The following is a 1,153,433-nucleotide window of genomic DNA, read 5'->3' on the forward strand; positions in this document are numbered from 1 at the left end:
TCCTGTCCCTGAATTCCCCAAGAAGGTAAGCCTTTATACTGTGAACAATCCTGTCCCTGAAGTCCCCAAGAAGGTAAGCCTTGATACTGTGACCTACTCTGTCCCTGAATTCCCCAAGAAGTTAAACCTTTATACTGTGAACTATCCTGTCCCTGAATTCCCCAAGAAGGTAAGCCTTGATACTGTGACCTATCCTCTCCCTGAATTCCCCAAGAAGGTAAGCCTTGATACTGTGACCTATCCTGTCCCTGAAGTCCCCAAGAAGGTAAGCCTTGATTCTGTGACCTATCCTGTCCCTGAATTCCCCAAGAAGGTAAGCCTTGATACTGTGACCTATCCTGTCCCTGAATTCCCCAAGAAGGTAAGCCTTGATACTGTGAATTATCTTGTCCCTGAATTCCCCAAAAAGGCAAGCCTTGATACTGTGACCTACTCTGTCCCTGAATTCCCCAAGAAGTTAAGCCATGATACTGTGACCTATCCTGCCTCTGAATTCCCCAAGAAGTTAAGCCTTGATACTGTGAACAATCCTGTACCTGAAGTCCCCAAGAAGGTAAGCCTTGATACTGTGACCTACTCTGTCCCTGAATTCCCCAAGAAGGTAAGCCTTTATACTGTGACCTATCCTGTCCCTGAATTCCCCAAGAAGGTAAGCCTTGATACTGTGACCTATCCTCTCCCTGAATTCCCCAAGAAGTTAAGCCTTGATACTGTGACCTATCCTGTCCCTGAATTCCCCAAGAAGTTAAGCCTTGATACTGTGACCTATCCTGTCCCTGAATTCCCCAAGAATTCCCCGTGACCTGACCTATTCTGAAACCATGGGATACAAACATCGATATTGGGTAGTTACTCTACCCAGTAACCGGCCAGACACACAAACACGAATACTGGAGACATATTATGCCCTGGATTCACCCCTAGGAGACAAGCATGGGTACTACTTCTTCAGAATTCCCCAAAGACGATAGGAAACATGAATGTCGACCTTCTTTGATATGCAGTTCCGACAAGGAGCTGTAAAAAGTATACTGTTTGTTACAATCTACTGTTCACATATACCCATGCCAATATTAGTTATCACCCCCTTCAATAGGACCGGGGTGGCAAACATTTGTGGCATGAGTATATATTGCAAGTTGTGTCCCGTATAATCTAAGTGTGTCAGTTAAGTTTCACGCCGCTTTCAGCAATATCCCAGCAATATCACCAGAAATGTGCTTCACACATTGTACATACGTGGGGAATCGAGCACGGGTACTCTGCGTGACGAACAAACGCTTGGACAATTAGGCTAACACGACACCTCGACGTAACTCGGACGCAATACTCCCATCGTTCAAATATACACAGCCCAGCTTAGGAGTTAAAACCTACGTTATCGTAACAGTCATCAGACGTTCGTCTCACGAACTTCACATATCGCTGAGTATTTCCGTCGTCGACGTTGTTGGAAGTTTTACATTTGCCGTCCTCTTTCTTAATTTCCGCCTGACACGTTTCCACAAAAACGTTCTCGGCCGAGCATGTTCCCATACATACGTTCTCGGTTGAACACGTTTCCACAAAGACGCTGTCGCATATGGTGGAGTCTTGAACGCTCCCTTTCTTCACCGGGGAGTTGCACCGCGGGAGTCGAGGTGTGAAGACTTCCAACTCACGCTTTGTTCTGCAACTGATATTTTTAACAACAAATGTTATTATTTCACTAATGTTAGTCTTTTATTTTAATGATTACCAAACATGGGCAATGCGAGGTACACAGAAAGCACTGACATCAGTTCAAGTGATATTTGTCATTGAATATGATCCAGCCTGGTTTCCCGGTTATGCTGCGCTGGCACTTCACCCTTTTAAGCGCTAGCAGAGCATATTGAGGTAACCAGACTGAAGCGTATCATGCACTATTGGAAAACATGAGTGTGTAGAAATACTGTTATAATATTCAATATGTTTGGCGCTTGACGCCCCTCCCGACGGTTATTCCACCACCACAAGCGTAGTTGTATAAATGAGGAAAGTAAAAGGTGATTGATTCGAGTAGGAGACCCAATCTGAGTACACTTAGCCCCAGTGTTATTGGTTACCCTCCTACTCTGGAGTGGAAGTTTAGTCTAAGTAAACTTAGCCCCAGTGTTACTGGTTACGCTCCTACACTGGAGTGTAAGTTTACTTACACTGGTTGGAGACATTCGCCTCTTCGGTTACGACAGCCATGAGGGCGATGGTGTTCACAGACCAAGAAATAGAACCTCTGTGTTATTGATTACACTCCTATCTTGGAGAGGAAGTTTAGCCTAAGTAAACTTAGCCGCAGTGTTATTGGTTTCACTCCTGCCCTGGAGAGAATGTTTAGCCTAAGTAAACTTAGCTGCAGTGTTATTGGTTACACTCCTACACTGGAGTGTAAGTTTACTTACATTGGTTACACACTTACACAGACCAAGAAATAGAAATCAAACGAACATGGCATTGAAACCCATTATTCCGTACGTAGAAAGTACATCTGAGAAGTTATGGGGAGGTGAAATGACGTTGAATTTCTCGTTACAGATAGTACAGTCAAATGCCGATGAGTCGAATGCGCAAATATTATGCATACCTCGAAGTACCTGTGGGCCTCGATCGCGACCTTTCCCTGTGATAGTTGTCATCATTTGATTTCCGGTTACCCGGATTGGTCTCATAAATACACACGATGACTCGAAATGGAAATTTGTAGTAGTTTTACAGCCACATGTTTGTGTCGGCATGTACGCATGCTCGCGAGTGCAAACTGGAACTATTATCGGCTCTATAGTGCCAGACTTCTGTGATACCGTGCCCGATTTAAATATTGACACAATAATCAGTCACAGTCCTCTAACCGGACAAGTCCTTGCTATCACAGACGTAAAGCTGGACTCCGGGCAGGGTAACGTCAAGTGACTATTCATAACATCATTTTGTATAGCGCGACCAGGGATTATGAAATATAGGTTCATGCAATGATGAACCACGAAGTACCACTGTTGTCGCACCATGTCCTTTTTTACAAAGATACCTCATACGATATAATATCCAGCTTGTCGAAAACGAGTACCATTTCATCCTTGTCTTGCCGTGCCTTCTCAGACTTTAGAAAGCAGTATATTGATTACAAATAGTACAGTAACCCCTCAATCGAAACATCTGTCCGTCTTTTGTCTTCAAACCAACAACTAACCTCTGTGAATTTGTCTAAATATAATATATTTTGCTATGAAATCGTATGAATCACGTTATTTGTAAGCACACTACTGAAATCAAACTAACAGCTTACACTATTGAAATGTTTAGTACTGTGGGCCTGTGTCCTCTAAAAACGTAAATAAAATACTTCTATGAGGAAGTAATTAGTGAGGATGGTTTTACGCCGCTTTTAGCAATATTCTAGCAATATCACTACGGGGGACACCAGAAATGGGCTTAACATGTTGTACCCACGTGGGGAACCGAACTCGGATCTTCAGCGTGACAAGCGAACGCTTTAATCACTACGTTACTCATCCGCCTCTTTTTGGAAATAACTCGGCTGGGGTTACAGTATTATCATTGTCTGGTATATGGGCTCTGCTCTCAGTTTCAAGTAGACCGGTGCCATTTCCCAGTATGCAGTGCATACTTCCGGTGTTAGTGTGACACGCGAGTTATGTCGTGTTAACGCGAGCTGGGGAACGAAAGAAGCCGTGTTCTCACAGTGCAATGACTCAAGCTCACCACACACACACACAAACTCGGGGAAGACAACACTTAACCATATACATTTACTGTGGTTGTCGATTCACTGTCAGCTTTCTTCCCGGTTTAGGGTCATCGTAATCTAAACGTCTTATACTGAAGTAGTTTTAATTAAGCTACCCCTGCATCTATTACGAAAGCCAATGGTCACATAAGACAATGTTTAACATGTCTGTCCAAAGTATGCCATGGTTTCATCTATGTGCTGTATGAGGTGACTAGGTCCGCGGTCAAGAGCCTCGTATCAAGATGGCGTTGACATTAATATAATGTGCGAAACAGAAACCCTAGTGTCCAAACCGGATGTAAAACGAATGATCACAAAATGTCAAGTTGTTCTATGAGTGGCATTTTAGAAGTTGGGAGTTGATGACTCATTTTATTTCGTGAGCATTCCCGCTTTACAACTGTACAAGAAGATGTACTGAAAAGTTCAACACGAAATACATGACGGTTTTATCTACAAAGTTTGTCAGTATTACACTACCAACTTATAACACGTTTGTTAAAAATGTCAAAAGGGTTAGGACAATATAATGCACGTCGTTAATCCCCCTGTCGGGACTGGTAATACAGTACACGATGCGTGAATGATAATGTTGGTAATACAGTACACGATGCGCGAATGATAATGTTGGTAATACAGTACACGATGCGTGAATGTTGGTAACAAGGGCAACACCAACAACAATCATCATTGTTATATATGCCTGTGTAGCTTGAATAGCACCTTTGCGATCAAAAGATCAGCGCACCTTTTCTTGCCTTCCGACGAAGCGATCGATTTGTAATCAATCGATGTTTACTACTTCTCATGCTACATAACTATGCATCGGCTTTAACCCAAATGAACTATACCCCGTTTTGCCGATGGTGAACCGGTTCGCCCATCCATGAACGATCCTTCTATCCACCGTTGTTGAAAATCAGTCGTCAACCACCAATCATTTTAGGTTTCGATACCAATCCTAAAAAGACTTAAGCCACATTAGGAAAAGCCACCTGCAGACACACCACGATCATGTTGAACCCATTACTGAGTCTGAAATAGTGTCTTGTTGCTGTCTCACCTTCTACACAGACAGATGAACGCTATCACCAGGAATAGAGGACTATAATAGCGTCTTCTTACTCACTCACCTTCTACACAGACAGATGAACGCTATCACCAGGAACAGAGGACTATAATAATGTCTTCTTGCTGACCCACCTTCTACACAGACAGATGAACGCTATCACCAGGAACAGAGGACTATAATAGTGTCTTCTTGCTAACCCACCTTCTACACAGACAGATGAACGCTATCACCAGGAACGGAGGACTATAATAGTGTCTTCTTGCTGACTCACCTTCTACACAGACAGATGAACGCTATCACCAGGAACAAAGGACATAGAGCAGTGTCTTGTTACTGACCCACCTTCTACACAGACAGATGAACGCTATCACCAGGAACAAAGGACATAGAGCAGTGTCTTGTTACTGACCCACCTTCTACACAGACAGATGAACGCTATCACCAGGAACACCGCCACAAAACCGGCAGCGACAGCGAGGATGATGTCTATCTGATCTGCGACTGGAACATAACACATTTTAAGTTAATATGTACTCACACCTAGAGCCAGTTTCACAACATTTACGTACAATCGGGGATCAGATTAATAGGTATGAAAAACGCCTAAACAGAACCAGTAGTGTTGACCAACAGGAAGCCTGCTCCCGTTGAAACTGATTTCGATGAATCAAAATTAACCTTATCACACGCACGCACGCACGCACGCACGCACGCACGCACGCACGCACGCACGCACGCACACACACACACACGCGGTTTTGTTAATTTATCCAAAAGCGCTCAAAAGCGATCATCCAAACCGCGAGATTGTGTTTAAGGGCTTCGAGGTTATTTTGGCTAAACCAATGTTTTGGTGTCTTGCCTTCAGACTACATAAGGAACTACAAAGTGAGGTAACTCTGTATGTTGAAAGGCGAGAAGCGATGCGTGATACACTTACTCTCGGAGGGCTTGATACGACGGACATTACTATGGGACGGGGTTGTACAATTCCAGCACAGAGAAGAATTGTCCACAGGATCTGCTGCATTCTCTACAAAAGAATCTCAAAACATTTATTCATGTTTCTGGCAACACTCCAAATTTGTCAGCACGGCTACATTCAACTTTGTAGAAAGTGATTCCAAAGAGGTTCAACTGTAAAATTCAGTTTAATTCGGGTTCAAACGGACTTTGTAAATCAGGCCTGTCCAAACAGAGACGACGCTTTTAGTTAAGTTTACTCTGATCACGTTTGGTAAAAAGAAGCGACTTGCCTTCTTCCTGTCCATTGTCTACATAACCTGAGGTGGTTGGGAAGCGAGTAATCCCTGTTGGATAGTTGCCTGTTGTTATGGAACCAGTCCTTTTGCAGTTGATGTAAACACCACTTTCGTCCGTAGCTGCACGCCGTATGTGAAGCAGAATATTTCACAATCACCATAATCATTTATACACAATGTCAAATGTAACACGTTATATTTAGGATTACACTCTCTCGGTCAGGTACAGCAGTTAATACTCTAGAGACTCTCTTCGAACTCTCACCCCTGAATCGCAAAAGTCGCGGTGGCTGAGTGGGTTGGACGGCTGACTTTCTGTGTTGGCGATTAAGTGTCTGTCTCTGAGGGTGTGGTTTCGAACATCTGGTGTAGATTCGAAATCACATCCCTGAATCGCAGAAGCCGCGGTGGCTGAGTGGGTTGGAGGCTGACTTTCTATATGCTGGCGATTAGGTGTCTGACTCTGACGGTTTGGGTTCGAACCCTGGGCTCATCCCAACGAAGGTTCTAGAATCTGTACTTTACTGAGAAAGTCTAATCCGAAATAGAGCATTTAACCAGAACATACATAATGATTATATTCAATGAGAATTAGCACCTTATCTCTTGTGAAGTGAACTAACTGTCTATGTAAATACTGCAACTTCTGAAGTCCAGCTTGAAGGTTCGGAAATCGCACGATTTATTTTATTCAGTTCCAGTAAAAGGTGGCATAAATGTAATTTTTAAGCTCTTTGCCGAATTAGCATGAATCTTAAACTGCATCCTTTTGCGAAGTGAACTATGCATATAGATATTTCAACTGTTCCGACGACCAATTTGAAAGTGGGATTAGTAGGGATGGATTGATGGATGTCAGCTTCTACATTTGGAGGAACATGACCTTTTCTTCACTTCTAAATGCAGGATCCCAACTTTAAAGTTCGGAAATCGTTTATCTCCTGCAACACCAGTAATAACGACAAAGGCTTTACAAACATTGCCCCCGTAGCGTACGTTGTACGCCTGATTACGGTTTGCTGATGTATGATTAAGAAGTCCCAAGGGGATGTCTGTTTCATCAGCCGTCTATGTTTGTCGATAAACTTCAGTTAATTGATATTAATATCTACCTGTAATATTCAGCCAGTCTTTCACTGGCTCATGAAGTGTTTTGCTCGGCGCCATCATGACTGTGACGTTGTGTGTGCAGCCATCACGTGCCTCGTTCACCCTGTATTGTATAACACACGAGCTGTTGTCTATAGAAAACACAGAACCCCGGGGTATTTGGCAGTCACGGAGCTGGTCGAGAGCTTCTATGCTTTGTACTTTCAAATTGACGCAGCCTTTGAAGGGAGGAGTATACAGGTCACACTGACACGTGGCGTCATGGCTCTGAAGGTCAAGGTCACTGATATTGTGGAACAGATGAATGCGCTTTCGGATCATGATGTTCCTTCGGCACATGTCGACTCTGGTTGTTTTAGCTGGAAGAGATAAAAGCCGATTTCACTTCCATAATACTGATATGACGTCATGTTCGCTGATTACGACACCGGCGACAGTCACGCCGATGATGACATAGAGGCTGAAGTGAAGTATGGCAACAGAAATGGCGACACCTCTAGTACATTGTTTAATCGGCATTCTAGAAGTTGGTGAGTCAAAAAGGAACCATACAACTTTACATCGTTATCAAGCTAAAAATCACAATGTACATTCTTACATCGAAACGTCGCTTAATGCAATAAACAAGAAGTTGTAATCCATAAAGATGTATGTTTCATTTTTGACCTCTGTATTGTACTGTTATTAGTGTGTTATACAACTGTTATTAGTGTGTTATACAACTGTTATTGGTGTGTTATGAGAGTAACTCTTACTCGCGTCATGCACTGAAGTTCACTGCTCTATATACAACAATTACGGATGTGAATTGTTACATAATATATACTGCAATCAAATGCTTTACAAAAAATAGACTTTCGTTAACTACTCTATACAAAACATTGACTGTTGTAAACTGGTATGTGTAATACACACTGTCGTTAACAGATATATGCAATATGCACTGCAGTTAACTGGTATATGTAATATGCACTGCTGTTAGCGGGTATATACAACACGCACTGTTGTTAACCGGTGTATATATAATACTCATGCTGGTAATTTGAATATACAATATTTATCTGCTGGTAACTATATAATCTGCAGTGGAGTTTATTAAACACCATGCACTGTAGCATCATTTCTAGACAACATACACTTGGTAACATTTTAATAGCAAGAACTGTTGGTGACGTTTTGTTGGATTATGTGCTCTAGGGCTGATGTGTTATTACAAGTTCAGCTAATAGCCTTTCTCAGAACTTATAACGCCACATGACCCTTGCCAGCCATCCCGGAAGTACGAAAAATGCCGTTAATGAACATGCGCAATCGTGTGACAATTGTATCTTTAACATGGTCTCTTTACATGTTAACACGTGTATCTTGACTGTGAAGATATTTTGCATTTAAATTCATGAAATATACACATGAAATAGTCATACTGTGTTTTAAACACTCTAGATATACAAAATCTGTAACACTATAACTATAGAATTCCTATCATCACAAAACTGTTTTCTCGCAGTTTGACTTGAATGTTTCAGTCAGTCGTTCATCTATTTTAACCTGCTTCCTGTTGTTACCAAGCCATTCTATCAGGATATCCCGTTTGAACGACCCTGCTTTTTTTTGCAGAAATTTCTTATAAATGTGAAAAGGATTTTTGTTACTTCAATCAAACATGACATTTAAATGTTACAACTGAAAGCTAAGTTATTAGAGTTAATTTAGCTTGGCATCCGAAGAATAATTTCAAGGAACCTAACACCTTGTTACACTTTGACCTGATGCTGACACTGGAAAGAAAATCGACTTTTGCAAAGGCTGTACTGATCTCAGTGGTGAACCCTAATTAGATAATACCTTTTTTTAGATAAAAAATTGTCACATTTCTGAGGGTATTTTCCCCGATGGCTGATTACCTTTCACAAACCAATCGTTGGCATGTGCACTTCTTTTTCAACTCAATGGCCGTTTGAAGTGTTTTCATTTCGACATGAGTATGTGCAGCGTGCCATAAGCATTTCCAGCCTCTTGAGTATTTTTCTTTATCACCAAAGGCCCGAGATAACAAACTAATTAGCCCACAACTAGTTTCCTCGTAGTGGGCAAGTTTCCATTCATGAATAACTACAGTTGCGTTCTATTCAAGGTAAATTGAAAACTCGGCTGTTAAAACCAGAAGGCTCTAGCAAATCACTTAACTAGGCCATATGCAACAAACAGGGTATTGTTGGAATTCGTTTAATCAAACTGACTGACTTCAAGAAGGCTTTAGTCAATATGAAGTCATGTACAATATCGGACGTTTTTGAACGTCTTCTGCATTTTCAGATTAACCGTAGTGAAATTAATCTGTAACATATTCAGCTCATTTAACGTTTTCAGTTTGGATGATAGGTTGACTAGAGTGAATTTAAAATGTGACGTGTCTCTTAAAGTTTTTTGATAGGATGACAGGTTAACTATGGTGAATCGAAATAACGGAACTCTTTTAACGTTTTGTCGGGGGCTTGCATTACAGAATGACTACAGTTAAATGAAGTATCGTGTGCCCTTGAGACTTCTATTACTTACATGGCAGATTAACTTGACAGGTACTTCGTCATTTGCTACCAGGTGGTTTAACCTGGTCAGTACAGTATATATTCCACTTAATCTGTTAAAATGTTAATGGACGCCTGCTGCCATGATGTTGCAGATTATTATAATGAAATAATAATCAGATATTTTGCATCTGCATTTAATCCTTGCTAGCATTGCTATTGGGGTGATATGTATATAGACTACTCAAAAGAAGGTTAGGAACCCCAGATTATTTATTATTACGACTATGGTAATGTATCATATCTGATTTTTATAATGATTTTATCATAATATTATTATGATAATAATTATCTGTCATACCACATTTTTAAGACTGTACACAGGAATCTGCCATATCCAGACTCTTTGTTAACCGGTTTTCTCCACTTATCCGGACTACATTACGAGTCCTGACCAAATAATTCTTAATGCACCATTAGAGCTTGCTTAAATAATCCGGACTCTCTAAGGCATGGATTACGGACTAAAATCACGGTCCCGGGAATCAATTTGCTATGAGGACAATGATTTATAATCCGGATGTAGGAATCTGTGACACTAGAATATTATTATTATTATTATAAGTCTAAAGTAATGTCATACTAAAACATTATTATATTACGCATATCCATCATACCACGCTTTATTAAGCCTATAGTAACCTGTTACACTAGAATATTACTATGATAATACCTGTCTGTCATAGCTCATTATTTTATTAAGCATCTAGTGGTCTGTTATACTGCAATATTGCTATGACTATAGTTATCTGTTATACCATATTTTATTAAAATTATAGTAATCCATCATACCAGAATACCATTATCACTATAGTAATGCCGGATTATTATCATATGTTATATCATGACATCATCAGAGTTTTCTTTAACACCGTTGTCATGACAGATTAACAAGAGTCAAAAGAAAATATTGGGTGTTGTTGAACTTCTTTTGACATAATGAAGGATCGAATATTTTCATTATTAAGGTGTATTCTTTGATATAGCTTAAGGAGTAAACTTAAAAGTAAATCTAAAACACACTCAATTTATCATACATGATCAGTGTTTTACTTTGGACGAAATAAATGCTCACTTAAGGATGTAAGTTCTAAAACATTGCAATATCTACAGGAATAGAGAATCAATACTTGATAGGAGCGGTTGAGGAGCCTAGTGGTTAATGCTTTCCCTCAAGTTCCATTTCTCACATGGGTAAAAGGTGTGAAGCCCATTTCTGACGTCCCCAGTAGGGACACTGCGTGACTATTAGCGGCGTAAAACCATACTCATTTACTCACTTCATGATGACAAATATTTACCAGAATTTGACCATCAAGTATCACAACACTGTTACCACAATTGTGACCGGTTTGGAGTTTTGTATTCAATATCCTAGTCTATATATGCACACTATTAAGTACTGCAGCCCGCCGTTAGTTTATACGACCAAGCGCACAAGGAAATGAACTGCGCACCGCCCTGTCGGTAACTTGATGCCAGAGTAGTAACAACCGAGTTGAACTTTTCATCAGTGTAGACATTAGTCCTTATGTAGCTAAAAGCACTTCATGGGACTGTATGTGAACTTTAATATCACCCGTCATGAATAAAGTCGTTGGATTACTTAACTTCCGAAATTTCAACATTCATAGAACAAGATATAGTCCTGTGTTGAAATTTTCCTGCAAGAATGAATATTTTGAGAATCAAACATGTAATGTTTAGTAGAAAATAATAAGGATTAATTATTCAAGACAAAAATTAGTAACTTTTATCTTGAGAGAATATACATGACCGTCCAAGACAAAACTTAGTAACTTTTATCTTGAGAGAATATACATGACCGTCCAAACTATATCGGATTATTGTGACATGAAGAAGTGATTTAATACATGGCCATGGACAAACAAATCTGCAATAATGCTGAGTATGTAATGTACATGTGTGTTCTATGTATTACATAATCTATGTTTAAAGTGTTTAAGAATAACGACTGCCGTTAATGTGTACAATGGTCATTGCTCATCAGTGTGATATAACTTTGAATATACAAAGAACTCTACAGGGATAATCATGATATAGTCATATATAATGAAAACATTATAATGAAATCTGCCTGTGAGAAAGACAGAGGGAGAGAGAGGCAGACAGGGAGAGAGAGAGGAGGGGGGGGGAGGGGATCAATACATTGGTTTACTAATGGTACTAGTTTCTCCTAGTGACGCCCGGTGTTATCAGCGTTTGACAGCTCGTAGTTTCTCCAGGGATGATGAGGTAGGTGGTTCGGTGCCAGGTTCGTGTGTGTGTGTGTGTGTGTGTGTGTGTGCGTGCGTGTGCGTGCGTGTCTGTGTGTGTGCGTGTGTGTCTGTGTGTGTCTGTGTGTGCAAGCATATTTTTAAGATATGAGCTGTGAGTGATATAGTTGTGTAATTTGTTAAAAACAACCTGACATAAAACTCACTTTGGACACTTTGGGAATATATATCAAAAACATAGGCGCTCAATAAAAAAACTCGTTTCCTTATTCCGAACGACCTCGAGAGTAATGAGTGAGCGAGTTAGTACGGTTTTACGCCGCTTTCAACAGTAGTCCATCAATATCACGTCGAGGAACACAAGAAACACCCATGTGGGGAATCGAACCGGGGTCTTCAGCGTGAGGAGCGAACTCTATAACCACTTGGCTACCCCACCTCCCCGGGGATGAACAGAAGTGATTACTGATCCTATGTCCACCTTTCCAAATGATTTTTTAATGCCATAGTTGTTCCATTTCTTAACAACGAGTTGATATGATTCTTACCTTGGACACTTTGAAAGTATAAATAAAACCACACAAGTGCACAATGAAAAACAACTTTCCAGATCATGGTCGACCTTCCGTGCGAGCAGTGAACACCACAAGCGATCACTGTTGCCATAGCTCCTTGAACCCAGCATACTTTCTGAAGTCCATTGTTCTATATTAAACTCTTCCTAGAGGATGACAAATCATACTAATTGGGATTATCCGTTTCAGTTTCTGGTCTTTATGCGACGCCCCACTAGTATCTGTACGCATAGCTGATAGTCACTGCTTGTGTCAGAGTATTCGGTATTGGCGTGCTCGTGGTTCAGTACCTCCGTTCATGTGCGTCTGTAAGGACCTGATGGTGTCATTTCCTCCACTAGCCACACAGGACGTAATGCCTGTATTGTGGTATCAAATTAGTGGGGTTATTTATTTAGTCAGTTAATGTTGTTTGCTTCCGATGCAGATCCATTACCAACATCATACGGGTTTGTGGCTGTTCATGTAAACAGAATATTAATTCACACAGAGGTCAAGGAGGTTGTGTGAGTGTAGAGACTAAACTCTTTGGATTCCATATTTCACGTCATGTCGTTAACAAAGCCGTACGCCGTATAGTCAATACATAATTTTAGCAATAACTTTCATCGATTGTTAGTTTCAGTAATGTATTAGAAGTAATGGAGAAGGTTTTACCCACTCAGGCCAAAAATAATCTGTGTTCTGGAAATACTGTTCAACACGTTAATGTATGTCTGAAAGACAGTGACTTTAGTTTTACGTCGCACTCAGCAATATTCCAGCTATGAGGCGGCGGTCTGTAAATAAATGAGTCTGGATCGGACTATCCAGCGATCAGTCCAGTGAAGCATGAGCATTGTGTCTAAAAGGACAGATCGGACTAACATTTTTTTTTTTTTTCAAATAGACATACTGACTAAATAGTGTAAAACACGTAAAACTACCTCAGGACGTACATGACGCCGTGTAGAGTTGCCTCAATCATAATTATACCAGGATACATTGACCTAGAGTTCGAATCCTAACTATGTATTAACGTAGCTTGTTACAAGCTATAGCAGACATTCATATGGCACCGAAACACTGAATGAATGAAAAATCGACCATAAAAGAGTGTAAAGAATTGTAAGAATTGGCATGTTTTTACTTGTATAGTACAGCCTTAAACAACGAACAGACATGGATTTCCGGCTTTATAAGCTTATGAGATCTCATCACGCTCAGGCCAGGAACGATTACGCATACGACATGAAGACAGTAGTGTATGCAGTACCACCGAAGGAAATGTTTGACCCAGGAAGAAATTAGTTGGGATGCTGACTGTTGTAGCCGACAGTGTCAAAGATGTTTGCGTCAGTGTTCCTCGCGTTATTGTCTTCTCTTCTCGTCACATCACATACAGGTATGTATCTATACATCTACACAGGGCCAGTCACGATCCAGGTTGTTGCCTTCTTAATTCGTTTCAGTAGTAGTCTTACTTCTTGTAGTTGTAATAGGAGTAGTAGTTGTAGCAGTAGCTAGGAGTAGTTGTAGCTGTGGGAGTAGTAGTTGTAGCAGTAGGAGTAGTTGTAGCAGTAGAAGTAGTAGTTGTAGCAGTAGGAGTAGTTGTAGCTGTGGGAGTAGTAGTTGTAGTAGTAGGAGTAGTTGTAGCAGTAGAAGTAGTTGTTGTAGCAGTAGGAGTAGTTGTAGCTGTAGGAGTAGTAGTTGTAGCAGTAGGAGTAGCTGTAGGAGTAGTAGTTGTAGCAGTAGGAGTAGTTGTAGCTGTGGGAGTAGTAGTTGTAGCAGTAGGAGTAGTTGTAGCAGTAGAAGTAGTTGTTGTAACAGTAGGAGTAGGAGTAGTAGTTGTAGCAGTGGGAGTAGTTGTAGTTGTAGGAGTAGTAGTTGTAGCAGTAGGAGTAGTTGTAGCTGTGGGAGTAGTAGTTGTAACAGTAGTTGTAGCAGTAGAGGTAGTTGTAAGAGTAGGAGTAGTTGTAGCTGTGGGAGTAGTAGCTGTAGCAGTAGGAGTAGTTGTAGCTGTGGGAGTAATAGTTGTAACAGTAGTTGTAGCAGTAGAAGTAGTTGTTGTAACAGTAGGAGTAGTTGTAGCTGTGGGAGTAGTAGTTGTAGCAGTAGGAGTAGTAGTTGTAGATGTGGGAGTAGTAGTTGTAACAGTAGTTGTAGCAGTAGAAGTAGTTGTTGTAACAGTAGGAGTAGTAGTTGTAGCAACAGGAATAGTAGTTGTAGCTGTGGGAGTAGTAGTTGCAGCAGCAGGAGTAGTAGTTGTAGCAATAGGAGTAGTTGTAGCAATAGGAGTAGTAGTTGTAGCAGTAGTAGTAGTAGTTGTAGCAATAGTAGTAGTAGTAGTTGTAGCAGGAGGGGTAGTAGTTGTAGCATTAGTAGTAGTAGTTGTAGCATTAGTAGGAGTAGTTGTAGCATTAGTAGGAGTAGTAGTTGTAGCAGTAGGAGTAGTTGTAGCAATAGTAGTAGTAGTAGTAGTAGTTGTAGCAGTAGGAGTAGTAGTTGTAGCAATAGTAGTAGTAGTAGTAGTTGTAGCAGGAGGGGTAGTAGTTCTAGCAGTAGGAAAAGTAGTTCTTGCAGTACTGCAAGAAGCTCTTCAGAACGCTTTCATTTAAAATGTCTGATATGATCGTACTGGTATGTGCATTGCTGAATGCATTAAGCAGTTTCAAAGTTTAACAAAGTTGAGTTTAAATGTATGAATGACACGCATGACATAGGTAAACACATTCAATGATATGTGTCTTTACCATTGTTTTATTCGACATCTTATTTTTCGCACTGAAATTTGAATGACGGTCATTTTTTAAAATGCCACAAAGGTCGATAGAAGTCAAATCTGACTGGGTCTGTCTGGAATAAAATATTTTTAGAGCATACTCACTCTTTCAATAAGTCTGTTGACTACGTTTTAGACCTTAACACCTGGCTAGAGCACGAGAAAGTATGTAATGGCCGTAGCGTATATCAAATGTCACATTATGTTATAATAAGCACCCGCTGTGCCAATAACGACATACGCACTATCATGAAAGGCGAATAAATGCCAGCAGCGTAGATTACTGAGATTATCCATTCCTTTTATTCTAAGGGTCGTATGTGTGGCTCAGTCACATTTCTCCGTCATTTGTCTATTTGGGTTAATATTTGGAAAACAAAAACCGACAGAATACAATCCCTTTTCGGGTATAAACAAACAACGGTGAGTGGGTATGACTTTACATTGGTTTTAGCAATATTCCAAAAATACCGCGGCGGGGGCCACCAGAAATGGGCTTCACACTTTGTACCCACGTAGGGAATCGAACCCGGGTCTTCATGACGAGCGAGCGCTGCCCCTTTTACAAGCAAGTGCTTTTGATAAAATCATTGGAGGAAATATTGAATGATTAGATTCAATAATGAAGGTGATACGTTAACGTTTTGAATGAGCTGTTACGTTACACATCTTGTAAGGATCCTTCACACTTCACATTTCAAATTGACAGGGATCAAGGAGAATCAGCTAGAAAAAAGTATTTGCAAAGTAATGCAATATCCCAACCGCATTCGTGAGAGAATGTCAAACTAAACAATTTCATGGTGTGTAAGAATGCGATTCTAAAATGTTATTTCGTGACAGGTGGCCACGCTTTTATACGATTCGGCGGTGTTGTAATGACGTCAGGTCTCATTTGAAGAACATTCGGGGCGTTCTGACTGTATTCAGGATGTGTTGGTGGTACATTCGGGCTGCATTCCAACTTCAATCGAAATATTCCGATACATTTGAAAAATATTCGACCTGAAGTCCAGCAGCAATCGAGATACATTCCGACTCATTTGAGGTGCATTCGAGACATTCTGACGGGATTTGAAGTGGCTTGTCTTTTCTATTCTTCTTCGAATATGTCCAGAATATTTAGAGTGCAGTTAAAATGCAATAAGAAAAATTTGAATAAAGTTAGAATGCACTAGGAATGCGTAGAATGAAGTTAGAATGTACCTCGAAAACATTCGGACATGTTACAAGAATTAACACAAATTGTTGACATGCATTCGGAATGCAGTAAGAAGTTTTAGAATTCAGTTCGAATTTCCAGGAATCTCCAGATATGTTCATTCCGACAGCATTCCGTGTCATTCCGCCTCAAGTGTGAAGGAAGTATTACACACACTAAATTATGCTCATTACGAAATGACGAATATCATGAACTATTTGTGGTCTCTAACCACTTGCTGTATAGTTTACTAAAATGTATTTAATGAACAACGCTTATTTCGAACTAATATTAGTAGTCCTTTTTAGTTCTTAGTAACCGGTGGCGGTGGAGTAGCCTAGTGGTTAAAGTGAAGATTTCGGTTCGATCCCCCACATGGGTACTTGTACGTGTGTGAAGACAATATCTGGTGTTTCCCACCGAGGGATTGTGGGAACACTGCTCTAAAAGGCGGAAACCTGAACTCACTCACTCGTTCAAACCGCAGTTGGATGCATTTATATCACCTTGAACACAGGAAACACTGCAGTTCAACTGCGTCTGGTGGTGGATGGTTTACACTTTAGCATTTTACACTTAATGTGTATTCTTTCGAGGGGGACTATCTGATCTCAAATGAAAGTAGCATGATAAGAAATACATACATATATACTTTCGTAAACGAATGCTGTGAATACACATATGCTCAAAAGTTTCATTTCCTTACTGAGTTCTTTTTAATGTGAATAAAATAGTCCCGTGGTTAGAACTGATCTTCAGTAACCCATGCCTGTCGTACGTGGCGAAAAACGGGATCAGGTGGTCAGATTCGCTGAGTTGGTTGACACATGCCATCAGTTCCCCATTGCGTAGATCGTTACTCATGTTTTTGATCACTAGTTATGTCTGCCCCAGGCTCGTTCTGCTGGAGTATTCTTAGTGCGGCTTTAAACAAGAGAATAGCACCGTCATATGAATAAATGACCAGCTTTCGCATGTGTTAGTGAAAGGTTCCACCGTTTTGGGCAGTGTAAACATCACTATTTGGTAGAGAATCAAAAACACTGCTCATGATATACGCCACTCGCAAAAATATCATGACGCAAAAATTTCATGATTTACAGTAGTCGAAAACGCTCGATCGACTCATTTTACGATTCCATACGGAGGTGGAAAGTTTTGTCCTGGTTAAGTATATTTTCTTAATGCTGAACACCACGATCACTATTGTTGAGTTGAGTTGAGATTGACGTGATACCTATGTACACAGTGGCCCTAGCCCCACCAGTAAACCATATACTTCCCCCAACGACTAACAGTTTGTTTCTGAAATGAACATATTTAACTGTTTCTATTATAAATAAAATGAATTACAACAAAAGGAGGCCACACAGGGTATGTGTGTTTCCGGGTCTGTACCACAGACTAGTGTTACCCGTGCAGTCCTCTTCCTGCAGACTGGCTTTCAGCAGTTAGTTCGCTGACATGAGACAGCTGATATATTTCGAACTCTTTATCAAGTTAAGGTGTATATGGATATGCAAGGGTTTTCCACTATTTTAATACAATTCAGCATATGAAACATCAAGGTAAGATTAATGATAAATATAAGGAAATCGACAGGGATAGAGGCACAACCAAAAATCCGTCTCAACCGAGTTCGAGATATTTCGAGAGGTTCGACTGTATATTGATCGCCAACATGAAATTGGTAATATGCCAATTCGCGGAAGACAGGAACTAATGAATGTAATGTCTAAAAAGCAATGATTTTCCGACCTGGATTGACGTCGTTTACAAATTGAAGGTCACTATGAAAGCGCTTTCTGTCTACAAGTGACAAATTCCAATAATGGCCGATAATTCTGTAGTCGATGCTATATTTATGTAAGACCTTACCTATCCTTTTGAGCTTAGTCCTGAATAAAGTTTAGTTTCAATTCTGAATACACGCGATAATCATCATAAGACAGTAAAACATCCTATCATTTTCGTTTTCACATTGGTTATGACCTATCTCGAGTGTTCAACGGTTTGGGTTTATTTCAGCTGCCGTGCTGCCCTCCGAAATAGATGTCTGCAAACCCACCAGTCGTCTGAGTCAGTCATTTAACCTCGTTCACCATGCATTGGACACCACAAGCTATAGCTCCTGCACTTGCAGGATTACCGCAGGTAGTAATGTCAAAATGAAAACAGAGCCTGGGAACACATGCGAAGAATGCTGGAATGAGCCAAACGATGCGAAAACATGCATTATTCATTGTGTAAAATCGAAGGAAGAATCGAGTGTACGGACATTATTTCTTCAGAGCGGTATTGATGTTAGTATCACGATGACCGATATTAATGGCACTATAATGAGCGTGAAAGGTAAGACTTAGTGTTACCCAACAGTTCTTATTCTGAATTATTTCGCATGCCGTTTAGAAAGAGGTCATAAGCATCGCATGCTAATCTTTGGGATTACCCGTGTTGTATATATTATTCCATCCAGGATTCGAACGCTCACTCTCAGAGTCAGGCATCTAATCGTCAGCGCGTAAAGTCAGCCATCTAACCCACTCAACCACCGCGGCTTTAACTGGCTTGCCATACTGTCACGGTGATCCAGCTTCATATGGTTGTGAAGAAACCGACAAATGTGGACATATTGTCGACAGTTTAATCAAAGTGTGCTTAACTGGCTCCAACGTGGATTCAGGCACGACCAAGGGATGCAACTCCGCACAACAAACTGGTCGATGGCAAGCCACTGGAATGTTTGGAGTGAATATGGACGAAATACATCATGCAAGCGACAGTAATATTAACTTAGCTTATAAGGGAAATATTGTTTGCCACTTAATTTCAAAGTTTATTCAACATGTATTCATTGTTGACAAAATCATTCTTTTTGGTTTCAGCAACAGATGGGAACCTCAAAGTTCAGTGTAATCAGACAGGTAATTCAATGCACTATTGTTTTAGAGTTTGATGAATGACAGTGTTTTCATGAATGTGTCTCAAACTGAGTTTGCGAAACACGCTCAAGGAAGAGACTGGCTCATGGCAAGCTGCATGCTGTCAGTGCTCACACAGTACTCTCAACACCTTCGCTGTGCTGAAGAATTCTTTTGACTGTTCAGTATTTTAATAATGTGTAGGAAGAAGACCAGGAGCAACTTGATGTCAACAATGATACATTGTGATACATTGTGATGTAATGATTGCTTCATATAAGTAATATGCACGCTCACATACATACACACACACACACACACACACACACACACACACACACACACACACACTCACATACATACATACATACGAGCACCTAATGTAATTACAATGTGCTGCATTGCTTGTGATTGTCGAATTCGTACAATTTCTCTTTTCTAAACCCGGGATTTTCGCTTTTTATCAGCGTTTTGGAAAACCAAACATCGAAATCCCAAGACCCGTGATTCACCTCTCTATTAGTGATTGTGCCACATACACGTTGGGTTAGAACGTATGTGGACAGTCGTATCTGTTGTCAACGTTTAACTGAACATTAAATGAAACGGAGATCATATAAGGTAAAAGGCGAATCTGTGTCACGACTGATGAAGGGTTCGGCAGCGTTACGTCATTCGTAAGCTTATGATACAACAGATCGTAATATTACGAATGCTTTGTTGATCGGGACCCTGTCATTGTTTTGATATCAGTTTGATATTCATGTACGTCTCTATGCCCGTGTTCAATTCCCCACATGGGTATAATATCTGAAACCCATTTCTGGTGCCCCCATCCGTGATATTTGCCACAGTTTAATGGCGGACGACACTAGCGCCACGACAAAGGGGGTTAACTGAGGGCGGCATGAAGCACTGCCCCGTGGAAAGGTCTATTGCAGGAATATTGCTAAAAGCGACGTAAAACCATACTCACTCACCCACTTTAGTTCAAGGCCCTCTACGTATGAATCAAGACAGTTTCAAAGTCAAATTGTCTATTTCTCAGATATTCAACCACTGCACATATTCTCAGAAATGCATCAGATGATGTAACATATGACATTACGTGCCTGGTCAGCCAGGATATGACTACTGCAGAAGTGTTTCGACATATCCTGTTGAATAATTTCCTTTCTACAAGCATTGTGATGGTTTTCTATTTATAAAATCAGGGCGTGATTCTTAACTTACGGTTTATGCCTTCCGGATCCACAAAGCGTTTGTGTCATCATTCGTTAGTCTACTATGATAAACTGTAGAGCTATGACAGGTCGTAATGTTATGAACGCATTGTGGATCGGAACCCAGAAATTGTCAAACTCAGTTTGAAATCTGAGTAAAAAGTTAAGTTAGTTTCGAGAAATCGGGGCTTGGTCATGTGTTGAATCCCAACTAGAAACTAAACAGTGGACCGCAGATAAATCAGTAAAATAACTGGATGTGATGCCAGTAAAAACTATAGAACATGATGTTCATACGCTAATACAAAGGTAACACTATGGCAGTATAAAATACAGTGACAGTACTAACTTAAAGGGACCCTACTCAGTGTGAGAGAGTTTAGTTTTACGCCGCACTCAGCAACGTACCAGATACATGGCGGCAGTCTGTAAATAATCGAGTCTGGACCAGACAATCCAGTGATCAGCAACATGACCATCGATCTGCGCATTTTGGGATACGAAGACATGTGTCAACCAAGTCTGATCACCGACCGCGTTAGTCGCCTCTACCACAAGCATGGATTGCTGAAGATTAATTTTAACCCAGATTTTCACGGGTCTACTCAATGTAAACAAGTTCAATGCATTACCGTTCAAACATAGGTATAGAATGAGTAACACTGCCGCATATCATCTATATATAATATGAATGGGTTTAGTGTGAGATGCCCATTTCTGGTGTCCCCCGCCGTGGTAATGCTCGATAATTGCTAAAAGCGGGGTGAAACTGGAGTAAACTCACTCACACTCACTCACACTCAGGTTTTACGTTTAACCGCTGTATTAGCCAATGACGGTTATGATAACCTTGCAGCGTGTCAGGTGAATGATTATATCTGTAATACATTATTCAAAGCATTCCATTTGGGGTGAAATTTGGGGAAATCATTGTTCTTACCATCAATAATTCTTTCGACTTTGTACACAAATCAATCTATGGATAGTTAATTGTGTTTTATACTTGAAGTATAAATATAGTTCTTGGCTAACAAGATGATGTGCGCTACCAATGGACTAGCGGAACTGTTGCAAAAGAGTCTTGATCAGAAATGGGAACATCACAAAGTGTGGGATTAATAAAATTTTCAACCTTTCTCCAAAATTACTGTACACGATTACATTTTATGAATATATGTTGGATGCTTTAGTGTTCACACTGGCATAGAAAGCAAATATTTGTTTCAGTTATACACATTTGCACCAAGTTTTCTCTAGTATAAATTGTGGCGCATCTGATCCCAATGAGGAAAGGCTGACTGCCTGTGCCAGCCCTGATTCGGGAATGAAACCTCAAGTAAAATGAAGATGAAATGGAGAACGTGTAATGTTACCCGTGTGGTCGGCGCTGGTTTCACAGCTGGTTAAAAGCCTACGCCTGTAGGTGCTTACTACTAGTATAGCAGCTGGGGGAAGGTAGCGCATAGTCAAGTATCAATAGAGAATCAGAGGCAGGAGGTGAGAGTACATGCAACTAGTTACTGCAAAAACTACAAAAATCACATGTCCCCTACTGACAGTTACTACCGTCTGTAAACACTGGGGGCAATAACCGATCATATTTGGAAATAATAAACGAATATTTTTAATTGCATTAGGTTTCATCATTAACTAATGACTTTCCTACCTCAGCATCTTGTTTTGTTTTTGTGTGTGTTTGTTTTAGCAATGCTCAAGCACTACGGTGAACCTCAGAATGTAAAATGAAGTCTTGCATCGTTGTCACGATATTCATTGGACTAAGAAAAAATATCGAGCTATCCGAACTTCGAGACATCCGACCAAGGCATATTATCACATATCACTATGAAAGAAAACACAACAAAAACTAGATTTCACGTCTGTTAATTTCAAATAGGTAGATCTATCAAGTGTTTCATTTGCAAAGCAACAAATATTATTCTCTGCATGGTGCTTCATGATGTGGAACTTTTTCTCAATTACTTGTTTTTGTTAAACAGATCCGGTCACATGTACAGCCAACAAGAATGATGTAAACAAAGGGAGCAGGCCTGAATGTTCATCAGTCAGCAAGCCTGCGACTTATGGTAGAAATACTAAACAACCCCAACCGCATGCAGCTATTGATATAGATGTATGCAGTTCAAACACTACCCGAGGTCCTAGAGTTAACCTTATTCGCGGCCGAGATGAACCACAAACATGCACATGCAGTGTAAGGTCGACTGCCTGTCTCACAATGCATCGTTTGTCAACCAGCACCCAATGTGGGGCATGTACCAGCCAAACTCATGATGAAGGTCTCACCTGCACGACGCGTTGTGAGATGACATCAGAATGTACATGGAGAATGAACATTACGGTTAATGCCTATGTGGGAAAAGGATCAATGCTTTCCATATATGGTGAGTTTCAAACTCTTGTTTAGAATTTAAGTCCCGTGGTAACCAGGCTGATATTGATCCTCAGCAGCCCATGCCTGTCACTAGAGGCTTCTTAACACATCGAATTGTCAAGCTTGCTGACTGGGTTTGGTCATCTGAAAATGGTTTACTGCAGACCAGTGGGTGTACGTCATGGGTGTACTGCTTTTAGCAATACTCCAACTATGTGGCAGCGATCTGTAAATAATGGACCAGATAATCCTATGATCAACAGCATGAGCATCGATCTGCACAATATTGGGAACCGATGGCGTGTGTCAACCACATCGGCGAGCCAGACCACCCTATAGTCGCCAAGCATAGTCGCCTTTTGTGGCAAGCACGGGTTGCTGAAGACCTGCTCTACCTGGGATCTTCACAGGTCCGTTGATAGTAGGGAGTGATAGAGTACTGCCGAATGGTATCTCGCTACACGAGATTCGATGTTAATACATGTTTTAAGGACAAATACCATACATGACCATACTCATACGGTTGTTCCCAGGACACACGGGGGATAACAGTGCAGAGGGCAGTGCGGAGTTGGAGGTCAGATGTAATCCGAGATCGACAACTAATATTGATGGTAAATACTCTGTGATGTCATCGCGACGATAATGACGATAAAGTACTCTGTCTCTCTCTGTGTCTCTGTTTCTGTCTCTGTGTGTGTGTGTGTGCGTGCGTGCGAGTGTGTGAGAATTTTTCATCTACAAAACATCATGTACAAATTAAGACACTGCAACAAGTAATCTGAAACTGTTCCAGAAGGAGCACCCAGTAAATTCCCTACTACCACTGTGACAGTAGCAGTGACATCGGTGACGATCCTTATTATGCTGGTGGCCATTCTGGTAGCTGTGGTGTATTGTAAAAGGTAAAAACAAAGCTCAATCTATAATAAATTCCTCTGACTGAGTACCAGGAGCTCTTCTTAAAGTAGATAATCGACTGGATTAAAGTAAACCTATTGTTCTAATCATGGCATGATGAATTATGAAAGTGTCCATGGAAGTATTGTCTCAAACTAAGAAAAGCCAAATTATGGATGTCAGCTTCTTTTTGCTTCCTCCTTCATCATCAACAATAAAGAAGTTGACATCCATAAATCTGGCTTTTCTTATGCTCTCCACATCTGAATGCCCTTCAAAGATTTATTGTTTAAAACTGTTCATACTCATACTTGTGTAGGAGAAAGAGAATGAAAAGGAATCCAGTCTACATGACTCTTGGAGCTGGTTCTGGTCAGGGTACTGTACAAGTTACTTCTCCACCTCGTCCTGAGGATGCCTCAGAGCAGAGACTTAACGGACAAGAAGCACCTGGTTCCAATCCCTGCAAAGGCCACAACTCCCACAGCATGGCGTCAACATCAGTTCACCATCCGACTGAAGGTGGTGTTAAGGGCCAGTCTCATCAAGGAGAAGATATCAGATCAAGACCTATTGATGTAATTCCAAAGGAAGGCACTGTTGGTGAGGGCATGTATGATAGTGTCGGGACCCCAAAGCCAGACCCAAGAATTGGAAGGGGTGGTGTGTGCAGAAAGCTGAACCAGGACCCTGGAGAAGAAAGCATGTATGACCATGCACATGGGGGTACGACTGGGAAGGTCCAACAGGTGACTGGTGTCTACGGTCGACTTGGCCAGCGGGTTGACGACGATGTGTATGACCACGCCAGGGGACCGGATGTAACCACGTCTGTGGCAGATGGCAGCACATACGGACGTTTGAAGGATGTCGCTGACGATGACGTTTACAACCACACCAAGACGACGGCATCTAAAAGGGAAGCATACGACAACGAGGACTTCTCAAGGCTTAAACAAGATGAGGAAGTATTGGGAAAATGCTGAACTATGCTGTCTATGTATTTCTCCCAGCACCAGTTACAGGTAGAGCCACTTGATGCAAGCATATTTTGAGACCGGAGAATCAATGTGATAATTACTCGGTAAGCCAGAGACGCAGCCCGCTTGAGTCGCGTTGGTCACTCATATAGAACCCGTTGGCCATGCATGTAAGACCTGTGTGACCAGGGAGACTATATATAGTTGTAGATTATCCCTGGTGTGACACACGTTGCACACGGGTCTGCCGCGTTGGTCACATCCTCTGAATATGACTGGATATATAAACGCTAGGGTTCTCTACACGAACGAAAAACTGGGAGTGAAACGTTACAGATTTCACACAATCATGTCACCATTGCTTCATTTTATCGAGACGGAGCCCACTTAGTTACAAACATTCGCCGCATAAAGCAGTTTTGCACATATCGAGCGAAATATGAACCAATATGACTGAACCGACTGACAAAAGCTAATGTAAATCTCATACTTTGAGATATAAAGATATAGAAACATTAAAGATGAGGGTATCTATAAAATCGCAAATATACACTATAAGATACATTGTTTGCTATTGTGGGATCGCTGTTATTGGTAAATAACTAACGGAGAATACGACTTCATCAATGGCGGTTTCTTTTCCATTGCGTAGATCTTAATTGTCTCATGGCCACGAAAAGAGATCAAAACAATTACATAACAGCGGCCGACGATGAGTTAATCAACTAGACGGTCCACTCCAGGTTGTGACTCACAGTTCTGAGACAGTGGAGTAGGTGATTAGCAAAGAAAACACACTTTCCTCCTCTATCTGATGGAATTGATTAACCCTAGCTAATTAGGGTTAGCTTTGTAACTGAACAGACGTTTCATTCTGAAAAATGTGGAGTACATCACTGATGTGGATGTACAGCTGTTACTTCTTTCAATTAGTGTTTGCGGTAATGACGTAATTGTTACAAATGAGGCGGTACAAACAAATGCTTACACATTATATAGTAATAGCGTTTAACTGCTTAAACTGATAAATGAGATTGAAATGTACATTATTTTTAAGCCAAACATGCTAGGTACGGATTGAGTGAGCAAACTATCCAGTATCCTGTATAGGATACGATACGCTTGACAGTTGATAACAATGGGAAATTAGATTCATTTGAAGAATATAAATTGTACATAACATTACAGAAATATGATATTTATCTGAGCCATTAGAACATAACATTTTAATCCAGTTTGTTAGCATTCTTATTTATTAACCTTTGACTGCTCTTTCCATCACCATTATTTGCCTGGCCTTCATCAAGTACCGATGTCGACCTGGCTGCTACAAATGATTATCTATTTCATTATGTCTGTATATATCGATGTTCTTTACTGAAAATACCCGTGAAGGTCCGTGGTAGAATAGGCCTTCAACAACCCATGCTTACCATAAAAGGCGACTATGCTTGTCGTAAGAGGCGACTAACGGGATCGGGTGCTCAGACTAGCTGACTTGGTTGACACATGTCATCGGTTCCCAATTGCGCAGATCGATGCTCATGTTCTTGATCACTGGATTGTCTGGTCCAGACTGGATTATTTACCGACCGCCGCCATATGGTTGAAATACTGCTGAGTGCGGCGTAAAACTAAACTCACTCACTCATTCTTTATTGAAAACAATAAATGCTCTTCAGCGAACAATGTCTTCTGCGTTAATTAACCCATAACTATACATCCTGTGGGTACTCTTCAGCAAAGGTTGTTAAATTAAATAATGTGTCTCACAACTGGGAGTTCTCACAACTGGGAGGACACCAGCCAGACACTGTCAACCAGTACATCCAATCAGCATGTCTACAACTGAATCCTTTCTATCTCGACTTTCACGATTACAACTTAAGTGTATGAGTCTCCCATTATTTGTTTACTTCTTCTTCTTGCAGTTATGTAATAAACTGTCATTTGTGCGCTTGTGAAACTTGGTAATATGTTACTTTAAAACAAATTGAAAATGTACATGTTTTATGAGAAACTTGTTACTTGTAAAGACAAATACCCCGTTGCATATGCTTTATAGTTTCTGTTGATGTTAAAACTCCTGTGTTAACATTTTGGTCTAAATTAGTTACGAGCAGTTCATCTATGTTATCATAAATCTAGTTACCAGCACTTCATCTATGTTATCATAAATCTAGTTACCAGCACTTCATCTATGTTATCATAAATCTAGTTACCAGCACTTCATCTATGTTATCATAAATCTAGTTACCAGCACTTCATCTATGTTATCATAAATCTAGTTACCAGCACTTCATCTATGTTATCATAAATCGTTTATTCTACAGTAAATAATCTTCATAATGAAGGTACACATAGATGTAGCTGGATTTCATGCATTATATTCTTAGTAACATTGGTTTAAGTAATGTTTCGCATTCACAGTCTCCTATTTCATCTCCCTGGATAAAAAATACAGCTCATTCAAATGTAAACGCAAATGCTAGTCAAATCTGGAGCCTCAGAGGTGGAAAATCCAATAAAAGATCAAACAGAGACCCTTTCGAAATCTCAGTTTGAATTTCGAAAATGATCTAGCGTCTAAACTATCCCCTTACTCCATTTTCGTACTTCATGCTTCCATGTACCAGTTGAAATAAGGGAGATGGAACAGCATACCAACAGACGAAAGAAAATGTAAATTATGTTTTATGAATGATGTGGGTTTCCTTATATTTATCTTTAAATATATCTATATATGTGAAAATGTATATACCAGCTTCCGTTATAAAAACAAGCATGCTAAGATTAAAATCACGCTTAATATGTGAAAAGATATCTGTTATAAAAAATCTGTAAATTCTGTAAATGTAGCATGCAAATTGTACGATCTTTCGGCTAACCGCTATTCCGTCATTATATTATCCTTTTTGTCATTTGTACATCATATGCCGAGTATACCGACCTATACCGACCTATAATAAGATTCTATTATGTTCTGACTTTATCAACGTTGATATAGTTTTAATTATTAGTGTTTGCATTACGTATACTGGACAATGGTACTGATTAAGAAATGATACATGATCTATGTACTGTCTACAAGCTGCAAAACGATGCGACGATGATCTTACCAGGGAGCATGGTTTCCAGTTTTGTTACCGATTCCCAATTTGTTTTTATACCGACAGATATTTTTTCATTCACGCCTCACGAAAATACAAACATAGAATTTATTCAAATGTACAGCGAGCCCCCCCCCCCCCCCCCCCCAAATGGGTTATGAGAGACGATATTATAACAATATATTGTTTCACAAAGTGCATTAAAAGTACATAAGATAATTTAGTATACATATATTGTCTTGTTAAAATTGAATTTATGAAAGGGTTGTAAAGCACACATTTAAAATGTAAACCATGAAAGGGAAACACTCCATAAAGAGACATGCATACATACTCACATTGTATAAGAATGTTTCTAAATGGTAAAATCTGCACGATAGCTAAAATAACTTTGAAAGTCTTGGCATTGATTAAAATCACTTCTGGCGAAGTGAAAATATACCCCACTTTCTGTACTTAACAAAAACAGGAGAAGTCAGAGCGCGCTGGAACACACTGGACAGTGGACATACAGTGGTCAGTTTAGGACATTTCAACAACGACAAATAGGACCTCTCTTCAGTGGCGTTTTCGTGTATTGTCCAGTATCGTCCAGTATACAGTGTATTGTCCAATATCGTCCAGTATACAGTGTATTGTCCAGTATCATCCAGTATCCAGTGTATTGTCCAATATCGTCCAATATACAGTGTATTGTCCACTATCCTCCAGTATCCAGTGCATTGTCCAGTGTCCTCCAGTATCCAGTGTATTGTCCAGTATCCTCCGCAAACAAACCTTGAAACGACGCTTCTCTAAAATCTGTTGATGACATCAAACATAATGGTCCAGAAGCCAGTCTCCCAAAATGTTGTGCAGTTCTTGAGACAGAATGGGATGTGACTTTCACAATCAGGAATGATTTAGCTATGCTTTAAAGCCGGTTGTCGTAAGCTACCAGCATATCATTCCATTCATGTCAATATTTTAACCGGTAACTGGATGGTTTAATTCAACAACTCTGGATTGGATCGACCGGTTTTCATCAAAGCGGTAGTTTTGAAATGCTCAGATCATGATTTACATTTGTGGACAATATTATTACATGTATGCTCATCGCAAAAATATGTTGGTAAAACCAAGGGTCAAAATAGAAAGAGCATTTGATGAGAAAATATGAGTTAAACTTTACAAATTAAAGGCAATTTTTTCCCATATTATGTTTTTTTTTATTCAGCTGTACCATTTGAGATCTTATTTTCCTGTATTCATGAAAATGCATTACAGTAATTCTGGACTGCTCAGATCATAATTTAAAGTGGACAGTACTATTATATATATCATATGTATATGTTCATCTGAAAGATGTTTCGCAAGGACAAAGGTCCACTTTAATTAAAAAAAATGCATTTAATGGTAGACTTACCAAAATTATGAAAACACATTGCAAGGAAACCAAACATGGGACTTTGTATTTAGAAACTTCAAGACGTTACAAAATGTCTGTTCCACAGTAAAAGCTCCACGCTTCACATATTAGCACCGATACAAAATATTTACAAAATACTAATAATAATATATTAGAAAGCTCTTTAAAGTTCCATTCTGTTATTTCAGATGCCTTTCTTTCTTCTTCAAAGAATGATTTGTCAGTCGCGTCATCACAAGTAAGCAACATTTCCACCGTATCAGTTCGTATCTATTGTTCTTTATAGTGACACAGTAAAAACCAAAACATGAGTCTCATTAATCAGTTCAGACAATCACCTACTTTTCATCCGATCTGAATTTTCTCGTGTGAAACTGATAAGAAACACAACAAACAACTATGGTTACACTGAATTCCAGTTCATTGTTTCATAAGAAAATGGTATTTACAAATCAGTTTATATTTCAAAGTTAGAAAAAAATCGTATTTCTATTTTTTTATGTCGAGGTTTAGGCAGCTTGTCGTTATTAAGACGTCACAGAGTGTCCCTGTTTGAAGAGGTCGTATAATGATTCACAATTCATCTGGCTCCCTGATTACACCTGATGTGTGTTTTTTGTATTTATTAAATGTATTTTTTGTAACGTACGATGTGATTGATATAATAGCAAGTCCTACTAGAACGCGAAACGTTTCTAGTAGCCTCGTTTTGAGACCTACGTTTATGGAAAACTCCGAGATATTCCGAGATCATAGTTACATAAACATTCTCCACCTGTTCTAACGTTTATAACAATGTGCCACATGGGTACAGTCTCAAAGCCATTTCTGGTGTCCCACGCCGTGATATTGCTGGCATATTGCTGAAAGCGGCGTAAAAATAAACTCACTCACTCTTAAAATATGGAGGCCTCAACTTTAGCCATATCTAAGGATATACGCCAAGGAATCACACATAACACAGTTATGACACTATAAGCATCGATCTTTGAAAGTGGGATACGAACGTATGCATGTAACAAGTAATAAATGAGAACATGTAAGTTCCCTCTTATGCATCTGGTTTGCTGAAGAGCAATTCTAACCCACATTTTTATAGGTCGAACATATTTGGAAACCCGTGAGAATGGTAATGAATATAGTCTGTCTCATGATGTGAATTGTAGGTAATCCCAATGGTATTAAATACAACACAATGTATGTCGCAAACTGGTCTCTGTATAATAGCACGACAGAAGGTAGTGCCAATTTACATGCAGCTTTTATCATCTGTTCAATGCACGTACAAAAGTTCGCATAGACATTGGTGGACGTGTAAGATGCATTAGGTACAGGATTATACTATATTATAGCCTTATATCCGTATTTACATATTGACAGGCCGGGGTGAAATGAACCCTACCAAGCCTGCTGTCGTCAACTGCATCATTCCAACACAGATTACATGGCACCAGCTGTGATTAGCACAGCCTCTGATTAATGAAAGAAAGTTGTGCCTGCTTAAATCTATGTTTCAAGCAAAGGAGTCACTGGCCAATATTCAGCGCTGTAACTAATTAAGACACGGGAGCAACACGGACAAATAACAGATTGATATGGTGAGAAATATTCACGTTTTTCTCTTGGAAGTTTCTGTAATTTGACCCGTAGTTTTGTCTTTAAATCATAGCATGATCATAATGTTCTTTATTCTTCCTGTGGAGAAATCATGAGAATGTGAGAGAATACACAGTTTCAAAATACGAGAATGCGACAGAATGTATAATTTCAAGAATGCTAGAGTGTATACAATTTAAAAAATGCGAGAAATAATTTTGACAATGCAAGAATTCGAGAGTATATACAATTTCAAGAATGCGAAAAGGCGAAGTGCCCAAACATTCAAACTTCTAAGTCTGCTAGATTGTGTTTACAATCCAGTGGTTTACTGAATCATCAAGTACAGTCTCAACAGTCCATTGATCACCATCGAAGCACAAATGACATCGTCACCTCTGTTTAGAGGTACTGAGGTCTCCAGCATAAGAATCAGCAAGCAAGATCCGCATCATCTATGGTGCGAAGATTCAAATTCGGGTCTGTTTGTTCAGTGGATAAGTACGCTGCACCACAATTCTCTCTTTGCTGTTCAGTATATGAACACTGGCAGACTACGTGTTCCAGTAGGTACTCAGAGTCCCTCTCACACGGTTTGCAGTTCCCTAAATTGTCCACCACGCCACTCTGCACTTAGGGACACAATGAATTCGTATGTTATTTTTCAGTTCAGGGTGTGATTGTGCTATCTTCCATTCCACCTGTGGATCAAAGTTGTACAAACTAAACCTCTTAGGTCTGGGCCCGTTGATGCCATGTCGTTCTCCGGTGTTCTAATACATGTTGTTGTTTTTTTTTCACGCGCCCTTTCCATTCCCCGGCTTTGCAAAATGTCCCCGAGTCCAAGAAGGATTGCATGCATTCTCCTATCTTGCACTTCTTCAGAATCTCCTTTATATCGGGTACAAATCCACATGGCGTCTTCACACAATCGTGTTTCAGTAGAAACGAATTTGCCATCAGCAGCTTATTACTCAAACAGTGAATGGGATTGTTCACGAGAAGCCCAAGGAACGAAAGTATTTTGGTACCCATGTACGACTTTACAGAGTCGAAACCAACTACCCTCCTGCAGATGTCTGAACGGACCTTTCTCAATTAGGTTAACCCTGCACTAATTTTACGCACAATCTTTCAGCCCTCTCTAGGATGAAGATTTCACTTCTCCTCAAGTTAGACCATAATTCACACCCGAACAATACATTTGGCAAGCACATTGTTCTTAACACCTTAGCGCTTGTCAATGGGTTCAGGCTTCTGTCGTCGTTCTGTAGCTCGAGCATTGATCTCTTTTCCATGTAGCATAGTTCCGCATTTTGATTCTCCCATTTTTGAAAAATACAATGACGTTACCTTTTACTGGTGAAAACACATATACCACTGAGCAGAGAACCTTTCACACATTCACACATTTCTTGCATGTGTTTGGGCTGGGTGACCAGGCTGGGAAGAGTTATCTGCTTGTGTTTGGGCTGCCACCTGTAGATCCATCATGATTGGACCTTTCTTAGAGCATGACAGTTTGTCGAGACTATCGTTTATATAGACCAGATACAACTTTGCTGAGAGGATACTGTCTCTTATCACGCCTCGTTCCAGATGGAACCAGTCTGACATGGCGTTGTTAGCTGAGTCACAACATTTCATGCGGGTGTTTATACTGTAGAATATCTTCCACAAACTTTGGCTTATTCCAAGCTTGTGCACGTTCCAGAGCAGGCCCTCGTGCCACATGGTGTCAAATACTGTCTGGGAAGACTACTTTCACTTGAAAATGCATCAGATACAGAGTTATGTAGCTGTATATTCCTGTGTACATATTGACAGGCCTCAGCCAGATGAACCTTTTCAATCAGGCTGTCATCAACTGCATTGTTCCAACACAGATTATATGTCACCAACTGTTCATTGAAGGAAAGCTTGTGCCTGCTCAAACCTATGTTTCCCGCAAAGGGGCCACTGGCCAGTATTCAGCGCTGTAACTAATTAAGACACAGAAGGAACATGGAAAAGTAATAGATTGATATGGTGAGAACGATTCACTATTTCCCTTAGGCATGTCTGTAATCTGAGCCGTAGTTTTGCCTGTAAATGATAGCATTTACCTGACAGGAGTGAATATATATTCCAAAATACGAATACTAATGTGAGTTCGAGATAAGGGCTTCAAAATGCGTCTTCCTCTGTGTCCGAGGTACATTCGCACTGCAACCTTAAACAGTTATTGATCCAGAGCAATTCCCCGCACTGGCTGTTCGTTTTGTTTTCCCCCTCGACTACCAGGATGATATCCTAGAATTCTTGTGATCTCTGCTGCATCACGCGCAATTTGTAGTATAAGCATAATATGTATTTGGTCAACAATGATTAAATCGTTTTACCTCAATCATATTTCCATTTTCATTATCATGACAACAAATGAATGAAAATATTTAACTTCATTGGCCAGTGATATAAAATGCTTGGACTGAAAAAGGTCCAAAGTTAATATTGGTCTTTATATTTTTGTCATGTAATCTTAATGAATTTGTCGTGTTTGCATGCACTTTGGAACTTTGTCAAAAGTACCGTGTTAATTAATTTATAATGTTACCGTAATATCTAGATGTGTTATAAACTGCCAGCTTCATTCATTTCACACACACGCCTTAAGTACGTCCTTGTTTATGTTAGCTGTCTCATCGAAGAACTTCACGGCGATGTAAACTGAAGCGGAATGATTCTGGTGAATGCTGCAACACATTAATAAAACCAAAATACAATTTTAAAAATTAACACCGCCAAAAGTAATAGCAATAATATCTGCCTATTACTTTAATCGGGGAATGTATCCATCAATATCCACATAAAGGAACCATGTGCCATTCTTCTGCAGCTGACAAAGAAACGTGTTCTATGCCATGTGACTTAATACATTTTTTTATGCATTTATGCAAAAATGTAATACGTAATAACTAGTATTTCAACTCATGGCGTGACTCTTTCAAGGATTTTTTACCGTCGTGTGTAGCTTCACTGGTTACCCAGGATAACACACCTGACAGCTATGTGCACGATGCCCACCATTCTTTAAAAAGGCATTTAGTTAGACAATCCTTTCATTGATGGTTTGGTTTTTTTTATATAATTTCCCTTTCAGCTTTTCCTTGCGCCATATTATATAGCATGTAATACAACAAACCTTTATTCATAATGTTGAGTATTTTCAACTGAACATCAAGTGACGGATGACAAATAAACAGCTATAGGCTTAAACCAACAGACACGGGTTACAGCAAGGGAGTGTTACTTCCTGTATTGCATGCAAATTAATATTTAAGAAACTCAGTGGTCGAGGATACAAGCAGAACATCATTGTTGCTTAAGAAATGCAAATACGCATTAAATGTAAGTAAGGTTTAAAAAGTGGTGTTTTATTTACGTGTGTATATCATTACCACTGAGCCCTGTCACACAATACTTACTCCGTCTGCTTACCCCACCGCCCATATTAAGGACCTTTGCTTTTTCCTGGATTCACCCAAAGTGTCCATGTAGTATTGTATTCATGGAATTGATTAAGTGAATTTTAGAGGTTCTGTTGACTACTGGCTAAAATAAGTGTATCGTCAGCATAAAGTAAGATTATAAAATGAAGAAACGGTATCATACACTCATCGTACTCATAGGTCAAACTGACACCTTCACATCCACGTGCAGAGAGGAAAGACAGTGATACAAATAGAAAATAGGAGAGGGGATAGTTTCTGTCCTTGTCTAACCCCTGGATTACACATAAAGTAATCCGAGATTGTATCATGTGTAGCCACAAGTGATTTGACGTTGTACGTGTTTTTACTAACACATAGAAATTTCCCCCTATACAATATCCAGCCGTTATCGAACGTTTTCGAAAAATTCTATGAAGGCACAGAAAATCTTTCGTTTAGCATATGTAGAAATTTGGACATGTCAATACAAATGCATTATCTGTAGTTGCAGAATTTGCTCTAAAACCAGTCTGTATTTGATTTATTTCAATAAGGATACAGAGAACACAAGTAAAAAGTTTACCCAAATAGGTAAGTATAGTTATAGGCGTGTAATTGTTTGAGTCTAACGGGTCACCTTCGATCTTATATCATGGACGCATAATGCCGGTTAGGTATGTATCTGAGACAGCGGCTGCAGACAACACTATCTTAAAGAAAGAAGCATTCAGCTGGCCCACAACATTATTAATTCACAATAAGATCATTACCTGACGACGTATTTCGTTTCACTTTTTGATAGCTTTCCGCATTTCATCTAATGCTATTTTGCCATATTTATTGTGCACGTCTATCATTTTCATTATCGGTATTTTCGTTCATAGCCTTAGAGAATTGAAAAAAATGTCTTCGACAGATGGGGCATTTGTGAAATCTGATGCATTTTCCATCGATGCAAAACTTTACACTATTGAACTTTACGCGAGTGTTTTTGGTTGTGCCTAAACATTTCACCGGCCACATTTTTAAATAGTCTGATGTATTTATTCATGCATTTTTTTATGATTTGGCTTGTTGATGGTAGTAAAGTATAGTTTCATTGTGTTTGTGATTCCCATATTTTTATTTGGCCAATTGGTATTGCCTTCTCACTATCGACATTCATGATAAAACCGGCGTTTATGTTTCATCCTAACCATTCGTTTGATTGATTTCCTCTCCACTGCATTTTTTTCGAGCGGCCTCACAGACTAATAGACCATTCCCACGTGGCTGAACGTCACCTCCACACACTCATGGACTTTCATATTCAGTTCTACTACCTCATTTACGTTGCTATGGAAATTATTAGCTTCCGATTCATATTTCGGGTGGGTGGGGGGGGTGTGGGGTGTGAATCCTTTGCAGTTGTAATATTGTGTCCTGTGTTTAACTGTAAATTTTCTTTCGAATTTCGAGGACTCTTTTGTACAAATGACACATGTATTTGTATGACGAAAAGTCACGTATTTCAAGATCTGAAAACAAACTAAGACGTGAAGGTGAACTGATTGTATAGTCATTGAGATTTACATGTAGCTGTGCCAATGTATTTATCTTTAATTATTTGACCATTGCCGACAAGCATTTTCAGATTTCTCTATAGTTCGGTGAGTTGTTGACCACGTGAATTTGGTTTACCTTGGACATTCGAATATCGGTCCTTTTCGTTAAAAAAGGTTACCAAGGACAGATTGTACAGTTATTCCTCTTCTCATTTCTTCACTATCTAGTACAACATTCCTCGAATAGAAATCTGTCAAGAGTGGGAGTCAGGCTGGTAATTCTCATCATCCCATGCCCTGGCCCCTGCAGTCACGGCAAGGGGGGCGTAGCCCTGCTTTTCAGGAGAATATGTAGACGCCCCAACATGGCAGCCTTCTGCATTATCCAGAGTGTGAGAAGGTCCGTGCTGCCGGTGGGGAACCCGAGGAGTCTCTTGATCTGCGCCATAAGTTCAGGAGGAACAAAACAAAGGGCACCAAGAACAATTGGGAGCCAAGTGTTTTGGGCATGCAAGCGAGACATTTCAAAGGACATCATGCTTTTCCTGAATCTTGCCAATCACGTTTGTGTCAAAGGAAATTCAATGATATAAGTTAATTCATTAGCTTTATCAAAAAGGACAAGATCAGGTTTGTTGGCTTGAATTTTTCTTGGGCTGTATATAAGTCTTTTCCACAGAAGTTTGAAAACATCAATGGATGTGTGAAGGGTCGTACCATGAATGGACCCAAGGGTCAAAGCAACGGACATGGCAGAGACGGTAGTAAACGCAACCAGCCATGCTATCATGTCTTTTAAGATGTGCTGTTTGTGCCAAAGACGGACATCAACGGACAAGGTGCTGGGCAGTTTCTGTAAATTCATTAGACAGTCGACATTTCTTGTTAATATTTTAAGAATCATATTTAGGCGATTGTGAATGGGGAGTGACAGGTCCTGAACAGCAAAAAGGAACTCCCCAGTTTCACATTTTAGACCAGCCGACTTTACCGGTTATATTATTATGTTGTTCCTCGAGGGTTCATTGGAAAGCTTCTCCACAAATAACCGCCTCTGGGCAGACCTAGTGACTGACTTCACCTGGTTTACTCCGATTGCTGTACCGTCCACCAGTCCATCACCATCAAAACATTTAACCTTAAAGTTCAGAATCCAACAACCAAGGCACGCTTAAAATAGTTGTGAAATCCCTTGCTTTCATCAAGAGTGTTGACATGCGTCACCAGTGGATCATGCGATAAATAGATACGCGCATCATTTTTTCTTCGTTTATTATTACGCCGGTTTTTGGTACCAAACATACTTCCTAAACCGGTGTTCAGCATCGCTTCCAAAAAATCATCAATGTGCTCACAGTGCTGAAATAGATTGCTAAAAAAACAGCAAAAGGCACATACTTTAGAATTACATGTAATTCTAAAAGTTCAAGTTTGACAGCAAACATCCCCAGAACTAATGGTTCCAAAACTTCCGAATTGCTTCATGCAAACTTCCCAACAGGTCGTTAAAATCTAGGGAGCTTTTAAGAATTTAGCCACGTTTCTAAACAGTTTTCTGGGTAGTTTGCTCCCCAAATATGCTGAACTCGAACGATCAGCTCCACAACTACTAAACTTTCCAAAATGTCCAAAATGACCAGTAACCATTGTGGAAACTGTGCACAGAAAGTGCTTGGGGGTACCTTCGATGGCCGCCATATGGAGTGCAACTTCCAGGCCAGATTTAACGGATGAAAACTGAAAAGAAGTTTTTTAAAAAGCATTGAGTGCATGTGTCTGGCAGCCGAGGTCCTGGCAATTCCAAAATACTAGGTGTTTCTACTGTACATGCAGAGATCGGGGAGTTGTTAAAACGGGAACTCTTTCTTTTTCGCAACTGACTCAATGCCTAATAAAATGATATGGATTTTTGAAATTATTATTCAACCATTAGCGTTGTGATAAAATTCCATTTATATTGTCTGAACCTACTGAATGTTAATACAATATAATGACTATAAACACCTTTTCAAAATGTATTATCAATTTCAACAATATTCTGAAAATTTGCTCCATATTTTAATATATCATTTAATGGAAAACTGCATGGATTATTCACATTTGTTTGAGACTGACACTTTGTAAAAGGTATCATGGTATCAACTGCAGCATACAAACTGAGTCGTCAGCATATTGTCCTAATACTTATTCTCAATCATCAGTTGCAATACAGATGCAATAACATTATTTTGTCTTACCAAATATCCACGGATTTCAGCTGCGAAAAATAAATAAATGGTGGTAAAGGATAACGTGAAGTTGTATTATAAACTGACAGATTAATCCATAAATGTGGCTCGAAACCTCATTTTATCAGGACAGAGTTGATAGAATTTTCAGAAACTGTATCATAGACTTTTTCAAAATCAACTGCAAGGAATTAGATAACACTTTTCTGGATTTCAAACGTAAGATCATAACATAACCTTGTATTGTGCATTGAGATACAAGCAGTGAAAAGGCATTCAACAAAGGCCCTATGTGTATCACTTTATTGACAAGTGAAAACCCTCTCTTAATGGTAAAACACGCTGTGTATTTCTTCCAGAAACATTTTTGATAAATCTAAAGCGAAAAATTCTTAAGTTTTTTCAAAAGTACTTGAAGGAATCTATGGGAATTCAATCAGTTCCAGGGCTTATGTTATTCTTTATGGTTTTTACAGTGATAGTTGGTGTCCCAATTTGGCTCTCAGAAGGTCACTCAAGATAGCAGTTATCACATCTTATAAATGATCATTATTTTCGTAATTCTTGTCTGAAAAATATCTTCTATATAAAATCCTTTAAGTTCATTTAATATCGACTCACTGTTAGTGATTTCCTCATATATATCTGTTGTTATGGTTAAGAATTTACCGTGACAAACGACGTAAGAAATCCCCTTGTGAACCAGCTAAACAGAACAAAGACAAGTCATAAACGTTCAAATTATGTTATTACGCAACAAAAGCAAGGTATACAAAGTCACAAGTCAATTTCACAATGCTGATTACAAATACAGTTCAAGAGAGACAAAATCTAAGTCAGTGGGTCACAAGATATATATAGCAGCAAACCCGCCAAAGTCTTGGTGTGAGAGAGAACAGCTATGGAAGAATGTAAACACAGCGATCGATAATGTAGATTCAGGAGTTGACGGGATTTGATGATCAAGCATGGCAGTGATGTAACTCCAGCAAATATGAATGTGTGTCGCCCTCAACACGGCAACCAGCCTTTTAAAATATATTTAGCCATTTCCCGAGAGTTGGGGCACAGACGAACATCGGCAACACTGTAGAATGCTCTCGAATAAGTCTCCCGGAAGTAGACACATAGAAAACTAGGAGCAGATAAATTCCGGAAAACCAGAATCCTAAAAGTGTTGACCATCTATCAAAACGAAATGTGACCCATCATAATTAATATTCAAAACTTGAAATGTTGTTACCCAATAATAATTATTACTGAATTAATAACAAAATATACAGCAAATACACACTCGTAACACTGTAAAAATACTATTTATTGATTTGTCGACATAATTTCTATTTTGTAAATGGCAGAACTATTTGGTTGCTTTTTTCCCCTTCATACCATAAGATTATGTCTCTGAATTCCTCTATGTTCTTCTTTAGTTTGTTGCAGTTCCAGTGTTGTGTTTTAGGTTTTTAATGATATTTTATGGCTTAATATTTTGAAAATCTTTTCTAATAGTATCTTCACAATCTTTGATTTTAATTTCCAATTCACTGGTCTTATATCGTTTACATTTCAAGAAAAGATGAAAAAGAAATTTGTTTCCGCTAACTTTTCAGTTTAATAACACCGTCATCAACCTTTTCACCATTTGAATCAGTTTCTGAGTATTCTTGAATTGTATCCCTCGAGACTGATCTTACTAAATCAGTACATTCAGAAAGTAAAAGTAAGAAAGTATTACATTTCAAACGACCACTTCCTCTTTCTTGGTCAGTAATGTTTAAGAAAGTATGCTAATAGCTGAATGATCTGTTTAATAGCTAGGTATGACATTAGAGTCTAGTGAAACATTAATTAAGTCTTGTGAAATTAAGAAAACCTCCAGCTTTGCTCTTTGACTAGGCGTTTTCTTAACCAGGTGGGCCTTTAATGTCGCAGACGTGGGTCCTGAAGGAATGTCTTGAATATATTTGACATAAACATCACTGTATCACATACTGTCAGGATGAAAACTGTTTTATTTGAAATCCTTTATCAGTTTTCCATGTATTCAGGAACTCATCATGAAGATTCGCATAGGCATCATCTACGTGTTCATCGGGGTGACAATTTGGTGTGGACTGTGTGTGGTCTATGTGAACAGGGGGTCGTTCAAGCAGTCATTGTAAGTATATGATGTTCATCACTGGATTCTCTCGGCCAAGCTCGATTATTTACAGAGCGCCGCCATATGTCTAGAATACTGCTTACTGCAGCGTTAACTAACAACCAAACCAAATCAGTTTATAGATTATTTATTAATGTATTCAAATTCATCTTAAGTGACGTTGACTGTCTAGTTGATATGTTGTACAGATCTTGATTTAAGTTCTCTTGTTCAAATTTTTACCTATCCTGTTTTGAAAGTTAAATATAGTCAGTGAACTCATCCATCCAAGTGTGTTTTAGAAAGACTAGAACTGGAAATGTAGCCAGTGACCGGTACGCCTAAAATATTGATAAGTCAATAAGGATTAAAATGTTAATGATAATTAACACAGTGCCTATTATGACGTGTGTCATATAATTGGTCGGAGTATTTCTATATTGACGTTTTTGTGATGTTGTCATCGATGGAGCAGGATACGCACAAACTTTAGCGAACACCTAATCACTGTTCGATATGGAAGCACGATATTATCTGAACCGTGCAATGGCCCCCTGAAGCAGAAATTTCTTAGTGTTACATATAGAGGCTCACTCTGGTTTTTTTTTTCACTAAATAAATGTATAATGTAACTTGATTTAAACTGAGTTTCCGCTCGAGGTTTAGCCAGTCTAGTATGTTTAGATTTTACGTTGATGACTAAACACAGCTGGCGAACATCCAGTAAAATCGCTAGTTGGTAGGGAATCGTGATATAATGTGATTCGTGCAATTGACTCCTTCAGCGAATATTTCATATTACAGAAAGAATTTCAATGTAATTGTTTACTTATATCGAATGCATTTAGATTTAATTTCATATTAAATTTCAGCTTAAAAATTACCCACTTTCGTTTATTCAGAGTTTTACATCGATGGCCAGACGTTACAAACAATGATGCAACAACAACTGGACGTCTATATTTGATTGAAGAGATCTTGCGAAAAGGATCAAAGTTCAACGTTTCAGAAACTACTGATGCAAGTAGATCATCTATGTATGTAAAACGAAAGTCTTCTTATCGTGTGGGTGACCTCATCCAAATCCAAATAGATCTGTATGATTCTCAAGGCAAAAGGAAGAAGACTGGAGGTGATTTTTTGAGAGTGTGGATGGAAGACTCCAAGAATTCAAATTCCGTTTCCGGTCAGGTTTTCGATCACAACAACGGAAGTTACACTGCTGTCGTCAAAGCTGTTTGGGTGGGCCAAGGCACCATAAGAGCGTTTATTGCTACAAGGCGAGAAGAGATTCTTTACCGTTATAAGATTTTCGAAAAATATGCCAGTCTGTGGATCACATATTTTGTATTCAGAAAGGATAAGCTAGAAGAAACAAACGGATGTTCAATAAGAGTGCCAGCTGACGAAAAATCAGGAAATTGGTGCAATTTTACCATGGAGAACAATGGGTTCCCCTGGTATTGTTTGAAACCTAAGAACAAGCAACTGACATGTAGCATGTGGACCATTTCCTTCTCTGGAGTTGCGATCGCATACAAGCTGAACACCAGTGAAGACACTGTCGCACGCTGGTATGTACACCGTACTCCCACATAAATATTCTATTAGAATTTAGAAAGCGATCGAGTGAGTTCAGGTGTAGCAATTGTCCAACAATATCGAGGCTTGGGAACTTACGAAATGGGTTTCACACGTAAAACCCATGGAGAATCGAACCCACTGCCCCTCATGAAAGTAGAGATTTACGGAACTGCTGAACACCTCCCAGATGGTCAGAACTGTGTCACAGACAGGTGTTGTATGTCTCTGTGATGGAGTCACACACCCACAAATCGTTCGTAATTTTACAACCTGTCGAAACTCATAGGCTTAGGAATGTCGTAGCACTACGAACGATGTGTGGATCGGGCCCAGGGGGCTAGATTATCGAAGCTCTCTAAGATAGTCGTAATTGTCATATATTAGCATTACTTTACGAGTATCTTAGCGCTAAGAGAGCTTCGAAAATATGGGCCCAGTTTTTTTAGATCAAGTAACAAGCCTTTGAACGGACAGGGCTGGAGACGAAGGATTAGTCTCTGAAAATGTATAATTTTGATATAATATTAGTTCCAAATACTTCCTGTCAAATTAAGAGGGATCGAGAGTCGGCTTAGAAAATCGAAACCTGTTTCGTTTTGAGTCAGTGTAAGAAAATGTTTAGAGGAAGCTTATAAAGTATGTTCCAGTGTCTGCACGAACATCTCCGATATCTCCAGGATAAGTCTCCACTATACCCTTAATGCATCTACAGCTCGGCCCGATAATTGTATTACCTGCCTTTGCTGGCTCCGCAGTCGCACAGTAGCCAATCAGCTCAGCCGTCCTTACAACTGAGCATGCCACTATCAACAAAGATAGCGGTCGCAGCTGTGAAGGTTGGTTCGCAGTGTGACTCTCATTTGGGGGAAATCATACAAATTGTCAGGTCTGAAACTTTTAATTAAAATATATGCAAGAACTTCTCCTACCTCTTTTAGAGTCCCTCTGCAGGATTTGTCTTGCCAAGTTTAATCGGTTACATAATTTAAAAAGCGAAAGTGAGTTGTGATTGGTACGCTGAACTTGCCAGCGGAGACACCTGACTGGATAAAAAGCCAGTGATAAAATTATCGGACCGAACCATTCTTGCGTCCAGGGTATTGGAGATTTATCGGAACGTATACCTTGGATGATGCACGACAGGCTATGAGACGACGATTTTGCGACAGCTCAGTTTCGGGGATTACTGTTTGATACGTGGAAACAAAAACAGAACAGATTTAGGTATGTAACTACACGTTAGGTCTTCAGCAACCCATGCTTGCCATAAAAGGCGACTCTGCTTATCGAGGCGACTAACGGGATCGGGTGGTCAGGCTCGCTGACTTGGTTGACACATGTCATTGGTTCGATGCTCATGATGCTGATCACTGGATTGTCTGGTCCAGACTCGATTATTTACAGACCGCCGCCATACAGTAGGAATATTGCTGAATGTAAAACTAAACTCACTCACTCACTCATTTTACTTTCACAGGTCTTCTAAAGATCCCAAGCCAGATATTCTACAGAGTCCTTTGAACGTATTTATAGCAAGTGGTGAGTAGTGGATCCATTTATGTCTTATATACCAACCCTGTTTCCTGGCAGAAGCATAATTTGCTGTCTGTCTGTCCAATTTGCACGCACGCACGCTCACACTATGTCAAGGCGAACCGCAATCTGCGCTCAGAATCATGTTTAAATGTATCACAGTTAGCCTCGGTCACATAATTATTTTATGTTTACACTTTTGGCGAAAACCTATGACAAATGACAATGGCAGATTCACGAATAACATCTATCAGTCTGTCAGCATCATCCCAGGATCGACAGGATGTTATAAAACGGAAGCAAAATTGAAGGACATGGGGACATTTAAAATATAGTTGAATTGTCAAACAAAATTTAATTACGAGACAAGATTCGGAATAGCGGGAAACAAATGGAAATTTCCGAAAAGAATATATAAAACTGAAACATTCCGTTTAAAAAATATACTTATGCTTCTCAAGTGTGACCACTTTGTGATTTATAACAGAGTTAAAACACTGAATCCAAAGAGGCCTTCTTTCTACTTTCAGAGGACAAAACGTCTACAGAGGCCTTTAGTCAAGTTGCGTGTAACAAGCTCCCTCCCAAGTTAACGTGGCAACGGAAGTCCCCGAATGGCTACTTTCTCCACGGAAAATGGCATTCACTACTGTGTACTGACAAACTGCCTCGCACCATAAATGCTTACAGACAATGCTTGAAGGGAAGGACGCTCTGGCTTCCGGGGGATTCAACAAGCACCCAGTTCAAAACCAGCCTTCACTCCTTCTTGAAGTTCAAGTCACACTCACGTGGACACGAGCCTGTTATCGACACAGATTCAGGATACAACTTTTCTATTTCATTCCACGCTCATGAATTTCCGTTCTACCATGGCCATTCCCGCTGTTCACGGTCAACCAACCAAGCAGAGGACATCATACTTGACCATCTCCCGAACACTACCAAGGACATCGTTGTGCTATATCTGTACATTCATTTCTCGTTTGTCCACCCGGATGTGTTCAGGCAACATGTTCGAAGACTTGTTCCTTCTGCAAAGAACCTTTTGGCGAGAGCGCCTAATGTAACACTTGCAGTACGTGGGCCACATGCATTTTTCAGATCGGAAAGAGGTTTGCTATCTTACTGGGGTCTTCTGTATGCTGATATCTGGCATGAAGAATTCGCCTCACTTCAAGATAGAATTGTGTATCTGGATTTCTGGGATTTCTCCATGGCACTGGAACTGGACAATGTTCACCCACCACTGAATACAGTGGATAAAATGGTTCATCATATGATGTCTTTGCTGTGTCACAGAAAGTAGCACCAACATAAGTTTAGGGTAAACCATTTAGTTTGATCTGAGAGATAGCTCAGGAATGAAAGACCTTTGTTCTTCTTCATGGTTAGGCAAAAATCAGAGCCAAAAGGTCATGACACACGTGGTGAATAAGTCCTTGGTACAGATATCACGTCTGAATTGAGAAATTATAACTGTACCGTACCAAATATATTCAAACTTTTGTTTTTGTGTGTACGTGTGTGCGTGTATGCGTGTGTAGATATGTTTGAGTGACTGTGAGGCAGTCTAGTCAAAAATACATACCTGTAAATAAGATCTTCCTAAAGTGCACTGAACCCTTAAAGCCAAAACCACACATGTTAAATGCCAATGCATTATATCATCATCTAACTTCTAACCGTCATCAAATACTTTCTTTTGTTGCCTTCCATTAAAGGTCACATGCAACGTAAAACACAACTTTGCGGATTCTGATACCTTTCGGTATGCACTTACCAAAACAAATCATCAAAAAAAAGCCAATTCAACCTATAAAGTTGAAACAAAACGCGATGAAAAAAGTCCTCGAAATCGAAATCAAACGACCAGTTGCAATTTGAAATTAACACCTATCAGGTTTACAAGCCATACACAAAGAGCCGGCTAAACCTATCGGCAAACGAACCAGTGGCCAATGCACACCCAGCGGCACTGACTGGGTTGGATTCGAGGGAGGTAAACCCAAGTACAAAATATTGCACTTTTGATTTGCGATTATACGCTTGTAATTCTGTTTATTTGGGGTTTTTTCACAATCACCAATGCATTTTATATATCATGATAACTGTGTTTTAATCATGTTTGATGTTTTGGGTGCATGTTACCTTTAATAAATAATATAAATATATGTGTGATATTGTGAAGGGAGTAATTTGTCATGATACCATATTAAATTGAATGTGATTCATGTATATGATTTGATATTCCATGATATGTGATATGCGATTAGGTATTTAATAGGTGATTTGATATATGATGTGGCGTGATATGATATGTAGTATGATATATGAGATATGATATATGATATGATATGATATGATATGATATGATATGATATGATATGATATGATATGATTTCGTATGTTACAATATAAAGGATAGAATATGGCATGACATTATATGGTACCATTTGATATGATATGATCTAATATGACGTGATATGGCATGGTACGGTATGATATATATGGTATGATATGACACCATTACATTACAATGTATATGATTTTATATGATGTGTAATATGACATATCTTTATACTCTAGGCCTAAGGCCTTTCAGTATTGAAATAAAACATTGAGACTGATATCCAACACCATGATACGTATAATAGTGTCGGTCAGATTTATCTTATGAGGTTTCAAATTGTATCTAATAAAGCAAAAATGCATGAAATGTTTCAAATTCAGGTGTAAGGAGAACGGTATCAGACAGGCAATAGTGTCGTGATGTGTTTCCTACACTCCCTAAAATCAATACTGGACATCAAATCGGCATGTGTTGATGTAAAGTATGCAACTGTGCGTAACATAGACTTGTATAAAACAAGAGTTATAAAAATAATCCTTGATAAACATGTACCTAAAAACTTCGATGAAAATTTGATGCCAAGTATCGCATGTGGGACATGCACGTTGTGTTGTGCACAATGAACTCATTTATTACGTTTTTGACATCTGAAGTTAACACATCTGATATTGAAAATTGAAGATCATTGGATTACTCTCTAGCCTCTGAATATTGTGGAAACACTGTAATTTCCACCTGAACTACATTATGCCATGGTACTAATATTGACAGGTTTCACCCTTCAAAATATTTTCATTTTTGACTGTCTAAATTGTGTCTAAATATTAACTGACCCACTCGTGCCAGAGGACTGGAATGGCCCCAAATGATGTGGCCAGACATTGTGGTGTTTATCGAAACACGATCTCCTCTCTTGTGAGGCGTTTTCAGCACCCCGACCCCGATGTCAAAACTGCAGTCCGAAGAGCTGCCTGCTTGCCAGTGCTCCCTCTGGATCAGGTTCAGGATGACTGGGTTGAAACCCAGTGACAGGCAAACATGAGAAAACGTGTTACATCTGTTATACAAATGTCTCAGGATGAAATTTCATGCTATCTACCACAAATGAAATATGAATACAATCAGTATTAGGTTATGTTATTCACATGGCCAATGCCATTTCTACGAGGGTTGGCTGAAAAGTTCTAAGCCTGAGTGGTTTTTCCCCACCAGGTAGAGACAGCTGTTTGCCACCAATGAGGACAATCATTTAGTGAATCATAGACACAAGAACTACAAACGTACTAATAGTTTTACCTCAACTACAGCTCTTTTGGTACACCTACCCTCTGAAATCATCAGAAATGGACAAAACTGAATACAGGGCAGTCATCAAGTACTTGCAAAAGAAAGGGATGTCCCCAACACAGATACATGCTGACAGTCTCCACTCTAGGGGATGATGTTCCTTCATTTTCCACAGTAAAGAAGTGGGCTGCAGAATTTAAGCGTGGCAGACAAAGCCTTGATGATGACCAACGCTCAGGAAGGCCTTCAACAGCAACCACTCCAGAAAACATCACGCGAGTGCTCGATATGTTGATGGATGATCGACGATTGACTACTCGACATATTGCTAGTGTAGTGGGCATCTCTCATGAGAGGGTTGAGCATATTATCACCAACGAATTAGGAATGACGAAAGTTTCTGCAAGATGGGTGCCAAAGCTCCTGACAGCAGAACAGAAACGTGTCAGGTTCCAGACGTCCCTTGACAATTTGCGTCGTTTTGAAGCAGATCCCGATGAGTTTGTGGCACGATTTGTAACCATGGATGAGACCTGGATACATCACTTTCAACCAGAAACAAAACTACAGTCAAAACAGTGGAAGCATCCTGATTCATCAGCTCCGAAGAAAGCCAAGTCTGTTCCTTCAGCTGGAAAGGTGATGGCATCAGTCTTTTGGGATTCCAGGGGTATTCTGCTCATTGATTATCTTGAAAAAGGTCAAACTATCAACGGCAGATACTATGCTGATCTACTGCACCAGTTGCGAGAAGCAATCAAAGCCAAACGACGAGGGATGATCGCTAAAGGTGTCCTCCTCCACCAAGACAATGCGCCTGTTCATAAATCGGTGGTGGCCATGTCAACAATCCGCGATTGTGGCTTTGAACTCATTGACCATCCTCCTTATTCACCTGATTTGGCTCCTTCTGACTTCCACCTGTTCCCCAAAATGAAAAAGGAACTCGCCGGTCGCCATTTTGCAAGTAATGATGACGTCATTTCCGCTGTGACTGATTTTTTTAGGGTAACTGAAGATTTCTTCCTGACCGGGATTCGGGCCTTGCAGCATCGCTGGCAAGTGTGTGAACTTGGTAGGGGACTAAGTTGAAAAATAAATTACAAACATGGACTTTGTAACTGTTTTTCACAGTGAGGCTTAGAACTTTTCAGCCAACCCTCGTAAATTAGGGGTGGCCTGATTTTTCTCATTCTGCCTACACTTTTATTATGTCTGTAGGCAGAATGAGAGTAAACCGTCTTGTCTGTGTCTGGTGCAGACAAGTGCTACTGTACAGGAGACAAGGTCGGGATGGTTTTGTGTTCGCTGGCGAGTCTAGGTTTCCTCTAGACAGTTCAAATGACAGGGCAAGGGTGTACTGACAGGTCTGCAATACAGGGATAAGATCACTGGACCTCATGTGTTTCCGTTCATTCAAGGACAGGGATGTTACTTCACGCTTCAGCAAGGCAATATGCCCGTCCACATGTCGCATGTATTGTGACACATGGCAAGGCATCCAAACATTGCGATACTCCTCTTGAAACAAGCCAGGAATCAGCCACTGATTATCACTAAATTTTGACAAGCGTTCGTTCATACATGAAGTAACATTCTCCATACTGTGGTGAATCGCTTATTGTCCTCTGTGCGTTGTCGTTGTCGTGCCCGCATTAACGCCAATGGTGGACACAGACTCAATACTGAATTTGTGAACACGTTTTTCCAACAGCGTGTCACTATACCTAGTGTCAAATCATACAGATTCCTGTATATTATTCCGTCAACGGTGATTACGTAAAACACCACAAATCCTATTGTTTTGCATTAAAAATTGGCATGACATCAAATAATGCACAGTAACTTTATTCCAGTAGTTTACATTTTGTCTTCTCTCATGACAGTGGCACATCAATACATAACAATAGTCCTTTGTGACGTTATCTGGGATACTAGGGCAAGATTTTCGAAGCTCCCTAAGCGCTACGATAGTCTTAAAGCCACATGCAACGTAAAACACAACTTTGAAGATTCTGGTACCTTTCGGTATGCAGTTACCGAAACAAATCATCAATAATGCCAATTCAATCGGAAAAAATGCAAAAAAAACATGGTCTGACTTTTGATTTGCGATTATACGCTTACAATTTTGGGTTTTTTTTAACAATCACAAATGCATTTTGTATGTCATGAACAAGTGATAACTGTGTTCTAATTATGTTTCGTTGTATGGCTGCATGTGACCTTTTATAAGTTACTACACGGCACGTACGACTATCTCAGTGGTAAGAGCATTAAAAAATTTAGGCCATGGTTCCTACTCATGACTAACATGTCCTCCACCTTACCTGCGACTTATCAAAAAGAAAGATACAGGTGTGTATGAGAAAGTATTAAATACCCGTACTTTTTGAACACAAGCCATTGCCCAGTGCTATCAATGCAGGAACTATCCACTAAACATCCATCTGTACATATCACAAAAATGTATGGAGGAGGTACTATAGTATCGATATGACATGTCGACTAGTGAGTGAGCTGTTTTTAGGCCAGTTTTAGCAATATTTCAGCAATATCAAATGAGCTTCACAAATTGCCTCCATGCGGGGGAATCGGTGTGACAAAGTCAACTAATTTTGAAAGAAACAAATAAATTGTTTAAATTGAAAAGAGACCCAGTGTGATGGGAGATTCCTAAGGAAATCTAGACTTGCTTCATTTGCCGTTTCAGCACTGCAGGGAGAGCTTGGCAGAAGGGAAAACGATGTGGTTCTGGGACAAACATCTGCTCCTGCTACTGTCATGCCATGTGGTGGTGTGTGGTCCTGTCTATAGAGCCCAGGTCACAAATCAGGTGAAGTTAAGCAAGGTTGTGGCAGAGTGTCCTTGGATTGGTGACAGTGTTTGGTAGCTTGACTCCTGAGAGTTCTATGACGTCGGTCGGTCCTGCCCCACAAAGCGCAGGTGACATGTGGTCTCACCTTAGGCAACTGAGTTGAAGAATTAAGTTGAGTTTAAGAATTGCCTCTGTTCACCCAGCAGCAAATGGGTACCCGATCGGTAAGTCATGTGACTGTTAACAGTCTAGCACATCACAATCAGTATGGGTTATCCACAGTAATAATGTGTTTGAGCCTTGGTCATGCACACATGCGTGGAAACAGAAGCTTTATCAATAGCCATTATTATTTTATTGGTATTATTTGATTATTATTGTATTTATGTTGCAAAGATTTCAAAGTAACCAGTATACTAACCAACCTCTTCAGCAAACCTTTATAGTTCCGGATATAGTACTTATAATTAACACAATACAACAAACACATTTTGATCAAAATGACAGTTCTATGTAACAATTATAAAAATCACCTTTCACATAATAATGGAGCGAGTACATGATACTTAATAGTAGTGCCAATGGAACCAACCTTCTCAGGTATACACATCAATATAACTTCTCAACAGTTAAACATCATGCCACCAAGGGTTGTATTCTAATAACTGACCATAACAACTGCTAAAAAAAATACTGGTAGCTAAAATCATAATCAGCCCAACTTATCGGTGTTGTCTTGGCCCACCATATCTTCCTGGTGGGCTAAAACCCAACAAACCATAACATTAACACTTTGTAAATGTGACGGTATTTAGAAGAAATGCATAGAGTATTTTAATGTACAGCTGTAACTGAACAAGAAGTACCTCACTTTAAATATTAGATTCTGCCCGGATAAATAGGCTACTTCAAAGTGGTTATGGAGATTTGATATCTCTGAGGGACCAATCAGAGCTATGTAATTTTAAAAGGATGGTAGAATAAATATGACAAGTTACATTAGTGTAATGTAACAATAACAGATAATAACAGATAATAACAGATTTAAAATGCTGAATGAAACTGTTAAACAATAGTGGTATGACGATTCATTGATATACGATTCATTGATATACAGTGAATCAGTGCAAAGTTCTACACTGTTTTATATCCCTTCAAATGGGCCACAAATGTTTATGTTTTGAATTATGCTATTTCTGTCAAGAAAGCTGACTTACTTTCATTTGATAATTAAAATATATGCATACTTATTTTCCCCTTAAAAGTAAACCTTTTCTTGGAAATTCATGCACCAAGATCTATATCAGACATAGCACTACCATGTTATTAACCTTCACAAAGTCTGTGTATAAACTTAATTAACTTGTTTCCCAATGAACACTGAAAAATGGCTGAGTAATTTGATGAAATAATTCAAAACGGTTTTGTTTCCTCTTAAGGTGTTTTATAATTGGTGTCAGAATTAAAGATGTTAATATTATGATATATATCATACACTCGTAACATAAGTGACATATCAGGATACAAATAATAACAATTGCTTATACATGCAACAAATATTCTTAGTAACTTTCTTCTCACTAAATCATTCAAATCTATTTAAAACACATTAACAAGTATAAAATCTCTCTGTATCACACATTTGCACCTTTCAGACAAAAGGGTTATGTTTTTTTTTTAAATTCTGTGTATTAGCCCTTCTAAAAACAATGTTTAACTCTAAAACCTACAGTCATCATAAACCCTGAGCATCTTGTTTAACAGCATTCCCTGTATGTGTATGAGATTTCCCATGATTCTCCTGTGTGCAAGCCCGGTCATGGTTCCAGTACTCCTCGGTCTGCATCTCAGTCAGTCTAGACACAGTCCGGTCAAAGGCAAACAGCTCCTCCTCCCCTGTGAAGATGCTGGATTTGGCTTTGTCGGAAGTCTAGGAGGAAAATAGAATAAAGCTTTTTAGCCCTATGTGGCAAACCAGTGGATGATGGACGACATAGCTTACATATGCAGTGGAACTTTGTTTAATCAGTTAACTTACTTCCAGGAACAAGAGTAAGTGAGTGAGTGACTATGGTTTTACAGGTCTTTAGCAATATTCCAGCAACATTACGGCGGAGGACACCAGAAATGGGCTTCCCACATTGTACCTATATGGGGAATCGAACCCAGATCTTCGGCATGACAAGCCAATTCTTTCACCACAAGGCTACCCCCATAGCCCCTTAGGATCAAGAATCTATTCTAGGTACACAAGGAAACACACTGACAATGAAGTTACCCAATCCTCGGGCATTTGGCCTTGTTGTGTAACTGAACCTCAAGCAATTCCACAGGGTGAAATTCAAGTGACCATGGGGCACAAGAGGAAGGTACTCTGGGCCCTAAACAGGCACTATTAGGTCCTTGGGCAAGACTCCTCTTTGTCGCAGAGTAAAGCACCCAAAGATCCTTAAACAAGTCAACCTTGGGATCAAGGTATGCTTGGATCCAACAGCAAGGCATCCTGAGGTTCAAGAACAAGTACAGCTATCATGGGATCCAAGAATAAGGCCTCTTTAGGTCTAAGAGGTTTGTTCTTCAAGGGTTTCAATCTGAAAACCTTTCAAACACAAACAGTGAACATTAAGTTCCCAAGTGCCAGAAATTACGAGAAAATATGACTCCATCCTCAGCAAATTAACCGGTGTCTGCATACTTCCCAACATCAGCTGTCATCAGATCTGAATACATTGAGTACAACAATTCATGAGATATTGCATTAACAAGAGTTTGAAAAGTGTCCTCGTAGCCTTGAAGATAAAGCAAAGGTCACCCAAATCGACAGGTGTCTGCGCAATCCCCCAATGCTGGCTGTCACCAAATTTAAAGACACTGGATACAGCAGTTCATGACATATCACGTTGACAAGAATTTGAAAAGTGGTCAAAGTGTTGTGGTGACCTTGAAAATAATGACAATGTCACCCAAATGAGCTGGTTTCTGTGCAATTCCCAAATGTAGTCTGTCACAAAAATTGAAGACGTTGGGTACAACAGTTTGTGAAATATATTAACACAAGTTTTAAAAGTGTCATATGACTCTGAAGATATAGTCAAGGTCAAGGTCAATCTATGGAACAAGAAGACTATATTCATACAGACAGATGGATGCCACTGAATATATAGTCCAGTTCCGCGTTGCATCTTAGGACAATAAGTAAATTCCAAGGCAGAAAATTGGCAAATTCTCAAGGGAAAAACTTTTTCCAAAACACATTTCTCTGCATCAACAGGTAATTTCCACAATTTATTTTGCAGCTGTAGAATTCAGGAGGGACTGACCAATACTGCCTTTCACCCATTTACTTCAACTTAACTTGTTACTTGTAAAAATATTTCCCACATGAGGTCTCCTCTTCATGTTAAGGGGAGGTAGGGTAGCCTTGTGGTTACTCAGTCATGCCAAAGATCAGGTTTCAATTCCCCACATGGGTACAATGTTTGAGGCCCATTTCTGGTGTCCCCTTCCTGATATATAATAATGCTAAAATCTGCATAAAACTAAACTCACTCAATTACTCATAACTTTGTCCACAGGAGACTACAAATTCCATCATGTGAGAAATACACGTAATTTAACAAAGCCTTGCTTCATATTTGTACAAGATCACTATTGTTAGTTCATGAAGTTCTCATCCAAAGATATACTGATCACTGTGCTACTCACAGCCTGAATTCCTAGATCATCCATCAGAGCCATGTTGGCCTGCTCATCATGCTGGCTGAGAGTCCCTGCGGAGAACAGGTGCTTGGCCTCAGCTTCAGCTGAACATACAACCTTCACCTGGAGACATACAGCACACCCATCTCACTGTTGAACATACATTACAAGGCAAGTCTTAATATTCAGTCATTAGTCTGTCTGTTTTGCCCAAGAAGTATTGCTTCGAGTCGTTTATTCAAAAAGCATTACCAGTTGTAAATGCATCATTTTAGAAGATGCCACTCCATAGAAGTTTAAGAATGCCCACCTCACATAAACCTAAAGTGTGCTTCACACTATATATTAGGTCATCTCTTGTCTTCCCAGAATAACCGCAGTTGAGGTTTTTGTTTTGGAGGGAAAGGTTTCACTTTTCGCTAGAGAGACCTCTTCCCAGGTTTTACTTTTCGTTAGTGAGGCCGCTTCCCAGGTTTTACTTTTCCCAACTTTATATGAACATCAACATTCAAATGATGCATGAGTGTTTGAAATCAATTGCAAAATATCTTTCAAGATTAAACTCACAATGCAAATGATTTCCCATGCGGGATTGGAACCATAGAATTCAAAACCATAGGCAGAAGCTCTTCCTCACGGCCACCGGGACGACGAAGGTGGTGGGGTTAAATTATCTACTTATAGTTACTGTCATTAAATTGATTTTACGCACACCTCAGTTATTGTTATGTAGCTTCATGAAATGATCATCTACATTGTAATTACCAATCATTGACGGTATATATGTTAGAGAAAACACTTCTTCTCGGTTTTGGTAGACAAGCTGGATCGGGAAATCCTTCAACCTCTGGTTTTACATTGTCTACCAAAACCTCGGCATGTTTTCTCCTATACTTACAAACTTTTATAATCAATCTGTCAAAGGAACTGGATAGCATGATGGATTAACTAGAGTAATATGAAAGACCTGAGCCTGTAACAATTTGTTATATGTAATACACATATTAATATCCATATGCGCTTGCTTATTATCCTCTGATCATGAAAATCAAAGAATAAGTTTTCCAGAGATACACAATATGCACTCATTACAAATAACATGTTTTGTGTGAGGTTTCAAATGTTTACTAACATAATCAAGTCTCATCAATCTGACATCATCCACTGTACAGCAAATTGTATTATTATCGAGGATGTCAGAGGATTGCGACTAAATTACACAGACAAAAGCGTCAGATAAAGACGACTGCCGGATAAATGGAAGTCAGATTAATGAGACTTGACTGTATACTGTCAAATTCACTGGTATTGTAGCCCAAACACAAACACAATTTGTGTATCTCCTGTGACAAGACACAGCAAATTTAACCCTTTGAATATCTTAATCTGCTGTTCTAATTTATCATGTAAGAGTGAAATCTCTGTTTGGATATTCCCGATAGTATTAACTACGAGCAGATCCACGATTTTTGTAGAAGTGGAGGTGCACATAAAATCATCAAGTCCAAATGTTAGTGGGAAATGCTACCAGGGATCACCACTCCGGACCTGTCCCTGATTAACCTACAAATGTGCAATCTGTCAAATACCTTATTGTCATAGAAAGTGTCGATGAGAGTAATGAACCTCCTGCCCTCTGTTTTGTTCTGTAGAGTCATTTTGGGGATGTCTCTGATGATGACGATGTCAAACTCCTGGCTGATGCGGAGGTAGTCTACAGCACCTAGTGCCTGGCAACACAGCAACAAACAGCCATTTGAAACTGCCTTTGAAACAAGCTTTGCTCATAATGCTTATTCACTTGAATAAAAGTATCCATATGCTTTCGCTGTTATTATGGATAGATCTGAACTGAAATATACTGAGGGAACAAAATAAGGGATCACATGACAGCACAAGTGTTCCTATTTATTTTGCCAGGTTTCTTCACAAGTTTTGTAACACATGCTTTTATGTGATCCCTTATTTTTTCCTTCAGTATATTTACATACATCTCCTAAATTGTGTTTAACTGTATATAACATAGTTTTTTTCTCCGAAGTACTTCCATTAACCAGTACACACACTGCAGCTATATAACATCATATAAAGTCACATGGAGAGTTCGGATGAATATCCTAATGCATATTATTTCAGTTACATGGCTGTGTGTCATGATGGCAAAAGTCAACAGTCACACGTGTCACAGTCAAGACTTTGGGGTAGTCTGTGTGCACTGTTTAGTGCTATAGCCTGTGTGCACTGTTTAGTGCTATAGCCTGTGTGCACTGTTTAGTGCTATAGCCTGTGTGCACTGTTTAGTGCTATAGCCTGTGTGCACTGTTTAGTGCTATAGCCTGTGTGCACTGTTTAGTGTTGAGACCAACCAAGATGAACAATCAGGACAAATCTAGGACTTGAACCCATTATCAGCAGATACAAGCAGGGATAAATGAAGCTACAGAAAGGACCAGACAATTCAGTGATTGACAGTATCACCAACATTCCACTGACGCGGCACACTGACAAGCAACACAGACTCTGAACACCTGACCTACTTTGATTGGTCAAATCGCAAAGAAGATTTCAGGGGTCTTTTCCAACCGAAAGACAATTGCTTTGAAACATTGCTGTGAAGAATTACATGAGCAGGAGGCATATTTGCCATACGAGGTGAACAAAAGACATTCTCCAATAAGAAAAGCAAGGTTTGTGGATTTCAACTTCTTTACTGTGAATAACACCATGGTCTGGAGTGTGTGCTTGCTTCTTCACCTGATGAGTGAGCGAGTGAGTGATCCTGTGATCAAGTGAGTAAGTGAGTGAGTTTCACGAATCTATCATAGTGCTATGACTGTCATAAGTCTGTGTTACAGAATACGAGGTTTCTATGATTCGAGAAAAGTTACGAGATCCTAGACTTACGAGAGCTTTATGAAACAGGCCGGGCTTCACACACAAATGTACAACACAAATCATCAATTGAAATGAAGCTGAAGAAGGCCAAGGTCACTATCTTTGTTAGATAGGATATCTCTTGGTCTTAAACAGCTACTCAATTCCCAACAAGAGTTTGACTCACCCATTGCTACCACTACCTTGTCAGCAAGATTTCTGTACACTGAGTTCACCTCTGAGATATTTCTACTTGTGGTAGATTTATGGACTACTTTATAAAACAGTTGAAGCATAACACAGTTATTGTGTCTTCTGAAGGTGAGGTGAGCAAGCTGGTACGTACAGTCTGGCATAAATGGCTGAATGATGAGTCCAGAACTCGACCACATGTGACTGGCAGTTTCAAGTCACGCCCAAGGATTCTCAGAGTCCGAGGACGTATTACTGAAATCATGATTAAATATGATCATAATTATAATTCCATACGAGTAATAAACTGCATATTGAAGATAAATAACTGCTGGCTCAACTACAAACTAAAGAGGGACAGTCTCAACACTTACACTAAGAGATACAGAGCAATGGTAGCATTATGATGACCATGACTCCCATACTCTAACATGGATCTAAGTAACTCATATAGATCACGTTGTGCAAATGGGCCCTCGTGCCCATTCCCCTACCATGTGCAGATTTGATGTCTTGTGTAAAAGGGACCATGGATTAGCCTCGTGGTTAGGCATTTGCTCATCACATGGAAGACCTGGTTTTGATTCTCCACATGGATACAAGGTATGAAGGCCCTTTCTGGGGTCCCTGTTGTGATAGTGCTGGACTATTGTTGAATGCATTGCAAAAACTAAACTCACTCACTCACTCTCTCACTCACTCATGCTTGTACACTTATGCTTGGATCTGTGAGTGAGTGAGTTTAGCTTTACACTCCACTCAGCAATATTCCAGCTATATCAGCACAGTCTTGTAAATACTCAAGTCTGAACCAGACAATCCTGTGATCAACAGCATGATCATCAATTTACACAACTGGGATACAATGATGTGTCAGCCAAGCATGACCAACCGATCCTGACAGTCACTTCTTACCACATGCAAGGGTGACTGAAGATCATTTCTAACAACGTTCTTCATGGGTCCCCGGACCTATACTTGCTTAATCAGATAGTTCAAGTCTGTACAGCATGCATATCATTATGAACAAATGTAGTGAGTAACAATAGTTGTTTTCCCCTCAATACTCACCCCAAGTTGACAGGTTTGCTGAATTACAGGTTTTTAAAAATATTTTTATGAATTTGAAAATCTTATCTTAAGAGTAGAGTTTAGGGCCTTGAAAAGCCAGACTGACAAAATTCACAGCCCTATTAAGAATGTGTGACTGTAGTATGGATAGACAGTGTAAACACAGGAATATGATAAATGATATGATCAAGTGATGTGATCAAGGGGAGACAACTCACTGGCATTCTGACTCTTGCGTAGATCTTCAAACACTCTGTCGACTTCATACTGGCTATCACACACAGACTTTCTAAAATATTAAAATGAAATCTTTGATGCTATAACCAGAGAATCCGTACACCTTCACAGAGTTTATCTGACAATGTGTACAAGATTTACTCATAAAATTTCAACTTAGCTTCATAAAGCCTCAACATTTTACACAGCTTTTATTGATATTACAACATTTGTTTAGGGACACCATGAAAAGATAATAATTGTATCAGTGTATTTGGTATGATAAGACACATTTTAACAGCTCTGCCACCCAACCACCAAATTCAGAAACATCAGAAACTTACATGAAGTACGTCCTTCCTTCAGCTGGAAGAGTCATCATACGATAGTCGACTCCCGAGTCAAGACATATGACTTTGCTGTACTTCTGAAACAGAATCACAGTTGTTCTAACACATGGCTCACATTACAAAAAATCATTTCTATTCTTTGATGCATACTTCATTGTCACTTTCATTTTCTCGTGCTAGATAAGTGGAACGTGCCCTCACCAATAAACACACCTGTACCAGTGGCTTCCTTCAAAAAACATCTAAACACTCATCTTTTAGAAAAGAAATCATCACATTTATAAATAACAGTTGCCTTGGCAGTGCACAGAGCACACACTTGTGTGGTGTGATACATTTTTGTCACTATCAGCTATTTTTAGCACTTAGAGGATAAAACCTGTGAAGGCCCCAGGGTGGAATAGGCCTTCAGCAAACCATGCTTGTCATAAAAGGTGACCATGCTTGTCGTAAGAGGTGACTAACAGAATCGGGTGGTCAGGCTCGCTGAATTATAGCTGGAATATTGCTGAGTGTGGCGTGCAACTAAATTCACTCACTTAGAGGCTTATGTACACTTACTCACCTAAAAAACATAGGACTGATATCACTGTACCTAACATGACGCTGGTAACATGCATTACCAGGATTCCAAAATGGCGGCAGGTAGACTGCTTTGTGATTTTTATCTCACGATTTAGCAATCTCCCAAGAGTATACTATTTAAATTATTTAGCAGTCTGATAAACCTTCATGGTGGAAATGCAGTGAATGCACTGAATTTGCATAGATATTTAGATCCTTAGACCCATGGTTTAACACAATGCACAAATGAGCATCCAGTATGCAGATTTGTATAGAATGGATGCAGCCAATATATCTATCAGCTTTGCATTTTCAACAATGATAGTTTCTTAAACAACTTTTTTGGTGGAGTCCGGAGAATGTTCATTTTGTAAAATGATAAAATTTGCATTTCATCAGTCCGTTTCTGACTCAAACGAACTGTACAACCTGTGAAATTAGTATGGGTTTAGTTGTTTCCAGCAATATTCCAGCAATGCCACAGCATGAGACACCAGAAATAGGCTTCATTCATTGTACTTATGTGGGAAACAGAACTCAGATCTTCAGCACGAGATAACACTCCATACAGCAAGAATGAGTGAGTGAGGTTTATGCCGTACTCAGCAATATTCCAGCATTATGGCACCAGTCTGTAAATAATCCAGTCTGGACCAGACATTCCAGTGATCCACAGTATGAGCATCTATCTGTGCAACCGGGAAACGATTATGTGTCAACCAAGTTAGCGAGCCTGACGACCTGATCCCGTCAGTCGCCTCTTATGACAAGCATGGGTTACTGAAGATACAGTGGAAGCTATCTAAACCGACACTCAGCGGGATTGAAGAAATAATCCAGTTTAGACAATGAGAAGGATTGTAGAACTGATGGTAAAAATACAATCCACAGACAGGACTGAGATTTTATGCCGGTGTTGACAACTTGCCAGATCGGACAGATGCTGGTTTTGACAGCTTCCACTGCACATCAATGTACAGAGTTAAATATAAAGAGAGAGAATGAGAGAATAACAAACACAACATAAAAGGATGCTTGAAAGCTACTGCCAACAACACAAAAGGATCCACAAAAGTATGCATGTTTTCTTTAGGATCACTTATGCAGCAGAATTAGTGAGTGAGTGAGTTTAGTTTCATTCTGCACACCAGCCATATGGCGGTTGTCTGTAAATAACAGAGTCTGGACCAATAATCCAGTGGTCAGCAGCATGAGCATCAACTTAAACTAGTGGAATACAATGACATGTGTCAACCAAGTCAAGGAGCCTGACCACCCGATCCCAAGAGTCATCTTTTTCGACAAGCATCGGTTACTGAAGATCAATTCTACCCTGGATCTTCACTGATCTTCAATATATTGGGAGAGAAATTATTTGTCTTTAAGAGTCAGTCAAGTGTGCTTCTACTGCAAATTCGTAAGTTTTTGGACAATTCAAAACTGTGTGAATATCATCATATCATGAATGCCCCTTGCTTTTCATATTTTTTTTTAGCTGAAACTGATAAGAACCATTTCAGCATCATAATCCCCATGATTGTTTAATCAGTCTGACATTTCCGAAGTATATTCACATGTTCATTTCAACACATGTCTAGTTTACGCTAATGAAAGTGTATATACAGAGGCTTCATATAATGTCTTTTTATATTGCATTCGTATTTTGCCTTCATATTATGCTCCATGTTATAGCTTCCTGTGGAACAAAAACCAAACGATTTTTAATTGTATCCTTCAGGTACCAGGAACTTGTAAAGTAACGAACTTGCAGGCCACGCTTTAGAAACGAGACTGATAAGTGATAAGAATAGCTGAAAAAAATACGGAAGTAATACCTTCAATATTCCTATGAAAGGCACAAAGTTGGCACGTTGTAGACCATTCTTGTAGAGATCTGAGTGAAAGAAAACAAATCAGAGTACATGATAATTGCACCCAGGATGAAGTGAGTGGGTGAGCTTAGTTTTACACAGCTTTTAGCAATATTCCAGCAATATGATGGCAGGGGACATCAGAAATGGGCTTCACACATTGTGCCCCCATAGGAAATCGAACCCTGGTCTACGGCATAATGAGAAAACGCCTTAACCAAAAAGTTACCCCACCACAGATGAGGAATTATTCACATTTAACAGTAATTATTACATTCAGCCATGGGCAGAAACAGAATAGGTCTCTCCAATCATCCAATCATACTTATGAGAGCACAAGATAGTGAGTCTGAGAGCAAGTGAGTGAGTGATTGAGTGAGGGAGGGAATAATGCCACTTTAAACAGTACTCCAGTTATAACAATTACATGATGGAGGAAAGCCTGAGGTGTTGCAGGTCATGGGTGTTTGAAAAAGACTCAAGTATCGTGCAGACAAACGAAGAAACATAACTGGGCAATGAGGATTCAAACCTAAAATCACAGCTTCCTGGTGTGCTCAAAGGGCCTTATCCAGACCACAAGAGCTAAACAAGTGAAGGTCAGACGGTAACAGTGTGTGGCCTGGCTGATAATCCATTATTATACTGTGCTGATAATGTGTCATTATACCTTGTTGATAATGTGTCAGTGCACCTTGATAATGTGTCATCATGCCTTGTTAATAATGTGTTACTATACCGCATTGATAATGGGTCATATCTTGCTGAGAATGTGCCATTATACCTTGTTAATAATGTACTATTACACTTAGTTAATAATGTGTTATACTTCTCTATGAAACGCAAACCAGCACTGCAAAACTTTAACAATATACAAGAATAACATTCATACAAAGTGACAGTTTTGCAATCACCAATTTCTTCATAGATTCAAACATGAAACGGCTAAAACACTGATAGGTGATGTTATACATTTTTCACTGAAAACATACATACATACCATTTGGATGTCTGTTTGATGTCGCCACAACAACAACACCATTTTCAAACAGTTCTGTGAAGAGCCGTTTTAGAATCATGGCATCGGCAATGTCTGTCACTTGAAATTCATCAAAACATAACAGCCAGGTGCTTTCACTGATTTCATCAGCCACAGGAGCTATAGGGTCAAAAGCCTGGGATCTCTTTACGTTTCTGTGTTTGGGCTGGCTATGCTTCAACTCGTGGATTCCTGGCAACACCATAAAACATAACTCATGCAGTGGGCATAACAATGCTTCACTCAGCAATATTCAAACTATACAGTCTCTATCTGTAAATAAACAAGTCTTGGCCAAACAATCCAGTGATCAACAACATCAGCATCAATCCATACAAATGGGATATGATGACATGTGCCTGACCACCCAATCCCATAAGTAGTCTCTCACGACAAGCATGGGCCCTTATTGGCATTACTCCTGGGCAATGGTATTGACACAGGTGGGGGACACCCGATATGCAATATACGGGAGTTTCCAGAAACAAATCGTGGTGCATGTCAAAGGAATATAGGTTCATAGTGAGAGAGTGAGTGAACAAGGGTCATTACACTGCTTTAAGCAATATTCCAGTAACACCACAGAGGAAGACACCAGAAATTGGCACATGTATCTGTGTAGGGAATACAACCCAGGTTTTTGTCATGTTGAGCGTACACTTTATTAATCACTCGGCTACTCCACTGCCCCTAGGTTGGTATCCATAAAATGTGTCCTGCATTTATGTTCATGTGCGTGCAGAGGCATTGTTGTCGAGTTAAAAATCTTATTTCAATAAGACTGATAATGAAGGAACCTGGGACGCAAAGATATATCAATGCATGCGGTTGATCAGTCAGAGAAATAGAACATGATTCACAGACCAAACACATTGCTGAACGGACGAACATGTAAATTCCCCAAGTAAATGCCTTTCAAGAACTTCAAAGTGCAAAGATTATCATAAGCCTAGATGAAGTATTGGTGTTACAATCACCTTAGCATTGAGATCTCACTGTGGAACAGGCTCCTAGTTACAGTTCAATCTGTAGACAAGGTAATCATGTAGTGAGTGATATTGTTTTACACTGCTTTTGACAATATTCAAGAAATATCAATCTGGGGGACAATGGGCTTCAAACATGGCAACCATTTGGGGAGTCAAACCCATGTCTTCAGCATGAGCAAATGCTTTAACCACTAGACTACCCAACCACCCTTTCGTAAGTACGTATATAACTTACGCCTATGTACATCCAACATAAACTTGTGGAAGTGGACACGTTGTTTCCTCTTCACTGAGCATGTGTGGAAGAACATGTCCATCAGCATGGTCTTCCCGCAGCCTGAACAACACAGAACAACATCAACATCACTGGATTTTACAACGATCTTTGCATAATGGCAATATTGCTGCAACATCATGGCAGGAGACGAAAAAACAACACTTAAACCTCCAGACTCAAGCTTATCATTGATAGTAGTACAATAGAAGAAGAACAATTGATCACATAAACAATGTAATACAAAACAATGAATGTCTCACAAGGAATATCCGATATAATGTCTATGCATAGATAGTGGTGTTCGAATGATCGAAAATCAATCGAAATGAAGACTAAAAATAATTATTAATTGTAAAAAAAACATATTTTCAATTTATCAGAATTTTGTTGTTTTAGTATGACATTCTTGCATTAAGTGGACGAACCATTAAATTTGAATATTCACAAACAAACATTAACTCAACAGTATAAAGTTTTGTATTCATCATGAAATATTATTGTAGCCTGTCTATGAATATATTCTACATGTGTTGTGAAGATAATGAGATATACTGACAAATATTTGTTGTATAAAGAAACAGAATAACATGTATGTAGAAAGAAACATCAAGAAGACCATGAAGTTGTATGTCAATATTTCCTAACACTGGCCTGATACACAGTAATTAAAAATCAAATAACGAATTTTATTATCTGTACTGTGCTGAATATGAATAAACCTCAGCATTGGCTTCATCTTGTTTGATATGTTGAGTGAGTAAGTTTAGTTGTACGCCACACTCAGCAATATTCCAGCTATATGGTGACGGTTGATATGTTGGTGTGAAACTGTTAATGATTGTGACCATCAGCATCGGTCAATACTATTGTCAACTATACTGACCATCATACTGATTTTTTATATTTCCACTTCGAAAAAATAGGATATCAGCGGTGTGAATGAGTCAGATTGTCTCCAAGTCAAATCATGGTTTGTTTGTGCATGCAGGCAAAAGCTTTTAGAGACAAAATGAAGAGTATTATAGTAGATTATAATCAGATACCCAAGAAAGTTGATACATATATATCAACTGTACTAGCTATGTCATCATCACGAGTACGATGTTACAGCTAGTGACAATAGCAGAGATGTAAAATGTAGTCATGGTAACAGTAGGAGTACGATGTTACAGCTAGTGACAATAGCAGAGATGTAAAATGTAGTCATGGTAACAGTAGGAGTACGATGTTACAGCTAGTGACAATAGCAGGAGATGTAAAATGTAGTCATGGTAAAAGTAGGAGTACGATGTTACAGCTAGTGACAATAGCAGAGCTGTAAAATGTAGTCATGGTAACAGTAGGAGTACGATGTTACAGCTAGTGACAATAGCAGGAGATGTAAAATGTAGTCATGGTAACAGTAGGAGTACGATGTTACAGCTAGTGACAATAGCAGGAGATGTAAAATGTAGTCATGGTAACAGTAGGGTTACGTTTGTGACGTCATCAAATGTTTTATGTCATAGTTAGTGGTAAACATGTATGTATTATAGTTTCAAAGCACAAATACCTACTGCGTTACATTTAGGAGACAAAATTATACTTTTGAACTGAGCTTAGGTTTAAACAGTCTTATTAACATTTGTTCTTCTTCCATCTGTAATTGTTTATCATTGTTGAACAATTGATAAAATGAAAACATAGTCAACTGCCCATTTCCACATTCATCGATGTGTTTGCTTACATTTAGTGTGACTTATAAAACACATATTAGGATCTCGAAATTTGCTGTCTGTGTACAGTCACTCAGTGCTTTAGCTGCATTCCATTTTCTCCAGTATAATGTTCACCACATCCCTCTTATGTTAAAAAATACATAACATTTCTGCCACAGAAATTCATGTTGGTTTTTATAGTAGAAAGTGTCTTTACAAAATGTAAATTTGCAGTCTTCAGTTATGATTGAACAAGGGTGACATTTTGCTACGCTAACACTGTTTGCATCTTGTGAATATTTAGATGGACACAAAATTTGCTTTAGATTTTTTGGCTGCTTAATGCCACACATCGTGAAGTCTCATTAATCCGACCTCTGTCCAACAATCAGCTTCAACCGACACTTTTGTTGGTAACAAATTGAATAAACGTGATTTAGTCTCATTTATTTAGTGCAAAATCCTCATTTTTCCAACAATTAGCTGTGCAACGGATGATGTCGGATTAACAAGACTTGACTGTATTAAGTTGTCACCAACTGTAACGTCATACTTATGATGATGACATAGCTGTTACTGATGTGCATCACCTATGACGACACTTAGTTTTCATTGTACACCTGAAGAGCTATTGAATGGCTAAAGATCTTGTGTAGTTATCACAGATTTTTTGCAGGAAGAAATATTTAATAATATAGAACAAAATAATCAAGAAATGAAAAGATGACAGTAAGCACTGTTAAATTTTAACCATTTTTACTGTTTGATTACAATTCCATCGTCTTTCTTGAATATGTGCATTTCACTGCATGATAGTATTAGTTACAGATATTAATTGCACAAAACCTGGGGGGAGGAAAGAATGAAATTGGTGATTACATTAAAAATGTATATATTTCGATCAAACTCAAGAATCATTCACCAATATAGTCCTCCAATAAGCAAAAGTGGATTTGGTTTCCGATTCCCAAAACTATGTATAAATAGATCACTATTTCATTGATACATGAACTCAACTCACCAACACTTCCATACAAGTAGAGGCCCTGTGGAGCTGAAACTTGCTGTGAGGAGCCAAATCCTAGACTCTGCAATACCAGGAGGAGCCATCAGTCATTGTTAGCAATGTCTTGTTGATGTCTACAAATCTCCACAGGTATGGTGCAAATAATGAAAACTACAGGAATCGGAGACCCAGTGGACTCTGGCACAACAAATAGCTGCATCTTAGAACAGGTTTGGCAGAATGGAACTCAATATTATGTTCAACATTACTGTATGCAGATGCATTGTTGTCGAGTTAAAAATCTTATTTCAACAAGACTGATAATGAAGGAACCTGGGATGCAATGATATATCAATGCATTTGATTGTTCAGTCAGAGAAATAGAAGTCTTAACATGATTCACAGACCAAACACATTGATGAACGGACGGACATGTACAATTAACAAGTAAATTTGACGGCCACGGTATTGAGATTACTGAAATGCATTTAAAAGTTGCTATAGAAAAACAAGAAAAATGTTATGGATAACAACTTCTTGATTTATTTTTCATGTTTCTGGGCTAGTTCTCACCCTTTCATCAGGTGGATGACCTGATGACTAGCCCAGAAACGCTGTGAAAATACATCAAGAAGTTGCTATCCATACGGTTTGTCTTGTGTTTTTTAAATACACTAACTTCTAAATGCCTCTCAGTAATCTCAATAGTGTAGTGTCAAATTTACTTACAAAATTTACATGTCCGTATTTGTGATACACTTTTTCACTCACTCCCACCTGCAACCAGGAGGCACTCTGTGACTGAGGTTTGTATTCTTTGAGCTGCAAATGCAGGTCTTCTAGATATGACACCACCTCTCTCTGATAATCATCCTTCCTCAGCTCTCCAGTCTCGATCTTTGACAGATATGCTGCCAAGGGGCCATCGTAACCTTGAAACGTTACTTCCTCTGTCAAGCCTTCTGTTGCAGAGTTACCATTTTCTGCAATAATTTGATTTCTTGATATTTATTCCACATAACATTTGTAACATAATTAGCCATTGGATATGCATAGTGTAATTTATCAATGAAGACCTAACCGCCTTTCTAAAACAATCTTCAATGTTGCCATACTGAGTAGTTTTCACATTCTGCACCTTTATAACTGAGTCTACATAAGTTTAATGGCAACAACTGTTCCGACTTGTACTTGTTGAAAGGATCTCATGAATGCTGATGAATCGTGTGTACAGTAATGAATCAAGTGTACAGCTTTGATGATGAGTTTTTACTGTATGATAGGAACAGCTGTTTCATTAATGCTTCTGAGTCATTCCCTATCACTTGATCGTATCATGCTGTAGCTTGACGTCTTAACGATGGTCATGGTTTTCATTGTTTCTGTACTGTCACAAAGTGGCGTCCAAAACTGCAAAAAAAACCCGACAACACATTTCTTCGAAACAGATGATAGAGGATGTTCAGAAATGTATTGCCCTTGGTGTTATACAATACTATGTAATCACGGTCAAATCCATCTAAGCAGTTAATGAAGTAATGTCATTAATAACCGTATCTATTCTTATCTGAGCTTGTAGTATAAAAATACCTGATAGTTTTGGAGCTGTGCTGTAGCGCGAAAACAGGACTTGGCGAGAAATCTTCCTGAAATGAAATTGTAAAACAGACAAGCTCCGCATGTTTCAGCTCACCATACTCCAATTTAGTCTGTCAGTTATCGGGAATCAAGAGTAATCTGTCCTTGGGTTGGAATATCGGATTTACCCTATGAAACCTTCAACATCTTGGCGTCATACAAGGGGCTCCTAAACGTAATGACGCGTACCCGAGATGTGCCGAATGTTAAACAGGGGAAGTAACCGGGGGATATTTCAGAGAGAGCTAAAGTACACATATCGGTCAAAGATAGCAGACGGTCATCAGTTCAAATACCATACTTGCCAGATTAATTCTTTTTTCAACAGAAGAATAAAAGGAAGAAAGTGTTTGAAAATAATAGTTAATTCGTTTAACAAAACGTCATGAACATGAATTACCGAGGTTTGTATTTTTTAAAATATTTTCAACAAAACTAGCATAGCACGAGCTCAAAAAATAGTAACACTAACACACAAAAATAATTAATCTGTTCACAATGAAACCACATGTATCTTGGCTAGGACACTCTCACCATCCACGCATGGTAAAAGGATGTATGTGATTTGTAATGCAATGGCCTACATGGTGCTGGTGAGGCAGCCTAGTAGCTAAAGTATTCGCTCGTGACGCCGAAGACCCAGGTTCGATTCCCAACATGGATACAAAGTGTAAGGTCCATTCTGGCCTCTCCGCCCTGATATTCCTGTTCATTGCTAATAGCGGCACAAAGAGTGACAGAGAACTGGGGAGAAATACGTGTAATAAGGCCGGAGAATCTGCTCCGACAGTCGGCGGACGATTTCAACAAACCAGGTTTAATAATGTCATTTCAAAGTTATGAAACCAATATAATTGTGCGATTATGGTATTACCTACCTTAATACAAGTTCATATATATTTACACCACACTCAGCAATAGTCCAACTATATGGTGGCGGTTTGTAAAAAAATGATAATAACAGAAACGTCAGTGGTCAACAGCATGAGCATCGATCTGCGAAACTGGGAACCGATGACATGTGTCAACTCAGTCAGCGAGCCTGATCACCAAATCCCGTTTGTCCATTCTTACGACAAACATGGATTGTTGCAGTTTCTAGCCCGGATCTTCACGGGTCCCAAAGTGGATGAAGGTTCAGGCCCCTTCAACTCTCTATAACCACGGATACGGCGCTGTCAGCCACAGATGACGGGAAGCTTGTTCATCTTGACAAATCAGATGTAACTGTGTATGTTTGTAGTTAGTAATTTTGCACGAGCAAACCTGTTGATACGCGACATGATTGTAGTAGACTTACAGAAAGTGAAGATCGTCGGAGAGGTTACAATATCAATATGGAAAGTTCTTTGAATGAGAGAGTGAATTTAGATTTACGCCGATGTTGGCAATATTCTAACACTATCACCGCGGGGGACACCAGAAACAGTCATCACGTATTGTACGCTTTCGGGAATCGAAAACGGGTCTTTGGCGTGACAAGCGAACGCACGCTTCAACCACTAGGCTGCCCCGCCACCTGGGAAGTTCTGTAAACGTATGGGCTTACTTCACCCATACCAACAAGAAAACCCCCATCGTCGTTCGACCACAGTTAGAAAGCCGTGGAATGTAACAAATGTTATATGAGGAACAGCATACTAGTATGTGGCATTCTAGAAGTTTCTTAAAGGTATTGTCGGTTCATAGCTTTTGGTCGTTGGAAAGCAAAAAAGGGGCTAACAAACCACGTGATCTGGAATACCAGTTATCTGATTTTCATTATTCTGAAACCATAAGTGATAAGTTGGATGAGAAGCTGATTGTGCGGGCGATTAGGTGTCTCAATCGAAAGTGTAAGTTCGAATAAAGGTTGGGTCTCAAAGCCTCAAACTACGTTTTGAAAAAAAAGAATGTGCACTTTACTAAGATGCAACTTTATCATCCCAAACTGTGTTCCATATGAGATATCGCATGTGTGAGAGCAGACAATAATCGCCCAGGAGATATCGCTTTGACAGTAGGTTTTGGACAATGCCCTGACAATGCTATGACGTCATGAACTTGATGACATCACAATGCTATGGCATCGTTGCACTGAAAATCTAATGGCAGTGCTGTGTGCAGAAATTACATTTTTTATTGAAAACAAATGAAGAATGATTTTGGATGATAAGTAGAATCTCAGCCTCGTGTTTGCTGATATCGATTATATCAACACTAGTTGATAAATGTAAAAATATCCTCGGCAAACCTCGGATATTTGTTACTTTATCTACTCGTGTTGATATATTTGATATCAGTAGACACTTGGGTGAGGTTCTCTATGCATGGCTTTGGATAGATCAGTTTTGTAAGATTATTTAAAATGTTATTTAACAGATTTAAATACATAACCTTCGCATTTGCACTTAAGCGATTCTGAATGTTGTTTGGTCAGTTTGATCGAGTGTTGTTAAGACAGCTGAACAATACGGTGACTAAGCTGGGCCCAAGTTGGCGACGCGCAAAGGAAATCGGAAACCGGCCATCAGTGAGTTTCTCTCTTGAGTAAGCTGGTTTTGAGATGTGTAGGACAGCGTACTCTGTAGAGTTGACGCGTCATACCCTTTCCTACATTTATATCTTAAAATATCATTGATTCATATAAAACATTACACAATATGTAATCCATTCGGGACCGTGAGTTCTCATATTCTTCGCGAAGAGATCAAAGGTGTTGATAGTTCTTAAGATGAAGTACATTCTTTTACATGACGTCACACGGAAATGGCGTCACCACGCCATTCTTGTTTGTTTCAGTTCAAGCAGCCGTACCTTTGGTAACCGTACGTCAGTTGTCATTGTCTAGTACGTCAGTTGTCATTGTCTAGTACGTCAGTTGTCATTGTCTTGTACAGTTTCCCTTGGTGCAACAAGCTCAGATAGCTCACTACCTCTGTTAGTTATCTCATGTGTTTTATAATCAACGTTTATTGAAATAATAAAGAGAAGATGTCCATCCTGATGAAACTTTCCATCATTTGCTTCAACGGTAACGCGCATCTTAACGCAAGACGGCAGGCATATCACTAGAACATCTTTGAACCCAGGAGGATCGTAATTTTGGTCATAGACAACATCGGACTTTCTTATTTGTTTTGGGTCTTAGATTATTCGTAGGTTAGTGTTAAATTAAGCACCCAAGAAAGGACATGCAGTTCTCTCTTACCTCATATACAGAAAGAGGCCTCCTATTTGATGAGATAAAAGAAGCTGTTAAGTCTCTTAGCAAAAATAAATCCCCTGGTCTCGACAAATTACAAGCGAGCATAATATAAATGCAGGTGATGTATTCATTAATTACGTATGTAAACTGTTCAGTCATATGATTAAATCTCAATATGCTCCTTACAAATATAGAATTGGAATGGTAATATCAATAAACAAAGGTAAACATGATGAAAACAACCCTAGAAACTACAGGAGTATCATACTTAAATCTTGGCTTTGTAAACCATTTAGAAAGCTCTTGCTCAAACGAAAAGAAAATAAATTGTTCAGATCAAACCCGAACGTTCCTGATAAGGTACAATTTGCATTTCGAAAAGAACATGGTGCCACTATGTGTGTGTGTATACAATACTTTAACCATAGAGAGTCCCCTGTCTTTACAGCCTTTCTCGACAATGCAAAAGTGTTTGACAGAATTTGGCACGATGGTTTATTCAATAAGCTTCATGAACTTTGTATCAGAGGAAATACTTGGAAACTGTAACATACTCTCTGGCAACTGGCATGTGAACACCCTAATTACAAATATTGTGTTCAATTTTTTGTCTAAATATCATGCAGAGAGAAAATATCAAGAGAGTGTGTTTTTGTAACAAACATTTGGCTGTGATTTCCATTGTGTTTCTCCACCGTGCAAGGTTAATACAACAACGAAATGATTTCTTTACATACTTAATTGATACACTTAATGTTGAAACTTACGCATTATATCAAATGCAAGATGAACAAGATATGTTGTCATTTCTCTTTGGAGCAAGAAGCGAGTTTTGTAACTCTATAGAATCAACACTATGGGAAAACATTCTGTCACGCGTTTCTTTGCATGTATATGACCTGAAACTCCACCTTGCGAACTATTATACCGAATGATTTTCTTCCTGTCATAAACTTCCGTACATATGATTGTAAACATCCAGTTGTTAATATCCATGTTCATGTTGCAATGACGTGATGTTCTTGTTTGAAATAGTCGGTAACTACTGGGGGGAATAGACTCCAAAAAAATGCAAATTGTCCACTTCTTTGGTTTATTTAAGATCCCACTTTTAAAACAAACAAAATGACATTTGTCACGGTGAGTGATAAAAATCGGAAATATTCAGTGAATGTAACAACTAGAAGACATTTCATTGAGCAAGACAGTGAGTTTCGAACTCAACTATTCATCATGAAGAAACGTAACACATGGAGTGGAAAATATGGGAGTTATGTCCCTTGTACAGTTACTATTTTTGTCATTTTACCCAAGAAGCAGTGATGTCATCAGATAATGCGTAGCAGGCGAAAATGACGACCCCTCAGACTGCGACTGCACGAATTAGTTCAAAGAAACAAACCCTTGAGGACGCTTATTCTCCTCCAGCAAACTTTTTAGAGATCGATGTTTGTACTCCTCAAACCCACGGAATAGGCAAAAAGCGGTATACCGACTATGAAATGCGTTTACGGGTAAGCAAACGAGTCGACTCATTGTCATTGTGATCGGGCAATGACGGAAGTATGCAACCGAGAAATTGTTTGAAGTATTAGTATTATTCATCCTAGTTGGGTTTGATATTGATGACAGCTTACTTATTCACCGAAAAATTGTAAACGTGTTTGTTAGTTATTATCTGGCTTTAGAACTATACCCAAATCTATTTTCATCGATAATAAATGTCAATGTAGTTGTGCTCCACCCCCTTTTTCTTGCCTTCTCGTCTGGCATGAGATAACTCCACTTGTTATTGTGTCGTTGATACAGGTGCGTGGATATTACTACAGGTGACAGTTTAGACAGTGTGTTCATGTTTTGCATTATATTTGTGGAAGAAAATGATTATTTGTGTTATATTTTCATCACTGTTTTGTTTAATACTGAATCACACACTGTATTCAACATGTGAAATGTACCCCAAGGTATATGTACCCAAAATATATAAGTGTAATGTTTCAATGGCAAGATGCTTCATTATCCATGTAAGAAATGTAACTTGGGTTACAATTGGTACCCTGAACATGTTTGTCATCTATTTTGTGTTAAATGCTCTCTATCAGCACATTTACAGAATTGCTTTTATGTTCATGTAATTTTCTTAATGGGAGTGCTATATATAGTATAAGCTAACCTTCATTACTAAAAGATACAAGGTAATTGGGGCATGGATGGACATAGGGCATGTTGTGTTTACAGATAACATTCTGAACTAAACTTGTAAAAGGTCCATTGATATTGAAGATATGTGCCTATGTACAGATAGAGGGTTTTTGGTTATTTCAGTCTCATAATCTGTTTCTTGCGCGATTTATTTTTAATTCTGAGGGACTAAAATAGAAATGTCATGAAAAAGAACAATACTATTATTGAAAGACTGTTACCATAGTTACATGTTGAACCATGTATGGTAATGGTAGGATGAGTAATCTTTCAATTTCCCCCCTTGGGTTTTATAGTCATGTTCTTAGCCATATGCCAGAAATCTATGAACTTAAAACAAGAATAATTTGAAATGAATAGCAATTTTTAACAACATAGCAAACTATTTTCCCAAGATCCCAAAAGACCTTGTACTTGTAGACTGCAGAGCCCTAATGGTGTAATATTCTCTGTAAATTAATGAATAGTGTCATACTTATCATAATCTAGGTTAGGTGTGATACGTGATAATGGCAATTTGAAATTACCAAATGACACTACTGCTGAGTGTGTCCACACTCCGCAATATTCCAACTATATGGCAACGAACTGTAAATAATCGAATCTGGACCAGAAAATACACTGATCAACAGCATGATCATAATTCTGCACAATTGGGAACTGATGACATGCGTCAACAAAGCTAGCGAACCTGACCACATCATGCGGTTAGTCACCTCCTATGACAAGCATAGTCACCTATGTGGCAAACATGGGTTGCTGAAGACTTATTCTAGTAATTTCTACCCCAGATCTTCATGGGTCCCGCATGACACTGAACTATCACTGTGCTATCAAACAAGTTACAGATGATTTATGTCTGTCATGATATTGATCATATTAATGTAATAATCATCATTCATGTCATACACAATTACAACTGACTTCTTCATAGATGTCTTCTAACCTTAGGAGTGATTCATGGTTATAGATTGTCCCATCATCATCGAACCCATGAAGGTACGTGTTAGAATTGATCTCCTGCAACTCAGGTAGTTAGGCTCACTGACTTGGTTGACTACATGTTACGATACAGTCTCTTCCCACAGAGGATACATATCATATCTTCCTACAAACCTCTGTTCTAATATGGCCATATTTCCCTTTTCTCATAAAATCCCCTTGTGGCAAAAATTTGCAATACAAGTTATCTCCCGTTTCTTTATCCAATCAGAACACTCAGATCCAACTTGACTAATCCAAGCAAATGTGGGGCCACATATATCCCTCCTCTGTCGGCGACTTGTGTTGATGTGACACACGAGAAATTTAATACCTAGCTTGTCCATTGTCAACAACATGAACAAGGGCGATGGAGACGCCATTGAATCGCTATTACATTGCTTGACTTCTGTCTAGAAGAAAGATTTGCGCATCACATTGGGGAAGAGGTTCTAGTTTTCCTGAAGCATACAGAAAGTACCAAGGCCTTACAACTGTTTTTGAAACAATTGCACTGATTGCACTACTAAATCTAATTGCAACCAATCATGAATTCTGAACACTCGCACCATGATATTGACGTATTAGAGCAGAAGTACGCAGGAAGATATAACTAGTATCCTCTGAGGGAAGAGAATGGTCACCATATGGTATTATGATGATGATGATGATGATGATATCTGGTGGATGATATCTGATGATTATCTGGTCCAGACTTGATTATTTACAGGTCGCTGCCAAAATGCTGGAATATTGCTAACCAAACCCACCAACCCTTCTTCAACAATAAGAAGGTTTTATCCGTAAAAATTTCATGTTAACGATCTCCTAGTGTTGATCTGATGCATGGTAAATAAGGATGTTGATGTCTATGTTCAACATCTGTGTTTACTATAAACAAAGTAGAAAGTGAAAAACAAATGACTGAAATTTTCCTAGCAAGCAGTGTTAGTGTTTTCTTCCTAGTGGTGATGTTAGTACTGTTACCTAGCCTGACCAGTTGTCATGGTCTTACACACGAAATTGATGAATGACATGACCATGACAGTCATTAGTTCATGTTGTTACGCAAGTTGTCCATCAGCTGATGGTTATTGCCACAAGGGACAGCTTCAACATGTGAGATGTGTTAAAAATGTGCTTGGGTGGACTGTAAAATTTGTATCATTGTGTGTGTTGGGGCAATTTTCGGTTGCATTTTGATAAGATTTGTTTCTGAGAACACTGATACTGGTCATGTCTGAACAACTTTCTTCGGCTGACAAGACAGAGAAAATGGAGCTTTTTCTAATCATACAGCCTCAAAAGTCAAACTCGGCATATTTTAAGTAGAAAGGAATAAACAGGTGAAACAATTAACACTTTCCACAGCCTGTGGGAAATACTGCTATATAACCTATTAAGCTCTGTCATCTTTTTGTCATCCAAGAAGTTTGAACATTTCCTTTGCCCAGTTTTCCAATTTTGTCAAGTGAACGTTGTATAGATGACTGCAGTGGGGTCGTCTGGTGTTTAAAGTATTTAACTTAAAGTCACCATTTGTATCTAGTGCCTCATATTTTCTGAAACATTATTCCTGATTGGCTTATTATGACTTCCTGTTAGCCGTTTCCTTGGTCAACGAAAACTACCGGTAACACAGAACCTCTTATGTGATGTATTGTTACTATGGTTTCCAAAATTTGTCACATGAGGGGAAAAAACGCATTCAGCTATACCATTTATGCAATGTAGAAATGCAGTGTTTGACAAAGCTTGGACCAGAATTCATGCGGGTTGTTCTGGGCGTTAACAAGGGAATTTCTGTACAGTTTTCACCAATGTTTAATGCTCCACCTTAATTTGCCATGACCATGTATTCTTTATCATGTCAATGGGAGCAGATGAGAGCATTCATCTTACACAATTTGTAAGATGCACGATGTAACTTTGGAAGAGAAGACTGTCTTCAAGGACATTGAACTGCAATATAGAAATTAAATCCTTTTTTTCCCTTGTGCAATAGCCATGATGACAATTAATTTCATATCAGTGATTCTGTTTTAATGTGACAATTCATTAGCCAAGTTTGACATTGTTTTGTTAAAGCAGTGCTGGTTTATTGAACAACGAGGTCAGGACTCGCAAGTGTTTATGGGAATGTTAGTGTTCATTCATGTGCTCAGTGCTGTCTGCAATAAATAATTGTGATCCCTATTTTTAGTGCAATGTATGTGGAGCAAACCCTGGCACCTGCTCAGACTTTTAAAGGTTCCTATTGCCCATTCTTGTAGAAGGAGGGGCGATAGGGTAGGCCAGTGGTTTTATGAACGCCCAGGTTCGATTTCCTACATGGGTACAGTGTGACGCCTGTTTTGGTGTCCTCACCTTGATATTGCGTGCATATTGTTAAAATGGATGTTAAACTAGACTCATTCACTTTAACAAAACATGACCTTGTGCAGTGGAATCCTTAAATAAGGATCTGAGTCTGTGCCAAACCCTGTGTCTTTACTAGTCCGTACTTAGCTCATGCCATCATGTTTAGTACATTTTAGAACTGTTACATGATCATTGTAGCAGAGTTTACTAGACTTTGATACATGATGGTCTTATCATGGATAAACGGTAACACTGTAGCAGATCTTATCCAAAGACTCCTGAAAAGAATTCTAACCCTTTTGACTTGTTCAATGAAGTTTTGATAAATGTCAAATAACTTTCTTTTCAGACAAATCTACCAGTATTTAAGTTAAAAGAATCCAGTGTTCGACGTCGTTACAGTGATTTTGAATGGTTGAGAAATGAGCTGGAACGTGACAGTAAGGTAAGTTCAGGCCTGAAATCATTATACTACAGTTTGCTGCAGACCACAATGACCATTCAGAAAGATGGAACAGACATAGTCAGTGCTTTATACCTTACATAGTGTTTGATGGCATTGAATTATGCTGAATAATTCATGTTTAATGTCTAGGGCCTCTTACCACAGTACCTGTGAAAGTCTGGGTTAGAATATTGGTCTTCAGTCACCCATGCTTGTCATAAGAGGCAACTAATGGGATTAGGTGGTCAGGTTTGCTAGCTCAGTTGACGCGTCATTGATTTCCCAATTGCACAGATTGATGCTCATCCTGTTGATCACTTCATAAGTTCATTGTAGGATGAATTTACTGTAAAATCATTTATTTTCGCGCGGCTTAATTTTCTCGGAAAGAGAAAAAATTGACTAATTTTCGCACATCATCAAAGTACAGAAATCACGAGAGTATAACACAGGAAACTGTAAACTGTAAAGAAAACACTGACCCTAGCTGTCGTCCTGTCACCTGCCTAATTAGTTGGGGAAACATGGGCTTTCTGCTACGTTGAGACACGCAATGGAGCACTGAAGAATCCATGTTGAGATTTGTGGAAGAAATCATTGACCCATATGTGACCTCGACCTGTGACACGCTCAGCCAATCAGCTACTCAGAAAGCTCTGTGCACGTGTACCAGTATTGTCAAACCACTACATGCGCAATGGATTATCCAGACCTACGACAACATATCCAAGGATTTAATCCAAAGCGGATTCCGCCAAGCTGGACTTTTGGACTAATTCACTAGTAGCAGGTGACCTGACATTTTTAATTTAGTAAAGTCGTGTGTATCGTGTCAATCAGAGACACTGCAAATGACATGTGTTGAATCAACTATTTAATTTGTTTTTATGTATCTTTTTGTTTCACTGAGTCATGAATGAATGAAGTGTACATGTAGTCAAATCACTAGAGTCAGTGCTCCGAAATCCGTACGGTGTCCTAAGTTCCGTACACTTCATATAAATAAATATACTGAATAAACCCTTGCCTCGATGTTTTTGTTTCAAGCCGATTACTTTTCCGGGGATTCCTGGTGTTATTTATAGCACGCAATCGGTCAACTATCACGTGATCACACGAAAGATTTAATTGGTTAATTTTACGGTCGCCTGCGCAGGCTCGTTCTTTTTGCTCGCACCCGAGATTACCAGAAGCCACGCCCTCGTATCCTTGGACACCTGTTGATTGATAACGGTATGTACATAAAGTGAACACAGACACTTGAATACTAACTAAAACGACCCGTTTGAATAGGATTAGATTATATTAACGGTTAAGGAACTTTCATACAGATGAATGAAACATTTTTGAAAAAAAGAAGTGTACGGTTTTAGGCGGCCGGTTGTGGCGAAATAAAAATACCTTCTCCTAATATCGTACACTATTCTCTAGCTTTAATTATCATGCATTTGGTTATCTTATTGAAGAACGTACAGGTAATTAGTGTAAAATATGGTTGACAGATGCTCCATTAGAATCTGAAAATGAAATTGAATACTAGCAAATTTAAGGCATATTTATTATACATCAATGTTCTTTTAACGAAGACAATATATATGCTATATTGCAGATGGCAATGCCGATCAAAATTAGAGAGCAAGAACTGCATGGGAAAATCTTTACGGGTGTTGATTTTGGAAAGATCGCTATCAAAAACATTCTAATTGACGATGTGTATTTCGAGTCAGAGGCTGAAATTATAAAGGAACTGCTTCTGCACAGCATGGACAACATGTTTTACGGAAATGCTGTGGCCCTTGTAATTTGCCATATACTAAAACACCAGCAGGAGATACACGGTGAAATGTCTATGATGCACCTTGCGCGTCAGGTCTTGTATTATATACAAAACCATTATGATCTCCAACAGGATATGAAAACCATTATGGAAGTTTTACAACACTGTGGTTGTTACTGAAATAAATGAATATCTTGTTCAGTCATGAAGCTTTTGGTCTTTTTATCAGAATTAAGCTACTATTGTTACTTTTCTAGATGGGGAAGAAAAGAACATATACAAAAGCGGACCTTCAAATGGCAATTAACGATGTACATATGGGCATGTCGTTCCGGAAGGCGGCCAAAAAGCACGGTGTGCCCGTCATGACCATATCAGACCGCGTCACAGGAAAATCTGAAGGCGACTTGCATCTTGGGCGTCCACCAACCATCTCCGCAGACCTTGAAAATGACATTGCTAGAAAACTGAAATTAGCTGCGTTGCAGGGTTTCGGAATTACTCGACGTCAGTTAATTATAAAGGTGTCTCGAATTTGCAAACAGCTGGGTATTAAAAATCCATTTAAAGGGGGTATTCCTGGCAAGAAGTGGATAGCGGGCTTCCTAAAACGTCACCCTGACGTGAAGCTCAGAACTCCAGTGGCGTTATCCACAGTGAGAGCAAGGATGTTGAACCCCATCATCGTGGACAAGTATTTTGAAACTTTAGGTGGTATCATAGATACCCTAGGTTTAAGCCAGAAACCACAATTAATCTGGAACATAGATGAAACTGGGGTCCCTCTGACTCACCGGCCAGCGAAAGTTTTTGCTGAAACCGGCGTCAAAAACATTCCTGTCCGAGTCGGAAATGACCGAGACCGAGTTACGGTGCTGGCCTGTGTTAATGCCACAGGGAACACCATACCGCCAATGGCCATTGTGAAAGGGAAAACCCAAAGAAGTTTGGGTGCCTATAACACAAAACTCGGTGTTCCAGGTACTGTGTATACATACCAGGAGAGAGCATGGATGGAGGATCAGCTGGGGGAGAGATGGTTTGAAGACCATTTTCTCAGGTATTGCGGCTCAGAGACCCCAGCTGATCATCCTTGACAGCCATTCATCTCACGAGATGCTGGGTTTTCTGGAGAAGGCACGCGAGAATAATATTACAGTTCTCGCGTTCCCTCCCCACACGACCCAGTGGCTCTGTCCGCTAGATAAAACTGTATTTAGTTCGTTTAGTAGGGAATGGAGCTTTGGATGTTCGGAGTATATGAGCAGCAGCCCCAACAACATCGTTTGTAAGTGGGAGTGGCCGAGGTTATTCAGAGCTGCTTATGACAAAGCATTCACCGCCAGCAACATTATCAGTGGCTTCAGGAAATGTGGGATATTTCCCTTCAATCCCACAGCCATCCCCAGATCAGCCTTTGCACCATCTCAACCATTTGATAAAGCTTCCACATCAAACTCCAAAGTAGCCAACCCTGAAACCCCCGAAACTGCCAATGATGCAGTTACACGTAAAGTTGCAGCGACTCCCGATCAGACACCATCAACATCCGCTCCGCATGAGCCTGACCTTCCTGAGGGAGCAGAGGTCTTGACAGCTGAGGAATTTATACTCTCTGTTCTCAGTGGAGACGTCCCTTCTTCATTTGATGAATCTGGCAATATGATTGTAGAGATTGCAAGTGATGAAGGGATGTCTCTTAGACAACTGGAGGCAGTAAACAAGGAATTTTCTTTGCCTGAAACTAAAACTTCAGAAGGCAAAGTCAATCCCAGAAAGCTGACCTCACACAGAATATTGACAAGCGATCATATCATTGAAATGAAAAGAAAGAAAGTTGAGCAGAAACGGAAAAATGAAGCAGAAAAAAAGGCCAGAAAAGAGCAGAGAGAACTTAAACAAAAACTTAAAAAGAATGATAATTGATTCTCCCACAGTGACTCAAAGTGTGTGTAAAGTATGATGACGAGAACAAATTGCTCTGTTTTATCGTTTGGGATAAAAATTATTATCATCATCATTCATGCCTCCACGGTTTCATTTTGTACATGTATTTCACTCGTTATTAAATAATGTATGATACGAATTTTGTTTGTGTGAACACAAAAGCTACCTATAGCGAATTATTTCAAGTTTCGCCATGTCATCATTGGCAACAACACTATTACAGCTCCTTGATTAGTGGGTGGGCATATTATCCTGTCAGTCAATGAAATATCTATGCACGCCCCCAAGAGAGACACTGTGCGCTTTATTCACAAACGCTTACAAAGTGCAGTACAAAACATTGTTTTTGTATAGAAATTCAATATTTGATAATATATAATTCACTACACTAGCTGTGTGTACGGTATTGAGCACCCTGTACGATATTGAGGGGTTAGGTGTACGGTATTACGGTGAATCCGTACGGCATTAGGGGCCTATACGTTTGCGTAGAAAATTTAACAGGGACGATAAACTGAAACCCATATAATGAACCGGTTTCTATGTTCAGACTCCCCATTGGATAAGCTTCATTCTGGTATACGACGCTCCCAAACTGGTACTGCAAGTAAGCGGCGCATTCGTTTGACAACCTAGACCGTACGTACTTAGGAGCACTGACTCTAGTAATACAAAACTAAAACTCAAAGCTCTTTGTTTGTTTTTATGTTCACAATTTATCATAATTATTCGCGGAGGTTTTATTTTCGCGGATAATGTTTTTACACGAAAAGCGCGAAAATTAAACCCCTGCGAATAATAATGATTTTACAGTACACTACATCCGATTTTCTCTGCGTCATGTCACGTGTTGCGTCCACAAAAACGCAAACAGTACTTTTTTCATTAAGACAATACATTACATGCAAATTTTGCATGTGTTGTGATCCGATTGCAATTTAGATAGGTAGGCCTCCTATTTTTGACGCATCACGAATGAATTCACAGGGGGAATTCCCCTGATGGCATCATTCCAAGAAGCTTGTTTGAGTGGCATGTTAGAAGTTGAGGTGTACATATAGGACAAATTGTTCAAGATAACAACTTCTTTATTGTGTGAGTGCGACGTTTCAACACAGATTCTTGTACCCTTGTCAAGCAGGACTCCTGCTTGACAACGTAACAAGAATATGTATCGAAACATGGCACCTACTGAGTAAAGAAGTTGTTATCTATAACAATTTGTCCTATTCATTCCAAGAAGTTATTTCCCCAACGTAACAATACATAGCAATTAATATCAGTGAACAGTCTGTGACCGTATCTGAAAAAAAATCAAAAGGCACTGGCTCATATCACAGATGATCGCAACGTAGTATAAGTCCAGCCTTACTCTTCCTACAGATGGCTGTTACTACTGCAGCAAATGTGTCCTACCTCCGTTTGGCTCAAATTTTCTAACAGTGTGAACTATTTTTACTCTCAAGTGCTATCTAACATACACATTTTCCATGGTTATACATGATGTGAACCAAAGGGGCAGCAGATGGGCTAGTCATGCAAGGTGCCATAATTAGATGTGCGAAACTGTCCTCTTTATTCATGTTAGAAGTAGGTGTGGTGGGGTAACTTAATGGTTAAAGTGTTCACATGTCACACTGAAGACCCGGGTTCAATTCCCCATATGTGTACAAAATTTTGAAGTCCATTTCTGTGAATCCCTGCCTTTTCTCTCTCTCTCATCATGATATGGCTGAAATATTGTCGATGACATTAAATATTAACTCACTCACTTTCTCTCTCTCTCTGCACACACACTCACTCACTCACTCCTCACTCCTTACTCATGTTGTTAGGAACCTGATTTTGGGTGGTATGTTCTATATCAACCTGACTGGGAAGTATATAACCTCACGTCTTATAACTGAAATGTTGTCAGGGGAACCACATCTCTGAAATCTAAGCCTGTTGCCATGTGACATAGTATTGTTTGAACTAATATATCAGTTCCCATGATTGAAGGGAATTGGCCTTTTATAGGATTGTATTTGCAATAATGGGTAATTGCAATCTGTACCACAATATGTTACAAGCATTCTTTCATATCTAATCATGGTAATTTGATATAAACCTTAATCAGTAGTATTAAATAAATAATTAATGATAGTGCACCCATCGTGTCGATTGCTCCATGCACAATGCATGGTCAAAGTTCCCAAGATTCAAATTGCTATTATTTGTTTGTATTACAAGGGGATCAGCATAGTAGTTGGAACAGTGAAACAAATGCATGTACAGTACGTGATGAGCGTTAACTTAGACCAAACCTACATGTTCTCATTGTTTCATTTAATACACATAGCCCCTTGTAATACAAACTGATAATAGTGATTTGACTCTATGACCATTTGTTCAACAACTTTTATCCTAAGTTGAATCAGTGGCAAGGTAAAATTATGAGGATTTGTTATCTTAATGTCACTGTATTCAGTGTACTCTTTTGTTTTATGCGAATTTTCACTGCAAACAGACCGTAATCACTATCACGTTTTGTTTCTGGACAGCAGGGCACATCCATATTTAGAAAATGACTTCTAATATGTCTTGCCTGTTATCCATGTGATTTTACCTGTGTTAGTGTTCTCTTTTCAGATTGTTGTTCCGCCTCTACCAGGCAAGGCTCTGAAGAGGCAGCTGCCTTTCCGCGGAGATGATGGCATATTTGAGGAGGACTTCATTGAAGAGAGACGGAAAGGACTTGAGATATTTGTCAACAAGTAATGCCCCTCGAATTGTTTTGTACAACTCTTGTCTTACATTAACAGGGGTCGTCAGGTATCCTGAAAATTAAGCACTCACACATCATGCCGAAGACCCATGTTTGATTCTTAAAGTGGGCAGAATATGTGAAGCCCGTTTCTGTTGTCCCTTTCTGTGATATTGCTGGAATATTTGTGAAAGCAGTGTAAAAGAATATTCACCCTTTCATTCACAACAGACAGTGATCATTACAAATGTTTGTATGGTTTGTGAAGTGATAGTAAGAATGCACCTCATGTGATTTGAAAACCCAGCTCCATGTTCCAGTTGGGTAGGCAGGTTTATCTCTGCTCTGATGCTCCATGTAAACCAGATGAACCTAATAGTCCACATGTGGTAATATGCAGTGCTTGTTAGAGATTGTTTTAATCTAGTTTCTTTGATCTGCTTTAATCCTCTTAGTTGAGCTGAGCTGAAATGAACAGTGTTATGGTTTGGTGCCTCTCATAAAAATAATACATCTCAGAACCGGATGAGATATCAATGTCGCAAAATTTTAAAGGTGGGAAAATGTCTCATTGTACTGTTTTTGCTAAATCAGTCATAAAAATAAACTCAATCAATCAATCAATCAATCAATCAATCAATCAACTGTTATTTTTCTGTTACCATTTCAGAGTGGCCGGGCACCCGCTAGCTCAGAATGAGAAGTGCCTACACATGTTTCTTCAAGAGCCAGTCATAGATAAAAACTATATCCCAGGCAAGATCCGACCAACATAGAGTCTGATGGCTCCCGCATATTTGGTGTGTCACATCCATCAGACTTTGCACGACTTAACAGTTTGCGCCAGAAGTGGAGACAACATCAGGATTGTAGAGGGCGCACGTTTCTGATTTACAAATGTCAAGACCAAATCATCATGGAATAGTTCATCTTTTCTATCATTTGCTTGGTCAAAAAAAAATTTAGCTTTCAATATTTGTCAACATGGATTTGATGGAAATGTACTCCAGGTAGTATTGTGTCTTGGCATTATTGTTTTAAATAAAATTAATGGAGAGTAATGTGGTTGTATGACTTGAAAGCCTATGAAATGAAAGGTGTGACTGTTTTGAATATTTTTGTACATTAAAGGTATACCTCCCCTTTAGGAAATCTTGTTAAGTACTTCATAGCCAAGATGAATGTGAACTTTGTTAATCACACTGACAAACAGGTTTTATTTATTAAGAAATGGCAAGTCATTATTGTTTTTGTGTTGGTTATCAATGGTTATGATTGAAGATATTAACTTTCCTTTTTCTGTACTACAGGTTAAACAACACAAGTGAGGCTCTGAAAAGAACGTTTTCTTTACAGCTATTTTTTAAATCTGAAACTCAGGATTAATATTGAGAAAATGTTAACTTAAATAACTTCTCTATTTTGTCCCAGACATCAAATCCAGATTGAGCGCTCAAACAGGATAAAATTGTAGTATAGTAGTATGTTCATTGTGCTCAGATTTTCATGAAATAGGGTCATTTCACTGTCAGAATTTGTAAGTAAAAAAACCCCAAACATTTTATTGTTATACAGACTTCCTGTCAAAATTTCAACATTTCATTGGTGGTGTTAATTGTCTTTATGCCATTCATATGAAGTAGGTGTAGTTGTGTTTTACATTCTATTTCATGATTTTGTTAGAGAATATAAACTTACAAGTTAACCGATTGGTTGTGACAACAAGTTCCAAAGATACACCAGTCTCACATTCAGCAGTATGGGGGAATCTATGGTGTGACTTTCATAACAAATAATAAGTTATAGAGTATTTAGAAGAGGAAAATGTATTGTCCAAAATTATGAAGTTATGGTATTTTTTGCAAACCTGTTAGGTTATTATGCATGTACAATGGAAGCTGTCAAAACCAGCATCTGTCCAATCCGGCAAGTTGTCAACACTGGCATAAAATCTCAGTCCCGTTCGTGGCTTGTACATTTGTCTTCAGCTCTACAATCCAACATGTTGTCTAAAGTGGATTATTTCTTCAGTCCTGATGAGTGCCGGTTTAGACAGCTTCCACTGTATATGTTATAACAAGAGGTCAGAGGTCGGGTAACCTAGTGGTTAAGGTGCTTACTCATCTCGCCAAACGCTGTAGTTTGAGTCCCCACATTTTGCTGGAATATTGCTGTTAGCAGCGTCAAACTAATACTAAACAGAATATTACCAATAACTACAGGGATATTTGCTTTTTTTATGGATTGAATATATGGGCATGTTAATGTAGTGTAGACTTAATTCTAATGTGAGGATTTATAGCTGTACTAAAATCCCAGCTTCATTGTATTATACCTTTCTCTGCAGCTTTATTAACTTTGTATATATGACAGAAAGTCATGAGCGAGGTTACTTATCTGTACACACTAAGGTACTTGAATCAGTTAGAGATGTGAACAGAGGTCAGAATCATTAAATAATTTTTTTGAAAGTTGAAAATTTAGCACAGCTTTATTCATATGTTTTTCACTAGTTAATCAAACTTTCATCAGATAAGTGTCTGTAATCTATAAATTCATTAATCACATCTGCACCAGCCTTTACATTTATTTTATGTTTTGAATTCAGAAGCAGCCATCAGTTGTAGCCAAACTATTTTCTGTAGGTATTGGAACAAAATGAAAGCTGCATAAAACTGTTTTTGTAACCTTCTTAAGTGCTGCATAGCTGAAGCTGAAATTAGTCAATGGTTTGATATCTTGTCAGAATATAAAATAGTCATGTTGGAGGTAAAGCAGTATCAACTTTGCTGAAATGTCACTTTAGATTGAACTTAAGCAAGCATTTGGTGATATGTTACTTAACATTATTGTCTCGGGACAACCCTGTATGAGATTATCACATGTATAATGTGCTAGAACCATTATTGTTCTGTTCTGAATGCTTTCCAGGATTTCTGTAAGGGTATTAATGACCTGTTACTCAACTCTTACATATGAAGAAATACTTGATACACCTGGTTGACTTGGTTATCTGTTATCAAAAGGTTAGTTCTTTGGGCGAGTTTGAGATTGCACTCCTTTCATGTGTATTGGACAAATGTAGATATATGTGTAATGTATGCTGGTAACCATGGATACCGACCCAGTTAACATCTTGATGGTGATTGGTTGTTGTACATAACTTTGATAGGCTACCAGCATGTTAATGTAATTGTACACTGTATATGTATTCTTTGTTTTACCCGAAAGTGGCTTTGTCTCATCACTGTCAAGTTTCATTTCATTATAAAATAAGATGTCAAAGTACAAAGTAGTCATGATGTGAGAAATTTTAACATAAGGAATTGCCCATATATTTTGAGGTTACACGTGATACTTCTTGAAAAATCTTAAAGCTGTCAGAAGCTTCTTTGTAAAGACTTAGTAATCTTTTTTCTCTGTTGTATCAAATTTGAACTAATTTAATTTTTCAGCCAAGTATTCCTTTTAGATACACCATTTATATTAAGTGTTGATTTTTTAAACTGGTGAGGTAAAGCCATGTGATGCTTTGTAGAAACAACAGTCGTCTCATACTGCAGTAAGCTGTCAGATAATTAAGTCTGCTTATATTTTATCTTCAGTGTTTCCATTAAATTTTTATTGTTTCTTATAACAGAAGAAATTCCTGTGGAACTGATCAATTCAAGTACCGGTTTGTAAATGAGTGTATTTTTGCATTTGAGTATGTTCATATTTGTTGGCAAAAATCCTCCACAATTACAAAGGAGCTGTATTAGCACAAGTAAACCTCCTGTCATGTCCTATATGTGCTGAATAAATCATACCATGTACACCCTAGTTCTGTGCTGAGATTCAGCTGGATGTTAACTAAGAACAATTTCTGATGGTAGAAAATAGATAAGTGGTTAAGACCTGTGAAGATTGGAGTTAGAATTGGCCTTCAGCAACTCATGCTTGTTATATGTGGCAACTAATTGGAACATATGTTAAAGAAAAATGTGTGACTACATTGGGCCTGATTGGCTGAAGTGTATCTTTGTGACGCGATTCGTACAAATGTACTCATCAAACGGAGATACTGGAGGCGCTCATGCCATTTTTTGACAATTTAATTTCCTCTTTTTATATTTTCATTCACATCATCCAATAACTTGACCATCTGTCAATGACTGTAGCAAATTTTGTTTAATTATTTTCGCAAATAACAATTTTAGACGTGTTTTTGTGTGACATGCAGAATTTCTCTCTCTCTCTAATCAGGCAGTCACGCGTACGAGTGACCCCCTCTCCGGTAGTCACTTGTACGCATAACGGGAGACCGTCTTGCATACACGTTACGCCCCATATTAGTATAGGAAATCTCTCTTATCTTCCCCCACGAAAGAACCACAAAAAAAACAACAGAATGGTTCTAGTTAGTAACTCTAATCCCATGCACATGGAACTCAACGCCATTGTCAGCAAAACGCTTGCACCTGTTAAGTGGCTCAGACATCTGCCTAGACATTTTCCCCCTCACCACATATTGCTGCTTACCGCAAAAATAAAACTCTTAAGGATCACTTAGTCAAAGCCACTTTGACCTATCCCGGACAACTACCACAAATTAGTGGACAGACAGTCAAATTCGTCGACGATATGTGCCACAAAGCGAATTGCAAAATCTGCAAAATATTAAGCAACAGTGACACTTTCACCAGTTCAGTCACCGAAAAAGTCACCCTTTCGCCTTACCTAATTTGAACGTATGGTTAGGCTCGACAACTTCATGGACACATCATTTTATCCCAGTTGCATAGATCAATTCTCATGCATTGATAACTGGATTATCTTGGCGTATTATTTCCAGACCACCTAGTTCTATCAGGTGAATGCTGCTTCCATGGTGGACTATTCTGATTCTTGTCATTGTGGATGTAACCCAACAGTTTGTTCCAAGTCCAGATTTTCTTGATGTCAGGCATTAGTTTATGATTGATCATCAGCATGTAGGCTAAGCGTTGTCTGCAGTTTGCAGAACTGCCTTCCTTCTGAATGCCAGAATCTGCAGACTGCTGATTATGATGCTTGGTATGTCAGCATTGTACCCATGTTTAATGGTTCAACTAAATTGCTCATAGAAGGCAATTCTGCTTATCATAAGTGGCGACTAACGGGATCGGGTTGTCACTGACTTGGTTGACAATTGTCATCGGTTCCCAGTTGTGCAGACTGGTGCTCATGCTCACTGGATTGTCTGGTCCAGACTCGATTATTTACAGACTGCCACCATATACCTGGAATATGGCTGAGTGTGGGGTAAAACTAAATTGCTAACAAATTCCTCCACAGTACCTCAATAGGTGACTAATGCAATCAGGTGATCTGATTCAAGTAGGTTACATACAGACTACCTTCATGGAAAGTTGCAGAGTGTATTGTTATAGAAACAAATCACTTGCTCATCAACTTCAAAAGTTTTATTGACCAGTGACCAAATAAAAATGAAAAACAAGGACCACAACTGAACATGTTGATTTTTGTTGAACTGAACTAATTAACAATGATAATTCTTAACAGACTTGTCTCTGCAGAAATGGTCACTACAATACTGAACTAAGATGGACTCTCTATATTAAGTAAAGAACTGGGCCCAATCCCTCAAAGAGATCTTAGCCCTGTGATTGTCCTAGGTCAATATTAGGTATGGGAGTTATGATTGTTTATAAGCTAAGATTGCTTTGTGAAATGGGGACTTTGAACATTTCAATTTTCAAAGACACTCTAGCAAACGTTTTATCACAGTGTCCATAACACTACAAAAAAATCTAGAGACTGCCAAGTACAACATGCATTATCTTTACAAAATGTTGATTAGACATAGCTTTTTCACTTCATGCCTTGCTAAAATTTCACATAATACATTCAATAATGATACTGCAACAAGGAACATCAGCATATCACAGTTTGCCATTCAGAGAAATAAAACAATTGATAATTTGGATGTACAGAAAAACACATCAAACAGCTTGAAAATAGATACCAGAAATTAAACCATTACACAAATCACAGACAGAAAATAACAGCAGTAATCACCCCTGATATCTGAAACAAAATAAATGGAAATACATACCATTGTAGTTAATATCACAGACAACAGCTTGTATGATCTAATAACATATAATGTACTACTCAAACTATGTTAAACATCATAAATAATTGGAAGGCTGTGTGTATCATCACTCCCAAACATGACAGATTATCTATAATACAGTATAGCAGCTTGAAAGCTTCTTTGGAGTAGTATGTATCTGGTTTTCATCCCATTTTTTTGAATGAGTCAAAAAGAGTTGGAACGTAATGATGTATAGGCAGATGCTGAGGTATTGTTATCAGGTAGTGGTGTCTTATTGCGTGTCTTCCTCCTTCTCTTTTGCTTGCTGTGTCTGTTTTTCTTTTTCTGCGACCACTGCCTTCCAGCTGGTATTGTTGGAGCTGGGGATACAGAAAGACGTGCATACATTGTACGATTTTGTTGCTGCCCAACAATCATTTCACCAAACACTTTTTACTGTTTTTATTGGGGTTCACATACACAACCTGTATCATATAGGCCTTCATTTGGAAGAGGGCCCAGTTATCAAAGGTGCAGCAATTTGCTGTGTGTTATTGCATCGCTTGGACATTTCAGAAACTTCCGACTTCCGAATCCAGGTCGGTGTGTCAAGGTGTGTCTGCATCTTACCCATGATTCTGGGTTTTACCAATGTACAAGGCATTGGATACATCCAACACCAAGCAGACAGGTGATAAACATGGGATACTGTACAAACTCTTTCACTTACTAATACTAATTCCTTTCACAATAAGTTTGCATGATGTGATGATGTTTAAGAGGTTTGATTGATTTACCATGTTCAGTCCAAACACATGACTGCAAAGCTTAAAATGTGAAAACTTCACCACCACAAACTTTACATGTTAAGCACAGTTTGCTAGAAAGTTCACTGACTTGGTGCCATCCAACAGAGGCTGTGTTCCAGGGAGAATCTGGCTGAGTGTGTTGTACAGAGGCAAACAGATGAACCCAATGAAGCCAACCTACACAACAAACATTGATACAGGGTAATCAGTCACATCATCATCATCATCATCATCATCATCATCATCATCATCATCATCATCATCATCATCACAGCAAGTTATGAGACTTAGGTGCCTAACTTGAATGGGAAACTTTATCTTTTGTCTACTGGCCACGCTTTCCATGAATGCGCTGTCATAGTGAGAGGTCATGGTCAGAATGTGTCCAAGCAATGCACACTGGGGATTAGGACCAACATGTAGAAAGATATTTTAGTGCTAAGACAGCAATATTCCATTATGCTACCAAACTGACTTCAATGTATGTTTATGGTCATCATGGTTGTATAATTATGCTTGGTTACCATGACAATATGATGTGGCTTGTTTAGTATCACTGTGTTACTCCATCAGCACTGTACAATGTGATATTACATGTGAATTTGTCTCGTACTCATTTCATACACTGACAATGATTGAGCTGGTTTAATCTACGGATCAAGTTGAAGAAGAAAAAGGTTACCTGGTCAGTGCACATTCTTCACATATTTCATTAACTACCACAACAAATTTACTCTTCAATATTTAGGCATTTAAGACGGAAATTACTCACACAAGATTACAGTGTGAAGAAAGGGTAGCTGAATATAACCACGAGGGCAGTTTCTTGTAGAGACATGGATGCTTATGCTGTTAAGCAATAGATTATCTTGTCTCTGGGATGGCAATTTTCCATGAATCCATAGATGTAAATGCAAATCAATCCATTCTCAGAATCGTCTAAATCCTGGGAGAAAACATGCAGGAGGTTGAGTTCATGCTTATCAACGTCAAGTACCCACATCTGTGTCTCTTAGGCTGAGAAATTTCAGAACTGCACTGTAACTTCTTTGATACATTATTTCGGCTCCCAGATCCCCCAGCTGATTTTCAGCTGAAATCACTTTCACCTGTTGCCATCCCTGCTGTCCAGGCTTGATTATTTACAGACTGCTGCTATAAAGCTGGGATATTGCTGAGTGCAGCATTAACCAATAACCAAAATCAAACCTTAAGCCTAAACACTTCTCATTTCACATCCCACCTGGCTGACAGACATAATATCATGGCGAGAAGTACAGGTAAGTAGTGTGTTTACCTGTTGCTTTGGCATTTCATCTTTGAGATTCCTGTCCATCATAGGAATAGGCTGGAAGCCACATTTCTTTTCTTCATCTCCCTGCAACAAATATATAACCTACTACACACTGCAGACATATACATATTGAAGACAGCTGTTGCCTGTATAATATATACAGAATACTAAACTATGTCCCATGTAATACCATAGTTAGGAAACAAGTGAATGATTTGGTATCCAGTGAGCGAAACGAGTTAGATACCAATACCAAAGTTTCATAAATATGGTGAAACAAGGGACATGTTTAGTATTTCATTTGTTACTCACCCAACATTAGCAAAATAATATTGAGTAAAGCACTTCTTTCCTAAGAATTCAGCGAGTGTGATGACTCAGCTTTCCACAAGGTCTATACTATTGTGACAGGTATTAGCATTGTAATTGTAAAACACTTTGACGTCATACGTATGGCATCATGCAATGTCATTACATAATGTTTAATAACTTTGTAAAATCATCAAACAGTGATATCTTTAACTGGTGAGTAATAAGCTTTTAAGCTTCATTTCTTTCCTAAATTTGTTTGACTTTCATTTCAAACCACTGATGATCATTCTAACCATAATTCTATGGTGAGAAAACATTTAATGATTACACTTCATTATTACGAAAGTGTGTACATGATATTAATTTTGAATGACACGTGACACATACAAAATAAAAAAACGTCTCAACACTGCCTTTGGAGCATATGTGGAACATTACTGGTGATCATGTGATCAATTAGAAGCTGCTTTAAATGAGATATGTCATAGACTGAGGATCAGGAGGCTGACAGGGGTATGAGGAGGAGAGTGCTGGCTGTCATACAATCACAAGGAGCTTACATTGAGTATGACTGATCTTGAATCATGTAAGATTAGCTAAAAGACAATTTGAATGGTCACATCTACCAATAAATTCAACATTAAACATTCTGGGGCCATTCTTGTTCAGACATGGTTTTGTATGAAAATCAGAGTGAGCATTTTCTTCATAAAGTCACGTTGGATTCCAATACTTTTGTCATTTTTTTAGCGTCAGAGGATCATACAAATGTTTTCCATTGTGGTCACCACGAGAAGGCTTATGTAGTAGTGTTGAAAACCTATCATTACTTATCATGCTTGATAAAGTTCTTTGTGTATAGCTACATGTGATTACTAAGCTGGACTTACTAAGGGTAACTTAAGTCAACAACTCAACATTCATGTGACATCAGGCGACAGAACAATATACAAAACCTGCACATAGAATTCCTCATAGATATACTCGACAGTCTGCTGCTGTGTCTCCCATGGTTTGGCGACGGCACACAAGTCTGCCCCTGTCATCATCAGGGATTTACATTGGTCCCTGAATGTGAAATCATCTGTGTCTTTATCACATTCATAGTATTAGGCATAGAGTAGTGTATTTTAAAAACATAAAATCTCTCATGTGAAATGTATCTGCAACATGGAACTTTGTGATTCAGTCTTCTGCTGCAGAATTGCCAACCACAATGTGTTGCAAATAGTAGGTTCAAGAGTCAAAATTAGTAGTTTGACCATGAAATTAGTAGTCAACTAAATATACTGAGTCAAAAAAGAAACTTCACATTCTTTCTTCAAGGCACTGTAAAAGAACAAGAGATGGTACGATGGTTAAAATGTTATCATTTCATTGCTGAGATCTGTGTGATGTACTCGATACACTGACAGTGCCACAAGCAGTTCCATTAGGCTACACCGCCATTCCAAAACATGGGTATACAGGATGTCAAGTCACAAATTAAAATAGAAATTCGAAATTTCTCAGATCAATATTGTCTATTGCAGTCTCCTCATCGACTGCCTGATGCGTGTGAACACATGGTTGGGGATTCTGCACCAATGCTCTTGCAAGACAGTGCCAAGTTCCTGCAAATCTTGAGGCTGGTTCCTAAGACCACAAAGCCTTCTCCCAAGTGCATCCTACACATGCCCTATTGGATTAAGGTCAGGGGATCTTGATGTCCATTCCATGACGTTGATTTCAGCGTTTTGAAGGAAATTTCGTGTCAACATCATGCGAAAGAGCATTATCATGCTGGAACTGTAGACCTGGGCCATGAGTCACCATAAAAAGGAATGAGTTCAGGGGTGAGCACCGGGTTGCAGTAAGTAGCAGCTGTGAGGTTTCAACGGATGACCAGAAGTCAGGAACGGTTGTTCCCACAGAAAGCACCCCACACCATGCAACGTCTGTCCCAGAATCTGTCAACTTCTTGGACACAACATTGGGCATACCGTTCATGACGTCATATCCGACTCTATGCCTGCCGTCAGCGAATCTTAGGGAAAACCTGTATTCATCGCTAAAGACGACTTGATTCCAGTCTCTCTGGGTCCATCGGAAGTGACGTCCACAGCTGACGCTGACGTTGATGAAATGGCGTCAACATTGGCCCATGATATGGACGTTGAGAATGGAGATTGGCAGCCCGCAACCGATTTCGAATGGTTTGTGAGGACAGCTGACCTCTAAAGAGCTCAGCCCTGGTTCGTGTAGCTGGCAGAAATCTGTCCTGTAGGTGATGTAGGACGATGCCAGTTTGTTGTAGATGACCGCGCAAGTCATACACAGTACGCCGGCTGCATCCCATTGTGCTTGCGACGTCTGTAACTGATCTTCCTGCTGGCGACATGCCAACGGCATGTTCATGTTGCACATTTGACAACACTGGCATTTAAAGTACCGTTAGAACTGTGGTTTAAAAGTGTTTTTTCAATTCTTGAGGCCAATGCAAACATGTGCAAATGAAGAAAACTTCAATGCGAAGATCACATGATCGACTGCATGTGCAAAACCTGGATTGGCACTAACGTCATTTGCATGACAAATGGATGGGTTTGAGTGGGTTTTGCTTACGTTTTTCTAGAACTGAAAGATAGGGATCCCATTTCAGATACATAGATGTATCATCTGAGAAAAATCATTCATTATTTATAAAAATTACATTTTGTGACGTTTCTTTTTTGACTCTGTATATACTTTAAATTGTTATGTGAGCGATTGAAAAGTTCACGTCACAAAGTCAACAAAATGCATGGAAATTGTCACATCAAGTCATTTTTAATCTGCTTAATGTTTCAGATTTCAGATATACAATTTCACTAAATTACCTTTCTTATTTGAAATGATTACAGTTCAAATATGTCATAAAATTTGATGAATGGGAGGAATGAATGTATTCAATCAACAAAAATATATACTGGGCAAATATAGGAAACGTGTAAATTTTAAAAGTACGGATAATGATGTATTTATTCATTGACATACAGATGAATTATCAGTCATAAAAATACCAATATCCCTAACTTATTTTGTCCTGTACGTTTTTGTCTCTATATCCGAATTTTAACAAATTTTCTTCAACTTTCATAGAATTTTTACTGAAGTCATATTGGCATAGTTTGAGGCTAAAATGCATAGAAAATACAATGAAATCATAGAGTTTGGCATCTCTGCTACTGTCCACATTGCACTTTGTTGATGTGAGTGAGCTAATATTATTTAAAGCAGTGCAGCCAGCTTCAGTATTTGCCAGCTTGTAACTAGTAAGGAAGGCATGACTTCAAAAGAGGTATGTGACATTGAAAGTCTTCAAAAGATAGATGACTGAAAGGGTACATGACTTGTAACCATATATGAGCTTGTAAAAGGTACGTCTAAAGGAGTACTTGTCTTGTAAAGGGGTATGTATCTCCAAAAGGGTTACGTGAATGGTTACATGTTACCTCATTTTGGTGTTGTTGATATCAAACTTGTTCTCTTTGATGAGTGCTGCAAGACATTTCTGGTTGGGAAAGTAAAGGGCAAGGTCGGTTGCTATGATGGCCTGGCGAATCATTTCCAGCATCTCCTTAAACTCATCAGGTGTCATGAAGGAGAAGATGTCGTGCCCTACACTCTAACAAACACACAAGAGCAGCAGAATAAAGATCACATTTGAACAATGATTAGATATCTTAATGTAATACTAATCGATCCCCCCAATTTAGGTGTAGATGTCAGAAGATAACCTGCTGACTTGAGCAATGCCAGATAGTGTACTTTAAAATGAATGAAAGACATTAGTACACACGTACAGTAATGTAAGTGCCCTACAGTGCATAGTACAAGTCTATGTAAGGTAGTGCACCTATTACATGTATTTTTGCCACATAATCAAAATTTGTTTGCAACAAACAAATATTTAATGTATTACTCACTGACCACTCTAATTTTTCTCAACTTCTCGCACATGTAATCTCCCAGGGTTTTAAGAAATTGGAGATTAATTTAATTTCAATTAGGTGTTGTCCACACCTGTAGGATCATGACTGTCTGCTTGTAGTGATGCTGCTCCATGACAGAGGTGGTGTACAGGGCAGCCATAGGCAACTGCAGTTTGGTGAAGAATGCATTGTTGTAACCACGGTGGTCCACATCATGACACACTCCTGCGATCATCAGGCCCATTTGCTGCAATTGCAATGACAGGAGACATCAAGCTCTTACTCAGATATTAGACATGAACACTGAGATGGAATTTTATCAATTATGATTCTCGAAATATTAGTATGCAGCATTTATTTAGTATTCAGTCATCACCCACGTGGAGTTGGGTAGCCTAAAGAACTGTTGGTAACAGGATGTCTTTTCTTTCTTTTTCTACAATTGATATCACTGTCAATATGTGAAAGTGTGATATATTTGTTAAACTAAATTCAGCCTAACAACAGTATCGGTGGTTAAAGGGAGATATGAACAGGGATTTACAGGATGAGAATTCCTGCATCCTGTACCAACAAAAATTGACAGTATGCAACAAAATATATTAGTACATCCACAGGGATGCAGAAAAAGACCAAATACTTTTGTAAAAATTCCAATCAAGTAACAATATGTTATCACTCTTTTTGTTAATATGATTATGGTATCATTTACAGTTTCATTACTTTAACAACTGATGTGTTGATCATATTATACACACTACGAAAACAGTATTTATGATAATATTTAAGTGTCTGAGACCCCCCAAATACAGGACTCAAGGTAAAACCCTGTATGAAATGTGAAACTTGAGGAGATATTAGTGCAGAAATAAGCAATGCAGTTTTTTTTTCTAAGTCAAAAATGACTAATTTGGAACAAACCATGACTTTTTGCAAATTAGTGTGCGCTGATATTGTGGTACAAAGGACACCTCTTTAATATCCATTTTAAAATTAAACCTAGCTTTATTATAAATAATGGCTGACATAAAAAAATAATATCTTTGATAGTGAAACTATTAAGGACATAGCTACCATGGAGTCTATCACTATAAAAGGAAGCAGGTTCAAGGGGTCATCTCAATGGGTGTGTCAGGACAGGTGTCACAGACATTGGTTGGTCAGGTTGGGAATATCAGCTGTTATAAGATAATTCTTTAGAAGAATTAAGGTTGGGAATCAAATGGCATGTCATAACAATTTACAAATAATATCCAGTCCTGTCGATCATCAGGTGGTCATGCCACCTATATATTTTGAGACACTTAATATTGCTGATTTAAGCTTTCTATGGGTATCAGACTCTTAACAAATTACATATCATAAAACTTAATGAAAGAACGACACATAAGATGTTAATCAATAGATGAGACATATTCAACACACATGAGCAAGCATAAAATATCTTGGAAATGACCTCTTGTGCCCAATGGCTGCACATGCATTTCATGCCAGGTGAGTCAACGGACTGTTGTCATACTTTGCCATCTGTAATCTCATCTACTGTTTTCAGTAACTACTCACACCATTTCTAAGTTTTGCCACACTGTATCGGTGACGTTGCCTTTCTGAGTATCCTATTATGCATCCCAATGAACGCCCTGAGTTCGGCCAGTGCAGGTTATTTTGACAAACCCTATTTACAATTGTGAAAACTTTAGGGGTATAGAGTAACAAAGTAAAAACATTTCATTTTCTACTTCTGTGATGTAAATTACTTGAGTGACTTTAGTGATGACTGATGTGGGGATCTGAGTTTGATTCCCTTGAACTGATCTTCCCTTGAACCATATCTGATGTTCCTTTGCTGGAATATCGCTACATACAACCATTTCAACCACAAAAAAACAACCAAATGTTTCTAAACAACCTCTTGACAAGTAATCCCTGTACCTCTTTGATGGAGAAGATGCCTGGGTTGGTTTTTATCATACAGTACAGTGCTTGAGCCACCTGAAAGCCATGCTTCCAGTTGTGGTACAGGACTGGGCGGTAATTCTTGCGTACAGTCAGAATAAACCGACACAGCTTCTCCTGATCAAACCTGAAAACACAAACAGCAAGTGATATTGTGGTAAGGCAAAATGTTTCAAAATCCAATCCAGTTAACAATTACACATTGATAAATGTGATATTAGTTTGTATTTTGTTCTAATAAAAAGCAGAAAAAATCGAGAAATCCTACCTACCTTCCCTGAATTTTAAAGAGGGTCATGGAAAAAATAATTATTTTTTTTATATAGCCTCAGTTAATTAAGTTATAAACATCAAAAACTGTGTGCACACAAATGCACCATCATGTATTTTGGCAGTTTTAAACCAGTCTAAAATTTTATATTTCTACAAATACAAAATATAGTGGAGAGATGAACATTATAATGTGTGGCAACATTGTTTTCTGCCAATCCCGTTTGCACAGACACTGACAGATACTGATTTCAGTAAGCCGCGGCACTGTACAATAAACAATCAAACATCAAAATTTTGAGTTTTTGACATTCATGGGTTTTTTTTCAGGCATCACAGTTATTGTAATAACAATTTCACTAATTTATTTCGACCACCAAGCACAAAACACTGACATTTCATTTCAAAAACCCCACTTGGAAGGGCAGTCTGAGAAATATACATTGTAACAGACCAAAGAAAGTCAGAGCTGCTTTGCTTTCATTCATGTTGTGATTTAAGTATTCAATTACTGAACGTAGAATGTGTGATTATACTTACGTATTTCGTCCAAATAGATCATCAATCACGTGCATAAACAATTTTGGCAACTGTTTCTCAAAATGACCAGCATAAAAGTCATATCTGAAATGAAAAGAGAGAGAAAATATAACTCTCATTCAGGAAGAGTGTAAATACTGAACCTTAACTGTTGTTTTTCATGTCAAGATAAAGGTTTTCAATTATATGAGCAAATGTTTCAGATCTGACTCTACAATGTTTTTGCTATTCAACATGGAAGTTCAAAAACCAAATCCCAGTCACAGCTCACTAACCCTGATAGTTTCGAAAAAGAGTACCCGTGAAGGTCCCGGGGTAGAATAGGCCTTCAGCAACCCACGCTTGCCATGGAAGGCGACTATGCTTGTCGTAAGAGGCGACTAACGGGATCGGGTGGTCAGGCTTGCTGACTTAGTTGGCACATGTCATCGGTTCCCAATTGTGCAGATCGCTGCTCATGTTATTGATCACTGGATTGTCTGGTACAGACTCGATAACTTACAGACCGCCGCCATATAGCTGTAATATTGCTGAGTGTGGCATAAAACTAAACTCACTCACTCACTCAATCGAAAAAGAGAAAACACCTTCCAAGGCTCAGTGCTTGTCATACCATTTTTTAGCTTTAGAAATATTTCAGATGACTGTGATGAACAGACAAGACAACTGAACAAATAAACTAACACTTAGTATCTGAAAATATATATAATTTTGATAGAAAAAAACATGTCATTTGATTTGAAAAGGAGAAATTTGAGATCAATGATAGACTAGGTCTCCACCGACACATGATTGCCACAAAAGATGACTATGCTTGTTGTAAGAGGCAACCAACAGGAACGGGTGGTCTCTGAGTTGGTTGACACACGTCATCGGTTCCCGATTGCGCAGATTGATGCTCATGCTGTGAAACACCGGATTGTCTGGTCCAAACTCGATTACTTACAGACCGCCACCATGTAGCTGGAACGCACTAACTGATACAGCATTGCAGAAATGGCTGAGCAGATATGGAAATAAAGGTGAACTGTGAAACAGAATACATGACCTGTCAACCATGCACCTTTAATATACAAGTAGATATAATATCACTAAAGCATTACTACTGAAGATGACACATCTTACTTGCTCAGCACAGGTGGAACCTCATCAGGTGTTGGGAAAGGACTGGCAGTCAGCTCGACCACTTCTTCTTCATGAGCCACGAAATGATACTCCAAAACATCCATGGCCACCTTGTACTGGTCCTGCTGATGCTTCAGCAAGCTGAACAGCTGTTACATGGGGGAGGTGTAAAGAACAGCAACATTCCAGCTTTATAATGGCAATATTTGTGTATGATCTTGCATACATAATGGTAAATAGTCTGGACCAGGGGCTTCTTCCACAAAGCAGCCTTTACTGAGGTTAACCTTAAATCACATTCTTTAACATTACACTAAATAAGTTCCCATGTGAATCTTAGTGCTTTGTGAAAGGAGGCCCAGACAAACTATACTAGGCACATAAAGAAACTGTACATACAAAACTTTAAAATCTTAAATTCATCAAACCTGTGTAGACACATGAGGATTTGATTACACGATGCCATTTAGAAAGTGGTCAAATGCAACATATGTCATATTTGGGATTTCACTTTCTTAGTAAAGTACAAATTCTAGTACTTTTTTCGGTTGAGTCCCATCCGGGATTCGAACCCGCACCCTCAGAGTCAGGCACCTAATCGCCAGCACACAAAGTCAGCCGCCTCAGCCACTGCGACTTCCACAAAAGTCGGACAACTGGTAGTCGACAACGTTTACGTCATTACAGGATCAGAACAGGACGTCCTGTCATACGACCTAGCTCGCCGAATGTGGTGTCGAAATCATGTCTGCAGACCCTAGTTTTTGTGGATAAATGTTGTTTTCATAGATGAGTCCAAGTTTAACATTTTTCATAGTGATGGACATCAACATGCCTATAGACGCGTGGAAGAACGTTATGCACACGTTATGTGTCTTGGAGAGGAATCACTTTAGTGGTGACTCCGGGATGATTTGGGGTGGAATAACAGCACGCCAAAGAACTGTTTTTACTCGGAGTCCTTTGTTCAGGGCAACTTAACTGGCTACAGGGATCAGATTCTTCAACCTGTGGCAATTCCTTTCTGCAACATTATGGCCCTGGGTTAAAATTCCAAAAGGACAATGCATGCCCTCATACGGCAAGGGTTGCTATGGTTTTGTTGCAACACCACAACGTTGACTTACTGCCTGGACCTGCAAATTCACCGGATCTCTCCCCGATAAAGCATGTTTTGGACAAGATGGATCAACATGTACGTCGTCTTCCTCATCTGCCGCAGATAACATCCTTGACTTTGCAACAGAACGAGAGAATCTGGTGTGACATCAAACAAGCCTCCTTGCACATTTGATAGGCTCTATGATAGGCTCTATGCGTGGTCGATGCAGTCTGCTGTTCTCAATGCCAATGGTGGACATACACATTACTGAGCTTGTGACATGGTTGTTTGACCCCTGTCCCGCTTGTGGACTCATGATGTCATTGTCTTTGACTTTTCAATTGAAATTCTCCCAACTTGTTATGGTCTCATGATCCCTCCATTAAAGTTTATGTACCCTTGACATTATTACTGAATAATATAAACCTCAGCATAAATAATGCACCGCCCCATTTTTCACTAAACCACTTTCTTTCAACCCCACCTCTATTCCTGTTAATACATTTAATATCCTCAGGGGAATCAATTTGAACAGAACTACATCTTTGGAGCATCTTATAGAGATATCGCTCTGACATTGGTGAAAATTGTGACTATTCAGGTCAAGCAAATTACAATCAAAAAGCCTAAAATCAAGCAATGGAAAAGTTCTGTCCCACGGAATATGAACTTGCTATTTCTTGACCAAGACATTTACAAAAGGTAAGGGCACACTTCAGAGTTACAGAATAAGATGTTCTGTTTAATATCGGTTATATTGGTTATATCCACCTCTTGCATCAGTGGTACCCTGTAAACGACGTCGCATGCTCTGAATCAGTCTTCTGATAGTCATCATTGGGATCCTGTGCCATTCATCGATTATGACCTGTGTTAATTCTTGTCGATCATTGACAGGTGGGTCTCGACGTCTGATTCGGCGCCCAGTAATGTCCCGCAAATGCTCCAGGGAATTCAGATCTGGACTTCGTGCCGGCCATGGCAATGTCTCTATTGCGTTACGCTGGAGGAACTCATGCACAGTGCGTGTGCGGTGAGGCCTTGCATTGTCGTCCATGAAGATAAGATGTGTAGCAAGGACATGGTTATCAAAATGAGGCACAAGATGGTGGTAAAGACTTTCTGCTTGATATCGCGGACCATTGAGTACCATGGATGATAACAAGATAGAGCTTGTAATTGCATCCCCAAACCATGACGGATCCACCAACAAAGGGAACCTCTTCCTGAATATTGTACTGGTTATCAGCTTCACCCCGAGCATGCCATAGTCACAAACGACCGTCAACAACATGCACTAAGAACCGACATTCATATGACCAGTGCATACGACGCCATGACCATAGATTCCAGTGACGCCTAGCCATGCACCACTGTAACAAACACATTACATAACTGAGTGCTGTTATGAAAAAGATTGCTTCTGGCACTACGAACAGTAGCACAGACCTCTCTGGCATCTGTCTTTCTTGGTCGACCTGACCTGGGTCTGTCTTTGACCTCTCCGGTGGCACCATGTTTGGCAACAAGTCTGCTAACAGTGATGTGACTAATGTTCAGTTGTCTGCCTATCGCCAGTGAAGACATTCCCATTCTGTGTATTCCGATCATTTGCCATCTTGTTCCTTTGGTAATTCTAGGCCTCATTATAGAGGTTACGTTAACCAAAGATTCACACGTGTTGCTTCGAAAACAGTCAGTTAAACATATGATTTCACTTGTGTTAGAGGGCTATGTTCTTACGCATGTTGCATGTGTATTATGCAACTCGATGCCCATTTTAAGTGGTTAATTCACATGCAGATTGTGTCTAAATCACTGAGTGTAAAGAAGAAGTTTATTTACACATTCACTGCATAATCACTGACAAAATAAACTGGTGGTGCCTTACTTATGCTAAGGTGTATATTTTGACAATGCACAGTTTCTTTATGTGGCTAGTATAGTTGTTACTGGCTTGAGCAATGATAATGGGATGACAACAGACTCAGGCAGGTCACACATTGCAACTTCTCATTTTAGTTTTGTTAACAACCAGTATGGGGTGCTGGACATAGTCGTTAAAGATTTTATGAAGTATTCAGTGTTTGGATGAAAGCATATGAAAACGTAAGAATTCACAACCCTCAAACATTTGTGATTCAAAATTTAGAGGTTTCAACATACAGTAAGCCTAAAGAAGCCTATTTTAACACATATTTTGAACACTATAGATGAAAAACCATACTGAAACAGGGCCAGCGGGTATTACACAGAACTGTCGTTCCATGTACCTGTCTTACCTTAGAATAGTGCAGGGCCAAAGCACAGTACACAGCAAACATTTTGAAAGCCTCCTCATCTGCAAAAAGCAAAACAAAACCATATCCTCTGGATAAGAATTTCTGAAATATCACTCATGGGCCTGGGGCATGAAATATGTGAAATGTTTGTAGTCTGAGTATCCGACTCCGGGTTTTACTAGCGGCTGATTGGTTACTACTGAGTACCAACTGCTCCTTCCAGCATGGAAAATATCACTACTATCAATATTATTGTTACTGTCATTTTGTTGAAAAAAGAACAGTGATCGGTTCTCTACCTGCTTTAGTGAAGTGGTCATTGTTGAGAGAGTTGACCATCTGTACCACCCCGATTACCTGCCCCTTGCTGATGATAGGCATACACAGGATGTTCTTGGTAGTGTAGCCAGTCTGCTTGTCTACATCCCTGGAACACAGCAGGTCACCTTATTGGGTCTGTAATGGGTTCAAAACTGACCAACATTCAGCATTTAATTATTCAGTTTGCCCAAAGGTAAGCTGGTAGATACAGGGTTTTACGTGACGTGTGATTCCTGCATTTTTGACGCAACAGTGTTGTTTAAGACTCTCGAAATATTATATCATAGAGTCAGGCTTGACACAAGTATTATGAGTAACTCTAAGTCAGTTCAATAAAATCGGTTTGATAAGCAAACAATGATAACAAGGTCTTCATTAATTTTGATATTTCTTTCAATTCATGTTAATAACTATATGCTACAGTGAATAAATCACAAGTATTATTATTTCTACTGTAAACTGGATTTTCTTATGACTGAACTGAACACTGAAAAATACAGTATTTATTCACACTAATAATGTTTAACCCCTGTTGATATTCACAAAACACGAGAAAAATGTGTTTATTGTTAAGCAGAGATCAACCAGAATCCAGTTCTATCAAAGTGTCCATGTCAGAGCCATTTACACACTTGAGCACTTGAATACTTGAGTATTGTTCCACACCAACTGTTATAGATGTTATTTTTAACTCCATTTCATGCATCAAGTTGTAATACTTCTACCTGGACAGCAAACTTATAATTTAATTAAACCAGGTTGAAACTGGTTGTCCATTTAAAAGTATTTTAAGTATCAGAAAACAAATATTGTGCAGGTATATAGACACTGACACATATCCAGTAAACATTCCATGGCCTATTTTCAATTTCTACGATGGAATAATAACAAAAAGAGCAAAAACAAAAACAAAACAAATTCTTCATCTAAAAATTGGAAGTAGAACAGGTGGTGTGTCAAATTGTTGTTTTCAATGAAAAAATGTCAGAATTTGTTGCTACATTACACCAGAACTTCTACAAGTGGTCTTACATTTATGACTTAGTCAGTGCCAAAATGAAAAACCAACATTTTCTATCTTTGGCCCTGTATGTGCCAAAGGACAATATTCCAGGAGCTGTTGCATGCAAACCTGTTAAACCTAGGATCTTCATAGGCATCAGGGATGTTGAGTGCTTCTCCTGTCTTTGCAACATGTCCTGCAATACCCTTGTCACTTGGGAATCTACAAGGCCAATCAAAAATAATCATTCATGTTTACATGGGTGGTTAGGGTGGAAAACAATTGTTTATATTCACAGACATAGCTAAGATCATAAAAACGGCCTGGGCTTACACGTGATTTTTTAAATGAAATTTGGGAACGCCCTCAATACCCTCTATATATAAATGGCTTGCTACACACCTGATACTTTCATTTTCTTATGGTTGACAAATTTGTAAAAGTAAACTTTTAACCTTGCGAACCACATGACACATTTTGGACCAACCCATGAGACTCTTGAGTGCAGGGATTGGGAAAGGCAGGGGCCATAGGCCACTTTGCATGTTAAAATGAAAAATGGCCCATTAAAATTTGGACATTTACCATTGATACAAGGGCAGTGGCCCATTCAAAATTCAGGAAATGGCTAATAATCCAGAAAATGGCCCATTGTCAAAGTTCTCTTTCCCAATCCCTGAGTTGAAGAGAAAGGCGGAAACTTCTTCAGTGATCATGATTCTTTTGAAGACACTATGAATAATATAGCATTTTCCAAAAACAAATTGTTCTAAATTTGGTCTAAAAACACCAAAATAACTGTCTGTAGCAGGTCACATGTCAGACAATAAAGTTTAAATAGGCTGTATGTAGGAATATTTGCCATGAGAACAGGACTAAAGATGAGAATAAGGCTAAAGAACAGGGTTGTACAGGTGTAACAACTATTCCGAAAAATCAATTAAGTGCAATATAATAATATCATTTCAAGCTTATCATGTACACACATAAATACTTGTGCATGAATTTTAATGGCTGAAAATTTGATTAATATTATAACAAACTATGTATATACCACCAACTCACTCACACAAAAACAATTTTCTCAGTACACCTCACCTTGCAATATGAAGTGTAAGTACACCGACATCCCCAGACATTAACATGAACTTCACCTGTGTAGGTCTGTGTACCTTATCTGACATTTCTTGGTGAAAACCGGCTTGCCATCCTCATCCGTTACACCCTCATCAAAGTAATCAGCAAACAGCTCTTTCTTCTCCTCATCAACAAGGAACAAAGCTGATCGGTCTGCCTGCACCAGATCCTTGGTGTGATACTGGGAATCACAAAATGTTTATGCAGTATACACCTCAGGTGATGTCATGTTAAAGTGTTTAAGGGGCTTCCATTTCACATAATCAATAACCCTTGAGAAGGAATTGTATCCAGAATATCCCTGTCCTGAAGCTATTCCTAAAGAGGTCCATCACTTTTTGTTTTCAAGTATGTTTCTAAACTATAATGCATGTTTATCAAACAGGAGCCAAATTCAAGTATAAATCTTACTCATACATCAAATAGACACACATTATTAAATCTGGCTCATGCCATCTCTCATATATACATGCATTACCATGACAAGTTAGTAGTTATATCTCTTAAGATAAATATGCACATGTCCACAAGAATTATCTCCCCTGATATGCTGTGACAGATTCTTCCACAAATGCTTTTGTGAAGAATAGTACATTAAATCCATAATCTGTTTTGTATGTATGTTTATCATTATCCAATATTGTCATACACAGTCTATGTTCTGATATGCCCAGTTATTATTGCTAAGATGTATATAAAAAGTTAAGTGCTCTGCGTACCATGATGGTCTGTACCAGTGTGTCTATGCTGATCATTTCATCAAACAGGACCCTGAAAGCAAATAATCAATATATTGTGCTTTTTTTGTCATTTGACTGTATTACCTTTATAATAGAAAACTTCAGTGCAAATAAAAATCAGTGTGATTTTTACTTTAACCATAGATGTATTCACAAAACTTCCTGTTTTTCACACTTCCCAATATACCAGTTTTGAGAAAAAACATTACAATATGTATTGTTTGAAAGGTGTATTTCAATTTATCGGTATTACCAGGCAGTCCTACTATGTAGAAAGGGCATATATCCTATAACCTCTGTTTCAGTGTGACCAGGGTCCTTGAAACTCTCAGCAGCCAAGTATGCTTGGCCTGGTCTCCCATCCACCTACTTCAGTTCACCAGATTTGTGACCTGCTTGTCAGACATGGGATTGACAAACTACCAGAGATGACAACTGTTACAGTTTGGCCTTTATGTTACTGTTCGTTGATGTACAAAATGTTTCACCAAAAACTCAACAAATGTGTTTGGAATATATTTTTCTTACTTTCAATTTTCACATTAACTTACTGTTAATGAATGAAAACATACTTTTGCTAACACAGGTTACTGAGTAGAGTATTAGTTTATATGGAAGATCATGTCATCTCTTTACAAATAGGGACCGTGGGTTAGCATGGTGGTTAAAGCGTTCGCTGAACAACCAGGTTTGATTTCCCACATGGGTACAATATGTGAAGCTCATTTCTGGTGACCCAAGCTGTGATATTACTGGAATATTGCTAAAAATATAAAAACTAAACTCACTCCCTCCTTACACACACCTACAAAACACCCCCTTCAGTCAGGGTTGTAATTGTCTATTTCAAACTATTTTCAGGAGTCATATCGGCAAAATATAGTGGTATCTTTGATAGGCATTCTAGAAGTTGAGTAGATGAAGAATGAGGACTATGATTTATGGATGTACAACATCTTTTTTATTCAGTGAGTGCGACGTTTCGACATAGATACTAATGTCACCAATTGCTTTTCAACAACATTTAAGTATCTATGTCGAAATGTTGCACTTGCTGAATAAAAAAGAAGTTGTACATCCATAAATCATAGTCCTCATTCTTCAAAATATAGTGGTTATGAATATCCTAAGACAACTGATGAAAGGTGTTTACTGACCACAAAAACTGTCCAGGTTTGAAACCTCACACTGGTACAATTTGTGAAATCTCTTTTCTTATGCCCTCATATTGCTGAAATATTGCTAAAAGCGGCATACAAGTTTGTCCTCTTATTTCATGCTGTTGTCTACTGGTTTGGTAAAGGGGGAAATGAGGTAGCCTTGTGGTTAAAGTGTTGGCTCTTCACGCCAGACCTGAATTCGAATTCCCACATGGGTACAATGTGTGAAGCCCATTTCTGGTGTTCCCCGCCATAATGTTGCTAAAATATTGCTAAAAGCGGTAAACACCAAACTCAGTCACTCAGAGGTTTGGTAAACCAGTTTGTTAAGGATAAAAGACCTCATAGGTTTTCTCAGTTTTTGATACTTTCCAGTCAAAATGTAATAATTTATCGGCTCACAGTGCTTGGTACCTACTTGGTTGTGTCCAGCAGGAAGTCATTTAACTTGGACTGAGTCATCAATACTCTGTTCATCTGAAAGTCAATATCACTTTCATCAGACACACCTTGAAACAACACCAAATTTCACCACCATACTGTGTTTTAGCTATCTACTCAACCAAATTAATAACATACATGTAATCCAACAGTAAAAATAATAAATACATAATTGCATGCAGGGATGGAAACTCTTTTCCAGCGGTAGTTAAAATAATTAGGGCACAGTAATTAAGCCAATGTTACCCAAAGGAACACATGGAATTCATATGTTTTAGCAAAAATGACTATTATGTAAAGCCAGAGACATTAATTTCATGATTTGGAAAACTAACATATAAACATGCTTAGCAAAGAGCATGATTTAGAAAATACTTTGGATTCAGAAAAAGAACAGGATGTTACACTTTTATGTCAATGTCAAGGGAAGGAGGAAATATGCCGACAGTGAAAGGATAGTCACTCAGTAACTGATCACTGAATTGTTCTTCAACAGTTGACATACTTAAATTCCAAAGGTCAGTTGCACACATTGCTCTGAGTTCACTGTGATTGTACTCTTATTTTCTATATATATGGATATTTCTACATGTTTCTAGATATGTTTCCATCTTTGCCATATCATTTGAAAACAGTATCAGGATGCTATTTATTGTTAGTTTTGTTGAGAATATTGCATTTTTCACAATGTATAGAAATTCCTTGCTATCATTGTCTAGACCACTAGAGCCTTTAGCATATATTTCCTGCAGGCAACGAAGGTACCTGTGCCTAAATATTAACCATTTGTGAGAGATCGATCCTGATGTTTCTGATCCAGGCTATAAAGTGGTCCCCCTGCACCATACTTACCTTGCACTGGTGTAGAGACGATACCAACCAGCTTAACATGGCATTAGCCAGCTGTAACACACAGATTCACCATATGACAGGTAACAGAACAACCCCTCGTATCTCATATCATATACCTGTAGAAATGGTACAGAATGAAACAGCTAACCCCATTCAATACTTTACAATACTCCAAGAAAATGAATCCAAGATAAAATTCCTTTGAGACTCAAAATTTGCTAACATTTTCAAGACAAACTTTATAAAATGTGCAGTGAAACAATGTGAAGTTAGTGAATGACTTTAGTTTTAGGCCACACTCATCAACAGTCCAGATGTATGGTGATGGTCTGTGTATAATCAAATCTGGACCACTCAATCCAGTGATGAACAGCATTAGCATTGATCTATGCAAGTGGGATACGAGGACATGTGTAAACCAAATCATCAAACCTGATGTTAATCGCCTCTTGCAACACTGGTTACTGAAGATAAGTTCCAAGACGCAGGTCGAACTTATACAAGTGAGATGACAAATCCTGCAAGGACTGCTTTATGTTTCCATACATAACAAAACCACATTCACCAACCTGAAAATCCTCCTCAGTAAATGAATCCTTTATACCCTCTTTGGTCAGCTCAACCACACCTGGACAGAAAACAAACTAAACTGAAATGAGTGGGTGAATGTTGTTTTGCGCTAACCACCAGGAACAATGGAAAGTAGGTGACAGTTGGTATTAATCAATCACATTGACCTGAAGATATTCACATCTGGGTGAGTGAAACCAGAGGTCAACAGCAACAGCAATGACCTGAATCAGGACTGATGAAACTCACAATTTGTCACACTATCATTTTGCCCAAGAATATCACACTTGTAGTATTGCCTAAGATCCTCTACTGCATTCAACTTATTTGTTTACAGTGTACCTGTCTCAGTACCAATCAATGCTTTTGAAAGTAAGTGTGCACACATCATTCCAAATCCAAGTTAGTCTTCTTCAAATACAGATGATCAATTAATGAGAGAAATGGGAATAGCCTCAGCAGAATGTAAAGTCTTTCTACCTTGTTTTATATCCTGGTTTGTAACATGCATGATCAAATGTGTTTGTAACAAATGGATATGGTGTTGGCCCACTTGAGTTAATAAAATCTGGATTATTCTGGATTTGAACCAACAATGAAAGGAATGATTCTATACCTTAGGGGCACAACTCTACACCTTCTGCATAACTTCAAAGTGTGGAAATGTCAGCTATTACTTTGAAACTCTGATACCTTTCCCAAAATGTGATTGCAACAGGCATTGTCTTTTGCAGTTGTGAAATTTCATGCCAGATGCCTGTGTGCATAAAGTCATATATCTTGCCATGTGCATATGTAGTAAAAGAGTGTATCTTACCTAAGAGATCATTTGTAGGCATGACTAGGGGCACACTGAGTACACTGTGTACACTTGTGGCTCCACGACCAACACCTTTAGGGAACCTTGTGTCCTGCAATACAAACCAAAATTGTCTATCATGTTCGTATCTCTAGTGTACCTCCGACATGCTAGACAATGTGTATTTATAAGCAATATTCTAGCCATAGGGTAACACAGTGTATTTATTCAATATTCTAGCCATAAGATAACGCAGCCTGTAGCCAGTTAATCTTCCCTTAACAAGGAACAAGCACAGGGTACACTGAAGATATTTACCCATCAGTCATGCGACATATATATTTCATATGAATCAGGGAACAAGTATCCCCAGCTCTCAGTCAGTTCTTGCAGCAGTGGGGTAGCCTAGTAAAGCATTCGCCCATCATACCAAAGACAAGGGTTCAAATCCCCACATTGGCACAATGTGTGAAGCCCATTTCTAGTGTACCCTGCTGTGAAACATCTTCTATATCTCCAGGGTATACGTTCCAAAAAGTCTCCACTATACCCTGGATGCATCTACGGCTCTGCCCGATAAATTTATTACCTCCCTTGGCTGGCTTTTTATCCAGTCAGGTGTCTACGCAGGGAAGTTGAGCGAACCAATCACAACTCACTTTCGCTTTTTAAATTCTCTAACCGACTAAACTTGGCAAACAAACCATGTGTAGGTTCTCTGAAAGTATTAGATGGATTTCTTGCATATGTTTCAAAAAAGGTTTCGGACCTATAAAGTTGGATGTATGATTTCCCCAAATTGTGAGTCGCACAGCGAGCAAACCTTCACAGTTGCAACTGCTACCTTTGTTGACACTGGCAAGTTCGGTTATAACGGCGACCACTCTGATTGGCTACTGTGAGAAAGCGGCGTCAGCAAAGGGAGGTAATAAAATTATCAGGCCAACCCGTAGATGCGTCCAGGGTATAGTGGAGACTTTTCAGAACGTAAACCCTGGAGATATCAAGTATGGCTGTGAAATTGCTTGCTGGAATATTGCTAAAAGTACTGGAAAACCAAACTCACTCACTCAGTCAATCAGTACTCAAATATTATTGGTTCTATGATTTGTTGGGAATACAGGCTTTAGATTCATGGATAATACTTCCAGATTTATTACCCATGAATCACAGAAATTTTACTACTAATAATTCGTCAATGAAATGTGGCATGAACTCCAATGATTGATCTATATTCAACCCCAAATCTGCAACAAATATATAGGAAAGTTTCTGAATCTAAAAAAATAAAAAATACCAACTGATAACATGATTAGTGTTCAACCAACACTGTCACTTTCTCTGCATTTTCTCTGAAAACAGAACCATTAATAACATATGGTTTAATGATGAATGTTACACCACTACACTGAATACAGTCTTGCAACACTCTGACAGTCAGACAAAAAAGGATTTAAAACAAAATATGAATCATGAGTAAAAGCATCTTAATTTCAGACTTTGCCTAGATACTCTAGACAAACCTGATGTCACTATCAATGACATCCTACCTGAGGTAGGTTTTCAACCAGCTGTGTTGTCTTCTCCATTGCAGCAAAAGCTGAAACAGTCATGCCTTTGCCTACTGGTCCATATGGCGTCCTGTAAGTGTCATACATTTCATATGATTAGTCACTGGTATTGGGAATTCTTTAAAATCTCATGATTACTGGTACATTATAAATGACTATTCTTCGAAAACAATTGGTTAGGATCACTTATGAACTTTTCCTGGTTATGGTTGTTAATTCACAAAAAATATAGACAAAAACATGTTGTTCTCTGAGTTGGTTTTCTTTTCTCCTTTTTTTCTTAAATTGCACAAAATGCATTCGCAAATTTCACATCATGTCAGTACTCAAATCTGTACCCAGTGAATGAATTGCAACCCATTTCAAAAGTTCAAGTTTTTTTTAAAGCATCTTGCAACAGTGCAGGTGACTTTAAAAAAGTAACTTGTTCTGACTAATTTTCCACTTGCTCTGAATTTTAAGATATAGCCATGATGATGTAATTAAGAAAGAATAAATCAAAATAGTATTTGATGTTAATGTTTAATGGACTAGTTATCCAAAAGTGATAAACAGCAAAGTAAATAACTGGACTTGATCATCATTGCGAAATTTAATAGCTACAATTTGAGCAGATATGAAATAAAATCCAACTTTCTTTGCACTGTGAAACAGTAAGTGAAAATTATCTCATAGCCTGTGGACAAATGAGATACCATTGTTTGATTGCCAGAAATGAAAATTAATTTGTCCCGGACATCGGGCAGTGGGAATTTTGAACCCCTGCATTCTCTCTAACAATCACTGAACACAATCACAGTCATTTATGAACAACTAAATTCACAAAATAGTCATGCATCAACAAAACTGTTTACAGTGACAAGATGCAGACAATCCTGTTTTTAAAATTCATTTAAGATGTGAACTTAAAACTATAAATCTATGAAATCAGAATGTAAACATGAGGTAATTATCTTTCAACATGCTACTTACTTTGTGCCATTGAAGTAGTGTTCAAGCTCCTGTGAAACACATGTGTACCTAGTTTTCAGTTATCACAAAACATACTTTTCTGATATTTATCTGGAGTTGGTTAGAGGCCATTTTAAGTATCATCTTATGCACCTGTTTTCTACATTCCAAATTTTTCCAGGCCAAGGAAAGTAAATATCTCCCAACCTTTCTTGGATTTAATCACTGCCATGAACCATGTAGAAGTTGGCACTAACAGAATATTATGGAATAATTATACTTTTGTCTTTTCAGGAATTTGTGTTACATCAGCAGAGCTACCAACACATTAGAGAGATACAAGCACATGACATATTAACATATATTAAGGAATGTCAACATTGATTGGGAAATGCAGCGGCCATGGGCCATTTTCAACATTAGAATAAAAAATGATCCATCATGACCACTCAATCCTCTTTGTCGCCTCTTCATGATATGATGATGACGATGATGACGATGACGATGACGATGACGATGACGATGACGGTGGTGGTGGTGGTGATGATGATGATGATGATGATGATGATGATGATGATGATGATGATGGTGGTGGTGGTGGTGATGATGATGATGGCAGTCCATTTAAAGCAAGTATGTAATTTATCCAGACATTATTGGTGGTACAGGTTGTTTTGGGTGAGTTAATTACCTACCGTTTCATTATGCTTGGGGAGATACAAGGCAAAGCCATCAGAATCAGTAGCTGCAAAGAATATCAAATTGATGTTTTAATTCAGTTTATTGCTATCCTGTCTACAGTATCATCATCATCAGGACTGATCTGTCAACATACTTCAAATGTTTCTGAGTGAATACATTAATCCAGATATTCACATCAATAACAACATATACTGTAACTGCCAAGTTTACTTCACTTTGCGACACTTTGTTTTACTACTGGGAGCAAATATAACACCCCTCAAAAATAACAACAAATATATACCAAGCTGTGGGCTGGCTGAAAAATTCTAAGTTAAATTATGATTGACTGATATCCATATCCCAGACAACCCATTGTAAGCTGCCTGTGACTATCCATGACAACATACAAATGTTATAAGAAACAACATGCGTCATCACCTTTAGCTAGAATACAGGCAGCTTCGTCCAGAATCGCGCTCACATCATTCTTCCTCCCTTCAGACAAACACAGCTGTGTCTGGGACTTCAGGCATAGCCCTGTGTACTGCAAATGTCAACCAAATATTACCTTGAACATTCGCAGTAAAAAACTTCCATTGCAGAGATTGCCAAAAGGCAGGGGCCATGTGCCATTTTGCTAATTAAAATAATAAATGGCCCATTGAAATTTTGAAGTTTACTATTGATACAAGGGCAGTGTCCCATGCTAAATTCAGAAAATGGTTAATAATCCTGAAAATTGCATATTGTCAAAGTTCTCTTTCCCAATCCCTGCACTTGCATCTCAAATCTAAAAGCACATGCACAAAAATGCAACTTAAGACGTTAATAAAATGTATCTCTGGGATAAATGCACATCCACGGGAATTCAATTTGTCAATATTAAAAGAAAAATACAATCTACTGATTCTTAAAACAAGATGCCATTTACTTACTACCACTTCCTTACTGCGCCTACTACACCCTTATTGTGGATGGAAATGACTGTTGACATCATGAATATTTTTATCACAAATGGTATTCAAGTAGGTGAGACATGCAAATCAAGATAATTTTTGAAGTTCAAATAGGATCTTAAATTAATTACTGCGCGCAGTGCCACACAAAAGACTCCAAATTTGTAACTGGTATTAACATGTTGCTTTTCAAGATGTGGCACTGTTCAAATAGAGTTAGTGAGTGAGTATGGTTTTACACCACCTTTAGCAATATTCCAGGAATATCACAGCAGGCGGCAGCAGAATGGGTTTCACACATTGTGCCCATGTGGGGAATTGAACCTGGGTCTTCAGCGTAAAAAGCTTTAACCACTAGGTTACCCTAGTGAATCATAATAAATAAAAATTACCGACAATTGTTGGGAAGCTTATTTTAACTATGAGTAAGTTATTGTTGGGACAATCATAAACAAAATATACAGTTTGTGCTTCTGACCACAGTATTTCAATCCTATCCAACATAAAGTACTCTCTCAAAGCTAACTAAAAAGATACAGGTAGTTCAGTCAAATGTAGGCAATACTTCTATTCAAGTTCAACTAGTCCATTGGTCATTACAGTCAAGTGGTTCATGAAAAATATCTAGATCTGGAGACAATATGACTCATCATTGCAGATTTTCAGATTTACATTCATAAAAAAATCACCATTATAAATCTCTGAATTTTGAAAGTTTCCATTTACAAGAACAGGGATCCAGAACAATGTTTAAAAGAATTAAAAATTACTGAACTAGGGTTTGGGTTTTTTTGGGGCAATTTTAGTTTCTTATTTTATTAGGTGAATGGACAATGTAAACATGAATGAAGTTTGCAATTTCATCACTAAATAATTTAATTGATGAAACAGGTCAATGTAAATAAAAAGAGTATGTGAGTTATTATAGGAAAAGGAGGAAATCGTTGATGCTCAGATGATCAGAGTGTGATAGCTTAAATGTTTTACACAAAACAAACCTTTGTTTTCAGTGCAAGAAATGTATGTGAAGCCTCTTGAGCTGAAGAACAAGAATCACACAGATTAGGAAGATTTGTGCATTCTATATTTCATATTCCATGACCATAAAAGGTTCAAACTGAAAAATATGATACAAAAAAGATAAAATCTAAAAGTCAGTTTACTGGCATTTTCAATCAGTTTAGTCTTGTATACAATATATTTATAAGTAGAAGGTTTCCATCAAACAGTCATATGGAAAATCTAATCAGAGTCAAATACTGTCTGAGTTTGATTACAGTATTATCAGTCTATATATAGATAGCAGTTAAATTGATGGTTGTAAGATATTGTGCAACTAAACAGTAAAACCAGAAGCTGTACGTCATGTTTATGTGTCATATGCATCTTCCTGATTGAAAATTCATCCTGATTCACAATAGGTGAATTTAGCCATGTCTAAATCTGCCAGTATTCTGGGATCGCAATATGGCAGAAATAAAGCTGATAGAGTGTCAGATATTAACTTACACACTCAAGTATTCATGAAAAATGAAATCACTTTACTGGTAAATGATACTATTTCAAAAACAATACAAACAATTTCATTTTGAAAGTTATGGAGCATGCTTGTTCATATTTTATTATATTCATATGACAAGTAACAGAGTACTAGATAACTGTTTCTTCAGAAGACCTTAACTATCATCATAAAAAGGAATGTTATACCACCCAAGGTTTTGCTTTTCTTCCTCCCAATACTGTCACATTGAACTCCAAGCAAATCTTTCTTTGGGGTTTTCTCCTTAACAATACTTTCCAGAAATAATGGGTGTTCTGCTAAATACTTCCTGACCAAGTCTGGACTTAGATCTGAAAACATAAATGAGTACTTCATGCATCATATATTACAGACCTTCAAAATCATTTGTTCCATACAGCATTTACCTTCTAAATCTGCCTAAAAAATGAAACAGAGAAAGTTATATTCTGATTAGCTTGACCTTGTTTACAGTACTTCAAATGATTTGTTGATATTTGCTTTGTATTGGCCCTTTGAATGCAAAACATTTTTTTTTTCTCTTGCAGGACAATAAAGTTTATCTGATCTGATCTCAATTTAACTTATCTTATCATGTCAAGGTGGAAAATCATTACTGGTGTTTCTTGAAGTTGCAAAACAGATTCTCTACATACTATTGCATTACAGTACATGTATTGTTATTCTGTTATTGTTATTTCCAGACAACTTTAAACTGTATTTCCACAATTCGGTACTGAATCTGAATTTCTGAAAATTAAATTCTAGGCAGATTCAATCAAACACCAGCTGATTCTGAAGTTTACCATCTGTGTTTGGTGTTGCTGAAATGTGATTTCTTCTTTTTGAAAATGGACCAGTTCGAATACGTTCTAACAAATTGCCTCCAAATGGCAACTTTCTCCTTCCAGAAACTTGGGTCTCGCCACGTGACATAGTCACACCCATTACATCCCTATTGCAACTGCTTGAAATTATTTCAAATAAAGCGCCATACAAATATACCACAAAACGTCATCAGTTTATGATTAAACAAGGAGTATTCATTTCAGCCACTATTCTTTACCCGACAGAGTGAAACAGTAGCTTTTCTGCTGAAACACGTAAGTTAAGTTGAATATGATATATCAATTTATAATATGTTATAGGTATATGTATCGACTATTGAAGGTGTTTGCGTGGACAAATATGTGGACAATATGCAGTAACAAATTCTCCCGTGTGGCGCGAATACGCGGAAGTTGAGATGGTGAATGATGTCAACATAGAAGATGATCTAGTGAGTTAACTCTTTGTAGAGAACGTATGTCCTGGGTTTTTTGTTTGTTTTTTTTGTGACAGTCGCATCTGTGTCGCATTTCCAATAACTTAAGTGTCAGGCAATCGGATGCGACTGAAGTACGCACATAAACAATCACACTGCATGGGTATTTTCGACGTTTTGTTAGGCGTGTCTGTAGCCGAGACGACGAGATACAGGTGCGGTCTTAATGAATGTAGGGTCATGTCATCATCAGACTGTATAGGACCTCATCACGGCTTTGTTGACATTTTGAGTTAATCATGTGACATTATCCTTTATGTGGCAATTTGCACGTGTATAAAATTTTCAGAGTACAGTGGATTCCGGCATCACTCGGGACCAAACAAAAATGCCGGTTTTGACAAAGTGCCGGTATAAGCATTTTGCCTCATGACGCCGACACTCTCGCCACTGACTTTGAATTGTTTTATGCTGTGTCGTGTTTTCCAGGATGTTAACCAGCCATCTGAAGCCTTAAATTCATTAATGTCTAACTGTTGAACAAACTGAACAACTTTTTCTTTAAGAATAGGTCTGAAATCGGCAGGTTTTTACTTCCAGCTGCCATAAACCAGTCATATGTCATGGTGTTGATCTTGTCAAATTTGCTGTTCTCCAACACACGCTTAGCTTGATCACACATGTGTTTTTCAAACTTCTTAATGTATTCACCTCTCTTCTTCAAAACATCAGACACTGTCTGTCTGCCGATTCCGTATGTTGATGCTAATGCTTTCTGTGTGGGTCAAGGCGTTTTATCAAAATCGTCTATCAGCTGCACTTTTTGTTGAAGAGTCATCTCACATCTTGCACGTTTTATGGGCCAAGAGATTTTGGCAATACTGACTGTTACACTACTGACATTATACGATTTTACCTTAAATACCCTCTAATTACTCTATGTATGTGACACTTCCCGTTTCTGAATAATATCGGGAAATGTGTTACAGTGTTTGCGGTCAAACTGCCCACTATTCATCACTCTATGTAAGGGACATGTATCACTCACTAATTAACAAGACACTAATTGACACTTCCCATTTCTGAATAATCTCGGGTAGTAACCGCGAATTGTGTTGTAAGATCATTTGGACCTAGTTGCATCGTCTTTCATGTGCCGGTTTTTACAGACTTGTTTTCATAACAATTTGTTCGTTGGGACTAAGAAACAATGCCGATATCCGGAGTAGACAGCTGTTTTTTAGAGCCCAGGCCGAACAGAGACTTAACACTTTTGATTGAAACTATGTTGAGAATGGAGTGAGAAAAGGGCTTCACTTAAGGGGCCAGTTTTCTTTACATGTTGCATTTGATAACAGTATAAAATATATATATACATAGTATTTAGGTGGATATGATTCCAATCTAAGGATTTAAATACATGTCTACATACATGAGGTTTAAGTTGCCTTTGAAAGCTCGACCCAAGTCTTGAAAGCTTGTGATAATGTGTTTTGAAAAAAAAAAATTGTTGAAAATGTCTAGAAGATAGGGTTGACTTAAATTTAAGAAACGTGCTTGCTTCAAATACTAGATTTTGAGACTCAATGAAAAGGGTATTTAGATAGATAGAATAGTAATCAGTAAATGTAAACACAAAACATTATGTACGTGTGTTAGGTGTAAGCTGTTTTCTAGAGCCTGGACCAAGTCGGACCAAACAGAGACTTAACACTTTTGATTGAGGCTATGTTGAGGGTCCCATGTTGAGAATGGACTGAGAAAAGGGCTTCACTTTAAGAGAGCAGTTTTCTTTATTTGTTGCATTTGATAACATTACAAAGTGATATTTTGGTAGATGTAATACTGATCTATGGATTTAATTACAATTCAAGATGCATGTTCTAGATTGAAGCTGCTTTTGAAAGCTCATGCCATGCCGGACTGAACAATTGTGGTCGAGATGATGTTTAGAATGTTGGGTGCATGCTTTAAATACTATAAATAGTGAATTTATGGGGTGGTATTAAGTGGATATATGTAGGAAACATTTTCGGACCGACGGAAAACTGTATCCGTATGAATTCAAGTATTTATGCATTTTAAATCATGTTTCGTTTATCAATTCCACTCTTAGACCTAACCTCGGTTAGGCAGTTTGCAGGAAACTCGTCTTCATGAGTTTTAGCCAATTTACTCATAGTAAACTGTATATGGTACGTGTTTGTGGCTTAAATTTGGTTATTAGTATTACAAGTGTAATTGTTGCATTAATCATTTGTAGGCATGGTGTTCATTAATGGGTTTATTAGCCCATAGTATTTCTGGCCTGCCATGGCCCAGCCTGGCGCAGCCCAGTCCGGCCCGCCTTTTAGGCCATCCCTTGTTTAGTCTGTCAACCCTACTGACACACCTTTTGTCAAATATCTTACAAGTAATACCAACTGACCAAGTGCCATAAACATATATATATATCTTAATGAGGGGAAAATGTTATTTAGTAACTATCATGATAATTTCTGTTTGTTTTGGATTGAAGAGACAGGGTGTAGTCAGGTAAGCGTATCAGCTTACGGGTTAGGTCCGAGCTCAGTTCAGGCACAAATGCATTTCTCAAATGACCTCACTAAAACTTTCTTTTGAAGGAAGCAGACCTGATACTAGTCATGTGATGATGATGAACCATGTGGGTGCCCTGAAGACCTGGCTGAAGACCTCCTACTGTGTCTCGGTCCCGGAGGACTGGCTGGAGGCTTGTTTAGAATGGATTCAAGAAGAAAATCCAGTAAGCAATGGTCATGAAGTAGGCTGGCCATCATTTTTTGTGTTTTGTTTTTAGTGTCTTCAGGTTTTTCTAGAGTGGATTCAAGTAGAAACTACAGTAAGCAATGTCATGAAGTATGGCATCATTTTTAGTGTTTGTGCATATTAAGGTGCAAACTTCTTGCAGACTTGCTGATTGTTTGGGTATATTTTATTCATTGGCACCCAGTAATTTATGATTGATTGAGACAAATCATATTAGTTTTTTTATGGAAATTTATGTATATTGACATGTTGGACAGTATACAATTTGAAAAATATCTTTCAAACCCATCTGGATGACAATTATTCAGTCTGTCAGAATGTGGACCGGTTAGAAACATGTATTTTGGTATCTGTGTTCATCAGCGCAGCAGTATGAAAAATCAATGCCTGATGCGCAAACATGTAAATACTGGACAAAAATTAAAATGTATCTTTACTGCCCTTGCATTCTCTTCCCACACAGGTTACTTGTCATATCTTCTTACGAACCTCTCTGTACAACCATATTTCCAATCAGAACACGTGTTACATCGACTTAGATTCAACAGGACAAATGCAAGCAATGTGGAGAAACAAAAATGACATGACTAACTTCTGTCTAGAAGAAACATTTCAGCATCACGCTCGGGAAGAGGTTCTAGTTTTCACAATGCATCCAGAAATTACCGAGATCTTTCGAACGATCACTTTTGAAACAAGGTCTCTGATTGCACTGCTAAATCTCATTGTCCTCCAGTCACAAGTCTTGAATACTCGCACCATGAAAGGGTCGTATTAGAACAGAGGTTACGTAGGAAGATGTGACAAGTAACCACTGTGGGAAGAGAATGCTGCCCTTGTGGATGAGAATTATTCAGTCTTCCAGAAAATGGACCTGTCTGTAGCTCACAACATGTTTACATTACATTATTGGACATGTTACATTAGAAACTCAATAGCTCACCTCTGACCTGTAATCTCTGGACAAACCAAAACACTGGCTTCAGTTGTGCCCAGAGTGAAATAGACTTAATGGTGGTTTTGATTAAAATATCAAAGTAAAGTTGCTTAAACATTTTCAGGACAGTTTATGGTATTCATGGCAGGAAAGAATTAAAGAATTGTTGGAAATATAGTGTGGCTAAACAGTCACTTCTGTATTATGGCACTGAGCATTTCATGTAGTTTTTGTTTGAAACATATGAATCCTTTTGACGTCATGGATCAGACTTGAAAAGGCCTTGAGATTTGATGTCACATATCTCTGCTAAATATTTTATAATTATGACTATTGTCATATAGCTCTCAAAGCCATTAAAAGGAACATGTAGAAATCAACAAGCACCATGTTTACTTTTATTTCAATAAAACTTTAATAAGACACCAGGAAGAATTGAAACAATGTCAAACATTTTTCAGCTCTTTTCTAAGCTTTACAAAAGTAACAAGGATATTTTTGTCTGACAGGGATCAGACGTAAACCTGGAGTCCCTGAAGAACCAGGTGTACGAACAGTGGCTCATGTCAGACTTACGGGAGTTGAAGATGGGTTGTCTCCCTTTTGAGTTGCTGGAGGCACGGAAGATCGAGATCAGTGGCATATTTGCATTACAAGTATGTAATCAATTACATCAGTAAACCTGTCCACCCAATTTTGCCAGCTCTCTTGCGACAAGCATGGGTTAGTAAATACCATTTCAGATCTGGCTCTTCACAGGTCTCATGTATAGTTGTGCATAATTAGGGCTGAGTATAGAATTAAACAACAAACAAACCTTGATGAGGGGACATCCAGGAGGTAGTATGTGCATATTTTTAATGATATGGCTGTATTTTAGGTTAGATATCATGTCACAACCTTGAGATCATAGCAAAATATATCTTGTAATATATGCCATTGCTGGTCATGTGGATTGTTGCTCTTGGTGTCAGACACTGGTTTTCTTGGCTATAATTTGATTTACCATGTTTGTGCCAGAGTGATATACCGATATAGTATTGCTAAGTGAATATGTGATATGCTTTTGGGGTAACAACTTTAAGTTTTTCACAGAGAGTTTCAGAGCTAATTTTGGCTCCATTAACAGATGAATGCTGAGTCACACTTTCAAGAACTTTGATATTGCTGAGTGCAGCTAGATACAGCTTTTGCTTACTGTTTCGTCTTTAGATTGATTCTGCGGTGAACGTAGGGAGTTCCTTCTACTCCCAAGGTCAGAAGATAAAGGGGACAGAGAACCCTAATGCACAAGTGTCAGCAGAGGACACAAGACAGCCAGCAGTAAGTCCCTGATGCTTCTGATCACATGGTGATGTATATGATACCTGCTGTGATGTAGCTGAGTCGTGCCAAGGTAAAACTGGTATGGTATAACTAAAACATTCCGAGGTATAATTGTGACATGATATATCTCAGAAGCACAGTGGAAAAAGTGGGAGATGCTGAGATATAATTTTGACATATGGGGAGATACACAGTGGTATTATTGAGACTCTATGCTATCAGGGAGACTCCGTTAGGCTGTAACATGTCATGACAAAACTGACCCGTGAAGGTCCCGGGGTAGAATAGGCCTTCAGCAACCCATGCTTGCCATAAAAGGCAACTAAGCTTGTCGTAAGAGGCGATTAACGGGATCGGGTGGTCAGACTCGCTGACTTGGTTGACACATGTCATCGGTTCCCAATTGCGCAGATCGATGCTCGTGTTGTTGATCACTGGATTGTCTGGTCCAGACTCGATTATTTACAGACCACCGCCATATAGCTGGAATATTGCTGAGTGCGGCGTAAAACTAACCTCACTCACTCACTCATGACAAAACTAGTACCAGTATAGCTGAAATGCAGTATGGTATGACTGAGGCATGCTGTACTATATTCATGACTTATGGTATAATAAAGTCCAGCTATTGTATAACTGGTATCCAGCGCTGGGTATTTGGCATGACGAGCAAACGCTTGAACCACAAGGCTACAACACCACCCATACTGGTACTATACAAACCACCTCCACAGACCAACATATAAAAGACATTTTCCTTCCATTATAGGATCTGTACAGACAGTTGGTGCAGACTGACCTGTATGGAAGCTTCTGTGTGGGCCGAGATAAATGTCTGATATTGTGTTGTCACATCTGTAACTAGATGATAATCTGTGTTTCAGTGGGAGCCAAAGCCAACACGAATGATAATTCTCAATCTGACCGATGGAGTGTCTGATGTCAAAGGGATGGAGTACAAACCTGTTGCAGCACTCACACCCTTTATCACTCCAGGGACGAAGGTAGGGTTGAAGTACTGTAAATCACAAAATTTTTGCAAGTGGCAACTAACAGACATCATGATACTTGTGAGACTTGCCTAATTGTGAAAAATAAATTGCAGCTGAAAATCCTACTTAAAGTATGTGCTCAAAAATCCAGTCACATATTAAAGGTTGTCAGTAGTCTTGAACTGGGCTCAGTAGAGTACTTCAGTGTGTACAAATCACTGATGTTTTCCTAAAAACAACACATGCAGCAAAGATCAGACTGTGTGGAAAGATCAGTCTAGTCCTCGGTATGCTGAGAAAGTGTTGGCGAACTAGAATTCAATGACATCACCAAAGCTGTTTATCTCCAGATAAGTGTGCTGAAACCTATCTACGGCCTTTGGATTGTGTTGGCCTATCAAACGGTCTCCAAAGACAAAGAATGTGTGTTGGATGGTTGGCGCCTGTCTGGAGTATTGGATGTACTGTTAGAGTAACTGTTGTTTGACTTGTGACATGTTGTAGTAGTAGTAGTATTTAATAGTAATGCTAGTAATTAGTCTTCCCCCATGTTGGTGTCATTGCTTACTGATGTATTGTCTAGCTATGTTGTTGATTATTTCAACTGGTGAATAATATTGAGATAATGAGGCACATTATTTGTTGATTGTTTACTGCCTTTGAAAAGCAAATTGCATCATGATTTTTGTGAGCTCAAGTCATTTGCAATTTTTGGAAAAATATCATGCACACAAAAATTTCGTAATTTACAGTGCAGCTCCAATGTCTGCTCCTTGCAGATATACTAAACTGAAACTTTTGGAGGATGTCAAGTATCCATATTAATTGAAAGCATTTTTGTGCTTGCGTGTGTGTGTTTGTGCATGTGTTCGTGTTTTGAAAGTTTGTTATAACCGTCATCACACAACTTTGTAAATTGTTGACCTGATAAAGTGTTCAGACACAGTGACCTGATTTACACATGACATCTTATTTCATTTTTGTAGATCAGAGTTTATGATATCAGTTCTTACATTAGGTGGCTGAGACTCAGTTATTAAGAGACTGTTGTCAGTTGGGAACTTGCTAAGTGAGTTGTTAAAGAAAACAAAATAGACATAAATAGCAGGGATGGAAATAATTCTTGAATTGTCAATGTACCCCGGTACAGTGGCACTTGTAAAATCACTTGCCCTAATAATTTTTCAACTATACCAGCCGATTCTCTTCTTGCTTATTTAAATACACAACATAATTAGCAATGGAATGTCCACTGGACACTGGTACAGCATGATATACAAATTAGCTTGCCAATAGAAAAAAACACTAGACTGGGATGTCGGGCAATGGGTTATTTCCACCCCGGGTTATAGTGGTCGTGAAATTGAACTGAAATTATGTGCGCCTACATGAAAATTATTTATGCAACACTGATATAACATGTAAATAGAAACAATGTCAAGGGGCCCAATATAACTGGCATGGGTCTGTATATTTGATGCATAAATGTGTCACGTAAAACAGAGTCTAATTTAGAACGCGCCCTTGCGCCATTGGTGCATGATAGTTAAAAATGACGCACTGTTCCTTAACCTTGTGGGTCTCTTTGGCCCACTAAAAATGATTTGCCTCATATCAATCAAAACATACCTCTCCAAACGTTTTAATATTTACAGCTTATTTTCTCAATTTCGAGTGATCAGTCAGCATTTGTAATCCTGGCAGTGCTGTACACGCTTCCCTGCATCTAAAGCGGTGCCTAAATCAGTGCATTGAGCTTACAATGCGCAATACACATTAAGAGTTGTGTCCCTTACAAGTGTATTTCCGTCTGTATCTAAGGGTGGTAAATGAAGTTAAAAAGATAGTGTTCAGTTATCGAAACAAAATGTCAGTCGAAAAGTCATCTGCTGCTGTTAAACGGCAGGCACAAATTCATTCATTTTTCGAAATAAAAAGATCAAAAACTGACAGAGAAAATTCACTAATTGAAATGGAACCATCAAAAGCCAATGACACACCAACTGATGTTGAAACTGACAGCAAAACATCAGTCCGTTCGTTCCAAACAAAATGGCAAGGTCTCATTGAGTTCAGTATAATGAGTGTCAAAACAAATTGTCCTTTGTCTAAAAACTGGAAAATATAATGTGTTCACTGATGGAACTGACAATTTCCCTACTTCCATGCTCAAAAGACATGCGGATAGTGCTGACCATAAACTTGCCGTGCAAGCTGAATCTTTGAAGCGACAATGAAAATGGCAGTGAAAAATGTGCTCAGTGAAAAAGAAAAGGCAGCAATTCATTGTATGAAAGTAGTTCTGTGGATGGTAAAGGAAGCCTTGCCCTTGCAAAATTATCCCAGTTTGATGAATCTTTTGAAAGAACTATGTTGTCCTTTCATTGAAATTTTACAGATAGGGGAAGGCAGTGGGTAAGGATATACAACATACACCAGCATACCAACAGCTGACGAAATGGTGTCAGCACTGGCATCGGTTATAAGGAGAGACGTGGACAATAAGCTTGTCTATTCCCTGTTTGTTAGCATATTGACAGATGAAAGTTCAGTGTTCACAAAAAGTTAACGGTGTATGCAACTGTGATTGACCCAGAGACATGTACTACATCAACGCATTTCATTACTAATGTCAAACTTCAGCAGGGTACAGGATCTGCAATAGCAGAGACACACAATCTATAAAACAGTTGAAACTTTGTACAGGTGCTTAGATTTCCAAATGACACTTTTGATCATACAGAAGGATGCAAAGATTCAGGGATTTGCAAAGAAATTTCTCAGCAAAATTTTGTTGGTTGCACATATCTTTTGATGAGTGTATTGTCTATTCTCTAGTGTTTCAAAAGAGAAATCTTGATATTTCTCTTGTGCAAGTATCAGTAGAAACTTCCATTTCATCGCTGAAGGAACATTGTTGTGAAAAGGAACATAGAAAACCAAACCACATGGATCAACATCAAATTGATGTGACACTAAATGAATCCGGAAAAGCTCAGTTAAAGTCCAAATATCTCCTGAAAGGTAGAAATGATACTGAAAATATCAGAAATAATGTTATTCAAGCTTCAAAAATCTTGAGAGAAGGTTTCCAAACAACAGCATCATATATATGCCTTTGGTGCGGTTGGTATGCGTCCAGTCTCATTTCTCACCAGTGATGAACTTGAAATGTGGGGAAATCTGAAATTAGAGAATCTGTTGGAACACTTTGGGAGTGAGAAATAACGGGTTGTCAATGGGACAGATATACATGTGAAAGCAATCATAGATGTTAAACTAAAAGTGCTTTATGGTTCAACTTCTTTATTATACAAGGTCACAACGTTTTGAGACAGATTCTAGTCTCTTCTTCAGGTGAGGTGAAGATAAAACTAAAGGGTTGTAGGATATATACACATAACAGTAGACTGATAACAATGGGTAACAAGCTATACAGGTTTCTATTAATTGATGTACAGGCTTCAATTTGTGTACAGGCTTCAACTGATTTGTGTGCAGGCTTGTGTTGATTAGGTTAACGAGTTACAGGTAAAGATGTTTGGATAAAGATTAGTCACTGAGGATAAGGTGATTCCATGCATTGGGTAAGTAAACACCTCCGTCTCTGTTGATTGAGGGCTTGTTCTGCTTGATTGCAATGGCTTCTAGGAGCTTCCTTTTTTTGAAGTCACTGGCGTTCCTAGCTAATGTTCTTGTGTTGTCCCAAACAATCTTGTGATTGGGGTTGTGCATGATGTGTTCACATACAGCAGACTTCTGATCCAAATTTTGAACTGATGTTTTGTGTTCTTTTAACCTGATAGTCAGTGGTCGACCAGTTTCACCAATATATGTCTCTTTACAACTACATTGGATCTGGTAGATGCATCCTGCTGGATTGTTGCATTTAGGTGTTGTTGGCCCGCGTCCATTAGCTGATAGTAGTGTTTTCAGGTTGGTGTCGCTACGGAAGGTGACGTCTATTCCTGTTGTTTTCTTGATGAGATGACTTATCTGGCCATGGTATGGTATGTTAATTCTGATGGGGGAAGGTTCTGGTTTAGTTGACTTGGGAGTTTCTTTCAGCGTCTTGGTGATGGTGTTGCTGACTAGATGGGGTGGGTACTCGTTAAGGTCTTGGAAGGTTGATTTCAGGTGTTTTATTTCGCTGTGGAGGCTGTCAGGACTGCAGACTGCTTTTGCTTTTCGTGCCAGGGTACTTTTGACTCCTCCAACTTCTAAATGCCTTTGAAACAACAAATCATAGATGTTGCTGATGCCTGAGTGGAATGGGGGAAACTGAAGCAACTAGTTGTTAACTCAGGTTATCCAAGAGTTAACATGCAGAATCTTTGGAGTTTGATACACAGTTACCACTCTCAAGACATTCCTAATCTACTGATTCTTGCTTCAGTTGCACTCACAGCACCCATCTACACATCAGACAGTGAGAGAGGTTTTAGTTGCCAAAATTTGGTGAAACATCAACTTTCAGATGAGAAACTGGATGAACTACTACTCATAACTGCTGAAGGTTCTAGAGTTCAGGTTTTCAGTTTTGAGGACAGTCTTAATGAATGGAGATCTGTAAAACAGAAAACTGTTTCAAAAGGTGTAAAAAGATTACCTTGTGCCCAGTATTACCAATGTGACTGTAACTGTTTTCGATTTTTACTAACTCAAAATTAAAACAGAGTTGTAGATAATAACCTTTATGGCCAAATCAGCAGTGTTTAATTTATTCAACTGAACAGCTATTTGAGTGACAAATTCATTTAAATTTCATTATCTCCCTTGTTTTATTCTGATGACCCATCTACAATGTCATATGTCCCACTAGTTTAATTAGCCATGGGCGCTGAGCCCACTTCATCTGAAACGTGAATTAGACGCTGGTAAAACTCTGTGTAAGTGTCCTGTATATATCTCCTGCTTGTTGCCAGATGCTGGTTAAGGGCAGAGTGCTGTGTCGCCGCGGAATGCTGATGCTTGGGCCTGAGAATGTCCAGATCCTTGGGGGAGAGGTGGACAGTCTGATGGAGACCCACACCCCCGAGGCAGTGCTGGCAGCAGCAATGTACGTATCAAGGCTGTTTTTCTGACTCGAGTTTGCCAGTTCCTGCTGTGTTCTGCAATTTTGTAGTTGCATAGTACATGTACAAGGGTTGGCTGAAAAGTTCTAAGCCTCACTGTGAAAAAAAGTTACAAAGTCCACGTTTGTAATTTATTTTTCTACATAGTCCCCTTCCAAGTTCACACACTTTTGCCAGCGATGCTGCAAGGCCCGAATCCCGGTCAGGAAGAAATCTTCTTCAGCTACCCTAAAAAAATCAGTCACAGCGGAAATGATGTCATTATTACTTGCAAAATGGCGACCAGCGAGTTCCTTTTTCATTTTGGGGTACAGGTGGAAGTCAGAAGGCGCCAAATCAGGTGAATAAGGAGGATGGTCAATGAGTTCAAAGCCATAATCGCGGATTGTTGACATGGCCACCACCGATTTGTGAACAGGCGCATTGTCTTGGTGGAAGAGGACACCTTTAGCGATCATCCCTCGTCGTTTGGCTTTGATTGCTTCTCGCAACTGGTTCAGTAGATCAGCATAGTATCTGCCATTGATAGTTTGACCTTTTTCAAGATAATCAATGAGCAGAATACCCCTGGAATCCCAAAAGACTGATGCCATCACCTTTCCAGCTGAAGGAACAGACTTGGCTTTCTTCGGAGCTGGTGAATCAGGATGCTTCCACTGTTTTGACTGTAGTTTTGTTTCTGGTTGAAAGTGATGTATCCAGGTCTCAACCATGGTTACAAATGGTGCCACAAAATCATCAGGATCTGCTTCAAAACGAAGCAAATTGTCAAGGGACGTCTGGAACCTGACACGTTTCTGTTCTGCTGTCAAGAGCTTTGGCACCCATCTTGCAGAAACTTTCGTCATTCCTAATTCGTTGGTGATAATATGCTCAACCCTCTCATGAGAGATGCCCACTACACTAGCAATATGTCGAGTAGTCAATCGTCAATCATCCATCAACATATCGAGCACTCGCGTGATGTTTTCTGGAGTGGTTGCTGTTGAAGGCCTTCCTGAGCGTTGGTCATCATCAAGGCTTTGTCTGCCATGCTTAAATTCTGCAGCCCACTTCTTTACTGTGGAAAATGAAGGAGCATCATCCCCTAGAGTGGAGACCATGTCAGCATGTATCTGTGTAGGGAACATCCCTTTCTCTTGCAAGTACTTGATGACTGCCCTGTATTCAGTTTTGTCCATTTCTGATGATTTCAGAGGGTAGGTTTACCCAAAGAGCTGTATTTGAGATAAAACTATTAGTACGTTTGTAGTTCTTGTGTCTATGATTCACTAAATGATTGTCCTCATTGGTGGCAAACACCTGTCTCTACCTGGTGGGGAAAAACCACTCAGGCTGAGAACTTTTCAGCCAACCCTTGTATTTAGCAGATTGTCCTTATGATGCAGAAATGTTTCAGAAATGTATCTGTCAAAATGGAAAATTGCATTTTTATGTCAGTCAGTCTCCGTTGTATTCTGAGGTGGTGAGGCAGCCTAGTAGTTAACGTGTTGGCTTGTTACGATGAAGAGCTGGGTTCAATTCCCAACATCTTCAGCAACATGTTTTGTCATAAGCAGCGAATAAGTTGATTGGGTGGTCAGGCTTGCTGACTTGATTGATACGTCATCATGTCTCAGTTGTATAAAACAATGCTTATGGTGTTGATCATTGGATTATCTGGTCCACTCTTGATTACTTACAGATTGATACCATTTAGCTGGATTATTGCTGAATGTGGAAAAATATAACAACGAATAAACAAACAAAATCATGTAGTTCACCAGTGTTTACGGTCGGGTTTTGTAAGAACACGTGCAGAAATAAAGTTGTAAATATGTAGCCCAGATCTTTTGCACGTAAAATTTTCCTTACAATCCTGAATCAAAATGTCTTGCTTTTTTATATCTTGTTGTTTGAAGGGACTTTTTAAAATTAAGTAGATCAGAATCTATGCATCCAGAACATACACGCCAAATATGTTTTGGGTGGTTTTGTCAATTTTTGCAGTGATAAACACAAGTTTTTTGCATTAACGGGAACACTGTTCAAGAATCATTGATAAATCTGTGCAAAGAATTCTTTTTTAGTCATAACCGTGAGAGAGTGAGTGAATATTTAACATCACATCAGCAATATTGCAGCCATATCGGGATGAGAACATGCATGACATAAAAACGATATATATAATATATATATAGAGAGAGAGAGAGATAGATTATATATATATATAAATATATATATATATATATATATATATACTGTCACAGTTAATATTTAAAACTAGTGTGGAAACTTAGAAAATAATAGTATCACTATTTGGATGGTACAATATGAAAACAGGCCACAGATCGCCAACAACTGAAGGTAGATCACCATACTAGAGGCCATGGGGACTTACGGTACTTCTGCTACCTGCATGGTCCCTAGCTGGATTTACACCATCCCCTCAGCTGCTGGCGACTGTATGCAAGATTAGCCACAAATTAATATTACAGAAATACTACAGCTAAAAAGAAGGAAGACTGAATTTGACATCAAATGTTTTGGGACTTATGCACCAACTCGAGAGGACAATAATTTTCAGTACTTCATCCCCTCTTGTATCGAGGATAGAGCCACTAACAATATCAGTGACTAATTTAACTTCCAATCATTAAAATATTTATTTATTTACAAGTCACTCAACAAATCTAATTCTTTTAAAAATGCAATAATTAAATGAGAACTTACGTTACTAAAAAGGTCCTTCATAGTTCTTGATTTGAAATAATTATCCCTTGTGATGGAATATTCAACACAGTCAAGCAAAACATGCTTGACTGTGAGTAGTTCATCACAACGGATGCAGAACAGAGGATCCTCACATTTCAATAAGTATTCATGAGTATATCTCGTATGGCCAATATGACATCGCCGCATGATGACCTCATCAAATCTGGACTGACAACCAAAGTAGGTATAACCAATATAAGGTTTTATTTCATGTAATTTATTAATGCCCACTTGGGTGTCCCACTTCTTCTGCATCAGATCACGGATATAGGATCTAATGGTAGCTTTATAATCAGTGTATGGAATAAGAAGTGGTGTCACAGATTTGTTGAGTGCTACCTTGGCAGCAAGATCAGCCATTGTGTTACCAGAAATGCCTACGTGGCTGGGTAACCAACTGAAGATGATGTCGTATTGACCAGTAGCAAGATCGTTATACAATTCAATAATTTCAATTAAAAGTAGATGTTTACAAGACAAATTTTTAATAGCCTGAAGACAAGAAAGAGAGTCGGAATATATTATATACTGTTTATGTTTAGGATGTCTTTGAATATATTTTAGAGCTGTTAATATTGCATTTGCTTCTGCATCATAAGCAAGACTAACCGAGGAGATTGAATAACCTTTTGCAGGATTTGTCAGTGTGACTTTAAATGGCCTTAAGTTTTCACAAATAATTTGCCAGGACTTTCAAAGGAATGCATATATCTTATATTCCTGTTTGATGGTTTTGCTTCACAGGCAGGTTGGACAGACCAATGAGGGGAAGTGTGAGAGACAAGAGTTCTCTGGACACATGCTGAGTAAGGGCGAGGAAAAGAAAGGCGTGGCCAGCATGCACCACCCTGTTACAACACCTAGATCAGCTCCAGTGTTTAAACAAGAGAATATCAAGACAGAGACAGTGCAACACAGTACACAGCCATACAATTCAACAAGAAATATGTCAGTGGGTAGACAGGGTAACTATGTATTCTTGTATGCTTCTACCATTCCTATCTCATTCGTACCTTTGAATTGTCTACAGCAACCAATGTTTGTCATTACAGGCCATGGGGAAAAAAGGAATCGAAAAGCTGATAATTTACGGAGATAGATGAACATGTTATCAAACAATTAGAGTATAGGTATTCACAACTGAAATTTGGTGTTTTGACAAATTATCATGAAAATGTTTGTAACCCCGGGTTAGGACTGGCCTTCAGGAACATGTGCATGTCATGAAGAGACGACTAACAGACCGGGTGGTTGTAGTGTATTTGCTGTAGGTAGTTATAACAGAAACTGTTGTACATCGTATTCTGATTACGTCATCCACACGGCAGCAGCATGAGAATGATGACGTCATGTATGGGACAGTTAGCCATCTTGAATAATCCACCGAGGTTGACACCAACTTACTCATTGTGTCATGGTATTATGTGTAGTGTAAGGAACACCCCACACGGAGTACATTACAGTGGTCAGTCTTGCTGACTGGGTTGACACATTTCAGTGTAACCCATTATGCATGTATCTATACTCTTATGTCAATCATTGGATTATCTGGTCCTGATTCAGGTATTCAAAGACCACTTCCATAGAACTGGAATATTGCTGAGTGTTGTGTTAAACAAGATGGGGGAAAATATGAACCCAATACACTATTGAATAATGATAGGGAAACAGCAGACAAGCGGACAGTGACACAACGGATATATATACATACACAATGACAGTGTACAATTCTGAAGTTAAGGGTCTCATTTAGAAAGTTTACAGTTATTTCAAAGGCCATATTTCATCTAGGTAATATTTGCAGCAAATAAATATTTTAAACCTCAATTTTGTGTGCTGGGGATAATTATTCGATTTTTTTCCATTCATCTTTTTGGGGCGTACGTTCATCATGTTATATTTATGTGAGTGTGTTGTGTTTCTTATTAGGCTTTCTGAGGAGGAAGAATTTAATATTTAATTATATATGTTGCAATTTCATTTTTAAATTCACCCACAAAGATTGTAGTTTGAATATGTCTTCAGCAACCCATGCTTGTCATAAGAGGTGAATAATGGGATTGTGTAGACAGGCTCTCAGACTTGGTTGATTCATGGCATCATGTCCCAGATGATCATGACTCGATTATTTACCATCCTCGTAAGCCTAAGTTCTTGTAACTTTTCTCATAGTATCTGTAGCTCCTGTGTTACAGTGTTGTAGGTACAATGGCTACGAGAAAACTTATGAGATCTTATGAGTTTTGTGAAACAGGCCCCTGTTGTTGAATTGGGCATTAAACAACAAACAAACCGTTTGATTCATCTTTTTGGTAGTTGCTCAATCTGTTCTATTTAGTTTCAGTTTCATATTACTCAAGATATGTCGTGGTATAGTTTTGTGTCTTCTGCTGTTTCACATTGACACTTTTCAGTAGTTGCAAGATGTGTAGCAGAAAGTTTGTTGTTTTCTGTTAGAGTGCATAGACAGAGTTATGTCCCTTTTCAGGCTCATTGAAGTGAGTGAGTTTAGTTTTACGCCACACTCAGCAGTATTCCAGCTATATGGCGGCGGTCTCTAAATAATCGAGTCTGGACCAGACAATCCAGTGATCAACAACATGAGCATCAATCTGCGCAATTGGGAACTGATGACGTGTCAACCAACCTGTTAGTTGCCTCTTACGACAAGCAAAGTCACCTTTTATTGCAGGCATGAGTTGCTGAAGGCCTATTCTACCCCGAGACCTTCACAGCTCACAGACTCATCAGATTGCTGGTTACATTCTCTATCTTGTTATGTTGTTTCTGTTGGAAGAACTTATGAGTGTTAATCTAGGTTTTACCAAAGTAGTTTGTGTTTCATCTTGAACGTTCTGCTGGCATAGCATTTACTGAGTAACTGACAGTCAACTCCCATGTATTCTGTATTGGTCATGTGTCATATATTTCCAAGTTCTTTTTGTATTATTGTATTTTGTTTTTCCATTTATGCAATTGTTATTGGAAAATCTGTAATTTGTTGATTTCAGGAAGTACCACCATGCGTCAAACCAGTGTCAAGTCTGAAATGCCGGATGCTGATGATGTGAGTCCTCTAATGTTTAAATGACAGAATACTATAGACCACATAACGCTCTCTTGTATCTGTTACACTGGTTTCAGGGTTAAGTTTCTTGTATCTGTTATATTGTCTCCCTTACAGTTAGCTTTCTTGTTTAGACCTTGTTATATCCGTCATTTTGTGTCCAATACACAAGATTCAGGGTTAGATCTGTTACAGTGTTCACAAACTGTGTTTCAAAGTAACAGGACATTGAGTCCTCTAAGTTTCAGATGTCTGTCTGACTAACTAAAAATTCACAGGACCCATAAAATACAAATTAGACACACATTTCAGATTTAACATTTCTTCATAATTGGCTCTGAAATTTTAACAAATGTAGAATTCATAAATGGCAAACAAGTGTGATGTGTCACATATGGACAGCTTCAGTCAAAGTCATTGCGAAATATACAACCGGACACAGGGACTGGGTTGTAGACTTCCATCAGACTGTCTTTGAGTCCACCAGATATTGTCAGAGGGTCTGACAATATTTGTGAACTCTACTGTTACATATAGGAGAAAATGCACCACCAAGGTTTTGGTAGACAATGTAAAGCCAGTGGAGGAAGGGAATCCCGAGCGGTGGCCTCTAGTGGTTCAGTGGTCTGACTCGTAGCCTTGGGAATTGTTTGTCATATCCCCATGGCATTGATTGCAGCTCATCATGTCAGTCACTGGATTTTCTTGTCAAGGTTCAGTTAGTTAAAGACCCACCTGGTATTGCAGAAATGTTAAAAAGTGAAGCGTAAACAACAAACAGATCCATTGCAAAGTAACATTTTGGTTTGTGACCAGACAAAGGTTGGGGCCAAACTTAGGCTGTATGTTAGATACAAACAATCAGTCCCATAGCTCGAACACTAATTTCTTAATTTGACTATGCCGCCATCGTGACCGTGCTGTCATTGAAATTGACAATGCTGAAAATGGATTTATCTAGACCCACTCAGAGGCTGATTTTCATAGAGCTTTACATGTGGTGTGATCCCAGCATATTTGATGCAAAAATTTTGTAAAAGAATCTCAAAATATACAAGTCAAGTTTGACTCAAGTCTAATGAGTTACCCTCAGTATTCAGTTTAATAAAATCAGAGTGATAGGAAAACAAGGATCATTTTCCTGAGGTCTGTATAAATTTAGATATTTCTTTCCATTCTTATTAATAACACTACATACCAGTGAATAACTCACAGGCATGAATATTTGTTCGGTATACTGCAAGCAGTCTGTTATGACTGACTTGAACAGTGAAGTAAATACATTTAGCTGAAAACTTCAAATATCCAAATCTAAATGGCGCCCACCTAACACTAACCTGATGGGGCACTTGGCCCCTCCTGTGAAGCATTGGGGCCCGCACAAATTTAACCAGGTCAGCCTTTGGCCCACCCAAAACATTCATTGGTTTACCACTGCAGTTACAACATTGTTTTACAGTGAATAATACTGCCACAAAGCACTATCCATTCCTTACTAACTGTTTCAGTGGGGAGATGATTTTGACTATGATGCTCTCATGGCTGACATGGAAGAGGAGAGTACAGCACAGGCAACCACAAGGGTTCAACAGCCAACACGACAAATAAAGGTCGAGCCTCCCAGCCAGCCGACGTCTTCTGGAAGGTCGACCAGTCACACTGATCATATTGTAGAAGATGTGTTCATGGATGACTTTGATGATGACTTTGACATGCACACATCTTTTTCCAGGACAATTAAGCGGGAGATTAAACAGGAACCAATAAGTCAACCTTCAAGAACAGTGACCAATAACAAAGTTGTCCAAAACCCAGAGAGGAGACTGGACTCAAACAGACCCAATGAAAATGCCTTAATAAGCAGAAACCAATCTGTTTCCACAGGCACTGATCAGATACGGTCAACAGGAGAAGTTGGGGAAGGCCCTGAAAGTCGTTCAACAGGAGAGATTGGGTTTACTTCACAAAGCAGGCCTTCTGTCAATCAGAGAAACAAACACTTTGATCGAGATAAAAAATCAGGGTCAGCATATGTTGTTGATGAGGACTTCGAGGAGGATTTTGACTTTGATAGTTGTGATGTTGAAGCAAATAACACTTCTTGCTCTTTCACTGGTGTACAAGCAAAGAGGATGAGACTTAACATTCCTGCCAAAGACAAACAGAACTATGAGACTGCATGCACAAAACATAAGACAAAGCCTGGTCCTGATGATGGTCAGGTGTGTAGTAAGACTGATGTTCCCAAAGCAGTGATCCATCCATTTCCCAATAAGCCAAATACAAAAACTGTTGGTTCGACCACCACCGTCCCATCAAACCTGGGAAGTAGAACTGCTCCAAAAAAACAAGGACAGTCCAGAATGGATAGATTCCTTGGAGGGGGTTCAAGCCCAGGCACATCAGCGCCAGCTGTACAGGAAAACTTTATTTATCTTTCAGAGATCCTAAGAAAAATGCCAGTCACAGAAACAAAGGAGTTTGTAATCAAGGTACATGAAGTAGATATATCATGGGTTGAGGTTTGCAGACCAAACTGGTTCCCAGTATCCCTACCTCACCCTACAAATCGGCTAGTGAGGATTTTGTCATCCTGCTGTAACTCACTGTTTGGTTGCTCATTGTTATCAAGCACTGGTTTACCTAGCCTTAGGTTAATTATTTGTAGGCTACCATGATACATATCTAGCATTAGCAACGCACTGGGGTAGCCTTGTGGTTAAAGCATTAGCCCATCACACCGAAGACCTGGGTACGATTCCCCTCATGGATACAATGTGTAAAGCCCATTTTTGGTGTGCCTGCCATGATATTGCTGGAATATTGTTTAACGTGGTGTAAAGCTTAACTCACTCACTCCGACATCAGCATTAGACAACATTCACCCATTTGTTCACCTGTTAGAAATAGCATCTAGCACATTCATATTTGAGGTGAAGATTGTGAAAATTGGACCTCAGCTTGAGACCTGAAAACTTTATGAATGTCAAGTGAGAGTAATTGTGACACAACTTCTCGTTGCCATGGTTGTAGGGTTATATCTCCACCTTGACCAGCAAGTTGACCAGCTGTCAGGGCAAGACCTGGAGCCTCTCCTGCAAGATCAATGATGGAACCGCAGCCCTCAATGTTGATCTGTCGAACAGCGTGAGTAACAATGTACCCTCTTTATTGTCCATTTTTAACATCATATGTAAAACTGCACACAACACCACTAGATTGATGTTCATGATGTCAATCAATGGCTTTTCTGGCCCAGACTCAATTATTTGCAGTCTGCCCACCTGTAGCTAGAATATTGCTGAGTATGGCATTAAACATGAAAAAATTTCTAGTCCACAGTGACAGCATGTGGAAAATGCTAGTAGTGAAACAGTATACCGCCATATTAGTAGAACTGCAGTGTTATGCTTTCGGTTTGATGCAGTCCCAAAGTTTTGTTTTCGTACCATCTTTTTTTTTAACCTTTTTAAATTACAATTTTATTCATTCAAATAACAGATGTACTATACCATGGTAAGAGCATACTGTTTCACACCTAGAAAATGTCCTCGATGCTGACCTTCCAAACAGTGAACATATAACTTGGCCATGTGGTTGTGCACATAAAAAATTGCATCTGCATTTACACGCTTGGTTTCAGGTCCTGACAAAGTTGATAGGATTTTCTGCAGAAGACAGTGTTGTGAGTGTATTTTTGTGTACTAGTTAAGCTGAGGTCAAGTTTGTAAGAGGTCAGTCTCTGTTTTAACATGCGAGCACGTAATGTTGTTCAGATGGTGTCTTCTAAACCAACAATTTCTTTTGGAAAGATGCTGTATGGCTCTGAGGAAGTATGTAAGGCAAAATCAAAACTTTGTCCTTCATTGTAAACTAAGAATATTGCTGAAACACTTAATCAATTTTGATTTAAAAATTTCCTTCTTTGTCATTGTAGAAAATGTTTTATTCAAGGATGGTAGAATCTTTAATATGCTATCAGTAGTATAGGGAATGATAGTTCTGGCTCACTTTCAAGAAATGTCTCTACAAAGCCTTATTTAGTAAATAAGGCTTTGGTTGGACCCTTAGCTCTTGCTACTATTACCCCTACTACAAAAAAGTTGGCGGTAATTACTGTGCCTTGGTAGGAGGTAACACTGTGCCGTACGGTACGATCAATAATTCTTCTCTTACAAAACCCCTACCCGGCCCATCCCTCAAGTAGTACAAGTTAGGTTCGTCGGCTTTCATATCCACTTTATCTATGTTGTAAGTTTTGACTGACCATATAGGATCGGTGGCCCGCTTACGGCTATCGCCCTCGTGTTCCCCCGGCTGGTATAGATACCTCACTAGGGCCCTATCTGGTATCTGTTTCTCCTTCCCACGCAATGGAGCGGCCGACTCTGCAACTATTGATTTTAGTTTGATAGCGTCTGCCGGTTTCTTACCGGTGAGACGGGTGACTTCATGGTTGATTGCCGACACCACCTTGGGTAACCTCGTGACCCATTCAGTCGATCGTTTTCCAGGGGTGACCATCTCCCTAGCATACTGATAGCCGAACAAGCGCTCAGCCAAAGTCCTATTAAATCTCTCAACTATGGCTTGGCTGCGATGGGCTCCGGCCGTGCCACGCCTGACCTTTGTATCGTGTTTGGCTAGCAGTTGTGACACGGCACCCATGAACTCCCGTCCGGGGTCAACTTGCAGCTCTGTTGGCCACGTCAGTGGGCTGCGTTTGTATATGCGTTCAAATCCTCTGGCTACCTGGGCCGAATCTTTCGTGGTCAAGGGTTCGGCTTCCTTGTAACGACTGGCTACATCCACTACGGTTAAGGCATACTTGTACCTCTTGTCGTGGGGTAGGAACAGTAGGTCTGCCTGGTGAATGCTATTAGGTATGTTAATACCGAACCTCCTTCTAGGCACGTAGCGTGGTGCCGGTAAATAGATCTGCCACAGGGCTTGTTTTTCAAGCCACGCTTTGGCTTCCTCCGGGGGTACTCGCGCTAGTTTAGCTAGCTTATCTACTGCGCTAGCTCCTTTCCAGTACCCACACGGGCTGTAGTAAATAGCCTCAAATTTTTTCATGTCCATACGCGTATGTGTTTATACCATCAATAGCTATCCAACGTTTCGTGTCCATAGGCGATAGGGACGTCTTGTTTATAGTCAGTCCGTATATCTTATGCCCATCACTTCTAAGTGTGTTCATTTTATGTCTAAAGGTACGGGTCTTGAACAGGGCTTCCTTGAATCTGGCGTGTTTGATGTGTTGTTTCACCACATACTTCTTAACCCCCTTAGCCTTCCGGATCTCACTATTGTCGGCTTTCAGTATGGAGTACATCTTAGGTCTCAAACCTATGTACTCGGCTATGGGCGTGCCAGCACACTCGTCCTTCATCTTACCTAGGACCTTTTTATTTACCGTGCTGTGTAGGGTATGGGTCTTAGGGTAGTCGCTGGTGTCGTATAAATCGAGGTGTTTTTTCATGTCCTCGTACACGTCCTCGGTTCGAATCTCCATCAGCAGGGAATCCGTGTCAGTGTACAGCACTTCACACCTGTCGCCGTACTGTTTCTTGAGCTCGTTGTAGTAAAAGTCGTACATCAGGTGTTTGGATAAATCGAGGATGCTCATCCCCACGTAAACAGGCCGGTTGAATTTTATGTGGCTTTTCTTCATGTGTATGGCAACCAGGTTGTCTGTAAATATTTTATTACGGTTGAATGCCGGACTGGCTATCAATTTCCTGAGCTTGTCTTCCTCACTAGATCTAACCAGCTTCACGGTTACGCGTTTCCTCAGGTTTTCCATAGTCTTACCAAACACCGAGTTATTCATGAGCTTGTAGAGATTTTTCTCAAAATCACTGGTGGCTTTTTTTCGTAGGTCTGTGTTCATTCTGATGTAGGGCTCCATCCATGGGCTCTGGTCGAACATGAGCACCCTGTGTATTTTGGTCAGCCTCATACCCAACGACAGGTACAGCTGTAGGTTGCGATAGTGAACGTTGTACTTGGTCTTATTCATTAAGTTAGGCACGAGTTTTTCAACGTCTGTCACACGACCACCTGACAAGTTATGTTGGTACTCAGACATCCAGTCTGTGTTAACCCTCATACGTTCGGGTGCAAGGGGATAGCTGTTGTGCGATGTGTGTAATTCCTTGGGATACTCTAAGTCAACTTTGAGGATATACCCTTTGTTCGAATCTGGTGCGACCCCCATAACATCAACGTGGGGTACCCATTCGAATCCCCCTGTAGGTAGATACTGGCTCATGGCCCAGCCGTACAGGTTGTTTGCGTCGAGGTATAGAATGTGATTGGTTGGTTTGTTTGGATCGTAACCTTTCACGTATTGATTATTTGCTTTCGCGTATCGTTTGGATGCCATGGAAATCCCACCTCGCAAGCCTTTCTCAATGAATAGGTGCATGTCGTAATCTGTGAGCAATTCCAAATTAACTCCGGTCTTTTTAAGCAAGGCGTCCCACGACAGACCTGGGCTGGTGTAATACCATGCGGGGTCGAGTTTATACTGCTTTAAACATGTCTGCCGAAACGTTTCAAACACGTCGGCTAACAGCAGTACATCTGTCCTCAAGTACAGGTCGTGATAATCACCCAGGTTCTTACAACCCAGTTTATTCCATACGTTAGTCGCGTGCGAGTAATCATCTCGTGAGACGGACGCCTCATTCAGCTTGCTATAAAAGCAGTCAATAGGGGGTAGTCTGGTCTCGGTGAACTTGGCCCAACTATCCATGTACTCATAGGGGTACACACCCTTCCTCATAAGCAGGGGTCTAGTCTCGGCGTCTGTGTATCGATCGGTGATAGGGAAGGTATTGTTGGCCTTGACCAGACTGTCGAGTGACGACAGGAGGAACTGAAACGAGTCAATGAACCTAAGTCCGTTTAAGCTGAAGGAGATGTATCTCTCCATGTTGTTGGGGATGCACGTTATATTACCATCGATTTTCGCGATGGCCTGCATGATCAAGTGTGAGTCGTACCCTCTCAAGTTGTGAAAGACAACGGGGATGTTTATTGTCTTAGGGTTGATTTTAAGCTTGAGGTTGCACGCGTTGTGAGCGGCGCCTCTATACTTACCAGTTATGTGGCAGTGATCTCTCACCGAATCACCGTTAAGTGGTGAGTCGCACACGTGACAGTTAGTGCTACTAGCGTGAGCTAGCCTGTCGGCTCGGGTCATACGCATGGGAGCGATTCTATACAATGCATTCCTAATAATTTTTTCTTCCTCCTGCAAACACTTTAGAAACCTTTCAGCCGCGTCAGGGCCCCTATACACTACCGGAGCTTTCGTTTCCCCGTCACAACGGACGACAATGTATCCAAACGAACAGGCTTTATGCTCTTGTGTCTTGTGGGTGAAGCTACCACTGGGAGCCTCGCCGGCGGCAGCCACTAAGGCTTCGAAGTCGGCGTATATAATATAAGGTACAGACATTTGGTTCTTGTGGTTACTGAATTTTAGGATATTTTCACCTTCCTTAGGCATGTCGACTCGTATGGCCGTCTGCCCCACACCTTGGCAATCATCCCGGTGGGATTCTAATAAATCAGCTCGACTGAAACCGTGTAGGCATCGTACACAAAAGTGTTTTTCCCCAACGTGTTTCGACTGGTCGTGCAACAACCGGCTGAGATGTTTTATCCACGTGTAGTGATACTTTTCACCTCGCTGGATCATGAATATATTGATAACTTGGCGATCCTTCACCGGGCTGACCCTGTGTACTATTGTTGTGTTACCTTCGTGCCCAAAGACATTTATAGCCAGATTATTCTGTTTTTCTACTTTAGTGATCTGGGATATTGGGGTGGGTTCATCTATACCATCCCAATTAAGCCCATCATCTTGGGGATAGCTAGAAAGCCTATCTGAATTCTTGCCAGCTGGAAATAAGGCTGACCTGATAGCTAACCTCAGGCAATCGTTTCCTCTATTCTTAACGTTTACTATGGCATGTTTGTTCCTATAGTAGGGAGGCAAGGCTAGGTATGACCCGCCTCTGAACGGCACGTAGTTAGCTATGTCTAGATAGACATTATCGATTTTATCTACAGCCCACCCGGACCCTAAGTGTGTGTAGCGTTCTAGGTATTCTCGTATCTGCTGAAAACTGGTATCGATTGATGTATCAATGGTCTCTGCATGTGTGACGACCTCTTGTTTACCTCGGAAGTAAGGCTGAACATACTCAGTGGTACTCCCAACCTGCTTATCGAGCGACATTTTCACTGTGATCTGAAACTTGATACTTCCTAGGTTATTTAGTTCCTGGTTGACCTTATCAGCTATCAGAGGCTTGATATCTGTAATGTCTATGTTTCTATCAACGCGCATGCGCCAACCTCTCAAATAATTGCCTACGGCGTGCTCAGTGCGCACGAACTGTAGGTCAATAGCTCTATTCTGTCGTAATAATTCTACAAGCTGTGGTTTTCTCATACGGGAATACCCGCCTAAACCCAAATCGTGTGCCTCGGCTTTCAGTTGTTTTACAGTGGGAGGTTTTGCTACGGGGGCATGTGATAACAATGCGGTTAACCCGGCTCTCCCCAGGTTTGAATAACCCGTGTGTCCAAGCTGTTTTGCTTGAGCTTTTAATTGTTTTACCGTAGGAGGGGCTTCTAAACCTAGTAATCTCAACAATGCTGACTTCCGCATTCGAGAATACCCGATGACACCTCTCTGTTTTGCGACCCGCTTGAGCTCGCTTACAGTAGACATCGTGTTTACACCTAAGAGAACCAATGTCTAATTGGTTCACAGTAAGGGGAGGTAACCCTTAAGTGGCTATCTTGAGCAGTCGCCTATGTTCTTTTATGTAGCCTTTTTTATTCTCGTAGATGAGTTGATGTCTGACTACGTTCGCTCCGTGAGCTTTACATAGACAGTAATGTCCTTTAACCCCGATACCACACACAGAACACGTGTAGTTAGGACTTCCCATATGGAAACAACAGAACCCCTGATTCCTGCATTTCCTACCACAGGCCTCGGTCTTCCCCATAAGTATGTATTCGCATCGGTATGGAGCGGGTCTCATGTTTACTTATATACTAGGTATTTTAATTTAATTGCTTCGCAACCAACGCAGTAGCTGCTATACCCAACACTATGAAGCCCAGTTCACGATTCATTTGTCCCTTGGATGGTGTGTAGTATTGAGCGAGTGTGGGTTTATTGAGCGGTTCCAATTGTTTACCAGTTAGTAGGTAGTATTCTTTCATTGCTTCATCGACATCGTTGAATGTTTGAACGGCATGGTTTTCACGCTGGAGTTGTTCGTTAATAAAATCGATCCTCTGGAGGCGTTTTTTAGCGTACTCAGCCTGTGCCCTTTGTAATTTCTCAGTAGCGAGATCGTGCCGCTTCCTTTCTTCCTGTATTTCAGCCGCGTGATCATCTCGTAGTTTCGAGAAGAGGAAATTACTCCCGGAAAATGCCAGGGCATTCACTAACGCCCCACCGACCATCATAGCTATCGTGGCCATCCCTATATTTATTTCATTATATTATCAGGTATTATTCCTTGTTTTACTAGGATGTCTTTTGTGGCCATCGCCATACCAAGGTTCATTATGAGCATACCCATATCCTGCAGGTTGAAATCTAGCTTGATAGTTGGTTGTTTAAGCACCATTTTAGTCAACCGAGCGTACCCTACGGCTAGACTGGCGACCACTGTGGCGTGGTATGCGTCGTTTACGAACGTTTTCCCCTCAGACATTATGTATATGATATAAAAATATTAAAATTATAACATGATATGCGGGTCGACAGTGGGGCCTGCCGGCGGCGTGGGGGTACCCCCCACACCCCCAGAGTTTCCCTCAGTTCCCTCACGTGTATATAACCATGTTATAACCACGGCAGCAGTTACACCTACAGCCAACAACAGTCGGGTTGGGGTGGTCACTTTATGTTGGTTACACCACCGTTTTTTACCGGCAGCTACTCTCTTAGGATTCTTCTGCCTGGTTACTGTTGAAGTGGTCTCCACCGTCACTGTTGGGGGTGGGGTCTCCTCCACTGGGGTTTCCTGTGCAGCATCCATCTATACTATTATTATTATTCTTTCTCTCAAATTGACAATGTTTTGCCGTGATAATCGCCGCCGTCACTGGAGCCAACAACATACCATATTTGTGGTACAGCCCGCAGCTGATAGAGCTCACGGCGTGTTCGATAAAAGGGTCTTTCTCGAGGTCCTCCCACAGGTAAAGTCGGCGCTCTGGTGGAATGGGAAGGAAGTGTGATACAATACCGGTGTATATCTGGGTCATAGCCGATCCTATTGTCTTTGTCATTTCTGCTCCGAGCCGGGACTCGTATCTAGCGTACAGCTTATCGATTTCTTCGGCTGACATTTTGTGAATTTTATCCGGAGTGTAGTCTCCAAAGTAATGTTTGGCTTTGCCGCCAACAGCCAACGCCACCAGTTTCTCTCGCTTGGGGGAATCCCCCACAGTGGGGCCTGCCGGCGGCGTTGGGGAGACCCCCAACTGTTCGAGCAATTCCTCACACTCCATCTTATAATATAACAAGTAAGATTTAGTTTTAACTATATAATACCCGATGCAGACAAAACACAGAGAAATGAAGGTTAAGTTGCACACGACAAATACTTCAAATATCATAGCTATGCTTAGCTTTGCTTAGCTTTAGCTTAGCTTTGCTTAGCTTTGCTTAGCTTTGCTTAGCATACTATATATGCTACTGGTTGGTCGGTTTTTAGAACGAGCTTAGCGTGTTTAGTTTCAGCGAGCTGTTTCTTCACCCGTTCCCGTTCTAATTTGCTCATCACATCGTTCTCTCTCAAACACTCCTCGAACGAATCCCTGTCCTTGCAGTGAAATAAGGCCACCCATCGCGTCTGCTCCCTGAGGTCTTTCAACACCGAGTTGAACTTCTGCGTTAGCACCAGACGCTGTGATTTGCATGCCGGCCGGAGAAGGCCAGGTACGATAGCATGTCTCTCTTTTTTGTTATCTCGCGATTAGCGCTGCAGTCGTCCAGTATGAACAGCGTCGGTTCCCCTTTAAATTTCTCGTGAAGAGCTTTCAACCAGTCCTGCAGGCGTGTTCCAGGGTCGATTTTGTGTACGTCCGGGTCCGTCACCACCCAGAGTAGGGCACATGATAACGATGTTATCGAACACATCCTTGTAGTAACCCTCCAACATATCCAACACGAAAACGGTCTTCCCACAGCCAGTCTGCCCGCACACTATGGCGCAGTGTGGGTCAGTGGGTAACCCCAGGGGGTCTCCCCCATCAGTATATGGCTTGCACGAATCTCCCATTGTCTATATTAAGTTGCGCGTCCATAATAACGTACAGATATAATTTCAACTTACCAGCGGTTTGAGCCTTCTTAGTAATCTGGATGGTTATCCCTTCGCTGCCGTTATCTATACGGCGCCCGCTACCGTGCAGTTTATCATCATCCGTGGATCGCATGTCCAACCATAGGGCGTACTTGGTGGTCAGGTATTCACCGATCTGCACGGAGCCGAGGTCCAGGTCCTTTGTTATGTAATCCCCCACTGGTAGCTTTTTTATCTCATCCCACTGCTGATGTGGTCTCATACCATGACTGAACAGCTGGTTGGGCACGCCCTCGATGGTAACTTCCACCTTTTCAATCTCGGGGTTGAAAAACTTCTCGCTGTCCCTCCGGAATGGATCGTAATACTCCACGGGTACGACCAGGATACCTTTCATCGATCGCGCCGGCACGTTCAGGTTGATTTTCCACACAGTGTCGCTCTTATCTCGCACGACTGATCTATGTCTCAGTACGCGATCGTATAGGATAGCCATCTTCCCAGAGTACTGACTTCGAACCTGCCTGGCCAGCTCCGGGCTAGTGACCATGTCGAACTCAAGAGAGATGTTGTCTATGGCATAACTAGCCTCATCACCGTTCGGCGTACGCACTACTTTGCTATAGTCGTTAAACGTGAGCTCGTATTCGAGCCTATCACCCAGCGCGGCCTGGTAAAACGGCGCGTGTCCCGTGAGCAACTCAAAGTCGAGCGGCACGCAGAATCGATTCCCGTATGCTAGAGCGATGGCCTTTTCACCGTCCGATAGCTTGTCTTGCTGGTCTTGCGTGAAGACATACCCTATGCGCGCCCGGGTTGATTTGCTGATGCCCTGGTACACATCATTGACTCGTTCTCTCTTGCTTTTCCAGAGATCCTTGTAGCAGTGAAACACGTCGCTGTCGTCGATGCTCAGCACCTCGTTACCGCTGATCTTGACGGTCGTTTTCTTGATGATAGCTCGACCCACGTTCCGCACTAGCTCGCGTTTGTCGTTGTCGGAGGTCAACGTGATATTGAACGCCAGTCGAACAGTGCCTGGTACAATGAGGTCATTCTCACCAAGGTTTGGAAATCTAACCAGCAGAGTTTGATTCTGGTCTATCTTGCTGGGATTGTTGGTGATGGTCACCGACTGGCGCACGGCTCTGGCTCCTAATGGCTCTCTCAATCTTCTGAAAGGATCTAATTTTCTGCCGTACATTGTTATATAAAAGAAATATATTTTTAATACTAATGGATGAAGACATAGATATGACGGAGATGCCGGGCGCTAGTGCCCAGGCATTCGATGAGCAGGAGACCTCATTTACTAGTTCACCATTGAACCAAGAACTCTTGGAAACAACGGTAAATGATTATTACGAAAGTTTAAGAAGAGATAAAAACTACGTTGAACCACAGGGTCGATACCATAAGAATTTTTTTATTGATACAAAGGGTGTTCTACGCCTTAAGTCTGACCCAGGGGTTGACCTCTTTAACAAGAGCAATAAAAAACCACTGGCCTTGTCAACTCTAGCCAGCCGCCATGGTGTTGAATTTATCCGTAAAAATCTAAACATGAATGATTACGGTGGTGCAATACCTAAGGCCGTTAAAGAAGATCTGCAAGCTACCAGATCCCACCTCACCACTAGAGATGAAATGACACCACAGCGTGCTACAGAAGCCTCGGACAGCATAGAAAAACTGTTGAGCACCTACTGGGACAAACCGTTACCGGGGTTTGACTTTCCGGTAAGGGAACTGCGCGGCTTAGACGAAGCCGTGAAACGCGTGCGTGGAGAACTCGTGAACAACATGGGGAAACTGAACGAAATCGACGAGCACATCGCTAGGGAAAAAACCAAACTCAACGAAACTGAAAACGATGATATGAAGCGTCGTATCAATGAACGAATACGTGATTTAGAAGACGAGAGACGTACACGATTGGAAGCCGCTTCCTCGAATCGTGAACAGCTTCGATCCCAGATCAGTCGTATTCGAGAAACAATCGATAGAATACTGAATGAGGATACAACTTTAGCCAACAGGATTCGGATATTGTTCCGGGAGCAAGGGATCACCATCGCCAGCATTCTAACTGCATTGGGTTTCATCATATCAACCCTGGTGGTGTCACTGACAGGGGGAACCCCCACACCTGCCGGCGGGGGAACTCCCACTCCCACAGGCGGTGGTGTTAAAGACTGGATAAAAAAACTCGGGGAAGGCCTAGCTAAACTGGCTGGTAAAGCCGCCGAAGCCCTTCCCGGCATCCTGGGTAGCATCGTCTCGTGGTTGTTGAGCGCTCTGTCTAAAACTGCCATGTGGCTCAGTCAAAACATGTGGGCAGCCATCGTCGCCGTGGCGGGTCTGGTGTACGTAGCGGCTAAGAAATCTTTAACCAAATAAGTCCCAAAGTTACCCCACCAACCACCAGGGCCGTTTTATTATCAATATGCTGCTGATAGGGGGGTCCCCCCACATGAATATGGGGTACATGAACTTTAGACTTCGGGGGTGGCGCCACTATACCCTTTTCACGTGGTGGGATGTGTGGGATATAGGGGGTGTTAATATCGGGGTTGATACCCAACTTTTGATCCTTCGTGGCTATGACTATTTTGTTGTTATAACCCACCACTTTTTTTATTCTCAGTTGCATATCACTCGGAGCCATGTACAACCCCACGCCGAACACGTAATTGACTTTCGATCTGGCGTATTCTAACACGTTTTGGTAACGGTCGATGGCCCTCGGGAGATCAACTGGAGAATTGATAGCATCATCAACGTTGGAAACGAACTGTTTCTGAGCGTCGTAAGCAGTTCCCTTACCGAGGATGTTGGAACGCGTCATCGACTGCGCACCCAACAGCGCCCACACGTACGTTCGAATCGAGTCGTTCAACCTGACTACCCCGGCACGAGTGAATCCTTTCGACGTGTCCAGCATGAATATTTTCCACCCGTCTGAGGTTGACTGCTCCACTTTCTGGACTGTGAAAGCAACACCACCTTTAAAGTTCATACGATCATCCCTCCATTCATTACTCGACAAAGCAAAGTCCTGGCGTAGTATATCTCGTTTCAGTAAATCATCACTGACTTCTTTCACTGGTCGCCCCCCATCATAAGGAATACCCAACCCGTGGTTCGGCCCCGGCAAACGCCAATCCGTCTTCGGGTTTATTTCGAATTCATTGCAAATACGTTTGTAGGCCCGTCTATCGTACGGGTTGTTTGTTGCGTCCCACGCTTTGTCCTGTGGGAGGGGGGCGCTGATCTCTTTAAGGATACGTCTGACCTGGTAGTACACGTGGAACTTGAACACAGACTGACTCAGCGGTCCACGCCGAGTGTCGGCCAATGTCACACCACACCCCGTTGTAGCGCACCACACGGCAAAGTTGAATTGATTCTGCCAGAACTGCATAGGGTTGTTGAACCAAGCGTGGACTGCCTCAATGTTAGTCACCGAAAGCTTATACTTATCGAACACATCTAAAAGCTGGGCATTGAAATACAACTCAGGAGCAACCACGATCTTCATGGGGGAGAAATCTACATCCAGTTTAGGGTAAAACACACCAGGGGAATACATTTTAAAACTATTATATAATGAGCATATATACTCTAACATGTACATAACACTTCCAGGAATAACGAGCGGTGAGGCCGTTCAGCTGACGCACGCGATCGATAACACGTCAGGTCAACTCGAAGTCGCACTCTGCGATATCACCTACCTACCGCAATGGACTAACATCAATATCAGCAACAATAAGCTGTTCGTCAGTGGAACTCGCAGCCAGATAACTGACGGCTACTACAGCGTGTGCTCTCTCAACGACGAGGTCTTCAAACCCCTGGGAGCCGAACTCAAGATGAACGACTCAAACGGCACAGTGGTGTTAATCAACAACGGAAGAAACCCCTTGAGGCTCGGCCGACCATTAGCGAGGATACTCGGTATGTCTCCTGACGAGATAAAACCAACAACAACCGTCACAGGCACGAAGTTACCCGACCTAGTACCGTACCGAGAGCTGTACATTCATCTCGATCAGGTGAGCACAACGTACAACATTCAAGGAGGTCACCCTTCCACTATACTGAGAGCAGTGCCGGTGAAAACTGAGAAATTCAACGACGGTAGAACCGAGTCGTTTTCACCACGGCAGTATAAGAGATTAACCCAGGGCAACATACCTGAGCTGACAATATCGGTGTTAGATATAAATCATAATCCTGTAAATATAGGATACCTCAGCTTAACGCTTCATGTAAAATGACCAGCGCACAAGGGCCCGGAGTGAAAAAATGCGTTAATATCGGGATCTCCGACCTCGGAGACACACGCGGTTTCGACGCTCCCGGAGTAGATGGTAAATCATACGCCTTGCAACTGAAAAACAACATTTACAAACGCGTTGAAATCCCCTCCGGTGGAACCCTAAGTGGTATAGTAGATACCACAAGAGCAACAGTCAACACTAAGTACACCCTTGTCAACACCGGTGATAATAATTGGGTAATATACCCATCGTTCGGGGGTAAACTGTTCGACTTAGACGATGTTGAGAGCACTACCGTCGTCCAAAACAAACCATATATGCTCGTCTTCACCGAAGATGACAAGTGGGTGTTGTTACCCGATAACAACTGGTTTATCAATATTAGACTCGTCTCCCCCTACGTGTTCACTGATAACAAAGACAACCACCTAAACAAAGTCGTGAACAATGGAACCCTGCTCGTGGCTTACGTCCCAACTCAGAGACGTAGCATAGTCGTCAGCCCAGTCAACACTATAGCAGCCCACATGCTATCGAGTAAACCAGCCATACAAAACGTGAAATTGCAGTTGGTGTCTGAATTCGAAGGTGTGGTCACTATACTAGAGGATCTACCGGCAAACTCAACACTGATCATCAAAGTCTACCTAGGGGAACCATCGGGGAATGATGTCGAGATCGTGAAGGGGATCAAACTCGGGTGGGTGAAACGACACCAGTATCAAGTTTGCAACGTTTACGTGCGGGTGGGTGTCGACTCCAAGACCAGTCTGCAGGGGGTCAACGTGATCGTGGAAAACAAGATATCACTAATCAATATCTTCCTGCCTGACAACATACACTTCATGAGTATGAAGTTAACCCCTGAATTATTATCAGAAAACCAGTTGGAAATTATATCGTAATAGTATAATAATGACCAGTCATCATCCCAACACTACGCTTAACGACCTAGGAGATACGGAGGGATTCGATCAGCCTGGTGAGGAAGATGAATTCTACATCCTGCACTTCAAAGACAACGTGTACAGACGGGTGTCGTTATCAGATTTAAAAGAGCCTAAATGGATGATCAACTTAACAATCACCTCACCTTATATCACATTAAAAGAAGAAAAAGGGGGGTACATCTCTAAGATTAGGAATAACGGTACCTTGCCCGGGGATTTCATTACGGAGAATAACGCAACAATCTCGATAGAGTCTTATGTTGGAGAAAAAAGTAGGTTAAGTTCTGACACAGAAAGTAAATTAACATTTAGCAGTAAGTTTTTTTTACCCAAGGAGCATCTTAATCAACTAGACTACCTCCACACAATCATCATAGAAGTCGTCTTTACGTATTTTAACCAGGAAAACTCCTCGAAAGGACGCCAAATTTTACCCGGGTTGACAATACACTGGTATAACGAACACGTAGGTCAATATTGCCGTATTGTTATACAACGGGATGCCCCCACGGGTCCTATAAACCGCTTAATAAGCCTCCCTGGGGTTTTTATTACAACAGAAAAGTCTATTGGCTTCACACCTATTATCCTTAATTATGATCTATCCCTTGTAGGCTTCAAATTCATTCGTGAAATATTAACTGAAACCCAATTAAAATATTTTTCAAAATATATATTATAGATGGGTCTGTACCCAGTCGTAGAGGAAGTAGCGAAGACACTGGAAACCGTAGATGGGTTCCGCTTGAGACAGTTATGTGATGTGAAACGCCAACTAGAACAAGACCGTGACACGCGGAAAGCACTATGTAAAAAGTACAATAGAGCTTTCAATATCGTGGACGGGGCTGACACTACCCTTATGGCAACCAGCATGGGACTAGGGGCGGCAGGTGTTGGGTTGTTAGCTACCATCGTGGCTGCACCTATAGTGCTAGGTATTGAAATAACGGCTGGGGTGACAGGGTTGGTAGGGTTGGCGCTTAATTTAGTATCACGCAGACTTAATCGTAAGGCATTGAAACATGACGAGATCAGGGTTCTGGCCGAAGCAAAGCTGAACACAGTGAGTGAGCGAATTTCCACGGCACTCTCTGACAGTAAGATCTCAGAAGAGGAGTTTCGTTCAATCCTATCTGAACTCAAAAAATATAACGGAATGAAACAAGATATTCGGTCCAAGTCTCGTAAGTCTGCTATCAGCGAGGACGAGAAAAAAAAGTACATAGAACAGGGGATACAAAAAGCCCAGCAAGCCTTTATTATGAACACCAAAGAGATCGTAGGCGGTTCACGTTAAACTGTTTCATCGATATAAACATAACATAGGGGAACACGAGGGCGATAGCCGTAAGCGGGCCACCGATCCTATGTGGTCAGTCAAAACTTACAACATAGATAAAGTGGATATGAAAGCCGACGAACCTAACTTGTACTACTTGAGGGATGGGCCGGGTAGGGGTTTTGTAAGAGAAGAATTATTGATCGTACCGTACGGCACAGTGTTACCTCCTACCAAGGCACAGTAATTACCGCCAACTTTTTTGTAGTAGGGGTAATAGTAGCAAGAGCTAAGGGTCCAACCAAAGCCTTATTTACTAAATAAGGCTTTGTAGAGACATTTCTTGAAAGTGAGCCAGAACTATCATTCCCTATACTACTCTATCACATGAAACTATTGACGGGTGAGCTGCAGTACCATGACACCATTCGATTGTTCCACAATGACTGCTACTTGTGTCCTATTGCAGGTAATGAAACAAAGAGCAAAGAGGGATCCCACAGTTAAAGATGTCTTGACAGAGGTACAGTGACTGTCGTTTGAGCATGCGTTAGTGCCTGGATGCCAGCGCTCTACAAATACACTGCATTATCATCATTATTATTCTTTCAGATCAATCAATCAATCAATCAATCAATCAATCAATCTTTATTTTCAGCACTGAAGAGGCCATAGGCCTGTAGTACATTTTACATCAGTAGCAAAGGGTGAGTTTGAGTTTAGTTTTATGCCGCTTTTAGCAATATTCCAGCAATATCACGGCGGGGGACACCAGAAAATGGGCTTTACACATTGTTCCCATGTGAGGAATCAAACCCGGATCTTCGGCATGACGAGTGAACGCTGTAACCACTAGGCTACCCCACCGCCCCAGTAGCAAAGGGTGCAATATACATAAATATGTAGTAAGTAATGTCATGTGTAATACAGATGATCTCATATTCATGGCATGGTATATATACATTGCAAGGTATCTTGTGACTGTTTGATTTTGGAAGGAGGATACAGAATTTATCTATTCGGGGGTTCAAGTGGAAATGTTTCTCTGTGTATTCTTTTCTGATATTTGCATACAATGGACAAACATGCAAGAAATGATGTTCATCCTCTACTTCTTGATGAGTACAATATTTACACAATCCTGTTTCTTATGATATCTTTGAATAACAACCCTTTTCTGTTGGAAGATCATGTTAACTACATCAGAAAGGGGCGAGTGTTGATAAATCATTATTCATTTGTTTTGAAGTGCAAGAACTGTTGAGTTAAAGTTGCAACTTCATGCTTGCTAATGCTACACGAAGATTGATTGTTGTTTAACGCTGTACTCAGCAGTATTACACTAATTATAGCAGCACTCTGAAAATAATCAAGTTTTGACAGATTAATATATTAATATAAATTCATATTCTTTGTTCCACACATTTGGGAAACAATTACACGTTTCAACCATGTTCGCGAACCTGACCATCCTAACCATTATGATAAACATAGGTTACAGATGGCAAAGTCTAACATGGTTCTTTATTTGTTGCTGCACAAAGATGCCAATCGCAGGTCAAGTCAAAATATCCTTCACTTCAACCAAAACATAAGGATCACTAAAATGCTGCCTAGCCCGCTCAGCCACTGCGACTTACGCAGTCTAGACTACCAGTTGTCTGATTTCCATTTTCGTGGAAAGCGTGGTGCCTGACAGAGCTATGCGTTTGACGTTGTGTGCTGGCGATTAAGTGCCTGACTCAGAGGGTGCGGTTTCGAATCCCGGATGGGACTCAACCAAAAAAGTACTAGAATTTGTACTTTTCTAAGAAAGTGAAATCCCAAATATGGCACGTGTTGCATTTGACCACATTCTAAATGGCATTGTGTAATCAAACATATTCACGACTGAGGACAATAGAACAGATCAGGGCCCCATTTCGAAAAGTAGTCATAGCGCTAAGATGATCGGATTGTACACTTTAACATGACTTACGACTGTCATAGTGCTATAATTGCTTCAAACTAGTCGGGCATGAGATGTTCTCTATCTCCCATTGTTACTGAATCACAGAAACCTAGCTGTGTACAGAAGCTCAGATACTGGCTATCACATACAGCTGTGTATTCCTATATGTGTGATGGGCAGTGGGGAAGCATTATGGTGAAAGCCTCCACTAGTCACTCTGCTGGCCTGCGTTCGGTACATTTCACATGGGTGCAATCTATGAAGCCCATCTCTATTGTGCCCCAGCATGATATTGCTGGAATATTGCTAAGGAAAGAAAGATAGCATTAAACAGTACTCACACACTCACTCACTCACTCACTCACTCACTGTCTGTTCCATGTCTGACAGGGATTGCAGCAGTGTCAGCAGCAACTGACAGATCTTTCCAGTCTCATGAAGATCCAGTTCCAGCCCCACCAGCTAAAACCAGTTCTCTGCCAGATTATGCCAGTTACATCTGGTCACCTTCAGTGTTTGTACAATCAAGTCATCAGCAAAATACTGACAGAACGTTAATAAAGACTTTCAAAAGAACTTTGAAATGGTTATTGATGTTATATTGTTTAATTTTTCATGTGATTGCAGAGGTTTTCTTGGTGCAAGTTGTAAGACATCAAGTTATCTCTGGCATTGTTATATAGATCTACCACATGGAACAGATCAAACTAATTTGTGCTGAACTCATTTTCAGGTCAAATGTAAGGAAGATGACCATTTGATTTATGTTGGCTAAGAAAAACTCCACAGCATCCAGAACAGTGTGTAATTCTTGAAATACTTGAATTCATTTTTAGAGGAAAATGACATCATGGAACATCTGATAAGTGTAAGCTTTAAAAATAAGGCTCATAAAAATTATGTGCATCAAGCACAAAATGAAGTGACACCAGAAGAGGAAAAGTGAAACCAAGGTAGACAGTCAGGAGATATTATTATGAATATTTCTCCTATTAAAGCATAAATGAATATGAAATGGAACAAGGGAAATGTGGCCTGTAAATAATGTAGACTGGACCAGACGATCCGATGATTAACTGCATGAACATCATTGTACGAAATTGGGACCTGTCAGCCAGTTAGTTGCCTCTTATTACAGGCATGGGTTACAAAACTCCAACTTTAACCCACATCTTCTTGTGTCAACTCTAGTTTTCATTACAGCAATGCCCTGAAAACAGCAGCAGAAAATAACCAAAGGGAAATGTTGTGTTTTGAAACTGAACGAACATCAGTGCTTGAAATTCCACTTAGGCATAGTATATGATATGTAAACAATGATATTGTGAACTCTTTTTAAAATTCAACCTTATTGAGTCCTAAGAGACTGATGATGCTTTATAAATGACAATTTCTTTATTATATCGTAATGAGATGTATATGCCTATGTCAAGACACCAAAACATGTATAACCGTTAAGAGGTTGTCATCCAGAAAGTACTTCATATATTTTTTAATTGATCAAATTCTGCAAAGGGTGCTGCAGTAACCACATTGACAAAGTGTTCACACTAAAGCATGGGTTCGATTTCCGGGCATGGAGAAATTTCTTGTGCCCCGCACTTAAAGTATTCGTGGAATATTGCTAAAAGCACCATAAAACCAAACTCTGTCACTCACTCATTCACTCAACTTTAGTTTATTTCTACAGACGGTTATCAAGGGTATAAACCCAATGTAAATCTGACTGGTAAATAAACCCAAAGTGTCAAAACCAGTAGTTGAGATTTATTATAAACTAGCCCCCTAAACTTGTAAACTCCTCTAACATTTACAGTTCATACTGCCTTGTTTAGTTGGGAAAGGTAATGTATTACTCACTAAGCAATGTTTCAAACAGAAATCATAAATTCCAAAGTATTGGCTGATTTTCACTGACCCATTCGTGTTATTTTCAATTTTATTTTGCTTATGACGCCCATTGCAGTCACTCTCGACTGATAGTCCACACTTAATAACCTCGGGCATACACAATTTATATATTTCAAAGCTATCAGGGACGTAAATTATTATTTTAAACTGGACAAATGTTCCTGACTACATCTGGTTTGTCGTCTTTCCATTATCTCTAAACACAGTGAAGGACGGACATTCTCTTGCTGTTTACTGAAACCAGCAATAGTAAATGCAGGAGAAAACGAAGCAAGTGCAGCAAGTAACCCCCATTTATGCCATTTCCACGTTTATTTTGCTTGTGACTTCGTGATGTGTAGTCCACAATAAGTAACCTCTGACACAGACATTTAATTTATTGAAAGCTTTCAGGGTCCTACTGGGCAAAACGAGCTAGATATAGTCAAAGTGGTCTGCAGAGGGAAAGTACATCTTTATGCTAATTCGAAGAGGGTGATATCAATAAAATGTGTTACTGAATATATGCTAACGAAATAGGGGTCGTTCACTTGCTTCACTGGTGTTGAGAAAGAAGATGAAAGGTGCTTGTAAAAAAAAGGTTCTGGCGAGATTCGAACTCGCGACTTTCTGCGTGTATATCACACGTGATAACCACTACACCACAGAACCGACCCACCAACGCAAAGTTATATTTTCTTCATATATCCGATCTCTATATTTATAATCATTCATTTAAACTGAACAAATGTCACTGGTTACATCTGGTTTGTCGTCTTTCCATTGCCCCTGAACTCAGTACACGATAGATATTTTGTTGCTACTCAGTAAAGCCAGCAACAGTAAATACAGAAGAAAACGAAGCAAGTGCACCAAATCTGCTTTGCAGCGGGTAGGGTAATGCTTGATAGAGGAACACAAGATAAATAATCACAACAACAGCTTGTAAAAAGAGGTTCTGGTGAGGTTCGAACTCGCGACCTTCTGCGTGTAAAGCAGACGTGATAACCACTACACCACAGAACCATCATACTGAAATGAGGCCACAGTTGCTTCAGTTCAAAGCTCGACACTTTACTGGTTTACATTTTTGCAAATGAACGCTGTCATGACTGATTTTCAGTGACCCATTCATGTTATTTTCACTTTTAGTTTGCCCCTGACTTCCACTGGAATCAGTCTCGGCTGATAGTCCACACTAAATAACTTCACCCATGGACAATTTATATATTTGAAAGCTGTCAGGGTCTTACTGGCCGAAACGAACGTAGATATAGTCAAAGTGGTCTGCTAGGGGAAAGTATTCAACTTGTTGTGCTAATTAGACAACGGTGATATCAATAACACGTCTTACTGAACGTATGAAGACGAAATGGGGACCATTCATTTGCTTCTCTTGGGGTTGAAAGAGAAGGCGAAATATGCTTGCAAAAAGATGAGGTTCTGGCGAGGTTCGAACTCGCGACCTTCTGCGTGTAAAGCAGACGTGATAACCACTACACCACAGAACCAACATTCCAATGCCGAATCACATTTTCTTTTTATGTAAACGTCTACACAATTTTAATGATTATTTCAATCTGGGTGAGTGAGTGAGTGAGTTTAGTTTTACGCCGCACTTAGCAATATTCCAGCTATATGGCGGCGGTCTGTAAATAATCGAGTCTGGACCAGACAATCCAGTGATCAACAACATGAGCATCGATCTGCGCAATTGGGAACCGATGACATGCGTCAACCAAGTCAGCGAGCCTGACCACCCGATCCCGTTAGTCGCCTCTTACGACAAGCTGAGTCGCCTTTTATGGCAAGCATGGGTTGCTGAAGGCCTATTCTACCCCGGGACCTTCACGGGTCATTTCAATCTGGACAAATGTCCCTGACTACATCTGGTTTGTCGTCTTTCCATTATCTCTAAACACGTACAGTGAAGGATGGGCATTCTCTTGCTGTTTACTGAAGCCAGCAATAGTAAATGCAGGAGAAAACGAAGCAAGTGCAGCAAGTAACCCCCATCTGCGTGTGAAGCAGACGTGATAACCACTACACCACAGAACCATCATACTGTAATGAGGCCACAGTTGCTTCAGTTCAAACCTCGACACTTTATTGGTTTACAATTTTGCAAATGAATGCTGTCATGAATGAGTGAGTGAGTGAGTGAGTGAGTTTAGTTTTACGCAACACTCAGCAATATTCCACCTATATGGCGGCGGTCTGTAAATAATCGAGTCTGGACCAGACAATCCAGTGATCAACAACATGAGCATCGATCTGCGCAATTGGGAACCGATGACATATGTCAACCAAGTCAGTGAGTCTGACCACCCGATCCCGTTAGTCGCCTCTTACGACAAGCACAGTCACCTTTTATGGCAAGCATGGGTTGCTGAAGGCCTATTCTACCCCGGGACCTTCACGGGTCCTGTCATGAATGATTTTCAGTGACCCATTCATGTTATTTTCACTTTTAGTTTGCCCCTGACTTCCACTGGAATCAGTCTCGGCTGATAGTCCACACTAAATAACTTCACCCATGGACAATTTATATATTTGAAAGCTGTCAGGGTCTTACTGGCCGAAACGAACGTAGATATAGTCAAAGTGGTCTGCTAGGGGAAAGTATTCAACTTGTTGTGCTAATTAGACAACGGTGATATCAATAACACGTCTTACTGAACGTATGAAGACGAAATGGGGACCATTCATTTGCTTCTCTTGGGGTTGAAAGAGAAGGCGAAATATGCTTTCAAAAAGATGAGGTTCTGGCGAGGTTCGAACTCGCGACCTTCTGCGTGTAAAGCAGACGTGATAACCACTACACCACAGAACCAACATACCAATGCCGAATCACATTTTCTTTTTATGTAAACGTCTACACAATTTTAATGATTATTTCAATCTGGGTGAGTGAGTGAGTGAGTTTAGTTTTACGCCGCACTTAGCAATATTCCAGCTATATGGCGGCGGTCTGTAAATAATCGAGTCTGGACCAGACAATCCAGTGATCAACAACATGAGCATCGATCTGCGCAATTGGGAACCGATGACATGCGTCAACCAAGTCAGCGAGCCTGACCACCCGATCCCGTTAGTCGCCTCTTACGACAAGCTGAGTCGCCTTTTATGGCAAGCATGGGTTGCTGAAGGCCTATTCTACCCCGGGACCTTCACGGGTCATTTCAATCTGGACAAATGTCCCTGACTACATCTGGTTTGTCGTCTTTCCATTATCTCTAAACACGTACAGTGAAGGATGGGCATTCTCTTGCTGTTTACTGAAGCCAGCAATAGTAAATGCAGGAGAAAACGAAGCAAGTGCAGCAAGTAACCCCCATCTGCGTGTGAAGCAGACGTGATAACCACTACACCACAGAACCATCATACTGTAATGAGGCCACAGTTGCTTCAGTTCAAACCTCGACACTTTATTGGTTTACAATTTTGCAAATGAATGCTGTCATGAATGAGTGAGTGAGTGAGTGAGTGAGTTTAGTTTTACGCAACACTCAGCAATATTCCACCTATATGGCGGCGGTCTGTAAATAATCGAGTCTGGACCAGACAATCCAGTGATCAACAACATGAGCATCGATCTGCGCAATTGGGAACCGATGACATATGTCAACCAAGTCAGTGAGTCTGACCACCCGATCCCGTTAGTCGCCTCTTACGACAAGCACAGTCACCTTTTATGGCAAGCATGGGTTGCTGAAGGCCTATTCTACCCCGGGACCTTCACGGGTCCTGTCATGAATGATTTTCAGTGACCCATTCATGTTATTTTCACTTTTAGTTTGCCCCTGACTTCCACTGGAATCAGTCTCGGCTGATAGTCCACACTAAATAACTTCACCCATGGACAATTTATATATTTGAAAGCTGTCAGGGTCTTACTGGCCGAAACGAACGTAGATATAGTCAAAGTGGTCTGCTAGGGGAAAGTATTCAACTTGTTGTGCTAATTAGACAACGGTGATATCAATAACACGTCTTACTGAACGTATGAAGACGAAATGGGGACCATTCATTTGCTTCTCTTGGGGTTGAAAGAGAAGGCGAAATATGCTTTCAAAAAGATGAGGTTCTGGCGAGGTTCGAACTCGCGACCTTCTGCGTGTAAAGCAGACGTGATAACCACTACACCACAGAACCAACATACCAATGCCGAATCACATTTTCTTTTTATGTAAACGTCTACACAATTTTAATGATTATTTCAATCTGGGTGAGTGAGTGAGTGAGTTTAGTTTTACGCCGCACTTAGCAATATTCCAGCTATATGGCGGCGGTCTGTAAATAATCGAGTCTGGACCAGACAATCCAGTGATCAACAACATGAGCATCGATCTGCGCAATTGGGAACCGATGACATGCGTCAACCAAGTCAGCGAGCCTGACCACCCGATCCCGTTAGTCGCCTCTTACGACAAGCTGAGTCGCCTTTTATGGCAAGCATGGGTTGCTGAAGGCCTATTCTACCCCGGGACCTTCACGGGTCATTTCAATCTGGACAAATGTCCCTGACTACATCTGGTTTGTCGTCTTTCCATTATCTCTAAACACGTACAGTGAAGGATGGGCATTCTCTTGCTGTTTACTGAAGCCAGCAATAGTAAATGCAGGAGAAAACGAAGCAAGTGCAGCAAGTAACCCCCATCTGCGTGTGAAGCAGACGTGATAACCACTACACCACAGAACCATCATACTGTAATGAGGCCACAGTTGCTTCAGTTCAAACCTCGACACTTTATTGGTTTACAATTTTGCAAATGAATGCTGTCATGAATGAGTGAGTGAGTGAGTGAGTGAGTTTAGTTTTACGCAACACTCAGCAATATTCCACCTATATGGCGGCGGTCTGTAAATAATCGAGTCTGGACCAGACAATCCAGTGATCAACAACATGAGCATCGATCTGCGCAATTGGGAACCGATGACATATGTCAACCAAGTCAGTGAGTCTGACCACCCGATCCCGTTAGTCGCCTCTTACGACAAGCACAGTCACCTTTTATGGCAAGCATGGGTTGCTGAAGGCCTATTCTACCCCGGGACCTTCACGGGTCCTGTCATGAATGATTTTCAGTGACCCATTCATGTTATTTTCACTTTTAGTTTGCCCCTGACTTCCACTGGAATCAGTCTCGGCTGATAGTCCACACTAAATAACTTCACCCATGGACAATTTATATATTTGAAAGCTGTCAGGGTCTTACTGGCCGAAACGAACGTAGATATAGTCAAAGTGGTCTGCTAGGGGAAAGTATTCAACTTGTTGTGCTAATTAGACAACGGTGATATCAATAACACGTCTTACTGAACGTATGAAGACGAAATGGGGACCATTCATTTGCTTCTCTTGGGGTTGAAAGAGAAGGCGAAATATGCTTGCAAAAAGATGAGGTTCTGGCGAGGTTCGAACTCGCGACCTTCTGCGTGTAAAGCAGACGTGATAACCACTACACCACAGAACCAACATACCAATGCCGAATCACATTTTCTTTTTATGTAAACGTCTACACAATTTTAATGATTATTTCAATCTGGGTGAGTGAGTGAGTGAGTTTAGTTTTACGCCGCACTTAGCAATATTCCAGCTATATGGCGGCGGTCTGTAAATAATCGAGTCTGGACCAGACAATCCAGTGATCAACAACATGAGCATCGATCTGCGCAATTGGGAACCGATGACATGCGTCAACCAAGTCAGCGAGCCTGACCACCCGATCCCGTTAGTCGCCTCTTACGACAAGCTGAGTCGCCTTTTATGGCAAGCATGGGTTGCTGAAGGCCTATTCTACCCCGGGACCTTCACGGGTCATTTCAATCTGGACAAATGTCCCTGACTACATCTGGTTTGTCGTCTTTCCATTATCTCTAAACACGTACAGTGAAGGATGGGCATTCTCTTGCTGTTTACTGAAGCCAGCAATAGTAAATGCAGGAGAAAACGAAGCAAGTGCAGCAAGTAACCCCCATCTGCGTGTGAAGCAGACGTGATAACCACTACACCACAGAACCATCATACTGTAGTGAGGCCACAGTTGCTTCAGTTCAAACCTCGACACTTTATTGGTTTACAATTTTGCAAATGAATGCTGTCATGAATGAGTGAGTGAGTGAGTGAGTGAGTTTAGTTTTACGCAACACTCAGCAATATTCCACCTATATGGCGGCGGTCTGTAAATAATCGAGTCTGGACCAGACAATCCAGTGATCAACAACATGAGCATCGATCTGCGCAATTGGGAACCGATGACATATGTCAACCAAGTCAGTGAGTCTGACCACCCGATCCCGTTAGTCGCCTCTTACGACAAGCACAGTCACCTTTTATGGCAAGCATGGGTTGCTGAAGGCCTATTCTACCCCGGGACCTTCACGGGTCCTGTCATGAATGATTTTCAGTGACCCATTCATGTTATTTTCACTTTTAGTTTGCCCCTGACTTCCACTGGAATCAGTCTCGGCTGATAGTCCACACTAAATAACTTCACCCATGGACAATTTATATATTTGAAAGCTGTCAGGGTCTTACTGGCCGAAACGAACGTAGATATAGTCAAAGTGGTCTGCTAGGGGAAAGTATTCAACTTGTTGTGCTAATTAGACAACGGTGATATCAATAACACGTCTTACTGAACGTATGAAGACGAAATGGGGACCATTCATTTGCTTCTCTTGGGGTTGAAAGAGAAGGCGAAATATGCTTGCAAAAAGATGAGGTTCTGGCGAGGTTCGAACTCGCGACCTTCTGCGTGTAAAGCAGACGTGATAACCACTACACCACAGAACCAACATACCAATGCCGAATCACATTTTCTTTTTATGTAAACGTCTACACAATTTTAATGATTATTTCAATCTGGGTGAGTGAGTGAGTGAGTTTAGTTTTACGCCGCACTTAGCAATATTCCAGCTATATGGCGGCGGTCTGTAAATAATCGAGTCTGGACCAGACAATCCAGTGATCAACAACATGAGCATCGATCTGCGCAATTGGGAACCGATGACATGCGTCAACGAAGTCAGCGAGCCTGACCACCCGATCCCGTTAGTCGCCTCTTACGACAAGCTGAGTCGCCTTTTATGGCAAGCATGGGTTGCTGAAGGCCTATTCTACCCCGGGACCTTCACGGGTCATTTCAATCTGGACAAATGTCCCTGACTACATCTGGTTTGTCGTCTTTCCATTATCTCTAAACACGTACAGTGAAGGATGGGCATTCTCTTGCTGTTTACTGAAGCCAGCAATAGTAAATGCAGGAGAAAAGGAAGCAAGTGCAGCAAGTAACCCCCATCTGCGTGTGAAGCAGACGTGATAACCACTACACCACAGAACCATCATACTGTAATGAGGCCACAGTTGCTTCAGTTCAAACCTCGACACTTTATTGGTTTACAATTTTGCAAATGAATGCTGTCATGAATGAGTGAGTGAGTGAGTGAGTGAGTTTAGTTTTACGCAACACTCAGCAATATTCCACCTATATGGCGGCGGTCTGTAAATAATCGAGTCTGGACCAGACAATCCAGTGATCAACAACATGAGCATCGATCTGCGCAATTGGGAACCGATGACATATGTCAACCAAGTCAGTGAGTCTGACCACCCGATCCCGTTAGTCGCCTCTTACGACAAGCACAGTCACCTTTTATGGCAAGCATGGGTTGCTGAAGGCCTATTCTACCCCGGGACCTTCACGGGTCCTGTCATGAATGATTTTCAGTGACCCATTCATGTTATTTTCACTTTTAGTTTGCCCCTGACTTCCATTGGAATCAGTCTCGGCTGATAGTCCACACTAAATAACTTCACCCATGGACAATTTATATATTTGAAAGCTGTCAGGGTCTTACTGGCCGAAACGAACGTAGATATAGTCAAAGTGTTCTGCTAGGGGAAAGTATTCAACTTGTTGTGCTAATTAGACAACGGTGATATCAATAACACGTCTTACTGAACGTATGAAGACGAAATGGGGACCATTCATTTGCTTCTCTTGGGGTTGAAAGAGAAGGCGAAATATGCTTGCAAAAAGATGAGGTTCTGGCGAGGTTCGAACTCGCGACCTTCTGCGTGTAAAGCAGACGTGATAACCACTACACCACAGAACCAACATACCAATGCCGAATCACATTTTCTTTTTATGTAAACGTCTACACAATTTTAATGATTATTTCAATCTGGGTGAGTGAGTGAGTAAGTTTAGTTTTACGCCGCACTTAGCAATATTCCAGCTATATGGCGGCGGTCTGTAAATAATCGAGTCTGGACCAGACAATCCAGTGATCAACAACATGAGCATCGATCTGCGCAATTGGGAACCGATGACATGCGTCAACGAAGTCAGCGAGCCTGACCACCCGATCCCGTTAGTCGCCTCTTACGACAAGCTGAGTCGCCTTTTATGGCAAGCATGGGTTGCTGAAGGCCTATTCTACCCCGGGACCTTCACGGGTCATTTCAATCTGGACAAATGTCCCTGACTACATCTGGTTTGTCGTCTTTCCATTATCTCTAAACACGTACAGTGAAGGATGGGCATTCTCTTGCTGTTTACTGAAGCCAGCAATAGTAAATGCAGGAGAAAACGAAGCAAGTGCAGCAAGTAACCCCCATCTGCGTGTGAAGCAGACGTGATAACCACTACACCACAGAACCATCATACTGTAATGAGGCCACAGTTGCTTCAGTTCAAACCTCGACACTTTATTGGTTTACAATTTTGCAAATGAATGCTGCCATGAATGAGTGAGTGAGTGAGTGAGTTTAGTTTTACGCAACACTCAGCAATATTCCACCTATATGGCGGCGGTCTGTAAATAATCGAGTCTGGACCAGACAATCCAGTGATCAACAACATGAGCATCGATCTGCGCAATTGGGAACCGATGACATGCGTCAACCAAGTCAGCGAGCCTGACCACCCGATCCCGTTAGTCGCCTCTTACGACAAGCTGAGTCGCCTTTTATGGCAAGCATGGGTTGCTGAAGGCCTATTCTACCCCGGGACCTTCACGGGTCATTTCAATCTGGACAAATGTCCCTGACTACATCTGGTTTGTCGTCTTTCCATTATCTCTAAACACGTACAGTGAAGGATGGGCATTCTCTTGCTGTTTACTGAAGCCAGCAATAGTAAATGCAGGAGAAAACGAAGCAAGTGCAGCAAGTAACCCCCATCTGCGTGTGAAGCAGACGTGATAACCACTACACCACAGAACCATCATACTGTAATGAGGCCACAGTTGCTTCAGTTCAAACCTCGACACTTTATTGGTTTACAATTTTGCAAATGAATGCTGTCATGAATGAGTGAGTGAGTGAGTGAGTGAGTTTAGTTTTACGCAACACTCAGCAATATTCCACCTATATGGCGGCGGTCTGTAAATAATCGAGTCTGGACCAGACAATCCAGTGATCAACAACATGAGCATCGATCTGCGCAATTGGGAACCGATGACATATGTCAACCAAGTCAGTGAGTCTGACCACCCGATCCCGTTAGTCGCCTCTTACGACAAGCACAGTCACCTTTTATGGCAAGCATGGGTTGCTGAAGGCCTATTCTACCCCGGGACCTTCACGGGTCCTGTCATGAATGATTTTCAGTGACCCATTCATGTTATTTTCACTTTTAGTTTGCCCCTGACTTCCACTGGAATCAGTCTCGGCTGATAGTCCACACTAAATAACTTCACCCATGGACAATTTATATATTTGAAAGCTGTCAGGGTCTTACTGGCCGAAACGAACGTAGATATAGTCAAAGTGTTCTGCTAGGGGAAAGTATTCAACTTGTTGTGCTAATTAGACAACGGTGATATCAATAACACGTCTTACTGAACGTATGAAGACGAAATGGGGACCATTCATTTGCTTCTCTTGGGGTTGAAAGAGAAGGCGAAATATGCTTGCAAAAAGATGAGGTTCTGGCGAGGTTCGAACTCGCGACCTTCTGCGTGTAAAGCAGACGTGATAACCACTACACCACAGAACCAACATACCAATGCCGAATCACATTTTCTTTTTATGTAAACGTCTACACAATTTTAATGATTATTTCAATCTGGGTGAGTGAGTGAGTAAGTTTAGTTTTACGCCGCACTTAGCAATATTCCAGCTATATGGCGGCGGTCTGTAAATAATCGAGTCTGGACCAGACAATCCAGTGATCAACAACATGAGCATCGATCTGCGCAATTGGGAACCGATGACATGCGTCAACGAAGTCAGCGAGCCTGACCACCCGATCCCGTTAGTCGCCTCTTACGACAAGCTGAGTCGCCTTTTATGGCAAGCATGGGTTGCTGAAGGCCTATGCTACCCCGGGACCTTCACGGGTCATTTCAATCTGGACAAATGTCCCTGACTACATCTGGTTTGTCGTCTTTCCATTATCTCTAAACACGTACAGTGAAGGATGGGCATTCTCTTGCTGTTTACTGAAGCCAGCAATAGTAAATGCAGGAGAAAACGAAGCAAGTGCAGCAAGTAACCCCCATCTGCGTGTGAAGCAGACGTGATAACCACTACACCACAGAACCATCATACTGTAATGAGGCCACAGTTGCTTCAGTTCAAACCTCGACACTTTATTGGTTTACAATTTTGCAAATGAATGCTGCCATGAATGAGTGAGTGAGTGAGTGAGTTTAGTTTTACGCAACACTCAGCAATATTCCACCTATATGGCGGCGGTCTGTAAATAATCGAGTCTGGACCAGACAATCCAGTGATCAACAACATGAGCATCGATCTGCGCAATTGGGAACCGATGACATATGTCAACCAAGTCAGTGAGTCTGACCACCCGATCCCGTTAGTCGCCTCTTACGACAAGCACAGTCACCTTTTATGGCAAGCATGGGTTGCTGAAGGCCTATTCTACCCCGGGACCTTCACGGGTCCTGTCATGAATGATTTTCAGTGACCCATTCATGTTATTTTCACTTTTAGTTTGCCCCTGACTTCCACTGGAATCAGTCTCGGCTGATAGTCCACACTAAATAACTTCACCCATGGACAATTTATATATTTGAAAGCTGTCAGGGTCTTACTGGCCGAAACGAACGTAGATATAGTCAAAGTGTTCTGCTAGGGGAAAGTATTCAACTTGTTGTGCTAATTAGACAACGGTGATATCAATAACACGTCTTACTGAACGTATGAAGACGAAATGGGGACCATTCATTTGCTTCTCTTGGGGTTGAAAGAGAAGGCGAAATATGCTTGCAAAAAGATGAGGTTCTGGCGAGGTTCGAACTCGCGACCTTCTGCGTGTAAAGCAGACGTGATAACCACTACACCACAGAACCAACATACCAATGCCGAATCACATTTTCTTTTTATGTAAACGTCTACACAATTTTAATGATTATTTCAATCTGGGTGAGTGAGTGAGTGAGTTTAGTTTTACGCCGCACTTAGCAATATTCCAGCTATATGGCGGCGGTCTGTAAATAATCGAGTCTGGACCAGACAATCCAGTGATCAACAACATGAGCATCGATCTGCGCAATTGGGAACCGATGACATGCGTCAACGAAGTCAGCGAGCCTGACCACCCGATCCCGTTAGTCGCCTCTTACGACAAGCTGAGTCGCCTTTTATGGCAAGCATGGGTTGCTGAAGGCCTATTCTACCCCGGGACCTTCACGGGTCATTTCAATCTGGACAAATGTCCCTGACTACATCTGGTTTGTCGTCTTTCCATTATCTCTAAACACGTACAGTGAAGGATGGGCATTCTCTTGCTGTTTACTGAAGCCAGCAATAGTAAATGCAGGAGAAAACGAAGCAAGTGCAGCAAGTAACCCCCATCTGCGTGTGAAGCAGACGTGATAACCACTACACCACAGAACCATCATACTGTAATGAGGCCACAGTTGCTTCAGTTCAAACCTCGACACTTTATTGGTTTACAATTTTGCAAATGAATGCTGCCATGAATGAGCGAGTGAGTGAGTGAGTTTAGTTTTACGCAACACTCAGCAATATTCCACCTATATGGCGGCGGTCTGTAAATAATCGAGTCTGGACCAGACAATCCAGTGATCAACAACATGAGCATCGATCTGCGCAATTGGGAACCGATGACATGCGTCAACCAAGTCAGCGAGCCTGACCACCCGATCCCGTTAGTCGCCTCTTACGACAAGCTGAGTCGCCTTTTATGGCAAGCATGGGTTGCTGAAGGCCTATTCTACCCCGGGACCTTCACGGGTCCTGTCATGAATGATTTTCAGTGACCCATTCATGTTATTTTCACTTTTAGTTTGCCCCTGACTTCCACTGGAATCAGTCTCGGCTGATAGTCCACACTAAATAACTTCGCCCATGGACAATTTATATATCTGAAAGCTGTCAGGGTCTTACTGGCCGAAACGAACGTGGATATAGTCCAAGTGGTCTGCTAGGGGAAAGTATTCAACTTGTTGTGCTAATTAGACAACGGTGATATCAATAACACGTCTTACTGAACATATGCCGACGAAATGGGGACCATTCATTTGCTTCTCTTGGGGTTGAAAGAGAAGGCGAAATATGCTTGCAAAAAGATGAGGTTCTGGCGAGGTTCGAACTCGCGACCTTCTGCGTGTAAAGCAGACGTGATAACCACTACACCACAGAACCATCATACTGAAATGAGGCCATAGTTGCTTCAGTTCAAAGCTCGACACTTTATTGGTTTACATTTTTGCAAATGAACGCTGTCATGACTGATTTTCAGTGACCCATTCATGTTATTTTCACTTTTAGTTTGCCCCTGACTTCCACTGGAATCAGTCTCGGCTGATAGTCCACACTAAATAACTTCATCCATGGACAATTTATATATTTGAAAGCTGTCAGGGTCTTACTGGCCGAAACGAACGTAGATATAGTCCAAGTGGTCTGCTAGGGGAAAGTATTCAACTTGTTGTGCTAATTAGACAACGGTGATATCAATAACACGTCTTACTGAACGTATGAAGACGAAATGGGGACCATTCATTTGCTTCTCTTGGGGTTGAAAGAGAAGGCGAAATATGCTTGCAAAAAGATGAGGTTCTGGCGAGGTTCGAACTCGCGACCTTCTGCGTGTAAAGCAGACGTGATAACCACTACACCACAGAACCGACATACCAATGCGAATCACATTTTCTTTTTATGTAAACGTCTACACAATTTTAATGATTATTTCAATCTGGACAAATGTCCCTGACTACATCTGGTTTGTCGTCTTTCCATTATCTCTAAACACGTACAGTGAAGGATGGGCATTCTCTTGCTGTTTACTGAAGCCAGCAATAGTAAATGCAGGAGAAAACGAAGCAAGTGCAGCAAGTAACCCCCATCTGCGTGTGAAGCAGACGTGATAACCACTACACCACAGAACCATCATACTGTAATGAGGCCACAGTTGCTTCAGTTCAAACCTCGACACTTTATTGGTTTACAATTTTGCAAATGAATGCTGCCATGAATGAGTGAGTGAGTGAGTGAGTTTAGTTTTACGCAACACTCAGCAATATTCCACCTATATGGCGGCGGTCTGTAAATAATCGAGTCTGGACCAGACAATCCAGTGATCAACAACATGAGCATCGATCTGCGCAATTGGGAACCGATGACATATGTCAACCAAGTCAGTGAGTCTGACCACCCGATCCCGTTAGTCGCCTCTTACGACAAGCACAGTCACCTTTTATGGCAAGCATGGGTTGCTGAAGGCCTATTCTACCCCGGGACCTTCACGGGTCCTGTCATGAATGATTTTCAGTGACCCATTCATGTTATTTTCACTTTTAGTTTGCCCCTGACTTCCACTGGAATCAGTCTCGGCTGATAGTCCACACTAAATAACTTCACCCATGGACAATTTATATATTTGAAAGCTGTCAGGGTCTTACTGGCCGAAACGAACGTAGATATAGTCAAAGTGTTCTGCTAGGGGAAAGTATTCAACTTGTTGTGCTAATTAGACAACGGTGATATCAATAACACGTCTTACTGAACGTATGAAGACGAAATGGGGACCATTCATTTGCTTCTCTTGGGGTTGAAAGAGAAGGCGAAATATGCTTGCAAAAAGATGAGGTTCTGGCGAGGTTCGAACTCGCGCCCTTCTGCGTGTAAAGCAGACGTGATAACCACTACACCACAGAACCAACATACCAATGCCGAATCACATTTTCTTTTTATGTAAACGTCTACACAATTTTAATGATTATTTCAATCTGGGTGAGTGAGTGAGTAAGTTTAGTTTTACGCCGCACTTAGCAATATTCCAGCTATATGGCGGCGGTCTGTAAATAATCGAGTCTGGACCAGACAATCCAGTGATCAACAACATGAGCATCGATCTGCGCAATTGGGAACCGATGACATGCGTCAACGAAGTCAGCGAGCCTGACCACCCGATCCCGTTAGTCGCCTCTTACGACAAGCTGAGTCGCCTTTTATGGCAAGCATGGGTTGCTGAAGGCCTATTCTACCCCGGGACCTTCACGGGTCATTTCAATCTGGACAAATGTCCCTGACTACATCTGGTTTGTCGTCTTTCCATTATCTCTAAACACGTACAGTGAAGGATGGGCATTCTCTTGCTGTTTACTGAAGCCAGCAATAGTAAATGCAGGAGAAAACGAAGCAAGTGCAGCAAGTAACCCCCATCTGCGTGTGAAGCAGACGTGATAACCACTACACCACAGAACCATCATACTGTAATGAGGCCACAGTTGCTTCAGTTCAAACCTCGACACTTTATTGGTTTACAATTTTGCAAATGAATGCTGCCATGAATGAGTGAGTGAGTGAGTGAGTTTAGTTTTACGCAACACTCAGCAATATTCCACCTATATGGCGGCGGTCTGTAAATAATCGAGTCTGGACCAGACAATCCAGTGATCAACAACATGAGCATCGATCTGCGCAATTGGGAACCGATGACATATGTCAACCAAGTCAGTGAGTCTGACCACCCGATCCCGTTAGTCGCCTCTTACGACAAGCACAGTCACCTTTTATGGCAAGCATGGGTTGCTGAAGGCCTATTCTACCCCGGGACCTTCACGGGTCCTGTCATGAATGATTTTCAGTGACCCATTCATGTTATTTTCACTTTTAGTTTGCCCCTGACTTCCATTGGAATCAGTCTCGGCTGATAGTCCACACTAAATAACTTCGCCCATGGACAATTTATATATCTGAAAGCTGTCAGGGTCTTACTGGCCGAAACGAACGTGGATATAGTCCAAGTGGTCTGCTAGGGGAAAGTATTCAACTTGTTGTGCTAATTAGACAACGGTGATATCAATAACACGTCTTACTGAACATATGCCGACGAAATGGGGACCATTCATCTGCTTCTCTTGGGGTTGAAAGAGAAGGCGAAATATGCTTGCAAAAAGATGAGGTTCTGGCGAGGTTCGAACTCGCGACCTTCTGCGTGTAAAGCAGACGTGATAACCACTACACCACAGAACCATCATACTGAAATGAGGCCATAGTTGCTTCAGTTCAAAGCTCGACACTTTATTGGTTTACAATTTTTGCAAATGAACGCTGTCATGACTGATTTTCAGTGACCCATTCATGTTATTTTCACTTTTAGTTTGCCCCTGACTTCCACTGGAATCAGTCTCGGCTGATAGTCCACACTAAATAACTTCATCCATGGACAATTTATATATTTGAAAGCTGTCAGGGTCTTACTGGCCGAAACGAACGTAGATATAGTCCAAGTGGTCTGCTAGGGGAAAGTATTCAACTTGTTGTGCTAATTAGACAACGGTGATATCAATAACACGTCTTACTGAACGTATGAAGACGAAATGGGGACCATTCATTTGCTTCTCTTGGGGTTGAAAGAGAAGGCGAAATATGCTTGCAAAAAGATGAGGTTCTGGCGAGGTTCGAACTCGCGACCTTCTGCGTGTAAAGCAGACGTGATAACCACTACACCACAGAACCAACATACCAATGCCGAATCACATTTTCTTTTTATGTAAACGTCTACACAATTTTAATGATTATTTCAATCTGGGTGAGTGAGTGAGTGAGTTTAGTTTTACGCCGCACTTGGCAATATTCCAGCTATATGGCGGCGGTCTGTAAATAATCGAGTCTGGACCAGACAATCCAGTGATCAACAACATGAGCATCGATCTGCGCAATTGGGAACCGATGACATGCGTCAACGAAGTCAGCGAGCCTGACCACCCGATCCCGTTAGTCGCCTCTTACGACAAGCTGAGTCGCCTTTTATGGCAAGCATGGGTTGCTGAAGGCCTATTCTACCCCGGGACCTTCACGGGTCATTTCAATCTGGACAAATGTCCCTGACTACATCTGGTTTGTCGTCTTTCCATTATCTCTAAACACGTACAGTGAAGGATGGGCATTCTCTTGCTGTTTACTGAAGCCAGCAATAGTAAATGCAGGAGAAAACGAAGCAAGTGCAGCAAGTAACCCCCATCTGCGTGTGAAGCAGACGTGATAACCACTACACCACAGAACCATCATACTGTAATGAGGCCACAGTTGCTTCAGTTCAAACCTCGACACTTTATTGGTTTACAATTTTGCAAATGAATGCTGCCATGAATGAGTGAGTGAGTGAGTGAGTTTAGTTTTACGCAACACTCAGCAATATTCCACCTATATGGCGGCGGTCTGTAAATAATCGAGTCTGGACCAGACAATCCAGTGATCAACAACATGAGCATCGATCTGCGCAATTGGGAACCGATGACATATGTCAACCAAGTCAGTGAGTCTGACCACCCGATCCCGTTAGTCGCCTCTTACGACAAGCACAGTCACCTTTTATGGCAAGCATGGGTTGCTGAAGGCCTATTCTACCCCGGGACCTTCACGGGTCCTGTCATGAATGATTTTCAGTGACCCATTCATGTTATTTTCACTTTTAGTTTGCCCCTGACTTCCACTGGAATCAGTCTCGGCTGATAGTCCACACTAAATAACTTCGCCCATGGACAATTTATATATCTGAAAGCTGTCAGGGTCTTACTGGCCGAAACGAACGTGGATATAGTCAAAGTGGTCTGCTAGGGGAAAGTATTCAACTTGTTGTGCTAATTAGACAACGGTGATATCAATAACACGTCTTACTGAACATATGCCGACGAAATGGGGACCATTCATTTGCTTCTCTTGGGGTTGAAAGAGAAGGCGAAATATGCTTGCAAAAAGATGAGGTTCTGGCGAGGTTCGAACTCGCGACCTTCTGCGTGTAAAGCAGACGTGATAACCACTACACCACAGAACCATCATACTGAAATGAGGCCATAGTTGCTTCAGTTCAAAGCTCGACACTTTATTGGTTTACATTTTTGCAAATGAACGCTGTCATGACTGATTTTCAGTGACCCATTCATGTTATTTTCACTTTTAGTTTGCCCCTGACTTCCACTGGAATCAGTCTCGGCTGATAGTCCACACTAAATAACTTCACCCATGGACAATTTATATATTTGAAAGCTGTCAGGGTCTTACTGGCCGAAACGAACGTAGATATAGTCCAAGTGGTCTGCTAGGGGAAAGTATTCAACTTGTTGTGCTAATTAGACAACGGTGATATCAATAACACGTCTTACTGAACGTATGAAGACGAAATGGGGACCATTCATTTGCTTCTCTTGGGGTTGAAAGAGAAGGCGAAATATGCTTGCAAAAAGATGAGGTTCTGGCGAGGTTCGAACTCGCGACCTTCTGCGTGTAAAGCAGACGTGATAACCACTACACCACAGAACCAACATACCAATGCCGAATCACATTTTCTTTTTATGTAAACGTCTACACAATTTTAATGATTATTTCAATCTGGGTGAGTGAGTGAGTGAGTTTAGTTTTACGCCGCACTTAGCAATATTCCAGCTATATGGCGGCGGTCTGTAAATAATCGAGTCTGGACCAGACAATCCAGTGATCAACAACATGAGCATCGATCTGCGCAATTGGGAACCGATGACATGCGTCAACCAAGTCAGCGAGCCTGACCACCCGATCCCGTTAGTCGCCTCTTACGACAAGCTGAGTCGCCTTTTATGGCAAGCATGGGTTGCTGAAGGCCTATTCTACCCCGGGACCTTCACGGGTCATTTCAATCTGGACAAATGTCCCTGACTACATCTGGTTTGTCGTCTTTCCATTATCTCTAAACACGTACAGTGAAGGATGGGCATTCTCTTGCTGTTTACTGAAGCCAGCAATAGTAAATGCAGGAGAAAACGAAGCAAGTGCAGCAAGTAACCCCCATCTGCGTGTGAAGCAGACGTGATAACCACTACACCACAGAACCATCATACTGTAATGAGGCCACAGTTGCTTCAGTTCAAACCTCGACACTTTATTGGTTTACAATTTTGCAAATGAATGCTGTCATGAATGAGTGAGTGAGTGAGTGAGTGAGTTTAGTTTTACGCAACACTCAGCAATATTCCACCTATATGGCGGCGGTCTGTAAATAATCGAGTCTGGACCAGACAATCCAGTGATCAACAACATGAGCATCGATCTGCGCAATTGGGAACCGATGACATATGTCAACCAAGTCAGTGAGTCTGACCACCCGATCCCGTTAGTCGCCTCTTACGACAAGCACAGTCACCTTTTATGGCAAGCATGGGTTGCTGAAGGCCTATTCTACCCCGGGACCTTCACGGGTCCTGTCATGAATGATTTTCAGTGACCCATTCATGTTATTTTCACTTTTAGTTTGCCCCTGACTTCCACTGGAATCAGTCTCGGCTGATAGTCCACACTAAATAACTTCACCCATGGACAATTTATATATTTGAAAGCTGTCAGGGTCTTACTGGCCGAAACGAACGTAGATATAGTCAAAGTGTTCTGCTAGGGGAAAGTATTCAACTTGTTGTGCTAATTAGACAACGGTGATATCAATAACACGTCTTACTGAACGTATGAAGACGAAATGGGGACCATTCATTTGCTTCTCTTGGGGTTGAAAGAGAAGGCGAAATATGCTTGCAAAAAGATGAGGTTCTGGCGAGGTTCGAACTCGCGACCTTCTGCGTGTAAAGCAGACGTGATAACCACTACACCACAGAACCAACATACCAATGCCGAATCACATTTTCTTTTTATGTAAACGTCTACACAATTTTAATGATTATTTCAATCTGGGTGAGTGAGTGAGTAAGTTTAGTTTTACGCCGCACTTAGCAATATTCCAGCTATATGGCGGCGGTCTGTAAATAATCGAGTCTGGACCAGACAATCCAGTGATCAACAACATGAGCATCGATCTGCGCAATTGGGAACCGATGACATCTGTCAACCAAGTCAGTGAGCCTGACCACCCGATCCCGTTAGTCGCCTCTTACGACAAGCTGAGTCGCCTTTTATGGCAAGCATGGGTTGCTGAAGGCCTATTCTACCCCGGGACCTTCACGGGTCATTTCAATCTGGACAAATGTCCCTGACTACATCTGGTTTGTCGTCTTTCCATTATCTCTAAACACGTACAGTGAAGGATGGGCATTCTCTTGCTGTTTACTGAAGCCAGCAATAGTAAATGCAGGAGAAAACGAAGCAAGTGCAGCAAGTAACCCCCATCTGCGTGTGAAGCAGACGTGATAACCACTACACCACAGAACCATCATACTGTAATGAGGCCACAGTTGCTTCAGTTCAAACCTCGACACTTTATTGGTTTACAATTTTGCAAATGAATGCTGCCATGAATGAGTGAGTGAGTGAGTGAGTGAGTTTAGTTTTACGCAACACTCAGCAATATTCCACCTATATGGCGGCGGTCTGTAAATAATCGAGTCTGGACCAGACAATCCAGTGATCAACAACATGAGCATCGATCTGCGCAATTGGGAACCGATGACATATGTCAACCAAGTCAGTGAGTCTGACCACCCGATCCCGTTAGTCGCCTCTTACGACAAGCACAGTCACCTTTTATGGCAAGCATGGGTTGCTGAAGGCCTATTCTACCCCGGGACCTTCACGGGTCCTGTCATGAATGATTTTCAGTGACCCATTCATGTTATTTTCACTTTTAGTTTGCCCCTGACTTCCATTGGAATCAGTCTCGGCTGATAGTCCACACTAAATAACTTCGCCCATGGACAATTTATATATCTGAAAGCTGTCAGGGTCTTACTGGCCGAAACGAACGTGGATATAGTCCAAGTGGTCTGCTAGGGGAAAGTATTCAACTTGTTGTGCTAATTAGACAACGGTGATATCAATAACACGTCTTACTGAACATATGCCGACGAAATGGGGACCATTCATCTGCTTCTCTTGGGGTTGAAAGAGAAGGCGAAATATGCTTGCAAAAAGATGAGGTTCTGGCGAGGTTCGAACTCGCGACCTTCTGCGTGTAAAGCAGACGTGATAACCACTACACCACAGAACCATCATACTGAAATGAGGCCATAGTTGCTTCAGTTCAAAGCTCGACACTTTATTGGTTTACAATTTTTGCAAATGAACGCTGTCATGACTGATTTTCAGTGACCCATTCATGTTATTTTCACTTTTAGTTTGCCCCTGACTTCCACTGGAATCAGTCTCGGCTGATAGTCCACACTAAATAACTTCATCCATGGACAATTTATATATTTGAAAGCTGTCAGGGTCTTACTGGCCGAAACGAACGTAGATATAGTCCAAGTGGTCTGCTAGGGGAAAGTATTCAACTTGTTGTGCTAATTAGACAACGGTGATATCAATAACACGTCTTACTGAACGTATGAAGACGAAATGGGGACCATTCATTTGCTTCTCTTGGGGTTGAAAGAGAAGGCGAAATATGCTTGCAAAAAGATGAGGTTCTGGCGAGATTCGAACTCGCGACCTTCTGCGTGTAAAGCAGACGTGATAACCACTACACCACAGAACCAACATACCAATGCCGAATCACATTTTCTTTTTATGTAAACGTCTACACAATTTTAATGATTATTTCAATCTGGGTGAGTGAGTGAGTGAGTTTAGTTTTACGCCGCACTTGGCAATATTCCAGCTATATGGCGGCGGTCTGTAAATAATCGAGTCTGGACCAGACAATCCAGTGATCAACAACATGAGCATCGATCTGCGCAATTGGGAACCGATGACATGCGTCAACGAAGTCAGCGAGCCTGACCACCCGATCCCGTTAGTCGCCTCTTACGACAAGCTGAGTCGCCTTTTATGGCAAGCATGGGTTGCTGAAGGCCTATTCTACCCCGGGACCTTCACGGGTCATTTCAATCTGGACAAATGTCCCTGACTACATCTGGTTTGTCGTCTTTCCATTATCTCTAAACACGTACAGTGAAGGATGGGCATTCTCTTGCTGTTTACTGAAGCCAGCAATAGTAAATGCAGGAGAAAACGAAGCAAGTGCAGCAAGTAACCCCCATCTGCGTGTGAAGCAGACGTGATAACCACTACACCACAGAACCATCATACTGTAATGAGGCCACAGTTGCTTCAGTTCAAACCTCGACACTTTATTGGTTTACAATTTTGCAAATGAATGCTGCCATGAATGAGTGAGTGAGTGAGTGAGTTTAGTTTTACGCAACACTCAGCAATATTCCAGCTATATGGCGGCGGTCTGTAAATAATCGAGTCTGGACCAGACAATCCAGTGATCAACAACATGAGCATCGATCTGCGCAATTGGGAACCGATGACATATGTCAACCAAGTCAGTGAGTCTGACCACCCGATCCCGTTAGTCGCCTCTTACGACAAGCACAGTCACCTTTTATGGCAAGCATGGGTTGCTGAAGGCCTATTCTACCCCGGGACCTTCACGGGTCCTGTCATGAATGATTTTCAGTGACCCATTCATGTTATTTTCACTTTTAGTTTGCCCCTGACTTCCACTGGAATCAGTCTCGGCTGATAGTCCACACTAAATAACTTCGCCCATGGACAATTTATATATCTGAAAGCTGTCAGGGTCTTACTGGCCGAAACGAACGTGGATATAGTCAAAGTGGTCTGCTAGGGGAAAGTATTCAACTTGTTGTGCTAATTAGACAACGGTGATATCAATAACACGTCTTACTGAACATATGCCGACGAAATGGGGACCATTCATTTGCTTCTCTTGGGGTTGAAAGAGAAGGCGAAATATGCTTGCAAAAAGATGAGGTTCTGGCGAGGTTCGAACTCGCGACCTTCTGCGTGTAAAGCAGACGTGATAACCACTACACCACAGAACCAACATACCAATGCCGAATCACATTTTCTTTTTATGTAAACGTCTACACAATTTTAATGATTATTTCAATCTGGGTGAGTGAGTGAGTGAGTTTAGTTTTACGCCGCACTTAGCAATATTCCAGCTATATGGCGGCGGTCTGTAAATAATCGAGTCTGGACCAGACAATCCAGTGATCAACAACATGAGCATCGATCTGCGCAATTGGGAACCGATGACATGCGTCAACGAAGTCAGCGAGCCTGACCACCCGATCCCGTTAGTCGCCTCTTACGACAAGCTGAGTCGCCTTTTATGGCAAGCATGGTTTACTGAAGGCCTATTCTACCCCGGGACCTTCACGGGTCATTTCAATCTGGACAAATGTCCCTGACTACATCTGGTTTGTCGTCTTTCCATTATCTCTAAACACGTACAGTGAAGGATGGGCATTCTCTTGCTGTTTACTGAAGCCAGCAATAGTAAATGCAGGAGAAAACGAAGCAAGTGCAGCAAGTAACCCCCATCTGCGTGTGAAGCAGACGTGATAACCACTACACCACAGAACCATCATACTGAAATGAGGCCATAGTTGCTTCAGTTCAAACCTCGACACTTTATTGGTTTACATTTTTGCAAATGAACGCTGTCATGACTGATTTTCAGTGACCCATTCATGTTATTTTCACTTTTAGTTTGCCCCTGACTTCCACTGGAATCAGTCTCGGCTGATAGTCCACACTAAATAACTTCACCCATGGACAATTTATATATTTGAAAGCTGTCAGGGTCTTACTGGCCGAAACGAACGTGGATATAGTCAAAGTGGTCTGCTAGGGGAAAGTATTCAACTTGTTGTGCTAATTAGACAACGGTGATATCAATAACACGTCTTACTGAACGTATGAAGACGAAATGGGGACCATTCATTTGCTTCTCTTGGGGTTGAAAGAGAAGGCGAAATATGCTTGCAAAAAGATGAGGTTCTGGCGAGGTTCGAACTCGCGACCTTCTGCGTGTAAAGCAGACGTGATAACCACTACACCACAGAACCGACATACCAATGCCGAATCACATTTTTTTTTTATGTAAACGTCTACACAATTTTAATGATTATTTCAATCTGGACAAATGTCCCTGACTACATCTGGTTTGTCGTCTTTCCATTATCTCTAAACACGTACAGTGAAGGATGGGCATTCTCTTGCTGTTTACTGAAGCCAGCAATAGTAAATGCAGGAGAAAACGAAGCAAGTGCAGCAAGTAACCCCCATTTATGTCATTTCCACTTTTATTTTGCCTGTGACTTCCACTGGAATCTGTCTCGGCTGGTAGTCCACAAGAAATAGCCTCTGACACAGACATTTAATTTATTGAAAGCTTTCAGGGTCCTACTGGGCAAAACGAGCTAGATATAGTCAAAGTCGTCTGCAGAGGGAAAGTACATCGTTATGCTAATTCGAAGAGGGTGATATCAATAAAATGTGTTACTGAATATATGCCAACGAAATGGGGGTCATTCACTTGCTTCACTGGTGTTGAGAAAGAAGATGAAAGATGCTTGTAAAAAAATTGAGGTTCTGGCGAGGTTCGAACTCGCGACCTTCTGCGTGTAAAGCAGACGTGATAACCACTACACCACAGAACCGACGCACCAAAGCAAAGTTATATTTTCTTCATATATCCGATCTCCATATTTATAATCCTTCATTTAAACTGAACAAATGTCACTGATTACATCTGATTTGTCGTCTTTCCATTGTCTCTGAACTCAGTACACGATGGACATTTTGTTGCTGCTTAGTAAAGCCAGCAACATTAAATACAGAAGAAAACGAATCAAGTGCACCAAATCTGCTTTGCAACGGGTAGGGTAATGCTTGATAGAGGAACACAAGATAAATAATCACAACAACAGCTTGTAAAAAGAGGTTCTGGCGAGGTTCGAACTCGCGACCTTCTGCTTGTAAAGCAGACGTGATAACCACTACACCACAGAACCATCATACTGAAATGAGGCCACAGTTGCTTCAGTTCAAACCTCGACACTTTATTGGTTTACAATTTTGCAAATGAATGCTGTCATGAATGAGTGAGTGAGTGAGTGAGTTTAGTTTTACGCAACACTCAGCAATATTCCAGCTATATGGCGGCGGTCTGTAAATAATCGAGTCTGGACCAGACAATCCAGTGATCAACAACATGAGCATCGATCTGCGCAATTGGGAACCGATGACATATGTCAACCAAGTCAGTGAGTCTGACCACCCGATCCCGTTAGTCGCCTCTTACGACAAGCACAGTCACCTTTTATGGCAAGCATGGGTTGCTGAAGGCCTATTCTACCCCGGGACCTTCACGGGTCCTGTCATGAATGATTTTCAGTGACCCATTCATGTTATTTTCACTTTTAGTTTGCCCCTGACTTCCATTGGAATCAGTCTCGGCTGATAGTCCACACTAAATAACTTCGCCCATGGACAATTTATATATCTGAAAGCTGTCAGGGTCTTACTGGCCGAAACGAACGTGGATATAGTCAAAGTGGTCTGCTAGGGGAAAGTATTCAACTTGTTGTGCTAATTAGACAACGGTGATATCAATAACACGTCTTACTGAACATATGCCGACGAAATGGGGACCATTCATTTGCTTCTCTTGGGGTTGAAAGAGAAGGCGAAATATGCTTGCAAAAAGATGAGGTTCTGGCGAGGTTCGAACTCGCGACCTTCTGCGTGTAAAGCAGACGTGATAACCACTACACCACAGAACTGACCCACCAACGAAAAGTTATATTTTCTTCATATATCCGATCTCCATATTTATAATCCTTCATTTAAACTGAACAAATGTCACTGATTACATCTGATTTGTCGTCTTTCCATTGTCTCTGAACTCAGTACACGATGGACATTTTGTTGCTGCTTAGTAAAGCCAGCAACATTAAAAACAGAAGAAAACGAATCAAGTGCACCAAATCTGCTTTGCAACGGGTAGGGTAATGCTTGATAGAGGAACACAAGATAAATAATCACAACAACAGCTTGTAAAAAGAGGTTGTGGCGAGGTTCGAACTCGCGACCTTCTGCGTGTAAAGCAGACGTGATAACCACTACACCACAGAACCATCATACTGTAATGAGGCCACAGTTGCTTCAGTTCAAACCTCGACACTTTATTGGTTTACAATTTTGCAAATGAATGCTGTCATGAATGAGTGAGTGAGTGAGTGAGTTTAGTTTTACGCAACACTCAGCAATATTCCACCTATATGGCGGCGGTCTGTAAATAATCGAGTCTGGACCAGACAATCCAGTGATCAACAACATGAGCATCGATCTGCGCAATTGGGAACCGATGACATATGTCAACCAAGTCAGTGAGTCTGACCACCCGATCCCGTTAGTCGCCTCTTACGACAAGCACAGTCACCTTTTATGGCAAGCATGGGTTGCTGAAGGCCTATTCTACCCCGGGACCTTCACGGGTCCTGTCATGAATGATTTTCAGTGACCCATTCATGTTATTTTCACTTTTAGTTTGCCCCTGACTTCCATTGGAATCAGTCTCGGCTGGTAGTCCACACTAAATAACTTCGCCCATGGACAATTTATATATCTGAAAGCTGTCAGGGTCTTACTGGCCGAAACGAACGTGGATATAGTCCAAGTGGTCTGCTAGGGGAAAGTATTCAACTTGTTGTGCTAATTAGACAACGGTGATATCAATAACACGTCTTACTGAACATATGCCGACGAAATGGGGACCATTCATTTGCTTCTCTTGGGGTTGAAAGAGAAGGCAAAATATGCTTGCAAAAAGATGAGGTTCTGGCGAGGTTCGAACTCGCGACCTTCTGCGTGTAAAGCAGACGTGATAACCACTACACCACAGAACCGACATACCTTGGCAGAATCACATTTTCTTCTTATGTAAACGTCTACACAATTTTAATGATTATTTTAAACTGGACAAATGTCCCTGACTACATCTGGTTTGTCGTCTTTCCATTATCTCTAAACACGTACAGTGAAGGATGGGCATTCTCTTGCTGTTTACTGAAGCCAGCAATAGTAAATGCAGGAGAAAACGAAGCAAGTGCAGCAAGTAACCCCCATTTATGTCATTTCCACTTTTATTTTGCCTGTGACTTCCACTGGAATCTGTCTCGGCTGGTAGTCCACAAGAAATAACCTCTGACACAGACATTTAATTTATTGAAAGCTTTCAGGGTCCTACTGGGCAAAACGAGCTAGATATAGTCAAAGTCGTCTGCAGAGGGAAAGTACATCGTTATGCTAATTCGAAGAGGGTGATATCAATAAAATGTGTTACTGAATATATGCCAACGAAATGGGGGTCATTCACTTGCTTCACTGGTGTTGAGAAAGAAGATGAAAGATGCTTGTAAAAAAGAATGAGGTTCTGGCGAGGTTCGAACTCGCGACCTTCTGCGTGTAAAGCAGACGTGATAACCACTACACCACAGAACCATCATACTGTAATGAGGCCACAGTTGCTTCAGTTCAAACCTCGACACTTTATTGGTTTACAATTTTGCAAATGAATGCTGCCATGAATGAGTGAGTGAGTGAGTGAGTTTAGTTTTACGCAACACTCAGCAATATTCCAGCTATATGGCGGCGGTCTGTAAATAATCGAGTCTGGACCAGACAATCCAGTGATCAACAACATGAGCATCGATCTGCGCAATTGGGAACCGATGACATATGTCAACCAAGTCAGTGAGTCTGACCACCCGATCCCGTTAGTCGCCTCTTACGACAAGCACAGTCACCTTTTATGGCAAGCATGGGTTGCTGAAGGCCTATTCTACCCCGGGACCTTCACGGGTCCTGTCATGAATGATTTTCAGTGACCCATTCATGTTATTTTCACTTTTAGTTTGCCCCTGACTTCCATTGGAATCAGTCTCGGCTGGTAGTCCACACTAAATAACTTCGCCCATGGACAATTTATATATCTGAAAGCTGTCAGGGTCTTACTGGCCGAAACGAACGTGGATATAGTCCAAGTGGTCTGCTAGGGGAAAGTATTCAACTTGTTGTGCTAATTAGACAACGGTGATATCAATAACACGTCTTACTGAACATATGCCGACGAAATGGGGACCATTCATTTGCTTCTCTTGGGGTTGAAAGAGAAGGCGAAATATGCTTGCAAAAAGATGAGGTTCTGGCGAGGTTCGAACTCGCGACCTTCTGCGTGTAAAGCAGACGTGATAACCACTACACCACAGAACCGACATACCTTGGCAGAATCACATTTTCTTCTTATGTAAACGCCTACACAATTTTAATGATTATTTTAAACTGGACAAATGTCCCTGACTACATCTGGTTTGTCGTCTTTCCATTATCTCTAAACACGTACAGTGAAGGATGGGCATTCTCTTGCTGTTTACTGAAGCCAGCAATAGTAAATGCAGGAGAAAACGAAGCAAGTGCAGCAAGTAACCCCCATTTATGTCATTTCCACTTTTATTTTGCCTGTGACTTCCACTGGAATCTGTCTCGGCTGGTAGTCCACAAGAAATAACCTCTGACACAGACATTTAATTTATTGAAAGCTTTCAGGGTCCTACTGGGCAAAACGAGCTAGATATAGTCAAAGTCGTCTGCAGAGGGAAAGTACATCGTTATGCTAATTCGAAGAGGGTGATATCAATAAAATGTGTTACTGAATATATGCCAACGAAATGGGGGTCATTCACTTGCTTCACTGGTGTTGAGAAAGAAGATGAAAGATGCTTGTAAAAAAGAATGAGGTTCTGGCGAGGTTCGAACTCGCGACCTTCTGCGTGTAAAGCAGACGTGATAACCACTACACCACAGAACCATCATACTGTAATGAGGCCACAGTTGCTTCAGTTCAAACCTCGACACTTTATTGGTTTACAATTTTGCAAATGATTGCTGCCATGAATGAGTGAGTGAGTGAGTGAGTTTAGTTTTACGCAACACTCAGCAATATTCCAGCTATATGGCGGCGGTCTGTAAATAATCGAGTCTGGACCAGACAATCCAGTGATCAACAACATGAGCATCGATCTGCGCAATTGGGAACCGATGACATATGTCAACCAAGTCAGTGAGTCTGACCACCCGATCCCGTTAGTCGCCTCTTACGACAAGCACAGTCACCTTTTATGGCAAGCATGGGTTGCTGAAGGCCTATTCTACCCCGGGACCTTCACGGGTCCTGTCATGAATGATTTTCAGTGACCCATTCATGTTATTTTCACTTTTAGTTTGCCCCTGACTTCCATTGGAATCAGTCTCGGCTGGTAGTCCACACTAAATAACTTCGCCCATGGACAATTTATATATCTGAAAGCTGTCAGGGTCTTACTGGCCGAAACGAACGTGGATATAGTCCAAGTAGTCTGCTAGGGGAAAGTATTCAACTTGTTGTGCTAATTAGACAACGTTGATATCAATAACACGTTTTACTGAACATATGCCGACGAAATGGGGACCATTCATTTGCTTCTCTTGGGGTTGAAAGAGAAGGCGAAATATGCTTGCAAAAAGATGAGGTTCTGGCGAGGTTCGAACTCGCGACCTTCTGCGTGTAAAGCAGACGTGATAACCACTACACCACAGAACCGACATACCTTGGCAGAATCACATTTTCTTCTTATGTAAACGTCTACACAATTTTAATGATTATTTTAAACTGGACAAATGTCCCTGACTACATCTGGTTTGTCGTCTTTCCATTATCTCTAAACACGTACAGTGAAGGATGGGCATTCTCTTGCTGTTTACTGAAGCCAACAATAGCAAATGCAGGAGAAAACGAAGCAAGTGCAGCAAGTAACCCCCATTTATGTCATTTCCACTTTTATTTTGCCTGTGACTTCCACTGGAATCTGTCTCGGCTGGTAGTCCACAAGAAATAACCTCTGACACAGACATTTAATTTATTGAAAGCTTTCAGGGTCCTACTGGGCAAAACGAGCTAGATATAGTCAAAGTCGTCTGCAGAGGGAAAGTACATCGTCATGATAATTCGAAGAGGGTGATATCAATAAAATGTGTTACTGAATATATGCCAACGAAATGGGGGTCATTCACTTGCTTCACTGGTGTTGAGAAAGAAGATGAAAGATGCTTGTAAAAAAAAATGAGGTTCTGGCGAGGTTCGAACTCGCGACCTTCTGCGTGTAAAGCAGACGTGATAACCACTACACCACAGAACCGACGCACCAAAGCAAAGTTATATTTTCTTCATATATCCGATCTCCATATTTATAATCCTTCATTTAAACTGAACAAATGTCACTGATTACATCTGATTTGTCGTCTTTCCATTGTCTCTGAACTCAGTACACGATGGACATTTTGTTGCTGCTTAGTAAAGCCAGCAACATTAAATACAGAAGAAAACCAATCAAGTGCACCAAATCTGCTTTGCAACGGGTAGGGTAATGCTTGATAGAGGAACACAAGATAAATAATCACAACAACAGCTTGTAAAAAGAGGTTGTGGCGAGGTTCGAACTCGCGACCTTCTGCGTGTAAAGCAGACGTGATAACCACTACACCACAGAACCATCATACTGTAATGAGGCCACAGTTGCTTCAGTTCAAACCTCGACACTTTATTGGTTTACAATTTTGCAAATGAATGCTGTCATGAATGAGTGAGTGAGTGAGTGAGTTTAGTTTTACGCAACACTCAGCAATATTCCAGCTATATGGCGGCGGTCTGTAAATAATCGAGTCTGGACCAGACAATCCAGTGATCAACAACATGAGCATCGATCTGCGCAATTGGGAACCGATGACATATGTCAACCAAGTCAGTGAGTCTGACCACCCGATCCCGTTAGTCGCCTCTTACGACAAGCACAGTCACCTTTCATGGCAAGCATGGGTTGCTGAAGGCCTATTCTACCCCGGGACCTTCACGGGTCCTGTCATGAATGATTTTCAGTGACCCATTCATGTTATTTTCACTTTTAGTTTGCCCATGACTTCCATTGGAATCAGTCTCGGCTGGTAGTCCACACTAAATAACTTCGCCCATGGACAATTTATATATCTGAAAGCTGTCAGGGTCTTACTGGCCGAAACGAACGTGGATATAGTCCAAGTAGTCTGCTAGGGGAAAGTATTCAACTTGTTGTGCTAATTAGACAACGGTGATATCAATAACACGTTTTACTGAACATATGCCGACGAAATGGGGACCATTCATTTGCTTCTCTTGGGGTTGAAAGAGAAGGCGAAATATGCTTGCAAAAAGATGAGGTTCTGGCGAGGTTCGAACTCGCGACCTTCTGCGTGTAAAGCAGACGTGATAACCACTACACCACAGAACCGACATACCTTGGCAGAATCACATTTTCTTCTTATGTAAACGCCTACACAATTTTAATGATTATTTTAAACTGGACAAATGTCCCTGACTACATCTGGTTTGTCGTCTTTCCATTATCTCTAAACACGTACAGTGAAGGATGGGCATTCTCTTGCTGTTTACTGAAGCCAGCAATAGTAAATGCAGGAGAAAACGAAGCAAGTGCAGCAAGTAACCCCCATTTATGTCATTTCCACTTTTATTTTGCCTGTGACTTCCACTGGAATCTGTCTCGGCTGGTAGTCCACAAGAAATAACCTCTGACACACACATTTAATTTATTGAAAGCTTTCAGGGTCCTACTGGGCAAAACGAGCTAGATATAGTCAAAGTCGTCTGCAGAGGGAAAGTACATCGTTATGCTAATTCGAAGAGGGTGATATCAATAAAATGTGTTACTGAATATATGCCAACGAAATGGGGGTCATTCACTTGCTTCACTGGTGTTGAGAAAGAAGATGAAAGATGCTTGTAAAAAAAAAATGAGGTTCTGGCGAGGTTCGAACTCGCGACCTTCTGCGTGTAAAGCAGACGTGATAACCACTACACCACAGAACCGACGCACCAAAGCAAAGTTATATTTTCTTCATATATCCGATCTCCATATTTATAATCCTTCATTTAAACTGAACAAATGTCACTGATTACATCTGATTTGTCGTCTTTCCATTGTCTCTAAACTCAGTACACGATGGACATTTTGTTGCTGCTTAGTAAAGCCAGCAACATTAAATACAGAAGAAAACCAATCAAGTGCACCAAATCTGCTTTGCAACGGGTAGGGTAATGCTTGATAGAGGAACACAAGATAAATAATCACAATAACAGCTTGTAAAAAGAGGTTCTGCCGAGGTTCGAACTCGCGACCTTCTGCGTGTAAAGCAGACGTGATAACCACTACACCACAGAACCATCATACTGTAATGAGGCCACAGTTGCTTCAGTTCAAACCTCGACACTTTATTGGTTTACAATTTTGCAAATGAATGCTGTCATGAATGAGTGAGTGAGTGAGTGAGTTTAGTTTTACGCAACACTCAGCAATATTCCACCTATATGGCGGCGGTCTGTAAATAATCGAGTCTGGACCAGACAATCCAGTGATCAACAACATGAGCATCGATCTGCGCAATTGGGAACCGATGACATATGTCAACCAAGTCAGTGAGTCTGACCACCCGATCCCGTTAGTCGCCTCTTACGACAAGCACAGTCACCTTTTATGGCAAGCATGGGTTGCTGAAGGCCTATTCTACCCCGGGACCTTCACGGGTCCTGTCATGAATGATTTTCAGTGACCCATTCATGTTATTTTCACTTTTAGTTTGCCCCTGACTTCCATTGGAATCAGTCTCGGCTGGTAGTCCACACTAAATAACTTCGCCCATGGACAATTTATATATCTGAAAGCTGTCAGGGTCTTACTGGCCGAAACGAACGTGGATATAGTCCAAGTGGTCTGCTAGGGGAAAGTATTCAACTTGTTGTGCTAATTAGACAACGGTGATATCAATAACACGTCTTACTGAACATATGCCGACGAAATGGGGACCATTCATTTGCTTCTCTTGGGGTTGAAAGAGAAGGCGAAATATGCTTGCAAAAAGATGAGGTTCTGGCGAGGTTCGAACTCGCGACCTTCTGCGTGTAAAGCAGACGTGATAACCACTACACCACAGAACCGACATACCTTGGCAGAATCACATTTTCTTCTTATGTAAACGCCTACACAATTTTAATGATTATTTTAAACTGGACAAATGTCCCTGACTACATCTGGTTTGTCGTCTTTCCATTATCTCTAAACACGTACAGTGAAGGATGGGCATTCTCTTGCTGTTTACTGAAGCCAGCAATAGCAAATGCAGGAGAAAACGAAGCAAGTGCAGCAAGTAACCCCCATTTATGTCATTTCCACTTTTATTTTGCCTGTGACTTCCACTGGAATCTGTCTCGGCTGGTAGTCCACAAGAAATAACCTCTGACACACACATTTAATTTATTGAAAGCTTTCAGGGTCCTACTGGGCAAAACGAGCTAGATATAGTCAAAGTCGTCTGCAGAGGGAAAGTACATCGTTATGCTAATTCGAAGAGGGTGATATCAATAAAATGTGTTACTGAATATATGCCAACGAAATGGGGGTCATTCACTTGCTTCACTGGTGTTGAGAAAGAAGATGAAAGATGCTTGTAAAACAAATTGAGGTTCTGGCGAGGTTCGAACTCGCGACCTTCTGCGTGTAAAGCAGACGTGATAACCACTACACCACAGAACCGACGCACCAAAGCAAAGTTATATTTTCTTCATATATCCGATCTCCATATTTATAATCCTTCATTTAAACTGAACAAATGTCACTGATTACATCTGATTTGTCGTCTTTCCATTGTCTCTGAACTCAGTACACGATGGACATTTTGTTGCTGCTTAGTAAAGCCAGCAACATTAAATACAGAAGAAAACCAATCAAGTGCACCAAATCTGCTTTGCAACGGGTAGGGTAATGCTTGATAGAGGAACACAAGATAAATAATCACAACAACAGCTTGTAAAAAGAGGTTCTGGCGAGGTTCGAACTCGCGACCTTCTGCGTGTAAAGCAGACGTGATAACCACTACACCACAGAACCATCATACTGTAATGAGGCCACAGTTGCTTCAGTTCAAACCTCGACACTTTATTGGTTTACAATTTTGCAAATGAATGCTGTCATGAATGAGTGAGTGAGTGAGTGAGTTTAGTTTTACGCAACACTCAGCAATATTCCACCTATATGGCGGCGGTCTGTAAATAATCGAGTCTGGACCAGACAATCCAGTGATCAACAACATGAGCATCGATCTGCGCAATTGGGAACCGATGACATATGTCAACCAAGTCAGTGAGTCTGACCACCCGATCCCGTTAGTCGCCTCTTACGACAAGCACAGTCACCTTTTATGGCAAGCATGGGTTGCTGAAGGCCTATTCTACCCCGGGACCTTCACGGGTCCTGTCATGAATGATTTTCAGTGACCCATTCATGTTATTTTCACTTTTAGTTTGCCCCTGACTTCCATTGGAATCAGTCTCGGCTGGTAGTCCACACTAAATAACTTCGCCCATGGACAATTTATATATCTGAAAGCTGTCAGGGTCTTACTGGCCGAAACGAACGTGGATATAGTCCAAGTGGTCTGCTAGGGGAAAGTATTCAACTTGTTGTGCTAATTAGACAACGGTGATATCAATAACACGTCTTACTGAACATATGCCGACGAAATGGGGACCATTCATTTGCTTCTCTTGGGGTTGAAAGAGAAGGCGAAATATGCTTGCAAAAAGATGAGGTTCTGGCGAGGTTCGAACTCGCGACCTTCTGCGTGTAAAGCAGACGTGATAACCACTACACCACAGAACCGACATACCTTGGCAGAATCACATTTTCTTCTTATGTAAACGCCTACACAATTTTAATGATTATTTTAAACTGGACAAATGTCCCTGACTACATCTGGTTTGTCGTCTTTCCATTATCTCTAAACACGTACAGTGAAGGATGGGCATTCTCTTGCTGTTTACTGAAGCCAGCAATAGCAAATGCAGGAGAAAACGAAGCAAGTGCAGCAAGTAACCCCCATTTATGTCATTTCCACTTTTATTTTGCCTGTGACTTCCACTGGAATCTGTCTCGGCTGGTAGTCCACAAGAAATAACCTCTGACACACACATTTAATTTATTGAAAGCTTTCAGGGTCCTACTGGGCAAAACGAGCTAGATATAGTCAAAGTCGTCTGCAGAGGGAAAGTACATCGTTATGCTAATTCGAAGAGGGTGATATCAATAAAATGTGTTACTGAATATATGCCAACGAAATGGGGGTCATTCACTTGCTTCACTGGTGTTGAGAAAGAAGATGAAAGATGCTTGTAAAACAAATTGAGGTTCTGGCGAGGTTCGAACTCGCGACCTTCTGCGTGTAAAGCAGACGTGATAACCACTACACCACAGAACCGACGCACCAAAGCAAAGTTATATTTTCTTCATATATCCGATCTCCATATTTATAATCCTTCATTTAAACTGAACAAATGTCACTGATTACATCTGATTTGTCGTCTTTCCATTGTCTCTGAACTCAGTACACGATGGACATTTTGTTGCTGCTTAGTAAAGCCAGCAACATTAAATACAGAAGAAAACCAATCAAGTGCACCAAATCTGCTTTGCAACGGGTAGGGTAATGCTTGATAGAGGAACACAAGATAAATAATCACAACAACAGCTTGTAAAAAGAGGTTCTGGCGAGGTTCGAACTCGCGACCTTCTGCGTGTAAAGCAGACGTGATAACCACTACACCACAGAACCATCATACTGTAATGAGGCCACAGTTGCTTCAGTTCAAACCTCGACACTTTATTGGTTTACAATTTTGCAAATGAATGCTGTCATGAATGAGTGAGTGAGTGAGTGAGTTTAGTTTTACGCAACACTCAGCAATATTCCAGCTATATGGCGGCGGTCTGTAAATAATCGAGTCTGGACCAGACAATCCAGTGATCAACAACATGAGCATCGATCTGCGCAATTGGGAACCGATGACATATGTCAACCAAGTCAGTGAGTCTGACCACCCGATCCCGTTAGTCGCCTCTTACGACAAGCACAGTCACCTTTCATGGCAAGCATGGGTTGCTGAAGGCCTATTCTACCCCGGGACCTTCACGGGTCCTGTCATGAATGATTTTCAGTGACCCATTCATGTTATTTTCACTTTTAGTTTGCCCATGACTTCCATTGGAATCAGTCTCGGCTGGTAGTCCACACTAAATAACTTCGCCCATGGACAATTTATATATCTGAAAGCTGTCAGGGTCTTACTGGCCGAAACGAACGTGGATATAGTCCAAGTAGTCTGCTAGGGGAAAGTATTCAACTTGTTGTGCTAATTAGACAACGGTGATATCAATAACACGTTTTACTGAACATATGCCGACGAAATGGGGACCATTCATTTGCTTCTCTTGGGGTTGAAAGAGAAGGCGAAATATGCTTGCAAAAAGATGAGGTTCTGGCGAGGTTCGAACTCGCGACCTTCTGCGTGTAAAGCAGACGTGATAACCACTACACCACAGAACCGACATACCTTGGCAGAATCACATTTTCTTCTTATGTAAACGCCTACACAATTTTAATGATTATTTTAAACTGGACAAATGTCCCTGACTACATCTGGTTTGTCGTCTTTCCATTATCTCTAAACACGTACAGTGAAGGATGGGCATTCTCTTGCTGTTTACTGAAGCCAGCAATAGTAAATGCAGGAGAAAACGAAGCAAGTGCAGCAAGTAACCCCCATTTATGTCATTTCCACTTTTATTTTGCCTGTGACTTCCACTGGAATCTGTCTCGGCTGGTAGTCCACAAGAAATAACCTCTGACACACACATTTAATTTATTGAAAGCTTTCAGGGTCCTACTGGGCAAAACGAGCTAGATATAGTCAAAGTCGTCTGCAGAGGGAAAGTACATCGTTATGCTAATTCGAAGAGGGTGATATCAATAAAATGTGTTGCTGAATATATGCCAACGAAATGGGGGTCATTCACTTGCTTCACTGGTGTTGAGAAAGAAGATGAAAGATGCTTGTAAAAAAAAAATGAGGTTCTGGCGAGGTTCGAACTCGCGACCTTCTGCGTGTAAAGCAGACGTGATAACCACTACACCACAGAACCGACGCACCAAAGCAAAGTTATATTTTCTTCATATATCCGATCTCCATATTTATAATCCTTCATTTAAACTGAACAAATGTCACTGATTACATCTGATTTGTCGTCTTTCCATTGTCTCTGAACTCAGTACACGATGGACATTTTGTTGCTGCTTAGTAAAGCCAGCAACATTAAATACAGAAGAAAACCAATCAAGTGCACCAAATCTGCTTTGCAACGGGTAGGGTAATGCTTGATAGAGGAACACAAGATAAATAATCACAATAACAGCTTGTAAAAAGAGGTTCTGGCGAGGTTCGAACTCGCGACCTTCTGCGTGTAAAGCAGACGTGATAACCACTACACCACAGAACCATCATACTGTAATGAGGCCACAGTTGCTTCAGTTCAAACCTCGACACTTTATTGGTTTACAATTTTGCAAATGAATGCTGTCATGAATGAGTGAGTGAGTGAGTGAGTTTAGTTTTACGCAACACTCAGCAATATTCCACCTATATGGCGGCGGTCTGTAAATAATCGAGTCTGGACCAGACAATCCAGTGATCAACAACATGAGCATCGATCTGCGCAATTGGGAACCGATGACATATGTCAACCAAGTCAGTGAGTCTGACCACCCGATCCCGTTAGTCGCCTCTTACGACAAGCACAGTCACCTTTTATGGCAAGCATGGGTTGCTGAAGGCCTATTCTACCCCGGGACCTTCACGGGTCCTGTCATGAATGATTTTCAGTGACCCATTCATGTTATTTTCACTTTTAGTTTGCCCCTGACTTCCATTGGAATCAGTCTCGGCTGGTAGTCCACACTAAATAACTTCGCCCATGGACAATTTATATATCTGAAAGCTGTCAGGGTCTTACTGGCCGAAACGAACGTGGATATAGTCCAAGTGGTCTGCTAGGGGAAAGTATTCAACTTGTTGTGCTAATTAGACAACGGTGATATCAATAACACGTCTTACTGAACATATGCCGACGAAATGGGGACCATTCATTTGCTTCTCTTGGGGTTGAAAGAGAAGGCGAAATATGCTTGCAAAAAGATGAGGTTCTGGCGAGGTTCGAACTCGCGACCTTCTGCGTGTAAAGCAGACGTGATAACCACTACACCACAGAACCGACATACCTTGGCAGAATCACATTTTCTTCTTATGTAAACGCCTACACAATTTTAATGATTATTTTAAACTGGACAAATGTCCCTGACTACATCTGGTTTGTCGTCTTTCCATTATCTCTAAACACGTACAGTGAAGGATGGGCATTCTCTTGCTGTTTACTGAAGCCAGCAATAGCAAATGCAGGAGAAAACGAAGCAAGTGCAGCAAGTAACCCCCATTTATGTCATTTCCACTTTTATTTTGCCTGTGACTTCCACTGGAATCTGTCTCGGCTGGTAGTCCACAAGAAATAACCTCTGACACACACATTTAATTTATTGAAAGCTTTCAGGGTCCTACTGGGCAAAACGAGCTAGATATAGTCAAAGTCGTCTGCAGAGGGAAAGTACATCGTTATGCTAATTCGAAGAGGGTGATATCAATAAAATGTGTTACTGAATATATGCCAACGAAATGGGGGTCATTCACTTGCTTCACTGGTGTTGAGAAAGAAGATGAAAGATGCTTGTAAAACAAATTGAGGTTCTGGCGAGGTTCGAACTCGCGACCTTCTGCGTGTAAAGCAGACGTGATAACCACTACACCACAGAACCGACGCACCAAAGCAAAGTTATATTTTCTTCATATATCCGATCTCCATATTTATAATCCTTCATTTAAACTGAACAAATGTCACTGATTACATCTGATTTGTCGTCTTTCCATTGTCTCTGAACTCAGTACACGATGGACATTTTGTTGCTGCTTAGTAAAGCCAGCAACATTAAATACAGAAGAAAACGAATCAAGTGCACCAAATCTGCTTTGCAACGGGTAGGGTAATGCTTGATAGAGGAACACAAGATAAATAATCACAACAACAGCTTGTAAAAAGAGGTTCTGGCGAGGTTCGAACTCGCGACCTTCTGCGTGTAAAGCAGACGTGATAACCACTACACCACAGAACCATCATACTGTAATGAGGCCACAGTTGCTTCAGTTCAAACCTCGACACTTTATTGGTTTACAATTTTGCAAATGAATGCTGTCATGAATGAGTGAGTGAGTGAGTGAGTTTAGTTTTACGCAACACTCAGCAATATTCCACCTATATGGCGGCGGTCTGTAAATAATCGAGTCTGGACCAGACAATCCAGTGATCAACAACATGAGCATCGATCTGCGCAATTGGGAACCGATGACATATGTCAACCAAGTCAGTGAGTCTGACCACCCGATCCCGTTAGTCGCCTCTTACGACAAGCACAGTCACCTTTTATGGCAAGCATGGGTTGCTGAAGGCCTATTCTACCCCGGGACCTTCACGGGTCCTGTCATGAATGATTTTCAGTGACCCATTCATGTTATTTTCACTTTTAGTTTGCCCCTGACTTCCATTGGAATCAGTCTCGGCTGGTAGTCCACACTAAATAACTTCGCCCATGGACAATTTATATATCTGAAAGCTGTCAGGGTCTTACTGGCCGAAACGAACGTGGATATAGTCCAAGTGGTCTGCTAGGGGAAAGTATTCAACTTGTTGTGCTAATTAGACAACGGTGATATCAATAACACGTCTTACTGAACATATGCCGACGAAATGGGGACCATTCATTTGCTTCTCTTGGGGTTGAAAGAGAAGGCGAAATATGCTTGCAAAAAGATGAGGTTCTGGCGAGGTTCGAACTCGCGACCTTCTGCGTGTAAAGCAGACGTGATAACCACTACACCACAGAACCGACATACCTTGGCAGAATCACATTTTCTTCTTATGTAAACGCCTACACAATTTTAATGATTATTTTAAACTGGACAAATGTCCCTGACTACATCTGGTTTGTCGTCTTTCCATTATCTCTAAACACGTACAGTGAAGGATGGGCATTCTCTTGCTGTTTACTGAAGCCAGCAATAGCAAATGCAGGAGAAAACGAAGCAAGTGCAGCAAGTAACCCCCATTTATGTCATTTCCACTTTTATTTTGCCTGTGACTTCCACTGGAATCTGTCTCGGCTGGTAGTCCACAAGAAATAACCTCTGACACACACATTTAATTTATTGAAAGCTTTCAGGGTCCTACTGGGCAAAACGAGCTAGATATAGTCAAAGTCGTCTGCAGAGGGAAAGTACATCGTTATGCTAATTCGAAGAGGGTGATATCAATAAAATGTGTTACTGAATATATGCCAACGAAATGGGGGTCATTCACTTGCTTCACTGGTGTTGAGAAAGAAGATGAAAGATGCTTGTAAAACAAATTGAGGTTCTGGCGAGGTTCGAACTCGCGACCTTCTGCGTGTAAAGCAGACGTGATAACCACTACACCACAGAACCGACGCACCAAAGCAAAGTTATATTTTCTTCATATATCCGATCTCCATATTTATAATCCTTCATTTAAACTGAACAAATGTCACTGATTACATCTGATTTGTCGTCTTTCCATTGTCTCTGAACTCAGTACACGATGGACATTTTGTTGCTGCTTAGTAAAGCCAGCAACATTAAATACAGAAGAAAACGAATCAAGTGCACCAAATCTGCTTTGCAACGGGTAGGGTAATGCTTGATAGAGGAACACAAGATAAATAATCACAACAACAGCTTGTAAAAAGAGGTTCTGGCGAGGTTCGAACTCGCGACCTTCTGCGTGTAAAGCAGACGTGATAACCACTACACCACAGAACCATCATACTGTAATGAGGCCACAGTTGCTTCAGTTCAAACCTCGACACTTTATTGGTTTACAATTTTGCAAATGAATGCTGTCATGAATGAGTGAGTGAGTGAGTGAGTTTAGTTTTACGCAACACTCAGCAATATTCCACCTATATGGCGGCGGTCTGTAAATAATCGAGTCTGGACCAGACAATCCAGTGATCAACAACATGAGCATCGATCTGCGCAATTGGGAACCGATGACATATGTCAACCAAGTCAGTGAGTCTGACCACCCGATCCCGTTAGTCGCCTCTTACGACAAGCACAGTCACCTTTTATGGCAAGCATGGGTTGCTGAAGGCCTATTCTACCCCGGGACCTTCACGGGTCCTGTCATGAATGATTTTCAGTGACCCATTCATGTTATTTTCACTTTTAGTTTGCCCCTGACTTCCATTGGAATCAGTCTCGGCTGGTAGTCCACACTAAATAACTTCGCCCATGGACAATTTATATATCTGAAAGCTGTCAGGGTCTTACTGGCCGAAACGAACGTGGATATAGTCCAAGTGGTCTGCTAGGGGAAAGTATTCAACTTGTTGTGCTAATTAGACAACGGTGATATCAATAACACGTCTTACTGAACATATGCCGACGAAATGGGGACCATTCATTTGCTTCTCTTGGGGTTGAAAGAGAAGGCGAAATATGCTTGCAAAAAGATGAGGTTCTGGCGAGGTTCGAACTCGCGACCTTCTGCGTGTAAAGCAGACGTGATAACCACTACACCACAGAACCGACATACCTTGGCAGAATCACATTTTCTTCTTATGTAAACGCCTACACAATTTTAATGATTATTTTAAACTGGACAAATGTCCCTGACTACATCTGGTTTGTCGTCTTTCCATTATCTCTAAACACGTACAGTGAAGGATGGGCATTCTCTTGCTGTTTACTGAAGCCAGCAATAGTAAATGCAGGAGAAAACGAAGCAAGTGCAGCAAGTAACCCCCATTTATGTCATTTCCACTTTTATTTTGCCTGTGACTTCCACTGGAATCTGTCTCGGCTGGTAGTCCACAAGAAATAACCTCTGACACACACATTTAATTTATTGAAAGCTTTCAGGGTCCTACTGGGCAAAACGAGCTAGATATAGTCAAAGTCGTCTGCAGAGGGAAAGTACATCGTTATGCTAATTCGAAGAGGGTGATATCAATAAAATGTGTTACTGAATATATGCCAACGAAATGGGGGTCATTCACTTGCTTCACTGGTGTTGAGAAAGAAGATGAAAGATGTTTGTAAAAAAGAATGAGGTTCTGGCGAGGTTCGAACTCGCGACCTTCTGCGTGTAAAGCAGACGTGATAACCACTACACCACAGAACCATCAAACTGTAATGAGGCCACAGTTGCTTCAGTTCAAACCTCGACACTTTATTGGTTTACAATTTTGCAAATGAATGCTGTCATGAATGAGTGAGTGAGTGAGTGAGTTTAGTTTTACGCAACACTCAGCAATATTCCACCTATATGGCGGCGGTCTGTAAATAATCGAGTCTGGACCAGACAATCCAGTGATCAACAACATGAGCATCGATCTGCGCAATTGGGAACCGATGACATATGTCAACCAAGTCAGTGAGTCTGACCACCCGATCCCGTTAGTCGCCTCTTACGACAAGCACAGTCACCTTTTATGGCAAGCATGGGTTGCTGAAGGCCTATTCTACCCCGGGACCTTCACGGGTCCTGTCATGAATGATTTTCAGTGACCCATTCATGTTATTTTCACTTTTAGTTTGCCCCTGACTTCCATTGGAATCAGTCTCGGCTGGTAGTCCACACTAAATAACTTCGCCCATGGACAATTTATATATCTGAAAGCTGTCAGGGTCTTACTGGCCGAAACGAACGTGGATATAGTCCAAGTGGTCTGCTAGGGGAAAGTATTCAACTTGTTGTGCTAATTAGACAACGGTGATATCAATAACACGTCTTACTGAACATATGCCGACGAAATGGGGACCATTCATTTGCTTCTCTTGGGGTTGAAAGAGAAGGCGAAATATGCTTGCAAAAAGATGAGGTTCTGGCGAGGTTCGAACTCGCGACCTTCTGCGTGTAAAGAAGACGTGATAACCACTACACCACAGAACCGACATACCTTGGCAGAATCACATTTTCTTCTTATGTAAACGCCTACACAATTTTAATGATTATTTTAAACTGGACAAATGTCCCTGACTACATCTGGTTTGTCGTCTTTCCATTATCTCTAAACACGTACAGTGAAGGATGGGCATTCTCTTGCTGTTTACTGAAGCCAGCAATAGTAAATGCAGGAGAAAACGAAGCAAGTGCAGCAAGTAACCCCCATTTATGTCATTTCCACTTTTATTTTGCCTGTGACTTCCACTGGAATCTGTCTCGGCTGGTAGTCCACAAGAAATAACCTCTGACACACACATTTAATTTATTGAAAGCTTTCAGGGTCCTACTGGGCAAAACGAGCTAGATATAGTCAAAGTCGTCTGCAGAGGGAAAGTACATCGTTATGCTAATTCGAAGAGGGTGATATCAATAAAATGTGTTACTGAATATATGCCAACGAAATGGGGGTCATTCACTTGCTTCACTGGTGTTGAGAAAGAAGATGAAAGATGTTTGTAAAAAAGAATGAGGTTCTGGCGAGGTTCGAACTCGCGACCTTCTGCGTGTAAAGCAGACGTGATAACCACTACACCACAGAACCATCAAACTGTAATGAGGCCACAGTTGCTTCAGTTCAAACCTCGACACTTTATTGGTTTACAATTTTGCAAATGAATGCTGTCATGAATGAGTGAGTGAGTGAGTGAGTTTAGTTTTACGCAACACTCAGCAATATTCCACCTATATGGCGGCGGTCTGTAAATAATCGAGTCTGGACCAGACAATCCAGTGATCAACAACATGAGCATCGATCTGCGCAATTGGGAACCGATGACATATGTCAACCAAGTCAGTGAGTCTGACCACCCGATCCCGTTAGTCGCCTCTTACGACAAGCACAGTCACCTTTTATGGCAAGCATGGGTTGCTGAAGGCCTATTCTACCCCGGGACCTTCACGGGTCCTGTCATGAATGATTTTCAGTGACCCATTCATGTTATTTTCACTTTTAGTTTGCCCCTGACTTCCATTGGAATCAGTCTCGGCTGGTAGTCCACACTAAATAACTTCGCCCATGGACAATTTATATATCTGAAAGCTGTCAGGGTCTTACTGGCCGAAACGAACGTGGATATAGTCCAAGTGGTCTGCTAGGGGAAAGTATTCTACTTGTTGTGCTAATTAGACAACGGTGATATCAATAACACGTCTTACTGAACATATGCCGACGAAATGGGGACCATTCATTTGCTTCTCTTGGGGTTGAAAGAGAAGGCGAAATATGCTTGCAAAAAGATGAGGTTCTGGCGAGGTTCGAACTCGCGACCTTCTGCGTGTAAAGAAGACGTGATAACCACTACACCACAGAACCGACATACCTTGGCAGAATCACATTTTCTTCTTATGTAAACGCCTACACAATTTTAATGATTATTTTAAACTGGACAAATGTCCCTGACTACATCTGGTTTGTCGTCTTTCCATTATCTCTAAACACGTACAGTGAAGGATGGGCATTCTCTTGCTGTTTACTGAAGCCAGCAATAGTAAATGCAGGAGAAAACGAAGCAAGTGCAGCAAGTAACCCCCATTTATGTCATTTCCACTTTTATTTTGCCTGTGACTTCCACTGGAATCTGTCTCGGCTGGTAGTCCACAAGAAATAACCTCTGACACACACATTTAATTTATTGAAAGCTTTCAGGGTCCTACTGGGCAAAACGAGCTAGATATAGTCAAAGTCGTCTGCAGAGGGAAAGTACATCGTTATGCTAATTCGAAGAGGGTGATATCAATAAAATGTGTTACTGAATATATGCCAACGAAATGGGGGTCATTCACTTGCTTCACTGGTGTTGAGAAAGAAGATGAAAGATGTTTGTAAAAAAGAATGAGGTTCTGGCGAGGTTCGAACTCGCGACCTTCTGCGTGTAAAGCAGACGTGATAACCACTACACCACAGAACCATCAAACTGTAATGAGGCCACAGTTGCTTCAGTTCAAACCTCGACACTTTATTGGTTTACAATTTTGCAAATGAATGCTGTCATGAATGAGTGAGTGAGTGAGTGAGTTTAGTTTTACGCAACACTCAGCAATATTCCACCTATATGGCGGCGGTCTGTAAATAATCGAGTCTGGACCAGACAATCCAGTGATCAACAACATGAGCATCGATCTGCGCAATTGGGAACCGATGACATATGTCAACCAAGTCAGTGAGTCTGACCACCCGATCCCGTTAGTCGCCTCTTACGACAAGCACAGTCACCTTTTATGGCAAGCATGGGTTGCTGAAGGCCTATTCTACCCCGGGACCTTCACGGGTCCTGTCATGAATGATTTTCAGTGACCCATTCATGTTATTTTCACTTTTAGTTTGCCCCTGACTTCCATTGGAATCAGTCTCGGCTGGTAGTCCACACTAAATAACTTCGCCCATGGACAATTTATATATCTGAAAGCTGTCAGGGTCTTACTGGCCGAAACGAACGTGGATATAGTCCAAGTGGTCTGCTAGGGGAAAGTATTCAACTTGTTGTGCTAATTAGACAACGGTGATATCAATAACACGTCTTACTGAACATATGCCGACGAAATGGGGACCATTCATTTGCTTCTCTTGGGGTTGAAAGAGAAGGCGAAATATGCTTGCAAAAAGATGAGGTTCTGGCGAGGTTCGAACTCGCGACCTTCTGCGTGTAAAGCAGACGTGATAACCACTACACCACAGAACCGACATACCTTGGCAGAATCACATTTTCTTCTTATGTAAACGCCTACACAATTTTAATGATTATTTTAAACTGGACAAATGTCCCTGACTACATCTGGTTTGTCGTCTTTCCATTATCTCTAAACACGTACAGTGAAGGATGGGCATTCTCTTGCTGTTTACTGAAGCCAGCAATAGTAAATGCAGGAGAAAACGAAGCAAGTGCAGCAAGTAACCCCCATTTATGTCATTTCCACTTTTATTTTGCCTGTGACTTCCACTGGAATCTGTCTCGGCTGGTAGTCCACAAGAAATAGCCTCTGACACACACATTTAATTTATTGAAAGCTTTCAGGGTCCTACTGGGCAAAACGAGCTAGATATAGTCAAAGTCGTCTGCAGAGGGAAAGTACATCGTTATGCTAATTCGAAGAGGGTGATATCAATAAAATGTGTTACTGAATATATGCCAACGAAATGGGGGTCATTCACTTGCTTCACTGGTGTTGAGAAAGAAGATGAAAGATGCTTGTAAAAAAAAAATGAGGTTTTGGCGAGGTTCGAACTCGCGACCTTCTGCGTGTAAAGCAGACGTGATAACCACTACACCACAGAACCGACGCACCAAAGCAAAGTTATATTTTCTTCATATATCCGATCTCCATATTTATAATCCTTCATTTAAACTGAACAAATGTCACTGATTACATCTGATTTGTCGTCTTTCCATTGTCTCTGAACTCAGTACACGATGGACATTTTGTTGCTGCTTAGTAAAGCCAGCAACATTAAATACAGAAGAAAACCAATCAAGTGCACCAAATCTGCTTTGCAACGGGTAGGGTAATGCTTGATAGAGGAACACAAGATAAATAATCACAACAACAGCTTGTAAAAAGAGGTTCTGGCGAGGTTCGAACTCGCGACCTTCTGCGTGTAAAGCAGACGTGATAACCACTACACCACAGAACCGACATACCTTGGCAGAATCACATTTTCTTCTTATGTAAACGCCTACACAATTTTAATGATTATTTTAAACTGGACAAATGTCCCTGACTACATCTGGTTTGTCGTCTTTCCATTATCTCTAAACACGTACAGTGAAGGATGGGCATTCTCTTGCTGTTTACTGAAGCCAGCAATAGTAAATGCAGGAGAAAACGAAGCAAGTGCAGCAAGTAACCCCCATTTATGTCATTTCCACTTTTATTTTGCCTGTGACTTCCACTGGAATCTGTCTCGGCTGGTAGTCCACAAGAAATAACCTCTGACACACACATTTAATTTATTGAAAGCTTTCAGGGTCCTACTGGGCAAAACGAGCTAGATATAGTCAAAGTCGTCTGCAGAGGGAAAGTACATCGTTATGCTAATTCGAAGAGGGTGATATCAATAAAATGTGTTACTGAATATATGCCAACGAAATGGGGGTCATTCACTTGCTTCACTGGTGTTGAGAAAGAAGATGAAAGATGCTTGTAAAACAAATTGAGGTTCTGGCGAGGTTCGAACTCGCGACCTTCTGCGTGTAAAGCAGACGTGATAACCACTACACCACAGAACCGACACACCAAAGCAAAGTTATATTTTCTTCATATATCCGATCTCCATATTTATAATCCTTCATTTAAACTGAACAAATGTCACTGATTACATCTGATTTGTCGTCTTTCCATTGTCTCTGAACTCAGTACACGATGGACACTTTGTTGCTGCTTAGTAAAGCCAGCAACATTAAATACAGAAGAAAACGAATCAAGTGCACCAAATCTGCTTTGCAACGGGTAGGGTAATGCTTGATAGAGGAACACAAGATAAATAATCACAACAACAGCTTGTAAAAAGAGGTTCTGGCGAGGTTCGAACTCGCGACCTTCTGCGTGTAAAGCAGACGTGATAACCACTACACCACAGAACCATCATACTGTAATGAGGCCACAGTTGCTTCAGTTCAAACCTCGACACTTTATTGGTTTACAATTTTGCAAATGAATGCTGTCATGAATGAGTGAGTGAGTGAGTGAGTTTAGTTTTACGCAACACTCAGCAATATTCCACCTATATGGCGGCGGTCTGTAAATAGTCGAGTCTGGACCAGACAATCCAGTGATCAACAACATGAGCATCGATCTGCGCAATTGGGAACCGATGACATATGTCAACCAAGTCAGTGAGTCTGACCACCCGATCCCGTTAGTCGCCTCTTACGACAAGCACAGTCACCTTTTATGGCAAGCATGGGTTGCTGAAGGCCTATTCTACCCCGGGACCTTCACGGGTCCTGTCATGAATGATTTTCAGTGACCCATTCATGTTATTTTCACTTTTAGTTTGCCCCTGACTTCCATTGGAATCAGTCTCGGCTGGTAGTCCACACTAAATAACTTCGCCCATGGACAATTTATATATCTGAAAGCTGTCAGGGTCTTACTGGCCGAAACGAACGTGGATATAGTCCAAGTGGTCTGCTAGGGGAAAGTATTCAACTTGTTGTGCTAATTAGACAACGGTGATATCAATAACACGTCTTACTGAACATATGCCGACGAAATGGGGACCATTCATTTGCTTCTCTTGGGGTTGAAAGAGAAGGCGAAATATGCTTGCAAAAAGATGAGGTTCTGGCGAGGTTCGAACTCGCGACCTTCTGCGTGTAAAGAAGACGTGATAACCACTACACCACAGAACCGACATACCTTGGCAGAATCACATTTTCTTCTTATGTAAACGCCTACACAATTTTAATGATTATTTTAAACTGGACAAATGTCCCTGACTACATCTGGTTTGTCGTCTTTCCATTATCTCTAAACACGTACAGTGAAGGATGGGCATTCTCTTGCTGTTTACTGAAGCCAGCAATAGTAAATGCAGGAGAAAACGAAGCAAGTGCAGCAAGTAACCCCCATTTATGTCATTTCCACTTTTATTTTGCCTGTGACTTCCACTGGAATCTGTCTCGGCTGGTAGTCCACAAGAAATAGCCTCTGACACACACATTTAATTTATTGAAAGCTTTCAGGGTCCTACTGGGCAAAACGAGCTAGATATAGTCAAAGTCGTCTGCAGAGGGAAAGTACATCGTTATGCTAATTCGAAGAGGGTGATATCAATAAAATGTGTTACTGAATATATGCCAACGAAATGGGGGTCATTCACTTGCTTCACTGGTGTTGAGAAAGAAGATGAAAGATGCTTGTAAAAAAAAAATGAGGTTCTGGCGAGGTTCGAACTCGCGACCTTCTGCGTGTAAAGCAGACGTGATAACCACTACACCACAGAACCGACCCACCAAAGCAAAGTTATATTTTCTTCATATATCCGATCTCCATATTTATAATCCTTCATTTAAACTGAACAAATGTCACTGATTACATCTGATTTGTCGTCTTTCCATTGTCTCTGAACTCAGTACACGATGGACATTTTGTTGCTGCTTAGTAAAGCCAGCAACATTAAATACAGAAGAAAACGAATCAAGTGCACCAAATCTGCTTTGCAACGGGTAGGGTAATGCTTGATAGAGGAACACAAGATAAATAATCACAACAACAGCTTGTAAAAAGAGGTTCTGGCGAGGTTCGAACTCGCGACCTTCTGCGTGTAAAGCAGACGTGATAACCACTACACCACAGAACCATCATACTGTAATGAGGCCACAGTTGCTTCAGTTCAAACCTCGACACTTTATTGGTTTACAATTTTGCAAATGAATGCTGTCATGAATGAGTGAGTGAGTTTAGTTTTACGCAACACTCAGCAATATTCCAGCTATATGGCGGCGGTCTGTAAATAATCGAGTCTGGACCAGACAATCCAGTGATCAACAACATGAGCATCGGTCTGCGCAATTGGGAACCGATGACATATGTCAACCAAGTCAGTGAGTCTGACCACCCGATCCCGTTAGTCGCCTCTTACGACAAGCACAGTCACCTTTTATGGCAAGCATGGGTTGCTGAAGGCCTATTCTACCCCGGGACCTTCACGGGTCCTGTCATGAATGATTTTCAGTGACCCATTCATGTTATTTTCACTTTTAGTTTGCCCCTGACTTCCATTGGAATCAGTCTCGGCTGGTAGTCCACACTAAATAACTTCGCCCATGGACAATTTATATATCTGAAAGCTGTCAGGGTCTTACTGGCCGAAACGAACGTGGATATAGTCCAAGTGGTCTGCTAGGGGAAAGTATTCAACTTGTTGTGCTAATTAGACAACGGTGATATCAATAACACGTCTTACTGAACATATGCCGACGAAATGGGGACCATTCATTTGCTTCTCTTGGGGTTGAAAGAGAAGGCGAAATATGCTTGCAAAAAGATGAGGTTCTGGCGAGGTTCGAACTCGCGACCTTCTGCGTGTAAAGAAGACGTGATAACCACTACACCACAGAACCGACATACCTTGGCAGAATCACATTTTCTTCTTATGTAAACGCCTACACAATTTTAATGATTATTTTAAACTGGACAAATGTCCCTGACTACATCTGGTTTGTCGTCTTTCCATTATCTCTAAACACGTACAGTGAAGGATGGGCATTCTCTTGCTGTTTACTGAAGCCAGCAATAGTAAATGCAGGAGAAAACGAAGCAAGTGCAGCAAGTAACCCCCATTTATGTCATTTCCACTTTTATTTTGCCTGTGACTTCCACTGGAATCTGTCTCGGCTGGTAGTCCACAAGAAATAACCTCTGACACACACATTTAATTTATTGAAAGCTTTCAGGGTCCTACTGGGCAAAACGAGCTAGATATAGTCAAAGTCGTCTGCAGAGGGAAAGTACATCGTTATGCTAATTCGAAGAGGGTGATATCAATAAAATGTGTTACTGAATATATGCCAACGAAATGGGGGTCATTCACTTGCTTCACTGGTGTTGAGAAAGAAGATGAAAGATGCTTGTAAAAAAAAAATGAGGTTCTGGCGAGGTTCGAACTCGCGACCTTCTGCGTGTAAAGCAGACGTGATAACCACTACACCACAGAACCGACCCACCAAAGCAAAGTTATATTTTCTTCATATATCCGATCTCCATATTTATAATCCTTCATTTAAACTGAACAAATGGCACTGATTACATCTGATTTGTCGTCTTTCCATTGTCTCTGAACTCAGTACACGATGGACATTTTGTTGCTGCTTAGTAAAGCCAGCAACAGTAAATACAGAAGAAAACGAATCAAGTGCACCAAATCTGCTTTGCAACGGGTAGGGTAATGCTTGATAGAGGAACACAAGATAAATAATCACAACAACAGCTTGTAAAAAGAGGTTGTGGCGAGGTTCGAACTCGCGACCTTCTGCTTGTAAAGCAGACGTGATAACCACTACACCACAGAACCGTCATACTGTAATGAGGCCACAGTTGCTTCAGTTCAAACCTCGACACTTTATTGGTTTACAATTTTGCAAATGAATGCTGTCATGAATGAGTGAGTGAGTGAGTGAGTTTAGTTTTACGCAACACTCAGCAATATTCCAGCTATATGGCGGCGGTCTGTAAATAATCGAGTCTGGACCAGACAATCCAGTGATCAACAACATGAGCATCGATCTGCGCAATTGGGAACCGATGACATATGTCAACCAAGTCAGTGAGTCTGACCACCCGATCCCGTTAGTCGCCTCTTATGACATGCACAGTCACCTTTTATGGCAAGCATGGGTTGCTGAAGGCCTATTCTACCCCGGGACCTTCACGGGTCCTGTCATGAATGATTTTCAGTGACCCATTCATGTTATTTTCACTTTTAGTTTGCCCCTGACTTCCATTGGAATCAGTCTCGGCTGGTAGTCCACACTAAATAACTTCGCCCATGGACAATTTATATATCTGAAAGCTGTCAGGGTCTTACTGGCCGAAACGAACGTGGATATAGTCCAAGTGGTCTGCTAGGGGAAAGTATTCAACTTGTTGTGCTAATTAGACAACGGTGATATCAATAACACGTCTTACTGAACATATGCCGACGAAATGGGGACCATTCATTTGCTTCTCTTGGGGTTGAAAGAGAAGGCGAAATATGCTTGCAAAAAGATGAGGTTCTGGCGAGGTTCGAACTCGCGACCTTCTGCGTGTAAAGAAGACGTGATAACCACTACACCACAGAACCGACATACCTTGGCAGAATCACATTTTCTTCTTATGTAAACGTCTACACAATTTTAATGATTATTTTAAACTGGACAAATGTCCCTGACTACATCTGGTTTGTCGTCTTTCCATTATCTCTAAACACGTACAGTGAAGGATGGGCATTCTCTTGCTGTTTACTGAAGCCAGCAATAGTAAATGCAGGAGAAAACGAAGCAAGTGCAGCAAGTAACCCCCATTTATGTCATTTCCACTTTTATTTTGCCTGTGACTTCCACTGGAATCTGTCTCGGCTAGTAGTCCACAAGAAATAACCTCTGACACAGACATTTAATTTATTGAAAGCTTTCAGGGTCCTACTGGGCAAAACGAGCTAGATATAGTCAAAGTCGTCTGCAGAGGGAAAGTACATCGTTATGCTAATTCGAAGAGGGTGATATCAATAAAATGTGTTACTGAATATATGCCAACGAAATGGGGGTCATTCACTTGCTTCACTGGTGTTGAGAAAGAAGATGAAAGATGCTTGTAAAAAAAAGAATGAGGTTCTGGCGAGGTTCGAACTCGCAACCTTCTGCGTGTAAAGCAGACGTGATAACCACTACACCACAGAACCGACCCACCAAAGCAAAGTTATATTTTCTTCATATATCCGATCTCCATATTTATAATCCTTCATTTAAACTGAACAAATGTCACTGATTACATCTGATTTGTCGTCTTTCCATTGTCTCTGAACTCAGTACACGATGGACATTTTGTTGCTGCTTAGTAAAGCCAGCAACAGTAAATACAGAAGAAAACGAATCAAGTGCACCAAATCTGCTTTGCAACGGGTAGGGTAATGCTTGATAGAGGAACACAAGATAAATAATCACAACAACAGCTTGTAAAAAGAGGTTGTGGCGAGGTTCGAACTCGCGACCTTCTGCTTGTAAAGCAGACGTGATAACCACTACACCACAGAACCGTCATACTGTAATGAGGCCACAGTTGCTTCAGTTCAAACCTCGACACTTTATTGGTTTACAATTTTGCAAATGAATGCTGTCATGAATGAGTGAGTGAGTGGGTGAGTTTAGTTTTACGCAACACTCAGCAATATTCCAGCTATATGGCGGCGGTCTGTAAATAATCGAGTCTGGACCAGACAATCCAGTGATCAACAACATGAGCATCGATCTGCGCAATTGGGAACCGATGACATATGTCAACCAAGTCAGTGAGTCTGACCACCCGATCCCGTTAGTCGCCTCTTATGACATGCACAGTCACCTTTTATGGCAAGCATGGGTTGCTGAAGGCCTATTCTACCCCGGGACCTTCACGGGTCCTGTCATGAATGATTTTCAGTGACCCATTCATGTTATTTTCACTTTTAGTTTGCCCCTGACTTCCATTGGAATCAGTCTCGGCTGGTAGTCCACACTAAATAACTTCGCCCATGGACAATTTATATATCTGAAAGCTGTCAGGGTCTTACTGGCCGAAACGAACGTGGATATAGTCCAAGTGGTCTGCTAGGGGAAAGTATTCAACTTGTTGTGCTAATTAGACAACGGTGATATCAATAACACGTCTTACTGAACATATGCCGACGAAATGGGGACCATTCATTTGCTTCTCTTGGGGTTGAAAGAGAAGGCGAAATATGCTTGCAAAAAGATGAGGTTCTGGCGAGGTTCGAACTCGCGACCTTCTGCGTGTAAAGAAGACGTGATAACCACTACACCACAGAACCGACATACCTTGGCAGAATCACATTTTCTTCTTATGTAAACGTCTACACAATTTTAATGATTATTTTAAACTGGACAAATGTCCCTGACTACATCTGGTTTGTCGTCTTTCCATTATCTCTAAACACGTACAGTGAAGGATGGGCATTCTCTTGCTGTTTACTGAAGCCAGCAATAGTAAATGCAGGAGAAAACGAAGCAAGTGCAGCAAGTAACCCCCATTTATGTCATTTCCACTTTTATTTTGCCTGTGACTTCCACTGGAATCTGTCTCGGCTGGTAGTCCACAAGAAATAACCTCTGACACACACATTTAATTTATTGAAAGCTTTCAGGGTCCTACTGGGCAAAACGAGCTAGATATAGTCAAAGTCGTCTGCAGAGGGAAAGTACATCGTTATGCTAATTCGAAGAGGGTGATATCAATAAAATGTGTTACTGAATATATGCCAACGAAATGGGGGTCATTCACTTGCTTCACTGGTGTTGAGAAAGAAGATGAAAGATGCTTGTAAAAAAAATTGAGGTTCTGGCGAGGTTCGAACTCGCGACCTTCTGCGTGTAAAGAAGACGTGATAACCACTACACCACAGAACCGACATACCTTGGCAGAATCACATTTTCTTCTTATGTAAACGCCTACACAATTTTAATGATTATTTTAAACTGGACAAATGTCCCTGACTTTCAGGGTCCTACTGGGCAAAACGAGCTAGATATAGTAAATAATCGAGTCTGGACCGGACAATCCAGTGATCAACAACATGAGCATCGATGATGAAAGATGCTTGTAAAAAAAAAATGAGGTTCTGGCGAGGTTCGAACTCGCGACCTTCTGCGTGTAAAGCAGACGTGATTTTTTTTTTTTTCATTAAAATATTTATTCACAAAATTGTAGAATTACAGTCGCAGACAGTGCGTGTAAAGCAGACGTGATAACCACTACACCACAGAACCGACATACCTTGGCAGAATCACATTTTCTTCTTATGTAAACGCCTACACAATTTTAATGATTATTTTAAACTGGACAAATGTCCCTGACTTTCAGGGTCCTACTGGGCAAAACGAGCTAGATATAGTAAATAATCGAGTCTGGACCGGACAATCCAGTGATCAACAACATGAGCATCGATGATGAAAGATGCTTGTAAAAAAAAAATGAGGTTCTGGCGAGGTTCGAACTCGCGACCTTCTGCGTGTAAAGCAGACGTGATTTTTTTTTTTTTTCATTAAAATATTTATTCACAAAATTGTAGAATTACAGTCGCAGACAGTGCTTACACTACCACCTCATAAATAAAATATGTATCACAGATTTGGGGTGGCAGTGCCTAACATTTCAATTGAAAAGAGAGGAAGTATATTTTCATAGAAATGTTCAGAAGTTTTTTATAGGTTACAATGAAGAAATATACCCGAATAAATGTATAATATATTTAATGTAGCTAATCTGAGTACCTCTGTATTTATAAAGCATTATGTAATATTCTAATCTAACGGTGAGTGTAGAACAATCTCATTTCCATCCAACGATATGAATGTATTGCTCATGACATATTTTTGAATGAAAATGTGTGATTGATTTGCTTTGGAATATTTAAATAACAACAGGCTAAAATGACGTCTTATCAATGATTTGAAAAATGCCTTCATGTGAAATGAAATCATGTTTTGGCTCAATATCACCCTCCTTTTAAATACAGCTAGACGATAAATTGAGAATACAATATCCATGAATGCTTTAGACGACAACTTTTTTTCTGGTAAGAACCTGGCACACATCTGTCAACATTTCAATGATGAGGTCTTGCAAGGGCGATAACTCCTTGCAGAAGACGAACAGATGTAAAATGTCTTCTGTTTGTATGTGACACACTGGACAAACATCAGTGTTTGACAGTCCAATTTTTAGAAGTTTATCATATGTGAAAACAATATTATGTGCAATTTTAAAATCTAACTGTATGGAGTCTGTTGATTTATCTTTTTCCCATACATTCATCCAAATATCTTTCCAATTAATATCCAGTGCAAGCTGATTCCACCAAGCGATAGCTACTGGTTCCTTGAAATGTTTTTTTCCTGAGAACTTCATAACAACATTTTGTTGTGAATAAATCAACAGACAGATCCTGGTTTTGAACAGTGCATGTTATGTCTCTTGATGGGGAGTTAGTGGCAGCCTCTGACAAAATGATCTTTTTCCACTCTGACGGAAGCGCTAATAAAATAATGCCATAACATTGTTGTATGGTACTTACATCCATCTCAGGTAAGGTGTCACGGATTATATTAACAATAATGTGTCCAGACATGAATTTTGGAATAACTTCAAAACAAATATGCTTGATGCAAATAATTCCACTTGAAATAAATGACTGAAACATTAGAGTTTTTCCATTGAATGTAATCAATGGATTCTTAAATATTGGCTGATTCATGATATCATCTACCTTTTTAAGTAATGGTCTTTTTCCTTCATTCAATTCATTCCATGCAGCCAGTAACTCTGCATAAAATGGACTTATATTCTGTAAATAGGCTTTATCATATTCAAGGGATAAAGCATCAATTCCTAAGTTCATTTTCAGAAGATGTGACATAAAATATACCAATGTTTGTTTCCAAATACAACGGAGCTGACAATTGACATAGGCTCTCAGTAATTTCAGCCTTAAAGCATATTTTTTTAAACGTAAATCTGGTATATTAAGACCTCCATCTAAACAAACACCAATGCATGTACCGTGTGCTATTTTGGCAGGTTTGTTATGCCATAAAAAGTCTCTAAACATTTGTGTAAATTTATTCTCCACCCAATATGGAACAGGTAGTACAGTGAACATATACCACAAACGAGAGCTCATAAGGATATTAATAACAATGGCTCTGCCTTGTAAGGTTAACTGTCTACGCAGCCATGAATTTAACACTGCTTGTATTTTGTCTATTTTCTTCCTCCAGTTTAAAGTTTCACACATCGCTTTGTCGATGCCGAAATAAATGCCCAATACTTCTATACAATCTCTTTTCACTTTAACCGGAATGTTGATTGAAAAATCTCTAAGCCTTGTTTTACCCAATAACAAAATTTCCGATTTTTCAACATTGATTTTTGCACCCGTTGCCTCACAATAGAAGTTAACTGTACTAAATGTTTCAAGGACAGAGTTAACATCTGAGACAGTAACTGTTGTGTCATCAGCATGTTGGTATATCAAAGAATTAATATCATTACTGATGTTAATTCCATGAATATCAGGATTGTTTTTTATTATTAAATTCAGTGGCTCTGACACCAACACATATAGCATAGAGCTCATTGGATCCCCCTGCCTAACTCCACGAGTTAAAGTGAAGTATGGTGTCAAATGACCATTGCATTTCACAGAACTCTTTATATCAGTATATAGGATCTTAATCCATGAAATGAAAAAATCTCCAAAGTTAAATTTCCGAAGAATTTGAAATAAATATTGGTGCGATACCCTATCAAAGGCTTTTTCTTGATCTATTTTAATGAGATAGGAGTCATCATTATGATTACTGACAACATCAATGACATCTCTAACAGAATGTAGGTTACTGGCTATGTCTCTTCCTGGTATGCAACAAGATTGTTCAGGGGAGACAACTGAAGCCATCACATTTCTCAATCTCAACGACAACACTCTACAAATGAGCTTAGAGTCTACATTAATCAATGAGATAGGTCTGTAACACTTAATGTCCCTTTTGTCACCTTTCTTTTTATAAAATAAACTAATAATACTCTTTTTCATGGAGCGAGAAAGATTATGCTCTTTGTATATACCATCTACAACTTCTAAAAAGAAGGGACATAAAATATTCCAAAACTTTAAATAAAACTCAACAGTTAGGCCGTCCGGACCCGGTGATTTATTCTTTTTCATTCCTTTGAGTGCATTTTGTAAGCTCACTCTGAGAAATAGGTACGTCACATGATTGTCTTTCTTCTTCAGAAAGTTTTTTCCCAATATTATCAATGAGACTTTGTTGTTTTACGAAATCACATTGCTCAGCAGTAAATAAGGATGAGTAGAATTGCTGAGCAGTATCTAAAATATCCTCTGTATTCCTGGCTATAGTACCATCTTCCTTGTACAGTGATTTTATTGAATTAGCCTGTTGTTTACTTTTTTCAAGGTTCAAAAAGTAAGTGGTGTTTCTATCTGACTCCAGCGTGCACTGAGCTTTTGACCTGAGAATAGCACCCTTGCATTTATTATTCTCATACACCTCTAGTTCACTTTCCAATAATTGTAAATCGGTAGATTTATAGCCAGGAATGGAGGATATTTTATGATCTTCAATTCTAAGCTTATTTTGAATTTTATAATAATCAGCTTTTGCTTCCCTGTTTTTCTTAGATGCATAAAATCTGGAAAATGTTTTAAATTTGTATTTCAAGTTATCCCACCATATCAATGGATCTGTTTTAAGTAAAGGGCGTTGTTTTGCCTCCTCTATTAATGCAATAATTCGTAAGTAGAATGTGAAATCTTCCAGAAGCTGATTATTAAAAATCCATACCCCAGGACCTCTTTCTACTGAAGAAAAGTCCAATCTGAGGGCTACTATACTGTGATCGCTCACAGAGGAATATCTAATGTAACTATTTACAGCACTTGTAATGAGATCTCTTGAAACAATTATCAGATCAATTCTAGATTGTTTCATACTTCCTAACACAGACTGTATTCTGGTAAATTCTTTTTTGTCATAGTTTTTATATCTCCATATATCAACTAGGCTGTTGTCAGAGAGAAAATGGTTTAAAACATTGCTACTTTGAATATTAAACGATATATTGTTGATGGCTTTATCAAGTAAAGGATTTAATATCTCATTAAAATCCCCAGCACAAATTATGTGTTCTTTCTCAATCCATGTTGTCAAATTCTTGAAAAAATCTATTCTCTCTTTACTCTCATTTGGGGCATATACGTTTAATAAAGCAACTGATCTATCTTCAATAGCTAGGGAAGCCTTTATTAATCTTCCTTCTTCATCTTTTCTAAGCAGCTTAACATTTTGCTCAAAACCATCTGAGACTAATATAGCTACACCTCTTCTATCATTTTCTGCATTAGAATATAAAATAGTTCCTGGCCACAAATGTTTATATTTTTCTATATATTCATCCGACCAAAAAGTTTCCTGCAAAAAAAGCAATATTGACTTGAGAATTCCTAATTAGTGCAAATACATTTTGCATTTTGGCTATATCCCGGAGTCCATTTACATTCCATGACCATATTGTGACCATTGCAGAAAAGAGAAATATATGCTTACTAGACAACATTATGGAGTTTCCATAACATTTTCCAACACACCTGATAATTCTCTTCTGTCATTGACCTTTTCTGCTTTCTTTTTCTTTTGTTGGTCTTTTTTACTTTCTCTCACTTTATTTTTCAAATCATTGTTTTGTAATACAGTCTCTGATAATTTAGGCTCCACTTTGCAGATGATACACCGGTTGGTTTTTGAATGTCTTTATCCTCTTCTCTTGTGTCCAGGCTTTCCTGAAGCAAAGCGTTCTTGTCTGTGGTGTCCTTGTCCTCCTTCTCGCAATCAGAAATATCCTCAGCAAATGGAATTACTTGCGTATTATCTTCCTTCGCCGTTTTTTCAGTTCCTTGTAATTTTGTCTCTTCTTTTTGGTTTCTCTTGGTTTCTTCTGTTCTATCTCCATGATTCTCCTTTGACGCGGAAATATGTTCCAGAGGAACCTCATCCCAGGATTTTGTTGGGGCTAACTCCCTCTCCAAATCTGAATCAGAATCGCTAAACCTTTCCTCATCCTCTATATCGGAGAAACAGTTGCAGATTTCAATTGAACGAAAACAGATATGACAACTACGTTCCTGATTTTCTTCTGCTTTGCAATTTCTGGCAATGTGTCCACTTCCACTGCATTTATAACATTTGGTGTTAGGACAATCCTTCACCACGTGACCTCCAGAATTGCACTTGAAGCATAACCGTTCTTGGTTATTGTGTATAACTCTAAAATACCTGTATCCATCCAGGGTGTTAAACCCCATTGAATACGGTAATGAGTTACATTCAGGGGGAAATACCACCCTCACATATCTTGTAACATTAAAAATGTGTGTGCCTTTCAGAGTTCTGTGCTTGATGTCACTTTTCATAGTTATTCCTCTCTTACTGAGAAGTTTTTCTATTTCTTCATCATCGATGTACGGTGGGAGACGAAGAAATGACACCACTACACTGTCACTCTGAAGAAGTCTGAATGAGATCTTCTGATCTTCTATAACTAAGTCATTTGTTTCAGCAAGAATCCTTGCCTCGGTGCTGTCAGGGACTGTTACATCAAAGCAATCTGTGCCTTTCAACACACATGCCCACACATCAGATACATACTCCAACAAAACATTGCAAAGCGTGCTTGCGGTTACAACTCTGTTGTCTCCTACATGAACTTCAATTGTGCAATCCTTCTGATATTTTCTTTTTGAATAGGAGTCGGCCATTTTGTCTCCAGTCAGCAAGATGTCAACAATTCAACGACCGTATATAGCACGCACCTAAGTGCTTGCTAACGAGGCAGGTTCACATACAATTACATTGTAAATGTTATCCTACCTTTGGGCACCAACTTCAAGTTCAAACGTCCCTTTAAATGACGATCTCCGAGAAAACTTGTCACTCTCTCGTAAATCCGTCCATACACCTCCAATTCAAGGGAGGTAACCAGAGGTTCTGGCGAGGTTCGAACTTGCGACCTTCTGCGTGTAAAGCAGACGTGATAACCACTACACCACAGAACCGACCCACCAACGCAAACTTATATTTTCTTCATATATCCGATCTCCATATTTATAATCCTTCATTTAAACTGAACAAATGGCACTGATTACATCTGATTTGTCGTCTTTCCATTGTCTCTGAACTCAGTACACGATGGACATTTTGTTGCTGCTTAGTAAAGCCAGCAACATTAAATACAGAAGAAAACGAATCAAGTGCACCAAATCTGCTTTGCAACGGGTAGGGTAATGCTTGATAGAGGAACACAAAATAAATAATCACAACAACAGCTTGTAAAAAGAGGTTCTGGCGAGGTTCGAACTCGCGACCTTCTGCGTGTAAAGCAGACGTGATAACCACTACACCACAGAACCATCATACTGAAATGAGGCCACAGTTGCTTCAGTTCAAACCTCCACACTTTATTGGTTTACAATTTTGCAAATGAATGCTGTCATGAATGAGTGAGTGAGTGAGTTTAGTTTTACGCAACTCTCAGCAATATTCCAGCTATATGGCGGCGGTCTGTAAATAATCGAGTCTGGACCAGACAATCCAGTGATCAACAACATGAGCATCGATCTGCGCAATTGGGAACCGATGACATATGTCAACCAAGTCAGTGAGTCTGACCACCCGATCCCGTTAGTCGCCTCTTACGACAAGCACAGTCACCTTTTATGGCAAGCATGGGTTGCTGAAGGCCTATTCTACCCCGGGACCTTCACGGGTCCTGTCATGAATGATTTTCAGTGACCCATTCATGTTATTTTCACTTTTAGTTTGCCCCTGACTTCCATTGGAATCAGTCTCGGCTGGTAGTCCACACTAAATAACTTCGCCAATGGACAATTTATATATCTGAAAGCTGTCAGGGTCTTACTGGCCGAAACGAACGTGGATATAGTCCAAGTGGTCTGCTAGGGGAAAGTATTCAACTTGTTGTGCTAATTAGACAACGGTGATATCAATAACACGTCTTACTGAACATATGCCGAACCTCTGACACACACATTTAATTTATTGAAAGCTTTCAGGGTCCTACTGGGCAAAACGAGCTAGATATAGTCAAAGTCGTCTGCAGAGGGAAAGTACATCGTTATGCTAATTCGAAGAGGGTGATATCAATAAAATGTGTTACTGAAAATATGCCAACGAAATGGTTGTCATTCACTTGCTTCACTGGTGTTGAGAAAGAAGATGAAAGATGCTTGTAAAAATGAGGTTCTTAGTAAAGCCAGCAACAGTAAATACAGAAGAAAGCGAAGTTAGTGCACCAAATCTGCTTTGCAGCGGTTTGTAGGCAATGTAAAACCGGAAAGGGGGTGGGGGGTGGTTCCCGATCCCGATGGCTTTACACTGTCTACCAAAACCGAGGAGAAGTTTATTCTCTAACATATATGCCGTCAATGATGGGTAATTACAATGTAGACGATCATTTCACGAAGCTACATAACAATAACTGAAGCTCGCGTAAAATCAACTTAATGACAGTAACTATAAGTAGATAATTTAACGCCATCGCCTTCGAGTGTCTGCCTACGGATGTGATATTTACGGTCCCAACCCCGCTTCGGGAAACATTTGTATTGTGAGCTTAACCTTGAACGATATCATTTGAATGTTGATGTTCATATAGAGTTCGGAAAAGTAAAACCTAGGAAGCTGTCTTACTAAAACCTGCCCCCATAAATGTAGCAATTATAAATTCTTATTTACAGATAGGACGGTGTTGCAGTTACTTGTGCCACTGTCATTGGATCCAGAACAATATTTTCTAGATTACCGGATAACAGCTCTATTTTCACAGCTGAAGCAAACGCCATATCAACGGCTCTTGAATATGTTCAAAGACACTCTAAACACAAACAGTATATAATCTATTCAGACTCACTTTCTTGCCCGCGGGCTATTATATTTCTCTCAAACGTTCACTTTTAATTGAAATTATTGAATTGTATAATGATCTTGCTACTGGCCAATATAACATCGTCTTTTGTTTCTCGGAATACGATGGCTGATCTTGCTACCAAGGCATCACTCAACAAATCTCTGACACCACTTCTTATTCCATACTCTGATTACAAAGCTAGCATTAGAACTTACATCCGTGATCTTATGCAAACGACGTGGTACACCCAAGTTGTTGTTTTGGTTTTGTTTTTTTTTGGTTTTTTTTGTTGTTTTTTGTTGTTGTTTTTTAGATATTTTTTATTCACTTTACTTGGTTACAGTTCAACGGGATTTATGGGTATAATATAATGTAACAGATCGCATAGTAGACGGGCAGACAGTACAATATGTTTCGTATTGGAAATATCTGGATTGAACAGTATAGCTGATACATAGATGATACAGCAAATACAAGAGGCCCTTTTCTAGTTACACGATTCCAGCAACGACATTCCATTTTCTATAAAAGTGTTTCATGTTGACGTTTTTCTTATTGATAAATTTCTCTGTCTCATAAACGTCCTTTAATAATGCTCTGTAGATAGTGAAGCTGGGTTTGTGTCCTCTTATATTCATAACGAAAATGTGGCGCTTTGCTAATAGAACCATGTGGTTGAGTAAATGGTTTCCACTGCAACAGAATAAAATATCGTGGTTTGATGTTTCGTACGTTTTGCCAAGAAACTGGGTTGTGAAATTGTTAAATTCAGCCCAGAACATTTTGACGATTGGGCATTCAAGATATACATGGTAAATATGCTCGCTAGCTGAGCCACATGATGTACATAGGTCATTGTCTACCAATTTCATTCTTAGTAGCTCTCGCTTAGTGTAAATGGCTCTGTGTAAAAATTTATATTGAAAATCTAAACGTTTCGGGTCTTTCGTGGATTGTCTATACTGTGAAAATATGCTTTTCCAATTCAGCGACTCACTTAGTTCCCCGTTCCATTTGAGACACACGTTAGGCATGTTATAGTCAGATATGAGATTATCGTAAAATATCCTTAAGGCTTTACTAGGTTTGATCAAATCGTTCCAAGGAGAACACATAGATAACTTCAATATATTCAAATTGTTTTTGTTCGTATCACGTCTTTCCATTGTTTGGGTATACTAAGGCGTTATTATTACACGCATATCTTTTAATATATCTATGCCAAGCATCAAGAGAGTCTTTCCAAAATGGACTTTTGACTTTATAGTGTGTAGAAATATTGGCTCCTAGGAAAAGAAGGTTTTGCAAAGGGAAACCAGCAAGATCATAGCTCTTAGAATTAGAGATATATCTCTTCAAGCATGAAAGTTTTAACGAGTCGACAAAGGTTTTTACATCGACCATTCTAAGACCACCTTCTTCGTACGTTCTCACTAAATTAGTTCGTTTTATTTTGTCAGTTTTGTCATTCCATATAAACTTGAAGAACAATCTGTTTCATTCAGTGATAAATGTTTTAGGGGGATTAGGGAGAGATGAGAAGATGTGGACCATCGTGGATAAAGCTAAAGTTTTTACGACGGCTATTTTTCCAATCAACGTTAAATTACGTCTTCTCCAATTACATATTTTTTTTTTTCAAGTCTCTTCTTTGCATTGATTACCCATAGGTTTTCTGAATGAACATTTAATTTGATTCCCAGTACGTCAAAGTTCCCGTTATGCCAATCTAGCTTATAATCGTGAGACAAAACTGTTTGACTACCTGTCATTGCATTTATCCATATTGCTTTCGTTTTGTCTATATTTATTTTCAAACCTCACATTTTATAAAAAGAGAGAAAAGTTCTCATAGCTTCATTAAGAGAACTTTCGGATCCGTCCAAAAACAATTCAGTGTCGTCTGCGTATTGACCAATAGTATGTTCAATGTCGTTTAACACAATTCCTTTTATTTTGTTGTTGTTTCTGATCATTATTCCTTGTATTTCTGCTACCAATAAGAATAAATATGGAGATATTGGATCACCCTGTCTACATCTTCTATCTTTATCGAAAAACTCTGATAAATGACCATTTTGTATCATACACGAAGATGCATTAGAAATCAGTATGTTAACCCATTTTTGAATGTTCGTCCAAACCCGAACTTATCCAGGACCATCTTAATGAATGTTTTTGACACGGTGTCGAACGCTTTTTCAAAATCGATTAAAATGAGTAAACCTTTTATGTTTTGCCTATTAGTTTCAAACAAAATGTCTTAGAGAAGTCTGATATTTTCCGAAATACATCTTCCAGGAATGAATCAAGTTTGATTTTCGTCTATGAGAACATTCAATGTTTTTTTAATCCTGTTTGTTATACAAGTACTTATAACTTTATACAATGCATTTAAGAGGGATATGGGTCGCCAATTCTTCAGAAACTTTCTATCTTTGCCTGGTTTCGGGATACATGTAATGACACCTATATTCATTGTGATAGTCATAGAATTATGGTTGAAAGTTTCTGTTATATATCGGTGGATCCAAATTTTAAATGTTTCCAGGAAAATTTAAAGAATTCGATAGGGAATCCATCTAAACCTGGACTTTTGTTATTGGTACATCCAAGTTGGTTTCAATAAATTACATGAAATAAACCCCTATATTGGTTAGACCTACTTGGGCTGTCAGTCCAGATTTGAAGAGATCATCATGCGACGATGTCGTATTTGCCATACAAGATATACCCATGCATACCTGTTAGAAGGTGAGGATCCTCCGTTTTGTATCCCTTGTGATACAAAGCATGTCCTGCTTGACTGTGTTGAGTTCTCCGTCATAAGGGATAAATACTTTACTATAAAAACAGTTGAGGATCTTTTTAACACTGTTAGTTTTCATTTGAATATCTCTTTAAAGGAAAAATTACGACACTTTACTGGTTTACATTTTTGCCAATGCATGCTCTCAGTACTGATTTGCAGTGGCTGAGAGGGAAGAGTGAGTGAGTGAGTTAATATGTAGATCACCATACTAGAGGGAAGGTATTCAACGGGAAGATGATGAAAGGGAAGATGAAAAATGCTTGCACAATCAGTTTCAGTCCATGTGAAAATTTGTGACTTTCTGTGTGTAAAGAAGTCTTGGATTGATTTGTTTTAGAAAATTTAGTCACATAATTATTTAGATTGGTTTGAAAGAATACATGAGGTGTAATAGATGGTATTGAAATACCAAACAAATCTATAAACAGGATAGTTTACTTAGACTGTATTGAAGACAATATTTCGCAAAAGATAAAGGAATGTATATGCATGCTAGGACACTGTCAGTTTCATTTCGATAAACAAAAGTAGGCAGAGTTTTTCATGTGTTGAAAATATTATGAGTCATTTTCAACATCAGAATGTTTTCTGCTGCTTGTTTCATATACAGACATTCGTCCAAGCATACTACCACTTGAGGTCTAGAGAAAAATCATTAAGCTCCGTCATCGCAAATGGTAGTTCAAAATATTTTGTTCTGATAATTCCATAGCAGTGTTTAACCGTAAAGTGTTGTGCCGATATATCCCGGTCAATACACGAGAAAGTATTTCTTAGCGAAGACCACTGCCGACATTAGTTGAAGTGCTTGTAACTGTATATTCATCATCCCACAGTTTCTTGTCCAATCACAGTGTTGTCCCTTATAGCTAAAATGTTTTAGATTCAATTACTAGTTTTACATGGATATCTGTCATATTCTACTGTCCTTCGATGACAGAATAGTATCAATTTTCAGTATTAATAATCTGTATATTGTTTTAGTCACGATGTGACTGAAATATTGCCAAAGTGACTTAGATTTTAACTCACTGACTCCAATCACAATAATGATGTTTTTAGGCCATTCACTAAAGCCTCAAAAACATCTGCTATTTTGTTTCTGTTGAATATTTCCCAAGCAGCTAAATCAGAACCAAGATCGGTTACGAGAATTCGCACAAGTATTAATTGTGAAAGTATTAAATTACCACCAAGTAGCACCTCTTATTATGGCAGTTGATTCTGGCCTGAGTCGCTTTACAATAATATTCAAGCAGTTTACAAACGGCTTGTTGTATATTAGAGTTCTCTTAGTGGTTCTGAAAAAGCACAAACAACCTTGAGCACATCGGACCCTCCTTGCATTTCTCCACATGACAGATTTTTAATGTGAACTTAAATGTCAATTACAATTTACAGTACATTTAAACCTATTCGGGCAAATAAACTCATGTAATCATCGTTATGGTCCAAAGCTTGATGATTTCTAATCTAAAACGCATCGTCATCTTCGTGTTCTATCATATCAAGCACATCCCTCAAAGAAAGTATATTGGGTGCAATGTCTCCCTCCCCGTGGTGCACGCTGTGTTTGGTCAGTGAAGCGACCATGTGCGCAAAAAACATTGATTAGTAAATTAGATCTGTGACATTATAAATTCATTTTAGTACCTTCGTTTTCAGAAAATAAACAAATAACATTTTTTCCAACAGGACGTGATCATTCCTTCTATTCAAATATACTCTTAGGGACATGTTAAAAAAGAGGACATAAATCTCTCAAAACTTCAAGTAGAATTTATGCAATGGTTAAAACATCAGGACCTGGAATTGTGTAACATTTCATTTTTTTCAGTCAGTCGGGTTTTTTTGTTTTGTTTATGTTTTTTGTTGTTGTTGTTGTTTTGTTTTGTTTGTGTGTTGTTCTTTTTTTATTGTGTTTGTTGTTTTTGTTTTTGTTTTGTTTTGTTTTTTATTTGTTGCTGTTTTTTGTTTTTTGTTTGTTTGTGTTTTTTGTTGCTGTTGTTTTGTTGGGTTTTTTGGTTTGTTTCTTGTTGGTTTTTTTGGGGTGTGTGTTGTGGTTGTGGTTTTTTTAAACGGGAAGACGACAATATATGAACATTGTCATTGTCCTGTGCAGAATCTACCATCACATCATCTACATGATATAATTATCATCCCACGGAGATGTGTGTACTTGTCATCACCCGAACTGAGTAGAACACATGCGGCGTTAAACAGACAGACGTTAACAGACAGACAAAAGTGAAACACATTTATTTTTAGAAGCAGTGATGCATGAAATACACAAATCATAAGACACAATAATAATAACATGTAAAATACAACTATTATTCCCGGTATAAAGGGAAACTTTCTTCAATAAAACATGATTCATAAATATTTTCAATCACAGAATGACCAGTTCGTTATATCCATCGGTTCAGTATATCCACCAGTTCGTTATATCTTTCAGTTTGTCATATCCGTCAGTTCATTATAAACGGAGTATATTATAACTTAATGACACCCTTATCAGCAATTGACTCTGGACACTCATTCCTCGTTTGAGTGAACAAAATAATTTGCTTTGGTGGTCAGTCGCCAAAAACCTTAATTTTGTTTTACAAGAACGTGTCGTGGAAAATTTGGTATATATTACCTCCCTATTCTTAATTGCCTGATTTTTCAAGAAGGTGAATGTTTACTGCTGCGTCATTCAGCAGATCTCATCCTTACACTACCTTACAGATGCTGCACCCTACCGTCTTCGGTATTCCACCTGGTGTGCTTTCACCTGCACCAATGGTGGGAGTAGATGTGAGATCTCTGTCTGTCAGATCCACATCTTCTGTGTACATCACCTCCACGTGAACTGCATCACGATCCAGGGTCTTGTATATGCAAGATTTTTTACTCAAATATATGTTGTCCTGCGGATCAAGCTTCAGGAGGTGTTGCTGACAGAAACTGTCTGCATCTGAACCTGAACGTGTCAGAACCAAGGTAACGTAGTGAACCTTAGAGCGCCTGTGTGACACCATTCCCGAACGTCTGCCAAAGCGGTTGCGTGGCCGTGGCCTCTTGCAGTAGAAGTCAGCGAAGTAAAGATTTGCTGAATCATCAAACACCTCACTCAGCGGCACTTTCACTCTCTTGGCTCCAAAAGGCGACTTGTGAGGGATAGTTCCTCCTTGAAGTGTCACGTTGAAGAACAGACCCTTCAGTCTCCCGTTTATGGGACAGCGCGGATCCCCGCCATTGTCCTTCAGGTAAGGTTTCATGATGTTATTGTGGTTTTCCTTGATGTCATCAAAGTAGGAGGTTGGCTTGTTGCGGTACAATATAGAAACTGTATCCGAAGTGCCTGAACTGCAGTGTTCTTTGGCTTTACAAAGCAACTTTCGCAGATATTCTGAAATACGATGGGTGATTGAATTTAGTTTTAAGCCGATTTTAGCAATATACCATTATGCTCTGAAACGTAATATTAAAAGGTCATGAATGGAAATGCTGTAATACCAACAATAAGAAATTTAGAAACCTATATTTGCAAACTCAGTGACATGTCATAAAGTGTAATATTGAAAACAGCCATGATATCTTGTATGAATAAGATAGTGAAATCCCTTGAATAACCGTAAATTGCATAAATTTGTTTTTATGTTTGTTTAGAAATACATACCATGAATTCGATTTGTTTACTTTTGAAACAATATCAAACAATGTTCAAATGTCATTGTTGCATTTTCAGTAACGTATGTGACCTTAGATAAATAAATGTCGAATTTATCTAAATATTTAAGCACTCGCACACGCACACGCACACGCACACGCACACGCACACGCACACGCATACTGATCCTTATCGTTATACCTGCTTCAGCCATGTTGAAAGCCAACTTGGTATCTGTCCCACTGTCCCTCGTAAGGCTGTCACAGCAGAAATGTTTGTGGTGCAGATAGATTGACTCTGTTCACAGTTCAATAAGTATATTTGTCTGCTAGGTGAACAGTGATCCTAGAAATGCACTTTCGATTTCTATTCCGGGTAAGGAGTAACAGAACCTTCCTGGAATACTAGAGGTATTTCTTAATCGCGCATATTTTAAGGGTCTGTCATGTTTGTCATTAGAGTCAGGTTTTCAGGATTCACTGCGTGCAGGCTTGGTGACCATGTGCTTCTGGGGTAGCGTTCATTAGCTGTTACCCGTGAGGATCCAGGTTAGAAGACTGGCCTTGAGTAACCCATGCTTGTCGTAAGAAGCGACTAACGGGATCGGGTGGTCATGCTCTTTGACTTGGTTGACACATGTAATCGGTTGTCGGTTGCCCATGTTGTTGATCGCTAGATTGTCTGGTCCAGACTCGATTATTTACAGACCGCCTTCATATAGCTGCGATATTGCTGAGTGCGGCGTAAAACTATATACACACTCACACTTTACGAATACATTGTATCATACGTTGATCTATATCGTGATTCTGGTAACCGTATTCCGATACGTATTGCAATGTATCGATATCTTCAGTGTTTGACAGTGAGTGACAATGATTGAACTGCAAAGTCTATTGTCTTTATACTAAAGAATACCGGTAATACCGTGTAGTCCCTTTGATTGGCTGTATATGTCGACAGTGGTGTGTTAAATCTTGATAGATCCCATGATCCCTATTACGCTGATCTAACTTCTGTTGGTGGTGATTTATAGCCCGTTTTCATTTCGTACTGTCTGTCGTGATTTCATTTTATGATGGCCTACTAGTTTTAAATTTATGTAGCTGTGATAATCTAGTATTTTGACTGTCCTTCAATGACAGAGTTTTACGTTCTAACTTGATTGATTTTCCAACTGATTTAAACTAGATTGTTCTCATCACGATATGGCTGAAATATTGCCGATGTGACGCTATATAGTAACTCACTCACTGGACAGATTACCGTGTAATACGACATATTTCATACATGTGCTTGCACCTACTACTAAGTTTAACCCTGTTCGCTGTTGACATACACAGACTGTTTTGCTAGTCTCCCTCTGCAGCCTCGTGGTATTACTAGTTCCGCCGATCCAACCCGACCATCGATCCATGAAGCCGTTAGGCACGATAAGCATTTCCTAGAACCTGCAGGTCAGGACGACCTTATCTACTTGTCGGCAATTCTGACTAAATACGAACTGAATACTTCAGTGCATGGTACACAGAAAAAGGTGCGTAATATATTTCTAGGTCATTGAAACTTGAATAAAATGGTTTGTGATTACAGCCAGCCGTTGCTGACATGTGAATGAGAATATGAATAGAACTGAATAGCGCCGTAAATGTGCAAACATCGATAGTATGGCAGTGTAAATACATATAAATGTTTTGTTTGTTTGTTGTTTGACTTTTGCTATCTATTTGTTGCCGTACTCAGCAAAGATCCAGTTGTATGACAGGGGTCTGTAAATTGAAGTAGACAGTCCAGTGAAAATCATGAGCACAACGATATGATGTAGTCGAACACCACTGTGTCGAACTATGAGATCCCGAACTTTTGGTTATCTCGTTGTAAAACGTTATTCCTATTACACATCAGTAAGACCCGACACCTGTGGAGATCGGGATTAGAATTGAGACGACTAACGAGACCGGGTGGTCTGGATCGCTGACTTGGTTGACACATTCCATCGTATCCCAGATGCGCAGATCGATGCTCATGTTGTTGATCACTAGATTGTCTAGTCCAAACTCGATTATTTGCATACCATATAGCTGGCATATAGCTGATTGGGGCGTAAAAGTAAACTCCCTTTCACTCACTCACTCACTGAACTTCGACCAAAAGGTGATTCAGTGTAATTCCGAGTGTTCGAGACAATCGTTTGTCCCGTTTGAACGCTTTCTTACGTAAATGCGTTTATGATTTATTAAGATTGCAAATGTACCTAATATTTTGACTAAAAGAATGACACGTCCATTTTGTTCGTTCGTCATGCCGAGGTTCCGTGTTCGATTCCCCATTAAGTAAATGAGTGAAACTCAACTCACTCACTCACTCACTCACTCACTCACAAGCATAACCTTAAGTGTGTGCGTATGAGTATAGTTTTACGCCCCTTTCGGTAATATTCTAGGAATATCACGACAGTGGACACCGGAAATTGGATTCACACATTGTATTCATGTTGCGAATCGAACTCGGGTCTTCGGTGTGAGGATCGGACGCCTTAATCACAAGTCTCTCCTACCGAACCTTGTTCAGGAACCAATGTCATTCATTAATCTCAGATTTACTCTCTTTATGTGTAATGCTGACAACGCACTCATGAGAAAATCAAATAGTTTTATCACATATTTGTGTGACAAACAACAATGAGAATGAACAAAAGGAAATTCCGACTGTAATGTGGGAGTTAATAATGTACCTTATACATAAAGGCAAATGATTAAAGATACAAAATATACAAGTAATGTAGTTTATATTCTCACAGTATTAACGAGAACAACATATTGCATATAACAGAGCTAAAAAGGAAACGAATGTTGGTAAAAACATGAAAAGGTGTTTGATTTTATTGATCTTCAGCAAACCATGCATGTCATAGGCATTACATTGCAATAATTTTACTTTTGTAAGATTCACTTCATTTGTAATCACACTGCAGAAATGTTATGAACTGAGGGCTTTTGGTCTAGAAAAACGTGAATACAAATTAACTACATGATGTCATTGTTAATCAATTATTATTACATGTTGATCTTCATCATAGCGTCCCTTCCGTAGATCATTTTCTGCCTCATAAACTCATTTGTTCGTATAAAGAAGACAATGATTTGACTAATATATACGTTGTTCGGGATTATATGATTATAGGGGGCAGAATGTTGTTTATTCACTTTATTTTCGTTTTATTCAATGTGGGTAAATCAGTATATTGCAATAACAGCCATCCTCGTATTTCAGAGTGAGTGAGTGAGTAAATATTAAACGTCACATCGGCAATATTGCAGCCACATCGTGACGAGAACGATTAATTATAAAAGTGCAAATGAATTAATAGCACATACATTGTAAAAACCTGTAAAACAGTAAAACTTGCTAGAATATCACAGAGTTGAATGTAAAACTAGTGATTATACCTCTAGAGGACAGTACAATATAAAAATGAGCTATAGGTTGCCATAAGCTGAATCGTACTACGTGTATTTCAGAAAAACAAACACACACAAAAAACAGTATTTTTACAAACAAACATGTTAATACACAGCTTTTAAACACACAAGTAATCCAATAAATAGGCATGTGTTTGACATCGACTCAAAGTATAATGCGATCATATTAGAGGTAGGGGAAATGAGCCAGTCCTACAGTTTTCAACAAGCAAACTGTGTGACAAAATCTTTTTTGTGAAGTTAATTCGACCAGTTGTTTCTGCTATTGTTTCTGCTGTCCTCCCCGGTCATGCATATGTAGAGTAAGTCAGGTCAAGCTGAACCACCTGCACTACCTAGTTGGATCACGAGCTGTGGAGTACTCTAGTGGTTAAAGCCTTCGTTCGTCAAGTCTAGGGTTTCATTTCCCACAAAGGGTAAAGCCATTTCTGGTGTCCCTCTCCGCAAAGTTGCTATAAGTGGCGTAAAACTAAACTCACTCGCTCTGATGGGATGATCTGTCAATGAGTCTTCTCAAGTCCATCTACTGGAGGATCACCAGTCATCATACTAATCATAATAGCCAAAATCATATTCATCAGGTTCAGAGTCATAATGATAACCATAATCGTCATAATCATAATCCACGTAATCATCGTTCATCCATGAATACAGGCCATCATCAGAGTCAGAAAGATCGTCATATTCCACAAAGGGCACGTATCCTCTTCCGGGTGCGACTCCAACATTGCAAATCCCACAACCTCCAGTTTTCCGTATTCCTCCGATACTTTGCCCCCGCCCGTATATCCCAGTAGAACTTAGGATTCTGTTGGATATGTCAATATCTTCTGTGTAGAATACATCGACAAATACTTTGGATCGTTTCAAAGTCGAGTACCCATAGCTTTGCTTTCTCAGGTACAGGTTGCTCATGACGTCGAGCTTGATCAGGTTCTCTGAACAGAAACGATCCGCTTCTGAATCAGACTTTGTCAGAACCAGGGTAACATAGTGGATGCGGTTTCGAGAAGGTTTGCAGTAGAAATCGGCAAAGTACAAATTTGAGGATTCCTTAAAGACTTCACTCAGCGGAACTTGAACTCTGGTGTTTCCAAACGGTGATTTGTCTGGTATGCCACCTCTGAGCAGCGTAACTCCGAAAAAGAGGCCTCCGAGTTTGCCGTTGATTGGACAGCTCGGGTCACCTCCGTGGTCTTTGGTTCTCCTTTTCATGATGCCATTGTGGTTATTCCTTATATCCTGGAAGTAACTGGCGGGCTTATTACGGTAAAGGTAATGTACAGCTTCAAATGTTCCACTTCCGCTGTGGTTATTGGCTTTGTCCAACAGCTTCTGGAGATATTCTGCAAAATACGTATGGTTTGCCATTGGACACTCTTTTCCCACAGAGGTTACTTTTAAATCTTCCTCCGAGTAACTTCTGTTGGAAGAGAAAGACCAGTGGACAGGAAGGGGCAGTTCAGTATGAAATGTGACCTAATCGACACTTCCATCTAGATACATGTTACAGAGTTACTATGGTTATCGTAATGCTTGCTAATTTCAAAAACAAATATTGTAGGTTTGATGGAGTTTATGGTAGACATGGTCTAGAGAAATATTTCTAGTTTTCGTGAGTCTCATAGAGTTATAGTTTTATCATCATCAAAACAATTGGTCAGGGGATCTTGGTAGTGGTTAAAGCGTTCGGTCGTGACGCCAAAATGCGTGTTCGATTCCCCAAATGGGTACAATGTGCGAAGCCCATTTCTGGTGTCAGTCGCCGCGATAGCGCTAAAAGTGGCGTAAAACTAAACTCACTCACTGTCAGAGGATCAGAAGCACAAAACATGTAAGAGAAACTAGTTTCTACGAATGCCGTCCCAGCTCACTAACCTTTAAGCTTTACGTCACAATATATCAATAAACCATTAAAATAAATAAATAAGTATATTCACACCTTTTCCTGCTCCCGTGCTTCCTCCTACAGCCATAATGGTATGTGTCCTCTTCGTAACAAAAACAATATGGCTGTCGATACACGGTGGCTCTATTAATAGAAACAGTGTACTATTACGAAATGGGGCAGATTCTTGGTATTGAGATAGCTGACGTAATGCTCAATAACAGGGTTCCTAGAACCCGGTTGCCATATACCTGGAATATTGCTGAGTGAGGCGTTAACCAACAACAAAATCCAAGAAGATGTACTTCTATTTTCACTTCTATTTACCTTCATGTATAAGCGTGATTCAGTGTGGTTACACGCCGGTTTTAACGGCTACAACGTGTAAAACCACTGTATGGTCCCATCCATTGTGATGTTCCTTGAATAGTACTACGCGTGAGTAAAACTCAACTCACTGTGTGAGTGTGAGTATAGCCTTAAACCATTTTCACCAATATTCTAGCCCTATCGTAGCCGGGGCACCAGAAATGGGCTTCACACATTGTACCCATGTAAGTCCTCATCTCCCCTTTATCTATATGAAAGGCAAGAGAGATTTTGAAACCAGTCTGATAAATATAGGGTATCATTTCGAAGCACAATATATCCGAGGTCTATGTATATTATTTGTTGTTAATGTTTGTTAGTTAAGGTTACTTGACAATATTCCAGCAATATGGCGGTTGTTTCGTAAACAAACGAGTCTTGACCATACAATAACGGCGATCTGCGCATATTGGATACGTTGAACCAAGACAGTGAACCTTTGCACATCTTTGTATACCAGTCGCCACGAATTTCAAACAATCGCTTTTGCATGTCGTGTAACTGTTTAATTTTGTTGCAGAAATAATTTCGGTGATGCGGAAGTTTGGTTCCTCAACCCGTGTAAGTAAGTTAGGTTTCACACCGTTTCACATCCCACAAGTATATCCCGGTGTCCCCTTAATATTGGAATCCTAAGCTCTCAAATGTATACAACTGTAGTAAAACAGTGAAACACTAGAATGTCACTGACAAGGAAACATAACCGTGTGAAACCGGGATTCGAACTCGCAACCCAAAGGACGCAACTGTTCCACAGCGATTTCAACCATTTGACAACCAGTCCATTAAAATATTACATTAAAACAATGTCATTTTGTGTCATATTTATTTATGAAATAGACTCATTGTAAATATTGAAATAACATAAAACGTATATCACATTGTTCGATAGAAAATCAAAACAACAAAGCAAGCATGTATAAACATTTGTATATAAATCAAATCCATAAACTGTACATATTGTAATATCATATCATATCAAAATATACCTGTATATATTATGAATGAGTGAGGTAATTATGATTTACACCGGCGTATGAAACTTAATATTGCCATCAGAAGGGAATTGTGTTTATCAATTTGATAGAAATGGTAAAAGATCACTCTTGATCATGGATATCATTGAACATCTGTCTGTCCAGCATCTGTATAATGCAATTTAATTTAATTTCTTTTTCATCAAATTCTAGACCCTGGAAAAACATGTCACACAGGGTTAATTTTAGAAATTTTTGAACTTCTGATTATTCAAACAGTAAAACTTATAATAAGCATTTTCATCGACTTTAAGCAGTCCCTCTATTGTCTGCATGTTAACTTTGGTTGACTGAACTAGTAACCTAAACAAAAGCAGTGGGCACGGAGAGGTGTTCCCTTTCTACCATCTCTATAACACGATATGACGCAACGTTTCTTTTTCATCAAATTCTAAACGCTGGAAAATAATTCACAACGGTTTAACTTTCGAAAATAATACAGTCCTGGTAAAGAAGTTAGACATGGTTTTATAAATCCCCTACATATCCATAAGCCAGGGTGTTTCTGGGTTATACCTGGACTTTGGTATCTCGGCCTTACATGTCATCAAGAACAAAGCGGATATAACAGGAACGAAAAGTAAAAGTTTGAGAACATATCGCTATTTAGACATAAAACAAAGATTTTTTACATTTGAAGATGAAAGAAAAAATACTGGATGTCTTGATATTTTACCATAAAATAGTAGGGATATTCCATTTTGCGAGCATATCACCTGCCAGTGTCAATAAGTATGAGAAAAACAAATATTTCACACATATGAAATAATTTGTCACATCTTCCCTTAATTTCTCTTCATCATCTGTATACCAATTGGCTTCATCGTTTGCATTTTATCAATCTTGTGTATCCAATATCCCCTACTTTTTATGGAAAATAACCCCAAATGATTTCTAGGGTGACAAGACCTATGCTAACCACTGTCATGGGCACATAGTTATCGTTCACTGTTCGGTGTCCCCTAGTGGTGATCTGGAAGACAGCGGTATTCAGACATGCCACTGTCAATTGTTATGTCAGTTGTCTCATCCCGCGAGTAAATACATCGGGCTGATGTTGAAAATATTGTTGAATACACGTCAAAAGAGAACTGTCTAAATTACCTGTGTGAATCACTAAAATCAGTGATGACACCAGGTGTTTGCGGAAGGATAAGTATGCCGTGCCTTACCAGTAACACACGTCATTAACATTTCGTCTAAAATTGGAAGAATTTTTGGTCTGTCGCTACACAGCAGGACTCCTTCCATACAAGCCAAACAATCAAGAGAAAGAATGTTGTGTTGTGTCCAATTCGAAATTCCATAAAATATCAAATGATCAATCACATTAATCACTTACTATGTGGCCAACATGTACAACAGTCATACGTGTTTCTCGTCAGTTTTAGATTGATGAATGTCAGTTTGCATCACATCACAGTGGCCTATCAGAATGATTTCATCACAAGTTGAGCAATAACCGCGGTTGGGTACAGTTACACAACATAATCCCGCATGAAACCCTCACTGATCTCACATATCAAATACAGTGTTGTAGTGTACACACGATGACAAGTTGATATTACTATATTCTTGACTGGTATTGTCACAACAAAATCACAAGACATGTTCTTGTCATCATGTTGTCAATCACTAATTTGTTAGGTCCAGACTTGACTGTTTACGTGGTCCAGCTGTAATACTGCTGAAGCAAATACACATTCATCATAGAGTCAGAACTGTACATTCGACACTGCTTTAAGCAGATATTTCATATTCTTGTGAAAAGGCTTTTTTCGCATCTATTCTGTAATCGTCTGATGATGGAGCAATTACCATACAAATGTGTCTACACTGCAGATGCTGCAGCCAACCGTCTTCCTTATTCCACCTGGTGTGCTGCTTCCTCGACCAAAGGTACCTGTAAGAGTGAGATCTCGGTGGGTCAGGTCTATAGCTTCTGTGTACATGACCTCCACGTGAACTGCATCTCGATTCAGGGTCCTGTATGGGCCCCAAGAGAATCCCTTGCTCAAATATATGTTGTCCCGCGGATCAAGCTTCAGGAGGTGTTGCTGACAGAAACTGTCTGCATCTGAACCTGAACGCGTTAGAACCAAAGTAACGTAGTGAACACGCCTTCTTGAGGGCTTGCAGTAGAAGTCAGCGAAGTAAAGATTTGCTGAATCATCAAACACCTCACTCAGTGACACTTTCACTCTGGTGTTCCCAAATGGCGAATTAGGAGGAATACTTCCACACACAAGTGTCACGTTGAAGAACAGACCCTTCAGTCTCCCGTTTATGGGACAGCGCGGATCCCCGCCATTGTCCTTCAGGTAAGGTTTCATGATGTTATTGTGGTTTGCCTTAATGTCATCAAAATACCTGGATGGCTTGTTACGATAGAGAGTGGACACTATATCCGAAGTGCCTGAACAGCAGTGTAATTCAGCTTTGCGAAGCAGCTTTCGCAGATATTCTGAAATAGGAAGTTATAGGGGTATAGCATGTAAACATCCTATACGAAACCAACAACTGGAACCTTAATATGAGATGACGTTTGTAATGACGCCACATAATAAGAGCTATTCCACAGAGCTTAAATGTAAAACAGTAATGAAAATTGAAAGAATGAAAATCAGTGACGGAAAATGGTTGAACTTGACTTTGCCAAATACACGTATGGCAATTAAGATTCATTTATGGATATTGTAAACGATCTGTCGCACATACAGGTGTTCTTTGAAGTGCAGACAATAATATGCTTAGTGTAATGTGCAGTAAGGACACGCGCACACACACACACACACACACACACACACACACACACACACACACACACACACACACACATGTGTATATTTTCTTTACCTTTCTCGTCATTTATGCTGCCTCCTTCAGCCATGCTTTACCATTCCCCTTCATACAGTGACTGGGGTAACAATGTTTTGTTATTGTGTATACGTAGGTACTATAAATACCTCATCATATCTGCATGATCATATCAAGTCTCGATCAGCATGTCCTCGACATGAGTGTTTATGCTGAAACTGCCACATTCACTTTCGATCTCGCATTCTGTGTATAGTGAGTGAGTTATCATTTAACGTCACGTCGGCAATATTGCAGCCATATTGTGACGAGAACATACGTGACATAAAAAGGAATATATAGGCATATTATGAAGAACCTGTCGACGAAGGGCAGTAAAACCACTAGACTATCACAGTTGGTATTTAAAACTAGCGTAGAAACTTAAAAGCTACTATTATCACCATTTGGACAGTACAATATAAAAACAGGCCATAGATCGCCAACAACCGAAGGTAGATCACCATACTAGGGACCATGGGGACTTACAGTACCTCAGCTACCTGCATGGTTCCTAGTTGGATTTACACCATCCCCTCAGCTGCTGGCGACTGTATGCAAGATTAGCCACAATTTAAAATTACACATATTCTACGACTAAAAATGTGAAAGATTAAATCTGACTTCAACTGTTTGGGACTTACGTACCCTCTCAGGAGGACAATAATTTTACGGTACTTCAACCCCCTTCGAGGATACAGCCACTAACAATCTTAGTTGCTAATTCAACTTCCAATCATAAAATATTTATCTATTTACAAGTCATGTAACAGGTCTATTTCCTTTAAAAATGCAATGATTAAATGATAACTAACATTACTAAAAAGATCCTTCATAGTTCTTGATTTAAAAAAATTATCCCTTGTGATGGAATATTCAGCACAGTCAAGCAAGACATGCTTGACTGTGATTCTTTCATCACAAGGGATACAAAACGGAGGATCTTCACCTTTAAACAAATATTCATGTGTGTATCGTGTGTGGCCAATACGACATCGTCGCATGATAACCTCCTCAAATCTGGACTGACAACCCAAGTAGGTGTAACCAATGTACGGTTTTATTTCATGTAATTTGTTGATACCTACTTGAGTGTCCCACCTCTTCTGCATCAGATCACGGATGTAAGACCTAATGATAGCTTTATAGTCAGTGTATGGAATAGGAAGTGGCGTCACAGATTTGTTGAGTGCTGCTTTAGCAGCAAGGTCGGCCATTGTATTACCAGAAATGCCAACGTGGCTGGGTAACCAACAAAAAACGATGTCGTATTGGCCAGTAGCAAGATTATTATACAATTCAATAATATCAATTAAAAGTGGATGTTTACAAGAAATATTTTTAATAGCCTGAAGGCAAGAAAGAGAGTCGGAATAGATTATATACTGTTTATGTTTAGGGTGTCTTTGAATATATTTAAGAGCTGTCAATATGGCGTTAGCTTCTGCTGTAAAAATAGAACTATTATCTGGTAATCTAGAAGATATTGTTCTGGATCCAATGACAGTGGCACAAGCCACTGCGCCACCATCCTTGGACCCATCTGTAAATAAGGATTTATAATTGCTGTATCTATGTTTCAATTGATTAAATTCTTGTTTATATTGTAATGCATTTGTTTCTGATTTTTTAAATGTAGTTAATGTTAGGTCGGCTTGTGGCCTAACCAATTGCCAAGGAGGAGAAGAAAGAAGACGGGAGGGAGCTATATGATCCAGCTCAATGCCGGCAGCAGAAATAAGTGGTTGTATTCTTAAACCAAGAGGCGGAACAAGTGAAGATTTCTTATTGTATAAATCCTCATAGAGAGGATTGAAGACACAGTCATATGCAGGGTTTGACTCATGGGAACATAGTTTTGTGATATACTGTAAAGCTAATTTTATACGTCGCTGCTCAAGAGATGGCTCATCAGCCTCAACATAAAGGCTGTCAACAGGTGAAGTTCTGAAAGATCCAAGACAAAGTCTTAGACCTTGGTGGTGGACAGAATCTAAAAGTTTTAGGTTGCTTTTGCAGGCTCCGCCATAAACGATGGAGCCATAATCAAGTTTAGACCGTATCAATGATCTATATAAGTGAAGGAGGGTAGTCTGATCCCCTCCCCACTTTGAGTTTGAAACAACCTTTAACAAATCCAGTGCTTTCAGGCATTTAGCTTTAAGAGATTTAATATGTGGCAAGAAGGTTAAGTGAGAATCAAATATTAGACCCAGGAATTTTGCCTCCTTTACGACTTTGATAGGAGTGCCATTTAAATATAGTTCAGGGTCCTTATGCGGTTTATATTTCCTACAAAAGTGTACACAATTAGTTTTCGACTTTGAGAATTTAAAACCATTCTCAAGACACCATTTATTTATTTTATTTAAACACAATTGCAGTTGTCGTTCAATAGTATGCACATTTTTACCACGACACGAAATATTAAAATCATCCACAAAAAGTGATCCATCAATCGAATCATTTAAAACCTTGGATAAACTGTTGATTTTAATACTAAATAAAGTGACGGACAAAATACTGCCTTGTGGGACACCCTGATCCTGATTGTAATGATCAGACAGGGTTGAACCCACTCGGACTTGAAATTGCCTGTCTTTTAAAAACTCTGATATAAAAAGAGGCAAACGGCCTCTCAAACCAAATTCATGTAAATCCTTCAAAATGCCATGCTTCCAGGTTGTATCATAAGCTTTCTCAAGATCAAAGAAAATTGATACAGCATGTTGTTTATTGACCATAGCATTTTTAACGAAGGATTCCAAACGGACCAAATGATCAATGGTACTACGATTTTTCCTGAAACCACATTGAATATTTGTTATTAGGTTATTGGTTTCAAGATACCAAACCAATCTGTTATTCACCATACGCTCCATGGTTTTGCAGACACAGCTAGTAAGCGATATCGGTCTGTAATTTGATGGATCTGTATGATCCTTACCAGGTTTTGGTATTGGAACTACAATAGCATTACGCCATGAAGGAGGAAATTCTCCAGACGTCCATATTTTGTCAAATATATCTAAAAGTGTCAATAGGCATGGTTCAGGTAAGTGTTTCAGTAGCTGGTAATGGATATTATCATCACCCGCTGCTGTGTCATGAGCTTGCTCAAGAGCTGTATGTAGCTCATTTAAGGAAAACACTTCATTGTAATCTTCACCATTATTTGATTCAAAATTAAGGTTTTTCTTTTCCTGTAACTTCTGGTATCTCTGAAATTCAGGAACATAATTTTCTGATGAAGAATTTTTGGCAAGCGTTTCGCCAAGTTTATTGGCAATTTGAGATGTGTCAGTAATCAACCTATCACCATCTTTAAGATGGTGAACAGCAGATTTCGAACCTTTGCCTTTTATTCTCTGAACCATGTTCCATACCTTGGACACTGGTGTGCGTGAATTAATCCTGGAGACATAGTTCCTCCAGGACTGCCGTTTGTTTTGTTTGAACGTACGACGTGCCTTCGCATTTAGTACTTTAAACTTATTTAAGTTATGGACAGTTGGATGATTTCGAAAATAATTCTCTGCTCTTTTCCTCGCCTTTCTGGCTTGTTTACAGTCTGTGTTAAACCACGGCTTCCGTACATGTGGATTTGTAGAGGATTGTGGTATGCATACTGCAGCTATCTCATTTAAAACGTCAGAAAAACGCTGAATTTTATCACGTATTTGACTGAAACATGAAGGTTGGAGTTTAGATGAGCACAATGTTTTAAATAAGGACCAATCTGCCTTAGAAAAATTCCATCTTGTGTAAGATGGAGCTTCAGATGGGGAAATTTCTGATAAAATAGTTGGAAAGTGGTCACTTCCACAGAGGTCATTGTGGACTGTCCAATCAAATTCATGAAGTAGATTAGAGTCTGCAAGAGACAAATCTAGAGAAGAGTAGGTGCCTGTTGCAGGATGCAGATATGTATTTGAGTCATCATTGTATATACAGAGTTCATTATTGGATATAAAATCTTCCAGTATTTTACCTTTACTGTTTGTATTTGTACCACCCCAGAGTGGGTTGTGGCCATTCAAATCACCCATTATAAGGCACGTTTTCGGAAGTTGATCATAGAGAGATTGTAGATCAGATAGTTGGAGTGCTGAAGAAGGCGGAATATACAAAGAGCATAATGTAAGTGCAACGTGAAGAGTAAGTCGCACTGCAACGGCTTGGAGACTCGTTGTAAGAGTTACAGGGCTATGAATAACGTCTTGTTTGACAAGTATTGACGATCCCCCAGAGGCTCTGTCACCCGGAGGTGAAAAATAATGATACGCATCATATTGACGTAACTTAAAAAGATCTGTTTGTTTCAGATGCGTTTCCTGCAGACATATTGCTCGTGGTGCAAAATCTTGGACCAATAGCTGCAATTCATTAAAATTGGTTCTTACCCCTCTACAATTCCACTGCACTATATTTGGTGAATGATTCATCACTTTGGTGCATTTATTGGTGATCTACCACGCCTTGATCTAGAAGGCGATAAACTCCCTGTCCGGTGATGGATAAGTTCAGACGTATCCATATCTTCGAGGGACCCAAACTTATTAAAAAGCTGAATCTCATCTTTTGAACCCTTAGCGACTCTATCGCTTTGGTTGATTCTGGTAAGTTTTTGGTTTCCTTTCACAGTTTGTGCGACTTGATGTCCAGGTACAGCTTTTGACTGACACGAATCTGATTTGGATTTGGAATGAACATTTCGACCAGAGGACTTTCTATCATCTAGCTGAGTCTTTGGACTTGCGGAGTCCTGTGACAAAGGCATAGGCTGAGGCTGAGATGGCGTCATGGCTGCAGTCTGAGTAGCAGAGTCTCCTCGTGGTAATGATTCTTGACTTGTGATGGGTTCAGGAGAATTAGATTTTATCCATGTCAGCTCTGTCTGACATTCAACTGAGAGTGTAGTCGTGGGTGGTCTTTTACTAACAGAAGCGTAAGAGTCATTTGGGTAAACAGAGGGAACAAGCTTCTTAGCTTCAGCATAGCTGATATTTTGAGAATGTTTTATTTTATTGACTTCCATTTCCCTCTTCCATATCGGACAATCTTTTGATGAGGAGGAATGCTTTCCTGAACAGTTGACACATTTTTTAAAGTTATTTGTACAGTCTTCTGTAACATGAGATTGCTCCCCACAATGAGCACAAGTAATACGGTTGGAGCAAGAATTTATCCCATGACCAAATTTCTGGCATTTAAAGCACCTCAGTGGATTTGGTATATACACTTCAACTGGAAGATTGCAATACCCAGCTTTGATTGACTTTGGTGCCGTTGGAGAGACAAATGACAATAAATATGTGTTTGTGAGAACTATTTCAGAATTGTGACGCCTCGTAAAACGTTTCACGTGCGTGACACCTTGATCTTTCAGTTCAACCATGATGTCAAGCTCCGTCATGTCCTCTAAAAGATGATCTCGATCCCTGACAATGCCTTTACTTGAATTCAGTGTACGATGGATTGACACTAAAACAGGGCATCCGGCCAACGTATCAACTGACAGCAGGTTGGTTGCTTGTTGTCGTTTACTACATTCTATGAGTAACGACCCAGATCTCTGTCTCCTGATATTTTTCACGTCTCCTGCAATACCATACACTGCTTTGGAAACAGCAAACGGATTGAGTTTAATTGGTTTTTTATCCACAGATTCTATCACTAGAAATCTCGGCCAATAGTCTACCTGTTTCAATGGTCGATAACTGTCATTTGTGCTTGGGTCATTATCAAGCTGACGTTTTTTTCTCAGGGGGGTTTCAGGTTCCATGTTAATGTATATAAGATTCATCATCCCAGCTCCCCACCCACCACCGAGTATCATAAAGACAATGCTATCTACAAGTGGATCTCCGACCTGCAGCACCAAGGATACTGGGATGATATACTCCAGCAGAAGGATTAAACAAGTAATCAGTCTACCAGATTGGCCCATGAGCCATCGCCTTCTGGCACCAGCATCTAGGCAAATTTTATCAAATTTGAAAATTCATATATCATACAATATATACTTAAAACCAATTATGTCAACATTGTGTCCAAGCCAAATAGTTATTGAGCAACGAAATATAGTGCTCAGGGCTCGGCATGACCAGCCGATTGGTTGAACCGGGCCCATTCAACCACCCGTCTAGGTGAAGTAAGGGTCAAAGGGGTGTGTTGGGCAAAGGGAGCACGATTACAGGCCCCCAGCGCCCTCAACCCCCAGACTCCCGTCCTCCACCGACACAGGGCCGCAACCCACGGCAAACGGGTTGGTGGACCAAATATGCCCCCGGGTCCACAACAGGGGTGTTGGCGAGCTCTTGGCGTTACCCAGCACCCACCACGAGGAGGTGGCTCGCCACGGGTGCCACATTCTGTGTATAAAGTAACTAAGTGTTCTAGAAAACCTATGGTCATGAAAACCGAACAGTTGTCATTTTCATGCATATACAATTCATCAGTGTTACCGGTAACTACTAAATTTGTTCACGGAATAAAAAGGGTGATGACTTCGGTCTGAGTCATGGAAACCAGTGTGAAGCTAGCTAGCATAGCGCAATAGACTCATCATTCATCATAGCCTTGAATGCAGTTCCTTCTTTGAAGGGCATTTTAGAAGTTGTGTGGACGAAGGAAAAGCAAGTTCTATGGATAGTCAACTTCTGTATTGCAACTGGTGCAATGTAGGTACGAACACCGTTCACGTGCTCGATAAGGAAGTTAGTACCTACGCCGATACGTCGCACCCGTTGCAATAAAGAAGTTGGCTATCCATAGAACTTGGGTTTCCTTGAGTGCAGATCGTTTGAGGATGAATTGCCACGTATACTTGTGGCAAATTGACCATGTGTGTCAATTCATAATTCATATCTCATTATATGTCGAGTTTTATATATATATATATTCATATATCAGTAACTCATATCCACAAATATATCCACAATAATCAAATTACATCCATTTACATTTGACCGCTTTATGCCTCTTTTGTTTTTTCTTTTCTTTTGTTTTCTAATGTTTGAAATCATGACTGTTTATTCTCCAGCCGTGACGCATAATTATTTGTGACAATTCTGAAACAGTAGAGGCTGCAAAACAACCTTACAGAAGCCAAAATTAAAAGAACATTCCAAATATTATATTACAGACACTGATTGGACTGAATGCTGGTGCCATTATTGGGCCCGGAAATGGTTTGAGGTTAGCTGCATGTAACCACTACTTTGTCTACCAAGTACTCTTCAAATACATGTACACATATCCCTGCAACTCAATCTGTGTTAATACTGGTCTTCAGTAACCAATGCTTCTCGGATTAGGTAACCTACGACATCGGATGTGCAGGCTCACTGACTTGAAACATGTCATCGTATCCCATTGTGTAATTCATGCCCATGTCAGATTGCCTCGTTTAGACTTGGTTATTTGTACACAGCCACCTGACAGCTGCGACATTGATCAGAGCAGCGTTACAACAAATCTCTGCTACTCGTCATAATAATGGACTGAGAGGTCTGGTTAATGGGCGGTTGTTTTTAACGTCTGTCGATAGTGTTTTCGTTCTACACTATCCAGCTGTTTAAACCTATTCAAAGAACAAACCCGAGCACTTGGCCAGTAGTTATGCCTGAGACATTTCGTGACAGGTACAAACTAGTCAAGACCGTATTTATTTATAGCCAGTTGTTTTGAACCTGAGTGAGTGAGTGAGTTTAGTTTTACGCCGCACTCAGCAATATTCCAGCTATATGGCGGCGGTCTGTAAATAATCGAGTCTGGACCAGACAATCCAGTGATTAACAACATGAGCATCGATCTGCGCAATTGGGAACCGATGACATGTGTCTACCAAGTCAGAGAGCCTGACCACCCGATCCCGTTAGTCGCCTCTTACGACAAGCATGGTGGTTTGTGGCAAGCATGGGTTGCTGAAGGCCTATTCTGCCCTGGGACCTTCACGGGTGTTTTGAACCTGAACGGAACTAATGTACTTAGCATTTGTCTACGTTATGTCTACTTCCAACACACCTTTTATATTTCAGGGTCAGACTCCAGGGATTTACTGTGTTCGACATATTGTGTATTACAAAGGTTGTTGTTTTTGTTTTTGTTTTTGTTGTATGTTAGTTATGTCGACGTTCCCTAAAAACGAGTCTCGAGCAGACCATCTAGTGATCAACAGTATCAGCTTCGATCTACGCAAATTATGTAGCAAAGCTATGTATATCAACGTTTTAAGAACAATCATTTTACCATGACGTGTAATTGCTTAATTCTATCGCAGAAATAATCTAGGTGATGGGGACGATTCGGTTCCTCAAATCCATGGAGTGAGTTTTACACTGCCGTGAATAATATATGCAACTTACTAGTACACCACGGTATCTCTTTAACGCTGGAGGAAAATTTCTCGTCATCGCGTAGGTTAACTCAAACCCACAAACCTTGTGCAGACTTGCTTGAACCGTGCCAAAACAGTGTCAGCCAACCTTAGCCTTGCAAGCGAATAGTTGGCGAGTAGGCGAGCTGGTCAAAGCGCCATGCTAGTAATACAGAGAGGTTGAGATGTCGGGATCGAGCCCACCTGTGACCGAGTGTTAAAACCACCTTTGTGTGCAGACTCTTTCCGTGTTGTCACAATCCCTCGTATGCAGGACACAACCCTTTGCACGTAAAAGAACCCACGAATCCGTCGGTATATGACCTAGTTGCGGGTACACCAACGTGCAGTAAAGTTGGACAAAGTGCTGTGGCTGTGCGTCTAGTTCACCTCCACCAAGCTGTGAATTGGGTCCCTCGTTAGGATGAGACAGCCACTATAAACTCAGTGAGATTGACATCCAATGGCAGAGTAACAAATACCAGTGCCTTGAGCAAGCACTAGTTGCACAGGTATGTGCGCTAAATAAATATCCCATGATAACAAAATAGTCCACACAAAATATCAAATTTAAACAATATCATTCTTGTGACCCATTTATTGAAAAAATAGAATAACTGTAAATACATTAACAACATTTGATCTTGTTTAACACACAAACTGCAACACGCGTGCGCGTAATTTATTATATATTACACATTAAGATATAACATTATGGAATTCAATTAATAAATAAATTACAATTATCAGAAACAATTCCAATTTCTGTGTCATTTTTAAAGGCATTTATTAGAATTAATGCAAAAACGGTTTCAAAACCTTTCTGTATATTACCTTGTTCAATAAATATTTAAAAATGCAAAACACACACACATGTACATACACATACACATATATGTGTGTATACACACTATCTCTCGATCTCTCTATCTCTCTCTCTCTCTCACACACACACACACACACACACACACATATATATATATATATATATATATATATATATATATATATATATATATATATATATATATATATATATATATATATATATATATATATATATATATATATATATATATCAAACCTACAACTTATATCTATAAAATAAGGGCTTTGCTTGTCCATTAAATGGAATTATCAAGGGGGATGTAGTTGCTAATCATACAAACTCTAAGCATGAATGATGTTACAGAGATACTTTCTATCCATTTCTAGCATCTTTTGTAAAACACTGTTGCAATGAAGAATTTGGCCAGTAGAGCTCATCTTTTTTCTAGCCAACACAGCATTTTTCCATTTGACATACATTTATGTGTCCAAAATGTTTTGAACAAAATCTTTCAGTGACCGAATAGAAAATAAATCTTTCTGACATTTACATCAATTAGAACTGCCATGTTCATCAACATACGCCGCTTTTGGCAACATTGCAGTAGTATCAAGGTGATGGACAGTAGAAATTGCCTTCACATATTTTACCCATGTGGGAATTGCAAAGGATCTTCGGCATGATGGGCGAACGCATTAGCCACCACCATTCGATCCACCAAGTGTTCAGCTGCATGTTCAGCAGCGTTGTAGTGTTGTAGCTAACACTAAGCAGATGGTTGCCAGCACAGTATATATTCAAGTTTTCCTTCGTCTGCTTACGAAACAGTGTATTTTCTTTGTATCCTATTTCAGTCTTGCAATCAACCTTAAGATTTCGTCCATATATATATCATCTGCACTGCAGACGCTGCATCCCACTGTCTTCGGTATTCCACCTGGTGTGCTGTGACCGTGCCCAATGGTACCAGTGGGAGTGAGATATCGGGAGGTCAGGTCTATAGCTTCTGTGTACATCACCTCCACATGAACTGCATCTCGATCCAGGGTTTCGTATGAGCCCCAAAGGAATGTCCTCCTCAAATATATGTTGCTGCATGGATCAAGATTCAGCAGGTGTTGCTGACAGAAACTGTCTGCATATGAACCTGAACGTGTTAGAACCAAGGTAACGTAGTGAACACGCCTTCTTGAGGGCTTGCAGTAGAAGTCAGCGAAGTAAAGATTTGATGAATCATCAAAAACCTTCACTCTTGTGTCTCCAAAAGGCGAATTTGGAGGGATACTACCATTCTTAAGTGTCACGTTGAAGAACAGACCCTTCAGTCTCCCGTTTATAGGACAGCGAGGATCCCCACCATTGTCCTTCAGGTAAGGTTCCATGATGTTATTGTGGTTTGCCCTGATGTTATCAAAGTACCAAGATGGCTTGTTGCGATAGAGAGCGGACACTGTATCCGTGGTACCCCATCTGCAATGTTCTTCAGCTTTGCGAAGCAGCTTTCGCAGATATTCTGAAATAGGAAGTTATAGCGAGTGAGTTAAATTTTTACATCGCATCGGCAATATTACAGCCATATAGCGATGAAAACAAGATAAGCAATCTAAAATATCCGTCGACAAAGGACAGTAAAACTAACTAGATTATCACAGATATGTTGATGTTAAAACTAGTAATGAAATCTAAAACATTTAAACTAGAGAGGACGATACAGAGAATAAAAACAGGCTATAGGTCGCCAACAACTGAGGGTAGGTCACCATACTAAGGACCATGGGGACTTACAGTACTTTTGCTACCTGCATGGACCCTAGCTGGATTTGTATCATCCCTTCAGCTGCAGGCGATGAAGTGAATTTTAGCCAAAATTAAAATGACAGGGATACTACAATTAAAATAGACGGTCAATTTAAATTACCTTTGAATGCCTTGGGACTTACGCACCTTCTCAGGAGGACAATAATTTTACTCTACTTCAACCCCCCTTGAAGGTACAGCCACTAACAATCCCAGTTACTAGTCCAAATGACCACTTATAAAATATTTATCTATTCACAAATCGGATAACAAATCTAATTCTTTTAAATATGCGATAATTAAATGATGATTAACATAACTAAAAAGATCCTGGTTCGTGTTGTAAAATACTTATCCCTTGTGATGGAATATTCAACACAGTCAAGCAAGACATGATTGACTGTGATTCTTTCATCACAAGAGATACAGAACGGAGGATCCTCATCTTTCAATAGATATTCATGAGTATATCTAGTGTGGCCAATACGACATCGCCTTATGATGACCTCATCAAATCTAGACTGACAACCCAAGTAGGTGTAACCAGTGTGGGGTTTAATTTCATGTAATTTATTGATGCCTACATGGGTGTCCCACTTCTCCTGCATAAGATCCCGGATGTAAGATCGGATTACATCTTTATAATCAGAGTATGGAATAAGAAGTGGTGTCATAGATTTGGTGAGTGCTGCTTTGGCAGCAAGATCTGCAAGTGTGTTCCCAGAAATGCCAACGTGGCTGGGTAACCAACAAAAGACGACGTCGTATTGGCCAGTAGCAAGATCATTGTACAATTTAATAATCTCTACTAAAAGTGGATGTTTGGTAGAAAGACCCTTAATAGCTTGAAGGCACGAAAGAGAGTCTGAAAAGATTATATACTGCTTATATTTGGAATGTTTATTGATATATTTTAAGGCTGTTAATATAGCGTTTGCTTCAGCTGTGAAAATTGAGGTATGATCTGGCAGTCGAGAAGATACTATTTTGGCCACAAGCCACTGCCCCACCATACTTGGACCCATCTGTAAATATGGATTTATATGTATTATATTTACTTTGTAATTGATTATATTCTTGTTTATATTGTAATTCATTCGTTTCCGATTTCTTACATATAGTCAAGGTTAGGTCGACTTGTGGCCTAACCAATTGCCAAGGAGGAGAAGACAGCAGACGAGAAGGAGAAATATTTTCTAGGTCAATGCCAGCAGCAGAAAGGAAAGGTTTAATCCTTATCCCTAGAGGTGGAACAAGAGAAGATTTTTTTGTTGTACAGATCCTCATTGAGGGGATGGAATACACAGTTATATGCAGGGTTCGTCTGATTCGAATATAGTTTAGTAGTGTACTGCAAAGATAATTTAATACGTCTTTGGGTTAAAGAAGGCTCATCAGCTTCAACATAAATGCTGTCAATAGGAGAAGTGCGGAAAGATCCAAGACAAAGTCTTAAACCTTGGTGATGGATAGAATCAAGCAGTTTCAAGTTGCTTCGACAGGCCCCTGCATAGACGATGGAACCATAATCAAGCTTTGATCGGATGAGTGAACTGTACAAATGAAGGAGGGTAGTTTGATCCCCTCCCCACTTTAAATTGGACACCACTTTTAGGAGATCTAATGCTTTCAGGCATTTGGTCTTCAAATACTTAATATGTGGTAAAAAGGTCAAATGTTTGTCGAAAATCAGTCCCAGAAACTTGGCTTCCTTTACAACAGTAATTGGAGAGCCATCTAAAAACAGTTCAGGATCTTTATGAAGCTTATATTTCCGACAGAAATGTATACATTTGGTTTTTATCTGTGAAAACTTAAATCCATTCTCAAGTGACCATTTATGAATTTTATTTAAACACATCTGTAATTGTCCCTCAATGGTATGCATATTTTTCCATGACATGAAACATTAAAATCATCCACAAACAATGACCCATCTATTGAATCATGTAATACTTTCGAGAGACTATTGATTTTTATGCTAAACAAAGTAACTACCTTGTGGAACCCCCTGTTCCTGATTATAATGGTCAGACAGGGATGATCCGACAAGAACTTGAAATTGTCTGCCTGCTAAAAATTGTGATATAAAATGAGGCAAACGGCCTCTCAAACCAAAATCATGTAAATCTCTTAAGATACCATATTTCCATGTTGTATCATAAGCTTTTTCAAGGTCGAAAAAGATTGATACAGCATGCTGGTTATGGACAATGGAATTCTTAACAAATGATTCTAGTCGAACCAAATGGTCAGTAGTGCTTCTATTTTTGCGAAAACCACATTGGATGTTAGTAATAAGATTATTGGATTCTAAAAAACACACTAATCTATTACTGACCATGCGTTCCATGGTCTTGCAAACGCAGCTAGTTAGTGAAATAGGTCTGTAGTTTGATGGATCTGTATGATCCCGACCAGGCTTAGGTGTGGGTACAACAATGGCTTGACGCCACGACGGAGGAAAATGGCCTGTTGTCCAAATATGATAAAAAATGTTCAGAAGAGTTTCAAGACATGTATTAGGTAAATGTTTCAGGAGCTGATAGTGGATATTATCAGCACCTGTTGCCGTATCGTGAGCTTGCGCTAGGGCAGTATTCAGCTCATGTAGTGAAAAGAGTTCATTATAATCTTCACCATTATCAGAATGAAAGTTAATATTACGTTTTTCATGTTGATCTTTATATTTCTGAAACTTTGTATTATAGTTTGAGGAAGAAGAATGCCTAGCTAAAGTTTCACCCAACTTGTTTGCAATGTCAATGTTATCAGTTAAAACCTCGGGTCCATCTTTTAGATGATGAACACTAGAATTTCTACCTTTACCCTTGATTCTCTGTACCATGTTCCACACCTTTGTCACTGGTGTACGTGAATTAATATTTGATACAAAGGTCTTCCAAGACTGGCGTTTACTTTGTTTTAAAGTACGTCGAGCCTTGGCATTGTTTATTTTAAAAGTATTTAAATTATGAACTGTAGAGTGGTGGCGAAAATATTTTTCTGCCTTCTTTCTACACTTCCTAGCTTGTTTGCAACTGTCCGTAAACCATGGTCTACGAACATGTGGTTTGGCAGAGGCCTTAGGAATAGTTTCATCGGCAATACTTTTCAGTTTGTCAGAGAACAACTGAATCGGATCTGGAACATTAACAAAAACGGCAGAGTTCAAGTTGTCAGCACACACTGTCTGAAATAATGGCCAGTTAGCCTTATTAAAATTCCACCGTGTGGCAGATGAGTCATCACTCTGATTTACAGCGGAAAGTATTGTTGGAAAATGGTCACTTCCACACAGGTCATCGTGAACTGACCATTCAAATTCGTTATAAACAGTTGGGTCTGCGAGGGACAGATCGAGTGCAGAATAAGTTCCCGAACCAGGATGTAAATATGTGACAGATCCATCATTAAAGATGCATAAGTTATTGTTTGAAATGAAATCCTCTAGGAGTTTTCCTTTATTGTTGGTGTCGGTACTTCCCCACAAAGGATTATGTCCATTAAGATCACCCATGATTATACATGGTCGAGGAAGTTGGTCAAAGAGATCGGACTGTCGAAGAGCTGTAGAAGGAGAAATATACAAAGAGCAAAGCGTAAAGGTGATCTGTAAAGTAAGACGGACAGCAATAGCCTGCAGATTGCTTTTGAGAGGCACCGGGCTGTGGATAACATCCTGTCTCACGATAATAGAAACGCCACCGGTGGCTCTATCACCTGGAGGTGAGAAGGAATGGAATGAATTGTACCGACGCAATTCAAAGTTATCAGTACTTTTCAAGTGTGTCTCTTGTAAACTAAAAACCGATGGATTAATATCTTGAGCTAATAATTGTAGATCATTAAAATTATTCCGAAGGCCTCTACAATTCCATTGAATTAAATTAATACTGCTGTTCATGGCGGTTCAACCGGGGATCTTGAACGCGAGGAACGTCTACTCCCTCGTTCTGGCTGTGAAGGAGTGACCTCCATATCAAGAGGTCCAAACGAATTATGAACCGTCACTGATGTTGTTGATGTTGATGGTACCTCTAAATGCTGAAGAGCCTTTGCCCTTCGCAGCTGTTTCTTTTCTTTATTTGACAACTGACTAACCTTTCCTGGATTAGATTGTGTCTCTGGTTCTTCAGTCTGTGAGGCAGATGTCGACGACCTTTGCTCATTTTGAGAGAACTGAGTGAATTCATTGACTGTAATTTGTTTGTCGTTTACCCAAGATATGTCTGTCTGGCATGAAGTTGAAACTTTAGTTACAGGAGGATGAACGAGGGAAGAAACAGTGGCTGAATATGTTCGGAGTGGAGTAATTTGAGACTCTGCGGGTATCAAGTTTTTGGCGTCTTGGTATGAGAGGTTGTTAGTGATTTTGACTTTAAGAATCCTTCATTCGAGTTCAAAATTAGGACATGTTTTAGACGATGCCATGTGCTCACCGTTACAATTAGCACATCTGATGTCTCTTGTGCAGTCAGTGTTGTCATGAGACCCACTGCAACGGGAGCATACTGTTTTACGAGTGCATGACTTGGCACCATGTCCAAATTTTTGGCACTTAAAACATCGCAGCGGATTTGGGATGTATACATCAACTGGGATGTTAAAGTAGCCAGCTTTAATGGCTTTTGGTATAGAAGACAGTCCAAACGTAAACATGTAAGTATTAGTTTTAATGATATCTGCATTCTGCTTCCTGGTAAACCGTTTAACAGCAGTTGCTCCTTGGTGTTTTAATGCATCAACAATTTCTTCTTCTGTCATTTACGCCAGACAACGAGATCGGTCACGAACAATACCTCTGCAAGAGTTCAATGTCCTGTGCACAGAGACAACAACCCGTGTATCAACGAAATTTTGTAATCCTAGCATGTTTACAGATTGCTGCCTCCGGTCACATTCAACAAGAAGTGAGCCAGAACGAAGGCGTGTAACGTTGGCTACCTCTCCGCATATGCCTTTGATACCCATAGATATAGCAAAGGGATTTAATTTCAATGGACCTCCATCTGCTGTTTCAATGACCAAGAATCTTGGCCCAGAATCCAGTACTGCTGAAGAGACTTCATCATCAGAAGATGTTGAAAGATGTCTCCGTTTATTCGTTTTTGAACCAGGGGGAATGTGTTTAGCCATGGCACTATAAGGATGTTCAGCAACCCTTATCTCCACCCGCCATCGAGTGTCAACAAGGACGATCCTGCAGTGGAAACCAAACTGCAAGATCAGAGCTACAGAGATGCTATACTCTAGAAATACAGACATAAATAGCTAAGAAATCCAAAAGAAGAAATATCAGGCTGGTCCGGCCCATGACAATCTTCCTAAGAAACTTAGAATTCAGAGGTCTATATCACCAGATTGGCCCATGAGCCACCGCCTTATGGCACAAGACTTTAGGCAAAATATAAGTTCAATTTAATAAAGTTGTCACAGTCTGTAATCAACATTTCCATGCTGTGATGATTCCAAATAAACGTTGTCCATGCACAGGGCATGACAATTCTACCTCCCGTCTGGGTGAAGTCAAGGCCAAAGTGGTGTGTTGAGCAACAGGAACACGGTTGCAGGTTCCTATTGCCCTCAACCACCAGGATCCCCTCCTCCACCGACACAGGGGCGCAACCCACGGCCAACAGGTTGGTGGACCAAAATTGCCCCCGGATCCACTACGGGGGTGTTGGCGAGCTCTTGGCGTTACCCAGCACCCACCACGAGGAGGTGGCTCGCCACGGGTGCCAGGAAGTTATAAAGCTGAAGCATAGGGATGAAAACTGGAAGTAGAACGAATGAAAATCAGTGACTGGAAATGGTCCAGTTTGATTTTGCAGAAGAAACTTGGTAAAGGAGATTCATGAATGAGATTTATGAATACCCACGGGTATTCGTTAATGCACATTCAGTGATACAGTTAATAGCGTAGTGAATTAAAATGTAGAGTCACTTTAGCGATAGCTCAGCCATATCAAAGTTATAAATGTATAATAAAAGCTATAAAAATATATCATAATTGTCGATGGAGGACAGGAAAACCAACTAGAATATTACACTATCAAGAATTAGAACCAGCATCTCTCGTCAAACTAGATTTCAAATTAGGACACGGCAGTATAAGAATGGGCTATAGATCGCCAACAACTGAAGAGAATGAGTGAGCGAGGGAGTTTAGTTTTACGCCGCACTCAGCAATATTCCAGCTATATGTAAATAATCGAGTCTGGACCAGACAATCCAGTGATCAACAACATCAGTTTCGATCTGTGCAACTGGGAACCGATGACATGTGTCAACCAAGTCAGCGAGTCTGACCATCCGATCCCGTTAGTCGCCTCTCACGACAAGCAGAGTCGCCTTTTGTGGGAAGCATGGGTTGCTGAAGGTCTTTTCCACCACTTTCACTTCAGATGTGAGCGATTATGGACAAATCTAGCTTTAATTGAGAATAACATCCTACGAGTAAACAATGATGTAGGTTTAAACTGACTTACGTAGGAGGAGGAGGATCATTTTGAGGATAGGAATCTGAGTTACTAATTAAAATAACCATCATAAAAGTACATCTATTTCCAAAATATATTAATAACAATTTCTATATTAAGTCAAGTCTACTTCTCTTAGGTATTCAAAAATAAAGTGGTAAGTAATGGTATAAAAAAGATCTTTTAGTGCTTAGACAGTGAAATATTTATCGTCTGTGATGGGAAAATCAATGCAGTCAAGCAGGATATCGTTGACCTTGACTCATTCGTCACAAGGGGTGCAAAACCTTTCAGTAAGTATTCGTGTATATACAACGTATGATCAATCGTCGCATGATGACCTCTTCCAGACAGGAGTGACAACCCAACAAGATGTAACCAATATAGGGTTTTAGTTCATGTAATTTATCAATACATATTTCAGTGTCCCACTTCTCCTGCATCAGATCATAGATATACGATCTAATGGCTGTTTTGTAATTGGAGTTTGGGATCAGAAGTGATGTCACATGACACAGTTTAAGTAATGTGGAGTAAGACGATAGACACACGCACGCCACACACAAACACACACATATTATTTTTACCTTTCCCGTCATTTAGGCTCCCTCCTTCAGCCATGATTTCCAGTTCCTCTAGATCTTCAGACACCAAAGTGATGTTTTGTTAGTGTGTATACGTAGGTACTATAAATACCTACGTATACTTGTGCAGTCATGATCAGCACGTCCTTGACATGAGTGTTTATCCAGTAATTGCTACTTTCACTTTCGATTTCGCATTCTAGGTTTGAAGTAACAACACTTTCCAGGAAAACCCGAGGTCATGATAACCGGACAGTTAGTTGTACTACAACCCATCTGTGTTAGCAGTAACTGGGTTTTGTACAGAATAAAAGGGGTGAAACTTTATTCCGAGGCATCAATACTTGTTTCCGTCTCTCCTTGTGCAGTGTTGTGGACAGCGTGGCCAGACTGGTTCATCTTAGTTTCTGTGCGTTAGAGCAAAGAAAACGCGGGACGGAACCAGTCTAAGGCTAGCTAGGGTAACGCAATAGCTTGAATGTGGGTCGTTTGACTGTAAATGTAACGGGGACAATGATAGCAAATTATAGTTTAAGTGTCATTTCATTTGTAATAACCAGCAATATGCTAATGATGTATACTAGTATATTGCCAATTCCGCTTCACGTTTGATTCCCTTTAAGCGTGCAGTGAACACAGATCTCAAGACGCCAATGTGTTTGAAGATGATTTACTGAAATGTATCATGTTGTTCTTGAACGGTCACAAAATGTTGCTTGTCTGACTTTGGATGATGAGGATGACAGCAAATGTGTATTTCTCAAAAACTCTAATGGAGTTACATGCATCTTATTTTCACAACTTTTTCCTGTTGATGATCGGTGGAGTTTCTGTCGTCGGAATCAAAAGAACATTGTGATTGGACTGGATTATGATGTCGTTATTTGACAGAGAAGTGGCGTGAGGTTAACAGTATGTAACCACAACTTATTCTACTAAGTACTCCTCAAATACATGTGCAAATATCTCAACCACTCGACCCGTGACAATCCGGGTTAGAATTGATCTTCAGCAACCCCAGTCTTAGTAAACTTATCCTCGGTTCTTTTCGTTACACTCCACCACTGAGTCTAACAAAACATTATGGGAGGTCGCGTCAGGTAACCTTTGGGACTGACCAATCAGAACACAGCTTACCAAATCTACTAGGTTTTGTTAGACTCAGTGGTGGAGTGTAACGCAATACACTGAGACTAAGTCTACTTAGACTGCAGCAACACATACCTCTAAGGGGCATCTAACGGGATCGGGTGGTCAAGCTCGCTGCCTTGGTTGCCACATATCATGGTCAGTATTTGAATATTAGCATCTTGCTGGGATATTGATCAGAGCTGCGTTAAAGACAACAACTACAACATCAAAGATCTGCCACTCGTTGTGACAGATTTTAAGAGAGATCTGTTTAATGACCTGTTGTTTTGAACGTGAATGGATACTGTTCCTGGTACTTTTCTACACTATCCCGGGGAGTAGCAGAGAACAAATGAGCGTCTATTTAACTAACTAAAGAACAAATACAAATACCCGGCCATTAGTAAGATTTTGAGAGATTTCGTGACAGGTCAAAAATAGTCAAGACCGTATCTATTAATAGCCAATCGTTTTGAACGTGAACGGCTCCTTGTGTTTGTCTTCGCTATTACACCGATTCCTCAAACACCTTTTTCATTAGTTAGAATAAGACGTCGATCGATACCCCTTACTTCTTACACTGACATGTTGGGATTTCAGCATGGCTTACTGTGGACTAAAGCAGTATGAACCCTGATCAGTCACCTGCACATCATATACACGGATCCCCTTTCCTGTAGTTCGTTGGTCTACTGAAACGTTTCCTGTTGCACTGTTGCAATCCGAGTTCTTCTTTGCTATTACCGTCTATGTAAACATAAGCAAACCAGGATTCGAACCCACCGTCATTGGTTTTTAGCATATCCAAGGGACGCAACTCTGCAAACTGCAGAGGCACACACGATTGGACCACCCGGGACCCCTGCTTAACGAGTTTATACGATAGATCTCAGCCCATACTAGAATGTGGTTCGCATTGTGTTGAAGCAACGTATATCCTGTACTGGCCATTCGAAAACGGTAATTACATTTTAAGTAGATATTTTATTGAAAACTAAAATGATAGTAAAATCTTTAAAATCATAAACTATATCAACTTAACCCATAAAACCAAGTGTAATAAAATTGGTAGATATAAACATCAATATAGACATCACAGTTATACATTTTACACAACGTGATATAACATTTATGTATTCATATGGTCTTTTGATATAAATATTACACAATGATAAAAATGAATCGATATAATGCATCATTACAATTTACAACCAGACTGTAAAACTCAAACCTCAGTCAGAAAATACATTTGATGATTCACTTAATGAAAGCAAAAAAGATGTTCTCTCTGGTGGATAATATTCAGGTAATGACTGTACATTTCAAGCAGCCTCATAGTACTTTTAAAAAATCTTCCCACTTAAGACTTCACATTACAAAAATATTTGTAAAACACCATTTATTGTTTAATGACGATCCTCATCATATCAACAAGGCTGAGAATGTCCTGTATTTATAGCGAGTATTCCAGCGAAGTTTGTAATAAAAGTAGAGTGGACAGAAAAGGAACGTAAAGTAAAACCTTGAGAAAATACTGCTCGCTATGCATGCCCTAAAATCAGTATTATTTACATAGAATGTTAAGATCTTCCGTTCAGACAAACTACTGCATGTCTTGAAACAATAATAACCCCAAGTTGGGGCTGGGGATAGTCGGGGCGTACGTTCGCGTGTGTGTACACACAAGCAGCTTAACAAATGTAGGTCACAATCTTTCCTCTATCAATTGATGCTGATTCAAAACAATACCGTACAGAGTTGTCTTGGGTACCAACAGGCTGTCCGACCTGGTTCAATCTTCCCCATCTCCCACCCGCCCTTTTCGTTCGGAATACCCGTAACCTTTCTTTATCCATATTTATAAAAAAGAAATGTTACCAGTGCAAAACGACTTGATCTATATCATTAATCATTTTAAAGACTATTACGAAGTGATCTAACATTAAGAATTAAAAAAACGCACATTTTGTGAAAAAAGGCTCTATTCCTACTCTGTATCTATTTATTTTGTCTCCCTCCAGCTCTACTGCTTCTTAGGGTTGAAACCTCATCCGTCAGAAAATATATTTGCCATTTTCATAGATGACCATCACCAATGACAATTCATCTCTAGACATTGCAAATATCACAGTCTACAGATTTGCTTATCCCCCCTGGTGTGCTGTGACCTTGACCGATGGTACCGGTAGAAGTAAGATTTAAACCGGACAAGTGAATGCTCTCAGTATAGAAGACCTCCACCTGTACTTCATCTTGGTCTAATGTCGTGTACGTTTCAGAGTGTCTCTTTTTCCTCAGATAGATATTCTTGTGTGGCTGGAGTTTGATCAGGTGTCGTCTGCAGAATCGATCAGCACGTGAGCCGGCTTCTGTAAGTACCAAGGTCACGTAATGAATTCGTCTACGAGGAGGCTTGCAGTAGAAATCAGCGAAGTATATATTTGCTGAATCGTCAAAGACTTCATCAAGGGGTATCGTCACTCTGGTGTTTCCAAACGGCGACGTGGCTGGTAAATCACCGTCGAACAGGGTCACTCCAAAGAAGAGACCTTCAAGCCTTCCGTTTATTGGACAGAAGGGGTCCCCTCCATCGTCCTTCAAAATCGGTTCCATTATGTTACCATTGTGTCTCCGAATACCTCGGAAGTAGGATGATGGCTTGTTTCGATAGAGCTCAACCACTCTTACACTGTCGGCCCCATCACAGTGTTCGTCGGCTTTACCTAGCAACTCTCGCAAATATTCTGAAAGGGAAAATGTTGACAGTTTATAGCGAATAAATCTAATTCTCAACTTCAAACATGCTAGTTTACATCTGCATCATACACATTTCAGTCTTGTTGAGCATTCCCATCACGTGTTAAACTGTTATTGTATTTATCCCACGACGTGTAGATTAATGTCTCTTGGAAAATAGTAACCTATGATAAATTATCATATTAAGTATTGAATGAATTCCTGTGAAACTGGAAACTTTGGCATACGTCTGAAAATGTCCTTTGTCACTACATATTAAAGAGTGACTTGTTATAAAATGTCAGACAGGAGAAAGCAACCACAGGGCAGGGCCTGCCATAAGGGTATGATTGGGTGTGGCCTAGGGGCGGTGGGATAGCCTTGTTGGTAAAGCGTTGGCTCCTTACGCCGAAGACCCGGGTTCGATTCCCTACATATGTACAATGTGTGGCGCCCATTCCTGATGTCAGCCGCTGTGATATTGCTGGACTATTGTTGACAATGGTTTATAACTCACACTCACACACTTAAGGTTATGTCAAACAAAGAGTGGGTTAGTGAGCTGAGTTTTACCACTATTCCTGGAATATCACGATCCGTGGCACCATACAGTGGCTTTACACATTGTTGCCGCTAAAAGCTACATACTGCTTAAAGCGACACAAACTAAACTAAACTCACTAAGATATGGCCAAGATTCTGGATCGGGCAAGTTGTCAGTGCTCAACTTGACAAGGTCTCCGAGGGAGATTGTTGATATTTTTAAGGCACAGCTCCACAGCACAAAGCAATAGTGCAATAGGAATAGTTGATTTTTGCAAAATTATTCATATCATTATAGCCAGTGACATGAGCCACTTGGCTAACTCACCGGGTTTAGGTTTTCACATTTTGATCTGTAGTAATACGTTCAAAGGTGCACGTGTCTAGGACTATACTCCGAATCATTGTAAAGAAGCTGACAATCATAATGTGTATCACGTGCTGGTAAAAAAACTGTGTACATATCTAGTTATGCATACACCTACATGTCGACAATTATTGCTTGTAGTAATTTTATAATGTACTTCTTTCAGCGGATTCTGCATATCTATCTCGATTTGTCTCTGCCTGTGTCTACTGACTCTCTGTTCTGTCAAGAGACGTGTTTCGGGTATTTCTATTGACGTACGTTTACTGTACCATGTCCAAGTAAACAGAACGTTCCAAGAAATGGAGCATTTTCTGAGTAGTCTATTTATGGAAACGCCATACTTAGACAGTAGAGTGATATGAATAGAGAGGTGACATTCGCGTGACAGATAAAATGCATTATTCTGTTGCTTCGTGCAACGTGATCGTACATACGTGCGTGCGTGCGTGCGTGCGTGCGTGTGTGTGTGAACCCTGAGACGCTTCAGGTTCACAGTTATACCGTATATTATATTGATTTGGTTTGCTGTTTGTTTGGAGACAACATGATTTGCAAGGGTTACATAAACATGTGGGATTTATGGCTTGCTTTTGTCTGGTTTAATCTCTTCTTGCAACATATTCACGTATTGTAGGTGTGACCGATTATTATAATACTTATTGTGAAATGACATCTTCCACAACCACACATAACATTGTATTTTCTTTCTCTTTTTAAAAGAAACAAATGGGAAGAAGTATGCTTATGCTTGTTTATGTTACTTTATTTTGATGTTGTTTTGCGTCAACTTTATGATGGCGGTCTTAAAATACACGACTGTGGACAAGGCAACCCAGTAACTGATGAAAGTCCAGGTCAACCAAGCTTTCTACACAGCTATAAACTTAGTATTTAGGGGGCTGACCGTTTGATTCCTAGGTATTGGTGACAATACTGCTGGTTACAAATTTTCCCGAAAAGGCAGAAAATGTAATGAAAAAATAATAGATCACTCAGTTTACCAAAAAGCGAGCGGTTTTGAACAGGGCAAACATCTCCTCACCTAAAGTGCCTAAATTTGAAATGGTAAGATCTATAACAGCTGCGCAATATACCCCTATAAGACTATCCATGAGAGTATTTTGGTATTCAAGGAAGTAATATTTCACAAATCGTCAACTGTTGCGCATCAGTCTGGCCTTGTGTTGTAATGTTTTGACCCTATTCTTCTGTTGCAGTTCATCTACTGACTAAGGCAGTAGTGCAGTTATCAAAATTCAAATATACTGAAGGAAACAATCACAAGAAAATTCAAGCGTTCCTTTAATAATTTCCTATTCTCATCATCAGCTGTGAATGTCGCTGTGAGAGGAAATCTGACGAACGAGTAACTAACTGCCATGTAGTGATGTTCCCTTAATTGTTTCCCTCAGTTTATTTCATTTCGGGTGATACAAATATATACTGTTTATGACAATCGCGTAAAAACCTGCTGAGATATTGAACATACAATGTTGTACAGTATTACCTTTGTCCTGACGTCCTCCTCTGGCCATGGTGCTGCTACCCGGGTTTGTTTTCAGTTGTGACACAACACAATACTACAAGTGTTAAAAATCATGTATAATTATGACTCACAGACACTGTTCGTAGGAAAACCTGTTCTATTAATAGGTCCACGTATGAAAGCTGCAAACTATTATTGCGTCACATACATGGACATAGTACTGCAAAACATAGAAACTCTATCAAGATGAACCGGGATTCGAACCGATCTTCTAGGTTACAAGTGTTTCTTACAGTTGTCTGGAGTACATTTGTAAATGTAATAAAATGCAAATGGATTCATCTAGTCAGATAATATACATTTTTAAAAAGCATGTCATTACATATACATAACTTAAATGAAGGATATTTTTCAACTGAGATATGTAACTGTAATAATTGTAATTAGGATGTTCACGTCAAATACTCCAGCATTTTAACTTCAGTACCATTATATTTGTGTTCAAAAATTTATATATATTTTTTCCATGTTTGTAAAATGCAAATAAATAATTGCTATTGCACGAGTTCCACTACATTATAACCATGTGTTTGTGTGCATGTATACATATATATGTGTGTGTGTGTATGTATATGTATGTATGTATGTATGTATGTATGTATATGTATATATACACACACACACACACACACACACACATACATACATACTAACTTGTTAGTTTCTATTAAAATTAAAGTTTCAGTACCTTCAGTTGTTGGCGGTCTATAGCCCGTTTTCATATTGCATCGACCTCTGTAGTTAATCTGTTTTAGATTTAATTACTAGTTTTAAATATCTATCTGTGATAATCTAGTTGTTTTAATGTCCGTCGTAGACAGCTTTTTTACCATTCTCTATTATGTATAACATTAATGGTTCTCATCACAATATGGCTGAAATATTGCCGATGTGACGTTAAATATCAACTCACTCACTCACTCACTCACTCACTCACTACAATTTCAGAGACTAAGCATTAGTCTATCTGGTGGAGTACAACTACATTGACTTCTCACTCGCGTGTCCCGCTGCTTGTAAGTTGTATGTTCAACCCAAGCGGTGCTGTACACTACACCGGCGACCAGTTATACATTCTACGAACCGCTAACGTTCCAGGAAATATAATCTAGGTTATCGATTTTGAACTGCCTACAACAGCCCCGTGGCATGGTGCACACAGATCTACTCACAATACCAGCCATTGTTCTCATTTAAATGTGGAGTTATAAAGCATTCCAAGCAGATATAGTGACACTGTGATGTGAGCATGAAAAGATGGCATTCAATATCTGATAATGGTACCGAAAATTGACTGGTTTGCCAAACTGGGGAGGCTTGCGTTTGTGTAAAGAGATGACCAGCCAACAATCTTTCGGGATGAACGTGTATAAGTATTTATCCTTAAACAGAATCTCTTCTTCTTCTTCTTCTTGCCATTGTAATACTATATTCGAGCACTGTACAGCGACCTGTGCACACGGGTATGTGGACCAGAAAATCCTGTGATCAGTATTAGGCCACCAATATCACATGTTTCTTTTCTCCATCTTCTACCAGCAAGAGAGTGGGTGGTTGAAAAAACATATGAAACTGGAAATATTTGCAACTGGGATACAAAGGCATGTCAGCGAGCCTGACCTCGTGATCACGATAGTCACCTCTTACTATAAATATTAGGTGAATGTAGTTAACAGACGGCTGTTAAATATATTAGGAAATAGGAAATTAATCATCAGAAATTGCAAACAGTACACCTTGACATCCACTGTGTATATACAAATATTTGACACTAAGGAATAATTGGTCAACAGACTGTACAGTGCAGTATTGCTGTATTATAGGATATATTCCATGGGACTATAAACGATGTATTCCATGACGTTACAAATGATATTGTCTGTTTTGGCTTAGTGATCACTAAAATATACACATTTTGAAAGGGTGATGTTGAAAATATTTCGAACTTTAGTTGAAGCTTCATAAATATGAACTAAAGACCTATTTACATATATTAAAACAAAGTGTCAGTCAAGTGTCCAGTCAAATGTCCTCCAGATTGGCGGCACAAGTCACAAACACACGCTATGTGTTCCCAGAGACCTGAAGAAATTCCAGACAGACAATATCGCGTTTACAAAAAAATCATGTACACTGGTATCATTCATATTTTCATCCCGTTAGATACCCCAATTGATCTCTCGTCACCCAATACATACTACTGACCAACATATATATATTTAAAACGAAGTCAGAAGTGTATAACTAATGTAAATGTGTCCAAAATACCAAAGCATGGCATGTAGTTTTACTGGTTATGTACGATTCTGCTAATAATGGCATGTTATGGACAGCGGCATGACTGACTGTAGTAGTTGAGACAGTCAAGTAAATGTGTCCAAGTCCTTACACACCTTGGGATGATGTGGTGTTTACAATAATAGATAGCTGCATAATTTTCATATCAACCTCTTGTAACGTCAACAGAGGCCGCTTCTATAATATTGCACTCGTCCGATATGGCTTTATTAAAAACATTTTAGAAAGTCAGATCAGTCGTCAAACGCAGTGCATAAGTCAAACAGCAACTAGTCCCGCTGCAAGGCCCGTTACATATCAACCTTGGGATGAGTTGCTACAAATCAGGTGCATTTTCTTATTGGTCGCATCAATTTCTGCTAATGCTGACATGTTAGGGACAGCCTTGTGACTGTCGCAGTTGAGATAGTAAAGCTTTAAAGTCATATTTACACAAAACGCAATCAAAGGTAACACAATAACACAACAATAATATTTTTGCTTTCATTTCAATGGGATTTTTAAAAATTAATTTGTCCCATCAAATGCTCGGAATAAATATTAAGCTTCAGGCCTTACACACCATATGACTCAAATAATTGTGTTGTTCCCATTCCTCAGCTCATCAAAACTGTCTCCATGCAGTGACAAAGCATTACCTTAGTTAACTGTTTATATCCATTATATCCCAAATTAGGCAAAACGGTTTGGCAGAATCTATCTCAATCCTTGTGTTGGTCAGCTGTTGTGTACTTGGACACAAATCAGAGCTATTATCCCATGAATATAATTCCTCTGAGACGACGAAATCTTAATGAAACCAATGATGAGTCAGATGGTGATGACACGATGTGTTCTCGGAAAGGTCATAGCACCCGGCCATCAGACTGGTAGAAGTCAGAAACATCCGCAAAGGCAAGCCAAGTGCTTACCGAAAAAGAGACCTGAGTAAATTCCAAACAATTAACAGGTTTACAAAAGAAATTTCGGGGTGTCACTATCTCCTACGTAGGACTTAATATCAGCAAGGTAGGAGATAGTAAGGAGATACTAAGACTAATACTAAGATACTAAGTCCTACGTAGGAAACAGTACAGAGCTGAATTTCTCCACCAACTTGGGTTAAACAGTTGCAAACCTTATGCAGATTAACTGCACGAGGATGATTAATCAAACTGCTGAAAAGCATGTGCAAAAATCGTGCATGTGAACTGCTGCGTTTTGGTGTAAAGTTTGGATAAGAATTTGCCATTTTTCATTCAGTTTAATCGTCTGTTGAACGCATGACAATAATCTTTTCAACGTTATAAATTTGTCCTGTTCTACATCAGTTCATGTGTAAAAAGTAACTTTAAACAGTATGGAAAATTTTGCAAAATCTAGTTTAGAACAGTTGACTGACGTATGCGGTTGCATTTACATTAGTGAGTCTCAACTTTTGATGAGTAGTATAGTTGAACACACGTGTCTAATTGTGAAGGAAAAAGTAGACTCTTAGAGTAAATGAAACACATGATAGTAGACTCTGATGGTAAATATAACTCATACCTGTAACACATGGCTATAATCTCTAAAACAGTGACTGAAACAGTCAAGAAGGAAATGGTTTCCGTGTCTGGGGGAACACCATTTCAGATTCATGTATAATAACATATATCGAGCATCTCCTACAGAAGATCTTAAGTCCTGCGTAGGAGATACTAAGTCCTACGTAGGATAAACTAAGTCCTACGTAGGATAAACTAAGTCCTACAAAGGAGATAATCAGTCCTACGTAGGAGATATTAAATCCTACACAGGAGATACTAAGTCTGTAGGAGATAGTAAGTAGTAAGGCCTACGTTGGAGATACTAAGTAGTAATTCCTTAGGAGATGACTAACTCCTACGTAGGACTTAGTATTTCAAGTCAAATATTCTTTTCTTTTTAAATATAACCTCAATATATTCTTCGATTTGTTTTGGTGACAATAAACAAAATTTTCAGCTTCCGACAGGAAACCATATACATTTTCAAAACGTTTATATTGTACACCAGATGCAATTATAATCCAAATTTATGCATTGTGAACTGTAAAACTTACAATGCCATAACAATAAACCTTGCTGATGCGAGTGTCTGGGTTTTTTTATTTTTTATTTTTTTATTTTTTTATTTTTATGTGTGTGTGTGTGCTGTTTTTTGGGGTTGTTTTTTGTTTTGTTTTTTTTTGTTTTTTTTGTGGTCTTGCATTAGCAACCATTTCATTTTGCGAAATACAACGATACAGACAGCACTTCACAAATGTTCCCAATCAGAATATGTACCAACATTTCTTCAGAAATAAATTAGTGCATATTTTCATACAGTACCTTCAATATTTCTAACCATGTTACCCTATGGTAATGCAAAAAAAAAATAGATATTGTTAGCATGTACAAACATGGTTATAGTATACTGAGTCGAAAAAGAAACTTCACAAAATGTAATTTTTTAAAAATCATGAATATTTTTTTTAAATTTTGTTTAATGACTTAATGTCGTCTACAATAAACTGGCACCACTTCTGATCGCCCAAGGTCGGGCCGTCCACGTGTGATATCGATGTCACGAGCAGAAGACCACCAAATTGTCTTAGAGGCCTACTGTCCTCACAGACCATTCGAAATCGGTTGCGGGCTGCCAATCTCCATTCGTGGACCAATATTGACGCCGTTTTATCAACGTCAACGTCTGCTGTGGACCCAACGTCACCTCCGATGGACCCAGAGAGGCTGGAATCGAGCCATCATTATCGATGAATCCAGGCTTACCCTCAGATTCGCGGACGGCAGGCATAGGGTCTGGAGACGACGTCGTGAACGGTATGCCCAATGTTGTGTACAGAAAGTCGACAGATTCGGGAGCGGGAGTTGCATGGTGTGGTGGGTTTTCTGTGGGAACAATATTCCCGACTTCTCGTCATCCGTGGAAACCTCACAGCTGTTGCTTACCGCGACCAGGTGCTCACACCTGAACTCGTTCCTTTCATGGCGGCCTACAGTTCCAGCATGATAATGCTCGGCCGCATACCGCGCTGTTGACACGAAATTTCCTTCAAAACGCTGGAATCAACGTCATGGACTGGCCATTGAGGTCCCCTGACATTACTCCAATAGAGCACGTTTGGGATGCACTTGGGTGAGTGAGTGAGTGAGTTTAGTTTTACGCCGCACTTAGCAATATTCGAGCTATATGTCGGCAGTCTGTAAATAATCGAGTCTGGACCAGACAATCCAGTGACCAACAACATGAGCATCGATCTGCGCAATTGGGAACCGATGACACGTGTCAACCAAGTCAGCGAGCCTGACCACTCGATCCCGTTAGTCGCCTCTTACGATAAGCTGAGTCGCCTTTTATGGCAAGCATGGGTTGCTGAAGGCCTATTCTACCCCGAGACCTTCACGGGTCGATGCACTTGGGAGAAGGCTTAGTGGTCTTAGGAACCAACCTCAGAATTTGCAGGAACGTGGGGCTGCCTTGCAAGAGCATTGGCGCAGAATCCCCAACCACGTGTTCACAAGGATCAGGCAGTCGATGAGGAGACGGTGTTTGGCAGTGGTGAATGCGCGGGGCGGCCATTCACCGCATGATTACTCTTGTGACTTGACATTCTGTATACCCATGTTTTGGAACGGCGGTGTAGCCTACTGGAACTGATTGTGGCACTGTCACCTTTCTCAGCAATGAATTACTAACAATTTAATCATCTTACCATCTCTACTTCTTTCATAGTGCCCTGAAGAAAGAATGTGAAGGGTTCTTTTTTACTCAGTATATATTGTAATATTCATTACTGATTTTCTTAAGAATCTGCCATGCTGAACGCTACATCATGGAAATTATAGTAGATGTAATTACTTCGTTCTTGAACACTAGACAAGTATTCATAATCACTTAGAAGCATCACTGTACCATTGCCATAACATTTCATAACTATCGTCGGGATGATTCCCAACAACTTGTGTGCTCGGTCGTAATGTGGTAATATCGTCACCTATTTTCGTGACATGTAATTTCTATTTTGCTTCGGCACGTTAGATTACAAACTGACATGTTTTCCCTGAGGTTGTATAATGTTGTTGAAGTTAAAAGGATCATTACTATGGATGTGTTTTACCTTTTAAGTCCAGTGCTCTTCGGGAATTGTCCCAAACTGTCCATTGCAAATTCAGAGTTCGCGGGGTTGTCGCTCCATCGTGATACGTTACCACATCACGCACTCGATCACTACTCATGTTTACCGGGGCGGTGAGGTAGCCTAGTGGTTAAAGCGTTCGCTCGTCACGACGAAGACCCGGGTTCGAATCCCCACATGGATACAGAATGTGAAGCCCATTTTCTGGTGTCCCCCGCCATGATACTGCCGGAATATTGCTAAAAGCGGCGTAAAACTAAACTCATTCACTCATGTTTACCTTCTATATTTAACCACTATTTTGGGGAAAAGTGTTCAGAAACATGTCTTTTCGATATGACAAGCTGTGTTATTCATGCGCATGAATAATTGTTTAGCTTTATGGCTATGCTACAATGGAACTAGTTTCTTGCTCCTTGTCCATTGCAATTCTATTGTAATTACGGTAAGTTTGTTAACATCAAACCGAACTTAATATTTGGTCTTAATTTGGTCTAAATTATCCTTGCAAACATTTTATTGCAACAGGACACAGTAAGAGTGTTTTCCTGATATTTTGTAATGCATTGTATTGTACGATCAGATCACTCGATTGCGTCGAGTGACGTTTTGACATGTTACCATGACCTGTCACTAGCGTAATGATATAGGTCGCTTTGACGTTAGTGTCTTGTCCGTTTCTTTTGTATTTACAATTAGATCCTAGTTATGATGAATTCAGTCCTTAAAACCATTTCGGACACTAAATCCATTTCATGGACACTCTATGATTGAGTTTTCTCCAAAATAACGGCTACAGACGTGTAACATCAAATAAAGCCGCCATTACGGTAATATCTTAACTTAGACACCAAAACTTCTTGTCCGTTTTTTTAATGTTCTTATGAAATACGTAACTCCATAATTAATTAATAATTAATCGTCATGTCACGGCATCGGCTCAGTAAACATTTTGCTTGTCCGTTTTGTAATGTTACTGTCTATGATAAAACAAATTATACCATAATTTTCCTTGTAAAATTCGGACAAAACGGACATTGAAAGGACAACCTCATCTGCATTTGTATTGTTATAAATCTGATTTATTTCCAATATAGCCAAGCCAGTCATCTACGTGGATTCTGACTGGCTAATATCTAGTCACATGACATGTCAGGAATCTATATAAGCTCGGCGCGAATTTCGAACAGGGACTTAATCAGATCTTCTCAAAGGCACTACTTGCGTAAATCCTGACTTGGTCTCTCATTTACTGACGCCCCAGGCTCGGGGGTGTTACAATATTCACTTTATAGAGTGATCTGTCCTTATCTTGTCAAATATTCTAATTTCATTTTTGACATTGCTTTCTGAAGGTCAGGGACATCAGTGTCTGGATCTACATTGCATATTTTACAACCAGGTGTTTTCTGCATGTCTCTTGTGCTGCTTCCATTCCCGATCACTCCAGTTTTGGTCAGCTTGAGACCCGATATGTCCACTTCATTTGTATAGAAGACTTCCACCCATACTTTACTCAGCCGGAGAGTTTTATAGGTGCTTTCTTCCTTCCTCAGAAACACGTTGCTTTGTTCATCCAAACAAATGAGGCGCTGTTGACAAAAGAGGTCAGCTTCTGTGTCCTTCTTTGTAAGAACTAGAGTGACGTAGTGGTTATCCCTTTCACGAAGCATGCGGTAGAAGTCGGTGAAGTACAGCCTAGCCGAATCATCAAAGAGCCTCTCCAGGGGAACCACCACTCTGGTGTCTCCAAATGGGGATATAGTTGGTAGCCCACCGTTCCAAAGGGTCACCCCGAGGAACACACCTTCAACTTTCCCGTTTATGGGGCTGAGTGGATCCCCGACCATGTCCTTCAGTTGTGGCGTCATGGTGTTATTTTCAAGTTTGTCGAAATAGTCCTCTGAGTTATTGCGGTAAAGACAGTCGACTGTATCGGAATACGAGCTACAACAGTGAGCTTCAGCCTTCTCAAGTAGTGCTTGAAGACGATCTGAAATGAATGATGTTTCTATCAATGCGTATATGCACAAAAGGTGAAAAAATCAAAAGTGATTAACAAACGCGAACGAATTTAGTAAATCAAAAATGATCCCTAGTCCAAGTGCAAACCTTCAGGACTCCTCTGCCAGTTCTGTTTTTCCTTTATTTGTTACATCGTCACGGTCAGGGTAGATTTACTAACAGATACATTTGTGTGTCAGACATAAAAGAAAAGTTAATTTTGCAAATCATGAAGTGTGGCAGTATCTTTAACTCATTACTTGTTGCAAAAGTGAGCAAATGTAGTTACCTCAGTTTGAAATGATATTGATATGTCCTCCTTTATTACATCAAGAGATAAGTCCTCAAGCGGAAATTAAAAAATATAGTACAGTGCCTTTGGGTTCATAGGTGAACGATGAATGATTAAATAACTCGAAATAGGGATAAATGCACAAAACATAAATAGGACTCGTGGTCCTGAAACCTGTTCCACCAGCCGTTTGTCACCCCTCGATGAAATTCACAGCACCAGATATGTATATTATATCGTCCACTCACACACAACGGCTGACCCCGAAACACTATACCAGATGTCCGCTGAAAGATGAGCTGTATCCTGATTCATCAATACAGCTCTGAGACCAACATGAGAACAAGAACGCTGCCAAAATGCCCATGATTCTCATTTGGGTAAAGCTGCACCAACTCGTGTCCATTCCCGTGGTTCTCGCAGTATTTTAATTTTCGTCTAAATTTTCCTACAATCGCCAGTGGCTGGGGAAATGGTGTAAATCTAACTATTGTCCATGCAGGTAGCAAAAGTACTTATAACTCCTATCCTTAGTTGTTGGCGATCTATAGTCCATTTTTACGGTGTATTGTCCAAAATGATTTTCTCCTTTTAAGGATACGTGCTAGCTAGTTTTAACTCAATCTCTGATAATCTAGTGGTTTTACTGTTCTTCGTCGGCAGGGTTTTATATATCATATGTATGTATTATGAATTTAGAACCAGTTTTAGTCACGATATGGATGAAATGTTACCGATGTGGCTTTACATTTCAACTCACTCACTCACTGAATATCTCAAACACGTCGGCCAACAGGAGTACATGTGTTTTCAAGTTCAGGTGGTGATAATCACCTAGTCTTGCAGCCCAGTTTATTCCATACGTTAATCGCGTGTGTGTAATTGTTCTGGGTGATGTTTGAGTAGGCCAAGTTGCTGTAAAATCGGTTGATGGGAGGCAGTCGCGTCTCGTCGAACCTGGACCAGCCGCCCATGTATTGACAGGGGCAAACACCAATTCTCATCAGCAAGGGTTGCGTCTCGGCGTCGGTGTACTGATTGGTGATGTGAAAGTCGTTCGAGTTTTGGGCCTTGACCAGACTGTCGAGAGTTGACAGCAGGAACTGAATCTCAGACCATTTAACGAGAAGGAGATGCGTGGCCTGCATGATGAAGTGAGAGTCATACCCGCGGAGACTGTGAAACACAACTGGGAATGTGGATGGTTTGGGGATTGAGTTTGAGTTTGAGGTTGGACGCGGCGTGGGCGGCTCCTCTGTACTCACTAGTGATATGGCAGTGAATCACCGAATCACCGTTCAGCGGTTCATAGCACATGTGACAATTCTTGGCATTCGTGTGGGCTCGCATATCATCCTTTGTGAGCGAAAGAGTACAGCGTTTTCCTTGTGGTTTTCTCTTCCTGTTACAAACACGTGAGAAATGTTTCAGCCGCTTCGGGGCCTCTGTATACCACGGGAGCATTCATTTTCCCATCGCATCAGACGACCACTTACCCAAACCCACAGGCCTCGTGCTCCTGCATTTCATGCGTGAAACTTTTGTCCCTGTTTGGGCTGATAGTGTCCATCGTTTTGATGACGGCTTCGAAGTAAGGCACTGGCATTTGATTTCTGTGGTAGCCGCTTTTGTTGGTCATGTCGATTTGTACGGCTGTCTGCCCTACGCCAAGGCAGCAGTCCAGAGAAACCATGCAGACACCATTCACAAATGTGTCTTTTCTCTTTCTGTTTTAATTGATCGTACAACAGTCTGCTGAAGCGTGGACTTAAAAGGGTCTAAAACCAAACAATACAGATAATGTAAAACTACACTACATATGAACATTAAATGAATATAATCAGCAACATTACAAAGTAAAACAAGCAGACAAAATATACAATTTTTGCCTGCATGAAACATGCACGAAATTTGAGAATATCCTTTTCCGATGTTTAGATGGATGTTCCTTTTCTTCATATAACTAAAATAGCTGTACAGGTTTAAAATGTAGCTTTAACATATGGGTTATTTGATAGTAAGGCATATTCTTTGTAACCAACAGAATAAAAATTCGAATTACCTCTGTCCTGGTGTCCTCCTCTAGCCATGCTGCTGCTACTACAGGTTCGTTGATTGCTGCCAGTCAACCTACTTTACCTCAGCTGTTATCGATAAGTACGTCAAAGATAGCGAAATGAGCGAGCGATCATTCTCACCTACAAGAACTCCACCACAGCGGTGCAGATGACGGTTTTTTTGTGTTGGTTTGTTTGGGGTTTTTTTTTGTTTTTTGTTGTTGTTTTTTGTTGTTGTTTCTTTTTTTTTTTTTTTGGGGGGGGGGGTGTTTTTTGGGGTTTTTTTGGGGGGTGTGTGTTTTGTTTGGGGTTTTTTGGTAGTGTTTTCATGTATCGTAAATTGCACTTGCTTTGCTTTTTTAATTACACTGGCAGTACCCACCTACTTGTCACCACTTATGTAGATACACATAAGTAGGTGTGGTATTTGGTATACATCAGGTGGAGGCGTTTGGAGTACAATTGTAAATAAGATAACACACAAATAGATTCATCTATTGATCTTCATATTAAAAGTTCTTCTGTTTCAACCTCTGAAAAATATTTACAGTGTTTTGGTACCATTGCAATTGTTTTTGGAATTAAGTATATTTTATATATTAGCGGAGAACACCGTGCGAGTTCAGCTGTATCATAAGCCTACGTTGATAAACGTTTATGAAATAGCTCATATTGAGATGTACGTTTGAGACAAAAACATTCACATTCACGGTCATGTGGTTAGCGTGGCAATGAGGAAGAATGCTTAGTATCTCAATATTACAGTAAACTTGTGTAATTATTTCGGAACATCCTCCTTATTTGTTCAAGCTTTACTGAAGCCTCGAGTGCTAATATGGTTGGTTAATTCTGGACACCCATGTCTGAGTTTTTGAATTGGAAGTATACGTCATTACTGTTGAACAAGGTTAAACTTCTCTACCACTCAACCATAACGTTGTTTTGATACGACTGTAGGCAGAATGAACTTGTGGCACATTGGGAACATCCCGATGTGGCCTGATTGACTGCCATCATGATCTTGTGGCATGAAACGACGGACTTTGGTGGTTTGTCTGCCAGCCTAGCCCTTCCTGCAATACACAAGCCCTAAATGAAGGATCTCTGGAGATTTGATCAGTTTCTGAATCTACCTTCTCACTGGGAATCCTTTAGAAGCAATTCTTGTTCCTATCAAACTATATATATTCAGATAATAAGCATTAGTCTGTTTGATAGGGTACAACTACTTGAACGCTGTTATCACGCTCACGTGAGCCCACTGACGTACTGACGTCACTGGCGTGTGCATGTGAGTGCATGCACGTCACTCAAGTGGCGCTATCTATTCCACCTTACACTGGCCTTCCATCGATACATTATGCGAACCCTCAGCATTACAGGAATAACAATAAAGGTTATTGATATACAACAGACAAGCGAGATTGTGCATACGACCGAGCAACTTATCGGGCCTGTCATCGTTATTTTTTCAGTGCGGAGTTTGAACGCGAGTGAATGAGTGAGTGAGTTTAGTTTTACGCCACACTCAGCAATATTCCAGCTATATGGCTGTAAATAATCGCGTCTGGACCGTGCTGCGGAATTGGGAATCGATCACATGTGTCAACCAGTTCAGCGAGCCTGACTACCCGATCCCATTAGTCGCCTCCCACGACAAGCATAGTCGCCTTTTCTGGCAAGCATGGGTTGCTGAAGGTCTATTCTAACCCGGATCTTCACGGGTAGGAGTTTGAACGCATGTCAAGACACACATTGTGAGGCTGTAATGTGATAAGATGGAATTGTATATCAGATAATGGGTACCCCAAATTGAGACATTGGTCTATATTGACAGACTGAGGGGGCTTACGTTTGTGTAATAAGGGAACCAGACAACTGTCATCTGGGGTTAAAGGTGTACAACTACCTTAGCGTCACTTCTCTTCTTCTTCTTCTTCTTGACGCCACTACAGTTAGTACAGTCCTATATCCATGTATTGCACGGTAACCTGTGCATAAGGGTATGAGGACCACACAATCCTGTGATCAGTATCAGGCCACCGATATTATGTGTTTCATATCTCCACTAGCAGGTGAGTGATCTATGATTTAAAGTCACACTGGCATTATTTCAGCTCTACCAACAAGTAAGTGAGGGTTTGAAAATTATATGAAAATAAAATAAGACGTTTTGTTTTGGATTAATTTTCCAATGTGTTTTATGTTAAAACCTAATCCACTTGGTCTTGTGATAACTTCTAACAATACACTCCACAGTATGATGTTTCGGGAAATGGATGTCTGTGTATTTCAGTGGACTGACTCTGAACCCTTCTGCTCTCTTGCGCTCTCTCTCTCTCTTTTTACAACATGTAATTGTCAGCTAGGGTGACATGGCTATATTACATTGATTGTAGAAAGTCCAGCCAGTCGTTAACCGTGGTGTGTAAGTGAAACAGAAACTAACCCGCAACTTTCATTTCATATATTATACTTGGGATCTTGGGACTTGCTAGATCATGAGGGGCATGTTGTTATTAGCCACATGAGATTGTGCTAACAGTCTACTGACATGTTATGGACAGCGTTGTGACTGTCGTAGTTGAGACAGTTAAGCTTTAACGTCATGTTTACACAAAACGTAGTCAAAATTGGAAGAAATATTAAGTTTCAGTCTTTACACATAAAATGACTCACTGGACATGTTTCAACTTCTGCAAAACACTCCTGCTGTTCCCATTCTTCAGCTCCTCACAGGTGACTTGATGCAATGACAACAGATCAACAGAGGACACATTAACTGCTTATATGCAGCATATCCAACATCGAAGTTAGGCATAACAGTTTAATCATCTCAGAATCTTAATCCTTTTCTTAATCAGTAGTGCATTTGGTCACAAACCAGACCTACTAGCCTCTGTCCTTTTCAGAAGAAATCTAAAGATACTTTAGATGAGTGTATGATATCGACTATATCTTAACGAAATGAATCGAAAGAGTAAAACAGTGATGATATGATGTGTTCGCGAAAAGGTGAGACCATCCGTCCAGACTTATGGAACAAGTCACAAACACACGCAAAGTCAAGTCAAGTGTTCACCGAAAAAGAGACCTCAAACGTTTTACAAAAACATCACATACAGTTGTACCATTTGCATTGTCGTCACTTTTGACACCCCCTCTCTCCTCTCCACGTTTACAATGCAAATGACACACCCTAGAGTCTTCTGTATACCACCTCGGGTGCTGTGACCCACGACAGCAGTAAGGCTGACAGGTGTGAGATGTCAATGGCTTCTGTATACAACACTTAGACATTTACACCTGTGTGGCGCAGTGAACGGTAAGTGTTGGTGAAGCGTTCCCTTCTCAAATATATGTTGTCATAAGGCCGCAGCATGATGTGATATCTTCTACAGAAATCGTCCGATTATGACCCAGACTTTGCGTCACATAGTGAATGTGGGTTCGCGATGGTTTGCAGTAGAAATCAGCAAAGTAAAGGCTGGCATAATCACCAAAGATCTCCTTCAAAGGCACGGTCATGATCAGGCTGGTGTCTCCGAAAGGCGACGTATCTAAAAGATCGCCCATGTACAGTGTCACACCAAAGAAAAGACCCATAAGTCTGCCGTTTATAGAACTGCGATGATCACCGTGGTCCTTCATGCAATGTTTCATAATGTCGTGGTATCTCCGAATGTTCTGGAAGTAGGAGAATGGTTTGTTGCGGTAGTGGACACTCACCCTATCAGCAGGGAAACCATTGCAGTATGTGTCAGTCTTCTTCAGCAGCCTGGGCAGGTAATCTGGCAATCTAAGGTTAGCCTTGTGAAGAATAGTCACTTGCTACATATGTGTAAAGGATACACTTTAATTGTTTTGCACAATTTATTTTTATTGCAGACTAGGAGACCGACCGTCTGATATTCAGTGGTTGGGGGCCTATGATTTGGTTTGTCGACACAGTATTCGTTTCAGCTGCAGAGGTTAAGTGAAATATTTTCTTTTCTTTTTAAATATAGGCTCTATATATTCTTTGATTTGGTTTGGCGACAAACATATTTTCCAACAGGAAACCGCATAATTATTTTACAATAGGATTATATATTTACATACGAAGTGTCTTATTTTACCGAGAACCTGAAGCATAATTAGTTTTCATCAGTCCAGTGAATGAGTGAGTGAGTTACTATTTAGTCACATAGGCAATATTTCAGAGTGGGAGACAAGAACATTCTAGTCTATATCAAGTTGAAAATCAATAACGTTTGAAAGTAAAAACCTGTCATCGGACAGTAAAAAAATCAGATCATTACAGCTATATAAATGTAAAACTAGTAGGCTATCATGAAATGAATTCACTACTGACAGTACAGAATAATTACGGGCTATAAGTCACCAACAACCGAAGGTAGATCACCATTGTAAATGCACGATTTCATTACATACCTTTCAATGTACAAACTCCCTGAAATTAATTTGTTTACCAAGTATCACAATGGTTTTCATTATTTATTCCATGGTGGTCCAATAATTAAAACACTTTGCTAATCAGTTACAAGTGTAAACAACGGTTGCATATGGCCAGTAAATTCCCACTACTATGTAGCCTTAGCATGTGTAATATCAAAGCTCACAGGTCACATCAGTCAAAGGTCACATCATGACCTCTCCGAAAGCTCATGCATTCTAAGCACATGCTTGTCAGTGTGTATTGGACCTCCATGCTGCCTGGTTATCACCTAGCTGACTGTAAGCGGAACTACGTAAAGACACATATTTGAGCACTTTATCTTTTCATTGCTAGGTTATACTATGTGTAAATTACAATGAAACGGTTTATATGCCAAAATGTTAATTGGTTTGTGCAAAAGTTGTTAATATATTTCACACAAATATTTGTAAACTTGTGGTTGTTAATTTAGCTTATTGTGCTCTTGAACAATGTGTTCTCCTATCATGTGAATGGGGTATTAAATGTTACATAAAATGAAATGTGTACATTTTCTGAATTTCATTGAATGCTGTTGTTTGTTTAGTTCCGCAGTTCCGCACGTACCCCGCTCTCTTAGATGGTAACTTTGCTCAAGGGGAATCCTTCACTGGGGTATTATTCCAACACTGAAATAGGGCCATTGATTTCTTTATAACTGTTCTAGTTCATTCAATGTATATTTAGGGTGAGGTACGCATGTTCGTTTTGATTTTGGTTTTTGATGGGACTCGGGGGGTACGGGCGGAACTCAACCTACTTTCATCGAGTCTTCAGTCTTCCACTTATTATTAACTGTAAAACAGTTCCGCACGTACCCAACTCAGCCCTAACGACCCTAAATGTTTAAGAAAAATAGCAAGTAGGTTGGGACTTACGTACTTTCTAAATCGATCCCAACTCAGCCCTAACGACCCTAAATGTTTAAGAAAAATAGCAAGTAGGTTGGGACTTACGTACTTTCTAAATCGATCCCAACACAGCCCTAACGACCCTAAATGTTTAAGAAAAATAGCAAGTAGGTTGGGACTTACGTACTTTCTAAATCGATCCCAACACAGCCCTAACGACCCTAAATGTTTAAGAAAAATAGCAAGTAGGTTGGGACTTACGTACTTTCTAAATCGATCCCAACTCAGCCCTAACGACCCTAAATGTTTAAGAAAAATAGCAAGTAGGTTGGGACTTACGTACTTTCTAAATCGATCCCAACTCAGCCCTAACGACCCTAAATGTTTAAGAAAAATAGCAAGTAGGTTGGGACTTACGTACTTTCTAAATCGATCCCAACTCAGCCCTAACGACCCTAAATGTTTAAGAAAAATAGCAAGTAGGTTGGGACTTACGTACTTTCTAAATCGATCCCAACTCAGCCCTAACGACCCTAAATGTTTAAGAAAAATAGCAAGTAGGTTGGGACTTACGTACTTTCTAAATCGATCCCAACTCAGCCCTAACGACCCTAAATGTTTAAGAAAAATAGCAAGTAGGTTGGGACTTACGTACTTTCTAAATCGATCCCAACACAGCCCTAACGACCCTAAATGTTTAAGAAAAATAGCAAGTAGGTTGGGACTTACGTACTTTCTAAATCGATCCCAACTCAGCCCTAACGACCCTAAATGTTTAAGAAAAATAGCAAGTAGGTTGGGACTTACGTACTTTCTAAATCGATCCCAACTCAGCCCTAACGACCCTAAATGTTTAAGAAAAATAGCAAGTAGGTTGGGACTTACGTACTTTCTAAATCGATCCCAACTCAGCCCTAACGACCCTAAATGTTTAAGAAAAATAGCAAGTAGGTTGGGACTTACGTACTTTCTAAATCGATCCCAACTCAGCCCTAACGACCCTAAATGTTTAAGAAAAATAGCAAGTAGGTTGGGACTTACGTACTTTCTAAATCGATCCCAACTCAGCCCTAACGACCCTAAATGTTTAAGAAAAATAGCAAGTAGGTTGGGACTTACGTACTTTCTAAATCGATCCCAACTCAGCCCTAACGACCCTAAATGTTTAAGAAAAATAGCAAGTAGGTTGGGACTTACGTACTTTCTAAATCGATCCCAACACAGCCCTAACGACCCTAAATGTTTAAGAAAGATAGCAAGTAGGTTGGGACTTACGTACTTTCTAAATCGATCCCAACACAGCCCTAACGACCCTAAATGTTTAAGAAAAATAGCAAGTAGGTTGGGACTTACGTACTTTCTAAATCGATCCCAACTCAGCCCTAACGACCCTAAATGTTTAAGAAAAATAGCAAGTAGGTTGGGACTTACGTACTTTCTAAATCGATCCCAACTCAGCCCTAACGACCCTAAATGTTTAAGAAAAATAGCAAGTAGGTTGGGACTTACGTACTTTCTAAATCGATCCCAACACAGCCCTAACGACCCTAAATGTTTAAGAAAAATAGCAAGTAGGTTGGGACTTACGTACTTTCTAAATCGATCCCAACACAGCCCTAACGACCCTAAATGTTTAAGAAAAATAGCAAGTAGGTTGGGACTTACGTACTTTCTAAATCGATCCCAACTCAGCCCTAACGACCCTAAATGTTTAAGAAAAATAGCAAGTAGGTTGGGACTTACGTACTTTCTAAATCGATCCCAACACAGCCCTAACGACCCTAAATGTTTAAGAAAAATAGCAAGTAGGTTGGGACTTACGTACTTTCTAAATCGATCCCAACTCAGCCCTAACGACCCTAAATGTTTAAGAAAAATAGCAAGTAGGTTGGGACTTACGTACTTTCTAAATCGATCCCAACTCAGCCCTAACGACCCTAAATGTTTAAGAAAAATAGCAAGTAGGTTGGGACTTACGTACTTTCTAAATCGATCCCAACTCAGCCCTAACGACCCTAAATGTTTAAGAAAAATAGCAAGTAGGTTGGGACTTACGTACTTTCTAAATCGATCTCAACTCAGCCCTAACGACCCTAAATGTTTAAGAAAAATAGCAAGTAGGTTGGGACTTACGTACTTTCTAAATCGATCCCAACTCAGCCCTAACGACCCTAAATGTTTAAGAAAAATAGCAAGTAGGTTGGGACTTACGTACTTTCTAAATCGATCCCAACTCAGCCCTAACGACCCTAAATGTTTAAGAAAAATAGCAAGTAGGTTGGGACTTACGTACTTTCTAAATCGATCCCAACTCAGCCCTAACGACCCTAAATGTTTAAGAAAAATAGCAAGTAGGTTGGGACTTACGTACTTTCTAAATCGATCCCAACACAGCCCTAACGACCCTAAATGTTTAAGAAAAATAGCAAGTAGGTTGGGACTTACGTACTTTCTAAATCGATCCCAACTCAGCCCTAACGACCCTAAATGTTTAAGAAAAATAGCAAGTAGGTTGGGACTTACGTACTTTCTAAATCGATCCCAACTCAGCCCTAACGACCCTAAATGTTTAAGAAAAATAGCAAGTAGGTTGGGACTTACGTACTTTCTAAATCGATCCCAACTCAGCCCTAACGACCCTAAATGTTTAAGAAAAATAGCAAGTAGGTTGGGACTTACGTACTTTCTAAATTGATCCCAACACAGCCCTAACGACCTTTACTTTTTAAGAAAAATAGCAAGTTGGCTAAATGGAATTACATTCCAAATATATTAAAGCATCTTGATGCTAGACAGTTACTTATTTTTCGGAAAGAGTGAAGCATAATTATTTTCAACAATTCAGATAATGTACATATTTTCAGTATACATATATATCATCGCAACACCAGCTCTAGCTTTCTTTTCTTTATGAAAATGGAATTATAGCCCAAATGTTTTGAAACACAAAGCATTTCTGATTATTACTTATTTCATCGAAACACGGAAGCATAATTATCCTTTTCAATAATTCAGACAAAATACATATTAGGCCTCAACCACAGTCCCTACCCTCACTCAATATGTATATTATAAAGTCAAAACGTATAGGAGTTATCATGTGTCACAGAAATGATAGTTAATTGAGCCATCGCATATTAAATCAGGTGCAAGTTACACAGACACATTTCAATGTCTCCTGAATCATCTAATGACATTTTGTGCTGAGTAACTACCAACACATAGACACAAAGGGATGCGAGTAATTGACAACTCCAACACAAACAGTGCAGAGCACGCCTAACGACGGGCGTATTGATCAACAGTTTCCAAGAACTGACTTTTCTGGAAATCTCACATTCACCGAATCCGAAATCGAAAGCAGTGTGCTAATATCAAAAGAACACTTACATTGATATACTTATGTAGGTTTCAACCACCTCTCAAGCATAAAGCACTGGTTTTAAGCATACATTAATTGTACTTGCAATGATAATCTATCGATATATTGATATGACAGGCTTCCGTCGGTCTTTTCGATGATTAACAAAGGTACATGCAGAAAGTTGGAAGCCCAGTGGGCTACTTCTATATACCGTTTGAAATGTCTTCGAAGTTGTTAGCCTGCAAACAGGAAAGCACGTACTTACATAAGCAATATGCGCAATTACCTTTATCTGAGATTGTTAAATGAATTGTAAATAGATATACATTTTATAATTGGAAGTTTGAATTAGTAACTAAGATTGTTAAAGTACTGTAAACATATTGGCCTCCCGAGAGGATACATAAGTCCCAAAACATTCGAAGTAAACTCTAACTTTCCACTGTTTTAAGCGTATAATATGTACCTTTTTAATGTATGACTAGATGTGTCTAAATTGCTGAGGGATGATGTAACTCTAGCTAGGGCCTAGACATTATTGGGAACAAAGTGGACTGGACCATGCCACCATCAAGCCAGTCGTCATCAGGATAGACTCTAACGACAGCGACACCGATTCGGACAACACCGTCTTCTGAAAGTGGCAACACTGACTGCCATTGAACATCTCAAGTGGTATCCAGATCGCATCTTCACAACACACGCTTGTTGATTACCTGGCAAAAGAGAGTCCAGGGATCAATCGCCAGGATGTGTTTGTAGAAACAAAAAACTGGTAGTGGCAAGTTTTCCTGATGCATTCGGAAATTACCGAGATCTTGAAACAACGTCTCTGATTGCACAACTAAATCTGAATGCCTCCAGTCGCGCGTCTTGAACACTCGCACCATGCAAGGGCCGTATTGCAACTGAGGTTACTATTGCATATTAATAGAGGCGACCATTGGGATCCGGTGGTCATGTTCGCTGACTTTGTTGACACATGTCATCGGTTCCCAGTTGCGCAGATCGATGTTCATGCTGTTGATCACCGGATTGTCTGGTCCAGACTCGATTATTTAAAGATTGCCGCCATGTGGCTGGAATATAGTTGAGTGCGGCGTAAAACTGTTCAAAGTCACTCACAGTAGATTACAAACGTATTTCTGTGACAGTAACACATGTATTTAAGTGCACTATTTGTTTCTATGTAACATCGCATAGTAAATAGACAGATTTTGTAGTGCATCACAGAATTGTTGTTCCACTTCGACTATCATCTCAGTGATACTGACAGTTGGATGTTTGACGAATGGATAAACATCATGTTAATATTTCCAATAGAATTTACATGACTTCACATATGAAGGAAAACGTGAGTGCAAAAGAAAACAGTTTCAGTTATATGTAAAGTGGAAAAATTACACGAATGGATCAATGAAAATTAGTGGTGCCACAATGTGTTCACGAAAAGGTGAAATATGTCCTGTCTGCCGGTATCAATCAAGCTACAGCCTCATTCTTTCCCTTAGTTTAGATGAAAAGAATGTCAAACTCAGATTGTTGTCATTCTTGTTGTTAAAATGGCAGCCGGTCCATATACACTGGGATTATCCATATATAATATACTGTTGCCGATTCATTATTTTACTCGATTCCACCTTCACTGACATTAGACTGGTCAGGTGTTTCACGTGTGCCCACTCGTCTGATTACCTTCCCGGAATTGTCAGTGATGTCCAGCCCCGATATGTCCACTTCATCTGTATAGAAGACGTAAACCCATACGTTGTCCTGTCGGAGAGTTTGGTAGGTCCGTGCTTCCTTCCTCACAAGTACGTTGGTTCGTTCATTCAAAGAAATGAGGAGCTCCTGACAAAGGTCGTCGGCTTCTGTACCACGCTTTGTAAGGACCAGAGTGACGTAGTAATTGTTGCTTTTAGTACATAGATAGAAATCTGCGAAGTACAGTCTGGCACAGTCACCAAAGAGTCTCTCCAGGGGAACCACCACTCTGCGCTCTCCATATGGGGATATAGTTGGCAAAACGCGATTCCCTAACTCATTGGTCCAAAGGGTCGCACTGAAGAAAACGCCTTCAAGTTTCCCGTTTATAGGACAGCTTCGCATTTCCATAGTCGTTCTTCCTACTTGGCATCATGGTGTTTTCTTTTGGTTTTTTGGCGTTCCAGTTTCTTGAAGTATGTAGCTTGTGCATTTCAGTACAGACCGTGGCCTGTATCGGAATCCGAGCAGGAACAGTTAAGTTTAGCACTCGAAAGGAGTCTTTGAAGACCTGAAATGAATACATACTTTATCAATAAGTATCTGAAAATGGATATTTTTATTATCAGATACGGTCCCTGGTATGGTGATCTACACTCTGTTGTTGGCGATCTATGGCCTGTTTTTATAGTGTACTGTCCAAATATTGATACTATCATTTTTTATGTTTCCACGCTAGTTTTAATACTAACAGTGATAGTCTAGTGGTTTTACTATCCTTCGTCGACAGGGTCTTCATAATATACATATATATTCTTTTTGTCACGTATGTTCTCGTCACGATATGGCTGCAATATTGCCGATGTGACGTTAAATATTAACTCACTAACTCACTATTATCAGATACAGCTCGTTCAATGCCATACCATATGGTTCACAGTATAGCGTGTCGTGCATATATTTGTTAATATCGCAAATTATGAAATAATAGGTAAACCGATATGAAACAGAAACATCATATGGGGAAAAAACAAGCAGTACATTTAGTCACATCAATGTTTATTGAACTGAGAAATATGTATGGATTGTTTATCCTTACGATTGTGGAATGAGTACAAAGTTTTCCTAAACACTTAATGTGCTTATATGACATTTTACTATGTTAAATAGGAACCAAGTTCAATTCAGTCAAAAACATTTGATTCTTACGACACCATCAAACACGACAAGCATACGGGAAAACCTTTTTTTGTTCTTTGGGACTTCTGTGACTCAACGTGGTAAGCATAAATAAAGGTATGTCTCCATCATCTACAGTTAACTTAACTCAATCTTAAATAATGTATGAATTGTTGGACATCCTTGTTGATAACGTGGATTTGTCTCCTTGATTTACTGGGTCTTTTGGGGGCGGTGGGATAGCCCAGTGGTAAAAGCGTTCGCTCGTCACACCGAAGACCCGGGTTCAATTTCTCATATGGGTCCATTGTGGGAATTCCATTTCTGGTGTTCTGGTACTACTGGAATAAAACGTAAACCACAAACCACTCACTCACTCACTCATTGCGCCTTTAAGACAAATTGAAAGTTCCGCTCAGACTGGCAAAATCAGACAAGGGAATACACTTTTAACTGAAGTTCCAGGCATATCGAGATATGTTTCTTCAATATCCAAACAGCCTACTGCTATCCATTTCCATTTTATGTACCTCCTGTGAAACTGCCTTTGCCTTTCTTCCTAGTGCCGTTGTTAATCTTGCTGCAGCTCTGTCTAACAACGAGTGCTATCCCTTTATCATTGCTTTAACAACTCCATATACACATACTCTACACGGAGAACAATATATGCACTCCATGTACATGGGCAAGAATGCAATGGTTGAGATAAATTAATCCATTCCAGCTGATTATGATGAAGGTGCCTTTTTCATGCAGTTGAGACTGGCCTATACAATGTATTATCGGATCCGTTTGAGAAGTAAGTAAAGAGCATCGTAAATACACGACACAGCGTTTGGTCCCTGTGCCATGTTGAAATATTGCTGGTGTTTTTTTGTCAAGTTTGATCTTCCTGCATACATTAATACGTCGGTACTATATATCCTGAATGACGTTTTTCTTTGTCATGTTGAAATGTGAGCTGGTGGAATGTTGACGTCATCAGCGTTTGGACAAACAATGGATAGTAATCGGTCCATTTAACCCCATGGTCCCTAGCGTGGTGATCTGCCTTCAGCTGCTGGCGGTCTACAGCCCATTTTCATATAGTATTGTCCTAATCTGAAGTCCAGAGATAGATGTTTGTTATTTCTTGATATATTCTGTTATACTAAAGTGGGTTTTACTGACCTTCGATCATGTTTTTTTCTTCTTCTTTTTCATAATTGGTGTCTTTGTCACTCGCTGTAACTACCTACGTTAACTCACGCACTCTCTTACTCACGCATGCACTCCATGGAGGTGCTTCCTCAGATTAGGAAACAGGTCGTAGTCACTTGGTCTCCGTTTCTTCAGTCGGGTGCCCTCATATTCCCCATCCGTTGTTCCTCGTGGAACTATGTGGATGATGTCTTAACTATCCCAAAATATGGTGGTGATAACCTTCCTGGCCGATCTGGACGACTTGAATTTCTTGGTGGAAGAAGACCTGGCGTGCTTCCGCTCCATGGATGCATGTTTGCTCTTAGGGTCAAAGTGATGAATCTGTTTCATCACAAGTAACTGAACTGAAAATCATCCGTTCTTTTGTTGATTTGTAATCATTGCATTACTTCTATGAGTGACATTTTGGAAGTTGGGAAGTACAAACATACAGACTTTATGGATAACAACTTCTTTTATTGTGAGAGCGACTTACACGAAAGAAAATACATAAAGTCTGTTCTACCTCATGGCATTACTTATGGCGACTCTTGTGAGTTTCATTTCCCTCGTGAATTCTTGGGACCCATCCGGCGCATACCTTAGACATGTGGAGATGTTCATGCAGGATGCTTACAACTGGTCCAGATGCCCTTTGTCCGCTCTCACTCATGGATGGAGATTCGACGGTTGTTTAATACCAGTGAGTTTTACATACGCATATATCACTTTTGTCCAGCATTCACTGTTTCTGTATTTGCAGGTCTTAGATGCCATCGAACTATTGAATGAAAAGGGCCATCAACCTTTCTTTGCGTCTTTTACTGCCTAAATATACATTAAATAAACAGATAATACGGAAACTGACCAAGTGTGTAACATGAATTATACGTCACTCGTGCAAAAATATATATTGATCGATAGCATGGTCCCTAGTATGGTGATCTACTTTCGGTTATTAGCGATCTATAGTCCGTGTTTCATATTGTATTATCTTCAATTACAACGTTTTAGTTTTTCATGCTAGTTTTATGTTTATATCTGTGATATTCTAGTATTTTACTGTCCATCGTTGGCAGGTTTTTATAATGTACATATAATCCTTCTTAAATGTTCTTGTCACAATATGGCTGAAATATTACCGATGTGACGTTAAATATTAACTCAATCACTATATTTCCCCGATATGACACACTTGCTCGAATATTTTAATCTCTATTCCTTCAGTACCATACACTTTTAATCATGCACATATCAGAAGTCATTTAGACTCTAAACGTTTTATAGTGCTTCGTACCACATTGCGAAAATGGGTAATTTTATATCAGCACTTAATGTATGAAATAACAATGTAACTGTTGGTTCGATATTAGCACAATGCCTTCGATTCTGGATTCACTAGCAAGTAGTTCTTGGAATCAGTTACTCAACATGACTCCCAGGCATGCACTGCGCGGTTCGTATTGGAGTGTTGTGTATGTGTGGCTCGTATCTATTGGGCTGATGCAGTTTAATTTACAAAATGTAACATTCGTCATAGGAAGTGTCTTGCGTCTAACAGTACCTTAAAGGTACATGTCCGAGTAGAACTGGGTTGTAGCCTCTGGACTGAGAGAATGAGGGAACGTTAACTAGTCCGGTGTATATGTCATGGCAATGTACAGTGCACCCTAGCTAAAATGCCCTTAGTTATAATGCCATCCTTGATATAATGCCATTTGCAAGAGTGTTTTGGAACAAAAGTCATTTTCCATGGTTATAATGCCAAGTACACTGGCTGCACGTAGTATCCATACCGTACCTGTTTAATTGACTTGGCTCAAATTAACTGACCAAAATGATTAATGCTTTAAGTAGTCTTGTAATCTCAGCAACACCTGCCGGCCAAATTGTCCACTCATTCAAGGTTCGGTCGTTCGTTCTAAATGAAACTTGCATTGACAAAATGCACAAAATCTTATGAATAATATAATGACATTATATGCTGAGTGAATAATGACAATAACAATACTTTATTACCCTTCAGGTAATTCTTGTGTAAAGCACAGAGCTCAAACAGTGAAATTATACAATCATTTTCATGACATAAAATAGATCACACACATATAACGCGCTAACAAGGTAAGACTAACACTAGGAATCCTTTAAAAGATAAATACGTGTGGGAACAAAGAAATTCATGGCACGATTGGATTTAAAACGGGGTAAATTACAACGGCGCTCAGATAGAAGTAATTTATACTCATAGCAGATCAGATATAATCTTACGGGCTCACTTGAGAACTCTTTTTTCATATAAGTCATTTCGGATAGCAACAGATACGCCTCCAATTTTACTGGCGAATAAAATTATTCGTGCCAGACTGTTTTTAAGGGACACGGTGCCAGCATTGTACAGAAAAGGGCAGAAAACAAATGCATGCGTGCGGACGGTGTATCGATTAACAGTTTCCAAGAACTACTGACCTTTCTGGAAATCTCAAATTCACCGAATCCGAAATAGAAAGCAGTGCGCTAATATCGAAACAACAAATATGTTGATATTGTCATATAGGTTTTAACCCGCTATCAAGCATAAAGTCAGGTATCAAGCAAACAGCTTCTCTGTGTTTCGAGTAGTTTAATAAAAAAGATGTTTGTTTACATTGTAGAGCACATTAGAGGTATCCATTTCCATGTTAATTATTCATATGTTACATTACAAATAGTGAATTGCGATGGATCTACAAAACTTCCTATTGGTAGTCATTGATAGCGTCCTGTTGATGAGTCAATAGCAAAGCAGTGACAACGAAGAAGACATTTCATTTTGAGAAATACAACGATATAGACATCTCTTCACAAATGTTCTCAATCAGAGTATGTAGCAATATTTCTTCAGAAATAAATCAGTGCAATACCTATTATCATAAAGTACCTTCAATATATCTAACCATGTTACCCTATGGTAATTCAAAAAACTAGATATTGGTTAGCATGTACAAACATAGTTTCAGTATATTCACTTTTTAGACTGATCTGTCCTTAGCTTGTCTAATGGTCTAATTTCATATTTGACATTACTTTCTGAAGGTCAGGGACATCAGTGTCTAGATCTACATTGCATATTTTACAACCAGGTGTTTTCCGTATGCCTCCTGTGCTGCTTCCTTTCCCGATCACACCAGTTTTAGTCCGCTCCAGACCCGATATGTCCACTTCATTAGTATAGAAGACTTCCACCCATACTTTATTCTGCCGGAGAGTTTTGTAGGTGCTTCCTTCCTTCCCCAGAAACTCGTTCTTTCGTTCATCCAAAAGTATGAGTCGATCCTTACAAAAGAGGTCAGCTTTTGTGTCCTTCTTTGTAAGAACCAGTATGACGTAATGGTTATCCCTTTGACCATCCATGCAGTAGAAGTCGGCGAAGTACAGCCTGGTAGAGTCATCAAAGAGTCTCTCAAGGGGCACCGCTACTCTGGTGTCTCCGTATGGTGATTTGTCTGGTAGATCACCGTTCCAAAGGGTCACCCCGAAGAACACACCTTCAAGTTTCCCGTTTATGGGACATCTTGGATCCCCGCCGCCGTCCTTCAGTTGTGGCTTCATGATGCTCTTTTCAAGTGTGGAGAAATAGGCCTTGGATTTATTGCGGTAGAGAAATTTGACTGGATTAGAATACTGTCCGGAACAGTGTTGTTTAGCCTTTGTATGGAGTGCCTTAAGATGATCTGAAATAAATGTATTTATTCCAATAATTATTTGTAACAAAAATAAAAACTCATAAACCAATAGCTAACCTTCAGGAAAACAAATTCTTTTCTCTACCTCCTTTTGCGCTAAGTAAAACGATTCAGTTTACAGATGCTAACATTTCATTCAGTATTTCATACCATAAGGTTTACAGTGCGATGTTGATTAGAAATAGTAACTACACTAGTATGAAACAGTGACGTCAAATGGTAAAACGAGAGAGTATGTGTGCGTGCGTGCGTGTTAATTGAACAGACATTGATTGTTTATCTTTATGGTTGTGAAATGAATGCAAAATATTTCCAAACACTAATGTACTTGTTTGACCATTTACAATCTCAGATAAGAACCATTTTCACACAACCATCAAACACAAGCACTCGAGAAATCGTCACTGTTCCTTAGGGTTTCAGTCACTGAACGTGGTGAACATAGGTATTGTTATCTCTATCATAAAATCTGTCATATGAAGTTAACTCCCAAATAATCTAATAATTCGTGTCTCCTTTATATGGTGATGCTGGTCCAGGTCCGATTCCACACATGAGTACCTTGTGTGAATCCCATTTCCGGTCTACCCCGCCCTGATATCGCTGGAATATTGGGAATGTTGCAAAAGGCAGTGTAACCTAACACTCACTTACTCTCGTACTAATTATGAAGACAAAAAGAAAATTCCGCTCGCATTGGTAAAATCAGACGAAGGTTAGGCTAAAACCTTTAACTTAAGCTTCAGGTATCGAATTGTGGTTCATATATAATTAAAAAGGCTGCTGCCATCTACTTCCATCTGCGTGTAAATGCCTTTCTTTCGGTTCACATTGCTGCTGTTAGTGTTACAGCAATCCAGCCGTTCAACGTTTGTTATCGCTGTATGGTTGCTGGAAATCTACAATCATGACACGATGGACAATGGTATGAACAAAAATGGTTGAGATAAATTAACCCTTTCCAGTTGATTAGGGTACAGGTGCCTTTTTTCATGTGATTGAGATAAACATACCTGTACTGTGTATCATACGACTCTGAGAAGTACGAAAAGAGCATCGTAAGTACCTGAAACAGTGCTTGGTCCTTCTGCCATGTTGATGTTCTGTTCATGTTTTGACAACCTCAACTTCCCTGCATACATTTATACGTCAGCACTATAAATAGTCAAGGACGTTTTTTAAGAACTTCATGTTGAACTGTAAGCTGGTGGAATGTTGACGTCATGAGCGTTCGGACTAACAATGAATTGTAATTGGTCCATTTCTTAGGCACAGTTAACCACAGTGCAGTTGTGATAGTCAGCAGTGCTAACATGATCCCCTCAATGATCATTCGAGTGGAATTTCGTTTTACATCATCTCATCTCTAACCACTCAGAGGAACATATTCGTTATACTCTATTATCCAGAACACGAAGTTTTTTGTTGTTTCAATATAAGCGCACTGCTTTCGATTTCAGTTTCATTGAATCTGAGATTTCCAGGTAAGTCAGTATTTCTTGGAAACTGTTAATCATTTCACCCATTGGCGGCATGTTTCGTGTTGTGTTGTTGGGTTGTCAAACATTTACTCTTATCTCCAACTTTACAGAATAGGCTTAGTTTTCGTTGTTTCGCTAATGCAATTTAATTTACAAAATTTAACACTCGTCATTTATTACTGTCTAGTTTCGAATTGAAGTTGGAACCTTAAGGGTACTTATAGCCCACGGACAAATGTTCACGTTCAATTGTGTAGTAACATTTATTCAAAAACTACCTGCAAATCAATACAATAACTTTTCTTTTTTTTAAAAAAAAAGTACTTTTAATATCCCTAGCCATGTTACCCTCATATTAATGCAATGTATTCGAGTTATACATTTACACGTTACATATGTAGCAAAAAGTATTAAGTTATGTGAATTGTGTTAAAGCAATATTTTCCTATCTTTCCAATAGGTAATATGGTGATGAATCTACAAAACTATCCATTGATGGTGATTAATAGTGTCTTGTTGATGGTGGAGTGACACAGCAATCACAACGATCAAAGAATAACTATTTTCAAAAGGTAGGTTCCATATCTCCGACCATGTTACCCCTATAGTAATGCTAGTTAGATATTGGTTAACATATACAAACATGGTTGACGTATTCACTTTTCAGACTGATCTGTCCTCATATTTCGTCACGTAAGCATTAACAGTTCTTTCTGAAGCTGAAGGACATCAAAGGAAATTTGTCACTGAGACTGTCTTTCCTCGTGGAGGGTTGATCCAGAGTGGTGTGGCGGGGTTATGGGGTTATTGTATAGCAAGGCTGGGCTGGAGCATCAAATTATTGAAATGTGGCTCATTACTGGTTAAACAGCCTACAAGCATCCACCTCCATTATATAGAGAGAGAATGAGTGAAAATGCCTTAGCTTTTCTTCATGCTGCTGTTGTTACTGTTATGTAAATTTTGCCTAACCACGTTTGTTGCCCGAGTATGGTTGGTTCCTCTAGCAGCAACAGCTTTTACATGGCGACCAATAGGTGACCTAAAATGGTTGAGATAATTAATACATTCCCCTTGTTTGGGATTCAGATGCCTTGTTTCCTGTGATCTAGGTAAGCATACCTGTACTGTGTATTATACGAATCTGTTTGAAAAGTAAGTAAAGTAAGTAAAGATTATTGTAATTACCCAAATCAGCGAGTGGTGCCTCTGCCATGTTGACACGTTGCTGGTGCACTGTTGTAGTGACAACGTCGACTTCCCTGCATACATTCATACGTCAGCACTATAAACACCGAATGACGTTTTCCCTGTCATGTTGAAATATAAGATGGTGGAATGTGGGTGTCATGAGCGTTCGAACAAACAATGAATAGTAATTGGTCCATTTCTTAAGCGCAGTTAACCACAGTGTGATTGTGATAGTCACTAGTGCTAACATGATCCCCTCAATAAGCGTTTGAGTGCAATTTTGTTTTGCATCGTCTCATCTTTGACCAGAAGAGCGTATTAGTCATACTCTATTATCCAGAACACCAAGATTTTATCATATTGCTAAAAACCTGAAGACAGTTTGATACCAGTTTATATGACATAAGATGTGAGCAGCTTTAAAGATGGCACTTTCAAAGTACTTTCAATGTACTTTATTTTTACCTTCACACGGCTGGCCATTGACTGTGACCCTCCCAACATCTCCTTGAAGGTCCTGAAATCGGGCACCTTCCCCTTGAATGTGCTGAAATATTATCAATTTTTATTTCTAATACGAAAAGAATGTTGACATAGACATTAACATATAGAAACCAGAACCGGATTTTTTTTAAAATGTGAGGAGTTCGGCAACTAACGTGTACTCTTGAATTATTTCATGCATGAAACAATTGGTTTTCCCCTTTGATGAGAGTGTTGGATAAAAAATGATTTGACTTTGCAGCGAAATGATGTAGCTGAACGAATAGTATTGAATAATAACAATAATAATACGAATTGGGAGGGTGACCCAGAGACTAAGACTTAAAACATACTCCTTTAGATTCATTCTTAATATGGTGAATAAGCACTTACCTTGAGACGTGGGAAGAGGCTCAGATCGATTTCTATTCTGTCGTATTCCCACTCAATCTAATTACTGTTATCGTAGTATAAGGGTCACCATGTACGTGAGTGTACGTGCCCCCACCACGCCTACATAGGATTTGTCTTTGGGGGAAGCTACATCGTCCATTCATGGACGTAGCATACACCCCAACGACCAGTAGAACTAGTATTGATATCACCCTTCCTTGACCAATGCAATACCACAAATGGCGAAAAGTGAAAAAAAGAATACCCCAGAACGTCACAACCCATCATAACTTTCATGGAAAGCACGTGCATGAGCGGTTCCCTTTTGATCTCTTTATCTCTCAGGATCAATGTGTGACTCTGTGTCCATCATCAAACACATTCATATGACTGCCCCCATAAACTTGTAAATACATTGTTTCTGTCCAACAGTCCTATACATTCTATCTATGCTGACATAAATGTCATTACCAATTTAATTCATCGAGCGTATGTGAAAAACATTGTACCGTTGTCTAGTGGGGGCCAAATTTTCTTCTTTGTAATCATGTTCTTGTCAACACCATGTGTGGTAATGTAGACATGAATTATTGTTTGGGATCTGAAACTAATTTGATAATTTAATCTCTCAACATGACACCTCCTACCTCGGATTCATATAATGTCTGGGCGAAACTCTTGCTAAACATTCTTCCTCTTCTAAGTATATACCTAAATTTCAGCAATATCAATACCAACAAGAGAAGAAAACTATTAATTTCAATCCTGATAATGGGGAAGATTATAATGAAACGTTTTCTATTCATGAACTCCATACTGCTCTTGATCAAGCTCATGACACTGCTACAGGAGCTGATAACATACATTATCAACTCCTGAAGCACTTACCAGAATCCTGTTTAGAGACACTCTTATCAATTTTTGATGATATTTGGACTTCCGGGAAATTTCCTTCTTCATGGCGTGATGCTATAATTTTACCAATACCTAAACCTGGACGTGATCATACGGATCCATCCAATTATCGTCCGATTTCATTAACTAGCTGTGTTTGCAAGACCATGGAACGCATGATAAATAATCGGCTTTGGAAACAAATAACCTTATCACAGATATACAATGTGGTTTCCGGAAAAACAGAAGTACTGTCGATCACTTAGTGCGTTTAGAATCCTTTGTGAAAAACGCATTGATTAATAAACAACATGCTGTGTCTATCTTTTTTTATCTTGAGAAGGCATATGACACAACCTGGAAGTATGGCATTCTGAGAGATTTACATGATTTCGGTTACCGTTGTCCTTTGCCTGAATTCATAGGCAACTTTTTAAATAACAGACAATTTCAAGTTCGCGTGGGTTCTACCCTGTCTGATCATTATAATCAGGATCAGGGTGTTCCACAAGGCAGTATCTTGTCAGTCACACTTTTTAGTATAAAGATAATCGGTTTATCAAAAGTTTTAAACGATTCAATTGATGGATCGTTATTTGTGGATGATTTTAATATTTCTTGTCGTGGTATGAATACCATTGAACGGCAACTACAGTTGTGTTTAAACAAGATTAATAAATGGTGTCTTGAAAACGGCTTTAAATTTTCTAAATCGAAAACTAACTGCATACATTTTTTTCGTAAATATAAACCACATAAAGACCTGAACTGTCTCTTGTTGGGACTCCGATTAAAGTTGTGAAGGAAGCTAAGTTCTTGGGTCTAATCTTTGATTCACACTTAACGTTTTTACCGCATATTAAATCACTTAAAACTAAATACGGCACCCGTGAACAGCCACCTCCTCGTGGTGGGTGCTGGGTAACGCTAAGAGCTGTTCAAACCCCCGTGTGGACCCGGGTCAAATAGGTCCATAGCACCCCATTGCTGGTCGCAAGGAGCGACCGAATTGGGCAACCTGTTTGCCGTGGGTTGCGTCCCGTGTCGGCGGAGGACGGTAGTCTGGTGGTTGAGGGCAACAGGAACCTGGAACCGTGTTCCTGTTGCTCAACACACCACTTTGGCCCTTACTTCACCTAGACGGGTGGTAGAATCGGCCCGATTCTATCAATCGGCTGGTCACGCCATGCCCTGTGCATAGCAATTATGTTTTGCACGCTTATCTTATTGGGTATTGGTCATCTTGATTTATAGTATACAAATGATTGCAAGATAAATTTGCCTAGAGTCCTATGCCAGAAGGCGGTGGCTCATGGGCCAATCTGGCATTATTGACCTCCGGGTTCTACTTGTCATCAGGTAAATGTCTAGGGCGGAACCAGCCTTACTTTCACTCTGTTTGACTATTGTAGCTACCTGTGTCTCTTTTGCTGGAGTATAGCATCCCTGTAACCCTGGTGCTTGTAGTTGGCTTCCACTTCGACACCGTCCTTGTTGACACTCCATGGTGGGTGGGGAGCAGGGATGTTGAATCTTTTCCCTTATCATGGCAACCTTACAATACACTGGTTCACGATCGAAAAGTAAAAGACGGCATCTAGATACAGAAATCATTTCATCTGATGATGACAGTGTCTCACAGGTTACTGCTGACTCATGGCCGCGGTTTCTGGTGGTCGATGGAATTAATGGTACACCCCTTAAGATTAATCCTTTTGTTGTTTCTAAGGCTGTTGAAGGGATTTGTGGAGACGTTAAGAACGTATCGCGTTTACGAAATGGATCCCTGCTAGTTGAATGTTTAAGACGTCAACAGTCTATCAATTTACTCAAAGCAAGCCATTTTGGAACCACTGAAATTTCTGTCTCGGTACACAAATATCTCAATTCTTGTAGAGGTGTAATCCGTGATCGTGCTAGATGTCTGTCTGACATGTCTGAGGATGAGATAGCGATAGAGCTGAAGTCTCAAGGAGTAACATCTGTGAAGAGATTTACTAGGAAGGAGCAAGACAGGATTGTTCAAACGACCACGTATCTTCTTACATTTGCCTTACCAAAAGTACCACCATCAATTAAGGCAGGTTATTTCAACATTGGAGTCGATGTGTATATACCGACTCCACTCCGTTGTTATAACTGTCAGAAGTTTGGACATGGGGCCAGGTCCTGCAATAAATCTCCAACATGCTGTCGTTGTAGCAAACCTCATGAAGGTATGGATACCTGTACAGATGATATTAGGTGTGCTAACTGCAATGGTGACCACTTCTCTTCTTCAAAATCCTGTCCATTCTTTCAGAAGCAATCCCAGATTATCAAACTGAAGTATACAAATAATATTTCTTTTTCGGAGGCAACAAAATTACTGACAGCTCAGACTCATACAACTCAGTCACTTTCTCACTCTTATTCTGCTATTGTTACCTCTTCACAGAGCAAAGTTGACAGAGCATGTCAGACAGACATCTGCTGGGTCACTGATAAACAATCAGTTACTCCTGAGGACAACACATCATCAACGTTGGCTTCACAGACTGTTATTCAATCTGGACCTCCGCTTGCTCGAGAGCCCGAGACAGTGGAAAACTCACAAAATAGTGTAAAACTAACTAACAAGGAAAAGAAACAATCAAAGAAGAAAGGATCTAGGACCCTCAAACATGTAGAGGTGCCTTCCCCAGTAACATCCCCTGTAGAGGTTCATAACAACTTTGAACCTCTAGACATGGAAGTCACTCCATCTCCGACAACTCAGCGGAGAGGATCTTCCTCAAGATCCCGATCTCCAGTTCAGCCTCCATGAGCTGTTCATTCAATATCCTTCAGTGGAACTGTAGAGGCCTTCAAAACAATTTCACTGATTTGCAACTATTAATTCAAGACTTCAAGCCAGCAGCAGTATGTTTGCAAGAAACGTATCTAAAATCCACGGATAACTTTCATATCAGACAATGTGATTCATACCACTGTTTCTCACCTCCCGGTGATAAAGCTACAGGGGGATCTTCTATCTTGGTGAAGCAGGGAACTATCCACAGTCTTGTTCCTCTCACTACCCCTCTTCAGGCAGTTGCAGTCCGTGTTACTCTGCATATTGTTGTTACCTTGTGTTCATTGTATATTCCGCCATCATCGACTCTGCAGCAATCCGATCTTCAGATCCTTTATGACCAACTCCCAAAACCTTGTATTATCATGGGAGACTTAAACGGTCATAACCCCCTTTGGGGTAGCAGTAACACCAATGGGAAAGGAAGAATTCTTGAGGATTTCTTCACGAATACTGATTTATGCATTTTCAATGATAATTCTCATACATATCTTCATCCCGCGACAGGTTCATACTCCTCTCTTGATTTATCTGTTGCTGATTCCAGTTTATACAATGAATTTGAATGGTCAGTCCACGACGATCTTTGTGGAAGTGACCATTTTCCCACTATACCTTCAGCCATAAACCCCAGTGACGCTGCACCGTCGTCTAGATGGAACTTTAACAGGGCAGATTGGTCCTTATTCGACACCTTATGCACTAACAGACTAAAACCAGAATTCTTTCTCAATGTGTCTAATCCTATTCAAATGTTTTCAGATGAATTAAACATGATTGCCGATGATTGTATTCCCAAGTCCTCTATGGTTCCACATATTCGGAAGCCATGGTTTACTATTGATTGCAAACAGGCTAGAAGGGCTAGAAAAAAGGCGGAAAAATATTTCCGTCGACATCCAACCGTCCATAACTTAAACCAGTTTAAAATTTCAAACGCCCAGGCTCGTCGTACATTTAAACAAAGTAAACGACAGTCATGGCGAAATTATGTTTCTAGAATTAACTCACGAACACCTATTTCTAAGGTATGGAATATGGTGAAGAAGATAAAAGGTAAAGGTTCCAAATGTAGTGTGCACCATCTTCAGGAGGGTGACACTCTTTTAACCGAAAAAGCTGATATTGCTAATAAACTAGGTGAAACGTTAGCTAAACATTCCTCTTCATCCAATTATTCACCGACTTTTCAGAAATTTAAAAACCATCAAGAAAGAAAGACTAATAATTTTAATTCAGATAATGGGGAAGATTATAATGAACTATTTTCTATTCATGAGCTCAATGCTGCTCTTGGGCAAGCTCATGACACTGCTTCAGGACCCGATAATATTCATTATCAGCTCCTAAAGCATCTCCCTGAATCGTGTTTAGAAACATTATTGAATATCTTTGACAGTATCTGGACATCTGGCAACTTCCCACCATCATGGCGCAATGCTATAATCATTCCTATTCCTAAACCTGGCCGGGATCATACCGATCCATCTAATTACAGACCAATTTCTTTAACTAGCTGTGTTTGCAAGACAATGGAACGTATGGTTAATAATCGTCTAGTCTGGTACCTGGAAACCAACAACCTCATCACTGACATTCAATGTGGTTTCCGGAAAAATCGTAGTACGATCGATCATTTGGTACGCTTAGAATCTTTTATTAAAGATTCCATGCTAAATAAACAACATACTGTATCAATATTTTTCGATCTTGAAAAGGCATATGATACTACATGGAAGTATGGCATTTTGAAAGATCTCCATGATTTTGGTTTAAGGGGTCGTTTACCCCTTTTCATATCACAATTTTTAGAAGATAGACAATTTCAAGTCCGAGTGGGGTCTACCCTGTCTGATCATTACAGTCAGGATCAGGGTGTCCCACAAGGCAGTATTTTGTCCGTCACATTGTTTAGTGTTAAGATCAATAGTTTGTCAAAGGTTTTAAACGATTCACTTGATGGATCTCTTTTTGTGGATGATTTTAATATTTCTTGTCGTGGAAAACACATGCGTACTATTGAACGGCAACTACAATTGTGTTTAAATAGAATTGATAAATGGTGTCTCGAAAACGGTTTTAGGTTTTCTAAATCCAAGACTAATTGTATACATTTTTGTAGAAAATATAAACCGCATAAAGATCCTGAACTGTTTCTAAATGGATCTCCCATCAAAGTTGTCAAGGAGGCCAAATTTTTGGGATTAATTTTTGACTCACATTTAACGTTTCTACCCCATATCAAATCCCTCAAAACTAAATGCCTGAAGGCACTTGACCTGTTGAAGGTCGTTTCAAATTGTAAGTGGGGAGGGGGCCAAGCTACCCTCCTACAACTTTATCGATCATTGATCCGTTCGAAACTTGATTACGGTTCAATTGTATATGGTGGAGCCTGTAAGAGCAACCTAACACTTTTGGATTCTGTTCACCACCAAGGTCTCAGACTTTGCCTTGGCTCCTTTCGAACATCTCCTGTCGACAGCCTCTATGTCGAGGCTGATGAGCCATCTCTTACCCAACGCCGTGCCAAATTGACCTTACAGTATGTAACAAAATTGTATTCCAACGAATCAAACCCTGCATATAACTGTGTATTTCATCCCTTGTATGAGGATTTGTACAGCAGGAAGTCTTCACTTGTTCCGCCTCTTGGTATCAGAGTGAAACCTTTCCTTTCTTCTGCTGGCATTGAGCTAGAAAATATAGCTCCTTCTCGTTTACTTTCTTCTCCTCCTTGGCAATTGGTTAGGCCACAAGTTGACCTTACACTGACAACATTTAAAAAATCAGAAACTAATGAATCACAATATAAACAAGAATACCATCAATTAAAAAGTAAATACAATACCTATAAATCCTTATTCACAGATGGATCCAAGGATGGTGGGGCAGTGGCTTGTGCCACAGTCATTGGGTCTAAGACAATCTCTTCCAGATTACCGGCTGACAGCTCTATTTTCACAGCAGAAGCAAACGCTCTCTTAACCGCTCTTAAATATATTGAAAGACACCCCAAACATAAACAATATATAATCTATTCCGACTCCCTTTCTTGTCTTCAGGCGATTAAAAACATTTCTTGCAAGCATCCACTTTTAATAGAAATAATTGAATTGTATAATGATCTTGCTACTGGCCAATACGACATTGTCTTTTGTTGGTTACCCAGCCATGTAGGAATTTCAGGGAACGCAATGGCCGATCGTGCCGCCAAGGCAGCACTTAACAAATCTGTGACACCACTTCTCATTCCTTATTCTGACTACAGAGCTAGTATTAGATCTTACATCCGTGACCTTATGCAAAAGAGGTGGGACACCCAAGTAGGTATAAATAAATTACATGAAATAAAACCCTATATTGGTTACACCTACTTGGGCTGTCAGTCCAGATTTCAAGAGGTCATTTTGCGACGATGTCGTATTGGCCATACCAGATATACTCATACATACCTGTTAAAAGGTGAAGATCCTCCGTTTTGTATCCCTTGTGATGAGAGAGTCACGGTCAAGCATATCCTGCTTGACTGTGTTGAATTCTCCATCACAAGGGAGAAATATTTCAATGTCAAAACCATCAAGGATCTTTTTAATAGTGTTAGTTCTCATTTACTTATTGGTTTTTTAAAAGAAATTGATTTCATGATTGAATTTTGATTAATAACTATTGTAGATAGATATATTTTAATGATTGGTAGTGTAAATTAGCAACTGGTATTGTTAGTGGCTGTATCCTCAAAGGGGGTTAAAGTATCGTAAAATTATTGTCCTCCTGAGAGGGTACGTAAGTCCCAAAACTTTCACAGTTTAATTTCCGCTTACCCGATTTTAAACGTAGTATATTTGTTCTTTTAAAAGTTGGCTAAACATTCGTACAATCGCCAGCGGCTGAAGGGATGGTGTAAATCCAACTAAGGTCCATGCAGGTAGCAAAGGTACTGTAAGACCCCATGGACCCTGGTATGGTGATCTACCTTCAGTTGTCGGCGGTCTATAGCCTGTTTTTATATTGTATCGTCCTCTATAGTTGAATTGTTTTAGATTTCATTACTAGTTTTAAATATTTTCTTGTGATAGTCTAGTTGTTTTACTGTCCTTCGTTGACAGATTTTTTACCATTCTCTATTATGTATGACATTAATGGTTCTCGTCACGATATGGCTGAAATATTGCCGATGTGACGTTAAATGTTAACTCACTCACTCACTCACTAAAACTAAATACCTGAAAGCACTTGACTTGTAGAAAGTGGTTTCAAATTCTAAATGGGGAGGGGATCAAGCTACCCTTCTCCATCTATATCGATCACTCGTACGTTCTAAACTTGATTATGGCTCCATCGTATATGGTGGAGCCTGCAAAAGCAACCTTACACTTCTTGATCCTGTCCACCACCAAGGTTTAAGACTTTGTCTTGGGTCTTTCCGAACTTCACCTATTGACAGTCTTTACGTTGAGGCCGATGAACCATCTCTTGCACAACGCCGTATCAAATTATCATTACAGTATATCACAAAACTATACTCTAACGAATCTAACCCTGCATATGACTGTGTCTTCAATCCTCTTTATGGGGAGTTGTATAGCAAAACCTCTGCTCTTGTTCCACCTCTTGGGCTCAGAATAAAGCCGTTTATTGCTGCTGCTGGTATTGAGCTGGACAATATAGCTCCTTTTCGTCGTCTTTCTTCTCCCCCTTGGCAGTTGCTTAGGCCACAGGTTGACCAAACTTTAACATCATTTAAAAAATCAGAAACGAATGAATTACAATATAAACAAGAATATAATCAACTGAAACATACATATAACAATTACAAATCCTTATTTACAGATGGGTCCAAGGACGGTGGCACAGTTGCTTGTGCTACTGTCATTGGATCCAGAAAAATATCGTCTAGATTACCAGACAATAGTTCTATTTTTACAGCAGAAGCTAACGCCATATTAACAGCTCTTAAATATATTCAAAGCCACCCGAAACGTAAACAGTATATAATATATTCCGACTCTCTTTCTTGCCTTCAGGCTATTAAAAATATTTCTTGTAAACATCCACTTTTAATTGAAATTATTGAATTATATAATGATCTTGCCACTGGCCAATACGACATCGTCTTTTGTTGGCTACCCAGCCACGTAGGCATTTCTGGGAATAGGATGGCCGATCTTGCTGCCAAGGCGGCACTCAACAAATCTGTGACACCACTTCTTATTCCATACTCAGATTTTAAACCTACTATTAGATCTTATATACGTGATCTGATGCAGAAGAAGTGGGACACCCAAGTGGGTATAAATAAATTACATGCAGTAAAACCCTACATTGGTTACACCTACTTTGGTTGTCAGTCCAGATTTGAAGAGGTCATTATGCGGCGATGTCGTATTGACCACACCAGATATACACATGAATACCTTTTGAAAGGTGAGGATCCTCCGTTCTCCATCCCTTGTGATGAAAGAATCACAGTCAAGCATATCTTGCTTGACTGTGTTGAGTATTCCATCACAAGGGATCAGTATTTTAATTCACAAACTATGAAGGATCTTTTTAACAATGTTAGTCCTCATTTAATTATTGCATTTTTAAAGGAATTAAATTTGTTAACTGAACTGTAAATAGATAAATATTTTAAAATTGGAGGATTAAATTAGTAACTCAACTCGTTAGTGGCTGTACCCTCAAAGGGGGTTGAAGTACCGTAAAATAATTGTCCTTCTGAGAGGGTAAGTAAGTCCAAAAACATTTGAAGTAAATTTCAGTTTTCCAGCTTTTTAATCGTAGAATAGGTGTGTTTTTACTTTATGGCTAGATTTGTCTAAATTGCTAACAGCTGAAGGGATGATGTAAATCCAGCTAGGGTCCATGCAGGAAGCAAATGTACTGTAAGTCCCCATGGTCCTTAGTGTGGTGATCTACCTGCAGTTGTTGGCAACCTATAGCTCATTGTTATATTGTACTGTCCTCTGTAGATACATTGTTTTAGGTCTATTCACTAGTTTTATATTCTATTCTGTGATATTCTAGTCAGTTTTACTGTCCTTCGTTGACAGGGTTTTAGAATGTATGTGCTAGTAATTCATTTGTATTTTTAGAATTAATCGTTCTCGTCACGATATGGCTCCAATATTGCCGATGTGACGTTAAATATTGACTCACTCACTTACACCGTCTTGGGTCTTCTAGAACTTCACCTCCAGACAGTATTTACGTTGAGGACCATCTCTTACACAACGTCGTATACAATACATTACTAAGTTATACTCCAACGAATCTAACCCTGCCTATAACTGTGTGTTCAATCCACTTTATGAGGATTTGTATGACAAGAAGTCTTCTCTTGTTCCGCCCCTAGGGCTCAGAATTAAACCATTTATTTTTTCTACCGGCATTGAGCTGTAAAATATATTGCCTTCCCGTCTTCTTTCTTTTCCTCCTTGGCAGTTGGTTAGGCCACAAGTTGACCTAACATTAACATCATTTTAAAAAATAAGAAACAAATGACTCAAAGAAGAAATTTCATGTTTTGCTTGACTGTGTTGAATATTCCATTACAAGGGATCAGTATTTTAATTCACAAACTATGAAGGATCTTTTTAATAACATAAGTTCTGATTCAGTCATTGCATTTTTAAAAGAATTAGATTTATTAAGTGAATTGTAAATAGATAAATATTTTATTATTGGAAGTTTCAATTCGTAGCTGTGTTGTTAGTGGCTGTATTCTCAAAGAGGGTTGAAATAACATAAAACTATTGTCCTCCTGAAAGGGTACGTAAGTTCTCAAACATTCAAAGTAAATTCAAACTCTCGGCTATTTCAATCGTAGTATAGGTTTTCTTTTAGATTTATGGCTAGATGCGCCTAAATTGCTAACGACTGAGGGAGTGGTGTAAATCCAGCTAGGGTCCATGCAGGTAGCAAAAGTAATGTAAGTCCCCATGGTCCCTGGTATGGTGATCCACTTTCATTTGTTAGCAATGTATATTTTTATATTGTATTGACCTCTATTGATAAACTGTTTTAGGTAAAATTACTAGTTTTACGTTCTTTTCTGTGATATTCTAGTTGTTTTACTGTCCTTTGTCGACAGGTTTTTATAATGCAGTGTTCAGTGTTCTGTTCCCGTCACGATATGGCTGACACATTGCCGATGTAACGTTAAATATTATCTCACTCACTCACTCACTCTTTCATCAAATCTGTCACCTGAAGTAACCTTAGAAAACGATCTGTGAATAGCTGGACATCCTTATTGATAACGTGAATGTGTCTCCTTGATTAACGGCATCTTTATATGGGCGGTGGGTTAACCCAGTGGTAACAGCGTTCGTTCGTCACGCCGAAGGGCCGGTTTTGATTACCCATGTGGGTGGGTACAATGTGGAATACTGCTAAACGCGACGTAAAACTAAATTCACTTACTCAGATATGGCCCAACATATGGCCAAGATTCAGAAACGGAGTGAGAGAGTGAGTGAGTTAATATTTAGGTTCCCCTGGGCAATATTGCAGCCACATCCTGACGAGAACAATTAACAACGATAAGGTCTATATGTATATTATAGACGATGTATATTGTCGACGAAGGACATTAAAACAACTAGAATATCACAATTTGAAATAAAACTAGTGTGGAAGTTAAACCTTTATTCATCACTATTTAGACAATACAATATAAAAACAGGCTATACATCGCCAACAACAGAAGGTAGATCACCATACTAGGGACCATGTTTAGTAACGGACCAATGGTCGCTTGATTAGAAGGGGGTAGTTAATACTGGAGATGTATTCAAAACATCACAGCACAAGGTAACTGTGGATGAGTCGGTTTTTACACTATTATTTGTATTATTATAGCAGGTGAGATGACTTTTGGGCTGCAAATCAAACCGGAGTATTTCGTGTGACGGGTGGACGCTCCAGGTTCTTGTCTAACTCATCGTGTTAAGGATCACACATTTTGAAAAGTCTGTCGCCAATCTCTGAAGTATTAACACGTTCGATGGTATACATTTTTCTGACTCCGAGTCGTCGTGTTCTACAGAATATAGAACCTGACATCCATAAATGTTCAATATATTCTTATGCGCATCACTTCCAAAATGAATAGTCAATACGAACACCTTCAATAGCCACACATATGACTGTGTTGCATCTATGTCCCAAAAAGGGTCATGAGATTGCAGTGTCGCAAAATGTTTTCATGCTATCGCTCACCACTTAAGTCAATTCCACAGACATGGACATGGCACTGAAAACCGTAGAAACCGGGATTCGAACCGATCTTCTAGTCCATACGTGATTCATTACTGATGATGCTATATCATTATGATCATATCAAGTGGAGTTGCTTGAAGTACAATAGTGAATGGATTTAGATACAAACAGATTCATCTGGTCAAATAAAAGATGTTATAAAAGGGCGTGTCATCACTTCAACAAAGAGTTCAACTACATTATAAGAATGCATTTGTAACTTGTTTGTTTGACTAAAATTATATTTTCAGAGACTAATCATTAGTCTATCTGGTGGAGTACAATTACGTGAACGCCTTACTCGCGTGTCACGCTGCCTGTAAGTTGTGTGTTCAATCCAAGCGGCGCTGCCTACTACGCCCTACACTGGCGTCCAATTATACATTCTACGAACCGCTACCGTTCCAGGAAATATAATCTAGGTTATCGACTTTAACAGCCCTGCATACGACTGAGCTGTTTACAAGGCCTGTTATTGTTATCATTTCAATGTGGAGTCGTAACGCATTTCAAGCAGACATAATGGACGTGTGATGTAAGCATGAACAGATGGGATATCTGATATTAGGTACCCAAAATTGCGTGGCTGGTATGTATTGACAAACAGGGAAGACTTCCGTTTGTGTAATGAGATAACCAGTCAACGACCATCCGGGGTTGACGGTGTACAACCATTATCCTTCAACAGTCACTTCTTCTTCTCCTTCGTCTTCTTGCCACTATAAGACTATATTGTACGGCGACCTGTGCATGAGGGTTTGAGGACCAGACAACCCAGTAATCAGTATTTGGGCTTTGAATTTCTGATCTCCATCTTCTACCAGCACGAGAGTGAAAAAAAGACCTACAAAATATGAAAATAGAAAAAATCTTTTTTGACCTTTGGACTAATTGTGCAAAGTGTTTCAGTTTAAAATCAAATTCACTTGGCCTTGACATTCACGTGTGATACTATTTAACAATTACTATCGACAGCATGATATTTCGCAAATGGTCGCACGGTGGACTGGCACTGAATACGCTCGGACTGTACGGACCAGACAACCCAGTGATCAGTATTAGGCCACCGATACTTTTAAAACCTAATCCACTTGGTCTAGAAATTCATGTGTGATAGCGTTTAACAAATACTCAGTTACACACCTTGGAGTGATATGATCTTTACAACAGATACTACCAGCTGTTTATGTTTCTTATCAATCTCTTGTGACGTCATAAGAGGTTGGTTCTAATGTACTGCCCTAGCGTGACACGGCTTTATTATGGTGAGTGCAGAAAATGTTTTGAAAGATTTCTTAGACTACTAAAAGATACATGTACAACTGAAAGGATTATAGCCATGAAAAACAGAAACACTTACCTGGTGTTTTTGCTAGTACTGAGGACTCCTCTAATATCAATAGATGATTACAACCTCTTCCCAATGTATTCCCTAAGCTAACCTTCCAGAGCTGTGGCGATATATTATAGTATCGTTAATTGCGTTACTTTATCAAACGATAAATATATCGATATTTTTTTCATATCATGATGTATATCACCTTAAACTGTCAATGTTTTACTAGAACGTGATAGTAACGGCAAAATGCGCATGGTCAATTGGTAAAAAAATATACATTTTCAAATAATAAATTATCTAAAGATAAAATATCGATCATGCATCGAATCGAAGCATCCTTTGTATCGTCACACCTCCACCTATTTCTGTAATCACATGTCCTCTGTGTAAAATGCCATAATGTATATATTTATTTATATCTCTAAATACCTGAAGGATCTGTTATATACCACATGCCCTCTGTGCAAAATGCCACAAAACCTTACATTTCCATATATTTATATGTGATGTGATATATATTGCCTTGCCTCCTGTAATGTACCTGAGAACACAAATAGAATAAAAAACTGTGGCGTGTAAGTCAAATAGCAACTAATCCCTCGGCGTTCACCTTATTAAACTTGGGATGAGTTGCTATTTACAACAAATCGCGAGGGACATGTTGTTATTAGCTATATCAGATTCTGCTAATACTGACATGTGAGGGACAACGTTGTGACTGTCCTAGTTGAGACAGTTAAGCTTTAACGTCATGTTTACACAAAACGTAGTCAAAGGTAACACCATGAACTAAAAGAATAATATTTTTCATTTCATTTCAGATGGGATATTTAAAAATTAGTTTGCCCCATCAAATACTTGGAAGACATATTGAGCTTCAGTCTTTACACACAAAATGACTCACTGGACATGTTTCAGCTTCTATAAATTTAGAGACAAAATGACTCACTGGACATGTTTCAGGTTCTACAAAATGATTTTGCTGTTCCCATTCTTCCGCTCCTCACAAATGTCTTGATGCAATGACAACAGATCGACATAGAACACATTAACTCTTTATATGCAGCATATCCAACATCGAAATTAGGCGTAACGGTTTAGACTTCTCAGAACTTCTCATTTCTTAGTCAGTTGTGTATTTGGACACAAATCCGACCTACTGGCCTGTGAATACAAGTCCTATCCAGAAGAACTCTAAAGACACTTGAGATGACGGTATGATTTCAACTATACCTTGACGAAATCTTAATCAGTGACGAGTCAAATGGTGTAGACTGGTGGAAAAAGTCACCGAAAAAGAGACCTGAGGCAATTCCACAGAAACCGTAATAGGTTTACAAAAATGTCATAAACAATTGTACCATGTGCTTTTTCATACCGGTTGACATCCCAATCCGCCTCTCTCCCCCTCACGTCTACATTACAAATGACACACCCTCGAGTCTTCTGTATGCCACCTGGGGTGCTGTGACCTTGACCCACGATAGCAGTAAAGCTGATAGGTCTGTTTGAGATGTCAATGGCTTCTGTATACAGCACTTCCACATTTATACCTGTGCGACGCAGTGAACGGTAGGTGTCAGTGTAGGGTTCCCTTCTCAAATATATGTTGTCATAAGGCCGCAGCATGATGAGATGTCCTCTACAGAAATCGTCCGAGTATGACCCAGACTTTGCGAGGACAAGCGTCACATAGTGAATTCGGGTTCGCGATGGTTTGCAGTAGAAATCAGCAAAGTAAAGGTTGGCATAATCGTCAAAGACTTCCTTCAAAGGCACGGTCACTCTGGTGTCTCCGAAAGGCGACCTATCCGGAAGATCGCCCCTGTACAGTGTCACACCGAAGAAAAGACCCGCAAGTCTGCCGTTTATAGGATTGCGATAATCACCTCCGTGGTCCTTCATGCAAGGTTTCATTACGCTGTGGTGGTATCTCCGAATGTTCTGGAAGTAGGAGAATGGTTTGTTGCGGTAGAGGACACTCACCCTATCAGCAGGGAAACCATTGCCGTATGTGTCAGCCTTCTTCAGCAGCCTGTGCAGGTAATCTGCCAATCAAAGGTAAGCCTTGTGAAGAATAATCACTTGTTACATATGTGTAAAGGATACACTCAAATTGTTTTGCACAATATATATTTTATTGCATACCAGGAGACCGACCGATATATTCAGTGTTTCGCTGGGGCCTGTGTTTTGGTTTGTCGACACATTAATTTTTTTCAGCTGAGGATGTGTAGTCAAGTAATTATTTTCTTTTGAAATATATATATCTCAATATATTTTGCGATTTGGTTTGGTGACAAACATTTTTTTCAGCTTCCGACAGGAAACCGCACACATTTCAACAAAATATTTAGTACTCAAGATGCAATTATAATCCAAATATATTTATATGCGTTTAAGTAGTTTGTGACAGACAGTTGCTTATTTTACCGAAAGCCAGAAGCATAATTGTTTTTCAACAATTCAGACAGCATACATATGTCCAAAATGATCCAACAGAGCCCCAGCGTCCATATCTTTTAAGAAATATAGCAAATGGGCTAAATGGAATTATAGTCCAAATATATTGATATTCGAAGCATTTGGGTGGCAGTCGGTTGCTTAATTTTCGAAAAGAAAATTCCTATTTTGAACAATTTAGATAATGTACATAGTTTCTCCCCCTCCCCCCCTCTCTCTCTCTCCCTCTCTCTCTCTGTAATCCCAACACCAGCTGCAGCGTTCTTTCCGCTATAAGAATGGAATTATAGTACAAATGTTTTGAAACACAAAGCATTTCTGACTGTTACTTATTTTATCGAAAGACTGAAGCATAATTATCGTTTTCACCAGAAACAGCCCCTACCCCTACCCGTACATAAACACACTCTCAATATGTATATTGTATAAAGTCAAAATACATGTATATTTAACGAAGTATATATATACAGGAGTTTTCATGTTCCCCAGAAATGATCGTTCATTGAGGAACATATATCAAAATCAGGTGCAAGTTACACATACACATCTCAATTCCTTCTGAATAATCTAAATGTGGTGAGTGACGGGAAATACATAGACACGAGGAGATACGAGTAACCGTTTGACAACTCCATCACATACTGCACAGCGCATGCCAAACGACGGGCGCATTGAATATCAGTTTCCAAGAACTACTGACTTTCCTGAAAATCTTACATTCGCTGAATCCAAAATCGAAAGTAGTGTGCTAATAACTAAATAAGTATTGTTCTAGAGGTTTTAACCCTCTCTCAGGCAAAAAGCACACGAAATAGGTTTTAAACATACATTGTATTTGCAATGATAATCTATCGATATATTGATTTGACTTGCCAGGCTTCGGTCGGTCTTTTCGATGATTAACAAAAGTACATGCAGAAAGTTGGAAGCACAATGGGCGGGCTAACTTCTATATACCGTTTGAAACGTCCTACAATGAATGTTAGCCTACAAACACGAAAGCACGTAATTATGTATGCATTATGCACAATTACCTTTATCTGAGATAGCTGCCATGTTGCTTACAAATAGACTCGGCCAAGCTCCTCATAGCGGTGGCCTGTTTGTGGAGTACTCTGTACCGAAACCAGCCATCCACTGTGCATAGCAGCCTTTCAATCACACATTGATTGAAACACGGTGCACCCAGACCATTACGAAAGCTAACCAGTCACGACAGTCCTCACACAAAATACATTTCCTAAAAGCTAAATTGGTGTTTGTTATTCGAAATTTATGTTTAGAAACTTTATTAATTTACTCAAAAGGCCACAGTAGATTACAAAGATTATACTAAGAGAGTTACTCATTTGCACTATTTGTTTCAATGTAACATCGTATGATGAATAATATGAACAGTCTGTGATGCATCATGGAATTGATGTCATTTACACTATCATCTCAGTTATACCGACAGTTGGGTGTTTGACAAATGGACAAACACTATGTTTCTATCTCCAGTTAAAACGCAAAAGAATATTCATTTTCGAGCATCGCCAGAAACAGTTTCAATTATCTGTAAGGTTAAAATAGCGGTGAAAATTACACGAATGAGTCAATGAAAATTAGTGATGACACCAGGTGTCCACGGAAAGGATCAATAAGTCCTGCCTGAAACAAACTACGGCCTTATTTTAAATAAAAACAAACTCAAGGTCAAAGATGTTTGTTTACAGTAAAGATTTCATTAGAGTTATCCATGTCCATTTCCTCACTGTCAGTGCCTGCAAACAGGAAGTGAGTGAGTGAGTGAGTTTAGTTTTAAGCCACACTCAGCAATATTCCAGCTATATGGTGGCGGTCTGTAAATAATCGAGTCTGGACCAGACAATCCAGTGATCAACAACATGCGTAATTGGGAACCGATGACCTGTGTCAATCAAGCCAGCGAGCCTGACCACCCGATCCCATTAGTACATATGATACATTACAAATAGTGAATTGCGATGGATCTACAAAACTAATTGATAATCATTGATAGAGTCTTGTTGGTGGGTCAATGGCAATGCAGTGACAACGATCTTCAATCTTCTCTTCATTTCACCATCGCACTTTACAAATGTTCACAAATGTTCACAAATGTATGTAGCAACATTTATTCAGTAACAAATCAATGCGGTAGCTATTTTAAAGGGTACCTTCAATATTTCTAACCTTGTTATCCCTATAGGAAGTTAAGGTCACAGGCATAGGACCTATGTTCAAGAAGCTAATTCATCTGCATCTGAAAGTCCTAACAGTTACTGCATCGCCCGAAGAAGTTGAAGATTTTCGGTTTGAGATAGATCCTGGTCAGGATTTGATCATACCTTCTTCTTATCACTGTGTTGTATGAAAACACTCATGATCTGCAGCATCATGTAAAACCAGTGTCCTGAGAACGGAGGTGAACCACATGCAAACTGTACCGGAAATGGGGTAGCGCAGCATTGTGAATATGACAACTTGAAGTCTTCATATATAGGAGCGAAGGGAGCAAAGGTTGACAACGTACTTTGCTTGCTTCGGATCGAAAACTATTTTTCATCTCAAAATAAAATATCGCCACCGTCAAAGGTACACTATCATTTCCGAACTTGGTTGTGCTCTTCTTGTTGTTGTTGTTGGTGGTGGTGTTGTTGTCGTTGTTATTGTCGTGTTCGTGTTTTGTTGTTGATATTTGCATCGGAAAAGCTCCAAAACATGCCCGCAAGGTCGTTAAAAGCACTCAGTTAAACCCATGAGAACCGTTTTGTAAACAAACGCACTTGGGTGTAATTGAATCTCTCACCGTTCATGGCATTATTCTTATCAAGAACTTCATATCAACACAATTGTGTCAGTTATATGACGAGAGTGTGGAACATGATACAGAGAATGAAGCGCAAAGGTAGAAATTCTAGTGTTCATCATCTAAAAGATGGACACGACTTTGTAACTCATAAAAGGATGGTCCAAGTGGTGCGGTAGCTTGTGCCACTGCTATTAGATCCAGAACGTTATCTTTTAGATTACCAGTTTTCAGTTTTACCAGCAGATGCAAACGCAATACCAACAGCTTCAAAATATAGACAATGCATGATCTTTTCAGTCTCTCTTTCTTCAGGCTATTAGTCTTGCTTGCGGACATCTCCTTTTGATAGAAACTACTGAATTCTATATTGACCTTTCCACTGGCCAATACGGCTTTTTTAGTTGGTTACCCAGCCACATGGACATTTCTGGCAACACAATGACCAATTTTGCTGCTATAGCAGTACTCAACAAATCTATGACACCACTTTTTATCCCATACTCTGACTACAAAGCTTGCAATAGATCTTATATCCGTGATCAGGTGCACCCAAGTTGGGATTAATACATTACATGCAATAAAACCCAGTAATTGGTTATACCTACTTGGGGTATCAGTCCAGATTTGAAGAGGTCATTACGATGTCACAATGGCCATATAAGATACACTCACGAATACGGGCACCCGTGAACGGCCACCTCCTCGTGGTGGGTGCTGGGTAACGCAAAGAGCCGTTCAAACCCCCGTGTGGACCCGGGTCAACTAGGTCCATAGCACCCCATTGCTGGTTGCAAGGAGCAACCGAATTGGGCAACCTGTTTGCCGTGGGTTGCGTCCCGTGTCGGTGGAGGACGGTAGTCTGGTGGTTGAGGGCAGTAGGAGCCTGAACCGTGTTCCTGTTGCTCAACACACCACTTCGACCCTTACTTCACCTAGACGGGTGGTAGAATCGGCCCGATTCTATCAATCGGCTGGTCACGCCAAGCCCTGTGTATGGACTTGTACGTCACTCATGTACGTTAAACATGTACGTTTAATTTGAAAATGTTTTACATTTGGACTCGGTACATTTATACATATCAGATGTCAATGATTTGCAATGTGATGTTTTGCTCTTTGCCTAGAGTCTTATGCCAGAAGGCGGTGGCTCATGGGCCAATCTGGTGGATTAGCTATTTATAACTTTTCTGCTGGAGTATATCATCCGAGTATCCTTGGTGCTGCAAGTTGGAGACCCACTTGTTTTTAGCATTGTCCTTGTGATACTCCGTGGTGGGTGGGGAGCTCGGATGATGAACCTTAAAACACTAACTATGGCTTCCGAAACCCCTATGACCAAGAAAAAACGTCCTCTTGACACGGATCCTGATGTTAATGATCAAAGACCGTCCACATCTATTGACTATTGGCCACGTTTTATAGTACTTGAGACTGTTGACAAGACTCCCTTGAAGCTGAACCCTTTTGCTGTTTCAAAAGGCGTACAAGGCATAGCAGGAGATGTTAAAAATGTTAGACGTTTGCGTACAGGTTCACTTCTTATTGAATGTAGTAAGAGACAACAGGCAAATAACCTCCTGTCAACTAAATCTTTTGTTGGCATTCCCGTATCAGTCTCTGCCCACCGAACGCTTAACACCAGCAAAGGCATAGTGAGAGACCGAGACCGCCTTTTTGCTGATATGCTGGAAATTGATATTGCCTCAGAGATGAAGGAACAAGGTGTGTTGTATGTGAAACGTTTCACTACCCGTAAACACAATGAGATCCAACAAACAAACACCTATTTGTTCTCTTTTTCTACTCCGACTGCTCCCACATCAATAAAGGCTGGTTACTGTCAACTCAAAGTGGAAACGTACATTCCAAATCCATTGAGATGCTTCAAGTGCCAAAAGTATGGGCATGGCGTAAATACCTGCACATTGTCTGTTGTGTGCGCTCACTGTGGTGAGAAAACACACACAACAGAAGATTGTGACAGTGATTTTAAAAAGTGTACCAACTGCTCAGGTGACCATTCATCTTCATCGAAACAGTGTCCAATCTGGAGAGAGCAAATGGAAATAAACAGAATAAAGTATACCCAAAACATCTCTTTTTCTGAAGCAAAAAAACTGGTGAAGAGATCTGATCTTCCAGAAAGTTATGCTACAGTAGCAAACGCATCATCTGTGCGCAGCTCTAAAATAACAAAGTCATCTACAAGCTGCCAAACTACCTTGACTTGGGTCAACAGTGACTCTCCACAACTTCTATACCCAGCTATGTCATCACAGACTGAAGAATCACTTCCTGGAACATCAAAGTCTTCTTCTGATCAGGCACCCGTGGCGAGCCACCTCCTCGTGGTGGGTGCTGGGTAACGCCAAGAGCTCGCCAACACCCCCGTAGTGGACCCGGGGGGATATTTGGTCCACCAACCCGTTTGCCGTGGGTTGCGGCCCTGTGTCGGTGGAGGAGGGGATCCTGGTGGTTGAGGGCATGGGAGCAGGACCAGTGTTCCTAATGCCCAATACACCACTTTGGCCCTGACTTCACCTAGACGGGTGGTTGAATGGGCCCGGTTCAACCAATCGGCTGGTCATGCCAAGCCCTGTGCATAGATAATATGTAATTGCACAAAATTTGATTTGGAATTGTTTAAACTTTAGTCTTGGCACCCTTTGTTCAGAATATTATTTGACTTGAATTTTGTTTACATGAATTCTGCCTAGAGTCTTATGCCCAGAAGGCGGTGGCTCATGGGCCAATCTGGTGGAAGAATTAATCTTTTGGTTTTTCTGCTGGAGTATATCATCCGAGTATCCTTGGTGCTGCAAGTTGGAGACCCGCTTGTGTTTAGCATTGTCCTTTGTGACCAGCTCGGATGATGAAACATATATACTACCTATGGAGTACCAAACCCCCCACGCTATAAACGTCAACTGGACAACGATGATGACGACCAACGACCTTCCAACTCAATCGACTATTGGCCACGATTTTTAGTTCTAGAAACTGTAGACAAGACGCCAATGAAACTTAACCCTTTCGCCATTTCCAAGGGTATACATGGCATTGCAGGTGAGGTTAAAAACGTTAGACGCTTGCGTTCAGGCTCTCTGCTGGTTGAATGCAACAGAAAACAGCAAGCAAAGAACCTCATGTCAACAGAAGTATTTGTTGGAATTCCCGTCTCTATCACTGCCCACAGGACTCTGAATACCAGTAAAGGCATAATCAGAGACAGAGATGGATTGTTTGCTGATATGTCAGAGTTAGATATTGCTTCTGAGATGAAAGATCAGGGAGTGATTTATGTTAAAAGATTCACGATCCGCAGAAACAATGAAACGGTCCAAACAAATACTTATCTGTTCTCCTTCTCATCGCCAAATCCTCCGAAGTCTGTTAAAGCAGGTTATTGTAGTCTTTCAGTTGACGTGTACATCCCAAATCCTTTGAGATGTTTTAGATGTCAAAGGTATGGGCACGGTGTTAACACTTGTACCAAGCCCATTACATGCGCCCACTGTAGTGAGAATACTCATGTCACAGAAGACTGTAACAGTGACCATAAAAAGTGTACAAATTGTTCGGGAAATCATTCGTCTTTCGCCAAAGAGTGTCCAGTCTGGAAAAAACAAACGGAAATCAATAAAATTAAATTCACCCAGAACGTCAGCTTTTCTGACGCAAAGAAACTTGTGGAATCTGCAGCACATACTGAATCATTTGCATCAGTTGTAAGAACTCCTGAATATACCTCAAAAGTAACTACCTCGTCGATACATTGCCAGACAGATTTGACGTGGGTTAAAACAAATAATGCTCAGTTCGTTGCACCCGAACAGTCTACTCAAACCTTGACATCTTCTGTCAACACTCAGGTGGTATCTAAAGCCGGGTCACAGTCCTGTAGTCAGACTTCATCTGTATCTGGAGAACAATCTTTGTCTCAGCCAACTCACAAATCACGATCAAAAACGGCTTTAAATTTTCTAAGTCAAAAACTAACTGTATACATTTCTGCCGTAAATACAAACCACATAAGGACCCTGAACTGTATCTAAACGGCACACCTATTAAAGTTGTTAAAGAGGCCAAGTTTCTGGGTCTTATATTTGACTCCCACTTGACGTTCTTGCCACATATTAAATCCCTTAAAGTTAAATGTTTGAAGGCACTAGACTTGTTAAAAGTTGTTTCAAATTCAAAATGGGGAGGCGATCAAACCATCCTACTTCACTTATACAGATCACTCATTCGCTCCAAACTTGACTATGGTTCCATTGTATATGGTGGAGCCTGTAAAAGCAGTCTCACAATGTTAGATTCTATCCATCATCAAGGTCTAAGATTATGTCTTGGATCTTTTCGAACTTCTCCCGTTGACAGTCTCTATGTCGAGGCAGATGAGCCATCTCTCACTCAGCGACGTATAAAATTATCTTTACAATATGCTACAAAACTATACTCTAACAAATCTAACCCGGCATATAACTGTGTTTTCAATCCTCTCTACGAGGATTTATACAACAAAAAGTGTTCTCTTGTTCCACCTCTCGGACACAGAATTAAACCCTTTCTTTCTTCGGCCGGCATTGAGCTGGAAAACATAGCTCCTTCCCGTCTTCTTTCTTCTCCTCCTTGGCAATTGGTTAGGCCACAAGTTGACCTAACATTAAGTACATTTAAAAAATCAGAAACTAATGAACTACAATACAAACAAGAATATAATCAGTTGAAACATAAATATTGCGGTTATAAATCCTTATTTACAGATGGGTCTAAGGGCGATGGCGCAGTGGCTTGTGCTACTGTCATTGGATCCAGAACAATATCTTCTAGATTACCAGACAATAGTTCTATCTTTACAGCTGAAGCAAACGCCATATTAACAGCCCTTAAATATATCCAAAGACATCCTAAACATAAACAGTACATAATCTATTCAGACTCTCTTTCTTGCCTTCAGGCTATTAAAAACCTAGCATGTAAACATCCACTTTTAATAGAAATTATTGAACTTTATAACTATCTTGCAACTGGCCAATACGACATCGTCTTCTGTTGGTTACCCAGCCATGTTGGAATCTCTGGTAATACTTTGGCTGACCTTGCTGCTAAAGCAGCGCTCAACAAATCTGTATCACCACTTCTTATTCCTTACAGTGATTATAAAGCCACCATTAGATCTTACATTCGTGATCTCATGCAGAAGAAGTGGGACACCCAAGTAGGTATCAATAAATTACATGCAATAAAACCATTTGTTGGTTACACCTACTTGGGATGTCGGTCTAGATTTGAAGACAAATCGTATTGTCGTATTGGCCACACTAGGTATACGCATGAATATCTTTTGAAAGGTGAGGATCCTCCGTTCTGCGTCCCTTGTGATGAAATAATCACGGTCAAGCATGTCTTGCTTGACTGTGTTGAATATTCCATCACAAGGGACAATTATTTTAAATCAAGAACTATGAAGGACCTTTTTAGTAATGTAAGTTCTCATTTAATTATTGCATTTTTAAAAGAATTGAATTTATTGACTGACATGTAAATAAATAAGTATTTTATGATTGGAAGTTGAATTAGCAACTGAGATTGTTAGTGGCTGTATCCTCGAAGGGGGTTGAAGTACCGTAAAATTATTGTCCTCCTGAGAGGGTACGTAAGTCCCAAAACGATTTAAGTCAGATTCAATCTTTCACTTTTTTAATCGTAGAATATGTGTCATTTTAATTTATGGCTAATCTAGCATACAGTCGCCAACAGCTGAGGGGATGGTGTAAATCCAGTCAGGGACCATGCAGGTAGCAGAGGTACTGTAAGTCCCCTTGGTCCCTGGTATGGTGATCTACCCTCTGTTGTTGGCGATCTATGGCCTGTTTTTATATTGTATTGTCCAAATAATGATACTGTTATATTTTTATAAGTTTCCACACTAGTTTTAATATTAACTGTGATAGTCTAGTGGTTTTACTGTCCTTCGTAGACAGGGTGTTCATAATATGCATATATATTCTTTTTTGTCATGTATGTTCTCGTCACGATATGGCTGCAATATTGCCGATGTGACGTTAAATATTAACTCACTCACTTCTTCTGATCATAAATCATCTTCGCAGTCACGCACTGAGTCTCAATCTACAACTGATAGACAACAAACTGCTAAAGGTAAATCTAAGCCTAAGCCTGATGTTTCAAAACAACAAAGTGGCAGGGCTCCCAAGGGGTCACAAAATAAAGTTCAATTGTTTAATAAATACGGGTCTCTTGAAGACATGGACGTTTCTGAAAACGTCCATTCTAGGGCACATAGCTTGTCGCCCTCCAAAAGAGTGCGGGGTAGATCCCCAATAAATCCCCCCTAAAGATAGTTTATTCCACTAATATTGTACAGTGGAACTGCAGAGGACTAATTTACATGAATTACAGCTATTAGTCCAAGATTTCACACCTTCAGCGATATGTCTCCAAGAGACATATTTAAAGCAAACAGATACATTTGACCTTCGTCATTTTAATGCATATCATTCTTTTTCACCTCCGGGTGATAGAGCTACTGGCGGGTCATCCGTTTTAGTCAGACAAAACGTTATTCAAAGCCCTGTTTCACTTAATACTAATATGCAGGCTGTTGCAGTGAGAATTACCTTACACGTAGCGTTTACGCTATGCTCTCTTTATATTTCGCCGTCTTCGACGTTCACTAAAACTGATCTTCAAGCTCTATATGACCAACTCCCGAAGCCCTGTATTATAATGGGAGATTTAAATGGGCACAACCCACTCTGGGGTAGTGTAAATACAAACACTAGAGGTAAATTGTTGGAGGACTTTTGTTCTGACAATGACTTATGTGTTTATAATGATGGTTCCAACACATATTTACACCCTGGCACAGGGACGTATTCTGCTCTCGACTTGTCATTGACAAATTCCGAACTATTAAATGAATTCGAATGGTCAGTCCACGATGACCTGTGTGGAAGTGACCATTTTCCTACTATATTAAAAGCTGTAACTCCATCTGATGTTCCTCCATCATCAAGGCGGAATTTTAAAAAGGCTAACTGGGCTTTATATGAAACACTGTGTGCTGAAAAATTTAAACCTGAACGTTTTATTGACGTTTCTGATACTATCAAATCTTTTTCTGATGAACTGAATTCCATAGCTGATGAGTGTATACCAAAGTCCTCTGCAGTTCCACACATAAGAAAACCATAGTTCAACGATGAGTGCAAACAAGCTAGGAAGGCAAGGAAAAAAGCAGAACATTATTTCCGTCGCCATCCTATGGTGCATAATTTAAATAAATTTAAGATTTTAAATGCTAAAGCACGGCGTACTTTTAAACAGAACAAACGCCAATCTTGGCAAAATTATGTATCCAAAATAAATTCTCGGACACCCATGTCCAAGGTATGAAACATGGTCCAGAAAATCAAAGGTAAAGGTACTAAATCTACTGTCCATCATCTTAAACATGGAGATCAATTGCTTACTGATAAATCAGATATTGCTAATAAACTGGGTGAAACCCTTGCTAAACACTCTTCCTCTTCAAATTATGTACCTAAATTTCAGCAATATCAAAAACAACAAGAAAAGAAAACTATTAATTTCAATTCTGATAATGGGGAAGATTATAATGAAACGTTTTCTATTCATGAACTCCATACTGCTCTTGATCAAGCTCATGACACTGCTACAGGAGCTGATAACATACATTATCAACTCCTGAAGCACTTACCAGAATCCTGCCTAGAAACGCTTCTCAATATTTTTGATGATATTTGGACATCGGGTAACTTTCCTCCGTCATGGCGTGACGCCATAGTAGTACCAATACCTAAACCTGGACGTGATCATACGGATCCGTCCAATTATCGACCTATTTCACTAACTAGCTGTGTTTGCAAGACCATGGAACGCATGATAAATAATCGACTTGTTTGGTACTTGGAAACAAATAATCTTATCACAGATATACAGTGTGGTTTCCGTAAAAACAGAAGTACTGTCGATCACTTAGTGCGACTGGAGTCATTTGTTAAAAACGCACTAATTAATAAACAACATGCTGTGTCTATCTTTTTTGATCTTGAAAAAGCGTATGACACAACCTGGAAACATGGTATTTTGAGGGATTTACATGACTTTGGTTTGCGAGGTCGTTTGCCTCAATTTATTGCCAACTTTTTAAATGACAGACAATTCCAGGTCCGTGTGGGTTCTACCCTGTCTGATCATTACAATCAGGTTCAGGGTGTTCCACAAGGCAGTATTTTATCTGTCACTCTTTTTAGCATCAAGATCAACAGTTTGTCAAAAGTTTTAAACGATTCAATTGATGGATCGCTTTTCGTGGATGATTTTAATATTTCTTGCCGAGGTAAAAATATGCATACTATTGAACGGCAACTGCAGTTGTGTTTAAACAAAATAAATAAATGGTGTCTTGAAAACGGCTTCAAATTTTCGAAGTCCAAAACTAATTGTATACATTTTTGCAGAACATATAAGCCACATAAGGACCCTGAACTATCTCTAGATGGCACTCCCATCAAAGTTGTAAAGGAGGCCAAGTTCTTGGGATTAATTTTTGACTCGCATTTAACGTTCCTACCACATATCAAATCCCTCAAAACTAAATGCCTGAAGGCACTTGACTTGTTGAAAGTCGTTTCAAATTCTAAATGGGGAGGGGACCAAACTACCCTCCTGCAACTTTATCGATCACTGATCCGGTCAAAACTTGATTATGGCTCCATTGTATATGGTGGAGCCTGTAAAAGCAACCTGAAACTTTTAGATTCTGTTCACCATCAAGGTCTAAGACTTTGTCTTGGCTCCTTTCGAACTTCACCTGTTGACAGCATGTACGTTGAGGCCGATGAGCCATCTCTTGAGCAGCGACGTATCAAATTAGCTTTACAGTATGTAACAAAATTATATTCCAGTGAGTCAAACCCTGCATATAACTGTGTTTTCAGTCCTCTGTGTGAGGACTTATACAATAAAAACTCTTCGCTTGTACCGCCTCTTGGTTTAAGAATTAAACCATTTCTTGCTGCTGCCGGCATTGAGCTGGAAAATATAGCTCCTTCCCGTCTTCTTTCTTCTCCTCCTTGGCAGTTGGTTAGGCCCCAAGTGGACCTAACATTGACCGCATTTAAAAAATCGGAAACTAATGAATTACAGTATAAACAAGAATATAATCAATTGAAACATAAATATAGCAGTTATAAATCCTTATTTACAGATGGGTCCAAGGACGGTGGCGCAGTAGCTTGTGCCACTGTCATTGGATCCAGAACAATATCTTCTAGATTACCAGACAACAGTTCTATTTTTACCGCTGAGGCTAACGCCATATTAACAGCTCTTAAATATATTCAAAGACGCCATAAACATAAACAATATATAATCTATTCCGACTCTCTTTCTTGCCTTCAGGCGATTAAAAATCTTTCTTGTAAACATCCACTTTTAATTGAAATTATTGAATTATATAATGATCTTGCTACTGGCCAATACGACATCGTCTTCTGTTGGTTACCCAGCCATGTAGGCATTTCAGGGAACACAATGGCCGATTTTGTTGCCAAGGCAGCACTCAACAAATCTGTGACACCACTTCTTCTTCCATACTCAGATTACAAAGCGAATATTAGAACTTATATACGTGATCTGATGCAAAAGAAGTGGGACACCCAAGTAGGTATAAATAAATTACATGAAATAAAACCGTATATTGGTTACACCTACTTGAGCTGTCAGTCCAGATTTGAAGAGGTCGTTATGCGACGATGTCGTATTGGTCACACCAGATATACGCATAAATACCTTTTGAAAGGTGAGGATCCTCCGTTTTGTATCCCTTGTGATGAAAGAATCACGGTCAAGCATGTCTTGCTTGACTGCGTGGAGTATTCCATCACAAGGGATACCTATTTTAAATCACGTAGTATGAAGGACCTTTTTACTAATATCAGTTCTCATTTAATTATTGGATTTTTAAAAGAATTAGATTTATTAAATGAATTGTAAATAGATAATTTTTATTATCGGAAGTTTAAATTGGTAACTGTGCTTGTTGGTGGCTGTATCCTCAAAGGGGGTTGAAGTATTGTAAAACTATTGTCCTCCTGAGAGGGTACGTAAGTCCACAAACATTTAAAGTAAATTCAAACTTTCCATGTTTTTAATCGTAGAATAAATGTCTTTTTACTGAATGGCTAGATTTCCCGAATTGCTGACTCCTGAGGGGATGATGTAAATCCAGCTAGGGTCCATGCAGGTAGCCAAGGTACTGTAAGTCCCCATGGTCCCTAGTATGGTGATCTACCTTCAGTTGTTAGCAATCTATAGCCCATTTTTATCTTGTATTGTCCTCTAAAGATAAATTGTTTTAGGTATAGTTACTAGTTTTATACTCTACTCTGTGATATTCTAGTTGTTTTACTGTCCTTCGTTGACAGGTTTTATAATAGGCATATAGTTCATTTCAGAATTAAATGTTCTCGTCACGATATGGCTGAGATACTGCCGATGTGACGTTAAATGTTAACTCACTCACTCACTCACGAATACGTGTTGAAAGGTAAGGATTCGGATGATGCAGTTTTAACACTCACCATGGCTTATGAAATCCCCACAAAAAAGGCATACCCGGACCGTGTTGCTGCTAAAGCGGTAAAACCTGAACGTTCACAATTTCGTCACCATAACTGACTCCATTCAACGATCTGGAGTGGCGTCCTCTCTGTGGTGGTGATCCCACCCAAAACCATCACGCCACTTCTCTAGTCGCTTGATCTGCCTTCAATTGTTGGTAATCTATAGCCTGTTTTATACTGTATTGTCCATAAAATGATATTAGTTTTAACTTTCTACGCTAGTTGTAATGCTAATCGTGGTATTCTAGTTGTTGTACTGTCCTTTGTCGACAGGTCTTTATAATACACTAGTCTTACATTCCATTTCAGTGTTAAATGTTCTCGTCACCCTCTGGCTGAAATATTGCCGATGTGACGTTAAATATTAACTCACTCACTCATTACGCCACAAGTTCCAAAACGATCACCATCCATGACACGGAGTAACATGACATTCACCTTGACGTCGATACAAGCAGCCAGTCATCTCGAAGAGTCCTTGCAGAGATTCCGTTCGCTCCTGGTACTGTGTGTGTTGCTGGTTGGAACGTGTTACGGAGATGTGTGGTAAGGATCCATCTGTCATTACGAGGCGTGGTCACATGTGGAACCCGTCGTGGTGGTCTTGAACATTTGCACTGTGCTGATAACGTTGCCATAAACTGCAAATCATGTTTTTGTTATGGACGTTAAAGAGTCTTGCGATGTTACGTTGAGATGTACCAGCTTCGGTCATGCAAGTAGTTCTCCATCGCTCATCTGCATTCAGTCGTGACATAATGATGCACAATCAAACTGGAAAAAATGACTTTTCCGTCTACAGAGTCTGTGGATAACGATAAAAGAGTCGTCAGTTTCACACAGATCTCGTGCATGCTTTTCTCAACAACTTTCCCTCAAGTACTCTACAAGCAAGCAAATTGTGCAGAATTGCTGTGATTGTGTTCAGAATGTGTTTCAATCATGTTAGAATGTGTTTCAATCATGAAATTCAGATTTCAAACATTACTAATGCAGCCAAAACGTCAATCACAGTTTCCTTGGCATCTTAGTAATGAAATATCTTCTATTCATGAGCTTCATACTTCTCTTGAACAAGCTCATGATGCTGCTACAGAGGCTGATAACATGCATTATCAGCTCCCGAAGCACTTACGGGATTCGTGCTCGGAGACCATAATAAACATGATGATATTTGGATTTCCTTCTTCATGGCGCGAGGCTGTTTTTGTACCCTTCCCTACACCTGCACATGATGATACCGGACTGTAGACCGATCTCTGTAACTAGCAACTAGAGACCGATCTCTGTAACTAGCAACTAGAGACCGATCTCTGTAACTAGCAACTAGAGACCGATCTCTGTAACTAGCAACTAGAGACCGATCTCTGTAACTAGCAACGTTTGCAGGATCATGGAAGGCATGATAAATAATCGACTTATAACGTTAATAGTTTCCACGTACCACATAACAGATATTCAAAGTGGTTTCCATAAAAACAAGTGCGTTTGTAATCATTTGTTTAAAACGCTCTAATTAATAAACACTATGCTGCGTTAATCTTAGAAAAACCTGTGAAGGTCCCGGGGTAGATCAGGCCTTCAGCTACCCATGCTTGCCATACAAGGCGACTATGCTTGTCGTAAGAGGCGACAAACGGGATCGGGTGGTTAGGCTCGCTGACTTGGTTGACACATGTCATCGGTTCCCAATTGCGCAGATCGATGCTCATGTTGTTGATCACTAGATTGTGTTGTCCAGACTCGATTATTTACAGACCGCCGCTATATAGATGGAATATTGCAGAGTGCGGCGTAAAACTAAACTCACTCACTAATCTTGGAAAAGCATACGACACGACGTGGCATTTTCAAGATTTACATGGCTTCGGATTGCGAGGCCGTTTACGTCAATTTATAGCCAGCTTTTTCAAAATGACAGACAATTTCAAGTGTGTGTTGTTTCTACCCTGTCTGATCACTACAGGATCAGGATCAGGGTGTCCGACAAGGCAGTTTGTAGTGTCTAACTTTATTTAGTGCCAAAATCAACAGTTTATACAGGTTTTAAAAGATTCAACTGATGGATCACCTCTTGTGGATGATTTTAATATTTCTTGTCGCGGTAAAAATGTGTACGGCAAATGCCGTTGTGTCTAAACAAAATAAATAAATAATGTCTAGAAAAAGGACTTTAATTATCTAAATCTAATTGCATACATTTTTGCCGTAAATACAAATCACATAAAGACCCTAAACTATTTCTAAACGGCACATTTATCAAAGTTGTCAAGAAGGCCAAGTTTCTGGGTCTGATTTTCGATCCCCACTTGACGTTTTTGCCGCATATTAAATCCCTTAAGATTAAATGCCTGAAGGTTAAAAGTTGTTGCCAAATCAAAATGGGGAGAGGATCAAACTGCCCTACTTCACCTATGCAGATCCCTCATTCGGCCCAAACTTGATTATGGCTCCATAATATATGGTGGAGCCTGCAAAAGCGACCTGAAACTATTAGATTGTGTCCACCACCAAGGTCTAAGACTTTGTCTCGGGTCCTTCAGAACTTCTCCTGTTGACAGTCTCTATGTTGACGTCGATGACCCATCTCTTATACAATGCTGTATAAAATTATCATTACAATATATTTCAAAACTATATTCTAACGTATCTAACCCTGCATGTAACTGTGTGTTTAACGTCCTCTATTAGGATTTATACAATAAGAAATGTTCTCTTGTTCCGCCACTTGGTGTAAGATTTAAACAATTATTTCTGCTGCCGGCATTGAGCTTGAAACAAAGCTCCTTCCCGTCTCCTTTCTTCTTCTCCTTGGCAGTTGATTAGGCTCCAAGCTGACCTACCACTGACCACATTTAAGAAATAGTTATCGATAGTGTCTTGTCAGTGATTCAATGGCATACAACAGTGACAACCATCTTGACGACCATCTTCAACAAACATTTAGCTAGTTAAACATTACATATGTCACAACCAAATGTTTTAGGTATGCCTCCTGAGCTCCTTCCTCTCCCAATCACGTCAGTTTGATCCAGCTCCAGTCCAGATATGTCCACTTTATCTGTATAGAAGACTTCAACCCATACGTTGTTCTTCCGGAGAGTTTTATAGGTGCGTTCTTTCATCCTCAGAAACATGTTCCTACGTTTTTTCAAAGGAATGAGATTCTGCCTGCAGAAGCGATCAGCTTTTGTACCCTTCTTTGTAAGGACTAATGTGACGTAGTGGTTATCCCTTTGACCTCGCATACAATAGAAGTCAGCGAAGTACAGCCTGGCAGAGTCATCAAAGAGTCTCTCCAGGGGAACCACCACTCTGGTGTCTCCATATGGGGATATAGTTGGTAGATCACCGTTCCAAAGGGTCACCCCGAAAAACACACCTTTAAGTCTCCCGTTTATGGGACAGAGTGGATCCCCACCATTGTCCTTCAGTTGTGGCGTCATGATGTTATTTCCAAGTTCGTCGAAATAGTCCTCGGGTTGACTGCGGTAAAGACCTTTGACTTTATCGGAATACGAGCCAGAGCAATGATCTTCAGCCATGGCAAGTAGCGCTTGAAGGTGATCTGAAATGAATGATATTATAGCAATAGGTATCCTTAACAGGTTAAAGAAAAATGAAGTGATTCATCAACCAAATGTTATCCTCCAAGATAACCACTTGTTTTTGTTACACTGACACTGTAAGTGAAAATGTTTCAGGATAGATTTGTTAACAGATGCTGGCGTTTCATTCAGTATTTCATACTGTATGGCTCATAGTACAGTGTGAAGAACGCCCATTAATTACGAAGACCGTTGACGGTATCGGAACACGGGCTAGTTCCATACTGCTAAACGTTGATCTGAAATGAATGGTATTTTTATCAATGCGTCAAGACAAATACTTAAGTGGAGGCATTTAACTGGCTACCAAGACTGATGACATCATTACGTTTTCGAAAGGTAAACGGGTTGATAAGAACAGATCTCTCTTGTGTTGACGAGTAACGTTCCCATCTTTTCTAGGGGTGGTGGCCCTAGGATGACCGCTCCTAGGAAGATCATCCGTGGTGTGTGTTGCGTTTTATCGATGCTGGACACGAAAATTGTGGTTATGTTAAAGTCGAAATGACGCGCAACAAGCTTCCTAACCCCCTATAGCCTGGTTGAGTGGCAGAGAGTAGCATTGTTGAACAAGGAATGATAGACCAAACGTTTGTCCAATCTTATACCCACTAATGATGGTGACAATTCGTGCATGTTTGGTTTCACGAGATGTGTGTGCATGATACCCACATGTTCATTGGTGTTGTGTGTTTTGGTGATTCCTTCTATTGATGTGTTTTTACCCGGCCCTCCGAAGCGCACCAAAAATATTGATAACACCCTCTGGCTCCACTATATGCCAGCTCATATCAGTTGAGGGTTCCAAGTTTGTTTCCTATTTGAACAAAAATATCTTGCGTTTCCTATGCTTGTGAGTATACATCATGCAAGACTGGACCTTGTAGTTCCTGCAACACAAATTCTAACCTTCATTTATCTATTGTTTTATGTGACACTGACATATTCGTGATAGATTTATTAACAAATGCATCTCGCTAAATGTGTCATATGAATCATAGTACTCTGAGTCAGACATATAGAAGTTACGCAAAATATGAAATGTCAGTAAGTGAGTTAGTATGGATTTACGCCGCTATGTCCCACCAAAATCATAGCGGGGCCGCACAGACGTGCGAAATGAGTATGGGTCTTTGGCGTGACAGCGGACACTGAGCTATTCAGAGCGGGGAGTAAATATTGCAGAGGAAAGAACACTTTGCGCAGTGGACAAGTCGGGATTTGCATTGCTGTTGGAAATATCGTAGCATATGATATGAAATGGGAATAAAACCCTCAAATACAGCTTGATTGGCGCACGCTTTAGCCACTGACTTAGTGCCCCCTGCGAAGTCTTGGTGATAATAACAACATGTTCAAAGATAGATATATCCCAGCAAAGACAGATATATCCCAAGAATATATTCGCATACATTTCCCATGTATATATTTCTATGCATTCTGTACAAACTATTTCTGTACCGCGCTCACCCCTGTCGCCCCTTTTGCTCCATTGACGTAGTCTCAATGACTGCTATTAGTGTGTTTCACCCATTCAAGCCGAACGTTCCTTGAAATGAAGCACTGGCGATTAGACTGTTGTTGGAGACCCATACTTAGGCAGTCAGGTGAAGTGAAGTAAGAAATAACTCTGGCGTGAAAGATTTATTGCGACGCATAGCATGAATGTTTGTTTGCGTGTGTGCGTGTGTGCGTGTGTGCGTGCGTACGTGCTTGCATGTCCTTTTCCATCGCTTTCATTTTGCTTGCGTACACTATTCTGCTTTTATGCAAGCTTACTAGTGATAGCTCATAAAGATGTTATAACTTAACATGGACACTTTGTGTTGAATCAGAGATGTAAGGGCTTCCAGCAGGTCCAGTGTTATGAATACAGAATATTTAAACAAAATTACAGTTTGAACAGTTCTGTTTAGCTCCTGTTTGTTTTCATTCATTATGAGGTTGTTGTATAAAGACATTCCATCTCAAATCAATCTGGTGGTTTCTGAAACCGAGTTTCGACCAGACAATGCCGTGATTAATGCTAGAAAGATATTTCTACGTGGCTGAGCTGTTCTAGGTAATCACAATACCACGTGATCCTAGGGACTTTTACAGACTTCAGGTCAGTGCACTTTGATACACAGCCTTGAAATATGCATGTAAGGCGCTGATCATCTGATTTTCAGTGGGACAGCTAGTGAGCATTTTACTTATTTTAAGTCGGCGCCACACGGCTGGAATTTAAATTATCTTTTCCCGAAAATGGAGGAAATATTATTAAACACATAGCCAAAATAAACTGCTTTTTCAGCTCATACTCTTCGTCAGTAATAAACAGAAGTACACAAGCTTGATGCAATAGATCACATGTCAGCCTTGCGAGTGTTGTGGCTCCAGAGAGTAATTTGATCTTTTTACTGTTGTTTAGAAGAATGTTCCTTTTCAACTTTTGCAGTTCATATGCTGATTAAGATAGTTGTTAGATTTTCAAAATGCAACTATTACATATATGGTCATTTGCCAGTAAAACTATTTTTCAAAATCCCAATCAGCAGTGGAAACAGAAAGGCCGTAGATAAATATAGCATTTAATGTTGTTCAGAATTACTTTTATCCCGCAGTCCTCTTGTGGCCATGGTGCTGCTATTCTGGGCTCGTTGTGTGTTGTCAGTCAACACAAGTTACGTCAGTATATCGCGTGATAAGGAGCCCGAGTGTCAACTGTTATAACGTCTTTGAGTGGCATTTAGAGATCATCCATATATTGATATCCTTCATCAGCTGTTATAGACAATCGATTCACTGACCCTGTCACCTCCAACAACCACACCGGCTGTATAGTAGGCTGGCGCACGACGACAAATCTTAACATAGACTAAAATGGACATGTTAAAACAGGTTAAACCGCTCGACCGAAACCATATATACAAGCACAGGTACACGTATGTGAATACCTGATGGTCCAGGTCTGCTGTCACTCACGGATTTTATCTCGCTCCGGACACCGCGACGGGATTAATATCCACCTAGTAAGTAAACATTGGAGGGGTTGTTTAAACAAAACTGACCATCCAGTAAAGTTGCGATAATGAACGGCGTGTCAAGCGAACCCTATTATCTAGATACACACCGTGATATTTACTCAATTTCCGTGATTGATTTTTTTATTTTATTGTATTTTCTGTTTTACAGATTAAAAATTGAAATGCAGCAGAGAGGGTTCGGGTGATCCTGGCACAGTCAGGCTGGTCAAGCTCATCATCAGCTCAGGGCCCTCGCCCCCTCTACACGCAGCCCAGACAGCGAATGGGACTTCTCCCAGGAAACACTGCCTAGTCGAACCCACCAAGAACTTTCCGGAGAATATGGAGGCTCCCCAACACTGCAGCCTTCTGCATTACCCAGATTGTCAGAAGGGCTGTGCTCCCGGTGGAGAACCCGGGCACTCTCCTCATCTGCGCCAAGAGATCAGGAGGTACCAAACCAAGGGCACCGAGAACAATGGGGAGCCTGACGACAGTGTACTTGGGATGCAAGCGAGACATTTCAAAGGCGAGGTCCGCATATTTATCATGCTTTTCCTGAATCTTGCCAATCACATTGCTGTCAAAAGGGACAGAAAATTCAATGATATAAATAATTTCATTGGCTTTATCAAAAAGGACAAGATCAGGTTTGTTGGCTGGAATTCGTCTCAGGCTGTATATTGGCCTATTCCAGAGAAGTTTTTCTGTCATGTAATTCTGTCATGAAGAGCTTCCACATTAATCAAACCCCGTCCTCCTGAATTGATTGGCATATATAAACGATTAAGAGAGGAACGAGGGTGGTGTGCTCTGTTATCAGACATGATCCTTCTGGTCAGGCGGTCAAGACTCTGGATGTCTTGTTTTGTCCAATCAACTACTCCAAAGGAATCGGAGAGGACTGGCACAGCAAAAGTATTGGTGGCTTTGACTTTGTTTCGAGCATTTAGCTCTGAACTCCAGATTTTCTTTAAACGAGATTTATACTCGGCCCGAAGTTTATCTTGAATCAGGGCATTCTGGAGCTTGTCTCGAACTTGCATTCCAAGATAGGTGTAGGCCTGATCTTCCACAAGATGCTCAATAACTCCTCCCCCTTGTAACTTGACCGATCCATCATTAGTTACCTTGCCACGTTTCAAATGAAGAGTATTACATTTGTCGAGTCCAAACGTCATGCCTATATCATTAGAGACGGACTCGACAAGGAGAACCTGATCTTTCAAATTGGTCTCTCCCTTGGCAAGGAGCTCGATGTCATCCATGTAGAGGAGATGAGTAAGAGGTGTTGGGGATCTGTGCTGAGGAGGTCCGGGATGATAGCCCTCCTCCCTATTGAGCAGAAAACTCAAAGGATTCAGAGACAGACAAAAAAGCAAAGGACTAAAGGAGTCCCCCTGGAAAATTCCCCTTCTAATTGGAATAGATTCCGAAGTCTGCACCTGCCCTTGTGAGTACATCTCAAGTTAAGTCAACCAGCAACTCATTAAAGACTTGAGTAAATCAAGTAATCGCTCAGGGAGGTCAATACACTGAAGAGACTTCAGAATCCATTCGTGAGGGACAGAGTCGTATGCCTTTTTGTAGTCTATCCAGCACATGGAGAGGTTGCGGTGATAGGTTTTAGCCTCTTCCAAAATCATTTTCTGTACAAGAAGTTGATCCTTGCACCCCCAATATCCCTTTCTCGCCCCCTTCTGCTCCCTGTAAATTATCTCATTGGAAGAGCAGTAACATGACACGAGGTTTGTCAAACACCCTGTGAATAATTTATATTGAGTATTTAGACATGTGATATGGCGGAAGTTTTGGGGATCAGTCAAGTCTCCTTTTTTGAGAAGGAGTATTGTGCGACCTTTGCAGAACCATGGAGGAACATCACCTGTATCCACAAGAGAATTGAAACAGTGAAGGAGTGGTGCTTGGACACAGGGAAACAGTTTCCAGTACCGGTTTCGAATGCCATCAGGCCCTGGAGCTGTATTAGATTTGGACTTTTTAATGACACTTTTAAGGCAATCTGGTGAGATGTAACACACAAACGACCTAGTTACTTTCTCATGCATTGCATGGTCATAATCACTGACCCATGGTGCCTCCAGGTTACAGTTGCCGGGTACAGACCACAACTGTTTCCAGAACCTTTCACTGGCAGCCATGGGAGGCCGTTTATCATGCTCACCATCACCACTTGTTTCAAGTTGCCTATAGAATTGCTTTTCATTATTTTTGAAAAGTTTATTTTGTTTGATAAATTTGTTTCTCTTTTCCCATTTTTTCTTTCTTTCAGTCCAAACTTTTATTTTTGCCTTAAGGGAATCGACAATTTGGAGAAGTACATTTTCTTTTGTTGTTTTGTACTGTAATTTTAATTTTCTCCAGATTGCCTTTTGTCGTTTAGACATGGGATTCCCTGATGATCTTAATTTCAGGCACAGTTCTATCCAGGAAATATATTTTCTAGTTTCTGTTAATTTTACTTGAAACCGGTTTTTTCTTGGTTTATTTTTAGTAGTATTAGAAGACTTTTCTTTGGAAACTGTGTGAAGTTCCTCCAAGGTTCGAGCGGCAGCATAGACACAACAATTTACTTCATGTAATGAACAGTCCGCAGGAAGTTGTAAAGAGATAATTTCATTAAGTAAATAAATTTCATTTTTAGGAAAAGACATGTTTAGTTGTTTAATTGGCCTCCGTTTCTCTAAAGGTAAATCGCAAATTTCCTCATAAATAGAAGTAAACAAAATATAAACAGGGTTTTCGGTAAGGTCTGCAACTGAAGAAGAGGAAGATTGAGGGTCCAAAATTTCGGGGCCAATTGGCTCTTTTTCGGAAGAGTTTCCACCAGGAAGAGGAAAGAGGTTGACGCGGACGTCCATAAGAAGTTTTGGGTCTGCTGCCACTTGAGTATTTTGCTCTTGCAAAGGTTCCTGACGGGCACCAGTTGTGGGTTGAACTGGCTCACGGGGCATAAGATGTTTTAGCCTCCGGAGTTGATCTCGGAGATTTTGCTCCGTCAGGTAAGCATACATGGGCATGGCATTGTCCCAATGCAGCTTAAGCGATTTGCCATTTATGCGTGGATTGTCAGGCCATCCAGTCGCCATCGCACACTCAAGTAGTGTGGATTTTAGATGTTGTGGCCAAGATATTCTTGGTCGGGTTCTGTGCCTTCCCCTGGGGCAAGTCCCATCTCCAGTGTGGTTGGTGTCACTACCGGAGGAAGGCTGACTGGGCTGCGGAGTTGTAAGATGTTTTTCTCCTTGTTTGTCTGTAACCCAGTAAAAACCAGCTTCGGGGGGTCAACCCTAACTGGGTGATGTACGTTCAGTTCAGGGAATAAAATTCCCCTATCTAGGCCCACCACGGAGAGGCGTACATCATCAGGCCCATTTTATTGTATTTTATTATTATTGTTGTTATTATTTTAGCATAAAGACAGGTGTTACGCATGCAAAACGTGAGTATACGTACCTATTCTAACAGAATCCAGATATATCAACATATAGATGAGAATATCATCCACGGATGTGAATGTAACATCCATGGAGATGTACAACAGCAACGTTTCGACATATGTTCTAATGTTGTTGTCAAGCAAGTGATCATGTATTTTGTATTAACGACATTTCGACATATGTTCTAATGTTGTTGTCAAGCAAGTGATCATGTATTTTGTATTAACGACATTTCAACATATGTTCTAAGGTTGTTGTCAAGCAAGTGATCATGTATTTTGTATTAACGACATTTCGACATATGTTCTAATGTTGTCAAGCAAGTGATCATGTATTTTGTATTAACGACATTTCGACATATGTTCTAATGTTGTCAAGCAAGTGATCATGTATTTTGTATTAACGACATTTCAACATATGTTCTAATGTTGTTGTCAAGCAAGTGATCATGTATTTTGTATTAACGACATTTTGACATATTCTAATGTTGTTGTCAAGCAAGTGATCATGTATTTTGTATTAACGACATTTCGACATATGTTCTAATGTTGTTGTCAAGCAAGTGATCATGTATTTTGTATTAACGATGTTTCGACATATGTTCTAATGTTGTTGTCAAGCAAGTGATCATGTATTTTGTATTAACGACATTTTGACATATATTCTAATGTTGTTGTCAAGCAAGTGATCGTGTATTTTGTATTAGCGACATTTCGACATATGTTCTAATGTTGTTGTAAAGCAAGTGATCGTGTATTTTGTATTAACGACGTTTCGACATATATTCTAATGTTGTTGTCAAGCAAGTGATCATGTATTTTGTATTAGCGACGGTTCGACATAGATTTCAATGTCGTTGTCCAGCAATTGAATAAAGAAGTTGTATATCCATAAAATAGTCCTCATCTTTCATCTACCCAACTTCTAGATTGCCAGTGAAAGACGTGGAGCAAATATGTAAAAAGTACTACACGTGAAAGTGTGACATGGGTTGAGAAGGACAGAGAGAATAAACAGTAGGTTTATTTTGATGTTGTATTGATAGGGACATAAATATAATTTTCAATGTTATCAATTTGCTTGTTTGATAGGATTTCTTGCAAGAAAAATGTCACACACTCGCAGATTACCCGACAGTCTCGAGAAAGCTACATAGAGAACAGAAATATTTTAATCATAGTTTGTTAAACAACTTTTTTATTATTTGGACAAATATTCTGCAAAAACCTCACAGAGTTGGTGTGATGTTTTGATTATGACCAGCCTTTCATTGAATATGTTATGCTGATTAGTTTCCTCGTTGTATAGCAATTCATCGGTCCGCTTTTGAGCCAAACGGACTATATATAATTCGAATGTCCGGTGAGTCAGGAGAATGCAGTCAGGAGAGGGTATACTTGTGATATGACTGGTAGAAGAAGTGGCTGATTTGGTCCTATCACACGAGTGGAATTTGTGAATTATGCTCCTCACAAATAATAAAACAACAACATTTAGTCTCATTACATTTTCATTTGTTGAAATGTATTGAAATCATGGAATAATGCAATGGAAAGATGAAACTTATGTACACACAATAAACAAAATGATATGAAATGGTATTGAGCAATAACAACATCATCAACAACTCTTCTCAGACATTAACTTCCATTGACGGCCATTATAATCCAGAAACGTGAAGTGAGGATCCGCTTGTTGCATCAGAGGAATGATTACAGGAGGGTTCACACACTGATCAGGGTGCATGTGCAAAGAGCGGAGCACATTCATGCCACACATTTTGCATGTTATTTCAGGGGGTGGTTGCGTTCGGTGGATGCTATCAAAGTTCTCAGATAAATCAATTTGACAGTCTAAAATTTATGTATTCTTTGAATGTTTACCTTTCACTAACATGTTAGCAAAGATCGCTATGGGGGTTGATAAAGATATCCACTGAAAATACTTGTTGCGTATTTTCGTGAGGAGTATATTTGTAAACGTTCATAATTAAGTATCACGTTGCTTATGATGTTCCCCGCCGCCATATAGCTGGAATATTGCTGAGTGCGGCGTAAAACTAAACTCACTCACTCACACTTATGATGTTCCCCTGAATGATAAAGAAGTTGTTGTACAGTTGGCAGCAGTAAAAGTGCTTACAACAAAGTGCTTACAACATCGTTTTTCGCCAGACCATGCAGGTAGCAGAGGTACTGTAAATCCCCATGGTCCCTAGTGTGGTGATCTTCCTTCTGTTCTTGGCGATCTATAGCCTGTTTTTATATTGCATTGTCTAAATAGTGATATTAGTTTTAACTTTCCATGCTAGTTTTAATTCAAATTGTGATATTCTAGGTGTTTTACTGTCCTTCGTTGACAGATTTTACCACATGTATTTATTTCATTGAAATGTTAAATGTTCTCGTCACGATATGGCAGAGATATTGCCGATGTGACGCTAAATATTAACTCACTCACTCACTCGTTTTTCTTAAGTTGGCTATACATACATAAATACAACACGTGTTTGCCATTATGTTGATTTTGATGTAAAATTATGTAGACTTTGATTATTCAACATGGATGTCAATAAGGGTGGTAACTGTTCTCAGTATAACGGTAAAATATCTGGGTTGTTTTTGTCCTAGATGCCGTTTCTCCCAATGTTCTCGTTATCAAGCAGGAACCAGCATCAGAGGACTTCCATGGACAACCAACAAACTAGAAGGGTGCCACATGAGATTGCTGACAAACATGACAGGCTGTCATCCCAGCATCTGACATTTCTTGGATGTGCTGAGGGGAGGGCACGACCAGGTGATTAGCCAGGTGTTGGCGATGCAGACCATCACAAGTCACAGAACGCAATATCGGAATTGCCAGCAGCCTCTCTAGGTCATTGCTGCAGATTCAGATACAGACACCAAATGGAATTCCTGAGGTCATTGCTGCAGATTCAAATACGGACACCAAATGGAATTCCTGAGGTCATTGCTGCAGATTCAGATACGGACACCAAATGGAATTCCTGAGGAGTGTAGCTCATGGCATCAAACTTTGAATGAAAACAAGATGATAATGAAAGTGCGTGAATGAAAATGAAAACAAGATGATAATGAAAACAATCATGAAAGTTTAAATAAAACTATAAATAAAAATGACTTTGAATGAAAAATGAAAGCAGATCATGAAAGCAAGAATGAAAGCATAAATGAAAATGAATTATGGAAATGCATCCAGGAAACATGATATTGTGTTGGTCGTTTTTATTTTATTTTTGTGGCATTTGTCCGGGTGACATTTGTCCAAGACACTTTGTGTAGTTAAACATGCCACATTTCGACACAAAAGGACAAATTTGTACCTCCTTAGGACCCTAAAATGAGTTCAACACAACCTAGAATTCGACACATCTAAATTTAGTTCGAGACATCAGGGTAAAAATAATGATGTATGTAAGGAAATCGGCAGAGACCGACAGATGATTTCGACACAGTCGAGAACTCGTCTCGACCGAGTCCGAGACATTGGGGACAATATAATGTAGTCCTCACAAACAATTAAGCAACAGGTACTTTCAGTGTAATATTTTTATCAATCTCTGTAACGATTTTTGCCGGCTTGTTATTGAAAGGTAAACATTCAAAGAATACATAACATTTAGTGACTGCCAGATTGATTTATCTGAGAACATTGACAAGATCACCCGAACACAACAACCCTCAGAAACAACAAAGAAGCTGTGTGGCATGAATGTGCTCCACATTTCACACATGCACTCAGATCGGTTAAAACCTATTTATAACCATACCTCTTGTACAACAGGCTAGTCCTTACTTCATGTGTATGGATGATAATGTCCGAGAAAGAGTTCTTAACCATGTCAGGGGCGGTGGAGTAGCCTAGTGGTTAAAGCGTTCGCTCGTCACGCCGAAGACCCGGGTTCGATTCCCCACATGGGTACAATGTGTGAAGCCCATTTTCTGGTGTCCCCCGCCGTGATATCGCTGGAATATTGCTAAAAGCGGCGTAAAACCAAACTCACTCTTAACCATGTTGTTTCCATCAACATCACACAGATGGAGTGGCATGCAAGGTCACCTTATCTTAACCCCTCTGACAATGCTTGGGACATTATTGGACGTCGTGTTTACAGTCTCAGCGTTCACCTCTTTAAACTCTGGATGAACTTGAACGGTGTTACAGAGAGAATGGGGAAAATATTCCACAACAGCAACTTTAAAGGCTACTTTGCTCAATACACATACGCGTAGAAGCTTGCACTCATGCTCATTATGGTGACTCGCTTTACTGAACTCTGTTTCACTGTCCCAAAGTGACTTGATCTTTAATGTTAACATTTTGTTCCATCATTGCCGCACATTTTGCATGACTGTTTCACGGGCACTTGCTTTTGGTGATTTGTTAGTCTATTGTTAATGAAATGAAAATGTAATGGGACTAACATTGAGTTGCTTAACTTATTGTGAGGCGTATATATGAACTGTATTGATATTTGTATAGAGTCCGGGACAAGTCTTCCACTTGCACCAGACTGGTGTTTTGGGGCGTTTGAATCAAACACTCTGTTGGTGTGTTTCAGCATCCCCGTTTTTCGCTGTTTTTTTGACAACGTTTCACTTCACTCAAATTCAACGAATATTGACTTAGTTATTTCACGTGCTTCAACATGTCGTTTACAGTGTCCATTACTCACACAAAGTTGCACTGACTTTAGAGAATCAATGACCAAATTTAAACACACACACACACACGCACACACACACACGCACACACACGCACACACACACACACCTTAAGCGACTACACTTGTAGTAAGAGGAGACTAACGGGATGGAGTGATCACATGTCATCGGTTCCCATTTGCGTAGATCGATGCCCGTGCTGTTGACCACTGGATTGTCTGGTCCAGACTCGATTATGTACAGACACGGCGACTGCATCCCATCACCATGGCAAGGTCAGCTGCGGACGTACCCGTATGCACCATGTCAACTGCACGTTCATTTGACAGTCGTGGCAATGAAATTCACAGTATTAACTCTTGTTTGAACTCGTTTTCCTGCTTTGTTACTCTACCATAAGCACAAAAGCACGTGTGTACACATGAACAATGGCACGTGAAAACACACTTTTGGTAAAAAATGTCATTTTCACATGCTTCAGATCGGTGCACGTGGGCGTTAAAGGGAGGCATGTCGCCTTTGACAATGTCTTTTCTGTAAATATTCATGACAACAGTCAGTTAACAAATTTAAATTCATCCTTTACAGATTTAAGGGTTTAATTTGACCGAGTATATATGTCTAGCAAATTTAGGATGTTCCCATACTGTTTGTTTGTATTATATGTCCGCTGAGAAAAGTGAGTGAGTGAGTGAGTGAGTGAGTTTAATTTAGTTTTTCGCCACACTCAGCAATATTCCAGCTATATTGTGGCGGTCTGTAAATAATCGAGTCTGGACCAGACAAGCCAGTGACCAACTTGAGCATTGATCTGCGCAAATGTGAACCGACTAACCGGATCGGGTGGTCAGGCTCGCTGACTTGGTTGACACATCATCGGTTCCCAATTGCGCAGATCAATGCTCAGGCTGTTGATCACTGGACCGTCTGGTCCAGACTCGGTTATTTACAGACTGCCGCCCTATAGCTGGAATATTGCTGAGTGCGGCATAAAACTAAACTCACCCATTCAAGATATCCCTCAATATTTCACTATTATGTACATGTGTGGGTATGGGTACTAAATAAAGAACATTTCGGTCTGTTCTCCGTCAAGCTAACACAAGGTCAAAACACAACATACACATTGATCACATTCCAAACGTTTATAACATATTCCATCCTGTTCTTTTCCTATCTGATACAGTTGATAGAATACTAAACACCAGTAGCCAACACATTCTGTTTTTATAACCAAGAGTCAAGCTCTTACACTTCAAATACATTATGATTTCTTAATTATTTTTTTCACCATTTCATACACCTTAACAGGTCGGCAAAATAAGCGGGGGATTTATAACACACAAAGCAATAATCTACAACAGAAGTATCTAAAAATCAACTAACAGTTGATTGCAACTAGATCTGTAACCGTGAATAGGTCCTCCATAACCCATGTACCTGAAACTTGACGCTCCTGAACAAATCGACCTCTGAATCAGCCTTCCATAATACACTTCCCTGTGATTCGGCCGTCCTTGACCAACATCCCTATGATTCGGCCGTCCTTGACCAACATTCTTGCAATTCGTCCGTCCCTGTGATTCGGCTGTCCATAAGCAACATCCCTGGGAATCGGCCAGCCATATCACACTTTCCTGTGATTCGTCCGTCCGTAACCAACATCTCAGTGGTTCAGCTGTCCATAACCATCAACCCAGTGATTCGTCCGTCCGTAACCAACACCCCAGTGGTTCGGCTGTCCATAACCAACACCCCAGTGATTCGGCTGTGCATAACCAACATCCCAGTTATGCGGCGGTCCATAAACAACATCCCTGGGAATCGGCCCGCCATAACCAACATCCCAGGGATTCGACTGTCCATAACCAACATCTCTGTGATTCGATGTTTCATAATCCATCTCCCTCTGGAACGGTCCTCTATAACCCATTCCTCTGCGTTTTGATCCTTCATAAGATATAGACATGTGGTTCGATCCGTTATAGCCCTTCCCAACAAGATCGCCTGTTCTGTAACCTAAATCCCACTGATTGACCTCCATCTGTCTCATATCCCCTTCTCCTTGACATGTACTCTTCGACATCCGTACCTGACCTCCCTGATACAGAGTCTGTTGAGGTCTCATCATCAAATCACGTCTGACACCAACTCCATGCAAGTCATTCTGATGATCTTTCCTTGTCTCGGGCTCAACATTACATATGGGACATGTTGGATCTTTCGCTATTCCCCCTACGCTTTGCCCATGCCCCAGCACACCCGTACGTGTAAGCAATAAACTCGATATGTCCACATGCTCTGTATAGAACACTTCTACCCACAGTCCCTGCCGAGAAAGTGTCTGGTATCTGCCTCCATGCTTGGAAAGGAACCTGTTGTTGTAAGGATCCAGTTTGATCAACTCCTGTTCACAGAAACGGTCGGACTCCGAGCCATCCTTTGTGATCACCAGAACTACATAATGAGTGTTAGCACCTACAGGCATACAGAAGAAGTCGGCGAAATACAACTTGGCCGAGTCATCAAAGACTGAATGCAGTGGTAAAATAACTCTAGTGTCCCCAAAAGGTGACATTTGTGGCAGAGCACCACCGCGTAAGGTCACTCCAAAGAACAGACCTTCGAGTCTTCCGTTTAATGGACAATATGGGTCCCCTCCGTTGTCTTTTAAATACTTCTCCATGAGGTTGCCCTTGTTGCTCTGGATATCATCAAAATAAGCTGATGGTTTGTTGCGGTAAAGGTGCAAAACAGTCTCCGAAACTCCTCCGAAACAGTGTTTATTCGCTTTCTCCAGCAGCTTCAGGAGGTAGTCTGCAATGACAAAATATTTTTTCTCAGACATGGTAAGTACATGTATCCCCATGGAGATCCGAGGACGTAGTGGAAAAGAAAATAGGGATCGAAATAGTGCCTAACTTTCGTGCCATATCACGGTTAATATTGAATTGTCATGGATGAAATGTTCCGGTGGCACTCACCTAATGGCAAAGGCAGTAAATTTGACTACCTGAAATGATTGAAAACCTGTTTTCGCTCCCCATCAGACTGTTTATCTCTGGCAACTATTGTATTATATCTTACCACGAGCCGGGCAGGTTTGAGTATCAGTGCGCATAACAGGAAATGGCATTTTGAATGATAACATAGTGTGTGGGTTAGTTTGTGATTCAAACTAGGCTGAGCTAGAGTTCAGAGCCCACTTGCACAAAGTGAACTTAGCGCTACAATGATTGTAGCTCCCATTTTCCAATGTAGGCTTAAGACAGTCGAGGCGCCAAGATCGCTTTGTGCAAGTGGGTCCAGGAAATCTAGCTCTCATGTGCACAGGTTCACATTATGCGTTTACTATTAAATTGAAATGGCATAATTAAGATGGATCATCATAAGGCAAGGGCACAATTATTTTCACATTAGCACACTTAGATTATCAGTCCGGTGCCCTGTGGCACCCTTCGAAATACCTGCATTTCCATCACTTGAAATCAGTGTGTAATATTTCAAATGATAAAAGAGGAATATTTTCAACAGTTGGTCGCCATTTTAAAATTGACTCGAGAAGTAACATTAAAACTGGTAATCCTTTACCCATTCCCTTTGAAACTATTCATGCCTGATTTAGATTTTACGGGTATTTCATAAATCTGCATTACATCCAAACAATGTATGATACAAGTGGATGTTGTTGCGTATATGTCCCAGTTACATCGATGACATTATTGTATGTTCTTGTGTGACTTGTTTTCTACATTATACGCATCCTGAGTCAAACCAATTCACTCCCCGTCAAATAAATCGATACTATGTTCAATTTTTACTGTTTCACCCTTTGGATTTATGGCCCTTTTCACAGACTTTTGTTTGTTTGTTTGTTTGTTTGTTTGTTTGCTTATAATGATATAAACACATCTACGTCTTCTTTAATGAATATTCATCATAAGTGTTTTTTCAGGTATTATTTTTCAAAACCTTACTGTTTTATTATAATATATGTAAAGGTCAAAAGACTCAAAACTAACTTGTACTGTCTTCACTGAGAGCAGACGTGTTGCTGTTGGGCATCGTTCATCTGTAATTCTAGACATTTTTATTCACTTTTCAAATATTCCATTACATATGAACTTAAATAATATTTTACTCACATTTATTAATTGCAAACAAATAAGACTGTTAAAGGTCACATGCAACATAAAATACAACTTTGCATATTCTGATACCTTTTGGTATGCACTTACCGGAACAAATCATCAAAAACGCCAATAATAAAGCCCGCGAAATCGGAGTTCAAACGATTCACTAAATTTCCCCATCGCTGGGGGAAAAAAGTGGTTTCAACAGCTGTGCCGTGATGCGCGCATAACGCATGCGCAGTGAGTAGGTTCGCGGAGCTTGAAACAGTATGCCGGGAGTATGAACTCGTGAGCAGTAGTCTAATCATGGTTGTGTACACAAACCAAGTAAACAATGTACTCGTTACATAAAACCTTGATGATGGTGGAAAGCAGTCTCTCTCACACAGAAAACTCAATGTCTGGTTTATTGACACCTATATATCTGCCTGTATGATAAAGACAATATGCAATAGACAGCGTCAATCATTGACCACATGCAATTTGAACTTAACACCTATCACGCTATACGATATAAACAAAATAAATTGATATATGACAGCCGAGTCCCGTCTCTGTCATATTATGTAATTACGCAGGTGTGATACTTGTACACATGACATGATGTTTATAAATAAAAATTACGTCTATGGGTTGCCAACAAACTACATCCATTTTTCTCGGATGAGTGGATCTGACGGAGACTGGTGCAAACTCTTTTTCAGTTTCAAGTCCTGCTTTGTACTTGGACGAATGACAGATTCCAGCTACGCAGTAGTTTACCATCTCTACTGACATGATTTTTGATTGGATCGAGCGCAAATTCAGAGAACATGTATTTACAAAACCCAGCATATCTATATACATTCTTTATGGATACAACTTCTTCTAGTGTATATGATTTTGTTTGACAAAGGTGTGTGAATCCATACTGAAACGACGCATTTAGTACAATGAAAGAAGTTGTTATCCATAAAGAATCTTACTTTCTAGTGACTCACCATACCTCTAAAATGCCCATCAAACAGATCATCTTTCTGTACACACAATGAGCCCACAGTGTATCAGCAAATGAACCAGCCAATCGGAAGCCGTCGTTACACTTGAGTGCACATCCACCCGCTATGACTGGTTCGGTCTCCTGAGGGCTTCGGTTCGAGGAGAGTAAGCCCAAGTACTAAATATTGCACTTCTGAATCGCGATTGTACGCTTATAATTTTGTTTATTTGTTATTTTACAAGCAGCGGTTCAAATTATATGTCATGAATAACTGAAAATTGTATTTTAATTATGTTGCATATGACCTTTAAAATTGTTAGAATTGATTTATCACTATTTTTATTTTACTTCCTATTCATGTGATATCTCATTTATTCATCATAATACCAAGGTACTCATACTCTCATGTGTACGTGATACCTCTTCCGGCCATTTGCATTTTACGAACAGCCATGAAACAGTTTAACTGTCATTAGAGTTTTAGACCTGTACATTCACCGTCGGCGAAACGTGATTCAGAATAACAACGGTGTTGAAGAATTCTGCTTTGTGGCACTGAGCCGATAGGAAAGTTATACTATTTGATTTTTAATTTATTTTACTTGACAGATTGTAAATGGCGAGTGAAAAATTAGTTACTGCAGTACATGCCCGACCAGCTGCTGAGTGTGGGAGGCGTATTTTCTTACGAACCAAATATAATCTATCTGACAATTCACGTCCGTCTAAGATATTAGCAGGGGAAGGGTAACTGAATTATGTTTTGTCCATAATTCCAATTCGTAATTTATAAAAAACGTGAACACAACCAGATGTTCATGTTGCAGATCGTTTCGGTATCTATAAATAGATTGTCAACACTGCGCGGGCGCCTTAAGTTCCATCTTTCATCCGATGTTCAAATTTAGTTAAATCATTTATGTGAAATCGTGGTTTTCTACCTTTGATGAACAAAGCAGAAAAAAATTTCCCGTCTACTGCTTCGTGAATCTTATTGCTCTGCACATGTTAATGTAAACAAATCAGTCAGCGCGGCCTAGAGGATACAACACAACATCTGATCTGTTTCCCTACTTACTAGTGTCATCAAAAATAAATTAAGGTTGTTTCAAAATTTGGTAAAAAACCCTAACAAAATTTCAGGAAAACACACAGGAAAATGTCCTGAAAGCTTTCACCTCCTGCAAACCGCTGTGCAATTTAGTATGTAGCTCATTTCTCAAATAATAATCAACAAACCTTGAACAAATGTCCAAAACCAACATTTTACTATAGGCTACTTTGGCTCAGTGTTCAAACATCGGTAACCTCCTCAAAAACCTCCTTAACACATGTTTCAATGTTCATTCTAGTTATATGAATAGTCAACTTAGAATTTATTCTGACTTATTCTGAGTTATTCTGCTCCAAGACTGAACAATGCCTGATCAGGGTGTGACCAAAACGTAAGCTTTGTTTGTTTGGGGTTGTATTTTTTTTTTCAAATTCTCTGGATATTGAAATAACTTCACCATGAGTTGTGATACTAATAATCACTTTCAGCATAGTCTTATTAATACATATATTATTTAGAAAATCAAAGACATAGTAAATCAGGAGCCAACAAACTAAGTTACTACCAAGTGATTGTTACTCCCATGCCATGATATGTCGTGCTTGTTTGCCTAGTTCGGCCTTAAAATCATATGAATCTGATTATTTCTGTTATTACCTTTCCATGTTTACTGAAGGACGCAAGATTCCCAAAACTTACCTTGCTGACATTATGCTCTACTACATTAACATATAAGTCTATTGAAATCACGTCAAGTGTACGAATATTACTGGCACGGATCTGTGCGTATGTTTCGTGAACGATGGTGCCGACGTTTAACCGGTCGTGAGACCCATCGCATTCCCTGAGCCGTCTCAAATGTTTTGCCTTGGCCGTAATCAAATCGAGGCTGTACGTAATAAATACTATGTAAACCCTCTTGAATTGAATAATGGCGGTCATATTGAATTCAAAATGGCGAGCATTTTTATTCAAGAAGGCCGATGTCTTAATTTAAAATATATAATAACATAATTAAAATATTTTAAATTTGTATGAAGGCAGACTACTTTAGAAGTGAAAAAACCAAACATTTCATTATCAGGATAAACCAGAAATGTATTACTAACTATGTAGCCATAACAGGCCCGCATAGTTAGACCACACCACCAAAACCATGCACAAAAAATACATTTCTCCAGCCTTGACCTTCTTTGGGTTTTATAAAGTGAGCAATAACAACCGTCTAGTCAATTTAAACACAAATTTGGCCAGTTATCAGAAATGTCCGGGTACAATGTTGTTTCTACCGGACTATAGATATTGCGAATGGGAATAATATGACTCGAAACATGTCGCGTCGAAAACATCGTTTGACCAAGGAGATACGTACGACAAATCCAGTCGATCACCGCCAGCTCCAGATATTAATATTTTAATACTGCCGTCATAGAGCAAGACTTTTGATGGGTGCAAGGGCAAAAAAAGTAGGTGCGAAATGCCTTATACACTTTGCGAGGCTGGCTCATGATGTGGTTCAATTTAAGTTCAGTACTGTGATGTCACTCGGAAATGTTCGTGAAATTTCTTTTTGATAGCTTTAGCTTTAGTCCATCATTAGCCATTTCACGTATGTGAAAAAAGTGTAAGGATGTAAAAAATTATGCCAAAATACCGTTACAAAATTACCTTGAACGTTTGCCATGCTGTTTTGAGAGATCAAAATCCACGTCAGAACATAGAGATCTTATCCAACGATGTTCAGTATGTTTCAGCTGGGTCAAACATTCAGTGAAGTTTCACGGGTGCAGATAGTTGAAAACTCGATTAGAAGATTAACGTCGTTGAAGAACCTCGCGCGGCATAAATATAGCTCTGGGTAAAGCGGCTGGTGTGAACAGAGCAAGTTCAAACAAGTAAGAGCATTTTTCTCTTACGTCACTAAAGTATATAATAGTGCGCTTAAACTCCGGGAAAACCCAAGTTTATATATAGATTTGACGGAGGAACGCATACAAGAACAAGGTTGTATCTCATCCTGATATACAAACAGACTAAGTTCCAATTAAGGCTAACTAAGTTTTATACTCGTCATAATTACTGTTTAAGATATGAAAACCAAGCACAAAAAATACTTTGGAAGGAGGGGGAAAAAAAGAGGTTCTGGCGAGGTTCGAACTCGCGACCTTCTGCGTGTAAAGCAGACGTGATAACCACTACACCACAGAACCCAGCCGTCTGAAAAGGAGGTAAAAATACACCAAGTAGTATTCTTTACTCTGCAGTTACTACTGCATCTTTATGTGAGATATATAACGTAAATTTTAAACAAATACACATGTAACAAAATGTCTGTTCAATTCAGTAACCTCCACAGTCTCTATCGAGACAAACTGACCATGGAGTCACGGATCTGCTTTTGTCAAAAATTATTAGCCGCGAAGCAAGCAGTGGCTCTGAGCAGAGATTATGGTCTCTGCTCTGAGAAACTGGAGAGATCTATTTTGTTTAGTAACACCTGGGATACCCTCAATATGGGCTCCCTGATAACACATGTTTTGGGGATTAGGCCTTCTCGGTAAAGTACTGATTCTGGTTGTTGGGTTGAGTCTCGCCCGAGTGGGTTTGATGACTAAGTATATATGTATATGCTGGCGACTATTGATCGAGATGCCTGAGCATTTTCTAAGAGTGTGGATTAGAATCCCGAACGGAATTCGACCAACAAAAAATTCTAGAATATGTACGTTACCAAGAAAGGGTTATCCCAAATACAGCATATATGTGTGTTACATTTGATTTTTGGTCAAAATATGATACCGACGAATTACAATCAAACTCCAAATCGGTTCGTGATCAAATATTCATTTCGATGCAGAATGTAATGAAAACACGAGTCCAAGTCAGGAAAAAAACATACACGTCCGTCTCCAAAACAAAATAAGTTACATTGTACATATGATAGTGTAATTATAGATGATCAACAAAGATGTAGTTAAGTTTTTTCACTATAGAAAGATATGAAAACACTTTGGCGTTAATCATCTGCCAATGTCAAATGATTATCTTTTGATTTTCCGAGTGAGGGAAGTAAAACCAAATCATGACAGTTTGTGCTGTAGTCAGCTCCGCACTAAATTCTTATTCAACCATTACATTCATCTGCCACATTTCATTATGCATATAGGGTCATATGCCCTTTACCTTCTTACATGGCAGACGCTGTTTCAATTTCAATTTCATGAAATAGTCCTAGGCCAAATGCTAGAAAAGTCCCGACCTTTTAGGATATCTCAGCAGCAGTAAACGTGTTGTTCAGTAATTGGTATGACACCTCCCATCATCCAAAGATTCTACTTCTTGTTGATGCGGAACTAGCTACAGGAGGTATCAGGTTACTAAAAACTAACTGGGTTCAGTCCACTGTTGATACAGTGTCCACATGTTCATAGACAAAACTGCTTGAGAATTGATCACATTGTCTAATGGGTAGTGACAAGCGCTGGCGTTCAACATGGTCAAGATCTGCAGTATGGGTGATAAGGTAGGTGTGTCATATTACCTGATTTTGATGCTATGTCTACATTTGGCCAAGGAGTATAAATCTCTTAAATACATAACAATATTGTCGGCATATGGGGACACTTTTGAGCTGGCTAGACCATGTGCAGTTAATTTCTATTAACAGTTTAAAAAGTGCATAACAGTAATGTTTCTGATTATTGCTATCCAATATCCTTATCAGGCAAGTGTTAGTGTTTTGTTTACACAGTGACTGATGGCATTTTTTACCCCTGCGGTGTCTCAGACTTGACTGTCTTTCCGTTCTTTCCATGTGGAAGAAATGACACATACATTTCAGATTAAAAAAAAAAACCCTTTGTAGTACCATTCTCAATCAGAGTGCATTTTCCAAGATCACATTTAATGATGTTTAAACTTAAACCTCTACTAGAATACTACATTGGTGTCCTTGCGCAAAGAGATCTTAGGACTAAGGTGACCGTAACTCCCATACTTTAACATTGGAGTGGCGTAGCACTATGGTTGCTTTGTACAAGGGCAGCCTGATGTTTATTAACTTAAAATAGCATACCATTAAGGTTTCTTGGCCATATAACCTAACATAACACTAAGCTGGCAAGATTTTTGCATTGACTGCATCATTCAAAACAAAGCCAGTCACTCACAGTTGTTGTTATGACAGCATGAACATTTCATCGCCAAGTCTGTTTTGTGTCTCTGTTACAGTATCTTCTATATATAAACCAAAATGTAGTATTGAATAGATCTAGAGCCACAGTATTTGATGCACACTGGATATGTAGTCAGTGGTGTAAGATGTCTAAGACAATCCACAAGTTTGGGATTTTTAAGTTGCGATCTACATGGACATGCCAACTGTATTTGTACACAGAGAACTAAAATCTACAGTAATTTCCAATAACCTTTTCAATAAATTTAATGTGGCGGCCTGTGGCAGGGTCTGTAAATAATCGAGCCTGGACCATGCAATCCAGTGATCAACATCAGGAGCACTGATCTACCCAAATGGGATATGATGACATGTGTCAACCAAATCAGCAAGGATGACCATCTGATCGCATTAGTAGCCTTTCATTACAAGCATGGGTTGCTGAAGACAAATTCTAACCCAGATCTTTACAGGAGAAAGAAATATGTAAAAACGTCACTGATGCAGTGGTATCTTGGAGAGGATGTCTTTCAATGGACAAAGGACACATAGACAATCCCATTAACTCATCTGATCAGGTGAGATAAAACAACAATGTCCATTGTGGCATATATATTTATTTCTCAGTAAGCATGTACATAGATGTAGATGTATCACGGTTATCACAGGAATGTAAACACAGATCCTACACAATGTCAGTTTCATCTACAACAATGGACGGAGGTGGTCAAGGAGGAATCTGACACTTTCCTTAACACAAGGATGCAATCTTACACAAAAAAATACCAACCTTAAAATACGCACCTTGTGCATTTTGTGTTCATGTTTGTAAACGTGTGGTAATATGCCCAGTTCTTTACACACAGCATTTTCCTGATATTGAAAGGCGACACAACCTAGATGATTAGTTTAGTTTCAGATCATTGCATATGTGTTTGAAGCTTGGAGACAGTGACTAGTACTGAACTCATCAAAGCAGCTGCAAACTTCAGATGCAAGGATCCAGAGAGCACCTTCTAAACAATATCAAATGCTTACTTACAACTGATGTTACTTTCTGTTAATCTTTTGCTACACAAATATCAATGCCAATCCAAAACTTCTAGAGGCATGTCTTTAAACAAACAGATCTTTACAAGCTAGATATTATTAATGATTCTTATCAAGAGTGAAAGTGCCAGCTTCCTCCTGTAACAGCTGCAAGTGTGGGAAACCCGAGTCTAGTCTGGCAACATGTCATCTCCCAGTTCTTCATCACCAAACTCATCTTCCATCGCATCCTTGCGTCTGGCAGCAGTCTTCGGACGCTCCATCTGAGGGCCCAGGGGGTCGCTATATGTTGCATCTAAAGATGAATTATAGAATGACATCAGAATTCTTTATAATGCTTACATGAATTCATCATTCCTGCATGATGATTCTATAACAAATTTCCATTGTTGTTTAACTTGACAAGAGATCGCATAAGTAATGAGTTTTCTTCTCCAAGAACATAAGAAGACCAACAAACCTATATCTTGTTTCTGACCAGACTGGTAAGGATTCTCTTCTTCCTCATCAAATGTTGGACGTTTTCTGTCCCCACGCTGTCGGCCCTTCTCCTTGCGATGACCACCACCACTACCTTCACGATCTGCAGACAAAACATCATTGTACTCATGTCATCAGAAGTCTCTGCAGACATTAAGTAAGCCTTTGCTTTCAGGACAGAGACATATTTGTCCAAACAAAAGGCCATGCAAATAGACACAGTTTTATTACTCACTCAAAACTATATCCCTCTAATGACTTCACATTATTACAAATTGTTTTTTAACACTGAGTAATGCCATCTGTATGACATCAAAGTGGTTTACAGTTATGATGTCACAATGCTAATACCTCTGTTACTATAGTATTAGACCCTGCTTGACTCTTGGAAAACTGAGTGTCACCATACTCATTGAATTCTTAGGAAACAGGTATTTTGCTAAATATTACTTTGCTAAATATTATTTTGCTAAAGTTGGGTGAGTAATAAATAAACTACTAAACTATGTCCCATGTAATACCATATTTATGAAACACATGAATGGTATTGGTATGTATCTTGTTAGATAACAAACCATTAACAAGTTTCATAAAAATGATATCACAAGTGATGCCGTTTAGTAATCTCAATACACTAGATCATAAGTGTATCCACACAATCTCTTACAAAAAACAGAAAGAGCTGTGGACCTACTGCATCCTGGAATTCCAAGGATACAAAATTCACAAGGACACAAAAATAACTACGATCATATCTACAAATTGACATGAATATGGTACAAACGGGTGAGAGAGTATGGTTTAACATTGCTTTTAGCAATATTCCAGCAAAATCATGGCAGCAAACACCATGTGGGGAATCGAACCAGTGTCTCCAGCATGATGAGAGAACACTTTAACCTTTAGGCTTACCCACTCCCTGCTCCAGTGTAAACAGGACAATGTCCTCACATCTAAAACATATACAGAGTTTCGAGTGAGGAACACTCACCACTCCCTGCACTACCTTCTCGACGTCCACGACCACTGCCTCTCCGTGTACCGCTTGTAGCTCTCTGTAATACAGATTGTCATAAATACTCTGGCATCAAGTAAAAAGAGCATCAACCTCCCTCATCAAAAGTTTTGTAGGAATTAACATCTGCAAACCAACAACACAAAATACCATAGTATTATGTGAAATGGTTTGTTGCTTAACACCGCACTCAGCATATCATCATCTATGTTCTCTAAATAATGGATCAGACAATCCAGTGATCAACATCATGAACATTTATCTACAGAACTAAGAGTCATGTGACAACCACATCAGCGTGACTGACGAATTGATCTATTTAGTCGCTTCTCACCCTTATGAGCTGCAAAAGACCATCTCTAACCTATATGTTTATTTACGAGTAAAATGTTGAAGGGTATTGTTATGTCAAATTCTTGAATCAAATAACCTGCAGACAAGGGATTCCTGTACAAATAAGTCTGCTCTGCTGCCAAAGGCATCGTGTACAAGCTGGCCTCTCTCCAGAGGTGTCCTCCAAAGACAGAGGTCTCTCTACAGAGATAGGTAAATGACACTCTATGGAGGTCACATCTCACCTGTTCTCGTAGCTCCTTGGCCTTCTCTGCCTTCTTCAGCTTGGTGGCGTAGTCCTGAGCTTCCTTCAACCCCATGTCTGTACAGAGGCGTACAAGGAACTTGAGGCCTGGGACACAGAAACGTTACTGTACATACAAGGAAAGGGTTCCATCACATCATATCAGCTTAATATATATTGGAGGAAAGCCTGAAGTGTGACAGGCCGGAAAGGTTTCAAAGCTAAGGGAAGTAACTCTGCTCCTAGCAATTTCAAGGAGCCAATTTTCCATATATGGCAAAGATGCACATCAGAATCAAAATTCTGGTTCTCCTCCACATTGAATGTATGTTTTGTATCAGAATACATGTAAACAAACCAGTCCAAACCCATGAGCATCTGTCAACAATCAACAACACAACAAGTGTTTGCCACTAACACGGCAATGTCCCCAGCCGCCAAAGAAGAATGAAATATTTATAACATATTCACTACTTTTTACTTTTTGCTCACACACAAGATGGGTGAAACGACTGGTGTCTGGATAATCAGGCTGTTGACAAAACTGAGGACATTGGTTGCAATGTTCAATGGAACATTCCGTTAACATAAGTTTGAAAAGTGGACGAAGTGTCATGGTCATATGTCATCTGTCACCACATTTGAAGACACTGGGTACAACAGTTCATGAGATATCATGAGAGTTTGAAGAGTGGTCAAAGCGTCCTGGTCACACTGAAAATAAGATCAAGGTCATCTAAATCGACTGTTATCTGTGTAATCCCCCATGTTGTCTGTCACCAAATTTTAAAGACATTGGGTATTATGGTTCATCACATATTGCGTTAACAAAAGTTTGAAGAGTGGTCAAGAGTCATGGTGACCTTGAAAATAAGGTCAAAGTCACCTAACTCAACTGGTGCATTCACCCAATGTAGCTTGTCACCAAATCTAAAGACATTGTATATTACAGTTCAGGAGACATCATGTTAACAAGAGTTTGAAGAGAGATCAAAGAGTCGTGGTGACCTTGAACATAAGGTCAAGGTCACCTAAATTGACTGGTGTCTGTACAATCCCCCAATGTAGGCTGTCACCAAATTTGAAGACATTGGTTACGACAGTTCATGAGATATGGCGTTAACAAGAAATGGGACGGACAAACAAACGGACAGATGCTGCTGAACACATAGTCCCCCATTCCGCGTTGTTGCAAGGGACAATCAATAATGGCTCCTACAACATTCAGCACAGGTAAAAACTAACAATTATAACAAAATTGTTCAACATCCTTACATTCCACATTATCTGGGAACTTGCGATGTATTTGTTTGTATGTCTCCAAGGCTTGCTGGTAATTTCCACTTCGTCGGTGACAGCTTGCAATCATTAGTTGCCACTTGACCTGGTTCGGCCTGAAGGACATCAATGAGTTGATTGTAAATCAAATGTGTCTTCATACAATGAAATCATGGTTTGTCTATTGTTTAACACCGCACTGAGCAATATTCCAGCTATGTAAGGGCGGTCTGCAAATAATCAAGCCTGAACCAGACAATCCAGTGACTAACAACATCATGAGCATTGATCTATGCAATTTTTACACATGCGTCAACAAGTCAATGAAGATGACAAACAGATCCCATTGATCCCATTAAAAATCAGAGTCTGATTTGAATGATTTTCAGACAAGAAAACCAAAACTATGACATAACCAAGGTTTCCAAAACATGGGGAGGGAAACAGGGTTTTCTTAAACCAGGTCCCATGGCAGTCCGAAATGACAGAACAGATCGTAATGGTAAATGTAAAGCTATGACATCGATTCAACAATTGTGTTGAGTAAGTTAAAGATTTTTAAACTAAGTGTCAGCTATTCAGGGGCAAGCTCTGATACTTAACCATGATCTAACCCACTCAGCCACTGCTGTATTAAGTTTGACCACAATCTTAATGGCATTGTGTATTCAATTTTTTTCAGCTGTAAGAGCCATGTCAAGAGGTGTATCTGCACCACCTTCAGTGAGTGAATTTAGTTTTACGTCGCACTCAGCAATATTCTAGCTATATGGCGGCTGTCTGTAAATAATCAAGTCTGGACCAGGCAATACAGTAATCAACAGCATGAGCATCAATCTACAAATTTGGGAACTGATGATATGTGTCAACCAAGTCAGCAAGCCTGACCACCCAATCCTGTTGGTCGCTTTATTAAATGCATGGGTTACAGAAGGTCACTTTTAACTTGGACATTCATGGGTTCACCTTCAGTAATTGGAAGACTTGGTATAGTGATCATGTTGACAAGTGTATGTATTACAACTACGTACTGTACAATAGCTGCTCTCTCAAAGTAATGTATAGCCTTCTCACAGAACTGGGAGTCAATGTAGTAGGCCCCTAGCCACTCGATGACCGGGATGTTGGACGGGTCATGGCGGTAAGACTGGAACCATAAATGAAATAAGACGTTGACAAAATAATCAGCTTGATCCTCACTCAAGTTCATCAAAGTGTGCTGGGAACATTTCAGTCTTTCATTTACTTTATATCCTGTCTGAGTAAAATAACCCATTAACACATACAAGGGAGGTAACTCACATCATAGTAGTACTGGAAAGCCTGTGACTTGTCGCCCTCGTTGTCATACAGTTCCCCCATTCTGGCAAGGATGCTGGAGTCAGAAGGTGTCACCCCCAGCAACTGCATGAACCTGACACGGGGATAGGTTGAATGTCAGTGCAATCATACTTTCATACTATCATCCTGTTATGATTAGAAACCCGTGAAGGTCCCGGGGTAGAATAGGCCTTCAGCAACCCATGCTTGCCATAAAAGGTGACTATGCTTGTCGTAAGAGGCGACTAACGGGATCGGGTGGTCAGACTAGCTGACTTGGTTGACACATGTCATCGGTTCCCCATTGCGCAGATCGATGCTCATGTTGTTGATCACTGGATTGTCTGGTCCAGACTCGATTATTTACAGACCGTCGCCATATAGCTGGAATATTGCTAAGTGCGACGTAAAACTAAACTCACTCACTCACTCACACTATGATTAGATTCGAGAACCAGAGCTAGCTGGTTGGCTGGTGTGTTGTTCAACGCCATAGTACCAATATTCCAACTATATGGCAGCAATCTGTAAATAATCAAGTCTGGACCAGACAATCTCGTGATCAACAACATGAACATTGACCTGCGGAATTGGGATTCAATGACGTGTCTCAGTCAAGTCTGCAAGCCTGATCTGCTCTTACAACAAGCATGACAGGGAACCAGTGAAGTGTCACAGAAAGTAATACACATATTGGGGGAGGTTCAGGAAAAAAAGAACATTTCTAAATCCAAAAGTACTTATCATTTTGTCTTTCAGGGTGGGTCATGAGAAAACTGTCCAAGAACATTGTGAGAGTCATTCAAATTATCAATACACATAAGCACATTAAAAAGGTCAGACCCACCAATGTAATTAACGACAAACACCTTGGTCTCAATAAAACAAGTGTTTTTCTTTCCAGGAAGTATATAAACTAAAACCTGTTTGGTTGTTTTTATATGTTTATAGCATCAGATAGTAAGGGAGGTAACTCACCATTCAGTAGCTTGAGCTGAGTCATCAAGCTGGTCATGTCTACAAGGCTAAGGTCAATCATTGTTCAGGGATTGTATTCAGCTAACCATTAAAACTTGAGCTGAAGGGGTTTGTTGTTGGCAGGGGTACAACAGAAACATACCCTACCCAAAATCAGAATACAGAAATATACCCAAGGACAATTCCATTCTGCACTGTGTCATTTGCTTGATTGGAACTGTCATATTGTAGAATTACATGTTTTTGATTGTGTTATGTAAGAAAAGAGCATACACAGTATGAATATTTCATGATGCACAATACCATTTGCAACCAGCTGAATGGGAATAACTACATATGGTTTCAGAATATGGTGCAGAATATAGACTCATCTAGTGTTTATAGTACTGGGTACTGTATTCAGACTTCAGTTAGGGTACATTTCTGTAGTATCCATGCCTACAGCGTGAGCATGTCTACTTGTACTTTCATATCCTTTAAGGATCAACACTGATCAACTTTGATCAACTTTGATCAACTTTTACAACTACTGATCACCCTCAATGTGTCACTATATCATCAGCAAACTTGATCCGCTATGGTCATATAACATTTTGACTATTCCAGAAAGGTCTTAAAAGTTTAGAAGACTGAAAACACCCAAAGGCAACATGACTTGTCGGGTGTCTCGTTCTCTAAAGCCAGTGACTGACATAATGAGCATCGATCCATGCAACTGGTATATGATAATATGCATCTGCCATGTCATCGAGCCTTGCCACACCATAGTGTTAGTTGCTCCACAGGGTCACTGAATATATAACATAGAAAAGCTTTATGGATAAGTATCCTGAACAGCAAAAGAAACACAACCCAGACATTTGGCCACTTTTTAAAAAGAAGACATAAACATGAAAGCTTACTTTAAAGAGATTTCATTGTTTCAAAACTTGTGTTTCTTTCGCTGTTCAACATACTTCCTTCATTTTGTGACTAGCATTTCGGTACAGATTCTCGTACCCTTGTCAAGTATTCTTGACAAGAATTCTTGCTTGACAATGGTACAAGAATCTGTTTTGATGAATTAAAATAAGTTGTTATCCATGAAGTTTGTCTATATTGTACTTCCCAACTTCTAAACTGCCCCTCAAAGAATTCTAACTCAGATCTCCATTTGGGAAGAGGCTATAAGACAAGGATACATGTCAGCAATCTGGTACATGACCTGTGGACTGTTGCGCAAGATGGCATGCAGCTTGTAGAAGCAGTCCAGGGCATCCTCAAGTCGACCCAGACGCTTGTTACTCAGACCTGGCAGCAGGGGGAAAACAACAACCTTTTCAGAACTGTCATCACATTGTAGCATGCCTTTGTGTTTGTTCTCTAGCAGCACACAGCAGTACTACAGCTATATGTATATACAAGTCTGGACCAGACAAGTAATTGGACAAGTACCCATGCAAATTGATTACAAATGTAACACAATCAATGAAACATAAAGCATATGAAAGTAGATAACTTCTCACCTAGATTATACAGGGCTTCAACACATGATGAATCATTGGACAATGCCTCCTTGTAGAATTCTCTCGCCTTCTCGTAGTCTCTCTTGGCAAACAGCACATTCCCCTTATTTACCAGGGCTACAACACACAAAATGATATGTAACTCTACAGCATACTTGATTGCTCATGTCTCCTAAAGACACAGCAATGAACAGGTTAGAAATGAAAACTAACCCAGTTTTAGAGTCACTTCTGTCAAAGTATATTATTAAAATCATGCTTATCTGCTAAAGTTCCAAAGGGAATACATACGAATGATTACAGCAACAGGATTTTACACTTACATTAAAACGACTTAAGCATAAGCAGAACCATGATAAGACAATGGTAAGAGCAAGACATCAGTAATGGTTCTAGTATCTACAAACCTGCAGGGTTGTATCTGTCTGCTGTCATGGCAACCTCAGCATATTTATCAGCTTGGGCCAAATCTGTCTCCTGGAAATGGGAAGTAAATATTAAACACCTAAACCAAAATACAACCTATGATAGGTTACTGGTAACACCAAGAATCACTGCCCTGATTATCATGCATAATGTTTACAGCATATACATTAAAAAGCTATCCTACTGTCAAATTTATTAAAAATATGCATGATGCCATTAAACAATGAAGTTTGGGGAAAAAACATTATTTCTTCCAGTTGAGACAAAACACTGAGTCACGGAAAATGCACCATGGAAAACGTCAAGACTTTAAAATATCATTGTCTTACACCAAACCTGAGTGCAACAAATGGAATGGTTTCCAATACACCTGTGCTCTGCAGAACTGTGTGATATCAAAGTAATACAATGTCAAGGTCATGATGTCTGTTACAGAGGAATCCGAGTGTCAGTTTGGTTATAACATGATTTCAGCAATTCTCAGGCCAAATGAAGACAGGGCACCCAGACTGGTCTCCACACAGTGTGATTATGATGGGATTAATCTTATATGTTGTAGCCTAGATGTAATAAAATACATCTCTATCTCCTACAGGTTGAAATAATTACACACTACATGAAGAAATATGCACTTGTCAGTCTACATGTGCTAAGAGGCCCATTGCATCACTAAAACGAAAACACATCCGAGACCTTCTGTACAATCTTGAAGAAAGGAGTATTTTACAATTTATTTTACACAGTGTTGAAATGGGGTTTAATGTTGTACTTAAGAATATTTTGCTCATATGTGTGTGCAAGTGTGACTGCATGTATCAGCCCAAACTGGTTACAAACAAACTTATGAAACTGGTTTTATTGTGCACTGAGATTCTGCATTTAAGCATAGATACCCCGTGCAGACACATTTTACTGACTCCAAGTCAACCAGTACTTACTGTCATGCCAAGTGCCAGACAGTGATCAACAAGTGCCATATTTTGTTGTATTTTGGTATGACACAGACAAGGCTGCATTCCGCAACTTCCCATTCTCAGGGCAGACACTCTAACCACTATGCCATGGAGACAGTTACAATGTTCAGCCTATTGTTGCTATCATACTATCCACCAAACAAAACTGAACTGGGTGCTATGAAATAATAAATGAGGCTACATATATGTGCTGATAATTATTCACAATATATTGTGAAAGTAGTTCTTGTTTCTACCTCTAGGTGGACACAATACTACTATTGGTACACATGACAGAAACTGAAACTATACCATGCAGAGAATGTGCTGACCATATATTTAGTGAGGAAACTCCAGCAATGTGTTAATCTGGTCATCAAATCAGGATAATGGAATAGAACAGATGCTGTCGCTAGGACAAAGTTGGAGACATTCTTCAATTTTTAAAACATTTGTAAACCTGATAAAAGACAATATTGCCTGGTTAATTTACAAAACTTCACATGAACCCGTTAAATAAAGCTGTGGTAGGTGATTTGATTCACAGAGGCATTAAAAGTTGCTCATAACATCAATCATTAGACTGCCTGGTTCAGATCATTCAAAAGCTGCTGTCAAAAGGCTGGAAAATTGCTTAGTGCAGCATAAAAACTGAAACACACATGCACAACACACATGCACAACACACATGTACCCATTAACACACACTAACACACACATCAGAACATGCAGATGCTGATGCAAGCACACACACACACACACTCTCTCTCTCTCTCTCTCTCACACACACACACTATCACTCACACTCACTCACACACACACACTCACACTCACACGCACACACATGCACACACGCACACACACACACGCACACACACACACGCACACACTATCACTCACGCACACACTATCACTCACGCACACTATCACTCACGCACACATGCAACCATATACCCACGCAACCATCCACACACCTAAGCACAAACAAAATAATCCAAAGATTCACCACATGGCATTAGGAAAATGCAAACCGAAAAAAATGCACCATTTTTATGAACAAAAATACTTGAGGGAAAAGAGGATAAAAATAAGAAAACATTAACATCCAGAACTTAAAACTATATAAGTAAGCATGGAAGCTAGTACAAGCTGAAGATCTGCAGAGAAAAATAAGATGAGATATGTGGAATGTTAATATACCTCCTTGTGCTGGCACATGCAATGAAAAACATGGGCATGAGAGAATGATCAAATAAATCATTGCAATTCCAAAATCAAAATTGCATTGATCAGGCACAACATGGTGAAACCTGTGAATTTTACAAATCACAACTGAATAAAACTTGAAATGCCTTGTGAGTTATAGTGAAATACCCAGTGAGTTACCTCAATGACTTATACACACTCACAAGTTCATGTGTAAAAATGTTCATGATCTAACCAATGTTCTTTATCATTTATACTGCTATTGTTCATTTCTTTACATAAATGAAAATAAGCATTGGAACGTTTAAAAGGGAAACATTTGGACATGATTCTATGTAACCATGGTAAAGGGGGACATTGTTTTTTAATGTGAATGTGTCAGATACGACCATTTCACATTCCACTGTTGGTTGATAGGAAGACATTTTCCATCACCAACATCAAACATCATTTTCAATATCAATTTCCCTTATCTTCTTCTACCAGCATAAAAATTGTCTGCATTCAGACATTCGAATTCTTGCCAGGAATATTATTGAAAGTATTTCAAGAAATGAAGAAGAAATAAAATTACTTCAAGGTGGGAATCTCTAAGAGTCGTATCAAAGCCATTTTACAATCGATGGCACAGTGGACTTCTTTAAGTGTACATGGTGAATGAAGCCTACAACATCTGTATTAAAAGCAAACACACCCCAGCCTACATCGACACAGAGTAGTCTCCCCTAGTTTGAGGTCATCATGGTACTTACCAGGAAGTACAGGAAGGACAAATTGGTGGCAGCTGTACTCGCAACCTTAGAATCCTTCTTCTCAAACGACTTGAGAGTCTCAATAGCCTGGAAATATGAGACATGTAACTTCATATAATCACAATATGGAGACAAGTGGGAATCACAAAACTGAACTCGAACAAAAGTCACCTTGATTTTGTTTTGTTTTTCAGAAAATACTTGGACAGACACACATTGAATTGTGAATGTCTACAAAAACACTCATAAGCCAGTATTCCACTTAGAGAAAAAAACGAGAGGAGAAGGGATGAAAAGAATAGAGAAAAAAATTACTTTTCTTCCCTCCAAAGGCTTAAATAATGCAAAGCATTAATTTCATGGGTCTTTAGTGCAAGGTGGGATCCCCCAATGCTGACCAATGATATTCTTGCATTACAAAATATACCTGTGTAATGAGTACATGAGCAGAGGGAGGTTGTAGGTACCTGCTGAAAGTCCTTCTGTTTGAGGAACATGATAGCCTTGTCAATCTCAAGATCATGGGAAAGGTCGATGTACTGCGAGTTCTTCACTTGTTCAATACACCTGAATAATCCAAGAATACATACATTTGGCCAAACATGACAGCCATCTTAAAATGCAAACATTTCCTTGTGGTCAAGTTTTACTTTTGCCATTCATGCAACCATTTCCAAAACAATAGTAATGCGGAGTAATTCTTGTATGAAATCTAAACAGCAATAATTCTGTCAGGAAATCTGCTGACCCACATGTACAATTCAAGAGGCTCCTAAATATGATCTTCCCAGAAAACATAACCATGTCCTGTAAGTGAGACTCTAAGGCCCAGCTTGTAATAATACATAGTATCCAGCTTCAAACAGGTAGGGAATCAAATGGGATTGAATTCTTCGTGTGGACTGGGAAAGCGTTTCTATAAGAACTACCACTGCCTACCAGTCATATCCAATGGAGAAGGTGGCCTCTATAGCAGGAGAGATGATCTTAGCTGCCGTCTTGATGCACCGTTCAGCCTCATACTTCCTGCAACAACCATTATCAACAGGGGTGTGTGATGTAACTGACATACTAGTACACCATGATATAAAAAACAAGAAAAATGTACCACAACATATTTAGAAAGGTAGGCATGGAGTATACACGTGTGACAAGTCTAAAGTGGAGTAATGAAATACAGAAATTACCGATTGAAAAAGTGAAAGTCAGTACAAACTTCCTGATACACTGTGACCACAGCAACAATGACGTTTCCAGAAATTATGTCAGAAAGTCTGATGTTTCCATTACATTTCATGTTGATATCAAATTACAGATGAAAGAATGTATGCCATCTATAGTACAATGAAATGTAACATGTAAGTATGTAAAAGAGTATGGTGATAAACTGCAAAACAAAAGTCAAGCTTATACTAAGTTATAGCTATGATTAATGGTAAACAATGTCTCTCTACCAGTACTCAAGACTCACTTTTCTCTCTCTATCTGCCGGAGAGCATCATTCTTGATCACCTCCAGCACCAGGTTGTACTGCTTGTCGTCCTACATAAAGGTATCATGTTTACAGGTTACATCATTACTTAAAGGACATAGAGAGACTTAACCATGTGCTCACTGACTACATATTGCATAGTGTAAACAGATGTGTTTGTTTGTTTCAAGCTCATACTTAATTGTTCCTTTATTTTCTTCCAGGTTTCTTCACAAACTTGTAAAAAAAAACTGAAAAAATTGGGAAACACTTGTGCTTTCATGTGATCCCCTTTTTTTCCCTCTCAGTATGCTAACATGTACAATTAAGGCACAACCATTGTACTCATACACTGATACACACACAAACAAAATAACTGTACTTAGGATACACAGACAGACAATAATTGTACTTGGTGACAACATCATTTCATCTCACCAAACACAAGACTGGTTGCCTTTATTTTGTTTAATGCCACCCTCAGCAATATTCCAGCTATATGGCAACAGTCCGTAAATAATCAAGTCTGGGTCAGACAATCTAGTGATCAACAGCATGAACATCTAACCATGGAATTGGGATAAGATGATGTGTGTCAACCAAGTCACGAAGCCTGACCACCCAATCCTGTTAGTTGCCTCTTGGGTTGAAGGGTTGATGAAGACCCATACTAACCTGGATGTTTTGAAGTCACAAAGCAAGGTGAGAAACAAGTTCTGATATCAACGATGTAAACACAATAATGTCTAACAATTCTGACTCATGAAATATTACACCATGGAGTCACAACACTCAAAATAGTAACTACAACAGTGATCCTGTTTTAACAAGTGTCGTGTTTACCACGATCGTGGAAACCCTTTTCTCCCTTGCATGCAAACATAATCTGGAGTGTAAGTAGAGCATGCAAGCAGCACATACCCCATGAGGTAGGTATTTATCTTCATCGTCTATCTTCAGATCCACTGTGAGAAGCTTCTGAAATGCCCGTCTCATCTTGTCACGATCTCCCAGCGCAAAGTAGCACAGAATTAGATTAAAGCCAGTCTTGAATGTTGGAGACTCAGACATGATGTGCTCGAATGATGTGATGGCATCATTGTACTGTCCCATCTTTACAAACACAATACCAATGTTCTGCATAATGTTGGTTCTGGAAAGACAAAGAATAATCAAAATGTCACTGATTGCTGTGCATAACTTTGCCTGAGGAATTCTAGATGAAGGACTATGAGACATTGAGAATATCAGTGACGTTTTAATCAACATGGCTTTAAGCAGTTAACAGTGTCACAGGATACCAGAAATGGGCTTTACACAGTACATCCATGTACAAAATCAAACCCATGTCATCAGGATTGCAAGTCAACACTTGAACCACATGGCTACAGCGCCTCACCAACCCCGTAAAAAAATATCAAAGAAGTGTTTCAACCATAATCATGGTGATCAGAGGTACTGGTAAAATGATTAAGAAACTACTAGGAATACACAGTGTAACATAAATATGTGTACAGATAATCTCACAACTAAGTAAGCTGGTACAAAAATCTATGGATGAACAACTTCTTTGTAACAGTAAGAGAGATGTTTGGGTGTAGGTTCTAACACTGTTTATCAAGTAAATGTGTTGGAATCTACACTGAAACATATCCCTCCTTACCACTTTCAACAAAATGCCCTAAAAGAAGTTAATGTACATACCTCATCTCCTTGTGCGTGTTGGGCACCTGGTCAAGAGCCATGCGATAAAACTTGATGGCCTTTGGGTAGTTCTTCTGACGGAAGTATATATTCCCCATGTTGACCTTGAGCCGACCTATTGACAACAACAATATACTATAAATAACAGTCAGCAATATTAGTCAAAATCCAACAGGTTTACAGCAGTGGGAGAGGTGTATCACTTGGATTATACAGAACTCAATAAATGTTTCCTTATCCTGACTCATGCTTAATTGCTTATCTCCTCTTCCTGGCGAAGGTAGTGGAACACCTGAAATGCCTTGAAGTTCCCTTCTAAACGGCACAAATACACTGATTTTCTACTTTTGATTTTATTTTTAATCTTTTTTCCATTTTTTTGCTGATAATGGCACGATCAGTGACATCAATTTCTTCTGCACAATAATTCATGGATAACTACTCAATTTAGGATCACAATCATAATGTACATACCAGCATTGCTGAACATCCTGTTTTTGACAATGACTTGGTAGGTATTGAGAGCCTCAGCAAACATCTCATTGGCCGCATACTGGTTAGCGAGATTGAACAACACCTGTAACACAAGAAACAGGTATCATGAGCTCTCTATGGTATATATCACCTTCAAACCTGACATGACTGACATGATAGGACTAAAAGTAAAACTTTATTTGAATTTATGTTAAAGACCTCACAAACTTCAAAATACTGTTAGAAACACACATTAAAATTAAATACCCAGTTCAGCATATACAACTCATGCATACTAATGAATACTTGACAATAGGAAGCTAATAATATTAAAGGTCACATGCAACGTAAAACACAACTTTGCAGATTCTGGTACCTTTCGGTATGCACTTACCGAAACAAATCATAAAAAATGTCAATTCAACGTATAGAGTTGAAAACAACACGATGAAAAAAGCCCGCGAAATCGTAGTTCAAACGTTTCAAACGTAAAAAAAACTTGTTGATTGTGGTAAGCAGTCTCTGTCACAGAGAAAGCTCAGTGTCTGTTTATTCACACCTATATGTCTGTCTGCCTGTCTGCTAAAGACAACATGCAATACACAGCTTCAATTATTGACCACGTGCAATTTGAACTTAGCACCTATCAGACTATATGACATAAAGAAAATAAGTTGATTTATGACTCGAGTCCCGTGTCTGCCATATTATGTAATTAGGCACGTGTGATACACATGACATGTTTTTGACATGTTGTCTGTGGGTTGCAAACAAACTACATTCATTTTTTTCGGATGACTGGATCTGACGGAAACTGGTGCAAACTCTTGTCAGTTTCAAGTCCTGCTTTGTGCTTGGACAAATGACAGATTCCAGCCACGCAGTAGTTTGCCATCTCTACTAACATGATTTTTGATTGGATCGAGCGCAAATTCAGAGAACATGTATTTTCCAAACCAAACATCTCAATATATATTCTTCATGGATAACGACTTCTTTTAGTGTATGTGATTTTGTTTGACAACAGTATATGAATCCATACTGAAACAACACATCAAGTACATAAAAAGAACTTGTTATCTATAAAGAATCTTACTTTCTTGTGAAAGGCTATACTTCTAAAATGCCCATCAAGCAGATCATCTTTCTGTACACACAATGAACCCTCAGCATATCAGCAAATGAAACAGCCAATCGGAAGCCATCGTTACACTTGAGTGCATATCCACCCGCTATGACTGGGTTCGGTCTCCCGAGGGCTTCATTTCAGGGGAAGTAAGCCCAAGTACAAAATATTGCACTTTTGAATCACGATTGTACGCTTATAATTTTGTTTATTTGTTTTTTTAAAAGCAGCAATGTATATTATATGTCATGAATAAGTGATAAATATGTTTTAATTATGTTTGATTTTTTGGTTGCATGTGACCTTTAACATTATTACATATAATTATTACAAACTTTTTAAGGCACACACTTACCAACTATTAGTTTGATATCAAATTCAAAAATTCAAAATTATTAAAATCAAAATACTTTAGATATTTAAATACTTACTTTTCCTCTAGCTCAACTTAAATCAGTTTTCAGACTTCCGTTTGAGCCGACAGACACAATGACACCAGCAGCCATAGACAGCCTTCAATCAAACCGAATGAGTTGCATCTTACATGTATAAGGTGCTTTGCACATTTTGTGCTCAAGAATGCACTTCTGGTTGGTTTAAATGAAGTATCTGTCCCAGTACCTAGTAAACCAGACGACCGAGTATTACATACCGAATATGTAAGGTCAAGGTTGATTTGGTCTCCCATGGAAAGCTGCTCTCTCTGTCGGACAAGAACACGTTCCTTCCTGCCAGCTTCTTTTGCTTTCTCCAATGCCTGTCAGACATTATGAACAGTAAGACAATACGCTCTTTAAAACTCAAAAGTCAAACAATCAACATTTACATCAATTCTGTATTACATATACAATCCTACACCTGGGTGACTACTGGGATCTTATGGAAAATGTACTTTTCTGAATAAAATTGATATTTTATACTTATCCTTACTCATGCTTAATTGCTTATCTCCCTCTTCTATTCGAAAGTAAGTGGAACATTTGAAATCCCTTGAAGTTCCCTTTTTCAAAAGAGGACACAAAATTACACTCGCCCATGAGTACCCTCCCTTTCCTCGATGTTTTGGCACCAATATTGGTCACATGACCAGCCATATTTATCAGTCTAGTTTTTCGCCCAAAAGGAACGTTGTTTGGGCGACTTGGGGTCACTATACAGCACTTTTTCTCTTTCTTTTTCAGACTGTTATCTAAATTTTGTTGTAACGGGGTATATAGTTTTCAGTCTGTATAATTAATTCTGTGATGTAAATATTCTGTGTACAGTTTTTGATATCAAGTTTCCACTAAAACATCGGATAAAAGAGGCAGACAAGCAAATCAGCATGAGTCAGGAAAGGGAAAAATAGGAAAAATGATACATACTATGTTCCAAATCCATGATACTCTGGTAATAGTGCACAATATAAATGGTAAGAAATAAAGAAATTACTGACAAAAACATTTTATTCAGTTTGTGGATTTTTGGCGGAAACTGAAGATTTCAATGGGTGTATACCACTTGTTCCTCGTGTTTTGCTCACGTTTTTGTTCTATTTAGTTCTTGTTCATACTGTATACCAATCTCAGAAACTGACAATCCAAGTATAACCTTTAACTCTAAGTACCACTGACATTGCAGGTACTGGTGAAAGGTTACAGTCCTATAGAAAGTATCAGATATGGCAGCAGGCCAAGATTCTCTCACCAGCCCCAGTTCGCCTTGACTGTTACCAAAGCAGCTCTCCTCTATCAGTTCATTGACCTTTTTCTCTAGCTGCCGAATCTTCTCCTCAGGGCTGAAATTTCACATAATATGCCACATCAACACAAACTGTGTATGTATTTATCAATCAATTTTAGAACCAGATGAGATTTTTTACAGAGTATTTAAAAAATGTATGTAATGCATAACAAAAGAACTTGAAATTAATTATATCACAGTAATGATCATTTAAGTTTCTATCTCCACTCCTGACTCCGATATGTAAATACCTACTGGTGTTCCAATTAACTGCAGTGACCAAATGACCAATGCAATCAAGAAAACTTTCTCATAATTGAACACAAGCGATTTTGGAACTCTTAATGTTTGAAACACTTGACGACAGAACATATCATTGAAATTGTAAAGGCCTGAAAACATGTTTATTTCTTAGAAAACTCACTTCAATAACTGAAATGTCATGACTGAACATTTTTGGAAAACTACAGGAAGGTAATGATCATGATATGTCAGTCATCACTTTAAAGTAGCAAGATGCATCATCTGCAATAACAACCTGGATAGGAAAATCTGAAAAATGACCCTAACCAATTCTTTTCGAAGACTGTTCATCGGCAATGAAGCAATCATCAATTGTGAGATTTCAACCAATTCTAGTAATGCCAAAAGTGAAACTAACTCAGGGTGTCTGTGAAATCAGGGTATTAGGACAAATGATATTCCAAAATAGGGTGTAATGTATCAGTTACAGGGGGTGTTAGGATTGGTCTCAAAACAGTACATATACCCAATACCGTTTTGTGTAACATTTTTCATGAGCCTCTTTGACACACAGAATCCTACGACAGTGTGTACAGCGGCATCTCACCTGTCCTCAGGCTTTGGTTCCAGAGGGGGAGCTGGTCCACGTCCTGCTTGATTCATGGGGTCAAATCCAACACCTGAACAGATACAATCATAGTTTACATGAAAACACTTGAGAAGAGGTGTTTATTACCTTTATATCACAGTCGTGCTTCAGCTGGAATATTGCTAAAAGAGGTATAAAATTAGACTCACGCACTCTTAATCACATTACGTAGATCATCTAAGAATTTGTTGCATTTTAAAAAATTTCAAAAATAAATGAACAGAAGCATTCTTTATCAAACCTATAACAAATAAAGACATTACAAAACCATCCCCAATTGTGTTCTCTAGCTATTTGTTCAGTGATTAATGTGGACTTAATTACCTCTGTTGCCAGACGATGTGAATCCTGCTGCCCGCACTGCTGTCATTGGTCGAGCCTGTCCATCAGCCTGTATGGCTCCAGTGATTGGTCGACCCATGGAAGATGGCATGCCTAGCCTACCTCGTGCTGCCGTCCCGAGACGGGCGGAGGTTCCAGGTGGCATCTTAGCAGTCTGAAAGGGAGACAAATAAACATCTTCTCAACAAGAGCACTTCTCAACATCAAATTCTCAACTATTCACCTTTACAGATGTATTCATTTGAGAGCTTTCTTTGAAGTACATTCTTTTGTTAGCAATATAGCAAGACATGGCGCTTCTATGCCATTTTAAGAAACTATAACCAACAGTACTTATGAAGTTATAATTACATCCTCATTTTTGGGATCACTCTGATTTCAGTCTAACTTGCAAGACAAAGGCCATTGATTGGCTAAAAGAGAATAGTATAGTTTAAAGAATACCAAAATGAATTGTCATCCTGTGGCCAGCTATGAAACATTTCCATGAAGTCAAAGGATACAGGCAACAAAGACAGTTATTTTTTTTAAAAAAAACAGAGCTAAGATAATGATCTCTCAAAACTAAAGGTATCTTTTTAAAAAGCATGATGACGTTCCATTCATGGGTGAATGTCCAAAGGTGTCTTAAATTTTACGTACAGGTGGTGGCCTCCTGCCATGGCTTGTTCTCAGTACAGCTTTCTGGAAATTTTCGTCATGAGCAAGATCCTATAACACACAAGAAACAGCCCTGACACCAGGTATACATCAGATTCATTGACCTAAAGAACAAAAATAAATAAACCTCCTCTGATAATGTGTGGTCTTGTTCGCAAATAAATAATATTAAATAATGAAATGAACTGAACAAAAGACATCTGGCAACCTTTATTGCCTCAACCACCATGACCACAACAGCTAACAATTTGTTGAAAGAGAATCATTGTTTATTCTCATGACCCAATCCAAAATGCAAAACAAATAGAAACTGCTATATATCATGAATGCTAAAAAACAATTCAAAGGTGGATATCAACATAGCAAAGCTGTGTTTATTCAGTCACTCCAAATACAACCAGGAGTCCATCATCGGCTCATTATAACTGCATTATCACAAGTAGAACAAGTTCAAAAGAAAAGCTGTTTAATCATTTGCATGGAATAGACTATAATGAGCAACATACCAAAACAGTTGTTGATGGCAAGAAGATAAAGATTCCAGCTCTAAGGGATACTATTATCAATACTTTAAAAAAACACTGTATTTTGAAAAACATCATTTATTTCCCACATCTATACACATCCCTATTTTGAAATTTAGAACCTAAATTCTAAACTTTCTGATCAAAACTAGCAGATGGCAGAACATACCAAGAGAAGAAGAAATATGTAGACTATGTAACTCACTAACTAAAAATATCACAGTTGGAACAATTCATCAACTCTTAGCAAGGTCATGTCACCAGTCAATTTTAATCTTAGAAAATGTTTATCACTTTCTATCTCTCCCTTGTATAAATTGTTACGTAAATAACTCCTCATCACAATGCATGTTTACATTTATGCTCATTTGTATATTCTTTGCTCTTGTACCAATGATGGTGGTTTTATGAGAATAAAAAAGTTGAAGTTGATATATTAAGTTATAATTAAGCAACAACAATCCACATCATTGGGCAGTAAAGACATGCAATCAGACAGCCAGGTCACACACTTTGACTGTTGTTATACAGCCAGTAGATCTGCTCACATACTGGTAATCCTACTCTGCAAACCCAGCTGGACTCTCCAATTCAGTTGCAATGATTTACATGTACTTCATAATATATGCACTTACCTCAGTGTCTAATGTGGCATTATAGTCATTGAAGCCTGAGTACATATCATCCTCATCTTCACCTGCGAGATGTACATGTTCCATCATACTGAGACGATTCATAACATGCACATCCACACCTGTTCAAACACAACACAGACAATATGAAATACACATTGCAAATCTTGTTACTACACACTGTCTAGCTACTGCATGTACATTCCTGATCAATTAAACATGATTAAATTGTACAACAAATCATGGTTCCCATTGTTCAGCAATGGACCACAACACAACAACAATTACTTATAATATACCATTGCCTCTACGTGAAGATAAAACACCCAGTCTTTAATTCTTGTAGAAAAGAGGCGTGACTTGCAGATCACACATCATGACTTTTGTACAATTGTGTTTGCCGTACAAAATAACTAACTCTGAATGACTCTTTTACATTTGAGTATACTTGTGCAGAACAAGGAACATTAACACAAAGACGTATTGCCTGTGCTTGTGGTGTCATAAAAAACGTAATGCAAGTTTTACTCCTATGGCATTCTAAATAACGAGGTGACTTCCAGCACTACATCTGACATGTTTCATTACACCTTGTAAAATGCTCGTGTGTTATTAAGTCTAGGTGGCTAAATCCACGGACTGTATCCGAAAATGTGTGCAAATATCCACGCCAATCGTCCAGAACTTGGCAGAAGATATTCGTTACCATGATAAACTTATTGCACGAAAATTGAACACATTCGGTACAACCAACCATCACATGATCAAATGGACAGGAATATTACCTTACAAAAATAAAGACTAGTTAATTGTGTCATTTACGATTATACATAAAACTGTCTAAACAACACTACGTCGAAATACTGAGCTATAATAAGATATATTTTCCGAGCTTACCATCTGATTTTGTTTTCCTCTGGAATTATATCCCAGAATGCCTCTCTCCGGGCATGCGTGTTTCGTGCGCAGGAAGCTAACTAGTTTCCTCTATGGCAAGCGCGTCAAACTTAACGCTTCATATGCAGACAGAAGCCTAGTTTGAATTGACAGTGTTTACTGTAGCAACGTGCGTCATACACATGTTAGTCACGTGATAATTTGTTATTGACACCGACTCACGTGTCGATGACTTTCAAGAGGTACATCTTGACAGTGTTTGTCTTTACACGGAGAACGAAGATATGAAATGGAAGACATACATTTGAAAAGGTAAAATGATGATTTGATCACAGCTTTTAGTATTCGCCCCTCACATTATATTACAAACTGATTATACATTATATCATATATGACTTCCGCAATCAAGAATCAGTGAGCATATACGCCCATTCGTCAACTTGAATGACATTACTGTAATATTGTCTATAATCAACTTTAGTTTCGTTTAGTACTATGAATGTTTTTCTACCAAATGTGCTGTCCATTTATTAACCATTGAAATTAAAACTGCTATCTCCATGAAATAACAATGAATTCAAGCCGTTTTCGTTGTTGAAGCTGAAACCCAGGCCATGTTAATGAAATGGGTGAGTTTACATTTACGCTGCTTTTCGCCATATTCCAGCAATATCACGTCTGGGGACACCACACTTAATGAAGTGAGTGAGTTTAGATTTTCATTGCATTTAGCTTTATTACAGCTATATCATGGCAGGGTACCCATGTTGGGAAGCGAACCAGGCCCTTCAGCATTTGGAGCGAACACTTTAACAACAAGGCTACCACCCACCAGCCTTTACCAACCCCTGTTAATAAAGGTCAGTCATTGTGTATGTACAGCAATGCCTAATGGCGTATGGATAACAACCTTAACACCACTTACATGTTGGGGGTGGCCATCAAACTAGACCCAGTGGGGTGATGGTAGTGGGAGTGGTTTGGGTCATTTTTGTACATGGCATCTAGGGTGGGTGACTTACTTTGTACATGAGTTGAGGGGGATGTCAGTCACATTATACAATCAACATCCAACCACCCTTCCTAGCCATAGATATGAATGGTCAATTACAATAAATCATTTTATAATCTTGTCAGGGAAGTTTATTTTCTAGTTAAGTCGCATGGTCACCTGCATAAAGCAAATTAAGACACATAAAGCAAAAACATATTTACACAGTTTATACATATTTTTACAGGATGGGTGATAATACAATGTTACTATACTGAATTTTGTTGATATATGGATGAGATGGTCAGATTCTTGGCATCATTGAGCTCTGGAACTGAAGCTGCTGTTTCAGAGTGCCAGTGTGATAGCTCTGTGCCATACATTATTTCCAACTGAAAGCAGTTTGAGGAGGCTGAACACTGGTTCTTTTATGGGTGTTTCAATTCTTTTCTATACTCTCAAAAAAAGTAGGGGAACTTCATTTTTTTATTAGTGATTAAAAATATGTAGGAGATTTATCGGAGTCAATAAATGTTGATATGATATTATTGAATGTTTTAAGAGTGCATAACCGTTTGCACTTCCTTAGAACCACAGTTATTTGGAATGTAGTCATTTTTTAAAGATTACTAGCGTATGGCATGTGTACAATTTTCATTTTAAAACAAACACTAACAAATGTGTGATGCAAGATGAGTTTCAAAATTAATTCTAAGTGATTTCTCAACCTTCTTGAAAACCGTCAAAATCAAGAATGGGACCCTATGCACGTGTATGGGGCTTACTGCGCTGCACACCTGCATATCATGCATTGTGCTTAGGGGTGGTAATAGAGGGAAATGGTGGTGCATTCACAAGATGTCTGTCCTTGAAACCTTCGTTAACGTTTACACTTCCTATCTAAATTGAAAGTTCAGGTTCCCCTACTTTTTTGGAAGAGTATGTACATGTTTCTCCTGGCTAATCATGTGAAAAATGTTTCTGAAAGCACTGTGTTATCTGAAGAATGTGTTGTGTTGGATGTAACTACTCAAATGCCAGTATATATCATATTACCAGTCATGATACGAGTACAGGATTATGTTTTCTATGCTGTGAGTTTGTGACCCTCCATAACTCTCCATTCAACTTTGGGATTAGCTATTCCCTGCAGCATAATGAAAGCGATAGAGAAGAAATTGCCTTGACAGTAAACTTTACATCAATGCCTTGATGTGCAAAATTAAATAAATATTTTTGGGCAACCCATGGGAATCTGTGTGACACAGGTGACACAATGCAGTAATTCGCCTATAATCACATAAAAAGCTTTTCATCACACTAATAGCAAGAGATATTTCTTCTTACTAATCATCTGAAAATGGTTACACAAGGCATCATGCCCATAGCTGGATCCTTGTGAGATATCATTCAAGGCTTGCCCAATCCATGTAATAACATTGGTCTGGCCTAATTGTGCTTTCACATTTGACTATTTCTGTGCTTCCACTTTCAGTGGTTCGAAGATGGCTGCTGAGTGGGCGGGTCTCCCTGAGGTCAGTCTCGCGAAAGTCTTCAGCTACTTGCACCCATGTGAGAGACTGAAAATGGGGCAGGTGTGCCAGGCCTGGAACCGGGTACTGTCAGTACCACATGTCTGGAAATACTTCACACATCAGCATGACGATGAACACTTTGGAACAGACCTTAAAAACGATGAAAGTTTAACAGTTGACCTGCTAAGCTGCATTCATTATTATGGGCAATATTTTCGACATGTGGAACTTTCTTTCTGTGAGAGTGACTCTTTTGACATATTTACAGCAATTTCGAATACTTGTGCAAATGTAGAAAGCGTTGCTCTCTGCAACAATGGAAAAATTGCATTTCCAAAGGGTTTTCGATCACATATTCATGACTTTCTACAAAGGAACATACACTTGAAAACTGTGCAGATGAGAGGCCTGACTTTTACACCTGCTTCAAATAATGATCCCCTACCAATTGGACTACAACACTGTCAGACTCTGCAGAAGCTGAGTTTGGTAAATTCCTTTCCTTCGTACTCAGTTGGTTCTCTGATGTACCTGGTTCACCTTCAAGAACTAGCACTAGATTACAACCATGTCCATTACAGCCTCATCAAGCATCTCGCTGGAATGTCTCTCACTATACTCCGCATCAGGTTACACCAACAGAAACAACGAATGAATAATCTCAGTGAGGAGCAGTGGCAGGATCTGTCTAGACACAAACAGCTGCGAGTGTATTTTCATGTGAAAGTCATGGGCAACTTGGATGAGGATTTGTTCAAGCCCAGTATTCCTCTGGTGTCTCTTGTGCACATGACCTTGACCTCGGTGCATTATAACAAACTGTGTGATGCACTGGCCAACTACGGCAACAGGCTGGAAGAGTTTGTCAACTACAACGTTCTGGCTTCCAGCAGCCGCCATGATGACAAAGATGTAGTTACCAACTCTCATGACACAAGTATTGTCAGAATCATACAAACATGTCCCAAACTCTGTACTTTTGCAACAAGGGATGTCGTCTCCTCTAGCACACTGCTCATTATTGTGTTTCTAAACAAAAGTTTACAAAACTTTTATATACAAGCAGACATGGTAAGATTCAGATTTGATGTCCCTGATGAAATGGTTGTGCCACAAGAAGCGATCGACTTTGCTAAAGCTAATTGGGAAGAGGACAGAATGGCTTCTGCAATTTCAAGCCGTCTTGGAAGAGAGTGGAGCCTCATGTCTAAGAAAGATTATATGGAAACTGTTTCCAAGGAGCATGATTTAATTGTTGCGAAGAGGCACATCTACTTTATAGATAAGTCACAGAGTTGAATTGTTCTGCAAGTTTACACTGTGACAAAGAAACATGGCTGTCAAGGTCATTTTAGGTCTGATTGGTTAAAAAGCCAGCCAGAGGAGGTAATAAATTCATCAAGCCAAGTCATATAGTGGAGATTTATCGGAACATATATCCTGGAGTTATCAAGGATGCCCACCAACCCCACCCATAAATTATGATCTGTACCTAAAGCAAGTTTTAAGCTTATACTTGTTTTGACCAAACAAAAGATGAAGTGTATGGTGTAAATAGACTTAAAATGCTGATCCATGATGAAGTTTTGGGGATCAGCGTATCTATGGGGTTGGCTTATATGCAGTAATATACGGTATATGGTGTTATGCTACCATCCATCTGTCTGTAAATATACAATCCTTGAGTTGATAATATAGTGGGTGGTATCATGGGCATCAGTCTACGCAATTATGTCATGACGACATGAATTAAAATACTAAGTCTGACATGTCAGTACAGTTCTTGGCCTTCCAGAAGTAGCAATTTCAACATTCAGTGGTCCAGCAGTGTAATGAATGTTTCTCCCTCCCTAGCATGTACAGTTACCTCCTATGCCACAGAATAAATGCTGTGCAAATGCATACTGTGATAATCACCCATGTTCAGTTGGACAGTGCCATCAGCATATTTACTGTTCTCTGCCATCCAAAAGGTTCTTCCACAATTTCACGAGTGATTATTACAAATAATCATAGCCGACCCGCTCGCTCCCCTCCAAACAATGCATTCACATTTCAGGAAGGAAATCAAAATATAATGTATGGCAGCAATGATTTCTTCTGCTATAACACTTTAAAAAAGTGTTTACAAATGTATTTTAAAGTGGTGTTTGATAAATCTGAAATAATTTGAGCAAGGGAGTTAATACTGCCTTTAGCAATAATCCACCAGTATGACGGCCGGGTACATCAGAAATGGGCTTGAGACATTGTACCAACACGGGAATGAAACTTGTGTTTTCAGTGTCATGAGAGAACATTTAGCTACTAATCTACTCAAATCATGCAAAATACTGTTTATTAATGGAAAACAGGTAAAATACATGTGGTCTACTTTTTATACATGCTGGTTGTGTTGGTGTCGTTTGTATTTACTATCTTTACTTCAGTCAGGTTTCCATCACTCCCTCCTGGATTCCGCAATTTTTTCTGCAACCACAGAATTGCCATGCAGAAAAATGTCCGGTCCGCGGAAAACACATTTACGTGCAGAATCTGTCACTTTTCTGCTGCAGAATTTGCTCATTCTAAAACCTGAGTTAAAACTGACTGTCAGCCGAAACAAAAAGCAGAGGTAATGTCAAAAGTAGGGTTGGTTACACATAAAAAGGACTGATATATTTATTGTGACATTTTGAAAATGATCATGATTAAAGATACTTCATTAATAAAGCAAGTTTTATTCATTTTTCTAATATTAGATGAATTTGACACTGCAATTACATTCTCAGAATCGATCATTTTGAAAATTGAAATTTCAGATTTGTCTTAGGTATAAAATTGCCTGCATGAAACCAGAAGTTGTTCGTCTGCATCAAAATTACAATTGAGGAGAGAAAAACTTTCAGCGAGTGTTTAGTTCTCAAACACAGCAAAAGGTGTGGGAGCTTTGTCACTGAAGGTGTGATGTGTACTGTCGACATAACTTTATATCAGTGTTTGAGAATTAAACTGTGAAGATCTGTATAATGTTTTTGTTGTTTTTTCGAAATGTTTCAGCAGCAGAATCTGTTACAGCATATTGAAAAGTGGGGTGCAGAATTTGCCTAAATTTGCTGCAGAATTCTTAAAAATTTGCCGGCGGAATCCAGGAGGGACTGTTTAACGCCAACTCGGCAGTGTTCCCACTCTATGGCAATGGTCTGTAATTAATTGTCGGCAACAGACGATCCAGTGATCAACGTAACGAGCCTCAGTCTACACAGATGGGATGCAATGACATGGGTCAACCAAACCAGCAAACTTTACCACCCCATATTTAGTTGCCTCTTGTGACAAGCATAGGTTGCTGAAGACTAATTCTAATACCTGATTCTAAGTCTCCTAAAATATACTTAGTCACTACTGAATCTAACAAACCCTAGTGGAAGGTGGAATCTCAATGGGTTTACCTTTTCGTTAACATGGCACTCAGCATTACTCCAGCTGCCTTTCCTTCGTGCTAGCAAAGACTATTATATCCCACAACACAGCTGTGTTGGAATAATACTGGCCAAGTTGTGATTATTTTTCCCAGAGCAGGCATTAGCGTCCGTGCAAAAAGATGGAAAGAACTTGTCAATAGATTCGTATTGAACACTTAGTACAGATGTTAGCCCATTTCTGGTGGAGACAACTTTGAGTCATATGAGCTGAATCCCTTCCAACCTGATCCATTTGACTATCTCTTAACACACACACACAGAAACCATTAACTCCATATGTGAAGATTCATCTCTTAGTAGGTTTTAAATGAAATGTTTGAATATATTGTCTGTACTAGTTGTGTGCTCCCTCATAAAAACTCAAGTATTCCAAGCTACTTCTACAAGTTGACTAGAGTGTACTGGATGGAATGAGCAAGTATTTGTTTACACTACCACCAAGTCCAGCAATATCATGGCAGGGGACACCAGAAACAAGTTTCATACATTATACCCTTATGTGGAATGGAATCCCTGTTTTCAGCTTAATGAGCTAACACTTTAACCACTAGGCTACCTTGCTGCCCTTGTACTGGATTGAACTAGTCCTGCTAATAGTACAAATATGCTACAAGTATATTCATCTGCCTTGCCAGCAAACCAGCACCTTGAATAAGACAATTCTCTGTACCACATCGGCAACTACTGACTGGTGTCACAAGCGAACACTTTAACCACTGGACTACTCCACCATCCCATCATGAACACAAATACATGAGTATGCTCTCCCGTTTATTTCTTTTATACACAAAGGCTGGCCACATCTAGAACATAATCATCTGGCCCTGCAAGAAAAAAATGCAAGGTATTAGAAAAATAATTTGGAACCAACTGTCTGTCTACCTGAAGACATGAGCTGTCAAGCTCTAATGTGCCATACATTACACATCAAAGATATGAAATCACTCTGTTGCACTCATGTAACAGATCTCACTACTGGACATTAAGAAAGAGGTCCAAGTGAAATCATTATCTCATGAAATGCGAAATTCATCTTCTTCCATTGCACCACCATCTCTGTCTTTATCTGTGACTCAGTTCACACCAAGACAACAGATTCCAGAGAGGCACAGTTGTGCTGGAAGGACAATCCTAAATTGTAAACACTTGAAAGAAAAATGCAAAACGTTACAGTGATAACAAACATTCTAATATGCTGTTAAGCTTTTTAAAACTCAATGTTTACGAACAACCTGAGAGGGTTGTCAATTCCCTTAACACTACAACAGCATAACTCCTCCAAGGGAGGTACTACCAAGACCCTCCCCAATATTACATACCTTCCTCTTCTTGTCACCACCCAACTCAAAGTGTTTGCAGCGTTTTAGAGAGAGCTGTTTCCTGTATTTGCACACGCTGCATTCCATACGAAGTACAATCTTCTTGGTAGTTTTAGCCTGTACACAAAAAACATATTCCAAATGTTCTGTAGGACAAAGAAAAATAATTAAGATGGAAAAAGAAAACTTCACTTTCTTCCACAATTCTGAAAGTTTGATTAGATCAAGCCTGAGAATTTAGCACCCAAAAACTTTATAAACGTGTCATACTAGCTTAATTTGTGATATTTTCTTGCCCGAAACACAAACATGATGCATTGTGACTTGACACTAATAAGGTGTGAATAGGTTCCTCTGTCATCTACTGACTTCATACACATGTCATGGAATACGTCATGTTGAGAGTTTTCAATATTTGTTTACTATAACAGTATGCAGCCGCATGGTCAGGTGATTTTATTTTGCCATTTTCTTTTCTGCTAATAGGAAACATTTATCATCCTAAACACGGCCAACAGTCCACATAACTTAGGGAAGAATTGGGTCATAGGAAATTCAGTAATTATTCAGGATTTATTATTATCAATTAGAACCCAAATTTAGAAACTCCATGTGTAGAGAATTTCAACCAAGTGTCTTATGATATCAAGCATATCAACAAGAGCTGATAAATAACAAATATCCGATGCTTGCTGAGGATATTTTTACTTTTATCAACATGTGTTGATATAATTGATACCAGCAGACACGAGGATGATACATCTCTGAAAACTGAAAAGCCATTAGATATGCAGTGCAGCCATGTCAAAGCTGCATTGTCAGGGCATGGTACAAAATCTATTGTCAAAACGGTATCTCCTATGAGATACTGTCTGCTCTCACACAAGCGGTATCTCCTGTGGAACACACTTGTGGATTTTAAAGAATTATGACAAATATTTCAACTAGAAAATTGATAACTACATTGCTACAAGAACAGACCTGCCTACCCCACTTGTCTTCAAAGTGTATTCATGGTGGCTATTTTGAAGCCTAAAAGTGTACAATCTCATTAAGAATATTATATTGCTCCTCCCAGCACGCCTACCAAATACACATTTTTAATGTCTGCACGGCAATATGTACAACATGCATACTTGAACTGCTTATTCCAGGTATGGACATGTATTTCTCAAGAAACTTCTAATCAAAGGATAATAAATGTGTGCATGCATGCGTGTGTGAAAACGGCTTGATCAGCACTGCTGTTGCCATGTGTAAGCTATCGAAATATATCAGTAGGACTCAGGTATGCATGTTGTTGGCACTGACAAACCATATTGGAAAAACAGACAAGGACATTTTCAGTGATGGTTAATACTAATAGTTGAACTACAGTGTGGACTGAAACTATTTTTTGACAAATATAACTCGATTGGCGTACTATCTGCTATGTAAGTGTATACTGTATTTAATAATAAAAAAATTGTATAAAATACACCCAAATACGCCAGGTAGGCAGGTCTGCACAAAGCGAAAGAACACAATTTGCTCTGATCAAGCTAATTCAAGTTGCACAAATGTGTCTCCAGTTTACCTTCTTGTGGAAAATAGGCTTGGTCTGACCACCATATCCGGACTGTTTTCTGTCGTATCGCCTCTTACCTGTGCAGATAAAACAAGATTAGAAAAATGAGAATCTACTAGTAACATCAGAGACTGGCAAAATCTATACAAATATGTTACATTCACATGATTAAGGCATGTTAGAAAAACAGCTAAGGTAATATACAAAGTAGTTCTCAGATAGGTATGGCTGTATTAAATATATTCTTTAAACTGAGTGAGTTTAGTTTTACACTGCACTCAGCAATTTTCCAGCCATATGGCAGCTGTCTGTAAATAATTGAATCTGGATAACACAATCCAGTGATCAACAACATGAGCATCAATCTGCACAATTGGGAACCAATGACATGTGTCTGCCAAGTCACTGAGCCTGACCACCCGATCCCGTTAGTCGCCTCTTACGACAAGCATACTCGCCTTGCTGAAGGTCTATTCTACCCCGGAACCTTCACAGGTGTATATTCTTTAAACCTTCTATAATCTATTGTTTGATCTACTTCTACTTAGTTAATCCACAAAAATGCATTTTGAATCAAATGGAACTGTCAAAGATGTAATGACAAATACGAGTATTAACTGTCAGGTACAACACTATATTTTAGAGGCATTAAAGAAAATATTGGGCACATCATGGATTTTTTTGTTCAAATGGGTTACACATGGACAAGACTTCACCCAGTAGGATGGATTAGAAAATATACTTTAATTCACATCTGTTGTTTAATCTACGCCCACTTGAACGAATTGTTGCACTCATGTAACAGATCTCACTACTGGACATTAAGAAAGAGGTCCAAGTGAAATCATTAACTCATGAAATGCGAAATTCATCTTCTTCCATTGCACCACCACCTCTGTCTTTATCTGTGACTCAGTTCACACCAAGACAACAGATTCCAGAGAGGCACAGTTGTGCTGGAAGGATAGTTTGAAAAATAAGACTTTTGAAAAACATACTCTCATTCATTAATTTGGAAAGCAAGACAAAACTCAGTAAAAAGCATGATTATGACTGTAAAAGTGGTTACATTTCCTTGACTGCGAATGATTCCTTAATTCTGTTAAGCACAAGGAATCAAATTTAACTAGAGATGGATCATCAAACTTCAGCACACTCTGGCACTTGTTGACAGATGGATCCTTAAGGTGTTTTTGTCTCTTGTGGTCACAGATGGCCATTTCTCTTTATCAATAAGAATGAACACTACACTAACCCTCACTACTAAGTCCTCAAGAGCCAATAATTCTCATGGCCAATACTTAAATCTTTTTTTCTCAACGTAAAACAGTCCTGTTACCTTGGGCATAGAGGGAAGCTTTGCCAGCCTTATACTGGGTGACCTTGTGCATGGTGTGTTTCTTGCATTCCCTTGCTCTGCAGAAGGTCCTCCTCTGTTTCGGAATATTCACCTACAACAATCAAAACGTTAAAAATTAACATGTTGCAGTCAACATGTCCTTGTAAAATATCCATTGCTATAAAACTTAACAGATGTAATTTTGAAGTCATATAGACCCAAACCTCAAAGACCCAGCTTGATAGAGGACATTGAATAATGGTTTAAATGTTAAAAATGAGCTTTCAAACCAAAATCTAAATCACTGAGCTCGAGTAAAATTCTTTCAATCTTTCACTTGTAAACCTAATGAACTATATTCTTTCTCTATTGTCAATCTTAATATTTCACTTAGTATTTACTAAAATGAGTGAGTGAGTGAGTGAGTTTAGTTTTACGTCGCACTTAGCAATATTCCAGCTATATGGCGACGGTCTGTAAATAATCGAGTCTGGACCAGACAATCCAGTGATCAACAACATGAGCATCGATCTGCGCAATGGGGAACCGATGACATGTGTCAACCAAGTCAGCTAGTCTGACCACCCGATCCCGTTAGTCGCCTCTTACGACAAGCATAGTCACCTTTACTAAAATGAATGTGTATCATCAGAAAGTGTAAAAAGTTTAAAAACATATTACCATACACCAGGCACTTTGAAGAGCAGTGCCATAATTTTCATATTTCAAAAATGGTTACTTTCCGAATAACCCTATCTTACTTAGACACCCATCTCCTTATGCGTAAAAAGCTGTTGCCTGTCAACTTGTATTATCTATATAAAATCAATGAAAAATTAACATTATCTATAACTTGGGATCAAGGTACCACACAACACTAGGTAAGAACCATTTCAGCGATTCTGTCATTTCTGATCAAGACAGGTTGTTTACATCCATATCATTTGGATGTGCACCAAGGTAGTAAAGAGTTCCTCCCGTTCCCCCATCGCAAATAATATTTATAAACTGATAAATGGTAGAATTATTAACAAAACCTAACACAACAATTACTGGTGGACTCGCAAGAATAACTAAAAGCCCCCACATCAATATACAGGGTTGAACCACTACCTCTGTTCATCTGCGGATGCAAGAATATCGGGGAATGGCAGGAACTCTTTCCGTTCATTCTATATTTTAAGCTACTTTAAATCATTTCGTGTGGAGACTTGTTATCATGAAACGTACACAAACCGTCCCAAATGACACGGGTGTATTTTAGACCAAGCTAGTCTCAGTTCAGATGTTCATATTTACACACCAAAAACGATACCATATCGGCACAATCAAAGATCTTGTTATACTAATATATTATCTGGCGAGTAAAGTCGAAAGGGGAGACTTAAAGTTGGTCATGATCAAAAAGGTTGGTAACTCGGTACTCAGGATGAACAGAGATTTTGGAAGAACAAACTGTATCCCTCACCATTTTGATGGTGTTGGATCGTGAAAGGAAGTTATAGAGGGAGCATGCGCAAACATCGGTCACCGACTTCCGGAATACTTAAAGACGAAACGGCAAATGCAGAAATGAGTGAGGGCAGCACTAAAAACACCTCTGACAAAACGGAAAATGAGGCTCCAGAACCAAAGGTTTATTTTGCAAAGTTTGCAGGATGCTAAGAAAATCCAGCTTCATGTCTTTTAAAGGATGCATTTAGTTACACAATTATTGTCCGGTTTTCGATCAAAGAACAGGTGCTTGTGAGGCAGTGTTGTAATGTGACAAATCAGGTTACTGAACCTGATGGGAATTCCGACTTACTTCATTTGGGGGGTTTGCGCTGCAGAAAGGGAACAGACGAAGTGAACTAATATGGTTCAGGGACACTGAGCCTAGCCTTTACTATGCTTTTCTGTGAAATAAGAAATGATATTTGGCCACTGTTAGATGTTTTGGCAAGTGTGCAGTTTACCAGGAGCAGCTCATTTTAAGGCCAATTGGCTTGTCCCATTCCAGGGGGTTAGCTATTTTGGGGTTTGGGTAGGTTACACCCAACTCTACTGACTGCCATCTGTTATGGCTGTATTTTAGCGGTATTTCCAAAATACTCCACCGTTTGGTTGAATTTATGAAGCAGATTTAATTAAGCTCCTTAATTAGTTATTCACTGATGTGTCCAGCCCATCCACTGCCACCAATCATGTTTTCACACAGCAAACTGAATTGTAGCTGTACAAAAGAATGTTTTCTTACAACCAGTTGTAACATATTTCACCAGTTCAGAGTTTCTTATGTTATTCATAAAATAATATATATGTATATTATGAATTAATCCTGTTTGTGTGACTAGTCAGGTTTTTTTACAGTAAATTTTCTATTATGCTGCTTAGGTGAAGGATGTTCTTTTGCTGTCCTTTATTGTTGTCAAATACCAGATTGTAATTGATGGAAACAACACATGCATGATACTGATGTATTGACGATAACTGTTTACATCGATAGCTGTTCAACAGCTTGTATCCTTAACCCTTGGATCACCTTCTTTCTGATAAAACATACATTGTTAGGTTTACGTTCCCCTTACATTCATATGACACTATTAACAGCAATATTGGAGAATGCGGCATTAAACAACAATATCAAGTAATGTCATTTAAGCATATTAAGCATGGTCAATCAGTTACAAGATTGATCTTTTAATAAGTATACACAGATGTCCTTAAAATTGTCAGTATATATTTACACAGCGCTGGATTCCATAAAAAGTGTATGCTGAAAGGGCTATGTAAAAAGGTTGCACCTTTCAGGATAATTTTGTTAAACACAGATATTTTCTGATGAGGAATGTTTTTAAGGCACATTTATCAGTATCGTTGGCTACAAAACTAAAATTAGTTCAACCCTCTAAGCAGGTTTCTTTACATTCACCCTTTTGCTTTCCCCTTCCCCACAAATGGTGGTGTCTCCATATATCTAATTCCATAGTACGGCCTACCTTTAGAATACAGCATCACATGTTTTAAAAACACATCACACTTTTACTTAATTGTAGGTGACTAGGGTCAGGTTATGGTTAGGGTTAGGGTTAGGGTTAATCTTAGGTTAGGTCAGGTCAGCCTAACCCTAACGTCCTCACAAGAAGTGGTGCTGCTGTATTCTAAAGGTACTCCCACAGTCCAAATGTTATCGGTATGGTAAAATGTGTGACCTTCTTTGGCAAGTGACTGCCAAAATATGCTGTATTCACCTAGCGGTATATGGGTACCCTGAAGCCCACCTAGCGGTATATGGGTACCCTGAAGCCCACCTAGCAGCATATGGGTACCCTGAAGCCCACCTAGCAGCATATGGGTACCCTGAAAGGCTTCATGGATATGTTAGTGCAAAGTCTAGTACCAAACATGGTGTATACACCCCAGGTGCTGTGAAAGTGAAAGCAATTAGAATCACATCAATCTACTTATGAGAGTACCTCAGTGTGTTTGAACAATGTCAACATTTCTTTGTTACCACAGGTGCACTCTGCAAACAGCTGGGAGACAGCAGATCTTGGGGATGCAGACAGGAAGTCCAAGTTCTTAAGATTGATGGGTGCCTCAAAGGTAAGTTTTCTCATAGCCATATTGACATTGACTCTTTACTTACAATCATTGTTTTCTATGCAATCTGTTATATGCCATTTAAAACAAATTGAGGTATTCCATTTTGCAAGCATACCACAAGTCAGTGCCAATACATATGAGGAAAAATCATGTATATCCATACAGATGAAACATTTCCATAGGAATGGAATAAATTGTCACATTTTCCCTTGTCGCAAGAGGTGACTAACGTGATCGGGCGGTCGACTCGCTGGCTTGGTTGACACATCTCATCAGTTCCCTGTTGCCCAGATCGATGCTCATGCTGTTGATCACTGGATTGTCTGGTCCAGACTAGATTATTTACATTCCCTTACTTGAGTGGTTTATTAAACTTTGCATTTGATTGTGAATTGGTCTGGAAGAAGTTGTACTGGTTGTAAAAGGTGAGTAAGCGGTCATTTAGTGAGGTTCAAAGAAGTCATTGATAGTTTGTCACTTTATACAGATTGTGAATATTTTGAAAAACATGGTGTTTAGTTTGATTTTGCCCATATTTTCCTTATATACTGCATGTATGACATGTTGTTAAATATTAATGGTAACTCAATCATACAGATGGAAGGACAAGATGACCAAACAGTAATAGGTGGTAGGTAGGTAGGTAGGTAAGGTTTTAGGGCGACCTTTGGCCTTAAAAGACCTATATGAATCAAACACTTAACAAACAGTTACATTCTTGTCCAGTTAAATTACGTCGTACTTATCCGTTTTGACGAGGAAGTCTAATACAGCTCTTTGTATGCAACCATACATTAAATTATCGCCAAGTATTGCGTTCAGCGTAAAAATAGTTTTGGTTTTATTAAGCACAATGTCTCTAAGAGCCTTGCGTGGGTTTTCATGAGCTGGACATTCAATGAGGTAGTGCTGAACTGTTTCTGGGCACTGTAAGTTGCAGCTTTCACACATAGGAGAGATGTCTTTATCTAAAATGCTTTTATATGCCTTCAATCCACAGTGTCCTAGCCTGAGGCGAGTTAAAACAACTTCATCTCTGCGGCAACGCCTACGGATTTTAAAATGTTTGTTTACTGCAGGACAAATCGAGTACATGTGTCTACCTGTAGTTTCACTGTCCCATGTATTTTGCCAAGAGGCATTTATTGACGATGAAATGACAAACCAGTAATCTCTTGAAATGGGCTTAATTGATTGAATATCTGGCTGTGGTCTGTTGCAAGCCATCTTAGCAAGTGTGTCGACTACTTCGTTCCCAGCTACACCAACATGTGCAGGGATCCAAACAATATCACAGCTGATGTACATGGAGTTTAGAACAGTATCAAGATACAAGATGTCATATATAATGTCACTGCATGGACCTTGGACACCTGATTGAATTGCTTGTATAGCTGATAACGAATCAGTAAGAATTATTGCTTCGTGCTCGTTATCTTTTACCCATTTTAAAGCTTGAAGTATAGCTGTCAATTCTGCTGCAAACACAGACAGATGATCAGTCAATCTAAATCTTTTAGATAAACCAAGATCAGGAATATAAAAGGCCCCACCAACATGACCGGGTCTGGGATCTTTTGAAGCATCAGTGTAAATATGAGTAAAATTACTATATTTGTTGTGGATGTAGTCTTGGGTTAGGATTTGAACAACACATGGTGGCATTTGTTTGTTTACAAGCTCCGATAAATCATAAGAAATCGAAGGTTGTGTTAAAGTCCATGGAACCGTTTTAGGTAGAGATTGCGCAGCATTCAGCTGAAGATTGTTCAACTCGTACTGTGATGCAAATTGTTGAACGAGTAATCCAAATGGTGGTTTTCCATGATTCCAATCACACATGACATATTCCACACAATCACACAAAATATCAGTTGCTGGTTGATACCTAGATGAAGCTTTTAAAGATAAATAGTACTTAAGGGCCACTTTAAGACGATGGTATTGCAAAAGAGGTTCTGAGCATTCCACCTGCAAGGCAGAAACTGGTGCAGTAGGAAAGGCACCAGTGCATATCCGAAGAGCTTTAGCTTGAACACGATCAAGTTTAACCAAATGACATTTTGCAGCATTCATGAAAACTTGACAACCGTATTCTAATCTAGACAAAATGAGTGCTTTGTACAAAAGAAGCAAGGACGATTTATCAGCACCCCACTTTGTGGAAGACATGCTCTTCAGTAAATTGAGAGCTTTAGTGCATTTTGATGAAATGTAATCGATGTGGCTGGACCATGTGAGTTTTTGATCAAAGATTACACCCAAGAATTTAAATTCTGAAACAAATTTTATGTCCTGACCACCAATGTGTAGCTTCAGATTTGGGGGAAGTTTACGTCTTGTGAAGAACATAGCAACTGATTTAGAAGTGGATACCTTGAACCCCCACTTTGAACACCAAAGATCAATAGAATTTAGAGCCAATTGAATAGATTTGTGAACAAACTCAATGTTTCCAAAACGTCCCCAACAAGCACCATCATCTGCAAATTGTGATGCGTCAATATTTAACGGATGTTCAGAAAAGAAATCATTGATCATGATATTAAAGAGCAAAGGGCTTATAACACTGCCCTGCGGAGTGCCATTTACAATAATTCGCACGTCAGACACGTGTTGCCCAATACGAACTTGTATGGTTCGATCAGTTAGGATGGACTTTATCCACTGTAGCATACGTCCCTTTACCCCTAAACTTTGCCGTTTAAATAAAAGGCCATTTCTCCATAACATATCATATGCCTTTTCAATGTCTAAAAATACACACAGCATATACTCTTGGTTTCCTAATGCTTTCTGCGCTTCATTTTGTAGTCGAACTAGGTGATCTGTGCATGAACGAGTTTTCCTAAACCCACACTGTAGCCTCGCTAATAATTCATTTGATTCTAAGTAGAAACTCAGACGATTTGTGACCATCCTTTCCATGATTTTACACAAATTAGACGTTAAGGCTATTGGTCTGCATGAAACAGGGGGAGATGGATCTTTACCAGGTTTAGGAACAGGGATAACAACAACATGTCTCCAGCTCCTGGGTAACTTTCCAGATATCCAGCTTTGATTTATGATATTTAGTATGACTTCTAAAGATGAATCGGGCATATGTTTAAAGTGTTCGTAGCACAATTCATCCGCACCAGGAGATGTATTCTTACCTTTTGATATTGCAGATTTTAATTCTCCCAGGTGAAAGGATAAATCATATTCAGGAAAAGGTTGTAATAAAGAATCTGAAATTTTAGGGATAATCTCATTCTCTAAATATGTGACTTCCTTTTTAAATTGAGTAGAAAAGTTTTCATAGCTGCTAACAGCCTCAAACTGATCTACTAAAAGATTGGCTTTCTCTTCACGGGAAATAGCACTTTGATCCAAAACAGGAATAGGGGATCTATTGTGGTTCCCACTAATCCTTTTTACTTTGGCCCAAATAAAAGACAAGGAAGTATGCCTGTTTATTGTAGATATATAGGAACACCAACTGTTGCGTTTTAAAGAGCGTACAAGACGCTGGAATTCAGCCCGTTTTTTGCGAAAATCTTCTAAATCAACCGGTAAGGATGTCCTGCGAAGTCGGTTATAGGCCTTTTGTTGAGCTTTATCAGCTTTGTCACAATCCTTATTCCACCAATACTGAGTATTTCGAGTATTTGGCTTTCCAGAAGTTTTCCCAATAGCTCTTTCTGAGATTTTAGTCAAAGAGAAAGTTAGATTGTAATTTGACCTTTCAATGTCATCTGTAAGCAAATCACACGTTATTTCATTTGAACAATGTTCAACAAATTTATGCCAATCTGCAGATTTAAATCTCCATCTAGAAATTCCTAGTCCAGGTGTTCGAAGAGGTTTAAATGATGTTTCAGTGAAAACTGGAAAGTGATCACTCCCCAGACTGTCATTTTGATAAACACCCCACTGACATTTGTGTGGTTATATAGGTGAGACAAGGGTAAGATCCAATGCTGAGAAAGTAAAGTTACTAGTATTTATATGGGTCATTTCGCCAGAGTTTAGCACTATCAAACCTGTGTCATCCAAAAGATTTTCTACAACTTGACCAGCATGATTTGTATGCCTGCTTCCCCACAGTACATTGTGACTATTAAAATCACCACATATCAAAACTGGTGTTGCTATAGAATTTGTCAGCATTTTATAATCATCTAAAGATGGCGTACCATTGCTGTATATATTAACAATGGTTAGGAATTGCTTCTCTTCTGAGACAATTTCCACAGCATTTGCCTCAAAATTAAGTTTCGGCAAGGTATGGCTATTATATGTTAAATCCGATTTAACAAAAATAGCACAACCGCCACGTTTGGGATTTCTAGTCTTAGGGTCATATTCAATGCGGTCTTTTCGCATGCAAACATAGCCATTAATTTTGAACTGACACTCAGGCCAGAGAAAGGTTTCTTGAATGCATAGTACATCCGGTTTGAATTCTAGTTTTCCAAGAAACGCTTTAAGATGAGGACCGTGTGCTACTAAACTCTGTGCATTCCACTGCAGAATAGTTAATAGTAAGATGGCGCTATCCATCATGATTTATCAGTGGAAAAAGAACGGAAGATATCTTGAGATACGTCAATGTGGAGATGAGACTTTGCAGCGGACATAATTCGATATATTTGGTCATCATGGTTTGTAGCACCAAAGCTGACTGTGATAACCTCTAGCAGGAATGCAACAAGATTTTCAGTTGAATATTCAACTCGGGATGTGCTGCGGTCGCCAGATAGATGTGTAGACCAGATGTGTAGATGTGTGATCCAATGACCTATCACCATTGATAGAACACTGACAAGAGCATTTATTTGCTCTGTTCGAACCCTGAGTGACCTTCACTGAAGGTAGACTTGTTATAACTTGCTGAGAAGATGAAACAACTGGCAGTTTATTAGGATGACGTTTGACAACATTTGCAAATGACACAGGCATAGTAGTGTTGTTCTCTTTGACCATTTGTACGGCTTCTTTATAAGAAACTTTGTTCTCAACTTTTACACGTTGGATTTCAACTGCTTCTTTGTATTTACTACAACCTCTATAGGCAGCGCTGTGTTTTCCTCTGCAATTTGAACATTTTAAGGTATCTTTAGATGGGCAGGCATCATAGGCATGATGCAGCGAGCACAAACCTGGACTGTACTTTTACAATTGGTTGATGTATGGCCGAAACGCTGGCATTTATAACACCTGAGGGCTGGTGGGACATATGCTCTTACCTTGAAGGACTGATAGTACATGTATACATGCTCAGGGAGTGTAGTACTTGCAAAAGTTAACAGAACTGATAATGTCTGCTCTTTTTCCTTACCTCTGGTCAAACGTTTAGCATCAGTAACTTTAAAGGATTTCAGCTGCTCAACTATTTCATCTTCAGAAATATCCAGATCGATATTGTAAATGACACCTTTTGTTTCTCGCAGACTTTTGGGGACATAAGCTTTGATCTGTTTACCACAAATTCTCGTTAAAGAGAGAGCCATTTTGGACTGATCAGCCGATCTGCAGTGTAACACAATGTCACCCTTATCCAACCTCTTCAGGCTATGGATATCACCAACATGTTTTTGAATGTCCTTAGCTAGTGCAACGGGACTGACGGATTTCAAACTGACACTAGGGTCGACCGAGGAAAAAATAACAATGGGTTTCAAATTATGTTCATTAAAACTACATTTTGTCTGAACATCGTCATCATGTTTTCGTTTCGGACGTTTAGCCAACATAGCATTATATTTCTCAGCGAATTCAGCATGAGTGGAAGTTTCCTCAAAATCATCAGGAGCCGACCAGTCGGCTGTAAATTCCCCAACAGAATCTGAATTCATCGTCCTATCTGCAAAACAAACGCTATCACTGTTGTCGACAAGCCTAATCTGCGAAGTAGGGTCTGCACGAGCCAAACGTGCCACACGCACGCACAAAGCCGAGCGTGCTCAGCCAACCGAAACACGAAAGTGAGGTTCACGAGCACAAACTTACAACTAAAGGCAGTTACAAAATATAATTACTAAATTAATTACCAAAGCAAGTTTCACCAACTATGCTTATGGTATAGTACAAAGAACACCCCCAACTAACCACTATAAATCTCAGCGAGAACAATCTACACAGGACTACTGACTCAGAGAGCGAGATAAACACGTCTGTCCTCGTCAGCAGACCAAGCAAGACTCTTATTATCCAGTAATAGGTGTTATTACCTGCTAATTGTCTCCCCTTAGTTGTACTAGGAGTCGCTGTCATGTGTTTAGATTTCCTTATAGTGATTCTTGATTCACAAAACACATGGGTTTCATGGAAGTGATAAATGTCTGCTAACCCTTTAACTTTGGGTTTTCCTTTACATGATGATGTTAATAAACCACTGAGAACCCGCTCTGGAATAATATTTATATTTGTGTATGTCTTCAAGCAGAGACTTGAGTATATCGCCTATCAAACATGGCATACAGAAATCAGAAATTCCAAGTTCCTCCATCATTACTCACAACTTAACACCATGGAAATGTAGAATTATACATAACAGAATTAAACCATTGGGTTTAAAAAATCACCTGATGCCCGTGACAACTCAGTTTTCAGTTCGGGCAATGAAATATTGGTATCTTACTTGTCCATGGGCTACTAGATAATTTCTGCAAATGGTTTCAAACTGCATATAAGCATGGATTTTATTTCATGTCTGCTCTAATGTAGCTGTTAAATTTCGCAATGATGATACAGTAGGGTTATCTTTCTTTCTTTTCTACAAATAGTCCAGTAAACATTAACATTCAAATATCATGTTGATTTATTCTTTCTCAATTTCATCATCATGATTATGTCATAAAAATAGTGGAAAATTAGTCCAGAAAAGTTACTTTCTTAAATCATGTAAAAAGTGGCTTTAAAAGAATTTTAAACCCCAGCACATCAGTTATCATCATGTGAATCAGACATTTTGTAAATACTGATAAAATAACAATAAGTTCAAAGTCAACAAAATACACCAAATACTGTCCGCACTGTGATGCTCAGGAAATTGAAAATATCCATATATGAGATGAGTAGTACTCACAGCTGCAAAATTCTTATAACACACAATTAACTATTCAAGCTATTTGTGAGTCTAAAAACCACAGCTTAATCCATGTAACCACTTTGTTCCTTCACCATATCTTTAAACTTAGATGTTGTATACCAATACTGATCACTGTTGGTTAATCTTAATGAATTGTAAACTGAAATATAGCTGCGAGCAGCGATGAGGGCTTCTTGGATGTTATGCAATACAGCCATTTGCATCTGTGACGTACTTCCAATAGTAGTCATGGCTAGAGATAATATAGATACATACTACTGTCAGTAATGGGAAATGTGTCATTCTTTAACTTTGAATTCATATTGGCTTTAAATACAAATGGTACCTGTATTAGGATATCAAATGAACAAACATAATGGTTGTCGCTTTGAATTCTTAGTGGTGTTGAAACAGATGCTATTTGTAAAAGAACATCAAAAGAGAAAAAAAAGTTAGTGGTGGTCCATTCAGTAATCAAAGAATGCATACGGTACAACGATCTGTTCAGAATGCCTAAAACATAAAACGTGGTAGCCGAAGCTGAATGTGATTAATAAACATTAAGTAAATCTATCTCAAGCAACATAACAAACATTTCCACTGATCTAAGTTCAAAAACATACAGGAAAAATAACCATTGATCTTAATGACATACGTGAACTTGAATTGTTCCTTTGCTTGCGATGAATCTTGTAAATTCACTCTACTAGCACAAACAGAACCAGTCCAGATGGATTCAGTGTGTTGACTTTCGTGGTTCAACTGATGTAAATTTGACTTAAAATATTCATGCCGTCATACCAGTATCATCTGAATGGTCAATACAAGAGGACGATAGTACATTACTATAATCCAAATGAAATTGGTTGTGACTTTATGAATTTAAAAACAAATTAACAGCAGCTTTTCCTGCTTCAATGACAACATTTCGCTAGATCATCAGCACGAGATACATCAGGTGCTTGATATAATAAATCACTCAGAGTATTTTAAATGACTAACAAAACCTGAACAGAATGACTATTTAAATGGGTTCTGATGTGGGTATAACAGGTATAATTGGTGGTGACACCACTCACATTCCTCAACAAAGGTTTCATTTGGCATTTCTTCTATATGGAGTAAGTACTCAACATTAATTAGTAATTAAGGTCTGATGTGGCAAATGTATTACATGTTATATAATATGTGCATGTAAGGGTTTATCAGCTGAGTTACAAAGCCAAACATCGATCAAAGGATTAACCGATAACACGCTGATTGATTAATTACATTTATCTTCAACAGCGGATTTGTCAAAAGGCAATGTGTATAGATGTACTAGTCTATGCTGACTACAACCTGTCATAAAGTGCGAGTGTAAAAACAACATCCTCCCTTCAAAGAATTAACCACCACTGCGTTGACTGATTGATTGCTCATTATTGGTTAACTACATTACTTAGAATGGCGGATATCATACAATTAGTTGCCAAGTGTGCTATCTGGGGTGACCTATGTAAAAGACCTGAAACGATGTGTCACTTTTTCGCAAATTAGACATTTGTAAGACACACGACATAGAGCAGGATTATTTACCAGCTACAGATGAAAGAAATATCGTTCTTTCGTGTGGATATTGATGGATACATTCCTGAACAAAGTATTAGCCCGCCATTGTTGCTATAACATTAGTCTGTTTTAAATTCATTATTTGCATTTTGTTTTAATTTAGTTGTAGCATTCAGCAGAATCTATATGACAGAAAACACACGCAAGATCGCGCATAGGGTGGGTGTGAAATAGGATCCACATTGGCAGTCTATACAATGTCTAAATGTTACAGTAATGTTAGAAATTTACTATAAGTATAAGCAGACGGTGTGTTCTTTTATTAATTTCAGTGTCAACAAAATGCCATTTGTGATTAATTACTTCAAATGACACCAGCAAGTCAGCCTATCACACCGGTGCCTGGCGAGACGCTCCCGATTTCTTTACTCACGGCCTGGAATGAATTTCACGTGCATTACATGCTCAATCAGAGATAATGAGGGTGAAAAGGAGAGAGGTGCAAGGAAATGGATTTTTAATTGATCTTGACCTTTAAATCCATTCAAATGTATGTAAAATTGTTGATAATATTGAAAGAATACGGAAGGTCGACCGAAAATATAGCATAAGTAATTATGAGTTACATTCATGGTTTCCTCGCTGCATCGGTAAATATCCACACTGTTTTAAGCAAGGAGACTCATCAGAGGCCCCACGCTTAGAACAGAAGCGATATTGACCGATACACTTCGGCCTTAACTTGTTGATGAATTTACTTGTTTGAATCCACGTATCCACTACAAAACAGACAAAACACTTTAACTTTTTCGCATTTTCAGTTAGTTGTTAGATACATTCATAGGCCTATAAAAGGCATTTCAACAAAAAACTCTACTTAAGTTTAATTGAAGCTCAGATCAAATGTATTTGGTAAGCGCTAGCACTTTTGACATACACAAAGACACGTTATATTTATATCAACAGAACTCATACATATCGCCAACTTTGAACGAAACGACTGAACTGACAGGCAAGAGTGAGTGCTGGTGCATGAGACAGATGTTTGAAGGCGCGGCCGTCATTGTCCTCCCGCTTTCCTTCAGATTTTCGTGCTCTTTCCAAGGGTTAAACGTTAAATGCTGCGCCAACTTTTGGCACATTCCGCCGCGTATTCATGGGCCGTCGGTGATAAAAAGAAGTGCCTATTTCCTTAATACGCAGAAACTTGGGGATTTTGATGGCTAGGATTGTTTATGGTGATGTGTACATAGAGGCAAGTACTTTCGATAGATATTTAAAGCGGTCTAAGCAGAAATATTAATAAATTTGCTCCGCACTCTTTCCTTTCATTTGGGGTACGTCTCAAGTGTTTTCTCTTCTTTTTTAGCTAATGCAGTGTGTATCGATGTCAAAACGGTGCATTTTAGCAAAGATGTGACTGTGTGTGGGAGGTGCCTAGAGACAAAGTATGGCAAGTTTGAAAGCGGTAGCTGTTGTAGTTGTAGTGCAGCAGATTTTGGGAGCAAAGTAGTCAGAATTGGGCTGAAAAACAGCAGCAAAAACTTCAATCGCAAATAGCGGCCAAACGGTGCATTTTAGCGACTCGACCCGTCCAGGCGAAATTGTAGCCATTTTGATTGCGCATCTGCTCAAGAAGTTTGGTAGTCATTGCAGCAGTAGTTTTCGAGATATTTGCATTTCAAATTGAAAATTTCGAATTAATTTTGATTTATCTGCCCTTTGCTATTGGGCCCACAGCCTAGAGATTTTAATGGGGAATATCTACACCTCGGTGCGCATCTGCCTGATCTTTTTCAAGCGATTCTCTCCACTGGTGCTCTTTGTAGGACTGGAACAAAATCCGGCGGAAAAATAAATAATAATAATAATAATAATAATAAAAACATCAGTAATTACAATAGGTCTTTTGCCTTATGGCAAGAAGCCCTAATAAGAAAATCGTTATTTTTGAGTTTTTCGGGGTTTTGACACTTGCATATGATAGCATGCCAAACAAACAATTTTTTTAGTCAAGGTCACCAAGGTCACGTGTCAAGGTCATTTAACTGGTTAGACACAAGAAAAAGCACTTTTTTTTGCGAGCTAAGACGACATTGTTATGGCATTTAGACTGAAAGGAATTAGTGTTTCTGCTTTGCCCGGGTCCGCTGTATCATATGCGCTGGTTAGATTTGCTGACAAAGTTGTCCGTTGTCTCTTCGTACGTCTGTCCGTCAAAACACTGTATCTCCATTATCTCGGAAACTATTCAACGTACGGAGTTGAGATTTTGCACATAGCATCCCCTTGACTGTGCGTAACAATGCTGTAAAAATCAAGTCATTCGGATTTCAACTTTTGTTGCTATGGCAACCCCGATAAACGAAAAACTTCAATCCAAGATGGCGGCCAAACAGTTAGAGATATCGAATTTTGACCCCCGCCCAAAAATGTTCGCCTTCGCATGACCAAGCCACATGCAAAATATGGAAGCGATTGGATCAATAGTAATGGAGTTATATGCTGTTTTATGCCGTTTTAGACGCATATTAGATTTCTCCAATTTTCAAAGCCACATGGCCGCCAAACGATGCAACTTTTGATATACATGTAAGAACACGAAATGTTAAGCATCTCATGCTGATGCTTTATGCCGATTTTCACGTCATTCTGGGTAAAACTCTAGTAGCTACAGCGTTTCAAATGTAGTGTCATAAGAATCTAAGGAAATCCAATATGGCGGCCAAACAATTCACATTTTGACATGCATCAAAGAACAAAAAATGTTCAACACATCAAGTTACAGGACACTGCAAGATTTTAGCTGCGTAGCTGTAATAGTCATGGTGCTGCGATTTTTTGAAAATACATCTGAGTGGAAAATAAACAACAAAAGTAAACATCTGAATATGCGTAACTAAGCAAGATATCGCAACAAACTTTCACTTGCTACATATTTGAGGTAGGTAGTCTATATCTGCAAAATTTCAATGTTCTGCTGGCAAAACTTTCAGAGTTATGGATTGCGGAAAATGCGTACTTCACAAAATCTGCAAATTTCCTTTCAACAGCTTCAATCCAATATGGCGGCCGCATCACGTGACTTTTGATATATGACTAAGAACAAAAATTGTTCACCAGCCAAAAGCAACTTCAGAACATGTATTTCAAGTGTTGTATCTGCTACGTATGGCTTGCAAAAAAATTCAGAGAGAAGCCTGTTTACGTTTTTGTAGTCAACTTTTGAGCCGAAGTAGCATCCAATATGGCGGCCATCAAATACACATAATCACATTTGACGATGTCGTTGCGTAGGGAGGTGCCTAGAGACAAAGTATGGCAAGTTTGAAAGCGGTAGCTGTTGTAGTTGTAGTGCAGCAGATTTTGGGAGCAAAGTAGTCAGAATTGGGCTGAAAAACAGCAGCAAAAACTTCAATCGCAAATAGCGGCCAAACGGTGCATTTTAGCGACTCGACCCGTCCAGGCGAAATTGTAGCCATTTTGATTGCGCATCTGCTCAAGAAGTTTGGTAGTCATTGCAGCAGTAGTTTTCGAGATATTTGCATTTCAAATTGAAAATTTCGAATTAATTTTGATTTATCTGCCCTTTGCTATTGGGCCCACAGCCTAGAGATTTTAATGGGGAATATCTACACCTCGGTGCGCATCTGCCTGATTTTTTTCAAGCGATTCTCTCCACTGGTGCTCTTTGTAGGACTGGAACAAAATCCGGCGGAAAAATAAATAATAATAATAATAATAATAATAATAATAATAATAATAAAAACATCAGTAATTACAATAGGTCTTTTGCCTTATGGCAAGAAGCCCTAATTACAGTCCATGTGAGTCAAAATGTTCCCAATGAATTGCACTCTAACTCAAAAAAAAGTAATCATAAATGACTGAAACTAATGCCAAAGTAAAATGCCAAAGTAAATAGGTAAAACTCACCAACTCTGCAGAATTTTGTTATAACTTAGCTGGCCGTTACCTGAGCTGTTGCTACCCCCATGTCATAATTCTTGCAGTATCAAATGAAAATAATGATTGTTTGTTAAACAACTTTTGTATTTTGTTGACAAAAACTATAACAAAATGGACTGTGCAGGCCAAAAGGCTCACATATATTACAAATAAAACTGTCTGTCTATCTGTCTGTTTGTCAAGACATTCCTTTGCAGTCAGATATCATTTTTGACTGACAATACTTGAACTTCAAAACCCCAGAGATCAACATCAGAGTTGCATCATCAGGTGCACAAGTCAAGTTTAGATGTCCTTCATGTCCTGTACACAAGATTTTGGGCCTGAATATTTTCATTCCTGAACTTGATGAATTTGGAGAACATTATTCCCATAGTGTGTGTATTGGAGGATGTGCAAAACTCACTGTTCATGTTCTTTGGATATTATTGTGATGGTCTTTACTGAACAAAGATATGTTTCTTACAGAAAGAGCACCAGGGCCGATTTGTGATTGGAGATCAGGATGTCAGCGTCGCACGGGACCGTAAGTTGGGAGTGGGGCTCATTGTTATGACATGTTGGCATTTATTTACAATTCATCTCTCTCTCTCTCTCTCTCTCTCTCTCTCTATCTCTCAATCTCGATCTCAATCTCAATCTCCATCTCCATCTCCATCTCCATCTCCATCTCAGTCTCGACTGTAAGTAACTCACTTGTTTTGATTCATGTTTTGAAGTTTGACATTCTGGACTATTTACTTTACTGGTTACGTTGAAATGCAACAACCCAACAGCTTGTATATCTTGCACACTTACACAAATCAGAGTGGTTTCAGAATGCTCTTCTTACGTTACATCGAACATATCATCAATCTTGTGGCTCCAATTACCTGCCCAACTCCTGAAGGCTCCTGCCGACACTGTTTTTATAAAGCAGTATGAATAATATAAGTTTTCAGATACCACTGTGACACCAACAGACACATAGTGGTTATTCTAACAGAGAAAGTTAACATCATGGCCACAAGCATCCTCAATATCTCCAGGGTATCCGTTCCGATAAGTCTCCACTGTAACCTGTACGCATCTACGGGTCAGCCCGATAAGTTTATTACCTCCCTTTTCTGGCTCCACATTCTCACAGCAGCCAATCAGCTAGGCCGCCGTTATAACCGAACTTGCCAGTATCAGCAAAGGAAGTGGTCGCAACTGCGAAGGTTTGCTCACACTGCGACTCAGATTTTAGGGAAATCATACAAGCACATTGACAGGTCCGAAACTTTAAATCAACATATGCAAGAACTCCTTCTACCTCTTCCAGAGAACCTCTGCATGGTTTCTGTTGCCATCTTTAAACAGTTAGATAATTTGAAAAACGAATGTGAGTTGTGATTGAACTTCCCATCGAAGACACCTGATTGGATAAAAAGACAGCCAAGGGAGGTAATAAATTTATCTTGCAGGGCCATAGATGCATCCAGGGTGTAGTGGAGACTTATCGGAACATATACCCTGGAGATATCGAGGATGGGCCACAAGCAGTGGATGTGTTATTAGTTTGTACCTTACTTTGAAGTATAAAAATGTAAGAAAAGAATTCTACTTACCTAAATTCTAGGTGCAGTCAGAACCACAACTTTTTTTGATTTTCCCTTCTGTGTACTTATTCAGAGCGTGACGTGACGAAGATGTCATCACAGCTGGAGGAGCAGTATCAGCAAGGAATGGAACATCGGCGGATTGGCGGCCGGCGCGGACATGTTGGTCTCGGCTTCCATGATGAGGGACAGAATAAACCGACAACAGAGACAAGCAAGGAAGAAGCACAAACACAAGAAAAGGATGAAGAAACAGGAGAGAAACAAGACAAACCTGAAGAATGTGAAAAGAGAAAACTATCTGAAAACACAAAGGAAAGTGAAAATGACAATGAAAACGAATCTCCTGCCAAAAAAATGAAAATGAATTTTGTAAAATCCAGCTCATGAAGACACGGAAGCACATTCATCTCTGTGACATCCTTTATCAGTCTCCTTTTGAGAACATTACCATTGTTACATCAGTTACTGTAAAGTTATCATTTCATTTCATTATGTCATGGTTATTATCACCTTTTCAAGATCATTTCCTTACGTTAATAAAATACTAGTACTACCTTACTGAATGTCTTAAGAATTTGCTTATAGCATCCTTTTTTCATGAGGTGAGACTTTTGCTGTAACATGTCAAATGTCCTCATTGCTTTGTGGATTTCTTCTCAGAAGAGATATATCAGATTTCTTATTGTCCCCACCATGCGTTTAACACGAAGCGGGGGGTATAGTATTAGGCTCTGTCTGTCCGTCCGTGCGTACGGATTGGAATATCTTAAGAACCGTAGACTAGATTCTTTTCATGTTTGGTATCTAGGTTCACAGTAAAAGGAAGAAAGGTCTCAGTCAGGTTTGGTGACCTTGACCTTCATCTCAAGGTCACAAGGGGACTTTAGCGATTTACCTTGTCAGCGAGATATCTCAAGAACCGTTCACTTGATTCTCTTCATATTTGGCACCAAGCTTTATCTTTGGAAGGTGGAGGGCCCAGTCGATTTTGGTGAACTTCAGTTGATTTTCAAGGTCACAGTGACCTTGTGTTTGTTAAGCGTTGCATACACTGGTCAAGGTCTAAGTGACTCTTTCAAAGATTTTTGTGTTTGAACAACTACAGTGCAGGATATCAAGAGAATGTGAGAGTAATGATTTTGTTGACATTTTACTTCATTTTAAACCACAACTTTCGCTTTCATATCTTTGTAAGTTTTGAGTTGATAATATGCAGCGGGGGATTATGTCACCTTAGTGACGATGCTTGTTTTTGTGGTTCAAAAATTTATCTAAATATTATGCTGTGCAATGCAGTGGGTGAAATAGTTAAGTAATATTGCTGGGCAGGCAGATCCTGGAAAATAATACTCAGACCAGTAAATCTCCACAGTTAATGGTCCGACTGGCTGGTGCATTTTCATGGGGTCATTTTGTAAATATATCACTCTCTCCGATTTGTTATTACTCTGCTTGTCGTAAGAGGCGACTAACGGGATCGGTTGGTCAGGCTTGCTGACGTGGTCGACACGTCATCAGTTCCCATATGCACAAATCGATGCTCATGTTGTTGGTCACTGGAATGTCTGGTCCAGGCTTGATTGTTTACAAACCGCTGCCATGTAGCTGGAATATTGCTGACTGTGGTGTAAAACTAAACTCACTCACTCACCCTCCGACTTGTTATGTTATGACACACTTTCAAATCCTGCAAGATTATGGTGTGATAAACATGTTCATCAGTTTAGCAGCTTAATGATAGAACCAATGTCTACATTCAAATTTTGGGCGAGTGAATTATCTTGTAGGTTGGTAACTGTCAGGCATAGCCAAACCAACTGGCCAGCAATACTTCACACAATGTTAATATACTTATTAGACTTTTTAGATTTTCGATGTTTGTATCAATAGTAAGACACAGGAGAGATGAGAGGTGTGCATGAACAAAACACTATTAGAATATCCAATTCTTGTCAGACTAGAGATATTTCACAAACATTACCTTGATCTAACTGTTGAAAGCAAGGCGACAGGCATGTTTGTGTGCACTTGTGCCGTGAATTAACTGTTATTACAAAGTTTATACATGATGTAACACACCTTTGTCATTCAGTATTCTGAAACAAATCTGCTTTTTCCAATTTTCATGTATTTAGTGTTGTAGGAATCTACTTTGTTTCAGAAGTTAGATCTAGGCATTAGTATTGAATAGCGTTTTTCTCCAGCTGCTCTTTCAAGTTGGTGCCAGGCGTTACTGCTGTTTATCATGGTGGTTCATGGTAATTAGTGTAGTCACACTTGTATAGAGCAATTGCTTAGTATCTCTTATCTTTTTCAGGGTTATTAAAGGACATCACTTTTAATTTTTTAACTCTGTAAGTGTGTGCAAAATGTTGGAATAAATGACCAAGGTAGTCAAGTTTGTGAAGTTGTACCAAAGCAGGGGACATAACTCTAACCTTACAACTCTTTGTTACTTGTACATATTCTTTGTACAAAACACTGAGTAATTACAAAGTATTTTTTCATGTCAGCATGTAAAGTGGAATATACCTGAGGATGATAGTCAACACTTATATTATTGATTTGACAATAATTGGTGAAATGAATAAAATAAGTGTGATAAATGGTGATGATTTTGATACATAAATACAGTCAACAAGGTCTAAACATGTCAACAAATATATCTTGTTATTGTTTCACTGAATATAAAGAATGAGACATTAACTGTATACACAGTATTGTATTCATTACACAAAAATTGTATTTGGTACCCAATATTTGTGACATGTATCCACCTTACAGTGGGCGGTGGGGTGGCCTAGTGGTTAAAGCATATGTTTGTCACATCGAAGACCCAGGTTTGATTCCTCAATGGGTACAATGCGTGAAGCCCATTTCTGGTGTTCCCTGCTGATATATTGCTTGAATATCGGCAGCATAAGACCAACATTAACTCCCTTGTAGTGGATTCATTGCAGCACTGCAATTTATCATAGGTATGCTGCACAAAATTGCAGTCACATCCTGTAACATAAGTGTTTATGCCGAGAGCAGCTTTCTAGAATCCTCAACATTGTATTACATGCCACATTTCTTTTAGTAATAAACCGTAAACTTTTATGGATAACTTCTTGTTTATTGTACAGAACAAAGTTTTTATGCAGATTCTTACACCATTTTCATACAAAATGTTAGCATGAAATGGTGTGGATTCTTACAAAATTAGCATGAAAATTGTGTAAGATTCTGCATGGAAATGCTGTGTGTAATGAACAAGAGGTTATCCATAAAGGGTTTTTTTTATTATTGACTCACCAATGTCTAGAATGCTGAACAATGTATTTTCTTTCACATGCTTCACAGACGATCATCAGATTGTTACAAGCATTGTGAAATGACAAACTGCATCAGAGACAGTTCTCCAGTTCATCATAAAAATTGAAATACTGCTCAAAGCATTTATGTATTACTTATTCGATCGCAGAGATTATCTGCCCACATGCACAGTGTAAGAATTAACATCTTGAACTCACAAAACTGTTAAGCTATTGTCCTGAAGTCAACTGAAACCAGATATGTCATGTTCAGACTGGCTGGAAAGACGTGAAGAATGCGCATTTCGTATGGTCAATGAGTAATTGTATACTGCGAATGACAGACATTGTCAGCATTCATCATTACGATTATGCACAACTCAAGTTAAAACTTTTCTTTCCATTGCATTATGAGCATTTCATGACTTCAGGAATTGTCCAATGCATTGAAATGAATCATTTTGACTTGGTCAGTAAACATTCTAACGAGATGTGTTTTCTTTGTGTCTTATCATGTTACTGACATAAGTGAGGTAGGTTTTAATTTCAGTTTGCTTTCCATCACACCCAGCAGTATTCCAGCTTTTTGGAAGAGAGGTGGGGTAGCCACTGGTCAAGGTGTTTTCCTTGTCATGCCAAAGGCCCTGGTTCGACTCCGCAAATTGGTACAGTGTGTGTGAAACCCATTTCTGGTGTCTCCCATCATGATGTTGCTGGAATATTCATGAAAGAGACATAAAACCATACTCATTCACTCACTGACCATATAGTTCCTTAAAGTTCTGTAGGTTTGTCAATCAAGAAATGATAAATGCAGCATAAAGCTCACTCACTGCAGCTATTTGGTGGCAGTCTGTAAATAATGGAGTCTGGACCAGACATTCCAGTCATCAGCATGACACTGATCTGTGCAATTAGGTATGATGACATGTGACAATGAAGAGTGAATTATCACAAGGCAACTGTATAACCAAGGAGATGTTGCCCATGAATTTGTCTTTAGTTTCTCAGTAATCTCTTATCAAGTGTCTGGCATGGCAGGGTTGTCCCAGTTGTCTGTGAACAATGCACGGTTCAGATTTGCATCTCTCGGGCCCATGAGAAACCAATGATTCTTATGAATCTTTTACCTCAATTACACGACTACCATATAACGACTTGTTGTTAAGATAACAGTACCATCCCGGACAGGGATGTAACGAGGTCAACACGCCAAGTTCCTTTTTTATAGTACTAGTACCCCATCAGAGACAGTATATACCACGATGACAGTTTTTAGTGTTACAAGCCCCTGTGATGATGAGGGACTTGTGGAGTGGTGGGGTAGCCTGTTGGTTAAAGCGTTTGCTAGTCATGCCAAAGTCCCAGGTACGATTCTCCACATGGGTGGAATGTTTTATGCCTATTACTAGTGTCCCTCCTCATGATATTGCTGGAACAAGGTGACATAAAACAATGATTATATCGAGTAGACTCATCTGTCCATGTTATTTATTAATCAACAGCAACATATACGACTTGCACTAACAAGCAACCACGACAGATCAGGCTGGCTGGACAGACAGCTGTAGATGCTGGTTGTAAGACAAAGAGGGAACCCAATCAGATACAGATATCAGACAGTCAGCAGCTGACTAACATCACACCATGGTCTTACGCCTGGGGAGCATCACTTCTAGCAGGAAAAGCAATGATTATATAATTAGACATCTGCCAATATGTGTACAGAAACAGGACTGAAATGATTCAGTCAAGTGTCATGATACTGCTGATGTTAAATTATCCATGAGCATTTGACGGCTGTTTTGGATCAGTCAGCCTATTTGGACATCTATCAGCATCTGAATGATGTGGGAGAGGCAATGTAAACAAGTTTAGTTTTACACCACTTTCAGCAATATTCAATCACAATGAGGTACGCTAGAAATGGGCATCACATATTGTAATCATGTGAAGTAATGAACCTTGATCTTCAGTGAGACAAGCGAATGTTTTAACCACTTTGCTACTCCACCACCCAAAGGGCTTTTATGTCAGCAATAATACTTTGGGGTCTAAAAATACATAACCATAGAATGGTTATCAGGTTGAATCTAAATCGTAGCAGAGTGAAGGCAGATGATGAATATGGAACTGCAGTTCATATTATAAGAATAACAATTAGTTTTGATGGCATTAGTTTTACACAACTTCAAGATTTTAGCAGGATTACAATAACCAGTAAAAGTGTAGTTTTTCTAAACATATTAATGGACATGTCATTAAATATTTACAAAACAAATTTGACTTGGGCATTAACAATTAGCACTTTTACACTGAACAGGGAAACTCATCAGGACCATCATTATGTCAAGCTTCTGAATGAGAAAAGGACTGAAAAACTTAAATGTTATAAAAAGACATCTCGTAATGATTCGTTCCCGACTTCTGGTCATCCGTGGAAACCTCACAGCTGCTGCTTACCACATCCAGGTGCTCACCCCTGAACTCCTTCCTTTCATGGCGGCTCATGGCCCAGGTCTACAGTTCCAGTAAGATAATGCTCGGCAGCATACTGTGATGTTGACACGAAATTTCTTTCAAAATGTCGGAATCAACATCGTGGAGGTCCCCTGACCTTAATCCAATAGACCATGTTTGAGATGCACTTGGGAGAAGGGTTCATGGTTTTAGGAACCAACCTCAGAATTTGCAGGAACTATTCGATGCCTTGCAAGAGCAATGGTGCAGAATCCCCAACCACATGTTCACAAGCCTGGCTGGTGGGTTGGACAGATACTATTGATGCTACCATAAATGTATAACAGCCAATGACTGAGGCCTGGCTGGTGAGTTGAAAAACTATTTCAGCCAGTGACTGGTGTGGCTGTTAGCAGTCCTATTCATATAAAACAACTCACACACACTTGTTTAAATGTTATTAATAATATACCTATTTGAAGGGGAAATAATTCTCAGTCAGAAATCAACAATATATCCACAAAATGAATAGCAATCAAACACAAAAGTAAGACATTAAGAATCAAACCAACGCGGAGTGCAATAAAAACAACAGAAAAAAAATCAATACTTCTTGTGAAAAAATATAAAAAAGTTGTTCGAGAAACTGTGATCATTTATTGGAGCATTTTTCCAGTTTGTAACAAGAGCACAGTGTCATCTACAGGAACAGTGGACTAGGCAAGATGCACATGCATGATGCTATTTATTTTCAAAAGCTAATCTGCTGTTTTCATTGCCTTCCTAGCTGGTTTGACTCTTGGTCTCTTTGCTTTTGTGCTAAATTGCAGTTCATCAGTGTTAATATGTCTGTAATGGAGTATACACATGACAAAAGGTTTCACTGGACATGCACTGATTTGTTACTTTACACTGCACTCAGCAATAATCCAGACATCACCATATTATTTATAAATAGTTTTGTCTGGGCTGGCCAGTCTTGTGACATCAGTACTACATCATACATAAGTCACTGGAATGGAATTCAGGGCCCACTTGCACAAAACTGTCTTAGAGCTATGACTATCTTAAGACTATTTTCGAGAATAGGAGTTGCAATCATAGTAGCACAAAGAGCGCTTTGTGCAAGTAAGCCCTGGTAATGACTAAATGATTAATTTATCTCCGTCAGTCAAAACATAGATGTACAACATGTGAACTATGAGAAAAAACAAACTGGTATGGACGGAATGTAGTTTATTATCACACATATGCTTTACCCTAACATAGTACATTGTAGTTTGCACATACACATCTGTGCTAATATGCACACACATCAGCGACTGGAATGTACGAATCACAGGTTTTCACATTTTCTTGATATGCAAGGAAATATAACAGGTTGTTTGTTGACTAAAGCCACTCTGCTATACTCCAGCTCCATGACAGATGTCAGTCTACAGCATGACATTAAACACTGTGGAGTGAGATGTTGGACAGAGACACATTACTGGCAAACAAGGATAAGTTGGTCCGGCCCAGAGAATCCATTTACAAGCAGTGGGTGGTGCACAGCAATGAGCAAATCCATTTCATTTGTGAATGGGAGGGCAGTGCTAGCCTACATGCCCATATGGGTTAGTTGTCAGGTCGGTGCTCAACTTATCCTTGTTTGCTAGTAGTACCTGGTAGTCTTGAGACTTAACAGATAACAAGTGTCAAGACAGAAGTGGGTTCACAAAAGTGGACACATCTATTACAATGATAGTGCCATTACCAGGGGTGGTTCTCTCCTTACCGTCCCAGTTTACATTCTTATTGATCAAAGTGGTGATAAATTCCCTGGGAGTTAACTCACCATGGCACAAGAGACGTGTACTGCATTGTGGTTATCAAATGTGTCTAGGATTATGCTGAAAAATAGTTAACAGGCATGTTCTGATCCAATCCTTGAGCAGCAATCAAACTACCCCTTCATTAGAAACACTGATAAGCTATATGCCATAAATTTATAAGTAGATTTTGAGATTTCTGATTAATGTATTTATTGGCTAAATAACAGAAGAAATAAATATAAATCCAGGATGTCTGAAACAACAGCCATAATGCTCGCTCCAACTAACAAAACACATCATGGTATATGACAAAGAATTGGTTAGCTGGAATCATGGTGAAATATCAGAATTAAACTTCACAACACCAGAAGCTCCACTGCAATGCCTGTTCTAATTGAGCAGGGTATGGAACTTTGGATCATACATGTGCTCATGACATAGGACACAGCTGTTTGTTATTGGCTGGGGATGATGTCCTTTGTGTAAAACATCCAGAAAAACATGTGGACTAACTTGTTCTTTGTCAGATTTTGTAGAATATGACCAAGGTAAAAGCTTCAAATGCAGTTCTATCTCGAACTCAGTGACATAAAAAGGCTGCTGATATTAAGAACATGGGACATAAACTTCTTATTCCAATTCTATTTCATACAAATAGACTTTTCACATATCACACATTTAACAAAATAAATGCATTTGAAACTCTGAATTTACAACAATGGTACATTCCTGGGATTAGGAAAGTGTAATGCCAGATGACTGTTCAAGCAGGGAAAGGCACTTGTTTCCTGTCACACTTCACAGCAGTTTGAATAAGGCTACTTCTAGAATATCACATCTCTATACATCACAACAAGGCCGATCTCACTACAAACAGTTGTTATTCATCTTCCAACACTGTCAGAGAGGTGGCCACTTAACAAACACTTCCATCACACAGGGACCAAACCTGGTCATGGAGATATACCAAACCTCTTCCTGTTATTTAATCTGGCTACAAGAACTCTTCAGAACAGGAAGAACTACCGTACATTCAGAACAAAAACAAAGGAAAGTTACATACATTTTCAACCCTTCTTAAAAAATGGTATTTATGAAAATATCAACCATGATGTAATCAAAAATGAGAAAAACATGATTATTTCATATTAATTTAACAAATCAGCAAGCTACAGAGAAAATCAACAGCACAGTGGGAACCGGTTATCTCCCCTTCCACACCTCAGCAGCATCAGAACACAGACCACCCCCTTCAGTCACATGGCCTGCTTGCAAGTCATGTGACCTGTCTGGGGTGAAGGACTGATCAGCATATGGTTGGTACCAAAGAAAGATCTTCTTCTGTTAGCACTTCACTCAGCGATACATAGATGTAAAATATATACACACGGACTGTAAAGTCTCCCATCCACAACAGCGCTGCTGGAATATGGTTACATTTAATGCTATACGTATTTGGGGTTATTTCTTTTGGTTCCTTGTATAAGCAGATGGTGTTTTTGTATTGTTTGAGTTCACAGCAGTTTTCTTAATGGTGGTCCCACCACCAGTCGTCCTTCCACCGGTATTTCCTGGTTTGGTTCCTGTTTGTGTGGCAGGAGGTTTGATAGATGGATTTATCTTTGTGGCGCCACCTGCAGGCTTGGTTCCTCTTCCTATAGCCTGCAGTTACAACATGTTTGGTTAGAACTCAACACTGATAAGAATAGTGAACATAATTAGTGGACATATATAATGAACAAGGTGGGACACAGCATTGAAAGGATTCAACAACTAAAAAGAATTTTGTCTAAATCACATCTCAGGTCATGCTACAAGTACACAAAGATCTGAAGTAAAAAAAAGTCAACAAAAGACTCTCCTCCTTGCAAAACTGACCCACGAAGATCCGGATGAGAACTGGTCTTCAACAACTTATGACTATTAAAAGGCACCAATCGGGCACACTCACTGACTTGGTTGACACATGTCATTATATCTCGATTGCAGATATAAATGCTCATGATGTTGATCACTGAGCTGTACTGTCCACACTTGACTATTCACAGGCAGCCACAATATTGCTCAAATATTGCCGAGTGCAGCGTCAAGCAACAAAGAAACAGAAAATCTTTCCAGATTACGAAAACGGAGTCTCAATGTGTTTTCTAGTCACGCAGTCTCAAACAGATTAACATGGTGCATCTGTACAACAGCTTATCATATATATGCTTAGTACTAGAGTTTGGCAGTGTTCAACCGTCTACCTACCCCAGGTCTTGTACTAGAGTTAGGTGGTGAGCGACTGTCACTGGACCGTTTTCCTCCACCAGAACCTTTCCTTGTATCGCTTGAACTACCCTGTAACAGAAGAAATAAAAAATCACTTTCATACCAGCCATGATACTTAAACTAACATTTTATAAAATTATTACAGATTCCATTTTCACATATTTCTTGTTCTGTCACCTAAGGTAGTAATACAGCATGTTTTATCACTCATCACTGACCTTGGTGGCTTCCGGTGCAGCATTGTGTGAGGTGTTGTCTGTGGTGGAGGATGCACTCTCCTTTATGACACTGTCCGGGCTGTCACCATTTATTGCACTCTCAGGGTTGTCATCACAGCTTCCTCCTTTCTTCAGCTCAGGGCCCCATTCCTTCATCATCTCCAGAACATTAACTGGCTTTGTGCTGTCGTGGGTCTCGCCCTATGGAAACCAAAACAACTGTCACACAGTATTTGGAATCTGCCAGAGAACAGTGTGAACACCTTACTTTTCTACAAATGGAAAATGCACCACAGTCTTGTACCCATATTCAGGGATGCCTATACCTTCAAACTAAAAGTGCTTTATGGTTCAACTTCTATATTATTCAAGGTCACAACGTTTCGAGACAGATTCTAGTCTCTTCTTTAGGTGAAGTGAGGGTAAAACTAAAGGGTTGCAGTATATATACACATAACAGTAGACTGATAACAATGGGTAACAAGATATACAGGTTTCTATTAACTGATGTACAGGCTTCAAATTATGTACAGGCTTCAACTGACTGGTGTGCAGGCTTGTGTTGATTAGGTTAACGAGTTACAGGTAAAGATGTTTGGATAAAGATTAGTCACTGAGGATAAGGTGGTTCCATGCATTGGGTAAGTAAACACCTCTGTCTCTGTTGATTGAGGGATTGTTCCGCTTGATTGCAATGGCTTCTAGGAGCTTCCGTTTTGCATTTGTCCAGAGTCCTGGGCCTTGATTTCTGAAGCTCTCTTTGATAGCACTGATGGCAATATCTTAGCGTTAAGAGAACTTCAATAATTTAGGCCCTGATTTTTTTCATTTTCAGTCCATCTCCAACAGAGTAGGGTACCCTCCTCATCTCTGAGATTTTGTCTATGTACCCAGATGCTACCCAAACACATACTAAATATGTGCTGGTAGTTCACTGAAGAGAAACTGAATCTAACTTGTTTGAGAGGTATTTAGAAGTTGGAGCACTAAGGAAGGATTACAATATATGAATTGACAACTACATTGTTACAGTGAGAGTTGAACAACTTGTTTATAACCGTGCAATAGAGCAGTTGTTCATTCATGTATTGCTATCCTTCCATACTATCTGACTATCAGTCCTCTACTCACAGTCAGCCAGGCATGGTCTAGTACTTCTGCAGCAGACATCCTGTGAGCAGGATCAACCTTCAACATCCGCTGGATGCACATCTTCGCTGTAACAATGGCAGTCACAAGAATCATGGTTTTGTGTAAACATCTGTAGTATACACCTACTTATGGACATAAGTGTGTGGTAAGGTGTGAGGAATGAGGTTCAGTACCATACAAATTACAGAATAGTAACACAAACTGCACAGGTCGGCAATATGTCTAACATAAACAAGAAATGTCATTACATTATATATTCAGCAACAGCTCACACCTATCCCCATCTTTTCCCCAAAGCTGTGGAACGTTCCTGACACAAACCTGCATTCTGAAGCATTGGACCTTAACAGTGTCTATTCGCAGCCAACTTGGATCCATAAGGATCCTACTCATTTCAGAATCCATAAAGGTCCGGGTTAGAATATTGGCCTTCAGTATCCCATGCTTGTCATAGGGGGATCGGATGGTCAGGCTGCTGAATTGGTTGACACATGTCATCAGTTCCCAAATGAGCAGATCAATGCTCATGCTGTTGGTCACAGGATTGTCTGGTCCAGCCTTGATTATTTACAGATAACTGCCATATAGCTGGAATATTGCTGAGTGTGGCGTAAAACTAAACTCACTCACTATTCATTACGGCTTGTAGTCCATGCATCTGACACTTCAATAAGAAAGTCATGTGTACTCGGAATTTACATGAGATATTTTGTCCATTAAATAAGTATATGCAACATTTGCCTGATACATTATGACATTAAAACAGAGCACCCCATGTTTGAGTTCTACCGTTAGCTTCCAGTCCTGGAGACTGATTTGAAATAGGAATTACATCCACCCTCTACAGTAGGGTAAACAGGATAAGTAGCATCATCTCAAGTTCTACTCATACAAACTTCAGTTGGGTAGCCTTTTGGTGAAAGCATTCGGTTGACAAGCTGGTTAAAATGTGCGAAGTCCATTTCGGTGTTCTGCACCATGATATTATTGGAATAGTGCAAAAAGTAGTGTGAAACAATACTCCTTCATTCTTCTCATACAAACAAGATATTCAGATCTTACTTGGCACTCGCCACCTAATGATTCAAAACATTGTCCAGAATATGACGGTCAATACATGGTTCTAGATGGTGAACCCCAACATTGTCAGTGATTGAGGAACCGTCTGTCACTATCTGAGCAATGCCTACCTTCCTCACTGATCGAAGGCCATGGTTCCTCGCTGAAATCTACTTCTCCTTTCTTGATGATTTCATATAAGGAGTCTTCATCATTACTTCTGAATGGGGGGTACCCACACAACCTGAATCCAAAAATAGTTGTGTGATGTTACTATTGAACCAACACAGCCAAACACATGTCAGTTTCAGTAACAAACCTGTGGTTGATAGTGTGAGCATCAATCCACACCAGGATCATTTTCCGAAAGTGATCCAAACGCTTATGCCATGGAAAGTCTATATTGCACAGATGGAATATGCAGCAACAACATCTCAAAACAGTGACTGACAACAGTTCAAATGTATATAAAAAGATGCAACTTCAATAGCTCCATGGACTTACATGATATACATAATGACACCCATGGCCCACACATCACACTGCTGGCTGTAGGTTTTGTTGTCTATTATCTCAGGAGCTGCAACAAATTGAAAATGACTTCACATGAAGTTGTCAACAATAAAACTAAAGCACTGTTGTAAATATGAAAAAACTGTTTTCTTTCACACTTATCTCTTGAATGTATGCTGTTGATTTGTGAAAGTATGAAATATCTGTTAAACTAAGTTTGGGTTAACTACAGCTCCAGTGGTACCAAGATAGGAAACGTAACAAAATGGTGCAGGAATGAGTATTGCAGTTTTTTTCCAATGTCTAAAGCCACTTAATTGCAACAGACCATTCTGAAATTAGACCTTGCCTCATTATAAATGATAACTGATGTAAACAATAATAACTTTCATGCTGAAACTATGTAAGGATGTAGCTACCATGGAGTCTCACTTTCACTATAAAAAGAAACAGGTAGGAGGGGTCATCTCAAAAGCAAAACCAGGACAGGTATAGCAGACGATTGTTGGGGTCAGGCTCAAGGATAGAGATATCAGCTAAGGTATGATAATCATTTAGGGGAATTAAACCGTGGAAGTGCATAACAGTAAACACATAATATCCAGTGCTGTCAATGCTCTAGTGGTCATGCTACCTATACATTTTGAGGCATTTAATATGATGAATTTCAATGGGTATATCTCAACAGAAACTTTAAGAAAGCAAGAAACATAAGATGTCATCAATATATGAGACATATTCAACACACATGAAAAAGCAAAATATATCTTTGAGATGACCCTTGTGCAATGCATGCATTTCATGCCAGGTGAACTGACAGTCCATCGTCATACCTGTTTCAGCCATCTAACTGCCATCTATAGTCTGACCTATTGTTTTCAGCATCTTTTTTAAGTCATATTTTTTAAGTTTTGCCTGATTTTACTAGCAAACATGCTTTTCTGGATAACCTTATATGCATCCCATTGAATGCTTAGTTAGGCCAAAGTGAGTTATTTATCCTATTTTCAGTTCTGTAAGTTTTAGGAATACAGAGTAACAGCCTAAAAACTTTTGTTTCTATTTCTGACAGTTCTTTAGTTTGACTTCCCTTTAATCTTAACAGATAACTGCCCATCTTGAAATATATTTTATTTCAAATACAGAACTTTAACAGCTATATATTTACTGTTGATTATGTCCAATAAGGGATGATAGAACACATCAAATTACTACAAAATTAATGTCATCATATATTTAGAAAGATTTACCTGATTAGAAAGATTTATCATACACATTTTGGAAAAAGACATCAAAGAACACTTAGATATTTCAAACCATCTCACTACTGTGTCAAAATACATGCAACAAATTATCACATTAACAATCCTCATTGGCAAGCATGCATATTCAGCCACTCATGCATGCATACAGAAAATTTCTTAAATGGCATGTATGTTTAACCATATTGTTTGTACAATCCAGTGATTAAGTGCAATCAAGAACAAATCTATTTGGAGTTGCTTCCCATTTTTCCAACTTTTAACACTAACCAGTATTTGTGTTGTTTCATTTAACCTTTATGATCATCTATCACCCAATCTCATGCAACAATTTTGCATTTTTTTATGGTAGATGTGGAGTGCATTGCCCTCACATCTCCCACCCCTACTGCTGTGGAGCTGAGTGATGCATGAGGGTACAGAGGTGAAGGCAAGCTAGAGTCTCTTCTGTGTGAGCTCACTCAACCACACATACCCTGACAGAGTGATGGATTCACAATCAATGCACACAACAATAAACACTTAATAACAAAGGAATTACTGCCCAAAATAATTCATATCGTTTAATCCATCAATGATCAACTAAAAATGTGTATGATTTGTCACACTGCGCAAAGGAACTATCTTCTATTTCATGTCTCCTGCCAGTAAAATAATGCAAAATTCAGGAATGAATGAGTCTGATTTAAAACATGTCTGAAAAGTATTTAAGATACATAGGCCAGGGCAGTTTATAGGGATGCACCTTCCACCATTGGGCCACCCAGAACTCTAGTATTGCCTAGATCTTTATTGAATATTCATGAAGCAGCCATTACATGTTAATAATATCATCATCTATAAACATCCTGATGACATGTTTGTCAATCATCTCTGCATGTTGATATCACCTTATTGTACCACTGGCTATAGGGTTTCTCAATTGAAGAATTGATTTGCAGGTACCATGTGATTTACAATGCAAAACTAAACTGCACCGCCCAGAGTGTGAGAGAGTTGAGCTCTGTATGGGATTGTAGCTGACACTTCTTGGATAAATGCAGAAAAAAACATGAATTCATTTGTCTGTTGCTGATTACATGTTGATAGTTGCTAGGAATATGCTGTCTGACTACAACCACCTCCTACACAGTAAATCTCGCAACTTACTAGAGGCATAAGCTATTGCCACACTTCATATCACCAACTCATATTGAGGGGCCTTTTAGCAAAATTTATGCATGGTATGGACTAAAACACCCTTGAAAAAATATGCATAAATTTTGTAAAAAAGTCCACCATTTGATTTGTTTGTATACTATTTGATGCTGCAATCAGCAATACTCCAGCTATATGACAGCAGTCTGCAAATAATCACTACTGGACCAGACAATCCAGTGATCAACATCAAGAGCAATTGGGATGTGATGACATGTGTCACCCAAGTCAGCGAGTCTGCAGGCTGCTGAAGACCAATTCTTACCCAGATGGTCACAAACGTTAATCTGCTCATTGTTTCATCATGTAATTAGATATAAAAGCTTCTTTTGATCTGTAAAAGTGTGTGAAAATGAAGTGTGCAACCCCCTCTTTCACATGAGTGTGCATTAGGGCTGCAACGAATACACGTCATGAATATGACACGTATGACGAATACTGGATAATGAATGCGAATAATTATTCACAAATACAATATTATAGTTAAGTCATTGATGCACAATATGGAACGACCATACTGACAATGCTAATCTGTCACAGGAATAACCAGTGACCTCATGACACTGGAATTTGGTATGTAACAGTTATTGTGGACAGTACCATGTGCCGCCTTGGCAAACTAACATCACATGTACTACTACAAGGCTGGTACATATTCCATTACTGCATATCTCACTTAGTATAAAGGACATATGGGTTCAAGTAAACAAGCTCTTAAAAATAGTAAATATTCATCAATATTCATCTCTGGTGACCATAAATAGCAAATTGAATTCATGAAGGGCTACAGTTTGATTCACCGAATATGCAAGTGAATCGTACCAGCCTTAGTGCGCATTCTCCATTTTTCAAAAGCTGTATCTGCCCCTGCTGCGGTTGTTTGGTTTGTGCAACAGTTCCACAGATGACTCAGTGTCTGAGAGGGGTATAAATGTAAAAGTGTCACATGCAATCATGGTGGTCATTTCTATTGAACAGCCACTAATCTGCACTTCGAAGAAGCAAGCAGCCATAACGTACACACATGCACAAAGTCAACAGAATTTTCCCAGCATATTTCTGGGAGGAAATGAAGGTAACTTACACATGTACATTGGTGTACCACAGAAGTCCTGCATCATGTTGTCATGTCCCGCACCTCCCTTCACTACAGATAACCCAAAGTCAGTCACCTGAAACAGCAAATCAGCATGTTCAACAAATGTATGGGACACTCTCTTTTCTTGCCTACACCTTGCAAAAGTGTTTCAAATATTTTTCAACCTTCTGAGAATTTATTATGTTGACGTAGCCATCTTGAAACTTAATTGGACCCATGATTATTCTTCATGGATTAAAAGTTTGGGAATGACACAGAAGAGAGAACAAATACTCAGGAACATATCCCCTTTTGCTTTTAGCAATATTCACACATTATGAGTTACGGACAGTAGAAGTAGGCACCACACATCTGGCCAGCATGGGGAATCGAGCCTAGACCCATGACTTTACAAACTAATGTCATACATGGCATGCTGTCCAACCAACCCTGCCACTAAATGACAAACCACAACGATGCAACTTGGCACTTATGGAGCAGGTCACAGTTAAAGAATCCTGAGGGCTAGACATGAATTTTGTGCTTCTTATGGAGCATCTCTCATTAACTATAGGAGAAGTTTCATATTTGAGAATATTGTACAACTAGAGAACATCACCATAAGACAACATTATCAACTCTTTACCTACCTTAATATGTAATTTGTCATCTGGATCATCAGGATTTTGACTGAGGAGAATATTTTCTAGTTTGATATCTCGATGTACTATGTCTGAAATACAAAATCAGTAGTCACACTTATAGTTATCTAAACTCAAAAAACTTGTTGACCTATTTTTACACAAAGTTGGTCAAATTGTTAAAATTAACAGAAAATTATGCCAAACTGAAAACACAAGGACTTCAAAGGAGTGAGCAAATCATATCACAATCTCTGTAAGGAAAGTGGAGATCTCAAGCAAATTTGCAGTTAGCTCGGACATATGTTTTGAGATGAGGGAGTAAGAATATTATTTCAGCCATAGCAATATTCCAACCATATCACAGCAGCATGTCAATAACCCAGTATCAGAAAGCGTGACCAACACTTCACATTATCAAAACTTAAAAGCTAAGCCATCAAGTCTAACCAGTTGGTCTTCACCAAGGGACTAACTGGATGTGATGGTCGACCTATTGATTTGATATGTCACCTCATCCCTGATGCATAGACTGATGCTCACAACGTTAATCATTAGATGGACTGGTCCTGGCGTCAGCTATTTACACACTATTATATTTAGTTGAAATGAGTGCCACTAACTCCAACCACCCAAACCATTTCACATCATGTACACATCACCTAGGACCAAATGTAGCCAAAATCTTGACTGTGCATTATGCAGGGGGTCTATATCAAGCAGTTCTTACCATTTTTATGTAGATATGAGATTGCACTTGCTAATCTTCTAATGACAGTTTTGGTATCAGCTTCTGAAAAGTGCTTATTGTCTTTCAGGGAATCTGCCATCTCTCCCCCATCACAGAGCTCCATCACCAGGAACATCCGCTGAATACATGGTACAGGTAATAAAACACATGTTTGCAAACAGGTAAAACGACACAATTAGATAAAATAACATTTCACCTTCCCCTCCAATGTGTATTTTTTAACAATGCAAACACAGTAGAAAAAAATCAACAAATAAGTTGTTAGCAGTGCAGCTAGCTAGAATTCCTTTGGAAATGAACCAGGGATGTTCTAAGTGGATAATAGGTGTACGAACTATCTGATGTACAAACTAGATACCACACTTTTATTCATTTAACAAAGTGGATTTAAATGTTGCATTATTTAATTCAACATTCAAACCATACTTCATAGCTAAGCACAATATGAAAGTAAGAAATTAATAGTAACAACAGTTACTAACAATAGTGATGAGCCCTTGTGATAGAAGAAGGGCACAAACTTGTTATGTTTGGTTTAATTTAGTGACACCAAACTAAATCTTTTCACCACAAATATTTACAAATAGAGCATATACAATGTAAAAAGTCACAGCAGCAAGTAATAATGTTTTATATGTTCAAAATTCAATATTTGTACGATAAGCAGTTCTGAAACATTCTGAATGACTAGATACATACAGGAAACAGTCAAGAACTACTGATGAAACTGATTTAAAATACTTCCTGTCTCCTACAGCCATTTATTCATGAACTGATGCCATGTGGCAAAGCTGACACATATACTGGAATGCAGAGATGTGCTCCTTACCGTTGGTGATTCCAACACTTCATTCAACTGGATGATGTTGGGATGATGAACTCTTTTCAAGATGGCCACTTCCCGCTCTATCAGCTTGAGAGCCGAGCTGCCCGCCTACAAGTAGTGTAGATTTGAGCAGAACATTACTATGGTTACATGCTATCATGTACAAATGTAGAACGACCATACTTAACTCCTATGGTAATTTTCTCTCAACTCATTGTTACCCCCTACCCATGGAGACTGGGTTAGAATTGGTCTTCTTCCCTCTCAACTCAATGTTACCACTTACCCATGGAGACTGGGTTAGAATTGGTCTTCTTCACTCTCAACTCATTGTTACCACTTACCCATGGAGACTGGGTTAGAATTGGTCTTCTTCTCTCTCAACTCAATGTTACCACCTACCCATGGAGACTGGGTTAGAATTGGTCTTCTTCTCTCTCAACTCATTGTTACCACTTACCCATGGAGACTGGGTTAGAATTGGTCTTCTTCTCTCTCAACTCATTGTTACCTCGTACCCATGGAGACTGGGGTTAGAATTAGTCTTCATCAACCCATGCTTGTCATTAGAGGTGACTGACAGGATAAGGTGGTCAGACTTGGTTGACACATGTGATTTTATCCTATTTACATAGATCATGTTGTTGACTGGACTGTGGTTATTTACAGACTGTCACCATACTGTGAGTGAGTGAGTTGGGTTTTATGTCACTTTTAACAATATTCCAGCAATATCACACCTGGGAACACCAGAAATTGGCTTCACTCAATGTACCCATGAGGGGAATTGAACCCAGGCCTTGGGCATGACAAGTAAATGCTTTAACCACAGCCCAGGACGCTATTTAGTCGAAGTATTGCTGTGCACATCATTGAACAACAAACAAAAAACATCATCTCCAGCTCACCTTATGCCTCCAATACAACCAGTCTGCCATGTTCCTCAAACCACAAAATCCCCTCTCCCAAATATAATTCCCACCAACAATCATCGACCAACATACTGAGTCCATGTCACCTCTCACATCTCTCTGACTGTCATTTGTCCATTTCTCCATCTGTTTCCCAATCTCGTGTCATTTATCCGCTAGTCCCATCTTCACCTGACTTGACCCTCACAGAAAGCAACTTCATACACTGGTCTAAAGACCAGGGTTAAACAAAATTCCATTCAGTCCTCAAAAATCTCTAGAGGACAATAGAACATATAACACCAAATACACACAAAAGAGCAAAGTTGAGGATAGTGGAATAAAATGTGTTGGTGCCAAATGCCCTGCTTTAGCGCATCTTACCTTCTCCTTGTTGATGCTCTTGATGGCCCAGGACTTTTTGGTTTCTCGGTGTTGTGCCTCGTGGACCTTCCCGAAGCTTCCCTGACCAAGTTTCTTACCAACTTCATAGCTTTCCTTGATGGCACTGTCATCAGCGATACGGATGTGTGGAATTGTTGTGGTCATTTTGAGACCCTCATCACCTCAGGCATAAACATCTGAAACAAAGTCCACACTTTACAAATTGGACCAACTGAAATAGTTTTCATGGACTTATCCATACAAAAAGAGGTATGGAGTGATGTTTCATACAGCATCTGTCATTCATCCCGAAACCAAGTCAAGCAAAATTCTGTTGGGTCTAGAAAACTCAGCTAAGTATAAACATATCTTGGCATGAGAACAACAAACCACAAGAAACAAGGAACGTTGTTCAGGCAGAGGTCTTGCGGGTCTTTTATTGCCGATTAAGACTGACCTCAAAAACATTCAAAATAAAACAAAAATCCTGGAAATACACAGATCTGCAAAAATCCTCAAGCCTGTTTATCACTAAAATCTACTGAAATATGATGCTGAAAACAAAGTTCACGGCAAGCACAATATTACGTTTTAAGACCGATTATACATAGATTGTATATAAACAAGTAGACATCTCAACAGCTAAACATAAGCTTTGTAAATGCGGTAATATGCAAAATAAATCATCACCCTCACAAATAATTTGGAACTGCTTACATTCAGGTAGACCTGAGAACACTTCATGCCTAATTTAAGTTAGCTTTTTCAGCTTGTGCTCCAAAAATAACGTAACACATTTTATTACCAGATCAAATGCAGGCATAACCTGTCAATAAACTCTGCCGCAATTAATAATGCATAAAATGGCTATGTCGAGCTTATTGTAATGGAGGCAAATGTTGCTATATTGGGCTTATACAACAGGTAACACTTGCAGCAGCCCCTGAACAGAAATCACACTGAAAACACCGAAACAGCATTTCAAATAAAATGATTTCTAAAATGTTGAAAAATGACTTCTTTGATTAGCATTCTAGAAGTTGGGTAGATAAAATGTCACTTATACAGAATAAAGAATAAAAATAGTCATCATTCTCCTTAGTTGAAAAATGCCTAAAGGATTTAAATATGCTGAATACCCAAAGAAAACTATCAAATAACCAGTGTGAATGATAACATAAAAACAAAGTATCTTGAGCCGTGCATCCCTGACCAGATCATCTGGAAGGTAAGCTTTCAGGGCTATCATTGTCCCAAGTAACACTAAACAGAGGTCCAATTGTACTACAGTAGACCATAAGTGAATATTAATACTTTTGCCATAAATAATAAAAGTATTTATCACCCAGCAATGTGCCCAAATGACATCCTGAAAGTGAAGCAATGACAAAGAACAATAGAAGATTCAAAGATTGTGACCAATACTGACCTTAGTACATACGGACAGACTCAAAACACTGTCAAGCAACTGTCACACAGTTCTAGATAATGTAGCTCACCCTCTCTGTAGTAGCTTTCTTCAACAAAATGCACCATGTTATCCTTCATTAAACACCGATGATCTCAGTATAATAAAACAATACTCAGGTAACAAAACACAACCCTAGTGAGAGACAGCCAGACCTGATTCACTCGAACACCAACAAACACCAGTGACCCAGTAATCAAGTCATCAGCTCTATAGAGGTGGGAATCAATGGCCAAGGGCAATGACACATGTATGTTCCATGCTGGAGTTCCTGCATCATCAGCATGGACATACCGCAGCATCAGCAACCTTCTCGTGATGTCAGCTGCTTCAGCGACTTCAGCCTTGACAGCACAGTTACCAGGAATATGCACAACATGTGAAACTACATGAATATTGAAGGTAGAAGGTGGCAAAGGAGATTAGTGCCATGATGGGCACCTGTTTAAGCTGCAGTGTGAATAATTGATGCTGTTCTAACAGGTGATGAAGCAGTTTGTAGTGGTGGCTGAGATCCAGGTCACTTCTATAGATTTTCTCTCCTAATGCCTTCCTTCTTCATTAAACTTTCACAAATCTTACAAAAGATATTAAACACGGTTCTTTGATTTCACAGGGGAAATTAGCATTCTCTATCCAACTCAGATGAGTTTCTTAATTAAAGGTTGTTGCTATTTCACATGCACAATGTTGTTTAATCTTCAACACATGAAGTACTTCTTTCTGCAACTGATGAATCTCACTAGTCTATCTGTGAAGTATGACAAATAAATCAAACGAAATGTACAATGTTCACTAACATCCATCATGAAGATGGGAGTTTTCTGTCATAATAATATAGTTTCTAATTTCCACGATATTCAAATACAATAACAAATTAAATAGGCTTTAAAACATTCAGTGGTATTGCTATAAAAGTAAGATAAAGTACATTTGCCTAAACATTATTTCATTTCATTTACTTTGAACTGTTCATCAACAAGATGTAACATGAGGATCATTCATCACTATAATGCAACACGGATGAGTTCAAACCCATTAACACAATATTCCACCAACATTATGATGGTACTATAACAAAATGAGAATCTATGTAGAAATACACAGTAATAACAAAGTTATTTACACCACATAAATCAATTAAAATACACAGCGATGCAGTCTTGCATCCAGATATATGAGTCCCATGATACAGCATACCAACCTGCAACCCATCATACACTGGACACATTACAAGTTACATTGGAGCAAAAATGAAATAAAATATTCAACCACTTGACAATGCCCTTTTGTCAGTATACTGAACAACAAAAGAAATGTAACACTGTGGGTCTTTTGTCAAGTTTTAAATAGAAGATATAAACATGGACGCTTACTTTCATGAGATAACGTTTTTTCAAAACTTGTGTTTCTTTTCCAGTACAGTATAGTGAGTCTTTATTTTTCTGCCATACAATACCCAATTTGTAATATCTTAAATATAAAAGCAAATTATTCTGGGTTGTTACCATCTAATGAAAAGAACAACTAGTGAAAATGAACTGCTGTTTCTATGGTATCAGGATAGAAATCATATTGTGCCCATTATAGGTGCTGAACAGGATCATATCACACCTCTACCACATTGTTACCCCCTAATTCACACAACCTCATCATTATCAGGCCTTCACAAACCATTATCAAGTCACAACTCTTGTGAAATGAACACAAGGCTAAGAAACCTGAGTCTCTGATTTCCTGGAGGGAAATAGACGACAATCATCAGCAACCATCAGTGGAGCCTCAATAACACACACCTATCAAATATCCCAACAGGACACGGTAGACTGTACTTGTATATCCAACACCAGGTCTCTCAATATAGCTACTAGAACAACAAGTCAGTTACACAGTCCACAGTTCAAACCAGTGTCAGAGATTCTGTAGCTCACCTGCGTCCTGTTGAAGGTTGTCATAACATGGAAAACCACAACATGAAAACATTGGTTAGTAAACCACAAAACAGCATGCATACTTCAAAATACTTCGAGCAGAAATCACAGAGTTGTCACAGATTCCTGGAAACAAGTCTGAAAGACAGTATGGCTGTGATCACAAACAGGAATTTCAGAATTATAAACATGATGAAAAATGAAATTTCAGGGAAATTGCTAAAAATACAGTAAAAATCAAAATCTAGATCAAGGGAACATGCTGCTGATGTTTTTTTTCCCTTTCTTTTTTAATTCACAGCTCGCAAAAAATATCCCGCTATTTCACATACTGCCCATTGACCACATATCAAAGGTTCAAATGAACTAGCAGACAAGATTAGGAGGTAGAGAATAACCTGGAACCATGTTTAAAACTGAATCAGGACTGGGTGAACAGGGTTCAGAGACAGTTATATTCATTCTCAGTCTCAGAATCATCTTCTTACAATAAACAGTATCAAATATCTCCTGTATTGTATAGATATAGTATTTTGTATACAAAAGGGTGTGTTTTTGCTACGCATTCTGATTTATATGTTAGATGTTGCTTACGTTATGGGCTGTGTATTGTAATTGAATATTCCTATAACAGAGGGTTATATGACAGTGAAATTCCCAAATAATGTGGAGGAAAAATCAAATAATTGCATTTTTAGAGTTTTAATAGATGTTTTATCAGCATTTCTATCATGTCTGTTGTGTTGATATCAGTCATGTTGGTGGTCAAGCTGATGTAGTGCGGCAGTGTTGTATATACATGCGTAGAGAAGTGCTATGAAATCAGACACACTTCCAATCCAAAAATTTCAAATTGCACATGTGGAAAATTCCAAAGTCTGTGTCAAAATCCATGGAATTGTTGTTGTTGTGATCCGCCATCATTGTGGTCAAACAGAAGTAGTTCTCACAATAAGATTCGTTCATGCACAGTGAAATGGCTTAAAATCAGATGAGTGTTGATCCAGAATTGATTCTGATTTTTATGCACAACCAAGCAGAATCCAGTATTTTCTTGAGTCATGACAGATTGTTTAACAATGATAAAAAAAAACAGGTAAAGCAGGTGTGATATTTGGTCAGCACTGAACAGTTACCATATATTACTGTGTATAAGCCGACCCCCTAAGTTGGAACCTAAAATAAGAGTCAATATGGTATGTTTTGTGCTTAAGCCGACCCCCTGCGATGGGTCACGGTCAACTTATATCACAAGACATCTGGCAGCTACAGGCTTGGATGTGAAACGTAAACATGCTAAGTGAGAATGATATCTAAAAAAGATTATACTGATCATTATTCTAAAAATGTGCGTTCATTTTCCTTTCTACATGCACAATAACATGTTAACCCAACAGAATTAGAAATACGAACTATTTTCCTCAATTTTATTGGAAAAACATTTTCATACTTGCTTCATCAATGAGTCCAGATCATTAAGTTCTCAAAGAGCAAAGTAACAATGTTTCAGGGAGATAATTAATCAAAGTGAATAAGGTGAGGAATACAATCAACAACAGTACTCATAAAAGCTGTCAAATGTACATTAAAACATACTATTTCCATCTTTTTCGAGCTAATGTGTGCTTTAATTCAAGTGACAACTCGGCTTCGTCACCTCGAATTTTACACTGAGGCACGATGTTTAATGCTAAAAGGTATTCATGAAGCATAGGTAACTTGTTTGATTTTGACCAATCACGATCTTTGCAGCAGACTGTTGCAAAAAAGCCTCATTAGAAACCAATCTTAATCCAATAAGATCGCTTCTTACAAATCAGACATATCCTAGGCAAAGGGACAGTGATATTGTTGATGTTCACAGCTTTCGAACGATACCCGCCACAAAACGAATCGCCTCACATGTTATTCATACAGAGCTTCGAAAACAGAGGTATTTGCCCTTGTTGTATCCCATTACCGAGCAGAAAGCCACTGATATTGGGAAATAGACCACATACATATTATTTGAGAAATCCTTTTATAATAATTTTCCGATTGTGCAAAAATGAAAAGGGTAAAGGGATATTAAGCAGGATCGTATCATGACTCTGGGGGATATAATGACATGTTACAAATGAAAAGGAATTATGTCTCTACTCCTACAATCTCCCACTCCTTGAAAGTGCTTATGCAAACAACAAAACAAGAGCAACTTGTGTATCGCTTGCATAGCATTACAAAACAACAGGAAACAGCAGATCAGACTGGCACAAGCCATTTCACAAATGGCAACTGGACATGCTTATGACTTTTCTTATCATGTGTAAATAGGTAGATATCAAACCTAATAATGACTATGAGCAAAATATTTTGAAATAATGAAAACTGTATACTTTGATATATATTTTATTGATCTATTGATCACTTAGAACAAAGCGTCTATAATCGTCATAAACTTCCAGGCAAGTGTACCTCCAAGATCGTCCTGATAGGGCACTGATGATCTGAAAAATACTTTTGTGAAATCAGACAGAAAGATAGGCAGACAGATTTTTGTGAAATCATGTCTCATAGATAAGCTGACCCCCTTCTACAGACTGCATTTTTTCAGTCCTATATATGGTAATTTGGCAAACAATAAACTAAGTAGTTTTAAACAACTGCAAATTACAAGCTTAGATTATCTAAACTTAGCATCCAGTAACATTGCAACATGCTTTGAATTCACTGCATATTTGAGATAATTTGTGCATCAAACACACAGGTTTTCAGTCTAAGTAAACTTATCCTCAGTACTTTTAGTTACACTCCACTACTGAGTCTAACAAAACCCTATGGGAGGTCGCATCAGGTAACCTTTGAGATTGACCAATCGGATCACAGCTTACTAAATCACGAAAGTGGACATTCGCACATACCTTTTGAACTTTTTATCTCGAAAAGGTTCGTACCCGAACGATTCCAAATGATATTTAGTGTACGATCCCTTGCGGCTGATCCACACTGCACACATTACAACCATGACAACGGTGAGTAAACATTCCCTGAAAATAGTGTTTTTGACAATATTCAAGGATGTCATCTTGCGGAAATATTAGCTAATGGTAACCATGTTAACAGAATGCCCAAAGCGTATATACAGCTGGTCAAATAACTGTGTTATATACAGATTTTTTTTTGTGGAGAGATCTGTGTCAGTAACCAGAATATTTTGAAAGTCCCTCCGATCCCTAAATAGTAGCCGTTGTTTGATTGGTTAAATCTATTTAACCATCTCGCGTAGCTCAAAGGTTACCTGACGTGACCTTCTACTAGGTTTTGTTGAACTCAGTCGGGCAGTGTAACGAAATACACTGAGACTAAGTTTACTTTGACTGCACAGGTTTTCTGCATCAGGGCAAACACTGACTTCCGTGATGGTGACACCATCAGGTCTGATTTTCCTTCATGAGTAGGAGTACCAAAACACTTGTGGCTAGAAGTATTTTTCTCCAACAACCTATATGGAATTTCCTGCAACTGAAATTGTTAACAAAGTATTAAGCTAAGAGCTGTAAAGCGAAACTTGTACTGCCATGGATACTTATCAAACATCTAAGACTAAGTGACCAGCACAGCACTTCCTAGACCAACATAAACCCTCCATCAGCGCTACAGCGGAGCCAGTGAAGCTTGTCCACTATGTCCACAGTTGTCTCGGCATGGTTGAATGACCCTTCACAAACAGTATGGATCCCCCACAATAACAATGAGGTTCCCATGATTAACACCATGGATCAATCTAAGCCTAAAAAGCTGCATGGGGTGTTATTTGTATACATTATATTGCACTGTTGACACCTCTGTGAAACCATGAATAAAGACATGGACACCCCATATCCTATTGTCAGCATGTTTTTGTAGGCAGTTAATTAAGGTAGAGAAATACATCAAAGCCCTTGCTGGCAGCACATCATAAACAAGGCAACTGTCACACTGTTCATGCTGTTTGTGACGCTCCATTTCTTGCTAACACATTTACCTTGCTAAACTCGACTGAATAACACAGACATATAAACAGCATGGATAGAGACATATATTTTCACCATTAATGCCACTCAGGAGATGATGCTAGTAACATTGCATTGAGACTTATAAAAGTAGCTGTGACTAGTAAAGCTGTGTTGTGACTAACACTGAATTATGGCTGATAACAAAGAACACTGAATTATGGCTGATAACAAAGAACACTGAATTATGGCTGATAACAAAGAACACTGAATTATGGCTGATAACAAAGAACACTGAATTATGGCTAATAACAAAGCATTGATGCAATTAATACTACATTTATGTTAGTAACAGTTCTTCAAAAAGTTTTGAGACAAGTAACAGCACTGTGGCTAGTAACAGTGCACTGAAGCTAGATACAGTGCATTGAGGCTAGTAACACCAGGGATTGGGATAGGCAGGGTGAGTGAGTGAGTTAATATTTAACATCACATCGGCAATATTGCAGCCATACCGTGACGAGAACATTCTTGAAAAAAGGAATTTATGTATATGGTAAAAAACTGTCAATGAAGGACAGTAAAACAACTAGATTATCACAATAAGAATTAAAACTAGCATGACAAGTTAAAACTAATATCACTATTCAGACAATACAATATAAAAACAGGCTATAGATCACGGATAGGCAGCGCCATGGGCATTTTCCACATTAGAATAAATAATGGTACATTAAATTTTTAAAGTTTACCATTAATACAAGGGCAGTTGCCCATTCAAAATTCAGAAAATGGCCTATATTCTTGAAAATGACCCATTGTCAAAGTTCTCTATCCCAATCACTGTAATAAAACTACTAATACAGTACTGACTTCAGTAACAATGCACTGAAGCCAGAAATACTACACTGAGGCTAGTAACAAGGCACTGAGACAGGTAAAACTCCATTGTGGTAAGTAACATTGCAATGTGATTGGCACCACTGTATCATGGCTTGTAACACTGCATGAAAGGTACTACATCTGCAAAGAAGAAAATATCAATCTATTGATGCTAATAACATTGCACTGAAACCAGTAACACTACACTGATGCTAGTAACATTGCACTGAAACCAGTAACAATCCATTGATGCAAACAACAATGCACTGAAGCCAGTAACACTACACTGATGCTAGTAACCTTGCACTGAAGCCAGTAACAATCTATTGATGCAAATAGCATCGCACTGAAGCCAGTAAAAGGCCATGGATGATAGAAACATTGCACTAAAGCCAGTACCACTACACTGATGCTAGTAACCTTGCACTGAAGCCAGTAACAATCCATTGATGCAAATAACAATGCACTGAAGACACTAACACTACACTAAGGCTATTAACATTGCACTGAACCCAGTAATGCTTATCAAGCCTTCAGCATGCACAACAATCAAATTATCTTATTATACAGCAAACACGAAACATCTAAATTAGATAAATGCTGAAATAGCTTAATATACAAAACATATCAAAGTTGACAAACCTTTGCACAGAAACAGAAACAGAATAACAAGCCAATCTGTTACTTCAACTCTGTGACATAAGCCTCCCACAATACAATCAGCCCCATCTCTCATTAAACCATGAAATCAACTTAAGTTAGAAACCATTATCTCACATTTCTAAAACAACAGCATTCAGGGAAGCAGAAACAAATTCCCAATGTTCATGAAACATATGAGATGCAGAAACATAAGCAAGGCATTGTAAGTCATTGTTCCACATGTTGGGTCTTGTTAGTCAAGTCACTGATATACTACTGCCCTAGCTATTGGAAACTCTCACCCACCATTGCTTACGATAACATAATCCTACTTGGCTGGCTAGGTGACCCAGCTTAGGCAGGGAAACAATACCTCAACTAGAAAATGTTAGCATTTAAATAATGTGTGTAAACCAGACTCAACACTTTCCAAACACTCCTGAATGTACTCAACACATACAATACCACAGAGTTGTTGTATGGAACGACACCTATATATTTGGTATAACACATACAGGTACCCCTAACTCTTTATTCATTATGTTTAGCATGAATTTACACTTTACCAGTTTAATCTAGTGCCATGTAAATCTATCATTTCTGACAGTACATCAAGGTACCCTTGACTTTCATGTCTTTTATAAACTAGTAAATACTATACCAGCAGAAAGTTTTGGTGGACTAGTGAAAACTAAAATAACTCTTTTATGTATCTGGGAATGATCTTGTACAAACACATTCTTAAACCCCCAAGAATATTTGGCCCCAACCAAGTAAAGACTTGGATTAGTCAGCAGTTTGACTCGGCTATTTATGAAAATTCAACATTGAAAGTAAACAGTTCAAAATAACAGTTAATACCTAATGTTATTAAAGTGAATGCTTTTGATGTATTTGATCAATACAGAAAATATTTACATACACAAACAGAAGCACAAGCTTGTCAGAGAAAAATAATCTCAACCTACTCTTACAGCACATATAGACAAATGCGTAAACTGCTTGATAAAATTGCCTTAAGTTGTATAACCCTTTTAACCTATTGTATTTGCATGTTTGTTGAGGGAAGTGGGTTTCCACTTTGTGACAGACTTCAGAAATAGCTGGGCAGTCCATTACTAACCTGTCTGAACAAACATCACAGTTCCTGTGACTAACAATGCTAACATTTCGAATAAGGGAGTGGAATAATTTACACAAGTTGAACAAGTTCAAACCAAGGACTCCACTACTTTGAATTGGACAAGATGGCCACACATCAAGGTGAATATAGTAAAATAGTAGAATAATTGTTCACAAGAGGTCGATGTACATACTTCTTGAAAGTAACATTCTCTTATTATGTGCTTATCCTGGCTGAAAGGTCAAAAACACTTTTTACACTGTGTATATCAACGTTTGAAGAGGAGGAATACAAGCCTATCTGTACATGTCATATGGCACTACACATCACCATATGACATCCATCGACTATTTCAATATCTTCAGCAAATATGCAAAATGATGAATCATCTGTCATTGATTACAAATATGATATGGGCCACAGCAGAGGTCGATATCAAAATATTAAAGGCTTTCGTTTGTATTTCTAACATTTGATATATCTTGTAAATAGATTGAAGCATTGTGGTAAGAAGTCATTGACTGGTGACCATATGTTTGAACCTTTCAGAATGTTTTCCTAACCCAGATCTACAGGCCAGAACGACAGCCAAACAACTAAAATAGTCACTGTTGGCGACCATGGTAGTGACAACAATGATATGAAATAAACCATGAAAAAGCAAATGACAGAAGCTCTTGACATTAATATCGCTGATGTCAAACACTGTAATTCCATTCTATTTCAGCCTAAAGATTTTTGTATCAACAACCGCTTAAAAAATAACCATCAATACTATTGCACAAAAAATGTTTACATTCTGTTATCTCTAAATGTTTTCAGATTGGAAGGTTACAAAAAACATTATTTATCTTTGATCTTTTCCCCCTACATTCCTGAATTTCAAGGTCATAAAATAGCTAAGCCAAGGAAATCAAGCAAAATGCGAGTGTATAAGACAAAGCATTAACAGAATTTTTTATCCATGCCAAAACACTAACATAAAATCTGTAGTTGGGAGGGACTCTAAATTCAAATACAATTTACCTGGCCACCAGTTTGTCTCAGCCGAGAGGAGTTAACATGTGTTAATCAAATCATGTACCTCATCGATTCAAGGGCAATTACACACATGGCTCCCCAGAATGGCTAGTTCAGAGAGATAACAACATCGAAGTCAGACTGTCATGCAGGTGAGGTGTCTTTCAGATTGCTTGGCGTACTGTATAGGTACATGTCTGGTGGTTGAAGCCAACCAGTGATTTGTGCCAGGTGAAGTGTGTGGTAATGTGGTATACTGGTAATACAGGTCCACTGCAATGGCTTGTGGACTTATCAGCAATCTGTGTGCGACAAGCTTGGGATCAGATTGCACCAGGTTTCTGAGCTACAACCCAGGAATATTAAGCGCCCCACCTAATTGCCTAAGAGGTTGCTCGTAAAACAGCACCACCACCAAAATACCTATGATTAGTTCACTCTGAAAAGAACATTAACACAAAAGCTATATAATGAATTGTTGTTTGCCCAGTCACACATTGCATTCAATGGTGCCTAATAATTGACACACATGTGAAATAATGTAAGATTTTGGTTAATACACAGTTTAGGTGGAAATTCTTTCCTTTTAAATATAAACACTCTTGACATTGAATATGTTCAATCATAGATTCATTACCAACTTCAGCCCAAGGTCATGATAGTAAAGAGAGCACAAGATGTCTGGAGCTTTGATCATATGAATCAATGGTCTCCACTCAGTCACATTATACACTTTCTTAATGATACAATCATGTATCATTGATACATTACAAGTGATACAATGGTCTTGAGAGACATCACACATCAACACCAGTTAGCTCCTGTCTTCCACTGATAAGTCTCAATCTTTGTTGTCTTTTTGTTCTTGTACACATAAATGCTCTCTGTCTCACAGCATTCATTCAGCTGATAAAGAAGTAAGGACATACTACGAAACATGTTCTAAACCATTAAACTTTCTTCCTTATGTCAATCACTTCTAATGTCATTCAAAGACTTAAACTGATGTTACCTCACATATAGTAATATTGAAGGTCATACATTGGTGCTTATTCATAAAAATATCACAGTTACACATTTACTAACTTAATGTGGCAGAAAACCAAACTTGGTGCTATTCCACTCACATCTATTTCCTTCTAAAAATAGTGGAAATATCCATAGCAATGTGTCTTACATCATAAAAAGAGACATAAAATAGTTGATGCCATGTGCAAATATCACATAAACATTTTGGTGGGAATATCACAAATATATTTCACAGAGGGCACTGGATATATAAGGATGATTCTCATCCAGTGAGAATCTGATATTCGAGTGTAAGGTAAGGTAAAGCATGATAAACATGATAAACAGTCCAATAACATAGTAATGGATTATGAAACATTAGTATAATGACGTAATCATTTTCTAAACAAGGCAAAACAAATTGTATGATTTTTTCCTTACAAAACCAATTTCAGTAAAATCAGCAAGGGAGATTTGACAGTGCTCAAAATAACATGTTATGTTTTCCAAAGAACATGTACAGACAGAAAACAAAATGTATTTAAGAACTCCAAGTGCAAGGAATGTTTGGCTGATTACCCACAGAGAGCTTACACCATTGTGAATATCAGCTTAGACATGGAGTCAACCCAAAACACACCTCCATAAAGCAGTAAATCCACACCTAATCTCCCAGCATGCAAGTCAATAAGAAACTGACTTGACCCCTACCTGTTCTGTTCTCTCCAACTCGGCACAATAACAGACCGTCAAGATTTGACCGATCAAATCCTTCAAAACACTGCAATCACTTAATTTACTTGCCAAATATCCCCATACCTATAGCTCTCAAATAAGAGCTGTTCATAAATCTAGAGTGATTGTCAGAGCGCGTAACGTCAAAGTTGATGAATGCCCCCGTGACAGCACTCACCTTCAAGGAATTACAACCTTGATCACCACCACCACACTTACTCAAATATTTCATAACCTTTCCTCACAAGATTTCCCTGAAGACCTCCACATGCACAGAATAGGACGTACGAGAATCACAATCCAGCCAGTCAACCCGTAGTCTATTATTGAACAGGTCCTGGTATAGCACCCAACAAGGCATAATTACATAGAATTACCTTTCAATCTGTGAAGATACAGGTATACATAACAGTGTTTATAATCCTCCGAACTTCCTTTCACAACTCAGCTTCAAAGTAAGGCAACAGTAGCACCAAGCCATAACGTGTAGACTCCCACAATGGCTATCACATTTGTTCCAGAATCTCACAGTCAAAGAATGCAGTTCACGAATCAGCAAGTCACCAATAACTCCTACCTAACCTTGCATTCACATAATGTCAAATCATCCATTTAAAACCTTCAAGGCTGTAATGAGCAAAGCAATACCTAAGAAATTTGACCCCAGAAACAATGAGCTGAAAACAAATCTGATAACACGCAATTTACATTTTCCTTGTCAACACTTAGCCATGTTAAGTAGAATTTGACTTGTGCAGCTACCATAGGTTACTACTGAGAGACTTTACCCATGCAAATTGATCATTAACAAGCGGCTACGAACATCGGTTTTTCAACAGTCAAGGGCTCAATATTTCATGCCACAATCACTGCTGAGTAAGGTAGTGTTTTTAAGCAAGAGCCATACAATGTACCTAGGTAGATATGGTGACAACACCATGCACTGCCACTATGCAGGAGAGCCCTTCCTGTTGTCAAAACAATGTAATGGCATGTGTGCCTAGACATGCATCCATGTTTCACTCTCAGTCTTGACTCTATTGACAGCATACAATAACACACGATACATGCAATGTGCAGCAATATATATTAACACCAGCAAACAATCCATAACCAGTACCATTCTACTTAACACAGGAAAAGTAAACACATGAACCTAGTGCACAATGCCTTTATGTTTAGTTTTTTTTTTCATAATTTGGACAAAACTGTCAATAAAGTAATCTACAAGATCGATTCAGCTCTTTAAAATCATCAAATTTCAGGAACTATACCATGAAATATTACCTGTATTAGCATGATGAATATGAATATTGATATTAGCCAGTACAACACTGGGGGGCAGGGTTACAACCTGAAGCAAGTCAGCACAACACAAGGAGGCAGGGTTACAACATGAAGCAAGTCAGTCAATGCAACACAAGGAGGCAGGAATACAACCTGAAGCATGTCAGTTTAGCACAAGGAGGTAGAGTTACAACCTGAAGCATGTCAGTCAGTACAACACAAGGTGGGAGGAATATCACCTGATGTGAGTCAGTACAACTCTGGGGGGCAGGGTTACAACCTGAAGCATGTAAGCCAGCACAACACAATATCAGTCAGTACAACACTGGGATCAGGGTTACAACCTGAAGCATGTCAGTCAGTACAACACAAGGAGGCAGGAATACAACCTGAAGCAAGTCAGTCAGTACAACACTGGTGGGCAGGGTTACAACCTGAAGCATGTCAGTCAGCAAAACACAAGGAGGCAGGAATACAACCTGAAGCATGTCCGTCAGCACAACACATGGAGACAAGAATACAACCTGATGCAACTCAGTACAACACTAGGGGGCAAGGTTACAACCTGGAGCAATTCAGTCAGCACAACACTAGGAGGCAAGAATACAATCTGAAGCATATAAGTCAGTACAACACTGGCACACAGGGTTACAGCCTGAAGCAAGTCCCTCCACACAACACTAGGAAACAGGAATACAACCAAAAGCATGTCAGGACAACACTAGGAGGCAGGAATACAACCTGAAACACGTCAGTCAGCACAACACTGACAGGCAGGGTTACAACCAGAGGCATGTCAGTCAGTACAACACTGGGAAGTGTTTGAAAGATTGATGGAGTTCTGAACACACTACATTTCCCTTGGGCGTATGGACTAGCTGGGCTAGGTTTAACATGAGACCTTTTAAAACAATAATCTTTTTCAGGGGATCTGGTACAATGGCAGTTACAAAACAGTCTCAATACCTTGAAACAGTCTAGATTCCACGCTAGCATATAGCCATTAAAATTCCAATAAAATTTAGATGCTAAGTTGATGATAGCACAAAGCAAACTACATGTACCTGGGAATACCATGACAAAACAATGCTTTTCTTGGTAACATTTGTATCAACAAAATAGACACAAGTAACAAAAATCAGAGTGTGATGCAAGGGCAATGTAACATTATTAAATGCACTCAGGATCCTATTGCCTTCTCCGTAAAGAATATCAGAATGATAATGCAGTTCCCTAGATGATACATGATATAAATATTTCAAAATCAAATTGTAAAAGAAAAGGCAATTTGAAAAAAGTAATAATAAAAGATCATCTCCAGCAATGCTTGTTCATGAAAGATACAACATATGTCATATTTGGGATTTCACTTTCTTAGTAAAGTATGAAAGATACTTCTCTGTCATTTGATGTTACCAATCTTTTCTCTGCACCTGCCTGGTAACAAAAGATCCCTCTAAAGATACCCTTGGCTTTGAATGGTAATAAAGACACTCTCTAAAAGTAAAAATCAACAAGAGAAAATATTCACCCAAACTACTGTGAAGCCAAACTGCTCTACTCTCAAATAAAACCCACCAGTTCTTGAACACCTGCTATGATATACTATAATCATTAAACCAGAATTGTATAGCTCTTATTCAAAAATACACCCAGTAAAAATGACATAGCTTTTTAATCTAAGCTACAGCACAGGGCATATATTACTGTGATATCTGAAGCACCTTGTGCGTAATGCTACCAATATTATTCCCTATTGTATAACATTGGCTTGATCTTAATCCTCCACAGAGTTCTCCATGTCCACTGTTATAGCTTGTGGCAAGTCAACAGGTACCTTCACTATGAGCTGAGCTAATCTCAAAGTCACAAACTCACTGAAATCGTTTATAGCTATTAATAATCAATCTGCTCATATAATGCAGGTTTCAATGCTCTGTTCGCGTTTTCAGATGTAAATAAACAACTTGATCAATTACAAATAAGAATTCTGTGCAATTGATAAGTATAAATATATTCGCTATACAGAAGCCCTACTATCAAGCACACACAATCAAACATCATGGCACATGACACTATTGGGGAGAAAATAGCACTACTATAGTCAAAAATGGAGCACTATTCTCTTACCCGAGACATATTTATTTCAAACACTGTGACAGTAGCCATTGTTTCAGAAACAAACGATAAAGTAGTTCCCTATCCATGTTAACAAAATTCACAAATATATATTCCCCAAATCTCAGAAATAATGACATACTTCTGCGCATATTCCACTCCAGTGTGATAAATTATTTTGTGCAACCTCAAACCAGATCACAGAATCTGGCCAGCATAATAAAGGATTTATGTAGACAGAACAAAACCGTAACCCTCAAAGTATTACTCCTCTGTCTCTTGATCCACTAAAGGTTTGTAAAGCTATGTCATTCATAAGCCTGTGCAAAAAGTATAGAGTTAAGACAGATCCTGATATTATGAACGCTTTGTGGATCAGGACCCCCGATACTTAAATGTGAAAATGACCTACAGTATTCTAGTCTGTGACTTTAGCCACTAGGTCCAAAGCCTGACAAATGTATATTACTCAACAGTTTTTCTTCTCAACTCATACAACTCTATACAACACAGAAATACAAGGAAATAATATTGCAAAGAGCCAAAATCAGACAAACAGACATAACATTTTGGCACAGACATCACTAACTGTTTTGTAAAAACATGTTCCATTAAAAGACCAATGCAGAGCAATTTCAAAACTAGCAACACTTGCAGTTTCGGTTTTAGTTCAACACTTCAAGTTAGGACAAATGCATACAGTGCAGCCTTCAAGATCAACAGTAATCTCCACAGAGTTGACAGCACCCGCCCCAAAATGATTTTAATTGAAACATTATCAAATCTCAACAAATTCAATTCACCCTATGTTGCCATGATTACCGGTCCCACTGGAAAGTAAGTCATATGTCCTTATATTTTATCTACAACATTACGAGGCAGTCTTGTAGATCCCAATAAGTCATGTTTGAATTGTAAAGCAGTCAGATTTTGAAACTTCCAAACTGGGGACAATAGATATTACGAGTCCCTCAAAATGTTTGTTGAGCCAAAGTACATAGCTTCAGGTACACATTCATATCTTTCTTCATGTCAGAGTCACTGAAAACCACCCAACTAAACACCTTTGAAGTTTTATATTTTTGAGTGCATAACAGGACGTGAATCTGTATTTGGCTTTCGCTACCTGGCTTTGGGAGCAATGGGGTAGCTTTGTGTGGTCAAAGCATTTGCTTGTCATGTCAAAGACCCTTGGCCTAGAATTTTGGAGCTCTCTTAGTGCTAAGATAGTTTTAAGTTAATGTTAATCCAACTATCTTAGCATGAAGAGAGCTTAAAAAATCTAGGCCCTGATTCAATTCCCCACGTGGGTACAATGTGTGAAGCCCATTTCTGGTGTCCCCTACTGTGATATTGCTGGAATACAGCGTAAAACCAAACTTACTCACTACAGGGCATTTCATCTTACCTCACACATGAATGCTGCTTTCTGATTGGCTAAGCGCTATTCTATTATTTTCAATGTACCCTGCTTACAGGCAATGTATTATTTTCAGTGTGCACCGCTGGGAATTCCAAACTCTTCTGGTGCTTCATGGTAGTACTTTTTTTACCTTGAATAACATTGAATCACGCATCCAGCACGGAAATTACTGATGTTTTGCGATTGAAAATCGATAGAAGGGAGATAACTCTAAATCTGTTTACCTTGTGTCATCTGCAAAACAGCGATTCGCCTCACATTCAACAAAAGTGCTTCAAACAGTTCAAAATTAAAATTCAGGTGTTCAGTAAGATAAATACATTGTTCACTGGTCCCTCAGGGTCCATGGGCTCATGCACCCTGGAGGCTTGTTTATGTTCCCCTTGCCATAACATAAACAAACCTCGAGGGTACATGAGCCCATGGCCCCCTCCCGACCAGTGAACAACTTATAATGTATTCACAGCACTAAGATTGACATTACATTATCTCTCAAGTTATAGAAAGCAATTTTATCACTGAAAGGTCATACTTCACAGTAGACAGCATCACAGTATTCTAATCACTTATTGAAGTACGCCCAAGACTGCTAAAAACACTAGTTGTACACTGTTTATCTTCATCAGCACTACCGTCATATAGCTGTATAGATATTCTGACATTAGTAAACCCAAGGAGAGCGGTGTGACAATGGTAACAGCATGTCCCAAGCACTGCTACGTGTGTCCTCTAGCAGTCCAGGTGATCAGGCTAGTTCATTACAGGTACTCTATCCATATACCCTGGTCTGCCTGATAGCACAGCCATTGATTAACCCATTTGTAACTCCGATACCCAGATTACATGCAGACCCATACTGAGAGTGCCAACACTGGGTCACTATACTGGACAGCTCCTAGACTAATTATTCCACATTCCACCAGGGTAACAGTTAAACAGTTTCAGTATGATAACATTGATAGCATGTTGCCAACTTGTGCATGCTGTCAACAACTTCATCTAGTTTAAGAAACCATAAACATACAACAACCTCTTTGGTCCATAGAAGTGGCGGGGTAATCCAGTGATTAAAGTGTTTGTTCGTCACGTCGAACACTCAGGTTCGATTCTCAACATAGACACAATATCTGAAGCCTATTTCTGGTGCAGCCTTGTTTAATATTGTTAATACTCACTCGCTCACACACTCACTCCTATGGTTCATACATATCTGTATGACTGTAGCAACTATATATTTATTTCTACAATATTCAGAGAATTGGAAGAAAAAATATCGGTCTTAATAGCTTTATATCAACATTCATCATCATCATCATCATCATCATCATCATCATCACCATCATCTTTCTACTCTTAACTTACCAGTACATTTAGCATGTGCATCAAACTAACATGAACATGATGAAACTGTCATTGAAGGTCATAAGAATATTTTCCATCACTGCATTTAGTCATCTTAATCACTGGTAATATTAAGTCCTTCAATCACTGTTACTTGGCGACACAATTAATGTATTTTCTTCATAAAATGTGATGCTTTACAAAATCAATACCAAATCAATCTACAGATAAACTTAAACAAGACATTTGCAGGTACTGATTTCACAATTCACATTTACACTGATAATGTTGACATACAATTTTGTGCAATTGTTTTTGTCCTGCAAACATGGTAAATAAAGAGGAAATACAAAAAAAGTATCATTGTGCTGTATTTTATCAAAAAATCAATAAGATTATCAAGGACAGCTGTTATAACGTCCAATGGAAAATTGGGCCCATTCTTGTTGGTGGGTGTCTCCGACTGAAGTCATATTGACATAAGTATGACTCAGGCAACACTTCATGTCACTATCACCTTAAGTAAAGTCATGTTGACAAGGATGATGTATTCCTGTCAAACTTTGATGTATCTAGACCAGTACATGGAACAATGAGTGATAAATAACCTGATGACAGTGACACTGAGGTTTGACACATGATATGCTGGTATCACACTACCAGTAGTGCCCAACATGGCTCAATGCAGCCAAAACAATACATATTGCTTCAAGCCACAGGGACTTGTAAATGCAACGCTGACAAGGCTGTTGGCAGCGAGGGTACTATAGATATCTACTCCAGGTACCTCTGTGTACAGAAATGTACTCTTTACTCTAAGGCAAATTACAGAAAGGCCCCCCAATAACCCAAACAGGAAGAGTCAATATCCCACAACCCCGAATCAAAACCTTACGTAATTTTCACATTCAACTGACTGTAAGTTCCACTGTGCTTCAAAAAATACTGTAAACCAAACTAATGCACCATACACAAAAGGATGCAATCAGTATCAAGAAAATGCAGAATAGTGTATGTTTCTGTATTCTGAGTTTGTCCTGAATACGGAAGTGTACCTGGGGAATACATCTGTAGCACCTGTGCTAAAAACCCTTCAGCAATTGCAACACACACACAAAAAAAAACATTAACATATATTCTGACACTTCAGCCCCTGTGCATCAAACTACACCTGACCAACCTTCTTTCATTCAACAATCCACAATATACATGAAAACAAGTCTTTCTTTGTTCATTGTAAACCAAAAGTTACTGTGTTCTGTAATCTGATTGGTTGAAAAACATGATTAAATGGTATTAGATTCCCGGAAACTGAAAGACTATTCACCCGGTATTGACACGTAAACAATTGTTTTGTTGTGTCATCAACAGTGGTGACGTCATTCAAATTATTTTGTGACGTAAAGTTAGAATGACGTCACAAATGAGCAACTCCAGATGCTACATTTGCTGCTCTCATTTTACCACAGGCATATACTTATATCTTACAATACATAAAAATACATTGATGAATTGAAAAGCTCTGCTTTCTGAAAACATCAAGAAAGATTGCACAAACAATCAAAGAGAAGTGACTTGCATATTACTATGGCAACAAAGCACACAATGGCAACAAGCAGCTCTGTTTTCACATTGCTTTAAAGTGAAAGAATTTCAGCGGTATGTTTTAAAAGTATTCTAATCATGAAACGACTGCTGACAACTGTGTATTACCAATACATTTCAAGGGAGATAGAGGGAGATTTATGGGTTGAGTGACAAGCATACAAAGGTCAAAAATTGTTCTTTTAGTCATTGATAATCCTGCGAAAGTTACTATGTTAGTGTGGAATTCGTTTAAAATCAATTAGTAACTAAACGTATGCCTTCTTATTTTTCCGTGCTTTAAGAAGTACAATATATTGCTCACAAAATGACAAAAATCCCACTCTCAGTCAAAATTATCAAGTATTCAGAATAAGATTACACATGTCAATAGACAAATATGACTCTCTTTGCAGTTTACCATTAGAAAACATTTATCTTAATAAAACCTTTGTTTCATCATGTTTATTACACTTCAAGAAAAATAATGTTTAACAGCAATACAGCCATTTGTGAAAACAAGGTACTTTCTTCTGTATCAGTATTTTATTTGAAACAAATATTCAGTTGCTGTATTTTGTAAAAAAGCATACAGTTACAGACTTAGATACTAGCAAATGTCAAATTTTCTTTCCTGCAACACCTCCCTCTCAATTTCAGTTGTGAAACTATTTAATAGTACTCATGTAAATATTTTGTGATAGGGCTATTTAAATTGTGAAGAACCAATCCATTTTTCATTGTTTAAATCCTAAAACTGTATGGTATCATGTGTTGATTGACCGATATTTTGTCCCAAAATCCAAAATGAATGGGAGCCTCAGTCTGAACTGTTTGCCATGTTTGTGTTGTCCATGGAGCCCTAGTATTACTTACAACATTTCCAGCAGAATGTAGTGAAGTGAGATGGGGTTGATATTGTATGGAAGATTTTTTAAGTTTTATAGCAGTGTGCATGTACAAGCGTATACCAGTGCATGCATATATCAGTCCAGACTAAAGATTATATGTTTAGTCAAGTGTTATGTTTTTTGTTTGTTCATTGTTTAACTTATAACTCAGCAATATTCCAGTTAAATGATCCCAGTTTATAAATAATCAAGTCTGGGCCAGACAATCCAGTGATCAACTGCACGAGCATCAAATACACAAATGGGATACAATGACAAGTCTCAATCAACTCTGCAAGCCTAATCACCCAATCCTGCTGGTTATCTCTTATGAAAAGCCTGGATTGCATAAGACCAATTCAAACCTGGATCTTTATGGGTGCCTTACAAAATGAATACCAGACTCAGAGTACACTGGTGAAACAACCAGTCCTATCATAGTCCCTTAATGTTGAGTGCCAGACAAGGCAACGATAGGTACCATCCTTTGACGTCTTTTGATATTTATGGATCCAATCACCAACATTCCACTTTCTCGTCAGTAGCTCTTTTAACTTGACCATGGAGGCAGACATTTTTATAAGTAAGCCACAAAACATGAAAAAGTGACTTTACTGATTTATTTGCAGTGATCACTAAGGTGCCTTATGTTGGTTTTGACACACATTCAAGTCCTAATCATTAAGATTCGGCAACTTCAGCACATTTTCTCTATTTTTCATTTAAAAATCAAGAATCCTAAATATAGATAAGTAATACAAAAATGAAACATTCACAAGTAATATTTCCACCTACCATCAACATGTATTGCATGCTGTACTTTGACTCGATTTCTGTCCTCACCCATGGATATATCATAGCTCACTTCAAAGTAATTACATAAACATGTTAAAGGATTTGTTGAAAATATGCTCTTTCTATCTGCAGCCTACCTATAAAATACAGCACCACAAACTTTAAAAACATGTCATAACACTCTTTTACATAATTGTAGGGGATAAGGGTTAGGGTTAGGTTGCCTAGGTTAGATCAACCTAACCCTAAAGTCCGCACGAGAAATTGTGGTGCTCCGTATATGCAGTTGAGTTATATATCATATATACAATCGTTCCAGACCAGATAGTAATCAGTTTCATATAAATCAAATACATAATAAAGATCATTAAATAATTGAGCTCAAACAATCATGATCATGTGATGATCCATTCTGACCAATAAGTTCTAAAGGTATGAAATGGCTAAATTAAACTTAAGAATCACTTCACGGGTGCATATTAGGTCATTAAATCTCATTTGATAGTTTACATGACGTAGGTGACTGACTTATTCAGATCTGAAAATATACCAATCCACTCAACACTGAATAAACGCTCTAATGACTCTGGGGGCTAAACAATCTAGCAAAAAACCATATCCTTTTGAAATGTATTTCGACTAAAATCCAAGTAGGTGTAAATTTCACCTCTTATAAATGCTTTGCAGTTTAACCACACAATCTTTCTTTGATACATTAGCTTGATCTCGAAAACAAAGATTATTTCAGTCTCAGTAGCTGACCTTCGAGAACCCAAACACTAGGCACTGGAACATATATCACAGAGGTCGCGATTCGGTCTGTCAACTTCAAAAGTTCTCTGCTTGATAACACAACATTCGACACTTACCAAGAAAAATTACAGGGCCACAATTTGTCGAACGGAATGCACCGAGTTCAGTCTACAAGCTGTACTAACTGTCAAATCCATGCGATATTTGTCAAGTCATTATCGCGTAAGTCTGTGCAGCAAACCAACACATTCATAAAGTTTCGCCCGTGTCGCCATAGGCGCTTTCCGATGCTAACGACGCGACGCACTTTTCTGCGCACGACTCTCGGAACAGGCGAGATAAAAAGAGATTGGACAATAGGTGCGGACCGCTAATAAATTCAAGCGGAAGATTCATTTATTGTTCTGTTCTAAAGTTGTAATTATATACACCACTCGTAATCCAAACAATGAGTCATACATAAGAATTGAATATATTATACCTGCGCTACCTGCTGTATGTATGTATGTATGTATGTATGTATGTATGTATGTATGTATGTATGTATGTATGTATGTATGTATGTATGTATGTATGTATGTATGTATGTATGTACGTACGTATGTACGTATGTACGCTTGCATGCATGCGTGCATGTAGGTAGGTATGTATGTATGCGTGTGTGCGTGCGTGCGTGCGTGCGTAATTTAGGACTCAAGTGACACGTGTCGCTTATCAGTTTACCTCAGCGACCTTGGTCTAATCATTATCCTTTCTCCTTTCATTAGGCAACATCAATGAGCTTAATTCCGATGGTAACTCGTGTAAATGATCATAAATTAACTAGCTTCTGCCGGGACCAACTTCTTGTGCCGATATTGAGAACAGGCCGGATTTGTATATAGACGCACATTTTTTTCGTAATACACACGCAAACTCGCACGCGCGCACGCACGCACGCACGCACGCACACGGAATGAAGTTGGTATAGTGATCCATATGCTTAAAATAATGAAGGTCAAATATTTGCAAATGGTTAATACCCTACTTCTATATTTCTGAATGGAAACGATTTTAGCTTCTTGAGCTACGTGGTCTTCCCGTGTTTGCGTCACTATTAAATTTCACCATATACTGCAGTGAATGTCGGCATACCTGTATTCAAACGACGCGCTTCGTATCTTAAGATAATAATTTATAAAATTCAAATATCTTTATTTTTATTTTCTGTGTTCGTTAAACTTTAATCACCAGTGGTGTCTGAAGAAATCTATACTCAAGGCTGAAAGACCAACCTTAATAATAAGATTCAAACACAGAACAAGCGGATCAGGACATTAGAGTGACCCAACTCCACACAATTTAGTATAATTGTACTTGAGTTAGACTGGCATTTAGTCCTAGAAATGAATGTATCATATTTAAAATAATACATCGTCAAATGCCAGAAAAAAATGCTTGATTTCATGCCTAGATTTAAGAAGACTTGCGCAACCATTCTAGTCTTGAGTTGGACCCCGTTTGATTTACTCCCTTTCACAATGCCACGAAATCAAGGATAATGAGAAGCGTACGTACAATAACTAATGCAAACGCGTTTGGTTTGAAGAATTGCCTCCCTTTGGCTATACTTTAAGGGGACAAGTTAACGTCGACATGTTTCTTATCCCTTTCATTTTCCCAAACATGAAGTGTCATTTGTCGTCACGATCTGTGAGAAAATGGTCTGTTCTAAGTCAGCCCATCTACCACCACTACACTTATGACTTTATCTTTTGTGTACCTGGTGTAAAATATAGGCCTCTGACTACTGAATAAATCTCTCTCTCGTTAGGAGACTTCACCACTCCAAACCAGTCACCGCCATTATGACAACCGATCAACACAGTTGGGATACGAAGCAAGCAGTAACTGAGCCCGGTGACCCGATCCCGTTTGTCAAGTTTTACAGCAGACACCGTTTGCTGAAGACTAATTCTAATTCGGATCATGATGAGTTCTAACACCGGTTTGACACAGAATAATAATATGTTTCTGTCTAAAGTTCTGGAGAAAGTATCTGCATATCAGTTTCGCAAAATCTGGATGAAAACTACCTAAAGGAACAATTTCAGTCTACAAGACGTTATACGTGCCGAGGCCGCCCCGTTGCAGATTCAGAAAGAGTTCATGTCAGCCATGGATAAACAAGGGTTGTCATATTTGTTCTTTTGAACCTCTCCGCCGCTTTTGGTGGGACGGTAAGGTAGCCATATGGGTTCATTCCCCACATGGGTACTATGTTGCAGCACATTTCTGGTGTTCACCGGCGTTATATTGCTGGAATATTGCTAAAACCGGCGTTGAACTAAACTCACTCACACAGCCGCGTTTGATACAACTGATCATGACATACTTCTAAAGAGATTTGGTGTCATACGTACAGTTCTAATGTGGTTCAAGTCCTATCCGAGTCCTTCGGTAACATTCGAGAACTCTTCATCTGAACTATGTCCTTGGTCTTATGGCGTCCACCAAGGATCGGTGTTAGGTCCGCTACTCTTCACCATGTACATCATCCCTCTAGTTGATGCCTCCTTAAGTTACAGAATACCCTTTGGTGGCTACACACATAACTGTATTGCTGTTAGAACAAACCGCATTTTGCCCAAACTTCATAGACAAGAACATGTCAGCACTGATGAAGTTTGCAAATGGATGAAAATACACTTTCTTCAGTTGAACGAGGAGAAAACTGAAGTTCTTGCTGTATCCCATCAACAACAGAAGACGCCTGATTCTAAATCACATGCAGCATCGGAGATACACCAGCAACACTATGGAAACAAGTACGGAATCTGGACGCTGTTTTTGAAGCCAATGTGACAATGAAGAATTAAGTAGCCGTAGTTTGTAAAATAGTTCGTTCCTTCTCCAACAGACTGGAACCCTCCCCAAATGCCATTCTCAATATGCAACAAAATGCTACCCCAATCGCTTATAATCTGAAGACGACTCTAATTCCACGTTACATGGCGTATAATAAACACTTCATAGAGTCATTAAAAGCCAAAATCATTAATAGGACACCCACGTATCAAAATATCTCTCGTGTTCTCAAACAACTCCATTGACTACCAGTTTCCAGCAGAATCAAGTTCGAAAACCTGTTTCCACACCTTCCAGAGACTCAAGAACCTTCACTCCGTGTTCAGCCCTTGTTCAGTCGGACACGGCGTTCCTAAGACGAGGACCTCCTCTCAAAACCTCGCTATAAAACAGTTATGGGTGAATGCAGTTTCAGATGCACAAAGTGTCGATAACGTCCTTCCAGATCACATCAAGTTATCAGAAACGCAATCAACACTTCGACACCCCATCAACATTTCGCACAAACTTAAAAACATTTTTCTTTATATTTGGACTCGAGAAGATGCGGGGTAGAATAGGTCTTCAGCAACCCATGCTTGTAACGAGTCGTACGACTGTGCGAGTCTTAAGAAGCCACTAACGGGATCGGGTGGTCAGGCTCGCTGACATGGTTGACACTTTTTATTTATTCATTTCACTTCAGTAGGTATACAGAAAGTTCCATTTGTGAATAATTGCATTCATTGTACAGCATATAAAACGAATCGCTCATAGAATGAACATGACAAGTGTATGTTTACGTTATAATACGTCGTTCAAAGGTTTCCATTTCGAAAGAAATTTAGTCATGGCATTGCATAGGTTTTAGATGAAATAATTCTTCATACTTTGTACACATCAACGACGATGTTAACAAAACAATCAGTTAACAGTTCATTCTGTTTTATACTTGAAATATGAATATATAACTGTACTGTTGCAATAGATAATGTCTTGATCAGAAATGGGAACATCACATTGTGTAGGATTAATAAAGTTTTCAACCTTTCTCCAAAATTCCTGTACACGATTACATTTTATGAATACATGTTGCGGGCTTTCTGGTTCTGAATGACAAAAAGAGCAAATATTTGTATTAATTATCTTCATTGGCACACACTCTTTTCTTGTATAAATTACTTTCCCAATTGCGCAGATCGATGCTCATGTTGTTGACAACTGGATCGCCTGGTCCTGATTATTTACAGACTGCCGTTATATAGTTGGATTATTGCTGAGTACGGCGTAAAACTAACACAAGACGCATACTCTTAACCTGTGCAAGCGCTATTGAACAGACGACCTGGAACCTCCAACGCAATGCAAAATGACAAGATCAGATGTTTCATTTATATAATCTTTCTCTTTTCTTGAAGTGTCTTTTGTATAAATGTAGAGAAAAGCTCACCCTTTTGATCATATCTGGTACATGTGTCATTGTTAAGCTGTGTTATGTGGTATATCATGTCAATGTCCCATGATGTACATTTTACGTTTTAATAAACGCTTGTAACGAACTGGTTGATATAACGAACACAGCCTTATCCTGTGGCTGCTCGTTTTCTTCTAAAGAAGAATCACGAACTACGGTTATATCGAAGTGAAACTGATTGTCCCATGGCCTCGTAATAAGTGTAGTTCACTGTATTTCCCTGTATCACTCCAATGATTACGGGGGAACGCCCTGATGACCTCTGTTCTGCGTGGATATTGATCGACTCGACAGACATTGATAAACTCTCTGTCGATCCCTGATCCAGATGAGACCGCCAGGTGATTTCCGTCATTACAGGTAATTACTTCAGGTGGGACAGACGCTGATTGGGACAATCGCCCTTTGTTGTTGAACGCCGGTGATTTAATTGAATGTCAGAGAAACATGAAAGTGTATGTGTGGCAAAACTTTTGAGTGAGTGAGTGAGTGGGTGGGTGGGTGAGCTTGGGGGCTGTCCCTCAAACTCTTTTCCTGTTATATTAGGGTTTGTCGCTTATATGGATTTAAACTGAAAAAATATTGGAGTTACTTTTTCTATGTCATTATAGAGGAATGCATTGCTGTTATTTCATTGTTGATTCCACAAACATGTAACTGTGGTACCATTTTCATGTTAAGGCAAGTTTTGAACTTGGATCTTTTGTAAATTATTGGTCAAAAAGAAATTTACGCTAGTGACAGGAGAAGCTACCTTTAGATAAAAGTGAGGTAATTCACTCATTCACTCGAGTGGAGAAGTAACTACAGGGAGGGGGTTTGGACCATAGTTCAGGGTGAAATTTGTACGTCGTGACGAAATATTGTATTTGCCCGAAAGCCTAAAGCCCATAATTTACAGAGCGAGGACAACGTAAGTGTTTCAGAACATCACGAGGAGAGATGTGAGAAGCTTTTAATACCTATTCCAAGAAACAGAATAACCGTTAAAGGAACACAATCAAGCCATAATATACGGATGATAAAAAATGCACGACAGAGTTTGAAAAAATCCCTATTACTACCATAAAATAAGTAGAAACAACAGAGACTATAACCATCATATTTTCACATACAATGTTTACTTACATACGGGCCCGGCTCAAACCACGGACGCTTGCAGAAGATTACATATACATAAATGACATTCTTGGAAATAGTTCATTATGCATTTACAGACTCTGAAGTCCCGAATATCCCGAATTATCGATATTGTTTTTACCAAATCAAATCCCGGATTGTGACACTTTGTAAAGACAACATTCACAACAGTTTCCATTCGGAAGGGTGAGTTTAGCCTAACGCCACTTTTAACAATATTCCACGGACACCCGGGTATCGAACCCGGACGTCGGCGTGACAAGCCAACGCTTGAACCACTAGGCGACTACAGCCCAACCGTTCTGAAGAAGTGGCGTACAGAAAGGGCTCAAAATTCATGTACTTTCGTTTAGGTCAGATTCGCTTACCCGCCTTACAGCTGAGATTGGACTGAATACAAACAGCGTTCTGCGATGACCTATACAACTGGGCCACTTGCTCCTACAGTTTAATAAATGTGCCTTGTCACCAATCTGCTCAGCGTAATGTCGAGAGCTCCATGCTCTATGCAAAATAAAGATCTTTCCCACCGTGTCGAAAGTCTAACAGGCCTGTGTATAGTGTTGACTAACATCAAAACCTAGTCAAGTCCAACTTTGGATTCAAACCCTTGATCCCATGTTTCCAGTACGGTTGTGTCGAACAGAGCCACAGAACGGCAAAGAACATGCTTGCAAGCAATTTTTCGACTTCCGTGTTATGTAACACGTTTCTCACAATGTATGTCTTTCTTGCAACATGCTGTTAAGTGGCAATTCGTGACCACTTTGTTCACTGAAATCACCATAAATCACATCCCTGACACATGCGCACCACGCGTGGCAATACAACTGTGTAATCTGGTGTGAAATGATTGTTTAAAGGTTATACTGCATTTTCTCCTTTCGTATGAATCAAGTATGTACACAACAGTCTGGACAGCAGCAGCGACTGACACAAGTTGAAGTTTGTCTGACCTGTCATCCTGACGTTATGGTTCGACAAACATGTCCGTCTAACGTTACAGTTCGTCTAACGTGTCGGTCTAACGTTACAGTTCGTCTAACGTGTCGGTCTAACGTTACAGTTCGTCTAACGTGTCGGTCTAACGTTACAGTTCGTTTAACGTGTCCGTCTAACGTTACAGTTCGTCTAACGTGTCGGTCTAACGTTATAGTTCGTCTGACGTGTCGGTCTAACGTTATAGTTCATCTGACGTGTCGGTCTAACGTTATAGTTCGTCTAACGTGTCGGTCTAACGTTACAGTTCGTCTAACGTGTCGGTCTAACGTTATAGTTCGTCTGACGTGTCGGTCTAACGTTATAGTTCGTCTAACGTGTCGGTCTAACGTTACAGTTCGTCTGACGTGTCGGTCTAACGTTACAGTTCGTCTAACGTGTCGGTCTAACGTTACAGTTCGTCTAACGTGTCGGTCTAACGTTATAGTTCGTCTAACGTGTCGGTCTAACGTTATAGTTCGTCTGACGTGTCGGTCTAACGTTATAGTTCGTCTGACGTGTCGGTCTAACGTTACAGTTCGTCTGACGTGTCGGTCTAACGTTACAGTTCGTCTAACGTGTCGGTCTAACGTTACAGTTCGTCTGACGTGTCGGTCTAACGTTACAGTTCGTCTGACGTGTCGGTCTAACGTTACAGTTCGTCTGACGTGTCGGTCTAACGTTACAGTTCGTCTGACGTGTCGGTCTAACGTTACAGTTCGTCTGACGTGTCGGTCTAACGTTACAGTTCGTCTGACGTGTCGGTCTAACGTTACAGTTCGTCTGACGTGTCGGTCTAACGTTACAGTTCGTCTAACGTGTCGGTCTAACGTTATAGTTCGTCTAACGTGTCGGTCTAACGTTATAGTTCGTCTAACGTGTCGGTCTAACGTTATAGTTCGTCTAACGTGTCGGTCTAACGTTATAGTTCGTCTAACGTGTCGGTCTAACGTTACAGTTCGTCTAACGTGTCGGTCTAACGTTACAGTTCGTCTAACGTGTCGGTCTAACGTTACAGTTCGTCTAACGTGTCGGTCTAACGTTATAGTTCGTCTAACGTGTCGGTCTAACGTTATAGTTCGTCTAACGTGTCGGTCTAACGTTACAGTTCGTCTAACGTGTCGGTCTAACGTTATAGTTCGTCTAACGTGTCGATCTAACGTTATAGTTCGTCTAACGTGTCGGTCTAACGTTACAGTTCGTCTAACGTGTCGGTCTAACGTTACAGTTCGTCTAACGTGTCGGTCTAACGTTACAGTTCGTCTAACGTGTCGGTCTAACGCTATAGTTCGTCTAACGTGTCGGTCTAACGTTATAGTTCGTCTAACGTGTCGATCTAACGTTATAGTTCGTCTAACGTGTCGATCTAACGTTATAGTTCGTCTAACGTGTCGGTCTAACGTTATAGTTCGTCTAACGTGTCGGTCTAACGTTATAGTTCGTCTAACGTGTCGGTCTAACGTTATAGTTCGTCTAACGTGTCGGTCTAACGTTATAGTTGATCTGACGTGTCGGTCTAACGTTACAGTTCGTCTAACGTGTCGGTCTAACGTTACAGTTCGTCTAACGTGTCGGTCTAACGTTACAGTTCGTCTAACGTGTCGGTCTAACGTTACAGTTCGTCTAACGTGTCGGTCTAACGTTATAGTTCATCTGACGTGTCGGTCTAACGTTACAGTTCGTCTAACGTGTCGGTCTAACGTTATAGTTCATCTGACGTGTCGGTCTAACGTTACAGTTCGTCTGACGTGTCGGTCTAACGTTACAGTTCGTCTAACGTGTCGGTCTAACGTTATAGTTCATCTGACGTGTCGGTCTAACGTTATAGTTCATCTGACGTGTCGGTCTAACGTAACAGTTCGTCTAACGTGTCGGTCTAACGTTACAGTTCGTCTAACGTGTCGGTCTAACGTTATAGTTCATCTGACGTGTCGGTCTAACGTTACAGTTCGTCTAACGTGTCGGTCTGACGTTATAGTTCGTCTGACGTGTCGGTAAGAAGTTTTATAGCTAAAATTGATAGAATTATCAATAAAACGCCCGCACGTTATCAGAAATGAGCGGGCCACTGTAACTCGATAATAACCGCAAAATGCTTGACGACGGGCCATTATCAAGCCCTTTGACGTCATAAGTAGCTCTGCAAATGATAATGCCCTGAAAAATAGCGTTACCGTTATAATAGCTAAAATGAATAGAATTTTTAATAAAATAAAAATAGAAACAGCGGCATCGATTTAAAAACATTTACTGCCAACAACAAACGACGGAGGTCACTGACACACATTATAAATGTTGGTATTTCCCGCGCGAGAGGGAGGGATACACCGATATTTAGGTACGCGTGTCGTAAACATAATATGACATGAGCTCTCATATAATATCCTCTATATATGGGGAATTAAACGTTGGATGTCATCTTAATGGACAAACGCTTTCCCACTAGGCTACCCCTCGATCCTTAACGTTAAGTATTTGAGTGTGTTGCTTTCAGCAGTAGTTGAAACATATTTTTACAGACTTCGCCCACGGTTATTAAAGATATGTTGGAAATGGTAACCGCGTCATAATCATAAGAAGAAACGTCTACTTCCTAAATTAATATCCAATGAATATTCAGGTGTTGTGAAATTTTCCTTTACGGTAAAATGGTGCTAGACAGGTGCGCGTGTTGTTCACAATAAGATATGTAGTAAAACCGTGTAATTGTTGATACATTCAGGACACTATTTCAAAAGTAAAACCATTCATTTTATATTTTGGCTAAAAAGTGTTGAATTTTGACACAGAAGCCGAGATCTTTTACACATTGAGTGGAAATTACGTTAGATATATACTAATCAGCAACCAGAGTCGTCTTTTTTCCGACGTCACAAAATGCACAAAACATGCCGTGACGTCAGCTAAACTGTCGCATTATTTTCAGTTATTTCATTACATTTGAAAATGTGGCTGTTACCCCGTTAATAATGATGCAAAATTAATCAAAATACGTCTACACAAACAGGAGAATATGGGAATCTAAGAAATTATGTATCGGATAGGGACATCCAAATCGCTATTACCTGCTTTTTGATGTACATGTAGTACATTGGCATCTTTTCTCACAAATTGTGAAACTACCAAAAGGTATCCTCTCACAATGGGGAACTTTGTACTGGAATAGTTTGAACAATACTTGTATTGAACAAAACATAACGAAAATATACTGTCCGCATCCACAGCAAATTCTCTCCAAGTGATCTGAGTTACATTGACCTAATGTAAACCATTGCGGAGTATTGCCCCCTTATCTTTATAAGTGCATGAACTCTCTGTCGACGTTTGACGTCATAGAAGAAAATCGATTTTTGACATTTATTGCAGGTCATGTTTGATTTTGTGAGTATGACGTTATGCATTAGCACATACATCCATTTCATATACACTTATGTCGTTCCGATATCAAGCTGTATTTTCTTCGCTCACACTTTCCGTAAAGATGCCAAATTTAAAAAAATCGTAGCAGAGGGCTTTTATTGGTGCACGATAAGAAACGGAGAAATTTACTGTTTTTCAACACACACAAAAGTTTTGGACAACTTTTAGCAGTGTCTATTTCTCAAATCCCTGAGGTAGCCGCAGCTATATTTATACCAACGGATAGGAAATTAAATATTCTACATTTCTGTGCAATTTTATGGTCGCACGCAGATCCAGGACCACGCGAGCGCAAACCTCGCACAACGCTCATTTTTCAAACCTTACGGAAATGTGCGCCTGAAAAAAAACTCGGCATCCAGGGGGTTAGGGCGACGTAATAAAACCGGTTTACCGATATTTACCGCTTCAGATATGAAAACGATACGTATTGCTTTACGTTGATCGAAAACCGTCATTTTTGTCATGCATGCTGGAAACTTGCATGCATGCGTAAGACTCTGAAATCTTGAGATATGTGCGTTTTTCACACCGAAAGTCAAGTTCAGTTCGGTTCGAACTTGTGTTCTTCATTTCTGTTCACGTCTTTTGCATTTTTTGACTCATTAATGGTTTTGTCATGATTAAGACTTGTTATTAAAGCTATAAAATCATAGCGATTTTGCTGTACTTTCTGCTATATGCATTAACTCGATTATAAGTATTTTTTTCTTGAAAAAATACACGTCTTGCAATATATTGAAATACATATCGCAATGTATGCTTTCGTGTCGCAATATATCTCGATATATTAACTCTCTGCATTACCCAACCCTGCTGTCGTCGTCGTAGTAGTAGTAGTAACAGCAGCAGCAGCAGTATTAGTAGTAGTAGTAGTAGCAGCAGCAGCAGCAGCAGCAGTATTAGTAATTAATGATAAAAAAGTACAGTGAATAAACATTACATATGTTTGGACTTTCTTTCAACGAAATGTAATGTAAGGACTGAAGACAGGATACAGCTTTGAAGAGAGAACGATATTTTTCTTTCTCTACTTGTCCAAATATATTTTAATCAACAGATTAATACAGTCCATTTTATGTATAACAAAGAGTATTTATACATAAATTAAATGTTTTGTACTGAGAAAATGCATCCATATACACCTTTTAAAATGTTTTCATTGACATTGCCATTTGATTGTGGTCGGTCCATACGCACTAACATTAAGATTAAACATACAATGGTAACCAAGGACATAATACAGACGTGGTGTCCTATAAATGCTAAAGGACCCTTCTGTAACAACAGAACCACAAAAGATCCGGGTGAGAACTTGTATTCAGCAACCCATGTTCGTCGTAGGAGACGACTAACGGGATCGGATGGTCAGACTGGCTGACTTGGCACATGTCATCGTATCTCAATTGTGCAGATCGATGCTCATGCAGTTGATCATGGGGTTGTCTGGTCCAGAGTCGATGATTTCCATACGGCCGTTATATAGTTGGATTATTGCTGAGTGCGTCGTAAAACAACTAACACACCTCTTGAAATAGACCGTGGTTCGACGCCGGTTGTCACAATGCCATGAATGGTTTGATGGTGTTTTTTCCAACAATCTGTTTCCGTTTATCATTTTCATTTGGGCACACTGAGCAAGTCTTTCAACATATCTTTTTAGGAAATAACCTCCGAAGAGGTTGCTGATGTATAGTTTTAAAGTCATCAAGTGTGAAATAGGTCTTTGCCTGAAGTCTTTAATTTTTGTATACTCCTCGGATATCTAATACAACTATATAATACACCATCCCATATAATCCTGTGCTGTTGTAATATATTTGATAGTCAGTTGATCAGAAAAATGTCAGCGTTAGTGTTGCATTATGTAATGCATATTATATATCCCATATTATATCCAACCGGTCACTTTATCTCCATCCAATGTCCTCAAATATGTAACATAACGAACAACCATGTCATGTATCTATTAGAAGTGTATTCTCCGAAATACTGCCAGTACAATTTGCTTCTTTGACCATATTATATACATATCGGGTATTTATCTATACTATGTACTATTTTGTACTGTAGGTCGAATGGCCTTATATACAAATAAACTATTTATTATTATATATTTTCCCTTGTGTATTAATTATTTCATACAAACCTATGTGATAACTTCAGTAGTGATTCGTGAATCAACAGCTGGTTAAATATGTCGCCCCCGCCATAAAGATTGTGTCTGGGAAACCAATGGAAAAACATAACTCGGATCTCTGTGAAATAACCAATCCATTGAAGTAGGAAGTTACAAAGAAGGAAGTAACAGACCAAAATAACAAATATATGTCCTCAACATGGTTTAATGTTTGCTTAAGTGCCATCTACTTCATGGCAACCAAACCGCTCTGTACTGTTTACACATAATTTGTTGACATGAATAACGTAAGCATGTATATATCTTGACATAAGTTGTAACTTTGAAGAAAACTTTCACTATATCGCACATGCGATCAGGTACAGAATTCGATTTATACAATACATCGATTCAAGCAATGGATGTTATTAAACAACATGGTTAGGTTAATAATCAACATTAATATCATTGAAATAATGCACTTGCGGGTATGTTAGCCACGTGTGTTGTTATATCGAGGCAGGCAACATATATTGGTGGTGGTAGTTACAAATACATATGCACCATGCTGCTTTTAATAGCGCATGTTTTACAATTGAAGTCACGCTCGGTGAAAGGTGAAGGAGTCACGTGATGTATGTCGATATTTCAGAGTTGTAATCCGTATTATCCTATTGTTTAATCAAAGTGACTGTGCAGGAAATTATTAATTTATGTCAAATAATAAGTCGGAGGAATTAACCCAGCTTGGACAGTGAATGGCGAGGACAGGATATTAACCGTTCTCTAATATCCCGCGCCGGGTCTAAGCTGCTTTTACCGTCCACAGATAGGTTGACTCTCTGATTGGAGTACACACAAATCACCGCCGTAGTCGTCGTGCAACTCGGTAAAGGTAAGTCGTCACCGATGCACTCAATTCTTGTTTCGTGCTATAGGTTGTATATTAATGATTCTAAATCTTATAAAAAACACACACTGTATACATTACCGGACCAGACTCTTTCTTTTTGTTTTCTTAATGACCGGGGATGCAGTTTGCACAATTACTAGTATATATTAGGAGTGCAGCGAGCTCTATACCGCATTATTTGCCAGAGAAACAAGTTCATGTGCAGTTTCAGCATGTATCTGCGTTGTGTCACTATGCACAGAGATTACATTTCGGTCAGGCATATTTTGTAAATATCCATACACCACAACGGTGTATCACAACACTCCTGTTATCAACCATCTATTTCAGTCAGTGGGGCCATGCTTGGCTTCAAAACAGGCCCGTGGGCTCTTGCCCAGGGGGTTAAGTTGCGAGTTGTCTGTATGGGGTGTTGACTTTGTTGAGAGATATCGGGTATTAAGAAGCAATAAGCAGTGTTTGCAAAGGCAGATCATATGTCATGTGTTTTTACCGGGTAAAGGCTTGTGTATTTGCTGACTGGATCTATTTCTATCACTTTATATAAAGTACGTGATCCATACTAATCAATACCGACTTGACACAGTGCACTGAGTGTTACGTAACTGACGGAAAGCATTAGCAGCATGTCATGAGGTTCCTCAACCATTGTGTAGATACTGCGTAACGTGTGTGACAGCCTTACTACATCGCCATATATACCCTGTATAAGGTGTGTGACAGCCTTACTATATCGCCATATATACCCTGTATAACGTGTGTGACAGCCTTACTATATCGCCATATATACCCTGTATAACGTGTGTGACAACCTTACTATATCGCCATATATACCCTGTATAACGTGTGTGATAGCCTTACTATATCGCCATATATACCCTGTATAACGTGTGTGATAGCCTTACTATATCGCCATATATACCCTGTATAACGTGTGTGACAGCCTTACTATATCGCCATATATACCCTGTATAACGTGTGTGACAGCCTTACTATATCGCCATATATACCCTGTATAACGTGTGTGACAGCCTTACTATATCGCCATATATACCCTGTATAACGTGTGTGATAGCCTTACTATATCGCCATATATACCCTGTATAACGTGTGTGACAGCCTTACTATATCGCCATATATACCCTGTATAACGTGTGTGATAGCCTTACTATATCGCCATATATACCCTGTATAACGTGTGTGACAGCCTTACTATATCGCCATATATACCCTGTATAACGTGTGTGATAGCCTTACTATATCGCCATATATACCCTGTATAACGTGTGTGATAGCCTTACTATATCGCCATATATACCCTGTATAACGTGTGTGACAGCCTTACTATATCGCCATATATACCCTGTATAACGTGTGTGATAACCTTACTATATCGCCATATATACCCTGTATAACGTGTGTGACAGCCTTACTATATCGCCATATATACCCTGTATAACGTGTGTGACAGCCTTACTATATCGCCATATATACCCTGTATAACGTGTGTGATAGCCTTACTATATCGCCATATATACCCTGTATAACGTGTGTGATAGCCTTACTATATCGCCATATATACCCTGTATTACGTGTGTGATAGCCTTACTATATCGCCATATATACCCTGTATAACGTGTGTGACAGCCTTACTATATCGCCATATATACCCTGTATAACGTGTGTGATAGCCTTACTATATCGCCATATATACCCTGTATAACGTGTGTGATAGCCTTACTATATCGCCATATATACCCTGTATAACGTGTGTGATAGCCTTACTATATCACTATATATACCCCGTATAACGCGCGTGACAGCCTTACTATATCGCCATATATACCCTGTATAACGTGTGTGATAGCCTTACTATATCGCCATATATACCCTGTATAACGTGTGTGATAGCCTTACTATATCACTATCTGTTCTCCGTATAACGTGTGTGATAGCCTTACTATATCATTATCTGTACTCCGTATAACGTGTGTGACAATCTTACTATATCACTATCTGTACTCCGTATAACGTGTGTGATAGCCTTACTATATCACTATATATACCCCATATATTGTGTGACAATCTTACTGTATCATCATGTATATGATTGTATTCCCCGTATAACGTGTGTGACAGTCTTACTATATCACTTGTTATTTACTTCCACTGATATCGACAGTATCAACAACAAATAAAATACTTCCATTGGTCAGCTGATGGTATTGATGCCCTGACTATACACCTAACGAGACAAAGCGTACGGGCGGGACATTGGTCAAGGTCCCTCCAGCTTGCTAAAAAAGATCGTCTTGAATATACAAACATCGTTATCTTCATCAACCAGTATATATCTGAAACCTGCACCATTTCGTATGTTTCTTCCAAAGCGACGCGAACCCAAAACTAGCTCACCTAATACGAGAAATTTACAGAAAAAAATAAACATTGTTTCCCTTGGAATAGGACACGTTTGACAAAGTAACCAAAGATTTTACGAGAGCATCTCAGACGTGCCTCTCCCTTTTAACTGTGTCCATCCCTCCAACTGTCAGATAGCCTGTCACAAACACATGTAAAATAGAAACATATAACAAAGGGGTGTTGGTAACAAATTTGAAAACTGTTGGTTGGTCCGCTTTTTTGGCACGATGCCAGACAAATTAATACATTGCGTCCGGCCAATCCTCAATTTACATGAGTGAGGAAAATCATATGAAACAAGAAACCCATACAATGGAGAAAATACATTTGATAAAACATATTCTGTTAAACACTTATTAAAACTAACATATCTTGTTTACATTTAAAATTCCCTGGTACCTGTAAATCATCCTTCATTCTATGTAGCACTTCTTAATATTTATGCATCAAGAATACACAGGTAACTGCAATGTTAATTCGAATTCAGTTTCAGATTTACGAGGTACGTACAAAAGTTACAACTCGTGTAGAAGGTATTTCTAGGAGTCGTATCTAGGTCTTGTGTTACAGTAGGTCTTCTTGCCCATAAATATGACTCGTTGACTATCTTTAAAGACTGCGTAGTCGCCGTTACATAAAGGTATCCTGCTAATCTTTGATACGGCCCCCGTCACATCTTCCTGGTCACGATGAGGCAATATAGTTGATACCACCATGGCACAATCAGGTGATAAAGACAAGTGTACATTTACATTGATTCAATAACTGCAGCCTCAAGGCGCCGATGTAGTTTATCCAAATGTCATCAGACCACTGCTATGTCATCTTGGGTCCCGGAGTTGGTTATATATTGCGATGATGACTGCCGGGGGTTCGCTGTTATATCAGTGCTCTTTTTTCTCAAATTCACACCCCTTGATGATCTCTGCTAACTGTGTATAATCGCGCCCAGTGGCCAAGTCAGCCAATCACAGAGTCGTGTGTGCTTCCATCTGTATGTACCTCGTTATCAGTTCATCTGTAATAATTCACTGTTCTAAAAATATCGACCTCTTTAGATTTGTTTACCAAAATTGTCGTCTGACTGTGTGTCTGCGCGCTTCAGTTGTTATCCATTCGGTTATATTTTATTAACTCTCTGTCTATTTACTTCTCTCCGTTCTCTATTTATTTACACCTCGCTCTGTCGATCAGGGTAGCCTAATGGTTAAAGAGTCTGCTCAAAGACTCCGCATCGGTTCTCTGCAAGGGTACAAAGTGTGATTTCAGGTGCGTTGTAAACCATGCACACTGACTCTATCAACGTCTTCATGCTATGCAGTGTCTTCGCTAGCTATCGCTCAAACCGTTGTTAAGTCAAACAGGATTTGAGATCTCGGAAATGAACCACAAATACCACTACATTCCGCAGGTCGTTTCTGAGTGTATATATAGCAGATCCAAACGCCTGATACCAATTCTTCGCCATGCTGATCGAGGTGTGGCTGACTCCAAGGACACTTACAACAACATAATGTCTTAACCCTGTTTACAAGCATGCCTGTGAATGTGCCTGATTACCCCGTGTTTGGAGGAGCATACGTTCATTCTGATTGGTCGTCAGTAACACACGTTCGTCGTAAGAGACGACGAATGGTATCGGCTTGTCAGGCTCGCAGACTAAAATGGTTGACACATGTCATCGTATCCTAGTAGGTCGGAAATTGATGCTCATGATGTTGATAGCTGGACTCTCTGGTCCAGACTCGATTATTTACATACCGCCGCTGAAAGTGGGGAGTGAAACTGCAAATGAAATATTAATGTGTGTGCGTGCGTTCGTTCGTTCGTGCGTGCGTGCATGCGTGCATGCGTTCGTTCGTGCGTGCGTGCGTGCGTGCGTGCGTGCTTGCGTCTTCGAATCCCCAGTAGCAGTATACTGTGGTACTATCACAACGATGTGTCACGATGCATTCAGTTTTCAAAAACTGTGTCTCTCTGACCGTACATAATAAAGTTGTGTATATTTTCAGACCTTGGTGGCTTTTGATAGTATTTTTTATATGATTATTTTTTGTTTGATTATCATCAAGATGGGATTCTCAGGAGACAAACTGGTATGCTGAGAAGCACTGCTGTGTTGAGATTGAAGAGACACATTAAATACTTCGAGTTAACTGAGGTTCGCCACAACCGCTAAAGGGTGATTAATAAGGAAAATGCAGTGACGCAACTTCGACCTATCACAGTTTGACACTGTTTGGCTGTATGAACCGACGGGCATGCAATTGAGTGTTTCGCTGCGCGTGCTATTCCAGATTAAAGCCATTTTATAGCCCTTGCCCACTCAGCTTTGAGCACGACTTGTCCGTTGACCTTCCGCTCTACGGTCACAGCGGTATTTTCAATTAATCTGTGAAACGGAGACACAGAACTTAGTTGCGTGTGTCGTCGTTAACTCCTGGTCTGGTGTAAATAATATAACGTCGGTAAATGGGATGTGATGACCAGTGGCATTGCAAGTGGGGGTTGTGGGAACGTCATAGAGATAGGCGTGAAGAGTATGACGCGGAGAAGCAGGGGATGGGCATGTCGAAGGGAAAGGTGATGGTGATGCTGAAGGTGGGGAGGATGGTAATGTGAATGGTGAGTAGTGAGGTGATGTGGATGGCGAGGTGGTCGAGATCTGGGATGAGCATAGAGCTGGGGAATATCATGGTGATGGGCGTGGTGATAGACAAGGTGGTGTGGATGTAGGGATGGTGATGGAGAAGGTGTAGGGTTGTGGATGGGGTTGGAGATGATGGTAGGTGGTGATGGGCACAGTGATGGGGAAGATGTTGGCGAGAGGAATCGTGACAGAGATGTGGGGAAGTGGACGGGGATGGAGAAGATGGTGGGTGGTGATGGACATGACTGGTGGGGAAGATGGTGGGTGGTGATGGACATGACTGATGGGGAAGATAGTGGCTAGGGACATCATAATAGAGATGGTGTAGGGATGTGAACGGAGATGGAGAAGACAGACAGTAGGTGGTGATGGCCACGGTGATGGAGAAGAAGGTGTGGGGTCTGGACTGGAATAGAGAAGATGGTGGATGGTGATGATGGGGAAGGTGGTCTGGAGATGGTGGGTGAAGATGGGCATGATGAATCAATAGGTTCTGCCTACGCCGAAGCTCCGAGTTTGATTTCCCACATGGGTACAATGTTTGAAGCCCATTTCTGGGTCCATAATATTGCTGGTATATTGCCCAAAGTGGTGTAAAACCATACTCACTCACTCACTCTCACACGCACGTACGGATGTATACGCTTTTATTTACCTTGTCTAACTGTGTGTAGGAAATACCCCCTTCCTATTTGCTAAACGTGTTTAAGGTCTCTAGTGAGAGTGTGCGTATGGAATGGGATATCTTAGTTTCTACCCTGGACTAATTAATTGTGTTGAAAACGGCAGGCCCAGCGGGGGAGCGTGTGTTCAACTGTACTTATGCCACACTGTACGAATGTAAGAAGTCAGAAAGAGACACACGCTAAAATTACGGGCATGTGTATCAATGTCATATTTCAGAGAATGGCTTTTCCAGAAATCACGATGTCAGTCTGAAGTTTCAGTCCATGTAGCCTGCAGGGATTATTCACGTTGGACGGAAAACCCGACTGATGGGTGGTAGACTTTGGCCATGTCTTTAAATTGGGTAAAACATTGTCAACGTCTAACGGAAAGGACGTCCCTTCTCGGAACAATACAAATTTCTTAGATATATCCATCACAGCAGCGAGTGTCGTCTGCTGAATGCCGTATGCGGATATGGTAATGAACTCTTAATCTATTGTGATGATACTGAATGATATTAGTCTAACGAGATAGCGAATGGTCTAGAATGGCTCGACGGAACGTTTTTTTTTTAATTTAGATTTTGTTTCTGAGTTTATGTGACAGACAAAACCAGCCACTAAGGGTAGTGCCTGACCCAGATCTGATGAGAAAAGATTACTGACAATTTCACAAAACAGAAGCAATGTTATTACAAAAAGCTATTGTTGTGCATGATAACTAAATCAGCATGGCTCTCATGATACTTTAACAAAGCAAGGACGCCCACGACTCATTGTTCATGCAATATGCAGATGCGTGGGCTAGCAATCTTGATTATTCAATGTATTTTAAATAATGCGTTAATTTTCTTTCTGATAATCATACTAACAGTGGAAACTGTTGATAGTAAATGTTTTAAAACAAACGCGTGTTTATTGGAGTGTTTAAGGCATTCTCCACCTACATTGTCTTCAGACTGCACAAGTGACACATCACAAATAAGATATACATGAGCGTATGTAATTCAATGCTCATAAATATAAGTGCAAAACAGCGTAAATATCACTCATGTATGTGGATGTTTTTAGTTTTGGCTGGTGGTGGGCCTGTTGCTGGTGGGCGAATTCTAAAGCAGATAAGTTGGATGAGGGTTCCAGTGAAATTATGCGTACTGCTGCTGCTGTTGCTGCTACTGCTGTTGCTTCTGCTGTTACTGTTGTTGCTACTACTATTACTGCTGCTACTACTACCGTTACTACTTCTGCGTCTACTACTACTACATGTACATCACCAACTGAGTAAGGCGGTGTCACACAACAAACTACTGCCACTAATGCTATTTCTACTGTCACTAGTACAACTACTGCTGCTACTGCTGTTGCTTCTGCTGTTACTGCTGTTGCTACTACCATTACTGCTGCTGCTGCTACTACTACCGTTACTACTGCAGCGTCTACTACTACATGTACATTACCAACTGAGTAAGGCGGTGTCACACAATAAACTACTGCCACTAATGCTATTTCTACTGTCACTAGTACAACTACTGCTGCTGCTGCTGCTGCTGTTGCTACACCGACATATAGGCGGCGTTAGACAACAAACTACTACTACCGCTGTTACTGCTATCACTGGTGCAGCTATTACTACTACTGCTATTGGTGTTACTACTGCTGCCGGTAGGGCTAAGACCAGTACCTCACCGTCTGCCTAAGGCGGCGTTAGACAACAAACTACTGCTACAGCTTTTAGTGATGTTCCTGCTATCGCTGCTGCTTCTGCAACTGTTTCACTGCTTGAATCCAGGTACCCTGTCAGTGCATTTCAAGATCCCCCCCTCCCCCCACGCAAATCTCCCCCACCCCCCTCACGCAAATCTCTTTTCCACCATGCAACACGCCCCACCCCACCCCAAACCGACTCACTCCAGTTATTTAAATACGAGGGAAAAGACGGCTTTAAAAAATTCGGCAAAATTATACGGATGTGGATTTGAAACCCAGGATCATTCAACGCCACTCGATAATTTCCGTAAAGTTGCAAGAAACCTTTCGACTTGTCACGAGTGTTCACAAATGCATTGGGCTTCCCCAACGTTATTTGAATTCATTCTGCATCACTGGTCCAAACAGCTGTTTAAAGCAAGAAATATTTTTATTAAAATACTTTTCTTTTTATATCCGTGTCACGTTTTCATGTCTTTGATGCATTTGCCATGAAAACGTTGCGCTCCAACCTTTTCTTGCATGCATTTTTTGGCATGTGCCTCATGACTTGATCGCCAACACTGTTCATGTTAGTGAACGCTATATATCTTAGATGTCTCGGGTCAAGGATATCGATGACATTCTTTTCTGCGAGAAATATCACTGAGAATATTCTTTATATGTGTAGAGTGGGTGATGTTTTATCACTTTTCTATTCCCATACATTGCTAACGTCAGAGATTATTTAAAAGGTCGTCGATCAAAGAATAGGTTGCTCGCTTAGAGGACGTTTCTCGCCATGATGTGGGACAAACGTCAAGGACATAGGTTAAAATACAGTTCCATAGCAAGGGAAGCAACGCACACTGGTAATGACACCATACCTTGATCATCGGGCATATTAAGGGATGCATTTTTGTCACTGGAATAGGTGACTTGAATGTCAGTGGACATCCTTGAGGATAGTTAGTTGTCCAAAAACCGTATTCGTTGGCAGCTGGAAATGAATCCGAATCTGCGTAGCCAATGTCAAGGCAATGTAGTAACATGGCGTCTTTCTGTGCATGCGGCAACTGGTCACGGCATGAGATTTTAAAGATCATAGCACCCATGCCTTTTTCTTAGTTGGGACAGTGGGATAGCCGAGTTGTTAAAGCGTTGGCAGGTCACGCCAAAGACTCGGATTCGAACCCCTACATGGATACAACGTGTGGAGCTCATGATTGATACTCCTGCTGTGGTATGGCTGGTATATTGTGATAATCGGTGTAAAACTATACTCACTCCCCATACCTTGCAGCCCTAGTGTCCACACAATGTCAGGGCAAATCCTGCCATGTTATCTTGAGGTCCTTCCTTTTCCCGGGATCGTGAAAGTGTACAGTCATACACCGAAAGAGGAATACCGTCTCAATGGATCCGGAATCCGGCGTCAGCCACGCGTGGTTGGACGTGCTCAATGCAACGTTCACAAGAAAGGGATGCAAATTAATCACGTACATCACATTTAGATTTCTTTGTTCTACATCACTGTTAAACAGAATTTTAGAGATGTATAATTCTGTTTACTGAAATATATATGTCTACTTTGCGTGTGTGTGTGTGTGTGTGTGTGCGAGCGAGCGTGCGTGCGTGTGCGTGCGTATGTGGAATCACCCTAGTGGTCAGTCGATCATATCTAATCCATTCACTGGGCGTTAAACTTTCAAATAAACGAACCGCTGTTGAGAGCCGTACAATTCTAGTGATAACGAGGGGATAACAATTTCTATGACAGGTGTAACTCCAGTGTTAACTGGGGTGTAACTTCAGGGCTGCCACAGGTATACATAGAGACATGACGCAGGTATGCATGGAGGCCCGACGGGGTTATAACTATAGGCCTGACACATCTCTACCTATACACATGACGCAGGTGTAACTATAGGTCTGACACATCTATACCTATAGACATGACGCAGGTGTAACTATAGGTCTGACACATCTATACCTATAGACATGACGCAGGTGTAATTATACGCCTGACACATCTATACCTATAGACATGACGCAGGTGTAACTATAGGTCTGATACATCTATACCTATAGACATGACGCAGGTGTAACTATATGTCTGACACATCTATACCTATAGACATGACACAGGTGTAACTATAGGTCTGACACATCTATACCTATAGACATGACACAGGTGTAACTATAGGTCTGACACATCTATACCTATAGACATGACGCAGGTGTAACTATGGGCTTGGCGGAGGTATAACGACATGTCTGACAGGGCTGTAGCTGGATTGAAACGAAAGAAAGCAGATCTAGGGGTGTAACTATATTAACGTCCATTTTTAACATGATACAATAGTTTGTAATTCCGCGAATCTAACATACTCATTGCCAGTAGTTCAAGTAAAATATACACAGTCTCACATAACGAACTGATCTGTTTTCATCCCTGCTGGAAACGAACCATATGACTGAATGGTCAGTGAACAATGACGCACACCTTGTATTGGAAGCGCCTTGCAATCCTTCACTAGTTGGATTAAACTGTTGACGGTGACTACTGCCCGAACTTGAGCATGTTATTTTGGCACATCTTAAGTCCTTCAAACGTATTATTCAGCTAGATTCAAAATGTGATGCAGGAAAATGTGTAGCAGTGTAAACACTCAACACTTTTGGACAGGTACCTGAGCTTATAATAACGACATATCTCCATACGCTTTTGCGTGAACAAATTGGCACTTTCAAGATGCTACTCATCCGTTTATGTGTTTGATGTGGTCATATGAATAGCGACATGCTCCTCCATTAAAAAATCGAATACAAATATATATCACGATTTCGCAGATATTATCCACAAAAATAGAAACGATAAGTCACGTCTTGGAAAAGGTGGCTGTATCCATGGATACCGAGCTATTTTCTGTGATCTAGACAATTGTAATAATTTCTCTTTCTACTCTGAGCAAAATGGTAGAAACAGAAAACATTAGAAATTGTGAATGGATGTCCATCGCGTCAGTTAAAGAAAATCAATAACTTGAGAGCACATTGTTCGTCAATATAGGCATTAGATTATCGGGTTTGTGTGAATAGAAAATAGGCAGTTATATTGTTAGAACATCCACAGGCACTTAGATATTGTTTTCATCTAAGCTAATCATATCTCCCGTGAATACCGCATAGTAATTATTTTATCAACGACGCCGTTGCTATGGAATCTTACAGGTGAGCGAGGGCCACGCCCACACCTCCCACGCAAGATTGTGATATCCCATCGTGCATTCGGGCAACATGGCGGGGAAGTTTGTGTTCGTCGACTAACTTATGTCAACACATACCGCATACAAATAGAGACTGTCCAAGTTGGATATACACACTTTTTGAGGTAGGGTTATTTGCGGCAAGCGATTTTAATTACTTCAAGGCGTGTAAACAATCGTATTCATACGATCGATCGAAAGGTGTTCGTGGCCGATCGCACGCCGTGTCAGTCAGTGTTCGTGTGCAGATTCTATGCTGCGCTGTGCAAGCTGAGAGACTCTTGTCACTAAATAGCTGATCAACGTTAATCATGTGTCTGTACTCCCCTCGCGACCAGTGACAAATTATAACAATAGTTTCACATTTTTAGCCAGTTGACACACCCCAGTGTTAACAAACAAATGTTGCATTCGGTTTCGGAATGTGTTCTGTTTGGGAGGTGGTTCCCTGTACTGAGCACAGATGTCATTCATCTTTTTGTGTGGTCTGTCGTGTCTATCAGCTAATAGGAATAGAACAGGATAGATGTATGACTGATTATTTGCGAGAAAAAGTTGTTTAAGGGACATGAATATATATAACTTAACCAGTAGATAACATTGTTTATTAGACTGCTGTGAACATGTGCCTTACAGGAAATGCGTCGGTTTTGTGAACTTTGACATACTTGAAATAGGTAACAGGGAAATTCAAACAGTCACGTTAATAACTTAAGTTAACTTGTGTGAAAAATCTGATTGTTGTTATGATTGAAAAAGATTTCATCCCATAACAAGGTTGTTTTTATTATTCTGTGCCTAAGAACAGATAGTTTGTGTATTTTTTATTAATAGAAAGCTTTCCCTAAAGGTAAATCATAACACCTTAAAATATTCATAATAAATAAAACACATTTCAAGCTGGGGGTACAGATGGAACTCATGTAATTATGATTTTATATTCAGTGTTCATGATAGTGTTTGTAAATAATTTGGTTTTTTTTTAATCTTAATAACTTGATTAATAATTCAACATATTCAATATCAGTATTAATTGCTCAGACTCACGTTTGGCAGTATCAGTTTGTATTTTCAAGTTTGGTCCAATTTATTGACAAGGCCGTAGAATGTTGGCATGGAAACCAGAAGGTCTGTGGTTAAATGCCTAGCCTCGTCATACCAGAGACATAAAAGTGTGATACTTGTTATGTACCTATTGCTCTGCATAGCTGCAATGAGAAAGACCACTTGGCTCAGAGTCTGTGTTTTGTGTTACTGTTAGAATGGGTGTGGTGATGTTATTAAACAGTGGCAAGCTGTACAAGTGTTACGGGATGAGCATAATATATGGTACAGAATGGGAGAAATCAGTGTATGACTTAATTTTGAAAATTCACTTTCCAGGAGGGCAAGTTTAGTGAAAAATGTTACACGCCCACACCATTTAAAAACTGGCCCTGCAAAATATCCATATCAAAATGCCCATTGGTCTGAACTGGTTTGTTTTGTTTTCATATGATATTTATATAGTGCACATATCTACGCAACTAGTGCATGCTCAGAGTACTAGTCATTTTCCCCCCTGATTATTTGATGTCAATCTCAACAGCACATCATATTATCAATCTCAACTCACTGAGGAGAGAATCCAACAAACAATATAAATCAACGGAAAACTAAGATTTCTGTCTATATTCCCTAAATGAGGTTGTAGAAGAGACTGCTGTAATGTGCAGCTCACTTCTAGTGCAAAAGATAAGCTTGAAACATAAATATTTGACTTGATCATATTCATGTGCATTAAATAAAGAACAAGTTTTCTGAGATTTTCAGCTCTCCAGTTTGGACAGCTTCAACACTATCGCCTGATTCACAGTCACCTAGCTTTGGCTAGTGGCGGTAGGGGTAGCTTCTTCAAGCACTGCAAGTGATGGCAGCGGATGAGGGTGGGAATGGCATTGAGTAGTCTGTACTGGAATGATTCAAATCATGTTTGCAGTCTACTATGTAGATTTAGTGATCTTGAACATAAGTCAAAATCTCCACATGTGTCATGTATTGATAAAGTTTATCATTATGAAAATGTTTTTTGTTCAGTAAAAAAAATTACATGTAATATTAGCGTAGCATTATGGTCTTAAATACTCATGTTTATGGAAAGAGAAGGTGTTGAAATATTTTATTTCAAAGAATATGTTTAAATTCAATAATTCAACAATCATTTAATAAATGCTTTGTTCTGTGTAGTGTAGAATCTATTGCAAGGGGTCAGAAATTGATTGAATTGTAATATGAAATATAATATATTTAGTATTTTTTCTATGTTTTAACTTTATATGCTATTTCAAAATAAGTATCCCGTTGTTAGGGGTTTCCGATGATGTAAGACAAGAACATAATTTTTATCTTAATTATCATTTTAAGTTTTGATTTTGCTAACCTTGAGTGATAAAGATATATTCATAAAAAATATCATGTGTTTCCTACAAAAATAGTGTTGATGACATTGTATCAGTGAAACTGTAGCCGCTTTCCACATCCGGGTATTTTGTATGTGTTTTCAACAATGAGCCATGCATTCACCTCTGCACGGTGAGAGACTGTTTTGATCACGTGGCTTCCTGTTTAATACATGACCTATCAACAGCAGACTGATCTTGCCGAAATTTCCCTCGCTAGTTTTTATTTAGACAGGCAATTGATGTTGCATCTAAAGTGGTATTAATGATCTTGGGAAATAATAGTGATGTTTATGTGCTCTTTACATAACTTAACTTCTGGATTTCAATTGTCAATGAAACGTCTCATGACAGGAACTGGGCATCTGCCCTACTGATGAAACAGTTTGCGCACTCCGACATGACAGGAACTGGGCATCTGCACTACTGATGAAACAGTTTGCACACTCCGATCCCCAAAATAGCACTAGCAATGCAATTGTCGAAATCACCTGAGCGTCAAATTCAACTCGCTTTGGGATATTTTTCTCTTCTTTCATAATACTATGTTAGATCCTGGGCAATATGTATAGCAATGCAAACATGAAATGATAATTAATCCTCAACCTATTGTGAGCAGTATATTGCATATTTCATCCAAATAAGTTGTACAAAATATATATTTTTTTTAGATATATTTCTGTGATATCTTGTTGAGGACAACCGATGCTTATGATGTTAATCATGAGGACTGTCAGGTCCAGTGTGACATATTTAGTGACAGCATCATGTATGCTGAGTTTGGCAAAAGAATGAATTAAATTGGATATGTAAATTACTAAACGTATTTGTTGTTGATTGTGCTTTATGTTTATCTGTTTGGGAATATATTAAAAACGCTACAACTACATTAGATTATCATTTGTATGATGCATTTCAATAATGCTACAGGTCATGTTTTATCTGACCTGTACAAAGATGAACAAACAAAGAATACATAGTCTTGTGGGCTTCATGTATTTATGAATCACACTCAGGTATTTATGAGATATTGTACATAAAACAGTCATTGTCGCCATAAGTCTCTCTGCCAGTGATATTCGTGTGTGTTATTATCCCTCACACAAATGGCAACAATAACTGTTTACTCCACTGATGGTTGTTTACTTGTGTATTTTACCTGTTCAGATTGATAGTTGCCTTACTTGCCTACCTGTGTGTTTTACCTGTATGGCACTAACGACTATCTTAGCACTAAGAGAGCTTCAAAAATCAAGGCCCAGAATGATGGTTGCTTACCTGTGTATTTCACTTGTTAGCAGCTTGATTGTTGCTTATCTCAATACCTGTGATGGTGTTTGACTAGTGTATTTTACCTGTCAAGGTTGATGGTTGCTCACCTGTGTGTTTTACCTATCCAGGTTTATGGTGCTCACCTGTGTGTTTTACCTGCACCGGTGAATGGTTGCTTACTTGTGTATTTTACTTGTCCAGGTTGATGGTTGCTTACCTGAATACCTGTGTGTTTTACCTGTCCAGCTTGATGGATGCTGACCAGTGTATTTTACCTGTCAAGGTTGATGGTCACTTACATGTGTGTTTTTCCTGCCTTGATTGATGGTTGCATATGTGTGTTTTACATGTCCAACTTGATGGTTGCTGAGCATTGTATTTTACCTGTCCAGGTTGATGGTTGCTCACCTGTGGATTTTACCTGTCCAGGTGAGTTGCACACTTGAAAGACCATGGCCCAAAAGTAGTCTGATGGCAGAGAAAGCTTGGGTTCTCTTGTATTCCTCTTGTTTCTTGACCTTCATGTTTTAATGGTCATGTTTGGGAGATAGGGCACTGATTCAAAGATTGAGATATGCTCATATAATTGATGTATGTCTTGCGCTGTCACTCAACAATGATAGCCTCGTCCTCCTGCTAGCTGAGCCACATTCAGATATGACAGAAAGTAATCCAGGTATTCTGAAGGTGAGATTTAGCTCCATCTGTGGCATATGTCAGTGATATTCCCAAATTGAATCAAATCCTTCCTAATTTATGTTTTAGTCATAACTAAAAGTATGTTCTTCTCAAGACTAACTACTAACATGGCCAATAGACAGAATAAAAAGGAAGATGCTTTAACAGTTTGTTGAACAGAATTTAATGCAGTGTAGGAAATACAATGGACAAATAGTGTTGAATTTAATGAGGAAACAATTTGTCAATAATCTCAATATTGAGCTACTTTATTTCTTAATGAATTACGAATTCTTGCAAGGTATTTGCTCTATAGACATGAGTCATGATCCTCCTCGGTCTTAATGACAAATCAGACATGACATCATTCAGTGATATGTCAATGGTGCACCAATTTGTAAAGCTGGCTGTGCTCTGAATGCCCATCCTTGTATTGAATCATGATGTAATTCTGTACTGAAATATTTACAAAGATTTATCGTAATCCAATCAGATATACCTTATCTTGCCATGTCTTAAGTTAGATCTTCGTAATAGCATTAGAGGGGTTTGATGGTAGGTGTATTCACTATGCACCTGGAAGAAAATATTTAAAATTCTGAAGATTAAGAACATTCTGACCATATATACCTTATATCATTGTGTCTAAGGTATGTTTTGTAAGAGGGGTTTGATGGTAGGTGTATTCACTATGCACCTGGAAGAAAAGATTGAAAATTATGAAGATTAATAACATTCTGACCATATATACCTTATATCATTGTGTCTAAGGTATGTTTTGTAAGAGGGCTTTGATGGTAGGGGTATTCACTATGCACCTGGAAGAAAATATTGAAAATTATGAAGATTAATAACATTCTGACCATATATACCTTATATCATTGTGTCTAAGGTATGTTTTGTAAGAGGGGTTTGATGGTAGGGGTATTCACTATGCACCTGGAAGAAAATATTGAAAATTATGAAGGTTAATAACATTCTGACCATATATACCTTATATCATTGTGTCTAAGGTATGTTTTGTAAGAGGGCTTTGATGGTAGGGGTATTCACTATGCACCTGGAAGAAAAGATTGAAAATTATGAAGATTAATAACATTCTGACCATATATACCTTATATCATTGTGTCTAAGGTATGTTTTGTAAGAGGGGTTTGATGGTAGGGGTATTCACTATGCACCTGGAAGAAAATATTGAAAATTATGAAGATTAATAACATTCTGACCATATATACCTTATATCATTGTGTCTAAGGTATGTTTTGTAAGAGGGCTTTGATGGTAGGGGTATTCACTATGCACCTGGAAGAAAAGATTGAAAATTATGAAGATTAATAACATTCTGACCATATATACCTTATATCATTGTGTCTAAGGTATGTTTTGTAAGAGGGGTTTGATGGTAGGGGTATTCACTATGCACCTGGAAGAAAAGATTGAAAATTATGAAGGTTAATAACATTCTGACCATATATACCTTATATCATTGTGTCTAAGGTATGTTTTGTAAGAGGGCTTTGATGGTAGGGGTATTCACTATGCACCTGGAAGAAAAGATTGAAAATTATGAAGATTAATAACATTCTGACCATATATACCTTATATCATTGTGTCTAAGGTATGTTTTGTAAGAGGGCTTTGATGGTAGGGGTATTCACTATGCACCTGGAAGAAAAGATTGAAAATTATGAAGATTAATAACATTCTGACCATATATACCTTATATCATTGTGTCTAAGGTATGTTTTGTAAGAGGGGTTTGATGGCAGGGGTATTTACTCTGCACCTGGAAGAAAATATTTACAAATTATAAAGATTTATGATATTCTGACCATATATACCTTATAACATTGTGTCTAAGGTAAATTTTTGTAAGAGCATTTGTTTGGTTTGAGGGGGTGCCTTGTGCACCGGGTGGAAAATCTCACAGTAAACATGGTAAACATGGAAACGTCTTAGGGTTTAATGAACATCCTTCCAGTCACAAAACTAGATACCACAACTGGTCACATGATACTAATTATATTGATGTGAAGTCATGCATGTTGAAACTCAAAACTGGTTGACGTGAACGTCTTCTGCATGGACTACAGTAAGATTAATGTTCAAATCAAGCCTCGTCACATGTATCAAATTGTGACTCTACTGCACACTATAATTAATTAGGTTTGGGATGGATTGCCCAGTTGGGCCCTGAGTTGGCCTGTCTTACAGACCCCGAATCACATTATTTTCCCTATTGCCTAGCATTCTCCTGCAAATGTTTCAATGCAAATGTCTTAAATGAAGCATGTTTAGATTTCTTCAGGGTTCTGAATTTCACATCTAACTGCTATTCCTCTTCAATTAAAATGTTACTATCAAAGTTATATATATCCAGAGACTAAGCATTAGTCAGGATCCTTAGAAAGATTGTTTTAAACATCATATGGATATTTTTAGTATTGTAAATCAGTTTACAAGTGTACCTTTTGAAACTACCAGTGATGGTCTGGGGTAAAATAGACCTTCAGCAACCCATGCTTGCAATAAAAGCAACTAGGCATGTAATGGGGTCTGGTGATCAGGCTTGCTGACATGGTTGACACATGTCATCGCTTCCCATCTGCGCAGATTGATGCTCATATTGTTGATCACTGGATTGTCTGATCCAGGCTTGATTGTTTATTGACCGCCGCCATATAGCTGGAATATTGCTGAGTGCACCATAAAACTCAACTCACTTACTCACATATTGAAACTCTTGAGATGTTTTGTTTGTGGCCACATTCAGTAATATACCAGCTGTGAAAATAATGGAGTCTTTGAGAGATGAACCAGTGATCGACATCATGAGCATCAGTTTCCAGGATACAGTGTCTTGACATATATATGTATGTTGTTTTAAATATATTTCATTGGAAAATGAAATGGACTGGGCACAAGTTATCCAACTTTGTAACGCCTTCTCCCAGAATTTATACATGTCATATTTATAGTATAAACAACATTGACAACAGGAAATGTTGAATGAATTTACAAGTAAGTAATAAGGGGTCCTGCAGCCTGGGAGATATGACCCTACATATGAATGAGGTAAAGGTATATGAGGTTGATGTTTTGTGGGGTGATGAGGTAGCCTAGTTATTAAAGCATTCGCTCATCATGCGAAAACCTTGGTTTGGTTCCCTTTGTGGGTACATTATGTGAAGCCTCCATTGGTGGAATATTGCTAAAATGGGCTTGAAGCTGAACTTACTCACTCCTTGCTCTCAACAATATTCCAGCCATATGGCGGCGGTCTGTAAATAATTGAGTCTTGACCAGGCAATCCACTGACCAACATGAACATCAATCTGCGCAACTGGAAACCGATTATATGTGTCAACCAAGTCAGTGAGCCTAACCACCCGATCCCGTTAGTCGCCTCTTACGACAAGCATAGTCGCCTTTCATGGCAAGCATACGTTGCTGAAGGCCTATTCTACCCCAGACCTTCATTGGTCTTGAAGATACTTCACGGGTTGAAGTGTAGTGAGTGTTAAAGAGTGCCAAGCTTGGTATCGTCATGCCTTCTGTGTCTGACCACATTTGTGCTGTGATGGTGTTTTTTCTGTGAGGCCTATCTTAGTAATTTGCATTTTATATCGGGTCCCTGTCATAAGTCTGATTAAACGTAAAAGATACTGACTTGTTTTGAAGTAGCAGCTCACTTCTTTGAATATTGTTGTCATTTCCAAAATGTCTATACTAAGATTATCCTTGGCACACTTCGATCACTCAATGTGTTAGGGCACATATGAATTTTATATTTTGTGCATTGCTTCTGTATAAATGTGTCTATCCAGGAAATGTGACTATTACTTGCAACACTGTTGGGTGTGAAATATGTATGGAGAATGTTTCACAGTGTTGTAAATACAAACGAATGTGATAACCTGACAACTTAAAGTGTCATTGCCTCTTAGGTTGGTTTCAACATGTTGAATGTTTCATGACTAAGATCATAGTATAAGGGATCCTTGTTATTCATGCCACATTATTAGCACCAAAAAAATATGTGTACAGAAGGTTTCAGTATGTCAGTGACTATTATGTTCAGGGGGCGGTGGGGTAGCCCAGTGGTGAAAGCAATTGCTCGAAGATTGGAAGATCCAGGTTCAACTCCCCTCATGGGTACAATGTGTGAAGCCCGTTTCTGTTGTCCCCTCATGTGTTTTTGATGGAATGTTTCTAAATGTGGTGTAAAACTATTTCACTCACGTTATCTTTAAGCTCTGTCAAGACACAATAACCATTGTTGAGAAATCATTCTGATTACCCAATTCTGGATGAATGGATCAAGCATGCATGGTGTTCTTACTACTAGAAAGTCACCAGAGAGCTGTAAGGAATGAAGGATGATCAGCCTCGTTAAAATTAATGTTGTGAAACCAAAGCCTTGCCTCAAGACTCTAGTATTTCAGGATGATCAAATAATCCATAGTTTCAAGAATATTATTCTGTATAATCCTCATTGACATTTGGAGAAAATCTTTAAAATGAACTTCATTGCAGTTTTATGAATCATGTAGTTTATTTTCATTGTAATGACTTTTTGCATTTTTCACAATATTTTAGGGGCGACTGGGTTACCTTGTGGTTAAAGTGTTTGCTCGCGATGCCAAAGATCTGGGTTTGATTCCCATGTTGTGTGAATCTCATTTGTGTTGTTCCCCACTGTGTTATTGCTGGAACTCTTCTGAAAGCGACATAAGACTACACTCACTTATCCTCTCTTGAAACACTGACATAATGTTTTTAACTGACCATCATCATTGAAAATCACTGGAACTGTAAGTGCAAATATTGATAATCATACAATCTCCTTTTATGGAATACCTTGTACATTTCTACACCTCGGAAGAGTGAGGGAGGTCAAATCATGACAGGGAACACCGGAAATGGGCATTGCACATTGTTCTGATGTGGGGTATTGAACCCTGGTCTTTGGCACAATGATCAACACATTAACCACAAGGCTACCCCATTGCCCCACACCTCAGAAGAACTTATAAATGGCTTTTACCAGGAACCCATGAGGTTGTAGCCATGATTCATGAACCAATCAGCTTGTTAATTTGGGAGATTTCACGGAGAAATGAAGTTATGCTGTGTATCCCCTGAAAACAGTAAGCCTATGGAAGGCAAACTTACCAGACTAACATCATCCCTGAACTTGGATGCTGGTGTCACTGGGATGGGCATCTTATGTTTCACAACACTCTGGTGTCTGATCCGGCAGATTCTTGGAGTAGGAGTAGGTCCTACATGTTTAATAATGAAGGAAAGGAAATTTATTGGTCAGGCACCAATTTCTTGAAACAGACTGAAGTATGAGTGTTGACTTCAGATAGAGCTTTTACTCAAATTTGAGAAAACACTTTTCCAGAATGAACTGAAATAAAACACATAGTAGACAGTTTGATTATGGTGGATTGATTATTAAAAGTTGTTCAGGCTTTTTTATTTCAAAAATGCCGTCAAGTTGAAAATTCAGCCTTTTGAAATTGTCAAACTTAATTTGAAATTTGAATAACTGCAGTTTGTTTTGAGAAATCGGGGCCTGATGTCCCTGGGGATTGCAATCACCCTTTGTGTGACCGGTATACTTGTCTGGGCAAGAGGCAGGGAACTTCTACAATTAGGAGATAAAGGCATTCTGTTTTCATTTTTGCGGTCCTTTATCTGTTGATTTAAGACTGGTAAATGTCATTCAAAGCCGAACGCGTTAGTTTGATCAGTTTGACTGCAGTACCCTAACTAGGTACAATAGTTGTTTATTGAAGTACCCTAATCAGGTTGATCAGTTGTGTATTGCAGAACCTAATCAGGATGGATCAGTTGTGTATTGAAGAACCCAATCAGGTTGATCAGTTGTGTATTGCAGAAGTGTAAACCAGTGGATTGTTTCAAGACATGAGTTTTGGGACAGTGTTGGTCCATGTTAATTGTCAGTCTAAGTAAACTTATCCTCAGTACCTTTCATTACACTCCACTACTGAGTCTAACAAAACCTTATGGGAGGTCGCGTCAGGTAGCCTTTGAGATTGACCAATCAGAACACAGCTTACCAAATCGCAAACGTGCACATTCACATGTATCTTTTGAACTTTTGATCTCGAAAAGGTTTGTACCTGAATGATTCTGAATGATATTTAGCATATGCTTGCTTCCGGGTAATGCACACGGCGTACATACAACCATGACAACGGTGAGTAAACGGTTGCTGAAAATAGTGTTTTTGACAATATTCAAGGATGTCATCTTGTGGAAATATTAACTAATGGTAACTATGTCAACAGAAACCCCAAAGCGTATATACTGCAGGTCAAATAACTGTGTTATATGCAGATTTTTGTTTGTAGAGAGATCTTTGTCAGTGACGTGAATATTTTGAAAGTCCCTCCGATCCCTAAATAGTAGCCGTTGTCTGACTGGTTAAATCTGTTTAAACCGTCTCACGTTTAAGTGGACTGTCATTTGTCGCTCAAAGGTTACCTGACGTGACCTTCTACTAGGTTTTGTAAGACTCAGTGGTGGAGGGTAACGAAATACACTGAGACTAAGTCTACTTAGACTGTGTTAATTGTATGCTTGTTGAAAACAAGAGTGTGAATGAGTGAGTTTAATTTTACGCCGCATTCAGCAATATTCCAGCTATAAGGCGGCGGTCTTTAAATAATTGAGCCTTGACCAGACAATCCAGTGATCAACAGCATGAGCATCAATCTGCACAGTTGGGAATCAATGACATGTGTCAACCAAGTCAGCGAGCCTGACCACTCAGTCCTGTTAGTCGCCTCTTATGACAAACACAGTTGTCTTTAACAGCAAGCATTCGTTGATGAAGGCCTATTCTACCTTCATGGGCCTTGAAGACAAGCTACTATAATGTGTATTTGAATAAATGACGTGGGTAATTGTATGTTGTAATAGAATCCTAATCTGGTGGAACAGTTATGCTTTGTCGTACCCTAATAGATCAGTCACACGTAATAGTTCACAGACATAGGTCATGTTATGTCTAATCCACACTAATAATTAGCTGGCACTAATACTGTTGACATGACAACACTTGGGAAACTGTTCCTGGGTTGGAGTCTCTGGGTGGTCATTGTGTCGACTTAAATGGTGGATTGGTGTTGTGGTGGTCATCTTTTCATTCTACGTCATCCTTGAAGGTTATGGAGCCCATTAGGAAGGTAATTAGCGTGACACGTAGGGTAGGAGTTAGTGAAATGTAAGAATGTCTAATGTTGAGTAGGAATAACCATGTCTTCTGTGGTATAAGTCATTTACATGTATCCAAGGCTGAATTGACATTTTAGCAAACTTTCTTGTTCTGTCTACCTTCCTTGAAGGAATTGAATTTTGTCTGGATTGATGAAAAGTGTGACGTTGCCCACTGTTGCATTGAGGAAGTCCTTCTGATCCAGATGTTTTGACATCTATCTGCTCCTGATAGTGATACAATTGCTTGTGTTGTGTATCTGCTCCAGAATGGGAAAATAAACATTCTGTGGTAAATTTTGATACATTTTGTAACCAGTTCTGATACAAAAAATCTGCTGTCTTAGACTAGCTTTGTTTCTGAATTTAAGTCTGTTCTTGAGAAAAGTGTGTATGATTTATGAACTAAAAGTCACAGCTGAAACCTGTACAATGTGTTTCTATTTGCTGTGAAATAAGTCTGATTCTTTTGTTATGAACCTGATGTTCTAAAATTATGCTTTACTTGAAATATTTATTTGCAAATATTTTATTGACACAAATGTATAAAGCACTGAATGGCTTGACATTTCTTTAGGAAACTTGTTACTCGCTACAAGGATATTTCTTAAGAGATACAACTTAATATTAAGACATTCATTTAGGAATCCTGTATTTTACTGAAAGGATTTTTCATGGAATGTACAACATCAAGACATTCATTTAGGAATCCTGTATTTCATGGCAAGGATTTTTCTTGGAATGTACAAGAGCAAGACATTCATTTAGGAATCTTGTATTTCACTGATGGGATATTTCTTGGAAGGTACATGCTCATGCTGTTGATCACTTGATTGTCTGGTCCAGACTCAATTATTTATAGACCGCCACCATATGGCTATAACTTTGCTGAGTAGGGCATAAAACTAAACTCAATCACTCACTCACTCACTTGAAAGGTACAACATCGAGACATTCGTAGTATTTCACTGCAAGGATATTTCTTGGAAGGTAGGCCATCAAGACATTATTTTAGAATTCTTATGACTTGCTACAAGGATATTCCTAGAAAGGTATGACATCAAGACACTCATTTCAGATTCTTACTCAACAAGGATTAAGTCTGGTGAACCTTGTCATCGAACCACTTAAACATGTCTGAGGATTGAGATGTAAGAGACAATACCAATACAATGCACTTCTAGGGACAACTTCAAAAGTTTTATTTTTTATTTAGCATACTCTTATTTTTAAAGGCTCTGCAACTTTCCTATTCAACAGAATAATCTGTATGTATTATGTTTGTTATAATAAGTAAAATATGGTATCTTACTTCACCATTCCTGTTTTTGAAATAGTTATCACAGCCAGGGTTTAGGCTGGAGACTAGATGCCTCAAAGGAACACAGTGTCTCACCCTTGGAATATTTGTTGCCGTCCAAATCCCAGAGACAAGCTATGATTCACTGGGGGATAGTTAAGGGATTTTCTTCTCATGGAGTTAACTGTAAGCTTGGAGTTTAACCTGTAAGCTTTTATTCATTTGTTTGTCGTTCTGTGTTTAAACATTATTGTTTATGTAATGTTTGAACATTTGTCTTACGACTAAACTACATTCATCATTCTTCATGACAGTATGTTTTTGTGAATTACAAAGATTTCAACATTTTCAGAATATATTTCTTAAGGGGTATGTCTCAAAACTAGACGAATGCAGTTTTTAATCCTACTTTGAACTTTTGAACTGGTCCCTTAATGGTGTTGTTTATTTTCACTTAGGAAGTGACAGGGCTTGTTTGATTAGGAACATTATGATTTCAGTGCATGGTTGGGTTTGTATAACAGGCTCAAGAATACATGCAGCTAATTTGTTAATGTGTTTTGTATTGCTATAGCGGCTCATTGCGTTATTGTCAAGGCTCTCCAACATTGATGGAAGATTTCATGACGCTCTGTAGGAACTGAAATACTGAAATTTTCAAGGAGTGTGCCCAATTTGTTTTTTGTGAGCATTTTTGGCAAATCAATAAATGTGTGCTGTGAAATAAGTAAATTAATTAATCAATTAATTCCCCACATGTGAAGCACATTTCCGCTGTCCCCACCGTCATATAGCTAAATGAACAAACACACAAGACCCTTTCACCCTTAACAATAGGACAGTGTCCTCATACACCTTATTTACCTGTATACTGATGGGTTTATTACACTTCGACATATTTCTGTATGGTGTGTCCACCTGTGTAGGGCACAGCCATGGCATCCTGTGTTCCTCTCATACACTCCACCTGTACTTACCTGTCATCAACACTTCAGCTGGGGCCATTGCACGTCATGCAGCACATGGTACATGAAGCTGATCAGCGTTGATTAAGCGTTTTAACACGTGACATTAGGAGACCCTGTCATCCTACCTGTTGTGTTGATGTAGGGTGATTCATGAAGGACGCAGTTAATGTTTTTGTTTAGGGTGTAAAGAAGGCAGTTCGAAGGGCATCTTGATTAGATAACTGATAGTAACATATCGTGTTTAGAACATATTTGGCATCATATGGGTCATTGGTCAGAAAATAAAGGATGTGTCATGTTTTTTTACTTGTCTGATAATATGGGACATGTACCTTGTGTTTTGGGTAGTATATCTGGTGTAATTTGGGTAGTATATCTGGTGTAATTTGGGTAGTATATCTGGTGTAATTTGGGTAGTATATCTGGTGTAATTTGGGTAGTATATCTGGTGTAATTTGGATAGTATATCTGGTGTAATTTGGGTAGTATATCTGGTGTAATTTGGGTAGTATATCTGGTGTAATTTGGATAGTATATCTGGTGTAATTTGGGTAGTATATCTGGTGTAATTTGGATAGTATATCTGGTGTAATTTGGGTAGTATATCTGGTGTAATTTGGATAGTATATCTGGTGTAATTTGGGTAGTATATCTGGTGTAATTTGGATAGTATATCTGGTGTAATTTGGATAGTATATCTGGTGTAATTTGGATAGTATATCTGGTGTAATTTGGGTAGTATATCTGGTGTAATTTGGATAGTATATCTGGTGTAATTTGGGTAGTATATCTGGTGTAATTTGGATAGTATATCTGGTGTAATTTGGATAGTATATCTGGTGTAATTTGGGTAGTATATCTGGTGTAATTTGGATAGTATATCTGGTGTAATTTGGGTAGTATATCTGGTGTAATTTGGATAGTATATCTGGTGTAATTTGGGTAGTATATCTGGTGTAATTTGGATAGTATATCTGGTGTAATTTGGGTAGTATATCTGATCATTTGGGAGGTTTATCTGATGACTTGGGATGTATCTTATTATATCTGCCATATGTCTTACAATACTGAACAGGTATATGAAGATATGGAACATGTTTCTGATGATATGGAAGGGTTATCTGATGATTTCAGTCATGTATTTGATGATATGTGAAATGTGTCTGATTACACTGGAAAAGTTGCGATGATTTGGGGCATGTGTCTTGTGATTTGGAACAGTGTCTGTGATATGGAATGTGTCTTTGTACATCTTAGATATCTATTGGATGACTTGGAACATAAATACTTACAATTGAATTTTAAGTCTGTATATAAGTTTTCTTCCATCTCCTTGTTGTTGAAACATTAGATTAGAATTTTACTACACCTTCACTGAATCCTCATTAGACTGGAGCATGTCAAATGAGGATTCTTGGTGAACTGCCCTGTGGACAGAGTGAGTGAGTGAGTGAGTGAGTTTAGTTTTGTCACACTCAGCAGTATTCTAGCTCTATGGCAGTGGTCTGTAAATAATCGAGCCTGGACCATACAATCCTGTGATCAAACACATAACATCCATCTGCACAACTGGGATACAATGACATGTCAACCAAGTCAGCGAACCTGGACACCCAATCCTTTTTTTGCCTTACGCAATGTATTGGGAAGGAGATAGGAAATCGGAAAAATGTCATGGGTAAACAGCTGTTTTTAAAACATCTTATACTTCAAACTTCTCCCACAAATGTAATAAAGCATCCTGCGCTGTATGAAAAGGCATACATTGAGGAGGTTTATCCACAGTAAGATATGCCAAGCAGGTAATATCACTAATATTCTGTTTGGTATATAACTGGTAATATTTTGCAGTATGTATTCTGATGTTTCAAATTTAGCCTTTAGGCAGGATTTCCAGATAGATATTTAATGTGTCATATACATTTCAAGTAAGTTAAATATTAGCACAACAATTAGTTGGAATGAAGCCGCACACAAATGCTGGTAATGCTTTCTGTGATAAGCTGTCATTTCGATAATAGTATGTTTGAACTGCTTTAATGTAGTACTGTCACCCTGTCCTATTCAATGATTAATATTGGAAATACACTCAATCAATAGTGAGTAAACATATGCATTACAGAATATATAATATACAAAGCATGTATTGATTGTTTAGTGTGTTGCTATGCACATATTCCAGGAATATTGTTTTACAATTCGGAAATGAACTGTGTCAGCCAGTATGATTCAAGATTTGGTTTTGAATGTAACATTATAATGCTTTCAGTCATGTGTCTATTTTGTTAAGAGAAAATCAATAGTGATTCAATAATGAAAACAAAATACTTTGGGAGGTAGTTAAAGAAACTCCTGTGAGTATTATAATTTTAGTGGCATCACAAGGGATCTGTATGGATTTTTGTGTTCCATGTTAGATTTTATGCCAAAACATAAAAACCACATATACCCTGAGTGGTGCCACTACACCGAATTTACCTTGCCGACCTGTTTCAGCACGTCGTTCTACAAGAATCAGACAAATTGTAAATCGATAGAAAACAGCTGTTTGATTAAGCTTAATTTAACTTGTACTTTGGTAATGGTTGTGACTTACATTGATGGGCACCTTTTTGTTTCTGTATTGGAAGGGGGTGTAGATTTGTGATAAAGTGTTCACTCACCATGCTGAGTTCGATTCCTGATATAGGTACATCTGTAGCCTGTTGTCCTTGTGGGAGATATACAGAATATTTTCTAGCCTACTGGTAGCCTAGCGGTTTAAGCATTTGCTTGTCACGCTGAAGACCCAAGTTCAATTCTAATGCTATGTATAGGGAAAAACAAGCCTCTGATGTTTTTGTAGACAATGTAAAACTGGAAGGGGAGGGAAATCCAAAACCTTGGAGAATTGTTTTTTGTAACATATATTGTGTTGACCTAGTGGCTGAGTGGTAGAGGGTCTGCCTACAAATCTGAAAGTAGCAGTTCCAGGTTGGCTTGGGAAAAAGCATTTGCACTTTGAACTTAATCTTGAATTATTTTTTTCAATTGATTTCAAACACTTGTACATCATTTGAATGTCTATGTTCACACAGAGTTTGGAAAAAATACATACAAAAAGTAAAACCCGGGAAAAGGTCTTATGAACGGGAAGTAAAACCTGAGAAAAGGTCTCACTTACAAAACTAAAACCTCAAATACAGGTATTCTGGGAAAACAAGAGATGACTAATATGTAGTGAGAAGGTTTATATAAGTGGAGTAAAACCCATTTTACCAGCTCATTCACTTTGTATCTGTAGCCTGTAGTCCTTATGGTGAGGCATACAGGGCCTAGATTTTCGAAGCTCTCTTAGCACCTCACCTCACCTCACCTCACCTCACCTCACCTCACCTCACCTCACCTCACCTCACCTCACCTCACCTCACCTCACCTCACCTCACCTCACCTCACCTCACCTCACCTCAGATGGTTTTATGTCATCAAAACCTGAATGACCTTGAACAGTCTTTAGTTTGCCCAACCCAGATTCTGCTGTCCACAGACATCTTCGAAACATAACTTCCGGTATGGCACTTCAAACATTGTCATACAGTGCTGTACAAAACAAGCTGCGCTGCAAGGTGTGTGGTAAACTCTGAACCTTGCAGTAGTGTGTTATTTATGCACTGTGTGACGCTGAACAGGGTTCACATTTGGAAGTGTTCTGCAACATTATGCCTCCCAAAAAGCGTCTGCTAAAGAAACCACCTCGTTTGATACGATTATTTTTTTAGGTTCGGATCATGAACAATTAAATTTCATAAGATTTGAAAAGTAATCTCATGTTTTGGGTCCCATGTGAGATTTTATCTCTTATCTTTTCTGAGCCAGGTCATCCTTGGTCATGCTACAAGACTTAAGTAGTCTGACTCACAGTCCTTGAACCACTTTATTTTCCTACTGCCTACCCCTCCCTGCAATGCTAAAGCTCTAATTGAAGCAAGTCTAGATTTCTTCATTTTCAGGTTCTCTGAATCTGTGGTCTGCCTTTGGCTCCTTTTCGATTTTAAATAACTTTGTCTTAATTATATATCAATATATGTTCAGAGACTAAGCATTAGTCTAGGCTGTACTGAATTCTAAGATAATGGATGTATAAGCATTTCTATAGAATAGACAAATCTAGATTAGTGAACAGTACCTCTAAGGACACCAATCTATTACAGAGTCAACCTGTTCTTATTCATATTCTTTTAGAAATTATCATTTAAACTGCTATTTATTACCTTAGAGACTTAAGCAAGTCCACATATCAAATTGATATCAACTGAAGTCAAAGTTCAGATATTTTATTTCTCTGCCAGAAAAGGACTGCCTCGGTGTTGGAGTGGATTGCACATCTACTGATTGAATTGGTGGCTTCCTTTTTTGAAATATTTCAAGAATTTAAAAAGTTTGTTATCAAGTATGGTGTGTTCTTGCTGTGAGAAGAAGGAGCCTCACTCTGAAGCATCCTTATCTCTGAATTAATAAGGAATCTGACTGGTGGATAAACACAGTACATAATCACAGAGTTGTCCCGGCTCAGTTGTAAGGCTCTGATAGAAACGATGACTTCAAGTCGTAATCTCAACAACATGCACCCTAGTCATCCACAGCACAAATGGCACTGGGGCTGGTCCCTTCGTTAATGTATGGGTTTATGTGCCTCTGGAAGGCTTATCAAACCCTCAAGTTTCTTCACGTCATGTCGTAAAGGTTGATCAAGATTTTATTTTTATGTATATGAAGGAAATAGTGACATGGGTCAGAGTGGGACTGTATAATAAACTCATGAAGATCCTTGCAGCTGAAGAAATGAAAACAGGATGGACTTACGATTGACACTTCCTGAATGTAACTTGATGAAAAGAGGAAATGGAATAAGATTAGGGATAAATGGATAGGTCACATTAAAAGAAACAGTTACGGTTCTTGAAGATGATGACGTGAGTGTGTTATTCATAGGTTATGTTGCACATTACACTGGCCATTCCATGGATTTAAACCTCTGTAGCTCAAGATTGTGTTATAAAGTAACAGGTAGGTTTTTCCTGGAATTATGTGTCAATAACATGTAATCTCAATATCACGGATGTTTGTTGTCAGCCACACTCCAGGTGATGGTCACCTACAAGTAGTGGTGTCCAGATAATCAAAAATAATCGAAAATTGACTGAAAGAAGGATTAAAAATAATTTTTGATTGTTTTAAGCACATTTTCGATTAATCCGAGTGATTTTGTTTTAGCATAAAACACTTGAATGAAGTAAATTAACAATTAAGTTTGATGAATATTCATGAACAAACATGCGCTTGACAGTATAAAGTTGTGTGCACTGAATTCATAGTTTTGTATTCATCACTACTGCAACAAATATTACTGTAGCTTGTCAATGAATACATTCTACATCTATTGTGAACAGAATGAGATAAACTGATAAAGATTTGTTGTATAACTGAACAGAATAAATACATTAACGGTAATTTTTATAAAATGGGGAAAACCCTTTAAAATAGGTGATTACATTAAAAATGTTTATATTTCGATTATAATCGATAATTGTTTACTACAAGTCCTCTGATAGTGGATTTGGTTTCTGAATCCAGTTAGGATTTGTGTGAGGCCCATTTCTGGTGTTCTCTGTAGTGATATTGCTGAAATATTGCTAAATCATTTAACACTAAACTCACTCACTAAGTAGGATTTAAGTGTCATTTGAATATGTGTTATGAATGCAGTGCATTAATTCCCTGCAGTCTGAATATAGTTGTTAATTAATTCAAAAGGCTAAAGGAAATCAGTGCAAATTTGACAAATATTTTTACCACTACCAACAAAATTATGACATTTCTTAGTTTTAGTAGTCATGATCATTATCCGAGTCTACAGCATGCTTCTTCATCAGTAGGTGCAGTGATACAGCAGTTCTTCATCCTTGTCTTAAGGACTGCTTTATCTCTGACAAAGTGAGGATTCGTGTGAATGTCAAGTTCGGGGACCTAACAGTTTTAATGCTCCGGAAGATCCCAGTTATAATTGGTCTCCAGCAACTCATTCTAAAAGGATCTGATGAGCAAGCTCATTGGCTTTGTTGATTCACTTCATTGACCCAAATTGGGTAGATCAATGCAGGATTTTACAAATAAACAATAAATAAACAACAGTTAAGGTTGTTGTAGACTGCATCAGGAGCCCAACTTAACACTGGAAACTTGAATGTTGTATACCGTGAGTTGCTATGATCGTAACACTTAACTCAGATTTTCGATAGTTTTATCACTAAGCCTCTCTTTCAGTGTGTACTTCCCTAAGAACACCTGCACCTGGGTGCTGAAAGCGGATGTTCATTTGTTTGTGAAAACATCGTGAGTAACCCATGACAGATAGATCATGTCATTAGTTTTGTTATCTTATAGTTGAGCACAGGTGGCCCACTTGTCAAAGATGTTTCAGTTTGGGTAGCAGATTCCATCCCCAGGGCACACCAGAGGCGACTGGTCACAGGTTTAACACTTTGTTCAACTGCATCAGGTGTACTTCAGATTTGCCTCTGGGCAGTAGGGTAGCCTAGTGGTTAGAGCGTTTCACTCATCTTGGCAAAGTCCCACGTTTGATTTCCCACATGTGTACTGTGGGCCCATTTCTGGTGTCCCCACCTGTGATATTGCTTGAATATTACTAAGCATAAGGTTTTCACACACATTGAACTGACAAACCATGATATTGCTATTCAGGACAGTGTTTCTCTTGACCCACTCAATCATTCCCGATCATTTTGAGGATGTTATGTTCTGCATATCTTTGTGGCATTGATTTATGAAATATTTGCAACAAGGGAATCATCTTGATGTTTATTCATTTCATTAGTTGGAACAACAATGATCATGATGAATTTAAACACCTTTGTATTGTCATCATTCTCTCATTCCATGCTGTTATGGCTTTTATTCCCTACTTTTAACATCACTGAAACAACTGTATGAGAATTTAAACCAAAGTTGTGAGCAGTGCATGGGAGTAATCAAGGTTGATACCTGGACCCTATCTCATTTCCTTTAATGGGCAAGACGGTTTATTTTCATAGTTGTCATGGGAACAGTTTCAAGGGGGAACAGATACAATCTTGTGTCTCTCAATTCTCTAAAGGATACACTTGAAAGATGATGCATTGTAGGGTATTCTGTACCTGACTGGTATTAGTATTACAATTTGTATGTGCGCATATGACTGGCTTAAGGAAGGTTTATGTGAACTTAATATGTATAAGTGTATATCGTGTTGAAGTCATGTTTTCCAACATAGATGTCTGACATGTCAGGATTTTGCTGACATGTGATACACATGTGCTTGTGTTGCCAAATGTACAACCAGATTATGAATAATGCAGTTAGTGAATTAAATCATGTAATTTGTATGGCATGGTATTGTAAATATTAGATTGGCACTGGCAGCTCGGATAAACTATTTTCCCAATGCCTTGGTGGAACGCCTGAAGTAATTCAAATAGTGCTCACCATGGTTTAAATAAAAATGTGATTAATTTCTTCAGAAGTTTCCAAACCTCTTTTTAACCCCTTGACCATTATCTTGTAGAATACTATGAGTATCACAACCTAACAGGTGTATGACCATTTTGAATGTCAGTGTATATGACAGGAATATTGTTTTGGATGGTCTCTGGGACAAATCATGTCTACATGGGCACAAGTTTTCACTATGGTACATCTAAATTACATACATTGTGCCCTGTAGCAAGCTTCAAAATGCATTTGTATCCCTTTCAGTGTGTAATAAAGCAATACAGTCTTCCCAAATTTCTGATTGAAATGTTACATATATTTTATGCCTCTCACTCACTCACTCACTCACTCACTCACTCACTCACTCACTCACTCACTCACTCACTCACTCACTCACTCACTCACTCACTCACTCACTCTGATTGCACCACCATTACCACCATTACCACCATACATCCAGTACATTTCATTCAAAGCTCTGACTGTGTCACACTTAGAACGTCAGATATTGATGCTCCTTATTTGTTGAATGCAACATATAAAAAAACAAATCTCTGACTTTGATAACCTTTGATGTTATTCAAGAATGCTCCTTTGGAAGAAAGTCTAAACCAGAGCAGCTGTCACAGCTAATGAAACATACTAAGGCCTTTGACACCATTTTTAACCTCCCCCTCCTCTCCCCGCCCCTTGGTAGATATGTGTGGCAGACCCCAAAGTGGTGCCTTTTGGTATTTACAGGTTTTTGTGATTTATTTTCTCAGTTTCTATGGAGCCATTTTGGACTTAGTCTCAAAATGGAGGAATGGGCTTCTTTTCCGGAGCAGGACTAAAAAACCGTTCAATATTTTCCTGCAAAACTTGGTAGATATATCAATCAGAACCTAAAGTGGTGCCTTTTGCTACTTACAGGTTTTTGTGATTTATTATTTTATCGGTTTCCATGGAAACGTCTCAAACTTTGTCTGAAAAGTGAGAGGTGTGTTTCGTTTCCGGAACAGAACTCAAAAACTTCTTAATATCTGTCAGTAAAACTTGGTAGATATGTGTTGCAGACCTCAAAGTGGTGCCTTTTGGTATTTACAGGTTTTAGTGATTTATTATTTTCTCGGTTCCATCAACACGTTGCTGACTTTGTTTCCAGACAACAACTCGAAAACCATTTCATATCTTTCAAAAGATCTTGGTAGATATATGAGACAGATCTTGAAATGGTGATATATGGCATTTATATTTTTCATGAATTCCATGGAAACAATTCAGACTTGGTCTAAAAACACAATGAGTAACTGTCAGATGATTTGTCCTTTCAAACATGTAGGGGACGGGGGGGGGATATGTCATCCTCTGATGACTCTTGTTTTAACAGCTGGTGTGATGGTGATAGCAGCTCCTGTCCACATGCTTCAAAAAAACATTAAAGAAGCAACAACCCATGAAGATATGGGATAGAACTGATCTTCAGTAATCCATGCTTGTAGTAAAAAGCGACTAACAGGATAGAATTGATCTTCTTTAACCCATTCTTGTAGTAAAAAGCGACTAACGGGATAGAATTGATCTTCTTTAACCCATGCTTGTAGTAAAAAGCGACTAACGAGATTGAGTGGTCAGAATCGTTGACTTGGTTAAATTGTTTGATCAATGCTCATGCTGTTAATCAGTGGATTGTCTGGTCCAGACTCAATTAGTTACAGACATCTGCTATACAGCTGGAATGTTGCTGACTGACTGATTCACTCACTCACTCACTATGAAACAGCGTGAAGCCATCCCCAGTGGTGATTTTCCAGACTTGCCTGCTTATTAGCTCTGTTCCATTCTAACAGCGACCATGGGAGCATCATCGGAAATAATGTCTCATGGTTTAAACAAAGTACTCTTACTTAAAAAGCCCAACTGGAAACCCAACTGTTGCTGCAATATTTTCCCCTATGTTCAGTTCTTCCACACAACACTGTGTGTCTTTCAGACAGTGCAACCAGTCCTTGCTTGCCTCATCAACGATTGTACTGCCGCATTCCATATTCGACCTCTCATCTATAACCCCATATTGTGTTACGCTAGGGATTGTTCACAATGAGCACATGTAGGAGTATAATGATGTGTTGATGCTGCAGAGAGATGTGCAAGCACATAATGCAGCTCAAGGGTGGGTTTCAACAGCGGAAAACTGATGTATTAATTTTCATTTTGATTCATCTGGTCATGTGTAATGGTCAGCAAAGACAATGTGGTGACAAGTCCATTTCTTTAATTCTTGTTTCTCAGTATTTATGCTGATATCATCCCTAGCATCACAGTCCAGCTTTAGAAATTTCATTGTTATCCCCAACAACGCCTTTTGCGGGGGTGTTGTGGGGTGTGTGGTAAAATGCACCCTGTCCGTCCATGTATCTGGACACATTTATCTTTTCTGGAGCAGGATTCTAAAACCGTTCAACATTTCTTCACCAAACTTGACTCATAGATTGGTCTAGTGGTGTACTGGTACCTTTTGATAGTTTTGTAATTCTGAATAAAATAGTTTTGGCATTTCCATGACAACAAGTGTGACTTAGACTGAAATTGGAGGTAATGTGGGGGATATTGATGACTGTGTCTTCTTGTTTTAATCAATATGGATAATGAGCTGGATTGATCCTCATGGAGTTTGAGGATTGTACACCATGTTTCAGGGATGTGAAAACTGTAAAAGGCAAATGCCGTCGGACACAGCATGGGACGTGATATTTTACAGGCTATAGTGTATCAAGCTGGTCATTAAAATATTTATCCTACTTCAGCAGAATTCATTCATTCATTCATTTATATATTCACAGTGACATTTGGAGAGTGATCAAATGCAGTATATGCTGTGTTTGTGATTAGACTATTTTATAAGCATTTGGGGGTTGTGGGGAATCAAACTAGGTCATCTTCATGATGAGGGAATGTTTTGACCACTAGGCTACCCCACTGCCTCTTTGAACCTCTGATCACGGGATTGTGGCACTCCTAGAGTATGCCACTGTACTGAGATCAGTTTCCACCAATATCTAGGATATTCTGTCGCGTCGTTAGACCAGTGAATACTGACCAAGTAAATTCAATAATTTTGACAATCTTTGATTGGTAAGAGTTTCTTGAGTTCTCCCATCCCAAATAACGTTTATGTATTGATATATACTAGAAATATTAACAAAACCTAACACAACAATTACTAGAGGACTCACAAAAATAACTTAAGCCCCCAAATTAAGTACAATACATAGGGTTGAACCACTTAGTATTGCCTCTGTTTATCTGCGGAAGAAAGAATAGGGATGAACGGAAGGAACTCTTCCCTTTGATGGTCATTAATATTTACAATTTTGTCAAAAGTATTATTATATCAAGGCAGATTGAGCGTGTAATCTATGATCAGCAGATCCTGCCACAGTAATGGGAAACAACTATGCACAAAGCCTTATACTGCCAGCTGTCATTGCCACATCAAAAGCAAGATTAATGAAGAATGATTGTTTGAAAGTCATGTGGAAATACTTCATTTCTGCCCTTGACTGGGGATCATGGATTAGCAAACGGAGTGAAATGGAGCAGGGATGATGAGATTTGCTGATTTTCCACCGTATTGGTTGTATTCAGAATTAATATTTGATGCGCAGATTGATCCCTTCAAGAAAAGGCTTTATCTGTGATGCACTGATTTAGATTACCAGCTCCTTGACCATCTAACCACAAGCAGCCGTGTTCAGCTGTCTGAGAGTGGGGCCTTTGAAGGCGTTAAAATGTCCTATAGTGGCGAGGCAAGTGGTGTGAAGATCTGAATGGTCAGTGTTTTTACCTCAATAACTCTCATGAAAATGTTTACCATGAGTACACAAAACTATTCATTCAGCTGCTGCGCTGGTACTTTGCTTTTGTTGATGATGGGTTTGGTACAGTAAACATGTTTGAATATGTGTACACTGAGGGGATCTATATTATTGCCATATGCATTACTTTATTGGGGCAATAGGTCGGTATTAATAATCTATGATAGTGTTGACAAAGTAACCTTAGGAATGGCAAAATAGTCTTGTTTAGTTGCGTGAAGGTATTGGATCAGCTTCCGTGAGAAGAAGATGATCGTGAGATGGTACTGCTTAAGATGCATTCATGATAAAGATCGACCACCATACTCCAAGCATGAGGTAGAACAAGCATTATTCGAGAAATTTTGAAAAATTGTCGTGAAAAATATAAGGTGTGTTCATTTGAATGAGAAGTGACTTTTCTCACTTCATACTCATGTTTGTTTCAGTAATATTTGGTACTGAAAGTCTAAATGTGTAAAATCCACTCAAAATGTTAAATGTGTAAAATACATGGATACAGCTAAATCTGTGATATTTTTAAAGCTGCAGGTAAAGACAGCACTTAAAAAAAGTCTTATTGTTAGGCTTATGTTATATTATTGTATGCATTGCAGCAGGAATATGAGTACAAAGTACCTACTTTTTGTGCATGGTTTCACGAGAAGATTTTAGTCTTTCTGGTGAAACATGTTATAGGATGTTCATGGATTTGGTCAGTTTTAGATTTCTGCCCTTGTTTGCTGTAAGAGGCAAGTTACAGGGCTTGGTTGACGTGTTCATATTCCAATTAGGTTGGTCAATGGTTTTGCTGTTGATCACAGGATTGTCTGGTGTAGATTAAATTGAAGTTACCATTATGTAGCTGAAATATTTTTCAATGTGGAATTAAAGTGACTCTCTCTCTCTCTCTCACTCACTCACTCACTCACTCACTCACAAAGCCTTATAATCTGTATGATGGTGATTTTATCAATTCTGAATATACACCAACATTACTATTTATAGACCACATCATGTAAATGACATGTTTCAGTGGTGATAAGCAAGTCTAGAAACAGTGCTGGATTTACCTGGAAGGTTAAAAATGTAAAATAATACTTGAAATAATAATGAACGTTTTTGCTGACTGGTAAATTGTTCAATCAGTGAAACCAGGTTCATGTACCTGTATCCTTTGTTCAGAAGATGTTACTTGATCAAGTTATGTTGGTAGGCTATATGTGTCGAAACCAAATCCTTGATGAACTTATCAAATGTCAGATATCAGAACTTTTCAACAAAGTCTGACTTCATCTTCTTTATCAGAATATGAAGCTTGAAAACAGATACAAACGCCAGAACTGATAGACTGTATCATGTGTTGTCACTACATGTGGGAGGTGTCATATGATGCTGTGTGATGGAATACATATTACAAACTTATATTGCCGTATTTTCTAAAAAAGGAACCTCTGTTATGTTTTATTTGCTTTACACCTCACTCAGCAATATTTAAGCTATATGAAATAAATAAATAGTGTTACGGTTAAGAATTTACTGTGAAAAATGATGTAAGAAATCCCCTTGTGAACCAGCAAAACAGAACAAAGACAAGTCATAAACGAGTATTATTATGCAACGAAAGCAAGGTGTATAAGGTCACAAGTCAATTCCACAATGCTGACTAAAAATTCAATACAAGTGAGATAAAATCTAAGGCAGTGGGTCACAAAATATAATATAGTAAGCTCACCAAAGTCTTAGTGCGAGAGAGAATCAACTATGCAGAATGTAAACACAGCGATCGGTCTGACAGCGGATGATATAGATAAGGCGTTGACGGAGATGATGACGATGATGTAACTCCAGTGATGTGAATGAGTGTTGCTATATGATGGCAGTCTGTAAATAGACAGTCTAATGACCGGACAATCCAGTGATCAGCATCATGAGGCTTCATCTACACAAGTGCGATACGATGACTTATCAACTAAGTCAGGGAGCACCACCTGATCCTGTTAGTCACCTCTTACAACAAGTATAGGTTACTGAAGACACACTTTATCCTGGATCTTGACGGGTCAAATCTAAAGGTAATAATGCTGAGAGCAGTTAATAACGTCAGAAGAAACGGTAACATATTCGAACATATCCTGCTCAGGAGTCAAGGGAGATGAGAATGGGCCCCAAGTTGACAGACTTATTGCAGCGTCGCAGAACGGTGATGATTGTGATGAAAGTTAGCAGTGCAGTATGCCTTTGAAGATTGACTTCATGATCTTTATCTTACTTCACACATAAATGTTGTTTTCTGATTGGCTAAGCGCTCTTCTATTATTTTCAGTGTACCTTACTTACAAGCAAGGTACATTTCAAAGTACCCCGCTGCCAATAGCAAATCATTTGGTACGTCATGGTAGTATTTCTTTATCTCGAATAACATGGAATCACTCATGATGCATGGAAATTACTGATGTTTTCCCAATGCAAATTGATGGAAGGGAGATGACTCTAAATCTGTTTTTCTTGTGTGGTCTGCAAAATCTGGCGTTCAGATGTAGTCCCTGTGAATATTAAGAAGGGGAATTACACCGCAGCGATTTGACTACGATAATACCTGCGGCAAAAACAGCAAGTTGAAAGATTTGAATTATTTGATTCACACAGGCTGGCTGAAGTATTTGATCCGATACCCATGCTTCAAACTGTTCAAGATTAACATTCAGGTGTTCAGTAAGATAAATACATTGTTCGCTTTCCTCCCCTTCCCCCTTCCCCCTTCCCCTTCCCCTTCCTCCTTCCCCCTTCCCCCTTCCCCTCTCCCCTTCCCCCTCTCCTGAGGCCCATGGGTTGATGTACCCTAGATATTTGTTTATCTTCCCTTTCTCTTCGGGCTCAGGGAACATAAACAAACATAGAAGGTATATCAACCCATGTCCCCCTCCGCCATGACCATTTAACAACTTATAGTGTCCACTGACAGGAGGATCCCTGTACTGAAGATGTACATGGACATAAGGAAGTAGCTTGTCACAGATAGTTTTATCTTGTAGTCTTCCTGCTTTCCAGTGGGTTTTATCATGTGGTTTTCCTGCTTTTCAGTATATTGTTTCAAAGTAGTTTTCAGCTTTCATGTCTGGGCCTTGTTTAATAAGATTATGAATATTTGTGTGAAATGTAAAATATGTCATCTGAGATGACAATTGATATACAGTCAAACCCGTTTATCTGGATGGTTTGGTTTCACTTGAAAATCATCCGGATAGCGAGACATCATTTTAACTGGATCAAACAAGCAACATGTGAATATTAAATGAAAGCAAGGGGTTGATTTATAAGTGTTATATACAGTACAATTACGGTGTAGTTTACCCTAATGCTATTTAACATGTGTTTTCGTTACTAATGAGATGCTCCCACACCGGCCAAATCCTAATGAACAACCCAAGAGACATGCATCCCTAGTGTTTTGATGGCTAATAAATCAATTCACATCAAATGCCTTCCAATAGATTAAGAGTGAAATGACCCAGTCGTGCCGTAAACGATAGTGACGTGACACATACACATGCATGTTGCACATATCTCCCAGTCCGGATAACTGGATCATTTTTCAATGGAAATCTATAGGAATGGTTTGAAAATTCACTGTCCGGGTCCGGAAGCGCGGAGTCAGCTTAAGTGAGTACAATTAATGAGCGCAAGTTTCGTTCCACATAAACATCGTCCGGAAGGCGGGGGTTTCCGGATATGTAGGGGTCCGAGTTAACGGGGTTCGACTGCATTTGTATTTTTAATATATTAATGGTAGTGTGAGTACTTTGGCTCACTTGATGTTAGGTGTATTTGTTTCTTTATGCATGTACCTTTCGTGCCAGTCATTAATAGCAAAACTGCGTAATTAATCAACTTTTTGGTCTGAAAATTGTGATTAGTCACATACTGACTTTTCATGTATAGCAATATAGACATGATCATTCCAGGTCAGACAAATAGTGATTAATGGTCCAATGCAAGCGCAGTCTAATCTGCTGCTGAGCAGGATATACATTGTCACCAATTAATCCGTGTTGAAACCTTGAGGTTTCCCACAAAGATAAGTTATTCTAGTTGTAGGTAACAGTCTCACCTCTGTTATCCGGCACGCTGTCAGAACAGAATTGTTTCTTCATTCCTTATGAATTCTGGTTTAGAATGCTTTCATTGTCTACTCCTTATTCTAAAATTTGCTCCTGACTGTTTACAACATCTGTGTTAAGCTTTGAATACAGCACGCAAAGACATGAGAAGAGAGTAGTATTGGTGTTAATCTGACTTTTTTTCTATTTCTGGTGTCCCAACTTGTGCTTTGTTTAGGTTGTGTCATGTAGGTTTGTATTGTTTGTAAGACACATTGATGAGATACAGGTATGTCAACATCTTGGTGTTGATATATCACATATAAAGCACCTGTTACCTGATGCATATTACACGTCTGTCAAAGGATACTGCTCCTGAAGCAGACGCGTGGCTCGGTTGAAGGCTGAGGTGCAACATGTATACTGTGAGAGGAAATTCAATGAAGGAGCACCTTTAGAATGCAGCACCACAACTTCTAACCACAACCTAACCAAGATTAGATTAACCTGGTCTATCGTAACCCTAACCCTAACCCTAACCCTATCACGAGAATTATATGAAAGAGTATTATGACGTATTTTTAAAGTTTGTTGAGCTGTATTCTAAAGGTAGGTCTAGATGAAGTTGTAAAAGTACTAAAACTCAGGACATTTTTTTCTCGGGTAGAACTTTTGGAAACAATGACCTTGATCTATGCTGCTAAAAAGAAAATTAACTGAAACAGCCGCTATTCAGCAGTTGAGAAACCTGTTAATGTCTCTTATTAACTAGGTCACATTGACTAGACTTCAAATTTTCTGTTTATGTCGAATGTTAAGTTACTGATGAAACATGATCATTGTACAAAATCAAAATTACGAAAGGTGTATAAATAATATCAAGTCTATTCTGTTATTAATGCATTCATTATTTGGGATGAATAGTCAGTGGACACAAAAAACATTATGACACCAGTCATTATTTCATTGAGGTGCAGTGGGGTAGCCTAGTGGTTCAAGCATTCACTCCTCTCATCAAATATCCGAGTTCAATTAAGCACATGGGTTGATATGTGAAGTTCATTTCTGGTATTCCCTGCCATGATCTTGCTGGAAAATTGCACAAAGAAATATAAAAATTTGCCTTCACAGCAATTAATCAACCAAGAGGTATTTGACTTTTCTAATCTTAGGTTCAACAGAACATACCTTTACAGGTGCCATTGTACCTACCTTTACAAGTGCCATTGTACATACCTTTATAGGTGCCATTGTACCTACCTTTACAGGTGCCATTGTACCTGCCTTTACAGGTGCCATTGTACCTACCTTTACAGGTGCCATTGTACCTACCTTTACAGGTGCCATTGTACCTACCTTTACAGGTGCCATTATACATACCTTTACAGGTGCCATTGTACCTACCTTTACAGGTGCCATTGTACCTACCTTTACAGGTGCCATTGTACCTACCTTTACAGGTGCCATTATACATACCTTTACAGGTGCCATTGTACATACCTTTACAGGTGCCATTGTACCTACCTTTACAGGTGCCATTGTACATACCTTTACAGGTGCCATTGTACCTACCTTACAGGTGCTGTTATATATACCTTTACAGGTGCCATTGTACCTACCTTTACAAGTGCCATTGTACATACCTTTATAGGTGCCATTGTACCTACCTTTACAGGTGCCTTTGTACCTACCTTTACAGGTGCCATTGTACATACCTTTATAGGTGCCATTGTACCTACCTTTACAGGTGCCATTGTACCTACCTTTACAGGTGCCATTGTACAAAGCCTCCTCAGCACTATGACTGTTGTAACTGCATGTTACCTTAGCTCTAAGACTGCAGAGTGGCACCAAAGTAATAGGTGGATCTTACTAAATACAGGTAGAAAACCCATGAGATCCCTCTCCCCATACGTAGAGGACCCCAGTTCATAGCATACTCATTCTTAAGGTATGAAAAACTTAGCACAAGTCCTATGAGATCAAGTGTTATGGTCCTAAATGCCCAGGACCCATCAGCCAGACGTAGTGATGAGGCTGCAAATGCCTTGATGGACTTACTATAGTTGTGCCAATCTGATGGGAAGTCTCGGGTCTACTAATGATGTCTGTCGATAGGCTTCAAATTTCCAATTAAAGTTATTTGGTGCCTGATATTTTTCCTATTCCGCACCAAAGTAATGGAACCCTGTACTGCTGAATAACAGGTTTTCTTCCTCCCCTTCAAGCCTACACATCTGATGTGAAAACTTATCTCTTCAGGAAAATGCGCCAGTCATTCCAGGACAGATTCAAGTGTGACCTGTTTCTGCTCAGAGTTCCTTACAAACAGATGGGCATGAAAATAGAATGATAATAAAAAAAAATAGTTGTAACAATAATAATCAAATGCAGGCTTTGCTTATAGCTACATAATGCACGATAATTATATGCCCCTCTTCTATCAACTGAGTTGCATGTTGGGCTTAAAACTCATAACATTTACTTGCTAGGATTGATCTTCAGTAGCATATGCTTATCGCAAGAGGCGACTAATGGTATCAAGTGGTCAGGCTCTCTGACTTGGTTGCCATGTGTCGTCATATCACAACTGTGTAAATCGATGCTCATGCTGCTGGTCACTGGATTGTCCACACAGTTATCTACAGATTGCTGCCATATAGCTGGAATATTGCTGAGTGTGGCATACAGCAACACTCACTCACATACCTGTCACATTTGGTGCAGCAGAAAAAATTAAAAACTTACTCCTTTTAAGCATGATAGTCTTTTAGAAAGTTTATTCAATATGCAGTAGACATACGTAGTAGACAGGATATATATGAAATGCCAAACAAAACTATCAAAGACCCAGTTTGAATGATCACATGAGAAGGGCTGAAACAATCACCTCAGCATCAGTTAGTGTCCTCAGATTGTTGCCAAATACCCTTGAAAGTTTGACCTTGGTGTTGTTGTAAGGCATAGCTATAGCTCCATAGCTGTCTATATTAAGGTGTGAGAGTCTTGATTAGCTTGCTCTATGATCTTCTTGGTCAACACACCACTGAGTGTTTATTGTCAATGACTGACTCCTGAACCATTGTGGCATTATACATTTATGTACAGCACTTTCATCTCTCCTCATATGATGTGTATGTTTGTTCTCCTGTAATGGATGTGCACGTATTCCTGTTGTCATTCTGAACTCCTTGGGGAATATACAACCACTAATACCAGTAGGTACATCCACTTCACGTGGAAGTGTTTTCTGCGGGGCACATTGGAATTACGGCTTGTTCAGCTCGACCTGATCAAGTGAATATTAATGCATTGCATGACTGCGTCACAACTGGTTGGGTCTATTACTGTTAAAGGGATCACCTTTGTCAGTGGATTGTTAGCATGTTCGAACAGCCGAGACACATCACTGACAAAGTCACCGTTTAACATTTTCTGCTCCCCAGTGTATTGAAGTTAACTTGACCTGCTGTTTGTGCCAATTGACCTACTGGGTCATGTGTATCGAATAGCCAAGACAAGGTCACTGACAAGATCACCCTTTAACATTTTCTGCTCACTTGTTGAAATTAAGTCGACCTGCTGTTTGTGCCAATTGTCCTGGGTCATGCATATGTTGAGTAGCTCAGGTCAAGCTGAACAAGCTGTGTGTCACTGACCCAGGGTGACACGTACCACAGGTGTGTTGTGGTGTATGTCTGGAGCCATATTTCACTATCTGGTCCGACTGGTCTACTGGTTATGGCATGCACTCATCATGCCGGTGAGATTGTCTGAATGGGTACAATATTTGAAACCCATTTCTGGTTTCTCCTGTCCGGATGATATTGCTGGAATATTGCAGAGGTGGTGTGAAACCATACTGGCTCACACACTGTAAACATAATGTTGTTTCATTGACAGAATGACAGCCTGGCCATGATCAAGATATGATCCCAGCATCTGTCCATCACAAGCTGAAAACTTGAAACTTTTCACTCACTCCTGGGAGAAAAATGTGATATCGTGGCCCAAGTCAATCCCTGCAATACTGTGGTTCTGAGGTTTCATATTTTCTATTGTTTTTATGTTGAAAGAATTCAAACTATCTTTTGGATAAAAAATATGTTCAATATCTAAAACATGCTTTTGATATCCATGTGACGTGATAATGCAGCCCAGGTTATGTAATGAGCAAGTGATTGTCTTACTGATAGGTATTGTTTGCAGTTTCAGGATTATCAGTATATATGTTTCATAGACATTTCTGGTATGAAAGGGTTTTATTTTTGAAAAAAAAAATTGTTGGGATGAAAGAAATGATGAAAGAAACCTTGTTGAAAGTATTGAACTAAGCACTCTTTGAGAATATTTCCAATTAAAATCTTCTTTTGAATTCATGCTTTGGAACCTTGGTTTATCATGTATATTAGCAGTAATTCCAGAAGATATGCAGTGATTCAAATTGCTATGTATCCTTGACGCACAGAGAAAACACACACACAGACACACACAGACACACACAGACACACACAGACACACACACACACACACACACACACACACACACACACACACACACACACACACACACACACACACACACACCAGGTCTAACAAGAACAAGCAACAAGAACGCACACATGCACCCACACTACAGAAATACACATTCAGGCATCATGTTTGACAAGAACAAGCAACTCTCACTCACTCACTCACTCACTCACTCACTCACTCACTCACTCACTCACTCACTCACTCACATTCACTCACTGTGCAGAAACATACATGCATAGTCATTAGGTTTGACAACAAAGATAAATACACCCATTTGCTTACTAAGTGCTGGACCCCATGTCATGTCTGCTCACTTAATATCCTGTTCTGTGCCTCCTGCATGACATTTATACCCTTTTAATTGTATTTGTGGGTTGAAGGACTGACACTTTCTGTTTTTAAAAAAATGAATGTTATGAATAAAACAGATCTCATTGTTTATGTACAATGTTACTGACAGTAATATTCTGTGCAGTTGTCACAGATTTTGAACTGATGAGGTGTCACTGTACTGTTGTGTTTATATCTGCTGCTGTGGTTGTTTTGAAAGCTCATTCAGCAATATACGTGCTATCTGACTCCTGTCTGTAAATAATCAAATCTTAACCAGACATTCAAGTACCTTAAAGCTTAAACAGACTGATAAAAAAATAGCTTTGAGAATGATTTAAGACTGTAATGGAAATTTCACGCGAAAACATTTGGACTACACATATTTATTTCATTTTGGGATGCACTCGTACAAAACCTACCACGATTAATGGAGCCTGTCGACCCGATCCCATTAGTCACCTCTTTCGACAAGCATGGATAACTGAAGACCAATTCTAACCCAGGTTGTCTGACGTATACTGCTGTAGTGGCACCAAAATAATAACAACTCTAGTTTGGATGTTTTTGTTATCTCATCTCCTCAATTATGTTGTTGTTATTTTTAATCTCCTCGGCTATAGCTCATGTACCTGTATATAAACTGTTACACCTTGTCCTCCCATATGCTTGAAAATGGTATAAGAATCCATACCGAAATGTCGCCATTGTGAAAAGAAAGAAGTTGATCATCCATAAAATTTGTTCCTTCACCTTTAGCTCAACAACTTCTAAAATGCCTCTAAAACAGTTTAGTGGCACCAGATTGTGTAGAATGGAAAACTGATGCTGCATGTTACAGGTAAACCCATGATCAGTGCATTCCGAAACTTTAAAAAATATATTCTGTTTTTAATGCCGCACTCAGACACTAGGATATGAAACTCCAGTTGCTAAATTAATCAGCCATTTTAGTGAACAACAAAATAAATAATAATAAATAAAATACAAATGTTTCATTTAAACCTTTATTTCTGATCAAAGGGTGAAAAGTATATTGGCCGTTGTAAAGCTCTGAGACAAATATCCAGCTTTTGACATGGGTTGCATGCTTGATATGAAAGGCGACTATGTTTGTCATAAGAGGCCATTAACAGGATCAGGTGGTCAGGCTCGCTGACTTGGTTGACACATGTCATCGGTTCCCAGTTGTGCAGATCGATGATCATGTTGTTGATCACTGGATTGTCTATCAACTAACAGGATTGGTTTAGTTTGAATTGCTGACTTGGTTGACACATGTCATCGTACCCTAATTGATGCCCATACTGTTGATCACTGGATTGTCTGGCCAAGACTTGATTATTTACAGACTGCCACCATATAGCTGGAATATTGTTGAGTGGGGCATAAAACTAAACTCACTCATTTGATGTGGGTTGAAGTTAATGTTCCGTCCCTCAGTGATCCTGTATTGTTAGGTAGTCACGTAAACTCATCATCAGACTAGAGCTGCTACAAATGTCACCTGATGATCTCATGTGTCTCGTGACAAATGTACTCTGAAGATATTATGTGTCGTCCGACAAATGTCCTTTGATGATGTTACGTCTCTCTCTACAAATTTGGTGTTTCACAACAGATGTCCTTTGATGATATTGCATGATTGAGAGTTCCGTGACAAATGGCCTCTGATAATATTATGTGTCTCATAACAAATGTACTCTGAAGATATTAGGTGTCCTGCAACAAATGTCCTCTGACAGTATTATGTGTCTTGCGACAAATGTCCTCCGATGATATTAGGTGTCCCGCAACAAATGTCCTCTGACAGTATTATGTGTCTTGCGACAAATGTCCCCCGATGATATTAGGTGTCCCGCAACAAATGTCCTCTGACGATATTACTTGTCTTGTCACAAGTGCTGGCACATGGAACTTACAACACCAACACCATCAAAAGCTGGAATCAGCACTTGGTGGCCACAATCCTACCAGGTCGTTTCTTTCCTAACCTCCCAGAATAATACACTGAATAGTGTTATCAAATCAATATTAGATAACCAACTTAGAAATTGAATGTTAGAAAAAATGCACTTATTAATGAGAAGAGGAATTATGAGGGATGTTTTCGATAGATTTGCTGTCTATTTTGGATGAGAGGTTTTGTCAGGAAGGCATTTTGTACAAATTCAAGATCTGTTTGAAAATCTCCGAAGGTGAAAACGAAATTAATACATGAAATATTCATGGTGATAATTTGTTGTGTGAAATTAAATGAATTGATTGTTTTTATGATATTGCTATCTGAGGTTTCGAAAGGTCTATTCCTTGCTGTCAGAGTGCCGTCATATTTCTGACATCAGAGTGCCGTCGTATTTCTGACATCCAGAAAAAGCCAGAAATACCAACCTCTACTATTTTATCATAGTCGCTACAAATTTTAGCCCCAGATTATGCCAATATGATTGCTCTAGAAATTCTACAAAATTTGATTTTATTAGAATTTGAGTATATGGACAAAGGCATACATTTTCATCGATTAAATAATTTTTTGACTAAAAGAGGCAACAAGCAGAAATGTAATGCTGATAATTTTGAGATCTGCTGAACTTACTCACCCACCCATTATGACCATACAGTATATTAGTTTGATTAAAATATATAGCAGCTGGTCTCCATAAAAAAAATACAGTGGAAGCTGTCAAAATCGGCATCTGTCTAATCAAGCAAGTTGTCAACACCAGCATAAAATCAAAGTCCCTTCCGTGGCTCGTACATTTATCATCAGCTCTGCAGTTAGGCACATTGTCTAAAGCGGTTTATTTCCTCAGTCCCAGTGCGTGCTGGATTAGACAGCTTCCACTGTACTCATCTGTTCGTATTGTGCATGATCACTATAAAAATTATTTACTTGAGTTGTAGAACATTTCTCTTTGACTTGGTTAATTCAAGCTAGTGTCAGCTGTATCCTTTAGCTGTATTGGATGATAAATAGGCGGAAGACTCAAGCCTTTAATTGAACTGCTTTTTGCTTCGTATGGATGTTTGTGATGTTTCGAAGGTTTGCATATGCTCAGTTAAGTTAAAACACACATGGCCTTGACCTTTGGAGAGATATAAGATCAGACAAAAAACTGAAGCTTGTATGGCTCTGGTGGGAAACACAGTGTGAGGGCTGAAAAGTTTGTCACGTTGTTAATAGATTGTCACGATCTTTAGCAGTTTGTATGAAGTTAATGTGGGATATAGGGTCTGCAGTTAAGTGTCCATTCTCATTAATTGTCAAAGTATCTTGGAAGTAGACGGCCCAGATTCAATCCCCACATGGATACAGTGTGTAGAGCCCATTCCTGGTATCCCATCATGATACTGCTAGAATGTTGCTAATAGCGGACTAGAACCCAACTCACTAAAGTATCTTTAGTGATTACAAAATGTTATATATGACCTTGCTGGTGGTGTCATCATTGTGCCCTGTGGTTGGGTGCTCATGATATCACACGCGGGGTTTTAAATTACGTGTAGACTGCTGTGATACTGCCTAAGCGCTTTTCTGACTCGCCTGTCAGTGAGTGAGTGAGTGAGTTTAGCGTTATGCCACTTTTAGCAGATTTCTAGCACTATCATAGGAGAAGACATCAGAAATAGGCTTCACACATTTTATCCATATGAGGAATCAAACCCGGGTCTTTGGAATGACAAAAGAATACTTTGACCACTAGGCTACCCCACTGCCTCTTTAAGCTATGATCACAGGATTGTGGCACTCCAAGGGTATGCCACTATGACAGTTTGCCACCCGGACTGGGACTTGTATCCACCAAGATCTTTAATATTCGCAACCCTCTTGGTATCCACTCCTTTAGGCTACCCACTTAAGATAAAACATTGGAAGATTATAGAAAAGCTATTATCTAATAATATAATTAACTAAATCTTACTGGTGTGTCTGTTACCGGTTTAAAATTTGTAATTTTTGTCGTTAGATTGTTCTAAAATATTAGCCATGTACATGATTAGTTGCATTTTTTATCAACTGATAAAAATTGAGTTTTCAACAAAACTGTCCACTGAAACAGTCTTGTAAATACCAACAAGATAAACATATCAAGCTTCAGTCTCTTAAATCAGGTGAACTACAATCCATGGTTGCCTCCACAGATTGCAGTTGTTGGAATTTTCAAAGTCAAATTTGGAAAAGGTACCTTTCTTTGAGGATAGGAGAAGTCTGTGTTTCTCCTCGATATTTATGTAGAAAGTGACATTTTCATGTTCATGCACATTTAATTTAATCCTTCAAGCATGAAACAAGTTATAATTTATGTTTTGGAAGCATATATTTTGTCTGACTGTGTGGCATTGTTGGTCCATTGCTGCAGATATATATCACCACTATATATTGATTCAGGTTGAAAACCCAGCAGGTATATATTTCTAGTCTTTCCCAATTTAGTGCAATATTTGACTAAATAAGAAAGTGAACAAGATATTGCCTTATTTGCATAATTTATCACTTGTGTCCCTTGCACTCTGGTAACCTTTCAACTTGAAAATGTCCCGCCATCTTTTACCCATGAAGATGCGGGTTGGAATTGATCTTCAATAACCCATGCTTGTTGTGAGAGGTGACAAAAAGAGTCGGGTGGTCCGTCTTGCTGAGTTGGTTGACACATGTCCAGGGATTGGGATAGAGAAATTTGACAATGGGCCATGTTCAGGATTATGATCTTTTTTTCTGAATCTATAGTGGACCTTTGTCTCATGTATCAACCATAAACTTCCAAATATCAATACACCATTTTTTATTCTAATGCGCAACATGGCCCATGGCACCTGCCTGTCCCAACCCCTGCACATCATTAGTTCCCATTGGTGTAGATTGATGCCCATGCTGTTGGTCACTGGACTGTCTGGTCTAGACTCGAATATTTACAGACCACCGCCATGTAGCTGGAATGTTATTAATTGTGACCAAAAACTAAACTCACTCACGACTTGCCATCTTTACATCATGATACCTGGTACCTTTCCAACTAATTGAAGACCATTATATCATGATAATCTTGCAACTTGACAGTGCACTGTGCATCTTGATAATCTTACATCTTGATAACCTTGCATCTTGATAATCTTGCTTCTTGATAACCTTGCATCTTAGTAATGATCTTTGCAAATTTCTAGTGTCTTTGAAACTTGATGACCATTCAACTAAATCATGATCTCAGCCTCTTCAGTACCTTCTAACTGGATCCAACCAGATTCTGTCCTTTGCTGCTTGACAGGCATATTGTATCATCAGATCAGTGCAGGGAATGTTTATGTAGAACAGTATCAATGAAGTGTTCAAATGTATTCTTAGTCTTGGCAGATACTGAGTTCTGTCAGTTTATGAAAAGAATATGAGTGAGTGCTGCAGTGTGATTTGTTGAAATATAGTCTGGTTCATAATTATTGAGAATTTTTCTTCTTACTTTGAGCTATCCTAACACCTCAACTGATTCACTGATACTTAAAACTAAGTAATGGTGTAAGGGAGGTAACTCATCTTGGCCTACTGAGTATAGTACAATTAGAGTTACCTCCCCTGAATTTGTAGCAGACGTCATTTTCCTCAGCACTGTCAACAATGTCTGCTGAAGATAAAAGAAGGTTGATTTTTGAGTTGTGTAATCAAGGAATTGATGATGTAAATACATTGGCAGAGAGAACAGGAACTCCTCTTTCTACTGTGTATAGGATTAGGAAGAATTTTAAAGAGGGAAAGGATTTTGGGCACCAGAAAGGAGAAGGGAGACCCAGAAAATTGGACTTCTCAGATCGCGTCCGGCTGGGAATTTTAGCGTCTAAAAAGCAGAGGGCAAGCATCTCCAACATCAGGTATGAAATGATAGAAAGGGGATCAACAGTTGTATCAAAATCTACAGTTAGAAGAAATTTGATTGATCTTGGATGGGAGAAAAAGACTGGAATTCCTTCTCCTCTCATGAAACAAGAACATAAAGACAGGCGTGTTAAGTGGTGTTTGGCACATGAAAACGTTGACTGGGAAAATGTGATTTTTACTGATGAAAGCTCAATATGGGTATATCCCAATAATGTGAAAATATGGACAAAGTCTGCGTCAGCACCGTTGTATCGACGACCTAAATACAGCCCAAAGTTTCATGTATGGGGAGGGATATCCTTATTAGGAGCGACCCCGCTGTGTGTGTTTGAGGGAAATCCGACAAATCAACGCTACACTAACATATTAGATATATTCTCCTTCCAAGTGCACATGTGTTTTATGGAAATGACTGGATTTTGCAGCAAGATAATGATCCTAAACACACCGCAAAACATGCCAAGCAGTGGTTTCAGGAGAAAAATGTGACTGTATTACCATTTCCTGCATATAGTCCTGACTTAAATCCCATTGAGAACATTTGGGGGATGATGAAGGAATGTGTGAATTAAAAGGGGTTGACAAAAATTGAAGACATGAAGAGAGAAGTGGTCCGATACTGGGACAGCATAACTCACGAGACACTAACCTCTCTGATAGGAAGTATGCCTACCCGTCTTAGACTGTGCCGTGAAGCTCAAGGAGACTTGATAAAATATTAAATTGTTACCTACAAAACATGAAAAGGTCAGTTCACTTTCACAATACATTCAATCTTATCTGATTTGTTCTCGTTTAATAATATGAAATGCTTTAGCTATTCTCAATAATTTTGAACCATACTGTATGTTCTTAAATGGGATCAAACACATAAATCCTTTGGACTTTTCATCGTAGAAGAACATGTTGGAGAGTTTTATTTGTTCTCCTGCTAAGTCATGTTTGTTTTATCAGCCCTATATATATTTGGACCTTGTGAAAGTTTTTGATTGAAGTGTCATATCATGGGTCAAGGTCATGCTGAATGCCATGGCCTAAGAATAAATTTGTATATTGCCCTGTCAAGTGTTTTTCAAGCGTTAACTTGACTGTTATCTTTCTCTTTGAAAGGTAGTGTGCTAAAAACTTCATTATGATCACAATAATTAGAGTTTATTTAAGCTGGATGAAGCTTGTTATTTCCTGTCAACTTTTGGGTGGAACACTGAAGGGACAAGATTTTCACTGACTCTAAATGCTTTCTTTATGAAATAAACAAACCTTTGTGTATTTAAGCTTTTTCACTAAGAAATAGCTGGAAATATAAAATCTTGTGATTAGTTAAAAATGAGGGTCAAGGTCATTGAACTGGAAGTAGCCATTACTCTGTGACTCTGGTAGCATAAGACTTTCTGTATCCAAATTGTCCTTCCTTGGACATACATTTTTTCAAGCTGGAACTGGTATAATTAAACCAGAAGGTCTCATGAATTTCTAATTACCAAAGTGATTTTTAAGTATCTGCATTTGTCCTACATTGGACATTTGTAATCCCCAAATGGAAGAAATCGTATCTCACCTTAATTTCATACTTAAGTCATAGCAATCTATGACGAGTGAACAGTCCGTTTGACTCAGAAACTGACCAATGAATTGCAAATTTGATCATTGTACAAAATTGCCACATAAATATAAATAGTATACATTTTTATCATTTACTAATACCCAACAGCTTTCTGATATTTGAACATTTTCTATAATCCACTGAAAAAGTTGTTTAAGAAACTATCATCATTAAAAATGCAGAAGTTGTATCTGTCACAGCGGGCTGGAACTGTATTGGTAGAATTATATGATTAAATAACGCCAAAGTGCAGTCAGTGATCTCTGATCTTTTTATCTGTTATAACATTTGGTGTAGTTTGGTACCATAAACAAGATCACAGAGTGGAAGTTTTAAGATAGACTGACAGATGAATAGCTGAAACAGTGAAAGGAAGACAGATAAAAGATGACCGAACAATGATCATGAAATCAATGACAAAATGAAAGGATTAATCTCTTTGATACTGAAAGTCTTAACCAGGTCAGGAAAAAGTAATATGGGAAAAAGAGGCGATTGCATGTCCTTCTTACCAATGGCTGGTGCTTAATGTGTGCTTAATGTGTGCTTGGAGTGTACTTGGCAGTAACATGTTGTGTGTGGGAGGCAGCCATCACAGCACCGGCAACAACGCATGACTGTTTCATCACACCACCACCACATGCGCTCGCTGTGTCACGTAAGAATATTTCTTGAACATCTTCTTGCTGTTATCAGCTTATCACAGTTTGATACATTTGATGACAAATATGATACATTATGTTAATTTTTTGAAAAATGTAACACGCTTCCATTGCCATAGTGTAAATGTCAACTATCATTTGAAATTATGTTTAAAACCTGTTCATCACTCAGACTAATCCACCATATGGCGTAAACTAGATTGTCCACAGTTGACCAAGTATAATTTTTGGATAGCTGCTTTCTTGATATTTGTTAAAAGCAGCATTAAAAAGAAATAGTGCATCCATACAGAGATGTAGTTTCCATAAAATCCAAGAAATGCCGAATGAGCAGTATTCCAAATATGTTTTTTTATTGACAATAGAACTCGAACTGATACTTCACGTTAAATCTGGCATGATTAAAAGATGTACATTTCTGTAATATCCTTGTCATGAGCCTGAATGTTAAACATTATAAACCCAGTCTCATCTGGCATCATTTGGCGGGAAAGGTGCCAGAATAGACACGTCTCAGTGGTCCTGTGTCCACCTAATCATACGTTACGGCATTCAAGTGAAGATCAATGAATGTTATGATGTTGAAATAGTATGATGCAATGTTGGTGCAAGGTTTCATGTACCATTCACACAGTCAATTTGTTGCCGTACCTTGGTCTTCTGACTCTTTGAATGTGCAGTTTGACTATAAGATGCAAATATATACACGTACCTGTAGCACTATTTGAATGTCCGAGTCTATACATGTGTCGTCAGCAAGTCGACACAGTTTGACTGTAAGAGTTTAAAGCCTGTCAACATAAGTTCAGGTGTATAAAAGTCAGCTCGTAGAATCCTGTCCTGACATTGAAATAAGTCTTTTAATGGTGAGTGAGTTTAGTTTTACAGAAAATGTAATTTTAGTAGTATTGCAGCAATGTCATGACAGGGGACACCGCTGTTAATAAAGTAAGTGAGTGGGTTGTGTTATGCTGTTTTTAGCAATATTTCAACAATATTTCAGCAATATCATGACAGGGAACACCAGAAATGGGCTTCACACACAGTACCCATGTTGGGAATTAAACCCAGGACTTCTGCATGACAACTTAACACTTTAACAAGTAGGCTACCCCAACTGTCCTTAAATAGCATGTTTTGCAATCTTATGGATTTTTCAAAAGCTGCAGTGTTTGAATGTTATGGTATGTAAACTGTTGTCATCCATTTGTACAAAAGTAAGGGAAATTAATTTGATTTTCTGATCTTTTGGTCAACGTTTCAATATATAGATGGTTTATCAGCCATGAATGTGTTCCATTGATGAAATCATGTCATCATCTGAGATGTCTCCATCTGAGACAGTTAAAAATGTAATGAAGCCATGAAATCTGTGATTAATATCCAGAATGAAATATGGCAATGACAGTTCTTGCTAGGGTTAGAATAGGCTCCAGCAGCACTTGGCATACAAAATGCAACAAGATGTAAGTGTGATGGTCATACTTCAAAGCATTGTTAACTACATCATACCTGGAGGATGTGAGATGCAGCTCCTTATATCAGTCACTAGATTATTTTCAGACGTCTGGGGACATAATTATTTTAATACAGTCAAGTCTTGTTAATCCGACATCATGACATCTGTTTCACAGCAAATCGACGGATTGATGAGGATGTCAGACTAAATAAATGAGACTAAATTAAATTTATTCAATTTTTTATACCAACCAAAGTGTTGGATAAACTGAGGTCGGATTAATGAGATTTGACTGCATGTGACATTAAAATGAATATAATTCCTGGAGTAGTGTTGTGTTTCATTTACATGATGAAAACTTTTAAATGTGTTGTTTCCCAGGTCATGAAATTTGAAAGTGTGTCATCACCATGCTCATAAGGTTCACCAATGTGAGAAATTTTCAAATCTCACACAAGCTGACACACTGATTATAAATGTCATTACATATCAAGTTGATGTGTTTCCAAGTGTATGTATTAGTTCCAGTATGAATTTCATAATTATTGCTGAGCACTAAATCAAGAATGTATGTTAGTGACATTTTTTCAGACAGAGATATATATTTATCAAAATGAAGTCATATGATCATAAATCTTTCAAGATCCAGGTTAGAACTGATTGTCAGTAACCCATGCTTGTCATAAGAGGTGACTAACAGGATCAGTTGGTTAGTCTTGCTGATTTGGTTGACACGTCATGGTATCCCAACTGCACAGATAGAGGCTTCTGCCATTTATTACTGGATTGTCTGGTCCAGACTCAATTATTTACAGACTGCCACCATAAAGCTGGAATATTGCTTAGTGCAGCATAAAATTAAACTCACTCATCCACGACAAACAGTTGTAATATTTTAATACTTGAGACATATTGACCAACTTTGCTGGATAGCTTGCATCATGGTCACCCAACAACACCTTTAATAAAGTTATCTTGCTGTTTCTATTTGAACACATATTGGTCAGTGCATATGAAAAGGAAGTGTGAGGGATTTTGTAGCATCATAGTATTTTACGGCAGGTTGCTACTTTCTAGAAAAACTTAAAACTTTTACAGTTTCTTATTGCAGTTTGTTTCGTAATAAAAGGCAAGAATTTGAGGGTCACTAGTTCATCTCTGAACAGGCGTCAGTATCAGCTGCTTTTCCTGTGATAAGACAGACAAATGCTTTGTGTTTTATCCCAAATAATGTGACTATTGCAGATATGCCAAGTATTTACAAGTGTACCTATTCAGTATAATTGCTTCAGAATCATCTATTCTTGGAGGTAATTTCGTTATTAATTTGGAAAGAACCTAATTTTACATTCTTGAAATAACCTAAATCATTAATCTCAGAAGAAGGTAAATTATTATTCTGAAACCAACCAACATGTTCTTTTCCATGAAGAACAAAACTAATTCTTCTTTAAACATGTTAAAGGACTTACGTTACTATTAAGGAACCTTACTTATGTAAAAGGGAAAAAATCTATAAATGTGGTTTGGTTTACTTAAAAAATACAATCTATTTCAGTTTATTAATACTTTTATTTTAAGGGTGAAGTAAGTCTCAACTCCAATCTGGCAATTTTGGATTTTTTATTTATTTCTGTGTCATGTCTCTTCGCATAAGATCTTCATTATGTTCAGCTTTGTGGAAAGTAGCATGATATGATGTTCCAGTCAGATAAACTAAATACTATCACCCTCCGATAAATATGTCATCATCCCAGAGCTTCTTTTCAGCTCTACCTTTGAAAGATCTGGTTTATTATTGGTTATTGGCGATCAGTCATTGAATATAATTGGTAAGCATCATATATAAAAAAAATTCCTGGTTATGTTTGTTAATGAACATAAAATAGAGAAAGAACATGTAGTTCTTTCTTTTGTCTGCAAATTGCACAAAATTCATTTGTGAATTTCACATATTTAACTGGTGACTAGTATGTTACTGAATTTCTTAGCGTCTTTGAGATAAATTCACTCATGACCTGGAACAACCTTGTAGTACTTATGAAATGTAACAGACAAAACCAACCTTGTGAAAAATGCTGTTATTGCAAACAAGTGTTCCTAAATTATTTGTGTTCGATAATGAAAAAACATGATTGATGTTTTGTCTTTGTGAGCATATTTCGAGTCACTGGACTGCTACTAATCACCATGTCTCTGAATTTTTTCACCTTGACATCCGCTTTTCAAGACCTGTGAAAAATTGGTCTCCGGCAACTCATGCTACACGCAAGAGGTGACTAACGGTATCGGGTAGTCAGGCTTGCTAACTTGTTGACACATGTCATATTATTCCAGCTGCATAGATCAGTGCTGTGGATCATTGGATTGTCAGGTCCAGACTTGATTATTTACAAATAATCGCCATATAGCTGGAATATTTCTGAGTGTGGTTTATACAACCAACCAACCAGCCAACCTCTTTTTTTCAGGCAAGCTGAGATAGGAATTGCCTCATGTGGATATGTCTGTAGACAAACTTCACTCGTTGATAAATTGAGTGGTTGACTTGATGACTCAATACATATAAACATACGAATACATCATGATTGTTTTAAGGATGACCATATATGGAAAAGAGATGCATAGGTCTTTCCGTTAAAGATACACATGTATTCTGGAAATAAATAGTTAATGTAGGGCTGGGGAAAAGTCTTTATAAAATATGTTTTATGCCTAATAATAAATATTAAGGTATACAGAAACACACTGGAATTGATATTTTTGGGTAAAGGCGTGTGCTGTGTAAACAAGATAAATGTAAATATTAGGGCTGCAATAAATACTCTTTTTGGCGAATATTATATGTATCATGAATATTAAGTAATGAATATTCACTCACAAATACAGTATTGTAGTTAAGTAAATGATGCACAGTATGGAATGCCCTTGCTGATAATGTTAAGTAGTGATTTCTTGACACTCAAATGTGGCATGTAATAGTTATACTCAACTATTACTTGTGGCCATGGCAAACAAACATGACATTCGCCTCTGCCAGGCTAGTACATATCCCATTCATGCATATCTCACTTTGAAAGAAGACATAAGGCTTCAAGTAAAACATGTTCCCTTGAAAATAAATCGTAAATATTTGTTGATATTTGATTCTGCTGACCACAAATAATGAATGGTTCAATTCAGCGAATTCAGCAAATTAATTGTAATGGCTTACTATCCTGAATATCCTTCATCTTGTCTTAGTCAAATGCCATAGGAGAATGGTATTCACTGCTTGATTACACAATCAGATTATTCTGATACTGTTGCTATTAGTAAGGTAAAAGTAACATCATGCTAATATTGGTTTTGGTGGAGCTAACTACATACCATTAGTTCCTATATATGTGTATTTGTTTCCATGGAAATGGAGTCAATGTACAATTCAGTTCAATATAGATGGAGAAACTTGCTAACCATCTACCTTGTTAATCATAGCAAAAATAGATTCATGGTTGACATCTTGGAAAGATTGTGTCATATATTGTAGATCATCCAGCAATCCGGTGAATCACTGATATTTATCACCGTAAGATCATTTTGTACCCTGAATATACCTATTTCGTTTTACTAATTAGTGAATTTTAGTAATTGTAGTAAATTTTATGATGTGAGATTTCTGTTGCAGTTTTGTTGTTTGTTTGTGATGTGGTCTGTAACATATTGAGTCTTGATTAATATCATAACCACCACCAACCAAGCATGGGAGTCCAGTCCAGTCTCTTACAACTAGCAGTGGTTCCCAAAGACCAATTATACACTTCATGGGGCAATTATATATCTTTATCAAATAATAACACAGAATAATGACAAAAATGATAGAACCGGTTCTTGTGATTGAAGGGTTGCCTTCCCTTTATGTGGTGACTATTTGTGAACCTTTGTCACTGAGATTAGTTCGCAGACATGACATTAATGTTTTCTACTTTCTTTCCAGTTGAAGAATTTTAGTCCTACTGATCCATGTACTGACTAAACACCTCTTACTCAGGCTTTCAAAGTGTCATTGTATAAGATATTAAATGGAGTGTAGATTGCATTTGTAAGGAAATATTGCTGTATTATCCTGCATGATTGACAAGCTGTAGTTTGTCCAGTCAAGTGGACACGCGTCCGGATCTAGTATAGAAAACTGGAAAGTCAATGGATTGACTTAAGAGGATCAAAAATTAACTCGGTTAACGCAGTAGAATAATCAATCTGGATCATGTGTGATACCATGTCCTGTAAAAAACATGGCACCAGGTGTCTCTTGCATCTGCCATGAACACAATGTGCAGAAACAGGTGAGTGCTGATTCCTGTCTGTTACTAGACAACACTGGTTTTGAGCATCACTGTTTTGCAGTGTATCTTTGAATCACTGTTCAGGGAGGTAAGGTAGCTTAATGGGAGAAGTGTCCACCAATCCTGTGAAGACCTGAGTCCATTTCCTAACATGGGTACAGTAAGAAGCGATTTTATTATGGAGATCGGTTTGTAATCACTCTGTGTCCCAGAGTTCCATGCAGCCAACCACAGGCCAGAAATCCACAGAGAGATGATTCGTCACAGGTTATACAATTAATTCAATATAATGTACATATTTCTTAACTCTTTTTGCTATGACGAGTCTACACATCTAATTAAACATCATTGTTGGAATGATTTAGTTTCCTAAAATGTCTAGCACTATTTCGATTTGCATAGCGATCTTTTGTTTACATGGGTTGTAGTATTACGCTCCATTCGTCCGTCTGTCTGTATGTGCAAATTGGAAAATCTTAAGAACCATTCTCTAGATTCTTTTCATTTTTGGTATGTAAGTTCATCATAGTAAAAGACAGGTCTCAGTCAGGTTTGGTGACCTTTACCTTCATTCCAAGGTCACAAGGGGACTTTAACCTTTCTACCCTTGTCAGAGATATCTCAAGAACCATTCCCAGAATTTTCTTCATATTCAAACCAAGCTTATTCTAGGTAAGGTGCAGGGTCCATTCGATTTTGTTGGCCTTAACTTGATTTCAAAGTCATGGCGACACTTTGAAGATTTCAGTTTGTCAGCAAGATATCTCAAGAACCATTCACTGGATTTTCATCATATTCAACTCCAAGTTTGTTCTAGGGAAGACACAGGGCCCAGTTGATTTTGGTGACCTTCACATAATTTTCAAGGTCATGGTGACACTTTGAAGATTGCAGCATGTTGATCTGCATGTTAAGCTTCTCAGTGAAATACCTCAAGAACCAATCTCTGGATTTTCTTCACAACTGACATCAAGCTTCATCTAGGGAAGGTAGATTTTGGTCACCTTCACTCAATGTTCAAGGTCATGGAGACACTTTTCAGATTTCAGCATGTTCACCTGCATGTTAAGCTTTTCAACATGTTTTCTCAAAAACTGGTCACTGAATTTTCTTATTCATCACCAAGCTTCATCTTGGGAAGACAATGCTTGTTTCAATAACATTGGGAAAATAGTGTATAATTCTAATTCTGTCGATAATATCTGGTCATTTGGAATATAGTGCTTTAATTTCGACATTGTGAAACATGATAGATTGAATATTAGTATTCACTTGATGAGGTCAAGCTGAACAACCTATTGTAGTCTCAGTTTTGTGGATGAAGCAATCCAGTGTTCAACAGCATGAGCATCGATCTGTGCAGTTAAGAACTGATGACATGTGTCAACAAAGTAAGCGAGCCTGACCACCTGATCCCATTAGTTGCCTCAGTTTTAAGGATCCTTGCAGGCATTATGAATGTCCTGTGAAGTAACTGTTTGCTTTGATAATTTCCTAAGAGCCTGGAATGAATCATTGATCGTGTGAACTGATGGGTGAAATGATGCATGTAGCTTCTCTGAAACAACAAAATACTTAGCAAAGTCATAGATGTGTTGTGGGTCCATTGAATAATGTTGTGCATCCATTTGGATGCAGTGAACATTTGGGGTAGGTAGGGGTGGGGGATAGTTCTGTACATTTGCATGTATGTGCATCACATAAAACCCGGACACATGCAAAGGCAAGTCAATATTTTTTATTAACATTTACTCTTTTTATGGCATGAACTGATCGCTGCTGTTTATCATTAAGGTTTGAAAATAATAACTTGACATTTTCGGAATGATTCTGTTTAATCTGTAGGCTGGTGGTAACATTCAATTGTAGCAGTAGTGGCTGGTGTATTGATCCAGTTAATTGCTTGCTTGACAGTCGCAAGGTAACTGGCAGACCATCCATCACAGGGAAATGTACAGCTTAAATTTCACTGATCAAGAAATCTTTGTCTGAATTTATATTTAGATTGATGATACATCCACAACAGTTGAAATCTGATTCTTGAATCAGACAGATTCAGATTTTTGTGTTAAGACTGTCTGCTTACTGAGTCTGTGCAGTATTCTGAGTCGACCCCAGATCAGGATTGACAGGTGAGCATTTTCAAGGATTCATGTTTGTTTGGGGGTTTCTAGTCAGTTCCTGATTGAAAGAATCTGTTAAAAGTGCTTACTGATGTCGTTAGCTTTCATGTAATTAATGTTTGTGTTATCACACAGGTCATACTGTGTGTTTGCAGTTTGTCATGAATTTTGAAGTTTTAATTTGTAAAATATGTTAAAGAATGAATAAACTTTTCTTTTTTGTACTCTTGTAACCATTACATATGAAGGACTTATGGTTAGTCTTAAGCAGAACACCATTCATTATTAGAAAACATGTGGTTAATTAATTCCAAGCGATTAAAAGTTACCAAAAAGTTGCCTGCTTCACTCTCGCCTGCCAGTGAAGTTACGTAACTCTGTTGCCAAAACACTATAACGAACCACAGTGACGTCATGTGAGGAAGAATTTTCAGTTAGCTGTGTATAACATGTGTAAACAACTCATCAATTTGCTGATTTCTCAACATCATCAAAGACATACAAATCATTGCGTTGCCGTCAGTTGCTCCCAGGTGTCAGGTGATGGTGTCACCACCCTCAGATTTCCGCCAGACTTCTCATTTCTTGCTAAATATGTTCTTTGTGAGATTCGAAGCAGGTGTTGTGGAAGCCTGTAGTATTAAATCAGGTGGTTCGACACCTACCTTGCTGCCAAGATAGAAGATGGTATTTAGGTTTGTTTTCATCGAGTTAAAGAAATCAAAACTACTTACTAGTTATCGTAAATGATTGATGACCAAAAGATTTTTGCATGACACTAAATCTAGTATGACAATTTCTTCCTCGGAAGCCACGTTGTGGTCGAGTGAGTGAGTGAGTGAGTTTAGTTTTATGCCGCACTCAGCAATATTCCAGCTATATGGCGGCGGTCTGTAAATAATCGAGTCTGGACCAGACAATCCAGTGATCAGCAGCATGAGCATCGATCTGCACAACCGGGAACCGATGACATGTGTCAACTAAGTCAGCGAGTCTGACCACCCGATCCCGTTTAAGACAAGCTGAGTCGCCCTTTATGGCAATCATGGGTTGCTGAAGGCCTATTCTACCCCGGGACCTTCACGGGTCACGTTGTGGTCGAAGTGACAATAATATTGTAAGTAATGCTATAGTGACTCTTGCTTCCAAGACTGAAATTGTTATGTTATAAGCGATGTCATGCAAAATCCATTTGTCCATGAAGCAAATGCCTATGTTACCACCAGTAGAAAGTAATTTACACTTCGTAACTCCGTGGAAACAATCCCAAATAGCATTTATTCTCAGATTGGCAGATGTTCATGACAGGGCGCTGCCATTTTTTAAGATTATGGTGCCATGGTCTAAAGTGTAAAGTTTGAGAATCAGTTAGACTATGGTTTGTTTTCATCAAGTGAGAAGAACAAATCTATTTCCTACTTGTAGTTAAACATGTTTTTGAATCATGACCAAAAGGATTTTGCATGACACAGCATGTAAGAGAATGGTTTTTAACCATTACGACAACCAGCGATTTTGTCAGAATCGTCTATGAAATCCAGTTGTATCTCAGAAAATATGCAAAGCAGGTGACAAGATTAATGGCAACTGATTGTGAAAACAAAGCTTTCATGTTTCAAAACAGGTTTCACGATTGCAGATTTAGACGAACCTATAAACAAGATAATCTACCCCGCAAAATGTATGTGAATTCTACAGCAACCCACATATTGTACCTCATATTATCTCATTGAGGCACGACCCTCTGATTCTATGAAATTTGGTTTGCAGAAGAGAATTGTGCACTGTTGTCAAAAAGGTTGATTTAAGGTAATTAAATGACAAAATGAGTAAGTGAACTCTGACAATGTCAGCCTCACTGGCATTCCGTCTACATCAGCACAAAGTTTCAGTCCCAGGAAAAGTGCATTTAGAAACATCTGTAAACATTGGCTTCTGTCTACTCGGATACTCGCATTGTTTTTCAATCCCAATGAACAAATAGTTATGAAAACGAATCTGTGAAAAACAGCACATGAAAGACGACGCAACCCTTTGAAGCAGTTAGGTTCCAATGATGTAACAACACAATTCACACTTACTCCCGAGATTATTCAGAAACGGGAAGAGTCAGTCAGTATCTTGTTAATTAGTGAGTGGTATGTTTCACTTAAAAATAGAGTGATAAATAGTGGTCAGTTTGACTGTAAAAACATGAATGTGCATTCAGACATAGCATTGTTCCTTATTCGAACATGTTGTTCATGCTAAAGTGACAGGGCGACAGTGAACTTCCGGTGTGCCCCGGCGTCATGAGCAAACTGCCTGTATGGCACTCTGTCAGAACACTTTTTATTTGGTGCTGTCGGTATTGACACTGTAACAATCACAGGCTAAGCTTTAGAGTGACATGTGTCTTCTTGTAATGGTTAGTGTGACATTGATGGTTTAAAGGCTAGTGTGACATTGATGGTATAAAGGAAGGCTAGTGTGTCATTGATGGTATAAAGACCAGTGTGACGTATAAAGGCTAGTCTGTTATTGATGGCATAAAAACCAGTTTGGCATAGTATAAAGGCTAGTGTAAATGATGGCATAAAGACCAGTGTGACGTTGCATAAAGGCTAGTGTGTCATTGATGGTATGAAGACCAGTGTGACATATATTAATTCTAGTGCATCATTGATGGCATAAAGACCAGTGTGACGTTGCATAAAGGCTAGTGTGTCATTGATGGTATGAAGACCAGTGTGACATATATTAATTCTAGTGCATCATTGATGGCATAAAGACCAGTGTGACTTTGTATAAAGGTTTGTGTGACATTGATGGTATAAAGGCTAGTGTGTCATTGATGGTATAAAGACCAGTGTGACCAGATAAATACCACATTGACGGTATAAAGGTTATTGTGACATTGATGAAATAATGGCTAATGTGACATTGTACCAAAGGTAGTGTGACATTGATGGTATATAGGTAAGCTGTGACATTGATGGTATAAAGGTTAGTGTGACATTGATGGTAAAAAGTTTAATGTGACATTGATGATAAAATGGCTAATGTGACATTGTACCAAAGGTAGCGTGACATTGGTTGTATATTGGTAGCTGTGACAATGATTGATGGTATAAAGGCTAGTGTGACATGGATGGTATAAAGGCTAGTGTGACATGGATGGTATAAAGGCTAGTGTGACATGGATGGTATAAAGGCTAGTGTGACATTATTATTTCAACACTCAAGTTACCTTTGACATAAAAACTAAAATGACAGATCTTTAAAGAATGCGATTGACATTTATCTTTTAAAAATTAAGGCAGAATTTAGCATAAAACAGTCCAGTCTACAGCAACATATATCTTATAAAGACTCAAGTGACATTTATCGTAAACACGAGAACGACAGATTTTTATGTTAAGGATGTGATGGACATTTATCTCATCAAAGCCTCCGCAACAAAAGTCTTATCATCCGGACTACAGCAACAGACCTGAACAGGCTATGGTGACATGCACCAACTCGCACGCTCACACTCGCATGCATGTACTTTTCTTCTGAAAGAAATCCAGTTGTTCATCAATTTCTATTGTGAATCCAGTCCATTTACTGCATTCGATGTTTGACAGTGCTGATCAATTGTTAGCGCTTTTTCTCCATGTATATAACAGTATGGATGTATTGTCCAAAAATTGTTTGAATGTTTTGGTTATAATTGATTTTTATTGAGGTCAGCTATCTTCATGAATGTCAAACTCAAATGATCATGTGACTGTATCCAAACACTGACTGGAACGTTTGGCATGATACAGTGATGAAAGCAGTTTTAGATCAAGTTTCTGACAAGCACCATAATGGCAATTCATATTTTCTTGTGCAGAAAGAGCATGCTCATAACAGCTAATATGGACACCCAGTCAGCAGAATGGCTGATACTGTTTCATAAATGTCTTTTTAAAGGATGTGGTAGGGGACTGCTATCACCATCACATCAGTAATCGGGCCCCAGTAAGAAAATGGTGTCAAAGCTTTAGTATGTTTCATTAGCTGTGACAGCTGCTCTGGTTTAGACTTTCTTCTAAAGGAGCATCCTTGAATAACATCAAAGGTTATGAAAGTGAGAGATTTGTCTTTTTATTTGTTAGATTAGACAAATAAGGAGAAACGGAGCATCAATATCTGACATACTAAGTGTGACGCAGTCAAAGCATTGAAAGAAATGTATTCACTATTGTAAAAAGCAACGTGATGTACACATGCTAAAAGTGGTCAGTATCAGAAGTGACGAGGGAATGAGGGAACACATGATTTGGTGAGTGAACAGAGGATACATTGAGTGAGAGAACATGATTATTAGAAAACAGACAGTTGTGTGAGAGAACAGATGATAGGGTAAGTGAAAAATCATGATTAAGTGAGAGAAGAGTCAGGTGTGGGAGAAAACAGGTGATTGTATGAGTGAACAGGTGATTGGGTGTGTGAGAGAACAGATGATTGGGAGATTTGGAGAACATGATTGACTGAGAAAACATAATTGAGAGAACGGAAGATAGTGTGAGTTATAAGACATGATGGAGTGAGTGAACGTGATTGAGAAAACAGATGATTGAGTGAGTAAATGTGATTGAGAGAACAGGTGATTGGGTGAAAGAGCGAATGCGATAGGAGAGAACCTGACCTGAAAAAGCAAAAAGATGATTGAGAGAATGGGTGATTGAATAGGTGATTGAGTGAAAAAAGATGACTGAATGAGAGAACAGATGATTGGGTGTGTGGGAGAACAGATGTTTAGCTGAGTGAACAGATGACTGAGAAGGAACAGATGACTGAGAGAGAGAATAGGTGACAGAGAGAGAACAGGTGACTGAAAGAGAACAGGTGACAGAAAGAACAAGTGACTGAGAGAGAGAACAGGTGACTGAGAGAGAGAACATATGACTGAGAGAGAACAGGTGACTGAGAGAGAACAGATGACTGAGAGAGAGAACAGGTGACTGAAAGATAGCAGGTGACTGAGAGAGAGAACAAGTGACAGTACAGATGACTGAACAGATGACAGAGAGAACAGGTGACTGAGATAGAGAACAGATGACAGAGAGAACAGATGACTGAACAGATGACTGAGAGGGAACAGGGGACTGAGAGAGAGAACAGATGACTAAATGAGTGAACAGATCATAATTGAGTGAGTGAAGAGGTAGACTATGGTACAGCAGGATTTGAATGGTTTACAGTGACCAACATTACTCCTCCACTGCTTCCTTAGGTGTTTTGTAGGTTAATAAGTCAAGTCAACCTCAATGATTTTGGTGGTGTCTGACCTGGATGGCAACTGCTTTATCTTCAGCGTATTCAGCTGAGTGTTGACATTGTCATTAGAGTTATCCCCCTTGATTTGTAGGTAATTGAATACTGTGCTCATTGGTACCAGAGAAAGTATGTGTTATGCCTTCATAGTGTTAATTCATGTGTATTGCCATCCACAAGGTGTGTCTTGAAGGCATTGGGGAACTCACCGTCCATATTGTCATGGATATTTGCTTCCAATGCTGCGGGCTCTGAGATAATTAGACCTATATACTATCATTTCAGAGCCATTGCACAGGGGATTCATGCAGGGAGTGATGCTTTCAGCTGTAATGTCAGCCCTCAAGATGCAGACTTGAAGTGGCCAATATACCTTTTGGGAATTTAGCCATATTTTCTTTGAATGTTGAGTCCTGATGAGCATTACTGGGTGATGATGGCAGTGATATGCCTTAAGGGAGTTACAGACACAGGAATGACAGATCATCACGTTTGGGGAGTAGAGGGGAAAATTGGGAGTACTTGTTGCAGGTCAAGTTACAGACTTACAGCATCACCATTTCTGCAGTTGCTTTGATAATGTGGTTTGTCCTCATTTCAAAGAAGATGGTATACAAGCTCTGGTTGATATTATGGAGGGTATTAGATGTGTGAATTGTTTTGTTGGAAATGTTGGAGTTTGGGGTATTTGGAAACAGGTTTTGTAGGTTTGGATTTGTGTATCTTTTTTCACTTTTTATTGTGCTATATATTTGTGTCTACAGTAGTATACATAAAAACCGAGACTTTTTAGGGGAGTGAGTTTAGTTTTACGCCACACTCAGCAATATTTTCTCTATATGGCGGCAGTCTGTAAATACAGTCTGGACCAGACAGTCCAGTGATCAACAGCATGAGCATCGATCTGTACGATTGGGAACCGATGGCATGTGTCAACCAAGTCAGCGAGCCTAACCACCCGATCCTGTTAGTTACCCCGGACCTTCAACTTTTTAGGCCTAAGAGGATGTGATCATATGTATAGCTGCAGTAGTATATTTACCTGATCCTTTTACAGTGCCTTTCCAATACAGAGAGAGAAAGCACGTACAAAGCAATAAATATTACAGATGTTAGATAGTGATATATCAAAGCTTATAAAAGGTTAATACTATTGCAGGGCTACAGAAAGGGACGTACATGCGTAATGTACGCCTATAGCACAATGACGCACAACATAATATAAAATTTCAAGCGTATCATATACGCACATAAATACCTTTGTACGGGTAACATATGTAAAGTTTAATAGCTGAAAAGTTGTTTAATATTATAAACAACAAACCACTTCACCAGCTTGCAGACACAAAAATATGTCAGTACTCCTTCGAAATTCCCAGTACACCTCCACTTGCAATATGAGATGTAAGTACGCCTACACTCCCAAAAGTTATCTGGAGCCCTGCTATTGTGCCGTTACCTGGTACATACATAGTACAGGTATAGAGAGAAAACAAGGTATTTTTGAATGTTAGGGCTGGAACGTATGGGTATTCAGGGCCTGCTTAGATATATTCTGTCCAAGAGTCCACACAAGAAGGTAGGCATTGTGCATAGGGGATGTATTTTTTCATGAAATCGCCACTGGGAGATGAGCAAGGGGCCTATGTAATCCAGGAATTTCCTGCGGCAAAACAAGCATTAGGCACTGGAGACCTACTATGTCCTCAGATTTACACTGAAACTACCTTGAGTGGCATTCTGATCCTGGTGTGATGAATGGGAACTATCTCATTGTTTGCGTTAACACAGAAACCAGCGTTTTTTTCATGCAAAAAATCATGCAAACAATATTTTGCCTGCATGTTTTGGATGCAGATATTCTGATCTACTTAATTTTAAAAAGTACCTTAAAACAGCAACATGTATGAAATATAATTATTTTAGATTATTCAGGATTGTTGTGAAAATTTCAGGCACAAAAGATTTGGACTACTTATTTATTATTCTATTTCTCCACGCACTCATACAAAACCTACCACGAAAACTGAATCTTTTATGGGTAAGCAACTTGTTCATTGGTGTGGATGCTAATACTGTTTTCAAACAAGTGATTGGGCAGTCTTTTCTTAAAGCTTGTATAATGAACAGAAACAGTATTTTATGGATAGACAAGTTCATTATTGTAATAATGTATACCATGTTTCACTGTAGACGTATACCGATTGCTTGAAAATGGTGTTAGCATGTACACCAAATGTGGCATCCATTGCAGTAAAGAAGTTGTCTGTCCATAAATGATCATTGGGCACTGATGACTTATTCTGACCATGAATCCCCACAAGTAGACGTGCATCAGGTTCTATTTGGCATAGAAGGCCCCAGTTTGATTCCCAAAAAGGGTACAATAAGTGAAACCCATTTCTGGTGTCCTCTGCTGGAATGATTTTGCTGGAATGTTGTGTAAGGCCGAACTCACTCACTCACTTCAGACAATGGGGTAGCTTCGTGGTTAAAGGGTTGGTTTGTCATGCCAAAGACCAGGGTTCAATTCCCCACATGGTTACAAATTGTGAAGGCCATTTCTGGTATACCCCACCATGATATCACTCACTCACTCACTCACTCACTCACTCACTCACTCACTCACTCACTCACTCACACACTCACACACTCACACACTCACTCACACACTCACTCACTGATCCAACCATTTTGATGTAGCTGCTGAAAGACACTGTCAGGGTATAAATAAATGGGATATATTGTACACATGATCCATAGCTCCATTAGGATGCTTCTGTGACAGTTGCTTGATGTACCATGATATATACCAGTCATTGATTGGGCAGGTGTGAGTGAGTGAGTGAATATCATTTTATGCTGCTTTTAGCAACAGTCCAGCAATATCAGAGCGGGAGATACTAGAAATGGGCATCACATGCTGTAGCCATGTGCAGATTAGAACCCATGTCTTCGGCATGATGAGCGAATGCTTTAACCACTCGCCTACCCCACCTCCCCATAGATGGTTGTGAGATGAACGTGGGTCAATACAAAACTGACTCATTGAAAAAACATGGGTCCTGCTAGGAAATGACAAAATGCAAAAGGGAGTTACCAGAACAATTTTGGAAGAATGGAGGCCATGAAAAACTAAAATGATAAAAGTAAAACATTATTGAGGATCTGGTAATTATCTCTCAGGTAATATTATGAGGTAAAGGATGAGTGGACCATTACTGTCTTTCATATCAGCATCATGCATGACATTACCAAATGACAGTTTTGATTATACTGCTACTTTCAGATCACATGGTATATTCTCCGTTCATGGAGTACATTTCCCCATGAGATTCTCTCTCTAATGTGCATTGTCGAGTCATGGATTATCTGTCCCACGTGAGCTTGTACCAAAGTACAGTACGATAATTACATCATTGATTCAGGAGAACCACTTACTCCCGCTTCGCGCTCACATGCGTGTGAATAAGCAGGTGTTGCCAGTTGTCTGAGGTGCCCTGTTCAGACTTCACTATGAAAACACTCGTGATGATCCGGGTTAGAACTGATCTTCATCAACCTAAGAGGTGACAAACAGAATCGGATGTTAACCTCGCTGACTTGGTTGGTACATGTCATCATGTGTCAAGAGCATGGAATGATGCTTATGATGTTCATCACTAGATTGTTTGCTCTGTACTTGATTATTTACAGACCGCCATCATACAGTGCAAACATGACTGTGTGCTGTAAAACTGAATTCACACACTCAGTTTGAATTAAGTGACCATAATCTTGAATCCTAGTTGCCTCAATCATGTCACATGTGGAGTAGCAGCAGTTGCCCATTTCTGGTGTCACCTGCCATGATGTTGCAGGAATATTGCTAAAAGCAATGTAAAACCAAACTCAGTCTGTCAGTCTGCAGTTATGTCCCTTGATAAGCTCAAGTGAACAACAATTCTATGCAAAGTGGTGTAAAATGTGACTCTTTGACAAACTTAATTGGCAGTCACTGACTTGGGTAGACAAAATCAACATTCAGTGTTGTAAATTTAACAATGGTCCTTGGAGTTTATAGGAGCCAAGCATTAAGGAACAGAGTTGCTGATTGACTTTTGTTTTTCAGTTCTAGTTTTAGAGATAGAAAATTGGTTCATAGTTATACACCTGGAGTGCCAAGTAAACTTATCATTTGATTGTCTTATGTCATTAGCCAAAATTAATAATTGCCAATTTACCAATCTCATTGAAATCAGATCTCAGTACTTGCTACCACAAACTTCGAAACATAAATGTAAATGAAATTGCATTGCAGGTTAAGAAGGAACTATGTTTTGAGAACTTTGAAATATAATTGTGAAACAGACTTTAGCTTTCTTAATCTTTATGGGTTCACTTTCAAAATGGTGACTGTCATTCCAGCCTAGGCCATGAAATATATATTTACAAAGTACTTGATAAATAATTTGAAAACTGAACAAAAGGAAGTTATGTTATGTGTCGTATATACCTGAGATTGACACTACTTCTCAAAGGTACTACTTCATTGCAAACTGTCCTGGGGTAGAATAGGTCTTCAGCAACCCATGCTTGTCATAAGAGGCGACTAACGGGATCGGGTGGTCAGGCTCGTTGACTTGGTTGACACGTCATCGGTTCCCAATTGCGCAGATCGATGCTCATGTTGTTGGTCACTGGACTGTCTGATTCAGACTCGATTATTTACAGACCGCTGCCATATAGCAGGAATATTGCCAAGTGCGGCATAAAACTAAACTCACTCACTCATTGCAAACTGAAGCAAAAGACAGTGTCCAGTGTTAGGAATGCCCCATATTAACCTTTTAGAAAACACGTCTTGCTTCTACTTTCACAATCTGACTAGATGGATTTAAGGTATTTTAACGTGTGTAATGGTGAGTGAGTGACTTTGGTTTTTCGCAGCTTTTAGCAATATTTCAGTAATATGACTGTGGGGGACACCAGAATATGTGTTCCTTGTTTTATTGAAGTTAACATGCATATAGGTCCCCCTTTATGATCAGGTCAGCACACAATCTAGTCAAGACAAAAAAATGCACCTTGTCAGCTTTTAGTCTGCACCAGTGATACTGTGTAGTTCTGGAAAAGATCAGGAAGATCAGAATGAAAACACTCAGTAAATCCAACAGTTGTATAAATTTTATCCTTCCTGGTGTCTTAATCCGACACAGTTGTGTTCCTTCACTGCTGCGCCACTTATGAAGATATTGACTTGGTTAGATCACGTTATGATATTAACAAGTTATCTGACATTTCGAAAAAAGACCAAAGACCTCATCTCTATGTTTGCTTGTTGAGACAGTTCAGAGTGTTCTTTGTCTCCTTGAAAGCATGAAATAAGGTAAGGGAAGAGACACAAAAATAGTTCACTGAAGAATCAGTCGATTATACCAAAGATATTAATGCTATTTAAATTGAGAACTCATGATTAGACTTGGTATTTCTTAGCATCCGCTGAAGGATCTTGCCATTTATTTTAGCCCAAGAATCCCTGCAGAGGTTCTAAATATAGATTGTGTATCACGTTCTATCTTGATGGTGCTGCTAACAATAGTCTGAGGCGTGTTATATACTCGGCACATCAATACGGCCATAGTCTTGGAGAGATAATTTGAGGCTGGCATGTGTTATCATGCTTTATACTCATAATTCAATACGAAGCATAGTGCAGTATAGCTCTTATTATGATCACCATGACCTTGCTTTGTTCACGGCCTTGAGAGCTAAAACTGTCAATGAACTATTTTTTACTGCAAGATAGCTGAAGGTTTGTTCAAGAACATAATGGAGAGTTCTGGATAACAGATTTTGAAGTATTAGCATTGAAAACTCTTAATTTTTAATTTTTTTGTGTGTTTGTGTATTGTTTGATTGCTGTCCATGACCCATCTGGGAACTTGGTCTGGGTTTATGGTAGTGGAAAATTGATTTGTGATGTTATTCAAGTTACAAAATTAATTTCAGTGGAGCTTTTAAATGATGCCTGTTTTCATTGACACAGGGGTGGTGGGGTAGTCTAGTGGTTAAAGCATTTGCTCATCACACAGAAGACCTGGTTCGATTCCCCCCATGGGTATAATGTGTGAAAACTATTTCTGGTGTTCCCTGCTGTGATATTGCTGAAATATTTACTAAAAGAGACTCAAAACTAAACTCACTCACTCACTCACTCACTCACTCACTCACTCACTCACTCACTCACTCACTCACTCACTCATTCATTGACATTTGGACAGTCAAGTCTCGTTAATCTGACATCGTCTGAGGATATTGCACTAAATAAATGAGGCCAAAATTACATTTATTCAATTTGTTACCAACTAAAGCATCGGATAAAGCAGATTGTCAGATAAACGGAGGTTGTATGTAGATGTCATTGCATTGGTTGAATGTTGGCATGTGTAAGGGTGCTGAGTATTTGGGTGGATTGTCAATATCAGGGTAGATGCTGATATGTGATTGCAATCAAACAGATAGATACTAGATAGATATGCAGATGTATGGATGGAAATTCACAGGCATATGTTGAATTATGAGACAATGCCAATCGTTTCTGTTAATGCAGATGTATGGATGCCAATCAGTGTAGATAATTATCAAAATGAAAACAGTAGAAACTTAAAACAAAACTCACCGAGATGTGTGACTTTCAGGAAGCGACCGACAAATCACGGAACGGAGCCGAGAAATCTCCGAAGATTGGTGAACTTGTTTCAAGTAGTACCGACATTGTTTCTGATAGGGTTGTTGTGTTTCTGTTATTACCTCTGAACTACCCGATATCGCTGCAACATTTGAGATGCAGTTCCTTCAAACTTGCCGTAATTCCTTCCATTACTTAGGGGGCCTGGATATAGAGATAGATGCCTATCAATTGGGGTGGATACCAGTGTGTAAGATGGTTGAGTATATATAGATTGGGTGCCTAAATGGACTGGGCACGGCGCCAGTATCTGAAATGGATGCTTTGCATGAAATGGATGCTTGCAAGGATATGTGCTATGTATAGATATCCTATAATAATAATATGAAAAGAGATGTGTCTGCTGATATATGTAACGGTTGTTACTCATATAAGAGTATGACGGTCACACATCATTGATGCTGATATAAGATGTGTGCCGATATATGGGGTGTCTGTGGAAATATACAGACTGGAGGGCACACAGTGTTGATGCTGATATAAGATGTGTGCCGATATATGGGGTGTCTGTGGAAATATACAGACTGGAGGGCACACAGGGTTGATGCTGATATAAGATGTGTGCCGATATATGGGGTGTCTGTGGAGATTTACAGGCTGGAGGGGCACACAGGGTTGATGCTGATATAAGATGTGTGCCGATATATGGGGTGTCTGTGGAGATTTACAGGCTGGAGGGGCACACAGGGTTGATGCTGATATAAGATGTGTGCCGATATATGGGGTGTCTGTGGAGATTTACAGGCTGGAGGGGCACACAGGGTTGATGCTGATATAAGATGTGTGCCGATATATGGGGTGTCTGTGGAGATTTACAGGCTGGAGGGGCACACAGGGTTGATGCTGATATAAGATGTGTGCCGATATATGGGGTGTCTGTGGAGATTTACAGGCTGGAGGGGCACACAGGGTTGATGCTGATATAAGATGTGTGCCGATATATGGGGTGTCTGTGGAGATTTACAGGCTGGAGGGGCACACAGGATTGATGCTGATATAAGATGTGTGCCGATATATGGGGTGTCTGTGGAGATTTACAGGCTGGAGGGGCACACAGGGTTGATGCTGATATAAGATGTGTGTGCCGATATATGGGGTGTCTGTCAAGATCTTCAGACTAGAATGGCACTCAGGGTTGATGCTGATATAAGATGTTTGTGTTGATATATGGGGTGTCTGTCAAGATCTACAGACTAGAATGGCACTCAGGGTTGATGCCGATATAAGATGTGTGCAGATATATGGGGTGTCTGTTGATATATTCGGGCTGGAGGGGCACACATGGTTGATGCCCAAGATTATACTTTATACAGGCTGCTGTTCCTCATGCATAAAATTTCGCAAACTTAGAAATATCAATATTTGATTAATTTGAAATGTTTCTGAGGCGTCTTAGAAAGGCCTGGCATCACTTCTTTGACTCCAGAAAGAGTAAACACAAGAAATGCTCTCACAATCTGTATGAAACATGCACTTGTGCACCTTGTTTGTTATTAATTAATCATCATGTCATATGCAGTCCTATTGGGAAGTTCTAGATTGTATGTATTTTTTTCCCTTGTTTACCACAGGCATGAAGATTGCAAAGGCAATGATGAATGAGGTGTTAATGTTTCTGTAATCCATTTAACTCTGCTTTGCTTCAATTTTTGTGTATTTTGCTTAAAAAGAAATCCCTTCCTGTCATGTCTGGTTGAAATGGATTGTTGAGCTTGCGACAGCACGGATGGTGGACATGCCTCTCCTGTCGCTCTCCAACATGCCAATTATCGAGCAGATTCCTAGCCTGGTCGCCGTCAGTGGCTCTGAAGCTGTCCTTTCAGCCCGATAGGGTGGTGTCAAAAAATACAGGCTTAAGGAAACACTTGATATAAGCTTTGGTGGATGGTCACCAGGACTAACTTTGGATTTCCCACCTGTGTTTTTTCAGCAAGTGAAGAAATATTAATGTGGGGTGTCGTACAGAGTGGCGAAGATCCGCCCCAAACTCCAAGTGATGGCAGAGGGCTGGTGTTTTGAGGAGGGGAATCGAAGTGACTCGTCAGAGGGCCCGGATGGTGGTCTTGGTGACCGATTTGCACACTTTACCATCCGCAAGCAGACATCTTACAGGTAAGTTTTTACAATTATACTGTCTTTTGATCTAGAACACATTGCTGGCATTTACCAGACAGTGGAATGTCAATGGCTCCATCCCCAGACTCATGTCAAGATTAACGATGCTTGTTGTTCCCCTGCCTTCATTTTCACAAAGTTTTCTCAATGTTTTTCCCTGTCAGTTGTTAAGTGTTATACATTGTGTGTATTTCTAAGAAGATCTCACTGATTTAGTGGGTAGACTGTCTGCCTGCATACTAGAATGTAAGTGGTTCAATCCCAGATACACCAAGAGATGTTTCAAGATGCTTGTTGTTTCCCTTCCTTGTGTTTAGTAATGGGTTTAAACATACACTGATTGGCTAGAGTCAGTAAACTATGTGTTAAGGGGCTATTGATGTTAAACAGTAGCATGGTGAGTGAGTGAGTGAGTGAGTGAGTTTTGTTTTGTGAAGCCATATTCCAGCAACATCACGGCCCTGGAACACTAGAAATGTATCCAGGTGGGGAACTGAACAGCTTGGTGTCTGGGCAAAAACTGTAAAATCACATACACAAATGCAGACACATTGTCTATGAAACCAGGGGTTCAAAAATCCCATCACTCAATGCCTACGACAAGTCAGTTTTCATCTTGGGCAATCAAATGATGGTATCTTACTTGTCTGTTGGCTACTAGATAATGGCCTCTTACAGGTTCAAACTGACTAAATTTGGATTTCATTTCGGATCTGACAAAACTGTAGCTATTAAATTTCGCAATGATGATAAAGTAGGGATATGTTTCTTGGCTATTTATCATTTTTCAGTAAATAGTCCTCTAAACATTAACATCAAATACCATGTTAATTTATTCTTTCATAATTACATCATCATGGTTATGTCATAAAACCAGGGCAAGTGGAAAATAAGTCAGGACAAGTCACTTTCTTAAAGTCACTTGCCCTGTGGCTCTTTTTGAACCCCTTTAAAACCCTGCTGGCTTGAATGATACAGTTTCTATTGAAAAATCACAGATATGAACAGAAATATAGTCTGTAAGAAGAACAGATGCATTATTCATTGTCTCCCATGTGTCTCAATTCTCATTGGTTGCTCTTCTATGTTTCATCACTCACTGGTTGCTCTCCCAGGTGTCATAACATTTATTGGTCACTCTCCCATGTGTCTCAACATTCATTGGTTGCTCTCCCATGTCTCAACTCTCATTGGTTGCTCTCCCAGGTGTCACAACATTCATTGGTCACTCACCCATGTGTCTCAACATTCATTGGTTGCTCTCCAATGTGTTTCATCACTCATTGGTTCCTCTCCCATATATCTCAACATTCATTGGTTGCTCTCCTACTATGTTTCACCACCCATTGGTTGATCTCCCACTGCGTCTCATCGCTTACTGGCTCTCCTCTCTTCTTTGTTTCAGCAGAAATGACTCAATAACTTATCTAACTATGTATATATTTTAGTTAAGTTAGTATCTGAAGATGAAAGTCTAACTAGCTTCTATTCTAACTGTCAGTATTTGAAATTTATCTACTTCCAAGATTAAGGACAAAAAAATTTAGATCTAAATGGCGTCAGTCAAGACTGCTTATTAGTCATGATGAGTCAGATCTCTTTATGAAAGACCAACATGTTTGAAAATGAACTATGGGTTCATTTTTAAAATCCTCAGCTAAAATCAAGAAGTTTGTGTTTGTCACAGTTGTTAAGATCTCATAAAAGTTTTATATAAATAGAAATACAAAACAAAACCAGTTTGCTTTTGGTATTTGGGAATAACAACTGCAGAATTGAAAGTAAAGCCGAGCCATCTGTCCCTACATTTCCAAATGGCTGTTATCTTGTGACCCTTCCACCTACAGACCCAACCACCCCTGTCTGGACAATTTTCAAGATGTGGGCAACAGTTCTGATACATCCAGGACTACTGCAATAATAGGCAAAATGAACTCCTATATTTTCCCTTATTGTTCTGTTCTTTATAAATGATGTATTTCGAAACGTTTGATCAGAAGGGCCCCACCTGGTGAAGGTATTGACCAGTCAACATCTCCGCAGATTTCTGACTTTGATGTTCGCAAGACGTTATTTGGCACCAGCTGTTCGAAGTGTCCTACTATTTGTGCTACAGCCTTGGACCATGTCATTAGAGACATGTTACCCGTCGTTACATGCAACACCACATAGCTGATGAATGATGGGTGTCTCCTTAATCAACTGATCAACGTATCGTTTATCACACAGAGATTTGCCACGATGTGATGAGGATGCTGGACATTGTCATCTGTTGGAGACAGATCTATCATATTGAAGTTATGTCTTGTTGACTTCGGTCCTGTTATTGATCACCAGCCAACCAAGACAGCTTTTGCCATATCTGAGACATGTTCCAACTTTGTTCTTAAAGATTTTTTCTCTGGAGCAGAAGAATCAACTTGTGGTTTTGTACATGTGTATTTACTGAATGAATGAATGCCGTTTTATACAGCATCAACAATTTTCCAGCTATTTGCGCCAACAACCGGTAACTATGAATTTCGACATGTACACATGCAAAGAACAGTGCTAAAAGGGATGATCTCAAAGATAGTCTGAAATATTAGTCATATATAAGAAAAACTGATAATTTTTCTGAAATCTGTATCTTTTCATAAAGACTAGGTTCTTTTAAAAATGATAAAATGTTACGGCTAGGAATATGTGTAATAAGTTGGAAACATTAAAGTATGTTTCATGTTTCCACACAATTTTAAAAGTATGTTTCTTGGTATAGTGGCACTGTGTGCACTTTCCGATTTACTTGAGTAACTATTAATAAATAGTTCTGCTTAAAATCCAGTGGATCCTTTATATAATCCTGATGTTAAAAGAAGAAGCTTGAATGTTCTCTTGATTCTGTTAATGGTAATTAATGGTAATTTTTGTGCCTAGAATCCAGCGCGATGCTGTTCTCTGGTGCTGCAGTATTACCCTGATGGAATTGTACCTTCAAAGCTGCTACTAAGCACGACCGTATAGGTCTGTACTTTCTCTTTTCAGTACCTATTTTAAACAGCATTGTGGACTGAGTGCAATGTGGACGAAGTGCCTTGCTCAGGGACACAACGCACCATGAGACCCAGGTCACAAATTGTGGTGCCTCCACTGGGATTCGAACCAGGGCCTTAGGCAGGAGAGGCCAGCATGCTAATCACTACACCACTGTGTTACCATATCACAATTTAGCAAGTCTGTGAATACTGATTTACAGTAGTGACCTTCTAATCTTATGGCAGTGTTTGCGATTAAGCTTTAGTGAGTTTTAGTTTTTCCACCCAGCAATATGTTGGCAGGTTAGGACCAAACAGTCCAGTGATCAACAACATGAGCATCGATCTATGTAATTGGCATATGATAACGTGTCCACGAAGTGGACCACCCTGTCCTATGTGTTATCTCTTGCGAAAAGCATGAGTTGCTGAAGACCAACTCCTATTCATATCTTCAGGTCTTTATTGACCTGTGAAGATCCTGGGGTAGAATAGGCCTTCAGCAACCCATGCTTGCCACAAAAGGCGACTATGCTTGTCATAAGTGGGGACTAACGGGAGTGGGTGGTCAGACTTGCTGACTTGGTTGACACATTGGTTCCCAATTGCACAGATGGATGTTCATGCTGTTGATCACTAGATTGTCTGGTCAAGACATGATTATTTACAGACCACTGCCATGTAGCAGGAATATTGTTGAGTGCAGTGTAAAACGATGGTCGTATATGCTCGAACTTTCAGGAAATGACTGAATGTATATATAAAGGCTAGCTGCCGTGTTGGATGGGCACATTCACATTACTGGAGTATACAGCATCAATCGCTGCCAATGCATTTTCTTCATAGCCGTCGTCAGACCACTCGCTGTGTTACATTTAGCATAACTTTCTCTCTTGCACTAAGACTTTGATGAGTTTGCTATATTATATTTTGTGACCCATTGCCTTAGATTTTGTCTCACTGGTATTGTATTTGAAATCTGTATTGTGAAATTGACTTGCGACTTTCTATAACTTGCTCACTTTGCCTTAATACAAAATCTGAACATTTTAGACTTGTCTTTGTTCTGTTTTGTTGCTTCTTGATTTCTTACACCTTTCGTCATGGCAAAGTTGGTAGTTAAAGTAACTCAGAGAGCAATTGTGATAATAATGTGTCAGAGTGTATGCTTCATGCTTGTTATCCTAGCAGATTCCCAGTAACAGCAGGTTCCCAACATCAAATGCTAGTCAACTTGTGAGAAGAACAGGTCAGAATGAATACTCGGTGCTTGTTGTCCTGGAAGAGATTCCAGGTTAGAGCAATTCCCCAGTTTTGATTGTCATTGTCAGAGTGTTAAATAATGTATGTATATTTTTTATAAATCCTATAAGGAAGCAACTGCAAGATAGACTTAGATCTTTATGTCTTCTTTATCTTGAAATGTAATAAAACTCTTGTGGAAGATATTCTTTACTGTTCAGTCCCATGTCTCCTTTTTGTAACTGTGATATCTTACAAGTTTGGCATGTCACTTGGCACTGGGACAGTGTTGTATGCCTGCAAAAACTTTTGAAGGTGAAGTTATCTGTAATGCATGAAGCAGATAACAATGATTCTATACATAGTAGTGTTAATTAGCAGAGGTTAATTAGTGTGTCAGAAACAGTACCAGTCGGGAAGATTGGAGACACTGAGACTATTAATAGTATAAATTGGGTGGCCATTTGATTGGGAATCGAGGGTATTGATGTCCAGACTGGATCTAGCTGATGGTTAACGAGGTCTGGTAATTGTGGTGATGTCAGATAAGACTTTGTCGGTCATCTCCTGAGTTTTGACATTTGTCTCATTATATGCTCTTGTTACGATGGACACAGTTCATCAATAATCCCATTTTGATATTTCCATCTTCACAACCACACTGTGTATTTTATGTGTGTATCTGAAGACTGGTTATTCTCGCAGAATATATACACACTCAACTTGGAAGTCCTAATGAGACTGTCATTTACTCATGATGGCCGTCTGCTCATCTGGCGGTGGCTATGATTAATGGGTGTGAGATATTTATGTCTTCTTCTTCAGTTTCCTAACTAAACATGGTGTTCAATATGGATCAGAACTTTATTTCTTCAAGTATTATTTCTTATATAAAGAATAGGATATATAGTAGTGGAGAATATTTGGTGTATTTCTGATATTGCAAGATAATAATAATCTTCATGATGCAACTAATTTCTGTCTGTGAGGAATGGATGGGTAGCCTTGTGGTTTGCTCATGAAACTATCATGCTTAGGTTCAATTCCTGACCCCATTATGATCATATTTTGTATTGTAATGCTTCTTCTTTGCTTCATGCATATAGGATGGATGGGTAGCCTTGTGGTTAAAGTGTTTGCTCATTATTCTGTTAGGCACAGGTTCAATTCCTGACCCCATTAAAATCTGATCCTACCTTCCAATTTTTGTACCTTTCTGCATGAAGCAGAATGGATCTGATTTCAATAAGTCCTTTTATGCATAAAGTGTCTAACATCATTTGTTAATGTCTCTAAAACAATGTTGATAGAGTATAGTATTCCCAGAAATTATTGAGAATCATGTTGCGTCATGTAACTCATTACGTTTATTAACTTCTGGCGTTTTGCTTACATAAACATGTTAAAACATCATCCTTTTACAGTCTCAGTCTTGTTTTAGTACTTTGTTAGACCTCCTCGCTCAGCAATGCATGCCTGAATACGCCTAGGCACACTACCCATCAAAGTTTGTAGGTAATCGTGTGACAGGGTATCCCAATATTGGACCACCTCGGCCTTCATATCTTCAATATTTCTCAGTCCCTTTTGGTTTATTCTGTCCTTCATGACTCCCCACACATTCTCAATTGGGTTTAGGTCTGGGCTGTAACTGGGCCAGTCTAAAACTTTAACATTTTCGCCTGACAACCACTGTTTTGTGTAGCGTGCAGTGTGTTTTGGGTCATTATCATGCTGGAAAATCCAATCATCTTCATACAATGTTTGTGCTGTCGGAAGAAGGTGACCATTTAGAATGTCAACGTATCTTACTTTTGTCAAGTTTCCCGTAAAAACACACAATGGCTTCACTCAGCGAGCCGATATGCCACCCCACATGTGAAACTTCGGGCTATGTTTTGGTAGCTGGTAGATAGGTTTGACAGTATCTTTGGTCCAAATTTTCACACAATTAGGGAAAAGCCAAACAGAACTTTCATCCGAAAAGAAAACATTATCCCAATCTTGATTTTCATGAGCCCGACACCAGTTTAAACGTTTTTCCTTTTGTGCATCTTTCATCAACGGCGAGGGAATTCCACGTTTTTTCACCCAATTAAGTCTCTGTAATTCCTGCCTAACTGTTTCATTGCATACCTGAGGACTTCCTCTGCTAATCATTTCATTTCTGATGTTCTCAACACTTTTCAATTTGCCCCTACTCACAATCTGCTCAAGTCTTCGGCGATCCACAACACTGAATTTCCTAGGCCGACCTGCCCCTGCTTTGTGCTCTGTCCCGGTTCCTGTTTGAATATTCTTCAAAGTTCTGTATACTGTAGACAGAGGAATACCATGTCTACAAGCTAACACTTTAGCATCAGCCTCACCCCTTTCAAAATCATCTAGAATGAGCTTTCTTTTCTCTCTTGCTGTAAATTCTGCCATGTCAACACAGGAAGCTGTGTGCTCAGACAAGGGAGATAACTCTTGACGTAATGAGCTGCCTTCTAAGCCTTCGAGAGTTGTCTCCCTTATTTAGTATGCTTAGTGCATAGTGAAAGCCCTTTTTCCAATCTTAGCATCATTAGAAAAAAAAACAAAGATTTTCTCAATTTCTGGGAACACTGTATTGCTCAAAGCAGAGTTAAATCAAGCCTCTGTGCCAAAGCTTGAAGATACACAGTTAACAGAGCATGTGAGATACACAGTTGTAATGCACATTGCATGAGAGGAACACAGTTGTAATGCACAGAGCATGGGCAATACACAGTTGTAATGCACAGAGCATGGGCAATGCACAGTTATAATGCACAGAGCATAGGCGATACGCAGTTGTATAGAGTACACAGAACATGAGATAAACATAAAGTTGAAGTGCACAGACATGATGATGAAAAAAAGTTTTACTGGAAAAAATATGTGAGAAAGAACTGATATTCTATCAAGAGAATGGAATGTACAACATCTGCAGTAGCAACAGAATGTGAGCAGGCTTCCTGCAATTGGAATTAATGAAAAGTAGATTCTCAACATTTGGATATATTGGACATGCCAGGATTTTCATGCTCCGTGGCTAAAAGTGAAGCCCTGGCTAGATCTTCAAAAGATTTCACATTCACAATGACAGCTTACATAGGATCATTGTTGACCGTGTGGCGTGACAGGGGTCATCAACATGGCGTGCCAGGAGATCATCATGCTCTGCCTGTGAGCCAGGATTAGATCATTATTGCTTTAACATCAGCTTTGTAATTAACTCTGCTATCAATAATCTCCCAAGGTTAATTGACAAATATCTCCGTCAAAACAATTTAGGTATGTTTGAAGGTTATATATGGATTTTACAAGTCTACACATCTTGCTTTCAAGTGTCCTGAGCATGTATAGTCTTCAGGCCTGTGTCCAAAGACTCCAGGAGTATAGTGTTTGAGTCTGTTTACTCCAGAAGTACATCTTTCTAGTCTGTTTACTCTAGAAATACATTGCTTTAGTCTGTTTACTCCAGAAGTATATTGTTCAAGTCACAGATGTATAGTGTTTTAGTCTCCAGAAGTATGTATCTAGTCTGTTTACTCCAGAAGTACATTGCTCTAGTCCGTTTACTCCAGAAGTACAGTGTACTAGTCTGTTTACTCCAGAAAAATATTGCTGTAGTCTGTTACTCCAGAAGTACAGTGTTCTAGTCACAGATGTATAGTGTCTCCAGAAGTACATTGCTGTAGTCTCTTCACACCAGAAGTACATACCTGTGGTCTGTTTACTCCAGAAGTACATTGTTCTAGTCTCCAGAAGTACATTGTTCTAGTCTCCAGAGGTACAATGTCTTGGTTCCACTGATAATGTTCCTGGACTCCAGAACTTGTGGGCTTCACCTTGAATGTTCGTAGTTTGCTGATCAAATGTTAACCTATACTTTTACTTCTTTTAAACTTTTTCAGGGAGGAGTTAATGAGCATCTTTTACATTTTTTCACCTGCTAATTCAACTATAATTTCTTAAGCTCATCTCCTATGAGATATTTCTGTGTTCTCAAGTTAAATTTTCAGGGCAAGTTTAAAAAGCCCTGGAGGGATTGGTTCTTTTCAAGGTTTTCATTAAATACAGAAATATAAAAAAAAAGGCTTTAAGCTTCATTAGGTTCCTGTGCTTTCATGTGGTGATGTGTCACTAGAGATCAACTCTCCTGATCAGACATCATTAGGCAGGCGGTCAGGTTGCTGTAGTTTCCTCCCCGTTTATATTTCATCTGGATGGGTAGAAACAGAATTTCTGCCAAGTTGCAGCAGTGGAATGAGACCTGAGGTACATGCTGTGATTACAGTTGGAACTCGGGCAGCATAGAGGTTGGGATCTTTCACGCTTACCTTGACATCATCCAAGTCAGTTCATGTGATGTCAGTGTCTATGTTTCCAGTAACATTGGTGAGGCTAGTGGTTACAGTGTTAAGTCACCATGTCTCAGACGGAGGTAACTGTTCCCCAAATTGATACAGTTTAAGAGTTCTGATGTCTACGACCAGGATATTCTAGGGATATTGGAATATTGAATAAGGCACTTTGTACTTACTCACTGTCTTTTTGGTTTTATACTGATTTTGGTGATATTCACAGCAAGGGACACAAGAAATGGGCTTCACACATTGTACCCATGTGGGAATTGAACTCGGGTCTTGGTCTTGAAGGGTGAACACTTGAAGCACTAGACTGCCTTCGACGCCGAAAAGAATTGGATGGTGTATAAGTATCATGTTATTTTTCTTCACCTTCTTGGCAGCAACTTCACTTTTCTTGTTTTGAATTTCTATCTGGACACATTGTGGCTAAATATATGTACTCTATGAAGGAACTCCATTTTTTCACACTGAAGTAAGGTTTTAGGTTTGAAATATAGGAATGGCAACTATAGCACAGTGTTTAACGATGTGTGTTGATTTTAGTTTCACACACCTTGTTTCATTATTGATTTCAGTAATTCCATCCTGCTTGAATCAATTCTTGCAGATAGTCATGACTGATTAATTGGGGGCGTTGGTGTTTTGTATTTTGCACCACATTCAGCTGTATATGAATGTGTTTTTGTTGTTTGTTGATTAACACTGTACTCCACAAATTTCCAGCGGTGATCTGTAAATAATCAAATCTGGACCATACAATTGGGAAAAGGCAACACCACTGGCTTCCCGTTTTGCATGGTATCATGTTCAAATGTAATTAACACTTGATGTGGACTCCTCACCACAGTATCTCAAAGACCTTCTTCATCTGTACCAGCCTGAAAGAACTCTCAGATCCTCATACAACCAGCAGTGTTTCATCCCATCAACCTTTACTCAACTCATTGAAACTACCTACTCTGTGTATGCTTCTCGGCTCTGGAACTCCATCCCAATGGACATAAAAAATCTGTGGACTCTGTTCCATCTTTTGAGAAGTCTCTAAAAACAATGCTTTTTGTTTAGCCATTAGCTCTTTTCCACTGTTTTCCTGAAAAGCACCATTGAGCAGGCCAAGGCTTGAAATGAGGCTAAGTGAATTATTCTGAATTCTATAACAGCATGCACACCAATGTACACAATTAACACATGTGTCCTAAAGGCAGTAAGTCTGACCACCTGATCCCATTAGCTATCCCCACAAACACTATTAAAAAATTGACCCCGTCTGTCTGTCCGTCTGTCCATCTGTGTATTTGTACATGCATCTGTACTCATTTGTCTTTTCCGGAAGAGATCTTTAAAACCATTTTCTATTTCTTCACGAAATGTGGCACATTGATAGGTCTGGAACTGTACTGAAGTCTTTTGGTAGTTAAGAATTCTAAAATAAAAACTTTTTGGCGTTTTCATGGCAACAAGTTTGGCTTTGACTCGGATTGGTGGTACTGCTCTTTTTCGGAGCAGGGCCTACATGTTTCGATGTCCATACATTAACATTGACTTACGACTATCTTAGCACTAAGAGGGCTCCAAAAATCTAGGCCCAGAACTTTAAAACAGTTCTCTATTTCTTTACCAAACTTGTCACATATAATCATAACTAGTAGACGTATTCATAAGAGTATTTTGCCATTGCAGGGAGCATTGATGGCTTTATCTTGTTGTTGCCTCTACTCGTGCAGGTTTATATAAAGTAGACATTTTTTTGGAAAGGTCAAAATTATCAGGATGTTAAAAGCAATTAACAAACATTATTTTGGAAGCATGAACAAGGTTTGAACAGCTGGCTATGTATCACTCAGTAATATAACATTCACTTGTAACTGTGTGAATCTTAATACAATCCAGTTATTGATATGAGTGATGTAAAAAGCTGTTGTCTTGTATAAAACAAGTCCTCTTACTGAAAAAACACACTAATGCTATCATTTGAAGAAGGCAAAATCATGATGTTGTTGAGTTATTGAAGTCCACAGTTTATGAAGATACAACTGTATTATCGTTTCCCAATGGCATGCAAAACGAAAGTCTTAAAACTAAAAAATCCTGTATTTTTCAAAAAGCAACCTGTTTATTTTGTGCAGTCACTTTTTTCAGTTCTTTTATTTGGATTTATTCATCATGAATTATGTATGAATTGTTGCAAAGAAAATGTGTAATATAATCTAAAGATTCCCTATGGAACAGGACATCAACAAAGATTGTGTACCAAGAATTTGACCTCGCTTATTCAATTATCTGAAGTAACACATTAGGAGAAACCTTGAAATGCTGGAACAAATGGCAGTCAGTTGTTATCTGCTCTGATTTCAGACACATTCAATATGTTGGCACCCACTCACCATACTAGTTAAATACAATAAAGGTGAGCTTCTCTACCGTCTGTACTTTTGTCCATGTCATTGAAAAGATGGATTCCATTATTTTATATGTATCCTGCAGAAAACGAATATATATCTTTCATGCATATGTTCATGACATATGTCACATCCTTCATACCTGATATTCCAAATATGTGCAGGAAATTTTCATTGCATTTGATTGGATGATCATGAAGGGAAAGGTCACTTTGGATGACCGTGAAGGTAAAGGTCACTCAGGTATAACAAGGTTGCTTTTGCGCATGATGATGAGAATATCAATAACTGGAACTTGTAGAAAACAAGTGAACAGGATCTTCAGAAACATGCATGAAACTTTTTTCAACTTTTTTTGTAATAAGGTCAAGGTCATTATGGTTTAAGTTTCTTAAACTTTTTTGAGAAATATTAAGGGTTCTTCCACTTGGTTTTGATGAATGCAAAAAAACTAGCTTTACATCTTTCTGATGTCATGATTATGTCAAGAGCTAGTCACTTTTAAGGTTCTTGCCTCATATCGTGTAATGCCACGTTCTTCTTACATCTATGTATATAACTTTTTATTTGTTTTAAGGAAAATTCATGTGTCAAAAAACAAGTAGTATATTTTTTATTATGGACAGTTCAAGAAGCATGATGTGCTATCTTTTGCATTAAGAAACTTCATGTAGGTGTTTTTTTCTGTTTTCTTTTATTGTGTGTCAGTTGTAATTCACGTGATTAGTGTGTCCTGAAATTTTAAAGCTTTTAGAGTTGGCATTTGTTTCCCTTATGTAATACAAGAATAGTAGTCTTCTGTGTCTCAGGGGCGCTTTTATTGCTGAAGATGGTATTTTTCATTTTTAAATGATGTATTGAGATATCCCAATGGTAATAAATGAGTGTTAGCTCTGGTGTAGAGCATTAACCATTCAGCTAACTGTGCCCAATGGAATGACTCTTGTCAACACTGGACCTAAACCCTTTTGAATGTTCAGGAGAGATGTTGCATGTCACATCAATCTACAGATCTAGTTTTGTGTCAGATGAAGCTGTTGCACGATGGAAGACGACGAAAGCGCCTCAAGCTATGATTAGCCACTGTGGACCCCCGTAATCCTGTTTAATGTCACCAGACTGGGATGGTTGGGCAGCCATTATCCATGTCTATTATTGTATCAGAAGTCATTCCTTTTCAGCAGATGTCATCTGCTACCATCTTGAATTTTGTGTTCAGTGTAGCTGTTGGTTGCTGTAGTTCCCATATGGAAGGTCATAGGTTTACTGGGGGGCGCCTTCATTGAGTCAGTTGTCATTTTATTGTCCGTTCATTCACAGAAAACATGGTTAATTTGTTGGTCAAAATGGCTGCTTATGGTGTTACAGAAGGTGATGTTTGTGAGTGAATAGAGGGTTATACTTTTATATAATGATTATCACATGCTCATGGATGTCCATTATTATGGAATACAGGAGTAATGAATTATCTTCATAATTATCAAATAGTTAATTATCACATTCTCATGGGTGTCAATTTTCATGGTTCAGGAATTTATCAAATACTCATGAATGTCTATTATTATGTAATACAGGGGTAATTAATTATCTTCATTATTATGGTTAAAGGTATTTGTCACAAGCTCATGAATGTATATTACAATGATTCCGTAAATTATCAAATCCTCATAAATGTTTATTATCATAGATCAGTGATGATCACATGGAGATGAATTACAGATGTTTGTTATCATGGGACAGCTATTCATCACATGCTCTTGGATGCCTGTTATTCTGATCATTTAATCATCACATGCTCTTGGATGCCTGTTATTCTGATCATTTAATCATCACGTGCTCTTGGATGCCTGTTATTCTGATCATTTAATCATCACATGCTCATAGCATCCTCTGTTGTGGTTTAGTGAGGATATTAATATGGAGACTAATAATGTCATAAATCATGTAGGCCCTTTTGACTAAAAGGCACATAATCATACCTTGTCATGGAGTGAGTGGGGTTTTATGCAGCTTGTGCAGTATTCCAACAATGTTATGACATGGGCCACTAGATATGGTCTTCACACTTGATAACCATATGGGTAATGCATGGAGAACAGATGCTTTAACCATTCCGTATTACCCTCCTTAAGATGGATGGGTATAGTGTGTGAAGACCTTTTCTGGTGTCCCCTGGCGTGATATTGCTGAAAAGAGATATAAAACTAAACTCACTCACTCACTCACTCACTCACTCACTCACTCACTCACTCACTCACTCACTCACTCACTCACTCACTCACTCACTCACTCACTCACTCACTCACTCCATATGGTGGACAAGTCATGTTATGTCTTTGGCAGGCTCAACATAATTTTCAAATTTGATTCTTGTTGTTCCTATGTTTTATAGTTACTTGAACAAAGTTTCTTGAACCAAGAATCACCTGACGGTTGAGTGTGTATTCATCTTCAAGAAAGGCTCTAGGTTTCCATTTCCTTCGAACCATCATTTAGCTCACTTGATGATATTTGTTTACTTTTTTTTTATTCCATTCTATAAACTAAAAGTTTGCTGAATATCTTGTTCTTAGTACAAACATGATCAGTAGACAGTTTGCGAGTGATGAAGAAACATGCTGGTGGTCGTCTGAAGTGGGAGTGGTGTTTGTGATTGGGATGCAAGCTGTGTTTAAATCAAGATGAATAGCAGTGGTTTGAGAAACGGATAATAACTCTTCTAGTATTCTCCCCAAGTTGTGTTTAACTAGTTATGATATTGCCGTTCCATTTAGTCTCATGATTAATGCCAAACACGTCAAGTAGAGACCGGAATCGTGTCACCAACCACCCAGACGGGCCGTAAATTGTTCCTCCAATATTGAGATACCCGTATTGTTGCACCGTTCCACACTGGCCCATGCATGTCCAGAGAATAATTTTCCCTAAGCAAATAGATCACTTTCAGGCAGAGGATGAAGCAGAGGAAATCCATAATGGATCGTTGCTAAGTCTTATACTGGGCTGATAATGGCAATGGCATTTGATTCCATCATATTGAACAGCTTTCACAGGCCCACACACTTGAGTGTTATTAGAGATCATGGTTGATGGAGAAGGAACAGAAGGTTTTAATTCTTGGCAACATGGTCAACACTGTGTTGGTCAGCCTCAAATACCCTGTTTGTGGCAGGTTGTGAGTTATGGAGGAGTCTGATTAGTTGTCATTGCTGACAGGAATGGCTGACCTGCTTATCTCAACAGAATAAAGATGTAGCTTGGCAATAAGGATGTAGCTTGATGATAAGGATGTAGCCTTGTGATGAAGATGTAACTTGATAGGGTTTTGACTTTGCAGTAGTTGTGTTACTTTGCAATATAGGCATAATGACATGGGATGGTTGTAACATGGTGTTATTGACATAATGACATGGGATGGTTGTAACATGGTGTTATGGACATAATGACATGGGATGGTTGTAACATGGTGTTACGGACATAATGACATGGTGTGGTTGTAACATGCAATATGGACATAATGACATGTATGGTTGTAACTTAGAGATACAGACATAATGACATGGGATGGTTGTAACATGGTGTTGTGGACATATTGACATGGGATGGTTGTAACATGGTGTTGTAGACATATTGACATGAGATGGTTGTAACATGGTGTTGTGGACATATTGACTTGGGATGGTTGTAACATGGTGTTGTGGACATATTGACATGGGATGGTTGTATCATGGTGTTGTGGGCATTTTGACATGGGATGGTTGTAACATGGTGTTGTGGACATATTGACATGAGATGGTTGTAACATGGTGATACAGACATAGTGACATAGTATGATTGTAACATGATGTTATGGACATAATGACATAGGATGGTTGTAGCATGGTGTTATTGACATAATGACATGGGATGGTTGTAACATGGTGTTATTGACATAATGACATGGGATGGTTGTAACATGGTGTTATTGACATAATGACATGGGATGGTTGTAACATGGTGTTATGGACATAATGACATGGGATGGTTGTAGCATGGTGTTATGGACATAATGACATGGATACTTGTAACATGGTGATACAGATGTTGGAATTATCTAATTCTGAGTGATATCCTTGTTCCAACTGGTTAATACCCAGTGTAACTGAGTGATAATGGAGAAAGTGTGGTGTTTGTAGACAGTACCATCTTTTGCTTGTTACCTTGCTCTAAGGAGTATTGCAGGCTGCTATTTCATGGCTGTAGATTCTGAAACTTTTGAATTTACAGCCATGTTTGCAGTTAGAGCAGTAATGATGATTAAAGTAAGTGGCTTATCAGATGTCAGAACCTCAACACAGGGATCTGTCCTCATGCTGTCAGCCAGTGGTTGGCCTCATATAGAATAGATAGTTTTCAAGCACCTGTTGTCAACATGATAATATGAATATAATTACATGGGATAGTTGGAACATGGGGATAAGCGACAGAAAAACAAATGATGGAATGAAGAATTTTTAAGCCACTATTAAGTGCCTCACTAATATTGAAGACCATGCGAAACAATATTCACTAACATAATCCTCAAGACACGTGATAATAATGGTACGAAATGGTAAAGTACCACATCATCATGGTATCTAATTTTGAGGCATTAAAGTATGTGCATTTCTGCGTCATGTGTTTGAGTGCAAATGGTAGTCTATTTCTTTACAGTCAGTTTCATTACAAACAAAATTCCAGCTTGTCTGTAAGAGTAGATTGTGGTTTTTACTTATCACGATTTCTTTACTTATCTGATTTATGATATTGAAGTCTACGCAAACAAGCTATTGAAGTGTTTCAAATGTCAACTCCATGATGTCCTTAAAGTTGAGATCTCATCTCCGACAAAAAACAAAAACAATCAAGAACATAAAGCATGTCCACATTCAAGTAGAGAAAGTGAAGTTTGGATTAAGCGCATGTGCGGTGTGTCATTTGTAGCAGCTCTTTGTCTGGCCTATCATCAATAATCTCCAGGATATACGTTCTGATAAATCTCCACAATACCCTGGATGCACCTATGGCATTAAACCTCCATCCTTCACCTTTCCAACACTGATCAATGGATGCAGGTCAGTCCCTACCAACAACGACACCTGCTGAATTAATGAAGCACTGTCATGTTTTAGTGCAAAACCACTTATAATAATCATAACATTCTCCCAAAAGCTCTTTGTTGCTTTTCAGGGTGTTGATCAGGGTGCTGAGGTAGTCTAGTGGTTGAAGCTTTTGCTCATCAAGAGTCCAATTCCCCATTTAGGTACAATGTGTGAAGCCCTTTTCTATGCCCACAATGATATAGCTGGAATCTTGCTAAAAACAGTGTAAAACTAAACTCAATCATTCTTTGTTGGTTCGACTGAAGGTTACTAAGTGCTGCCTGTGAGAAATCCCTTGCAGTGTGTGTCCCTAGTCTGAGACACCAGATTGTGTTACTTGTATGTTAGTGCTGGCAAAGCTCCACAAACAGCTTGTCTCACCGTCCTTTATTTTCTTTCTGCTCAGCCCTTTCAGACATGCTAAAGTCCCAAATGAATAAAGTAAAGTTCTGAATCCCTTATGTGACTGGGTTTCAGACTTTTTCAACTGTTTCTGTATGTTTCTGTATGTTTTCTGTTTGTTTCTGTCTGGGCGGTCGGGTAGGCGAGTGGTTCACTTGGAAGAACTGGTTTTGATTCCCCCATGAGTACAATATGTGAAACTGGTGTCCCCTGCTCTGATATTGCTGGAATTTTGCTAAAAGTGGCATAAAACTAAATTCACTCACTCACTATTTGTTTGTTTCAAATTATATATGTATTCAAATGAACCGTTAGTCTACCCCACAAATCCTGAGGAGTTGATCTGCCTTATACTGTCCGTGCCACTCATCTTAGACTTTCAATGACAATGTTGCTTCACATCACCTAATTTGTAACCTGTCCAAACTAGCTCAGTATTTTCACAACCAGTTCAGATTAAATATGGCTGAATGAATTAACTGATTTAAGTGATAAATACTCTAATTCTGAAGCTGCAGTGTCATTTCCAAAGGCAAGTCTGGGCTTAGGTCATGGCTGAAGTGTAATAAAGGTATATACATATAGTTTGAAACTAATTGTTTGTAAACCATATGAAATACTGGAAGAGAGAGCTATAAGTCATGTATGCTCTATGGTGTTGTACAGTACCCACGTGAGCTATATCTCATCTCTAGCTCTGATTTTTTCTAATTTTATGTTTGAAATAGCAAACTGTTCAATATATAGACATCATTGTTTATTTTGTCAAGTTATATTCGCTGAGAGTAGAATATATGTGATAATTTTCATAATTTGTATGCTGATAATCGGTAAAGTTAATTGAGGATTCATAGAGTTCAGTCTGCACCTAAAAGAACCTTTGGAGTGTCGGCAGCTGATGGATTGTTATGTTGCAGGAAAAGACTGCATCTAGGATAGATTTCAAGTCAGGAACAATTGTTCTTCCCATCTCTTTAAGTCAATATGATTTGTTTTTGTCTGTGAATGACATTAGAATATTGTCATGGATTTCAATCATGGTTTGGAAGAACTTGATTTATTGTGATTTATTGGCTTACGAAAAAATTATGATTTTATCTTTGGGGAAATTTCATTAAAATATTTTTCAGAAGTCTTTTTCTTGAGAGTTCCAGCTTAATTGGATGCCAAAACTATCAATACTTTATATAATTGTACATGTCAAAGGCAAGTTAAAGCCTTCAGTGGATGCCATGCACCCATGTGTGATTTCCAGTTTTGGGAAAAGTGTTTATCCCAATCCTATCATATTGGTGGAACATTTCTTAAATGTCTGTGACCAAGTTGTTCTGTAAGTCACATGCAAGGATTTTGCTGGAATATTGTTGAGACAATATAAAAAAACTCTGTGACTTGATGTGACATCGCGGAAATGTTGCTCAATGTCTTGAGGCGAATTTACTCAGCCTCTGGCCCTGATTTTTCCTAAATAATTCCAGCTATTTAAAGCTGAAATGTCTCAGTTACTGATGAAGATCTTTCTTAAATTTTCCTTTTCGCCTTAAACGGAAGTCGCTCGGTCTCTTATGAAAAGTTTCTTACATTTTGCTCAATGCCTATTGTGGAAATCCCACAACCACTTTGTAATTTTTCTAAATTTTCTCAAATTCTAAAACTAAACTGAATCAATCACTTTGCATCACTGAAATATTGCGTAAATGTCTAAAACCAAATTTGCACAGTCACCAGCTAAGGTATTGCAGACCAGATGAATTACTCACCAGATGAATGAACTTTTTGTCTAGCATAATGATCCAGAAAAGGTAGACAGAATACTGGTCAAAGCATTTGTATTTCATTTGGAAGAAGCGGGTTTAATTCCTCACATCTATGACAATTTTATACTGCCCTTTTCTTGAGTGCCCGTTGTGATATTGCTGGAATGTTGCTCTAAACCATGTCTAACCTTGACATGCACAAGTCACTTAGGTAATAAGTAATTCTTTAAATGAAAATTTTGAATAAATATTTATACTAAACTGGCACTTACTTAGATTTCCCTCTTGAAAGGATAGAATTACTATTCATCCCTTCACTTCAGTTCAGCCTTGGAGCAAGGCTATGTAAAAACTCACTCACCCACTCACTCACTCACTCACTCACTCACTCACTCCCATGCATTCTATACCAGAAAGCAAAAAGGTTTACTGATTTACTTTTTTCAGAGTAGACTAAATATGCATCAATTACATTTTTTTTCACCTGCTAATTTAACTATAATTGGTTTTCTGGTTTCTTGAGTTGAATTTTGGTGGCAAGTATTTAAAAATCTTGGAGGAATTGGTTCTTTTCAGGTTTTTCATTAAATACACCACTCACTGACTCACTCATTTACTCAATTACTCACTCACTCACAACTGGTCTTGATCATCCTGGTATTATGAGCTAATGAGATTGACACATTTCACAGATGGATGGAACATTTCATGGTTCATCACTGATTAGAGCTTGTAAAGTTCAAAGCCAGGTAATCTGTGCTGAGGTCAGATGGTCAGAGTGTGATTTCAGTAGCCCCAGTGCTAAGCCAATCTGCAGCATCTTGGTGTGTAACTGTGTGCTATTTCCTTGAGCACAGAAAGGAGAATGGGCATCCTCCAGGGGATTCATATTTTGGAGAAAGTTAGGTTTTTGGGTTTGTTTTTCTTACATTTTTGGCATGTGAGCAGTAAATAGTATAGTGCATCCCTTCAGTAAGTTCCGGTGGTGGGGCAGCCAACTGGTTAATTGTTTGCTTATCGCACCAAAGACCAGGGTTCACTTCCCCAAATGTGTACAAAGTGTGAAGACCATTTCTGGTGTCCCGTGCCATGATATTGCTGGAAAATTGCTTAAAGTGGCATAATATCATGCTCACCAAAGTGGTAAGAAGTCAGTCATCCAGCATTAAGTGGGCAGTGTGATACGTTAGTGGTTAAAAACAAAAGGTTCTATTCTCCACACCTTAAGGTGACAGCATGTGAAGTCCATTTCTGGTGTTGCCCAGCAATTATGTTGCTGGACTGAAATTGGAGTAACACCCAACACCCTCCCTCACTCTTCATGTGACATGTCATGATTATTGAGATGATATGTCCATATAAAGATGGTATTATATTCACAAAATATTTTACAAAATCTGAAGTTTTTATGCCATAAGCCATGTATCCCGAAGCGAACTCAATTCAACGTTCTGGTGATTTTGATGATTGCATATAGCTAGCTCTGAATTGGGGGAGTACGTGCTCAATCTAAGTACACAAGCAGTTTCATTGATAGGGTGAATGCACAGTTGCTGTTATGAGAAGTTTTGACAATAGAGATCCAGACGTTAAGTTAATTTAAAAAACAAACAAACCTCAATATTATCTACAAGAGATTGTTAGTACCACTTCAGATGCAAAACATAACAAGTAATAACAAGCAAAAATTCAGTAAGATCAGTCGTCTGCTTGTGATAGGTAATTTATAAATAGGAAGCCATGTGATCACAACACTCCCTTCCAGTGCTGAGTGAAAAGTATTTCTCATTGGCGAAAACCATACAAAATACCTGGATGTGGAGAGCGGCAACACATTTGCTGATATGATGTCATCAGCGCTATTTTTGTTGGAAACTCTTGATATTTTTGTGTGAAATAGATGAATATATCCTTTATCACTCAAGGTTAATAAATTAACAAAATTAAGTGATCTTTTAGATGTTTTAACAATAAAAAACATGTTTCTGCCTTTTCGTCATCGAAAACCCCTGACACTACGATACTTTTTTCCTTCTTGTATACATTCTAAACTCCTTTTTGTAAGATCCAAAGATACAACATAATAATCAATAATAATTAGAGTCGGAGATTTTGTTACAAAGTAGAAGACCCTTTAAGAAATATTTCAGCTCAATATGTACCTGCATCCATTCATGGACAAGGCTCTGACTTGTGATGCTGAAGTTTCTCCTTCTTCCCAACTGGAATATGTATGAAGGGGAATATTATTATCTTGTGGTTGCTTTGGGAGATTGAAGAACAGCTGGAATGCCATTAATGTTGTGTTATTGTGTATAGTTTCTCTGGTAGAAATGTCTCTGTCTTTGATCATCGGAGAGCTGGTCAATGTCTCTTACAATGTGTCACGTCGATGAGATGAAATATAAGACGTATTATTAACTCTTTGTATTTCTGGGATAACCAAGGTCCTATTTGCATCATTATATTCTCAGTCGAGATTACCTGTGAAGTTCTTTGATCCAGATTTGTTTGCTTGTTTGAGTTTGATTTGGTTAATATGTAAGTCATCGGTGACAAGTTAATTGATAAACTGAAGTTATTTGAAAGTGACTTCATTTGGTTTGAAATGGGAGATGGAAGATGATCAGTACTGAATGATGTTTGGGTAATTGGATTTGAACAACTCCTGAGAGGTCTATGGTTCTGTAATTGCATTCATAGTTTGTGGGGCAGAACGCCAAGAGACTTATTGGGAGCATCTTCTGTCAGTTGGCTCGTCTTTGAGGTCTGATGTTCTGTGTTACAACCATAAGGAGAAGTGCTGGCTTTAGAAACTCACCTGGATGTATGAATGTATACTGAACAAGAAAAAGATGCAACTTTAAAAATAATGAAATCTCATAAAAGTAAGCATTTACATTTATGTCTTCTGTTTAACTCATTAAGCCCGAGAGCCACTTCACTGCTCAACACCTTTGACCCTGTGCTGATTGCCTCCCCGGCAGTGGCGAGACGGATTGGGGCTAATCATGCTTGATATCCCTGGCTGGTTTCGTAGATTACACAGGAAACTGTCTCGTCATACGTCCTGATTGTTTAATTGTTTAATTGCGTTGTAAAGGTATATGTTGAAAGAAGGACAGGAGTGAATACATGTCATATATGTAACGTTTTACATAATTTTATTACACTTTCTCTTTTTTGTAGACTTTTGGTGGTGAGTGTATTTTCTTAACACGTTTGTATTCTTTGTATGTAAGACATACTTAAACAAATTGTCCCTCTCATATCATTGTGTGAGGTTAAATTGTTCAAAACATCTATGTCAATGGCAGTAAAGAAGAATTTACGCTCAAGCCTAATATTCTTGGTTCATGCGTATTTTCTTAACACACGTTTGTATTCTTTGTATGTAAGACACACTTAAACAAATTGTCCCTCTCATATCATTGTGTGAGGTTAAATTGTTCAAAACATCTATGTCAATGGTAGTAAAGAAGAATTTACGCACATGCCTAATAATCTTCTATGAAAGAAGCGTTTTCGCTGATACGTTGCTAGTGTATACTGAATATTTTAAGGTAAGTACTAATAAGCTAGTGTGTGACTTACATGGAACAGATTCACAGTTTGTCACTTTGGTTCATCTAGATTTAACGCAGAAAATATATGTTATCACAAGAACATACATGTATGCATATTGTATAATGCTATTCCTTGCACATACATAAGAGAAAGGGTCATGGGATGGGCGTCATCAAAGTTCCCGAATAGGATGTTTTGTATCTCAACCCCAACAAACCCTGTATAGGCCCCCGACATTGCAAGCAATTGTTATCAAAACACATTAACAGTTCTTCTGATTAACACAGAAAGTAACCTCTCTCGTAAGAAAAGCTAATCTTTGATCATTACTGCTAAATTGGATGAAATAATAGGTACAATACGAATTAAAAATTTAAAAACCCCAATACGCGTCTCTCGCTGAATGGGAGGTGCTTTTTATCACCCCAATACATGGCTCTCGCTGAATAAGAGGTGCTTTTTATAACCCCCAATACGCGGCGGTCGCTGTGAGAAGCTAATTAATTTGCCCCACATATGCGTCTCTCGGCCTTAATGAGTTAAACACATATCAATGCTCATTCTGTGGATCACTGGATTGTCTGGTCCAAACTCGATTATTTACATACCGCCCCCATATATATGGAGTGTGGCGTAAAACTAAACTCACTTACTTGACAAAAAGCCAGAGTTCTGTTTCTTCTGCTGTTCAGTATATTTCCACCTCCTTAAAAAGATTGACTCATCATTGACTTCGTTTCCGGAGCAGAAGTCAACTCATAACCTGAAGTGGTGCCTTTTGCTATGTACAGGTTTTTGTGATTTATTATTTTCTCGGTTTCCATGGAAACGTTTCGGACCTAGTCTGAAAAGTGAGGTGTGTGTTTCATTTCCACAGCAGAACTCAAAAACGTCTTAATGTCTGTTAGTAAAACTTTCTAGATATGTGTTGCAGACCCCAAAGTGGTGCTTTTTGATTTTTAAAGGTTTTTGTGATGTATTATTTTCTAGGTTTCCATGGAAATGTTTTGGACTTAGTCTCAAAATGGAGGGTTGGGCTTTGTTCCCAGAGCACAACTCAAAAACCATTTCATATCTTTCAACAGATCTTGGCAGATATATGAGACAGATCTTGAAATTGTGACTTTGCTGATTACAGTCACAATTCCATGGAAACAATTCAAACTTAGTCTTAAGAAAACAACGAGTAACTGTCAGATGATTTGTCCTTTCAAACGTGGGGGCCGGGGGGATATGTCATCTTCTGATCACTCTTGTGTTGATAGCTTGGCAGTTATACAGTTCAATTTTAGAACTGTCATGGACTGTCCTGGATATATAAGAATAACCTGATATAAAATGGAGTAGAATATAAAAAAATAACTGTGTCCGATGCTCAGTCATTTTCCTGTAAATGCAAGTTATAGCTTGCAAGTTCTTTCAATATGAATTTTTGGCTGTGTGATCCTCTTACCATCTGAAATTTGGGGACAGAAAAAATTGGGTACATGACCATTTCTGCTTGTAATGACAACAGATTCCGAATGAAATATTGGGAATGTATTATTTGTTGTAGTGGAGCAATAACAGTTATTCTGAACTGTTTCTCTTTACTGTGTCTAAGACTTAGAGTTGATAATTGTTATGAAGATAATTTATTGTTGTTTTTTAATTGTTTAATGGAGTTGTATTTGATGTTTCATATTTGTCAGGTCTTTTATCTTCAGAACATATTAAAACATTTATACAACAATGTTAACGTTTTTCTGTTGACTTTATTTGAAGGTGAGCTACAGTAGCACAGTTTTGGTTAGTGTGTTCCTGCTTGATGACAAGTATATATCAGTAGAAATTGCCCTAAATATGTGTTTTATTTCTTGCAGGTAAGTGGATGTGATTGTCACCAAGTCTCTCCAGTCACAACAGTGACAACTGTTTAAGGTCAGTTGTAGCAAGTTGAAATTTACAGGGTTTGATTGGTCAGTGAGACACAACAAACTCTTCTCCACCAGAAGGTATAAAAACCTATAGTTATGCATGTGATTTATGAAACAAATATAGCAAAACCCATAACCATTACAACTACTGGTGTAACGATTTATCGATACGCATCTATGTATTAATCAATAGAATGCCAATATAGTTAACCGATACAAAGTTTCATACTGTATATCCAGATGCGATGTGTCAAATGGGCCACACTGCATCGATGTTTAAATTTTGTCCTCGTTTTAAAAAATGTGACCAAAAAAATTTCGAATTTAAGTTTCTTTCATTGAAACATTGTTTTCATTTTGATATTAAGGTGCTTTTTAAGTTTCTTGAGAGGCATTTAGAAGTCGGTATTCTAATATACGACAAAATATTATGGATGTCAACTTCATCTTTATTATTTTCACGATGTTTCTGGGCTATTCCTTACCCCTTCGTCAGGTGTTTTATAAGTTTCTTGAGAGGTTGAACCACCTAACGAAGGGGCAAGGAATACCTCAGAAACATAGTGAAAACAATAAAGAAGAATTTGGTGTCCATAATATTTTGTCATATGTAAGGTGTTTTATAGTTGTTCACACATAGAATTAATGGTTTAATATCATGATATGTATCATATTGCCACCCTTACATCAGGTGTACTCTGCATGGCTACTCTGTGATGTATTGTATCACAGCTTCAATACACAATACTTTAGCAACATATCGTTGTAACTAAAATGTCAGTATTGCGATGTAACATGTAGCAGGTTGTATGCCAATACCTGCACTAATCACAAAATTTACACAACACAGAATTTACTACACGGGATCATATACTCTATTGTGATATGAAACTTATACCATTACAACTACTGATTGATATGTATAAGAGCTTAATGCCTTCAATGTCAAGCTTGTGTGATATGGGCAGACGTCATCATACTGTGCGAACTTGGTAGTATTCTGAGACATGTATAATGCAGACATTGTGATCACAGTACAAATACAGCACTTTTACCATCAAAGTATTTCTTGGCCGGGAAAGGTTGTACAAGAATGTAAGTCATCCTGTTTCATGAAGTGGTTATAATTTGTTTCATTGCTCACTTTCCACCAGGTTTTAATCACCAAAATGCTTCATGTTTCCTGTTAGTGTGAAGAATGATGGCACCTTTAAGGTGTCAGTCAGTTCATTGTTTATGCTTCAGCAGACATTATAAGTCACGTATGAGAAGAACATCATACTAATCAGTTAGCACAGTTTGTTAATGATGATGGCCAAGAGGTAGAGTAAAATATGACTCAGTGAACCCTCAGGGGGAAATGTTTTAATGATTGCACAAAAATAGGATATTTTTTTTTATTTTGTTGCAGTTTTGTAATTTATGCTCATGAACAATGATGATGATGTTTTTAAAGTTTCCAAGGAAACCCTAGTTGACAAATATCTTAAATCCATGGTAGCATGTGGGATTGAATTCTCCCCTTAATGTGAAAAAAAACATCATGGTGCTGTTTTTTCCTCGGAAAACTTCAGATTCAGTGACAGACAGTTATATCTGCGGCGAATCAGATCACGTGTCAGGCCGAAGACATGATGGAAACTCTTTGATAATTGTTCACATTTGTAAGAATATACTTCTCTGATTGTTTTTGTTTTGAATTCACTGGGACTTGCCTTTCCAGAGGAGGTTTTATAGTGTATACCTCATGATGGTATTTGGACTGAATCTTCAGAAGAAGGATAAGAAGCTCCCATGGTCATATTCAGACAGCGTAGATTTGTGATCTTCGTGGTTATTAGTGTTTTATTTACACTTTTTGAGTACAAATTCAGTTGTACAATTGATTTGGTAAAGGATATGCAGACAGATGAACAACTTCATCTAGAAGTGGCATTTAGAAGTTAGTGTGATGAACAGTGGAGATAGTTCTAAGGTTATATAGTGACCAATGTTTCGGTGTAACTACTAACACTTGCTTGATACTGGTTTTAGTATCTACACTTAAACATCACACATATTTATAATAAAGAAGTTGTATACCCATAGAACTCTCTCTGTTGTCCATACAAATGACTGTGTATGTACAAATGAGCATTTACAGGCATAAGGAGAATGACTGGAATACCTTGTTAATTATGTTCATATTGACCCTTTGGGAGTAGGTCATCAGTGAGATTGTGAAAAGGGCATTTAAATGCTGAAACCTGTCATCACATGTTAAAGGAGCTTGTATTGATTCCTTCCTTTGTGCAAGATGTGTAAATGCCTCACAGTGCTATCATTACATCACAGACCATATCTCAGCTCATCTCAGCACCATTTCCCAAGAATCAGACAGGATTTCTGTGAGTGTTGACATTAGACACATAAATGACTGCAAGTACTACAGCCAGCATACATATGTCAAGGGTGTAGTGTTGACGTACTGGTGTTGACGTAGTGTGTTGACACTGCCTTCAAGAAGCATTAGCACCAGAATCCTGTGGTCTGCCCCAAGGCCATATCGTCTTCAGCACCATGACATCTCCGTATGACTACAGGGGCTTTTCTGCTCTTCACGCAGGGCCCTATGAATAAGTAAACAGTTGTCATGAAGTGTGAGAACATGGTTTTTCATGTGGAAGGATGTCTCTGGGAATGGCTTCCAGCTGAGACTGGTTGACAGGTAGATGATGCTGTTTGTGCCTTTTGTAGAGATTGTCCACGAACCTCTGCTGCTTCAACTCTTTCAGAGTTGTTTGATGTCTCTTTGAGCGAGATCATACTTAAAGGAGGCTATCTTGTGACCCAGTTCTCTCCAATTTGAGGTTATGTTGCCTTGGACATTTAGGACTTTATCAAGAATTCCATGGTACACTATGGTCCTCTCTCTGTGCGAGTGTCTCGGTCTGTCATTCTGTTTTGTTCAGTCCTTATGTCTGCACCTGTCTCTCTGTAATCTGCCCCAACAATATGTCATGTAGACAAGTTGTGCTGTGTACCAACAATATGTCATGCAGACAAGTTCTGCCTTGTCCCAACAATGTGTCATGCACAGATTTTGCTGTGTCCCAACAATATGTCATACAGATGGGTTCTGCTGTGTCCCAACAATGTGTCGTGTAGACAAGGTTTGCCTTGTCCAAACAGTATGTCGTACAGACATTATATGCTGCATCCCAACAGTATGCCATGCAGAGTAGTTCTGTGTCCCAACAGTATGCCATGCAGAGTAGTTCTGTGTCCCAACAGTATGCCATGCAGAGTATGTCGTACAGACATTACATGCTGCATCCCAACAGTATGCCATGCAGAGTAGTTCTGCTGTGTCCCAACAGTATGCCATGCAGAGTAGTTCTGTGTCCCAACAGTATGCCATGCAGAGAGTATGTTGTACAGACATTATATGCTGCATCCCAACAGTGTGCCATGCAGAGTAGTTCTGTGTCCCAACAGTATGCCATGCAGAGTAGTTCTGTGTCCCAACAGTATGCCATGCAGAGTATGTTGTACAGACATTATATGCTGCATCCCAACAGTGTGCCATGCAGAGTAGTTCTGTGTCCCAACAGTATGCCATGCAGAGTAGTTCTGTGTCCCAACAGTATGCCATGCAGAGTATGTTGTACAGACATTATATGCTGCATCCCAACAGTGTGCCATGCAGAGTAGTTCTGATGTGTTCCAACAATGTACCATGCATAGTTGTTCTGCTGTGTCCCAACAGTGTACCATGCAGAGTAGTTCTGCTGTATTCCAACAATGTACCATGCAGAGTAGTTCTGATGTGTTCCAACAATGTACCATGCAGAGTAGTTCTGCTGTGTCCCAACAATGTACCATGCAGAGTAGTTCTGCTGTGTCCCAACAGTGTACCATGCAGAGTAGTTCTGCTGTGTCCCAACAATGTACCATGCAGAGTAATTCTGATGTGTCCCAACAATGTACCATGCAGAGTAGTTCTGCTGTGTCCCAACAATGTACCATGCAGAGTAGTTCTACTGTGTCCCAACAGTGTACCATGCAGAGTAGTTCTGCTGTGTCCCAACAGTGTACCATGCAGAGTAGTTCTGCTGTGTTCCAACAATATGCCATGCAGAGTAGTTCTGCTGTGTTCCAACAATGTACCATGCAGAGTAGTTCTGCTGTGTCCCAACAATGTACCATGCAGAGTAGTTCTGCTGTGTTCCAACAATGTACCATGCAGATTAGTTCTGATGTATTCCAACAGTGTACCATGCAGAGTAGTTCTGCTGTGTCCCAACAATGTACCATGCATAGTTGTTCTGCTGTGTCCCAACAATGTACCATGCAGAGTAGTTCTGCTGTGTCCCAACAATGTACCATGCAGAGTTGTTCTGCTGTGTTCCAACAATGTACCATGCAGATTAGTTCTGATGTATTCCAACAGTGTACCATGCAGAGTAGTTCTGCTGTGTCCCAACAATGTACCATGCATAGTTGTTCTGCTGTGTCCCAACAATGTACCATGCAGAGTAGTTCTGCTGTGTCCCAACAATGTACCATGCAGAGTAGTTCTACTGTATTCCAACAGTGTACCATGCAGAGTAGTTCTGCTGTGTCCCAACAATGTACCATGCAGAGTAGTTCTGCTGTGTTCCAACAATATGCCATGCAGAGTAGTTCTGCTGTGTCCCAACAATGTACCATGCAGAGTAATTCTGATGTGTCCCAACAATGTACCATGCAGAGTAGTTCTGCTGTGTCCCAACAATGTACCATGCAGAGTAGTTCTGCTGTGTCCCAACAGTGTACCATGCAGAGTAGTTCTGCTGTGTCCCAACAGTGTACCATGCAGAGTAGTTCTGCTGTGTTCCAACAATATGCCATGCAGAGTAGTTCTGCTGTGTTCCAACAATGTACCATGCAGAGTAGTTCTGCTGTGTCCCAACAATGTACCATGCAGAGTAGTTCTGCTGTGTTCCAACAATGTACCATGCAGATTAGTTCTGATGTATTCCAACAGTGTACCATGCAGAGTAGTTCTGCTGTGTCCCAACAATGTACCATGCATAGTTGTTCTGCTGTGTCCCAACAATGTACCATGCAGAGTAGTTCTGCTGTGTCCCAACAATGTACCATGCAGAGTTGTTCTGCTGTGTTCCAACAATGTACCATGCAGATTAGTTCTGATGTGTTCCAACAGTGTACCATGCAGAGTAGTTCTGCTGTGTCCCAACAATGTACCATGCATAGTTGTTCTGCTGTGTCCCAACAATGTACCATGCAGAGTAGTTCTGCTGTGTCCCAACAATGTACCATGCAGAGTAGTTCTGCTGTATTCCAACAATGTACCATGCAGAGTAGTTCTGCTGTGTTCCAACAATATGCCATGCAGAGTAGTTCTGCTGTGTCCCAACAATGTACCATGCAGAGTAGTTCTGCTGTGTCCCAACAGTGTACCATGCAGAGTAGTTCTGCTGTGTCCCAACAGTGTACCATGCAGAGTAGTTCTGCTGTGTTCCAACAATATGCCATGCAGAGTAGTTCTGCTGTGTTCCAACAATGTACCATGCAGAGTAGTTCTGCTGTGTCCCAACAATGTACCATGCAGAGTAGTTCTGCTGTGTTCCAACAATGTACCATGCAGATTAGTTCTGATGTATTCCAACAGTGTACCATGCAGAGTAGTTCTGCTGTGTCCCAACAATGTACCATGCATAGTTGTTCTGCTGTGTCCCAACAATGTACCATGCAGAGTAGTTCTGCTGTGTCCCAACAATGTACCATGCAGAGTTGTTCTGCTGTGTTCCAACAATGTACCATGCAGATTAGTTCTGATGTGTTCCAACAGTGTACCATGCAGAGTAGTTCTGCTGTGTCCCAACAATGTACCATGCATAGTTGTTCTGCTGTGTCCCAACAATGTACCATGCAGAGTAGTTCTGCTGTGTCCCAACAATGTACCATGCAGAGTAGTTCTGCTGTATTCCAACAATGTACCATGCAGAGTAGTTCTGCTGTGTTCCAACAATATGCCATGCAGAGTAGTTCTGCTGTGTCCCAACAATGTACCATGCAGAGTAGTTCTGCTGTGTCCCAACAATATGCCATGCAGAGAAGTTCTGATGTGTCTTAACAATATACCATGCAGAGTAATTCTGCTTTGTCCCAACAATATGTCATGCAGAGTAGTTCTGCTGTGTACCAACAATAAGTCATGCAGACAGGTTCTGTTGTGTTCCAACAAGTTTTGTCTTCTAAAAACATAATGTCGTGCAGATGAATTCTGTGATGCTCTCATCCATCATACGAGTCCTGCATTGTTTCAAAGACACATCCTACAGATGAATTCTTTATTGTTTCAACAAAATGTCATTCCGACAAGATCTGCAGTGTTGCCCTTATCACAGAATCCTGAGAGACAGATTTGATCACCAAGTCTAGCCATGCTAAATTAGGGAAAGGTTATTGAGGGGAACAAGTTGTAACCTTTTAATGTGAAAAGGAGTCTGTCAGACGTTTGACAATAATCCTTGAATTGGCAATTCTGTGGGACATGTTTCAGTTTAAGATGTTTCTGATTGTTCTACCCAGATCATGAAACTTGAGATTGATGATTAAAATGTGTCTGCGGTAACGTGATTGAAATATGTTGGCATTAAATGCCCTCGGTCCTGATTTTTTAAACTTTGTCCAGGCAAGGCCAGTACTGTGTACTGAGCTGGGTTGACAAGACACTTGTCACATTGTTATGATGCAGAATGTCACTGCCATGACTTAAAAAATTGTTTCATTTAGGTAACAGTAATGATGTCCTTTATCAGATAAATTTGATATTGTTGGTGCTGTACAGTGTTTGTATTCTCTGATGTAGTAACAGACATGTTAGTCTTCTTCAGATGAAATTGGGGTGGCAGGGTAGCCTTGTGGTTAAAGCATATGGTCTTCATGTTGAAGATGCGTATACGATTCCTTATGTGTTACGCTCATTTCTGGTGTAACTGGCTGTGATATTGCTGGAATATTTGCTAAAAGAGGTGTATAAATATAAACTACCTCACTCACTTACTCACTCGCTGACAGACTCACTTTCTCAGATGAAATTTAGAATGTTGCAAGCTGACAATGCATTGAACTAAAAGTTGTGCTATTCCTGCCTGGGATCCCTGCTATTGAGACAAAATTTAAATACTTCAACCAGACAAAACTGCTGACCAAAGTCAGAACATGACTACACACAATTTGATGAAAAGACACACTAGTCCTTTTGCATCAGCACAATATTGGTGGTCATTTGCTTTGACCAATCCTCCATTCAGCTACTTACGTGATAGACAACTACAGATCAGTATTCACCCAGGTGTGCTGTCCAGTAGAATGAGTGGTCTGGAAAGTAGGATCAAGCATATGGCCATGTTTTTATCGGGACTCTAATAATAACACAGGAACCCTGCGGCAGGATCAGTCTGGTGCTAAATATAGCCACTTCACCTCAAAGCCAGATCATGGCTTGTTAAATGTGAAGTGAAGTGTTAAGGCCCAACTTCATAGTGATTCTTTTGGATGACAGGGTTTTCAAGATAAGGACACCATGAGCCCAGATACTGAAAGCTGTGTGTAGTCGTACAGAAAAGTGACATGTATTGCAGCAGTAAATTGCGTTAATGACAGGCTGGGTTTTTTTTATCTTGGTGTTGTAGCTTGTCTATCTCAGTTTACTCATTCATTCACCAAATGTCACTCAGATCAAGGACGTGCTCATCCAGATGTCCACTCACTCACTCATTCAGAGATAACAAGTAGTTCCTATCCCTGCTTATCCAGCTCTCCTGACTTACTGAACAGATTTATGTGCCTTGGATAGCCCAGACATCACAGACAGCACCATGACTTTTCCTGGAGAGAGTTACGTCCCTTGGATAGCCCAGACATAACAGGCAGCACCGTGACTTTTCCTGGAGAGAGTTACGTCCCTTGGATAGCCCAGACATAACAGGCAGCACCGTGACTTACTGGACAGAGTTATGTCCCTAATATAGCTCAGACATCACAAGCAGTACCATGACTTACTGAAGAGTTATGTCCCTTGGTTAGCCTAGATATCACAGGCAGCACTGTGACTTACTGGACAGAGGTTATGCCCCTTGGACATTCTGGAAACCTATGATCCGATGTTTGAATCCTGGTTTGACCCTTGCAACTCAATCAGCTCCATGCTCCTGTTCATTGGTTGCATGAAAGTTGTACATGTATCAGACGTGCACTTTTCCCTGGACTCATGAAAATTCTGGTTAGAACTGATCTTCGGTACCGTATGCTTGTCATAAGAGGCAGATAACAAGATCTGATGGTCAGACTTGCTTACATTGTTGACCCATGTCATCACATCCCAGTTGTATAGATCAATACTGCTGCTGTTGATCAGTGGTTTATCTGGAACAGATACTTTCATTTACAATCTGTCAACATATGGCTGGTCGTCATAAAACTAAACCCACTCATTCATTCTCTTTCAGATTCCCTGCCACATTAAGCTGACTTATTGTGATATAATAGAAATACTAACTAATAATTATTAACAGAAACTCACTCACTTACCCATTCCCCCACATGCTGATTCAACTGCATTCCTATTCATTCACTCATGTGTCATGCAGTAGCTTGTTGGTAAAATAGACCCATGAACCTAGGGATGCCATAACACATGTATACTTTTTCTAAGGTGCATTGAAAACTGTATCGGTTTAGTTTCTAAAGTATCAGTTTTAAATGTTTCTGTGTCAGTTAAATTTTACAATTGTATCATGTTTTTTTATGTTTTGAGAGTTACTAATCATTATTTTCGTGCACAAAAATCAGAAATTAGAATTTTTTAACCCCTGAGACCAAAAATGTCTTTTCATGGACAGTTATTAAATATAAAATGTTAATGTTCAAATTGTAACTAAATTTAAGCAATAATGTTTTGAAAATAGGTATCGTAATGCATATTGAATTATGGCATGGGTATTGTGATGCATATCGATTCATGAAACTAAGGTAGCATCCCTGCTAGAAAAGTCTACTGTATTAGTCCTGACGACTTGATGAGGCCACTCCGAGAGACTGAGTAGTGAAACAGCAAGCAGCACTTCCTTCCTAATGTCTCAGTGTAGTTATAGTGACCAATACACAACAGCAGGGGTGCTATTTCATTTATTTCCCTGTTGCCCTAATGAAATGTTGCCCTGGTTCGAACCAGTCCGTTTGGGATGAAAGTTGGCATATTAGTTAAATCCACCCAAATGAATGTGTTCCTACAGAGGTTCTGTCAAAATGATTTATTAAATGAAGGCCTGTTACTTTGTAGAAATGGCACAAGAAAACTGGAGTTCACTGAGAAAATTAAAATTCAGTCTGTTTTCAGGCAGTTGTGAAACTACTGGAATAGTGAGGAACAATCACGTTGGTATTGTTCATATATTATTAGATCTGTCTATTTTCAAGGACTGTGTGTAATCAGACTCCAGACGTCTGCATCACAAGGTCACAGTACATCTTGGAGATAATTATCTACAGTTTGTTAATCATTGCCTCGTTTACTTTTCAGTCTAGCAAAAAATATAACAGAAACCAAATTTGTGATAATCAGCTGGTTATCCTGCAAATGAAATTTTAAAATTTAATTTCAGCTCTGCCAAACACATGCAGGATCAGTAATTTGGAGAGTCATTGCAGGCTGTATGTAGGTACCACACAGTTAACTTTGGACACATGCTCCATAACCTAATTTCTAGTTTAAGAATTAAAGGTCACATGCAACCAAAAAATCAAACATAATTGAAACACATTTATCACTTATTCATGACATATAATATACACTGCTGCTTTTAAAAAAAACAAATAAACAAAATTATAAGCGTACAATCGCGATTCAAAAGTGAAATATTTTGTACTTGGGCTTACTTCCCCCGAAACAAAGCCCTTGGGAGACCGAACCCAGTCATAGCGGGTGGATATGCACTCAAGTATAACAACGGCTTCCGACTGGCTGGTTCATTTGCTGATATGCTGAGGGCTCATTGTGTGTACAGAAAGATGATCTGTTTGATGGGCATTTTAGAAGTATATCCAGTCACAAGAAACTAATATTCTTTATGGATAACAACTTCTTTTTGTGGACTTCATGCGTCGTTTCAGTATGGATTCATATACTGTTGTCAAACAAAATCATATACACTAAAAGAAGTCGTTATCCATGAAGAATGTATATAGAGATGATGGGTTTGGAAAATGTATGTTCTCTGAATTTGTACTCGATCCAATCAAAAATCATGTTAGTAGAGATGGTAAACTACTGCGTGGCTTGAATCTGTCATTCGTCCAAGTACAAAGCAGGACTTGAAACTGACAAGAGTTTGCACCAGTTTCTGTCAGATCCAGTCATCCGAAAAAAATGAATGTAGTTTGTTTGCAACCCACAGACATAAAAACATGTCATGTGTATCACTCGTGCCTAATTACGTAATGTGGCAGACACGGGACTCGGGTGCACGAGTCATAAATCAACTTATTTTCTTTGTGTCGTATAGTCTGATAGGTGTTAAGTTCAAATTGCATGTGGTCAATGATTGAAGCTGTGTATTGCATGTTGTCTTTAGCAGGCAGGCAGACAAACATATAGGTGTGAATAAACCAGACACTGAGCTTTCTCTGTGACTGGGACTGCCTACCACAATCAACAATTTTGTTTTACGTGACGAGTAGATTATTTACTTGTTTGTGTACTCAACCAAGATTAGACTACTGTTCACGACCTCAGACGATAGGCATGCATACTGTTTCAAGCTCCGCGAACCTATTCACTGTGCATGCGTTTTGGACACAGTGCAGCACAGCTGTTGAAACCAGTTTTCCCCCCAGCGCTGGGGGGAATTTAGTGAAACGTTTGAACTCCGATTTCGCGGGCTTTTTTTCATCGCATTTTTTTCAACTTTATAGGTTGAATTGGCATTTTTTATGATTTGTTTCGGTAGGTGCATACCGAAAGGTACCAGAATCTGCAAAGTTGTGTTTTATGTTACATGTGACCTTTAAGAATTTACATCAAGTCACATTGCTCAGTTGTTAAGGTGATCTAAAATTAAAGGGAATAAAATTCTTGAATAAAAATGGTTTTTGCTTATATGTGCCGTATCTGTTTTGTGTTTCTGCAGATTGTCAATGTCACCTCTCTTAATCTGATGTGTCGGCAGATAATCAAGTGTCACATGAAACAGTTTATGATGTCATCTCTCTGCAACAGTTTTGTCAACTGATTATCAACATCACCTCTCAGAAACTGTCCTCAGTGGATGATCAATATCACGTCTTTGAAACTGATATGTCAGTAGATTATGTCAGCAGATTATCAATGTCAACATGAAATCCCTTGCTGTCACATTGTTACTGTACTTCCCAATTAACTCCTTGCTGTACTTTTTAATTATTTACTCACTGTGGGTGTGGGTAAGATCCTGTTTTTAATCTTTGTCATACTTGCTTGATACTAGAATCGGTATCGAAATGTCACATCGTCTGAAGAAGTTATTTATCTATAAAGTTTGTCCTTATCTGATCCACAAACTTCTAAACGTACCACTCAATGAAGTCAAGAAAATAAATGTTTAATTAAGTTTCAGACTTTCTTGCAGGCAAGTTCTATGAGTTCTGCCCAAATATCATGATGATATTATAGATGAAACTGAGGTGTATCAAAGATTAATGGTTATGAAATTATGTAAATTGTTCAATTATATTAGATGTTATGATTCATTAAATTGTTTGGGTTTGTGAAATTGAGTTATTGTGAAAATATTGTGTGGAATATTAAGTGGTTTGAAATTCTCTCGAGTACTCAAGCTATGATATGAGATTGTTCAAATTTGCCTCTGTTTACCAGCAGAAAATGGGTACCCGGTGAGTTAGAGTCCTGTGACAATAACCTTCTAGCGCCTAAGAGGCAGCTTGGGTTATCCGGGGTAATGATAATCAGATTCTGATTAGAGTGTCCAGTGAGCAACTAGTCAGATGGATACTAGGCGCTATATAAGTTAATTATTATCATCATTATCATTATCATATTGTAAGTACACACATAGACGCCTGAACGTAATTGAAGTCTGTGGTATGCTGCTAATAGCAAGACATACACACTTCTGCCTTTGCATTATTGCTTTACCAAATCTTCAGCATCCACATTACTCTCAAGGATTAGTTTTGTATTAAAACTAATTGTATTATTCATCTTCTTCACAGCGAGGCTCAGCTTTTTTAAGGTTCTGCTCAAAGATCAAGCAGTTTGCAAGTTTGTAACATTATTTTGACGTACAGATCTTTTTATGAAACAGCAAATTCCACCACAGGATATGCCCATTCAGCATGGCACTGAATTAATGAATGCACAAATCACACTCCATCATTAGAAGTTGGAAGGGATCATTTGAGATCATTTCTGACTATTTTTATTGCCGTTTGTCACGGACATAGTTCAGTAAATTACTCCAAGTGCAGATCTTCTGTTGTTTCTTCCATGTAAAACCAAGGTGATTTAGACAAAATGGCCTTTTTTATTGTCTTGACTCTATATTTGGCAAGCTCAGCTGGAGAGTTGACATAGACTTTTTCCCTGTAGACCCAGGGGACTTTGAGGAATTTCAGCTGAAAGCATTTTCAGTTAGCTATAAGGACTTGCTGCTGTTGTTTTTTGTCAGGAAATGAAGTATGTTCTCTATCTTCCATGGGTAGCCCAGTGGTTGAAGCGTTCTCTTATAGTTCTGAAGTTCTGCGTTTGATTCCCCAAGTGGACTCAGTATGTAAAGTGTATTTTCTTTGATTCTCTGTAGTCAAGGTTTGAAGTATGTGGTCCATTATCTATGTGTAGCCCAATGGTGATAGTGATCTCATGTAGTTCCTGAAGTTCTGAGTTTGATTCCCCAAGTGGACTCAATGTTTGAAGCCCATTCTGTTCTGTGTAGTCAGGGAATGTAGCATCTGCTCTGTGCTCCTTATGGTGTAACATAGCCAAGAATTTTGTGTTAGTAGTTTCAAAAGTTGTCGGTTTGATTCCCCTAGTGAGCTCAATGTGTGAAGCCCATTTTCTGTATTCACAGAATGTAGCATATGCTGTATGTTCCTTGGAGTGTTGGTAGCCTAATGGTTGAAGCGTTCTCTTGTAGTTCTTAAGTCCTGAGTTTGATTCCCCAAGTGGCCTCAGTGTGGGAAGCCCATTCATTGTATTCTCCACTGTCAGGAAGTACAGTGTATTTATTATACCTCAGGGTATGTGGTAGGCAAGTGGATAAGGTGCTTGCAGCAATGTTTGGACACTGTTACTACTGTTACTTGAGCTGTGGATGTTTGTACATCTCAGTATTGTTGTAGTACATTTGTTTTGGTTTGTTAAGCAGAAATAATAGTTGTTTTCTTGTTTGGAGTGCAGTTTGTTTGATACAGTTACAGACAGACAGACAGAGAGATAGACAGACAGACAAAGAGGCAGGTCTGTCGTCCTTTCATTTCACTGATGTACAATCACTAGTACTGCTCCCGTGGTTGTAGAATTTCTTCAGGCAAACAGCGCACCTTAAATTGCTCACTTTCCTGGCTGTGCAATCAGCTGATTGAAAGTGTAATGAAGATGCGCTCTGTAATTATCTCTTCATCATTAGCAGACCCCGCGTTCTAGGGTCATGTGACAGGAAGTGCTGGACAATTGACAGTTTCACCTTTCTTGGTAAAGAGCATGAAGTCAAGGTTGTTTCATAGTTGTGCAAATTGTTCTTTGATGCAGACAGAAGTGCACTTGGTAACCAGATATTGAGGAGTTCCTGACAGCAGGGAGGGAAGTTGTGCAGTTGTTGGACATTGAAAGAATATGAACATTTAGGTGGTTAATAGGGCTTAAGTCCATATGAAGAATTTTCAAGTTCATTTAGTAATTTTTTCTAACAATCTGATTGTCCTTTATAAGTTGGAGAAACATCAAATGAATAATATTATCCCAACCACATGCTTGGGATGAAGCAGGTAACAGTATTAGGCTTCGTTTGTCTGTCCGTATGTATGAATTAGAATATCTTATGAACCATGGACTAAATTATATTCATATTCTGTTCCTAGGTTCATCAGGTTATAGGAAAGGTCCCAGTCAGGTTTGGTGACCCTGAATTTCATTTCAAGGGGATTTTAACGTTTTGCCCTTGTCAGCGAGATACTTCAAGAACCATTCCCTGGTTTTTCTTCATATTCAACACCAATCTTTTTCTAGTGAAGGCACTTGGTCAAGAATATTTTGTTGACCTTCACATCGTTTTCAAGGTCATGGTGACTTTTTGAAGATTTCAGCATGTTAGAGTGCATGTTAAACTTGTCAGTGAGATATCTCAAGAACAATTCTCTGGACTTTCTTCATGTTTGACACCAACCTTCATCTTGGGAAGGTGCAAGGTCCAGTCAATTTTGGTGATATTGACATTGTCAAGGTCAAGGTGACACTTTGAAGTTTTCAGCATATAAAACTGGATGTTAAGATTGTCAGCAAGACTTCTCAAGAATGGTTCTCTGGATTTTCTTCATACACTTTCGAGACTTCCCTTGAATGTTTTTATGTAAGCAGTTTGTTGATTACTATTTTAGCATATGCCATACACTATGACATTCATGTCAAGGTGAGTCTTGAAAATATTTATGCATTTGAATGACTACAGAGCAAGATATCAAGAGAGGTTTACTGGTCATATGTTTGTTGACATATAACTTCATCTTAAATTACATCTTTTATTTCCGTTTAAATTTGATTTGATAATTTGCAGTCAGGCAATATATCACCTTGGTGACAGTGTTTGTGTTTCTTTAGTCCAGTGTTTGTTCAAGGTATGGTGGGTATTGTTGGATGTTTATTAATGAAAGTGAAGAACACACACTAGAATGAGCCCTGCATGGAGTATTATGTGTGTAGATATTAAACCAGACTCAGCTGCTCTTTGAATAAGAAGGAGAACTGTTCACATCTGGTCACAACTATTCACAACTAGTCACATCTAGTCACAACCAGTCACATCTAGTCACAACTAGTCACATCTAGTCACAGGGGCATTGGTAGCTCAGTTTGATGTGTTTGAGTTGCATCCCTTTTTGAAAGATAGGAACTGATGTTTGTGGGTTTGAATCCTGGTGTGCACTTATTGTTTTGATAGGTTTCTGATTCCCATACCTCGGGTCTTGGCCATTGGGGTCACTGATTTCAGAATGAAATACCTGTGAAGAGACACGTCTTTGTATCCCAGTTGTGTAGATCAATGCCCATGCTGTTGATCATTGGATTGTATGATCCAGACTGAATTATTTACAGACTGATGCCATAGTGCTGGAGTACTAAAACTAAACTAAAGTATTTTCACGAGGAAATTAGTGATGCATGTGTCAAAGTGCGAACACGGTCATTTGTGATGTGGCAATCATGTGACATCACATCAAACATTATGATGTCATGTCATTTGTATGGGTTTTCAGGGAGATGAGGTAGCCAAGTGGTTCAAGTGTCCACGCATCGTACTGAGGACCCGGGTTCAATTCCCCACATGGGTGCTAGGTGTGAAGCCCATCTCTGATCTCCCCTGCAGTGATATTACTGGAATTTTGATGTGTAACACCATATTCACTCACTGTTTGGATTTGAAAATGATGTTGAACATCAAAACAGATATCTATATTTTTTTAATTTTTAATTTTTTTTTTGACTGTTGATGAGTTGTTTTCTCAGTAATATCTAAACACTACTGGAATAATATAATTTCAAAAGCAAAATACAGAGTGTGCTGAGATGCTGCCCGCTTAAGGATGCTGGATTCCTCAAATAACATTGCCCCTGGCGATGTTAGTTCCAGAAAGTTATGGAGTATTTTCTATTAAAATTAATATAAAAAAAAAAGATGAAAACTTTTCAAATCAGAGAATTTATGTTAAGGATCAATGAAAGATTCCTTTGAAATTTTAATGTGAAATTATACATATCACAACCTTGTAAAACATTTTGTCACAGGACTGGACCAGAATGTACACGTAAATGGACAGTATTGTGAATGCTTGCTATGATGAGCTTCTGACAGGATATTGCAGTTGTAGACCTTCCTGGCAAGCATGCAGGATGATATCAAGTAACTTCCTTGTTCCTGCAATAAAAGACTGGTGAATCCTGAGCTTGGCAACATCCTGGTCTCCAACTGTCTTCCCTGGAGCCATTTGGCAATCAAGATTAACCTGCACTGGCAGTTGGGCGAAAGAAGACCATGATGCTTTTGACAAAAAAACATAATACTGCGTACAGTTGAGATCACATGATCACGTGTGCAGGTAATAGTTTTTCATCGTTGAACTCACAGAGCTTGGATGAAATGATAGCGCCATCGGACACAGTTTCACTGATTTCTGAAAAGGCAGGAGTGGCCTGGGGACTACGCAGTTTTTTGGTCAATCATTAACGGATAATTTATTGATATTTTGCTACATGAAAAATTGCCTCAATCATTGCTGGGTCCCTGCTTGGAAAGTTGTCTGGTGATATTAAGGCTTAGAGACTCTGATTATATGCTTCACTGGCACTTGTAGTTGCCTTGCCGATGGTTATCAATCATATCTTATGCATGTTATTTTCCAAATGTAAATATAGAAGCACCATGTAATGTGGGTTGTCTTGAGAAAAGAACTCTGTGATGTGTGGTTATTTAAGCTCATTATGTGGTAATTGTGAACTGTAGCATTTTTTGTTTGCCATGTTTGAATATGGACACTAATGGAAAAAATGTTCTTAAGACATGCTTATGACCTAGAAATATGTTACTGGCATACTGGCACCATAGAAGTAATGTTTGACAGACATTCAGGCATCACAGAAGTAATGTCTGACAGAGATATTAGCATCACAGAATTAATGTTTTATGAACATACTGGCACCGCTGAAGTGATGTTTGACAGACATACTAGCATCACAGAAGTAATGTTTTACGAACATACTGGCACCGCTGAAGTGATGTTTGACAGACATACTAGCATCACAGAAGTAATGTTTGACAGACATACTAGCATCACAGAAGTAATGTTTGACAGACATAAAGGCATCCCAGAAGAAGTGTATGACAGATAATAGCACCACAGATGTAATGTTTGACGGACATACTAGCATCACAGAAATAATGTTTGACTGACATACTAGCATCACAGAAGTAATGTTTGACAGACATAAAGGCATCCCAGAAGTAATGTTTGACAGACATACTAGCATCACAGAAGTAATGTTTGACTGACACACCAACACTAGGGAAGTAATCATTGACAGATACACCATCACCTTATCAGTATTGTTTAGCCTCTACAGTCTGGTTGTGAAAGCGGATACGTTTGTCTGCACTGTCTCAGGTAGATAACACAGGTGTATTGCTATCAGTGGACAGTGGACCAATGCTTACCTCATTAATATATTTAACCCTTTATCATGTATCAAGCCATGTCAAATTTGGAATTATTTTCGTGCATTTTCAGGCATTTGCATCAGCTTCCGACCATAAATAAAAACAGTTTTCTAATAATTATTCTGTATCCAAAATGCAAAATTTACAGAATTTCTTTTAATAAAATTTAGTCTTAGTAAAATTGAATGGGTTAAATGTAAACTTTGATGTATTGAGAGCCATAGAAGCATGTATGCGTTTGTTTCCTTCTTTTCTCAAAGAAGGATTTATCAATACAATGACGAAATGATTAAGTGAGTGATTTAATATTCATTTCATTCGTATTTTATGACCTGCTGAAATAACTGAAAGAATAACTGTCAGTGTTCCCTATTCAAGTTTTTGTTTACGCCATGGAATTTGACAAAGTCAAATTGTTCACTTGACAGTGAAATTAGTGTGGTATGGACTTGTAAAATGTTAATGTGATCTTAATATAGCCATGTATGCTGTAAGCAGCGGGTGAGCTGATTGCCATAGCTTTGTCTATTCAGCTGAAGGTAACTGTATACATTGTACACTACAACTGCAAGTGACAGCTGACAACTAAAGCTAGATTCGGGCTAGAATTGGCCTTCAGCAACCCATGCTTGTTGGCGATTAACGGGATTGGGTTAGTTTGGATTGCTTACTTGATGGACACGTGTCATTGTATCCTAATCGATGCCCATACTGTTGATCACTGGATTGTCTGGTCCAGACTTGATTATTTACAGACTGCTGCCATATAGCTGGGATATTGCTGAGTGTGGTGTTAAACCAACCAGTCAGGAAGCTGTTTCTCGATTCATTCATGTGGTACATGGACTGCTAACCAACTGGAGGTCTGTAATTTTCTATACAGTCTTGTGTCCCTTTGGTTGCCGGGATCATGTTTTGAATCCCAAATGGCTGCTAACTTTATTTTTATCTTTTGTGGTTTCATACAGATAAATGACAAAGACCTTACAAAATCCAGTGACTTGCATGTCATTGTAATCCATGCTCATGCTGTCAACCACTGGATTTTCTTGTCAAGATCCCTGCCACAAAGCTTGGATATTGCGGAGTGTGCATTAAGCAAGAAGTAGTCAAACAGTGTTTTAAAACATGTGAAATTAAAGAAGTTTGTCTGTTCCTTTTTCTGTCAGGAAGGCAGCAGAGAGAGATTTTTTCCAAGAAACAAGGTTAGATATTTGTGTGTTACTCATGCTTGATACCAAAGGCAACCAGATTAGGAGAAAATGGCTACCTAGCATTGATAATTCCAAGGAAAACATGAGCTCATCTGCTTGTCTGTCATGGTAACCAGTGATTGAAAATAAGCATTTATGTGAGTGAGTGAGTGAGTTTTCAGTCACTTTTATCTATATTCCAGCAATGTCACACCAGTAATTAGCTTCACAATTTGTACCCAGTTGGGGAATCGAACCTGGGTCTACACCCTGACTAGTGAACTCTTTAACCACCTAGGTTACCTCATTGTACACCTATTTGCTTGAGGTAGTTGGCACCATCTGTTTTGTCCGAAGATCCCTTAATTCTTTCACCATCTGTCATTTTACCATGACTTTCATACCTAGTTTCCTCTACAGGTAGCCAAGTAGGTCATGTGTTCTCTATTCATACCAATGGCTGATTTTGATTCTCCTCATGTATAAAACTTATGGTGTTTCATGCAGTGATGTACCAAAAATAACACTAAATACTGTGGAAATCCTGCTGAATTTGGAACTCTGGTAGCCTGGTAGTGTGTCCATTTCATACGTGAAGACCCTTTGCAAAATACTTGTGATGTTCACTGAATGTTTCAGGATTACTTAACCCTTTTTGTAAGTTTCCACAAGCTGGATTTCCTGATATTTAGTGGATAATGATGATTTCAAATTCAACAAAATATTATTGTTATTTTTTCATTTTCTGTTATTAATCAATATGTTGAGGACTAAAAGTGTAAACCTGATGCATAATTTTCTAATCATGCCATGTGACTACTGACAAAAATGTGATGTGCATGTTTTAACTATCAAATGATGAAAACCTTGCCTGACCACATTTGAGGCCCTACAGCGCTCACACGCTCCCTCCCTCACTTACTCCCGCCCTCACTCACTCACTCACTCACTCACTCACTCACTCACTCATCAATAGAATCACAAGTGTAAGATCAAAATAGTCATTATGGAATTTCCTGGACCATTTTAGATATGTTGGTCTCTCTTCTTTTCATTGGTTGACGTGTGTGTGTGTGAATGGGGTGGGGTGGGGTGGGGTTTGGGGTGCACACACGCGCATGTCTCTATCATGCTCAGATTCTTTTTACTGACTCCGACCAGGCCTTGTTTTATCTCCTGACATCTGAGCACTTGATACGTTAACAAGAAGAATGTAGAAAGTTTTTTCTGAAGAGGCATTTAGAATTGAAACCTCCAGCTTCCACTCTCAGTTAAGCTTTGCTCACCAGACCATAGTGGCAGGTCATCAGATAGTGATTACATGAAATGTCTAGATTTGTACACTCAGCAACCACAAGTTTCAATCATAAATGAATGAATGAATGAAAGAATGTTTTGATAATGTAAATATAACTTATAAAAATCATGCAATATGTATACTAGATGAGTATATCTTTCACTCATGGTAAGTTAACAAGTTTCTGGTTTGAGAAGACAGTCATTTGCAATGCCCCAAGTTAATGTTCTGTTTCAGTTCTGTGAGAAGTACATTTAACAGGTTATAGAGCACACTTAGCTGCACATTATTCCCGGTGATAGAAAGTTATGTCCACAGGAAGAACATTATGGTGGAAGAGTTCTCAGAAAAATACATGCCTTGTCATGTAATCCATGATTCATGGTGAGTTCTTGGAACAGTAAAACCTGTTTTTTCTGGCTCCAAATGACCCCTGATTCAAAGTAGTGAGTGTTATCGGAAGCCGTTTTGTTCACATACAAAATCTGTGAAATTTTCCTGGCATGTTAACATTAAATCTTGACTTCTTCAGATTTTGATGAAGGAGTTTCCTTTTTATTGGTGTTGAAAGTGTTCGACCTGCATGGTGCCTATGAGTGTGGTTTTTGTATTGAAATACGTGATTGAGTGTGGTGATGGAATAGCAACATTGGAATTGGCAATAACACAATGCTGCCTCTATTAGAGTAGTGATTGACTCGTTTTGCTGCCAACACTACCATATTGACTCTAGATTGTGTGATTATTCATTCACGGCTCAATTGCCTGAACAGGTCATAATATTGAATTGCTGGCACAGACATGGCCATTTTTCTCCATCATTTCAGTTGTATGAGACACCAGATTTCAGATAATTCAATTTGGGTGAAATTCACCTCGTTGTTTGAAGAGCTACATTTGATAAGCATGTATCGTGTCATATTGGCCAAATGTCATACTGGGCTAACAATAATTATCCAGAGTTAAATTCAATTTTGTCAATAGAATTGAGACAGATTGACACATCGATTGCACAGAGTGAAGTGATGTCATTAACGCTGAACAGAGGCAGCCATGTTTTCTTAGTCTAGTCAGCTGATAATACCACGGTGGGATAAAGAGGCTGTACTCGGTTGACAGCCAAAAGCAGTTTTCTTGTCAAAGCATGCAATCTTGTTATCGCTATTGAAGTCAGGAAATCTCTGTCAGGTCCATCAATAACTTGTTTCATTTTTTAACCAATTTTGGGGACGAAATTAGAGTTGACAAATCAGGAAGATAATGGGCGAAACTTAGCGAAATCACCATTTGCATTTGATTCTGTAAAGTTTCCTTCATGCCTAATACCTTTGGTACCTGCTCATAACATCAATCATCTCTTTGCCCTGTCCACTCTTAACTGTCTACAAACTGTTAAAGGACTGAAATATTCAAAGTATTTATCATCCAGTATATACCCAGCCTGAATGAGAATACTGAGGACAACATTACAAACTGCAACATTGAAATAACCGCTTAATCCCTGGTGCTGCTAATTACTGTTGAGCCCAAAGTCGGCACTTGGTCCACCCACAAGGTCAGAACAGACAGCGTCAATTACTGACTGCAATAATCTAATTCCTGTACAGATGGTTTGGCACTGTGTGGGATGTTGGCTGTGGTAGTCATTGATGGGTGGTTGATTGTGGAAGAAAGGGTGGATGTAAAGGGAAGACGTAAGGAATTATGGATGATGAGATTGCTATTGTTCTTGTCGTTTATTACAGTTTCATGGTCATTACAAATATTTAACTTTTTCTTGGGATATTTCTAAATTCTCTTGTCACTTTAAAAAAAATGTTGTGACAGGTATGCCAGTTTTCTGTGGTGACATGAAAAATCATTCAGTTTTTTGACATTTTGTGTATAGGTGTTATCAATAATGTTTAAAAATGTTTAATCACAGACTTGTGTTAAACATGAGGCCATGAAATATATATTTGCTGCTGTTTTTATTCAAAGTGAGATGAATAATGGTAATGTTACTTGTTGTTTCTATTTGTCTGATATGATGATGACCATAGCTTGAGATGTAAACTTGGAAACATGGCCTCCAGTGCAGACATGAAAAAGTACATCGTGCTTGACACCTGGTGTCATCGATGGGAATTTCAGGGAAGAATAAGAACATTGTTGGCTTGGTTTACAGCATTGGATGTTTGGATGTTTGATTTACAGCATTTGATGTCCCTTGCCACAATATGGAACAGAAGACAATGTATTCTGCAGCGTCTGTACGTCCATCCGTATATTGACCCGTCTATACTTTGTCCCGATTCTTGTTAACATGATATCTCATGAACTGTTGTATCCAATGTATTTGAATTTGGTGACAGCCTACATTGGGGAATTACACAGACACCAGTCAATTTTGGTGACCTGGGCCTTATTTTCAAGGTCACCATGACTCTTTGAACACTCTTTGAACACTTGTTAATGTGATATCTCATGAACTGTTGTACCCAATGTCTTCAATTGTGGTGACAGCGATACATTAGGGGATTATACAAACACCAGTTGATTTGGGTGAGCTTGACCTTAATTTCTGACCACTTTTCAAACTCTTGTACCCATTGTCATCAATTGTAGTGACAGCTTACATTGAGGGATCAGGCAGACACCAATTGATTCAAGTGACCTTGATGTTATTTTCAATGTTATCACAACACTTTGTCTACTTTTTGAACTTACCGTAACACATAAAACATTGCACCCAATGTCCTTATTTTGTCGACAACCTACACTGGGTGATTGATTATTCAGACACTAGTCATTTCACGCATCTTGTGTGTGAGCAAAAAAGTAAAAAGTACTGAATATGTTATAAATATTTCATTCTTCTTTAGCAATGGGGGACATTGCCACATTAGAGGCAAACACTTGCCTGCTTTATCACATTGATATAAGGACCGACAGACATGGGGCTGAGCACCTGGTGTCATCAGTGGGGATTTCAGGGTAAACTGTGTCAAAAGTTGCCATGCTTTGGAACAGTTGTGTGAAACACTTGGGGATGAACATACTGCCAAACATGTGGTGTTGTCTCTCTGTCTTCATGGGCAGAAAATGTCACCTTTGATGCTGTATCTCATTGTAGACAGGCTGGCGTCAATGCTACCCTTTTAGCATGGTATCATATCTATAGATTAAGGCCTGATGTTTTACCACTGTGATATAATGAGGAATAGGGAGGGGACATACTGCACAGCACCTGGTGTCGTATCTATAAAATTTGCCTTGTGCCTAACCACGGTGATATAATTAAGGATAAGAAGGGGATATGCTGGCCAACACCTGGTGCCATACATATAGATTAATCCAGGTGCTTTACCGTTATTATAAGGAAGACTTGGAAGGGGGCATGCTGCCCAACACCTGGTGTCATATCTCTAGGTCCGATGCCTTACCGCTGTGATATAGTGAAGGAATAGTTAGAGGACATGCTGCCCTGCACCTGGTGTTCATGGCAGATCATGGATATTAAGGTCAGACTGTACCAGGGTTGGAAGGGGGGACATGATGTTGAACACCTGGTGTCTGTTTTTTATTCATCCATTGCTTTCAAGAGATTGACTTTGACATAGAAATGGGGTGGTTGGGTAGGTATGTGGTGAAAGTGTGCACTCATCACACTGAAGATCCGAGTTCAGTTCTCCACATGGGTACAATGTGTAAAGCCCATTTCTGGTTTCCATGCGTTGTGATAGTCTTGGAATATGGCAAAATGTGGCGTAAAACTAAACTCATTAATTCATTTGAGACAAAAAATGGCATTACTAATCACATACCATTTCTCCTGAGTTTTTCCTGCAGAAAAATCTCTGAATACAACAAATTGATAAAGAATGAATGTTTAAAATAAATGTATTCAAAAGATGTTCTGTTAACTGAAAGAAAAATAAAATTTGCAAGAAAATTGACTCATTCTGTTGAAAAAATATCAGCCAGAGTCTGACAGGCTGGGTGGATGTTTTTGATCATGATCACTCTCATGAATAAAAATGAGATTGAGTCTTTGAAAGGTGTTTAGAGACAAGAGTTTTTATGCACAACTTGAAGGGTCACAACGTTTTGAAGTAAGTTCTTACGTCTTCATCAGGTGAATGAAGCGATTATGAACAGACAGCTATATTATGTAGATGTTGAAACAACAACAGTCTAACACAGGAAATCAGTAGGTAATTGGTGGATGGACAAGAGTGGAAGCCAGGGATTGTTAATCCAGGCATGACTGGTAAGAAAAACAAATGGAAGCTTCATCCAGTTGTCATCAATGAAAACGCTTGTCTGTCAAGACTTTTTAATCTCTAAATCTCCTTCCTGATTTGTGTAACTGCAATGGTTCATTTCACAAATGAGCTCCATAACTCTCTATTGAGTATATCAATGAAAGTGGCAATTCTGGTAATCATGCACTGCGATATTACATAATGGTCATGTCAATGAGAAGCTGGTTATCATAATTTCATGATTCTGTCCAGTGTTTTTACATGACCTATTGCAATTTTGAGTGATATTGATGGATATTGTCAATCATGAAGGCTGGTTGAGAGTCAAATTGAGATCAGCTCGACAGCTGGTGCTATTTTTTTTGTATGGATCATAGGAAGATGTGTTGTACGTATTGACTGGATGAACAGTCACACTCGTTATATGTCAATTACTGCTTCTTTCGTTAATTAATTGCTTCGGAAGAGAAAAACATATTACCAAGCTGCTTGCGTTCTGACAGTTGGAGAGTTTGACATTCCTTGTGTGGGAGTATTAATCACAAATGCTGGAAAATATTTTCCACCTTGATCCCAATTTTAGCTGTGTATTCTTTCAAATGAGTCAACTGTAATCATGTAACATATGTTACATTTGGGATTACACTTGAATCATGTTTTGAGGAATAATATGTATGATTTTTTAACAACAATGCTGTAAATAAATGTTGCTATGACATTCCAGTTATAACATGCATACAGATGTTATAGCATTTTCATGGTATCAGGTGTTGGGGTGAAACAGTATCCTGTGGTATTTGTTGAATCATGGTATTTTGCCTTTGGGTCTGTATGCCATTATGCAGTCCAAAAATTTGGTATTTATGTTTATCATACTGTCATTTTATTAACCTTTTAAAACCTTTCCTAAAATGTCTAGAAATCAAATCATATTGGCAAAACCTATGCATTTACTTGCTAGACAGCCGTTCTTTTACAAGAAGTAAGTTCTCATATACAGGACTAGAGCGAACCAAAGGCCTTTTACTGCAATACATACCTTATTGTGGTTTGAGTATACCGTTTTCACCCATCAGGATTCCATTGGTTGTACTAAAGTACCACTGAAGTACCACTAAAATACCACTGGAGCACCACAAGAGTACCACTGGAGCACCATGGTTTGGTCAAAATGGTTATTAATTTAAAGGCTTTGTACTCAAAACATTTTGATTGAAAATGTGTTACTTTTTCAGTAGTCCTGCATTTAACTATCCATGAACCAAGTGATGACCAATAAAAAGCTTAATTCCTGTGTGATACTATTAGTTAAACACCACTGTAGCAAGCTGTGATGTCACTTCCTGAACTGTTCACTTGTAACAGGTCAGAGTTTGAGTTGAATGTTATCTTCTAAACATCTCCAAATTGATCATAAACAATAGAATTTCTTTTCACTGTCTGATTATGATCAAAGTAATTTTTGACATCACCTAAATATGTCCTTACAGGCAGTCAAACAAGTGCTTATAATAATAATGATAAGGGCATTTGTATTGCATTGAATTCCACACCACAGAGGGGCAAGCTGAGAGCATGGAGCATACAAAATCATCCTAGTTACCCCAGGTTACCAAAGCTGCCTGTTAGGTGTTAGAATGTTAATAGTCACATTTTCTGCTGGGTGAACAGAGGCAGTTGTGAACAAACTCACTTGCCTAAGGTGAGACCACATGTTTCCCATGTGCTTCGTTGTGGGGCAGGACCGAATCCTAGAAACTCAGGAGTCAGGTTGGCAAACACGGTCACCCATTCAAGGATCCAGGGACACTCTGTGCCCAATGTTGCTTAGCTTCAACCGATTTGGACCTGAGCTGACACATCTGCGTGTGACAGTTAGATTGTTCCTTGCTGCCATCAGATTTTATAGTTTATGCCCTGTAAATTAAGTTACCAGTTACTTGATTACATCCACAAGCTAAGTAACCCATGAGTCACGTGGATGATCTCCGCCTGACAAGCTGGTAATGTGGTCAAACTGACCCATATTTCCTGTCCCTTGTTGATTTGATTGCTAGGAGACTTCAAGCAAGGATAATTCCAAACAGGTTGCTTTACTTCAATGGACTCCTGTGAACAACCTTGTTGACCTCTGCCATTCAGATTACCATTCCCGGATAAAAGAGGTCACAGACACCTGATGGTGATTGCAGGAAAAGATATATACATATCATTGTGTCCCAAACATGCAGGTCAAAGCTCGGTATGTAGATCAGTAGATTATTTGGTTCAGATAAAAAACTTTTAAAAATTTTGAATATTACTGACTGAGGCATTACACAACGAACAGATGCATGAATAAATGGTCAAATGTCACTCTGTGTACTGCTGTATTAGATTACCAGACTAGCTAGTGGCTCTGCTGCCTTGATGTCTTGTAGTAGTTAGTCATCAAGGGAGGTGAAGGATTGTGGTTTGAACCATTGCTTCATCATAACAAAAGATGTTAACCTTTGTCACTTGTTGTTACCGTGCCTTGTCCTTGCCGTTGAGGGATAAAACAAGGATTGACTAGAGTCGGTATATTCACATATACACACCTTAATATTTAATTTAATTATCTGCAGAATGTGATGTTGTACCCAATTTTATTGTTGGCACCTCCGGTTTCTTCATGCTAATTAATGTCCTGGTGCACACTGTATTGCTCATCTTAAATATATTTTACTGCAGCTTCAGTCACTTCGACTTGCCCTCCATCTCCAAGTTCCCTGCATTGCCACAGTGCACGATCAGGTTGACACATAACCATATGTTTTCCAGTAGTCTTCTATAATAACAGTGTATTCAAGATATTTTTTATTAGACACCCAACTTGTATTTCTGATTCTTGTATGCTTAACCAGTCATATTACTGACTAGCTTATTCAGAGCACCATTGTGAACATATTTGTGGATGGGTTTTACACAACTCATGATTCAAGGAAGTACAAATTAACTCCAGGCATGTAGTCATTAGTAGCATAAAGAGTGAATCTTTGCACAGCTTAGTGATTAAAGCGTTTGCTCGTCACACCAAAGATCCAGGTTTGATTCCTCACATGGGTACAATATGTGAAACCCATTTCTGGTGTTCTCCACCGTGATATTGCTTGAATATTCCTAAAAGATTTAAAGCCTAACATCTTCCTCGTGCACAGTATCATTTAACCATGTTTGCTGTATTGCTGAGGTATTGCAGATGGGATGTTAAGTTATAACTCATTCACTCATCCAATAAAGGCTGCTGGTTGCTTGACGGGATGTTTCATCCAGTGAACCTAGGGTCCATGATACACAGATATTATATGTAGTGTTGCAGGGAAGGTCAATTACACATACATATCATCCTTCTTGGTGTATACAGGATTCATTATACATAAAAGTTATGCTTCTTCATGCATCCAGTGTCGATGATTTATACATATCATATTTCTTTTTGCATGTAGAGTCCATGACACTCACATGTTGCACCTCTTTGTGTGTACAGGGTCATGCATGCATGCAAAACACACACACACACACAAAAAAAAAAACAATAAAAAAAACAAAGGTCATGTATTTTTTATCATATGTCATACGTCTTATTGTATGTGGGGTCCACGGTACATGCATATCATACTGTTTGGTGTTTATTTGAGGGTTGTGATAATGATGCGTACATTTTTATACTTCTTGCACAATTGTGCCTGTACAGACGCACACACACACACGCACACATCTGACATTCTTGTCTAACAGTTTGTTGCTTCTAAATGCCATATATTAATTAATGTTTTCCCAGTAACTCTGTTCTCAAATATTTGTTGATGTAAATATGTTTGATTACTTTTTGTGTCATTATATCACAATATTCACAACTTTCACTTGCCGCCATATAGCTGGAATATTGCTGAGTGCGGCGTAAAACTAAACTCACTCACTCACCCAGAACTTTCACTTAAAATCTGTTTTCTTTCTTTCAGGTAAGTCGTTGGTTCTACTCTCCATGACAGACTGAGGCAGTGCCACAGCATTGATTGTGTCTACCATCATGACTTTTGACCAGTAGACTGCAAGTGGAAGAGGTTAATATGTCATTCTGTTACCTACGACCACAAACGTGTCAGGGTTCATATTTTTCATACAATGCCCAAAGGGCAAAAATATCACTTTGTCATGGTGATATGACGTCATAAAAAATGCTATTACATCATGTTTCTTCTTCGATGTTGCTGTCTACATTGGGGGCAGCAGGTAGCCAGCCTATGTTTGAAAGTAGATTTGGTTATATTTATCTCATTTGACGACTTTGGTAATAAACAGAATATGATATTCATGCCCATATCATACTATATTTACGATGCTAAACGTCGGTATATCCTTTGCTCTCTCTTGAAATGCCAATATTTAGGCACTCAAATGAAATTTGCACTGATTTGATATTCGCTGTTGGGGATACAAAATGACCTTACGTTTAATACCATTTTAATTAAATTAGATTATCTGCAGAATGTACCAAAGATTTGGTACCAAACAAGTGAAGTTGTCTACAGTGTGATGACTCTTAGCTTTCTGCTGGTCTGGAAAGGCGACAGAGGCATTAGCGTTGTGACGTCATAACTGTAACGATTAAGATGTCAAACATCAAACAGTATTACACTAGTGTGATATAGTCTGGTTCATAATTATTGAGAATTTTTCTTCTTACTTGAGCTATCCTAACACCTTAACTGATTCACTGATACTTAAAACTAAGTAATGGTATAAGGGAGGTAACTCATCTTGGCCTACTGAGTATAGTACAATTAGAGTTACCTCCCCTGAATTTGTAGCAGACGTCATTTTCCTCAGCACTGTCAACAATGTCTGCTGAAGATAAAAGAAGGTTGATTTTTGAGTTGTGTAATCAAGAAATTGATGATGTAAATACATTGGCAGAGAGAACAGGAACTCCTCTTTCTACTGTGTATAGGATTAGGAAGAATTTTAAAGAGGGAAAGGATTTTGGGCATCAGAAAGGAGCAGGGAGACCCAGAAAATTGGACTTCTCAGATCGCGTCCGGCTGGGAATTTTAGCGTCTAAAAAGCAAAGGGCAAGCATCTCCAACATCAGGTATGAAATGATAGAAAGGGGATCAACAGTTGTATCAAAATCTACAGTTAGAAGAAATTTGATTGATCTTGGATGGGAGAAAAAGACTGGAATTCTTTCTCCTCTCATGAAACAAGAACATAAAGACAGGCGTGTTGAGTGGTGTTTGGCACATGAAAACTTTGACTGGGAAAATGTGATTTTTACTGATGAAAGCTCAATATGGGTATATCCCAATAATGTGAAAATATTGACAAAGTCTGCGTCAGCACCGTTGTATCGACGACCTAAATACAGCCCAAAGTTTCATGTATGGGGAGGGATATCCTTATTAGGAACGACCCCGCTGTGTGTGTTTGAGGGAAATCTGACAAGTCAACGCTACACTAACATATTAGATAATTTTCTGCTTCCAAGTGCACATGTGTTTTATGGAAATGACTGGATTTTGCAGCAAGATAATGATCCTAAACACACCACAAAACATGCCAAGCAGTGGTTTCAGGAGAAAAATGTGACTGCATTACCATTTCCTGCATATAGTCCTGACTTAAATCCCATTGAGAACATTTGGGGGATGATGAAGGAATGTGTGAATCAAAAGGGGTTGACAAAAATTGAAGACATGAAGAGAGAAGTGGTCCGATACTGGGACAGCATAACTCACGAGACACTAACCTCTCTGATAGGAAGTATGCCTACCCGTCTTAGACTGTGCCGTGAAGCTCAAGGAGACTTGATAAAATATTAAATTGTTACCTACACAACATGAAAAGGTCAGTTCACTTTCACAATACATTCAATTTTATCTGATTTGTTCTCGTTTAATAATATGAAATGCTTTAGCTATTCTCAATAATTTTGAACCATACTGTATTGCCATAAAAGTATTACACTGCAGAGGAGTAATAAATATATCACTTGCCTATTATCAGAGGCCATATGTTTAACTACAATATCATCTACAGATTGATCAGAGACCATGAGTCCTGATACGTCAGCTACCTGATAGAACACCATTCCTTTGACTGATGCTCCCACTTTGTGTATGGTATCATGATCTTGAAAGTGAGTTACATAACTACACCAGAAGGTCACAGAGAGAACTTATTATTTGAGTAGAGTGTGGCTCTGAAGATACAACTGCTTGATTCCTATACTTACATTTATCGGAAACATCCTTGACCCTTGAAGTGTGCATGTCAGAATCCATTTATGTCAGTATCCGTCCTGATACATCAGTCACATATGAATAAACTCATGGACTTCACAGATCACAGACATTCCATTTAGACTCTTATCTTACACCTTAGGTAACAAGTTAGTCTGTCATACAGGCCCTGAAGCAAATATATCCAAGAAAGCCCACGCAAATGTAGAAAATGTGGCAAGTCTAGATTTCTCTAGCTTCAGGGCTCCATTTCGTTATATTATTTTTTTACTATGAACTTCATTTTAGTAAAATATGTTCATTTCAGAGACTAGTTGTTGACTCATGGCTCACTTGCTCTACATAGTACCATAAGGATGACAATGACTTTCTGTTTGTCATTATATGCATCTGAGTAAGGGCCGCTGGTGTGCCTGCCGTAATATTGCTGGAATATTGCTAAAACCTACGTAAAACTAAACTCACTCACTAACTGAAATACTTTCTTTTTCTACTTCATGAAACACAATTTCCATCCAGCATGACTACATTGGTTGAAGCGTGTGTAAAATCTTGAATTTTGTCAGTGATAGTTGATGGGAGACAACTCTTATCAGACTCAGGATCAGAGGACTGACTGAGTTTGTGATTCCAGTAATATCTTGGAGTGAACATCAGAAATGGGCTTCACATATTGTACCCTTGTGGGGATTCATACTCTGATCTTTGTCATGATGAGCCGACGCTTTAACCGCTAGGCTACCCCACTGACCCTGGACAAGAGGAAAGAAACAAACTAGGTTCATCTCTCTTACAAACTATTGATCTCTGATAAATAGTGCAATAAAAAATAAGTCATGATGCAATGCCATTTAGAAAGCGGTCAGATGTAACATATGGCATATTTACAAATAAAGTGTAATCCCATATATAACATATGTTAAAAAATAAGTTGCCCCAATGAATAATCATCTGTAGATTTAAGATAATGAAATTGAAGTTGATCTTTCCTTTTGTGGTATTGTTATTTATATGAATCAAAAGAAGGGAACAATAACTCTGTTTTACTATAGTATTACTATAATCGATGTGGCATGACAGTTGACTGTAATATGAAAGAATCAAGCTGTTTTTTTAAGTCTTTTGAGTACAAGGTACACAACATACCAATCAGATTTAAAGATTACCCAATTCTGACATACTACTATGATAGTACTGATGGGACAACTAATCACAGTTATACAAAGGAATTCTGTCATTTTTTTCTTTTTTTTAGTTCAAAGTAGGCAAGTGTTCACTCACATCAATATGATTAACCTCCATTAAGCCAAGTGGGTCTCTACAAGCGATTATTAGTCACAGACAACCAACCATCATTCAACTAGAGAGTCACCTCCATGGTGTAGTGGTTAGAGCAGCTGCCCAGAGAGAGGATGGTTGCAGGTTCGATCCCCAAAACATGTTAACGTATGGCACTTGTTGGTCCCTGGCGCTTGGCATTAATGGGTACAGCAAGGACTGTTCAACTCGGAGTCAGTATAATGTATCTGGTTGGGGTAGTCATGCTGAACTGTGACATGGTATCTTAGTGAACCAGCACTATAAAACCGGCATAAGTCTGGGCTGGTACAAGCAGTCACGCATGCACGTCATCATATGATCGAAATATTCTTGAATACAATGTTAAACACTATTGAAGAAATTTGTTTGAGCATTCATTATCTCCAAACCAGACCCACGTGCAAGGACAACAATACATGGATGAACAACCTCTTAATTGCAGTGGACATGATGTTCTGTTCTAACACCACTATCTCAAGCAAGTGAGAACCTACACATTAATAATAAGTTGTCCGTCGTAGACTGCTATCCTTCCTCACTAATGGAACTCCTAGAAGCCACATTTTCTGTCCTTGATGTTGAAAGTGATATGTTGATTAATTAACATTACGGCCCATATGTCATAAGAGATAAATGTGTACAGATAATCTAACCTTTCCCTTCTTCCTATTAGAGAAGGGAAATGTCAGTTGTCTTTTTGTTCAGGCTTTGAGGCTGGACTCGCACCCAGGTTAAAATTGATCTTCAGTAACCCATGATTGTCATAAGAGGTCACAAATGGGATCAGGTGGTCAGGCTTGCTGACTTGGTTGCCACATGTAGTCTGTCCTAATTGTGTAGATAGATGGTCCATTTGTTGTATCAAGGCTGTCAGAGTAGTGGTTTCTGCAACAAAGCACAGAAACATTGATAAAAGACCTTTTTCAAGAGGGCTGGCGAAAATATCTTATCCCAGTTTGGCTAAACAGTGCTCATGTTATCCGTCACTGGTTGACATGATGAAGAATTAATAATTGGCAGACTGATGGCCAAAAATCAAAATGGAGTCTTATTCAATGTTTCCCTTCTTTTGGAACCATCTGGTTACCATTGTTTTTATGTCAGCAGATGAGGGCATGTATAACTTGTATAATAACCGATACACACCTTTACTCAGGCTAATTTGATTCATTGTGGACTTAGTCCCTTTCATGTCATGATTATTATTAAATTTTTGCTATATATGGGATTGGTGTAGTTACAGTATGTGATTCTGTTTGAACCTGACAATTCTATTATGTGATGATAGCCAGATGTTTTGAATTATTACCAATGATAACTATGCTGGACAAACATTTTTATCCCCCCGACATGTAATGCGGGGGGATATAGTCAATGTTGTCTGTCTGTCCCCCATCCGTCTGTCCATAATCATTTTTGTTTTCAGATATGTGATGCAGACCCCAAAGTGGTGGCTTTTGCTATTTACAGGTTTTTGTGATTTATTATTTTCTAGGTTTCCATGGAAACGTTTCAGACTTCAAACATCTCAAAATGGAGGGATGGGCTTATGGTGGGGTGGGCTTCGTTTCCGGAGCAGAACTCAAAAACCATTCAATGTTTTTTCTGCAAAACTTGGTAGATATATCAGTCAGAACCTATAGTGGTGCCTTTTGCTATGTACAGGATCTTGGGATTTATTTTTTTCTCTGTTTCCATGGAAACGTTTTGGACCTAGTCTGAAAAGTGAGAGGTGTGTTTCATTTCCAGAGCAGAACTCAAAACCTTTTTAATATCTGTTAGTAATACTTTCTGGATATGTGTGGCAGACCCCAAAGTGGTGCCTTTTGGTTTTTAAAGGTTTTTGTGATGTATTATTTTCTTGGTTTCCATGGAAACGTTTCGGACTTAGTCTCAAAATGGAGGGGTGGGCTTCGTTCCCAGAGCACAACTCGAAAACCAGTTCATATCTTTCAAGAGATCTTGGCAGATATATGAGACTGATCTTGAAATTGTGACTTTGCTGGTCACAGACATATGGCATTTGTAATTTTCATGAATTCCATGGAAACAATTGAAAAAAAACAATGACTAACTCTGAGATTATTTGTCCTTTCAAACATGTGGGGGCCGGGGATATGTCATCTTCTGATGACTCTTGTTAAGGATAAATGTAAATTTTGAAGTTATGAATAATGATCTATCCATTCATTGACACACTTATGAAATATCAATCATAAAAATACCAATATCCCTAACTTATTTTGTCCAGTATATTATCTGATTTCTCTTCATACTAAATCACGTAGTCATGATTACTGACCCTCAAGATTCTGTGTAGAGTTTGTGTGGAACGACCCATGTTAACAAATTTCCATGTTGAAGAGTCTGGGAGTCGATTTGGAGGCAGCCAAAATGAGGGTCTAATGATTTCGAGGTGCAACAGTCCAAAGACTCCTTTCACAAAGCGATCTTTACAAAGGTTAACCTTAACTCCCATATTTTAACACTGCACTGATGTTACCTTGGTGCTTTCTGAAAGGAGGCCAAGATCGTTTTGTACCCACCATTTGTGCACCTGGGTCAGATTTAACTTTGTGTCAAATGTTTCCATCCTCTGCAGTGTGTCATGTCATGAACTTGTGTCTTTTGAACTGTTAATAAGATCTTTTCTGAATATCCTGCCTTTTATCAGAACAAGTCATTTGAAATAACAAAACTCTTGTATTTTTAATCCTCTTTCCTCAGTAATACATATTAGTGTGGTGTGTTACTTTTCAGGCTGACGCCAAATAGTTCATTCTGTGAGCACCGAACATTGCCACAGTCCAATCACATCGGAGTCATCGGATATTACAGATGATCATATTGTGTGTTTGAAAGAAGAAGTGGACTTTAATAAAGTTAGCCAAGCCTTTCTGAAAAACTGACATCACTCTATGAAGTGATTGATCTTCTACGATCGTGAGATTGTGATGATACCGTACTGCACCTTGTCCTCTCTTTAGCCTAGCTGCACATGTTTTTTGCCCGATAATACAATGATCGCTTGGATCAGATGATATGATTTTCTGCTCCTACATGAATCCAGTAGAAATAGGGATGGTTGGTTTCGAGTCTTCTGCCAACCCTCCAGCCTACTTCATCATGCTTTGTACATGGAGAAGACTACAAGTCTGTAATCATTCCCTCTGTTCAATCTGAGCGTGGTTATGGACTGTTCTTGTCACAAGTGTCTTGGCCCTGCAGCCATTAGTGAATGGTTGAAAGGGTCCTTCCCTTGAAGGGCTCTGGGTCAAATCTGATTATACTTGACCTCTAGGTCTCACAGAACCCTCATTTTTAATATAAAAATAAAAATGTTAGGACTTCTTCAGCTTCTACAATTATTTAGGCAATATCATAGCAGGAGACGCCAGAAAGGGGTTTCATACATTGTACACATGTGGGGAATTGAACCTGGGCCTTCGGCATAGCGAGTGAACACTTAAACCACTAAACTACCCCAACGCCTCTCATGAGAAGGACCCAAATTTAGTTTGTGCATAAACTTATAACATGACCTTTAGAGAACCTGACAATGTACATATACAGTAGAATTTTAATAATTTGGCTCCTAATGTACATCACCTAAGGGAATCCTATATTTTATATGTACAATTTTAGATCTGTAAACATTTAAGACTATTACATGACTTGAGAAAATCCCATATGTGATATATACACTTCTAGATCTATGAACATTAGGTTATTACATACCGTAGAAAATCCCATATTTTATATGTACAATTTTAGATCTGTCAACATTGGGCTGTTACATGACGTGACAGAATCCCATTTTTATATGTACAGTTCTAGATCTGTCAACATTAGGCTAATACATGACCAGAGAGAATCCCATATTTTATATGTACAAATGTAGATCTGTCAACATCAGACTAATACATGATGTGACAGAATCCCATATTATATGTACAATTCTAGATGTGTCAACATCAGGCCAATACATGACCAGAGAGAATCCCATATTTTGTACGTACAATTCTAGATCTGTCAACATTAGGCTAACACATGACCAGAGAGTATCCCATATTTTATATGCACAGTTCTAGATCTGTCAACATTAGGCTAACACATGACCAGAGAGTATCCCATATTTTATATGCACAATTCTAGATCTGTCAACATTAGGCTAATACATGACCAGGGAGAATCCCATATTTTGTATGTACAATTCTAGATCTGTCAACATTAGGCCAATACATGACCAGGGAGAATCCCATATTTTGTATGTACACTTCCTTACCTTTAAGCCTCTTGGCCAAAAAATGGACAGCCAGAGCTGTGTCCATATGCCATACTTCAGAACTTCAGGGCAGTTTTTGATGGCTCAGAGTCATAAGAGCATGAAGACCTTTTTAACGATTTCTCAAAATAAGTCTGACTTTAAGATACAAATTTATGAAAGCATAGGCAGATCCAGAGGGATCCTTTCCAGGGACTTTTGTCTGGAAAGTTAATGAAATGACCATTGAAAACAGGTGAAAATAAGTGTGTGCTCCCGCTTTCTCAAGAGTGTGCACCCCACCTTTCTCAAAAGGCTGTATCCAACTGTGGAAAGTTGGGTTGGGAATACTGCCATACTCCAAATATAACCAACCCAGTATGGGTCTGACGATGTTGAAGCTGTAGAGGACGATGATGTATAGATTTCAGATATGTAGGTGGGAGGCTGATTATGGATCCTTCACGTTCAACACCTGCATCTCTCTGATCCCATTGATTAGGTGGAGGTTATGTATTTCTGGAAATTGCCATGTATCTTGAAAAAGACTTTGTGAATAGTGATCATGCGGTAAATTCTTATCAGCCTAATCAGATCAGAATAGAACAAAGATGTAAGTATGGATTACTGGGCTCGAAATAACTCCTTCAATTAAAGAGGGTTAATTTTAAATCATTCTGATGGAATAAGACCATTGGCATATTGATGTATTTGTGAGTGAAAGTGCCATATTTATGTCAAGACAAATGTACCATGAATAATTTTCTGAACAGATTTTTTGGCAGAGTGGTATGGTGGATTTTTCAGGTTCCAGGTAACAATTTAGGTTCTTCGCTTCATGCTTGTAATTTTGTCCAGACTATTTGGATTCAAATCCTACCAGTAGTATTTTTTTTTCCCTGACCCTATTAGATTCATTAATTCTCGTGTCTATCATGCCTTGAAAAGGCTGTCAAAAGTTAGTTGGGAATATATTTCCAGGGCGAGTAATCATGTTTAGGTTTTGTCATCTCAAAGAACTGCTGTTGATACTGATTCTTTGAAGGTCAATTTTCAAGAAAACTTCTGGAGGGACCTTAAGTGAGAATCTGTCACAAGTTTTTTGTGTCTTGTTTACCACCAACCTGTGTTCAGCAGTATTGCAGCTATATGCCAGTAACATGGCAATGAACTGACCTGACAAATCAGTAATTGATGTTATGAGCAGATGGCACACAATCAACCAGTTCTGACCACCTGATGCCTGAGGTCATCACAGTTGTGCCTTGATTGAGTGAGTGCATTCAGTTTTATGCCACTCCGCAATATTCCAGCATTATCACTTCAGGGGACACTGCTTCACAGGCTTTATACATTGTACCATTGGGAATCAAACTCAGGTCTTTCAGCATGATGAACGAATGCTTTAAATATTAGGCTACCCCACTGTCCCACATAAGGCTTGAAGCATAAGTTGCTGCAGATAAATCCTAATACGTACCTGTAAAGATCCAGGTTGGATTTGATTTTTAGTAAGCCATGCTTGTCGTATGAGGCAACTAAGAGGATCGGGTGGTCAACCATATGGACTTGGTTGACACATGTCATGGTATCACAGTTGCTCAGATCAATGACCATGCTGTTGATCACTGGATTGTCTGGTTCAAACTTGATTATTTACATACCACAGCCGTATTGCTGGAATATTACTAAGTGTGGCATAGAATACCCAGCATCCAAACCAGATAGGTCCAATGTGCCCTTCAGATAAAAGTCAAAGAATTTTGAACAGATTTTCAGACTTGCTGTGAACAGTTATTTTCCCCTGTTTCAGATAACAGTGCATTATGTTTGAACAAGTTTCCCTCTACAGCAAAATGGTTGTATGAATTTGTGACTTAATTCTTTTATAAGCTTCTAATCAGAATGTTTCCTTTTAATGATAAGAATATTAATATACTTACCATGCCTTTTCCGGGCTAGATGTCCTGCTCAGAGCATACAATCTGATCATTATTAGTGCAAGCTTTCTCTTAGATGCTGGAAGGTTTGTAATGTCATGACTTACTTTACTTAGTAGTGGGTCAAGAAGTGCAATTTTGATCAAACTCACTCGCTTAAGGTGAAATCACATGGATCATATGTGTTTTGTTGTGAAGTTCTAGAAACTATCAGAATCTTGGTGATTTAAGAATGAAAGAATGAAGAATTGAAATTAATTTTCATTCTGTTCAGTATGATTTGTAATATTTGTCTTTTAGTTCCATGTTTGGTAATCTCCACATTGTTTTCATGAAAATGATTGCCTGTTTCAAAAATAATGTCGAAGAGTAATCATGCTAGTCTTCCTACTCTTCTAATTTGGTAAAGGCGCCAATGGTACAGATTAGAATGTGGAACGGATCAGAGAGCATTGTCTGTAATGGTCTATGCAATCAAGGAATGGTGACGGAAGTATGGCACTGGTACAGGAAGTTCACTCGTAATTCTTGTGGCTCAAAGGCAACAATCTCAGAATATTTTTAAGACAGGAGTTCGAGTTTCAAAACTAATAAGAGACGGTGGCGACTGAAATATGTGCAGCCATTTGTAATTTGTGTTTCTGATGTGAATTTTACTTTGATTATTTTTGCTGGATTGATATCAGATGGTCTGAACAGTTAATGTTTCGATGTGTTGTGAATATTTGCCTGCAGGAACTGAATGTTTGTTTGATCTAACTGTAACAGGAAAAAAGAGTTTGTTGTTTCTCAGTGTAGTCTGTGACTGAGGGTTTGACCCTCCTGCACTTGTTGAAAACAAATGCAATTTGATATCTCATGTGGGTGAAAAAGTTTGGATTAACGTTGCTTTTAACAGTATTTCAGTTCTATGACAGCTCTTCAGCTTAATGTGGGAACAGAGTCTAAATTGATTCAGGTCTCAGACGTTTCCCACTTCAATAAAACCCAATAAAACACAAGTAATGTGCTGATGGACAAGTCTAGAAACATTAACAGGTGAACTGGGGTTTGAATTACCTTGGACCTCCAATGCCACTGAATTTACTCATTCTCCGAGGTGAAATTTTGTATGTATGATGCAGGAATCCTATGGGACTGGTTATAGATTTTTGTTTGGATCACTTTACCTAGCAGTCCCTCCTGGATTCCGAGATTCTGCGTTTGCTGAAAAAATTACAGAAGTTACCTTTCCATGCAGAAAACCATCTGGTCCGCAGAAAATGCGTTTTCCTGCAGAATCAGTGCAGAAGTTGCTTATTGCAAAAATTGAGTGAAAACTGAATGACAGCCAAAATGAAAAGTAGAGTTAATGTCAAAAGAAGGATCAATTACACGTAAAACTAACTGACATATTTACTGTGGCAACATTTTCAAAATAATCATGATCAAAGATACTTTATTAATGAAGCAGGTTTTCGGCATCTTTCAAATAATCTTAGATGAATTTGACACTGGAAATACGTTCTCAAAATCGATAATTTTGAAAACTGAAATTATTTCAGATTTAGTTTAAATATAAAATTGTTGTTTGCATGAAACAGGAAGTTGTTGGTCTTCATCTAAGTTACGAACGAGAGGAGAGGAATAACTTTCAGCAAGTGTATAATTCTCAAACACAGAAAAAGGTGTGGGTGCTTTGTCATCAAACTTACTCAAGATGTGATGTGTACTTCACACATGATGACCGAACGCTTTAACCACAACGCTACCACGCTCCCACCAACTCCTTGGTGTTGTGGACAGCGTCTGCCCGGAAGGCTGCAGAAGGCTGATAGTTGATGGTTCAGTGCCAGGATGTGTCATGCTCACAGATGTTGGAAGATTATACATGGTGTTATGTGGTAACATTTCTTGACTGATTCAGGTTAATCTATGTTTTGTTTTTCTCACAAAATTTCAACCACTCTGTGAATCTTAGGGATGAAAAACACAATGTAGATGACCTATGATTTAAACAGCTGGGACCATTTCACCCCCAGAAGTCATTATAAGTTTGGGGTGATGGAGTAGCCAAGTGATGAAAGCATTAACTTGTTATGCTGAAGACCCAAGGTCAATGACTGACAATGTTCACTATGTGTGAAACCCATGTCTGCGGTTCCTAGCCGTAACTTTGCTGGAATACTGGTGAAAGTGGCGGAAAAATTACTCGCTCAAAAGTTGCGTGCTTTTCTCTGAGGTAACAAGGTCTGATGTATGCCTCTTTGCATCAGTGTAACAGTATCACCCTCTCTTCTATCAGTTTCTTCCCGCCCACAGAGAAAAAACTCAGCCTCTTGTTTCCCTGTGATGCAACAGTAAGTGAGTTAAACTGTGATGCCACTTTTAGAACACTTCCAGAAGTATCATGACAGGTCTTCCTCTGTGTACAGTGGAACACTTTAACTACTGGGCTACCCACCCTCCCCTTTAAAAAGATGAAACAAGACTCCAGCCTGGAAATGTACACACTGTGATGAGGGAGGGCATCCCTGTTTGTTGCAAGAGAGCATGTAGGTAGAGGGCTGGCGCTGCAGATATCTGGACTAGTACAGGCAGCTGATACACATAGATGCTCATCACTTTACATGTGCAATAATCTTGAAGGAGCCATAGCTCGTCACGCCGAAGACCCAGGTTCGATTCCCCACATGGGTAAAATGTATGAAGCCCATTTCTGGTGTTCCCTACCATGATGTTGCAGGAATATTGCTGAAAGTGATGTAAGGCCATATTCACTCGATATGTCTGGGTTGTTGAGCAGTATGTTTGTGCTTGTATCTAAAATAAAATTCACCTGTGGTAAATACAGCTTACTCAATATTTTGAAATTAATCATAATATGTTAATATCACAAAATCACAATGTAAGTGAGCCAAGTAAATAAACTCCTGACTTTCTTCCCAGGAATGGTAGTGTTTCTTAGGCCATGTTGTCATGAACCTCCTTATGCTTTGTTTTATTCTGGTATTGATGAAGTGTTCATGTTTTATAAACACTTAAGTCAAATCAATATTCGTACACAGTTCAACATGGTGCAGGTGCTCCCTGGTATGTTGGTATGAAATTAAACTGACAGTTATTATGAAATACAATCAGTGTGACAGTGAGGCAGCATGACAATTTGGCATATTGTATATGACCGGATGTAAACAAATCTCATAGTTTAACCAAGAGACGACAACGTGTCCCGATCACAAACCTTCGTACATCTGTTCATGATTAGTCTGATACTGAAATTTGCCAATTCTCATTATAAAACATGTTCTTTGCGTATCTGGACTTACTACATAATCTATTTGATTAGTTTAATTTAAAATGCAGTGCAATAATGTATATAATAATTGCCACAAAATCATCATTCTAATACTGACAACTTCCATTCATGAAAAAGGCGACTATGCTTGTCATAAGGAGCGACTAATGGGATTGGCTGGTCAGGCTTGCTGACTTCGTTGACACATGTCATCGGTTCCCAATTGTGCAGATAGATGCTCATGTTGTTGATCAGTGGATTGTCTGGTCCAGACTCAATTATTTACAGACAGCCCCATATAGCTGGAATATTGCTGAGTGCGGCATAAAACTAAACTCCCTCACTCACTCCATTCTGTGTTACATCATCTTTCTTGTTCTGGAGTACAACGTTTCAGGGCTTGCACTAAACCCATCATCAGATAGAGGTCTACAAGAACAAGCCTTGACATGTACTCCAGAATGAAAAAGAACATGTAACCCAGAAAAATCTATATGGTCATCAAATAGCATCTTCTAAATGCCAATAAGGCATCCACTGTTACTTATGTTCACATAATGCACAGCAACCACAGTCAAATGGTTGCTCATGCCTCAGAAGGGTAGCTGACAGAAAATATTATTTGTTTCGTTAACAGCAATATAGTTGCAGCAGGATGATCAGTTTTCAACAAACTGTTTTTCAACTGAAATGGCAAGATTGCACAAAACTACAGTGGTGATAGATTAAATTGTGCAGTGCATAACAAATGCCCGACAATACACCAAAATGTTGCCACCTTATGGTTGTAATTATTTCACAATTCTGGAGTAAGGTCTGCAACTATAATAACACAATGCTGGAATATATTTCATTTGCTGAAATAATAGTTTCAAGTAACCTCTGATCAATGTGATCCCCAAGGTTGTGAGAGGTGACCAACTGGATCGGGTAACTCTAACTTGGCAGACACATGTCATCATATCCCTTTTGCGTAGATTGATGCTCGTGATGTTAATCACTGGATTGTCTGGTCCGGATTCAATTATTTACAAACCGCTGCCATATAGCTGAAATATTGCTTAGCATTTAAACAGCAAACAGAACAGTCGAATATTTTGTACATCTAATCATCAACCATCCTCCAGAGTTTTCCCTAAACCCTCTCTTTCTCCAGTTTGTTCTCCATCATCAATATCCTTCTTGGCACTCTGAAGATCTTTGTGTAGGTTTATCAGTCAGAGACAATAGATCAGCATCAGTCAAGGCCAGTGCCTTTCTGAGCTGACCTCTTCCAGTGAATGCTTTTATTCTTGTGTTTACCAAGGGACATTCGTCTGTGTTTCCTATCCCCATAGGTAAAACAAAATTCCTGGTCAACGAACACACCCCATCTGTCTTTGTAATTACCTCTAAGTCAAACAGATGTATGATCGATCGTTCAGACAAACGCTCACATTACCATTGTGTGGCAACTTTTCCCAGGTCTTAAGAACTTCCTTGAGCTATTGTGTCCAAAGTATTGGTGAAGTGTTCATCAAAGGTTGGTTGTTTAAATATGATGGTGCATTGTGTAAATGTTCAATATGAACTGTCAACGTCCCTGACACTATGAGTATTCTTCAGGGAATCTTGTTAACAGGAATGAGGTGAAATTATTGGTCAGCTTGGAATCTATTAGTGGTCACTGAGGGACTCTTCCTTCTTATCACTTGTACACAGGAACTGCTTGCTATAAAGTTGAACTTGGAAGATATTGGCAAGTAACAGATTTTTGCTTAACAGCACATAGATGACATACAGACGGAGGGAATGTTGCATACATGATTTGTACCCAATAGTATTGAGGGAATGAGGAAGAAATGAGTTATACCCAGTAGTATTGTGTGATGAAGTATAAATGAGTTATACCCGGTAGTATTGAGGGAATGAGGAAGAAATGAGTTATACCCAGTAGTATTGTGTGATGAAGTATAAATGAGTTATACCCGGTAGTATTGAGGGACTGAGGAAGAAATGAGTTATACCCAGTAGTATTGTGTGATGAAGTATAAATGAGTTATACCCGGTAGTATTGTATCGTCAGCTTGTGAGTGCCTTTCGCAATCTCCCTGCAGTGGTACTGATGTTGGATTGTAATGTCTGTGTAGAGGATATGCTACAACTGTTATCTGTACTCGATGTTTCAATACAGTACTAGAAGGAGCAAGTCCTAAAAGCCCATCTTGTTCAAACGTTAAACTAACGCTTTTTCAATACAGGAATGTTTCTACACCATTAAACACAAGCAAACTCAATTTAATACCACTCCTTAGTGATATCTTTATGTTATGTAACATGCTAACAGACCAATTCAGCAAAGACATAATTTGATTATCTGAAAAGGAGATCTGTTAACAAATGTAAGTTGATACTCCAGCATTCAGCTACAGAGAGTAAGTGAGGTTGTGAGTTTGCTTAATAGTGCTCCAAAAGTTCCACATTTTTATGTTTTGGATGAGAGAAAAGCCAGAACTGACGCCGGTTAAAGATCGTCATTACTTTGGTGACATCCAGGAACATGGGTATGATACTAGCAAATGTGAATTGTAATTCTTGGGACTAGGGTTTGAATCCTAAGTCATAAGTATCTTGTGTGTCCAAGGGATGTAACCAAGCTTGGAACCTTTGACTGCTGGGATTCCTGTGGCCACTTTGACAACTGGACTGCCTGTGGCCCCTTTGACAACTGGGCTTCCTGTGGCCCCTTTTACAACTGGGCTTCCTGTGGCATCTTTCACAACTGGACTACCTTTGTCACCTTTGACAACTGGACTGCCAGTGGCCACTTTGACAACTGGACTGCCTGTGGCCCCTTTGACAACTGGGCTTCCTGTGGCACCTTTGACAACTGGACTGCCTGTGGCCCCTTTGACAACTGGACATCCTGTGGCCCCTTTGACAACTGGGCTTCCTGTGGCCCCTTTTACAACTGGGCTTCCTGTGGCATCTTTCACAACTGGACTACCTTTGTCACCTTTGACAACTGGACTGCCTGTGGCCCCTTTGACAACTGGGCTTCCTGTGGCACCTTTGACAACTGGACTGCCAGTGGCCACTTTGACAACTGGACTGCCTGTGGCCCCTTTGACAACTGGGCTTCCTGTGGCACCTTTGACAACTGGACTGCCTGTGGCCCCTTTGACAACTGGACATCCTGTGGCCCCTTTGACAACTGGGCTTCCTGTGGCCCCTTTGACAACTGGGCTTTCTGTGGCACCTTTGACAACTGGACTGCCTGTGGCCCCTTTGACAACTGGACATCCTGTGGCCCCTTTGACAACTGGGCTTCCTGTGGCCCATTTTACAACTGGGCTTCCTGTGGCATCTTTCACAACTGGACTACCTTTGTCACCTTTGACAACTGGACTGCCAGTGGCCACTTTGACAACTGGACTGCCTGTGGCCCCTTTGACAACTGGGCTTCCTGTGGCACCTTTGACAACTGGACTGCCTGTGGCCCCTTTGACAACTGGACATCCTGTGGCCCCTTTGACAACTGGGCTTCCTGTGGCCCCTTTTACAACTGGGCTTCCTGTGGCATCTTTCACAACTGGACTACCTTTGTCACCTTTGACAACTGGACTGCCAGTGGCCACTTTGACAACTGGACTGCCTGTGGCCCCTTTGACAACTGGGCTTCCTGTGGCCCCTTTTACAACTGGGCTTCCTGTGGCATCTTTCACAACTGGACTACCTTTGTCACCTTTGACAACTGGACTGCCAGTGGCCACTTTGACAACTGGACTGCCTGTGGCCCCTTTGACAACTGGGCTTCCTGTGGCACCTTTGACAACTGGACTGCCTGTGGCCCCTTTGACAACTGGACTGCCAGTGGCCCCTTTGACAACTGGACTGCCTGTGGCCCCTTTGACAACTGGGCTTCCTGTGGCCTCAGCTGCAGAGAAGATAACCTGACATAAGAGCACTTGATAGACTGATATCTATATTTTACAGAGGTCATATGCCAGGTCAAGGCTTTGTTAATTGTTGATAAATATCATATTCAAGATGGTAACAACATCTATTGTAATGTGATCTGTGAGATTGCTGCAGGCAGTACTATTGATTCAGTTTGATGAACATGAAACCATTTCCAGATGAATTGAGGCAATTTTTGTGCGTGCGGTTTAATAAACATGAAACATTTTTCCAAAGAATTGACGCAGAATTGAGGCAATTTTACGGGTAATACAGCAACAACATGGAGTCAGTGTTGTGTAAGATGATGATGTTTTTACATGCTATTTCTGCAAAACTGCAGGAGTCCATTGTCTGTTTACAATACTAATTAGTCCATTGTCTGTTTACAATACTAATTAGTCCATTGTCTGTTTACAATACTAGTTTACAATACTAATTAGTCCATTGTCTGTTCACAATACTAATTAGTCCATTGTCTGTTTACAATACTAATTAGTCCATTATCAATGAAAACATGGAATCAGATACTGATTACGAGAACTGACTTACTTTACTCTCTGTTTTAGAGCTGTGTTTTTGTAATGGGAATATTCACATTGATGTTCATCAACACTCATCTGTTCTTTAAGTAAATACCCACTTCAGAAAATGTTTGTTCTTCAGCATTAAAGTGAAGTGAGTTAAAAACTAGTGTTGAATCAAGTTTATTTTGTCCAAATAGATATGCACTATAGTTGAATGTCTAGTTGAATATGCTGGTTTAGTCAGTTTGCTCATAGAATACATGATAGAATCAATTCTTCAAGGAATGAGAAACTGATGCCATTATCTGGTGCAAATATCGTTTATGGTAACACAGGTACCCAGGTATCTAATGTTGGTGACCATGGTAACAATGGTGCTGGTATCTAATGCTAACATCCATTGTAGCACAGGTGCTGGTATCTAATGCCTGGGTGTTCATGGTAACAAAGATGTTGGTGTCTAATGCTAGTGTCCATGGCAACAGTGGTGCTTGTAGCAAATGCTAGTATCCTTGGTAACACAGGTGCTAGTATCTAATGCTAGTGTCCATGGTAATGATGATGCTAGCATCTAATGGTAAAAGTGAGGCTGGCATCTAATCCTAGTGTACATGGTAAAAGTGAGGCTGGCATCTAATGCTAGTGTACATGGTAAGACTGATGCTAGTGTCCATGGTAAAAGTGAGGCTGGCATCTAATGCTAGTGTCCATGGTAAAAGTGAGGCTGGAATCTAATGCTAGTGTACATGGTAAAAGTGAGGCTGGAATCTAATGCTAGTGTACATGGTAAAAGTGAGGCTGGCATCTAATGCTAGTGTACATGGTAAGACTGATGCTAGTGTCCATGGTAAAAGTGAGGCTGGCATCTAATGCTAGTGTCCATGGTAAAAGTGAGGCTGGCATCTAATGCTAGTGTCCATGGTAAAAGTGAGGCTGGAATCTAATGCTAGTGTCCATGGTAAAAGTGAGGCTGGAATCTAATGCTAGTGTCCATGGTAAAAGTGAGGCTGGCATCTAATGCTAGTGTCCATGGTAAAAGTGAGGCTGGCATCTAATGCTAGTGTCCATGGTAAGACTGATGCTAGTGTCCATGGTAAAAGTGAGGCTGGCATCTAATGCTAGTGTCCATGGTAAAAGTGAGGCTGGCATCTAATGCTAGTGTCCATGGTAAAAGTGAGGCTGGCATCTAATGCTAGTGTCCATGGTAAAAGTGAGGCTGGCATCTAATGCTAGTGTCCATGGTAAAAGTGAGGCTGGCATCTAATGCTAGTGTCCATGGTAAAAGTGAGGCTGGCATCTAATGCTAGTGTCCATGGTAAAAGTGAGGCTGGAATCTAATGCTAGTGTCCATGGTAAGACTGATGCTAGTGTCCATGGTAAAAGTGAGGCTGGCATCTAATGCTAGTGTCCATGGTAAAAGTGAGGCTGGAATCTAATGCTAGTGTCCATGGTAAGACTGATGCTAGTGTCCATGGTAAAAGTGAGGCTGGCATCTAATGCTAGTGTCCATGGTAAAAGTGAGGCTGGCATCTAATGCTAGTGTCCATGGTAAAAGTGAGGCTGGCATCTAATGCTAGTGTCCATGGTAAAAGTGAGGCTGGAATCTAATGCTAGTGTCCATGGTAAGACTGATGCTAGTGTCCATGGTAAAAGTGAGGCTGGCATCTAATGCTAGTGTCCATGGTAAAAGTGAGGCTGGAATCTAATGCTAGTGTCCATGGTAAGACTGATGCTAGTGTCCATGGTAAAAGTGAGGCTGGAATCTAATGCTAGTGTCCATGGTAAAAGTGAGGCTGGCATCTAATGCTAGTGTACATGGTAAGACTGATGCTAGTGTCCATGGTAAAAGTGAGGCTGGCATCTAATGCTAGTGTCCATGGTAAAAGTGAGGCTGGCATCTAATGCTAGTGTCCATGGTAAAAGTGAGGCTGGAATCTAATGCTAGTGTCCATGGTAAAAGTGAGGCTGGAATCTAATGCTAGTGTCCATGGTAAAAGTGAGGCTGGCATCTAATGCTAGTGTCCATGGTAAAAGTGAGGCTGGCATCTAATGCTAGTGTCCATGGTAAGACTGATGCTAGTGTCCATGGTAAAAGTGAGGCTGGCATCTAATGCTAGTGTCCATGGTAAAAGTGAGGCTGGCATCTAATGCTAGTGTCCATGGTAAAAGTGAGGCTGGCATCTAATGCTAGTGTCCATGGTAAAAGTGAGGCTGGCATCTAATGCTAGTGTCCATGGTAAAAGTGAGGCTGGCATCTAATGCTAGTGTCCATGGTAAAAGTGAGGCTGGCATCTAATGCTAGTGTCCATGGTAAAAGTGAGGCTGGCATCTAATGCTAGTGTCCATGGTAAAAGTGAGGCTGGAATCTAATGCTAGTGTCCATGGTAAAAGTGAGGCTGGCATCTAATGCTAGTGTCCATGGTAAAAGTGAGGCTGGCATCTAATGCTAGTGTCCATGGTAAAAGTGAGGCTGGCATCTAATGCTAGTGTCCATGGTAAAAGTGAGGCTGGAATCTAATGCTAGTGTCCATGGTAAGACTGATGCTAGTGTCCATGGTAAAAGTGAGGCTGGCATCTAATGCTAGTGTCCATGGTAAAAGTGAGGCTGGAATCTAATGCTAGTGTCCATGGTAAGACTGATGCTAGTGTCCATGGTAAAAGTGAGGCTGGCATCTAATGCTAGTGTCCATGGTAAAAGTGAGGCTGGAATCTAATGCTAGTGTCCATGGTAAGACTGATGCTAGTGTCCATGGTAAAAGTGAGGCTGGCATCTAATGCTAGTGTCCATGGTAAAAGTGAGGCTGGAATCTAATGCTAGTGTCCATGGTAAAAGTGAGGCTGGCATCTAATGCTAGTGTCCATGGTAAAAGTGAGGCTGGCATCTAATGCTAGTGTCCATGGTAAGACTGATGCTAGTGTCCATGGTAAAAGTGAGGCTGGCATCTAATGCTAGTGTACATGGTAAGACTGATGCTAGTGTCCATGGTAAAAGTGAGGCTGGAATCTAATGCTAGTGTACATGGTAAAAGTGAGGCTGGAATCTAATGCTAGTGTACATGGTAAAAGTGAGGCTGGCATCTAATGCTAGTGTACATGGTAAAAGTGAGGCTGGCATCTAATGCTAGTGTACATGGTAAAAGTGAGGCTGGAATCTAATGCTAGTGTACATGGTAAAAGTGAGGCTGGCATCTAATGCTAGTGTACATGGTAAAAGTGAGGCTGGCATCTAATGCTAGTGTCCATGGTAAAAGTGAGGCTGGAATCTAATGCTAGTGTCCATGGTAAAAGTGAGGCTGGCATCTAATGCTAGTGTCCATGGTAAAAGTGAGGCTGGCATCTAATGCTAGTGTCCATGGTAAAAGTGAGGCTGGCATCTAATGCTAGTGTCCATGGTAAAAGTGAGGCTGGCATCTAATGCTAGTGTCCATGGTAAAAGTGAGGCTGGCATCTAATGCTAGTGTCCATGGTAATGATGATGCTGGTATTCCTTGTTAGTTTGCTAGTTCTGTGGACGACATGGGCAGCAACACTCAGAGACACAACTTGCCTTGCCTAATCTGGTACTTATTAATATAACATTAGTGTCTACAGTATGTCAGAAACAGAATCGCATAAGAGCCAGCATTTCTTTGTCTCAGACAGAACACATTACCACACCAGTAGAAACCAGTTGACCATCTGGTACTTTTGTTTGTTCTTCAGGAGGAAGTCACCATATTGTGAATGTTATATGCATTATATGTTATATGTGTTATATGATCAGAAATCTTGTTCCTGCCAGGATGTAGGGGTGGTAGGGTAGCCTAGTAGTCAAAGCGGTTGTTCGTCATGCCGGAGACCCGGGTTCGATTCCCCACATGGGTACAATGTGTGAAGCCCATTTTCTGGTGTCCCCCGCAGTGATATTGCTGATATATCGCTAAAAACAGGGTAAAACTAATCTCACTCACTCACTCACTCACCAAGACATGAGCATCAGTTGTAAAACATTTCAGTCTACCCCCAGAAACGGTCACCCATCCAGATACTGTTCACTTACCAGACACAGAAACCTAATGCCAAATTGTAATTCACTTCAGTTCTCTTGTTGTGTCAGTGTTCATTTGTATATCCACCATAAATGGTGGACACAGTGATGTGACCATGTATTCAGTCTGAGCTTCTTATATTTGGGTGTGACTCAAATACTGCAACAGATACTATTTTTACCTCCTTCTATTGATGGCTAAATTATTTGTGTTTTAATGCCAGTGTCCGGGGGTAATATCACACATTGATCTATTTAGAAAGTGTGTGAACAGATATATTCTATTTACAAAAGGTAGACATTCTATCATCTATTTTTCAGTTAGTCTAGGCTAAATATAATTGAAAGGCAGATACATAGTAAAAGCTAACACTTTATTTTAAACTTAAAGTAGAATATGTATGACTGATAGTGAAGACGTTTCTTTTATTTCTGGAAAATGAGAAATGAGAAATAAGCACTGATACTTTACAAATGATAGTCAACATTTCCCTGGAGGTGATCCTCAATCTTGTAACAGGGACTCCTGATAATAAATACATTGCAGTTTAAAAAAAAAATAAACCCAAAAACAACAACAATGTAATTATATGTGAAACAATTTACCATTTACCAATAAATGCTATACAAGATGTTTGTATTAGGTTCAACAATACAGATGGTGCCCTTTTATTTGAGTGAGTGAGTTTAGTTTTACGCCGCTTTTAGCAATATTCCAGCAATATCACGGCAGGGGACACCAGGAAATGGGCTTCACACATTGTACCCAGGTGGGGAATCGAACCCGGGTCTTCGGCGTGACAAGCGAACGCTTTAACCACTAGGCTACCCCACCGCACACCCTTTTGTTTGAAAAACATTTGAACATTCCAAAGTATTGTGAGTTTATACATTGTTTATTCAAGAGGTATACATCTTCCTCATCGTGAGTCAAATAGTTCCATGCAGTGTCCATTCCATCACTGAAATGTCATTGGCAATTCGCAATTAATCCGACATTTGACCACGGTGAGATGGAGGCACCCAGTTGGTATCACAAATTGCCTATTGATCAGCGTACTGCTGTACCCCAGCCTCTCGACAATCTGATGGAGGGTCCGCCATAATGACATTGTGGATCGCGTTTAGGACAAGCGTCAAAATGTTTACTGGATTAGGTGATTGTAGTATGTGCTTGAATAGTTAAGCCAATCAGTTGTCCGAGCCGAGTTTGCTGTGGACAATGAATGCATAATACTGTTTCATGAGATGTGGTTAAAGTGCTCCAATTAAAACTGAACAGATACTATGGAATATTGTAGAGGTAATCCGTCATAATGTTTTTAGAGGATACGCTTGAGAGGCGGCTGGATGTTTTCCGACATATTAGGTGTTCATGGATTTTACTGAGATGATTGAACCTTGTATATCTGTCGGTGGTGTATGTTGGTGTCATTCATGTAACTGATGTGAATACTGTTGGGAACATGTTGAAATGATTGCTGTTGGTGTGATGTGGTTAGAGTAGCTGATGTTGAAATGGTTGCTGTTGGTGTGATGTGGTTAGAGTAGCTGATGTTGAAATGGTTGCTGTTGGTGTGATGTGGTTAGAGTAGCTGATGTTGAAAAGGTTGCTGTTGGTGTGATGTGGTTAGAGTAGCTGATGTTGAAATGGTTGCTGTTGGTGTGATGTGGTTGCAGTAGCTGATGATAAATGGTTGCTGTTGGTGTGATGTGGTTAGAGTAGCTGATGTTGAAATGGTTGCTGTTGGTGTGATGTGGTTGCAGTAGCTGATGATAAATGGTTGCTGTTGGTGTGATGTGGTTAGAGTAGCTGATGTTGAAATGGTTGCTGTTGGTGTGATGTGGTTGCAGTAGCTGATGATAAATGGTTGCTGTTGGTGTGATGTGGTTAGAGTAGCTGATGTTGAAATGGTTGCTGTTGGTGTGATGTGGTTAGAGTAGCTGATGTTGAAATGGTTGCTGTTGGTGTGATGTGGTTGCAGTAGCTGATGTTGAAATGGTTGCTGTTGGTGTAATGTGGTTAGAGTAGCTGATGTTGAAATGGTTGCTGTTGGTGTGACGTGGTTGCAGTAGCTGATGTTGAAATGGTTGCTGTTGGTGTGATGTGGTTAGAGTAGCTGATGTTGAAATGGTTGCTGTTGGTGTGATGTGGTTGCAGTAGCTGATGTTGAAATGGTTGCTGTTGGTGTAATGTGGTTAGAGTAGCTGATGTTGAAATGGTTGCTGTTGGTGTGATGTGGTTAGAGTAGCTGATGTTGAAATGGTTGCTGTTGGTGTAATGTGGTTAGAGTAGCTGATGTTGAAATGGTTGCTGTTGGTGTGACGTGGTTGCAGTAGCTGATGTTGAAATGGTTGCTGTTGGTGTGATGTGGTTAGAGTAGCTGATGTTGAAATGGTTGCTGTTGGTGTGATGTGGTTGCAGTAGCTGATGTTGAAATGGTTGCTGTTGGTGTAATGTGGTTAGAGTAGCTGATGTTGAAATGGTTGCTGTTGGTGTGATGTGGTTGCAGTAGCTGATGTTGAAATGGTTGCTGTTGGTGTAATGTGGTTAGAGTAGCTGATGTTGAAATGGTTGCTGTTGGTGTAATGTGGTTGCAGTAGCTGATGTTGAAATGGTTGCTGTTGGTGTGATGTGGTTAGAGTAGCTGATGTTGAAATGGTTGCTGTTGGTGTGATGTGGTTGCAGTAGCTGATGTTGAAATGGTTGCTGTTGGTGTAATGTGGTTAGAGTAGCTGATGTTGAAATGGTTGCTGTTGGTGTGATGTGGTTGCAGTAGCTGATGTTGAAATGGTGAGTTATGGTTGTTGCAATGATGTCAAAGTTGTTGCTGCGGAAATGATGGTGTGTTGTACGGTTGTAGTTGCAGTAGCTGATGTTGAGACGTTGGATGGTGCTGTAACTGGAGTGACAGCTTTTTCAGTGATCTAGTTGAAGTGGTCGCTGCTGAACTGATGGTGTTCTAGTGTTATTGATGTACTTGAAGTGGTTGCTGCTGAACTGATGGTGTTCTAGTGTTACTGATGTACTTCAAGTGGTTGCTGCTGAACTGATGGTGTTCTAGTGTTACTGATGTACTTCAAGTGGTTGGTGAAGGGATGTTGTAGCTAAAGCTGTTGCTGCTGGGATGATGTAGTTAAACTGGTTGCTGTTGAGATGATGTATAAGATGCGATTATACAGGAATTATGTTATAATACCACAATTGTTTAGGAATAAATATTATAAAACCACAATTGTTTACAAACAAATGTTATAAAACCATAATTGTTTACAAATAAATATGATAAGACCACAATTATTTAGGAATAGATATTATTAGACCACAATTGTTTAGGAATAGATATTATAAAACCACAGTTTGTTACATATAAATGTTATAAAACCACAATTGTTTATGAATAAATATTATAAAACCACAATTGTTTACGAATAAATATTATAAAATGACAAATGTAATTTGTTATTGGAACACAGGGACCCTATCTAAAAAAAGTTTTTTTGAGGAAAGTGAAGAAGAGAGAGGAAGAGGTGTTCATTTCATTAAAGAGAGTATTACCAGCATTGTGTTTGATCAAGCTATCACAGAGTCACAGGACATTACTCATGTATGTCTCCCCAACAGAACCTGCTCCTTGGCCAGGGTGGGATTATGTATGAAGTCCTGGTGTTCCTCTCTTGTCATGGTGCTCCAATATCAGCATTAAATATGGTTAAATAATAATAGTACACGTGTAGAGTGTCACCTTCAAGATGGTCAGTGGCAAAAGAATAACTCTCTCACAAATACATACTTCCTAGATAGACTGGGTGCATGCTAGTACCTTTACTGATATACTGACTGGGATGTATAATGAGCAACCCACTTTGTTGCTGGTTGTAGTGTAAGAATCTTCACCTTTTATGCAAGAACCATCCCTTTTTTTTTAGTTACAATGTCACTATTCTCCTCGTGTGGAACAACCAACCTTTTTTTGGTTACAGTTTTACAGTCCTCCCTGTATAGACAACCAACCGTTTTTTTTTATTAGTGCTGAAATCTTCCCTGTATAGAAAAACAACCTTTGTTTGGTTACAGTGTTGTAATCCTCCCTGTATACCACAAACAACCTTGTTTGGTTACTGTGTTATAATCCTCCCTGTATAGGCAACCAACATTTTTGGGATTGCAGTGTTATAATTGTCCTTGCACAGACAACCAACCGTATTTTGGTTACATTGTTATAATTCTCCATGAAAACCGTAAGCAACATTATCATTTGATACTGTGTTAAAATGTACAATCTATATCACAACCAACTGGAAAGTCTTGCACCACAGCATTATTTCTGCTCCTTATTTAAAAAATAATTAAATTTTTTTTAAAAATTCTATTTCGATTCAAATAAAGGCAAAATTGTTCAGTGTTACCATGCCCTGTTTATTGCTGCTGCAAATTAATATTTTCAGTGGCCTGCCACCCAAACGTCGTCTCTCAGTACCGATACTGTCATTGGACTGGAAGACCACATAGTGTTCTACGTCTTTAAGATGAATTATTGAGAGGCTTGTTCTCTTCTGTGTTGAAGTGATGCGTCCCAATGTCCCTCCCAGACGAACGGACAGAGACCAAGTCAATAACTGTTTAACTCCTTTCTATTCTCGATGCCACCAGTTTTCTGAAGCTTTGTTCTCAAAATGAAGAGGAATGTTCCCTTGCGAATTGGTACATATTGAATTATTGTGCTTTGCACATGACTGAGCTAATTTTAGCAGGATCAAATGGTTGTAATTGGTTGTGTCTTCAGACAGTTGCAGGGTTTTGTTCAGGGACTGGTTCCACAGAGCTGATTCGGAGTACAATGACTGTCATCAGACTTAAGCATGGGCTTAACAGTCGTCCTGCTGAGACTGCTTCTTGTAACGGGCACAGAATGAGATACATGTCTTGGATTGGAACCTTCACCTTCCCACTTAGAGTGTTTAATATTTTAAAGGAAATGGATTACATGTAGACGCACAAACTTATCAAATTACTTTTCAAGTATAGATATGCTTCAGAAAAGTACTAATGTTTTCATTTATTATAAATGCCTTAAGATGAATCATGTGTGACCTGGATACAATATTGCTGCTGCATTTGAAGCATTTATTTTTGATGTGGGATATTAATTTCTCTAGAATACCAACTTGAGTTTGAAACACGTTTGAATATTACATTTGAGCATGATATGCTCTTGAGTTTGATACAAATTTGAGTACAATACACATTTGAGACTACACGAGACTAACAACTAGTCTCTGATCTGAACATACTTTAAAGAATGAGCCCCAAACAGTTCATAACTAAAAACCCATGCTTGCCATAAAAGGCGACTATGCTTGTCGTAAGAGGCGACTAACGGGATCGGGTGGTCAGACTCGCTGACTTGGTTGACACATGTCATTGGTTCCCAATCGTGCAGATCGATGCTCATGTTGTTGATCACTGGATTGTCTGGTCCAGACTCGATTATTTACAGACCGTCGCCATATAGCTGGAATATTGCTAAGTGCGGCTTAAAACTCAACTCACTCACTCACTCATAACTAAAAAAATATAATGAAAAGGAGCCCTTAGACTTTCTTCATTTTCAGAAAAAAAACCCCAAAATGTGGAAATCCACACATGCTACGTATTCTAGACTTCCATTGGTTTAAAGAGATATATTTGTTCCAGGGATTGAATGGCAGACTAGAGTATGACGTACACTTCAGTTTGATATGTATCTGGACATACGTTTTCGAAGCTCTCTTAGCGCTAAAATATCTGTAAGTGCCATACATTAACATTAACTTATGACTATTATAAGCGCTAAGAGAGCTTTGTAAACCTAGGCGCAGAGTAGGGTACACACCCAGTGCTGTGGGGAAATATAGGCACTATTTTTTTTTCCAATGTGCAGGCAAAGCAACATCGTCTAAGCTGCTGTAGTGGCAGCATCAGTGGAAGTCCAAAGTTTCCATCAAGAGATAGCGTCACATAATTATCTACCATTTTTCTACCTTCTTTTGTTCAGTTTTTAGTCAAATTTATCAGTAGAATCATGCTTGGTTTAGTTTTGTAAACCTCCAGTGATGTCAGGTAGGGTTTTACCTTCACTTTTCTAAACCTAGATTTTGAAGTACAGGTTTTATATTTTAACTTTGAAATCCTGCAATAATTTTTCCTTGTTTAATTAAAAAGCTTGGGAAACCTGTACATTGGTATGAGAGGAGACAAGAATTTCACATTACATTTTCAGCAGGTCAGAAATTGTGAGGATACAGGTTTATAAATTTGCATTTCACATGCAAAGCTAGGCGAAGGTTTTCTTACAGAAATTTCTATTTTTAAGGAGCTGTTTCAGCCACATTTGCTTCCTTTATTGGACCCATTGGAGATCCTGTATCATCTTCTTGCAACAAAATTTTCATTTAAGGTTTAATTGCCTTTGCGTCAGATCGCACCTTTTTGGCTCCCTTGTTTTCACTTTTGTGTTTGGTAGAAATAAGACCTGGGACAGGTATTGAAGGATTTATGGTAGATTTACCTCTCTTTCATGACATGTACTTAGTTTTATGACATTTTAAGTATGTACAGTGTCACTGGATGCTGTTTTAACAGTTTCTTCATTTACCCAATCGAAATGAAGTCAAAATTAATTATAGATGATGTTTGCAAATGCCTTTTTAACATTTGAATGTCTTTTCAACAATTAATTAATTCTGTCAGCACCATTATTAGCCTGAGTGAGTTTAGTTCTGAGTCTCTTATGTGTGGGGGAAACCAGAAATGGCCTTCACACATTGTTTCCATGTTGTAATTGAACCTGGGCCTTCAGCATGGTGAGACAGTGCTGTAACAACTAAGCTACCTCACACAGCAGCTTTTTGCAAGCTGCACTTCTACATGAACCTGAAACACTGCACTCCTTGTCCGATGTTGAAATCAGCAGAGTGATTTATCTCATCCCCTGACTTCTAGCCACAGCACAGATCTACTCCACATGAACCTGAAACACTGCACTCCTTGTTCGATGTTGAAACCAGCAGAATGATTTATCTCATCCCCTGACTTCTAGCCACAGCACAAATCTACTCCACATGAACCTGAAACACTGCACTCCTTGTTCGATGTTGAAACCTGCAGAATGATTTATCTCATCCTCTGACTCCCAGCCATAGCACAGATCTACCGGACTGTCATCATTGTCATCATCATACTCGTCAGTATTGACCCTTGAAGAGCCAGGTTAGAATTGGTCTTCAGCAACACACACTTCAGTATTGACCCTTGAAGAGCCAGGTTAGAATTGGTCTTCAGCAACACACACTTCAGTATTGACCCTTGAAGAGCCAGGTTAGAATTGGTCTTCAGCAACACACACTTCAGTATTAACCCTTGAAGAGCCAGGTTAGAATTGGTCTTCAGCAACACACACTTCAGTATTGACCCTTGAAGAGCCAGGTTAGAATTGGTCTTCAGCTACACACACTTCAGTATTGACCCTTGAAGAGCCAGGTTAGAACTGGTCTTCAGCAACACACACTTCAGTGTTGACCCTTGAAGAGCCAGGTTAGAATTGGTCTTCAGCAACACACACTTCAGTGTTGACCCTTGAAGAGCCAGGTTAGAACTGGTCTTCAGCAACACACACTTCAGTATTGACCCTTGAAGAGCCAGGTTAGAATTGGTCTTCAGCAACACACACTTCAGTATTGACCCTTGAAGAGCCAGGTTAGAATTGGTCTTCAGCAACACACACTTCAGTGTTGACCCTTGAAGAGCCAGGTTAGAACTGGTCTTCAGTGGACAGTGGACACATCATCATTTCCCAATTGCGTGGATTAGTGCTCATGATGTTGATCACTGGATTGTCTGCTCCAGGTTCATTTATTTACAGACCACCACCATGTACCTGGAATATTGACAAGTGTGGCAATTAACTACAAACCAGCCAACCAAGGACAAAACAGCCATGTAACTTGGTACTTGACACATTTTACATATGAAGAAATGATTATGTCATGTGCCCAGGTATGAGTTGTGAGACTTGCTATGTATGACATAGTTGCTGTGCTTGACCAATGAAACTGACTGAAAATATACTCCATTATCATGAATACAGATATAACTGTGTCACTTTAGTGAGTGAGTGAGTTGAGTTTTACGTCGCACTTAGCAATATTCCAGCTATATGGCGACGGTCTGTAAATAATCGAGTCTGGACCAGACAATCCAGTGATCAACAACATGAGCATCGATCTGCACGATTGGGAACCAATGACGTGTCAACCAGGTCAGCTAGTCTGACCACCCAATCCCGTTAGTCGCCTCTTACGACAAGCATAGTCACCTTTCATGGCAAGCATGGGTTGCTGAAGGCCTATTCTACCCCGGGACCTTCACGGGTCCTGTGTCACTTTAATTATTCCCTTTGGCATTAAATTCAGGGTTACATGCTTATTGATTTGATGATTTGCACTTGTAAAACTTTGGCATTAACAAGCGTTTTTTTACAGTATGTTAATTCTTATTTGTGTTCCATGGTATATCTTCTAGGAAGAGGTGCTTGTAGACTAATGGTGCTCTGAACTAATGATGTTTCCATGTAAGCTGGTTCATCCTGTGACCTGCCAAAATTCCCTCCATGACCATAAGTGCCTCACTCACTCAGACTCTTTGGGATATAATTAATTAAATGTTCTTGTGGGATACCATTAATCAAATGTTAATTACATTTACCAAACTGATTATTCATGTTTGTTGATTTTGGTCATGCTAAGCAAATATTTCAGCTGCGAGACATTGGCCTGTAGATTGTCTTGACAAGACACTGATTGACTTGAACATTGATGTATGTGTATGGATATGCTGATCTTCATTCACCAAGTCACCAGGCTTCACCACTCCATCCTGTTTGGGGCCTCTTGCTACAAGTGGTCATCCACAATAAAACTGAAGCTGTTGGTGGAATATTGCTAAGAGTGATGTAAAACCATGCTGTATCACATTTTATACTTTTTGCATTATTGCTAGGTTGGTAAAGGGCAATCTTAGGGAGGTGGGGTAGCCTTGTGTTAAGCATTCACTCGTTATGCCGAACACTGGGGTTCAATTCCCCCATATGGGTACAGTGTGTGAAGCCCATTTCTGGTGTCTCTTGCTATGATATTGCTGAATATTGCTGAAGGAGGTGTAAAAATGCACTCATTCACTCTTGAGGTCACTGATGAGGTCACATGTCACTCTCCTGGGTTGACGTATACCTCATTGTCTCTATTTATATAGACACATTTTCAGTATTCAACCATCATTTCATTTAGATTTTTTGACCTATGTCACAAAGACTCTTAGCTTTAATTGACAGCTGTACAAGTCATTGTTTGATTGCTTTTGGTACAATCAGATTGCAATTTCCCAACAGAATCATGGGATGGGACTTATGTGAGCAGAAGGTCAAGAACCTTCTTCAAGATCTGTGTTGAGATATTGACTTATATTTGTAACCTGGGTTCTTTCATCACATTTATTGTCTTGGGACCTTCTGTCTTGGCATCCTGTCTAATGATCTGGCACAGATGATGGATAAAATCATTCATTCTACAACCTCTAATGGCTGTTGTCCCGAACATGAAGTGGATCATTACAGCGTTGTTTCATCTCTATTGTGGTGAGACTCATGAAGGTCCAGGTTAGAAGATTAGCCTTCGGTAACACATACTTTATGTGTGAGGTGACTTACATGATCGGTGGTCAGGCTTGCTGACTTGGTTGTCATAGTATCCCATTTGCATAGATTCATGCTCATGCTGTTAATCACTAGATTGTCTGATCCAGATTTGATCATTTGCAGTCTGACGCCATATAGCCGAAATATTGCTAAGTGTAATGTACAGCTAAACTCATTATCCCACTTTTGTGGTGAGCTGCATAACCAAGTAGTTAGTGTGTTTACTCATCATACACAAGGATCAGCCTCTGGTTCCCTGCATGGTTTGCAGCCATTTTAGAGGTTGGTGACTCAAAATTGAAACCTACAACTTAATGAATGACAACTTCTTATTCATTGCATAAAACAACGTTTTGATGTAGGTTCTTACATCATTATCAACCTAAAAGAAAATACAGTAGAAGCTGTCTAAGCCGGCACTCATTGGGACTGAAGAAATAATCCCGTTTTGGCAATGTGCCGGATTGTAGAGCTGATGATAAATGTACAGGCCACAGACAGGAATGAGATTTCATGCCAATGTTGACAACTTACCGGATTGGACAGTTGCCGGTTTTGACAGCTTCCACTGTACATTATTACCAGATGATGAGAGGTATATGTACATGGCATGTTTTGACAAACAGCAGACTAACATTAACAACAACATATAATTGAGTAACAACTGGTACATAACTGGGAGAGGCCATTGGGAAAATAGGAACAACAAGTGAGACTGGTGATGAAGCCAATAAAAAGGGGATTAAGTTGTAATAACAATCTGATCAGGTGCTTTAAAGAGTGCATTGTTTCTTCATAGGTTGATGGTATGTAGTATCCTTGGTCTCTGTTGATCAAAGGTTTGTGGCAGTAGATTTTGATTGCTTCCAATAGTTTTCTTTTTGTGAAGTCTTGATTCTTGGTTGATAGGATTTCGAATTTGTCAAACTTGATTTGATGGGTAGGGAATTTCTTTTGGTGACCAGAGTGTGCTGATTTGCTGTCTGCTTTGGTTGTTGAAGTTCCATATTCTTTTATGTGGATATCTATAGGACGGGAGGTTTCACCTGTATAGGAGTCACTACTTTCTTGAATGTGTAAGACTATATTGAGTCGCTGTTCACACTGACATATAAGACAACATTCCTCAATCTTCGTTTAAGGTTTTCATGGTAAAAGCATTGACAATATTCACATTTACAACAACGCAAGTACAGTTCTGGGCTTTACTAGATGTCAACCTGCTGTGTCAAGATATTTCCAGCATCACCTGCTTTGTTTGCCTGGAATTGTACCATGAGTGGTGGTGAAGAAAACAGACCTACTAGGGTAGCCTAGTGGTTCAAGGATTTGTCCTCACACCAAAGACCTGAGTTCAATTCCCAACATAAGTACAATGTGTGAAGCCCATTTCTGGTGTCCCTCTGCCATATCGTATTGATGGAATATTGCTGAAAGCACTGTAAACCCTAACTTGCTCACTCACCCACCTACACCAACTCACCATCTAGACTCATCATTTGTATATTTTCACACGCATGCATACAATTTTAAGTAACAAACTGAACTAAGCACTGTTGTCCCAGTGATTTGTTTCAGCACTAAGGACAATACTTCTTACTCTCACCATTAGGGTTCAACAGAATAGTGTTTCCATTGTTAAAAATTTTTGGTTCTTGCATGAATTATGGAAACAAATAATCCAATTTTCTTTATAAAAATGAAATTAATGTCATATTTTCCTTCTTCCTTTATTTGATGGCTGTGAAATGTCAAGCTACTCAGCAGAACGTGAACTAAACATGTACTGCTTTAGACAGAAATGAAGGTCACAATCCCACAATGCATTTAGAAAGTGTTTTGGAGAGCACATAGGTTGCGTGATCTGCATTATCCTGACATCCTTGTTACTGGATCTCTGTTGATTACTGTGTCATGAGAATAGACAGACCCATTTTGTTGTAAGAGGCTTTGCAATGATAAGCATGAACGATGTTTTTTTTTTCTGGATTTTTAATTATAACATTTTGGTTCATGTCATGAAGTTTATTTCTTAAATTCCTCTAACAGTGTATAATTTCAAGGGATAATGTGCAAATAAATTTGTGATATTGTCTGAAGTGAAAAGAACCTTGCAAATTAGTGAGTAACGGCGTGGTTGCGAAGCTGAGCAAGATGATGCATAGGGTCTCAGATGGTCTGTACAATCAATCAGCAAAGTCTGATTATTTGGATATGTTTGGAGTCCTCCTGGAAATAGCCAGGAGATATTGTTATAAGTATGGAGGAGCATGTGGTGTTTGTTGGATAGTAATAGCTTATAATCATGTCAAGGAATCTAGGTTTGTGCCTGAAGGTCCGGCCACATATCACTACATTGATCTGCTGAAAGTTGTTACATTCAAATAATCTTATTTCCTTGACATGCTTATCAATCTGTTCTGTGCCTCCTGGCTTGAGTTTGGAAGACATATCTAGGAATTAACTTGCATTGATTTTCCGGTTTGATTTCTGCAGATGATTCAGAATTTGTTGTTTCATCTCGTCATGATTTTGTTGCTGAATTCGGAGTCGAAAGGCTTTCCTTGGAGTCCACAACATGTGGCAGGCATGCCCCATCTCCAATAGAATCTGTTCCATTCAGTTTTCTTTGCCAATTTAGCTTAAGATGTGATGATTTTCAGTTGTGTGCATGTCAGATATCATACTTTCATGCTTCTTGTCATTTTAGTCTGATTTGTTTCATGTTGTTCTCTTGACATCTCAGCAAAGTTTATTTTTTTAAACCCTCTTCAGAAATCTGTTATCCAGACAGTTTCCTTTAATGTTATCCATAAGCTGAGACAGTGTTGCCCTCAAAGTCTTCAGAAATGTTATTTGTTGTGCCCTGAACAGGTATTTGAGTTCCTTTGACAATGTTTTTGGGACACACAGATAACCTGTATACAGAATCAGGGCCTCCTGAATGAAGAACCCGTAGTGAGTGTGAGCTCTTGAAGGGATCAATATGATCACTCCACAAATCTCCATCACATAATGACTGTGGGGCCAAGCATTTTCCCAGCATCTACTCTAGTGGTACTCGATAAAAAGAAACTTTTGGCAACTTTTACTGCTGGCCCAGAAGAAAGCTATTCAAGCCCTCCTTCAGTGAGAAATGCTGTGGACTGCTGGACTATTCACTGTATGACATACTACCCTTTCAATGTAACTTGTTTTAACAGTCATTGAATTGGTTTGGGTTTTTTTCGACTTTTTTGTGTGAATGTTATTTGGCATGGATTACTTTTTCTCTCTCATTCACATTTCTCACTTTTGTGACAGAAATTTGGGATGGAAGACTTTTCTTTCTTGTTAATATATATGTTTTCTCAGACAGAATTATCTGTCCGGTCTTTATTTTACAACTATTATATGCTCTGTTGTGCTAACTTGTTGAAAAAAGTTAGAAAACTAACTGAAAACATTTTATGATCATATATGTGAAACACCCTACTCTTAAACAGTAAGAATATTTACTGTGCAGTGTGTTCACATGCCACCTGATGTGAATTCTTATTAAGATCACTGTGTCAGTAATGAAGAGAGAAGAAATGTGACGTCTGCTCCATGTGATGGACTGTGACTCTAATTGTTTTAGCAGACGTGTAGTATATACTTCATAACCAGCAGAATTCAAGATGTATGTGCCACTTTTCAGTTAAACAAATAGTGGGCAAGCTTTATGATTTTAGTGTTTGCTTGTCATGCCAAAGGTCAATGGCTCATTGACTTGGTTGAACTATGTCATCAGTTACCAGTTGCGCAGATCAATGCTTATGCTGTTGATCACTGGATTGTATTTATTATTTAAAGACTACTGCCATACAGCTTGAATATTGCTGAGTCTAATCTTGTTTCAAGTTAGAAACTCCAGCAGATGTCCAATTCCAATTGACATTTGAAATGTTTTGAAAAAATATATGACTGTTATCAACATTTCTTGTCATTGTTAGAACAAAACTATTAAATGTACAACCAGTGAAGGTGACTTCACTGATTTCCTGTTGCCATTTCTGTACAATGCCTAAAGGAGCCTCACCTGTGTGGGTGTATCACAGATACAGGTGTTTCAGTGTAGTCCTACATCTGATGTTCTCAGTATTTATTTGGAATAATGGCTTTTTTGTTTGTACATTAGATTATGACCATGATTATAAGTCTGACGATCAGCTCATTTTCTGCTGCTAGACCTGATAAGATAAGTGTCTATCAGCCTGTGACTGGCCATAAGTTTCATCAGCTTGTTTCATTCAAAGCAGGCCAACCTCAGATTTTGAACCATCTTCAGCATCTTACCTCATTTACATCAATTCGGAGAATTCTTAGCAAAAACACTATGATAAAACCATCTTTCAGCTATTAGGAACCTTGATTAATCAGATATTAAATGGGCTTCTCAAGTTTTTCAGGAAATCAAATCATTCATGATTAGCCTGGTAAAAAAAGGAGTTTAAAACCTTTTAAGAAATCAAATGATTTCTGTAATTAAGGCTCAATGTTGTCATCGATTTCTTTTCCTTACACATCTTTGAGACATAGCCGTCTGAGCGAACTTCTATATAGCTATCTAGCATTCATGAGACTGTCATGTCAATGAATTCTCCCTGTTCAGATGTTGAAATCGGTTCAGTGGCAATTTGCTTGTGGACGTTTTCCTTTCGCTGCTCTGAACCCTGGGAAAATTCATGGTTTTTTTTAGGCTTTACCCGTCAGCCAATATTAACATCTGACAAAGCTAAAGAGGTTTCAATAGATGTAATTTCACAGCATGTTTACATGTTCATTTCAAGTCCAATCTGTGCCTGATCAACCATTAAATTTGTTTCTCGTGAAGGACTCTATGTTGCTATATATAGCTTTTGTCTCTTTTCTGATACCTTGTTAAATAATTTGAATAAAATGCAGCTAAATGACTGATAAAAAAGTTTTGCTTTTCCAGAAATTATAGAGGTTTTTACACAAAGTCATTGTATTCTGGGTTTTTTGTATTGTAACCATTTTGATATAGACAGCAGCACAGCTGTAAAAAGATTTAGGCAGCAATGAAGCATGTCAAGTTATGCACTGGTGTGTCTGTGTTGTGTAGAAATGGAAAACGTGCCTTTCAAAATATTGCCCATAACAGTGACACCCAGTAACACACTTCTTGCCAGTGATAACCTTGCTTCTTGCCATTGTCACCAGTTTGACAACCATGCTTGTTGACAGAGATACCCATCCTTGTTGCCAGTGTCACTTATCTTTGTTGCCAGTGTCACCCATCCTTGTTGCCAGTGTCACTTATCTTTGTTGCCAATGTCACCCATCCTTGTTGCCAGTGTGTCCCAACTTGTTGCTAGTGTCACCCACACTTTTTTGCCATTGACACCCACCTTGCACTTACGACTCAAAACATACTACTTGCCTGAGTGATCATTTGTGATACATGAACAAAGGAACCTTACATAAACATGTTATTGACCTGACAACATAACATATCTCTGTCACAAAATGTGTTTATCAGATCACGAACAACGATGCTCTTGTGCCCATTTTTCACAAAAATACACACAATGTTCCGTTACAAATAATAAATTGCATTCTAAGCCTCACTCTATTTCCTCTGCACACAATTCATTCCTCAGTGAAATATGTCTTTGTTAGTTGTTCGGAAACCTGAACATTTTACTTACGTAAAGTTAATTGCTGTTTTCAGGGCTATGAATCACGAATGTAGTTCTGTGACATCTTGTGCCGAGTGAACTCGCTTGAAATAAGACAGAATTTATTGAATAATAGCATGTTGTCCGTTTATCATGTCGCTTTACACACCGCTTTTGTAATAGGAAGTTGATAGAGAGTATCCAAGGACATTGCACACAATCATCATCAGAACACTCCTGATCGCTGATGCTTGGATGCAAAATAGTTTTGGACAAAACAAAATACCACTCTAAAAAATGGTATTTTTTTTCCCATTCTTTTGACATTCAGGCACCTAAACTGATACATACATTGCCCTTGGGGAAATAAAATCTTAAAACTTATTGATGAATATTTTAAATGCTTTATTTGACTGAGAGCACAATTTCTTGGGAAAATGTTCTAAATATAAGGCACAATCCAACATTAAAAATGTATGAATTGCTATTTAGTTAGAAATATAAGTTTCTAAAGAAAACTTGTTCATAATTTTAAATGTTTCTGTTGTTTTGCAATATGTTTAATTTACATTTGTTTAAGTCAAAAGAAATTTCTTGATAACTTCATGCAATATTTAAAAGACCTTGGAAATGGATACGATGAACACTTGGCTGTTTTTATGCATTTCTTTACTGCTCTCTGTTAGAATTAATACTCCAGAATTCATCAAGAACAACTATCATGCTCATTGTCGCAGCTGTCACAAGATGAAACATTTCTCTTATAACCACAATCCCATAATTCACAGTCATTTTTCTGTCACAGAGAGCAATATGACCTTGACATTTAGAACACAGTGCTGTGATTGTTATTACAGAATCAAGCAAATGATTTCAGAAATGCTTCGCCTAATAAAAACAAACCTCTCAGCTTCAAATTGATTTCAAGGGTATTTTTTTCCACAGGATTCCCTGTTCATAGGGGCTTTCAATTTAGGGGTGTTTGTTTTTTTGTAGAAGAAATATTTTCAGTGTGCGGAGTTACGCCGAACCATGTCTGCAATGCTTGTGTGATAATTGCTTTGTAAGCAAAGTCCTCCAGCACGGTTATTTTTCAAGATGGTTGCTATTGCAGTATATGACAATGCAAATATGGAGGCTGAATGATATCAACGGTAGATCCACTGTATCAATTCTTTGTGTTGTGCTACATGGCAGGCACACACACAATGCTGATTGACTTCAGATTCAGATGTGTGAGACACATTTGTCATAATATGTGAAATTATTGCTTGGTTTCATTTGACCAGAGAGCTGACATTGTTTTGAATGTGGCACTCATACAGTACCTTTGATATTAACTGGTACAAATACAGTTCTTTCCGTCTAGATTGTTCAATGACCTTCTCAGCATCATTTAGGTGCATGCTTGTAAGTGTTTCCTTCAGATATACACTGATTAGGCTGGTTTTAAAATATAATGAATATTAAATTATTGCATAATAATTTTTAATTTTCAAGCACACCTGTTAAGATCATGGTAAGGATTGGTTTTTAACGACCAATGCTTGTCGTGAAGTGTTATGAAGTGAGTTTGGGGTATAGTGAAGACTGTTTGGGGCATAGTGAAGAGTATGAGGAGTCTAGTGAAGAGAGTTTGGTGTATAGTGAAGAAGACTGGGGGTTATTGAAGAGGGTTTGGGTGTGTAGTGAAGACTATTTTGGGTATAGTGAAGGTTTGGGTATAGTGAAGACTATGATATGGGAGTATGGAAAAGAGGATCTGAATGTATAGTAAGAGGGTTTGGGCCAAAAAACTTGCTGTTTGTCTGTGGTGGAGGTATTTGAGATAAGGTAAATGGGTTTGGGCATAGTAAAGGGAGTATTGGCATTTTAAAGACAATGTGGGTATAGCATCCAACAGAAGACTTAACACCAAAGACACCACTTTTCTCGGGTTTTCAAGTCATTACACATTATGTCAAACCCAAGACCCATCAAACTAAATATTTTCTTTCACTACAAACAACAATCATTTAGTCTGCAGTATCCTTCAAACCACACAGACAGCTGGAAGCCAGTAATGGCTTAATTGGACAAACAAGCCTCTGAATTATTTAAAACTCGTTAATCTTAGGAAAATAATCTATGGTATGGGTGCTGTTTGTTGTTGCATCTTGTTCATACACACACAATCTGATGGTGCCACTGCTGATCAGAGACAAGGAGACTCTAAGACTTTGACATAAGAAATAACTGACATGCCTTGTCTGGAGTCTAGAGTTGGAACCTGAGGCCAGGAGCCACAATGCATGCAGCCACTAACACTCAGTACCTGAAACAGGTTAGATTCCACATATGGGTACAATGTGTGACATCCATTTCTGGTGTCTCCCACCATAATATTGCTGGAATATTGTTAAAAACCATGGAAACCATACTCACAAGCTCACTAGATACTTGAAAATATGCAGTAACTCCTCTGAAAATGGAGCACAAATGAGATTGACGATCCTGAGGAAAATCGACCTGTTTCATTCAGGGCTAGATAAGTCCCTGAATATATTTAATTTTGATTGTAACATATTGCTTCCAGTATGATTATACTGCATATTATAAACTGTTGTAATGTATATCATGTATGTATCTATATTTTTATATATATATATATATGTAACTATTGCGTTCATATTTGTAACTTGTAGAATATTAGGGCTGTTTCTTCATGGTTAAATATCTTGCCTTGCCTTGCCTTGCCTTGCCTTGCCTTGCCTTGCCTTGCCTTGCCTTGCCTTGCCTTGCCTTGCCTTGCCTTGCCTTGCCTTGCCCCTTGCCTTGCCCCTTGCCTTGCCCCTTGCCTTGCCTTGCCTTGCCTTGCCTTGCCTTGCCTTGCCTTGCCTTGCCTTGCCTTGCCTTGCCTTGCCTTGCCTTGCCTTGCCTTGCCTTGCCTTGCCTTGCCTTTGAAAAAGAACCCTAGTGAGTTGGGAGAGTCAGGTGAAATCTAGACTTGCTTCATTTAGGACTTTAGCATTGCAGGGAGGGCTAGGCTTTAAGAAAAATAATGTGGTTCAGGAACTCTGTGACAGACTAATTTAGGTCTTGTCCATCAGAGAGGGGTCCAGGCAGAAGGGTAAACAATTTCAAGGACAGTGTGACAGACTAGAAGGCACCTGACATCCAATGTATTCAGAGCCCGAAACCAGCAAGGGAGATCCATTCTAAAACCTCCTGGTTGTGTGCTGGTGGACTTTCATTAATTAAATGGCATTGTAATTATTGGCCGAGATCAGTGGACATCTGGTGACTCTTGGCTGCTCATAGAAGTGACTCTGGCATTGTCAGACTGTCCTGATTGATTGTTTGGTTTATGTTGACGAACTCAGCATGGTGCTGTTGTTCCTCATTCTGTCAGTAATGCAGTGGGCCATAGTTTCATGCTTTTCCTATGGCTGTAAGGGCAGTAGCAGCTCCATTCTTCTTGTATGATCAGGAAGGCTGTGGTATTTCCATTCTTCTTGTAAAGCCTGGCCAATTGCTTTTCATTATCCCCTGCAACACGTTTTGTGGGGATGGGGTAAGGAGGAGTAGGGTATTAAAATGCACCCTTTCCGTCCCTCTGTGCACATTTATCTTTTCTGGAGCAAAACTGTAAAACCGTCCGTTATTTCTCCACTAAACTTGACACATAGATTGGTCTGGTGGTGTACTTGTGCTTTTTGATAGTTTTGGAATTCTGAATAAAATATTTTTGGTGTTTCCATGGCAACAAGTTTGACTTCGCCTGAAATTTGAGGTAATGCAGAGGATATTGATGACTATGTCTTCTTGTTTTCCTTTGTATTGTCTGTGCTTTTTATTTACCAACTCTTATATTTGGAATTCCACTTTTCAAGTAAAGTAGAAATTCTCTTTCTTTCAAGGGTAGAGTTCCATACAAGATTCAAACCTATTCTCAATTCCAGGATGGTTCTAAGCCACTAATATTGCTTGAATTTGGAATTTACAAAGGAAGAGTTATCCCTAACATAACGCCAGTTCCATTTTACAACTTTACATTTTACAAAGATTTCGATGTTCATGCTTGTTTATTGAATGGTTTTTTGTCTGAACAGAGATAGGAGAAAAGGAAAATGGTTTATAAATGATAAATTCATTCATTAGAGTTCAATTTCCCAGTAAATCATTTAATGGTTCAATTTAAGAACATAATTAATTTCAAAGTATACATATTTGAATCAAATAGACTTCAGATCCAGTTGATACATGAAACAGGAAAAGTAATTGATTGGGCCTGAGTAAGTTTATAAAGTCAGCCTAACATTAAATCAAAACTTTCAGATTTATTTACATAAATAAGCAGATTTTGGTCCAGTTCTTGTCATAATAGCAGCCACTCATGACAATCACTACAAAGTGCAAACATCAACAACTATCAAAGCAAGATGTCAACATCACTCTATAATATGTCAAAAACACATGTTCATTAACATCAATGGTTGTTGTCATTATTATGGGGGGATAGTTCATAGGGTGGGACAGAATTGTATGCGTTAATATATTTTTGTCTAATTAATATACAATATTTGTTGATGTGAGAATTTCATATAATTTGAATTGATGTTTCCGTCAATAGCAAAGCAGGTCCCCACTAAAATACTTGGTGATTAATGTTTGTTATTGCACATTGCTTGTGACATAAATCAGGCCCCCTGTCATTCATAGTGCATTATTGCTTGCTTGATTAATTGCAGTTTGTTACCTGTACGACAGGTGAGAGCATCAGTGTAGTGCCAGCAGTTCTTTGTTCAGTTGATAGTCTGATATAGGGGTGTTTTAGATGCTAAATAGCTACAAGTTGATTAGAGGCAGAATTGGGTTACAGGGGAGACACTAAGTTGCTGATATCTGACAATGTTCCTTAAAGGTAATATCTGACAATGTTCCTTAAAGCTGCCAACATTTGACCATGTTCCTTTAAGCTGCTGATATCTGATGATGTTTTTTAAAGCTGCTGATATCTGACAATGTTCCTTTAAGCTGTTGACATCTGACAGTGTTCCTTCAAGGTGTTGATAAATGCCAATATCGCTCCAAGGTGTCGGTATATGACCATATCCCTCAAAAGTTCATGATGTCGTAGCATTGTGATGTCATCAAGTTCATGATGTCATAGCATTATCAAGGCATGGTGCAAAATCTATTGTCAAAGCAATATCTCCTAGGAGATATCATCTGATCTCACACAAGCGATATCTCCTGTGGAACACAGATATGGATGATAAATGGCAATATCCCTCCAAGGTTGTTGATATATATGGCAGTGTCCCTCTAAAGAGTTGATATATGGCAATGTCCCTCTAATGTGTTGATGTATGACAATATCCCTCCAAGGTTTTGGTATATGACAATATCCATCCTAGGTGTTGATATATGACAATATCCCTCCAAGGTTGTTGACATATGGCAATGCCCCTCTAAGGAGTTGATATATGGCAATGTCCCTGTAAGGTGTTGATATATGACACTATCACTCACTCAGTATGACAAAATCCCATCAAAGTGTTAATATATGACGTATTCCCTTCAAGATATTGATATATGACAATGATCCATCAGGATGTTGATATATGACAATATCACTTCAAGGTGTTGATACATGACAGTTTGTGTTGATATGTGACAATTTCCCTTCAAGCTGCTGACATCTGACATCTTTCCACATGTTGACGTATGACAACGTCCCTTTAACATGTTGACATTTGACAATATCTCTTCAAGACATTGTAGATGTGAAGGAAATAAAGTACATACCTATCTTACTGGTGTGGTTACAAGCTGCTTATAATTTCTCTATAATTTGTCAATATTCTCATCTTCCGAAAACTAGCTGAAATTTCTGTGAAGTATTTTCACTGAAGCTGTATTGCCAGCTGATGTCTGTCATGGATATGTGTCATTATATAAAACAAAATTTCATCAGGAAATCCGGGATAGGATATGTAATGTGCTTTAAAAGGTCAATGAGACACGAGAGCTTGGAACAAGCTTTATGAGAAACCAAAATATCTGTAAAGATAGAAAATCAATATTAATTGACAATTTTGATATCTCTACCAGAAGTGGGCCTGGTGTTGTTTGTCAGATGTTCTCATAAACAACCAGGTACAACACAGAAACGACAAACCAAAGGTCAGTCAGTTGTATGGTCAGTAAAAGTGCATATGAATTGTGTCATTCAGCATTTTTGAATCTCAGCAGCACGTGAATAATCACCTTTGACTGCCAAGCCAATAGTGAAAATGTGAGAGATGATCTACAGAACGCCAGCCAGGTCAAGCCATGCACCATCCAATACTCAGTTTTCCTCAGGTCTTATGGCCTGGTTGCTTCAGATGCCGCATTTGGTTGTGCAGAATTATGTCCCTTGGGAATGCCACAAATCTGCCATTTATTTTTGAATCCAAATGTCCATAGATGTTTCAAAGCAGTGTGTAAACTCACTCACTCACTCACTCACTCACTCACTCACTCACTCACTCACTCACTCACTCACTCACTCACTCACTCACTCACTCACTTCACAAGGAGTGATTCCTCATATGGGTGGAATGTGTGAAGCCCATTTCTGCTGTCCACTACCTTGATACTGCTGGTATATTGCGAAAAGCAACCTAAAACCCAACGCAAAGCTATACAGATTCCCCTCTGAATAGGAAGTTTCAACTTTGTCCATTTCATATGAAATGAATAACATTAACAGTGGCACTGGGTAATTTGTCTGTCATACAGCGTGCAATATTTTTGCATTAGGAATCCCCTGACATGTCTGAAATTTGACAATTTCATTGTTGCATTTGTCACCGGCTTCATTAATTCTCATTTTTCCTTCCCCTTTATTGATTTCAAAATCTCAGTGTCAGACTGTAATTCTTACGTTAAAAAACCTGTGAAGGTCCCTTCAGCAACCCATGCATGCCATAAAAGGCGACTGTGCTTGTCACAAGAGGCGACTAATGGGATCGGGTGGTCAGACTCGCTGACTTGATTGACTTGATTGTCATCGGTTCCCAATTGCACAGATCGATGCTCATGTTGTTGATCACTGGATTGTCTGGCCCAGACGCGATTGTTTACAGGCCGCTGCCATATAGCTGGAATATTGAGTGAAACCAAAATGTCCGAATAAACGGGGTTCGACTGTGCTTCCATTCACATCTTATTTCCTGTCAAATGTGATGATATCATAGTGTAATTGTAAATAAGTGGAAAGTGTGTCTCTCATCATTGTTCGAGCCATACAAGGATATGAAATCATCACTTAATCCTTTTAAAACTGATAGAATAATTTAGACAAATTAACACCACATATTTTACTGGAAAGTTATTCATGTAAATATGAAAAACAACTCACCGCACAAAGTAGCATTACAATAGCTCTCACATTATTTTTCCCAGTGAAATCGATAGATCAATACTACCATCAAAAAATACAAAGGTGCCATGTATTTGAAACCACTAATGTCAGCGTTGAAGTGAGAGTTTGACAGATGAGAGGCCTTGTCCTCATTGCTGTATGTCCGTTTCCAATGACACCATGTGTGCCTGATCTCCAGGCACACACTTGCAGAAGCCTACACCTGGTGTATGTGTGCGCTGTAGTGGTGCTCCGAGTCAAGCAGTGCGCACTTCCCAATGCAGTATTTCTCACTGAATGTGTGATTCGCTGACTCGTGTGACAGAACACAGTGCACACTCCCCACTAAACAGGTTGTAAACGGAATGGAAAGTAACCAAGCTGGCCGTGTGAACCTCTAGGTAATTAGAGGAGTGATGAACAGAAATGACAGTCGTTCAGGAAGTTAAACGAGGATCAAGTTCGTTTGTCGTGGGGAGAATTATGACATGTTTTGTCTAGGATCAGACTCTCACCTGCTCATCATTGTGGCTTTAATCAAGACTTGTCAAACAAGAAGAATTCAAATTTCAGTTCATTGTGAGAATTATGAGTCTTTGCTGCAATGTTTCACTGGATTTGGATCGGTGACTCCCCTTTGGTGTTGTGGTGGATCTACAGGTAGATTCATTGATTCTTCCTCTCTCTCCCATTCTTTACTCTGAGGGATCGGACTACGCCTAGCAACCATATGACTGCCGCAGGGCTCAATGCTGCCATATTACCGTTCTGCCTCCAGCGTTAGGACTTCACAGGAATAGATAGATTCATTATTAATTGATGGTGGAGACAGTACTCTTTCATCCAGGAATAATGTATGGAAAGCTAAGCACATATCTTTCAGACTGAACTTTCTTAAAATTCATGTTATTTTCTCTAAGAGTAGATGTATCTAAATGTATTCTTTTTTAAGGTAGTTCCAAGTTTGAAGTATTAAGTTTATTGCATGACAGATTTCAATATTTTTTCTATCTTTGAATGTGTTAATACATTATTTCGAACTTAAAGGTTGAACAAAGTTTATGGATCAATTTTTTAGAATAAAATTAACATAGTGATTTTTTTTAGATGTTTATTAGAAAGTATGTAAAATAATATTTTGTAATTAGTACATACAAATTCTTCATTCTTCCAAGTGGAAATTAATATTTCAATTTGAATATTGCAATTTTCCAGTAATATTTGTAGGAGCTGTATATCTCTTGCCCTCACGTTAATTAATTTATCACAAAATCTATTTTCATTTATGTAAATGATATCATTGCCATTTTCTGCAGTTAAACTGACAGTCGTACTGCCTGTCCTCTCCACCATAGTCATTATTCTCCATGACACAAGCTAAAAATATTCCTATTGTTTCTGAAGTTATGAGAGTGAGATGCACACGAACAGCTAAACTCTTGATGCTGTTGTTTGATGTGATGGGTTAATGCCATCTGTTGAGTAATAAGCTCTGTAAGACTGTACTCCATCTTACAGAAATAGCCTGAAGATAATTAATGCCTTTTAGAACGTCTTAAAGGAGTATGTATGTAGGTCTTTCAATTATGGGAAAACTGATCACATCTTTCCATCAAGACATAATGGTTATCATGTACATTAGCTTAGGAATCAATTATTTGTGTAAATACATTTAGAATTTATTGCCTTTATTGATGGCATCAGGAGAATAGTCCTCAGTTTTTGATACATCACAGATTAAAATGTATTAAATAATTTTCAGAATAATTAATTGAGAAATGACACAGAATTAATTTACTTTGCTGGTTGATCAAGTACTGTCTGCCATTTACTTTATAGGTAATAGTCACTGAAGTTTTTATGTGTTTGTCTTTGTATGTATGTATGTATGTGGCACAGCCCTTCCCTTCTCCTCCCTCACAAGTTTACTCCATCAACAAGCTGTCATTGAGAGAGCAATATCCTAGAAGCTCTTCCGTTTCACCCCCTGCTGTTCTCACTGATAACATGACAGTTGTAAATCGTAAACGGAGTGATTAAATGCCAGTGTTTGTCTGTTGATATTTGGGGTGTATAAGAACCTGTTTAAAAGGTGGCATATGGTACATGAGCCATGAAATGTAGTGTCCAGAGGCAGCATTGCACAGACAACTGACCACATTTACACAAGCAGCAGTAGAATGGTTAATATTTCCTCTGACCTCCCTCCCCCGCTTGGCCTTCAGTCAGTTGGATAATAGCCATGTGTGTGGAGTATGTCAGTGGCATGCTTACTACTGCTGGATCAATTGTTGGCCAATACTGACTGGAGGCACTGCGGTGGTGATTGGAGCTGCGGAGAGCCCACGGTCTTGACAGCCTTCAGTGAACAGTTAGAGGCAAGACTGGGTTTAGGGCAGTTCTGATTGGTGGTTCGAACTCCCTATTGGGAAGTTTGTTGGTGCAAGTGGTGTGTACACCTCTGGGATGACATCAATGTACTGCTGTAGAAGTTCCATCTCTTATTGATGGGAACAAGTGTGGTAGAGGCCAGGATGTTCTTCCTCTCAGTTCCTCCTTTGTTTCACCTAAGAAGATGCTAAGACCAGGCAGGTGTTAATTCATTAAACATTAACGAAGAGTTAATTAGATTCTTCCCTTTTCTACACAGCGACGACGTGTCAAGCACAATGTTGTCACAGCGATGCACATACTGTGGTCAATGTTGTAACTTCAGTGTTCCAAACTTGGCTTACATTGAACAGCTTTCCTACTCCTAATTGTTGTGTGTGTCACAAGTGTGATCTTGTGGATTTTTGTCATTCCAATATGCATGGCTCTTGAGAAGGAAGGAAATGAACTGGCTAAACTCGCCGAACTAATGACATTTTGAGTCAACGAGTGATATTTCCTCAACAGAGATCATGCTGAACTTTTTCAAAAGATCCCGGTCGCGATCTCCTTCATTTGAGATTCCCAAACTTTGTCTACCAAGACAGAAACGGTCTACATCTGTAGACTGCAGTACCCCAAACCTTCAGGTTCCTATTGAACCTCAAAGAGGAAGATCGTCAAGTTTTGACTCAAGTAGTCTACATGGGGATGAATTTCTTCAAGTCCCTGTCAACATGCATGGCAGACGGTCACAGTCTTTTGACTGTTCCCCTCCCTGGAATGGGGGATCATCGGATGAAAACATTTCAGACAAAGAATGCAGTCAAAGTTTGCGTGTACCAAGATATGAAAGGAGACGAGCATCTTTGGAAATTCCTAAAGTTTGTTTACATTGTTTACATATGGAAAATTTAATGAAAGAAAAGGAAAAAGCAGATGCTGAAAGATTTGAGAATGGTGATTTATCCAGTGACAGTTCATCGTTGTTAGATGATTATGATGTCGGGGACGATGACGATGAGGACAATTCTGCCGACATTTTTTCAAGTGACACTGAAGGGACATCAGGTAGCAAGGAGGATTTTCCCCAAATTGTTGAAATTAATTCCAGAAACAGTAGCTTGGACTCGGATAAATTGTATCGAACAGCTGTCATGTTGGAGGTACCTGTGATTAAACAGCGATCATCGTCCATGGATGCGGCCTACATGCCTTTACAAGTTCCTCAACAGGAGAGTCCCCGAAAGGCTTCACTGGATGAAAGCTGCCTGGATGTTCCTAAACAAATGCGCTCTAGCTCTGTTGATATAAGTCTCCCGACTGAAGATAACAGTTCCTACAAAGCCATTACTAATAACAAGTAAGTCCTCTTGTAACATGTATAATATATGTCCCTGAGTTATAGGTGCACTCATTATCAAATTTTCGAAAAAAATCTAGCTCAGTTACAAAAACTACCCTGTGACCTTCACTTTAAATCTCTTTATTTCTAACTGGGTATTCTCAATATAAAAACCATGCCAAGGGAAAGATGTTTTTTGTTTTTTTTCTAATGTGGCAGTTTTATGGTCCAATTAGGTTATAAAAACTGAAGGATAACTGCTGAGAATCTATAAATTATTCAGGTCACAAAAACATCACGTGCTGAGAGACAAGGAGGTATCACTTTTCCATCACATCAATTAGTGGTGGTGAGTTCATTGTCAAAATTTGACACATATTTCTGAGTATTTCTTGATATTGGTTAGTTCATGATGACTGATAATGATGGTGATGGAAATTCTTCATCATTATCTACGATCCCCTATATTTCATGTTGTGATATGTTTTATTCATGAACATGACGCAATGTAAAATCTTCAGCTCCAGGTCTAACCAAGTTCAACATTGATCATATTGCAGTGTCACTTTCGTTATTGTTATTAAGAAAATCGTTTCGTTGATTTTCATCTCCCAACTTCATTCGAAGCAAATGGTGATGAATGTGACTTGTGTATTATTCACAACATTATTAGATTTGCTGATTCAGTAAGAATACAATGGTAGTTGATAAACGTGGGTTGAAAGGGTTTTCCTGCAACAAGTTCACATTGTTTAACATCCCTCTAGCTGTACAGCTGAGACGGAGGGAGCTGTTCATAGATGCGTGATGGATATTTGTGTAGTTAAGATGTCAATGAGGTGTGGCTCATTTACCCAATTCTAAGTCGTGTTTCATCGCTGTAGCGCTCCTTGTGCTCATCGTGTCAGAGAATATGTTGAGATGAAAAGAACCCTGTGTCTATTTCCTGACTACCTTGGCTGCATTTGTACTGACTGACGAGGGTATTGGGCTTGTATGTCAGAGGTAGAGCAGTACTCTGAGGGAGGGTACTATTTATGTTTAAATGAGGATTGGGGTTACGTAGTACGTAGTTGTAGTAGGGATCTTCTAGTCACAATGTTTTGATAATTGATACAGAGGTTAGGATTTAATTTGGTTAACTCAGTCAACGGTTTGTGTCAGGGTTCTAGTTAATACTAACAATAATGTATGCATTTATATTGTGCCAAACTCCATTCACTAGGTGTATGCTCATAGTGCTAACAGTCAAAGTAGGCATATTTTTACTCCAGATAACCCAAGCTTCCTGTTATGTGCTCGACGGTTACAGTCACATGACTTATCCCACCAGGTACCCATTTTCTGCTGGGTGAACAGGGGCAGTTTTTTACAAGCTCACTTACCTGTGGTGATATCATACGTATAACATGTACTCGTGGTTAGAGTGATGCTTAGTCTCAGAATATGTAACTTTGATAGTAACAAATAAACCTATTTAATATGAAAAGGCGCCCCAGGGAGACTAGAGGTGTGGAGCCTGTGGAATTGTGTGGAAATCTAGACTTGCTATATTTAAGGCTTCAGCACTGTAGAGAGGTCTTGGCAGTTGGGAAAATGTGGTTCTGATGGCCACAAGGTTTTTATATTGATACAGGAATAGGGTAACACTCAAATACCCACAAGGATTTGATTAATGGTAACAACATTTTGGGGAGTTCAGACTAACATTCAGATACGTTCAAGAAGATGACTGAGGTGGACTTGAAGTTAAATGAATTGATATCATTGCTGTTCATAGTCAACATTTCCTGTCATTACTTACAGGAAAACATTTCCACCGTGCAGAAAAACACAGAAGAGCCCACATTAATGGTGGAAATAACAACATAAGCTTAGTACCTTGCTACTGAAACAGAAAAAATGGCAATGAAAGACTGAAAATGCAACATTTTTTACCTCAACTGTTCATGCATATCATGATGTGAATGATTTCTTAAGCTTCTGAAAAGAAAATCTCAGGAGTCCTTTTCATTATATTTAATTTTGTTTACTATGAATTTTGTTTTCTTTAAAATATATTTTCAAAGACTTCTGTTTAGTCTGGATGCAACCACCCAATCCTCATTCAAGAGGGGTTTTTAATGAAGGGGAATAGAGTTTTTAACAATATGTTGACCTGCCGTAAGGATACCTGTGGCCTAACAAGTGTGGGTTCACAGATACACAAACAGACTGACAGTGAGGATCCGTGGCATATGACTGATATAGATCAGCCATTTGGTCCAACCAATACACATTTTACATCTGTAAGTCTGTCAGGAATGTGCCAGGTAACCATATGATTTAAGCACTGCACTTCACACCCATTGCCTTGTTTAGATCCCACATTTGGGCGCAATATGTGAGGTCTATTCCATGACTTACTAGATATGACTTGAATATTGCTGTCAGTGATGTAAAATTCTTATCATTCACTCATGACAACCGAGTTACTTGCTCTACTTCGCCCTACTTTACCCTGGAATGTTAAAGGAAAAGTGTATCAAGTTAACTAGGGATATATCGTGGCTCTTTAAGGAATGCAGTGTCAGTAGTAGCTACTGGCTTAACCTTCTAGAGTTCAAAGCTATGGTTATGTTTTCTCATCAGTATTTTCATTTGCCTATCAGTTTAACTGATTGAAATTCCTTTTCTCAAATTCCGCAACTTCTTATTCTCCACATAATCAGGAAACAACTCATCACTCTTTTCATTATTTATTTAATTTTATTAACTACTTATTTTAAATGATTTTGATCAAATTGTAGAAATCCTAATTTTATACGTAATCGGTAAACAACTTAATATTTTAATTTGATATTAATTGTAGCATCATATTTTTTTATCTCTTTTGTCAAATTGTGAACTTATACATTATTAATAAACAGAAGAGAAAATACCAGGATTCTCTCCCCCTTTTCCCAGACCATACTGGGTATTGTTTTAACGAAACTCTGACGAACACTATTTAGATACACATGCAGAGACATCTGGACAGATATACACCAAAACTTATCCTTGAATCGGACATTGTAAAAGTTGAAAAGACTGGTGACATGAATTTTAGTGAATTTTGTCATTAACCAACACCTGACGGGAGTTAGTATTTGTCTGGGTATTTCTGCTCCCTGGAATCCAAAAAAGAGCTAAACCTGTTTTCATGCAACAGAGTGTCTCAATGTAAGGCTCAACATTAATGTAAGTTAATTAGTTATTGTATTTCAAAGGGAATCTAGTACACATGTATGTGATTAGGCAAGTTTTGTTGCCACTGCAGGAAAGAAATAAGCATTAACTTTGGCACCAAGATTTTGGTGTATATATTGTGATTAATATGATAACTGGGACTATCACTATGTCTTAGGCGCTACATTTTCACAATGAACTTTCTGCAGAAGAGATGGTCTGTTGTTTCAACTAGTTGGTATCAGGTTGTGAGCAGAACTAGTCTTTCTCAGTCCCTGAACCACATTATTTTCCCTTCCCTTTCTTCAGTGCTAATGTATTAAATCAAGCAAGTCTTGGTTTCCTCAGGTGGAACTCTTTTTCAATGTAAAAATGATTTTTTGTTTCTATGACAATGGCACATATTCAGATGCTAAGAGTTGGCCTAAATGATCCTTCAAGTCAAGGTGACTATTTGTGTTAGTTTCATCACAGAAGTAGGGACGCTGGATCCAACCATCACAGAGTGTGACATGTCTGATTATGTTTAATCATAGTCCAGTGGACCAGGTTGACTTTCATGCAATCAACCACTGGTTTTCTGGGTCAGACGTTGTTAGAGCGCAGATTTATCAACACCATATAAATCACATTGGGTAGAGTTGATTGCAAATGATGGTCATAACTGGTTTGCTGCTCTTTAGAGTATATGCTGGTAGTTGGACATTATGGATATTGTGTTGTCAGCGCATTGATTTCCATACTTATCCACACATGTTACTGGTAGATTGATGCTCATGAGGTTGATCACTGGTTTGCAGGTCTACACAATATATGCAGGTAGGTAGATATTCTTACAATATAGATTGTCATAGCACTGATTTATCCACCTCTATTAACTGGCCATTGTGTAAATTGATGCTCTTCATGTTGATCACTAGTTTGCTGGTCTAGACAGTATGTGCAGATAGTTAAATATACCGGAAATATTATTTGTCAGAGTACAACTTACAGGATGACATCTTTGGTCTGCAACAAATATCTGTAAAATTATTGAAAGTTGGATTTATAGTAACTATTTATATGTTTTATGAAGTTGTGATCTGTTGATGGGGTCATGTGAAAATGACATTTTTTTCTAATTTAGCAAGCCAAGGGCACTTAGTTTAAGGTCCTGCATCCACCCCTCCTGCTTTGTCAAGTGACATCCACTTACTTTAGCTCCATCTTGTTTTGATCAGTAGTGAACTGAAAAATTAATACAAGTTTTATGTTTGTGTCAAAAAGTGAAAAAAAAGGACACATATTTGTATCCAAGATGTCAGTACATGTATTGAGTTCAGGGATCAAGGTTTGAATAATACACCTTGGCCGGAATTAACATTATTAAGATTCATCAGAACTGTGAACAGAATCAATCAGATCTAGACGGAGAAACGTCATTGTTGGTCTTGTTAGGGTGTGTATGCAATGAATACACTGTCTGTGAAATATTTAAGACCTCCTCTGGTGCCAAGGAGGAATTTTGTTGTCAGTGTGAAGACCAGCTCATTGTATCCTACACATTCCATTTGAGGTAACTATGTAAGCTGAACTGGTCTTGGAGAAGATATCAGCTGTGGAGCTAAACAATGATAGCATGAAATATTAATCCATGATTTGAACAACATAGATTTATTAGACAGTCAGTGAAGGTTAGCTGAGTGAAGACACATCACATGGTTGGTGGTGCGACACTTTGATGTAAGTTCAAATACTCAAGTGTTCCCATCTTGTCAGAGGAACCGTTCCAAACATCTGGCAAACATTTGCAGGAAGATTGCTCTCGGGTGGAGGGGGATGGTTGGGGGGTTATTGGGGAGGGGTAACTGAGCGAGAGGGGATGAGTTGGGGAACCGGTTTCCGCCCTGTCTCTTTAAGGTTTAAGTATTAATGTTTATTCCATGGTGTTTCTCTCTCTCTCTCTCTCTCTCTCTTTCTTTCTCTTTCTCCCCTTCCCTCTTTACTTCCTTCTTTCATTTCCCTTTCTTCTTTCTCTCTCTCCCTTCCCTCCTTACCTCCTTCCCTCATCCCCCTTTCTTCTCTCTTCTCTCCTCCTTCCCATAACCCCATCTCTTTCATCTGCCATTGTTACCCTTTCCATGAGATGATTGGAATGTTACTACAGGGACGACAAATTTGTGTTCTCTCTGTTACGTAACTAGTAGATGTATCTTGTTGTATTTTGGAATGTAGAGTAAAATGTGAAACATATTTGGGATGTAGAAGTGTTTATGATTTGAGAAATAATAAATGTTTCATTTCATACATAAAACAAGCACTCTCACCCACGCACACATCAGACAAATGGCATCATGCAGGAATTAAAGAAACAATCTACTTTAGAATTATCAAAATACAAAAATTGTTCTGTATGTCCTCGCTTTTTGGAGATGGTTCAGAGGGCAATTTATCTATTAGGTGTGACCATAACCAGTTTTAGAGGCACTTCAGTCTTGTTAGCCGCCAAGCTGTGAGACTATTTCTGGTAGGAAAGACCTGGAATAGCTGTTTTCATTGCTGGACAAAGTTTTCCATGTAAAATGCACAACTGCACAACAAAATGCAAAGTGGTTATAGTGGTATATGGAAAGCATCTATTTGAAGATAATATTTTCAAAATCTAATAGTTCCCATAATTCATTATTGTGTTTAAATGTGTTACAGCCTTCTAGGTATTTTCCTGATGAAATGGCTGTGCAATACATTTAATGAAGTGCAGATTCCATCAGATACAATATTTCTGCCATGGAGGTGGCATTGTCCACAAAACATGAATTCATTTTGAAGCATATTGAATTTACTCTGTGGCTGAATTGACTAGAATTTAATTCATCTGTGAAATGTTTGAAAAGATAATGGCTTGTGATCGAGTGACTGTCCAATTGTTATGTGAGGTCGGCCATGTTGGTGGTTGTGTGTAGGAGGAGGTTATCATGCATGAATGTCCATCAGTGTCAGGGAAATTATTTGAAACAAACCAGATTAATTTCTTTTTCGCTTTGCATTTTTTTTTAGATTTGAATATCAGGAATCAATTTGTCAGGGAGGTATGCAGTGTTGGTGTGACATTGCATGCTATTGTGAGAGAGAAAGATTTTCAGTGTTAGTGGTGTCCCAACAAACGAATCTTAACATATGGCTGCTGTTAGCCAATACATACCCAATTAAACATTCAGTGATTATAGACCTTGGCTGATTCAACACCCCAAAGAGGTGTAACATGCTTTGATTTAAAAGACATATCCTTTTTTGTGGGGTTGAGAAGGTTTTATGTCATAGTTGGTAATTATTTTGCAATGATGAACAAAATTACACAACTTTAACTGTTATTCAATATTTTCTGAAATATGATCCCAAATATGATCAAAGCTAAGATTGTGGTAATTCATAATTAATGTCAAAGTCTCATTTCATGAAGGTTACTGATATAATTCTATGTACATTTACCGAAATAATAGATAAAGGATACATGTTATGTCATTGTGCAAGTGTTCTGTGTATAAACTATACAAACAGCTACGTTGAAATGGCAATAGTTCATACACAATATTCGGAGTCAACTGATCACGTAGCACAAGTGAATCATATGTCAAATATCATATTGTGTTGAGAATGTATACTGAAAACCAATACTAACTATACTGGTAACTGCATATATTGTTTTTTGTATTCTAATGCTCTTTATGAGTTCCCAAATTCCTGACATTCTCTTATTTTTCTGTGTTAATATGAAATACACTTGAAGAACCCAGATTCAGTTATCCCAAACCATTACCTTTCGTTAAGTAGACAATGTTTTCTCAGCTGGGATATTCTTTCATGAAACTGTTTAGAAAACTGCTTAAATTTGGTGCTGATATACAAAGTGTCTGTCTTAACTTATGATATACATTTTGTTTGTTGTACAGTGAAGTCACTTTGTGGTATATGTCAATCAGATGGGAAAACATGTATGTGAGAAACTCATCTATCAAGTGTACAAGCCAGGTTGATGTTTTCGTATGTAGTTTACAAATTACTGACCTATGCAGATCAGGGGTAGAATAGGTCTACAGCAACCCATGCTAGCCACAAAAGGCACCTATGCTTGTCCTAACAGGCAACTAAATGGATTGGGTGGTCAGACTCACTGGCTTGGTGGACACATGTCATCGGTTCCCAGTTGTGCACAAAGTACTCCTGTTTCCAACATAAACAGTACAAAGTGCTGAAGGAGTGTGATGAATGAACAGCATTAGGGAGACCCACAGGGTGTCTGTTTACAGCCATTCAACCTGAGTGGTGCCATGCTCACCTGCAACTGAGAACCACTGGTTCCATTCAGTCTAAATTGGTAAATGTTGCCAGCAACATCTGCAAATATACAGACTTAATCATTGACTACTAACACACCAGGGAAGTGAAAACCTTTTGTGGGATATAGTAATGTTATTTCTCTAATGACAACTGCAAAATCAGTTTGTTTCCTAGATAAATGTGTAGCCTCTGAATATATACATTTTGGTAGAAACAAATAGTTCCATCTAAATTGAGATGGAGCCATAGTGAAAAGGGAGATTGAGAACATGAGGAAATCTAGACTTGCTGCTGTCAGGGCTTTCATATTGCAAAAAGAGTGAAAATAAATGTACATAAAGACTAGCGCTCAGACCCAGAAGATGATAACAAGTGAACCCATTTCAAACTGAAAAGGATTCCCAGTGAAATGGGAGATTCAGAGCCTGAGGAAATCTAGACTTGTTTCGTTTAAAGCTTTAGCATTGCAAAGAAGGCTGAACTTAAGAGAAAATAATATAGTTGAATGACTGTGAGACATAGGCTTAAGGTAGTCTTAGTGCTAAGGTTCTTTTGTACAAATACACCCAGCGCCCTTACAGTGTTGCTAAGCCTTCGGGCAAGACTTTCCATAGGTTTGTCATATCTGACTGAATTCCTTCAGCTTAGCAGGTGCTTGCTGTGTTTTCACAGACAATTTAGCAAGCACTTGCTGTATGTTCAAAGACATTTTAGCAGGTGCTTGCTGTATGTTCAAAGACATTTTAGCAGGTGCTTGCTGTATGTTCAAATACATTTTAGCAGGTGTTTGGTGTATGTTCACAGACTGGTTTAGTTTTTACTGCCTCCTCTTCTCAAATTTGACGAAATGTGACGAGTCCAAGTCTGCTGGGATTAGAAACAGCCCAATATAGTTCCTCTATCATCCGCAGACTGATGGGAAGAGGTGAAAAGGGTTTTAACATAGTGTTTAGGATTATTTCACTCATATAGCCCTGTCTGCATGTGTGTGTGTGACTGTTTAGGAAAGTCCAGACTTACAGTGATAGCCCACTGAGATATGAGGCTTTCGTTTAACAGGAATACCCAAGTAGACACATGCTGCTTCCCAGAAAAAACAAGATTGCTTTGTCATGGTAACAAGTGATATCTTCTCACTTGCCTTTGCATGTGTTTTTGGTGAGTGCAAGTGGTGTGGCAGGATACACTCACCTTTTCATGAACACCTTGTATCATGTCTCTTTTGATAGTGATTCCTAAACACATGCTCTGGATAGTCAGGATTGTGCCATCAATAAAGCAGATGTGGACAGGGTTTTGTCACATGTATTATATATGGTATGACATGTCTTTTTGACCATTGGAACAATTCCATCCTCTATCACTTTGAATACAGTTCAAAACTTGTTCACTCTTTCTTTTAGGCTCGACTGTAGTAAAACAGCTACCTGTTTTGGGGTGTGTTTTTTTTCTTTCCTTTTCTTTTTTTCGCATTTTTTTGTTCTTCAGCTAGAAGTTGGAATAGAATTTGTTTCAAACTTGCCTTTACTTTCTTGTACCTATTTACATGGGTTGTAGAAGTTTGATTTCATTCAAATACAATATATTTTTTCAGTTTAGCAGAATATCATATGTCTGTTTATTGTTTTATTTTTATACCCTTTTCTTTAACATTTTTACAGTGCACTTAAGCTTAAATTGGACTTCAGTCATGTGACTTTAGTTTGGCGCTCAGCACGCACACACTCCTACCCCAATTCTTATGATATCCGTGTACCTGTGTGTTTTTCTTGCATTATTGCATTATTGTGAATCAATGCTGTGAAATAACGCTGTGAAAAATAACTTTGTTTTGCTGCATTCTATGTCAGTTGTAGTTTCAAAATGACAATAAGCTCTTCCCATGCTCACTCCATTTGTTATCGTTAAAAGAGTAAACAAACACTGTCACGTATATTTTCCAAACAGTATTTTTGTAATGCTGTTGGCAGATCCATAAATGTAAATATTTAGAAGTCTACCTTTCAGAAACTGATATGAGAATGGTAAGCCCTCCAAATCTACATCCCATATTGATGTTGATGCTACTTCTACAGTTGGACTTGGCTACCATTATTTCTGTGTGGAACCCTCCCACGGATCATTATCTCAGAGAAAGATGTCATGTGGTGGGTCCATTTATGAATTATGAGTGTCTGGAGACACTAGGTTTTTGTTTGCCAGATATTTAATTACAATTGCTATGTTTTGATACAAGCCTTAGCATTTCCTCGCCTATTCCTTGCTTCATAACTCTGGGTAATTTCAAACATGCGTTATAAATTAGATGGAGGAAATTTAATCCGTAACAGGACATCCAAACGACAGCTGTCATGAGCATTTAGTTTTTGCATGAATCGCCAGCATTAATGTGTCTATTTGTTATGAAAAAGGCAATGATGCAAAAGAAGTTTTGCATCATTTTTGAAACATCATGCAGTATGTATTGTATCAAGTCAACAATAATAAATCAAGCCTTGTCTGAAGTATCATGCACATCTGTAAGTTCTGGGAGGGCAAACATGGCCATGTTTACACTGGTGCCACAGTTACCTGTACAGTTTTATGTCCTTTTGGCATGTTAGGATCCAGAGATCAAATTCATGGCGAAATGAAAACTTGATTGTTAGCAAACAGTCGTTTCCTTCTTTTAACTTCTAGTCTGGCAGGGTTTCCTCACCCAAAAGCATTTTTTCCTTTAGTTCAGAGACTTGCCCAAGAAAGTGTCCCAGTTATCAAAATTGGAAAAAAAAGTTATTTAGTTAAAAATTGGGATTTAACAAAATTTTGACAATCTGCTTTGAAACTGTATTCATTGTAATATGTCAAACCATGTATTAAAACCTCTTTCTAGTTGTTAGTCCTGTTATTGGTGAAAATCATCTTCTCAACAAAGCCTCAAAATTTGTTTACAAATGATTATTTTTGGAAATAATTGAACATGAATTAGGATAATCTGAATTCGTTTGGGGGGCAGTTTTAACAATCTGTATTGCAGATGTTAGGTTAAATATCAGCATATGAACAGGTACACCTATACTTAGGAAAATGACAAAGCCATTTATTCAGACCATTCTAATCATAAAATCTTAGAATGGCTTCTAGAAGTGAACACAGAAGGGAGGAAATTTTATGGATGTCTGCTTCTGTGATGTGATGAATTGAGATTTGGAGGAACGGTAAAGGTGTGAGAATATACCCTTAAAAGTCAGGTTCCCAACATTATGGAGGTTGACGTCCATAACGATGCCTTTCTTAATAAAATCATACAGTAGTGTTTGGTTTGTTTTCAGAGAACGAAGATGATGGTACTTACGAAAACCTTTCTCTATGATGGTTAAATGCTACGGATAATATATATGTAATGTATGCAAGAAAATGTGGATTGTCATGGAAACCATTAGTTTTGTGTATGGGTGATTTCCAATGATTTTCTTTGAGAGTGGCGCACATGTATGCCGTGCAGATGCTTTTGGAGGAGAAAGCTTTAACAAAATGTGTCAAATATGGTAGCCGAAATACTGTGTGTGACAATCCACATGGTGACCTTCTGACAGATTGTAATGTGATGGGTGGTTGAATGTATTTGTCAGACAGGCTGCGGTTTGATCCCAACTCACTCACTCACACAGTCCCCCAAACAACCAGTTCTAATCAGATTTGTTTACGCTTTCATCTTGTTAAGATGAGGAATAATTGAAATTTGATAGATATTTGATAATCCACCATCAAGGCATGGGCTGTAACAACAAAGGTTCTCTTGATACTCAGATCAATGTTGATAAATAAAAATACATATGAGGAGAAACATGAAACATCCATTTCTTTACATGCAGAGAGACACAGACTGAAACAACACATCCCCTTTAGAGCAAACCAGATACAAGATATTAATGAGCTCACGGATGTTTTCCGAGATTTTTCTCAGTGCCTTGAAGACTGTTAACATAGCATGTGTGAACTGCACTCTCTGATGGGCATGAGATTAGAAGTGCTGTCTTTATAGGAGATTTGCATTGCACTTCATAGAAATGTGGCATCAATATTTATGTTTGATGAGCTTACTGAATATAAAGCTCTGCAGGAAGGAAATCAAAGCATGATCAACTCTCTCCCATCTTGTCACAGACTTGAATTCCTTGTTCTACCATCAGTACTGAACTGTTTCATGTTTCGTGGAACTGTTATGACTGTTTTGTGCAATATGAATCTATATTGACTGTTTTGTGTAATATTGATCTATATTGACTGTTTGGTGTAATATGAATCTATATTGACAATTTGGTGTAATATTATTGATCTATATTGACAGTTTAGTGTAATATGAATCTATATTGACCGTTTGGTGTAATATGAACATATATTGACTGATTGGTGTAACAATATCAATCAGTATTGACTGTTTCATCTAATATGAATCTGTATTGACAGTTTCATGTGATTTGAATTTATGTTGACAGTTGCATGTGAGAAACTGATATGAATCTATATTGACAGATTCATATTTTGAGAAATTATGGACAGTTTATCAATGTTGATCAATAGTGACTGGTATTTGTTATGTCAGTCAATCTATATTTACTGTGTTATGAAAACACATTCAGTGTTCATCAAGATATTGATGTTTATTGATATCTTCATCTACAATCAATCAGTATTGACCATTTCATATTGGTTGTTTCATGTTATACTAATCAGTATTAATCGACTGTCCCTAATATGTTCAATCTGTCTGTATTATTTATGATCCACACAGAGGTCCAATAATGGCAATTCCTTCGACCTATATAACTTGCCTCATGTCTATATGACTAACCTGAAAACATCGCATGACTAATATGAAATGTTTCACATAATAACATAATGATATTGACCATATCATTTGAAATACATAAATATTGATTGTCATGTTTTTTGTATAAATATTGACCGTGTCATATTATATTTATAAATATTGTCAATCATGATGTTTGGTTGTATGTTGAATAGTTGATGGGTTCATGATCTATATGTATGTTGACCTTTTCATAAGAAAGTTAATATCTTTTGTAGTTAATCATATCATGGAATGTGAATCTATATTGACAATTTTATGTAGGAGCTTTTATCAGCAGTTTACTGTTACAAAAATCAATAGTGACCATATCCTCATATATGGTTGTATACTGACCATGAGACTATAAATATATATTGAATATGACTGTATCCTGACAGTTTTAGGTAAGAACAGTTTACTGTTACAGGAATCAATTGTGACCATTATACCCCAAGTATATATTGATCGCTATAACCATCAATATTGTTTTTCATTCTGTCTCCTTCATAATTTGGTAATCAAATGAATTTTAAGGATAATATTTTATTTTTTTATAAGAATTTACATATTCAGTCTTCTTTTCTTGCTTTAGGAAGTTTGTGATTTTCAATCTGTTTGCTTCATAAGTTGCTAATCAAATTAATTCTAGGGGTATGAATTTTAAACATCAAATCATCTAGATTCTGCTTTAGGACATTTGTGTCATGAAGGAAGTTATGTGTCTGAATGAAAAAATTGAGGATTTCATGCGTATTAAGACATTGTCTCCCTGACAGTTTGTATCTCCTCCCCAAGGTCAGTGATGTGTCAGGACGGGTGTGATGTAAAGCAGTAAAATCCATGCACACAAGATGTTTTAGCATGTGACAGGATGAAGAGCCCTCAACGTGGCAACCATTGCAGATAAAATCTCCTTCTCTCCAGACAAAATCAGCCAATCGAAGTGCATTGATCACCATGAACTCATCATGAAAAGTGAGCTACTTAAGTTATCCCATGTCTGCAATGGCTGTCTAGATTCCTGTGTTGTCATGCCTGTAGTTTCCGGCACTTCGTGATAATTCGATGGAATGGAGGTGTTTGAGTTGGTTATGTTCTATGATATCGGGGTTTACCGTGATGAAACACTTGGGTCCTCTCAGGATTGAATCCGAAGGACCTTGATGCACCCAGTTTATCTGATGAACAGCCTGTGGTCCATATCGCATCCACTTCGATACAGATTGGAGAGAAAGTGATCAATGTCAGCTCATATTGAAGTACTGGAAAATTCATGATCTGGTATGAACTTGAGCCCTCCTTCATGGCGGCAGGTCAACCTGCTCATCTGATGAACCTTCACACAAGGAGTATGGGATTTAGACAAGGAACGAGTTTGATCAGATTACAAATGAGATAACTATTGGATCCTTTAAAAGTCTTTTGTATGATTTGTTTGCTCTTATTGACCTGATGGCTTTGATCCTCCCAAAGAGTTTATCACAACAATGCTGGTCTGAACGTTTTATGCCTTGCTGCCAAGCTTACATTGATGAAGGTAGATGTTGTAAGAGACCCATGAAGACCCAGTGAGAACTGGTCTTCCTTTCACAAACCACTAAGGTGATCTTAAGACACAAAGGCAACCTTAGTGCAGTGTTAAAGAATGGGAGTTAAGGTTAACCTAGGTTGCCTGTGAAAGGAGCCCCTGGTCTTCAGCAAACCATGCTTGTTATAAGAGGTAACTCACAAGATCGGACAATCAGGCTCGCTGACTTGCTTGACATGTATCCTTGTATCACAGTTTCAGAGATCAATGTTCATGAATTGTAAGTCACTGGATTCCATGATCCAGACTTTACTGTTTACAGATTGCTGCCATACAGGTGGAATATTGCTGAGTGCAGTGTTAAACCAACAAACCAACCAGTCAAATGTTGTTAGGCTCTTTCAGTCACTTCACCCCAGAACAGAGGACATGGAGAACACTTGAGTTAAAGCTGACACTTGTTGCATCTGTTAAGCTTGGCAGAAGCCTTAAGTGGGTTTGAATCCCACAATTATGATTCTTTGTTTCTCTACTCCAGATTGTAGATGTTACTGTCTGGAGATCCCCTAATGCTAACATTCTGTGATACAACTCTAATCCTTCTAATAATCTAATACCCTAAACTTTCAATGTGTCTCTGAAGCACAGAAGTGTTCCTCATGATAAAGAAGGTCATACATTTTCAACTTTTTAGTGACTCACTCACTCACCCCAATACTCTTATCTCACCAGGATTTTATGAATCTAAGTAAGACTTTCACACTTGACCTTGACCTTTGATACATACTGACCAACCAGAAACACCATGGTTAGTTTGTGCTTCGTCAGCATGTTAATCTACAACTGGATCAGTTTGAAGTTTTGTGATTTCCTGATGTGCTGTTAACTAAACAAGTGTTAAGCTGTTGAACTATCTGTCCACCATTATCTTTATGCTGATGAATTGTTAAAGGTCACATGCAACCAAAAAATCAAACTTAATTAAAACACATTTATCACTTATTCATGACATATAATATACATCGCTGCTTTTAAAAAACAAATAAACAAAATTATAAGCGTACAAGCGCGATTCAAAAGTGTAATAATTTGTACTTGGGCCTGCTTCCCCCGAAACGAAGCCTGTGGGAGACCGAACCCAGTCATACCGGGTGGATATGCACTCAAGTGTAACGACGGCTTCCGATTGGCTGTTTCATTTGCTGATATGCTGAGGGTTCATTGTGTGTACAGAAAGATGATCTGTTTGATGGGCATTTTAGAAGTATAGCCAGTCACAAGAAAGTAAGATTCTGTATGGATAACAACTTCTTTTTGTGTACTTGATGCGTCGTTTTAGTATGGATTCATATACTGTTGTCAAACAAAATCATATACACTAAAAGAAGTCGTTATCCATGAAGAATGTACAGAGAGATGTTGGGTTTGGAAAATACATGTTCTCTAAATTTGCACTCGATCCAATTAAAAATCATGTCAGTAGAGATGGTAAACAACTGCGTGGCTTGAATCTGTCATTCGTCCAAGTACAAAGCAGGACTTGAAACTGACGAGTTTGCACCAGTTTCCGTCAGATCCAGTCATCCGAAAAAAATGAATGTAGTTTGTTTGCAACCCACAGACATTAAAACATGTCATGTGTATCACACCTGCCTAATAAGATAATGTGGCAAAGACAGGACTCAGGTGCACGAGTCATAAATCAACTTATTTTCTTTATGTCGTATAGTCTCACAGGTGATAAGTTCAAACTGCACGTGGTCAATGATTGAAGCTGTGTATTACATATTGTCATTAGCAGACAGGCAGGCAGACATATAGGTGTGAATAAACCAGACACTGAGCTTTCTCTGTGACAGAGACTGCTTACCACAATCAACAAGTTTTTTTTACGTAACGAGTAGATTATTTACTTGTTTGTGTACACAACCAAGATTAGGCTACTGCTCACAATCTCAGACGCTGGGCATGCATACTGTTTCGCGCTCCGCGAACCTATTCACTGCGCATGCGTCACCGGCGCAGCGGAGCACAGCTGTTGAAACCAGTTTTCCCCCCAGCGCTGGGGGGAATTTAGTGAAACGTTTGAACTCCGATTTCGCGGGCTTTTTTTTCATCGCGTTTTTTTCAACTTTATAGGTTGAATTGGCATTTTTTATGATTTGATTCGGTAAATGCATACCGAAAGGTACCAGAATCTGCAAAGTTGTGTTTTAGGTTGCATGTGACCTTTAAATGTTTGGTATTGATTCAGTGTCAACATGTATATATGACAGTGTGATAATAATTCACCAAATCATCAAGTTTATTTTTTGTTTGAAGTTTGTTAGTTGTAACCCTCCTTCATCTCTACGCTTACAGGTGTATATATTTAACAATTTATTCATAGTTTGATCGTCACAAAAAGCAGGGCAACTTTTGAGAGTGCATCACCGTATGGCCATAGTTGTTTGTGTAGTAGTCACTCTTGAAAGGTGATTGGTGTATGACATGATATTTGCATGTGAACAGCTAGAAATAAATGCTTAACAACTGTATAATGCACGATGATTGACAAAATAAATGGTCTACAGTGCTGTATTGACCTTGAAAACCGTGAAAAGAATCAGACTCCCCATACACTTGTATGGGGCTACTGTGTTGTGCACTTGCATGCAGTGTGATGTGTTTAAGGGTGGTGATAAAAATAAATGGTGGTATATTCATAAGATGTCCATCATTGAAATGTTTCTTAATGTATGTAGTTCCTGTCCAGATTGGAAGTTCATGTTGAATAATATAATATGTTTGACTGTAGGCATTGCTGTTGACCTGTCCAATCACTGATATCCCTATAATTCCCAATTTCATACTGACTGCTATATATTGTCCTTCAAGGAATAATAAATATATACCATGGTTTGAGTAGGGTCTATATCGACCAGTGCACAGCACTGACCGTCCAGCTGTGGTATAAACTCATGACATTCTGTTGCATGAGATGTCATTCAGTATTGACCAGTGCTCCATGCTGACCGCTCATATTATTCCATCAAATCTAAAATTTATGACCTGATCCTCCAGCCTATCTCATGTTATATTGACCACTGCCTCACCCTGACCACTATATTTCTCCCCAGATTGTTAGATTTACAGCATGATTCCACTTCCATCCTGTCCAAGTAAATATTGACCAGTTCTTCAGCCCACCCACTGCATGTACCTCCAAGGGATATAAAATTTCTATCATATCCAATGCCATGCTGTTCCATACATCAACCACACTTCATACTGACCAGTCACACTTCATACTGACCACCACATTTAATCTCCAGGCAATATAAGATTTATGACACCCCCAGCAGATGCTGGTGCCTGACCACACTCAGCCAGCCAGCCAGTGAAGCACTTAGATCTCTTCAAGGATACTGTCTGTCCCTGTTTGATGTAGACTTGTGAAGAAGTCAATGGGTTTACCATGTAACAAGCTGACGGCAGCATCTGGAACCCCTTGTCATTACATAAGTCTATCCATGCAGACCTGTCCTTCCAACCTGTCACTCTGCCTGATGGTACACACTAGAGCAGGCTTTCACTGTTCAGATCGTTTAATCCATGTCGCTTAACAAGCCAGTGGAAACAGAATTTTGCTGTTGTATTTGAAGTGAAAGTCATTCCAATCCTGAAACAAATATCAGTGCATCCCATGCAAGTCAAAAACGTTAAGTCTAGATTAGATTAGTCTCTGTATTAAAATATTTTACGGCAAACCCCCCCCCCAGTTCATTATAAGAAAATATGTATGTGTATATGATGAAAAGGAGTCTATGGGTCGGTGTGTTTATGGATCTGTATGAGAAAGTCAAAATAATATGTTTCATTTTTAGTACGTTTCATTACGATAATTTAACTACGGTTATCTTATTTATTCATTTTACTGGAGACTAAGCTTTAGAATGTTAAAGTTCATAAATTTGTTCAGCTATAATTCCTACCTTCAGAAATAGATCCTGTTCAGCGTTGTGTGCAAATCTCTCAAGAAGATGAAGACTGAGATTCGCTTGCTCTCGTGTTTTTCAATCTTTTTGGACATAGATATAATAGGATAGAATTTTGTTTCATAGCATTCAGTTATCAGAGTTTAAATAGAGTTATCACTTTAGCTACTTTGTTGGATTAAAATCTAATATTTCACTAATAGCACAACAACAGAACGGAGAATTTAGCTTAGCACATTGTTTTTGTGAAGGGGAACTGAACCAGGGTCTTTGTCACTTCTCTGTTGTAAGTGTCACGCCATTTAGTCTGTTTAACATCAATACCTTCTTCTAGTTTCAAATTTCACCTTCATCAGCTGTCTGAGGTGACTGAGCAAATTAAGAGGCACTTTGCTGGAGTTATGGTTGTGACAATCTGTATCTGAATCTGTACAAATCGACACTTGCTCTTAACCATGGTGATGAAATATTCATGATGCCAGTCGAGATAGTGACACAACAAACCATTACCACGAAATGATTCCAACCAAGTAGATGTGATATGTCTATATATACACGCTTTTAATGGTGAATCAGCACGCAATCTTATTGATTTGTTAATAAACACTATGCAATATGTGTTATCAGTTTATATCTCCATAGCACAGTCTCTGAATGTAACTCACATGCACAATTCAAACACGTTGTTTTGCTCAGGTGGTTATTTTCTTTTTATTATCACTTGCTGTTATCTGTCGAATGATAGATGTGGAAATGTTATGTCTGTTTCCTTTGTGTGGCGGGGTCTTGGAGTGACTTGTCCAGTAGTTTATGCTGATGGCGTCCTCCGTTTTCGTGATAATTTGGGACATGAAGTGGTCGGTCCAGAACAGGGCTTGACTTAATTCTGTTTTACTTGCACTGGTACAACCCAGTATTAAATAGAATCAGTCTAACTTGCACAAGGTTCAAGTCAATTTTTGAGAAATAAACCAACAAATGAATTAGATAAATTTAACTTTACAAACATAAATATGTAAGCTCATTTTTCGTCTGAACTTTTAATACGTATGGCACCAAAACATTGCTATTCACTGACACGTCTCGACAATGTAAATGGCTATCAGCAGTGTCTCTGTGTTGCGATGGTTTCATGAGTACTTCATCAGGAAATATGTTCTTGTGCTCCAAAACCTCTGATGATTTAACACACTATGTTACAAATGGTATTTGGCTGTTTAAACTTGGTTTTTAACTCAGGTTGCACCTGGTGCAAGTAGGTTAACATCTCTCAAATCGAGCCCTGCAGAAGTTTATGTTGATCTGATGACATCCTCCGTTTCTTTCTGTCAGATCTGGTGTCATGAAGTGGTCGGTGCAGAAATTTATTTTGATCGAATGGCATCCTCCGTTTTCGTCACATTTTGGGTCATGGAGTGACTGGTCCCGTTGTTTATGGTGCAGTAACCACATCCTTGGTTGCTTCATCTTGTGTAGTGTCACAGATGCAATATTTCTGTTCAGAAATAGTCCTTTAATTACGTGTGTCAGAGACTTGTGATCACAGGTTTGAATCCTGTGTCATAATCAAAGGGAATATGGTATTTTGGACAGGAGGCTGTTGCCATCAGACATCTGCAGCACTAGTCCAGATCCACTAGAAAATTACACAGAATGTATTTAGAGATACCAGGTCCGTGTGGCTGATTGGTTGGCTTCCATCTGACAGATCTTCGAGCAAAGCTGTTAGTGCAGATCACTTGCCAGACACTTCATAACATATTGCTTACTGGAGGCAGGGAAATCAAAGGGCCCAGACCAGCTTTCATGTGCAGAATATTTTCTGAAAGAAGATGGTGTATATTGTTAAAAAGAAACTTACATAGAGTTGTGCAATTAGCACACTTTTGTATCTGATGTAATGTCAAGTTGGTCACCATAGATCAATAAGTATTAGCTGCCACAGTGTTTTATTGTTTTCAGTACGAGTGAGTGTGTGAGTGAGATCAGAATAGGCTTCATACATTGTAGCCATGTGGAGAATCGAATCCGTCCATTGTATAAGCAAGGGCATTAACTTCTTGCCCACTACGGGTTCAGTAAAGAGTGGTGTTTCCCAAAGCTCTTGTACACCTAAGATCTCATAACTTTTCTCATTGCATGGGCACCTCCCAATCTGTAACAAAGACTTATGACTTCCATAGCTGTATGATGGCTTTGAGAAACGAGGCCCTGCAATTTATGATAAAGATGTGGGAAACTGGCTTCAGGATCAAGTGCAGACATTGAACAATTTAACCACTGTACTTCACACGTGTACAAGTCCAGACATTGAACAATTTAACCACTGTACTTCACACTTTATCCAGTACGAGTAAGTGAGTGAGTGGTCTTTTGGCTTTGACAACAGCAGTGGGGAAATAAAATGGACATTGAGTTAACATATTGTACCAACATGAGGAATTCAACCCCTGCTATCAACGTGACGAGCAATACTTAAACCACTACCATACCCCATAGCTTCTTTCAACAGGAATCCCCCGGTGTTTCTCATACAAGGGACTGGATGGACGAATCTTTGAATTTAAGAGTTCAGTTTTGTAATTGCCATCTTTGGAATTCACTGCTAGAATTTAAATGTCCTATTTATGACATACAGACTGATCCAAGTAGGGATTGATGGTCAAAATGCATACTCCCATAACTTATTTGGAAATATATTACATTCATTCTTGAATTTGATGTTTTCAAAATTTTACTGGAGGGGTTCACTTATCACGCCAAGAACCTGGCTTCAGTTCCCCGCATTGGTACAGTGTGTGATGACCATTTCTAGAGTTCACTGCCATGATATTGCTGGAATGTTGCTAAAAGTTGCATAAAACTAAACTCACTCACTCTAAATTTTACTTCCTTAGGCAGAAATGCATTAATACTGTTGATGAGAACAACATTACTTTCCATGTGTGCAGTATCTGGATGAGATGACCTCAATAGCTGCAAGGTGTAGTTGGTATATAGGTGGTGCTGGGCTATTGTTCTTTCACTATTGATTGACAGTTTTGATATTTCACTTCACAAGCATATTTCTATCAAGTTTATTAGTTAATCTCACATCTGATCTCTCATGGCGTATCAAGCAGTACTGTATAGATTTCCTGGTACTTTGATCCACGTTTTGAAGGGACAGGTAAAATGCATGCTATTGTACACCTGTGTGTTTGGGCTTGAAGACAGGGTTGCTATTTAGCTGGGAGATTGATGAGTAATCACCTGAATGGATCAGAATCCATGTCTGGAGGGTCTTCAAACAAAGCCATTATCTACGTTATGTACGTCGGGTATCGGGGACATCAGAGGTGGGAGACTTGTTGCATGGTGATGTTGCATGTATGTGATCGTGAGCCGTGCACTTGTGTCAGCTGAGCATGAGCTAGGATGGTATTTAGATGTTTTATCTTCAACTTTTGATTCATGGCATTTGTTTTTGAGACAACCATGAGCGAGAGATGGCAGCGTGTTGGTGAAGAGTTGGTGGCCTGGATCTTGAAACACGGGGTGGGGGGGTGGATTGACTGCATGGATGTCAGTAGATGGGTGAGTGGGTCAGTATATGGATGGCTGGGTCAGTATAGATGAATTGGAGGGTGGTTGGGTTATTGAGGGAATGAGTGAGCGAGTGGGTGGTTGAGTGATTGGATGGTGCTGAGCAATGGTGAATTAGTATTTAGGTTAATGGATGGTTAAGATGATAGTCATACTGCCTCACAATATCTGTATGATATAGTGTTCTAAGTACCATTTATACTTTGCAGCATCAGTGTCATTCCAGTTTAAAATCATATTTAGTAAACAGCCAGAATTCTTCTTTTTTCCTTGTTACTCTAATTTTTTTTTTTTTTTGAAATTATGCACAACCACAACCAGTGCCATTACAACATAGAACTTGCGAACATCAAGTTATCTTAGAGTTAATCTACATGTTAAAGCTACTTTGTGACTTTCCAGAATTTCTTCATGTACATTATCACATTATTGATAAAGCTCATGAAGGTGTTAACAGTAAATCCTACATGACTATCCATCATGTAGACAACATTGGTCACTTCCCCTTATTTGCTTCCTCGAAGGTATTTGGGAACATTGGGGTGGCTTAATGGAGAAAGTGTTCACTCAAGTCATCCAAGCTCCAGGTTCAATTCCCAGCATGGGTACAAAATGAAGCCCATGTGTGTTATTCCTGTCGACAAATTGGTGGAGTATTGCTAAAAGCGGGATAAACCCTTGTTTATTCACACTCCAAGAAGGTATGGTGCCAGTAGGCATATATTTTATGTTGTCAAATTGAGTTGGTTCATTCCTTATTCGTCTCACTTTCATTGAATCCTGTTTCAAGTCCACCGATTTTTTTGTGTAAATGACATGAAATGTGATTGCTTTAGCTAATTGTTTAGAACTGCAGGGTATTGACTGGAGCTGCGGAGTGATTTGGTGTAGGTCAGTAGGAATCCCTCCTTAGCGAGCCTTCCCAGAAAGCCTTGCAGTAAGTCATAATTACAAACATTGAACGCATCTCATCTTTCTGTAACAAATGAAACTTTGTCATGGCTTCCAGTGAAATTCACTTGTTGCAGATGATGGGTACTATATGTTGTGTGCCAAGTCTCCGTCACAAGCAGAGTTGATAGAATTTATTTATGATCTGAAAAAGAAATTTGGTCATAGTATTTGTGACAGATGTGTTTTGGAACAACTCTCCAAAGATGGTAAGCATGGATGACAGTTTAAATTAGCAGCAGTCGGTTCCTTTCTGGGAACTTCTCAAAACGTCTCTGCAGCAGAAGGGTGGCCTAGTGGTTACAAGTGTTCACTCCTCATGCAGAATGTCTGGGTTTGATTCCAGGCATGGGTACAAAGCCACTTTCTTATGTCCAAGCCATGAAATTGCTGGAATATTGCTTAAAGTGCAATTGCTTAAACAATAATTATTCAACCTCCAAAAGTTCTCTGAGTTCTCTAACTTGAAGGTTTCAGTTTGTTTCAGTCGGTAAAGGTCATAAGAGGAGACTAACTTGATTAAGTGGTCTGGCTTCCTGACTTGCTTCATGAGAGTCATCTCATCCTTATTTAGGATATAAAACTGATGACATTGTTTTCCAAGGTTGTATTTCAGACATTTTACGCAACAGAACTTGCCGAGTTATGTGCCTTTATCAGGATCTGCTAATGTCACGTCTAAGTAACTATTGACACACGTAATACATTGTCTATCCCACTTACAAAGCTAAAACAATTCACAATTGATTAGTCAAAAAAAAGAAAAACACAAAAATATCCTTACACGCTTTTATCTTGTCAACAAAGTCCTTTCCAAAGACTTAAAATAAGTCAAGTCGATGTAAAAAGGGTGATTTGTGCTGTAATTATGTCACTGAAAGTCTGTCTAAAAGAAATTTCAAACAGTGCAGAAATGTTGCAAGAACTTAAATGCTGAAGCCATTCTGTTCTTCCTGATAAATTGGGAAAGTTTATGTGAATGTTTTGTGTGCTTTAATCTCCATAATAAGTGAATGTGGCCATTAATGACCTGTTCTCAACATCTTAATGATTCTAGCCAGGAATTAATGCTGTGGATAGTGTATTACCGTTAAGTGTCAACAATCATCCCAGATTTATGAGATTGTTGTTCATATAAAAACTAGTCATTCTTCTCTGTCTTATGGTTTCATGATTGTTCTGTTTGTGCAATTTGTGTTGAGTGGAAAGTTTCAAACAAATTTGTGTAGTTATCCTATTATCAAAATAATTTGAATAGCCCTTTAAGTGATGTAATCAACTTTCTGATGTATGTGATATTGTCGTCTGCCATCTTTCAAAATGGTCGACTGGAACAGACGACATGTTTGGACTGTGAACTCATTTGCTTGTCTCATTACATCTGACTTTGAGACAGAGCAAGTTATTTTAAGAGTGTGAAGGAAGTCATGAGATGATTGTCACGAACAATATCTATACATTTTCTGAATATGTCTTCAGAAGTGAGAAATACTCGTTTTCCATGTTGTGTTATTAGAATGAAGACGGTGATGTTATGGAGGACCGGGTGGCAGACACAGCCAGCTTAGACACCACATCTGGGCACTGTCATCTATGTTTGAGTTACGATAAACGATAATGGTTAAAAAGGGAACAACGTTCAGGATTAGATTGAGAGCTGTTGAGATTGTATAAATCAGACTGAAGATTGTGATCAATATTGTTATGGCTACTTTGTGGATTATATTAATAGAAATGATTTGCACTCAAAAGTGGTTTATCTGACATTTATAAATTGAACGACCATCTGACGTCATTGTCTTCATATGAAGATGAACAAAATTGAGCACAATGGTGTTAACCTGAATGAGGAAGTGAGGGAGTATAGTTTTACACACTTTTTAGCCATATTCCAATAGTATCACAGCTGGATACACCAGAAATGAGCTTCACACATTGTACACATGTGGGGAATCGAACCCAGGTTTTCAGAGTGATGAGCAGACGCGTTCACCACAAGGCTACCTAATCACCCCCTGAATAAGTTTTAAGCGAGTGAGTTGTTTCCATTTGTGCCATTTCAAGGAAGATGGTTCAACATGGATCTTTCACTCTTTTTTGGGAATTGAACTTGGTCTTCAGGATGTTTGACGAACACTTTTACAGCTGGGCTAGTCTACCACTTCCTGTCAACTACACTTCTAGGCATGAAGTGTTCATTATAGACAATGTATCCATATGCTCAATGGGTAAGCACTCATTCATGAAATTAACAAATGCCCACCCCCTACACCCCTGTAAAACATCCACATGGAATTTAGACGACGATGCTTGTTGTGAGAGGCGACTTACAAGATTGGGTGGTCAGACTCACTGACTTGCTTGACACATGTCATCGGCTTCCAATTGCGCAGATCGATCAGTATTATTTCCCCCATAATTTGTCAATCCATTTCAAATCAAAATATCACTGTGAATGAATTTATGTGTAGTGTTTAGTTTAAATGATACTGATATTAAATGTGTCTGGTTTTATGCTGCTTTTAACAATATTCCAACAATGTCGGAGCAGGGGAATCCAGAAATGGGCTTCACACATTGTACCCATGTTGGAAATACAGATATTAAAGAAATTTGTTTTATGTTTTTTTGCCCAATGTACCAAATCAGGAAACATGGGGTAATAGGCGTGGATGAAGTGCTTGATGTTGTCTGGGGCACAAACATTGCTGTGGATTATTTGACCTGTCAACTTGCGTAAGCGAAAAAAAGCTTCACTTTTGGTCGATATATCCATTGACGATGTATGACAAGTGTTTCCAGAAGTCATTAGCATTAAACACCTAATGGACACAGATTGACAGCCTGAAATTTGGTGGCGCAGATGGCTGGATTCAACTTTCGTGCCTTAATCACAGACCACATATGTCTGGTCTGATACAATTCCACTTAAGAAACATCAGTACCCTACATAAGTAGACTCACGATGGTCGGACATTTAACACTGCGGACAGAGATGGCGTTCAGAGAGCCATAAAATAGTTCAATGCTTGTCGGAGGAAATAAAGCTTCCGTCACGGTATTGATTATTTGTGGAAGGTTACATTTTCCCGTTTCAGTGAGTACTGAATGCTCCATCACTATTGAGAGGCAGGTAGTATAAGCTGCAGGTTCTGTCTAAGGTCCCAGGCTCCACAGAGGATCGTAATCAACAAACTTCTGTCCAAAAGGAAACTATTACAGGGTAGAGTTCCAAAGATCGATGTGTTTGGCAGTGGATCCAATACAAGGCAACAGACAGACATGATTAAATGGAGGGATTTTTTATTCCCCTTCATGACCAGTCTATTTGCTCAAATGCCCCTCTATGACAGTGTGGGAGTCAGGTAAATGGACGGTGTAATGAGCTAATGTGTAGGTTTGCCATGGTGTGCTGCCTCGATGGTTGTCACAAGTACTACAATTCTCAAGTGGACCTCTACAAACAGTGTTCCTTCTGTTCATGGCAGTCAACATCAGGTCCTTAGATTTATCTTTCTATTGAAATGGTTTGACTGTCGATTGGATAAGTGGACAGATTATCAGATCGGTTATGGTAGTTTTAGTCTTGGGGTAAATAGAAGACATGTTTATTGGATATAATTTGGTTATGTCTATACAAATTCAATGATTATGATTTTTTAGTAAGTTTTTGTTGTATAAGAAATATGGGTTTGACAAAAGTGTAAGATGTCGATATTATGTCTTCTGCTCTTTTGTCAATGATTTTTGGTCTTTTCGTATTCTCAAAGTTCCTGAACTAAATTATATTCCCTTCCGCCAGCACATTTTATAATGTCAAAGCCTGATATCAAGTCTCCATCTCCTCAGGCTGAGAGTGAAACTCCAACTCATTAGAGCTCCTTTTCAAATTAAATGACATTTCTATCAAAATTTTAATATTTTCAGAGACTAAATGTTAGTCTGTTCTCCTGGATGCAGATCTGTGTATCTAGATTCAGGATGAGCAATCGTAGAGGTTTAGTCCTCTAGGCATCTTCAGTGAACAGTGCAATATGCAAACAGGCCAGGAATACCCCATGATGAAGTGGGTCAGAATCAGTCTTCACCGTCCCATGCTTCTTAAGTGAAGCTGGCGATGAGATTTTTGGTGTCCCCTGCCATGATATTGTTGTAATATTGCTAAAAGTGGCATAAAACCAAACTCACTTCCTCACTTAATGTTATTTTAGAACATATTTTTTAAAATAATAAATTCTTAAAAAGTTCTCTCACAAACAAATCACAAAAAAGCAATGTGTCATACAAATCAGAAACAAAATCTAGCAAAGACATAAGGTATGACATACATGCTACTTCAGCAATTTTCTCTGCAATAAAGACACAATATGGCCGATCGACTGGAAGCTGCACGTATTGCTAGTTGTGTCTTCTGTGTGTTGCAAGGTTGTGATATGAGTCTGTTTTATGAGAGTGTCAAGGGTTGGAATTGCCCGCAAAGACAAATCCATTCACATGGCAAATATCACAGAGTCTGTATTTGATGGCTTGAGATGCTTGCAGCATTCCACTTGACCTTTATTGATAATAGAGTTTCATACAACTCCTGCACAAAGTTGAGATCTCATTAATTACCTATCAGGTTGGCATGCTCGAATGATTCCTCTTTTATCTTTTAGGGTAGACTTGCACAAGTCTCAAGGGAGACAAGGGATTATTAGTTTATATCAAAATTCCATGATGATATAAGTACAAGCTGTTCTTATGAAATAAAACGTCGGAGGCTGTTTTTTTGAATTTCACCAAATGGAAGCATTTTCAAAGTAGCTGTGAAAATCATATCAATAGAATTCTGAAAATGAGTGACAGGTTATTGTGAAAGACTTGTGATCGGCTTTTTAGACTTTCTGTTATCAGGATCAAATTACTATAATTATACTCAACAGCAGAAGAAATGCATATTTAAAAAAAGGAAATCTCAAAAGTAAGCGTTCATGTTAATGTTTCTTTTTAGAAACTTGACAAAAAAACAAATTTGCGTTTCTTTTGCTGTTGAGTACAGTTTTAATGTCATGTTCGCCCTGTGGCATTTAGTGGTTGATGTAATGAATAACAGGGACAGTTCAGTGGATACATTGTTTAGAACTACTGTGCATTCATTGACTGGTTTGGTGGATGGACTGTTGTGAAATGTTTCCTTTGTACTATAATTCTCGCAGGGAATTGTTCCTTAGTGCATTTTTTTTCCGAAAGAAATGTTTCCTTGATACATTTACTTGATACATTTGTTCACGAAGGAGCTGTTTCAATGTGGAACAGATCATAGTAGGGTCACACTTGCAGCTGCTGTACCTGTCTGATGATGGTGGATTATGCTGACATTTGTTTCCGACCTTCTGCTGTATTCTGACCTATATTCCATACAACTCCCTCACAAATTTAAGGTATTTTTATTATACACCATCAGTAATACACTTCCTTCCACCCACTAAAGATGTGTCATGTGGTTGTTTTTGAATTAGTTATTAGGGAAGCATTATCACTTACACTTAACTTGAAACTTGATTTAAAATGAAAAGCATCCCCGGTGAGATGAACCCACTTCGAAAATCTAGTGTGTCTTCATTTTGAGCGATTTCCATTACAGAAATATTGGTCAGAAGGGAAAATAATAGTTAGTGAGGCAGACTAATACAGTGGAAAATCTTTTTACCCAATACAGCTGCAATTCCTGGTCATGTCATTCTACAGGAAATGTTCTCCCAGTTTCCTTTAAGGTTTTCCATATTTGTTTACATAATGAATTTGTACATGAAGCTGAAACATTATTTGTATATTTCCTGGAGCCAGACAGCATCAGGCTGGTGTTGTATACACAGTTTACATTTCAATCAACTTGTCCTCATCTGCCCACTTGTGCTGGCAGATCCTCTAGGTTGCCCTTAGAGGCCGTCTGGCTGTCAGTTCAGGGGATATGGAAGAGCTTAGTCTGAAGTAGAAATGTGGAAGAGATGTGTTGAATATCTGGCATATATCTTGAATATAGAAAAGGCTAATATTCCCAAGATGTTTTCATCTTGTTTCCGTATACCAACAGCAGGATTTCCTAAGAGTGACCTTCCTGTCTTCAGTTACAGTCCTGGAGCCCAGGAAGCAGTTCTTGGTATTTAGATGTCAAATTGAGCTGAAGGTAGTATTTTAGTATTTACTCTGACAGTTGTGCACCTTGTGCCACAACATGCACTGCTGTGGTTCCCTCAGCAGAACTGTCAGTTCGGCATTTCTCACTCAGGGGAGAATGCACTTGCTTCAGTGCAGGTTAGGCAGCTCACTGAAGGATATTTTCTGGGACAGAATGAGCTTTGAAAAGTTTTTCAGCTTTTTTTTCATGGCATGTCAGTTCCTTGTGGAGGAAAGCATGAAGTGGTGTTGGTTCGTTAGCTTTGCCTTTTCAGTTGTAAAATGTATGAGTACAGGTGTGGAGCTGACAAACAGTCAAGTCAACCCACATTAGATTCCATGGTTGTAGGCTCCTGGCATGTGTAAGGAATGTAACTCTGTCGGAAAGTTTGGGTTAATGTGGTTTATCACAAGACAGTATGACACAGTCACACACATTATCTCACAGTAACACATAACAATACATAATATCTCAACCTGTCTTATAACTTCACACAGTGTCTGAAAGTGTCACATAATGTCACACAGTATCTTAAAGTGTCACATGACATCACACAGTCTCTCAAAGTGTCACATGACATCACACAGTATCTCAAAGTGTCACGTGACATCACACAGTCTCTCAAAGTGTCACATGACATCACACAGTCTCTCAAAGTGTCACATGACATCACACAGTCTCTCAAAGTGTCACATAACATCACACATTATCACCAAGTGTCTAAAAGTCATATTACAATGTTGTGTGTGATGCCATGTGGCACTGTGTGATACTGTATCACACGAGACTGTGAAAGACACATGTCATGGTGTCAGGTTTTATGTGACATTCATGTCATTTTCAGCGTGACAGACATCATGATTCTGTATTAAGGCTCTTATGCAGTGACTAGCAGTCCATTTATAATTCGGACATCAAGAAACTTTAAACATAGGCAGAAGAACGCGAGGAAGACAACAGCTGTCTTCCTTGTCTGAGCACTTCCACATCTGTGGTGAGTGCTATTAAAGAGACACCTCAAAGCTTGCATATTTTCACTTGTGGTGAACAAAAGCAAGTCCAACTACAGAGGCTAGATGGATCCTTCATTATTCGACTAACATTTATTGCCTGAAAATACACAAGCTTGATAGACACTAGCAAGTTGCAACTGAATTAACCCCAATGGGCTGTGTCAGTTTCTTAAACCTATGAAAATCGAAACCATTTTTGTGTTGTAGTTAGGGCTGGCAGAAGGAAAAATATTATGGTAAAGGTACTGTGAGACAGACTGGCGTTATTCCTGGAATTGTGATCAGGGAAATGGTTTTTCCAAATTTCTACAAAGCGTTTGTGAAGAGAAACTACATTCCAAACAAAGGTGGTAGAATGGATTGTTAGTATGTTGCTTAACTCCACACTCGCCAATATTCCAGTTTTATGACTGACATTATGACCTTCGATCTGTCTAATTAGGACATATCAACCAAGTCAGCAAGCCTGGGTCTCAGTAAACCTCTGACCATCTGATCCCATTACTCTTCTTCTGACAAATATTATGCGTTGAAGAGACCCATGAAGATCCAATTAGAATTGATCTTCGGGAGCTAATGCTTGTCGTAAAAAGTAACTAATGGAATTGGATGGTCAGACTCGCTGATTTGGTTGCCTTTTTACATTGTATCCCGATAATGTAATCAGTGCTCATGCCTTTGATCACTTGATTGTCTGATCTAGACATTTATTTACAGACTGCTGCGGTAAAGTTGGAATATTGCTGAGTGCAGCACAAAACTCACTCAAACACTTATGTGTTGAAGACCTGTGATTAGATAAAAAAAAGTACAGCTACAAACAAATACATCGAAAGATTTACAATGTTTTTTATATGCAAGTCTTTTTGCAAGTGTTAATGCAAGTGCAGGATTTCTTTTTGTTGCAAATGGATTCAAGCGACTTAGCTTCAGGTGAAAATGACCTGCTTGATGAGTTCGGTCAACGTTCGGTTGTGTGGGAGGTAGGTTGGTTTGTTGTTTAGTACCACAATCAGCAATATTCAAGCTGCACGATTGTGTGAGAATGCTCTGGTATTTCCCGAGAGGGAATATTGACCTGGACATAACAAAATTACTCTTTCACTGGCTTACATTTCGTGACAATGTAGATCTGTCCGTAGACATTAATGAGGTGTTCGGGAATGCAAACAGTCTGTTGTGTCTTTCATAATGGCCACATAAGCCAGTCTGTATGAGGTTTTAAGTGATGGCAACTGCTCACAGCCTAATAGCTTATGTTATAAGTAGCATGGCCATGTTCCTTACAACCGATTGGCAGATGATCTCATTTTTTTTATGCCTGTTATCGATTTTCTTAAAAAAAACAGGAAAGTGGAAAATGTAATTCTCATGAGGATAATTTGTTCTCCTTTCCATCTGAGTGCATCAATTCTTCTGTTATGTTTTTAGCCATTGTTATGTGGCATTAGAAGCAGCAGCTGTATTGTGGAGTAGGACGACGTCGTTTCAGCTTCTTTGTCTTCTGAGTGTGAGATTTCCATACCGGTGCTCCTATCAAGCTAGTTATCTACAACCAGGGGTTTACAAGACCTGAATTCCCACATCCTACACATACAAAAATTGACAATGGATTCACCGAAATGTATAAGCATGTCTTCAGGGATGCAGAAAAAGTCCAAATATTGTTGGTAAAAATTTTGATCAAGCAACAATTAAATTGTTGCCGAGTCTGCTTCTAGGTGGGTTACTGTAACAATGTGATGATCATGATACATGATACAATAACAGTAACTGTATAGCAACATTACATCACAGTATCAGTAATGATATTATAACAATATTATAGTGCCTGGGACCCCTCATATATAGGACTCAAAGTAAACCCTTTAGATACAATTGGTTTAAGGATAATACACAAGTGGCATATTTAATAATGGTCGTAAGTGCTCAAAAGTTATTGAAACTATGACAGTATATATAAATGCTAGTTGCCGTGTAGGGACACGGACACATTACTGGAGTATACATCATCAATGGCTGCCAACGCTTGATCATCCTAGTCGCCATCAGACCGCTCGCTGTGTTACGTTCTGTACAGTTGATTCTCTCTCGCACTAAGACCTTGGTGAGTTTGCTATATATTTTGTGACCCATTGCCTTCGATTTTGTCTCATTTGTATTGTATTGAAATTGGTATCGTGAAACTGACTTGTGACTTTGTATAACATGCTCTCTTTGCTTGATAATACAAAATTTGAATGTTTTTCTACTTGTCTTTGTTCTGTTTTGCTGGTTATAAGGGGATTTCTTACACCTTTTGTCACAGCAAAATTCTTAACCGTGACAACAAAAGTATCATATTCAAAAATGAACTTCCTTGCATTACCTGATTTAAAATACATCATCAAGGAAGTGAAATCCAGTGGAAAAGTTCAGTTAAGGCATTAAATAGGAGAGAGAGTTAATATTGTTTTTGCCACTTTCACATTGTGGCATGGTCATATGTTTACAGTTAATGCTTGAGTGCATTTTATATATGGGGTTGTACTTTCTCAGTATTAGGAATTCCAGCCGACTGTTTTAGGGTCAGGCATTTAATCACCAGCTTCTGCAGGTTAGATGGCTGACTTTGTGTGCTAATTTGCCTGACTGTGAGGATGTGGGTTTGAATTCCAGATGGGACTAAACCTAACAAAACTACTTTGATATGAATGTTCAATCCTATGTATAGCATACATTACCTTTAACCATTTTGTACCTGGCATTGTCTATCAAAACATGAGCTTAAGGTTTGCATTGTAAGAAGTGGGTCAGTACTATGTCAGTTTGCTGCAGTTGAAATGATAGAATAATGTCATTCGTATTTGTTGAAGATATAAAGCAATTTGCAAAAGCTATACATGGGGTAACAAATGATAAATTCTATGAGCGAATTTGGGAAATATGACAGTCATGTCTGCCATATATTTGATCTATGTCAGATTTTTTACATAATTGCAAAATAGCATCTTACTTTTTACATTGTAACAATGTAACAATGTCATGAGAACACAAATCATCTTTCATCTGATAAAAGGTTCATGAACAAAGGTACACATCTCGATCTAGTCTGCAAGGATTTGTCATGAGAAAAACTACACCTTGAAAATATCACAATTCCACCTGCGATGTTTGAGACTATGTGTAAAAATGTCATGGAGGAGGATGAAGAATGTTGGGCAGCATCTGTATCAGTTCGTTTTGGACATAATTAGTCTCAGGAGTACCTACGACCTTGATGAAACTGTGGTAACTCATTCCGACAGACCCGAGCAGACTAACACAGCATATGTTCCTGCCGAAAACATAAAGGTTGGAGTGGTATTTAAGTGTATTTATCAATGGAACATTTCTTGTCATGATAACAGTGTTCTGCCTTCCCAGAAGCCACCTGTACTTCATGTCAAGTATTCAGTCAGAGATGTCCTGTCTATCACATAAATGTCTTTTGAATCTGTAGATGTTGGCTTGTTGAATGAGTTCTGTCAGCTCATAGAAGTTAGCTGTTAAATCTCACTGGACTCATTGTTATCTTTAGATAACTCATCTTGTCTGAATTAGGTCATCGGTGGCCCAGTCACCAGAGGTAGGCAATCAAATTTGCTGTCAAGAGTTAAGTTTCTTTGTGTACCAGGATCCTGTAACCATCATTTGTTGGCATGCCAATGGGTGTAACTAAAGTTTGTCATTTTTCCCATTATTCTAGCTTTTCACTAAATTGGTGAACATTTTTTAACTTTATCCTTGATTGCGCTTTCTGTTGTTTTTCTTTTTTGTTCGTGTTTTTTGGGGTGAAAAAAAACAAATTCTTCAAGTTTTGTGATGTTGTTGGAAATTCATTTAACCATGAGATTCTGGATTAATCCACATTGCTGGTAACATAGCCACTATCCTCATACTTGAAGCTCATGTTCCTTAATATCAATGAACTGAGAATATTATTCCAAACCCACCCATTCAAAATCTCACCAATTAGCTCATGCAAAACAACCGAAAACTCACATGTTCACTCCTTCACTCTCATCACTTGTTAGCTTGCACATTAGTACTAATCAAAAATCACTTGTTCACTCACCCAATCCAACCTAAAAGTCACTCACTCACTCAAAAATCAGCCCAGCCCAAAAAACACTCTCACCCAATCCTAGCCAAAACTCACCCAATCCAACCCAACTCACTTTTTCATTCATTCACTCGCTCATTCACTCCCATTCAAAACTCTCTCATTTATTCATCAAATCAAACCCAAACCCCACTCACTCACTCATGTTTGTTAAAAGCCAATTAACCTGATAGTGACCAAACTATCATTCAGGTTTATAAGTTGTTCCATAGCTTACATGTTAGAAAGTTTCACCCTTCTAAAGTTCTGTAGAAAATGAAGAAAGACACGGAAGTTGATAGACTGCATGGAGGGATGTGACATGATACAGTATGCTCTCAGAGGGAGAAAACATCTCCTCCCTCAAACACCCGAGACAACCAATGCATTCACCTTGATTAAAACTGTCTTACTATGGTGAAAAAAGGGATATGAATTGTCTTGGTATGCTTGAAGACTGTATATTGAACAAGACGAAATTAAACTGCTAAAAAGATGCAAAAACAGGCAAGTAAAAATTAAATAGATAATGGAATAGAAAAAGACATGCAGTGTTTATATCTAAATTTGATTTTTATTGCATATATTTCTTCCGAAATGTTTGCTTGTGTTCTAAGAGTACTTACAAGTATTTAATTTCATCAGAATCACTCCCCAGTCAGCCATGTCTAAGTCAGAGATGTAAGGTTTTCATGTCTTTTGCTAGCTGAACTAACTGCAGGGGTGGTTTGCTGCTATTCTTAGAAACATAAAAAACGAGACTTTCTTTCATTGTTTTATAGATCTGTTATTTGGTTATTTATTGCTGTAATTCTAGCTGGATGGGAAAACAATCAATCATATCAATTTGGAAACCTGAACCAGTCATAAATGATGGTGTTTTTTACCTGACGGTGTGCTTTACAAAGCCCTGATACAACATCTACATTCAGCAGTAAGTTGTGTATGTCTTTAAAGGCCATTGATACCAGCTACAGCAAGATGCTGTGTGATACAGATGATGAGTGAGAATAGTTCACAAGCAGCAGAGAACAAAGGCTCTTTTAGAACATTGTCACTTTTTCATTTTGTTAGGTTAATGCTTCTTTAGATAATGTGATCATGGATTAAGGATATTTTGTTTAAATTATTTTTTAAGAAATATTTGTCCAACCCTTTACAGTCTCAGATCATTTTATGACAGGACCAGTTTTGTTGATTATCTTAGCTTCAAGTATCCTTTCATATGTTCATATATACTTATTTTTTCACATCTTATTTTCTAGAGTTTATTGAAGGTAGAATTGGCCTCAAATAAACTTCACCTCTTTCTGTCTCCTGCTTTCTAGCTTAAGGGAAAAGATCGGCATTGTGAAATTTAGATGTGTTTTGAAATTTCTCATCCGAAACTACATCTGTTATAGAGACAGCATGAGTTGACCTATTGCAGGGATTACTTACAGTCTGAAGATAAAGGTAACAAGGTCAAGGTCGATTGGAATTTAATGAGGGGGAAGATTCTAAGAGACTTTATATTGATCCTGGTTACTGTGAGGTCTTTGTATATTTTATGTTTAGTGTTTATGACAATCCAGCGATCAACACCATGAACACTGACCTTTGTATTTGTGAAGACATGACATGTGTCAACCAAGTCAGTGAGCCTGACCACCCAGTCATTTTAGCTGCCTCTGTGATGTGCATGGATTACTGAATATCAGTTGTATATTCATGGGTAGAAGACTTGCGTACACCACTTAAGTCACAACTCAGTATTAGCAGTGTTGGTCACAGAGAGTTATTGCTTGGGTGATCTAGTCTGTCACACAGTCCCTGAACCACATTATTTTCCCTACTGCCTAGCCCTCCTAGTCTGTCTCACAGTCCCTGAACCACATTATTTTCCCTACTGCCTAGCCCTCCTAGTCTGTCTCACCGTCCCTGAACCACATTATTTCCCCCACGGCCTAGCCGTCTTAGTCTGTCTCACAGTCCCTGAACCACATTATTTTCCCTACTGCCTAGCCCTCCTAGTCTGTCTCACCGTCCCTGAACCACATTATTTCCCCCACGGCCTAGCCGTCTTAGTCTGTCTCACAGTCCCTGAACCACATTATTTTCCCTACTGCCTAGCCCTCCTAGTCTGTCTCACCGTCCCTGAACCACATTATTTCCCCCACGGCCTAGCCGTCTTAGTCTGTCTCACAGTCCCTGAACCACATTATTTTCCCTACTACCTAGCCCTCCTAGTCTGTCTCACAGTCCCTGAACAACATTATTTCCCCCACGGCCTAGCCCTCCTAGTCTGTCTCACCATCCCTGAAGCACATTATTTCCCCCACTGCCTAGCTCTCCTAGTCATGTCTCACAGTCCCTGAACCACATTATTTCCCCCACGGCCTAGCCCTCCTAGTCTGTCTCACCGTCCCTGAAGCACATTATTTCCCCCACTGCCTAGCTCTCCTAGTCATGTCTCACAGTCCCTGAACCACATTATTTTCCCTACTACCAAGCCCTCTCTGCAGTGCTAAAGCCTTAAATGAAGCAAGTCTGGATTCCTCAGGTTCTGAATCTCTGGTCATCCACCTTAATGTTTAAAGTCTGTGGTTTGAATCCTAGCAAAGTCTTGTTTTATAGATTCTTCAGTTTTAATATTACATACTGTAGTAAAGTTTTTGTTGAGAGTTGCAACGTAACATTGAACAAGATACACAAGTTGTGAAAAAACATGTTTGAGCTCTTCATCCAGAAATCAGACATTCTAAACAATAGTATGCAATGTGGACATTTGTGGAACGGAATTGCAAGGTAGTGTGTCTTGGAAGTAATGGAAGAACACAGTGTCATAAAAATGTATGTCTCATATATGTCATGAAACTGTAGGTAGGTATATCAAATACTAATGGAAGGTTTAAATGTTTTTAGTGTATTTTTCTCTATGGTGGCTTTTCATCATGTCCACTACCAGTATTGTTTCATTGGTGATGTAGTGTGGCCCTGTGGAGCCTGTGTGATCCACAGCCAAGCTTTGTGGTCAGGTGAAACCTGCAGAAAGTGTTGAACTCCCAGTATTGCTTCACTGGTGATGTAGTGTGACCCTGTGGAGCCTGTGTGATCCACAGCCAAGCTTTGTGGTCAGATGAAGCCTGCGGAGAGTGTTGAACTCCCAGTATTGTTTCATTGGTGATGTAGTGTGACCCTGTGGAGCCTGTGTGATCCACAGCCAAGCTTTGTGGTCAGGTGAAGCCTGCGGAAAGTGTTGAACTCCCAGTATTGTTTCATTGGTGATGTAGTGTGACCCTGTGGAGCCTGTGTGATCCACAGCCAAGCTTTGTGGTCAGATGAAGCCTGCAGGAGAGTGTTGAACTCCCAGTATTGTTTCATTGGTGATGTAGTGTGACCCTGTGGAGCCTGTGTGATCCACAGCCAAGCTTTGTGGTCAGATGAAGCCTGCAGGAGAGTGTTGAACTCCCAGGATGTCCATCATCTAGGCAGTAATTAGTGCAGACTTTGTCTGGCTATTAGGATCACATTTCCCTGCCAAAGAGGGTTAATGATGTTCATTAGGTATGCATGTGTCAGGGTGTTTAGTCTGCTGGGCAGGTGGCTAGTCATAGCCAGCCATTAGCTTCAAAGCAAGCTACACAACTCCGTCTCTGTCCCACCTGTTCAGCTAATGTCAGCTAGATTGACCACTTTTTGAATGCCAGTGGATAGCTTCACCCTTGATGGTGTAACAGTGCTCAACTTAGTTGAAATGGTGAAGGTCTTGTTGGGTCATAACTAGCTGACCTGGTCCCTCGTCTGTCCAAGTGATACAACTGTTAGCACTTACTGCAAAGATGGTTCTTGTCCCATTTGAAGGTTCTTGAAGTGTAAATGGCTCACGTTTGATCTTCTGTCTTGTCGTGATTTATATCACCTGAAAACATCCATGTCTTTAGCAGCCCATGTATGTCGTAAACGATGACTAATGGGACCAGGAGCAGGTAGATCTGGACATATTGTTCCTGTACTTTGTCCAAGTTTACTGTCTCATAGTCCTTGAAGCACATTATTTGCTCTACTGCATAGCCATTTTGGCTAAAGCCCCTAATTGATGGAAGTCTAGATTTCCTCAGGTTCAGGAATCTCACTGGGGATCCTTTTCAATTATCATATATTTAAGTGGGTTTCTTTGTTACTATCCAAAATTATATATATTCAGGGACTAAGCCCTAGTCTAATGTACCCACAACTTGCCGTTTGCCTGTATTCATGTGGCCACAATCTGGTCATTTACCAACGGGACCCTTGAAGGTCCCAGGGGAGAATAGGCCTTCAGGAACCCATGCTTGCCATAAAAGGCGACTATGTTTATCGTAAGAGGCGACTAACGGGATTGGGTGGTCAGGCTCGCTGACTTGGTAGACACATGTCATCAGTTCCCAATTGCGCAGATCGATGCTCATGTTGTTGATCACAGGATTGTCTGGTCCAGACTTGATTATTAACAGACTGCCACCATATAGCTGGAATGTTGCTGTGTGCGGCGTAAACTAAACTCACTCACTCACTCATTTATCAACGGGTTTGTGGGTTCTTTTGAGTGCACTGTTGTGTACTGTTCACTGTTCCTGGCACCTTCAGCTCTTTTAGCTATGTTGCCTTTGTACAAAATGGAATCTCATTTCTGGAGATTCTTTTATAGTATAGTATGGCCAGGGTATTCTTTTCCACTGCCACGTTGCACTGACATTGCCTGTCTTCTGGTGTTCTGTCCATATTTACAGCAATCAGCCATGAAATAGCTGCAACATAAGATTCAATCAGTGTTCATGCACAACAAGCTAAAGACTTTGTGCAGCAAGGTGTATCAACTGATGTACCAGTAGGTAATGATTAGGTTCAGGTTAGAGAATTGCAGTCGTGAAAGTCTTCATTTGATCAGCAGCTGTGTTGTCTGGGCTTTCTTAAGTCCTTATCCATGATGAACTAATCAATGATTGACTCCCTCCACCAACTTCTGCTGACTAGATGCGGGTACTCTAGTAATGATACAGCAGTAATGAAAATTGGTAATATTATGTCTTCATTGTTCTGTATCACAGCCTGGAAACTAAAATATATGTAAGATGGTCTTCCAATACAAAGCAAAGCATACAATGGCTGCCCAGATGTGGGCTTGACTCTGGCTTTACTGGTTCAGGTGACTTGTCTTTCACTTTTGAACATATCTTCATACATTTCCAACCACAGAACTATAATTCCAGTTCAGTCAGTCGCTGTCAGTTTCCTGGTCATTCTGTCCTGGTAAATTTCACTTGCTGTCAACTTCTATTCTCTGATTTTTTAACAGAAAGCAGTTGAATAAAGGAACTAATCTGTCCCAGATGAGACTGTTTTGGAGTGTAGAAAGGGAATAAATCGGTTGTTGTTTTACACTGTTTGGGAGTGTAGAAAGGGAATAAATTGGTTGTTGTTTAACACCATACTCAGTAATATTCCAGCTATATGGTGTCGGTCTGTAAATAATCAAGTTCGGACCAGACAATCCAGATGACCGCTCATTTCATTATGGCCACTGCAGAAAATCAGAATATGTTGACCAAACATAATGTTTGTGACTCAGTTATTATGACAGGTCCTTGAGGTGACAGGTCCTTGAGGTGACAGGTCCTTGAAATGACAAGACCTTGAGGTGACAGATCCTTGAGGTAACACAGATCCTTGAGGTGACAGGTGCTTAAGGTAACACGGGTCCTTAAGATGAGAGACCGTAAGATTAGAACCTTAGTCATAGGATGTTGAAATGCCACCACTGAACCTAGTACTCACTGACTGGAGTTTTGGTGAAGCCATGAGTGGAAGCCTTGACAGTCTTTTGGAGGCTATATGTCCCAGGGAAAATGCAGCATGACAGACATGTAGAAAAACAATTACAAATTGGTACTTGCAGAGGAACATAGTTCTTTACGACTAATACATACAAATATCAAATTTTATGATGAATTAAGAGCTAGAGCACACAATATTTTTTATCCTATAGACATAAAAATCTCAATTTTCATGTATGAAAAAAGTAATAGTCAAATTGCCTCTTGTGTATGTTGTCTTTAACAGTGAAGTAAACAACCTTGTTCTGATTATGAAATGGATACCACAGAACATGTATTGCATATTTAAGCTTCTTTCGCTGATATGATCTCTCCTGAAGATCCAGATGATAACTGGTCTTCAGCCACCCATGCTCGTTTTAAGTGGTGACTTGCAGGATTGGATATCTGACTTGTTGATTTGGTTGACACATTGTATCCCAGCCATGAAAATTGATGATCCTAATGATTACTGGATTGTTTGGTTCAGACTGCCACCATACCTATAGCTGGAATGTTACTCAGTATGGTGTTAAACAACGAAGCATAATAGTTATAGTGTTAATGAAGGGTACTTTGACAGTCCTTTTTGGTTTGTTGCAAGCATTTCATGACAGGCACTAAAATTCTGCTTTGTTCTCATCTAAAAATGGTAAGGATTGAAGTTTGTTGGAAGACTCCATTCAAATGAAAGATATATAGATGTGTCAGATTTTTTATCAAAGCCATTTGTCTCTCTAAAGGCAAGTATTTGATTCAAAGTAATTATACCTCGATCGCTTTGATTTCTGTTGTTTAAGGTATAATTTGATTTGTGAATGCTGAGTTTGTATTTATTGGAGCGTGATGGTGTTTTGAGTGGACTGTGGTGTGAAGAATCTCTTCCATAACTTGCAGTACCAAGGCCTCTTGGGATATGCTACACAGTCAAGATGGCTACTTGAGAGCAGATGTCATCAGCAGATGCTTGAGTTTACAACATAGTAGGTTTAACCATCACTTTCTCAGAAGCAGATGTCATGCTCAGAACTGCATTTTACAATTGTTCTACCATGTGTGCGAAGTGCTGTAGTTCCACAGCTTGTCTTTGATGAAGAAGTCGTATCAAGTGCTATCATGAAGTCATTTCTGAAATGTCAACTGTTTGATATCACTGTGCTGTATGTCCAACGCCCCTCATTGAGTTATATCAATTATTCATCTCACACTTGGTGTTGATTTCCCTAGCCACATCAGGCTACAGTTATAATGATTTATATCACTGTGGAAATGTATGATCTTGATAATATATCATGGCTGTGTTCTTTTTTCTCTCTGATCAATTTTAGTAATAAGTTAGGGTATGGTACAGGCTGGTTATCGTGATTTGCAATCCCTTGGCATTTCATGTTTGAATTATGCCTGCAGCCACATATGTTTGTCACAGAAGTTGACCTAATTGAAGACTAGTAAGACACAGAGTCTCGGTTGAATAAGTATTATCATATGTCGGTTGAAGAAGTATTATCATACGTCAGCGATGTATGTTGATTTTATCCCTCTGTGGATTGTATGGTTGCTATAAGATCTTATTGTTTACAGCTAGTGATCATAGCAATGTTATAGTTAGAATTATACTTTCTCTGTTAAGTACAGATACCAGCTGGGATTTGAACCCAAACCCTTAGAGTTGGGCACCTAATCACCAGCAGAAAGTCTGTTGCTTAGCCAGCGGAGTCACTGTGACTTCCGCAAAAATGGAAGTTGGACAACTGGTAGTCTTGACAGACTTTTTGTAACTCTCTGATGAGTGTAAATTGGCATCACTTTGCTGACGATTAGGTACCTGTCTCTGAGGGAAACTCAACCCAACAATAGTACTAGAATCTGTTCTATACCAAAACAGTGTAATCCCAAATATAATATTTGTTCCCTTTGACCCCTTTCTAAATGGCATTGTGTATTCATATCAGTCGTGTGGCTGGAATATTGCTGGATGTGGCATTAAACAACAAACAAAGATAAATCCTGCGTTACTTAAAGCAGTCTTGTTGAGGACATTTCCCTATATCTCGCACCATTAGCACATAGTATTGCTGTATATTCTGATGTTCGTGTCCAATAGACCTGAGTCAGGGACTAGGGATGGTTTTATGGAACAATCAGCAAAATGACATGCTCCTATAAGTAATTTAGTCTCACTCAAATTGGACAATCCGGTGATTGACATAAGCACTGATCTACGAAACTGAGATACAATGACACATGAAGTCAGTGGACCATCCGATACTATTTGTCATCCTTTACAACATGCATGGATTGCTGTAGAACCAGCATTCGATATTCCTCAGCCTAAACAACTGCCCAGGATGGGTTATTGTCAACACAGACTGCCTGATTTTCAAATTTATGTGCCCAGTGGCTGGGTTAAAATTTCAATATGTATGTTGTTGGTGCGCAAATACGTTTTGGGCAGGGCTGTTAAGTTTCACATCTAACCAGCCTTATGGTCTGGCTGACATTTTTGGGAGATTGACAGCCTGACTGAACCCACAAACTGCAGATTTTGACACAATTAAGGGAAGCAACTCACGGCTAATTATCTGCCGATGTGTTTTTTCACAGTACTGGATACACACAGTGCTGAATTTATGTAGTTTCCTCTTCAGCTTTAAAGGTATTTGTGTAGTTATGTGAACTATGGTTACAAGCTGGGTAATATATCGAACCAAAGTGGCTCGTAAACCTAAATCATTTGAGCTATCTCTTTCTAGGAGACCATTTTGATATTACGGGGCAGTATGTTGTACAATCAATTTGACGCAGCTGTTTTCTCCAAAGGGAAATGCAAAAACTGGGATTACTTCTTAAAACTGTAAGTGCAATGGTAGCCATTTTATGAAATCTCATATATGGCTTGGAATTTTACATTCAGTAGCTAGGCATGACCAGCTCATGCTACAGTGAAACCTAGTACTGAGTTTCTGTTATCATGAGATCTTGAGTATTTTGACGTTTTCTGGGTAAGCCTTGACAGGCTTGGATCAGGTTATTCCTCAAGCCCCAGGACATAATTTATATAGATTCATTTCACAGCCATTGTATCAGTATAATTAGAAATGTTAACACACTGACCATTTTGTTCTTTGAGATTCTTTTATTTTATTTTATCTATTTGTTTGTTTGTTTATATATGTCGGAAAGGTTAGCCGTTTAAGCTCTTTACCTACTGCATTTAGCCGAAAGTAGTTGATAGTTCTGAGTGTACCTACTTTTACAATACCTCTGCAACTTCAGACAGTACCCTTATCATGGTATTATCATAATCCCACCAACTGCTAATATCTGAACTTAATAAATTTTCTTACAGTAAAGTACCATATTCTTATCAACTGTTGGCTTTTGAACTCAGTCTTATCAGTCATGGCAGCTTGTGACAGTGTCTTAATCTTGTATTCCTTTTTCAACATACAAGTTGATATATTTCATCAAACATCTAGTTTTGGATTAGAGTGGATTTCGTTCTACCATTTTATACACTGGTACAACAAATATGCTGCTGAAAGCAGGTGTGCCCAACTCAACACACTGTTGCTTCAGACACCAGACCTAGAACCAACAGTCTACAACAGTGACAGTATTAACTTCATCAAAGCTTCTTTGACATGACAATTCTGACCCTGACACCTATCCATCTCAACTCTGTCGCCTTGGGCAGATCTTCACAGAAAATATGGGGGAATCAATGTTATTGACAGCATGAGATAACTGTATAATACAGTCATCATATGTAGGACACAAACTACTGCCACATTCATCATCTACACATCATCAGTGAACAGCATCGGTAATCAGGGTTATCAGAGTCTTAGAGACAACAGCTTCAATTCCTGCATTATGAGCTTTGTGCTGATGCAGGGATTGATAGTATCGAGACTTTGCTGTTGTGACTGATTAGCATGGACAGTCGGGCCTGAAACCCGAAGCTATAATGTTGATCATCACTACTCTTCCTGTGATTTCCTCTGTGGCGTTCACTTCCTGTGGCGGATTGGCGCGCTGCTTGACCACAACTTCCTCAATGGGTTTAATGAAATTGAATGGAACTTGTTGCTTTTTTATTTTATTTATGCTGTGCTTTTGTTGAGTTTACTGTATCCATGAATGGGTGAGTGTATGATGTTTTGTGCCGCTGTCATTTGGTTAGATTAATGATCCAGTTTTGGCGAGATGAAATATTAGTGTGACGGACACTGTATCAAGAAGCCATGTCCTCGTCAAGGCCAGTTAAGGAGACTTGGAGTCGGGCGATCAGAGCTTATGCCACTGATGGCGACCAGAGAGATCCTCGTGTTGAGACTTACGGTGAAGGTTGTTGTTTCTTAATAAGAGCCTTATGGATGTTTCTTGTACAGCTAAGTGGGATAATGACATGTTTATTAAGAATCAATACATGGTCTCAGAGTCGTACCTCTAATGTAGGATGATGATGTGGGTTTTGTGTTGCTTCACGTGAATAGTGTTTGTAGAGGAAGGATGGATGGGAATGAAGGCAAGATGGATGACATCAAAACTTGCAGGGTCACATTCACAAGTTTCCTTGTTCTATATTCAACATATCAAAGACATGGTTAAATTAACTCTAGCTTCATGTATATTACTTGTATGTGTATCCTGTATATCTTTTAGTTAACATTCACCTGGGTAAGGACAAATCCAAATATGTGTGAATCCAAAAAGAAAACGTTGGTGTCCATGATATTTTGCCTTATATGTGAATACCAACTTCTGTATACCTCTTAAGAACCTCACATCAAACCCCTTTCATCAAATAAGATTTGAAAAAAATAGTCCTTCATTATGATACACACGTTCTCCCATCTGTAGCTTGTTTCTTCCTCTTTCTCAAATGTTCAGCATTTTTAGAAATGTGAAATAAATCACATAGAAAGAATTAAATGAATTTGATGTTTGCATTTTTTCCTTTCAATGAGTCTTGATGCTGACTGGATATTTGAAGCAATATCATGTCCATGTCACTTTTCTTTGTTGAAACATTGATGATTTGGAACAAGTTGACTGTATTATATGATTAGGGTTATTGGGGTGGTCTTGACACTCTGTCTGGGCAACTTATTATAAAGAATGGGACAGGCAGACTTGGTTTCATCCCACCCCCAACAGTATCTAGTCCAGACTCATTTACCTACGGCCTCCCCTCAATCAGCTGCAAAACAACCAGTCACAGCATCCCCTCAGCAACTTGCCTGTTGTTGCATTGCCTCAATCTTATCGAGCATTTGAAATATTCTCCAGCCTTGAGGCCTGTTTTATTATATCAGTTCAGTAGTTTCAAATATTCACCAGCCTTGAGGCCCAGTGCCTGTTTTACTATATCAGTCCAGTAGTTTCAAATATTTGCTGGGCCTTGTGGCCTTCAGGAAGTCATCTGTCTTTTTTTCAACTGGAATCTTTACCATAATTTTTTTGGTATTGATGTTCAGGAATTCCATGGTCCTTCATCTTACCATAACTTATTGTTTCACTTCCTGGTATTTCAGCGCTTTGAGCACAGAAATGTCAACACCAGTCCAACAAATAAAAACTTCTTTTTGCACCATAAGCTTTACTAATTGGTTTTATAGAAACAGTCTGAAACTGGGTGTAAAGTGTAGTCTATTTTGTTTTTTGTTGGTTTGACTAAAAAAGGCCTGTAGATTTCATTCAGGACCTGTATATTTCAAAGCCAGCATGCCCTGATGGCCAACTGGCAAATTAAAGTATTGCAGACACTGATCTCATGGTTTTTATCTTGGGTGTGGCCCTCATCAGCGTGTTAGTAAATTAACCTCTTTAGTTCAATAGCTTTTCTACAGAGTATGGAACTATTTTTCAATATGTTTTGGAGACAACATGTAAATGACAAACTGTATACACTCTCCAGCTTCAACAGTGTTTACAGGCTAATATGTACTGGCAGCCGAGACTTGAAGCAACATGATCAAAGGAGCAGAGATGAAGGAGAGCTGTTTCAGTGTTCGATGAGTCATTGATTGATACTGCTATGATCAGATCTAATGGTGTATACATGGAAGCTTGGTTTGGTCATACCCGTTAGGTCTGGAGGGCCTGCTTTAGTCAGCCACCCTGAAGAAGACATTTTGTGTTTGGAATTGTGGGTGATCCTTTGGGTGCCCTTAGATTTCATTCTCAACTCCCTAGGGAGTAGACAAACAGGCTGTCATTGAAGTCCTTGAAGGTTGACAGTCACATGGCCATCTCATCCTTCTTGGTACCCAGTCTGTTTCCTAAGGAGACAAGTGATGGATTAGCCTAGTGGTTAATGCATTCACTCCTCACACCAAAGACTTGGGTTCAATTCCCCACATGGGTACAATGTGTGAAGCCCATTTCTGGTGCCTCTCATCTTGATATTCTAGAACCGAGTGATGTAAAACTCAACTCACTCACTCACTTGCACGGTGTAAGTACAGGTGTTGCTTCAACTTGGTTGTAAAGGTTGTCACAGTGGTCTGACCTTCCACACCATCCACTTTGTGACCCTTGGTTTATTATCGACAGCTGCACAATCAGCATCAACACTTAAGTTTATGGTGATGTGAATATCCAACTAACTATCTACAGAATCTTATAGATTTTTCTGAATGAAGATATGCTGTAAAGAAGGTCTGTCATTAACATTTCGTGGAAACAAAAAGCGAAAAGGTTCTTTTGTTGGGATCTTCTTCAGAAATGCTAAGGTTGATGTTTGTTTGCCCTCGAGGGACTCACATGTTCTGAATCATTGAGAAAGAGTTTGTCTGCACTGAAACAGCTGCTGAAGTCCTGTCTTTGAGCGTATTTGTAATTATTTGTTCCATATTGATAAAACGGAGGTTATTACATGATTCCTGATAGCAGACAGGAATGGTTGGATAGCAAAGTGGTTAAAGCGTACACTCATCGTGCTTTAGACCCAAGTTTGATTGCCCTCATCGGTACAGTGTGTGAAGTCGATTTCTGATGTCCCCTGCAGTGACATTGCAAAAATATTGCTGAAAGCATTATAAAACCTGCACAAATGCTTAGTCTCTGAAAATATATAATATTGATAGTAAAAAAACAATATATTTTGAAAGGAGCACCAGGGGAAATCTAGACTTGCTTCATTTAGGGCTTTAACGTTGCAGAGAGGGCTTGGCAGTAGCAAAAATAATGTGGTTCAGAGACCTGTGAGGCAGATTATGTAAAACCGCACTCACTGTTTCTAGAGGAATTGGTTTGGGCACAATCTGGATATTTTTGCTTCTGCGTTGGTAGCACTAATATTCTTAAACAAAGGATGCAGGGTTGCCTCCTCAAGTGTCTTAGGATTCACTGATCAGGAAATTAAATAAACGCTTGTCCTGATGATGATCTTGAGCCCCATCCGAATCCTTCCACTACTGATTCTCTTAATCAAAGTGGTAAACATCTGTGACCTGCATTGCCTGGGCTCTCCTCCCAAATTAACCTGACAAGCCAATATGTGTCTGATGCTGATTGTTTTCAATCAGCGTAAATCCATCTTTTCTTGCTCTTTTGTCACTGCATATTCATTATTTCTGGACAAACAGGATGGATGTTTCTGATGTCCACTTATTGTAAGATTGTCTTTGGCATTTAGAAGTGATACACATTAAGGTTCAAAATTTATGGATGTCACCTGATTAAGAGAATACTGTATTTCACCACATATAGCTCAACATCCTCCCCAAGTCTTCAAAATTAGTGCTAACCTATACTCTTTAAAAAAAGTAGAGGAACCCGAAACGTTCAATTTCAATAGGAAGTGTAAACGTTTCAGGGACAGACATCTTATGAACGCACCACCATTTCCCTCTATTACCATCCCTAAACACAACGCCTGATTTGCAGGTGCGCAACGCAGTAGCCCCATACGCGTGCATGGGGTCCCATGGGGTCACATTTGTTAGTGTTTGTTTCTAGTTGTTTGTTTTAAAATGAAAATCGTATGCATGCAAATTACACGCCATACACCAGTTATCTTTCAAATGTGACTACATTCCAAATAACTATGGTTGTAAGGAACTGCAAATGGTGATACACTCTCAAAACATTCAACATTTTCATGCCAACATTGATTGACTCCGAAAAATCTCTCAAATATTTTTAATCGTAAGTGTAAAACTTTTTTAAGAGTATATAACACGATGCTGACTGAAGCACAAAATCAGAATACATGGTCCCTAAATTTGTAATAAAAACATGTTTGTGTCAAGGTGCAACTCCAAATTGGTTACAGTAAACAAATTCATTTTGTTTCTGAAGTAAGATGAAGACAGTGTATTTCCTCTACTTAAATCAACAGTAACCTCTTTTTCAATTTGCAAGGCTTCATGTCATGATATGGCTGAAATAGTGCTGCTATATCTTTAAGTTTTGACTCACTCACTTACTAGGCTTAGTTTTGTCAAATGATGAGGGTGTTTTTTTTTTTTCAGGTTTTCTAATATCAGAATCTTCTGTTAGATATCACATATTTCATCAAATTATCATATCTTCAGGGACAGAATCAAGTTACGAACATTTTATCATTGGTTACAATTTTTGTTGCTCCATAGATATTTCAGTACAAGACATTGTGTCTTTTTGATCTAACAGCTGACAGCCATCACTCCCATTCACGCATTGGTAAAAGCAGTGTAAAGATGATGGTCTCTACCAAACTGACTTTTGATCTTTGAGATGTGATCAGCGTGTAAGGTAGCCACTGGCCTTCTAGCCCATGGTTATTAAAAATCCATTTGGGCCAGTAAATTCCCACAATGACTGGCCCAACGGTCTAGTGAAATTTCATGGGCTCATTTTGTAAATATATCACTCACTCTGACTTGTTAAGATATACACTTTTAAATCCTGCAAAATTATGGTCTGATAAAAATGTTCATTGTGTTGGCAGCTTAGTGATGAAACCTGTGTTGTGTTGACAATATTGTATTCTTATCTCTCTTGTGTAATGCTTTAATTAGTTTCAGCCTAACATTTTGGGTTAGAGAAATTTTCTGTGGGCTAGTAAATTTCAAGCATAGCTAGCCTGATTGGCTAGCAAAATTTGGAAACTATTTCACACACTGAAAGTGATAATGTGCATCAAGGAAGCTTGTGAAATTAATTGACCCTTTAGTCAACTCTTACTGCAAGCACAGAATCCTGAAAACCAATTTTAGCCCGGATCTTCACAGGGCCAGCCTGTGTGATGCATCAGCACCCAACAAACTCTCCTTAATGTCTTCCATGGTTGGTTAGACAGAAGTTAAATATGGAACTGTGGGTAATCTGAGGGAGTCTAATGTCTGTTGCATCACCTACTTATTTGTAAAATATGTTCTTATTACATCACCATCTGAAACACATCAACACAGAAGAGATGTGCCATCTGGCTCAACACCATGATAGTATTTTCCTGGAAACTGTTTCCTGTTGAGGACTTGGGAACATTTCCCCATCTGTTCAAATATCAACTGTCAATATTGATGTTAGAGTGGATATCTCACATATTGTTGAACACCTGGTGTTTTTTCTCTCTGTGCAATCCAAGAGATCAAAGTAACATAAGACAAATTAAACATCCATTTTCAGTTGGCCGGCTTTTGTAGGTAGTTCATTCAGTTATTCTTTTGCCTTCCAGAACAAAGTATTGGAATTGTATAATGTGATGAATACGTTTTCAGCTGTTAAATGTCAAATTGGTTATTTTCTATTTGTAAGAGAAGTTTAACTGTTATATGGCTGTTTAAGAAATACTTTGTAGTAATTGTCTTGCCTTGTGGTAGAAAATATTGGAATTTCCGTGCTTTCAGATGAAAATGTATTTTCTTACTGAATGTCAAATGTGTTCTTTTCTAGATGTGTCATAAATTTAATTGCTTGTTGTTTTTTTTGTTTTTCACATCTGTAATCCTCACATGGAAATGTTTTGTGGTACTGACTACCAAATGTGATATTTCCCATCAAATGATCTCAATTATATATGATTGTTCCCAATTTAATGCTTGGATGATGTAATTCATGATTAGAGTAAAACAACTTTGTTCAAGAAGAATACTGGCATTGCCAAACTAGGCACTGAACTTAAAAAGCTGTTAGTTTTAGAATTTTTCTTCACTGATGAGTAAACTTGTAACACTGTTACACAAAACAATGTCACATACCCAATGATTCTGTCTCATTGTCCAAAGCCTTGGAGACACCCAATGCTGTTCAGACATGAAAAAAAATCGACAGTAATTGATCATGGAAGATCAATTAGAGAAGAAGTACAAGAAGTTCAGAGGAAAAAACAGCTTAAATTTGTATCACGGTTTTGCAGAATGTTTTTGGTGATCGATTGGCCATGTTGATGTAAATTAATTCGCTCTGACAGATTCGTGCAATCATTTGGATGTGCATGTTGAAAATGACAAGCGATTATTTTGGTTTGTGTCTCTTTTTTTCCAGAAAAGCAATTGCCAAGAGTACCTTCAGCCACACTAACTACCTACATCCAAGTCATGCAGAATATGGCTACAAAAAACGAGAGCTACGTTCCACGGTTGACTGGACGGTAAGGACTTACCATAACAACATTATATGTCTTGTAAATGCTGATAAGGCAAGACTACATATATTTCTTGTTTTATGGATATTTGTCCTCGGAAAACTTAAAGGCAGGAGGAAAGCAAATGAAAATAAAATCACCAGTCAAAGTAATGTTCCTTCTAATTGTTGAAAGTATTATGCCTTTGGGAATTTATGAAGTGTACATGGGGCAAAAACAATCTAAACGATGTTTTCTTGTAAGTTTACAGTTATTGCTGACAGAAAAGTTAGGATTTTATTTCTTGAGCAATGAACATTAGTTTGTATTTTTGTCCTTTTCTTATTCTTGATAAAATATGATCCGAAAAACAAGAAATTAAATTGGTCTGATCTAATCATGAATTTTGTGAGCATGTACTTTTTTCACTGTTCTTAAAAAGTGTCATTTCATTGGCTAATCAAGCAATTTTGGGGCAGTTTTGTCTCCATAAACTTCAAAAAAAAGGTTAAGCTTTGCCCAGTGTTTGCTGTCTGTTAAAGGGTTGGGCGGTAACGAAGTGGTTAAAGTGTTTGCTTTTTATTGCTGCAACTCCAACTCAGTTCAATGCCCAACATGGGTATTATGTGTGAAGGTCATTTCTGATGTGTCCCACTTTGTTGTTATTGGTTATTTTATTACCAACAAGGGCTAACTCACTTACATACCCAATCCAAGCCCAAACTCACTCACTCCTTCACCTATTCCAAGCCCAAACTCACTCCTTCACCTATTCCAAGTCCAAACTCACTCACTCCTTCACCTATTCCAAGTCCAAACTCACTCACTCCTTCACCTATTCCAAGCCCAAACTCACTCCTTCACCTATTCCAAGTCCAAACTCACACACTCCTTCACCTATTCCAAGCCCAAACTCACTCACTCCTTCACCTATTCCAAGCCCAAATTCACTCACTCCTTCACTGAACCTGCTAAAACTCTTCACATGTAAGTTATGCCTTCCAAGATGACACATCACCGTTACTTGCATATGCCACAAAAATGTCACATACACATGCTTCATTGATCAGGAAACAATTCTCTGCATATTCATGGCGAGAAATGAAACATGACAACTTCATGACCAAAGCTTGGTGACTACAGAATCCAACTGCATGACATTTGGATAAATCTGTAATATCTTAACCAGTAATACAGTATTGGAAGGATCAGTATTTGGGTGGGTTGAGGAAGAATAGAATAGTGAAGGACGCCAATGAGACAGTCCAGCATTTCCATCACATGAAGTGAACAGTGAGCTCAAGAGGTAGACCAAAGGTAGCACAGAAGATGTCATGCCATCATCATTGCTCTCAGAGACTGGTTCAGAGATCGACTTCACTTCGAAGATTGAATTCTATTGCATTTCTTTTCATATCATTTATGAATAAATGTGGGTATGCCTAAAGGTAGTTCTTTGTGTATGTAGTGTTTATTGGGTAAGACATGTTAACTCCCATTGTCAACTCCAAGTGCATATCATTTCTTACATTCGATCTTCAAGAAAGGTAGAAAATATTGAAGTAATTTATCCATGTATTGATTTTCCTTTTTGAAAATTTTTCTTTAAAAGTCAGTTTTGAGATTGACCAACAGCGAAAACTAAACAAAATGAGTCTGAAAAGCATTCTTTCTTTTCATTGTGACTGCAAAAATTCATTTGGACAATTCAAACAAAAATTTTTGAAGTGTCTTTCTTGTTTATTCTATCAAATCAATGTCCGAAAAAAGATAAAGATAAAGGTTCCCTTGTCTATTTGAGAAGGAACATGCTTTAAAGTGTCTGTACTTAGCACACAAATATCTAGACATCGAATCAGATGTGGTATTCGCTGCCAACACTATCACTTACTTTAATTAAAAAAAGCATAAATCAAGTAGTGCTTTATGCTTGATTACATGTGTAAGCCAGCTGTTAAAATGCAGTCTTGAGTTCATCTCGCAAAGGCTGTCGTTCCATTTGTGATATATATTGCTGCTTGGTGATCGGAAAGAAGATTAGTTTGGTTGCAGAAAATATCATGTTTCAGCTAAGGGTGATAAGCTGAAGGAGATTAATGGAAAAACCTGCTATTGGTTGACATAATGAATGAAAAAAGATTGTTACATTTGTTGAATGGGGTGTTCGACTTCTCCAATTTCATCTCAAGCCGTGTGAGCAAGGGAATGGAGACTGAGGTCATTATTTATCTTAATGTGAAAGAATTTAATTCTTTTTGAATGACCGAGAAGGAAAATAGGACGGCTAATTGACATGTTCTGACTTTAACATGGAATCAATTGCATGGAAGAGAAATCTTTTGTTGTTGACTTTATATAGTGACTTTGATGATATGATTTTTTCTTTTTGACAAGCCCATATAATAAGTGAGCTATTAGTGGAATTCCAATATTATCTTGGCAGAGGACACCAGCAATGGGTATTACACATACCCATGTGGGGAATTGAAACCCGGGTATTTGATACGATGAGAGAATGCTTTAACTACTAAGTTATCGAACTGCCATTATATTTAGCAGGGGTCATGAACATTGGACATCTGACACACTGAAACAACCCTTTATTTATCTGTCATGACATTGACCTTAGCTGTCATGTGACATGACATTGACGCATCTCATCACCTGTTGATATGATTGACGCATCTCATCACATGTGTATATGATTGACGCATCTCATCACCTGTTGATATGACTGATTTTTCCTGATGACATTGACGCATCTCATCACCTGTAGATATGATTTATTTTTCCTGATGACATTGATGCATCTCATCACCTGTTGATATGACTGATTTTTCCTGATGACATTGACACATCTCATCACTTATAGATATGATTGATTTTTCCTGATGACATTGATGCATCTCATCACCTGTAGATATGATTGACGCATCTCATCACCTGTTGATATGACTGATTTTTCCTGATGACATTGACGCATCTCATCACCTCCTGATGACATTGACGCATCTCATCACCAGTTGATATGATTGACGCATTTCATCACCTGTTGATATGATTGACGCATCTCATCACCTGTTGAGATGATTGACGCATCTCATCACCTGTAGATATGATTGACGCATCTCATCACCTGTAGATATGATTGACGCATCTCATCACCTGTTGAGATGATTGACGCATCTCATCACCTGTTGATATGATTGACGCATCTCATCACCTGTAGATATGATTGACGCATCTCATCACCTGCTGAGATGATTGACGCATCTCATCACCTGTTGATATGATTGACGCATCTCATCACCTGTAGATATGATTGACGCATCTCATCACCTGTAGATATGATTGACACATCTCATCACCTGTAGATATGATGAACTTAACTTAAGATGTCTTTCTGTCATGACTAATCAAATGTACTCAGCTGAAATTTGTTGCTCCAAATTCATTTTACTTAATAAATATCCATGGGGCTGCATAATTATCCAACAAGCAACATTTTAACAAGGAGTGGTGGAATGCCTCACTCATCATGTCATGTTCACGATGAAGTTCACCTTCAAATCTCAACATGAGTACAGTGTGTGAAGCCCATTTTCTGGTGTTCCCTGCTGTGATATTGCTGGAATATTACTAAAAAGCTGCATAAACCACTCACTCACTCACTCACTCACTCACTCACTCACTCACTCACTCACTCACTCACTCACTCTTGCAGTAAATGCATCTATATTGCTCCACATCTACTTAACCAAATAAAACCCATGGCACAACATAATTATTGTCCATGTCTCTAGGTATCTTGCCACAGTTGTTGCTTTTCCCAGTGACCACGGCTGCAAGCTCCGACTTGCCTAACCTTCTGCGATCACATTGTCCTACCTGTCCTAGACAAGTAGATACAGGTGTACTAGACAGAAGGGCATTATGGGTAATGAAGTGCTTCATAAGATGTATGGCAGTCCTCGGTTATACTCAGACACAGCGTTGTTGTTCAAGAGGGAATTGCATGACAGCAGCATCCTAGAGATTGGAATTTCAAGAATCTTTGAACCGATAGAGTTTTTCCGGGATTGATTACAAAGTGTTTTTCCTTGATTGATAGTAATGTACTTTGTTGCGATGTCCCAATATAGCCTGAGATGTCGGTGGGTGACTCGGTTTCACAAGATGCTGTCCGACTTATGAGAAGCAAGCAAGCAACAGATGCACCTTATTGCCCTAGATTTGTCAGCACAACACCAGAATTTGCTCATAAGCATAATTGTAATCCTACATTTGTGCTATACTTTGAAATAAGTGTGCAACTACAACGTAGAATTGTTTCGAGCAACACAACATTGAACATGCCCTCAGTGGATTGGGATTTCATGAACCCGCTATTTCTTCTGGATATTTTTAAAAGAAAGACTGATGTTTTGTAAAGAAAGGTCACAATTCTTCTGCTCCTCCTTTCACTGAAAGAACTGTATTTTTTGTACCTGTCTGTTTCACCAATATCCTGTGGTCAGCAACATCCCAAAGCACTTTGCATTTCATATTTTGGCAAATTTTATTCAACAAAATTTATTTGTTCTTGAAAAAATATTATTGCTTCAGACTGATAACACAAAATCTCAGTTGCATTAAATGCGTAGACACAAACTGAAGCATCTGAAGGTAGCTGAAAAAAATTCATAGTCTCAATACAGAATTCCAGGTTCCCTATACCTCCAAATGATCAGTCTTTCACTTTGGTAACTCAAAATGTGAACATGGTCTTTTGTTTTTGCTCCTGAAACAGTATTTATCGATATCTGTACAACTTTTGTAATGATGCATCCAACTTTCGATGGATTGCTATTGTTGAGTATGATAGAAGTCAATAGGTGATAGAAACAAAAAAATACTGATGCATTGATATTTTATCAAGGCATGGATAGTATGTGCGACTATCGATAGTTTAGTAATTGACTTCCATTGATAAAATATGGCAAGTACTTTGAATTAGAGTTATCCACCCCTGTTACCTCTTAAACAAACATTGTTTGGAAGCAGACTTGTAGCTTCAATGAGTTTATCCTTTAACTGTTTACTTGATCCTGGTTTCTAAGTTTCTCTTCTGTTATTAAAAGACACTGAAACTACTTCAGCTTGTTTTTATTTCATATAAACTATAGATTCATTTGGGGAATGACTGCAAATGAGAAACCTTTCCAATACTCAATAGTTGGTAGCATTAGAGTGAATGAGTGAGTTAGTTCAGTTTTACGTGCACTCAGCAATACTCCAGCTATATGCCAATCCAGTGATCAACAGCATGAGCATCATTTTGCACAATTGGGAACCGTTGACTTGTCAACCAAGTCAGCGAGTCTGACCACCCAATCCTGTAAGTCGCCTTTTATGACAAGCATAGTCAGATTTTATGGCAAGCATAGGTTGCTGAAGGCATATTCTACCCCGGACCTTCACAAGTCTGGTTGCATTGGATTATCAATGTGGCAGTAGTATGTTGCAGTAGACTATCAATGTGGCAGTAGTATGTTGCAATAGACTATCAATGTGGCAGTAGTATGTTGCAGTAGACTATCAATGTGGCAGTAGTATGTTGCAATAGACTATCAATGTGGCAGTAGTATGTTGCAGTAGACTATCAATGTGGCAGTAGTATGTTGCAGTAGACTATCAGTGTGGCAGTAGTATGTTGCAATAGACTATCAATGTGGCAGTAGTATGTTGCAATAGACTATCAGTGTGGCAGTAGTATGTTGCAATAGACTATCAGTGTGGCAGTAGTATGTTCCAATAGACTATCAGTGTGGCAGTAATATGTTGCAATAGACTATCAGTGTGGCAGTAGTATGTTGCAGTAGACTATCAGTGTGGCAGTAGTATGTTGCAGTAGACTATCAATGTGGCAGTAGTATGTTGCAATAGACTATCAATGTGGCAGTAGTATGTTGCAATAGACTATCACTGTGGCAGCAGTATGTTGCAGTAGACTATCAATGTGGCAGTAGTATGTTGCAATAGACTATCAATGTGGCAGTAGTATGTTGCAGTAGACTATCAATATGGCAGTATTATGTTGCAGTAGACTATCAATGTGGCAGTAGTTTGTTGCAGTAGACTATCAATGTGGCAGCAGTATGTTGCAGTAGACTATCAATGTGGCAGTAGTATGTTGCAATAGACTATCAATGTGGCAGTAGTATGTTGCAGTAGACTATCAATGTGGCAGTAGTATGTTGCAATAGACTATCACTATCACAATCGTTGTTTTGCCCTCAATAGTGACCCTCAGTGACAACTCACGTGATGTCCCTGAAACAGCCTGATGTATTGATATCTGTACAGAGCAGCCAGATGACTTGAGTGAGTCTTAATGTGATGGTGACTTGGCAGTCAGATAGCTGGTTTCTAGAACTTGTAACAGATCAGAGTCCAATTAGATTGGAACAGTCAGGATTTCTTTTCTGTAGATAGGCAATGACAATTTTTGTTATATTTTTGTTTTTATATAACCTGTTGATGGTTATGTTTTGTTATTTTGTTCTTATGTGACTCTCAATATTCCAGATGTAAAATGTTGATTAAGTACAATCCTGACAGTCTCATGACAACATCGTAAGCATCAATCTATATCCACCAGGTCAGTAGGTCTGACCAGACTCTGAACCAGGGCCCAGATTTCCAATGCTCTCTTAGTACTAAGATAGTCATAAGTTAGTATTAATGTATAGCACTTACGACTATTGTAGCACTAAAAGAAAGCTCAGACTTGTTTTCAGGCTGGCATAATACTTGTTTACTATTTCTGAGTGATGCAAACAAACAAAAATATCAATGTCATCCTGTATAGGTTGAGCCCTTTAAATTATGTTGAAAACTACAGATTTTAACAATGTGGGCACACTAGTCGATGGACCTGTAGTGGTGTTAGGATTAATCAAAATAATCTAAGATTGGTCACAGTCGCTGAACGACCTGGCAATCAATAACTCTTTGTCGTAATCAAACACAACTGATTTTAAAACTACTGCTTCAGTGTTTGAAACACTTGACCATGGAATATATTGTATTAGTTTCAAGGTCTTGAAAATTTGTTTTATTCTTAGAAAAGTCACTTAGCTGAAATGTCAAGACTGAATATTTCTTGAAGTCTCTGGAAAGTTCATACTCATGATATGTCACTTTAAAGTAGCAAGCTGCATCATTTTACATTGAATGTGAAATTTGCAAATGCAATTTGTGCAGTTTCTAAGTAAAACAATAAACAATGGAACCACACATGTATTTTTTTTCCATATTCCAGTCTTAAGTAACAACCTGAACAGGACAATCTGAAAAATGATGTCAACCAATTATTTTCAGTGATTTCTCACCCAATCATCAACCAAATATCAATTGTTAGATTTCAACAATTCCCAGCACTACTAAGTGCACACTAACAACGGTATATTAGAATCAATGTGATAAAGAGATGGGTCAAAAGTGAAAACTTCATACATTGAACACTGCAATGATAAACTTGACTGTCCAACTAGCAAATCAGTGACATTTTTCAGTGCAATAATGTACTCACATCCATTCCTCTTTCAACCACTCAGGAAACAGGAGTCTGTTACCAGTAGAGTATAATGAGAATGAGCACAAGGGCAATACAAACTACTTTCTTAGCCATTCAAACTGCAGGGAAGACAGGCCATTTATTTACAGCTAAGTCAAATCTAATAACATGAAGGAATAAAGTAATCATACTTCAAGAATAAAATATTCGGTACTTTTAAATCATTGTCCTTCAGTGGCTGAAAGGTTCATCTGTTAAGTCAGGATACTTAGGTTAAAGGAAGCCTTGAGTCCATGACCTTGAGCACTGCAGGGGGTGGAAGAGTTGGAGCAATGTAGTTAAGATGGTGAGGTGGAGGTGAAGGGGTGACCAGATGAAGATGGGAAGGACTTGTGCGTGTCAGGCAAGTCTAGGAAGGTGCTGATAAAAGGTGATGGCCTGTCCTGGGTGTCTGTAGGAGATGAGATTTGGGTCGTGAACTGTAGGCGTGTGTGGGTGAAAGGGTTAAAGGGACGATGCTGCTTGTCATTAGGTGTCAAGAAAACCTATCTTCTCGAAGGCCCCAAACTCTATAAATCAATTACTTTATGTGTTGGGTTTTTGTTCCCTACAGGCAATCAATTCGTCAGTGCCAACAAAACGACAGGAAGAATCAGTAAAAGTATTTTAATCAAGATTGAAAGGACTCAAAAACAGTTTCATTAAGTCAAATCTTGCCCAGTATCTTAAACAGATTTTCAAATACACTTCGCTGTTGTCTCCTATTCCTGTCCCTGTTGTACCCCAATCTCAACAATCTTTTCCCATCAATACCCTTAGCCTGTATTTACCCTGACAGACAAATAAACAACAACAAGCTGTTGGTAGAGCACGTCCATGTTTAGCCTGTATAGAGAACTGATTCTAAGAATGATTCATGAAATGAATTTATTGGCTTAATGCATAGAAACTAACAGACTGAAGGAGAGGGTAATATTCTTCTGTCTGTTAGGGAATCATTGGCTTATTTTTAAGCAATTCTCAAAAGAACATAATTAATTTAGATGCTTGTAGGGAGTTGTGTTGTCAGCTCTATGGGAGCTAGTACTTACATGTAGTGCTGCCTCAAGGCTGTCGATGATGAGCGCTTGGACGAGGTCACAATGATGAAGACAGTAACAGCAACAAATTTGACCCTTTCTCTTTAGTAATTGATTCAAATTTGTACCAAGATCCTAAATAAATATTCTGCTATTTCATTCATTTTGTTATCAGCTGCTTGCAGTTGTTTTCCCCTTGAGTCTTTGTGTTGTCTTTTTGGATGAATCTATTCAGTAATTCAGTCTTTAAGTCCTTCATAAAGACTGTTGTTTGACTCTGGATTACCCTTGGTCATGGCTTGATGTAGGCCAGCCATTTGTTATAAACCTGTTTCTGTACAAGGCATTGCTTTGTCTTCTCGAAAGTCAAGGTTGTTCGATAAGAGAATATTGAAAGTTTCCATCTTTTCTAGTTAGCAACCACCTCTGTTTAATTGTTTCCAGTGTCAGTAGCTCTATTTCTTTCGTTACTGATGCCATGCTCCTGTCTATTGCCATCAGTTCTAGTACTTCTAATCCTGTCTAGTGCCAACAGTCATAGAACTTTTGATACTTTCTATTGCCAACATTCGTAGTCCTTACTCCTAGTCCTTATAATGCCAACAGTCTTAGTTCTTTTTATCCTTGTAGTGCCAACATTCTTTGTTCTTTTGTTCCTTACAGTGCCAACATTCTTAGTTCTTTTGATCCTTACAGTGCCAACATTCTTAGCTCGTTTGGTCCTTACAGTGCCAATAGTCGTAGTTCTTTTGGTCCTTACAGTGCCAACATTCTTAGTTCATTTGGTCCTTACAGTGCCAACATTCTTAGTTCGTTTGGTCCTTACAGTGCCAACATTCTTAGTTCGTTTGGTCCTTACAGTGCCAACATTCTTAGTTCTTTTGATCCTTCTAGTCCTAGTTTTTTAAAGTGTTGCTAGCCTGAGTTCTTATGATCCTTTCCTTTGCCAAAAACGTTCGTTTTCTTGCTGGTTGATATTATGGCCCTCATACTTTTGATCCCTGCTAGTATCCATTTTCACGTTTTTTATTGTTGCTAGTTGCCAGCCCAAATTATTTAAATCCTTTCTTATTCTTCTGCTCTTGGTTTTCTATGTTCCTTGTACAAACAGTGCCAGCACCCTATGAACATCATTCTGATTGGTACTATTTGAAATTATTCATCAGCATCTTAACAGTGATCATTTTGTTTCTTGAAGAGGAACTGGTTTGGGCTAAATGACCCAAGGTTAGCAATCCAGGCAGTCCAGACGATTACCCCAGTTATGCAAAGAGACAATGTTTGAGTTTCAAGCAAGCGCTAATTACAATGTCTAGACCTCAACTGACCTTGAGTGACCTTGAATGACCTAAAATCAGGCTGTGGAGTAGTTGTGTTTCATTAATCAAATCCAGACTAATAAAATTACAAACTGTACATAGTTTTATTCAGAAAAATGTTTGTTTTGAAGATGAAAAAAAAATCAGTGAGTATAGTTATGAGTATATTGAGCTTATCATGTTTTTGTTGTGTTTTGTGAGTTTTTTTATTCAGGTAATGCACACTTGCTAGTCAGTCTTCCAGGCCCAAGAGAATATATTAAGAAAGGAATCCAGCTCTGGTCTGAAGAAATTGGTCAGAGCAGATTACTTCCTCTCTTGCCCTGAAATTAGTTTTGGGTTCCATTTGAATTTATATATTATTTGGTGGATACAAGTTTTTTTTGTTAAATGAGATAGTGTTTTTTATCTGACTAAATGTTAATCTAGCACACTCACCCAATAACTCACGCAGGAAGTTCACAAACCTGAAAAATGGTAACATATAGAAACAAAATGGAGGAAAGGGGGATGCTGTCGGTTATGTTTTGTGAAAATAGTATTGAAATTGTTAAATTGAAATAATACGATATTGGACATGATTGTTTTAGTTATATTTGGAAAATGGCTAAACAATCACAGGCATGTTTATGAATAAGTAATCTGTTGAGTCAAATGTAAAATTGGACAGTTATACCTTGTTTACAGTTCAGTAGCAGAAGGCTGTCTCGCCATGTTGAGTTTGAATTCTTCATTTCCTGTTTTAGCTGCTTGAGGTAGCTACAACATAGTCCTGATTAGAACCTGCTGACGTTGGAAAATAGTATTCCTCAGTATGGGGTTCTGCAACAAACTATTAATCTTTATGTATATTGTTTTTGTGGCGGTTATAACTGAAGAACTCGAGATGTTTAAGCTGGTTTGTGAACACCTCATCGCTTATTTTCTCTGATCATTTTATTTGCTTTCATCACTGTTTTTACTCCATAGATGACCAAGAGTAAATGAGCTTGAAGGTGACAGTGATTGGTTAGTGTGTATAACCTGTAAATATCCATAGAACCATGATGCAAGGATCTGCTTCATTTGTTTGTTTGTTTACTTGTCATAAAAGGCTTGTTTCTTGCCACTAGTGCAATCATGTGGTCATACTTGCTTACTTGGTTGATAAATGTCATCTTATCACAATTACATATATTGACAAAATACTGTTGATCACTGGATTTTTTGATCCATACTCGATTAATTGCAGACCGCTGTTATGTAACTGGAATATTGTGGCATGCAGCGTTTTGCAGCAAACAAAGAAAAATACATGTATAACTTGACTGTAACCTGTCATCCACCTGATGTTATAAGTCCAATACTGTATACTAACAGCAGTTTTATTTTTGTAATTTGTGAATACATTTATGTCATACTGGGAAGCTAATGCCTCAGTGCACTTCAGTTCAGTGAGTGAGTGAGAATGCTTTTATGCTGGGATGGGGGTGGGAAATAGGTCATGAAGTAATCAAGTAATCAGGTAATCAAGTCTGGGTCCTCTTTTGTGAGTGAGTGAGTTGATTTTACACCACTTTTAGCAATATTCCAGCAATATCACAGTGTCGGACACCAGAAATGGGTTTCATGCATTGTACCCATATGGGAAATCATACCTGGGCATTCGGCATGATAAACGAAAGCTTTATCCACAAGGCTACTGCACCTGCAGTTCAGAAAATGAAAGTTCAGCAAGTGCTCATACAAGTGTAAACGACAGTTACTCTCAAGTATTCACAAAGGAATATGTCTGCCCTATGATCAATGGTACAGAAAGATTCCTGTCAAATGTCACCGACAGTCTGTAACATGATGATGCATCTTGCATTGGAGCATGGAAATATCAAATGTTTGGCCAAAAATAAAACCAACATGTCTTGAAACAAAAATTGATTGTCCAGATTATTGTGCTAATTTTCTGTTCAGCTGCAACATGAAAGATGTAAATGTATGTCACCCATGAGTAATGACTGTGTGAAGGCCATAATCAAACATAGGTAATGTCTTTAAAGCCTTTGAGCAGCAATTAGAATACACATTAAACGGTGAGAATTTATGGATGTCAATATCCTTATTTATTGACATGACATTTCTGAGTCGGGTGAATAGTGTACTTTAGTTTCAAGGCTGTCCATGGATAGCTTACACCAAATTTGTAAAGTTCCACCAAAGTGGAACCTTAAATCGTTTGGATACAAGTCTTATGCAGAACATATACAGCGCTGTGTCCCAGCATATGATTTATGGATGAATGCTATGGAAATGCATATTTATTATTATTACTTATTATTATTTATTAGTAGTATGGCATCGGTCAAATGGAATTCCGTCCCTGATGAACTTTCTCCAACCCATGGAAACTTCATGCCTCATCTGTGAACCTTTCTCTACCATGAGTACTATGTCAGTGGACTCTTTTAATACTTTATTCATTGTTAGCGCTATGAGCATACCTTAGGGGGTTAGACCCATTTTTTATATCAATTGTGCAGGACAGGTTTGTCATTGCTGTTCCACATACTCCATTACACATTGAACTGTGAAAATCCAGGTGAGAACTGATCTTCAGTGACACATGCTTGTCATAAGTGGCAAGTAGTCAGACTCACTAACTTGGTCAACACGTATAATTGTATCCCAATTGAGGAGATTGATGCTCATGCTGTTGATCGCCACATATAGCAGGAATATTGCTGTGAGAGACTTAAAATAACCAACCAACCAGTACACATTGTAGTCTTGTTACACATCGATTCCTTCATTTAGCATCTAGTTTTACATGTTGTTGTTTAGTTTTACCTCGCTGTCCTAGCGCACAAGACAGACCTGTTAAATAATAGTTTAACACAGATAATCCAATATTATGTCACCTGGTGGAATTCTGAGTTTGTGAAGTTGAAATTCACAGGTAGTATTATCTGAAACTAAATCCTGCAGATGCCCTTGGTTGCAGTTTTCCCAGCATCTATTTCTGAAGACTAGTGTGGCCTTAATCTCAGTTGTGACTTTTCAAAAGTGTCATGTTGTAATAATGAACAATAGGCTCCTTTGATCTCAACAATGAATATTTTGGAATTACTCATTATGTGCCAGGTCTTTGAGGTACATTGTTATATCCTGATGGTTTTGCGCTTCATACCCAGATCACAGTATGTGAAGCCATTTCTGATAGCTGTGTCATATTTGCACATTGCTAGTATCAGTGGAGAATCTGCTAGTATCAGTGGAGAATCATAGACACTCATTCACTCACTCACTACTGTGACACATTCACTTATTTACTCATACTCTCACACACTCATACTCACTCTCATACTGTCATTCATACTCATACTCTCATACTCTCATTCATACTCATACTCTCATACTCTCATTCATACTCTCATACTCTCATTCATACTCTCACTCACTCTCTCTCACCCATTCTCTCTCACTCATACTCTCTCGCATTCTCACTCATACTTTCAATTCACCCATTCATACTGCCTCTCACTCTCACTCACACACTCACACTTACTATCTCACTCATCCACACATTTGTACATATTGCCATGTCAAGCAGTGGTTAGTCTCATCCTGCCACAAAGTAGCTTAGATCAATATTTTGATCAACATACCATATTGTTTGGGTTAAATCTCACACAATCCACAAGTCACTGACGTATGTCCACTCAATCCATCCCCCACATGATAGGCAGAATTGACTTTTTTCTCATTAATTGACCTATCTATAGAAAAAATATTCATTACAAGCAACAACAGCCCTTCTACAGATGTAGTGACTAAGATACTAGAGCAAAATAGTGGTCCCTGTAAGTAGAAGATTTGATACTTGGTTGAATGTACTGTGGCAGAAACCGAGATCTCATTGCTTAAGGACAAGCTTGTTCCCTAATGTTCTTCCAATGTATTTTGGGTTGCCTTCTTTCCATCTTATGAATCTTAAATGGAAGTCTTCAATAGAATTGTTGTCCTTGGGCGGCAATTATTAGTCCATTTCAATGACCATGTTCAGTCAGATTGTCTGAACCAGGCTCTGTGTGGCTACACCGGCTTCGATGGTGGTTCAGTCAATACCGCTCCGAAAGCGTACCCTCAGTGTCACTTGACGGGATAACTCAAAATTGGTCACCACTTTCTGTCAATTCCGCCTGAATTAATTCCCTTAGCTGTCTGTCACTGTTAGCGATTGTGTTACAAATAGAACCTTTCTTTGACTCAGTTACAAACACACTGATCTAACCCAATACTGAATGAGCGAAGGTGAGGAAGCTCACACTTGATACAGCAGGGAGATAGGTTTAGTTTTTCTTGTTTATTTCATGTCCTTTGGGTAATTAGTGGGCCAACAAGGGTGATAAGTCTATTTTTGTTCAATTGTACTTAAGGACAGCTGCAAAGAGTCTTTGATATGCCATTTGAAGTATGTTAACAGCAATGCTTTTTTTTTTTTTTTTTCATTGTGACATTAGCTATTTTTTAAAGATTCAATTTCTGGATGGATGTCATCCGTGTCTTTGTGACTCTTTGAACCGTGCCTTCATTTATAAACATTTCAAGCTCTACTACACAGTACTGCATTATAATACAATAATGTTCTGTGCTCTAATACAAGAATTTTGGGAACTGTATCGCATGAAATTTCAGGCACTGTAATACAAGGAAATTTGTGCAAAATAACAGAACAAATTTGGGCACGATACGGAGAAGTTTCTAGCTGGACTGGATTGACCTGGAACTAATGCCTTGTCTCAGCATGGCTGAAATTAAATGGCGCCGCAATGTAAAACTTGAACTCACTCACTTGTGTCTGGACGGTGTTGTCCTTTATCATTGCAGATGGCATTTACCAATAGGGGCACACATGTCCTTGAAATTATTTTCAGTAAATTTCATCAGAAATTATTGATCACCTTATTTGGAAGGCTGACTGTAGCAGTGAGATGTAATATTAGTCCAATATTGATAGTAGTGGCTGAAGATCATGATCTTGTCCTTAATCCATGACTTTACAGATGATTTTAGGTGTATCATACCAAAACAATGGCTCTGGAGCTCCTTTCACAAAGCAATCTTTACTAAGGTTAACCTTACCTCCCATTCTTTAACATTGCACTAAGGTTACCTTAGCGACTTACAATCACCTTAGTGCTTGTAAAAGGTAGCCCTGTGCCCCATTTCACAAAGCTCTCATAGCACTATGACTATCTTAAGACAACAGTTTCAAGTAAAAATATATATCTTAGGCTTTTGAGAGCTTTGTGAAACTTGCCTTAACTTGTCTTCTGCCCACCACTAGTACTTGTCATGTGACTTTCCCTTGTGACCTAATCGAGTTAGTCTAAGCACTAAGACTTGTATGTTGGACAAGGCCCTGACTAGTAATTCCTGACCTCATGGATCTGTAATGAATAAATGGAACGTACTGCAAAACATCAGAAAATCATTTTAATTTTTTCCCCAAAGATCACTCAGAAAAAGCATCTGACTGCAATAGTAAAAAGCTGTTTCACTCCTATTGTCACATTTTTATTGTATTTTTACTGAAAATATTCCACATTTTCCCTGAGGCATTTAGATTCTACTTTACTTTTTACAGCTGTGGAGTCACTTCCAGCTCGTGACCTGTTAGTGTCTATGAGATACTTATAATGCCTCTGTTCACTGCTTGCTGGAATGGCGTCTGTTTTTTTTCTTTAGAATCTAACATTTCAGACAAGTTCACTTTAGAAATTAAATGCTTGCGTAAAATGCTTTTTTATTTCTCACTTAAGAATCCAAATTTGGAATCAGGTGCATTTCAAAGGTTATTTTGTTTATCAGTTTTTTAAGCTATTCAAGACTTGATGCACTAATGGTGCTTCCATGTTCCTAGTTTTTCAGAATATTTGGAGAATCTTCATCAGTTTCTGTTTGTATGTAGTCGCTACTTGTGTGTCCTACTGCGTTATCGACATACTTGATATGACGACTCAATTACCTGAATTTACCAACTCATGCCAGCAAACACATATTGTAACCCACCCGCTACATGCTCTGATGCCCATTCTCTCCTCTTGCCTGGCTTTTGCATCCTGTGACCTGACCACTATAACTTCATGCGCTCACTGCATTTTAGACATACCTGTTGCATCTCCTGATATACCCATTCTCTGACTCACCAAATGCATCTTCTGACACACCTACTGTTCATCCCATGCCACTGATTCAACAGTAGACCTGCCCACTACTGTCTGACACCACCTAAAACACCATTAATCCACCCACTAACCAACCCACTAAGTGCTCATAGCACCTGAAACACCACCGATCCACCCATTGCCCCACAGACTACTGACTGGTACCTTCTGAAACACCATTGATCCACCCACTGACCAGCCCACTAATTACTCATACCACCTGAAGCACCACCATTCCACCCATTGACCTAAACCTACTGCTTACTGATACCTTCTGAAACACCATTGGTCCACCCACTGACCAACCCACTAATTACTCATATCACCTGAAGCACCACCGATCCACCCATTGCCCCACCCACTACTGTCTGACACCACCTGAAGCACCATTGATCCATCCACTGACCAACCCACTATTTACTCATAGCACCCGGGGCACCACCGATCCACCCATTGCCCCACCTACTACTGACTGATATCACCTAAAGCAGCACTGGGCACACCACCATGTTTTGTGTTTTTTTATCTGTTGTCACAACTGATGCAAACAGCTACAGACTTACTTGATCTGCAGGTGATAATTGATTGTAGTCTCTAACTATCTGCATCTGTCAGGAACTGGCAACCAGCTGTTATCTCTTAGGAGTTATGTGAGCTGATGTCTAACAGTTTGCATTTCTTTACAGGAACAGGCAGTCAATAGCGAGCATCTGTGGGTGGAGACTAATGCGTCAGGAGACTACTGTTATGCAATGGATCCTGATTGTCTGGTAAGGTCTGTCTGTCTGTCTGTCTGTCCCTACATTTTCAGTCACTTCATATATCCATCAGTATCCTAATCGATCTGCTCATCTGTCCTTCAGTCTGTGCAAATGTCCATCCTCCTTTCATCCATCTGTCTACCTGTCAGTCAGTCAGTCTATCTCTCAAGGAATCAGTCTGTTCACCTGTCATTCCTTACACCTGTACATCTATCTGTTTACTGATATGTCCAAGTGTTTGTCCATTTGTGTTTTCATCTGTCTTTCCATTAATCTGTCCATCGGTCAATTCATCTGTCTGTCGATTGATCTGTCATTCAGTGTCACCTTCATCCTGTTAACATGTGTCCCTTAATGACTTCATGTCAATATTGACTATGTGTAGCAATCATTCTGGATGCAGTACTTAACACGCTTCAAAATCATGTTTTCATTTGTGTCAGTGTTAACTTTTTATCCGTTGCCATCCAAATTATGTTCCATTTTGCAGAATTTCTGTGACAGTCCAAGACATCTTTCACCGATGGACGTTATTTTCATTATGTGTTCGGCTTAGGGAGCTGCTCCCACAAAATACATTCCAATACGCTCACACATGTCAAAATATTTCAGACTGAAAGACCATTATCAATCAGTGTCGAGGAATGAAGCTCTTTTGATTACACAACAAGCATGTACCTCCAGACAAGTTTTGTGTTCAGCCATTTTTTAACACATCTGTCACAAGAAAAACTGGTTTGAAGTTGAAAGATATTAGTTGGCTAGTACATCAAGACGACTGGTGCATCATGGGATAGATCAACCTGACAGCGCCATCTGGCAGGTGGTCTCTATCTCATTGAGCATGTGCTGGATAATAGCCATTAATTGCCATGTAAAGCATCCTTGATTGCAGTGCAGATTTGTTCAGTTGGGCGGCCCACGCAGACCAAATAACCCAGCCCTGGTTTTATCACAAACGCAATCGTTGGCAGTAGTTCTGTGCGTGGTAGAATGCTAAGAAAGTTGCTCACCACTGCCAGTTTTGGTCTCCTCTTGTCAATATCATACAGATCTTCACTCAGGGGGCTGTAGCTGTTTTGCTTGTGCTTGTTGCTCTACAACTAATTGCCACAGTTAAACATATCTGCCACTTCAAGATGTCCATCTAGGGCCATAATTGGGCCTTTCGTATTTATACTATTTCACTGTTGATATAGACAGAATTTATACTGGGAAACACATGTTTCATCCGCACTTGTATAAATAGCTCAATCGGGGAATAATAGCGACAGAAATTATTCACCTATAAACCAGATGAGTATGGCCATTCAACTTAGATTAATTATCAGTTGTCTGGAAGACTGTATTGGATATCATTCAGACTATAATCAGAATATTTATGTCTGGGATTCATGTTCTTACGGACGTGCAAATCAGGGTGTTTGTTATTGGCTTTGATCTAGTAGATTACAAGGAGGATTTCCTCGTATCATTCTGGCTCTGCTCATGAGGAGAGAACATAGTACAATAAGGGGCAATGTGGTAGCTGAGTGGTTTAGAGTGTTGGCTCGTCATGTCAAAGACCCAGGTTTGATTCCACACATGGGTGCGAAGAGGGAAGTCCATTTCTGTGATAATGTAGGAATATCGCTAAAAGTGATGTTAAACCACACACACTCACTCACTCACTCATTCACTCCACAGTTACAAAGCGTAAGTGTAAACTTGATAGGCAATCACTGAGATTTTAGTCTAAGTCAAAGGAAGGTGTTTGTGTAATGTTTAATGTTAACATTATGTTATACAGTGTTGGACAAAAAATCAGATTTGGGTTTAAATCCCAGTTTACCCATACTTAAATGTTAAGCATCTGAAACCTGCTTGAAAACTTTTGTTGTTTTTTTTCTCGCATTAAGTTGACAAGCCATGAAACAACGTGAACACTGTCAAGACCATATCAGCTCAGTCACGCTGTGGTAGTTTCCAACAAACTGATCATGATGAGGTTAGAAATTTTGGTGTGTGTTTTTGATGACATTTTGAACATTTTGAGACTTAGAAATATATTTTGATGCAAGAAAACTAGACAAATGCTGAAAAAGGAAGGCAGTGGAAGAGAAGGGACACACTTATGAAAAGAATTTGAAGCAGATTCTTCTGGATTTCTGACAGAAAATATTCACTGTTCCTGAGGGCGATCTCTGGGTCAGTGCTTTCTGGCTCATTATTTGTGCCTAGGAACCCCATCTTACACCTGAGTAGATTGGGGACAGAAATGGTCTTTAACAGCTGTCGAAATAGGCAACTGCTAGGATCAGATGGTGAGGTCAAGAAGTGACACTTGATTCCAACATGCAAATTAAACTCCTTCGAGAAGCTAATAACATTTCATATATATTCTCCTCTTACATAACCATGGAACAGAAGGCTGTATTTTTTCCTGTTTTTCATTACTGTTTTTGCTCTAACTGCCCTTGGTGTTTTAACTGGGAACCGTAGGGCGCATGACCTCAATCAACGAAGAAATCGTCATGTGTCTGGACGTTGTTTCCGTGTCAGGAACTAATTACTTCAATTCTCAAAGGGACCATTAGAACATTTTTTACCCTCAGCATTTCATTTCCTGCGCATGTTTAATGACGGACCTATGTCTCCTCCATCTGTGGAAGCTCTGAAGAAGAACAGCACATATTATCTACCAATCAATTTCCTCATTATTTGTGCTAACTCTTGGCACCTTTACGGAAACTTGGAATTGATGTCTCTGGGATGGTTGCTAAAGTCAAGATGCTGTACGCAGACTATGTACTTCAGCTATGTAAAAACAGCAAGTCTTGACAGTGTTTCAAAAATACAGTATTCAATTAGTGTGGTCTCAGATGAACTCAAGGCAGGAAGATGAGTGAACCAAGCTCATTGTTGTTAAAAAATACCACAATTTGTTCACAGGAAAATACTTTTGAAACATTGATGAGGACAGATTGTATTTTTGGGTGTGCAAAAGTAGTAGATACTGCTCAAGTTAGTTAGTTCATTCAGTTACAAAACTCTTCAAACGTTTTTTTAAAATTTACTTTGTAGGTAATGGATCATGATTACTACAGCCTTGTAACAGTTGCTAAATGATCCACTGACAGAATAGATACTAGGACACAATATCGGAAACACCCTCCTTCAGTACACCACAATACACCTTGATTGTAACAGTTGCCAAATGATCCTCTGCCTGAATAGATACTAGCACACAATATCAGAAACACCCTCCTTCAGTACAGCCCAATACACCTTGATTGTAACAGTTGCTAAATGATCCACTGACTGAGTAGATACTAGCACACAATATCAGAAACTCCCTCCTTCAGTACAGCCCAATACACCTTGATTGTAACAGTTGCTAAATGATCCACTGACAGAATAGATACTAGGACACAATATCGGAAACACCCTCCTTCGGTACACCACAAAGCACCTTGATTGTAACAGTTGCTAAATGATCCACTGACTGAATAGATACTAGCACACAATATCAGAAACACCCTCCTTCAGTACACCACAATACACCTTGATTGTAACAGTTGCTAAATGATCCACTGACAGAATAGATACTAGGACACAATATCGGAAACACCCTCCTTCAGTACACCACAATACACCTTGATTGTAACAGTTGCCAAATGATCCTCTGCCTGAATAGATACTAGCACACAATATCAGAAACACCCTCCTTCAGTACAGCCCAATACACCTTGATTGTAACAGTTGCTAAATGATCCACTGACTGAGTAGATACTAGCACACAATATCAGAAACTCCCTCCTTCAGTACAGCCCAATACACCTTGATTGTAACAGTTGCTAAATGATCCACTGACAGAATAGATACTAGGACACAATATCGGAAACACCCTCCTTCGGTACACCACAAAGCACCTTGATTGTAACAGTTGCTAAATGATCCACTGACTGAATAGATACTAGCACACAATATCAGAAACACCCTCCTTCAGTACACCACAATACACCTTGATTGTAACAGTTGCTAAATGATCCACTGACTGAATAGATACTAGCACACAATATCAGAAACACCCTCCTTCAGTACACCACAATACACCTTGATTGTAACAGTTGCCAAATGATCCACTGACAGAATAGATACTAGCACACAATATCAGAAACTCACTCCTTCAGTACACCACAATACACCTTGATTGTAACAGTTGCCAAATGATCCACTGCCTGAATAGATACTAGGACACAATATCAGAAACACCCTCCTTCAGTACACCACAATACACCTTGATTGTAATAGTTGCTAAATGATCCACTGACTGAATAGATACTAGGACACAATATCAGAAACACCCTCCTTCAGTACACCACAATACGCCTTGATTGTAACAGTTGCTAAATGATCCATTGACTGAATAGATACTGGCACACAATATCAGAAACACCCTCCTTCAGTACACCACAATACACCTTGATTGTAACAGTTGCTAAATGATCCACTGACTGAATAGATACTAGGACACAATATCAGAAACACCCTCCTTCAGTACAGCCCAATACACCTTGATTGTAACAGTTGCTAAATGATCCACTGCCTGAATAGATACTAGCACACAATATCAGAAACTCCCTCCTTCAGTACACCACAATACACCTTGATTGTAACAGTTGCCAAATGATCCACTGACTGAATAGATACTAGGACACAATATCAGAAACACCCTCCTTCAGTACACCACAATACACCTTGATTGTAATAGTTGCTAAATGATCCACTGACAGAATAGATACTAGGACACAATATCAGAAACACCCTCCTTCAGTACAGCCCAATACACCTTGATTGTAACAGTTGCCAAATGATCCACTGACTGAATAGATACTAGCACACAATATCAGAAACACCCTCCTTCAGTACACCTTGATTGTAACAGTTGCTAAATGATCCATTCTGTCCTAAAATTTTTCTGGGGAGAATCAGCCCTCTTCCAAAGTTTCCGCAGGCAGGTTTGGCCCGCAAGAAAGTTTGGCCTGTTAGACCGGACTAGGACTGGTCTTCGTAACCCTTGCTTCTCGCAAGAAGCTACTAACAAGATCAGGTAGTCGAACTGGCCCACTTGGCTGACACGGTCATCGTATCCCATTTGTGGAGAACTATGCTCATGCTGTTATCACTGGATTGTCTGGTCCAGATTACTTACAGACTGTCGTCATATAGCTTGAATGTTGCTGAGTGTATCGTTACACAACAACCATACCAAATCAAATCCTTAAACAATATACTGAAAGACAGGAACACCCTCTTTCTTCATAACATTCCCACAAACAATGTTCCCTAGTACAAAGTAGTGGACAAAAACATGTTGATTAAACACAGATGAGAGGAGCCATGTGTGCAAACCCCAGGCTCTGGCCAAGTGGTAATTGTTTTAGTTGCCTGTCTGTAGATAGATCAAGTGATTAAGCTGTAGAGGAATTCCCACAATTGAAGTACAAAAATTGCATTTCCTTCTTGGTACAATGCTCTCAAGGCAAGTCAGCTGTCTCAGAGTCTGTGGGACCAAAATATTCTTCATTTCTATATTTAGCTGTTTGCAATATCATTACTTTATGGTGCAAGACTAATGTTATTTTGGAATTTACACAATGAGAGTTCTATTTTTGCATTTTTTTGATAAAGTAATATTGCGGCTGTGGAAGTGTGTTTATATTTAGTCCCGGGACATTGTTGGATTGTTGGTTGACACACTTGACCTCAGCTGTGTTTTACTATCTACTTGAGAAGGGGAATATTTTACTAGCTCCCTGTGAAGACTTTACAAGCTACCTCTGAAGAATTTGGTAGCTATCTTCAGAGATATTACTAGCTACCTGTGAACATTTTACTAGCTACTTCACAGTGAAGACTTTACGTACTACCTGTGAACATTTCACTATCTACCTGTGACGATTTTACTATCTACCTGTGACAATTTTACTAGCTAAGTGTGAAAATGTTACTAGCTGCCTATGGAGACTTTACAAGCTACCTGTGAGGATTTTATCTTTACATATTTTACTAGCTACCTTTTTACTTACTGCCTGTGAACTTTTTACTTGCTACTTGAGAAGATTTAACCAGCTACCTGTGATGATATGGGTCAGAATTGGTCGTCAGCAACCCATGCTCATCTTTAGGCAAGGAATCAGGTGTTTTTTGCATGTCATCCTATTTCATTACGTAGATCATTGTTCATCATGTCAGTTGAAGCAATGGGGTAGCATGGTGGTTAAAGCGTTCACTCCTTACACCAAACACCTGGGTTGAATTCCCTACATGGGTACTATGTGTGAAGCCCATTTCTGGTGTTCTCCACCACAATATTCCTGGTATGGTGCTAAAGGCGGCGTAAAACCATACTCACTTACTGACCCATATCCTTGAGACATGGACAGAACTTGAGGAACAGAAGATCCATGAAGAACTCTGCATGGAGCTCAATATTCATATCAGCTGGATTTGATTTTTTTTTTTTTCACAGTAACAACTCAGTTTAATTCAAATCACTTCTTCTCCCCTCTGTGTGAAGACATGAAGATACCCACACAGCAGGTAATGTCACAAGCAACCTGATCAAAGTTAACCACCCAATCAAAATAAATTGTGACTGGTCTTCTGCCAATCAAATGTCAGCTCTCAAAAATTATCCAGCTGCGTTTTTTTTTCAATCTTGATTCAGAAATTCCAATCAATGAAAGTAGAAATAAGTCTGATAGCTATCCTTTTAGATTCTCAAGGTCAGGGGTACTCAGAAACAATAAGATGTTTAAAATAACTGATGAAAAAAAAGTGTGATTTTATGTTTTTTAAATTAAAAAATCCTAGATCCTTGTTCTTTTGTCACAGAAATCAGATGTACTTTGATCCCTCATACCTAGAATTTTTAAGCCTCCATGAAGTTGGCCAGCAAGAAGTTAGACTGACATGCCAAATTTCAACCAATTATAGAGGTGTCATTAATGTATGTCAGTTGTTCCTTATTTCATAAGGTCTGATATAGCCTGATCAATTTTAAGCTGATAGAGGTGAATAGAGTGCCCATTTGTTATAAAACATTATCCACACTCAGTACCTGATAATAAATATCATGTTTATATCATATATCATCATCAATCTTTAAATTAAATTGATTAAAATATTACAGTGTAACCTGGGCTCTTATTCTCGAAACGTTCATAGCCTAAAGGATTCGTAACTTTGATCGCAGCCAATGTGTTGAGAATGGGCTTAAGAAGTTCGTAAGACTACGAATGTTTGGAGAATAGCTAGTCTGATCAACAAATACCTTATTGTTGATAAGTAATTGTACCATATATCAGTAAAAAGGGACAATTGTGGACAGATGAAATGGCTATAAGGTAAAGTAAAGTATTACGCAGAACTGCAATTATTCAAACATTTGCAGAAGTAATGAAGGTTTACAATACAATCAAATTTCCTTCAGGATAATAAAGCATTATCGTATTTTAACACAAAATGAATATCAAGAAGATGCAACTGCTGACCATTTTAGTCCCACTGCAGTGCAAATGCAAGAATCTGTGAAGAGCACTGGCATTTTTGCTAGGACCATATTCCAGCTACATGACAGTGGTCTGTAAAAAACTGCATGTTCACTAGACACTCCAGTGATCAACAGCATGAGCAAGAATCTAGGCAATTGGGAACTGATAACATGCGTCAACCAAGTTAGCGAGCATGACCACTCCATCCCGTTAGTCACCTTTTACGACAAGCATGAGTTACATAAGACCAAATCTACCTTTAATCTTCACTTGTCGAAATTCTTTATCAACTATCCCATCCACTAGTCTAATTATCAGTAGATTTGAATAGTGTAAGAATTATTCAGCGCCATCAAGAAGAATGTCAAAGTTTATCATCCTTGCGCTCCCAGCATCCGCTTGTGCTGATAATGCAAGAAAGCAAGCACAGTGTATACTGGTAGATCAAATAAGAACAAGAATTATTAAACTCACCATCTGCAAATAGGAGGAGTATGTCAATGTTGATCGTCCTTGTCCTCCCAGCATCCACTTGCACTAACATGCAAGAAAACAAACACAGTGTATACTGGTTGTTCAAAAGAGTACAAGAATTAACTTGCTCTCAGTAAATACAAGGAGTATGTCAATGTTGATCGTCCTTGTCACACCATCTGCTACTGCTTACTTATAAGGAAGCCAGTGTAGTGTCAATACTTGCATGTTGGTGTGGAGTGATGGACGCTCTGGTGGTCAGTCATCAGAGAAGTGATGGACACTCAGGTGACCATCATTGAAGTAAATGTCCTCCCTTGAATATGTCCATCTGTCCTGTTTCTTGGTGTAGTACAGCATCAATGTTCCCTGGAACATCCTGAGCAGCTGCTTGTCCACAATGGAAAGACAAATTGACTTACATAAGGGCTTGATAATATGTATATTGTTTGAAATTGCGTTTGTGTTTGATGTGAGCATGGTGCATTTTGTAATTGATTATAAACCACATACACACAAGTTGATCCTCGGATAGATCAACTGTGTAATGGCATTATCCACAATGATTGGTCAGTTTCAGGGGTTCAAAAATCCCATTGCCAGATGCCCGGGACAAGTCAGTTTTCATTTCGGGCAATCAAATAATGGTATCTCACTTGTCGTTGGACTATTAGATAATTTCCACTTATGGTTTCACACTGCAAATAAACTTGGATTTCATTTCGTATCTGCTGATAATGTGGCTGTTACATTTCGCAATAATAATAATTTAGAGCCTATCATTCTTTGCAATTTATCACTCCTCGATAAAAAGTCCAGGAACATTAACATCAAACATTGTGTCATAAAATCAGGGCAAGTGGAAAATTAGTCAGGACAAGTTACTTCCTTGAAATCACATGCCCAGTGGCAAGTGGCTTTTTAAAAAATATGAACTCCTGAGTTCATATGTCTCGTCAATTATGTATGACAAATAAAGGGAAGGTTTAATATGTATTTATTTTATATCTCATTATTTTCCAGAAAACGGGCCCCAGGAAGAAATGTATAGCCTGCAAGGTTGTCGCACACACCGCCTGTGTTCCTGTATTGGAGCAGGTAAGCTAAGGACACTTGTACTGAGAGCTGCAACAGTGAGTGAGTGAGTGAGTGAAGTGGATTTGTTTCAGGAAGGTGGTGTTTTGCACTTTAAAAGAAGCCAACAAGCCAGGTTGAAAGGATTCAGATCTAGGATTCGGGATTCGGACCCACATCCAGGTATTTCAGGAGATGCAACTCTGCATAGTGAATTTCTTTGTGTTATGCTCCTCTTGTCTCTCCTCATCAACAGGTGTACACTATCTTTATAATAGGTGCAGAGGGGTAGTCGGATAGTTCAACTGTTGGCTCGTCATGCTGAAGATCGTGTTTGAATCCCCTCATGGGCAAAATGTGTGAAGCCCATTTCTGGTGTCCCTAGCCATGATTTGTTCTGGGATATTGCTAAAGGCAGCATAAAACCTCACTCACTCAGTAACTCACTCCCTCATTCCCTCACTCACTCTCATCATTATAATGGATACATGTGATGAGTCCATGAGTGAAAGATGGAGATGATCGTATTGACCCTTTATGTTTTATAAAAGAATGTCCAAGAATGATTTCTCCAAATGCCTAAACTGAACTACACATAAGCCATACATGACCGATTTTCCAGAAGCTGGTGAGTAAGAACATAAAGTTGTATAGTCTCTTAAAAAGATCAATGAACAAACCAAACATGAAAAAAAATTGAAGTGGAACACCAGTGAACTGGTATAGGCTTTTCATTTGTCTATATGTCTTCTGGAATGGTATTCCCACAGTGTAGGAGGACATTGTCTGTCATTCTGTCCTGTTCTGTCCTATTATGTAAGATGGAGGGTATCGTAATGCCATTTTTATGTGTCTTTGGCTCAGTAAGTCACCTAAATGAGAAACCAGTCCTCAGAGATACTGGGAACAAACATTAGACTTGACATGTTTTGTCTGTGTCCAATTTTTCATTCACATGTTTCAGTGTCCATTGTGTCTGCCTTCAAACAATATAAGTCTTTAGTCATATTTCGTGTCTAACTAACTATTGATGGTGAGTTTGTAAAACATTTGTAAATTTATAGTTCTTTGTTTATTTATGATATTATTCTACTTTTAATTATTGCAATGGAACTCACTGGATGGTAATTAGCCTGAAAGATTAACACTTCATTATATTTACTATGATTGTCACTGTTGAAATTGTTTATCATTATACACTAGTTTTTTAAATAAAATTAAAGTGTGTTGTTTTTTATAAGATTTTATTTTACTTTGTGAGAAAAGAAAAGGGTTTTGTCTTTTTAGGATTTTGTTTTATTACTTTGAGATTCACTTGTAACTTTTGTCAAGTTTTCATCCAGAATTTTGTGACACGTGATGATATGCGATGTGACTGTTTTATGCTGTCTGCTTCAAGCCGTCTTCTCCAAGCTATCAGGTCCAACAGGCTGCTTCATGCCGTCTGCTCCATGTCACATGACACTGAAAGACATGAGGGATCTTGTTGATCATGTACTCATGACGTTCCTGTTCAACCACATTGAAGTTTTATACAAGTCTTGGCATGATACCTTGTTTTATCTCCCAACACACACATGACTGGCTCCATCTTCCATCAGAGGCCACAATTTGTCATGATCACTTCTTTGATGATTTCTGGAACGATGTCTGTAGTGTCAGGACTTGTTGCCTTCAACCTTGATGCTGTGCTGGTAATTCTACAAATGCACCTTATCGAGACAGGCATATTGTTCAAATCCATCCAGACATGCCTTGCGAGATGCGAACACATTCCTGTAATCTCACAATATCTGATTGAATAATTCATCTCCATGTCCTGGTGACCTTCCTCTGCAGTTGTCAGGATCTGGTAATCCTTGACTTGTGCAATGTATAGAAATTACCCAATTAGATGTTCAGTTTGTCTTCAAGATGGGATTCCATGAATCATGAAAGGCACAGTTTGTTTGAGGCTTAATGTGATGGCTGAATGATAGCAGAACAGGAGGGAAGTGCTTTGCACGGTGATTTAATCGGAGCTGAAAGCTGTCAAAGACTAACGAGTGTCAAGGAAGTGACATCATAGGCTTGTTATCTCACATGATAAATGAGCAGGTGGGAGAAAGGTCAAGGGTTCCCCTATATCAGTTTGAAATATGAAGTCGTGTTCCGAAACTATCATCAGCTTTCAGTGTACATGTATTTCATATTGCAAAAGTGTTCTGTGCCTCCTGTTCAATATGATTAACAAAAATGAATGATCTGCTACCTGAATTATTAATGGGAAGAAAGTATAAATATTTGTTTGTCAGTATATGTTGACATCCTTGAGTGGAATTTTGTTGATGTGATGAACAGTGGGAAAGTTCTATGGATATACAACCTCTATATTGTAAATATGAGCAACATTTCCGTGAGGCTACTGTGTGCAGAGTTCGTAGCTACACCAAAGCGTCGCTCATATCATTATAAATAAGTTTTATTTCCATAGAATTTTGGAAGCGATGTGTAAATAATCAATGTGGACCAGATAATCCAGTGATCATGTTAGGGACAATGATACATGCATTTGGAATATGATGACTTTTGACCAAGTTACCCATTCTCACCTCCCAATCCATGTAATTGCTACTCGTGACTTAGCTGAGAACCTATGTTCTAAGTCTGTATCCAAAGTTTTACACATGGCGGCACAGTTGACCATTTATCAGAGGCACCACAGTTTGCTTGACAGGGTTACATCCCTTGATACACCAGAATCTGCTGGTCATGGATTCCGGTAACCAGGTTTGACAGTGTCATTTATGGCAGTGTGTTTCTCCATGGTGATAGGCATCCAAGATCTGTATCACACTGCCACCAAGTAGCTGAAGTACTGATGATGGCAGCATTATACAATAAACTGACTTTCATAGTTACCCTGGCAGATCATACACTCTGCAAATCATCAGTCGGAGGAGGAACGTTTTATAGCAACAATTGAATTACAAACTTCGTGGATGCTCAATATTGGTCTCATCATGTACAGCATTCCACCATAAGTATTCAGAAAATTCTGTGACGTAATTTTAATGTGGTGTTAAGTCGCGCTGTATTTTCGAGTCACTGCAAAAACTGCGTCGTCTTACACCATGTAATTTTGACAGTGGTTGGTACGTCCCGTGAGCTTCACGTGGACAAAGTTGTTATGTCACTTGTCGTCTGCTTCACTGAAATCACAATCGTAAACAACATGGGTTGGAAATCGAAGGAATTGTCGACTGTAAAAGAAAAGATCATCACTTTATTTGAAGCAGGGATAAAAAGATCTGAAATTGTCAGGATAGGTGCAGAGCCTTCAATCACCGTTTACAGTTTTTTAGACAGATATTTGACATGAGGAAATACAGAAAATCATCATAGAAGTGGAAGGCCAGTTTTGTTCATGGCTCAAGGTGAACGACGACTTTTGTCATGTGTGAAAAAGAATCATAGGAGCTCCTTGAATGAAATTACCAATATTTTCAATGATAGCAGGGGCAGAAGTTTCTCCAAGCGAACTGTTGAGAGAAAACTACGGAGGATTTCATAAACGCCCGGTGAGAAAAGTCATTAGAATTCATGAGGTGAATCGTAGAAATCGTGTGGTGTGGTGTAGAGGAAAGAGAATGAAAAATGTTGCTGATTACTGGAGTCGTGTCATCTTCAGCAATGAATGCAAAGTTATGGTTGGCTCTGACAGTCGTGTGAGAGTTTGGGGAAAAGTTGGCGAAGAATGGCTAGGTGATTGTACTGACCTCCATCACGTAAAATGTTTGGACTCATGATGTGGGTATGTATTACCTACAATGGCGTGGGGACAATGATGGTTGTAGACGGCAATATTAATGCACTGAAGTACATTGATATATTAAATGACAACATCTGGCCCGTTATTGTTTGTTATTATCCAAATAATGACTATATTTTTCAAGATGATAATGCACCTGTACATCGGGCTCGTGCAGTGCAGGAATTTTGCCGTATCAACGATTTAAACAGTCTAAACTGGCCTGCCCAGTCTCCTGACTTAAACATTATTGAAAATGTGTGGTGGAAACTTAAAAAGGAAATTCAGAAAAATATTCAAAATATAAACAGTGTTGCCAACTTGGAACATTCCATCCGTCGTGCGTGGGAAGGTATGTCTGTCCAGTACATCAGATCGCTCTACAACACCATCCCAAGGAGACTTTTTCGAGTAATTACCTCTGAAGGTCATATTACCAAGTACTGAGGTAAGATAAGTTTGTTTATAGTTACCTAATTTAATTTATTAATACAAAAAGTGTATGAGGCAAAACTGTACGTAATGACCTCCATGTTGATTTTCCGAATACTTATGGCAGAATGCTGTACTTCAAATAAAGAATTCTTTCATTTTTGGTATAGTCTTCCATACAGACATAGGGTGAATGTGGTATAACAAAGGTGTTGTAGGGAGGTGATATATGCTGGCATACACATAGGATGAAGGTTGTATAACAAAGGTGTCATAGGGAGGTGATATATGCTGGCATAGACATAGGATGAAGGTGGTATAACAAAGGTGTTGTAGGGAGGTGATATACCCAGGTACAGACATAGGATGAAGGTGGTATAACAAAGGTGTTGTTGGGGGGTGATATACCCTGGCACAGACATAGGATGAAGGTGGTATAACAAAGGTGTTGTAGTTCGGTGATATATGCTGGCAATAGACATAGGATGAAGGTGGTATAACAAAGGTGTTGTAGGGAGGTCCTATATCCTGGTACAGAGGCAGAGCAGAGATAATACCACAGAAGATGGTGTTAAGTGTGGAAAACATGTCTGGAGAAGCTAACACAATTTCCACCGCGTAACTACGCAGAGCAGTGATGAGGACTTTTATTATTGATGCTCCAGGGTAATGATAGCACATGTTTTGGCATCAAGTCATTCACAATTTAGTAACTTTCACAACAATCCATAACAAAACATTAAGATATTTGTAATTAGAACCAAGTGAATTTGATCTAGAGCAACGACTGAGAGTATATTTTTGTTGCCACACAGATAATAGAATTATATCAGTGTGACCAAAATCAGTGTATATTGTGAGAAGCAGTTGTATTTCACCATGTTTGTTTCTTTTACACTATTCATGAAAGTAGTAAGCGTGGCAGTCTGATATTTGTTTCTCGAAAGCATCTCGAAACATTCCTGTCTAAGGTTAAATGTTGAAATCCTACAGGTGACCAGTCACGGATATGTACAGGTGAAATTGATGCATCACTGGTTTAGACTCATAGAGTTGGGTTTTTTTGTAGTGTTTTTAAAGAGGCCCATCTTCAACAAATTATGAAATGCTGATGGAAATGTCATAAACGGCATGAAAAGTCCTCCAGGAATGAAATAATCAAAGTTGAACTACATAATAACACTCAAACAAAGATCAAATTATGAAGGTATTGCTCATAGAACATGTGGTCAAATGCAACAATCATATATTGATGAAGGTCTTAACTGAATTAGGTCATCCTTCCTTAGGAAGAACTCATGCCTCTGCTTAAATTTGTATTTTTTGTGAATGTGATCAAATTTGTACATGCTTGACCCAGTATAAGGAATGACAGTTTCATCTGAAGAAAATCTGAGCATTGTCTTTGTGCTAGATGCTTTGTGAACTTGACAAGCCTGGTCTTCTCACAGCTTCAAGTATTTGCACTGCATTGTAACTGAAATTGCCAGTACTGTAATCTTCTTGAGGTTCACTGTGATTCCTCAAGCTGGTTATTATGTCTGCAAAAGGTTGCAGTTCTGAGTGACGCTTGGCCTTTATCCAAGTCTTCTGCATTAAGATATAGTCATCCTTCATCCTAACTTGTGTTGTTGTTTTTTTATTGATATATAGTACTGTTATCAATCTAGAAAAGGGTCTTGCTTAACAGGGATATGTCAACTTTGCAATATCAAAATTAATTAACTTTAAGAGTATGTTGAGTTTTACATTGCTTGTAGCAATATTCCAGCAATATCATGGCAGAGGACACCAGCAACTGGCTTCACACATTGTGCCCATGTGGGGAATTGAACCCATGCCTTCAGCGTGACCAATGAACACTTAACCACCAGGCTATCTCACTGCCCCAGTTTACTATAGGAGGAATATTGATGCTTGGATTGAGTGAGCTGCTTTGATCTTTCTTCTCTGACATAAAGGTTATCAGCTTGATGTAAAAGGATGTTTTAAGTTGTGCTGGTCTTGATGATACGTTCAAGCGTGTGTATGGTCCTGACAAACCAAAAAACTGGGATTCAAACCCACAATCCTCATTTTGTTGATCGATGCTCATGATTTCGATCAATGGATTGTCTGGTCGTATTGTTTACATACAGCTGGAATATTGCTGAGTGTGGCATTAACAAGCAAATCAGGTCAGGTTTTTTCCGTGACACAACTCTGCACATTGAATTGAAGTGCCTTAGCCCTCTCTTTCCCCAGATCAAAGATTCTTTATCTCCTGTTATCTGTCACATTGCTGAACTAGCGGTTGGATCTGGATTTTGTGAGTGAATGCATTGGATTTGTATGCAGCTTTTAGTAATATCATTATGGGTTACACCAAAAATAGGGACCCGTGAAGGTCCCGGGGTAGAATAGGCCTTCAGCTACCCATGCTTGCCATAAAAGGCGACTAACGGGATTGGGTGGATTGTCTGGTCCAGACTCGGTTATTTACAGACCGCCGCCATATTGCTGGAATATTGCTGAGTGCGGCATAAAACTAAACTCACTCACTCAGTCACTCATCCAAAAATAGGCTTCATACATCGTACCCATGTGGAGCATTGAACCCGGGTCGTTAGTGTGATGAGCAACCGCTTTAATAAGTGGACTAACTCACTACCTCTGATATTTTGGGCCGAAAACCATAGATCTTATCTTTCTAGTGTTTAAATTTTTTTACAAAAATTTAAGATTTTTCAACATTTTCATATTTTAATTTCAATGTTTATGATATTGTTGATGGAACATTAAATTTTGAATCCATCATTAGTGTATTGTGCTCCATGTTCGAAATGCTGTTAAAACTATGTGATTAATCAATCACCATATGGTTGAGTGGTAAATGTTAGTCTAAATGGTTTTTCCCTCACAGTAATATTGACAGACTACTTGAAGGTTGTCATTGCTGATCAGAGCACATTATTCTTTCTCTACAGTGATTTTGGTCCTGAAAAAAATTGATGGATTTTATGATTTTAGTTGAGGGCCGCTAATGTATTTCCAGATTTTTTTTGTTCCAGTTTTGGAGAAACACAAGTTTGGTTGGGAAAACCTAACAATAGAACTGGGTGAATTTATTGCTTGATAATGAATGCTCCCATAATGCATCGCTGTTGTTTCAATACTACTATCCCACATTTCATAGTTCTTGCTTAAGCTTTTTATCATCAGACTTTTTGTGTTTAATTAATTTAAGGAAATGGTCTATTTAAAGGAAAGCTTTTAGCCATCAGTAATTTGTTGAAGGAAGGTAGTATTTCTGTGGGATTGTCATAGAGGAGTTCGCCGTTGTTATTCATAGTTAACGACAACGTGCGTCAGCCCGCTAATGAAATTTCTTTACAGTGATAGGAATATGTTTTTTGCATTTTATTGTCTATTTCTTTCAATTTGTTTCCCTCATGAGGAAGGGCAGTGACGTGGCGATCACGGTCCCTCGCAGTGAGACACAGTTTATCTCCTTGTCTTCATATAACGTGTAAATAGGCGTTATGGGTAACTTTGTTGTGGAAATCAGATTCTGGGTTGTGCTATTTTCTCTCATTTCCTGTAATGACTTCAATATAAGTCTGTCGTGTACAAAGACTTGGATGTGTTCCAGTAATGTCTACACACTACATGGATTGAAGGGACGTGTAGTGTCGGGAACGCTGTAATGAGACTATGGACATGGGATGAATCGAAGGACACTCAGTAATGAAAGTTCAAATTAAGCTTCCTGAGGGATTGAGCCATTAATATTGCTCCATTGATTTAACGAGAGTCTCTGTCCACTGTCCAGGATGTCTTTGTTGCCTTGAACCATCATATAGGCCTTCAGTACAGTTAAATATCTATTACCGTATTCAGTGTATTAAATGGCAAAATTCTTCTTATTTTTCTGTTGTCTTTTTTGTCAACACAGTAAGGTCAGTCCATTTTTAGTTTGTTGTTATGAATGAACAAGTGAGTTTAGTTAAGCAATATTCCAGGAATAGCAGGGGATGTTAGAAATGGGTTTCACTCTTTGTGCCTATGTGGGGAATCGAACCCAGGTATTCAGTGTGACGAGTCTATGCTTTAACCGCTAGGCTACCCTACTGTCCTTGGAAATATGAGAATCAGTCCATGCAACTGACATGCAATAACAATGTCTGGCCACCCTGTTCCATTCAGCTGCTTTAGTGACAAGCAGAGGTTCTGTAGACATCATCACACCCTAAATACCAGGTCGATTCAGCTGCTTTAGTGACAAGCAGAGGTTCTGTAGACATCATCACACCCTAAATACCAGGTCCATTCAGCTGTTTTAGTGACAAGCAGAGGTTCTGTAGACATCATCACACCCTAAATACCAGGTCCATTCAGCTGTTTTAGTGATAAGCAGAGGTTCTGTAGCCAGCATCACACCCAAAATCACAACCAGGGGAAAATTGTAAACTGAAAGAATATCAGAAATCCATCTGCATTGAGTAATTAATGAACTTTATAATTTGTAGACATTTTAGAGCTTTTTTTTTTCAAGTTTATATTCTTTGGGAATAAGTTAACCAATTCTAAATCCCGAAGGTGACATTCAGCTTGGCAAATAAAAAACCACATTGATTAAATGTTAAATTTGATCAATATTTATCAGAATATCTTTAATTTTCCCAGACAGTTTTCATTTCAGGCTGATGTCATCTTGACATTAAATCAGTCTCTCAGCTGAAAACATTTTGAACCAATCAAATATTAAAGGGTCCCTCCCCTGCATATGTTAATCTTGTTTGCATCCTTTTGGTACTGAACCTGTTTCAGTTGGAGATTTTGTCAAAACTGATGTCAATCAACTCAATTCTAAAAAAAACTTTCCTAGTAACTTTTGTTTGTTTTTGCAACAAAATGGATATGGGCAGCAGTTTGTTTACAAACATGTCATACTTGATAATGATGAGATAATCTGGGTGGCTAAGTGACTTGTCAACGTTTATTCCAGAGAATATTTTCCATGTCAGAAATGGGTGATTGAAATAATTTGAAATTGTTAAGCTCACCTGTATGAAAAAAATAGTAATCCATTCTTGTAATAGGTCACAAAGGTAATCAGGTGGTCAGACTCACTGCCCTCATGGACACATGTCATCGTATCCCACTTGTGTAGATGGATGCTCATCTGTTGAACAGTGAATGTATGGTCCAGACTCGATTATTTACAGACTGCGCCATGTAGACTGAGTGTTGTTGAGTGTGGTGTTAAACAACAAACATCTAGAATTAGTGGAGTGAGTGTATGATTTACGTTATAGAATTACATCACAGGATGTTAGCTAAGCTTTGGACAGAAGCCAGGTGTAATGCAGGCCTTGAATGTTTGCAACTTTAACCTACCAGGGTGGAATCTAAGACTTTACAATATCACCTTAGAAATTACCAGACTTTATGGATGATCAACTTCTTTATTTTCACAATGGCAACATATGCTTGAAAATGGTGTATGATTAAAAAACGGTTTCAGAATCTATGCCAAAATGTTGCCATTGTGAAAGCACAGAAATTGGTGATCTAGAACGTCTTGTCATCTCTATACTAACTTCTACAATGTCTCTCAAGCAAATAATCAGCTTAGAAGCTACAAATCCTTTCACCTGAAACTTTGCATTAATGATGCCAGCATTGAAAGTCACTTAATGACCTGTCTTTTGTGTGTCAGAGTTCTACTCCTTGCTTTGTCGTTCCTAAAGATAATTCTTGTTTTCACCCTGCCTAGAACATAAAGGGACACTGATCCAGAGCAGTTTCAATGGGCTGGTTGTTGCTTTTGTGATTGTTTTTCTCCCTTGAGTTCTGCATGATTTCACAGAATCCTTGACTGTTTCAGTGCTACAAGGACAGGTCAGGGTCACTGAACTGTGTCTGTGGAGGTATCCGTTGTAAACTGTGGCATGGTATCTCAGCTGGGGAAATCTTTGCAATGATGCCTTTGTGGTTGAGTGTTCTAGCGTGTTGACCTGTGAAGATCAGGATAAGAATTGGTCTTTTTGCAGGTGACTTCTTTTTGCTCCCTGACTTCTTTTACTCATGTCATTGAAGCCAGTTGCGTAGATGCTCGTGCTGTCGATCTCAGGGTTGTCCAAACTCCATATTATTTACAGATTGTTGGCATATGGCTGGAATATTGATGAGGGTGGTGTTCATACTTAGTCCTTGCAGATGATATACAGTGACAGTCATTGGAAGCAGCCCTAGTCACAAGAGGCAACTTTGATTGGATCATTTGTTCAAGGTTATTGACTTTTCCCATTGCCAATCTTGGTTCCTTCAGCATTTGGGACTGATGCTCATAATATTGATCACTTGATTGTATGGTCCACTGGTGTCTGGAACTATGCACATCTTAGTAAGACCCGCTGAAGTAGTTTCCACCTTCATTATTCCAGTGCTTCAGTATCTCAACTAGCTGATGCCAGATTTGAAATGAATTCAAAGAAACATGAGTGCTGGAATGTAGTCTACTTCAGCACTGCATCTTCATCAGGCTTCTCACAAACCTGTCCATATGCGGGTCAAGATGGTGGCAGGGGCATTGTTTATATACTAGTGGCTGGGAAAAGCCACTTAACTCCACTGGGGAAATGTAGGTTGCACTGGCAAAGGGTTTCAATTGCACGCCAATTCAAATGGTTTTTTTTTTATATCTTAATTCTGACCAGAAGGCACAGTGGTTCTAAAAGTCCTATGATTTCGGGGGAAAAGACACCAAAGTGATTTGACATACCTGACAGCTGATTAATTAATAACAGGGTCATGGCAATAAACAGGGGAGACAACTCTTCTTGATGATGGCGTAGATGAATTCTTGTTATGTTCATAAGGTGTATGTGACTTTATTCACTTCATGTGCCGTTTCAGATTTCTTAGATTTTACGGACTTTTGGGTAATCCAGTGGTTTAAAGGTGTTTGCAGCTTGTACACTCAAACCTCAGGTCAGTTCCACAAGATATTGCTGGAACATTGCTGATAGTAGTGTGTGGCCCTGTACATAGTACCCAGGTCACAAATTAGTTGAAGTTAAGCGTTGCTAGGCTTGTAAAGTCCTTGGATGGGTGAAAATGTTTGGCAGTTTGACTTCTGAAAGTTTCCAGAACTTCAGTCATGCCCCACAATGAAGCATTTGTGATACATGTGGTCAGTGATATGTCATACATTTGTGATACAAGTGCTTTTGTTTAAAAGTGCCTCCGTTCATGCAGCAGAAGGCACCCGTGGCGAGCCACCTCCTCGTGGTGGGTGCTGGGTAACGCCAAGAGCTCGCCGACATCCCCGTAGTGGACCCGGGAGGATATTTGGTCCACCAACCCGTTTGCCGTGGGTTGCAGCCCTGTGTCGGCGGAGGAGGGGATCCTGGTGGTTGAGAGCAATAGGAGCTTGCAACCGTGTTCCTGTTGCTCAATACACCACTTCGGCCCTGACTTCGCCTAGACGGGTGGTTGAATAGGCCCGGTTCGACCAATCGGCTGGTCATGCCAAGCCCTGTGCATGGGGCATTATTATATTTATCAATGCACATATATCATTTGGAATCGTTGTAAATTTGGACTTGACTATATAATCTAAAACATTTTGAATTTGAAGTATGTTGTTCTGTAATTTGCCTAGAGTCCTATGCCAGAAGGCGGTGGCTCATGGGCCAATCTGGTAGAATTATTAATCTCTTAATTCTTCTGCTGGAGTATATCATCCGGGTATCCTTGGTGCTGCAAGCTGGAGGCCCGCTTGCTTTAGCATTGTCCTTGTGATACTCCATGGTGGGTGGGGAGCTCGGATGATGAATCATATGACACCAATCATGGCTTATGAAATACCCCCCAAAAAAACCAAACGTCCACTTGAAATTGATCCCGTTGATACTTCTCATAGACCGTCTCTATCGATTGAGTATTGGCCACGTTTCCTCGTTATTGAGACTCCGGACAAGACACCATTGAAGTTGAACCCTTTCGCAGTATCTAAGGGCATTCAAGGTATTGCTGGGGATGTCAAGAACATTAGACGCTTGCGTTCGGGTGCATTACTAATAGAGTGTGGCAAGAAACAGCAGACAACCAATCTGATGAACATTGAATCTTTTGTGGGCATTCCGGTCACGGTCTCTGCTCACAAGACCTTGAACACAAGTAAAGGTATCGTCAGAGATCGTGATCGGTTGTTTGCTGACATGTCCGAGCTTGATATAGCATGCGAAATGAAGGATCAAGGTGTGCTGTATGTGAAGCGCTTTTCCACCCGAAAAAACAATGAAACAATCCAAACAAATACCTATCTGTTTTCTTTTTCATTGCCAAATGCTCCCAAATCAGTAAAGGCGGGTTACTGCAATATCCAAGTTGAAACCTACATCCCCAACCCGCTCAGGTGTTTTAAATGTCAGAAATATGGACACGGTGTATCTACCTGCACATTGTCTGTTGTGTGTGCTCACTGTGGTGAGAAGACACACACAACAGAAGATTGTGACAGTGACTTTAAAAAATGCACTAACTGCTCTGGCGACCATTCATCTTCGTCAAAACAGTGTCCAATATGGAAAGAGCAAATGGCGATTAACAAAATAAAGTTCACCCAAAATATCTCTTTTTCTGAGGCAAAGAAACTGGTGAAGAGATCTGACCTTCTAGAAAGTTATGCTACAGTAGCAAAATCATCATCTGAATCCAACTCTAAAATAACAAAATCATCCACAGGATGCCAAACTACCTTGACTTGGGTCAGTTCCGACTCCCCACAGGTTTTATACCCTGCTATATCATCCCAGACTGAGGAATCACTTCCTACTACATCAAAGTCCTCTGATCATAAGTCATCTTCACAGTCACGCTCTGAGTCTCATTCAACAGCTGATAGACAACAAATTGTTAAAACTAAACCCAAACCTAAGTCTGATGCTTCAAAGCAACAAAGTGGCAGAGCTCCTAAGGGGTCACAAAATAAAATTCAATTGTTTAATAAATATGGGTCTCTTGAAGATATGGACGTTTCTGAAAACGTCCATTCTAGGGCACATATCTTGTCGCCCTCCAAAAGAGTGCGGGGTAGATCCCCCAAAAATCCCCCCAAAAGATAGTTTATTCCAACAATATTGTACAATGGAACTGCAGAGGTTTGAGGACTAATTTACATGAATTACAGCTATTAGTCCAAGATTTCACACCTTCAGCGTTATGTCTCCAAGAGACATATTTAAAACAAACAGATGCATTTGACCTTCGCCATTTTAATGCATATCATTCTTTTTCACCTCCGGGTGATAGAGCCACTGGCGGGTCATCCGTTCTAGTCAGACAAAATGTTATTCAAAGCCCTGTATCACTTAATACTAATATGCAGGCTGTTGCTGTGAGAATTACTTTACATGTAGCGTTTACGCTATGCTCGCTGTATATTTCGCCGTCTTCGACGTTTGCCAAAACTGATCTGCAAGCTCTCTATGACCAACTCCCGAAGCCCTGTATTATAATGGGAGATTTAAATGGGCACAACCCTCTCTGGGGTAGTGTAAATATAAACGCTAAAGGTAAGTTGTTGGAGGACTTCTGTTCTGACAACGATTTATGTATTTATAATGATGGCTCCAATACGTATTTACACCCTGGGACAGGGACCTATTCTGCTCTTGACCTGTCAATCACAAATTCAGAACTACTTAATGAATTCGAATGGTCAGTCCATGATGACCTCTGTGGAAGTGACCATTTTCCTACTATATTAAAAGCTGTAACTCCATCCGATGTTCCTCCATCATCAAGACGGAATTTTAAAGAGGCTAACTGGACTTTATATGAAACACTGTGTGCTGAAAAGCTTAAACCTGAACGTTTTACTGACGTTCCTGATGCTATTAAATGTTTTTCTGATGAATTGAACTCCATAGCTGATGAGTGTATACCAAAGTCCTCTGCAGTTCCACACATAAGAAAACCATGGTTCAACGATGAATGCAAACAAGCTAGGAAGGCAAGGAAAAAAGCAGAACATTATTTCCGTCGCCATCCTATGGTGCATAATTTGAATAAATTTAAAATTTTAAATGCTAAAGCACGGCGTACTTTTAAACAGAACAAACGCCAATCTTGGCAAAATTATGTATCTAAAATAAATTCTCGGACACCCATGTCCAAGGTATGGAATATGGTCCAGAAAATTAAAGGTAAAGGTACTAAATCTACTGTCAATCATCTTAAACATGGAGATCAAGTACTTACCGATAAATCAGATATCGCAAATAAACTTGGTGAAACCCTTGCTAAACACTCTTCCACTTCTAATTATTTACCTAAATTCCAGCAGTATCAAAAACAACAAGAAAAGAAAACTATTAATTTCAACTCAGATAATGGGGAAGATTATAATGAAACTTTTTCTATTCATGAGCTCCATACTGCTCTTGATCAAGTTCATGATACTGCTACAGAAGCTGATAACATACATTATCAACTCCTGAAGCACTTACCAGAATCCTGCCTAGAAACTCTCCTAAATATTTTTGATGATATTTGGACATCGGGTAACTTTCCTTCATCATGGCGTGACGCCATAGTAGTACCCATACCTAAACCTGGACGTGATCATACCGATCCATCCAATTATCGTCCGATTTCGTTAACTAGCTGTGTTTGCAAGACCATGGAACGCATGATAAATAATCAACTTGTTTGGTACTTGGAAACAAATAACCTTATAACTGATATACAGTGTGGTTTCCGTAAAAACAGAAGTACTGTCGATCACTTAGTGCGACTAGAATCATTTGTTAAAAATGCACTGATTAATAATCAACATGCTGTGTCTATCTTTTTTGATCTTGAGAAGGCATATGACACAACCTGGAAATATGGTATTTTAAGAGATTTACATGACTTCGGCTTGCGAGGTCGTTTGCCTCAATTTATTGCCAACTTTTTAAATAACAGACAGTTTCAAGTTCGAGTGGGTTCTACCCTGTCTGATCATTACAATCAGGATCAGGGTGTTCCACAAGGCAGTATTCTGTCTGTCACACTTTTTAGCATCAAGATAAATAGTTTATCAAAAGTTTTAAACGATTCAATTGATGGATCGTTATTTGTGGATGATTTTAATATTTCTTGTCGTGGGAAAAATATGCATACCATTGAACGGCAACTGCAGCTTTGTTTAAACAAAATAAATAAATGGTGTCTTGAAAACGGCTTCAAATTTTCTAAATCGAAAACTAACTGCATACATTTTTGTCGTAGATATAAACCCCATAAAGATCCTGAACTGTCTCTAGATGGGACGCCCATTAAAGTTGTGAAGGAAGCCAAGTTCTTGGGTCTAATCTTTGATTCACATTTAACTTTTTTACCACATATTAAATCACTTAAAACTAAATGCCTGAAAGCACTTGACTTGTTGAAAGTTGTTTCAAATTCAAAATGGGGAGGGGATCAAGCTACCCTTCTCCATCTCTATCGATCACTAGTTCGTTCTAAACTTGATTATGGCTCAATCGTTTACGGGGGAGCCTGCAAAAGCAATCTTAAACTTCTTGATCCTGTCCATCATCAAGGTCTGAGACTTTGTCTTGGATCTTTTAGAACTTCACCTATTGACAGTCTCTATGTTGAGGCTGATGAACCTTCTCTTGAGCAGCGCCGTATAAAGTTAGCTTTACAATACATTACTAAATTATACTCTAATCATTCTAACCCTGCATATAACTGTGTTTTCAATCCCCTTTATGAGGATTTATACAACAAAAAGTCTTCTCTTGTCCCGCCTCTGGGACATAGAATTACACCTTTTCTTTCTGCTGCTGGGATTGAACTGGAAAACATAGCTCCCTCCCGTCTTCTTTCTTCTCCTCCCTGGCAGTTGGTCAGGCCTCAAGTAGACCTAACATTGACCACATTTAAAAAATCAGAGACTAATGAATTACAATATAAGCAAAAATATAATCAATTAAAACATAAATATAGCAATTATAAATCCTTATTTACAGATGGGTCCAAGGATGGTGGCGCTGTGGCTTGTGCCACTGTCATTGGATCCAGAACAATATCTTCTCGATTACCAGTTAGTAGTTCTATTTTTACAGCTGAAGCTAACGCCATATTAACAGCTCTCAAATATATTCAAAGACACCCTAAACATAAACAATATATAATCTATTCAGACTCTCTTTCTTGTCTCCAGGCGATTAAAAATTTATCATGTAAACATCCACTTTTAATTGACATTATTGAATTGTATAATAATCTTGCTACTGGCCAATACGACATCGTCTTCTGTTGGTTACCCAGCCATGTAGGCATTTCAGGGAACACAATGGCCGATCTTGCTGCCAAGGCAGCACTCAACAAATCTGTGACACCGCTTCTTATTCCCTACAGTGATTACAAAGCCACCATTAGATCTTATATCCGTGATCTGATGCAAAAGAAGTGGGACACCCAAGTGGGTATAAATAAATTACATGAGATAAAACCTTACATTGGTTATACCCACTTGGGTTGTCAATCCAGATTTGAAGAGGTCATACTACGACGATGTCGTATTGGCCACACTAGATATACTCATGCATACCTGTTGAAAGGTGAGGATCCTCGATTTTGCATCCCTTGTGATGAGAGAGTCACGGTCAAGCATATTCTGCTTGACTGTGTTGAATTCTCCATCACAAGGGATAAATATTTTACAGTTAAAACAATGAAGGATCTTTTTACCAACGTTAATTCTCATTTTATTATAGGTTTTTTAAAAGAAATTGATTTTTTGGGTGAATTTTGAATAGTATGTTTCTGTAAATAGATGTATTTTAATGATTGGTAGTTTGAATTAGTAACTTGAATTGTTGGTGGCTGTACCCTCAAAGGGGGTTGAAGTATTGTAAAATTATTGTCCTCCTGAGAGGGTACGTAAGTCCACAAACATTCACAGTAAATTTAAGTCTGCCAGGTTTTTAATTGTAGTATTCATGTTGTTTTAATTTTGGCTAACCTTTCGTACAATCGCCAGCAGCTGAGGGGATGATGTAAATCCAACTAGGGTCCATGCAGGTAGCAAAGGTACTGTAAGTCCCCATGGTCCCTAGTGTGGTGATCTACCTTCAGTTGTTGGCGATCTATAGTCTGTTTTTATTATGTATTGTCTAAATAGTGCTATTAGTTTTAACTTTCCATACTAGTTTTACTTAAAACTGTGATATGCTAGTTGTTTTACTGTCCTCCGTTGACAGATTTTTCCATATGCATATATTTAATTTAAATGTTCTCGTCACGATATGGCTGAGATATTGCCGATGTGACGTTAAACATTAACTCACTCACTCACATGCAGCAGAAAATGGGTACCCGATGGGATAAGTCATGTGACAAATAACTTTCTAGCACCTCACTGGATGTTATTTCATGTGATTGTAAAGATCAATTTATGGTGAGCAAGTTGTCAGATGGATATTATACTGTGTATAAATGAATTATTATTATTGTTAAAACTAAAACTTAAATTTTGGGGCAGTGGGGTAGCCTAGTGGTTAAAGTGTTCGCTCGTCACGCCAAAGAAGTGAGTTTGGGCACAATGTGTGAAGCCCATTTGTGGTGTCCCTTGCCATGATATTGCTGGAATATTGCTAAAAGCGGCGTAAAACTAAACTCACTCACTCACACTTAAATTTCACTGTCACTGAATGTCAATGTTATAACAAGGCAATGATGACACCAGGTGTTTGCATACACAGTAAGCATGTCCTTCCCTTCCAAGGGCACCTGCTCCATAATTTGCACTGCCCCAGAAACCGGATTGCAATCCCAGATTCGCCATGACAAAGTTTTATCTGTTCCATGCTATAGTTTGAGGACATCAGTAAAACATGGCTATTTGGGATTCTTTTGAAAAGCAATGAAATATGAATGTGTGTGACGTCCAGTCTGTGATTGGGAAATCTGATCAAATGAATAAATGGATGTTATTTCATGTGATTGTAAACATCAATTTAATGCAATTTTGCAGTTATCTTTTGTCTGCTGTCTAACAGTAATTTACAAAAATGTATTGTCCTATCAGTATCATCAAAGAAAATGTTGAAATTGGATGTAATGTACATTTTCCTGCAGAGATATAGATAATCAGTCTCTGATTAAATAACCCTGGTATCAGCTTCCATTTTAACAGCTTTTGATGGTCCTGAATTGCGCTGACCTTCAAGGACATCCAGCTGATGGCGTCCAGATGTTGAGTTTGGGAAACATTAGGCATAACACTGTGTTGTGTGTGACCATGAAAACTGGACTATAGTATTTGGATGCCAGGGCGTCTGAGATGATGAGATTGGTAGACAAATTACTGTGGACAGTATGCTAATCTGCCTACATATACTCTGTACTGCCTCATGAAGGTGGGTTGGTGATCAGAAACAAGATAACAGTGATGGTGTTCACAATGATGGTGGTTCAGTTGATGAAAGTGATGATATTGCTAGCAGTGATGGTGATGATGATGGTAATGATGATACCAATGGTGATGATACCGACAGTGATGATACTGAGAGTGATGAGACCAATGGTGATGATACCGACAGTGATGATACTGAGAGTGATGAGACCAATGGGGATGATACCAACAGTGATGATACTGACAGTGATGATACCAATGGTGATGATACCAACAGTGATGATACCAATGGTGATGATACCAACAGTGATGAGACCAATGGTGATGATACCAACAGTGATGATTACAGTGACAGTGATGAGATGAGAAGGATGATAATGCCACCAACACTGGTGAAACATTTTCATCCCAGCTTGTCCAAAAGGTTCCTATCAACAAAAGTGTTTCAGATCATGAAATATTTTGGTAAAATATTTGTATGAATTTGTCACTCAGTCTTTACTACATTGAAATATCCTCCAAAATGTTTGCAGTCCTAACATTTAAGGACCACACAAGCTTTAGAGGTGTACCGTAACATTTATCTGCTAGACATCAGTCTTTGTCCCCAAGCTCTCTATCACCCAAACTGTGCACCAGCAATCATGTAACACTGATGTTGAACCCAAGTATTAATGTAGTGTTATGTTGGAATGTAGAGACGAGGCCTTGGTTTCGATGTAAACACTGTTCACAGACGCTGTGAGTATTGGTCAAACGTGCCATCACAGACGTGTGTGATGTTTACAACTAAACTGAAGGTTTCAAAACATCAAACAAATTAATCCAGGCTATAATTATTGGAGATTGACAAAAACAAGGTTCCTGTACCAAATTAGCTAGGGTGTGTCTGGTATGTAGATATAATGTGTAGCATTATCAGATTAGATGTTCCAATAAAGGTTGATATTTATTTGTGACAGAAATGTGTTGTTGCTCCTGCGCAGATCACGTGAGTGATGATAACTGTCTTAGTCATTTGCAGATTGATGTTTATTAATTATCAAATGGATGTTGTCAAAGAAGCAGATTATTAATGTTAGACTTCTGCTGATGTAGCGTAAATATTAGGGTACTGAAAGTGTGTTGTACATTAATAGTACAGTGTTATCATGGCTTCTGTCTCGGGTCTCAGAGACCTGGATAGCTTCAGGTTCTTACCAGCGACATTCCTCGAATCAAATACATGTTATACACAAAACACGTCTGTTGGCTTATCTTAGTTTAGGCCAGACCTACCGGAGTTAAATTTCCTGTATTACAGGTTTTCTTGATCAATGTTTTCTATGGACATACTGTTGAATGTCCATCAACTGGTTCTAATTTGGGATACCTGTAAAATTGTGTCGTAAAGCAATTTTGAGTCATTATTAATTAATGTATCTATACTTAAGAATCGAGCAAGCATGAATAATAGATGTCATTGATTTCATTTGGGTTTTATGAAAATATATTTTAACAATAGCTCTAGCACAGGAGTAATCTGAAAACAAACGTAATCAAGCAGTTACAGAATGAGTAATTTCAATATTTTATGCATATTATGTTTTTAATGTGATCACCATGGCAGTGATGATGTAGTCAATATGGAATTCCTGCTTGATGATTTAATAGAGTCAGGGCACGCAATACAGGACATTGTGTTTGAATATTATCAGTACAAGTTAAATCTAGAACAGATTTATTACTGAACCAAGCCTATTATATTATATTTTGTGTAATCCACATGCATATTCTGGCATTGATATTTCTTCTTCTTTTTTTTTTTCCTTTTTTTTCGCGATATCCTTAAATTTCATTGGAAGCCTTGCTGGTGGGAATAAAGTATGTCAGTGTAACTATCAATTTCACATTTCCATAATTATTTCATGTTTCCAGGGATTTATCTGGACTTCCTCAGGGTTTCATGTGCGCCTTCAGTGCAAAGTCCCAAATTCTTATTTAAGTTAAGACTTAAAATACTCTATTAGTTCACAAATCCCTTTTGGAACATGGCCTAGGAGATTTTATTAAATTTATTGCAATTATATGGAGTGAGAACATAAAAAAATTACACAGATCTATTTTTTTAATGAATTTACCGTGAATGAACATTATTCAGCGAACTGCCCTCAAGGGAATGGGTTGTTTTATGAAAAAACAATTGAATTTTTATGTTAATCCATAAAATGGCTAGGGGGTAGGGTCATCAGTGCAATATCATACACTGGAGACCAATCCTACGTGCCTCATCCTCTCTCAACTACCTACTCGTCTTATGATACAGGACCTGGGCCATATTCCTCAAAGCCATGTTAGTGCCACAACATTATCAAGTTTAAGGATAGGAGTTATGATCATCTCGCAGTCATGGTTGCTTTGTGGAAGGGACCCAGTGCATTCTGAACCATCACATGTGAACTTAAAAAGACAATGGATATTTTGTATGTCACAGATTCAGTTTATATTATTTCATCTAACAACATGATGACATGACTCATTACTTGCACTCTGTCTTCGCCATGACTTTGACTCTGAGGTCCATCCATGGTTCAACCCTAAACAGATCAGGAGAAAGGCTGGGTTCTTTTCGTCCCTTCTGACACTCGGAGTAATGCAGAACACTGCAGTGTAGGAAAGTCTACATATGCTCCAGAAAGTTCTTGGTAGGTTTGGCTAGGCAGTGCTCCCTGGGAGAAGTTCTTTTTGCTGTCTGGGCTGCGTGTAGAGGGGGCGAGGGCCTTGAGCTGATGATGAGCCTTACCAGCCTGATTGTGCCAGGAACACCTGAACCCTCTTTGCTGCACTTTGGTTTTTAATCTGTATAACAAAATAACAGCCAATTTGTTGTGAACGTTCCATGTTAAAGTGTTGCCAGTGAGAAAAAAAGAAAAGTTCAGTCAAAAGTTTGATGGAAGAGACAGTTCTTGAGAGCAGTTTCTAAAGGTGAAATAGCTTCGAGAAGTACAGAGTTCAATTGGAAGACTATTACACGACAAAGGAGAAACATCTGTGTCCATAAATGACAAGTTTCACTGTCCAGTCAAATCGCCTGTAAAACACTTATTCACAGATACGTTAACCACACCAAAGTGCTAAAATATATCTAAAAGGCATACTCAGGACATGCACACATACAATACAGATACGTCCACTGATTATTATGGGGATACGCAGCTTGTCTCTGTTTCATCATTATTGAAGCTCATGTGGCTAATGTTTTACCTAAGCTCCATGTCACTTCCAACTGCTCACTGAGTACTGTAAAGTCACTCAGAAGGGATCGTGAAGCATCTTCTGCCATTCCCAATCACTGTCCTTGTTCTGAGAATCCATTAAGCCTTGCTGTCAGACTCCTGCAGAAGTCTGATGGCTGGAGGTTTAATTTGACAGCCCTTGTTTTCCTTGCTATCCAGGATGACAAAGGTTAAATGATTCTCTGGTACATCATGTTTGAGAAATGGGTGTAGTATTCCAATAGCTGCTTGATTTATGCATCTTTTAATGGCTGAAATTATCAGTGATATGTTTGTTTGATGTAAGCTGGACTTTGTGTTTTTGTGATCGATGTTTACGATTTGCTTGTGTTGGCTTATTATGTGACAGATTGGCCTTGAGGAAAAACATTGATAAAATGCCTTGAATGTTCGAAGGTCAATACACAACTTGTGTTTTGTGGACATGGTTCTGTAATCTGAATATTAAGCTATGGTTTTATGAATGCTTATATGTCACAGATAAATCGGAGTTTTGTTGCACCATTTATTGTCAGAAATATGAGCTTCAGAGCTTTTGACATGAATTCTGTGTCAAATAATCGATCATATTATATTGAGTGAGTGAGTGAATGTAGCTTTTTTGTTACATCAGGTTTTTAACTTTTCACATAATTGTAATGAATTCTTTGGTGAGAAACATTTTACAGTTTGGTATTCAAGGCCATGACAGAGTACAACAAAAAATTACACCTTTTTATTATGCTTGCTTGAAGATATTTAAGTAGCTAGTCAAGTTAAATTCTGTTGCTATAAATGGTTTAGTTTGGAAAAAAAGGTTTTGTGAGATCTGACTGATTATGGTAAGCGTTTTGAAGCAAACTTTTTTGTTTGTCTGACGTCAAGCAGTGACAGGGCTTTTATATGTTGAATTTCTTGATGTTTCCAGAAAAACCTGAGATGCAAGCCAACATTCCGAGAAGCAGGTGTCCGTAATTACAGAGAGGTAAGACGCCATGATATGGAGCAAAGGGATGTGGATACTGGGCACCAACTTAAGATGCTTGTACTGGGTACTGGGTACTGGGTGTTGAGTACTGAACACTTGCTACTGAGTATTGGGTACTGCACACTGGTACTGGGCACAAGATACTGGATATTGGGTACTGCACACATGGTACTGGGGATTTTGGGTACTTGGTACTGAACACTTGGTATTGAGCACTGGATTCTAGGTACTAAACACTTGGTACTTGGCATTGGGTTCTAGGTACTGAACACTTGGTTCTATGTACAAGGTACTGGGTATCAGGTACTGGACACTAGGTACTGGGTATCGGGTATAATCATATCTACACTGTCTTAACTTTCGTTTTAAAACCAGTTGTTTATGCAGAGTTTACGTTGCTTTGTCACTTCATGTTTAATATGACAAGAGAGACAGAAACATTGAGATATCTAAGAAGTGTGACAACATGTAGTCACTAAAACAAAAGGCACAGGTTGCCTGCTTACAACCTTTTGTAATGGAACTTTAGCAGTAAATCTGGAAATGTTTCATCCATCAAACCAAGCCAGTTCCTCATCTTTTTGAAATTTGTGTTCTTTGAACAGTACAATATTAACATGTCTTGGGTGCAAGTGTATATAGGTAAGAAGTTGCAAGTGGGTATAAGTAAGACGTTGCACTTTGCAGTTTCAGGTTTCAACAGTGCAAGTTATATAAATGCTTAAATTAAGCCCTGCAATGGTTAATTTCTCATTTCATGAATCTATTCAGTATTGTTGCATGATTCTTTATCAACTGTTCTATATGTAGCTTGGATGTGTGCAGTGCTGTACGTACGTCATTTTTCAGCAGTGATGGGTATAGTCACAGATATTGTCATTATTTTCATGAATCGTTTGGTTTGTCATGTTTATTTAGCTACAAAATCCCGAGCTTCATCAGGAGTTGTCAGCAGTGTCAATGTCTGAACAAAATCATTTGCAAACTCTGTACATAAATTGGTGAAGTAAGGCTGCAGAAAAAAATTAAATTTTTTTTTTTTTAAATGGCAATAAAATATTGTTACGCGCACAAATAAAAGTAACACACCTGAGTGCCTGAGAAACATATAACTATTTTTATTTAGCCTAATGATTCAGATTGTTTTTGTTAATAACTAATGAAATGGAAAGATGCTAATTTTATTTTTTAAATGTTTCATTCAATCAAAGAACCAAAAGATTGATCAGATTAATGAAAAAAATGCTATCATCTTGAAAAAACTAACAGACAGCATACCACTCAACGTGAAGTGCCTGAATTCAACAGTCTCTGTAAATGGTGGTTGTGTGCCAAGAAACTTGATCAATACTTTTTAGGAAGTTCTGTTTGGTGAGTCTTAACTACTTAAAGTTTATATATATATATGTAGAAAGTTAAGAATTTATACATACTGTACTTAAGTCAAATATTACCTTACTCCTACTTAGTAAATAGCTGTCACCAGTTTTAATTGGGGTTGTCACTATACTATTCCCCTGTCAAATGGTTTTGAATACCAGCATTGAGCAGATTAAGGGAAATCAGCAGCTGTATTTGAAAAGGCTGGAATGGATCAGCTGCACTGCTTCCAACATTAATTTCAACTTGATTTCCTCAAGAAGTATAAGTCCAAACGCTGCAACCCAAAGAGATACACCCACCTAGTTATGTGTTTGGAGTAATGATTCCATGTTTCGTTCCTATGGAGTCAGAGTTTCAGAGCTCAAGAGCTTCATATGCTACCATTTACTACCTACTACCATTTACTACCTACTACCATTTACTACCTACTACCATTTACTATTCCGGACAACAACTGAAGGTCATAATCTATTCAGAACAGACTAAACTCAGCTTACTCTAATTAGGACAAGGAAACTTTCTGTATTTAACTTTGGTCAGACACAAAACAAACTTAGCTGAATTTAAAGATTTCTAGTAGTAGCTCCAACTATTCCATGTAAATAATGTTTTAGGCATGCATCTTTACGGGGTAACATATGTGAAGTCTTTGAAATGGAGTTTTCAAATATTTGATGTGACTTGTCAAACATAGTCGGTTAGTTTGAAGCAGTTTGTGTCTAATCCCAGATGTACTTCAAGAAGAAGACTTCCAATAGGACACTGACGTTTGCCACTGAACACGTCACTCAGTGTTTTTTATCTCAAGTCTAGATGCAGACATCAGTGCTTCCGATATAGACATATATTTATGAGTCAAATTGTTATCACCTGCAGCCCCAATTAAGTCATTAACCACATTTCAAACATGACTCGCTTTTAACTGAAATGTTTCATAATATGTTTATTTGGGTAACTCATGCTCTATTTTAACTTTTCATGTCTAAATAAATGACTAAAATCATCATCATCTTAATCTTTCATATTTGATATTTTGTCATCACTTTGTCAGTTTATTTTCTACCAAGTCTATAACATGAATAGAAATGTTGAATGTAATGTAATTTGTCCATCAAATGTATCTTGATTGGATTATGAAAAATATAACTACAAAAGTCATATGAAACTTTTTCATGTCTAATCTAATACCACCTGGAGTGAGTGAGTGAGTGAGTTTAGTTTTATGCCACACTCAGCAATATTCCAGCTATATGGCGGCAGTCTGTAATCTATTCTAAACAATCCAGTGATCAACAGCATGAGCATAGATATGCGCAAATGGGAACTGATGTCATGTGTCAACCAAGTCAGTGAGCCTGACCACACGATCCTTTTAGTCACTTCTTACAGCAAGCATAGTCGCCTTTTATGGCAAGCATGGGTTGCTGAAGGCCTATTCTAACCCGCACCTTCACGGGTCAATACCACCTGTGAGTTCAACTACCTATGAATATATGTAAACATAAATTGTCAACAGTTTGTGTATCAACAAAAACAGCATTTGAAAAATACATGAGCCAGGAAAATTTCTGGGTTCGATTCCCCACATGGGTACAATGTGTGAAGCCTATTTCTGGTTTCAGCTGCCATGATATTGCTGAAATATTGGTAAAGGCGGCGTAAAACCCAGCTCACTCACTCACTCACTCACTCACTCACTCACTCACTCACTCACTCACTCACTCACTCACTAATAAATGACTTGTATCTCATACTTGTTGTTTTTGACTTTCAGCAAACATTCATGCGGCACCACTGGGTACATAGGCGTCGGCAGGAGGGCAAGTGTAAGCAGTGTGGCAAGGTGAGCAATCTTTCCAGAACTGTCTTTTGTTTGTGGCTTAAAGCCACACTCAACAGTATTCAAGCTATATGGCAGTAGTATGTAAATAATCAAGTTTGGTCCAGACAATCCGGTGATCACATACATGAGCGTTGGTTTTCGGTATCAGGAAACAATAACATGTGTCAGCTACATCAGTGAGCTTGACGTCTGATGCTCTCATGCCTCTCACGCCAATCATAGGTTTCTGAATATCAACACAAACACAGATCTTGATGGGGATCAGGCCCCGATTTCTTGAAACAAACTTAAGTATTTACTCAAATTCCAAACTGAGTTTGACAATTTGAAACTGCTTTATTTTTAACTCAAATGCATTTTTTAATATAGAAAATGCTCAAACACCTCAGGCAATATATTCACAAAACTCAAACTGTCTACTGTTTTTGAGTTTAATATCAATTTCAGTACGTTCTGGGAAATGTATTTTCTCAAATTTGGGTAAAAACTCAAACTTAAGTAAAAACTCAGACTTAAGTTTGTTTCAAGAAATTGGGGCCAGAACAGTGTACACATGACACATCACAATACACATGACAGGTATCAATACGGTACCTCTCATGAATACAGATATTTGTCAGAATGTTGTAATCTGATACCAGTCAGCATTAAGTTTCCACTTTCAGTGAAATAATATGTAATCTTTTTCAACATGTATTGACCATGTAAACAGTGCTAATGTACCACAGTGATGACCCATGATGACTGTCACGTAAAATACAAGACTGCTGTGTATTCCATGTAGCATATCTTGCTTTGATAAATAACTAAGTCATTTAAAAAATATACCATTTTCACAAACTTATGAATATTTAATGCTAGTGATTGCAAATAGGGCCAGACCAATTTTGTTTTTTGTTTTATGGATTTTTTGTCCTCAGAAAGCCTGAAGGCAGCACACTAATCAAATAACAATAAAATCACCAGTTAAAGTAATATTTCTTCTAAAAATTAAATGTATTTTACTTCCGGCAATTTACTACGTGTACATGGGGTCAAACAACAATAAAAAATCTGTTCATGAAAGTTTGCATTTTGGCCAATAAAAAAACGTAGGGCTTTTGCTTTTTGATATTCTTGAAAAAACATCACCGATGGCACTGTAAAACAAGAATTGAAATTAGTCTGTCCTAATGAAAGAGTACAGTTTGATTCAACACTCATGTATGTGCATCGTAAGAACCGCTATCTAAACGTTACCTGTTAAATGTGTGACAATGTCATACAATATGAAAGCTTGTGTGTGGTTTCCAGACTAATGTGTCTACAATTATTCATTTACACTTAGAATGAACAAGGCACTACTTGAAAACCATTTCCATATTCTTTGTCTTGTTCTGTGCTGAATAACCCCATCATTAACTGCTGGTGGACATCTTGATTGCTGTGTTGTGATTTGTTGCTGTTGTCAGCTTACTGTTGGCACAGCCAGACTCATCAATATACCTCCATGTGCTTAACTAGCATCTCTCTTGTTATTCCCATAGACGTCTTTGTTTTCGTACATTAACCGTACATCTGTAAACATACTGATGTGCGAATATATATCAATATAAATATGGAATCAATACGCTTATCAATTCAGCCATAAAGAGACAAGTCAGATTAAATGTTTTGATATTTCATGAGATATTTCTGCTGGAAAATTCTCTTAAGAAAATCCATCTGCCATGCCCACCAACAAACTTGAAGGACCCATGACCCTGACCTTTCTAAACCCTAAACCAACATATTTTTTTATGACCCTCTTGTCAACCCATATATATGTGTTCCTCTCCATCACTCATCACATGCATTTTTCATCTAGTGACCTATATATATATGAATCCTTTACTACCCTCAAATTATATTTCTTTGCATGTTGTGTTTTGATACAGTTTCAACTCTCAATTACTTGGGATTCTTGTACGTGTTATTAGTTTAGCAGTCATTGCTTGTGGTGAAACATTTCTCATGAATTCATGAGAAAAATCAATAAAATGACAGTGACATATTTACTTTTTTGTTTCAGTCCTTCCAGCAAAGGTTCGCCTTTCAGAACAAGGTGAGCAAGGAGACATTGATCTCCACCTACAGATTTATGTCAGCAAGTCATCATCTAAGAACTGATACAAAAATGAATGTACAACACTTTAGAGTATCAGCATTTACTCATATCTATATTTTGCAGGTTGTGTGATTTTAGAATTTCAATGATGAGTTTTAAAAAAAATCATTCCTGAAAAGTGTGGTTTATTTGAATAGCTTTTCCATGATTATGTTATTTTTCATTTACGTAAAACAGATTATGCTACACGACCAAAAAACAGACACATCATGATAAACACTAAATTGACTCATTTTAGTGCACATATATCAGATAACATTGTGATTAACTGAAAAGATTATCACAAACTATTTTGTTTTTAGAGGTAACATACCGACCAAGATTTTCTTACAAAAACTGAAAAAAACAATAAATGTCAGAATCTGCGCTATTTTTTAATGATTTAGTCTGTAGTCTTAAGGCTTAAGTTCAAACCAATTTCCCTTTATATTTTTGTCTTTAACAACTTCATGTCAGAAATACTGCTTCATAACTCTGTCACCAAGTTATACTGAAACCAGGGTTTCCCGAATATTTTAAATTTTTTTTAGGTTTAAATGGGACCATTGCTGAAGACAGTTTAATCAGAATGCCTCTAGATGAAGACCTTAGAAATGTAATGACTCCCCATTAAAAAAAAACAATGCATTCTTACACACTGTACATTTAAAGAAAAAAAATGTGCTTTTGCATCATATTCTGTTCGTATGTTCCACCTGAATGGAGAACAGTAGTGTTCCTTACATATATTGAATTCCTTTGATGTAATAGTCATGTGACCTTGAATACACAAAAAGTCTTCAACATAATCTGTTTAAGAACACATGTTTGTCTTAGGTTTGTTAAAAGTGTTCAAGATGTCCTTGAAGTTGCTGGTACTGTCTGGATACTACTGTGATACATACTGCACAGCAAAAACAAAATTTCTTTCTGTCAAGTTTTTAAACAAAAGACATCAGATGAACACTTACATGCATTTCTTTTGCAGTTCAGTATATATTAAGACATAAGATGAACACTTAGTTGCGTTTCTTTTGCTGTTCAGTATATATTGAGATGATGGTCTGTTTCAGGATATCATAGCAATCAGCTGTTCGTGGTGTAAAGCCGCCTACCACAACAAGACCACATGCTTCATGATGCAGCAGATAGAAGAACAATGCACTCTGGGTATTCATGCTGGTATCATCATACCGCCATCTTGGATTATAAAACTTCCCAAGAAAGTGAGTTAGTCAGTGCACTCAGATATTTTAAGTTTCTGTTGTTTATGGTCTGATTTCTGTTACATTTCATGTGGTCGGCCGAAACAGTTGTATGAAATCAAATGTTTTTGTGAGAAGTACTTTATGATCAGTCCATGAATGTAGCCCATGGTCGCCATGTTTGTAGTACTTCAATCCCAACTGGTCTTCTCATGTCTTAAGTCAATGAGAAAATCACTGATAAAACTAGCATATTATCGGGAATGGATTTTCATAAATGTCCAAACCAGGCCAAATATTTTAGAGCTTTCTTTCCTTCAAGGACCGTCTTTATAGGTCTGTATAAAAACCAGTGGTCTTTATGCCTAGTGACTCAGACATTACATTAGAACACGTTTTCATTTGCGTTAGTCTACAGAATATTGATCATCCTTGTTCCTTCCTCCCATACTCAACAGATGTTCCACGGTAATGTGATTGAGCTTTGAAAGGAAAAAAAATGTTGAGCTTTGAAGCAAAAAAAAAAGTAAGTCATAAAATGCTGAGCACTGTGTGGAATGAATACTTTCTGTCTGTGACAGGGTTCCTTCAAATCTTCACTTCGGGCTAGTAAGAAAAGGAAAGCATCCTTAAAGAAAAGGCGAAGTAAAGATGAACAAAAACCATTTCTGATCAAACCGATTCCATCACCGCTCTTAAAGCCGCTCCTGGTTTTTATAAACCCCAAGAGTGGTGGCAATCAAGGGGCAAAACTTTTCCACAAGTTCAGCTGGCTCCTGAACCCGCGGCAAGTGTTTGACCTGTCCCAGGGAGGACCACAGTTTGGGTGAGAGACATTATTTCAGATCATCAACGTACACAATAGTTCCCATTTTGTCTTTTTTTTTTTCTTTTTTTTTGTGTGTTTGCACATGACATGAGTGGACAATTTGTGAAGACAGAACGATTATAGTTATGATGCTTAATCCTGCCAGTGTCTCAGTGGAGTTGAATCCCAGATTTGCCTCAGCTTTGATGTTCTAGTGGTAAGCATCTAGGATTTATGGACTTTGAAAATTAGTCATACAGCTTGCTGGAATACTGTTCAGAGTGATTTATGTAAACCTTTTTTTGAAAGAACATCACTTTTCATAATGTTCCATTGCGTCACAATGTGTCTGCTTAGTGTGGTAAATAGCAGTTAAGTGTTCACCATACAAGGTCAGGGTTCTTTTTCCCTCATAGGCACAATAGGTCCATACCTCCTTTGGACACCTTGCCTCTTTAGCACTACAACCAGATAGCATCCATAAATTCTTGTTTGAGTTGTAATGATGATATAAAGTCTTTGGATTTAGAATTTTCAAGAAGCGCCCTCTTGACTGTCTAATGTCAGTTCTTTCATATATCATGTGTCACGCACTATGTATATCATGTGTCACGCACTATGTATATCATGTCACGCACTATGTATATCATGTGTCATGCACTATGTATATCATGTGTCACGCACTATGTATATCATGTGTCACGCACTATGTATATCATGTGTCATGCACTATGATATTGCTGAAAATGATGCAGAACCAGAAAAATCACACTCTCATTCACTCTCACATTTGACCGAGAGTGGGGACCTTTGCACAGCCATTGCAGCACCAAGGGGCTCTTGTACTACCTTCTTGTTTTGTCTACATTCCTGCAATCACTTTATTTTTGAACCAGTTAATATTTTAAAATTTTTATGTTGGCATTAAGTCATGTAAACTGTGTTTTTAAATGTGACTGTTTTATTTTGAAGAAATTTGTAATTACCTCTGTTGTGTATTTCAGTCTAGAATTGTTCAAGAAAGTGCCTAACCTTCGACTATTGGCTTGTGGGGGAGATGGTACAGTAGACTGGATCTTGTCCATGCTGGACTCCCTTGGAATCTCTCCCCCGCCCCCTGTCGCCATCCTTCCTATTGGGACTGGCAACGACCTTGCTAGGACACTCAACTGGGGAGGAGTAAGTGTCAGAATCGTCACCATGTGTTACAATTTTCAAGAGTCACCAAGTGTTACACTTTTCAAGAGTTCATACATGTAGAAATGCTGTTGAGGCATGTGTCTTGTGACTGTGTACTGACGGACTGCACTTCATGATATTTGTATGGGGCAGTGGAGTAGCCTATTGGTTAAAGCATTCACTTGTCACACCCAAGACCCAGGTTCGATTCCCAATATGGGTACAATGTGTGAAGCCCATTTCCAGTCTAAGTAAACTTCGTCTCAGTGTATTTCGTTACACTACACCACTCAGTCTAACAAAACCTAGTACAGGGTTGCGTCAGGTAACCTTTGAGCAATCAATGACAGTCCAATCAAATGCGAGACGGTTAAATAGATTTAACCAATCAGACAACGGCTACTATTTAGGGATTGGAGGGACTTTCAGGTCACCGACACAGATCTCTCCACAAACAAAAATCAGCATATAACACAGTTATTTGACCTGCAGTATATACGCTTTGGGGTTTCTGTTGACATGGTTACCATTAGCTAATATTTCTGCAAGATAATTTTCAGCAACTGTTTACTCACCGTTGTCATGGCAGTACGTACGCAGTGTGCATCACCCGGAAGCAATCGTATGCTAAATAGCATTCAGAATTGTTCGGGTACGAACCTTTTCGAGAGAAAAAGTTCATAAGGGGTGTGCGAATGTGCACCTTCGCGATTTGGTAAGCTGTGCTCTGATTGGTCAATCTCAAAGGTTACCTGACGCGACCTCCCATAAGGTTTTGTTAGACTCAGTGGTGGAGTGTAACGAAAGGTACTGAGGATAAGTTTACTTAGACTGAGCCTATTTCTAATGTCCCCCCACGTGATACTGCAGGAATATTGATAAAAGCAGTGTAAAAGTCTCTCATCGTCGATTATTATACTAATTGCTATAAAATAAGATATAGATTGTAAAATGGAATGTTAAAATATGCATTGAGGTTTGAAATAACATTATTTGTAACCAACTCTCACAGAAATAAATATACATTATTATATTTAATTTTACAATGACTGAACGACCCATCGATTAAACCTGAAAAATAATTGGTATTTTCTGGCCTTATTCTCCTGTTACTGTCAGTGATTCCTATTGTATTTCGGCTAATTCAAGGTAAAAATATTGATATATATATTTGGAGTATTGAACCTTAAGTACTGCATCAACCCAAACTAAACAGCAACTGAAAGACCCCCAAGCAGTGGTGCAACTGACAGAAACAAGAACCAGTTTATTGCTTATCTCAGTGATATTCTGCCCAAATGACAATATTTAATCAATTGGAATAACACAGTTATAATCAAGGTCATGCAGTGCTTTTTTGTGGAGAGGGATTGTATTCAACTTTGCTGGAGATGGGATTGTAAACAGAACGATTACATTAGATTTGATTACATGACATGGCATTACATTTAATTACATTATTCTGTCATGTGGGTCTTGGTCATCTCACTGTAGATGATACAAGACTGTCTATTTAACATAAAGGCTTTAGGGGAAAGAAAATACATTAGGTATCTACTCAATGTAACATTATGTAAATCATTATCATTGACAGAGTATGTAGAGGAAATAAAAACAGAATGCAACAAAGTTTATTTCAAAATGGCACCAAGAGGGGAGATCACTCCGTATCTCTGTATTCTCATCCTGAACATTGTGGTGGCTTAGGGGTAACTGAAAGATTAAAGCATCCACTCGTCATTCCAGAGACCCATGTTCGATTCCCAAGATACGTACGGGTATAATGTGTGAAGCCCATTTCTGGTGTCCTCTGCCGTGATGTTGCTGGAATATGCCCAAAGTGGCGTAAAACCCTACTCACTCACTCATTATTGTTTCCTAACATATGGTTTTGATGGCTACGCTTATGTATAGTTACAGGTAGTAGTATGTATTTAAGTTAGTGATGACTTTATTGTAAAATATCAGAATTCCCTGATCCTCATCTTCCTTAAAGTAGTATACATAATGGTTCTTGCATCAAAATCTGATTCAGAACTTTGTCCTCATTAATGGAGCCATTTTGTCATGTGTAATGCTGTAGAGTCCTGAATAAATCAGGTTGAGTGAGTAAATTAGCAAAATTAATCCAGTATTCAGTAATTAGAAGATGAACAGTGACATGGACTCGTTACTGGTTCAGAGATAATACCCTTCTTCTTGAACTCAGATGATAAGTTGTGTGGAAAATGTCAGCTGAATCCTATGCAAGAGTGAGTGAGTTTAGTTTTACGCCACACTCAGCAATATTCCAGCTATGTGGCAGCGGTCTGTAAATAATCGAGTCTGGACCAGGCAATCCAGTGACCAGCAACATGAGCATAGATCTGCACAATTGGGAACTGATTACATGTGTCAACCTAGTCAGTGAGCCTGACCACTCGATCCCATTAGTCACCTCTTACAACAAGCATAGTTGCCTCTTATGGCAAGCATTGGTTGCTGAAGGCCTATTCTACCCCAGTACCTTCACGGGTCTACTATGCATGAGGTGAAGTGACACTATTTCATCATGTGGGTAGAATATGTCTGTGGTGACATTACTTAGGTTGTTATAATCATCATTTGTGTTTTTATGGCAATATTCATTTCAGCGACACTTAACATATTGTCACTTACCGTCCTTTCAATATTAAACCACAATGTTTATAACTTTTTGTCTCAACATGTTTTCATGTTCGGATAGGTTAACATATTATTTGTCCATGTTCCCAGGTGTCAATTTGGCAGAAAGTTTCACTTCTGTTTGACCTAATTTCAATGATGTGATTTAATTGGAATATCTAATGGTGATGGGGTAACATAGTAGATAAAATGTTTGCTTGTCACACCGAAGACCCTGGTTCAATTCCCTACACGGATGCTATGTGTGAAGCCCATTTCTGGTGTCCTTTCTGTGATGTTGCTGCATTATTGCTAAAAGTGTCATGAAATTACACACACTGATGTTTATTGCTTAATGCTTTTAGAATTATATGAATATATTATTAAACATTCTTCAAAAACAATGCCGAAATAGTTTTAGATGTAAAGAACAGTAGATGATATCTAATCAGGGTTTCAAAAAATGAAGGCTTTAATTCAATTCACAACATGAGTAAACTCTGTAAAACAGTATTTTAGGGATACATGTGAGGTGAAAATATTGTTTTTACCTTACTTTTACAGTGATACTTTTTGAGAAATATATAGGTGAGCTACGTGTCTGAACTACAGCCAAGTGATCCACTTTTTCCTTTCTTTTTGAACGGTCTTCAGACATATTCCAAATAATGACTTCTAAACTATTTCATACGGTTTTCAGTTCATATTTGTAATCAACCTACGAACATGGAATTTCCCTGGATGCCACTCCTCAAAATGTGCACAGCCATAAGTCCATATTAAGGTGTAGGCACTCAATGCCATTATCGCTTTGTAGGACAGGGTCCTGGTCAGGGTCCTGAATATTCACCAGCTGTTTCCAAACCATGTTGTCTCTGGCACTTTACATGTTCCTACTGCCAAGTTACTCTATGTTTTTCATATTACATGACCTCCGTTCCTTTGCTTTTGAAATGTTTCACTGAGTGTTGCTTGAGACCCACTTTAGAGAGAACAAATTAGAATTCTTTTCATCTCTGCCTTTATGATCTGTCCTCAAAGAACAAGCATTTACGTTCAGCTGAAATATTAAACTGCTGTGTTACAGGGCTACACAGATGAACCCATTTCTAAAATCTTATGCAATGTTGAAGATGGCCAGGTGGTTCAGCTGGACCGGTAAGTTATCCTCGTTATCTCCCGAACAGGCAATATGGCTATTTTCACAATATATACATATATTCCTGTATGCAGACTGTACATAAGAGTTATTTAGCTGTAAAAGTAAGTAATCTTTTGGGGATTCCACCACTCAGAGTGGCACATCTGTGGAGATTTTACTGCTGCTTCATATTTGTTGCCATCACTGATGTGTTATGAGTCCTATTATGGGTAGATGGTGTGGTTTTAGTCAGAATTCAGTAACACAGACATGTATTTTGGTGGATGGTTCAGTAGGAAATGAATAAATAGTGTCCACAATGTTCAAGGGAGTAGTCATTTCATGGTGCTTGACTGCTGTACTGTTTCTGAACTAATGCTAAAAGTGGCATAAAACTAAACTCACTCTTTCACTCTTTGTGCTTGTACTCTCGAAGCATCTGTGTCATTTGCTCCTGTTACAGGTGGAACATCAGTGTGACCCCTAACACATCTGCCGAGCCAGACGAGGAGGGAGGAGCGGAGACGCTGCCCCTAGAAATCTTCAACAACTACTTCAGTCTTGGTGCTGATGCTCATGTGTCCTTGGAGTTCCACGAATCACGGGGTACGACATAACACTGTTCCTTGTAAATCCCATCTTTGACCTCTTATATAACATATGGTACATACAGACAATACAACCAGATGAATGTATTCCCAGGCAGAGAGGATCAGTGTGGTTGAAGGCTTGTGATTGCTGGCTCTTGTACTGTAAATCTGGATCATTTTAATTTATCTACTTTTGTCACTTTCACATACTCTGTAACACAGCGTGAAAGAGAACTACCAATCAGTCACCAGCCTTGATTTCCCCTGCGTATACATTCCGATCAATATTTACTATACCCTTGATGCATCTATGGTACAGCCCAAAGCATTTATTACCTCCCTTGGCTGGCTTTTTAATCAATCAGGTGTCTACACTGTGAAGTTGAGCGTACCAGTCACAACTCACTTCTCGCTTTTTAAATTATCTGACTGATTAAACTTGGCAACTCAAATGCTGCAGGGGTACTCTGAAAGGGGTAGAGGAGTTCATGCATACTTTTTAAAAGTTTGTCAGTATGACTTCCCCCAAATCTGAGTCGCACTACGAACAAATCTTTGCAGTTGCAACCACTATCTTTGTTGACACTGGCAAGCTTGGATTTAACGGCGGCTTTGCTGATTTGCTGCTATGAGAATGCGGAGCTAGCAAATGGAGGTAATAAAATCATTGGGCCGACACGTAGATGCATCCAGGGTATAGTGGAGTTTTATCCTTGATGTACCCTGGAGATATCGAGGATGACCAATCATCATCATGAAGCACTTCAACTAATCCAGCTTCGTTTCTTCTTTCAGAGGCAAACCCAGAGAGGTTCAACAGCAGGTTACGAAACAAAATATTCTATGCAGGGGTAAGTGACTTCAATACAAACTTAAATCAAGGCAAAACTACTCTTTCTTTAATATAAGGAGTGCTTTTGTTCTGCAGTCACAGTGTAGGACTAGCATGGAGGATGACATGTGACTCGCTTTAGCTCTGTCCACAACAACATAGCACAAAGTAGTCAAGGGCTTGTAGGTGGTTAAAGCATTCATTCATCATGCTAAAGACCCATGTTCTGTTCCCCACATTCGTACAATACGTAAAACTCATTTATGGTGTCCTCCACCATAATATTCCCAGAATATTGCTAAAAGCTTATTCACAAAGTGGCCAAAGCAGTGTAATAGTAAGTAATAGTCTGCTTATATGGCTCTGATATCCAGGCACATTGCCTGCTTACAGCACTTCGTACATCACTATTGCCAGTCATAAAAAACTATAGTACTTTCAATACTTTTTGTACCTTGGGGAGCTTTCAGCCGTGGTGCCTGTTAGGCACTATTATCTGAACTCTCACATATCCAGAACCTTCTCATGGGTACCCATTTTATAGCTGGGTGAATTGGGACAATGTGGATCTAAGTATCTTGACCAAGGATACTAGGCAACCATGCTCACCTCAGGACCGAAATTTGGTTGCCTCCACTGGGTATTGAACCCGGGTCTTCAGCAGGATAGTCAGATGCCTTGCCACTACACTATTATGCTCCAGTGAGCCACTGTGAAGGCCATATGTTGAAGTATTGGAGTTACATTAGTTTGGGGTAATTTGGTCCTGGTCAGATTGGCTGTAAGATACCTTGCTGATAAGGTGACTGGGAGAAATGGAAGGGCAGAAGATGTAACCAGGCTGATTGCTCATAATGTCTGCCACCAGATTCGCTGGTGTTCACTCAGGAGCCCTTGCAGCCACATGGCACACCAAGTTACTGCAGGTCTCTCATCCTTATGAGGTGCCCATTCACAACTGTGTGAACTACTACACATAGTCACCATACTTCGTCCAAGTTTATTAGCATTTTTGCTGAGCCCCCCAACTAGGTTATTGCACGTATTCAGTGTGGGCACATTTGGTGATATACCAACAGATTTGTGGGTTCTTTTAAGTGCACAGAAAGTTGACTATAAGATTACATTCAGTCTCTCAGTCATAAATGGGAATGATCCCTGCCACCTCAAGCTAACTGGATCATTAGTAGTCTGGTGCCTAAGACAGCTCACCCACCATGCCACCTCACCCACCATGCCACCTCACCCACCATGCCTCCTTACCCACCATGCCACCTCACCCACCATGCCGGCACCCGTGGCGAGCCACCTCCTCGTGGTGGGTGCTGGGTAACGCCAAGAGCTCGCCGACATCCCCGTAGTGGACCCGGGAGGATATTTGGTCCACCAACCCGTTTGCCGTGGGTTGCAGCCCTGTGTCGGCAGAGGAGGGGATCCTGGTGGTTGAGAGCAATAGGAGCTTGCAACCGTGTTCCTGTTGCTCAATACACCACTTCGGCCCTGACTTCGCCTAGACGGGTGGTCGAAAAGGCCCGGTTCGACCAATCGGCTGGTCATGCCAAGCCCTGTGCATGGGGCATTATTATATTTATCAATGCACATATATCATTTGGAATCGTTGTAAATTTGGACTTGACTATATAATCTAAAACATTTTGAATTTGAAGTATGTTGTTCTGTAATTTGCCTAGAGTCCTATGCCAGAAGGCGGTGGCTCATGGGCCAATCTGGTAGAATTATTAATCTCTTAATTCTTCTGCTGGAGTATATCATCCGGGTATCCTTGGTGCTGCAAGCTGGAGGCCCGCTTGCTTTAGCATTGTCCTTGTGATACTCCATGGTGGGTGGGGAGCTCGGATGATGAATCATATGACACCAATCATGGTTTATGAAATACCCCCCCAAAAAAACAAACGTCCACTTGAAATTGATCCCGTTGATACTTCTCATAGACCGTCTCTATCGATTGAGTATTGGCCACGTTTCCTCGTTATTGAGACTCCGGACAAGACACCATTGAAGTTGAACCCTTTCGCAGTATCTAAGGGCATTCAAGGTATTGCTGGGGATGTCAAGAACATTAGACGCTTGCGTTCGGGTGCATTACTAATAGAGTGTGGCAAGAAACAGCAGACAACCAATCTGATTAACATTGAATCTTTTGTGGGCATTCCGGTCACGGTCTCTGCTCACAAGACCTTGAACACAAGTAAAGGTATCGTCAGAGATCGTGATCGGTTGTTTGCTGACATGTCCGAGCTTGATATAGCATGCGAAATGAAGGATCAAGGTGTGCTGTATGTGAAGCGCTTTTCCACCCGAAAAAACAATGAAACAATCCAAACAAATACCTATCTGTTTTCTTTTTCATTGCCAAATGCTCCCAAATCAGTAAAGGCGGGTTACTGCAATATCCAAGTTGAAACCTACATCCCCAACCCGCTCAGGTGTTTTAAATGTCAGAAATATGGTCACGGTGTATCTACCTGCACATTGTCTGTTGTGTGTGCTCACTGTGGTGAGAAGACACACACAACAGAAGATTGTGACAGTGACTTTAAAAAATGCACTAACTGCTCTGGCGACCATTCATCTTCGTCAAAACAGTGTCCAATATGGAAAGAGCAAATGGCGATTAACAAATAACGTTCACCCAAAATATCTCTTTTTCTGAGGCAAAGAAACTGGTGAAGAGATCTGACCTTCTAGAAAGTTATGCTACAGTAGCAAAATCATCATCTGAATCCAACTCTAAAATAACAAAATCATCCACAGGATGCCAAACTACCTTGACTTGGGTCAGTTCCGACTCCCCACAGGTTTTATACCCTGCTATATCATCCCAGACTGAGGAATCACTTCCTACTACATCAAAGTCCTCTGATCATAAGTCATCTTCACAGTCACGCTCTGAGTCTCATTCAACAGCTGATAGACAACAAATTGTTAAAACTAAACCCAAACCTAAGTCTGATGCTTCAAAGCAACAAAGTGGCAGAGCTCCTAAGGGGTCACAAAATAAAATTCAATTGTTTAATAAATATGGGTCTCTTGAAGATATGGACGTTTCTGAAAACGTCCATTCTAGGGCACATAGCTTGTCGCCCTCCAAAAGAGTGCGGGGTAGATCCCCAAAAAATCCCCCCAAAAGATAGTTTATTCCAACAATATTGTACAATGGAACTGCAGAGGTTTGAGGACTAATTTACATGAATTAAAGCTATTAGTCCAAGATTTCACACCTTCAGCGTTATGTCTCCAAGAGACATATTTAAAACAAACAGATGCATTTGACCTTCGCCATTTTAATGCATATCATTCTTTTTCACCTCCGGGTGATAGAGCCACTGGCGGGTCATCCGTTCTAGTCAGACAAAACGTTATTCAAAGCCCTGTATCACTTAATACTAATATGCAGGCTGTTGCTGTGAGAATTACTTTACATGTAGCGTTTACGCTATGCTCGCTGTATATTTCGCCGTCTTCGACGTTTGCCAAAACTGATCTGCAAGCTCTCTATGACCAACTCCCGAAGCCCTGTATTATAATGGGAGATTTAAATGGGCACAACCCTCTCTGGGGTAGTGTAAATATAAACGCTAAAGGTAAGTTGTTGGAGGACTTCTGTTCTGACAACGATTTATGTATTTATAATGATGGCTCCAATACGTATTTACACCCTGGGACAGGGACCTATTCTGCTCTTGACCTGTCAATCACAAATTCAGAACTACTTAATGAATTCGAATGGTCAGTCCATGATGACCTCTGTGGAAGTGACCATTTTCCTACTATATTAAAAGCTGTAACTCCATCCGATGTTCCTCCATCACCAAGACGGAATTTTAAAGAGGCTAACTGGACTTTATATGAAACACTGTGTGCTGAAAAGCTTAAACCTGAACGTTTTACTGACGTTCCTGATGCTATTAAATGTTTTTCTGATGAATTGAACTCCATAGCTGATGAGTGTATACCAAAGTCCTCTGCAGTTCCACACATAAGAAAACCATGGTTCAACGATGAATGCAAACAAGCTAGGAAGGCAAGGAAAAAAGCAGAACATTATTTCCGTCGCCATCCTATGGTGCATAATTTGAATAAATTTAAAATTTTAAATGCTAAAGCACGGCGTACTTTTAAACAGAACAAACGCCAATCTTGGCAAAATTATGTATCTAAAATAAATTCTCGGACACCCATGTCCAAGGTATGGAATATGGTCCAGAAAATTAAAGGTAAAGGTACTAAATCTACTGTCAATCATCTTAAACATGGAGATCAAGTACTTACCGATAAATCAGATATCGCAAATAAACTGGGTGAAACCCTTGCTAAACACTCTTCCTCTTCTAATTATTTACCTAAATTCCAGCAGTATCAAAAACAACAAGAAAAGAAAACTATTAATTTCAACTCAGATAATGGGGAAGATTATAATGAAACTTTTTCTATTCATGAGCTCCATACTGCTCTTGATCAAGCTCATGATACTGCTACAGGAGCTGATAACATACATTATCAACTCCTGAAGCACTTACCAGAATCCTGCCTAGAAACTCTCCTAAATATTTTTGATGATATTTGGACATCGGGTAACTTTCCTTCATCATGGCGTGACGCCATAGTAGTACCCATACCTAAACCTGGACGTGATCATACCGATCCATCCAATTATCGTCCGATTTCGTTAACTAGCTGTGTTTGCAAGACCATGGAACGCATGATAAATAATCGACTTGTTTGGTACTTGGAAACAAATAACCTTATAACTGATATACAGTGTGGTTTCCGTAAAAACAGAAGTACTGTCGATCACTTAGTGCGACTAGAATCATTTGTTAAAAATGCACTGATTAATAATCAACATGCTGTGTCTATCTTTTTTGATCTTGAGAAGGCATATGACACAACCTGGAAATATGGTATTTTAAGAGATTTACATGACTTCGGCTTGCGAGGTCGTTTGCCTCAATTTATTGCCAACTTTTTAAATAACAGACAGTTTCAAGTTCGAGTGGGTTCTACCCTGTCTGATCATTACAATCAGGATCAGGGTGTTCCACAAGGCAGTATTCTGTCTGTCACACTTTTTAGCATCAAGATAAATAGTTTATCAAAAGTTTTAAACGATTCAATTGATGGATCGTTATTTGTGGATGATTTTAATATTTCTTGTCGTGGGAAAAATATGCATACCATTGAACGGCAACTGCAGCTTTGTTTAAACAAAATAAATAAATGGTGTCTTGAAAACGGCTTCAAATTTTCTAAATCGAAAACTAACTGCATACATTTTTGTCGTAGATATAAACCCCATAAAGATCCTGAACTGTCTCTAGATGGGACGCCCATTAAAGTTGTGAAGGAAGCCAAGTTCTTGGGTCTAATCTTTGATTCACATTTAACTTTTTTACCACATATTAAATCACTTAAAACTAAATGCCTGAAAGCACTTGACTTGTTGAAAGTTGTTTCAAATTCAAAATGGGGAGGGGATCAAGCTACCCTTCTCCATCTCTATCGATCACTAGTTCGTTCTAAACTTGATTATGGCTCAATCGTTTACGGGGGAGCCTGCAAAAGCAATCTTAAACCTCTTGATCCTGTCCATCATCAAGGTCTGAGACTTTGTCTTGGATCTTTTAGAACTTCACCTATTGACAGTCTCTATGTTGAAGCTGATGAACCTTCTCTTGAGCAGCGCCGTATAAAGTTAGCTTTACAATACATTACTAAATTATACTCTAATCATTCTAACCCTGCATATAACTGTGTTTTCAATCCCCTTTATGAGGATTTATACAACAAAAAGTCTTCTCTTGTCCCGCCTCTGGGACATAGAATTACACCTTTTCTTTCTGCTGCTGGGATTCAGCTGGAAAACATAGCTCCCTCCCGTCTTCTTTCTTCTCCTCCCTGGCAGTTGGTCAGGCCTCAAGTAGACCTAACATTGACCACATTTAAAAAATCAGAGACTAATGAATTACAATATAAGCAAAAATATAATCAATTAAAACATAAATATAGCAATTATAAATCCTTATTTACAGATGGGTCCAAGGATGGTGGCGCTGTGGCTTGTGCCACTGTCATTGGATCCAGAACAATATCTTCTAGATTACCAGTTAGTAGTTCTATTTTTACAGCTGAAGCTAACGCCATATTAACAGCTCTCAAATATATTCAAAGACACCCTAAACGTAAACAATATATAATCTATTCAGACTCTCTTTCTTGTCTCCAGGCGATTAAAAATTTATCATGTAAACATCCACTTTTAATTGACATTATTGAATTGTATAATAATCTTGCTACTGGCCAATACGACATCGTCTTCTGTTGGTTACCCAGCCATGTAGGCATTTCAGGGTACACAATGGCCGATCTTGCTGCCAAGGCAGCACTCAACAAATCTGTGACACCGCTTCTTATTCCCTACAGTGATTACAAAGCCACCATTAGATCTTACATCCGTGATCTGATGCAAAAGAAGTGGGACACCCAAGTGGGTATAAATAAATTACATGAGATAAAACCTTACATTGGTTATACCCACTTGGGTTGTCAATCCAGATTTGAAGAGGTCATACTACGACGATGTCGTGTTGGCCACACTAGATATACTCATGCATACCTGTTGAAAGGTGAGGATCCTCGATTTTGCATCCCTTGTGATGAGAGAGTCACGGTCAAGCATATTCTGCTTGACTGTGTTGAATTCTCCATCACAAGGGATAAATATTTTACAGTTAAAACAATGAAGGATCTTTTTACCAACGTTAATTCTCATTTTATTATAGGTTTTTTAAAAGAAATTGATTTTTTGGGTGAATTTTGAATAGTATGTTTCTGTAAATAGATGTATTTTAATGATTGGTAGTTTGAATTAGTAACTTGAATTGTTGGTGGCTGTACCCTCAAAGGGGGTTGAAGTATTGTAAAATTATTGTCCTCCTGAGAGGGTACGTAAGTCCACAAACATTCACAGTAAATTTAAGTCTGCCAGGTTTTTAATCGTAGTATTCATGTTGTTTTAATTTTGGCTAACCTTTCGTACAATCGCCAGCAGCTGAGGGGATGATGTAAATCCAACTAGGGTCCATGCAGGTAGCAAAGGTACTGTAAGTCCCCATGGTCCCTAGTGTGGTGATCTACCTTCAGTTGTTGGCGATCTATAGTCTGTTTTTATTATGTATTGTCTAAATAGTGCTATTAGTTTTAACTTTCCATACTAGTTTTACTTAAAACTGTGATATGCTAGTTGTTTTACTGTCCTCCGTTGACAGATTTTTCCATATGCATATATTTAATTTAAATGTTCTCGTCACGATATGGCTGAGATATTGCCGATGTGACGTTAAACATTAACTCACTCACTTAACTCACTCACCCACCATGCCACCTCACCCACCATGCCACCTCACCCACCATGCCTCCTCACCCATATGCCCCCTCACCCACAATCCGTTGTGTATCTAGTTGTGTATCCTTTACGTGATGTAACGTTGATGTATGCAGGCTGGGGGGAGAGACATGTTGAAGAGGAGCTGGAAGGGTTTTTCTGGCCATATCAAGGTCGAATGTGATGGAGTGGACCTCACACAAAAGATACAGGACATGAAGTTGCACTGTCTTCTCTTCCTCAACATTCCACGGTACGTAGATGGGTGGGGTGGAGGGAGAGGATGATGTTATCTGTGGGGATTTGGGGTAAGATGTGGTACAACTACTGGATATGCTATGGTTATATGAGACGACACTATCATCATTGATTGAGACATGATTTGTGATAATGTCCTACATTCTCTACTATGTGACTCAATGTTAGAATTATGTGAGACACTGTTGTCAATAAATGTGATACAATCTGTTATAGTTATGTAATGCACTGTTACATTTATGCACTCTGTCGCGATTTTGTGATATACACTGTTATAATTTAGTGACACTCTCGTATGTTATGGTTGTGTTTTAGCTTGAAGATGCAGGTACAGCTATGAGATACAGTGTTACATTTATGAGACACATTGTGTTTCAGCTATGAGATACAGACAGTTACAGTGATGTTATTAGTCTGCTGTAAGGATGACATACAGTCTATGTTATTGGTGTATTCCTACAACGTGAACTCATGCTGTTCCAGGTATGCCAGTGGCACTCTCCCCTGGGGCAACCCGACTACAGTGGGGTTTGAGCCACAGCGGCATGACGATGGCTACCTGGAGGTGGTGGGCTTCACATACTCCTCTCTGGTCAGTAACATCAGGATGTTGCCATGACAGTAGTACTGTGTGTGCTCACGAAGTAAAGCGATGGAATGATACATCAGTTAAAGTTCATTACCTTCATCTTTGCATAATTAGAGTTGAGACCATCCTTTCTCTTGTATTTTCACGAGGGTTACATTTTGTGGTCATCCATTGTTTCATTCTCTTGCTATGAAAAGACTCAAATTCGGTATGAACAGTATGTGAAGGCCATTCTTACCGTCCCTTAGGACGATGGGTTAGCTTAGTGTTTAAAGTGTTCACTCCTGATATCAAAGACCTGGGTGCGAAGTAAGTGGCACAAAACCAAACTCACTCACAGACCATGTCTGAGATGCAGGTAGAATATGTCTCAAAACGCAATATGGGAAGTCCAAGTTTGTCGTTTCTTAGCAAATTGCTGGAATATTTCTCCACTCAATAAATGACCCCCATTGTTGTACTCCCTTGTTAAGATATATAGAGGATACTAAACGACCTTCCGTGTAATACCATTTTTATTAAACGAGTTAATGATTTGGTATCAAACGAGCGAAAGCGAGTTTGATACTAAATCTTTAACGAGTTTAATGAAAATGGTATTTCACGGAAGCGAGTTTAGTATTCTGTTTATTACTCGCCAACATAAATTGACAGAAACTATGGCAAAATTGCCTATAGTGTGAGGACTCTCAGCTTTCAAGTCAAGCAAGGTCTAGTAAAATCGCGACATCAACATTAGCATTGTGACGTCACAACTTTGAACCATTTTGACGTCATACGTCAAGCAGTATTACACTAGTGTAATATTGAAGTGAAAATATTACACTGCAGTATCTTCAACGGGCGAGTAATAAGGTTTGAATATTTCATAAGTTATAACATGTATAGTCTGTTATTTTACTCCATTGTGTTAATATTTCTAAACTTTACTTTGAATCCAGTAGAATCCAAACTATATCATATTCTCCGTGTTCTCGATCCAGGCGACACTGTATGTGGGCGGTCACGGTGAGAGACTCATACAGTGTCGGGAGGTCAAGCTGACCACTTACAAGTCCATGCCTATGCAACTAGATGGCGAACCTTGTCGACTCCGCCCATCAGTCGTCTCAATACGATTTCGCAATCAGGCCAATATGATCATGAAACCCAAGAGACGAGGATCAATGCCAATAACCAATGAGTATGTACTTAACATCTGAAGTAACCAATCAGAACTGTTGTTACAATGTGCAATACATTTTTAACATCAGGGTATCATTATAAGACTTACTGCAAGGTTACTGTGCATTCCAAGTAATGTGATCATATAGTCCACCCACAAAGGTTAATTCTGAATGACAGATTCATTTTACCATCTAAGAGCCTTTTTCAAGTTTTATTCTTCAATTAACAAACTACTCACTGCATTTGACATTTTTTAGCAACCAGGAGTTTGGTTCATTTGCTTTTCATGACTTGTAAAATGTCTAATATATATTTTGAGTTACATCCCTTAGGTGTGCGAGGAATCTGTTATCACTGGAAATAAGTTCCTGTTACAACTTATTACTGTTTCAATCATATCCATAACATGCTTTTGGTTTTCACCAGATCCTAAATGTCGAAAATCAGTGTAACAGACTCTAAACTAAGTCAGTCTTTGAAAGGAGCCTAATATAGTTAAATGAATTTGTTTTGACATTCCCAGAAGTTTTAAACATTAAATGTATTATATCAAATATCTATTTTAATGTTTTGTGTTTGAGAAGGTAAGCGAATAATTAAAACTGTCCCATTAGAGTTAATATTTCATTAAGTGTATAGATTTATTATTTGAATACTTTTTAAAGTTATTGTTAGTTATTATTAAGTGTCACTTGATATATTTTTGTTAATTATTTATTTTAATATGGGGCAATTAATAATCAGGTTTGCTGAAAACGTCAAATACAGTCTTGCCTTTATTGAGTACATATGAGAAATGCTTTACTAACCATTATATTTCAGCAGCAGTTCACCTCAGGGTTCCTCTCAGACTGTTTTAGCCCATCTATAGTCCTGATTTTGCGTTTTTCAGTCCACCTTCGGTCCCTGAACGGTTACGACTCCAAGTGAGTCGAATCGGCATGGCAACATATGAAGCCATGCACTACGACAAAGACAAACTCCGGGAAGCTTGTAAGTTGTCACGTGACAAAGTGCATGATGGGAAGAATACACTGGTTGCAGCTTTGTTTCCATCCTCTAGCTAGCCATACATACATTGTAACACACCACATAACCTGCCGCGACCTTTGTCAGGGCGATATGTCATATTGTCAAGGCAACCGAGTAGGAATTGGAGTCAAAATTGTTGAAACTGTTGAGACGTATGTGGCGATATGGTAATACAATCTTTATTGACGCTGCGGTTTACATGGTGCCATTTATCTCAGAAATTATCTCAGATATATTCTACACAAAGTTGTTACGGATTGACTGTAGCAGTCTGACAGAATCAGGTGTTCGTGGAATTCTTTTGTGTAATATATTCTCATGTTGCGCAAGTCTTTCAATTTTTTCATTTCTTACAGAAACAGAAAATGCAAAGTACATTTCCTCATACAAGTACATAATTATGTGAAATGACACTATCACAGTCATTAGTGATATACTGAATGAAGTGATGGTTAAAGAAGTGACTGGTACAGAAACTGCAATTCTTTATTGTTAGTCTCAGGTGAATGTTATTAAAAGAACGGTTTCTGTGACAATGTGACATATTCTGCCAGAGCTATGTAGTAAGTGCAGGCATATTTAAACAGGCACTAATGATTTGGTTACTGGGCATTAACACCTGAAACACAAGGTATTTTGTGCATTAACCATATATATATGTAGTGTCTGACTATATATTTGACTATATTTTTTTTGTAAAGGAATTGCATTGGTAAATTAAACTGTGGTAAGGGTGATCAATTTGTTTGTAAAATTTATTTTATTTAAATATGAACTAGTAAATATATGATTTATCAAAACACTGCACTTCTTACACTAGTTCTCTATGCAAGAAGAAAATTATTTCATTTCACACTTTTTTGTGCAAACCGAAGAAAAGATTGTGACCCGGATACTGCATGGACAATGGGACTGACCTTGACCCTGACCCTGACCCTGACCTTGTGACCCCTGTCACATGCATGTCTAGTATCATCCAGTTTGCACTAGACTTTGGAATTCATCACTTGGTGGTGTATATTAGACAATAGACTTAGCAAGCAGTGGAATATATCTTCATCAATTTCCCTATAATCAAAGTCACCTACACACTTTTGATTTTTTATGACTATATGCAGTCACGGTTAATTTTGTGACATACTCCTGAAATTCTTTCTCGGGTTATGGTTTTAATAATTTATTCATAGCTATGCATGCGCTTCTAGACCTTGTGCTGAAACATCTTTGCAATAACAATTTCATCATGCGCAGTTCAATCTTTAACGACTTAGTTTAACTTTTACCTGTCAAAATTGTACTTGAAAGTATAAGCTTAGATATGAAAAACAACAAAGAATGCAAATAAATCTAACTATGCATTTAAGTTTTCTAGTGTCAGTGATTAAAAGTTACGGAGCCTTTTTGCAAATCCTAAATGTAAGTTTTAAGTGTGAACTGAGTTGGAGATTATGATCGACTTAGGTGCAAGTCAGGTACCTGTGTTGAGCTTCTGTGTTACCAGAGTGTGTGGACTGTTTGTTTTGCCAGCTATTCCAGTAGGTCTGATCATCGTGGACAACAATGCTGACCTGGAACAGGTTAGAGAACAAATCAACAAGCTCAACATGGTAAGTCTTGCAGAAAAATGTTTGTTTCTTTGATGGTACGTGCCCAAAATTATATGGCTCTTCTTATACTTCACTCTTCCAGACCGTTAGAGCAGGAGACAAACGGAATCACTGGATCCAGCTTGATTACTTGGTTGATCTCATTGTCATTGATCTCAAATATGTATATTGATGCTCATGATGTTGATCACTGGATTGTCTGGTCCATACTTAATTCTTTACTTAATTAATTATATTTGTCGTATAGCTGGAATATTGCTGAGTGCGGCATTATACAACCAGCCAACCTCAAAAGTCCTCGGATGTTTTGTAACTTTATCAGCTCATGTTGATATACAGTGGAAACTGTCAACACCGGCATCTGTCCCATCCGGCATGTTGTCAACACTGGCATATAAATCTCAGTCCTACCTGATTTAACATCAGCTCTACAATCCGGCATGTTGTCTAAACTGGATTATTTCTTCAGTCCTGATGAGTGCCGGTTTAGGCAGCTTGCACTATAACTGATAACAGTAGACACTTGGGTAAGATTCTCTAGTTATGATGGTTATTAAGACACAGTTTATCAAAAAGGTATTCTACTGGTCAGCTTTGGAATACTTGCATTATGCGTACCCTCGAGCCACTGTTAGAACCAGCTGCTGGTGGCTAGTTCAAGATGATGACTGGTTGATATCTATCCAAAGATCACCATAGTAACCAGTGTTTGCTGTTTCAGGATGTCTCCAATGGTGAAGAGGCATCGCCCACATCTACACAGTCCATGCAGAAACTCTCCAAGAAATGGTGCTTCTTAGACTGTGAGTGAATCTGCTGTCTTGGATTCACTATTCATACAGATTGCAGACTAAAATGATTATCGGTCTCTCATGGAAACAGTTTCCTTTAAAAAAAACTAGTAAAATTATTTTTGTTTATTAAATTTTTCATCAGGCTTCTAATTATCTTTAAAGGGCAAATTGTCTGCAGGGAATTGTGCTGACCTCACATTCCACTGAACGGTTCATAGGAGTCACTTCTACATTAATTAAATAAGTTATCTTTTATTTTATTGAGAGTTTAGAGATTACCACTGACAAACTGTAAGTGGAATTTCAAGTTACCTTTATAGTCGACACCCTGTCTGTCTGTCCGTCCGTCTGTCCGTCCATAATCATTTTGTTTCCTGAGCATAACTCAGAAACCATTCAACATTTTTAGACCAAACTTGATAGATATAATAATCTCAACCTATGGTTGTGCCTTTTGCTATTTACAGAGTTTTGGCCTTTTTTTGTTTTTGTTTTGTTTTTTTTTTGCCATGGAACATTTTGGTGTTATATTAGTCTAATGGTGAGGTGGGCTTCGTTTCCGGAGCAGAACTCAAAAAACGTTCAATATTTTTCTGCAAAACTTGGTAGATATATCAATCAGAACCTAAAGTGGTGCCATTTACTATGTACAGGTTTTTGTGATTTATTATTTTCTCGGTTTTCATGGAAACCTTTCGGTCTTAGTCTCAAAATGGATGGATTGGCTTTCTGGAGCAGAACTCGAAAACCATTTGATATCTTTCAACAGATCTGGGCAGATATATGAGGCAGATCTTAAATTGGTGCCATTTGCTGTTTACAGATATATGGCTTTTATATTTTTCATGATTTCTATGGGAACGATTCAAGTAACCTTCAGATTATTAGTCCTTTCAAATATGTGGGGACCGGGGGGATATGTCATCTTCTGATGACCCTTGTTAGAATAATGAAAGGTTTATTACAGGCTTGTAATGCTAAAATCAAGAGCATAAACTATTTTTATCAGGTTTGTGTATGATTTGTGTAGATTATTTGTGTTAGATAAATATATTTTTATCTCTTGATAAAGCCAAACCTATTTTTTTATTTTTTGTTTAATGGGTTTTTGTCCCACAAAAACCTAAAGGCAGGATGGAGAAAAAAATAAAAATAAAATCACCAGTCAAAGTAATAATTCTTCTAAATTTTTAGAGAAGTTTATTTTTAGCAAGGTATGAAGTGTATTTAGGGCTATAAGTACAATCTAAAAAAGTTTACCATTATGGCCACTAAAAACATTAGGATTCTAGTTTTTTAAACGGGGAAAATTAATTTTTACTTATTTTTTCTAATTCTTGAAAAAGTATGGCAGGCAGATCCATAAAACAAGAAATACAATTGGTTGGGCCTAAAATATTTTTCAACATTGTGTCCCATATCTAAATGGTATTTGATATTTCTTTCAGCAACTACGGCAGAAAGATTTTTTCGGATTGACCGAGCACAGGAGAACCTTCACTACATCACAGACATTTCATCAGAAGACCTGTATATACTCGACCATGACCTCTCGCCAACCTCAGAGGTCAAGGCCACAAATGGAGAAAAGTCATTAGAAGTCACCGAGAACAATAACTCCATGACGTCAAAAGATGGTGATCTCATTTTCAAATTCTCCATGCCGGTCACACCACCCAAGTCTCCACGACAACAGAGTTGCCAGTGAGTAGCTGACCTACTTGATAGTTTCTTACTGGCTGCCATGATAAAATTTATTTAAATTTATTTTTTACAAGTGGAATGTTTTACTGGTTTCACATACAACACATTTGGTTATTTGTTTTCTCACTTGAGGGTTGTGTTGGCCATAGCTGTGTACCAGTTTCTAGCTGCAGTTTTAGCTTCTATATGTCATGATTGATTTTAGCGCCAATATGTCAGCTCATAGATATCTATTTATGTGCTCATACACATAAAACCATACTGTGGATGTGGAATCAGTTCCTAATGATAGGCACCTTTACAAAAGACTTGTTTCTTGGTTTACAGAACACTGGAACATTATTTGCTGTAGTTATTCAGTATCATAATGTGGCACTAAAACAGTACACGCAGTCAACTTCGGATATAATGAGATGATCTTTAGTGTAGAGAGTGGCTGTTTGTCCTGATGGAAGTCACTTGATAAGTTAATATTATACTTGACATATTTATAGCGCTGATATCCAGTTCACCAGTTCAATTGCTCAAGATGAATCTAGGTGTCCTTGGACCCGTGAAGGGCCGAGATAGAATAGACCTTCAGCAACCCATGTGTGCTGTGAAAGGCGACTGTGTTTGTCGTAAGAGGCGACTAACAAGATCGGGTGGTCAGGCTTGCTGACTTCGTTGACACATGTCATTGGTTCCCAATGATCGATGCTCATGCTGTTGATCACTGGACTATCTGGTCCAGACGTGATTATTTAAAGACCACCTCTATATAGCTGGAATATTGCTGAGTGCAATTATAATATCCTTGGTGTGTAAGCACAGTGGTGTTCACCGAGTAGTGAAAGCTGAGGCCACCCATGTACTAAAATTCCAATTAACATTTACTTGAATTTGTTTCAAGGTCAGTCAGCACAATTGCTATACTTGATGGATCAAACTCAAGTCACTCACTCCATTACTCACTTGATTATATGTGGAGTTGACTGCCAGTATGCCAAGAACACAATCTACTTTGGGATTCAACCAATCAATCCTTACATCAAAAGTTAGGCATACCTCTTGCCTTATTTTTTCATTGCCTCTGTTTTCTTGTCAGCCTATTTGCAGTGGACTTCACATCTGTCGAAGGTCAATAAGTTTACCTGCTGAATCTTGAAACTGAACCGTTTTGATCAGAATCAATCCTTCTTTCCATCTAAACAGGAGGAAAAACAAGAAAATCTCATATTCCCACTCCGAGAGAATGAAGAGCTTTGACCGTAGCCGCTACACGGCAAAATCCAGGTCCATGATATTTGCAGCTTATTTTCTGCCAGTTTAGCACCTCTCAAAAGTCTGATCCAGGGGAGATAACTCCTCCTCGCACTCACAAACACATGACTAGTTCACTCTACTAGGCTAGAAATACACATGTCAAACAGAGCCATGTCTCCAAGTTTAATGTCAGTAGAATTTAACCCAGTAATGATAATTTCTAGCACCTCTTAGTATTTGATTTTTATCATCATTAACAGACAACATAAAAGCAGATTTCATTTATTTTGATTGAAAGCAGAAAGTTGTAATGGAAAATGTATGTAAAATATTTTGATTTGATTTTAATAGATTTAAGATTCATTGTTTAGTTGTTATTTTGTTTGTTTTGAGTTTATGCTAAGACTTTGAGGGGCTGAGCTTCCTCTTAGTATTCTGACTGCTGTTTGCTTTCTTTACCCATAATGCCCTTGCCCATTTGTCAACAATCCCTATAATAGATGCTCAACCTATATTCGCAATGCTGGCTACAAATATTTAGTTCTATCATTTCAACAATTTCATAAATTTGAAAGAATCACTGAATTCTTTATGTACATTTAGAGCATTTCTTTCCAAATTATGTATAATCTTTCTTCTGTTTCCTTCTGTTTAATACATCTAAAATAAACATTTGATACTATTTATGTTCTACATATATATGTATATCTTGTTCTTATTAACTCAAGGCCATTGTGGTAGCCCAGTAGGTAAAGCATTGCCACATGGAGAACATCTGGGTTTGATCCCCACCGTGGTACAAAGTATGCGCCCTAGTGTTCACCTCTGAGATGGCTGAAATATTCCTAGAGCAGCATAAAACCAAACTAAGTCCCTTTTTTGTAGTTGCAAAGTAGCAAGTATCCAATCCATTTTAGATTAAACCTTGACAAGGGGTCACAAGTTTATTATTTGTACCACTAATCTTCTTCCCAAAGTAAGGATGAGAAGAATTTTATTTGGCATTATTTTGTCTAGTATTTCAGACCGACAGTAAATATTGTTCTCTGAGACAGAATCATGTATACTTGTTCTTCAGTGGTTATATACCTGACCAGATTTTAAGAATTTTTCTTCTTCAAATGTTTAGGAGTAGTCAGGAAATCTATGCGTAAAAATGCCATGATGTGAAGATTTATTTAATACAAATACTAGTAATAAGCTTGTTGTAACCTTAGCTGAGTGTTAAAAACTGAGTGTATTACAAAACTGAGCCAAATTATTTTGATTTGTGTTAACAATGACCTCCTGTGAATCATTAGAAAATGAAGACACTTCAGATACTTTTTTACATGTGAATATACAGAAAAGAATGTTAAGATGATATTGAATTTTGTTGATGTAACAAAATCCATGAATTTCAGTAAAATGCTCTTGAGAAAGTACAGCGTAATTTGAGAAATTTGGTGTTCTATTCCCCATGTTTTAGTTGATTATTGATATTTCGGATGAAATAACTGTCTTCAGTAACTGCTCTTACTAAATTTACTATAATTAAAATATAATTTATTATCAACGTCCAAAGCATAAATGTAACTGGAGAAACGTTCATGTTTATGACAGTGTACTTCACAAAGCAAATTACAGTGTGTTTTGATTTTGAATGGTAATTGCTTTTGTTGAGTTGTAATTGATTATTAAGGGTGTTGATCACTTGAACACTTTCACTGACATTGCCTTTTACTGATGTGCTCAGATGCCCTGAAATATTGCCCTTGCAACGCCCGGAAAGCACAGAGAACCTACTTGTTCCGCCCCCACCAGGCTCCAATAACAGGTCCGCACAAAACAAAATGGCTACCTTCCCACAATTCTCTCACTTCCTGTCATACCACAGCTTGAACTAGTAAATATTACCATCAGTGATGACCAAAATGAAATGACAAACAGCCGAATTTATTTTCTGAATACGTTTAAGAAGGTTTTGGTTGAAACAAATTTTTGCTAAAAATGGGGATTTTGAGATGGTAATGTGACTTGCAAGATGTGGCATGTACATTGTGGACATATGGTATTATGTAGGCACCCATGTTGACAAGGTGGTGTGAGTAAATTGCTTACAATACACTATGTAATATTTTATGTTGCACGGTCCCCAGTAGAGAATATATTGTACGCTTCTTCAGTGGTGAAACTATTTAGAGGCCATTAAAATTTGTTATGTTAAAATTACTGACCATTTTTTTTTCTTACCTAGTTGTATACAGATTTTGCTCGTAAAATGCCTTCATGGATTCAGAGTAGGAACTTAAAGTTCAATTAACAGTCATGTAGATTTTATAGTAAATGCCAAGTCCTTTTTTTTTTATTTCTTCAGTGATTTCAGTAATAACTGCAAGTCTTGTAGGTCTTATCGTAGGATTTATCCATATTATTTCTAATGAATTTTCGGTTTCAGTCAACAGTCCAGATTTTTTTTTACAGAATTTTTATGTTTATAATTTCTCCTGAGGTTTCAAATTTTGGCAGTTGAAGTTCTTAGGGGGCAGTGCTAGCAAATCAACCAAAGTATGTTGTTGAAATTCCTGTTTGCTGAAGTGTTTAAGAAATATTGGTCTTGTTAAGGATATTGTGGATTCCTGCTTGTCGGATGTACCCTGTGTTGTTGACCTTGCCTATTGTCACCTCTGACCCCTCTCCTTATGATGTGGATACTTTCTCAGTGTTGTTTCCAGTGCTACCCAGAATCTAGCATTACCCAGAGTTCATCATTACCCACAGTTCAGTGTGTTTCACAAGGAACCCCCCAGAGGATTTCAGGCAGAATATGAACTAACTGTGTGTCATAAGAGCCAAACTCTGTGGGGATTCTAGTTTACTTTGTTGATTTCATTTCATTGTACCCAAACTGCTTTTTTTGTTGTTCATTATGTAAGTCCTTGGATTGTCTGGTCCAGACTCCACATAATTGCTGAGTACAGTGTTTAATAACAAACTAACAAATGTGATTGAACAAATGAAGATCAGCTGGTCACAATGTCCTATGTGGATCATCTGGTCCAGAGTCAACAGAATTGCTGGGGTTAGTGTTAGACAACAAACAAATGTGACTCAGCTAATGAAGATCAGTTGGTCACAATGTCCCAACCCTGCTGATGTTGTATTGATAGCAGTGTTGGTAGCTCATTTTTCCCAAGGGTAATCCAGTGGTTAGATGTCCACCTATTACACAGTGTTCTTCCTGGTCCTTCCTCCATATGTTCAGATTTACAGGCTATCTTGATATTGCTGAAATATAGCTGACATGCAAAAAAGTCTTCCTATTCAGTTTCCTTGCTGTGTATCTCACTTTTCGCAGAGATTGATAAAATAATATAGATTATATAAATGGTAACATCGTGTCAATGGTATTTAGGTGGTGTCTGTCCAATGTATTCATATTCAGCCCGTGGTCCTTAACTGCTGCGTGTTTTTGAGACCACCGATAATCTAAGAATATAGATTTCATTTGACAATAGAATTATCTAATTTGTGCATACTTCTCTTGCCACACCTCCACTCTAGGTTGTTTGTCATATAATCATGATCCCCTCATCTGATTGACTTTCACATCAGTGCTCCTCACTACTTCTGCCGAGAGAGAATTCTATAAAGAGCAAGTGAGAACATGTGGTAGACCCAATGTTACAACTGAGCAAAACTGTTCTTTATGTTGATACCTAGAGAACTTGAAATCCAGGGGCCAGTTGTCTAAGGTAGAGTTGTCTCCCTTAGTCAGTGGTTTAGACCGTATTCACTTGATTATTGCAGCTAGTTTTCTTCTTGTTGTTTTTTATGACTATAGGCTGCTAGAAGAGAGGGGAAAGAAAGGAATTGGGCGATTGATTTAGACCTGATTCCCAGTCCACAAAGACTTAGTGTTCTGTCTTATGTAAACCTAGAACAAATGTTACAAATATTATTTGGTTCAAAAACCCAGCATGTATGTACATGACGGAGTCACACATTAAGGAACATTGATGGTCCATTAGTTTCTATTTTTAACTTTTTAAATGCTCCAGATAACTCAGTTTGTTTTTGGGACAATGGAATAACCTTTATTTTTTTAAGTGTTCACTTGCAATGAAGGCCCATGTCTAATTCCCAACATATTACATGTGAAGGTTATTTCTGTGTCCCAAGCTCTGATATTGCTGAATATTGCTAAAAGCCAAACTCACTCATTTTGTTTTTATCTTTCTCCATTCGGGGCACTCTTCATTTACCAGATAGCTCTCATGTTAACTGTCACCTTGACCAAATCACTTTGTGACTTGGGTACTACATACACCTTCCTGCTTCAAAGTCCTAAATCACCTCGGGATTATGTTGATCTCTGTATGCTGGTTTCATCAGTGTTCAGAATCTATGAAAACATCAGGCTTTCCTCCCCCCACAATACAATATGCCTTGACATGATGGGAATACTGACCGGACTAAACCCATCTCACTCACTCAGAAACAGAAACATGCACAGCGATGGGATGAGGGTGATTTGCTTCAGTTTCAGACTGTCCTCGCACATGTGTTTATTTTGTTATATATACCGGTGGTTGATAAACAGCACATGTCACTGCCTTGGCTTGGGTAAGCGTGGCCTACTGCATGCAGGTTGTGGGGCGTAAACATGCTCAGTCAGCAGAATTAGAGAATCATCTCTCACCAAAAAGACATTACTCTATTGCTGAAAAAGATTTGAAGCTCTTTTTAATAACAACAATTACTTTAATGTTAGAGAATACAGCAGCATGTGGAATATGTTGCTATGGCTATGAAAAATAGGTTAAGTAGGAGCATTTTATGACAATCAGAAATGATTAAAACTGTTAACGATAAACTTTGCGATATTGGTAAGAAAAATTCATAGCATATATCTGAATGGTTGATAACTATCAAACTGTTGCAATGAGAGATGAAAGAAAGTTTTCAAAATCTTTCAAAAAAAAACATTGTCTTTGAGCAATTCTTTAACCTTTCAGATAATTGCTGTTCTAATTTTAGACGTGAACACTTTTAAAAAAAACCCCTTCCAATCATCCTTAAAGACATCTGTGCCAACAGATTTTATATTCCATATGTTGTAAGTTCATAAATACAAGAATGGAAATCATTTATTCTCAATCATAGGCACTTGTTTCGTGACATTTGTAACAATTTCTACAAAGTTTGCTCATTAAACAGCTGTCCCTTCCTCAACCTGTTATTTGTTGTTACCTTTAAGAGATTAAATGCTCCCCATATAAATCAAATATTTGTCTTATGGACAATTTTCTGTATCCATAGAACTGAATGAAGTTTTACTTAATGTTTCAAAGGAAATAAGATTCAAAGTCAAACTTCACAACCAGTGCAAAATTTCATGGAAATTTTGACACGCAAATACTTGTTCGAGGCTTGTGTGATCCTTCTTTTCTGACATGCTGTTTCTCTAGTGTTGCTGTATACTGTCTCCTAATCTTCTGAAGTGAGACCTTGTACATTTTCTATCATTTCTGTGTGGCTGTGTTTTGCTGACATGTTCTGCATGCATGGTGTTTGTGGCTTTGTTTCAGCTTGAACAGCATGGATGTGGCAAGCTTCAATATACTTTTGTATTATATATTCTCATGTACTTCAAGATATTCAATACACAACCTAAACGAATTGTTTCAAATTATGTAATTTCCTTTTTAAAATTACTTTCATTAACGCTTGTCAAATGTTAATATTTAGCACTTTTTGTAATGTCTTGTAATTTCAGAAACATATGTGATTTACTTTAATATTTTTGACATTTAATTGTTCACTGGCGTAAAAAATCCTGTCTTTCGTCTTAGTCAGGTTATTTTTAACAACCTGTGGTGTTAATGATGAGTGATGTTTCTTTAGCTCAGAACCAGGATCCCCCAACTCCCCTGTGGCGGAGGCAAAGCACATACACTTCACGACGGTGTCGAGCGCCACCGCGGCCACAGAGGGCAGGGCCCACACCATCTCACCGCTAGACAAATGTAAATCAGATTCATAGACTACTGGATTAATTTATTTTTATGTGTTATGACTACTATAAATACTGCACATGATTCTAGTGTCTCAAAAGCGCCCATAAAAATATTTATTCACGATTTTCTTTCTAAGGTAAGATACTTCAATCATATCATCGATTTGTCCATCACATTAATCAAATCAGTTGACTGTGTGCATAGATGCCTTGAACAGTTTGTTTAAAAAGGAAGGCTGCAGTATGTTTGATTTCATTTGAGACTGATGAATTGCTCACTAACATAAAATATAATAATTGCAACAAGGGATGGGATGGGGTGTTTAGGGTGCAGGGTGAGTTGCACATATGACATTGAAATTTCACTCCACACGCTTGTGGAATACCTGACTGTTCCCCCAGCAAATGGTCACCCAACTAAACAATGATTATTTGTTAAACACTTCCTTATTTTGCTTTCCAAAATTATGAAACAAAATTAGGTTGATTTCATGTGACCATGCAAAATTTGGTTTTGTAGCAATTATTAGATTTTGTCTGTAGGTCAAACGGGTTCTTTGGATTTGCTGTTGTTTTTTTCTTAGGGTTTTTTTTTTGGTTTTGTTTCTTTTTTTCATTTCAGTGATTTTATTTCACTTTCAGCTCTCATTGATGCCTCTAAGCGAGGGGAGATTCAGAAGGTAGGTCATGTGATCACACCATATTGAGCTAGGTTTGATGTTTCCATTTTTTTTGTTTGATTTTTTACCTAATGTTACACTTGTGGCAAAAATGAAGTATTTTTAGAGTAATATTTCTCGTAAAACCAAACCTGTAAAATGTATCATTCAAGCATCTGATGTCTTGCTCATACCAGAGAAGTAACCAGGTTCAACCAGTCAAGAATCTTTGATTTGCATATGACAACTTGCCTCGTTAGAACAACCAGTATGGCAAGAGAATGCGAACTTTAGACATTTGTATCATTGTAAACGGGAGTTCTCATGACTGCATGGAAATATACACGCATGACCCAAATCTCAAAATGGGGGGGGGGGGTTGGTAGAATAGGCCTTCGGCATCCCATGCTTGCCATAAAAGGCGACTGTGCTTGTCGTAAGAGGCAACTAATGGAGTCAGGTGGTCAGGCTCGCTGACTTGGTTGACACATTTACAACATACAAAAAACCCAACATGATTCAAAGTGAATTGACAGAGGGGGCTGTAACTCTGTAATGCAAGTACTTGTGTTGATGTTGCAGTTGGTGGAGATATACCAGCGTGGCGGAGAGCTCCTTGCCACTGACCAGTATGGGATGACAGCACTTCATCATGCAGCCCGATTTGGTCACAAAGGAATCGTCAAATTCTTGATTGATAATGGTAATGTCATCATGCGAAACCTTTTATGAACCACTTTAAGTATCACTTATAGACAATAGATATTGTTTACATCATACAAAAAATAATTTTAGTATGTACTTCGAATTCTTTTATCCAGTTATGATCCTTTGAAATCCATGACTTCACAGTTTTGAAAGAATATGGCTTGTGTGTTCAGGAGTTTGCCATGCAACTGATTTCTTTTCTGTTTTTGTTTCAGCACCACCTGTGATATTAGATATGCTTGACCATGAGAAGTGAGTGGCCATGTGCAAATGCAGATATGTTTAGCTCATATGACTACATGTTTGTCATGGATATGTTCAGTTTTTACCTATGTAGAATCTTTCACCATCAGATATGAAATCAGTTTTTCAAGTCTGTCTTTATGTTCATTCTCCTTTGAAACTTTCATGAACTGTTGTGTCCAAAATGGACAAACTGCTCTGCATTTTTTACCTGACATATGTCTGTATGTCTTAGTCAAAATGTGTACAGTTATATCAAACTTAAACACAGTTAATTATATATTACTATCAGTAACCTTTAATGATTGAAATTTTGAATGAGGAACATTGATCATGAACCAGATATTTTGACCACGTCATCTAAGGTGTTAAGTCTCGCCTACATGTGATTAAGTATAGCAACTGTACCACCTGGCTAATTGCTACGGGCTTTGTTGCATGAACTATGTAACAGGTACATAAGTTTGATCTGTGCTGTATTACTTTACTCTTGCTTGACAACAAGGAACTACACAGAAATGTACCATCATAATGAAATAAAAAAGTTGTTATACATAAAGTATTACAGTGGAAGCTCTATAATCCGTCATTCATTTGGACAGAGGGAATAATCCGTTTTAGACAATGCGCCAGATTGCAGAGCTGATGATAAATGTACAAGCCAAGGAAGGGACTTGGATTTTATGCTGGTGTTGACAACTTGCTGGATTATACAGATGCCGTTTTTGACAGCTTCCACTGTATACTTTTCATCATTCATCAACATCTAAAATACCAATCAAATGCTTTGTTACACTGACACATAAATCATAGTGTAATCAAATGCTTGACCAGAATGAGATGTTCATTGGTTGACTGTTCCAGAGGTCAGACTGCCCTCCACAAGGCAGCATGGTACCAGCGGAGAACTATATGTCACATGTTGGTGGACGCAGGTGCCTCCCTCACCAGAACAGACTATCAGGTGAGTTACAGCTTCCACTGACAGTTAAGGGTTAGATTGGTGGTCACAGGTGCCTCCCTCACCAGAACAGACTATCAGGTGAGTTACAGCTTCCACTGACAGTAAAGGGTTAGATTGGTGGTCACAGGTGCCTCCCTCACCAGAACAGACTGTCAAGTGAGTTACAGCTTCCACTGACAGTAAAGGGTTAGATTGGTGGTCACAGGTGCCTCCCTCACCAGAACAGACTATCAGGTGAGTTACAGCTTCCACTGACAGATAAAGGTGAGATTGGGGGACACAAGTGCCTCCCTCACCAGAACAGACTATCAGGTGAGTTACAGCTTCCACTGACAGTTCAGGGTTAGATTGGTGGACACAGGTGCCTCCCTCACCAGAACAGACTATCAAGTGAGTCACAGCCTCCACTGATGGTTCAGGGTTAGAGACATGGTCCACTCAACCAATTCAAAATATGTGAGGAAAGAATGTTCATGTATATTCAGTGTTCACATTAATGCAGAAATCTCCGTTCTTCAAGCCAAAAGAAATAATAAACATACAAAAAAATATTATCTTGTGTTCATGTTTTTGTCACACAGATTTTGATCTACCTAATTTCAAAAAGCATCTGAAAACAGACACGTACAAAAAAACAAAACAATACATGTTGAAATGATTCAGGTTTGTACTGAAAATTTCCTGCACCAAAACTTTTATTCTTGCACACTCACGTACAAGACACTGATGTTACTAGAGCCATTTCTATTCTAAAATGTCTCTGTCTTTGTAGAATTCAAGATGTTATTAACTATATTGATGATAACATGACTCACTCACACACTCTTAACAGGGCAATACACCACAGCAGCAGGCCCAGAAGGCAGAGGATAAGGACCTGGCAGCCTACCTCCAGAGTAAGTAAGTGTTCTCACTCCGCACTCTTCTGTTGCCTTCACGCGCTGACTGACAAGACATCTTCCTGAATGACCCGGAACTTGAGAACAGATATAAGACATCTTGCTGAATGACCTAGAACTAGAGAACAGATGACAAGATATCTTGCTGGCCTACCCAGAACTAGAGAACAGATGACGAGACATCTTCCTGAATAACCCAGACCCAGAGAACAGATGACGAGACATCTTACTGAATAACCTAGACCTAGAGAACAGATGAGAAGACATCTTATTAAATGACCTAGAACTAGAGAACAGATGACAAGGCATCGTACTGAATGACCTAGAACTAGAGAACAGATGACAAGACATCTTGCTGAATGACCCAAAACTAGAGAACTGATGACAAGACATCTTGCTGAATAACCTAGACCTAGAGAACAGATGACAGGACATCTTCCTGAATAACCCAGAACTAGAGAACAGATGACGAGACATCTTACTGAATGACCCAGACCTAGAGAACAGATGACAAGACATCTTGCTAAATGACCCAGAACTAGAGAACAGATGACAAGACATCTTACTGAATGACCCAGAACTAGAGAACAGATGACAAGACATCATACTGAATGACCCAGAACTAGAGAACAGATGACAAGGCATCATACTGAATGACCCAGAACTAGAGAACAGATGACAAGGCATCTTGCTGAATAACCTAGACCTAGAGAACAGATGACAGGACATCTTACTGAATGACCCAGAACTAGAGAACAGATGACAAGACATCATACTGAATGACCTAGACCTAGAGAACAGATGACAAGACATCATACTGAATGACCCAGAACTAGAGAACAGATGACAAGACATCATACTGAATGACCTAGAACTAGAGAACAGATGACAAGGCATCTTGCTGAATAACCTAGACCTAGAGAACAGATGACAGGACATCTTATTAAATGACCTAGAACTAGAGAACAGATGACAAGACATCATACTGAATGACCCAGAACTAGAGAACAGATGACAAGACATCATACTGAATGACCTAGAACTAGAGAACAGATGACAAGACATCATACTGAATGACCCAGAACTAGAGAACAGATGACAAGGCATCATACTGAATGACCCAGAACTAGAGAACAGATGACAAGACATCATACTGAATGACACAGAACTAGAGAACAGATGACAAGGCATCATACTGAATGACCCAGAACTAGAGAACAGATGACAGGACATCTTCCTGAATAACCCAGAACTAGAGAACAGATGAGAAGACATCTTATTAAATGACCTAGAACTAGAGAACAGATGACAAGACATCTTACTAAATGACCCAGACCTAGAGAACAGATGACAAGACATCTTCCTGAATAACCCAGACCTAGAGAACAGATGACAGGACATCTTACTGAATAACCTAGACCTAGAGAACAGATGAGAAGACATCTTATTAAATGACCTAGAACTAGAGAACAGATGACGAGACATCTTACTGAATGACCTAGACCTAGAGAACAGATGACAAGACATCTTGCTGAATGACCGAGAACTAGAGAACAGATGACGAGACATCTTACTGAATAACCTAGACCTAGAGAACAGATGACAAGACATCTTACTGAATGACCCAGAACTAGAGAACAGATGAAAGACAAGACATCTTGCTGAATGACCCAGAACTAGAGAACAGATGACAAGGCATCTTGCTGAATAACCTAGACCTAGAGAACAGATGACAGGATATCTTGCTGAATGACCCAGAACTAGAGAATAGATGACAAGACATCATGCTGACTGACCCAGAACTAGGGAACGTGTGACAAGTCATCTTGCTAAATGACCTAGAACTCCTTGATCCCCTGCTTGTTGCTAGTTTGAAGATTCAACCATTAATGTCTATTTTCTGTTTTCCCTGTTTACACTCCTGTTGTGCAAATTGTTGAGCTGATTATTGTATGTACATTCTGTGGCACTCTCAACTGGACAAGTTGCAGCCTTGGCTGATCATTTGGTTGTAGTAGCAGATATTTAGCACCATTATATCTAGAATGTATGTGTGTTTTATATACTGGACAAAAGTAGTTAGGGATATTTGTGAATTTTGAAATTATGAATAATGAGGTATTTATTCATTGACACACTGATAAAATATCAGTCATAAAAATACCAATATCCCTTACTTAGTTGGTCCAGTATATATTTACCCTGTGGATGTGAATAGATTACGGCATACACTGTTGATGAGACGCAGCTGAATGCATTGGACTCGATTGATTAAGTGTCGTCATACCAAGACAATGGTTACTGGTGCTCACGATATCAGTCACTCTCTCTATCTCTGTCTCTCTCTCTCCCACAAGGTATCACAATTCTCTGACCAGGTTGTACTTGTCAGCATGTATGTTTTTGAAAAATATTTTAATAACCCATGCTAGTAATAGTGAGTGAGTGAGTGAGTTTTAGTTTACGCCACTTTTTAGCAATATTCCAGCAATATCACGGCAGGGAACACCAGAAAATAGGCTTCACACATTGTACCCATGTGGGGAATCGAACCCGGGTCTCCGGCATGACGAGCGAACGCTTTAACCACTAGGCTACCCCACCGCCCCATGCTAGTAATAAATCATCATGGCAATGTGTACTTGTTGCCTGCAAATGAATATCTGTTAGCTACAATGAGTTTTGGTTTACTCCAGTAGTTGTTGACTGCATTGGGTATTGGTTGGCTGTAGTTGGTGTGAGCTACATGTATGAGCCTACTTAGAACATTGGAGCACAAGATACATTTGCTTGGTCTCAGCATGTGGGCCGCTTCATAACCTGAGAACTATAACTAGCTGCCATCTTTGTTCAGTGTGCCAGCTCACCCTTGAAATCTGGGTTAGAACAGAAACCTATGCTTGTCCTACAAGGCAGCTAACTGGATTGGATGATCAGGCTCAATGGCTTGGTTGACACATGACATCATATCCAATTTGCATAGATCGATGTTCATGTTCAGTCAGTGGATTGTCTAACCCAGACCTCATTCATTAAAAGTCGATGTCAAGTGGGAAAATGAAGTAAGCTTAGTGTCATATTAAACAACCAACGCTCAAAGAGAGATAATGCCTCAATGTATTTTGTAAATCTGTATGGGTCTATTGCCTATTACAGTACATACATAACAGAAAACTGGTTCATCTTTTGGAGTTCAGGTATGTCATAGTTAAGATTCGTAGAGCCTGTAAGTGATGATATTTCAAATATTTGCCTTACATGTGATAAGTTTCAGAACTTCTACAAGTGTTACTAATGAACACTAATTAACAGTATACTTGCTAGCTGACATAGCCAAAGATTATGAAGACATTGGAGGATATATGTGAAATAATGACATGTTTCAGACCAAGAACACTTCCAGTTAGTAGTGTCTGAGGATCAGGAAACAGCAGTATGACCTTCATTATTTGACCTCCGTTATCAAGGTTATGACCCCATCACCATGACAACAAGGTCATTCAACCAAAGATGGCAACCAAACCTGCTATGATTGGTGGAGCATCCTGCTCTTCCTGTGTTATGTGTGCGTGCGGACAAGTGATCAAATTCTCAACTGGTGTTCCGACAGCTTGTTCTTAGATACAGGTGAACGCAGGTTCATTGGAGTAAGTACATATTTGGTGGGATCACGTGATCCTGCCTTTTTCAACTGTGATTGCCTACACGTGGACCATATAAAAAACACTGTTCCATATGCAATATATTTTTCCATCAGCCTACATTTAGAGAACCAGTCAAATTCCTTGTTGCCCCTTGATGGGGTTCATATAACATAGACTTTGATTGGCATTTATCTTTTTTTTCTGTTTTTTTTTTAACTGTACAGTTGCCTGTTGTGTGTTTTATTTTGTATCATGTGCATCTTGTGCAACTGTGTTTTGGGTGTCAGTGGAAGACGTGTTCAACAGACATTCCATATCTTTCCTTGGAGCAGTGATGTGGGTGTGAATTCAGATGGTTGTTTGTTGATATTTATTCATGTTATTTATAATCTGTAACAGTCAGTTCTTTGAAAAAAATAATTTCAAAACATGCTTGGCATTTTTATCATACCGTTTCTCATTCATGTTTAAATTTGAAACAGATTCAAATTTTAGCTTTTATTATTTTTTTCTCAGGTCCTTTGTTTTCTTGTTTTTCTTATATTTTTTCCTGTTAGATTGAAAGAGCTGACTCAGCATAAATGAAGATGTGAGCATCAGATTGGAAACCACTATTCAAGCTATGTCAGCCCTTTGTGGAGAATCGTTTTATTCAATTTCAACAGTGTTTCAATACTGAAAGATCAAAACATTTTATCATAGTTTAAAAAGTTTTTTATTAAGTGTTCTGGCAACAGCTGACTTTCATTTTAAATCCTACTTGTAAGTTTAGCAAATGTTCAGTTTGTTGAAGCATTGAGAGATGTACTGTATATTATACTTATTGCATATCATAACTGACAACCAGAAGATTGGTTTGTCATCAATTACAGAATCGATCTATTCAATGAGGCATCACACTTTCTTTCATATGCTGATGTATTTATGGAGCTTCACCTCTAGATTAGTGTTGTCAGGTACCGGCATCTGGCATTAGTCATGTGTGCAAGCCATATTCCCACCCCAAGTAATATTATAAGGCAGCTCTCTGTCTGAAATGTCCATGACTTCATGAAGACTGTTCCTGACTCTTTATCAATACATACACAGTGCACTGTCAATGTCCGAATAATGATTTTACCACTACCAAGTGCCTCTTCAAGTGTAATATAGCCAAAATGTTTGTCACCCAACTTATTAGCCTTCAACCTGCAGTAGTAGATTATAGTTCTGTCTGAAATCAAATCAGAAATAATTTTCAAATTATTCTTTGTATTCCTGTTAGATATTTCATTGTTTACAAAAAAATTTATAGATTTTTTGTCTAATTCATGCAATATGTAATTGAATTGATACAATAATTTCATGATGCTTTACTAAGCTTGAAAAGCTTGTTATTGGATACAAAATCCTGATGAAAGGCTTCAAGGATTTGGCAGATAACAATATTGGTAAAAATTTTGGGACATTTTTGATAATTGGTCACTTAAATTAGATATAACACAGGTTGGTTTCTGTTTGGTTTAATTAATGATTTGGGTTTTTATTACATTTTATGATTGTCTACACAGTGGATTTACAGAAGGGTTGAATGTGTGAACTGAGACAAATGTGTGCTTGTTTATGTGTACTTATACTTTGTGATATATGATCTATAATGTGATGGTGGCTGTCAATCATCTGGAATGATTGACACTTTGTTATTACACTTCCATATTTGGCTGGGTAAACAGTCATGCACTTGTCACTAGCCATGACCTCAACAGTGATTGGTCCACAGTTATCCAATCAGCATACAGAAATAATGAATGCTACCAATCATATGTCACCCGTCTGAGATCTAGGGCTGGTACCATGGTGACCCCTTGCATGTTGCTTAGCCTTTTGTCTCCTGACATCTGATTGGATGATTGTTGATAATGATGGTTCAATCATATGTGTCCTGGTTTTTGATTGGATGTATCCACAATGTACAGAGCAATTGACATTTCCATGAGGCACAGAATATCATATGTAACTATTTTGTATTTATTACATTATTTTTTCATCTAAATATGATATTGCAGCAACATTTAATCGGATTTGTAATATTCCTGTGTACTCACCATGTTTGATAATATCACAACTTTACTCTTTCACAAATTTCTTGATTAGACATCTGAAACTAAAATTGTGTGTATTCAGAACCAATGAAATGAGTTAATTTATATGTTGCAATATTCAATTTCGACAATATTAGAAGGATTTATATGACTCCCATATTTGACCATAAAGTATTAATGTTTTGCATAATACAATAAACATTCTCTAGGCCAGTTGAACGAGCACAGTCTCTTTACTTTCATGCAAGCTTCTGAAAATAGAGCATTTGTGACTCTGCAGTTGATAAATTAATTGTTCTTGTCTCCTTGGGGCTGTGTTTCATACATGAGGTTTTAGCTCTGTGACAGTAATGAGTCAGCTGTCAGATTTGATAGTAAGTTATGTTGTCACTATCATAAGTCAGTGATAAAGCATGGAGGCTATTATCATCTCAGTGCCATGTGTTGAGCTATTTCCAGTAATCTTAAGATCACAGCCTTGATACACACACACACACCAATGGTTGTGATTTGTATTCAGAATTACAAACTTAAAAGTAAGCAAACATAAAATTGTTTATATACTGGTACTGAAATATTTTTTCATGACAGTGTGTCTTTTATGCAAGTGGGAGACACAGTTCAAGATTAAAGGAGAACATTTTGTTATCTTTTATGCCCATTGTAATGTCATGGGTGATTATTTCTTTGAGAGATTTTATAAGAGAGTTATGGAGATGCACTGAATGTGTTATGTACTGAAGCTCACCCATCGTGTGAGGAACACAAGTATTCTTGCACTAGGATGACCATCACAGTGTTTGCCTTCCTCCAATGATACACTTCACCTATCTGAATGTGCCAAACTGCTTCTCACTGGCCTCGGTCACCTGGTTCTTGTTGCCATGGTGACCATATGTTTCAATCACAGTAAGAACCATCCCTCACAAAAATAAACCTCTGCAAAGATTTCATTGTTGTGTTTTTTGTGTGACATTCATGGTTGGCAGATGTTATTTAGTAAACCGAGAGGGATGCTGGTGAGAATGGACATCTAGGAGTGGGAATACATCGAGGGAGGATGGAGAGGTGGAACAGGGTATAAAGAGTATATGCTTCGGCTGCATACCCAGTATACCCAGGGTATATGTTCCAATAAATCTCCCCTATGCCCTGGATACAGTTACAGCTCAGCCCGATAATTTTATTGTCTCCATTTACTGGCTCCTCATTCTCACAGTAGCCAATCAGCTAAGCCACCGTTACAGCTTGTGTCAACAAAGACAGTGGTTGCAGCTGCGAAGGTTTTGTTTGCAGTGCGCCTCATATTAGGGGAGATCATATACAATATGACTGATCCGAAACTTTCACAAAATATTCAAGAACTCCTTCTACCTTTTTCAGTGTACCTTTGCATCATTTGTGTTGCCAAGTTTCATCAGTTCGATAATTTTAGAAGCGAAAGTGATTTGTGATTGGTACGTTCACCTTCCCTGAGTTGACACCTGATTTGATAACAGGCCAGCCAAGGGAGGTAATAAATTCGTCAGTTGTAGATGCATCCAGAGTATAGTAGCAATTTATCGGAACACATACCCTGGAGATATCAAGGATGCTGGATGGGTAGTATATGGCTGTTATCACTAGCAGTACAATGTATACACATTTCCCTTTCAGCAGACACAATGCAGTGTGTAAGGTCAATAATAAACTGATGTTACAACTCTGAATTTAAACATTTTGGAGGTTTTACTAGTGTTTTGATTTTGTGTTTCAAGTTTCATGAGGTTTGTACTGATCTAAACCCAACAAGGTAACAGGATTTGTTATTAGGGTTAAATGCCAGATAAATACTGAGAAATCTCTCACCATCAGACCGGGACCTACTTGTTCAAACCACAAAGACAACTACAACTAATGTATGTTAAAGTGCAATGGGGGTAGCCAAAGACCCAGGTTTGATTCCCAAGGTTTGATTGCCCACATTGGCACAGTGTGTTAAGCCCATTTCTGAATGGAATTTGACATGTTTAGGGGGAATGATTATTCATAGTGTTTGTATGTAACTATTTTGGTCACCTGACCAGTGCTTGTTTAATCCAGGTAATGCCAAATAACCCCACAGGAAATCAATACTATCCGTTGGCTGGTTTGACTGCCTTTTCTGCTGTCATAAGATCATGGAGCAATACTTTTATATTTCATTATGGACACACTTAAATACTATGTGCGATCTTTTGATATGACACACCCTGGGTTTGAAACGCCAGACCACTGCTGTCAAGGCAGACACTCTATCCACTTATCAAAGTGTTTTCATTGTGAACATGACTGAAGTGAGTGAGTACGGTTCTGCACCTTTTTTAGCAGTGTCACTGCAGTGGACGCCAGAAAAGGGCTTCACACATTTTACCCATGTGGGGAATAGAACCCAGGCCTTCAGCGTGATGAGTGATGGCTTTACCCAAGAACCTAACGCACCACCCCTGAATTGAACCGCTCATCTTTTACTGCTCCTTTGACAGATGCTCAATCCACTAGGCGACAGGGGCAGCTTGACTATTTCAACATGGTGTGACACAGTCCTCGATGGTAAACCACCAATGTTGGCAGAACACATCCTGCATTCCCAGTCTCTCCATTCAAGCTGTTCCTGGTTTGACAGCTACAGGTTACTGTTGATTACCAATATATATATATCTCCCTGGACTAGTTGTTTGCTGTAAACCTGGTGGTCCCTGCCTGAAATATTGATCACTAGGTGTCGTCAGTATTGGTGTAATCCAATTGAGGACAACAGAAAAGGGCCTTGCATTACTAGTATGCACATATGGAGCCAGATTATGTTAACTCAGAAAATATGAATTCATTTAGGATTGAATTCTCAGTTTCAATATGCACCAAAGGGTTGTTATTCTGCAGATATTTAACCTTGGTAATTTTCTCTGTGGTACGAAAGATTTTGCACATATAAACTTGTACTTTGTACTTGCCAGGCTGGTGTATGTAGTGGCTTGTTTCAAGTTTGAAGAATCACTTGTGATTTGGGTACAATCTTCTTAAAATCAGAGGGGAATACACAAAAATGTCAACAACAGTGACTATGCCACCAATCCACAGTAAACAATTGTTATATTTTTAAACCACATCCGTACTTTGCATAGTCACATCTACTAGTCACACCATAATCCTCCCACATTCGTCATGGAGAGTCTGCATTTGCACAGATTTTGAACAGGGGATCTCTAGCTCATACTTATCATCAAAGATGTTTGTTAGGATTCTTTTTGGTTTCCTTGTGGGCCAAAATAATGTTTCAATTGAAGTCTGCAAATGGGCATGATTTCTTGAGAACCAAATTGACATCCACAAATACAGGATAATTTGCATGGGGATGGTTATCAAATTGTGGCACAACAGTGGTATCCTTCACTGCTATGCCAACACTAACTGAGCCACAACCAAATGTGTTAGCTGTATAGATCGTCTCCTAGTGATACACCAGCCATATCATATAGAATATGGGGCCTTCATCCTTCATCAATGAACCCTTCGCTATGTCCTAATGTTAGGGTTTACTCTCAGAGACCATTCCATGACAGGAATCCCTGACTGACTGTGTACACAGTTGATCTCCCACTCTCCACTGCTGATGTTGGCGCCACTGTAAGACTTGGTGAATTGCTGCAGTTGTGTAACAATTACGTCTCATGGGAAAAAGGATGTGCAAAGTCTTCCAATCCACAGGTCTTTGACATGGGACTCATGCCAGTAACTTACATTCCTGTATTTTGTGAAAATCTTGTCATGTAAAGAATTTTGACTTTTGATTCTTCCTTAAGATCAGTAGTATATGTACAGCATTTGTGAAATTTACAAACATGTTTGGGAAGTGCAAGTGAACATGCAACTCCTAGTTTTTGACATTGTGTGAAACATGTCTGTCAATATGCTTGGGTATAATCACCTGTTTGGGCCAGTATTTTAAGAACAGCCCTTAGATTCAGATGGTGCTTGATTAAGGCTCGTGTCTATGGTTACATGCTTTGAAACACTTTTTCTATGGTGAAAAGGGACAGTGGGGTAGCCCTGTGGTTAAAGTGTTTGCTCATCCTGCTGAAGATCCCCTTTTCTGGTGTCCAACATCATGATAATGCTAGAACATCGCTAAAAGCAGCGCAAAACTGAACGAACTCACTCAGAAGTGAAACTAAATATCATGTTGCATAGATATTTGTAATGTTTAACAGTACAGACTCCCATTTTCAGTTAACACTGGATGTCTACACGCTGTGTCTAAGCTGACGGTTGGTCACGGACAGCCTATACCAGCTGTGAGGATAACAAACTGCACTGTAGCAGCTACTAGAAGCCTTTCACAATCGATTACTTATCAGTTCTGGTGACTGTGCTCGATGCGTTGGTTTGTTAACTTCAGTACAGCTATGTGCGTCAACAGTAACAGCTGGATGGTTTATGTACGTGTAAGTCCTTGAAGAAGTAAGTTTTTGTAGCACCATCTGGTGCAGGGGATGATTAGATGAAACAGTACTAGCTGCTCCCCTTGACAGTTTGTGGATGTGGTGCCATGATGTACATGACAACAATGCTACCATGAATGTCGTTTAAATATATGACCTGGATGTTGTATAGGTCATGAAGATGGAATAAATTGCTGTGGTATATGGTGATATATGACATGATTATAACAAACAATGCAGAGATGGAATACATATGTATCTAGAATGTCATACTAGTGCATTTGGCTGCAATGCTAAACATCCAAATGCACTAGTATGGCTTTCTCTGTTATACATTCTCTTATCTCACATTGATCTGTTTTAATGAGCTTTGGAGAAAGCAAGTGTTCAATATGGTATCTGGGGTGTAATACGGGATTTGATCATCCGTATTTCACCTCTGTATTACTATCCAAGTTTACATGAGTATGTAATAAAGTGGTATATGTAAAGTACATGGAATAAAGTGCTTTGGAGTATGATGCATAGATGGAATATAGTATATTCTCTATAGTCAGTGAGTTTAGTTTTATGCCCCACTCAACAATATTCCAGCTATATGGCAGCGGTCTGTAAATAATCGAGTCTGGACCTGACAATCCAGTGATCAACAACATCGACCTGCGCAATTGGGAACCGATGACGTGTGAACCAAGTCAGCAAGCCTGACCACCTGTTCCCGTCAGTCACGTCTTAAGACAAGCATAGTTGCCTTTCATAACAACCATATTCTCTGTAGATGGAATATAGTTTTGTAATATGTGCTCTGTAGATGGAGTTTAGTATTGTGGTAAATGTACAGCTGGAATACAGAGTCATGGCATATGCTCTCTAGATGGAACATAGTGTTGTGGTATATGCTATGTAGATGGCATTTAGGTCTGTGGTATATGTCAAGGTCAAATATAGTGAATGGTATGTCAGAATGGTATGTACAGTATGACATATAAATGGAATGAAGCGCTATAATATACATAATAAGTATAAAATATAGGGATCTGGTATATGTAAAATATATGGAACATTGCGATCCTTTCAGTGCACCTTAATGTGAAAATACAGACTTAGTTTTTCCTGTGCAACACTAGAAGTTTATAATCAACACATGACGACTTCGTATGTCAACATTGACCTACAGAAGGCTATTTCATCCAACAAAACAAAACTGACATAGAATTTTTTTTTATATATGTATATATATATATATTTATTTATTTTTATGATTTGGAGTCATTTTACAGATTTCTGTAAAACAATGAGAATTTCATTTGGAGATATAATCAACAACAGGCATATGTACCATTAATTTGGCCCTTGCAGATATTCCCACAACCAGAAAATGGTCAACAAAAATATTTCTCTGTCTTTGTCTAAGAGATGTAAATATTTACACTGACTAGGTTTTTTCCGACAGCACAACTGAGTCCCACGGCAGGGATCCCCAGCCCAGCTATACAAGGGGAACTTTGAGTACAGTTATTTATATGTGCATATTCCCTCAAGAACCCCTCACACTGACAGGGTATCTAACTGTCTACCCTTCAAATCACAGATTCATACTATGTACAAAAACATTCAAAAATAATATTATCAAATTTGGTTTCCAAGGAATCAAGCCCTAATACTTGATTCCATTACTAGCACATTGTGACTGTGACATTCTGTCACAAATAAACAAAAACAAATGCTTCATTCTCTGGAAGTAATGGACGAGAATGAAATGAAACTAAAAATGTAATATTTGCCATGATTAGCGATTTAAAAAAATGAAAATGTGGATGAAGTTTGTTCATAACATTCTTACCACGATGTGAGTATTTCTATAAACTAGGATGCATGCTGGGTAAAAGTTGACCATGATATTTCTTAAAACGCCAATGACATGAGCGATGTTTAGTAAGGAAAATATGACTGATCAACAATATATCTGGTTATCTCCCTTTGGTCCACACTCATGGAACGAGACTCCCATATACTGTTGACTCTTGCCCAATCAAAACAGTTCCATACTATGTATGTAGAATAAATTGCAAATAATTATGTTTGAACTGTTTGGATTTCTTAAATAAATAAATGTTAACAAGTGGACAATTTTGAAAGTACTGAATCTACCTTTTAAAAAGGAACAGATCTTTTTTTCCAAATATTTTCTAAATGCCACTAAAACATTCTAGTATACTCCGACATTGCGAATGCCCAGTGAATGCTCATGGTTCATAGCATAGTACAGCTTCATTAAATAATTGAAGATGAAGTGTATGAATACATAACATTCGTTAGATGCCATCATTTTGGTCCTCTCAAGGATAAACGAGCCCTCCACCTTTATGAGACAAATTGGGTATGTAAATGCTACATACATCAGTCCTTGGCAGTAATTAACTACTGCAGTTATTACGAAAGTTCTTATTCAGGCAGTCTCCATTTCGGCAGTGAGATTGCCTCTGGGCTCGTAAGACCGAAGGTCAACCGGAGCTACAGCGATATCGGGATGCATTATAGCCTGGTAATCTTCATCATGCGTTTCATTGGCTCGGCTAATGCTGGACCGAGGCAGGGAGAGAATGGGCATGTCTGGACTCTGTGAAGCTTCAGCCTCGACTTCCTCTTGGCGTGCGTAGTTCCCCTCAGGAGCAGCGTTGTTGATTGCTGGCTTGTTGGTCTCGCCATGTTCTTCCTCTGCCCGATGTCCGGAGTAGCACCATGAGCGATCCCATGGATAAAAGGCACGGACATCCTCACTTAACATTTCTTCTTGATCATCTCTGACCGACAACAGCATTCTTGATTTCACTGTTGGAGAAAAATATAGTTGTTGAGACTGTTTAATCTTCAAACTCTAGAGGCTATAACTTCTTTAATACAGAGCACTATTAGTATTAAAACTGTTAGTATGGCAGGGTCATATGTTTTCAGACACATTAACAGCCTTATATTATAAAGTAAATAAGAACTTAGAGCAATTATAAGAGCTTTGTGGAAAAACTCATCTTTTGGCTGATTATGTTTTTTTCCAGCTTTGTATGATCATGTATGATCAATCAACTCTGAAGGAAGTACAAGGTTTTCTTTCTGCATGATAAACACATGACCCAATGAAGAAAGACTAGGTTAGGAGGAACGCAAAATTACAACTGACAATTATAATTACCACCACCAAATAAATCTTCACATCTTCCACCAAAATATTTCTTGGGAGAAAGGATGGATACAGACACAAAACCTGAGAGATGTAAATGATCCTTCTAAAAGAACATCCAATTTCTTCATATGATTAAAGTTATTGTGTCATGGCCCGAATATACCAAACAGTAAAAGAAATTGGACTCTGTATTTTGGTCATTTTTTTAAATAGAAGACACAAACATGAACACAGACACACAAACTTTGCTATTCAGCATATTAACCATCAGTACAGTCACCGCTAGAAAAACATTTTAAATGTTTCTTTTATGAATTTTGGTTAATTTTAAATTTGTTATCAATTACTACATCTTAAATTCTCTTTGATAAAATCTAGAATGCTGGCATCAATTACAGACTGAAATACTGGTGTATCAAAGCCACACAGGATGGAACATTGACGCCCACAGATGACAATTTATGCAGGGTAATAAATTTTAGGACTTATATAGGTTTTGAGAAGTCATCCATTCTTATCTCCCATCATGACTTGTCACGCATGCAGAATAACTCACTATTGGGTGTGGCATAGTCGCCATTGACCTTGGCATTGCCAATACTCGGCCCATGGTCGGGTGTCGGGCGGATGTGATCTGGTTTTGACAGGAAAACGGGACTGACTGCCCGAGCCCCCGGAGAATAACCAATGTTGAGAGAAGTGGGAGACCAGCTGCCCAGGAAAACAGCAAAGCACAAAACAAGGACCTGCAGCAGACAAGATGGCCGACAGTCAGATACTTGTGTCTGCTTGCTACTTAGTTTCCTGGTGTAGTTTCTTAGATTAATGATTTCCATGAAAATTTGAATGAAAATTTTGGGTAAGGGTGCAAATTATCAGAAAATGACCACATGAGTAGTGTGAATTTGAATTTGGACTGATTGTCCCATTTGTCTGATAATGGCTGCAGCTCCCTCTAACATGTCCCATCACCAACATGAACCAACACAATCATGTCCTGTTACCTGCAAGTGCCTCCAGCAGAACACAGCCCTGGCTTTACCGAACCTTGCAAAAATAACTAAATAAGTGCTGCCCAAACGATGCCTCTGACCCGCTCTCACTCTAATGATTTCAGCTTTAGCATCTCCTCAAACTTCACAGAAAAGTTTCAAAAGAAATTACAACACTGAAATATTTCTTCCTTTATTTACACCCCCACCCCCCAATCACGCATTTCATTGCATGTGTTCACATGCTCTGCTGGAATGAAACATCTGATTGGTTGATTCATGAATGCCATGTCTGCAGGGAGCAAAGCCCACCACTGGACAAATAGGAAGGAAATCACCATGTACCCAAAATATTCACATTAACTAGCAATATCACCATGCAAACTCATCAGAATGAAAAAACACTTTTGAAAAGTAATTTTCATTAATTCTGTTAAAAACACACAAATTCTTCAGATCATTGAGTTGCCATGGTAATATTTCATAGACGTCCTCCAGCATATGGTTAGATATAAGAAGTCTGCTTCTCAAGTTTAAACTCTCATCTACATTTGTAAAACTAAATTTGTAAATGTGCATTGAACAGAAACTGTGAATTAGTTTTAGTCCACAAGGACAACAGTGCAGTGTGAGATTATGATAGATGGTGATAAATAACTTTTAACAAAGTTTAAAAATATATCCTAATATGAACTCCTGTTATATCTTCTGTGACAGGAATGGATGGGTTGAGCGGAGAAGGGAGGCAACTCACCATGAGGACAGTTCCTGTCTGTGTTGCAGAGGCTGCAGATGGGCGTGGCATCTTTGACACAAGTGCTTGTAACTTGTGCAGCTGACCCAGCAGTGACCTAGAACATCAATGTGTATAAATAAGCTATCTTTAATCAATAGAGGAAATAAAAAAACGACACAATGTAGTACATCTACCTAGCCATTCAACACAATATAGTACATCTATCTAGCCATTCAACACAATGAAAAAGATGTATCTTGCCATTCAACACAATGTTGTACAGCAATCTTGCCATTCAACACAATCTACTACATCAATCTAGCCATTTTAATATAAATTATAGCATACCTGTTATTATTCTCTAATGAATCAACCTTCTTCCGCAGGTCAGAATTTTCCTGGTTAAACGATTCAACCCTGCAAAAAAGAAATATTTTCAAGAATCGCTGCAAACATTACGAAACAACAAGTTGATGTTTGGGTTTTTTGCTTGTAATCTGGCCAAAATATGGATCCAGACATTTCATTACAGTCACTGTTTCAAAGTAATACAAGAATTTTTTCATTCCCTGGCTAGAGTGAGGATCTTTGTTAATTAACAATTTTTATCAAACAATACAAATGAATGATAAAGGTCTTACAAACCTTTTTTCTAATGCTTCTAAGTATTCTTTCTTTTTTCTTCTGCTTTCCTGGGCTGAGATCTACAGCATAACCGTTATCAATGAAGAATTCACATCAAAACAGATGCTCAACTCATAGAATATGATAATGAATAAATAAAGTGTATTTAAGAACTGCATGCAATCCTTACTGCTTAAATTACACCAAAGATGCTGTTAAACAATTGTTCCTCGACCAGACAAGTAATTAATTGATAATGTAATGTGGACAACAGCAGGTTTTAGCTGTTAGCTGTATTCCAGCTATGTAATTCCAGAAATGGGCTTAAAACAATGAGCCCACGACGGGAGTCAACATGATCACTAGGACACCACTCACTGTCAGCACTGAACCTCTATAATCAGCACCTATCACAAGTCCTGCAATATTCATTTGAAAGAGCAAGTGTGATATTTTCTACAAGTTCAGCATCCCAGCAATATCAGGGTGGCACTGATTAATTACAATTTGTGAAAATTAACACGATTGTATTTATATTTATCCTTTTCACTGAAACACTTAATTTAACATACTTTATTTTTTATTTTTCGACGGATTTTCTTCAGATTCTTTTCCTCTTGTTTTGTGAGTGGCAATTTACCAGGAATAGGGTAACCCTCTGAAACGAGGGTTCGTTTCTCCTCCTCAGAGAGTATCAACACTCCTGACTGTGGTATCTGAAATAACATACGCCTTGTCAACAACACAGTTAACAATTATCCCACATAATGTTCACCGATTATTATACTCTCTTACAAAAAAATATATGCAAAATCAGTATATATCAAAGTCACATTTTGTTTAGGTCTACTTGAAATCTTTTTAATGGCAAAATTCTATGATTATGCATTAAAAATATACAGCAAAGAAACATTCAAACAGAAAAACAACCAAAAATATTTAACAGAAGTAGTGATTAAGAAATAATTTTGTTGCATGGAAAATTCAATCTTTTTTTAAATTTAAATAACGAAAACAACAAAGGAATATTAGATGCATGCAAGACATTGGTCAAAGACAAAACATCGATACTGTTAAGTTAAACTGTAAACTAAGATGCATGTATGCAAATAAATAGCAATTGTTTGTAGGAAGGTAGCACATTCTCAGTATCTCCAGGGGAATACTTTCATGCTGTCCAAAATTCATTCACATGCAAAATAGCATCAGATGTATATTATGCAATTTGAAACAAAGCATGTGTTAAACAAATGGATGACAGAGTGAGTGGGGATTTATTCTGTTTAGAGCAATTTCCAAGCAATATGGTCGAGGGCTTGAACAATGTCATCGACATTGCAAGCCAATGCTTTAACCACTGGATTAATCCAAGATGCATTGTAATGGTTATTTTGCAATATTATCACGACAGTAAGTAGCAGGCATTTCATGCTTTTACATTCAATATTCAAGATATCCTCCAGGATGATACAGATTTATGGGGTTTTCGGGAGAAGCTGTGCTATTTATTTGCTGCATGTACACTTAGCTTACAGTAACTTACTGGATTTACAAAGAGAGGCTGTGACAGCGCCTTGGCTGAGGAGACGTGATGAGTCTGGCGCGATGAGCTGATCTGCCGAATAGGGCTGGAGGGTGCTGATCGCTGAGGACTCTGGCTGCCTTCGCTGTCACTGCTAGCACTACTGGGGGGTGTTGGGGGGAGTATGATCTGTTCCATTGTTACTGTAATGACATCCACTACATCTGTTGTAGCACTATAAACTACATCAATCAAAACATCGCCATCTGTATCAGTTGCAACATCCTCAACTACATCCAATGCAACTACCTCAACTACAGCAAAATTAACTGAGCTTAATATCCAGAAGCCATTTTCAACAGCCACGCTCAATATTATCATATTTAATGACCACTTGAGTGTAGTGTTAACTTGAAGTTGGACTGATTCTCCCATTTGTCTGATAATGGTTGCAGCTCCCTCTAACACGTCCCATCACCAACATGAACCAATAACAATAACAATAATTATAATTATTTTTAAAAAATTCAGATATATTATCTAATAACTGCAAGAAATTGCAAATTTAATTTCACTTTGATCACACTGAACATGAATAATCAACGCCACATATAAATTCAAATCATACCTCAATAATAATATTTACTTTGAATTTCAGATATGAATACTGACCAATCATATCACATCAGATGCGAGTACTGACCAATGACATCACTGGGCTCCATTATCACCATGACCCGTTGCTCTCTACGCACTCAGTCTTTCAACCTACAGAAACCATTTTCAAACCTCAACTGCAACCCATGCTTTTCAGAAATTTTATAATGCCTACCGGTCTGCTCAGAAGTGTCGAATGTGTCTGGAGGTTCCTGTTTAACTGTAATCTGTGGGAACACGGGTTGGTCTGGGACGATGGTGGACGTTGGTGCGGCCAGGACAATTGTTGGTTGCTTGGTAAGCGAGGTGGTGGTGCAGGTGTTAGGGGCTGATGTAAGTAAGGGGTCATTGTCCCTGCTTTCTTGTTTAACAATCACAGATGGACTGTCAACACTGCCGAAGGACTTCTGTGAAAGGTCAAGGGCGTTTGGGGATCCCATGAAGTCTGAATCAATGTCTGAAAATAAAAAAAAAATACATGAACATTTGTCAATTCACGAAATCAGTCAGGTTTTATGCCAAATTTGGTGTTAATCCACATGTATTTAGGCTGAGAACAAGTGTATTGTCAAGACATTTCAAATACATGGGGAGTCAAACAATGGACTTTCAATTTCAGCTCTACACAAGGTGACCACCCTATTTTTACACATTTTCAATTTTGTAATAGCTGCAGCATAGATACTTACAGGATAATATAGTATATTTACCTAAAGACCTTTTTTGATCATCAAGTATGGACTAACAATCACAACCACATCCACCCACAACACAAGAGCTAGACTAATGCTCCGTCTCTGAATACGTACAAATATGATTTTAACATAATTTAATATATATATAATAATTTTGATAGCAACACACAAACACCCTTAAACTGAAACTGAGACCAGGTGAGCTAGGAATCTTGGAAAATCTAGACTTGCATCAGTTAGGGCTTAAGCATTGCAGGGTGTGCTAGACAGTGGGAAATAATGTGGTTCAGGGACTGTGAGACAGACTACACAAGGACTTGAATTTCCCTATTGTGACCACCAGATTCAGCTTTTACAACTGTACTTAGTAACAACTGTGACATGAACAAGCCTTTTCAGTGGTACCCATGTTAAGAATCAAACCCAGGAGTCCCATGACCAGTGAGAACTGTACCCTATGGACCACCAACAATAGTCCAGTAATTAATCGCCACTCCTGTTGGTGACAAAAGTGTAGTAACCCCATGCAGTGTAAGATATGGCTGTCTGGTTAGTATAGGTCAATGAATCCTTCACAACCACCTGGCATTTCTCACAACATTTATAGAAGCTACTAAAATGTCCCCAGGCTTGTAACTTTCTCCAAAATGAAAGTGTTTAAATTGACAAATAAATTTTCCAAGCTTTCTGATAATGAATTTGGCAACAGATTGGAACTGAACAAAAATCTGAATAAAGTGATAAATATGCATTAGTAACCTAATTAAACTAAAGTTATTCTAAAATCATACGTCTAACAATAAAATATTACCTACAAACCGGTAAATTCAATTTTATTCAGTTTCTCCAATTTCCCATCTCTAATTAGTCATTAAAACTGAAAAGAGTTGTTCGACCAATATAATCAGCAAACAAACATGGCTGACACCAGCTGTTACATCCCAACCTCACCTACGCAAAATGTATGGGGGTGGGAAAAGATTAAGCCATATATCTGCGATAAATGTGACATAAAATTAACACCAGAATAACCAACACACACATTTCTAAAAGATATAGCACATTGTTAGCCTTTTACATAATATCACTGCTAAAGCATCTGCAGTGACCAAAAATTAAGTTTGGTCACAATTTCATCACAGCATCGTTCACATCATCATACCATTTAGGACATGTAAATGTCTGGAATATTTTCTTACACAGAAAGACTTAGGACACTTAATTATCTTATTTACTTAATAATACCTTATGAAGGTATTTCAAACTTAGATGCAACGACATATGTGTCAGAGCTTGAAGGCTACTATGACCAGCTTATATAGATATTGCACTATGCATCTGTTCCAAATCAATACTACCAATCAATGGACTTTGTATATCTACCTAAGACAGCCTTGTACTACATACCTCTCAACTACTTATAGGGATATGAAGCTATGTAATACTATGACAAAAGTCAGTGATAGGAACAAATGAAAGATGTGTACTTAAAGTGAAATGAGTGATGGCACGCCATCTACTCCATGTCCACAGATTAACACTAATTTGGAAATTTTAAGTCACAAGTTTGTGACATGTTGTGGCCAATATGTATATGCTTGCACACTAAGTCTCCTTCTGTTCGAGCAAGTGAGTGTTTGACTTCATTTAAAATATTCTCAAATAAATCAAGGTTTGTCAATTTGTCTCGTTTTTTCAAATCATACATTTTTACCAACTGGAACCATATTCCACTAAAACAGGATTCAAGCCAATGATCACAGGTTCCTGTTCCGGGAAATAACTCTGTACAATGACACTCTGAAACATATCCCTGTGGAAAGTTAAACAGTGTATGACACTGTCCCATTTCATGTGTCAGTATTACTGCAGTAAAACTGATCTTCGAACTCGCAAAAAGCAATTACAATCAATAATGATAAACACGGTGAACAGCTGTCATGTAATCCCATTTACAGCATGTAATTAGAGCCTTGTATCCACAAACTGAATCCTGTTTAACACTACTGAATAATTTTGCTGACCACTGTAAATTTCAGGCTGAGCTATATGCTGAAATAGGCCACACAATGTCTGCAGATGTTGTCTCGATTCAACGTTTTCATTCACACTTGTCGATAGGAAATTGAAATCAACACAAATGGTACTGTTTGCAACAATGGAATATTACATGGACGAAATTCAGACGACAAATCTTGAGAATATTAGGAATGCGTGACAATGTGAAGGGAAATAATGAACAAGCTTACAGGCTAACACGAAGATCATAAATTCAAGCTACAGTATTTATATGTGTTACAGTCAGATGGTGAAGTCAGTCATATCATGTAATGACTAAAAATTTCAGTCATTTCATGAAATGAATGAGAGAATCAGCTATTTCTCTAAAAACGAGTACAGCAGCTTTGATACAGTAATGAGTAAAACAAAAGGCAGATATAATAAACATCAAGTCAATGCTAACAGAACAATACGAAAAATATGACAACCACCAATTCGCAGAAATTTTTCATTTCAAAGTAGAAAACAGGTTGAAGCTCCTAACTTGACCCAGATGCAACAATCTCAGGATTTCTCCTCAAGTTTCGAGTCTTCATAATTCAGACAATCTCTCATCTCTGTTTATTCTGACTCAATACACAAACTTTGTTGAGGTGCGAAAGTTAACAAGTGGTGTATTTGACGAAGTCGGATTACCCGGCCTATGTTACATCACAAACACATAGCCCTGCATTAGTCCAAGTCTGCTGTCTTCCACATGAGAACATCATGCTGACATCTTGCTGACAGTGAGTGAGTGAGTGAGTGAGTGAGTGAGTGAGTGAGTGAGTGAGTGAGTGAGTGAGTGAGTGAGTGAGTCACTGAGTCACTGAGTCACTGACTGCCTCACTGACTGAGTGACCAAGTGACTTTTCACACTGCTTTTAGCAGTATTTCAGCAAAATCACAGTTGAGGACATCCGAGTTGGGCTTCACACATACTGATGTGTGTCTTCGACGTGACAAGCAAATGCTTAAAACACTACACTATCCAACCACCCTTCATGCTAACTGATACCTGAACACTGTAATGTTTTATTGTGGATTCTTTGGAGTAGTTTCACTGGATGATGGAAGAAAATAACAACAACAAAAAAATTGATCAATCAAAAATGTTTGTCTTACAGATAAATGAGGCCAAGTGACTGGCTGCATTTGTAACTGATAAAAAAACATACAAAAGATCAAGACGTTCTGTAGCAACCAGCCTTTAGCAGGCGCCATTATCAGTTACTGGTATGCAAAACTGTGCTCCCAACCGTAATCTGCAAGAAGTGATTTGATGGGAAAAATGCAACAGACATCCGATGAAAATATTTACAAGTCTGCACACAAGTGGCAAATGCAATAATGTTTCCTTCAGTTGATAAATGAATCTCTATCACAATCTAGTGAGCAAAAAACTTGCAATATTCATAATCATTTTCACATATTTCTTTTTTCTAAATTCAGATCAGAGGGTCTGGAATGCCAGCGAAAATAAAATTGGTCTCTAAGCACAAGCTGAAACGAGGTTGAGGATTGCCTACATCACATAGCTAGGCAGCAGGGACAACACCAACATTTTTTCAAATGCAACTGCCTGAAAACTTTCTTTCATGCTTATCGGGTAAATTCACGTCAAAGTCTTTAAGATAAAACCTTGTTTCTGGAGTCAGCATGCATACAATCAATCACTCACACCCTCTGTAAATATGCCCCATCCATCAATCATTTTATGCACACAAAGTACACTCAAACATTAAAAAAATATCCACCAAGCTATCCCATTTAAGTGCATTATAACATATTACCTGAAGCAATCTTGCATGATTCTTGGACAATATTTATCCACTTAATAACCACACAGGATAAACACTATACTTGAACACTTTACAATCATTAGACGCCATGTTTTCAATAGATATCATTTTGGCAGCTTTGTCAAAAATTAGATTGACTAAATTTCTACAATCTATTTCCATTCGATATTCGTCAACATAATTTTCTTACTCCTCATATACTTCATATTTATTTGGCCATGATATTTGGCTGAAATATTGTCAACGTGACATTACATTTTAGTGAGTGAGTGAGAGAGAGAGAGACATATATACATATATGACATGTACACTTAAAAGAAAAGTCTATTTTTGGACAAAACAATATAAAAATGGGCTATTGATTGCTAACAACTCAAGGAAGATCACCAGAATAGGCACACTTTATGTTTTAACTCCCTCATCAGATCAAACCCTGTGTGTACACACCTTCAATTTTAGCAAGTCCAAGCGGTGATCCTGGAGACTGGTCATTTAGGGAGTAGCTGTGTTCGGACTTGATGCATGGGGGCTGTGCTGCATCGGTGATCATCTTGTCATTAAGTACTGGGTCATCAAAAAATGAGCTGAGCCAATCATTGTCCATGTAGTTGTCAGGTGCCTGTAACAAACATACAAAACGTACAGAAAATGTGCAATATTACCATTATCAAGCCAGCGTAACTTGTTTCATTTCTTCAAAATATTTTGATGCTACATTTGTCAGGGTTGGTTTTCTATTTATTAAATTTTCTGAAAGTTTTTGAAATAAACATTATGGCATAAACAAATAAATGCAAAGAGATGTTCAAAATGAGAAAATACATAAGCATATCCACACTTGCTGTTATTATACCTATTCATGTTCTATATTCTTCTGTGTGGGGCTGAGGGTTTATTGGGGAGGTGTTGTAGTGAGTAATGGAGAAGTGAACAAACACAAGTCTAAATAGGCCAGTATTTATGAATACATACATAACATAGAATCACAATACCCACATAATCACTACACTAAGAAAACCCACGGTTTCAGTACAACTTCCATACACAGTGGCATTTCAACAACTTCAACAAAAAAAAAAAAAAAGAAAAAGAAAAAACAAAAAAAAACACTCATCAGATGCAATGGTCGAGGTTGGGTTTCTAAATTGCACTGATCCATTATCTCTGGCTTCTAAAATGCTGTCAATGTGTTTTCAATTCCCCATGAAACTGAAGCTAAGGTGTCACCGTGCCCCAGTCCCGTCTCAACGTCACACAGAGACACATGCCCTCTGGAATCTGTTCACTTTTTTAGCCGATTCTTTAACTTTCTAAATGTTCCCAAATCCCAAGCGTGGTTATAGAATGCAAACAATGGCGGAGTGTTTGGCTATTGTTTATAGGCCTCCTGGAACCTGACTAGCCACAGTGGTATGTTGCAGATTTGTGAGACACTTGCCACTTTGTAAGACAGGAAAAAGGTTTCCTTCCAACACTACTTGAAGGCGGAGACCACTTGGAGCGGAAGTTCCCTGACTGTAGCATGTCTTGAGTTCCATGTTACACATGTCAGATGTAGGGCAAGTCATGCTACATGGTGGAGGAAGGAAGTGACTTGGTCTGAAGCTGCTTAGTATTCAGTTTTTCAGTTGTAACTTGAACAAAAATATGGAGAGAAAAACTCAGTTGTGTCCCGTTTTCACTGTTTTCGCCTTCGGTAAAAATGAGCTGTGCAGGGTGGTCTAAATCAACAGGGCAATTTAGACATATGATGCTATCTTTATGGGATTCTTGCTCAACTAAGGGACATAACCCTAGATGATGGAAGCACAGATGTGAGAGGGGGACGGGATGTATTCTCTGCATCAGCCAGCTAAAACATGATTGGTTGAAAACAATGTCTGCTGCTCCCACTATGAGTCTGAACCATTATATCGCGGATCATTGCTCTACCAATCAAAAACAGCTTGCCACTCCAAAAGCACATCTATGGAAGGAAAATAAACAACACCCAGACAGACAGACAGACAGACAGACAGACAATAACGCCAGACCAATTTTATTTTGAGTTTCATGGATCTTTGTTCCCAGAAAACCTAAAGGCAGGAGAGAAATAAAAAATCACTAGTCAAAGTAATACTCCTTTTAAATACTAAAAGTATTTGACTTTTGGGAATTTGTGTATATGCAGCAAAGTACACTCTAAACAATTTTTTTCAAAAAATATGACAGGCAGATTTGTGAAAGAAGATACAAAATTGGCCTGGCCTAAAAATCATAATTAGTAATTAATACAGCATGGACCCATGTACTACTATCTGCTTCACAACTGACAGTTTCTGAGGGTCTAACAAATGGAAGGGCTGTTCACCTCTTTCAACATCTCTAGTTTCTGGTTAGTCGCGTTTTGTCACAACAGAAGACGGAAACCAGGAAAAAAAATATAAATTCTCAGCGACAAAGCCTGTGTATGTTTCATCATGTGTTATGGTAGGTAAAAGCTTTTGACTGGGTCAGGTTCACTGCATTGTGAGTCAGCACTAATGATCAATGGCACAGGGGCCAACCCTGTGATGTTTGTTGCCAGTTTGTTTCCTTGAGATATGTCACCGCCTCCCCACTCCCAGTCATTTCATGCGCCACTCGCTTACATTGCAGTGTCTAGATATTCAAAGCTCACTTTGCACTAAGATAATCGTAAGTGCAATAAACTAACGTTAACTTCCGACAACAGCACTAAGAGACCCTAATCTAAGCTATGTGCAGATGCATCATAGCTACTCGAGCCCTGAGCCCGCTCAATGCTGACATCTCAGCATTAGGGTGTTTGTTATTTGCATAATTTAATTTAACACTGGCTAAGATTACATTGTGGTATCAACCACTACCACAAAGCAATTTTAGTACTACGATGATTGTAAATATGGGGGCTGTGATCACCTTAGCCCTAGGACAGCTTTGTGCAAATGAGCACTGTTCTACAGAGTGATCTTAGCACAATGACCAGCAGATTTACAGCTGTCTTAGCGCTAAGATCAATTTGAAGACTGAGACCCTGGTAGTAAGCAAACCTATTTCCATGAACATATACTGAACTGCACAAGAAACACAACTGTTTGTTGGTCAAGTTTTTGAATAGAACTTACTTTTATGATACTTCATTTTCTGTTTAATGTGCATTTCTTTTGCTGTTCAGTACATAGGTGGTATCAAGTAGGATAAATAATCGAGCAATCTTACTGTAGTGAATCAAACCAAAGCCTTAGATGAAATAGGCAAACACTTTAACTACTAGACTACTCCCAAGGCTTTAATACATTTTCAGGTTAACCTAACACTGATGATTTACAACATACTCAGACTAAAACTGTGGGTAAACTGGAGACAGGCAAACACAGAGTCATTCACTATTAACAACGTTCCCTTTGAAAGATCTTTAATCATCAACGACAATCAACAATGTGTCCATGTATCTTGCATTCAATATCAACCTCATAAATTTCATGCAATCTTTTTATGGTACAAGGACCTGAATTAAAAAACGCAAATGCAAATTAAAGTTCAACTAAAGTTGTCCTACATAGTAAACAGTGAAATTAAACTGACATGACCGCCTGCTGCCTGGCATGCTGTCCATGTGTGTTCACTAAATACCCTCACTGGATACTGTTGATTTAACGTCCTAGGGATTAAACTTGATATTAAACCATGAAATCTTTAAAGCTGTTTATCCATTTCACATTCTTTACCATGATACAGTTTACCTTGATAAAGGGGATTGATGGTTGCCATGGGTTACCCATTCCTACAGCTAGTCAAAGCACTGAGATATGGGTGAGCATGTCACAGCCAATATCTCAAATGTTCCTCAGTCTGTCCACAACTGTTCAAGGTTAGTTGCCATGGTTACAGGCCAGGATCCCTTTATTATTAATCATATTCGAAACTAAGCATCCTGGACTGGTTTTATGAATCCTCGTTTAAAATATGATATATATAAATAATGACGTAATTATTATCACAGCTGATTTACTCCCTTGGGAATTACAGATTTAAACAGGTCTTCAGTATTAGTTGCTTTTAAGATGCTTGCAATGGTTGAAGAGCGGGGCTCAGTGACAGAGGATGTGCGGAAATGCTCATGATATCGATCACTGACTTGCTTCACTCAGACATGCAGAAAGTAGAATATGGAGTTCAACAAAACTGATACTGATAATCTGTTGAAATACGGTCATCACTCAAAGACCACTGACATAAACGACTATGCAACACATGGCACATCAGCGAACACATCGTATTATTTTACCACTCAAATGATACACATCAGATTATCCCAAACCGTGTTCTATGAATGGGAGTGTTACTGGACAGTGAGTTTAGGTTTACGCTGCACTCAACAATATTCCAGCTATATGGCAGCAGTCTGTAAATAATCGAGTCTGGACCAGACAATCCAGTGATCAACAAAATGAGCATCGATCTGTGCAATTGGGAACCAATGACATGTGTCAACCAAGTCAGCAAGCTTGACCACCTGACCTGTTAGTCGCCTTTCATGACAAGCATAATTGCCCTTTATGGCAAGCATGGGTTGCTGAAGGTCTATTCTACCCCAGACCTTAACGGGTCACTGGAGACTTCTGGATGAAATAATGCTCATATGACGTTAAATTTTAACCCACACAGTACAGCAGATGATCAGCTAACTGCACAAAATTGGAGCATTCTGTAATACAGAAACCAGCCATTCAGGCTGTTTGAAATACACCAGTCAATACTACTATGAACCACAATAGTCATCTAGCAAAATTTAAGTACAGTAAATTAGGCAAATTACAGAGCATGACTGATTCTATTGCTCTAAGACTTGTGTCATATATTAAGTCAAAATACATATATTGAACTATAGATATAATTGCATTTAGTTGTCCTTGACGTTCAACATAATCTTAGTTTACCATACTGAGTCAGTGCAATATTAAGTGATATGAATTCATGACAATATACCATGAGTGCACATATCAGGTGTTATCGACCCCTTCCTGGCGACAACACGCAACCAACTGAGTGCACAGCCCCTCACCAGGAAACATCTCCAGGAAATCTCGGACATTAGATCATCCCAGCGAGGAATTTACTTTATTCATTTCCTGAGCAATGTCTGTTATAATAAACGTTCATGTAGGACAAGGGGAGCAAGCCTATATATCCACCTAGTTCATGTGCTCCTGCCAAACATGTCTCTATATTTCACAAGACACCGGATGTTTGTATGAAAAATGAATCCCCTCACCTCATTCACAACACAGAACAGAATTATTTATGAATTTACGTAAGTGGAAAGGAAATGGTCAAATATATATACTGGACAAAAATAGTTAAGGATATATGTAAATTTTGAAGTTATGAGTGTGAGTGAGTGAGTTTAGTTTTACGCCAATATTCCAGCTATATGGCAGCAATCTGTAAATAATAGAGTCTGGACCAGACAATCCAGTGATCAACAACATGAGCATTGATCAGCGCAATTGGGAACCGATGACATGTGCCAACCAAGTCAGTGAGTCCCGATCCTGTTAGTCGCCTCTTCGACAAGCATAGTCACCTTTTATGGCAAGCATGGGTTGCTGAAGGCCTATTCTACCCTGGGACCTTCATGGGTATTTGAAATTATGAATAAACATCTATCTCCTCACTGACACAGTAATGAAATATCAATCATACAAAAAATATCCCTAACTTAGTTTGTCCAATATATATGTCTTCATTGTCCTTATATAGACCTGTCTTTGATTTTTCATATATTCTCTTGACAAGCATAATTTAGGGTGTGTGATATCCTACTCAAAAGAAGTGAACACTTGATTTTTTAATCTGAACATAACTATTCTTAACCAACTTGTTTGATCATGGCCTTTTTATGAATCAACTCCTTGGATCTTGCATGTCATCACCTCTAGTCTGCTTGCTTTGTTTACAGTGTTGTGAGTACACATTAAACAAATAGTAACAAATTGATATACGTCTATACTATGTTCCTGACAACATACTGGCTATGTTGCATGATAGTTACAAGCACAAAACTGCTCCACACAAAACCATCACCATTCACAAGATCTCCAAGCTACAAGCACAACCTAGAAACAAGACTGAATAATTGAACACGTCATTATGTTTTTAGAATTAGGAAAACTGACACATAATCAATTGTCTCAAAACGACCATGCATCAATATGTTAAAGTAAAAGTTGACTGCTGCTAGGGACTGTAAATAAGTATTTGGAAAATGGTATCAGAAGTCCATAAACATATACATATTTTCATTTTCTTATCTAAATTGAGGAGCAAAATGTATTCATAAGCAGTCAATCACACAATTAAAACGCCAGTTCGTGGCCTTCTATTTCGAGTGCAGTGTGGTAGCCTAGTGGTTAAGGCATTTGCTCATCACGCTGAAGACCTCGGTTCGATTTCTGGAATATTGCTAAATGTGGCGTAAACCTAAACTCACTCACTCACTTTTCTATTTCAATCAGAGAGGCAGTGAGGTAATGATCTTTCAGCTAATCATCAAGCATCCATTTCAGTGAGTGAGTGAGTGAGTGAGTTTAGTTTTACGCCGATTTTTAGCAATATTCCAGCAATATCACGGCGGGGGACACCAGAAAATGGGCTTCACCCATTGTACCCATCCATTTCAGGTATTCATAAACCATAATAAGTGTTGTAAACTACTTCCATGGCTGATGATGTTCTTATTCCATATGGCTGCAATATACAACGTCATCCTTTAGTTAAGTGGAGAGATCCATTGTTATTCAACAACAAACAAGGGTGTAAGTCATGATCTTTCAGGAAGTGAGAGAACTATCATCATCTGACATTCTGCCAGTACTGACATGTGACTGGTTTACGACTTTAGACCCTCCAACTCGACAAAAACACATGAGATCTGACAACATTCTCTATAAGGTTGACCTCAGTGTAATTAAAGCTTCAGTTCAAATGAAATATGAAATTGGATATTTTATCTTAATTTTATTTTTAATTTTGATATAGCTTATTTCCATTAAGATACATATACATATTCCTGCTATGTTCACGATTCTATGCTGCTGATAATCTACTGATAAGCAACATTCAAAATTGCAGTTTGATAAATATGGAAGATAAGGATGATTAATGTTTGTCCGTTATATTTAGGAGCGGTTAATTTCATTTTATTTTCCACTTCAATTCCATTTCTTTTTCGGCTATTTTTGTTGATTTTTTGTTGTCGTAGTTTTAATAGTTCACCAGCATGAAGATTTTACACATAACTAGTTCTTGGAATACATGATTTAATTGTTTCAACATATAAGTAGTTACAAGAATATATGATTTAATCGTTTCATGGTTCAAGCTGCCCTACATGCCATGTGACCTGCCAAGTTGCTAAGACCAGTGAGATTGCATCAGTCTAACAGCTGACTTGAGTTAAACTCTGGGTTTGTTTTCAGTCTGGCGATGGAAGCAAATAAACTCCTCTAGAACTTACATGTTCCACATGCTATACAATGCTTCACCGAGGTCATGCTCAATACATCAAATCTGACATTACCAAAAGCATAATCATCAGGTTCCATTACTGTCTACAGTAAACACAAACAATCCTGTCTACTTTTTTGCCTAAATTTGTTTTGTCTATGCATAAATGTGTATTTTACTTACAACGTCATTTACCTCAAAAGCTCTACCAGTAAACAATCCCATTGTCTTCATGCTTATCAGGGCTTGTAAGCTTCCATTGTTTTCAGTCATGTGGATGAAAATCCATAGCAACAAGTGGGTCTCCCTGGCAACGTGTTATGACCCAGTTCCCACAGTCACAAGTAACATGTGAAGTCTGGTCTTAACCCTAAACATTCCAACCATAGATTTCCTTTTCTAAACATCGAACAATTCTAGCAACCTATTCATTACATTTTGCCTACTTCCTCATTGAAAGCTACCCCCCTCCCCACCCCTGTCCTATTCACACACTAACCACCATGAATGAATAGCCTCTCTACCACCACAGCCTTTCCTCATACAGATAATCCTCTGACAGTTCACTCTGTTGTGGGAGGGGAACCCTCTCTGCATATTTGAAATTATCAAAAAGTCCCAACTGACCCAACAAATTCAAAAACAGTTCATGTAATATTTTGACAATGACAGCACTCCTTCTGACATTTCTTAAATATCTTAAAGTGAAACTCCCTCAGTTAACTATACTCAAATAACGTCCTACTCAACAACCAAAAGAAGACAGTGTCCTGTCCCCCAGCCCCAGATTGCCAAGTAAACATAAGTTTACCTACAGTAAAGAAGCACCCGTAGAATAAACAGACTGGTTTAACAGTGTGTGACTTACACTCAGAAGGACAGATTTAAACTCTCATCAAGTCCATTCAGGACGCACTAAAACAGCTCCTGTGGCACTCAGGTTAATCTTAACGTTATTTACAGGTCCGACTATGAAGGAACTCAAGCTGAAATGCCCTGACATCAACTATGACTGCAATCAGATATTGTGCAATACTGCAACAATCCTATCAAACATGTCACATGGAAAAAGCCTTGTATACTCTGTCCTTGTTTCCTCTATCTCAATGCACCAATGCCTCGAGACAGGATGTATACTCTCACCTCTAGCAAGTGTCTTATCTGATCGTCCTGTGATCAAGGATCAATGCCCCTAGCATCATATATCCCCATGTCTCATTCTTCCAGATCTCCCCCACTCAAGCTCTCTCCTCCCCGCCCCCTTGTTAATCTATCCCCCATGCATCATGGCATCCCTCCCCCACCCCCACACCCCATGTTAGTCTATCCCCCAGTCATCATGACATCCCTTCCCCTACCCCCAACTTCAGTCCATTGGAGATTCATAAGAATACACCCTACCCATGATTCATGCCAAGGAATCACGGCATACTCATAGATAATTATAAATACTTACAAATATTCAGCTGGGTGAAATTATTGATATGACATGCCAAAGATTTATTTTCAGTTCCCAAAAGATACATTATTTTAAACTCCCTTCTTATGCTTCCTGCTATGAAGATACTGGATTGTTCTGAAAAGCAACAGAATAAAGCACCCACTCTAATATACCAAGATAAGGTTAAGATAAAATATTTATTGCACAATATTCCATAAAGAAATGCTATATTCTAAGTACAAGACACAAGTAAACATGCAAATGTTAAAGGATGACGATCAGGACCACGTTTCACAGAGATCTTGTAAGCATAAATTTCCTCGTAGCATCCCTACCATGTCCTACTTTACAAAGCTGTCTGCATCATGCATTTGCTGGCTTTGTTTTCTACATCTGTAGGTATCTGCCAAGTACAGGTCAGTGAAACAACATCTGGAAGAGGGTTGTCATGCTGATCTTATATTCCCTATCAGGAACAACAGAGGAACTAATCAGGTCAAACTGGACGCATCGCAGCAACCAGTTTCATGTCTACTCTCGGAGGAACAAATCAGGTTGAACTGGATGCATCACAGCAACCAGTTTCACCTGAATCTGTCACAACTCCGCAATCATCTCCAATCAACACAACACTGCACCCAGGTATGTGTAAACATCCTTCATATCAGGTGTTCTAAGAGCCCATCCCAAAAGCAGTTGTCACACAGACAGTACCAGCACACATGTTCCAACAACTGTGCACTTTTAACAAAGAATGTACCCTGTCTATCTAAACCAAGTCTGTATCAAGTGGAGGATTTGGGTTTAAAATTTCTGTTGTGACATACCCCTTTTTCGCCAATAGACAATAAACCCACTCCCTTAATGTTCTCCCATACATTAATGCCCATAAGAGATTCCAGGTTTGAAAATGTCTTATGCGTGCATACATTTCCTTAATTTCCCATCTGACTGGGACTCCTTCTCAATCTGAAGATGTTATTATATATATATATGCAGAGACTGAGCATTAGTCTCCCTATGCACCAAGTGAACAAGTAAGTTATTGTTCTGTTATCAGTACAATTCCAGACATATCATGGCAGGGGACACCAGAAATCGGCTTGACAAATTGCACCCATTGCACCTGGGACACTGTGCTTTATGTATAAGAGGACTTAAATGAGTCAGTGATCAGGGAGCCTGGTTGATGCTGTGTAATCATACCCTGATGATGAATACTACCATGGGTGCTCAACATGTACAAATGACCTCTTTCTCCCTGGTAAACATAAACACATGAAACCCACCATCCACTACAACTGATGACCTCCAGCTGTCACAACCAGTCTCAGATGTACTCCAGTTCTAAGTGTAAACAAGATCTGCCATAATTATTATGAATGTTTAGCCACCACAGAAACCTCCAAACATGACAGTCTGAGCAATGAGTAGTGATATGTGATGATATAACACCAGATGCCATGTTCCACAATGTACCATATTCCATAAGTCAAGATATACCAGTGCAATAGCAAAGTACCATATTCCTTCATATCCCCTTTTTCAGGAAGCCATGCTTTACCTATGCAATGGCAAGTAGGTCCATCAGATATTTTGTTCAGAAAGCCATGATATAACATACGAAACCAATGACTTTCATCATATTCCATGAAATACTGTACTATACCAGATGCAAATCCATATACCAATTTTGCAACCATAGGTACCAATTTCATTACAACATGATAAAAATATACCAGTAAAATTGTGTCACTATTCACAACATATACCACAGGCCTGGCTCACCATAATATATCAGTGTTGGATAAACCATGTTATACCATGTGGCAGGATACACCATATTCAGCCATATACTAAGACAGTCCATGTGTTATTACATATTTCCTTATCATTCCATGGTATATCAAGCAGAGTGCAATATATATAATATACCATGAGAAGCTGTGAAATACCACTATCTATCACCCAGTTTAGTCAAACTAATACCCAAACCTATCAGTATCCTATTCCAAGACAAGCATTTTTAGCTGCTGATGATTACTCTTTCCATGGCAACAGAAATATGTAATCAGGAAAGCCACAAAGGATACAGACATCTAATTGTTAGTGTTCCAACCCTAAGCCCAAAGTCCCTGTGATAGCATCTCTTCCAGTCCAAGACATGTGTTGCCAATTCCATCAACAAGTGTGGCCTCACTGTGCATGTAACCCTATCTGCTCTTATCACAAAGAGGTCAAGATCCAGTCTCCTTTGTCTCTTCTCAATCCATGATGCCTTTTGGGATCTCAACACATTCCCTCCCCTCTGACTGTAATTTATCTACATTTCACCAGATACATGTATGGCATGACAATTAAGCCTCTGATACTATCTTACAAACAAATAGTTAAAGCACATCCATTTTCGTATTGCTGTAGTTTATCTTGTATGCCATGACAGGTAACTATAGTAACATGAAAGAAAAGTGTTCTTAACTTCTCATATTGAAGTACTTCTTATACTGAAGCAAAAATTCTAAATATTATTGTTATCGTTATACCTAGAGAAAATGTAAATGAACATATTTTACAGAAAGTAAAAGTCCTTAAATTAAAATTATGAATAGAATAAAAAGGAGCCCAGAAACTCTCTGCTGTGGAAATCTGACTTTCTACATTTTCCAGACTCACATGGGCTTTTTCTGACATATCTGCCTCTGGGTCTTTCTTGAAACATTCATCTCACTTTTACACTTGTTTCTCATTTCACAAATATTTCATTTGGAAAAATTGCAAGGAATTTTATTTGTATTGTGAGCTGTTTCAACAATGTTGCAGTTTTCATGGCTTTGAAAATGACTTTCAGCTAAAGCAAACCTGTACATTTGGAACAACATGCCTCATCAGCAAAAATCATACTGCCAAGATGCCTCATGATTATTCATGAATAGACAATGGCATCAGTTCCAAACTTCAACTTATAATTCCCTCCCACTCTTGAACACCTGTTTCATGATGACAAAAAGATAACGTCCACCAGACCAGTTACACCAATAGCTGTGCATTCTCATACGTCATGACAATACAGGCCGACATCAGCTTGTATCATGAAATAGGCAATGCTGTTCCACTCAATATGAACAAGGCATTCAGCATGTGGTTCATTGATATTCATAACCTTTGAAGGAAAAATGCTGTTGTAAAAACATTCTGTGTGGGTGGGTGGGTGAGTGAGTGAGTGATCTCTGGAATCAAACTTGGGAGTGTCAAAACAAACAACTAAACAACTTGGCTACCCAACAAAATTCATTTATAACATATCTCTTAAATTGTCTTAAATTGCTCAATAAATCATCCCTATTATTTTTGAAAGCGATAACAACATTCATAGCACAAGTTCATTCATAGCACATTCATTGCACAAAAAAAGCAACAAAATGTTATCATTTTACAAACCTTAGGATTATTTACATCACAACTCCTTATATATTCCATTTCTCCCATTCTCAAATATCTCAGTATCTACAGACCGAAGACACCAAAGATGAAAGTAGGTGAGTTTCTTCTATAATAATCACATTTTAACATGTACAACTCAGCGATGTTTTCAGGATAATTGCATGTGACAAAATATGCATTCAGTACTAACATACTAACACAGTTGTGGGTCAGCATGTGTTTCCATATATTCATAAACCGCTCATATTCAATCATTTATGCATGACCTGTTAATGCATAACCAGTTTATCAGTGCTGGCATTATACAGAAATCATATTCATGGGATTGTTCCGCTGCATCACACACTTCAAGTACGAAACCCCTTACACTGGGTCCAGTCCTGTAATATTTAACTAGACTGTATCTGTTAATTGTCAGGAAATACCAAGTGCAAGTGTACACGCTTTAATTCACACAGACACAATCCCCATTTAATTTTGCATGAATAAACCCACCACATTTTCTACCAAAACATCTCACAAGAAGTGGAAATCACTACTAACTACATTAAGTGAGTGAATATGATTTTATGCCGATTTTATTCCAGCAACATCCTGGCGGATGACACCAGAAATAGGCGTCACATAGCTTGGGAATCGAATCCATGTCTTGGTGTAATGAACAGGATGTGATTGTTCAAACGTTCTTAGCACTAAGGTGACTGTAACTCCCACACCATAACAAAGGCTTAAAGTAGTTTTAGCGCTAAGGTGACCTTGACTCCCATATCATAACAAAGGTTTAAGGTAGTCTTAGTGCTAAGGTGACCTTGACTCCCATATCATAACAAAGGCTTAAGGTAGTCTTAGTGCTAAGGTTGTTTTGTACAATGGCGCCCAGACATACAACCACTAGGCTACTCCAACACCCCTCTCTACATCAGGAATCACAGCCAACGCTACACATTTCAATGTGGCATAGATCCTGTATTCCTACTAAAACACTGTCAACAAGCCCTTGACTAGCAACTGTTATAACTTGATCATTTTTATCACATGTCAAAACAGGAAACCCATTTCGTCATAATAAACTAATATAAAAAGGGATTATTATGGTCTACATGAGATAACACATGGAAAAATGTCTTCTAGATGACCGTCAAACTGATTCTATCTGCCATTTCTACAGCAATTCTTCACTGCAACACCTAGTGATATAGACACCAGGTAACCATATCAATACAGGTAATATCAGGAAATGCAGATGAAAATTTGTATTAGATGTTAATTTCCTCCTGCCACAATTCTTGAGTGAGTGAGTGGGCTGGGTGATAAAGGACATGTGTAAATGTATGTAGGAGTGATGGAGGGTAAGTGTGTACACTCCCATACAATTTTTGGTAAAAATTAATATCAGTCAACAGTAAAACGAGTCAGTTAATTTTTATACTCTTTTCAGCAATTTTTCAAGCAATATCCCAACATGGGACACCACAAATGGGATTCACACAATGTACTCATGAGGGGAACTGAACCCGGATCTTTGGCATGACAAGCTAACACTTAAGCCACGAGGCTACCTCACCACTTCTATAGTAAAATGAAAACATCACCACTTCTCACTAACTCCATACACCAGAGACGTAAGAGTCTGTGCTGAGTTCTGCTCTCAGACTTTCAGTCATGCCACAAGGGTCAGTTGGTGCAGATGCTGCAGACACAACACTGCTACCTTTCACCCATGACCTTTGTACTGAGTCATGCTGTATAGCAACAGGGATGCAGGGAGGATAGACTACTGGGAGGAGTGAAAATTTCAATGTACAGACACAGTCAACAGGCTTCAATGTACAGGTACAATCAGCAGGTTTCAATTGTACCGACACAGGCTACAGTGCTAGCAGACTTCAATGTAGACACAAGTGCCAGGCTTTAATGTACCAACACAGCCAGCATGCATCAATGCAAAGACACATCAATGCAGACGTCAAAGTATGACACAGTTGACAGACTTCAATGAAGACACAGACGGCAGGCTTTAATGTACGACACAGTTAGCAGACGTCAATATATGACACAGTTGAGGGACTTCAATGAAGACACAGACGGCAGGCTTTAATGTACGACACAGTTAACAGACGTCAATATATGACACAGTTGAGGGACTTCAATGTATATACAGTCATTGTCAGAATCTCATGCACCTTGTCATGTCAATAATTATCATAATTAGCACCCTCTCAACTAATTCCACCACTAATCCCAGCATGGGCCTGCTATACACACAGGCAACAAAGATATATTCAGTGCAAATATGTAACATTTGTTACCTGGCAAGTCATAATCACAGGGATCCCTACTGTCATATATTGAAGCTATTAAAAGACATGACCAAAAAACTTACATTTAAATTTAAAGGTATATTAAGTCCCTCCATCAAAATACGCACCCATCTTGAAAATAGCTAATTGTGATTTAACATTTAAAAAAATCTCATAAGAAAAATTATTTAAAAAGATAATGATTATTTTATTTTACTCATCAAACACACATATTTACACCATGGAAAACTAAAGTCTATAAAGAAAATTTGAAAATTTATCTTTCTGGGTAAATGACCCTAGTGTTATTATCATCAAAGACTTTTGCACTGTACTCATCTTTCTCGATAATCCAGCCATCAGACTCAGCTACCCTGAAGGGATATATGCATAGCATCTTCATTCATCACAGTGCCTCAGGTTAGGCCAACATGGCCTCAGGTCAAGCCCCTGCTCCTCAGAGCTGCATCCAGGTCCTCTCAGGTCATGCTGATACAGGTCTATTTGATAACTACCACCTAATCACGATAAGCCTGAGCTGCTAAACAAGATATGCTCACCTTTGACCTGTTTACATATAAGTAAGGTACTGCGAACGTCCTCACAGGCATCTCTTATACAATAAATGACAACTACTGGTTTTGACAATTGCGTATATTCCCTAACCAGTGTTATATGGGGTTTATACCCTTGCTATATTACACTGTTTAAAACCTTGCAATATTACACTGTATGTATCATATAAATGAACTATATTTGAGTGAGTTGGGTTTTATGTTGCTACTAGCCATATTCTATCAATATCATGATGGTGAACGCCAGAAATGAGCTTCACAGATTATACCCAAAGTAAGCGGTCATGTTCAAGTCTTGTATCTAAAAACTTGCTGAAAAAAATATAAATGCACTTCTTTTGCTGATCAGTATATTTCCCCTGATGTCAAAACGAGAAAGACTTAACCCATGTTGATTTATAAATCCTGTTTGGGGTGAAACAAGAACCGTGCAATAAATCACAGGACAAACAAAACAGTGTTAAACTGTCTAGCCTGTGATCCATGTCACGTGTCAATCACTCCCGTGTCTAGTTGATCTCCAGGGCAATACCCCCAGGACTGACTGCACCATTATGTATGCTTGTCAGAATGTGTACGCTTGTCAGAATGTCGCTAAGGTCAACTTTCTACACAACCATATCATGATCTTCATGATCTTCATGATCATACGTCATTTTGTCAGTACGCTCTAACCCTCTGATACAAATCTGTTGTGATAAGCAACCAATAGTACTACATATACTACCCCAGCTCATATATCATATATACTATTGTATACTATAATATACAATGTTTCCATGGAGATGATACATCAAATGTTTATCAAGAGGTGATATGCTACTGCTGGTTGACCTGCCAATTAATTACTCTCACAGAAAACATAAAAAAAATCATCCTGTTTGATCACTTATTTCACATGGGTACTGTTGAAATTCTGCAATTATTTTCACATCCACTACAATCAGGATAATCAAAAAAGTCTTCATCTTCTCCAAAAGGCAAAATAGAGGGATGTAGCAAACTAAATACTTAATTCAGGATTTGTAAAATAAGAGCTTCTTCACAGTGAGACAATGAAATCAAACATGTATAAACAACATCTCATAAGTACACATGTACCTTGACCAATAGGGAGCCCAATTGTTTCTCTTGTCTATTACAGTCTTGGTTTACTCCACCAGATTAGACAAACAAGCAAATAACACTTTGAAGTTCAGACCTGGTGCTCTTGTTGACTGCAGGTAAAAAAAATTAAATATATATCTGCCAAATATGTTTAACTATGACAAACAAATGACATATTGTTTAAATCTCCCGTTTCGAAAGACCTTAATCAGCCTAATCAGGTTTGTTTATCTTGTGAGTGTACAACCTATTTACTTACACAAATTTCACCATTTAAGTCGAATCCCATATTGATAAAACTTTTATACATTTCAACCAACCCAGTTTCTCGGTGAACTTAACACAATGGTACCCAGTATCTTTATGTTCAAATGTGTAACACAGAACATCAGTATATTGTAACCTTTGAACTTATTATTTTATTACTATTTTATTATTTATTATTACATACAATTTATTAATAAAATCAAGATACTTCTTTCTAAAAGATGTAAAAAAGGAAATAGATCAATCATGTCTCAATTGATGTCAATATTTACAAAACTTTATGATTTACTCAAACTGACAATTCATTTTTATTTTTATTTTTGTCATTCTGATCAATAAAATGCAATTTGTCATGAAAACTTAATAAACCAGCTATTATTACTGCCTTTAGCTAAGTGTATGAACAATGAATTTGGTTATCTTAGGGAACACTCTACCCCTCCAGGTATACTCTCATTCACTGCCTAGAAGATATGATTTAAGAAGACGACCCCTTTCAGAAGACTGATAGAAATATATGAAGCTTGCACTTTGTAACCACCATCTTGACAGGTGCACACAATACAGACATAGTGGTTAGGAAACTATCACATTCTTATCAGTTTATGTCAAGCTAATTTTCTTGAACAGTGTAGTAATACACTAAATCTTTGTCCATTGTCACAAGATTTGGAAGCAATAAACAAAATTGGGTTTTAGATTAATTACAACCTGACATTTTTATACATTTACTTACTTATTGATGGTATTGATGAATGAAATCTTGACATGCAGAATGATTTAATACAGGACACGACTGAACACAACTGGTCATGTTCAAGTCACCATGTACTTAATGACATTAAAAAGTCTACCATCACAAAAAGTCTCTAAATTGTTACGCACTAAGACACATGTTGTTAATATGCTTGTAAATTTTAAACAATTAATTTCAAAATTTGATTCACATTTTATCATGCCCCCTACTATACTGACAAAAATATTCCACCACGATATTCTGTTACTGCCATCTGCCCAATACATTTAAACACGCATTCATTCTTACTTTTCAATAGCTAATAAATAATATTTGGTATGTTTGAAGCCAGCAGTGATTCTTGAGGGCCAAATGTACACTATATAATCTTGAGAAAATGGTTAACAGGTTGTGTGTAGAGTGACCTATCTCATGAATATTCAGGAGGTCAGAATGAAAGTAGTTCCGGCAAGCAACAGCTGGTTTGTTTCAATGGTCAGTATACCAAGGCCTGCATTAATAACTGTAAGTAGATAGCAGGAATTTGGTCCAGTGTTGCAGCTGCTCTAATTAAAGATGTTGCAGATTCTGGGAATTGAATCTAACTTTTATTTGATATTAATCCACATAGGGCAACCTGTTGTGCTTCCTAATTGGACACATCAGGTGGCACTTCCATCCTTGTACATGTGATAACATTACTCCAGTACTCAATATTCATCTGAAATGCAGTCTATTCTGAAAAGGAATCATGTCATAATATACTTAGTAAGCAATCAACATATGCCCTAAAATAGCCCACCATTCCTGGAAGATCCTGGAAACAAATACTGATTCCCATAAAACTTCTGCCCATAAAAATTCCTGAAAAACTGCGTCTATTTGTTTAGGGTGAAAAAGAAAACAATCTTGGAGTGTCGTTTCTTTGCATTCATGCAGAAACATTCTTTTCAAGTTGGGTGTTCTTTGTGATGCCAGGCAAATGATTTTCTCATACCTGTATCAACCACTTTCAATCACAACTGTACTGCAACTACTTAGCATTCCTGTTCTTTTCGACTTTGATTATGTAATTAATATTGTACTTCTTAGTAGTGAGTGACTTTAGTTTTACGCTGCACTCAGCGATATTCCAGCTATATGGCAGCGGTCGGTATATGATTCAATGACATGTGTCAACTAAGTCAGTGAGCCTGACTACCCGATCCTGTTAGTCGCCTCATACGAGAAGCATAGTCATTTTTTTGGGCAAGCATGGGATGCTGGAAGCCTATTCTACCCCAGATCTTTGCAAGGCTTTTTCTTCGTAACAGTTACAGACAAAGCTAGACCCTCAGGGTAGTGCTTCGCCCATATCAGATAAGAAAACATCCACTGACAACTAATAAACACAAGCAAGGTTATTACCTGAATTCTAAAAAGTATGTAATTTGTATTACATTATTACTCTAAATGAAGACAGTCTTGATTTTCAACAGGTTCTGAACATTCAATAAGGCTCCTTTTAAATTTAAACGAAGTGGTCAGATTCTATCAAAATTATATTTTAAGAGGCCAAACGTAAATCATGTTTGTGCTGTCCCACTTAACATAATACTAAATTGCTATGAACATATATGCAGTATTACAGACGTCTGATGTTACAGGATGATGCAGGATGTTACGAATATATATTCAATACTAGAGCAGTCTGAATATGTATACAATCCTAGAACATTATGTATACATATATTTTCATTACTAGAGAAGTCTGTATATATATATATATACATATATATCCAATACTAGGATGTTATGAAAATGTGTTAAAGAGTGTTTTGTACATTTATAATTCATTCTACATTCTCAGTTTCCAAATTCAAGAGATTATTTCAGAATTTAATAGATCTCCATATAAGACAGGCAAGAGTATTTTCCAATAAGAAGGCTGGCCGCATATACACAACACTTCCATGCACACAGCTGTTGGTGCTCCATTGATTCAGCTCTTATATTTATGACTTTCTGGATAAGCTATCAGCATCTGTGTCAGCTGCAGAAGCCTTCAGAACAAACACCATCACTGACCATGTCTGCCGACCTTTGGCCCTGTGACCCATGGCCTCTACAGCTGATCAACAAAGAGTTCTCCCCTGGAGTAGTATTTCTCTCAACTAGAGCAATTTGAAGTTGAAATGGAAAACATGAAAGGATGCAAACACAGAGGTCCAACATGGACTTGCACATCTTAAGAAAACAAACTGTTTCTATGAAGTTTTCATGAACTGGGGTTGCAGACAACTTTTATCCAACTGGTCTGCAGTTCACATAAAATAACTACACAAGGTGATACTATGATGTATGCAACAGAGAAAGCATAAACTTTTAAACAGTACTAGAGAATTACAAATATGAATAGTGTATGACATATAGGATATTCTACATGTCTTGGGTAGTCTTGATGTGTATAGAATACTAGGTTGTTATGACATATATTCAATACTAGAGCAGTCTGAAAATGTATACAATACTGGGATGTTATGAAAATGTGTTTAACACCTATATACACTACTACAGTAGTCTGAATATGTATACAATTCTGGTCATAATACACACACTATGCTGACCCCATGTTAATGCAAGTGTGTGACTTGGAGAATTACATCATTCAATATTCCCAGCTTGTTCCCACGCCTAAAAACATTCCTACACTCAATACTATCCACTTTTTACACCATGGTGGTTCAGCTTCAACCAATCCAATAAAGAAAGCTTGAAATGTGACATTCTTATTGGTAGATATTTGGGTACAGATGTAATTCAACACTGTCTCCAAGCCAGTAAACCATGATTCTCTGACTTGCTTTGCCAGCAGATTTACGAGTCACCGAGTCACGATGCAGCCAGGCAGGGATACAGGCATGACATGGGAGAAAGCAAAAACAGATTTTCGAGACAGCCTTGACATTGGACAGAAACCTGTTGGCTTCTCCAGATTAGACAAACTCTCTGTCAACACAATAAATGGGTAGACCTATGTAAAACTGTATGAGCTGAGGGTCTATTTAGAACCCACTATTTAGAAGCCACTGGCTGTGAAGGTGATACTAAAACAGGAATAAGGTTGGATAATATACATGTACATTCATTTAACAGAGTGCATCCAGCTTTAGTATGTGAGTGAGTTGGGTTACCATGGTTACACACAGTCTTAGAATTACTCCAGCAATATCACACAACAGATGCAGAAATGTATTATCTTTTCTAATCTTATCTGTTACTGTTATCTGTTACCCTAAGTATAAATACCATACGTTCAACCACGCAACTATAAAAACCATTGCAAGGTACTGCTACATTCTGTCATCAAACCTTCGTTTGTCCCTAAACATAAACAAACAGAAAAAAGCTACAATGTTGCAGCTGTCAACTACAGAAGAATAAGTGACCTTCATTCATACGACAATGTCTCTATTCCTATGAAATATGAAAGGAGCAATTCTTATGAGACGACTGTTGCCAGTATCAGACTGTGATGTCAGTTTCTCCATGTGCTCGAGCCACGGCCAATACCCAATGCACCATATCCCCTATTGAGCACTCTCCACTAATTAACATGGCTGCTGCATTTTTTATCACCTGCCAAACAGAGACGTTCCAGGTAAGAAGAAATCAATGACGACTTCAATACATGATGAGGCCTAAACCCCTTACAACCAACACCATTTCATTAATATGAGTATTCAGGCAGTCCAATACATTTTATATTAAATCAAATATGAATATCTATACCAATATCAATGAAAGTTGCCTTTTTGCCAAAACAGTCTTTATTGAAAATTTTATAACAATACTTCCACAGAACTTGTTATATTGTTGTATTCATAGCTTTTTTCGAATAAATCACTTCGTCACAATGAATATTGTGTTGTATATTTGGTGTGATGTGTTCAAATTTACAAGACCCTATCTGTATGCCTCTCAGAAGGCTGTGCATGGATTGTTTCCAATATCCTAATCTTGTTAATGTTTATCTTTTGATTGTCCACTGCTAAGAACTAAAGTCCAAGAACTAAAGTTTGCATCATTCATGAGTGATATTTTAAAACACATCAACACTATTTCAGCCTTAGAATCTTACATAAGATGACATACTGAACAGCAGAAGAAACACAATTTTCGAAAAAGTGAAATCTCATGAAAGTAAGCATTCAAGTTCATGTCTTCTATTGAAAAATTTGACAAAAAACAAAGAGTTGCATTTCTTTTGCTGGTCAGTATATTTCTACTTTTACATACCACCAAATCAAATGAGTCTGTATCACTGTCCATATCCACATTGATATCCATTGCACTTTTAAGTCCAGTACACACTGATAGAGCGTCCTTTAAGCAATATGCATCCTTATAAACCCCTGTCTTGTTTTATGACAGTGGTCAGTAGCCCGGCCAATGAGGTGCTCACTCCAGAAAGGTAATTAACAGTAGACTGTCTATAGAAGCTGTTACATTCCAGCCATAAATTGAGCGTAATCACTAAACAATAGCTTTAAAGTCTCCATACCATTCTGTGAGATAGACAGTAAGGCTTCACATAAAAGGATCAATCACCACTCCACCCTGAGGGGGGAAGGAATTAAGGGTAGACTCCACCCATGTGTTACGACATGATAGCCCCTAGGCAGACTGTTACACTTCATAGCTGATAGCAGTGGACAATCAAAAGATAAACATTATTGTGTCTCACAATGAAGATAGGTATAAGACAGTTTACTGTTTTTCTGTCTATTAACTACAGGCATTGTGTAGCAATACTTAACTTTCAGCAGATCAATGTTGACAACAACTTGCTTGTGTAAAGCTAGCTTAATGTGTTGAAGTTTTTATTGGTTCCTTGATCTTGCCATGACATTTATAGTGTTTTGAAAACTTTATTCTGACTTGTGAAAGAAATATCCACCTTACAACTTACGTTTCTTTGCATGACACATTAGGGAATTTCAAAAGGGGGGATTTTATATTTGTCCAGTTGTGGGTGGACCATGAGGTGTCGAAATCCTTGCCCTTCCCATATAAGTCACTTGATCAGAGAATCACAAACTTTCCATTCATAACTTACCACAAACAGTTCAAAGTTTAGACTGCTGTGGGTTTCAAAGTCTAGTACATGTATTGCCAACACTATGTTAAGTTACAGTAATACATCAGTGTTATGGAGTTAATCTTGGTGGCTATCAGCTGGTCAGGAACAACTGAAGTTTTGACCCCAGTGATAACAAGATGTCATCTGATTACAGGGTTAAACTCCATGACAGTGTTGGGATGCTTCCTACATGTAATTCCCTAATCAGGAACTTGCTGTGACCTGTAAACAGTCTTCCTCAACAATACCTTTCCCCGTTCACTATTATATTTATCACATAACTGAACAATAAGTGCAAGATAGCATATTGTCATAAGGCTGTATATCCTGATTGGAAAATTATTAATACATTGTTGCACACAGTTGCAGTTTTGAAATTTTCTTTGGAATTTGAAAAAATACACGCACTCCACTGAGTCTGTGGTGATTTTGTGTAATCAACTCATTATATGCCCTGTCATGTGTTTGCTCTGGTAAATATCTGGTAATTACAAAGTCAGCATGTTAATTACAGGGGATAATGAGTGTTAGTTGAACACAATAGAAAATGTTGAATTATTCACAATATTGTCCACTGTTGCTAAATCTGCAACATTGTTGTCTTGGCTGGCATTATAATCATTTACTCCCAACCTGAGACAAATATTATGAACAGCTTATATATTTTAATCACATGTCAGAAATTTCTATGACAACTGCATTTCTGCGTCTCACATCAAACGAAATAACTTAGTGTAATAGTCCATAATTGAACACAAATCAGCGTGATATACGATGCTATCAATACCTAGTATTTCAAACAGCAAATAATTAACTGTTATTACCGTCGATTTCACTTGTAAATTCTTATAGACAATGTATACGGCTACTTAAGACAGACGGGGGCTTTCACACTGAAAGTCAATTTCGTGACCTGAGAAATCACAGGGTATTTTTTAAAAAGATCCGGATTTATATATAAAGGGCAACGCCCTCTTGAAATACGGGGTACACACACCCTAGCACTGAAATGGGGGATGACAGCCCCTTAGAATCACGTCCAATACAATACGAAGACGGTCATGCATGCAAGTGGCTTTGTAAACACATGGGCGTTTCCAAACTCGCACTGGCTTGTCGTCCAGCTCTCACATGGCCCAGCTTTCAACAAGATTTTCTCGTTCCAAACAACACAAAACTACTGACATAAACCAACATCAACGATGTACTAGGATACTGTCCGTCTGGTAGACTCCCGTGTGTTTCGGTGCCAAATTTAACCCCCAAAACGACGTTTGTTGAAAACATATGGAAGTGTCTCATGTACACATGCCCGATTTCATCATAGCTTACCATAGAATGGGAGCTGAACATATCGCTGTCAAGAAAATCTGTCATGTCCGAATCCTCCATATCGCCAAGTTTGTGATCAGTTCCGCAGAGAACGTCCATGGTCAGAAGTCCCCGAGGTGACCGGTGGTCTTCGAGCCTCAAGGGATAGTCGGTTCCGGCAAAACGCTCTCAAACAAAATTCCACCGTCCTCTCTCGTGCTCGCTTGGCGAATTGAAAGGCAGAACCGAAGCACACACTTGATAATATGCATCCGCGGAGGCAGAATGTCACCCAAACACCAGTTATTGGCTGAGCCCAACAACCTGTGGCCGCATCGATCAAACTTCACCAACGAGTGGTTTATTCATGTTCCTGTGAACAGTGCTCCGAACAAACAGTACTACGAGCTAGCTGTAAATTAATTTGAGTGAGGAGTTTCCGTAAATAACAAAACTAATGCATATGCATATCAACCTACCAAGACCAGTAAGACACGTTAGTATTCAGCACGTTTTGACCAATCAGAGAGAGGGAATACGGGAAACCTATTCAAATAAACTCGGTCACATGACATAACAGGGCTATATTTAGTAACAATAGTATTTCTACTCCACAATCACATGCTCAGTGTTTTGGTTTTCAAAACCACATGTTCAGCGTGCGGTCAGAGCTTTGACGCCCCCCGCACGGAAATGACGCGCTGCACACTTTGTTGAGAGAGTTTTCCCGAAAGTTGACACTTGTCCTAAGATCCCCTGCTGTTGTTTCACAAATGAAATGATCTTTTCCACAATTGTCGCTTTCCTGTATTAGTTTGGATCTCTTTCACTTCCATACCGCCTCTCTCCTACTATCGCTAATAATAATGATCCATACATACGGCACATGAATTATGGAAATGGTTTAAACCTCTGTATTCCGGGTAATGTTTGGTTAGGTTTATTTTTATTTGATATTTGAAAATTTTAAACAAATAAGAGTTATAACATATGACGGGATAGGTGGGGGTGTGGAAGCTCTTTACGAATAAACGTGTATCCATTAAAACAGTATTATCGGAAGGCTTTTTATGGAGCATGTATAGTTTGAGGGAGGGGGGATTCTACACCACAGAGTGAATATACTGAAATATACACTGTCTGGACAGTGGAACATGGAACGATAACGGTATCCCAGTATAAAAATGGGATATTTCGTGCTCGTATCTACCTATTAGTGGTGGTCCGATTAACTGGTCACAATGACTAAACGACCAAGCATTTGATCATGTTTTCTCTTAATTAAACAAAAACAATTTTGAGCACATGTTTCATTGGCTATATTTTGGTTTTGTGTGTTAAATTTACCTTTAATAAGCACCACATCCTTCTTCCAGGTTATGCCTGGATACATGTTAAAGACTCCAGTAAATTTGTGTTCTTAACATACTAGTCATCATTTAGAGATGTGAAATTTGCAAATGCTTTTCTGCAATTTGCAAAAAATGCCACAAAACATTACATTTTTTTCTCCTGTTGTTTTCTGCGCATTAAAATTTGTGCAAGAAAATTTGACAAATGATACTAACCAATTATTTCGATGATTGATCGGTTGTAATGAATCAATAATTAATTATGAGTTTGTAACCAATTCCCACTAATAGTATCTAGCATCAAGTGTAGGAAGAATGTTAAATGTTGTCCATAATTTAGAACATGGACGCCTATGTTCAATGTTTGTCTCTGACTATGCTCGAGTTAAGGACAGATAGTCCTACACACAGCGAGGCCTTCAGTTCTCCATGCATGTGTACAGTGAAGATCTGGGTCGATCAGAATTGGTCTTCTCACTAGAGTCCACACACAGTATCAGGGGGCCAGGGCTTGGGACTTTGTTGATCTATGGTATTACGTTTGCGTGCATCGACTCTCATGATGTCAATCATTGGATCGACTGGTCCAAACGCGATTGTTTTCGAACCGCCCTTTTAATACTGCTTGAGTAATGCATGCTGAGCGTGGCGTTATACAACCAACCAACCAACCACTAGCAAACTACACGATTGTGTTAGACTATGTATGTATGCATCGCGTCACACGCACACAGAACCCATGTACATTACAGTTAATGACACCGAGAAAAGCTCCCTCTCCTTGATGATCGTTATGCAGGGCGCTCGCACGCTGGTTCTGCCAACCATGCTGACTGAATCGGAACACTGCTGCACACAAACTAACTTAATTGCCATCTAAAGTCAGATCTATTGTCTTCAGTATAGCTATTCTTATTTTTTCGAAGTTTTCCCCGATTTTACCAACAAACATCCTTTTTGCGGATATCCTATTACACCTCCCAATGAACACCAAGGGAGGTTATTCGCGATCGACATTTGCTATTTGCAATTGCGTACATTTTAGGGATACAGAGTAACAATCTAAAAACTTATTTTTCCTATTTCCGACAGTACTTTACCTCGTCATCTAATGAAAAGCGTTAATGTGTTCGTGCTTGCGTGCGTGTGTTGTAATGACAATAATAATATATAGCTGCCCCAACTCCCTCCTGACGCTTCATTCCGAGGTGGAATATTCCCCTCCGCCGTGGGTGTGATAAAAACATATGTACCAATGCAGACTCAAACTTCAAGATCACCCTCCTTCTACACTTGTTAGCAAAAGAAAATTCTGTAGACTTGATCTATATATATACATGTACATTAAGATTAGATATAAAGACTTTTACCAAGTGATCTGAATTTCAAAGAATTCATAAAATAAGTTGCGGGATAAAATCTTTTTATCTATTCATGTTTTTTGAACGCTTGTCGAGGTTGGATATGAGAAGATTGTTTGCTGTTTATCACCGCACTCAGCAATATTCCAGCTATTTGACGGCTGTCTGTAAATAATAAAGTCTGGACCAGACAGTCCAGTGATGAAGAGCATGAGCATCGATCCACGCAGTTGGGATACGATGACATATGTCAACCAAGTCTGACCACCGATATCGTAAGTCGCCTCTTACATCAAGCATGCGTTACAGAACACCAATTCTAACCCGGATCTACATGGGCGTTGTAGATGTGAAACATATATATCTGTCGAGTATATATAAAGTACTGTGTGTAATTTAGGGTACTACGGAACGATGGAGTAGCCCAGCAGATAACGCGCTCGCATTTCACGACGGGGACTCGTGTTTGATTCCCCGGTTATCTCCCAAGTATTGTTAAAGTATTGTGGCAGTACCATACTTATAATATACTCTCTTATTCTGCTTGGTATTTTATTTTACGTTCTACGTAGAGTAGACAGGATTTATGGATAATGTCCTCACTATACTGCAACATCCATACTTTATTATCCATACATTATGTCCCTTAGTGGTCAAAGAAAGGACCATTAAACAATTAAAACTGTCATAAACAGAAGTCCTCCGAAGAACAATGCGCTATTGTAATGTAAGCGGTGTGGTCGGTTCACTCACAATTTCGTGTATATTAATGCATACGGTATTGGGTAAATCTTCAAGAGAATAAATATGACAAATTATGAAAATACGTTCAGACACAAAGGGAACACTTTGTTTTCATAGTCAGATGAATAGTGAGTGAGTTAGTTTAGTTTTACGCCGCTTTTAGCAACATTCCAGCTACATCATCAAATGAAGAAGTAAAAGGATTATATTGCGTATTTAAGTACGCATTCCTTACCTTGGTATTGCAGGTTCAGTGCGGTGCAGCAATGTCTGTGACTTGGCCAAATGGGAAAGACACTCAAGGCTCTGAGCGGCGTGCATTTGTGACCTCTAATTTCTACTGAAAGGTTGGTTTGTTGTTTAACGCCGCACTCAGCAATGTTCCCGATACCATAGTATGTGGGGACGGTCTGTAAATAATCTGGATAGGGATTCCTTTCACGAAGCAACCTTTACAAAGGTTAACTTTAGCTTCCATTCTTTAACCATGTACTAAGGTTACAACGCAGTGATTTGTGAACGAAGACCCTGACAATTATTTTGTTAGAACTGATCTTCAGTAACCAATGTTTGTCGTAAGAGGCGACTAACGGGACCGGGAGGTCAGGCCTGCTGATTTGGTTGACACATGTCATCGTATCCCAGTTGCGTAGGTCGTTGCTCATGCTGTTGATCACTTGTTTGGGTTGTCCAGACTCGATAATTTATCGACTGCCGTCATATAGCTGGAACAGCTGGGATTAAACAAGAAACAAACTGACCTACCAAATCAAGTATACCAACCGACGCTGATGGCTACGAAAATGGCAAAACGTCTTGCGAAACACGTCTTCGCGATATAGATGCCGATGGATTATAGATGTCGTCTGATTCACACAGTCACGTGACTGGAATGTCCACATGAAATTTCACCAATAACGGATATAAATAATACAGGTCTATCTTTCAAAATTTCGAAAAATCTTTTAGGAGAGAATGTGTAGTATGCGTAGTGATTGTGTGAGGTTTGTTTTACGCCGCTTTTAGCAATATTACAGAAATATCGTGGGCATCAGATACAGGGGTAATCAAACCAGGGTTTTCGGCGCGACGAGCGAACGCTTTATCCAACGGGCTGTTCCATCATCCCTTGTGGGTGTGTGGCTTCGATTAGAATTCTTACACCCTGGAAGAATATGGTATGTTCAATATGTATTGCGATTTATCATTCCTGTATATTGTAGTAACTGTCTTCTAAATCTTGGAGTGAGTGAGTATGGTTTTACGCCTCTTTTAGCAATATTCCAGCAATATCCAGGCGGGTGACACTAGAAATGGGCTTCACACATTGTCCCCATGTAGCAAATCCTGAAGACCACCCCGACGCCCCTTAAATTTTGGACTAGAACACTTTAAGATCCTTTAACACTTTACATCGTTACAGGTTACATACTGAACAGTAGTTACAAAAACATGTAGAATATATCTGTTGCTGTTTGAGAACTTTTGTGTTCAGAATTTGTTCAGAACACAGGGACACACATTCGATACAGTGTTCAGAAACAGAAGTGCTAGGTTCAGAGAGTGCGTAACACAAAGGACTATGAAGCGTCTTCACTCGTCTCCGCACTGCAGGATCTGCTTAATCTTGATTGCTCTGGAATCCCTTCGTGGTGTGAGGCGGCGGCGGGGAAGGCTAGTGTTTAAAGCGATGGCTCGTCAGGCCGAAGACCCGGGTTCGATTCCCCATATGGGTACAATGTGTGAAGCCCATTTCTGGTGTCCCTCACCGTGATATTGCTGGAATGTTGCTAAAAGCGGCGTAAAAGGTCGGTGGTTCGTTTCCCTGGTCGCTTCATACCAAAAGACTTCAAGGAAGGTGCTTGTTGTTTCTTTGCCTTGTGCTCTGGCTTGGCGCCGTTGTGCTGAGTACAGTCCCTTGATACAATCGTGCTATGGTTACCTGCGTCTCAATGGGACAGAAGAATTACACCATTAATACTAGTATTACTATAGCGCTAGTACAGCAGTGCACGCAGTTACACACTGTCAACAAGGACACTTTATCTTCTCTCCCACACGCTAATACACTCTGTCTCACACACCCATTCTCTCAAACATACTGACTCCCCTCCCTCTCTTTCTTTCTCTCTCTCTCTCTCTCTCACACACACACACACACACACACTTATTCTTACACACTCACATGCATACTTACTCACACACTCTCTCATAGTCTCTACTCACTCTCTCTTACCCCTTCTCTCAACCGCGTTTATCCGTCAAATTAAGAATAACTTTAACAGCTATTTTAAAACGAATATTTTCAATTTAACACAGGCGTTGTAACATGCCATACATGTGTCAATGGCCGAGTATGTGATATGTTTGTGTGCTTCTTTGCAGCAACTGAAAACATGCGCACGTTAACCCTTTAAAAGCTATCACCAACATCAGACTCCACACATTATGCAACTCGACCGTCAGCTGTAACCTATATGTAATGTGCTTCCAAACTCAGGTCACGGCGCAAGTTTAAACTTGCTGTTTTTTTGTCGAAATACTCACTTCAGATGGGATCTCCAGAGATTATTTCTATAACAGTGCGTTTGTAAAGATAAACACTGGTCTGTAGGAACTCCGCACAGTCTACGGTGCGTGTCAACTCTGCGACCCATAGACCTCTTTATAACGCCTCTGTTTGTACATGATGACAGTCAAATCATAAGCAGAGCCGACTAATACACTGTAAGGAGCTTATGCAATTCTTTGTTCGCGTAACGGGGAATGGGAAAAACACCTATTTGCATGCATGTTAAAATATTTTCCAGTTCTTTTATAGTTAAAAGTTTCTGTGTAGGAATATCCGAACTGAAAGCACCATCAATGAATATTAAAAGGTTAAAATACGTGACATCAGTTTTAAGTACACTCATTCACACTAACCTCATTTAAGTACACAAACTCGCATACATTGCATACACATGGTTGTGACTGTCATGTCGCTCATGGTTGAAAGCTGTAGATTTAAGGGCTAGGTCACGGTTTACATGAGTAAAGAAGTAAATTGTGAAAATTAAAGTTGAAACCATTTGCATTCGGATATGGAACATCGTTAATGATATACCAAACGTTTTGGACTCCCGATTCTTGTAGTAGACATTAACCTATAGCACGATTTGGTTTTATGCAATTTTGAACCCAACAGATTCAGTGGATTACCGGTGAGCGGAGACTGGGATGTACCACAGATCTTACATGTGGTTACCCCTAGTCTGTCTCACAGTGCATACGCCACATTAGTTTCCCGGATGCCCCGCCCTCCTTTCAGTCCTAAAGCCCTAAATGAAGCAAGTCTAAAATTCCCCAGATTCTACAATACTACAGCCTATAAATGAAACAAATCTAGACTTCCTCAGGTTCAATCTCTCATCACAATGGGACTGCTTTATTAATTTAATGTGTTTATTCGTTACTATCAAACTCATATACATTCAACGGTAAGTTATGCTTTCTTTGGGTGTGTCGCCGGACTGACTAACTCTGGATCATAATAGAGCCGAACCGGGGACTAGAGCCCACAATCAGCGTATCCTGTTTTCTGTGTTGTTTTATGTCATCTGGGTTATATCCCAGATGGATGGCAGTCTGTAAACAATCGATTCTTGACCAGTTTGGCGTGAGCGAAGATGGTTTTATGCTGCTGTCCATTCCAGCAATATCACGGCGAAAGGGACGCCAGAAATCGGCTTCAAACATTGTAACCATGTGGGGATCGAACTCGGGCCTTCAGCGTGACGAGCGAACGCCTTAACCTCTAGGTTACCCCAGTTTTGACGTTTCAGGGTTGCGTAACTAAAACTACACTAGTAAACTCCATCATCGTTTCGGTGTTTTTCTACATCCCGAACAACTAACATGGCCTCTACCGCAGAGTCACTCCATTGGCCACCATCAATGTCCGCTTACGTCAGTGTTACGTCATCAACATCGTCATGGTGACATCACACAATTAGGTAAAACCAGTTTTAACTAGTGGGGAATTCAAAAAGTCGTGATATACTGCTACTATAGTCACTATACTCACTATACTCACTATACTCACATCCACCATCGATAACGGATAGCAGCTATTGATAATATTATATCCATCTACAATCCTCACTGCTAATCTGCGTCTCACCGCCGTTGACCCAACATCTACCACCGCTAATCTACTACACAACTACTAATGGTTTTAGCGTTCGCTCGTCACGCAGAAGACCCGGGTTCGATTCTCTACTTGAATCACATTTTCGGTGTCCCCGCCGAGACATTGCTGGAATATTGCTAAAAGTGGTGCAAAACTAACTCACCACTCAACACCTTCCGTCTACTACTGCTATTCTACTACCCCCTACAGCATGCCTACTAATCACTTAAATGTACATCAGGATCTGTCTTATTTCAGTTTGTTTTTACAGGGATATCAAATGCCTCATTTCTACGAAACGCAAAATATGTTATGTCTCAAATATGAGTTGTAAGTAATCGGATACGAGAACTTTTGTCCTTTATAGGAAACTTTAAACTCATTCGATACGACAACCTATGACATATCCGGGTGTCCCCGGTCGTGACCGTGTTGCGTGTTTGTGAAGTCACGTGATAGTTTCCTGTCTTAGAAGCAGGACGGTTTTTGTGGGTGTACGAGGGGAAGTCAATAAGTTCATAGAAGTGGGTGCTGATATATCCTTGGTGATGTTGTCATTGGTGTCATTATTGAGTTGATTCATCTGTGACTCTGTATACTGATACCCAACCTTCCTCGAGCATTTACTTGAGAGTTAGAGCCTTTAAAAGACGATTACCCTGCACAAATCATGGAAACCTCCAAAACTGAGTTTCGTGCAGTTATCAAGTTTCTCACTAAAGAAGGTGTGAATGCAACCGAAATCCACAAACGCATGATCAATGTGTATGGCGAGGAAGCCCCTCAATATTCCACTGTGGCAAAATGGTCAGCTGAGTTTAAGCGAGGTCGCAGCTCCTTGGAAGATGACCCACGGTCAGGAAGACCTTCTGAAGCCATTACAGAAGATACAATTGCCCGGATCCAACGCTTAATTATGTCCGATCGGAGAATAAAGGTGGACGAGATAGCTTCAGAGTGTGGCATTTCACATGGAAGTGTTTGCACAGTGATCCATGAACACCTGCACATGTCCAAAGTATCCGCAAGATGGGTCCCTCGTAACCTAAATGCACATGATCGTCACCAGAGAGTTGAATCCAGTCGTGAGCTGTTGGACATCTACAACGCTGATCCTGATAACTTTCATGCTCGTCTGGTTACTGGGGATGAAACCTGGATTCATCACTGGGATCCCGAAACCAAACAAGAATCCATGCAGTGGAAGCACAAGCATTCTCCTGCACCCAAGAAGTTCAAAACACAACCTTCTGCTGGCAAGATCATGGCAACCGTTTTCTGGGATTCAAAGGGTGTGATTCTCATAGACTATAAACCACCTAAAACTACGATCACAGGGGCTTACTATGCTGACTTGTTGAAAAGATTGAGAGCGGCCATCAAAGAGAAGAGGCGTGGGAAGTTGACAGCTGGAGTCATGCTTCTCCACGACAATGCACCAGTCCACAAGAGCCGTGTTGCACAAGCTTCTCTTCAACAATGTGGCTTCGAACAACTAAACCATCCCCCATACAGTCCAGATCTGGCCCCCAGCGACTACTATCTGTTTCGCAATTTGAAATCTCACTTGCGTGGAACAAGATTTGCCAATGATGATGACCTCAAGGCAACAACAGAGGCGTGGCTGAGGGACCAATCTGAAGACTTCTATTTCAAGGGCATAGACAGTCTCAAAGACAAATGGGCAAAATGCATCGAGGTTTAGGGAGACTATATTGAAAAATAAAACCAATATCACAACCATTGTGTTCTGTTTTATATCGAGTTCTATGAACATATTGACTTCCCCTCGTACATTACGTCGACTAGAGTAGATGTATATGAAGTCAGCAACATCCCAGCTATATAATGGCGGTCCGTTAATCATTCTAGTATCGCCATCGTCGAGACTATCACAGCAATATTCCAGGAGAGAAAGAAAGAGAGAGAGAGAGAGAGAGAGAGAGAGAGAGAATGTGGAGGACCCATCTATGTATACTCAGCCATTAAAGTTGGGGACCACTCCAATAATTAACATTCTAATATGACTTCATAAAATACTGGATTGTGATTAGTTAATCAACGTCATTCAGATGTATATAATCACATTATATACCTCTGATTTTCCTCACGCTACGCGTTCGATTTTAAATCAAATTTAGCGCTGTTATAATTTCGTTATATACCTCTGATCAACCAAGCCGGCAATCGGGTGTACCCGCCCCCGGTAAACACTTGAGTCTGAACCAGACAATGGACAACATATATATTCATGTTTTCTCGCCGGCTTGTTGAGGTTGGACATGAGACATTCGTTTGTTGTTTACCGCCGCACTCAGCAATATTCCGGGTATGTGACGGCGGTGTGTAAATAATCGAGTCTGGACCAGACAACCCAGTGATCAAGAACATGAGCATAGATCTACGCCATTGGGAGTCCAACGCTATATGATAAAGTGTGTCAACCAAGTCAGCGAGCCTGACGACCCGATCCCTGCCTCTTACGACAGGCATGTGTTGCTGCAGATCAATTCCATCCGGAATAGGGCTCAGTGTATTAGGATATAACCGTCACCCTCACGCAGCAACGCCATCACTCTAAACCATTTCCTTCACTCTAATCCAAGACTCTTGGTCTCGCTCGTGTGAGTAATGTCATTGGGTGGCTATTTATAGCATCCGGCCTTTCAACCCTGACGAAAGTGTGTAATGAATGCCCGTAGATGTATTCGGAAATCGTGGATGGGACACGCGAAACCAAAGGCTCGCGTCATAAACTATTATCGGTATATAGGAATACAATCAGCAAGGCCCTTATTTTGTTTACTTGTTATTTATCAGATAACAATTCCGTTAGTCGTCTCTTACGACATGCTGAAGTCCGACGCTAACCCGGATCTACAAGTGTGAGACAAGCATGGGTTGCTGCAGTCCAAAGCTAACCCGAATCTGCAAGTGTGAGACAAGCATGAGTTGCAGAAGACCATACTAACCCGGATCTGCTCGGAAGAGACAAGCATGGGTAGCAGAAGACCATACTAACCCGGATCTGCTCGGAAGAGACAAGCATGGGTAGCAGAAGACCATACTAACCCGGATCTGCTCGGAAAAGTGAGTGAGTGAGTTTAGTTTTACGCCGCTTTTAGCAATAATCCAGCAATATCACGGCGGGGGACACCAGAAAATGGGCTTCACACATTGTACCCATGTGGGGAATCGAACCCGGGTCGTCGGCGTGACGTGCGAACGCTTTAACCACTAGGCTACCCCACCGCCCCTGCTCGGAAGAGACAAGCATGGGTTGCTGAAGTCCAGTTCTAACCAGGATGTGTACGGATCACCAGATCATCATTGCCAGTCGCTGGCATGTTCCTCATCTACAACTTCAACATCAAGACTCATTGGACACCTCTTCTGCAGGAGCAGATTTAATCCAAATGCTTGGCAACATATGGAACGAATTCTGAGGGTTTTTACGGTTGATATAGTTAAACATGTGTGGTATATAGTTATTTGATTTGTCAACTGTTATCTTCCTATTTTGTCTTGTTTATATGTGCAACCGGGACTGTTAACCGTTTTGTAAAAACTTTATTTGGAAACAAGGTTCCAGTCATTTAACTGTATAGGTAATTACTTTGTATATCATTCATTCATTGCAGCGGACATTCCACAGACGGAATATTAAATGTGTCTAAGCACATGCACATATATATTCTCTCGTGTTGGTCAGTACCGGGGGTCTGCTTGAGTACTGATTAATGATAACACACACTCTTAATGATAACACACACTCCGCTAAAATAATGAATATGATAGGTAAATATTTACACGTTTCCATGAGTAAGAATGTCCTTGAAATTGTCACCAAGTCTGGCTTTTCGTTAAACAATAATTCATAACAAAATATGGGGTTCGCATTTCATGAGATGAGACGGCGATTTTCCACAATGGATTCTCTGTTGGTGCGCTTACACCCAGCTCCACGATCTGATAAGCATTCAAAATAACTGTTGTTATCAACAGCTGGGTGAATATGTATTGTACTTATTTAATAAGCGCTAAGGGGCATGTAAAATAGGGGCACGAGAAGTAGGGCGAATTGGGCCGGTGGTGCGAGACTGGTAGTAGGACGTATCTTGTCTGTCTCGCAGTACGTGGAGAGCATTTCTCTTTCCACCAAGCTATATTATATTTTGATCGGACAGACAGATAGGCAGACAGACAGGGAGGCAGGCACACACGCACATGCAAACGCACACACGCACACAAGTTACAATGTGGGAGATATAGAATATAAATATATCGGCATGACTATCACACACCAGCCAATCATTCTTATCCATGTGATTATGACGTATGATTACCTATGGTGACGAAATAACACCACGTGACTTGACTCTGTGACCTAGTTGGCAACGGTACTGAAAGGGCTCGTGACAATATAATTTGTCATTCGCTTGTATAGTGGTGTTAACTCAGACAGTGTTTGTGATCACGTTGCGGCAATACCGATCATCTGATTGTTGAGCTTGCGAAATATGAAGATATGTCCTGGAGACGGTGCAGGTTATGATACACGTGTATATTCACAAATTTAGATCAGCACTGAACTCACGAGTGGGTTGTTTATACACTCGCTGATACAAGGGGCACACGAATTGAACCATTGAATAATACGATAAATCCCCCATTTCATAGTAAAAACTAACCGTCGTTCAAACGGAATGTCTATTCAGTATATCTGACTTGCGCAAATCTGTACGGTATAATTAACAGTGAGTGAGTATGGTTTTACGCCGTTTTAGCAATATTCCAGCACCAACACGGCATCTGACACCAGAAATGGGCTTCACCCATAGTATCAATGACGGGGATCGAACCGGTTCTTCGGCGTGACGAGCAGACGTTTCAACCACTGGGCTACCGCAAGGCCCCATAAAAATAATTACTTTATACGATAATCTCCAAAAGATAAAAACATGATGAAGACATTATACCTGTGTCACCTAAACTTGATTGTTTTAAAAGTAGAATTACTGTACATCCATAGGTTCAGCATTCAGTACAGCCTTGGAGCAAGTCTAGCACATTTTGTTGGTAGACGGTATAGACGCCGTACTCTACCCAACTCGTGGCTTCAGTGCTGTAATATCCTCAACTTTCCAATCTGGTCCGTACAAACCAGTGATTAATATCACGAGCAACGCCCCCTGTACCAGGACACATAACTGACCGACTCAGCAAGCCTGACAACCAAACCTTGTTAAATGTATCTTACGGCAAGACGTTTCAACTACTGGGTGCCATTTCTCTACCGGAATCGCATATCCACAAGAGGGCGGTAGGGTATAGCGGCCGCTTGTCACACTGAAGACCCGGGTTCGATTCCTCACGTAGGTACAACTTGTTAAGCCCATATCGGGTGCCCCCGCCTTGATATTGCTAGAATATTGCTAAACGCGGCGTAAAATTATACTCACTCACTCATATCCACCAAAACAATGCATATTATTAAAAACTGACTTCGCAGATTTTAGGCTCTATTAGTGTTATTTGAGCCGATACACGACCGGCAGAAACAGACCAGACTGTTGCAAAACCTGGACTTCTTTATACATTAAACATTTGATTTATCATGTTTTGTACTTTTCTACTGAGCGCCAAACAACGTTTAAACTGCCGCTGCAGCCGTCACATATGGCTTAATGTGCCTGTAAATCGTCAATGTGACTGCTTTTGTGTCTGCTGTAGTGCATATATTCTGTGAAATCCAGGGGATATGCTGATTCGAGCCATCGCTGTATATTTAGATGTATACAAGTATGGAGTGAGTGAACCACTTGGGTTTGACATGGGTTTAGCAATATTTGATTCGGTTTGATTAACGAACCAATATGTACCCACCCCTTCCTATAGAAGACATACACATGTAAGTATATGCCGTCTGTAAACAACACAGGTGAGATAGATCAGTTTTATCTCCAACAAAATGTTCCCTGGTTAATTAGGTCAAGAAAATCTATTTTGAACAAAATAGAAACTCAAGTACGAACTCAAACGCATAAGTAAAAGAAGACATACACATGTAAGTATATGCCGTCTGTAAACAACACAGGTGAGATAGATCAGTTTTATCTCCAACAAAATGTTCCCTGGTTAATTAGGTCAAGAAAATCTATTTTGAACAAAATAGAAACTCAAGTACGAACTCAAACGCATAAGTAAAAGCATGTCATATCACAACTTCCTCGAGAATTGCGAGCAGTAAGCCAATCTGTAATGTTGTTGTATAAATACTGTCATAATATATATCTGTCACATATATTGGTACATTTATAAAGGTTGTCACGATATATCTGTCACCAGTATTGGTACATTTATAAAGGTTGTCACGATATATCTGTCGCCAGTATTGTTATATTTATATAGGTTGTCACGATATATCTGTCACCAGTATTGTTACATTTATATAGGTTGTCACGATATATCTGTCACATATATTGGTACATTTATAAAGGTTGTCACGATATATCTGTCACCAGTATTGGTACATTTATAAAGGTTGTCACGATATATCTGTCGCCAGTATTGTTACATTTATATAGGTTGTCACGATATATCTGTCGCCAGTATTATTACATTTACATAGGTTGTCACGATATATCTGTCACCAGTATTGTTACATTTAGTTAGGTTACCGAGATACATCTGTCACCAGTATTGACGCACATGTAGTGCTGTATTCACAATACACCTGTCACCAGTATTGACGCACATGTAGTGCTGTACTCACAATATATCTGCCAGTATAGCCGCGTGTAAGGTTGTCCTTTATCTTAGATCAGATGTATGTTGGCTCATTCACTCACACATTCACTGCCGGTGGCCTTTGTTGATCTGCAACGTCCGGAACTGCAGACTGGGAAGCAAATTAGCCAGTTTCCGCCAATATTTCTATCTAATCTTCCCGAGGCCAACAGATCACAAAAACGGGGAATTGCCACGATCGAACTTGTTTGGGCTCCGATAAAAGGAAAATCCACTTCTAAAGTCTTTCCTGCCTAATTTAAAGATGTCAGTCAAAACTGCCAAATTAATATATTTATTTATGAAACGTTCAACAGTGTGGTTGTTTATGAGTCCCTAAAGTTTGGCATCATGTCCCGGATTCAATATAATAATATTTTCGATGTGCTTGTGAGACTTCTTGTAGACAGTCTTGGAAACTTTAAAACCAGACAAGTGCCATCACCATGACAACATATTTAACAATCTCGTCATAACTTCTGCACACTGCTATTTCTGAGATAAGAGGACATGAAACTCCCCCGCGAGGAGCCTAACTTTAACGTCTTCCTTCAGCTCGAGGTGATTAGGTCCTGGCTTCTGGTGGTTCAAGATGGCCGCCGATAGAAACTGGTGGGCGGAAGTGGGCGTAGGAACATGTCGATGGTGACCGAAAGTTCCGGTCAGGGGAGTGGGAGGCTCTGTTGTTGGTAAGGAGTTTGAGACAAAATTTATTTTCCGTATTGCCTCATGCATGTTGGTAAGCGGTCGTGCATAGTGAGTGATTGAGAATTGTTTTATGCCGCTTTAGGCAACATTCCATCAAAATCACGGCTGGGGACGTCACAAAATAGGTGAGAATATGGGTAATCAGCCAGAGAAACACCACGGTCCCTATACAGCAGGGATTAGGTTTATATGCAAAATTTATGGACCATTATGGACCGCGATAGCGTGCCACAGGTGAATTGCGTTTATTCGTGTGGACGCTACTGGCGTTTTATCATCACATAACAATTTAGGACACTGCTGTTTTCCATGCTCGTATGGAAATTTTGTTTGTGAGTAACATTTGTAAATGGCAAATGAAAGTTGCAGGTAAGTTTCCTAATTGGGTGGAAATAACCATTGGTGTCCCCGTTTTTTAAGCATGAACATTATTAAGCAACAGGTGATCGGGAAGGATGCACCCTAGCGCTGATTGTAATCAGAATAATAACACTGCTTGATCGAGTCCTTGTGATTGTAAACAACATATGTTAATCAGGATCACTCAACTCGAACATGACTAATCAAAGCTATGTATGGTAGAACTATCAACAGGTAAAGGTAGCCAACCATTAGAGATGGACCAAAGAAGACCCAAGATGTCTGTAATTTATTAATTTTGAGTGTGCTGACTCTCGGTGACTATTTTCATAGATGTATTTTGAGTTTGTAAAAGAAAATGTTTTGAATTTTGCACGAATTATGTTTGAGGTGAACTACGCTACCTGTCAAAGTTATTTCTAAACATAGGTGATGATAGATACAAGTTCACCGTTATATTCTGTTCGCAATGGTGAGCAGAAGTCGCTCTTCATAGTGCAAAGTTGCCTCCCTTAGTCACGCCAATTAGTCCGGTAATTATTTTCTCTGACATGAAAATGTGAAAATGAGACTGACGCGCTATCTGCTGTGCTACCGGGGAGTTGATATTAATATTTTTTAATGTATTAGTCTTAATTATGCTCGGTAAGTCAGCACAGCATATGTGATAGTTAGTTTCGCAGGATTGGCGAAAGTGTAAGGCTTGGGTCAACCGTGTCTCTTGGTTGTCAGTTGACACGCCTTGATACATTGACATGTGAAGATCCGGGTTAGAGTGAGTGAGTTTAGTTTTACACCGCACTCAGCAATATTCCAGCTATATGGATGCTGTCTGTAAATAATATAGTCTGGACCAGACAATCCAGTGACCAACAACATGAGCATCGATCTGCGCAATTGGGAACTGATGACTTGTGTCAACCATGTCAGCGAGTCTGACCACCCAATCCCGTTAGTCGCCTCTTAGAACAAGCATAGTCGCCTTTTATGGCAAGCATAGGTTCATTCTGCGCATTTGGGAACCGATGACATGTGTCAACCAAGTCAGTGAGCCTGACCACCCGATCCCATTAGTCGCCTCTTACGACAAACACAGTCAGTTGCCTTTTATGGCAAGCATGGGTTGCTGAAGGCCTATTGCAACCCGGGACCTTCACGGGTCTCCGGGTTAGAAAAAATCTTCAACAACCCATGTTTGTCGGAAGACGACATCGGATGGCCAGACTCGGTAACTTGTTCGACGCTTGATCACTGGATTGTCTGACCCAGATTCGATTATTTACAGAACGCCGCCCAATAGCTGGAATATTGCGGCGTAAAACATCAAATCAACGAAATATTATCTTATTTTGTTTTGTTGTTTCTGCTACAAATGGCACAGGTGTCTAATTATATGCATGTTGGGCGAATTTCACTGGATATGTAATCAGTTTCGTTGGAAATTGATTTATTTTACCATTTCTATTTCGAATAAATTTCTTGTATATTTTTTTAACGCATGGTTATCTGTATGCAAATCGTGTATGGTTTGTTTTTTGTCGAAAGTGTTAATGCATCATTAATACTATTAGCTATTTTTGTAACTGTTATCAATATACCCCTATGTCCACCATAAAATTATCACCATCAATATTTTGTCCTAATCAATCTGACGAAAACTGTATCACTAACAAACCGCGTGATAGTGTCGCATGCTGCCAACGTCGACAACGTTGACGTGTAATGATGACTGACGTCTGATGCAAGCTAGCTGATGCAATGCATTCTGGAACGGTCCTGTCAGCTTGACCCAGTTACGATCAAACACGCAAATACTACGAAGCCATGTTAGCAAGATAAGCATTTTATCGATCCAACTCCTGGCTGAAACATGTGAAGACTCTACTAAACATGTTTAGACCCGGGTTCGAATAACATTGAATCACGCATTATGCACCATAATTACCGATGAAAGGGTAACTCGATATCTGTTTTTCTTGTGTCATCTGCAAATTCTAGCGATGGCTTCGAAAATACTTGCCTCTCATGCCAATAAATCAATTTTGACAAAACGTTCAAATGTACTCCCTTTGAATATTAGAAAGGGGAATTACACCGCGGCAACTTTACTGAGACAATAACTGCGGGGAAAACGGCAAGATGCAGGATTCGAATCGTTTGATTCACACAGGTTGGCTGAAGCGTACGATCTGATGCCCCTGTTTCAAACAATTCAAAATTAACGTTGAGGGGTTCGGTAAGATTAGTACTTTGTTCACTGGTCCCTCGGGCCCATTGGTTGATGTGCCCTCGAAGTTATACTCCCCTCGTGACAGGCGAACAACTTATAATGTATACATTGTGTACACTTGTTGAGACTTAATGAAGAAAAAGATGTAGAAGAGAAGAAAGATGGTTTATTCGGGTGTCCAGTGCATAAGAAAACACACACACACACACACACACACACACACACATAAAATGATAAAACAATGGTGTTAAAAATACACATCAATCGCCCAACGTGGCCTATTAGACACCAGAATGCTAAAATATACAAACATATTAAAGCACTTAACGTTCAGTTACATACAAGAGTTACAAATACACGAGGACATTCGATAATCATATATACATATTAAAAGAAAATATTGACGTATTACATGGCGTATTGATATTTATCAATATTACACTTATGAGAATAGGCATTGTCATATTACATGCGCCTGTACATAGATTTAAACAGTAGCTACGGAGTTGAATAGGTTGTCTGAATAAAAATATTGTCTGTTCTAAAGCAGCCAGTACACGTTGATTTGGATCAGGAAACGAAGCATGGTCCCAAACATTAGCTCCTAAGTCTACATAAAGGTTACAGATGTACAGAAATGAACATTGTCTTCAATTCTATTAGCGTTACAGTGTTTACAAATACGGTCAGTTAATGGGTGTTTTTGGTTTCGAAGAGCGGCCGAGTTCAATTTCAAAAGGAAAAGTGCCACATATAATCTTTGCCAATAAATTCTTCATCATTTGATACATTAGTCACATAGGGAGAGGTATTAAGAGACATTTTGAACTATCGACAAGTTCTCAATGTATTACCGTTAGTCAACCCTTCATCATTCCAAATTTGTTTCAACCATAAATCCTTGTCATTATCAATAGGCACCTTTCTTGCACAGGCAAAATTATGAAATAATAAATTGTCTGCATCTTTAGCAACTGATTGCACCTCAAATAATTTCATAACTGCATTTACCCCTATGATTTCCGAAATTTGAGGTACCATTCTCATAGGAATTTTGTTAGCCTATTTCCATTTTCCAAACTACTTTTTTTTAAGAAACGTAAAATAAACGGTCTGTCAGTCTGTTTAGGCGTGTCTCGAAGTCCCTGACATCGACGCGTTGAGAATGTAAATCTGTGCATATCTTCGACACGTTTCGTGTCAGAACACAGTCCTGAGAACGTGTTCAGGTTTGCATGAAGAATCTAAATATATTCTTACAGTCTTTATTTCACCTTGCTTTAATTCCGATAATGTTTTGTCGCCAATCTTATTATCTGCCTCATTTTATCTGTATTAGAACCGTGTCCTTATCCCGTTAGACCTTGTGATCGTTTGTCTGAAGTAACACGTCCTCACGAGTCACAAACAATACTCGCAGTGAATAAATGGCTGCGCTCACCCTCATAAACACACACCCCGTCCCCAGGGGGACACAACTGTGGTTCTAATGGGGACAGTTCTGCCCACAACACTTGGTCGAGCGACATCAATACAATCAATCAATACATTCTTTTCATATAGATATGAAAGCCGTGTTATCTACAATCCTATTTAGTAGATAATCTTGTTTACCTATATTTTTACAGCTTACTGTCACAATAGGAATCCGATAGCATATCTGCGTGTACTTAATGAACTAGTGAGTGAGTGATATCAATTACACATTTAACAGGTTCGCCGGCATGTAATTAACAATCAATGTCAATCACGGGATTCTCTGATCCATGCACACGTTTTCAGACCGCTCTCATATAGCTGTGAGCGTTGCGTTAGACAAACGAACAGACTACACATGGGCCAAAGGTTTACCCCTTCTGGATGTGTCAACATGTTAGACACACAACCAGACCGAAATATACACCACAATAAAGATCCGCGTTAGAACTGGTCGTAAAAGGCGACTAACGGGATCGGGTTGTCAGGTTCGCTGACTTGGTTGACACATGTTGACACAAATCGAGGCTAATACTGTTGATCACTGGATCATTTGGTCCAACCTCGATTATTTGCAGACCTCCGTTATATAACTTCTTTCTATAACTGAAATATTGCCGAATTATTCAAACAATACACCAATAAAACTGCAATCCAGTAGCTCGACATAACAACACAGGCACGTTTGGGACCAGTTCTAACCAGGTCTCCAGGGTATGTCACTGTGAGTCATTCCATACAGAAATACCGAACCATATGGTCAGATCTCTTGGGAATCAGGTCGAGCGAGTAATTCTAATCGCTGTCTGGAGGTGTGTTGATACACGCAGGACTACACATATGATATTATACAAATATGCCAAGGTTCCCATAACGTGCCATACATGACCTCAACACCATGTGCCCGTATCGCCTGTATATCTTGAAGTCACCAGCATTATCTTCACATCAATAGTACCAATACTGATATATGCCCGATACGTCTTGGCCTCAACGAGATGTGAAACCGCTGTCTCGACACAAGGTCTTGATCTAACACGGACTGTGTGCTGCAACACAGGCCCGTATTAACACTGTTCCGTGACAAGATCGTAATGCCGTATCCAGGTGTACTTTCTCTTACCTAGACGCCGTGACAGAGTAGCCGATAGTTCCCAGGGCTCTGTTGGTTCCTGCTACTTCGTCATACACACCCTGAAACAAACATATCCAAAACAGCTCGTGCAATTCTATAAGTGTCTAGTCAAAATCACTGCAAAATTAATACAATCCTCTTGGGTCCTAGTCATTATTTTCTGTAAAATATGCCATACCGGCTAGATCACAGACAGGTGGTACGCAAGATGTGCGAAAATAGGCGGTAGTGTGTTACTGGTAGTTTGTGACTGACATCCACTCGCTGTGTAGTCAGTGAAACCATCTTGATTGATATCTCAGACAGGTGACACAAGGAGTTTGGAATAAGTGACATCAGGCCATGCCACAGACAGGTAACATCAACTGGCTATGAAGGCAGTGACACCAGGCCATGCCACAGACAGGTGACGTCCACTGACTATGAAGGCAGTGACATCAGGCCATGCCACAGACAGGTGACGTCCACTGACTATGGAGGCAGTGACATCAGGCCATACCACAGACAGGTGACATCAACTGACAGTGGAGGCAGTGACATCAGGCCATGCCACAGACAGGTGACGTCCACTGACTATGGAGGCAGTGACATCAGGCCATACCACAGACAGGTGACGTCCACTGACTATGGAGGCAGTGACATCAGGCCATGCCACAGACAGGTGACATCAACTGACAGTGGAGGCAGTGACATCAGGCCATGCCACAGACAGGTGACGTCCACTGACTATAACTGAAAAATGATGTATTAACTGACTATAACTAAATATGATTTATTAATTTCTCAAATTAGATTAAATACCAAAAACCAGTCATTCAAAAGTCTACATTTATTATCGTTTTGATTCCAGCGAGGGCCAGGATGCCGTTATAGAAAGCAGTCAGCGCTGAGTTGGTTGGAACTCCCTACCGAGGTTTACGACAGTGGAAAGGTGTGGGTGGGTGTGGGTGTGAAGAACTGCCCACAACATCACCTGCCCGTGTCATAGAAGGCTCTTACATGAAGAAGTTGATACATTCATATGGGGGTGGTGACCAGCTATAACGTGGACAGCCCGTCCGAAGAGAGTACTGGGCTACAATCATGGATACATATATGAAACCCTGCAAGACCGTGCTTCCAACAATAGCTCTTCATATGAACAACGGTGTTAATTAGCCCAACTGGGACTCGGGATTTATTTGTTTAGCAAGGCATACACCGGTATGTACAACTCCTTAGCTTTAACACTGATGAGGAATTAAGCTCTACGGGGTTGATTAAAACCCTTTACCAACAGTCCCTTCCGCCCATCAGTTTTACATCAATGCAAGTTCCGATTGCTTCAAGTCCGAGCTCATTGAGACTTTTTAAATTACATTTGTGACGTCATTCCATTGTCTGCTCGCTCGGTTATTTTTCAGGAACCTTGATAGTTCGTACTCTTTCCATTGCGTTTGGCTTATGGTATTACTAATATTTTAAATGTAATTTAGGTAGTGTAAGATCCCCGTGACTATGTATTCCTTAAAAATAATGTGCCTCGGCCACTGTGGGGTCCCAGTTCCATCATTTCATGAATGGAGAGTTACTTGGACATTAACCTGTACAAAGTTACTTGGACATTAGCCTGTATAAAGTTACTTGGACATTAGCCTGTATAAACTTACTTGGACATTAGCCTGTATAAAGTTACTTGGACATTAGCCTGTATAAACTTACTTGGACATTAGCCTGTATAAAGTTACTTGGACATTAGCCTGTATAAAGTTACTTGGACATTAGCCTGTACAAAGTTACTTGGACATTAGCCTGTATAAAGTTACTTGGACATTAGCCTGTATAAACTTACTTGGACATTAGCCTGTATAAAGTTACTTGGACATTAGCCTGTATAAAGTTACTTGGACATTAGCCTGTACAAAGTTACTTGGACATTCGCCTGTATAAAGTTACTTGGACATTAGCCTCTGCTTCAATATTAGTGCAATTATTTGTTTCTGTAAAAAAATACGTTTTCAGAGACTGTACGGTAGTCTGTGAACAGTGTGTTTGACTGTGTCTGTCTTTCATGAAGTTTATCTGACTGGTGCTGGATATTAACACTCATTACTCGAGACAGCGGCACAATTTACATATGGGACTAAGGGCAACGACTGGATCGTGACTGCAAGGCATCAGACCGTGAATGACACACTCCCAAATAACTGTGTTAAATACCTTTCTTTACACGATTAGCATCATAAAACTGACAAATTTCACAATCTCTAAAATCTATGTTGTGATAGATTCGCGTTGTTGTTTTTAAAAGCGTTTCTTTTCGGCACATGTGCCGGAATGTTTCATGTCGACACTACAGGCACAACATCGTCCATGCGCGTGAGTGAACGTTGTCCTGTTACATGGAACGTACAAAACAGACTCTATCGTTCGTAACATTCGTTACTTCCGGCGGTCGTTCTAAAATAATTAAAGATAGATAAGTCATATGTTTTCATGTGTGAGTTTGAAGATGGGGGCTAGAACTGTCCTTCAGCATCCTATGCTTGTCGTAAGAGGCGACCACCGGATCGGGTAGTAAGGCTTGCTGACCTGGTGACCTAACTGCGCAGATGTTTATGCGTTTGATCACTAGATTGTCTAGTCTACACTCAGTTATTAACAAACCACCGTCATCCAACTAGAACATTCCTGAGTGCGTCGTTAGACAACAAACAGAGATACACATGATAGTGTATTTCTGACACTTGTGATATTAATGTATTTCAAATCTTTAAGGAATGAATTGCCTGTCTGTGTATCAGCCAACTGGAGACACACACAGTTCAACATGGATATCCCATCCAGATACAGAACCAAACTGATGTTGTCCGGGCTGATGCCGACCACTGACGTTGAACTGTATATCCACATCTTGAGTGAATGAGTCTAGTATCATTTTTAGCAAGTTCACGTGGACAAGTGGAAGACCTGGGTTCGATTCCCCACGTGGGTACAATGCGTAAAGCCCCTTTCTGGTGTCCCCAGCCGTGATATTGCTGGAATATTGCTAGGAGCGCCCACTAGCCACGTCCTTGAGTGAGTGAGTGAGTGAGTGAGTGAGTGAGTGATCGAGTGATCGAGTGAGTGAGTGAGTGTAGTTTTACTCTTGGACGTGGTGGGTGGACGCGTTAACCGCTAGGCTACACCACCGCACCCCTCTACATACTGATTCCACAGAGGGGATTGTTTGGGCCAAATTTACATTTCTTGTAAGAATAGATAAAAATGGATCCCATGGCCAATCTGATTGTGTGTGGACCTATTAGTTTGTGTCGTCTGCTCTTGCTTTTAGTTACTATTGGTCTTTTCAAGCCTCGGCAGAGGGATCTGATATTGCTGGAGTATGCCTTTTGCCTGTTTCACGTTATATTTGCTTTACGTTTTGACGCACAACTTAGTACCATCCCAGCTATATGGCCGGATATGTGTATGATCGAAGGTGCCAGACAATCCAGTGATTGACATTATGAGTATCGAACTACACAGCTTGGATGGAGTAAGCCCCACCACTCCATCCGTTTAGTCGTCTGTCGTGCCAAACATAGCTTAGTGAAGACATATTTAGACTTACCCGAAACGGACCAAGTCGATGTAAGCACTGCCTACACGAATAAGCAGGATCGACTTAGGTTAAGTTGGGGATGGAACTTTTCTTTCAGACGAAGTTAAGAACCATCGCTCCAAAACCAAGTGAAAAGTGTTCAATATTCTACACACCTCTCAATGCAGAACTACGTAACGACACATTTTCATTCCAAGAATTAAGTCTCGCTCCCTGAAACCGTTACAGCCGTGACGTCACAGACATCGTGCAATGCCTTCCTGAATGCCATGCACCTGAATTATGTCGTATTTATGGACGGATCCGTGACAGACCAGAGTATACCGTCTTAATGCCACCACAGCACGATCGGCTGGCGGAGAGGATTACTTGCAGTCAGTGTCAGGCCAAGTTTCTTCGACCTTGACGCGGCCTCCTTACGTAAACGTGCGCAGAACATGTAGATGACACTACTGGACATGACTGCATGTGCAGGTTACACCTGTGGTCATCAGATATCATTCATAGCAACCTTTGTTTGAAATATTTCGTTACAGAAGCTATGTTCTGTCGTGTGTACGGTAAACATAGACATTGGTACAGTAGGTCTTCACTTTTACAGACATTCAGTGGTACACCTCTGCTTTTACTCACATTCATTGATACACTTCTGCTTTTGCTGACATTCAGTGGTACACCTCTGCTTTTACTCACATTCATTGATACATTTCTGCTTTTACTGACATTCAGTGGTACGTCTCTGCTTTTACTCACATTCATTGATACAGTTCTGCTTTTACTGACATTCAGTGGTACGTCTATGCTTTTACTCACATTCATTAATACAGTTCTGCTTTTATTGACATTCAGTCGTACGTCTCTGCTTTTATTGGCATTCATTGATACAGTTCTGTCTTTACAGACATTCAGTGGTACACCTCTGCTTTTACTCACATTTATTGATACAGTTCTGCTTTTATTGACATTCAGTGGTACGTCTCTGCTTTTATTGACATTCATTGATACAGTTCTGCCTTTACAGCCATTCAGTGGTACACCTCTGCTTTTACTCACATTCACTGATACAGTTCTGCTTTTATTGACATTCAGTGGTACACCTCTGCTTTCACTGACATTTAGTGGCACACCTCTGCTTTTACTGACATTCATTGATACATTTCTGCTTTTACAAACAATCACTGGTACAGTTCTACTTTTACTGACATAAACTGATGAACAAAAGAAAGTTTACAGGTTGCGTTTCTTCCAATAAGATGAAACTGGCAAAACCTTTTGATGAAATGGAAAATGCATGTTGAAGCACATTGCGAAACAAGTGTTTATTCTGCGACAGCGATTTAGTGATGACCACTGCAGACGGTTCCTACGGTACTGGAAGGTCAAGGTCATTCCACGCAGCGGTCGGTAGGCCCGTATGTGAGCAGCATGAAGTCGTCTTGTCACGCGATGTCCCAATGATGTAGCTGATGTTGACGTCACAGTTGTGACTCTGGGGAGTCCATCAAATATCTGGCCTGTCATACTGAAACGGTTAAACAATTGAATATTGGTTTGTCTTGTGCAACACAATGCCATTGCAGCATGACTGTTGGAAGCACCTATGTGTGTCATTCCTGTGACCTGTTCTCGTTTTCGAGATGGCAGCAACAATTACACCTGTGTACTTTCTACTTTTTTTGCTCGTCACTTTGCACTGGCACCGTCCTGCAGTGCTTTTACTCCCATCCATTGGTACTTCACGTCTCTGTTTTCATTGACATACATTGGTACTTCAGGTCTCTGCTTTTACTCACATTCATTGGTACTTCACACCTCTGCTTTTACTCACATTCATTGGTACTTCACGCCTCTGCTTTTACTCACATCCATGGATACTGTTCTGCTCTGCTTTTACTCACATTCATTGGTACTTCACGCCTCTGCTTTTACTGACATTCATTGGTACTTTATGCCTCTGCTTTTACTCACATTCATTGGTACTGTTCTGCTCTGCTTTTACTGTCTTTCATGGTGCCCTGTTGGTCTATTTGAATATCTCACATATTTACTGTTTTTACTTTTACGATCTGTATTGATACTTCTCTGCTTTTAATAAGCAATATATTTTGTTCACTGCTTTTAGTATCTGACATTCATCTGTATTCTACCGCTCTGCTTTTACCATCGTTCATTGTCCTGTGCTGATACATCCGACATAATCTCCATGCAGTTTACAGATGCAGATATTTGCATAATATTATTGCATGTCACAATATACCAGATAGGCCGGTATTCATTAAAACATTCAATGATACAATAAACACTGACATATAAGTTGCTATCACGAAGTGCTGACTCACCAGCAGCTGTTTTCCTATCTAATATTCCTAGTTTATGTCGACATAGTTTATCAAAACTGATATTTTTCAAACTGATATTTTTTCGTCATGAGGATTGTTATTTTTTTTAGACTGCATGCAATCTTCCTCAGAAACTCGTGTGACTATATTCCGTCATTGATTGTGGATGTACTATTGTGCTCTACCATTTATTGGTACCAATAGTGCTACCAATATATGTTTGATCATAAAATAGAAATATTCATAGCTACGAATTCGACCAAAGGGAAAAAATCCATAATTTCTTTTGTCTAAGTCATTAGTACCCGTTTACCGTTAACAACCTGAACTTAAATCGACAATAATGCCGGGCGCCAAGCCAATTGTTTGAGGAAGCGATTAGAGTATTCGCATGCTATTCTCAAACAAACGGCCTTCAATAATTCATATCAACCCTAACCCTAGGATAGTGGAACAATTTGGCACAAGCGAGTGACGACCATTTAATCTACGGCTATTATTACAACAGACTGATATCACTGCAATTTTGACAGCATTCAAGCCAAACCTATTATTTTCCGAATTAAAAATGCCATACCAGCCCCATGAGGTGGAAGTGGGGGCTGAAAACCTGCATTGAATATTAAAGTATTGATCACACGTGTCATAGCTATTAGACAAGCTAAACAAGCTGATGCTCTGGGTTGGTGGAGAAGGGTGGCTGAGAAATTGCTGCCACTTGTCAACAATGAATGGCGCACGTGTTACCGACCTAGTACTTTAGGGGAGAATATTGGCGTTTAAATTATGCCCGCATCAATCCTTCTCGCTTCTATTTCCGTTAAGGACACTTGCGTAGATTCGACTGACCCCCGAAAGCTGTGACATCAGTTGAGCTCTGTAGGAATTCATAGCAACGAATAATGTCAGTATCTTGTAAACCCAACATTATTTATGACATTCTTCCGGGGTCGTTGAATTCTTCACTAGCGAAATTCACAAGAGACATTTCGTCAGCTGTTCTTCGTCATTAGAGATCGATACTGTCATACATACGTAATACCGACCGGGACAAGCAATGTATTCACAGCTCAACAATCCGTTTACTGCTTCTATTGTCATTTTATACTATAACATCAAAAGTGTATGAATAAAAAATATTGAACATACTCTGTGAATGACAAACGTTCTGTACATCGCTGTACTATACAACTGTACTTAACTCCAGTGTACTACGCCTATAGTGCATTATTCTGCTATGATGCAATTGTGACTATATGGAAATATTCCGTAGCAGGAAAGAACAAAATATAATATACGCTGGTTATGATATTGACTCAATTGATTCTGTAAAACCTTGAAAGGGACTCCGATGAAATACAATAGGCTATGACGTCCATTACAGCCGAGGCAGTCATTTTATAAGTGTAAGTTTCAGACTGAAAGATAATGAATTGCATGTTGTTCAGTCTACTACGGATAAACAGAAGCGAGAAAACCCTTTCCCCATCAGTAAGAACTTGTAGATTTGTGACTACATCAGCAGTATTACCTGTACATGTTGTATCAGTTTTACTTTGGATCCATGGGTAGTGTCTCTGTAAAACTGTAAAACCTATGCCATTTTCACCCTTCAGATCAGTTCTACTTCGGATCCACAGATCCATGGGTAGTGAAGTGCGTCGCTGAAACAGTAAAACCCATGCTGCCTGTTATCCTTTCAGACCAGTTTAACTTTGGATCCATGGGTAGTGCCTCTGTGAAACAGTAAAACTTATGTTGACTTTAATCCTTTCAGATCAGTTTTACTTTGGATCCACTGATCCATGGGTAGTGAAGTGCCTCTGTGAAACAGTAAAACCCATGCTACCTTTCATTCATTTAGATCAGTTCTACTTTAGATCCATGGGTAGTGCCCCTGTGAAACACTAAAACATAGGCAGTTTTAAAAATCTTTTAAAAACTATTCATAATAACCTATGAATCATCTGGTGCTTATTGTGCAAAATGAATTGAAAATGACTGCTCCCTTTTGACAAATACAAATTGATGCAAATACAATTCCAGCGTATAAGATATCGATTCATTGGTGTTTGCTGTTTCTCCATATGCTAAAATATGAGCAAACGTCTTCAGGATAGTTGTTTTATTCAAGGGTCTGCATTCTAAAACATAAATCATTCAGAAATGAGGCATACAGAAACCATTAGTAAAGGTAAGACTTGGGTTTTACACTTTAAACTGCAACATTACACCTTGACCTGGATGGACTGAAAGTTTTTGTTATAACACAACAAACAATGGTGATAACACTCTTTACTCTTGTATTTCCATCATCCTCCCTGTTGACCTGTCCTAAACATCGGGATCCTATAAAACTCCACGACTAATTTGGGGCTTTTTTCAGCTAAATATTCTGAAATTTCCCCCATCTTTGTTAAATGTAGGACAGACAAAGTCAGCACAGCCCTATGGCCATCTTAAGTTTTTGTTTGAGTGAGTGATTTACGATCATAGCACCAAGAGCACCTTGTGCAATAGGTCCTAGTGGTACAACATATGTAATGTTCTGCCCTTGGTTCTGTGTAAAATAATGACTGAAGGAATTGTCTTTAGTTAAAATGTTATGGAAATTGTACTGCAGTACTACCAGGAACCAGTTCCTCCAAGCGATAAACGTGCCAACACACTTTGATATGTAATATGGTATTCTGGATGATGCAGTGCTTCAAATTGGATGCCATAAAATGTTTACCTTATATCCAGATACCAAATGTTAATGGGAAAAGAATATTTTTTCTCTTGCAGTCTCCACGTCAGACTTTCATGTTGTCTCAAATACGAAGTATTTCAGTAATATCACAGTGTCTCAACTTACTGAGGAGGAAAGCCCTGCTCGATACACGTCCAAGACATTTCCCTTACTGTTGAAAATATGTCACATTGTACAGTACTTGTAGACATCTATTTCGACTTACACAAGAATCTGAGGTAAAATTTAATAGTTCAAATGATAATTTCTCACAAATATCTAAATAACAGACTGGGGTACTGTCCACTAATTTAAGCATGTTTCTTTAAGGGATGGAATTACTATACACCCATGGGCTTAACATTCAGGACAGCCTTGGAGCAAGAGTAAGATCTATTCTGCTTGGAAACCACTGGACACAAATCACCATGGAAACTGTATAGCAAAAATTCTAAAATTCTTTCCACCAAAAACAGAGAATAATGACTATATGGTGATCTCATTTTTTATTGGGTCAACAAAAATACAGTTTGTACCCTACCTGTGGGCTGGTTGTGTAAACATACAACTTTATAGGAATATTTCCACGTGAAATACAAATGTTCCACTTGGACGGAATGATAATACTGTCAGACCTTGTTTGTCTTTAGTCATCACAATGGGTCAACTACACCCTTGCCATTTACAAACATCACAGAACTAACAAAATATTGTTACAATTTTCAGCATGAATTGTGATTACAAACATTTGTGCATAGACGGAATATTCATTCAGATCAATACAACAAGACACAACAACCCTTCTTAATAATCAAATACGAACAAGTTTTTTAATATAAAACTGAAAAAACACAACTGATGTCAAATCAAATCGATTGATCACAGTGTATTTGTGTTTCTTTGATTAAGCTGAGTAGTTGTGAGGAGATCAATACCCTAATACTGTCTGGCCGTGAGGATATTGATAAGTAACACATGTCACTCTGCTGTCAATCATCTGATATAGATAAACAACGACAGCTGATGACATACACAACTGAATCCATATGTGTGAATGTAAGGAAGAAACACTTAATATTCCACACCATTAAATCCAAAATTTCAGGTTTTGAAGTAAATTAATAATCACTGTATCAGCAGTTTAGAAAAAACCTCAGATAAAATTCATCATAAACATCATGCTGCAGTTTTGTAATGCTGAAAATCCAAAAGACATAAACAAGTTGGAAGGTGAAACAGCATCTCTTTAAAAATCATGTGCATTTAATGCTAAAATTTTAAGATGTACTGAAAAACAGTAAAAGTCTTGTAAATAATACTTTCAGAATCAACAAGTACATAACAGGCTTTTTTAAATGATTTCAAGCCTCAGAAACAAATATCAACTTCAGAGCAATATGTTACAATCAATGGTTTTGTCAACATCGCTTTAGCTGGGGTGCACCTGGGTTCATAACACATGAAGCCTTTATCAAGATAAGTCAATACTGGCCAAAAGGACTAAAGGCTGATGGGTGGTTGGAGTGACCACCATTGACCACTACACCACAGCTGTTTGTAATGAGGTCAGCTTGTCCCAGCAGCCAAAAAGCCCTATAGATATTACCCAGAGAGGTTAACAGATTGTCCTTAAATCTCTTCTGCCATGTATTAGCCATGTATTATCCACAACTGTGGCATGAAAATGACCCTTTCCCAACACTGACCATTCATTCCCGACACAAGCAGGAACTCAATGAGTGACTCATTCGTGTTTTCTCAACCATGCGGTTTTCTAGAAACACCAAGACAGTTAAAAAGAACAGCTTGCTTGTGACAATGTTGCAGATGCTGCTTGAGTTTAGATGACCTTAGTTCTTCCATTATTCATCAGCTTTTGTCCCTCACAAGCACCTGCTTTATATCATTTACTCCCTATCACATTTTACACCCATAGCCTTAACAGCCAAAACACAACCAGGACGTTTTCAAAAACACAGGCATTTCACACACTCCCTATATTTCAGATAAGCAGACCATGTAACGTTATTCATACATAAACCACAAAAATTTAATTTGAAGATTTTTATTCGTGGTATATCTAACCTAAATGGGAAATAAAGATTAAAATACGAAATAAAATTTAGAATGGTGTTTTCTTTCAATTTGTATTTGTGCATTAGCCTGGCACACAGTCACTCAACCTGCACAGTTCACAAAATAGTTTCTGCTAGCTGAACCATGACCTCATGTGACTGTGGGTAGCATCCGTCTAGGTGTGGCCATATAATGCTGTTGAATGTGTTGTCCAAGTGTGTCTTTCTGCATAGCAATGATTCATACTGATCAGAAATATTGTGAAAATTATCACAATTGTTTGCAAAATACAATATAGCACTTCACAGCAGATTACCATAAATAGACCTCTAAATTATTTCCAATTTCAATGAATATTTAATTTATTTCATGCACATTAAAAATCATATCACAGATGGGGGAAAAGCACATACTGAAATTTACTAGTAAACTGCATAAATAGACAGTTCAAATAGTGCTCTGATGAGTGACAGCGCAGAGTGCACTAAGTGATTCAGTAGTTGAGGGCACACAGCAAGGCCACGCCCTGTTTTATCCAGTGTCTGGCATTCTTGTCACTAGGCAGCTCCACGGTGAAGACAAAGTTGGTGGAGTGACCAGTAGTGGACAGTGTGCCTGAAACATAAAATACATTTTGAATGAAAAATGAAACAGGTGAGTGAGTACACCAGACCCCTAATTGTTCCCATTGCCAATGGGTATCTCTGCTGTAACCTAATCCACAACAGCTGACATACATAGGGTACTCAGCATCCAAACTGTAACCTAATCCACAACAGCTGACATACATAGGGTACTGGGCATCTAAGTTGTAACCTAATCCCCAACAGCTGACATATATGGGGTACTGGGGATCTAATGTCTGTCCCCTAATCCCCAACAGCTGACATACATAGGGTACTGGGGATCTAAACTGTCTCCTAATCCCCAACAGCTGACATATATGGGGTACTGGGGATCTAAACTGTCTCCTCATCCCCAACAACTGACATATATCGGGTATTGGGGATCTAAGCTGTCTCCTCATCCCCAACAGCTGACATATATGGGGTACTGGGGATCTAAACTGTCTCCTCATCCCCAACAGCTGACATATATGGGGTACTGGGGATCTAAACTGTCTCCTCATCCCCAACAGCTGACATACATAGGGTACTGGGCATCTAAGTTGTAACCTAATCCCCAACAGCTGACATATATGGGGTACTGGGGATCTAAACTGTCTCCTCATCCCCAACAGCTGACATATATGGGGTACTGGGGATCTAATGTCTGTCCCCTAATCCCTAACAGCTGACATACATAGGGTACTGGGGATCTAATGTCTGTCCCCTAATCCGTAACAGCTGACATACATAGGGTACTGGGGATCTAAACTGTCTCCTAATCCCTAACAGCTGACATACATAGGGTACTGGGGATCTAAACTGTCTCCTAATCCCCAACAACTGATATATATCGGGTACTGGGGATCTAAACTGTCTCCTAATCCCCAACAACTGATATATATCGGGTACTGGGGATCCAAACTGTCTCCTAATCCCCAACAGCTGACATATATGGGGTACTGGGGATCTAATGTCTGTCCCCTAATCCCTAACAGCTGACATACATAGGGTACTGGAGATCTAATGTCTGTCCCCTAATCGCCAACAGCTGACATATATGGGGTACTGGGGATCTAAGCTGTCCCCTAATCAGCAACAGCTGACATACATAGGGTATTGGGGATCTAAGCTGTCCCCTAATCAGCAACAGCTGACATATACTGGGTATTGGCATTTAGGCTGTCCCCTAATCAGCAACAGCTGACATATATAGGCTACTGGGATACATTCTCAATGAATCGATTACCGAACTTGACATCCATACACAGGTAATTCACTAGGTGCAATTTTTGTGGAACATTCATAAAAGACCTGTTAGCACAGTTGTTCTTTTCACAAATTTCAAACACCTGGGTGATGGTATCATCAAAAAGCTTTTGCAACCAATGATCCAAGCTAGTCATCATAATTGAATCATGTTTACTATAACAAAGAGAAAGAGAGAGAGGTGGGATTATACTTGTGTCAACATGACAACACCTGTCCCATATGTGAGATCAACTGACAACAAATTAAGGAAGACTGAATACAAAAGAAGTACTTACGATTATTACACATAGAAATCACAAAGTAGTGTTTGCTGTGTATAAATTGCATGTTGTTCCTACTTGAGTATTTGTCATGACTTGATGAAGAATATTTCGATTGATATAATTATTTACACACAATCCTTTTGCACTGAAAGTGCAAAAATTAAACACACATCAAAATAACTATGACTACAATTATCCATTAAAAAACATGCACACATGTAACAATTTCACTCAGCAAGCTCTCTTCAATGTTCCTGCATATCATACCTTAAACTTCCCAAGTACCACACAGAACAGGTAGTACTGCTAAACATTTCCCCATAAACAGGTAGATCCCTGCTATAGTGTCCTAACCCTGTTAACATGTATTTGATATAAGATTTATAGCAGCTGAGTAACTGGTAGGTAAATCTCATATGAATGCAAGCAGTGAAGTGTAGCATCACATCGTCAATATGGAATCTTACACATATAAGTTGCTACTTCGCATACTGACATCATACACAACGAAGCAAAAAATCGCATGTCTTACACTCAATTAAATCTTCACATGCAAACAGAGCTGACGTTAATGACTTGATTCGGGGCAACTCCCTGCAGTCATACTTTCACTGACCTGTAGATAGCAGTATGATTATCCGAGGTAAAAGACAGGTGATATAAGGAGAGGTCGCTATGGGAACAATAACTTGCTAGTTCATGCACTGACATTTTACTCATACAAGCTGAAAATATCATTTTAATAGCTTACAGTTACAAACAGATGATTATAACCATTCAGGTAATTTGGGTTAACACCCGTTATCTGAACAAAAAAAACGTTTGAGACTATGACAAGCAGATTGAGAGAGTGCAAATAGATTCAGCCTGATAGGGTTGGCATAGGTACTACAGGTATCAGAGCTTGTATGGGTACTACAGATGGAGGTGGTGTAGGCATTACTGGTATTGTGGCTGGTATAGTCATTACTGATACTGTAGTCAGCATAGGTATTACAGGTATTTGCTGTCAGCACATGTTACAGGTATTTGGGGTCAACATAGGTATTACAGGTATTTGGGGTCAGCATAGGTATTACAGATACTAGGGCAGCATAGGTATTACAGGTATTTGCTGTCAGCATAGGCATTACAGGTATTTGGGGTCAGCATAGGTATTACAGATACTAGGGCAGCATAGGTATTACAGGTATTTGATGTCAGCATAGGCATTACAGGTATTTGGGGTCAGCATAGGTATTACAGATACTAGGGCAGCATAGGTATTACAAGTATTTGCTGAAAGCACAGGTATTACAGGTATTTGATGTCAGCATAGGCATTACAGGTATTTGGGTCAGCACGTTACAGGTATTTGGGGTCAACATAGGTATTACAGGTATTTGCTGTCAGCACATGTTACAGGTATTTGGGGTCAACATAGGTATTACAGGTATTTGGGGTCAGCATAGGTATTACAGATACTAGGGCAGCATAGGTATTACAAGTATTTGCTGAAAGCACAGGTATTACAGGTATTTGATGTCAGCATAGGCATTACAGGTATTTGGGTCAGCACGTTACAGGTATTTGGGGTCAGCATAGGTATTACAGGTATTTGCTGTCAGCACATGTTACAGGTATTTGGGGTCAACATAGGTATTACAGGTATTTGGGGTCAGCATAGGTATTACAGGTATTTGCTGTCAGCACATGTTACAGGTATTTGGGGTCAACATAGGTATTACAGGTATTTGGGGTCAGCATAGGTATTACAGATACTAGGGCAGCATAGGTATTACAGGTATTTGCTGTCAGCACATGTTACAGGTATTTGGGGTCAACATAGGTATTACAGGTATTTGGGGTCAGCATAGGTATTACAGATACTAGGGCAGCATAGGTATTACAAGTATTTGCTGAAAGCACAGGGATTACAGGTATTTGATGTCAGCATAGGCATTACAAGTATTTGGGGTCAGCACATGTTACAGGTATTTGGGGTCAACATAGGTATTACAGGTATTTGGGGTCAGCATAGGTATTACAGATACTAGGGCAGCATAGGTATTACAGGTATTTGCTGAAAGCACAGGTATTACAGGTATTTGATGTCAGCATAGATATTACAGGTATTTGATGTCAGCATAGATATTACAGGTATTTGGTGTCAGCATAGGTATTACAGGTATTTGGTGTCAGCATAGGTATTACAGGTATTTGGTGTCAGCATAGGTATTACAGGTATTTGATGTCAGCATAGATATTACAGGTATTTGGGGTCAGCATAGGTATTACAGGTATTTGATGTCAGCATAGATATTACAGGTATTTGGTGTCAGCATAGGTATTACAGGTATTTGGTGTCAGCATTGGTATTACAGGTATTTGGTGTCAGCATAGGCATTACAGGTATTTGGGGTCAGCATAGGTATTACAGGTATTTGGTGTCAGCATAGGTATTACAGGTATTTGGTGTCAGCATAGGTATTACAGGTATTTGGTGTCAGCATAGGTATTACAGGTATTTGATGTCAGCATAGATATTACAGGTATTTGGTGTCAGCATAGGTATTACAGGTATTTGATGTCAGCATAGATATTACAGGTATTTGGTGTCAGCATAGGTATTACAGGTATTTGGTGTCAGCATAGGCATTACAGGTATTTGGGGTCAGCATAGGTATTACAGGTATTTGGTGTCAGCATAGGTATTACAGGTATTTGGTGTCAGCATAGGTATTACAGGTATTTGGTGTCAGCATAGGTATTACAGGTATTTGGTGTCAGCATAGGCATTACAGGTATTTGGTGTCAGCATAGATATTACAGGTATTTGGTGTCAGCATAGGTATTACAGGTATTTGGTGTCAGCATAGGCATTACGGGTATTTGGGGTCAGCATAGGTATTACAGGTATTTGCTGAAAGCACAGGTATTACAGGTATTTGGTGTCAGCATAGGTATTACAGGTATTTGGTGTCAGCATAGGTATTACAGGTATTTGGTGTCAGCATAGGTATTACAGGTATTTGGTGTCAACATAGGCATTACAGGTATTTGGGGTCAACATAGGTATTACAGATACTGGGGCAGCATAGGTATTACAGATCCTGGGGCAGCATAGGTATTACAGACACTGGGGCAGCATAGGTATTACAGGTATTTGCTGAAAGCACAGGTATTACAGGTATTTGATGTCAGCATAGATATTACAGGTATTTGATGTCAGCATAGGTATTACAGGTATTTGATGTCAGCATAGATATTATAGGTATTTGATGTCAGCATAGGTATTACAGGTATTTGATGTCAGCATAGATATTACAGGTATTTGGTGTCAGCATAGGTATTACAGGTATTTGATGTCAGCATAGGTATTACAGGTATTTGGGGTCAACATTGGTATTACAGGTATTTGGTGTCAGCATAGGTATTACAGGTATTTGGTGTCAGCATAGGTATTACAGGTATTTGGTGTCAGCATAGGTATTACAGGTATTTGGTGTTAGCATAGGCATTACAGGTATTTGGGGTCAGCATAGGTATTACAGATACTGGGGCAGCATAGGTATTACAGATACTGGGGCAGCATAGGTATTACAGGTATTTGCTGAAAGCACAGGTATTACAGGTATTTGATGTCAGCATAGATATTACAGGTATTTGATGTCAGCATAGGTATTACAGGTATTTGATGTCAGCATAGATATTACAGGTATTTGATGTCAGCATAGATATTACAGGTATTTGGTGTCAGCATAGGTATTACAGGTATTTGATGTCAGCATAGGTATTACAGGTATTTGGGGTCAACATTGGTATTACAGGTATTTGTTGTCAGCATAGGTATTACAGGTATTTGATGTCAGCTTTGGTATTACAGGTATTTGGAGTCAGCATAGGTATTGCAAATACCGGGGTCAGCATGGTTACTAAATATATACAACAGGTAAATGTTTGCACCACTGAGATGGGTTATCAATGTCACTTCTGGGAATGATGTCACTGATTAGCAAAGGAACTGAAACTGCACACTGACAAGTATCCGTCTTGTTTACAAGATCACATCTTGCATTATTCCAGCCATCCCCTTACACGGAAATGCATCTATCCTCCATAGGTATTCAACATTGAATAATGTATAAATGACTTTATGGCAAGCATTCACATACCCACACAAATATGCAAACTCAAAATCAATAGTGTCAGTATTATTTCAGAAACAGGTATACTTGAATAATAAAAATACAAGTTCTCTAATATTAATCCCACCTCCTGACCCATGACAGATGATACAGAGTGACAATCACTCACTTCACTGTGTCCATCAAGGACTATTGACCATGTCAACTGACACTGTATTGGATCAAAGATGGCTGTACCTACATTAATGAATACGGGCCAAGTAGAACACCCACACAGGTTCGCGATAACTAACATGGTATCTGTCTCATGCTGTTTGTCAGTTGGAGAAAACAAATTGCTGCTTGCAAAATGTCCTTTCCACTTGTTTGGTTCTTGCTAGATGAATTCCAGCTATTTGAACATAAATCTGGATGTGTTTATGAGTTCTCTGGAGTGTTACAAATTCAGAGTATGAGGTGGGGTAGGGGTAGGTAGGGTTGGGAGAAGATTTGGTGAGGGTTAGGTATTGTGGAGGGTCATTGCTGATATTTTCATTCTTCTGATAATATAAGTCCTAAATATTTAATTTTCAACACAAGTATTTTGACAGGGACCTTTATTCACTGCTGATATGATAGTCTGCAACGTAAAACCAGATCTTGTCAACTTTGGCTGGGAAGAGCGTTGCCTGATTCCATTTACCTAAATCCACTCACTCACAAAAAAAAAACTACTCCAACTGTTCTCAGATGTAAATGATGTAATTTCATGATAAAATATTTTAAATTTTATAACTATTATTACACTACTGAAAAATTTACATAAGTTCCATCTGTTAGATAAACCAATCTGGCTTCACACATACAAATCAAAACAATTAAAGCATTACCTAATTCTTAGTCAATCTGTCAATGCATGATGAACAATAAAAATATTAAAGGAACAGGATGTCTGCTAGTGGTTTATTCTACCTGTTACCTCACTGACAACACTGACAACATTCTCACAGTAAGCCATAATGACCCAGCTCGTATCACAGGCAAATATGATAACATGCGCCTTAATCACCTCACACACAAACCCCATTGTCAAGTGTACAATAAATCCACTAAAACATACCAAATTTATCTGTGTCATTTATCTGTAGATCATGCGATGGACATGCATGGCTATGATTTGTCAAGTGGTAGACTAAATACACACATATACATATACCCAAATAATATGATGTACTGATAAACAAGTGTATTGACAGTCCCTTACAGGGATGTTGATAAGGTTGGTAACCGGTAAAGACATAATGGTGTAACTTATTTACTTTGACAACTGTATGTGAAAGCAACATAAGATAAGGATTTACTTTGTTTTCCAAAACCAAATATATAAGATGTCACAACTGACAGTTACTAACCTCAGCCAGTCTCTGGCTGTTAAGTAGCGAGAGACTCTAAAGGTAATTTTGAACACTATTTTGAATAAAAACATTTTGTGTCTTCATTGTAATGTTAACTTCAAGATATGAAATCTATGTTTTTGGCTGAATATACAATTTAGAAGTGATACATCTACAGGTAATATAACTCTACAAAATATAAGAGACACTGCACATAATTTTAAATACTATTTGGAATAAAAACAGCTTTAGTATTAAATTTACCAATGTGTTTAGTTTTGAATTCAGCTTAGTATGGATAAATCTGTAAGTAAAATAGCTCTACTCTGTTCTATAAAATGCAGTTATACATGTTTGATACTTTGATGAAATCAATCAACACAAACATTGTCTGTAACCTATAAATGCATAATTAACATGCCATATTAATTAGGAAACAATTTGTGTGTACAGCCACTCCACATATGCTCAGTAATACAAGTGCTTTGGGCTTCTGGCCAGCATTTAGAATACAGAAATATGTTGGGTGAGGCTGAATAATGCTGACATATCATTCTTTCAAAATGAAAGCTGTCAATCACAGAGAATGATGTATTTTTCTTCAGATAATAGCATTCACAGCCTTGCTTTAAATCTGCTGTTTCAAATAGAGGCGATCACTCTGCCCCCCAAATTTGGAAACCACCAGAGAAAAGCCAAATTTAAAGTTCCCCGAAACATTTTCATGCAGATTTATGCTAATCGTAAATAATTATCAAGACTGATGTTTACATGCCAGAAATGAGTGAATCTGAGGAAAATTCCTGATTCACCAGTTTGAACTTGGCACAAATGATTATATATATGGTGTTGTTAGTTGCATGATCATGATCAGGGCAAATCCAGCAGGACCTGGCTTCACTAAAGGACAGAACTTGCACTATGGCACCATTATTACTTATCAGTTTAAAAAAACAAGTGAAGTGACTCAGACACTAAGCTGTATTAAAAGATAACACCTTGCAGTTTTCCAGGCACTTTCACAAATATGAACAATTATGAACTCGTCAATATTCCAGCTATATGGGGATGGTCTGTAAATAATCAAGTCTGGACCAGACAATACAGTGATCAACAGCACAAGCATCGATCTGCGCAATTGGGAACCACTGACATGTGTCAACCAAGTCAGCGAGTCCACTTGATCCCGTTAGTCGCCTCTTACGGCAAGCATGGGTTGCTGAAGGCCTCTTCTACACCGGACCTTCATGGGTCTGAACAATTATAAGACATAAATAGTACATTAAACACTTCTAAAAAGTTCATTTTTCACAAACAGCCATCAATAGGATTTTAGTCTCCTCTCATCAACATAATGCTTGGAAAGTAGTGTATTCGACATTCTCACATGTCTCATTTAAGTTATCTCAAATGTATTCTGTGTCCATAAATAACACATTATTTCGCTCAAGGTAGGTGATATTATCAATGATCCTTCTGAAACTGATATTTTCGTGTTCCCTTGTGGATTAATAAAACGACTGGATGTCCTTCTGTCAACAGAATGGACATGTGACCTTATCACAAGAGATAGGATGTGCTTAGATTACACTGTACTAATGTGAGTAAGTTTAGTTACATATGCCTCTTTTAGCAATACTCCAGCAATACCATGGCAGGGGACATCAGAAATGAACATCACACTTTGGACCTATGGGGGGAATCAAACCAAAGGTTTCCTCATGACAAACAAACCATGTGAGATTGTGAGTTTAGTTTTATGCTGCTTTTAGCAATATTCCTGTAATATCAGCAGGGGACACCAGAAATGAGCTTCATATATTGTACCCATGTGGGGAAGTGAACCCATTTCTTCGGCATGATGAGCAAATGCTTTAACCACTTGGCTAACAGAAATTAGATATCAAACATCAAAGCCTGCTCAGTGTGTGTCTGTGTATAACGCTGGTCAATATCAGTGGTGGCTTTGTGTTGGTGCACAAGGATGATTATCAAGGTCTGTGGTGCAGGAAGTGATGCAGCGTGATGACTGTAGGCTGTATTACACAATAGCAGTAACAGTAGTAGCTGGTGATATGTTTCCGTGTCACTGTCTCACTGAGTGAACATGACACTCATTTTGTCTGTCAGCTGAATACATGAAAGCAATGCAGTTAGAAGGCACACGTAACATGATTTTTATATAAAGAGACCAAAAGATAACATTTCTTGAGCTCTGTTGAACTCACAATATTTAGATATAACTGCCATAAGTCTATGTTAAACTTTGGAAATTACAGTAGTAATTTAGTGTGACTAAATTAGTGTCATGATCACTAATTCATGATCTTAGTGTGACTGACGATCACTTTGTGTAGATGGGCAAAACAGCCTAGATTTCCAGGTGATCATTTCACAAAGTGATTGTAGAGTAATCTCCCACGCTCCAACATTGACAAGGCTCAGACAGATGTAAAGCTTTCAAGTGTTCATAACACTAACACTAACACTACTGAGTCTATGAGCATTGGCCATGTTACATTAAACTAGGGAGCTACAACTCCTTCATTAAGTAGTGCAAAACATTTTTAGTGGCTTGTTTCACAAACTGAGTTTTGTAAGTCTATTTCAGCTGAGCTGAGATCAATGCAGGCCTACAACTACTTTGTGAAGTAGTCCAAAGACATCATTCCCACATTTCGGCTTTACAGAGAGAAGTTTGTAAGTCTCTGTTTAGTCAATCTCACAGTCCCTGCACCACATTATTTTACAACCTAATGCTACAACTCTAAATAAAGCAAGTCTAGATTTCCCCAGGAAGCTCTGGTCAGTCTTGGGCTCCTTTTCAATCTAAATAGGTTAAACATGCAGACACTAAGCATTAGTCAAGACTATGCTAAACTTGGAGAGCTATGATCGATGTAGGACTACAATTGCTTTCTGAAGAGGCAGACACAAGTCTATGTTTCCAACTTTTAGGGATGATGACAAGTACTACAACAGCCTTTAAAAGTGGGGCAAATAATGAGGGTTTCCAACAAGGCTGCAGCTTCCCATGATGTCCTAATCCAGGCAGAGACACCTGGTGGTTAGTCCAGTAATCAGGTATAACCAATATACTTGTTAACCCCAGGTGACCTTATCTAGTACAATGAGGCCTGGGGTGGTGATACTCCTTAAGTGTGTGATAATCTAGCAGGTCACTTCAAAGGGATAATGGTGTCAAGAAGCTGTCTTTAATGAATGAGATTAAGGGCTATGTCAGGTCATTGCAGGTATCAACACTCTGCCTGCTGGAGGCAGTTTTCAAAGCCTGTAGTTAGCTGTACCTGGTCTGCAACCCGGTCAGTCTGTGAGGTATGACTGCAGGTGGATTAGTTAACAAGGGTTTGATTATGTACAACTCCACTGATTATGGAATCAATGTTTGATAGTATTGACAATATGGTGCAGTGTGTGAATTACCCCAACTGTGTAAGTGCTGCCATGATCTGTGTAGTCTTGTGTTGCTGTGATGATCATAGTAAATGACCCATGACCAAGTGTGTTAATGTCATGCAGTAATGGCAGGTTAATAGACATGGACTTGTCTGTCACAGATCTCATAAAATATAATGCGATATTTGTGTCAAATAAATATGATGCAAACAGTCCTATATTCTTCATTAGTTCTGAACATGAATCTTAGAAAGGACAGGCATCATTATATTGTTATATGGGTATTTATGTAGTGGTATAGTCCCTCCCACATGCATGTTCAAAATGCTTCTCTGTTTTTCCCTCGACCACTGGATGTCAATCTCAGTGGCACATCATGCTACCTCAACTCCCTGGAGCACATACAACTCTTGCAGCCACTAGGTACATTTAAGTTCACATTCACATCTGGGTGGACTGGGAAACGTAGTCACAGTACAAGTTCACTGCATGTTGCTGTATCCACAGCTAGGTGTTTGCATGTATTCATGTGGCCACCATCCAGTCATACTAACAGATTCCTGGGTTCCTTTAAGTGCACAGGGATGTGCACAAGTTTAGTCATCAAATCATCATCAATATCATCTAGTGACTATCATCTAGCGACAATCATCATCATCATCATCATCATCATCATCATCATCATCATCATCATCATCACCACCACCACCACTGTCATCTTTAAACTGCTATCACCATCACAACCATTCTCATGTAGATCGCTTGTCAGTCATCAACTTTATCCCAATCTTTACACTCCTCTCATACATGTCCTACTCACCTGCTCGTGTGAGTGTCTTGTACACTGGGCACTCGTAGATGCCAGTCTCCTTCGGTTTCCTGTTAGGGAAAGGTTTGAGCCAGATGACAGGGACATCGGTGTAGAGTTCCTTTGGCCGAGACTCGGTCAGAGTGTTCTTGGTGTAGTCCCACCTTGCGCCCTCTAGGAAGAGACCTCGGATGTAGCAGCCATCCAATGGAGTCTCTTTCAGTTCTGCATATGACTCTCGCATTACCTGAATGAAACAAAAAAACCCCCAAAACACTTAAGCTGTGCAAAGTTAAGCTATACTTTGAGATGTCCAACAATCCAAACGAGTAAATATATCCAATGGATGCAGATTTTGGATGTTGAAGTTTTGGTCCATTTCACATGTAAACAGTTGAACATGCATATGCTGTGAAATGGTCAACTTTCATTAAAAACGTAATGATGCAGCTGGGTTAGTTTGCTGGCACAACACTGACAAGGTCCCTTACCTCAAAGTCAAAGCTGATGGTGTCGATGGAGATGACCTTCCTTCTGGCAAAGTTCTGCAGTGTTCCTGTAAGGAAGGCTTGTGGGAAGAAGAAACCAGAGATCCAGAACACCTAGGACAGAACAAAGAACTCATTTAACACAGCATATCAAAGACAGGTAATTCTAGTACAGAGTCTAGAATCAGTTGAGTACAGCAAAATGATGATTTTCTTTGAAACTATACTGAATTACTCTCACATTCCAACATATTAACACAGAAGTCAGATTTTGAATGTAAGAATACATTTTTCTACAGGAATAGCTTTGGGGATATCTTACTGGTGGAATGCCATTGTCGATCCAGTCTTGGATGAACTCCATCCTGGAACACAGGTCCAACACCCAGGATGCAAGTGGCTTCAGTGAGGGGTAGGCCTGAAACAGTCAAGTACAGGCTCAGTACTTTGAAGATGGGTAGTAACATCTACACTGGGAACATGTTCTTGAACTCAGTCTTTAGGGATAACAGTAGATACATGTGCCTGAAGTATGTACAACCAAAATCAAGACAAAACCTTTAGTTCAATCCCTGTAGTGTCACATAATTTTGTTATAGGAGCTTGCTGGGATCATGGACCTTATCCAGTGACCCATCTTTGTACTATGACTAGTAGATCTCAATGTATACTTAACAGCAAAAAGAAACGCAAGCAAAAAATAAAAACTTATAAAGTAAGCGTTCATGTTTATGTCTTATATTTCAAAACTTGACAAAAAGCCAAAGTTGCATTTCTGTTCAGGACATTATTGTCCTAGCTATTTGAATTTTTGGCAGAATGTGGTCTGCAAAAAATGTAGCAGCCATCTTTCTGTAGCCATATATATTAAGGTAGGAGAACATTTCTGAGGCTGAATGTTAGTCTCAGCTACAAAGTATGACCTGGCTGATTACGACACACATCACTTTTCATCACGTCAACCACTAGTTTGGAACACCAAGACATGATTATTGACAAGTTCACTGACTAGGTTACCAGGAGTGTGTCTGGGGCTAAGGTCCAGGTTCTCTTACCTTGCCTGCCCACATGGTGGGCACTATGTTGTTGTAAAGAGAGTTGGCCATGTTCTCCAGTTCCTGGGACATGACCACCAGGCCCTTGAGAGCCTTCAGCAGGTCCTTCAGTGACTGGTTGATGGTGTTCAGCAGACGGTTGTACCTGCAGCACACACACTGCTTCAGTCTAATCAAATGAAGGAGGTGTTTTATGGCATATGAGGAGTGGGCTTTACAACACTTTTAGCAGTATTCCAGCAATATCATAGCAGGGGACTCCAGAAATGGGGTTCACACACTGTACTCATGTGGGGAATCAAACCTGGGTCTTCAGCATGATAACTGGACATGTCTTTCTTAAATAATTCAAGTACAGTAAAATACATTTATAACAAACTACAAGGGACCACTGAAATTAGATCGTCATATACGTAGTTCGCTATTCGCGAAAACCCATTGAAACAACAGTAAAACACACTCTACAGTACAACACATTCCTACTCAGTTTATTCATACATTCACTCATATTACGTTCTTTTCACTACAAAGTCAGTAATCTTACACAGGTCACTCGTCACTACGCACTCGTCATTGAATATATTGTATTTTAAAAGTCTCACGAGTATCAAAAGCTTCTGTCCACATTTCTGATGTGTGGGGGAGGCATATACACAGGCCTTTTGAGGGGATGCACTTGTCGTTTTCTATGAAATTGCTAAAGACTGACTTGCTGTGACGGAAGTATACAAAACTAGGTTGTCAGCAACGGACTTTACGGCCTCCGGCAATCTGATTGGTTAATAATGCAAACTACAACTTCACATGGGTGTAAAAATTGGTCAGATTTCAAAGTGAGCGCCGCTAACTGACACCGATTGAATTTGCTCAGTGGACTATTCACACCATTAATTTGCGTAAACTGAAACTGTCGAGGATTTCAAAGTGAGCATCACTAACTGGCAATGACTGATTGAGTTAGCTCAGTTCTTTATTCACATCGTTAATTAGTGTTACCTGGGATTGCAAATCAGTTTGCTATAGCCGGTAAGTTCGTTATAGAGAATTCGTTATTCACGACTTTTTATATGATAACATATAGTGGTTTATTCGGGACTTTTAAAACAGGTCGCTATAGCCGTCAGTTCGTTATATCCGTGTTCGTTATAAAAGTATTCTACTGTCTATGGTCAAATTGTTGTCTAAGATGTTCCAGGAGGAAACAAATGCTGATCAGGGTCTTTACCCTTTTGTGCCCCTGTTTGGAGGTTCTTGTGCCAGTGTCTAGATAACAAACCTTGTTTCGGGCCACATGTGACAGACAGTTAGTGGCTTAGTGATGCCCACAGGTGTGATCAACTCAACTCGATCCTAATCAATGTGTTGACAGGTAAAATCCCTCAAACTGACTCACTTTTGAAATATGATGAATCTGCACTTGCAAATATGTAGACATAGCTGAGATATGCTGTTGAAGGGAAAGACAACTCTGTATGTGAGCACACAACTGACCTGATAACCTCCTGGACCAGCACAGTGTTCATACTCTGTTCATACAGAACAGGGTACTTCTCCATGATGGGGCCAATAGGCAGAGCTGCTGGAACCTGGCTCAGGATGTTCTTGGCTGTCTCCTCCATCACCTGAAACATACAGACACAAACGTGTAGCAAAAACACAACACTTTACCTTAGATGAGATGGTACAGGCACTAGTTAATGTTGAGTTCCACATTTTTGTATCTTTTCTTGTTTAAGATGCTTCAGTGGTCATTCTTGTGTAATGCCATCTGATGAACCTAATCCCAAATAATATATTAAAGTCTAACTATTTTATTTCTTGGACATATATTTATATCCCACTTGAAAACCAACTGGGCCAAATATAGAAAGTATACTGTTACCTCCCTGAATGCGGATAGCTCCTTACAAAATCCTGATGTTTTACCACTCGTCATGGCAGCTGTGTTACAAGACAATTTGTTGTTTTGGTAACATCCTGCCTAAGGAAGGTGATAAGTTGGCACAATTCTTACCTCCTCCCGAGATTTGCCTCCTCCAGCCTTGGTCTTGGGTTGAAGCTGCAGAAGGCCAGTCAACAAGAACAATGTTTCTGCCTGTGCAAAGGTGATGTTGGCATTGTCATGGAGGCCGAAGATTTCAGGAGAGTCATTGATGGGCAGGCTACGTATATATGCTGCATAACCCTAGGGAAGGAAATACAAGACAGTGGTCTTAGGAAATCTTACAACTTTAGTGGAGCTACATGTCTAATGACCTTTACCTTTGACCATAAAATATGGTAATGGAGGATATTTTTTTAAACATCTTTTTTCATTATGTTTGACAGTTACATGATTTTGTGCAGTGACAGAAGCTTGTGTATAAATGTTCTTTCAAGAATTGACGTTTGAATTTGCTGAGCTGCCATTTTGACCTCAAGCTCAGAATAAGAAATTGCTTATATATTTAAACAAAATTTAAAATCATTCAATACATTTCTCCTTACAATTTAAATACATTGCAATAGATGACAACTGCTACAAACACATTTCATGGAAGTTCAGAACAACTATCAGTTACAAGTAATAAAAGGATGGGTAACAACACATCTTATATGAACAGGAATCATGAGGATTCAGTTTTAACAGAAATCAGTAGTTTGATTCCAAGCTTCAGTATCAAGTAATGAGCCAATACATTGCACAGAAACACATCTAGCCTCAGCACTATCAGCATGACCCACACAAACTTAACTATGCAAGCTTTAAGGGACAGGGTAGTCCAGTGTCAACTGTTCTAGCTTACTGCCTACAAGGTCTGGGTATGAACCCTACTTGGTGTTGATTGCATACTTAGTGGCTTGCTATCTGACAATAGCATTGATTATCAGCATCAGCATTAAACAGCCATTTGTTCTCTCACACTTAAATAACAATCACTGTCTCTAATAGGGTGGAAATAATAGATGGGACACATTGATTCATTTACAGAGGTCATCTTTCCTTGCATATTCTGTGAGATAAAAACAGATCTCTCTCAGAATCATATGTTTTATGAAATTCACCCTGTGTGGATTACTGTACTTCTTAATTAGCCTGCAAAAATATAGTTCTGAGGTGTGAATACAATTTTCAGATATAAATAGACACTGGCTATAATCCCAGCTGTTGGCTGCAAACTATCACATTCATTACTTTGACCTGCACATTCAGAAATTCCATAGCTTGTGAATTAATCATGGACTGGCATCACTCAACTAGCAGCTGGTAGCTGCTGTCACTTCAGTGTATTCTGTTTAGGGATAGAAGAGTGTGGATGACAGAGGACATACAAGAGCTGGAAGAATGTGGATGATGAGGTCGATACAAGAGTTGAGATAGTTTGGATGACAAGGACCATACAAGAGCTGGAGGAATGTGGATGATGAGGTCGATACAAGAGTTGAGATAGTTTGGATGACAAGGACCATACAAGAGCTAGGAGAGTGGGGATGATGAGGTCGATACAAGAGCTGGGATAGTTTGGATGACAAGGACCATACGAGAGCTGGGAGACCAGGGATGACAGAGGGTGCTATAAGAGTTGGAAGAGTGGGTATGACAGAGGACAATACAAGAGCTGGAAGAGAGGGGATGACAGTTTCATGCCACAACAGCAATGGCACTAACAGTGAGAAAATTCACCATCCATGCAAAAACAGTCATTGTTCTCCATCAAGCTTCTTAAGACACAATGAAAATTACTAAGTCCTTTAGCAAGTCATATAATTTCAACAAATTTCTGCAAAGCAGCCACTCCCACCTCAGTGTTGGTAAGATAATACAAATGTCTGCTGTAGTGATAGTCATGGAAGATAGGAATCCTGAAATAACCTCATTTAGCTAGATACTACTTACTATGCTAAATGTTGAACAGGAAATCCAGTTTGTCACTTCATTACAAGGGTGCAGTGACAGTTCATATATATTACATATGTATGCTTTAAATGGTGTATCAAACAAGCCAAAAGTCACACTGCAGAAAAGCTTGAGTACCTCACACTCTATACTAGGAAACACAAAGCGTATTGAGAAGCACTTGCTTCATCAGATCCACAGCCCATAAGATAAGTGTGATGCAGTCAGGACTTATTGTGGGGGGAGTAAATGAGCGGTTGCAGAGACCTACTGATCCTGTGGAGGAATCAAATACATCTACACGATCTTGTGGAGAATTCAGATACACCTACATGATCCCTTGGCAGAATCACATAGATCCATATGATCCTTTGGTAGAATCTCATAGATTTACATGATTCCATTCTGAGATCACATAGCTCTACATGGTCCTGTGGTAGAATGAAATAGGTCTGCATGATCCTTGTGTAGAATCGCATAGATCTACATGATCCTTTGGTATAATCACGTATATCTACATGATCCTTTGGTATAATCACATGGATCTACTTGATACTACGGTGGGTTCTAAATTTTACAAGTCAAAATATATTTCATTCTCTCAAATTAACACACTGATATGTGAAAAATATACTTCAGTGGAGATGTTAATGGCTTTCTTGCTATATTTGGACTATCCAACCTTGCCCTGTGATAAAACGTAGTTCTCTGCTACCACAGGTTGCTCAAGTGCAAAGGGAGGTAAGTCATGCGCATCACATATTTACATTATGGTCCTGGGAAGGACTGATCTGTCTGTAGACACCGCTTGGAGAGTAGACGTGGTCCTCATCCAGGACCTCAGGGTTGTAGAAGTCGTTGAGGATGTTCATGAGAGTGCGCCTGTCCCAGTCATCTGTCACACGCCCGCCATAATTGATGTGACCAGCAGTGTATCTTAACACCTGTAATACAAGTCCACATGTTGAGATCCTGTCTTTCATATGCAGTAAACATAATGGAAGGTCCTTAAACAAATACTTAAAAATAGTGTTGATCTTTCCCACGATGTGTGTTCTACTGACAATATGCCATCACATTCCAAACACCACTCATTCTATCAACCACTATTCAGCCAGGCCCAACCAAAATTATTATTTATGATATAGTTTTCTCATTGTGCTTTAAATGAGTAATCACTCACTCAAGTACAGACAAAAATTAATTCCGATTTTTCAACCTGATCTTACAACAACAAAACAAGAAAAAGAAACTTACAGCAAATATAGAAGATTTTAAATACTTATTAAGAATTCACGATCATTATCAACACAATTTATGTTAATCAACAAGATCATTATCTTTCAGTTGGTTTAAAATTTATTAGAACCTAATTTATAGCTTATGTCAAGATTTTGCATTTGACGAAGTTTAGGAGTACATTTTATTGACAGTCTGTGTTTGAAAACTCAGCAAAACATACAGTAAGGGTATGACGTCCCAGCTGTTGCAATATCCATATATTGAGTAGAGCAACACCTTGGTCGGACTGTGAGGGAATTGATTTCTCCTACCTACTAATGATCTGATCAAACAACACTCCACATACCAGCACAGCGGAGGTGGAAAATACAATCAACCCATCAATGCCATACTTTTTTCCTATACATGTAATCATATTCGAATTGGAAACCCAATAACCAAAAATATTAGTAAGACACAGTGCTTGAATATAAGATGACATTATATGACTATGACAGACCACGATGTATTCATGGGAGCACAATATTATAATTAATCATTGAATATACAGATCCATTTCCTAGACTTCCAAGTGAAATCATCCTGATCAAATAAAGTCCTGATTTACAAAGTTTAATTTCAAAGACATTTAACTGACGATCAGGAGTGAGGAAGGTTTACCCTGCTTTCACCAACACTCAAGCCAAATCACAATGGGGGACACCAGAAATGAGCTCTACACAATGTACCCATATGGTGAGTGAGTGAGTGAGTGAGTGAGTGAGTGAGTTTGGTTTTATGCTGCTTTTAGCAATATTCCAGCGATTCACGGTGGGGGACACCAGAAAATGGGCTTCACACATTGTACCCATGTGGGGAATCGAACCCGGGTCTTCGGCGTGACGAGCGAACGCTTTAACCACCAGGCCACCCCACTGCCCTGTACCCATATGGGGAATCAAACCCAGGTCTTCATTGTAACAAGCAACTCTTTAAACCACTAAGCTACACTTCCACCCTGAACAATAACAGCACCTGTCTATCAGGAAGAATGAGACTTAGACAAAGAGAATATGTTTAAGTTAAACCTTGCTACGTCAAAAGCAAGAAATATAATACATAATTCAAAGAAGGGTTCAGGGCCAAACAGCGTTTTCCTGCATAGGAAAGTAACAAAATCTTGTAAATTCCCTCCTTAATATGCATGTTTGAAACATGGTTTTGTAATCATCACAACATGTCTATAGTTAAATTAAGTTCTAAAAGTGACACATGGTAACAACTGATATCTGACATTTGTCTCAGTTTCATACTTGTACACCGACAGATCTCACGGCTTCCACAGAACAACCTCCCCAATAACATGTAACTACAAAGCAGACTAAATTCATACGTCTTCACCCTTACTTATTCTATCACACATGGTATTGTTTGGAGTGTAAGTTCATATTGAATATTTGGAAACAAGCAATATAAGTTAGTATTGAATATTTGGACAGAATGTTCTTGCCAAGCCTCTAGTGTAGAACATGCGGGTTGTTCATGGTTGTTTTCCATGACTGCCAGTACTCAGGCTGATCAATACGGTAACATGTGCTGACCAACTGTTGTCCATCACAACCGTCCTCCTAGGCTTATACTTACAACACCCAGCCATAATTTTATAACTCTAAAGATTTTAAGCTCCCCGGTGGCCATAAGAACAAACATGAGTACTGTTCCATGAATATGTATCTCACATTAACACATGTGTCTCATCAATACTTGTGTTTGTGTTGGGTGTCTCATCAATACTTGGGTGTCTCAAGAATATAAGAGTGCTCCATGAATACTTGTTTCTCTAAATACTTGTGCCTCACAAATACTAGTGTGTATGTTTAATATTGGTTCCTGTGAATAATTGTGTCTCATTAATACTTGAGTGTCTCAAGAGTACCAGAGTGCTTCATGAATACTTGTTTCTATATTATGTGTGTCCCATTAATACTTATGTGCCCCAAGAATACTAGTGTGTTTCATGAATACTTGGATCTCATGGATACTTGTGTATCTTATCAATATTGGTTCTTGTCAATAACTTTGAGTCTCATGAATACTAGTATGTCTCAAGGATGTTTGTTTCAGTGAATACTTGTGTGGCCCATTAATACTAGTGAGTTTCATGAATACATTTCTCTTGAAATTTTGCCATACTTGTGTCTCATGAATACTAGCCTGTCTAATGAATACTAGCCTGTCCCATGAATACTAGCCTGTCTCATGAATACTAGCCTGTCCCATGAATACTAGCCTGTCTAATGAATACTAACCTGTCTCATGACTACATGTCTCATGGAAGCATGTGAACAACCTGATGATGCATCAGCGCAATATGTAGTTGGAACATTTAATTTGTTTTAAACATATACATGTAGCATGATTCAACATAGTGGGTGGGGGTGCTAGGGAAGGAAGGGTGGGTTGCCTCTCTCCTGCCTCAAACATTGGGTAGGAGACACAGATGGATCATGAAACTTTGACTTCTTGCATAAATGTATTCTAGGGTGTTTCACAGTAAATTCTTTTTCACAGAACAGCATGCACTTATAATGACCTACATGCAGTTGCTCTACTTCAGTGAGTGACCTGCATGGATGCTGCCCTAGTCCAGGTGCACTGACTGACTGATTCTGACATGCTCGAGCTCTACTACTGGTAAGCCATCAGCAATAATGAAGGTCATGAATGAATATTGTTTAGTGCCACAGCTGGCCACAGCTACATCTTTAATTGTTAACAAGCAAGCAAGCCAATGTTGGGCAAAACCAACAACTCCATCCCATCATTACAAATACTACTAACAAGGACGCCAGAGATGGTCATCCAGATCCTTCAACACATTACAATAACAAGGTAATATTTCCCTCCATCTTCATCATGGAAACTTGGAATAAAACAGATACACATATCTGGTTATGACCATAATTGCATTTCTTACAGACCGACACCATAAACTGACTTCTGCCATGACATGGAGACTTGTGATTATTGTTTGTGATACGGAAGTCAAATAGAACAGATATGAATCTCTGTGAATGCTGGGTATTATGTCACCGAAATTATTCAGGCAGGTGTTGAACACAGCTGGGTCAGATGAGTTGCTAGTATTGGCCCTTTGTAAGCCGATTCTCAGAATGTCGGAACTACAATCACCGGATCTCCTCATTTGGTACATGTACTATTCCAAATAAGAATACCCAGCTGTTTCATATTACTTTAGTTAATCTGTTCGTACTATCATATAAAAAGTTTTGATGTTCTTCAATGCCTTTATACCGATATATCAAAATCACCCATTTGCAAAAACATGGCTTTCTGCTATGTGAGGCAAAAACATATTTCTGATGCAGTCTTGCAAAAGGTAAAATATCATTTACGTGTTGCTGATCATTAAGTTTCCAAATGTTAATGAAACATTTACAGCCACAAAAGTGAATAAATATGGGATATATGGATGCATAAACAATGATGAATGATCCACATTGTTCAGTGACACACAACAGCCAGATCATGCAATGTAACCAATCTATCCTATGAATGGAGCTTTTAGCGACAACCATTGGGATACTGGGGATGCCTTTAATAGGTCTTTGTGTGACTTTGATCTCTCTCTATGCATATAAAAAACCCATAAAGGTCCTAGCAAGCCATATATAATTACTATGATTTAGCCCTTTCAATGACGATCAAACAAATTCACTTTTGAAAATTCAAACAAATTATTTGTAGGTTTGACATCAGCAAACGATATCCTAATAATGTCATCAAAAAGTGCTGACGTATATATTTATCATTCTGGATAAATTAAAATGACAGATGTCACATGTTTTTATAGAAGAGATAAGTCGGTAAGGTTAACCCTCCCATTCTGTCACTGAAACTACCCATAGAGGTGGAGATATTCCCTGGTCTGTCACAGGGTTTAGTGAGTGAGTGTGGCTTTAGACCACAATATTCCAGCAATATCATGGTGAGGGACACCAGAAATGGGCTTCACACATTGTGCCCATGCAGGAAATGAAGCCCTGGCCTTCAGCATGATGGCAGAATGCTTTAACCACTAGGCTACAGTGCCACATATAAATGACAACGACATTACCAAATGAGTAAATTAAATATTCATTGCCTTATATAATGTAGGACACAATAGGGTGGCAGTCTCCTGTGCAGATTGATACAGCAGATCTCTGTGTAGTGGACTAATGTTAAAGGTCACATGCAACCAAAAAATCAAACATAATTAAAACACATTTTTCACTTATTCATGTCACATAATATACATTGCTGCTTTTAAAAAACAAATATACACAATTATAAGCATACAATAGCGATTCAAAAGTGCAATATTTTGTACTTGGGCTTACTTCCCCCGAGACGAAGCCCTCGGGAGACCGAACCCAGTCATAGCGGGTGGATATGCACTCAAGTGTAACGACGGCTTCCGATTGGCTGTTTCATTTGCTGATATGCTGAGGGTTCATTGTGTGTACAGAAAGATGTTGTGTGTACAGATCTGTTTGATGGGCATTTTAGAAGTATAGCTAGTCACAAGAAAGTAAGATTCTTTATGGATAACAACTTCTTTTTGTGTACTTGATGCGTCATTTCAATATGGATTCATATACTGTTGTCAAACAAAATCATATACACGAAAAGAAGTCGTTATCCATGAAGACTGTGTATAGAGATGTTAGGGTTTTGAAAATGCATGTTCTCTGAATTTGCGCTCGATCCAATAAAAATCATGTCAGTAGAGATGGTAAACTACTGCATGGCTGGAATCTATCATTCAAGTACAAAGCAGGACTTGAAACTGACAAGAGTTTGAACCAGTTTCCGTCAGATCCAGTCATCCGAAAAAAATGAATGTAGTTTGTTTGCAACCCACAGACATAAAAAATGCCATGTGTATCACACTTGCCTAATTACATAATGTGGCAGACATGGGACTCGGGTGCACGAGTCATAAATCAACTTATTTTCTTTATGTCGTATATAGTCTGATAGGTGTTAAGTTCAAATTGCATCTTCATTAAATTGGTTAATGACTGAAGCTGTGTATTGCATGTTGTCTTTAGCAGACAGGCAGGCAGACATATAGGTGTGAATAAACCAGACACTGACCTTTCTCTGTGACAGAGACTGCTTACCACAATCAACAAGTTGTTTTACGTAACGAGTAGATTATTTAGTTGTTTGTGTACATAACCAAGATTAGACTACTGCTCACGACCTCAGACGCTGGGCATGCATACTGTTTCAAGCTCCGCGAACCTATTCACTGCGCATGCGTTATGGACGCAGCGCAGGACAGCTGTTGAAATCAGTTTTCCCCCCAGCGCTGGGGGGAATTTAGTGAAACGTTTGAACTCCGATTTCGTGGGCTTTTTTTTCATCGCGTTTTTTTCAACTTTATAGGTTGAATTGGCATTTTTTATGATTTGTTTCGGTAAGTACATACCGAAAGGTACCAGAATCTGCAAAGTTGTGTTTTACGTTGCATGTGACCTTTAAACAGACCTGCTTCACTGGAAGCTATGGATAATTGGAAGTCCTCAATAAATCACAGTCTAGTCCTTTGCAAAGTCCAAAATCCAAAGATTATGCCATCAAGGTCTATCTTGTGTTAAACAGATCTGCTTTACTGGAAGCTCTGATTAATAAGAATATTCTCACTGGTGTCTCGTCTTGTAGGAAAATGAGCATTGGTCAGCGATTAAAAATCCCTCCACGTTACTTTTCTGTACTGACCAACCAAACTTAATTCATTTCAATAATTTCTCAGATACAAGTTAATCAATGCAAGGTAGATCACTTCTCCATCAACATGATAACTTTCAAGTTTTTCACAGATACTAAGATCACCAGAATCTTCATAAGCTGAAGACACCAAGGAGAGACAACTCTTGCAGCCAGCACAGCAGTTACCTACCTTGTATGGAATTTCATCATATTCCACAAGGAACATCTTGAGCTGACTGACACAGATCCGTAGGTCTCCATCAGTGAACTCATACGGGATGTTGAATCCAAGAGGTCCAAACTTTCTCCTCTCAATGAGAACTCCGTGGAACAAGGACAGTGAAAGAAGCAGAAACTTGAAGGGATTTGACTGAAACAAGAGGAGATGCTTTTGAAATTCACATCAAATAACATCTTGAAACTGACTGCAGTAATTGCCTCAAATCAGAAACATCTTTAAACAGAATCATCAATGTCAGTTTTATTTACATCTTCAACTTAATTCACTGAATTTTAAAAATACTTAAAAACAATGAATTTGTAATTTCATTATTAAACACAGTTTTGTGGTGAAATAACAATACTAAACAATGTGTGCAACTATGTCAACGATGCAAGCAGCTGTGATACGCAGTGATGATTAAAAATTCACATTATTCAGAAATTAACAACTGACAGCATTTGCATAAAGAACTGATCTACATCTAATATTCTGACTACACTGTATTATGTTGTGTTTATTGATCAGTATTACTCCCTGGTGCTGCTGTTTTTTGAGAAAGCAAAGCATATTCTGTACTGTGTTAGAGAGAAAAATCTCTCAAGGCTGCATGGTACACATACAATGATCATGCAGAACTAAGTGTTACAGGCAGCCACTGAAGTGTCTATGAGCTGACAGAGATGAAAGCCCTGATGAGGTTACATGCTGCTTCTACAGACTATATAGAGAAGATATCAGAGATTAGGATGCTAAAGTGTTACTGGTGAGATGACTGAGGTCTCTTCAGAGAAATCATGAAGTGATGTTTACTCATGCATGAGAAGAAAGTGATGTTTGAAAGGTTTGATTTTTGCTGAAGATGAGGGTATGAGTATACTTTGAGACCAATCATTTTTGCGATGAACATTGCCTTAAAATAACTGTACATGAATCATTATTTCGAAGAGTTTATATGATAAGTCATTGAAACCATTATACAAACGTCACTGAGTACACAGTACATACCGGCCACTGAACACATAATAGATACAATGTTGAACACATGGTAAATTCTCCACTGAAACAAGTATACACACAACCTTGAACACATGAAGCATACATCCTTGAACAAAACATTCATTCATCCTTGAGGTGCAATACCTTACTTACTGGAATACATGGTACATCATTGTCATTTAACATATAGTGCCAAACAGGCATCTTTGAATACTGGGTCCACACCTCCTTGAGGAGCTATAGTGGTGTAATACCTTATTCATTTGAACACATGTTACATGCACCATTTAACAAATAGTGCCAAACAAACGTGCATCTTTGAATACAGGGTCCACACATCCTTGAAACCATGACACAAATGCTGGACAAAATAAGTTAGGGATATTGGTATTTTAATGATTGATATTTCATCAGTGTGTCAATGAAAAAACAGATGATTATTAATGATTTCAAAATTTACATATGTCTGTAACTACTTTTGTCCAGTATATAATCTTTGACAATAATAACATTCATCCTTGAACCCACATCACACATCACAGAAGGAAGACACATTGTTTAACACATGACATACATCCTTCAATACTGGGTCCATGTATTCTTGAAAGTTTGATACAGATACCATTAATAAGAATAATAACATTCATCCTTTAACAATAATAACATTCATCCTTTAACACACATCATACAGTCTAAAAGAAAAAGACATCCTCGAAGACATGACATACATCCTTCAATTTGATACATATTCCCTTCAAAACTGGAAACATTCATCCTTGAACACACATCATACATCCTAAAAGATAGAGACATCCTTGAACACATCCTTAAATAGTGTGTCAGTGCATCCCTGAAAACATGAGGGACGGGTTATTTTCAGGACGGACTGTCAGATTCTCAAATTCACCAGCCTGACGTTTGGGTTAAAATTTAGACATGTATCTATAAAGATACTTTGTTGGTAGGTAAGTTTTGGTCAGGGCTAGCAACATTTGCGAGTAACTAGCTCTTTAGTCTGGCTGAAATTTGTAGTTCCTTGCCATGTTGCTACATTATACCCTTCAACAATGGAAACATTAATTTTTGATCACACGAATCCAAGAAGATCCTTGAACATCCTTGAACACATGGATCATGAACCTTTCAACAAAGGAATAAATATATACATCCTTGAACACATGGTACAAAGGATAAATCTATACATGCTAATGGGCACATCCTACACAAATCCTTTCAAATGATTACACATCCTTGAACACACACTATATACATCCATTAACACATGACATACCTTGTGAAGCACATGATACATACAGCAATTACATATGTCAACCAACATATTAACATACACACAGCCAGCAGATAAGCATTCCATACGTTTCAAACATCAAATGAGTAGGATTTGTGTCCTGTATGTGTACACTGTACAATGAGAAGAGCTGACTGAAAGCTGAAGGTGCATGAGCTGAGGTTGATGACTTGGTAAAGCACCCTGAAAATCCCTCTGACATGCTCCACTATACACCACAATACCAATCTCTCCTAAACCAAACCTTACACAACAGAACCCAAAACCATTATTGACATAGGATGTCCCCTGGGATAGACAGAAGAAGAAAGAGTAGAATTTTGAATCAGAGATGAATGAGTAAAGATTTGCTTTAGAGAGAGGCGATGCCGACTAGATACATTGACCCCAGTTGATGAACTGGTGGCTACCTTTACAAGTTCACCCTTCCTTAGAATCATCTGGAAATAACAGTGGTAAATTAACAATTCTATTGTACAAACTGTATAAAGTGAAACCTTTCTAATCCAAATTACATTACTAACACATTGTCTGGACAATAATAGCTAAAGAGAATGTCCAGTATATCCTTGTGTTTTGTCTTGAACCTTGCAATCATATAATTTGGAAAACAACATGTTTGGAGTATTGAGGTTCTAATGCAAATACCTGTGGATTCAGGACACCACTTACAGGTGTATGGAGGACTCTGTATAGTTGGTCACAAAAGCAGTTCATGACCTAGCACAAGGTCATATTGCATTTATTATCCAGTGTTGGCTCAAGAGAGGGTTTTTGAGTGTTTTGACTCATCAAATTCAGTGAGGACCCCCTCTATTTTACATCTGCCCATCTATTTAACATTAGAGGGGGTCCAGAAACATTATTTTCATCAATTTGGACCCACTCAAAATTTCACCCAAATGTAACACTGATTATCACATGAAATAACTACTCCACAAATTCAAGGACATGGACATTTCCTGTTTAAAATTGTCCTCCAAGGAATTTTGACACCAATGAAAGAAAATAATAGTCAATATACCTTATCCCCACACGAGTTGAGGAAGTCGTCATTCACTCCAGCGTAGGACTTGAGCAAGTTGGCCTTGATTCCTTTGGGCGGCTCCACTGTCATTTTGGAGCCGTTCTGAAGGATGTATACTGGGAACTTGTCACTTGGCATACTGGTTAGCCACAGGCGGAAGTCTCGATGCACCTGGTAGTATAGACAAACCAGTTACTACTTCCCACCTCCTGATACTGAGGGACAGAATCTTAGTAAAATCATCGCTTTTCAGTTTGATGTGGAAAGAAAGTTAAGCAGAACTTGGATGCTACCAATTTCATGAACCTACAAGCATGGACATAACAAACCCATATTGATTGATTTAAGGTTGTTTAATGCTGCACTCAGTAATATTCCAGCTATAGGGTGGTGGTCTGTAAATAATCAAGTCTGGGCCAGACAATCCTGTGATCATCATCATCAGCATCAATCTGATACGGAGAAATGTGTCAACCATGTCCACAAGCCTGATCACCCCACCTCTTATGAAAAGCATGGGTTGCTAAAGATCAACTCAGAAACAAGATGGGGGCAAACTAGTCTGTAAGTATCAAATTTAATATTATCAGCATTATCAGAACTTGCAAGTGATACATGAAAGATGAACATTTATGTCCACTTTGCCCAAGCTGAGAAGCAATCATGTAGAGTATTAGGATGATCGAAGTGACAATAGCTAATTTGTTGATATTCATCTGGAGACTTGATGGATTATATGTTGCAGATGATGCTGAAGTGATCCATTGAAATGTGATCCATTATTACATGACTGTAATAACAAAATTAACCAACCTTGTCCACATCAATCTGTTCAATGAGTCGCTCCAGGGAAGGCATCCAAGATGGCGCCAAGTGACAGTTCTGGAAGAACACCCATTTCCCTCTCTCCATGGCGCTTCGCATCATAGCTTCTGCTCTGGGACCCTAGGTATAACAAAAACTACATCATGTTCTTGTCTCATCCAAACAAAATATACATAGCATGGCTAACATCCTAGCTGGTGAATACAGTAAAGAAGCAAGAGTTACATCCCCTTATATTTTACAATCTTTTCACCCTTTTTGTATGCAAACTATCAAAGGTTTGGTTTGGTTGTTCTTCAAAGCTGCACTCAGGAATACTACAGCTATATGGCAGCAGTCTGCAAATGATCGGGTCTGGACCAGACATTCCAGTGATCAAAAGCATGAGCACTGATCTCTGCAACAGGGGGAACAATGGCATGTGTCAACCAAGTCAGCAAATCTGATCAACTGATCCCATTAGTTACCATTTATGACAAGCATCGGTTACTAAACACCATCTTACCCAGGTCTTCATGTGTTCAAAGGTAATATGTGTACATGTAGAAATATTTATGTATTTGTAGTAACATATTTGCATTCAAAATAACATGGCTGCTTAGAGGAATAAGCCATACAGTGTTGGTAATTTTATTAGTGTTGTATCATTTCTCACCTGTCCCTGACCAAGAGAAATGGCTGACAGTTTTTTGGCAAATCTCATCTCCTCTGCAAACTTGTAAAGGTCAGCTGCTGGATCAGTACCGGTTGACAAAACAAAGATGAGTGGTGTGGTTGGGGAGGAGTCTTTGTACACAAGGTGAAGGTCAGCAGTCTGAAGTGGGCACAAATACATCGGTCAGAAGCATCAGAGCACAGACAGACAGAATTTGACAATTAATAGGACTAAGACACTAAAGTCAGCAATAGCAATACAGTTACTTATAATATTTAAACAGGAACACCTGTTGCTAAGGCAGCTTTTGAAAGGGTTTATAACCAAAGCTGAAGGGTAATCTTATTGAGCAACACGGGTTCATCATCTATCAAGTCATGGAGCCTGACAACCAACAGGGTGACTCCTTGTAAGATGCTATAATATGCTGGTGACCTATTCTGTCCCATGTACAAATTTTACAGGCATGAACAGACACCAGGGCAGCCAGGCCAACATATACTTACCTGAGGCTCAATGAATCTCTGACCCAGGTTTGCGGCCACATAATCCTGCATGGAATTGGTCACTTTATCTGGACGCAAGCATTTCAGCACAATGATCTTCTGAAAACTGTCCAGGTCATCATTCCACTGAGCCGGCAGAGGTTCCCTGTGGACAAAAGTCAAATGTTTACAACAATGTACAAAATCAACACTGCCGATCCCAAATCATAACCTTTGCATTGATCACAAGAAAGCTGGTAAGACAAGGGGCCATTGTGAGAACATCAATGTTAAAAAATTAAGTGGACAAGGAAAGTACAAAAGAACCCAGAACCACCGTAAAGTTACAGAGAATGCCATGAATTCACAAAACACTATTTTCTTACTTCTGCTGTCAAAATATTCCAAGAGAAAGAGATATCAGTATGACAACATGTTTTGTGTTAGTACCATTTTGAACAGTAATTCATTTAGATCACAGTTCTGTCAGCTAAATTAATGTGTAGAGCCCTTTTGTGACATAGACACTTGAACCAATGAGAACAAGCAAGTTGTTGACACAAGTCATATGCAGTATTAACCTGGGATTCCAACAAATTACCACAATCAGTTTTCAGTCAGTTCTAGTGTTCATTTGTTGTCTCACCTGTGTGGTTCTGTACTATCAAAGATCATCTTGAACCCATCAAGATGATTCTTGAAGTCTCCAGGGAAGTTGACAAACTTTGGCAAAACACCCAGGGTTAAGATATCCTGCCACGAGCGGTCTGATATCCACTCAGGGGCGGGATTTGGTAACTCTTCTGGTTTTGTTGTACCTCCAGCAATCAAAAACCTCCACTCATCCTGTAACACCACAACATATGTACTCAGTTACAGTAATGTATGACTGATGCAGAGATATATAAATCTTTCAACAATATGAGCTCAGTTGTAGCAATATATATACTAGGTTACAGCAACATATCACCCTGCTACAGAAAAATATCATCCTGTTGCAGCAAAATATTACCCTGTATATATTACAGCAATAACTGTACTAGGTTACAACAATATATGACCCCCTTACAGCAATATATTATGCTGTTAGAGCAACAACTGTACTAGGTTACAGCAACATATGACCCCCTTACAGCAATATATTATGTTGTTACAGCAATAACTGTACTAGGTTACAAGAATGTTACATACAAAACAATCTGGAGCGTCAGACATTTTCATGCTGATATTTCATGGCCAAAATGAAATTTGTTTCATGAGTTTATTGAGACCACATGTCAGTTAGATGACATTCAGTCAGACATTGCTGGATGTGCTGAACTTGCTGGGACTGTGTTGGAACCTTGGATATCTCATGTTTTTACATAGGTCTATTCAACTTTTTGACACAACAGTATTTGAAATTACAAACCATATTGATGGAGCCATTATGCATCTTGATTCTGGCACAGAGGAGGAATGCAAAGAGAAGTTTGTGTTTCTCGAACAAACTGCGGCAGACATTGCTGTAGAGGCTGAAGGTGAAGTAGTTGTTGATGTTCTTGATACGCTGAGGAATGTTGTCTGTGGAATGAAAGATACCAGTTCTCAGGACAATACTTTTGGCATCAAGTACTGAAACCATGAAATCATAAACCAAGGACAAGATGTGCAGGTCTGGCATCTTACTTTGCTGGCGATAATGTGCAAGTGTCATATGTTAACAAAAAGTGGAATCTTACAGTCACCAGAACTATCAAGGCATATGCTGCCATTAAATATCAGCTTCAAATTTGCAGATCCGAGAATGATAACAGATAAATCATCTAGTTGTATCTGAATGCTGAACCAGAGAAGACCTTGCTACCTGCTCTCTCGGCATTGGCGATACCACTAAGGTAGATGTTGATGAACCATTCCAGGGAGTACTGGTACATGGGGTCGATGTTGGCCATGTCAGCCACACAGAAGAAGAGGATCTGAGTATTAACGGCAACCGGGATGTACTGACTACGAGTCTGGTCAATGTCCTTCTCTGTTTGCTCAGCAACCACCACCTTGGCCTGTTGGGAGTTGGAGAATTCGCTTTAACAACACAAAGAAACCTCAATGACCAACTTCAGAATTCACCTCTAACTGTGGTGTCAGACGGTTCATTTACAATATATCAGACCAGTGTCTCCCTGCAATAATGTACTGCTAAAAGAAGGATAGAGCCCAACTAACAGAAATAAGAAAGAAACAAACCTGGATTTCCAAGGACTTAATTTTGGAAGCCTCTAGTGTCTGAATAAGATCGATGTCATCGACTGGGCTTCCCTCAGAGGAGCTAAGACGATACAGGATCCTGTCCTCGATCTCCTTCAGTTCCTGCTTCATCTTGGCATTGCTCACAATTAGCTGGTTCTTGGCCTCCTCTAAGTCTGGTCGCTCTTCTGCCACAACTGTACCCAGCAGCTGGTCCTCCAGACCACTAAAATATGCAACAGTCAGCAGTGAACATGGGGTAGATGCAAACAGACAGCAGTGGTGGTACACAGGGCAGCACGGAAAGCATAAAAACATAGGTGAACGGACAAAAGACTGAGCTCTGCTGAAGTGAACAAATACAGGTGAACAGAACTCATAGCAGACAGCAATTAGGAGCAGTGAAGACCATTTAACACAGAGTAGTGAGAACACATCAGACATTTGTGAACACACAGCAGAAAGGTATTAAACAGGGTAATTCATCATGATACAATTATTGAGTAGACAGTGAACAGACAGAAAGAAACAAAGGCAGACAAATGAACAGAGGACAGTTAATCACTCAGCAGACAGCAATGAAAAAATAACAGACAGAAGTAAAGAACACTGACAGATGTGGTCCTGACTGTCAGGATCAAGTGATTACCTTGGTGACAGGGTGAAGTTGACGAGAGTGACTTTGGTTGACACTTCTGGAGTGTAGTGTGGATTGGGCAGCTTGGTGGTGATGTAGAACTTGAAATCTTCATGGTAAGGGATGACAGCATCACCCAGCTTGATCACAGTGCTGCCTTGCTGCTTGAAAGTCTGTATGAACATAAGACTCTTGTTACTTCACCGATAGCTGCATCAGTTTATACCACTCCGATAATTAGGTTTAGTTGATTGTTTAACACTGCACTCAGCAATATTCCAGCTATATGGCAGTAGTCTGTTAATAATTCAATCTTGGCCAGACAATCCAGTGAACAATATCTTGAGCAAATGGGATATGATGACAAATGTCAAGCAAGTCAGTGAGCTTGACCACCAGATCCTGTTTGTTGCATCTTTTAACAAGCATGGGTTACTGAAGATCAATTCTAAACATAAACATCAGCAGGAATATTGACTCATGTACCACAATGTACTGATAAAATTAAATTCTCACAGTGAATATGGGACATGTGAACCATATATTTTCAGGTTGGACAAAAATTTGGAATAAGAAATTTTGTCTAATGCTAAAAAAACCCAGTTAAATAGGCCTTTGACCTCATAAGAATCATCTCAAATTTTTTGGATTGATTGATTGATACGTAGGATTGACTCAACAATGAACTGGTTCCTGGTGTTTAGCTCACCTGTCTTAGTAGAATCGGTTCAAGGGCTGGATCCAATTCAATACCGACATTCTCCAAGAGACAGGGCTTGCCAAACCGGATAGCATTCTCCAAACTTCTGAGGAAGTCACGATCTGACAGCTTGATGATGTCAAGCCCATTGTCTCTCTCCTGGAACAGACAAAATGCCCCTTGGTAATAACACATTACAACATAAGTGCTGAAAATATGTGGACTGACACCTGTAAAAATATCCGAACACATTTACAGTCTCACAGCTGTACATAATCCACTAATATTTATGGCTTTACAGTCATAAATAGTCTAAACATACTTTCAGAATCTTGAACTTCCAAAACTTCTATGGTAACATGCGGTTTACTCTTACATATTCTTGTCTGAACTTGAAATATTTTGATATGAAATTGTTCAAAACGTGTGAGTAAGAAAGGATGAGGGTTTGCCTATATACATCTAACACACCATGTTTTTAATCCACTTGTTAGCCTGTCCTTGAGGGTCAATGAAGAGGGACCAACGTCGTGAGAACTGGACAATGACACCGTTTTCCACCGAGAGACTGTCCTTGGGGAGCCCACAGATCTGCCAGCTTCGGACCTTGACAGCATCACTCATGGTGGACACAAGTGTTGGGTCATCTGTCCGGGGTACCTTCAGCTTGTCCAGCTTCTCTACCCACTCACACTGCATCTGCTGTCGGTACTCTCCCTGAACATAGAACAGGTTGTTTCTTCATATCAGAAGGGTTTTATGCTGCTGCGTTTAGCAACTACAACATTCTCTTTCAGAAGTCCTCCTTGGGGACATATAGGCATTGAAATGTCCAGTTTAAGAATCCTATGTCAATAATAATATTAACAAAACAAAAACATGTTTTTGTCTTATACCGTGAAGGGTCCGAGATAAGCGATGTATCCCGAGGAGATGAGGACATCTCCAGTGATGTTGTCGATCACCATTTCCAGTCTGTCAACTGACTCCTTCCATCTTTCCTTCTCATCTGCTAGTCCACCAATCAACTACAGGGAGAAACATGAATACATCAGCTATACGTTGGGGGAAAAAGAAGAGGACATGTTTCTTTGAATATGTTGACATTTAGGATTTCAGTCTATATTTCATCTTCTTATGATCAAATGGGCATATTATAATATATTGGAACAAGTGAGTGTGTGAAAACGATTTTAAGGAAACAGGTGGCTACAAATAATGACATGTACTCTTCAAGGTCAAGCAATGAAACCACCAAGTCAATATATATCAGCTTTATGACTAGCAACAGATACTGATCTCACTGCCTCAGATGTGATGGAATAAGGATGATTAATCTGAACAGGACAGAGGACTGATTGTTACAGTCACATGTTCACTGACATCAATAACATCATAATATAACAAAACATTCACAATACCTTGTCTGCTCGGACAAGCCTTGCTTCACACTCTGAGCATTTGTGTTCCAGCTCGTCCTTCTTGCGGACACAGTCTTCATACTTGGCCTGCAGTGTGGCGATGCCCTCCTCCACTTCTTGCAACTTGGCCTTGGCTGCATCCAGGATGCGCTGAGTCTCTGCCAGGTCTGCCTGGGCTATACGCAGCTTTTCTCTCTTGGGGGCGACACCTTTAGCCACAAAGTGGTACTTGTGCATGGCTCGTGTCCATTGGCAGATAGAGGTACAGGCTTTGGACACCTTGAAGACAGGAAGATAAATACAATGACAACATCTTTCCCACAGACACTTGAGAAAGTATGAGGATAAGGCAGTGATAGAATTTCACATATTAACTCCTCAGAAAGTATGAGGGCAATGTAAGGATGACATCTTGTTCAGCTGCTCCTTAGAAAGCATGTGGTGGTGGTGGTGAGGTTTGTGGGGGAGTGTTTGTGTTGGGGTTAGGGGGTGAGGGGGAGAGAGAGAATATAAGGATAATACACTGAAGGTAGTATGGATGTTAAACACCTGGGAATGTAATAGGAGAATATAGTCATATTATTCATCTAACACATCCTCAAGGTCATTTTGCATTCATACTGACATTTGAAAGAAAATAATTTGTAAAATTCCTAATCTGACACAAGACTGATACAAGTACTGCAACCCAGATCTCTGAAGTACCTTCTGAATGGCTGCTGGCTGGAAGGCGTCATCATCAATATACGGCTGAATCTTCTTGATGGCATCTTCAGGTATGTTGTCCTTGTCATACTTGAACAGACTCTCAAGGAAGCGGGTCGGATCTTGCAGTAAGGCCTTGCCGGGCTCCCAGTAGTCATCAATCTTTGTGCCAGGCTGCACAAGCACAATATGGAGTTACTTTGTGAATATCAGTTTCTTACCAACACCACAGCTGTCTGTCTGTCATGAAAACCACAGCGCTATTACATCACATTACAATAAGATGTTCCACAACCCCATACATAGCCCTCTCTGTTCATCATGCCACAGCCTGTAGCTCAACTGCAAACATACTGTGACAATATGTCACCAACCATCACTTATCCAGCAATAAAATCTCAGACACAGTGCAGAACAGAAAGAAGAAATGTTTGTATTGCTCTGTGGATGCTTTGATGATTATGACCTGGAACAATTCTTGGATAAAGAACGTCCGTTCATCCCATTCTGATATGTTTAGTGCTGTAGATTAAATAACCTGGAAGTGTCCACGTACCTTGTCTCCTGCAACTTTCTTTGGTTTGACAGACTTCATGATACACACAGCTTCAATCACCATCCTGACACCATCTGGAGGTCGCTGCAGGGCTCGCACCTCAACCACGTCGTTCTTGTTCAGAGATTTCAGACTAGCCAGGGCAGCATCCTACAACAAACTCAGCACTGAAGATGGAATCTACCATTCAGTTGGTAAATGTTAGCACTAGTGCTAAAGTTTCATTCAGCATTGTTCCAGACATTTTATGGCAACTGTCAATGCCAAGATCCGGGCCTCCTTTCACCAAGCACTATGGTAATTGTAGGTAATTAAGGTAATCCTTAGTGTTAAAGACTGTGAGATAAAGATCACTTCAGTAAAGGTTGCTTCGTGAAATGAGCCCCAGTTTAACCTATACCAAGCTACGTGGTTATGATGCAAACTCATGTATCCAGAGGCATCTCAAAGAGGCCATTTTGAATGTGAGAAGAAACATAAATAGGACACTTGCAATGCTCTGGAAATACAGCTTGATTGGCAAATAGAAAGTGAGTGACTTGCTTTTAACACCGCGATGAACTATATTCCAGGTGTAAGAACATGTCGTCTGATTGTGATCGGAGAGTGATGCAGGTCTATGTACCATGAGATATTGTGTTAACAAGAATCAGGACACACATACAGATGTATGTTCATTCACCGCTGAATACGTAATGCGTTGCAACAGGGGACAAGTAGACTTTGTGTTACTCACCAGAGCTGGAAGAGCTTCATTGAGATCCCTCTGAGCATCATCAGCAATGGCCTGCGTCTCCATGGCCTTGACAGCAGCCTCTGCTTCCTCCTTCTGCACCACAGCCTTCGTCTCCTCTGCATATTTCTGTAGTAGGCAACAAAATTATGTATAACATTTGAGGCAATGAACTGAAGAAATGCAACATTATTGGCAACACAGTACTTCATATTGAACTAAAGAATTCAAAGCAATTTGATAGTGGCTTAAGAGGAATAACCAGTGAAAGTAATCTCCACCGACACTAACCATTATTACTTTCTGATTTACTAAAATCACAAGGAAGAAACGTGTGTTCCTAACTTGATTACAGTGGAATATGTATGCCTTCTTTATTTGAAGAGGATATTAGTTTCAAATATTTGAATCATTTACTGGAAGTTGACATGCTGTATCTCAACTCTGAAGAAAACTAGCAGGTACTGACCGTATCAACAGAAATCTTCTCCATGGTGTGGACAGATTCTTGGACAGCTTCTTCCAGCAGCGGCCTCATCGTGGCCAGCTCCTCCTGCAGCTTTGCAACTTCATCTGCAGTTGTCAGCAGCTGTACCACAGATATATGATTATCATTAGATGAGGTTAGTGAATATTATTTTATGCTGCAGTTATAATCCAGCTAGACTGTAAGCAGATGAATCAGTCGTTGACAGCACAATCACTTGTAACATACTTCAATCAAAATTCTTCCTTAAGACCTCTCATAAGTGACTGTCTTGCCATGACTGTCATCATTCTCTTCCCACAGAAGTTACTCCCGTCATATGTTCCTGTGTTACATTACACAGAAACCTCTGTGGGAAGAGAATGGACTGTCATAAGACTTTTATGAAGTATCATATCACTATAACAGCTTTGCAAATGGGACCTGATGTTCGGTAACATCATGGCATTAGCTGGAAGTCTTTCCTGTGCACAATGATTGTTTTCTGGAACAGACATATGTGATGTTATGTTAACATATGTTTCCAGAGAACTCACCTTATCAAGACCTGTCTTTAGTCGTCTTCTGGCAGTGTTCAGCTCCATCTTCTTAAGCCCGATCAGCTTGGAGAAAATGCCAAGCAGCTCCAGGTAGCTGGTGGGAGTCACATAGTTGTGTCTGGACAACTCAGCCAAGAAGCGCTGGGAGCTGACGTGTACAGACTGGTGGATCTCCTGACACATGACAACCTGCACACAGATGAGATGAGAGGTTAGTTCTGCTGGGATGCTGCCGTCTTCATCTTGTATTGCAGTTTAATACAATTAGGTGACATTTAACCCTGACATAACCTAAAGAATCATAACAACCATGATCCCAGCAAGTCTGTAGGTCTGAGGAAAGTCAATGTGATTGAGTGACAGTCTTTTACAGAGCAGTCTTATAAGTATCTATGCACCAGTCACTTCTTGTAAACATTTGGGACAAAGCAGACACACTTTATGGACAACAACTTCTGTTGTGTCAATTTTGTCACTGATCTACTTCTTTAGAATATGCCCCTCAAACAATGAATCATTGGGGGAACATTTTGGCATATAATGTAGCTAGGACAGCAAGAGGGGAAGAGATAAATGGAAAAGAAAGGTCCCCAAACACTTCATGTTGAAACTGAAGGACTTACCAGGCCATCCATGACCTCATCCGTGGTGTCAAGGTCTGGGATGTCAGTCAGGAAGCGCATAGCAACAGATCGCAGAGCATCCTCGGGCCACTCGCTGAACCAGTCAATGGTACAGCAGTTGACAAGGGCAGGGAACTGACGAAGACGAGCTCGGAATATCTCACCAATAGGGCTGGAAACAAAGACTCAGAGTCAAGGGAACTTCCTTAAAACCACAGCATATGGTTGCTGATTAGAGATGTCTGAATAACTGTTATATATGACCCTATCTGTCACACTGATTGGCTACGTACCTCATGGTGATGACGGTGTGTAGGTTGCTACGGATACGCTTTGTGTAGCATGAGAACAGGTTTGTCTTAGTGGGTTGGAGACCCAGATCCTGGACGATGGGCTTCATGGCTGTGTAGATCTGGTCCTGCTCATCAAAGCCGTAGATGTTGGGAACATCACCAGCATTGAGGATGTTGTTCAAGTCCTCCAGAAAACTCTCATTCTTGATCTACGTGAAGGAATAATGTAAACTCACATAACCTCTTGTTGATTAAATATCTGTTGATAGACTGTGAGATGTACAGTAATATGAAATTGTCAAAAATGATTTATTGTCTTGAGATATCAACATATACTAGCTTCAGTCAGTGTGTGAATTGGAAATCAAGAGCAAAATCTACCTACAACTGAAAACATTTGACAGGGTACTCATACCCTACCAGCATGATATTCCTTTGTAATGCAGCAATGTTATGTCAGTCCCTATATAATGGACCCTGCACCATACAATACACTGATTTCTATCATGAACAAGCAATCCATATCGGGTGTTCATGATCATATCTAATCAACCAAGTCACTATCCTCCTACAGCCATACGCAGGGTCTTGGGTCCTTTTCCTCAGAGCGATCATGGTGCAAATGTGATTGTAACTCCCATAATTTGACATAAGTGAGTGAGTCAGTTTAGTTTTACATCACACTCAGCAATATTCCAGATATATGGTGGCAGTCTGTAAATAATTGATTCTGGACCAGACCATCCAGTGATCAACAGCATGAGCATCAATCTGCACAATTGGGAACCAATGACATGTGTCAACCAAGTCAGCTAGGCTGACCACCTGATCCTCTTTAGTCACCTCTTACGACAAGCATAGTCGCCTTTTAAGGCAAGCATGGGTTGCTGAAGGCCTATTCTATCTCTTGACATGAGATTTACAACCATCATAGTGTTACAACTGCTTTGAGGAACAGGACATTGGGGATGAGTCCACACAGGGCTGTCAACATATTCAACAGCAATAGTCACAAGGTCTAGGTGTGTATAGTGTCAATATCTTAGAACCAGGTATCCTTTGGGACTAAGATACACAGCTAACATGTTCTATGGTGTAAGTGAGTGGCACTGTAGGTAAAGTGTTTCTTCTCACACCAAGCTGTCAACTTGTATGTAACTATAGATTTGGGAGTAACTAACAATCATAGTATAGTGTCAGTATAGGTGAACTAAACTAACTATAATGTTAAGACCCTGTTTTGTCCCCAGATTTAGCACTAAATGTTGAAAGAAACTCACCTGTGTATCACTGAAGAGGAACACCATAGGCTTGTTCTCCAGTCCTGCCTTCATCATCACACTACGCAAGTCCTCACGCCATTCTGGGATCCCATAGTTCTTAGCTAGTTCAATTTGGAAACAGTCAAATTCAGCCCTGAAGTGAAAGATCAAAATTATGTAAGTCAGACTGAAAGTAAGTCAAAGCTGCAGTAATCAATATCACAATCATATGACAGAAGCCTGTAATCAAATCTTGACCAAGTTAGGGCTGCAACAATATAAATAGATTTGTGATTTTTCATTCAATTCTTCATAGATGTAAAAACATCAGATTCAGTTTAACTCTCAGACTCTTTTTAACATGAAATCCATCATTAACTTGGTAATGTCTACTAATAACAATTCTCTTTGGATAATTTTGCCAGCATCACCAGCCATGTTTCTCCTTATCTCAGCACTCAAAACTGCTTGAGTTGATGTCAAAATTACATCCTGACTCTGTGGAAATGTAAATAAGTATTCAAATATCGAACCGAACGAGTGATAATCAAAATCGAAAATCAATCCGAATTGTCGCAGCCCTAGACCATAAAAGAAACCACGACAAACACTCCATGCTTTCAGCAAGCTAATGGAAAGTCTCAACATCCAATTCTTTTCAGTTTGGTTGTGTTTTGCTGACCCATTCAAACCTGGAATCACATGTATGTTCTCAAGATAAATTTTCTGTAATATTTAATTGAAATATATCAACAGAGAAGTTTTGGGTGAGTTGGTTTTCACACCACTTTAGTATTTCAGTTATATAACAGCATGTGCATGTTAGAAGTCATGCCGGTCTTTGACATTCACTACTCTTGTGAAATCTACATGCATGTAAATGTAAACATAGTTGCATAATCAGTGTGAATCTGGGATTGAAACCACTGATGTGGTACAGTCAAGGGACACAACTCTGCACAAGTAGTTGCCGAGCATAAGACTATAGGACAAACTTCCTTGATGCGAACAGAAGTGGACAGCAGTAAACAGACTTACATGTGAGCGGCTAGTCTGGTGAGTGACTGACGTCCACTGCCACCCATTCCTAGTAGGAGAGCGTTGCCGAGTGGCTGTCGGATGATACGACTTATGCGACAGACATGTTTGATGGCATCCAAGAAGAGAACCAGTTTCATTTGGGCGGTGTTGATTTGGTTGTAGTCCTCCAGGTACTCTTCAACAACCTTCACCATCTGCAACATCAACATCGAATGTGATCAAAAACATCATCTTCATGTGTGTCACACTTGTAAACATTACATTAAGTGACATAATTTTTAAAAAATTCAGCAAGATTCTGGTTCTGTCAAACAAAGTTTACGTCCATGACTTTCATACAAAACTAGATTACAAGCATATGGTCAGATATTCAAAGAACATGTTACATTAAAAGATAGTGTAACAACAGGATTTACTTCCAAAGTTCAGTATTAATTTGTTCACGATAAGAAGATGAAACAAAGTTTGGAGGTTTGGCTAATGTCTAATAGTCTGATTGTCCTACTAATGAGGAATACAGCTCAAGAAAAGTCTATTACAGGATCCTCACCTTATCGTGGTCCTCTATCTCGATGTATGGTCTATCAGCAGAACTAGCCTGCATGAAGTCCCCAAACAACACAGGCTGCCTGATGATAACATCTTCATATTTCATGTTGAAATCTGTCTCCATCTTATCTTTCAGCAAATCCTCGAACCACTGCCGGTCCTGATCATTGACCAGACGGTCCTGGAACACTCGGCAACTCTCGTGGTAGTACAGACGCAGCATCTCACTCACACTCTGTCAATAAACAAGGAGTTGTTTTAGCCATGACACTTCTTAGCATTCTCTGTTTGTGTGTAAAATACGTTTTTTTTTAAATTGTTTTTCCCAGTTCTTTGGGTGAGCTTTTACATGGAGCCCATGAGGTGAGAGTAATTGGGTAGTACAGACATGTCACTCAAGCTCTAAAAACACACATAATGATATACAAGCATTTTTTACATCATGTAATATTATTAATCACTTGTTTTAGCAACCATGTTATAAAATTTAGCCAATCATTTGTGTTTGAGTTTTTCAGTTACAGTTAGAATTATCTCCCTTGGTTCAAAGCCACTAATTGTGCAGCAAAGACTTGCATTGTACCTGGACTTTTGTGGGATCCATCATGAGTATTCCTTGGAAAACCTTTGAGAGATCTCGGAGGTTAAAAGTGTAGTGACTCTTAGCTGGTGTTGGCAGCAGCTGGGTGGTGATGGTGTTATACGTGCTAATGCAGGTATCCACAAGCTGCTGGCTGTACTGGGCCAGGCTGGAATTCTGACCTGACAACAGGATCAACATACAAATGTACTGACAAACACACTGTCTGATGTGGCAGGTCTTACAGTCATGTGGGCTTCAAAACACAACCAGTGGCTCCTGGCATTGTCAAAACAGATCTAAATGGACACTATTGCACCTGTTACTAAACTGAAGAGTTTAGAATTAAGAATTGGATGATAAAGGTTTAAACAAAAGTTAAAATAAATGAAGGATCAATATTTTGGAGAAATCCACAATTTAAACTGTCCTTCAGAAGGTATAAAGATTGCACGATGACTAGCTGATGTGAAGGCCTTACAGTTATGGGAAATGTGGGATTCAAACCCACAGTCAGTGGATCCTGGCATAGGCAAGGGGTATAATTCTACACAGCAAAACAGATTCAGATGGACATCACTGCCACTTTAGAGCAACTATACTTTTTGTAGGTCAGGATGATAAATGGGTTTATATAATGAGCAAACAGTAGGATCAGTAGTCCACAGTTCTATCCATCTTTGATGAGGTATAACGATGAAATAATGTACTCACTGGTCCAGGAATTGAGAATGGTACCAAAGATCTTCTTTTTGCTGAGATCCTCCATCTCTGTGAAGGCCAGGAAGTTAAAGTGGCGCAGGAAACGAGCTGTCACTGGGTTACGGCCACCCCCTGGTGGACCCATGGCACACACAAAGTTCACATCCACAAGGTTGCGGAAGTCACCTGTAACAATTATATTCGTGACAAATTGCATCACGTTCCCATCCTGTAACTCCTCACCAGAAAAACAAGACCCCTGACACAAGAAATTGCAAAATGTTTCAGGTGCATTTAGCATGAATATATTTATCATTATCAAATGTGTTTATAGATGGGAAGAGAAGCTGTACTAGATTCGGACTTTGGTTTAGAGGGTCAAGCATTTTACTCAAATGATTGACAAGGTGAGAGTAACATTTTACCAATGGTTTTCCTCTCATACCATCCCCTGCAATTTACCCAAACAATGGACAAAGTGAGAGCAAGATCTTACCAATGGCTTTTCTGTCATACCATCCCCTGAAGTCCATCCACTGTCGGAGCAGCTCAATGGGTGGTTGGGCTCCGTACACCTCCAGTGCTGGCATGTTCAGATCATCCACAAAGAAGATGAAGTACTTGCCCAATGGTGGACCAAACACACCTTTACGTCTGACAACAGATGGACATGTCTATACATTTATGTAGTTTATTTGGTGGTGTACATCATTAATAATAGAGTGGCTCATCAATAGGTCTGGGTCATAAAATTCATTGTTTAAACTTATGAGTGTTACACTTCAATGAAACACTCATAGCCCTGACCTAAATCTTTGGTCACTGACAGTGATCCCTTTCTGCAATGACCTGAAGCTTCAGACACTGAAGGACATGCCTGTCCAATATGTCCTGAAGATTCAAATGATCCAAATATACGTACGCTATCATACATAGACATAGACATTCTCCACCCACCTCTTGTCTAGTTTGCCATCAATGAGATCCTGGGTCTGGTTGGCACTTGTTTTGGCAGAGAATACAATGAACTCTGGAATGTACTCCTTTGGCAGGTTGCGTGTCAGCTTGTCTGCGATAGTCAAGGTCTTGCCGGTACCAGTTGGGCCAATACTCAACACCTGCAACAGAAACATAATAGTGTTATGAGTGGAACTGGTTGTCTGGAGTATGTGGTAACTTAGGAATTAATGGTTTCAAGAACATGGAACTAGTTTTAAGAATATGGTAACTTTGGAAGTCATGGACTGGAGGTTATGGTATTAGACATCAGAAAAATGTCAATGGACAATGGGATACGGGATAAGAGGGTCTTGACTTACTGTTTTCTTGTTAAGGAGCAGCAACTCTATGATGTAAGCATTGCGGATGGTGTCAATGGTGGGGACGATGATGTCAGAGTAGCGAGTCTCTGGGTTGATTGAAAATGATGGCATGCCATGCATCCAGTTCAGCCACTGAACCTGAAAATACAAAAGAATCAATCTGTAGTCACCTAATGATAACAGAGTAGGACTGCCATCCAAAATACCCCACAGACATTGTCATTTGAGATTTCATATAAGAAAAACTCCTGAAAAGAAGATAAAGCCGAATACATGTTCACATGTAGAAAATTCCAAGGTCTGTTCAGTAAGTGGTGGTAACAGACACTTACCTTCTTCTCAACTGTGTCCTCATCATCCAGGTCTTCGCCACCGGTGCTGCTGATGCCGCCATCATCAAGGCAGTAGTCGTATACTAGTCCTTCTTCCGGGAACAGCATGGTCATCTTCAAACAAGGCAATGACAACACATGCATGTAAGGCCAACAAATCACTATAATATTACATAAACCTCGTACTGAAACCTACTCATTACACAATACAAAAAGATCTTCTTATAAAACATAAACTTTATACCTGCTTGTTTGAAAATATTGATTAGTGTCTAACTAAATCTGAGATGAGGGATGACTTGATACTTGAACCAACCTGCAGACACTGATGATTCTTTGAAGGGAGTCCTTCTTGGGGTACTTATAAGCATTTTTATGCGACTGTCCATCCAAACTTCAAATGACAGTTGCAACGATATTTTAAGTAAAATATTTACAAAACGAAAAACTTATTTTTGGCATATTCGATCACCCCAGCATGAACTGTAGGACCCCCTGGGAACCCACAGCCAAGAGAAGGTAACTCAACCTCATAACTCACTTTCTACGCTGTTGTTCACATGATGAAGATGTACATGCTGTCCTGTCAACCTTTCAAGAGCATTGAATCAAATTCTGAGGCTATGTAACTAAGAGAAACAGTACAAAACACCATATGTTTAAAAAACTTACATTCTCTTCTTTCATCTTGTTTCTGAGCCAGTCAGAGAACTTCTTGTGACTGTCATTGTCCCCAGTACCGCCAATGCTCCATACAAGGGAGAAGATAAACCAGGGTTCAATCAGCTCCTTCACCCTTGCCAGGGACTCTTCTGAGATGGGATTCTCTCCCTAAACATAGGTAGCACAGATGACAGCTTGAATTTATTTTCACAGATAACAGTTTCTGCAAAGTAACACTGATGACAGCTTCAAATAAAGTAACACCAATTACAACTTGATAACGGTAACATTGATGCCCATTGTAAATCTTATGCAAACTTGACAACATTAATGCTGATGACAACTTGAAGATAGTACCACTGATGACACCTTTATAACAGTAACATTGGTAACAACTTGAACATAGTAACACTGATGACAACTTGAACATAGTACCACTGATGACAACTTGAAGATAGTACCACTGATGACACCTTTATAACAGTAACATTGGTAACAATTTGAACATAGTAACACTGATGACAACCTGAAGATAGTACCATTGATGACAGCTTGAACACAGTAACATCTGTAAACCTTAAGAGAATTTAAACTGAGTAACACTGATACTGATGACGTGATAACAATTACACAATTATGTTATGATAACAGTAACACTGATGACAACTTGAACATAGTAACAGTAATGAGAATTGAACAAAGTAACACTGATGGTAACTTAAGAACTGTAATACTGATGACAACTTGGGCATAGTAACACTAATGCTAACTTGATAACAGTAACACTGATGACTTGATAACAGTAACAATGATGACAACTTGGACATAATAACACTGTAACTTAACAACTGTAATACTGATGACAACTTGGGCATAGTAACACTAATGCTAACTTGATAACAGTAACACTGATGACTTGATAACAGTAACAATGATGACAACTTGGACATAATAACACTAATGATAACTTGATAACAGTAACACTGATGGCAACTTGATGACAGTAACACTGATGACAACTTGGACATAATAACACTAATGATAACTTGATAACAGTAACACTGATGACAACTTTAACATACAGCCTTATGTGTCATAACAACTGTAATACTGATGACAACTTGGGCATAGTAACACTAATGCTAACTTGATAACAGTAACACTGATGACTTGATGACAGTAACACTGATGACAACTTGGACATAATAACACTAATGATAACTTGATAACAGTAACACTGATGACAACTTTAACATACAGCCTTATGTGTCATACAAGCAGAGGGTCAGACAATATCTAATCACAAGGAAATATATATTCAAGATTAGAATAAGATATGCAAAAAGCTGCTTCAAAGCCCCTGAATACACAACAAAGAGACTGCCACCACTCATAGTCCTCATAGTTGGGACATCAACCTCAACAGTTCAGTGATATGAGTGAGTGAGTGAGTTTAAAATTCTTCATATACTTTTCATAACATTTCTGGGTTAGTTTCTGCCCTGTCTTCAAGTGGATAAATTGTTTAGATTCAAGCGCTTTGGGTAATATTCCAGCATTATTATGGACCGTACAATAATATCAATGAAAAACACTGGTACCATGTTCATATTATGAATTTTTCTCATGAATGAAGTAAACTTATTAGATTTAACAGAAAACTAAGAATGTGAAGCATGAAAAGAAACAAAAGTAGCATAATTAACTGAACTGAAAGAAATTTTCAAGCATAATTTCTGAAAACAAAAAAACAAAACAATTTTTAAGGTATAGTTCCAATATTTGTAACAAAATAAATAGAAATTAGTCTTTTGATTCAAAACAGTGACTTGCTCAGCAAAAAGCTAAAATGCAGACAATAGAACTTGGAAATAACATGGAATAACACTGAATAACTTGATGCAACATGGTATAACATGAAACACAGGAGCATGGTCCTGTCCATCAACTCAGGTACTCACAAAGATTACATCCTCCTCCTCAGAGGGTATTGCAGTCTAGAGGTGACAGAGTAGTAGGGATAGAAAGAAGGAAGGATGAATGGATGGAGAAATAAGACATGAAACATCCAACTGGCTACAGTTAGTACTGCAAGATGCAACTGTAATCAGTACAACATGAATTGTCTTCAACATACACCAGAAAGTAAACAGTTAGATCAATCAAACAGTCCACACCAAATAAACATTCTTCTCTTATTTTATTGTCTGTATTTCAAATATGGTTGGTTCGGCATCAAGAAGCACAGAGATGAAACTGAACTATGTCATGCTGTTCAATAATTTCTAAAGGAGAGATTGATACTATATGGCCATTTCCTCACTGGTGTTTCAGTTATTTTTCTGTTCTTGTTAATATTTAACCAATTCCACCAATTCCTGCAAGTTGTTTTTTTCCAGTACTAAATGAGCCAGGTACTAATACTATAGTTATGGTTAGGAAGCAGGGCTACTGTTGGAGTCTATCTTTCAGATCTTGATGAAGAAATATTCCTCAGGAGATCTGTTGAATGTCTATTATCACTACCATCTCTAGCAGCACAATATACCTTTATAAATACATATTGAAACCTACCATTATCACCTTATCATGTCATACTTTAACCACCAAGAGACAACTAGTCCATGAACATAGAACAAGGCGCTGTTCTTCAGACAGCAAGTTTAATATTATTCCTCAAATTAAGAACAAAACAATATTAGAAACTGATATGCTAATTGTAACCAAAAATACCTTGATGTAAGATTACCCCGATTTATATATATGGGGTTGTGATATATGAAGCACTGCAAGCAATGATAGGGTACAAGTAATAATGGAGTGAGAGAGAGTAGGATCAAGTTCCTGAGACTAGACTTGACATCAGTCTCTTACCACTTTTCTCTGGCTAGCCTGTAGACAAAAGCATTCAGCATGATGGGGTTTGTCTCAAAACAATCAGGGGAGGGTAGCTTGGGGGGGGTTGTCTTACAATAAAAGAGGGATAGTTTGCATGGTATGTCTTAACCTTCACAGGATGTCACACAGGATATAAGTGGGATCATTTTACAAGAATCAAAGTGGGGATGCAATGTTTTAGGGGTCGTCTCACAAGAAACAAGGTGGAATCCAGGCACTAGGGCTTCCCTCACAAGAAGTATGTTGGGGATGCTGGGTTAGGCGGTAATCTCACAAGAAACAAGGTGAGAATTTTGGGCACAAGAGGTCATCTCACAAGAAACAAGTCAATGATGCTGGGTCATAGGGAGGAGTCTTTACACAAGAAAAGAGGTGGCAACTGGGGCACTAGGAGTCTTTTCACAAGAAGCAAGGTGGGTGGTGGAATCGGGCTCTAGGGGTCATCTCACAAGGAGCAAGTAGTAGTACACGGTTATAGGGGTTGGCTCACAAGAAATAATGTGGGTATACAATACAATAGGGGTCATCTGACAAACAGAAAGTATCAGGAAACAGGGTGCATGGGTAGTGGGGGATGAGGGAGGAGCACGGGCAGTCAAGCTTTCACAACAATCCAAATGCCCCTCCATTCAAACTTTGTGAATAAAGATGTTGTCACACAATACCAGCATTAATCATAATGACAGATTGACAAATGCATAAAAAAACATGCTGTAAGCACTCACAACCACACAGAAAGAAATACTTTCTAAATGTAACACTCTCTATTTCTACGTCCACTTTCAATAGTATATACTATGTGAGTAAGCCAGAATAGGAATTCAGCCAAATTTAATTTTGAACAGTGCCCACATACTCAGTGATTTCAAATTGTGCTTTAGAAAAAAATAACCATGAAAGTTTTCATAAACAATTAACATAACATCTAGAAATACATCACCACATCTATACACACATGCATGTAGGTAAGTGATCCAGGCTGACATGCACATGTTAGTTTATTGTGCTTTAGGGTTTTCACTCTGTGCAACAAATCTAGAAGACACATTTATCTGGAACTCCTCCTCTTTAGCCACAAACTGTCAACGAAAGACTGCCTGTCCATTCAACAACAAACATTTTAGTTCAAATATACAAGAGAGGATCCAGTTTGTGTTTGTTATAATCAATTATTTCGGGTCAAGTGCTGGGTAGCAGAGAATAAATTGAACATAACATAAGAATTGACAGGCAATATAGTACATTATTCCTGTGATAACTTTGCTACCCCTACAACTCTCACAGCCATGCATGAAGTACGGAACAATGTGTTACCTCTTTAGGAATGAAGGGAGTAAAGAAACACTCGATGAGCTTGAGGAGACTGAAGACCAGGTTGCCATCAACAGTTGGAACTATTTCCTTAACATTGCTTCTCACAAACTTCAGAGCAGGCTGAAACATCACAGAAATACCATTACAAACTCTTCCTCCTCAGAGCCTTACGAAAAAGAAAGAAAGAAAGAAACATAAATAAACAAACAATGAACGAATGATTGCTTGAACTCAGTCTAAAGTCCTCTTTGGTACTGTTCTATAAAGCACATGTTTAAAGACACTGTTGTATTGTGATGGTCGTACCTCCATGAAGGCATCAAAGAGCTGCTGGAGATGGTCCTTGTGGTCATAGATATTGTCAGGAAGTTTCTTCAGCCAGCACTCCACGAAGGGGCTGAGTCCAATGTAGCTGGGTTCCAGGTACACCATACCGCAACGGCTGACAGTAGCAGGGGAGGCAACAGCGAGGTCAGCCACCTCGAACATCATTGTCATGCCCTGCACAACACAATGCAGTTTGAACAACATGGTAGTACATATGAGTAATAAGTACAGTGCCAATAGACATTCAGCCACAAGTCACACCCATGAACATTATAGACAAATGTTCAGAATTCATCGTTTTGAAAACCTCCTGATATCATTCCTAACACAATCAATCATAATGATAACAATATCTATCTGCCTGAGAATCTCTCAGTGAAAACACAATGAGATTGAGTGAGTTTGGTTTTATGCCGCTTTAAGTAATATTCCTGCAAGGCGGGGGATACCAGAAATGGGCTTCACACATTGTACCCATGTGGGGAATCTAACCCGGGTGTTCAGAGCACCCTGTGTATGGAGAAGTACCCAAACTGGTCCATCACATAGCCTACATCTGACAGTTTGATGATCTCTCCACTGCTGAGGCACAGCTTCTTGTTGTCATCCAGCACAGTGTTCATGTTTTCGATCCACACTGCATCTACAGGTCCGTCGAACAGAAACCAGCGGAGGTCCGTATCAGTGGCTGCTGCACTGTTTCGGATGAGCGAGGACAGGATGCCATCAGTCCTAAAAACACAAACACAAATGAATCAAATTCAGCCAGCATTAGCACAAGGATCCAGACTGAGATGCTATCTGCACTATTCAGAAATGCCTATGAAACAACAATAACCATCTTAGAGGACGTTCTGAGCGATAACTGTCTAGACATTCTAAGTAATAATTGTCTGGAAATATGTTGTTCAAGACAGTTCATCAGGGGACATAACTGCTACTACTCATTGGGATATAACAAGGTAATTACCTCCCCTGATTGTCTAGTCCACTTGTGCTTTCAGGTATTCCATTATTGATTACCCTGAGTATAATATTCTATGTGCCAAACTTTCATCTGCCAATAACGTAATACTGACAACAAACACGGCCCGGCAACCCACCATTCATGAGTGAGGATGTCAAACTCTCCATACAGCTGCCCCATGGTGATGGACTTGGGGTTGAGGATATAGGTGTGGACATGCTCAAACTCCACCCCTGCTGGCGACATCTCCCCTTTCAGTGACGTCATCGCCTTCTGGAGAGTCTCATAGCACTGTAACGTACAAAGAGATTCACCATATTATACATTGATCAAATGAAATAATTTGGCAACAGGGAATAAAAAACAATAAGTGTTCATTCCCAGCCTGTAAAAGGTCTTTCTGATATAAAGATAGCTTGTCAATGATAATTATTACCTATACATGTAATTACATTTCTGTTATCCTTGTATGCATAGTGAAATTGAACTCATGCTCATATACCTCAATAAGTGAATGACGTAGAGTTGGTTTGGACAGATTCTGCAGGTCTTTATACTGTTTACTGTGAGACTTTTGAAAAATGTAGATCAAATAAATGAAATTGTTCATTTAGAATAAAACCTAACATCTTCATTAGACAACTTGACAAACTAATTGATTATGACTTATTTGTGACATCTTGGCATGCTGGAGTTCTAGGAGATAGGGATTGTTTGCCTGCCAGTACCTTTGTCTTGCCTGAGGCTGTCGGCCCCACCAACATCAGACCATGGCGCACCACCGTGGTCTCGTACAGCTGAATACACTTCTTGATGAAGCCTGCAGGACAAGATAGCATTGTCAAACAGTGGAAAGTTTTGTTAGTGAATGAATGAGTTCTGTTTTAGGCCACATTTACCATGGATGGGGACACAAGAAATGGGCTTCACACATAGCACCCATGTGAGGAATTGAACCCAGGTTTTGGCGTGATGAGCTAATGCTGTAGCCACTGGGCTATCACAGGCCCTTGGAAATTTAGCAAATACTGACTCAGAAGTAAATATGGACTGACATAATGATGTAGATTTGCAATTAATCAACCAAATGCAAAATATGAGCAAACTGATCCATTTAAAATAATACTTTTCAGCCTTTCTATTGCCCATGTTAACAATGGTAATCTTAACAAGTTGCGATGTAGCCACGCTTGGTACCACTGCTGGCAACCCTTACCAGGCAAATCAGGAACATCATTTTGTCCAAGATTTCACTAGAAAGATACTAATGTATTGAGCAAGACAGTAATTCTGCTAGGTGACCTCATGTACTGACTTATCAGATAAAGCTACTAAATTTATGGATGGTTTCACCAGTACTGAAAAGACAAGCCTTTGTATTTTAAGGAAGTATAGGTACTAACCATCGACATCCTTGATGGAGAGTTTGTTGCAGCTCTTCCTAAGTGATGTATCCAGAGCACCATAGTCTATAGACTCATCCCTGTAGCATAAAATAGCACTCAGTCAGACACATCTCACACAACACTGTCTAGTTCTCTTTCGTAAATATCTCCAGGGACTAGTAGTAAATCTTGAACAATGAAAACCTATACCAGTGTGTGTTTTTGTAAAAAGATGGCATTTTACAGAGCAAGATAAATAAATAATCTCCTGGAACTAACATTAATTGTTGTATTAAATAGATGTAGAATTATGGAGATGTTACTTCACAGACATGTTGTGTTGACTGAAATGTGCTTCTTACAGAGATATATCTAACACCATTAAGATGTTTCAACATTAACATTCCTCTGCTCATTTAATAAACCAGTTTCCATACATGATTCTCATCATTTTCTGCTGTGACTCTACCAAACTTTATCTCTACCAAACTGTGACATTTGTTCAAAATTTGGGCATTTAATACTTAGCCTATGATGCTTACAAACAAATCCCACCTTATATTTATTCATACATGCATAATGTGACGTGTGAACATGTGATGGTGAGCTAATATTGGGAATTGTGATGCATTAATCATGCTTATCAACCATTATCACCTTGTACTTATTCATACATTCAAAATGTGACATTCAGCTAATATTGGGCCTTGTGATGAATTCATCGTGCATATCAATCATTATCACCTTGTACTTATTCATACATTCAAAATGTGACATTCAGCTAATATTGGACCTTGTGATGTAGTCATCATGCTTATAAACTATTACCACCTTGCTCTGATTAATACATTCAACATGTAAACATGCGACAGTGAGCTAACACTGGATCTTGTGTTGCAATCATCATGCATATTGACAAATACCATCTTATACTTACTCATACAGCGTAATAGAGATTACGTTTCTTTAGGGAAATAATGGGGAAAGAAATTTTCACATTTCTTAAAAAAGCATAAACATTTCAAAATTTATTTAAAAACTGAATACGACACAGTTCTTGATTCTCAGTCTTAACAGTATAGGTAACAAAATATTACAGCTACTGATAAAAACTGTCCCACTGCTAACAGCAAAATTGTTGAGACTTACTTGATGTTCGGGAAAAGATCAGACACGATACCGGAGAAGAGTTTGAGATCGTCTATCAGGAACTTGGGTACATTGACGTCCCTGATGGCGCGTAAAGCAATCAATTCCTGAAATAAACATGGCATGTCACTAGGAAAATCATCACAGAAAGATAACCGGATAGCTATTCTTGAGACGTCTGTAGCCCTACAAACTTCTAATGACAATTCTAAATACGTAGGATACTATCAAAGTTAAGAATTCTTAGGACTACAAATGTTTTGAGAATAAGGATCCTGGTTCTTAGGATATGGCCATAATGATCCTGGGGAATTTAGTCTCTTGTCATTCAGAAACAAACAAATAGTACAGTGATTGGAAACAAGCATCAATCTACATGGATATGATGACATGCATGAGCCAAGTGTGTGAGCTGGACCAAACTATCCCAGTAGCTCCATCAGGCAATGGTCCAACAGGCTACCGTTTCCAACAGGCATGGCTACCTCTCATGGCTTGCTGAAGACCTCTATCCCAGGTCTTCATGACTCGAAAGTTGAAATGACTGTTGTACAGGCTACCATTACTCACCTCGTCCATGTCTGGGTGTTGTCGCTTCAGGTTTCCTGCGGCTGAGATGACACTCTTCACAGCACGCATACCAAAGTCGTAGTGATCCTAGGAATATAAACAAGAAGAAGTAAAATGTAACACTTGAAGAAAAGGATAATCACTTAACAGAACAGTATTTCAGCACTGTTGAGCAGTTGATACGCTGGAAGCCAGGCGTTATATAAATTCAATATTATTAAAATTAACAGAGTTTTGGGACATTCATCACTTCAGTAAAACCCACTTGGGGACTGTTCTTAATTTATGGCTGGGCAGGGGTGATGGTGATTTTTATGGGGACGCATGTACAATGTGAATAGACCGCCCAAACAACCCTCCCTAAAATTTGTGTACGAAGTGAGTGACACCTCTGCAAGTCATGTACAAAATCAATGACACCCACCCCCTTCCCAATATTTAAGCAAATTTTTTCATATTCTAATCTACGAAATTGGTGACACCCTTATCTCACCAGAACAAAATGGGTTACCATGCACGCACACACGCACATGATAGAGAAAGGCTAAGTTTCTGACATCTTGGTGTCTGGTCTGGTTAAATCCATTTTGGACGGGTGACATTTTGAAGTTACCTGTCTTGATATCTGACTGGGATTTTGGCTTATATTGTACTTTGACATCAGGGCGATTTTCATCAACTACCGGGTATACATCAAATTCTGTCTGATTAGGGACCAGTAATGGTTGCTAATGGTGAGGTTTTAGAGAGCAGAAGGTTAGAATGATGCAGTGGGGTGTCTTCGTCTCAAAGACAACATGGCAACGCTGCATGTCCTGGGGTGGTATGTGTACCTGAGAGCTGAGCTGCTCAGATGACAGTTTGAATGTGGTGACAATCTTCTTGGACAGGTTCCTGGCATCCGAGAACCCAAAGGAGAAGAGAGAGATCTCGGCAATGAGGGCATAGTCCGGCACCATCATAGCCACTGGCCGGAACAGAGCCTGAATAGGAGTGATAGAATACAGGTTACTGCTGAACTGCAGAATTTCTGCTATGCGTGGAATTAAACAGATGTGTCAATATTCCTGTAGAAATGTTTCTGCCCACTATAAATATTTACTCCAATACCTCTGAGTTATATACTAGAGCAATCGCCCCAAATGAGTAAATGTTTCGACATTAAACACAATACAATCTGCATTTGTCATCACATGGCAAAGTATGTGACATTTTATTCATGATTATTTGACTGTGTGACCTTCAATACAATGCTAGAGTGAACTGTCTCACTTGTGGTGTGGTACCCAATCATCAACAGTCACACTAGTTTTAAGAAATACACCATGGAAAGGTACTGGGAATATAGGAAATAGTACATCAAGCAAGGGATACAATATTGATGGATAGACCTTATCAAAAGTAGTTGCTTCAAAGTGCTGTCATTTAGATATTTATCAAAACCATGACACCCTGTTCACTGGATCGATTATCCGCAACACCATATAACACGTTATGTGTAAGGTTATGATGCATGATGTAAGGCTACCCATGATCAATTGGCAAACTATTATCACTTGCTTGATAATAGTGTTAGCATCTACATGAAATGTTGCACCTATTGCAGTACAGAAGTCATCTACAAAACTCGTTCCTCTTTACCTTGAGATTGTCAGGCAGCTCTGTCCTGCCAGCATAGCCAGGGTTCATGGTGATGAAGACAGCACAGGACGCCTTCAGCGCCAGCTCGACACCTTCAAAGATGAACCTGTCCAACTGGGAGAAACACATGGAGGTCAGAACAGGATTGCAACAAACACAACCTTACCTACAATCTGACTCTCTTTTACAATCATTTGCTATCATATCTTGAATATATTTTACCTGAACTGATATTGAATAAATCTCAAAGTGATTCAATTGCTGTTTGGAGAGTTTTTCTTGTGCAGGATGCAAAAAGCAAACTATGAAAAGTGATACACTGACTTGAGTAAAATAGTCAAATACAAATATTAAAGGCTTACCAATCACTGAAAAATACAGATATTTAATTAAAAAAAAGAGAGAATTTCTACAAGTCAGAGCATGTTCATTGTGTTTGCCCAAAATTTACGAAGCCGATCTGTAGAACCCAAAATGAAATGTCGGATGGAAATAAGACAAATGAAACAATACAAATCTGACATTAAAAAGATCATACATATCGATGAGAGGTACAAAACTGAAAATAATTGATAATGAGAAATTGACAATGAGAATGTTAACAGATATACACAAGCAACGGGTGATATTTGAGGAAACATCAGTCAAGCAAAGGTGCTAAAGGACACAAACAGAACATTTTAATGGATACAAAAGCTGTTTGATGACATCATCTAGACAGTATTTATGTTTACCAAACTGTAGGGTGTGATTACTGGTATATACATTACCTTCTGAAGCTGTGCTTGTGTGATTGTCATAATCTGCATAGCTACCACTGACAACACTTCTATATCGATACGGTTAAACTCATCAAAGCAGGCCCATGCCCCTGAGCTGAGTGAGAGGGAGAGAGAGGCACACAGGGTTAGGGAGAGCACACAGACAACCAGACACAAACAAGCTGCCTTACAGGGTTCTGACGGGTACCACATATGCAGCCTCTTGTATCAGAACTTGACAAGATAATATACCAGCTCACAATTTGTTTTGGTTTCGTAAAATGCATTCAGACAGTTTGCATTTTCTGTTCCATGTAAGCAGCTTGAGAATTAGAGATGTGAATAAATGGGTTATAAGGTACCTCATGGCATCCATGATTCAGGGTTCAGTTTATACAAGCAAGAACCATGCTAACACTCCTAGGTACATGTCAGAACCCAGAATCAGCAGTTAAACACCAAAACATTGGACATAATTTGTTCAGAATTTGGTCTTTCTTGGTTCATGGATATTGTTTAGAAAAATTCTTCTGATAAACCCTGAAGAATTTTGTTTTCAATAAGGAGGGGATATTTCTATCACTTATCAAAAGAATGATGTGAATATGAGGCCATATTCAAGTAAGTTGAGAGTTTTTGTCATTTGATATAGTGCAGGTGAGGTACAATGGTGTTAATGTCAAGTATAATATTTTACACTAATACAGCAAAATGTGTTTGTGTTTCTGCTGGTAGTGATTGTTTCACTAACTTAGCAAACCCATCTCAACAGAAAACTGTCAGCAACTTGACCAAATTCTTTTGCATCTTACACACAAAATTTCAGCTTTACAAACCTTGTGAGTGAATTCACGAAAGACATCAGAACTGAATCCATTTCACACATGGACTAGACAGTCAAAACCCTAGCAATGGAGTCAGTGTAACATAGAATTACCTAATGTGTCCTTTACCTAGAGAAATCAAGTATTTATGGATTCAGGAAATATGCAATTTAGTTCTTATGGACCTTGTATTTTCCACTGTTCCTTTAATTCTTGTAGATGATATCCCTAGGTCAAAATGAAAAGAAAAGTCCAACTTTGGTTGATCAACATGCTGTTCACAATGTAAGACAATAGCTTGTTTGTGCCTGAAGGACTAGATATTGGGAACTCGGTCCACTGGAACAAAGAGATGTTAGCACTAAGATTGTTGCAAGTCCATATAGAGGCATTGGAGTTACAACAGTTAGCACAAAGACTTCTCAATCAGCCCAAGTAGCATCTTATTCCTGGCAACATCTTTCTGTTGGGGATGAGTGAGTGAGCTTAGGTTTACAACGCTTTTAGCAATACTTCAGGAATATCATGGCACGGGCTTCACCCATTGTACACATGTGGGGAATCGGACCCCTGTCTTCAGCGTGTTGAGTGAATGTTTTCATCGCTAGGCTAATCCATAGTTCTAGTCATGAACAAAACATATCATGTACCAGAATCAGTCTACAATTTACCTATAATTTGAAAATTAGACGACCTGTATCTTGCAATGTTTATAATGTTTCCAAACAAAGAATTTTTAAAGGTGGACTGCATCTTAATCTGGCATCCATTTTCAGCTCAGACACCTAGAACCTAATGTCCTTGGTAGTTGGTTCATGTGTTCAACAGTTCAACATGACAACAGGACTAATTACTTCCACGAGTTAGATGCTACTTAGGCTGAATATGAAGCCCAAATGCAGGATAATATATATCATCACAAAATTGAGTATAAAGATGATAGACAAAGCAAACACTTGATGACAGTTGGGAGTTGTGTCAACCACACAGCAGAAAGACAATATATACACACAACAATATATTGTGAGCAAGTGACAAATGCTCAAGCAGCAAAGGGAGGCAACTGCTGAGGGTTTAGTAAAGTGACACGCAGAAGAAAGACAGGGTGAGATGTCTGATGTCTTCTCACCCGCTGTTGTTGGGCTTTCTGGATTGTTGTGATTTGCATAGCAACCACTGACAACACCTCAATGTCGATACGGTTAAACTCATCAAAACAAGCCCACGCTCCAGCACTGGAACATCAAACAGGCACATCATGCCCAATTCACTACATTAACATGACACAATGGACCCTAAAAACATTCACAGCCTGTTGGGTCACACACACCCCAGCCGTGAACCGATTGCCGTCTGCTATCAGCAGTGATGGTGTTCAGTTTTCATTAATACTATCACATGTCATTAAGTACAAAAGATTCTGACTACAGCAGAATTTAAGGTGTCCTCATCTAACAAATAGTGTAAAGTCAAATAAGCTTGACTACGACGTTCCATTGAAAAGCTATGACAACTGAAAAAAGAATGGGGAAAGATAGTTTGCATACTGGTAATATTCAATCAATTGCAAGTCATTATTAGGAAGAAAGGGACTTTACATATCTCATACATTCTTTTAAACACATCTTCAACACATAAGAAACAAGTGAAAACAAATTCAAAGCAATATACACTCTGTACAACATACCTGGCCAGACCTTTGAAGAACTTGCCCATGGCCATGAAGTCAAGCTGGTCAGAGCAGTTGAAGACAACACACTGGATAGCCATAGCCTTGGCCAGATCCTACAGACAGGGTTAAACATTATAGATCTATTTTGCAGGAAACAGTTCCAGAAAGAGTTATAGACTGAGGGGAAAAAATAAGGGATCACATGAGCACAAGTGTTCCCTATTTTCTTCCCATTTTTTTTTCACAAGCTATGCACAGTTTGTGAAGAAAACTGGAAGAAAACTGGAAAAATATAAAGGAACAATTGTCTTTTCATGTGATCCCTTATTTTTTCAGTCAGTATAGATGCAATGTATCTGGAAATGTTGAATGTGTCAGCAATATCATAGGCTCTTGCAGACAATCAGGATCTGGCAGGGAGCCCATTTTGTTAACTGAGCAAGTAATGCTCAAAACCCATAATGCGAGATTACACAACAACCCACTATCTTACTCATCGTGAATAAAAGATACCTGAGTCCCATTCTCCAAAAGACTCAAAGAAAGAGATAAGCATGCGTCAATGAGATCTGTTCTGTTCAAGACTCGTACATAGAGACAAGCAAGAGTTACTGTAGCCTTGAGTTTCCAAAAGATGAACTTACAGAGGTGAGTGTGCTTACCTTGGTTGTCTCTGTCTTGCCTGTCCCAGCCGGGCCTGCTGGAGCACCACCAAACTTGAGATGAAGAGCCCCAGTTAAGGTCAGGTAGCATCTGCAGCAGATCACTCTTCACATATTGTATCATGTGGAATTCAGACTGATTTATCATTTTTGAGATGAGCACAAAAACTAATCTACTGGCTACATCTCTGCTTCCTGCAAAGCTGACAGACACTCAGTGAAGTCCCTGACTGTCCAATAGTTCTGCACACAGAGTGTAACATACCCATTGACATCAGGGTTAGAATTCATCTTCAGTATCACATGCTTATGATAAGGCGTGACTAACATTATCAGGAGGGCATGCTCGCTGACTTGGTTGACACATGACATTGTAACCCATTTGTGTAGACCAATGGTAATGCTGTTGACCACTGGACTGTCTGGTCCAGACTTGATTGTTTACAGACTGCCACCATACAGCTGGAATACTGCTGAGTGCAGCGTTAAATTGAAATTACTCACTCACTCACTCACAGAGTGTAACAAACATCATCGGTTAAAATCTGTGCTATGATAATTATTTGATATAAACTGAAAAATATTCACTGTAAGCATCTAGTCAAATTAAACGACAGTAGAACATCTGTGTTGCAACAGAAGCAAGGTGTGTGAAGATGTTGTTTTCAAACCAATACTGGTGGTCTGAGACTACTGATATATCCAACAATCCATTCAAATCAAACAGCCTGGCCGCTTCTTTTAATCACCTCACAGTATATGCATTGTGTACTAAGAACCAGTTCTAACCCAGACTTCCCCAGGTGGATGTGCAGACGTACCTGTCGGTGAGTGGTGTGATGACGAGTCGGCTGGTGTTTCCCAGGTATTCATACCCATAGGGGAACTGAGCGTTGACAGCCCGAGCGTACAAGTTCTCATCCTCCAGCCAGTAGTATCTGAAACATTCAATCTTGTTATTTCTAGCACATCATTCTTCTTACTTCTAGCACATCACAGTGTTACACATAATTTACATTGTTGCTGAATAAATGAAAGTAGGATGGCAACCATCTATCTGTGAGCAATCTTTGCCATCTGTCAGCTTTTTTAAGCGTAGTCTAGTAAAGTTCTTTCAGTACTACAAAAACAAAAGTGTAGTCAATAATCAATATGTTAACTAATCTCATCCTGAAAATGATGTCACTACACATGGACTATCAGTATTAGTTGTGTGGGGACCCGTGAAAATCAAGCGTAGAATATGTCTTCAGCAACCCATGCTTGCCGTAAAAGGTGTCTATGCTTGTCTTAAGAGGTGACAAATGGGATTGAGTGGTTAGGCATGATGACTTGTTTGACACGTCATGGGTACCCAATTGTGCAGATCGATGCTCATGCTGTTGATCACTGGATTGTCTCTGGTCCAGACTCAATTATTTACAGACCGCTGCTATATAGCTGGATTATTGCTGAGTGCGGCGTAAAACTAAACTCACTCACTCACTCACTCAAACCTGAGCCATTGGCAGGACGAGTAGCCACTTTAACCACTAGGCTACCCCAAAACTCCTCCTGCACCTAGGACAAATGGGCCCCCAGCAATCCCCTTGGACAACCTGACTCATTTAGCACTGACTGTAAAGACTGCAACAGCTGGCTTAATCAAAGTTTTTGTCATGTCCCATCATGTACCAACCTGAGCTGACTGATCCATTCAAAGTCATTGGCATTGCTGACATTGGCCTCCACCATCTTGGCCACCACGTCTCGGGCATGGACCTCAATGACAATCAGGGCAGAGAGGGTCATCCTGCCGATCTTGGGGAGGTCAGTTCTCACCAGGTTCCTGAGGTCATCAAGTTGCTTCAGCAGAGTCTGGAACAGATCCTTGAGGTAGTTCTTCTCCAGGGAGTCTGTCACCTCCGAACTCCAATATGTCTGACAGCCTGCGATGACGACCTGACCTGGCCACTGCAGAACCCAATCCGTTCGAGGAACCTGTAACACAGGGATCACATCAGTTCTGTATACATGCATCTCACAGATCATCATTACTCATTAGAAAAAGTGTTTAGCTGTTTCAAGGCATATGCAGCGTTTAAAATACCCACCTGCCCGACCATCCGAAACAGTCTATTTTCAGTCTGAATGTTCAAATTTCAAAACTAAGCTGATCAGTTGTCTGGTAAATATTTCACAATATCAGACAGGTTCTCTTGTCATCAGTTTGAGGTGTTTAAGGGATCATGATAATTATGTTAAAGTACCCCCAACATGTGTACTTTCAGTGTACCCAAACTTAGTGCATTGCCAGTTATTTCAAAGTTACCAGTCTGGGTGTCTGGCTTAAAATTTGAGGAGTTTTAAATAGTGGCATAATTATGGCTATTTTCCTGCCTGCTCACCTCTTTGTAGTGCTGTAATGAATCCTTGATGATCAGCCTGAGACTCTCCTTCATCACTCTTTCTATCTCTGACATCCAGTCCTCCACATTTCCAGTGGGATACATGCTTTCTCGGAATCCCACATCCTCTCCCTCACCAGAGTACATCCGTGTGATCTTCAGATCGTCCTCAAACTTCAGCTGTTGTAGCAAATGGAGACATTAAATCATACCTAATACCTCATCTGCATTATTGAAGTGAAAGAAAAAGCCAGAAATGTATAAGCTGGATTCAGCTAAGGGGTGCCAGTACAAAAACAGTGACATTCATATTGTTTGGTGGCAAATCCATTGCATTACCAGAAATCAGTGACATTGTTTACTGGCCAACCCATCTTATTACGAACCAATCGGAAATCAGTGACATTCTCTTATAAGGCAATCAGGAATCAGTCTGTTCATGGGCTTGGCCTAATTTCTTTCTGGTATGGTTATCCTAAATTTTTATAATTCATTGATATATCATCATTAAATCTGGAGATTGACAGACTTGCTGTGAGTGACAAATAGACCCTGCAAGTATCAGTTGGTTAATGAGTGGAGGTGGCGAGTGGTCCTGTGCATAGTGCTCAGGTCACCATCAGTTGAAGTTAAGCACCGTCGAGCTCGGACAGTCCTTGGATGGGTGGCCATGTTTGGCAGTTTGACTCCTGAGAGTTTCTAGGACTTCGGTCCTGTCCCACAACAAAGCACATGGGAAACATGTGGTCTCACATTAGGCAAGTGAGTTTGTTCAAATTTGCCTCTGTTCACCCAGCAGAAAATGGGTACCCAGTCAGATAGAGTCCTGTATAACCTTCTAGCGCCTAAGAGGCAGCTTGGGTTATCCGGGGTAATGATAATCAGATTCTGATTAGAGCGTCCAGTGAGCAACTAGTTCAGATGGATACTAGGCGCTATATAAGTGAATTATTATCATTATCATGAATACATCAACAAGTCACCTACCCTGGCGATGTTCTCAAAGCACTTGCGAAGATGAGGCTGTACAGCAGTTGGGTCCTTGGTCTGTGACAGAATCTCCAACAGTTCATCATCAGACAGGAAGTAGAATCGTGGGAAGGCATTTCGCTTGGTCTCCAGATACTCACTGAGTCCTTTCTGAACCTGCTCAAGCAGTTTGTTGGACTCACGCAGGTTGTCAAGGAGACGGTTGTCAGGGCACAGAGAGATCACCTGGTAACAAACAATTGTCATGATAGAAGAGCATAGAAGCACGGTAGAAAGAGCTAGCTTCTACAAAGAATAATTTAGTAACTTGGAGAATGTGTAAATTAATAATATTAATTATAATAATGAAGTTTTGCATCCCACTAGATTCCATACACTCGTGTATGCTCAAAGCAGTCCATAGTTCAAAATGATACCTTACGCCATGTACATGTGATGACAACTCAAAATTTAGATGCAATGATCATTGAGCAAACACTCCATTAAGAGGCCTCTCACCTGTGGGTTCTCCTTGGCATTCTTCATGATCTTCCTCCACATCCTCTCCATAGTCTGGTACCTCTTGCTCTCTACAGGCAGCTGTCGATTGATGTCTTCAGAGCTGAAGATGGGCTCCAGATACAGCCATGCTCGCTGGCACTGGAGCCATTCATCAAGCACATCCTGGAGCCAGCAACATTGGAGTTAGTATTAAGTGAATGGCAACCACAGTACAAATCTTGTATGGATCATTCCACAATGCAACCGACTAATGATACAGCTTGAATATATCTTGAATAATAATAGTTGGTAAAGGGTGGAAGTAAAGGATATATAACTTCACTAAATATTGTTGAAAACATGGATGCAGTCACAAAATTCCCAGACAATATACCTGACAATAAGGAAACAGAAGGAGTTCAGATAACTAATCTTTGTTCATGTAAGGAGGATTCCCATCAACAAAATAATTCAAGGGAGCATGAGGGAGGTAGACATTGGATGTGTTTGTAACAATTACCAAAGAGAGCTCCTTCACTTCTGTAATACACATGTACATACAAGTTTCCATCAGGATTTTCCCTAGTACCACCATCATCAAATCCATTAATTATTAAAACTCAAAATGATGTCTAAATTTGGAAGCTGAGATACGAGATGTGACACAGCTGCAGCTGTACCTGTGTGGTCCGGAGCTTGTTCTCCCAGCTGTTGATACGGTCCTCGAAGGGTTTCTTGTAAGGTGAGAAGGACATGCTCTGTGTCATCACAATGTGGTCATCAAGGAGCTGGGAGGTTTCTTCCGAACTCTTTAGGATGAAGGTACCTGTCTCCTTGTACTGAATGATCTCAAACATGACAGGCTCCCATTCTTTTTCCATCTTGTCCAGAGCCTAGAAGCAACATGTCAGTATATATAATGAATATCTCAAAACTCTGCTAAACGCTCCATGTTCAAAGAATTAAACAAGGAACAAGGAAATTCAAACAAAGTATTAAATGGACACTCATCAGTATTTAAAAAGCAAAAACATGCTTGTATTACATGCATTTCAGCATTATTCATGCAAAATCACAAAAAAAACAGCAGAAATAGGCTTCACATTGTGACCATGTGGGCTTTCAGACCCTTCTGACAATGAGCATATGCTATAACCAGACATCTTCCCTAATCTGTCTTAGGGAAAAGCAGACACACCTGTTCAATGGAGTACTCCTTGCCTGCGACCTCTGCAACCTTGGCAATGACCTGAATGTGGTCTTGTAGGTTCATTTCCAGGCACTTCTTGAAGGTCAGGTTGGCCTTGGGTCGGATTGGGAAACCGAGGTCGGAAGACAACTGAAATAATAATGGCAAGATTGTAAACTGAATAAAGGCTTCAGAAAAGAGGAATAGTTTCAAAGTAATATCACTAGCAGACTTGTGCAACTTCGGGAAAACCCATCACACAAGTGGCACAAAGAATTATTATTAGGACAAATCCGGAGGTCAAACTCATGATCATGACATTCTGACACAAGGGAAGCAACTCTGAATATTTTCATAGTTATAATGAAGACAACTGTTGTTAAGACTGTATTGCTGTAGAAGTACCTGCTCCCAATGTCTGTTCCTCATTCCAGGGTTACGCAGACCTTGAATGAGTGGGATGAAGGGTCGGAACTCTTCAATACTGCTCTTAATCTCAGAGGCCACCTGTTGGACACCTGCAGAGATAGCCACAGGTCAGTACTCTAGTTCCTGGTGGAGCACATGCCTTACCACATGGCAAGCATGTACAAGACACCTGACACCAAGTTCCTTTATGAAAATCTTTATAGTTGAAAGATGAAAAATCTGAGACGACAATATAACAAGAGTGACACAGGATCAAGAAGCTCAGAGGTGGAAATGAGATAATGATTACATTCTTTAGAAAAATGTGAAATAGTATATGTAAAAAAAAATCAATACATTGATGTAAGTTAAAATGAAATAAACAGTTCCCATATATTTCCTACCATGAATTTCTACATCTTTTACAATGCTATATCCTGCTATTGTTAAATTCAAATTGTACTTTATTTATGAATAATTTGCAAAGAAACTGTCAATCATACAAAACTGTTAATCAAAGCATTTTAGTATGGACATATATTAGAGAACAAGAATTCCTAAACCCTAAAACTTTTATAAATATTTTTACAATGTGTGAAATAGGTATCACCGATTGTAGACAACACGTAGCACAATAAAACAACAAACAAGCAGACACACAGAGCCCAGTAAACATACACATACACTGCAATGTCTGGTATATAGCCATATACTGCAGACACATACTGGTCTGCCTGTGAACAACTTGTATGGGCACTGGGCAAAAGAATAACGACAGTCCTCAGTGCTAGAGTAATGTTCATACGTTTGGATAAATAAACTACTCAATTTTTCATAGGGATATTGCTAATATTTTGTACCCCAAATGTTTATTTAACCTAAACAAGATTCACTGTATCAGAATACCTGTCAAATGGGAAAGAAGGATTATGTACATATATACATATATATATATTGGGCGACTTGACATGTATATCAACAGAGTACCAAGGAGTATCATCAAAGTTTGGTAAGATCCAAGGATATGGTGCCACTACACCAAGGATGAGTCTGGGATTTGAACTCACTGCCTGCAGATCCTGTTAGTGAAACAACATATCTGTGCATGAACAGTATTTCAGTTATATCACAGTGCTAACATTGGTCACAAAATGTTTCCACTTTGGTGACACCCAAAGGCAAACAGAACAAAATTTGTAATCAGTCTGAATCTTGAATGCAACCTACAGACCCTTTCAGCTAAGTCAGGTTAGTCTGTGGTTGGTGCACCCCCAAATTGCTGGGAAGCCCAAACACTGGAGATGTCTTGAGACAAACAAACTACACACAAACACATGCTGGACAAGACAGTATTAGTCCAAAATGCAAATTACCAGCATATCAGTATCTCTAAAAATGTTCCAAGACACAACATGATTTCTAAACTAATGTCATCTCTCTGAACCACATTCCAATCAACGAAACCCATCTCCTGCAAGCCCTGCTAAACAGGGTACATATCTATATGCAATCTACCCTCTACCTCCAATGTCACAGTTAGTTGACACTAGATCATTCAGTATACTAATTCTCTAAGTGAAAACACAGATTTTGTGTTGGCAACCACTCACCCCTTACATAGGGAAACTTCTTCACTGTTCAAAATTTCAAAGTATCAACACTAAATTTTATCTCATGTCAACAAATTCAATGAATGATTTACAACATACAATGTAATATCATGGTCATTTTAATCTGCAGACATGATCCATTTACACTGTAACCTTTTTCTGTGATTCACATGTGAGCATAAATATGAGCTGAAGATCATTTAGAACAGCTTGAGCACCAGGATGCTTATAATAATGTCAAGGTGAAGGTCATGGCTTGACACTAATCTAGGTGAAGGTCATCATCGTTCTCAAAACATTACAACATGACAAAAATGTTGTAAGATAATTGAGAAATGGCATCATTGAATAAATAAATGACATTGATATCAATGACCTACTGACAAAATGACCATGATCTCACATTTACACCCACACACAGTAAGCAGGGTGGTTGATGGAGGACAGGCCGGGGTGGTTGATGGAGGGAGGGGTGCCATAGGGGACAGGGAGACAACTGAGTTGCAGGACAGTTCTACAAAGCATTCTTCCTTAACTATCTCCCATACTACAATGTTTAGCCTGGAGAAAGCCATAGCAAGGTGACCCTTGGTGGATTTTACACAATAGCTTGGCAACACTTTTCTCATATTTTGGTTCATAGATTGACTGGAGGCAATCACCACTATCTTCAAGTAAATGGTTTCATTTTCAGTTTGCCTGATGGTTGCATCTGGTGGGTTCCACAAATAGAAGAAATTGCAACAGTAAAATAGTTAAATTGCGAACACTAATTAATCAAATGCACAATATCTATGATGACTGGCAACAAGTACTGAATGGAGACTGGAAGCTTCCCTCAAACAAAAAGAAATCTGTAAAACCCTACAACTAAATGCCAAGTGAGATAGAAAATTTCTGTAAACCATTATATGGAAAAGTGTGGAGACAGAAGAGGAATCGACAATTATCAAGGGTCTAGAAGGGCTTCAAAGCAAATATGAAACTATATTTGAAACAAGAATAGGGATCAGGAAAATTCTGGCAATAGTTGCTCTTTACTTGTCAGGAAAAAACAACATCCATGGCTGATTTTATTGTGGAAATGAAGCAGCTCACAACAGAACATAGTAACTGTGAAAGTTGAGGGACTTTCCAGTTTATGTGATCTACATCATGTGATCATGATAAACACCAGTGATGATACCCAACAATAACAAGCCAGATATTCATGCCTTACAGGATGGAGGTATGCTACAGTTTCAGTATGTGTTAAATTGCGATCTTTCATAGTTTCACTCGATATTTAGTAAAGGATGTCTGCTGATTTGTATTGAGAAAAAATACATACTTCATGTGTATCAGAGGGATGCACAAAAGACGCGACCTGGATTACAGCCTGGTCAGCTTGACCTGAGCTACTCTACATACGCATGACCCTGGCACAAATGGACGGTTGAGGAAACTTCATCAAATAGGGGAGCAGAGAATGACCTTGTCTCAGCAGCTCGGACACACTGACAATCAGCTGACAAAGGTGCACCCCTTCACAATAATAGACCAAACCAGTTGAGACATGGTCGTGTAACGCATTAGTATTCATTTGATCAGGTCAAGCTAAACAAGCTGTACCAGCTGTCAGATTTTCATTTAAGGTGGCTGAGTGGGATAGATTGCTGACTTTATGTGCTGGCAATTAGGTACCTGACTCAAAAGAGTGAGGGTTTGAAACCTGGATGAGATCATATTTAACAATATGTTACTTTCGTTGAGAGTTAGCTTCCTTGTTGGAACTAATTTGAGCTCACTATAGAAACTTAATATATTGTCTGAAATAAATACTAGTGGTAGTAAGTCAGTGTACACAAAACCAGCAGACATCCTGACCACAGATATCATCACCCTTGATTGTACAGTGTAATACATCTCAACTCTCTAATGATAGAAAAAGTGGATCTAATCACCTTCAAAGCTTTGTTTCAGAAGACATGGCACCATTTTTCCTTGAAATCATTAGCATCCCACAGTTTTGGTTCTAAACATGATTTGTCATATCCATAAACTCAAACAAAAACAATATGTCTCCCAACCCTTTAGGAATTAGCCTTCAGGAAAGTCCTTATGCTAAAGCTCACTCGCATCTGTATTTGTAAGCAGCAAGGCAAATTGTGCTCTGGTGTCATTGCTTTGGTCCAATCATGAAGGAAGAGAGTAAGGTCATTGGATGGTTATTTTTAGCAATATGTTAATCAGCTTTGGTTGCAACTGGGTCCATTATTTGCCTAACAGCATGGAGATGTAATAAACTGGTTAATCAAGTTGGGATATCATCCTCTAATACCAGATTATGTGCAGTTCCACAAGGGCAGGTGTAGATGATGTTTGCGGACATCCTACAGGAATCAGCTGTGTTGTTGTGGGGTGTGCATGTCACAGGGGTTGTGTTCTTGTTGCCGTGTTGCTGGACAGCCACACACGTGCCTTGGTGGCAGCAGATGGGCGTGAATCACGACATCACAGCCACTGATAATGTTTAACTTGCAATGTGGTGACAGAGTGAATATGACAGATGACAGTCGACTGGGTTCATCACTGTCACTGCTGCTGTCAGGATCCTCATCTGAGCAGCCATGTGGTAAAATTGTTGTTTAATGTGATTATACAGCATACAAACAAAACAAAATTTCATTTCAAACTAAAAATACTATCATAAAGCCATCAAAGTATAAATCCTGTTTGTCTAATGCAGAAATAAACCAATTTTTTTACTACATACATAACTAGTTTTCTTTCATGCAGCATACTGACCTAAAGACTATTTTCATAATCCCTACATACAGAAAAATTATACAGAAATAATTCCTTTACCCCCAAAAAAACACATTAGAATAAATATATCCTGAAATACAAAATTGTAGATAACAAGGTTTTGAATGTAATTGGCAATGGAGAAAAACTGAAATTAGTCGTGACATATACAGCTTATGTGTACCTGGAATATCTTGGAAGATCTTCACCGACTTGTGCATGGTTTTGTAAGCCTCGTTCACATTTTTCTCCACATCTTCAGCATTGATAGAGGTGAGAGGGTCGTTGTTCCAGCTGTCATTCCATCGTTGCCAGTCGGACACAGTGATCCACAAATTGCGGAATGGATCAAAGTCCCTGACAAGCTTTGCCAGCTTGTCGTACTAGAATAACAAACATACCTCATAACGTGCAGGAAGCAGACTAATGTTATAGACACTAAACAGCTATGGGTAGGTTATATAAGGCTCTACACCCTGCATCAGAGTTTTTTGCCTTCCAACATTGCCTTTGTCTGAACAATGGTGTAAGGAGACCATACTCCAATACAGGGAAGTGTTGACAGAGGACACCACTTGCTCTTTAATTCTTCATGAAAATAAAGTTGATTTTCATTAAGGAAAAAGAAGAAATACAGATGGCTGAAGTATAAATAGGGCTACTTTCTTGAAAAGTTTGGGTAAATTTTGTCATAAAAGAATTTTTGTAGGGATGAATGTAAAAGGAAAAAGAGTGTATTTTTTCCACTGGAAATTTTCTTTGCACATTTATCAGTGTTGCTGGGTTTTTTTCACAGCTGAATTAATGTCTCCATGTTCTGACTGAGGGAGGTGGTTGTCGTTGTGAAATCTTGCACATGCTTGAAGGTTTTACACATCTAAGAAAAGACTACAACACTGAGCTAAAGCACACGTCTATAATAAACAATAACATTCTGCTGAACAGATCTGTCTGCCATTTTTTAGTGTCATGCAAAGATGAATCATATTTTCCATGTTGTTTTATCACCCAGTCTGCAATATCCAAGCCACATGACTGTGACATGTGCATCCAGTTACCATGTCATGCAATAACATTAGAATGAGATCAAGATCAAGTTCAGCAGTTTTCCATTTTTATCACAGTTAGTGAGTTGAATGAGGAAGGAAAGCCAAAAGTGAAGAAGATGTCTACCATTTTGGGGGCATGGTCAGACAAACCTGGAAACATGATTTTTATGAATCATGATCCAAATCCACAGACTTAGGTCCTCAAGGGAGGCAATTCTGGTCTGTCTTCAGAACCTATTACGTCAAAATTTCCTTTCTTTGCTTGTTTTTCCATACGGTCATTGTGAAATAAACATTTTTCATCTCTGACAGAAAACATGTAAATGCAACAGGTCTGTCTAGCTGGAAATATGGAAGTATCCATCTTGATTCAACAGCTCATAATTGTTCAATCATGACAATAATTAAAAAGGCATAAAAAATACATGAACATGTGCTTGACCATAATTGAGATAATTTGACAGTTGCTTCAAGATGAATAGACAAGAATGGTGCATAAAATGTAAATCAACATCTAAACAAGAACGTGTTCATATATTGTATTTGATGAAGCAACTAAATCATCTATCTTAAATCAGATTCCCAAATCCATTTGGGGTGGGAGCAGAAAGAGCACATACTCATCTCCAGACCCACATTTTAAGACCAGATCCTTGTTCCACTTGTCATGGGTATTTTATAAGTCAGGAAACATGCATCTGAATCAAAACACTAAATATCTGGTTTGTTTTCTCTGTTGTTTTGTGCCCAATTAAGGACTACCAATCCAAGAACTACCCAATCTACTTTATATGTTTGACTTGGGTTGTTTTGCTAGTTCTAAACTGTGAGATGATAGGTTTGAAAGGATCATGGTATTTTCTGATTTCATATGTGAAGACAGGTATTAAATATTAGATGTAATGTTTCAAGGAAGAACTTTGTACAAGTTATGCAAACAGAAAACATGCATAAGATATTTGCCATAGATATATATATAGAGAGAAAAATACTGAAAAAGAGCATAGTGAAAGCATAAATTTTGCAGTGAGTGAAATCTCTGAAGTCTAGATCTGGAGACTAGTAGTATGTTTGTGCATTTCAGTTTGTCAGTAGACAAGTGAAAGGTTCTCAAGGACGTAAAATTCAGTAACTAGATATCTACATGCTGCTGTATGGACCAGATAATGTGTTTGACATTTTTCAACAAACAGTGCAGTTTGTTGGACAAAATCTGATTGGGGTTGAAAAAGACACTGGAACCGCCAGTCAAAATTCTGGTTTTATTCTGGTCAAAATTCTGGTTGTTTATACTAACATGACGACCATGCACAAGGATACCTACATGGGCTATAACTGGTATTGCATTTCATCTGGATTGTTCTATTTAAATGGTATTTATCTACATCCTTGTAATTCTTATTAATAATTCAGAATTTGTACATTCAGATTTATATTTTCAGTTGTATTTAAAGTTGAACGTTTATGATACATATCATACAGTTAGATTTTAACAACATGGATGCATGTGATATCATGTGCTGCTACACCTATCAAACCTTGGCTTGTATTTTGGTAAACCTGCACTAACGCCTAGATTCAGGCGAATTTTTCAAATTACCCCTACTTGAATTTGACTGTTAGTATTATTTGTGCCTTCCAATCCAGACTCAGTGCTCAGTTGGCAATATCAACATCATGGCCAATTACATTGATTATGACCGAGTTTGGAGGAAATTCAACATTGACACACACTAAATCCTTCAAAATCTTTGATGGACAGGATGTGTTCATGTCCACAGACTGGGAAATGGCAAGTCTCCCATAACATCTTCATTTTACTTACTTTGATGCTTGGATGGCAGAAAATTAAGATTGTGGTGATCATGGTAATAGATCCAGTGTTTACCAAAATACAAGCCCTGGCAATATAGAGAATGGTGGCCATGTTTCTGTGATATACTGTGGACTTAGTGAACATCATGCAGCCATGAATAGGCAAAAATCTTTGGAACTTTCTTGCTCAACAAGCATTGTTCCAGCTATATGACAAAGACTTTTGATGTCGACGTACCAGAGATCAAAATTGTGAGTAACAATACATAATGTAGTGGTACAATGACAACCTATCTACGATATCACAGAATTTGACAAGATGATCCAATAAGTCCTCCTCAGATAAACTCTAACGACAATCCCCAGACTGTTAAACATAAGGGATGATTTTCAATACAGGAACAGGTCCATCCCTGATTGTCCCTGACTTGGCAAAGTTCTTAGTCAATTTGCTGCCTGTGATATTCAACTTCTTAGGGACGAATAAGAAAATAAGATATTATTAAAATGCTACAGAATGATTACATGTTAAATACCTCTTAAAAATTTCACTGTTATACTAGGTGCAGTAATGAATATGTGGACAATTATAAGTGAAATATCAAAATGTAGAATTATTTTCTGATATGGAAACATGTCCACATTGTTAACGTGCATGCTATATTGCACTGGCTACATGTGTAATGTAGATGCAGAAGCATATAGTATTGATATATAAGTTGTGATACACACATGCATATGTAAACTGCAGTACATGCTCTAGGCTGTGTGTGATACAGTGTAGTAACATGCAGTGATGGCTGAGGTAGGATTTGTTATGGTAGTAAGATAGATCAACAATCTTGTACAAGGACATTGACGTCATTTTACACAGTTGGAAGATGGGACTCGCATCTGCAGAACTTCTATACTGAGACTGTATAATGTCCATTAAGATAATACAATGTCCATTAAAATACAATAATGTCCATTATTACCACTAAATGTCCACTCAGATAGTATAGTATCCATTAAATAGTGACATGAAAACATATTATATAATGTCTACCAAAATGGTAACCTTTTAGCTATATGTCCTCAAAAAGCGTACCATGACAGGTGAGAGTAAAATGTCCACCACGGTAGTATACTGTTGATATGTCAAAGAAAATGGTAGAACACCTACTGAAGGTAATGATGTCCATAAAGTTCTTACAATGTCCACTAAGTAAACTGTAAAGGTAGTATGATGTCCGCAGGTAGATGATGGACCTCTGAGACAGTAGGCGGTATATTTCTGAGGTATGACGTCCATCAAGATTGTGAAATGTCCACTTAGATAACAAAATGTCGACTGAGAAGTTTAACATTCTATGAGTTAACAATGTTCGTCACAGTTTTGTAAAAAGTGCAGTGAGGCAGTATACTGTTCAGCAAGACAGTAAAATGTCCCGTGATGCAGTGTATTGTGTATTGAGGTATCATAAAGTCCACTAAGATGGCATAATGTCCATTCAGAAAGTAACATATCCATTTACCTAAGATAATGTTCAATGGGAAGTAAATATAACTCACTATCCATTGGGATAGTACATAGTCCATGGATACAGGCTAATGAACGTCAAGACTGTATGAATGTAGATCTATGTAGTTTTAAAATCTGTGACTGAAGCTGTGGCCATGTGACATTCCATCTGTGACATTCTGTGGCAATCTGTGATCATGCAAGTCAGCATTCCCCATGAACATGAATGTGTCTTCTATATCAGTTGTTTAAATGACAGTAGTAAATTGGATGCAGAGACAAATCCAGGTCCTTACAATTTTCCTAAAGGGTCTTGGTCTCTATAAATGTGGCAGCAAAAACAAATAAAGAAATATCAGTAAACCGTGAACAGGTGCCAACACAGCTGAAATGGAATAATATTAGTTGTGTATGCAAGTTGTGACACTTCAGAGAAAAAACCTGCAACAAAACTGATCAATGCGTCAAAAGCGCACACAAATAACAAGCGCCATCTTGCTGGTGTTGCTGTGAACAAAATCCAGTGATGCAAACCACTCGAGATGGAGCTTGCAAACCAGCTGGAACCAGGCCATGGCCTGATGGTTGGATAGAGACTCACATTGGACACGGGCATTCCAAACAGCCTCTCTCTGGTGTTGTAAGTCTGGGCCAGAGTTTGGGCTTCCTTCAGCTGTTTGTGGACTCTGCGGACCTCATTTGCAATCTCATGAGCCTTGGAGATGTCTGTGTGGGCAGCCATGCCAGCGACAACCATCTGGAACAACCCATATACAACTCATGAATACTGAGGTTACTGGGACGATGCTGAGGAATGTTACCACTAAAGATGACAAAAATTTGATACAGTTCTTCAGAATTATGATCTAGAAACTTTGGACATTTGGGCATTTAATCCAAAATTGTTTCAAAATGCTCTATAGGGATACAAATAAATCAACATGTGGGTGTTCCAGTATCAGTTCTTTCATTGTCCAAAACTATACCTGCAAAGTATCAAGTCTGTCTTCAAAGTTTGTTTGGTCAGATGACTGCAGCTTGCGGAATCTCTCTTCATCTTCATCCAGTTGTTGATTTGTCTGCTCCATCTGACGCTCGATCTTATGAGGCCAGCCAATAGCTGTCCACTTAGCATTGAAGTCGTCTGTTGACAGGTTGTAGTAGAACTCCTCTATCAGCTCATAGTCTGTCATGGCCTTGTCAATGAGTTCCTACAACATAGACAAAACTTCCTGTGTGTACTGCAACAGCAATACTCTAGTCATCACATTCGACAAGACAGGCCAGTAGCTGAAAGAGTGGACAATTACCCATGTGACTAGGGTCTGATCAGCATAATCAACAAATACCCTGATCCACACAGTGTTGGCAAGGGAAGACTAATTAAAACTCTGTGATTTATCATAGACATAAAAATGTTTTAGCACAACCTGTGAATCTGGACACGAGTCACATATTTTGACCATACAACCATACACTTCTTGGCTCTTACAATTATTCTGCATTACTTCCCTAGAATTTTATTAATGTGAAAATGGTTTATGGTGATTCATTCAAAAGTTCCAAAGAATTTGGTGAGACCTGTAGTTTGAGGTAAGCGGTGGTTTGTCAATTTACCTGATGTTCCTTCAGCTTGTCTGGAATAGTCTTCATCCATTCCTTCATTTCTGACAGTTCCTCTATACAGTTTGGCTTCTCATACAGCTTCCGACTGAAGGCCTTGAACTCCTCACATGCCTGAACAGTATCATTAGCTGATTAACCTAATGATCGCCATACATAACCACATTGCTGCTGCTGACCATGCAGACAAAGAAGCTGGGATTTTTAAAGAGACAGCATAATGTTCTGAGGCAGCATCAAAACGTCAAAGTACTGAAGGTAAACTGCAGGTTTACAGGACATTTATTTTAGATTTATGTGTAAAACCTGAAACAAATTATCCCTCCAAATAATATCTGGAACAAATTATAATTTCATAATATCAAATGTGCCACCATTATATCAATTGTTTTGACTCACATCATCTGCCTGTTTCCGAAGCTGCCTTGCAAGGAGCTCCAGGACTGCATTGCTCAGATTCTTCCTTTTCTTGGACAGCGCCTGCCTCACGTTTTCAGTGTTCACCCAGAAAGGTCCGATGATGATATTGCTGGGCAGTGTTGATTCAAGCACTTCTTTCTCCTGTAAGTGCATCTCCACCTCTTTCTTGACCTCTGCTGCTGTATGACCTTCACCTTCGTATGTTCTGGAAACAATCACAGTGTTGACAATTAAACAATGTTCACTGGTGTGACTGACCATGCACTTCTGTATTGAGGTGCTGGTCCTGTGACTGAAAGCGCTGTTCCATCTGTGAAGGTGCTGGTCTGTAGGGGTTAGTGACATCGGTTAGCTTTAGTGCACTTCACTTACCTTACATTAAACCAAGCAACTTCAGCATACGTTCTTAACGACAGATGCAACACAAAAACATGGTCTGTGGCATATAAAGGGCTAACATAGGACATCAGAATGCTCCAAACAGTTGTACATGCTGCATATAGGAGAGACACACAGGTTCTTACCTCACCATCCAAACCAGGCCGTTTGTAGATGTGTCTGATTATCATAGCATCGCATTATATAGTAACAAGCAAGCATGATGGTTCTTTAAACATGTTCTGACTCTACATCTTATTGCCTGCCTGCAAAGTTTAAGTCGAGTTTTGGGTCCATCAATTTTCCAAGTCTTACAGTACTTGAATCTAGTGACCCTTAAATCCTAAGGAGTTATAACAATGACCCCTGATTTTCTTTCGAATGACAACTACAGGTTAAATCAATAATATCCAGTATACTGGCCAGGAGTAGAAACATAATATTGACATTAAGGGTAATCTAAAAGGGTGCTGGTCCCTAAACCCTTGAAAATTGCAGGGTTGTGATACATATGAAATGAACCTCTTGCGTTTCATGCCATTGTAATACCTTATTTTCTTATAATCATTAACACTAGAGCTAATTCATAGCTCATAGCTTAATCTTTGACATAAACACAACTACTCATGGTTGAAGTTTCTGTTTTAGAAAGAAACTTGTTTATGGACAGAATAATGGAAATCTAGAAAAAACAGAACAGATGTTCCTGTTCAAGAGTCTTACTTTCAAACCACAACCTACGAAAAATCTGAGATTGTTTTCTTCTACAATGTATCATGACAATAATGAGAGTTAATGAAGTTTAAAAAGGGTCATAAATGAATTATATCTGTGAATTACTGGTAAAGAATATTGATACTAATGCATATTTCATTTTCATTATCTCAGTAGTTACAATGATGAATCAGTATCAGCATGCTGAAATGATTTTTTTTCTTATACTTGAAAAAATATGGCAGGCAGATCAGTAAAAGAATAAGTAAAATTGGTCTGGCCTAAAGTAAAATAACAAACTTTGAAATAACAATTTGCTCAAAAGCACTGCATAGGTTTTTTGGCCGCTGCATATTTCTCACAAAGAGAATAAACCTGAGATGTGAATGCATAACTTGCCATCCACTGTAAAAACAGAAAATATTCAGCTTTATATCAATGATATATATATAAGCATTTAACAATTTCCATTAACCAGTCCAACGCAAACAGTTTTATACAAAATAAACAGAAAAATCTGCCTTGCCAAACATTTTTGAAACGCTGCATTCAACTGATAGTGGGCAAATACTTTAAACTACTGTGAAATGTGTTCCTGTGTCCTCTATATATGGATCAAGTGTAGTATGAAGACTGTTTGTAAATCTGCAGCTACTGGCATATGAAATTTAACCCTGTCCTCAAAACAATGTAACACTTCTATATATTTCAGTTACCTGTGTTGTTCCAGTGATGACTGATCACTGATTAGTAAACCTGTACTGATGTACGTAGTGTAGACTGATGTTTCATGAATAAAACATTTAGCTTTAAATGCTTAACAATTAAATTAATTTCAGTGCATAAATCCACATTAACACAAACATTAATTTTCACAAATTTGACATTCAACTTTCCTGGAAAAAATTTGTTGGATTGGTTGGAATATATCAAATGTCACTGTCTGGTGCAAATCCAACCATTTGCAACACAGGTAACTATGGTGTATGAGTGTATGGAAACAAGGAGTCCAACATTTTGGATAGAATCTGTGATAAGAAGCCCAGTGTGAGGCATGCCAGTGAGGTGAAGCAGAGTCATATTGTTTGTGCATAATGTGCTGGTTGATACTTAGAGTTCACAGATTGTAATGTAAAACAGTCTGATTGCAATAAATGAGTGATGAAGAATAATTGATGATGCAAAGATGAGGATGCAGACAGACTAGAAGAGTATGTGGAAGATCTCACCCCTCATTCTCTTGTATTTCACTTTATGAAGTTCAAATTGTCAGGATTTATGTCAGTATTGTAAATCACAATTCAAGATACGCAACATGCTTTCATGAACATTTTCATACAAACATAGGTTCTGATCAAGTTATATCTAAAACATCAGTAACCTGATTGAATTTATGAATATTGTGCATAGATTTCATGAATAATTCCAGAATTAAATAAATCATCCAAAGCTGATAACTGCATATTCTAGGCTAAATGTTTTTTTATATACAAAATGCAACAGAAAACTGTCGTTTTTGAGCACTTTCTTTTCTATTCTATAGCACCAATGCAATACCAGTCATTGTTTGAAATTACTGACAAATGTAATAAATATGGTTACATGATGTAACAATAAATGATTGACGTCACACCATACTGATGACACAGTGAACTGGTTCATACCAGTCGGATGCTCACAGGCGTGTCACAAGGATGACAAGGTGAAGGTCAAGGACTGTGAACTATACAAGATGGCACTCACCTCAAATGTTCCCTCATTTGCCTTGTTGCATTGTACGACAACACATACTGTATATCAGGGAACCAACATGAACACACCACAGCTAAATCTGACAAACAAGGATAAGTTGAGAACCAGCCTGACAACTGACCCGCATTAGCACATATAATTGCTGCCTGTTTGCAATTACAGTTGTGAAGGGGCCGCAGGTTGTCCGCAATCAAGTGTAGTGAGATGGGCGAAGTGTGTGGCGGAATCAATTTCATTGTCATGCACTGCATGTGCACTACCCTACCCTACATCTGCTCTCATGGTCACAAACATAATGGGTTTGCTCATTGCTACTTGTTGTAAACATGCTCTCTGCATCAGTCCAACTTATCTTTGTTTGCCAGTAACTAGCTTTACCCACCAATTTAAATTGATTCATAAACCTCTGATCAAGAAATAGAATAAAATATGGTGATCATTAATTGATGAAGACTGTGACATGTATTAAAATTAAAACAAAGTCATATTTTAAAGGTATGATCCAAACTCAGTGATGATGTTTATTGCTATCAAATGGATATTTCCAGGATAAGACATGCAGCAATGTACTTGTTTATTTTTGCAACTGATGACTTTATTTCAAGAGTCAAGGACTAGGTTTATAGATGGTAATGACCATTAATGCAGTTTAATCCTAATATATTCCATGGAATGAGTAAAAACTTTATCATTCAAGGAACCTAATGAATGCATTTATTCATCATAATGAGTGACAGCTGCATTTCATGACATGCACTCACTCTGTTCACCCAGCATGAAATGGGTACCCGGTGGGATGTCATGAGACTATAACCTTCTAGCACCTCAGAGACAGCATGGGCTGTGGTGGTAAGGAACTGTGGAATTCTGTTAGTGGTTTGCGCAAGTTTTGGTGTGGATATTAGCGCAATATAAAAATCTATATTATTGTTATTGTTATACATCTGACCAATTGCTTGAAACATATCAGTGGGTTAATAAACCAGAATCTCACAGCAAAATTAAGTAATCTCAAATGAGAACACAGACAATACGTTTCAACGCCATCCAGGAAACATTAGTCATGATATACATAAGTCATCACACAACAACCCTGTACCAACAGATGTGGAGCCAGCACTCACTTGATGTAGGCATTGATGTCCAAGTTCATCAGCTCAAGGTACTTCTCATACTCCCGTGCATACGCCTTCATGGGGATAACGGCCTGGCGGATGGCGTTACAGATAGTGTCACGCAGTTCCTCCACTGGGGGCTCATGCTCTCCCACAGACTCCAGGAGTGGAGTTCCAGACCAGAAGATGTCCTCAAGGATGTACTAGAAGAAGAAGTGGAACTCAGTGAGTACCAAGTGGGTTGACGACAATGAATGTTCAATGCTGTGAGAATTCAATTTAAATGGTGGGCTGTTGGTTTGTTTGTTGTTTCACACCACACTCAGCAATATTCCAGCCATATGGCAACAATCCAGTCTGGGCCAGACAATCCTGTGGTCAACATCATGAGCATCACCACACAACTGGGATACGATGATATGTGTCAACCAAATCAGTGAGTCTGACCATCTGAATGCTTTAGTCACCTCTTGCAATAAGCATGGGTTGCTGAAGACCAATTCTAACCTGGATCTTCAGTTGCCCATTCATCATATTGGCTATATAATTCATGGGAACATGCAAAACATAATAAAGACTTCTGAAATATTTCCATAACTTTCAACCTTATAATTTTTGTAGGCTTTGTCCTAATTATACAAGTGGTTTAGAGTTAACAGGAACAGATCGGAATAAATACCCATACTTGGCACTCCTGACAAGAAACAACCAATTCCAAGATTCACTGTAGAGAAACAGTAAGCATGATAACTAGCTTCTGACACTGTTCCCCAGCAGAGCATATATTTGGTCTTCAGCAAGACTAAGACCTAACCTTAAACATCCCATCCATCCAATATCATCCGAGCCAGTTGACACTATCCCAGCCATTCTAAAATGTCTGAGGAATCAAAATGCTCAAATTATTCTTTCTTCACCCACCTTTTCAAGCTGGGGGACATTCTGTGTGGAGAGGATTCCACGGTCAAACAATGAGATGAGGGTGGTTTCAAACGATGTGAGGTTGGTGCTATAGTGAACGCCCTGGTTGTCAAGGGTCAGGTCAACAAGGAACAATGCATTCCTCTTTGGCCTGAAATCATCATAACATTAGCTATAACAATATAACATGGAGAGGCATGGTTATTACATAAACAATACATATGACAGGATATGTTCTTGTGTGAGCAGCTCAAAGGGACAGATACCAGTGTGCGAGATATAGATTTACTTGAATGAGCTGCTTGAGAGGATCTACTGTTGTGGAGTAATGCCTGAATGAGGTGTCAATGGGTACTTACTCGAATGAGCTGCTTGTGAGGATCTACTGATGAGGTGTAATGCCTGAATGACATGTTGATGGGTACTTACTCGAATGAGCTGCTTGTGAGGATCTACTGATGGGTACTTACTCAAATGAGTTGCTTGTGAGGATCTACATCTGAACAGATACCAGTATGATTTTTGGATGGAGAATTATATCTGTATGGGCTGCTCATGGAGGCTCACATGAATGAACTGTTCATGAATGGATGTGGACTTACTTGAATGAGCTGATGATGACATCAGGCCCCCAGACAAAGCTGTCCTCCAGCTCAAGCGTGGAGTGGCATGCATCGACCACCATCTGAGTGAAGTTGACCAGGGAGTCCTGCACCAGGTACCTCAGCGAGTCCTGAACACAAACATCAGCATGTTACACAACACTTGTCCATTATCTTCTAGGGATACATATCATACCAGCTCAATAATCAACTGCCTTCAAATTCGATCATTTTTGTGCCAAAAGTTGATAAAAGTTCTAAACAAAAGTCAAAATGTTTCAACACTGAAGTCAACAAAATTCTTAAGATTCAGAGTATGTGATCAGAACTTTTTGCATATATCTTCAATCTCTAGACAGGTTTTCAATCTTTAAAGCTGAACTGTGACTTTAGAGTTGACAACTGATCACAAACATCCAAGGCTACCCCTTTACATGTCACGTCAGAAGGTCCAATTAAATGACTAAGAAGTTGACAGTAGTCAGTCAGAGAACAACTTTCTCAAGCATCAAGTTTCAAAATGGCGACTTCCATTCCATACTAAGCCTTGAATTTTGCTTGCATACTTATTGATTCAAAATAAACAAAAGAATATTCTGGAATGTTGTGTAGATAGTTGACACTGAAGGACAGCATTCCCTGGGAGTGTTTTCTGTTTGGAATATTTATCTGAGTGAAGCAGCAGACAGACAATAGTTTTGAATTTCAGGACTCTACGTGATTACCTTTTCATGGCTACATGATCTGAAAACATGTTACACCTGTTACTTTCTTCATCATATAGACACTTTGATTCTGATGTTAAAGTTGTTTGAATGTGATTTATGCCAGCATGTATATACATCTGTGTTCAGCGTTTGGCATCACAGAGACGATTGTCTCTAGAACTAAAGACCTAAATACACACAGTTTGTCTCATTCATGTTCTTTATCGATATAGCGTATATATCAATGCCACTAATATATTCCCAAGGCGCTGGTATTTTTCCCCTCGATCACTGGATGTCAATCTCAATGGCACATCGTGTTACAGTCTCATCACCCTGAGGAGTATACCACTATTGCAGCATCTAGGCTCACTGAGTTACTGTGGCTTTCTCATCCTTATGAGGTATCCATTCACAGTTGGGTGGACTGTAACACACAGTCGTAGTACTGTGTCAAAGTTTTACTGCATGTTGCTGTACCTGCAACTAGGTGATTGCACATATTCATGTGGCCACCATCTGCTCATATACCAACAGATCCATGGGTTCTTTTAAATGCACAGGGTTTCTTGCTATACAGTATGGGTTGTGACATCACTGAAAGAGACTGCCTATGAAGTTGACAGGTTCTTATAACACTGTACCTGCATGATAAACTTGACCATCTCCATGAATTTCTTGAGTTTAGAGATCTGATACACCTCCCAGTTTGTCTCATGGATGTTGAACCAGCCCTTGCCAACATCTCTCAGACAGGTCCGGATGCTGGCTCGCAGCGTGGTGATCCAGCTGTCCTTCAGGAAGAGTGACACCTGGTGGCAGACAGAGGTATTACCAGCAACTGTACATATTCACAAAACCAGACTTAAAATGGTCCTTCAGCAATCCATGCATGTTGAAGACGAGGACCTCGTGTTCAGGATTGCTGACTTGTACAAGAGCATGACAGTGTACCTCAATTACAAAAATTGATGCTCTGATGTCAATTACTACCTTGTCTAGTTCAGCATCAATTATTTACACAAATTAAATGCAACAGCTGTTTTTTGATGATAGCACTACAGAAGTTCATTCCATCAATTTTAGTTTATCAGAAAGTTAAAGGTTGCAGACTGAAGCAATAAAAATCTGTTAATCCAAAGGTACTGGGTGAATAAAGAGTGATGAGAGCTAGGCTTGAATCATATGGCACGCTTTTGGTGGCAACGGGAAGGCAACTCACTGGGTGAGTGATTTTACGATTCTTCAAGGAACTAAGGGATTCAAGTTTCAATGAAACCTTTGAAAGGAGAAGGGAGCAATAAGGCATGAGTCAGGATAAGGAAAAGAATTCGGTATAAAGCAATGTCTCCTAGATTTCATATCATGTTTGCAAAGAAGACATCTCGAAAAGAGTTTTCGAGCACAAAGGGGTCAAGTTTGACAGGGTGGGACTGAATTGTGCAACATCAAAATATTTTGTTGTCTGAACAAGACTTTGTTGACTTATCTGCTGTTTGTTGGAAAATCACTACCATGAATCAGAGGTATTTTCCTACCTGAGAAGTTGTCTGCGACTGTGTCTGTTCGAACTCCTCCAGTCTCATGGGTTTAGCAGTAGGGACATGGAACAGCGGCATGCCTGCCACCTTATTACATTCTGTGCGGACTTTGCCTGTTGCTTGAATACTCTCTTCACGTGTCAGTAGTGAGTTGAAGGCAAAGTTGTCATACTGCTCATCAAAAGGATATTCTGGCACATCCAGACAACAACCTGCCAAAACAACAATACATCAACAGATGGTCACTGATGTATTGCCCAATGAATACATTTCAAAAGATTTCTATAAGAAAACTACAAAAAGATTAAGAATAGGTTGAGGTACTAAACAGATTAAACAGGAAGTTACTAATGTGTCACCACAATGGTGATACACTACAGCCATGACAGAATGAGTCGGTTTGGCTTTACGTGGCTTTTAGCAATATTCCAGCAATATCACGTCAGGGGGCACCAGAAATGGGCTTCATATAAATTTTCACCATGTGCGGAATCAAACCCGGGTCTTGGTGTCACAGATGAACACTTTAACTACTAGTCTACCTCTGCCCCCTGCCATGATAGAATCTCTGGTCTGCTGTTCTGGTTGCTACTGAAATGGTAAACAGCAGCTGATATATCTGATAACAGTACTGACCTCTCCGGGGAATGCTGACTTTCACAACAGCAGGAACAGAGACAAAGGCAAACGTGTGTGGATCTTCATTCACTGTCTTCTCAAAGATGATTCTATTCATTGAGCGACAGAAGTCAATGTTGACCTCCTTCTCTAGCACTTGTACATAATCCTCCACACTGCAACACAACATGCTCATATGCAGGGTACAGTCAACAAAAGATGTTCATATGCAGGGTACAGTCAATAAAACATGTTCATATGCCTGGACTGTCAACACAACATGTTCATATGACTGAGTACAGTCAACGTAACATGCTCATATGCCTGAGTACAGACCATTGGATTCTATCAGGCTGTTTAAGTTAATGGCTACTTCAGAGAAGATTACTAATGTTTAACTGTTACTACAAGCCTTGGGAACATGGAACCTGCAGAATCACCCCCAGGAATATTACACTGATCAGCAGATTTCAGACCCAAAGGTTCAACAGAGTGACCACCATACACTGGGACATTAACTCAAGACACAAAACTGAAGAATGCAAAATTTATAAAATACAAAGGAAAACACAAAAGAAGAAAACATAAATTTGGAGACGTTTGCCACAGGAATGATGTACCTACAAAATAATTTTCCTGAAAAATGCCCTTTGCTGAACAAAGATGACAACAATACCACTCACTGCTTGTCTCTTGCCAGTCCTGGGGCACTGCGAGCCCACTCAATCATCCTCTTGAGAGATGCCTGGTCCAACTCCCCAACACCATCCATGGGCATACAGTCGATGTACAAGTTGTATCGCAGCTCTGCCTCACACAGTTTGCGGGCCTCGTAAGCTTGGGCCACACGCATGGCGTATATCTGTGGATCTTCAGCCATCAGCATCAGACGGATCCTCGGTATCCAGAATTGGTTTGATAACATTACTTTAGTCCCTGCAAAACATGACTTCAGGAATAGAATGATTTGACATAAAGTGTACGAGATATTTGCCGCATACTGCACATATCTCGATTACTTTACAAACTTGTAGACATAATTCACTATCAGATTTAAAGGCGTCATTGAGTAATTAATGTTAGGAAATATCCTAAGGAACTGACTTTGCGAGTCAAAACATTCTGTATTAAAAAATCACATAAAGTTCTCATCCATAATCTTATAAGCAGTCACAGCAAAGTTTAACTCTAAAAGTTATCCCCAGAGAAATGTCTCACCATCATCAAGTTTTCCCCCATTCAGTACAGGTCTGTCTGAAGGGTCTACAACTCGGCCAGATTTGTTGACCTTCTGCACCAGGTATCTTTTACTTGTCTCATCATAGTCAAGCACTCCCACGCGGAACCAGTCGTACTCGATGCTGGGGTCTGTGGGCTCCTCTATAGGCGCAATCACAATAAACTCATGTCAACCCACACTTCAACACAGAACATGTTGTTCCCAGTACTTATTCACATTACTTTATCTAAACATCTAGGTGTTCAAAAGTGAAAGAGAGGAAATTCAGTAGGATGGCTAGTTTGTTGTTTGATGTGGCAGTCAGCAACTATACTCCAACTATATGGCAGCGGCCTGTAAATAATCGAGTCTGGATCAGACAATCAAATGATCAACAGCATCAATCTATGCAACTGATACGATGACATGTGTCAACCAAGTTAGCAAGCCTATCACCCAATACCATCAGCTGTCTCCTACAACAGGCATGGTTTACTGAAGACCAATTCTATCCCAGATCTTCACAGGTTAAGTAATTCAGTGAATGGAAAGTATAAGCTATGAAAGATCAGGGCATGTTACAGGCATATGTCAGAGGTACAATCGTTACCACAAGGAGAGAATAGTATATTATTGTAGATAAGCCATTCTCATAGATGACCCCCTAACATGGCCCTCAAAATCAATATCAAAATGGTATGTTTTGTAAAAAAGCCGACACCCTACCATAAATGAAAGTTCCTATTTAATGATACACAGCAAGACATAAAATGTCCTCAGGTACAAAATATCCTCTATCCCAAGATCAGTGCCTCATCCTGGCTTAATTTAAAAAGCCAGGGACGACAATCTTTCCACAGTGCAACTTGTGTATCCCTTCCTAATTAAAAACAGGGAACTAAAACAGAGCATACAATACGCTTACTCTCCACATTTGTATCTTTGGTGGAGCACATAATACGCTTACTCTCCACATCTGTATCTCTGGTCAAGCATACAATACACTCACTCTCAACATCTGTATCTCTGGTGGAGGGCACAATACACTTACTCTAACCATCTGTATCTTTGGTCGAGTACACAATACACTTACTCTCCACATCTGCATCTTTGGTTGGCAGCAATGCAATGCCAGGTACTGGTTTGTGTGTCCCATTCTCTTGTCCCAGGGCAATCCATTCACCAGGAGTACGACTGTCAAACTCCTCATTGTCGAAGATGTGTAATGGCAAATAGGGTGGGAAGGGGGCTGGGTCACTCGGGTCCGCGTTCAGAATGACATTGTTGTTTCCGTTCACCTGCTGTTTGGGCATAAGCAGCTCTGTCTGGATGTTATGTGCAGTCAGCAATTCATTGAGGTCAAGGCTTGCATAATGTCGTCGCCGTCTGTACATGCAGAAAATATCATGTTAAAGCAAGCAAGGCACAGTAATGATTTTGCCATATACCTGATTCAGTCAGCTTTTTATTGGACACTCTCCTTTACAAATAACAGCTATCAAACTGAGATCTAAATTGTGTAAACAACAAACCTTTCAATCTCTATTTTCCGTGGACATTCCCCTGGCTTTGTGTAGAAAGGAAGTTGAACTTTGGGCTCGGAGGCAGCCAAAGGGAAATCCTGAAATACCACATCACACATCATATCTGATACCTGCATATCTTCATATAAAGAGCTGTTTATTTTGTTTAGTAAAATGAACAATAAAAACATGTAGAGCATCTATTAAATACATATGAATGAAAAGTTATCAGAAGATGACATATCCCCCCGGAACCCAAATATTTGGAAAGACAAATCATCTGACAGTTACTTGAGTTTTTTAGACAATGTTGAATTGTTTTCATGGAAATAATGAAAAATATAAATGCTATATATCTGTAAACAGCACAAGGCACCACTACAAGACCTGTCTCATACATCTTCCAAGATCTTTTGAAAGATATCAAATCCTCCCCTTTGAGACTAAATCCAAATTGTTTCCATGGAAACTAGGCAAATGATAAATCACAAAAATCTGTAAATAGTAAAAGGCACTAGTTTAGGGTCTGCCACACATATCTACCAAGTTTTGCAGAAAGGTATTTAGAGGTTTTTTGAGTTCCGGAAACGAGGCACATCCCTCCCTTTTGAGACTAAGTCAGAATCATTTCCATGGAAACAGGGAAAATGATAAATCGCATAAATCTGTAAATAGTAAAAGGCACCACTCTGGGGTCTGCCACATATATCTGGCAAGTTCTGCAGAAAGATATTGAGAAGTTTTTGAGTTGTAGTCTGAAAATGAAGCCCATCCCTCCATTTTAAGACAAAGTCCGAATAGTTTCCATGGAAACTGAGCAAATGATAAATCAGAAAAATCTGTAAACAGCAAAAGGCACCACATTAGGTTCTAATGGATGTATCTACCAAGTTTTGCTGAAAAATATTGAACGTTTTTTGTTATACTCCAGAAATGAAGTCCATCCCTCCATTTTGATACTAAGTTTGAAATGTTTCCATGGAAACCGAGAAAATAATAAATCACAAAAGCCTGTAAATAGCAAAAGGCACCACTTTAGGTTCTCACTGATATATCTATCACTGATATATCTACCAAGTTTTGCAGAAAATTTATGAACGGTTTTTGAGTTATGCTCTGGAAATGAAGACCACCCCTCCCACTGGACTAAAACCAAAATGTTCCATGGCAAAAACGAAAAAAAAAATTAATTATAAATGCCAAAAATTTGTAAATAGAAAAAGGCACAACCAAAGGTCCAGTTTATTATATCTATCAATTTTGGTCTAAAAGCGTTGGACAGTTTTTGAGATATGCTCCGGAAACATAACGATTACAGACAAATGGATGGACGGACAGTCGAGGCGTTGACTATATCCCCCCGCATTACATCCTGGGGGAATGAAAATGGATAGCCAGTGAGGAAAAGTCCTGTGACTATAACCTTCTAGCACCTAAGAGGCAGCTTGGGACATAATAATCAGATTCTGATTACAGTGTCCAGTGAGCTACTAGTCAAATGGATACTAGGTGCTGTATATGTGAATTATATTACATCATTATTATCCCATGGGAAAAGAGGGGAAAACACTGTTTTACTTGAGTAGAATTAGACATCATGTATATCAACATTTCATCACTGTCACTGCACCATTGTACATACTGATATTGCTTTATTTTCTGTGGTAGGTCCATAGGACTGTTGGTATTTAATGGCTTCCTCAAGTCCAGGCTTTGCTGTGAATGATGTCACTGAAATGACAATGAAAAAGCCAATAAACGGATGATAAACAATATCAAGTAACTACATCTTTCGATAAGAATAAGAACGGTACACAAGAGTTTCACAGAATGAAAAGGAAACATTAAACAAATATGACAGAACAAGGTCCATGGCCTGACAGAAGGTCAGTGGTCTGATTCCCAACTCATAATGTCATCCCTAAAAGAAATGGCTTGCTGTAAATAAATTACTGCAGATAGGAGATTTAACACATACGTAATGAGGTTGACACATATGTAATCAAAGACATACTGTCATGTACATATGAATAGATGTGAAATTCTCAATACAGCTGAGTAATACATACAATCAACACATTCTTGTCTATCCTGTTATTTTAGTGTTTATGAATGTCAGACCCTCTGACAAATCCGGCAGATTCGCCGATGGAAGTCCTCCCACCATATATTTCACAATGTCTTTGACTGAAGTTGTCGTATGTGACACATCACACTTGTTTGCTATATATGAATTTTATGTTTGTTAATCATTTCAATGCCAATTATAAGAAATGTCAAATCTGAAATGTGTGCTTAATTTTTATTCCATGGGTCCTGTAAATTTGTGGGTCAGCCAGACATCTGGAACTTACAGGACCCAATGTCCTGTGACTTTGAAATACCATTCGTGAACACTGTTATTGCCTGAGTCATGGTATTCTATGACATACCTCTGGGAGTGTGTTTCTCTTTGGCTACAATCCAGAGTGTGTCTTGCGCTGTAGGTGGTCCATTTAGGACATTCTGGAACAAAGCCAGCATGCTCAGTTATTACCAAACACTTCTGTGATATTAACACTAGGTTCTTATGAGATCATTGATTAACCTGTTGAGAAAGTATCTTTCTAGTAATTACATTTATTTTGGGGGCAGTGGGGTAGCCTAGTGGTTAAAAGCGTTTGCTTGTCATGTTGAAAACCGGGGTTTGATTCACCACCTGAGTACAATGTGTGAAACACATTTCTGATGTCCCTGCCAGGATACTGCTGGAATATTGCTAAACATGACGAAAAAGTAAACTGACTGACTCATATTTGATTAAAACAAAACAAGGATGTAAAATCAATGTAATTTTACATTCGGCATGACAGATAAACAATGGTATACCCAATACAATCTTCACTAAAATGGCTGAGTGCAGACCAATCAAATCTTGCCTAATTAATATTAACATCTTCATTACCTTCGTGCTCTCTGCAGCATCTGTACCGATGATGTCGGAATAGTAACCTCTCTGCTTGATCTCGGGGTATCTTTCTCCAGACACAGTTTTAGGTGGAGTATTAACATGTGTTCTGTTTGCAGAGAAGGGCTTCCCTTGGGAACTCCGTGAAGGTCTAGACGCCATCTTTTGAACTCTTAAACAATACATTGGTAATTGTGAAACAGAATCACACATACATAAAAGAAAACATGACTGAACATATTTATCGGTCTTCACTGAAGTCTAAGGTAAAAGAAAATTATATAAATTGGAAAATACCAGTAGATCTACCATTCAGTGAGACCGATTCACTATTTTGATGTGTCAACACAATGACCCCTATCCCAACCTTGCTTAACATTTTTGAATGATTGCACAAAAGATCATAAAGGCAATTATCCCATCTCTAAAAAGTGTAACAAGTGAATGATAACACCATCACCTTAGATTCACTCAGACTCGAGGAAATTACGAATCAAATCAAGTGCAGGTGCGAGAAACATTTACACGAACGTCGCAATTATATAAGTTCGGATCAAAATAATTCAGCAGCGTATGAAGAGGTAATTTGTTAGATCTGTTTGGGAAAAACAGGTCGACCTGACAATGAGAACCTACTTTCACAGCATCCTCAGTAAAACTAATGTCGTAGCCAGTTTCTGTAATCAATTCAAGCTCGTTTACGCTTCTCACTGTGAATATGGTGTCGTTGTCATGGACACAATAAGCTAATGCTACCGTAGGACGATTGTCGTAAATAATAAAAGAAATCATACAGAGTAGTTAACTTCACACACTATGTGTATCATTCGGATAATTCATGGAAAATTCAGACACAGTAATAAAATTTAAAACAGTGACTAATGTTAATAACACGTGTCGTAAAATATACGAATGCTCTACAGCACTGCGTGCGTCCACTCACAAGGACGCTGTGTTGTAATCGCTCACATATGACGTGATTTCTTGTATTCTGTTTTAGCACGTTTTCTTTCAGAAGTGTCAAGATGTAGTTTATAATAAATTTTTAAAATGAAATATTTAGGCTAAGCGTGAGACGGTATAACATGGTGGGGCGGTTTCAAAAGAGACTGTATTTGTTGATTTGACCCGTTGATTGTTCCTATGATCGCTTACTAAAAGAAAAGTTTTATTATGGTAGACCAGAAAACAACTTGCAAAATTTCCAGCTTTATATCGCCTGAATCATATATTACATTCATCCCAACTGCAGAGAGGATACAGTAGTATGTCGTGAAACGAGTAATGTGGTAGCCTAGTGGCTGAAGCGTTCGTTTGTCACACCCCAGGCCCGGATTCGATTCCCCAAGTGGATATAATGTATGAAGCTCATATTTGTTGATCCGCCGTGATCATGCTGGAATATTGCTAAAACGGGTACGTTTGTTTTAGTCATCTAATATTGTTGAGATTATCACCCATTACCGATTGAGTGGGGCTGAGTTGAGTTAGGCTTTACATTACAATGGCATTATTCCAGCACGACGAGAACAAGTCTGCATTCGCAAACATTTTCAGTGCAAAGTTAGTTGAAATGAGTGTTATTTAAAACACACACACACACACAGACACACACACAGACACACACACACACACACACACACACACACACACACAGCGAGTGGAAGCTGTCTAATCCGGCACTCACTGGGACTGAGGAAAAAATCCGCTTTCGGTAATGTGTCGGATTGCAGAGCTGATGATAAATGGAAAAGCCGGGGAAGGGACTTGGACTGCACAAAATTCAAAAGCAAGCCACTCGTGCTTACCGACCGAGACCAGTAGATGGTTCAAAATTAAGATATTTTGATAGAAAATATACCTCATGTGTTTCAAGTGATATTGGAGATGAATAGCACTACTTGTTTACATATTTCAACGATCTGTGAAAAAAACCCCATCCCTTCCAACACTGTACATTAAGAGGCCATCTGTGTTTAATGACAAGTTTATTGCAAGGTAAAAATGTTTCGGATTTGATTAAATTGTCACCCTTTCGTCGCTTTACATCATACAATTTCAAACAGACTTTACGTCACCATTACATACTTTGTTATTGACCTCTGTAAACCCTTACTATGCTATGAATGCATAGCCTTGAAAGAAATAAAAATCAGTTCAGTTCAGCGTTGGGTCAGTAAAAAGGTTTTAATGTTTTGAGAAATGCACAGGAGATATAGGAGTGTGTTGTCTCTCTGTCAGGGCCTGGAAATGTGTTGAAGAGAAAATGGGTCAGGGCCTAGATTTTCGAAGCCCTCTTAGTGCTAAGATTGTCGTAAGTGCCATACATTAACATAGACTTACGGGTATCTTAGCGCTAAGAGAGCTTCGAAAATCTAGACCCAGGTCATTAATTAAATTGGGGTGGACCACATGGCTCAGCTAATTAGTGTACTCTGTGAGTCTGTCTTATGGGAGGTTTGTCTTTTTTGGGGAGAACCCATTGAGGTATCTGAACTATGACTTGTTCCGGGTAACTCTACACATAAGTTACATCTAGCTAGCAATATCTAGAGTATTGGGCCTCCATGCGTAAGAACGTAATAAGGAGATAAAAGCAGAAAAAAGATCAAGGATGAAAATAGCCGGCCATCAAAAGCAGAAAGGGCAAGCTACGAACTGACAGCGCCTGCTTAGAAGATGCGCAGTATTATCGGCAAGCAACGATACACATGCAGACGCACGCACACGCACACGCACGCACACGCAGTGATCACGAGGGAATAGCGAGACATTACAGAATAACCGTCCTAAGCATACGAATGACATAATCCAGACTCTCACGATGGACAAGTTATATTCATGACCATCCGAGTCTCCCAGTATTCTGTATGTTATTCACTGACATTGCTATAGAGTAAATGAAGCAAACTTGCTCATATTAGAGAGATACTTCAGTTCTCAGTTCTGCTATACCATTCTTTAGTTATAAAGTAATGAAACTGATTTGCGATAAGACGTGTTTTCCTCCACAGCAAGGTCACGCCATGACTTATAGCTGTCACTAGTTTCTGGCATTAGGCAATAAGAATCGCCCAAATGCACCTGCGCAAATACCCTAAAATAATCGCATACGATTGTTCTACTCGACTGGGTTAAATACATATAATAAGCATTAGAGCTGTGACAATATATCTTAGTATCGATAATAGTGATATTTTATCGAACGATAAATGTGTCGATACTTTTTTCCGTATCGTTGACCTCGTAGTTGTTAAGTATCAGAAATTGACGTTTATGTCAATATTTACACTGTTACTGGATCTCAAAATACTTAGTATACGTTTCTAAAGGAAATAACTGAAGATAGCATACAGGGATGTGTATCGAATCGTATCGAAACGTTCCGGGATATCGCGATACTTATCGTATCGTGAATTTTCTGTATCGTCACATCTCTATTAAGTATTCAGTCTATGCATAAGAGTATACACTTTTAGTTCAGAGAGTGTGTGTGTGAGGGGGGGGGGTGGGGTGGGGGTGGGGTGTGGGTGTGTGGGTTTTCTATGAGGGATATAGATGGCAAGACAATCGTACCCTTGCTGCCTAAATCACTGATGCTAGTATAGTCAATATCCTGCGCACATACAAATAATAAAACTAAAGGTAATTTCTTTTTTTCAAAAATAATTTCTTTAATTGTTAACGATGTGAAACAGACACTGTATGTCAACAAAGTATGTTACAGGACAAAATACATGAGGTACAATGTACAATAAGAATATAACCTTCAAACCTGTAAATACACATGTATATCAGAAATTTCATTATTACGATCACATTATGTATGTTTCATAGTTTATACAATTTCATAGTTATACAATCCATGAACAACGCAGTGATTCATGAGCTGTCGTGACGATGTAAGACTCTTGACCGTGTCGTAACTTTTTAGTGTGCAAGATGGGTTTCAGACCGCGATTATATTAGTTTTCTAGCTGTATTACAACCTGTCTTTGGGTGGATATTCCGAAGTGACGCAGTCGTAGATTCTTTCCAGTTATCAGTATGAACTCTGTGCCGACGTGTGCTCGGCGGGAATTCCTATCTTGAGTCCACAAACAACAGGTGCATTGACATCAAATTGAGACCAAAAAAGTGGTGTCAAAGTCCCCCAGGGCCCCGATCTACGAAACGCTCGTAGCCCTATGGTAAACAATAGAGTTACGACAGGCCGTAAGGGTACGAATACTTTGTGGATCGGAACCCACGGCCTTTTCATATTACCCAGATTCCTTTGTACAAAAGAACCGTAGCGCTATGCCTAGGTTTCGATAAGGGTCTTAGATCGCCTTAATGCTATCGTTAGTGTGTTTTGTACAACGGCACCCTGGTCATAGACTCCTGTCATCATTGCTTACGCTGCCAAATGAAAGCCTAGAGCCTATCTTATACATGTTCGAGTGCATTGTATATCCTCAAGCAAGCGTATGCGTCTGTAGCTGCATATAACTTCTGCTCGTCTGTCAAAGGAAAGTTGTCCCAATTTCCACATCGCACACTATCTTCTTTGTTCATCCTCATCCTGAGAACATTCCGACACAGGCCTTCTAAACTCCACGTCTCCTTAGATTTAAGTTTTGTGTTAGCTAGTTTCCCTAAGTCTATCATGGAATTCCTGATCACTTTTCTCGCTTCAAAATCAAAATCTTTCGCCAACTTCCACATGTCATTCTCGATGTTGACTCCTATTTTCTTCACACGATCGTCTTCGATGAACTTCTTCAGCATTTTCGGCAATGATCCAATCACTGATATATGAAAGAGGTAACACTTGGATTCGTTCAACGCAACCTGAACCAGCGCAACTCGACCTGAAGATCCCTTCGTAAACGTAACAGGCCACTCCAAGTCGAACCCTACACATATCTCACTGTTAGTTTCGGGGTCCAAGTATGTCTGTATTATTTCTTCACAGAGTAAGGAACAGTCCGCAGAGTTGTGAGAGTATACGGTCGATCCTGAAAAGGCTATGAACGGCATCGCTTGAGCAATGACATCGTCAGCGGACAGAGCTCCAGCTTCCGGGGTGGTGGGTGCTTTGCTCTTGTTTTTCTGTCCGTGTTTGTTTCCTGGAAGGTACTCGTAGTTAGGCTTACAGAACGGCTTTTTAATTCGTTTTACTTCAAGTTTCTTCGATTCGTCTTCCACTAGAAGTGAGTCACGTGACTGGGATTCCGGCTCACCGTCGTCAATCATCCAGTCAGGTAAGCCACGTTTCCTTGCTCGTATTCGCTTACTCATGGTTATTGATGGATGTAATGTTAGTGAAGGTGCAGGTAAATACAAGAAGCATCCATATTTTATGTAAGCACTGACACGAAACAGGTCCTTCTCGCTCACTGGACCCCCGAATGTAACGAATGTTTTTAGGTACGAGTTGGGAGTTTTCGTAAAGGGAGAGAACTCGTCATTGTCACATATGTGCTCCACACAGGGTTGCTGCAGAAGGGGACGCTTCTGTCACTTATGTGACAGCAGTGAATTTCAATCTTGCATGTTAGCATTGTGTATTCGGGGCATGCTGCATGTACGACGCCTCGGTGGCTGAGCCTGCAAGACGACTGAGTTTCTGTACTGGCGATTAGGTGCCAGTACTGTGAGACAGACTACATTTTGGTATTTGATACGGCAATGATTGATATTCTCTGTCTCTCTCTCTCTCTCTCTGTCTCTCTCTCTGTCTCTCTCTCCTAGAGGATATTAGTGGTTGTGTTTGCGTCTATGTGCTCGCGCGCGTTTTCTAGAGAATTTTCTCTGGTAGTCTAGATCTTGTGGTCTAAGTCAACAAAACGGAAACTCATACATAATGTTGGACCATTCCACATCCGACGCTGCATGCTTTATTGATCGGTATGTAGTCTGTCGTACAGACCCTGAAGTATATATATCCAAGAAAGCCCCTGCAAGTCTAGAAAATTTCATTATATTTTTGTTTTACTATGAACGTTTTTTCAGTAAATATGTTCATTTCAGAGACTAGCTGTTAGCCTAGTCGGTATGCTACGGGCAGTATGGCTTAGCCCAGCGGCTAAGGCGTTCTCATGTCAAGCTGAAGTCGGGGTTGTATTCCCCACACAGGCAAAATATGTGAATGCTATTTTTTTGTGATGTTGCTGGAATACTGCAAAACGTGGCATAAAACCTCCCCCAATGATGTGATGCATTCCTACAAATGTATGCAGAGAACACACTGTTCGCCAGGTCAGTCCGTGGTAGTATAACTAGTCCCTGGCCCGCGGCTAATAAAACTCCAGTCGTGCCAGAAACTGGTCCGACTGGCTGATGAAATTTCATGGGGTCGTTTTGTAAATATGTATATCTCTGACTTGTTAAGTTATGGTATACTTTTAAATCATGCAAGATTATGGCGTGATAAAAATGTTCATCATACTAGAAGCTTAATGATGAAACCCATGTCAGGTTAAGGAATTATTTTGTGGGCTAGCGTGACTGGATGGCAAAATTTGGAAACTATTTCGCACACTGGGTGGCAGTGGTGGTTCCATGGCCCACCTTGCCTAACTGTAGACTTCATAGGGCATATCATTTGTCATATCACTGGATCGATGCTTCACATCCAAGGTCACGGAACAAATAAACATGTACAACAGCAATTAATGAGAAGTGCCTAAGTGCCACAGCTCGCCAAGGATGGCTGACAAACAATGTACAACTGAGATTAATATCTTATAGTAACGACAGTTAGGTGTCCATTGGGACAATGGTAGTCCTGAATAGGTATTATTGACAGTTAATGAGAATGTAAGCTGAAACCAGATCCATTGGTATTATCCAATACTTGTCACAAGAGACGACCCTGGTTGATTTGAGTACATTCGTATCCTGATTGTTTCCCGCATTATCAGTCTCTGTTTACTGCTCAAGGGCGTATGTTTTTCACAGGATGTCCCAAACGGCACACGGTATCGTCACATTCGTAACTACTCGTGTCATACCGGCAGGTCACGGAAAGAGACGAGTAGTTACGAATGGGTATATCAGTCTCAGCTCCCTATGGATCATACAGCATTTTTTTCTGGAAGGGAGGGTGGGGCTGGGATTAGGTGTAGGAATCGCCGTCGTCAGCTTGCTTTAATGAGTTTTTGCACACTGCATTCAACCATATTCCATCAAAATGACGTAAAGCTGTTAGTGATCGCATCTGGACCGCACAATCCAATGATTGCTGCAAAAAGCATCGGTTTACTCATCAGAGATACGATGATGTGCTTCAAGGGAGTAAGCATGATCATCCGATTCCGATAGTTGCCTCTTACAACGAGGACATACACTTGTGGGGGTGGGGGAATCGAACCCTGAGCCTTCGGTGTGAAGATCGGACGCTTTATCCAATTGGCTACTCAACCACCCCCTGCTATCTGTAAATATCCACTTCACAGCTGTACAGATGAATTGTCGACGGGCCACCTATATTCAGGTTAGACATGTCTGACTGCGGCTTTCAGTTATTTCACTCTATAATCCCCGCAAATCGCACGTAAAATCTCCAGGTTCGACACAATGTATACCAGGGTCTTTTGATGAAACAGACCTCGTACTTACATCGATAATGAAGCCATTGCTTTGATAAGTAATTATTGCTATTTCTTTTCGGGGAAAATTGCCGTTATCTGAGATATGTGGAGCGACTTAAGTGCCTTTGTGGTGGGATATAACAAAATATAAACATGAAAAAATTCAAGCTCCCGTACTTCTCCACATTGCTAAAATGTTGTTTTTCTTTTTTTAAATTCTACCTTTCTTTTCGTATTGCTTTCCATCGTTTACTCACTCATTCTTACGTCTGTGTAGCAAGACATTGGTAGAATGTATGGGATATTTCTGGCAGTCGTTTTATAATATACATTACCAAAGTCCCCCAAAACAAACAACTTTCTTAATCAACAATCAATGATCAGCGAATGGAAAAATCAAAAGCAGTGGTGAATATGCCAAGTCAGTGGTCGCTGCTGCAGCTTTCTCAATAATCTAAATACATACATGTAGCGTGAAGCCGGAAGGAGAAAGGAGAAACGATGTCTTTAAAGGGATACAATGTAGGGATGAAAGACGAACCTGTTTATCTTGGCCCGTTTATGATGATACACACCGCGATCTTCCACAGTAATGTCTCTGGCTGTCAGACTGAGGATACTTTTTAAACATAAACGGTATTTCTTTTATTGTATGTATACAGTAACATTCTTCGAACTTTCTCCATATACGTCCGTCATATACATCGAATACCGTTTCCCCTTTGATGTTCTCACACGAATGTTACAAGTTCATCCTGGTCAAAGTAGAAAAGTCTTGAGACTATTCCCTACAATTCTTTAACATGCGCATTGTTCCCTAAATGGATAGAGCTTCCGGTCCGGGGAATATCATCAGGACAAGGATACAGTTATATCCGATGTTGTAGAAAGCATTCCACTTACTTAGGAAAACAATAACCCACTGGCATATAGCCTACATGTCGGAATCAACACTTTCGGCCCCTGTCAGGTCTGAACTTGACCGTTGAGGGTCTGCGTCTATCTCGGGGTACAGGTCTACAAGTTGTACCCGTGTTACCCGGTCATTAACGTAATCTGTAACACGATAAAAAGTATTTTACATTTCTTATCTCACAAAATTTTAATTCATAATTTGACATGGCAATGTTGGCTGTATACTTTTGTGTTCGTGGAACAAATGTGGACAAGCTGATGTAAGGCTGGGCGGAAGTGGAAATAAGGTTCAGACACTGTCAAACTATCAAGATAAGTCACATGCAGTGCAATAATATTCTAATTATGAACTGCCACAGTAGTAAGCTGATTAACGAGCTGGTACGTGTGGCAAATCGTTGCCTTTGCTTCAAGAGAGATACGTTCATTGCTGTTGTGTTGAGACAGCTAGGGAGACTTGCGAGGACAAAGGGGCATCGTCATTTTTACACCACTGAACCTTTTAGAGCCTTGAAAACATGCACGTTACCAGATTTGCCACCGTCGTAACTGATACTGGTAGCAAGAGCGAGTGCAACTTACTTAATTATTAAAGTTGAATGCTGTCATGTGTACCTTTACAAATTATTCCTGGACAAGGAGTGTCTTCACTTGTTTATGGTGTAATGCCAGCTGCATATTCAGTTTATGTCACTCTTGGTCCCATCGAACTAATACTGACCATTCATCAGTTCCAAACTGGTTGTGTTGCCATAGCAACAACAGTTGCTGTTTTGACAAGTTTCTAGTATTAGTCATATCGAGTACAGTCGTACAAGATGAATGTACCCGATCTCAGTGCACTGAAACACTGCATTTAACTTTCAATGTTTTTTTCTTTACTTTCATCAAGGAATACATTCTCATGTGAATGATGTAAGGAATACCATTATCATGTGAACTCTTGGAAGTGAACCAGGAGATCCGCAGCGTCATTTTGTCCACTGTCTTCGATATCTCCCTCCAGCTATAACAGAGAAGGAAAACTCTACGTCCACATCCAAACATTTTTGCAGACATCTCCACGCCCTTTCTCTCTTCCAAGAGAGTTTTCCATTGTCATTCTGGCGCTACTCAAGCTGTAATTGAAAACTCTTATCTGTTAGAAGATACTTCACGTTTAGGAAACGGTTTAAAAAGCCATGGTCTTAGTGAGAAAACTGGATCTTCAAGAACGACAACTGACGGCTGGATATAGTGACACTTTTTAAAATACTTCTAGGTGAGCCTCGACTCTTCGCCTTTTTGAAATATTGCAGACTATGAAAAGTGACAGACGGCCTGAAGATTGAGGAGTACCAACCCTTACAGCTGGCATAATCCCATGAACTTCTGTGGTGCAATGATGGGAATGTGATCGCCATCTATGGCTCCTGCATGCATGAAGATTGAGGAGTACCAGCCCTTACGGTTGACATAATCCCCATGAACTTCAGTGGTGCAATGATAGGAATGTGATCGCCATCTATGGCTCCTGCAGTTTGGGATCACAACAACACTGGCGCTCAAATCCTAGTATCACCTCTTTCAGATCTTTGTTTAAAAGGAAATGTTACATATTCTGAAAACATAACAAACCGTATGGTCTGACAGACTTCGAGCATTTACAAACAGTGGACTCCCCAACACCAAACAAATTTCCCTCAGTTCTATAGTTTGAAATGTCAACCATCCAGTATATTGCGATTTGTTTGGTAACTAGCTTTAAAGTAATCCAGTAGTTGTACATACATAAGATGGAAACACCTTTATACCTTCGAAAATGATCGAACAAGTCTTTGTCGTCAATAGATTTATTCATTTCGTTGCACTAAACAGACTGTCTTCCTTCACTATTGCAATTGCAGTACATATTCTGATACTGTGGTGGTCTCCTTAAGCACCAGCGATAAGACATCTTTCTCTGTTGACGGTCAGACTAAAATGAGGCAGTTTGATACATTTGTTATTTAAACGTTCAAGTTTACCCACTCTAGATAAACTCAACGTAAACGCAAAGTAAATATAGTATTACACACGTGTGTATATTTGCTCATGTGCTAATGTACTTACATGAGTAAAATTTGTAAATGTGAATGAGGCTCCTTGCATCGTAATTAACTGTAGTTTGTACGAGAAAAAAATCGCTATAAAATGACACCTGTAACAGAAGCTGGTTACAGACGGACTTGAATTTCATTACCCCATGTCAAGATGTGAGTACAGCTTGTTGACAACATAAATGGTATATGATTTACGTCCCCTGGACAATCTGACTCAAGGGTGATCTTACTTTGACTGCCAGTACCATTTTTTCTGCGTTCTTTCGCACTGGAGAAATGACTAACACACGAAATAATTATTTTTCCGTTCGCATCCCAGGAAAATATGGATAGAAAATGCATGATGCTGGATTTTGTTCACGACAGTATGAAAGTTTCCTCAAAGACGAGTTAGCGAATACTAAGCAAGTGGTGTGACATTTACACTCTTCTATGATTGCACAATGCCAGTTAGAAATGGTCAAATGTAACAACTTTTTTTATCTGACCCACACCCTCAGAGTCAGGCACCCAATCGCCAGCTCACAAAGTCAGCCGTATAACCTGTTCACCCACCGCGACTTCCACAAAAATGAAAGTCTGACAACATATGTTACACTGGACCACATTCTAAATGGCATTGTGCAATCATAGCTTTCGGCTGTGGAAGCCGTGTCAGTTAACACCTATCAGAGGGGTTCACAAAGCCTGCAGTCTGGACTTCCAGTTGTCCGATTAGATGTCGATTAGGTGCCTGACTCCGAGGGTGTGGGTTCGAGTCCCGAATGGGACTCAACTAAAAAAAGTACTAGAATGTGTACTTTACTAATAGAGTGTAATCCCAAACATAACATACGTTACATTTGACCACTTTCTAAATGACACTGTGCAACCATTTTGAGGTGATGCTGATAGATACTCTCTGAATCTGGTGAGGTGATGTTGATAGATACTGTCTGAATGTGGTGAGGTGATGTTGATAGATACTGTCTGAATGTGGTGAGGTGATTTGATAGATACTGTGTGAATCTGGCTAGGTGATGTTGATAGATACTGTCTGAATCTGGCTAGATGATGTTGATAGATACTGTCTGAATATGGTGAGGTGATGTTGATAGAGTCTGTCTGAATCTGGTGACAAATGAGTTGTGCACTGTGCAACCATTTTGAGGTGATGCTGATAGATACTCTCTGAATCTGGTGAGGTGATGTTGATAGATACTGTCTGAATGTGGTGAGGTGATGTTGATAGATACTGTCTGAATGTGGTGAGGTGATTTTGATAGATACTGTGTGAATCTGGCTAGGTGATGTTGATACTGTGTGAATCTGGCTAGGTGATGTTGATAGATACTGTCTGAATATGGTGAGGTGATGTTGATAGATACTGTCTGAATGTGGTGAGGTATGTTGATAGATACTGTCTGAATGTGGTGAGGTGATGTTGATAGAGTCTGTCTGAATATGGTGAGGTGATGTTGATAGATACTGTCTGAATGTGGTGAGGTATGTTGATAGATACTGTCTGCATATGGTGAGGTGATGTTGATAGATACTGTCTGAATGTGGTGAGGTATGTTGATAGATACTGTCTGAATATGGTGAGGTGATGTTGATAGATACTGTCTGAATGTGGTGAGGTATGTTGATAGATACTGTCTGAATATGGTGAGGTGATGTTGATAGATACTGTCTGAATGTGGTGAGGTATGTTGATAGATACTGTCTGAATGTGGTGAGGTGATGTTGATAGATACTGTGTGAATCCGCTGAGGTGATGTTGATAGATACTGTCTGAATATGGTGAGGTGATGTTGATAGATACTGTCTGAATGTGGTGAGGTATGTTGATAGATACTGTCTGAATATGGTGAGGTGATGTTGATAGATACTGTCTGAATGTGGTGAGGTATGTTGATAGATACTGTCTGAATGTGGTGAGGTGATGTTGATAGATACTGTGTGAATCCGCTGAGGTGATGTTGATAGATACTGTCTGAATCTGGTGAGGTGATGTTGATGTGTATTGTCATGTATCGTGAAGATCTTAGTTCAAGATATCAGTTGTATAGATCATATAAGAGCTTAATTCAACAACAACTATATTTGTCTGTACTGACATCTAGAAATAGCAGACGCACACTTGTCAATGGTCGATTAGGCTTGTTAGACTTACCAGTAAATAAAGGCTGAAGATTTTCGATGAAGAGATTTTTAAGGATGTGTTACGTAGAAGATGAAATTCTCTTCTCTTTTGTATGCCCACATTATAATGGTTTGAAAAAGCCAAATATCCCACTTTAATCTGTTAAAATATCCTTCAAGTGCCTTTTTTTAAATTCTATCCCCCCAAAAAGAAAAATGTACTTCGTAATCTAGCGCTGTAACTCATGCTGTAATCCTTAGAAACAATATCTTATTTGTACTTAATTTGGTCTGGAATATGTCTGTAATATGAACTGTATATACAAGTAGTTGCAAAGCGTAACAACTATCTTTGCCTACAACATTTACACAGGATGATCGGTCAGGTAACCCATACAATGTGTAATGAGAGAGGATCCATTTTTCAGTACGACAACGCCAGACCTCACACCGCCAGAATTGTTCGAGAATACCCACAGAACGTCAACGTTAACATATTGACTAGGCTAGCGCATTTTGTGGACATGAACTCAAATGAACTTCTCTGCGACTATGTTGATTGTCATTTGTCAGGTGAGACCACGAACTTGAACAGATTTGGTGAATAAAGAGCCTTATTTGGACGAGTGGGAGTATTAGTAGTACTGAGTACTGATTGGGCGACTTGGAGTATTGATCAGCTAAGTTGGATTTGACAAGTCGAAGTCTTAAGAAGCTGACTCTGATGTCTTAATTGGACGAGGGTGTGCTGGGCGACTAGGTGCCCGACTCTGAGGGTGCGGGTTTGAATCCCTGATGGGACTCAGTCCACCAATACTGGTAGAATTTATACCTTACTTAGAAAATGCAATCCCTAAGATACCATGTGTTACGTTTGACCAGTTTCTAAATGGCATTGTGTATTTAAATGTATAGATTTCAGGTGGTATGTGTAAAGCCGTGTAGGTGACGAGTTTAAATGCTTTCACATGTAGTATATATGATATGTGAAAGCTTGACATCCATATGTATATAACTGGTTTAATGTGAAACCCTGGTTAGATTAATGAAAAGGAAACCTCTTTTAACCATTGGAATCAATCATTCTATACAATTATGATAGAATGTGAATCAGACACGACAACGGTATCAAGGCACAAAGGGGCAACACAACTGGTATTGAAACACAAAGAGACAAGACAATCGTGAAATCGAGGCACAAAGAGACAAGAAACCCCTACAAGACACAAAGTGACAAGACAACTGGTGCATCGAGATACAAAGAAACAAAACAATCGGTATATGATCCAAAAAGACGAAGTAATCAGTATTGAGACACAAAGATACAAGACAACAGGTATCGAGACACAAAGGGACAAGACAACCGGTATCGAGACGAAAAGAGACAAGACATCCAAGTACTTAGACACAAAGAAACAAGACAATCAGTATTGAACCACAAACGGACATTCAGGCGACTCAGCTCCCAGACATACTGATGTAGGAAAACAGGTACAACTGTTAAAGATGACAAGACAAACGGTAGCGAGACACAGGACAAGAGGTATATAGACACAAAGAGACAGGACAACCAGTATTGAGCCACAAAGGGATAAGACAACCGGCACCAAGACAAAAAGGGATAAGACAACCGGCACCAAGACACAATGGGACAAGGTAACTGATATTGAGACACAAAGATGCAAGACAACGTACGAGTATCACAAAGGTGTCAAGGCGACTGGTACTGGGAGTTTAATTAAAGACAAAAATGTATACGCCCAAGAGTGATAAGAAAGGTGCTCCAGACATAAAGAGAACAAAACAGGAACGCCAAACAAATCACAAGACTAAGGAACTGGTTTATGGTTTTTTTTCAGAATTATTGTGAGGTGTTTGGGATACCATCCACGGCTTTCCTGGGGTACAAAGCCGTCAGGCATCCCAGAGTGTGGTTTCGATTCTCGTCGACCCTTATTTTAGCAGCATTGGGACTCGTATCCTGCTTCATCATTGTGCCCGCCAAAGCAGTTGAGATAGTTCACAGACACACAGCAGAAGGAATCTCAAAGTCATTTTGCATCCCAGTCTTGAGCGTTTGGGGTTTCCTCGAAATATCACAAATGATCAGTCTTTGTGTCTTGACAATCACTCGCTCCATAAACGTTCGGACGTTACAACGAGAGCAATTCTTGAAGACTGAAGCGGCGTCTGTTTGTATAGGGCTCGCCAGTGGTATTGGGTGCTGTGTCTTCATTGGTACTGGTTGGTATAATGGAAAAACGAGGGATGAGGCTGGCTTGGTGTGCGCTGAGAACTTCAACAAGATGACTCATGTGTCTGCATTCTACATAATCAGATTCGTTCTCCTATTTCTAACATGCATGGTGATGTTGGGAAGCTGGATATCTATGCTGGTGTTTCTCCGAGCCCCTAAAATACTGCCTTTGGGAACAAGATATCAGGCAGGAAATGAGAAACCCCAACTTGGGTTGATGTTTTTATAAGGAATTCCAGACACGGGGTACGGAGACTACATTTCAAACATGTGAAGAACCACATTCAGATCAAAACCCTGAATGCAAGGATAACAGAGATGATGCTTTGGAACGATGTTCTTCAAAAGGAGGACTCAGCAATTACGTTCCTCTCTCAGTAAAGGCCCTCGCTCATCTTAAGACAGGAGGTGCCCTTGCATTTTCCGATATGTGCAGCCATCAGCACAACGAAGATACTGGAAGCATACACTCCTGCACCTCCAGTCAGGTGCAAGCATATCTGACTAATTCAAAATGCAGTTCTGTGCGCCTTCCAGCAAAGAAGCAGAAAGGCGGGAAAGGACCCTTGATCATTCTGCACAGTCAACCAGTATGTTGACTCTCACACTTGATCGACACCAATCGAAGACTGATTTGTTTCATGAACATGTCACCCTTGCAATCAACAGGCAAAACGGTCTATCACAGTGCTCGATTCAACAGGGTCAGTTTGAGAGCCCAAACTCTAACAATCCTACCCCTCATCATCCAAGAAGCTCCATGAATTCAAATGTGTCAAGAGACAGTGACCTTAATGAAAGTATTTGTTGTGAGGTGATGACTGAACGATGTGACATCGAGGGTCCAACTTTGGAACAGACTGCTCAGTTCTGTTTTGCCAGTCAAAGTGGCCTTGATTGGTATTATGTCAGAGGCGTATGTGGTATTGATGGTGTACGGAATAACACACCTGTGACACCTGTAACGAAGTTCGTGTCAACGGCCAGCGATTCATCATCAGACGGATCTCGCGGACAGTGGAGCAGCCTTGGAAAGGTTCAGCGTCGTGGAACTGAATGTAAGTCTCATAGAACCGTCGAAGGCGACACAGCAGACAGTTCAGATGTTACAAAAACATTCAGTCAGACAGATGGTATAAGCTCTGCAGGCACGGCTAAATACTCCAGGGGAACCAATACCTTTTCTGAACCATGCAATGAACAGCTAAGGAGCACCGTCAGAAGAAATGACGGCGATTTAAATGGGATAAAGCAGGACTGTGCTTTTTCAGAAACGTCTTGCCCGTCTGTTGGTAACTCAAGATTTGGAACGACACAATCATGTCCGATAATGCCAGACAATGGTCCCAGTTCATTGCCATCTATGAGCACGTCTACGGACTTCTCGTTTGTGTCACAGCGGTGGTTGAAGATGAAGAAGGTTGTGGTTAAGCCTTTCCTTGAGATGCCGATGGTTCTCTTGCTTCTTCTACCAGACGTTATCATGAAATTCCGGCATATTTTGTACATTGAAGGTAACTTTAGTGCTCCGTCTCCTCTGACAGAGTGTATGTCTCTTTTACTGTGGACCATTAACCCTTTCATATTCATCATAAACAACAGGAAGTTAATTGAAGCCCTTTGAAAGATGAATGATGCCACCTCGGACATACCTTTTATGTATGTAAGGTCATACCCCACTTTGCTGGACAGCTGATGTGATGATAACGGATTAAGAGTAACGATCCGCTACTTTGCCGCCTATAGTCTGTTTTCAGTGAGTAGTTGTCACTATTAGTCTCATTTGGGGGGCATGAGCATTTGGAAGACTCATTAATTACAAGGCAAAATTTGTTTTTGAGTGAACCCTATTTCGAGTAATTAATTTGAGTCAACTCGAATTATATTAGCTAACTATTCAAATAATTAATTTTGTCATTGTGCCCGCATATACAGAATGTAGACTTGGTCCCTCATTGCAGAATGGCAAAGGCTGTAGTTAACATTCACTTCACCCCACATTCAAGGTGAGGTAAACACTTAATCTATCCAGTTCACAAGTTTAGGGTTAAGAGCACAGAAAGGGACCGAGGTCATTGGAAATGTTGTATGGCAGGTTGTCCTGCAACCGTCGACAGTCAGTGATGTCCTCAACAGTTCAACATACACAACCATCATCAAGATCAGGTTCATTTCAGAAAATGTTTATGTGTATTTATGTCTTACGTTACCGTTTTCTCATTTTCTGAAAATGTACGGAATATGCATTTACGCATTTTATCATGACGTGAAAGTATACCACAAATGCTGAATTGGTGGCATAAGAAAATCGAGATTCAGTCATAGTATGTATTTTCTTGGGCTGAAACAGACTATAACTTACTTCCCTGTTGTTTAAGGGATCACAGCTTTAATCCCCATTGTTGTAAGAATTACTGCAATCCAGTAATTTTAATCCCTAAACAATACCTGCAGGCAAAAAGAGAACACCCAGAAATTGTGCATTCTCTTTTTGCCTGCACTTTATTTGGCTTATCTAAAACAAAAGCGTCCGGCAAAATGGGAACCTCGACGTATCTAATTGTATCTGGTTTCATTTCGTATCTGTGGCAAGTACAAACCACCAGAAATATCAGCCGGACATTGCCCCGAAATGTGTACATATGCAATAAAAGAATTGTTATCCATGATATTTCTTCTTGTGATTTTCCATCCTTTTTAAATGCTGAGTAGTGTGTTCTGGTATGACCTCGTCAGAACTGCTGTGAACTGGCCATCCTGTTGTTTCTCAGAAATTCAAGTTCAATGTCATTATTGTCTCTGTGAACCATCCCGTTATGCTTTGTACATTATTTTTCAAATAAGTTACTGATAAATACTATCAAAAAAAAAAAGAAAAAAAAAGAAACGCATGGGCGATTTTTATTGTAAAAATCTACTGTAAGTACCTATTGTGTTCAAACATTCGTAAAAATATCTGACAAAACGGATATATTTAATGACTGTGGCAGTTGACTGGTTGGTTAACTAGTTGGTTGTTGGTCCGTTTGACATCAAAGCTATTGTGTACAGTGATAGCCGATTTAATGACACTGAAGGTAATAATATGGCAATATCAGTCCACAGTTATAGTCAAGAAAAAAACCGATTCACCAAAATATAAAATCTAACACGGATATTTAACAAACCTATTAAGACTGTACATTATTATCAGTTTAAGTCCAAGACACTTCACTTGGTACCTATAACCAACAATCTGGATGTGTTTTGTTCTCCTCAATTAAGGTGTGGGGTCTTGAGGGTGTATGTGCCATATAATGTGGGGAGGGGCACTAACATACGCAGTTTTGCCTGTTTGTCAATCCCCCAAATCCTGTCCTGTGTAAAATTATACAGATCTGTTGTCATAGGAAATAAATATTGTTTAACCAGAAATAGCACACCGAGTTCACTGACAGTGCTGTGACGCATGTCTCCCACTGTGGTCCAACATGTGTTCGGTGAGGTAGAGACGTCATTACTTCATATAGTTTCACTCATCTGGAAAAGCACACTGAGTTCGCCGAGAGTGCTTGGTGAATGGTGACGCGTGTGTCTCCCACTGTGATCCGACACCTTTTCGGTTCTGTACAGCTGTACTTGTTGCCTTAATTAGCTGTTTTAACATACACGCCTCTCTCCATTCTGTCAACAGAATTGTGTATTTCCTCCAGTGTCCCTTGCTCTTTATAGAAATGTTCTGGTACTAACAACTTAAACAAAGTTCCTAACTCATTTTCATGGAAACTAACAATTGGTCAACTGTATAGTGAAGAGCGTGGAAATTTGGATATGTGGATTAACGATTACATTCCATTTCTTTCAGCAAGCTGCTATTTTTGTCCATACACCTCTTCAGAGTGTCATGCAAAGGTCTTGCATTCTTTTGGGTCAATGCTAATTGTTCAGCTGTTTTGATTTCTGAAAATGTGTTCCTGACGTTTTCATGTACTTTAGAAACATTAATTGTCCCTGTATTCTACCTGATCTTCACCATCTACTTCACAATGTTCAGTAATATCCTCCCCTTCTGTGGCTTGGGTATATTCACTATTGATGTCAATAAAGTCATTGTATGCTTTCTCAAGTTCAATCATTAAATTGTGAAGAATTTCTTTGTCACGATTTCTCTGGACAGTGTTTATCAATCTCTTTGAGCAGACTAATACTGCGAGGTTGGTCTTGCTGACTCTTTGTGTAATTGTGTCGATACTCGTGTTGACGATAGATCAAATTCACTGTCTATATATAGGTGCTTTTTGTGGGGACCGACTTTCAACTATTTCTTTTAGAACATCATTTTGATGGTTTTACAACATTGTACACTAAGTTGACGTCATCATTTGACTTGACATAATTCCACGGTCTCCTTGATGCTACATATCCCTTTAGAACGTTTCACTGTATTGCTTTGAGATGTGGCTGTGTGGCTAAGCCTCTAACCAGACTTCAACCTGCCCTTTCCTGCAAAATAAACCATAAAATTTACCACTTCATGCCGCAGACAGTATGCTTGCTTCCTTTCAACCCTCAATTTCCGCTCATAAAGTTACCAACTTAGAGTTATTCCCCTTGAGAGGAGCGCTCAACTTAATGAAACTAAGTGCCTCTCATTATCTGATTCCAATAAGAAGGCAGAGAGAATTTTAAAGATACGTCCCTTATGTAGATGATGAACTTCACTTATACAAAAGTCAAGTGAAGTTCATCATCTACATAATGGACGTATCTTTAAAATTCTCTATTGAAAATAGTCTGCCTTCTTATTGGAATAAGATAATGAGAGACATTTAGTTTCATTAAGTTGAGCGCAACTCGCTGCTCACCGTACTTTATCTCTCAAGGGGAATAACTCTACGTTGGTAACTTTATGAGCGGAAGTTGAGGGTTGAAAGGAAGCCATACTGTCTGCGGCATGAAGTGGCTAAATGAAGTGGTAACTTCTATCCCCCAAAAAGGAAAATGTACCACGTAATCTAGCGCATGTTGTTATCCTTAGACGCAAGTTTTTTTTGACGCGGCATGGGCGCCTTGCGACACGACAGTTTGATTATGATTCCCAAAAACATGCTCATGACATGGTCGGAATCGTGCCGCGAATCAGCATGAAAGGTTGTTTTTATTTATGTAGTCGGCTTGAAACTCGCTTTTACAGAGGCCTTTGTCCAGCCTCATGTAAGAATTTCGAGTTTTGATTGGTGCACTTGACTCAGATAAAATGCCATGTACACCTGTCACGATCCGCGGGGAGGGAGTACAACCTTATTCGTGACTGATAAAAACCCGTACTTCTTTCGACACGATGGGATAACTTATAATACGTTCAGTCAGAATACTCTTCATTTGACAGCTTCTTTTGTCTTAACACACTCGCGCCAAAACTGATTTAAAGTCTAATCGCTGATTAAAGAAAAAGACAATAAACGGTATGCCAAATTGTCATTACCATGACAATCCTGTGACATTTCACCTTATGTAGGAGAGTAATAAATGCTACTTGTGGCAGTACCACTGCAGGGGATACTGTTGGTCGTAAATTTTAATATATTGCTTCAACGCTATCACTAATAATTGGGTATCTAAACAATTGTACGTGTGATGAAGGAGAAATACGCTGGACTCTGTATATTCCGACACCTAATTATCCGACAATCTGTGAATTACGACATATTTACGGAAGCTTTCTTCTATATTATCATCATTTAAACATTGAATTATCCAACATCTGTACATTCCGGAGTCCGACACCAATTTCTGGTCCCAATCTGGACAAATCCGACATCAGCCACCCTATATTGCCAGAAAAAAGCAAATCAACCTGTCAATGACCAGCTGAATACTAACATCATGTTACTGGTAAGTCAAGTTTTGAATGAATGGGCTGAGAAAAGGTATCAACACTGCACTGGCGTAAAAATCAAGAAACGCCAATCTACAATGAAGTATTTTTCATGAAAGTGAATATTATATGCGGAGCATGCTCTGTTGTTAATAATAAAAAAAACCCAAGAATTTGTCATCTTTAAAGACGTATGCTTCATTTTTTTACTCAAAAACTTTTAGGATGCTGATCAAACAAGAAGTATCAATTACACAACCATCGAATGAATGTATGGATGAAGTAAGGAAGGAAGGAATGTATGGATGAAGTAAGGAAGGAAGGAATGTATGGATGAAGTAAGGAAGGAAGGAATGTATGGATGAAGTAAGGAAGGAATGAATGTATGGATGAAGTAAGGAAGGAATGAATGTATGGATGAAGTAAGGAAGGAATGAATGTATGGATGAAGTAAGGAAGGAATGAATGTATGGATGAAGTAAGGAAGGAATGAATGTATGGATGAAGTAAGGAAGGAATGTGTATGTATTTTGCAGGTAATGTTCGTCAGATATCGTGTCTAATTCATCTAAACATACTCATGTGTATCCAATCACAGTACTCCATATCGTGAAGTCGCCATGTTGTTTTGATTAAGACACAAAACCAGTTTACTGTTCAATCATGTGTGAAATAAATCATAACTGTAAATGCTCTTTAAGATCGCCGCAGCTACCTGCAAATTGCAGGTGGGGCGTTAATTAAGCAACTCACTCTTCACTCTATGAATTCATGACGTAATTCAATCAAACAGACAATTAGCCATTACCCGCATGACAGTTGTGCCTCGTTTTCACGTCTGCAGCTTACGAATGTCGTGGGGCTACGAATCTAGGGAGTGTGGATCTGGAGTATGGATCTCCTTTCACGAAACAACCTTTACTAAGGTTAACCATTCTTTAACATTGCAATAAGGCTCCCCAGTGACTTAAAATGGTTTTTGAAATACGGTCCTGTACATCTACCTCGATGTGACTGAAACGTTTTGAGTCACAGTAGGAAGGACCCAACACACCTGGCATGTATTAACTTCCATGCTTCGATTCTTAAGTCTGAATGAAATACACAACCACGCACGATATTTCTGCATACAAAATGATTATGTATTCTCTATTGATTAAAATGGACAATTAAATACAACTGAACAACAACAGCCTTCCATGCAGACATGCTGGTAACTTTAGGAGAGGATGTTTCTTCATTGATCACAGTTGAGAGGTGACAGTGGCGTTGATAGACCTGAAAACAGAACATCGAGAATGATAAAAAAATTAGGATGACCTTCAACTGCATGAGTGAGTTTAGTTTTACGCCACAATCAGCACTATTCCTGCTATATGGCGGTTGTCTGCATATATTCTAGTCTGGACCAGACATTATAGTGATCAACAGCATGAGCATCTATCTGCGCAGCTGGGAATCGATGACACGTGTCAACCAAGTCAGCGAGCTTGACTGTCCGATCCTGTTGGTCACCTCTTGCGACAAGCATAGTCGCCTATTGTCCCCAGACTTTCAAGGATCCCTTCAGCTGCCACTACAAACACAATCATTGACGCAAAACTGATATTCTTATGGATGACAGACGATACAACTCATAACGGGTACAACACATACCACTGCGGACAGAAATTAGACCTTCGGAGGCGATAGGTGACCTTCTTTTTCTCCTTGCGCACGTTACATTTATCAACGCCGCCATCATTGAAGGAAGCGGCAGTAAAATACTTTCATGTCACTCCAGTCGTGCCGTCACTTCGAACTACTTTTTGCATAGTAACAGTAACGTAAATATAAAGTTAGCCTTTCACAATTTAACAGGTGTATGATTCAGTGACACTTTGTGGCAAACTATTTCTTTTTCAATTTTTATTACAATTTTATTAGACTTGTATAACGACACCGCGGGGTTTTCCGTATGCGAATGATTTACGGCAAATTGTTTATAAGATCAGCTACTGTAGCTGAATAATTGTTGTTTTATCATCTGTTTTCACATTCAACTCTGGCTCCTGGCGTGATGAAACACACCTTTCGTTACAAAATATATTCATGCTTCATTCAGATAATACATACACAACGTTTAGATTAAGCTGTCAATGGGGTTGTCACTATGCAAAAATTGGCTGCGTCGTAGCAGACGAATTCTCGCGAATTACCTCGCTTTGGGAGCTCTCCTCACTCGGAGACTTGAAATTCACAGTGGCTAAACGAACTGATCGCAGGAAATTGTGCTCGCTGTTCGAAGATGAATGTCAGAATTTGGATTACCTCGTCTCAAAGAAGATAAACAGAGATATGTAGTGCATCTGCTTACGTCTATGTTGAGTTTCAGGGGGATGGACATATTTTTGTAAGCTGTGATTCTTGAAAGTAAGTGAAGATGTGTGTCGACATTGTAATGCTTGCATGAATCATGTGAATTAGCATCGGCATTTGACAGTTGTTGAAAACGTATCGAGAAAGAACCAGTATTTCGAAACGAAGGAAGGCATCGTTTTCTGTACAGTTAATTTATTTATGCCGAAGTTCTGACGACTTAATGGACATTTCACAATGCGACCCATTTTCTCTATGTCTACTGTGAGCTACTGACTTACCGCTATTCAGTGAGGTGTACTTAATATTTTCTCGATATCTGTGAGTAAGGAAATATCTTTGGATACCTGTCCAAACTATTTCAAGATTTTGTTTGAATATTTTCTTAAACTGCCAATGTGCTGAAAGTTAGAATCAATAATCTTATTATTAAGTATAATGTTTATTGGTTGATTACGAAGTAAATGAAATCTGAGAACTCATTAGTGCCTTGTACACTGTAGCAGCGATCCCTTCTTAATCCAGAAGGCCCAGAATACATTGCAGTGTACATGGAATAATTTGAAAACAGGGCTAACATATATAGTTTTGGTGGATTCTTTTTGCTTATTACTTTTGTGACACTGTTCATTAAGTTATGTATGTTGCTTTTTGATACAAGTATTTTGTTTATTAGACAGTAATGAGAGAGCTGATTAATGATCCATCAATTTTGATTTCATTATGTACACAGTGCAGTACAGATTTGCCTACCTATTTGTATGTCAGTATTGTTCTTGATATTGGTGGTGGTTTTGTCTTTCTTTGGAAATGGAATATTGTCTGCACTGATAATAGAGTCTCTACAAATTGAATCAGTGTGAGAATATGAGATTACTGACATAAATATTATCAATACACCTGAAAAATATTTACTAAACTTTGTCGGGTTACAGTGAAAACATTCAGCATTTGTTCAACAGCATTACTCTGATAACAAAATACAGTGATTATAATTTGATCACAAACTCATCCACAGACTAAAGATATATGGTGTTGTTTGAAAATCTGTCCGTCATACCCACAATAGCAACCCTGATATAAATTGACATATCAGTTCTGGTTTTACTGAGTTGATATCCAGATGTGAAAACAGCCATGGCAACCATTGAACCAAAATACATCATTGCACGGTCAACCATGTTGTCATGTAGTCTAAAGCATTGACACATTGTGTAGGATGTAGTTTGTTCAGTTTCGTACATCATGAACAATGACACCTGGCATTTCACCCAAGCTGTTTTCGTCTATGTAGACCAATTTACAAGTATTAGCTGGCTAAAATACTAGGCTTGACAAATACCCATATTACATGTGAAAGCATGAGTAGCTATGGTTATAAGCATGGGTTGAAGAAGGATGGGCAGGGATTGGGAAAGGCAGGCGTCATGGGCCATTTTGCACTTAAAATGAAAAAGGGACTATTAAAATTTGGAAGTTTACTATTGATACAAGGGCTGTGGCCCATTCAAAATTCAGGAAACGGCTAATAAACCTGAAACGGCCCATTGTCAAAGTTCTCTTCCCCAGTGCCTGGATGGGGTCTATGGTGCCAAGACTTGCTCCTCACAATTGGTCTGATGGTTTCAAATCTAAGAATTACTCATGTAAGGATCTTCGTTTTATCACTATCAACATCATGGATTTTTACCAAAGTGGTTCATGTCTTAGACCTGGCTCCCATTTGTTTTCCATCTCTGTATTTAGTATAACTGAGGATTGTTGCCAATCAGAAACCATGTCCACAATCGATTATGGGTGGACTTATATTGATTACGATCAAAATACATAATTTTTGTTGTAATCACCAATTGTAAGTGCTCTTCCCCAGGTTTTCTTCTAATAAATGTTTTAATGTAACTAGTACTGCCAAGCAATGAAATACACACATGCAAGAAAGACACTGGAATTGTAATTAATAAAAGTGGTTAAAGTTAAAATTTTACAATGCGGATAGGTTTACGATTCTGAGCACCTAAAGCAACAAAATTCTGATTAATTGAAAATATATCTTTTACAAGTGGTAGTCATTTTTAATCCTTCTTTTGATCGATTTTCCGTCATTAGACCACCCCTTTGACTTAGCAGTCAAAATGGTAATAAATATTCCTCATGTTCCGCTGAGATGGGTGGTCCAGGATTTGGTCTGATAATGATCCAATATTTGTCAGCACCATCAACAAGTCTAAAATCTAATTTACGTAAGCTTCAGACAGTCCAAGACGCAAGACTGATGTTTTGACAGACATCAGTTACCTCCCATTAATGACACGCTAACCCAGTCACTTCTACGCGAGACGGTTCACACAGTTTCGAAGAAAGTAAACATGTTTCAACACAATAACACACAGGTGTGCGTTGGTGTGCATCGAAAGCTGCATATATATTATGAATCTACGATGAATGAGCTTTCAGAAAATACTAAATTTAAGTTTCTGAAAAATATGTACATAGGTGAAATTCTCTGTTAAATATCGTCAATTTTTGCTCAGATTTTGCACATTTTTGTCATTTTTTGACAATTTAATTTCCTCTTTTCATGCTTTCATTCACGTCATCCAATAACTTGACCATCAGTCAACAACTGTAGCATATTTGTTTAATTATTTTCATAAATAACACTTTTAGACGTGTTTTTGTGTGACATGCAGAATTTCTCTGTCTGTGATCAGGCAGTCACGCGTACGAGTGACCCCCTCTCAGGTAGTCACTTGTACACGTAACGGGAGACTGTTTCACGTCCTCTACTGATTTTGACATCACCATCCTGATTTTAGGTCTCATCCCCCACCTCAACCTTTCATATACCATGGTATAACTCCTCAAGGCTGTGATAACTGTAACATATGTTCTTTGGTGCTGAATGTGTAAATTGCCTGAATTGATTTTGAATTCTGAATTTACAGAATGAATCTTGGAACATGTTGAACCTATCAAAAATGTGTCATGAGCTTAATAGACTGACAAATAAATTACTGACAAATGACTTTATTAGGTTATTTTACACAGTATAATTTTTTTCCAAGCACCTGTTTTAGTACACTTTAGTGTTTTCAGAGCTGATCTAACTAAACCAAAGATTCAATACGCCAAACCCTTTAGTAAATGGCCAAGTGCAAAATACGTTTTGTTTGGGAATGGGATTACTCTTTCTCAGGGATTAGATGCCTTTCTAGGAGTGAGGGCTTGAATTCCATATGGACCCAACCCCAGAAGTACAAGAATTATTATTTTGCAGTCTCAACCACAGTACAACATTGTTGCATTGGAGTGAACAGGCTTATATTAGGTCTGTTTGTGGGACTGAAGTTGAAAACAGATATATTTGTCTTAGTGCCACAATTGGATCATGAAAACAGTCAGTTCCATGTATTCTGTGCCTGTTCAAATTATTGATGTTGAAGAGTAAAGCCGATTGTTTGATCTTGAGGACTTCACTGGCCACAGAAATGATCTTGGTGTTGTCGCTGTTACAGATACCTGAATTACACTGAACCTGTTCAAATTCTTAATGTTAAATATTTAAGCCGATTGTTTGGTCTTGAGGATTTTACTGGCCTCAGTATCCCAACAGTCTCCTATTCAGAACAGCATAATTTCATGGCTCTATGTATTTAATACTGGAAGCATGTGCTTCAAAGGGTTTACTTTCACAGGTAATGCAGGACTTGTATCCATCAGTATTTATCTTGTCTTCTCCTTCATCATGCTGTTTCCCTCGAGAGCTTAATGTTTATTCTGAATGAAGCCCCTTAAATAAGGAATTCTAAATTAGGTCAATGACCAGGCCTCTAGAATATCATGCATATTTTTAGCACAGTTCTTGCGACTATCTATGATGATATGACTATCTATGATGATGCGACTATCTATGATGATAGGACTATCTATGATGATATGACTATCCATGTCCATGCATCCCATTTCTAAGCATGATTTTCAGTAGAATTTAGTATTATCAATTTGATTATTAGCCGTGTTTTTGCGGAGAGAAATCATTCTGGGTGGTGCTCGGACTATTGACAGAGGATGTATTGAGTTATGTTATGCAACCAAATATGCAAATATGCAGTTACTGATCCAGGCACTAATTGCTCTATTTGTCCATGTATTCAGCATGTAGTATGTTATGATACAGAACCTAGATGTATTAGACAATGAGTCACCACCTAAACAAGAATTTTGTAAATTAAGAATGCCAAGCATTTTTAAATATAGGGGATGTGCCTTAAAGGCCACATGAATGAAAAAAAACCAAAACATTATTTGAACACAATTATCACTTATTCATGACATTTAATATACGTTGGTGATTGTTAAAATACCAATAAACAACTTTAAAAGCGTGAAAAAACAAATGAACAACATTAAAAGCGTACAGTTGGGAATCAAAAGCGCAGTATTTGGTACTTGGGATTTCTTCCCTTGAAACGAAGCACCTGGGCGACTAAACCCGGTCAGAGCAGATGGGTGTGCACTCAAGTGTAACAAAGACTTTTCATTGGCTCTTTCATTTGCTGATACTCTTAAGGGCTCACTGTGTGTGAGATGATCTGTTTGAATGGCATTTTAGAAGTGTGGTGAGTAATAAGAAAGTAAGATTTTTTATGGATGCAGGGATTGGGAAAGGCAGGGGCCATCGGCCATTTTGCACATTGGAAGTTAACTATTGATACCAGGGCAGTGACCCGTTCAAAATTCAGGAAATGGCTCTTAATCCAGAAAATGGCCAATTATTAAAGTTCTCTTTCCCAATCCTTGTGGATAACAACTTCTTTTATTGTAGACCCGTGAAGGTCCCGGGGTAGGATAGGCCTTCAGCAACCCATGCTTGCCATGAAAGGCGACTCAACTTGTCGTAAGAGGCGACTAACGGGATCGGGTGGTCAGACTCGCTGACTTGGTTGACATATGTCATCGGTTCCCAATTGCGCAGATCGATGCTCATGTTGTTGATCACTGGATTGTCTGGTCCAGACTCGATTATTTACAGACCGCCGCCATATAGCTGTAATATTGCTGAGTGCGGCGTAAAACTAAACTCACTCACTCACTCACTATTTTGTTGTATATGATGCAATGTTTTGCTGTGGATTCATAAAGCGTTGTCAAGCAAGAATGATAACGGTATGAGAATCCATTCCGAAATGTCACATCATATACAATAGAAGAAGTTGTTGTCTACAAATAATGTACATAGAGTCGTTGGGTTTTGTAAACACATGCTCTCGGCATTTGCATTTGATCCAATCAACAATTCCTGAGATGATGAAATGCTGCCCGAAGCAGAACTTGAAACTGACGATCTGAGTTTGCACTGGTTTCTGTCGATCCAGTCATCCATGAAAAATGGATGCAGTTTGTTTGCAACCCACCACATAATGACACTCCTGTGGTACATATGAATACAATGTCTGTGTAATTACATAATGTGACAGAGACAAAATCCAGGTGCACAAGCCATAAATCAATGTATTTTGTTTATGTTTTATAGCCTGATAGGTGTTAAGTTCAAATTGCATGTGATCAATCACTGAAGTTGTGTATTGCATATTGCCATCAGCAGACAGGCAGACACATAGGTGTCAATAAAACCGACATTGAGTTTTGTCTGTGGCAGAGGCTGCTTATCACAATCAGCTTGTTTTTTCTATGTTACCATAGACACGACAGTTTCCAAGCTGAGCACTTTTTAACTATGAAATTAGGATTTCTCATGCTACATTTTCCCGGAAACTTGGTTTGCACATCCGCTTGTGTGGGACCAATGTATTGTTACAACTGCAGACCCAAGATGCTTGTAATCACAAGAAACATCTCTTGTTCTCCAACTTTGGCTGCAGTGATAATCCTTGCATGCATCACTTGCTGTGTTTTTACGAGTCACCTTCCACGGTTTAAACTGTGTGAACCTAACTACTGAGCATGCGCTATGGGTGCAGCTCAGCACAGCTGCTGAAACCACTTTTTCCCCCAGTGCTGGGGGAAAGTTGGTGACTCATTTGCACTCTGATTTCAGGGGGTTTTCAATCACTTTATTTTTCAACTTTGTAAGTTGAATTTGCATTTTTGCTAATTTGTTACTGTAAGTCCACACCAAAGGGAATCAGAATCTGCAGAGATATATTTTGCGTTGCAGGTGCCCTTTAAAGGTCACATATACTCTAATAGGGTACAAATGCAAAATCACTTGCTGACATCGTTATAAATGAAACCCCATCATTAAAACTGCTCATCTCGATCTTTAATTACCTTAATTCGACCTTTTTGTCAACAGTGCTCAATTCCCAGCCACGAACGAAATTTCAACCAATCAGAGCGGCGCGTCTCCGTGACGTAATAGTGGGTATAGAAATGAGGGTCTGTGCAGTATTCATCTACATTTCAGGGGTTAAACTACTTCGTTTACAGGTTTGTACAAACCTGAAATCGCGACAGCTGTTGAGAAAAATGAAAGCTATATGTTCTCACGATCTACTATCATTTAGTTTTGTCTCCTGCTTTGCCCAGTTTTCGAGTTACAGCCCTTGTTTTCATGGACGATTCTGTCAAAATCACTTGGTGTCGCTAGGTTGTAATCCGTGTTAGGTGGTATAAACCTACACGTTATTTGTCATCATTCACTTGATGCTCAGTTAATGAATTTATAACAGGTATAATTAGTGGTAACACCACTTAGATTACCCGACAAAGGCCCCCATTTGGCATTTCTTTTGTCTGGATCGATCAAAGGATTAACCGATAACACGCTGATTGATTAATTAGTTTTATGGGGATTTAAATGGGGGATTTGTCAAAAGGTAGTGTTTATGTATGTACATTTACTAATCTGTACTGAATACTCTCTGTCGTGTCTGTGTCTATGTAAACCAACACCCTTCTTTCAAAGGATTGACCGCCAATACATCAATTGATTGCTAATTATTGGCAAACTAAGTAACTTTTTAAAAAGAATGACTATTATTGGCTATCTATATAAATTACTTTTTTGAAAAACTGACGCACATTATGCAATTAGTTGCCAGGTGTGCTATCTTGGGTAACCAATGAAACTATACAGCAGTGTGAAAAACCTGAAACGATACATCACGTTTTCGTATATTAGACTGTTCAAAGACACATCACTTGGGAAATCTTCAGATGAATTATATATCACTTGTTTTTGTGGATATTGATGGATACATTCCTCGAAGAAGGTAATAGCCTGACATTGCTCCTATAACTTTAATTTTACTATTTGCATTTTTGTTTTTAATAAGTTGTCGTAGCTTTCAACAGAATCATTGTTTTCGTCGTGAAGTGTAATGATGCAGACGACATACACTAGGGCGTGCGTGCGAATTATGATTCATACAGGCAAACTATGAAATGTCTACATATTACATTCCTGTTATACATTCGCAGATCGCCTCTTTTTATTAAGTTTCAAAATGCATACAAGTATGATTATAAAGTAATTAGGATTATGAGACCAAGTATAAAGACGTATATTGACAAGTGTTCATACTGGTGAGTGAACGTTACAAACCAAGAAAATTTAGCAAGTGAAGAAATTTATCGCACAGTATTTTCACTTCGACCCTGACCTCGCTTAGGTTATGTTACAGGTTGTGTCATGCAAACTCCTTTTGGTAATGGATACTAGTACATATTTATGTGGTTTTGATTTTCTAACTTGATGAGAACAAACCATACTTAATCTCATCAGTTCAAATGGATTTGACTTCACGATTTTCAAAAATGGCGGCGCCATGTCTGAGGATGAATGCTATTTAAGTTTGTTTTCACTGACTTACAAAATCAAAATTACTTTCTACAGGTAGTAAAATATGTATTTTATTGATGGACATTAGGATTTTACATGACATTGCTTATAACATAACAATTTCACTCTTGGAATCGGTCAATATAATATTACTTACAATAATATTGTCACATCGACCACAACCTCGTTTCCGAGGAAGAAAGCGTTATATCCTTGCAAAGTCCTTTTGGCCAGCAATGTGTAGTAAGCAGTCTTGATTTTATAAACTCGATGAAACTTGAACTCCATTTTCTATCCTGGAAACGTGGTAGGGGACGAACCATCCGTTTGAGTATATATCACAGGCTTCCACAAAGCTCACTTCACACACACAAACAACCAATTTAAGCACAAACTACGGAGTCTGGTGGAAATCTGTGCATAGTGACACCATCACCCGACCCCAAGGAACAATTGACGGCAACACAACAATTCGGCAGGTCTTTGGTGACGTCGAGAAATCAGCAAAATGATTAGCTTCCTACACATTTTCTATACATTTAACAGGAAATCGTTCCTTCTATGAGGTCACTGTAGGGCTCTACCCGACAGAGTTACATAGCCTATCTGCGGTTTCGAGAGAAGCAGACGGCTTTTTAGCAACTTTTAAGCGCTTGGTATTAATTAACCACAATTTTTTTATATAAAAAAATGGTGTTTCGTTTATGACTAACCAAAATTCTTTCACATGCAGTGATAAAATGAGTACCAAAATATTGAGTTTAGTGGTCCTTTAAGGTTTGCTGCAGTATAATTTATGTCAGTGCTTGCCCGAGATTTTAAATTACATACATAATATTTATCCTTGGGGTAGAACAAGGACCTTTGATGTTCATTTTAAAATTTTTGGATACTGTCAAGAGTATTTGTCATGTTAAGTGTAATATTGATCACACTAAGTGAATGGTTGAATGAGTGAGTGTGGTTTTACGCTGCTTTAGCAATATTCCATCAATGTCATGGCAGGGGACACCAGAACTGGACTTCACACATTGTAACCATATGGGGAATTGAGCCCGGGTCTTCGGTGTGACAAGACTCTAAGGTCCACCTTGGTTGATATCCTATTCAAACAGGAAATCATAGTACATGATATCAGTCACTTATTGAATCAATTGTCAAAGCCAAAGACTGGGATATTACTGTATCATATATACAATCATTCCTTCACTCACTCAGCCTGATCAAACAACTCAGGAATTTAAGAATAGAACAAGATGACAAAATGTGAAAATATGGACAGTGGTCTTGGAATATTGTTAAGCTTCCACTGACGTGTGGTTCATTGATCAAGAAAATGTCTAGCTTTAGAAGAAGGCTCTCAGTAAGGCAGGCCATGCAAAGACACATTCAAACTCTTTGGAAATCGTCATGCTTTTCCTTTGCAGTCTGAAAGGATTGCTTTGGAGTTTTATAGCATGAAGGTTCAGTGGACATTCCTGAATGAAGCCATTCTTCAAAGCTTTCATGTTTAGAATTGTCAGGAAACGTAGTGGTCCACTGTGGTTGGTAGTTCAGGAAAAAGTGCAACCAGAATAGAGTAAAAGCATTTAGCAATGAAAAATGTTGATGTTGAAGTCTGAGAATTCTATTTAATAATTCAAAGAATATCAACATATTCTGATTGTGAAATAAATAAGCTTGCAGTATACATTAACTGTAAAAAAGCTTTTGTTTTTTTTTTTATTTTCAGCATTTATGACATAATTATACATGTTAGCCATTCTCATTTCCATAACACCTAACAATGATGTATTTCTGATAAATGATTAGTGTTAGGAATCGGAAATTAAATCCACTGTCAATTACCAAGGACTTGCAGTGAATGATTATCGATTATAATTGAAATAGATACATTTGTATTGTAATCACCAGTTTTTAGGGTTTTTTCCTTGTTCTTTTCTAATTAATGTTTTTTTTTTATAATTAATACTGTCATGCAGTGAAATGCACACATGCAAGAAAGACTCTGGAATTGTAATGAAACAATAAAAACGCTTAAAATTTTACAGTGCATATCGATTTGGGCTTTTGAGCATATATTCATGAATACTTGTCAAATTTAAAGGTTGCTTTACTTCATTCATGTCTGTTATCAAGTCTTTAAAGGGCATTTAGAAGTCAAATACATAAGAATGAAGATTTTATGGATATGGATAGCTGGTTAAGTCTGTTATTGATAAACAACAAAATTCTGATTAATTGAAAAAAATCTTTTTACAACTGATAGTCTTTTTTAATCCTTCTTTTGATCGATTTTCAATTATTTTTTATCATTGGAAGACCATTGTGTTGTTCTTTTCGTCTGTTTCCATTCTGAGGACTTCAGAGATATTGAAATGTTACTGTGTGTAGATGTATTTATGAGATCAATATGATGGCAAAAACATTATTGATAATCTCTGTGTGTAAACTGCCTATTGGTTATTCCTTAAGATGATTATATTCATCATTGTATTGAGAAATGAATAGAAACTTTGTTTATTAATTCAGAGATCCTTGCCAGAATCTCACTTGTTTAAACACAACACTTATTGCTCAGTGTCCTTTACTTTTGCTGTCTATTAAGGCAAAAATGGATATAAACTATTGTCTGGATATCAGTGTCTTAGAGTAGAGGGGGTGGTGGGGTAGCCTAGTGGTTAAAGCGTTCGCTCGTCACGCAGAAGACCCGGGTTCGATTCCCCACATGGGTACAGTGTGTGAGGCCCATTTTCTGGTGTCCCCCGCCATGATGTCGCTGGAATATTGCTAAAAGCGGTGTAAAACCAAACTCACTCACTCACTCACTTAGAATAGAATCAGCTGGTTAATTAACTGGTATCATTCTGGACATTTGGGTAAAAAAAAATGTGTTGAGGTCTCAGTTTTGTTGTTAGCTCTTGATCAAGCAAACACTTTCAAGAGGTAATGTTTTTCTGGAATTCACAAGCTGTTCTTAACCTGCCTTTCAAAGAGTTAATTTTTAAACTTTTAAAAGCAAGCAAAGAACGATACAACAGGACCAAATGCACACTTGCTGGAGTCTGCAGTAATCATCTTGAAAGGGAATGCTGTGAAAACTATCTGTAACACCCTTGGACTAGTTCTTTCTCTATTTACACATAGGGCAGTGATATTGGTGCCATCAGTGGTTCACATTCAAAACTTCTCACTGAACATTATGCACTTGGCTTGACACTGATTCTCTGGTCAACACAAATGGTTCCGTTATTTATATTGGTGGAAAAGCAGCCATTGTGAAGTATAGTGATATCAGCTTTGTTGCACATAATTAGAGATGAATATACTATATCTTTGAGAAAATGGACAGATGCATTGTGTTATGTTTGATTTACATTTTCTCAGGAAAATGATTTCTAGTTTTTTTACTTTATTGAAAAAGTATGATCCCAAGTGTAACATGTCACAATCTCAACTTTAACAACTGTCACATTTATCTTTCCCTTTCAGGGTTCAAAGTATAGGAAATTAAGAGGGCCAAGGAACCTATTTGGTTTGATTCTGTGGTATTTGTATCAGGGCTCCTCCGTTTCTAACATTCAACGCTACTGAATTGTGACAAGGACCTCTTGACTTTCATGCTTATTTTCAGACACTGGCTAAAATGATGGATGGTTGAAGAAGACAAATTATCCTAGTTGTTTTCGCCTGGCATTGATTCATTTACATAGTTTGTGTCACCTATAAATCAAGGATTCCAAACTGATTAGTGATTTTCATTTATTTAATACCATTCAGTTATGACCGTCGTGTATGATGACTTTTGGATTAAGTGCTTTGAGACTTTTTACACATTGACTAAGAGGGACTGTACGAACAGTAGGAATTGATTGGGGTTAAGTCTTTGAGGAATGATTGTAGCCTCTGATAGTGAGGTTTGTAGACTTAATTATTGCATATCATTTTGTCCTAATTGTGTAGATCAATACTGATGGTGTCACTGTCAATGATTGGATCATTGAATATTAACAAAAAGCTGTCACATACCTAGAATATTGTTGATAGTGGGAAGGCCATGTTTGATGAGTATGGCATTTAACATTTTTAAAAGAAATCAAGTTCTTGTACGACAAGGGATATTTGGATATGTTATCCAGTACTGGACCTATTGTTCTTGATCTCAGATGGTCATCGTCTTTCGTTTTAGAACGAGACAATAATAATTTTGTTTTCAGATTTGATACTGGTACAGAGAGCCTAAATTTCATTTGAAACTGATCAAAAATGTAATATTTGGACAGATTAAATTACCAGTCATTGAATGATCAATAATGCCAGCAAACTGGAAGCACATAATGTTCATCAGCATTATAAATACACAAGTTATCAGTGGGTTTCTGGAGTACTTTTTCTGTCTGCTTGAAGCCTCACGTTTGTGAAGCAGACGTGTTTTCACTCTGGAAAGTTTAGAGTGAGTGAGTGAGTGAATGAGTGAGTTTGGGTTTACACAGCTTTTAGCATTATTCCAGCAATATAACGATGGAGGACACCAGAAATGTGCTTCACTTGTTGCATCCTTGTGGGGAATCGAACCCAGGTCCGTGGCATGATGATCCATCATCATCATCATCATCATCATCATCATCATCATCATCATCATGGACTCGGGATATGAGGTTGTGGAACATACAACATAAGGGGGTTATTTTTCATAACAGTTAAGACTGATGTACCACATATTATATTAAATTCTATACAATCTCTAGACACTTTACATGAAGTCACCTTTTTGCAAGGCTAGGATAGTTTCATGTTTCTAAAAAAATGAATTGCCGATGGATAAAGAAGTTTATTAGGTTGTCTAATAAAATGGAGCCAATTACTGTATATTGTTGCAAGAATTTTGCAGCAGTCGCCCTTTAGCATTGTGAATTTTCCCTGACATTTATTTCACATTAATCAAGGGTCAAGGTGACTGTTGCCATGGTAAATGGAAATATATTCAGGAATTTTTAGATTAGGTTAGTTGATGTTTACCTTTATTGAGAATCATTGTAATAGTCTTCCTTCAGAAGAGCAATGGGACAGGTTGTTGAGACAGTTATTTTGTTTGTTTACATTGTACCATTTGCAAAGTAGTTTCAAAGCGTAAGTCTGAGGTAAAGGTAATGTCAAGGTTGGATAAATACTTTTTCAAATAGAACCTGGAAGCTGTTGTACAAAGGAATCTTAGCACTAAGTTGGCCTCCATACCATAACATAGACTTAAGGTTGTCATAGCGCAAAAGTTGGGTTGTACACCTTCACCCTGGGCTCCTACAGCTCAAATTTATGATAGACGTATGAATGTTGTTGTGGTACAGAAGTGTCATGGGGTAAGGTCATAGTGCCAAATAAAAAATTCACACTGGTATATTCACTTCAAGTTAAAGAATCAAATATTTTTAGGACACACATGTTTTGGTAATATGTTCTTTTAGTTTGTTTGGGCTAACAAATGGTACATGCCTGTTGAATCTGTATCGGTGGATAATCAAATCAAATTAAATAAAATCAGATTAGACTCTTGTATAGTACTGCTCATGTGCACTGAGTCAAACGCTCGTTTGAAGAAGATGGTTTTGAGACAAAATCAGAAACTGACAATATTTTCCAATTTTTCATTTTCGAGTAATCCATTCCAGAATACAGCTATCGCTCTGCTAAATGTTCTGTGACCATATGTTGTAGTTTGGACCTGGTTGCTCTCATATTCCTAATTTTCAGATGTCCTGGTTTGCGAACTGGTGGTCCCAGACACTTAAATATTATTATTAATGCTATGATGTAATATTGTTGTAGTTCAGTTGCTGTTATTATAGTGTGTATAATGATGATCACATTGTGACAGCAACTATATTGCAATTGATACCATAACCCAGGAACACAAAAATTAGTAGCAGACATGATAACATACTTTTGCAAAAAGTATTTGGACTTTTTCTGTGTCCATATGGACAATAAATAAGTATTGCTGCGTTCACTGTTAATTTATATATGTATAAGACGCAGGAATTCATGTCCCGTAAGTCCCTATGTAGCCATGTGGGGAGTCAAACACAGACTTTCGGCATGATAAGCAGGCGCTATATCTACTACCACTATTTTCCCCTTGCCAGATGTATCACTGTTAATATATAATTGGGGTCGTTTTCATTATAATTATATACAGGGACATTCTTCTAGTGATTTAGTCTGTCTGTCAAAGCCAGCGTTGACATATGACCAAGGCAGAAACTAAAAGGCTGTATTAGGAATACAACAAATTCAGTGTTAATATACATATCTCGATCACTGGAAACAAATTAAAGTATTCTGTAATGGATATAATATCAAGTGAGCAGATGATTCATAATTCATTATATTAAATGAAACAATAACAATATATATATTCTTTGACATGTTTTCACCATGTTAGTGTCAGTTTATCATGACAGTGGCCATTGGCCCCATGGTTGTCAAATTCTTCATTTGAGGCTGTTGACTGCTATCCTATTTGATTTGGATTCATTTTTATTGTATATCTTGCCTAGATAAATAACACCCAAATTCATATGAAAACACCTCGTTTTTTACAAAAAAAGTCACAAATATTTGATTCTGGTGTCTGCAAATAATGAACTGAATTCATAAGGAGATTCGGTTTAATTCACGAATATGAAAGTGACAGCCCCAGTGTTTGTTTACTGATACTCTGTTTGATAGTAACCATGACGTTTGGTAAATAGTATTCCAATCAACATTGATTTGAGGGGGCTGTATAATACATTCACAACCTGAATCCTTGTTGGCAGTCATTCGAGTACACATGCTACTTCTACAAACATCTCCGAGCAAGTTGCTCATTTTATTTCAAGAGTGAAATTGAGGAAAAACACCATGAATTAAATGCTTTTTCAGTTTTCTGAAAATGCCAACACTCTTCAGTGAGAAATCTTGATCCATCAATTTTCTTTTCACTCTGACTGTCATTCTGGAGTCTCCTGATCAATGGGTTTGTCAGGCTGGCTTCCATTGAATGAAGTTAGGCGTCATGGTCAAGTCCTCCTCATAACCGTTTTAATGAAATAAGATTAACTGCTGTTTCTAGACTCAGATACTTCAAAAGCAAACTTGAAAAAAGCCGAGCCCTCCAGTTTGTAAGTGCAAAAAACCCAGCTCTGATTCACTTGTGTAAAAATGTTGAGAAAAGTGGATTCTGTCAAAAACGTCACAGTTGCTTAACATTGTTTTCAGCTGATGTTAAGCTTAAGTCAGCAAAATGATTGGACTGATAGATTTTTTGTTTGTTTATCGTTTATCGTTGCACTCAGCAATATTCCAGCTATATAGATATAAGTAATAGAGTCTGGGCTAGAAAATGCAGTGACTGACACCATGGATCCATGCAGTTGGTGAGTCTGACCATCAGATCTCCTTAGTCATTTCTCCTGTTCTCCTGAAGATCAGTTGTAAGGTGGATATCATGGGTTGGGCTAAAAACATTCAACTAGACTCTGGCAATGGTCAATGTGACAAAATTTATGGATAGTTAATGTGTAGCTGATAGTGACTTGGTGTAGGGACAGCCATTTACTGGTGGTGCAGTACTTGATAATATGGCTGCGGGAAGTTTAGGTCCTGTTTGGCAGAATAGGTACTTTTAAGAATGTCTGTCAAGGGGTGGAGGCAGCCCAGTTCACCAGAGTGATAAAATGTGCTCTCCTGAGTTGCATTCCTTGTGCATATCAGAAACTTCTGTTTGTGGATATTAACCCTATTTGTCCTAAGTTTCTTTCAAGGGTTTTACTGAAACTGTTGAAGTTTTGATAATTTCATATTTCTGTTTCTTCTCCCAACTTCATCTGACATACTGTTACAATGGTGGAATACTTTTGAAAATTGTATTAAACCAAATTTTCACAAAAATATCAGATGAGATGTGTGACAGATTGATATTCTGAAAGTACTTGTGAAGACCAACATTAAGCTGATATGCCGCTATGTATTTGGAATATTATTGAAAACTAAACTTTCTCAGTCACACTCATATTATTGACACAGAAATATAAAGTGAGATGTGTTGCAGATTGATGTTCTAAAAGTACTCGTGAAGATGAAGATAAATTTGTTGTTTACAATCATTGCTTAAAGAGAAAATTACCTATTCCCATTTTTGTTTGTTTCCAAACTGTTTCATCAGTGAGCGAGCCTTGTGCTGCAATACTTAAAGCTTCCAACTACATGACCAGAAACTTCCAAGAGCTAGTCACAATTCAGTGCTGATAAATAATTGATTGTCATTCACACCTTCAGGGCTCGATTCTCTCCACATGTATCGACTATAGCTAAGTATCTCTATAGATAGGCCTGTAAATGTACTGATTCACGTAGCTATCAAGAGACCTGTTACTTTATTAGTGCTGGCACACAGGAAGGTCTCAGTAATCTATCTTTGGGGTCATTATCATGGTTGTAATTGATTTCTCACTACTGCATCACCATGGTTACATAACCAGTACTAATGGTGTGACACCTTTCCTGTATGTAAGACAGTACTGAATCACCATGGTTACATAACCAGTATTGATGGTGTAGCACTGTAGCTGTATGTAGTACTATTAGCTACAGGGTGGTTAGTAGTCGTGTACAGTATAACCCCGTTTACTCAGACCCCACATATCTGGAAACCCTGCCTTCCAGACGATTTTTATGTGAAATGAAATGTACGTTCATTAATTGTACTTGCTTAACTGGACTCCACGCTTCCGGACCCAGACAGCGAATTTTCAAACCATTCACACAGATTTCCATTGAATACTGATCCAGTTATCCGGACTTAGAGATCTGTGCAATGTACATGTATATGTGTCACGTCAAAAGCGTTTACCGAACGACTGCATTCTTAAACTATCGGAAGGCATTTGGTGTGAATTGATTAATTAGCCATCAAAACATTAGTGACGCATGCCACTCATTAGGATTTGGCACGTGTGAGAACATATCATCAGTAACAAAAACACATGTTATGTAGCATTAAGGTAAACTACACTGTAATTGTACTGTATATAACACTTATAAATCGCCCCCTGCTGTCTGTCATGATGCAAATTAAACATAGCCTCCCACGTGATCTAAGTCATGTGATCCCGTCCAGAAGTTTACTTTCTGCAAATAGCACAAGTTTGACGCTATGTCATATGGTTTTAGGGCATTTAAAATTAAAAACAAGAATATGCAATTGGCAAAATAGGAACTTTTTGTCATCGATTTACGTTTTTCATCTAACTGAAGCTCCACGCGCTACATGATTACATCCAAGACAACCTGACAAATGGTAACCTGCATTCCGCCTTCCATGTATTATCAGTACAATTATATGTCATGATGATTCACTGTTACTACTACTGACTGTTGATTTATTGATGTACGTACATGATATTTTTTTGCTTTCACTTAATTTTCACGGTTTGCTTGTTTGATCCAGTTAACCGGACGTTTCGAGTGAAACCAAAATGTCCGGATAAACGGGGTTCGACTGTTCGGGAATTTTCAAGGGTCTTACTGTCCCGTACACACTTTCAAAACACTGTGTGACAATTCGTTACCCTAAAGATATTCTAATTTAGCTAATTTTTAAACAACAACATTCAACATTCAGCAGAATAAATGTTTTGCCATGGCATATCCTGAACAATCATAAAGGGAGATAATTCGAGATGGTTGGATTTTCTGATACTAATGATCAGATTTAAGGTTTTGTTAAGCAGCAAAACTTGAAATGCAGTAAAAATGATTTAATTTTTTTTATACATTTATAGACACAAACATGAGAAATTATGGCAACAATTTTATTACTTTGTTTATACTCATAATTGTATACCTCAACTCCAAAATTTCAAAGCGATCAGCCGTTTGGCAGACACATTCATCATTCATACAACTCGTGTAGTGGGTCATGTGACAGACTTGATGGGGTGTATGGTTCATACACCCTGGCAATTCTGCCTACATGATTTTGTATGCTTTGGCTATTAGCCAAACAGAATTCAACAAATTTATCAAAAGGGGAATGAAGTACTTTATTATGTAAGCATATTTTACTGGCTACCTGTTTGGTCTAGAGGTGTGACCGTTGATATAAAAGCATATTTACTTCAACCCAGGTCCAATCAAAAGTCACTATGACCTCATTCTGTTGTTTGCATGTCATGCAAAACGTTATTGGTTTGTGGTGAAAATACAGTGTTCCCAGAAATTATTGAGAAAATCTTTGTTTTTTTCCTAATGATGCTAAGATTGGAAAAAGGGCTTTCACTATGCACTAAGCATACTAAATAAGGGAGACAACTCTTGAAGGCTTAGAAGGCAGCTCATTACGTCAAGAGTTATCTCCCTTGTCTGAGCAGACGGCTTCCTGTGTTGACATGGCAGAATTTACAGCAAGAGAGAAAAGAAAGCTCATTCTAGATGATTTTGAAAGGGGTGAGGCTGATGCTAAAGTGTTAGCTTGAAGACATGGTATTCCTCTGTCTACAGTATACAGAACTTTGAAGAATATTCAAACAGGAACCGGGATAGAGCACAAAGCAGGGGCAGGTCGGCCTAGGAAATTCAGTGTTGTGGATCGCCGAAGACTTGGGCAGATTGTGAGTGGGGGCAAATTGAAAACTGTTGAGAACATCAGAAATGAAATGATTAGCAGAGGAAGTCCTCAGGTATGCAATGAAACAGTTAGGCAGGAATTACAGAGACTTAATTGGGTGAAAAATTCCCTCGCCGTTGATGAAAGATGCACAAAAGGAAAAATGTTTAAACTGGTGTCGGGCTCATGAAAATCAAGATTGGGATAATGTTTTCTTTTCGGATGAAAGTTCCGTTTGGCTTTTCCCTAATTGTGTGAAAATTTGGACCAAAGATACTGTCAAACCTATCTACCAGCGACCAAAACGTAGCCCGAAGTTTCACATGTGGGGTGGCATATTAGCTCGCGGAGTGACGCCATTTTGTGTTTTCACGGGAAACTTGACAAAAGAAAGATACGTTGACATTCTAAATGGTCACCTTCTTCCGACAGCACAAACATTGTATGAAGATGATTGGATTTTCCAGCATCATAATGACCCAAAACACACTGCACGCTACACAAAACAGTGGTTGTCAGGCGAAAATGTTCAAGTTTTAGACTGGCCCAGTTACAGCCCAGACCTAAACCCAATTGAGAATGTGTGGGGAGTCATGAAGGACAGAATAAACCAAAAGGGACTGAGAAATATTGAAGATATGAAGGCCGAGGTGGTCCAATATTGGGATACCCTGTCACACGATTACCTACAAACTTTGATGGGTAGTGTGCCTATGCGTATTCAGGCATGCATTGCTGAGCGAGGAGGTCTAACAAAGTACTAAAACAAGACTGAGACTGTAAAAGGATGATGTTTTAACATGTTTATGTAAGTAAAACGCCAGAAGTTAATAAACGTAATGAGTTACATGACGCAACATGATTCTCAATAATTTCTGGGAATACTATAAATTACTTTCCTTGACTAAATGGACATAGTTTGGTTTTTAGAAGTTTTTTTTTCAGTAATTACATAATAAAACAATTATAGACTGGTGAATTTGGTCAATGCCTGTTTTTATGGACCCGCAAAAAGAAATATTAACCTTAGTCAATATTACTTTTCGTGGGTCCATAAAAACATGTGTTGACCTCATCACAAGTCTATAGTTGTATATTGTCACCATGGTGTTACATAACCAGTGCTCATTTGGTAGGGTGTAATCCATGTATGTCATGTAATACTTTATTACTTGTCTGTCAGAGATACTGCAGTATAATGTTATTATGGCAATATGACACTAATGTAATACCGCTGGACTCATGACGTCATATTGCTTCACAGTTATGATGTCACAATGCTAATGCTGCTGGTCACAAACCTGGGAGTCTTCACCCTGTAGGCAGTTTCACCACAGTTTCTATCAATTTATAACAGAACACTAAACTCGCTTCTTTGAAAGTACCAATTTGCTGATTTGGTAGGGTGCAATCCATGTATGTCATGTAATATGGTGTTGCTTCATTGTAAGATCACCAGTAGTGATTATAATGGTGATGGTTGCCATGTTACATTATGTGAATACAAAGACTGTTACGATTCACTCACATATTCAGTGAATCAAACCATAGCCCTTCATGAATTCGGTTCATTATTTGTGATCACCAGAACTGAATATTAATAAATATTTACAATATTTGGGTGTTTTACTTGAACCCTTATGTCCTTTATACTAAGTGAGATATGCAGTAATGAAATATGAACTAGCCTTGCAGTAGCACATGTGATGTTAGTTTGACAAGGCCGCACATAGTCCTGTTAGCTACTACTATTACATACCAAATTCCAGTGTCATGAGATCACTCAGGTTATTGACTGTGACAAATTAACACAGTCATATTGGGCATCAATCACCCAAAAAGAATATTTGTGTTTATATAAAATTATTTGTATTTTTTTACCCAATATTCATGATATGTATCATATATGCGACATTGTGTATTCCGTGCAGCCCTAGACTGAATACCAATGGGGCACCAGCCATATAATTCATGGAATACTGTATCGCTTCATTGTTATGTTTCAAGTACCCATTGGGAATCTTTCTCTGTATGTAGCATAATACTTCATAACCTGTGAAGACCCGGTTTAGAATTCGTCTTCCGCAACCATGCTTGTCATATGGGGTGACCGGCAGGATCAGGTGGTCACTCGTTGACTTGGCTGACATGTCGTTTGCATAGATTGATGCTCGTTGACTTGGCTGACATGTCGTTTGCATAGATTGATGCTTATTCTGTTGATCACTAGATTGTCTGGTTCGAGTCTGTTAATATGTATATACCATATAACTGGAATATTGCTGAGTGCCTAGTGAAACAACAAACCAAGAGCTACATTACCTGTATATCAATAGGGCATCATCCATGTGCACATAACATATTATAACAGGGGTTCAACTTTTGTTGTTTTAAAGCCACTTGCCACAGGGTAAAGTGACTTGGTCTCACTAATTTTCCACTTGCCCTGGTTTTATGACATAATCATGATGATGTAATTATGAAAGAACAAATCAACATGGTATTTGATGTTAATGTTTACTGGACTATTTTTCAAAAAGTGATTAATAGCAAAGAAAGATAACTCTACTTTTTTGTCATTGGGAAATTTAGTGGCTACATTTTGAGCAGATATGAAATGAAATCTAAATTTATTTACAGTTCAAAACCCTAAGTGGAAAGGATCTAGTAGTCTACTGACAAGTAAGATGCTATTATTTGATTGCCTGCAATGAAAACTGACTTGTCACAGGCGTCATTCGATGGGATTTTTGAACACCTGTATGATATTTGTTGTTTCATGTCAAGCACAGATAGTGTGATTTAAAATCACAGATAGTCCTAGCATAATTATTATCCCCCCGGCATGTGTAGCAGGCCCTAAAGTGGTGCCTTTTGTCATTTACAGGTTTTTGAGATTTAGTATTTTCTGGGTTTCCATGGAAATGTTTTGGACTTAGTCTCAAAATGAAGTTATGCGCTTCATTTCCGGAGCATAACTCAAAATCCGTTCAATATTTTTCTGCAAAATGGATATACCAATCAGAAGCTGCAGTGGTGCCTTTTGCTAGTTACAGGTATTTGTGATTTCTTAGTTTCTTGGTTTTTCATGGAAACGATTCAGACTTTTCTCAAAAGTGAGAGGTGTGTTTCGTTTTCGGAGCAGAACTCAAAAACTTCCAAATATCTGTCAGTGTAACTTGGTAGATATGTGTGGCAGACCCCAAAGTGGTGCGTTTTGGTATTTACAGGCTTTCGTGATGTATTAATTTCTCAGTTTTCATGGAAAAATTCTGAACATAAAAACCATTCAATATTTTTCGGCAGATATATCTACTTGGTAGATATATCAATCGGAACCTAAAGTGGTGTCTTTTGCTACTTACAGGCTCTTGTGATTTCTTAGTTTCTCGGTTTCCATAGAAGCGTTTTTGACTTACTCTCAAAAGTGAGAGGTGTGTTTTGTTTCCGGAGCTGAACTCAAAACCTTCTAAATATCTGTCAGTATTATTTGGTAGATATGTGTGGCAGACCTCAAAGTGGTGCCTTTTGCTGTTTACAGGTTTTTATGATGTATTTTTTTCTTGGTTCCATGAACATGTTGCTGACTTCGTTTCTTAGTCTCAAAATGGAGGGGTGGGCTTCGATCTCAGAGCATAACTTGAAAACCATTTCATATCTTTCAACAGATCTTGGCAGATATATAAGACAGATCTTGAAATTGTGACTTCGCTGGTTACAGATATATGGCATTTATAATTGCTTCATTGAAACAACTGAAACTTAGTCTTAACAAAACAATGAGTAACTCTCAGATTATTTGTCCTTTCAAACATGTGGGGGCCGGGGGGATATGTCATCTTCTGATGATTCTTGTTTTTATGTATCTCTGATGACAGAATTTGAACTTGGAATGAATTAGAGAGATCAGTGTCTCTCATTGTTTCTCATCACATGATGTTAATGTTTGAAGTGTGAGGCCGACACACTTGCTGTAGTGTGTGGCATTTCAATCTGAATGGTTGCCATGGATATCGGTGACTGAAAGAGGTGAAACTGGAGTACTGAGTAAGAAAAGTCTGTTATGACATTTGGGCCTTGTGGCATAACAAGAAAAAGGTCTCTGACATAATAATACAGCTCAGATTTTGGGGCTCACTTGGTATTAAGTGCAATGTGCAGAGCAAACACAATAGTTTTGCAAGAAGGTATACGGCATCCTTGATATCTCCAGGGTATATATTCCGATGAGTTTCCTCTATACCCTGGATGCATCAACGACACGACAATTTTATTACCTCCCTTGTCTGTTGTATACATTGAGAAGTTGAGCATATACCAATCACAATTCGCTTTCCCTTCTGAAACTATCTAACCGATTAAACTTGGCAACACAAACAATGCAGAGGTTCTCTGAAAGAGGTATTAGTTCTTGCATATGTTTTTTTAAGGTTTTGGACCTGGCAATTTGTATGATTTCCCTATAAATCTGAGTCGCACTGCAAGCAAACCTTCGCAGCTGTGACGACTATCTTTGTTGATACTGGCAAGCTCGGTTGTAACGGAGGTTCAGCTGATTGGCTACTGTGAGAATGCAGAGCCATGCAAAGGGAGGTAATAAACTGGTCGAGTTGTAGATGCATCCAGGGTATAGAGGAGACCTATTGGAATGTATACCCTGAAGACATCAATAATGGTTCTATTGTGGACTATGCAAGTTAATGGTGTTTTTGCTGTGTTATGTAAATGGAATAAAGTGAACTTTAGATTGCGAATCATCGTAGTTTTACTTTGCCAATTGAGCATTTAGATCTCAGAATTTTATTCAACTTAGGATGAAGGTTTTAGAAACGATCATAGATTCAAATCACTATTATTGGTTTGTGTCACAGTGGGGTAGGGAAGTAGTTGGAATGGTGAAACAAATGCATGTGCAGTATGTGATGAACGGTAACATAGACTGTCCCTTCTTGTTCTTGGTGTTTCATGTAATTTGCATACCACATTGTAATAACAATGTTCTTTAATTAATACTGTCATGCAATGAAATACACACAAGCAAGAAAGACATTGGAATTGTATTTGAACGATAAAGTGGTTAACATTTTACAATGCGCATAGGTTTAAGCTTTTGAGCAGGTTTGTTCGTGAATAGTTGTCAAATTCAGTAGTTACTTTACTTTATTCAAATGCGTTATAAGAAAAATTCTGATGAATCGAATATATGTTTTTTTAATAATCAGTAATCATTTTCAATCCTTCTTTCAACTGATTTTGTATTTTTGATCAGTGGAACACCACTAGTCACACATAGCTTTTGAGTAACCAGAGTCAAAGTGCAAATGTCTCATTTTGATGTGTTGCAAAAAGCAAACCCTTACAATATGAAAAATATGCATGATTTTGAAGAACATACATCCTCAATATGTCCAGGGTATACGTTCCGATAAGTCTCCACTATACCCTGGACGCATCTACGGGTTGGCCCGATAATTTTATTACCTCCCTTTGCTGGCTCCGCTGTCAATCAGCAAGGCTGCCGTTATAAACGAACTTGCCAGTGTCAACAAAGGTAGCAGTTGTGTCTGCGAAGGTTTGCTCGCCATGCGACTCACGATTTGGGGAAATCATACAGACAAATTTATAGGTCCGAAACCTTTTCAAAAACATATGGAAGAAATTCATCTACCTCTTTCAGAGAACCTCTGCATGGTTTGTTTGCCAAGTTTAATCGGTTAGATAATTTAAAAAGCGAAAGTGAGTTGTGATTGGTTCGCTGAACTTCCCAGCATAGACACCTGATTGGATGAAAGGCCAGCCAAGGGAGGTAATAAATTAATCGGGCTGAGCCGTAGATGCATATAGTAGGGTATAGTGGAGACTTTTCGGAACGTATACCCTGGAGATATCGAGCATGAAGAAGATAATGTACAAGTATTTTCAGAAACATGTATTGTGTTCCTACTTGGTTGAAGAAGGAACTCTTTTTTTTTCAGTGAGAGGGGAAAATTTAGGGATGTAAATCCATCAGTTTGCCAATTGTTTATTGTGGTGTATCAGTTATGAATATTTTTCTGTTACAGAACTGCCAAACTGGGGTGTGGAAAGTCTAAGGTTGACTCGCCAGTCCATAGCAGTAGTAGTAGTGGTAGTAATAAAGGCAGCAGCAATATGGCGGGTCCAAACCTTACAGTGCCACAGTTTCCTGCGGCAAATTCCCAACAACGAATATCACCGTCCCCGAGTGCAGGTCGCAACAAGGTGGCGCTGAAGCCTGGCAGGTCTCTCATGGACTGGATCCGATTGGGTCGAAGCGGCCAAGACTTGACCGGAGTTGGTGGAAAGGTGTTGGAGGTGTCGTCAGATGAACTGGCCAAGCACAGCAAGCCTGAAGACTCATGGATCGCACTCAGAGGTAGTTGTGTTGACTAATTCACAGTATTTACCAATGAAGATGGCTTTATGAACGTTCCTCCTATCTGTCACAAGTCTTCTGACATTGTTAAATGTTTGACCTAATCAGTGGTCTCGAAATGTGGGCTTCATCACAGAGGGTAGAAGGTTAGGGCGTTGATTCCTGGGTGTGTCATGTGAAAAGATGTTAAAATGACAGTACTTCTTGTAATCCAAAATGGCGCTTAGCATTATGGCATTAAAGTAAGGACTGATTAGCTTCTTGTAGTTGCCTGTATAGGGCAGTGGGGAAGCCAAGTGGTTAAGCATTCAGTCATCATGACAAACATACACATTCAATTCCCTACTTGGGCACAATGTGTGAAGCCCATTTCTAGGGTCCCCTGCTGTGACATTGCTAAAAGCAGCATGTGTGGTTATTGTTGGAGTCGACTGAGGTGGGGATTTTGTTTAGTTTGAATGGTACAGGTCTCCACAGGCAATGTGTGTTGATGGAGGTGACCAGATGAATTGTGTGGTCGTGTTTGATGTTAGAGGTGACCAGATGGATATATATATAAACAAGCTCGCTCACTCACTCATTCACTCTTCTGTCTGGGCTGAAAACCTTTGAAGGTCCAGGTTTGAATTGATCTTCAATAACCCATGCTTGTTGTAAGAGGCGACTAATGGAATCGGGTGGTTAGGCTTGCTGACAGGATTGACACATGTTACTTTATCCCAGATGTGTAGAATGATGTTCATGCTGTTGATCCCGGGATTGTCTGGTCCAGACTTGATTATTTACAGACCAAAGCCATACAGGTGGAATATTGCTGAGAACCACCTCAAACTGAACTCACTTGTGTGTCAGTGCTGACATACTGTTAGCAAGGTAACTGGGAGCAGTCTGCTCCTCGATGGAATGGAAGCTCCTTGATGGAATGGAATGGAACACGGCTCTGATCCACAAACTGTTTATAGCGCTACAACATTCATAAGCCTATGATAAATTATTGAAAGTTATGAAGACCGTAACGTTACAGACTCTTTGTGGACTGAGACCATGATGTTTATCATCGGGACACAGATTTTTATTATTAATCCATTACACCATTACTTGTCCTGTTACATATGAACAATAATGTTTCGCCTTGTGTCAGTTGAAAGTAATAGATCAAATTTCCATACAGTGTTTGGTAGGATCTTCAGTGCCACACATCTCCATGTGTGCAGCCAACAACTGATCGATAGGGTTCTGTGCACAGAAGCATAGCTTGCTGTATCTGTGACTGTTGATTGTCGTGTGGATGATTTGGAGCTATTCATTCTCTATGTTTACACAGAAAACAAACTCGTGACTTGTGTTTAGGCACTTAAGTTGGTAAGCTGCCAACAGTACTTGTATTGTATACAGTGGAGGATGTATGCAAAACATTGGCTGTTTGTACTGCTCAAAAAGTGAGAATATGAAATTAAAGTTTGCACAGTGAATCCCCTTGACATGCCAGGATCCTGTGAATGTGGTTATAATATCTTACATTTATAACTGACTTGACTGCATCACATGTCTGAAATGTTTAGGATGTTTGATTGGAATCACTTTCATCTGAAATGCTGGGATATGGTTAACCTGAAGTTCTTTTGAAAAAGGATCTTGGACAGATTACACGATGCCATTTAGAAAGTGGTCAAATGCAACATATGTCATATTTGGGATTTCACTTTCTTAGTAAAGTGAAAGTGAACTAAGAAAGTGAAATCCCAAATATGACATATGTTGGGATCTTGGACACTCACTGACTCACTGACTCACTCACTCATGCACTCACTTATGCACTCACTCACTCATGCAAGTCCATACCTTTTATGAACAGTGTTGAAAGGCAAGTATGAAAGTCAAGGATTCCTTGGCACAGATTTTATAAGTCACAGATATAAAGAGTAGTGAGATTTAAGATCTTTGGGAGCAAAACTCCAGGAAAGCAAAATCACCTTACTTTTGAAAACTGATGGACCTGAAATATGTCCACCCAAGTTGAACTAATTTCCTGTCAAGTCGTAAGACTTTCCTTTCTGAAGTGAAATAAACTGAAATCTACACTGCACCCAGTTATACAGAAAACCATTTCCCGTTTCCTGATCAGAAATGTGTTCATATTACATGTTTCTGACACAGGGCAGTTTTTATTGTACAGGGTTGATTGAGTGTTTCCAGTCTAACGACAGCATCAGTATCTTGGCCTCACAAATATGGATGGCACTCATGGTTGTTCAAGCTTAATTTGTTTTCTAAGGTAATCAGATTCACAATAAAAGTGATCCTGTTAAATGAAGCAATCCCATTTTTTGAGAAAGTTACAGTCAAAATAATGCTTCTACTTCAACCAATCAATACTGTATATGGAAAAGTGAACTTCTAGACTGGCAATTTTTTGTTATGTTTCCTGTACAGAGGAACATTATGGTCAGATCACCTGATGTCATAGACACAGTCGAATGTGATCCAATATTGTGTTTGAGACAACCCTGGGAGTGAATTGATTTATTTCTTTAGATTCTTGTTGGAATCTGCTATGAGATCAATTTATGTTTGGAGCAAGTGGCAGATTAAGCACATGACCATGCTAACATGATAATGTACTTGCAGTCTTGGCTTCTGTCTCAATAGGTCACTGATTCCTAGAAAGCTACCGTTGTCATCAACAATAATTATTTCTCAATTTCTTCCTGATGTGATCAATATTTTCTAACCTGACTTCAAGTTAATTTATTGACATGCATTTCTACATGTATGAAGTACATTTACTAGAGGAACATTAGCTGCTCCTGTAAATCTAACACATTAACTGCATAAACATGTCTCAGCAATTGTGACTGTGTTTACAGCTGGTGGCCATGTATGGCAAATGTCACCTGAGAGAGCTCCCATTGTCTAACATTAATGAGATTTATGCAGTTAATCCTGTCGCTGTATCAGAAATGAGAAGCAAGTCTTCATTTACAGTCATGGTAAATAGGTTGTCTTGAATTATTGGAAATATCACAGCTATATCCTTGTCGCCATGGAGGTAAACGAGTCCATGATGTGTGTAATAGTTTCGGTTTGAATTAGCAGTCTGTGACACATCATATGCGTTTTCTTTATGCAGTTACCTTGGTTATTGTTTGAGTTCGACTGAGGTGGGGATTTTGTTTAGTTTGAATGGTACAGGTCCCAACAGGCAATGTGTGTTGATGGAGGTGATCAGATGAATTGTGTGGTCATGTTTGATGTTAGAGGTGACCAGATGGATAGTGTGGTCATGTTTGATGTTACAAGTGACCAGATGGATTGTGTGGTCATGTTTGTTGTTAGAGGTGACCAGATGGATTGTGTGGCCATTTTTGTTGGTAGAGGTTACCAGATGGATTGTGTGGGTATGTTTGTAGCTAGAGGTGACCAGAAGGATTATGGGTTTGCTTTTTGTTGGCGGTGACCAGATGGATTGTGTGGTCATGTTTCATGTTAGAGGTGACCAGATGGATTGTTTGGTCATGTTTGTTGTTAGAGGTGACCAGATGGATTGTGTGGGTATGTTTGTTGTTGGAGGTGACCAGATGGATTGTGTGGTCATGTTTGTTGTTGGAGGTGACCGGATGGATTGTGTGGTTCTGTTTGTTGTTAGAGGTGACCAGATGGACTGCATGGTTCTGTTTGTTGTTGGTGATGACCATATGGATTGTGTGGGTATGTTTGTAGCGAGAGGTGACCAGATAAATTGTGTGGTCATGTTTGTTGTTGGAGGTGAGCAGATGGATTGTGTGGGTATGTTTGTAGCTAGAGGTGACCAGATGGACTGCATGGTTCTGTTTGTTGTTGGTGGTGACCATATGGATTGTGTGGGTATGTTTGTAGCGAGAGGTGACCAGATAAATTGTGTGGTCATGTTTGTTGTTAGAGGTGACCAGATGGATTGTGTGGGTATGTTTGTAGCTAGAGGTGACCAGATGGACTGCATGGTTCTGTTTGTAGCTAGAAGTAAGCAGTTGGATTGTGTGGTCATGTTTGTTGTTGGAGGTGACCAGATGGATTGTGTAGTTGTGTTTGTTGTTGGAGGTGACCAGATGGATCGTGTGGGCATGTTTGTAGGTAGAGGTGACCAGAAGGATTATGGGTTTGTTTGTTGTTGGAGGTGAGCAGCTGGATTGTGTGGTCATGTTTGTTGTTGGAGGTGACCAGATGGATTGTGTGGGTATGTTTGTTGTTAGAGGTGACCAGATGGATCGTGTGGGTATGTTTGTAGGTAGAGGTGACCAGAAGGATTATGGGTTTGTTTGTTGTTGGAGGTGAGCAGCTGGATTGTGTGGTCATGTTTGTTGTTGGAGGTGACCAGATGGATTGTGTGGGTATGTTTGTTGTTAGAGGTGACCAGATGGATCGTGTGGGTATGTTTGTAGGTAGAGGTGACCAGAAGGATTATGGGTTTGTTTGTTGTTGGAGGTGAGCAGATGGATTGCGTGGTCATGTTTGTTGTTGGAGGTGACCAGATGGATTGTTTGGGTATGTTTGTTGTTAGAGGTGACCAGATGGATCGTGTGGGTATGTTTGTAGGTAGAGGTGACCAGATGGATCGTGTGGGCATGTTTGTAGGTAGAGGTGACCAGAAGAATTATGGGTTTGTTTGTTGTTGGAGGTGACCAGATGGATTGTGTGGTCATGTTTGTTGTTGGAGGTGACCAGATGGATCGTGTGGGTATGTTTGTAGGTAGAGGTGACCAGAAGGATTATGGGTTTGTTTGTTGTTGGAGGTGAGCAGATGGATTGCGTGGTCATGTTTGTTGTTGGAGGTGACCAGATGGATTGTGTAGTTGTTTTTGTTTATTGGAGGTGACCAGATGGATTGTGTGGGTATGTTTGTTGTTGGAGGTGACCAGATGAATCGTGTGGGTATGTTTGTTGTTGGAGGTGACCAGATGGATGATGTGGTTCATTAAGTGTGTTGTTTGAAACAATGTCAAACCCTATGGTATTCACCATTGGAGTAGACACTAAAGCTGGCTGGAAGTGGAGACCAAACCAACTTAGCAGCTGTGATATTGGTGGAATATTTATATTTGCAGCTAAAAAATTAACTCATTTAATGATATGAGTGTCTGATTACTAATAGCCTTGAATAGTGGGGCAGTGTTAGCGATATTTGTTCACTTGGATCGGTGGAGAACTGCAAGTATTACCAAGACACATAATGTGTACTGGATAATTCAGATCAAAATAATTGGTAGCAAGTAAATGACTCTTCAAACAGACTAGGCAGCTTAGGATTGCTGTTTAATATTACTCCTAGGCCAAATGTAGAGATATCATGAAAATCAGGTAATATGATACACCTAGCCTTATTGCCCATACTGCATATCTTGACCATGTTGAACACCAGTGCTTGTCACCACACATTAGACAATGTGATCAATTCTCAAGCAGTTTGTTTATGAACATGTGGACACTGTTTCAACAGTGGACTGAACCCAGTTAGTTTTTAGTAACCTGATACCTCCTGTTGCTAGTTCCACATCAACAAGAATTTTTGGATGATGGGAGGTGTCATACTAATTACTGAAAAACGCGTTTACTGCTGCTGAGAGATCCTAAAAGATAGGGACTTTTCTAGCATTTGGCCTAGGACTAATATGGAACCTTGCTTGTCAGGTACAGGGTGTGTTGTTTGAGTATCACATTTCCATTGCCAGTGTGGATATTTACTCATAACTTAAATCACTTGATTGTATGGTCCAGATTTCTCATATAGCTAGAATGTTGCTTAAAACACATGGCCGAGATGTGAAGCCCCTTTGTTCATGACATAAGCTGGTCTGTGAAGAATGCTGCAGGGAAAGCTGGCTAGAAACATTTATCAAACTAAAATACAGAATTAGAATTTTGAGTTTTAACACCCTCACCAATAATTTGACTTTCCGGAAGCCTTGTTATCATTTCTTGTTTTGCATACTCAACCTACATGTTATTTTTGGAAGTGATACTGGATATCACCATCATTTCCCTTGTGTGGTATCAGAGTCGAGGAGAAATGCTAACTTGTAACCAAGGCATCTGTTTTCATTCAGTTCAGAGTGAAGTGGTTTGCTCTCTTAGAATTCCAAGCTAGATATCATCAGGCAACATAAGCTGCAAGTATGAAACATGAAACCCTGATCTTTTTCTGTAGGTTGAATTAACATCTCTAACGCAAGTAAAGAAGCTGATTACAGAAGGGGAAGCTCTTATCAAAGTGGTCTGGGGTACCAGTATAGTAGTACACTGAATTTTTGTAGCAAGTACATAAATGAATGATGATATAAGGAATTTTGGAGGGGGTAGTATTTTTGGTTAAAAAATACACATTGTGCCTGATTGACTTGAAAGCTTTTGGCACAGATTAGGGTCAAGAAGTCTGAGTTTGTAGGTCTATGCCATTTGTAAGGCTATGTTTAACTAATGCTTAGTCTCTGAATATATAATTTTGATGGTACCAAACTAACCCATATGAATTGAAAAGGAGACCAGAGATTCAGAACGTAAGGAAATCTAAGCTTGCTTCATTTAAGGCTTTAGCATTGCAGAGAGGCCTTGGAAGTAGGGAAAATAATGTGGTTCAGGGACTGTGAGACAGACTATATTTAACACTTACCTGTGGGTTGAGGATCTGTTTCATGTTGGTTTGTTTCCTCGATGTTGTCCATTAGATGCTTGATGGTACAAAGAACTGATTACTTTTGAGAAAGGGACCAGGATGTCAAAGCTAAGCCTAACCATTAGACATGTGAGGATATAATATGATAAATTTCTTGCATATTGTGACATACAATTAACTTGTAATCCCTAAAATGTTATTATGGTATTTGTTATTTACCTGCATATTTACCTGCATGCAACGTTTTATGCCTCGCTGTTTCGGAGATGAATTTATATTACATGAAATACTGTATGTTTCATAGTTGGAAATCTGGCTTTGCTCTAGTTGAAGTCAGAGGTGGAGTGAGAAATTACCTTGATGTCCAATACCATCTCTAAGGAACACTCCGGTGCAAAGTTTTGTCGAAATGAAATAATGCGTCATGCTGGTAGTTTTAGATGTTTTGGAATGTTGTTGAGTCCTTGAGGAATATGGATGTTTTATTTGACTCAAACACCCACAAAACCTTCTTTCTAAATTTTGAACATTTCTAAACTACACTTGCACTTTACTGGACATGTACCAGTCATGTGTTGGAAGCTTCTGAGATAGCTGCATGAGACAACATTGGTACAGTACACCATTTTATTACGAGCACACTCATAAAGAAGGTATGAATATGATGAACATATATTTAGTGGCAACTCCTTGGGATATATTGTTATTGAAACATGCATGAAGAACTTAAGTTTGTGGTTCTTCTAGTTCATTATAACCGTAGTACACAGTTTTGGGGAAAATAGGGGATAACAGACTTAAAATAATGAGCAAATATAGACTGTGTGCATTGGTATGGTTGAATGTTATTAAACCTCAAAAGTAATAGCAAACCAAACATATGAAGATTGACATAAAGCTGATGGAAAGTTCCATAACAGGTGCAGCAATCTCCATGAAGGTTACATGTCAACAAACATATAGTGTTTTAAATTACAGTTACCAGTGCTTAAGAGAAGGTCAGTTTGAAGTTATTGTATGGAGTAAACTGTTCACCATCACAACTTCTTGAACTGGTGTATGCTACGCTTAGAGATGAGTACAGTGTCAGAAGGTTAGTAGTAAAATGCATTCTTGCCAGAGTGAGTGAGTATGGTTTTATGCCGGTTTAGCAGTATTCCAGCAATATCAACACCATGTGAGGAATCAAACTGGTGTCTTTGGTTTGACAAACACTTTAACCACTAGGCTACCCCATCACCGCACATTTGTTCTAGAAGTTGCCTCACCTTATACTAATGGTCAGTTGTTTCATATTACTTAATGCAGAATCTGTCACTTGATGCAATAATAACATTTAAGAGCTAGAATACTACAGCAGCCTTAATTCTCAGAACAGAAATCTAGAGAGACATCACGTACCAAAGCAGTCTCGAGTTGACAAATTTACTGGCAGCATTCAATTGTGATGATGCTGATACCAGACCACAGGCGCCAAGAGTTTGCAGATTTACTGATTGTATTCCAAGCTTGTTGACTGGACAATGGGATCACATTGTCTGTATAATCTGTCAGGGATTACAATGGCAGCTGTGTATAATGACCTCTGTAGGCTGTTTGTGAAGGGACAGTAAATGTACACAGGAGGGAAAATTGTCTATCTTCTTTGTATATTTTTCTGGTTACCAGTTTGTGCAAAATAACATGCAGGAAGTTGTTTACAAGACATTTTGGTTTAGTATTAATATATAGACTGTTATCAGTTAATCATACTTGACAAAGGTTTGCTAGACTGAGGCAGTGGACCAATTCCCAAGAGGTTTCTTGGTAACAGTATCGCTCCACAGTGATATGTATGGGTTGCAGAAGGTGACCAAATGGATACAGGGGTCAAACTTGGTGATTAGAGGCCCGTCCCACAGAGCGATCGTTGAGCTAAGATGATTGTAGCTCCCATACTTTAGACTTACGACTGTTGTAGTGTTTTGATTGTTATGTGGAACAGGACCTAGATTTATTAAGCTTTCTTAAAGCTAAGCAAGTTGTAAGTTGATGTTAAGGTATGGCACTTACAACTTTCTTAGTGCTAAGAGAGCTTCGAAAATCGAGGCCCAGGCCTGGTGGTGTGCATGACGTCATACCTGGATGTTGCTTATGACACCAGTCTCTGGAATATCTAACTTGATTATTTATGGAGGACTGTCACAGACCTTGGACATGTTAATAGTTTGATTGACATTCTAGAAGTAGGTGAGTCATTATCGAACGAAACATACAACATAATGGATGACACCTTCTTGTTTATTGCATAGAGGAACATTTTAATGTGAGATTGTAGAGATCTGAGATGTGAGATTCTTTCACCGTGTAAAGAATTTGTAAAATATACAATAGACAAGACTCAGCAATATTCCAGCTATATGGCGGCGGTCTGTAAATAATCGAGTCTGGACCAGACAATCCAGTGATCAGCAACATGAAGACAAGAAGATGTTACCCACTACAGTTGTATGCTTCATTATAAACCAGAAGATGAAATCAGAAATAGATACATAACTGGGCTAGCCTCGTGCCCATTGTTAGCATAACATTGTGTTATGAGCTAAAGCTGATGAATCGTCACCAGGTTCAGTATTTGAGCAAGTTCTTAATGCGTTATCCATGGAAATCTAGATCAGGTGGACTGTTCCAGGATTAATTAGTGGTATTGTGACTTTGTGATTAGACATGCTGCTGTCTGAATCTTGCTGGGGGTGATGGGGATAGCCTAGTTTTTAAAGCGTTAGCATTTCATGCCGAAGGCCCAGGGTCAGTTCCATGCATGGGTACAATGTGTGACACCCATTTCTCATGTTAGCTGGGGAAAACAATCAAAATGAAAGAAAAAGATTTAGAAAAGACAAGGTTCTGTGAATAATGTTCTTGATTGTCAACCACAGTACTCGTGCCAAGAACTACCCCTTCAGCATGAGAGTAGGGGCTATATTATTCCATTAGTTGTCAGCTTCTGCCTAAATATTGTGCGTGCGCACGCACGCACGCATGCACACAAAAATTAGCATTATCTCATCCAGTGACTGTGACATTATTGGTGCCGCATTGTACACTCACTCAACCACCCACCCGTTTATTCACTTTCACTTGCTATGTTTGTGTTCCCATTATTTTATAATAATCAATGTCAGTACCTTCCTCCGTTGTTTCATGCTGTTTCTCTGTTCTGGCAATGATAAACTTGAAATACATTAATGAGTAAGAATACAAATGCATCACTAAATTTTAAGCACCATTGATATCGTCAGGTGTGAAATTGGAAGCTAAGTATGAAGATTTTGAAATGTTTCTGTGAGCTGAATCCTTGATCGCTAAGTATGTGTAAGTAACTCCCCTGCATGAATGTATTGATCTCCTCCAAGACTTCTGCATGCGACAATGAGAATGCTTTGGGTGCTGGAAGTACTGATTCCTGAATCAGCAGTGCTGGAAATTAACTTTCTGTCGAAGCAGAAAGTTACGATCATGCCAGACATTTCTTGTAGAAGTTTAGTTTCAATGGCTGCTGTGGAGATTTCAGTTTCCTTTTGGTACCTTCCAACCTGTGCTTGTAAGGAAAAATAGATGAAGTGGTTGGATGGGTGGTGTAGTTGACTGCATGTACTTCAAGCGTGTGAGTTTAGTTTCATGCCACATTTAGGAATATTCCCGCTATATGGCAGCAGTCTGTAAATAATGGAGTCTGAACTGGACAATCCAGTGATGAACAGTCTGAGCTTCGATCTGTGCAAATGGGAAGCGATGATGTGTCAACCAAGTCAGCGAGCCTGACCTCCCTGTCCCATTAGTCGCCTCGTACAACAAGCATGGGTTCCTGAAGGACAATGTTCTAACCTGTACCTTCACGGGTCATACCTCAAGTGCCTAGTTTGTTAAAGTCGTCATCTTTCCAAAACAGTTTTATAGCACTATAAGTGGTGTTGTGTTTTGCAAAGTTACCATCATCCATGATTGGTTTCTAGCAACTAAGTACTACAAATGATATTGCACATTCCCAAATTATCACCACCCAAAAACAGTCGTATAGCGACAAATGATAGTGAGTTTTGCTAAGTTATTCCCTCCTAAGACTGACTGTATAGCAGATGAACACTTCTTCCGCGTTGTAGAATATTTGTGAGTAATAGGCAATACACACACATTGCCCTTCAGCTACCCTCCAATGCTTGTTGAAGCTGTCAATGCATTCGCAATCAATTTCATTTGGATAAGAGAAGGAAATTGTCAGGAATATCAAACTCCCATTAGACATACAAGAAACGTGTAGCTTGTTAACAGATTCTTGTTGGTCATTCTCTCCAGCAATTTAGTTGTGTTTTGTCACAGACCTCCACCATGTATTTATTTACAGGAACTGTGATAACGGCCACTCCAAGACTTAACTAGATGTTAAATGTTGCAAATACTTACAGGCCAACTAAACCCATTACCTCACAAAACACTTGGCTCAGTTTCAGGAGCAGGGGCCACTGGCTTAGAAATAGATTAACAGTTGCATTTTTGTTGATAGCTTGAAGCTCCTAAATGCAATTGACATTAAAAGTATTGAAGCCGTGTTTTGTTAAGAGCCTCCCAAAAGGCAACAAGTATTATTACAATGGCTGTATAGCAAAAATGTTTTTCAGTATGAACTGCCTTAATAAATATATTCTCATGAATATGAATAAAGGAACACATGAAAGCGCAAGTGTTCCCATACTCTTTTCCAGGTGTTTTTTTGGCCATGTCATGCACGGTGAGCAAAAATCTGGCAATAAAGGAAAACTCATACTTTTATGTTTTCCTATATATGTCTTCCATGAGTAACATACATTGTAAGGACAGGCTCCTGAACTGAAAGGTCACACAAAATGTATGCCAAAAACAAAGTTTAAGAAAAGCTTATTCATTCCTATTACTGTCATGCCATGAAATACTGAGGTTGGTGGATACTGCATTTTTTCATCATACCAGTATTCCACATGGACACATTGTGTGAAGCTCATTTTAGGTGTGCCCCCAGCTGTGATATTACTAGAAGATTATAGAATGCGAAATAAATCCATTCTCATTAACCGTCCAATATATACTACTCAAAAGAAAGAAGGACCAGATTCTTTCTCGTTACTGTAATTTAGCTATCATGGGAGATTACCATTAGAAATATGAAAGGGTTAGGTGTTCTTTGACTTTTTTTTTTTTAACATCCAGATTCATCATCTATAACAATATATTGAGTTGCAAATGGTTTTATTTGTCAGGGTTTTTTTAGAGTCCCCAATCTGCAACAGGTATGTGTGTATTCTGAGGATGGCAATCTCAGAGAAAGAACTAAGCTACAATCTAGTTGTTGCTCTGCATTTAACTACATTCTGTCAGTTTATGGTGGAGAACAAGCCTTGTTAGGACAAATCCCCCTGTATGTGCTACTTCTGATTGATTAGGTTTAAGTATGAAATAGCCTTGGTTGAAATCCCATGGTCGAAATCTCTCCTGTGTATCCTCAGCACTGTTTTCCTCTTAGCCTTAGGAGCAGGAACTTCAGGCCTTTCAGACCAAACTGTTCAGGCTTAGGAAAGGGGATATCCTCCCCACTTTGAGAATTGTTTGTACAAATTATTCCTGGCATTAGTGGAAAGTTGGATATCCTCTGGGCTGTTAGAATCCTTTGTTCAAATTGATCATGTAAGGCTTAAAAAGGGAGATATCCTAGCAGTTTTGAGAATCCTTGGTACAAATTTGTTCCTGTAAATTTTGGAAAGAGGGATATCCTTCCAGCTTTGAGAATGCTTTGTACAAATTGTTCCTGTCGTTCTTGTACAGAGGAACATACTCCACGCTTTCAGAATCCTTTGTTCAAATTGTTCCTGTAAACTTTGTAAAGAGGGATATCCTCACAGCTTTGACAATGCTTTGTACAAATTGTTCCTGTCGTTCTTGTAAAGGGGAATATCCTGTGGGCTTTCAGAATCCTTTGTTCAAATTGTTCCTGTAAAGTTTGTAAAGGGGAATATCCTCCAGGCTTTTAGAATCCTTTGAACAAATTGTTTTTGTCATTATAAACCCTGCTTTGAGATTCCTTTCTACAATTTTCTCCTGTCATGGAAAGGGGAATATCAGCCTAGCTTGAAATCCTTTTGTACATATTGTTCATATCAGTAGTGAAAGAAAAACATGAGTTTGGCATTGAGAATCCTTGGTACATATTATTCCTGTCCCAGGAAGGAGAACATTGGCCCACATTTAGTATTCAAGTGGAAGGTATTCTTTTGAAAATCCAGTGTTCCTGTCAGGATGAACATTGCTTCAACCTCGAATATCCTTTGTACAAAGTGTTCTTCTCAATCTTGAGAAGTGAAACATCAACTATGTATTGAGAAAACCATGGTACAATGTTTCCTATTCAATCTAAGGAGTCTGAATATTGGCCTGGCTTTAACTATCCTGAGCTACCAGTGTTCATCTAAACCTTGGTGCATGTGAACATAAGATGCACACAGCATTTCTTAAACCAACACTTTTTTTTGACTGACCTTTGTGTTGATTCAGTAAGATTGGTCAAAACTTGATTTCACATGCCTGTCCTTTTTCAGGAAAGGTGTATAACATCACGCCCTATCTGGAGTTTCATCCTGGCGGCATTGATGAACTCATGAGAGGAGCAGGGAAGGATGGGACACAACTCTTTGATGAGGTAATGTATTTCACATCATTGTTTTGTCTACAGTGTGCATGGTAGTTAGAGTATCATGTATTGACATCCTTTGTCAGAAGAAGTGTATCTTGGATTTGTCAGTTTGTCACTCATCAGCTCATCTGAGATTTCATCCAAGTATTGATTCCATCATCTAAGTACTGATTTCATCATCCAAGTGCTGATTTCATTGTCCAAGTGCTGATTTCATCATCTGAGTGCTGATTTCATCCTCGAAGTGCCAGAGCTCCAGATAAGTTGCGTATTTGCATAAAATACACTGTGGAAAAGTTGCAGTACTCAAGAAAAATTAAAGGCTGGGTTTTAAAAAACACTACATATTTATATGTATGCTTAGTCAAAATAACAATGCATATTTATCCAAAACATCAAAATCATGTTGCGCATCACATCGAATCAAGCCAGTCAAACTTGAAGCTTTTCCATGTTTAAATTATTTCGATTAAAAAATTCCTGAATAATTCTAAAGGCAATTGAAATGTGCTACAGATATAGAATACCAAACTTGGTTGTAGCCATCACTGATTTGCCCATCTATTAATATCAAATCAAATAGCGGCATTCTGTAAACAAATTGAAAATTGTCGTTAGCTCCCACAACTTCCTTAAATGACTGTTAGTTGAATTAATAAGCAAATGCCGTGTTTCACAATCAGAATCAGTTGCCGATTGTGTAACATTAGCTATTTGCGGCATGAAAGTGAAACTACAGAATGGGAACAAGAGTTTGAAAAACAGCCAAACTAACTGATGGTGTGGAGCATGGCTGAATTGAATAGCCATCTTGACATCTTGTATTACACCAAACAGATACAGACTAAGGCACATAATATTTCATATAGCACACATGGGTAATGATTGAGTGAGTTAAAGTCACAGCGGCAGTATTTCAGCCATATCGTGACTTAAAATGATTATAAATATGCAAATTTTAAAAGCCTGTCGTTGAAGGACAGTAAAAGCAACTAGCAGATCACACTAACAAGAAGTAAAACTAGCATATATCTCTAAAATAGGATTTCAAATTAGGACAATACAACATAAAGAAAATAGCTGAGGATCTCCATGGCTAATGTTGTCTTAATGTTGTATGTGTTATGCTTAGACGCAGTACCGCAAGGAAATACCTCCTGACTGGCTTAACCTTAACAGTAGTTTATTTGACACTTGGATGTGTGACCATATTACAACCAACCAAAAGCTGAAACTGACATTTAATGAAATTTGAATTTGATTTTCAATATGGCTGCCATAGCAGCCATATTGAACGCATACATAATAAAAAACAACCTTTTTTCTCACAATGTAATTCAAATCTGTATATGTAATATTTGGGATCTTATTGACCTTTGAGTTTTAGATATGCTTCTAAATTCCCTGAAATGTATGTTTAGCTCTGTAAATACCTTCTCTGAAACTGCCAGGTTGTTGAAGCTGACCCAACTATCATTATAGTGTGTTCCATTAGATGTTAGTTGTGAGACCTCAGTTTTAGTGCAGCAAATGTAGCAGCTGTTATGTTCTCATGCCTTTCTTTGTCGACAATTCAAACCATTGACCTGTTGTGTCATGGAAAGAGCTGCCAGTGTCATAGCTCTACTTTTAAGCTCCTATGATAAAATGTGATCTTTTAATTAATATAGGCAGAAAGTTTAGTTGAGGCTACAATATTTTTGGCTGCATGCTGCGAGAGGAAGCTTTCAATTCCCGTATCTTGAGTTATCTTCTTGATGTTTCCAGAAAAATGTAGTTTGAATGCTTTTCAAAATTACAACTGAAGTTCTTTTGCTTGCTTGAATCTTTTTATGGTGTGATATGAGAACTCCATGAACCATTTCAAACTGGACATATTTTTCCTCTTGAATCTTGCTGTACATCACCATCATGGTGAAGTTTTTGTAAGTGCGCCATGCAAGCCTTCGTCGCGAGCTGCGTCATTGAAAGACAAGAGGCAATGCAATCAATACTGATCTTCCTAAATCAGTAGCACAATCCACACTGACTGACAGTCCAATTTCAAAGGGCTTGAGAATTAATTTCTTATGAAATTCTTGGATATTAGATGGGTCAAGTTATCTAGTTATCATTGGAGAGAAAATGCTGTTTCCATGGCTGTGCCTTGACCACCATTGGGATATTTGTATACCATTGGTGATCCTCTGTCAAGTGATAAGGAGAATACAGTGATTGCTATTGAGGCGCTGAGTTAGGGAGAGATGCATTTGGTTTCAGTCTAAGTGTAGAGCAACTGCTTCATCTCTGTCAAATACTGGAGAAAATGATAATTTTCACACACGGTCTTTGTGGACATGAAGGAGTGTGGAGCAGGCTTGAGCTGTGAGATAAGAAATAAAGATTGATAATGTAATTTCATTTCTGGAAGTAAGTGTGGCATTTGCAGTACATCCAGAGTGACATTAAAATGTTTAAAATTCGATAAGATTAGTTTGTTGATGAGTTGATTCAAGAGGATACCTCTTGGTGATACTTTTTATATCAAGTAATGCTGCTGAATGTGTGATATTTGCCCTATCCTACTTCTCACTGATCTGAGAATTTTGGGAGATATTTCTATTTTATTTAGATGTTAGTAAGCTGTGTTTTTTAGGTATGTAATGTTATCAAGATATGAGCTGTTATCTTGTGATCTGTTTTAGATGTTTAATGTTATTACAATATCAGATCTGTAATGTTATTAAGATATCAGATGTGTAATGGTATCAGGATATCAGATTTGTTATGATATCAAGGTATCAGATATGTGGTGATATCAAAATATCATGTATGATGATTTTGATGTAGCAGGTGTTTGATGGTGTCAGGTTATCGGATGTGTTATGGTATTGAGATATCAGGTATGTGATGATGTGTAATGGTATCAAGATATCAGATGTGTAATGATATCAGAATATTAGGTGTGTGATGGTATTGAGGTATCAGATATGTGATGGTATCAAGATATCAGATGTGTGATGGTATCAAGATATCAGATGTGTGATGGTATTGAGGTATCAGATGTGTAATGGTATCATAATATCAGATGTGTTAAGATATCAGAAGTTGATGGTATTGAGATATCAGGTGTGTGATGGTATTGAGGTATCAGATGTGTGATGGTATCAAGGTATCAGATGTGTAATGGTATCAAGGTATCAGATGTGTGATGGTATTGAGGTATCAGATGTGTAATGGTATCAAGGTATCAGATGTGTAATGGTATCATAATATCAGATGTGTTAAGATATCAGAAGTTGATGGTATTGAGATATCAGGTGTGTGATGGTATCAAGGTATCAGATGTTGATGGTATTTAACTAATTATTTGTTGACCAAAATCATTAACTAGCCCATCTTTGGACTTTTGATTGCTGTTGAAAGTATCAAGGATGTGTGTATCATCATCAATAGGTATGTAGTTGTGGTTACCGTCTATATGGAATATAGTTTGTACCATACTGTTCCTGGGGTCGAAATCTCCTTGGAGTACAGTGTTGCAATCTGGGTGCTGTAATGTTAACTAAAATGACATTTTCTTTGCATATAAAAATCCTTTAGACAGGCTGTAGGCTTTTTATATGTTTGCTTTTCTTTCTGACCTTCTACAATATACATACAATATTCTTATGATCCCAGTACGGAGAGTGCCAGTATGGTTAGTACTTCACTGAAACCCTTCCAGCACTGAATGCATGAGATACATTTTCCTTTAATACTTCTCAATACCCTTTTCCAATAAGTGCCCCATAGCTTGTGGGCAGTCACACTGACTATACCTCCACCTACTCACTGCTGCCTGGTATCAAGTGGGTGTTTGAATTGACAGACATGGGTCACTTCTTCCCCGAGGTGTCTGATCCATGTTAAGGGTAGCAATCATGCAAGCGAATATTTCTTATCGTTATTAGTTTGCCTATACAGTGATCTTCAAGAGAGCTTACTCCCAGATCCTGGAAACTCTGTTTCATGGTAGGTTGCTCTTGTAGACAGATTAACGTGAATACTCGTTATTCATTGATATGGATTTGCTCTAGTCCTGATTGTTTCAGAGGGACTGCTTTTGTGCACTTGGACTTTGTTTCACTTTATACCTTAATATTCAAGCAACTGCTTACAAGTTTTCTCATCTGTGAAGATCAGGGTTGAGATTGGTCTTCAGCAATTCGTCGTTGTTGTGAGAGGCCACTGATGGGATCAAGTTGCTGACTTAGTTGGTTTGTGTCATTATATTCCAGTTGTGTAAATGGCGCTGATGATTTCAATCACTAGATGCACCCAATGTCTTAATGTGATTATGCAGACACCTTTCATTTTAGGAATCTTGTATGTGACCAGTAAATATGTTATAAATGTTTCATTCTACTTAAGCGGCAGGGGACATTGCCATATTAGTGGCAAACACTTGTAAAGCTTCGTTTTGGGCAATGCTCCAGATATCAATCACGGTAACAGACACTATACCAGACAATATGAATTGTCTGCATGAGCATAGATATAAGGAGTTTGGGAAACAGTTAGATGCACATTGACAGCAACCCTGACCATTTGATATGTTCAGTCACCTCGTACAATAACATTGGTTTCTCAAAACTATTGAACCAGTTCATTGTGTAGATCAAAGTCTACATACCTGTAAACTGTTGAATTAGCTGACAAGAGTTTAGAGCCCTGCATTGTAGGTGTAAGAACGTCTTGATAACAATTGGCGAGATCAACAAGCGAACTTTCATGGCAGCATACCAGTATTAATTAGATAACAGCTCCACAGACATTGAAATATTGTCTCCTGTCCTTCATTGGGAAAGAAATATGTACCTACAAATGGTATGAATCATGTTCAGGATTATGCCAGAACAGTGGACTGTTCTGATACGCCAAGGGACATATGTATTTCCTTGATGAAGATTGGTAGCATCTAGCGCAGTTTGTTAATGGTTAAAGACATTAACTTTGAAGCATGACTATCTGTGAAATAGGTGAGCAGTTCAAAAGGATTGTATTTCTCAGCATAGAAAATCCATCAAAGCCAATTAAAGGTTGTGACAGTTGCAAGCAGCCCATGTGACATGGTCTTGTCTGGTCAATCAGGATCTACAAAGGGCAGCCATCTTTCTTGTTTGTAATTGAATTGAATAGCCATCAACAGGGGAAAGTAGAAACATCCAGCTTAGTATGTGCAGACAGTCTGAATTTAAGACAGTTGAGAAAGCGTACTGTTTATAAGTGACTGAATTTTGTTTCACCATACTGTTTGCAGTGTTCCACCAATCTAATGGCCATTTGTGAATCACTGAGTGAAGGCTACAAAACATGTGAATGAAATCCAAAATAATGAGTCAGAACAATGTCTGATTTATGTAGAAGAGACATGATATTTTGTCATTGTGTCATGTTCTCACTGCAGTGAATGAGATTGAGGTACTCATAGGACGTTTTGGCTCTTAACATTGTAAATACTTTAAATACAGCTGTCTGTACAATAAAACATGAGGTTTCTGGAGGCAATAATTGGTTTCATCACATCATGTCTGTTGTGAACAAAGTCAACGTCAATCCATCATATACTGTTAAGTGCTTTGTTAAATGGATCTTATTTAGATAAAGGCTTGGGGATTTTTTTCAGTTTTAGGATTTATTTATCAATTAACAATTCCTGATCATGTTACCTTTGAAGTATATAATTACGTTTGCTAAGATTGTAGTGATCCAAATGCAGTAATGGAGCAAAATGAACTTAACATTGTATGAAATTACATTCTGTACCAAATGTTGTTAATTTACATCTAAGTGTTGAATACCAGTTTTGTCCATTCTTCAAACACAGCACTTGACAATTTCTGAAGACGTTTGGTAAAACATTCAGACGATGGTCTCATGGCTTCTGGAAATACAGCCATGTTTTTGTTCGCTGAAATGCCACTTCACTTTTTATGCTTCTGTTCAAGAGAAGCTTCGTGTACTTTCTTTGCTCTTGTGATAGTGAAAGTCTTTTATTCTTGAGTAACCATCCCTTTTTGTAAATATTGAGGTTTTGTGTTTAAGTAGTTCAAGTGGACTTGTAAATTTATCATATATTCCAAAAATAATCAGAGTGAAAAAAAAACATGCTCTGAGAAATTACTGATTATGTGACCAAATGAATTGAATTAAATTATCTTCATATTATTCCTTGTCATTTTAAAAATGAAAATGAGTGATAAAAATGTGAATTGTCATAGTAAACTTCACAGAGGCCAGTGTTCAGATGATGTTATGTAATCAGTCTGTGATGTCATGAACAATGGGTAAGAAGCGACTAACATGATCGAGTGGTCAGGCTTGCTAACTTGGTTGAGACAGGTCATCAGTTCCCAGTTGCTCAGAGCAGTGCTCATGCTGTTGATCACTGGATCGAGACTCAGCTGGAATATTTTTGAATGCAGCATAAACTTACTCACTCACTCACTCACAATGGAAGTTGTAATATCATATTTTTCTAAATATGATTAAGTTCCAGATTTGTAACTGGTCCCACTAGTAGACTAGTTGTAAATCTAGTAGATATTCCAAGTCTAACATGTTCAGTGTCAGAAGCTGTTATTGCAATGGAATCGGGGCCAGAATGACTGTAGACTTTGGACAGCAGTGATTTAGTATTTTTCTTTATCCTGACTCATGCTTGATTGCTTATCTCCGCTCGGGCAAAAAAAGAGAGAGTGAGGGTGACGAAGGTTCCAGAATTAGTTGCATTGTTGAGATCCTTTTGTTGGATCAAGAGCAGAAGTTCCAAGCACCTGCATGGGACCTTATTATGGTACTTTCTTTACAATCTTTCTTCTCGCCTTAGCAATTGCAGCCAGGATGTCTGAAATACATGCTTTAGATTTTGGACGTACAAGATTTAAAGCCAGCGACTGCTCAGCTGTACACCAAGGTTATAGATGGAACGTCATTGTGAAGAATCAACTGCTGGGGCAACCAGTCAGACAGTTCTACGTCCTGGCTTGATTGAATATCGTCAGTCCAGATGACACACAGGACTTGAGTCTGGTCAGAGCACTGAAGATCTACTTAGAAAGAAGTGCTAAGAGACAAAAAGAAGTCTAAGGGTCTGTTTATCCCATTGTCTGTCGCAATGACCGTAGAAGTTTCTCAGTATGACTGTCTCCTTCTGGATCAGAGCAGTAAGACAGCCAGGTTAGAGCCTCCAAGAGTTTCGAACCTTTATGAAGTAACAGCACTGGCCTCAACACACACTCCATGGGAACCGCTCAGTTTCGTCAATCATGCTTTGGAGATCCAACTGGGTCTTTGCTAACCATTATCTGCAAGAGATATAGCCATGAAAGATGCATCTGGTATACATCAGTTTGGGCCTTTAGTGATAGAGCAGCAACTTGCACTGCCAAATCGATGTTTAAAAAATCTAACCTTGTCACGCTGACTCATTCATGGGCAAATGATCCGTTGCCACTGGCAGAGAGACCATGTTCCCATCTTACAAGATAAGTCAGCGCATGCGTGAACCAAGACTAAAGTCCTTACCTTGACATATGGGTCGCGACGCCAGTTTTCATAATAGTCCTTACATATGGGTTGTTCCAGATATCTAAACAATGAGGCGTTTAGTATATCTAAATCCACACAATCTGTAAGATTACTTCTCATACTGAGTATAAGAAGGTGGCCCTCGTTGAGATGTCAGGCAGAAATACAGTATGCATCTGCGAAAATTCCCAGGGGATGTATAAGCGAACGTAGATCTGAGGACAATCTAACAGGGAATCCCAGAGGTGATATATAAAATATAAATTTTATCCCAGAAGTGAAGTATATATTATCAATTTTATCATAAAAATGACATTTTTAGTTTGTTCTATGTTGCTGTAGAGGTTTGAGCCTAACTGTGATGTACTGTGTTGATGGAATTGGTTGCTTATTACCTTTAACATTGTAATCTCAGTGAATTTGGAGTGACTGGATCTTGTTGCTTTAGAATGAGTTAGTCAATGAATGTAGTTTTATGCCGCTTTTAGCAGTATTCCAGCAACATTACTGTGAGTGACACCAGAAATGGGCTTCAATCATGACATTCATGTTGGGAAGTGACACTGTACTCATGTCTTCGGCAACATGAACACATGCTTTATCCACTAAGCCACCCCCACTGCCTCCATTGGTACAGAAGGCTTCGTCCTGAAGATATGAAAAGTCCTCCACACTGGAAACGTAATCATTGACATTTCCATAATGTTTTGAAAAAGTCCTTCGAGCTTCAGAAGATCACCTTCACCTGTCTTCTTTAACCCCTCCTCCTCCTTTCCTCACCTCCCATAAACCGTAAACCACCCTTCTCAAAACTCTGGCACAACTCTGAAACCACCCTGATGCCCAGATACAACCTTCACCAAACTCAGTCTGAACCCTCATACAACCTTCACCAAACCCATCCTGAACCCTCATACAACCTTCACCAAACCCAGCCTGAACCCTCATACAACCTTCATGAAACCCACCCTGAACCCTCATGCAACCTTCACCAAACCCTGCCACAAACCTGACACAGCCCTGACTTCTTACCATTTACCAGATCAAAGCTGCTTACTTCCTGGGCCTAGTCCTCACAGCATTGTTGTAATCTATGTTGGAAGATAGGAGTTTGATGGTGCTATGGTAACTTTGTGACACAAGATCATGGGCACAATGATAAAATTGTTATACTACCGGCTATGGTATAAAACACCATTCATTGCCATTGTACATATGGTGATTGTACTGTGCTCTTTACAGCCAGTAGTAATCCATATCATAAAGACAGAAACTTAATTAATGTCCTGCCAGACGGATAGACCATCCAAACATTCTCACAGGAACTGCAGAGGAATTAAGACATTTCTATGGCAGTACTGAAGATTGACCCATTTATTTATGTACCTCGAGGCGCACAAATCATCGAGCATATCACAACACCTTAATGGCTGTGATTATCGACTGCAGTAACATTGATCAGAACCCAGCAAGTTATTCGATGCATTTCTGAAGATGGTCGTTACATAGATGTGACGTGTAATAGATATAGGTTTGTGCACATGATTGATTTGGGAGCTAGAAATAGGCGATAATGGCTCCGCTTGTTGTCAACCGGAAGGAATGTGGTACATTTCGATGTGTTGCGGGCAGCCATCCTATAGTTAGTTAGACTCCTTTCAATGCTGTCATAAATGTCTTTATTTTCCGAGAATGACTGTTTGCTCGGCAGGAAGCATATTTGAGAGATGTCTGATATATTCCACAGACTATGGAAAAACAGAAAGTGATCAATATATGAGGAAAATATAACTAGACTTATGTGTTGTAGACTAAAGTGGTCTAACTGAATTTCGTGGTGGAACCATTTTTGTTCTTCATTATCACTGAAACATGCTGTGTAATAAATGTGTCTACTTACGAACTAATGGTATTTGTAAAGTGCCCGATATCAGCTTTTAAATTTATTCTAATCTTGCTTTGTGGCAGCTTATCCTGCTTGTTAAGGTTGTCAGTGAGACATCTCACAAACAATTCACTGTATTTTCTGAATAGCTGATGCAAAGCATCATCTTGTGAAGGTGCAGGTTGACTGGTCATGCTTTTGTTGATATTTAACTTCATCTTGAAATACAACCTTCACTTTCATTAGTTTTTGGTTATATATGATAATTCGCGTCAGGGGATTAGGTGACCTTAGTGACTATGCTTGTTCAATATTTTGTCAAAACTAGATGAAGTTAGTGGCAGATGTAGTTAACATACTGAGATAACTGGTTAACCAATAATCATCGGCAGCTAACCAGTATTGAAGGCCTACATACATCATTGTCAGCTGATGTTCACTTTCTACCATTGATTTCAGGAAAACAATTGACCAAATATTCCTTCCCTATACAAGTTGATTCGACCGACATGCTGCAAAAGTGGTTCTGTGTTGTTTGATGCTCCACAAATAGTCTTTCTTGATTCCCGTAGGCCCAGTCAGCCACAGACTCAGTTGCTTCAGGACACTGGGAAGATACAAGATTATAGCTTTTGAATTAATATTTTTACATTTACGTCATCAAACCAAGATTGAGGAGCATGTTGAAATGGTCTTATCTTCATTCAACACCATGCAACAACATGACATCAAACAGACAGATGAAGGCATGGATGTGGGGAATTTAACCATCTAGGAGATATGGTTCTACACATCAACCATCACAGCTTTTAGTCGTCAGATTCATGCCGAGCAACGCAGGTTTTGTGTATAAAAGAATATTATCTCATGGATGCATTGAAGTTGGAGCTATTTTAAACTTGTATGTGTCTGATATGTTTGAAACATGTATAGTATTGCTGTAAGTGTTAATGCTTGCTCTGTGGGAGACTTGTGAACTACATGCTCCTTGGGAGAAGGTGATGACGTATTAGCCATGCTGTTGCTATCGTCTCAGTCACAACCGTAGGTTTTGTTGAAAGGATCTCAGTGTTAACTCCTTGGAGCAGTTATTTTGGAAATTGATCATATCGATGGTAGAAATGTATTGAGGCTGGAGTATTAAATTCAATAAGTGCATTTTTCTCTGTCAGTGAAGGAGCAAGCTCTAGTTAGGGTTTGGTTTGCAGCTACTGTGTGTTAGTGGCATTTATGTGCTCAAGGCATTTACAGCTTCACTGTAATATAGTATGTTGAGAGATACTGTGTGAACCTCGTGAAGTGGTGTTAAGATACTGTATGAACCTCGTGAAGTGGTGTTAAGATACTGTATGAACCTCGTGAAGTGGTGTTAAGATACTGTGTGAACCTCGTGAAGTGGTGTTAAGATACTGTGTGAACCTCGTGAAGTGGTGTTAAGATACTGTGTGAACCTCGTGAAGTGGTGTTAAGATACTGTATGAACCTCGTGAAGTGGTGTTAAGATACTGTATGAACCTGGTGAAGTGATGGTAGAGTTACTGTACAAATCTAGTCGGGTGCTGTTGATAGATACAGTCAGAATCAGGTGGGGTTATATTGTTAGATAGTGTGAATGTGGTGAAGTGATGGTAAAGATACTGTGTGAATCTGCTGAAGTGATGGTAAAGTTACTGTACAAATCTAGTACGGTGCTGTTGATAGATACTGTTAGAATCCGGTGAGGTTGATGTTGATAGATACTGTCTGAATATGGTGAGGTGATGTTGATAGATTCTGTCTGAACGTGGTGAGGTGATGTTCATAGATACTGGTGACAAAGGATTTGTGCCTAAATCCTCAAGGTACAGTTCACAATTGATTATGAGCTGTGAAGCACATTCTTAGTATCACCACGCCATGACATTGTTCAAATACACAAAAGTTTCCTTAGAACCACATTCTCACTCACTGTTTTATATCTTTAGCCCCACTGTTGACAGCAGTGCCTGGTGACACTTGTCAGGCATGGTCAGGACCAGTGTGTTTTTATCTTCATTATGACATGCATCTTAAGGTTTGTTTCAGAAGAAAACTATTTCATGTACGTGTTTTACCTTCTTAATTGATTTTGGAAACTGCTTTAAGGTATAAAGCTGCTGGCCTTGTTTTAAGTCTGTATTGACTTGCTAAGCTTCTACAGTGCCCGCCCCACAGGTAATTGTGTGACTTCAGCAGCTATACAAGTAAACTATGAAGGTCAGGAAAGATTCCATTGATGCTAGGTTCCTCCTGTAATGCGGAGCTGTCCTTTTGTCTACTTCATGATAATGGTGTTCCTGTAGGTTCTTTTAGATGCCATTTTGGTAATACACAAAATACCAAACCTTGTTCAAAGGAAGCCCCTTGTGCCAGAATTCCCAACAATTCTGATAAGAGTTCTGTGATGGGATTAAACCATTTTGGAGGCCTTATCCTGCCTCTACTGAAGCCAGCTAATACTTTTTCCTGCAGTATAGATCTTATGGCGTAAAGTGGAGAGCTGCAAGAATCAAGTAGGTGAAAGGACCGGAGTGGTATTGTTAATGGAATTACCAACCAACGTTGGACGATGGAACCAGACCCTGTTTTACTTAATTCAGAGCGTGTGTGGGAAGGCCAGTGCCCACATGCTGCTGCAACCATCTTGCTTTGTTGTGGTACCAGAATACCAGATTTGTTGATTATATAACATTTGTCCAATAGGAAGTGTTCCTTCCAACAGTGGAAACCTTCAATCTGGATTGTAGCCAGCCTTATTCATAGATGGAGACTTGTTATGTGTAATAACTTTCTGCTGCATGTATGAGTTGAGTTTTAGTGATTGCTTACTGGTCTATGACAGTCATAACATCACAGTGCGCTGTTGAGAAATATGTAATGACGTCATCCATTCTTCGTAATGTCATATATCAGTTGTGTATGAGCGAGTGAGTATGGTTTTATGCTGCTTGTAGCAGTTCTCCAGCATTATCATAGCAGGGACACCAGACGAGGGCTTCGCACATTGTACTTATGTGGGGAATCGAACCCGGGTCTACGGTTTGATGAGCACCATTGTGTCCCTTAAGTGACTTCAGGTCAGTAAACAGGCCGTCATGTAGCTGGATTATTGTTGAGTGCAGCATAAAACTAAACTCACTTATTTAAGAATCGGGTGATAATGAAATTGGTCAATAAAAATGTTGTCCAAAGTAATGAGTTTGATGCAGTAACTAACATTGTCACCAAATTATAAACTACATGGAATGAAATTTTGAATCGAATGATATCTAGGGTCAGGATTAGCAGGGTTCCGCTGTATGTTGACCACTCACTGTGAATGTCTTCTCTTGAGTGTTCAAGGACCACTGGACAGTCACCTGTTTTTCTTTGAGACCGTTTCTGGTAGTTTGAAGCACTGGTTTGCACCATGTATTCTGGCAGGACCTGTGATTCATTGACTCCCAACAGAACCCTGATTTATTACGACTGAAGTGAAAAAAATTGACATGTTGTGATGTAAAGGTTCTTCAAGTGAAACATTTTCATCTCATTTCTTACATATTAGAATAATGTGTGCAGTAAAGTGGAATATTGCATCTGTGATGGACAGGACTTTGTGTGGCTGCTAATATCGGAGAAGAGAGGCTTTGATCACTCTACATTCACATCAATCAACGTCAACCTTGTATTTTCGTTACGGAGTGGCTTCATCAGGTTGTAGTGGAAAGAGGCGCTGACGAAGCTATTGAGTGCCAGGGTCCGTCACTGAATTTGCTGTTTTATGGCTTGAGGGTTGTCAGTCGATATCCACAACAAAGTGATTGCCTTTTCATCAAATTTTATTGTTAATTGGCCTTGTTTCGTTACTGTGTTATCAGTGTTAATTGAAGGAAGCCTGTCAACTCCTGTTGACTGGACTGATTTCAGGTTTACAACATGCCCAGAAGTTGTAGGATGCCACAGCAATACCAAGGTGATGTGAAACCTGACTTCTTGTAATTGGAAAGGTCTTTGTTAAATATAAGTGAATTACCTAAACTATGCAACACTAGATTTTAACCTCTTCCAAGTGGGATACAATGGTATTGAAAGTGTTCATCACATGTGCAGGGAACATATTTGATATTTCATAAACATCATGTTCTAATGTGTGTATTTTCAGTCTACAATTTTAATCTTGTGCTGCTGATGGCATGTAAAATTTATTCTAGGATGCTTCGGTGAAACAAAGCATTACCAAGATGTAATATTGGACTAGTTTACTCAGAATTATTGGGATTGTTTTCATTAGCAACAGAATAGGATTAATGTTAATAGGATTCACGAATTGTGTTACAAAGTAACTGGACACTGGGTCCTGAAAGTTTCATTTCTTGTCTGACCCACTGAAAATTCACAGGACTCATAGATAAAAAATTAAACACACATTTCAGATTTAGCATTTCTCATAATTGGCTATGAAATCATTAGCAAACATAAGGTTTATAAACGGCAAACAAATGTGACGTGTCACATAAAACAACTTCAGTCAAACCATTATGAAATATAAAGTAAGACACTGGGGCCAGTGTGTTGTAGACTTCTATCGGGCTGTAGGTGAATCTGCCAGATTTGTCATGAGGTCTGAACCTACTCATGAACATTGTCTTTATTTGTGGTATGGTCTACTATCTTGGAACAATTGACAACTCAGTATTGTTTGGTCAGAGTGATTGTGAGTTCACAAGGTTTGTCTGTGGAAGACAGGAGAACACAATGAACTGAGACCAAGAAGTTCAGAAATATAATTGATAGTCTGGTTGTGTCACTTCACATTTGAGATTCTTTGCTAAAATGAGTCCTTTGGAAAATTATGTAACTATTTGAAGTTACTTACAGATGTTATTTGAATAGAACTTGATTCAACCTTGATGAGGTTACCAGTTCCATGATGAAAGAATGAAATCTCCCACAGTGTATTGAGCTCTAATATGGACATCAGTAGTATTTGTGATCAGTTCGTGTATTTGGGCCAACTTTCAGTCGCGGCTGTCGGACACAGATGCCAGATATGCATGGTATTGACACATAGTGTTACACTGTTGACGAAAGCTAGTACAGCTGTCGGTATTAAGGCCCATCCATTGCATCAATTGACAAACTAATTGCTGTGTGTTAGACTGGCAAGGAGAGGACAACTGATCAATCTGGTCTAGGAACCTCCTCAAGATGACAGCGGCCAGTCAGACTGACATGGCGCCATTGATTGCTCATAAGTTAGGATTGTGTCCCTATACTGTGGGGCTGCAGAGGCACGGTCTAGCTGTGGAAAGGCTCAGCACTGGATTGAGCTGGTACCTGGATATACTTGTTGCTTGTCAGTAAGAGATTGACGGTTTTAGCAGTATAGTTTTAGCAGAGACAGGTCGTCTCTGCCTTACCTCTTGCCATTCATGTCCAGGATACAGCAGAGAGTACCAGTTCATCTCTCACTGTGCTGTGCTTATACAGTGTTTAGGGTGTGTTTGTGATCGTTAAAGCACTACAGCTACGTCCAGTTATACAGAAACTTGTCCTCAGGCTACCACTACTGTATAGTATTTCTCATAATGTGTTGTGCAGGGTTGATGGGGATGGCCTAGTGGTTAGAGTGTTTTCTCATCATGCTAAAGACACAAGTTTGACCTCCCACATGGTTACAATGTGTCAAACCCATTTCTGCTGTTCTCTGTCGTGATATTGCTGGAATATTGTTAGAAGTGGTAAACTTAACTCACTGCATTGTGGAAGCACTGATGAGGGAATATGCTTGTGATGGCATTTCAGTTAAGCCATGTCCAGTCCAGCTCCCCTCCTCTGGTACTCTTTATCCTCCTACCTCATACTGGTCACAGTGCTCTTACCAGATACTCGGCTAGGTTTGATGACAGTAGAATGTGATTGTTTTTGTCAGTAGACTGTACAAGAGCAACACTGTACAACCAGTAGATGTACAGGTGTTACTTGTAGAGGAGACTGTACACCTTTAGCACACCTTTAGATGACTGTACTACCATACAGTACAGTCTGTAGGAGACTGTACAACATAATATTATGTCCATCTAGAAGGTGATTGGTGAGCAGTAAGTAGTACTGTAGGAGTTAGTGAGTGAATACTTCAGCTATATGGCAATGGTCATATCATTTAGATAAATGAGTCTGGATCAGATAATCCAGTGATCAACAGCATGAGCATTGATCTACATTGCACTTTAGGAACAACAAGAAACTGCAGCAATCCGTCAACACAGCTGTTCTATGCATGATATCTATGGGAGATTGCACAACCACTTAGAGTAACTGTACAGTGCTGCAGTGTGAAACTAATGTGAGACTGTACAACAGCTGTACTCTACAACCCATGGGATACTGTATACCATATGGGAGGCAGTACAATAGCTGTACAGTACAACCCATGGGATACTGTACAACATATGGGAGGCAGTACAATAGCTGTACAGTACAACCCATGGGATACTGTACAACAGTTGTACTGCACAACGTATGGGAGGCAGCTCAACAGCTGTACTGAACAACCTGTAGTTGGTTCATTGGGTACGAGTCTGTGCTGTCATCAGCAGTGTGTCCACCATTACCCTACCAGCTACAGTACCAGCTGGCAGTAGCAGCAGAGCTCTAGTCACTTGATTGACCACTGGCCTGGATAATTAGGACATAGTGTGGCTGCATCACTACCAATGCAAGTACCATATCTGGGGCAAGCATATTCACCAAACATGATAAAACCAGTGTTAGTCTGGACAGGTACAAGAAACCAACATACTGGCAGTTTATAATCATGTACAGGTGACACAGGAAGATCTTTCTTCCCCTATAGCAAGGATGGTACTGAAATATGGTTAAGTCTCATTAGTCTGGGCCCTGTAAGCTTGGAAAGGCTGTTATCTAGGCAGTTACTTTTGGGATGTTTATAGAATTAGAGGGACGTTTTCACTGGGAGCAGATTGGGTTTCATGGTATATACTCTGCATTGAGATCTTTCATTGCGGACTAATGAATAGGATAGGTGGATGAGCTGAATGGCTGTTTAATGGAAAACGGGAACAGTATTGGTAGAAAAATAATTGGTTAGCAGAATATGCAGCATCGTTGTTTGTGTCAAGTCTTGGTGACTGAATCTTGATTGGAGCCTAGACCTCTGTTCAGTTGTGTAAATCAAAATCTCTAGAAGAATGATGTGAACTGGTAAATTCAGGGTTATAGGAAAATTTTAAGCTATGACTGAGATGTAGTGGAATTGTTTTAGGCTTTTGAAGCTGGGATTCGCTTGGTAGACAAATAATACATGAATGGCATGTAACAAACTACAACAGAAATATTTGGCATGTTGGTGATATGCCTCACAAGATCAAGTGCATCCATCCATTATGCTGTCTGTTAAAAGTTACTGACCCACACTGTCATGTAGTGGTATATTGCTGAGTGTGGTGTTAATATTACCACCACCAAAATTTAAAAACATAATGTATGCCTCAACTTGTGGGAATTACTCAGTTTGGTTTCACCACTTTTAACACCATTCCAGCAATATCACTGTAGGGGTCCCCTGAAATGGGCTTCACTCATTGTATCCGTGTGGAGAATCAAACCTGTGTTTTTTTGGTTTGTTTGGTTGGTTTTTTTGTGTGACAAGCAAGCACTTGAACCACCCAACGCCTAAATAAGAACTAGTATCCATGCTCTTTATTGCAATGTAGTTGTCACAGCTGTATTTTTTCATCTAACTTGGTTATTTTGTTAGACACAATTGTTTACTCAGTATTGTGACTTTAAAATATACGATCTTGCCTAGAGGCGTTAATTTTTAGCATCTACAGGAATCTTACATATACTGACCCATCAAGGTCCAGGTTCGAATATTGGTCTTCAGTAACACATGCTTGTCATAAGAGGCAACTAACGGAATCCGGTCGCTGATGCTCATGTTGTCGATCACTGGATTGTCCAGATTGTCCAGATTAGACTCAATTATTTGCTCGACATATTGCTAGAATATTGCAGAGTGAGGCATAAAACTAAACTCACTCACATATACCAACCTGTATGTTTACTATCAAGCACAGATATGAAATGTTTGTTGTAGTGTCAAATGACCTTTTCAATCCAGTTTGACTTGTTTTGATTACAACAGGCCGTATTTGTAAAATGTCAGCCGTTGTCTCCGGTCATGTTGCAGCTGACGTAGGAGAAAATGATGACACAGACCAGTTAGAAAACCTAATTTTGTAGATTGATGTGTCCGTGTGATGTATATGGCAGCTATCCAGGGACGAGCTCCTCATCACCATATTTATACGTAGGGTAGAGTGGATGGAGCTAGTTGGGAGGCAAACACACCAGGCGCACCAGCTGCGAATTTGTTCTCAGTTGTTTGATCAGATGTAACTCCATGTGGTGGAAGGAAAAAATGGATGTTGTTGAGGAAGGAACCAAAGATGATGGACAATGCAAGTTGGCAGATTTTTGCTTGATTTAATGTGAAAGTTTTAAATAAAATCACTTTGTGCTAAATATGGTATTGCAGAAGTTTATTTTAAAATTGCAAATAACTAATACCATGTTATGATGGAAATAGAACATGGAAAAGCATGATGTCAGTGATATTTTTTTCCCGCCATATTGGGAAATGCTTCATGAAAGCTCATGATGATGACATTTGGCACTTTGATCATGTTTGATGGGCAACTATGTTTATATCTGATGATGACATCCAGCACTCTGATCACGTTTAATGACACACTGTTTATACATGTACATGACACATTACTCTGAAGGAGTACTGAGGCTTTTTTGTAGATTGTGATAGAATTATTTGTTTTTTCAAAGAAATGATTTGGCTCCATGAAGAGATTGTAGAAATGATTTGGCTCCATCAAGAGACCTTAGTTGTCTCAGCTTAAGAAGAGAACACTCCTGTTTTCTTCAAAAGCCCTGTGATAACTGGCCTGTAGTACTCTTCCTTTGGGGTTTTATGACTGTAAGTCAACAGTTCTCTTCCTTTAGGGTTTTGTGACTGTAAGTCCACAGTGCTCTTCCTTTGGGGTTTTGGGATTGTAGATCAACAATATTCAGCCATTTGGGGTTCCGGATCTGTTGGTCCACAGTCCTTTGGGGGTCCTGGGTGTGTAGGTCTGCAGTATTTGTACGCATTATTTGGTCTTCGGTAATCCATGCTTGTTGTGAGTGACTAACTGGATCAGGTGGTCAGGCAAGCTGACTTTGTTGACGCATGTGATGTACCCAGCTGAGCAGGTCAATGCTCATGCTGTTGATCACTGGATGTCTGGTCCAGACCGGTCCCAGACCACTGCCATATAGTTGGAATAGTGCTGAGCATGGACTGAAACTAAACTCACTCGATAAGACTTGCAATGCTTTGATCTCTCGTCTGATAGTAATAAGGAAAATCACAGAATTACTATTGAAAGCAGCGTGAAACACACAATAACCCTCTGTTAAAGCTGTTCTGGTATATATACATATAGTTTATATCTGTCTCAATTTGTGTATCCACAGCATATGTGTTTCATCATAGCTGTGTGACATTTAAGTCAAAACGTGCTGTTTGCGTCCAGTGTATTTTTATCATTAATTGCTCTCAAGATGAAATCAATCCCGTACCTGCTCTGATATTGCACTGGCAAGTGTGTTATTCTACTTCATTTATGAACAGCTTAAACATCATTCAGTGTCCAGATTGAATTGCTCACATCTCGTGGGTTGTATCAGTGTTACAATTATACCTTATCTGTTTGATGGATGAGCTAATGCATAATGTTAATGTGTTAAAGTTTGCAGCTATCTCCAGTAATTACATGGACAGTTGGAGATTAACTCAAACATCGACTCAGTCATTAAATGGCATAAGGAAAGACAGTTCTAAAATTATCCCAGTCTTTCTGCAGCTTCACTCATTATGTCTTTTTTTCTAATTTGAAATATTTAGTGAGAGGTTGTGAGATTGTGTTTGCGGTTGCACCATCTATGTCTCTTTGTTATCAATCAGTCACTAGTACATTCGATGGCTTCTGTGACTGTAAAGGCCCTAGAGGTTGCTGGGTCTGTACAAAGCCTCAGTACTCAATTGAGAGTTTCTATGGCAGTGTTGACCTCAATACTCAACCTCAAAGAATCTGAGGCAGTATAGACCTCAATACTGAACCTCAAGAGATTGAGTTTCGGTATAGACCTCAATACTCAACCTCGGAGAATCTGTGGCAGTATAAGCCTCAATACTCAACCTCAGAGAATCTGTGGCAGTATAAACCTCAGTACTCAACCTCAAGAGATTGTGTGGCAGTATAGACGTCAATACTCAACCTCGGAGAATCTGTGGCAGTGTAGGCCTCAATACTCAACCTCGGAGAATCTGTGGCAGTATAGGGCCTCAGTACTCAACCTCAGAGAATCTGTGGCAGTATAGACCTCAATACACAACCTCGGAGAATCTGTGGCAGTTTAGGGTCTTAATACTCACACTAGGAGATTATGTTGAAATATTAAGGGCCACCATTAACTCAACCTAGGGTATTGCATGGCAATATAGGGCTTCAGTAATCCACCTTAGGGTTTTTCTGACTGTATAGAGACTCATTTCTCAATTTAGGAGATTCTGTGGCAGTATAGGGCCTCATTACTCAGTACCTAGGATTTTATGTACAAGTATAAGGACTCAATACTTAACCTAGGAGATTATATGGCACTCCAGTGTCTCAATACTCAACCTAGTGGATTCTGTGGCAGTATAGGGCCTGCTTGAATACTCAACCTAGGGGATTCTGTGGCAGTATAGGGCCTGCTTGAATACTCAACCTAGGGGATTCTGTGGCAGTATAGGGCCTGCTTGAATACTCAACCTAGGGGATGCCATCATCCATGACAATATGACACCTCACTACTCTAACTTAGAGGATTCGATGCAGTGTATGGCCTCAATACTAGGTATTATTTGTCAGTATATGAGCTCAGTGAACCCTTGTTCCTGAACCTCAAGATGGTGTGTGTGTGTGTCTGTGTCTGTGTCTGTGTCTGTGTGTGTCTGTGTGTGTGTTTGTGTGTGTCTGTGCGTGTGTTTGTGTGTGTGTCAGAGAGAGAGAGAGGAAGGGGATTCCACAGTAGTACAGGCCCCCAGTACCACATTACTGCAAACTCTTTCGGCTTTAGGTAATGGAACCCATATGATAGTTTGTGCCACTGGATATTTTTGGTATCTCGTGATAATCCTTCCAAACAGGGGTGATCAATGGCCTGTTACCGAGACACGTCTGTTTCACAGCCATGTGAATTGATTCTTGGATTGGGTTACATAGCAGTGTCCCAGAGCCCATCAGATTGCCAGAACATGTTCTTGCACTTTTGAGTTATATATCCTTGCATTGACAGACCACAGACATAAGAGTGTTGTTTCACTCAAGACAAATGTCAGAAATGCTGCAACTCCTAAAATCAACAGATAACAGATTTGGAAGTTTGTTCCATCAATATTGATGTCAGGAATTCTGTTTTTCGACAGGAGACCTTACTTTGTATGCTGGTGGCAATGTCCATCTTACAGTGTTCCTCTGTTGGGATTCAAATCCAGTGTCTGTCTAGACACAGTAATGAGAGCTGTATGTGAAAGTGATACATTGTCTCTGTGTAATCATCAACTGTTTGATGGATAAATATAATAAACTTGAAACTAGCAGACAGATAAAGTTGTGGGTTTGATTCTAACTTGCCAGGACTACAAATAGGTCCAAATCTCATCCTTGTCAGTAGTATACAAGTGTTATCATGAGATCACAAAGCAATATATCTAGATATATGCACTTCAGTGTCCTATTTCAAGACCACTTGAAGACTCAGAGGGCATATAGGCTTCTTAAGGAGGAGGAGAATTTTATGAGTTCTTCTAGTTGAGTTGAGTTTGCACTTGGAATAACATGATGTAAGAACTGACAAGCCTCAATATCTCCTTTTATCTGAACATATAAAACTGGTGACACAAAAGTGTATCGCTGCTTAAGCAACTGTTCATTATTGATGGAAAGGGCTGCAATGGGATCATATTTTGAAAATTGTCATACTGGTGTTAAGATGAAATGGGAATATGAATATGTGGGGCTGCTCGAGGTACAGATATGAGGGCCTATGCAGAATTCATCTACATTTAAGGGGGTAAACTATTTCGTGTACAGGTTTGTACAAACTTGTTTGTTTTCTGCTTTGCTTAGTTTCCGAGTTACAACCCTTGTTTTCATAGACAATTCTGTCAAAATCACTTGGTGTCGCTAGGATGTAATTCATGTTATGTGGTATAAACCTACACGTTATTTGTCATTTTTCACTTGATGCTCAGTTAATGAATTTATAAGAGGTATAATTAATGGTAATTAAGTGGTAACTTAGATTACCCATTTGGCATGTCTTGTGTCTGGATCAATCAAAGGATTAGCCGATTACATCGCTGTTTGATTAAATACTTTATGTGGATTTGTCAGAAGGTATTATTTATATATGTATATTTACTAATCTGTATTGAATACACTGTCCTGTCTGTGTCTGTGTAAAAACAAGACCCTTCTTTCAAAGGATTAATTGCCAATACATTGACTGATTGCTCATTATTGGCTAACTAAATTCCTTTTTAAAAAGAATGACGGACATTATGCAATTAGTCACCAGGTGAGCTATCTTGGGTGACCAATGAGACTTTACACCAATGTGAAAAACCTGAAATGATACATCACTTTTTTGTATATTAGACTGTTAAGACATATCACTTGGGAAATCTGCGGATGAATGGTAGATCACTCATTTTTGTGGATATTGATTGATGCATTCCTCCAACAAGGTAATAGAAAGACATTGCTCCTATAACTTTAATTGGTTTCAATTTTAATGTTTGCATTTTTTTTGTTAAGTTGTCGTAGCATTCTAAAATCATTTTATTAATCGTGAAGTGTAATGATACAGACAACATACATTTGGGCGTGTGTATGAATTTTGATTCACATAGGCAAACTATAAAATGTAGATATTACATTCCTGTTATACATTTGCTATAAGTATCATCAGATCGCTTATTTTTATTATGTTTCAAAATGTATACAAGTATGAATATAAAGTTATTAGGATTATAAGACCAAATATAAAGATGTACATTCACAAGTGTCTACATGTGAACGTTTACAAACCAAGTAAATTTAGCAAGTAAAGAAGTTTATGGCGAAGTATTTTCACTTCAACCCCCACCTCACTTCCGTGGAAGAAGTCGTTATGTTACAAGTTGTGTCATACAAAATCCTTTTGGTCATGATTCAAATACATATTTAACTACTAGCAGAAAGTAGTTTTGATTTTCTAACTTGATGAAAACAAACTATAATCTCATTATTTCAAATGTCTTTAGCCTGTCTCTTCATAATTTTCAAAAATGGCAGCGCCCTGTCTGAGGATAAATGCTATTTAAGTTTACTGTTACTGACTTACAAAATCAACATTACTTTCTACTGGTAGTAAAATATGTATTTGATTGATGGACGGTAGGATTTTTAATGACACTGCTTGTAATGTAACAGTTTCACTCTTGGAAGTGAGGTGGGGGTCAATATAATATTACTTACAATATTAATGTCACTTTGACCGTACCGCACTTCCGTGGAAGAAGTTGTTATGTTCATGCAAAGTCCTTTTGATCAGCCATGTGTAGTAAGTAGTCTTAATTTTATAACTCAATGATCTCAATAGCATTTTCTATCCTGGAAGATGGGGGAAACCATCCGATATAGTATATACCACAGCCTTTCACAGCGCTCGCTTCATACACACAAACAACCCATTTAGCACAAACTATGGGGTCCAGTGGAAATCTGTGCATAGTGTCACCATCACCCAATCCCAGGGAGCAATTGACTGCAACACAACATTTCGGCATGTCTTTGTTGACATCGAGAAATCAGCAAAATGACAAGCTACAATGAACTGAAAATCGTTCCTTCTATGATGTCACTGCAGGGCTCTGGCGACAGAGTTACTTAACCTGTCTGTGGTTTCGTTATTGGGCAAGAGTGAAGCACACGGCTTTTTGGTAATTCGTTGTTGGGCAACGGCGGCTTTATGGCAACGTTTAATCACCGATATGAATTAACCACAAGGGTTTTAGAATGAGTTTGGTGTTCCGCTTAAGACTAACCACAGGTCTTTCATATGTAATGGCTAAAAGAGTGCCAAAAAAATTGAGTTTATTTGTCCTTTAAGCTGGTTTTATAGTGCTAGCTCACTGGGATACTGTACTGCAGTTAAGCATGAATACCCCACTCAGACACATTAAACTGATTCCGAGCAGACCAGTCCTTACTGTACCCATTAATACCAAGCACCAGAAAGGGACCAACAAGTACCATATTTTAACATCTTTTGGTATGGCTCACCCTGGATCAAACCTGCAGCTTTCCACTGTCAAGATGGACACTCCTACCATATGAAAATTGTCAAGAAAAATGGGACACTGCACTTACACTGACAAAGTCAAGTAATGGTTTGTAGTGACCAATCTCATACTCTGCAATAGCATTCACCAAGTGTCATTTGAAATTCCAACACCTCTTCCAGCTAGAACAACACCTTCAGCCCAGCCAACCAGAATGTGGTGACGTTAATATCATTACTCACCTCCAGAATCAATGATCTGCATGGCATATCATAAATTTGATAGGCCCAGGGACCCCGAAAGATATTTTGTTCCAACATATCAGTAACAATATTAAAGATGTACTGCACATGCCCAGTGTCAAGGATTAGGAGCTTCAGGTTGTAACAGCATCTGTGTTTGTGTGTGAGTGTGTAATACAATGTCCTCACTTCTCCCAGGGGAGGCCCCGCTACTGGGATCTCAGTCTCCAATCTATCATGACCGAGTTTGGCTTGAAGTGGAGATTAGAACTCAAGAATAGACCAGAAAGGGAAATTACCAGGAGCCCCCAGAGACTTGCTGAATGAGCTTCTGTGGCTCTGTGAGCCGACTCCATCATGGACACACACTGGGGCGATTTTCCTGCTTTACATCAGTTTTAACTAGTGATTACTCCCAGAATTGGTCAGATTTCACTCCTGAATTGTGTTAATACATTCTGAGATTACATCAGAGAGTTTGTACATTGATGTCGATGTTGTCTGGCCTGCTGATAAAGCACCTCCCCAGGGCCTTCTGTGATCAAATATTCTGTAAGTGGTTTGTTAATTTCACTAAGGACATACTGACATAGGATTATATGAGCTATTGTGTGGCAGGTTTGAGGTGCAGGAACAGTTGAGGAATTCTGAGATTTTATCATTAAATCATTCATTCATTCTAGAGTGGACTTTCAGGGCTGATATTTGTTCTATAAAACTTCAAAGATCAAAATCTTGGTAGTGGTATTGCCTTCTTTACACTGGTTTGTATTTCCTGCATATGAGGCCTTTCACAATTTTTCTATTAGGTTTACAAGCAAATGAAAAACTCAAAGAAATTAGAAAAAATATATGAAACGACTTTCTGGAAATGAAAGCTTGGCTAGTATGAATAAATAAAGCATGAGAGTTTATCTTGGCAGTTTGTAGGCAATGATGACTGTGGTAGAAATATGGTATTAATAAAGAAACAAATAGTCTTCATAATTAATGAAGCCGAAGAAAAGCAATGGCTATATCTTTTGGTATTGTTTCAGAATTCTAACCTATTGGTTTCTAATGATGTGACCTACAGGATTGTGTTCCCTTATTAGTATCAGTAATTATGGGAAGCTGGAAATATCACTTATATTTTAAACTACCTACATTAATTTTTTTGGACAACCATTTTGAGTTATCTACAAGAATTTAAGACTTATGATTTACTTCATGTGCATGTTTCCACGCTGAAGGAGCTGTTTGATTTCTTTGTGACACTTACAGCAGTCGCATTACTCAGGTCTGAGGTCGTATGGAATATACAGATTGATGAAACTGATTCTCGGTTCAGATATACCAGGTTGATTTTCTACTGTTTCATTCAGTGAAACACACAGTCAACCGCCTAGCCCGCTCAGCCACCGCGACTGTGGAAGAGTTGAGTGGCTGAGTGGGCTAGGTGGCTGGCTTTGTGTGCTGGCGATTAGGTGCCTGACTCTGAGGGTGCGGGTTCGAATCCTCGATAGGACTCAACCGAAAAAGTACTAGAATTTGTACTTTACTAAGAAAGTGAAATCCAAAATATGACATATGTTGTAGCTACAGTACACTATTCATTGCACAAGCTGTCAACCTATCAGCTTGCCCTGATCCGATTACTAATGCATGTGTTAAGCAATACTCACTCACTCACTCACTCACTCACTCACTCACTCACTCACTCACTCACTGTCAAACCTTTTTTCTAAACAATGACATTATAAATAGCATTCCTCCATCCATTAGTATTTTAATTCAGATCAATATCATCTCCATTAATTTGGCATCTGAGGCTCAACATTAAAATATTAATAATCTCTCCCTTTGTTCTATTTCAAAAGTATCGAGTTACAATTGATGAAAATGAGGAGGATTGTGTTAGAGATTTTATGAGGACTTCTGGTAGGACCTAATTTGCACTGAGGAGACGACTTCAAGATTGTATGACACAGCTGCATCATGCCCAGCCAGAATTTCCAGTTCATAGATTCCAAGAGAGTTTTGATGCTGACAGTGTTCAGTCCGTGGTCAGCAAGCAATGACTCCAGTCGATGCCAACTGGATTTGAAGTCCCATTCTTCATGGAAGACTGAGCAACAATTTCTGTTTCATCTGTTTTCGTATTTATTGTTCATGCATTTAATGCAACCGAAAAGCTTTCACAAACTACTGCCTCAAATGCCTAGTGAGAAATAGAGTGGAAGAAGAAAGAGTACTTCCAACATCAACTTGATCGACAGTGATACAAGTGAAATACCTTTCGCTGAGCTTTTAGTTCTAATCCAACCTCCCTAAACTAATCAGACATCCGTTAATGCTGTCTCTAGAATGACAGGTGAAGATATGCTGCTTTTCAGTTTAACTGGTATGAATAATGCCACATGTTAAATAAAAGTATCTGTTCACACTTTTCCTGAAATGCACCAAATGAACCCGTATCATTTACTTTATTTGATGGGGGATCATGCTAGTCAAGCATCAACAAGCCTCGGCCATGATCATTTGCTTGATGTTTAAATCTGCCCTCCGCAATATTCCAGCTATGTGGCAGTGGGCTGTAAATAATCAAGCCTGGACAATCCAGTGATCAACATCATGAGCATTGATCTACACAACTGGGATATGATGGCATGTGTCAAGCAAGTCCTGACCACCCAATCCTGTTAGCCACCTCTTATGATGTAGCATGTGTCGTTTGTTTTAAAATTTCAACATAATTTCCCATCCAAACATTTTCATATCTATGGACAGTGTGAAAGCCAGGCACATCTTTCTTGATGGAAAGATCAAAAACAGCAATGCTGATCCAGTGCTGTATGTCAGAGTTCTATCAGTGAAAAATGGAAAAATAACAGAATATGTGCCACAGTATATAATTTAGTGTTCAGACTGATTTTTAGAACCAACAGTAATGAAGAACCAGGATGCCTTTGTGTCAGTTTTTATAAGGCACACCATACCATTCTGTTTGTGGATATTGTTACACCATACATGCCATGGGCTGTGTAATCTGTGTCTAGCCATCTAGGTCACATGGGTCCAAGGAAGATGAAAGATACAGTGGGGAGGTTGATTTCAGTCTGTATATTCTACCCACAATGCTGACACAGCAGTACCTTTGATCCTATAGTGATCTCGCTCTGGCAATTACTGCCCATTCCTTCCTGAGCTTCAGGAAACATGCTGTGATATGTCAGTGGCTGTACAGGTATACCCTGGAGGGATTCTAGGTCAGATCAAATCCCCACTACCAGACTGTGGTGATTCAAGGTTGGAATAGCTGTTGAGTGACATACGCTTATGAAAATAAACCTAATAAGTTGACAGGATGGTCTGATCTCAGTTGGGTCTGACAGAAATCATAAGGTTAAATCATGGTTAAATCATCTGTTTTGTCATGATGAACACTCGGTTTCGATTCCTGACTGACTCACTCACTCACTCACTCACTCACTCACTCACTCACTCACTCACTCACTCACTCACTCACTCACTCACTCACTCAGTGTATTACCTGGATTGCCTGTTTTCTCTTTGATGTAGAGAATTATTACCTGTTGGAGAGGCACTCTTCAGTACACTGTTGTATGCAGTCAACGTGAATCACACTGTAGATTGTCTAATTGTCACTCGCTTCTTAGGTTTAATTCCTTAGTTACTATGTCTAGTTTTCCAGAGCTTGAGACAGTGGAAGTTCTGATTAAAATTCTGTCAAATATAGTGTATGTCTAAAACAATTCTGAATGTGGCAAGGTGAAAGTCCATTGGTATTTTCAAAAAAGTGTATTTCATTGATGATTGATAACAGTTATATTTTACCTGCAAAAAAATGGGTTGGAGTTGATCTTCAGCAACCCATGCTTGTCCCCACCCATAAAAATCTGGTTTGGAGTCGGTCTCCAGCAACCCATGCTTGTCTAAAACCAGGAAAATCTGTATATTATATAAGAGGTTAAGAGGTTCATTCTATAAACTGTGACAGTCAGACTGGTAGTAATAGAACCTTTAGTTTTGTCAGAAATCGATGCTGCAACATGTTTGTGCTGTGACAATATGACAAAGTTTCATGAAGTTAATGATGGGCATAACATCCTGAGTAACTGGGGTTTGTATGCGATACATGTGTAGGGTGTATGTGTAATGTGAAGTGGAAAGAAATAAAAATAAAAATTATTTTATTGTTTTACATTTTTTACAGTATCTGACTGATTTTTTGTTTAAAATGTAGGGTATTAAATAAAGGGTGTTTCTGTATCCCCTGCACCTCTCCTCATACAATCCTCTTGGATTAACAAGTGTGTGGTCATTTTATTGTTTTGCTGACCAGTTTTACTCTGCTGTCAATGCCTGTAAAACTACATCGTGGTCACCTTTCCTCATGGAAAGCTGATTTAATTTGACACGTGACCATACCGTCCATTCCGACATATCTTAACAGTCATACACCTATCCACATCACCAATTAGGGATGAATAAACAGGTCACGATGGGACTTGTTTCCATGACAACTAGGCATAAACGCAATAATGTCAGTGACAGTTGCTTGATTTCCTTTTAAGAGTTATTTGAGAAAATAGTGTAACTCAGGTAACCAGTTAATCACATGTCGGACTTGTGTCTTTTTATTTGATGCATGTATGTTTATTACTTATCCCAAGAACTTAAATATTTGTGTGATAGAGTAGGAAATGATACTTAGAAAATTTTATTGGGAAGTGACATTAGTGCATCAGCAACGGGAGATTTTGAGTATTAATGCATAATATTTCACGAAACTGCGTGTTCAGTCTGCCCTGCAAATATGTATTTTTTTACAAAATGCCTTTTAGAAAATGGTCAGATGTGATATATGTTATAATAGGAATTACATTTTCTTAATAAAGTACATTTCTAGTTTGGTTGTGAGTCCCATGCTGGATTTGAAAGCACACTATGAGAGTAAGGAACCAAATTGCCAAGTCACTGACTCGATGATCTAACCCGCAGATGTTTACTTAACTAGTAAAATGCAATTTCTAATAAAACATGTTAACAAAATTTATCAAAAGTACAGTAATTCCTTGCAATAACACAATAATATTGCGATATCATGGTTTTGATGAAATCTGTGGCTCCCATGCTAAAGGTTCATCAAAATTGGTGAAAATATGTGGGACATGGTATGCTAATTTTTGCTCATTCCTTATGGATACAACTACTGACTACCATACTTGTGAGGGTGCACTTTTCGCCCATACCATGTAAACACCAGTTTCACATTATTTAGCATAGTTTTGAATGGGCAAAATGCATGAAATAGGAGTTATGTTATGCACAAGACAAAAATGGGAATAATTATACTTTCTGCCAATATTTGTGGTTTAACTGATGTGTCTTATCGATTGGGTCTATATGTAGATTTTTGATTAGATCAATGACCAGAATGTCTGATATTACTCTTTGACTAATAAATATGCTCCTGGAAATGAATACGTTAACACATGAAAGTACAAGTGTTCTGTTAATCTTTTCCAGGTTTCTTCACATTTATGTGTTGCACTTTGAGTGAAATTCTGGAAATACATAAAGGAACACTGGTACTTTCATGTGTTTCCTTATTTGCTTTTATGATTGACCCATTGGTTAACGCAACATTGTGTCAAGCCGCATTCATTGTTAGAAATATGTACTGCCTTAAGTGGTGTAAAACTAACTGATTCACTCCTTTGTCATCACCATGCCAGGAGATTTCAATGTCATTCATCTGTATTGTGCTGAGCTGTTTAGAGTTGTGCCTCTTTAGAATGATTGGATTCTATGATTGCCAGTTTCAGATTTGCCCTTCTTTGGGTCTTGCCCTGCAGGAAAATGTTTCTGGTGCCTGATTCTGAGGATCAGCATCACTTTCCTGCTGCAATGTTACAGAAACTTGCTCACTCTCTCTATCACTCCACTTCTCAATGTGAAGAAACAGAAACAGAATGTTAATGTCATTATTATTTGTTTCAGGTGCACAAGTGGGTGAATGCAGAATCCATGTTGGAGAAGTGTTTTGTGGGACGCCTCAAAGTGGCGCCACCAACACCGAGGCGAGGTGAGTAGCCACTTATGAAGGAAAGAAATTGGAAAATAAGCAACTGAAGCTAGGAAGTTGATAGAATGGAGGGGGAGATCATTTTGGTTATTTGTATTCAGGTTCATTACAAATTACAGACGAAAGAATGCACTGCATGGTGGAGCATGTTACATAAGGATGACTAATGAAGGTTTTTTCTCCTTTGTCTCATTTGCAGTCATTTCCCAAATAAATGTAATGCTTATATGAAATAAAAACAAGTTTGTCACTTTTAAGAGGGAACAGGGGCAGGTAACTCTTATATGAAATAAAAACAAGCTGGAGTAGTTTGTCACTTTTAGAGGTAACAGGGGCAGGTAACTCTTATATGAAATAAAAACAACCTGCAGTAGTTTGTCACTTTTAAGAGGTTAAAAAACAGGGGCAGGTAACTCTAAATCAAAGTGTAATTTGGTCTGCTTATTCATCAATGGAAGTCAGTTAATAGACTGTTGATAGTCTATCGATGCATCATTAGTTTTTCGTTTCTACCATTGATTACTGGCTACTGAGACTCAACAATTAGAATCTGTCAATAACTCGATACATCATTACAGCCCAAAATTCACAACATGCGAGTCACTTTTGACCATTATTGTCCGCAAGTCATGCCAGTACCCATCACTGCTCATGGTGGACCAATCCTCATACGCCATTAGTAAATTTTCACTTCATCAGAAACTTTGAAGCTTGTTTTAATGACAAGTGATGATGTATATGCTGTTAACAAACATCTGGATGACATTCTATTCATAATCAAAAGTCGACTTAACTATTTAGGAGATAGACATACTGTGTGGGAAAATGAGAAGTATTGACACATTTTCTAATAGAAAAGTTAGAGCTACATGAGAAGTATTGACACATTTTCTAATAGAAAAGTTAGAGCTACATGAGAAGTATTGACACATTTTCTAATAGAAAAGTTAGAGCTACATGAGAAGTATTGACACATTTTCTAATAGAAAAGTTAGAGCTACATGAGAAGTATTGACACATTTTCTAATAGAAAAGTTAGAGCTACATTAAACTACCTGGATCTCGAACTTATGAACCTTGAATCGTCTGCATATCTCAAACCTAATCTCCAGTCCCAACCTCTTATATATTTATCATTATTTTTGTATTTATATCTCAAAGTTTGAGACACACATACACTCAAACCTGAAAATTAATCCCATGATCGCCCAATCATAAAAATGTTGCATCTCAATCTTGAACTGTACTCACCTTAACAAACATTTTGCAGACATATTCTTTGACAGTCATGTATCGTGTGTATGATGATCATGGTGATCACTGAGAAACCCATAAATGAATGAAACCAGAACTCTTTTGTTTTCTACGTTGTTGTATACAAGTTGAAGATATATCTACTACTGTGTACACAATGTGCATATATACGATGTATTTCAATCTCCAGTCATACAATATCTCAAACCTTTCTTAGTGGTCCCTTTGGTTTCATGATCCAATGTGTTTACTGTTTTTTTGTTTTTTTTGTTGTTTTTTTATAAATGTACAACTCATTTTCCAACACAGTACATTTATCTCTGTTCTACCTTAACCATGTTTTCAAGATTTTTAAAAATTGGTATTGTTGGAAAATCAGATGTAGTTAACATGATTAATAGGCAGTATATTATATATCTCTGAATGCCTTTTATTAACCAAGTATATTATATACCTCTGAATTCCTTTTATTAACCAATCATAATCCAGTATTTACTGAAGTCATGGTAGAATTTAGTGTGTGGTCAGTAGTGGTTTTTCATTGTAAATAGTACAGTAAAACAGCTTCAATGGCCAAAACATTGGTGATGTCATTGAATTATTTCAAATGGTCTGCAAAGAATTGTTCAGGATGCTAAAAGGAACAGTTTGAGTTTATGAAATCAAACAGAATTTTATGTAACTCAGCACTGAAGTCTGAAGTGATTCTGCTGTTGAGAGCCATATAAATGTAGACAGTCTCCAGGAATACTGCATGGCTTATTTGATGACATTGTTACGTAAGGCAGCAATCAACCATTCACTCTCATAAGCATGTTTGTTAGTTTTTGGACTCTTGTCACCCAAATGCATCGTGATGACATATTTATCCTTGAGGAGTGAGTACTCCCACAGCTCTTACAACAAACATAGCTATTCCGTCAAGTTGTGTATCCTCTTTGAAATACAAGAGTTTCTTGTAGGACTCTTCACATTCTTGACGTCTAGCCAAGTTTGAAGTTTGGTGCCATGGTGTTTACTTATTGCCTGTCTGAATGTTTATGAACAAGGACTGAGATATCATTGCAGTGACATTATAACACCCTTGAATGGCCAGAGTTAGCTTCTGCCAGTTGGTTATCTCATCCTCAGGTTAAACAAGGACAGATAGCCTTTTCAAAAGGAAATTGATGGCCAGCTAAATTGCATTATTGAAGCAAGGAGTTGAGATCAACCAACTGCTTCTTAAAACAACAAAAGATGAAACATTGTGACCACGACCCTGTTTAAAACAGAAACAAGGTTACCAAGAGAGTGAATGCAAGCAAGGCATTTATTTACCCTCTTATGGTCAGTCTCAAGGGACCGATTCAAACTCAGAAGTTGATTAGTCTGTTAATTATCGCACTTGTCCTATTCTAGTTTGTTGTTCATTCCCAGGGTAAATGTATGATAATTAAAGCTTTTAATTACTGTGTCCAACTGTGAATTCCCAAGAAAGTTGATTCTCCAGGTAAAAATACAACATGTTAATTTCCTCGAACCAAGCCACTCTTGCAGTCCCAAACCTAATGAATAAGTCTTTTATTGGATATCTGACTTTTGAATCGGTCCCTGCTGATTCAAACTGGTTGCCAATCTTGAGCATCATGCTGGTGTTCCCATCCTGGGGGATTATTGATGAAAATATTCCTATGCACGATCCATTTAACACGTTCCATAACTGATACACTTTTATGTTGAGACAGTGATTCCAATACTCTGCTGTAGAGAGATATGTGGACTCAGGAAATTATCTGTCTTAGACAGTTGATTTTAGCAGACAGACCCATCTCGGGTATAAACTAGCAGGAGTATGTCTCCCTCTGTTACACCATTACAGCCAAGGAGTTAGGTAGTCAGGATTACTGTTATCCTATTTATTTGCAAATTGAAGAAAAACTTCATTTGTTTTCTATCCTGAGGGGAGGGGCAGCGCTTGGGAATTAGTGTAATGCTGTCAGGAGGAAAGAGCAGAGTGGGCTCAGTGTTCCAGCAGAGCCAGCAGAGAATGTTAAAGGGGTTAGATTTTTCTAACATTAGCCACTTGTGCTTAGTTTAAGTCTAGTAAAATAAATAAAATATGGCCTAAGCTAAGTATGATCGATATAATAACACAGAAAAGGTTCATCAGATGTTTCTGACAATAGCTCCTTGTCCTGAATCCAGTACGGTTTGTTTTGGCTTAAGTTAAATAATATTGGTCCATTTTAAACACCAAAAAGAGGTTGTTAGATGTTTCCGACAAAAGCCAGTTGTCTGAAACCTAGTCTACTAAAATTCATATTTGTCTAATCTAGAAACTATTGGTCCATGTAATAACACAAATAATTACTTGAAATGTGCTGAGAGACAGCATCAAAATGTCAGAGGTTTTGGTTAGGAATATAATATCTGATCTGACTGATAAGCTGATGCCTTGCATTATCGCTTTATCTCCAGTTAATGTTTCCTTCTTGAGCTCAACCTCTAGTTTGTCCCAACTTTATTTTTTACATATTTTCAAGTCATTTATAGGATTGCTGAAGCAAAATTGCCAAATACCTCCTATTTGTGTCCTTCCCATTTGATTAAAGAGAGTCACATTTGGGATCAATCCCTGCTGATTCCATGGTTGCAGATTATTTTGCAGAAATGTACCTGTTTTGCAAAAATCACATTTTCTGTTGAACTTGAAGAAATTGATATTTTTCCCTTGCGGATTGTTTTTATTTTCTGTTCACTGCAGGTGTTAACTTTAGAGTCAGCTGATTCTAAAGAACATGAAAGACTGAAATGAACAGTGATAACTAGGATTTGTATTTATCTAATTGTTACAAATAAATAATCAAATTGTTTGTTTTACATGGAAATAAAGAAAACAGAACATTGTTTTTTTAAACAGTTTGTGTTTTGCAAAATTGTACAATGAAATCAATATCCTGATTTCATTTTGAAGTGAAGCTGACTTTTGTGTTATTGATTTTTCAGAAGTGTAGTCATGTATGTTTACTGAGTCACGTCTATACATTAAGCATGCCGTGGTTAGGTCTCTCAGAAAAAGACCTACCACATGTAAAACCGGGGCACAAATGAGAAACACTTAGTGCTATGGAACACCTCCAGATGCTTCGTAGCTTACAGGATAACAATTTTTTGAAAACCGTATTTTGTTGTTATCGATCATACTCCAAAGAGTACCGTCAGAGAAAACTTACTGAAATATATAAAACACATTTGTGAAAACAAAGTAGGTGTTTTTATGTGTGTTGAGCAGATTGTGATTTCAGTAGTGAAACAGAATGAGCAGAATGATGTTCAGAATAGTCTATAACAGGTTGCAGAATTGACCGTAATTGACAGGAAAATGGACACAAAATACAGCTGGGACTGACATGCGCCTGAATTCATTTATGTTGTACTGTGTTGTGTTACCAAAATGCAGACTGACAATATTTATGTTCGAAGTGTTTAGAGAGAAATGTCTTCAATTGCTTGTAGTCTCTGAGCTCTAGAGGCTGGAGTAGCCTTGTGGTTAAAGAGTTTTCTGGTCAAGACCTGTGGCTCCTTTCAGGAAGCAACCTTTACTGAAGTTAACCTTAACTCCCGTTCTTTAACAATGGACTGGTAATACCTTAGTGACTTACAATCACCTTTGTGCTTTGTGAAAGGGGGCCCTGGGTTTGATTCCCCATATGAGTACAATGGGTAAATCCATTTCTGGGTACACTCACTGTCGTGTTGCAGGCATAAGACCATATTCACTTTAATCACCATCAAATGCAGCAGAGATGAGATGTTAACAGATACTCAGATACTTTGATCTGTGCTCACAATATTAACAATCACTGGATTGTCTGCAGCACGTGGAATTATTCCGGTATCATGAGGGGCAGTAGGGTGGTGCAGGGGTTCAAAATGTTTTTTAAAAGCCACTTGCTACAGGACAAGTGACTTCAAGAAAGTAACTTGTCCTGACTAATTTTGCACTGGCCCCGATTTTATGACACATGTAAACAATGTTTGATGTTAATGTTTACTGGACTATTTATCAAAGAATGATAAATTTCAAAGAATTTCAAAATAATTATTGTGAAATGTAATAGTTACATTATGAGCAGATATGAAAATAAATCCATGTATATTTGCTGTTTGAAACCATAAGTGGAAATTTTCTAGTAGTCCATGTAGCAAGTAAGATACCAGTATTTGATTGTCCGAAATTAAAAGTGGCTTGTCCTAGACATCAGGCCATGGGATTTTTGTAGTGTAATGTCCATTTGTGGTGTCTCCTGCAGTGATGTTGCTGGAATGTTGCTAAAAGTGACAAAAAACATACTCACTCACCAAACCCACCCACCCACCCACTCACTCACTCACTCACTCACTCACTCACTCCTGTAATATGAAACTGACAACCCAATGACGAATATTGTGATCATGATCTATGATTTTAGAGCAGGCATGCATGCCCTACCAACAGACCTGTAATGGCACCTGTGAACAGAACAGGTTGCTGGTGACTCAAGGAATGTCAGTGAGGGTCAATCAATGTGTAGTTTGGATAAGAATGAACCAAAAAGTTAGGATATTGATTATGATTAACAATATTGTTTCCATTCAATATCTCAGTCAATAGTGACGCATATTGTATTGACATGAGGCCATGGACATTTGCGATGAATTGATAGTTTGATGGTCATTACACCCCTTATGATGTCCTCTGAAATGGACTCTATTCATTCTTACAGACACTTGTGACAAGGAATATTTCATTCCCATTTCGAAAACATGATGGTAGATCTATATGAACAGTTAATGAACTTCAATATTTTGTATTAGCTGTTGTTGCCAGTAGCTCTGAGACACTCTTTGTTTACCCTCATTCATTAGCAAGCTTCTATCAATACCCTTTAATCATATTAATGGCATCAAAAGCGTAGTATCTGGAGATTGAGGATATTATTTCATGCCCATGACCATATCTCCAAACAGCTAGATGTTATAGCGACGACTGTTTATTGGCGTGTTGAATATCAGAGTTGCTTAACCCTTGTGTGCTGACATTGCAGTTAACCCATTATCAGTGAAGAAGACGGGTCACCTTAGAAGTCTTCATATTCTGTGAACTCAAATCAATACTTCTCTCTTCTTCATTCTATGTGCTTCTACAGAGGGGTTAATAGCAATCCAAAGTGTTTGCGAGGAGAAATTGCTGCCTCAGCAAACATTTTATGTGAATCTGTAGATTGAAATGAACTCTGTTGAGTGATCCAAGACTACAGAGAGAGACTGTTATACTGTATGTGTCGATGACTGTTGAAGTGTTCCTTTGGGAGTGGTCTGGCCCAGCAATGGGAGTCAGGCACAATATTGACTGGAGGAATTATTTAATTTAGAAAATGTTTGAGGAACGTGTGAGATTTTGTTCAGCATTACGGAGAAATGCAAATCAGACAGGGGTTGCGGCAGATGTTGGCTTAATTCTTACTTGTTAGTTGTAATATTAGTAGTGTATTCCAACATCTTAAAGTGATTGACATGTGTTGCAGTATTGTCTATGGGACAAGGTGTAGAGGAGGTAGAAGGTCCTAAAATACAAGCTAGACCTGACAGACATGACTTCTCATAGAAAGTCAAGGGTGGGAGAGGTCCCTCACAGGTATCTATGTTAGACTGGCAGACTAGACTGTCGTGTGGGGGAGTCAAGGATGGAAGAGGTCACACTGTCCATGTTAGACCGGCAGATTAGACTGTTGCATAGGGAGCCCAAGGTAGATGAAAGCACCATATCTATGTTAGACTGCCTAGGTTATTTCATGGGGTGTCAACGGTACATCAGGTCACAGTGTCCATGCTAGGCCTCTCAGACACGATTGTTGCTTGGGGTGCCCAGGGTGGGAGAGGTCCCAGATTCCATGCTGGACCTCTCAGACACCATTTTCTCATGGGCCGTCAAAGAAGTGTCAACTGTTTCCACAACAGTCACAAGCAGATTTTCTGTATTTTCCACATTTTGAAAAGCAATCCATACCAGCTTCTAGACCAGTCCTTCATTAATCTGTATTATGAAAGAATAAACTGTACGAGACCCGTAGACTTGACAGACTTCTCTGCCCTGCTCCAAAACATTGGCTGCTCATGGTAGTAAAGAACATGTTCATCCATATCTCTTATCCTTGCATAATACTTCAGCTTCTAAATGCCTCTCGGTGAAAGTTACGCTGTTCTGAGCCCAAAACATTACCGTGGGGTCGGCTTATACACGATAATACATGGCACCTAACAGTAAATGTTGTCTTGTGTATGTTGCAGACATTTTCCAGAAAATACAGTGATACTTGCCTTGTGTCCATGGGAAAGTTGGTGCTCCCTTAATATCATTTTTGTACGTGCCTGGGATGTTTGTTGTGATGAATAAGTTTTTGACCATTTTGAACCCAGGTGTGTGTATGCGAGAGTGTGCCAGTTGTTCACAAACGTGCCACAGGCCAGCATGTTATTGCTTGAATAATCAGTACTGACAGCCATGTGCTGTCCAAGCAGTGCAGAAAAGTCACTTAGCCCAGTTTGGTGTTTAATTTGATTTTGACATTTAGAATGGCTATGCATGGAGAAAATGGCTACTGAGACGGTCTTTATTGTGTTTCAGGAAGTGCGACATCCCGTGGCAGCACCAAGTCCAGCACACTTAGCCCTAATGGTAATCTTGTCCTTCACAAACCCTTCCACAGCTTCAGCTGATCGGTGAACATGCATCTTGAGTGAAGATCAGAAAATTTAGTTTAACATGCTTCCAGAAAACCTATTTATGTAACTATGTGACAGCTTAACTGTTTTAGATTTATCTTCATTGTGACGAAAACTCAATCTTGGAAAGGCCTTCTAGGTATTCACACTCATCTTAGGCACACCTACAGCAGAGATGCTATGATGTAACTAAACATGAAAGTCAACTCCACATTGATCCAATGAACGGGGTGATGATTTTGTTCTTTGAGCTAGCACGTTGTGTATGGAGGGTAGCAAGATACAGATACATACATTATTATTCTTCAGCACGAAGTGGGGAGTCCATCGGTACTTATGAATTGTAATATGTTAAGAACCATTTACCCGATTCTTTTTGTATTTTGTACCTAGGTTCATTACAGTATGAGAAAGGCTCCACTTAGGTTTGGTGATCTTGACTTTCATTTCAACATCATGTTAGGACTTTTAATATTTTACCCTTGTCAGCGAGATACCTCAGGAACCATTCTCCGGATTTTCTTCACATTTGACACCAAGCTTTTTCTTGGATGGGCGCAGGACCCAGTCGATTTGGGTGATCTTCACTTAATTTTCTAGATTATGGTGATGTATTGAAGATTTCAACATGTTAACCTGCATGTTAAGCTGTCTCAAGAAAAGGTCACTGGATTTCCTTTATATTCAACACTTAGCTTTATCTATGAAAGGCACAGGTCCCAGTAGATTTTTTGTGATCTTCACTTAATTTTCAAGGTCATGGCGACAATCCAGTGAACACCTCAAAAATGGTTCACTGGATTTTCTTCCTAGACTTTCTAGACTTCCCCTGAATGTTTTTCAATAAGCAAGTTCTTTAGTACAATTTTTACATATTTCATACACTAAGACATTCATATCAAGGTCAACGTCAGTCTTGAATGTATTTGTGTGTTTGAACACCTACAGAGCACAATATCAAGAGTGGTCAACTGGTCATGTTTTAGCTAACATTTAGCTTCATCTTAAACTCATTTCTTTGTATGTTTGATTTGATAATTTGCAGAAAGGGATTATGTCACCCTAGTGACAATGCTTGATGTAACTGAATTACTGTTCACTTTTCCAGTTTGTGTATTTGTCCTAAAATGTTGACAGATTTCATTAGAGTGGCTGTTCATTCATAACCAGGCTACTCCATCGTAATCAGAACCTTCAGTGTAGATGCCTCGTGAATCTTGTGTTGCCATTATACTTCCCAAACTATTGCCATTATTAAAGCTGTCACACATAATGGACACTTCATCATTACAGGGGCATATGTAGTATGCAAAGAGGCTACCGTCTGCTTTGAGCTGTTTAAAAACTGAAACACTACTTTCAGTTTGGAATGCTAGAATTAATGCAGATTTGATAGCACTTTTGTACTAACATTACATCACAAATAAGTGTGTAATAGAGTGTTATACTGGAGTTACTTGTCCTCTTTGTAATGATAGGGATCTAGTAATATTAAACGTCTGAGTGGTATATTTTGTCTAACGCAGGAATAAGGCATCTTAATTGACATTGATCTAATACTGCTGAAGTGGTTAAGTTTTAGCCTGATGGTCAAAGTGTGCACTTGTCCTGTACTTGATTACCGACATGGATGCATTACTTTCACAGTCTCAGTTATGACATAGCTTTTCGCTGCTCCTTCAACTGAGAGTGATCTTATTTGAAAATCCGACTCAATTGAACTCCAGTAATTGCCTCATGCAATGACCAATGAGTTATCAGCCTTTGAAGCTGGGTAGTTACCAGAGGAAGACTTGATGGTAATCATAGAGAACTGAGTATCCTGCCAACTGGGCATCTGGACTGCCAGCAGCACATTCACATGTGCTAGATTACAAATGTATCTAGTTGTCCTTACATCCATTGTAAGAAAATAAGAGTCTCTAATCATCTCTGCCAGCAGTTGGTCAGTCATTTATGCTTACTGATGCATACAGCAAAAGGACTGGCAGTCTGGAGATGAGGAGGACCATTGCTAGCTACTGCCCTTGATGTCTTGAGTTTTGCTGCATAAACAATCAAAATTAATAGTCTGAGGTCATCTCAGTCAGAGTCATGTGTATTACTGGTGTATGTGGGGATGCAAGTGGCTTAAGAGAAGGAGGCAGAGGTCATGCTTTGCGTGTCAGGATATAGGTCAATTGCAGGAGCAGTGACATGCTGTGGGTTGTATAGCACCTGTTTTGACACAGAGTTGTGTTGCAGGTGCCCTCTTTATCTATGGTGGGTGTAGTTCCCAGAAGAGAGATCTGCAAGGGTCATGCATGTATGCTTTGGTTAATGTAGTTTCTTTGTTGGGAGAGGGGGCAGCTGCAGGTACCCTGCCATGCAGGTTGTTTAATGCCCGTGTTGATATAGGGGCCCAATGCAGGTGCCCTGCAATGATGTGGCTGATATGGTGCCTTCATTGGGACAGAGGTCCACTACAGGTACCCTGTGATGCTGTGGCTCATGTAATGACAGTGTTGGGACATAGGTCCACTACAGGTGCCCTGTGATGCTGTGGCTCATGTAATGACAGTGTTGGGACAGAGGTCCACTACAGGTACCCTGTGATGCTGTGGCTCATGTAATGACAGTGTTGGGACAGAGGTCCACTACAGGTACCCTGTGATGCTGTGGCTCATGTAATGACAGTGTTGGGACATAGGTCCACTACAGGTGCCCTGTGATGCTGTGGCTCATGTAGTGCCAGGGTTGGGACATAGGTCCACTACAGGTACCCTGTGATGCTGTGGCTCATGTAATGACAGTGTTGGGACAGAGGTCCACTACAGGTACCCTGTGATGCTGTGGCTCATGTAATGACAGTGTTGGGACATAGGTCCACTACAGGTGCCCTGTGATGCTGTGGCTCATGTAATGACAGTGTTGGGACAGAGGTCCACCACAGGTACCCTGTGATGCTGTGGCTCATGTAATGACAGTGTTGGGACATAGGTCCACTACAGGTGCCCTGTGATGCTGTGGCTCATGTAGTGCCAGGGTTGGGTCCGAGGCCTGCTGCAGGTGCCCTGTGATGTGGGTTATGTAGTGCCAGGGTTGGGACAGGGGTCCATTGTATGCGCCCTGCTGTGACGTTATCTGTGTAGTGCCAGCGTTGGGACAGAGGGCCGCTGCAGGTACCCTACTGTGATGTGACTCGTGTAGCTACGGAAAGGAGCATTGAGATCAATCAATAGAGGGTGTGCTGTGGTGATAAGTCTCTCTGACAGCCTTCACCAATTAAATCTACTTGTCGAGTTGAGTTCGTTGCTAGATGAAAGAAAATGGCATGTACACCCATTTCTTAGTTTTTTTATTTGAGCTGAATATTGATGAGAAATCTCTATGGAATTAGATGCCATATTTAATCTGCTTTCTTTACCGGTACAATCAAGGTACGCAGTCAGTCCACAAACTGCACTCTGGCATTAAGCACATGATAAAATGCCTTGGTGGTCCTTTGATCTCACAGGCTCCATGATAAAAAAGTACTGATCTTATCGAAATTGTAAGCAAATGAGAAAGATTTGTTTGCAGATGAAATACTTTTTACATATGAGTCACCTGATCTTGTAGTTTCATCTCAATATGACGTTTGTTCTGTATCCTGAAGGACTGCATCAGTAGGAGATTGTCTTGTGTTTTGCCTTTTACGTATTTTAAGATCATGAGATAAAACCAACTGAGCAATATTTTAAAAGAACATCAAGGACAAAGCCCTAATTCCAAATGCATACATTATTACTAATTTTTCTGTTTCAGGATCCATTAACCCATTAAACCTCAAGCCTCCATCAGGACCTCAGCCCCCAAGGTGAGTGACATGGGACACATATAGTAAATAAAATCTGTCCCAAATCCATCAGATTCTCTTCTCTAATCTCTTTTCCTCAAATGTGACACACGATTTGTGAAAATTTACATTAATTTGGATTTACTAAGCTATGACATACAATAAAAGTCATTTTGCCTCACATTTTTATCTAGTTTGTATACTGTTAAATGATAGTTATACAGTTGTCGTAGGTAGCCTCAGCGGGCCGTGTTTATGTGTCCTGACATATCTTGGTAGGATCTGATGATTATGGATTCAAACCTGAGCTTCTTCTTGTGATTGTCCTCAGTGCCCATTGGATTCATAGATAGCAAATGTGGAGTCTGTGTTTCTCTCCAGCATTAGGTGAGACTGCATCATTATACTGAACTGACATCAGAAATTATGCACAACTCGTGACTGACTGACTGACCGTAAACAAATGAAGCTGTGCTGATTCATTCTGTTATACTCCACGTACTCCACTGTTCACTTGTAAACGTTTACTAACAGGGTGCATTATACATTTACAGCATCAGAGTATTGAAGTAAAGTTTTTAAGTAATTGAAACAGATATAAAATGTTTTTAATATCTTAAAATATTTGATGACAGGAAATTTATGTCGCACATATCCACGCAACTTAGTACATGCTCAAGGCGCTCGAGTGTCCTTCGATCAACAGATGTCTTTTTATCTGGCATTCTTTCATCCAAATCAACTCTTTGGGGAATATTGAACTCATGCAGCCTGTTAGATGGAGCAAGATATCACAGTCTCACAGGGTACCCATTTGCATGTGGGTGAACTGGGACACATAGTCACAGTATTTAGTCCGATGATAGAGCGTGTTACAATACCCACAAGTAGATGTCTGCATGTTCTCGTGTCCACCACCTGGCCACCTACCACTGGATGAACAGGTTCACAAGGTGGTGTACTGTACGCTAGGGGTAGTGACAGTTCTGAAAGAGGCTTTACCGTGAAGGTAGAGTGAGTTTTCAAAACATAACCTACAAACTTTTCAATATTACGCTATGAAACTGTCCATACGTCAGATGGGCATGTGCCTTTAACTATTCAGAAGCTTTAAAAACTTTGGGGATGTTTCTATGGCAGCATATTGAATTCCAGACGAATGTGTGATTCATTTCCTGAGTGTGAAGAATTCTGTGTCTTGATTTCACTTTGTGTTGGCATGATACAATATATGACACAGCCCTGTGGGTACTCAAGTCAACGTTTACTTCATGTAAGCATTGGTTAACAGACTTGGTGATGACCTATCTTGCACAGATTCATCAGCATCCGATCATTACTGCTTGCCATACTTGTATTTGCTATTTCATCTTGTTTTGTTTTAGGAGAGTTTTATCAGTATTATTTCAGTAAATAATCATGTTTTGTGTGATATATTTTTTTCTTCAAATATCTTTAATTTGCAATAATTTAACAATACACAAATATTTTCATCATGTTTTTCCAGTCACTGTTTCAGAACATACTGTTTCCAATGATTTTCTTTGATTTTCCAAATGATTTTTACACCATGCTGTTTTACGTACTTGTCAAGTAATCAATTTAATGTCATAACTTTCTGAAACCTAAGCCTATCTTATGCCTTCCGAAAGATCTCTTGCAACACCAGAATATTCATTCTTGTCCCAGCAGAAACCATCCACATTATTGCAGTTGTAGATATAGAAGACATTCCGTGGTGTCTTGGTTGATCCATCCTTGTCAGTGGCCATGATCTACGTGACTGTGTCTTGGGCTTGTAGATTAGACAGATTAGTGGTGTAATCCATGCTTAATGACTGAATTTCACGTTCCACATGCCAGGCTGCCTAGAGCCAGATATACAAGGATGGTTCTGAGGTCAATACCGTCAGACATTCAGGATTTCACACTAGTTCCTAGTCCAGGACTGACTGGTATTCAAACCAATCAAAATGTTGGTTTCAAAATCATAATTTTTGTACACTTGTGTGCTTATAATAAGTGCTTCCTGTGCTTTTCATTTGTCATCAGTTTTTTTTAAAACCTTTTTGGCACAGGATATGCTCAGTTTGTGTCACTACATCATTGTAATTCAGGAATACACACAAGAAATATACCTCTCAATATTCATGGTTGATCTCTACCATGAGCCGGGTGTTTGGTTTGGGTAGCCTGGTGGTTAAAGTGTTTGCTCATCCTGCCAAAGACCCTGGTTCAATTACCCACATGGGTAAAATGTGTGAAGCGCATTTCCAGCAGTGTGTTGCTGGAATGGTGCTAAGATCAGTGTAAAACCAAACTCACTCACACGCTCACTCTTCCCAGATAAGAGACTCTTCCAAGATCATTTCTCATATGAAGCATGTGCAAATTATCATCCTGGGTCTGCTTTTGTTTTACATGAATATATATAAATATATAACATTTTAAAAGTAGTTAGAGATCCATTCTGTGTTTCTCAGCAATGGCAAAAGGTGCACAGAATCAAAGGGATCTCTTGATCTTTAGGCATGAGATAATCAAATGTTAATGTATGGGTTTGAATTCAGTTTTGATGAGTTCCAAGAAGGACTTGAGCACAAAGCACATCCTGCCCAAGTGGGGGTTGATTGTGTGCTTACAAACTGCTTCAGTACGTATACCATTAATCTTTGCAATGGGGACATCCCTTGTAGCCGTGTTATCAGTGTTCTGCACCTTTAGTTGCTCTGAACCTTACAGTTAATTGGAATGAACAAGTGGCGAAAAATCAATCCCTGTTCTTATGATTGTTTCTTCAGTTGGAAAACTGAAACCAACTTTGATGGAATCAATGGAAAGAGCAGTACTAATTGCAGCACAAGGATTTCATTGTGTTACAGCCTGAGGTCCTATTTTGATTGCATGGGTTTATTATAAGTCTGTGCATGCAAAGACGTCCTATTCAGGTTTGGGGTGACGTATGGTCAATTCAATGATGGCGACCTCCTCAGTTCAATGGAATCCTGGGAAATTTCACACATGCACCGAATGTGTAAGTGCAGTTACATACACACGTTGGTCATTATAAGTGCTATAATCTTAAACATGGCATTGAATCCCATTTCACCTTACCACAGCTATTGATTAATGTCCAAGTAAGCGGTGGACATCCTTCGACCACCAAGTTAAGGAGGATGTAGATGTACCTCCCCCCTTTAGCAGAAAGTGGTATCTTTACTTGGTTATCAGGTGGTCAGGTTATCCAATGCGACAGAGCATGTCAGTACTTGTCCTTTAAACTGTTATAACTTCATGGTAAGATACAGCGATTTGGACTGTCAGCAGTGTAAAACCAAACTCACTCACTCACTTCAGACATTTGGTTGCTATAACTCTTCCCTCCCCAAAGACTCATATACAAGGCTCTTGGTTACAATTACAAGTGAAAATTTGATTTTGATGAGAAATACCATCACACAGAATGTTAATGTGTGAACTGTCAATGAATATGTTTACTTTCTGTGTGAGGCTATGTTGTCTGGGACTATCCAGCTCGCCCTAGAGTTACCTCCCCATGTTTTTACCAATAATTCCAGTTAGAGTAATTCTTCCACTTCCCTTCACTTTACCAAGATTCTTGGACACCTTTTGGTCTCAGAAGGTCTGCTTTCATAGAATTAGGTCCTAAAAGTACTCTTTGATAAATACAAATGTCATCATATTCACTACTTCAGAGAAATAAATTACTTTGGAATTGTACTGCTATGACTTTCTGTAGATTTATTGAAGGGGCCAATGTCACTCAATGATTGTTAAGATTTTCTGTCGCCTAAAAGACTCTCAGATGACTAGGGGACTATTTTGTTGACATGGACCATTTCACATATTACCTGGACAGTCTGTTGAAATGAAGTATCTATTTTGTATTCTTTAATTGTGGTATGTAGACTTTCTATCTGCTGAAGTAGACAACTGGATCATCTTTGAATTCTTGCACAAAGAATTTCTGTCAGTTGAGCGGACCCACATTTCTGAGATTGTATTACTGAAACTGTCTATCTCTTAAAGAAAAGTACAGAGTTTATTGAATTGTAGCACTCAAGACTTCTGTTTCTCACAGAAAGGATTGCATGAAGCACTCTAGAGCATTAACTGTTGGAGTACCTCTAGACCTGGATGCCCTCAAGGCTATACAGTGATGATGGTTAGAATGTAGTTTGTCCTACGCCTGCATTGCAACCATAATGTGCCAAGTGGAATAACAGTGTAATTTCCAAACTATGGAAAGATGAATGCTGTTAAAAATGGAATTCTGCATCTCAGTTCACTATCTCTTTGAGGGCCTCATCAAAAGTGTGATGCTCAAGATTGTGTGTGAAATACAGTTGCTGATGCAAACACAGCTCTCTGGAAGTGCCAATCAAAGTTCACGCTGATATGTCCGTATCCATAGTTACCAGTGCTTGCAATTACAAGTGAAACTTTGACTTTGATGAAAAATATCATCACTTTCAAATAGAATTTCAGTGTGTGAATTTTCAATGAATGTGTGAACCTTAGTGAAGCGATGTTGTCTGGGACTATCCAGGTGACTGATGAGTGACCTCTTCATGTTTTACCAATAATTCAAATCAGGGTAATTCTTTAACTTGTTTGCAGATGCTGTATGATGACTGTTCATTTAACAGAAAAACCCAAACCATTCTGAAGTGTAAATAAGATGTCATCGCCATCTATGTCTTGGAGTGGCGTAAAACTCAACAGACTGCTGTGAAACTCAGTTCTGTTAAGAAGCTGTCTTTTCTTAATCACTTCAGCATGAATTGTTTTTTTTTTGTGTTCCTGGGATTGTATTGATCTCTGTCCCGAACTACTGGAAGATATATCGACTGGCTGTTTGATATTTGTAGAAGTGTGACATGGATAGGGTAGATACGTGATCTGGTCAAACTGGGTTTCCCGTTCTATCGGGGGGGGATTGTTTGGGAGGAGAGCTGCATCCAGTCAATTCTAATAGGACCGTGCAGCTTTGTTTGTTACAGGTACACACTGCTCGTGTATAATTTCGATTCTTCTTGGGGTAATTCAGGATCTGGGATTTAAGACGATTATTGTTGTTTGAGTAGGCTGATCAGAGGATGGTTTAGAAGAGATGGATGCTGTGTGCTGTTAATGCAGTATCTCACCCACACACTTTGTCTCTTGTGTTTACTGAAAACATCCTGTACAAGTGTTTCTGATTGGAACTTCATAATTTGACTTTGTACCAAACACCAGAGGCTCAATAACTAATATATTTTTTTTTCATTGTGTAAATATAGACCTTATCTCCAGATTATTATGAGAGAAAAGTAGCTTCTTCGCTAATTGTATTTGGTGTTAAAGTATGTTGTGCAGTAATAATAGTCAATTATGGTACAGCATATCTCATCATTCTTCATCACCTCAACCTCTAAAATACCCATCAAAGAAATGAGGGAAAACTTTGAAAACCTAATTTTACATTATCGATTTGAATTGAAGGTTATATAGTATTATGTTAAAATGCACCTGAAATAGGAATTATGAAGTATTTTCCTTGTTCGCCTGCCATGACTTTCCACAATAATAATGAATAATATCCTTGTAGTAGCTGCATCAATGATTAATCCTTTAGGGGAATGTTAATTAGAAAATGTTAATATTATTAGACCTCTGATTGACCACTCACAATCAAAGGCATGATGCTATCATGCATAATGCCAAATCTGCTCTTTGTTAAACAAATCATCCATCTTGATTTGATGAATGTTACAATGATCTTTCTCCACTGATTAAACAATCACCTTTGTGGTTTTGTCAAATACATGAGTTGGTGACGCTTAATGCTCCCTCTGCTATTTGTGCAACTAAGCATTTATTTGCTGAATATTATTATGACTTGTAACCTCTTATTGACCAGCCATATTCAGGTTTATTTTTCCCCAAAGCAGTAAACTGTCATACCTAGTGAACTGGCATACCTATCGTAGCTTCGTAGCTTCAACAGTTTGGGCAGCAAATCAACTATTTAAGTTAGAAGAATGTTAGTGTGATAAGTAACCTCAGATTGGTCATCCTCAATGTATTCTATCAAATATACTACAATATTTAATGCTACGTTGGCAATATGACAACTGCATCAGCAATTTGTACAGCAAATCAGCTATTGTAAATGAAATTTGTAACCTCTGACTGACCCATCATAGCAATATTTAATGCTGCATCGGCAGTTAAAGCAGCTTCATGAGCAATTTGTGCAGCATATCAGTTTTTGTTTATAGAAGAATGTTAAAGTAATTTATGACCAATGACTGACCAATCACTATGTATTTTAGCAAAATGATAGTTATTGCTGCATCGGCAATATGAGCTGCTGCATCAGCAGTTCAATTTGTGCAGGAAATAAGCTATTTTAAATAGAAAAACAGTAATGTCATTTATAACCTCTGATGGGTGTCACACTCAAGCTTTAGCAAAATGATATTTATTGCTGCATCAGCAGTACGAGATGCTGCATCATCAATTTAATTTGGGCAGAAGTAAGCTATTTTGAATAGAAGAATATTAATGTAATTTACAACCCCTGATGGTACTGATGGTACTTCATACTGAAGTGTTAGCAAAGTGATATTTATTGCTGCATCGGCAATTTATGCACCTTCAGCGGGAAGTCGGAATTGAACATGACTGTGAGTGGTGTTTCAGGCAAAGAAGCTTCAAGTTGTGTGATGTAGGTTCTGTTGGCTGCCCTCTCTGAAAACCATCAATTCCCCATGTCCCTTGGTCCATGCCAGTATTGATTTTTGAGATGACATTGAAGTGGCTGTCTTGTCTCTGATGGGACACTTTGTCTGACATTTTCCCTGAGACAAAAAATACCAAGATTCTTGTCTGACTTGAATTCCTTTCTTGTCCAATTTGTCCTTTTTATTGATGAACCATAGATTTGTTCTTTAGAACAATTGTTTGATGTTTGATGTTAAGTGTCATGTTTAATATAGCACTTCCTCAGGTGCAAAATGTCCATTTCCAGGTAAATTATGTTGGAAACTTTGAGACAGTTATGTACTTGCTCCATCACGTTTGGTCAATATGTGTTTTAACAACTGGTGTTGAAGGTTGTTTATGAACAACAGACACTGATGAAATGGAATAAAAGGGACCGTGTTATAGACATGTGTGCAGTGTTGACACTGTCAGCGCACAAACCTTTAGAATCTTCTAACCCAAATATGGCTTTTGGCTTCAGTCTCATCAGATTGGAGAGTCATTACGACTAATTTACTTGAACTTATGAGACCAAACAGAAACATATTAGTCTCTGGTTTTCATCCTCGATATTTTCAGCGTACACATGACGATAAATCTCCACTATACCCTAGATGCATCTATGGCTCCCCCTGATGGTTTTGTTACCTCCCTTTGCTGGCTCTGCATTCTCACAGAAGCCAATCTGCTAAGCAGCCGTTACAACAGAGGTTAGAATTGCCAGTGTCATCAAAGATAGCAGTCGCAGCTGTGAAGGTTTGGTCACAGTGTGACTCAGATTTTGAGGAAATCATGCAGACATATTGACAGATCTGAAACTTAAAATCATATATGCAAGAACTATTTCTGGTGTTTTCAGAGTACATCTGTATCAGTTGTGTTGTGAAGTTTAATCGTTTTTGATGATTTAAGAAGCGAAAGTGAGTTGTGATTGCTATGTTCAGTTTCACAGCATAGACACCTGATTGGATAAAAAGCCATCAAAGGGAGGTAATGAAATCATCGGGCCTAGCCACAGATGCATCAAGGGTGTAGTGGAGATTTATCGCAGCATCTACCCTGCAGATTATTTAGGATGCTTGCTTTGGACAAGTTTCTAAATTAGACTGGTTTCATAGAAGAATTAGAAACAATGTATACTTATGGTTGTGCAAATCTAATTTTCCAGAGGTTGGAAACTTCTTGCCCATGCTCTGTGGGCAAAATGTGACATTTCACTGTTAAATGTTTTAAAATAAAATGACAATTATTGCGTTAAGTGTGCGTTTGTTATTTGCAGACAGGACTGGTTCCAGAATGCTAAATCGGTAACCATTGTTGTCTATACAAAATGGCAGGCCATGAAACATGAATTTGTCGCCATCGACTTGAATGATAGAAAGCTTAGCATCAACATATTCCTGGAAACTCACACATATCGGATGCATGTAGGTAAGTCATAGCTGGGTGTGCACGTTGTTCATGTATTTAGACAGGTAGCCCATGAAGTCTAGTTCAGGGAGTTTCTGTGTGGCAGTGCAGACTTTTGCACTGATCATTGGGGGATTATTGGCTTCATCATGACTTCCTGGTGTCATGAGAGGGAGTCACGGACATGTTTTGGGGAGTCAACTTCAGTCTGGAACTTTCATGAAGACATCAACTATGATTGTTTAGATTATCTGCATGAAATACCTAGTGGTATTGCGTCAACAATTACACAAGCTTATAAGTTAACTGCATATTTGAGGTAATTTGTGCATCAAACACGAAATTTTGCAAACACTGACCTGTGTGGCTTGCTTGTCCTGAATGGTGGTTTAATGTATTGGGTGTTATGATGATTCAGTGGACTGGGTGTCCAAACTCAATGATTCCGTGTGTGTAGGTGTCCAGACTCAGTGGCACAGTGTAGTAGGTGTCCAGACTCAGTGATACAGTGGATCGGGTGTCTAGACTGTATGATATAGTGTAGTAGGTGTCCAGACTCAGTGATGCAGTGGATTGGGTGTCTAGACTCTATGATACAGTGTAGTAGGTGTCCAGACTCAGTGATACAGTGGACTGGGTGTCTAGACTCTATGATATAGTGTAGTAGGTGTCCAGACTCAGTGATACAGTGGATCGGATGTCTAGACTGTATGATATAGTGTATTAGGTGTCCAGACTCAGTGATACAGTGGATTGGGTGTCTAGACTCTATGATATAGTGTAGTAGGTGTCCAGACTTAGTGACACAGTGAATCGGATGTCTAGACTCAATGATATAGTGTAGTAGGTGTCCAAACTCAGTGATGCAGTGGACTGGGTGTGTAGACTGTATGATATAGTGTAGTAGGTGTCCAGACTCAGTGATACAGTGGATTGGGTGTCTAGACTCAATGATATAGTGTAGTAGGTGTCCAGACTCAGTGATACAGTGGATCGGATGTCTAGACTCAATGATATAGTGTAGTAGGTGTCCAGACTCAGCGATACAGTGGATCGGATGTCTAGACTCAATGATATAGTGTAGTAGGTGTCCAGACTTAGTGATACAGTGGATCGGATGTCTAGACTCAATGATATAGTGTAGTAGGTGTCCAAACTCAGTGATAGAGTGGATTGGGTGTCCAGACTCAGTGACACTGTTGAATGTGTTGATAAAGTGTTCAGGTGTTTTAAAAGAAAGTAGATTTGGTGTCTTGATTCTGTGAAAAGTGGATTGGGAGTCTAGACTTTCTGACACCCTGGAACATGAAGATTAAGTGTTCAAGGCATGTGTTTTCAAATCTCTCTATACACTAAGATAGTCGTAAGTGCCATAGATTCACATTATGTTTAAGACTATCTTAGCTCTAAGTGAACTTCGAAAATCTGGGCCCAGGTGTTTACACTCGAAGACTAAGTGGACTGATGACTAATTCAAATATTGTTGAATATTGTTAAATCATATAGCCAGAATATATGTAGCAAAGTGCAGTCAACCAGTCAACTAATCAATCAGACTACCAAACGGATAATCTTTTAAGAGTTTTATTTTAATGTGACTGACATGATATTATTAACACTTTTCGATATATGGGGACTTTTTTACAATAAATTGTACTAATTCACTAAATATATTTTGTTCTAGAACTGGAAAAAGCCATCATACCAGACTATAATGGTGAGTATTTTTTAAAATCCAGTCATTTAGCATTCTGCTGTTGGGACAGGGTGAAACATTTATTGAAGATGGTTGAAAACAAGGAAGGAAAGTCAAGTGGCATGATTACAATTCTGTGTCAAACTGTTTTGCAATTTTGCTACCTTCATGACAATTTTGACACCTTGCATATAAATGCAGACGAGCAGTCTCTGAATGCTGCCCCTAAAGAATGTCCATAGCTGGGACTGCGATTTGTTATTCATCAGACTTTTTTGAAAATGACATCTAACAAAATTATGCAAATCCGTAGCTATTATTATATAGGCTTATTATAGGTTTATTATAAACTTAGACCAAAGAGTTCACTCTAAACATAAGCCTCTCTATTAAACTACCAGCTGTAAGATTTCCAGGTTTGGCACAAGATTTAGCCACTGGCTCAGTAAGGTTGACAGCCGGTTCAGTTCTCCATAGGGGTTCATGGAGCCTGTTCCTGGTGTCGTCTAGCATCATAATAAGGCAGGAATAATGCTGAACATTAACCCCAGCTCTCAAACTAAGTCTGGAATTGTCAGTTTTAAGTGTATTTGATTGATTCATGATTAAGAATGAAAACAAAGATGCTTAGTTCCAATTCAGATATGACCTTCCCTTGGAACTGTAAATCACTGAATTGAAAAACAAATACCTAATATGTGCATACTGTAAATTCCGAATTTCCCACGACAATCTGAAGATAAACAAATTTAGTTGTAAAAAAGATGTCCCCCATAACAGACTATTTGTGTACAGTATGTAATACCTTAGATGTCTTTTTTTTTAAATGCAAATATTATGAATGTTGGCATGAAAAGTATTTCTTACAACTTCGAAAATTGTAAAGAGGTCCATATTAGCCTTAGAATCAATCCTCAAATCAAGTAAACAGTCAGGAATTAAATTTCACTGCCTTACTTTTGCATAATATATTCCAAACAAGATCTGTACCCAGTTGACCAATACCAATGCCTGTCTGTATGTCTGTCATTAAGTCCTGGTGTGAGATGACTCTGATTTGACATTAACACCAAAGCTTGGATTGTATGGACTTCGTCTGTTTTGTCAGGGACTGTTCATACTGGTTTGTGTTTCTGCAGTTAAGGTACACAAGGACAATGGGAAGGTAGAAATTATTATGCCAAAGTCGGTGACTGATGAACAGTGGCAGACACTGGGAACCAATCAGAGCGACCACGGATCCCTGGTGAAGACCACAGAAAGAGGTTTGTCATTAAATCATAGCAGGTTCAGTACACCAGCTTGACACTATGGGTGGAATGATTCATAGAACAAAAAACAAACTGTCACCTGTAGATATAACAAACCAAGATCTGAATAATCATGAAATAATAAAAATGTTTTCAGTATCTGACAGACCTGTTTAATTTGCATGGTATTTCTGATTTGCTTAACTTCAAGGACTGCTGCAGCCCAAGGCTTACATGTAGGTAATATTGACAGTCAAACCTGTGTGTTTAAATGGGCAATAAAGTTGATATTGTCTACCTTGATTCTTGTTATCTCATGAACTGTTCTACCCAATGTCTTCAAATCTCTTGACAGCCTACATTTGATTATTATGCAGACACCAGTCGATTTTGGTGACCTTGACCTTATTTTCAAGGTCACAGAACACTTCAAATTCTTTTCAAACTCATGTTAACGCAATATCTGATGCACTGTTGTACCCAATGTCGTCAAGTTTGATAGTGGCCTGCATGGTGGATTACGCTGACACCAGTTGATGTGTGTGACAGCTTTTCCAAACTTGACATCTCATGAAACATGGCACCCAATGTCTTCAATTATAATGATAGCCTAAATTGGGAAATTATGTAGACACCAGTCATTTCAGGCAACTTGTAAGTGACCTAAAAATTTAGAGTAGTAAACATGAATGTTGTAAATATTTCATTCTTCTTCAGCAGCGGTGGACGTTGCCATATTAGCGCCATATTAGTCAGACAATCCCGTGATTGATACAGTGAACATGATGCCCATGACATTGTATGATTGCAGTAAGCAGAGTCAGCAATATTGACCAACTTTTGGTAACCTTGGTAACTAGGAGCAAAGGTTGTTCTGGACCTTTTATATCCATGAATCTCCACTGATTAACCTTCATTGATGATATACTCATGGAAACAAGTAAGGGAACACATGAAAGTGCAAGTGTTCCTTTCTTCTTGTCCAGGTTTCTTCACAAGGTATATGTTGCACTGTGGGTGATACTTTGCAAATGAATAAAGGAACACTTGTTTTCCCTTATTTGTTTCTGTGAGTATATTGTATGCAATTAATGTGCCTCTTGTAATTCCAGATGTGTCCTATCGCCATTGCACGATCCAGTCTATACAAGACGTTAGTCATGACACAAAGCTGTTCTGTGTACAGCTGCCTGAAGGTACACGGATGTGTGTGCCCCTTGGATACCATGTACATATCAAACATAATGTCTCAGGTGAGTCATATCATCTTTGTATCAGACTTAATTTCTCAGGTGAGTCATATCATGTACATATCAAACATAACATCTCAGGTGAGTCATATCATGTACATATCAAACATAATGTCTCAGGTGAGTCATATCATCTTTGTATCAGACTTAATTTCTCAGGTGAGTCATATCATGTACATATCAAACATAGCATCTCAGGTGAGTCATATCATCTTTGTATCAGACTTAATTTCTCAGGTGAGTCATATCATCTTTGTATCAGACTTAACTTCTCAGGTGAGTCATATCATGTACATATCAAACATAATATCTCAGGTGAGTCATATCATCTTTGTATCAGACTTAATTTCTCAGGTGAGTCATACCATGTACATATCAAACATAATATCTCAGGTGAGTCATATCATCTTTGTATCAGACTTAATTTCTCAGGTGAGTCATATCATCTTTGTATCAGACTTAACTTCTCAGGTGAGTCATATCATGTACATATCAAACATAGCATCTCAGGTGAGTCATATCATCTTTGTATCAGACTTAATTTCTCAGGTGAGTCATATCATGTACATATCAAACATAACATCTCAGGTGAGTCATATCATCTTTGTATCAGACTTAATTTCTCAGGTGAGTCATACCATGTACATATCTAACGTAACATTTCAAGAAAGTCATAACATGTATGTGTCAAACATAATGTCTCAGCCCTGTCATACCATGTACATGTCAAACATAATATCTCAGCTGAGTACTACAATGTACGCGTGTAACATAACATCTCAGATGGATCATACATGTGCGTATCAAACGTTACATTCCAGGTGAGTCATACCATGTATGTATCAAACATAATATCTCAGGTGAGTCACATCGTGTGCATGTCAAACGTAATATCTCAAGGTGAGTCATACCATGTATGCGTCAAACATAATGTCTGAAGGTGAGTCATACCATGTATGCGTCAAACTTAATGTCTCAATGTGAGTCATACCACGTATGCATCAAACATAACATCTCAGGTGTGAAACCCTCCTATACATATGCCTCAAAAGGTTCTCATATAAAAGTGTAGACATACCGGTATTAGCCAGTATACATATCCAGGAATTGTATGGTCTGAACAAAGTCACTGTCACTCACTTTGATACTACTTACATCTGGAAACGGACCCATTCAGGTATATAAAAAAACAGATTTACGCTCACCAGATTTATGAACATGTGCAGACCTATTCTCTTTGATTTACATGCACCTGTATTTCATTAAAACCTGTTTTTTGTCTTTTATAGGGATGGAACTAGCCCGAAGTTACACTGTAGTTTTACCTTCTTTGAGATCCAGCGAGCAAGACATCCTTGTAGATCAAGGCCGTGTGTTTTACCTGATGATAAAGATCTATCCCGATGGTGCACTTACACCTTGGATTGGTGGTCTGTCTGTTGGTAAGTATATGTATTGTTAACATATGAAACTCACAAAAAATTCTGCCAGACTACATGGCTTGTTGGATGAAAAATTTGCCAGCCCTGATCAAAGCTTACCTGTCAATAAAATATTGTCATATGCATGTGTTCAAAATAACCTGTCCCACGCAGTCAGGCAGGTAAATATTTTGAGCGCTGGTTTCGTGTGATTTCTATTTCCATCACCTATTAATTGAAATGCTGTTTTAACCAAACTGACTCATCTGTTTCACTAATCTTTTCAAAGTGGATTAAAATGTTCTCATTGTGTTTTCCAGGTCTTGTGACATATTTTATGCCTGTTTTAGGGTCAACTCTAGAGGTGAGTGATATAGATGGAAGTTTCCAGTCCAGCCAGCTCGAGAAGAGCACTCAGCTAATCCTGATGGCAGCAGGCACAGGATTCACACCCATGGTGCGACTGTTGTATCACACTCTGGTGGAGGAGCAGGACTCAAAGAGGTAGGTCAAAAGACAGCTGTATGTGTCTGTATTCCTGTCTGTATTGTGACGGTCCTGTGTGTCGTGCTCAGGTCACAATCAGTTGAAGTTAAGCAGTGTAGGGCGGAGAGTGTCCGTGCTTGGCAGCTTGACTCCTGAGACTCATTTCTGCTGCACAACAAGCACATGTGACATATGGTCTCACCTTACTCGTGTGTGTTTCTTCAAAATTGCCTCTGTCGACTCAGCAATATATTGGGTGCCTGGTATGATATGATGGTGGCCTGAATTTGAACCTTGAGTATAGGCAACTGGTTGTATCCTTCTCAGAGAATGTTCTGTACTTGTTGACCAGGGATGATATGTCAGTGCTCTAAGCATCTAATGTACATAAATGCACAATACAGATCGACTGTTACTATTATTATATGTTAGTCTGTTAGCTGTCTGTCATGGTTAATTGTGTGTAATCACATCCTGAAGGCCCATGATATCAGTCATTAGATTGTCTGGTCCATCCTTACATTAGGTATTGTTATAGGGCAGTAATATTGCTGTTAGATGACAAAGTTCCATTGGAAATTCCATTTGTGTGTACACTGACTTTCATTTGTTCTTTCTTCAGACGTGTTAAAATGATGTTTTTCAACAAGACGAAAAAGGACATTTTGTGGAAGGATCAGCTGGATGAACTACAATCTAAGGGTGACAGGTAGGAACACAGCTGTCAGCATCTTTAGCTTCCAGTCAAGATATGTGAGTGAGTGGGTGAGTTTAGTTTTATGCTGCACGCAGGAGTATTTTGACCCGCCCTCTGTGAAGAGAAAGTTAGGTGCTAGGAGGTGCGCTCTATCCTGTTTGAAGATGCTAATATTTGTGTAGACCAGATATCCAGTCTGAGTTAATGTGACTTTCCCACCATTACAAGGTGCTACACATTGCTGTACCCTCAACTAGGTGTTCGCATGTATTCATGTGGCCACCATCTGGTCATCTACCAACAGATTCATGGATTCTTTTACGTGCGCAGGGTTGTGTGCTTATTGTACACTAAGGGTTGTGACAACACTGAAAGAGTCTGCACACAAAGTTGAGTCCAAGGTTTTTACTCCCAGTCACAGATGGCTGGATCCCAGCACCTCCCAAGCTTGCTGTATAACTAGCCTGGCGCCTTAGACAGCTCACCCACTGCACCCTGAGATCTGTCTGTTTGAGCCTGGCCGTAGAGGCCCCTCAACACTTCCATCTAGCCCCACCACAGAACCTTCCCTACCCTGGGTGTGATATTTCTCCCAACCCTGCTATAACAACAGAAGAACCTGCATGAGACTCCTATGAGCTTCACAGCTGTATATTCTGGTTAACTTTTGGGTTCACGCAGGTTGGCTGTAACATATGTGCTGTCCGAGCCCGACTCTGAGTGGGAGGGGCCCAAGGGAAGAGTACGGGAGGAACTTCTGAAGAAGGAGATGCCCTCAATGGACGATGGAGCAAGTCTGCTGGTGTGTGCATGTGGACCAACGCCATTTACTAAAGAAGTAATCAGGTATGTGATGAATGATAAGCGAGATGAGTGGAAAGGAATCCTGTATGACATGGAGAATGATAATGGTATTCATGTAAAATTAACATGGAGTGTATGTAAATCTGACATGGTTAGTGGTGGTCTGATTAATTGAAATAATCAAAGATTGGTCGCAGTGACCAAACAACCAAGCAATCGATCACATTTTCTCTTAATCGAACACAAATGATTTTGGAACTGCTGAATTAGTCTCTGGAACATATCTTCGAAGTTGTCAGGACCTGGAAACATGTTTTAGAAAACTCTCTTCACTTACTGATTGATAAGTCATGACTAAACACTTCATGAAGGCTCCAGGAAGTTTATCAGTCATCATTTTAAATTAGCAAGTTGCATCACGTTATACTTATCTGCAGTAACAACCTGAAAAGGAGAATCTTTAAAATACTGTTAACCAGTATTTTTCAGTGATAGTTCATTAGTAAAGAAGCAGTCATCAACTGTGAAATTTCAACCAATTCCCAACACTAGACACGGTATTCATGTAAAATTTACTTGGGATTCATATACACCTAACATGGACTGCATGTAAATTTGACATGGGATTCGGGTAAATTTTACATGAGGTTCATGTAAATTTTACATGGGATGTTTGTAAACCTGAAGTGAGATTCATGTAAGACTGACATGGGATTCATGTGAAAATGATATGGAATCCTGTAAAGTTGACATGGGGTATGTGTAAATCTGAGGAAGGATTCATTTATAATCTGACATGGCATTGATGCAAGACTGGCATGGGATTCATGAAAGTCTAATATGGGGTGCATACAGAACTTGTGAGGCAAGCATGAAGAAATATTATGGATGCATGTAAACATTTTATGGGATACAAGCAGAAGTGGCATCGTATGCATGTAGAACTGTTATGCTGACACAGAGTTCTTCGATTACCGTCACAGTATTGCATGGATTTGATTTTGGTAAAACTGTAATAAGATGCTAAAATCCCTTTCTCAATTACATGCTAAAATGTGATGCCAGTGTTCTTTATCTTTACAGGTTAGCCAAGACTATGGGATGCAAAGATGAACAGCTTCATGCTTTTCTAGGCTGAGCTACCTCTTTCAGTCATGCTGTCAGGAAATGTACCTAATGATATTTTCAAGTTGTTCCTCATAGTTTCTCTTTGTGTAATAGGTTAAGGACTCACATGTGTCCTTCATGAATACAAGGAACTTTCACTGTAATATATTCTAAATAGTCCCCAGAAAGAAGATAACCCAGAGTATAGTAGACCCCACCTTTGTGATTCTATCGGATGAGTCTGACATAAACTACATGACAGATAATAGAAGCATGGCCATTTGAAGCTTAATCCATCCACGGCATTTGAGTTGTCTCTAGAGGAACCTGTCCAAATACAGAAATGAATCCTATCCAGATATATATGAAGATCAGCTGTTGATTCCCTTTGCCAAATCCAGAAGAATGTCAAGATGTCTGTATTGGCATCAGAACCTAAATAAGAACATGATGTCAAACACTGTCATTGTGACTCCAGACGAACTATACACCACTTGAGTGTTTGAAACATTTCAGCTACATCATCAACGACCTTATATACATCGCCCTAGGTGACCTATGTCATCAGAATATCCTGAAGTGTTTTGCATTTCCTTCTTTGTTCCCATGACTGAGTCCTCAAGACATCCTTACTGTAATGATGACTGCCGAAGTGAAGAAGTGTCTCGGTCAGCTGACGATCACATTCACTCCTGTTGGATGAACCTCGGAGGACAGTGGCATACAATCTTTCAACGTGCGTGGAACAAGTTTATTATTATTATGTGACAGTTTGGTATTGCTGTTGTATAGCATTTTGAGTATTTATCAACATTTTCATATTTTGTACTATTTGTACCATTACAAGGGTACATGATGTACCCTACCATTGCTAGATGTCTGACTTTGTCCTACTCTACTGTGATAACTGCACTATGATGTCAACTTGTTGTTTTATTGTACAAAGTCAGACACATTTGTTTGCATTAGGTCCAAACTCATTATCCCACCTTGTCCCCTCAAATGTCCTTGTCTGAAGTCTTTGTCCCTTTCGAGCGAAGCCATGGACTCCAGCTCGGGATCAGCTAAGAATCTGCTTGGCCAAAGGTGAATTCACCCAGTTCTTGCAGTTGAGCATAGCCTCGACTTTTTCCCAGCCCACTGTGTCCAGACAGGTACCCCATGCAGACTAGACATTTTGACAGACCTCCTTCCAGCCCACTGTGCCCAGACAGGTGCCCCATGCAGACTTTGCATTGCAACAGACTTTCTCCCAGCCCACTGTGCCCAGGCAGGTGCCCCATACAGACTTAGCATTGTGAAAGACTTTCTTCCACCTCACCGTACCCAGACAGGTGCTCCATGCAGACTTGGCAATCCGTAACTAATAGAATCATTGCAATCCGTAACTAATTCTGAAGATAAGCACTTCATGTGTTCGCTATCCCTTTATTTGTTATTTAGTTCCAGCCTATGTCTAAATTATCTTTTTGAAAAAAGCATCACCTTCTTTATGAGTCTGGTTAATTTGTGTCATTCTGTATTTAGCAGAATGGGATGTTAACCACTAACTAATTTACGACAACTGCATTGTCTTTGATTTGTGGTGGAAAAAGGTAGTTCACTGTAATTGAAATTATCCACCTTCCACTATACTTTTAATTCATGAAACAGAGTTAGCTCCCTTAAGTAGGACTGGTAATACAGTTTTGTCGAGAAGAGACTAGTCTCACACCCTACAGTGCCAGTCACTGTTTGCACATCAGAAGATACAGGGAAACCAGGCTATTTTATCTTCACTGATTGTCTTTTACACCAAGCTGTGGAAGCGTGTCAGTCCAGATGGGACGGTTCATAGGAAAATCATCCAGATTATCCAGACCTAACTGGATATATTGTGATATTCTTTAAATGTTTTCACATGTTCTCAACATGAATTGTCCAGAGTACAGGGTTTGTGGATTAACAGGGTTACACTATATGTTCATAGTCCAGCAGAATCTGTCTTGGCATGGCATTGAACCATTGCAGATCACAAATTATGGAATAACACAGCATATGCTTTATACGTGCAGTATGAGTGTTTAATTGCAAGTTTTGCAATGATACCTGTTAATCTGAGAGTCATCATTTAAGATAGTGTATGAATTGCTGAAGATTTACTCTCAGAGTAAAGGTTACAATAATAGCTCATGATATTTGATCATCTAAGTTACATTCCTAAATGCTCACAATATACAAGGGAAGTAACTCTTGCAGTCATAGCTAACTCTCAATGCTTGCCATGTCCAGATACTGAATGAGTGACCTCCCTTGACTTCTTATCCTCCCCAACTTTAACCAGTGAGCTTCGTCCGTCCATCACTTTTCCATTTGAGATCACAAAAGCATATTTTCATGACCATTTGTATACAGCCATTCTCATGGAACACAATCCTGAGTGAGTACCTTTCAGGAGCACACCTTCAAAAAACAGAGAGTAAGAAAATAGCAGCTGCCTGCATACCCATAACTAACCGAAACAGGTTGTGATGAAGCTCCTACTGATTTTTTCACTTTCAACTTTGAAGTTTTAAAATACAGTTGTTTTTTTCTGTAGAAGAATGCAAATCCTGACTGAGTACCTTTCAGGAGCTCACCTTTAGAAACATAGTGTAAGAAAATAGCACCTGCCTGCTTACCCTTAACTAGCCCAAACAGGTTGTAGTAAAAGTCTTACTGACTGTTTCACTTTCAGTTGTGAACAGTTCTCTGGTTTAGTTCACTTCCCAAAGTGGGTACAAGGTGTGAAGCCTATTTCTGGTGTTCCCGGCTATAATATTGCTGAATTATTGCTAAAAGTCTCATAAAAGTAAAATCACTCACTTACCTATAAGTACGAGGTAGCACAAGCTCTGTTCAGGAAGCTGTCACTCCACGGGGACTCCGACATGTCAGAAAGTGGTCATTTATCATGGTGGGGATCAGTCATTGGGAATGAGGGGAGGGACATAAAAAATATTATCTTACCTGACATGGAAACACTAGTCTGATTGGACAGTACCTCGTAGTTAAAGTGACACAATTTCAATGAGTTGATGGAAGAGATTTAAAACAATATCTTGAATTACCTAAGTGTATTTCCTATATATTATGTTTGCACATGGTTTATTGTCCACATTGAAAGAACAGAAGCAGTTGCCATTACAGTCAGATAAATTCAATTTATCCCTCTGGATATACCGTCTGATAATGGTTTTAAGATGCAGAATTTAGGTTATTATGTTTACTTATATGTATTAAATGTAGAGGTAGATGAGGAGGGTCATCCAAAACTTATGAGAGGAAGGTGATTTTTTTATATGTTAATATGTTTTAAATCTGTTACAGATACAGAGTATTCACAGTTTAAGGCAACACTTCGTATATCTATTTCAAGGTCTGTTGTCGTATGTGTTTTTTTATGATCCACTCAGACACTCATTTTTATCCCATGGGAATAGAAAGGCATGTTACTCACAACTGTTTTCAATGTCAATGGGACAGAAGAATATCCTAGTGGTTAAAGCATTCTCTCATCATACCGAAAACCTGGGTTTGATTTCCCTCATGGAAACACTGTGTGAAGCTCATTTGTGGTGTCCCCTGCAGTGATATTGCTGGACTATTGCTAAAAGCGACGTAAAACCAAACTCACTCAATGCATGTAGAATGCAGTATTTTTGTGTCTGGGAGAAACCTATTGCATAGGCTTAGAAGTCCTTTTAGTTTTGAATTTAATTCATGAGTCTTGATATCTTTCACATCATAAGAATCTAAAGTTGAGGTTTTATTTTTAATCCAAAATCATTATCCTTTTTATGACACCATCAACTAGTGTCTTGCATTTCAAAAGAGCGCCTAACCAACTGTGATGAAGGGGAGATAAGTGATATTAACCTCAAAATGTGCTGATTGTTGTGCTATGCCCTAACAGATGTTGTTTGTTAAGGAAGTCAGTGCCATACAAGATTACTAGGATCTTATTTATTAGGCAAGTTAAGGTCACGCCAGCCTACTGTGCCCAGACAGGTGCCCCATGCAGACTTAATATTGTGAAAGACTTTCTCCCAGCCCACTGTACCCAGACAGGTGTGCCCCCTGTATTTGTATTTGTAAATAGTTTTTGAAAGATGCTTTGTGACATTTTAATTTTAATTTATATTTTATCAAATATTTAGGCAACAGATGAAAAACAGATTGTCATGGATGGTTTGAAACCCAGTCTTACAACTCTGTATGTTCTTATTTTGAATTGTTGATGTTTCAATTAAGGCTGTCACTTCAATTGTTCACCTGAAAGTAAAAGCACAACCCAAAGCAGAAACACCGAAACAATGAAAGATGTTTGTCCTCTGTCATGACTGGATCTATTTGTTTTGGGTTTAGATTCAAGATGGTTTGTCTGAGTCATATTCATGTGGTTCACTTTCATGGGTGTGGAAATCTGGAAAAACCTGCATTTCTTGTATGTTATCTTCCAAGTTTAGCTGCCAACATGGATATAACTGAAATACTGTGAAACCCAATTCACTTCTGAATGCCAAATCACCTCCAAGGTCAAGTCCCTGTGGAGTGGAAGGTCAGTAGGTTGGTGCCAGCTTAACAGAAGAAGTCAAGAGATACCTGGTGTTGTCCTGCCTGGCACTGTTATAGAGGGATGAGACATAGTACTTGATAGGAGTCCAGAAGGGGTGTCCATGTCAAACTGCAGTCTAAGTAAATTTAGTGTCAGTATTATTCGGTAAACTCATCTACTGATACAAGACACTTGTTATGGATGTGCAGCTTCTTTATTATTTACACGCGACATTTCAGGGCTAACACTTGTGCATTCATCATGTGAATCATTCAGAAAAAACATTTTTTATTCACCCGATGAAGAGGCAAGTATTAACCCAGAAACATTGTGTGTAAATATTAAAAACGTTGCATATCCCAAACAACTGTTGCATATCCTTGTGTCTTGTATTTCCGTACCAACTTCTAAATGCCTAACATCTGACTCATCTTCTGAAGTCTACCTAACGCGACCCGTAGTAGGAGGTTGTGTTAGGTAACCTTTGAGTGGCCTGTGACCGACCATACAATCAAACATGAGACAACCTAACAGATCAGACAGCAGCTACTGTTTAGGGTTTGGCAGGACCAGTCACTGACACTGATCCCTCAACAAACGAAAATATGCATGCAACACAGTATATGCATTTAGGGCTTTCTGATGACATGGTTACCATTAGCCAATATTTCAGCAGGCTGACATCCTTGAACATGGACAAAAACAATATGTTTAAAGCGACTGTTTACTCACTGTTGACAGTGTTGTAGTGTGCTCCATGTTCATGGCCCTGGGGCCATCATGCAGAAAATAGCCTTCAGAATCGTTCGGGTACAAAGCACAGTAACAGTTCAAAAGGTATGTGCCAGTGTCCAGTTTCACGATTTGATAAGTTGTTTTTTGATTGGTCAATCTCAAAATTTACCTATCAATCTCAAAACCACCTACTAGGGTTTGTAAACCTCAGTAGAGGAGTGTAACAAATAATGCTGCGACTAACTTTACTTAGACTGTGTGAAACTGCAGCGTGTTACCTCTTGGGCAAGGACGATGAACCTGGTATTAGTTAGGGCAAGTATAAACAGTGGGACACAGGCACAGACACACGTGGACACAGACACAGGTGGACACAGACACGTGGACACAGACACACATGGACACAGACACACGTGGACACAGACACACGTGGACACAGACACAGAGAGAGAAGATAAGTGCTTATGATATTGGTCACTTGGTTGTCTGGTCCAGACTGGAATCTTTACAAACCGATGCCATTTAGCTGGGATATTGCTGAATGTGGTGTTCAACAAACAAAATTAAACCACTGAAACACCCACAACCATACATTTCTTTTTGATAAGTGTGCAAGCTCTCTCTCACTCACACTTGCATGCATGCATGCATGCATGCACACACAGAAACACACAAACACACACAGACACAGTACAAAGCAGTATTCTTGAATTCAGCACTGTTAGTCAATTTTCTTTATCTGAATGTCAGACTGCTGACTGCAACTGACTTCACTTGAACAGAATCATTTTAAAAAACAGATAATGTATCCAAGGGAAAAATCAGGTATTTTAGTTATTTCTGTCATAAAGACTCTCATATCCTGCAAAGATAAATTTCGTTAGTTGGTAGTTTGAGAACATATTTACAGATTTACTTGCTGTATTTACCCTGTATAATGTTAGGGAGCCTCACCTGTTTAATCAGCTGGTTCCTCCTTGTATATTGTTCTTGTAGATAAGCCAGTTATAGTCTGTACATACGGTAAATATTATGTCTGTATAGTTGGGTCTCTCATGGTTTCAGCTCAAGTATGTGTGTACTCCCATCAAGTCATTGTTAATGTTTACCTAAATACAAAGATATATTTTTTGCTCTATTCCTATGATATTAGTAGGTGTTTTATCAAATCTTATTGACAAAGGGGAGACAACTCCATGCTGTGTTTTTCCATGAAGCATAAGTTGTGAAGATATTTATTCATCATGCAATGTTTGAAAGAAATATGACTTGGGTGTTATAGAAAGCACTATGATAATGTTTTTCAGTTTAGAAGGAAATACAAGAAGTAACGTGCATGTGGTTTGTAATGTCAGTGTTTATTAATTATCATATGATATTTTCGTTTAAATGAACATGTACAAGTGTTCAAGTACATATATTTACTCAGGAGCAGTGTGTTTGTCAGTAAGTCATAATGTCCCATGGCATTGTTGAAGCAGCAAAATCATAGGGCATTTGTGGAACTGTTATTTAATATTTGCAAAGCATTACAAGAGTGGCAGTTAGCTAAAGGCATAGTGAAAGATTCAGCGGTCACTAAATGACAATACCACCTGAGGGGAGGTTGAGGGTAATTTAGTGACTGCCATTATATACTAGATGGTCCAGACTCAATGTTTTCATGCTGCTGTCATGTTAGAGTGTGGGTTGAAACACCATCCATAATTCAGGACAATAATTCCTTATTAGAGCTGTGTCCATTAAATGTTGATTCAGGCTCACTGTGGTTGACACAAGTCATCATATCCCATGTGCATGGATCCATGCTCATGATGTGGATCACTGGATTATCTGGTCCAGACTTGATTAGTTGCAGTCCTCAATCACAGATCTTGAATACTGCCGACTGCATAGTTAAACAACAAACTCTGTCCAGTATCACATTGGATTAGATGCTCACTTGCTGTCTGTGTGCCCTGCTGCGGGCGTTTTACATAACCTACATAACCATAACTCAAAAGTGGTAAAGAGTCATTTGTCAGGGTCTCTTCAAATTTTTAGTTTTGTTGGTGCAAAACAAAAAGTCAGTTTTGAAGGTAAACAATGTTAGTCTTGTCCTACAAGTTATGTTGTCAACTTGACTGTACATAACACGGAGACTATACGACTGGTGGGGAGCCTTGTTGTTAACACAGTGTTCACGAATAGCGTCTGACCCTCTGACAAATCTGGCAGATTCACCAGTGGTCAGACAGAAATCACCAACCCGCCAGCCCCAGTGTCTGATTGAATATTTCACAATGTCTTTGTGTGGAGTTGTTATTTGCGGCATGTGACACTTGTGTGCTGTTTAGAAATCTTATGTTTGTTATCATATAATGTTAATAATTTCAATGCCAATCCTAAGAAATGTTAAATCTGAAATGTTTGGGTAACTTTATTCTGTGGGTCCTCTGAATTTTCAGTGGGTCAGACAGAGATCTGAAACTTACAGGACCCAGTGTCCTGTTGCCTTGAAACACCTTCGAGAACACTGTTAACATGTTCACTCGTCACGTCAAAGACCTGGTGTTTGATTCCCAAATGATTACAATATGTCTGATGCTGTGATATTTGCAAGAATATTGTGAAAAAAAGCATCAAACGAAACTAACTCACTGTAATGTAATTTGTAATGGAACTGGAGCTGCTGTGAAGTAAGGATTTGTGATATTTGACATTAAAATTGTAAAATGATTTGTAATGGGTTAGAGCCGTGTGACGTAAAGATTATTGTATTTGACATTACAGCTGTAACATAATAATTTGTAATGGGTTAGAGCCATGTGAAGTAAAGATTATTGTATTTGACATTACAGCTGTAACATAATAATCTGTAATGGGTTAGAGCTGTGTGAAGTAAAGATTATTGTATTTGACATTACAGCTGTAACATAATAATTTGTAATGGGTTAGAGCCTTGTGACGTACAGATTATTGTATTTGACATTACAACCGTAACATAATTTGTAATGGGTTAGAGCCATACCAAGTAAAGATTATTGTTTTTGACATTAAGGGCAACATTAATATATACTACTCACACCTTGCTAAGGATTCAACACAAAACTGTTATGTGGTGTCAAGTTTGGTTTAAATACCCGAGCTTGTAGTAAGCATGGATCCTAGGTTTCAGTATGTGTTGAGGATCCCATACCTGCTATTGACATGTGTTTATTTGTCATGGACTTGCTCCATGATTTGCACAATGGTTGATGGGTGTCATGAAAATCGTTTCTATGGTCACTCATGTAACAAGTACATAAGCTTAGATTAAACTGGCTGTTTATGGAAAGAGGGGTTACCATGTTATTGTTTATCCAGTTTTAAATGGATACAATTTCCAATTATGAAACTATGTTTAATTACTGTTGTGAAATTTTGTGATCCTTAACAAAGTGTGAGTAGTATAGTTTGTAACAGACATTAAGCTTTTGCTAGAGGTATACTAATGTCCTTATTGTAGACCACATTACAAATGTAGTGCAAAGCTGGTGTTACAACAAGGTGTTCATTATTGGTGTAACTAGTTTCTAATGCAAATGGAGCAACATCTAGTTTTGTGTTAGGTACACTGATGCAATGTATGATAATGTTCCAAGATGTTCACATGTTGATGCAAACTACATAGACCTGTACCTTTGAGATATTTGTTATCATTCTGTATTATTTCTCATTCAAATAGATGTGTGCTCTTTTCTTAATGTTTCCACTCCCTAAGTAACTTTCTTTTAAATAAAACTGATTAATGCGATTGTTATTTGTTTGTTGTTTCCTGCTACTGTTAAAAATAATCAAGATAATTTTGGTTTTGAAAGTTCAGTGTCCTTACAACAAACAGGGTTGCGGAAGATCCCTTCCAACCCTGATCTTCATTGTTTTAGAGACTCGGCTATAATGGCAGTCACAGGGCACTACTACCAGAGCAGCGTGTTGGACAACGTTGAATATTTCAAGATGGCAATACCTGTGCGTTTCGTGCCCCAATTCCTGCTGTAGTAAAACTTCCATGGCATAGTTGGCATTCTGCCCTGGTACATACCCCACCAAACATGTGTCGGACCACAGTGGGTCACGATCCACCCGATTTTGTACAGGGTTTTATTCCATTTGCTTTAAAGATGTTTTCTTTTCTTTAGTCTAAAAAGGTTTTCAAATTAAACCAGTTATCTACATACAAGCTGAAAACCTGTGGTTTTCAAGGCTGTCACCTACACGGCTTTACACACACCACCTCAAATCTATACATTTGAGTACACATTGCATGATCTCTTTTCCAGGCGAAAAAGAACGTTTGCCTTTTTATAGAGATCGACACCACATGCTTTTCTGCTTACTTGGACGTTCATTTTGTTTGGCATGTTTTCTTGGTGACGTTATTTCTTGAAGCGCTTCTAAAACAAAGGGAACAGTTAAAATTGACACATTTTGACATTGAACCTGTTTACAGTGACGCAAAGATGATGTTTTGGAAAGAAATAGTGCATTTGTATTGCTTTGTCGTAGCTACATGACTTCAGTATTCTCAAAATCACCTATGCCTTTCCATTCTTTTGAAGAGTGTAGATGCCACACCACTTGCTTGGTATTCGCTAACTCGTCTTTGAGTAAACCTTCATACTGCCATAGGTTAAATCCACCATAATTCATTTTCGATCCATATTTTCCTTGGAAACGAAAGGAAATAATTATTTCGTGTGTTAGTAAAAAAAGGCATTATGCATGTGATGCAATATGTAGTAATTAGTGATTTAAACAGCATTATCATGATAGAAGTTATGTACAAGTAGTGAAAAACGTCATTATATCCGACGGTTACGTTTGATAAGAGCATAATTGATATAGTAGGGCAGCTTTAATATAACATTGCTGGACAGTTGATAAAAGTAGTTTGAAAGCTAATGGGGGTGACATACATAAATAATATCCAGCAATGTGTGTCGCACGCAGATCTGTATAAAAAGGACACACAAGTAAAAAATGGATTTCATTTTCCCCGTCTAAATTGCACAGAGAGCACAGAGGGCTCTTACATAGTTCAATATAAAAACGTCTTCCTTCGTTTACCATTATGTTGAACCAAAGGTATAAATTGATATCTTAATTTCTTTGATGCCGAAAATGACAGATATTTCTCCGACTGGAGTAGCATTTTATATATTCTATAGGAATCATACCATGAACTATTATCTATTGCTGAATGTCATTCTTGGTTAAACATATTAAGATTACTTTCTCAAAAATGAGTCAAAAACAAACTTGCATCACCAACTGAATGACTAAACCATACAACACCATAAACATGTGCAAACAAAAGATTTCTTACATAAGATGCCCACGTCACTTTCCCAATGTTGTCCAAGCGAACAAGCATGTTATAAGCCTTTTTGGGTAGTCTATGTTCTTGCATACACAATATTTTAAAACCAGAATTTAATACATCGAATTTGAGCATTTATATACAGGGGGTGTACACATTCACCGTACACCATACAATTCGGTGTAGACAGTCCAACATTTATAAATTTCTTACGAGCCATCAGATGTATTTTTTCTATGTATTCATGCATTTGTGTGTTAGTCATTACTACAGTGCAAATGAACGCAGAAAAAATGGTATTGTCAGTCAAAATGCAGCTCACTAATTGTAGGCGTGAACAAGTTGCTATGCTCACCCTTGACTCAGAATGTCCAGGGGACGTAAATCATTTATCATTTATAGTATTCCCAGAAATTATTGAGAATCATGTTGCGTCATGTAACTCATTACGTTTATTAACTTCTGGCGTTTTACTTACATAAACATGTTAAAACATCATCCTTTTACAGCCTCAGTCTTGTTTTAGTACTTTGTTAGACCTCCTCGCTCAGCAATGCATGCCTGAATACGCCTAGGCACACTACCCATCAAAGTTTGTAGGTAATCGTGTGACAGGGTATCCCAATATTGGACCACCTCGGCCTTCATATCTTCAATATTTCTCAGTCCCTTTTGGTGTATTCTGTCCTTCATGACTCCCCACACATTCTCAATTGGGTTTAAGTCTGGGCTGTAACTGGGCCAGTCTAAAACTTGAACATTTTCGCCCGACAACCACTGTTTTGTGTAGCGCGCAGTGTGTTTTGGGTCATTATGATGCTGGAAAATCCAATCATCTTCATACAATGTTTGTGCTGTCGGAAGAAGGTGACCATTTAGAATGTCAACGTATCTTTCTTTTGTCAAGTTTCCCGTGAAAACACAAAATGGCGTCACTCCGCGAGCCGATATGCCACCCCACATGTGAAACTTCGGGCTATGTTTTGGTCGCTGGTAGATAGGTTTGACAGTATCTTTGGTCCAAATTTTCACACAATTAGGGAAAAGCCAAACAGAACTTTCATCCGAAAAGAAAACATTATCCCAATCTTGATTTTCATGAGCCCGACACCAGTTTAAACGTTTTTCCTTTTGTGCATCTTTCATCAACAGCGAGGGAATTCCACGTTTTTTCACCCAATTAAGTCTCTGTAATTCCTGCCTAACTGTTTCATTGCATACCTGAGGACTTCCTCTGCTAATCATTTCATTTCTGATGTTCTCAACACTTTTCAATTTGCCCCCACTCACAATCTGCCCAAGTCTTCGGCGATCCACAACACTGAATTTCCTAGGCCGACCTGCCCATGCTTTGTGCTCTATCCCGGTTCCTGTTTGAATATTCTTCAAAGTTCTGTATACTGTAGACAAAGGAATACCATGTCTACAAGCTAACACTTTAGCATCAGCCTCACCCCTTTCAAAATCATCTAGAATGAGCTTTCTTTTCTCTCTTGCTGTAAATTCTGCCATGTCAACACAGGAAGCCGTCTGCTCAGACAAGGGAGATAACTTTTGACGTAATGAGCTGCCTTCTAAGCCTTCAAGAGTTGTCTCCCTTATTTAGTATGCTTAGTGCATAGTGAAAGCCCTTTTTCCAATCTTAGCATCATCAGAAAAAAACAAAGATTTTCTCAATAATTTCTGGGAACACTGTATGTAGTCAGTATGTTGTTGTGCTCACGTCTTGACATGGGGTACTGAAATTCAAGTCAGTCTGTGTTCAGCCTCTGTTACATTTGTCATTTTGTAGTGATTATTTTCGGTACAAACAATTACAATTAATTACAGTTTTCAGCCAAAATGAGGTACAAACTTTCCTCATGTAAGTACATTTGGACATGTGTAATTATACACACGTGTAAAAGTACATTTACTTTGCGTTCACGTTGAATTTCTATACAGTGAGTAAACCTGAACGTTTAAATAATAAATGTTATCATTCTTTCTCAAGCATTTCAGTGTTATGTTCCCGTCACGATATGGCTGAAATATTGCCGATGTGACGTTAATTATTAACTCACTCACTCTCAAGCACTAAGTATGGTGAGTAGGCGTCAATAATTATGTGGCCTTCGTCGACCTCCAACATAGATTATTTCTGTGTTATTTTCAAGCAAATCATAAATAATTACTACGCAGAAACAGTATTAATGAAAACGCACTATCGTTTCAGCACATATGTGTATCAGATTCATATTTTAACACAATATTGAATGCTGGAATCCCTAGTCATGTACCAAGTATGGTGAGTAGGCGTGCATAATTATGCGGCCTTCGTCGAGCTCAAACATGAACTGTTTCTGTGCTATTTTCAAGCAGATCATACTCAATTGCCACGAAACAGTAGAATCACTGAAAACGGTGTATCGTTTGAGCATATCTATGTATCAGATTCATATTTTACTATAATTTTGAATGATAGATACTGCAGCTATGTACCAGGTAGGGTGAGCAGGCGTCTATAATTATGCGGCCTTCGTCGAGCTCAAACATAGACTAATTCTGTGCTATTTTCAAGCAAATCATATATAAGTACTGTGCAACAGTAGCATCACTAAAAAGCTCTGTATCGTCTGAGCATATATATGTATCAAATTAATATTTTACTATAATTTTGAATGACAGACCTTCCAGTCATGTACCAAGTATGGTGAGTGCGGGCATACCTAGACATGTACTAAGTAGGGTGAGTTGGCGTCCATAATTATGCGGCCTTCGTCGTGTTCAAACATGAACTATTTCTGTCTTATTTCCAAGGAAATCATACACAATTCCTGTCACTGAAAACGCTGTATCGTGAGCATATATATGTTTCAGATTCATATTTTAATATGACATTGAATGATAGACACTCCAGTCATGTACCAGGTATGGTGAGTAGGCGTCCATAATTATGTGGCCTTAGTCACCCCCAAACACAGACTAATTCTGTACCATTTAAAAGCAAATCATACACAGTTGCTACGCAACAGTAGCATCACTAAAGACACTGTATTGTCTGAGCATATACATGTATCAGATTCATCTTTTCATTTGAGTTTGAATGCGGGCATACCTAGACATGTACTAAGTAGGGTGAGTAGGCGTCCATAATTATGCTGCCTTCGTCGAGCTCCAATGTAGACCATTTCTGTCTTATTTCCATGCAAATCATACCTGATTACGGCGCAACAGTAGTATCGCTGAAAAAGCTCTACGGTATCAGCATCTGTATGTATCAGATTCATATTTTGATATAATGTTGATGATAAACCTTCCAGTCATGTACCAAGTAGGGTGAGTAGGCGCGAATAATTCAAGCAGCCTTCGTCAAGCTCAAACATAGACTAATTCTGTGTTATTTTATAAGATATTATACATAATTACGGTGCAATATTAGTATCACTGAAAACACTCTATCGTCTGGGCATGTATAAGTATCAGTTTCATAGTTAGATAAACTATTGAATGATTGGACTTCTCGCCATGCATTAAGTAAGGTGATTGAGCTTGTGTTATTATACAGCCTGAGGTAAATGGAGGTGCACACGCCTCAGCAATGTATGAAATAAGCAAAAATCTCAGGGAAACATCAATCTACACAGTCCGTCAGCAATCTAGCCCATCTTTTGTGGTAGGAACTGATTTCATACACTGACATCGGTCATTGCTAAACGACAGGTTTGGCTCCAAATGTCATTATTTGTCGTTATTTGGGTTCTGACGAGCCTGTAGCAGCTGCATCCATTACACTCACAGTGTTTGCAAGCAAACATTTTCTGTACACAGCAGCATGGTAGGTATACATACAAAGTTTACGAATTTTACTTGCACTAATAGCATAGCATAGCATAGCATAGCATAGCATAGCATAGCATAGCATAGCATAGCAGAGTGAGTGAGTTTAGTTTTACATCGCACTCAGCAATATTCCAGCTATATGGCGGTGGTCTGTAAATAATCGAGAGTCTGGACCAGACAATCCAGTGATCAACAACATGAGCATCGATCTGCGCAATTGGGAACCGATGACATATGTCAACCAAGTCAGCGAGTCTGACCACCCGATCCCGTTAGTCGCCTCTTACGACAAGCACAGACACCTTTTATGGCAAGCATGGGTTGCTGAAGGCCTATTCTACCCCGGGACCTTCACGGGTAGTATAGTATAGTATAGTATAGTATAGTATAGTATAGTATAGTATAGTATAGTATAGTATAGTATAGTATAGTATAGTATAGTAATTATTATACTACCCAATAGCCAACGGTGTCTGTGAGGCGCTAGAGGGTCAGGAAAAGCATCTTATACCAGCGGGTACCCACTCACTGCTGGATGAACAGAAGCAGTACCTCCCTACGATATCAAATGTGTACAAAGATGAACAACAAATGAAAAACCTATTAACTTCAAGCGATACAAAAATAATCAAACTCACTTGCTGAAGGTGAGACCATATGTTTCATGTGTCTGGCAAGACTTGTGTTCTAGAAACTCTCGGGTCAAGCAGCTGAACGTCTGCCACTTAAAATAGAATGGGGTTAGTTCTTCTATCAAATATTTTGACAAACATTAAAAATTTACATCACCCAATTTCGTTATTTTTGAAAGACGTATGCCGTCTCAACCCTTTCGAATGCCATAGTAAAGCCGCAGTAAACACATGTTGATACAATGAATGTGTATGAACAACGTGAACACCAATATGACCTTTAACCTCTAAATACTCGCCATAAATAATTTTTCCGGTCTGGACAATTGACATTTGTTTGTATATTTGCAGACGCTTTATTCATACATTCAGTTCAATAGATTTCCAACAGTGTAGTCTTTTCTTGTAGTTCTTTACTGTACTTGAAAAACGGCATATCTGGATTGCAAGCTTCATCTGTAATATGTTGAGTACACGTGTAGCTGATACAACACCATTATCATGCACGCTTTTATATATCTACATAAACCACCTTTGCTAAAAATACTAAATAGTGCGATAGTCTGGTAATTATTTGCTAATTTTGCATTCCCTGCTTTAAACAATGGTATCATAATACCATTAAGTTCAACCTCAAAATAGACTGAATGCATTTATACACATTTTAAAGGACTGAGCCAACGAGCCGACCACACTGTCCCAGTAGACGCCGACTAACCCGTTAGTCCTGATGAGAGACCTTCAGAGATGGGTCCACATCCACTCACACGGTTGATGCATGTCGCTGTTTCACAATTACAAAGAGCCCTGCTCATGTCGATCACTGGATTGTCTGTTCCAGAATGGATTATTTACACCCTGTCGTCATATGTTTTGACGGGTGCTGAGTATGTGTTAATCAACAAACATATTAACACCGAGATTATCTGGAATTTTATCATTTTTATTGAAAACTTACTTATAGGGCACAATACGAATGAATTATCAGGCTATAGAGAACTTCTGCATCTACCTGTCAAAGAGAGCATTAAAAAAATCAATTTAAAATAGCGTAAATAGCTGTGAAAAAATACATAATTAAATCACTGAAAATTCATTCGTAAAATCTGTAAGCATGTTGTGCCATTTAAAGGAGCAGGAGACCCATAGAAGTTGTATGAAAATAGAATATGATTTTATCTGAGGGAAAAATATGTGTAGAAGATAAAAACGCAGTTTGTTTCAATGATTTAAAACAGCCAAAACTAACTCAAAATGTGTGAAACTGAGGTGACAGGACTGAGGTGACAGGATATCTCCAATAAAATCAAAGATATCGCGAATTGAATTAAGGATATGTTGAATCATATTAAAGATATCTTAAAAAGAATTAATGATATCTTGCATTGAATTAGAGACATCTTGAAATTAATTAAAGATATCTCAAATAGAGAAACTATATTAAGGGATTACTGATATCTGAAATTGTTTTAAAGATATCTCGAATCTAATTGAAAATATCTTAATTCGCCTTAGAGATATCTTGAAATGAATTAAAGATATCTTGAATAGAAACTATTATCTTATCTTCAAATACTTCCGGTTCGGAAAATGGCGGGTGACCATGCATGTGCACCTCGCACATGGGGAGAGCCGAGAAGCGGTCCTGTACTGTCAAGACATGATCCTGCATCGCGGCCGAGAACACCCCTTTTATACATCCTACTCAGATTCGTCGCTCTATGGCCGAAATAATGCCAATGCGACGTAAAAAGTCACCACAACCCTCTTCAGATTCTCGTGGCCGACTACCCCTCGTATTTTCTCGTGACGTTCTAGAAATATTTCCCGTGGAGTTTGGACTAAAACGTTGATATCGACGTACTCCCAGATATCATATATTATGACCATGAATTTAGATAATAATCGGCCGGTAAACCGCTCAATTCTTGTATCAACGGTAGCTAACTGGCTTGTTGTGCGCCAAGTTTCTAATAGTCCATTTCTGTATGTGTTCAGCGTTGGCGACACGCAATTCTAGCAAATATTCCCCAAAGTTAGATTTCAAAATCCCAGCAAACTTAAATTCATGATAAGCAATTCAATAGTAACTGTTATTACAGTCATAAAGTACGTTTCTCTGGACAGACTCACCGGGTTTTTACATTACAGTTTCACGGACCCCTGTGCCAAATCACAAGACAATTTTCTAAAGAGCTGTGGTTGTGAGACAATATTTGTACTTCATTTAAATCAAAGCTGTTTAGACAATTAGAACTGGGGAATGTTTATACCCTGAACGGGAATCAGGTTAGGTGTATACTAATCAACATACATATACAACGATCTTATGAAAATGTGCATCAGAAAAAGACAATCGGTATCGCAAATATAATACAATATTACACACACAATGTGTTACAATTGTATAAATCATTTATTGGCATCGTTACAAATGAAACCCGTCATTAAAACTACTCATTTCGACATTTAAATGCCTTAAATCGACCCTTTTGACAAATTTTGTCTCGCGATTCAACCAATCAGAGAGGCGGCCTCCGTGACTTATGTGATTTATACCTATGTGGGGCACTGTAGAATTCATGTACTTTTCCGAGGATAATTTGTCTTGTTTACTGGGTTGCCTAAACCCAGTTTCTCAAATTGAATTTAACCCGTGACGCCACTATTTTTTTTAAAAAGAGGTAGCAACGCCCCGTGGCTGCCATCCGCCAGTCTGAGAATAAATGCCATTAAGGCGTATTTCCACCGATTAACAAAATCTAAAGTACTTTCTACTGGTAGTAAAATAGGTATTTCATTTGTGTCCTATAGGACTTTGCAGGACATTGATTAAAAGATAACAATTTCACTCTTGGAAGCGAGGTGAGTTTCAAACTCCTTTTGGTCAGTAAGCATTTACTACAACTAGTAAGTACTGGCTTTTGTTTTGTTTTATTATTAAAACAAATCTTAAACAGCATGTTCTATCTTTAAGCAAGGGAGGGTGCAGCCATCGGATTTAAAATACGCCACGGGCTTCTCCAACGCTCGCTTCACAAACAACCCATTAAGCAGGAACTGCGGGTCCAATGGATATTTGTGCCGCCGTCACCCGACCCCTGGGTTGAGGGCAAAGCAATGATTGCACGTTTTTTTGACGTCGGGAAATCGGCAAAATTACGGACTTGTTACACATTTCATATACATGTGTAAAGCTAACCGAAAACCCTCCTTACATGACGTCACAGCGGTTCGCTGCAGTGCTGTGGCGACAGATGTACGTAACCTGTTTGTGGTTTTGTTAGCGGCAAGAGGGAAGCAGGCGACTTTTTGGCTACTTTTAATTGCTCAGTATTAACTAACCACGAGATTTTCAAAGAATGAATTTGGTGTTCCGCACAAAACTAACTAGAAGTCTTTTGTATGTTAATGGTTAGAAGTGTATGAAAACCCCAAAAGTTTATTCGTTTTTTTTAAGTGAAAAAAACGGCAAAAATGAAAGCTCGAATGAACATTGCGCACCGCCACTGTAGAACACTATCAGAAACAGACTAAAAGAATGTGGCGTATTGCCACATGTGTTAGCTCGCTAGCGTTGATACAGGAACTGACTAAAAAAACTACGAGGGGTAATAGACCACGAGAATCTGGGTAGAATTCATATAGGTGGTGTTTTCGGCCGCGATACAGGATCATGTCTTTATCGTATCTCGACTCTTGGCATGTAAGAGCTGTACATGCATGGTCACCAACCATTTCCAACCGGAAGTATTTACGGATATGTTGCCAGAAGTATTTGAAGATATCTTGAATCCGTTACAATTCAAGATATCTCTAATTCAGTTCAAGACATCTTCAAATCAATGCAAGATACCTGTAAAACAGTTTTAGATATCAGTAATAGTAAGAATTGAAGATATCAATAATTGAAGTAAAGATATCTGTAATTGAATTGAAGATATCTGTAATACATTTGTGGATATGTACCGATCATATCAATATTTTAAGAATTGAATTCCAGATATGCTGAAGTGAATTCAAGATATCTTGAGTTAATTTCTAACACAAATATGCACGCTATGATTGAAATTGTTTTGCAGATATCTTTAAAACATTTAGAGATATCACGAAATATTAGCTTGATATCTCTATAACATTTTGAGATATCAGTAATTCTATTTTGGATATGTGAAATTAACTAGAGATATATTCAATTGTTTACAGATATCTTTAAATAATTATTGATGTCTTTAAATATAATGCAGATATCTTTAAAACAATTGAAGATATCTGTAATTCCTGAATAAATGTGAAAACGGCTTGCCATATGACCCACCTCCTATGACAACCATGAGGTGTTTGGAGTAGATGCTGCTGTGTGCAGTGTAAAACAAGATCAAACATTCTGTTAAACTCATGAAAAATAGTGCTGCTATGCTCCATGCTGCTCAAACAACTAATACCTAAGCTGTATAGAAATATATTTTGCTTGTTCTTCTTTGTCTTCTTTCAACGTATTTCCTCTGATTTGTCTTCTTTGAACATATTTTCTCTGATTTAAATAAACCGCATTGAATTTTATATTATGCATCGCTTTTAACAGAAATTCTGCTGACAAACAAGTGTGTGATGGTGATCCGTAAGTCAGTGACACATGCAAGATATTCTGGAGTTCTTGTATATTTACCACTTTTCAATAAAAAAACATGTTCTGCCCAGTGAGTATGGGTGTATGCCAGGTAACTATGGATAATGAATTTGTATTTATATGTAACTATAAAAGCTTTGTAGAAAAAAAGAAAAGAAATAATCCAAAGCAACATTATACATGTAGTGAGGGGGAAAAATGGGATCACATGAAAACACAAGTGCTACTTTATGATTTGTTTCCAGGTTTCTTCACAAAGTGTGCGATACAAGGCTTGTGAAGAAACATTGAAAAAAATAAAGGAACACTTATGCCTTCATGTGATCCTTATTTTTCCCCTCAGTGTATAGATAGGTTGTCAACAAGATATACACATTTCCAAGGACAAGAGACTATCATGATTAATGACTGGGGATTAAAGAGTATTACTATTTCAAATACAGAGAGCGTTATCATTGTTCTTAGCAATGTTGAGACATAAATGAATATGCACCTGTAGGATGAGAATGCTAATTATATTCCTGTTATACTACTGTAGCACTTATTAGAAAGACTCCATGATACACAAGTGGCCAATCGTTCATGTCCCTGCGATGACAATGGCTTCACAACCTTGTTCTTCTACTTGAAGTCCCGGATCCAACAAATGACCCATATAATTTTAATCAAACAAGCAAGAACCAAGCAAACAACAACTCATTAACAATACAAAGGCTAGAAACCGTTTTTAACGAAAGTGTCTCATGCTCTTGACATGTTTTCATGTTATCTCATTATTATTCGAATCTGTGAATATCTGTGAACAAATTGATCTTCACCAACTCATGATTGTCATAAGAGACGACTAAAGGTATCAGGACTCGCTGACTTGGTTGACGCATGGCATTGTATCCCAATTAGGTGAATCGCTTCTCATGATATTACTGGATTTTTTTGGTCTGGTCCAAGATTTGATTATTTATAGACCATGTCATATAGCTGGGATACTGCTGAGTGCAGAATAAAACTAAACTCACCCACTCTCTCATTATTGTCATCGCAGGATTGTCTGGTCCAGACAAAAACGATACAAACAAAACCCCAAGACCCCTCACTCACCCCCTCTCTCTTATAACTGCATTCCTTGTTTATGTAGGCTTCAGTCATTCTTCCTGTCCCACTCACAGACACCACACAGTTTGTCATGTTTATTAAATTTGACGTTTAATGTTTTACAAGAGAAACGTACGCTACTTCCATACAGACATACACTTCATGCATCAACACAGAACGTAAATCATGTCTCTCTCAACTCTACAGCAGTTAATGGGTGATCTCGAAAATCAGTCCGTGTGGACAGGTGATGTACAGGAACTATCGGACAAACTTTGCAGCAAGACTGTTTTCTGCCATGCAGCAATTCGCGTTTATAGTTGTGTTTTGGGCTCTGTCGTGTTTTAACGGGAACATGTTTCTCCAGGAAAATTTACCTTGAAAATCTTACCGTGTGTGTTTGCAGGATCATCGAAAGCATGTTCTCCATTTTTAGTGTGCCCCAACACTGAGATGGATGGAAAGTGTCATATTTATCCATACCATGAACACCATCATTCATTCGAATCATGAACACCATCATTCATTCGAATCATGAACACCATCTCCCAAATACGCCAGACGCGTGTTGGAGGTAGCAGCAGCTCGCATCCTGTCTCGCTGTCCGTGAGCCATAATGTTGTCCCTGGAGCATAGCACTGTCCGTATTATAATCACTATGAATGAAGCAAGTCTAGATTGTACCTGTTATGGTTGGTTTTTCTAGCATTTTACCCACTAGTCCTGAGCATGTGTGAGAAAATCCACGATTCCTCCGACACTGCCGATAAGCAAGTCTCCTTATGAATTTGTTTAAGTACATAGTATTATCTATTTGTCTAAATCGTCATCTGACTTGGGTCCCGAACGTATGTAAACATATGACACCGTACCCATGAGGTTTAATCGTAAATACAAGGGTCGTTTGTTTTGACGGCCTTGGTGTTCTCTTTTACAACGTAAAATAATGTTCTTATTCCAGAAGGAAATCTGAATGGGTTGCAACATATTTCATAAATACTTACTTTTGAATTTGGAAAGAAAGTGAATTCCTAGATAATTCCCTGGCATCTAGCTATCTACCCTACCAATGAAATTGTCTAAAGTTAGTTTCAAAATGTGTCTTTACGAAAGAAAGGTGTCGATTTCATGAGGTGTGGGAAGCAGTACTCTAGTCAGACATGTGGAGAGAACACATTGAGACCTTGGCAAGAGGTCAGTAAATATACCTGTCATTATTCATTCATTCATTCATTCATTCATTCATTCATTTATTTATTTATTTATTTATTTATTTATTTATTTATTTATTTATTTATTTATTTATTCATTTATTGTTAGAAGTCTCTGATTCTCAGATCTCATTGGTGCTCCTCTTTTCGATTCAATGTTTTTATCTAAGCGTTTGCTATATCCTGATCTCTGGAAACTGGAAAAGACTGGTCAAGTTTGCAAATTAAGAGGTGATTTACTGCAAAGAATCAATAAACAGATTAACAAACATATTAGGGGTGTCTGGTGAATTTATGCGGCCTTAAGGGGGTTGAAATTGACTGACAGAATGTCCTGTGTTGTAGTTTGCCCACAACCGTATGTACCAGGCATGGGGGGAGAGACAACAGCGTGCATAGATGTATGTGCCCTCCAGCCTGTTGCCCTATTCCTTGCAGACCTACATCACTAGATATTTATTTGCAGAATACTGGGATCAAACCGGTACAGTTTACACGCCAAAATTTTCGACGATGGCAGTAGATATGGGTGATGACTGAGCGACAGTGGGAGGGGCTGTTACTATTCTTCTGACAAAACTCCAGTAAATGTGTGTTTCATTGTCATTAGAGGGTAGTGAGTGTATGTTACAACATCATTCGATTGCTATTGCACGCCACACTCAGCAGTTTCCGGCTTTTTGACGACGCTTTGAAAATAATCGAGTTCCGACTATACTATCCCGTGATTGGCACCTTGAGCGCCAAGGTGGTGAGCTCCAAAAGTTCAAGTAGCGTGACTGCAGTCAACCAATCAGCGACGACTCAGGTATGCATTTCACACACGTGTACCTGTCAATCACAGCATTTTTCGCGGGACTATAAAACTCGGAGACAGCGGTGCCGCGTCATTCTGCTGGTTTCATTCAGAGACAACAACCATGACTGAGAATCGTCTCCTTCGGCGCGGACTCTCTGTGGATCGGAACATTCAGTGCAATTGCCCATTCCTCTCCAGGTTTGCCAACCTGTTTGCTCCAAGCCCGGACAACAGCGTTATACCTACTCTGGACCTCTTCACCCAGTACAAGGCCAAGGTGGCAGCCTGGACTGAAGATCAACAGCTCATTGCTCTCGCCGGTAGACGCCAAGCCTTCGCTTGTCAGTTCCGGACGGTCGCCATCAACGTGGGCTTTGCTTACGTGAATTATCCTCGCCGTGGGTATAGAATTAGGCAGGTAAGAATAGGTCGAAATTTGGGGGGAGGGGAGGTGGATCGGGACGTTTTGGGGGATCCTTTGCGGTACTCTTTGAGGGGTTACAATACTCGTAGGTCAGTGCAGGAGAGGGAAGGGAGGGGGGATATGTTTTCGGAACCAATTATTGCACCTGTCGACACTGAAACGGGGAAGGGTCTTTTTGCCTCTCGGAATTATAGGAGGGGGGAGAGGGTGTGTGAGTACTTAGGCCAACTAATTCCGAAGGCAGACGTTGATGGGAGGTTGGAGGAGTACGACAGGCTGAATTTAACTTACCGATTTATTCACGTGGCGGGGGCTCATGGTTTTGAGGCACTTGTTTTGGACGGCCTTCGAAACGAGCAGGGCAATCTTATTGACCCTGATTCAAATTTGGGGGCTACCATGAACCACTCTAGGGATAACGCTAACTGTAAGATAATCCGGGTACTGGGGAGGAGGGGGGAACGGCCGAGGTTCTGGATTGTGACCAAGATGGGGATAAGTGCTGGCGCGGAGCTCCGGTGGGAGTATGGCGACTTCAGACGTGGAGTGGAGGACTTCATCGACCACAGGGAGTTCGGCCGCCGCCACTAACACCACATGTCAGGAACCTAGCTTCCTTGACGGCCCTTTTCAAGGCCACAAATCACCCAGAAGAAAACTTCTTGCATGAAATGAAAACTCAAGAATGACACCTTAAAAAGAAGAACTGTAAGATGAAAACAATTGATTGCTTAATCGAACCATACAATACTTAATTCAAAGTGCACAAATATCAGCTTTTTTAAATAACAACACAAAGACAACGAGAGGAACCTGAATCGAACAAGGATGCATTTTCTGAAAATAGAAATTTAAATAATCAGATAGAAACAATTGACAAGAACATATTTTATAATACTGAAACAATGTTATGTACAGAAATACAGAGGAAAGGTAATAACGTACCGTAACCTACTCGTCACAAGGCAAACAATGCATAGATCCAAACAATACATAGATCCAAACATTTTAATGAGTCAGTGGGAGTCCCGCTAATTTCAGTTACGACCTCACCTAGCTAGATTAAAGTTTCAAGTCTACACTCAATCTTTTTAAACACAGAGCCTTTGTTCACCACAATAAATGCTCAATGGATGCGTTATTGAGTTTCTTAGGCATACAGAACAGGAGTAGTATTTAAACTACCAATCAAAAGTTTAGGCTCAGTTGAAGCATCCTCCTTGTAGTATACATATACTGGACAAAATATGTCAGGGATATTGGTAGTTTTATGATTGATATTTTATCAGTGTCTCAATGAGTAGATAGATCATTATTATTATAATATTATTATAATTTCAAAATTTACATATATACCTAACTATTTTGTCCAGTCCCGGGGAGTGTGTGTGTGTGTGTGTGTGCGCGCGCGCGCGCGCGTGTGTGTGTGTGCGTGCGTGTGTGATACCAAATATTCTATTGATTTCTCCTGTAACTTAAGGGTATCAACTGCAAACCTTATACAGATGAATTGCTAGATGACCCTGCATCAAATTAATGAAATGCAGATATTGTGCATGTGAACAGCTGCGTTTTGCTGTAAAGGTTTGTTAAGAATTCACAATTTTCACTGAGTTTCAATATTTATTGAACTCATGACATTGTTATAATCGTTTCAACGTTACGATTGAGTTTTACAATACTTCAGTTCATGTATAAAAAGTACCTATAAACGGTATGGAATATTTTGCAAAATCTAATGGACTGAAGTAGGTGGCTTCATTTACAATAGTTTATCTAAAAGTTTCATTGGTAGAATGGTAGAAACATTCCTTGTTTACAAACCTAAAGGTTTGAAAACAGATCACTTTCTAATCACTTTAAACAGTATAAGTATATCATTGCAAGAAATGCATGTCATGGCAAAACCCACCAAGTAGATGTCGTCAGTATACCTGGAGATGTGATTATTTTTGAAGCTGAGTGACCTTGGTGTTAGTGGTAAAAAAAACGTTTACTTGAATTTATGTTTTCATATCGCAATATTATTTTTTACGGGTTGGTATAGAATACATTGTCTGGGACAGCTGCTCCTATCACGAGCACAGGCCTGGGTGGTGTTTGAAAGAGACACTTTCGTATAGAACGTGTGATGTGTTGCTTTTATGTGATGTGTTGCGCTCAGCAACACAGAACCTGTGACACTGATAAGACAGCAGTCCAGGAATTGAAACAAATAGCAACATTTCTGATCCACGTCTTGTGGCGCTCTGACATCTGACGAAACCAGTTGAACCATTTTGAACATTTTGAGAACAATGTTTAACCACTGAGTGTACCTGCAAGGACAGCCATTGCCTCGACCGACTCCCTTTATCACAGAAAATGTAGTGTGTATTAAGGTGAATGGGGTGAGCAGTTCGGTGAACTGGGATGTGTGAGTCAGTAAATGATATTTTAAAAAGCACCGAGCTCCATATATCTGAATTGATGGTGCTTTGAAAAGTAAAACATTATTTGCGATGTTGACAAACTTGGATACACTGCCCCTCCCTTGACTGCTGCCTGCTGTCGGCGTGGAAAAACGCCGGACGGGACTCTCAGTGGGTGAAAGTGAAGTCTGGGTTGTATGGTTTACAATCACCCCTGGTATTCAACTCGAATATATATGGTGGTGGGGTTAAAAAGAAAAGGAATATATACCCACAGCCACAACCACAACAGAGTGAAATACTGTGTGGTTAGTGAGTGAGTGAATTGAGGGAATGAGATTTGGCCCATCAAGTACGTCACCTGCCTTCCTTCGGTTGATGAAAAAGATGGATGTTTCATTCCACATCACTAAACACATCCCGCCGGGTAGATGCTTAATGTGATAACCCACGGGTAATTGTTTCTTCTGTGTCACAATGATATAGTTGTAAATGTCTGTCATGTTTATGTTTTAGACAAATTTATTTCTTAGTGAAATGGACTCTAAACAAGACACTGGGTCATGTTAATGCCACTCCAATTACAAAGACACAAGAAAATATTGCAAATCATTCCCAATTACAGGGTTTGTTGTTGTTGGTTTGTTGGGGTTATTTTGTGGGGTATTTTTTGATGATTTGAATCATTATTGTCCCATTCATGAGTGTCAGATATAATATTTAGGATGTAGCATATGTTAAGCATATTTGAGAATATATCCGTCTGGGAGTCACTACATTATGTTTCAGTGTATCACTATCAGACATCCATGTTACTCAAGTCATTATCGCACGTACTCCCTACTCACAAGTGTCCTCGAGACTACATACATCCATTCTTATTTATTTACACTAGACTTGGGTAGACAGACCAGAGTACCTGTATACGTTTATGTTCATTTTCAGTTGTAGAAGGTGTGTTGCTTACAAACGCCGATCGACATACCACGAAGTTGTGCATGGTCATCAAAAATGTTTCAATTCAGATTCTGGCCAGCTATTCTCGTACCGTTCGTAGCTCCACGAACTTCCTAAGCCCATTCTTAACACAGCTGGCTACGATCAAAGTTAAGAATTTTTGCGGCTACGAATGTTGCGAGAACAAGGGCCCTGGTTTCTGTTCTTTCTCTTCAAGTCACATGACATGCAACATATCTGAAATAAATCAGAAACCCATACGCTATTATTGTATTGCAAAATAAAATATGTTGGAACTTAAATTCATTCAGTATATAAAAAAAAACAACTTTGGGTATCACTGCTGATCCAAACAGTCAGTGGAACAGATGTTTTTTATTGAAAACTGTTCTTAATGTATGTTGGATTTCAGGCCAAGCTGAGATTTGACGTGATGCCATCGTTAGCGTGTTTCTGACAAGTTACAGTAAGTGAGCACAAAGGTAATGACGTCATGTTTTCAACTCTGACGTCATCAACTTCAGTCCGTCTGCGAAATACACAGATCATAAAGGTTTTGGAGTTTGGACTAGACTGAGCTTCTTCTGTGAGTGGCGCAATGAGCTCTCGGTACCAGTTTAAAAAACTCCGTACATTGATGTACCTTCTCTATACTTTCCACATCATACTTCTGCTTTGGTAGCACGCGGTGTCAGGAATCCTAGGGATTCCTGGGGAAAACTGTACGGCCGTCTGGAAGAAAACATTTGTAAGGTGATTCAGATATTTTTAAGTACATAAAAATACCCCTAAAAATGTAGGGGAACATAGCTTGCATCCACACGTTGATTTCTCCCATGAAAAAATACTGACAAAATAGCGGCATGAACAATAAGTGTCATTATATGCGTCTGCGGAGCTTTGCCATCCACCACGACCTTGAACTTTTCTGAACTAGAAAATGGGGATCGCCAAGGGAATGATCAGTGATTATGGTGGTGTTTGCAGTTTTGTAAGCAAAATACTTTGTATCATTGTGTAAACTCTCTATGGGTGGATACATCAGGTAGGATCTTGGCTATTTACATATTTTATCGATAGTTGTTTAGATTAATTGTAAATACGGATCAAGTATTACCTGCATTCGACTGCACAGAACCGTTGTCAAGTGTTGAGTGCGGTCGAGGCAAAGACATGCTGTCAGTCCCCCCATGTGTTTACAAGAAGCTGTGTCTCAGTAAAATTTATATGTAGTTTTGAAAAACATTGTCTGAAGAAACTCACCTCACAATTGTAGCCACATATGTGAATACATGGATGTTGAAAGAAAAAAAAAAGGTCAAATGGTCCTCTCAGATTTTGTACCAAATCCACAGACCCACAACATAGCAAAAACATAATTATGCAATAGGAATGCTACTTGCTAACATAGTTTGAGGGTAGATATTTTGGGGAACTGATTATATGTCATACTTTCACTTAACTTAAATTACTGTTTTGACATCAACAAGGAACCACAGACGTAAAGATGCCTGTAGTGTTACTGATGTGTAGACGCACAGTGGAACTCAAATCTGACCATACCAGGAAAATAAATACAAATGACATTTGCTATTGTAATACCACATTAAATAGTTTTTGTCATCTGGACACTTTGAAAGTATTTGAATATCTTTTTTTCTCTGATCCGAAAATATAATCTTTAAATCATGTTTAGACACACATTCTTATGAAAATATGTTAGAATAGGTCTTCAGCTACCCCTCTTTATTGATACATAATTAGATAGTCAGGTTTGTTGAGATTTGTTTACATGTGTCATTGTGTTGAATCATGCTCATGATGTCAGTCACTGGATTGTACGCTACAGGAGCATAAAGCAAAGCACTTTGCATGTTTCTTAATTAAGAGAGGTCATAATAACATGTTGCTGGTCTGGTATTTAATCAAATGACTGTCATAATTTTCATTGCTCTAAAATGTCTTTTCAAAGTGTCAAGTTTAATTTGTGTTACATTCATGAGTCTTGTAACTTCATGCATAACAGGTTCTTGGTTATTGAATGTTTCTTTATGTTTTCATGTAGATTCTTTACAATTGAGCTTGAAAACGTAGTTCCCCATTTTGCACATATCTTACCATCCAGTCCACAATCTACTAGTGACCTGACCATCCAGTCCACCATTTAGTTGTGGTCTGACCATCCAGTCCAACATGTGGTAATGACCTGACCATCCAGGCCACTACTGGGTACAATGACCTAACCATCTAGTCCAACATTGGATACAATGAGCTGACAATCAAACCACCATTTGGTACAATGACCTCACCATCCAGTCCACCATTGGGTACAGTGACCTGACCATCTGGTCCACCACTGGATACAGTGACCTGACCATCTGGTCCACCACTGGATACAATGACCTGACCATCCAGTCCAACATTTGCTACAATGACCTGACCATCCAGTTCACCATTGGATACAATGAAATGACAATCAAAACCAAAATGTGGTACAATGACCTGACCATCCAGTCCAACATTGGATACAATGAGTTGACAATCAAAACCACCACTTGGTACAATGACCTCACCATCCAGTCCATCATTGGGTACAGTGACCTGACCATCTGGTCCACCACTGGATTCAATGACCTGACCATCCAGCCCACCATTTGCTACAATGACCTAACCATCCAGTTCACCATTGGATACAATGACCTGACCATCCAGTCCACCATTTGGAACAATGACCTGACAATCAAAACCACCATTTGGTACAATGACCTGACCATCCAGTCCTCCATTGGATACAATGACCTGACCATCCAGTCCACCATTGGATTCAATGACCTGACCATCCAGTTCACCATTAGGTACAACGACCTCAACATTCAGTCCACCACTGTATACAATGACCTGACCACCCATTTCACCTTTGGGAACAATGACCTGACCATCCAGTTCACCAATGGGTACAATGACCTGACCATCCAGTCCACCATTAGGTACAACGACCTCAACATTCAGTCCACCACTGTATACAATGACCTGACCACCCATTTCACCTTTGGGAACAATGACCTGATCATCCAATTCACCTTTGGGTACAATGGCCTGACTATTTAGTCTGCCATTGGATACAATGACCTGATCTCCGAGTCCATGATTGTGTATAATGACCTAATCTTCCAGTCCACAACTATGTACAATGACTAAGTAAAGTTAGTCTGAATGAAAATTTTCTAGTCACTAACATTGACCCCTCAATAATCGAAAATTGACATAAACCACAGGTATTTGAACTGCAGTATGTATGCTTAGGGCTTTCTGATGACATGGTTACCATTAGCTAATATTTCCGTAAGCTGACATCATTGAATAATGACAAAAACGCTATTTTAAGTGATTGTTTAATCACTGTTGACAGTATTATAGGATACTCCATGTGCATTACCCAGTAGCGATCGTTTGGAAAATAGCAATCGAAATTGTTCGGGTACAAACCTTTCCAAGGTAAAAGTTCAAAAGGTATGTGTGGATGTCCTCTTTCACGAATTGGTAAGCTGTGTTTGATTGGACAGTTTCAAAGGTTACCTGATGCGACCTCCTAGGATTTGTTGAACTCAGAAAAAAAAGTGTAATGAAAAGTACTGAGACTTGGTTTACTTAGACTCATGCAGTCCCAGACCTGTGTTCATGCTTCAGACACCTTTCAGTTGCCCAGTAGTTATTACCCTCCTAGTCACCTTTGCTAGACGCTAGTTCCAGGTTCTGCTTCCTGGCAGCAGTGAGATGCAGCAGTCCCACTGTCAGGATGACAGCCTGACACCTCAGGGTACAATAGTTCTGAATGTAACAAGCATCCAGTCACAGTGATGGGTGGTGAAGTGGTGGGTGTCACGGATGAGATATGTCTTCGCCTGTGGACTTCTCACCCGTTTTTAAGTCTACAGGCAGGTGTCATGTAGCACATTCCACTGAACAGTTGTAATGGCATCGCAGCACTTCTACCTTTGCCTGAGTCGACAACATTTTGCTTGGTCTAGTTACAACAGGCAATGCTGAGTATCACCTCTTGTCTGAATCCCGAGTTCCTGAATGTTTTACAACTGTTTCTCTGAAGCCCGAGTCGTTTAACAAGAACAAATGTCAGCTGTCATCATGAATATTCATGTTGATTGTTTGCCCGGTCCGATTTGTTCTAACCAATTTCTGTTTCAGTTCTACAGCATGATGCATCTAAACTGAGGCAATCGCCACTGAGACAGGAAGATGAGACAGAGTATAGCATGGAGCATATGATTACATGGACATCCATCGTGAATACAACTCATAATTCTTTTATTTTTAATCTTTATGATACAGATGTTTTATGTAACAATTAGTAGCCATGGTAACATACCGAAGAAAAACTTACTGATGGGTTAGTACTTGATTTGTGAACTGAACCTTCATACATGGTTTGCTTTACTGGTTTCATAGACATGGATTCAAAAATCTTTCTGAGTGTCCTGATCAGTTGTGTTACTGATTACTCACTCAGTTTGTTCCGCTGAGCTAATGACGGAACTACGACCTGCTCCAGTTCTCAGCATGCTGAACAGGACTGTATCACCATGGCTGCAGATATCAGTATGAGTAATTTATTTATGAATGGTTGACACATCTGTTTCAGTCAAGTAGAAGCAATTATAATTGTATATTTGTTGTAAATATTACAAAATTTCTATTCTGATAAGGAATACTCTCATAGCTCTGCACGTCCAGTGTTCAGTCAAAAGAAAGTCACTTTGTCACCTTTCAGTACTAACAAAGTTTGGCACATGGTTTCAGGTAAAAGTAAATTTTGTATACACCAGCTCTTTCATGACGCATGGCATTCCTTATGTTAAAGCATCTTGTCAACAATAGATGCCCCCACTAAAAGACATGGTTGGTGCAAAACTCAAACCAATAGTTGGACATATATGGCACTGTTGTCTCGGTGTTACATTTGGCTGTTTCCCCAGTTTCTTTTGACAAGGAACTATTCATGGCTGGACATTTCCTTGTGCCAGCGTGATCCATATTGAAGGGAGTAAAACTGTTGCAGCTGAGGACCATGCACCACTGCCACCAGCTGTTGGTTACACCATCACTCCCACACGAAGCCGAGTACTGGGCACATATGGAGCAAGAGATGGTGTAGCAACTGAGGGTTACTTAGGTACTCGGGGTAAGAATGTGATGGGTAAGCCAAGTACAAAGACTGTTTCTGGAAATGGTGAATTGTGATCAAAATGTCTATTTAGAATGATGTCCATGTTATACATTCTGATAAATATCCACTGTACCCTGGATGTACCTACGATTCATAATTTTATTACCTCCCTTTGCTGGCTCTGCATTCTCACAGTAGCCAATCATCTGAGCCGCAGTTAAAACTGAGCTAGTCAACAAAGATAGCGTTTGTAGCTACGAAGGTTAGTTCAAATCACATTTTGGGGAAATCATACAGACAAACTGTCAAGTGGGAAAAAATATATGCAGGAACTCCTATTTCTTTCAGAGTTCATCTGCATGAATAGTTTTATTGGTTAGATAATTTGAAAAGTGAAAGTGACTTGGGACTGGTACGATTAACATCCCGGAGTAGATACCTGGTTGGAGAAAAAGCAAATTAAGGGAGGTACTAACGTTATTGGACTGATCCGTAGACACACACAGGGCATAGTGGAGATTAATGTATACCCTGACGATATCAAGAATGGGAGATGTCCAGTGGTGGAAAATACTAAACCTACAAAATATGAGGACATATACACAATTCAAATATAAGGTAACCTCTAGAGATGGTACAGTAATGATCAGTGACCCGACACACTGAAATGAAAATATAAGCTGACCCACAAAGCACCTGCTATTGAATGTAAGGGTCTTTGGCAAAACGAAAGACAGAGAAAACAATAGAGTAAGCCAGCAAAGTTGACTGCTATTGTGAAAGTGAAGCAGGTGAGATTGACTTGTTAAGCTGTTGAGCCAAACTGATTGAAATACAAATTGAAATACACTTGCTAACATGTACATGACTGCATACTCCTACAAGTGTGGTAGAGGATCTTAATTACAGGGTGTCTTTAGAGCGGTTTGAATGGGTGCAGATAAAACATATTTCTGAGGAAATGGGCCAGTGACCAGACATTACATAAGTTTGGGTTGATATGTATTGACTATTGACCCATTTGTATTGTGGGTTTTTTGTGTAGCTTCAGTTTAAAGGCAGTCTGTGGAAATAGTTAAGTTATTCTACAAACTATATATAGTGACTAGATGCCTTCTATCATGGGTACCTGGTAGGTATGTATTGACTATTGACCTTTTTGTATTGTGGGTTGTTTGTGTAGTTTCTGTTTAAAGGCAGTCTGTGGAAATAGTCGAGTTGTCAATCGGACTGTATATAAAGACTAGATACATGCCAGCATAGGATGGATGAGCATACAGGGTCTTCAGTTTATATTAATGTATGTTAAGGATGGTTCTATGGAGGTAGTCAAGTTGTCAATCAGTCTGGGGAGGTGGGGTAGCCCAGTGGTTGTGGCAATCGCTCGTCATGGCAAAGACCAGGGTTCGATTCCCCACATGGGCAAAATGTGTGAAGCCCATTTCTGCTGCTCCCTGCCATTATATTGCATGAATATTGCTAAAAGCGATGTAGAACCAAACTCACTCACTCCCTCACGCAAACAGACTGTTAAAGTGGCCATCCTCATACTACCTTGACCAGGTCTTAATTCAATGTATTGAGGGTGTTTTTGTAGGTTCAGGTCTAAAGCTTTGGAACTGATGACATGGTGATAAAGATATGTCCAGTGGTGGAAAGCTTTACGTAAAGTGACTCTATGTATGACTATATAGCACGGGTAGACTTTGCTTTTGGAGTGTTTTGTGCCGCTTCAGGTTAAAGGCTTTCTGTAAGTAGTGACCATAAAAGAAATTTAAATTTTGTGCAATGTATATAATGTGCAGTGTGCTGAAAGATTTTAGCAAATTTGGGTTTTTTTTGTGTGATTTGTTTACTGTGTTCACTAGAAGACATATATGTTTTGCCTCACCTTGAATTTTACAATGACTGTAGGGAAATGAAACTGTTGGTGTTTTTGTCATGAAGAATACGTAGAATATGAAATTGATTTTTAGGTATTGTGAGCAGAAACATCAGGACATGGATAGATTTAGATAACAAGATGCCTTTGGTTATTTTCATTTCAGAATTAAAGGACCCGTGTCATCTGGAAATAATCAAGTATGTGTGTCACCAGGTACACACAACCACTCACTCACTGTCTTGACAGCTGAAGACATCAGACAGAAGGACGTACAGAGGCACAGGTAAATGGGGTTGCTTGATTGGAAAGAGCTAAAGGTTCTAATGAGCGTTTGAACAGAAACCGGAAGCAAGGGCTTAGGACCGTAAAGGGGTGTTTGATCGGAAAAGTGATCTAGGAGCTAAGGATGCAGTATTGATACAATCTACCCTAATCCGTAAATATACAAACCCTAAGAACCCTAAAATGGGTGTTCCTTCGGAAAGGGAACAGGGGGCTAAGGATCAAGAACTAATGTTTGATCTGATAGAGGAACCAAGAACTTAGGATCAGATGACACATGTCAGATCTTCCTCATTCCAGCAGATGACATCTCCCTCTCCAATCAGATGACATGCTTTACCCACTCCTCAGATGTCTTGTCTCCCCTACCCGTCAGATGACATGTCTCTTGTCTTGCCCACCGCTATGGCAATCCTCTCAGATGTCATATTCTCCCCTCCCCAAACCCTAAGATGCCATGACTTGCACACATCTCAGGTAACATTTCTCCCACCTCTCGGATGACATGTCTTCCTCACTCCACTAGATATCATGTCTTCGACACTCCTCAGATGACATGTCTCCCCCCTCCCAGGATGACATGTCTTCCCCACTCCTCAGATGATATGTCTCCCCTCTCCCAGGATGGCATGTCTTCCCCACTCCCCAGATGACATGTCTCCCCTCTCCCCAGATGACATGTCTCCTCTTTCCCAGATGACATGTCTCCCCTCTCCCAAATGACATGTCTCCCCTTTCCCAGATGATCTGTCTTCCTCTCCCAGATGACATATCTCCCCTCTCCCAAATGACATGTCTCCCCTTTCCCAGATGATCTGTCTTCCTCTCCCAGATGACATGTCTCCCCTCTCCCAGATGACATGTCTCCCCTCTCTCAGGATGACAAGTCTCCCCACTCCTCAGATGATGTGTCTCCCTCTCCCAGGATGACATGTCTTCCCCACTCCTCAGATGATATGTCTCCCTCTCCCAGATGACATGTCTCCCCTCTCTCAGGACGACATGTCTTCCCCACTCCTCAGATGATGTGTCTCCCTCTCCCAGATGACATGTCTCCCCACTCCTCAGATGATATGTCTCCCTCTCCCAGATGACATGTCTCCCCTCTTTCAGGGTGACATGTCTTCCCCACTCCTCAGATGATGTGTCTCCCTCTCCCAGATGACATGTCTCCCCACTCCTCAGATGATATGTCTCCCTCTCCCAGATGACATGTTTTCCCTCTCCCAGGGTGACATGTCTTCCCCACTCCCCAGATGAAAAGTCTCCCTCTCCCAGATTATATGTCGCTGTCTCCCAGATGACATCCCACTTCTCAGATCTGTCAGATGATGTGTCTTGCACCCAAGTATGATGTCATGTCTCTCCCCGCCCACATAGATGTCACTTCTATCCCAGCCCCTCTCATGTCATGTCTCCCGCATTCCTCACGTCATGTCTCCCCACCCCATGAGATGTCATGTCCCCCCATCCCTCAGATGACACGTCTTGAGCACCACCTGTGATGTCATTTCTCACCCTACCCACTCAGACGTCATGTCCCCCCATCCCTCAGATGACACGTCTTGAGCACCACCTATGATGTCATGTCTCACCCTACCCCCTCAGATGGCATGAGTACCATGTCTCACCCCACCCCGTCAGATGTCATGTCATGTCTCAGATGTCATAAGTACAGTGTGTATTGAGTACAGTTTCGGTGTGTATAACATACAGTTTGTATTGAGTACAGTGTGCTGGGCAACAGATAAGAGATGTACAAGCATAATGTACGCCTAAAAATTAATGATATACAACATTGTCAATGTGTAGTGAGTATAGTGTCGTAAGTGCATTGTGTATTGAGTATAGTGTGAGTGTGTGTTTAGTATAGTGTCACGAGTGTAGTGTGTATTGAGTATAGCGTCATGAGTGCAGTGTGTATTGAGTAGAGTAAATCTGGAGCACAGTTTGTATTGAGTAATGTGTTAGTACAATGAGCCTTGAGTACAGTGTCATGAATGCAGTGGCAATGTGTATTAAGTAGAGTGTCATGAGTGGTGTATATTGATTTCAGTTTAAGTGTGTAATGAGTACAGTGTGTCTTGAAATCAAGGTGTTATGAGTACAGTGAGTTTTGAGTACAGTGAGTATTTTGCACTGTGTGTATGTGTACAGTGTCATGAGTGTATACTGAGTACAGTCATGAGTACAGTGGGTATTGAATGTATGAGTACAGTCTCATGAGCACAGTGTGTATTGAGTCCAGGCTCATGGGGACAGTGTGTATTGTGTACAGTCTCATGAGCACAGTGTGCATTGAGTACAGGCTCATGAGCACAGTGGACTGAGTAGTCTCATGGGTACAGTGTATTGAGTACAGTCTCATGAGTACAGTGTCTGTTGTGTAAAGTGTCTTGAGGACAGCATGTCTTGTTTATATGGTCCAAAGGGTGGTCTTTAGGCTAGTTCTGCTGTTTTCCGTGAATGGCCAAAATGCATGAAAGGGTACATCATAACAAAGGTAGGTATGGCAGGTTTTAACTGCTTGGTGTATTAAAGGAGGTTTGGTGAAAATTGAGTTTGGATAAGTGATCAAATGGACTTAGGGATGACTGAATGGGTAGTTGAGGATTACAGGATGCCTCTTAGTTCAATTTTTGCAGGTTTTGTTTAAAGGCAATATTGGGAAATGTTCAAGTGGTCAGAAAAACAGTATTGTGTTACTATTTTCTCTGCAAATTGTCATGTGGTCAAATGACAGGGGTTGTGATTTGACATCTAATAACATGGATAGATTTACATTTGTGGAGTCATCATGGTGATTTGTACAGCTTAAAGTAAATGGTGTTCTCTGGAAATGGTCACAAGATCATTTGGGCTATATACAGTTATGAGACACAGCATAGCATGGACAGATGATTTTGACAAATTGCAGGATGCTATCAAGATATTTGTTGAGCTTCTGGTTGAAGGCATTTATCTAGAATAGGTCATATGTCACATGGCTAATTCAGCTGTAGGGTGACTAGATTCTACTATGTGTGGGCATATTTAGATTTCAAGTAGCCTTTGGCTGTTCTTTGGCTTATCTTTTTCAGCTGGAATGTGTTACCGTAGTAGTTTCACTGTAGTTTCTTTATTTTGGTTTTATAGGCCGTTGGCCCATGTACAATAAGGAAAACAATTCACAACATGAAGAGTAGCAAATTACATAGACGGAATTAAGTTAACTTGTAGCAGAGGATGTAATGGAATTTCTAAAAGTAAGGGCTTCTTTAATATATTTAGAACCGTTAGAAAGTGTGTGGATACAAGTACTACTTATGAAACGAAAATACATAGTCTGTATGCTATTCATTCTAGAATATGGAAAATACCTATCTCTAATAAAATCATATGCTTTGCATTCAAACATGAAGTGAATTTCATCTTCTTTCAAGTCACAGTCGCACATTTTACATACCTTATCAAAATTATTATGTCTAATATTACATCTCAAAGGAAGTGCATGTAGTCTGAGCAAACATACATTTCTTCTGATAGCTGTTTGATTGGTGGATGAGAAATAATATTCAGTATTTAACAATGACTCAACTTCTTTAAAGTACCTTAAATGGACAGATTCTCTGATATTACCGAGAGTATGTTGCTTATCACAAACAAGAAGTCTTTTCCTAAAAAGGGAAATGAAAGGGGGTATATCACCAACATCCTGACTATACCATAGATATCTGGAGCCGTGAGCATTTAAAAGATATTTAACCGATGTCGCCCAAGTCACTCGACCAGCTGAATCTAATTTCTTCATATGTAAATAACACTGTTTGGGGTAACGATCCTCAGACAACCTTAACCATTTACACCAATACATGATGAACCTTTGGTAGTAATTCACATAAATATTTGATCTAGCACAAATACCAGTACTGGAGACATGTTTTCCAACGCCAACAACATATTTACAGGAATTAGTATGAAATATTTCGATCGATTTCCTTTCCTCTAAACCCCACATTTCGGAACCGTGTAATAACACTGGTTTAACTTTGCTGTCCTTGTGACCACATCCACCCTTATGACCAGATCCACCCTTGTGACCACATGCACCCTTATCACCAGATCCACCCTTGTGACCACTTCCACCGTTATGACCAGATCCACCCTTGTGACCACATGCACCCTTATCACCAGATCCACCCTTGTGACCACTTCCACCGTTATGAGCAGATCCACCCTTGTGACCACATGCACCCTTATCACCAGATCCACCCTTGTGACCACTTCCATACTGATGTTTGTAACTTATAGTATATTCTCTCTGCAACACACATTTTTTACTCCTGTTATGCACAAATGGAAAGGGTTACATGTAAGACTGCAGATTTCAAACAACCTATAGCGATGTGACTGGAAGACATCATCAAAATATTGCATTAGTATTCCCAAGAAGTTGTGTTTTTCTGTTTTACATGCATGCACTATGTTGTAAACACTAATTATGGAAATGCAAATGCCGTTTGAAGTAAATTTACATATATGCGAATTACCACATAATTACTGTCTGTCTCTTTGTCTTTTACTTGAGGTTCTACTACACTAAATCAGAATCACATGCTCCCAAAGTGAGGACCGTATGGAAACAACTCAAATGGACAGAGGCCTGTGACAACAGTGACTGGATGAAATAGTGTAAGATGTTTATGTGTTTCAAAAGCACATCCGTCCAGTAATTAAAACTGACCAGTACCTAAAACTGAACACAATTTTAAGCATTCAGTGCTGTTATTTTTTATCACCATGACTTATGCTTATGTGTGTGCCGATATTTTCAAGTAGGTGACATTTGGTGCAGAATGGAGGGTTGATGTGTTCCACTTGCTGCTCTGGGAAAAGTCAGCGGACAAGTTGGACAGAATTTGTGTTATATTGGCCAGACTGTATCCCTGTCTACATGGATTGGCTGTTGATAGCCTGGATATTTTTTTTAAAATGTAAGGTTACTATAGAAGTCTATGGGAAAATATTTGGTGTTGTGTAACCTTGATCAGAGGACAAAGGGGAGATAATCTGAAAAGTTTGGTGGAAGAGTGCACTCCCTTTGTCCCCAATTGTCAGCTGTTATTGTGAATCATGTACAAGCTTACTTTTAGGGATTCAGTGAGAAAACAACACAGCACTCATCACTGATCATTGAGTATTAAACAGCATATGAGGATTGCGCTGGCACGACATTCTGGGAGCTGCTTGTGTGTCCTACGTCTCCACAGATCGCTGTTATCCTCAGTGTAGAATCCCTTTGTAGAACCTCACGACCATTATGTATACACTATACATCTGAGGCAGGGTATGTCTACAAGTTATGTGTGACTGCCATGTGTGCTTTAGACTGTCTCCATGAATTGAATAAAAGCTTGTATCCAGGATTTGAACTGAATAAATAGTAAGAATATTGTAGATGCTCCTGCCTGCATAACACATGTGTAAGGCATTGGAAGTGTTTATCAGTCAATATGAAATGGCCAGTAAGAAGTAATTTCATGAAGATATTTTTGTAGTTTCATAAGAAGGTATTCAAGAAGAGCTACTAGTTTGTGTTTAGATGTTTACATATTGTTGTTTCAGTCCATGACAGATATCCTACCTGATGAAATACCTCCATGCCAAAGAGGTTTACAGGCAATGTCACACCACCCTACCCATGCCACGACATCCTATGACACACACAGGTGTAGATGTTAGTTTGATCAACATTCCAGCCACCCACTAGGCACTGATTTATTGCTTGTTGTTTCTTTGGACATATGAACCTGGTAAATCTTGAGTTGCCTGTTCAGAGCACGCCATAAACTGGGAACTAAGGCACTATCAGAGTCTTGGAGCTAGGGAGGTATGTGTGGGACACCCCCTTTCCAGTCCTAGGGTTAGGGAGGCATGTTACAGTGGGGCACCCCCTTTAGAGTCTTAGGATTAGGGAGGCATGTTATACTGGGGCACCCCCTTTGGAGTCAGGGTTATGGAACCCCTTTTGGAGTCTTAGGGTGAGGGAGGGAGGGATGATACAGTGGGGCACCCCCTTTGGAGTCTTAGCGTTAGGGAGGGAGGGATGATACAGTTGGGCACCCCCTTTGGAATCTCAGGGTTAGGGAGGGAGGGATGGTACAGTTGGGCACCCCCTTTGGAGTCTTAGAGTTAGGGAGGGAGGGAGGGAGGGTTGGTACAGTGAGGTACCCCTTTTGCAGTTTTAGGGTGTGGGAGGGATGATACAGTTGGGCACCCCCTTTGGAGTCATAAGGTTAGGGAGAGTGGGATGGTAGTGGGGTATCCCCTTTGGGGTCTTAGGGTTAGGGAGGGAGGGAGGGAGGGAGGGATGGTACAGTGGAGCACACCCTTTGCAGTCTTAGGGTTAAAGAGGGAGAGATGATGCAGTGGGGCACCCCCTTTGAAGTCTTAGGGTTAGGGAAGGATGATACAGTGGGCACCCCCTTTGGAGTCTTAGGGTTAGGGAGGGAGCGATAATACAGTTGGGCACCCCCTTTGGAGTCGTAATGTTAGTGAGGGAGCGGTGGTACAGTGGAGCACCCCCTTTGAAGTCTTAGGGTTAGGGAGGGATGATACAGTGGGCACCCCCTTTGGAGTCTTAGGGTTAGGGAGGGAGGGATAATACAGTTGGGCACCCCCTTTGGAGCCTTAATGTTAGTGAGGGAGGGATGGTACAGTGGGGCACCCCCTTTGAAGTCTTAGGGTTAGGGAGTGAGGGATGGTACAATGGAGCACCCCGTTTGGAGTCTTGGGGTTAGTGACCCGTGTTACAATGGGGCATCCCCTTTAGAGTCTTAGGGTTAGGTTTAGGTTTAGGTTAAGGTGGGGACCCACACTTGGCTCTTAGAATTAGGTTTCTGTTAGAGGGTGGGATACCTTATTTAGAGACAGTTGTAGAGAGCCATATTGAGGATGGGGCACCCCTTTCACATATTAAGGTTTGATACCCTGTTTAGCGTGTATGTGTTTTGGAGAGCTTGGTTGAGAGTTTCAACCTGTTTCAGAGTGTGAAGTTTAGAAAACATGTAAAGGTCGGGGCACACCTTGAAGAGTTTTGAACCATGTGTATGTAGAATCTGCAGCATGTCTGACGAGTCCAGGTACACATGGACAGCTTCAACACTGCACACCTGTGGGACACCTGTGAGGCACCTGTGCCACTGGCACATCACACACAACAGAATATGATATCCTTGAATGCTTAAAACGTGTTGATTAAATAGCTCATGCTTTTTTTATTTTTCATTTGTGAATACCAGAAAAAAAAGTTATAATTTGTATGGAGTGAGTTAGTAAGTGAGTGAGTGAGTGAGGACATCATAATTTGTTGTACTGTACTGTACTGTACTGTACTGAACTGTACTGTACTGTACTGAACGGAAGTGTATTGTACTGTGCTGTGCTGTACTGAACAGAACTGTATTGTATTGTACCGAATGGAATTATACTGAGCTGTGCCATACTGTTTTCAGCCAGGAAGTCAATCAATCACTCATTCAGTCAATAAATTGATAATTTATGTAAGACATGTGAAGTCACAATAAGCTACTTTACATTTAATCTGAAAAGGATATAAACATGCATCATGTCTTGTGTGTACACCATGACCATGTTGAAATATTACCAGTGAGATATTCTTATGGATGTTGGAAACTTAATTAAATGACCATCATAAGGAACTGTTCATAGTGTATGGCTGTGTGATAAGTAATTAATAAATTTGCAAAGCTCATATGCACTGAGCTCTTCTTCTGGTAGTAATTAGTGAAGTTGCTTCGTAATATTTGGTTAAGTTAGTTATGGAAATGACAACCACCATGTTGATGCATACCACACGTCTGTGTTACCTGCATAAGGGATATAGGATTAAAAAAACAGATCACCACCATTATTTACATTTGACTAACAAGGACATAAGACACAGACTGTAATTTACCAGAACCACTCACTCACATAGCAGTACCCTGACCCAAGACTACAATGTACAAACTGCTGCAAGTATGGGCTATGTAGATATAATCAAATAAGAAGAAATCTGTAAACGGTCATTTCCCGAAATTGGATGTTAGTAAAATATCAAATTCTCTCCAAGTGGTTAATGATTAAAGACGTGATTTTCATAATCTGCATTATTTGTAGTGTTTGCACATACATTTGCAAACCACTGACTGTGGATGGAAGGGAGGGCAATGGTTTGGGTTTTAGTCTTATTGGGGAAGTTGAACTCAGTTACAGTAAAATATGGCGCCCTTCTGTACCTGTGTCATATGTCACGGGGTAGGGCATGGAGGATGTGGGCAGCGTAAACAAGATAGGCCTTCAGCAACCCATGCTTGCCATAAAAGGCGACTGTTCTTGTTGTAAGAGGCGACTCACGGGATCGGGTGGTCAGGCTCGCTGACGTGGTTCACACGTTTCCAATTGCGCAGGTCGATGCTCACGTTATTGATCACTGGATTGTCTGGTCCAGACTCGATTATTTACAGACCGCCGCCATATAGCTGGAATACTGCTGAGTGCGGCGTAAAACTCACTCACTCACTCTTCCGTCTGACAGGATCGGGTGGTCATACTAGTTGACACTCCATCGGTTCCTCATTGCACAGGCATATGCTCATGTTGTTGATCACTGGATTGTCTGGTCGAGACTCGATTATTTACAGACCGCCACCATTATGGCTGGAATATTGCTGAGTGCGGCGTAAAACGAAACTCACTCACTCAGTCATCTGGGATTCTTTCATTCAGACGTATTACCCTAAATGCCCTCTTTATGATTACGTCTGAAAAAGAGCACCAAAGCAGTGAAAACACACAGTGAAAACCCGTCTCTGTTCCAAACCTTGCTACCCGAGAAACTCATGATAGTGGACACAAATAGTTTGAGTGCCTGAAAGCGAAAGTTATTAAAATGTGATTAAGAAATGAAACGTTACTGCAGTACAATTTTGGTAGGGGTGACTGCAGCGGGTCAAATGCAGGCCTGTAGACTTGTTTATAAACAGTCTCTGATGTTGCCGTAAGTGAAAACAAATCCCAAGTCCAGGGAGGACAAATTTCACGTACTTATGATTGGCCCAGTATTTATTTCAGAATAATACTTGTGTACTAATTGCATTTGTTTGTGACTGGCACACCCGTTTGAATCTGAAGCTCTCCATAACTCTATCAAGATGCTTCTCACTGCCTGTGCTTGTGCTTATAATCAAAAGACAAGTATTTTCTGACAATGCGTGTCTTTTACCTCATACCAGTTCTAAATTAGAAGAGGGAAATGAGTAACAAGGACTCCCCAGATATATTTCTGTCGCCTATTGGTTCAGCGTCGGACCGTTATGGCGATTCTCACATGACTATTGATTAGTTTATCAACGTATTATAACTCATTTTTCTTCTCTTGCCATTTTCTGTAGGCATTCCCTGTCAATTTATGTGTATGTTAATTAAGAGATAAATTATGACACTTCTTTAGTCTCAAGTCTGGTATCACACACTCGCTTCGTGGGCAGAAAACTTCCTCAACCGTTCACCAGTTTTCGTGCCGCGCTTGACTGAAATGTGTGTACAGAAAGCGTCACATTGGGCCGTCTCAGGACCAAGGTCGCAGAGTTCATGTACAACTGTTGTGACGTCAGCATCGCCGGTTCTGACGTCACAGGTTTCAGGGCGGCTGCAGACTGCTTCACATCATACTCAAGCGCAGGGAGCACTTGTCGGAAGGTGGTTAGAGTTTGTGAGCGTCACTTACTCACTCACTCACTCACTCACTCACTCACTCACTCACTCCGAAGTCAATGCCACATTTTCCACTCTTATCATATTCGTTATTTATTATTGTTAGTCAAAATCTGGAAGAAATATTTCTTTAGCAAATGCATATATCTTGCGATGCTTTTAAACCCAAGTAGCCCCAACTCTTGGTTTTGTCAAAAATTCAAGATGTGCCAAGTAGTTAGTTGAAAATATACTGGACAAAATGAAGTTAGGGATATTTGTAGTTTAATGACTGACGGAGAGTATGTGTGTTTTGTGTCCGTATTAAGGACATGATAAAATTATTATATCAAGTGCAAACCTTTAAATACAAATACATGTTCTGGACATCATGTACTGAATTTCGTGACATGCAGTTTTCACATCTATGATGACAAAAAGGTTTCATTTCTTTGCGAAATATGTGAAAGTCTTTTATTGGGGCTGAAAACTCACTGACTCACTCACTGAAGGAAATTTCAGTATACATGTATCTGTAATTAAATGGATAGATTATTACATTCAATGAGTAATTACTGAAGTCTGCAGTGATAGTGTCACTTCAGGACAGGTTCTTATGACATATATAAAAGTGGCCACCAATTTACATAATCGTTTTGGTTATGGATTAAACATAAAATTTGCATTAATTTCTATTGTTGACACAGTGTATTTCTGATTGAGTAGGTCTGTAGGTCTGTCCGTAATTTAATTTTACAAAGTTTTATATAAATTTCTCATTAATTTCAATATCCTGATAATGAAAGAGATGATTAACAAAGCGTAATGATTAATTAACGATATTTGTATTCAATTTGGAGCTACTAATACATGAAGTATCTATAAAAGTAACTTCTTGCTGTATAAATTCTATAACATACTGCAGTTCTAGGTGTCCACAAGATATTCAATGCCATGATGTAAATTTATCATGAATTTACTTGCGTACAACTTGAAGTATAGATCACATATATTTCAGTGATTTCGTAAGGTTAAAGATATTGATATCGGTAGATTTCCTCTCTTACTTTAATAATGTTCAAAACTACAACTGGCCTTCATTAAAATATATTGTGAAATTGTGAGTATGTGTACACGTAATTAACACTCATCCCAGTCTCAAGCAGGTGGAGTGGTGGGGGTGTCATAGTTGTTCGCTCGTCACGCCGAAGACTTGGGTTCGATTTACTACATGTTACAAGTTCTGGTGTTTCCCGTCGTGATATTGCTGGAATGTTGCTTAACCAAAAACCAAACTCATTCGTTCATTAAAGAACAAAAAACGGAAATAATGTATGGACACTGATTGTTTATTCTGATATATTTATTTATATTTTAAATAGAAACATCATAGCTATCAGTTTCCAGTTTTGTGTGGGTTCCTGTGTACACTGCGACCGCCTTGTCTGTCCAATTAAACAGCTAAAAGGAATGTGTTATCACTTAATTAATTTTTTAATGTTGTCAGTGAACAATGGATTTTTGTCTGGGTGACATTTTCGAAATGAGTTCAGCGAACTGAAAACACAACTAGAGCACTTCCTCCCATATACGGGAGGAAAACATCACAGAGGAAAAACAACAACTACAACAAAACAACAACAACTACAACAACAACTACAACAACAACAACTACAACAACAACGACGACGACGCTGTTTTAAATAAATAAATCAGACGACGACATTGCCGATATATATAATTCCAACGTTGGGACAATGAATGCGACAGGGACGTGCCAGTTGTATTCGGACACTTGATGTCATGCCCGTTGACTTACATGTTATGACAGTGTTATATGCATACTTTTCATGAATTGAGTTTGGGATGGATGTTTCTAAGATTTGACAGGAAATTTTGATGGTATGCTCTGCGCACACAATTTCAGTTTATAAAACTTATGTATTGTTCCACAATGGACAATCACAAAGGCAGTCATGTTAATTAGTTCACGGTACTGTGCATATGTTTGTTAAATTGTTGCCTTTCGATAAATAAACAACGAAAATTAAATAGAATTTTGTGACTGAGGTGGAGATGATTCCTCACAATGTGAAAAATTGACTTAACTGGATCTTGAAATTATTAATTAAATTAATAAAAAAAATATTTATGCTACACCAAATTAACACGTAAGCTTTCAAAAATTGCAAGTATGCGAATATCACTGACACGGATCGGTCGATCCAGTTCTTTCAAAACAGAGGTCATGAGGCAGAACTGTTCACAATTCATCACCTTTAATTTTTTCGGCAATCGAATTTTTTATCTCTTAGATTTCTTGTAAATGAATGTGTTAGGATCGCTAATTATGTTCTCACATATCCGCAACTGGGTTTTACCGTAAACAACGTGTTTCATTACGAAAATATATGTAATAACGTTGCATACCTATATAGCAATATTGTTACAGCAAACAAGCTGGTGAGCGGGCCACCAGCTACAAGCCACTGTCGGCTTGCCGTCGTGTTATCTGGGGTCAAGTGGTCGCCACGCCACGCCACGCCACGCCACGCCACGCCACGCCACGCCACGCCACGCCACGCCACGCCACGCCACATCATGACATGCAACATTACACAGTGTCACGCTGTGCCAGATCATGCCATTCCATATGGTTATCATTGATTCATTGATAGAATCCTTGATTGTCTGACCCGGGTTCTACTTCCCACATGTGTGTAATGTATGGAGTTTATTCCCCGCCGTGATGTTCCTGTCATATTGCTAAAAGCGGTGTAAAACCTCACTCACTCATTCACTCACTCACTCACTCACGCACTCACTCACTCACGCACGCACGCACGCACGCACGCACGCATGCACGCACGCACTTAACTCCGTAAACGTTTTTGTTGAAAATACTATTCTTCTTAAAAATACACGTACAATGAAAAAGAACCCTGAAGATATTTCTGTGGCGCTTCAGTCAGTTTGCCTGCTCACCACAATTAATTCAGACACGAGCGACCCGTGAAGGTCCCGGGGTAGAATAGGCCTTCAGCAACCCATGCTTGCCATAAAAGGCGACTGTTCTTGTTGTAAGAGGTGGCTAACGGGATCGGGTGGTCAGGCTCGCTGACGTGGTTGACACATGTCATCGGTTTCCAATTGCGCAGGTCGATGCTCACGTTATTGATCACTGGATTGTCTGGTCCAGACTCGATTATTTACAGACCACCGCCATATACTGGAATGTTGCTGAGTGCGGCGTTAAACTACACTCACTCACTCACTCACTCCATACATGAGCGTACCAAATTATCAATCGGCACGGCACGGCACGGCACGGCACGGCACGGCACGGCACGGCACGGCACGGCACGGCACGGCACGGCACGGCACGGCACGGCACGGCCACAAGATGTTAGGGATAATTACATTGGTAGTAACTGCTGTTGGTAAATGATGGTGTTAACGCATTAGCCTCCGCATGCTCAACGGCAAAGTTTAAACATGTACCCACAAACAGAAAAAAAAAATACATAGGGCATTCCCTCGGGTATATGATTTCCGTAAATGGTTGCTCCCCATGCTGATAATCATATGATACGACATGCTGACAATCCATGTGGTCTGGATCAAGTAAACCAGTGCTCAATACAATGAACAGAAATTCATGCAGAAAAGGGTACACAAACAGATCGCTTCAGTCTTGATATATTGTATCTGTATCAGCAGCTATGCCATCATGCAGTTGTGTAGTACCTACATCGGGCTGTTTGTCTCTTATAGAAAGTTACACATTACATGCGGTTCAACCAACCAACCAACCAACCAACCAACCAACCAACCAAGCAAACAAACAAACAAACAAACAAATAAACAAACAAAAACAAGACTACAACCAATATTCAGTAGGATGTTAATATAGTAACAGGCATCGTTTCTATTTTGCATGTACATGTACTGATTGTGTTGACATACTATTACATTTGTGGTGGCTAATACCATGTCCAACATTGTGCAAAGTTATCCGGAGCCAAGCTGCCATAGTGCCTACCTACCCATGCGATATGAGCTTTCTTCCACCCCTTCATTAATACAATGTAAAAAGACGTTTTTGAATGTAGCTACACACTCTCAAGTAGATAAAGTAGCTCCCGGTTGCTAGACACCAGTTAATTCCAAGGTTTGCTGCTGGTGAATGGTTCAGGCGGCAACTTTTCAATGATTTGTAAGCCGTTTGCATGATTTAAAGAGACCGTCATGGATCTTCACGGTTTGTGATCACTCACTCACTCACGCACGCACGCACGCACACACGCACGCACGCACGCACGCACGCACGCACAAACGTTAATATAATAAAACAAAACGTGTAGTTGGTTTGCCAATGACACAATGTACGTTACCGAACATTTGCAACAATAGGCTGCCATAGTGCCTACCTACCCATGCGATATGAGCTTTCTTCCACCCCTTCATTAATACAATGTAAAAAGACGTTTTTGAATGTAGCTACAACCTCTCAAGTACATAAAGTAGCTCCCGGTTGCTAGACACCAGTTAATTCCAAGGTTTGCTGCTGGTGAATGGTTCAGGCGAACGGCAACTTTTCAATGATTTGTAAGCCGTTTGCATGATTTAAGTGATCACTCACCCACCTACCCACTCACTCACTCACTCACTCACTCACTCGCACGCACGCACGCACGCACGCACGCACGCACACACAAACGCTAATATAATAAAACAAAACGTGTGGTTGGTTTGCCAATGACACAATGTACGTTACCGAACATGTGCAACAATAGGCGGAGTCTAGCGGCCATTCTGCCGCTAGACTTGTGTTATATTCAACATACATATATACGTGTTATATTCAACAATGTAGAAAGAATTTCAACAGCGTTTTGCAACTGTTCAACCTCGAAAGGAGAGGGCCCAGTCTTGAATATAAATGTATGCTTAGGGGCCATTCATAGTTTTGGAGTTTTGCAGGTGAGGTGAGGTGAGGTGAGGTGAGGTGAGGTGAGGTGAGGTTAAGGGGGGGAGTCAGTCAGTCAGTCAGTCAGTCAGTCAGTCAGTCAGTCAGTGATCATACTAAGAGACATGCATTTAGCTGTGTAACGCGCATGCTTAAAAAACCCGTAAACAAACAACACACACTAACACTAACGAACGAACGAACAAACAAACAAATAACATCCTCTAATCACATCCTGTAATCCTGATCATCTCGCTATTGGGCACACAATATTTTTAGTGTTCATTTTGTAGCTATGATACTATGTTTCTGAGGTCCAACTCTGTGCAACAATACCCAGGAGCAAACAGCCAGTCAGCCTTCCAAGCCTGTATCATATGATATTTATTCACCTACAGAGACTTCGGAAGGGAAGAAGGTGTTTCAATGTTGCATTCATGGCCTGTCAAATTGTCTATATACAGTGGGTGATAGCACTATTGCATGCCTGGCAGACACCACAAACATTTCAGGACGTTCACCTGAGTGAAATGGAGAAATCGTGTAAAAACCAAGCAATATGAAACACCCGGTGGCTTTATCCTCCTTCACTGCATAACCTGTTGTTGTTGTTGTTGTTGTTGTTGTTGTTGTTGTTGTTGTTGTTGTTGTTGTTGTTGTTGTTGTTGTTGGTGGTGGTGGTGGTGGTTATAGTTCCATGAAATTAGAAGGCATCTGTTTATCATATCCGAATGTTATAACTTGTTGTGATTTGTGTTCCTGTCGTTCGTTGTCTTACCGGTTATTCACCAGGGTCATACCCGACGTACCATGCACATTTAACTGGCATGTCCGCTTCCACAACGGTTTATTATTCAAGTGGACAGCACATGCGTATTAAACGCGATTAAGTCCCCACAAACAATATTTGGTCCGGTGTCAAGACAGTAACAGACACCTTTGACATTTTCAGTTTATTTGTCGTGTTGATATAAGAAATATATACGTCTGTATAAACCATTATTTTAACCATCTTCAAGCAGAGAACCATTGGCTGCTGGAGACAAAACTGGTGTTAAACATGAAAGAAAGCACTAAGTTATTTCATTTGAAATGCTCTTAATGCTCTGTATCTGTCTGTGTAGTGCAAACAGACAGATATAGAACCGGTCTAACCAGATTCAGATGTACCAATCATGATCTCGCTACTGAAGCCGGGAGATGGTCAGGAATTACTCGAGAAGGAGAGGGTGCAAGTATTGTTTGACTATGTACAAACGCAATGTACTTGAGGATGAAATTCCTTTTCTCATTACCTGCCCTCAATATCATGATCTTCGATCCCAACTGTTGAATATCCCACAGTATCTCTCCAACGAAAGGAAGTTTATTCACATCATGATGTACGAGAACGAGTCATTATTAGCAGAATACATATTCAAAGCATCAGTTGTGAGACAGTACCTCAACACCTGATACAAGGGAGATAACTCAATCATATTTCACATAACATCTTGTCTACCACTGGTATAGTTCGGTTTGCTGACATATATGTCTGTGTTGCCGGCTGTGATACCATTCCAACATTGGGCAACATTATACAGAACCAAGCGATCATACTTCCTCACTACCCGTTTTCGATACAATATTCATTGCCCCCATCCATTGATATATTGTTGTATTGCCTTTCAGTAGTGTTAGTTACTGTTGCTGCATCCTAACTTTCCTAAATGTGGCAGCAGCATACACCAATGTTGGTTTGTAACAAGACAGTTACCACCATGCATGACCTGGATGGGCACGCACGCACGCACGCACGCACGCACGCACGCACGCACGCGGTGCGGTGCGGTGCGGTGCGGTGCGGTGCGGTGCGGTGCGGTGCGGTGCGGTGCGAGTGTGTATCTCCAACGCTCCCGCCCTGAAGTGACCAAGACATAACCTCTGTTTCTTACATTCATCATTATTATGAATGCACGCCAGCCAGCCAGTCAGTCAGTCAGTCAGCCAGCCAGCCAGCCAGCCAGTCAGTCAGCTTTCCAAACCCATATGATATGAGTTTTATTCACCTTTTATTCACCATCACTACAATGTAGGAAAGAAGGTGTTTCAGTGTTGCATTCACTTCCGATGAAATTTTATCTTTATCACTCCAACTCATTATCTTCCACAAAGGCCCCTACACATACCCAGTGAATGTGCGTGCGTGCGTGCGTTCGTGCTAGTGCATTTTAGGGAAGGAGGGGAGGGGAGATGAGAGGAGAGGAGAGGAGAGAAGAAACGTGAAAATCGAGCATACAGATGTGGACAAGGCTGAAAGTCGGGAAAACCGGAAGTTGAGGAGACCGCAAGTGGAGGGAAAAAACTGAATGGTGGAGAATACCGGAAGTAGAGGAGACTGGAAGTGACACGGAAAAGACCGGAAGTGGAGGACAAAACTAAAATGGAGAAGAAGACCGGAAGTGAAATGGAGAAAACTGGGAATGGAAGAGACCGGGAATGGTGGAGGAGAAGTAAAGTGGAGGAGAAAGAAGTGGAGAAATGGAGGACAGCAACGGAAATGGAGAAGAACTGAAATGGAGGAGAAGACCGGAAATGCAGCAGAAGTTAAATGGAGAAGAACTGAAGTGTTGAGGGTTGAGGGTGGTTGATTGGTTGGTCAGCACAGAGGTTGAAGTCATCCCAGTTTGTACTTTGTTGTTTCCCTAAACTAAACTCCCTCCCTCCCTCCCTCCCTCCCTCCCCAGAACTATATTTGCTGTTATTTCGGCTTCACATTTCCAGACTGTTCATGGCAATGAAGTAGGCCTCTCCTCTCAGTACTTTTTATTTAGGGATCACACAATAGTTGAATTTGATTAAAACTAGTTTTAATTGAACTGGATAAAATCATGTTATTATGTATCACTTTTTGAGTGCTGAGCAGATTGTGAAATGAACATCACTTTCTTTAGATTTGTGCGTCACTGTTTATGCATTGTTTGTTAGCGCAAGGTCGTAACCTTTCTCACGTGACCCATGTGACCATTGTCTGTAGCACACGTAACCATTGCGGTGGTCACATTCACGACAAAATCAAAACCACGACTCGCAGTATAATAGTCCGTCTAATTTGTCTAATGCATACATTGGCATTTCTTAATGACGTTGAGTATATATCCTTTGATGTTTAACAAGCTGAGTTGACTCTGATAAGCGTTTCTTTATTGTGTCTTTAAAAGAATGCATTATACGTCGTCTGAACGCTGTTAGTTACATTCTGCATTCCAGTTTAGGAGTACTGCATGCCCCTAAACAACTTTCACTTTCTGAACCTGAGGAAGCAGTTGCAACCAGAGACATTTGTGGTTCTTTCTATAAAAAAAAGTCTTCTTTAAGATTGAATCTAGGAATATTTCGGCCGGCCAAAATGACAACAACAGCAAGAAAATATTTTCAGTCACATTAAGGTCCCATGCATATATTATGGGAGAAAACTGACCCGGAAGCAGTCCTGTTTACCACCCATTCCATGGGTCGACTGCGCTTTCCTGCTCCATCTTAGCGTCCAGTAATTCCATAACGGTAAGCCTTGGCCAAAGCTCTTGGACATAGCTCCCAAATTGGCATCCCCAACTGGAACCGTCAACTCTTGTGCCAGAAGAGGTCCCACTCGGAACTCCGTCGGCTTTTCTTGAGGCACTCTCCGACACCGCTCTACCACCTTGCCATCGCTCATGCCATTAATAACAGGGAAACACCGACAACCCACCAATCGCGTTCAGACATATACTCGACAGGCCAAAACCTTGCGCCGCCAACACCTTCTTTCCTCCTTTGCAGTCGGCAGATGGGCACCAAGCTACCCAAACCTTCATTCATTCATTCATTCATTCATTCATTCATTCATTCATTCATTCATTTTTTCCCTGCCCACTCGAGCTCCCTGCCTCACCCCCATCCCTTATTAGCAAAGTTTTGAGCTTTCATCCTCTTTGTACATTCAATCTTACTAAATCCATTTTAAGTCATCTCTAATTACTTTCTTTCATTTTTTTCTTACACTAAACAAATAGCTGCCAAGAACTAAACATCAATAACCAATGAATATTTCACCGGCACATTTTCGGCACATGCGGTAATTTCTAGTCCTTTTTCTACCTCTTTCAGATATATCATCATCTACATTTGCATTTATACTACTCATTTAAATACAATGTCTTCGGCACGTAATACGCGTCGGGGCAGTTTTGCTTACACGGGTTCTGTTTTAGTCATTTTTGGCATATTGTTCTGTTTTCTTCATTTGAAGAAATTTGTATTTACTATGTGTCTCCGTTTTTCGTAGCTATCCACTCGTTTCCACTTTTAACGGTAACACGTCAGTTAAATCAGTTAAACAATTCAGCTGCCGAAGTCAACACAGACTCGCGTTGCATCGTAATGGCTGGCCACCCACACCAATGCGAGTGCACATCAGGGTAAGTTCATTTATATCTTTCACTCCACAATATTTCTTTATTTACTGCGCGGAGATGACAGGCATTCGGTCCGACAGACAGGAAGCGAAAAAGCTCAAAACATCCCTTGACCAGTGCAGACTTTCGTAGGCAGTGTCATCAGCCTAAGCATATGGCAGATGCGTGTGCTGGTGATGTTGTGGCCGGGGGCGTGCATTGCATTCGCCAAGCTTCACTCACTGACAAGCGTCCCCAAAACCCAAAAGAAAACCCACAATAACAACAACTATAAAAACAAACAAACCCAAAAAAACCCCAAAATTGCTCTGTTGACGGATGCCATAGGAGCAAATAGTTGTATGTGTTGGAAGTATGTATTCGAAGTATGTTTTGTATCTTTTTGTTTCAAACATTGTTCACTTCACTCTCTATCCCATTTCTTAACTATGACATTGAAATTTTGTTTACAAATGTATTACAACCATGTGTTCCCCACACTGGCCTCAGTGTTAGGTTTTTGTTCAGCTTTACTGCAGTGGTGGTATGAAGAAATTTCATTTCATTTTTAGTTGTTTTTGTGGGTAGGGATTGCAGCAGTGCTCATTTATGTTATATACTTTGTGCACATTCATCTCATTCATTGCCTGTTTATTCAGTTGTAAATACATCACAGTTCACCGTAAGTAGTTCTGTTACAGAATGTAAGTGCTTAGTACAATGCAATGTGAGTAGAATTATTTACATAACAATTTGTGTGTCTCACATGGTGTGTTTCCCGTATCTCTGACCAGGTTGTTTGTCTGTGTTTCATCGCCTCTCAACAGGACCACTGTCACACAGCCTTGGATCAGCCTCACACCCTGGATTTCCTCACAGCCCTTCTGGTTTTGTAAATATGTATCTTTACTATCTGCGAAACTCTCGATGAAATCATCCAGGCACTACTTCAAGACTATCACCATGGTAACATTTCTCTAGGGAAACATCATGAAATCGTTTAATCTGAAATGCTCTAAAATTTTACATCTTGCTTTTCATATTTAAACTTCCAAATGCAGGTACATCGCATGGCTGCCTTGTTTGGGTTTCCATGGTGTCAGCACTGTGGTTTATCTTTCTTCATTATAGACTCATAATTAGTTGTTGCACATCATGTTCAATGTGTTTGATGATGTTGCAGACCCTGACCAAGATGGCACTGCAGCTGCGGACACAACCTCCCTCCACAACCTTCCCACACAACCGCCTGGCATAACCCTTCGCAGCCCCTGAATACTCTGAATATGACAGTTTGTGTGAGGTAGGACACCTTGCTTTCATTTTACCCAATCATGTCGGCTCTGTAGTACGCAATATATGCACAATTAAGCATGTATACTGAACAGCAAAAGAAATGCATGTCTGGCTTTTTTGTCACTTTACCATACAAGGTTCCATAAACACTTGTTTTAATGAGATTTCAGGTTTAAGCTTGCGTGGTGGGATAGTCAAGTGGATAATTCATTCGCTTTGATTCCCCACATGGGTACAGTGTGTTAAGCCCATTTCTGGTGTAGTCCTCCATAATATTGCAGGAATATTGTGAAAAGTGGAGTGAAACTAAACGTATTTGTATGTTTGTTGTTTAAACCCACAAACCCAAGCACATACAATCGTCTGTACACATTCAGTTCTAACCATAGCAGTCCAGTAACTCTCTTGCTGTGCGCTGATCTTAATAAGGATTTCATGAGAAAATAAAGACTTTTGTGCAAAATAAAGCAGGCATGTGATATAAGTGAACTATCAATCAAAGTGTCAGTTAGACCTATCACAACTTATCAACTGTGTCTAGCTCCATTCTTTGTGCTGTAAATTTCCGAGATCACTCACTCACTCACTTCAGACATATGGTTGCCATAACTCTTCCCTCCCCAAAGACTCATGGACAAGGCTCTTGGTTACAATTACAAGTGAAAATTTGATTTTGATGAGAAATACCATCACTCAGAATTTTAATGTGTGAACTGTCAATGAATATGTTAACTTTCTGAGTGAGGCTATGTTGTCTGGGACTATCCAGCTCGCCCTAGAGTTACCTCCCCATGTTTTTACCCATAATTCCAGTTAGAGTAATTCTTCCACTTCCCTTCACTTTACCAAGATTCTTGGACACCGTTTGGTCTCAGAAGGTCTGCTTTCATAGAATTAGGTCCTAAAAGTACTCTTTGATAAATACAAATGTCATCATATTCACTACTTCAGAGAAATAAATTACTTTGGAATTGTACTGCTATGACTTTCTGTAGATTTATTGAAGGGGCCGATGTCACTCAATGATTGTTAAGATTTTCTGTCTCCTAAAAGACTCTCAGATGACTAGGGGACTATTTTGTTGACATGGACCATTTCACATATTACCTGGACAGTCAGTTGAAATGAAGTATCTATTTGTATTCTTTAATTGTGGTATGTAGACTTTCTATCTGCTGAAGTAGACAACTGGATCATCTTTGAATTCTTGCACAAAGAATTTCTGTCAGTTGAGCGGACCCACATTTCTGAGATTGTATTACTGAAACTGTATATCTCTTAAAGAAAAGTACAGAGTTTATTGAATTGTAGCACTCAAGACTTCTGTTTCTCACAGAAAGGATTGCATGAAGCACTCTAGAGCATTAACTGTTGGAGTACCTCTAGACCTGGATGCCCTCAAGGCTATACAGTGATGATGGTTAGAATGTGGTTTGTCCTACGCCTGCATTGCAACCATAATGTGCCAAGTGGAATAACAGTGTAATTTCCAAACTATGGAAAGATGAATGCTGTTAAAAATGGAATTCTGCATCTCAGTTCACTATCTCTTTGAGGGCCTCATCAAAAGTGTGATGCTCAAGATTGTGTGTGAAATACAGTTGCTGATGCAAACACAGCTCTCTGGAAGTGCCAATCAAAGTTCACGCTGATATGTCCGTATCCATAGTTACCAGTGCTTGCAATTACAAGTGAAACTTTGACTTTGATGAAAAATATCATCACTTTCAAATAGAATTTCAGTGTGTGAATTTTCAATGAATGTGTGAACCTTAGTGAAGCGATGTTGTCTGGGACTATCCAGGTGACTGATGAGTGACCTCTTCATGTTTTACCAATAATTCAAATCAGGGTAATTCTTTAACTTGTTTGCAGATGCTGTATGACGACTGTTCATTTAACAGAAAGACCCAAACCATTCTGAAGTGTAAATAAGATGTCATCGCCATCTATGTCTTGGAGTGGCGTAAAACTCAACAGACTGCTGTGAAACTCAGTTCTGTTAAGAAGCTGTCTTTTCTTAATCACTTCAGCATGAATTGTTTTTTTTTTTGTTCATGGGATTGTATTGATCTCTGTCCCGAACTACTGGAAGATATATCGACTGGCTGTTTGATATTTGTAGAAGTGTGACATGGATAGGGTAGATACGTGATCTGGTCAAACTGGGTTTCCCGTTCTATCGGGGGGATTGTTTGGGAGGAGAGCTGCATCCAGTCAATTCTAATAGGACCGTGCAGCTTTGTTTGTTACAGGTACACACTACTCGTGTATAATTTCGATTCTTCTTGGGGTAATTCAGGATCTGGGATTTAAGACGATTATTGTTGTTTGAGTAGGCTGATCAGAGGATGGTTTAGAAGAGATGGATGCTGTGTGCTGTTAATGCAGTATCTCACCCACACACTTTGTCTCTTGTGTTTACTGAAAACATCCTGTACAAGTGTTTCTGATTGGAACTTCATAATTTGACTTTGTACCAAACACCAGAGGCTCAATAACTAATATAGTTTTTTTTCATTGTGTAAATATAGACCTTATCTCCAGATTATTATGAGAGAAAAGTAGCTTCTTCGCTAATTGTATTTGGTGTTAAAGTATGTTGTGCAGTAATAATAGTCAATTATGGTACAGCATATCTCATCATTCTTCATCACCTCAACCTCTAAAATACCCATCAAAGAAATGAGGGAAAACTTTGAAAACCTAATTTTACATTATCGATTTGAATTGAAGGTTATATAGTATTATGTTAAAATGCACCTGAAATAGGAATTATGAAGTATTTTCCTTGTTCGCCTGCCATGACTTTCCACAATAATAATGAATAATATCCTTGTAGTAGCTGCATCAATGATTAATCCTTTAGGGGAATGTTAATTAGAAAATGTTAATATTATTAGACCTCTGATTGACCACTCACAATCAAAGGCATGATGCTATCATGCATAATGCCAAATCTGCTCTTTGTTAAACAAATCATCCATCTTGATTTGATGAATGTTACAATGATCTTTCTCCACTGATTAAACAATCACCTTTGTGGTTTTGTCAAATACATGAGTTGGTGACGCTTAATGCTCCCTCTGCTATTTGTGCAACTAAGCATTTATTTGCTGAATATTATTATGACTTGTAACCTCTTATTGACCAGCCATATTCAGGTTTGTTTTTTTCCCAAAGCAGTAAACTGTCATACCTAGTGAACTGGCATACCTATCGTAGCTTCAACAGTTTGGGCAGCAAATCAACTATTTAAGTTAGAAGAATGTTAGTGTGATAAGTAACCTCAGATTGGTCATCCTCAATGTATTCTATCAAATATACTACAATATTTAATGCTACGTTGGCAATATGACAACTGCATCAGCAATTTGTACAGCAAATCAGCTATTGTAAATGAAATTTGTAACCTCTGACTGACCCATCATAGCAATATTTAATGCTGCATCGGCAGTTAAAGCAGCTTCATGAGCAATTTGTGCAGCATATCAGTTTTTGTTTATAGAAGAATGTTAAAGTAATTTATGACCAATGACTGACCAATCACTATGTATTTTAGCAAAATGATAGTTATTGCTGCATCGGCAATATGAGCTGCTGCATCAGCAATTCAATTTGTGCAGGAAATAAGCTATTTTAAATAGAAAAACAGTAATGTCATTTATAACCTCTGATGGGTGTCACACTCAAGCTTTAGCAAAATGATATTTATTGCTGCATCAGCAATACGAGATGCTGCATCATCAATTTAATTTGGGCAGAAGTAAGCTATTTTGAATAGAAAAATATTAATGTAATTTACAACCCCTGATGGTACTGATGGTACTTCATACTGAAGTGTTAGCAAAGTGATATTTATTGCTGCATCGGCAATTTATTCACCTTCAGCGGGAAGTCGGACTTGAACATGACTGTGAGTGGTGTTTCAGGCAAAGAAGCTTCAAGTTGTGTGATGTAGGTTCTGTTGGCTGCCCTCTCTGAAAACCATCAATTCCCCATGTCCCTTGGTCCATGCCAGTATTGATTTTTGAGATGACATTGAAGTGGCTGTCTTGTCTCTGATGGGACACTTTGTCTGACATTTTCCCTGAGACAAAAAATACCAAGATTCTTGTCTGACTTGAATTCCTTTCTTGTCCAATTTGTCCTTTTTATTGATGAACCATAGATTTGTTCTTTAGAACAATTGTTTGATGTTTGATGTTAAGTGTCATGTTTAATATAGCACTTCCTCAGGTGCAAAACGTCCATTTCCAGGTAAATTATGTTGGAAACTTTGAGACAGTTATGTACTTGCTCCATCACGTTTGGTCAATATGTGTTTTAACAACTGGTGTTGAAGGTTGTTTATGAACAACAGACACTGATGAAATGGAATAAAAGGGACCGTGTTATAGACATGTGTGCAGTGTTGACACTGTCAGCGCACAAACCTTTAGAATCTTCTAACCCAAATATGGCTTTTGGCTTCAGTCTCATCAGATTGGAGAGTCATTACGACTAATTTACTTGAACTTATGAGACCAAACAGAAACATATTAGTCTCTGGTTTTCATCCTCGATATTTTCAGCGTACACATGACGATAAATCTCCACTATACCCTAGATGCATCTATGGCTCCCCCTGATGGTTTTGTTACCTCCCTTTGCTGGCTCTGCATTCTCACAGAAGCCAATCTGCTAAGCAGCCGTTACAACAGAGGTTAGAATTGCCAGTGTCATCAAAGATAGCAGTCGCAGCTGTGAAGGTTTGGTCACAGTGTGACTCAGATTTTGAGGAAATCATGCAGACATATTGACAGATCTGAAACTTAAAATCATATATGCAAGAACTATTTCTGGTGTTTTCAGAGTACATCTGTATCAGTTGTGTTGTGAAGTTTAATCGTTTTTGATGATTTAAGAAGCGAAAGTGAGTTGTGATTGCTATGTTCAGTTTCACAGCATAGACACCTGATTGGATAAAAAGCCATCAAAGGGAGGTAATGAAATCATCGGGCCTAGCCACAGATGCATCAAGGGTGTAGTGGAGATTTATCGCAGCATCTACCCTGCAGATTATTTAGGATGCTTGCTTTGGACAAGTTTCTAAATTAGACTGGTTTCATAGAAGAATTAGAAACAATGTATACTTATGGTTGTGCAAATCTAATTTTCCAGAGGTTGGAAACTTCTTGCCCATGCTCTGTGGGCAAAATGTGACATTTCACTGTTAAATGTTTTAAAATAAAATGACAATTATTGCGTTAAGTGTGCGTTTGTTATTTGCAGACAGGACTGGTTCCAGAATGCTAAATCGGTAACCATTGTTGTCTATACAAAATGGCAGGCCATGAAACATGAATTTGTCGCCATCGACTTGAATGATAGAAAGCTTAGCATCAACATATTCCTGGAAACTCACACATATCGGATGCATGTAGGTAAGTCATAGCTGGGTGTGCACGTTGTTCATGTATTTAGACAGGTAGCCCATGAAGTCTAGTTCAGGGAGTTTCTGTGTGGCAGTGCAGACTTTTGCACTGATCATTGGGGGATTATTGGCTTCATCATGACTTCCTGGTGTCATGAGAGGGAGTCACGGACATGTTTTGGGGAGTCAACTTCAGTCTGGAACTTTCATGAAGACATCAACTATGATTGTTTAGATTATCTGCATGAAATACCTAGTGGTATTGCGTCAACAATTACACAAGCTTATAAGTTAACTGCATATTTGAGGTAATTTGTGCATCAAACACGAAATTTTGCAAACACTGACCTGTGTGGCTTGCTTGTCCTGAATGGTGGTTTAATGTATTGGGTGTTATGATGATTCAGTGGACTGGGTGTCCAAACTCAATGATTCCGTGTGTGTAGGTGTCCAGACTCAGTGGCACAGTGTAGTAGGTGTCCAGACTCAGTGATACAGTGGATCGGGTGTCTAGACTGTATGATATAGTGTAGTAGGTGTCCAGACTCAGTGATGCAGTGGATTGGGTGTCTAGACTCTATGATACAGTGTAGTAGGTGTCCAGACTCAGTGATACAGTGGACTGGGTGTCTAGACTCTATGATATAGTGTAGTAGGTGTCCAGACTCAGTGATACAGTGGATCGGATGTCTAGACTGTATGATATAGTGTATTAGGTGTCCAGACTCAGTGATACAGTGGATTGGGTGTCTAGACTCTATGATATAGTGTAGTAGGTGTCCAGACTTAGTGACACAGTGAATCGGATGTCTAGACTCAATGATATAGTGTAGTAGGTGTCCAAACTCAGTGATGCAGTGGACTGGGTGTGTAGACTGTATGATATAGTGTAGTAGGTGTCCAGACTCAGTGATACAGTGGATTGGGTGTCTAGACTCAATGATATAGTGTAGTAGGTGTCCAGACTCAGTGATACAGTGGATCGGATGTCTAGACTCAATGATATAGTGTAGTAGGTGTCCAGACTCAGCGATACAGTGGATCGGATGTCTAGACTCAATGATATAGTGTAGTAGGTGTCCAGACTTAGTGATACAGTGGATCGGATGTCTAGACTCAATGATATAGTGTAGTAGGTGTCCAGACTTAGTGATACAGTGGATCGGATGTCTAGACTCAATGATATAGTGTAGTAGGTGTCCAAACTCAGTGATAGAGTGGATTGGGTGTCCAGACTCAGTGACACTGTTGAATGTGTTGATAAAGTGTTCAGGTGTTTTAAAAGAAAGTAGATTTGGTGTCTTGATTCTGTGAAAAGTGGATTGGGAGTCTAGACTTTCTGACACCCTGGAACATGAAGATTAAGTGTTCAAGGCATGTGTTTTCAAATCTCTCTATACACTAAGATAGTCGTAAGTGCCATAGATTCACATTATGTTTAAGACTATCTTAGCTCTAAGTGAACTTCGAAAATCTGGGCCCAGGTGTTTACACTCGAAGACTAAGTGGACTGATGACTAATTCAAATATTGTTGAATATTGTTAAATCATATAGCCAGAATATATGTAGCAAAGTGCAGTCAACCAGTCAACTAATCAATCAGACTACCAAACGGATAATCTTTTAAGAGTTTTATTTTAATGTGACTGACATGATATTATTAACACTTTTCGATATATGGGGACTTTTTTACAATAAATTGTACTAATTCACTAAATATATTTTGTTCTAGAACTGGAAAAAGCCATCATACCAGACTATAATGGTGAGTATTTTTTAAAATCCAGTCATTTAGCATTCTGCTGTTGGGACAGGGTGAAACATTTATTGAAGATGGTTGAAAACAAGGAAGGAAAGTCAAGTGGCATGATTACAATTCTGTGTCAAACTGTTTTGCAATTTTGCTACCTTCATGACAATTTTGACACCTTGCATATAAATGCAGACGAGCAGTCTCTGAATGCTGCCCCTAAAGAATGTCCATAGCTGGGACTGCGATTTGTTATTCATCAGACTTTTTTGAAAATGACATCTAACAAAATTATGCAAATCCGTAGCTATTATTATGTAGGCTTATTATAGGTTTATTATAAACTTAGACCAAAGAGTTCACTCTAAACATAAGCCTCTCTATTAAACTACCAGCTGTAAGATTTCCAGGTTTGGCACAAGATTTAGCCACTGGCTCAGTAAGGTTGACAGCCGGTTCAATTCTCCATAGGGGTTCATGGAGCCTGTTCCTGGTGTCGTCTAGCATCACAATAAGGCAGGAATAATGCTGAACATTAACCCCAGCTCTCAAACTAAGTCTGGAATTGTCAGTTTTAAGTGTATTTGATTGATTCATGATTAAGAATGAAAACAAAGATGCTTAGTTCCAATTCAGATATGACCTTCCCTTGGAACTGTAAATCACTGAATTGAAAAACAAATACCTAATATGTGCATACTGTAAATTCCGAATTTCCCACGACAATCTGAAGATAAACAAATTTAGTTGTAAAAAAGATGTCCCCCATAACAGACTATTTGTGTACAGTATGTAATACCTTAGATGTCTTTTTTTTTAAATGCAAATATTATGAATGTTGGCATGAAAAGTATTTCTTACAACTTCGAAAATTGTAAAGAGGTCCATATTAGCCTTAGAATCAATCCTCAAATCAAGTAAACAGTCAGGAATTAAATTTCACTGCCTTACTTTTGCATAATATATTCCAAACAAGATCTGTACCCAGTTGACCAATACCAATGCCTGTCTGTATGTCTGTCATTAAGTCCTGGTGTGAGATGACTCTGATTTGACATTAACACCAAAGCTTGGATTGTATGGACTTCGTCTGTTTTGTCAGGGACTGTTCATACTGGTTTGTGTTTCTGCAGTTAAGGTACACAAGGACAATGGGAAGGTAGAAATTATTATGCCAAAGTCGGTGACTGATGAACAGTGGCAGACACTGGGAACCAATCAGAGCGACCACGGATCCCTGGTGAAGACCACAGAAAGAGGTTTGTCATTAAATCATAGCAGGTTCAGTACACCAGCTTGACACTATGGGTGGAATGATTCATAGAACAAAAAACAAACTGTCACCTGTAGATATAACAAACCAAGATCTGAATAATCATGAAATAATAAAAATGTTTTCAGTATCTGACAGACCTGTTTAATTTGCATGGTATTTCTGATTTGCTTAACTTCAAGGACTGCTGCAGCCCAAGGCTTACATGTAGGTAATATTGACAGTCAAACCTGTGTGTTTAAATGGGCAATAAAGTTGATATTGTCTACCTTGATTCTTGTTATCTCATGAACTGTTCTACCCAATGTCTTCAAATCTCTTGACAGCCTACATTTGATTATTATGCAGACACCAGTCGATTTTGGTGACCTTGACCTTATTTTCAAGGTCACAGAACACTTCAAATTCTTTTCAAACTCATGTTAACGCAATATCTGATGCACTGTTGTACCCAATGTCGTCAAGTTTGATAGTGGCCTGCATGGTGGATTACGCTGACACCAGTTGATGTGTGTGACAGCTTTTCCAAACTTGACATCTCATGAAACATGGCACCCAATGTCTTCAATTATAATGATAGCCTAAATTGGGAAATTATGTAGACACCAGTCATTTCAGGCAACTTGTAAGTGACCTAAAAATTTAGAGTAGTAAACATGAATGTTGTAAATATTTCATTCTTCTTCAGCAGCGGTGGACGTTGCCATATTAGCGCCATATTAGTCAGACAATCCCGTGATTGATACAGTGAACATGATGCCCATGACATTGTATGATTGCAGTAAGCAGAGTCAGCAATATTGACCAACTTTTGGTAACCTTGGTAACTAGGAGCAAAGGTTGTTCTGGACCTTTTATATCCATGAATCTCCACTGATTAACCTTCATTGATGATATACTCATGGAAACAAGTAAGGGAACACATGAAAGTGCAAGTGTTCCTTTCTTCTTGTCCAGGTTTCTTCACAAGGTATATGTTGCACTGTGGGTGATACTTTGCAAATGAATAAAGGAACACTTGTTTTCCCTTATTTGTTTCTGTGAGTATATTGTATGCAATTAATGTGCCTCTTGTAATTCCAGATGTGTCCTATCGCCATTGCACGATCCAGTCTATACAAGACGTTAGTCATGACACAAAGCTGTTCTGTGTACAGCTGCCTGAAGGTACACGGATGTGTGTGCCCCTTGGATACCATGTACATATCAAACATAATGTCTCAGGTGAGTCATATCATCTTTGTATCAGACTTAATTTCTCAGGTGAGTCATATCATGTACATATCAAACATAACATCTCAGGTGAGTCATATCATGTACATATCAAACATAATGTCTCAGGTGAGTCATATCATCTTTGTATCAGACTTAATTTCTCAGGTGAGTCATATCATGTACATATCAAACATAGCATCTCAGGTGAGTCATATCATCTTTGTATCAGACTTAATTTCTCAGGTGAGTCATATCATCTTTGTATCAGACTTAACTTCTCAGGTGAGTCATATCATGTACATATCAAACATAATATCTCAGGTGAGTCATATCATCTTTGTATCAGACTTAATTTCTCAGGTGAGTCATACCATGTACATATCAAACATAATATCTCAGGTGAGTCATATCATCTTTGTATCAGACTTAATTTCTCAGGTGAGTCATATCATCTTTGTATCAGACTTAACTTCTCAGGTGAGTCATATCATGTACATATCAAACATAGCATCTCAGGTGAGTCATATCATCTTTGTATCAGACTTAATTTCTCAGGTGAGTCATATCATGTACATATCAAACATAACATCTCAGGTGAGTCATATCATCTTTGTATCAGACTTAATTTCTCAGGTGAGTCATACCATGTACATATCTAACGTAACATTTCAAGAAAGTCATAACATGTATGTGTCAAACATAATGTCTCAGCCCTGTCATACCATGTACATGTCAAACATAATATCTCAGCTGAGTACTACAATGTACGCGTGTAACATAACATCTCAGATGGATCATACATGTGCGTATCAAACGTTACATTCCAGGTGAGTCATACCATGTATGTATCAAACATAATATCTCAGGTGAGTCACATCGTGTGCATGTCAAACGTAATATCTCAAGGTGAGTCATACCATGTATGCGTCAAACATAATGTCTGAAGGTGAGTCATACCATGTATGCGTCAAACTTAATGTCTCAATGTGAGTCATACCACGTATGCATCAAACATAACATCTCAGGTGTGAAACCCTCCTATACATATGCCTCAAAAGGTTCTCATATAAAAGTGTAGACATACCGGTATTAGCCAGTATACATATCCAGGAATTGTATGGTCTGAACAAAGTCACTGTCACTCACTTTGATACTACTTACATCTGGAAACGGACCCATTCAGGTATATAAAAAAACAGATTTACGCTCACCAGATTTATGAACATGTGCAGACCTATTCTCTTTGATTTACATGCACCTGTATTTCATTAAAACCTGTTTTTTGTCTTTTATAGGGATGGAACTAGCCCGAAGTTACACTGTAGTTTTACCTTCTTTGAGATCCAGCGAGCAAGACATCCTTGTAGATCAAGGCCGTGTGTTTTACCTGATGATAAAGATCTATCCCGATGGTGCACTTACACCTTGGATTGGTGGTCTGTCTGTTGGTAAGTATATGTATTGTTAACATATGAAACTCACAAAAAATTCTGCCAGACTACATGGCTTGTTGGATGAAAAATTTGCCAGCCCTGATCAAAGCTTACCTGTCAATAAAATATTGTCATATGCATGTGTTCAAAATAACCTGTCCCACGCAGTCAGGCAGGTAAATATTTTGAGCGCTGGTTTCGTGTGATTTCTATTTCCATCACCTATTAATTGAAATGCTGTTTTAACCAAACTGACTCATCTGTTTCACTAATCTTTTCAAAGTGGATTAAAATGTTCTCATTGTGTTTTCCAGGTCTTGTGACATATTTTATGCCTGTTTTAGGGTCAACTCTAGAGGTGAGTGATATAGATGGAAGTTTCCAGTCCAGCCAGCTCGAGAAGAGCACTCAGCTAATCCTGATGGCAGCAGGCACAGGATTCACACCCATGGTGCGACTGTTGTATCACACTCTGGTGGAGGAGCAGGACTCAAAGAGGTAGGTCAAAAGACAGCTGTATGTGTCTGTATTCCTGTCTGTATTGTGACGGTCCTGTGTGTCGTGCTCAGGTCACAATCAGTTGAAGTTAAGCAGTGTAGGGCGGAGAGTGTCCGTGCTTGGCAGCTTGACTCCTGAGACTCATTTCTGCTGCACAACAAGCACATGTGACATATGGTCTCACCTTACTCGTGTGTGTTTCTTCAAAATTGCCTCTGTCGACTCAGCAATATATTGGGTGCCTGGTATGATATGATGGTGGCCTGAATTTGAACCTTGAGTATAGGCAACTGGTTGTATCCTTCTCAGAGAATGTTCTGTACTTGTTGACCAGGGATGATATGTCAGTGCTCTAAGCATCTAATGTACATAAATGCACAATACAGATCGACTGTTACTATTATTATATGTTAGTCTGTTAGCTGTCTGTCATGGTTAATTGTGTGTAATCACATCCTGAAGGCCCATGATATCAGTCATTAGATTGTCTGGTCCATCCTTACATTAGGTATTGTTATAGGGCAGTAATATTGCTGTTAGATGACAAAGTTCCATTGGAAATTCCATTTGTGTGTACACTGACTTTCATTTGTTCTTTCTTCAGACGTGTTAAAATGATGTTTTTCAACAAGACGAAAAAGGACATTTTGTGGAAGGATCAGCTGGATGAACTACAATCTAAGGGTGACAGGTAGGAACACAGCTGTCAGCATCTTTAGCTTCCAGTCAAGATATGTGAGTGAGTGGGTGAGTTTAGTTTTATGCTGCACGCAGGAGTATTTTGACCCGCCCTCTGTGAAGAGAAAGTTAGGTGCTAGGAGGTGCGCTCTATCCTGTTTGAAGATGCTAATATTTGTGTAGACCAGATATCCAGTCTGAGTGAATGTGACTTTCCCACCATTACAAGGTGCTACACATTGCTGTACCCTCAACTAGGTGTTCGCATGTATTCATGTGGCCACCATCTGGTCATCTACCAACAGATTCATGGATTCTTTTACGTGCGCAGGGTTGTGTGCTTATTGTACACTAAGGGTTGTGACAACACTGAAAGAGTCTGCACACAAAGTTGAGTCCAAGGTTTTTACTCCCAGTCACAGATGGCTGGATCCCAGCACCTCCCAAGCTTGCTGTATAACTAGCCTGGCGCCTTAGACAGCTCACCCACTGCACCCTGAGATCTGTCTGTTTGAGCCTGGCCGTAGAGGCCCCTCAACACTTCCATCTAGCCCCACCACAGAACCTTTCCTACCCTGGGTGTGATATTTCTCCCAACCCTGCTATAACAACAGAAGAACCTGCATGAGACTCCTATGAGCTTCACAGCTGTATATTCTGGTTAACTTTTGGGTTCACGCAGGTTGGCTGTAACATATGTGCTGTCCGAGCCCGACTCTGAGTGGGAGGGGCCCAAGGGAAGAGTACGGGAGGAACTTCTGAAGAAGGAGATGCCCTCAATGGACGATGGAGCAAGTCTGCTGGTGTGTGCATGTGGACCAACGCCATTTACTAAAGAAGTAATCAGGTATGTGATGAATGATAAGCGAGATGAGTGGAAAGGAATCCTGTATGACATGGAGAATGATAATGGTATTCATGTAAAATTAACATGGAGTGTATGTAAATCTGACATGGTTAGTGGTGGTCTGATTAATTGAAATAATCAAAGATTGGTCGCAGTGACCAAACAACCAAGCAATCGATCACATTTTCTCTTAATCGAACACAAATGATTTTGGAACTGCTGAATTAGTCTCTGGAACATATCTTCGAAGTTGTCAGGACCTGGAAACATGTTTTAGAAAACTCTCTTCACTTACTGATTGATAAGTCATGACTAAACACTTCATGAAGGCTCCAGGAAGTTTATCAGTCATCATTTTAAATTAGCAAGTTGCATCACGTTATACTTATCTGCAGTAACAACCTGAAAAGGAGAATCTTTAAAATACTGTTAACCAGTATTTTTCAGTGATAGTTCATTAGTAAAGAAGCAGTCATCAACTGTGAAATTTCAACCAATTCCCAACACTAGACACGGTATTCATGTAAAATTTACTTGGGATTCATATACACCTAACATGGACTGCATGTAAATTTGACATGGGATTCGGGTAAATTTTACATGAGGTTCATGTAAATTTTACATGGGATGTTTGTAAACCTGAAGTGAGATTCATGTAAGACTGACATGGGATTCATGTGAAAATGATATGGAATCCTGTAAAGTTGACATGGGGTATGTGTAAATCTGAGGAAGGATTCATTTATAATCTGACATGGCATTGATGCAAGACTGGCATGGGATTCATGAAAGTCTAATATGGGGTGCATACAGAACTTGTGAGGCAAGCATGAAGAAATATTATGGATGCATGTAAACATTTTATGGGATACAAGCAGAAGTGGCATCGTATGCATGTAGAACTGTTATGCTGACACAGAGTTCTTCGATTACCGTCACAGTATTGCATGGATTTGATTTTGGTAAAACTGTAATAAGATGCTAAAATCCCTTTCTCAATTACATGCTAAAATGTGATGCCAGTGTTCTTTATCTTTACAGGTTAGCCAAGACTATGGGATGCAAAGATGAACAGCTTCATGCTTTTCTAGGCTGAGCTACCTCTTTCAGTCATGCTGTCAGGAAATGTACCTAATGATATTTTCAAGTTGTTCCTCATAGTTTCTCTTTGTGTAATAGGTTAAGGACTCACATGTGTCCTTCATGAATACAAGGAACTTTCACTGTAATATATTCTAAATAGTCCCCAGAAAGAAGATAACCCAGAGTATAGTAGACCCCACCTTTGTGATTCTATCCGATGAGTCTGACATAAACTACATGACAGATAATAGAAGCATGGCCATTTGAAGCTTAATCCATCCACGGCATTTGAGTTGTCTCTAGAGGAACCTGTCCAAATACAGAAATGAATCCTATCCAGATATATATGAAGATCAGCTGTTGATTCCCTTTGCCAAATCCAGAAGAATGTCAAGATGTCTGTATTGGCATCAGAACCTAAATAAGAACATGATGTCAAACACTGTCATTGTGACTCCAGACGAACTATACACCACTTGAGTGTTTGAAACATTTCAGCTACATCATCAACGACCTTATATACATCGCCCTAGGTGACCTATGTCATCAGAATATCCTGAAGTGTTTTGCATTTCCTTCTTTGTTCCCATGACTGAGTCCTCAAGACATCCTTACTGTAATGATGACTGCCGAAGTGAAGAAGTGTCTCGGTCAGCTGACGATCACATTCACTCCTGTTGGATGAACCTCGGAGGACAGTGGCATACAATCTTTCAACGTGCGTGGAACAAGTTTATTATTATTATGTGACAGTTTGGTATTGCTGTTGTATAGCATTTTGAGTATTTATCAACATTTTCATATTTTGTACTATTTGTACCATTACAAGGGTACATGATGTACCCTACCATTGCTAGATGTCTGACTTTGTCCTACTCTACTGTGATAACTGCACTATGATGTCAACTTGTTGTTTTATTGTACAAAGTCAGACACATTTGTTTGCATTAGGTCCAAACTCATTATCCCACCTTGTCCCCTCAAATGTCCTTGTCTGAAGTCTTTGTCCCTTTCGAGCGAAGCCATGGACTCCAGCTCGGGATCAGCTAAGAATCTGCTTGGCCAAAGGTGAATTCACCCAGTTCTTGCAGTTGAGCATAGCCTCGACTTTTTCCCAGCCCACTGTGTCCAGACAGGTACCCCATGCAGACTAGACATTTTGACAGACCTCCTTCCAGCCCACTGTGCCCAGACAGGTGCCCCATGCAGACTTTGCATTGCAACAGACTTTCTCCCAGCCCACTGTGCCCAGGCAGGTGCCCCATACAGACTTAGCATTGTGAAAGACTTTCTTCCACCTCACCGTACCCAGACAGGTGCTCCATGCAGACTTGGCAATCCGTAACTAATAGAATCATTGCAATCCGTAACTAATTCTGAAGATAAGCACTTCATGTGTTCGCTATCCCTTTATTTGTTATTTAGTTCCAGCCTATGTCTAAATTATCTTTTTGAAAAAAGCATCACCTTCTTTATGAGTCTGGTTAATTTGTGTCATTCTGTATTTAGCAGAATGGGATGTTAACCACTAACTAATTTACGACAACTGCATTGTCTTTGATTTGTGGTGGAAAAAGGTAGTTCACTGTAATTGAAATTATCCACCTTCCACTATACTTTTAATTCATGAAACAGAGTTAGCTCCCTTAAGTAGGACTGGTAATACAGTTTTGTCGAGAAGAGACTAGTCTCACACCCTACAGTGCCAGTCACTGTTTGCACATCAGAAGATACAGGGAAACCAGGCTATTTTATCTTCACTGATTGTCTTTTACACCAAGCTGTGGAAGCGTGTCAGTCCAGATGGGACGGTTCATAGGAAAATCATCCAGATTATCCAGACCTAACTGGATATATTGTGATATTCTTTAAATGTTTTCACATGTTCTCAACATGAATTGTCCAGAGTACAGGGTTTGTGGATTAACAGGGTTACACTATATGTTCATAGTCCAGCAGAATCTGTCTTGGCATGGCATTGAACCATTGCAGATCACAAATTATGGAATAACACAGCATATGCTTTATACGTGCAGTATGAGTGTTTAATTGCAAGTTTTGCAATGATACCTGTTAATCTGAGAGTCATCATTTAAGATAGTGTATGAATTGCTGAAGATTTACTCTCAGAGTAAAGGTTACAATAATAGCTCATGATATTTGATCATCTAAGTTACATTCCTAAATGCTCACAATATACAAGGGAAGTAACTCTTGCAGTCATAGCTAACTCTCAATGCTTGCCATGTCCAGATACTGAATGAGTGACCTCCCTTGACTTCTTATCCTCCCCAACTTTAACCAGTGAGCTTCGTCCGTCCATCACTTTTCCATTTGAGATCACAAAAGCATATTTTCATGACCATTTGTATACAGCCATTCTCATGGAACACAATCCTGAGTGAGTACCTTTCAGGAGCACACCTTCAAAAAACAGAGAGTAAGAAAATAGCAGCTGCCTGCATACCCATAACTAACCGAAACAGGTTGTGATGAAGCTCCTACTGATTTTTTCACTTTCAACTTTGAAGTTTTAAAATACAGTTGTTTTTTTCTGTAGAAGAATGCAAATCCTGACTGAGTACCTTTCAGGAGCTCACCTTTAGAAACATAGTGTAAGAAAATAGCACCTGCCTGCTTACCCTTAACTAGCCCAAACAGGTTGTAGTAAAAGTCTTACTGACTGTTTCACTTTCAGTTGTGAACAGTTCTCTGGTTTAGTTCACTTCCCAAAGTGGGTACAAGGTGTGAAGCCTATTTCTGGTGTTCCCGGCTATAATATTGCTGAATTATTGCTAAAAGTCTCATAAAAGTAAAATCACTCACTTACCTATAAGTACGAGGTAGCACAAGCTCTGTTCAGGAAGCTGTCACTCCACGGGGACTCCGACATGTCAGAAAGTGGTCATTTATCATGGTGGGGATCAGTCATTGGGAATGAGGGGAGGGACATAAAAAATATTATCTTACCTGACATGGAAACACTAGTCTGATTGGACAGTACCTCGTAGTTAAAGTGACACAATTTCAATGAGTTGATGGAAGAGATTTAAAACAATATCTTGAATTACCTAAGTGTATTTTCTATATATTATGTTTGCACATGGTTTATTGTCCACATTGAAAGAACAGAAGCAGTTGCCATTACAGTCAGATAAATTCAATTTATCCCTCTGGATATACCGTCTGATAATGGTTTTAAGATGCAGAATTTAGGTTATTATGTTTACTTATATGTATTAAATGTAGAGGTAGATGAGGAGGGTCATCCAAAACTTATGAGAGGAAGGTGATTTTTTTATATGTTAATATGTTTTAAATCTGTTACAGATACAGAGTATTCACAGTTTAAGGCAACACTTCGTATATCTATTTCAAGGTCTGTTGTCGTATGTGTTTTTTTATGATCCACTCAGACACTCATTTTTATCCCATGGGAATAGAAAGGCATGTTACTCACAACTGTTTTCAATGTCAATGGGACAGAAGAATATCCTAGTGGTTAAAGCATTCTCTCATCATACCGAAAACCTGGGTTTGATTTCCCTCATGGAAACACTGTGTGAAGCTCATTTGTGGTGTCCCCTGCAGTGATATTGCTGGACTATTGCTAAAAGCGACGTAAAACCAAACTCACTCAATGCATGTAGAATGCAGTATTTTTGTGTCTGGGAGAAACCTATTGCATAGGCTTAGAAGTCCTTTTAGTTTTGAATTTAATTCATGAGTCTTGATATCTTTCACATCATAAGAATCTAAAGTTGAGGTTTTATTTTTAATCCAAAATCATTATCCTTTTTATGACACCATCAACTAGTGTCTTGCATTTCAAAAGAGCGCCTAACCAACTGTGATGAAGGGGAGATAAGTGATATTAACCTCAAAATGTGCTGATTGTTGTGCTATGCCCTAACAGATGTTGTTTGTTAAGGAAGTCAGTGCCATACAAGATTACTAGGATCTTATTTATTAGGCAAGTTAAGGTCACGCCAGCCTACTGTGCCCAGACAGGTGCCCCATGCAGACTTAATATTGTGAAAGACTTTCTCCCAGCCCACTGTACCCAGACAGGTGTGCCCCCTGTATTTGTATTTGTAAATAGTTTTTGAAAGATGCTTTGTGACATTTTAATTTTAATTTATATTTTATCAAATATTTAGGCAACAGATGAAAAACAGATTGTCATGGATGGTTTGAAACCCAGTCTTACAACTCTGTATGTTCTTATTTTGAATTGTTGATGTTTCAATTAAGGCTGTCACTTCAATTGTTCACCTGAAAGTAAAAGCACAACCCAAAGCAGAAACACCGAAACAATGAAAGATGTTTGTCCTCTGTCATGACTGGATCTATTTGTTTTGGGTTTAGATTCAAGATGGTTTGTCTGAGTCATATTCATGTGGTTCACTTTCATGGGTGTGGAAATCTGGAAAAACCTGCATTTCTTGTATGTTATCTTCCAAGTTTAGCTGCCAACATGGATATAACTGAAATACTGTGAAACCCAATTCACTTCTGAATGCCAAATCACCTCCAAGGTCAAGTCCCTGTGGAGTGGAAGGTCAGTAGGTTGGTGCCAGCTTAACAGAAGAAGTCAAGAGATACCTGGTGTTGTCCTGCCTGGCACTGTTATAGAGGGATGAGACATAGTACTTGATAGGAGTCCAGAAGGGGTGTCCATGTCAAACTGCAGTCTAAGTAAATTTAGTGTCAGTATTATTCGGTAAACTCATCTACTGATACAAGACACTTGTTATGGATGTGCAGCTTCTTTATTATTTACACGCGACATTTCAGGGCTAACACTTGTGCATTCATCATGTGAATCATTCAGAAAAAACATTTTTTATTCACCCGATGAAGAGGCAAGTATTAACCCAGAAACATTGTGTGTAAATATTAAAAACGTTGCATATCCCAAACAACTGTTGCATATCCTTGTGTCTTGTATTTCCGTACCAACTTCTAAATGCCTAACATCTGACTCATCTTCTGAAGTCTACCTAACGCGACCCGTAGTAGGAGGTTGTGTTAGGTAACCTTTGAGTGGCCTGTGACCGACCATACAATCAAACATGAGACAACCTAACAGATCAGACAGCAGCTACTGTTTAGGGTTTGGCAGGACCAGTCACTGACACTGATCCCTCAACAAACGAAAATATGCATGCAACACAGTATATGCATTTAGGGCTTTCTGATGACATGGTTACCATTAGCCAATATTTCAGCAGGCTGACATCCTTGAACATGGACAAAAACAATATGTTTAAAGCGACTGTTTACTCACTGTTGACAGTGTTGTAGTGTGCTCCATGTTCATGGCCCTGGGGCCATCATGCAGAAAATAGCCTTCAGAATCGTTCGGGTACAAAGCACAGTAACAGTTCAAAAGGTATGTGCCAGTGTCCAGTTTCACGATTTGATAAGTTGTTTTTTGATTGGTCAATCTCAAAATTTACCTATCAATCTCAAAACCACCTACTAGGGTTTGTAAACCTCAGTAGAGGAGTGTAACAAATAATGCTGCGACTAACTTTACTTAGACTGTGTGAAACTGCAGCGTGTTACCTCTTGGGCAAGGACGATGAACCTGGTATTAGTTAGGGCAAGTATAAACAGTGGGACACAGGCACAGACACACGTGGACACAGACACAGGTGGACACAGACACGTGGACACAGACACGTGGACACAGACACACGTGGACACAGACACACGTGGACACAGACACGTGGACACAGACACACATGGACACAGACACACGTGGACACAGACACAGAGAGAGAAGATAAGTGCTTATGATATTGGTCACTTGGTTGTCTGGTCCAGACTGGAATCTTTACAAACCGATGCCATTTAGCTGGGATATTGCTGAATGTGGTGTTCAACAAACAAAATTAAACCACTGAAACACCCACAACCATACATTTCTTTTTGATAAGTGTGCAAGCTCTCTCTCACTCACACTTGCATGCATGCATGCATGCATGCACACACAGAAACACACAAACACACACAGACACAGTACAAAGCAGTATTCTTGAATTCAGCACTGTTAGTCAATTTTCTTTATCTGAATGTCAGACTGCTGACTGCAACTGACTTCACTTGAACAGAATCATTTTAAAAAACAGATAATGTATTCAAGGGAAAAATCAGGTATTTTAGTTATTTCTGTCATAAAGACTCTCATATCCTGCAAAGATAAATTTCGTTAGTTGGTAGTTTGAGAACATATTTACAGATTTACTTGCTGTATTTACCCTGTATAATGTTAGGGAGCCTCACCTGTTTAATCAGCTGGTTCCTCCTTGTATATTGTTCTTGTAGATAAGCCAGTTATAGTCTGTACATACGGTAAATATTATGTCTGTATAGTTGGGTCTCTCATGGTTTCAGCTCAAGTATGTGTGTACTCCCATCAAGTCATTGTTAATGTTTACCTAAATACAAAGATATATTTTTTGCTCTATTCCTATGATATTAGTAGGTGTTTTATCAAATCTTATTGACAAAGGGGAGACAACTCCATGCTGTGTTTTTCCATGAAGCATAAGTTGTGAAGATATTTATTCATCATGCAATGTTTGAAAGAAATATGACTTGGGTGTTATAGAAAGCACTATGATAATGTTTTTCAGTTTAGAAGGAAATACAAGAAGTAACGTGCATGTGGTTTGTAATGTCAGTGTTTATTAATTATCATATGATATTTTCGTTTAAATGAACATGTACAAGTGTTCAAGTACATATATTTACTCAGGAGCAGTGTGTTTGTCAGTAAGTCATAATGTCCCATGGCATTGTTGAAGCAGCAAAATCATAGGGCATTTGTGGAACTGTTATTTAATATTTGCAAAGCATTACAAGAGTGGCAGTTAGCTAAAGGCATAGTGAAAGATTCAGCGGTCACTAAATGACAATACCACCTGAGGGGAGGTTGAGGGTAATTTAGTGACTGCCATTATATACTAGATGGTCCAGACTCAATGTTTTCATGCTGCTGTCATGTTAGAGTGTGGGTTGAAACACCATCCATAATTCAGGACAATAATTCCTTATTAGAGCTGTGTCCATTAAATGTTGATTCAGGCTCACTGTGGTTGACACAAGTCATCATATCCCATGTGCATGGATCCATGCTCATGATGTGGATCACTGGATTATCTGGTCCAGACTTGATTAGTTGCAGTCCTCAATCACAGATCTTGAATACTGCCGACTGCATAGTTAAACAACAAACTCTGTCCAGTATCACATTGGATTAGATGCTCACTTGCTGTCTGTGTGCCCTGCTGCGGGCGTTTTACATAACCTACATAACCATAACTCAAAAGTGGTAAAGAGTCATTTGTCAGGGTCTCTTCAAATTTTTAGTTTTGTTGGTGCAAAACAAAAAGTCAGTTTTGAAGGTAAACAATGTTAGTCTTGTCCTACAAGTTATGTTGTCAACTTGACTGTACATAACACGGAGACTATACGACTGGTGGGGAGCCTTGTTGTTAACACAGTGTTCACGAATAGCGTCTGACCCTCTGACAAATCTGGCAGATTCACCAGTGGTCAGACAGAAATCACCAACCCGCCAGCCCCAGTGTCTGATTGAATATTTCACAATGTCTTTGTGTGGAGTTGTTATTTGCGGCATGTGACACTTGTGTGCTGTTTAGAAATCTTATGTTTGTTATCATATAATGTTAATAATTTCAATGCCAATCCTAAGAAATGTTAAATCTGAAATGTTTGGGTAACTTTATTCTGTGGGTCCTCTGAATTTTCAGTGGGTCAGACAGAGATCTGAAACTTACAGGACCCAGTGTCCTGTTGCCTTGAAACACCTTCGAGAACACTGTTAACATGTTCACTCGTCACGTCAAAGACCTGGTGTTTGATTCCCAAATGATTACAATATGTCTGATGCTGTGATATTTGCAAGAATATTGTGAAAAAAAGCATCAAACGAAACTAACTCACTGTAATGTAATTTGTAATGGAACTGGAGCTGCTGTGAAGTAAGGATTTGTGATATTTGACATTAAAATTGTAAAATGATTTGTAATGGGTTAGAGCCGTGTGACGTAAAGATTATTGTATTTGACATTACAGCTGTAACATAATAATTTGTAATGGGTTAGAGCCATGTGAAGTAAAGATTATTGTATTTGACATTACAGCTGTAACATAATAATCTGTAATGGGTTAGAGCTGTGTGAAGTAAAGATTATTGTATTTGACATTACAGCTGTAACATAATAATTTGTAATGGGTTAGAGCCTTGTGACGTACAGATTATTGTATTTGACATTACAACCGTAACATAATTTGTAATGGGTTAGAGCCATACCAAGTAAAGATTATTGTTTTTGACATTAAGGGCAACATTAATATATACTACTCACACCTTGCTAAGGATTCAACACAAAACTGTTATGTGGTGTCAAGTTTGGTTTAAATACCCGAGCTTGTAGTAAGCATGGATCCTAGGTTTCAGTATGTGTTGAGGATCCCATACCTGCTATTGACATGTGTTTATTTGTCATGGACTTGCTCCATGATTTGCACAATGGTTGATGGGTGTCATGAAAATCGTTTCTATGGTCACTCATGTAACAAGTACATAAGCTTAGATTAAACTGGCTGTTTATGGAAAGAGGGGTTACCATGTTATTGTTTATCCAGTTTTAAATGGATACAATTTCCAATTATGAAACTATGTTTAATTACTGTTGTGAAATTTTGTGATCCTTAACAAAGTGTGAGTAGTATAGTTTGTAACAGACATTAAGCTTTTGCTAGAGGTATACTAATGTCCTTATTGTAGACCACATTACAAATGTAGTGCAAAGCTGGTGTTACAACAAGGTGTTCATTATTGGTGTAACTAGTTTCTAATGCAAATGGAGCAACATCTAGTTTTGTGTTAGGTACACTGATGCAATGTATGATAATGTTCCAAGATGTTCACATGTTGATGCAAACTACATAGACCTGTACCTTTGAGATATTTGTTATCATTCTGTATTATTTCTCATTCAAATAGATGTGTGCTCTTTTCTTAATGTTTCCACTCCCTAAGTAACTTTCTTTTAAATAAAACTGATTAATGCGATTGTTATTTGTTTGTTGTTTCCTGCTACTGTTAAAAATAATCAAGATAATTTTGGTTTTGAAAGTTCAGTGTCCTTACAACAAACAGGGTTGCGGAAGATCCCTTCCAACCCTGATCTTCATTGTTTTAGAGACTCGGCTATAATGGCAGTCACAGGGCACTACTACCAGAGCAGCATGTTGGACAACGTTGAATATTTCAAGATGGCAATACCTGTGCGTTTCGTGCCCCAATTCCTGCTGTAGTAAAACTTCCATGGCATAGTTGGCATTCTGCCCTGGTACATACCCCACCAAACATGTGTCGGACCACAGTGGGTCACGATCCACCCGATTTTGTACAGGGTTTTATTCCATTTGCTTTAAAGATGTTTTCTTTTCTTTAGTCTAAAAAGGTTTTCAAATTAAACCAGTTATCTACATACAAGCTGAAAACCTGTGGTTTTCAAGGCTGTCACCTACACGGCTTTACACACACCACCTCAAATCTATACATTTGAGTACACATTGCATGATCTCTTTTCCAGGCGAAAAAGAACGTTTGCCTTTTTATAGAGATCGACACCACATGCTTTTCTGCTTACTTGGACGTTCATTTTGTTTGGCATGTTTTCTTGGTGACGTTATTTCTTGAAGCGCTTCTAAAACAAAGGGAACAGTTAAAATTGACACATTTTGACATTGAACCTGTTTACAGTGACGCAAAGATGATGTTTTGGAAAGAAATAGTGCATTTGTATTGCTTTGTCGTAGCTACATGACTTCAGTATTCTCAAAATCACCTATGCCTTTCCATTCTTTTGAAGAGTGTAGATGCCACACCACTTGCTTGGTATTCGCTAACTCGTCTTTGAGTAAACCTTCATACTGCCATAGGTTAAATCCACCATAATTCATTTTCGATCCATATTTTCCTTGGAAACGAAAGGAAATAATTATTTCGTGTGTTAGTAAAAAAAGGCATTATGCATGTGATGCAATATGTAGTAATTAGTGATTTAAACAGCATTATCATGATAGAAGTTATGTACAAGTAGTGAAAAACGTCATTATATCCGACGGTTACGTTTGATAAGAGCATAATTGATATAGTAGGGCAGCTTTAATATAACATTGCTGGACAGTTGATAAAAGTAGTTTGAAAGCTAATGGGGGTGACATACATAAATAATATCCAGCAATGTGTGTCGCACGCAGATCTGTATAAAAAGGACACACAAGTAAAAAATGGATTTCATTTTCCCCGTCTAAATTGCACAGAGAGCACAGAGGGCTCTTACATAGTTCAATATAAAAACGTCTTCCTTCGTTTACCATTATGTTGAACCAAAGGTATAAATTGATATCTTAATTTCTTTGATGCCGAAAATGACAGATATTTCTCCGACTGGAGTAGCATTTTATATATTCTATAGGAATCATACCATGAACTATTATCTATTGCTGAATGTCATTCTTGGTTAAACATATTAAGATTACTTTCTCAAAAATGAGTCAAAAACAAACTTGCATCACCAACTGAATGACTAAACCATACAACACCATAAACATGTGCAAACAAAAGATTTCTTACATAAGATGCCCACGTCACTTTCCCAATGTTGTCCAAGCGAACAAGCATGTTATAAGCCTTTTTGGGTAGTCTATGTTCTTGCATACACAATATTTTAAAACCAGAATTTAATACATCGAATTTGAGCATTTATATACAGGGGGTGTACACATTCACCGTACACCATACAATTCGGTGTAGACAGTCCAACATTTATAAATTTCTTACGAGCCATCAGATGTATTTTTTCTATGTATTCATGCATTTGTGTGTTAGTCATTACTACAGTGCAAATGAACGCAGAAAAAATGGTATTGTCAGTCAAAATGCAGCTCACTAATTGTAGGCGTGAACAAGTTGCTATGCTCACCCTTGACTCAGAATGTCCAGGGGACGTAAATCATTTATCATTTATAGTATTCCCAGAAATTATTGAGAATCATGTTGCGTCATGTAACTCATTACGTTTATTAACTTCTGGCGTTTTACTTACATAAACATGTTAAAACATCATCCTTTTACAGCCTCAGTCTTGTTTTAGTACTTTGTTAGACCTCCTCGCTCAGCAATGCATGCCTGAATACGCCTAGGCACACTACCCATCAAAGTTTGTAGGTAATCGTGTGACAGGGTATCCCAATATTGGACCACCTCGGCCTTCATATCTTCAATATTTCTCAGTCCCTTTTGGTGTATTCTGTCCTTCATGACTCCCCACACATTCTCAATTGGGTTTAAGTCTGGGCTGTAACTGGGCCAGTCTAAAACTTGAACATTTTCGCCCGACAACCACTGTTTTGTGTAGCGCGCAGTGTGTTTTGGGTCATTATGATGCTGGAAAATCCAATCATCTTCATACAATGTTTGTGCTGTCGGAAGAAGGTGACCATTTAGAATGTCAACGTATCTTTCTTTTGTCAAGTTTCCCGTGAAAACACAAAATGGCGTCACTCCGCGAGCCGATATGCCACCCCACATGTGAAACTTCGGGCTATGTTTTGGTCGCTGGTAGATAGGTTTGACAGTATCTTTGGTCCAAATTTTCACACAATTAGGGAAAAGCCAAACAGAACTTTCATCCGAAAAGAAAACATTATCCCAATCTTGATTTTCATGAGCCCGACACCAGTTTAAACGTTTTTCCTTTTGTGCATCTTTCATCAACAGCGAGGGAATTCCACGTTTTTTCACCCAATTAAGTCTCTGTAATTCCTGCCTAACTGTTTCATTGCATACCTGAGGACTTCCTCTGCTAATCATTTCATTTCTGATGTTCTCAACACTTTTCAATTTGCCCCCACTCACAATCTGCCCAAGTCTTCGGCGATCCACAACACTGAATTTCCTAGGCCGACCTGCCCATGCTTTGTGCTCTATCCCGGTTCCTGTTTGAATATTCTTCAAAGTTCTGTATACTGTAGACAAAGGAATACCATGTCTACAAGCTAACACTTTAGCATCAGCCTCACCCCTTTCAAAATCATCTAGAATGAGCTTTCTTTTCTCTCTTGCTGTAAATTCTGCCATGTCAACACAGGAAGCCGTCTGCTCAGACAAGGGAGATAACTTTTGACGTAATGAGCTGCCTTCTAAGCCTTCAAGAGTTGTCTCCCTTATTTAGTATGCTTAGTGCATAGTGAAAGCCCTTTTTCCAATCTTAGCATCATCAGAAAAAAACAAAGATTTTCTCAATAATTTCTGGGAACACTGTATGTAGTCAGTATGTTGTTGTGCTCACGTCTTGACATGGGGTACTGAAATTCAAGTCAGTCTGTGTTCAGCCTCTGTTACATTTGTCATTTTGTAGTGATTATTTTCGGTACAAACAATTACAATTAATTACAGTTTTCAGCCAAAATGAGGTACAAACTTTCCTCATGTAAGTACATTTGGACATGTGTAATTATACACACGTGTAAAAGTACATTTACTTTGCGTTCACGTTGAATTTCTATACAGTGAGTAAACCTGAACGTTTAAATAATAAATGTTATCATTCTTTCTCAAGCATTTCAATGTTATGTTCCCGTCACGATATGGCTGAAATATTGCCGATGTGACGTTAATTATTAACTCACTCACTCTCAAGCACTAAGTATGGTGAGTAGGCGTCAATAATTATGTGGCCTTCGTCGACCTCCAACATAGATTATTTCTGTGTTATTTTCAAGCAAATCATAAATAATTACTACGCAGAAACAGTATTAATGAAAACGCACTATCGTTTCAGCACATATGTGTATCAGATTCATATTTTAACACAATATTGAATGCTGGAATCCCTAGTCATGTACCAAGTATGGTGAGTAGGCGTGCATAATTATGCGGCCTTCGTCGAGCTCAAACATGAACTGTTTCTGTGCTATTTTCAAGCAGATCATACTCAATTGCCACGAAACAGTAGAATCACTGAAAACGGTGTATCGTTTGAGCATATCTATGTATCAGATTCATATTTTACTATAATTTTGAATGATAGATACTGCAGCTATGTACCAGGTAGGGTGAGCAGGCGTCTATAATTATGCGGCCTTCGTCGAGCTCAAACATAGACTAATTCTGTGCTATTTTCAAGCAAATCATATATAAGTACTGTGCAACAGTAGCATCACTAAAAAGCTCTGTATCGTCTGAGCATATATATGTATCAAATTAATATTTTACTATAATTTTGAATGACAGACCTTCCAGTCATGTACCAAGTATGGTGAGTGCGGGCATACCTAGACATGTACTAAGTAGGGTGAGTTGGCGTCCATAATTATGCGGCCTTCGTCGTGTTCAAACATGAACTATTTCTGTCTTATTTCCAAGGAAATCATACACAATTCCTGTCACTGAAAACGCTGTATCGTGAGCATATATATGTTTCAGATTCATATTTTAATATGACATTGAATGATAGACACTCCAGTCATGTACCAGGTATGGTGAGTAGGCGTCCATAATTATGTGGCCTTAGTCACCCCCAAACACAGACTAATTCTGTACCATTTAAAAGCAAATCATACACAGTTGCTACGCAACAGTAGCATCACTAAAGACACTGTATTGTCTGAGCATATACGTGTATCAGATTCATCTTTTCATTTGAGTTTGAATGCGGGCATACCTAGACATGTACTAAGTAGGGTGAGTAGGCGTCCATAATTATGCTGCCTTCGTCGAGCTCCAATGTAGACCATTTCTGTCTTATTTCCATGCAAATCATACCTGATTACGGCGCAACAGTAGTATCGCTGAAAAAGCTCTACGGTATCAGCATCTGTATGTATCAGATTCATATTTTGATATAATGTTGATGATAAACCTTCCAGTCATGTACCAAGTAGGGTGAGTAGGCGCGAATAATTCAAGCAGCCTTCGTCAAGCTCAAACATAGACTAATTCTGTGTTATTTTATAAGATATTATACATAATTACGGTGCAATATTAGTATCACTGAAAACACTCTATCGTCTGGGCATGTATAAGTATCAGTTTCATAGTTAGATAAACTATTGAATGATTGGACTTCTCGCCATGCATTAAGTAAGGTGATTGAGCTTGTGTTATTATACAGCCTGAGGTAAATGGAGGTGCACACGCCTCAGCAATGTATGAAATAAGCAAAAATCTCAGGGAAACATCAATCTACACAGTCCGTCAGCAATCTAGCCCATCTTTTGTGGTAGGAACACTGACATCGGTCATTGCTAAACGACAGGTTTGGCTCCAAATGTCATTATTTGTCGTTATTTGGGTTCTGACGAGCCTGTAGCAGCTGCATCCATTACACTCACAGTGTTTGCAAGCAAACATTTTCTGTACACAGCAGCATGGTAGGTATACATACAAAGTTTACGAATTTTACTTGCACTAATAGCATAGCATAGCATAGCATAGCATAGCATAGCATAGCATAGCATAGCATAGCATAGCATAGCGTAGCATAGCAGAGTGAGTGAGTTTAGTTTTACATCGCACTCAGCAATATTCCAGCTATATGGCGGTGGTCTGTAAATAATCGAGAGTCTGGACCAGACAATCCAGTGATCAACAACATGAGCATCGATCTGCGCAATTGGGAACCGATGACATATGTCAACCAAGTCAGCGAGTCTGACCACCCGATCCCGTTAGTCGCCTCTTACGACAAGCACAGACACCTTTTATGGCAAGCATGGGTTGCTGAAGGCCTATTCTACCCCGGGACCTTCACGGGTAGTATAGTATAGTATAGTATAGTATAGTATAGTATAGTATAGTATAGTATAGTAATTATTATACTACCCAATAGCCAACGGTGTCTGTGAGGCGCTAGAGGGTCAGGAAAAGCATCTTATACCAGCGGGTACCCACTCACTGCTGGATGAACAGAAGCAGTACCTCCCTACGATATCAAATGTGTACAAAGATGAACAACAAATGAAAAACCTATTAACTTCAAGCGATACAAAAATAATCAAACTCACTTGCTGAAGGTGAGACCATATGTTTCATGTGTCTGGCAAGACTTGTGTTCTAGAAACTCTCGGGTCAAGCAGCTGAACGTCTGCCACTTAAAATAGAATGGGGTTAGTTCTTCTATCAAATATTTTGACAAACATTAAAAATTTACATCACCCAATTTCGTTATTTTTGAAAGACGTATGCCGTCTCAACCCTTTCGAATGCCATAGTAAAGCCGCAGTAAACACATGTTGATACAATGAATGTGTATGAACAACGTGAACACCAATATGACCTTTAACCTCTAAATACTCGCCATAAATAATTTTTCCGGTCTGGACAATTGACATTTGTTTGTATATTTGCAGACGCTTTATTCATACATTCAGTTCAATAGATTTCCAACAGTGTAGTCTTTTCTTGTAATTCTTTACTGTACTTGAAAAACGGCATATCTGGATTGCAAGCTTCATCTGTAATATGTTGAGTACACGTGTAGCTGATACAACACCATTATCATGCACGCTTTTATATATCTACATAAACCACCTTTGCTAAAAATACTAAATAGTGCGATAGTCTGGTAATTATTTGCTAATTTTGCACTCCCTGCTTTAAACAATGGTATCATAATACCATTAAGTTCAACCTCAAAATAGACTGAATGCATTTATACACATTTTAAAGGACTGAGCCAACGAGCCGACCACACTGTCCCAGTAGACGCCGACTAACCCGTTAGTCCTGATGAGAGACCTTCAGAGATGGGTCCACATCCACTCACACGGTTGATGCATGTCGCTGTTTCACAATTACAAAGAGCCCTGCTCATGTCGATCACTGGATTGTCTGTTCCAGAATGGATTATTTACACCCTGTCGTCATATGTTTTGACGGGTGCTGAGTATGTGTTAATCAACAAACATATTAACACCGAGATTATCTGGAATTTTATCATTTTTATTGAAAACTTACTTATAGGGCACAATACGAATGAATTATCAGGCTATAGAGAACTTCTGCATCTACCTGTCAAAGAGAGCATTAAAAAAATCAATTTAAAATAGCGTAAATAGCTGTGAAAAAATACATAATTAAATCACTGAAAATTCATTCGTAAAATCTGTAAGCATGTTGTGCCATTTAAAGGAGCAGGAGACCCATAGAAGTTGTATGAAAATAGAATATGATTTTATCTGAGGGAAAAATATGTGTAGAAGATAAAAACGCAGTTTGTTTCAATGATTTAAAACAGCCAAAACTAACTCAAAATGTGTGAAACTGAGGTGACAGGACTGAGGTGACAGGATATCTCCAATAAAATCAAAGATATCGCGAATTGAATTAAGGATATGTTGAATCATATTAAAGATATCTTAAAAAGAATTAATGATATCTTGCATTGAATTAGAGACATCTTGAAATTAATTAAAGATATCTCAAATAGAGAAACTATATTAAGGGATTACTGATATCTGAAATTGTTTTAAAGATATCTCGAATCTAATTGAAAATATCTTAATTCGCCTTAGAGATATCTTGAAATGAATTAAAGATATCTTGAATAGAAACTATTATCTTGTCTTCAAATACTTCCGGTTCGGAAAATGGCGGGTGACCATGCATGTGCACCTCGCACATGGGGAGAGCCGAGAAGCGGTCCTGTACTGTCAAGACATGATCCTGCATCGCGGCCGAGAACACCCCTTTTATACATCCTACTCAGATTCGTCGCTCTATGGCCGAAATAATGCCAATGCGACGTAAAAAGTCACCACAACCCTCTTCAGATTCTCGTGGCCGACTACCCCTCGTATTTTCTCGTGACGTTCTAGAAATATTTCCCGTGGAGTTTGGACTAAAACGTTGATATCGACGTACTCCCAGATATCATATATTATGACCATGAATTTAGATAATAATCGGCCGGTAAACCGCTCAATTCTTGTATCAACGGTAGCTAACTGGCTTGTTGTGCGCCAAGTTTCTAATAGTCCATTTCTGTATGTGTTCAGCGTTGGCGACACGCAATTCTAGCAAATATTCCCCAAAGTTAGATTTCAAAATCCCAGCAAACTTAAATTCATGATAAGCAATTCAATAGTAACTGTTATTACAGTCATAAAGTACGTTTCTCTGGACAGACTCACCGGGTTTTTACATTACAGTTTCACGGACCCCTGTGCCAAATCACAAGACAATTTTCTAAAGAGCTGTGGTTGTGAGACAATATTTGTACTTCATTTAAATCAAAGCTGTTTAGACAATTAGAACTGGGGAATGTTTATACCCTGAACGGGAATCAGGTTAGGTGTATACTAATCAACATACATATACAACGATCTTATGAAAATGTGCATCAGAAAAAGACAATCGGTATCGCAAATATAATACAATATTACACACACAATGTGTTACAATTGTATAAATCATTTATTGGCATCGTTACAAATGAAACCCGTCATTAAAACTACTCATTTCGACATTTAAATGCCTTAAATCGACCCTTTTGACAAATTTTGTCTCGCGATTCAACCAATCAGAGAGGCGGCCTCCGTGACTTATGTGATTTATACCTATGTGGGGCACTGTAGAATTCATGTACTTTTCCGAGGATAATTTGTCTTGTTTACTGGGTTGCCTAAACCCAGTTTCTCAAATTGAATTTAACCCGTGACGCCACGATTTTTTTTAAAAAGAGGTAGCAACGCCCCGTGGCTGCCATCCGCCAGTCTGAGAATAAATGCCATTAAGGCGTATTTCCACCGATTAACAAAATCTAAAGTACTTTCTACTGGTAGTAAAATAGGTATTTCATTTGTGTCCTATAGGACTTTGCAGGACATTGATTAAAAGATAACAATTTCACTCTTGGAAGCGAGGTGAGTTTCAAACTCCTTTTGGTCAGTAAGCATTTACTACAACTAGTAAGTACTGGCTTTTGTTTTGTTTTATTATTAAAACAAATCTTAAACAGCATGTTCTATCTTTAAGCAAGGGAGGGTGCAGCCATCGGATTTAAAATACGCCACGGGCTTCTCCAACGCTCGCTTCACAAACAACCCATTAAGCAGGAACTGCGGGTCCAATGGATATTTGTGCATGGTGACGCCGTCACCCGACCCCTGGGTTGAGGGCAAAGCAATGATTGCACGTTTTTTTGACGTCGGGAAATCGGCAAAATTACGGACTTGTTACACATTTCATATACATGTGTAAAGCTAACCGAAAACCCTCCTTACATGACGTCACAGCGGTTCGCTGCAGTGCTGTGGCGACAGATGTACGTAACCTGTTTGTGGTTTTGTTAGCGGCAAGAGGGAAGCAGGCGACTTTTTGGCTACTTTTAATTGCTCAGTATTAACTAACCACGAGATTTTCAAAGAATGAATTTGGTGTTCCGCACAAAACTAACTAGAAGTCTTTTGTATGTTAATGGTTAGAAGTGTATGAAAACCCCAAAAGTTTATTCGTTTTTTTTTAAGTGAAAAAACGGCAAAAATGAAAGCTCGAATGAACATTGCGCACCGCCACTGTAGAACACTATCAGAAACAGACTAAAAGAATGTGGCGTATTGCCACATGTGTTAGCTCGCTAGCGTTGATACAGGAACTGACTAAAAAAACTACGAGGGGTAATAGACCACGAGAATCTGGGTAGAATTCATACGGGCTGTGTTTTCGGCCGCGATACAGGATCATGTCTTTATCGCATCTCGGCTCTTGGCATGTAAGAGCTGTACATGCATGGTCACCAACCATTTCCAACCGGAAGTATTTACGGATATGTTGCCAGAAGTATTTGAAGATATCTTGAATCCGTTACAATTCAAGATATCTCTAATTCAGTTCAAGACATCTTCAAATCAGTTTTAGATATCAGTAATAGTAAGAATTGAAGATATCAATAATTGAAGTAAAGATATCTGTAATTGAATTGAAGATATCTGTAATACATTTGTGGATATGTACCGATCATATCAATATTTTAAGAATTGAATTCCAGATATGCTGAAGTGAATTCAAGATATCTTGAGTTAATTTCTAACACAAACATGCACGCTATGATTGAAATTGTTTTGCAGATATCTTTAAAACATTTAGAGATATCACGAAATATTATCTTGATATCTCTATAACATTTTGAGATATCAGTAATTCTATTTTGGATATGTGAAATTAACTAGAGATATATTCAATTGTTTACAGATATCTTTAAATAATTATTGATGTCTTTAAATATAATGCAGATATCTTTAAAACAATTGAAGATATCTGTAATTCCTGAATAAATGTGAAAACGGCTTGCCATATGACCCACCTCCTATGACAACCATGAGGTGTTTGGAGTAGATGCTGCTGTGTGCAGTGTAAAACAAGATCAAACATTCTGTTAAACTCATGAAAAATAGTGCTGCTATGCTCCATGCTGCTCAAACAACTAATACCTAAGCTGTATAGAAATATATTTTGCTTGTTCTTCTTTGTCTTCTTTCAACGTATTTCCTCTGATTTGTCTTCTTTGAACATATTTTCTCTGATTTAAATAAACCGCATTGAATTTTATATTATGCATCGCTTTTAACAGAAATTCTGCTGACAAACAAGTGTGTGATGGTGATCCGTAAGTCAGTGACACATGCAAGATATTCTGGGGGTCTTGTATATTTACCACTTTTCAATAAAAAAACATGTTCTGCCCAGTGAGTATGGGTGTATGCCAGGTAACTATGGATAATAAATTTGTATTTATATGTAACTATAAAAGCTTTGTAGAAAAAAGAAAAGAAATAATCCAAAGCAACATTATACATGTAGTGAGGGGGAAAAATGGGATCACATGAAAACACAAGTGCTACTTTATGATTTGTTTCCAGGTTTCTTCACAAAGTGTGCGATACAAGGCTTGTGAAGAAACATTGAAAAAAATAAAGGAACACTTATGCCTTCATGTGATCCTTATTTTTCCCCTCAGTGTATAGATAGGTTGTCAACAAGATATACACATTTCCAAGGACAAGAGACTATCATGATTAATGACTGGGGATTAAAGAGTATTACTATTTCAAATACAGAGAGCGTTATCATTGTTCTTAGCAATGTTGAGACATAAATGAATATGCACCTGTAGGATGAGAATGCTAATTATATTCCTGTTATACTACTGTAGCACTTATTAGAAAGACTCCATGATACACAAGTGGCCACTCGTTCATGTCCCTGCGATGACAATGGCTTCACAACCTTGTTCTTCTACTTGAAGTCCCGGATCCAACAAATGACCCATATAATTTTAATCAAACAAGCAAGAACCAAGCAAACAACAACTCATTAACAATACAAAGGCTAGAAACCGTTTTTAACGAAAGTGTCTCATACTCTTGACATGTTTTCATGTTATCTCATTATTATTCGAATCTGTGAATATCTGTGAACAAACTGATCTTCACCAACTCATGATTGTCATAAGAGACGACTAAAGGTATCAGGACTCGCTGACTTGGTTGACGCATGGCATTGTATCCCAATTAGGTGAATCGCTTCTCATGATATTACTGGATTTTTTTGGTCTGGTCCAAGATTTGATTATTTATAGACCGATGTCATATAGCTGGGATACTGCTGAGTGCAGAATAAAACTAAACTCACCCACTCTCTCATTATTGTCATCGCAGGATTGTCTGGTCCAGACAAAAACGATACAAACAAAACCCCAAGACCCCTCACTCACCCCCTCTCTCTTATAACTGCATTCCTTGTTTATGTTCTTCCTGTCCCACTCACAGACACCACACAGTTTGTCATGTTTATTAAATTTGACGTTTAATGTTTTACAAGAGAAACGTACGCTACTTCCATACAGACATACACTTCATGCATCAACACAGAACGTAAATCATGTCTCTCTCAACTCTACAGCAGTTAATGGGTGATCTCGAAAATCAGTCCGTGTGGACAGGTGATGTACAGGAACTATCGGACAAACTTTGCAGCAAGACTGTTTTCTGCCATGCAGCAATTCGCGTTTATAGTTGTGTTTTGGGCTCTGTCGTGTTTTAACGGGAACATGTTTCTCCGGGAAAATTTACCTTGAAAATCTTACCGTGTGTGTTTGCAGGATCATCGAAAGCATGTTCTCCATTTTTAGTGTGCCCCAACACTGAGATGGATGGAAAGTGTCATATTTATCCATACCATGAACACCATCATTCATTCGAATCATGAACACCATCATTCATTCGAATCATGAACACCATCTCCCAAATACGCCAGACGCGTGTTGGAGGTAGCAGCAGCTCGCATCCTGTCTCGCTGTCCGTGAGCCATAATGTTGTCCCTGGAGCATAGCACTGTCCGTATTATAATCACTATGAATGAAGCAAGTCTAGATTGTACCTGTTATGGTTGGTTTTTCTAGCATTTTACCCACTAGTCCTGAGCATGTGTGAGAAAATCCACGATTCCTCCGACACTGCCGATAAGCAAGTCTCCTTATGAATTTGTTTAAGTACATAGTATTATCTATTTGTCTAAATCGTCATCTGACTTGGGTCCCGAACGTATGTAAACATATGACACCGTACCCATGAGGTTTAATCGTAAATACAAGGGTCGTTTGTTTTGACGGCCTTGGTGTTCTCTTTTACAACGTAAAATAATGTTCTTATTCCAGAAGGAAATCTGAATGGGTTGCAACATATTTCATAAATACTTACTTTTGAATTTGGAAAGAAAGTGAATTCCTAGATAATTCCCTGGCATCTAGCTATCTACCCTACCAATGAAACTGTCTAAAGTTAGTTTCAAAATGTGTCTTTACGAAAGAAAGGTGTCGATTTCATGAGGTGTGGGAAGCAGTACTCTAGTCAGACATGTGGAGAGAACACATTGAGACCTTGGCAAGAGGTCAGTAAATATACCTGTCATTATTCATTCATTCATTCATTCATTCATTCATTCATTCATTTATTTATTTATTTATTTATTTATTTATTTATTTATTTATTTATTTATTTATTTATTTATTTATTTATTTATTTATTTATTCATTTATTGTTAGAAGTCTCTGATTCTCAGATCTCATTGGTGCTCCTCTTTTCGATTCAATGTTTTTATCTAAGCGTTTGCTATATCCTGATCTCTGGAAACTGGAAAAGACTGGTCAAGTTTGCAAATTAAGAGGTGATTTACTGCAAAGAATCAATAAACAGATTAACAAACATATTAGGGGTGTCTGGTGAATTTATGCGGCCTTAAGGGGGTTGAAATTGACTGACAGAATGTCCTGTGTTGTAGTTTGCCCACAACCGTATGTACCAGGCATGGGGGGAGAGACAACAGCGTCCATAGATGTATGTGCCCTCCAGCCTGTTGCCCTATTCCTTGCAGACCTACATCACTAGATATTTATTTGCAGAATACTGGGATCAAACCGGTACAGTTTACAAGCCAAAATTTTCGACGATGGCAGTAGATATGGGTGATGACTGAGCGACAGTGGGAGGGGCTGTTACTATTCTTGTGACAAAACTCCAGTAAATGTGTGTTTCATTGTCATTAGAGGGTAGTGAGTGTATGTTACAACATCATTCGATTGCTATTGCACGCCACACTCAGCAGTTTCCGGCTTTTTGACGACGCTTTGAAAATAATCGAGTTCCGACTATACTATCCCGTGATTGGCACCTTGAGCGCCAAGGTGGTGAGCTCCAAAAGTTCAAGTAGCGTGACTGCAGTCAACCAATCAGCGACGACTCAGGTATGCATTTCACACACGTGTACCTGTCAATCACAGCATTTTTCGCGGGACTATAAAACTCGGAGACAGCGGTGCCGCGTCATTCTGCTGGTTTCATTCAGAGACAACAACCATGACTGAGAATCGTCTCCTTCGGCGCGGACTCTCTGTGGATCGGAACATTCAGTGCAATTGCCCATTCCTCTCCAGGTTTGCCAACCTGTTTGCTCCAAGCCCGGACAGCAGCGTTATACCTACTCTGGACCTCTTCACCCAGTACAAGGCCAAGGTGGCAGCCTGGACTGAAGATCAACAGCTCATTGCTCTCGCCGGTAGACGCCAAGCCTTCGCTTGTCAGTTCCGGACGGTCGCCATCAACGTGGGCTTTGCTTACGTGAATTATCCTCGCCGTGGGTATAGAATTAGGCAGGTAAGAATAGGTCGAAATTTGGGGGGAGGGGAGGTGGATCGGGACGTTTTGGGGGATCCTTTGCGGTACTCTTTGAGGGGTTACAATACTCGTAGGTCAGTGCAGGAGAGGGAAGGGAGGGGGGATATGTTTTCGGAACCAATTATTGCACCTGTCGACACTGAAACGGGGAAGGGTCTTTTTGCCTCTCGGAATTATAGGAGGGGGGAGAGGGTGTGTGAGTACTTAGGCCAACTAATTCCGAAGGCAGACGTTGATGGGAGGTTGGAGGAGTACGACAGGCTGAATTTAACTTACCGATTTATTCACGTGGCGGGGGCTCATGGTTTTGAGGCACTTGTTTTGGACGGCCTTCGAAACGAGCAGGGCAATCTTATTGACCCAGATTCAAATTTGGGGGCTACCATGAACCACTCTAGGGATAACGCTAACTGTAAGATAACCCGGGTACTGGGGAGGAGGGGGGAACGGCCGAGGTTCTGGATTGTGACCAAGATGGGGATAAGTGCTGGCGCGGAGCTCCGGTGGGAGTATGGCGACTTCAGACGTGGAGTGGAGGACTTCATCGACCACAGGGAGTTCGGCCGCCGCCACTAACACCACATGTCAGGAACCTAGCTTCCTTGACGGCCCTTTTCAAGGCCACAAATCACCCAGAAGAAAACTTCTTGCATGAAATGAAAACTCAAGAATGACACCTTAAAAAGAACAACTGTAAGATGAAAACAATTGATTGCTTAATCGAACCATACAATACTTAATTCAAAGTGCACAAATATCAGCTTTTTTAAATAACAACACAAAGACAACGAGAGGAACCTGAATCGAACAAGGATGCATTTTCTGAAAATAGAAATTTAAATAATCAGATAGAAACAATTGACAAGAACATATTTTATAATACTGAAACAATGTTATGTACAGAAATGCAGAGGAAAGGTAATAACGTACCATAACCTACTCGTCACAAGGCAAACAATGCATAGATCCAAACAATACATAGATCCAAACATTTTAATGAGTCAGTGGGAGTCCCGCTAATTTCAGTGACGACCTCACCTAGCTAGATTAAAGTTTCAAGTCTACACTCAATCTTTTTAAACACAGAGCCTTTGTTCACCACAATAAATGCTCAATGGATGCGTTATTGAGTTTCTTAGGCATACAGAACAGGAGTAGTATTTAAACTACCAATCAAAAGTTTAGGCTCAGTTGAAGCATCCTCCTTGTAGTATACATATACTGGACAAAATATGTCAGGGATATTGGTAGTTTTATGATTGATATTTTATCAGTGTCTCAATGAGTAGATAGATCATTATTATTATAATATTATTATAATTTCAAAATTTACATATATACCTAACTATTTTGTCCAGTCCCGGGGAGTGTGTGTGTGTGTGTGTGTGTGTGTGCGCGCGCGCGTGTGTGTGTGTGTGCGTGCGTGTGTGATACCAAATATTCTATTGATTTCTCCTGTAACTTAAGGGTATCAACTGCAAACCTTATACAGATGAATTGCTAGATGACCCTGCATCAAATTAATGAAATGCAGATATTGTGCATGTGAACAGCTGCGTTTTGCTGTAAAGGTTTGTTAAGAATTCGCCAATTTTCACTGAGTTTCAATATTTATTGAACTCATGACATTGTTATAATCGTTTCAACGTTACGATTGAGTTTTACAATACTTCAGTTCATGTAGAAAAAGTACCTATAAACGGTATGGAATATTTTGCAAAATCTAATGGACTGAAGTAGGTGGCTTCATTTACAATAGTTTATCTAAAAGTTTCATTGGTAGAATGGTAGAAACATTCCTTGTTTACAAACCTAAAGGTTTGAAAACAGATCACTTTCTAATCACTTTAAACAGTATAAGTATATCATTGCAAGAAATGCATGTCATGGCAAAACCCACCAAGTAGATGTCGTCAGTATACCTGGAGATGTGATTATTTTTGAAGCTGAGTGACCTTGGTGTTAGTGGTAAAAAAAACGTTTACTTGAATTTATGTTTTCATATCGCAATATTATTTTTTACGGGTTGGTATAGAATACATTGTCTGGGACAGCTGCTCCTATCACGAGCACAGGCCTGGGTGGTGTTTGAAAGAGACACTTTCGTATAGAACGTGTGATGTGTTGCTTTTATGTGATGTGTTGCGCTCAGCAACACAGAACCTGTGACACTGATAAGACAGCAGTCCAGGAATTGAAACAAATAGCAACATTTCTGATCCACGTCTTGTGGCGCTCTGACATCTGACGAAACCAGTTGAACCATTTTGAACATTTTGAGAACAATGTTTAACCACTGAGTGTACCTGCAAGGACAGCCATTGCCTCGACCGACTCCCTTTATCACAGAAAATGTAGTGTGTATTAAGGTGAATGGGGTGAGCAGTTCGGTGAACTGGGATGTGTGAGTCAGTAAATGATATTTTAAAAAGCACCGAGCTCCATATATCTGAATTGATGGTGCTTTGAAAAGTAAAACATTATTTGCGATGTTGACAAACTTGGATACACTGCCCCTCCCTTGACTGCTGCCTGCTGTTGGCGTGGAAAAACGCCGGACGGGACTCTCAGTGGGTGAAAGTGAAGTCTGGGTTGTATGGTTTACAATCACCCCTGGTATTCAACTCGAATATATATGGTGGTGGGGTTAAAAAGAAAAGGAATATATACCCACAGCCACAACCACAACAGAGTGAAATACTGTGTGGTTAGTGAGTGAGTGAATTGAGGGAATGAGATTTGGCCCATCAAGTACGTCACCTGCCTTCCTTCGGTTGATGAAAAAGATGGATGTTTCATTCCACATCACTAAACACATCCCGCCGGGTAGATGCTTAATGTGATAACCCACGGGTAATTGTTTCTTCTGTGTCACAATGATATAGTTGTAAATGTCTGTCATGTTTATGTTTTAGACAAATTTATTTCTTAGTGAAATGGACTCTAAACAAGACACTGGGTCATGTTAATGCCACTCCAATTACAAAGACACAAGAAAATATTGCAGATCATTCCCAATTACAGGGTTTGTTGTTGTTGGTTTGTTGGGGTTATTTTGTGGGGTATTTTTTGATGATTTGAATCATTATTGTCCCATTCATGAGTGTCAGATATAATATTTAGGATGTAGCATATGTTAAGCATATTTGAGAATATATCCGTCTGGGAGTCACTACATTATGTTTCAGTGTATCACTATCAGACATCCATGTTACTCAAGTCATTATCGCACGTACTCTCTACTCACAAGTGTCCTCGAGACTACATACATCCATTCTTATTTATTTACACTAGACTTGGGTAGACAGACCAGAGTACCTGTATACGTTTATGTTCATTTTCAGTTGTAGAAGGTGTGTTGCTTACAAACGCCGATCGACATACCACGAAGTTGTGCATGGTCATCAAAAATGTTTCAATTCAGATTCTGGCCAGCTATTCTCGTACCGTTCGTAGCTCCACGAACTTCCTAAGCCCATTCTTAACACAGCTGGCTACGATCAAAGTTAAGAATTTTTGCGGCTACGAATGTTGCGAGAACAAGGGCCCTGGTTTCTGTTCTTTCTCTTCAAGTCACATGACATGCAACATATCTGAAATAAATCAGAAACCCATACGCTATTATTGTATTGCAAAATAAAATATGTTGGAACTTAAATTCATTCAGTATATAAAAAAAAAACTTTGGGTATCACTGCAGATCCAAACAGTCAGTGGAACAGATGTTTTTTATTGAAAACTGTTCTTAATGTATGTTGGATTTCAGGCCAAGCTGAGATTTGACGTGATGCCATCGTTAGCGTGTTTCTGACAAGTTACAGTAAGTGAGCACAAAGGTAATGACGTCATGTTTTCAACTCTGACGTCATCAACTTCAGTCCGTCTGCGAAATACACAGATCATAAAGGTTTTGGAGTTTGGACTAGACTGAGCTTCTTCTGCGAGTGGCGCAATGAGCTCTCGGTACCAGTTTAAAAAACTCCGTACATTGATGTACCTTCTCTATACTTTCCACATCATACTTCTGCTTTGGTAGCACGCGGTGTCAGGAATCCTAGGGATTCCTAGGGAAAACTGTACGGCCGTCTGGAAGAAAACATTTGTAAGGTGATTCAGATATTTTTAAGTACATAAAAATACCCCTAAAAATGTAGGGGAACATAGCTTGCATCCACACGTTGATTTCTCCCATGAAAAAATACTGACAAAATAGCGGCATGAACAATAAGTGTCATTATATGCGTCTGCGGAGCTTTGCCATCCACCACGACCTTGAACTTTTCTGAACTAGAAAATGGGGATCGCCAAGGGAATGATCAGTGATTATGGTGGTGTTTGCAGTTTTGTAAGCAAAATACATTGTATCATTGGGTAAACTCTCTATGGGTGGATACATCAGGTAGGATCTTAGCTATTTACATATTTTATCGATAGTTGTTTAGATTAATTGTAAATACGGATCAAGTATTACCTGCATTCGACTGCACAGAACCGTTGTCAAGTGTTGAGTGCGGTCGAGGCAAAGACATGCTGTCAGTCCCCCCATGTGTTTACAAGAAGCTGTGTCTCAGTAAAATTTATATGTAGTTTTGAAAAACATTATCTGAAGAAACTCACCTCACAATTGTAGCCACATATGTGAATACATGGATGTTGAAAGAAAAAAAAAGGTCAAATGGTCCTCTCAGATTTTGTACCAAATCCACAGACCCACAACATAGCAAAAACATAATTATGCAATAGGAATGCTACTTGCTAACATAGTTTGAGGGTAGATATTTTGGGGAACTGATTATATGTCATACTTTCACTTAACTTAAATTACTGTTTTGACATCAACAAGGAACCACAGAGGTAAAGGTGCCTGTAGTGTTACTGATGTGTAGACGCACAGTGGAACTCAAATCTGACCATACCAGGAAAATAAATACAAATGACATTTGCTATTGTAATACCACATTAAATAGTTTTTGTCATCTGGACACTTTGAAAGTATTTGAATATCTTTTTTTCTCTGATCCGAAAATATAATCTTTAAATCATGTTTAGACACACATTCTTATGAAATTATGTTAGAATAGGTCTTCAGCTACCCCTCTTTATTGATACATAATTAGATAGTCAGGTTTGTTGAGATTTGTTTATATGTGTCATTGTGTTGAATCATGCTCATGATGTCAGTCACTGGATTGTACGCTACAGGAGCATAAAGCAAAGCACTTTGCATGTTTCTTAATTAAGAGAGGTCATAATAACATGTTGCTGGTCTGGTATTTAATCAAATGACTGTCATAATTTTCATTGCTCTAAAATGTCTTTTCAAAGTGTCAAGTTTAATTTGTGTTACATCCATGAGTCATGTAACTTCATGCATAACAGGTTCTTGGTTATTGAATGTTTCTTTATGTTTTCATGTACATTCTTTACAATTGAGCTTGAAAACTTAGTTCCCCATTTTGCACATATCTTACCATCCAGTCCACACTTTACTAGTGACCTGACCATCCAGTCCACCATTTAGTTGTGGTCTGACCATCCAGTCCAACATGTGGTAATGACCTGACCATCCAGGCCACCACTGGGTACAATGACCTAACCATCCAGTCCAACATTGGATACAATGAGCTGACAATCAAACCACCATTTGGTACAATGACCTCACCATCCAGTCCACCATTTGGTACAATGACCTCACCATCCAGTCCACCATTGGGTACAGTGACCTGACCATCTGGTCCACCACTGGATACAATGACCTGACCATCCAGTCCAACATTTGCTACAATGACCTGACCATCCAGTTCACCATTGGATACAATGACCTGACAATCAAAACCACCATGTGGTACAATGACCTGACCATCCAGTCCAACATTGGATACAATGAGCTGACAATCAAAACCACCACTTGGTACAATGACCTCACCATCCAGTCCATCATTGGGTACAGTGACCTGACCATCTGGTCCACCACTGGATTCAATGACCTGACCATCCAGCCCACCATTTGCTACAATGACCTAACCATCCAGTTCACCATTGGATACAATGACCTGACCATCCAGTCCACCATTTGGAACAATGACCTGACAATCAAAACCACCATTTGGTACAATGACCTGACCATCCAGTCCTCCATTGGATACAATGACCTGACCATCCAGTCCACCATTGGATTCAATGACCTGACCATCCAGTTCACCATTAGGTACAACGACCTCAACATTCAGTCCACCACTGTATACAATGACCTGACCACCCATTTCACCTTTGGGAACAATGACCTGACCATCCAGTTCACCAATGGGTACAATGACCTGACCATCCAGTCCACCACTGTATACAATGACCTGACCACCCATTTCACCTTTGGGAACAATGACCTGATCATCCAATTCACCTTTGGGTACAATGGCCTGACTATTTAGTCTGCCATTGGATACAATGACCTGATCTCCGAGTCCATGATTGTGTATAATGACCTAATCTTCCAGTCCACAACTATGTACAATGACTAAGTAAAGTTAGTCTGAATGAAAATTTTCTAGTCACTAACATTGACCCCTCAATAATCGAAAATTCGCATAAACCACAGGTATTTGAACTGCGGTATGTATGCTTAGGGCTTTCTGATGACATGGTTACCATTAGCTAATATTTCCGTAAGCTGACATCATTGAAAAATGACAAAAACGCTATTTTAAGTGATTGTTTAATCACTGTTGACAGTATTATAGGATACTCCATGTGCATTACCCGGTAGCGATCGTTTGGAAAATAGCAATCGGAATTGTTCGGGTACAAACCTTCCAAGGTAAAAGTTCAAAAGGTATGTGTGGATGTCCTCTTTCACGAATTGGTAAGCTGTGTTTGATTGGACAGTTTCAAAGGTTACCTGATGCGACCTCCTAGGATTTGTTGAACTCAGAAAAAAAAGTGTAATGAAAAGTACTGAGACTTGGTTTACTTAGACTCATGCAGTCCCAGACCTGTGTTCATGCTTCAGACACCTTTCAGTTGCCCAGTAGTTAATACCCTCCTAGTCACCTTTGCTAGACGCTAGTTCCAGGTTCTGCTTCCTGGCAGCAGTGAGATGCAGCAGTCTCACTGTCAGGATGACAGCCTGACACCTCAGGGTACAATAGTTCTGAATGTAACAAGCATCCAGTCACAGTGATGGGTGGTGAAGTGGTGGGTGTCACGGATGAGATATGTCTTCGCCTGTGGACTTCTCACCCGTTTTTAAGTCTACAGGCAGGTGTCATGTAGCACATTCCACTGAACAGTTGTAATGGCATCGCAGCACTTCTACCTTTGCCTGAGTCGACAACATTTTGCTTGGTCTAGTTACAACAGGCAATGCTGAGTATCACCTCTTGTCTGAATCCCGAGTTCCTGAATGTTTTACAACTGTTTCTCTGAAGCCCGAGTCGTTTAACATGAACAAATGTCAGCTGTCATCATGAATATTCATGTTGATTGTTTGCCCGGTCCGATTTGTTCTAACCAATTTCTGTTTCAGTTCTACAGCATGATGCATCTAAACTGAGGCAATCGCCACTGAGACAGGAAGATGAGACAGAGTATAGCATGGAGCATATGATTACATGGACATCCATCGTGAATACAACTCATAATTCTTTTATTTTTAATCTTTATGATACAGATGTTTTATGTAACAATTAGTAGCCATGGTAACATACCGAAGAAAAACTTACTGATGAGTTAGTACTTGATTTGTGAACTGAACCTTCATACATGGTTTGCTTTACTGGTTTCATAGACATGGATTCAAAAATCTTTCTGAGTGTCCTGATCAGTTGTGTTACTGATTACTCACTCAGTTTGTTCCGCCGAGCTAATGACGGAACTACGACCTGCTCCAGTTCTCAGCATGCTGAACAGGACTGTATCACCATGGCTGCAGATATCAGTATGAGTAATTTATTTATGAATGGTTGACACATCTGTTTCAGTCAAGTAGAAGCAATTATAATTGTATATTTGTTGTAAATATTACAAAATTTCTATTCTGATAAGGAACTCTCATAGCTCTGCACGTCCAGTGTTCAGTCAAAAGAAAGTCACTTTGTCACCTTTCAGTACTAACAAAGTTTGGCACATGGTTTCAGGTAAAAGTAAATTTTGTATACACCAGCTCTTTCATGACGCATGGCATTCCTTATGTTAAAGCATCTTGTCAACAATAGATGCCCCCACTAAAAGACATGGTTGGTGCAAAACTCAAACCAATAGTTGGACATATATGGCACTGTTGTCTCGGTGTTACATTTGGCTGTTTCCCCAGTTTCTTTTGACAAGGAACTATTCATGGCTGGACATTTCCTTGTGCCAGCGTGATCCATATTGAAGGGAGTAAAACTGTTGCAGCTGAGGACCATGCACCACTGCCACCAGCTGTTGGTTACACCATCACTCCCACACGAAGCCGAGTACTGGGCACATATGGAGCAAGAGATGGTGTAGCAACTGAGGGTTACTTAGGTACTCGGGGTAAGAATGTGATGGGTAAGCCAAGTACAAAGACTGTTTCTGGAAATGGTGAATTGTGATCAAAATGTCTATTTAGAATGATGTCCATGTTATACATTCTGATAAATATCCACTGTACCCTGGATGTACCTACGATTCATAATTTTATTACCTCCCTTTGCTGGCTCTGCATTCTCACAGTAGCCAATCATCTGAGCCGCAGTTAAAACTGAGCTAGTCAACAAAGATAGCGTTTGTAGCTACGAAGGTTAGTTCAAATCACATTTTGGGGAAATCATACAGACAAACTGTCAAGTGGGAAAAAATATATGCAGGAACTCCTATTTCTTTCAGAGTTCATCTGCATGACTAGTTTTATTGGTTAGATAATTTGAAAAGTGAAAGTGACTTGGGACTGGTACGATTAACATCCCGGAGTAGATACCTGGTTGGAGAAAAAGCAAATTAAGGGAGGTACTAACGTTATTGGACTGATCCGTAGACACACACAGGGCATAGTGGAGATTAATGTATACCCTGACGATATCAAGAATGGGAGATGTCCAGTGGTGGAAAATACTAAACCTACAAAATATGAGGACATATACACAATTCAAATATAAGGTAACCTCTAGAGATGGTGCAGCAATGATCAGTGACCCGACACACTGAAATGAAAATATAAGCTGACCCACAAAGCACCTGCTATTGAATGTAAGGGTCTTTGGCAAAACGAAAGACAGAGAAAACAATAGAGTAAGCCAGCAAAGTTGACTGCTATTGTGAAAGTGAAGCAGGTGAGATTGACTTGTTAAGCTGTTGAGCCAAACTGATTGAAATACAAATTGAAATACACTTGCTAACATGTACATGACTGCATACTCCTACAAGTGTGGTAGAGGATCTTAATTACAGGGTGTCTTTAGAGCGGTTTGAATGGGTGCAGATAAAACATATTTCTGAGGAAATGGGCCAGTGACCAGACATTACATAAGTTTGGGTTGATATGTATTGACTATTGACCCATTTGTATTGTGGGTTTTTTGTGTAGCTTCAGTTTAAAGGCAGTCTGTGGAAATAGTTAAGTTATTCTACAAACTATATATAGTGACTAGATGCCTTCTATCATGGGTACCTGGTAGGTATGTATTGACTATTGACCTTTTTGTATTGTGGGTTGTTTGTGTAGTTTCTGTTTAAAGGCAGTCTGTGGAAATAGTCGAGTTGTCAATCGGACTGTATATAAAGACTAGATACATGCCAGCATAGGATGGATGAGCATACAGGGTCTTCAGTTTATATTAATGTATGTTAAGGATGGTTCTATGGAGGTAGTCAAGTTGTCAATCAGTCTGGGGAGGTGGGGTAGCCCAGTGGTTGTGGCAATCGCTCGTCATGGCAAAGACCAGGGTTCGATTCCCCACATGGGCAAAATGTGTGAAGCCCATTTCTGCTGCTCCCTGCCATTATATTGCATGAATATTGCTAAAAGCGATGTAGAACCAAACTCACTCACTCCCTCACGCAAACAGACTGTTAAAGTGGCCATCCTCATACTACCTTGACCAGGTCTTAATTCAATGTATTGAGGGTGTTTTTGTAGGTTCAGGTCTAAAGCTTTGGAACTGATGACATGGTGATAAAGATATGTCCAGTGGTGGAAAGCTTTACGTAAAGTGACTCTATGTATGACTATATAGCACGGGTAGACTTTGCTTTTGGAGTGTTTTGTGCCGCTTCAGGTTAAAGGCTTTCTGTAAGTAGTGACCATAAAAGAAATTTAAATTTTGTGCAATGTATACAATGTGCAGTGTGCTGAAAGATTTTAGCAAATTTGGTTTTTTTTTGTGTGATTTGTTTACTGTGTTCACTAGAAGACATATATGTTTTGCCTCACCTTGAATTTTACAATGACTGTAGGGAAATGAAACTGTTGGTGTTTTTGTCATGAAGAATACGTAGAATATGAAATTGATTTTTAGGTATTGTGAGCAGAAACATCAGGACATGGATAGATTTAGATAACAAGATGTCTTTGGTTATTTTCATTTCAGAATTAAAGGACCCGTGTCATCTGGAAATAATCAAGTATGTGTGTCACCAGGTACACACAACCACTCACTCACTGTCTTGACAGCTGAAGACATCAGACAGAAGGACGTACAGAGGCACAGGTAAATGGGGTTGCTTGATTGGAAAGAGCTAAAGGTTCTAATGAGCGTTTGAACAGAAACCGGAAGCAAGGGCTTAGGACCGTAAAGGGGTGTTTGATCGGAAAAGTGATCTAGGAGCTAAGGATGCAGTATTGATACAATCTACCCTAATCCGTAAATATACAAACCCTAAGAACCCTAAAATGGGTGTTCCTTCGGAAAGGGAACAGGGGGCTAAGGATCAAGAACTAATGTTTGATCTGATAGAGGAACCAAGAACTTAGGATCAGATGACACATGTCAGATCTTCCTCATTCCAGCAGATGACATCTCCCTCTCCAATCAGATGACATGCTTTACCCACTCCTCAGATGTCTTGTCTCCCCTACCCGTCAGATGACATGTCTCTTGTCTTGCCCACCGCTATGACAATCCTCTCAGATGTCATATTCTCCCCTCCCCAAACCCTAAGATGCCATGACTTGCACACATCTCAGGTAACATTTCTCCCACCTCTCGGATGACATGTCTTCCTCACTCCACTAGATATCATGTCTTCGACACTCCTCAGATGACATGTCTCCCCCCTCCCAGGATGACATGTCTTCCCCACTCCTCAGATGATATGTCTCCCCTCTCCCAGGATGGCATGTCTTCCCCACTCCCCAGATGACATGTCTCCCCTCTCCCCAGATGACATGTCTCCTCTTTCCCAGATGACATGTCTCCCCTCTCCCAAATGACATGTCTCCCCTTTCCCAGATGATCTGTCTTCCTCTCCCAGATGACATATCTCCCCTCTCCCAAATGACATGTCTCCCCTTTCCCAGATGATCTGTCTTCCTCTCCCAGATGACATGTCTCCCCTCTCCCAGATGACATGTCTCCCCTCTCTCAGGATGACAAGTCTCCCCACTCCTCAGATGATGTGTCTCCCTCTCCCAGGATGACATGTCTTCCCCACTCCTCAGATGATATGTCTCCCTCTCCCAGATGACATGTCTCCCCTCTCTCAGGACGACATGTCTTCCCCACACCTCAGATGATGTGTCTCCCTCTCCCAGATGACATGTCTCCCCACTCCTCAGATGATATGTCTCCCTCTCCCAGATGACATGTCTCCCCTCTTTCAGGGTGACATGTCTTCCCCACTCCTCAGATGATATGTCTCCCTCTCCCAGATGACATGTCTCCCCTCTCTCAGGACGACATGTCTTCCCCACTCCTCAGATGATGTGTCTCCCTCTCCCAGATGACATGTCTCCCCACTCCTCAGATGATATGTCTCCCTCTCCCAGATGACATGTTTTCCCTCTCCCAGGGTGACATGTCTTCCCCACTCCCCAGATGAAAAGTCTCCCTCTCCCAGATTATATGTCGCTGTCTCCCAGATGACATCCCACTTCTCAGATCTGTCAGATGATGTGTCTTGCACCCAAGTATGATGTCATGTCTCTCCCCGCCCACATAGATGTCACTTCTATCCCAGCCCCTCTCATGTCATGTCTCCCGCATTCCTCACGTCATGTCTCCCCACCCCATGAGATGTCATGTCCCCCCATCCCTCAGATGACACGTCTTGAGCACCACCTGTGATGTCATTTCTCACCCTACCCACTCAGACGTCATGTCCCCCCATCCCTCAGATGACACGTCTTGAGCACCACCTATGATGTCATGTCTCGCCCTACCCCCTCAGATGGCATGAGTACCATGTCTCACCCCACCCCGTCAGATGTCATGTCATGTCTCAGATGTCATGAGTACAGTGTGTATTGAGTACAGTTTCGGTGTGTATAACATACAGTTTGTATTGAGTACAGTGTGCTGGGCAACAGATAAGAGATGTACAAGCATAATGTACGCCTAAAAATTAATGATATACAACATTGTCAATGTGTAGTGAGTATAGTGTCGTAAGTGCATTGTGTATTGAGTATAGTGTGAGTGTGTGTTTAGTATAGTGTCACGAGTGTAGTGTGTATTGAGTAGAGTAAGTCTGGAGCACAGTTTGTATTGAGTAATGTGTTAGTACAATGAGCCTTGAGTACAGTGTCATGAATGCAGTGGCAATGTGTATTAAGTAGAGTGTCATGAGTGGTGTATATTGATTTCAGTTTAAGTGTGTAATGAGTACAGTGTGTCTTGAAATCAAGGTGTTATGAGTACAGTGAGTTTT

At 39.2% G+C, this 1,153,433-nt stretch overlaps 28 protein-coding genes, 76 non-coding genes and 1 pseudogene across 124 annotated transcripts; 9 read left to right on the plus strand and 96 right to left on the minus strand.

Annotated features, from left to right (window-relative positions):
* Positions 1–408: 408 nt before the first annotated feature.
* Positions 409–12,887, minus strand: LOC137288220 (uncharacterized). Its single transcript, XM_067820664.1, has 6 exons — positions 12,584–12,887; positions 7,213–7,569; positions 6,095–6,220; positions 5,779–5,871; positions 5,252–5,339; positions 409–1,675 (listed from the first exon to the last, which is right to left on the minus strand). Exons 1-6 carry the CDS (start codon positions 12,699–12,701, stop codon positions 1,360–1,362), a joined length of 1,098 nt encoding a protein of 365 aa, XP_067676765.1. The 5' UTR covers positions 12,702–12,887; the 3' UTR covers positions 409–1,359.
* A 946-nt stretch (positions 12,888–13,833) lies between these two features.
* Positions 13,834–26,947, plus strand: LOC137287569 (uncharacterized). The gene is made up of 7 exons (XM_067819933.1): positions 13,834–13,994; positions 18,601–18,924; positions 19,458–19,496; positions 22,717–23,121; positions 23,645–23,725; positions 23,908–24,016; positions 24,331–26,947. Exons 1-7 carry the CDS (start codon positions 13,937–13,939, stop codon positions 24,995–24,997), a joined length of 1,683 nt encoding a protein of 560 aa, XP_067676034.1. The 5' UTR covers positions 13,834–13,936; the 3' UTR covers positions 24,998–26,947.
* A 9,537-nt stretch (positions 26,948–36,484) lies between these two features.
* On the plus strand, positions 36,485–44,913 carry LOC137287959 (NXPE family member 3-like). Its single transcript, XM_067820324.1, has 5 exons — positions 36,485–36,532; positions 40,396–40,505; positions 41,360–42,061; positions 43,549–43,610; positions 44,135–44,913. The coding sequence occupies exons 1-5, from the start codon at positions 36,485–36,487 to the stop codon at positions 44,911–44,913; spliced, it is 1,701 nt and encodes a 566-aa protein (XP_067676425.1).
* Positions 44,914–49,082: 4,169 nt separating this feature from the next.
* Positions 49,083–67,642, minus strand: LOC137288213 (AFG1-like ATPase). The gene is made up of 12 exons (XM_067820655.1): positions 67,498–67,642; positions 66,685–66,890; positions 65,923–65,989; positions 63,163–63,264; positions 61,900–62,130; positions 60,864–60,922; positions 58,459–58,541; positions 58,117–58,187; positions 56,982–57,082; positions 55,351–55,491; positions 53,768–53,884; positions 49,083–51,992 (listed from the first exon to the last, which is right to left on the minus strand). The coding sequence occupies exons 1-12, from the start codon at positions 67,586–67,588 to the stop codon at positions 51,798–51,800; spliced, it is 1,464 nt and encodes a 487-aa protein (XP_067676756.1). The 5' UTR covers positions 67,589–67,642; the 3' UTR covers positions 49,083–51,797.
* Positions 67,643–72,043: 4,401 nt separating this feature from the next.
* LOC137286307 (sorting nexin-12-like) lies at positions 72,044–87,006 on the plus strand. Its single transcript, XM_067818084.1, has 4 exons — positions 72,044–72,246; positions 76,626–76,721; positions 83,077–83,201; positions 83,862–87,006. The coding sequence occupies exons 1-4, from the start codon at positions 72,085–72,087 to the stop codon at positions 83,965–83,967; spliced, it is 489 nt and encodes a 162-aa protein (XP_067674185.1). The 5' UTR covers positions 72,044–72,084; the 3' UTR covers positions 83,968–87,006.
* A 1,614-nt stretch (positions 87,007–88,620) lies between these two features.
* LOC137286306 (cAMP and cAMP-inhibited cGMP 3',5'-cyclic phosphodiesterase 10A-like) lies at positions 88,621–116,565 on the minus strand. Its single transcript, XM_067818083.1, has 25 exons — positions 116,424–116,565; positions 115,806–115,949; positions 115,097–115,137; positions 113,581–113,686; positions 113,154–113,203; positions 112,480–112,508; positions 111,487–111,577; positions 109,955–110,048; positions 109,137–109,195; positions 108,568–108,618; positions 107,693–107,751; positions 106,094–106,145; positions 105,410–105,555; positions 104,367–104,459; positions 103,213–103,340; positions 102,914–102,972; positions 99,530–99,678; positions 98,405–98,488; positions 97,571–97,721; positions 95,730–95,885; positions 95,159–95,331; positions 92,642–92,753; positions 91,377–91,457; positions 90,168–90,256; positions 88,621–89,650 (listed from the first exon to the last, which is right to left on the minus strand). Exons 1-25 carry the CDS (start codon positions 116,563–116,565, stop codon positions 89,563–89,565), a joined length of 2,427 nt encoding a protein of 808 aa, XP_067674184.1. The 3' UTR covers positions 88,621–89,562.
* Positions 116,566–116,818: 253 nt separating this feature from the next.
* LOC137286520 (recQ-mediated genome instability protein 1-like) lies at positions 116,819–154,221 on the plus strand. The gene is made up of 13 exons (XM_067818434.1): positions 116,819–116,896; positions 119,506–119,645; positions 121,115–121,261; positions 121,818–121,928; positions 122,816–122,935; positions 127,849–127,982; positions 131,497–131,717; positions 133,764–133,819; positions 135,328–136,311; positions 136,853–136,966; positions 137,463–137,504; positions 152,164–152,217; positions 154,036–154,221. The coding sequence occupies exons 2-13, from the start codon at positions 119,532–119,534 to the stop codon at positions 154,201–154,203; spliced, it is 2,265 nt and encodes a 754-aa protein (XP_067674535.1). The 5' UTR covers positions 116,819–116,896; positions 119,506–119,531; the 3' UTR covers positions 154,204–154,221.
* A 2,267-nt stretch (positions 154,222–156,488) lies between these two features.
* Positions 156,489–156,561, minus strand: Trnav-uac (transfer RNA valine (anticodon UAC)). Its single transcript has one exon. It is a non-coding gene; the product is annotated as a tRNA-Val (tRNA).
* A 412-nt stretch (positions 156,562–156,973) lies between these two features.
* Positions 156,974–157,046, minus strand: Trnav-uac (transfer RNA valine (anticodon UAC)). The gene has a single exon. It is a non-coding gene; the product is annotated as a tRNA-Val (tRNA).
* A 1,249-nt stretch (positions 157,047–158,295) lies between these two features.
* Positions 158,296–158,368, minus strand: Trnav-uac (transfer RNA valine (anticodon UAC)). Its single transcript has one exon. It is a non-coding gene; the product is annotated as a tRNA-Val (tRNA).
* A 1,249-nt stretch (positions 158,369–159,617) lies between these two features.
* Positions 159,618–159,690, minus strand: Trnav-uac (transfer RNA valine (anticodon UAC)). The gene has a single exon. It is a non-coding gene; the product is annotated as a tRNA-Val (tRNA).
* Positions 159,691–160,939: 1,249 nt separating this feature from the next.
* On the minus strand, positions 160,940–161,012 carry Trnav-uac (transfer RNA valine (anticodon UAC)). Its single transcript has one exon. It is a non-coding gene; the product is annotated as a tRNA-Val (tRNA).
* A 1,249-nt stretch (positions 161,013–162,261) lies between these two features.
* Positions 162,262–162,334, minus strand: Trnav-uac (transfer RNA valine (anticodon UAC)). The gene has a single exon. It is a non-coding gene; the product is annotated as a tRNA-Val (tRNA).
* Positions 162,335–163,583: 1,249 nt separating this feature from the next.
* On the minus strand, positions 163,584–163,656 carry Trnav-uac (transfer RNA valine (anticodon UAC)). The gene has a single exon. It is a non-coding gene; the product is annotated as a tRNA-Val (tRNA).
* Positions 163,657–165,469: 1,813 nt separating this feature from the next.
* Trnav-uac (transfer RNA valine (anticodon UAC)) lies at positions 165,470–165,542 on the minus strand. Its single transcript has one exon. It is a non-coding gene; the product is annotated as a tRNA-Val (tRNA).
* A 1,245-nt stretch (positions 165,543–166,787) lies between these two features.
* On the minus strand, positions 166,788–166,860 carry Trnav-uac (transfer RNA valine (anticodon UAC)). The gene has a single exon. It is a non-coding gene; the product is annotated as a tRNA-Val (tRNA).
* A 1,245-nt stretch (positions 166,861–168,105) lies between these two features.
* Trnav-uac (transfer RNA valine (anticodon UAC)) lies at positions 168,106–168,178 on the minus strand. The gene has a single exon. It is a non-coding gene; the product is annotated as a tRNA-Val (tRNA).
* Positions 168,179–168,590: 412 nt separating this feature from the next.
* On the minus strand, positions 168,591–168,663 carry Trnav-uac (transfer RNA valine (anticodon UAC)). The gene has a single exon. It is a non-coding gene; the product is annotated as a tRNA-Val (tRNA).
* A 959-nt stretch (positions 168,664–169,622) lies between these two features.
* Trnav-uac (transfer RNA valine (anticodon UAC)) lies at positions 169,623–169,695 on the minus strand. Its single transcript has one exon. It is a non-coding gene; the product is annotated as a tRNA-Val (tRNA).
* A 1,245-nt stretch (positions 169,696–170,940) lies between these two features.
* On the minus strand, positions 170,941–171,013 carry Trnav-uac (transfer RNA valine (anticodon UAC)). The gene has a single exon. It is a non-coding gene; the product is annotated as a tRNA-Val (tRNA).
* A 413-nt stretch (positions 171,014–171,426) lies between these two features.
* Positions 171,427–171,499, minus strand: Trnav-uac (transfer RNA valine (anticodon UAC)). Its single transcript has one exon. It is a non-coding gene; the product is annotated as a tRNA-Val (tRNA).
* Positions 171,500–172,744: 1,245 nt separating this feature from the next.
* Trnav-uac (transfer RNA valine (anticodon UAC)) lies at positions 172,745–172,817 on the minus strand. Its single transcript has one exon. It is a non-coding gene; the product is annotated as a tRNA-Val (tRNA).
* Positions 172,818–173,229: 412 nt separating this feature from the next.
* Trnav-uac (transfer RNA valine (anticodon UAC)) lies at positions 173,230–173,302 on the minus strand. The gene has a single exon. It is a non-coding gene; the product is annotated as a tRNA-Val (tRNA).
* Positions 173,303–174,551: 1,249 nt separating this feature from the next.
* Positions 174,552–174,624, minus strand: Trnav-uac (transfer RNA valine (anticodon UAC)). The gene has a single exon. It is a non-coding gene; the product is annotated as a tRNA-Val (tRNA).
* Positions 174,625–175,873: 1,249 nt separating this feature from the next.
* On the minus strand, positions 175,874–175,946 carry Trnav-uac (transfer RNA valine (anticodon UAC)). Its single transcript has one exon. It is a non-coding gene; the product is annotated as a tRNA-Val (tRNA).
* A 413-nt stretch (positions 175,947–176,359) lies between these two features.
* Positions 176,360–176,432, minus strand: Trnav-uac (transfer RNA valine (anticodon UAC)). Its single transcript has one exon. It is a non-coding gene; the product is annotated as a tRNA-Val (tRNA).
* A 1,245-nt stretch (positions 176,433–177,677) lies between these two features.
* On the minus strand, positions 177,678–177,750 carry Trnav-uac (transfer RNA valine (anticodon UAC)). Its single transcript has one exon. It is a non-coding gene; the product is annotated as a tRNA-Val (tRNA).
* Positions 177,751–178,709: 959 nt separating this feature from the next.
* Trnav-uac (transfer RNA valine (anticodon UAC)) lies at positions 178,710–178,782 on the minus strand. The gene has a single exon. It is a non-coding gene; the product is annotated as a tRNA-Val (tRNA).
* A 521-nt stretch (positions 178,783–179,303) lies between these two features.
* Positions 179,304–179,376, minus strand: Trnav-uac (transfer RNA valine (anticodon UAC)). Its single transcript has one exon. It is a non-coding gene; the product is annotated as a tRNA-Val (tRNA).
* Positions 179,377–179,657: 281 nt separating this feature from the next.
* Positions 179,658–179,730, minus strand: Trnav-uac (transfer RNA valine (anticodon UAC)). The gene has a single exon. It is a non-coding gene; the product is annotated as a tRNA-Val (tRNA).
* A 698-nt stretch (positions 179,731–180,428) lies between these two features.
* On the minus strand, positions 180,429–180,501 carry Trnav-uac (transfer RNA valine (anticodon UAC)). The gene has a single exon. It is a non-coding gene; the product is annotated as a tRNA-Val (tRNA).
* A 281-nt stretch (positions 180,502–180,782) lies between these two features.
* On the minus strand, positions 180,783–180,855 carry Trnav-uac (transfer RNA valine (anticodon UAC)). Its single transcript has one exon. It is a non-coding gene; the product is annotated as a tRNA-Val (tRNA).
* Positions 180,856–181,553: 698 nt separating this feature from the next.
* Trnav-uac (transfer RNA valine (anticodon UAC)) lies at positions 181,554–181,626 on the minus strand. Its single transcript has one exon. It is a non-coding gene; the product is annotated as a tRNA-Val (tRNA).
* A 522-nt stretch (positions 181,627–182,148) lies between these two features.
* Trnav-uac (transfer RNA valine (anticodon UAC)) lies at positions 182,149–182,221 on the minus strand. The gene has a single exon. It is a non-coding gene; the product is annotated as a tRNA-Val (tRNA).
* Positions 182,222–182,919: 698 nt separating this feature from the next.
* On the minus strand, positions 182,920–182,992 carry Trnav-uac (transfer RNA valine (anticodon UAC)). Its single transcript has one exon. It is a non-coding gene; the product is annotated as a tRNA-Val (tRNA).
* A 522-nt stretch (positions 182,993–183,514) lies between these two features.
* On the minus strand, positions 183,515–183,587 carry Trnav-uac (transfer RNA valine (anticodon UAC)). Its single transcript has one exon. It is a non-coding gene; the product is annotated as a tRNA-Val (tRNA).
* Positions 183,588–184,285: 698 nt separating this feature from the next.
* Positions 184,286–184,358, minus strand: Trnav-uac (transfer RNA valine (anticodon UAC)). The gene has a single exon. It is a non-coding gene; the product is annotated as a tRNA-Val (tRNA).
* Positions 184,359–184,880: 522 nt separating this feature from the next.
* On the minus strand, positions 184,881–184,953 carry Trnav-uac (transfer RNA valine (anticodon UAC)). Its single transcript has one exon. It is a non-coding gene; the product is annotated as a tRNA-Val (tRNA).
* A 281-nt stretch (positions 184,954–185,234) lies between these two features.
* On the minus strand, positions 185,235–185,307 carry Trnav-uac (transfer RNA valine (anticodon UAC)). Its single transcript has one exon. It is a non-coding gene; the product is annotated as a tRNA-Val (tRNA).
* Positions 185,308–186,005: 698 nt separating this feature from the next.
* Positions 186,006–186,078, minus strand: Trnav-uac (transfer RNA valine (anticodon UAC)). Its single transcript has one exon. It is a non-coding gene; the product is annotated as a tRNA-Val (tRNA).
* Positions 186,079–186,601: 523 nt separating this feature from the next.
* Trnav-uac (transfer RNA valine (anticodon UAC)) lies at positions 186,602–186,674 on the minus strand. Its single transcript has one exon. It is a non-coding gene; the product is annotated as a tRNA-Val (tRNA).
* A 281-nt stretch (positions 186,675–186,955) lies between these two features.
* On the minus strand, positions 186,956–187,028 carry Trnav-uac (transfer RNA valine (anticodon UAC)). The gene has a single exon. It is a non-coding gene; the product is annotated as a tRNA-Val (tRNA).
* A 698-nt stretch (positions 187,029–187,726) lies between these two features.
* Positions 187,727–187,799, minus strand: Trnav-uac (transfer RNA valine (anticodon UAC)). The gene has a single exon. It is a non-coding gene; the product is annotated as a tRNA-Val (tRNA).
* A 522-nt stretch (positions 187,800–188,321) lies between these two features.
* Trnav-uac (transfer RNA valine (anticodon UAC)) lies at positions 188,322–188,394 on the minus strand. Its single transcript has one exon. It is a non-coding gene; the product is annotated as a tRNA-Val (tRNA).
* Positions 188,395–188,675: 281 nt separating this feature from the next.
* Positions 188,676–188,748, minus strand: Trnav-uac (transfer RNA valine (anticodon UAC)). The gene has a single exon. It is a non-coding gene; the product is annotated as a tRNA-Val (tRNA).
* A 698-nt stretch (positions 188,749–189,446) lies between these two features.
* Trnav-uac (transfer RNA valine (anticodon UAC)) lies at positions 189,447–189,519 on the minus strand. Its single transcript has one exon. It is a non-coding gene; the product is annotated as a tRNA-Val (tRNA).
* Positions 189,520–190,041: 522 nt separating this feature from the next.
* Trnav-uac (transfer RNA valine (anticodon UAC)) lies at positions 190,042–190,114 on the minus strand. Its single transcript has one exon. It is a non-coding gene; the product is annotated as a tRNA-Val (tRNA).
* Positions 190,115–190,395: 281 nt separating this feature from the next.
* Positions 190,396–190,468, minus strand: Trnav-uac (transfer RNA valine (anticodon UAC)). Its single transcript has one exon. It is a non-coding gene; the product is annotated as a tRNA-Val (tRNA).
* Positions 190,469–191,166: 698 nt separating this feature from the next.
* On the minus strand, positions 191,167–191,239 carry Trnav-uac (transfer RNA valine (anticodon UAC)). The gene has a single exon. It is a non-coding gene; the product is annotated as a tRNA-Val (tRNA).
* A 523-nt stretch (positions 191,240–191,762) lies between these two features.
* Trnav-uac (transfer RNA valine (anticodon UAC)) lies at positions 191,763–191,835 on the minus strand. The gene has a single exon. It is a non-coding gene; the product is annotated as a tRNA-Val (tRNA).
* Positions 191,836–192,116: 281 nt separating this feature from the next.
* On the minus strand, positions 192,117–192,189 carry Trnav-uac (transfer RNA valine (anticodon UAC)). Its single transcript has one exon. It is a non-coding gene; the product is annotated as a tRNA-Val (tRNA).
* Positions 192,190–192,887: 698 nt separating this feature from the next.
* On the minus strand, positions 192,888–192,960 carry Trnav-uac (transfer RNA valine (anticodon UAC)). The gene has a single exon. It is a non-coding gene; the product is annotated as a tRNA-Val (tRNA).
* A 522-nt stretch (positions 192,961–193,482) lies between these two features.
* Positions 193,483–193,555, minus strand: Trnav-uac (transfer RNA valine (anticodon UAC)). The gene has a single exon. It is a non-coding gene; the product is annotated as a tRNA-Val (tRNA).
* Positions 193,556–193,836: 281 nt separating this feature from the next.
* Trnav-uac (transfer RNA valine (anticodon UAC)) lies at positions 193,837–193,909 on the minus strand. The gene has a single exon. It is a non-coding gene; the product is annotated as a tRNA-Val (tRNA).
* A 698-nt stretch (positions 193,910–194,607) lies between these two features.
* Trnav-uac (transfer RNA valine (anticodon UAC)) lies at positions 194,608–194,680 on the minus strand. The gene has a single exon. It is a non-coding gene; the product is annotated as a tRNA-Val (tRNA).
* A 522-nt stretch (positions 194,681–195,202) lies between these two features.
* Trnav-uac (transfer RNA valine (anticodon UAC)) lies at positions 195,203–195,275 on the minus strand. Its single transcript has one exon. It is a non-coding gene; the product is annotated as a tRNA-Val (tRNA).
* Positions 195,276–195,556: 281 nt separating this feature from the next.
* Positions 195,557–195,629, minus strand: Trnav-uac (transfer RNA valine (anticodon UAC)). The gene has a single exon. It is a non-coding gene; the product is annotated as a tRNA-Val (tRNA).
* Positions 195,630–196,327: 698 nt separating this feature from the next.
* Trnav-uac (transfer RNA valine (anticodon UAC)) lies at positions 196,328–196,400 on the minus strand. The gene has a single exon. It is a non-coding gene; the product is annotated as a tRNA-Val (tRNA).
* Positions 196,401–196,922: 522 nt separating this feature from the next.
* Positions 196,923–196,995, minus strand: Trnav-uac (transfer RNA valine (anticodon UAC)). Its single transcript has one exon. It is a non-coding gene; the product is annotated as a tRNA-Val (tRNA).
* Positions 196,996–197,693: 698 nt separating this feature from the next.
* Positions 197,694–197,766, minus strand: Trnav-uac (transfer RNA valine (anticodon UAC)). The gene has a single exon. It is a non-coding gene; the product is annotated as a tRNA-Val (tRNA).
* A 522-nt stretch (positions 197,767–198,288) lies between these two features.
* On the minus strand, positions 198,289–198,361 carry Trnav-uac (transfer RNA valine (anticodon UAC)). Its single transcript has one exon. It is a non-coding gene; the product is annotated as a tRNA-Val (tRNA).
* A 698-nt stretch (positions 198,362–199,059) lies between these two features.
* Trnav-uac (transfer RNA valine (anticodon UAC)) lies at positions 199,060–199,132 on the minus strand. The gene has a single exon. It is a non-coding gene; the product is annotated as a tRNA-Val (tRNA).
* Positions 199,133–199,654: 522 nt separating this feature from the next.
* On the minus strand, positions 199,655–199,727 carry Trnav-uac (transfer RNA valine (anticodon UAC)). The gene has a single exon. It is a non-coding gene; the product is annotated as a tRNA-Val (tRNA).
* A 698-nt stretch (positions 199,728–200,425) lies between these two features.
* Trnav-uac (transfer RNA valine (anticodon UAC)) lies at positions 200,426–200,498 on the minus strand. The gene has a single exon. It is a non-coding gene; the product is annotated as a tRNA-Val (tRNA).
* A 523-nt stretch (positions 200,499–201,021) lies between these two features.
* On the minus strand, positions 201,022–201,094 carry Trnav-uac (transfer RNA valine (anticodon UAC)). Its single transcript has one exon. It is a non-coding gene; the product is annotated as a tRNA-Val (tRNA).
* Positions 201,095–201,375: 281 nt separating this feature from the next.
* On the minus strand, positions 201,376–201,448 carry Trnav-uac (transfer RNA valine (anticodon UAC)). Its single transcript has one exon. It is a non-coding gene; the product is annotated as a tRNA-Val (tRNA).
* Positions 201,449–201,970: 522 nt separating this feature from the next.
* Positions 201,971–202,043, minus strand: Trnav-uac (transfer RNA valine (anticodon UAC)). The gene has a single exon. It is a non-coding gene; the product is annotated as a tRNA-Val (tRNA).
* A 281-nt stretch (positions 202,044–202,324) lies between these two features.
* Trnav-uac (transfer RNA valine (anticodon UAC)) lies at positions 202,325–202,397 on the minus strand. Its single transcript has one exon. It is a non-coding gene; the product is annotated as a tRNA-Val (tRNA).
* Positions 202,398–203,095: 698 nt separating this feature from the next.
* Trnav-uac (transfer RNA valine (anticodon UAC)) lies at positions 203,096–203,168 on the minus strand. Its single transcript has one exon. It is a non-coding gene; the product is annotated as a tRNA-Val (tRNA).
* Positions 203,169–203,691: 523 nt separating this feature from the next.
* Trnav-uac (transfer RNA valine (anticodon UAC)) lies at positions 203,692–203,764 on the minus strand. Its single transcript has one exon. It is a non-coding gene; the product is annotated as a tRNA-Val (tRNA).
* A 281-nt stretch (positions 203,765–204,045) lies between these two features.
* On the minus strand, positions 204,046–204,118 carry Trnav-uac (transfer RNA valine (anticodon UAC)). Its single transcript has one exon. It is a non-coding gene; the product is annotated as a tRNA-Val (tRNA).
* Positions 204,119–204,808: 690 nt separating this feature from the next.
* On the minus strand, positions 204,809–204,881 carry Trnav-uac (transfer RNA valine (anticodon UAC)). Its single transcript has one exon. It is a non-coding gene; the product is annotated as a tRNA-Val (tRNA).
* A 523-nt stretch (positions 204,882–205,404) lies between these two features.
* On the minus strand, positions 205,405–205,477 carry Trnav-uac (transfer RNA valine (anticodon UAC)). The gene has a single exon. It is a non-coding gene; the product is annotated as a tRNA-Val (tRNA).
* A 281-nt stretch (positions 205,478–205,758) lies between these two features.
* Positions 205,759–205,831, minus strand: Trnav-uac (transfer RNA valine (anticodon UAC)). The gene has a single exon. It is a non-coding gene; the product is annotated as a tRNA-Val (tRNA).
* A 698-nt stretch (positions 205,832–206,529) lies between these two features.
* On the minus strand, positions 206,530–206,602 carry Trnav-uac (transfer RNA valine (anticodon UAC)). The gene has a single exon. It is a non-coding gene; the product is annotated as a tRNA-Val (tRNA).
* A 524-nt stretch (positions 206,603–207,126) lies between these two features.
* On the minus strand, positions 207,127–207,199 carry Trnav-uac (transfer RNA valine (anticodon UAC)). The gene has a single exon. It is a non-coding gene; the product is annotated as a tRNA-Val (tRNA).
* A 281-nt stretch (positions 207,200–207,480) lies between these two features.
* Trnav-uac (transfer RNA valine (anticodon UAC)) lies at positions 207,481–207,553 on the minus strand. The gene has a single exon. It is a non-coding gene; the product is annotated as a tRNA-Val (tRNA).
* Positions 207,554–208,251: 698 nt separating this feature from the next.
* On the minus strand, positions 208,252–208,324 carry Trnav-uac (transfer RNA valine (anticodon UAC)). Its single transcript has one exon. It is a non-coding gene; the product is annotated as a tRNA-Val (tRNA).
* A 522-nt stretch (positions 208,325–208,846) lies between these two features.
* Positions 208,847–208,919, minus strand: Trnav-uac (transfer RNA valine (anticodon UAC)). Its single transcript has one exon. It is a non-coding gene; the product is annotated as a tRNA-Val (tRNA).
* Positions 208,920–209,126: 207 nt separating this feature from the next.
* Positions 209,127–209,279, minus strand: Trnav-uac (transfer RNA valine (anticodon UAC)). The gene is made up of 2 exons: positions 209,243–209,279; positions 209,127–209,162 (listed from the first exon to the last, which is right to left on the minus strand). It is a non-coding gene; the product is annotated as a tRNA-Val (tRNA).
* Positions 209,280–215,073: 5,794 nt separating this feature from the next.
* Positions 215,074–215,146, minus strand: Trnav-uac (transfer RNA valine (anticodon UAC)). The gene has a single exon. It is a non-coding gene; the product is annotated as a tRNA-Val (tRNA).
* A 281-nt stretch (positions 215,147–215,427) lies between these two features.
* Positions 215,428–215,500, minus strand: Trnav-uac (transfer RNA valine (anticodon UAC)). The gene has a single exon. It is a non-coding gene; the product is annotated as a tRNA-Val (tRNA).
* Positions 215,501–221,682: 6,182 nt separating this feature from the next.
* On the minus strand, positions 221,683–223,796 carry LOC137287010 (phytanoyl-CoA hydroxylase-interacting protein-like). The gene is made up of 2 exons (XM_067819089.1): positions 223,689–223,796; positions 221,683–223,226 (listed from the first exon to the last, which is right to left on the minus strand). Exons 1-2 carry the CDS (start codon positions 223,699–223,701, stop codon positions 222,547–222,549), a joined length of 693 nt encoding a protein of 230 aa, XP_067675190.1. The 5' UTR covers positions 223,702–223,796; the 3' UTR covers positions 221,683–222,546.
* A 2,326-nt stretch (positions 223,797–226,122) lies between these two features.
* On the minus strand, positions 226,123–229,009 carry LOC137286792 (phytanoyl-CoA hydroxylase-interacting protein-like). Of its 2 annotated transcripts, none has more exons than XM_067818788.1 (2): positions 228,912–229,009; positions 226,123–228,315 (listed from the first exon to the last, which is right to left on the minus strand). In XM_067818788.1, the coding sequence occupies exons 1-2, from the start codon at positions 228,943–228,945 to the stop codon at positions 227,519–227,521; spliced, it is 831 nt and encodes a 276-aa protein (XP_067674889.1). In that variant the 5' UTR covers positions 228,946–229,009; the 3' UTR covers positions 226,123–227,518. The 2 variants fall into 2 exon arrangements, with proteins under 2 accessions (XP_067674889.1, XP_067674890.1); XM_067818789.1 differs by having other exon boundaries at positions 226,123–228,392; positions 228,912–228,954.
* Positions 229,010–230,035: 1,026 nt separating this feature from the next.
* LOC137287633 (phytanoyl-CoA hydroxylase-interacting protein-like) lies at positions 230,036–233,225 on the minus strand. Its single transcript, XM_067820011.1, has 2 exons — positions 233,120–233,225; positions 230,036–232,727 (listed from the first exon to the last, which is right to left on the minus strand). The coding sequence occupies exons 1-2, from the start codon at positions 233,151–233,153 to the stop codon at positions 232,078–232,080; spliced, it is 684 nt and encodes a 227-aa protein (XP_067676112.1). The 5' UTR covers positions 233,154–233,225; the 3' UTR covers positions 230,036–232,077.
* Positions 233,226–242,596: 9,371 nt separating this feature from the next.
* On the minus strand, positions 242,597–251,328 carry LOC137287634 (phytanoyl-CoA hydroxylase-interacting protein-like). The gene is made up of 2 exons (XM_067820012.1): positions 251,195–251,328; positions 242,597–243,841 (listed from the first exon to the last, which is right to left on the minus strand). Exons 1-2 carry the CDS (start codon positions 251,226–251,228, stop codon positions 243,174–243,176), a joined length of 702 nt encoding a protein of 233 aa, XP_067676113.1. The 5' UTR covers positions 251,229–251,328; the 3' UTR covers positions 242,597–243,173.
* Positions 251,329–253,286: 1,958 nt separating this feature from the next.
* LOC137286724 (phytanoyl-CoA hydroxylase-interacting protein-like) lies at positions 253,287–257,576 on the minus strand. Its single transcript, XM_067818707.1, has 2 exons — positions 257,479–257,576; positions 253,287–255,066 (listed from the first exon to the last, which is right to left on the minus strand). Exons 1-2 carry the CDS (start codon positions 257,504–257,506, stop codon positions 254,432–254,434), a joined length of 663 nt encoding a protein of 220 aa, XP_067674808.1. The 5' UTR covers positions 257,507–257,576; the 3' UTR covers positions 253,287–254,431.
* Positions 257,577–271,333: 13,757 nt separating this feature from the next.
* LOC137287188 (phytanoyl-CoA hydroxylase-interacting protein-like) lies at positions 271,334–305,266 on the minus strand. 2 transcript variants are annotated; one of them, XM_067819365.1, is made up of 3 exons: positions 305,162–305,266; positions 302,968–303,712; positions 271,334–271,400 (listed from the first exon to the last, which is right to left on the minus strand). In XM_067819365.1, exons 1-3 carry the CDS (start codon positions 305,181–305,183, stop codon positions 271,385–271,387), a joined length of 783 nt encoding a protein of 260 aa, XP_067675466.1. In that variant the 5' UTR covers positions 305,184–305,266; the 3' UTR covers positions 271,334–271,384. The 2 variants fall into 2 exon arrangements, with proteins under 2 accessions (XP_067675466.1, XP_067675467.1); XM_067819366.1 differs by lacking the exons at positions 271,334–271,400; positions 305,162–305,266 and adding an exon at positions 304,098–304,119 and having other exon boundaries at positions 302,515–303,712.
* LOC137286676 (uncharacterized) lies at positions 271,411–279,113 on the minus strand (annotated as a pseudogene).
* LOC137287189 (phytanoyl-CoA hydroxylase-interacting protein-like) lies at positions 283,053–287,707 on the minus strand. 3 transcript variants are annotated; one of them, XM_067819368.1, is made up of 2 exons: positions 287,455–287,707; positions 283,053–284,773 (listed from the first exon to the last, which is right to left on the minus strand). In XM_067819368.1, the coding sequence occupies exons 1-2, from the start codon at positions 287,540–287,542 to the stop codon at positions 284,097–284,099; spliced, it is 765 nt and encodes a 254-aa protein (XP_067675469.1). In that variant the 5' UTR covers positions 287,543–287,707; the 3' UTR covers positions 283,053–284,096. The 3 variants fall into 3 exon arrangements, with proteins under 3 accessions (XP_067675469.1, XP_067675468.1, XP_067675470.1); XM_067819367.1 differs by lacking the exon at positions 287,455–287,707 and adding an exon at positions 285,852–286,212 and having other exon boundaries at positions 283,057–284,773; XM_067819369.1 differs by lacking the exon at positions 287,455–287,707 and adding an exon at positions 285,799–286,095 and having other exon boundaries at positions 283,060–284,773.
* Positions 305,267–320,342: 15,076 nt separating the features above from the next.
* On the minus strand, positions 320,343–324,220 carry LOC137287208 (phytanoyl-CoA hydroxylase-interacting protein-like). Its single transcript, XM_067819392.1, has 2 exons — positions 323,817–324,220; positions 320,343–321,183 (listed from the first exon to the last, which is right to left on the minus strand). The coding sequence occupies exons 1-2, from the start codon at positions 323,842–323,844 to the stop codon at positions 320,567–320,569; spliced, it is 645 nt and encodes a 214-aa protein (XP_067675493.1). The 5' UTR covers positions 323,845–324,220; the 3' UTR covers positions 320,343–320,566.
* A 9,292-nt stretch (positions 324,221–333,512) lies between these two features.
* Positions 333,513–340,362, minus strand: LOC137287193 (phytanoyl-CoA hydroxylase-interacting protein-like). Its single transcript, XM_067819378.1, has 2 exons — positions 340,215–340,362; positions 333,513–335,197 (listed from the first exon to the last, which is right to left on the minus strand). Exons 1-2 carry the CDS (start codon positions 340,228–340,230, stop codon positions 334,047–334,049), a joined length of 1,167 nt encoding a protein of 388 aa, XP_067675479.1. The 5' UTR covers positions 340,231–340,362; the 3' UTR covers positions 333,513–334,046.
* Positions 340,363–340,683: 321 nt separating this feature from the next.
* Positions 340,684–340,756, minus strand: Trnav-uac (transfer RNA valine (anticodon UAC)). Its single transcript has one exon. It is a non-coding gene; the product is annotated as a tRNA-Val (tRNA).
* A 2,563-nt stretch (positions 340,757–343,319) lies between these two features.
* On the minus strand, positions 343,320–364,782 carry LOC137287191 (intraflagellar transport protein 88 homolog). Of its 3 annotated transcripts, none has more exons than XM_067819373.1 (25): positions 364,705–364,782; positions 363,811–363,929; positions 362,634–362,702; positions 361,974–362,145; positions 361,608–361,680; positions 360,722–360,812; positions 359,688–359,792; positions 357,910–358,012; positions 357,436–357,550; positions 356,653–356,884; positions 355,732–355,802; positions 355,200–355,286; positions 354,728–354,827; positions 354,261–354,347; positions 351,331–351,400; positions 350,924–351,040; positions 350,600–350,708; positions 349,419–349,457; positions 348,423–348,534; positions 348,152–348,267; positions 347,118–347,236; positions 345,844–345,950; positions 345,242–345,305; positions 344,231–344,353; positions 343,320–344,065 (listed from the first exon to the last, which is right to left on the minus strand). In XM_067819373.1, exons 2-25 carry the CDS (start codon positions 363,910–363,912, stop codon positions 343,941–343,943), a joined length of 2,508 nt encoding a protein of 835 aa, XP_067675474.1. In that variant the 5' UTR covers positions 363,913–363,929; positions 364,705–364,782; the 3' UTR covers positions 343,320–343,940. The 3 variants fall into 3 exon arrangements, with proteins under 3 accessions (XP_067675474.1, XP_067675472.1, XP_067675471.1); XM_067819371.1 differs by having other exon boundaries at positions 343,841–344,065; positions 344,231–344,356; positions 364,705–364,751; XM_067819370.1 differs by lacking the exon at positions 364,705–364,782 and adding an exon at positions 364,107–364,126 and having other exon boundaries at positions 343,841–344,065; positions 344,231–344,356.
* A 113-nt stretch (positions 364,783–364,895) lies between these two features.
* LOC137287554 (F-box/LRR-repeat protein 21-like) lies at positions 364,896–370,234 on the plus strand. Of its 2 annotated transcripts, XR_010957038.1 has the most exons (3): positions 364,896–365,016; positions 365,448–365,564; positions 367,191–370,234. XR_010957038.1 is itself a non-coding variant. In XM_067819908.1 (2 exons), the coding sequence occupies exon 2, from the start codon at positions 367,201–367,203 to the stop codon at positions 368,527–368,529; it is 1,329 nt and encodes a 442-aa protein (XP_067676009.1). In that variant the 5' UTR covers positions 365,484–365,564; positions 367,191–367,200; the 3' UTR covers positions 368,530–368,637. The 2 variants fall into 2 exon arrangements, 1 of the variants encoding a protein (XP_067676009.1); XM_067819908.1 differs by lacking the exon at positions 364,896–365,016 and having other exon boundaries at positions 365,484–365,564; positions 367,191–368,637.
* A 1,218-nt stretch (positions 370,235–371,452) lies between these two features.
* LOC137287558 (uncharacterized) lies at positions 371,453–376,488 on the minus strand. Its single transcript, XM_067819921.1, has 5 exons — positions 376,388–376,488; positions 374,920–375,031; positions 373,590–373,657; positions 372,014–372,130; positions 371,453–371,518 (listed from the first exon to the last, which is right to left on the minus strand). Exons 1-5 carry the CDS (start codon positions 376,388–376,390, stop codon positions 371,498–371,500), a joined length of 321 nt encoding a protein of 106 aa, XP_067676022.1. The 5' UTR covers positions 376,391–376,488; the 3' UTR covers positions 371,453–371,497.
* On the plus strand, positions 376,421–396,475 carry LOC137287557 (small acidic protein-like). The gene is made up of 4 exons (XM_067819920.1): positions 376,421–376,554; positions 378,421–378,507; positions 391,574–391,631; positions 392,759–396,475. The coding sequence occupies exons 1-4, from the start codon at positions 376,432–376,434 to the stop codon at positions 393,073–393,075; spliced, it is 585 nt and encodes a 194-aa protein (XP_067676021.1). The 5' UTR covers positions 376,421–376,431; the 3' UTR covers positions 393,076–396,475.
* Positions 396,476–399,660: 3,185 nt separating this feature from the next.
* On the minus strand, positions 399,661–435,815 carry LOC137287523 (serine/threonine-protein kinase 33-like). 2 transcript variants are annotated; one of them, XM_067819864.1, is made up of 12 exons: positions 435,609–435,815; positions 412,522–412,718; positions 411,230–411,334; positions 410,380–410,518; positions 409,659–409,741; positions 409,015–409,102; positions 405,463–405,538; positions 405,090–405,202; positions 403,879–403,964; positions 402,748–402,948; positions 402,509–402,598; positions 399,661–401,920 (listed from the first exon to the last, which is right to left on the minus strand). In XM_067819864.1, exons 2-12 carry the CDS (start codon positions 412,684–412,686, stop codon positions 401,720–401,722), a joined length of 1,347 nt encoding a protein of 448 aa, XP_067675965.1. In that variant the 5' UTR covers positions 412,687–412,718; positions 435,609–435,815; the 3' UTR covers positions 399,661–401,719. The 2 variants fall into 2 exon arrangements, with proteins under 2 accessions (XP_067675965.1, XP_067675966.1); XM_067819865.1 differs by lacking the exon at positions 435,609–435,815 and adding an exon at positions 414,284–414,318 and having other exon boundaries at positions 399,664–401,920.
* Positions 435,816–453,478: 17,663 nt separating this feature from the next.
* LOC137287960 (uncharacterized) lies at positions 453,479–453,913 on the minus strand. The gene has a single exon (XM_067820325.1). The coding sequence runs from the start codon at positions 453,911–453,913 to the stop codon at positions 453,479–453,481; it is 435 nt and encodes a 144-aa protein (XP_067676426.1).
* Positions 453,914–459,093: 5,180 nt separating this feature from the next.
* Positions 459,094–768,176, plus strand: LOC137287555 (diacylglycerol kinase zeta-like). 10 transcript variants are annotated; one of them, XM_067819919.1, is made up of 30 exons: positions 459,094–459,184; positions 523,280–523,461; positions 673,536–673,641; positions 690,457–690,540; positions 699,567–699,641; positions 722,423–722,479; positions 725,640–725,708; positions 727,759–727,791; positions 728,907–729,059; positions 729,620–729,864; positions 730,851–731,025; positions 734,756–734,826; positions 735,273–735,415; positions 736,195–736,250; positions 743,753–743,889; positions 744,378–744,486; positions 745,467–745,666; positions 746,522–746,643; positions 748,210–748,289; positions 749,011–749,092; positions 750,532–750,787; positions 751,982–752,062; positions 753,768–753,848; positions 757,919–758,040; positions 758,673–758,710; positions 759,272–759,392; positions 759,613–759,649; positions 760,505–760,604; positions 761,437–761,500; positions 764,890–768,176. In XM_067819919.1, exons 2-30 carry the CDS (start codon positions 523,346–523,348, stop codon positions 764,940–764,942), a joined length of 3,066 nt encoding a protein of 1,021 aa, XP_067676020.1. In that variant the 5' UTR covers positions 459,094–459,184; positions 523,280–523,345; the 3' UTR covers positions 764,943–768,176. The 10 variants fall into 10 exon arrangements, with proteins under 10 accessions (XP_067676020.1, XP_067676010.1, XP_067676012.1 ...); XM_067819909.1 differs by lacking the exons at positions 459,094–459,184; positions 523,280–523,461 and adding an exon at positions 621,093–623,545; XM_067819911.1 differs by lacking the exons at positions 459,094–459,184; positions 523,280–523,461 and adding an exon at positions 621,093–623,545 and having other exon boundaries at positions 746,543–746,643.
* A 4,743-nt stretch (positions 768,177–772,919) lies between these two features.
* Positions 772,920–808,176, minus strand: LOC137287192 (cyclic AMP-responsive element-binding protein 3-like protein 1). Of its 4 annotated transcripts, none has more exons than XM_067819377.1 (10): positions 807,768–808,176; positions 784,385–784,556; positions 779,576–779,857; positions 778,774–778,946; positions 777,794–777,937; positions 777,243–777,301; positions 776,946–777,014; positions 776,616–776,712; positions 775,426–775,615; positions 772,920–774,520 (listed from the first exon to the last, which is right to left on the minus strand). In XM_067819377.1, exons 1-10 carry the CDS (start codon positions 807,864–807,866, stop codon positions 774,138–774,140), a joined length of 1,668 nt encoding a protein of 555 aa, XP_067675478.1. In that variant the 5' UTR covers positions 807,867–808,176; the 3' UTR covers positions 772,920–774,137. The 4 variants fall into 4 exon arrangements, with proteins under 4 accessions (XP_067675478.1, XP_067675477.1, XP_067675476.1 ...); XM_067819376.1 differs by having other exon boundaries at positions 778,765–778,946; positions 807,768–808,167; XM_067819375.1 differs by having other exon boundaries at positions 778,774–778,961; positions 807,768–807,980.
* A 29,038-nt stretch (positions 808,177–837,214) lies between these two features.
* On the minus strand, positions 837,215–929,191 carry LOC137286460 (dynein axonemal heavy chain 1-like). The gene is made up of 81 exons (XM_067818344.1): positions 929,085–929,191; positions 928,446–928,620; positions 927,934–928,006; positions 927,144–927,232; positions 925,511–925,599; positions 925,072–925,364; positions 923,978–924,139; positions 923,443–923,695; positions 922,778–922,935; positions 922,139–922,353; positions 921,245–921,412; positions 919,894–920,024; positions 919,292–919,442; positions 918,380–918,573; positions 914,391–914,616; positions 913,986–914,105; positions 913,355–913,579; positions 912,970–913,125; positions 908,185–908,383; positions 903,601–903,713; positions 903,205–903,345; positions 902,687–902,899; positions 902,025–902,189; positions 901,524–901,751; positions 900,537–900,716; positions 899,828–900,129; positions 898,971–899,087; positions 898,150–898,240; positions 897,503–897,600; positions 896,945–897,050; positions 894,231–894,344; positions 893,423–893,572; positions 892,590–892,676; positions 892,020–892,126; positions 890,889–890,968; positions 890,214–890,305; positions 889,622–889,776; positions 889,073–889,250; positions 888,498–888,692; positions 888,192–888,311; positions 886,854–886,871; positions 883,989–884,147; positions 883,317–883,430; positions 882,982–883,122; positions 882,620–882,780; positions 882,159–882,316; positions 881,675–881,848; positions 880,964–881,142; positions 880,382–880,615; positions 879,829–880,025; positions 878,809–878,944; positions 877,529–877,737; positions 877,236–877,407; positions 876,610–876,801; positions 876,056–876,175; positions 875,590–875,715; positions 874,854–875,003; positions 874,298–874,471; positions 873,593–873,871; positions 873,068–873,199; positions 872,643–872,888; positions 872,181–872,330; positions 871,484–871,644; positions 870,835–871,060; positions 870,455–870,650; positions 870,020–870,171; positions 869,255–869,454; positions 868,630–868,774; positions 868,124–868,282; positions 867,457–867,588; positions 866,641–866,814; positions 866,027–866,056; positions 863,279–863,458; positions 856,854–857,030; positions 854,224–854,394; positions 853,701–853,831; positions 852,210–852,354; positions 851,477–851,572; positions 851,158–851,268; positions 850,679–850,913; positions 837,215–839,416 (listed from the first exon to the last, which is right to left on the minus strand). Exons 2-81 carry the CDS (start codon positions 928,608–928,610, stop codon positions 839,295–839,297), a joined length of 12,663 nt encoding a protein of 4,220 aa, XP_067674445.1. The 5' UTR covers positions 928,611–928,620; positions 929,085–929,191; the 3' UTR covers positions 837,215–839,294.
* Positions 929,192–932,103: 2,912 nt separating this feature from the next.
* Positions 932,104–933,893, minus strand: LOC137286696 (bifunctional 3'-5' exonuclease/ATP-dependent helicase WRN-like). Its single transcript, XM_067818675.1, has one exon. It carries the CDS (start codon positions 933,729–933,731, stop codon positions 932,877–932,879), a length of 855 nt encoding a protein of 284 aa, XP_067674776.1. The 5' UTR covers positions 933,732–933,893; the 3' UTR covers positions 932,104–932,876.
* A 17,656-nt stretch (positions 933,894–951,549) lies between these two features.
* LOC137286215 (cytochrome b5 reductase 4-like) lies at positions 951,550–1,048,933 on the plus strand. Its single transcript, XM_067817937.1, has 15 exons — positions 951,550–951,671; positions 976,129–976,460; positions 989,712–989,812; positions 1,019,943–1,020,027; positions 1,027,931–1,027,981; positions 1,031,815–1,031,866; positions 1,039,896–1,040,047; positions 1,041,711–1,041,743; positions 1,042,862–1,042,987; positions 1,044,085–1,044,225; positions 1,045,512–1,045,664; positions 1,045,994–1,046,147; positions 1,046,752–1,046,838; positions 1,047,508–1,047,672; positions 1,048,714–1,048,933. The coding sequence occupies exons 2-15, from the start codon at positions 976,217–976,219 to the stop codon at positions 1,048,766–1,048,768; spliced, it is 1,599 nt and encodes a 532-aa protein (XP_067674038.1). The 5' UTR covers positions 951,550–951,671; positions 976,129–976,216; the 3' UTR covers positions 1,048,769–1,048,933.
* Positions 1,048,934–1,108,409: 59,476 nt separating this feature from the next.
* LOC137286858 (cytochrome b5 reductase 4-like) lies at positions 1,108,410–1,119,323 on the plus strand. The gene is made up of 9 exons (XM_067818870.1): positions 1,108,410–1,108,557; positions 1,110,281–1,110,313; positions 1,111,432–1,111,557; positions 1,112,655–1,112,795; positions 1,114,082–1,114,234; positions 1,114,564–1,114,717; positions 1,115,322–1,115,408; positions 1,116,078–1,116,242; positions 1,117,284–1,119,323. Exons 1-9 carry the CDS (start codon positions 1,108,467–1,108,469, stop codon positions 1,117,336–1,117,338), a joined length of 1,005 nt encoding a protein of 334 aa, XP_067674971.1. The 5' UTR covers positions 1,108,410–1,108,466; the 3' UTR covers positions 1,117,339–1,119,323.
* Positions 1,119,324–1,153,433: the final 34,110 nt, after the last annotated feature.

Source organism: Haliotis asinina, chromosome 6 (assembly GCF_037392515.1).
Source record: "Haliotis asinina isolate JCU_RB_2024 chromosome 6, JCU_Hal_asi_v2, whole genome shotgun sequence".
NCBI lineage: Eukaryota > Metazoa > Mollusca > Gastropoda > Lepetellida > Haliotidae > Haliotis > Haliotis asinina.

Coding starts and splice junctions, on each gene's coding strand:
- LOC137287555 (XM_067819909.1), top strand. CDS start 622,716: ATGCTGAACTTTTTCAAAAGATCCCGGTCGCGATCTCCTTCATTTGAG. Junction 758,041..758,672: donor CATCTCACCGCTAGACAAAT/GTAAATCAGATT, acceptor TTTCACTTTCAG/CTCTCATTGATGCCTCTAAG. Junction 758,711..759,271: donor AGCGAGGGGAGATTCAGAAG/GTAGGTCATGTG, acceptor TTGATGTTGCAG/TTGGTGGAGATATACCAGCG.
- LOC137287523 (XM_067819864.1), bottom strand. CDS start 412,686: ATGACCACAACAATTCCACACATCCGTATCGCTGATGACAGTGCCATC. Junction 405,539..409,014: donor TGGTACACCAATGTACATGT/GTAAGTTACCTT, acceptor AATTTGTTGCAG/CTCCTGAGATAATAGACAAC. Junction 403,965..405,089: donor GCCTTCGATCAGTGAGGAAG/GTAGGCATTGCT, acceptor CCATTGTTACAG/CGAAGATGTGCATCCAGCGG.
- LOC137287557 (XM_067819920.1), top strand. CDS start 376,432: ATGCGCAAACATCGGTCACCGACTTCCGGAATACTTAAAGACGAAACG. Junction 376,555..378,420: donor ATGAGGCTCCAGAACCAAAG/GTTTATTTTGCA, acceptor TTGTTACCACAG/GTGCACTCTGCAAACAGCTG. Junction 391,632..392,758: donor TGTCAGCGTCGCACGGGACC/GTAAGTTGGGAG, acceptor GTACTTATTCAG/AGCGTGACGTGACGAAGATG.
- LOC137287554 (XM_067819908.1), top strand. CDS start 367,201: ATGGCTGCTGAGTGGGCGGGTCTCCCTGAGGTCAGTCTCGCGAAAGTC.
- LOC137287633 (XM_067820011.1), bottom strand. CDS start 233,153: ATGGCTGAAGGAGGCAGCATAAATGACGAGAAAG. Junction 232,728..233,119: donor CAGCATAAATGACGAGAAAG/GTAAAGAAAATA, acceptor TTCCTATTTCAG/AATATCTGCGAAAGCTGCTT.
- LOC137286306 (XM_067818083.1), bottom strand. CDS start 116,565: ATGGGTGTGACTATGTCACGTGGCGAGACCCAAGTTTCTGGAAGGAGA. Junction 110,049..111,486: donor TGGTTGAAAACCTACCTCAG/GTAGGATGTCAT, acceptor TTTGTATTGCAG/GACACAAGGTTCCCTAAAGG. Junction 95,332..95,729: donor AGACAGTCATGATCCTACAG/GTGTGGACAACA, acceptor TGTGTTTGTTAG/AGTGTAGGGCACGACATCTT.
- LOC137286696 (XM_067818675.1), bottom strand. CDS start 933,731: ATGAGTAAGCGAATACGAGCAAGGAAACGTGGCTTACCTGACTGGATG.
- LOC137286460 (XM_067818344.1), bottom strand. CDS start 928,610: ATGGCGTCTAGACCTTCACGGAGTTCCCAAGGGAAGCCCTTCTCTGCA. Junction 921,413..922,138: donor AGTCGCAGACAACTTCTCAG/GTAGGAAAATAC, acceptor GTCTGCCACCAG/GTGTCACTCTTCCTGAAGGA. Junction 872,331..872,642: donor ACAAGTGGATTAAAAACATG/GTGTGTTAGATG, acceptor TGTCTGTTCCAG/GAGAGAGACAATGGGCTTGA.
- LOC137287191 (XM_067819371.1), bottom strand. CDS start 363,912: ATGAATCGTCTCAGTATGATGGAACATGTACATCTCGCAGGTGAAGAT. Junction 362,703..363,810: donor ATGCCACATTAGACACTGAG/GTAAGTGCATAT, acceptor TGTGTGTTATAG/GATCTTGCTCATGACGAAAA. Junction 354,348..354,727: donor AACAGAAGGACTTTCAGCAG/GTACCTACAACC, acceptor TCATATTTCCAG/GCTATTGAGACTCTCAAGTC.
- LOC137288220 (XM_067820664.1), bottom strand. CDS start 12,701: ATGGCAACAGTGATCGCTTGTGGTGTTCACTGCTCGCACGGAAGGTCG. Junction 5,872..6,094: donor AGACAATGGACAGGAAGAAG/GCAAGTCGCTTC, acceptor ATTCTTTTGTAG/AGAATGCAGCAGATCCTGTG. Junction 5,340..5,778: donor TCGTATCAAGCCCTCCGAGA/GTAAGTGTATCA, acceptor GTTATGTTCCAG/TCGCAGATCAGATAGACATC.
- LOC137286858 (XM_067818870.1), top strand. CDS start 1,108,467: ATGAAACATGAATTTGTCGCCATCGACTTGAATGATAGAAAGCTTAGC. Junction 1,114,235..1,114,563: donor GATTGGTGGTCTGTCTGTTG/GTAAGTATATGT, acceptor TGCCTGTTTTAG/GGTCAACTCTAGAGGTGAGT. Junction 1,114,718..1,115,321: donor GAGGAGCAGGACTCAAAGAG/GTAGGTCAAAAG, acceptor TTCTTTCTTCAG/ACGTGTTAAAATGATGTTTT.
- LOC137287558 (XM_067819921.1), bottom strand. Junction 372,131..373,589: donor AGCCTATTTTCCACAAGAAG/GTAAACTGGAGA, acceptor TTTTGTGTACAG/GCTAAAACTACCAAGAAGAT. Junction 371,519..372,013: donor GTGGTGACAAGAAGAGGAAG/GTATGTAATATT, acceptor TTTTTCTTGCAG/GGCCAGATGATTATGTTCTA.
- LOC137286724 (XM_067818707.1), bottom strand. CDS start 257,506: ATGGCCAGAGGAGGACGTCAGGACAAAG. Junction 255,067..257,478: donor AGGAGGACGTCAGGACAAAG/GTAATACTGTAC, acceptor TTTCCCTTTCAG/AATATTTGCGAGAGTTGCTA.
- LOC137287960 (XM_067820325.1), bottom strand. CDS start 453,913: ATGCCCATCTTCACCCACCATCTCCAGACCACCTTCCCCATCATCACC.
- LOC137287192 (XM_067819374.1), bottom strand. CDS start 807,866: ATGGACGTTCTCTGCGGAACTGATCACAAACTTGGCGATATGGAGGAT. Junction 777,302..777,793: donor GTCGAAAAATAAAAAATAAA/GTATGTTAAATT, acceptor GTTATGCTGTAG/ATCTCAGCCCAGGAAAGCAG. Junction 775,616..776,615: donor AGACAGGAACTGTCCTCATG/GTGAGTTGCCTC, acceptor TGTCTGCTGCAG/GTCCTTGTTTTGTGCTTTGC.
- LOC137287188 (XM_067819365.1), bottom strand. CDS start 305,183: ATGGCAGCTATCTCAGATAAAG. Junction 303,713..305,161: donor GGCAGCTATCTCAGATAAAG/GTAATTGTGCAT, acceptor TTTGATTGGCAG/ATTACCTGCACAGGCTGCTG.
- LOC137286520 (XM_067818434.1), top strand. CDS start 119,532: ATGATGATGAACCATGTGGGTGCCCTGAAGACCTGGCTGAAGACCTCC. Junction 131,718..133,763: donor TATGTCAGTGGGTAGACAGG/GTAACTATGTAT, acceptor TGTTGATTTCAG/GAAGTACCACCATGCGTCAA. Junction 136,312..136,852: donor CAAAGGAGTTTGTAATCAAG/GTACATGAAGTA, acceptor CCATGGTTGTAG/GGTTATATCTCCACCTTGAC.
- LOC137287634 (XM_067820012.1), bottom strand. CDS start 251,228: ATGGCTGAAGGAGGGAGCCTAAATGACGGGAAAG. Junction 243,842..251,194: donor GAGCCTAAATGACGGGAAAG/GTAAAAATAATA, acceptor TTCCTATTTCAG/AATATCTGCGAAAGCTGCTT.
- LOC137287189 (XM_067819368.1), bottom strand. CDS start 287,542: ATGAATGTATGCAGGGAAGTCGACGTTGTCACTACAACAGTGCACCAG. Junction 284,774..287,454: donor GGCACCACTCGCTGATTTGG/GTAATTACAATA, acceptor CATTTATTTCAG/ATCATCTTAAGGCACTCCAT.
- LOC137286307 (XM_067818084.1), top strand. CDS start 72,085: ATGACGACCCCTCAGACTGCGACTGCACGAATTAGTTCAAAGAAACAA. Junction 76,722..83,076: donor AGCTGGAACGTGACAGTAAG/GTAAGTTCAGGC, acceptor TTCTCTTTTCAG/ATTGTTGTTCCGCCTCTACC. Junction 83,202..83,861: donor CTTGAGATATTTGTCAACAA/GTAATGCCCCTC, acceptor TTACCATTTCAG/AGTGGCCGGGCACCCGCTAG.
- LOC137287208 (XM_067819392.1), bottom strand. CDS start 323,844: ATGGCCACAAGAGGACTGCGGGATAAAA. Junction 321,184..323,816: donor AAGAGGACTGCGGGATAAAA/GTAATTCTGAAC, acceptor CATTCATTTCAG/ATCACCTTCAAGCGCTACTT.
- LOC137287569 (XM_067819933.1), top strand. CDS start 13,937: ATGTTTGCGTCAGTGTTCCTCGCGTTATTGTCTTCTCTTCTCGTCACA. Junction 19,497..22,716: donor AGTTCAGTGTAATCAGACAG/GTAATTCAATGC, acceptor TTTGTTAAACAG/ATCCGGTCACATGTACAGCC. Junction 24,017..24,330: donor GCTGTGGTGTATTGTAAAAG/GTAAAAACAAAG, acceptor ATACTTGTGTAG/GAGAAAGAGAATGAAAAGGA.
- LOC137286792 (XM_067818788.1), bottom strand. CDS start 228,945: ATGGCTGTAGGAGGAAGCACGGGAGCAGGAAAAG. Junction 228,316..228,911: donor AAGCACGGGAGCAGGAAAAG/GTGTGAATATAC, acceptor CGTATTTTGCAG/AATATCTCCAGAAGCTGTTG.
- LOC137288213 (XM_067820655.1), bottom strand. CDS start 67,588: ATGCGGAGCTTGTCTGTTTTACAATTTCATTTCAGGAAGATTTCTCGC. Junction 62,131..63,162: donor TATGTTGGATGTACATAGGC/GTAAGTTATATA, acceptor TGGTGTTGCCAG/GAATCCACGAGTTGAAGCAT. Junction 60,923..61,899: donor ATCAAACAGACATCCAAATG/GTATGTATGTAT, acceptor TCTTTCACTCAG/ATCTCTACAAGAATGGTCTA.
- LOC137286215 (XM_067817937.1), top strand. CDS start 976,217: ATGGCGGGTCCAAACCTTACAGTGCCACAGTTTCCTGCGGCAAATTCC. Junction 1,046,148..1,046,751: donor GAGGAGCAGGACTCAAAGAG/GTAGGTCAAAAG, acceptor TTCTTTCTTCAG/ACGTGTTAAAATGATGTTTT. Junction 1,046,839..1,047,507: donor CTACAATCTAAGGGTGACAG/GTAGGAACACAG, acceptor GGGTTCACGCAG/GTTGGCTGTAACATATGTGC.
- LOC137287959 (XM_067820324.1), top strand. CDS start 36,485: ATGGCAGCCTTCTGCATTATCCAGAGTGTGAGAAGGTCCGTGCTGCCG. Junction 40,506..41,359: donor GGGTCGTTCAAGCAGTCATT/GTAAGTATATGA, acceptor ATTAAATTTCAG/CTTAAAAATTACCCACTTTC. Junction 42,062..43,548: donor GAAGACACTGTCGCACGCTG/GTATGTACACCG, acceptor TTACTTTCACAG/GTCTTCTAAAGATCCCAAGC.